We start from the raw sequence: 1,153,433 nt of genomic DNA, 5'->3' as shown, positions 1-1,153,433 counted from the left end.
CTCTGAGTCAATATCAGCAAAACCAAATGTCACTTCTATTACGCTTAATTTTGTGTCATTTTGACTGGCTAAGGGATACCCTGATAGCTAGTAAAACATTTCTGATGTGTGTATGAGGGTATTTCTGGAAAAGATTAACATTTGAATCAGTAGACTAAGTAAAGAAGATTGCCCTCACCCATGCTTGTGGGCATCATCCAAACTGTTGAGAGTCCAAATAGAACAAAAAGGTGAAGAAGTATGAATTTTCTTTTTGGCATGAGCTGGGATATCCATCTCTTGTCTTGGATATTGGTGCTCCTGGTTTTTGAACCTTTAGACCAAGACCAGGACTTACATAATTGGCCCCCAGATTCTCAGATTATCAAGTCTTTGGACTCAAATTTATACCATTGGCTTCATTGGTTCTCCACCTTCAGACTTGGACTAAATTATACCATTAGCTTTCCAGGTTCTCTTGCTTCCACACAGCAGATCATGTATACTGCTGCTTTTGGATGACAATTTTATATCTATTAAATTTACCTGGTCTAATGTATAATTTAATAATTTCCTATTGATTTTCTGTCTGATGTGTCCATTGATATAACTGGGGTGTTAAAGTCCCCTACTATTATCATTATCTCCATTTATGTTTGTTTACATTTTCTTTATGTGTTGAGGTGGTCCTATGGTGGATGCATGTATATTTACAACTGTTATGTCTTCTTTTTGGATTGATCTCTCTATAATTATGTATCGTCCTTCTTTGTCTCTTCTTAGAGTCATTGTTTTAAAGTATATTTTATTTGATATATGTATTGTTACCCAGCTTTCTTTTTGTTTCCATATGCATGGAATACTTTTTCCACCCCCTCACCTGAAGTGAGTTTCTTGTAGGCAGCATATATAAGGGTCCTGTTTTTGTATTCATTCAGCCACTCTATGTCTTTTGATTGGAACATTTAGTCCATTTACATTTAAAGTAATTATTGATAGATATGTACTTATTGCCATTTTGTATTTTACTTTCTGGTTGTTTTTGCAGTTCTTTTTTGTTCCTTTTTTCTTCTTTTGCTCTCTTCCCTTGTGATTTGATGACTATCTTTAGTGTTATGTTTGGATTCCTTTCTCTTTTGTGTGCGTGTGTATCTATATAGATTTTTGGTTTTTGGTTACCATGAGGTAGGTTTATATACAGCATTCTCTATACGTACATGATTATTTTAAGTTGATGACTTCTTAAGTTCGAACACATTTTAAAAACCCTAGGTTTTTATTCCCCCATCCACAGTTTTAATGTTTTTGAGATCATACTTTACATCTTTCTGTTTGTGTATTCCTTAACTACTTATTGTAGATATAGATGGTTTTACTACTTTTGTCAGTCATTCTATTGATACTAGCTTTATAAGTGGTTGATGCACTACCTTTACTGTATATTTGCCTTTACCAATGAGATTATTTTCCTTTCATAATTATCATATTTCTAATTGTGGTCCTTTCTTTCCCCCTTAAAGAAGTCCCTTTAATACTTCTTGTAAAGCTGGTTCATTGGTACTGAACTCTTTTACCCTTTGCTTATCTGTAAAACTCTTTATCTCTCCTTCAAATCTGAATGATAGCCTTGCCAGATAGAACTTTATTGGGTTTTGGTTCATTTCTTTCATTACTTTAGACATATGCCACTCCCTTCTGGCCTATAGAGTTTCTGCTGAAGAGTCAGCTGATAGCCTCATATGTAGTTAGGTACCTTTCCCTTACTGCTTGTAATATTATCTCTTTATATTTAATTTTTGCCATTTTAATTACAACGTGTCTTGGTCTGAGCCACTTTGGATTGATCTTGTTTGGGACTCCTTGTGCTTTCCGGACTTGGATGTCTGTTTCCTTTCCCAGCTTAGGGAAGTTTTCAGCTCTTATATCTTGAAATATGTTATCTGCCCCTTCCCCTCTCTCTTTTCATTTGGATCCCTATAATGCAAAGGTTAGTACATTTGATGGTGTCCCATAAGTCTCTTAAACTGTCCTCATTTTTTAAAATTCCTTTTTCTGTTCTGGTCGAGTGATTTCCATGACTTTGTCTTCCAGTTTTCTGATCCCATTCCTCTGTATCATCTAATCTACTTTTGATTTCTTCTGGTGTGTTTTTTATATCAATTATTGTGTTCTGTAACTCTGGTTCTTTTTTGTATTTTTTAACTCTTTGTTAAGCTTCTCACTGTGTTCATACATTCTTATCTTGAGTTCGTTGAGCATCTTTTTGTGTGTGTGTGTGTGGTACACGGACCTCTCACTGTTGTGGCCTCTCCCGTTGTGGAGCACGGGCTCCGGACGCATAGGCTCAGCAGCCATGGCTCATGGGCCCAGCCGCTCCGCGGCATGTGCCCCGGACCAGGGCACAAACCCACGTCCCCTGCATCGGCAGGCGGACTCTCAACCACTGTGCCACCAGGGAAGCCCTGTTGAGCATCTTTAGGATCATTACCTTGAACTGTTTATTGGGTAGATTGCTTATCTCCATTTTGCTTAGCTCTCCTCGGTTCTTATCTTGTTCCTTCATTTAAAAAATATTACTTTGTCACCTCATTTTGCTTGATTCTCTGTTTTTATTTCTATATATTAGGTAAGTCAGTTACATTTCCTGACCTTGAAGAAGTGGCCTTATTTAGGAGATGACCTGTGGGGCCCAGCCAGCCGTACACTCCCCTCTGTTCACCAGATCTATATGCTTTAGGGGTGCCCCCTATGTGGGCTGTGTGGGCCCTTCTTTTATGGTGGGGAATGACTACTCTGGGTATGCTGGTAGGCATGGCTGGACCCTGGACAGGTTGGTTGCCAAGTTCTGCCTAGTGCCTAGGCTGCCAGTGGCTGGGGCCAGGTTCTGACATGGCTGGCTGCATCAGCTGGGGAGTCCCAGCCCTGGAGCCAGCAACATTGTCCATGTTTTATTTTATGGTCGCATATTTAAAATGGAATACATCTTACTTAAGGAATAGACTTTACACTTTTATCTGCTTCTAGCCCTAGGATAGTTCATACACATAGTACATTTTCAGTAAATGGCTGTTTGGTTGCTTAATTGACATCTTATCAAAAGTTGTAGTTTTTCTCATTAATCCTGATGAGCTTTCAAATTGATTTTGCTGAGCAACAATACATCAGATTGTTTAATTCTTTTGTCCTACAAAAAAAGATCAGTCAACTTGGAAAATTGAAGATTCAACTGTTCAAACATGAAATTATGAAATATTTCAAGAAGTGTTTGGAAATAGTTCAAAATTGAAAGGAACATTGTTAATATATTACTGGCCTCAAATCACTGAATATTTTCAATGCTATTATCTCCAGATTTGACCTAAAAGTTCCAATTTTATCTTGGTGCTTAATTGATTGTTTGAATATTCAGATTACTAGCATAAACATATTTCAGAATTATTTGAACTTCATATTACTAGCATAAACAAATTGCTTCTAGAGTAATATCATTAAAGTAATAATGCAAATGTGACTACTATCTGGTTAGCTGTACTTTTGTGACTGAAGGTGGTAATTAGTCATCAACAGGTATGGGACTTAAAAGGATTCATGGCCAGCTGGCGTCTATCTCAGTAATTATTTTAAATCACTATTCTGTCTGCCACTAATTTTTCTTCTCCTACTTGCCTAATGCTATTCCTTTTCCTGTCATCTTAGATACCAGCCACAGCAGAAGAAATGAATTATAAGTGCACAATTCCTTTTGAAATAGAATAATGTTGTATCTAAATCACCTTGAGCTCTGTTTCTGAGTAATGAGAGATACTTTATTCCTGAGGAGATAAACACCATTCACATATACTAGGAACAAACAAACTGAAAATAAAAATGATTTACAAGGATATGAAGTCCTTGGATACTATAGTTCCTTTACTGTACTAGACTTTATTTATCAATTCTGGCACATTTTAAAATTATAAAATGAGTCAAATATTATTTTGATCCAATCTAGGAACAGATATATTTCTTTCAATTCTTCTTTATAGATCAACTAATATAACGCTAAGAACAGTGAAGGTCATTACTCTGTCCTGTGTTCCTTTTGCCTTCCAGAACAGATTCTGAGGCCCTCCAGGGGAAAATGTTACCATAATAACCATAATAACATTTTATAAATGTTATAAATAAATGTTACCATAATTACCATAATAACATTTCCTGAAAGAGAAAGCTGAACTTGGTTGAATTCTTTCAAAACATTGTTCTTTCAAAACAATGTTCTTTCATTGTTCTTTCAAAACAATGAATTTTGGTCTAATGTTAGGTGCTAAGACAACTTAAATATACTGTAGCTGTAAATAATTTTTACTCTAGTAGCTTGCTTATAGGATTAATGTATACAGTTGTATCCAATGGTTTGTCACAATAACTGTATAAAGCTCTTCTAATTTATAAATCAACAAAATCTTTAGAGCATACCTAGATAAGTGCAAGTTAAAGGACAAAAGTTCTGGTGTCAGAAGACTCAGATTAGATCACCAAAACTGCCTCATGACCACATTTATCCCCTGCATTACTACCCCTAGCCTATTATTGATACTTCTTCTATAAAATAAGTGTAGTTATTAGTAAAGAATAAATGAGATCATATATATAATGCATTCAATATGGTTTTGATACTTACAAAGTAGTAACTCAATATTAACTATTATTTCTCCAGAAGGCATCATTATTGTTTTATTCATTCTGCAAATATTTATTGAATGCCTACAGTGAAAAACTCACTGCTCCAGCAGCTGAGGTTTCAGCAGGCTGGAAGATAAATACTAGCCATTGCTTTCATGGAGCTTGCATTTTCCAGTATGGGAAATAGCAACAAAGAAAACAGTAATAAATAGTGTAGGCCAGAAAGTGAATAGAATTAAACACACACACACACACACACACACAGAAAAAAAAAGCAAAGAAGAATAAAAGTGTGTATGTATGGGTGGGTGTGAAGATTTTTGGTAAGAGAGAAAAAAAGTCCACATTGGATAAATGTCTGGAAGATGTGAGTGAGTGAGTCATACAGACACAGAAGAACATTTAGGGTAGAGGGAACAAGTCCAAAGCCGTGATGTAGGCATCTATTTTGTGTGTCCAGGAAAGAGTGAAGGCCCCCAGGACTGGAGTGGAATAAGAGGGGAGCAAAGGAAGAATTGAACTGAGGTCACTTTCAGGACTCCTGATCTTGAGAGGCTTTAGTAAGAGGAAGGATCTTGACTTGATGGTGAGCATTGGAGCAATGTGCAGTGTATGGTCTGACTTGAGCTTTTGTGGATTCCCCTTGGCTGCTGTGTAGATAATAGACTGACAGCAATTAAGGTCTGAAGATGGGTCAGCAATGAGGAGGCAATTGCTGTATACTCCCAGTGAAGACCAGGTCTAAAAGCCCATGATGGTAGTAGCAGTGTGCTTTATCATGGTCATAACATGGATGCATTTTGAAGATAAAGCTGATGGGATTTACTGACAAGAGATGGGAGGTGTGAGAGATATTAAGGTGATGCCAAAGTTTCGTCCTGAGCAACAGAAAGATGTGTTAGCATATGTTTTAGGCATATTAAATTTGAGGTACTTATTATACACCAAAGTGAAGATGCATATGTTGTGTCTGCAGCTTCTTTTTTTAAATATTTATTTATCTATCTATCTATTTATTTATTTATTTATTTATTTATTTATTTATTTACTTAGGCTGCTCCGGGTCTTAGTTGTGGCACGTGGGATCTTTTAGTTGCAGCATGCGGACTTCTTAGTTGCGGCACACAGACTCTTAGTTGTCGCATGCGAACTCTTAGTTCCCGACCAGTGATCAAACCTGGGCCCCCTGCATTGGGAGCGTGGAGTCTTATCCACTGGACCACCAGGGAAGTCCCTCATGTGTCTGCAACTTCTAAGAGCAACCCAGACATTCTGATTGATCACATGCAACTCGTTTTCTGGTATCGTTTACCCAACTAGTGACTATAGTGACTTATTTTAGATCTTGTCATATTTTGCTATTTACACATAAATCTAAAGCTGTTATTTTGAATAAATCTGGAAATTTTAATAATATTGGAATATATACATACTTATATATGTGTGTAAACATGAATGCATGCGTATATGTGTGTGTACTCACACGTACACATGTGTATTTCTTTGTCCTCTGAGTTTTAACAGGTTCCTGAGACTTAATTGCATCTATAGCCACCACATCTCTGATACTAATGAAAGACAGTGATTAGTATTATTGGTTTTAAATTCAGAAAACTGGTTTGAAACCTTGTGTCTGATGCATACTGATTATTTGTGTGGTCTTACATAATTATGAATTTCAGTTTGATCATTTGTAGGAAAGGTAAATATAGTTTGTTATAGGTGTTTTATTAGGATTACATAGGATAGGTTAAGAAAAGTGCCTATTATACAGCAACTAGCACATAGTAGTTAAATTGTAGTCATTACAATATCATTATTATTGTCACTAATATTATTTTAACATCTTTATTTTGAACCTGTAGTACACCTTTTTAAGCTGTACTGCCTGTGTTTCTCTTCATAACTGAACATTTTATCTTGGCTAACATACTTTTATCACCCTTTCTATAGATAGGTCTCAAATGATACAGTCAAAATAATATTTTCAGTCAAATGTCTTTGAAATGCTTCATTTTATTTGCATGGATTTTCTGAATCAGTACCCCTCTCCCCATCCCACCCCTGCTTCTATTCATGAAGTCTTCAGTGGAACCTTTATTCCTTGCCTTTACTGTTCTTCCACACACTCTCTTCTTATTACACTCCCCATCAGGGAATCTTTTAGTTCTCTTCACTTGTCTTTTTTGCTCCTTTGGAAGTTCCATCTGGCCAGAACCATAGTTTAAAAATCAGAGTTCCCGGATAGAGCACCTTTAAGGGCAAAAGAAAACAAACTGAATCTCCATGTCTGGCTCTCTTCCTGACTACTTCTTTGCTCTTTATCACTCACTGTCTGTCATCACAAATACATGAGTCATCGTATTAAACCTCCAGTTAACCTATAAGAGAATTCTTTGTGTAATACATAGGAGATAAGGACTTAAAATTTTATATTTTATACTACATACCAATTATTCTTCAACCTATATTGCTAAAATGAAAAATGTAAACATTTAAGCAGAATAGAAACACAGATTCTGAATTTAGAAAGAATGGCATCTCTGGTAGCAGCATTGCAATTTTCAGTCCCCACATTTTGAGGAATTAAGGCCTTTCGGAAAGAATGTATGCTCCATAAATTTATTTTTTAATAAAAATGATTCTTTATACTTTAAATGAGTTAAATAAACCATCATATCATGCAACCACGGCTCACATTTGAATTTTGTTTTTCTTAAATTCTGGTTTCTAATGTTTTCCGGAAGTGTCCTTTTAATGACAGCTATTGAAAGCTGCTTGAATGTTCTAGTCGTAAGTTAATAGACTAAGGAAATTTAAACTGATAAAGAAAGATATGTAGCTATTTTGTTGACAGTTCAAAAATCCAATGACTTGAAGAGGCATAAATACATAAAATATATATTTAAATGAGTTTTTTTTTTTTTTTTTTTTTTTTTTGCCGTACTCGGGCCTCTCACTGTTGTGGCCTCTCCCATTGCAGAGCACAGGCTTCCCTGGACACGCAGGCTCAGCGGCCATGGCTCACGGGCCCAGCCGCTCCGCGGCATGTGGGATCTTCCCGGGCCGGGGCACGAACCCATGTCCCCTGCATTGGCAGGTGGACTCTCAACACTGCGCCACCAGGGAAGCCCTAAATGGGATTTTTATTTGATATGCACTTCACATAGCATGGACTAGAGTTTGGAAAGTGAGACTGCTCTAACATGGATTGTTTTGCAATCATGTTTTTGGGAGAGGCGTTTGCATTGTTAGAAATGTCCCCTAACCACACTTAAGGATGTCTTGAGCCTCACAGGGAGGCCTGACTGTGGTCACAGAAGCCGTGTGGCTGCTGTCACTATTGCTCTGTCTACCCCCAGTGGTTAAGGAGACCCTGCCATCTGTATGCAATAGCAGCATGAAATGAGAACATGAAAGGAAAATGGTAGCACTGGACATGGAAGGATAGGGAAATGTCTGTTACTCTCACTAATTCATTGTTGAGACAGTTAGGTCTCCAAAACTTGGGGTTATATTTTATCATTTTATATCATAGAATGTTGTTCTTTACTTTGATGATAAAATCCTATGAACAATTGAGGAAAGCAACTGCCTTCTTTTTTCTAACTACTTCCTGACCCTCCAAACCCCCTCTCCCCAGTCCTCTCCAAAAAATATATATATATATGTTGATTTATATAGCATATTACACACAAATGATTAAGGGCAGAATACATCAATGTTAGAAAATTGTTCTTAATTTCAGGGTTACAAGTAAACAGTAGTTCCCCAGTCTTTCAGAGATTCCTGTATGGCAAACATTGATCTGGGTGGTTAGGCTGGTCAGGAAATTCTTGGAAGCTGAAGAACACTCAGGTCTAAGGAACCTTTATTATATACAGGGAACTCCAGAAACCATCTGCTGGAGCAGTGACTGCATATTAATATTACCTGATATAATGGTTTCCTATCCTGATGTAACAAATTATCAGAGGCAGAGTGTCTTGAAACTTATCATCTTAGCATGAAACCTGATAGGTGTCTCACATGGATAAAATGAGGGTGTCGGTAGAGCTGAATCCTTTTCTGGAGACTCCAGGAGAGAATCCACTTCCTTGTCTTTTCCAGCTTCTAGAGGCTGCCTTCATTCCTTGGCTTGTGGCCCCATCCATCCATTTTCAAAGCCTGCAAGGATGGGTGGGGAGAGTCCTTTTCACGTGCACCTCTGTCTCCCTTCTTCTGTCATCAAATCTCTCTGACCACAGCTGCGAAGCATTCTCTGCTTTTACACGCTCTTGTGACTACCTTGGACCCACCTAGGTAATTCAGGATAAACTCCCCATCTCAAGACCATTTTGACATTAATCACATCTGCAAAGTCACTGTTACCATATAAGATAATCACAGGTTATAAGGATTAGGACATGAACATCTTTGAGAGGCCATTATTTGGGGAACTTTTGGAAAATATGTGGTTACTTGGGTTATACCCCACAATTACTAATGTATTGGTTCCAGACTAAGACCAAATAATCAGATTTTATTCAAACTTTCTAGATGATTATAAAGTACAGCCAGAGTTGTGAATCACTGTAGATCATTGCCATCAGTGGTTCTCAAACTTTTACATGTGCCTAAGAATCACCCACGCATCTTGTTAAAAATACAGATTTAGGTTCCAGGGGTCTGCGTGGAGGTGCTTTACTATTCAAAGTGTGGGCAATGGACCAGCATTACCTAGGAGCTTGTTAGAAACACAGAAATGCGGACCTACTAAGTCAGAATCTGCATTTTTACAAATTCCCCAGGCGATGTGTAGGAACACTGACACTTGAGAAGCATTGCCTTATGTGTGAGATTCAGGTAACAGTAATAACAAGAAATAGCTCAGTATGATCATCTTAACAAGAAACATTCATCTTAAAGGCACCTTGTTCTTACATTGTTCTGATGTAGTAATTTACAAGCAATGTTTTTTTCAGGGAATATTAGAAGTTTGGTTATCCAATACGTTCTTTCCAATTAGAAGTAATCCCCACCGTGATGACAGAATTATAAAACACCTTGCTCTTAATAATTAAGGGCAATATTACCTACCCCCACCCCACACACAAATACCTCTAACACAAGACTAGATGAGAAGGAGCATTTGATGAACAAGCCCAACATGTTCCTATTCTCAGAGCTCTAGAATTTCCCACACTGCCATTCAGCCCTCCTGCTGCGGTGACCACCACAGTCTCCCCACACCCTAGTGATGGACTCACAAGTGGAAATGCTCAGAACTGGTTTGGGAGAGCTTATGATTATGAATATCATTTCCTTAACCTCTCTTTCCCATGAAGCCCTGTGCATAATTTTGTTAGAAGGAAACTCTCCTGAGATGGAAATCTCTGGTAAAACAATCATAAAATTATCTAGCCACTTCCATAACATTGATATTCTTCCTCCAGGAGAAATGATTTCAAATTACTTTGAGGGCAGAGGTTTTCAAAAGTTAGTGGGCATCAGAGAAACCAAGAAGGCTTGTTAATGCACAGATGGCTCAGCAGTACCTGCAGAATGTCTTTCTTAGTAGGCAGAACTTTAAACATTAGGGCTTAATTTCCCACTCACATTTCTGTGTTTGGATTATTATCCAATCTTTATCTAAAAGCATTTACTCTTTATTATTTCAAATCACAGTAATGTCGTTGATATAAAGGAAAAGAAGACCTTATAGGTTCTAGCTAGATCTTAGCACACTATATAGTAATAACTGCTGGACTTTTTTTTGACCTGTAGTGATACAATTAACTGTACATTTTGCAGTGAGGCAGATTAGGGTATGCATTGGTCAAATCGGATAGAAAATAAATTATTGATCAAATAAGTCCCTCAACACATTTATATATGCAAAACGTTATTATGTTAACATGTAACTAATACAGTGTTATTAATGACATATTTTACATGCTTTTATCCTGCTAAATTTTTGGATTCCAGTGCATTTTACTCTGAGAGCACATCTCAGTTCAGACCAGCCACATTTCAAGTGCTCAGTAGGGACAGTGGCTAATAGCTCCATAGTGGGCAGTGCAGGTTTATAAGATACTTTCAGGCACCACTTGTCATCAGTGTTCTTAACAGGCCCTGCCGGAGCACTAAATATCAAGTTAAGTGAAACACAGTTCATTTTTAAGTAAATATCGACGGGACAAAAAAACGTACCTGCTCCTCCTACCTTTCAATACTGTTTCAAGTGTGTGCTGCCTTCTGCTTCTGGCACTTTTATTAACCATTCTCCACATCCCTGGATGGCACACAGAATTGTAAGTCTGACAGAGACAGATCCTTGCCCCCACTATTATGAATGATCAATTAAAATCCTGTTATTTAATTATTTTTACTAGCCCATAAAGTCTTCCCTAAGGAGACCTAGCTTGTAAGTCTGCATATAGGAGGTATTGGTTGCTTCCCCTTGATATCAGCCATTTCCACAAATAAGGGATGTGGGTACCTAGGTACACCCTCAGTTATGTCTTATTGATGTTTTGTGAAAGTGGCTCTTCTCTAGACCTCTCTAGTCACTGACAAGACTTTGTGACTAGACCTGTGATTCTGTCTCTCCTCATGCACTTTCACCTTACTGGGCATTGTTTACTAATTGCCTTACAAATCAAATATATTCCGGGAATGGAAATGCAGCATAAATGGAGGTGTAAGCGGGCAATCTCATAACTACTATATTTGATTATATGCACGTCAGTTCATCCTCCTGTGGTCCAGATACTTCCTGCTGAACATCATCACACTCCGTAGTGAATTCATATATGCCCAGTAATGTTGATCTTTGAGCATACTATTCTCTGATCTATTCATTTAACAACTCATTTTAGGGGCTTCCCTGGTGGCGCAGTGGTTGAGAGTCCGCCTGCCGATGCAAGGGACGTGGGTTGGTGCCCCGGTCCGGAAAGATCCCATATGCCGCGGAGCGGCTAGGCCCGTGAGCCAGGGCCACTGAGCCTGCGTGTCCGGAGCCTGTGCTCCGCAATGGGAGAGGCCACAACAGCAAAAAAAAAAAAAGAAAAAACAAAAACAAACTCATTTTATTTCAAACCCTTCTGAAAAGTACAGAAGTAAAAAATATTTTTGAGTTCAAATTAAGATAGACATGGCATTGTTTACTAAGTTTCATTTCTAATATGAAATGCTCGAGTACAAGGAATATCTCTCTTTCCTGTCATTGGGAGAATCTAGTTAACAGTTTTATTATCTCATCAGTTACTGGATTCCGGGGGAATATATCTGTCCAGAGGCCTTCAATATCCCTAATAATTACCATACCTTTTCTTTAAAAACTATCAATTTATTCAAGGATACAACTGCTACCTTTTGCGAGAGATGATGATTCATTATTTGTCATGCAAATGAATAAACTTACTAACTAGTATGTCAACATTAGCTAACGAACAGGTTATTTATATTAGGAATATAGATATAGAAATGAAGTATTTTGCAGCTCTCCTGAGCTCCCACAGTGCCTTGGTAATCTACTACTCCACCAGTACTCTCCAATAGAGAGAGTTGTTTCTTTCTGAGATAAAGAAAACATTCTGTGCCTGCAGTGCCCAGTATGGAAGCCACTACTCACATGTGGCTCTCGAGCACTTAAAATGTACCTAGCTGGGTTGAGGAATGGGATTTTTATTTCATTAATTGTAATTAATATGAATTTTAATTTGAATAGCCACACATGGCTGGTGGCCATCATAATACTAGACTGTGCACTAAGATCTGAACCACATTAGCTAATCCCAAAGTCTACAATCAATGGGAGCATGTGGAGCTCTCAGCAGAGCTGAGAAAACCCAGGATTCAGTCATCAACTTCCTCCTATATTCCATGAGACATATGGTACCTATCAATTAACAAAACTAGGACATTCCTGGACACATTTAGCTTAATCCAAGAAACTTCATTTATAGAAATTATGTTTTACATTTAGATAATTCCTGGAGCTAAGGGGTTTAGAATCTGAGCATCCACTCCACATGAATCATTTCTATTCCAGATTGCGCATGTGTTGACAAGAACACATTTTTTTCTTCCCTTATTCTGAACATAATCTCCTCACCATCAAACTCTTAGTGTTCTCCTACAAAGTAGATTCAACCTTGCTGAGACTCATCTGTTTCCTCGAAGCTGTCAATCTCATCCTGTCTTCAGTTTTATTGACTTAGAGTCAATGATTCATCTCTTGAACTTACCGATACACTTATTACCACCCCCAGGATTTTTGGTCTTCTCTTGTATAATTTGAAAAAAAGAAAAGAAAAAATGTGGCTCACTCTGCTTCGGTGCTCCCACACCTAACAAATTGAGTACAGCTGAAGAAAATTGCTTTCATTCATTTGTTCATCCACTCATAGAGAGTTTTTTTTTTAATATTGATTATCTACTAGATCAAGGCACTGCACTGGTGTTAAGGAAATGTTACTGAACAAAACAAAGACCCTTCTTTAATGGAGCCTATATTCTAGTAGAAATGGATGGCAATTCACAAAGAAACGCCTAAATAAATAAATTTGTCAGTCCAAAATAACTGATAAAAAGAAAAAGAAAATAGAATAAAACACAAAGAATGTCAGTGGTGTGTGTACCATTTGATATATTGTGGTAAAGGAAAGCCAAGTGGTATTTGAGTGGACAGCTGAATGCAGTGATGGAATGAGCCATAAGGATACCTGAAGTAGGGCATTCCTGGCAAGTGCACAGGTTCTGTGGCGGGAGTATCCTTGGTGTGTTTTAAGAGAAAAGAGCAGAGTGAATGAGGTGCATTTAGAATAGTAAAGGCTAAAGTCAGAGAGGAGAGATTTGTAGGCCAGGCTAGGGATGTTATATTTTATGCTGAGAGAGATGGGAGTTATTGGAGGCCTTGAGTGGATGAGTGATGTAATATGACTTCTATCTGTGTGAAGAATATGGAAGGAGAGCAAGAGTGAAAGTCTGTTACAGTAACATACACGGGAGTCATAAACGTGAACTCATCTGGTGGCTGTGGAAATTATAAAACTTAGTCAAACTGTAAACATATTTTACACTGACAACCAGTAAAATTTGCTGATGGATTCTGAAATGTGACAAGAGTCCAGGATAACTCCAAGGTTTTGAATGTAAGAATTATAAAATCTTGAAGATTCTTTTGTATATTAGAATGTATTCACAGTCTCCACTCTTAAAACAAGCAGAAATTCTTCATAGCTCAAGTCCATTATCTTTCCTATTTTCTAACCATGACTATTTCAAAATTCTATGGCTCTGCCAAAACTTCCTTACATTGAGAAAACAAGCTTTGCTACTTCAGAGTATTTCTAAGCTACAGTATCCTCATCTGAGAAATGAATTTAATAACAACAACAGTTATAGTGAGCACACTGAATGTTACGCTCAGAATGTAATCTACATGATCAGAAGTCTATCTGTTTCTGTTTGTTTAAAAATGTAACTTAAGTGCTTAGAAGAGTATGTGACACATATTAGGTACTCTACGATTATTTTTTTAACATCTTTATTGGAGTATAATTGCTTTACAATAGTGTGTTAGTTTCTATTTATAACAAAGTGAATCAGTTATACATATACATGTGTTCCCATAATTCTTCCCTCTTGCGTCTCCCTCCCTCCCAACCTCCCTATCCCACCCATCAAGGTGGTCAAAAACCACCTAGCTGATCTCCCTGTGCTATGCGGCTACTAACCACTAGCTATCAATTTTACGTTTGGTAGTGTGTATATATGTCCATGCCACTCTCTCACTCTGTCACAGTTTACCCTTCCCCCTCCCGATATCCTCAAGTCCATGCTCTAGTAGGTCTGTGTCTTTCTTCCCGTCTTACCCTAGGTTCTTCATGACCATTTTTTTTCTTTCTTAGATTCCATATATATGTGTTAGCATACGGTATTTGTTTTTCTCTTTCTGACTTACCTTCACTCTGGATGACAGACTCTAGGTCCATCTACCTCACTACAAATAACTCAATTTCATTTCTTTTTATGGCTGAGTAATATTCCATTGTATATATGTGCCACATCTTCTTTATCCATTCATCTGTTGATGAACACTTAGGTTGCTTCCATGTCCTGGCTAATATAAATAGAGCTGCAATGAACATTGTGGTACATGACTCTTTTTGAATTATGGTTTTCTCAGGGTATATGCCCAGTAGTGGGATTGCTGGGTTGTATGGTAGTTCTATTTTTATTTTTTATTTTTTATTATTTTGGCGGTACACGGGCCTCTCACTGTTGTGGCCTCTCCCATTGCGGAGCACAGGCTCCGGACGCGCAGGCCCAGCAGCCGTGGCTCACGGGCCCAGCCGCTCCGCAGCACGTGGGATCCTCCCAGACCAGGGCACGAACCCACATCGCCTGCATCGGCAGGCGGACTCTCAACCACTGTGCCGCCCAGGAAGCCCCTATTTTTAGTTTTTTAAGGAACCTCCATACTGTTCTCCATAGTGTCTGTATCAATTTACATTCCCACCAACAGTGCAAGAGGGTTCCCTTTTCTCCACACCCTCTCCAACATTTATTGTTTGTAGATTTTTTGATGATGGCCATTCTGACTGGTGTGAGATGATATCTCATTGTAGTTTTGATTTGCATTTCTCTAATGATTAATGATGTTGAGCATTCTTTCATGTGTTTGTTGGCAATCTGTATATCTTCTTTGGAGAAATGTCTATTTAGGTCTTCTGCCCATTTTTGGATTGGGTTGTTTGTTTTTTTGTTATTGAGCTGCATGAGCTGCTTGTAAATTTTGGAGATTAATTCTTTGTCAGTTGCTTCATTTGCAAATATTTTCTCCCATTCTGAGGGTTGTCTTTTTGTCTTGTTTATGGTTCCCTTTGCTGTGCAAAAGCTTTGAATTTTCATTAGGTCCCATTTGTTTATTTTTGGTTTTATTTCCATTTCTCTAGGAGGTGGGTCAAAAAGGATCTTGCTGTGATTTATGTCATAGAGTGTTCTGCCTATGTTTTCCTCTAAGAGTTTGATGTTGTCTGCCCTTACATTTAGGTCTTCAATCCATTTTGAGTTTATTTTTGTGTATGGTGTTAGGGAGTGTCCTAATTTCATACTTCTACTTGAAGATGTCCAGTTTTTCCAGCACCACTTATTGAAGACGATGTCTTTTCTCCATTGGATATTCTTGCCTAGTTTATCAAAGATGAGGTGACCATATGTGCATGGGTTTATCTCTGGGCTTTCTATCCTGTTCCATTGATCTATATTTCTGTTTTTGTGCCAGTACCATACTGACTTGATTACTATAGCTTTAGAGTATACTCTGAAGTCAGGGAGCCTGATTCCTCCTGCTCCATTTTTCGTTCTCAAGATTGCTTTGGATATTCGGGGTCCTTTGTGTTTCCATACAAATAGTGAAATTTTTTGTTCTAGTTCTGTGAAAAATGCGAGTGGTATTTTGATACAGATTGCATTGAATCTTTAGATTGCTTTGGGTTGTAGAGTCATTTTAACAATGTTGATTCTTCCAATCCAAGAACATGGTATATCTCTCCATCTATTTGTATCATCCTTAATTTCTTTCATCAGTGTCTTATAACTTTCTGCAATCAGGTCTTTTGTCTCCCTAGGTAGGTTTATTCCTAGATATTTTATTATTTTTGTTGCAATGGTAAATGGGAGTGTTTTCTTAATTTAACTTTCAGATTTTCCATCACTAGTGTATAAGAATACCAGAGATTTCTGTGCATTAATTTTGTATCCTGCAACTTTACCAAATTCACTGATTAGCTCTAGTAGTTTTCTGGTGGCATCTTTAGGATTCTCTATGTATAGTATCATGTCATCTGCAAACAGTGACAGTTTTACTTCTTCTTTTCCAATTTGTATTCCTTTTATTTAATTTTTTTCTGTGATTGCTGTGGCTAAAACTTCCAAAACTATGTTGAGTAAGAGTGGTGAGAGTGGGCAACCTTGTCTTTTTCCTGATCTTAGTGGAAATGCTTTCAGTTTTTCACCATTGAGGATGACGTTGGCTGTGCGTTTCTCATATATGGCCTTTATGATGTTGAGGAAATTTCCCTCTATGCCTACTTTCTGCACGGTTTTTATCATAAATGGGTGTTGAATTTTTTCGAAAGCTTTCTCTGCATTTATTGAGATAATCATATGGTTTTTCTCCTTCAATTTATTAATACAATGTATCACGTTGATTGAGTTACATATGTTGAAGAATCCTTGCATTCCTGGGATAAACCCCACTTGATCATGGTGTATGATCCTTATAAGGTGCTGTTGGATTCTGTTTGCTAGTATTTCGTTGACAATTTTTGCATCTATTTTCATCAGTGATATTGGCCTGTAGTTTTCTTTCTTTGTGACATCCTTGTCTGGTTTTGGTATCAGGTGATGGTGGCCACGTAGAATGAGTTTGGGAGTATTCCTCCCTCTGGTATATTTTGGAAGAGTTTGAGAAGGATAGGTGTTAGCTCTTCTCTAAATGTTTGATAGAATTCACCTGTGGATCCATCTGGTCCTGGGCTTTTGTTTGTTGGAAGATTTTTAATCACAGTTTCTATTTCAGTGCTTTTGATTGGTCTGTTCATATTTTCTATTTCTTCCTGGTTCAGTCTCGGCAGGTTGTGCATTTCTAAGAATTTGTCCATTTCTTCCAGGTTGTCCATTTTATTGGCACAGAGTTGCTTGTAGTAAACTCTCATGATCCTTTGTATTTCTGCAGTGTCAGTTGTTACTTCTCCTTTTTCATTTCTAATTCTATGGATTTGAGTCTTCTCCCTTTTTTTCTTGATGAGTCTGGCTAATGGTTCACTTTTTTTTTTTTTTTCCCCATGCGCGGGCCTCTCACTGTTGTGGCTTCTCCAGTTGCGGAGCACAGGCTCCGGATGCGCAGCCTCAACGGTCATGGCTCACGGGCCCTTCCGCTTCGTGGCATGTTGGTTCTTCCTGGACTGGGGCACGAACCCATGTCCCCTGCATCGGCAGGCAGACTCTCAACCACTGTGCCACCAGGGAAGCCTGGTTTATCAATTTTGTTTATCTTCTCAAAGAACCAGCTTTTGGTTTATTGATCTTTGCTATTGTTTCCTTCATTTCTTTTTCATTTATTTCTGATCGGATCTTTAAGATTTCTTTCGTTCTGCTAACTTTGCTGGTTTTTTGTTCTTCTTTCTCTAACTGCTTTAGGTGCAAGGTTAGGTTGTTTACTTGAGATGTTTCCTGTTTCTTAAGGTAGGATTGTATTGCTATAAACTTACATCTTAGAACTGGTTTTGCTGCATCCCATAGGTTTTGTGTTGTCAAGTCTCCATTGTCATTTGTTTCTAGGTATTTTTAATTTCCTCTTTGACTTCTTCAGTGATTACTTCGTTATTAAGTAGTGTATTGTTTAGCCTCCATGTGTTTGTATTTTTTACAGATCTTTTCCTGTAATTGATATCTAGTCTCATAGCGTTGTGGTCAGAAAAGATACTTGATATGATTTCAATTTTCTTAAATTTACCGAGGCTAGATTTGTGACCCAAGATATGATCTATCCTGGAGAATGTTCCATGAGCACTTGAGAAAAGTGTGTATTCTGTTGTTGTTGGATGGAGTGTCCTATAAATATCAATTAAATCCATCTTGTTTAATGTATCATTTAAAGCTTGTGTTTCCTTATTTATTTTCATTTTGGATGATCTGTCCATCGGTGAAAGTGGGGTGTTAAAGTCCCCTACTATGATTGTGTTACTGTCGATTTCCCCATTATTGGCTGTTAGTATTTGCCTTATGTATTGAGGTGCTCCTATGTTGGGTGCATAAATATTTACAATTGTTATATCTTCTTCTTGGATCAATCCCTTGATCATTATGTAGTGTCCTTCTTTGTCTCTTCTAATAGTCTTTATTTTAAAGTCTATTTTGTCTGTTAAGAGAATTGCTACTCCAGCTTTCTTCTGATTTCCATTTGCATGGAATATCTTTTTCCATCCCCTTACTTTCAGTCTCTATGTGTCCCTAGGTCTGAAGTGGGTCTCTTGTAGACAGCATATATACGGGTCATGTTTTGTATCCATTCAGCCAGTCTGTGTCTTTTGGTGGGAACATTTAATCCATTTACATTAAGGTAATTATCGATATGTATGTTCCTATTACCATTTTCTTAATTGTTTGGGGTTTGTTACTGTAGGTCTTTTCCTTCTCTTTTTATTCTTGCCTAGAGAAGTTCCTTTAACATTTGTTGTAAAGCTGGTTTGGTGGTGCTGAACTCTCTCAGCTTTTGCTTGTTGTAAAGGTTTTAATTTCTCCATGAAATATGAATGAGATCCTTGCTGGGTAGAGTAATCTTAGTTGTAGGTTTTTCTCCTTCAACACTTTCAATATGTCCTGCCACTCCCTTCTGGCTTGCAGAGTTTCTTCTGAAAGATCAGCTGTTAACCTTATGGGGATTCCCTTGTGTGTGATTTGTTGCCTTTCCCTTGCTGCTTTTAATATGTTTTCTTTGTACTTAATTTTTGATAGTTTGATTAATATGTGTCTTGGTGTGTTTCTCCTTGGATTTATCCTGTATGGGACTCTCTGTGCTTCCTGGACTTGATTAACTATTTCCTTTCCCATATTAGGGAAGTTTTCAACTGTAATTTCTTCAAATATTTTCTCAGTCACTTTCTTTTTCTCTTCTTCTTCTGGGACCCCTATAATTTGAATGTTGGTGTGTTTAATGTTGTCCCAGAGTTCTCTGAGACTGTCGTCATTTCTTTTCATTCTTTTGTCTTTATTCTGCTCTGCAGTAGTTATTTCCACTATTTATCTTCCAGGTCACTTATCCGTTCTTCTGCCTCAGTTATTCTGCTATTGATCCTTTCTAGAGTATTTTTAATTTCATTTTTTGTGTTGTTCATCATTGCTTGTTTCCTCTTTAGTTCTTCTAGGTCCTTGTTAAATGTTTCTTGCATTTTCTCTATTCTATTTTCAAGATTTTGTATCATCTTTACTGTCATTATTCCGAATTCTTTTTCAGGTAGACTGCCTATTTCCTCTTCTTTTGTTAGGTCTTGTGGGTTTTTATCTTGCTCCTTCATCTGCTGTGTGGTTTTCTATCTTTTCATTTTGCTTATCTTACTGTGTTTGGGGTCTCCTTTTCGCAGGCTGTAGGTTCGTAGTTCCTGTTGTTTTTGGTTTTTTTTTGTTTTTTTTTTTTTTGCGGTACGCAGGCCTCTCACTGTTGTGGCCTCTCCCATTGCAGAGCACAGGCTCCAGATGCGCAGGCTTGGTGGCCATGGCTCACGGGCCCAGCCACTCCGCGGCATGTGGGATCTTCCCGGACCGGGGCACGAACCCGTGTCCCCTGCATCGGCAGGCGGACTCTCAACCACTGCGCCACCAGGGAAGCCCGTTCCCGTTGTTTTTGATGTCTGTCCCCAGTGGCTAAGGTTCGTTCAGTGGGTTGTGTAGGCTTCCTGGTGGAGGGGACTAGTGCCTGTGTTCTGGTGGATGAGGCTGGATCTTGTCTTTCTGGTGGTCAGGTTGACGTCTGGTGGTGTGTTTTGGGGTGTTTGTGGAATTATTATGACTTTAGGCAGCCTCTCTGCTAATGGATGTGGCTATGTTTCTGTCTTGCTAGTTGTTTGGAATAGGGTGTCCAGCACTGTAGCTTGCTGGTCGTTGAATGAAGCTAGGTGTTGGTGTTGAGATGGAGATCTGTGGGAGATTTTCACCGTTTGATATTACATGGAGCTGGGAGGTCTCTTGTGGACCAGTGTCCTGAAGTTGGCTCTCCCACCTCGGTGACACAGCCCTGACACCTGGCTTGAGCACCAAGAGACTGTTTCCACACGGCTCAGAATAAAAGGGAGAAAAATTAGAAAGAAGGAAAGAAAGAAAGAGGATAAAATAAAATAAAGTTATTAAAATAAAAAATAATTATTAAGAAAAAAAATTTTAAAGTAAAGAAAAAATTTTTTAAAGTAAAAAAAAAACAGACAGAACCCTAGGACAAATGGTGAAAGCAAAGCTGTACAGACAAAATCTCACACAGAAGCATACACATACACAGTCACCAAAAGAGGAAAAGGGGAAAAAATAATGTATCTTGCTCCCAAAGTCCACCTCCTCAATTTGGGATGATTTGTTGTCTATTCATGTATTCCACAGATGCAGGGTACATCAAGTTGATTGTGGAGCTTTAATCCATTGCTCCTGAGGCTGCTGGGAGAGATTTCCCTTTCTCTTCTTTGTTCGAACAGCTCTTGGGGTTCAAGCTTTGGATTTGGCCCCGCCTCTGCGTGTAGTTCCCCTGAGGGCGTCTGTTCTTCGCTCAGACAGGACGGGGTTAAAGGAGCTGCTGATTCGGGGGCTCTGGCTCACTCAGGCCGGGGGGGAGGGAGGGGTACGGATGCGGGGCGAGCCTGCGGCGGCAGAGGCCAGCGTGACTTTGCACCAGCCTGAGGCACGCTGTGCGTTCTCCCGGGGAAGTTGTCCCTGGATCCCGGGACCCTAGCAGTGGCGGGCTGCACAGGCTCCCCGGAAGGGCGGTGTGGATAGTGACCTGTGCTCACACACAGGCTTCTTGGTGGCGGCAGCAGCAGCCTTAGCGTCTCATGCCCGTCTCTGGGGTCCGCGCTGTTAGCCGCGGCTCGCGCCCGCGTCTGGAGCTCCTTTAAGCAGCGCTCTTAATCCCCTCTCCTCGCGCACCAGGAAACAAAGAGGGAAGAAAAAGTCTTTTGCCTCTTCGGCAGGTCCAGACTTTTCCCCGGACTCCCTCCCAGCTAGCCTTCGTGCACTAACCCTCTGCAGGCTGTGTTCACTCCGCCAACCCCAGTCCTCTCCCTGGGATCCAACCGAAGCCCAAGACTCAGCTCCCAGCCCCGCCCATCCCGGTGGGTGAGCAGACAAGCCTCTCGGGCTGGTGAGTGCTGGTCGGCACCGATCCTCTGTGCGGGAATCTCCCCGCTTTGCCCTCCGCACCCCTGTGGCTGCGCTCTCCTCCGCGGCTCCGAAGCTTCCCCCCCTCCGCCACCCGCAGTCTCCGCCCGTGAAGGGGCTTCTAGTGTGTGGAAACCTTTCCTCCTTCACAGCTCCGTCCCACTGGTGCAGGTCCTGTCCCTATTCTTTTGTCTGTTTTTTTCTTTTTTCTTTTGCCCTACCCAGGTTCATGGGGAGTTTCTTGCCTTTGGGGTGGCCTGAAGTCTTCTGCCAGTGTTCAGTGTATGTTCTATAGGAGCAGTGCGACTGTACATGTATTTCTGATGTATCTGTGGGGAGGAAGGTGATCTCCGCGTCCTACTCTTCCACAATCTTCTCCTGTCTATTTTTTTGTTTTAATGAGGTTTTATTTTGTAACAGTTGACTAACTGTATATTAATTCATTTAACCTTCATTACAAATTTATGAGTAGGCTAAAGATTTACAGCTGAGAAAACTGAGGTAAATAGGGATTAAAGAATAGCCCAAGGTCACATAATCAGTAAGTAGTAAAGCTAGGATTGGACCCAGGTAATTTGGTTCCTGAACTCATGGTTTTTCTGTGTAGTACTACCTTTCATGTGCTGTGTAACGTTTGAATGCAATGATACGATTATGTTGCTTAGCACAGTGCTTGGCAAATATTAAGCACCAGCACATGCTCGCGATTTATTGTTATTATTACTAATAATACAAATAGTTGCTTCCTTACCCCATCCACACATCATATCTGTGTTAGATATATGCTTTCTTCTTTAGCTTCACTAGTTGTATCAGTTGGGACCACTTTCAGATCCCTTACAGAACAACCCATCACACTTTCACTGATCTATGTTTGCTGTCTCCAAATAGGCAGCATCCCACAATTCATGTTTTAAACATCATCTCTCTGCCTCAGTTTCCAGGGTATGAAGATGATGGGTTATGGCTCATGAATAAATTGGGTGGAGTCAGGGATGGCTTGAGAAGGGAGGGTCAGGAAACTGGAAAACTGTTAAGTACAGAATAAAGCTCATGGGTAGGGTTGGCATTAGAGTTGAGATATGAATCCTGGATTGGATGGGGATAAAAATTTTAAGTATTATTTGATAACGATGAAGGTGAAACATTTAATTGTGTGTGTGTGTGTGTGTATGTTTATATGGGTATGCACGCATATACCATACAGTCTCTCTAGCCTCAAAACAATTCTGTTTTATCCCAGAAAGGGATGTCTTTATAATTTATATTAATGATGAAAATTCTATATATATATTAAAAAAGCTATTTGCTTGGTAGTATTAGCAATAGTGGCAGCGAAAATAGAAAACTCTAAATTTTAACTTTAAAAAAAAAGTGTCCTCTTACACAGCAGCATTTTGGTCAATTTCCATAAGAATACTTACTTTAACATTAATGAATGTTAACTAAACATATCGTGATGATCATTCCACAATACATACAAATATCAAATCATTAATTGGAGTATGCCAATTATATCTCAATTAAAAAATAATAAAAAAGAATTAATTTAACTGACGATTTTATGAGTGTATTTCTACTGGTTAATATATGATCTTACTACAAAAATTATTAATATGTTATTTTTCACCTAAATATTCTCCCAACTTAAGCGTTAGCATTTTAGATCTATGAGAATTTTGTCATAGTTCAAATATCCAAGTGGAATACCTTTTTAATTAATTAATTAATTTGTTAAAAAAACTTTTTTTTTTTGGGCTGCACTGAGTCTTTGTTGTTGCATACGGGCTTTCTGTAGTTGTGGCGAGCAGGGGCCACTCTTCATTGCGGTGTGCAGGCTTCTCATTGCAGTGGCTTCTCTTGTTGTGGAGCACGGGCTGTAGGCACGCAAGCTTCGGTAGTTGTGGCATACAGGCTTAATTGCTCCAAGGCATGTGGGATCTTCCCAGACCAGGGCTGTGTGGGATCTTCCCGGACCAGGGCTCGAACCCATGTCCCCTGCATTGGCAGGCGGATTCTTAACAACTGCACCACCAGGGAAGCCCCCACGTGGAATACCTTTAATTCTGATTCAAAACAGTCTGAGATGAGCACACTCTCAGTGTATGGTAATAGAAAAGTGACTTGCAATTTAACATAACATCATCAGTATGCAAATATGCATCAACAACAGCTTTGTGTATCAAAAGTCAATCAATATTGGGTCATCTCAGTATCAGGATGTCAGAAAGATTGCTATTTCAGTAGAATAACACTTCATCTGGTCTTATGCAGATATATATGTAAATATTGCATTAAAATGTAATTTGGGACTTAAAAGCTTTTGCACAGCAAAGGAAACCATAAACAAGACAAAAAGACAACCCTCAGAATGGGAGAAAATATTTGCAAATGAAACAGTGGACAAAGGATTAATCTCCAAAATATACAAACAGCTTATGGGGCTCAATATCAAAAAAACAATCCAGTTAAAAAATGGGCAGAAGAGGGGCTTCCCTGGTGGCACAGTGGTTGAGAGTCCGCCTGCTGATGCAGGGGACGTGGGTTCGTGCCCCGGTCCGGGAAGATCCCACATGCGGCGGAGCGGCTAGGCCCGTGAGCCATGGCCGCTAAGCCTGCGTGTCTGGAGCCTGTGCTCTGCAATGGGAGAGGCCACAGCAGTGAGAGGCCCACGTACCGCAAAAAAAAAAAAAAAATGGGCAGAAGACCTACATAGACATTTCGCCAAGGAAGACATACAGATGGCCAAGAGGCACATGAAAAGATGCACAACATCACTAAGTATTAGAGAAATGCAAATCATAACTACAATGATGTATCACCTCACGCCAGTCAGAATGGCCATTATAAAAATATCTAGAAACAATAAATGCTGGAAAGGGTTTGGTGAAAAGGGAACCCTCCTACACTGTTGGTGGGAATGTAAATTGATACAACCACTATGGAGAACAGTATGGAGGTTCCTTAAAAACGAAAAAATAGAACTACCATATGACCCAGCAACCCCACTGCTGAGCATTTATCCTGAGAATACCATAATTCAAAAAGAGACATGCACCACAATGTTCATTGCAGCATTATTTACAATAGCCAGGTCATGGAACCAACCTAGATGTCCATCGACAGATGAATGGATGAAGAAAATGTGGCACATATATACAATGGAATATTACTCAGCCATAAAAGGAAAAGAAATTGAGCTATTTGTAGTGAGGTAGATGGACCTAGAGTCTATCATACAGAGTGAAGTAAGTCAGAAAGAGAAAAACAAATAGCGTATGCTAACGCAAATATATGGAATTAAAAAAAATGGTACTGATGAACCTAGTTGCAGGGCAGGAATAAAGAGGTAGACATAGAGAATGGACTTGATGACATGGGGTGGGAGGGTGAAGCTGGGGCTAAGTGAGAGTAGCATTGACATATATACACTACCGAAAGTAAAATAATTGGCTGGTGGGAAGCAGCAGCACAGCACAGGGAGATTGATCGGCTCGGTGCTTTGCGATGACCTAGACGGGTGGGATAGAGAGGATGGGATGGAGGCTCAAGAGGGAGGGGATATGGGAACATGTGTATGCATATGGCTGATTCACTTTGTTGTGCAACAGAAACTAACACAGTATTGTGAAGCAGTTATACTCCAATAAAGATCTATTTAAAAAATGTAATTAGATTTCTTCCCCCTCTAGTAGGAGACAAACAACAACAAATGTATCTGATTAAAATTAATGATGATATATCGAATAAGTAAAAGTTACATAATTACCACTCTAGTTTAAACAACGTCTAAGCTACATAGTCAAATATTTAATGCCTCTTCCTTAAAAGACAAATGCTATTGAATTGCTGCTTTACCCACTCTGCTGTCTCAGTGATAGTCATTTTTAAAGTTCAACCAATTGAGAGAGTGCTTTTGTTCTGACAAATAAAATTGAAGTGAAGTTAAACCGTTCAGATCATTTGAATCATGATATGTCATAGAGAATCAATTTATTTCCATCTCCCTCCCTCTCCTAGCTTGGACCACAATTAATTTGTAGATTTATAAAAGTAATTCATAAACTTTCTCCCATGACTTTTCCTTATAGTGGAAGAATATAAGTTGGAGTAGGAAGTGAAGGACAGAGACTAAGGGAAAAAAATCACAGACTTCTCAGGTTCTCATTGTAAGCCTTAAAAGAGTTGTAATTTGCATAAATAGAAGGAAGCTAGCACTTTCTCTGGGAGAGCATCAGTGGAGGGCTGCCTTTGGGATGTTATTATAAGTCAGAGATGAGTTTGCTTTTATTTGTGCACTCAGAATGGAAAAAACAATGGAGGATAAATTACTATTAAATGATGAGTCAGTGTTTTATTTTATTTATTTACACTAAGTTATAACTGCCAAGGAGCAGTGAAGCGAGCTAGTCAGCCTAATCACCATCTAATAGAAAAATCTACTTGGGAGACCAACTTACTGTGAGAAACCCCCTTAGTTAATATAAAATAAGAATAACGAGACTTGGATGCTCTTAAGGAATGGTGTTAAAAATTATAGTAGTTTGATCCATATCTGGCAGAAAGACTGAAGTGCCAAACATGCACAACTTGTGCTGTTAGCAATCATAGTTTCAACTCCCTTTGGTCCTTAGAAACACAATTAGCTGACTTTGCTAATCGTATGTAAAAATGTATATAAAAATATTGATGAAGATTTTTAACTTATTAGTAATCAAAAGTTTTTGTTCTCATAATGTTACTTCACATTACCCATGTTAAAATTAAAGTGATTCCAACATTTAAAAATAATATTATGCATTTATCTTTCTAAATACTAAATCTAAAAAAATCATTATCTTCAGGTACATTTGTGACTCACCACTTTACTTTGTTATCTGATTGGAAGCAATCTGCAAAGAGTTATATTTCTTCCATTTTCTATTTACTTTATTCAATTTCAGAACATGGCATTTCTGGCCTATCTCTAAATTTGGGGGTTTCACCCTTGTGGGGTACTGCTCTTTTCAAAGCACTGCTTTTCCTTATCTGACAATATGACAACCAAGAAATTCAGAGAGAACTTAACCCAGAGATAGGTAACAATCTGAGTTGAAAGTACCTTCTAAGTTTGGGCCATTTTTCCCATCGAGGCAAACAAAAAGGGTTTTTATTGAATTAACACATAAAAAATATATAAAAACATTAAGTTCTTTTTTTTTTTTTTTTTTTTTTTTTTTTTTGTGCGGTACGTGGTCCTCTCACCATTGTGGCCTCTCCCATTGCGGAGCACAGGCTCCGGACGCGCAGGCTCAGCAGCCATGGCTCACGGGCCCAGCTGCTCCGGGGCATGTGGGATCCTCCCGGACCAGGGCACGAACCCGTGTCCCCTGCATCGGCAGGCAGACTCTCAACCACTGCGCCACCAGGGAAGCCCAACATTCAGTTCTTGAATATTTTTCAAAAAATATTCAAATTAGCTTGTAAGTTTACTTCACTAAGTAATCATAGATAAGTCTAGTAAATTGTAGATAAGAACTCAGAATTTTAGGGCAGGAAGTTACTTCAGAAACCTAAATGCCACAGGGATCTAATAAGTTGGACAACGTCCTGAAGCTAGTGGTGTAGTAGGCAAGACTGTGATTTTTCTATCCTGATTCCAAGACAATTGCTTTTGCATTGTGGATTTTTTCTGACTATTCTTTGGTTATATTTTTAAAACATCTCTAGCTAACTCAGAGTATGAGTAGTTATAATGGCAAAATAAAACTCCAAATAGTTTGACAGATCACTCTATATGCTGTTAGTGAACTTCATTTATTATCTTTTGGCAATATGACAAACAGTTGTTCACTGACAGTGGAGGCAGCACTTTGTAAAGGAAAGAAGAGGTGATGTGGAGTCATTCAAACCTAGCCCCTGAGGCCTGTTTCCCCACTTACTAGCTGCATGTTCTGTGCTAAGTATTTACTTTTTTGAGCCTCAGTTCCCTGATCCTACAACAGTTGTCTTATGGCACTTAACTTTAAACATTTTATGTCTTGCACAATACTTGACACACAGTAGGTCTGCAAATAATAGGATTTTCTTCTCCCCAAGATCATGGCTCAGGATAAGAGTGAGGACCATATGTCCTCATATTTTTACAATGAATAATTACAGATATTTAGCAATACTGCGAACTCTGTGAAACATTTCATCTCTGTGAATTTAGAGGTAAAAGAAGCACAATGAAGAATACCAAGGGTTTTAAAAATTAATTAATGAGGGTAGTAAGTAATTAAATTTGAGATGTATTGATATTACATTGCACACTTTATTAACAATATGACCCCTTTACAACATGGGAAATAGAATTAGAAAATAAGAAATTTTAAGTTTTTATTTCTTTGGTGGTGAAAGATCAAAGAGGTAACTATTAAGAAGTCTCATACCATTTCTTAATTATTAGCACGAGCCTTAGGGATAGTTAGCCCTAATATTTAGACCTCTCCAGGCTGAAATCATGTCCTCTACTATGAGATTCCAAACTACATTAAAGCATGACAACATTAAGATATCCTACAAGTACATCACTGCCATGTTTTCCTTAAATATGTCAAGTAAAGAAATGCACTATTTAATGGGCTTTAGTTTGTGTGTCTCTTCATAGGTTACTAATTGTATTGGATTTGTCCATCTATTCCATGTATTACCCCCAATTTAATTATTTTCCGATGCTTTCTCTTCACCCCATTCTACCTTTAAAACAACAATGATGTGGGGCACGTGAAATATTAAAACTGTCCTTATTTTATGGCTATAAATAAGCTCCCAGATGAGTAGTATAGATCCATTTAATGTCAAACACATTTTTACAAATGGGAAAATTAGATAATATGCCTGAACATAGATTAAAATAAGGTGTACATAAATCAAGACCAATAGTATAAAACCCACCCATTATATAGACCTACTAAAGGAAGGCACCGTTTTTCCCACTATCTTCCCATTGAATAGCCCAATGTTGCCAATGATCAAGCCTAACAAAAATGAATGGTACCTAACAGTGGATTATCATACCCTTAATACCTTGGTTTCCCCAATTAAAGCTCTCATATCCACTATGATTGAAATTACTGGTTCCATACGGTCATCAACTGGAAAATATACTTTGCTGTTAAAGCTATGACTAGCATGTTTCACTCAGTCCCTATTTCAATAGCTTCTCACTAGCAGTTTGCATTTACATTCAAATGACACAGTACGCCTTTACCTGGCCACCCAGGTGGTATCTCAACAACACTTTCATCTCAATCTTCGCAGGCAAGATTTTAATCACACCCAGCTTTCTCCAGGATCATGGGAATGACATTCCACTGATGACATCCTTCTCTGAGGAGTTTCATTTGACACACTCAAGACATACAAATATTCACAAAGCAGCTCACAAAGGGGAGGGACCATCACCCTCCTATGCATAATACAAGGCCCTACCATCTCAGTTAAATCCTGGGCATCACTTGGTCAGTCAACTATGGCTTCATCCCTGATACTGTCAAGAAATAACTATTACCCTGGCAAAATCCACAATATTAAAATAAGCCCAATGTCTTTTAGGCCTTTTTGGCTTCTAGAGGCAACGTATTCCTTATTTCTAAATTTTACTTAAGTGAATTTATACTGTTACTCTCAAATTGGCCCACTTTAAATGGGATCCCCAAATAACAAAGCATCTAGAATCTTTACAAAATGAACAATTAAAAGAAAAAAAGAACTCCCATTAGCACTCCTCAGACACTCCTTCAGTGTAGAGGATTTGGTGACTTTCTCTCATGCATCCTGGGGTCTCTGGATTACTCATGATGGCCATAAGTTGCTCGTAGGCTTCTGGAGCAAAACACCCTCTTCTTTGGCCCCAGATATACTTCATTAGCCCAAGCAGTGAAGGTTGCATATTGGACTTTTGGGGAGACTTAAGCTAACTGGTCCTGACTGATGAGCTGTAGGACCCAAGTGCCTATTATGCTTTGGTACATATGGAGGCAGAACCCCACAGATTCAGCAGTCACAAAAGCCTTCTTATTGAAATGAAAATGGTACTTACAGGAAAAAGTCTCTGGCATATCTTACTTACAGACAGAAGTGGCTTCCTTTGTCCTCAGTCTCTTGTTAGATGCAATGGTGTTGGAGGAGTTGGAGGAGGTCACCTCTCTCCTGGACTAACTGGCTACCTGGAGAGCCCCTTGGGATCCACTGAGCAACCAGGAAAAGTGATTTGTATCCTTTACTGAATAGCATCACCATTGCATGTGGTGGAGTCACAAGAGGTTTGCTCTTGTCCATCCCTAAAAGGATGTCCCTGACCAAGGAAAGTACCCCATGATCAACACAGTTAGCCAAGTTTCAAGCAGTCTTCTTAGCACTAGAAAAGCCCTGGCCAAGAATCGGTCCCATCTGCACATTTTTCAGACTCCTCAGCCATTGCCTATGGTCTGGCTGTCTGGTCCAACCAATCACAACAATTCCTTATCCAAAGTCACCCTATTCAGGATAAAAAGTTCTGAGAATACTCTCACAGATACCAAAAATAAAGATCAAAGTCACATATGTCTCTGCAGATACCAAAGCTACAATTCAAGTCTTCACCAGATACTTCTTAATCTTTTTGAGGTTCTGGACATTACTGATAGTGACCAAGGAACTCATTTTACTTCTCAAAATACTCAAGGCACAATATGGACTTTAGAATGGGGCATTGAATAGAGTTTTCACTTCCCTTATCAGCTTTAGACACTGGGCTTCTTAGAGTACCATAATGGCTTGCTTAAATGAGTTCAAATACAGTTAAGTTACACATCACACATTGTACTCATCACTCAAATATCAGGGGTGAATTTTAATAGATTTTGACTCTATATTTGATGTTTGACCTCTCAAACCTTTCAGACTCCAACCTTCCTTCCTCTTTTTTGCTCCACATCTGGGGAAGCCAATAAGAAAGTCCCTGTACTCCTTCTCTGGACACTGGGAAAGTTGAAACTATGAGAAACCAGTCCCCTGTGGTGGGGGGAACCTTCACACCAACTGCACCCCTTAACTGCAATCAAAAGTAGTCACTCTCCTCCCTTCACTCAAACCATTTTCTACCAGCTTGGGTGCTTTCCCTGCTCTAACTAGAAAGTCTCAAGCATGTGAGTAACCTTTTCTGTCTCTTGGTATGGGTATAGGGTCATCAGCTTTAACATTGGAACCAATTTTGGGCTGGGGATTATTAATCCTCCCTTCTGTGGGGCAGCTGTAAGACAATTTATTATTTGGAATATAATTAGAATTTATTATTTGGAATATAATTAGAATATAAGCTCCTTAAGATTAGAGGTTTGGGGCATGTTGTGCAATCCTGTATCTTTGGGACATAGAACAGTGCTAACTTAAAACATTCAAAAAAAATTTGTTGAATGAATTAATGAATCCACATCAAAGCCTCCTGACACCTAGCCTAGTCAATCTTCCTTCCAAATCGGAAAACCACCAGTGATTGAGTGATAAATTGTTAGCTAAAATTAGGCAAGAGATTTATGAACTAAGCTGGAGATGATTTTTTTTCATTAATCAGAAGAAAATAAATTGGTTTCTTCCTACCCATTTCTACCGGTAGTTGTAAGGGGAATATATTGAACTTGTCAAAAAAGAAGTGAGAGAAAAAGCAATGATATTTTTGTTTAATAGTTTAAAATATTTTCAGAGGCTTTGTAATGCCTCTAGATATTCACATATTTTTTTTTTAGGTATTCACATTTATTTCTTAATAAGTCATGCAAAAAATCCTACACAAAGCTACCTGAGCTCACAAACCATATGCCAGTATTCTTAGCTTGTATTGAAATACTGCCAGATTATTACTGATTTAGTCTCATCATATTTCTACAACATACAGAGTGATAAAAGATGAAAATTAGCTGTGGAAGGGTATTCTAAGATGATTATTTCTTTATTTTAAAATATTTATTTATTTAGTTGCACTGGGTCTTAGTTGCGGCAGGCAGGCTCCTCAGTTGTGGCATGCAAACTCTTAGTTGCAGCATGCATGTGGGATCTAGTTCCCTGACCAGGGATCAAACCCGGGTCCCATGCATTGGGAGCACAGAGCCTTATCCACTGCACCACCAGGGAAGTCCCAAATATGATTATTTCTTGAAATTTAACATTTCATAGGCAGATGTGTTTTACTATCTATGCAAAATCAATTTGCACATTCCAGTATCAAATTAAATTTGAAGCATGAAACAAATCAGTAAGAATCCATGGTGTGATTCTACAAAATTAAAAGTGTTTAAGTGGGAGAAAAAGAGGGTTTAAAAATCATTTATTTGGGCTTCCCTGGTGGTGCAGTGGTTAAGAATCCGCCTGCCAATGCGGGCAGGTATGCCAATGCGGGTTCAATCCCTGCTCCGGGAAGATCCCACATGCCGTGGAGCAACTAAGTCCATGTGCCACAACTACTGAGCCTGTGCTCCACAACTACTGAACCTGTGTGCCACAACTACTGAAGCCCGCGTGCCTAGAGCCCATGCTCCACAACAAGAGAAGCCACCTCAACACGAAGCCCCAGAACCGCAATGAGAAGCCCAGGCACCGCAAAGAAGAGTAGCCCCCGCTCGCCACCGCTAAAGAAAGCCTGCACAGCAACAAAGTCCCAATGCAGCCCAATAAATAAATTAATTAATTAAAATAAAGTTCCCTTTAAAAAAAGTCGTTTATTCATTTAGAGATAAAAAGGCTCTTAGCTAAAGTGACACAGTGAGAGATACACAGGATTTGTGCTCCATGGATTCTTAGATTAGTATCCCTTATAACTCATTACCTGATCCTGAATTATCCCTGAGTTTATTAGGCTGTGTATGACTCAGGCTTTTTGTCTTATTGCTACTTATACTATATCTTCTCTTTCCCAACATATGTGCCTCAAATCTCTATCCCGTTACACATCAGAAAAGGAAATGAGCTGTATAGTCAGACTATCCAGCTAGAGCAATTGATGTGAAAGATAGAAATTTAAGTTAGAAGAAAACTGTGTGTCTACATAAGTTATCTATTTAGGTGCAACAAACCACTCTAAAATTTACTGACTTTAAGTAACACTCATTTATTTGCTCATGATTCTGAAGACTTAGAGTTGGGCTCAGCGAGGCAATTCTTTAATTCTTCTCATCTAGACTTATACTCACAACTGGGGCTGGCTTTTGTTCCTGACTATGGGACCAAGCACCTCAGTTCTCCTTGTAATCTCTTATATTCCAGAAGGTTAGATTGGACTTCTTTAAATAGTTGTCTTATGGCAGTATTTTAAGAGGTTAAGACCAGTGCATAAACCCTAATCGAGTTTCTACTTGTATCATAACTGATCATTTGCCATTTGTTCAAAGGTGGTCCCACTGGAAAACCCAAAGTCAATGGAGATATGGACTATACTTGGGCTTGGAAAATAATTAATTTTGACCAAGTCATGCTTCTCAAAAGATCATATAACCTTGATGAATCCAATAAATGCATTAAGAAATGTATCCTAAGTTGAAATACACAGAACAAGGCTTTGTTTGTTTATGATTGTTTGTTTTTGAAATAAGAATATTAAGAAGTCATATTACCATTATATACAAGTAGTCTATGTGTATACCACATATAATTCAGGAATTATAACCAAAGACTAAGATAAAGGTGAAAAACTTTCAATACTTGTAGGAATTGAATACACTTGATGCTTATGAGAGATGTGTCCTAGCATTCTAACCGAGACAAAACTAAACTTTTTTTATCTAACTGAAATTTAAACATCATCAAAAGATAATTCAATTCATGGTATTCTCCCCTTAGAGACCTTTGTGCATATAGGACAATAATCTTTCTTTAATCTGAATTCAAATCAAGGCACTTTAACATCCCTCAATTCTCATTTCTTTCTGCCTATTAAATGTTAAATTTATTTAATTGACTACTTAAATTCTATTGGAGCTAACCTCAATAGTATTCATTTGCCTTGAAAAAAGTCATGTTTTTATGAATTACTATCACTTGCTCCTTTTTAATTATTGTAGTTTCCACTGTGGATTTTGTCCAAAGGGAGGGCAACCAAGGATCTTGCCAATTATTGGAGATAATGGAAAGTTAAATTCATTTTTATTTCTACTTTTACATGCTCTCCTAAACTATGAATTAATAGGTTTTCATATGTCAAAATAATCTTATAGAATGACATGATTGCACCAAGATTAGGAAATGCTAACACTCAAGTCCAGCTCTTTTCATAATTTCCTAGACTTGTAGCCAACCATTGATCCTTCAAACATCACAAGATCTCAAATTTAGACTGAGAAAGATGCTTATTTTTTACCAATGGAATTTTATGAAAATAATTTAGTGTTGGAATAAGAATCTTTGCTCCTAGTGTGAAAGGCACCATCTCAATTCAGTTTACCAGTAAGGGTTAGAGTAAGACTGAATTTCTTCCAAGTTCAGAGAACAAATACACATATACATTTTAAGCCATTTTAAGGGATTTTATGAAAGAAGATTAAAATTAAAGGAGGAAACTCCCAATTACATCCAATACTTGATATAATTCTTGTATCACACAGACTTAAATTGTGGCAAAAGTAGGTGAAGATGATGTTTCAAATATGCTAGTCTGTATCTCTAAAGACAGGTTCTTAATTGCACAGAGTGGAAGGCTGTCGCCCCTGTGAACATGCACACACACACACACACACACACACACACACACATACACATACACACACATCCTACATGGAATATTTGAAGACATCCTGGCATTCCATTCACTGTTCCACATGAGTCTCACAGTTCTTTCTTGTTCTTAGCTGATTTACTCTCCATTTAAATGATCACTAGATGTTTGAAATGAAAATAATTTACCAACTCTTCAACTGAACATCACAGAGAAAGTTCTGACAGTTTCTAGAATTTAGAGAAGGTGAGGAAGAAGTAAAACAGCTAACTTGAATCAAAGGAACATGCAGCTACCAAGTGATTTATATTGGTTGAGTCTTCTGCTGATTCTTATTCCAAGTATAGTTAAACATTTTCAATTACTTTTTAGGAGTATATATCACATTTTGCTTTTCAAAATGCTTGACTGTATTATTTTCTCCAGAAGTTTTAAATAGATTTTAAAATTAATCAGATCTTTGTAGAATCTACTGAATCCTAGAGATACCTGAGTTATATATAATTTAAAAAAATGAAACAAGCACTTGTTTTAAATTAAAATGTTATCTTTCCGATATGTTGTACTTTTAATTATAACTAAAAAATATTAAAATATTTGATTTGTCAGACTTCGAAAGAACATGGAAAGTTTTTAAAATATCCTATTGACAATTTTTAGTAAATATTTAAACAAACTTATCGATGATATTTCCACGTAGTACATTTTATGTGACAACCAATGAAATTAAAGTCAATTAAAAAGGTACCAGTGTTGTTGTAAATGGTGGAATTACCCTTAAACCCAGTATTAAATTCCAGTGTGGTGAAACATAGTTGAATCTTATTGATTTATAAGTTTTCTCTGTAAAGATGTTTCCCAACTTTCAGACACTTAGCTTTCTAGTTACCTGTTGATTTATTAATTCTTACTTCTCCTTCTCTGTCTCCTCTGCTTCCAAAGAGACTTTGCTGAGGCTATTACGAAAAATTTGTCAAGTAAGTATGGAATGTAATGAACATTTTGTTGATTGTTTCCTTTGCTGTGCAGAGGCTTTTTAGTTTGATAGTCCCAATTGTTTATTTTTGCTTTTGTTGCTTGTAATTTTGGTGTCAAATCCAAAAATTTCTTTGCAAGGCCAATGTCAAGGACCTTTTCACCTATGTTTTTTTTTTCTAGGGTTTTTATGGTTTCATATCTCATGTGAAATTATTTAATCCATTTTGAGTTGATTTTTCTGTATATATAAGATAAAGGTCCAATTTCATTCCTTTGCATATGGATATCCAGTTTTCCTAGTACCATTTATTGAAGGGACTATGTTTTCTTCTCAAAAGAGTATTTTCTTATACCACAAGACATCTCTTTACTTTGTTTTATTATGCCTAAATTCTAATCTCTAGGAGATCATAAAAACATATAATATTTTAAAGTTAATTATTGAAATAATAAAAGGTTCCAGTCACGTGTATAGTACTGAATTAATTACAGCATATTCTTTTTTCTCCTGATTGAGATAAACTGCACTGAATAGCTGATATTGGAACTTAAAGCATATTGGAATATTGAACAATTCAAATCTGGATTCTTAGTAGGACATGAGGATAATTAGGATTTTGGTAATTGAGAAGAAAAATTATGGAAATTATACATCCACAAATATATACACATCCCCTTATGTGTGTGTGTGTGTGTGTGTGTGTGTGTGTGTATATATATATATATATATAATTTTTTTTTCTCAATACAAAATTTTACCTGGAGTTAACTGTTTAAAAATGTGCCTAGAGTTAACTGTGCCCAGAAGAAAGCACAATTTCTTTCTTCTTTATTCTTGCCTTTCTTTAAATTTTCAGGGCCTCAATTCCTAGGTGGATATTATTATGCAAATTATATTTATACTTGGGGGTCATGTAATATGCAAAATGCTAATGGAAGAAATTAACTTCCTCCCAAAAAAACTTTACAAAATCACACTCTAATCAATAAGAATTTTTTTTTCTATAAATAGTTGCCATATGGGATTTTAGATACGTACTTTTTAATCTTTACCAAGTTGATAGAAATTATCTGTGTTTATGTTCAATTTGCTGCTGGAGAGGTTCATCCTTTTCTTATTGATTTGAAAGGGCATTTATATAATATGTTTATTAATAATCAATTTTTGTTATACTTATTTTCGGATGTGCTTAACAAACTGAAATTTTCAATGTTTATAAAATCTATCTTTAATCTTGTTATCTTTATATTTGAGCCATACTTCGAAAATCATCATCTACTGAAACATTATCAGCATGATCATCTATATCTTCTTGTATTAATTATTATTGATCCAGTTCTGGATACACACACACACACACAGACACACACACAGTTTGTGAAGTACTTTCTGGAGATAATTTCTGTAATAATTCAGAAGGGTTTAAAAAAAAGACATTTGAAATAAATTTTAGTGCATTTAAATTTATATTGTCTCTAAAATTTTTAAATGCCAAGATTTGAAAACAATCTCTAATGCAAAATGATTCCGAAATGTACACCATATCTAAATAAAGAACAAAAGAACAATGTATTTTTGTTTCATGCTCTTTGCAATGTAGATATATCTTATATATAAATTTCATGAAATAACAAGTAATAGTACTTTAAGTCTGCTATATGTCAAAATATACAATACGAAAGTAAAAAAGATACAAGCAACCATGCAAACCAAAAATACCTAGATATCTAGTTTATACTATGTCAAACATTTACATATATTTTTGTCAATATACTCATATTTTCTGCATGGTACATTTTCATAAAAGCAAACAATGAAACCTCTGGTATAATCTATTTGCCCTCTTCTTTATTTCATTTCATTCATTAATCACACATTTATTAATATACTAATCATTAGATTATTTGCAAACTGCTGGGGTAACTTTGAGCCTATAAAGACCATACAAGCCTAGATATCAAGCAATTCACAGCTTATCATTATGCTTTGAGTTAAACTCTTTGTCAGGCATTTAATCTCTGTGTGATTCCTTTTTCCATTCCAAGAAAGTACCGAGTTGCTTTATGCTCCCTCCTTCCACTCAGAGGAAGTTTGCTATGCAAAGCTAAAATCAGACTCTGATTGCAGACAACAAATCTTCATATCTTGATTTTTCAAATTAATCTTGAGCTATTTGACTAGATTATAGTGTAGGGGAGGGAAGGGAGGCTCATTTCTTTGAAGTCAGCAATGAAGAAATTTTCCATTGTCTAGAAGGGGAATAGAGGATGCACAGAGGGAGTTTGGATTCTGAGTCTGACTGCTTCCAGCCCTGGCAAAGAATTCTGTGCCTCACGTACAATAGAGGCAACAGAATCACCAACTGTAAAGTGACTTCCAGCTTTGGACAAAGGGTATTTCAGGAAACCAGTATACTCAGATGATCAGATACCATGTTGCTATACAAGATCTCTAAGAGCATTGTATGACTTTTCCAGGTGGGGGGTACAGAGTCTAAATAATGACTGTGATTGAATTTCCTGCTGACTCACTAGGATAGGGTCATGGAATCAGATTCAGCTTGATTTAGAAGAAATGATAGCATGTGCTATTTTTATGGAACCAAGTTAGTGAAGGAATAATCACAATCACCACAGGTAGATTCTGAATATCAATGACAGATGAGTTTGACTGCAGTCCAGGGCATGGTTCTAAATAGACTTTGTGAGTGTCCGGGCATTCACAAAAAAAGAAAATCATGTCCTAATGAAATCTGGAATATATATTTACTTTATAAATTCTCTCATGAGAGCCTTGAAAATCAGATAGAAAAACATGCTAAAGGGACTTCCCTCGTGGTGCAGTGGTTAAGAATCCACCTGCCAATGCAGGGGACACAGGTTCGAGCCCTGGCCTGGGAAGGTCCCTCATGCCACGGAACAACTAAGCCTGTGTGCCACAACTAATGCCACAACTAATGAGCCTGCACTCTAGAGCCCGCATGCCACAACTACTGAAACCCACGTGCCTAGAGCCCATGCTCCACAACAAGAGAAGTCACTGCAATGAGAAGCCCGCACACTGCAATGAAGAGTAGCCCCCACTAGCTGCAACTGGAGGAAGCCCGCGTGCAGCAACGAAGACCCAACACAACCAAAAAATAAATAAATAAAATAAAAATTAAAAAAAGAAAAACGTGCTAGAATCCAGCAGCTGGATGATAAACCAATAGCTGGTTGAATCACCAGACCAAAAGATGATGGTTAGGGTTAGGGTTCATCTGTCGTAGCAGCCGTAGTGACATTCTTCATGGTTTTAATAGCGTTGCTGAACACGCTGATGGTACTTTATTCATTCACTCAGTCATTCATTCAATAATATTCTTTAGTTCTTTCAACATGTCAAACACTCTTTGTAGGTCAGATCAAATCTTTGTTCTTATTATCATCAAGCCTTCAAAATACTTGAGGAAATAGATAACTAGATCAATAACACTGAACAGTGAGATCCGTAACGTATGCTAAAGTGAGGTATATCAGCTGGAATCATAGCAGGAAACAAATAGCATACTCAAAAGATTTAATTAAAATGATTTAGTAAAGGTGCCATGTAAAGTGATGTGAGCAGATTTAAGGGATGGTGACATTCCCAGGAATTGGCAGCGGACAATTGTTAGGGACACTCAGTCTGAAATATCAAGGAGAGCCCACTGTGAGCTTGAGCTATCAAAGAAGAACCACTCAACAAAAACTACAGCCAGAAAGGGATGCAGGCATAACCCAGAAAATGGTGTGAGCCTAACTGTAATCTAAAGAGCAGTATAGTTAATCAAGGTAAATCAAATCCACCTCATAGAGCGAACATCAGGGCAACAAATGGCAAAAATGGTTTGGGAAACAAAGAGAGAACAACCAGCACAGCTTGCCAATTGTGTCAATGCTTTTTGCCCTATTTGATTTCATCTATTCTTGCTCTCAATTGATTTCAGTTAAAAGAAGTTGTGTACTGAATATAGAAGAAATAAAGTTTCTTCACATACCTGGAAAGTGATGTCAGTTTAGTCTTTGCTCACACTTGAAATCTGAATTTAATATTAACCACCGTCAAACTTGTTCTTGTGAAACAAAGCGAGTCAGAGAGAGATGAAGAATGAATGGATCTGAAGGGTGAAAGAAGAGTAACCAGCACAAATGGCATGGTCAAAATACCAAGGAGGATGCTATCAAATTAGATGGCCAGGGGGCTGGAGGGTAATAGGGAGCAAATCAAGAAAGAGTTCACAGAACAGGAAATCATTAATCAAAACCAGGAAAATGAGTTGTAGTCCATAAAGCAAATGAAGAAAGTTCACGCAAAATCAAAAAGGTCTGGGGCTTCCCTGGTGGCGCAGTAGTTGAGAGTCTGCCTGCCGATGCAGGGGACATGGGTTCGTGCCCCGGTCCGGGAAGATCCCACATTCCGCGGAGCGGCTGGGCCCATGAGCCATGGCCGCTGAGCCTGCGCATCCGGAGCCTGTGCTCCGCAACGGGAGAGGCCACAACAGTGAGAGGCCCGCGTACCGGAAAAAAAAAAAAAAAAAAGCTCAGACTGAGGAAGTACAGACTGAGGAAGTACAGATCACTAGACGGGAATACCTAACAAAGATAAAACCAGTTGATAGGAAACATATTGCTCCCAAATACATGCCACATTTGTAAAGCCATGATAATCCCTTTTTTGATTAATCGTTGCTTTCTTACTGTACAAATTTGTTCTCTAAAGTCATAGGCCACTAGAAACTTTGGCATGACTAGAAGATCTAAGTCTGTTTGACACAGACAAGTGGTTCTATCTCCAGCCCAGATGCATAGCTTCAGATAATGGGGTTTCTGCACACACAATTCCATACCTATCTTAATTTTGTAGTTTCCAAGGAAACAGGAACCTGACTTCACTTTGCAGTCCAGATCTGGTGTTGATATCTTTACAATGCCTAACTTTATTCTGAGTCTTTCAAAATCAATGTTTTATTAAAAAAAAAAAAAAAAGGAAACTGATTTAGTTAAATGTTACCACTTCCCCAAATCCTACAAAACTTCTATCTGTTCCTTTGCTTGGTTCCTCTGGTGTTCTTACAATGGATCAATTAACCAGATTTTGCTGGGCTGCAGGTTTCCGCCTAGTGGTCATGGGCTGATTGGACCAGGGAAGTTGCTTAAGAAGATCAAAAACAAACCAAATTTTATGCTTCAAATAAATACATTTCTAACTATTATGTGTAGAGCCTGTTTGAGCTTGAAGTCTCTTCAAAATTCCTCTCCTTTATCCTCAAACTGTGAATTCCTCTTTCCACTGTTTCCTCAATGGAATCTGCTTGAAAATCTACTAGAATATTTATCACATGGTTTCTCCTTTCCTCATATTTGTACACCACATGAAATTGTATTCCCTCATTTTAATATAAATCTTTGTCAGTCTGGAATTTTTTTCTTATATAGCTTACCTATCCCAGCGATAAGAATAAAGTGTTATTCATCAATATGCACAGAATGAGTGCATTCTAGCAAGAAAAATGTGGTCAAATCAATAAGATACATTTAATCATTTCAGTAGATCCATAACACCAACAATACAAATATACAATAGACACCAGTGCTTAACAGCAAAATGATTCAGTTTTCTTTGCCTGAAAAACAAAAATGAGTAAATTAATGTGATATAGCTACCAGGAAAATAAAAGAACTATTAGAATAATTTCAAAAAAAGTAAATAAAATTTTAAATACCTGTCTTAGACTGTCTTAACTGAAGTATAAATTCCAGATTAAATGATACAATAAACACAACTTTCTTTTTCTGATCCAGTATTTTCAGTAAGTCTTGCTTTAAGAGGAATATGAAAAACTGAAGTTCATACCAAGTGACTAAGTACATACAGAATCTTAAGGTTATAATATGAAGAGATGAAAAAGATACTCATGTGTGCTTGGAGAAGCAAAAATCAACAGGGACAAATTTATAAGGGAACATTTATAAAGCCATTACACCGGGGCTTCCCTGGTGGCACAGTGGTTAAGAATCCACCTGCCAATGCAGGGGACATGGGTTAGAGCCCTGGTCCAGGAAGATCCCACATGCTGTGGAGCAACTAAGCCCATGCACCACAACTACTGAACCTGCACTCTGGAGCCCGCGAGCCACAACTACTGAGCCACGTGCCACAACTGACGCCCGCACGCCTAGATCCAGTCAGTGCTCCGCAACGAGAAGCCACTGCAGCGAGAAGCCCATGCACCGCAATGAAGAGTAGCCCCCACTCGCTGCATTTAGAGAAAGCCCGCACGCAGCAACGAAGACCCAACACAGCCAAAAATAATAAATAAATAAAATAAATTTTTTAAAAAGATATTATATCAAATAAAGACTATATTTGTTTTATGTTGTTTTGGGGTTTAAAACGATCTGGTGTGTAGAAAAGGGAGGAAGACTGGAACTCAACACAGGGAATAACTTGGTAATAATTAGCGTCACTTGCAAATGGAAGAGATGACCTTAATGGTTGTGAAGATTTCATGAGTAGGCATACTAAAAACATTCAGAGAAGGTCAAACACTGGAATGAAAAATAAGCTGGATGACCACCTCGATTCTTTGTAGCATTTGAGGGTAACGGGGGAGGTTGTTGGTTTTATAATTGTTATTGTTAATTCTCCAAGTATCTTTATTTGGATCGGGGGACAACCCCAGGGGATGTGAAATATTCCACATTTTTGCTTTTTACAAAAATGTTGAAATATGGGTACTCACACAATTATTGGAGTAAGTTTGAGAATATTTCTGCAGTAAAGATTGATCTATACAATCAACTCACTTCTCAAAGAAACATGCCCAATCCTCCAATGTCCTACAATCAGATTAGTTTTGCTCTGAGGGCCAAAGAATAAGTGGGACCCTGAATTAAACTAGATGAATGCCACTGATGAGTAAAACATACCAGATAGGAATTTTTCTTTCTTTTTTTTTTTTGCGGCACACGGGCCTCTCACAGTTGTGGCCCCTCCCACAGCGGAGCACAGGCTCCGGACGCGCAGGCCCAGTGGCCATGGCCTACGGGCCTAGCCGCTCCGCGGCATGTGGGATCTTCCCGGACCAGGGCATGAACCCGCGTCCCCTGCATCGGCAGGCGGACTCTCAACCACTGCGCCACCAGGGAAGCCCCTAGATAGGAATTTGATTAAATTGAACCTATTTTCATAAATCTTTCAAGTTCATAAAACTTTAACACCTAGATTCTATCTGTAAGTACAGTCACTCAAATTCACTATTCAGAAAACCATGTTGGATGTTTGTTAAAATTCACCTCTGAGTTTCAGCCCCAGGAGTTCTAATATTGTAGGATGGGATAACTGAGATAGGGTCCAGGAATCTGTACAATCAACAAGCATCTCAGATTAATCTGGTCCATGCTGTTCTTTAAGACACAATGATCCAGAAATGCAGCAACAAGGAGAAGGAAACAAAGCCAGAAAACTCAAGCTAGGTATAAACTACAAGTTGAAATATGTGCTAATGGCAAATTTCTGAGTTTTTCCAACGTATTAATGAAAGAACATCATACTGCTACTAACATAAGACAACACTCATTATGTATCTGTTCCATATATAGAGTTGAAAGCATATAGTGACAAAAAGAGCTATTTATAAGTAGAATATCATTACTTAAAAACTGCACATTCTTATTCGTGTCTTTTTCTTTTAAAAGTATTAGTTGTTCAAACCAGCTCCCTACAGAATCTATTTCAGATATCTTTTAGTGTTAAGAAAAAAATAGTTTCATTCCCAGCTTACATTCCAAAAAGAGTTGTTATTTCAATTCAAATCTGAAAAAAATATATAACTTCCTGAAAATATCATCTCTCTGATGTCTTATTTTATTTCACTTGAAAATGTTTGTGTTCATTTAGATAATTCCTGGTGTTGCTTAAAAGAAAATTGGATTTGTGCATTAAAAGAAAGCTATGATGGGGTGTATTACAAAAGGGATTAACTGAAGGAAAAAACAGCAGTGTATTGGGAGCTGGCATTATCAACTGGAATTGAAAACCAATCTTTTGAACATTGCTAAAAAAGCCACTTCATCTTGATAATACTTCAAACTTACTTGTTAAGAGTGAGAAAGAAACAAAGTAATGAGGACATACTAAAAGAAGGTCACAGGCGTTTCAGCACCTATTCATTTGCTTTACAAATTCAGAATGAAATAGGCCATTTTTAATTAAAGGATTACCTTGATTCTGGAATCAGCACTTCTCCCATTGTTCAAGATGATGTCTTGAACATCAGCATTCGTGTGCATGCACACAAGTATACCACATCTATCGCCTTTCTCTCCATGAAACTTAATTAATTTAACTTTATTAATTGAATCCATTAAATTATATATTTACATTTTTATTTATTAGCTGTCAGCTTCAACCAAGTGAAAAGGTGAAATTAAATCAAGGAAGATTTTTTGAGATCCTCCTTCCACTAATATCAGATTGTCTTCTGAAAAATTATATTTCTGGATCACTCTGTTTTTTCCTTGATGCATGTGCCTGATGCACTCATATATAATTCTCCTTCTTCCACATAAAAGGAGGACTTCTTGCTTGAGGGTGGAAGACTGGTGTACATACCCAAATATCCATCACGTAGGGCATCGACTATATTGTCTTCAGACCCCTTTTGCCCTTTTCTGTAGACTGTGTCATCACTTTCTGGGATCCTGTCTCCTACCCACTTCCCAGTGTTTCAGTAGAAGTAGTCATACCATGTATGATGAACCTACTAACTGGGCACAAGTGATGGATCCAGGGATGGGCACCTAAATCAAATACTCCCCAAATTTGAGATTAAACTATTATATGCTAGTCTTGGTCTGTCTGCTCTCTTCAACAAAGTTGTCAACATCAGAGTTGTGTGATAAAGCCACCTTCTACCATATGGACTGAGAAACATAGAAATCAAGTTTGCTCCTCATAGCCTTAAACTTATCATTTAAACACTTTTTTATTTTGTTATTTTTTTAGTTGTCTTCTAGACAAGTAATGTCCATTCAGAAATGTACAATGTGTAAATACCAGTATAAATATCAGTTGGAATTAGTCCTCTTCCGTGAGCAGTTTTGCATTGCCCTACTGGATTTTGTAGAATAAATGAAACAGGTTATATTCTAATAGTGACCACTTGGCATGGCTCTGACATCGCTGGGTCCCAAAGGACTGACTGTAAAGTTCCGGTGCCCTCACACCTATACATGCCAGCTGGACATCAGCCCCCATGAGCTGCATAGTTTACCGCCTTTACTGAAAAGGGAACAAAAGAGTGAGCAGCATTAATCGGGCTCAGAGGCTCTGCTTAGAGGATCTGCAAGTTATTCAGTGTGAGGTGATGGGTTTTGTTTCTTTATTTTTAGTTTCACTCCTTTTAAAAGGTTGGTTCAATGTGGCATTTAGTGTGTAAAGCAGTGATCAAGATACTGAAGGAATTTTTTAAAATGAGAGAGATGTGCTCTTATCCTCAAGGAGTTTACACCTTAATGAGGGAAATAATTAATTCAATCATAAATCAGAACAGAATAAATGCTAAGGCTATACAAGTGAACCTCACACATTTGGTAATATTAAATAATTTAAATTATGCCATTTTTATGGCACTGATGAAATTAACCAACCATGCTTGATTTGTTGAACTGTGCAAGAGATAAAATGTAGAACAAATATACGATAAGGCAAACTGTAGCTTTCTGATTTCTGCCTTTGTGAATCGTGCATACTCTATGAAGATAAACCTTCTAGACCATCAAAGTACACTGTTGAAAGATTTCAATAAGATAAGAGTATATTAGACTACTCAAAATTTAGTCTGTTTGGTTAGGAAACTCTAAACAGACATTTACTGCAAAGAATCAGCCACCTAGGAAGCCTGCTGCAATGAAATTTAGGCCTGTGCGCAGGAAGCCTAATTAGAGTTAATGAGGCTTGATTTCCATTCTTCGAGAATCTACAATTTTGAACTTTCTAGTTCTGCAAGCTTGGCACATTTTGTCCCTGCTTTGTTTTGTTTTTTAACACATAATACATTTTAGAATTTGAGAGTGATAGACAAGGCCATTTTTTATAGTTAATGTCATTATGTCAGAGTTACGCAGAAAACTGAATTTGTCTACAAATTAATGTTTGTTCTTATAACCAATGTATTATTTTTAATCAGTGGAAGATGTGCCATTCAGTTTTTTCCACAAATTAATAGCAGTTGCTATTCACTTATAAGGATATAAGACTGAATTTATCCTATTTCCTATTAGGGAATCTGGAGAATGAGAAATTCTAGGAAGATGTTCAAGAATAATGAAACCTCTACAACATCCTGAAATGTAAGTTTCTGAACAAACAGAGGTAGTGCTTTTCATTCCTCTTTCGAAGGCCAATCCTAGTTTTATTTTTCTGGCCCTGTATGTTAGTTAGAAATAGTTTTGGCTAGAAATGACTGAAATTTTCCAATAGTATGTCTTATGTGAGATACAGACATAGTTATCACTCTTATAAAAGTCTGGTTGGACAAAACAAGGCTGGTTTGGATGTTGGTGATTTCAAAGGCACAGGGTCTTTTTATTTTTGTCTTTAGTTTTCCTAAGTTTAATTATGATGTAGCTTGGTAAGATTTCTTTGAGTTACTCTTAATTGAGTGGAGATCACTTAGTTTTTTGTATGTGTACATGTGTTTCTTTCATCAAGTAGAAAAACTTTCAGCCATTATTTCTTCAAATACTTTTTCAGCTCCATTTTCTTTCTTCCCTCCTTCTGGAATGCTAATTTTAACAATATTGGATATTTTGTTACTGTCCAAAAGGTGCCTGAAGTTCTATTTATTTTTTTAAGTCTCTTTTTGAAGTTTTGATACAACTTTTTTTTTTTTTTTACTTGTATGGAATAATCTGAGGGATTTGAAGAGCCTGACATTTTAATTCCTATTAGTCTCTGAAAAATACTGTCAGTAAATTAGGCTTTGAATTTTTCTTCCCATTGATTGTTAATGGTTATATGAAACAACATTATAACTAAATGGCCACATATGTTAAAATTCTAAATCACATTCAAGAGGTAATTCCTTAACTAAAGAAGTAACTCCAATGTTATTATGTTTGGCTTTTTCTAATGTTATTATGTTTGGTCAGAGCATGAAATACAGTTTCTAATATATAAAACACGAAGTATCTTGCTTAACTTATGTTTTTGAAAAATAAATCAGTTTTCACACATTTCAGTTTGCAAGAAATGCTCATTCTCAAGACAATAGTGCCACTTCCTCTGAGGTTTATTTCATGACTGGGAGGTCTTCCATAAAATCGTTTGTAATCAGTCTTGTTTATTGGGGATGATTAAATCAACTACCAAGAGATTGGAAACTTTATGCCTTACAGTAAGAAAAATATAAGTTATATCTCACTAATTCAACAACTACTAACAACTATTAATTTTTCCTGAATCACTTAATATATATGTATATATTTTTGTTCCACTTAACTTTTTAACAAACTTATTTTATTTTGAAATAATTTTAGCTTTATAGAAAAGTGCCAAAGATAGTTCAGATAGTTCTCACCCAGTTCTGATCATCCATCTAGTTTCCCTTAATTGTTTATACCTCACATATCCTTGTTATGCTTGTCAAACTAAGAATTTAATATTGGTATATTAGCTAAACTACAGACTTTATTTGGATTTTGTCAGCTTTTCTACTAACGCCTTTTTTTCTATTCTAGGCCCAGTAAGAATACCATATTCCATTTAATTGTTATGCTTTCTGTGGTCTATGACAGTTTCTCAGTCTTTTCTTATTTTTCATGACCTTGAAAGTACTGGTCAGGTGTTTTGCAGAAATTCATTTAATATGAGTTTTTCTAATACTGCCTCATGATTAGACTGAGATTTTTGAAAAACATTAACAGAGAGGCTGTTATGTTATCATCATAATCATATCCAAGGTATGTAATGTCAACATGACATCACTTTTGATGTTGACTTTGATACTTGGTTAAAGCAGTGCTTGTCAAGTTTCTCCACTTTAAAGTTACTATGTTTTTACCTTTCTATATTTAATTGTTTAGAAGTAAGCAGCTGAATTCAGCATGTACTTGAAGGGTGGGAGGGAGTAGATTAAGCTCTACCTCTCAGAGGGAGGTATCTGCATTTATTATCTGGAATTCTACTTTAAGGAAAATTTGTTCCTTCTCTCTCATGTATTTATTTATTTAGTCATTTATATCAGTATGGACTCGTGTATTTTACATTTTGAGTTATAGCATTTTGTTACTCAAATTGTTCTAGCTTTGATTATTGGAACCTCTTTTAGTTTGGCTTCTGTGGCCTTTCCAAGGTTTCTTTTATTGGACAATGGTATTTAGAAACCAAGACCTGGATGCTAGTTGTGCTTATTATTGAGGTATAACTGCTTCTAGACACTCTCAATGGAAGATTCTGACACTGTTTCTTTAAATATTTCTTCTGCCCTCGTCTCTTTTTTTCTTATTCTGGGATTCCAATTATGTCTCTGTTAGAATATTTAATATCACCCACAGGTCTTAGATACTCTGGTCTGTTTCCTTACCCCCCACCCCACCTTTTCTCTCTTTGTAATTTCTATTGACCTATCTTCAAGTTCATTCATTCTTTTTTTTTAACAGATCTTTATTGGAGTATAATTGCTTCACAATACTGTGTTAGTTTCTGTTGTATACCAAAGTTAGTCAGCCATATGCATACATATGTCCCCATATCCCCTCTCTCTTGAACCTCCCTCACATCCTCCCTATCCCACCCCTCTAGGTCATCACAAAGCACCGAGCTGAACTCCCTATGCTGTGCCGCTGCTTCCCACTAGCTAACTATTTAACATTCGGGAGTGTACATATGTCAGTGGTACTCTCACTTTGCCCCAGCTTCCCCCTCCCACCCTGTGTCCTGAAGTCCATTCTCTATATCTGTGTCTTTATTCCTGCCCTGCAACTAAGTTCATCAGTACCAGTTTTTTTTTTTTTTTTTTAGATTCCATATGGTATTTGTTTTTCTCTTTCTGACTTACTTCACTCTGTATAACACACTCTAGGTCCATCCACCTCACTACAATGAACTCAATTTTGTTTCTTTTTATGGCTGAGTAATATTCCATCATATATATGTACCCCATCTTCTTTATGCATTCACCTGTCGATGGACATTTAGGTTGGTTCCATGACCTGGCTATTGTAAATAGTGCTGCAATGAACATTGTTGTACATGTTTCTTTTTGAATTATGGTTTTCTCAGGGTATATGCCCAGTAGTGGGATTGCTTGGTCATATAGTAGTCCTATTTTAAGTTTTTTAAGGAACCTCCATACTGTTTTCCATAGTGGTTGTATCAATTTACATTCCCACCAGCAGTGCGGGAGGGTTCCCTTTTCACCACACCCTTTCCAGCATTTATTGTTGCTAGATTTTTTTATAATGGCCGTTCAGACTGGTGTGAGTGATATCTCACTGTAGTTTTGATTTACATTTCTCTAATAATTAGTGATGTTGAGCATCTTTTCATGTGCCTCTTGGCCATCTGTATCTCTTCCTTGGTGAAATGTCTATTTAGGTCTTCTGCCCATTTTTTTTTTTTTTTTTTGCGGTACGCGGGCCTCTCACTGTTGTGGCCTCTTCCATTGTGGAGCACAGGCTCCAGACACACAGGCTCAGTGGCCATGGCTCATGGGCCCAGCCGCTCCACGGCATGTGGGATCATCCTGGACCAGGGCACGAACCCGCGTCCCCTGCATCGGCAGGCAGACTCTCAACCACTGCACCACCAGGGAAGCCCCCTTCTTCCCATTTTTTAATTGTATTGTTTGTTTTTTTGATATTGAGCTCTGTGAGCTGTTTGTATATTTTGGAGATTAATCCTTTGTCCATTGTTTCATTTGCAAATATTTTCTCCCATTCTGAGGGTTGTCTTTTTCTTTTGTTTATGGTTTCTTTTACTGTGCAAACACTTTTAAGTTTAATTAAGTCCCATTTGTTTATTTTTATTTCCATTTCTCTAGGAGGTGGGTCAAAAAAGATCTTGCTGTGGTTTACATCAAAGTGTGTTTTTCCTATGTTTTCCTCTAAGAGTTGCCTTACGTTTAGGTCTTTAATCCATTTTGAGTTTATTTTTGTGTATAGTGTTAGGGAGTGTTCTAATTTCATTCTTTTACATGTAGCTGTCCAGTTTTCCCAGCACCACTTATTGAAGAGGCTGTCTTTTCTCCATTGTATGTTCTTGCCTCCTTTGTTGTAAATTAGGTGACCATATGTGCGTGGGTTTATCTCTGGGCATTCTATCCTGTACCATTTATCTATATTTCTGTTTTTGTGCCAGTACCATACTGTCTTGATTACTGTAGCTTTGTGGTATAGTTTGAAGTCGGGGAGCCTGATTCCTCCAGCTCTGTTTTTCTTTCTCAAGATTCCTTTGGCTATTCAGGGTCTTTTGTGTTTCCATATGAATTGTAAAATTTTTTGTCCTAATTCTATTAAGAATGCCATTGGTAGTTTGATAGGGGTTGCAATGAATCTGTAAATTGCTTTGGGTAATATAGTCATTTTCACAATATTGATTCTTCCAATCCAAGAACATGGTGTATTTCTCTACCTGTTTATGTCATTTTTGATATCTGTCATCAGTGTTTTATAGTTCTCTGAGTATAAGCCTTTTGCCTCCTTAGGTTTATGCTGAGGTATTTTATTTTTTTTGTTGTGATGGTAAATGGGATTGTTTCCTTAATTTCTCTTTCTAATTTTTCATTGTTGATGTATAGGAATGTCAGAGATTTCTGTGCATTAATTTTGTATCCTGTAATCTTACCAAATTCACTGATTAGTTTTAGTGGTTTTCTGGTGGCGTCTTAAGGATTTCCTATGTATAGTATCCTGTCATCTGTAAACAGTGACAGTTTTACTTCTTCTTTTCCAATTTGTATTCTTTTTATTTATTTTTCTTCTCTGATTGCCATGGCTAGGACTTCCAAAACTATGTTGAATAAGAGTGGCAACAGTGGACATCCTTATCTTCTTCCTGATCTTAGAGGAAATGCTTTCAGTATTTCACCATTGAGTGTGATGTTTGCTGTGGGTTTGTCATATATGGCCTTTATAGGTTCCCTCTATGACCACTTTCTGGAGAGTTTTTATCATAAATGGGTGTCAAATTTTGTCAAAAGCTTTTTCTGTATCTATTGAGATGATCATATGGTTTTTATTCCTTAATTTGTTAATGTGGTGTATCACATTGATTGATTTGCGTATATTGAAGAATCCTTGCATCCCTGGGATAAATCCCACTTGATCATGGTGTATGATCCTTTTAATGTGTTGTTGGATTCTGTTTGCTAGTATTTTGTTCAGGATTTTTGCATCTATGTCCATCATGATATTGGTCTATAATTTTCTTTTTTTGTGATATCTTTTTCTGGTTTTGGTATCAGGGTGATGGTGGCTTCGTAGAATGAACTTTGGAGTGTTTCTCCCTCTGCAATTTTTTGGAAGAGTTTAAGAAGGATGGGTGTTAGCTCCTCTCTAAATATTTGATAGAATTCTCCTGTGAAGCCGTCTGTTCCTGGACTTCTGTTTGTTGGAAGATTTTAAATTATGGTTTCAATTTCATTACTTGTGATAGGCTTGTTTATATTTTCTAATTCTTTCTGGTTCAGTCTTGGAAAATTGTCCCATTCCAAGAATTTGTCCATTTCTTCGTGGTTGTCCATTTTATTGGCATATAGTTGTTTGTAGTAGTCTTTTATAATCCTTTGCGTTTCTGCTGTGTCAGTTGTGATTTCTCCTTTTTCATTTCTAATTTTATGGATTTGCATCCTCTCCCTTTTTTTCTTGATGAGTCTGGCTAAGGGTTTATCAATTTTATTTATGAGATTCTGGATCACCTTTACTGTCATTACTCTGAATTCTTTTTCAGGTAGATTATCTATTTCCTCTTCATTTATTTGGTCTTGTAGTTTTTACCTTGCTCCTTCATCTGTGACTGTTTTTTTGCCATCTCATTTATTTATTTATTTTTTAATAAGTGGGATTGTATTCCTGTCTTACTGTTTGTTTGGCCTGAGGCTTCCAACACTGGCGTTTGTAGGCTGTTGGGTAGAGCTGAGTCTTGGTGCTGAGATGAGGACCTCCGTGAGACCTCACTCTGATGAATATTCCCTGGGGTCTGAGGTTCTCTACTAGTCCAGTGGTTCAGACTCGGACCTCCCACCCCAGGAGCTTTGGCCTGACCCCCGGCTCATGAACCAAGATCCTGCAAGCCACGTGGGGTGGCCAAAAAAAAAAAGAGAGAACAATAACAAAGTAAAAAATAAAATTAGACTAGGAAACTAGCAGATATGTTAGAAAGAATATACAAATAAAAATATAGAGGAAAGGACAACCAGAAGGTACCACAATAGTCCACTCATTCTTTCCTTGGCAGTATCTGCTGATGAGCTTGTCAAGGGCATTCTTCATTTTTTGTTACTGTGTTTTAATTTCAATATTTCTGTTTGACTCTTTCTTACAATTTCTAACTTTCTACTAAATTTACCTATCTAATATTGCATGCTACCTACCTTTTCCATTAAATTCTTTAGCATATTAATCATAATTATAAATTACTTATTTAAAAGTGTCAAGTCATTATCTGTATTATATCTGAGTGTAGTTCCAGTGATTGTTTATTTCTTTTAGCTACACTGTATCTTGTTTTTTGCCATGCTATGCTTGGATTTTTCTTGTCAAAATTTGTATATAATGTTTATGACAGTGGATACTGAGGTAAGTGTATTTTAGTTTTGGAGATGAGTACCCTTCCTTCTAGTAGGGCTTTAGTATGCAGTTTGTGTTAATCTAGCCAGGATTTTGGATGGGTTTGACTTCTGTTGTTGCTATGGTTACAAGAGATAGAGTTCATTGCTAAGAGCACCAGAGACTTCAAACCCCTGTAGTGATATTTCATGTTTGTCTTCTTGCTTGATTTGGGGCTTTCCTCAGAGTCTTTCTTTGCCTCTGTTCAACTGTATTCCTTTGTCATTTGCGGGGAGGCTTGTTAGCATGATGTTGAAGGTGAGGGGAGGATAAGCATTCCCTGATGTTCTGATTAACTTCAGTCACAGACAAATAATGTGGACTTGTATCTCAGAGGTGTGGCCTTCACAAGTGTTTCTGTCCCTCCTCCAGGGCTGGAGCTTCTATATTTTCCCCTTGCTCCCCTCCCCTTGCTGCAGTAGGTATCCACCAGTATCCTTAGGCTACAGTTTCGATGCCCTTTTTCCTGCAGATTAAGCTGCTTTTTGTTTGTGTATGTATTTGTTTTTACTTAGGAAAAGTGGAGATTATGGCCTCTGTTCCCCACCCCCACATGCAATGGAATTGTATCCTGAAGGTTAAGTCTACTTTCTGTAGTAGAGATGAGGGGAGGGGGAGGGAGGGGACAGTTTGATTATACTGTGGCAGTGTCTGCTGTTTCCCTCCACCATTGATTATACTGTGGCAGTGTCTGCTGTTTCTCTAGATTCTCACCAAACATCCCCACAAAAGTCTAGTGGGTTTCCTGGAAGAAAGCACTGCACAAGGGTGAGAAACCATCTATGCCTGCGTTTCCCAGGGGGTTCACACTCTCATGAAAACCCACACTCTACCTTTCCAGTTTAATCTTTCAACGGACTTAGGTAGCATTCGAGTCATCTTTCCTGTCTGTTTCTCCTTTCTGATGCCTGACTTTCTTGAGATGTCTGATTAATGGTCTGCCCTGTAACCTCAGATCTTCTGTGGGTTTACTAAAAGGCCTTCATTTGAAGTGTGTTAACATTTTCTTTTATTGTGTTATTGGACCAAAGCTCTTTCCAGCTCTCTACATCTTAGTGCTGATACCAAGAGTCCTCAAAACTTCCCAGCCTACTAAAACTAGTAAAAATATTCATATACATATATATCATTAAAATATAAATATTAGGGACTTCCCTGGTGGTCCAGTGGTTGGGACTTCACCTTCCAATTCCAGGGGTGCAGGTTTGACCCCTGGTCAGGGAGCTAGGATCCCACATGCTTTGTGGCCAAAAAACCAAAACATAAAACAGAAACAATATTGTAACAAAAAAAATTCAATAAAGACTTGAAAAATGGTCCATATCAAAAAATAATCTAAAAAAATAAAATACAAATATTAATATTAATAATAGTTTCACATAAATGTTCTGAAAGTTCTGAGAGAATCAGGACTATTTCTAATTGGACCAAATTAGGACATAGCTTCATTTGAAATTTAAGTACTTGATAAAAGCTGAAGATAAATGTTTTACATAAACAAATATTTATCATAATTTTACTTAATTATTTTCTCTCAGCATGTTGTAGCTATTTATGATCTTCTCTTCTAGTTACACTTACCTTATTGTCCTAAAATCATTATTTAATAAACCAATATAAACAATGATGGGAGGAATAAAATAGAGGGTGTGTTTTGTAATTGTAATGCAATCAGTAAAAGACTCACTTTTTTATTGAAGTAGTTGATTTACAATGTTGTGTCAATTTCTGCTGTACAGCAAAGGGATTCAGTTATACATATATGTACAATCTTTTTCATATTATTTTTCATTATGGTTTATCACAGGATAGTGAATATAGTTTCCTGTGCTAAATAGTAGGACCTTGTTGTTTATCCATCCTATATATATAATACTTTGCATCCACTAAGCCCAAACTCCCAATCCATCCCTCCCACCCCCACCCCACCACTTGGCAACCACAAGTCTGTTCTCTATGTCTGTGAGCCTGTTTCTGTTTCGTAAATAAGTTCATTTGTGTCATGTTTTGCATTCCACATGTAAATGATATCATATGGTATTTTTCTTTCTCTGTCTGACTTACTTCACTTAGTATGATAATCTCTAGTTGCATCCCTGTTGCTGAAAATGGCATTATTTCATTCTTTTTTATGGCTGAGTAATATTCCATTGTATATATGTACCACATCTTCTTTATCCATTCCTCTGTCATTGGACATTTATGATGTTTCTGTGTCTTGGCTATTGTGAACAGTGCCGCTATGAACATAGGGGTGCACGTATCTTGAATTATAGTTTTGTCTGTGTATATGCCCAGGGGTGGTATTGCTGGATCACACGGTAACTCTATATTTAGTTTTCTGATGAATCTCCATACTGTCTTCCATAGTGGCGACACCAACTTACATTCCTGCCAACAGTGTAGGAGGGTTCCCTTTTCTCCGCACCCTTTCCAGCATTTGTTATTTGCTGACTTTTTAATAATGGCCATTCTGACCGGTGTGAAGTGGTACCTCATTGTAGTTTTGATTTGCATTTCTCTAATAATTCGTGATGAAGAGCATCTTTTCATGTGCCTGTTGGCCATATGTATGAAAATACTCACTCTTAAAATTTATTTAATTTACATCTGAATCAAGAGTTGATGGACATTTCAATGAAAGATAATGGTCAAATCGAATTTTCAGTTAAATCAAAGTTCGCTCCAACATACAGACACACACACACACACACACACACACACTCACACTCACAGTCATGCTATGACTTGCAAAATGAAAATAAATGCCTAAAAGTTGTCGTTTTATTTGAAAAAAGTTTTAATTTTTAAGTTTACAATTTATTACAGTAATAGGCTTGGAATGGCCAACCCAACACACATTCTGTTGGACTAACTGTTCCTTTTCATTGCTGAACATGCCCAATTTGGTTTCAAGATAAATTTTTTCCAGAGAAAATAATGTCTGCATAATTTTATTAAAATATTTTTATTATAAAATACATACTTTTGAAAATTCTTCAGGAAATGAGGAAATGTCAAGCAGATAATAAAAATTACCTACAATCCTACAACTCAGTGGCATACATGTGGAGAACTATCTGATTTCCTGCTCCTCTAAATTTACACTGACACCCTTGCTTCCTGTTTTTAAGGACTAGCCCTCTCCCTCCAGATTTCTTCTTTGAATCAATAATTCTGAAAAAACAGAACATAACTGACTGAAATGGGTAAAATCACAAAGAAAAAGTACTTTGTGATGCCTCTCTGACCTGCCAACCAAATTTACTGTTGATAATATGTACTTTTATTTCTTTCTCCTATAAATCCCCTTTAATGCCTCATATTTGATTGTCTGCCCTATCACAGCTACCTGAATAAAATATCTATTCTCTTGCAGTTTTAATCTTGGAAAAATTTTGAAAGTTCAGCACAACAATAATACATAATAATATGTTGTTTTCTAGTCTTCATTATATGTGCATATATACTGACAGGTATACAGATGTACTCTATATATTTATTTGTGTATATATTTATATATGTAAATGTTATATAAATATAATATACTTTAAACAATAGTGTAATATAGATAGAGTTTTGTAATCTGTTCTTTTATATTAACCCTACAGACTGGACATGTGTGTGTGTGTGTGTGTGTATTCATATATGTCCATATCACAAATTTTAAAGCAAACTATTTGCATATCATTTGTATGTACCATAACTTTTAAAGTTAAAATTTATTTTTATATTCATCAACATTTGGATTGTTTTCTTCATGACAGAAGATGGAAAGGTGGAAGAAGCTAATCATAAACCACTTACTAATGAACATGCTCAAATTTGCTTGATTATTTTCTTAGAATGTATTTTAAGAAATCACATTATAATGGGGCTTCCCTGGTGGCGCAGTGGTTGGGAGTCCGCCTGCTGATGCAGGGGGCGCGGGTTCGTGCCCCGGTGCGAGAGGATCCCACGTGCCACGGAGCGGCTGGGCCCGTGGGCCGTGGCCGCTGGGCCTGCGCGTCCGGAGCCTGTGCCCCGTGGCGGGAGAGACAGCAGCAGTGGGGGGCCCGTGCGCCGCAAAAAAGAAAAAAAAAAATAGAAATCACATTATTAAAGTAATACATGTGCTCTCTTTTGGAGTATTTGTTATGTATTGCCAATATGTCCTCAAAATTTATTATACTTATTAAGAATCAAATTAAAAAATGAGGGGGGAAAGAGGAGCTAGTTGAAAAAGAATAAACATTTCCTAATATTAGCTAATTTCTAGTAATTTACTAAATGGGTGATTAGAAGCATAGATACTAGGAGTGAATATGGGAGAAAAGAAGGAAGGCAAATTTCTGTGAGCAATTTTTTAAGTAGAATACAAAACGAAAGAAAGATTATAACAGTGTTTGCTGAACCATTTTGTCTGCTGTTATTCCACCACAATTTTGGATTCTTTCTTGAAAAGCATTTTTTACTTTGGCGGTTTTATTTTTGTGAGCAGCAATTTACTAAACTGCGAATCAGGGAACACTCACTGTGAAGCCAAGAAGCATAAGTGGCAAAGGGAAGCAGTGAGCGAAAAGACAGAGTTATAAGATATTTCAATCCACAGGAGGAAAATGTTTCCAGTAAAAATCAACCAGAAACTATTGCATTGCAGCAAAAAGCAATATTGATTCCAGAAAAATGCTAAAGGCACAAATGTTATGATTACTAAAACAGAATTTGAAAGGTGGGGAATAATGTTACAAACACAGGTAAGTTGTTATACAAAAATACAGGAAACATTTGTGAGGATATGAATATATTATTTTGAGACAGAATTAGTTATAGATATAACATATTTCTTTATAAATCCCAAAGACCAAGCTGGGTATCTTTTGAAAAAGCAAATGCTAGGCTTCCTGTACCCATAGGACTAGTCAATTCACTTCCTTGGATCATTATTATTAATCATTTTGTTTTCTTTATCTAAATAGTTAGGATGAAGTTTTCATGAATGTGGACATAGCATGATTAAACAATAAATTTCTGATAAGTGCTGTTCAGTAATGTTCACAGGAATAGCATAGAATTCAGTGGGAGAGCTGAATTTGAGTTACAAACCAAGAACTGCTTCCTCCTTCCCAAGGTTAGAGTGAAGAATAATTTTATTTCACTTGGAGCACAGAGTGTGCTAGAAAAACAGAATTCTGCATGGCTGTCCTGCACAAACACAAAGATGCTCATCCTGTAGGCACAAATAACTGCAAATAACATCAAGGAAAAGCAACCTTTTTCTAAGCAGATCTGATGGTGTTACAATAAAAGTGTGATAGTTGGAAAATTGTAGGAGGAACATTGTGATGCATTTGCATTTATTCACTAAATGATTCTGAACAGGACTCTGTGGTACAGTCAAGGTCCTTAATTATAGCAGGATGATAAAACAAGAGAAAAGATGTGGTATAATCTTCAACATAAATATTTTCCTTACACCATTTTGGAAAGCTAATGAGTATTTATATGGTTTCATATTAATTTTACTAATTTACTAGGTTATTCTTTAATTATATGATAACCATATAGATCATATACAGTTACATTAATTAGTGTGTAAGTTTTTCTACTACTTCTGTTTTATTTTTAAATTCCTACCACAAATATCTCATAATATTATAAGTAGAAGTAGCACTGTGTTCACACATAGGTTTGTCAGACTTGATAGGTGCAACTTCAGCCTTTCAGTTGAAATTGCTTGGGTGGCATTTTGGGAGGCTCTGAGGAATTCCGATTCTTTATGTCTCAGCACAGAAAGAGGCAAGAGGCAAGAGGCAACGTGATAGATAGGAAGTGATTTATTAGAATAGGACGCTTGTGTGGCTTATAAGCAGGCGGGCAAGAGGCTGCTGCCCTGAGAACTTAGTGCGCTACAGTTTTATAATCAAAGGAAAAGTGGGGAGGGGGAGAAGACCACCTTCTTCCTCATTCTTGAGTACATGTTACCCTTCCATCATTGGTTCCTCCTCCACGTCGGGTGGGGGAGTTTTCTTGTCCCTACATGGTCTGGCTAGGACTGTCATGGCACAGTGGAAATGAGCAAAAAGCTGGTAATATATACTAAAAATGGTAAATCATCTCAGGTTTCGGTATAATGTCACCTTTTCTTTTTGTTTTTAGTGTGCACAGAGGAGCATGTGCTAGGAATCATTAACTTACTGAGCTCACTGGGCAGGATATGGGTCTCATGCCACCATTGTTTTGTTGTTTTGGGGCGTGTCTCATGCTTCTGTTGCTTGTTTTTGTTTCTAAGCAAGCCTGCTTGGTTTTGTGGTTAAGCAAATCTGCTTTCTTGAGTGATCATTAACTTACAGGGTTTTCCCATACTTTCTTCTTTACTTACAATCCCCTAGTGGGATTAATTATTTAATTACCTGCTTTGTCCCTTTACTCTGTCCTTATCACAGTTACTCTGGAGGGTCAAAACTTTGTAGTCACCTTGACTCCTGTCCCTCACACACCACATCCAATCTCAGGAAAACTCTTCCTCCAAAATATATACTGATTATATTAGGAAAAGGAGGAAGGAAATTTTCCTCTACATGTCTAGGTTCTTCTGGCTGGTCTAAGAATTAAATTGACATAAGACAGATTAACAGGAGAAAAATCAAACAAAATTTAATAACATGTGTACATGGGAGAGACCCAGGAGAAATGAGTAACTCACCGAAAAGCCTGAAACCCTCACCTTAAATATTATCTTCAGCAGAAGTCAAAGGAGAAGGTTGGGAATAGTAGTTTTGGGCTTCATAGAGGTGGAAGGTAATTCACATGGAGATGGAAGGGAAGTGTTTGGTAAATGTCAAATGTTTGCTGTGTTATGCAGAGCCTGGAACACAAAGTGGACTGTCACCTCTAGGCCCTGCAGAGTTTCTCTCACCACACCTAGCCTAAATTCTATGCAGATATCTCTGGTGATAGCTCTATTCTGGGAACATGCCCTCTATCCAAATTCTTTTAGGTATTTAGAGGAAAGATCAGAGTTTCTTCCTGAGTCTTTTGAGCCTTGATTGTTTTGACCATGAAATAATCCACATGCCAAAGAGACATTCTCCCCTACATGACCCTTGCTCATCAGTGCCCCTGCTTCCACCCTCTTGCAAACCACCAACAGATCTCCTTTGGATCATTACATCACCCCAGCTGGTCTCTTTGCTTCCTCTCTGGTCCTGTACAATCTTTCTCAAAATCACAACCAGAATGGGAAAAAAATTCCAGATGGCAACATTCCTCTGCTTGAAATCTTCTAAGACGCCTCATTCCCTTCAGAGTAAAAAACAAAGTCCCCACGATGCCCGGTTCTCCCCAGTGTGATTTGGCTCCTCCATCACCTCTTGGATCTCATGGCCAACAAGTCCTCCCATTGTTTACTCAGTTCTACCCCTACCAACCTACCGTGCATCATATGTGCCAAATAGTCATCCCTGGGGTTTGCACTGTGTAGTTCCCGTCTCAGGGAAATATTCCCCAAAGATTGCTTCTGAACTACTCCCTCAAATCTTCAATGAAATGGTACCTCCTCAGTGACACCTATGCAAAATTGCAAACAGCATCACCTTCCCATTCTGAAGCTCCTTTTTCCCTTGTCTAGTTTTCCACATTGCACCATCTGATATGTTGTGATATTTATTGAGATGAGTTTTAACTGTCTCTTCCTGCATTGGAGTTTAAGTTGGTGAGGACACTGATATTTGTCTGCATTGTTTCCTGATGTATACCTGTTGAGCTGAAAACACTGCCTGGAACATGGCAGAGACTCAAATATTTCCTGTATTAATGTAGTTTTAAAGATCACTTATAAATCAAAGAGAAAATTACAAATAACCTGAAAAATGGGCAAAATTAGTTAGCTGGTATGTTACAAAATGACAGTTTATCATATGAATCTATAGGTGATTTCATTAGGAATTAAGGAAGCACAATGTAAAAATCACAATGAAATAACACTTCATACCCACCAGATTGGCAGAAACAAAAAACGTGACAATATCAAGTATCAGTGAGTAAAGTAGACATACGTATTTTATAAACTGTCATTTGTATTGATTATATTTCACAAATTATTATTTTGGGTCTGAAAAATATGGGCTTCAATTGTTCATGAAATTTGATGAAATACTTTAATGTTTTTCTGGAATTTTGCTACTTACGGTGTTAACATCAAATTAACTTAAATTGTATCAAGACTCCATGTGAGAATTACTATGGACAAAGGGAAATGAGTAAAATTAATTTGGTGTAGTAAAATAAATGCTAACAAATTCTCGATGGTTAAAATACTCACTAAATATGAACAGGTTAATTATACAAACTCACAACAGAAATAAATCTATCAAAACTTTTAACTAATGAGGATAGCTAATTCATTCACTAATGGGCTTTTATAAAGTGAAAACATTATAAAAGAGATGGATCCGTTCATTGTTTTGTTTTGTTTTGTTTTGTTTTGTTTGTGGTACACGGACCTCTCACTGCCGTGGCCTCTCCCGTTGTGGAGCGCAGGCTCCGAACGCGCAGGCTTGGCGGCCATGGCTCACGGGCCCAGCCGCTCCACGGCATGTGGGATCTTCCCGGACCAGGGCACAAACCTGTGTCCCCCGCATCAGCAGGCAGACTCTCAACCACTGCGCCACCAGGGAAGCCCAGTTCATTGTTTTTTTCCTCTTTGATGGGTAAAGATGTAACATAAGGGCTAACTTCCATTATTTGACATAATCTGCATAAATATGTTATTATTTTTATGAATAGTCATGTTTTGCATTTTTAATCCTGTATATATTTATTTCTGATTTCTGTTTTTGTTTTGGCACCAATTGGGGTCACTTGCATGCTTAATATAAAAACAATTAAGGTTAAATTTATGAGGTTAATTAGCCTAGAATAGCTGAGGAAGAAATCCTAAATCAAGTAAATGTTGCTTACTCAACACTCCTCCTCAAGTTAGTTTTGAAATATTATCTTCACATGTACACTTGAATAATATTTGAATTAGCTTCACATGTACATTTGAAAATAGTTTTCAGACTAGTTTGGCTAGGACCCCATTCCACATCCGCTGCCTCAGCCCCATGACTGAGCTTCTTCCCCAAGGCCTGGGATTTGATTCTAGTTTATCTCCTTCAATTACAGCTGTATTGCACACATTTGTGGTTCTGTTCTCCCTTCTACTTTTCTCTCCCAACTCTAAATTTACCCCTTCTGCACCACAAAGGAAACCATCAGCAAAAGACAATCTACTGAATGGGAGAAGATACTTACAAATCATGTATTTCATAAGGGGTTAATAGAAAAAACGACTAAAGAATTCATACAACTCAACAACAAAAAAACATACAACCTGAGTAAGAAATGGGCAGAGGACCCATTTTACCTGAGTAAAACATGGGCAGAGGAGCTGAACAGACATACAGATGGCCAAAAGGCATGTGAAAAGATGCTCAACATTACTAATCATCAGAGAAATGCAAATCAAAACCACAATGATGTATCGTCTCATGCCTGTTAGAATGGCTGTTATCAAAAAGACAACAAATAACAAGTGGTGGCGAGGATGTGGAGAAAAGGGAAACCTCATGCACTGTCAGGGGGAATGTACACTGATGCAGTCACTGTGGAAAAAAATATGGAGATCCCTCAAAAAATTAAGAATAAAACTACCATATGATCCAGCTATTCCACTTCTGGGTATTTATTTGAAGAGGGCTCTTCAATTTTAATAAACAATTAGGAAAATGTTTATTTCATTATTTTTATTTCCTACCCAATTTAATGACCCCAAAGCTATAAAACATCAGTGGAAATACACATCATTCCTAACTGCAATTTACATGTAATGAAAAATTCTGTTTCACCTCACATGCATTTTTTAGTATGACAGCTCAACTCCCCTCATGAGAAGTGGCTACCCAGAGGAAGACAGTCCCTTAGTGATCCTGCTAGGTAGTACTTCCTTTCCCAGTCAGATACAAAAGCCCAACCTCAAAACAAATCAGTTTCTTAATAGAAAAATTGTTTAGTTGAAAATCCCTTTCAGATGATAATCCTTGAAGAATTTCAGAAAAAGTATATTTTTTCAGACTTAATGCAGAATATAAATATATTTTTGAATCAATACAATTTTTCTCTATGTTAAATGAGGTCAACTGATTCATAAAACATTTTTTTTGCAAGTGTCAACTGAGATCTTGAAGTAAGTATACCAAACAAATATTATACCAGGGTGGAAAAATATTGGGTAGTATTAAAAAGAACAGATTGCAAATACTTGTTTCTGCCAACAGACTTGCTTTGTTACTTGGAGAACTCATATACATTCCCCATCTTTTGGTTATCCCAAGAATAAGAAAAAGCATATCCAAATTTTGTACGTTATGCTAAAACTAGGTTCTATTTTTTTTAAATAAGAGTAATTGGCACAACTATGGAGACAGCTAAAAGATCAGTAGTTTCCAGGAGTTAGGAGGAATAGAGGGATGAATAGGCAGAGCACAGAGGATTTTTAGGGCAATGGAAATACTCTGAATGGTACTATATTGGTGAATACATGCCATTATATGTTTGTTTGAACCCAGAGAACATACAAAACCAAGGGGACCCCTAATGTAAACTATGATTTTGGGTGATAACGATGTGTCAACGTAGGTTCATCAGTTGTAACAAATGTACCACTCTGGAGGGGATGTTGCATGTGCAGAGGCAAGGGTTGTATGGAAAATCTTCTTACCTTCCTCTCAAGTTTGCTGTGAATCCAAAGCTGTTCTAAAAAAAAATTGTCTGAAAAAAAGTTTAAAAACAAACTTTAAAAATTTAAGATTAATTGAATAATTATTTTTCTGCATATTTATATTATGCTATTGATGCTATTTTTGAAATGATGCTTTCCCTATTTAAGACAAAAATATAATTTGGAAATTTCTTTCATAATATAATCCATTTCAAGAAAGTATATATAAAAATGAAATTTCTATAAGCACAAAATGTAATCACAGGATTCATTATTATCAGAATAAAAGTGAAAGTCATATATCTGTTTAGATAGCAGCCTTACATTTAATTAAGCAGTTTGAATTGTCCTCAGTATTGTCAGATTATTGTATTAGATTAGTTATTAATATTATCTGCATACTCTCAGTTACTCTTATTATAATGTAATGGGTAGATAATTTACAGGAAGAAAATATTTTGAGATCATAGACTGTCAAATATGAACTCTATTAGTATGAAAAATATTGTAAAACATATTAGTAAGTATGTCTATATGGCAAATCCATAATAATGATGGCAAATAATGGCAAAAACATGAGTATTAATTCCCAACTGCTGTCTCATAAACATGACTAACTTGGTTTTGTCTAACATTATCAGTCATTATCAGAGTGGTTGAAAATCAATTGCAAAAGCACGAAGTGGTGGGCACCTGACTCTTCTGCATCTTTTTAGAGGAAAATTGTCTGAAATTATTCTATTAAAGTACACAGCTGCTTTCTGTTTTAGTATGTAATAATGTGACCCATCTGCAAAAATTGGCATTTGTCCTGATCTGTTTTGAGGACAGTGAAGCTTCTTGAAACTCAAAAATATCAGTTCTTTACCCAGGGAAATCAGCATGCTCAAGAGAATTTTCATTCTGAACTACAGCAGTGAGACTCACTAACAGGTGGTCCTTGCTTCTTTTTTTTTTTTTTTTTTTTTGCAAACTGTCTAGTGTCATTGACTTACTATGAAAACTTGACTGAGATCTTGTGACAATACCAAACCACAAACAAACAAAATCAACCTTGTAAATGTCAGGGTTGGAAATGATTTTGTAAAGTATCAATCATTCACTTAAGAATTTTGTAGGTATAGTCTCCCATACCTGGAAGACCACTTAGATATTAGGCCAGTAAGGGAACAAGCCCCCAGGGGACAGTACTTGCCCAAGGCTGCTTACTTGGTGTCAGAGCAGGGTCACCATCCAGTCTAGTGCTTGTTTCAAAAGACCTCATCATCCGTCATTTCTTGGAAATCCAACAGTGCATGTGAATATCTCACTATCTGTTAAAACACTTAACCAATAGTCCAAGTTGACTGAAGAATTAAATTTTTATTTGGATCACAAGGAAATATTGTGATTCTTGGTTGTGTTTTGACAAGATTTAATGGATGTTTAATTTACTTGGGCCCATTTGTCCAGTATACACTTACGAAGGGAATAGTAAAAATATAATCATACAAAATATGATTGTACCATGTGGATATTTTCTGTTTCTTTGTGTGCTTTTTTACTTTTCAAATTAAATAAGTATATAATGCTTAGAGCTTAGAAAATGGTCTGGCACATAAAAAACACTCAGTATTTTAGCTGCTTCTGTTTCTTCTTTTTCTTCTTCTTTTCAAGCCATGTTTGTCTGCTAAACCATTATTATAATGATTGTGCTTACCATTATTGATGGCTATTTATTTTTATTAAAAAAATTTTTAAAGTCCAATTGATTTACAATGTCATGTTAGTTTCAGGTGTACAGCACAGTGATTCAGTTTACATGTATATATATTCTTTTTCAGAATCTTTTCCCACACAACATCTAGTTCCCTGTGCTATACAGTAGGTCATTACACAACATCGAGTACAGGTTATTACACAACATCGAGTATAGTTTCCTGTGCTATACAGTAGGTCATTGTTGGCCTTATGTTTGAGATATATATATATATACACACACACACACACACACACACACACACACACACACACACACACACACACACATATATAGATATATATATATGACTGTGTATATGCCAATCCCAACCTCCCAATTTATCCCTCCACTCTTTTCCCCTTGGTAACCATAAGATTGTTTTTTATGTCTGTGAGTCTCTTTCTGTATTGTAAATAAGCTCATTTGTTTCTCTCTTTTTTTAGATTTCACATATAAGTGCTGTCATATGATATTTGTCTTTCTCTGTGTGGCTAACTTCACTTAGTATGATAATCTCTAGGTCCATCCATACTGCTGCTAATGGTACTAGTTCATTCTTTTTTATGGCTAGTAATATTCCATTGTGTGTGTATGTGTGTGTGTGTGTGTGTATGTGTGTGTGTGTGTATGTAAATAAATAAATAAATATATATATACCACATCTTCCTAATCCATTCCTCTGTCTATGAACATTTAGGTTGCTTCTGTATCTTGGCTATTGTGCTTAGTGCTGCTATAAACCTTGGGGTGCATGTATGTTTATGAATTATAGTTTTTTTCCAGATATATGCTCAGGAGTGGGATTGCAGAATCATATGATAACTCAATTTTTAGTTTTTTAAGGAACCTCCATACTGTTCTCCATAGTGGCTGCACCAATTTACATTCCCAGCAACAGTGCAGGAGGGTTCCCTTTTCTCCACACCCTCTCCAGCATTTGTAGACTTGCTGTCTTCCCAGGAGTCCACACATCCCACCACAGTTGCTCAACATCCTCACATGTTTCAGAAACATTTAAAAATAAAAATGTTGAGGGCTTCCCTGGTGGCGCAGTGGTTGAGAGTCTGCCTGCCGATGCAGGGGACATGGGTTCGTGCCGCGGTCCGGGAAGATCCCACGTGCCGCGGAGCGGCCGGAGCCTGTGCTCCGCAACGGGAGAGGCCACAACAGTGAGAGGCCCGCGTACCGCAAAATAAATAAATAAATAAATAAATAAATAAATAAATAAATAAAAATGTTGACTATTTCCCTACCAAAAACAAATTTGCATACTACAAATTCAAAATTATTGATCTAAAATATAACGACCTGGTCAAAAATCATTAGAATTTTTTCCACAATTTTAAGCACATGTTTTCTGTGACTCTGTGCATTTGTATGTCTTATCTATTTATGAAAGCCTCACTTTTACTTCTCAATGATAGTCTGTTATTTTGAAAGCACTACAAGACCAATTATATTAAATCATTCCCTAATTCAATAGTTTTTTTATTATTTCAGGCTGGCTTAATGTCACTTTGTTCAAGAGAGCAGCAAAAAATTAGTATGTCATTATTAAAATTACACATTTACCTCATAATAAAAGCATAAAATACAAAAGAATAAATTTAAGTAGTACCACATTACTTATGTATTTTGAATATGGAATGAATCTGTTATTGAGGTTCTAGAATGCAAGACAGTTGTTTTTCAGTAAGTTGTTCTCCCTCAGATTATATCTTAATTTGAATTTAGAATAAGTCCATTTAAAGAATATAATTACTATTATTTCCTTAAAAACTTGCCATTATCAGCTAATTGAAAATTTTAAATAAATTGGATCAGTCTTCAGGAGCTGTTGTTACAAAAATAGACATACCCATACAAACAATTAATGTGCATGAAATAATACATTTTTAGAAAAGGGTAATGTGATACTGTGATTTATAATAAGAAATATACATTCAGTCTTCATCCTCTTCTGGCATAGAACTCTAAAAACCCTTGAAATTTCCTAAGTGATAAGAGCCATAAAGTTCTCTTTTGTTATTCATAAAAAGCCCCTTTCAACTACACCTGAATTTATGTTAATGAGGTGACTTTTGGAAATTCCCTAAAGATGGGGGCTAGGTGCCAGGGGAACCAACTGTATTAGAGGGTTGGAACTTCCAGCCCCACCTCCTGACCTCTAGGGAGGAGAGAGGCACTAGAGATTGAGTCACTTTGGCCATTGAGTCACATGGCCAAAGATTAAATCAATCATGCCTATGTAATGAAGCCTCCATAAAACCCCACAAGGATGGTGTTCAGAGAACCTTTGAGTTTGTGGACACTTGGAGGTGCTGGGAGAGTGGAGAACTCAGAAAGTGTATAGAGCTCTCTGCCCCTTCCCACATATCTTGCCCTATACATCTCTTCCATCAGCAGTTTTGTGAGCTACTCTAACAAAAGGTCCATGATTGGAGGTGGGTGTGGGAGCCTCCAACTTATAGTTGGTGGATCAGAAATATAGGTAGCAAACTGGACTTGGCTACTGGCCACTGGCTAAAATAATGAACACGCAGTTCGTTATTTTGTGGTTTTATTTTATTTTACTTTGTACTTGTGTTTGCTTAAACGAAGTGACTGGTTTATAAACACATTGAATGTGCTTTATTGCCCGTGGGATATGTGGTGTATATCCTTCAGAAAAATTTTAAAAAGGAGGTGGTAGGGGGAGAGCGATTGGATGAGTGTTGAGGAGGTAGTAGTCTGTAGGACTAAGCCTTTTACCTATAGGATCTGATATTATCTCCAGGTAGATCGAGTCAGAACTGAATTGAATTGTAGGACACCCAGCTGGTATTGCAGAATTGCTTGGTACAGGAAAAATTCCCACAAATTTGGTGATCAGAAGTGAATTAGAGTATTGGGAGTAGAGGAAACACCCAGAAGGAGAGTTTTTCCTTTACAGATGTTAAACAATTATATATTTTTTAACATCTTTGTTGGAGTATGTTTACAATGTTGTGTTAGTTTCTACTATATAATAAAGTGAATCAGTTATATGTATACATATATCCCCGTATCCCCTCCCTCTTGCATCTCCCTCCCACCCTCCCTACCCCACCCCTCTAGGTGGTCACAAAACAATTATATTTTTGAAGAGTCTATTTGAGCAAACATCAGTTTGACTCGAGCAGAACCAATTCAAAAGTGGTTGGGATGCTCCATGGGCAGGAGTTACAGAAAGACCTTTTTAATAAAGCAGACTGGAAAGCAAAGCAAGGAAATTATCTGATTGGCTCTAGCTTAAGCAGCTGCCTTATTTGGGAAAGTGTAGTTGGCTGTTTATGATTAGTTCTTCTTAAGTTTTGATTTCTTAACCTTGAGGCACGTAGAAAAATTGACTCTGGCTTAGGTTTCATTTAGCTTAAGTAGCCTCCTTGTTTAATTATTTTAACACAGATAAATAAATGTATATAATATTGCTGAAAATTTGTTCATGTTCCAGAAACATCTAAAAACAAAGTGATGTTTTGTCTTATGTTTTCAGCATCATATACCATTTTTTAAAGGCAATATATGAAGGTATACAAATAGAGGTATATGGATTCATGCCATGATTTGTGTATTAATGTTTAATGACATGTTTCTATGAAATTACAAAAAAATATTCCACATGCCTTTGGCATTCTAGCTTCTTCTGGAATCTGTCCAAATTTTGTATATGTTGAATACACACACAAATACATAAACTATATGCTTGGATTTGGATGTTAGGAATTAATTTTTATATAGTTAAATATGGCAGATTTGTCAAAGACAAACAACCTGGGCCATTTGGATGGTTTTTCCCAAGCAGTAGGTCTTAGGAGATTTAATTTGTCCCTTCTAGTGTAAAAGCATATCATCTACTCTTGTTAACACACTGTAGATGATCTCTTTTTGGGAAGATGCCCAATCATGCTGCAGCAGAATTACCTTAAACTGTGACCTAGCAAGGTAAATAAAAGGGGGTTTCTGAGCACACTGCCAGACTGGTATCAGATATTCAAGAGTCAGTGCTTGCTGATGCCAGGGTACCCAACAGACCATGTACATGGCTGATCTCATGAGAGCATCCATGAAGGTCCCTTAGAGCAAACGACCTCCTGACTTTCCCAGGGGACTCAACAGACCATGTACAAGGATGATGTGTAGGAAGCTGTGGCCAGGTCATTGACAAATAAGACTTTACCCACATTCGATCACTAGGGATCTGATCTGAGCCCTGGTGAGAGATCTTACATTGTCCTGACCTGTAAATTTGAATCGGGAGAAACGGATCACTGTCAAGTGTACCCTACAGTTATTGTTCAGGCAAGCTATACACAGGCAACAATAACAACTACAACAACAACACAACTACAACTTTTCCAATCAAAATTGTTCTTTTGTTCCTATAGAAATTTAAAAATTGCTTTTGCAGTGGGCACTTATCAGCCAAATCAAGAAAGATGTTTAGCTACTACCATACATATCAGCGTATGGTGTGCAGGTGGGCTAGCACTTATGTCCCCTATTTGCTTAATTATGGTGGCTCATATTTCTCCTTATACGTTTCTCTGTATACCATTTCTGATACCACAAGCATCTAGCAGGAGAAGCTTCCTTTGCTGAGCAAAATTGGACCAGGGGAAGGTAGGAATAGAAGTGGAGTATCACCTAGAGTTGAGCGCATGGTCACACTACATTACACGGTACATTTACCTCACCCACTAGGGAAATACTTAACAAAATTTAAAATCCCATGCCCTAGGGAACAATTCATGTAAACTTATGTCTCTTAAGGGGATTCTCTGTTTGTTGACTCTCCAAAATGAAAGTGCCCTCTCATTCATCTATCTTCTTTATTGTTCACATCCTATTCATCACCAAATTCTGTTATTCTGCCTTTTAAATATTTATTACTCAGTCTCCTACTGGCCATTTTCACTGCCACTGCCTTAGCTGAGACAGTTGTTTCTAATGTGGATTACTACAGTGTTCCAGGCATTGTACAAAACCCTGGAGATTAACACAAATGGTTAAAGCTATTGTTGTCCTCCCTCAAGAAGATCACCATAGAATTCATATTATAGGGTCTCCACCTTGCCCAAGAGCCTTTACTCTTAAAATTAGTCTCTCATGTGAAGAGGGGTAAGTGTATAGCCATATTTGTACTATGTATAACCCTCCTTCTCTGGGCAAGGAAGAGGGCTCAGGGCTGAATCCTTACCTCACTGGGAACAAAATCCTCAGTCCCAGGAGCCCAGATTTAGGACAGAGTGATTTCATTTAATGTCTGTTGGAACATGGACCAAGGCAACTATTTTATACCATGTATGAACACAGAGTATCTGATACATCAGTTTGCAGAAAATATCATAGTACAACATAGGCAAGGAAAGAGAAGCAACCTGTGGGGCTAGAGGTAGATTTGTTTTGGTTCATGGACTCCCAGCCCTGGTCCCAGTGCCTCAAGAGGCCCAGAGGCCTTATTCTCTATGGAAGTCTGGACGTCATAGAAAATAAAAGCAATACAAGTGTAAAGTATTTTGCAATATTAAGTAAAAGAATTCTGGAACTAAAATATTTCTGGTTCATTTTTGAATGTTTGTATATATATTTTTTAATTATTATCACTTTAATCTTCTTGGATGATCTATGGCATAGGCTTTCAAAGAGTGACCTCTGGAACCCAAGGGTTCCTCAGGGTGTGATGCCATGTTAGAAATGTGAAGGCCATCTTGCATGGTTTCCACCAGTTTCTCCAGCTTAAACCAGAGTGCTCTGCATTCAGGTCCCAGATATTGAGAGTTTGTATGGGATTTTCTTTGGAAAAATGTCTTCCATGCTAAAAAATATTGTCATTTAAAGTTATGGGATTTGTGAACTATGTATCCCTCAGGGCTGTATAAGATTTATGATAGTGATAAGCCAGTTAGCCAGACAGTTACAAACTCAGACAAATGTCAACCTGATCCCTTCTAGAACCACATATATAAAGGTATGTTTGATATAATATTTTCAATTTGTTGTCTCCATGTAAGTACCCCAACTATGTTTTTTAATTAAAAGTAGATTTTCTAGGTATAGTCTGTAAACTGAGTTTATGTTGTCTCTCACCCCATCCAAAAAGTAATAAATTAAACATACGCACGCACACAACACACACAACACTCCTACACAAGCTGGGGAATGAGAACATAAGCATGAGGAATGAGAAATTTTGAGATATGCCTGGAAAATTGAAATCAGAAGAGATTAACTTAAGGAATGGAGCCCTAACCTATTTTCCCATAGGAAAATATTGGTGGAAAACAGGGAATAGCAGCAAGAGTGCTTTATTATGTGCTTCACATACCCAGAAGTACCAGAGAGGAAGGAAAGAGGGAAGAATGGAAGCAAAGGGCAGATGATTAGCTGAGGGGCAAGAGATGATGCAAAAAAGTCATCACACTATCTACAAAGCTCACACCGTACTTCTGGATCCAACCTGTACTAGCAGGGCATTCTACCTCCAGGCAGGTAGAGGGGGTGAGGATGTGAGCTTTAGTCAGAGAAACAGGGCAGTTCTCCTTATACTTGGTGTAACACCCAGGAGAAAGAGATAGAGGTCTAGCAACCAAGGTACCCAGCCAGCTGTTAAGCAAAAACTTTCAGATAAATGCTCATTCTCATTAAAACAGGATGGAATAGAAGCACCAGAGATGTATATGGCACCTTCCCTACATGGTTGTACAGTTCTCCAAATTACTTTGTAAGAAGAATAAGAACATAAGAAAAGATACCCCAGTAAACGAGTAGATGACACTACATCCTAGGAAAATATTAACAGGGTAAGCAGGATCAGTATGATTTCATCAAACAGTATCAGTATGATTTCATGAAAATTAAAGTTATGGTCATTGGATTAAAAAGATCTCAATACATGGACTGATTTTCCAAATGTACAAAAAGAAATACAAGTTAGCATTAGGAAGACTGGGTGGAGGAATTCTTCCTGAATAGAAAACAATAAAATATAAATAAGAATAGCAAAAATAAACTTTAAAATTTGGAAGTTAGACCCCAAAACTTAGCCAGATTTCTTTTAGGTATTCTAGAAGAAATGAGTGAATAGAGGAGAGATGTACATTCATGAAAACTCAATAAATTAGATTGATTATCTAACAAGTAATTAGCAAATTTTTTTTTTTTTTACATATGTTCCCATATCTCTTCCCACTTGCATCTCCCTCCCTCCCACCCTCCCTATCCCACCCCTCCAGGCGGTCACAAAGCACCGAGCTGATCTCCCTGTGCTATGCGGCTGCTTCCCACTAGCTATCTACCTTACGTTTGGTAGTGTATATATGTCCATGCCTCTCTCTCGCTTTGTCACCGTTTACCCTTCCCCCTCCCCATAGCCTCAAGTCCATTCTCTAGTAAGTCTGTGTCTTTATTCCTGTTTCACCCGTAGGTTTTTCATGACAATTTTTTTTCTTAAATTCCATATATATGTGTTAGCATATGGTATTTGTCTCTCTCTTTCTGACTTACTTCACTCTGTATGACAGACTCTAGGTCTATCCACCTCATTACAAATAGCTCAATTTTGTTTCTTTTTATGGCTGAGTAATATTCCATTGTATATATGTGCCACATCTTCTTTATCCATTCATCCGATAATGGACACGTAGGTTGTTTCCATCTCCGGGCTATTGTAAATAGAGCTAAAATGAACATTTTGGTACATGACTCTTTTTGAATTATGGTTTTCTCAGGGTATATGCCCAGTAGTGGGATTGCTGGGTCATATGGTAGTTCTATTTGTAGTTTTTTAAGGAAGCTCCATACTGTTCTCCACAGTGGCTGTATCAATTTACATTCCCACCAACAGTGTAAGAGGGTTCCCTTTTCTCCACACCCTCTCCAGCATTTATTGTTTCTAGATTTTTTGATGATGGCCATTCTGACTGGTGTGAGATGATATCTCATTGTAGTTTTGATTTGCATTTCTCTAATGATTAGTGATGTTGAGCATTCTTTCATTTGTTTGTTGGCACTCTGTATATCTTCTTTGGAGAAATGTCTATTTAGGTCTTCTGCCCATTTTCGGATTGGGTTGTTTGTTTTTTTATTATTAAGCTGCATGAGCTGCTTATAAACTTTGGAGATTAATCCTTTGTCAGTTGCTTCATTTGCAAATATTTTCTCCCATTCTGGGGTTGTCTTTTGGTCTTCTTTATGGTTTCCTTTGCTACGCAAAAGCTTTTAAGTTTCATTAGGTCCCATTTGTTTACTTTTGTTTTTATTTCCATTTATCTAGGAGGTTGGGTCAAAAAGGACCTTGCTGTGATTTATGTCATAGAGTGTCCTGCCTTTGTTTTCCTCTAAGAGTTTGATAGTTTCTGGCCTTACATTTAGGTCTTTAATCCATTTGGACCTTATTTTTGTGTATGGTGTTAGGGAGTGATCTAATCTCATACTTTTACATGTAGCTGTCCAGTTTTCCCAGCACCACTTATTGAAGAGGCTGTCCTTTCTCCACTGTACATTCCTGCCTCCTTTATCAAAGATAAGGTGACCATATGTGCGTGGGTTTACCTCTGGGCTTTCTATCCTGTTCCATTGATCTATCTTTCTGTTTTTGTGCCAGTACCATACTGTCTTGATTACTGTAGCTTTGCAGTATAGTCTGAAGTCAGGAAGCCTGATTCCTCCAGCTCCGTTTTTCGTTCTCAAGATTGCTTTGGCTATTCGGGGTCTTTTGTGTTTCCACAGAAATTGTGAAATTTTTTGTTCTAGTTCTGTGAAAAATGCCAGTGGTAGTTTGATAGGGATTGCATTGAATCTGTAGATTGCTTTGGGTAGTAGAGTCATTTTCACAATGTTGATTCTACCAATCCAAGAACATGGTATATCTCTCCATCTATTTGTATCATCTTTAATTTCTTTCATCAGTGTCTTATAATTTACTGCATACAGGTCTTTTGTCTCCTTAGGTAGGTTTATTCCTAGGTATTTTATTCTTTTTGTTGCAATGGTAAATGGGAGTGTTTTCTTGATTTCACTTTCAGATTTTTCATCCTTAGTGTATAGGGATGCCAGAGATTTCTGTGCATGAATTTTGTATCCTGCTACTTTACCAAATTCATTGATTAGCTCTAGTAGTTTTCTGGTGGCATCTTTAGAATTCTCTATGTATAGTATCATGTCATCTGCAAAGAGTGACAGCTTTACTTCTTCCTTTCTGATTTGGATTCCTTTTATTTCCTTTTCTTCTCTGATTGCTGTGGCTAAAACTTCCAAAGCTATGTTGAATAAGAGTGGTGAGAGTGGGCAACCTTGTCTTGTTCCTGATCTTAGTGGAAATGCTTTCAGTTTTTCACCATTGAGGACAATGTTGGCTGTGGGTTTGTCATATATGGCCTTTATGATGTTGAGGAAAGTTCCCTCTATGCCTACTTTCTGCAGAGTTTTTATCATAAATCGGTGTTGAATTTTGTCAAAAGCTTTCTCTGCATCTATTGAGATGATCATATGTTTTTTCTCCTTCAATTTGTTAATATGGTGTATCACGTTGATTGATTTGCGTATATTGAAGAATCCTTGCATTCCTGGAATAAACCCCACTTGATCATGGTGTATGATCCTTTTAATGTGCTGTTGGATTCTGTTTGCTAGTATTTTGTTGACGATTTTTGCATCTATGTTCATCAGTGATATTGGCCTGTAGTTTTCTTTCTTTGTGACATCCTTGTCTGGTTTCGGTATCAGGGTGATGGTGGCCTCGTAGAATGAGTTTGGGAGTGTTCCTCCCTCTGCTATATTTTGGAAGAGTTTGAGAAGGATAGGTGATAGCTCTTCCCTAAATGTTTGATAGAATTCGCCTGTGAAGCCATCTGGTCCTGGGCTTTTATTTGTTGGAAGATATTTAATCACAGTTTCAGTTTCACTGCTTGTGATTGGTCTGTTCATATTTTCTATTTCTTCCTGATTCAGTCTTGGCAGGTTGTGCCTTTCTAAGAATTTGTCCATTTCTTCCAGGTTGTCCATTTTATTGGCACAGAGTTGCTTGTAGTAAACTCTCATGATCCTTTGTATTTCTGCAGTGTCAGTTGTTACTTCTCCTTTTTCATTTCTAATTCTATTGATTTGAGTCTTCTTCCTTTTTTTCTTGATGAGTCTGGCTAATGGTTTATCAATTTTGTTTATGCTTTCAAAGAACCAGCTTTTAGTTTTATTGATCTTTGCTATTGTTTCCTTCATTTTTTTTTCATTTATTTCTGATCTGATTTTTATGATTTCTTTCCTTCTGCTAACTTTGGGGTTTTTTTGTTCTTCTTTCTCTAATTGCTTTAGGTGCAAGGTTAGGTTGTTTATTCGAGATGTTTCCTGTTTCTTAAGGTAGGATTGTATTGCTATAAACTTCCCTCTTAGAACTGCTTTTGCTGCATCCCATAGATTTTGAGTCGTCGTGTCTCCATTGTCATTTGTTTCTAGGTATTTTTTGATTTCCTCTTTGATTTCTTCAGTGATCACTTCGTTATTAAGTAGTGTATTGTTTAGCCTCCATGTGTTTGTATTTTTTACAGATCTTTTCCTGTAATTGATATCTAGTCTCATAGCGTTGTGGTCGGAAAAGATACTTGATACAATATCAATTTTCTTAAATTTACCAAGGCTTGATTTGTGACCCAAGATATGATCTGTCCTGGAGAATGTTCCATGAGCACTTGAGAAAAATGTGTATTCTGTTGTTTTTGGATGGAATGTCCTATAAATATCAATTAAGTCCATCTTGTTTAATGTATCATTTAAAGCTTGTGTTTCCTTATTTATTTTCATTTTGGATGATCTGTCCATGGGTGAAAGTGGGGTGTTAAAGTCCCCTACTATGAATGTGTCACTGTCGATTTCCCTTTTTATGGCTGTCAGTATTTGCCTTATGTATTGAGGTGCTCCTATGTTGGGTGCATAAATATTTACAATTGTTATATCTTCTTCTTGGATCGATCCCTTGATCATTATGTACTGTCCTTCTTTGTCTCTTCTAATAGTCTTTATTTTAAAGTCTATTTTGTCTGATATGAGAATTGCTACTCCAGCTTTCTTTTGGTTTCCATTTGCATGAAATTCCTTTTTCCATCCCCTTACTTTCAGTCTGTACGTGTCTCTAGGTCTGAAGTGGGTCTCTTGTAGACAGCAAATATATGCGTCTTGTTTTTGTATCCATTCAGCCAATCTGTGTCTTTTGGTGGGAGCATTTAGTCCATTTACATTTAAGGTAATTATCGATATGTGTGTTCCCATTTTCTTAATTGTTTTGGGTTCGTTATTGTAGGTATTTTCCTTTTTTTGTGTTTCTTGCCTAGAGAAGTTCCTTTAGCAGTTGTTGTAGAGCTGGTTTGGTGGTGCTGAACTCTCTCAGCTTTTGCTTGTCTGTAAAGGTTTTAATTTCTCCATCAAATCTGAATGAGATCCTTGCTGGGTAGAGTAATCTTGGTTGCAGGTTTTTCTCCTTCAACACTTTCAATATGTCCTGCCACTGCCTTCTGGCTTGCAGAGTTTCTGCTGAAAGATCAGCTGTTAACCTTATGGGGATTCCCTTGTGTGTTATTTGTTGTTTTTCCCTTGCTGCTTTTAATATGTTTTCTTTGTATTTAATTTTTGACAGTTTGATTAATATGTGTCTTGGCGTACTTCTCCTTGGATTTATCCTGTATGGGACTCTCTGTGCTTCCTGGACTTGATTAACTATTTCCTTTCCCATATTAGGGAAGTTTTCATCTATAATCTCTTCAAATATTTTCTCAGTCCCTTTCTTTTTCTCTTCTTCTTCTGGAACCCCTATAATTCGAATGTTGGTGCGTTTAATGTTGTCCCAGAGGTCTCTGAGACTGTCCTCAGTTCTTTTCATTCTTTTTTCTTTATTCTGCTCTGCAGTAGTTATTTCCACTATTTTATCTTCCAGGTCACTTATCCGTTCTTCTGCCTCAGTTATTCTGCTATTGATCCCATCTGGAGTATTTTTCATTTCATTTATTGTGTTGTTCATCGTTGCTTGTTTCTTCTTTAGTTCTTCTAGGTCCTTGTTAACTGATTCTTGCATTTTGTCTATTCTATTTCCAAGATTTTGATTCATCTTTACTATCATTATTCTGAATTCTTTTTCAGGTAGACTGCCTATTTCCTCTTCATTTGTTAGGTCTGATGGGTTTTTATCTTGCTCCTTCATCTGCTGTGTGTTTTTCTGTCTTTTCATTTTGCTTACCTTACTGTGTTTGGGGTCTCCTTTTTGCAGGCTGAAGGTTCGTAGTTCCTGTTGTTTTTTGTGTCTGTCCCCAGTGGCTAAGGTTGGTTCAGTGGGTTGTGTACGCTTCCTGGTGGAGGGTACTAGTGCCTGTGTTCTGGTGGATGAGGCTGGATCTTGTCTTTCTGGTGGGCAGGTTCACGTCTGGTGGTGTATTTTGGGGTGTCTGTAGACTTATTATGATTTTGGGCAGCCTCTCTGCTAATGGATGGGGTTGTGTTCCTGTCTTGCTAGTTGTTTGGCATGGGATGTCCAGCACTGTAGCTTGCTGGTCGTTGAGTGAAGCTGCGTGCTGGCGTTGAGATGGAGATCTCTGGGAGTTTTTTGCCGTTTGATATTATGTGCAGCTGGGAGGCCTCTTGTGGACCAGTGTCCCGAAGTTGGCTCTCCCACCTCAGAGGCACAGCACTAACTCCTGGCTGCAGCACCAAGAGCCTTTCATACACACCGCTTCTTAATTTGGGATGATTCGTTGTCTATTCATGTATTCCACAGATGCAGGGTACATCAAGTTGATTGTGGAGCTTTAATCCGCTGCTTCTGAGGCTGCTGGGAGAGATTTCCCTTTCTCTTCTTTGTTCTCACAGCTCCCAGGGGCTCAGCTTTGGATTTGGCCCCGCCTGTGCGTGTAGGTCGCTGGAGGGCGTCTGTTCTTTGCTCAGACAGGACAGGCTTAAAGGAGCCGCTGATTCGGAGGCTCTGGCTCACTCAGGCCGGGGGTAGGGAGGGTCACGGAGTGTGGGGCGGGCCTGCGGCGGCAGAGACCAGCGTGACGTTGCTAGCCTGAGGCGTGCCGTGCGTTCTCCCGGGGGAGTTGTCCCTGGATCCCGGGACCCTGGCGGGCTGCACAGGCTCCCCGGAAGGGGGTGTGGATAGTGACCTGTGTTCGCACACAGGCTTCTTGGTGGCGGCAGCAGCGGCCTTAGCGTCTCATGTCTGTCTCCGGGCTCCACACTTTTAGCCGCGGCTCGCACCTGTGTCTGGAGCTCTCTTAAGCAGCGTTCTTAATCCCCTCTCCTCGTGCACCAGGAAACAAAGAGGGAAGAAAAAGTCTCTTGCCTCTTTGGCAGGTCCAGACTTTTCCCCGGACTCCCTCCTGGCTAGCCGTGGTGCACTAACGCCCTGCAGGCTGTGTTCACGCCGCCAACCTCAGTCCTCTCCCGGGCGCTCCGACAGAAGCCGGAGCCTCAGCTCCCAGCCCCGCCCGCCCCGGTGGGCGAGCAGACAAGCCTCTCGGCTGGTGAGTGCCAGTCGGCCCCGATCCTCTGCGCTGGAATCTCTCCGCTTTGCCCTCCGCACCCCTGTGGCTGCGCTCTCCTCCGCGGCTCCGAAGCTCCCCCACTCCGCCACCTGCAGTCTCCGCCCGCGAGGGGCTTCCTAGTGTGTGGACACTTTTCCTCCTTCACAGCTTCCTCTCACTGGTGCGGGTGCCATCCCTATCCTTTTGTCTCTGTTTATTTTTTTCTTTTGCCCTAACCAGGTACGTGGGGGGTTCCTTGCCTTTTGGGAGGTCTGAGGTCTTCTTCCAGCGTTCAGTAGGTGCTCCGTAGGAGTTGTTCCACGCGTAGATGTATTTCTGGTGTATCTGTGGGGAGGAAGGTGATCTCCGCGTCTTACTCTTCCGCCATCTTCCCGGAAGTCTCTTCAGCAAATTTTTTAATAAAAATGATCTGTATGTCTAGATGCATTGTAATATTATTTAGGGACATTAAGGATAAAAAGTCATTCTGAGAGCTTCTAAGAACAAAAGAACAGATTCAATAAAACAGTGATTTTAAAAATGAGTACCTAGTTAGAATTCTCAATATATCATAAATGACTATAAGGAGAAATCCAGTAGATGATGCTGCTAAGAACTTTTTTCCTGAAACAATCATGTAAAACAGTTACATTTTGATTACTGCTATGGGCTGAATTGTGCCCCTCCAAATTCATAAGTTAAAGTCCTAACCCCAGTAAGTCACACTGTGACTTGTATTTGGAGATAGGGTTTTTAAAGAGATAATTAAGGTTAAATGAGGTCATTAGGGTGGGTCCTAATCCAGTATGACTGATGTCCTTATAAGACAGGAGCACACATAGAGGGAAGACCTTTGTGTGGGGAAATAGTGAGAAGGTGGCCATTGCAAGGAAGGAGAGAAGCCTCAGAAAACAACAAACCTGCCCACATCTTGATCTTAATTTTCTAGCCTTCAGAATATGAGCAAATATATTTTTGTTGTTTAAGCCACCCAGTCTGTGGTCTTTTATTATGGCAGCCCTAGCAAATTAACACAGTACCTAATTTAAAAATTAAATTAAAATAATTTCAAATAAAAATCCATATTTGCTAAAAAAGACAACTTTAATAATAATAATAAAATCTAAAGGAATATGCAGTTAAGTTAATTATATAAAAATTTAAAAGTATGTGTCATGAAAGAAAAATACAAATGAGTGCTGGAACAAACCACTGAACTTTATACTACATTTAAGCAAAAAAGTATCAGTATTCTATGCATGACTAAGAATTTTCATTTTTCCCCTCTAAAATGCAAATCAACATTTAAAACTTTTCCTCTTGGGCGGTGGGGCCTAAGTAGGGTGACATTCAAGCATGGGGTGGAGCCTCTACTTAGGCACAGAAGGGGAGTGGCAGCACGTGTGGAAAGGAGGGCCTCTGGAGTGTGGAGTTCTGGAGTTTGGAGGATCATATGTTCCAGCAGAATATGCTTCCTTTAGAATTGCTGAAAAGATTTTTACAAGAATAAGTACTGATGATGATATTGAAAAAATTCATCAACATTTATGAAGGAAATGAAAGAGCCATCATCTATTAGATGAGAAAATGAGTCACCATAATAATGATGAATGAAAATACTGCTCGTTATAAAGTCAGGGAAGCTACCCTGTAAAACTGGGCTATCATTTGGCAGTGTTGTTGAGTTTTCCCTTCTAAATTCAGCCTGAACCAAGATGGCGGAGTAGAAGGATGTGCTCTCACTCCCTCTTGTGAGAACACCAGAATCACAACTAACTGCTGAACAATCATCGACAGGAAGACACTGGAACACACCAAAAAAGATACCCCACATCCAAAGACAAAGGAGAAGCCACAATGAGATGGTAGGAGGGGTGCAACCACAATAAAATCAAATCCCATAACTGCTGGGTGGGTGACTCACAAACTGGAGAACACTTATACCACAGAAGTCCACCCACTGGAGTGAAGGTTCTGAGTCCCACATCAGGCTTCTGAACCTGGGGGTCTGGCAACAGAGGAGGAATTCCTAGAGAATCAGACTTTGAAGCCTAGTGGGATTTGATTGCAGGACTCTGACAGGACTGGGGGGAACAGAGACTCCACTCTTGGAGGGCACACACAAAGTAGTGTGCGCATCAGGACCCAGAGGAAGGAGCAGTGACCCCAGGGGAGACTGAACCAGACCTACCTGCTAGTGTTGGAGGGTCTCCTGCAGAGGTGGTGGGTGGCTGTGGCTCACCATGAGGACAAGGACACTGGAAGCAGAAGTTCTGGGAAGTACTCCTTGGCATGAGCCCTCCAGAGTCTGCCATTAGCCCCACCAAAGAGCCTGCAGGCTCCAGTGTTGGGTCACCTCAGGCCAAACAACCAACAGGGAGGGAACCCAGCCCCACCCATCAGCAGTCAAATGGATTAAAGTTTTACTGAACTCTGCCCACCAGAGCAACAGCCAGCTCTACCCACCACCAGTCCCTCCCATCAGGAAACTTGCACAAGCCTCTTAGATAGCCTCATCCACCAGAGGGCAGACAGCAGAAGCAAGGAGAACTACAACCCTACAGCCTGTGGAAAAAGACCACACTCACAGAAAGATAGATAAGATGAAAAGGCACCTCAATACATAAGACAACTGCTAACAGCTATAAAAGAGGAGATCGACAGTAACACAATAATAGTGGGGGTTTTTAACACCTCACTTACACCAATGGACAGATCATCCAAAATGAAAATAAATAAGGAAGCAGAAGCTTTAAATGATACAATAGACCAGGTAGATTTAATTGATATTTATAGTATATTCCATCCAAAAATAGCAGATTACACTTTCTTCTCAAGTGTGCACGGAACATTCTCCAGGATAGATCACATCTTGGGTCACAAATCAAGCCTCAGTACATTTAAGAAAATTGAAATCATATCAAGCATCTTTTCTGACCACAACGCTATGAGATTAGCAATGAATTACAGGGAGAAAAACGTAAAAAACACAAAGACATGGAGGCTAAACAATACGTTACTAAATAACCAAGAGACCACTGAAGAAATCAAAGAAAAAATAAAAAAATCCCTAGAGACAAATGACAATGAAAGCATGATGATCCAAAACCTATGGGATGCAGCAAAAGCGGTTCTAAGATAGAAGTTTATAGCTATACAAGCCTACCTCAAGAAACAAGAAAAATCTCAAATAAACAATATAACCTTATACCTAAAGGAACTAGTGAAAGAACAAACAAAACCCAAAGTTAGCAGAAGGAAAGAAATCATAAAAATCAGAGCAGAAATAAATTAAATAGAAACAAAGAAAACAATAGCAAAGATCAATAAAACTAAAAGCTGGTTCTTTGAGAAGATAAACAAAATTGATAAACTACTAGCCAGACTCATCAAGAGGGAGAGGACTCAAATCAATAAAATTAGAAATGAAAAAGGAGAAGTTACAACAGACACCACAGAAATACAAAGCATCTTAAGAGACTACTACAAGCAACTCTATGCCAATAAAATGGACAACCTGGAAGAAATGGACAAATTCTTACAAAGGTACAATCTCCCAAGACTGAATCAGGAAGAAATAGAAAATATGAACAGACCAGTCACAAGTAATGAAATTGAAACTGTGATTAAAAATCTTCCAACAAACAAAAGTCTAGGACCAGATGGCTTCACAGGTGAATTCTATCAAACATTTAGAAAAGAGCTAACACCCATCCTTCTCAAACTCTTCCAAAAAATAGCAGAGGAACACTCCCAAACTCATTCTTTGAGGCCACCATCACCCTGATACCAAAACGAGACAGAGATGTCACAAAAAAGGAAAACTACAGAGCAATATCACTGATGAACATAGATGCAAATATCCCCAACCAAATACTAGCAAAGAGAATCCAACAGCACGTTAAAAGGATCATACACCATGATCAAGTGGGATTTAACCCAGGGATGCACAGATTCTTCAATATACTCAAATCAATGTGATAGACCATATTAACAAATTGAAGAAGAAAGACCACATGCTCATCTCAATAGATGCAGAAAAAGCTTTTGACAAAATTCAACACCGATTTGTAATAAAAACTCGCCAGAAAGTGGGCATAAAGGGAACCTACCTCAACATAATAAAGGCCATATACGACAAACCCACAGCAAACATCATTCTCAATGGTGAAAACCTGAAAGCATTTCCTCTAAGATCAGGAACAATACAAGGATGTCCACTCTCACCACTATTATTCAACATAGTTTTGGAAGTCCGAGCCATGGCAATCAGAGAAGAAAAAGAAATAAAAAGAATCCAAATTGGAAAAGAAGAAGTAAAACTGTCACTGTTTGCAGATGACATGATACAATACATAGAGAATCCTAAAGATGCCACCAGAAAACTACTAGAGCTAATCAATGAATTTGGTAAAGTTGCAGGATACAAAATTAATGCCCAGAAATCTCCTGCATTCCTATACACTGATGATGAAAAATCTGAAAAAGAAATTAAGGAAACACTCCCATTTACCTTTGCAACAAAAAGTATAAAATACCTAGGAATAAACCTACCTAGGGAGACAAAAGACCTGTATGCAGAAAACTATAAGACACTGATGAACGAAATTAAAGATGATACTGACAGATGGAGAGATATACCATGTTCTTGGATTGGAAGAATCAATATTGTGAAAATGACTATACTACCCAAAGCAATCTACAGATTCAGTGCAATCCCTATCAAACTACCAATGGAATTCTTTACAGAACTAGAACAAAAAATCTTAAAATTTGTATGGTGACACAAAAGACCCTGAATAGCCAAAGCAGTATTGAGGGGAAAAAAGCGGAGCTGGAGGAATCAGACCCCCTGACTTCAGACTATACTCTAAAACTACAGTAATCAACACAATATGGTACTGGCACAAAAACAGAAATATAAATCAATGGAACAAGATAGAAAGCCCAGGCATCTATGGTCAGCTAATCTGTGACAAAGGAGGCAAGGATGTACAATGGAGAAAAGACAGTCTCTTCAATAAGTGGTGCTGGGAAAACTGGACCAGCTACATGTAAAAGAATGAAATTAGAACAGTTCCCTAACACCATAAACAAAAATGGATTTGAGTCCTAAATGTAAGTTTGGACACTGTAAAACCGTTAGAGGAAGACATAGGAGGAACAGTCTTTGACGTAAATCACAGCAAGATATTTTTTGATCCACCTCTTAGAGTAATGGAAATAAAAACAAAAATAAACAAATGGGACCTAATGAAACTTCAAAGCTTTTGCACAGCAAAGGAAACCATAAACAAGACAAAAAGACAACCCTCAGAATAGGAGAAAATATTTGCAAATGAATCAGTGGACAAAGGATTAATCTCCAAAATATATAAACAGCTCATGCAGCTCAATATTAAAAAAACAACCCAATCCAAAAATGGGCAGAAGACCTAAATAGACATTTCTCCAAAGAAGACTTACAGATGGCCAAGAAACACATGAAAAGATACTCAACATCACTAATTATTAGAGAAATGTAAATCAAAAGTAAAATGAGGTATCACCTCACACCAGTTAGAATGGGCATCATCAGAAAATCTACAAAGAACAAATGCTGAGGGTGTGGAGAAAAGGGAACCCTCTTGCACTGTTGGTGGGAATGTAAATTGATACAGCCATTATGGAGAACAGTATGGAGGTTCCTTAAAAAACTAAAAATAGAATTACCATATGATCCAGCAATCCCACTACTGGGCATATACCCAGAGAAAACCATAATTCAGAAAGACACATGCACCGCAATGTTCGCTGCAGCACCATTTACGATAGCCAGGTCATGGAAGCAACTTAAATGCCCATTGACAGAGGAATGAATACAGAAGATGTTGTACATATATACAATGGAATATTACTCAGCCATAAAAAGGAACAAAATTGGGTCATTTGTTGAGACGTGGATGGATCTAGAGACTGTCATACAGAGTGAAGTAAGTCAGCAAGAAAAAAACAAGTATCGTATATTAACGCATATATGTGGAACCTAGAGAAATCGTACAGGAGAATGGGTTTGCAGGGCAGAAAAAGAGACACAGATGTAGAGAACAAACGTAAGGATATCAAGGGGGGAAAGCGGCTGCGGGGTGGGGGATGGTGGTGTGGTGAATTGGGAGATTGGGATTGACATGTATACACTGATGTGTATAAAACTGATGACTAATAAGAACATGCTGTATAAAAAAATAAATAAAATTGAAAAAAGAGAACTTTTCCTCTTTATCATGTATGCCAATGGTAATTAGTGAAATATAATAAAGATAACATTTATTATATAACATAATAAATATAAATTTATAACAAATATGTATTATATTATTATATAAGTATAATAATGTCTATTTCAAATGATATTTTATAGTGAAAAACAGTTTAGTTGTATATAATAATTACTAAAAGTATTCTCACATGCCGGTTATTTTCTGTATAATATATCCTTATTATTTATATTTTATTTTTTATATTTATTTATTTATATTTTATTTACTTAAGGATGAATTTAACACCAACCAGAGAGAATCATCAAATTCAAAATTATTTTTATTTAGTTAATCAATTAATTTGTTTATTAATTTTTGGCTGCGTTGAGTCTTCGTTGCTGCACAGGGGCTCTCTAGTTGTGGCGAGCGGGGCTACTCTGAGTGGGGGCTACTCTTCATTGTCGTGTGCAGGCCTCTCACTGTGGTGGCTTCTCCTGTTACGGAGCACTGGCTCTAGGCGCGCAGGCTCTAGAGCGCAGCCTGAGTAGTTGTGGCACACGGGCCCCGTTGCTCCATGGCATGTGGGATCTTCCCGGACCAGGGATCGAACATGTGTCCCCTGCATTGGCGGGTGGATTCTTAAGCACTGTGCCACCAGGGAAGTCCCCAATTCAAAATTCTTTACAGACATATTTTACTTTGGAATATTTTCAGATCTCAAGTTGGCATAAGCAGAAGCATATACTTAGAAATTCCAAATTCTCAACCATATGTAAGGTTAAAACAAAATAACAAAAGAAAACACCAACAAAGGGAGCAAAACGAAAACACATAAACCCAGAGATGGTCAAATTATTTATCTCATATTATTTGTATAAAGAGACTCCAACTCATCCCAAAAAAGGGTTTAGTTTTTTAAATTTAGGTCTAAACAGAAACATCTTAAACTTGCTTCCAAATATCTCATTGCTTCCACTATTACGATTGAGTTATCTTTTGTATTATATGTTTAAATTAAAAACAGCATTTGATTCAGTATATTTAACAAGAAACAAATTGTTCTTAAGTAGATATATATATTATGTATATAAAATTGATTCTTTCTTAATACTATTTTCTTTAAATTTCTCTCTCCATGTCACAGAAAAACAAACCTTGTCATCATTTTCTAGGGCACATGATAAGGCTGTAATGTTGTGTTTGTGTTCATGCATATGTATAAAAAAAAAATAGCATTAGCTACATACCTTTGTATACACAGCAGTTTATAACAGTGAACATGTTAAATTATAAGATACTTATTATGCAGATTATTTTTCCTTCTTTCCTTTTTGTTTCATATACTAATATAGCAAGGATCCAGATAGCAACAGGTAAATGCCTTATATATAATATTATATGTATTAAATAGGTATTTATATATATATAAATATATATATATACATTTATATATGAAATATGTGCAATATGATAAAAATATATGGTAAAAATGATGTGCAGATTGTATATCATATAATATCAATGGGAATGAAAATATTTGATACTTGGAGACATTATTATTATTAAGACTAAATGGACCTTTAGCTGGTCAACTAGACTGAGAAGGAGTTTGGAGAATTTATGATCAAAAATTTTAAATGACTCCTATGCCTTCAGCTTTTGCGATTGTTTACTTATTCCATTACAAGATCATGAATAGAGTAGGAGATGTAGGTTTGAGAGAAGACAGCCATTCTGCTGCTACACTCAAAATTGGGTAATTGCTTGACTCCCTGGGAACAAGCCGTAATTAAAAAAAAAATTCTCCCTGAGATTCTTTAGAATTTGCTCCTTGCTATGCATGCATGCACGCATGCACACACGCTTACTCACTCACACCTCAGTTCACAAAATAAAAAGAAACATTCCATACTGGGGGGGAAAAGAAACCAAGAATTAAAAGCATAGTAACAACTGAGTGTGCCCTTAGGAAGATTAAATTTATTTCTTTTCCCAAAAGGATAAGTATTTTCTATCTTGGGGGAGGTTGAGACTACCAGATGGAAGATAATTGAAATAATTATTTGATAGGTTTCTTCCCTCCCCTTTATCTCCCAGCATCCAAAGTCTTTAAATTCTGCATTGTCTATTTGTATTTATGGTTTTCCATAAAAATATAATATTTTAAGTCAACTATATGACAATAAATAAATATATATGAAGTATAAAATTTTATCTGTCAGATCCTAAGATTTAAAGTGACTTCTAAAATATATATGTCATGTCCTACAGTTGTTTACAAAAATGCCGGTTCTCCTCTCACAAGGAGAACAGACAAACCTTCCCAGTAAAAGCTTTAATAGAGTAAATGGGTTTACTTTCCCCAAAGTCATTTAAAGTTTGGAAAAAGAATGCTTCCTAATTAGCGTTTCAGTGGTTCTGTTTGAGCAGTTCATAGCAACTTTCATATTGAAAGCTTTAGGAATTCCTAATTTATATACAGACAGCTGAGACAAGTTTGTCATACCAGAGCAATCTCAGTGGAGTTTGTGAGTCACAGGGCTGTCACTTCTGCTTTACTAAATTTCAAAGTGCTATACCAGGTTACAAGAAAACTGTCATATGCAAGAGATATGCTCTCTAAGCCAGGGGAAAGAATAAAATAATCCCTCTACTCTCAGTCCAAAACACTTCTTTTTCTCTAGCTCATCTTTATATAACCAACACTTAGCACCTCAAACCGATAAGAGATCAATAAATGAAAATTGAATTGCACGTGATTGGACTGGGTTGACTTATCTGGAAGACATGAAAAACCTATAGTTCCACTGGCACACAGAGACTGTAGAACTTTTTGCTGCACACAGTTTAAGTTGCTAAGGGGAAGTTACATTTAGCGACCTTTTATAAGGCAGTATGGCCCTGGAGTAAGAGTGACCTGGTTTTGAATCCCATCTCCACCACTCTTGTGACCTTTGGTAAATAATTTAAACTCTCTGAGCCTCACTTTTCTCACTGATGTGGGATGGGAAAAGAAGTTGATTTTCCAGTGGTATAATTCGGGGATGAGATCTTATTCCTAGACTCTGCTTATTGAAGTCATTCTTCTTGCCAGATCTTTGGAGAAATGAGGGGACTTGATTGACACTTAGCCTCAAAATTGTTAAAACATAATAACTATGGTAGAGGCTGCAAAATCTGTCACTCTGAAAATGCAAAAGTTGCCTTTGAATTATCGCTTTAGGACAGAGTATCACTATCACTGTGTTTTTTTTGAGGAATTATTCCCAAGTTCAGAAACCAAGACCTGGAAAACTACAGGAAGAATATGCAAATATTCATCTTGACCTAATAATGGACAAAAATTTATAAAAATGAAATTAAAAAATGAATATATATTTCTAAATAAGCTTGAAATTTGGAAAATCTACCAATATTAGTTTATTGTTTCCTACAGGATTACCTTATAGGGTTACATTGTGAGAGCTTGTAAGAGATGAAGTTTAACCCTAGAATAGAAAATGAGGATTGTGAAGGGATTCATGAGAGTGGGGGAGGCAGGATTATACTCATAGCAGATTGAGGGTCTTCCTGAATTGCACACGCACGCACACACACACACACACACACACACACGTGGTTAAGCTGCTCCTACATGGAGGAAGGATTATTAAAAGACTTCAAAGAAGTAAATTATGGCTGAGCACTGTGGGCTTTAAGATCAAATATTTATCTAGTTCTAAACTTATCTGGACTCTAATGCAATTCACAGGCCATCAGATACTAAAGAGGAGAGAGCATTAAAATCATGTATACTAGGTATTTCCTTGTCTTGCTAAAACTTCTTGTACGAATTTCATACCACAAATAAGCATCGAGTTATGCTTGCCGACATTCATAGATTCTTTCCTGTAATTCCAAGGTAACTGTTTCTGCCGATACAGGGTGTCTGTTTCTTCAAATGCAGAATGAGAATGCCCAGTCATAGAAGCAGTATTTCTTAGCTTTCCATGCTGAAGTCTCTTAGAATTCTACTCAAGGGAAGTGCCCTGGTGGCCTAGTGGTTAGGATTCCAGGCTTGCACTGCTATGGCCTGGGTTTGATCCCTGGGCAGGGAACTGAGATCCTGCAAGCCATGCGGTGCAGCCAAAGAAAAAAACAGTGAATTAATTAAACTTGCAATTTAAAAAAGACAATTAAAAAAAAGGGTTCTACTGAAAGTAAAACAGACATCGTTTAACAAAACTATTAACTGCTCATCCTCCCCAAAATTAAAACTTTAAATATTTTGTAAAAAACTAATGAAAATTTTTTTAAAAATAGATAAGGTTTTCCTCATGCCTGCACTATAACTCATGTAGTACTCACAAAAACTCTTCTGGAATGTAGTGTGTTAATATCTCAAAATTTTAGAATTCTTTTATCCATGTTCTCATACCTCATATATTGTGTAGGTAGATTTTGAACCATAGTTTGTTGGAATCCTTTCAATCTTGTATGTTATATGTACTCTCATCAATTATTTTTGAGTATTTATATTTTATTACGTTTGGTAAAAATTGGGAAAGTGTATGGACACATTGAATGACTTCACTTTTAGCAGAACAACTACAGGATAGCTTAAGATAGTTGAGAGTAGTTGATCCATATAATATTTGTCTTTCTCTGTCTGACTTACTTCACGTAGTATGACAATCTCTAGATCCGTCCATGTTGCTGCAGATAACATTATTTCATTCTTTTTTATGGCTGAGTATTCCATTATATATGTATACACACACCACATCTTCTTTATCCATTCATCTGTCAATGGACATTTAGGTTGCTTCCATGTCTTGGCTATTGTAAACAGTGCTGCAATGACAATTGGGATGCATGTATCCTTTTGAGCCATGTTTTTCTCTGGATATATGCCCAGGAGTGGGATTGCTGGATAATTTGGTAGCTCTATTTTTAGTTTTTTACTGTTCTCCATAGTGGCTATACCAATTTACATACCCACCAACAGTGTAGGAGGGTTCTGATTCAAGATAGTTCTCAAACTTTGGGAGAGAATTAGTAGTCCTATTTTGTGTAAATACATCTTTGAAATCTGAAAATGAAATTTAATGTTGCATTTATGTGAAAGTTTTAAAATAATTCCATTAGAAATATATTAAGGAAATAATTAGCACACACATTTTTGTTACTAGTGAAAATAAAATATCTAATTAGAAAACTTGAAAAAAAAGAAATAAATTATGAATACCTCATAGTTTGAAGATGGGAATGTAAAATAATATAATCCCTTTGGGAAAAAATTAATTAATTTAAATGTATACATACACTTACCCTATGTCCTAGTAATTCTACTTATAGGTATTTACTCCATATGTATGCATCAAGATGTAAATCCAATTGTTCATAGCAGTTTTATTCACAGTAACAAAAAATTAGAAACAATTCAGACTTCCATTGGAAGACAAATGGCTAAAGTAAATTATGGTGTTGCAGTACTATTCAGCAATGAAAATGAATAAACTACTTATACCAACAACAACATGAATCTTTAAAAAATTATGCTGAGTGAAAGATTTCAGACATAAAATGCAACCTACCGTAGATACTTTGTATGAAATTCTAGAGGAGGCACAACTTACAATGGCAGAAAGCAAATTTTTGGTTGCCTACACCTGGGAAATTACAGGAATTGACTTCAAGGTGGCCAGAAAAAACTTTTTGAAGTGATGGAAATATTCTGTATCTTTTTTTTTTATGGTGGTTACATGAATTTATATATTTGTGTATACACTGAAAATGGGTAAATTTTATTATATGTAAATTATTTCCTAAAAATACATACAATTATCTGATTTTCAAAGAAATACCTGACATTTTTGTTTGAATTTTTTTTAGCATTTTTCAGTCATCATCTCTAATAAAGAAGTAAAAGAATCAGAAAACCAAGCATATGAATTCAACTTGAAGGAGAACCCATTTGTAATTGGAAAAAAACAACATTCTTAGGTGTCACTAATTTAGGACAACTTTAAACATGTATGAAAATATCATCTATAGGTTAACATGACTTGGTTTATAACATGTGTTCAAACTTGACATCAGAAATCAAGATGTCATTTTAACCTTAATTTTTTTTTGTTTACTGTCCTTCATTTTGGTACCATGAGTAAATATAGCCAGTGATACAAAATATAATGGCAATAACAATCAATCACTTCAAAACTTGAACTCTTCTCCTACAGAGAGAAGAAATTAAAACTTCTTATTACAAAATTCTTATATAGGTGAACCTGGATTTCTCTTTTTATTATTCATTTTTTTCAAGTTATATATAATTTAAAATATTTAAAATTCACATACCTCTTAATAATCCCTAAGACTAGCCATTGCTTTTGATCTTCCTGAAGCTGTGTGCGTAGAGCTACATACCAACAGGGAATCTGTGAGGTTATGTATGATTGATAACTAGTACAAAGGACCCTAATCTGTTCAATAAGGTCAAATCTAATATAATTTTTTAAAATACTGGAGGTATCTCAACTCAGTGAATGTTCCATAGGGTCATATTGTTATTGCCACCTTTTGAACTTTGAACAAAATATACACATACATTTTGAAGCATGTAAACTGAGTTTTGAAGATTTTACTTCCAGCTTGGGTCATTGAAAAACATATATATTTTAGGGAAAGAGAAACCTCATGCCTTGGAGTGATCCTTACTAAGTGATGAAGAAACTGGAGTTTTAATCTACCAGCTCACCGTCTCTTTTCAGTTGAGACCCATTTCCAGAATTAAATCTCTGGCACTTACAGTTTACCCTGTGCTCAAGCGCAGTTTGTTCCTGAAAGCCAGAAAAAAACATCTTCAGTCAGATTTGCATGAAGCTGTTTTCAGTCAAGCCTTCAGCTTTGAAGATGTGTGCTGAGGGGCCAGAGGCCAAGCACCTATAGCATTTGCTACAGCCCACACTTAGTATTGCTCAGGTCCATTCATGACCCATGCTAAGTCCACTCACTTTCTCTCCAAAAGTCTTCCTATTAATGTCTGCTTATAGTTCCTGAAAAATGGCTTGTAATAGGAAGGATAGTAAATTCTAAAAATGTAATTGATAGCCATGATCTCCGTGTTCTACCAGCCATTCTAAGTTTCTTTTCCAGCTCTCAGCACTTATGTTCCTTAGCCTGCTTGCCATCCATGGACTCCAACTCTGCCCCATAGTTACACCATTTATGGGCACAATACTGAAGCATGGAGCTGGCTGAAGATAGAGCCTGGATGACCTTCCATGCTCAACTCATTCTATCCACGTGGTTTTTCAGTGGCTCCACTGTGGAGGACACTTTCTGGTGGACATTGATGGGAAGCATGAAGATCCACACGCTTTGTGCCCACTCCCATGGCTCCTATGTACATGTCTCTCCCCCCAGTCTTCTTTGTCTCCAATCTTACAGTCTTGCTCTTTGAGACCCTGGTCAACTGAGCCAAAGCAATTTGCCCTTGCCCAAGAGTCAGTATATTTATTTCTTTTCCTCAAGCCATTTCTCCCTTTACACCATGTAAAGACCATGTGTCCATTTCAAATCTCTGCCCACTATAGGGGCATTTCTCTTTACTTCCTTCTTTAAGGGACACCTCTGAGTTGGGCTATTTTATAGGAACAACCATGTTCTGCTCACACCAATCTATAGAACTTATCTTTCTGCAAACTAGGTTTACTCCATCATCATCTGGTTGTAATCCTGCGAAGGGACTTAGATGTGACCTAGGGAAGAGATGTCTGTGCAATGGGATAGGTGACAGAGGGGCAAGGGCTGCCTGTTTGTGTTCTCATTAGTGCCTTTAAAGCCTATTGGAACCAATTCCAAATCTACCATTTCCATCATATGATGGATTGTTGCTGTGCCTACCCAAAGTCGCAAATTTGTTGATCTGATTCTACCATGCTCAAGATGAGCAGTTCTAGTTGCGTAATCATTTGACGGTCCATGATCAGAAATTGCTGTGTTTGATGCCCCCAAAGCTTGGAGTTGCTTCTTAAGGAGCTGTGCTGTAGATGACATGGCCTTGATTCAGACCCCTAGGTCCACACTGTGGCTCTCCTACCGTGGCTTACTAGAGAGTCCACACAGCATCCTTACCTATCCCTGATAGCTCTAGCGCCGTGGAATCTGCCCATTCACACGGTCCTAGTGGCAGGGATGGTTTTCTTTAAGCTGAACCTGCTGAAGAGCATTCTTTGGCCAAAGCTTACTAAAGCAGTATTCCTAAGCATTACATGTAATCCTCCAAAATCCAAAGCGGTGTAGTAAGCCTGTACCTCAGGAGCCCTTGGTTTCCATCCTGGTCTTGTTTCTGAGTACAGTAAAGGTACCTACTCTTCTTCTGTTATTTGCCGCTATTCTGGAATTCTCTCATTCCCATTGACCTTCGGAAGCCCAGTTTCATCAAAAACTCGCCTATCAACAGCCCAGCCTGTCGAGTATAGTTATCTCTGAGATTCTCAATATGACTGTGCCCTCCCACTAAGGTGTTCCTTAATGCTTTATGGAGTGAGCATCATCCGGGTCTCTGAGGAAAATAAGTAACTGCAGGGTTGGTTCTCTGATCGCACATAATCAGTCTATTCTCACATGCCTCAGTCTATGAGCATTTCCACCTCTTCCTCAGTACTCTGCTATGGCACTTCCAGAAATGCCATCTCACTTACTGTAGGCTATCTTCTTCCCAAGCTTTAAGAAACCATTCTAGCACTGTGTCACTAACTCCAGGTTTCCTTGTTTAGGAGTGAATTTCTGTGTCATGAAAGACCACCCCATTTCAATAAATACCCTTATCAAGTGTTATATTTCATCTCTAGCCCTGAACCAGCACACACCAGATTTATTCCTAGGATCTCAGTTCCCTACTTATCAGCTAAATCCTGCAGTTATTTTGGTGAATATTTTTTTCTTTTGTAACAGGAATAGTACTTCTGCTATTGGATCATGCTGAGATCTGACTTTGGTTATTGGTCTACATGAAATGAAGGGAGATGGTAGCATTTCTTGAGGAGGGCCTTTACCTTAGATCAAACTTTTGCATGGTCTTCAGGCCAGTGGAGTTACCACTAGAAAGAGAAAGGAACACAGGAATTATCAAATAATCTGGGCATTAAATACTATCAAGCATATCTACCCTGTTGTCTCCATCTCAGGTACCAAGGTATTAACCTCTGCTATGCAAAATTTTGTGCTAACTACTCCTAAGGCATCCTTGTCATACATAAAATAGGTGGTATAGCACACTTCTGCAATTTCCAAAGTTAATATAGCTAACAATCAAAGAATCAGGATAATATTGTTCTAATTTTCCAGTAATTGAATACTAGTATTTGTTTGCTCATTTGAAACTATTACATGATAAATAGAACATATATAAATGCTACAGGCACCAAACTTATATTTGGTAACCCCACAAAAAGGGAGCTTTTCAAGTTTGTAGACAAATTGTACTATGAATAAGTATTTATTTAATCATTATCAATATAATGCTCTTCATATCCAGGAACTGCATATTAAAGATGCTAGAATTTTTCTGCTATTATTTGACCAGAGTCTGTGGTAAGACTGCAGAAAACTAAACCGCAAAAGGCTTAGTTATCCTTGAGTTCTTCTCTTCCGTAAGAGTTAGCTCTCTATAAAACCCTAAGACTACTTCCTTTGATAAAGAACGATTCTAGAAAAGACTCAAAATAGCCAATACGATATTGAAGGAAAAGAACAAAATTGGAGGACTGACACTCACTGACTTCAAGGCTTACTATAAAGCTACAGTAATCAAGCTAGTGTGGTATTGGCAAAAGAATGGAAAAATAGGTCAAAAGAATATAATAGAGAGCCCAGAAATAGACCCCCGTAAGTATAGTCAATTGATCTTTGACAAAGGAGCAAAGGCAGTACAATGGTGAAAAGATAGTCTTTTCAACAAATGGTGTAAAATAATCATGTGAAGTAATGAATCTGGACACTTTATCTTTCACAAAAACTAACTCAAAATGGATCACAGACCTAAATGTAAAAATGCAAAATTATATAACTTCTGAATTATAACATAGGAGAAAACCTAGATGACTTTGGGTGTGGTAATGAATTTTAGGTATAACAACAAAGGCACAATTCATGAAGGAAAAAATTGATAAGCTGGACTTCATTAAATTTAAAATGTCTGCTTTGTGAAAGACAGCATCAAGAGAATGAGAAGATAAGCCACAGAATGGGAGAAAATATTTGTGACAGATACATCTGGTAAAGAACCATTTGGACTGTCATTCAAAATATACAAAGAAGTCTGAAAACTCACAATCAGAAAACAACTCAATTAAAAAATAAGCCAAAGATCCTAACAGACACATCACCAAAGTAGATATATGATGGCAAATAAGGATATGAAAAGATGCTTCATATCAGGGAAATGCAAATTAAAACAACAGTAGGATACCACTAGATACCTATTAGAATGGCCAAAATCTGCAACACTGACAACAACAAATGCTAACAAGGATGCAGAGCAACAGGAACTCTCACACATTGCTGGTGGGGATGCAAAATGGTACAGCCACATTGGAAGACAGTTTGGAAGTTTCTTACAAAATATTTCCTTACCATATGACATAGCAATCACACTCCTTGGTATTTACCCAAAGGAGTTGAAAACTTATGCCCTCATAAAGTCTACAAATGGATGTTTATAGCAGCTTTATTCATAATTTATAAAACTTGGAATCAATCAGATGTCCTTCAAAAAGATGAATGGATAAATAAACTGTGGAACACTCAGACAATGTCAAACTATATCTTTCAGCACTAAAAAGAGATGAGCTATCAAGCCATGAGAAGACATGGAGGACTCTCCAGTGCATATTAAAAAGTGAAAGAAACCAATCTGAAAAGGCTACATACTGTATGATTCCAACTATATGACATTCTGGAAATGGCAAAACTATGAAGATAATAAGATCAGGGCTTGCAGGGGGCAGAAGGAGATTAATAGACAGAACACAGGATTTTTAGGTCTGGCAATACTCTCCCTGTTATTATAATGGTGGATATATGTCATTATACTTTTGTCCAAGTCCATAGAAGGTAAAGCATCAAGAGGAACCTTAAGGGAGACTATAGACTTTGAGTGATTACGATGTGTCTGTGTAGGTTCACTCTTGTTAAAAGAATGGCTATAATTGTTCAAGGAGAGAGTCTTTGTCAGTATGTTTCAATAAAGTTATACAGGTTCACTATATATTTTTTATATTTATATTATAGTTAGTCTCTCTTCAGGATTAAATACCTTTTAAAATATTTTTAATGGTTTCTAAGACTTCTCTCAAAATCTATAGATTGGTGTTCTGTTATTTCACCCAAGATGTTGCTACATGCAGATTTCTTTATACTTGTCTTGTTTTGGATTTTATTTGTTTGTTTCTTTCCCTTTTTTTGTTTTTTTTTTCCCCCTTTTTAAATCAATTGGAAAATTCTTAGTCATTTTCTGTAAAAATGACTCCTTCTCGTCTGATTATATATACCTCCATTTAGTAAGTTTATAACTTCAATTATGTCATTAAAACAAACTATCTCAAAATTCCAATAAGTGAAGTGCTTTGGTATCTTCTTCTGTTGTTTCTGCTGATTCTTGCTTAGAGTGTCTTTGGTGTTTTGAATCTCTGATTTTCATAAATTTCATTAGCTAGAAGGCTATTACATTTTTTTCAGAATGGTAAATTTTCCTTCAGAGATGTTGATGGATGCCTGTAATTAAAAGTGTAATGATTTCTACAAATATAAAATCCATGAATACATGATATATACATGTGAATATGTGTATGTCTGTGTGTGTGTGTGTATAACAGAGCAGAGTGTAATCTGTGCATTACAGAGCTGCTTCCAAAAATAAAAGTACAACTTTGCCATTTAACTTCATTTGCATTATAAAAGTCAAGAACTCAAGAGAAAGCTCTCTTGCTTGGGAGTTGTATGACTTGCAAACTCCTCTACTCTGCTATTTCATTAAATTTTTAAAGTATTTATCACCATATTGTTGATGATAAAATTAAGGCTTATGGAGGTATAGTGTTTATCCATGCATAGTAATAGGAAGAGTCAGTCCTATCTATAGCTTCTTAGTAAACCAACTCGTCTATAAAAGAGAACTGTGTTGGTTGTATTAATGTAGCAACGATCGCCTAATTATTTCAGAGAGGCCTTCTCACCCTCTGTGATATTTATAATTCTTTACAATTTTCAAAGATATAAGAAATTTTATTATTCCAAACCAGTCTTCTGTCTGTTGCTTAAACTGTGGTTGCTGACAAGCCCTGTGTGCTTGTAACGGGGATCACTTCCACAAAGCTTCTCCCTCAACCTCACTGCTTTGCTCTGATCTTCTTTCAATGCATCGTCTCAAGTTGCTCTGTCTCCTTGGAATTGCACCTAAGTCATTTTCCCCACATGGTTTCTCACTGTAATTGTTTTCTAACATTGGAATTGTCAGGAGTCATTGCAAGTGTCAGGGGAAGCACACGGAATGATAAATGTGTGAATTCTCCACTCTGTCACCCTGTCACCTGCAGCAGGATTATTACAAGTGAGACCTGCAGGCAGGTCAAATCCATTCACACAAGCAGAAACACATAGGTTAGTCAAACAGAGGCTAAAAAGCAAGTAATTCTGGTCATGAATAAGTGAGAGATGTTGTTTTTATGAACATAATAGTATTACCCTTGAGATGTAGTTTTTATTGTGGGCAGGATTTTAATAAGTCAGAGACTCAATTTTTTAAACTCATATTTGTTCACAGTAAAATATATCATACTGTCCTTGAATTTATAGCTTATTCACCATTTCTCAGAACATTTTCTATAAAGGGCTTACAATTATGAATCGTTCCTTTGTCTCTTTGAATTGTATCTCCTGCAACTCAAGAGTGTCTTACTCTAGGACGTGAAAGCCATTTCTTTGGAATATAATAATTAGGAAGGATGGTACCTCCACTTCTCAGTCTCTGTGGGAGAGTAGAATCCTAACTTAGGGATTTTCCAGCTGGTAAACCCAGCTGGCCTAATAGGCATTTACACTGACCAACCTCCTTGAACAATTAATTATAATTTTTTTTTTTTTAAAAAGATTTATTTATTTAGTTAGTTAATTTATGTTTGGCTGCATTGGGTCTTAGTTGAGGCACACAGGATCTTTGTTGAGGCATGTGGAATATTTTGTTGCAGCGCACGGGCTTCTATCTAGTTGTGGCATGCAGGTTTTCTCTTCTCTAGTTGTGACGCATGGGCTCCAAGGAATGTGGCCTCTGTTGTTGTGGTGCGAAGGTTCCAGAGCGCGTGGGCTCTGTGGTTTGCCGCACGCAGGGTCTCTAGTTGAGGTGCGCGGGCTTAGTTGCCCCGCGGCGTGTGGGATCTTAGTTCCCTGATCAGGGATCGAACCCGCGTCCCCTGCATTGTAAGGCGGATTCTTTGCCGCTGACCCCCAGGGAAGTCCCTAGGAAAAAGAAAGCAAATACCAGTGATTACATTTCAAGGAATAAGAGAGTCTGAGAGACCAGAACAATAAATAAGTTTTTAAAAGTGAAACATTTTCTTTAAACTGTTATTGCAATGGATTAAAACTTTCCATATGTTGAGAACTAGAATAAAAGAGTTTGTAATATAACCTTTTTTTTTAAGAAAAAGGAAATCAACAAGGAATCATGTTAATTAAAAAGTAAATAACAAAAGTTAAGTTAGAGCAAAACCATATCACTTAGGAATTTATTAGCTCTTAATTTCATATTTAGAAGTTGTCATACTTGCAAATAATTTAGGGTTTTGCATTGGGCGTAACTTATCTCACTATTAATTTAGTAGGTGATTTTTCTTTTAACTGAGGATGGTTTTGCTCTGACTGGAAAAGGATTTGATTTACTTTTCTAGTTCATGTGACTTAATCATCACTGAATTTAAGCTTCCATAGGAGGAGTTGCTCGGCTTATTTTCTGTGGAACAAGTGGAGGGAATAAATAAGATTGTAGTGACTTCTGGGTATTTCAGTTCATAATGTGTCATCCCCCTTTTCACAGCATTAGCTTGTTCCTCCAGGATATAATTTTGTATTGAGAACAGCGTTCAGGGTGTACATTTCTTTTTTTTTTCAATCAGTCTTTTTGTTTGTTTTCTTTCATTTTTTTTAACATCTTTATTGGAGTATAATTGCTTTACAATGGTGTATTAGTTTCTGCTTTATCACAGGGTGTACATTTCAATTTAGTGGAGAAGAGTAGAGTGAACTTCTGATTTTCAGAAGTCATATTCTATCCCCTTCCACTGAACCAAACACTCTAAGAGTCAATATTACTACCATTCTTTTGACTGAAGCTATTTTCATTCCAGCTCAAGATAAGACAATAGCTATTGTCTACCTACAAATTTGGTATCATTCTTGTATTTGTCGTCACAAATGGATTCATTAAGAACAAAGACATCCCACATAACATAGTTTGACATAGAAGTAGATGTAATTTGGACCTTTGTCCCAGAATATCTCCAAAGGACTTTCTCTATATTAGTCACTTGTGTGCAGTTACATTTCTGTCAATAGTCTTCTGTTTTCTGCATGTAGCCTAATACCAAAAGCAAATATGTTATTTAACTTTCCGCAAACTTTGCTCTGATCGTAGTTGTTTGGATTTAAAAAGCAATTTTGTTCTTTCATTCTGTAGCATACATTGGTTTAATACACCAAACAGATCTGAATCACCACTGCTATTTTCAACTTATCCAGTGCTCCTTTGTCCTAGTTAAGAGTCACTCCTTTCTTAATTTTTTTTCTTTTTCTTGACTACTGTCTCAATATCATTTCAGAAGAATTAACACTTACAAGATAACGAAGGAAAATGGTGGCAATCCTAAAGTGAGAATGCTGGGTGTCTATCTGGATTTTTCTTAAGTCACTCTCTAAATGTCTCAATCCAATGCCCAGTCACTTTGATTTAAATCTTGACTCAGGAACATTACAAGTTACTATGGTCCTTGACCTTCTGGATTACTCACAAATAATAAAAACAACAAATTGTCAACTTACATAAGTTCATATAGCACATATATACCAGGGTAAAAAATACACCTAAAACCATAGCTGGGCTGGATGAAACATGATTATGACATCACCTACATGTACTTATTGGTTCCTTTTCTTGTAACCATATCCCTTTTCTCACCATCTCTTGATACCAAGTGCTTCTGTTTGCCCAGAGCCTTCCAGGTTTTGGCCAGTTTACCTGAGGGGCACATCTAAATCCAGAATTTTGATGACAAACTACAACCGACCACTGAAAGTTTTTTCTCCACTGTTCTTTGTGGTACTGGGATTTATAACAAATGGACTTATTTTATAACATTTATTATCATATCTTTTGGAGATAATGATTTACATATTCCCCACGAGAAATTTATTTATTTAATTTAAAGAAATTCCTTTATTTATTACATTTATAAATTTGTTGATTTTGAGCCTTCTCTTCCTTAAAAACCATGGAAAACAGCAAAACTAATGAAAAATAGAGGCTAATTCCATCTTCAATGAAACAAAGCTGAAGACACAACTTGAAACCATCAACTATGAAGCATTTCCCCCAAAAGCTGTCATCTCTGAACCAAAATGAAGCAAGAGGCTGAGACTCACCATAGACCTCAGACTCTAGGCAAAAGCAGATTTGCCTAAGAAGAAAGAGATAGTTCTTAAAACCCTGTCAACATCCCTTTGATTTTTAAAAGAGGAACACCCACAGGCTCTGGAAGATGTGAGGTACAGTCTGTTCAACAGTAAAGTCTAAGGGGCATTTAATAATCATATTGCAACATTAAAAAAAATAATCTTCTACAATCTAAAGAGACAGATTAAAGGATGGATAATAAAGCAAAAATTGCCATACTTAGGGAATTCTGGGAACTACCCTGGAAGTTCAAATGTGAAAGAAAGTATGACTGGCGGTCAAAGAACATCAATTAAGAGAGAGATTTCAGCAGGGGTGGGGATGGGTAGTTAGATTCAGGGCTGGAGCCTGCCTCAGGTTACTCCCCGCCTACTCCGCAGTCCAGAATTTAGAAAGACCTATCCTGTTCCAAGATTAATGTTACTAAGAAAGGAACCAGTGGAGAAACTATACATAATTCAATCAAAGTGGAGGGAATGGTCTCAACAAATAGTTCTCCAAACAACAAACTGAATCTTTTTAAAAACAGAAAGAAAAAAGGTTGAAGGGAGAAATATAAGGCTTTAGAGAAGAAATTATAAAGCAATCCAAGGAGATTTTTTTTAAATCTTGGGAAAGCTCAGGATAACACTGAAAGGCAAAATAAAAACATTGCAGAGATCAAACATATTTAAAGCAACAAAGTAAAAAGAACACTGTTAATCTGGTAATGGTAGACAGGCTTCAGGAAGCTACACAGACACAATGGAAAAAAAAAGATTAAAAAGTGATTAGAAGAAAATATACAAGACAAAGGAGGTCAAATATATACATAGTATATTTACGGAGAAGAGAGTAGAACAAATAGGTTAGAAAAGTATTAAAATGTAAGTGATCAATATTATGGTTTATAGAAAAATTTTTATAAATTAGTTTGGCAAAAATTTTAATGTCTGCTAACCTCAAGTGTTTCAAGATTGTGAGGAAGAAGCTCCACAGAGTTTTGTATTTGGGTAGGAAAACAGTAAAACTAAGTTGCAGGCAATTTGACAATATGTAGTACAAGTTAAAATGTGTAGTTCCTGTGATTCAGCAGTACTATATTAACTTATAAAGAAAGGCTCACAGAGAAGCTTAAGTTATACATTGAACTGTGTTTATTGTAACATTGTTTATAATAGAGAAACAGAATAACAGCCTGGTTAACCATTACAGGTATGGAACCAGTGTTATATGGTTCAACATATATGATATATATGGCATCAGTCATAGATTGAGCTCAAAACACAAGTTAATGATTAAAAAAAATCATTAGAGGGATAGGTATAGTGTGATCACATGCATGAAAGTTTAAAAAGACACACAGGGCTTCCCTGATGGCGCAGTGGCTGAGAGTCCGCCTGCCAATGCAGGGGACATGGGTTCGTGCCCCAGTCCAGGAAGATCCCACGTGCCGCGGAGAGACTAGGCCCATGAGCCATGGCCGCTGAGCCTGCGCGTCCGGAGCCTGTGCTCCGCAACGGGAGAGGCCACAACAGTGAGAGGCCCGCGTACCGCAAAAAAAATAAATAAATAAATAAAATAAAAAGACACACAAACATAATCAGAAACCAGTACTATGTATATAATTCTATAAACTTAAAGAATATACACAATAGTATAAAAGTGAAGTATATGTAATAAATGTATCATACAGACTGATTATAAATAAAGGAAGAGGGGATAATGGTTATATTTAATGTTCAAAAGGAGACATCAAAAATCTAATGTTTTAATTATTTAAAGGAATATTGTATTCATACAGCACATGAGATATATTTTAAAAGTTATTTAGCTTTAAATTAAAAGACAAATTACTGGCATTTTAAAGAATATAATTTGGAAAATATCATACAGATAAGAACAAACTCAAAGAAGAAAACACTTCTAAACAGTGAATGCCATCCAAAAAGCAATAACACCAAGTAAAAAAACTCAGAAGTGGAGAATGCTAATTTGCGGTAAACATAGAATCAATTTAAATATAGGAAGGGTAAGCTGGGACGAAGTGAGAGAGTGGCATGGACTTATAAATACTACCAAATGTAAAATAGATAGCTACTGGGAAGCAGCCACATAGCACAGGGAGATCAGCTCGGTGCTTTGTGACCACCTAGAGGGGTGGGACAGGGAGAGTGGGAGGGAGATGCAAGAGGGAAGAGATATGGGGATATATGTATACATATAGCTGATTCACTTTGTTATACAGCAGAAACTAACACACCATTGTAAAGCAATTATACTCCAATAAAGATGTTAAAAAATTTTAATATAAACTTTAAAAGTGATAAAATTATATTACAAAACAAAGAATACATATTATAAACCCTAAAAATTTTAAACCAACTACGTATGTAATAACATAGAGATATGGGCGAATGAGAAAACGGGAATTAATAGATGTTGTTTAAAGTTGCAGTTAAAAACACCTAAGGAGTTCATATTCTTAGTGATTTCATAATTTCCTCATTAATAGTTCCAAAAATATAGTTGTTGGAAAATAATCTCTTTTGACGATTTTTTTCTGAAATTTAAAAACTCCCAGATTTTTGCTATAGGTCATTTTTTTTGTTCAAATTGAGTAAAAGGTATCCATACATTACTAAAATTGTGTTATAGTAATATGGTCCTACTATCTATCATAATAGATGGATAGATGATAGATAGCGCTCTCTCTATATGTGTATATATATATTTAGAAATATATTAATAATTATGTCAAATAAAAGCTTAAAATGTTTCTGCAAGGAGAATTTTCTTTTACATTTTATTTTATTTTACTTTTTTAATTAATTTTTATTGGAGTATAGTTGCTTTATTGATACTATGTATCAAATAGACGACTAATGAGAACATACTGTATAGCACAGGGAACTGCACTGTGGTGCAATGCACTGTGGTGACCTAAATGGGAGGGAAATCCAAAAAGGAGGGGATGTATGTATGTGTGTGGCTGATTCATTTTGCTGTACAGTAGAAACTAATGCAAGGAGAATTTTGAGGATTGGGGAGGAGGGGTTTGCTTTCTTCTTTGCACCTTCTTATATAGCTTAATTTTAAAAATATATAGTGAATACTTGTTATTTTTATAACAATGATAATTTTACCTTTAAAAGGTAAATTGGAATATATATATATAAAATAAACATTCATATGTAAAATGTGTAGTGCCTAATTTGTTGGCAGTAAGGATGGAGACAAAGTACTAGGTACTGGAGATATTTTATGAAGAGAAATTAAGTAGTTCACATGGATTTGGGTATTTGGGAGGATGAGAAGAATAACGCTGAGGAACCAAAAGGACTGAGAAAGACACGTAGGACGACTGAACAGTGATATTCTTTGGAGGAGGAAAAATATTCGTGGGGTTGTTAAAGTTTAGGTGTTCAGGAAGCAGCTGGATATGATATTTTAATGGAGGCCAGGAAAAAATCTAGGAGTTTGGGAGTCAGTAGGGAATTATTTCCTGAATCCTTTAGCTATAATACACTTAGTGGTGGCAATACAATTTATTTCATTTCAAAGGTGCATATAAGTTACTATGTAGGTTTTAGACTACTTTGTGTTTTTTTAATACTTTTTATTATGAACTACTTTTGATAATCACAAAATCCATAGAATAAGATGATGTTCATCAGTGACCCAAACCCAGAATTAAAATGTTAGTAACATTTTGTTTCATTTGCTTCAGGTGTCATTTAAGAGGTAAAACATTTCAAACAGTCAAAGCCAATTTTGCTCATACCCACCCAGCCCTTCATTCTCTCAAATGTAATCAATATCCCGACATTAGTATAGATCCTTTCTAACCATGCTTTTGTACAAGACTGCATATGTATGCCTCCATGAAATCTTAGAACAGGTGTGCCTACTGTTACCCTTAATATTAATGTCATTCTACAGTTTGAATCACTCAGCATTTTTTTTTATCACTTCAGTTATTCCAGAGGTTTATTCCTGTTTATACACGTACATCTAGTTCATTCATATTAATTATCACATAGTCTCTTGTATCATTATGTCACATTTTATCTATCTCCTATTAATGTATTTTCAGACTTTTTTCAAATATTGCTATTACACATAGTTTTATTTTGAACATTCTTAAGCATATCTCCTTGGTTTTGCATAGAAATGGAGTTTCTGAATCAAAGGAAGGTATTATAAAATTGAGTCTAAGAAGTTTTACCAATTTATCTTTCTACCAGCAAGTTACAGTAGCTCTTTTCAACATCCTGGCCGAAGCTTGTTATTGTCAGACTTTTATATACTGGCTAATCTGATAAGATATAAATTATTTTTATTATTCTCTCATCTTTTAATTATTTCTTTCAGTTAATCTATTTCTGTACCAAATAATATTGATATAATGCCTGATGTAACTTTTGCACACTTGGAATTCATCTTGCATGGTTATACATATATTTTACATACAGTGTGTTTTCAGCAAGCTAATATGTCATTAGGACTTCTGCATTTATGTTCAAAGTGAAATTTGTCTAGTGATTTCTTATACTGTCATTTTCCAGGTTCGTTATATATGTTAAACTATATACTTAAAAAATGAGTTAGGCAGAACTCCCTATTTTCCTGTTTCTTAAAAAATTATATCAGGGGACTTCCCTGGCGGTCCAGTGGTTAAGACTCAGCACTTCCAATGTAGGGGGCTCAGGTTCAATCCCTGGTCGGGGAGCTAAGATCCCACATGCTATGGCGGCAAAGCAAAACAAAGAAAAAAAAACAAAGAAAAAAAAAACAAAGAAACAAAGAAAGCAAAGAAACAAACAAAGAAACAAAGAAAGCAAAACAAAAGAAAGCAAAACAAAGAAAGCAAAACAAAACAAAGAAAGCAAAACAAAGCAAAACAAAGGAAAAAAAAGTCAAATTAGGACTAACTGTTCCTTAAAGGTCTGGTAAAATTCAGCTATTTCTATATCTATCCTTATAGGCCTGGTACTTTTGGTGAAGTGTGAATTTTTAGACTACTCATTTACTTAAACAGGTAGTGATATATACAATTATCCTTCTCCTTCTGACTTAGGATGCACAATTCATCCTAGTTTTCCCCTTAACTTTCCCAGTTTTAGCACTGAAGTTTCCATATCCTTGGAAATCCATCAGTCTCATTCAAACCAGATAGTTGGTGGGGTGGAGTGGTATGAGTGGAGTCAATATTGGCCATTTATGTTGTTTAGAAATGTACACAATTTAAGTAAATTGTAAAATTTACTGGAATGAATGTTTCCAATCTTGTCTTAGGTCAGCATCTTCTGTACTGTAGTTAGATCCCCATTTGTTCATAGAACATGTTAATTGCATCTGCTCACTTACGCGTAAATTCAGACATGCTTGGAGTTTCACTGTTTTGTTATTCTTTATAAGGAATCAGCCTTGGGTTTATTGATTATTTCTGTTGTCTTCTTATTCTTGACTTCATTTATCTCTGCCCTACTATTTCCATTTCATTTCATCAACTTCTTCTGGATTCTTGTTCTGGATATTATTCATATGGATAGCTCTATTCACTTATCACCTAGCTGGGAGCCAGAACATAAAAGTAGAGGACATGTGTTAATTGTAATTAAAAGGACAATAAAAATTAGAAAACTCTTGCAAAAATCAGATGGAAAGGCACTGAATGATTGAAAAAGAAAGAATGATAAATTAAAAAATAATTTACCTAAGTTAACTACTCTTAACCTTTCTCTTATGAAACAAAGTTTATATTTTTGCTCAGGGTACTCAGGTATGTATCCCCAAATATTTTGCCAATTAACTGTCCTCAATATTAAAACTGTTGGAACACTAGCCTTTGGTCAACAAAAGCTATTCAAAGACATTTAATGAACACAGTCCTTAGTCGTTGGACCTCAAGCCTTACTTTGAACTATCTCCATTCTTTACTTTTATGATAAATTATCTTTTTCTTAGTGTGTAGATCTCTCTTCAGTTGGAGCATAAGCAGTAGATTGATGAATGACACGTCTTTAGAGGTAGAAATACATGGCAACTTGTTGACATAAATATTTATCATCTCACACTGAGGAAGAGTAAAATTAAAGGCAGCTAATGTAATAGAAATGTCAAAAGAAGGTTTGGACATTCATTCATTTTTGGTCACTCTTCAGATGTTCTGGCTTTCCACTGATTGCTTATATATTTGGTACTGTATCTCAGAGCGAGATTTAGACACGTGTTGCTGTGATTTTTTGGGAAAGCTTTCCTCACCCTCACACCCCAGCAAATAAAGAAATGTGAGGGTTTGTGTGTGTGTGTGTATGTGTGTGTGTGGTTTTTGTTTTTTTTGTTTTTGTTTGTTCATTTGTTGTTTTTGTTTTTTTGCTGATTTTAAGCAAGGGCAAACAGATAAGGAAGGAAAAAGATTTTATTAATGCATTTGTTAGAATATTTGCTGTATTTGCTATCTATTATACATTGTACCTTATTCTGATAATAACACACATGTGTTTCTTTGATTAAACCTTCCTTCCCATGCTTTGTCCCATGGCATATGAGTTTAATATTTCTACCCATAGATTCAGAGCTGGACATTCATTAAAATTTCCAATCCCTTGGTCAAACTAATTGGTTCAGAGATGTATATTATCCAAAGTGGTTAATTTATCTGTCAGGAAAATATCTTTTTGCTGAACTAGAACCCCCGTGGAGTTTGACAATACAATTTTTCAATTTTAAGATTTCCATAAAATTGTTACACCAGACTGTCTTGAATCAATGCAAAATTAACTTTATTGTTGGACAAAATTGATATCTTTGTGTTCAACGTAGAGTTGTTAAAATTCAAGTTTTGTAGTTTATTAAATATAACAAATTTGCTTATAATTGAAGAATAGTAAATAGTACGCTTATTTCCAGAAACAGGGAGGCGGAAAAAGGAAAGACACACTGCAATTAACGATTTACTTTACTTTTTTAAAAATTACTGATTTAACTCTTAAAAATTAAGTTCTTAAATAAAATTTTCTAACTTTTGTAAAACAAGTTTTTGTCTTTTTATATTTCAACATATTTGATATTTTTTCTGGGCTGAGGAAAAGTTATGTCACCAATGCATAAGCAACTATTTAAAATGCAAAGATAATTTCCAGGGAGACAGTTTCAGACTTTCAAGGAAGTCAGTCTTTCATATTTTCTTTATCCCTGGGTAAACTAATGTATAAAAAGAAAGTGACAAAATGTTCTTTCTCTCTTTTCCAAATCCTATTTGCTTACATGCACACATACAGTACACATGTGCAGGCACATAATTTCCCACAATATTTGCAGAAATAATTCTGCAAGTTATTTCTTGGTGACAAGTTAATGGAATTCGAATATACTGGCTGCTGACTGAATATTAGAAATGATCCCAGGTGAATAATGGCATAAAACTTCAAAACTAGATTTTATTTTTAACCTAACGTAATTTGTTTTTCAAAAACATGAAATATTTTTGCCAATGTTAGGCTATTTCATCAAAGTTTTTTAGTGTACTTAACAGTAACCATATTTATTTTTTTTTAATTTTATTGAAATATAGTTGATTTACCATGTTGTGTTAGTTTCAGGTGTACAGCAATGTGATTCAGTTTACATACATATACGTATATATATATATATATATATACTTTTTAGATTCTTTGATTCTTTTCCATTATAGGCTATTATAAGATATGGAGTATAGGGTATAGTTCCCTGTGCTATACAGTAGGTCCTTGTTGGTTATCCTATTTTATCCCTCCCCCCGCTTCCCCTTCAGTAACCATAAGTTTGTTTTCTATGTCTGTGGGTCTGTTTCTGTTTTGTAAATAAGTTCATTTGTATCATTTTTTGGATTCCACATATAAGTGATACGATATATGTCTTTCTCTATCTGATTTACTTCACTTAGGATGATAATCTCTAGGTCCATCCATGTTGCTGCAAATGGCATTATTTCATTCTTTTTTATGGCTGAGTAGTATTCCATTGTATATATGTACCACATCTTCTTTATCCATTCCTCTGCTGATGGACATGTAGGTTGCTTCCATGTCTTGGCTATTGTAAATAGTGCTGCTATGAACATTGGGGTACATGTATCTTTCTGAATTATAGTTTTCTTCAGTTATATGCCCAGGAGTCAGATTGCCAGGTCATATGGTAACTCTATTTTTCCATTTCTAAGGCAACAGTCACCATATTTAAACACAGAGCCCCTGAGACTAACTTCTTATCATCTTAGCATCTGATTAATCATCAGCAGGGCTTTCTTGACAGCTAAGAAAAAGCAAGGATATGTAGGGTTTTTCTCATCCTACTCCAGGCTTCATCTCAAGAGGATGTTAATTTGATTCTAAGTGATGGGCAGTGAGCTAAAGGCCATGAGTATGACTGTTGACTAACATCTTTTCTGCTTCATCTCTTCAAGCAGCTCCAACTCTAGTTACTCTCTCTATCGCTCTTTCTTATCATTCTGTCTTGGTCTCTGCTTCTGTCTCTCTCTGTGGCACTCTCTTTCTCTCTTCCTCTCCCCTCCTCTTTCTTCCTTCCTCTGTTTCTTATCTTTACCTAGGTACCACAACAGTCTTCACTGTATCTCTTCCAACCATGGTCATAGATTTGGGTCTTCGGAGGTTAGGCATACCAGACAACAAATTGGAAAGGGAATTTCTATTTGCTGTTGCTGCTTGCTCACTCATCTCTTTTGAAACATCAAAGAAATGATAGTCATGGTTCACGTCAAGTTTCTTTTTTGAATAAATTTATTTATTTATTTACTTATTTATCTTGGTAGCATGGGGTCTTTGTTGCTGCGCACGGGCTTTCTCTAGTTGCGGCGAGTGGGAGCTACTCTTCGTTGCGGTGTGCTGGCTTCTTATTGCAGTGGTTGCTCTTGATGCAGAGCATGAGCTCTAGGTGCACGGGCTTCGGTAGTTGTGGCATGTGGGCTCGGTGGTTGTGGCTCATGGGCTCTAGAGCACAGGCTCAGTAGTTGTGGTGCACAGGCTTAGTTGCTATGCGGCATGTGGGATCTTCCCGCACCAGGGATCGAACCCGTGTCCCCTGCATTGGCAGACAGATTCTTAACCACTGTGCCACTAGGGAAGTCCCTACATCAAGTTTTTATATTCTTAGATCTTCTGCGCATTGAACTCCACACAACTCCACAAAGATTACTAACTGAGGGTACCTGAAGTATGACAGAATAACACTTGAGGAATGGATAGGAGACTTAGAAGGAGAAAGTTCATTTGCTTCCCAATCTTGGGTAAAATTAGCCCCAGATAAAATTCTAATCGCAGAACCATTATCCCCAAAATACCAGCCTACACCTAGAAATACATATCTGCTGTGACCTAAAAGGAATAAATATTCCAGAAGTATTTCTAATACAATATTAGAAAGGTGCTTAATACTGCTGTCAGCTAGAGAATCTCAAAAAAGATACCTAATGAAGCCCTCAGTCAATGCAGGAACCATAGGTTTCATAAGTGATATTTCAGCAAACACAGGGTATGCATCAACTTGTGATGTGTATTTCAAGGTTCAGGGCTAGTATTGAAAGACATTTAAAATTATATTCTTCATATTATCTCCTGATTCTATTTTTATCAGTATCAATATTTGAGAGTATTTCCACAGATTAAATTAATTCCCCAAAGTAGTTACAGGGGGAATAAATCATGCACAGTGTACCTCACAGATATTCAAACTTTGGAAGGTATTTGCAAAGTAGGGAAGTTATGCAATGCTTGATGTGAAAATGGTTTAAACAACTCAGCATGAAATTGACTTACGTGGTCTCTTGATCTTGGTAACTGCGCATTTGTTCACAGAATTATCTTCCTAAAGTGCCGAATCATCCACTCCCTATACACCCCGTCCTGAGATAAAGAGAAATGAACACTAAACACAGTTTAGAAATGAACACAGCAAGCCACACAGTTTAACAATATTTTATCCAAGCGATTTTGTTTATCCAGTTATAATTGACCATTTCACACTTCAATATGTTTCATCCAGAGCTGAAAGTATTCAACAATAAAATACAGTAACAGCCCTGTAGAAAATGGTTTTAGAACTAAATCTAGTGACAGGGTGGACATTGCATGGGCATTAATGCAGTTTCTCACTTGCATGCTGGTACAGTCAGTAACATTCTATTGCAGACACTTAAATCATTAAGGATTACACATTTTCCCCACTCCTACAGTGCCAGACTGAAGAAATTGGTTTCCCAGTGTCTCTTCTGCATTACTCTTCTGCCCTATACACCACAGCAAATGTCTGGTCCGGGTGAATAGGAAAACTTAAAGAGGAATCTACCTCCTTAGGAAAGAGATCTGAACTTGTAGCCTTCCACAGCATCTAAGTCCAAGCCTAAGGGGAGAGTATCTCAGCCTTCAGATCACGGTCATAAATCAGGAGCTTTCCAGGGCTTGAAATCAAATCTGGAGAAGGTTGTGATGGTTTGCTGTGGGGGGAAACAAGATGGATATCTGGACAAGAGAAGAGGAAGAGCTTCTGGAAAATGTGAGGGCAAGCAAGGAGGAGGGAATTATAATCTTTTCCTGATTAACACCACCCTCCACCAAAAAGAAAAAAAGAACTGCACTCTGCACCTGAAGGAACTGTTAATGGACTCTTTTAGTTTAAAAGTTATATTTTTTTATTATGAAATAATTAAGATACAAAAATATATGAAGAGTTGTTTCAAACAAGGAAACCTGAGGGAAAGGAAGGTTTATCTTCATTAACCCGTGGATAGAGAAGAGAGGCTCTAGAAGAAACTGCTTTGAAACAATTAAGCAAGGGAGGATTTTTATAGGCTTTGGGGAGATGGGCACACTCTGAGGACAAGTAACAGAGGTTCTGGGGATGGAAACATGTTTCAAGAACTCATGACTGTTCAGCAAAACAGGATGTTGGTTGGCGTGAAGGGGAACAAAGTGATGCTTCCACTGTTCCCTTGAGAAAGACACAGTCATGTATATGACCTTTTCATCCTTGTGTTGGGTCTCTACCTGAAAAAGAGACCCAACGCAAGGGTCTCTCTTGGGATCCAGTACTCTTTTTGATATAATCATATGTAAAAAAGCATACCCACCACATCAGCTAGAGCTAAATATTTCCTCCCGAATGTCTATCTCCCTTCCTTTCTCTGTCTCTCTGTCTCTGTCTCTGCCTCTCTCTCTCTCTCTCTCTCTCTCTCTCTCTCTCTCTCTCTCTCTCAAAAGAGACCCAACGCAAGGGTCTCTTTTGGGATCCAGTACCCTTTTTGATATAATCATATGTAAAAAAGCATACCCACCACATCAGCTAGAGCTAAATATTTCCTCCCGAATGTCTATCTCCCTTCCTTTCTCTGTCTCTCTCTCTGTCTCTGCCTCTCTCTCTCTCTCTCTCTCTCTCTCTCTCTCTCTCTCTCTCACACACACACACACACACACACACACACACACACACGCATGCACGCTATCAACCTGGAAATCTCTTAAGAGACTCTTGCTTGTTCATTCCTCCTCTCATACAGGAAGGAGAGGAGTTTGGATCTAGAATGCAGACCTTTATAAAAAATTAGTCCTAACTCCTCCCTTTCCCCTAGTTTACAAATGAGAGTTAGAAGAAGACTCTTAACTTGCTTTGGGAAAACAACTTATGATTTCAAATTTACGTCCGAGATCAGAATTCAATTACAGTCAATAGATATTGTTTTCTATTTGTAATTTTTCACCTCCAATTCAGAAATTTAATGGAAGTTCAAACAAAATTTTAATGGTCGTGGGAGTAGGGGAGAATGACCGATTTAGAATAGAAATTCATTTTAAATTTCTTGAGAAACAAAAAGTTATAAATATCTTAGGAAATTTTTTAAAAAGTAATCACAATTTTTTTTTTTTTTTTTGCGGTACGCAGGCCTCTTACTGCTGTGGCCTCTCCCGTCGCGGAGCACAGGCTCCGGACGCACAGCCCCAGGGGCCATGGCTCACGGGCCCAGCCGCTCCACGGCACGTGGTGTCCTCCCGGACCGGGGCACGAACCCGCGTCCCCTGCATCGGCAGGCGGACTCCCAACCACTGCGCCACCAGGGAAGCCCAGTAATCACAATTTTTACTACTAGATATTAACTATTTTATTAAGGAACAACTATCCATACTGCAGAGCTGCAGCACAGATAGTGAAATGGAATAAGAAAAAAATCCCAGGAACAAACATAAGTATATAATAAGAGAAGATTTTATAATAGTGAGGGTCAACCTCTTATAAATAGTGCTGTAATAGCAACTTGATTAATGATTATATTATAATGATTTGGGGACAGTATTCTCTAGCTAACATCAGTAAAATTATTTCCAAAGAATCAGTAGCATTATGAAAACTGAATCAATGATATAACTCAAAGAAAGTTATAATGTTTGTAAGCTATTTGAGTTGGAATGATTTTAAAGAATAAATTCAATGGAAGTGTAAAATGATATGTTTAAATATATAAAAATTGAAAATGTGGTATACAAATAAAACCATGAATCAATTAAACAGCAAGTGAAGAAGCTGACAAATATTTGCAAAATTTTTCAAAGTAATATATTTTATGTAGTGTATATCATATAAAATTAATAATACTCATAAACTATGAAATATATACTGTAAATCTACCAATATATACATAATATACTATATATTTAATATAACATTAAAATATAATCATATAAGCTATATAACATAAAATATATATCCATAACTATTACATAAATATATTACTTTATGATATATAAATGCATTAAATTAAATTATATGAATTTATGTATAAACATGCAGTTTTGTTATAAAATGCACTGATTTTAAGGGATGCAATATTATATATTTTATTTAATTTACAATTTTGCAATTTTAATTTTATTCTTAAATATTAAGTGTTTCTTCAGATTAGTACAAAAATGGTGAAGCATCTTTAGGGAACATTTAGGAAAGTCCATGAGTGAAATAATCATCTACACTCTATAAACAGAAGATTAAAAATATATATTTAAAAAATATATATATTTGTATATTTAAAATATTTTACCATACTGCTAATTAAGTAAATGGAAAATAGTATATTAATACTTTTCAGATATTTTCCAAAAATATACAATTTTAAAATGGCCATAGTGAAATGGCACCCCCATGTTGTGGTGGTGTAAATTTATATGAATTCTATAATTCTATAATATTTAATTAAAACCCATTCACTGTATATATTTCATAGAGGAATTTATTAAATAAAAAAATCAGATGTCCCTAAAGACATATGATTGAAAATCTTCATTAAAGTGTTATATCAAAATGTTCCATAAACAAGTTATATTGGAAACCAACTAAATTTTGACAGAGAAAATGGTGGTAGATGAAAGACTATCTGTACATTGTAACACCATGAAATGGAAATTTGATGTGTTAGAAAATGCTTATGATATAATAGTAAGTAAAAAGCAAATTTACACACACACACAAGTTTTAGAGGGCATATATTACCAGTTATCCCCAGATATAGAACTTTGAATTCTTTATCAGTTTTTATTTTTCAGTATTTTCTGTGATTTCCAAAATTGTTATGTCTGTATAGTTATTTTACAGCAAGAAAAAATTGGAAACTTCAAACTTGTAAGGAGAAAGAGATATTTTAGCGTTGGAAAGAAAAAGGTTAGCAGAAGGCCTACAGTCTATTTCATCTTTTTTTTTAAATAAGTTTATTTATTTCATTTTATTTATTTATTTATTGGCTACTTTGGGTCTTTGTTGTTGTGAGGCGAGCAGGGGCTACTCGCACAGGCTTCTCATTGCGGTGGCTTCTCTTGTTGCGGAGCACGCGTTCTAGGCGCATGGGCTTCAGTAGTTGTGGCTCGCGGGCTCTAGAGTGCAAACTCAGTAGTTGTGGCGCACAGGCTTAGTGGCTCTGCGGCATGTGGGATCTTCCCGGACCAGGGCTTGAACCCATGTCCCCTGCATTGGCAGGTGGATTCTTAACCACTGTGCCACCAGGGAAGCCCTATTTCATCTTTATAAGGGATGCCTGGGAAAGAAAGAAAGAGATGAGGTGGTCAATCACTTGCAAAGATGTGCATGACAGCCCACTAATGGCGTGTGGTTGTCAGACAGTCCTTATCTATGGAATGCTTTTAGCAGAATGTACCTAGTCAATGTACGTTAATGGAATATTAGAAGGAGATGATCCAACCAAAGGGGTTCACTTTGTGCAAGCGACGCCCTGATAAATCTGTTAGGCTCTCACATGTTAATTTCTAAATAAAGCAAGTGGTAATGGGAGAAGGAAGAAGACCAGCACTGTTAGACTCAGATCTCATGTTTCTGTTTCTTACAGTTGCATGTATCCTTTGTGCTGATGCTAAAATTTTAAGCGGTATGATTCCTATAAGTTTGATTTGATTTGACAAGTTGTACTGTCTAATAATAAAGTTTTTAAAGCAGGCTAACATAAGGCATGAACTAGAGTTACTTTGTACACTGATGATTTGGAAACACTAGATAATGCTTTCCACCCTTACTGAGTGGAGGATATTATGTGTGAAAATTGTAAACAGACTAGATGCTCCTGCCCAGTGAAACTTCACCATGTTGACCCCAAAGGGCCCCACTGTCAAGATTTGTGTGGGAGATGCAAAGGCAAATGTCTGTCCAGTGATAACACTTTCAGCTTCAAACATATTATTTAAATGAATGTGGGGGGAAAATCACCATCCTTCTGAAGGTGTGCTGGTGGAACAGACAAGAGAACCTTTTTCCACACCCCTTCTCCTTTCTGCCTCTTCCTCCTAAAAATACTTCATGAATGTCTGTATGTGACAAAGCCTTTTAAAAAAGTATTGCAAAACAATTGAAAACAGTCTACATTGATAGAATCAATTTATATTTGTGTTGGTTTGCTACAGCTCTTATGGTTCCCACATTACTTACTTCAATTTTGTATTGTTTCTCACAGAATCTCTTTCTATATTTTTATTCCCTTTTTTCCATGCTTAATTCTATTTTGTATAAAATTAGAGAGAAGTGAATCATCCAATCCTGAAAACATGGCAGGGAGAGAGATTTGGTTTGATCCATGGGAGAGGGATGTGTGAAGGAGGCACTTTTGTTCTCCATCTGGGGTCCGTTTATATTTCAGTAAAGATCAATGAAGAAGAGATGTACATGTATTATGTGCAACATGCTATGTGACCCTTGAAGTGGTTTCATAGCATTTAAGACATTTTAGAGAATTATTTATCCCTTAGTCAATGTAAGATATTTATTCAGAGCAATTTAGCCCAGCTAGAAGTTCTTCTAAGTCCTGGAAAAAGAAGCAATCAAAACCTCACAGCCAAAGAATAAACAATGATTTTTTCCCTCTAATAAGCTGAGTAGTATATTTTAGCAAGGCAGCAACTGGGAATTTACAGTAAGAATTTGTTAAAGAAATAAGTACTAAATAAAAGTCCCTGGGAAGCCATCCCTATTACTTAGTATAATACATGTATATAAACTTTTAATTATTCTTATCAGATAATTATATGTACAATTAGATAATTGTCTTTTACACACACACACACACACACACACACACACACACACACACACACACACACGCACACACACTCACTTAACAGAGAAAGGGATTTTTTTTCCTGGCCCACAAAAGGTGTTTGTTTGATGTAACAAAACAATACAGTTAGCATTAGATACAACCAACCACAAGGAGTATAATGAATGAAAAATTTGTACAATGCACATAGAAAAACAGGATGTTTACTGTGACAACTATTATTTCTAAAACAATGCTTCTAAAATTACTGAATTATTGAAATCTATATAAAAATAGAAGGATCTTAATAGCAACAAAGTGCATAAAATCAAACATCAAATTTCGAGCAAATTAACATACTAAGCAATTTTGCTAACTAAGCATGATTTTTTTCTCTTGTTCACAATATGCTTAAAATAACTTCATACCAACAGGGTAGGCAGAACATTTAGGTTTCATATCAACTACATGTATGAGCATAAAGTTCCATAACTACAGATAGGGTATTGTTTTCTTTTGAGCTGACAAAGCGACTACTAGTTTCAGATAGTTGTCTGAAATGCTTTGGCAGTTGGACATTTTAACCAAGATGCCCACAAACCATGCATCTCTGTACATAGTATTTAAATTGCTATCTCTCCCATCTTTGCCTTCCTTCTAGGAGATATTTCACTTTTAATAAGCACTTTTTGAGCACATACCATGAGTAGGTACCTATCCCATCATAGCAGGTACTGAGATAGGCATCTGGAATGAGTATGTTTATTCAGAAATTGTATTTATTCATATTGTACTTAGAACTAATATTGAATTTTAAACTATTCTAAGGAAACCAGAGTTTTCTTCACCTCTAGCTTGAGATCATTAAATGCTTCGCATATGTAACTAAATGAAAACATGGTAGGGCTCCACTGTTTGTTCATGGTTTAAAATAGGTTCTCAAAAATTGTAGGACCAACACGTACTACTAAGTATATACTTCATTGTGTTGAAATGCCAAGAGATGATGCATCTAGTCGTGAATTAAATACCTCAAGTAAGTTTTACTTCTGGAATTATTTTCTGAAAAACATAGAAAATAGAATTTAAGGAAGTTTTTTCACATGAAAAGAAATTGTTCAGTTACTATTAAATGATAAAAATCAATACTTGTTTCAATTTGAGATTGAAAGAGCCTTGGTAGGGATACTGATATTATAATTCTTGTCATTTCCCCTATAAATTATTGAATAAATAAATAGGGAAGACATTTCACAATTGCTTTAGTAGAGAATGATTGGAAAAAATTTATTTGAACAAATATATTTTGAACATTTACTTTCCTTTGAGAACAATGTTACCAGAATATTTTTTATGTATTCTAATGGAAGCAAATTTAAATTTCATAGTTCAGTATTTTGAGCATTTAGCATATTAAATTTACATCTGATTTCTTTATTGATTTTTTGCCTGTCTATCTGGCAGATTCTGGTTTTTGCCTCCATCTCTGTGAACCTGAAATTAATCTGATTCCTTTGTCCAGGCACTCAGTGCTATGGTTGTGTGGTTTAATCTCTGTCCCCAGGAGCACAACCCAATTCATCTCCACTAAAATCTTGACTCCTTTGTGACTTGGCTTTGCATCTGTGTTTCCATCTGCCAGGCATTTCACTGGGTTCTCTTTATTCTTTTCCGGCAGGCTGTTTGAAAATAATAAGAAAAATATCATAGTGGACCCAGAGATGCTCAGCTGCTACAATCATAATAAGGCATCTCGAGATTGCAGTGATTCCCACCCATTAGATAAATAAAAAATGGAACTCAAGAAACATTATAAGTTAATCAATGAATTAATCTGTATTGAATATTTTTGAAGGTTTTTTTTTTCTCTGCTAAATAGACAAAGCTTAAATTTTAAGCTTGACACATTCTTTTAATTCTCACGTGTCTGAAATCATCTAATTAAGGATCTAATAACAAAACTTTCTTACTTCTCTCAAAACTTTGATATTAAGGTACTGCAGGCCTCTAGGCTTCTCACAATCAATGCAAGGACTTTTTATATCACTCAAGAGAGCAATGTGGTGATATATTCCTGATACTTAGCGTTCTTATACCATTGTTAATTTCTTTATAATAATAATAAGAGGAATAATAAGAATCTAATAGGAATTAGAATATTGCTGTTGCTGTTTATACGTTGAGTCCAACAGGGAGATACCGAATTCAGTGTTATGTTCACAGCAATGCCCAAATGTTACATTTTATTTAATATTCAGTTTATGTGATGCCAAAATAATCTATTAATTATGCAAAAATAAATCAATTTGTTGTTCATGCCATAAATTTGAAAAACTAGGCAGGTCATCCCTTATTTTTTCTCTGGGTAAAAACTTGAGAGGAGATTTTAATTTAATCATTGCAAAAGTGAACAGCTATATTTTTGTCTACATAGTTATAGCTATTGTATATCAGCGATTTTTATTTGCTAGTTTTATTGTGGATAACATTTCTGCGTTAATTCCTACAGGCCTCAGAAAATATACAAAGGAAATTCAAGGGAAATTAACAAAGATAAAGGGACATAGTCTCTCACAAGTGAAGCAGGAATAGGAAGCATTCATAACTGCCAGGCTCTTTGGAAGAGTGTAAGTACCATCTCACTACCTTACAGCAGTCTCTCCCTCTCTCTATGTCTCTCTATCTCCGGTTTTTAAAATGCTATTGATTTCTTGGATTAGAAAACATTTCAGCTATGGCTTTTCGTCTAAAGATTTGATTTCTATGCATATATTAGCAAACTGGCAGATGTAGAATTATTACCTGAATTATAAGCAGAGCTAGAACCCTCATATCACCCCTAGCTGGTGCTCATTTCTATAGCTTGTCTGGGAGGAGGAGACTTTTTCATTGTCTGTGGGGTCATCCAACAGCATGTATGTACATGCTAGAAAGGAACACAATTGACAGTATAAAAGATCTCCCCAAATAAATTTTTCTCTGCAAAATTCATATTAGTGGATTTTGAGCTCTGAACTCTTGTATTCATACAAAAGAACTCTCGTATTTCACACAGTGTTAATCCTTTGCGCCTTCTAACTTAGAAATCTGCTTTGAAAGATCAGTTCAGTAGTTTTGCTTCTAACTTTTTCATTAAAAATTAGTGGAATGCTTTCAGCTAGCCCTTGTTTATCCTCTGATGTGTGATGTGTTTTCTGGGTTCTTCCTTGCAAAACCTGATCCTCTTCTTTCAGTCAGCTACAAAGTGTTAGAATGTTAAATGGCTGTGTTTGCCAATATCACACTGTACTCTAGAAATACAGACTGCTAAGAGTTACAGAAGATGGCATGTTATCAAGTTTCTAGCAACTTCAAAAGCATAAAAATATTGGCACATCAAAGATTCTGATTCACTTTTAAAGTAACACAGAGCACGTTTTCAAACTTAATAATAAATTGGCAATTTGAAATAAGTAAACTATGGAATGCCGATCTGCTTTGAGCCTGCAGTAATGATTACAGGAAAATGCCCTATCCTGAGGAATGAGTAGAAACCAGCAAATAAAAAAGCCTGACATGCACTCTCCCTCAAGTTTGCTTGCTAGCACAACTCATCTGCATTAAAACCCTAAGCTCATTAAACAATTAAATACAAAGCAATTTATTCCACAGTTAATCATGCTGCTTTAGGCATATTAAATTAACTGTTCAGAAAGGCATGATTTTCTCTAAGTCCATAGCCTCAGAAAATAGTACCTGGGAATTGGGAGTATCATATGGATTGAAAATTGATCAGAAAGGAAATGGAGATGGACTTTAGAAAATAAAAGTCACTCCATTTTCTAGTTAGAAGATATAAAACCCCCAACATTAGCTTGATATCCTTTTGGGCTTAGGTTATATTAATTCATTGGCATATCACGCAATCAGAGAGTACATTGAATGACCATTATGCCATGTGCACTATACAATAATGACCATTGTACAATGTGCAAAGCTTTGCAATGCATTTGGAAATACAGAATACAGAAACAAGTAAAAAATAATAATACATTTCCAAAGTTGCAGCCCATACAGATAGTACCTAGGAAAAGAGATGTGAGAATGGGGAGAGGATAAACAGAGAAATCTGATTTGAAGTATATTTTGAAGTGAGGAAATGAAAACAATTGGTATAGAAAAGAGAAATAAATTCAACATAGTTCACACTTATCTAGTACACAGTTTGTGCCAGGCATCGAGCTAGTTACTAGGGATGACAATCTAAGCTATACTTCATACCTCTAATAACAGATGTAAAGGAAAAAGAGAAAACTTGTCATTAGGATACTGCAAGCATTTTTGCTTGGATGATGAATCAACATTGGGTGGTATGCAGAAATAAGACAGATAAGATAGGAAGCTTCAACTCTATACTTGACATTTTAAACAACCATGTGATTATAGATGAAGAGACAAAATTGATTGGCCTGGAAATACATTTGAATGTTGTGTCATTAAAATGACACTCAGGGACTTCCCTGGTGGCCCAGTGGTTAAGAACCTGCCTGCCAGTGCAGGGGACACGGGTTTGAGCCCTGGTCCAGGAAGATCCCACATGCCTCGGAGCAACAGAGTCCGTGAGCCACAACTACTGAGCCCGTGTGCCACAACTACTGAAGCCTGCGTGCCTAGAGCCCATGCTCTGCAACAAGAGAAGCCACCACAATGAGAAGCCAGCGCACTGCAATGAAGAGTAGCCCCCACCCGACGCAACTAGAGAAAGCCCACCCACAGCAACGAAGACCCAACGCAACCAAAAATAAATTAATTAAATTAATTAATTAAAAAAAAAAGAATGACACTCAATTGGCAGTGGCATGGTAGATTCTGTAGTCAAGAACCCATCAATATTCAATGATCACTCAGTCTGTCACAATGACCATATGGCAATTCAAATCAAGCCTTAAGGAAACCAGGGTAACACATGTTTCTAATGAGATTTTGTATTCCAGCATGGCCTGGTGCACTTCACTTCATGAGACGGGCTGCCAGCTCTGATTCTATATAGCAGAAACCAATGTGAAGAGTCCAAAATTAAAAGCAAAACATTTCTTCTCCATATTACTCTACAAAGTCCTTGAATCACTGGCATGTAATCAAGTTATGCAAGTCAGTAGTGGGGAATCAGATAATAAATGTACACTTCATAACCGAGTTAAAGAATGCTTTTCACAGATGGCTGAGCACTGCAGGGGTATGAATTGTCGTAAGACTAAGCTAACTCCTTCGCCTTATGTAGGAGGAATTTGCTTCACTTCTGTACCTCAGTACTTCTCCAGCAATACTGGATAACAGAATCAAGACTAATGCCATTTTCAAATTAAATGCTGCCACATCAAGCTCCCAGGACAAGTTCCCCACACTAAGGAAGCAGCTTTGAATGAGACAGAGCAAATCCATACCCTGAGGGAATCACACCAGTGGCCTGGCATCTGAGCTATGCTGATGTGTTTAGGGAGCAACATTTAGACTCCTTGAAATACGTTACACAGGTATATACTTAACTTATTAATGAATGAGCCAGCAGGTAGATTAAGGAGCTTTCCCCCCACACCTCACCCACGCTGCACAGGGTCCTAACAACTGGACTTGAACCCGGGATTGAACCCGGGCCTTCGGCAGTGAAAGTGCACAGGGTCCTAACCACTGGACTGCCAGCGTTCTAAGGAGCTATTTTTAAAAGCACTTGAAGAATGGAGATTTACGTAGTTTTGAAAGGGATGCCTAAATAAGTTTGCTAAGTTAGTTAGAAGCCTGGCCCACTTCTTACAGGTCATGAAGTTACAGCATCTTATCAATTTTTGCAGATTAACTTCTAACTTTGGAGGATGTACTGGCTGAGGATTGTTGGCCAAATTGACTGGGATGAAATTTCATTTTATCAGGAAAATCTATTTGATTTTCTTCTTTCTACCATACATGTTCCTGATAACGCAGACATGGCCTCAGGCTCAGAAAAGTTTACACACTAAACTCCAAAAATCAGAGCAAACTTAGAAGAAACCTCGTCATCCCCTTCATTCTTTTCATGTGAAAGTTTATGGCAAGAGAGGCTTAACCTGTTACCTTGATGCACAGCCTTTCAGAAGCAGGAATGGAACTGAACTTGAGGGTTCCTGACTTGCCTTTATGGCTCTACCCAACGCACCCTGCTGTTCATTTGTATAAAAATTATAAACCTTTTGATGCATTTCGTGTAGGATTAAGGAGGAAAAACACCTTTACAATAGAGTTCTAGTATGCTATGTGATTCTCATGGTGCTTCCTTTCTGTACATCTTAGGTACATTATAACTAAATTTTTGAAGCTGAAATAAAAGGGATAAGCAGGTAAAGTGCTAATTGCTACCACACATAGCTAGTATGTAAACCGTAGACAGTTGGGCCCTACGAGCATTTTCTACTCAGAGTTCCTATTTTGGACCCTAATAACTCTTTATTCCAAGCAGAATATAGCTAAAAACAAACAGTGGGAGTCATAAAACTCCTAGTACAATTAAAGACATGTAATTCTGGGGAGGAAAATTGAGAACCAGTGGCCACAGCAGTGAGTCATCTGTTAGCATATCGACGCTCTAAACCATTGCCTTTAGGAAGAAAAACAAACATCCTAATTTTCCAATCTTAAATTTCAAAGCTAAAATGTTTCTGGCCCTGCATTTTCAAATCTATTTTCTCAGAAAAAAATTAAATGGATTGTTTCCTCAAGTTGTATCATGAGGTAGAGCATCAAAGCCTTATATTTAATCAGTTCTAAACTAAACAAATGACGGTTTTCATATGGAGTAAAAGTTCATACACGTTGAACAAGTAGTAATGAGGGTTCCAGACAATAAATACAAAAGCATTTTCCAAACTTAAATACAAAAAATGACGTTATAGGATCTCTAGACTCTCTTCATATTTTATTTTGTTTCGTTGTGGGATGGACTTTCATAGTTAAAGTAAACATCTTTATCTATTGAATGAGCCACGTGAGTATGAATGGTCACTAAAACCTGTTTTCTATCATAGTAATGTAATTGCAGGAAAATGAGCTATTCTAGAATTCTGAAATTGAGAAAAATCGAAGGAGAGAAGGAGAAACTATAAATGAAAGTCTAAATCTCACTTTCTTCATCTGAATTGTTAGTAATTGTTTATGCATAAAAAATTCATTTCCCTTCTCCATTTCCTTATCAGCTAATAAAAGATAGATGAAATGAATGAATATAAGTTACCTTCCTATGGATGATACACTGTGGAAGTCCATCTAATTATGTGATTTTTTTATTATTATTTGTACCATTTTAAGTAACTAACTTGACTATTAAGTGCCCACAACACAAAGTACTGTATTCTATAACTCATAATATATGTGTAAAATTATGTATAGACATTATCATCATTATCTTCATAATTATCACTAAAGAATAAAATTCTTTTTGAAATAGTACCCTGTAACTTCAGCAGTTCTCCACTTCTTAGAATTTCTGCTATCCACTGAGAGATCGATACAGGCTATTGTTCATGGGTAAACCAGTCAGGTACTGCTTGAAGTCATCGAACATAGATATACTTTTATTTCTGGTGTAATGGTACCAGTGAGAAGTATAACATTCACTAACTGTCAGTTATAACAACTGTTCACATCCTAGTGCTTTTATTTAAAACAACACTTTTTACACAGCCTTGAGCCCAGAGCACGGGCACCTTCATCTTAGAATAAGAAACATAAAGCTACACCGGGCAAACAGGACAGAAACTGGATTTCATGTTTTGTAGTGTTAATCAGAATAAAGCCTCCTTTCATTTCTATCACTGGTCTAACAAAATCCCAAAGATGCCAGCCCTCTTGGACTATTTTCCTTTTTTATTTTAGCTCTGAAATCTCTTGATAATGCTGTCATTCATTTATGTAATTCACTTCACAAATACTTATTGCCACACATTATATGCTAACACTGTGAATGAGAAAATGATCCAGCTTTCACCAAATTGACATTCTAGTAGGAGAGATAGACAGTAAATAATGAAATATAACTTAAGACAGTGATTAGTGCCCAGAGGAAACAATAAAGCAGGTAAATCAATAAGAAGTAACCTACCAGTATGGAGGAAAGACTACTTTATATAGTGTCTTTATGGAAACCACTCCTCCCCACCTTGAGGGAACAATATTTAAACAGAGACCTAACTGAAGTAAAAGAAACTAAATCTTGGGGAAGAGTGTTCAGATAGTGAGAACACTCAATGTAAAGGCCCTGAATTAGAGAAAGCAAAAAGGAAACCAGTAGAGCTAGACAGAAGGGGTCTCAGTGGATGGTGGGGAGGAATGGTAGATGTAGCATAAGATGTCTGAGATTTAGGAAGGGATAATTTTAAGCAGGATTTATAAGCTATGCACAGAGTTTGAATTGTATTCCAAATGTGCTGGCAAAGCCACTGAGGGTTTTGAAAAAGCAGTGATGTCGTCTGATTTACATTTTAAAAGATCACTGTGCTGCTCTGTGTAATATTGAACGTAGAAGGGAAGAGCAGAGGATGAATACAAATTAACATTTTGGTAGATGAGAATGTTGGTAGATTAGTCTAGAATTTGGCCATGAAGGCAGTGAGATGCAGTTGATTGTTGGATACCTTTTTGAGGTAAGCTCACAGGACTGACTGAGAAATTTAGTATCAGGTGGTAAGCAGGAAAGTTGAAGCCAAATAACATGTATATTTTTGGCAAGAGTAACTGGGTTACTGTTGGTGCCATTTATTGAGACAGAGACTGAGAGTTGAGAATCAGGGTGAAGCGGGTAAACATAATTCTGATTTTGATGTATTAGGTGTGGGAAACTTACTAGACACAAAAGTGAAGGTTTTGAGTAGGTTATATTCTGGGCTATCCAGTAGAACTTTGTGTGATAACAGAAATGAATAATAGAGTAGCTATTACCACCTGTGGTTATTAAGTGATTGAAATGACTCATGTGTGGCTGAGGGAATTTAATTTTAATTATGTTTATTTTAATTAGTTTAAATCTAATTAGTTATATGTGCTGCCGTACTGGACAGATCAAGTTTAGAAAGATGGAAGGGGAGGAAGAACCAGCCAAGGAGAATACGGAGACTCAAGACGGCAGCAGGAAAATCAGGAGAATGTGACACATGTAAAGGCACTTTCCCAAAGGGAGGTGGAGAGAAATGAGGAGGAAAGGAGGTCCAGTTGACCCTTGAACAACACAAGTTTGAACTGCGAGAGTCTGTGGGTATGAAGGAACTCCAGTTAAGGAAGGCTAACTATAAATTATAGGCAGATCAATCCCTGTGTTGTTCAAGGATCAACTGTATAAGTGGGACCAAATGTAAATATATGTGTATGTGTGTATATATATACAGCTATGTAAACATTACAGTATTTGTTAGCTAATGGCGATGAGTCACTCGTGAAGAACTAAAACTTTGATTATGCCAAAGGTGGAAAACTGACCTAGTTCTCTTCTCTTCTTATTGATTCTGGTTTCCTCAGTAAAATAATCTCTTTAGTTTAGGATTGGAGGGTGAAGCTTTGACTCTTCAGTACACCTTTTGCAATCCTAACTCCATCTCACCTTCTACCTCCCAGAGAACCTAACACCACACAGCTAGGATCAGGAGTGGTCCAAGAAAACAAGAGGTAAAAAGGTGTTTGGGAACCAGATTGCATCCCACAGGGCTGGTAGAGAGGACCTCCACCTACTGATAGTGGGTGATGCCTTCCCTCCTCGACACCCCAACTCTTGGGAAACTTTTCCTTGCAATCAGTGCTTTTCATGATGTAATCGTTTTTGGTCTTCAGATTATGTGACGTCAGCATAGTGCTACAGAGATAACGTGATATTCTTTCTTGATATATTCTTGTCTTTTTTGCCATAGTGTCACTTCCCTTTCCTATTCTTCCTGATTCTTCTTTGTTCTGTCTTCCACCCAACTGCTAAATAATGTCACCCTTCAGGGACTGTTCCCAGGCCTCTTCTTACTACTAAGTCCCATAACTCCCGTGATTCGGTCATGCCCTTTTTCACTCAACAGCAAGATTGCTGCTCTGAAAAAACTAAGTAAGACCAGGACATTTCACTAATTAAAGCCCTCCAGTAGATTGAAATACATTTTGATCTCATACTCAACTATCTCACTAGTCCCTCACCCACTTTGGGTTTCTTTCTGTTGCTTGAATATGCCACACTTTGTTTAGTTCAGGATTTTTGTTCATGCTATTAACATTGCCTAGAATGCCCTTTCCTGCAAAGTTCGCATCAACTCGTCTTTTAGTTATCAATGTACTAGTTCTTTTAAATGTCACCATTCCAGGTAGAGAAGTTACTACCATTATCATTTATTTGAGCATCTTTTTATTTCCTCTGTACCTTTTATTATAATTTGTAATTATTTTATATATTTAACTATGAATCATTCCCATCTCCCAACAAAAACAAAAAGTGTAAACCCCACGAAGGCAAGAATTTGTTTCCTGTTAAATCCTTTGTCTACCGAAAATATAGCTTTAATAAACATTGGTGAAATGCATGCATGAATAAGTCAATAATGATTTTACTGCTTAGAATTTAATGTTTAAAATGGGATATGAATACTTAACTAAAATTTTTGTTAACAATATTAAGTGTATGCAAGGCACCTATCGCAGTGTCTAGGGCATAGTATTGTGCCATGTAAGTCTCATAGGCTTTCTTCATTCTTTTTCATTCTTTTATCATTTTACCTCTCTGACTGGATAATTTCTAACATTCTATCCTCCAGGTCACCGATTCTTTCTTCTGAAAAGTTCACTATGCTTTTGAAAGTGTTGAATTCTTCAGTTCAGTTATCGTATTTTTCACCTCTAGGATTTCTGTCTCCTTGTGGGCTGTTTTTGTCTAACACTTTATAGATCTCCATTTCTTTAAGACCAGTTATGAGAGCTTTATTAGTTTCCTTTGGTGGTGTCACATTTACCTGGCTTTTTGTGATCTTTAAGTCCTTACATTGGTATCTCTGTATTTAAGTAATTAGGTTCCTTTTCCAGTCTTTACAGGTTTTCTTTGGAAGACACAGATCTTCACTAGTCAGCTCAGTTTGGGTTTCTGGGCATGTCTGTGGGTAATGTCCTTGGGCAGTGGAGGCTGCTATAATTGTCTATTTTAGGGTTCAAGCTCTATTTTTTATTTATTTTGGTCTGTTTTGGGGTTCAAGCTCTGAGTTTGGGGATGGGGGGTTGTGCCACTGGCTGAGAACTGTTGGATGGAACTTCTGGCTTGGTTCCCTATCCAAGTAAGGCTGTAGAATGGGCTTCACTGTTGCCTGATTCCTCTGGTCAGGCTTACTAGATGTTTGGGACTGGGTATTACATTCCGTTGTAGATGGGACTATGAACTGGCTTCCCTGCCCTAACAGGGCAGCAAGACAAGACCCAGGACCTATACAACTCATTGTTTAGGGACCCAAATCAGGCAAGAATGTGCACTGAATTCCCTGGTCAGATGAGCCACTGATTTTGCTTTGTAGACGGAGGAAACCATAGGCTGTGCTCTCTGTTCAAGTGCTGTTGTATGTAGGGCAGTTGAATGGGCTTTGCTGCTTCCCATATGCTCCAACCAGCTGAAGGCTATATTGAGCAATGAGCAGGACTATGAATTAGGTTCTCTGCCCAGGAGAAGCAGGAGAAGCAGCTCGAAAACCCATAAAGCTCTTTGTTGTCTTAACTCAGGCTGGCCCATACCCCAAATTCTCTGGCCGAAGAGGGCACTGGCTTTATCCTGGAAACTACTGGCTCTGTCTGTCCTTCACTCAGCTCTAGTTCTGCTGGGCCACACACCGTTCAGGTGTTTTTGCCAGCCCTTCTGGTCAGGTGGGGCTGGGGGTCACTGTGGGTGCCGCTATGTCCCTGCTGCCTTACCTGGACAGGAAGGGGAGGGGCCACTCCAGGCTACTCTCAGTTTACCCAAACTGGTTCTGTGGTTGGGAGGGGCTGGGAGCTACTCTCAGCCTTGACTATAAATTAATCCCCCTGCCTACGGGGAAACATAGGGAAGCCTCCACACCCAGCACTGGCTTTGTTCTGCCAGCCTGCCTCTCAGAAGGAACACAGCTAGGCCACACAGCTTCCAGGAGTTGCTGCCAGCCCTTCTGGTCAGATGGGGCTGGAAGGTGCTCTTCACAGTAGGTGGGGCTGTGACTCAGCACCTTGCTTAGGTGTGGGCAAACCAGGCTCTAGGGTCAGCAAAATTCCTCATCTGAGCATCCAAATCAGACAGATCTGTACCCCGCTGAATTCCCTGGTCAGAGTCCACCCCTGACTTGCTTCTGCAGGTGAGCAGAGCTGCTGACTGGGACTACTTGGGCACTGCAGGTAGGAACTCCGTCTGCCAAGATCCAGATGCTGGTTGTTGCAAGCCCCTCCCGCTTTCTCCATCACAGTCAGCTTCGCGGTGATTGAACCCCACAGATTCCCCTGAAATCCCCAGAGTGAGAATCAGAATAGGGGCTCCCACAAAGCAACCCACAATGCTGTTGGTGAGTTGGTTGTCCCCGCTGGGTTCTCTTTTTCACTGGAGGAGCCAGAGGCTCAGGAGAGACGTGTCCATGTGCTGCTGCACTGGCCTGGGGGAGGAGGAAGGAGGTTAATGTGTAGCTCCCCCCGTCCCCTTCTAAGTCTGCCTTGGTCTCTGAGGTGCAAAGCGTGGTTCAGTTCATTCCTGTGTTCTGTGATTCTCAGTGGTGTGTTGCTCTTGAGCGGTTGTTCGTTGTTCTTGTAAGGGGGAGTGAAGTCAGAAATGATCTATCTTTGTGATGTCACCTCCCACGTCTGTCTTTATTAGATGAATTCAGGCCAGAGCCAAGGGAAGAATATTTATTGTCCGCAAATGACCAGGAATCAAATTTTCTTAAAGGAAATCCAAAGTCAAACCAAGCCTAACTTTTCGGAAATCCTGGTTTGCAAAACTGAAGACAATAGTTCCTCAGGACCTCCCTCCCTCTTTCTGTTTTCCTTTTTGAACCCCACAAAATTCACACAGATTCAGCTCTTCTAATTCCTGAAGGTGGAGCTGTACCTCAGCCCTGTCTTCTTAGTCAAAGAACTGTTTGGCATCCATAGGAGGTAATCTGGAGGGATACCCTCAGAGAAGGGTCTTGAAGCAACTGTGAATTGAGACTAAGACATATGTGCATTGCAAGAAAGAATCTAAAGAAATGGGCTGTCATTGCTGTTTTTTCCTTTCCTCCTTTGTTTTCTTAGAGAAAGCATGCCTAAAACTCAGTAATGACTCTTCTAGATGTATAGTATATCTAACTAGGAACGTATCTGTTTTTAGGTATAGATATAGATATACCTTTCTGCTACCCACATATGCTCTCAGTCATTGGTACTATCAGGCATTTTCTAGTATTTTATTTAATTCACCTGGAGAAACAAATGATGTCTGATCAACCTACACAAAACTAATTCTAGATGTTCAACTAACCATAGAGTACTAGGCAATTTAATGCTTGTTTTCTACAATAAGAAAACTGATTTCTTGCTTGAATGTAATACTAGATGCTTCCCTTGACCAGTAAATATTTCAGTGGCAGCTTTTTAGCATGGAAATGCTTTTCACTTACCAGCATTTGATGAGGTTTTGTTCCCTGGGCAATCTTTTCTATCACTGAGGAAGCACCCCATGCAGCCTGATTAGTGCTAAGCTGAACCAATTCCAAATGAATTTCTTTCCTTTTTACCACTTACAATACTTTCAAATTATCTCTTTCCTCCATACTCCCACTCGCATAGGATTCTGTAGAATAAAGAGTAGGCAGTATGGGCAAGTACAAAAATGGTTAACTGCTAAGAAGTGTTTTCTTGCATAAAACATCTCAGTAGCAGTGCTTGCTGAGAAATGCTGTTAATAACAGTTCAGCAACCTCAGTATCTAGTAACTTATTTTCTAGAAAATATCCATATTTCTTGGCCTAATGGAAAATTACCATTCTTAATTTTTAATGGTCCTGTTGAAGGTGGCATTAAAGACTATTTCCTTGATAGACTATAAAAGGCGAGTCCTTCAAGTAACACATTTGTTTTATATTCAGCAGCTGATTCCATTCACAGTATTAAAACTAACTCCAGTATACATGCTATTGAACCATAGTTGACTGATACGTTATAACTAATAAAAGTATAGATAAAATATTCAAAGTATAAAATTATTTAGTACATTTATTATAGAGGTTTTTATTTTATATTTTTTGGCAAGTCAAAAATTCAATAAAATTCAAATATATTTTGATCAATATTATTCCTTTTCTGGGCTATTTGAAGTATAATATTCAAACTCTTACTTTCCTAATTTTGAATTTGACCTGAAGTCTCATTAACTTTTTATTTTTGGCCAAATACATAAAAATGCTAGCATAATTGAATAAAGAAAGCTAGTAATTATTTTCCATGTGGCAGAAAGAATCAGAGCCAGATAAAACGTAGAATAATTTGAAGCCTGTTGAGAGAAGGAATGCTTCTTTCAATGGGACAAGAAAACTAAGTAAAGAACTAAATATATTCACAAGGTGAATAGGAGTTGAATTGATTATCATCATCCTTAAAGAAGTCTGAATTTTGTGTGGCGGATGCTGATTCATCTTTTGAGAGTACACTGGGGAGACCTTAGATTGTATGTGTTCTTAGAACCACAGAATTTTATTTTAGGAAGTATGGATTTAACTCTTACAAACTCCGAGTAATGTTCCAAACTTTTCATTATTTCTTTAACTTGGCTAATGCTTTATTATTGGAAGATGTGTCTTGGGTTTTCTTTGATCTTTCTTATTCATCAGTTCTAGGCTTTATCTAATTTTCTTGAGATAATATTTGCTTTCTTCACTTCCTTTTGTTGCCTGGAAGAGATCTTGGCTCAAAGATGGAAATCTGTACAGATAAGATCTAGAGCATTTTCCTTTAACACTCAAATGGCAGGGGAGAGCAGTGGGCACCAGCACATTTTTTAAAGTAATCTGCATTATTCAGGTGTTTTTCTTAATCATGTCCTTTTTCCAATCTACTTTATGAAAAGAAATAGGGCTTTTCTTTTACTTTATTATATAATATCTACATAGTTTCATGTAAACAGAATATCTTGAACTAAGCTTACTACCTCTGTGATTATTAAATATACATATGCTTAGTTTAAAATTAAAATATCAAATTATGGATCTAATGAGTATTAGTACTTGCTTATACTGTAATAATAAAAATTCTTCTAAAGTACTTGAAAATAATGTGTTCTGTTATAGGATACACTCTCTTAATATGTGGTTTATATTTGTTGTTATATTTCCCCTCTTCAGATAGCATATAAATTGCTCTAATAGCCCTATTTTAGAGATTATACGTTCTTAATTAGTAAAGTCCAAATTTATGGGACTTACAATTTTGATATGTTTGCTTATCTCACATATTATTGAGCCTAACATACATGAAGTGTTGATTTTCCTTCTCTTGGTTACTATTGTGGATAAATCAAAGCTGAAAATTTGGAAAGGAGCTAGTTTCTCTCTGCATGTTAAGCTTCTTAAGCAAATACATATTTGGCTGCAGTGACTGCCATCCATTTGAGGAAATGTGAAAACAGAACTCAGAACTGTATTTTTAACACAATCTACTACAGATTTTTTAATGCTTAGTAATTATAAAGGAATAGTTGATATGCTAGGTAGTTGGTATTTGAACCCATTTTCATTTTTGTCCAAGCATTTAAGTATAAATATCTCTTTAATGATTATGTTTCCACTTGTTAGTTTTTATGATTTTTGTACAATCTTTACCTAGTTTTATCTTGAGACAAAATCTTTATTATTTTTAATAGAACACAAAAGTCATATCATATTTTTTAAATTCTCATTTTTCAAATTGAATCTTTCTATTAGGAATAAAGAAGAGATGAGTGACAAACTTTTAACAATGGAAGTAACTTCATCAAATATTTTCATTTTACACAGACATTAAGGTACATGTCAGAGGATTGTATGGTCCATTTTTGCTTGTCTGATTTGTCCCATCAAAATCAAGATTGAGGAAGTTGTGAACTGATTAAACTTTTTTTCTACTTTTCTTATTTATGTTTCCCAAAATCTTGAACCAAAGTTCACCTCACATTGCTTCCAATTCAATAAATATTTATTGAATTTCTACATAGCATATATAGAATTCCCCAGCTTTATATAATGATAATATTTTAAGTCTTAAGCATAAGTTTTAAAATTTTGTAGTCTCTTATTGTTTTCAAATAAATCTTTCAAGGTAAAAATAAAAATAGATGCAAAGGGATAGAGATGACTGGTAAACTGACTTAAAGAGAGCAAACACCAAGCCCACTGTAGTAAATATTTTGGATTTTTTTAATATTTGCACAAGTAATGGTGTTTGAAAACTGCTTGCAAATCTGCTTTAGAATCAGGAGACTGTAGTAAGTAGTCTAAATTTAAATAAATCGTAACTATGCAGTGCAGCAAACATGTAATACAAAATGTACTTTTTTCTAATGTTAAATTTAATTTTTCTTTCCCATTAGAGGGGTCTGGGATGCATTATTCACTCTCCCACATATCATTGTTTCTATTTAATATCAGAAAGGGAAGGGAAGAAAATCTTGGAGGCCTATCTTATTCCCTAAGAGCAGCAATAGGGTAGCAGTGTCCTGACTCTAACTTTTGTATAAATTTTTAGCTGCCTCTCTCAGGCTCATAGAGGTTTACTGATGAGGATTTTGCTACAATGCCTGTGAACATGGTACAGATCATTGCATCACTCAGTTCTGCTTTTTAAGTTACGTATCTCCATCTTTAAAAATTCATCATGTAGAAAATACTAGTTTTACAGAAGAGATGTAGTGGAAGAGATTTATTCATTTGATAAAAGGATCTTCACTAACCTGAAGGCTTCACTTTTTATTAGTAGGTTTCCTTGGACATCACATAGTTTTCTGCAAATGATTTATTACTTATTTTATAGAAATCCATCTCTTAAGAATTTTAAAGTATACCAAGTATAAAATATATACTATACTTGACCTTCAGTACATTGTTGTGTACTTAGATTTCCCACCGCTTACATTTTAGGAGGCTTACGTCTTAACTGTGTATGGCTGAAGCAACCAGCATTAGCATGGTTACCAGCAATTTGGAAATGTATCATTTACGGAATTAAAAGTATTTTTTACTAAATTTGAAATTATTTGGCCAAATTATCAAATGAATATAAAACTCAGTAGAGCCTAACCTTGGTATCTTTGAAGAGTTTTAGGATAATTATTTAAATTTGAAAGAATTTTTATCCTTATACCTACTAAAAACAGCTCTAAACTGAATTGGAGCTTTGAAGTTAGAGTGCTCAAAGTTCATGGTTAACTAGTTCTTGAAAAATAACTGCCTAAAAGGTCATCCATGCATCCCAATATCTAAATATTCTTTCTCAAATGTACGGCCTCTGAAAATCTTCTCCAATGAATAATTTTTCATTTTTTAAAAGCTTTTACAGAGACAGTGAGAGACACTGTGTGATGACTGTGATCTGGTTGAGCATTCCTGTTTGGCTTGTCATTAAATGACTACTATTTACACTGAGAATTCATGTTATCCGTGACTTGAAATTAAAAAGCTTCTTGGAACTTTTTTTTTTTTTTACTTGAAATTTTATAAACAATTAAAATGGGGCTAGAAGTTGCATTACAGATAGAAATACAAGGAAGTTTTTAATCATGTATTTTAATGAATTATATACTTCTTAGCAGTAATGTATTCAATAACATGAATAAAGACAACTGTCAAAACCAACAAAGATAGATAGCAAGGAACAATTAGTCTCTTATAATCTTCCATTTGGTTGCAGAGTAATGAATATTTCTTTTTTGCATATTTTAGTTTATTTTTGTTAACTTAAAAATGAATTAGATATCTACTATTTGGATGCAAAATACTGTCACTTTATTCTATATTTAAGTATAAAAAGCATTTTTAAAAAAGCTAGGTAGCTAATGATACACTGTTTTTGATGCTAGCGATATATTATATTAAAGCTACAGTCCACTTTGTAGCTGCAGTGTTGTCTTGAGGCTCTAAAAACTTCTTAAAGTACAACAATAAATTCTGTTTTGTTGACCCAATTTAAATATAAGTTGTTTATACAGAATTTTCTTCCTGTTAGTTTCATTTTATGTTGTCAAGATCATTAACAATCAGGGTAAATATAAATTTATTATTCACACTATAAGAAAAAGAGGGTGAATTTCACATGTACATAGCTTGGTATTTGATTTACCACAAAACACACTAGGTCCATTCATTCAATAAACAGACATGGAGAACCTACTAAATGCCAGCCACAGACTTAACCACTGAGAAAAACCGCCGTCACTTTTTAACTGAAAAACAGGTTTATTCATATGTGTGCTGATTTAGTTATGGTGTGTCACTCCACTAAAATATAAGTACATAATAAGTCCCTGACATATTTGCAGATTGAAGGAAAGAAAGCTGTCAATCAGTCCATGGCTTTTAGTCCAAGACCTATGTTCACATCTGTGTTAGAGACACAGATTCAGCTAAAAACATACTATAAACCCAATCTCTTCTAATGGTTATGTTTCTTTCTAAAAGTTCCTTTATACTCTTTATTAATTACTACTATTTTCTGTTTGGAACACTGTTGTTTTCCAAGTCCTAACATTTTTAAAAGATTTTTAAAAACCAGTTTGGGGGACTTCCCTGGTGGCGCGATGGTTAAGAATCTGCCTGCCAATGCAGGGGACACGGGGTTGATCCCTGGTCGGGGAAGATCCCACACGCTGCAGAGCCCGTGCGCCACAACTACTGAGTCCGTGCTCTAGAGCCCGTGAGCCACAACTACTGAAGGCCACGTGCCTAGAGCCCGTGCTCCACAACAAGAGAAGCCACCACAAACGAGAAGCCTGCTCACTGCAACTAGAGAAAGCCCACATGCAACAACAAAGACCCAATGCAGGCAAAAATAAATAAAATTTAAAAATAATAAAAAAAAAAAGGTGTGGTTTGCGGGGGAAGGATGTTGCATCAAGCAATTCTTAAAAGCAGTACATTTGACAACTTTTAAACTGTCTGTATGATTACAGCTGTATGATGACACAAAGCCAAAAGAGCAAGTCACTCCTACATACACACACACTCTGTCTTACACACACTTTAATAGTATTATTGGCAATATCATGACTGTAAAGGTGATTGAAATGTAGAGATCAACTATGTTTACAATATAATTCTTTTCATCAAAATGTCAAGATATCACTGTTGCCCACAGGACTTAAGAAAGAGCCCCAATAAAAAATGTGAAATATATATAATTTTCATCATAAATACACAGAAAGGTCAGATCACTATTCTAATCCAAGAGCACAAAAGACAATGATTCTATTGATACTACACCCTAATTGGTTTGTAGATTTCAACCTCAGCCAATGCTCATCATCTCAATAATTGCATCAATTTAAAAATGCCCAAAGTGGAAGAATTTATAATATTTCGTTCCTACATAACGTTTATTATCCTACATAATATAGTAGAATTAGATTTTCTAACCTCAGTGGTATATAATTGTGATAGAAAATGAACAAACTTTCCTTTAGTGTGGTAGCACTGAGGTTAGAAAATCTAACCATTAAATAAAATGACCTCAATAAAATGGTGACTTGTTCCAGGTAATCCACTTAAAGGAATTTCTAAAACAGGGGAATTACTTTAACACATTTAATTGAAGACTGAACCCACCCTCCCACCCCACCCCACCCCCACACACAAAACTGTTATATCTTTGGATTTCAGGTAAAAACTACCAAAAGACACCACTGTAAGGAGTAGAACAAATTTAATCAGAAGAAGTAATAGTGAATATAAATCAAAGATGAAATGACAATTAGAGGAACCACAGTATCTTGATGAGTTGATATGAGGAAGATCTAGGATATATATTAGAAAATCTAGGATCCTATATACTGTGCAATGGGAAGACATGATACCTTCTTAGGGAGAAAGGCAAAAGTCAATCCCATGGTCAAGAAAGAAAGTATTATTAGAGAACCAAAGGATCACTTGGGCACCTGGTGGAAATATATTCTGGCCTTAGATTAAAGTTTTAGTACTTTAAGGAGACAAGGCAATCATGGAATAAAGCAAGATAGGAAGGGAGAAAATACTGAAGTAACATAATCTGTCTTTGCGTGCAAGTTCATAATGAATGAGAATAAGCACTAAAATTACATTTCAGTTACCCAACTGGAATGAGATTAATGAAGTACATTCATTTAATTTGCCAAGATGAGGATATTTACAAAGAACAAATAGAGAAAAGTTGAGCAACTCTATTTTGATGTTTATGATTAGAATTGTGGATTGCGTACTGAATTTCAGCTGTCCAGTGGAATCACTTTAGTTTGAAATCATTTTAATAGGCTATTTCATTAAAAGTCTATGGAGAATTTGGCATTCTTGGCTTTCTTTTAATAACTAGTCTATAATTAAATATGGAACTTTAATGATGAAGAACAAAGATTCAAGTTGATAAACAGAACAAAATTATTTACGTGCTAATCGAGTGTGTCAGAGCAATGAATTGAAAGCAATCAGAATTGCTCTGATCTTATGGGAATAAGAACGCTGAGTTACGGGCATGCAGAGATACACAGATCACACTGTAATTGCAATTCTTGATTAGATTGGGGCATCGTGTCCCAATGTGCTTTCTAATCCCTCTATGATGTATATCAAAGATCTATTTTTCTTGGGTTAGTTGTGAACAAATCCATGGTGTTATATTGAAAACCCTCAAAGGGCTTTCTTTAAAAAGGAATTTAATCATTGAATGTGCAAATGAGAAATTTTAATTTTTTTAACAAAAAAGGCAACAAAGAAGAGAATATCTGGAGAATTTTAGGAAATACTTTGATACTTAAACTTAGGAAAAACAAATGTAAAATGAATTAATTATGTCCTATATATAATCAGCTCTCATTAAACATGTACATATCGAAGGAAGAGCTGAAATGCATGAGAAAATACATGGAAATATAAGGTAGATGATACCATGAGTATGTGGAATTTGACAAGTGAAATGAAAATAGGAAAAAAGTTAGAAAGTAGGCAAAAATCACAGGGAACACAAGGTGAATTGTTTGACATATGTTTGGTGAAGGGAACAAAATGAAAAATCAGTACTGGGTGCTCAAAGAAGCAAAGCAGAACAAAATGGAAATCAGCATATTAGTTGGAGATAAATGGGGAGTGGCCTTAATGATCAGAATAAACCCACCCTCAGTTATCTGCTGTGTTTGCTGTTCATATTTACTGAAGCAGAATGTCTGTATTTTTATATTCTTGTGGATTCTCTTTCCCAGAATTAACTTTATAGTTTTGTAAACATTCAAATAACTCTCATCTTAATTTCTTTTCATTTTCCAATCCTTCTGCAGTGCCATTAAATGATTTGCTATTTAAAATTTGCCATTCATTCTCTCTAGAATTATTCAGTTATCTCAGTATTACTTGCTGATAGTTGAGAGTGTTCATTCTCTTAATTGGGTTCCTTTTATCATACCCTTTTATGTTTATTAAATTATCTAAAATTTCCTGTGTTTTGAATTGATAGACAAGAAGATTACACATACTTGCTTTCTGTTTTAATTGCTCCAAATCAGTTTTGATGACAAGGTATTAGAAAAAAATTATTTCAAAGGAAATTCCCAAAACCCACAGGCTCCAATTTACTTTTTGGCCTACATCTTTTCAATTTAAACAGATGATTTCTTCTTTTCCTCTTGATGTGAGGAACACCTGCCAGCTCCATTCTCTTATTGATTAACCCCCCCCCCGTATTCCATGTGCTTGTGCCTATACATGTGTGTGCTCACACGCACACACACACACACACACACCATTTGGTAAGTAATTAAAACTTTGGGTTTCAATCTATATATTTAAAATTAAACTGATGTGATATGTCAGTTGTATCTCAATAAACCTGAAAAATTAAACATTTTTTTCCATCTTTGTAGTTACTGAAGAAAACAAATTGTGTGTATATATATATCATTTGACAATGATCCTATTGAACAATATGAGTTGGTCAATCATATATTTACATTGATTAATGTAAACTACAAGCAGGGATGTGATTTTACTGAGGCTGCATAACAATTATGCTATTGGCTAAAAAGGGGAGATGCTGCCCCTGCTCACAGCCTGTCACCTCAGGCACAAAATTCAACTCAGAGGCGAACAACAAACATTCCCGAGAAATGTGATTTCTTTTTATCAGATGGTCCCTTAGTAGAATTCTGTTTTCTTTCCCAAATGATAAAATGGGTTACATTGGCTCCAACTCATGGATACACTTAGTAGTAAACTCCACAATCAAAACTTCACCTCAAAGTCAATCCATAGCTCTGCAGCAGTAATGCTGAGTCTTTCCGTTCTCAAAGTGGAAAAAAAATGGTCCATTTCTCATGAGAGAAGCTCAAGTTTAAAGATACATTTATGACACATAATCTGTTAAATAAATAGATACATTTATTAAGTATATCAAATACTATCTCTTTGGCCTTCAAGAGATAATATTAGGAGAAAAATGTAAGAAATCTCCAAAGTAAGAAAGCTAAAAATAACTGGCTTCACTCTTGTAGCCTCCCATGGCAGTCAGACCACAGGCCTTGCTTCAAGCAACATAATTGCTATAAAGCACAAGAACCTTTAATTGTTCCCCTCAGGTACTAGACATCTATAACCATCAAATTTCCCTTTTCTATGAAAATAAAATCCTGGGCATTTTCTACCTTCTAGAGAAATGACCAATTTCAAGGTTTAAATGTATTTTCCATTGACCTTTCTGAAGCACCAATTGACGGGCCCCTGTCTCTGCTTTTCTCGTGCTCAATTTGGTGTTCCAGGTTTTACCAAACAATGTGCTTGCCTGAGTTGTTCCATGAAGTGAACAAACTGTGACTACATTCAAATAGTAGTTTGTGTGTTGCTTACATTAGCACAAAATGAAGCTTAGATCAACAAATTATAATCCTACAAAATAGTTGAAGTAATCTTTGTTGTACATAATATAAAATGTGTAAGAATTTGTCACAGTTAATATAAATGGCTCAAAAGACAGGGTAACTACAAGGCATGAACACAATCACTTATTTTCATTAGCTGTCTCACAGAATAAAACAGCCCTCAATATGACCTACTTTCATTTCTTTTTGATATCATGCTCATAAGTAACTTTATTATTGTGAAGCTTTCCCAGGTCTATTAAGAGAGGAAACATTGATTTATATATCCTCCTCTAGTGGGTTTTATTAGCAAGGGGCAGTTCTTAAGGGCTTGAGCTCTTTTGAGGACCCTGAAACAACTGCATTTCTGGACAAATGATTCTGAGAAACACACTAGGGTTTCTGGAGACAGCACCAAGTGGCTTTGTCAGAGCAACAACAGGTCCCTCATAGTATTACTCTCTTTGCAAGTGTAGTAGTAGTATTATTTCTTCCCTTACTTTACAACATACCTGGACTGTCAAATCTGATATAACAATATTATATTATTCCCTATTGCTTTCAACAAAGATGTAACAAGACAAAATCTAAAGGAATTGTTGACTTTGAGATCAAAATAGGGATTGTGCATATAAACACTTCATTTGAAAAAGAAAAATACAAAAATCTCTCAAACCACTAAGATTATTTGGAAAATTTTTGCACTTTTCTTAAATCGATGTGAAATTCTCATACAACAATGTGCACAGATTTTAAGGGTACAGATCAATAAGTTTTATGTGCACTCTTGCAGAGACCTGCCAATAAAGTTATCCTTGTGACTAAGATGAGGAAGAGCCAACTTGCTAGAAGACTATTGGATGAAGGTGTTCTAAGAAGTTGAGTGATTGTAATTACAAGTACTCTGGAGCCCTGGTTTAAGGGATTACTCAGTGAACATTTGAGTGAGGGTCATGAACCTTCCTAGCATTTTAGATTCAGAATTTTACACATAAATGTCTTCTTTGAAAAGGGGCCCCTTAGGGAGTATCTAGATCTTTTTCCCAGGTGAATAAAGCTCTAAATTGAAAGGCTAAGCAATTATCTCTGCAGAACATCAGTTCCTACTTCTTACTTCTTTATTCAGGCATACAGTCTGTGGTGTTCTGAGTCCCACTCTGGTGTCTACAGGTGCATGTGGTGTTCAGAAAGTAATAACTAAAGAAACCTTGTGAGAGACATCTGATTGACTCTCATCACCTTGTAATCCGACTCAGAAGGGATGTCTGCTCCACAGAACAATCGGTAGGTTGCCGATAACATTCCACTGAGGAGGCAATCTAAGATGATTTCTGGTGCATGCATGCAGCAACCTGGATAAAGATAGCACTGATAATAACACCTAGACAACCACAGATGATTGGAGAACGGAGAACCAACAACAATGTGTCAACTGACCCCTACACAGTCAGTTTCATTGCTGTTTCTGTTTCAGTTGCGAAAACCTAATGCTTTCCATTTCCAGCCCAACTGTGCCCCTTTAATTCCTTAGTACTCTTTTTTTTAAATTAAAACTTTCAACTTTCTTGAGGTATAATTACATGAAGAGCCGTAGCTATTTAAAATGTGCCATTTAATGTGATTTGCCAGATGTGTACACCTGCGCTCCCTGCCTCCCGCAGCCATCCGCCCCCCCACCCCAATCACTGATGAAGAATAATTTCATTGTTACCACTTCCAGATGTCCAAGCTTGTCCTGCTTGCTGCACAGGCCAGTAAGTCAGGAGATGATTCGTTGGGTCAAGGAATAGGGACTGGTTAGTTGTTGCACACTTCCTGGTGTCAGAATCCTTTGCTCTTGCAGCTGTCCATGTAAGTCAGGTCATGATGTTTCTCTATACCTCCAACAAGACAAATGTTATTCTCTGTTCTGAAACTTTTTAATCTCTATATCAATGGAGAAGTGTTACACCTGTAAAGGTCAGAGCCTTGAGAATGGGTTCTCCTGTATATTTCAAGCTATAGGCAACATTTTTAACTTGTAGAAAAAGCAATAAGATATAAAGGTTAAAGTAAAAGAAACAGATCTAATGTGGAGTCAGATTTGTTCTTCCCTGTTACATCATCACTTACGAAATTTCCTAGAACTCCATGAGAGTCTACATTTCTGTGAGTAGCAGTCTTTATTGTTTTGTCAAGTTTCAATATCAGGATATGTTGGCTTCTTAAAATGAGTTCAGCAGTGTTCCTTTCTCCTTTATTTTTTGAAAGAGGCTGTACGTGATTGGTGTTGTTTTTGTTGTTTTTCTTGACTGACAGAATGTACTACTGATATCACTGGAGCATAACATTTTCTTTATGGGGAGGTTTGAAGTAACAAATTCACTTTCTTTAATAGATATAGGGCTCTTCGAATTTGTTTCATCTCATGTTAATGTTGGTAAGCTGGGTTTTTTAGGCAATTTGGTTGTTTCACCCAAGTTTGAAAAGTGTTGGCATAACATTTTTCATAATATTCTTTATTACCCTATTCAGGAAGGGTCTTTGGTGATAACTCTCTTACTCCTAATATAGTGATTTGTGCTCTTTTCCTTTCTTGATCAGTGCATCTAGGGATTTATACATTTTGCTGCTCTTTTAAAAGAATCAGCTTTTTGCTTAAATTTTCTTTATTATTCTCCTTTCCTTATTTTGTGGATTTCTGCTCTTTACATTATCTTTCTTCAAATTACTTTGTTATATCACTAACTGGGTTCTTTTAAGGTGCTTTTTACTTTTTAAAAAAAATTTATTATTTTTATTTTTGGGCCACACTGCACAGCATGTGGGATCTTAGTTCCCCGACCAGGAATCGAACTTGCCTCCCCTGTAAGGGAAGCGTGGAGTCCTATCCACTGGACCACCAAGGAAGTCCCTTCAAATACTTTGTATTTATTTTGTTGTTTTTTCTCTAGCTGCTTAAAATATAACCTTATGTCATTGATTTTGGGTTTCTCTTCTTTTTAAATATAAATTTGTGTTATAAATTTCTTTGAAGTGCTGCTTTTGCTGCATCCTCAAAATTTTGATATGTTTTATTTTCACTGTTATTTAGTTCAAATTATTTTATAATTTTCCGTGTTGTATTTTGTCTTTAATTCATGGATTATATACAAATTTGTTCAGAAATATTTGTTATTTTGATGTATATTTTATTGTTATTGATATTTTATTTGATTCAGTGGTTGTCAGAAAATATTCTCCATACAGACTTCAATTTCAATCAGTAAGACTTTTTTATGGCCTAGCACATAGTCCATCTGCCTTATTTCTGGGCATCTTCTTCTCCATCCTGATCCCAGGTAGTGGTAACATGGCAACCCCTAAGCAAGAATCCCTGTGTAGTGCACTTAGGGAGACTGCAACCTAGTATAGATGTTGTCAGTCCCACCAAAGATTTCTCTTCCGCAATGGTGGCCTAGAAGCAGAGAACCTCAAGACATTGGGGAAATTCAAGGCATGGTGGGACTAGGCATCCTCAGGCCACATCAGGGTCCTCTCCAGTGTCCAGTGTTACAGCTCATGACCTCAGTGAAAACCAAATATTGAGGAATTGAGTGGAGTGACTGAGATTGAATTTCCTGACAGTACAGGCTCATCAATGAAAGATGAAGGCTGAAAATCTGAGATAAGGTGAACTTTTAAAAGGATGAAATTCCTATTTCTTGCACATACCCAAGCATATAGATTGCGATTCCTACCTACTCTGTCATTTGAAAAATTCAAAGAAATAATGTACGTATATTTTTTGGTCTCTAGTGAGTGTCCAGTAAATATGATCCTTCTATGCTTCTGAAATAGATTGAATTTACTTATAGATGAAAGAATCCACTGCCAGTATTTCTGATTTAAGGTGTATGGAAATGTTATAGAAATGTCCTCGTGCCTCAAAGTAATTTGCTGACATTTGGGGATATTTTGTGCAATAGCTCAATAGCTAAATTATAGGTGCTCCTTAAAGATTATTATTGCAAATCTAACAAAAAGTCTTTCACACTTTAATGACATGTAATTTAGTCATACCGTTTTCTGTCAATAATGTGTTGAATTATCCTTCTTTTGATGAAGTGATAAGGTGGAATATGGAGTAATTTTGAAGCAAAGAAACGAGTATGGATACTTCAATAAGATTTTGGATAGTCAGACAGAGACAAAGGGAACAGGAAAATAGCAAGGGTCCACTGATGAATGGAAGGGGCGAAAAGAGAAAGAAGGAGGGAAATATGGAATAAATTGGGACAACACAAAATTACTGTTCTCCTAATTTTGCTGAAGGCTAATACTGCTGACTGCCAAATCTAAGTCGTAACAAAACTGAAATTCTCCTCCAGACCCTACACTGCCTCTTATCTACACCAAAATGATCAGTATAGGAACCTGGACATGAAATGTAAAATGAAATTATCCTTAATATTTTTTTAAAAAGGCATGAGAAGGACACAGGGATAAATAGGAGGACAGTAGCTGTGATAAAGCCCAGAGTCACCTCTGCTGCATTTTACAGCACCCTCAAGTGCCTGGGAAGTACTGGATGATTTTATCCTCACTTGTGCTTTGTCAACTGTAAATGCATAGTTGAGATGTACTTGCTCTTCATCATGTTTCTGAGTAATGATTCAAAACTCAATTCTTAGTCAAAATACTTGAAGCCTGTTGTGAAAAGTTCACGTGCTATGGAAAATTGTTGCTTCTCCATAGATAGTTGGAAATGACAGTTGTTTCCCCATTGTTACTTTCTTCTTTAGAAAGTGTAGGTTGAAATTTGACCCAAAAAAAGGAAAGAAAAGAAAAGAAATAAGAGAAAAAATTATTTAAAAGATTAATATACATTTCTACATGCACTGCCGGATTCAGAGATCATTCTTCAACTATTTACTCCTCCGTAAGTGTATAGCAAAAACCTTGAGTTTAAAAATTAATGAGAATAAACAACAAAAGTAGATTTAACAAAAGTTCCTCAGCCTATGCTTGTTTGCCAAAAAAAACTACTAAACTGCTCAACAAAATTACACCTCTTGTTGTAAAGAAGAGGTTTAAGGAAACATGTGCTGGAAATTTTACTTTGCCTATGTGTTCTTTAAGCTTTGCTTTTGAAAAGTTTCCCGGAAGAAAAAGCAATAGATATGCGTTCAACCTGGTATTCTTAAGGTACCATAACACCTCATCAAATTATCCCTGATGTCTAGGAAAAGTTAGAGACTAAAAACAAAAAGAGACCAATGAATGACACGTACCTGATGATGAGGGTTGGAAAATAGTTCAAATTAGAAGTTAAGCTGTAAAAGTCCAATGAGATGTATTGGAGTTTAAAAATCCACTGGTTTAGTGCAGTGTGTACTTCAGCCCTTCGAGCTCATTTCATTACTAATGGTGAAAAGAGAGATTTAAAATGCCACATTAACGAAGCTCCCTATTTTAGAGATGATATATCTTCCTAATTAAAGTGTCGTGTGTGTGTGTGTTTGTGTGTGTGCGTGTGCGTGTACGCAGATATCCATTCACTTATGCTTCCTGGTGAATCACAGCAGCTCCTTAAAAGCTTCAGTGTTTTCTAATTAATAAAACAAAGAGCAATTAAACAGAGAAACACAAATCAGTAAAAACGGTTTCTTCCTGGCATGCATCACTACCTGACAGTAAATTTTGTACCCATTTGTTTGGTCAGTTGTAGTTTGTCAGCCTCACTAGAATTAAGTGTCATGAGGGGAGCTTTTGCTCTGCTGTGAGCTGTAACTCTAGTACCTGAAACATTGTCAGTCATACAGGAGATGTTCAGAAACTTACAAATAAATGAAAGTATATTTTTAATAAAAGAAAGGAAATAAATCTAAGTAGTTATTATAGTTCTTGTTTCTGCTACTGGTAAAGAGAAGATAATTGGTATTCATAACTTCACGCCTCCACTACCAAATCCATGTTCCCTTGGCTTTAGCCTGCATCTCAATTGGTTAAAGATCTTTACTGTGTGGAGTAACCCAGGTTTTTTATTCTTGAAGAGTCTGAGTCTATAGTGGTCCTGCTACGGGGTTGCTGGGCTTCTATTAAATTTTGCCACAAGGGCTTCCCTGGTGGCACAGTTGTTAAGAATCCGCCTGCCAATACAGGGGACACGGGTTCAATCCCTGGTCCGGGAAGGTCCCACATGCCGCAGAGCAACAAAGCCCGTGCACCACAACTACTGAGCCTGCACTCTAGAGCCCACGAGCCAGAACTACTGAAGCCCGCATGCCACAACTACTGAAGCCCACATGCCTAGAGCCAGTGCTCCGCAACAAGAGAAGCCACCGCAATGAGAAGCCCACGCACCGCAACGAAGAGGAGCCCCTGCTCGCCACAACTAGAGAAAGCCCGCACACAGCAACAAAGACCCAACGCAGCCAAAAATAAATAAATAAATTTATTTTTAAAAAAATTTTACCACTGGATATAGAAGTATCAGGAAGAATTCTAGATGATAACCTCATTCTTTTCACAGTGCCCATTGTATAGTGGCAATTTCCCCTTGATAATCAGAGCTAATAGTCCCTGTCAATACAGTAATCACTTTCTGTACCTATTGGTTCAGTGGCATAAGGAGTCAAAATGGCCAGGTAGCAGTCTCAATCGCCAATCCAATGCAAGTATTGTATATCCCCCAGTGGAAGCATTTTTTTTTTCTTGGAACTGAGCCCAAATTTATAGGATAAAAAGCAAAAAAATGTTATGAGGTGGTCAAGATATAATAGAGAGACATGTCACTTCTACATCTAACCTTTGGTTTCTGGACCCATGGGCTCAGCATATGCTTTTAACAAGAACCCATGAGTTCAGTGTGTGCTCTTTTTTTTTTTTTTCATTTATTTTTGGCTGTGTTGGGTCCTAGCTGCAGCACGCAGGATCTTCGTTGAGGCATGCCGGATCTTTTGTTGCAGCACGCGGACTCTTCGTTGTAGTGCACGGGCTTCTCTCTAGTTGCGGCGTGCGGGTGTTCTATTCTCTAGTTGTGGTGCACAGGCTCCAGGGCACACGAGCTCAGCAGTTGTGGTGTGCGGGCCTAGTTGCCCCGTGGCATGTGGCATCTTAGTTCCCTGGCCAGGGATTGGACCCGTGTTCTCTGCATTGTAAGGCGGATTCTTTACCACTGGACCACCAGGGAAGTCCTTCAGTGTGTGCTCTTCACTTGCAGCTTACTGTTACTCAAAAGAAATAGTAAGTTGCTTGTTAAAAGTATATATTGTATCTTGTAGGATAGCACCACAACCTTGAGAAAACTAAATATTCAATTAGCTCAGCTGTTTCTGGTTAATGGGGACAGGATAAGATCAGTGAATCCCATGATTTTTAGCCAGTTGTCTCATTTATTTCTTCATAAAATAAGTTCCTTAGGCAGAACTGTTGTGTGAGACACTGTGATGGTGAATAAGTCATTCAGTTATTCTGTGGGTGGTGATACTGGCAGATTTACTGTCAGCAAGGTAAGCAATTCCATGTCTAGAATAAGCAAACCTTGAAGTGGTGAAACACATTCTCCCCTTTGTATAGGAAAACTGTTTTCCCCTTGATCCCTCAAGTGGTGGAATGGTCACCACTGAGTGTGGTGCTGAAGGTCTCAGCATTTATCTGTTCTTTGAAGACTGGGAAATCAGTAATGATGATAACCAGTTCACCTTTGGTGAGGGAAAGTCCATGGAGTTAAGTTTATAGTAGATAATTTCTCTGTCTCTCACCAAAGGCACCTTGTTCTTGAGCCTGTAAATAAGCACAGGGGAAGGAGCCTTAACAGGCATCACACAATATGGCATTTGGTCAACCTTGACAATTGAGAGACACCTCTACATTTGAAACATTTGGGGGAACATTAATATAAGGTACAAATCTCCTCATACTCTGTGGCTATTTGAAGTCCATCTTTTTTTTTCAAATTTTTATTGGAGTATAGTTGCTTTACAATGTTGTGTTAGTTTCTGCTGTACAGCAAAGTGAATCAGTTATATATATACATATATCCCCTCTTTTTTAGATTTCCTTCCCTTTTAGGTCACCACAGAGCACTGAGTAGAGTTCCCTGTGCTATACAGTAGGTTCTCACTAGTCATCTGTTTTATACATAGTAGTGTACGTATGTCATTCCCTATCTCCCCATTCATCCCACCCCCCTTCCCCCCTTGATATCCAGATGTTCTCTACATCTGTGTCTCGAAGTCCATCTTCATGCCATTTCATCAGAACTTCTTGTCACCAATATTCCAGTTTTGTTCTTGCTTCAACCTATATGTCTTTTTGCCCCTTTGTGTGTCTCTGTTGGTTCTCATATTTTTTAAATTCCCTAAGCATCTCTGTGTTTTAACTGGTGAGTTTAACTTGCTAACAATTATTATATTTATTGTTACACTAAGATTTAGTTATGCCATTCACATTTTCATTTAATAATATTGACTTTATTATATATTTCTTCATCTCTGTTTTCTGTCAGATAAATCAACTTATATGCTGCTGGTTTAAAAGTTGCATAGTATATTTTAGTTCTTATAGTAGTAGCTTATAACTTAAAACCCGTAAGTGTGTTTATTGATTTCTTAGAGTTATCCATATCTTTATCTTCCTCCTAATAAGGCAAGTCCTTAGCGAGGCCTCATTTATTTTGGTCTATATATTCTTTCCATGCAAGTTTTTAGAAGAGCTCCTTGATCTGGTCTTCTAACACAGTAATTACATATCTATTTAATGCATTCTTTATTTCAATCAGTAAGTTTCTCAGATCTGATGTTTTCACATAGTTCTTTTTTTATGATTTTTTTGTTTCATAATACTAAGTTTTTTCTTCTCTTCTTTGTGTATATTTGGCTTACTTATTTTAAAAGTTTGGTCTGTCAGTTCTAAAACTCTTTGAGTGAGTTCATGACATACATTAGCAGTGTTTTTCCACACTTGGCTCCCATCTTTTTCCAGATGTCCAGAAATTCACATTTCTCCCACACCCTTAAAGGTAGACACAGCCATATGTTTTGTGCTGGGCAATGAAATGAGTGGAAGGTACATGTGTCTGTTTCAGTATGACTTCCAGTACTTCATTTTCCAGTCCTCCTTTACTCTTCTTTGGTGACCAAGATGCCCTGTGTTTCAAATGGTGCAGATAGAAGATGTGTTCATCAGCCTAGGTCTGTGAGTGAGAGGAGCAGAGACCCCTCCCCCCAAACACAGGCTTGTCATGTAACATGAGTGGCCAACAGTAGCTATTGTTTCCGCATGACTGAGATTTTTGCACTTTTTGTTATCACAGAAAAACCTTTCCCATTCTGACTGATACAGGCACTGTCTCTCTTTAGTGTTGTAATTATATTGGCCTTTGAGCTTATGATCTTCAGGGGCATGAGAGTACAGATATTCTATTTGGTATTATATACTGAAGAAAAGCCCATTTACTTTTTGAATTAAATTTTTATTGAAGTATAGTTGATTTACAATATTAGTTTCAGGTGTACAACATAGTGATTCAATATTTTTATAGATTATACTCCATTTAAAGTTATTACAAAATAATGGCTCTAGTTCCCTGTGCTGTACAATATATACTTGCTGCCTATTTATTTTGTACATAGTTATTTGTATCTCTTAATCTCATACCCCTATCTTGCCCAAGAACCAATTGAAACAGGGGAAAGGGAATGAACCCCATTGGAGAGAGCCTGACTCCTCAGCACTCCCATTGTCAACCTTAATTACTATCACTCATTCAGATAATTACTGTGGTGAGATTATGCCCTTGAGGGGATAAACCCTCAAGGTAAAGAAACAGTGGCTGGTATATCTCTCCATCTGTTTGTATCATATTAATTTCTTTCATCAGTGTCTTATAGTTTTCTGCATACAGGTCTTTTGTCTGGAGAGATATACCATGTTCTTGAATTGGAAGAATCAACATTGTGAAAATGACTATACTACCCAAAGCAATCTACAGATTCAGTGCAATCCCTATCAAACTACCAATGACATTTTTCACAGAACTAGAACAAAAAAATTGCACAATTTGTATGGAAACACAAAAGACCCCGAATAGCCAAAGCAATCTTAAGAAAGAAAAATGGAGCTGGAGGAATCAAGCTCCCAGACTTCAGACTATACTGCAAAGCTACAGTCATCAAGAAAGTATGGTACTGGCACAAAAACAGAAATATAGATCAATGGAACAAGATAGAAAGCCCAGAGACAAACCCATGCACATGTGGTCACCTTATTTTTGATAAAGGAGGCCAGAATATACAATGGAGAAAAGACAGCCTTTTCTTTTAATAAGTGGTGCTGGGAAAACTGGACAGCTACATGTAAAAGAATGAAATTAGAACACTCCCTAACACCATATACAAAAATAAACTCAAAATGGATTAAAGACCTAAATGTAAGGCCAGACACTATAAAACTCTTAGAGGAAAACATAGGCAGAACACTCTATGACATAAATCACAGCAAGATCCTTTTTGACCCACCTCCTAGAGAAATGGAAATAAAAACAAAAATAAACAAATGGGACCTAATGAAACTTCAAAGCTTTTGCACAGCAAAGGAAACCATAAACAAGACAAAAAGACAACCCTCAGAATGGGAGAAAATATTTGCAAATGAAGCAACTGACAAAGGATTAATCTCCAAAATTTACAAGCAGCTCATGCAGCTCAATATCATAAAAAAAAAAAAAACCAATCCAAAAATGGGCAGAAGACCTAAGTAGACATTTCTCCAAAGAAGATATACAAATTACCAACAAACACATGAAAGAATGCTCAACATCACTAATCGTTAGAGAAATGCAAATCAAAACTACAATGAGATATCATCTCACACCAGTCAGAATGGCCATCATCAAAAAATCTAGAAACAATAAATGCTCTAGAGGGTGTGGAGAAAAGGGAAGCCATTTGCACTGTTTTGATACAGCCACTATGGAGAACAGTATGGATGTTCCTTAAAAAACTAAAAATAGAACTGCCATATGACCCAGCAATCCCACTATTTGGCATATACCCTGAGAAAACCATAATTCAAAAAGAGTCGTGTACCAAAATGTTCATTGCAGCTCTATTTACAATAGGCAGGACATGGAAGCAACCTAAGTGTCCATCAACAGATGAATGGATAAAGAAGATGTGGCACATATGTACAGTGGAATATTACTCATCCATAAAAAGAAATGAAATTGAGTTATTTGTAGTGAGGTGGATGGACCTAGAGACTGTCATACAGAGTGAAGTAAGTCAGAAAGAGAAAAACAAATACCATATGCTAACACATATATATGGAATCTAAAAAAAAAAAAAAGGTCATGAAGAACCTAGGAGAGAGATGGGAATAAAGACACAGACCTACTAGAGAATGGACTTGAGGACACGAGGTGGGAGAGGGGTAAGCTGGGACCAAGTGAGAGAGTGGCATGGACATATATACACTACCAAGTGTAAAATAGATAGCTAGTGGGAAGCAGCTGCATAGCACAGGGAGATCAGCTCAGTGCTTTGTGACCACCTAAGAGGGGTGGGATAGGGAGGGTGGGAGGGAGACGCAAAAGGGAGGGGATATGGGGATATATGTATATGTATAGCTGATTCACTTTGTTATAAAGCAGAAACCTACACACCACTGTAAAGCAATTATAAAGATGTTTAAAAAAAAAGGAACAATAAAGATGTTTAAAAAAAGATGTTTAAAAAAAAAGAAACAATGGCTGGAAGCAGCCTCAAAGTTATAGATTTGTTTGGAGAATAATGTAGGGAGTGAATGCCCAAGGGCAGCCGGTCAGTTTCCATCAGTTCTCATCAAATCTTCACATGAGCAGAGCATTTGTGAGGCACTGATATAATCAAGGCTCCAGTTCTAGTGATCTGGGTCATTCCTATTAATTTATTCAGTAAATGGTGAGGCAATGACAAAAAGTTGAGGAAAGGACATGCCTGTGAGCTATTTAAATTTTGACCCCAAATGAACAGTTTTTAGAACCTTTTGAGGAAATGAGCTGCATGTCTTTTATGTGGCACTTTACACAAGGATAATAATGTCTTTAAAGTTGTTATTACATAAATTTTGTCTTCTTATAGTTTACCATGAGACATCCAAAGGTCACAGCTACTGAAAGTGGTGTCATAGAACTGATAACAATCATGTTTTATAGAAGTTGATCTATTACAGTCTACTATATTGTTGCTGTTGTTTTATACAGAACCCCATATAGTCAATATATGGGGTTTATATAGAACCCCATATAGACGATGGTTCAGTGGACCTTTCTGAGTACAAGCATAAATTTTGAAATGAATAATTTGTATCTGCTCCATTGTTGTAGTCAATATCACACCAGAAATTTAGTGCTTTAAAAAAGCCTGATAAATGATGAAATGATTCCACAAACCAAAAAGAGTTGGAATAAAACACTGCACCCATCCCTAAGTGTATTTTATATTGTAATATAGGCAACATTTGTAGAGTGTGAATACACTAGTTTGTTTTTCTTAGAATATTTGTCAAGATTTCCCTTAGTGCCTACATTAGTTGGGACTTAATTTTAGTGTTACGTTAGTAGATTGATTGCATCAGTGGCCCTAATTCTTTACCCTTCGTATATCCCTTCCCTCTGTCATATATCATTGTAGTGCCTTCCCAAACTGACTCTGCACCACGATGGGACTTGCTTTAGTCAGCGGAGCATTAACGAGCATGATTTCAGCAGATAGTTTGCATTGTGGGTCCTTCTTGCTTACACATTTGCCACCTATCATGCCAGTAGGTAACTGACACAGTTAGTAAAGGATATTTAGCCCAGTATTGGAGAATACCAAAGGAAGATCATTGCTGATGAAGAAATGGTAACCATTCAGTGGAGAAAATGAACCTTCACATAATGGTCAAAATTAACATCAGTAATAAGGAACAAATGAACACATGTGCCTCTGGATAGGATACCCTGAGAATATTTAATGTGTGGTGATGTTTCCATAGAGAGATAACACAGTTTAGGACATATTTTGTGAATGTGTTTGCTGAGATTTAAGAAATGTTGACATACAAGTCAAAGAAGATGATGGGAATATATTTTTAGGAATTTGTTTTCCCTGAGCTATCATAGTGCTTTGTGCCTCCTTCTGTAGCACGCATTGGTCCTTGTCTCTTGTTCCTCCATTACAGTGGGTTCTCCGTTAAGGGAGAACCACTTGGAGTCTGTTTATTCTCACCACCTCTTCAAATGCCTTCAATAGAACCTGCAGCCTAATCCACTTAGTAAGCATCTATTAAGATAATAACTTGGTAACTGTTTATTAAGGAAGATAATAAATGAATTAACAGAATGAAACTTAAGAAAACGATCATCCAATAAAAGCACTTATTATGTGCCATACAGTCTTGTAAACAAAGCATTTACATGAATTCTATCTTTTAATCCACTCAGCAGCTACACTAGGAGTATACATTATCATCATTTTCATTTCACAGATGAGGAAATTAAGGTCAAGAGCAGTTACAGAAGTTGCTACGGTCACACAGTTGATAAGTGGTGATCTGTGTTCACAAGTGCTCTGCTACAAACTGATTTATGGTTCATCAGTTTGAAGTAATATTATAGTAAGTGAAGGGAAGTGCTACGCACAGAGCAAATATGAATGGAGATTGATAGGGAGGGTCTGTCAGTGTATCTCCAGAATACGGAGAGAAGTTCTGATGAACAGGTTTTCATGTAGGACTTTAGTGTAACTGTCCCAGCCTGGCTGTTAGGAACATTCAGTGTCACCTAGCAGTGAATGGTAATTTGACATCCTGCAAAGGTGTATTTACGAACAGCATAGTTCAGAGTCAAACGGTTAACCAGTTGCATTGCTTGAAAGTTTTTTCTCCTGGCAACTTATACTGTTATCTTACAAGTTTTGTTAACACACACGAGTCCTTTAAGCCGCTTAATTCTGTATCAGTTTAATAGAATTCATAACACCAAAACCCTAAAAAATAGTTCCAACCATGGTAAGGATGCCTGGTGTGAACTTACAAACAGAAGTCTGCTAACGTCACCCTGTATCTCACGTTATCTGTCACAAGTTATGTCAGTGCTATTTAGCATTTTGGATGAGCAACAATTGTGAACCAATGCTCTTTCAAGGATTCAGAATAAAATTTTTAATTTCTTTTTTTACTTTCTTTACTGAACCTGGAAAGCATGAGTTGTTTAAAGAGTAGTATTAGCAATGTAAACAGAACAGACTAGAACACTGCAGTAGCAGTCTGCACACCTCACTAGACATGCTTGTGCATCAGGGAATCAGTAGTCATGTTTACTTTTGTTAAATATGTGTGTGTGTGTGTGTGTGTGTGTGTGTGCAGTTTTAACGTGAATACTGTAGTAGAGCAAACATTGCACTTTTAAAAAGGAAAATATTTATAGAAGAAGAAAACGGACTAATTAACATTCTCTAGCTTATAATGAATTAAGAATTAAAGAGAAAAATGCAGTCCTCTGAGAAAAAAATCCTTATTAGAGTTAAGTTGTTTTCTTCTCAGTAAATGAGGAAATACAAAGAAAATTTTTTATTAGGTAAAGACATTTGACCGGAACAGTTGAAGAGATGCACAAATCACTTTGGGCTCTTTGGCAACCCAAAATGGAAGCAACCAAAGCCCTTGAGTTTAACGTATCTCTCAGAGAAAACTGGTTGGTCATATTTTAAACACAGAAGCTCATTCCTATGTCATGCTACTTTGTAAATTTCTCAGGGGTAGAACCTTTGTCTTGTTCTTCTCCCCCTTCCCCACTGTAGTTTGTAAAGTGCTCTACACAAAATAGCTATTCAATCCACATCTCTTGACTTCTCAGTTGTCATGACTACAGGAAGATTACTATGGTCTATATTACATAAGAGACCTGGAGTCAATGATACTATGAATCTTCATATTCCCATCGTTTCATAGCTAGCTTGAGTCACATCATGAATTAATAAAGGCTACTGAGTCTCTTATAGGAATAGACGTTAAACACTTTCTAATTAGGATAATATTTATAGAGTTCCCTTATGAGTATGGTGTTGCCAATAGATGTAAAACAGAATTCATTGAAGAGATTCATAGTTCTTTGAGAACAATATTTTAACACAACATGCTTTAATTTACCAAAAAACAAAACCAATATATTTCCGTAAATTATGCTTGAAAGATGCCTATTACAGTTACAAGTTCACTTTCAAAAATTCCTGAAAGAATGGCACACTTCTCCTTTAAGCCTGCACTCTATGACCCCTGCTTCTTGTATTCTGCTTAAATTAATACTCTGGAGGTGGCATAGTGGACTCAGGGGAAGTATGAAGAGTCTCTGTCAATCAAAGAGCAACCTCAGACACCAAAATGAGTTACCACCTATGCAGTCCCTGAGTGTCCGCAGCATATATGTGGAGCAGGGTTCCCCACCTCCTTCCCTCAAGGAGCCCTACTGCCTACTGGTTCTAGATTCTTAAATGTGCCTTGTGAGACAGTTGTGTTGTTATTAACACTAGCACGTGAAACTTCAGTACATTTGGCATTGAATAAAGTTAATAAATGTCAATCAAATTGGTATCAAATAAATACTATTTAATAGTCAACATTGTGTGCCTCAAGAAAGCCAGCATCCTTTCTAAGTCGTTCTCTACTCCTCTCAGCACCCTGCATCCTCTAATCTTACCCATGGCCTCTATCGCAGGTTACATAACAGCATGTGGCTATTGTGTTTGCGTTTAACGTGTTTCTTCTCTAGGCTACATTTTTTTTAAATTAATTAATCAGATATGGTTCTTTCTTTTTAAAACTTAGGCTCCAAACCCTCTCCAGTCTCCCATCCAATTTCTGCTTTGAGAGCTTTGTAAATGACTCATTTCTGCACCTCACTTCAACCTCCTTTTTCTGTCTGTAATGCCTTCTCTTTCCTTTCTTATCATCTCTGTCGGACTCCTGCCCATTTAGTAAGACACTGCAACTCCCTTAGCAAGGACACTGTTCTCTCTCTCTCTCTCTCTCTCTCTCTCTCTCTCTCCCCCTTATCAAGCTGCACCCTCTACAGAATATGCTCTTTCCTTCCTTAGATGTCCTCAAAGCACTGCAAACATTCTGAATCGAATTTTCCATAATCAGTCTTGTACTAGAGCCCTGTTTGTGCTTGTCTAAGTTCTTTCTAACCTTCATATAGAAAGAGATTGAGTTCTGATTATCTATAAACTCCCTAGAGAAATTTTGTGTCCTACACTCATTTTCAAAATAGAACTTGTTGAATTGAATTGCTCTGTCCAACCTAGGATTTGGATGCATTTTGTCTAGCCTATGAAGCTCCGCAAGGGCATAGACCTTAAGGTACTGTCTTTTGAAGAATTACGGTTTAGAGTGAAGAGGAAAGGCTCTGGGCTGAGATATACCTTAGGATGGAATTCTACTGCATTTTTTGATAGTGCTGTGATCTTTGGCAAGTTCTTTAGCCACTATAAAACCCCCTTCACATTATATTCAACGTCGAGCTGTCTTGAGGATTAAATGAAATAATGCAAGTAAAGTGGCACTACTACCACCGATGAAGCTATTGTTACTAGCTAGTTGGTAGTCATTATCACTGAACTGATTAGCACTTTAAATATTTCTTAACAGTTCTACAAGGTAAATGATGTGTTTCTACTTTATATATTCTAATCAATGTATATGGCATTAATTTGGCTAATAGTCTATTGAGGAAAGCTTTTATTGCTAAATGTTGTAGGGCTAGGTTATGTAAGTGAAAACGTGAAAGTGACATCTGAAAGGTGGTTAGACAAACTAAAATCAAAAAGAAGCCTCAGGCTGCATTGTGTGTTTTGCTCAAACTTTGATAAGGATTTTAAAATATTGTTATGTAATTCACAGATATTTACTCATGCAATCTTCTAGCAGTCTGCTAAGGACTTTGGGTTACCAGAGTGAATACAATACAGTGTCTGACCTCCAGAAGCACACAGTTCCTGTGTAATTTGCTGCCTGCTACTGTTCAAATTCTTCAGTCCACTTCTAGAGATAGCCATTAAAAGGTGGTGTGCATAACATAAAGGTGGCTAGATTGCAGAACTAGAATTAGCAAATTGAAATAAAAGTTTTTGCTAAGTTTATGGCTCTCATACATTTTAGTGAGTCAGGGGCAAAAGAGGGAAGAAGTAAATTGTTTCTGAGACGAGAACATTTGTGATGGTATGTGAATGGAAGCCACAGATGAAATTACCCAGAAACACACAATGCAACTTGCTTCTATTCACAGCTCAAAACAATTGTGTTCACAGCGCTGTCTCTCTGAACATTTGCTGAATTATATAAATGAGACAGCTGCAGTGCACTGGCCTGTAAGACAATGGATACAGAGAAGGCAGGCAGGGATAGAGACAATCAAGGCAATTAAAGGAAGGTCAAAGATTTGTATCCAAAAAATGGAGCAACAAGCTTTTGCCTAAAAATAGTGGGAACCTCCTATTAGTATCTATGTCTACCATATAATTTCTAGAAAATATCCTATAATCAAAGTCAAGGAGCATTCAGAACTGGGAAAGACTTGGGTAATGGGAGACGAGAAACATGCAAGAAATATGAAAAGAATGGAAATATAAATAGTGAAAGAACTAGGGACGCATTGCATTGTTGTTTCAGAGTCAATAAATTTTTATATCTTTAACACCTGCTCTCAAATCTCACTGGATTCACCTCAGTCCTTTCTTCATCCTGACCCTAATAGTTCTTCTTGGCTTCATTCCTTTTCATGTTGCCTGCTTTCCTGCATTTCTATGAAAATTTAATAGGTCATCTTTTATCTCGAGGAAAAGCATTCAAATGATAGTTTTCAATGGTTTAAAAACAAAGGATCTTGCAAATATAAAGACTTAACTTATAACTAGTTGTTTTGAACATGATCATGAATACAAATAATGTTAGACATATACCTGCAGTGTGTCTAACAGAGATAGCAAAATTCTTAAGAATAAATCCCACGCATTTCATATTGTTCCATCTCCAGTGTTAATTCATGATAACACTCAATAATCTTTAGTGAATCAATTTTAAATGCTGGGAAAGAAAGGAAGGAAAAAACTGAGTATTTGTGTAACTCTTTTTTAATCACCATTCAGTAGACAAAAAGTTTGGGGGAATTTTCTACAAATTTCATAAAGTAAAAAGTTATCATTATTTATATTTTCATTGAAGTATGCAGTAACATGGATTTAGAGTGATAGGATTTAAGACTGACTAATCTTACACAAGTCACTTTACAGTAGATTTATAGTAGATTAGTAGATTTTATTTAACTCTTTTAGTAGATTTTATTTAACTCTTTATAGTAGATTATTCATACATGAATTAGAGATAAATTTTTATAATGTAGGTTATAGCTTTGTTATGAGGTTAAAATAAGCTTCTATTGTAAAAATGTTTACAGATTGGAGAGTACACCAAAGAGTCATTCTTTCAGCAAATAATTTTGAGAACTATTCTGTTTTGGGGACCATCAGTTTATAGAATGCATTTTAAAGCAATGAGACTGGATGAGACCACCAGAAGAGTAAGGAGTCAATAAAGGAAAACAATCAGAAATCCAAGGACTGAGCACAGTGACGTTTGAATATTTAGAATAGATGATGAGAAATCTGCAAAGGCAGACCAATAGAAGAAAACTCAGGAGAGTATGATGTTCTAGAAGCCAAGTGAAGATAGTCCTTTGAGGCAGGATAAACGTTATCAAACCCAAGTTCATGTGCCCGATGCACAGTGAGGCCAAACAAAACTAATGTCGGAGTTTGGAATAGAAAGGATTTGTTGCAAGGAGAACGGGCCTGTCACGCTCAAAGGACCGGAACTCTCTGATGGTTTCCAGGGAAGCGTTTTTAAAGGCCACATTTCGGGGTGAGGGCTGTAGGATGCATGACTTTCTTCTCATTGGTTGGTGGTGAGGTAAGAGGGTGATGTTTCTGGAATCTCAGTCATCAGACTTCTGGTTCCCATCAGTCTGGGGTCTACATGCTTGTGGACAGCATATAGTCACCATCCTCCACCTGCATGGGGGCCGTCTTATTCCTGTAGAAGAACTCAAAGATTTGTATCATATTGTTATGTTATATCCCTTGAGGAGGAAGTAGGGCTCTGCTTTACAGCTGAACTGTTGTTCCTTGACCGCCTTTCCTCTGTTTCTGCATTCCCTCACTTGCCCAATCAGTAACTATTTGAATCTGCCCTTTGGAACTCAGGGAAGCTCTAGGAGGCTGAAACCTTTTTCCTACAAACCAGAATCCGGGGACATGGAAAGGCTTTTGTACCCAGGAGGGCCCCGCAGGGTCTTGCCGGGTTTTGTAAGGTGTACTGGTTAGACACATCATATGCTGATAAATCAAGTAAGATGATGGAGGAAAACTGACTGTTGGATTACAGCATGGGTGTTATGGTGACCATGAAAAGAGCAGTCTAGTGGAGAGAAAGGAGGAAAATCAATTGCAGTTTAATCCAGAAAGGAGAAGAGTTGGAAAAACAAAACACCCTAACCCCATAACTCTTTCATGAAGTTTTATTTCAGGGATGGGAGTGGGTAGGAGATGCAGTGAGACAAAGGCTGAAGGGACTGTGGCATCTTTGTTTTTAGATGAAAGATATTGTGGTGTGTGTTTATGTTGATAGCAGTGACCCAGCAGGGAAAGAAAATTTGATGATGCATAGAGAGAAAAGCATGAATAGCTGAAGTGATGACCTTAAGTGGGAGATGCATTACAGTTTAAAAGTGCAAAGATTGGCTCTGGATAGGAACAAAGATCTTTATCACGGTTACAAGAGAATTGGCATAAGATACAGACGGTAGGTGTGGTCCGACAACAGAGCATAAGGAAGAGTGGTCTTCTGATTGAGTGTTTTCACTGTGAAATAAGAATCCCAGTCATCAACTTACATAGCTCCTGCTATGCTTCAGGCACTATTCTAAGGGCTATATCTTTATTAGCTTTTAAAAATTCTATTAAAAACCTTTTGAGGTGAGTATTATTATTATTCTCGGTTTATAGATGAGAAAACCAAGACAGAGAGTTTAAGTGACTTGCCTGAAGTCACACAGCTAGTCAGTGACAGCCAATTAGGAAAAGGGAGGTGATGGATGTGAAAAGCATAAGAGGATTGCAAGGTACACTGAGGACCTCTGTGAGGTTAGGGATTGTGAAATTAGAGGCATGGGTGTAATTTACTGTGACAGAGAGAAAACTAAGTTCAGTCACAGACCAACCACTTACTATACGTTTCACACTGGGTATAAAGCTTAAGTTCAGTTTCTTCATTTGTAAAAAAATAGATAAAGATTAAAAGTAACAACATATGTTAACTGAGTAGGTTCGCAATTCGTAGAATTTTTTGTCTGTCCTTTCAATTCAGACAACCTTGCCCTTGCCAATTATGTCTTGACTTTTATTGGCCAAAAGCCCCAAACTTGCTTTACTCCTGAGGTTAAGGCTTCTTCTTTTGGCATATATTTCAGGACTGGAATTTTGTTTTCAAGACTTTTCCGCAAATAGCTCTTCAGGGTAAATCAGTTCTCAGGCCCCCCATTGAGCTAGGAGCCACAAAATTGTGACTGGATATAACTTTAAGCCTGCAGAGCAGCTGACATAATTTTAAAGGAGTTTTAACTCCTGGTCCCAGCACTCTGCAGAAGCACTATGCGTGAGTGACATTCCTCAGTCGTGCAGAACTTGGTTCTCTGCCTCTTCCCCTCATGTGAGAAGCTCCTGCTCTGAGCCGGTTCACTCACACTTGGTGGAGTTTCCAAGTCTCCTTGAGAAATGAGCACAATTCATTTACTAGTTTATTTATTGTTTTTAACAACCTTGTGAGGTTAAGGTGAGCATTATTATTCTTCTCAGTTTATAGATGTGTAGTAATATAATATAAAATCCATAGTAATAGAGGTTATTATTATTGTCCTTAAGGTTTGAAGCGGTACAGCAGTGCTGGCTTCGTTAAAATCAGGAAACACAGAGCCAGCAGCCAAGTTTGTTATAAAAATGATAATAGAAAAGAAATCCCAACGACCGTTAATTAACGTTTTGGCAACTCTTAAAAGTGATTCTGGGAAAAGAGTATTTGTGTTATGCTACTGAAAAATAAAGATGAGTAAAAGCAAAAACATAAAATCTTTAACCTGTGGCTCATCTGGAATGGAGACAGCTAACTTATTCAACCAGACATTTAATCCTTCTTTATATAATTAAAGGTTAATTTCTTGAATTATTTATGGAATTACAGAGTCATCTATCATTTGGCAGTGAAGTTATCTAGAATTTGATTTTAGTCACCTTAATTCAAAACTCATCCTTTAATTATTAATTCTTCCACACATACTATCAAATCATTCAAGTAACTATTGATTTTAAAGATACATTTAATGTGCAACATTGATGAAAATTTAAAGTATATCTGTCACTTCATTTTCCGTACTGTATTAGAAATAATACTGACACAGGTGTAGAAAATAGATGATATTTAAGAACTCATTTCTTACCCAAAAGCATAGAAGTCAAGTGTGGAAACAAACATCCGAGTTTGAAATCCAGCTCTGACACTTACATGCTCTGTGACTTCAAGCAAGTGACTTGCTTCTCTGTGCCTCAGTTTTCTAATCTGTAAGATGAGAAAAAATAATTACTCCCACTTCAGAGAATCACTAAAAGGATTAAAAGAGGTAGTACCTCTAAAGCACTTAAAACACTCCCAGCCCATAGTAAGTACTTAATAAGAGTTAGCTGGGTTTAAAAAATAATTATTATTGCTATTTAATTATTACTATTTGATTATGTATCCCCATTACCTACCACATTCTCATATGTTTGATGACTGTGAATCAAATGTGGAAGAGAATCATGATGGTAGAAAGGTGCTAACATTAGTCAGATCACCCAGAACCCCTAGTGTAAAAGGGGTACATTGATGTTGGAGGGACACACCAGGATTTATAGCTAACTTGTCTCTCTTTGGGGCAAATCATCAATGATGTAGCACCAAGTTTGTCCTTGGGTACCCTTTCCTAGGTTATCCTCCCTGCCTCACAGCATCCTGTGGAATAAATGTGTGTGTTGTGGGGAGGGCAGTTGAGAGGGGTGGCCCTAAAAACCACTCAAGAGATTGTAGACAGTCAGGGCTAAGCTTATATTCAAGAAAAAACACCATTTTGTGCTGTTTATGATAAAATATAGAATTACAGCATTATCAATAATATTGTATTATTTTTTTAAAACAGAATAGATTGTGAAATATAGTATAAATATGAAAGAGTGAATTAAACATGTATTAGTGCAGTTTAACAAACAAAATGACCACCCATGTAAACACCACCCGGGTCAAGAAATAGAACACTACCATTGCCCCAGAAGCACCAGCACCCCACACCCTGCCAAACCACAGCACCATCGCTGCCCTTTAAGGTGGACCGTTATCTCCCCATTGGTCTTTATCATTTCATATGTTTTTTGTGTGGTTTTAACAATTAGGTATGCACTGCTAATCAATATACATTAGTTTTGCCTATTTTGAACTATGAATGACTCATACCATTTATTTTGTTTTGTTTCTTGATTATTTTGTTCAACATTATGTTTATTTTCATCCAGGTTGGTTGGTTGGTTTGTTGGTTTGTTGATTGTTGGATTTTTTTTTAGGGAAAAAGCTAGAGTGTACAAAGATGATGGAAATTTTATTACATATGCAGCTTGGTGCATATAAGTGAGATTTTCTCTAGTGTAAACAAATAGGGATGGAGTTGTTATGCCATAGAATGTGCCTGTATTTGACTTTATTAGATAATGCCAAATAATTTTCCAAAGTAATTTTACCAAATATCAACAATGTTGGGTAGTTTATTGGTCCACATACTCAACAGCATGATGTGTTTTAGACTTTGCAGTTTTACATGATCTGTTGAGATATTTATGGTTTCTTGATGTGGTTTTAATCTATATTTATTTATTTATTTATTATTTTTTTAACAAAATCTATATTTATTAATCGTAAGTTAACAACTATTTTGATTGCCTTTTGGTGAAATGTCCACTCAATTATTTTGCTTAATTTTTGTTTTGTGTTGCCTGGTCATTTTTTTAAAAATTGGTGTTTAAGAGTTCTTTGTATGGTTTGGAAACTAGTCCTTTTTCAAGTATATGTGTTGCAAATATCATCTTGCACTCAGTAACTCATTTATTTTGCTCTATTAATGCTGTCTTCTGATAAAGAGAAGTTGTTAAATTTAAGGTGGTTGACTTTGTCAAGCCATCATTTTATGGTTCATTCTCCTTATGTTCTGTTCTAGATAAGAAATCCACAATGTCATAAAAGTATTTTCTAATACTGACTTATAAAATATTTATAATTTTGGTTATAGCATTTTTCCCTTTGTACTGGTTGTTTTTCAAAATTTATAATGAACAATTTCAATTGTAGAGCAAAACTGAAATAATTTTACAATGAACACTCTATAGCTTCCACTTAGATCCTGTATGAACGTATTATTATACATGTTTTATCAAGTACCCATCCATCCAACTATTTACCCCTACGATCTATTAATCATCCACTTTCTTGATACATTTCAAAGTAAATTACAGACAGCCAGAGGCCTCCTCATAGCATTTATATTACTAACTAGTGTTCAATATTAGTTTTTTTCTTAGAAGGGAAATTTACTTAAGTGAAATGAATAAGTCTGATATGTTCATTCACTGATTTTTGAAAAACAGATACACTTCCGAAAGTCAAACTTCTATTCAGATGTAAAATATTACCAGGTCCTCAGAAAGTATCATATTCCTTTCCTGTCAATCTCATGCCTAAAAAGATACTGCTCTGATATTTTCACTATAGATTAGTTTTGCCAGTTCTAGAATTTTATGTAAATGGAATTAAATAATATGAATAGGTATCATTCAGCAAATCATTTTTTGAGATTCATTTACATTGTTCTGTACATCAATGGTTGTTCCTACTACCGCTAAATAGCATCCCGTCCTGTGAGTATGCCACAATCTACTGTTTCCAGCACTCTTCAACCTGTTGTGTAGCTCTAAATTGCATATGAGACCATTTTTCTACTGCCTACAGGACCTACTTAACATTTTATGTAGTACAGGTCTGCTGGCAAAGGCTTTCACCTTCATGTTTGGAAGATATTCTTTCCAGTTATAGACTTCCAGGTCAATTTTTTTTTCAGTACTTCAAAGATTCTGTTATTTTCTTTTCTGGGTTTCATAGTTTCTGACAAGTCTCTTATAACTGTTATCATTGTTCCTCTGTATGTAATGTCTTTTTTTCCTCTGCCTATTTTATGATTTTTTTTCTTTATCATGTGTTTCGAATGACAGGTTATTATGTGACTTGGTGTAGTTTTCTTTATATTTCTCTTCCTGGGCCTTTCCAAGCATTTTGGATCTGTACATTTATAGGTTCATCAAATTTGCAAACTTTTGGCCAATATTTCTTCAAATACCTCTCAGGCCTCCTCCCTTTTTTCTGGAACTCCAGTTACATTCATACCTTCCTTGTCTTCTTACCACACTTTCATATTCTCCAATATCTTTTGTTTCCCTGTACTACATTCGTTATCATTTTTCTGATCCATTTTCTACTTTACCACTTTTCTTTTCAGTGGACTCTATTCAGCAATTAATTCTTCTACTGAGCATTGAATTTCAGATTGTTTTAAATTTCTATTTTAATTTACAGAAGTTCTACTCTTTCAAATACTAAAGTTTTTAAAAGTTTCTGTTCTACAGATATACTCAAACTTTTATTTTTCCCACTACACATAATAAACTAGTTGTTGCATAATCTATTATAAGTCTAATATCTAGAGTTCTTATAAGTCTAAATGTTCTTTTTATTGTTTCTACAGGTTTTCCCTCACTGTGTCTTCTTAGTTACTTCTCACCTTGATTTCTTTTTTCTGTTTTCTCCTTACTCTCCTTCAAAAATATATAGGTGGGGATTTATCAAGTCTAGGATGATGAACTCCACTTTTATTATAGATTTGAGTTTCCTTCTGCCAGGCTCTTGGAGGCACTACTAGTCTAGAACCACTTAAAGCAAGTTCACATGCAAAGTTGCTTGGACCATAGAGAGATACTGTGTACACAAGATGTAAACTCACATCAGAACTGGATCTTGATCACAAGGAATCAGGATCAAGTTTTTCCCTTTCCTTTTTCACTCTGCTCACATAGAATGAAAGTATAGTAAATAGCATTGATGTCCTGACCATAGCTCACCAAAACTCATCATTTGCATTCATGACAGTGCCCTCGTACTGCAAGGAAGAAATTCCTTCTCTGACCATGGGCAAGTGCTGGTATATCTTCCAGATGATGCAGAGGACATGGCAATTGACAACTCTAAAAACAATCCTCAATCAGTGATGTATGGAAGTTGGTGGAAAATACCTGTTTCCTTGTCTCTCTGAGGAAGTTCTGCACAGCCTCCCAGGGCTCCCCAGTCAGGTTGAGCCACAGCTTAACGCAACCTATATTGACCCTCTTCCCTTCCCTGGCTCATATCCCTGTGCTCTGGGATAACTTCCTGCCAGTTTGGTTTCCCAGGAAACAAACTCTGGGGCTCTGAGATTTTATATAAAGGAGGCTTATTCGAGTGTACTTTCAGGGAATTCCCTGGCAGTTCAGGGGTTAGGATGTGGTGCTTTCACTGCTGGCGGCACGGATTCAAACCCTGGTCAGGGAACTAAAATCCCGCAAGCCACGCGGCATGGCCAAAAAAAAAAAAAAAAGAGAGAGAGAGTACTTTCACCATATATGAAGACAGATCAAGCAAGATTGGGCAGAGAGAAAAGTTGAACCTTAATGCAGTTGTCCCAGAGACCCCAAATGACCCCAAAAAGAGCTCTGGAGTTAGAACAGCCTTCAGAGATTTCCTACTTGGAGACAAAGACGGAAGACACCAGTCACTGAATGTGGGCTGCTGCCAGGGAGGCGATGACCTTGCATGAGACGCTCTCTTCAGCTGAGGGCAAGTTCTGAAGAGGGACTCACCCTAGAGCCAGCTGCAGCCCACATTCATAGGTGTAGTGGAATGAGTGTGTCATTTCCGAAGGAGGGATATAGGCTGTGTAGTATAGCATCCACTACACCTGCCAATAAACTGCTGGTACTCAGATCTGACTCTAACCTCTGTGGAAACCCGACCTAAGACACAAAGCAACCATTTCCTTGATGTTCCCTGTGGTGGATGGTGTAGGGGTAGATCTAACTCATCTCTACTGAGATTCATGTGAAGTGTTCTCTGTTTGATGCCTCTCTTTGAGCAGCCAAGGGCTCGTGATCCCTGAGATCCACCAGTAACCTCAGAGCTAAAGTAGCTGTGCTTACCTGGTGCTCTGGTTATCTCTTTCTCTTTCAGTTCCTCTTAGATGTTAGCCAAGGAGCTCCTTTCTTTCTTGTCAGCAATTTGATATTTTTAAAGAGTTTTTAAGCATTTTCACTGAAGGCTTGATCTGAATATCCCAGTTTGACATTACTGGAAATGAGAATCTCTGATAAAATCTTAAATGAAGTATTTTTAGTAGTCAGTCAGTAGTAAAATGGTCCAGGCCATTTGGTATTGAAAAATGCTACACACAATTCAATTCTTTCTAGCAGACCTCTACCAGCTTAAAAAAAAAAAAAAAAAAAAGATGCATTTTCTTGAGCCAGTGTCAATGATTTCTGCCATTCCCTCTTTATACCCCTAGGAAAGAATGATTAGATGTCTGAGAAAAGGACCTGCAGGAACTGTATAAAATCAAGCTGTGTAGTAGAGATCAGATAAATCTTTATGGGGATTACTGCAAAGGTTTAGAGTATATGACCTATGTGTTTTCTGCAGCCAATACCTCAGAAGCAAAGCCCTGGGCTGAAACTGAACAAATATAACTCAGGATGTAAAAATATGCTAATATCTTATTTTTTTTAATATTGTAACGTATTTAAAAGACAATAACAAAAAGTTACATTACCAACCTTACTATCAGCTCTACTATGAATTTAATTAACAATGTTACCTATTGTGTTGTGTAGTTCTACATGCTTTGCAAGTACTCCCTTATTTTATGATTTCCAGTAGAGACCTAACTGTTATCTTGATGCCTGTGTATCTTTCTCTCTAAACTCTCTCAGTGTAGCATAAGCAAGTTACAAGCTCCAAGTACATGTTCACTGAGTTATAATATAGAGAAAATCCAATAATATTTAAATAAATAAATAAAATCCCATAAAGATATAACTGCAAAAATATTGAAAAGGGTGGTATGAAAAACCAAGAAGAATTAAGAAGAAATTTTTGACAGCAGATAAGTGATTTTTCTGTTCAGTGTTTCCTAGCTTGGCATTGTTTTTCTTTTTTGCTTTAGATTTTAATGCCAATAAACCAAAACCAAAAATAAAATTAAACGGTTTAAAATCCTATTTGTGACTTGTTCCTCTCTGGTTTCCTTTGATTCTATGATTTTATTTTATTTTTTTCAATTTGTTTATTTTCTTTATTTGGGGGGCTGCATCAGGTCTTAGTTGCTACATGCGGGATGTTCGTTGAGGCATGCAGGATGTTTCTCTGCGGCACTCGGGCTTCTCTCTAGTTGTGGTGCACGGGCTTCTCTCTAGTTGTGGTGTGCGGGTTTTTTTCTCTCTAGTTTTGGCACATGGGCTCCAGAGTGCGTAGGCTCTGTAGTTTGCAGCACGCAGGCTCTCTTGTTGAGGCACTCGAGCTCTGTAACTGTGGCGCATGGGCTTAGTTGCTCTGCGGCATGTGGGATCTTAGTTCCCCAACCAGGGATCGAACCTGTGTCCCCTGCATTGGAAGCCAGATTCTTTACCACTGGATCACTAGGGAAGTCCTGATTCGATGATTTTAATAACTTATTTGCTTTACTAAAACTGTAGGAAAACAGTTTCAGAGCAATGGGACTTTACCTTGATTATTTAAGTCAGTAGTAAGGAGTGCATTCTCTAAAGAGATCCATTTCAGGATGAACTTTTCAGAAATAAACCTATTGTAGTAACAGTAAAACCCGTGTGATTGCGTATCATACGTAAAACAAATACTTCTCTTTCCCTGAGTCACTGTAATCGTGTGCCTAAGAGCCTTCTCTGTGAGCTCTCACTGTGCACTAGGTGAGCGCTCCCCACTGCCTCACGCAATCCTGATGCTCGTCCTCTGAGTTAGCAGCTAGTGCATATAGGCCTGAACTTGATAGAGGGTAGAGTGGACGGAGAGGGTTGAGAATTAGAAGAAACTGGCAAAAAGTTGTTGATACTGGTTCATTCAACTGTCAATACCCTTCATTCCAAAGCTGTGTGTCAGAAAACAGGTGAGTTTCTCCAAGTGGCACTTCACACACACACACACACACACACACACACACACACAACCAGCATCTTCTGCACTGTGGTTTCCCAAAAGGGGCAGCGGGCTTTGCCTGATATCTCAAGGCTTCCCTGCCACCAGTTCTAGCCACACATCTAACTTGACTCTTGTGGCTAAAATTTCCTCCTCATTTAATAGCATCCAGTGGGTCCACAGGAAATGCATGTATTCTTGCCAAATGGTGAGAGTGCAGCCCCATCGAGATCCTTTTCTTCTCACTTTGCAGGCCTCCCCGAGTCACTGTATCCTCACATGGACCTCACTTCTAAGGGCAAACTTCAGGGCCTTCCGGAACATTCTCATCTTGCCCCATACCACCTCCACCCAGGACATCTCTGTGAGTATGTTCTTGAGATCTTGCCCTACTAATTTGAACCAGCGTGGGGAGCACACCCTCCATGCTTGATAGAAAGAAGAGACAGAATGCCTTAGCATTGCCACCGCCTGACACTCTACTTCCACGATATTTTCCAAATTCTCTAGTCTTCTCTCCTTATAGGCGTATTGGGACGGGGGCATTGAAGGTCATAGTAAACCCTAGAGAGGCTCCTAGGCTTCTGCTCAGCTTACTCTTTAGAATAAAAGAGGATTCATCTATCACCTGTTGTTCTCAGGTTTGCAACTTTTGCTGAAACTCCAAGGTAAAAGGAAAAGTATCTTTTAACAATCAAATAAAGTAAGAATTATTATTCCATTTTATTCCCAAGAAAACTGATGCCCAAATGGTGAGATAATATTTCAAGGTCACTTGATTATCAGCAGCTAATATTGTCTCTACTTAAACAAACTTCAGGCTTTCAGTCACATTAAATTTCAGTAAAAACAAACAAACACACAAACCAAAAAAAAGGCTGGACACATACCAAGCATTCATAAATAAACATTTGTTGAAAGTTTGCGTTGCTTTTGTTCTAAGTAGGCACTTACAAACTTCTTTCCAACCTGGATTTGGATATGACCCTTTAGTGACTTTTTAAAAAGAGGAAGATCTTTATATGACCTATCTCAGAATTGAAAGATTTCTTCGATCAATAGTCTCCCATTAGAATTCCCCCACACGCACACACAGGAGCTAGCCACCCTCCTCTATGATTTCTGTTGCTGGTATGGAATAACACAGCTCTACGAGCCCTTTTCCTCACAACCAAAGAACTAATTCAAATTCAGTGGGACACCCCAGATTGAAATCCTGAGCTCGCCTGACCCAACTAATGATTGTTCTCTCCAGCAGCCTGTGAGCTCTGAAACTGCAGTGTCAGAGCCAGAGTCTGAACGACTTTCACCCGTGCTTCCACTTGTTCCATTTAACAGAAAGTGGCAGGACAAAACCCTCAGTAAATGAGGTTCTGAATTGCCATTGGTTCTAAGAATAAAGGGCAAGTTTATTGGTCTCTGGCTATACTAGACTAAACATGTTAAAAAAGAAACAACAGGTAAAACCTTAATATAGAGACAGCCATCTTGGTGAATTGAAAGAGGGCAATTGGACAAAAGTCAGGAAGGAGAAATGTGTAGGGAATATACCATAGCACAGTTCAAACAGGGTCACCGGAATATTCATAATCTCGGAGCAACTCTACCCCATTCATACAGCAGTCAGAACGTTGGCCCTTCCCTCTGGTCCAAAGCTCTGCACTCCCTAGAGTTCTGGATACAGCAGATTCCTCAGCAGGCAACAGACCTAGATGCAGCGGGCAGCATTTCCCTGCTAAGAAGCCATCGGAAGTAGCTTGTGAAAGCATGTCATAGTCATATACACATTGTCAAACGAACGACTTTTCTAAGGCAAATTTAGTCTTTAACTTCTTTATTTCGAAAATAAAAAATTATTTGTGGGCTCTCTATGCCCCAGACTGTGAGCTCACACTTTGACAGAAACAAAGGTAAAGATATGCTTCCTTCCCTTAAACGTTTAATGAGGGAGCAAGGACATAATGACAGTATCATAATGTGTGCAACCGTTTTTGAGCTTTAAGGCAATTACTTTGTTGACATATTGACTTGAGGCAATATTTCCCTTTCTCAGCAGTCATGAAAATATCTGAAATCCAAGACTACATATAGATATGGAAACCTTCTGGATGACTTATGTTTGTAAATCCCTTTCACCTTGACTAAACCCAGTAATATTTTCCCACCTTTCCAGTCCATGAAACCCAAATCATCTTGATTCCTACTGACCTGGCACTGATGCCACAGTTCATAGAATCCTTTAAGTTTGGTGAGGATAATTACCGTAATTTTCAGATTTAAGGTTGATATCGACATGATCCTGTTTGCTTTATGGGTGATCTCTTTCTCCTTTCTCAAAACAACTGCCATGTTTGTATTTATTTCTTATCTAAGTCCATTTTTCACCAAATCAGTAAAACTTCTAGAGCAGAGAGAGATTCCTTGTTTTGACCAGATAACTTATTTTCCCCAAGCTCTTCCAGGGATTCTCAGCTTGCTGAGTCACCCGGTACTAATACATTGCATATTATGGTCTTATAATGGTAGAACAGTGCTTTAAATGTTATATATGTTATATCACGCCATTTTTATGACCCTCCCAGGGAAGTGTTTCTGCCCTGTTTGACAAATGAGAAGATAGAAACTCAGAGAGGTAAGGAATTGGGTATGCTCGTAGAAGTGAATAATTAGTAAAGTTAACACAAAAATAATGCTCTCTGTTGTAAGTCTCATCTTGCAATGTAGCAGAAGTTAGAATGTGACCCATTGCCTGTGTCAACTCAGCTGATGATGGAACTCTAGGGAATGGTGAGTTAACCTTGAAGAAGGGAGTGAGATTTTGATGGAAGGGGCTTGAGCACCGGATGGGGTGGAAGCAGAGAACGCAGCCTCCTCCAAAGTCTCTTTGTGTCAAACTTCATGGGCTTTTTTCTAAATGCTAGTGAGGATGGGACTGCAACTCCAAACTGAGAGGCATGTTTCTCTTGGGAGACTTTGGGGTGTAGACCCCTGTAACAAGATGTGAGCACAGTTGCTGGTGAGGCAGCGTTCTTCCCATGCAGCACAGCTCCATCCTTCTGCTGGTGATTCTGGAGAACGAGAATGTGCTGCTTTGACACTCCCTGAGTGTGAAGCATCTGCAGTGGTGTTGGTAGTGGTAACAGTGGAAACAGGAACTGAGCCAAAATGTGAGAGTCAATTGAGGATTACACTTGGAACTTAATAAGACCATCTCATAAGCATCCTTGAAACATGATTTAAGAGACTCACAAAAATAAATGCAGATATTGCTCAGAGGTTGGAGATGCTGAAACTGCTGTGCGGGCAAATGTCAAAGTAATAAGAGATTATTGCTAGCTTGGCCCCATTTTAACCCCTAAGATGATGTGATCTGAGGCATAGAGTATAGAAAGGTTCAAAGAATTGTAGAGATTCATAGTGTTTGAAGGAAACCCTATCATCATCCTCATTACCTCATCATCCTCATAACCAGTGACAGAAAGACTTGCATCTGAGAGGGTTTATAAATGTTTTTATAATTTTAACTTTCAAATTAAAGAAGAAAAGTAAAGTACACATTTAGGGCAGTTAAGTTCATCATGTCCTTGATTCTCCCTCCTTTTCGTGCCCATTCACCTCTACTCTCGATCCCCTTAGCGTTCCCACATGGCAAAGGTCTTAGGTGTTTGCTGAATGTGAGTTTTTGTAGTTTTGCTCTGGCTATAACCTCCCCAGATTGATAAACTCAAAGCGTGGTCCAGAAGAATCATTCCTATGTTGTTGGAAAGCAAAAACTTTCCCTTGAACAGACTTCAAAGGAAAACTACAGTGCCCTCGCAGCGTAATAAGTGCTCTTGTTTCAGGAGGGTTAGTCTGCAAATCCACTTCCACACGATATTCTGAGTTGTAATTCAGTCAGAAAAAAGAGAATCAAAGGCAGACTCCTCCAAGGGCAAGTGCGCCTGACCGCATCCCTGAATAACAGTGCTGGGAGTAAAATGCTCACTTACGTGAGCCCCCAGGAGGAAAACCCTCCTCACACAATTAATGAGAGTCTCTGTAGCACAATGGGGGCATTTGCTTTCATCGTGGCAGCCATACTTTATTACAGAAGAATCCCCAGTTGCTCTGTGATCTTTTTTTCAACGATTTCCATAGTCTCACTGTAGGTTTACCACAAATGTCCATAGATTACCAGGGACTAAGATATAATATCCTGTATTACTTGTTTTTAACAGACCAATACGTTGGGGATAAAGTCTTGTTAATGATTAAAATACACTTTTGTTACTTACCTAAAGTTCCCAGTTAGAATTTTTTTTTAGCTTCCATTGCAATGGGACCAAAATATGGAATAACGTTTACATCACTAACTGACCGTATGTAGCAGCAGTAGAAGTATTTGCATTAAAAATAAATAAATAAACATGTTTAACCACTAACAAAGTAATGAAGGTTATTATAGAAAATGTGAGAATATATAAATGAAGAATGAACTTTATAGTCATCTGTAGTCTCAGCACAGAAAAGTAACTATTCTGGTACGTTTCTTTATAGACTTTTTACTGACATACTTTTTTACATAGCTGCAATCTTGTCAAAAATAACAATTGTTAGGTGCCTTCCTAGAGGACCTGGAGTAGTTGATACATGGTAAAAGGACTCAGACATGTAACACACAGAAATGAGATTAGCATAGTTAATACACAATCAATAAGATTTTTTAAATGAAGAAAACATTCTAAACGTCATGAATTATTATTTCAGTCAATATTTATTAAGTGTCTACTACATCCCCCGGCATTGTACTGGGTGTATTTAATATCTATTTGAATGTTTTGTGATTCATAAAGGAATGTGTTGATTATTATGAACACTATATCCGCAGGTTTCCGATTACGTTACTCTTTAGCATCTAATCATAATACGTACATTGATTGTATGAATCCTCTTGTTTGGGAAGGGTTGAGTGGAGTACGTGACTTGCCCCTTGCTCACTCTAACTCTTCCTGAGCCACAGGATGACTGTGTAAATAAGTAGATAGCAGAGACTTCGTGGAGTACAAAAGTTTATTAAAGACCCTAAGAAAGTTTTTTTTTCCCTCCAGTGAGGCAAGAATATTAGAATTCTAATATCATAAACATTAGGAATATTTGAAGCATGATATTCTGATTGCATAGTTCATAGGACAAATACCAAAAGCATGGGTGGATTATACAAAGTAGCCCACTGTTTATAACTTATGCCAAAAACCTCAAATTCAAACACCTCTAGTGCTGGCCTAGTTTATCCTCCCTCCAATCTTTGAAGAAAATGTGAAGTGAAATCCCTATCAAAGGAGTTATGTTTTGTGTTACAAAATGAAACTCAACAAAGCTGAAACAATTTGAACAAAATACATAAAATTCTATTGGATTGTAACCCAAAGTATAAAATAAATATCCATGAGCCCATACTGATATTTTAAAAATGATTGACAGTCTCTAGATCCATCCACGTCTCAACAAATTACTCAATTTCATTCCTTTTTATGGCTGAATAATATTCCATTGTATGTATGTACCACAACTTCTTTATCCATTCGTCTGTCAATGGGCATTTAGGTTGCTTCCATGCTTCTGTCATACAGAGTGAAGTAAGTCAGAAGCAGAAAAACAAATATTGTATACTAACGCGTGTATGTGGAACCTAGAAAAATGGTACAGATGAACTGGTTTGCAGGGCAGAAGTTGAGACACAGATGTAGAGAACAAACGTATGGACACCAAGGGGGGAAAACCGCGGTGAGGTGGGGATGGTGGTGTGCTGAATTGGGCGATTGGAATTGACATGTAAACACTGATATGTATAAAATTGATGACTAATAAGAACCTGCTGTATAAAAAAAAAAAAAAAAAAAAAAAAATAAGAACCTGCTGTATAAAAAAACAAAAAAACAAAAAAAGAACCTGCTGTATAAAAAAACTAAACTTTCTTTTGGTTATTTGTATGGAAATATGTTAATATAAATGTTTCAGACATTACATGAAATTTCTAAAAATCTTATATGTTCTGGTATAATGTTATAAGTCATAATTCTAGTTATTACTTTAAAATGTATATCTCAGAAATAACTAAAAAAAAATGATTGAATAGGGCTTCCCTGGTGGCGCAGTGGTTGGGCGTCCGCCTGCCGATGCAGGGGACATGGGTTCGTGCCCTGGTCCAGGAGGATCCCACGTGCCGTGGAGTGGCTGGGCCCGTGAGCCATGGCCGCTGAGCCTGCGCGTCCGGAGCCTGTGCTCCGCAACAGGAGAGGTCACAACAATGAGAGGCCCGCGTACCGAAAAAAAAAAAAAAAAAAAAAAGTTTGAGTAAACAAATAAATGAATAGAAGAGACAAATATCCTTTACAGAATTCCAAATATGTATGTAGGTATCCTGCTCTCAAGGAGGCGGAGCATAACCCCCTACTCATTAAGTGTGGGCTGGCAGTGGCTTCCTTCCGATGAGTACAGGATAGGAATGGGGGAGACGGGGAAGAGTATCTTTATGGTGGAGAAATCTGGCAAACACTGCTGTGGCCAGGTGATCAAGGTTAACATCAACAGTGAGGAGTCATGTTGATAAGTGTGAACCCTTGACATGATGTGAAGAAAATGACACTACATCTGTGGTCTTCTTCCTCAAAACTCAACCTCAGTCTAATCATGAGAAAACATCAGGAAATCCCTAGTGGGGGACACTCTACAAAATACTTGACCATTACTCTTCAAAACTGTCAAGGTCACCACAAACAAGGAAAGTCTGAGAAACTGTCATAGCAAAGAGAAGCCTAAGGAGACATGACAGTTAAATAGAATGTATCATCCTCAATAGGATACTGGAACAGAAAAGGAGTTTTAAAAGAGCCTGAGGAAAAATAAAATAAAATGTATTAGTTTTTAAAAAGTCCAGAGAACTTTCCTCAGAAAGCAGGTGCCCCTGTGGTGAACCCTAACAGAGCAATGGAGCGGTACCCCTTAAGTTAACGGACCCACATGATACACGTACCGGCAGGAATTCCGTCTTCCAGGAGCCACTCTCACTCTGACAGATGAAAGCACCACAGAGGAAGGAGTTAGGACCTGAGAAGTCTTTTGTTTGTTTGTTTGTTTGTAAAGGAAAGAAAAGAAAAGAAAAACTCTTTGAGTTAAGAAAACAGGACTATTACATTCTGTGAGATGAATGACAAATTAGGGGAAATGCTGGCTAGTTAAAGGGATGTCAGTAGAATCCAGTTGCATTATTCACTACAGAAATCAAAAGCAAGCATAGATGGAAGAGTGACGTGAAATTCTGACCTGGCAGAAGAGCTGCAGTCAGCACCAGAAAATCAGTATCTGAGGTGCAGGAGACAAGGGGTGAGACAAGAGGTCAGGAGACAGGGCAACCAGAGCAAATAAAGAACCAGAGTACAAAGCTTGCAAGGGAAAATGGTTCAGAATATAAGCCGTGGATAAAGCAGGACTCTTGACATCTCATCGCTGTTTGGATTCTGCCAGCTGGGTGGCCAGGGTTCCTATCGGCTTATTTAAAAGCTCGAGGTGCGAATGGAGAGCGGCAGAAAACATTATAACACCTGAATGTAAATTATGGACATCACGACGTACTTTTTACTATTTAGTCTCATGATGAGAGGCTAAGAAAAGAAAGAACCATTTTCTGGTTCTAATTTAGCAAATATTACTCAATTGCTGCAATTCTGAGTGTGTGCAAACTGCTTCAGTGCAATCGCCTTGTCATTCACTCTTGTGAATGACACCCTCCACCCTCCCCTCAAAGTGTGATGTGTGGAATTTGGGGAAAAATGTTTGGGAGCTAGGATTGTCTTCAAGAAATGAGGCCTTTATGGTTTGTTTTTCCCTCTCTCTTCCTAAATGCTGTAAGGTTCATTCTCATGTATTCATCACTTCCACAGTTATTCGATCCCTGTCTTCAATACCTAGTGTATTGATGAAGACAAAAAGTGACAGAAAATACAGAAATATGAGTTGAGTAATTTTTGATAGGTCTGTCTAATGTAATAAAAACTGATAAGTAAATTCAAAATGGAGACTCGGTTAGACCCACTTTGTGGGTAGGGGCTGCTAGAGATCTAGGTGGAGAAGATTTGTAAAATGATGTTAGTCTTTGGTAAAAAAAAAAAAAAAGGTGCTGCAGTCAAGCAGCTGCAGCTGCCGTGTATGTGAGGGGGGCAAGTGGAAGCACTCACAATTTACAATACTTGTGCTTTACACTTGGTAAAGTAAGGAAAATATTTGATTCACACTTAAAACTTAAGTTCTCATTTTTCTTCTTATTTTTTCCAGTTCAAACCACTATTTATAGAGAGATTGACCAAATTTAGAGTCCTAAACATTCCTAATAAACCACACTGTTGGTGCATGATAATATCCATGTACTGAAGCATCATGACGGAGTCACATGCAATGATGTATTAGACCACATCTTGGTAAAACAAAGGATCTGTTCTTTTACTCCAAATGCATGAAATGTAATGCCCTAATGAGACTGCTCAATGGTATAGTAGAACATGTAATGGTCATCACTTAGGGTGATGTAGGGTACGGTTTATTTGCAGAAAGAATTCTTCTTCACTTTGCATTATAGCTGTAGGGCATAAAAACATAAAACACATCCCTGGACCTGTTAGCTTTTTATCCAGCTTGTCAAACTGGATTGGCTTAATTGGTTCATTACAAATTATGCACATCAGTATGTCATCCTCTCCCCGTTCCCAGTTTCCCTCAACTGTTAACAATATTAGATAACTATTAATTAGATAACTGATGAATTCAATTCAGATGAAGTACATTTGCTACCTAATGATAAAGAAGAAGCAATGAGCCTTCAAATAAAAAACACCCAACAACAGGTGAATCCATACGGCTCATTGGATGTTCACTGTTGTGGAGCAGATCCTGTAGTTTGTGTTCATTCTCTAACCAAGACTTTGTGGATCTACCTTTGCTTTCTACAAATTCAACAGGGATTTCCATTAGAAGATCAGTGATTAATTAAGCTCATCTATAAATTAATTAAATAATGGTGCTTAATGTAAGAAATAAGTTTTTTAAAACCCCAGTAAGAGAGCAAGGGCTTTGAATTATAGATGAATAACATATAGCTCTAAATACAATTCAGCTTGGCTTTATCTCCAAGTCGGTAAATTCCTGATGTGGGGATGTTTGTTACTTTGAATCTATTTCTCCTCTGTTGATTTCTTCTTTTATCACCCACTCCTGAGTTTTTGTTGGTTCTCTTTCATGTACCAGGATGACACGTGCTTTTCCGCTTGAACTGAGCGTATTCTTGTGCGCCTATCAATACACCAGCTGCAGACAAATATCCAACACCCTCACTTACTGAAAGTCAAGAAATTAAGTACAGAGTCTTCTAAGTCAAATTCTTCCAGTGTACATTCTGCTAGATTGTATGTTGGGTATGCCTACTAATACTTTCAACTTTCTTTCTCCTTTTCTATTATGGCTACAAATGATGGGCAGACTTGACACTTGCCAGAAATGTATCTTCTACATGCAGTAATATTGTCGTTAAAGCAGCCTATTAGTCCCCCAAATTATTGCTCTGTAGCAGTATCAAACAACATGTTACCTCAAAACTCTCCAGGCTAAAGATTTACCATTTGGCAGTTCCCTTCTGCTTTAAAAAGCATCCTTGCTAGGCTCTGTGGAGATTTAAGGCATAAAAGACAAAGCCTCTTGTGGCATTGAAAACCCATTGGAGGAAATAAGTACCCAAGAATTAAGTTTTGCCAACCACAAGAAAGTTATGAAAAATGTTGGATTATTTCCTTTAAAATTCAGTTTAAAGAATAATCACTTTGAGTGCCTCTTAAAATCTCAGCTTCTGCATGCACCCAGAAATGAAATACTCTATATTTGGATGCTATCATCTGTCTCCTTAAAGCACACCCAATCCAAATAATAATAATAATAGTATTTGATATCAAACACTGTTCTTACATAATGTTTGTATAAACATTATGTTTATACAAACATACAAATGTTTCTATTAATTTGTATCACCCAATCCAAGTACAACGAGTGTCTATAATATGTTGATGCTACATTAAGGCAGATCCTTCAGGCACTGTAACTCCCAAAAACATTTTAAGAGGGCATCTTCTGTGAGCACTTTTTTATAGGAGTGCTGAAGCTGCCTCCAGGACAGGAATCTGTATTTTTAATAAGCTTCTTCCTGCCTTTTTCAGGTGGGCCTGGTGTCAACTGAAAAAGTGCACAACCTAGAAGTTGAAAGTTATGTTTTATTCAGCGGACAAAACTGAGAACTTAAGCCGGGGGCACAGCATCTCAGATAACTCTGAGACACTGCCCTGAAGAGGTGAGGGAGGAGCCAGGATATAGAGGAGTTTTTGCAACAAAGACCAGGTATTTGGAACATAAAAAGATTACTCTTAATTAAAGAAAACTGGATCTCTCAAGTTAAGGAATTTAACACTTTTCTGTATGTGGGAAGACGCAAGAGTCTGAGTTCACTGATATCATTCCTTTGATATATACCTCAGCTATCTGGGGCCAGTATCCTTTGCTTTTCCATCCTGAGTTCCCTCAGGGCTCACCATCAGGGCAGCTGTAATGTGATGGCTTGATGGCTGCAATATCCATTGTTTACTGATATGGCAGGCAATATTTTTCATTCACACCGGGAAACCCTAGGGTAAAGAGATCAGCAAAATCTTCATAGACACGTAGAAAATTTCTAGTTGAGGAATTTCATGAGAACGAGACAGTGCAAAATGTGTTCTGAAAAAAGTACATAGATTAATTTATCTGGAGTGTAATTCAAAGGCTATATGGTGAACTAGACATGAAAAGGTAACTTACAGACACAGGACAGATGACCTTGGGCACAAACCTACAGCTTGGACCGTGAGGAACTGTGACATTTTGAGCAGGTAAAGGACATGATCAGAAGTATGCATTAGGAACTGTGGGTGGTTGGACTGGAGTGGCAAGAAAACACATGGAAATACTGGTTTCAAGGACAATTGTAGCTCCCACTTGGGAGAGAGCAATGACCTAGAGTCAGGGAGAAAGGAAAGCGGCAGGTGGTTATGAGACAAAGCTCCAGGTGAATCTGCTCCCAGTCAACCAGAAGAGGCCTCACACCTGGGCAGGCATTGGCCTCCACAGATAGGAACCACTTCAAAAGTATGCCATCTTATCTAGGGGTCCTTTTTTTTTTGCTTTTCTCTTTGAGAAGATTTGCTTTCTCTCTTTGCCTTAAGGTGGGCTCTTTGATCAGTGTGTCAAGGTTCTCAGTATTGAAGTCTTAATCAGAAAAACAGCAAGTATTTACATTCCAGGGCACAAATGTTGCAGAAAAAATGCCTATATCTGGTTTTGATGGTCAGGCAAAGAGCAGTTTTTGCCTTCCGACTGCAGCTTGTAGACTGCTCAAGTAATACTTAACCTCAGAATAGAGACATTTTCTGAAATGTCACAAAGGACAAGCTGAAAATGTCTTAATCATATTTGGTTCCACTCTACCACTTGAATTTATTTTCCAGCATTCATTTTTAATGTCACATTTTCATAAGACATGAGATACTGGGGGAAGAAAACCTCTCAAACAGAAGTCAGACAATGAAAATATTGGTCCTCATCCTTCACTCTTATTCAGTGCAGTATCTTAAACACATGCCAGGAACTGGGTGAGGGTCTAGGGAAGAGGATAAATAAGACAGTCTTTGCCTTTGGGAAGCTCACTGTCTGGAAAGGGACAGAAACAAACATGAAGATGGAATTGCATTAGGATACAGTAAGTGCTGGGCAGAAGTTTGCACATCATGTTCTAGGATCACAGAGGAGGAGTCTATTGACTTTTTCTTAAATTGAAGTAGAGTTGATTTATAATGTTGTGTTAGTTTCAGGTGTAAAGCAAAAGTGATTCAGTTATACATATACATGTATATCTATTCTTTTTCAGATTCTTTTCCCTTATAGGTTATTACAAGGTATTGAATATAGTTCCCTGTGTTATACAGCAGGATCTTGTTGTTTATCTATTATACATATAGTAGTGTGTATATGTTAATCCCAAACTCCTAATTTATCCCTCCTCTTCCTTTCCCCTTTGGTAACCATAGGTTTGTTTTCTATGTCTGTGAATCTATTTCTGTTTTGTAAATAAGTTCATTTCTGTCCTATTTTAGATTCCATATATAAGCGATATCATATGATATTTGTCTTTCTCTTGTCTGGCTTACTTCACTTAGTATGATAATCTCTAGATCCATTCATATTACTACAAATGGCATTATTTCATTCTTTTTTTACGGCTGAGTAATATTCCATTGTGTGTATATGTATGTGTATATATATATATATATATATATATATATATATATACACCACATCTTCTTTATCCACTCATCTGTCGATGGACATTTAGGTTGCTTCCATGTCTTGGCTACTGTGAATAGTGCTGCTATGAACATAGGGGTGCACGTATATTTTCAAATTAGAGTTTTCTCTGAATATATGCCCAGGAGTGGGATCCCTCGATCATATGGTAGCTCAGGAGCCTGTTGACTTTAGGTGAAGGCTTTAAGAGGAGATGGCTGAGCTGAAGCTGAAAGGAGGGAGAAAAAGAGAGAAGTCATGAGATGGAGGGTGTTCCTTGTAGAGACAGCAATGAGCAAAGCTGACAAGCAGCATGTTGTGTGCAGAGGAGAAGCAAATGTTTTTGTTCTTGCTTTCAGAAAAAGCTCAGTTGCCTTGTAAAGTGGTCTTAGATGAAGCTGAAAATATAGGAAGGAGTAAGACCTTGAGGGACCTTGAGTGCCCTGCTCAGGGCCTTTGAATCTATCCTAGAGACACGAGGAGCCATTGAAGGATTTTAAGCAGAGAAGTCACCCTCTACAATTTGTGTCTTAGATGTATCACTGTGAGGGAAGGATGAGAGACAAAACACACAAAAGGACAATGGCCAGACCATATGCAAAAACAGAATTCTGACTCACAACCTGCAGCATCCTGCCCAGAACACTGACCCCTTATGTACAATAAACGGACCAGGAAAACTATACGTCTGCTATAGGTCAGACTTATAGGAAGTCAGACTGCTATGTCTAGTAATAAACCAGGAAGCAACACAATAACTGTTGCAAAATTGGCCCAAAGTAGTCAGGACTTGATTAATAACTGACAGCTTTCCTAATCTGTGTCCCTGTTTCCAATTGAGGACCAACCAAAGCCAAACATGCTCCCCTAACCACAGGAAGCCCCACTTCTAGTCAGCCTTTCTACAGCTTCCCCAGGTCAACAGCCTACAATCAGGACATATCTGAAGCTTCCCCTTCTCTCCACTCTAAAGTTTTCCCAGTCCGCTGACTGCCTCTGAGTCTCTACCAAAATGCATGTGATGGTGACTGACTTCCTTGCTATTGTAAGCTCTGAATAAATAGCCTTTGCTTTTCTCATTTGGTTCGTCTTCATGCATTTCCTCAAAAGTCAAGAATAGATGATAAATACTAAAGAGTAAACCTGGAGGCAAGGGGGCGGGATCAGAAAAGAGGTGATCATAATCAATAACAAAATAATAAAACTAAATAACATGTGCTAAGCATTTACTATGTATCTGCACCATACAAATCACTCTACCTCTTAGAATCTCACTTAATTCTTGAAACAACCCTATTGAATGTACTGTTACCCACATTTTAAGGTAGCAGAAAATAAGACTTAGAAAGATAAATAACTAGTTCATCTCAATTTTTATTTATTTATTTATTTTGTGTATCTATTTTGGCTGCATTGGGTCTTCGTTGCTGTGCATGGGCTTTCTCTAGTTGCGGGAGTTCGTTGCGGTGCACGGGCTTCTCATTGCGGTGGCTTCTCTTGCTGTGGAGCACGGGCTCTAGGCATGCAGGCTCAGTAGTTGTGGCGCACGGGCATAGTTGCTCCGCAGCATGTGGGATCTTCCCAGACCAGGGCTCAAACTCGTCTCCCCTGCAATGGCAGGTGGATTCTTAACCACTGCACCACCAGGGAAGCCCTATGTCAATTTTTACATCTCGTTAGTAACTGCAACCAAGTCTTTTTGACAACAAGGCATGTGCACTAAACAATTCTGGAACCTGCCTCAAAAATCAAAGTCAATTGAGAATCAGACCTTAAACTTGAGTTTGCACTTTACTACCTCTCTGTGTAGCAGGAACTCAGATGCGAGATTAAAAATGATAAAGTGGTAAAATATTTGGGAAGTAAGACATCAGAATTTGGAAAGTGGCAGGATATGGTTGGTGGTAGAGGACTGGGTAAGGAATCCAAGGTAATTCTATGCCTTTAGTGGCTGGTTGTTTTCCGATTTACCATCCCCCAAGGGCCTCCTCCCCCCCACACACACACAAGCTCAGAGAGGGGAACAAGGGGCTTAGGGGTATCTTTTTCTGGGCCCTTGGGCTAGTCACTTAATTTCTCTAAATATCAATTTCATCTGTAAAATGGGAAGAATGACTGCCTTGCCTATCTCTCCTGATTGTGTTCCATATAAAATAAAACAATGGATACAAAAATAATGAAAAGCTGTATACAGATACATGTTTCAGATCGTTTCTGATAATTTTTTGTAAAAAAAACATTTTGTAACATATCTGGTGATATATTAGAAGGGTTCTATTGTTTTTAAAAATTAAGATGGAGTGTCAAAAAATTTAATATGTGTGTTTCTCACAAAGTTATGTGATTTAACAATTCCTTTTACTTTGCATGGTCACTTCTGTCTTTTGTCTCTATAATAAGGAGCTAAGAAATTGCCTGAAAATATTTTTGCTTTCCTAGCAAGTAAACACAGCTAAGAATTCTGACATGAGATTATATAAAATGTCAAATCTCACGTGCCCAGTGCTATGCGTAACATCAGGAAAATAAAACAATTTAAAAGACATAAGCATGCAGAGCCACCCAGTATGTAAGTCTTTGCCTCAAAGTGGCCACAGTACTTGAACTCTTTCCCCTCTTGACTATTTAGCTTGCCTTCCTTGTCACAATATAGTCCTTATTTTACACAATAGTAAATATATAGAGATATGTATTTGTATATATAAATATAGGTATGTAGATATAGATGTATATTATTTTCCAAACTAAGTAGATAATATAAAAATAAATAATACATACACACACACATTCCTTTCTTTGTAATTCAACATTCAGTTCAAAACTGCTTATAAAATCCAATCAAAAGCAGGCATCTAGAGCACAAAGGAACAATACGCTAAAGTACTTTTAGGAACTACTCTGTAGGTAACTTCAGACATATTGATCTGAACCCTGTGTTCTGTGAATCCTTTCCCTTCTTGTTTTGGCCAGACAGCAGATGCTGTCTGCTTGCTTCTTGCGGAAGCAAGGCTAAGTCACACAATAAGTGGGTATCAAAGGATTATGACGGTGACAACCAGCAACACAACCACATCGTTCCAACAACTGCACCATTCCATTCAATTTTTTTTTTCTTATCTCATAGGGTCTGAATAACCCTAAGAACTAGGTCCTGTTGTTTCCCCTATTGCGTAGTTAAAGAAACAGAATAAGAGAAGTTGAGTAGCTAGCTGAAGTTCATGGAGCTAGTAAATTGTGAAGTAGGTGTGTGAACCATTTATATGTCAAAACAGGTAGGTTATATTGCTGCACAAAATAAAACCCAAAATTTCAGTGACTTAGAACAACAAAAGTTTATTTCTCTTTCATGCTGTATGTCCATTATGGGCTGATAGCAGGGGCTTTCTCATCACATTTTTTCAAGGATCCAGGCTCATGGAGCAACTACTGTCTCTAAGTTTACCATCTTATAACAGAGAGGCAGGAAATATTGAAACAACAATTAAATGCTCCAGTCCAAAATGAACCAAGTCAACTCACTGCCCACAGCTTATCACATGATCCCATTACTGACTTACAAAGAGGCCAGGAAGTGCAATCCAGAAAGCTGGAAACATTTGGAGAAAAGCACTAACAACTATCATAATTCATATTTATCCAGAGCCTGTAGCAGTGCTCTTTCCACTATACAGTGTCAGACATAATAATCATTCCAGGGGGCTTCCCTGGTGGCGCAGTGGTTGAGAGTCCGCCTGCCAATGCAGGGGACACGGGTTTGCACCCCGGTCCGGGAAGATCCCACATGCCGCGGAGCGGCTGGGCCCGTGAGCCATGGCTGCTGAGCCTGCGCGTCCAGAAGCCTGTGCTCCACAGTGGAGGAGGCCACAACAGTGAGAGGCCCGCGTACCGCAAAAAAACAAAAAAATCACTCCGTAAAGCATCTGAGTCTTGTATAGCATAAAAAAATTATTCCTTTTGTAGACTATTGATTACTTTGACCTGAGGTAAATAGACTGCCTGATATATCTCCAGCAGTGATGGGTTTATTTGGGATCAGCAGAGAATCGCGATTCAGGGTCTGCAACCATGGTGAGCTATGAGCAAGTTTACCCACAGCAAGGAGAGGAGAAAGTTGGGAGAGCTATAGTAGACAAAGGGTCCATGATTTTTTGCTGAGTCCTTGCCAGGAAAGAAGAGGAGTCTTTCTTCTTCCTTTTGGGCTCTGCTAGCCTCACAGGCTTGAGAGCTCCCCCTTCTAATCTCCTGATTCTACTTAACTGAGGTTTCTGTTTATTAATTGTTTATAATTTTAATATATACAATATTACAATAATTTTCTGGTCTTCATTGCATATAAACAATAACCTCTCAACATAAAGATCTAATTGGGTCAGTTATTTTCTTCTTCTTTTTTTTCTTTTTCCCCTTAAACTTTACTTTTTTATTTTTTCAGAGGAATCATTCCAAAAATATTGGTATCAACTGTATCAGGTTTGTATTGCCATATAACAGATTATCACAAACCTAGTGGTCTACAAAGATGGACACTATCTCACAGCTTCCATGGGTCAGGAGTCTGGGCATGGCTTAGCTGGGACTTCTACACAGTGTCTCACAAGACTGCGGTCAAGATGATGGCCAGGATGTGTTCTCAGCTGGAGGTTTGAATGGGGGAAGAATTCTCTTCCAAGCTTAATCAGATTACTGGCAGAACTCACTTTGTTGGCACTGTAGGTTGGAGGGCCCTGGCTTTTTGCAGCCTGTTGCCTTAGGGCTGCCCTTAAGTTCTGCACTGTGCCTGTAGTTCCCTGCCACATGTCCCTCTACATAGGTAGTTCAGAACATAACACCTTGCTTCTTCAATTTGAGCAAGAGAGTCTCTCACCAGTCTGCTCAGACAGATTCTTATATAATGTAATAAAATCATGGGAGTGGGGATTTCCCTGGTGGCACAGTGGTTAAGAATCCACCTGCCAATGCAGGGGACACAGGTTCGATCCCTGGTCCAGGAAGATCCCACATGCCGCGGAGCAACTAAGCCTGTGCACCTCAACTACTGAGCCTGAGCTCTAGAGCCTGCGAGCCACAACTACTGAGCCCATGGCTGCAATTACTGAAACCCACATGCTCTAGGGCCCACGTGCCACAACTACTGAGCCTGCATGCTGCAACTACAGAAGCCTGCGCGCCTAGAGCCTGTGCTCCAAAACAAGAGAAGCCACTGCAATGAGAAGCCCACGCACCACTACAAAGAGTAGCCCCTGCTAACCACAACTAGGGAAAGCCCGTGCAGAGCAATGAAGACCCAACACAGCCAAATAAATGAATAAATAAAATCATAGGAGTGATATTCCATCACCTGTGTCATATAATAGGTTAGAATCAAGTCACAGATTCCACTGTGTAGATTACACTAAATTGGGAAGGGGGACACCAGGGAGCAGGAATTATTGGGGATCAACTTATGGTGTGTCCATCAAATCAACAACATAGAATATGGAAAACTGGTTCTTTTTATGATAATATCTGGTCTGCCCAAGTCATCTTTGACTTACACTTTATAGATCTCTGTTGCTATACCCCTATTCATTATATAAATTAACTCTTTATGAGCTAATTACCTCTTACTTAGCAATATCTATAAATAATCATAATTAAGCCCAGAATGTCTTAGTCTTTGAATTAGTCTTTAAAGAATATTTCTTCCCCTCTCTCTCTGTCTCTCTCTGTCTCTATCCTTAACTTTCTGAGAATCAAGGACACCTATTACCTTAACATTTAATGGTCCTTTATTTTAAAAAATCATTAGTGGTACTTCTGATTTCAGCTCTAACATGTAAAGTTCTTAGAAGTCATCACTCCTTGCACAGGAAAGAATCGGACAATGAATTTTCATGTACCTATCAAAGAAATGCGGTTGCAGGGCAAATGGCCATCCCCAAATCTGGAGAGACAGGGGCACCCAGAGAGATGTAAGCAGGTAAGCATCCTGCTTACCTGGGAGCAGGAGCCACTGGAGCCGTAAATTGGTTGGAGCACTTAAATGGTGATGTTGATAAATTGCTGGAAGCCACTGTGTACTAGCATGAGAGTGAGAGACTCCTGGGGGTCTCAGACTGTGGGCCAAGGTATCATGATTTTACCTTCAAGAATCACAGCAGGTTCTCATGGTGAAGATTCAAGAAAGTTCAACTTGTGGCTCTAGCAAGAGGGAGGGAAAGAGTAATTATTATAATGCATACCTGAATCCTTCTTCACAAAGGCCTACTCTCCAGGGTAAAAAACTGTTGTAGAACATTATCCCACTATTCCTTTCACTTTAGCCTCTCTGTCACTTAAGGAAGGAAAAAAAAATAGTCAGTGGGAGAACAGGGCACCAAGGAAATAGATTAGGAGCCCTGTAGCATGGGAAGGGAAGAGAGGGCAATAAGGGGAAAAGTAAACTGACTAGAGAAGTACTTTTGAAGTTTACAGCATGCAAGATAAGATAAGTAATAAAAACAGAGAGATGGAAACTCTAAGAAAGTATGAACATGTAATGGTAGAAATTTTAAAAAATAACCTAAAGAAAAATGAAAGAGACTTTCCACTGGCTCATCAGTAGACTTGGCAGGGCCAAGGAAAGAATCAGTGAACTGCAAGCTAGGTCTATAAAAATTCCCAAACATACATGCAAAGAGAAAAAGAGAATGCAGGGGAAAAAAACAACCAACAGCAGAACAGAACATTCAAGAACTGTAGGATATTTTCAAAAACTGTAATATAGGTGTGATTGTAATACCAGAGGAAAGAAAATCTTGAAAGAAATCTGGGGAGAGAGAAAGCTTAACTATAGAAGGAAAAGAATGAGAAATTAAGTGACCATCTTGTCAGCAACAACGCAGACAAAAGGAGAATACGATGAAATACATGTATTAAAAGAAAATAAAACAGGGAAATTGTTCTTAAAAATTGAAAGCGAAGTAGTGACTTTCTTAGACAAACAAAAACTGAGGGAGGGGCTTCCCTGGTGGTGCAGTGGTTGAGAGTCCGCCTGCCGATGCAGGGGACGCGGGTTCGTGCCCCGGTCCGGGAAGATCCCACATGCCGCGGAGCGGCTGGGCCCATGAGCCATGGCCGCTGAGCCTGCGCATCTGGAGCCTGTGCTCCGCAACGGGAGAGGCCACAACAGTGAGAGGCTCGCGTACCGCAAAAAAAAAAAAAAAAAAAAAAACTGAGGGAATTCATCATCAGCAGACCTCCCTTCAATAAACGTTAAAAGGTTTTTCCAGTGGAATGGAAATGATATAGGTAACAGACTTGGATTTACACAAGGAAAAGAAGTGTAACAAAAAATAAATGAAGGTGAAATAAAATATTTTTCTTATCTTTAATTTATCTAAAATACATATTTTTGTTTAAAGCAATGAAAGTAATAATGTATCAGGTGATTATAGCATATGGATAAGTTAAATGATTGACAGCCATGTCCTAAAGGATGTGAAGGAGGAATTGGGAATATTCTGCTATAATAGGCCAGCACTGCACAGAAAGCAGTATGTGTTATTTGAAGGAGGGCTTGTGTTAGTCCATGTGTGATGATTCCAACCAGTAGATTATTTTAAAGTATAATTGATACACAAAGAAAGGAGGTAAAAATGAAATACATAAATACTCAATTAAGCCCATATAAGGGGGAAAAAAGATACACAAAAATTCAGTGGATAGGAAATAGTTAAAATATGGTAGATATCAATCCAACAATATCAAAGATATCTTTAAATATGAATGATAAACATACAACAATTAAAAGATAGAGGTTATCAGAGTAGATAGGGAACAAGGCCCAACCATATGTTGTGTACAAAAAAAAAAACCCTTAAAATACATAGTTTAAAAGTAAGGGTACACTGGGACTTCCCTGGTGGTCCAGTGGTTAAGACTCTACGCTCCCAATGCAGGGGCCCAGGGTTCGATCCCTGGTCAGGGAACTAGATCCTGCATGCTGCAATGACAATCTTGCACACGGCAACGAAGATCCCGCATGTCGCAGCTAAGACCCAGTGAAGCCAAATAAATAAATAAATAAATTTAAATAAATAAAAGTAAGGGTACACCATACTCTCACCAAGTGAAGGAAAGCTGGAGTGGCTATATTAATTTCAGACAAATCAGACTTCAGAACACAAAAGATTATTAGCATTAAAGAGAGGCATTACATAATAGTTAAGGAGTCAGTGTCATTAGATTCCAAATGTATATGTATGTAATAACAGAATGGCAAAATACATTAGAGAAAAACTCATATTACTGAAAGGAGAAATGGATAATCCCAACTACTATAATTGGAGTCTTCAGTATCCTCTATCAGTAATAATAGATCAAACAGACAGTAAATATGTAGAGTAAATATGTAGAGGACTTGAAAAATACTGTCAATGAACTTTAATTGACATTTGTAGAATATTCCATCCAACAAGAGCAGAATATACATTCTTCTCACACTTGCATGGAACATTCACCAGTATAGACACACAACATCCTGGGTCATAAAACACACCTTAACCAAAGAGATATTGCTGCAATTTATGTCAAAGAGTGTGCTGCCTGTATTTTCCTCTAATAGTTTTTATAGTATCTGGTCTTACATTTAGGTCTTTAATCCATTTTGAGTTAATTTTTGTGTATGGTGTTAGAGAATGTTCTAATTTCATTCTTTTACATGTAGCTGTCCAGTAGCACCACAGATTGAAGGGACTATCTTTTCTCCATTGTATATTCTTGCCTCCTTTGTTTTGGATTAATTGACCATAGGTGCATGGGTTTATTTCTGGGCTTTCTATCCTGTTCCATTGATCTAGATTTCTGTTTTTGTGCCAGTACCACACTGTTTTGTTTATTGATGCTTTGTAGTATAGTCTGAAGTCAGGGAGCCTGGTTCCTCCAGCTCCATGTTTCTTTCTCAAGATTGCTTTGGCTATACAGGGTCTTTTGTGTTTCCATACAAATTGTGAAATTTTTCATTCCAGTTCTGTGAAAAGTGCCATTGGTATTTTGACAGGGATTGCATTGAATCTGTAGATTGCCTTGGATAGTATAGTCATTTTGACAGTATTGATTCTTTCAATCCAAGAACATGGTATATCTTTCCATCTGTTTGTGTCATCTTTGTTTTTATTTTTTGTTTTTTTTTTGCGGTACGTGGGCCTCTCACTGTTGTGGCCTCTCCCATTGCGGAGCACAGGCTTCGAACGTGCAGGCTCAGTGGCCATGGCTCACGGGCCCAGCCGCTCTGCGGCATGTGGGTTCTTCCCGGACTGGGGCATGAACCCGTGTCCCCTGCATCGGCAGGCGGACTCTCAACCACTGTGCCACCAGGGGAGCCCTGTGTCATCTTTGATTTCTCTCATCAGCATCTTAATAGTTTTCAGAGTACGAGTCTTTTGTCTCATTAGGTAGGTTTATTCCTAGGTATGTTATTCTTTTTGATGCTATGGTAAATTGGATTGTTTCCTTAATTTCCCTTTCTGATCTTCTGCTGTTAGTGTATAGAAAAGCAATATCTTTTTGGATCTGCCTCTTAGAGTAATGGAAATAAAAACAAAAACAAAAATAAACAAATGGGACCTAATTAAGCTTCAAAGACTCTTCACAGGGAAGGAAACCATAAACAAGACAAAAAGACAACCCACATAATGGGAGAAAATATTTGTTAATGATGCAACTGACGAGGGATTAATCCCCAAAATGTACAAACAGCTCATACAGCTCAGTATGATAAGAACAAACAATACAATCAAAAAACGGGCAGAAGTTCTAAATAGACATTTCTCCAAAGATGACATACAGATGGCCAAAAGGCACATGAAAAGATGTTCAACATTGCTAATTATTAGAGAAATGCAAATCAAAACTAAAACAAGGTATCACCTCACACCAGTCAGAATGACCATCATCAAAAAAAATCTACAATAAATGCTGGAGAGGGTGTGAAGAAAAGTGAACCCTCCTAGACTGTTGGCAGGAATGTAAATTGATGCAGCCACTATAGAGAACAGTATGGAGGTTCCTTAAAAAGCTAAAAATAGAGCTACCATATGATCCTACAATCCAACTCCTGGTCATATATCCACTGAAAACTCTAATTTGAAAAAATACATGCACCCCAATGTTCATTGCAGCACAATTTACAATAGCCAAGACATGGAAGCAACCTAAATGTCCATTGACAGATGAATGGATAAAGATGTGGTGTATACACACACACACACACACACACACACACACACACACACACACACACACACAAATGGAATATTACTCAGCCATAAAAAAGAACAAAATAATGCCATTTGCAGCAACATGGATGAACCTAGAGATTATCATACTAAGTAATTCAGACAGAAAAAGACAAATATCATATATCACTTATATGTTGAATCTAAAAACTGATAAAAAAATGAACTTATTTACAAAATGGAAACAGACTCACAGACATAGAAAACAAACTTATGGTTACCAAAGGGGAAAAGTGGGGGGAGGGATAAATTAGGAATTTGGGAATAACATTTACATATACACTCTACTAGTTATAAAATAGATAAATAACAAGGACCTACAATATAACACAGGGGCCTATACTCAATATTTTGTAATAACCTATTTGGGAAAAGAATCTGAAAATGAATATATATATTATATATCATATATATATTTATATACATAAATGAATTACTTTGCTGTCACTTGAAACTAACACAACATTGTAAATCAACTGTACTTCAATAAATAAATAAAACATACCTTAACCAATGAAATAATGGAAATCATGAAACATTCTTACAGTACAATGAAATTAAACTAGAAATCAATAACACAAATATAGCTGCCAAATTCTAAAATTGTGGAATAAACAACATCTAACACATGGATCAAAGATTAAGTCTCAAGAGAAAGATAAAAATATATTGAACTAAATGGAAATGAAAATACAGCTTTGACATTTGTTAAGCAAAAACAGTGCTTAGATGGAAATGCATAGCATTAAGTATGTTAAAAATTATTATAATCTAAAGTTAATAGCTTACGTCTTAGGAAACTAGAGAAAGAAGATCAAATAAATTCTGAAGCAAGCAGAAGAAAAAAATTTTTTGAAGTTAGAGCAATATCAATAAGTTGAGGGACTTCCCTGGTGGCACAGTGGATAAGACTTCGCACTCCCAATGCAGGGAGCCTGGGTTCGATCCCTGGTGAGGGAACTAGATCCCACATGCATGCCGCAACTATGAGTTCACATACCACAACTAAGGAGGCCGCCTGCCACAACTGAGACCAGGTCCCACCAAATAAATAAATAAATAAACAAATATTTAACATAAAGTAAAAGAAATCATGTTATAGAAAAAATAAAATAAATTGAAAACAGGAAAACAGTAAAGAAAATCAAGGAAAACAAAACGTTGTTCTTTGAAAAGATCAATAAAACTAATAACAGTGGGGATGATAGTCAAAGTGTATAGGGTTTCTTTTGGGGACTGTGAAAATGTTCTAAAATGGATTGTGTTTGTTGGTGCACAGTTCTATGACTATACTAAAAGCCATGGAATTGTACAGTTTGGATGAGTAAATTAGATGATCGTGAACCATATCTCTTATGTCTCGGTAAAGAAACCTGTTTGAGGAAAAGCAGTGTCACAACAAATGTGCCCAGGAAATATTTGTAAAGTGCTTAGAACAGTGCCTGAAATAAAGTTAAGTACTATTCATATTTTCTAACTAAATAATTTTGTATTTACAACACTAAAAATAATTGACTTTGGAATTAGACATCAGAGAAATGTAGTTTGTCTTCCTCATCTGACAAATGGGAGCACTGATATTTGGGAAGCTGAAGTGATTTTTCTTTTCTCACATCAGTAATTGAAGTTTATTCAAGACCTAAATCTCAACTTCCTGATTTCTATCCCAGTGCTCCTTGCTCTACACCATATAGTGCTACTTTGTGATTGGGGGTGTGGGGTTAAGGGGTGGTGATTTTCAGTCCGCTACTCACGATATTACCATTAGGTTGATTTAGAAGGTTATTTCATAAAATACCTTTTGTTTTCAGGTTTCTTTTATTGAATATAGTTGTACATGGATTGGTACACCAATATGATTAGAACTGTGCAAAATATGAAATATTTGTTAAATTGATTGTTTACTAGAGTCCTTTTAAGTATACAATGATTTATGATGGACAGTATTGAAATGATATTGTTTAACTATAATTTTATGGATTTAAATTGTTTCATTGGATGAATAGCAATTTAAATCTGAATTTCAAGTAACTACCTATCACAAAAACTATTTAGACTGAGCTTGCAAATTGCAACATTTGTCTAAAATGACATTCCAGTTATTTCATTCTTACTATAATGATCCTGTGGATTCTGGAGATTGAAGTCATAATGCATAATGATAAAGACCTTAGAAGACAGAAGAGAATAAATGTGAAACCTCATGTTTTTTAATGTGGTCTTTAGTAAGCAAAAGAAGCTGTTTTGATGAAAAGGACTGAAACTGCTTCAGCCTTGAGGTGTCAAACTGAAGAAGGTTTTCTTATCTCTTTTTTTTTCTATAAGTGTGAGTTTATATTAATTACTTCATGGATTGCCTTAACTAGATCTCCAATGAGATATTCTAGTGTGTTTTTACAAATACTTCTACTAACAGTCTTTATGTGGTCTACTCTAATCTTATAAATTACTGGTAATCATAATGTTATAATAAACATTAATTGCTTTCTTAATCTTTAAAGCTGAAATCTAAGCACAGTAATAATAATGAAATAGATAAAGTCTAAGATTGATCAGTGAATACTAAAGGATTTTTTCCTCTAGCAGTAGTATTTGTCCCACTCAAGCAATAATACTGAGTCATAAGTAGAGCTGCCAATTATAGAAGTTATCTATTTACTTTATTCACAAATAGGAATATGTCAGAATCATGCTAGAAAACAAGGACTTGAGTCTATATTTTGATCTCTAAACTGCTTATGCATCTTTCCTTGGAGACAAAATCCATATTTTACAGCCATAAAACCCATTCATCTATCAAATGTTTTTCTACCTTGTATCTTTAAATTTTGTAATGTTTTCTATAATTTGTCGATGATAAATCATTGGGGAAAACTCTACTTAGCCTAAGACCTTTTATAACTTTAGACTCACACAAATTCATAAATAATAAACAGTATGTTTGAACTGCAATGCTCCATAGCAAATATAACACTTTATAAATAGATAGTATTTCTTTGTGTAAAAGTGTGAAACTGTGTAGACTGTGTGGAAATGTGCTTTTGGTTAAAAAAAAAAAAAAAAAAACTTCTGTGTTAACCTAGCCACTAACTAGCTACACGACCTTGGGCAAACCCTTTGACAAACACTACCATTCATGCTAGGTAAAAACAAATATTACTTCAAAATTTTCTAAAGATCAGGGAAGGGTACTGAGAAAGCCATAAGAACCTCTACAACTCCATGGTTTTATAAGTACATGTGAAATCTTAGGTTAATAGTAGACTAAAACGAGTGGAGAAGTCGAAGTAAAAATAAAACAAAACAAAAACCTTGTATTCAAATTCTGCTTGTGTGTTTTAGTTGCTGATTGGCTTTTGGGCCAGTTATAAAATCTTTGTAAAAACCAGTTTCCTCATGTAAAAATAGCGCCAATACCCAAGTAATAGTTATATAAATCCCTTAGTGTTGATGCGAATTTGGTAAAGCAGCCCTACTCTGGCTCTTGGTGGCCCCTTGGAATCCTCCTCTGCATAGTTAGTTGTCGGTATCCATAGCCTCTGCCTATCCTACTCAAGGCAAACTTCTCCCATGTTTGGCCCTAGACTCTCTACTCTTTCCCCTGTTGCAGAGATTTCATTTACACTCATGGTTTCACAACTTCCAAATAGATGAAAACCTGAAATCCAACATTGAGGCCCTAAGTCAGTTGGACCATGATGATGCATGAAGATAGATACTAATAATGAAAGGTATCATGTAATTAGTGAAATAAATAAAAAATGAATACCCATAAAGTTTTTTTAAAATTTTAATTTTATATTGGAGTATAGTTGATTAACAGTGTTGTGTTAGTTTCAGGTGTACAACAAAATGATTCAGTTATATATATACATGCATCTATTCTTTTTCAAATTCTTTTCCCATTTAGGTTATTACAGAATACTGAGTAGAGTTCCCTGTGCTATACAGCAGGTCCTTGTTAGTTATCTATTTTAAATATAGTAGTGTGTATATGTAAATCCCAAACTCCCAACCAGATTCCCTTTAACAGAAGGAGAGACAATATATAGTATTAATAATAGAAAGACTCTTCATCCTTATCCCAATGTGTGTTCTGAGATACTCCTTCCACAAAGTTTTCTATGATCAAAAAGTTTTTGTAAACGTTCCATATTGTATTCCCTGATTTTAATTCACTTTAGAAAACCAAAATCTCTAAGAAATGTTCCAAGAGAGAAACATATTAGCCTTGTTTAATCCAGAATTTCCAAAATTATTTGGTAACAGACCCCTTTTTTATATAGTACCTGATAATATATTGTATCAATACTATACAATTTAAGAAATGTTATCAAAACTTGCTTTTTTTAAAAACTTTGATTTACACCTGAGAAGGTCAACAGATCTTGAATGATGTCATTAGCCATACCATCCAGTTTAGGAGAAGCACAACTGGAACTCCCATTGGTTATAAAGTAGACAGTGAATTCAGAGTATAATTTGATCTGAATTCTCTGCTGTCATTTTGATGAAATATTAGTTTATATATTGCAATGAATAAAATTTGAAATATTCCTTAAATGCCAGCTCTTCCCACCAGTGGGCCTGCACTAGCTGTGGGACAGGCATTACCCACCAGTGGGCCATCACAAGCCTAGGAAGGCCCTAGGCTCTGGCCACACCCACCAATGTGTCAACAGTAGCTCCAGGACACCTTGGGCCCCTCAGCCAGCCATGTCAAGAACACAGTAACAGTAGGGGAATTTAACACCTCACTTCCATCAATGGACAGATTATCCATACCGAAAATCAATAAGGAAATACTGGCCTGAAACTACACATCAGACCAAGTGGACAAATGGACTTTAATTTGGTTAATTAAAGTCATTAAGGTCAGCCCTAATCCAATATGGCTGGTGTCCTTACAGAAAATGAGATTAGCATAGAGACACACATGGAGGGAAGACCATGTAAGGACCTAGGGAGATGACAGTCATCTACTTGCAAAGGAGGAAAGCCTCAGAAAAAACCAGTCCTGCTGACTTCAAGCCTCCAGAATTGTGAGAAAATAATTTTCCATCCAGTCTGTGCTATTTATTATTGCAGCCATAGCAGACTAAAACTATCCACATAAAAAATTAATAACAATAATTAATAAAATATTACATGAAAGTTAACTTAGTAACAGAATCTTAATCACTTGAAAAAATTAAATACCTCTATCCGTGAAAAGATGAAAATACAAGGTGCGCAAAGTTACCACATCAGAGGTACCATTTTTCTTGCTATCCATCCTCTCCTCTCTATAAGGACCAATCCATGCAGTATAACCCTAGCATTTCCTATGTTTTTCAACTCTTTAGTCTATGCACTGTTGTACATCTTAGAATCATCGGGACTATGGGAGAGTTATTCAAGATATTTCACAGAAAACAAATTCAGCGCCATTCACTTCATAACTTATGGATATTTGCTGAACTGCTAATTAAATTTGTACCAGTTTGATAAGACTAACATTCTCATAAACTTAGATCAAAACAATGCAAATATCTATGCTTAACAAATTTTATACTTTTCCCTAATTATACTTAGGGAAAATTCACAAGCCAACATGTTTGACATTTTACCCCAGAATTAATCACAGGACAATTGCAATATGATTTAATTGATAATATTAAACATACCCAGAGCTCTTCAAGAATATACCCTTTAAAGTTAAGGTAGACCTCTCATCCCAGAGGTTCTTCTCAGACCTACAGGTTATTTAGCTTCCTCCATCCAAACTTCTGTTCTTCTACCCTGATTTTGATAACCACATACTTATTATACAATAAATTACACCTTATTTTAAAGGCTTAATATTTTGATATTGCAGATGTTTATATGACATAGCAAAGTGATTTAAAATTTATTTTGATAATTAATTATAATTGTTCATATTATCTTTCATCTATGCAACTCAGAAACCTTCTGTATTAGTTTACTGGGGCTACTCTAACAAATTACCACAAACTGGATGGTTAAAAACAACAGAAATTTATTCTCTCACCATTCTGAATATCTTAAGTTCAAAATCAAGGTATCAGCAGAACCACATTCCTTCTGAAAGCTCTAGGAGAGAATCCATTCTTTGCCTCTTCCAGCTTCTGGTGGCTGTCGGCATTCCGTGACTTATAGCCCCATCACTTCAATTTCTGTCTTTATGGTCACGTTTCATCCTCGTCTTCTGTCTGCGTTATCTTCCTTTGCCTCTCTCTTATGAGGACATAAGATTGCATTTATGGTCCACTTGAATAATCCAGGATAATCTATCCATCTCAAGATGTCTATCCTGATTGTGTCTGCAAACACCCTTTTTTCAAATGAAGTAACATCTCCACTTCCATGATCATGACCTTGATATCTTAGGATGTCCTTTATTCAACCTATTATAGTTTCTTCTTTCACTTAAGAGAAAGTAATAATACTTCTATATTGATTACATTATTATTATTATTTACATCTTTATTGGAGTATAATTGCTTTACAATGGTGTGTTAGTTTCTGCTTTATAACAAAGTGAATCAGTTATACATATACATATGTTCCCATATCTCTTCCCTCTTGCATCACCCTCCCTCCCACCCTCCCTATCCCACCCCTCTAGGTGGTCACAAAGCACTGAGCTGATCTCCCTGTGCTATGTGGCTGCTTCCCACTAGCTATATATTTTATGTTTGGGAGTGTATACATGTCCATGCCACTCTCTCACTTTGTCACAGCTTACCTTTCCCCCTCCCTGTATCCTCAAGTCCATTCTCTAGTAGGTCTGTGTCTTTATTCCTGTCTTACCCCTAGATTCTTCATGACATTTTTTTTTCTTAGATTCCATATATATGTGTTAGCATATGGTATTTGTCTTTCCCTTTCTGACTTACTTCACTCTGTATGACAGACTTTAGGTCCATCCACCTCATTACAAATAGCTCAATTTCGTTTCTTTTTATGGCTGAGTAATATTCCATTGTATATATGTGCCACATCTTCTTGCTATCCATTCATCCGATGATGGACACTTAGGTTGTTTCCATCTCCTGGCTATTGTAAATAGAGCTGCAATGAACATTTTGGTACATGACTCTTTTTCAATTATGGTTTTCTCAGGGTATATGCCCAGTAGTGGGATTGCTGGGTCCTATGGTAGTTCTATTTGTAGTTTTTTAAGGAACCTCCATACTGTTCTCCATAGTGGCTGTACCAATTCACATTCCCACCAGCAGTGCAAGAGGGTTCCCTTGTCTTGATTCAGCTGGATCAAAGTTTTTACATGGTGGTAAATAAATTATTTTATTCAAGTTCTTCATAACTAGAAAGGAAAGAAGTACTATCTAGAAATGCTTTTTCTAAGTTATTTTTTCTTTAAGTATTTAACAAAACATTTAAATCCATGAAAACCTTTGAATACTCTAGAATCAATCCATACTTATTTTTGTAAGGATAGGAAATTGGAAAAGATAAATCATAAAAAGTTTTGAAAGCCTTAAGATTTAGTGATTTTCTGATGAGTACAGCAATAAAAAGAAAAATAAATAAATGAAATCTGTAATTTGTACGCTCGGGTTGGATTGCTACAGGTGTCGCCTTTGATTTATAATTTTTAAATTTGTTTTGATTCTGCTCTGATTTTTGTGTTATCTTTTAGGGTGGAATTAAACTTTATATGCTTTGACCCATATTTGAAGTCATTCTTCAGTTGAGATTCATCAACTGTTTAACCTCTATTTTTGAACACAGGTAAATCAGTGAATAATTTTGTTATCTCATTAGTACTCAGTAAATGGCTACTATGGGTTTTTGGTTTTTTTCCTAATGCCTATACCACCCATTTTTTTTTTTTTTTTTTTTTTTTTTGCGGTACGCAGGCCTCTCACTGCTGTGGCCTCTCCCGCTGCGGAGCACAGGCTCTGGACACGCAGGCCCAGAGGCCATGGCTCACGGGCCCAACCGCTCCGCGGCACGTGGGATCCTCCTGGACCGGGGCATGAACCCGTGTCCCCTGCATCGGCAGGCGGACGCCCAACCACTGCGCCACCAGGGAAGCCCACCACCCATATTTTGTTGTAAAACATTGGCTCTGAAAATCTTCATTGGAAGGCATAAGTTGGTTCATTGACTATGCTTCTATCGATGAGAGTTCCATATTGTGTGTGTGTGTGTGTGTGTGTGTGTGTGTGTGTGTAAATTACACCTATAATGCACTGTGTTCCATTTTTTAGCTTCAGTTTCTGCAGTATAGAGTAGGAAATGGTAGAAAATTGTCAAGGTATCTGGAATCCTATATTTTTTACAGGATTTTCTTACTTAATTCAATACCAATATTTTAGATCCTTGATTTTATTGTGTTTTTCTAGAATCAGTACAACTTCTTTGTTATCGCACTCACATATCATTTTTTAATATATAATTAAATTAGAATACCTACAATAATGAAAACAACCAGTATTGGGGATTAGGAACAACAAAACTGCCTCTATGTTTTATAAAGTGGAAATCTTCTAGTGCAGGGATTGAAAACTTTCTGTTAATGCTTAGGTAATAAAAACTTTTGGCTCTGTGGCAGAGAAGATCTCTTACACAGCCAATTCAGCTCTGCTGTTTTAGTGCAAGAAGACTCATAGACAAGCAAATGAATGGTTGTAGATGTGTTCCAATAATAATTTATTTGTAAAAACAGGCAGGGGGCTGTGTTTTGTTCAGGGACCCTATTTGCCAGCACTTGTTCTATGGCTTAGGCCTCTAGTCACAAGTTTCTTTGTGTCATATTTTAGAGAGGGAACACACAGCATCAACTAACCCAGAGAGAGTAGATTAAGTGAAGCACAGTTAAGAGTTTTCTGTTGTACTTAACATCAAGACACAGAGCTTCACTCACACTACAAGAAAAAAATGACCTTGATGTTTAATAGAGTCAGTGTAAATAAGATGCTGATTCGTAACTTGCACTTTTTCCAGTCTGAGATCTCTGACCCTTATTTTGACTTTGGCCCATAGCCTAATACAATTAAGCAAATGCTTCACAAAGCTGTTTTGTATTTAAACTTTATTTCATTTTTTAAAACATAGGATTTTAAAAAGTAGAACCAACAGTTTAGCTTTCTTTAGGCATAAGGGGTAAATTTTAAGAAATGACCCTTCCAAACATTAGCGAGAAGGAAGTTTGGCTGCCGTGCAGCATCTGTTTTATGATGTATCAGTCATCACTTCATTAGAAATGGTGCTTAATCTTTAGGATGTGAGTCATCTCATACTCATAGCCTCCAGAAATTTATCATAGAGACATACAATATAGGAAGCCATTAGCTGAGGAACAGCAACTTTAAAATGACGCATATATGCTACTGCCAGCTCCTATATCATGCCCCTTCAGCAGAGCCTTATCGTAATTCCAGTGCCCTTTATATTGAAAAACCTTTCCATGCTGATGGAGCCCTCATCTAACCGAGATTTACGTGCTGTTTCTTTGGTTCTAACTTAGCCTTTAACAAACCCACTATGCTGCTCAAGTTTTCTCTCTTTTTCAACATATAGCTGGAACTTCCTACCTTAGTTTGCGGACCATATTCCTTCAAAAATTTACCTTAAGGTCTGAAGTTAAACTAAAATGCTGAAGTTTTCAGAGTTCAGGGTTGCTTTTATAAGGGCAAAACTCTAGACTCTTGGGCTATTCATTCAACAAATATGTACTTAGTGCCAACTATGTAGTAGGGTCTTTTCAGGTGCTGAGGGATCAATATATTGCCCCCGCCCTCACAATGCATAGTTAATGTATGCGTGTATGTGTGTGAAATAAACATGTGAATCAATTATGACAGTAACATTACAATATTACAGCATACCATTGTGTGGTAAAAAGGCACAGTGAGAGGGCAAATAGTAAATCATTATCATCCTGGCCTGGAGCAGTGCAGAGAGGTGTAGGTCTGAGGCCTCACAAAGGAAGTGAAATAGACTGAGCTTTAAAGATGAGAAGGAAAAAAATAAAAAAATAAAATAAAGATGAGAAGGAAGTTAAAGAGAAAAGAGTATTACAGAGAGAGGGAGCAACATGCATAAAGGCTCAGAGGTGTGACATAGCATGGTGTGGTTTGACGGAGAAATGAAAAATAATTTGTATGAGTGAGCTAAGAGTATAGGTAAAGAAGGGACAAGAAATAAAGCTGGAAAAGTAAGCAGGGCTTAGAGTTAATGGGTTAATAACTTTTAGACTAAAAGTAATAGGGAACTTTGAAAACTTGAGGCAGGGTAATGTGGTTAGTTTGGTGATTTCTGTTGATTACTAAGTGATATCCAAGTAAATGTGTTGGAGGTAGAACTCACCAGAGAGGGTTCTAGATTGGAGATTTGCATCTGGGGAGTCACCTGCATATATATGATTTCTGAAAATGTGGACTTAAAGAGTAAATAAATAATAAGCACATACAGCAAGAAATGAAATTTTAAGGAACACACACCTCTAGCATGGACAAGGGAAATTGGTGAGCAGTGACCATAAAACAAACAAAAAATGAAAACCAGGGAAGAACATTTCTAGAATGTGGTCATAACTTACAGGTGTGTAAAAGATGTTAATGTGAAAAGATGACACAATATGACCATTACTTTGTCAAGAGAGTTATATGAAATGAGAAGCATGAATGTTAGACAGCAACCTGTTGGGAGATGAGTGGGAAGTAAGGAAGTATAGACAGTAATTTTAAATTACCCTGCTTCAACTTTCAAAAATCAGTGTAATTCACCACATTAAAACATGAATGAAGAAAAAACATATGACTTTCTCAATAGATACAGAAAAATCATTTGACGAAAATTCAACATCCATTCTTGATAGAACAAACAAAAAACTTATAGCAGCCTAGGAATAGAATTTTAAACTGCCTAACCTGATAAACGGTATCTGTAAAATACTTTAGATTTAACATCATACTTAATGGAGAGATTAAAATTTTTCTATTAAGTTTAGGAGCAAGAGAAGGATATCTTCTCTCACCGGTCCTATTTTACATTGTACTGGAAGTTCTAGCCAATGTGCCCATAAAAGGATCCAGGGCTCATTGGAAAAGTGGTTGTTGATTCCAGGACTGCAGCAGGAAAAAGATGCTCCTGGATTGTAGTGTATGTTGAAAAGTAAGGAAGTGTCAAAAAATAAGAGAGACAGAGAAAGAGACGTAGAGAGAAACAGAGACAGAGAGAAACAGAAAGTCACCATTTAAATATCCTACTAATAATGGCCACAGGCAATATCTACCAATGAACACTAAAATCCAGTTTTGAGCTACATCAGTTCTAATGCAGTATTACAGGACAATAAGACAGGACAGCACTGTGCTAGTTGCACGAAACAATGAGTAACTTCAAATAATTCACTGAAAATACATTTCAAAATCTATTTAGAAATAGCTATTAGAACATCTATGAGAAACAGAAGAAAAATGGGCAATTCAGAATTACTTTATACATATATGATAAATATATTGAGTTTAAAGTTTGAAATTTGCGTGGATTAAGTGATGGCTAACTTCATGACCATTTCATTTCAAACTTGACTTTACTTACAGAGTCACATAAAAATTAATTGTTTCAGATACACTGAGAAAGTCAGTCTGGTTCATTCATTGACTAGAAATAATTACCAAATATTATTAAAGAAGTGAAATGACCTTAAATGACACCATTCTCTACTTCTATGCCCACACTCGCTTCCCCTAACGTCGTGCCTCTTCCTGCATTCCTTATTTGGTGAACAATAATGCCACCTACAGAGTTGTTCCAGCCAGAAATCCTGACTCATTTCTCTCCTCCTGGGTTCATTCACTCTGTTTCCAAGTTATGTGGATTCTCACTAAACAAATCACAGGCCTCTATCCTGTGCTGCTAAAACTTCAGTCTGAGGCTGTGCTTTTTTACTGGGTTACAGCAACCACCTCATAACTTGTCTTCCTGACTCCTGTCTCGCTCCACTCAATTGTCAAAGTGACCTTTCAAAGACACCAGCCTGAATGTTCCACTCTCTTGCTTGAAATCTTCCAGTGACTCACGACTTCATGCATGGAAGCTCCTCATGGGTCACCCTTCCATATCACTTCTATTTATGCTGCCGGCCCTATTTGCAGTTCCCTGAAGGTCACATTTTTCCTAAAATGGCCTCTGAACCTGCTCTTCCTCTCCAAGGAGACCTTGCAACACCCCTTCCCCACTGCCAGTGGCTGTCAAAATCCAACTTTCCCTTAAAGTTCTGCTTGGCTGTCAGCTCCTCTCGAGTCCACTCTTGGGATCCATCAGCCAAGGATTGGTGCCCCATCTACTGACCCCACTCCACACCAACTTCTCACCCTTGTTTATAACTGCTTGTTTATTTATGGCTCCCCTCCAGACTGTGAAATCTTCTAAAATAATGCCATACTTATTATTACGTTGAATCTGCTGAGCCTAGAACTGTGCCTGTCTTAATACACATTTAACAATGAAGGAAAGAATGAGTTTAAAACCTAAAGCACATTGTGAGCGAATCTGCTTGTCACCACTCCAGATCTGTTAGTTTGCAATATAGGAATGATTTAAAATGACAGTCTTAGCGTACACCTGTGGTTACAATTATCTTTAATAACGAAGATTTTCTTATAGACCCCAAATTAAAATAGAGCAGTTTTTTTATATGTGGATTGGTCCTCAAGGAAGGTACTGTTGGATGCTATCCCAGGTGAAGAGTGTTAGCTTGGTTCTACTAATTAAAGAGCTTTGCAACAGCCACTTAAAATTTCATTAAACTTTATTCACCTTAAGTACTAACCTTACAACTTTTTCATTTAGCAATATGCTCTAATGGTCTGGTTAAATATTCTCTTTCTAAAATCTGGAGGATTGAAGAAAGGGATTCACATTCATGGACTAATGAGCTTGTAAAGGATGGACCACGAATCTCTTTTTTTTTTTTTGCGGTACGCGGGCCTCTCACCGTTGTGGCCTCTCCCGTTGCGGAGCACAGGCTCCGGACGCGCAGGCTCAGCGGCCATGGCTCACGGGCCCAGCCGCTCCGCGGCATGTGGGATCTTCGCGGACCGGGGCACGAACCCGCGTCCCCTGCATCGGCAGGCGGACTCTCAACCACTGCGCCACCAGGGACGCCCTGGACCACGAATCTTGAGCGCATTCTTCCATTGAAGTCCCAAGCCTCTTAGGCTCTTGAGCTCCCCTCTCTCCTGTTTGAGCTCTGAGGAGGCTCTAAGTGTCTTTACACAGATGCAGTCTATCAGGACCTCCCCTCCTGCCTTCCTGGCGGACTTCTAACCCATCACCATGGAGCTTCCCTCTCGGTGCTGCTTCAGGATCCTGCTTGGTACTCATGCTGGCTAGTGCAGGCACAACTTGGAAGTTCAGACTGATTACTGTCCCTCAGGATAAACATTTAACCAATAGGGAAAGGGGGTTGGTACATAAAGCAGATAAAGGGGGTTAGTAGAACAGTCCCCCTTTGCTCTCCCGAGTGACGGTCCTGACCTGTGTGGTGCCCTAGTACCAGCAGTCAGTCATGCTAGAAGTGGCCAGTTTTGTGATTCATCTTTGTAGTGACTCTCCCTCCCTGCCTTGGTCCCATCACCCCTCACTTCTGCTTCCTGGGTTGGGCATTCCACTAAAGCCCATAAACCCCCTGCCTCCAGATGTGCTTTCTGGGAATCCCAGGCTTAAGACAGCTTGTATAGGTAATATTTTGTCTTTCTATGTGTCTACTCTCTGGGTTAACTCAGGAGTCGATAAAACGCTCAGTTTCAGCAAAAATCTTTAATGAAGGATCATTTCTTCCTTGCCTAGCATTCTAAACTCTGAATTTACTTTCTGTCCCTAATTTAAAGGAAGTAGACTCGTAATTTTGCACCCTGTTCTTGTTGGCATTTAACACTATTCTGTGTAGCTCAATTTCAAAGATCTGGCCAAGACGTATTCTCCCTATTCCTTTTAATTTGATAGGACCTCTAGACATGGCCCAAATCTCTAAAATTCTGCATTAATGTAGAATTTAATTCCACATAAATGCATTTCAACTTGGCATCGTTGTTGTTGCTACTGCTGTTGATGTTATTGCTGTTTCTAAATGCAAGATATTTTGTCAGTACCAGATGTGGATTGCAACACTGAGTCAGGGACTTTTCCTGTTCCCTCAGTAACTTCTCAATACAGGCAGTATATATAATTCCACGAATCAGCCCGACATGCTGTAACAGGTACCTGAAAAGGGAGCCTAAAGGAGCAGAGAGGGTGTGGGGCTTCATCACCCAAACTGACTAGAGAAAGCAGAAAGAATTTCAAAGGGGGGTACTGGTAAGCAAAGTTTTCCTACATGTGCGCAAGAAGGCTATAGTTAATAAATATTTAACAATGATCCACATGATGTAAAAGTCAGCTGAACTGCTGACATGACCTTCACTCCCAAAGAGTCCCTAAAGAGCACAAATAAAATGTTTCTTAAAGTCCAGGACAATTTCTCCACAAAAAAAACTAACATGTGTTGGTCTTCTGCATACTAATAGGATGATAATTGTTTACTGGATAGAATCATGCATAAGTGGTAACAGAAACATACACAGTAGCCTCTCTCCTCAATGTCATTCCCCTCGTGGCAACCTGCAGCCCAACACAGGTGCTTCTAGCCGCCCTACCCCTGTCGACAGTAATCTACACTCTCAGTCCCATAAGGTTTGAATGATATCAGCTCTGCTTGGTGCAAAGCAAAAGAGAAAGCAAAAACTTTTCACTCTACTCAGAAAGGCTCAAAGGAGATCTTAAATAAATGTTAGACACTCTCTTTAGATTTTTTTTTTCCCTCTGTAAAGAAAAACTGGTATTTATTTGAAGATTAGAGCCATGTCATGCTGATTTCAAAAGCTAGGATGGAAAGATTATTTGGATAACATATAACACATCTCAGCTCTAATCCTTAATATTTAAAATGTCTTTAATTTGGACGGTTGTCAGCATTTCCCCAATCACTTTTTGCCGTTTTCTAGTTTTGTTTCTATATAGAACTTTGGAAAATATAGTCTCGATAATTTTTTTGCTTTCCTTATTCACAACATGTTCATAGTTTTTGGCTTACTTAGTGTTCTTACTAAAGTCATTTCTTCTATTGTGTTAACTCTTTTATCCCCCTAGGCACTGGGTAACTATGAATAGTCCATGTCTATGTACAGTCTCAATACTGGGAATAAAACACCCTTATGATACTTTGTATCCTCTCCTAATGGATCAGTATGGATTGTTTGAGACTACTAGTCTTAAACAAATCAAACAATGACAAGAAGTCTGTATATAATATCCTACAATATATTATATTGTACTAAATATCCCATTTTCCTCTTTGCATTGACCTTCACTGGTAGGGGGGTCATGGAGGTGGGATTCCACAAACCATGTGACTTGCTTCAGCCAATAACGTGGGAGAGTGATGTGTGTCATTTCTGGGCAGAAGTGTTTGATGACTCGGCACTTCCCTTTTTACTCTGCCTTGATCACTGGCAATGTTCCAGATAAAGGATGCTTTGTCCCTTTGGGTCCTAGAGAGAAGGTGATGCAGGGCAGAACAGAAATCAAACTTGATGAAACATGATTCAGAAAAAAAGTTTTATTTTCATAACCTGTGGAGATTTTGAGGGCATTTGTTATTACAGCATAATCAGGCCAATTCTGAAATATATACCTTTCTTCAAAGAATTCTCTAAGAAAGGTGTCCTACCAGGTGTGGTAAATGGCCCCAAAAGATGTCCATCCTAAAGGTGTTTCCTAATCTCTGGAACCTGAGAATTTGTTACCTTCCTCAGAAAAAGGGACTTTGCAGATGTAACTAAAGCAATGAACCTTAAAAGAGTGAGGTTTTCTGGATATTCCAGGTGGTCCCAATCTAACAACATGCGCCTTTAAAAAAAGAAGTTTCTCTGGCAGGAGGTCAGGGCAGCTGAAATGAAGTTACAGAGGTGATTCAAGGTGTGAGAAGGACTCCATTGAGCAGATACTGATTTGAAGATGGAGGTCGAGGGGTAAGGGGGGTTGCAGCTAGGGGCTCAGGTGGCCTGAAGGAGCTGAGAGAGCCTTCCACAGACAGGCAGCAAGGAAAAGGGGACCTCAGCTCCACAACCACAAAGAACTGAGTTTAGCCAACAGGTTGAATAAGCTTAAGAGCGGATTGATTCCTAGCGCCTCAAGAAAGAATGCGTGCATCATAAAAACTTGAGAATTGGGTCTTGTGACATTCTAAGCAAAGAGCCTAGCTGAGGCACACTGGACCCAGCATTCTAAGCAACAGAATTGTGAGATAATAAATTTGTATTATATTTTACAACTACATTTGTGTTCATTTGTTATGACAGTGATAGAAAACAAATACACTAGTTTTGTGATTTAAGTAATAATGTGCACCGACACACACTTTTCCAGTAAGAGTAAATGATTTAACTGAATGGTGGTTTAACCTGGTGGTCAGTGATAGAAAAAAGATGGAATCTCATCTCTCACTTACTGGGCACTACACCTATGGCAATGTATGTATTTGTAAGAGTTTCCTAACCTACAAAAGAAAACTAAACATGTTTACTTCACAAAGCTCATGGATATTTTTTTAAAGTAAACTTGCATAATCTAGTCCCTGATATATGCTAAGTGATCAGTTATTGCTAGTTAAATAAATGAAAAAACTTAACAGTAAGTGAAAAGTGGCTGAATCTGCCAGATGACCCAATTCATAGGAATATTCGGTTTCCTCTATCAAGATTGAGCAATTCTCTATCCCAATCAGTGTCTGCCTTTGACATTTATAGCAGACCTGCTTGACAAAAAAGACAGCACTGCAGTTTTCAAAATAGGACAAAAATATCTTACCAATATCATATACTCAATAAAATGAATTTATCTATTAGCCTTTTAAATCCACTTTATCATGAAACTATTAGTAATTTCAACATTTGTCATGCCTTCAGGTAATGTTTACAAATAAGACAGTATCATCATTTCTAAGCATGCCAGCTTAGCCTGTTAATTGAGAATATTTCCCAAAATTCTGAAAGAATACAATGAATAGAAATACTAAAGTCAACCTTTCACTGGATTGTAGTTTCTTACTTACAACTCATCCTTTCTCTCAACTAGCAATTATTGAGCACCTAGCATTTATTCAGCTCTATTGTAAGTGTTAGGGTCTGCAAAAAATAAAATAAAATATGCTCCTTGTCCCAGTAAAGATCATAATTTAATGAAAAAGCCAAACACTTAAACAACCAGTAATGTTTCCACTGTTAGAACAGTGCTTTATAATAAAGCAGAGAGGAGAAAGAAAATTAACTTTGCTGGGAGAGTAGGGAAAACCTTACAGAAGAGGAGAAATTAGATTTGGTTCTTGAGTGAATATTTGCAGTTATTCATTTGCACATGCCAACTCAAAAGTGTTGTCTTGTGACCCATAATTTCAATGTTAGAAGGCTACCAGTGTAAAAGATTTTTTGTCATAACGCCTTCTGTTTATATCTGGGCTGGGCAAAGTTTTCTCTAAAAAGTTACATAGTAAATATTTTAAACTTTGCAGCTGCATGGTCTCTGTCACAATTACTCACCTCGGCAGTCCTAGGGAAAAGGCAGCCACAGACAATATGTAAACAATAATATGTAAACAATTGGGCATGGCTGTGTTCCAATAAAACTTTATTTACAAAAACAGGCAGCTAGTCAGATTTTGTCTGCAAGCTGCAGATTGCCAACCCGTCTTAGATAAATAATATACACACGGAAATAATTGACAAGTATTATACTTTGTGCCAGGGCTTGTGAAGACACATAAAAAGAAAATGAATGGTTCTTCCCTTCAAAAACTTTACTAGTGTACGATATTCATGTTAAAGGAATTCTACAAAGATTTCAGTTTATCGTTTTAGCCTCTGACTCTTAGTGACCAAATTGAATTAGGAAACCATACTTAATCTGGTTTCATCTAATTTTGATATATTGCTTCAGATATTAACTAACATTAGGGATTGTTGACTTATTTGCCTATTTCAATGAATCTGTGTCTGTTCTAGAGACTTCAGCTTTTTGGCTGCAGGAAAACATTCATACCCTCCTATTGACTCATTACGCCCAGATAATCAAGTCAGGCATGATTTTACGTAAGACTGTGTTTCTAGATTAGAATCAGAAGTAGTGATGAGAAAGAAGAACCAAAAGGAATTTCGTTTTTATATGTAGTCAGATTTCGTAAAGGAAGGAACAGCTTGTGTTATAGAGAAACAAAGGATGGGGCTGGAGAGGCAGGTCACCAGGCAGTAAGGTACGGAGGCCTAGAGTCCTAGGATCCAGCAGACTCCAGGTTAAACTGTACATGCTCAGGCAAACTTTCAGTGTGTAATACTAACACTATCTTAAGGTTATAGTTCCGTGCCTATCGAGAATAGGGCTGGGGTTATTAAAGGAGTTAAGAGATGTGAGAAACTTGAAAACCAGGCTAGTTGTCTAAGCTTCAAATTTGAGATACGATAGAGTCAGGGCACTGAGGAATGAAAAAGAAAACATACTAAATTTGAGGAGAATAAAGATACTGGTCCTATCAGTGTAGAAGCTTCACATTGGACAATATTGGGAAATAAGCTGAAAAACAGGACCCATAGAGATGGTGGTGACATTTGCAAGAAGAACTTCGATTAAAAATGTTATGGAGGCACAATGTAGACTTTTCAGCAAGAAAGTGACATGTTGCTTAAGAGATACTTATTTGGTGTCAAAATTAGAGATGGGTTGTGATGTGGCGACAATATTCTTGAAATCCAGTCAAATTGTTTGCTGAGTGGAATGAAAATGAATCATGTAGGCCTGGATTTAGAAGGTGTCAGGGGGAACAGTGGGAAATTTTTAATTTTTAACATAGTGAGCAAAGGAGAGAGATCTGTCACAGAGAACTCCAAGGTTTTGAGTGAAAGTAATTGGAAAAATGGTAATATTTTTAGAATAGACAAGGAAATTGAGGAGTGAGTCTAATTTGGAGCATAGAAGGCACATTCACCTAAAGAGATGTCTAGAGGAAGAACTTTCTATTAAGGTTCAATCTGGTGCAAATGTGCAAGAGACTTTTTTTAATAGAGAAGTAACCTTGGGGGGAAAAGAAGCACTGACTTTCCCAGCAGCCTCTCTGTCCAACATCAGGAGCATTTGATTACAAAAGGTGATGTGGTAACACGTGGCTGCTGCTCAGGCCTGACAAACCCACTTCACACAGACTGCTGTTAGCAGGATGTGGACCAAATATGGCTTCAGGGGACAGGAGACTCTGGGGGCTGTGTAGCCAAACCTCAGCTGTCCAGATGCAACAAGCGGTATCATTTGTTACCTGAGTAAATATTTAAATAAATGTCTGTGTGTCAGTGTTTTCGTCATGGGATATAATTCATAACTGTTTAGTGCTCACTATTAAAGGGAGCATAGTGATTAATTGTATGTGTACTGATTTTATTAAGAAAAATTACATAAAAGTGTAAAGGTCCCATGTAGAGATTGAGGCATGAGAGTGGACATTTTCTAAGATGTGAAGGCTAGAATCATATATTGGGGTAGCCATGGAATTTGAAACTAGAGGAGTGGGTGAACTCTTTAAGTGTGTAGAGGGGGGAGCAGAGGAGTGGGGACCGAACACAGGAAGTGCTTTCATTGACGTGTCCTCTAAATGAAACTTGTACACAAGGGAAGTTTCCCATACAAAGAGCAAAAGCTAGTGCTATGATACCCTGCCAGGAAAAAAAAAAAAAAAAAGACGGTTGAAATGTATTGAATGAACTCTGCAAAGTTTACATAAAATGACACAACTATAAACTATATAAGATAAGTGAACTGTGTTTTCTCACTGAAAATTATTTTCCAACTATTTTAATTATTTCAGTAACTTTTAGTGAACTAGAGTTAGAAATCAACCACAAATCTCTCTAGGAACCTTACTATCCTGATATCATAAACTTTTTGAGGCAATAATAAATTTTCTTAATGATACCCTTAAAATCTTTAGTAATAGGATCAAACAAGTAAGAGGAGATCTTCTTAACAAGAGGGGAAGTAAAGAGAAGATGGAGACAGCTGAAGAGTACAGAAATTGAGACTAAGAATCTCAGGGAATAAGTCAGGAGACCATAGGCTCATCCCAACCAGTTTGGTGGTGTTTCTACACTACCCTGCCCTCTTTATTCTGTCCAGATTTTTCCTGGATTTAGATTCTGCCACAGAAGACACTTGCATTGACATTTGCCTCATTTAACAAACTATCAAACTGTGCTCCAAACAGATGTATTTTTGTTCCATAGGCAGATTGGATGTTAAAATATGTATTAGTGATGCTGCTTTGTCTAAAGAATAATCAGACAATTATCTTGGAACAAAATTGTCTGTTGACAATACCTTTTTGCTGAGAATAAATATATTTGCTCAAATTGTACATTTTCCCAAACTGACTTGAAAGAGAATTGGCTTTATCTTTTATAAAACCAGCATCCGTGGTTGAGAGAATTAGCTCCTCCAACATGGTCCTGGTGAATGTAAAATATGTGCGCTGTCAACCACCCATATGTTTCCTTTCTCTTGAACTTGAACAGAATCTATGTTGTCATATTTTATCCTGACAATTCTCACTTCAGTCGGAAGAGAAGCCAAAGCTTCTCTGAAAACAGGGAAAGAACAAATGGAAAAAAATATATGAACAACTTTATTTACTGAAATAATAAGGAAGTGCAATTAAAAGCAGTAAAATGCTAGAAGGTGGAAATAGTATTTGTTAGGTTGATTTGCTAAGGAAGTGGAGAATGTGAAGAGAGAAATTATGTTGTAAGAAAGCGGGTGGTTAAAGAGAAAGAAATAAAGTTAATTAAATCAAATTAAATTAAATTAAAAGGGAAGCTGAAAAAGACAAGGGAAATTTTTGTGCATATGTGTGAAAAAAAATAAAAAGAAAGGGAAGTGGAAGACTTGGTGATTTGGTGAAGAGCCAGCAGTATGACAAAGTTTGTGTAAAAGAAAAGGAAAAAGGAGAATCTTTGATGGACTCAAGTCCAGAATAATGACGAAAATAGGCAGATGACTAAGCTTTAGAAAGGAAAACGTCTCTTTTTCTTTTGAGATGAGGAAGGTAGAGTAACTAGTGGTAATGACACTGGGGAATTTTGAGGTGGAAGGGGAAACTTTTAAAAGCTCAAATCAACTTGCTTCTCTCTCTTCTTGTGGGAGTAGGAAGAGAGGCCATGATGGAAAATGGGATTGGCCCTTTGAGGAGAGTGAAAAACAATTCAGGGAGCCATTATACAGTGTGGTATAGAAGTGCTGCAGAGCAATTTCATTTAGAAGAAGGGTTGTTTATCTGGGATTAGATATAGACATGCGAGCTGATAGACCACATGAATGAGAGGAATATCAGAGGAGACACAGACATAAAGAGCAGAGTTAGTGGGAGGGCAGAGGTGAGAAAGGTAAAAAGAGGCAAGTTTTCATGGAGAAATCATGAAAGTGGTCAAGGTCCCTGGCAGCACCATGAGTGAGGGACACTGAGAGAGAAGGAAAATGAAAGTTATCGAAAATGAAGAATTTGAGGGACTGTCAGTTTACACAAACCCTCTAACTGAAAGGGTGGAGACAGAACATGAGTGCACATGCCCATCCAACTGTGCTCTTTACAGCAACATGAAGACCTCTAGCTTCTGACCTTAGTGCCTTCTCTGGGCTAACGGTACATAAGTTTCTCAAAAGCTTATTCATTAATATGTGTTACCTTGGTTTGCTGTTTATCTGCAACTCTGTGCTTTTGACCGTGGAATGCCTCTCTGCACTCGTTCTGGATGATCTGGTCCTGATTCCAGTATCTCTTTCTGCTAAATAGTGGTCTCTCCCTTCCCCAGCCTCTGGCTGACAGGCAGAGCAAAACAGCATCAGTGTGATGATACAGTACCCCAGAAAGATGGCAGGAGAGAGACAGATTATAGAAACAGTGGATAAGGACCAAAGGTATTCAAGAAATATGGAGGCCCATCTAGAGATGGGCAAAAGGTGGTTCTGAAGAATGACTAGAAAAAATAAATCAGCATGGACTTAAATGGAGAATGGTAAAAGAGTATAGAAGCCTAGATTGGGTTAAAATTATGTTGTCCTCTCCTGATGTCTGAAGATGTATGCAAATTTTCACACACATCTCTTTTTTTTAAATTAATTTTTTACTGGAGTATAGTTGATTTACAATGTTGTGTTAATTTCTGCTGTACAGCAAAGTGAATCAGTTATATGTATACATATATACCCTCTTTTATAGATTATTTTCCCATATAGGCCATTACAGAATATTGAGTAGAGTTCCCTGTGCTATACAGTAGGTCCTTATTCGTTATCTATTTTATATATAGTAGTGTGTACATGTCAATCCCAATCTCCCAGTTTATCCCTCCCCACATCTTTTCTTATATAGTCAAAACCTTAATACATAATCCTGCCACTTTAAACAAGAGTCAAATTTTGTTTCATCAAAACAAATAGAACCAGGAAAACTATTTAATAGCCAAATGATACATAAGATTTATTTATAAAATCATAATTTAGATCTCAAAAGGACCAAGCAAATTCTGTACCCACTTCCATAGAGATGCCACACCAATCTTTCTAAAATCTTCATCTGATTATATCCCTGCCCTCCTTCAAAGATCTCTGACAACTCCCCCTGACTTACGAGAGTCAGCCTCCTTAGAGAGAGCAGAGTACCTTACATCCCAGTGTCCTGGGACAGTCCCAGGACTGTCTTGTCGTAATTACCGATAGCTTCCTCCTCACTCTAAAAAGCACACCAGTTAAGAAAATAAATCACATGGTCACCACGTGTTTAAGGATTTTGATATCTCATCCCAATCCACCTCTTCAGCTTCATATGCTGATATTCCTTCAAAAGTCCTTCAGACATAGGGACTGTTCTGTAACTTCTGAACACACACTTAGTACTTCCACACCTGTATTCTTCTTAATGCACGAAGTCCACTCTTTCTACTGCCCCTAGTGCTTCTTTCCAACCCTTAACCCTATTTCTATTTATCCATCCAGCAAACGACAACTTACTCTTCAAATCCTGGGTTTACCAGAAGGGCTTCTCAAAGCTTCAGCTGAAAATGTCAGAAACCAGATGTCATTCTTGACGCTTCTCACTCACCCTTTCCTTTTTCACTCCACCAAAAAATCTTATAAATTTTATCTGTATTTGTGGGGGTGCAAGATCCTGACCCCCTTGCCTCAGTCGAAACAGCTCTGAATAACTATCTATGTAGTTTGCTATAGCTGCGATAACAAAGTACCACAGACTGAATGACACAAACGAGGGAAATACATTCTCACAGGTCTGAGGACACGATTTGAAAGATTCGTTCTTTCTGAGGCCTTTGAGGAAGAATCTGCACTATGCTTCTAGAGGCTTGCTGGCAATCGTTGGTGTTCTTTGGTTTCTGCTGCATCACCTGATCTCTCCCTTCATTTTCATATAGCTTTCTCCTTATGTGCATGTTTGTATCCAGATGTCCCCTGTTTGTAAGGACATGGCATCATATGGGATTAGGGACCTACCCTATTCCAGTATTCCCTCATCTTACCTAATTACGTCTGCAATGATGCTATTTCCAAGTGAAGTCACACTCTGAGGTACTACTAGGGGGTTAGGACATCAACATATATATTTGGAGGATACAGTTCAACCCATAATATTATCCTAATATTAATTACTAATGCTTACTACTTCTTAATATGACAAATCTATATCTTAGTATCTGTTTCCCAAAAATCCAACATAAGATAAATCACCACCAATGTAATGACATTTTGGAGGTTAAAATATTAATACTGTATTAAATACATAATTTCATTTTTAGTCTTTCAACAGAAATGTGTCAAATACCTGCAATGTTCCAGGAACTGTCCTAAGATTTGGAGAAATCAGTGGACAACAAAATAGACAAGGTCTTTACTAACAGCTTACATTTTAGTGGGTAGAGATAGACAATAAACCAGTAAACTAATTAACTGTGATAAGGGCTTGCACCAAATTAAAATAAGGTGATATATTAGTAAATAATTGGAGGGTTACAGTATACTGAAAATGTAGTGCTCGCTTTGACAGCACATACAATAAGATGTAGTCGTTTTTTCTAAGTGGTATCATTAGCATCATTTTTAGAAAATAGTGATTCTTAGCAATCAATATGAATCAGTAATTAGTCATTGCTAAATTACTTTCTGCATAGGTGACATTTAAACCTGGAGTCTAAATAACAAGAAGGAGCCAGCCAGGCAAAAAGGGCTTCGGCTGAGAGAGTGGTTACAGCTAAAAGCCTGCCCATAGAATGAGCTTGTCACATATAAGGAACAAAAATAAGCCAGTGTTTCCAGAGGGTGGTGAGTGAGAGGCAAAGTAGACAGAGCCGAGGCTGGAGAGAAATGGAAGACTCATCTCATGTGGGCATCAGTTAGCGGGTTAAGGAAATCGGATACTAATCTAAATATGAAAGGGGTAGCTGGGAGTAATATCATCTGTCTTACATTTATACACATAACTGGTTAATGACTAGTGCTGCAAAAGTGGGTACAGGAAGACCAGTTGAGGCTCTTTTGCAATAAGCTAGCCTACTAATCACGCTATTCTTCCCTGGATGTTATCAATGGAGATGGAGAGATGTAAATGCATTCAGAATGTTTCAAAGCTACAGGTAACAGGAGTCAGCATGACTTGCTGATAGATTGAATGTAGGAGTGAGGAAATGAGATGAAGTAAGGCTAATCCATCTGAACTGGCCAATTTGGTGGGGAGTGGAGCCAGTTACTGAGTTGAAAGCCATAGGAAAAGCAGGAGCAGGATCTCTGGGGATAGATTAAGAATTCTTCATTGGCCATGGTAAGTCACAGATGCAGATTGGATAGTAAAATAAATATATCAAGTGTTAGCAGTTGATATATGAGTCTAGAGTTCTGGGAAGTGGGCTTGGCTGGAGATACAGGTTTGGGAGACATCTATGTATAAGAAAGTACTTAAAGCCTTGTGTTTGTTATGAGGCCACCTAGGAAGGGAGTGTAGTGAGAGAAGCCCTCATGCACTCCAGGGTTCAGAGGATAATCGTTCATAAAATTAAAACAGAAAAGTCATCAATGAATTTGCCAACATATAAGGTCTTTGGCAATGTCTGTGGAGTATTGGAGACAGAAGTTCTATTGAATGGGATGGAAGAGAGAAAGTGAAAATGAGAAAGCAAAGACAGGGTATAAACTCCTTCAACAAGTTTTAAATGGTATAAGAGAATGGAATGGTAGTTAAAAAGGAATGTAGGGGGTCAAAGAAAAATTCTGTGTTATTGTTTTTGGGGTTTTTTGAGATGGCATCACTGATGACAGTGATCTAGTCGAGGGGGTAGAATGTGCAGATGCAGAAGCAACAATTTCAGCATGGGCTTTTCCTACAGCATGAAAATAGGTATTCTTTATCTGTCACAGGCTGATGCATTCATATTGAATTTCAGATTTCAGAATTTTTGTTTCTGAAATTTACCCATCAACTGTTTTTTACTTTCTCTATCACCTTGGTGACAGTTATAAACATAAGACCTTAGTATCTAACTTGAGTTTCCACACCCAAGTTCTCCCTTCATTAGAAGGCATGTATCAGTTACCATCCTGCCAGGAAACAGAAGGCACACTGAAACGGGATTTTTTTGTAGACGTTTGAATGCTATTAGAAACTTGGGTGGTAGTTAGAAAAGAAAAGGGGCAAAGGGAGTGTTCTTTGATAGTTTGTTGTTGTTGTCGTTGTTTTATTGGAGTATAAGTGCTGTACAATGTTGTGTTAGTTTCTGCTGTACAACGAAGTGAATCAGCTATATGTGTACATATGTTCCCTCCCTCTTGAGCCTCCCTCCCACACTCCCCATCCCACCCCTCTAGATCATCACAGAGAACCAAGCTGAGCTCCCTGTGCTATGCAGCAGCTTTCCACTAGCTATCTATTTTATACATGGTAGTATATTTATGTCAATCCTAATCTCCCAATTCGTCCCACCCTCCCCTTCCCTCCATGTCTACATGTCCATTCTCTACGTCTGCATATCTATTTCTGCCCTGCAAATAAGTTAATCAGTACCATTTTTCTAGATTCCACATATATGGGTTAATATATGATATTTGTTTTTCTCTTTCTGACTTACTTCACTCTGTATGACAGACTCTATGTCCATCCACATCTCTACAAATGACCCAATTTTGTTCCTTTTTGTGGCTGAGTAATATTCCATTGTATGTACCACATCTTCTTTATCCATTCCTCCATCAGTGGACATTTAGGTTGCTTCCATATCCTAACTATTGTAAATAGTGCTGCAGTGAACATTGGGGTACATGTGTCTTTTCTGAATTATGGTTTTCTCTGGGTATATACCCAGTAGTGGGATTGCTGGGTCGTATGGTAGTTCTATTTTTAGTTTTTTAAGGAACCTCCATACTGTTCTCCATAGTGGCTGTATCAATTTACATTCCCACCAACAGTGCAAGAGGGTTCCCTTTTCTCCACACCCTCTCCAGCATTTATTGTTTCTAGATTTTTTGATGATGGCCATTCTGACCGGTGTGAGATGATATCTCATTGTAGTTTTGATTTGCATTTCTCTAAAGATTAATGATGTTGAGCATTCTTTCATGTGTTTGTTGGCCGTCTGTATGTCTTCGTTGGAGAAATGTCTATTTAGGTCTTCCACCCATTTTTTGATTGGGTTGTTTGTTTGTTTGTTTTCAGTATGCGGGCCTCACTGCTGCGGCCTCTCCCATCGCGGAGCACAGGCTCCGGACGCGCAGGCTCAGCGGCCATGGCTCATGGGCCCAGCCGCCCCACGGCACGTGGGATCCTCCTGGACTGGGGCACGAACCTGTGTCCCCTGCATCGGCAGGCGGACTCCCAACCACTGCGCCACCAGGGAAGCCCGGGTTTTTTGTTTTTTTGATATTGACCTGCGTGAGCTGTTTATGACAGGAGATATAAGAACATGAGACCATGCTTATGTACTAACGGTAATGATCTAATGGAAGAAGGGAAATTGCTTAGGAGGGAGAAATAGTGATTTTAGAAGTAGAGCTCTGATAAGTTGAGCAAGGACAGAGCACAGAGTTCAAGTAAAGGGGCTTGTGTTTTACAGGGAAAAGAATGCTTCTTCTATGACGTGGCCGGCCAAGCACCAAGTCACTTCTTTCTGATTGTACAATCCTATTTTCCATTTGTCTTGCATACAGATAGGGCCGTGTGATTGGTTTCCACAAAAGGATCCTAGAAATAAAATGTCGCATCTGAGCTAAAGCAGTTAAGCCTTCTCTACCATCTCTCTTTTTCCCCTGTGGTGACCACAAAGGCCATGTGTTGAACATGGCCTCCAACAGGAATGTGATCTGAAGCTCTAAAGCATTGCTTGAAGGATAGATGCCCAGGAAAGCCACACAACTGGAAGAGCTCCCCTGGACTTAATTTACATGATATGTAATCTTTCATATGGGAAAAAATTGCAAGGCTGGAGTTCTTTCTCTTAGTTGTCTACCTACCGTAGTAAATATTCAAAGGACAGAGGGCATACCTAGGGGCACATATGGCTTCGTAGGCTTCATAGAGGGGAGATGGGGATAGCTTCTAAATTTGCGTTATTGAAAAATGAAGCAAGTTTATAAGTTAGAAAGTGGGAAAGGAGCGTTGGTATTGGATGTTTGAGGAGGAGAGTAGGCATAAATATGTCGTTTTGGCGAATGAGAAAGTGAACTTGAGGAGTTTAGTAGAATTGCCGGGTGGTGGCAAAATCCTATTTGAAATTTGGGTCCACAAATTTAAAGTCTCTAGTGTTGCTTGTAAGACATCCTAATTTGTGAAGCATTAAAATAAATAAACAAGCAAACACGTTTGTCTTACAATTAAGGTAAAGAATACAGACTTCATTTAGTTACGCGCTGATGAAAAAGAAGATATTATAAGATTAAAGGATAGGATAATTCAGGTGGACCTAAGGAAAGGTCAAGAAAGGCAGAGCAGTGGACAATGGCCTTTGTTGCTATAAATAGCACTGGGAATCTAAAGAGGAGAGAAAGTGGTGCAGCAAGTTTGAAATATCTACTGAAGAATTTACCTCTTGAAACAGGCATTTCCTATGCTTGGTTGCTTCCCCCATTTTAAGCCTGCCAACACCACTCTGCTCTTTATTGCTATTAACTTTCCGTATACTGAAGCTTCCCAAGATAGCCTAATAGCTCCTTGCTTGACAGAGATGATGTGGAACACTTCTTTGAGTTTTGCAGTACCAACAATTCTACTATGAAGAAATGCTCAAAAACGCTTTCTTGGTAGAACATTTCCTGGGGAATAATAACATCTCCAGTTTGCTGAATTACGACCATGTGCCACTGGTGCCCTGAGGAGGTTACAAATATTACTCTATATAATCCTCCCTGTGAACCTGTGGAGTTAGTATTGATTTTAATGTTCTCATTTTAAGTATGAGTAAATGAAGGCTTAGTGAGCTTAAGAGATTTGCCCAATGATAATGTATCAGAAAGTGGCAGAGTGAGATTCCACCCTATACAACTGATGCTAGAACCGGTTGGTTTTCAGAAGCTTTGATACCCACTACCTCTCGGCTGAGGGCTTTCTGGTAAGATACTCAGCACTTATGTTTTTCATTATGTCACTACTCTGAGGCCAGAAAGGGGGCTGAGGGAAGTGGGAGCATACAAGAAGAACTGTGCTTCCATCGGCATTTCCACAAAAATAAATGAAACTTTAACCTTGAAAAATAAAATCATAAAAAAGCGCAGAAGGATGGACCTAGAGTCTGTCATACAGAGTGAAGTAAGTCAGAAAGAGAAAAACAAATATTGTATATTAACACATATATGTGGAATCTAGAAAAATGGTATAGATGAACCAGTTTGCAGGGCAGAAATAGAGACACAGGTGTGGAGAACAAACATATGGACATGACGGGGGGAAAGCGGGTGGGGGGGGAGTGGTGGTGGGATGAACTGGTAGATTGGGATTGACATGTATACACTAATACGTATAAAATAGAGAACTAATAAGAACCTGCTGTATAAAAAATAAATTAAATTAAATTTTTAAAAAAAGGACAAAAAAAATTACACTTGTCTCCTACTCAAGTCAGTCATCCTCTCACTGCTTTAAAGCAATTAACTTTGTGATGTCAATTTTAGTGTCAAATAATTTGCTCTAGAATGATTTTGTTTCTTGAAAATTAATTAGAAATTCAAGGTGCCATGAGTGCACCTGTATGTCTTCTGTCAAGCATACTTCAGTAAAGCAAAAATTTCACGGATTGTTGTGAAATTTGAGCAAAAAATGTGAGCAAAACATTCACCAAAGTTAAAATTGACTTTATGACCTAAATCACCACCTGTATAAACAGTTCACAAAGAAAAACAATTGCACTATCAGTTAGTTTCCTCTGCTTCTGGCACTGTCTCCTATCAAATGTTTTAATCTTGAAAGAGCTAAGATTTCAATATTACCTTTCCTGTTCTGTCTTCCATATCTATAATTCTTTTCATCCATCCATATCCTCTGTTGTACATTAAAAAAAATATATATATATATATGTGTATATATATATATATATATATTCCTTTTCAGATTCTTTTCCCTTATAGGTTATTACAAAATATTGAGTATAGTTCCCTGTGCTGTACAGTAGGTCCTTGTTGGTTATTTTATATACAGTAGTGTGTATATGTTAGTCACAACCTCCTGATTTATTCCTCCCCCTGGTCATTTTACATTTAAACCCTTAACCCATTATAAGTTACTTTTGTGACTAGTATAAGGTAAGGGTTCAGTTTCATTCTTGTGTGTATGGCTGTAAAATTTTCTCAGCACCATTTATTGAAGAGACTATCTTTTCCCAATTAAGTATTCTTGGCTCCCTTAATCAAATATTAGTTGACCAGGGCTTCCCTGGTGGGGCAGTAGTTGAGAGTCCGCCTGCCGATGCAGGGGACACGGGTTTGTGCCCCGGTCTGGGAAGATTCCCACATGCCGCGGAGCGGCTGGGCCCATGAGCCATGGCCGCTGAGCCTGCACATCCGGAGCCTGTGCTCGGCAACAGGAGAGGCCACAATAGTGAGAGGCCCGTGTACTGCAAAAAAAAAAAAAAAAAAAATTAGTTGACCATATATGTGTGGGTTTATGTCTGGGCTCTTGAGTCTATTTCATTGGTCTATGTGTCTGTTTTTATGCCAGCAACATACTGTTTTGATTACTATAGCCTTGCAATATAGTGTGAAATCAGGAAGTATGATGCCTCCTACTTTGCTCCTCTTTCTCAAGACTGCTCTGGTAATTTGGAGTCTTTTTTAGTTCCAAGTAAAAATAGCTCAAGGTAAAAAATATCTCTGGGCTATCAGTAGTGGAACTCCATAGTCTCAGCTTCTCAAAATGCCTCTCTACTTGCAGCCTTATCTCTCACTGTTCTCTTTCCAAGCACCCCATGTTTCTTTAAAATTGAACTGTTGGGGCTTCCCTGGTGGCGCAGTGGTTGAGAGTCCTCCTGCCGATGCAGGGGACACAGGTTCGTGCCCCAGTCCGGGAAGCTCTCACATGCCACAGAGCGGCTAGGCCCGTGAGCCATGGCTGCTGAGCCTGTGCTCCGCAACGGGAGAGGCCACAACAGTGAGAGGCCCGCGTACCGCAAAAACCAAAAACAAAAAACAACAACAACAACAACAAAAAAACCCACTATTTTCTGACTCAATGTGTCTCTTTATCATCGTCCTTCTGCCTGTATGGCCATGTCTGTCATTAGCATTTTAGATATCCTTAAGAGCCCATCTAATAATCCACTAGTTGCTTTTTTCTTTACCCAGTTCCTCTCAAATCACCAGAGAAGGAAGGCAATTCACATGTAAATGGAAAAGCAGATGTTTGGTAAACAGATGTTTGCTGAGCCAGGCAGAGACAATGGGGCACAGAGTGTACTCTGAGTTTCTCACCACACATAGCCCACGTTCTTTGCACATGTCTCTGGTGATATCTCTATACCAGGAACAGGCCCTCTTTCTAAAATTTTTTCAGGCAGTTTGGGGGAAAGTCAAAATTTCTTCCTGAATCTTTTGGGTCTTGATTATTTTCAGCTCGAAATAATCTGCATGCCAAAGAGGCATTTTGGGGTGGCAAATTTTGCTCCCCTACAAGTGGCATTAATTACATTCATAATGCTCTGTGTCCATCACCATGGTCTATGTCCAAAACTTTTTCATTATCTCCAACATACGTAAACTCAGTATTCATTAAACAATAATTCCTCTTTCTTTCCCCACAGCCCTTGGTAACCTTACTCTGTCTCTGTCTCTGTCTCTATGAATTTTCCTATTCTGCACACCTCATATAAGTGGAATTATTTAATATTTGTCTATGTCTGGCTTATTTTACTTAGTATAATGTGTTCAGGGTTCATCTGTATTATAGCATATATCAAAATTGTGTTCCTCTTTATGACTTAATAGTATTATATTGTATGTATATGCCACAATTTTTTAATCCATTTATCTGTTGATGGACACTTGGGTTGTTCCCACCTTTGTTTGTTGTGAATATTATTGCAATGAATGTGGTTGTACAGATAACTCTTCCAGTCCCAGATCTCAATTATTTTGGATATATACCTATGTTGATGAAAAATTAGTCAATCTAAGAAAGAAGGGGAAATTTTTATTTGAGCCAAATTTGAGGATTATAACCCAGGAAATGCACCTCAGAAAGCTATGAGAACTGTTCCACCCATTAGAAGTCAAGGCACAGTTACATAAGTTTTTTGAGACAGGGGGCTGTACATTAAATTATGTCTTTTTGACAGTTTACATAATCCAGATCTAAGCACCATGTAACCACTTATGAGATCAAGAAGGAATGTTACTTTTAAGGAGTTGTCTTATTGATGCTAGGAGGAGAATGTTGCTTTTTATGGTTGAGCAGGTATTTCTGCCAATGGAAGGTTTGGTCCATGCATAATGCAGATACACAATGCAGTTGGGGAAGAGAGGAGGCCAAAGGGCAGAAAAGATTTTTTTGTTTAAATTTTTCTTGTTTTGCCATTCATAAAATTCATGAATTTTATTCCACACTTAGGAGTGTATTGCTGAGTCAATACGGTAGTTTGATGTTTAATTTTTAAGAAATTGCCAAACTGTCTTCCACAGTGGCTACACCATTTTACAAAGAAAAAGAAAAAAACTTTTTATAACTGATACATGCCTTTTAAACTCAAAGTATTTTCTTTGTTGTACTGATTTGTAACATTCTTAGAATCATGAAATATGTCATTTGATTTAACATCCTGTTCTCAAAGAGGATGGGTAACAAATATATCTTTTAAAGTGTTAACATTTTTATAGTTTGTGATTTTATTGGTCATAACATGGAGGTATCTACAGGAATCCCAAAGTAGCTAAAGTCACTAGATAAAATACAGATTTAGTAAACTATATGATATATAAATAATAAATACATAAAATGGCATAAACATATCTAATGATTCTAAACAAATAAATATTAACAAAACAATCTGAATATTAGATATGTCTTGAAGAAGATATTGTTGAAACCCATAAAATTCCATTTAACTTTTATTATATTATATATAGGTTAACCAATTTCAATAAACTGAGAAATGTACAGTGTTAAACATTCTGTAGTTTTTTCCAGTTAGGTCAATTTATATCTTTTTCTATGCAAAAAGAGTTATTGTGTTCATTCTGGTATAATTTAGAGCACAGGAAAACAGAGTTCACATTCAGCAGTGTCTCACTGTTGGTGTAATTAATTTATTTGCATTGTCATACTTAGTTAAATAAGAAACCAGAATATTTTAATTAAATGATAGTATCATGGAATTTTTTATGCTGCACCTTCTGACTTAAAAATATTCTAACATAGAATATAATTTTAAAATTAAAACATTGGAATCTTGATTATCCAAGAATAAATATTAAAATACTAGAAATGTGCTGTCTAGGTCAACAGTCCTATGCCACTGTCATTGAGGTATAATAACAAAATTATCTTTTATATTATCTTCAGAGGTCAGTAAGAGAAAATTTACTCAAATGTGCTTAAGGAGTTTGAATGTTTCTAACTGAGAATGTCACAGGACTAATTTACTATAAAGCCTCCTCCTTCAATAAATAGAAAGCACTTATACTTCATAAAAAAACTTTTCCAGCTGCTTAACCATCTCTTAAGACTGTTGATGGTTGTTCATCTCAATCACTTACAGCTATAGCAACTGGTGACTTTCTCCCCCAGACTAGGACTTGCCCCGGTGCTAAGCCAATCTTGACCAGGACAGGAGGCTGCTTAAGTATCCTTGGACCCACCAACTGGAAGAGTCTGAATTAATCTGCCAATCAGCCTGGTATTTGAATCACTAAGGATGAGCCCTGGGTTTCCATGTACAGTCAAGGGGCTCCACGTTTCCCTCCCCCCTGACAAACTAGTCTCGGCAACTAACCAAATTTCTCCAAAAGCACTTCTGTGTTTCATAATGACTTGACACTTTGCCCAACTTCCTAGCTGAAACCCTGTTTTGTTTGTGGTTGAAAAGAAATGGAAAGGTAGATAAACTGTAAACTGTAGTCATTTCAACCGTGTGGGTCTAGTTCTTCTCAACTGACCCTTTAGTTAACTTTATAAACTTCAAAATGAAAATAATACCTTTACATAAAACCAAGGAGAAGGGCCTTAGCTGACATTTATTGTATCCTGACTGTCACCCAGTCCAAGCTTGTACTGCTCGCTGCACAACAGGCCAATAAATTAAGAGATGAGGTATTGGGGCAAGGAGTAGCAACTTTATTCAGAAAGCCAGCAGACCAAGAAGATGGTGGACTAGTGTCCCAAAGAACCATCTTACCCGAGTTACAAATCAGGTTTCTTTTATATGAAAAGGGGAGGGGTATGGCTGGCTGTCCCAGACTTCTTGGTGCTAGAATACTTTATTCTTGCAGCTGTCCATGTAGGTCTGATCACAATGTTTCTTTAAACCTCCAACAAGACAAATGCTATTCTCTGTTCTGCAACTCTTTAATCTCTATATGAATGGAAAAGTGTTATACTTTTAAAGGTCAGAGCCTTGAGAATGGGCTATCCTGTATATTTCAGGCTATAGACAACATTCTTTTACAAAAGGTGCAGAGCCAGAATGACTAAGCACAGGCAACAGAGCACAAGGGTTAGAGCTAAAGGAATACATTCAATATGGAGTCAGGTGTTTTTCTTCTCTGCTACATGGCCAGTAAATTTATCTCTTCAAAACAGTGTCCAAAAGGGAGCCTAATTATTTATGCCACTCTCTCTTCTATCCAGTCTTATCCTCTGAGCAGTCTTATCCTCATTTTGCACCTCACCCTTTTGCATTCTCTGCACTTCTCTTCCCACTGTGTTCCTGGGAACATTGCTTTGACGTCATCCCCTCTTCTGATTTAGTTGGGCCAGCGGGATGCACCTGCAAGAGGCTAGGGATAGGAGACAGAGTTCTGGATATTTCTTCCCCAGCAATTTCCCTATTCTGGCATTATGCTTCCAGAGGTGGCTGTATCCAAACGACCAATATGCTTACTAGGGCAGACACTTCTCCACGGTTCCATCTTTTACCTCTTAAGGGTCTAGGACTGAAATGGGTTCCCAGTTTCTGCAGTCACTAATTCCTGGGTACCTCAGCATCCCCTGTTGACTTCCTAATCCCTGAACATGCTTTGGAAATCATTCCTTTATTAATTTGTCTTCAGAATCTGATCTCCATGTGCCCTGTGCCTCCTGTCAGAACTCTGATTGATATATCTCCCAAAAGATCTTCCTTGAAGGGGAAAACTTGGACTAGAAACTCAGGTTGGATCTCTAAAGTCTTATATCTATATCCAGGACACTTAGGAAAGAAAACAAAAGGAATTGGTGGGAACACTTCAAATGTAATATCGAGATCACATTCAATGCAAAGGTATCAGACTGTGACAGAGAGCACACAGAATACTTATTTTCACCCTCTGCAAAGTCCAGCCAACTGATATGGAGAAAAAAGACAGCACATTCATTGAGTACATTTCACCTCCCTTCAATCCCAGTATGTCATGCTCTGAATCAGTTAGCTCTGATAGGTCTCAAATGTAAAGCTGTGCCAATCTCACTGGTCAACATTTTTGAACAACCTATAACTATAACCCTTTCGAAAGCCCTTTTAATAAGAAACTCAACAACTCTTCTCTGTGTATAAAAATCTGTTATTTGCCCTGGCTAAAGTAGGTCCTGCATTGTAAGTAACATTAAACTTTACACCCCCCATGACTTTATAATTTTAAACACTTGACAGATGGGTAATGAGGATTTTGCCTCCCTCTTCCTGCAGAGTTCTTCTCAGTAATATGTGGTTATCTTATCCACCAGGTGTCTGTCCATGCAATAAAAATGAATACAAATGATTTTTCATTATGCTAGCCATTTGAATCATAATTCTGTTTCACTTCCATTTACGGAAGCAGCATGATGAAACTAAATCATTGTCCTCTAGACAAAACATCATTACAATTGGAACTTAAAACATACTCTCAATTTCACTGTGTTAATAAATTGCTTCATGGTTACTGTTGCCTGGTTCTTTTGAAGGAATTATTAAATGATGGGAACTGGTTTTCAGTCCTTTGGTGATGTCATGAATACCTTACCTGCCACTGATAGAGGTTTTTTTTTGTTGTTGGGGTAAGGTAAAGCAACTTTATTCGGAAAGCAGCAGACCCAGAAGATGGTGGACTAGTGTCCCAAAGAACCATTTTACCCGAGTTAGAATTCAGGCTTCTTTTATACTAAAAGGGGAGGGTGTGTGTCTGGTTGTTGCAGACTTCTTGGTGCTGGAATCCTTTGTTCTTACAGGTCTGGTCACAGTGTTCCTATAAACCTCACAACAGGACAGATATCATTCTCTGTTTATCTCTATATGAACGACAAAGTATTATACCTCTAAAGGTCAGAGCCTTGAGAATGGGCTGTCCTGTATATTTCAGGCTATAGGCAACATTCTTTTACAAAAGACACAGAGCCAGCATGATTAAGCAGAGGCAACAGAGTACAAAGTTTAGCGCTAATGGAATAGATTCAACAGGAGAGCCAGGAGCTATGGAATCTGGGGAACCTGGATCCTCTTCTGACCCAAACACTTATGAGCTGGGTGATATTGGACAACTCACTTCTGTAAGCTTCAGGCCACTTCGTTTATAATTAGACCTCATAGGGATGCAGTGAGGATTACAGGAGGGGACAAGTGAAAGGCACAGAGCCTTCGTAAGAAACAGATTTATTAAATGTGTCATAGGTTTTTCATGCATATATTTTTTAGAAATTCAACTGCAGGAACCCTCCCCTGACTTCCACCACCCCACAGCCTTCTGTGTCTTTCGTATACTCATCAAATGGGTCATCTTGGTTTCCACCACTGACACTGAGCTCCTAGGAGGCTGGATCTAGTCTGTTAGCTCACCCCTCCTGCATCCATTATCTTCTACAGTGCTTGGGACATAGTAGATGATCGATGAATATATATATATAAATCAGATGAAATGCATGTAGAAGCTGTATCAGTAATTCTCAACCCAGGTTACACATGACAACTACCCGGGATACATCTCAGAAATTCTGATTTAATTAACCAGAGGCAGTGTTTCTCAACCTTGGCTGTACATCAGAATCACTTGGGAAAAATTTTAAATCCACATGCTCAAGCCACATCCCTAACCAGCTACATAAGAATCTCTTGGGATGGGACCCAAACAACTGGTAGAGTATTGAATAAGCATTGTGCATAAGATCCATAAGGAACAAAAACTGCACGTGCATTTACAAGGAACGTTTCCCAAGAAGGGGTGTGTGTGTGTGTGTGTGTGTGTGTGTGTGTGAGTGACTGGCACAGGATATTTCATTACAAAATCTGTTGAGATGCTAGTGCAATTCACTTCAGTCAGTTCAGAGGGTACAGAATTTTTTTAACAAATAAAGAAAGCCTTCCAAGTGGAATCAGACAGTGGACCTAAATGGAAAGAAGCAAAGACAGCTTTATGTTCCCCAGGGGGTCTTTCCAACTCTCATCCCCCCAGAAATGTTAGTCTGGTGCCTCTACTCTGCACAGGATCCCACCAGCCCAGCCTCTCATAAACCAGAGTTGGATTCGTCAGGGAACCTTTTACAAAGGAATGGGAATTTTATTCTAAGTGGGTGAAGGGCTCTATTTTTAACTATTTGCCTTTGGTGTCTTGTGTTTCTCCCAGTTATTTGCCCCTTGAAGCAATACTCTGGCTATGCCAAGAAACACCAGTCTGCAGTTACTTCCCTGCAAGAAACCATGAAATGTTTATGTGATTATGGCACAGAGTCTGGTTCATCAAAGCTATCCCATGTAGGCCGTCAAATTTCTTATCTTGAATGTTACCACGATGAATTGATACACTTTCATCTCAGATCAAGCGAATTAGGTATTTCACTTAGCAGTGCATTCTTCATACAGTTGAATGAATAATGTCTATTAAGTTTTTGACATGCTGAAAATATCTAAAGTAATGAAGATCCTTGAGTAAGTAGCTAATTGGCACAGGATGGAATTATACATGACTCCTTTTCTTAGTAGCTATAGTTTCTTGGTATTCCTGGATAATTTAGAGTCAGAAAAAGACCTGTTTGATCAAAATATACTTTAAAATATGATTAATCATGGGCAATTCACCACGCCACAGGGAACAGCTTGACAACTTTCTGTGGATCTCCTCTGAACCCATCACTCCCCTAGCATAGGGCCCAGGGAGCGAGAGGAAGGTATCCCTGGTGCTGTCCTGTTCTGAGCCTCCTGTCTGTAGAATTTTCCACAGTGAACACAACCACCATGGTGATTTCAGGTTGTCAATTCACTTAAAGTACATGTATCAGTATTACTTTGTTCCTATCAAGAGGATAAGGGAAACAGTGGACACCTTTTAAATAAAGTAAGTGGGACATCAGAAATAGCAAAAAGAATAACAGGAAAGTCATTCTGATTCTAGAAGAGAGTATAAAAATGTTCTACCATCACCAAATTTTCCCTAACTTAGTTTAAATATCAAGCTTCTAGATGATTATTGATATTCCTTAATAACTAACATTCCAGGGATATACTCTTCTCTGCCCTTAAGTGCCTGTAACATAACTACAGTTCACACTTGCCTTATCCTTTCTGCTAGTATTTTATTCATGTATCACCTTTGATTTACTCACATGATTTCCTACTAGACTATGTGTTCCTTCAGGAAAGAGGACTGTGTCTTTTATCACTAGTGACTTTAAATAACAAAATGATAGACAAGATGGGATCTCAAGAAATAGTTATCATATTAGCGAGATATGTTTAAACAAATGAATAATGACATTTTTATTACAAAAGAGAGCCTGGACTGTAGCCTCCTGTGCCTGATTGAAATATGGAGTCAAGTTAAAACAGAGGTGTTTTTTATGCAACCTCGCCTCCAGATGCCACCCTGTAATAGAAAGGGACACTGTATGAATAATGCAAAGAAACTTGGAAAGTCATCTGATCCAACCTTTTCATTTAACAAATGAGAAAGCAGATACAGAATATGAAGTGATTGGTGCAGGGCCACAACAGCCCTTCTCTCTGAATGGGGTAGGGACAGGGGTTAGGCAGGTAATGGTATATGACGATCTGGGCAATGAGTAGGGCAGTTGTAATACCAGCTCCTCTCTTACAGCGACAGCAGGAGTGGTAGCAGCCAAGCTTTCTCTTCACAGTCATAACTTTTGAAGATGCTCCTCCTAGTTTGTTTCTTTGTTTGTTTTTCTTGGAGTGTGATTCTCTGACTTATTAAGAGCATAATCATTAGCTACAAATTTTAAAACATAGAAAGACCCATGTTACACATTGTTTTTGCCTACCCACCTGCCTCTGTTTTGTTCAGATAGCTGTTAGGGGTTAGTGGTTTGGAAAACCAACAGTTTTCAAACTTGAGCTTGCATCAGACTCAACAGGACAGCTTGTTAAAACACAAGTTGCTGGGCCTTAAACCCAGAGGTTCTGATTCAGTAGGTCTGGGGTGAGACCCAACAAGTGCCAGGTTCCAGGTAATGCTCATGCCACGGGTGTGGGAACCACACTTTGAGAAGCACTTGTCTAAACATATCAGGATAATTCTACTGCCAGTGATTGGTTTAGACATGGATTTATGGAATAACTCTGATGGAGTCACTCAGTAACTATTTATTGTGCACGTATTATGTACCAGACATTGCCCTGTGCACTTACGATACATCAGTCAGTGAAACAATGATCCTCACTCTGATGGATCTTATATTATGATAGGGGAAATAGACAATGAATAATAAACATAATAAATAAAAATTTAAGATAATGGAAAAAAGAAAAAGTAGAACCAAGTACTCTTACCTGGATCACGGATGGTGGAGAAGCAGGTGGTGTAGTTTATAGAATTGAATGTGGTAGTCACTGTCTGCCATATTGAAAGGGTGAGACATGGCCTGAAGGAGGAGAGGAAATTCAGCAAGAGGTTATCTGGGGAGGAGCATGCCAGGCAGAGGGAATGGCTAGAGCAAAGACCCTGCTATGGGCTGAATGTTTGTGCCCCCACAGAATCCATATGTCTAAACCCTAACTCCCAATGTGATGGTATTTGGAAGTGGGGCTTTGGGAAGGTCATTGGGTTTAGATGAGGTCAGGAGAGTGAAGCCCCCATGATGGGATTAGTATCCTTATACTAAGAAGGTGAAGAGACTGGAGCCCTTTCTCTCTCCACCATTTGAGGACCCAGCAAGAAGGTGGTTGCCTGCCAGTCAGGAAGAGAGCCCTCACCAGAGTTCAACCATACTGACACCCTGATCTCAGAATTTTCAGTCTCCAGAACTGGAAAGTAAATGTTTGTTATTTAAGCCACCCAGTCTATGGTATCTTGTTATAGCAGCCTGAACTGACTAGGACAAGACTTTAGGCTGGAGTATGCATGGTGTGTAAGAGGAACAACAAAGAGGTGGGTGTGGTGGCATAAAGGTATGGAACGTGCAATGCTTGGGCTCTTGATAGTCTACAGGACTGATCGATTGATCAGCAAAGTGAGTATAAGTGTGTCCCACTGTGTGCTGACCTTCCCATCAAATAGACAGCTACACTTATGAGGCTCTACAAACCAAAAGCAGGATTCCTACACAGCAGCTGTTGAGTTGCAGTGGCTGGGAGTCAAAGACCAGGGTCCTCATAATGATTTTGCCATTAATTACACAGCTGATATTAGGATAATTACTTGGGCTCTCTGGGGTCCAGTTTACTCAGTTATGAAATGAAGGGGCTGGACTGCATCATCTCACAAGCTCCTTTTCAGCTCCAACATGCTCTTTCACCCCTAACAATTCTCTTAGGGCTGTAGTGTAGCTATCATAGCAGTGAAGTCAAGAATATACTGTTACAGGTCCACAGAATGAAGTGGCCTGACTGTGTGTGGCTGGGAAAGGCCATTGGCTGATGGATCACAAGTCTGAGAGATATAGTCACATTGTCAAGAAGACTTCAGGTCCAATTTAAAAGCCAAGTCAGAAATAAGGAAAGGCATTCCAGAGATTGGTGCCAACTGTAACAAAACTACGCCTTGTGCTGAAATGTGATAATGACTATTGATCCTGAGTTAGATTTTCAAGTCACAATTGCACCTATAGATCTTAGTCAACACCACTGTATTTTAAATAGATTATACAAAGAATTCCCCAGCTGTTAACTCTCTTCAATCTCACATATACTATATGTGTATGTATGTCCATTGTTTGCAGCCTTTTTCTGAGCCATATGAACAAGTTATAGATGGGATGCCTCATCACCCTCACTATATAACCCTCCAACTTAGGAAATCATCACTGATGTGACATAATCTTCCAATCCTCAGATACCATTCAAATTTTACCGACTATGCCAGTGAAATCTCTTTTTTCCCTGGTTCAGAATTCCATTCAGAGGTACATATTGCATTTAGTTGTCATTCTTCTTTTGTTTTCTCCCAACTGGAAGACTTCCTCTGTCTTCTGTGTTCTTGATCCTCACAGCTTTAAAAAAATGTAAATCGTAATTATTGTCAGATGGCCCTGAATCTGGGTCCACCTGAGGTTTCCTCATTACTAGACTCAAGATGTGCTTTCTTGGCAGGGAAACTACAGAAATCATGCACTCTTTTCTGTGCTTCACGTAAGGGGCCCACGATGTTGATGCTGCCGACCAGTGGGAAGGTTAAACTTTAAAACCTGGTCATGTTCTTTTAACCAGCTTTCTCCATATAATCACCATCCTCCCCCACCTTTGTAACTGATATATTCAATTTAGGGGGTGATAGTCCAAGGTTATATTAGTATCCTATTTCCCATCAACCGCCACCCATCAGCTCAGCCTCCATTGACAACTCTCTTCTGAATCAATTACCACGATGATAGTAAGCCTGTGGTATCTTTGTAGTCTATCGTTTTTTTCTATAAAACATTTAATATTAACCTTCTACTGTACAGAAAAGCTTTTCATTTTCCCCAATTATTTTCTGATTCATTCATTTCAGTTCATTTAGTTATATCAGTGTAGACATATTTATGTTTTTATTCAGTGGGTTATATTCTATCCCTACCATTATCCAGTTTTCCTAAATTTGGCCAGTGAGAATTCTGAAAGTGATATTGTGGCATGTTCCTATCATTCTTTGAGCATTTTCTTACTTTCTGTCACAAGATGTTCCAAGGAAAGTTGGACTTCCAGTGCCCTAACCCAGAGTCAACAATTTCTCCAAAGAATCTTGGTTCTTTCAATGTAGGGTTTGTATTTAGAAACCAAGGACTAGGTGTTTATTGTGCTCATTGCTGCCCAAGTGTCAGTGCTTCTAGGCCTTCTTGGTGGACAGAGCCAGGTCATGTGTATATACATGCATGCACACACATACATACATGTACAACACGTATATCTCTAACTGAGTCTGTATCTCTGGACATAGATATAGTTATGGATATAGATATATTTTAAGCATGAGTTCACACTGATATACATCCAATTTCAATCCATCACCTCATCATTCTTTTCAGCCTTACTTGTAAATACTTATTGTCATTTTCAACATATTGACTTATGTGATCAGTTTACATATTTGCTTGAGCCAAGCAGATTCCCTACTCACCCCAAGGTAGGCACACTGCTACACGAGACAGCTTTCAGCTCTGAGGCTAGTCCAGGTCACCTCTCTTTTGGTGCATTATAACATCTCTACCCCCACTGACCCTCCTCCTCCCCCTTTCCACTCACCCACACTTGCCACCATATTTCTACTGAACTCATACTATTTATCTTCCTGCCTCAACAATAGCCCAGTTCAGGGACTTTTTGGCGGTCCAGTGGGTAAGACTCCACACTCCCAATGCAGGGGGCATGGGTGTGACCCCTGGTTGGGGAGCTAAGATCCTCCTGCATGCCACACAGTGTGGCAAAAAAAAAAAAAAAAAAGACCAGAAAACAAAAAAACCAATAGCCCAGTTTAGACTCACTTTTTTGTGTGACCACAAAACTTCCATTAGCAAGAAACAGTCTCTCACTTCAATCTTAATGAAATAATTTGCTGCGTTCAGTTTTTCTCTGATTTCCCAACTTCAGAGCAGTGGATTGGATGAGAGTAAATAAAGCTAGGCCCTAAGCTTGTGAAGATCTATAATTTAATAGAGCCAGATGCAACCCCTGAAGTATTGGTACAATCTGTGGATTTTTACCATTTCTCTGAGTCTGCGATCTAATCCATTATGTCAGTTTCCTGTAGTTATTCAGACTCTATCGATATCCAAAAAAGCATTTTGACTGAATATCAATGTTTCAACCCAAATGTAGAAATCAGCAGAATCAGGACTTTTGCAAGTTCTTGAATTCACCTGGTCTCTTACAGAACTATTATAACTAAACATCAATATCAACACAGGATTTTTGCAGAAGTTTATAAAAACACAAGGTACATCTTAACATACTTACTATAACATAACTATACCCTGTGTTGGATGGAAACAAACCCTCATCCCCAAAATTCAAACTACAACATTTTCCCCTTCATTCAAAATACAAAGAACCTCCTTTTAAAGTGACATTAAGTAATCCTAAATGAGTTTTTCTGAACTTGTGCCAACTTTATCTAGTAAGCAAATAGACAAATTATTGATACCATCTTTTATGTAAATAATTTGTTTTTACATTTTTCTCTCCCCTTGTGTCATTTCTAGTACATTAGAAATAGTAATAAAAATAGTGTCTAGTATAATTCAAATAATAATATTTTCCTAAATTTTTGTTACCTACTATAAGCTGGAACCAATACATTTATTATTGATATTACCCCCCCCAGTGCTTAGATGTTATTATAACCTGATATCTATGATAGAATTGAGGTTCATAAAAGTTAAAGATGATTTTCCCAAAATTATACATACAGTAAGACTTTGTTTTTCCCTCTGCTCTATCCCATGCATTAAATAATGCTTTCACATGGTAAGATGACCATAAATATTTGTTTAATGAATAAATGAATATGAATGAATACAGGTTTGGCTATGTCTAAAGCCTTTACTTACCCTATCTTGTGTTCAGCTTCATCCTCTTGTGTCTAATAAACCTTTTAACAGTCAAGTGGTAAAATGGGAGCATAATTCTAAATAAAGAAAAGAATGCACAGGTATGGATTGCTGATGCCAAAATATTCTAATTTACAGTATCACAATCAAAGTGCATTCTGTCTATACCCATTTCGCTGTTTTTCAAGGAAATTGCAAACTAAAATTTGACACCATTAATGAACTATGACCAGCAGTCCACACTCCAGCGTAGATCAGCACCCTGATAATTCCTGAGCCGTGTCTCCATAGCTCAGGAGCCCTACCTGTTAGCCAATAGTAGCCAGTACTGCTAACATCAAGATTTACAGAGCAGTTATTTGTGGCTCTCAAAGAGAAGATAGTGTGTAATTCAGCAGTCTATGCCTTTCCCTTGAATCAGAAATTTTTGTTGCTATGATCACAGCTATTCGACAAAGAATGTGGCAGTAGTGAAGGTTATAAGTTTTCCACTTGTGTGCATTAGTCAGATAGAAAGCAACATACAGTAACACAAGCAAAGAATGGTTTTCCAGCTTGACAGTGCTTTTTGGTAGAGTTGGAGTTAAAATATACCCATTGAAGCTGACCTGCCCTGCTTAGAAGGATTCTGTTATAGACAATGTTGATTTCCTCTCCCTGGATGGATGGGTGGGAAACTGGAGACTTCATCATGTTCAGTTCTCTTCATGGGCATATGGCACCCCCAGAGGACCAACTTACTGACAGGTTTCCTGAGCTGCCCACAAGTCTATTGACAAGAGAGAAAACACATCAATAAGCTGCACAGGAAAAACAAAGTTTGCCACCTCTTTTATATTTTGAAATGACAATTTTATGTTATGAGAAAATATTAGGCAGAGTTTTGTTCTTTACCAGCTATAAAGAGTGCCATCCAGATTCTTACAATGACAAGATGATTATCCATCGATTGGGATGATAATTTTCTCTAATGTTCTGAGTTTTTGTCATATAGAAAATGTGTATCTTCCAATTCATTCTAAAATATTATTTTTAAGGGGAGAGAATACAGACCATTGTCTTTTTTGTTAATAGTCACAATTATTACAGTTGCAGAAACACACAAACCTACCATATTTTCATGAGAATTCCTCATTTTAGAAGTAATGTTGGTTTTTCTGTCACTCAAGGCATAAGTTTGTAAACTGGGAAGTTGGGAAGGTACTGGTTATTTCCATCATAAGTATTTTATTAAAATGTCACAGGTGAAAATATTGTTTTATAGAATGCAGAAATATGAGAGAAACCTGTAATAAATCTGTATCAAACAAAAGTAGAGATATTTTCAAAATGGAAAAAAAGTATTGAAAGTATTTTATTTCCCTTTCACATTTGTATTTAAATTTTTATTTTGAAATTTAAAAAATGGAATCATTGGTTATTATGTAGAGCAAAGAAATAGTCAACTGGGCTTCCTTCATGGCGCAATGGTTAAGAATCCACCTGCCAATGCAGGGGACATGGGTTCGAGCCCTGGTCCGGGAAGATCCCACATGCTGTGGAACAACTAAGCCTGTGCACCACAACTACTGAACCTGTGCTCTAGAGCCCGTGAGCCACAACTACTGAGCCTTCGAGCCACAACTACTGAAGCCCTTGTGCCTAAAGTCCGCAACAAGAGAAGCCACTGCAATGAGAAGCCCGCACACCACAACAAAGAGTAGCCCCCGCTCGCCGCAACTAGAGAAAAGACCGCGCGCAGCAACAAAGACCCATCACAGCCAATAATAAATAAACGCAGACCCAAGCACCATAAACACAAAGTGACCACTGAGTTTATTGCTGTGACAGTGCCTGAGAACCCAGTAGAGAGTCTATTGAGATGTGATTTGAAAACTCATCACAGGTCTGAGGAGAAACTGCTGCTTCCCTCACACCTCAAGCTTGGATGGGTACATCCTGGCCTGACAATACTCAAGAGCAGCATTGACTCAGTTTAGCAATCCTGACATGTAGATTGAAGAAAAACAGCCTAGTCGTGTGGTTACCCATATGGATTCTAAAGGCAGATTTGAAAACATACTGGGTGACCTTGAGTGAGTAAGTTATTTACACTTGTTTCCCAATTGGAGACATTTATGTTAAAATGTGCTACAAATATACATACACACTTTTGCATATACATAATTTATTGTTTTAAAATGTAGGTTTTATTATTATTCAGCGGTGATGAGACCAACAGACTAGGAGACAACTGCCATTGAAAAGATGGTTTATTAATTGCAGTTCCCAGTGGGAGGGCATGCCATGCCATGGGTGGGCAGGGGGCACGGGAGGAAGTACCAGGCTCAGTCAGGAGGCAGAGGGGAGCAGGAGGAAACCATGACAAGGACATTTATTATGGTTTATGTGGGAAGAAACATGTAAGTGAAAGCAGGCTTAGAATCAGCTAGTTTGAATGAAGTCAGTGGCTCTCAGGTATAGCGGCTGCACTGAATTGTCTGGCACTGGCCCTGAGAGATCAGGCAGGGTACGGAATGTAGGAGCCTTGTGAGAACCCAATAAAGGAGGTAGTTGGGGGACATGAGCTTTGGATTGTTTGGTCTGCATATGAAAGTTGCACTCACAGGGAAGTAGTTTGCTACCTCTAGGAATTAGCGAGCCATGGGAGATGCAATCTCCCAGGCCCCAGATGTCAAGGAATCATAAAATACAAAAAAATAAAAAACATGATTTTTATAAAGATGCCTTGTATTTTTTGTATCACTGTGTTATATAGACAATTAGACTGCACTGGTTAGACACAGTTTAGGCTCTATTTTTAAGGTGATTGAATGGGTAATTTCACCCCAATATTATTCTAATTTGTAGCCTTTTCTACCCACAAATGAGGAAAACAAACAGCCCATTCTCTTGGCATTTTAGTTGATTCATTTGGCAAGACTTCCACAGTCTCCTTTGATTTTAGCTCTTATTTTTAAAGTATAATTCCACAAAGTTAACCTGAACGTTTCCAATACACTGTAGTTCCTGCAGTCAAATAGCAAAAGGAATCTCTCCAAAGATAATTGTTAAAAGGTTCCAAGTGACCATTTTTTACTGAATTTCTGAATGATTTTGGAACCTGTGATGGGTTAATTTTATGTGTCAGTTTGACTGGGCCACAGGATGACCAGATATTTGGTCAAATATTATCCTGGCTATGTCTGTGAGGGCGTTTTTTGATGAGTTTAACATTTAAATAGATAGACTCAGTAAAGCAGATTTGCCCTCCCTAATGTGGGTGGGCCTCACCCAATCAGTGGAAGGCCTGAATAGAACAAAAAGCCTGACCATTCCTCAAGTAAGAGAGCATTCTTCTTGGCTGATGGCTTATGAACTAAAACGTTGGTTCCTTGGGTCTCCAGCTTGCCTTAGAGATCTTGAGGCTTACCAGCCTCCATAGTCAAAGGAATCAATTTCATATAATAAATTTACTTTTATTATATATAAACATAAATATATATATTATATATTATATTAAATATATAATATTTGTAAATATATAATATATATATTATATATATTATATTTATATCATATTGGTTCTGTTTCTTGGGAGAACCCTGACTAATGTAGTGCTAATGTAGTAGTGCTAATAATTTATCCCTAATAAAACTGATAATGTCATGAGTAGACTCTCTGACTTTTGTTTCTGTGGACCCAAATTTCTATTAAGATCCCTCCTAAGTCTGGGATTTGATGACAATTAATTCTAAAACTGCCAAGATAAAAGTGGCTCTTTTTTTCAGTCTGTTAAATATTCCTTTAAGGAAACAACATAAATATTAATAAATAAGTAAAATTATCATATTCCCACATTTTGGAACAAGAACTTGCTAACTCACACCTACAGACTCCCTCAAGGAAATACTAGGCAGTGATCTTGGTGATAATCATAAGATTACTTATATATTACAGACACAAGTACAGTACTTAAGATCTTTGATGGATAAAAATATCTATTAAGCATAACGATAGATATGCCAAATAAGTGTATTTTACTTTCTCAGTAAGTAAAGTCTTACTAAGTAAGTCTTGCTAAGTTAGTACTCACTTTCACGAGGACTTCTCATGATTGAATAAGTGAAAAAAAGCCACAAGTGTAAGCACAAAGAACAGACACCACTAGAAGCACAGTGAGGGATATGCAGAATAGAACTGAAAAGCAAGTAGCTTAATCTAGAAATAAAGAAACTTCTTTAGTATTAGAATGAAAATTATAGCTCTGGGAGACAGAAATGGAGAGCTCATATACACAAAACTGAAGGTGCAAAAAAGTGAAAAGCAAAGGAGAAAATATGCCAAGATGTACTAATCTACTCAGGTATTTTATTGACATCTTAATTAAAGACCCTGTACTTTCTGGTTATGTGTCCCATCTAAATTTAAACTCCTCCATAACAAACGCCAGCCTTGCATCCACCACAAGATTTACCCAGGTCATACACATGAGAGGCAAATGTATTGGGTTAGTATAGCGTAGTCTGAAACTCAACCAATAATATTTAGGTTTTCTTAATTAAAAGTCTGAAGTTGATATTAAGCACATCCAATAATTTTTGAAATTAATATGTTAACAGGAAAGCTGTCAGGAAGCATAGCATGAATTTTATAATTTGAAATCTACTGAGATACAGAAGCATAATTTTATTGCAGACATTTTCAACTACATAGAACACTCACTTTCCAGTTTCATAATGTAAAGCAGGCTAATGTCCCATCTGTCATGCAGCATTCTGCCTCAACGTGTGATCTTGGTGATTTCTGAAAGAGTGAGTTGCTGGATTGGAAGCAAATATTTTTTTTTGACATGTAAAATGCTTCTTGTGAATATTCATTTGTGGATTCCTCACATATTCCAATCCTAACTGTAGAATCCTCCTGTACTTAAACTATTAAACGAGATCTGAGGTGACTTGAAAAAGAGTCATATTTCTTTTACAGTTAGGGTTGTTAGATTTAGCAAATAAAAAATATGGAATAAGCAGTTAAATTTGAATATCAAATAAACAATAAATATTTTTTTCAGGATACGTATGCCCTATGCAATATTTAGGGTACAGTTATACAAATCTGTTTACCTGAAATTCAAATTTACCTGGGTAACCTGTGTTTTCTTTAACAATTCTACTTATAATAGAATAAAGTCTTTTCCTTATGTGTGTTGTGATACAATCTACTGTACTCCTTGAATATAAATCATGTAGACCCCATATTTTTTTGTCAAGGACAAACATGAAAGGATTACTTGTACTGGTAAGTACAGAAAGAAAGAAAATAAGGTGTGTAGCAAGTGACCTGGGGGCTCAGCTATGGCCATTGGAGGACATCCAGCCAGATGGCCAGGAAATGGTGTCCAAGAATATGAAGCAATGGACAATGGAAGAAAGGATAGACAAACTGGAATAAAACATAAAGCCATAACAAAGGTGTCCACACAGCAGGCAGTGTGATACTGGGGAATCAGGGCCTCGCAGGTTGTTTCTGATGCATACGACTTCACCCAGAGGGGAAAGCAGTCCTTTGGGCGATGGGGGGAAAAAAACCCTATACCTGATGGTCAGGACTCCCAGATTCATGCTGGTGTCATTTTAGGCTTGTCTTTTACCGTCTCTGATCATCAATCACTTTGTAAGTAATAAAAGGATAATATTATCTGCATTGCCAAGGGCTGGGAGGACGAAATAAGATAAGAACTGTAATCCGTGTGATTATTATACAAATACCAGTTGTTATTCTTATTCCATGGCTGATGGTATTATCGACACTAAATTCTAAGCATACAAGACAGTAAAGGTAAAAGGGATTTATAATGTGGCTTTTTCATTTGTCAATGTAATTATATATTCAGGTTCAAACTAGCTGATTTGGCTCATGTTAGAATTATTAGGGAAAATTCTTCCTTTTGTTCTCTTAATTTATTATGTGGGTAGAATTTTTATTTCACAATCTTCGTTCTTTCAGGCGGAATATCTAAAATACCTTATCATTGGCTTGTCTACCAGCCAACCGAAATATTTTACTTCGTTCAAATTTATATTATTCTATATGAGGAATTTAGTTTTCCTCTATTATAAAAAAGAAGAGATATTTCATAAAAGAAAATTTGATTTTCCACTATCCCAAGAAATCTCAAAAATATGGGGAAAAGGTGTATATAATCAAGCTGCCTCTATTGACATTAATCTTTTATGAATTTGAACATTATTCATGAAGCTCATTATCACTCAATAAAGAGTGACACATCCTCTTTTTTTTAACATTTTTATTGGAGTATAATTGCTTTACAATGGTGTGTTAGTTTCTGCTTTATAACAAAGTGAATCAGTTATACATATACATATCCCCATATCTCTTCCCTCTTGCATCTCCCTCCCTCCCAACCTCCCTATCCCACCCTTCTAGCTGTCACAAAACACCAAGCTGATCTCCCTGTGCTATGTGACTGCTTCCCACTAGCTATCTATTTTACATTTCGTAGTGTATATGTGTCCATATATACACTACCACTCTCTCACTTTGTCCCAGTTTACCCTTCCTCCTCCCCGTGTCCTCAGATCCATTCTCTAGCAGGTCTGCGTCTTTATTCCGGTCTTGCCCCTAGGTTCATCAGGACTTTTTTTTTTTTTTTTTTTTAGATTCCATATATATGTGTTAGCTTACGGTATTTGTTTTTCTCTTTCTGACTTACTTCACTCTGTATGACAGACTCTACATCCATCCACCTCACTACAAATAACTCAATTTCGTTTCTTTTAATGGATGAGTAATATTCCATTGTATATATGTGCCACATCTTCTTTATCCATTCATCTGTTGATGGACACTTAGGTTGCTTCCATGTCCTGCCTATTGTAAATAGAGCTGCAATGAACATTGTGCTACATGACTCTTTTTGAATTATGGTTTTCTCAGGGTATATGCCCAGTAGTGGGATGGCTGGGTCCTATGGTAGTTCTATTTTTAGTTTTATAAGGAACCTCCATACTGTTCTCCACAGTGGCTGTATCAATTTACATTCCCACCAACAGTGTATGAGAGTTCCCTTTTCTCCACACCCCCTCCAGCATTTACTGTTTGTAGAAGTTTTGATGATGGCCATTCTGACTGGTGTGAGATGACATCTCATTGCAGTTTTGATTTGCATTTCTCTAATGATTAATGATGTTGAGCATTCTTTCATGTGTTTGTTGGCAATCTGTATATGTTCTTTGGAGAAATGTCTATTTAGGTCTTCTGCCCATTTTTGGATTGGGTTGTTTATTTTCTTCTTATTATTTTTTTTTTGCGGTACGCGGGCCTCTCACTGCTGTGGCCTCTCCCATTGTAGAGCACAGGCTCCGGACGCGCAGGCTCAGCGGCCATGGCTCACGGGCCCAGCCGCTCCACGGCATGTGGGATCTTCCCGGACCGGAGCACGAACCTGCGTCCCCTGCATCGGCAGGCAGACTCTCAACCACTGCGCCACCAGGGAAGCCCTGGGTTATTTTTTTGAAAATGAGCTGCTTGTAAATTTTAGAGATTAATCCTTTGTCAGTTGCTTCATTTGCAAATATTTTCTCCCATTCTGAGTGTTGTCTTGTTTGTGGTTTCCTTTGCTGTGCAAAAGCTTTGAAGTTTCATTAGGTCCCATTTGTTTATTTTTGTTTTTATTTCTATTTCTCTAGGAGTGTCAAAAAGGATCTTGCTGTGATTTATGTCATAAAATATTCTGCCTATGTTTTCCTCTAAGCGTTTTATAGTGTCTGGAATTACATTTAGGTCTTTAATCCATTTTGAGTTTATTTTTGTGTATGGTGTTAGGGAGTGTTCTAATTTCATTCTTTTACATGTAGCTGCCCAGTTTTCCCAGCACCACTTATTGAAGAGGCTGTCTTTTCTCCATTGTATATTCTTGCCTCCTTTATCAAAGATAAGGTGACCATATGTGCATAGGTTTATCTCTGGGCTTTCTATCCTGTTCCATTGATCTATATATCTGTTTTTGTGCCAGTACCATACTGTCCGAATGACCGTAGCTTTGTACTGTAGTCTGAAGTCAGGGAGCCTGATTCCTCCAGCACCATTTTTCTTTCTCAAGACTGCTTTGGCTCTTTGGGGTCTTTGTGTTTCCATACAAATTGTGAAATTTTTTGTTCTAGTTCTGTGAAAAATGCCAGTGGTATTTTGATAGGGATTGCATTGAATCTGTAGATTGCTTTGGGTAGTAGAGTCATTTTCACAATGTTGAGTCTTCCAATCCAAGAACATGGTATATCTCTCCATCTATTTGCATCATCTTTAATTTCTTTCATCAGTGTCTTATAATTTTTTGCATACAGGTCTTTTGTCTCCTTAGGTAGGTTTATTCCTAGGTACTTTATTCTTTTTGTTGCAATGGTAAATGGGCGTGCTTTCTTAATTTCACTTTCAGGTTTTTCATCATTAGTGTATAGGAATGCAAGAGATCTGTGCATTAATTTTGTATCCTGCTACTTTACCAAATTCATTGATTAGCTCTAGTAGTTTTCTGGTAGCATCTTTAGGATTCTCTATGTATAGTATCATGTCATCTGCAAACAGTGACAGCTTTACTTCTTCTTTTCTGATTTGGATTCCTTTTATTTCTTTTTCTTCTCTGATTGCTGTGGCTAAAACTTCCAAAACTATTTTGAATAATAGTGGTGAGAGTGGACAACCTTGTCTTATTCCTGATCTTAGTGGAAATAACTTCAGTTTTTCACCATTGAGGATGATGTTGGCTGTGGATTTGTCTTATATGGCCTTTATTATGTTGTGGTAAGTTCCCTCTATGCCTATTTTCTGGAGGGTTTTTATCGTAAATGGGTGTTGAATTTTGTCAAAAGCTTTCTCTGCATCTGTTGAGAGGATCATATGGTTTTTCTCCTTCAGTTTGTTAATATGGTGTATCACATTGATTGATTTGCCTATATTGAACATTCCTTGCGTTCCTGAGATAAACCCCACTTGATCATGGTATATGATCCTTTTAAGGAGCTGTTGGATTCTGTTTGCTAGTATTTTGTTGAGGATTTTTGCATCTATGTTCATCAGTGATAGTGGTCTGTAGTTTTCCTTTTTTGTGACATCTTTGTCTGGTTTTGGTGTCAGGGTGATGGTGGCCTCATAGAATGAGTTTGGGAGTGTTCCTCCCTCTGCTATATTTTGGAAGAGTTTGAGAAGGATAGGTGTTAGCTCTTCTCTAAATGTTTGATAGAATTCTCCTGTGAAGCCATCTGGTCCCGGACTTTTGTTTGTTGGAAGATTTTTAATCATAGTTTCAATTTCAGTGCTTGTGATTGGTCTGTTCATATTTTCTGTTTCTTCCTAGTTCAGTCTCGGAAGGTTGTGCTTTTCAAAGAATTTGTCCATTTCTTCCAGGTTGTCCATTTTATTGGCATAGAGTTGCTTATAGTAATCTCTCGTGATCCTTTGTATTTCTGCAGTGTCAGTTGTTTCTTCTTCTTTTTCATTTCTAATTCTGTTGATTTGAGTCTTCCTCCTTTTTTCCTTGATGAGTCTGGCTAATGGTTTATCAATTTTGTTTATCTTCTCAAAGAAGCAGCTTTTAGTTCTTTTGCTCTCTGCTATCATTTCCTTCATTTCTTTTTCTTTTATTTCTGATCTGATCTTTATGATTTCTTTCCTTCTGCTAATTTTGGGGTTTTTTTGTTCTTTCTCTAATTGCTTTAGGTGTAAGGTTAGGTTATTTGTTTGAGATGTTTCTTGTTTCTTAAGGTAGGATTGTATTGCTATAAACTTCCCTCTTAGAACTGCTTTTGCTGCATCCCATAGGTTTTGGGTTGTTGTGTTTTCATTGTCATTTGTTTCTAGGTATTTTTTAATTTCCTCTTTGATTTTTTCAGTGATCTCTTGGTTATTAAGTAGTGTATTGTTTAGCCTCCATGTGTTTGTAATTTTTACAGAGTTTTTCTGGTAATTGATATCTAGTCTCATAGCGTTGTGGTCAGAAAAGATACTTGATACAATTTCAATTGTTTTAAATTTACCAAGACTTTACTTGGTGACACATCCTCTTAAAAAGAACTGCCATAATAGAAGTAGCTACAATCAGCTCATTTCATGTAGAAAGCCAGGGTCCCATTTTTCCTTGGTACTCATCTGCTGAACAAGGTCAGGAAGATGTTGATGGTGATTTCACGTATATTTGTTCCGGTGAAATGGTGAAACAAAATGTGATGTGACTGATAAAGGCAGAATAGAAAAATCAAATAGAGTGTGATTATCAAATCTTGGCTATATTTCCTAGCTTCAGAATATAAAATAATTGTGGGATTTTTTTTTTCCTTGACATTTAGCTCAGTAAATGTTTCTGATAATTCAAATGCAAATTTCCAATTTCTGAGCTAATTTATTTTCATTATATTGTTAACACTTAAGGTAAGCTACATTATACTTTCCATTTCACAAAAGATTTCCCTCCCTGGAAGAACTTATTTGCATTATTCAGATCTGAGAGTTATAAATGTCAGTGAAGCTTGACAGTTGTTTAAAACAAAATGCAAAGAGCAGGACGCTCATGGGTCTCAGCCCTGTGCATTACGTGAGCTTTCCTCTGTTGCGTAACTATAGCCTGTACAATGTATCTTGGTCCACTACGTACATAGCCATGGTCAAGTAGGACACACAACATAATAAAGTGTGAAAGGTAATGCAGTGGGCTTGCTTAGCAAATATGAATGAGTGTCTCCTCTGAAATAGGCACTTTGCTGAGTGCTGGAAATGTGCCCATGGATGAGACAGATGGAAACTACATTCTAATAGGAGAGTGAGGGAGGGGAAGAAGGAAGGGAGAGAGGGAGGTACGGAGGGAGCAATCACAGATCAACAGCTACAGATTTAGAGAAAAAGGATTAGTAAGTGATATGAACGTTAATAAAGAACTGAAAACTCAAATTTGGAAATGAGCTAGCCATTCCCACTATTGGGATGACAGTTCAAATATTATACCTTATGCGTTCTTCCTTGTGTATTATTGTATCTATTATATATCTAGCATGCCAAATTAAGCCAGATCTTGTTTGTCAGAGAACTCAAATTTTGAATCTGAGCTGAGACTGGACTTGAAGTGGAGTTTACCCGTAAAAAAGGGGGATTAGGAAATGAATATGATAAACAAGATAAAATATAAATAGTATAAGTTGCTTTGAGGAGCAGTCTTATTTAAAATACTGATAAAAACTAGGCAAATACATCAAAGGCTAACTACAATTATTTCCTATGCCAGGTTTGGGCTAGTTTGCTTGAGCTGCCACCCGACCACTCCTCATCTAATCTTCTGTAGGGACCACTGGTTGTCTTCCCTCAGCCTTTCCCCCAGACCATCTTGACAGCCCCAGGTTTCTATAGAGGATTTCATAATGTAAAGGAGAAATACAGATTTTCCTGATGTGGAACCCATGAACTAGGTGAGGCCAAATAGAACATTTCACTCCCCTTGACAAAAAATAAAATTAGTTAAGAGTTGGCATTATGACTTAAACTGATCCAAGGACGGAATTTTGAGGCTTTTTTTCTGAAAAATTGGGGACCGACATGCTCACTCTCCTTATGAATGGCGTGATATATGGTAGTGAAGACAGGAACTGCTAAAACTATTTTATTACACATAGGGAAGGAGGATGACACAAGAACAAGAGAGGAGCTGAATGAATCAGAGGTAAAAGCTGGAACCTGAATCAGATCACACCTGAAATTTGCACTATTTTCACCCTTTTCAGTTGCTGGCTTCTTAGCTGAGCCTGTCATTTCTGTGAATCATTTAATCCAGTTGAGTTCAGTTTTCTAATTAAAATTTCTTCTGTCTATCCATGACGGAATCCTCTTTGTTTAGATTTTTATACATATGGAGACTGTTTGTCCCCTTCATTGACTCTGCTATCCTGAGCAGACAATGGATTTCTTTTCTAGCCTCACCCATTCTTTCCATCTCCCTGACCTCCTACCACAGGGTACTGCTCAGCTATGTGTCTTAATACCCTCCATGAATCAACAGCCCAGACCAATTTTCATGGAATCACTCTAGCATCAGGAACCCATATTCTCTGACACCGGTAGGCTTTGAGGGAAATAGCTATAAATTACTAAAACTTCTCTCCTAGACTACAGCAGGGTTGAAAACTGGATAAAATGTCCTTGGCCTATCGGCATATATTCTGAGTTTAATGTGATGTTTCTATAAGCAAGTTATATTTTAGAAATGAATTACTTTCTCTTCAAGTTTGAACATTTTGGTTATTGAAATTAAATGACTGCCTAAGTCCTGCATGAACACAAATCTAGCTTAAATATTGTGTCTCCAGGCAGATGAGACTTTCTTACAGCATCCAGTTGGAGGAACACTTCTGGATGAATTAAAAAATACATGGATATGATATGAATAATTATTCATGAAACAGACATTTATTAGTGTTCCACCTTGTAGCACACACTACTCTAGGTCCTATGAAGTCCATATTAGGAATTATAAAAACTCATGTCTGCTCTCAAGGAACTCATATACAAACAACAAATAATAGTGCAGTGGGATAAAAGCGTCACCATCATAGAGACACCAGTCATACGAATGAGCCAAAGATGGTTCCTATATATTGGCCTTTGTTTATTTCTTTAGATCAGACTGAGATGTATTCCCTGAAAGCTCAACAGTGACAAACTCAAATTTTTACCCATCCAGTTGTGAGCTTGTTAAACATCACTAAATTGAGCAGATTTTTAGCCTTTTAGAGTCTCTCTGCTTTCATATCCCACAAAACTGCACCTAATGCCTGCTAGCCAAAGATAAGATAAAACCACAAGACAACAAAAAACACAAAGCCACTATTTCCCTTGGGAGCCGTCTGCCAAGAGAGTCTTTGCCAGGCTGCTGAGCACATCCTCTAGAGGTAGAAGGCCCTCTCTGAGCCCCTTGCCCTCGAGGTCTTGCCCCCTCCCTTCTAGATGGTGGCTCCCACCCCTTAAGCCTCCAGACTTCTGATGCTGGAAGGTACCTCCTCTGCACGCATTCCATCAAAATAAAGATTATGAGTACTACTGCCAGGTCATATCCGTTTTCCTGCTTATCCCTGAAATCCTCAAACACTGCCTAAGCACATAAGCCAGATTCAGTGAGAGAGAAGAATATAGAAAAGTTGAGAGGACAAAGAAGGGGATAAAGGCAATCACAGTCATGGGGACAGGATGTACAAAGTTCTGAAATGTAGTACATTCTGGATATGAACTTTCAGGAATTCAGTGTGATTGGAGTGTCAAAAGCAGAATGTGAGAAATGAGATTAGACAGGTACACAGCAGATAGAGCATGTCATGCCAAGAGGTTTGTATTTATCTTGGCAGCAATGGAGGTCTGTTAAGGAATGTTAAGCGAGGCAGTAAGTGATCAGAATTGTATTTTAGAAAGATCCACCTGGAAGCAGTGTGGAGAATGGTTTTGAGGAAAATCAGCACCAGAAAGTTTGCCCAAATAAGAAACCATTACAGTAACATCAGTGAGAAATTATGAGGCCGTGGACAAAGGTGTGAGAGAGGTATGGAAACAATGAGTGTTTTGGGTTTTTTGTCTTTTTTTTAAGAACAAGAATCGAGAGGATTTTTTGATTGACTTGACATAATGGGTGAGAGGATATGAAGAGAAAAAGATGACTTCCTGGAATCTGGTTTGGGTGAATGGCTGCATTGTAGTGTATAAATTAAAGCTGAAATAGAAATCTCAGAAGAAGGAATGGACAGATTCTCTGGTTGGAGGGCCAACATTAATTTCAACTTTGGACATGTTGAATTTGAGGTCTTTGGAGTCATTTAGTCATTACCATTAGAGAACTGAATAGAGCTGGGAGTCCAAAATTCAGAAAAAATCTGTGTATGATAAAAATTTGGATCTAGCCTATGAGCAGTGGTTGAAGACACAGAAGTGATGGGATTGTCCAAAAATAGTTATGAAATATAAGAATCCCGGATGGATTCCAAGGTACAGTGATATATTAAATGAATGACTACAGAGAGAAGAATATACAGAGGAGAGGTATCCAGGAAAGAGAGGTGACATGGACGTGAAAAGAGAAGAAATATACAGAAAGAAAGAGAAGTGAAAAGTTTCCACAACCTCCTTATAAGACCAACTATTCAATAACTTTACATTTAAATATTTTTTGTTCTTTATTTTGAAATATCAAAATAATTGTGATCTCATTAGTATCTTTGAGCTATGCTCTTCAGATTGTGAAGTGTGGTCCACATGCATCAAAATCACCTAGGAGTGTGGTTTAAAATTCAACTCTACTCCAGAAATCTGAGTCAGTGATAAGGGATATGGATCCAGGAATCTGACTTTCCTAGCTTTCCAGGTTTAGTCCTACTGTCTTACAAGGAATTTGGGGTAAGAGCTCCATTGAAGTGAAACTAAAAACTAGGATTTAGGATGTGAGGTTTGATGTTTAAAGATCTTTAATCCTGCTTTCTGCAGTGCTCAGACCAAGACTGTAAAAAATGGTTAACTGTATAAGAAAGATCAACCTAGTCATCAGTTTCTGAATCAAACTGAGAAGTTGATATATTTAGAAAACAAAATAGTTTCCTTTCATGAACCATTATCTATATATTTTTAATGATCAAGGTAAGATCCATAAAATGTCGATCTGTGTTGTAATTAATTAACAAAAGGAAATGAGAGTTTCAGCTATTCCAGCCAAAGCCAGTAGATTTAAACTGTACACTAATTTTTAAGTGAACAGAAACCTTTAAAATATATGTCAAACTGTTCTTTTTTTTTTTTTTTTTAACATGAGGGTTAAAGAATAAATAAGGAGTTGAATGACCAACTCCTGTAATACAAATAATTACATAAGACACTTCATAAGAACAGGACAGATGTCTGGTTTGTCACAGCATGCCCACATTTAGCACAGTGCCTGGTATATAAGCTACTCAATAAATGGGTTTGAGATTCAAACAGAACAGTGTTCAAATACACATCTACCACACAGCAATCCTTTGACCTTGAAAAATAATTGTAACCTCTCTGTTTTAGCCAGGGTTCTCTAGAGAAACAAAGCTAATAGAATATATTCAGATATATAGAATGAGATTATGAGGCATTGGCTCAGCAATTATGAAGGCTGAGAAGTCCCACAATCTGCCATCTGCAAGCTGGAGGCCCAGGAAAGCTGGCAGTGTGGTTCCAGTCTAAACTGACAGGCCTAAGAACCAGGGGAGCCAATGGTGTAAGTCCCAGTCTGAGTCTGAAGGCCCCCAGACCAGGAGCACTGATTTCCAAGGGCAGAAGAAGACAGCTGTTCCAGCTCAAGCAGAGAGAGCAAATTTGCCCTTCCTTCTTTTTTTTGTTCTATTCAGGCCCTCAACAGATTGGATGATGACCACCTGCACTGGTGAGGGCCATCTTCTTTACTCTGTTGTCTACCGTTTCAAATATTAATCTTTTCAGGCGACACCCTTACAGACACACCCAGAAATCATGTTTTACCAGCTGTTTGGACATCCCTTTGTCCATCAAGCTGATGCATAAAGTTAACCATCACATTCTCTCAGTTAATTTTCCTGTAAGCTTGTTCTGGCCTTACATGGTGCAGTGTGTGAAAAGTGACTCACAGAGCACAAGCAGTCAAAATATGCAGAGGTAAATTGACCTTGAAGCTATCATAGCTTAAGTCAGGGCCTCTTACTTGCATATGCCCCTTCCAAAGCCTTGTATGGGGCTCTACTCATCGGTTAAGGTGATCTGGTTTTTTGTAATGTTTGCAAAAGTAACATATATTTTATATTATTTTTATAAGAAAGGGTCCCCTAAATGAGCTTTAGGCATCACAAAACTTGGCTTTGTCCATGAATATATGATAAGTAGTAGTAGTATTCAAAAAAGAAAATTTATACAACCTATAGAAAATTCCTAGCACATTACTGGCACACGGTAAATGTGTTATTTTTTCGTATGTTATAAATTGCTTATTTATAATATAGACTGTTCCAGCAATGTACATGGGAGTTTATAAATATACATAAAATATATAAAAATAAAAAGTGGAAGAAGATATGATAGAAGTTTTCTAACAGAAGAGAGGTAAGATGAATCCATACACATTCTAGCAGTCAAAGCAAAATGCAGTAAAATTGGGTATTTATTTCACAGTGTGCATGAGCAGATGAAGTGCTAAGTAGAAACTCAACTGTTTCCAGTATGAAGTAAAATATTTAGGAGTTTTTCATTAAAAGAAAACTGTAGTGTACTGAACAATGTCTTTAGGGCATCTTTAGAGTAAAATCAGCAAATGATATCATACCTATGTTAAAGACCCCATAAGAAAAGTGTGATAATAATTTTAGCCCTACTTTTTAGATTGTATAAATTCTTTGTAAAAGGATGTGAAAAAAGGAAAATTTGTGTGTTTCTGAAGGTAGGTACGGAGTTAGTTGTTGAATAGAGATTCTCATTGAGGAGCTAGGAAACGCCAGTTGATTACAAGAGATTTGCATTGTGAGATGGGGTCACAGTCGGATAGTAATTTTATAGCCAAAAAAGGAAAAATTTATTGTGCACCGACCTGAGTGGTGGGGAGGTAGTCAAAAACTGATACAAACATTTGGGCTGGAGAAATTGACTCCGGAAGTCGTTACACAGAATCCTACGGCGGTGGCGCGTGCCCGCCCTGTGCCCGTCCCGCCCCTCACGTCCCTCGCGCCTTCGCAACCTCACGCCCCGCCCCACGCCCTTCACGATGCCGCGCCCTTCGCGCCCCTCACGCCAGTCACGCCCGTCACGCCCGTCGCGCCCCTCACGTCCCTCGCGACCTCACGCCCCTCACGCCATCATGACCTCACGCCCCTTGCGCCCCTCGCTGACTTCATGCTGTCGCGCTCCCGGCGCCATCGCGCTGGGCGGGAAGCACCGAGAGTCAGGCGCCGGAGAACGTTCGCCGCTTGTGCAGCTCAGCGAGGGCCAGGCCGGAGAAGGCGAAGGCGGCTGCGTCCCAGAGACCTGGGCGCTGCCAGCTCCGGCCCCGGAAGATGATTGAGGAAATGTCCTATGACTATGAATTGACAGATTGCAAAGCACGAATTGTACAAAAAACGATGCAGCCTCCATTTTGCTGGTCTCTGGAATATGCTGGAAGCCTTTCGAGACGACGGCCTTGATACACTGGACTCATCCCCTGAGATCAGTGTGTCCCGCCTCGGGACCGACCCTCATCCATCTACTGCCAGCGGAGCACGTGCCTTCCTTCTCATGAGTCGGCGTGGACCAGCGCCTCAGCCCCTCCTCGACTTCGTGATTGCTGCTGTGACAGTGAGGCCCGAGGCAAGTTGATGGTATTTTCTGTTAAAGCTGTGTTAGCATGTGTGGTGGGAAAATGCTGGACAAGCTGAGATATGTTTTCTCCCAGATGTCAGATTCCAGTGGCTTAATGCTATTTAGCAGGTCTGACCCGTTTCTGAAGGAAGTTCTAAAGTTCCCAGCAGCTGTCTTTGAAGGGCCATCTTTTGGTTACACAGAGCACTCAGCCTGCACCTGTTTTCCACAGCCGGAAAAGAGAATGCTGAGTATGCCTTTAGACACAGCAATGGCTGATCCTCCTCCCTGGGGCCTTGTCTGGCTACCTCTCAAGCATAGGCTTGCCCACATGGAGGCGGTCTGCCATCCCGTGGAGTGCTCCAGTTTCCGGTGTGAGGCGGAGTGTTCCCATTCCTGGTTTGAGCGTGGGATGCGTTTCTGGTACCCGGCAGTTGCCACACCCCCAGCTCTGCCAAAATTGCTCTTTGTGTGGCCATGCCAGTGTCCCTCACGGCAACCAACACCAGGTGAAGGAGCATCCCTCCTGGGTAACTGCTTTGTGTCTCAGTCTGTGTCCCCAACAGTTTGTCTGTTTCATCAGTAACAACACTAGGGCCACTTTCCTCATAGATGCCTACCGTAAGTAAGGGTGTAGTGTCATGAAATATTAACACTTATATTTATGACGGGGCTTGCAGATATGTTGTGTTTCATCACTTGATTTGAAAAGCAGAGTTTTTAAAGTATGGGGAGATGGAGTTACGATGACATTTGACAAGGTCCCTTTTATTCAGTAAATTGGAATGTGACAGTGCTCGCTTTCCAAGTGAAAGGTGTCTTCTTGTTTTAAAATTTGTACAAGGGGTACCACCCCAAAAGACTTAACTCTCTGAGCTTTAAGGAAGATTTAAAGTTCTTTTTTTCAAGCAAGTTTACTTCATGCTTATAGGGTATAAATGTTGCAAAGAAAGCTGCATGAAATGAAGTTAAATTTTTGCCTCTCAAGTTGGGGAAATACTGTATTTTACAATTGTCACGTGGATGTCTTTACTTTCTAAAATAGTCTTTTAAATAACAACATTTGGGTGGAGCTTAATGTCTGATTTTTCTGTGGTGTTTATAAATCATGTGATAAGTTCAGCACCAATCATTTTTCCTTCCCTTCTCTCAGTTTATTTCCAGAGTTTTAAAAATGTCATACTTTTATTTCCAAAAGTTTCTAGAGCCTTGTTTTAAAACCTTTTACTTTAGTTTTTGTTGGTTAGTTTACTGGAAGGTAGAAAAATATAGAGTCATAAGTATAATTCAGGATCTAAGTTCTCAGGCCTGTTCATCCTACTGGAGTTTAAGTACTAGAAAGCTTTGATAAGCGGGGCTTTTTCCTCTCTTTTTTTTTTTCGTTTTCCTAGTTAGCCTTCTTAAAAGTCAATCAAGAAGAAAGCAAGTAAGTTCATATCAGGGATTAGTTAAAAACAAAAACCAAACTTTAATCAAGTGTATACTTTACTTCCTACATTTCTGACAATGTCTTAGATATAATTTTTTTATCAGATAGCTTTTCAGTTACGGTTAAACCATATAATTTTGTTAAACTGAACATCCTATCCTGGGTATTGTTGTTTTGTAAATTCCAGTATTTTGTTTTTGGTTGAGGTGTCATTATTTTACATTTTTTAAACAAGCAAAGGGAAAAAAAATAACACTTAGTAGTTTCTTCTCTTTTTCATTGACTCGGGAGAATTTACAGATTTTCAAATAGTTACTTTTTCTTAAAGTACAAGTATCCCACTGTGTTAATTGACTTGTTAACATTTTCAACTGTTTTTGGTTAGAGTCTAACTCTTTACACTGAGGTAGCTCTTTGCCCTATTACCTTTTTAAAAATTTATTTACTTATTTATTTTTTATTTTTTTTAACATCTTTATTGGAGTATGATTGCTTTACATTGTTGTGTTAGTTGCTGCCTATTACCTTTCATAATGATTGGATTCTCTGGAATGTATCTACTGAAAATCCTCATCCTAGATTTTGGGGCTAGGAGATGAACTTGTTTTTCACTTTAGTTTGAACTTGCTCCTTTAGCTAATTTATAACTCTTATAGAAATGGGAATTTTACGTTTATTTAAAGATAAATGACTGTTTGAATATTGCTTTCTGATTTACAGAGCAGTTTTTCACGTGAAAAACTCTGTTGAATTTTTCCATTGCTCTGTAACATACATAAATTGAAGTACAGAAATCACAAGTGAATTCTTATATTTCTGTTTAAACTTCACAACACTCTTGTGAAGTAAGTCTTATTTCTATTCATTGTTATTTTTATTTCAGCTTTATTTTTTTCTAGTTTATTAGTTCATTTTGGTTATAGTGACTTAAGATTTTGGGAAAAATCAAGTATTATCAGCATGCATAATTTTGAAGCTGGTATCATAAATGTATCAGTTTTGAATTTTGACGAGTATATACATTATGTAGTAGATGCATACTGGTAAGGCCTTTTAGCAATATACGTGTGTGTGTGTGTTGTGAGTATAACTTGTTTTCAAGATTAGGACTATGTGCAATACCCTTGTTCTTTGAGGAAGATATCAGTGAATTTTGAGGCTGATGTGAGTAAAGAAGTTTCCACTTAACAAAAAGATGTGTAATCAGTTAAGTAGTAATTTCTTTGAAGATTGTACACTGTATCTGTACTGATATTTTGAATGAATGTTTCTCTGTGTTCACAACAGATGAATTTAGCGTGCATTTAACCAGCTTCTATATGAATTTACATTGTAGATTTGATATGTCTAGTGTTGGTGTTTGGAAGTTTGTTTTGATTTTTCCGAAAGTTTTCTTTAATATTTTATCTAAGTAACTAGCAGTATAATTTCTTATTCTTCTAGTCATTGATCCATTCATTTGCCTTTATTATAGAAAAAAAAAAGCCACACGATACTGTTAAAAAAACGAAAGAATCCTAGGAAGAAGCCCTCATCGTAGTTGTAAAGCATGAAGCATGATGGTGGCTAAGAGGCCCTGATATAGAAGCTCAGCAATTTAAGGAATAAAATGGCATTCCACAAACAAATAATAGGGTAACTTTATTCTGTTTTATCCTAGAAACGCTCAATTAAAAATTAACATTTTCTGGTCATTCCCTGGAAGTCCAGTGGTTAGGACTTGGCGCTTTCACTGCTGGGGCCCGGGTTCAGTCCCTAGTTGGGGAACTAAGATCCCACAAGCTGTGGGGCATGGCCAAAAAAAAAAAAAATTAACATTTTCTATGCACAGTATCTAAAACGTGAATCCTCTAGATCAGGAATAGACAAACTTTTCCTGTAAAGAGTCAGAGAGTAAAGATTTTGGGCTTTGCAGGCCATACTGTCTCTGTCACAGCTACTCCATAACAGCAGAAAAGCAGCCATAAAAAATTGGTAAATGAACAGAGATGGCTATGAGCCAACAAAAATTTATTTACAGACCCTGAAATTTAAATACCCTACAGCATCACAAAAAATTATTCTTATTTTGATTTTTTTCAATAATTAAAAAATGTAAAACCATTCTTAAATAGTGGGCTGTACAAAAAGAGGTGGCAGGCTGGATTTTACCATTAGGATATAGTTTGCCAACCCTTGGCCTACATGTTTTTCAGTAGGGTTCCTCCCCTGCCACCAACAGTAGAATAACTTTGACTAGACCTAGTTATAATGAACCTCATAGATGGCTAGGAATAGAGTTCTCCTAACCTAAGTCCAAAATGACATTTTATCATTCTAAACAAAGTATCCCAAAATAATAAAGAATTTGTTATATCTTGAGAAAACATTTTTTAATAACATGTTTTAATAACATTAAGTAAACTTGTCATATTCTCTGTTGGAATTTTTGGAAATAAGCACCAAGATATCTTATATGTAGATAAGGCTTTGCCTTCTTTAAAATTATTTTGAAAAAATCTTAATTCTCCCTCATTTTAATCTGCATGTCTGATTTAAATGCTTAATGATTCTGAGAATATTGATTGAGAATAATTTAACCTTTTTAAACTTCTTAGTTTTATACATAGCAGTTTCTCATTAATATGTAAACATTTATAAAAGTTTGAAAGTAAAAATCATATGGCCTGAACTTTGCTATTCACCTTTCAGTATGTAAAAGGACATTCAGTATCTTATTTTTAAGCTCTTCAACCTATATGCAAATAGCTATTTACCAAGTTATTTTAAATAATGTAACAAAATGCCTAAACCCTCCAATCAAAATACAATGCCAGGATCTTGACCTACATCTAAATATTTAGTCTTCTTATGTGATGTACGAACATTCTGAATTTTATGTTTATCATTTCATTATTTCCCAAGTATATAATTGGTGCACATCTACGTATATATATAGGCAAAAATATATTTTTTTATGTTTTAACTTTGTACAAGAGGTATCACTCTTTATTCAGTCCTTTTGGACTCTACCCACTGACTATAGTGGCACTAAGATTTACTATATATGATATTTCACTGTAGCTTATTCATATTGACTACCTGTAAAATATTCCATTGTGGGAATATAGCACAGTTTATTCTTTCATTTTCCCATTTAGAAGAAATGAGGTTTTTTTGCTATTATGAGAACAGCATTTCTATGAATATTCTTACATATGTCTCCTATTAATATTCAAGAGTTTCTCTTAGATATGTATCTAGATGTTGAATAGCTAGACCATAGCATATATGAGTGTTCGACTTCAGGAGGAAATGTCAGAATGGTTTCATAGTGGCTGCATAGTGGTTTCAAACTTCTATTTACTACTAGCAATGTATAGCAGATTCTGTTGACCCACATCTCTCCTACACTTTGAACAGAATTTCTCATTTTGCCAGTAGAATGCTTATAAAATGCTATTTAAGTGTGGTCTTTATTTGCTTTTCCCTGAAGACCAGTAATCTTGAACTTCTCTGTTTATTCCTTCGGCAATTTTTCTTTTGGGATATTTGTGCTTATATATTCTTCTTGATATTGATCTAGTTGTGTGTATGGTGAATGTCTTTTTCCAGTTTGTAACTTAGTTTTGAAATGTTTTTAATTTAAAAATTAATCTTTGTGAATAAAAGTGATTAACCTTACTATTTTAAGTTTAGTAATCTTCTCTTTTATAGAAAATTGTTTTCATGCATTATTTAAGACACCACATGTATGCTGAACTATAAAAATATTCACTTATAATTTTTTTCAGTGTTCAAATGTTATCTTTTTTTAGATTTAGTCCTAAATCCATATGGAAATGATAGTTTTAAATGGTGTGAGGTAGGAATCCAGCATTAACATTTTTCCGTATAAATTATTTTTCCAACTCAATTTATCGAACCATCTCTTCATTCCTACTCATTTGTCATACCACCTCTGGCCTATGTCTAATATCTATGCCTACATGGGTCAGTCAATTTCTGATTGACCAACTGGTTAATTTGCTTCTTGTACACAAAAACCACCCTGTCGTATTTGCCATTTCATAAAGAATCATAGTAATTGTTCTGCTTTTACACACACATGCTTGCATGCACAGGTGCACACACACACACACACACACACACACACACAATTCTTGGACATTTTAGAATTGTCTCAAGTTCTCTGACATATCCTATTGGAAATTGCATTGAATCTAAGGATTAGAGAGAAATGATATCTTTATAATATACTTCTTATATGAACATAGTTTACCTGTTCATCTATTTAGTCTTCTTCAGTATTTCTCAATAAAGTGTTTATAATTTCCCCAGGAAAGTTCTTAAACATATTTTTGTTAGATTAATTCCTGATTATTTCATATTATCTCTTAGTCTCATAAATGGCATACTTCCTTTATTACATTTTCTAGTTATTTACTGCTGATATACAGAAATGCATTATAGTTTCTACATTAAGTTTATACCCAGCTTATAATGCATACTCTCTTATTGTCTTAAATAACTTATCCATGTATTCTTTGGGGTTTTCAGTGTAAACTTAAATATAGACACAATTCATTAATTTTGGCTCTCTTCATTACTTTATAAAGTATCTAGGGCTTTAACTTTCTAGGTTCATACCATTTTACAGCCCTCCCCAACTTTGATACATACAGTTTTCATAGCCTTTCAATTCCAAATATTGTTTAAATTTTCATTATGATTTCTTCTTAAACCCATGCATTACTTAGGAGGCTATCTTTGTTTCCAAATATTTAGGGATTTCTTTTTTTTAGTTTACTCTTTATTATTTAATTCTAAAGTAATTATTTTGTTATCAAAGATCTTGGTCTGTATTATATCTATTTTTTAATATATTGAAAGTTTTTTTATTTCCTAATACCTAGTCAGTTTTTTAAATGCTTCATATTTGCTTAAAATTAAATGTGTATTATTTCACTGTTAAATACATAAATCTCTTGTACGTTATTTTAATTCTATTTTAAACACATGGTCCATCTGTTCTAATATTTCTGCTTCTGTTCAAATCTGTTACCTTGCAGATTTTTTTTTTTAAATGATTGTGCCCCTCCAGTGTCTTCGTGAGTTCATTTTACCCTAGGAGGAGAAGTGTGTCTGTGGGATAGAGAGTAATTTACTCTGCCTTTTTATAACTTGAATCTCTGCAGCAAAGGGACCAGCAATTTTAAATGACCTTAAACATATGAAAAGAGATAAGGGAATTCGAAACAAGAGCATAGAACAGCCTAACTACTGTCTGAAGCATTTTGCATGGGGTGAACTTGGACCCATGCTCAGTGGACAGAGAACAGATAAGCCCAAGAGTGGCCCTGTACCTATGCACAGCCCTAAGAACAGATAAGTCCTATCTATCAGAGAACTATAGTCAATTACTCACCTTCCTAAAAACAACTCTTAGGTCTGATTTTCACCCTTCTCCTAGAACACCATGATAAAATTCAGATTTTTACTTCAGGAGGTCTGGGTGGGGCCCGAGATTCTGCATTTCTCACAATTTCCAAAGTGATCATTATGCTGTTGGTCCTAGACGTCACTTCAAGTGGCTGGGCTAGATTAAAATTCCCCAGTTTAGAGGAGAGAATCAGAAAGCAACTGCCCTAAAGCCATTATTGCCTACTGGTTTTCTGTTTTTTTTTTTTTTTTTTTTTTTTTTCTCATTTCCTCTCAATAAGAAAATGAGGGCTTCTGCACTGTGTTGACTTTATGTATTCCGAAGAACACCTGGACCAGAGTTCTTGCTCAGGGCAAATGTGGAGGCCAACAGGGCAGGGTCAGAGGCAAAACAAATGCTTTCAGCAGTTCTCCTATTTTACCACTGCTGTGCTGGGTTGACTCCTGACACTGCCCTGCAAATCTCTCTCTCTCTCCCCCCTCCCCCCACCCCCACTCTTCTCCATCTCTCTTTCTAGTTCCTCAGTAAATCTTGCGAAGAGGAGACAGCCAGCACACAAATTCAGCACCTTGGTCAGGGCCCACTGGCTAAACAGACTTGGCAACTCATAGTTTAAAAACTGGCAAATAACTCCCTGTATCCTTTCAGCTATGACTTATTTCCCTCCACCCTTTTACAGTTGGTCTTTACAAGAGTTGTCTATTACTTGCCTGTATTTTTTCTCACCTCTTGCTCACTTTTTAACCCTTCTAAATTGTTTCTTAAAATCCATCACCTCACTAAAACAGTTCTAGCAAAGATCACCAATGACTACATGACACTAAGAACAACAGGCAATGTTTTAGTGTAATGACTAAATTGAAGACTACTAAATTGAAGACTAAATGGATTGACTAAATTTAGACTACTGCCTGTGGAAGATTTGTGAGGATGAAAAGAGTTAATGAAAATGAAACTCTTAAAACAGTACCTGGCACACAGTAAATACACAAAAATATTAGCTATTATGATCTGACTTTACTTTTTGTCACTATTCAACTCTGTTGAGCATTACTTGAATCCTAAAACACTTCTCTTTGGCTTCTGGTAACATGTTCATCTTATTTTATTTCAACTTCTATTGTTATTTCTTCTTTGTCTCTTTTGCAGGCTCATACTTCTCTAGCTGGCCATCAGATGTTAAAGATCCTCAAGTCTAGATCCCATAATCACCTTTTATCTCACTCTAAATGTTTTCCCTAGATGTTCTTATCTTACCTGTAGCTGCAATTACCACCTCTACACAAATGACTTCTGTTTATCTTTATTCCAAGCCCAGAGCTTTCTTTTGATCATCAGACACATATATAACTGCATTTGAAATTACAGGAGCACCTCAAATTCAGCATGTCCAAAACTAGATCCATCAACGGTCCTCACTCTAAATATGGATTTCTTCCAGATTTACTATGTCAGTAAAAAAACATCCTTTGTGTAAGCCAGAAACTCACATCAGCATGCAGTTCCCCACCAATCTCTATTGCTTTTACCTCTGATGTGCCTTTAGCATCCGTGCAGTTTTTTCCATTTGCACACCACCTGGTCTAAACTTCTCTCTTCCCTAGCTTCAACTAACTGTTGATAGAGAGCTTCTTTACCATCTACACACAACCAGTCTGAATCCTTCCAAATTGTTTATCTCATCACAACCAGATCCATCTTTTAAAAACATAAATCTGACCATGATACATCTCTCTTCAAATCGATCAATGACTTTGCATTGCACTTTGGCAAATAGAAATGTCTTAACTTTACCTATGAGATTCTTTATGAGCTAACCTCTACTTTCTTTTCCAGCTTTGCCTGAAACCACACAACTTTGTTCTCTCTTAACCAACCATACTGATTTCTTTGGTCATCTCTTCTTTCTTGCCACACTCCTTCTCCCTACAAAATCATTGTACTATCCTCTCTGTAATGTTAATACCTCCTCTCTTGACTTAGATAACACCTACTCAGCCTTTTGAGTTCGTCTCAATTCAAGTGTCTCTTCCTCTAGAAATACTTTCATAATTTCTCACTTATTCAAATCACCCGATATAAGTTTAAATAGCTCCATGTGACCCTCAATATAGTACATGTCACAATTGCAATTTTATCTTTGCCTGCATGATTATGTGATTTGCATTATATCCTTTCTTAGATGAAAGTTACATTTGGATAGAAACCATGAATTTAACAGAGGGACTGGCTGTTAGTGTGCATTCAATAAATGCACTTTGAATAAAATATTATAGATAAAATGAAAGTAATGAATGTGCATTTCCAACAGCAAAACTGCATTGATTACAAGGAAGGTTACCAAGTTATCAATGAAATCTAGCAGGACTGGTTCTAGGATTGATTTTTTCCCATGCTTTCCATGGCCTCCTTTGTTCTCCACCACTTTGCTGTTTCACGTTTCTTTCTGGATAGATAGACAGGTAGATAGACAGACAGACATAGATATATATGTAGATGTACAGGGATCTCTATCTCTGCCCACTGATGTTCCATTTTATTTTATATAGAATACAGTTGACTAGGGGTGAATGAACATAATTAAACAGAAAGTGCATGCTTTCTACAGTTGATCACTAGGCATGAATCCTGCTAAAGAAAATGAAGTTGAAATCTTTTGCATTTGACACTGTGTTGCTTTTTCTTTTCTTTTTTTTTTGTCTTTGTAGAGGATTTTTATGAATCTGAAGAATTAGAAGCTTATTTAAAGACCAAAAGGGAATTCCCTGACAGTCCAGTGGCTAGGACTTGGCACTTTCACTGCTGGGGCCTGGGTTCAATCCCTGGTTGGGCAACTAAGATCCCACAAGTAGCCTGGCACAGCCTAAATAAATAAATAAATACCAAAAAAAATCAATGTAACTTCCTCACCTAGATACTGTGTTTAAAGATGTTTCATGTTACAAACTCTATATAGCTAAGCAAACACTATTCGTTTTACAAGAGAGCTGGTTTTAAATTGAGGAATCAGGGTGATGGCCAAAACCAGTTTCTGACTTCTGGAACTATAAAATTCGTTAGGTAGTGGCATACTTTTCAGCTGATTAATTTTTTTTGTAGCTGGGACATCTGCTGTCATTTGAAAACTGTCCAATATGAATATCTGAAGCAGATGGGAACAGCATGGAAGATGTCAGGTTGGCTTGTGGTTATAAGTAATATTTGCTTCTTTTGGATAAGCCTTTATACTGAACAGGCTCTCATTTTTAGCTTAGGCAATGGTCACCAATCACAGGTAAAAGTAGGCTTGGTAGCCCAGGAGACGAACTACCTTCCATGAAGCAGAGTCTCCAGGACACTACATAACATTGTTTTGATGCTCACATGTTGTATGATTAAACACTTGGTGAGATCTTGGGGTTGCCAGCTGGACATGATTTGACACCCTTATTAATCTTGAGAAATGTTCCCACTTTTATCCAATTAGAAAAATTTTGGAAAAGCCCTCATGCCATGTGTCTCTGTTGCTTTCAGCAGATAATGCCAGCTGGCAGTTTTCTTTTCATTAACTGAACTGAGTCTTTGAGGATTATTTCAGTGTGTTGTAAATTCACGGGTAAAGATGGTCAGTGGAAAGTGGATATTGCCTCTTATAGGCACCTAAAAAATATTGGAAATCTTTAGAGATCTCCAGATTCCCTCAAGCCACAATATAGTATCTCTCCTTCTGTGATTGGTTTCCCTTTGAAGCCTGGCCATAAACCTCAATTCCTTGCATCTAGCTTGCTGGTAGAAGTACTTGACTTTGCCAATGTCATGATCATCTATGGCAGGGGAGTAAAAGAGCATGAAGTTCTTTTAAAAGAGCCTAAAAATTCAGTCCTTCTAGAAGGAAGTTTGCATGGAGTACTTACGATGGTCTGAACCTTTTTCTAGGTACTGATACATTAAAAGAGAGTGTCTGCTCTTCAAGATCTCACAGACTAGTAAGGCCTCAGACATGGAAAAAAAAATTGAATGCAGCAATTTTATAATAGAAATTTGTAAAAATAATTATGAAAATAAAGGGGAGAATCTGGGAAAATAAACTTCTATTTGAGTCTTTAATAATCAGAAGAATTCATTAAGGTACAAAAGTGAAGGGAACATTATTCCAGGCAGGAACAAATGTATACAGGTATAAGAATGTACTTTTGGGACTTGCCTGGTGGTGTAGTGGTTAAGAATCGCCTGCCAATGCAGGGGACACAGGTTTGAGCCCTGGTCCAGGAAGATCCCACACAGCCCTGGTCCGGGAAGATCCCACATGCCGTGGAGCCAACTTAAGCCCGTGCGCCACAACTACTGAGCCTGTGCTCTAGAGCCTGTGTGCCGCAACTACTGAAGCCCACGCACCTAGAGCCCATGCTCTGCAACAAGAGAAGCCCCCGCAGTGAGAAGCCGGTGTACCTCAACAAAGAGTACCCCTCGCTCGCCACAACTAGAGAAAGCCGGCATGCAGCAACGAAGACCCAACACAGCCAAAAATTAAAAAAAAAAGAAAAAAAAAAGAGTGTACTTCTGACCATTAGAAATGCATCAGATGAATGAACAGACAGACAAGGAACATTCCAGGTCTGTGTTTCACAAACTTTGTGGCCTCAGAACACCTTTACACTCAGATATTCTTGGGAATCCCAAAGAGCTTGTTTTACATAGGTTTTATCTGTCAGTATTTACCATATTTTAAATTTAAACAGATATTTTAAAAATATGTGTCTTAATTCATTTAAAAGATACACACATAACATAGTAATGTAAATAGCATTTTATGAAATAATTATGTTTATTAAACAAGAAAAAATAGGAAGAGTGGCATTACTTTATATTTCTGAAAATTTATTTTATTTCTTGGTTAATAGAACACAACTACATTCTTATATCTGCTTCTATATGCAAGCAGTTGCACTATGTTTTTTGCCTGAAATATATGGAAAAAAATCTGGCCTTGGCACAGATGGGTAACTGGAACGAAGAGGAGCTTTTTAATGGCCTTTACAGATAATTGTGGTTATTCTTCTTTAATTCTACATGAAAATTCTACAGGTGGCAGGTTTAAAGGTCTGTTGCAATGACAAATCTAAAATTATACTAATAAACTGTTCATAGTTACCTTAAAATCCATTGATCTGTCTTGCACTGTGAATAGAACTCGTACCCATGAATCATTTTGTAAAATCACAGATTGGCCATTTGGAAATATTGGCTTACTTGTGTTATGCAGATCTTCTACATGTTGACACATTTCCTTATTCAATAACAAAAATTACATTTGTTAATATTACCACTAATCTCATCAGAAAGTCACTAGTATTTATTGAGAAGCTGTTGAGTTCACAGTGGCAGATACAGTCTTCCAGAATTCCATTTTTTGCTGTTAAGATTGAATTTTATCAGTTTTTTCCTTAAAGCAACAAGCCAAATCTGAATACCTATAGTTTGTCTATCAGTTGTTCTTTCAAGAAAAACAATGTTCCAGGAAATACAGTGGCAAGTGCAGCTTGCAGCTCAATCTTATAAGTGCTCTTCCTTAAGAAAACCATTGTACTTGGGTACGCAGCAGAAGTACTTAATGTAAACTTCCCATTTTATCATCTAGAACATTAAAAAAAAAGCATGTAGTCAATATTAAAAAAGTATGACTCAAGGATCAAAATATAATAAAATTAGTAATTTCTACTGCCTCATCAAGGACATTCTTACATGAAACTAGCTAACTAGCTTTTTTTTTCTTCTTTTTTTCCTGCGAGTGTGTGGAGGAAAATATACAATGGCTGCTTATACAGTCTGGTGCCACTGTCCTGATTTGTGCTTACGCACCACCAGTTTTCACCACTACTGTTTCTGAACCATCCATGTAAATCCAGCACAATAAAAAGAGCAAATAATTCCCAGTTTTGACCTTGGAGGCCCCCTGAAAGTACACCATTCTTTAGAAACTGCTGTTCTACATAAAATTATGAAATAGCTAGAAGAAAGGAAACATAGGAGAAAAGTAAAATTTATTGAGCAGTCACTATAAATTAGGGACTAAAGAACAGTAGTCATAATTCATTTGGTTAAGAATAATTAAAATTATTTTTTAAAAATTAAAACAATTAGACAAACAAAAATAGAACTCTAACAAATTAGCTGAGGCAAAAAGGGACTGTACTGGCTCACATAAACATCCTGAGGTCAAGTTAGGGGAGTCCCAGGAGCTCAAGAATAATTGAAAATGGAGAAACACACAGCATCAGGCTACTCTCCAACTCTCATCTAGCCTTGTGGGAAAGGCTTTATTTTCTGAGCAGCTCTTCCTGTGAAGTTGGGGCCCTTGGCTGCTGGCAACTCTGGGCTCATCTTTCTAACTCTCATCAGGTATGAAGAGACTTTCTTCCATTATTAATTCTAATATGAAAAATTTAGGTCAAAGACTGATTCATCCTGGGGAGTATGCCATCTGCGTGGCCAGGATGGCAGGGGAGAAGTAGAATGGAAGATGGCTTCTGTGATTGGTGGGGCCCACTGGAATCATCTGTTTGGACTCAGGAGAGGAACAGTTCCAAGAAAATAACGTGGGGGTTGTTTTCAGGAGAAAGGAGATCTTCTGGGCAAATTAAACAGGTTAGTATTAGAAAGATAAATAGATAGATCGTTAGATATGGATCGTCAGCCAAATTGTGAGTCTGCTGGATTTTGAAAATGAGGAACCTAATTGTCAGAGAATTTAAGTAACTCCCAGCATCACAAAACTGTTAATTCAGGGAGCTGCTTTTGAATACCTGCTTCTAAAGCTTCTCACTTTGTGGTGCTGCTTCTTAATGAGAACAGAATGGGTGTGGATGATTCAAAGGGTCCATCTGTCCATAAAGCTCAGAAAAATCTGAGGTTTATCAATACATCTCCTTACTTAGCACTGCTATCTTAGCCCGATATTAGTATTTTTATATGTATTAATGATTTGATGTTAGAAATGATGGATTCATGCATGATTAGACGTGTGGTATAAACTTTCTGTGATAGCTCATCCGGAAAGAGTTGCTGTAATATCAGATGGCGCCGTATTAATTACTAATAGCTGTCGGATACTCACTACGTGTTGAAATCCAGGTTAGCCACTTTGTACATATTGTGATGATTCTTTCAACAGCCCCATGAGCCAGATAACTGTCATCACCACCCTTTCATGGGTAAGGAAGCTGACTTTCTGGAAGGTTAAATACTGCCCCCGCTCCCATACATCACGTACCCACGCACACTCTTATTCAGGATAGGCTAGATTACGCTGAGCAAGCAAACAGACCAAAAAGCTTGGTGCCTTGAAAAAACAGTTTTATTTCTAGTTCCCATTTCCAGTTTATTGTAGGTGAGAAGTGGTGTGCTGTTTATTATAGTCCCTCAGGAACTCACTCTGAAGAGGCAGCCAACACCTGAGAGGGAGAGAGATTTCTGCAGTGTTACACTGGTATTTCAGTGCTCCAGCAGAAAAGCGATGCATGGCTCTAAAATGTGCAACTCCAGCCAGACCTAGTTACATGGCCCCACTCAGCCCCAATAGGTATAGAAAAGCAAACCTACGACATGCCCAGAAGAAGAACTGAGAATATTTGACAAACGAAGAACAAACATCAGAAGCATCTCTTCCCATCTGCCTGAAATTATGGTGTCTGGAATCTCAATGTTCATTTCTTCAACTGAAGGCATTATTGTTCCATAAGTATAAATTGCCATGAGAGAATAGCACACTCACCTGTCATCTAATTAACAATTAGGTTTAAATTACCCGATAAGCTACAATATGCTTTGAATATATATGGGAATTATTTTCATGATATGGAATGATGCTGTGGTGACAGGTCTGGCATGCAGTGTCCCATGAGCCACATGCATGCATAGACCCCTGAGTTGGATAACAGGAAGTAGGAATGAGAATACAAGTGGGATGTAGATTGATACCAAGGTCAAACTGTTTACTTTGCAGTTTTTTCCTGCACAGTAAAACTTACAAGTACTTTTGCCACTAAAGTTCCTTTGAGCAATCTTCCCAAATTTAAGCTTCAAGGTCAAGTTGTCCTCTCAGAGTGGAGTCAGGGGTCAGCATCATTTTCCTGGCATCATTGTGTGAAAATAAGTACTGAGTGATGCCAACTAGGGAAGCTCACACAAGCCCTGGTGCCCAGGCTTTACTGGGGTTCCATCACTTAGGCATAGTTGACCACCCATGTGGCTCATCTCTGAGTCCAGCCCCTCTAAAGGTTGAGCTGATGTTGTGTGGCCCAAAGTTCCCACCCTAAATCATACTGTTAGACTATCTGGTGTGGGTGGCCAGCTCCTACCCTAAATCATATTGTTACATTCATATCAGGAATGACGTTCCAAGGGTTCAGAGATTACCTCCCAAAGGCCAAGGCCAAAGACCAGAGCTCTCCATGGACAAGGTTAAATTCTTTACTGCACACACACACACACACACACACACACACACACAGAGACTATACCCAAATCTTTCACACTTGAAACCCATTCATAAGTAATATATTGTCCACTGGAGGGAAAAATGGAACAAAAGAAAAATGATATTTATTGTGACCACCAATAACAACTTCTGTAAATACTCCCCTTTACTGGGAGGATTTTGCAAAGAAACAGCAGCTATTCCAACTTTTTTCAATAATGTATCACACAGTCAATCCCAGAAAGTAAACACTAAGAAACACTCCTAATTATCTTTAAAATGAGTGGGGTTAGTTATGGGCTCTTCACTATTTTAAGGGAGCTGACACACTGAGCTTCTGTACTCTCCTTCCCATTGACCTAAGTCACTCAGTCTCTCGAGACCTTTGGCTTTACTGTGAAGTTCAGGGCATGCCACTGCTGATGAATAAATTAATGGCATAGAGGAATCAAAGTCAAAACTAGCATGAAATCAGTATCCCACTGCTCACTATCTTGAGGGAAAACGAAATTTATTAAGAAATCTGTTGATGAGAGAATCTACTCTGACAAAAATTTTGGTTTTCTTTTTAGATACCTTTGGCATAATAATGTCATTAACCCCGTGCTATGTCAAAAGCATAATACAGCCCTTACCAAATAATTGTTACTGTGTGGTCACCCCAATATTTATGGTCTTTAAGAAATAATAGCTTGACACAAAGGAAAGTTTTAGATGTGACATTGTATTGATGACCTTTTAAATTGACTTTATTTATGTTCATGTGTGGAGACTCTAGATAAAGGGTTGGGGAGCTGTTACATTTTAATGCAGCTTCTAAGGATCCATCCTAATGTAGGATTCTGAGGAATCCAAAGGAAGAATATTCATCTAAATGGGCTTCAGATAATAGTGGTGCTAAGAGCCAGTGTAATAAGGAAGTACCCTCTCAGAAATAACCAACACATCCAAAATATATATTGTCAATAGCTCTTTGGAACTATTATTATTCCTTAGAGTATGCTGTACCAGGAAGATTTCTAAGAGAAAAATAGCAGACTTGGAGAAAGGAATATCGTGTGACAACAAAAAATTTAAGTGTAATTATTATTAGGACTGCTTCCCATCTGTTTCTTTTTCTCCCATTTTCTCTAATATTTTTATGTGTATTCATTTTTATAATTAAGAAATGTTTATTTCCCAATTAATTTCTTTTGCATCTTATAAACAGGTTATCTCAAAGTAGAGTGGGGATAATTTATATTTGAGAAAGGCCATTTAAAGTACGTGGTAAACACATGCCTGGAAGAAAGGGTGTTCTAAGATGTATCCAATAATCACAGATAAGAAGAAGGTTAGGAAATCATAATTTAACATTATGACTCTAGACTTTATTTTCTTTCAAACAAAAATCAGACAAGATGTTTACATCTTCTGCACACCTGCCTTTGCATATATTGCCAATTTTGATATTTAGAATCCTTCTTATAATGTAAATAAAATAGAAAGTAAATCCTTTTAGAGTATAGTGCAGTAAAGATTGCCTCTTCTAAAGTAGTTTCGTGCATTGTATCGGATTAAATAACTTCAGCAAGTCATGTTTCTCTGTGTTGGTTGCTAGGAAATTCAGAGGTAATAACTTTCTGTTATCAGTCTCTTTGTGGTAGTGTTTCTCCCTCTGGGGGAATGTGACCTTCAACAACACAAGGACATTCAGACCCTCTCGTTAAATCTGAAAATAGGCCCTGGACATCGGAAGAGAGAAATGACTAGATATTTCAGACTTTATCCTGTCACTACTGCTATATCCTTGGTTCACCATGCCTGAACCTAGGCAAGCAGGATGTTTCCATTAAAAGAGGTAACCAAATACTGAGAGATAGCAAAGAGAAAATAAAGAATTGGTGTAAACATTAGTAGCATTTTGTCTTACAACTTGCCTGTTTCAGATTCTGCTAAAATCTATTTGCTACCAACGTCTCTGAACTCCCCCTCATTCTGCATCCTCTTCCACAAGGGAAAAGATGATCTGTCGCATGTATTCTTCATTGCCTGGTGAAACTTTGGATGTTCTGATATTTCTTTTATTACATTTTTTCCTTCAATATTTTCTTGACTTCAGTCTTTATTTTCAACTTTCACGTGTGTGTTTATATTATAAAATGTTTCAAGTTACTTCTCAAGTAAAGAGAGACTAAAATACAAGTAAATTGACACAGAAATTGAGAGCCTGACTAAATTTTTTTTTAAACCCTTTTTTGTTGTTGTTGGCCTCCGTGCATGGCTTGTGGGATCTCAGTTCCCCGACCAGGGATTGAACCCAGGCCACAGCAGTGAAAGCCTGGAATCCTAACCACTAGGCCACCAGAGGACTCCCTATATTTTTTTATCCTTTTTTTTTTCCAATTGAAGTACAGTTGATTTACAGTGTTGTACTATTTTCCACTGTGTAGCAAAGTGGCTGAGTTATACACAAATACACATTCTTTTTTTAATATTCTTCTCCATTATGGTTTATCCTAAGAGATTGGATATAGTTCCCTGTGCTATACAGTAGGACCTTGTTGTTTATCATTCTAAATGTAATAGTTTGCATCTACTAAGGCCAAACTTCCAGTCCATCCCTCTCTCTCCCCCCTCCCCCTTGGTAACCACAAGTCTGTTTTTAATGTCTATGAGTCTGTTTCTGTTTTGTAGGTAAGTGCATTTGTGTCATATTTTAGATTCCACATATAAGTCATATCATACGGTATTTGTCTTTCTCTTTCTGACTTACTGCACTTAGTATGATAATATCTAGTTGCATCCATGTTGCTGCAAATGGCATTACTTTGTTCTTTTTTATGGCTGAGTAGTATTCCATTATATGTGTGTGTGTGTGTGTGTGTGTGTGTGTGTGTGTGTGTGTGTGTGTGTGTACCACATCTTCTTTATCCATTCCTCTGTCGGTGGACATTTAGATTGTTTCCATGTCTTGGCTGTTGTAAATAGTGCTGCTGTGAACATAGGGGTGCACGTATCTTTAGGAATTATGGTTTTGTCTGGGTATATGCCCAGGAGTAGGATTGCTGGATCATATGGTAACTCTATTTTTAGTTTTCTGAGGAACCTTCATACTGTTTTCCTTAGTGGCTACACCAATTTACATTCCCACCAACAGTGTAGGAGTGTTCCCTTTTCTCCACACTCTCTCCAGCATTTGTTATTTGTAGGCATTTTAATGATGGCCGTTCTGGCCGGTGTGAAGTGGTACCTCACTATAGTTTTGATTTGCATATCTCCAATAATTAGTGATGTTAAGCATCTTTTCATTTGCCTACTCGCCATCTGTATGTCTTCTTTGGAGGAATGTCTCTTAAGGTCTTCTGCCCATTTTTCCATTGGGTTTTTCTGTTGTCAAATGTATCAGCTATTTGTATATTTTGGAGATTAAGTCCTTGTGGGTCACATCATTTGCAAATATTTTCTCCCATGCCATAGGCTGTCTTTCTGTTTTGTTTTGTTTTGTTATGGTTTCCTTTGCTGTGCAAAAGCTTGTGTGTTTGATTATCTCCCATTTGTTTATTTTTGTTTTTATTTCTGTTGCCTTGGAAGACTGACCTAAGAAAACATTGGTACGATTTATGTCAGAGAATGTTTTAGACCCTGGCTAATTTATAATGCTAATGAATGCTTCCTGAGGGGTTGAAGCCTCAGTTTCAGATTGGACTGGCAGAGCATGTAAATGCCTTATGGTTACAAAATTCCAGAGACCCTAGGAGATTTGGTCTAAAGGAGTGAACAGTTTACAGTCCATCTCCATAATAAAGAATGTAAAATTGTTTTGCATCTCTGTGAAATAGCAATTCAAAGTAAGGGTAAACTTGATCTGTTTTCTATTTCAGTGTTTCTTGCTTTACTTAATTAAGACACGTATTCTCTCTCATATCCTGTTTTGTTTTGTTGTTTTAGGTCGTCTTTTTTGAAGTAGGTAAGAGGAGGTAGGATACAACATTCAGAAAACTGAGTCGTATATGTAAATCGTTCTTCTAGGGGCAAAGTCTGAGATTTTGTCCTGCTACTCATGCAACAGAGCTGAGAAAAATTCTATATATTCACTATATTCTAATATGTAACAATGCTACTTCATTTTAATAACTTCATCAGATCCTAATTTCTCCCTGGAAAGAGCTAGGTGACAGCATGACATTGCTCAGTGGAAGATTTTCTGTTTCTCATTGTATTAGACAATCACTACATAGTAAACTGAATGCCAGAATGGCAAAGGAGGTAAACAAGGCTATAAGCCCAGCTTTAGAATGGGAACTTTACCTTTGCTGTGACACAGAACAACAATAATCTCTTGATATTTATTATATCAAAACTGCATTATCCCTCTGGACTATTACTGTCATAATGGGCTATACATTTGCTTCAACTTCACTTACCTCAGTGATACATCATTATTTGCTACGACTGCTGCGCTTTCCACAAGGAGAGGGAAAAAAAGTGATTAATACGTGAGCTCCATCCCTAATCAAGAGCAAGTGAGAATGCAGGGACAGAGAGCAATGTGTTCTCAATTCCAGTGTCTTTGATGTGATTCTTTGCGTGTGTTTAAAAGACACCATCCAAAAGGGAATAAACTATTTAAAATGTGTATGTATTTTCAGACTATTATCAAAATCAATTTATTAAAAATTTAACATTACCTATATAAAATGCATGTTATTTTTAAAATATAAGTTCTATAACTTCTAAAAAATCTGATCTTCTTCAGTGCATGTGACCTTAAAATTATATATGTATGGGCGTCCCTGGTGGTGCGGTGGTTGAGGGTCCGCCTGCCGATGCAGGGGACGCGGGTTCGCGCCCCGGTCTGGGAAGATCCCACATGCTGCGGAGCGGCTGGGCCCGTGAGCCATAGCCGCTTGGCCTGCGCATCCGGAGCCTGTGCTCCGCCACGGGAGAGGCCACAACAGTGAGAGGCCCACGTACCGCAAAAAAAAAAAAAAAAAAATTATATATGTATGTATGTGTGTGCATGCATGTATGTATATATTAATATATAGAAATATGTGTGTGGAGATATATGTATATATCCAAATACATATGTGTATGTGTGTGGATATATATGCACACTATATATAATGTATCCACATGCCTACATACTTATGGTTATAATGCCTTACTGCATTTAAGAATCATAAACACTGGCTGCTGATACAAAATTCCAGCCTTCATTAAATTCACTCAAACATTTACTCATTTACTCATCCGACAACTAACTTACTCAACAAATATTTATTAAGCTTTTTGTGCAAGCCGTTAAGCTCATTGATGGATTTTAAAGTGATTAAGACTGGTGCTTGTCCAAAAAGAGGTTACAATCCATTAAAGGAGATAAGGCAACTATACAAGCAACTATTATGGAAGCAAGAATAATTAAGAACCATCTGATTGGTGCCAATGGAGTACTATTCTTTCACATAAATGGAAATTGGAAAATTTTCATGGAGGAGGTGACACCTAAGGTATGTCAAACAATGAGGACAGTTCTAAAGGTTAAAGGAGAAGATTGGGACATTCAATCAGTGACTTAAGAAAATGCAAAGAGATAGGAAAGAAATTTTGGTTGAACTTAAGTGTCATCCAATTTGGTACAATGTTACCTATATTTTAGGAACTATTATGAGAGATGAAGTTAGAAGAGGCAATTAGGTTCAGATGGTAGAGGATCTTAAATGTATGGCCAAAGGGTTTAATCTTCAATTTATAAGCAGAAGGGAGTAATTGGAGTCTTCAGATCACTGAGTAAAACGAACATACCTGGCTTTGTGGACTTAGGCTAACGGTGGCATAAACAATAGATTATTATAAGGAGAAGCCATCAAGCAGTAGGCTTGTGTCTGGGTCCACATGAAAGTGATAATAAAGGGTTGGATGATGATAGTGTGGAAATGTAAAGGAGAGGCAGCATGCATGTGTCTGTGTGAGCACAAACATGCATGCTTTTGGCATGGGGTTGCTGTTACAGACATAAGGAGCAGATTGGGGTTTTTTTTGATAGTACAGGTTTAGGAGAAGTCAATAATAAATTACTTCTAAGCATCATGCTTGGGCAACTTAGACTATAGTAATGTCATTAACAAATATTGTAGGATAGGGAAATCAAAGGAAAACAGTTATAGAGAAAAAGAGGGAAGTTCTGGACTGAAGGATGGAAATTCTCTTTACTTAGGGGTCACTTTCGTTTTATTAAAAATTGTTAGGAAGTGCTCAATACCTGTTTTATGGATGAAAACTCATAGTTTCCTCTTGATGTGCTTCTTTTAACAATTTTTACCTTCACTTTGAAATTATCAATATTGAATCTAATGTACTGAAACTTATCTATTGTTTTATATGTGTCTCACCATTCCTCCACGGAAATCCCCAAAAAGCCCAAGTGGGAATTATTTTACAGATGCATGTTTTACACCTTTTCAAGGGGTAAACCACTTAAAAGGATCCTAAAACCAGAGAGGCCCAGAGGCAATGTTCTCAGAGCCCACCCCATTTCACAGTTGGCCCTTGTCTTACTTTCCCTTTATTTTCCTTCCTTATCATGCTGCTTCTGAATCTACTGTTGAGCTCTTTTTGTACTTTTGGGCCAATCTTCCTGAGGCAATCCTGTAGAGTATGAGAAGCACAGTAAGAGCTAAAGTAGGACCAATGTGCCAACGTGTTATCAGGACCACATTCCTTTTGGAGGTTTTCAGTGAGAATACATTTCCTTGCCTTTTCAGCTTCTGGAGGCTACACACATTCTTGGTACATGCCCCTTCCTCCACCTTTGAAGGCAGCAAAGTGGCATCTTCAAAGCTCTCTCTAACCCTCCTGTCACCCTCTTCCACCTATGAGGACTCTTTTGATTGCATGGTACCTGCTTGAATCATCCAAGATTATCTTCCCATCTCAGGATCCTTAAATTAATCACCTTTCTAAAGCCCTTTTGCGATGCAAAATCACAGTTTCAAGGATTAAGACTTGGATATCTTTGAGGTGGAGGTAGGGGCATTATTCTGCCTGCCACTTAGAATCCTTAGTGGTAGAACCCAGGAATCTGCATGTTCATGAGCTGTCCAGGTGAATTTGTGCAAGTATGGAGGCTTGAGCTGTCAAAAGATTGTAAAGCCAGGCTTGTGGTCTCTTTGGCAATGTAATTCCTTCTAAAGTGTAGTACATTTCATAACTAGTACTTCCAGTCAGTTCCATGTGCTATTCTCCATCGTCAAATTACCTTTCTAGAAATAGATATTGTGTCTCCATTATTTTTCTGATTCCTTGCCCTATCTCTGCCTCTCTAGCTCTTGTCTCAAAACCATCTGAAACATAGGCTGGGAAGGAGAGGAAACAGCCTTAGCTCCCACTGTTTGGGAATTAGGAGCATTTGGTTCTCCAGCTGTGCAAGGAAATACCCCAACTTTCCATTTTCCCTTCTGTATATGCCCTCAAACCTGCAAATTTTTGCTTGAGTTCACCTTACATGGAATATCTTAACTAAAAGCAGGAAGCCAAGGTCAATGCTACACATTCCCAGCCACTTTTTCTAGAGCTGCAAGCAGTCACATGATCTGCCACGTAAGTTAGTAAAGTTAGTACAGGTGACTGTTGCACCTAATGCAAGACCAAGCTTTGTTAAATTTCAGAGTATGATATCCATTTCAACAGTTCCAGTCATCCAGCAGTACGCCAGTGTCTTATATCTCTATTATTAGAGCAGCATCTCACTTCAAGATGCCTATTTCTATCTTAAATAGAGTAAGCAAGACTGCAGCAGCAAATAGTCCAAAAATATGTGTGCGGCTCATTACAACAGAAGTGTATTGCTTTATGATAGTCTGATGCAGATGTTCCCGGTCATCAGTGGTTTTCCTCCACACAGGGATTTAGAGACTTAGGTTCTGTCCACCTTGTGCCTCCAGCATCCTTAAAGTTCTCATCCTGATCTGCATCCAACCAGTAGAAGAAGAGAACCAGGGAAGAACAGAAAAAATAATGCATATCATTTCCACTCACATTCAACTGGGTAGAACTTGGTGTCATGAGTTAATGGCATATCTAATTTCAATTAAATCAGGGAAATGTAATCTAGGCATATTCAGAGGAAGAAGAAATAGATTTGACTTTTTTTTTTTTTTGGTAAACAGCTAACAGTCTCTCTCATATCATCAGATGATTATATGTCTTCATTTAGGTTATTTCTTGTAGCTTGTAAATAAATAGAAGCTTTTTTCAGTTCATGTAAATCTATCTGTAATATATTTCATATAGTCCTAGACACATAAGGAAATTTTACAAATCTATTCTGATAATTTTTTTAAGAAGTTGGGTCAGACTCTGGTTTCTAAAAAGGTAAGGGAAAAAAAAAAACTTTCCAGTCTGGTCTCCAGAAACATTCTTCCCTGAAGTCCCACAAATGCCGTAAGCTCACACTATGAATTGCTACTCACAGAATGACCTCCTGAAGTCTGTTGCAGGACAGAGATTCTCTAAATTACCAGAATCACTCGGAAACAAAATTAACAATGTGTGTCTAATTAGAAAGTCTATTCCAGTCTATTCCAGTCTACCTAGCTCCTTACCTTCTCCTCTGAGTTAGTCCCAGGTGTTCTGGAGGTACAAATATAGACTTAGGGATTGGAAATGTGCTTGGGGGTACCATCACATTTCAGCATTTATTCTCTGTCTAACCTTATTGAATCACTTGATTCTTTATACATTCTGTTAGTTTCTTATGCCTATTGTAACAGATTGTCACAAACTTGGTGGCTTCAAACAATAGAAATGTATCCTCTCTCTCACAGTTTTGGAGGCCAGGAGTTTGAATTAAGTATCACTGTGCTGAAATCAAAGTGTTGGCAGTGCTGTACTCTCTCCAGAAGCTCTAGAAGATAATCTGTTCCTTATTTCTTCCAGTTCTAGTGACTTCCAGCATTCCTTGTCTTTTGCCACATCATTCCAATTTTAAAACCTCTCTGCTCTGTCTTCACATCATCTAATTCACTGTGTGCAGTGAAATCTCTTTGCTTCTCTGTTATATGGATACTTACTATTGCATTTAGGGCCCACCCAGCTAATCCAGGATAATCTTCCCATCTCAAGAGCCCTATTTTAATTACATCTACACGGACTTTTTCCCAAATATGGTAACACTTAAACAGGTTCCAGAGATTAGGACCCAGGATGTTGAGGAGACCATTTTTTTAGCCTTTCACAGTTTATTATCTCCTTTCCAATGAGTCACATCTGTCCCTCTTGCAAAATGCTTTCATTCCATCCCAACTTCCCCCCAAATCTCAACCCATTATAGTATCAACTCAAGTCTAAAGTCCTGTCTAATTTTCATTAACTCTAAAGTCTCAAATATCATCTAAATAATTCAGTCAAGTATGGGTGAGACTCTGGGTATGATTCATTACGGGGTAAAATTCTTCCCCAACTGCAGACCTCTGAAGCTAGAAAACAAGTTATCTATTCCCAGAATACAATAGTGGGGCATATATAGTACAGCAGTTATAGCCATTCCCATTCTAAAAGGGAGAAAATTAAAAAAAAAAAAAAAAGATGTCATCAGTTTCAAGCAATTTTAAAATCCAATCGGGAAAATTCCATTAGGTTTCAAGGCCTAGAAATTAATCCTCTGTGGCTTACAGTTCTGCCCTCTGTACCAACAGCTCAAGTGTTTGCCCTCAGAGTCATTCTTTCATTTTCTTGAAGTGTAGCACGTGTTTGCAGCAGATTGGTTTTATAAACCTGTTTCATGCCTGTAGAATTTTAGAATTCTGACAGTCTTTTTTCACTTCATATTGTCTCTGCCCTGATCAGGTTAAACTGGTAATATTTCTGCTGATATGACATTCCCCAAAACCTAAAAGTCTCCTATGTATGTTACGAGAATTAACAGCATTAGACAAGAGGGTTGACCACAGATCTTTCCTAGATAATCACATCTCTATTCCTGGTTTTTGTTGAGATGGCTGAGTGGGTCCATGCCTAATTTCTTCACCACTAGCAAAAGGTTGGCCTTCCCTCCAGAACATGCTTCCCTAAAAGTGAATGTCCTAATTTTAGCATCTTCTGCAGTCTGTTAGGTTCAGAACTTTCAGTATCAGCAAGCGATGGTTACTTTTTCCCCAATAGTCCTTTCCTCAACTTATCTTTTTCCTCTCACGTTTTACCATGAGCAGCAAGAAGAAGCGAGAATGCATATTCAACACTTTGCTTAAAAATCTCTTCAGCTAAATATCCAAGTTTATTACTTACAAATTCTGCTTTTCAGCAACTGTAGGACACAATTCAGTCAGACTTTTTTGGCCACAATATAAAAAAGGTCTCTTTTTACTCCAGTTTCCAATAACATTTTCCTTATTTCCTTCTGAGCCTTCAATGACAACACCTTTAATGTTCATATTTCTACCAACATTCTATTATGATATGTGTATTCTCTAAGATGATAGAGTCTTTCTCTACTGTGTTCTTCACTTCCTCCTGAGCCCTCACTGGCAGAGTCTTTAACATCTGATAGATGTTAATTGATAATCTAATAGATTATCAATAGTCTATTTAGGCAGGGAGGGGACTGGGCTTGGCTGTGTGAAGACAGTCTGAAGGCGGCTAGTGCACCACAGCTAGCCAGGAGGGAGTTCCGGAAAAAGTCTGGACCTGCCGGAGAGGCAAGAAACCACTCTTTGGGGTTATGTGAGGAGAGGGGATTCCTGCTCTGTGTGCCCATAGAACGCAGAGCACCGCCTAAGTGAGCTTGAGAGACAGGTGTGAGCCATGACTATCAGCTCGGATCCCAGGGTTGAGCATGAACTGCTAACGCTGCCACCGCTGCCACCAAGAATCCTGTGTGCAAGCGCAGGTCACTACCCACACCCCCCTGGGATCCTGTGCAGCATGCCACTGCCAGGGTCCCGTGACCCAGGGACAACTTCCCTGGGAGAACACAGGGTGCACTTCAGGCTGTTGCAACGTCATGCTGGCCTCTGCCACCACCGGCTCAGCCTGCATTACATTACAGTATGACTACCGTAACCCTCCCTCTCCCCAGCCTGAGTGAGCAAGAGAATCCTAACCAGCCGCTGTTTTAAACCCCTCCTGTCTGGATGGGGAACAGATGCCTGAGGGAGGCCTACAGGCAGAGGTGGGGCCAAAACCAAAGGTGAACCCCAGGAGCTGTGCAAACAGAGAAGAGGAAGGGAAATTTCTGCATGCAGCCTCAGGAGCAGCAGATGAAATCCCCGCAATTGGCTTGATAAACCCTGCATGTGTGGAATACCTGAATAGACAACGAGTGGTCCGAAAATTAAGGCGGTGGAGGTCGGGAGCAACTGTAGACCTGGGGTTTGCTTTCTCCATCTGATTTGTTTTTGGTTTTCTGCTTATCTTAGTTTAGTTTTTAGTGCTTATTATCATTGGTGGATTTGTTTATTGGATTGGTTGCTCTCTTCCTTTTTTTTTAACTTTAAAAAATTTTTTTTTTCCTTTTTTCTCTTTTTGTGTGTATGTATCTTTCTTTGTGTGATTTTGTCAGTTTAGGTTTAGTTTTACCATTTGTTCTAGGGTTCCGTCTGTTCTTTTTTTTTTGTTTTTTCCTTTTTATGAGTGTGTGTGTATGTTCCTTTTTGGATTTTTTCTGTTTAGTTTTGCTTTTACCATTTGGTTTGGGGTTCTATCTGTTCAGTATTTTTTTTTTTCCTTCCTTTTCTTCGGAGCCGTGTAGCTAGCAGGGTCTTGGTGCTCCAGCTGGGTGTCGGGCCTGAGCCTCCGAGGTGAGAGAGACAAGCCTAGGACATTGGACCACCAGAAACATCCGGGCCCCGCATGATATCAATCAGAGAGAGCGCTCCCAGAGATCACCATCTCAACACTAAGACCCAGCTCCACCCAACGGACAAGCTCCAGTGCTGGACGCCCCATGCCAAAAAACTAGCAAGAAAGGAACACAACCCCACCCATTAGCAGAGAGGCTGCCTAAAGTCATACTAAGTTCACAGACACCCCAAAACTGACCACCGAACATGGCCCTGGTGACCAGAAAACAAGAACGAGCCCCAACCACCAGAGCACAGGCACATGAAGCCTACACAAGCCACTGAACCAACCTAACCCACTGGGAGCAGGCACCAAAAATAACGGGAACTATGAACCTGCAGCCTGCGAAAAGGAGACCCCCAAAACAGTAAGGTAGACAAAATGAAAAGACAGAATTATGCAGTAGATGAAGGAGAAAGGTAAAAGCCCACCAAAACAAACAAATGAAGAGGAAATGCAGTCTACCTGAAAAAGAATTCAGAGTAATGATAGCAAAGATGATCCAAAATCTCAGAAGGAGAATGGAGAAAATACAAGAAAAGTTTAACAAGGACCTAGAAGAACTAAAGAGCAAACAATGACGAACAACACCATAAATGAAATTAAAAATACTCTAGAAGGAATCAATTGCAGAATAACTGAAGCAGAAGGACGGATAAGTGACCTGGAAGATAAAATACTGGAGATAACTGCCACAGAGCAAAGTAAAGAAAAAAGAATGAAAAGAATTGAGGATAGTCTCAGAGATCTCTGGGACAACATTAAACACAGCAACATTCGAATTATAGGGGTCCCAGAAGAGGAAGAGAAAAAAAAAGGGGCTAAGAAAATATTTGAAGAGATTATAGTTGAAAACTTCCCTAACATGGGAAAAGCAACAGTCAATCAAGTCCAGGAAGAGCCCAGAGTCCCATACAGGATAAATCCAAGGAGAAACTCGCCAATACACATATTAACCAAACTATCAAAAGTTAAATACAAAGAAAAAATATTAAAAACAGCAAGGGAAAAATAACATACAAAGAAATCCCCATAAGGTTAACAGCTGATCTTTCAGCAGAAACTCTGCACGCCAGTAAGGAGGGGCGGGACAAATTTAAAGTGATAAAAGGGAAAAACCTACAACCAACATTACTCTACCCAGCAAGGATCTCATTCAGATTTGATGGAAAAATTAAAACCTTTACAGAAAAGCAAAAGTTAAGAGAATTCAGCACCACCACACCAGCTTTACAACAAATGATAAAGGAAATTCTCTAGGTAAGAAACACAAGGGAAGGAAAAGACCTACAAAAATAAACCCAAGGGCTTCCCTGGTGGCGCAGTGGTTGAGAGTCCGCCTGCCGATGCAGGGGATACGGGTTCGTATCCCAGTCTGGGAAGATCCCACATGCCACGGAGTGGCTGGGCCTGTGAGCCATGGCCGCTGAGCCTGCACGTCCGGAGCCTGTGCTCTGCAACGGGAGAGGCCACAACAGTGAGAGGCCTGCGTACCACAAAAAAATGAATAAATAAATAAAATAAATAAACCCCAAACAATTAAGAAAATGGTAATAGGAACATACGTATCGATAACGACCTTAAATGTAAATGCATTAAATGCTCCAACCAAAAGACACAGAATGGCTGAATGGATACAAAAATAATATATGCTGTCTACAAGAGACCCACTTCAGACCTAGGGACACATGCAGACTGAAAGTGAGGGGACAGAAAGAGACATTCCATGCAAATGGAAATCAAAAGAAAGCTGGAGTAGCAATACTCGTATCAGACAAAATAGACTTTAAAATAAAGGCTATTACAGCAGACAGAGAAGGACTCTACATAATGATCAAGGGATCAATATATGAAGAAGGTATAACAATTGTAAATATTTAGGCATGCAACATAGAAGCACCAGAATACATAAGGCAAATGCTAACAGCCATAAAAGGGAAATCGACAGTAACACAATCATAGTAGGGGACTTTAACACCCCACTTTCACCAATGGACAGATCATCCAAAATGAAAATAAATAAGGAAACACAAGCTTTAAATGACACATTACACAAGATAGACTTAATTGATATTTATAGAACATTCCATCCAAAAACAACAGAATACACTTTCTTCTCAAGTGCTCATGGAACATTCTCGGGGATAGATCATACCTTTTGTCACAAATCAAGCCTCGGTAAATTTAAGAAAGTTGAAATCATATCAAGTATTGTTTCCGACCACAACACTAGGAGACTTGATATCAATTACAGGAAAAAAATACTGTAAAAAACGCAGACACATGAAGGGTAAACAATACACTACTAAATAACCAAGAGATCACAGAAGAAATCAAAGAGGAAATCAAAAAACACCTAGAAACAAATGACAATGAGAACAGGATGACGCAAAACCTATGGGATGCAGCAAAAGCAGTTCTAAGAGGGAAGTTTATAGCAATACAATACTACCTCAAGAAACAAGAAAAATCTCAAACAACCTAACCTTACACCTAAGGCAGTTAGAGAAAGAAGAACAAAAAAACCCAGAAAGTTAGCAGAAGGAAAGAAATCATAAAGATCACATGAGAGATGAATGAAAAAGAAATGAAGGAAGCAACAGCAACGAACAATAAAGCTAAAAGCTGGTTCTTTGAGAAGATAAACAAAATTGATAAAACATTAGCCAATACTCATCAAGAAAAAAAGAAGACTCAAATCAACAGAATTAGAAATGAAAAAGAAGTAACAACTGACACTGCAGAAATACAAAGGATCATGCTAGACTACTACAAGCAACTCTATGCCAATAAAATGGACAGCCTGGAAGAAATGGACAAATTCTTAGAAAAGCACAACCTTCCAAGACTGAACCAGGAAGAAATAGAAAATATGAACAGACTAATCACAAGCACTGCAATTGAAACTATGATTAAAAATTTTCCAACAAACAAAAGCCCAGGTTCAGATGGCTTCACAGGTGAATTCTATCAAATATTTAGAGAAGAGCTAACACCTATCCTTCTCAAACTCTTCCAAAATATAGCAAAAGGAGGAACACTCCCAAACTCATCCTATGAGGCCACCATCACCCTGATACCAAAAGCAGACAAGGATGTCACAAAAAAAGAAAACTACAGGCCATTATCACTGATGAACATAGATGCAAAAATCCTCAACAAAATACTAGCAAACAGAATCCAACAGCACATTAAAAGTATCATGCACAATGATCAAGTGGGATTTATCCCAGGAATGCAAGAGTTCTTCAGTATACGCAAATCAATGTGATACACCATATTAACAAACTGAAGGATAAAAACCATATGATAACCATCTTAATAGACGCAGAAAAATCTTTTGACAAAATTCAACACCTATTTATGATATAAACTTTCCAGAAAGTGGGCATGGGGGAACCTACCTCAACATAATAAAGGCCATATACATCAAACCAACAGCCAGCATCGTTCCCACTGATGAAAAACTGAAAACATTTCCTCCAAGATCAGGAACAAGACAAGGTTGGGCACTCTCACCACTATTATTGAACATAGTTTTGGAAGTCATAGCCATGGCAATCAGAGAAGAAAAAGAAACAAAAGGAATCCAAATCAGAAAAGAAGTAAAACTGTCACTGTTTGCAGATGACATGATACTATACATAGAGAATCCTAAAGATGCTACCAGAAAACTTCTAGAGCTAATCAATGAATTTGGTAAAGTAACAGGATACAAAATTAATGCACAGAAATGTCTTGCATTCCTATACACTAATGACAAAAGTCTGAAAGAGAAATTAAGGAAACACTCCCATTTACCATTGCAACAAAAAGAATAAAATACCTAGGAATAAACCGACCTAAGGAGACAAAAGACCTGTATGCAGAAAACTTAAGACACTGATGAAGAAATTAAAGATGATACAACAGAAGGAGAAATATACCATGTTCTTGGATTGGAAGAATCAACATTGTGAAAATGAGTATACTACCCAAAGCAATCTACAGATTCAATACAATCCCTATCAAACTACCAATGGCATTTTTCACAGAACTAGAACAAAAAATTTCACAATATGTATGGAAACACAAAAGACCCCGAATAGCCAAAGCAATCTTGAGAAAGAAAAACGGAGGTGGAGGAATCAGTCTCCCGGACTTTGGACTATACTACAAAGCTACAGTCATCAAGACAGTATGGTACTGGCACAAAAACAGAAATATAGATCAATGGAACAGGATAGTAAGCCAGGAGATAAACCCACGCACATATGGTCACCTTATCTTTGGTAAAGGAGGCAAAAATATACAATGGACAAAAGGCAGCCTCTTCAATAAGTGGTGCTGGGAAAACTGGACAGCTACATGTAAAAGAATGAACTCCCTAACACCATACACAAAAATAAACTCAAAATGGATTAAAGACCTAAATGTAAATCCAGACACTATCAAACGCTTAGAGGAAAACACAGGCAGAACACTTTATGACATAAATCACAGCAAGATCCTTTTTGATCCACCTCCTAGAGAAATGGAAATAAAAACAAAAATGGGACCTAATGAAACTTAAAAGCTTCTGCACAGCAAAGAAAACCATAAACAAGACGAAAAGACAACCCTCAGAATGGGAGAAAATATTTGCAAATGAAGCAACTGACGAAAGATTAATCTCCATATTTACAAGTAGCTCATGCAGCTCAATATCATAAAAACAAACAACTCAATCCAAAAATGGGCAGAAGACCTAAATAGACATTTCTCCAAAGAAGACATACAGATTGCCAACAGACAGATGAAAGACTGCTCAACATCATTAATCATTAGAGAAATGCAAATCAAAACTACAATGAGATATCATCTCACACCGGTCAGAATGGCCATCATCAAAAAATCTAGAAACAATAAATGCTGGAGAGGGTGTGGAGAAAAGGGAATCCTCATACACTGTTGGTGGGAATGTAAATTGATACAGCCACTATGGAGAACAGTATGGACGTTCCCTAAAAAACGAAAAATAGAACTACCATATGACCCAGGAATCCCTGAGAAAACCATAATTCAAAAAGAGTCAGGTACCACAGTGTTCATTGCAGCACTGTTTACAATAGACAGGACATGGAAGCAACGTGTCTATCCACAGTTGAATGGATAAAGAAGATGTGGCACATGTATACAGTGGAATATTACTCAGCCATAAAAAGTAATGAAATTGAGTTATTTGTAGGGAGGTGGATGGACCTAGAGACTGTTATACAGAGTGAAGTAAGTCAGAAAGAGAAAAATACTGTATGCTAACACATATATATGGTATCAAAAAAAAAGAGGTTCTGATGAACCTAGGGGCAGGACATGAATAAAGATGCAGACGTAGAGAATGAACTTGAGGACACGGGGAGGGGGAAGGGTAGGCTGGGACAAAGTGGGAGAGTGGCATTGGCATATATACACTACCAAATAAAATAGGTAGCTAGTGGGAAGCAGCAGCAGAATGTGTTGTCACTAGACCACAAAGCATCAGCTCGGTGCTTTGTGACCACCTAGAGGGGTGGAATAGGGAGAGTGGTAGGGAGATGCAAGAGGGAGGGGCTATGGTGATATATGTGTACATATAGCTGATTCACTTTATTATACAGCAGAAATTAACACAACATTGTAAAGCAGTTAAACTCCAGTAAAGATGTTAAACATCTAGATTTTTCAGTCAGGTCCATCATTTCTGTTGTTTTGTCTATCATTTTTATCATCTGTCCACTAAGTAATTCTGAAGCTTCTTCTACATTTTTAGGTATTTGATACAGTAGCATCTCACTTCCCAGTACCAAAATCTATTTTAGTTTCCCATGCTGTATAAGAAATTACCGCAAACTTAGTGGCTTATAACAACAGGTTTTTTTTTTCCTTGTAGTTTTGCAGGCCAGAAGTCCAAAGTAAGTATCACTGAGCTGAAATGAAGGTTTTGACAAAATCACACTCCGTTTGGAGGATCTAGGGGAAAATCCATTCTTTGCCTCTGCCCGCTTTTGGTGGCTGTCAGCATTGCTTGTCTTCCATCACATTACTCCAGTTTCTGCCTCTGTCTTCACATTGCCTTCTCCTCTTTTGCCTGTAAAATCTAGACTACTTCTCCCTTATAAGGACACTTGTGATGGCATTTAGGGCCCATCCAGATCATCCAAGATGCTCTCCCCATCTCAGGATCTTTAACTTAATCACGTCTGGAAAGACTCTTTTTTTCCCAAATAAGGTGACATGTAGTTCCCAGGGATTATGACCTAATATCTTCAGGAGTGCCATTTTTCAGTCTACTATACATACATACCCAATGTTGGCTTATTATTTCAGAGAAACTTGAACAATGGGCCTGGGAGTAGACCAGTTGGAATGTTAGGTATGGGCTTTGCTTGCTAATTAAAATGTCTCCCATGTACCCACTTTAATTTCTCCCCAGAGACTGGATAAAGAGCAAGCGAGCCATCTGTCTTGTCTTTTTTTTTTTGCTTATACGTCATAAAAATGAAAAAAATAGATAATAGTAAGAATTGCATATAGAACCAACTTATGGTGAATATTTAACTTAGTTTTACTTGAACATTTACTCAGAAGACTTGAGGACCTGATTAAAGGACTGATTAACAACAGTAAAACATATGCTCTCGGGACTGATTCACCTGCTACAATCTATATAATCTAATAACGGTTGGCTTTTTTTTTTTCAGTTGAGAATCATAGACTATTAGAGCCAAAAGGGGTCCCTGAGTTTGTCAATTTTAATTCCTTTACTTTATAGATGAAAAAAGATATCCATAAGGGATAAGATTATTGCCGTGTTCACATAGTTAGCTTGCAGAATTTCTCCAGTTTTTTCCTTTTGTCTCCTTTTTAGTGTCCTGATCTTTTAGACCTATTGCTATGACCATTTCTTTATTGTGTCACAGAATTGCAATGTACTATTTTAAATGATTAACCATCCCTAATATAGAAAATTCTAGATAATAACTTTCCCCTAGAATTCACTTCAAATATCTGGGGCAATGTTGACAGAGAAGATAAGCACAGAGAAAAGAATTTAGAGGAAGCTGCTACCACAAGAAACAATGTTTTGTCACTAGACCACAGTTACCTCTTTAATAAGCCTAAACTTTAACATTAAATATTGTAGATAAAGTGCCAATTAACTTTAAATTTTTTTAAAATAAATATTAAAATTTAAAATATTACCTGGATGGGTTATTTTATTCTGTTGAAATAGCCTTTAAAATCATTTTCTTATGCTCTTATGGAATTAAATACATTATTCCATGGTAATAATTTATCTGCACAGAAATTTGGAGAGAAGTATTACCTGTGAGGGCTTCCTTGAGAAGTATAAGAGAGAATTAAGTAGATATCAAATACAACAAACCATTGCATACAGTTTATCTCCTTACCCAGTGTTTACATGCTAGCAACCTATTCAAGCACCAGAAACACTGATCAATTAAACTCAGCAGTTAAAACAAACTGAAATTATCAGCATGACCTTGGAAAATAAATGAATGAATGATGTGCCAAATTTTCTGTTTATAACTATGCAAGGATTATAAAGAAAAGCCATTTTAAATCTGGTTTGTGGCAGAGCATTAAAAACTCGGGCTCTGTATCTATTTCTAATTATATATGACCTATAGCTACTTTGTGAATTCTGTAGGATTTATTTTATATTTTGGATATATTTCATTGAATATCAAATTATTTATGGTTTCAGGCCACTCCAATGAACTGGTATATTACCAAAGAAACATATCGTAAAGTCCGAAATGGTGGTAAGTGACTTTTATCTTTCCACAGTAGGGAGTAACTGAAGTGCCATGTTGGACAGAAAAGGAGAATCAAAAAAAAAAAAAGAGAGGGAGAGAGGCATTTGTTGAGTGTCTAATATGTTCTGTGCCAGTGATTATATTTGGTATTTGTTTTATATATATATAATGTTCCCAATCTTCACTCCCTTATGATTCCATCAATAAAATGAACATTAGGATACCTTTTCCTAGTCCCAGCTTTTGCACTGTGGAAGTGAAATTTGAGTGATTCTCTTAACCTCTTGGGACTTCAGTTTCCTCATCTAGTAAGTGAAGGATTTGGACTGAGCAATAACTCAAGTCCCTTTCAGGACATATAACCTTCATGCTATTGTTACATAATAGTGGATCACAGTAGTAGCGCCTTTGTTTCAGTATATTCCTGCTCCAAACTTGGGAATTACAGTGTGTTCGTCCCTGCCAAGGTGGAGTCTAGTATTGTAAACTTGAATAGGAGGATGATTTGATTTTTCCAGGGGTAGCTTCTACTGAGGCACATTTTGAAGAAGTTACTTTCAGTGCCCTTTGTTAAAATTGTTTTGGGGGCCCCAAACAGAACATAGCCTGACTGTGTGGTGGTGATACTGACAGCTATTTAATCTGTTGCTATATGTTCTTATTCACCATTTATTTTCCCCTCTAAGGAAAATATATCACCTTATAGTTCAGGAGTTGAGTATGGTTTCTCCAAGGACTTCAGTTCTAATCCTGTTTCCACTGCATTAACTGTTTAAATTTGGGCAGTGTACTTAACTTTGTTGTGTTTCCGTTTCTTCATATGTAACATGGAGTACATGTTTTACTCAATTGAGTAAAAATTATAAGGCTCTTAGTACAATGCCAACATACTATAAGTGTTCAAAACATGTTAGCTTTTACTTCTTACTTTTACTCCACTGTGTAAAGCAGGAGAATGATCCGCAATAATTTATGTCAACTCTAAGTAAATAACCAGCAGTGTTAATGGGGATAAAGGGATTGGCTGAAAGAGCCAGATAGTAAATATTTTAGGTTCTGTGCATCCTGTGGTCTCACTACTTAACTCTGTCTTGTAGACAAAAGCAGTCATTGACAGTACATAAACAAATGGGCATGGCTGTGTTGCAATAAGACTTTATTTACAAAACAGGTAGCCAGATCACACATCTCTGCATAATATTCCAGTATGCAGCTACCATATGTTCCTCTCCACCCTCTCAATGAAAGATTCCTAGATTGCCACCCATTCCCCATCAAGTGTCTTTTATGGACACTTCCTTGTGCATGTGTGCATATGTAATGAACACAGTAGCGCTCTGGCCAGACTGTGCTTTTCCAGAAGAGGAGTGCATGGGTCATAATCAAAAGGGCAGGCAGGAGACATCCTATACCCCACACAGCTACCAACACAGAGCTTACTAATTTTTCCAGCATAAAAGGTACAGTGTATTTTATATTGTTTTATTTTTAATTTCTCGAATTACTAATGAATTAGGACATGTGCTTAATAACCTTGAATTTTCCTCCTATAAATTGTCTGTTCCTGTCCTGTTGCTGTCTTTTTCTTGCAATTTGCAGAAGTGCCTTGAAAATTGTAGATACGATTGTCTTGTCTAATTTAGACATTGAAAATATTTTCTCTAATTCTAAAAATAACTTTGTTCATGGACTTTTGTTTAATATAAATCCTTAATTTTGTGGTAATCAACTTTTTACTTTTTTGCTTGAACTTTTGAAGTTTTGTGCATCTGTGTGTGTAAAATATTTACGTGTAGAGAAAAATCTGTCAGAAGATATGCTAAAATAGTCATAGTAATTATACCTGAGTGGTGCCATACAATTTACTAGTGCTACTCATTTGCAATTGGTGGCAATATTTTGTTTTATTTTATTTATTTTATTTGACGACTACTTTTGTAGAACAGTTTTAGGTCTACAGCAGAACTGAGGAGAAGGTGCAGAGATTGCCCCACATGCTCCTTGACCCCACACACACAACTTCCGCCATTAGCAATGTCACTCGCCAGAGTGGTGCATCAGTTACAACTGATGAACCTGCATTGAAACATCATAATTACCAAAGTCCATAATTTACATTATAGTTCATTCTTGGTGTTGTATATTCTGTGTATTTGGACAAATATATAATAACATGTATAGATTATGATGTATCATAAAGAATATTTTCACTGACCTAAAAATTGTTTATGATCCACCTGTAGATACAACCCCTTTTCCACCCCTAGCCCCTGGCAACCACTGATCTTTGTACTGTCTCCATAGTTTTGCCTCTTCCAGAATGTCATATAGTTTGAATTATATAGTTTGTAAGCTTTTCAGATTGGCTTCTTTCAGTTAATAATATGTTTTTAAGATTCTTCCATGTCTTTTAATAGCATGAGAGCTCATTTCTTTTTAGCATTGAATAATATTCCATTGTCTTGATGTACCACAGTTTATTTACCCATTCACCTACTGTCATTTTTTATTGATTTGAGGAAGATGCAATGTTTATTTTACATTTAGTCCCAAATAACAAATGACTGTATCTGTAAGCTATCAGTTTCTTCAATTTTGTCCATTTGTCTGTTCTAACACCAGCTCTACACTGTTGTACTTGATTTGCATTATAGAATTACTTAATATCTGGTAGGGCTGGTTCCCTTTCTTACTCTCCTTTTATTTAAGATGCATTGAGTTATTCCTGGAATCATTCTTCAATAGAAGTTTTAAAGTAAATTTATAAAACTCTGCAAAAAATATAACTGAAATTTGATCTGGGGTTGAATACATTTTTAGATTTATTTGAGAGAACTGGGTATTTTATATTATGCTATCTCATCCAATAAAATAAACAGTTTTCCTTTTTTTTCAGATTATCCACTATGTGCCTTTTTAGGGGGTTACCATTTTGTTCGCAGAGGTCCTATTCACCATGCAGTATGTCAATTCCTAGGCACTTTTTATTGCTTGTTACTACTGTGAAAAATGACTTTATTTTATTAGAATTTTTAGTTTTTTTTGTCAATGTAGGGAATTATTGATAGATTCAAATCCGGCAACCTCTCTGACCAAACTCATTAGTTGGTTCTTTTGCTTTAATTGTTGATTCAGTTATTTTCTTTTCTATTTATAGTCCTATCAAATATAAATATATCTATTTTTCTTCTTACTACCAGTGTCTAAGATTACTTGGAGAATGTTTAATAGTGGGAAAAATAGTGGGCATCCTAATATTATTCCCAATCTGAAAGGGAATGGATCTAGCTAAATGTTTTCCATTAAGATTTTAACTAATTTACATTAATATTTGAAGTAGGTTTTTGGTACATAACATTAACCAGGTTAGTTCTTTTATAAACCAGGATTGCTAAGAGGTTTTTGTTTAATCAAAAGTATGTGTTGAGGGACTTCCCTGGTGGTCCAGTGGTTAAGACTCCACACTCCCAAAGCAGGGGGCACGGGTTCAGTCCCTGGTTGGGGAACTAAGATCCTGCATGCCGCATGGCATGGCCCGCAAAAAAGTATGTGTTGAAATTTTCCAATTCTTTTCCTACAATAAGAGTTACCTGCTGATTTGTAAATAGTGTCTAAGAAGCCAAGCAGAAAGTGGTAACTAAGAGGATAGTATCCTGAGCTGAGGTTTTGGCAGTCCCACATGTCTGTGGAATCAACAAATTTTAAATTTGGTAAAATTAGAACCCAGAGATATCAGAAGAGCATTGAGATGAACCCAACAGTCCATGCTGCTTTTCTTCCTGAGATAGTTATGGCTTAAGGCCAAGAATCTATGAGGCTGAAAAGAAGTTTCAGCTAAGAGGGTAGGAAATTGAGCACAGCATTTAGTAATTTCTTATGACTCTTGGGAGAAGACAAAAAACAAACAAGCAAACAAACAATTCCAGTTAGGAACTCTGATAGGGCTGTATTTTAGATGAATAATTAATTTGAAATAGATAAGCCTTCAAAAAAATTGATACCCAGCATCAAACAGCTCAATCTGCATGTTTGTTAGTCTTCCCTTACTCTATTTGATTGCCAGAAATTTTTTAAAAATAATCATCTAAAAGAGTATAATATCATCTAAAGTCTCAAGTTATCTCTATAATTTTTATATACAGTATCAGAAAAGCGTTAAAAAATATACAAGAGTGCCAGAAGATACAATAAAATGACTGAGGACAACAAAAGCAACAGATCCGTAGGTTATACACATATTGGAGTTGTCATACACATCTTTTAAGATAAATTAATTTCTTGTGCTTAAAAAATAATTGAAAAGGTGGGGAAATTCAACACAAGCCTGGAATCTTTAATGAAATGAATTAAATAGTCAAGTGGGTATTTCAGAACTAAAACACAATAACTGAAATTTAGAATTTAATACAGGTTTAACAGCTGAACAATCATCCTGTTCTGCTGGATGAGAAACAACAAAAGAGAAAATGAGTGAGTAGGATGATTGTTCATTGAAAATATCCATCCTGAAGCATGGGGAAAAATGGCAGAACAAAAAGATAAAAACATGTACAATATAAAATATATAAATATATATTATGTAAATACCAAAAGACATATGATATAGTTATACCAATATCAGGAAATCTAGACTTTAAAACAAGAAGATTCAAAATAATGAAGGATATTTCATGATGATAAATAGGTCAAAGTACAAGGAGTTATAATAATGACAAATGTATATGCTTCTAATAACATAACCTTAAGATATTTAAAGCATGTATTGTCAAACCTAAAAGGAGAAATAGATAAATCTAAAATCATACTTGAGACTTTAATAAATGCCTTTCAGTAACTAATAAAACAATCAGAAAAAATACTTGTAATAATATCCAAGTTATTAGTAACATTATTAACAAGTTTGACCTATTTAACAAAAATAAAACATCACACCCAAGAATGAAAAAATACATATTATTTTCAAGTACACATAAAACATTTACCAAAATTTATCATTTGCTGGACTATAAATAATTCTCTATTATTTCAAACGAAATATAGTTTCAGTTATATATAATTAAACCAGAAATAGGCAACCACAGATTATGAGAAATTCCTGATGTTTGGAAAGTAAGCATATACTTTTATATATCTCATGAGCAAAAGGTAAATCATTGAGTGACTTATCATTGAAATTGATAAAATATTTTGAACTGAATGATATTGGAACAACATGCCAAAACTTGTATGATGCAGCTTAGTATTTCTATAAAGAGACCATTTATATCTTGAAATGTATATAATAAAAACACAAAAGGAATTATAATTAATGATTTAAGTATGCATTTCAAGAAGCTAGAAAAAGAACAGCAAGAATCTACTGGATAACAAAAAAAATAACAAAGATAAGAGCAGATATCAATGATGCAGAAAACCAATGGAGAAAATCAGTACAATCTAAAGATGGTTTTTTGAAAAGACTAAAAATTTAGATAAGCCCCTGGCAAGAAAAACATGAGAAAACACAGATCACCACCATCAGAAATAAAAAAAACAGACATCACTATGCACCATACAGACAATAAAAGAATACAGGTTGTTATGAAAGTACTTAACCCAAATAAATTTAAAATATGAAATAATAGATGAAACTTAACAAATCTGACACCAGGGGAATAAACAATGTAAATACATGTGTATCTGTCAATTAAATGGATATGTAATTAAAAACCTTCTCAAAGAGAAAAATCCAGACCCAGATGGCTTCACTAGGTCTTTACCAATCTTAAAAAATTTCTTCCAGGGCTTCCCTGGTGGCACAGTGGTTGAGAGTCCGCCTGCCGATGCAGGGGACACGGGTTCGTGCCCCGGTCCGGGAAGATCCCACATGCCGCGGAGCGGCTGGGCCCGTGAGCCATGGACGCTGAGCCTGCGCGTCTGGAGCCTGTGCTCCGCAACGGGAGAGGCCACAACAGTGAGAGGCCCGCGTACCGCAAAAAAAAAGAACAAAAAACTTTCTTCCAGACAATATAAAAAGAAGAAATACTTACCCACTTGTTTCAGGGGACAACACAGTATGTAGAGCCAGATTATATAGATGTTCAAGATCCAGTTCCTCATATACACTTTAGTGTCTGTAAGTAAGAGCAAATTGTACTCCTGGAGTTGACAGTTTTTAGTCTGCAGTTATATAGGACGACTAATGTAATTACATTTAAAAATCACTAGTCTTTCCTGAAACAGGATACACATTGTTTTGATGTAATTCATTTGTATATTTCCCTGTTTTTCTCTGTTTACTGGAAAGAGAAGGAAAGAGTTTTTGTTTGTTTGTTTGTTTGCGGTATGCGGGCCTCTCACTGTTGTGGCCTCTCCCGCTGCGGAGCAACAGGCTCCGGACCTACAGGCTCAGAGGCCATGGCCCACGGGCCCAGCCGCTCCGCAGCATGCGGGATCCTCCCGGACCGGGGCACGAACCCGTGTCCCCTGCATCGGCAGGTGGACTCTCAACCACTGCGCCACCAGGGGAGCCCAGGGAGAGAGTTTTAAAAGCAATACAGATAATGAACAGGAACAGGAAGTTCAGATGAAATACTAGGTAATTAGTTTGGAAATGGTATAGACAAATTGATAACATTTAATGTATTATTATCCATTAAAAGCACCATCTAACACTTCTAAATATATATAGTCTGACTTCCAATAGGAAACAAAATTACTATTTTATTGATTCTCCGTATCAATTTCAACTGTGGAATGAGGGGAATATAGAAAAATTTACAACTAAGAAATCTATGCTTGTAAACATGGCAAGCAATCTGAATAAGTACATTCTTTTGTGAATTTTTCTAGACATACATTTTTGGTGGACCTGTTTAAAATATGAAAGTGAATGTGATGATTTTCCTTGATATTTAATTTTTTAAAGACATTAGCTACTTTCCACAAATAGCATGTTTGAAGTGTGAAACAATTTCACTGGAGTTTTACAATATTATATAGAGATTAGAGCTTAACTAGAATTAATTTTATTATAAAATGAAAGCATAACTAATAAATAGCAAAAACTCAAAAGATGTTAATCATTAAGCCATCAAGGCTCTGTCACTTGCGTGTCAACGAATTCGGTAGGCATTGTCTATATTTAAATATTGATTTCAAAAAAATGTGAGTGCTTATCTGAGTTGCGTGTGTGTTTGAAACTGCTAAATTCAAGGTCATTTGTGATATAGCAGTAGAAAATGGATACAAATCGTAATTGTATTCAGTTTTTATGTCACTTTTAGGAGCAATTGACATTTTCTTATACTGTCTTCTCATGCATGAACATGACATATATTTTCAGTTGTTCTGATCCTTTTTTATGTTCCTCAGTAAGAACATAAACATGTCCTTATAATTTTTGTATGTTTTGTATCCTACATGTTTCTTCATTGAGGCTTTTATATTTTTATTAAATTCATTTTTAATTATATTATGATTGTTATTACTATGGAAATATTTTTACAATTTTATTTCTAGGTGAATTAATAATAATATTCTAGAGAATAGAATTAATAGAGAAGAGTTTTGTGATTTGTGTACTTATCTTGTATCCAGATATGTTATCAAATTCCTTAACTAATCTAGTAGATTTTTAATACTGTCTCCTGGATTTTTAAAGATACAACCATTCTGTCAACAAAGTGTGATCATTTTATTCATTCTTTTGTAACATTTCTTTTCCTTTTTTATTTGATTCCTTTCTGACTTATCCAGATATCTACCCACTATCTTCTGGCAATAATCTTACTGTATTACCCTCTCTGAATTCACATTATGTTCTTTCAGATCCTTTTGCATTATTTAAGTACAGGACATCTTGCTACACTTAAACTAGGGAAAGGCAGAGCTAATAGGGAATAATGCCAAACACACACACACCAACAACAAAACCCTAATATTTCAAAATATCATCTTGTCATATGACCACATGCTGTGACAATATCGAAATAATTTGGAGACCTTGACAAGACAATTTTGCTGGGGTGGGGAGGCAAGAGAGAAGTGGATTGAAGAATGTGTGGATGGGCATGAGAAAGTTAGGACAGTGTGCAAAAAAAAATTGATAATAAAAGGAAGTGAGAAGAAGTAGAAGGAATGGGGAGTGTTGATGATTATGTAAACAATCTAAATGTTTACTAAGCTGCTAGGTCTTTTTTTAAGATACAGGGATGGACATAACAAAAAACCCATGTGTAGAAATTGGTCAGTTAGTCATAATGATAATTACTGACAGAGCAATCAAGGTTGTAAGATTGTTTCAGACTTGTTCTTTAAATATTCATTCAGAATTAGATGTGGTTTGCTATGTATACAAGTTTGGGGAGCGGGGCACGAAATTGAAGAAGATGCAAATTCTGTCTTCATAGAAATTAAATTTCAAAGGAAGAGGAAAAACATGAACATAAATAGAACAGACAATATACATATAGGGAGAAAAAAGAATCAGAAAATATCCCAAACTGGGCAATTTGACAAATGAGCTCATCTCCGTGGTTTGTTTCGATAAACTCATTTTCTTAACGCTGCTCATACTTTTCAGGGATAAAAATGACATTTTTGCTTAATTGATTATTGTTTTGAAAAGCTAACATTAACATTTATTCTTATCCTGACATTAAAAAAAAATAATATGCCAACCTCCGTCACTTCCGGCTATTAGCAACCTGTTCTCCTATGTTTGATAATATGTTTTGCCACATCATGACACCAGATGCTGTTCACATCACTACATACATCTAAGTCATTGATGACAACTTCAGAAGCTTCAAAGCAAAAGTGTCATTTGTGAGAAAAACATAATTCAAAAACATACATGTACCACAGTGTTCATTGCAGCACTATTTACAATAGCCAGGACATGGAAACAACCTAAATGTTCATCGACAGATGAATGGATAAAGAAGATGTGGCACATATATACAATGGAATATTACTCAGTCATAAAAAGGAATGAAACTGAGTTATTTGTAGTGAGGTGGATGGACCTAGAGTCTGTCATACAGAGTGAAGTAAGTCAGAAAGAGAAAAACAAATACCGTATGCTAACACATATATATGGAATCTAAGAAAAATGGTACTGAAGAACCTAGTGGGAGGGCAGGAATAAAGATACAGACGTTGAGAATGGACTTGAGGACCCGGGGGGGGAAGGGGAGGCTGAGACATAGTGAGAGAGTAGCATTGACATATATATACTACCAAGTGTAAAATGGATGGTTGGTGGGAAGCTGCTGCATAGCACGGGGAGATCAGCTTCATCTTTGTGACAACCTAGAGGGGTGGGATAGGGAGGGTGGGAGGGGAGGCTCAAGCGGAGGGGATATGGGGATATGTGTGTGCATATAGCTGATTCATTTTGATGTACTACAGAAACCAACACAACATTGTGAAGCAATTTTACTACAATAAAGATGTAAAAAATAAAAAATAAAGTGTCATTTGTTACCGTGTATGAATATTTGATGAGAGTTTGATGTGACAAGTATTGGCCAATATTTTAGAATGCTTGATTTAAAATGTTTAGAAAAGTTCTGGTCCATACCTATACAAATTACAGTCCTATAAAAGAAAGATATATATCATTTCAACCTATCAATATATCATTTTTACCTATATTAATGATTTCAATATATCATTATATTTAAGTACTATAACTGACCACATGTCAGAAACCCACCAAATCGCCTGTGGGAGCTGGGGAAGGCTTAACTGCATAAGGTCACACTTGATGTAATTCTTGAAGAATGTTACACCAGCCCACACTACTACAGTATTTTGACACCAGACGTCTAGAAAAATCAGGACCGTTCATTCGAAGGAGTCATTCATCTGTATATTCGTGTATGTACACCACTAAAACATAAAAGTAATAGTTCACTTATTTGACAAGATAACTAAAATCATTCTAAATAAGATGTCTTGTATGGTTATATTTATTGTCTTTGTCATATTGTTACACCTTTGCACATTAAAATTTTCAAGAGTTTATTTGAATAAACATCTATTCAAATTGGTCAGTACCAGACCTAAAATGGTTAAGAGAACTCCCTGACAGGAGATAGGGGAGAGATTTTTACAGAGAAGAGACAGAAGCAAAGCAAGGAAATTATTTGATTGGCTATAACTTTAGCAGTTGCCTTATTTAGGAGGGTCTAGTAGCCTGTCTGTGATTGGTCATTCTAAAGTTTCATTTTCTTGGATTTAAGTGCATTGACTCTGGCATAGGATTTGGTTAGCTTACATAGTCTACGAAGCATTAGGGCCATCTCAGTCTTATGTCCTCCTTGTTTACTTACTTAACAACGCTCGCCCGTTGCCCTACATTTAAAAACAAGACTGATTAAAAGCAGGTATTGACATTTTTAAGCAGTGGTCTCTATCCTCAATGTAAATATTCTAAAAGCTCATTCCTAAAAGAGATACAACCAATGCTCCTTTATTTAGGTTGGGGGACAGAAGTAAGCCATGCCTAATTACCCATCCTGCCTGGAGTACAATTAATATTCACATAAAGTAAACTATATGAGTCTACTTGTAAAAATTACTCCATTTCTATTGGGAAACAAAGGTAAATGAAATAATGTGATTCAGGAATGTGGTGGTATTTACATGAACTGGATAGAAATTACAGTAAAACTTTAGCCAGCATATTAAGGGAAGCATATTATTCCAGTAGCATTGGTTTATTCATAACGTTTCTGATTCCACTGGAAAAAATCTGCCTAAAATATATGAACAAAAATATAAAACTTATTGTGCCCTTAGTTTGCACGCTCCTTGCAGGTAGGGCCCTTGACTTATCGGTCTGTCTTGTCTCAGAGATCCTTTGCAGTCAGTCAGTATTGGACCGCATGAATATAGAATGTCTCGGAGACTTTTTTTAAAAGTCTTTTACTGTCAAATCTTTAGATGTAAAAGAGAAAGCATATCAAGTCACAGTGAGTGCCTTAAGGCAAGAATTGTGTCCTATTAACATTTGATTCTCTAGCACAGAGCTGTATATAAGTTGTCATTAAATAATGAATAAATGAATTAATAAAAATGTACAGACGTCGAGAGATCATCCTCTTTTACATTTTTGTTGTTGTTTTAGTATCTGGGCGATACTTTGGTTTCATTTAGTTCCAGATTTTTAAGATTTTTATATTTTCTTTTTGTATCATATGATCACTTCCTGATAACTAAGCTCTTTCATGATATATACAAGGAAAACAGTCATGGTTCTGCCACTAACTGGCAGTACACTCAAAGGCAAATTGCTTAATTATTTTGTCTCATCAACTATACAATTCTGATTCCTTTTTTTTTTTTTAATTTATTTTTGGCTGAGTTGGGTCTTTGTTTCTGCATGTGGGCTTTCTTTAGTTGCAGCAAGTGGGGGCCACTCTTTGTTGCGGTGCACGGACTTGTCATTGGGGTGACTTCACTTGTTGCGGAGCACAGGCTCTAGGCACGCGGGCTTCGGTAGCTGTGGCTCACGGGCTCCAGAGCGCAGGCTCAGCAGCTATGGCTCACGGGCTTAGTTGCTCTGCTGCATGTGGGGTCCTCCCAGACCAGGGCTCAAACCCGTGTCCCCTGCATTGGCAGGCGGATTCCCAACCACTGCACCACCAGGGAAGCCCTCTGATTCCTTAAAAAAAAAAAGGGAAGTAGGGCGGATATCAGTATGATCATTTCTCTGATAGTTTCTTCTTGAGGTTGCTGGTGCATTGCCTTTTTTAGTTCATTTTAGTTTGTAGAATACTAATAAAATATTTGCATAGTAACAATAGTCTTACAATATTCAGAATGCTCTTGATCTATTTATCTATCATTTGATACTTAAAAACAACCCTACGGAGTATTTAGTATAGTACTACTATTATGCCCATTTTATACTGAGTAGACTGAGGCCAGAGAAGGTCAGGCAGCTTGCCAAGTATGAAGGGCACTCAAGCCTGGGCACTCTGGCTCCACCTCTGGATATACTTTTCTCTTAACTACACCATGTGATTCCTCAAAAATGAACTTTGGCAAAATCACAAATGGTCGATATGAATGTATCCCTTCCATTTTAAATTATATAGAAAATGTTTATATCTTTGTCTTTAGAACTTGTAGGATAGTCAACTCAGGCTATATATTACCTCACCTTTCTGTATCAATTATGAAGAAACGCATAGTGCATCATAACATATACAAGTAATCTCTAGGTCCATATGGATCTTCTATAAGATTTATTTCATTTATTTTTCTCCTTGCATTTTTTTTCCTATTTTAATCTGCTTTTAAAGGGATGGTCGGGGGAGTACTTTTATTAAGGTGGTAATTTAAATGACAGTATACTAGATGGATCTTACATCAGAGACTGGAAAATATTTCCTGGAAAATAATATAGAAAAGACTGGAGATAGATGGTTGCTTAGGTTTTGTTTTGTTTTCTTTCCCAATGCTTTTACCAACTTTCTAAATCAGAGATTTGCCTTATGTATTTGCCATTTTATAAACATGGATTTTTCACAACAGTTCTTAAATATTTTAAATATTGTTTATAGATTTTAATATAAGCTGACAAAATAACAATAAAAAATAGTGCTTAAGCTGAGTCCCATAGCATGAAACTGCGCTTATTATGCACGTAATTGTTAATTTTAGTATTTGTTACCTAATGGGATATTTGTTATAGCTTTTCTCTGATTAATTTTACTGCCCTTGCATTCTTTCACCAAATTCACAAATACTTTTTGATCACATATGAGATATACAAGCTTCTTAGAAAGTAAAAATAATTCAAGTGGCTGGTGGCTGCTGAAGAAGGGCAAAAAAAAAATACACCTCTGTAAATGATCATATAGCCCAAGGGCAAATCCATAATGTCCAATCTAGGCACAGTTCAGAGAGCATTATTTTTCCAGGCTAAAGGTTGGTCTTGTGGATTGTTAAATGGTGGTTTCCACATTCCATTAGACACTGGTGTACCTTCTGCACTCCTGACCTTTGGTAACTTATATTATCAGGCAAAGAGGAAATTAAGTGATTAATATTCATGAACACTATTGCAAAGTTGGAAAAGCTAAGGAATAGTGTTAATCATTGATCGGTAACATTTCTCAAAGTAAACCCAAGTAAAACGAATTTCTTTAAGCATGAAATCAGATGTCTGCTTAAAATAGATCTCTCACTGCTTTGGAATACCTTACCATTAGAGATTCATCTGAACTAAATTTTTACTGCATCACATCTTATTGCAAAGACTCTTAATTGATTCTGCTTTACCTAAATTTCTATGAATAAGTATGTTGCACAAAAACATTAATAGTTTCAATTTTTGGAAATCATATTTCTAACATCTTTCTATTCTAATTTTTATGAATCATATTTCTAACGTCTTTCTACTCTAAAATTCTAGGAGTCTATTATATATGCCAGACAGACATTGTTTAAAGGTATTTATGGAATGATCTTTATAAAGAATCATGTTACGTATATGATTCATCTATATGCCTCATAATTTAACATTCTCAAGTTAGATATATATGTTCTCAAATTATTTTTAGGCTTAGACTTTGGGTATCTCATGCCTTAATAAAGAGATTACAAATCTTAGAAAATAAATCATGGGACTCATTTGTTTAATGAATATCTTCCAGATTTTTTTTTTTCATGTACTGAAATAAAAGATCGAAAAACTGGAAGGAAAACAAATACTCAAGAAATATTTTTGTACAAAACTTATTTAAAATTGCATTACATGAAAAATTAATTATTTCTGAAGAACAGCAGATGAGAAAAACAATTAAAACTAGAAATCTGAAGACAAAAATGACTTGAAAAACACAAATTTTCTCTTATGATTTTTAAAATGACTAGAGGGAAAATGGCTGTTAAGAAACACAAAATACTAATTATAATGTTTAGTTAAGAGGAATGATTATCAGCAAAAGTGAAAAAAGGGGGGTGTGGGTGGGAGGATTATAGCAATGTAAATTGAATCACACAATGTCAGCATTCAACAGAATCCATTTTATCTAGTTCAGAGCAATCAAAGAGGTAAACAGAATAAAAAGTTCTTCAAGAGCTTGCAAACGTACAGAATTAGAAAACAAAACAGTCAGAGCTCAAAACAGTCAGAGCTGCTGGCATGAACAAAGGTAGGACTCCAGTCAGTGAGGAAATGGTTGCCATGGAAAGAAAGCTTAGCTTTGCTATCTTCTATATGGTGTTCTTTTAGGTATTGGGAGGAATAAGCCAGAACTTTGGGAAAAACTTACTTAAAAGACATGAGAATAAGTCCATTAAACACATTTTCAGTGAGTTAATTATTATCTATATTGCTACAGAGTTAATAATTGGAGACACCATTTTACTTATGATTTTAGGCCCGAGGGCATGGGTCTAAATGTCCGTAAAACTTGAAATAATAGCTGCAGCCTGGTAAAAGTTGAGGAGGTCCAATTTCTAAATCCTCTAAACTCCATTTACGTATAGGGAGAAGAAAGCCACATTCAGAATGGGCCTACACAAAGAGTACATTGATTTATGTTTGGGCCCTAATTCCCTTGAATAGGAAAAGGAGTGCCAGTCACAGCCCTCCTTCCCATAGTTTTGAAGACTTGAGAGTTTTTGATTCAGAATGCACTAACATAAACAAGTAGGAATACTAAACCTCTCTATGTTCCCATTTCTTCTACCTAAGTCTGTTTTTTTTTTCTTTTTTCAACTTCTCAGGTAAGCAATCACTCTTGCAAATCTTTTTTTCTTTAAAAAAAAAAAGCAAAATAGATATGCAGACACTAGAGGTGCGTCAGTTGCCACCTTGAGTAGCAGGTCTTTACCTTCTATTCCTGCAGACATAGTCAAGTGGCTGTCCCCCCACCCAGCTCCCGGCCCTTGATCACATAGAATCTTATGGCAGATATGCTTCCTTACGTGGTGGGGAGGTTAAACTATACCTAAGCATTCAAACACACTAGAATCTACTATTTCTAAAAGCCTAAAAAGAAGATTCTACTCTTTCTCCTCATTGGTCCAGAAATTAGCAGAACATATCCAATTAAAAAAAATGTTTCTTTTATATCTAAACAAATCATATATATTAGTGAAATAAAATTCATATTTTATAAAAAATTCATATTTTATTCATTCAAGACAAGAAAAATATAAACCCAAGAATCTTCTGTGCCCTTTGGCCTCCTCTCTCCCCCCACAGTGCATCACGTGTCTACATTATGTGTGGACCAAACCTTACCCATCGGCAGAAATACCTGTTCAACCGTAAACAGCAACATTCTCCTAGCAGCAATAAGACAGCTCCTTAAAGATGACATTCCTTCTTGATCCCGTAAGGGGCCACAGTGAAGCTTAGATCTGAATTATGTAAACTTTCAGTAATACATCATTTGATACACAGCCCTCTGTCTCAAAACACTTACATAACCGTTCCTTGACTTGTAAAGGGCAGAACAGTTCTCAGAGCTTTCTGAGATACTCTTCCTTGGTTATAATCCTCAAATTTGGCTTGAATACAGTTTTCCATTTCTTAGATCAACTGCTTAAGTTTTCTTCAACATACTGAATTTTAATTCAACTAACACATATTAAATTCCCATTGTGTGTCAAGCATTGAACTAACTGCTCTATGGTATAAAGAGATTAGTAATGCATGATCCTTAGCTTCAAGGATCGAAGTTGAACAATCCTAGGTCCTTTACCATTTCTAAATTGTTATGGTGTCTGCAGCTTCTTGTGCATTTATTCAATAATTACTGAATGTCTGTATGATTGAGTAGTAATGCTGAGTTATATTGAATGCCTGAGAGCTCTTAATCATTCCCCCTAGCATCCCACATTTTACAGCAAAACAGAGAAAAACTTCCTAAATTCTAGTAGAATTTAAACCCTCCTCTAAACCTGGTACATACTACATACACTCTCTGCAGCTGAAGTATTCTGAAAAATATTCAGAGAGAAGGGGCTGAGAATGGGGAACTGAGAATGTAGACTTTGAAATTATTGGTAGAAAACGTAACATTTTATTCACAGAATCATTGCTGTTCCCATTGACATTTTCAGATGCCGCCTCAGGCATTGACAATAACAAATGGTCTATATTGTTAATTCAGGCTATAAAGTCAACAGGAAAGCTCTGAACATAAGTCAAAACTTCGACTTGACTGAAGCACTTTAATATCCTCACCAGGCATGGTCTGACATATACCACAGCATTAATTACCCTTTGGCTTTGCCTAAAATTTTACTTTCTACCCCACTCTTAAGATTATTTTGACATATGGGTCATAACAATGAGGATAAAATTAGTCTTGACATTCTTGAGGAAACATAGTCATTAGCGTTCCATTTCATTCCTTAATTACCCATGGAGAATGGGGAAAAGACAAGTGGAGAGGCAGTATATTATGAAATATATGAACTTTCACTGATCTAAACAACTAAAAATTATTTTTAAGGGAATTCTCAAATTATATCAAAATTTCTCAATTTTGATATAAGGATCGAACTCAAAAATATTTATCTGTTTATCTCAACACTTAGTACTGTGCTTGACACTCCGTAAGCTTTTGTTAACTAAACAAGCCTCTTTATTGCTCTATAGAAGGATATTTTAATTTTATTTTACTTTTTCAAGTTATTTACAGTGAAACAATACAAGTTGAGAAAATTTACATCATCTTCATGGTGACCCTAAGAAGTCCTGAAATGTTTTCTGATTCTTTCAAGAAATACTATATTTTACTCAAAATAACTAACTTTTTAAAAAATTTTCTTCAAGTATAGTTGATTTACAACGTTGTGTTAATTTCTGCCGTACAGAAAAGTGATGCAGTTGTACATATATATATTCTTTTTCATATTCTTTTCAAGTATGGTTCATCACAGGATACTGGCTATAGTTACCTGTGCTGTACAGTAGGACCTTGATGTTTATCCATCCTGTATATAATAGTTTACATCTGCTAATCCCAAACTCCCAATCTTTCCTCCCTTACTCCCCTGCCCCTTGGCAACTACAAGTCTGATCTCTACATCTGTGAGTGTGTTTTTGTTTCATAGATAAGTTCATTTGTGTCATATTTTAGATTCCACATATAAGTGATATCATATGGTATTTTTCTTTCTCTTTCTGACTTACTTCACTTCGTATGATAATCTCTAGGTCCATCCATGTTGCTGCAAATGGTATTATTTTTTATGGCTGGGTGATATTCCATTTTGTGTGTGTGTGTGTGTGTGTGTGTATGTGTATCCACATTTTTATCCATTCATCTGTTGATGGACATGTAGGTTGTTTCCATGTCTTAGCTGTTGTAAATAGTGCTGCTGTGAACATAGGGGTGCATGTATCTTTTCAAATAATAGTTTTGTCTGGGTATACACCCAGGAGTGGGATTGCAGGATCATATGGCAACTCTATTTTTAGTTTTTTGAGGAATCTCCATCCTGTTTTCCATAGTGGCTGTTCCAGTTTACATTCCCACCGACAGTGAAGGAGGGTTCCCTTTTCTCCACACCCTCTCCAGCATTTATTATTTGTAGACTTTTTAATGATGGCCATTCTGACTGTTATGAGGTGGTACCTCATTGTAGTTTTGATTTGCATTTCTCTAATAATTAGCAATGATGAGCATCTTTTCATGTGCCCATTGGCAATCTATATGTCTTCTTTGGAGAAGTATCTATTTAGGTCTTCTGCCCATTTTTCCATCAGGTTGTTTGTTTGGTTATTGAATTGTATGAGCTGTTTGTATATCAAAATAACTAATTTTGAATGTATTTTATCATATTTTAATCCTCTGAAAACCATCAACCAAGTATGTTCACTCTCAGCCAGAAGACTGAGTACCCCTCTGATCTCATTCCAGGTGCATTATTTTCCTAGGAAGACTGTAACAGATTATCTACAAACCTGGTGGCTTAAAACAACAGAAATTTATTTCTCACAATTCTGGATGCTCAGAGTTTAAAGTCAAGGTTTTAGCAGGCCATGCTCTCTCTGGAGAAGGACAATCTGTGCCATGGGTTTAAGGGCCTACCCTAGACCAGTAGGACCTCATCTTAAGTCGATTACGTCTGCAAAGGCCTTATTTTCAATAAGGTCTTATTCACAGGTTCTTATTGGACGTGGATATTGGGGGGACACCTATTCAACCCAGCATGCCAGGTAAAGAGAAGGTTAGTGCATTCAGGTTAGTATCATCATTTTAATGTCAACAAAGGATTATTCATGAAATATTTTATTTATTAACTTACTAGTAATGAGTTTGTTCATTAATACAGAGAATATATCTGAATTGAAGGTACTTGGTAGATAATATTGGTCTATAGAATAGCCAAATATAGTCTTAATGATAGCTCAGCACTATCAGACGGATGTGTGCATAGGGTTGACTTACAATCAATAGGCAGTTGTTATTCCATTATATATAACCACTCAATCACAGTTCTGCTCCAAGTAAAAAATATTTTTTACCATGATTGCAAATAAGCATAGCTATAGATAACCATTTTCTTCTGTGATGATTAGATACACCCTTTTCTGAATGAGTACCCAGTTGTCCCTTCTTAGTTTCACCTCTTCTTTCTCATGCTACCATTTTGCTTCTAACCTCTTCTCACTCCTTTCAAAGAATCATATATACCATGGGAGATACAATTAATTAGAGGTTGTAAGAAGAAAACTGCCTCTGCATATGTTCTTTGTTTTCACACTCATTACTTTCCTTACACTTGTAGTCCGCTCTGTTTGAGGTATATCTCCCACAGATATTGCTATGGCTCACATTCTCACTTCAGTCTGGCATCTGCTCTCATATGGGTTCCTCACAGAGGCCTTCCCTGACCACTCTATCTAAAGTAGGCACCCCTCTCCATTATACTCTCTCCCTTTACCCTGTTCATTTATTTCCTTCATATCATTTATACCAACATGGTAATACAGATTATTTATAGATTGACTTGTTTATTGTCTATATACTGCACTAAAATATAAGCTCCATAAAGCCATGACTTTGTCTACCCCGTTGACTGTTGTATATCTTGCACTGACAGCAATACTAGTAGCCTGCCCCCATGGCAGCTGCTTAAGAAATGTTTGTTGAATGATTGAATAACTGAATGATTTTGAGGTACATGTCTCTGAAAATTCCCTTCATATACTATAAATTGGCCTAAAAAATAAACATGAACAAATGTGTGACTCACCATATTTCTTACTCCCTGAAATGTGTCCAAGTCTTATAGATTGCCAGGGATATATACGTAATTCGGAAGAGTTGCTTTCCTTATGGTGAGTTCAACAGCCCTTACAAACACAAAACTGATAACATATAACTTGGTCAATTATTCATTAAGAATTCTGCTGTCTAATGGCAGATTATTTTTCATTTTAGCATACAACTGGGCCAGGTAAACATATTTTAGTAATGGTAACCAATTGTAATAACTTACGATAATAATTATACTATTTTTTAATGCAATCACACAAATACACATTATATAAATTCTATATACTCTATGTAAAATTCTTTTTCCACAACAGTATTTAGCTGGACATTAGTTTTAGGGCATCAATTCATCACAACATTTCTGCTATCCCTGAGTTTGGAGTCAGCTGCGAAAAGACACAGGAAATACATAAGTGGAGACCAAAATATCAACCTCAGTTCTAATCAGCTGATTAGAAAGTATGGCTTTACATTGACATATGTACACTACCAAATGTAAAATAGATAGCTAGTCGCATGGGGAGATCAGCTTGGTGCTTTGTGACCACCTAGAGGGGTGGGATAGAAAGGGTGGGAGGGGAGACACAAGAGGGAGGGGATATGGGGATATATGTATACGTATAGCTGATTCACTTTGTTATACAGCAGGAACTAACACGACATTGTAAAGCAATTATACTCCAATACAGATGTTTAAAAAATGATTTAAAAATAAAATTAAAAAAAAAAGAAAGTATGGCTTTAGATATACAGTCAAAATGGTGTTAGAAAGTCATAGTTCTGGGCAAGGACGTTTCTCCTCTAGAGGAGCAGAGCCTGTCCTAGTAAGTTTACTGCATAGGAAAATCAAATGTATCAGTTTTCCACTGTCTCATTAATGATTTATACAAACAACTGCCAAATCATAGTGGTCTACATAAGAAACATTTATCTGTGCTCACAAGTCTATGAGTTGGCCCAAAGGTCCTGCTGATCTTAGCTGGATCCAAGGCTAGCTGGCAGGTCAGCTGAGTGGACGCTGGCTGGCTTGGGGTGCCCTCAGTTGGAACAATTTTTTCTGCTTCAAGTGATGTCTCTTCCTCCAGCAGGCTAGTCTGGGCTTGTTCTTATGGCACATGTGGATTCAAAGGGAGCCAGGATAGCACAAAGGCGCTGTCATTTCTACTGCATTCTGCTAACCTAGGCAAGTCACAAAACCAGTGTACAGCCAGGGGTGGGGAAATAGACTCCACCTCTTGATGGGAGGAATGAAAAATTACATTGCAGGGGCACAGATACAGGAAAAAGTGGAGAATTGGTGAATTCTATAATCAATTCAACACCATCAGACTGAACCCTCTTTACAGGCAGGCAGATCTAATAAAAGAAGGAAAGAACAGAGCTGAACCTGCCCATTCTGTCCCCAAATGAGTAAGGAACGGAAAGAAAAAAAAAAGGTGTGTCACTGTCACTGAAGCTATTCCACAAAATGCCTGATGCTAGGAGAAGGGATGAGCTCCCTAACGTGTGTATGCTTGACACCACCAACCTACCCAATCCAATTCAAAATAAAATGAAATGAAAGAGTAGAGGTAAAATCAGTATTTTGTGTAGTAAAAAATAACACTGCTGACTGACAGAATCTCTCACACTCAGATGAATTGTTTACTGACTTTGATCAAGTAAACACAGTCTTATTTGCTTTTCTGTTTTCTTATTTCTTAGAAAGGTGCCATACATTTGGCTTTTCCAACAGAAACAAACAACTTCACTTGAAAGATTTCACTTTGTGTTTTAATATCTTTGATCACAAAATAGACAATTGTACATCTAGAAATAGCATCACTTTTTCTTTTAAATTCTTCAAGTCTGTGGTTATTGAACTAGAACATCAAGTTTGGGATATATGCCAAGCAAACAAGTCACTTCTCCCCATAAGTTTCATATAATACTCCTTACTTGATGAAATCATTTGAAGAATGTATTTTTTATGTATTTGCTTGAAGAAAGCTACTGTATATTAGGTGTTGCTATTACAATCACAGGAAATATTTGCGATTTTTTTTTCAGGAGGAAAAGAGAAAAATGTTAGATTAAATAAAAATTAAGCAGCCTAGGGGCTTCCCTGGTGGCGCAGTGGTTGAGAGTCCGCCTGCCGGTGCAGGGGACGCGGGTTCGTGGCCCGGTCCGGGAGGATCCCACATGCCGCGGAGAGGCTGGGCCCGTGAGCCATGGCCGCTGAGCCTGTGCGTCCGGAGCCTGTGCTCCGCGATGGGAGAGGCCACAACAGTGAGAGGCCCGCATACCGCAAAAAAAAAAAAAAAAAAATTAAGCAGCCTGTACCTTAACAGAATACCATCACAATGAAACCTCATCAACTCCCTAAGACAGAAAAATAAAACTATTTTATTTTATAATAAAAATATTAACATAGTTATTTATATATTAAAATATTTTATATATTATATTATTTTTCAATAAATAGTTTGCCATGTTACAAAGTTTTATTATTGTTATCAATATCTATGTTGTAATAGCTTTCCAATGATAGTTTTTTAATAACTTTCAAATTTAATAGACTTCAACTTCTTCAGAAGAGTTTTCTCCAAATATTTTGATCACACAGCTTTGATGTAAAAAAGTAATTAAATGCCTCTTTATGTGTAAGTGTTCGTATCTTACACACATATGTAATTATTATAAATCTAAAACATTATGCCAAAAAATGGGCATTAAAAAGTATGAGCTAAAATAAATGTGAGTAGACCATGTTTCAGTACTTTTTATTCCAAACCCCCATAATAATTCTGCTCACACCAAAATAGATGAAGCATTGTAGGAAAGCAGAAAGAAATCTAGAGGAAGCAGTTGTTCAAAAAGCCATGGAAGTATTGAAACTTCTGAAAGCCATCCCCTGTACTCACTTTTCAAAAATGCACAGATCTTCAAACATAATAGAAAAGGTGTCTACATTCAGTCTCTCCCTCCAGCCCGTCTGTACCATAGGCTTTGAGGATTAGGTCTTCTGGCAGCTAGTACTAATGTCTGCACAGACACTTTCCCAGCACAAGCACTTATAATAGGTCCTAACCCTCTGATCGTAAGTGGTGAGCACTTGAGATTCTCTGGGCCAGTCAGCTCCTCTCTCTTGGCATTGAACACACAGGGACAGGAGGTAGTTGGAACTTCCCACCTGATGGCAGCACCTTAGAAGTTTTATGAACTTGCCTTGGTTGAATACTCAGAACTGTGCTCAGCACTGCCATCACAAAGCTTGTTTGTTCATCCCTTTTTCTTATTCTTGAGCTATCTTAGTAGCTTTCCAAATAGTCTCTGTCTTTCTGCTCAGGCTTGTCAGAGGCAGTTTTTGTTATTTCAACCAAGGAAACTTAACTGATATTTGCCCTATCCCCTACAGCTGAGTTTTAAGGAGCGCAACTTCATTCATCCATTCAGTCAGTCATTCAGTCTTTCCTCTAACAAATATTTACTGAGTACTTATTATGTGTTAGGTGCTAGACCACAGAAGAAAAAAGATGAATAAAGCATGTTTGCTGTTCTTCAAAAGAACAGCTTTGTAGTGGGGGAAACAGAGTGAAAGAGCTGCGTTAGAGTTCTAATTGTAATAATTACAAGATGCTAAGGGACAGGGTAGAAGCATAAAGCCCAGGTGTAAAAAGACAGGGGTTGCTTTCTGAAAGAGTTAATACAAATTGTAAGCCTTAAACAATTAATCTTGGAGAATATGTATACTGCTTGGGGCATTCCGAGCAAAGGGGGACCACACCAGCAAATGCCCAAGAAGGAAAATCAATATGGTACATGGGGAACCACTGTAGTTTGCTGTTGAATATAAGTTATGGCACCAGAGATGAAGCTAGAAGCTAAGGAGTTTGAACATTGCTTCATTACATTTTTTTAAAAGGTGTCATTACCAAATTAGAATGCTTAGCTCATCTGCAATAAAACATCTGCACTAAAGTGTTTGTAAATTCTTGCACTATCCCTGCAATTCAGTCATAATTGAATGATTCACTAATAGGAAGTACTAAGTCACAAAGAGGGAAGCCGATATCATTATCAGTTACTAATCTTCTTAAATCAAAACCAGAAATGAACACTGGTTCCATGATCAAGAATCTTTTGATCTGTATTTAATCAACACAAGGATGTATCAAGCCACTGAAAAACAGCAATAAACATATTAGTGGAAATGTGCCTGGTGAGATTATATAAAATAATACAATTAAACCCCATAGTAAAATTAAACCCCATAAGGCTTTGCTGATCACATAACTTGTTCTTAGTATTGGTATCCTAGATTGTCTAACTGCCTTCAGTTTATCATGTAGCGATATATCCCAAATATGATTGGGTGGGGGGGGGCTGTTTTGCCCTTATTGAACAGAGTTTAAACATATGCGTTAAATTGATTATCTCTAATGTCTCCCACCTCGGGTTATCCAGGCCGGCATTCTAACAAGCATTCTGAAGAAAGCTATTGCAATATTTATTCCCTCTGGCAAGCAGCAGTTGATGCTTTGCATTTTAATGCTTGCTTGCAGTAGCTGAAGTTTTGCTTTTACAAAGCAGTTGTCTTTTCACAATTGCAAGCCTTTGATAGCTGAAGTTCTATTGTTGGGGAAAAAAGAAGAGCAATAAGACCACAAAAATCAAATCATGGATTTTCACCTCTCATAACCTTTTCATTTTGGGCCCGAGAAACAATTTTACCAAATGGCTTTGCAGGTATCCTTCTGAGATGATTACCTGGTATAGGCACCAGGTAATTATTTTTCCCCATACCTGCTTTCACTCTGTCTGATTCAGACACCTGCACATGTTTTTGGAAAATGAAAATTAATTCAGAGGCACATTTAAAGGTCCTGTTTCCTAATAAAGGACTGTCAACTGAGAGATGAAAAGCCATTTGATTTTCCTTTTGAGATGCCTGATTCCTCGTCCCCCAAAAGGGATATAATCCCTCACCAGGGAATTCCAGTCTCTAAAGAGAACACTGGAGATAGGAAAACCCACATGACATTATGCCTGAAATAGCTTCTCTCCATTAAATGTTGCTGTTTTCCTTCTTTAATCTCTTTACCCTTCCAAATGTTTCTCTTATAAGGATACACCAGAAGGCACTTGCCTCCATTATTTCACAGCTTTTCATGAGCAAAAATCAGTCCTGTTCTCCCTTTCCAGCTCAGGAAAGCATTATATGGGTTCTCCAAAGGTAAGAGGAGACAATGTCTAGATAATGTCTCCCTGTGACACATCTGCATACACGCTATTTGGGCTTAAGGACATCTCCCCAAGGCTGCTTTTGGCTCTGACTCTACAGATATCAGCAGAATTCATAAGACAAGGATAATCGCTACAGAACTGGTGGAGAAATGATTCAGCTCCTCCAAAGAATCTTAAATTTGGCCATGAGACAACTTCAGACTGAACGGCGCAAGGGAATGGGACAGGGTACTGGAAATGATGACACGCCTGATAGCTTCTAATGAAAAGAGTGTTGCCTTCAGGAAGACAAAGAAAGACCAAGGTGACCCACAAGCATGAGTGGAGAGACTGTCATTTATCTGAGTCCCATTTTGAATTTTTAGTAATATGCATCCTATATGTGATTTTTGTGAATGGAGATAGTAATTGAGCTTCCTTTTGCAAAGGGGGCAATGTGGCAATGTCCACCAACCGTAATACCAAAGAAGCTAGTTCCAGAACAGATTGCTTTAGTATTTGTTGGGCTGGGAGAGAATGTTGGAGAGGGGAAGAGGCACACTGGCCCTTCTTCATAACCTTGGTCTTTATTTTTTTCTCTGCTAATATTCTCAGTCTAGTAATTTACACCGAAAAATATTCATCTGTTTTCTAAAAGGAATCTTGAACTCAAGACTCAACTTGAAGGATAAAGAGAGAACATATACAGTCCATGTTCAAGGAGCTTCAACCCTAATGGGGAAACAGGTTGGCACAGCAGGTGTGGAGGACTGAGCCGGCCAAACTTAACTGCAGAGTGAACTTTTTTAATACGAGTGTAGGCTTTCACCATACAACTAGTTGTGCCTTTTTTTTTTGGCTGTGTTGGGTCTTCGTTGCTGCGCGTGGGCTTTCTCTAGTTGCGGCGAGCGGGGGCTACTCTTTGTTGCAGTGCACGGGCTTCTCATTGTCATGGCTTCTCTTGTTGTGGAGCATGGGCTCTAGGCGTGCGGGCTTCAGTAGTTGTGGCACGTGGGCTCAGTAGTTGTGGCTCGTGGGCTCTAGAGCACAGGCTCAGTAGTTGTGGCGCACGGGCTTAGTTGCTCCACGGTGTGTGGGATCTTCCTGGACCAGGGCTCGAACCCGTGTCCCTTGCATTGGCAGGTGGATTCTTAACCACTGCACCACCAGGGAAGCCCTAATTGTGCCTTCTTAAACGGCAAGACCATAGCTACGGTCTCTTTGTGTGGCCCCCATCAGTTGACACAGTGCTTTGTATTTAGTGAATAATCTATTTTTGTTTTGAAAATTTAGGTGTTGAATGGAGTTTTTAAGAGTGATTGTAACTATTTAGGAAAGTACCTGTTTCCTCTGCCAGTGCAAAGGTTAAATAGATTGAACCAAATATGTCCTCAATACACAAATTAATACGTACTAAAGTGTGTCCTAGAGGCACGAGAGAGGATCTCATTGTTAGTGCCATGCTTTTTGTCTAATGTACTGGTAACAGGTATTAATTTCTTCACCTCAATGGCTTGAAAGTCCTCAGAGTGTCAGTGCATACCTAATACATGAATGAATGTCTTGGTAAGATGCTAAGGATTGGAGTAGTCAGGACCTATTGATAGGAGGCTATTAACAAAATTCTCTGAGAAGCCCATAACAGGGATTGGGGATATTTGTGAAAGTCAGGACCATGGGAGCCTCTTGTTCAGCAGAGTATCCATAAACGCCACCAAAGGGGATGACATCCAGCTGCTGTGCAACAAGAGAGATGCGCCCCTGGAGGGGATTCATAAGTATAGTTGGATGATCAAGTTCTCCAAGCAGTACATGCAGGAGTGCAGAAGACTAGTTATTAATATGGACGTGTGAAAGAAATCTCGGCTCCCTTTTCCAGGTGGTATCCTGAGAATGTGAGAGGAGAAATGCTGACAATTCAGCTTTATTCCTGTATCTAAGAGGGAGCCCTGAGGTCGGAACAGGCACAAAACAGCCTCATCACTCCACCTGTGAACTCAGAACATTGAAGCTCTTTTGGAATTGAAGTTAATTTGCCTCTTTGTGCAAAGCAGAAAAATCATTTAAAATCTGAGCAGGGGGTTGGTTTGCGATGAGGGAGTGTGCTAAGTGACAGAAGTATAAGGGAGCGGCAGAGCAAGACGATGAGGTCAGGAGGAGCCAGCCAGAATGTGAAGCTTTTCAGCCTGTAGCCGATGGGAGAAGAGGCCAGAAATCTCCAAGAGCACACTTTACAAGTAGCAGAGACACAGGGTGGAGACAGAGCTGATGATCACCCATAGTCCTTCCTGCCCAGATGTGGGGGTCAGAAAGGGAAGCTCTCTGTGTTTCTTCTCTCCTCTACTACAGCGCTGCACACTTTTGCTTGCCAACTGAATAAGGAATTTCCACACCGAGGAACTCTCCCACTCTTCAGCAGACACTGACTAGGTGTCCAACAGATTTAACTTAATTCTGACACTACCTACCTGGAGTTAGCACAGAACCCATGGATTAAGTCCTCAGCCCCATAAGACTGCCCACCTTCAGACACTAATTACAAGGCCAAGTTGTCACCTGTGCTCTGACAGACCTGCTGTAAATCGGAGGTTCCCCAAACCTCCTCCTCAGTTTCAGTCTTTTGCAGAACGACTGAAAAAACTCAGTTTACTTACTATTGCCAATTTATTACAAAAGGTTATAACTCAGGAATAGCCAGATGGAAGACATGCATAGAGCAATATGTGGGGAAGGGGTGCGAAGCTTCCATGCCGTTTCTGGGTGCGCCACCCTCCCAGCACCTCAATGTGTTCATCAACCCAGAAGCTCTCTGAATCCCATACTTAAGGGATATTTACGAAGGCGTCATTACAAAGGCATGATTGATTAAATCAATGGCTATTGATGATTGAACTCAATCTCCAACTCCTCTCCCGTACCAGGAGTTTGGGGACTAAAAGTTCATCTAATCATCTGGTTGGTTCCCCCTGGCAACCAATCCCCATCTTCAGGGGTTTTCCAAAAGTCATCTCATTAACATAAATGCAGGTGTTGTTGAAAAAGATTTGTTATGAATAACAAAAGACACCTTTATGTCTCATCATTTAGGAAATCACAGTATCTCAGGGTCAGACTCTGAGATGTTCCCCAGTGGCCCCACCTCCTGGTATTCGTGTCCTTGCCTTATTTCTTGTCCTTGATTCTGGGTGGGACTTGTGATTTTCTTCTAACCAATGGAATACGGCAAAGGTGATGGATGTCACTTCCATGATTAGGTTACATAAGATTGTGATTTCTGTCTTACTACCAGACTCTCGTCCCTATTGCCTTCTTGGTTTGCATGGTTTAATAAAGCAAGTGGTCATGTTGGAAAGGCTGTGTGGCCAAGAAATTGTTGGTGACCTATTGCCCACAAGCAGCAAGGAACTGAGGCCCTCAGGGCAACGACCTGAGAACAACCCAACCTCCCAACAACCAAGTGAGTTTGGAAGCAGATCTTTCCTTAACTGACTCTTCAGGTGACACCCCAGGTATTGACATCTTGATTGCAGCCTTCTGAGAGACCCAGAAACAGAGGACCTAGTTAAGGCAGGCTTGGACTCCTGATGCACAGAAACTATGAGACAGTAAATATGTGCTGTTTTAAGCCTCTAAGTTTTTGGTAATTTGGTGCACAGCACTAGATAATAGAATCCCTGTGCAAAGTGGGTGCCCACAGTCTGGAATCTATGAGAGATTCGAAACTGGAAGTGTCAGACAATTGTCTGGCCTTGATTGTCTCTGGCAGCGATCCCTTAACACTCAGGAAATAGTGTGATGGTAAATTTTATGTGTCAGTTAGGCTGTCACAGGGTGCCCACATATTTGGTTAAATATTATTCCTCGGTGGGTCTGTGAGGATGTTTCTGGATGAGATTAATATTGGAATCATTGGACTAAATAAAGCAGATTGTCCTCCACAATATGGACAGGCCTCATCCAATCCATTGAAGACTTGAATAAAAGGCTAAGTCAGAAAGGATTCTTTCTCTCTACTTGACTGTCTTTGAACTGGAACATCAGTCTACTCCTGATTTTGAATTCAGACTTGGACTAGAACTAATACTATTGGCTCTCCTGAGTCTCCAGTTTGCCTCCTGCAGATGTTGAACTTCTCAGCCTCCATAATCACATGGGCCAATTCCTTATAGTAAATATGTGTAATATATATATATATATATATATATATATATATATATGTTTATATTTATACATATATGCAATTTTTTAATGCCCTCTCTCCTGGAAGGGAACCTGCCCTTCTCATTTTTCCTTCACCCAAAGCCACACCCTCAAGAGAACCCTACCTGTAAGTCATTATATTTTTCATCTCATCTGGGAAGAGAGTAACCTTAGAGAGAAGACTTAAAGTTTTGTTGCGGGTCTGAGGTACACTTTGGAACTCATGAAACATCATGAATAGACCTGGTTCCTTTTGGTGAGGGCTGGGGGGGATGCAATAAGCACAGCTTAGAGCCTCGCTTTGCCTTTCATCATTCCCATCCCCAGAGCCCCACTCCCAGATGCTACCCCATTTATTTTGGTCCCTCTTCTTATGTTTCAGTTTCTAAAAATGCTTGTAAGTGATAAACAAATACAAATGTGTGTCTTTACACTAACTGTAATTGTGGCATTACATTTTAATTATACTAGATAATATTTCTTTTTTTTTTGACAAAAGTAGTGGTAAGCGTTTGAGACATTTACTTAAGATATTGAAAGAAATCCACATTATTAGAAGCTGAGATGCATCTAAAACTGCCAGCTTAAATAACACATCCTCTGAAGTATGTACCCTGAGACCTATTTTTCCAGAGTCTTAAAAATGCTTTACCATCATTAACTTTACTCAGCCAGACTCTATTAATATTATCATATCTCTGTTGGAAAGATGTAGAAAGAGTCAGACAGAAGGTGTAACAGGGAGTCCAAGGTCACAAGCTTCTGTGCCTGGAATATAAAACCTTTAAGAGTCAAGCATTTGGGATGTTTTCTTTTCCCCAATTGACAAGAACTAGTCATGCAAGTGACAGCTCAGGAACACTGTTATTTGCAAATATCCCTTCCCTCTCTTTTCCAACTCTTCTGCATAGCCATTTACGTAGAGATCCATGAATTATACATACATCAGTATAATCTCTGTGTACCCTTCATGCACGTACACTTCAAGGGGAGTGTGGTCTTGAATCCATCACTTTGCATTTTCCCTCTGTACTCCCCCTCGTTTCTGGTGAACACTGTTTGCAGTATAGCCCCACCACCTCTTGCCACAGCCCTAAGCAGTCAGAGGGAGAGGAAATCTGACCCTTTCCTTGTTCATGATTTATGTTCCAAAAGAAAGAACACTCTTCTGACTTCTGGCCATAGCTGAAGAAGGAGGTTAGCAAATCCTTTCCCCAAAGAGCAACTCTGAAGTTGAGAAAAATTAACAAAATATAACCATTTCAATGCCATAAAAATAGACCAAAGATGTACAGCAATCTGAAAAGCGCTTATGCTTGAGGAGTTGCTGAACTTCAGGTGAGAACAGTGGGAGTCTGTGGCTAGAGCTCGTCCTGTCCTCCTCCTTTCCCCTGCAGCTCAGTCAGCATGGAGGTTCTGCCAGAGCAGAGTAGGCCATTAGACCAGCATTTTTGCTGCAGTGGTCAAAAGGGGCTCACTCAGTTGACAGTGGTGGAAGATACCTATGCTCACTGCTGTTGTCAGTGAAAGTGATAATCTTGACAGTGGGTAAGCAAAAAGGGTCAATGGCTCTGTTATCCTGATGTCTTCGGCCTAGTTGGGGCAAGCCTATTCCTAGATAAAACTGCCTACACAGTGGAGACTAAAGAAGGACCAAGCTGTCCACATATGTCTGCTTCCCCTAAGACTATGCAGATGCACAGAGGAGACAGAAAAGAGCCCAAGGGAAAGTAAAAGCTGGGCATGCTTGAAAACAGACTAAAGTTTGTATGTGCTCCCTTGCCCATACATAGTTCCATTGGTAAGTAGGTGAGAAGCCTTACTGGCTTGAGGCCTTTGAGCACAACCTCTGTCAAATTATTGGCAGACATCCAGCTTTGCAGGCATAGGGGCAACCCCTAAGGGGTCAGGCTTAAAAATAAAAAGAACTTGACAGAAAATCAGCAAAAGATATAGATAACTTAAACAACACAACTGACAAATATAGAATACTTAATTCAGTGACTATAGAATAAAAATTATTTTCAAGTACACACAAAGCATTCTCTAGAATAGGCCATATGCTAGGCCATAAAACAAGTTTCCATAAATTTCAAAAAATTAAAATTATGTAAAGTATGTTTTCAGTGACAACAGAACTAAGAAGTCAATAACAGGCATTCTTCCTTTGTTAAACTTCTCACTGTGTTCATTCATTCTTCTCCCGAGTTTGCTGAGCATCTTTATGATCATTATTTGAACTCTTTATTGACAGGTAGCTTATCTGCACTTAGCTTAGTTCTTTCTCTGGAGTTTTATCTTGTTCCTTCATTTGGAACATATTCCTCTGTTCCCTCATTTTGCCTAACTGTCTGTGTTTCCTTCAAACTTTTAGGTAAGTCAGTTACATTTCCCGATCTTGGAGATGTGGCCTCATGTAGGAGATCTCCTTATGTAGGAGATGCCTTTATACTTCAAATAAACGTACTTACGTTGTAAATCAACTATACTTCAATTGAAAAAAAAAAAGTATTTGACGCCTGTTTGGCTGCCAGGTCCTGCCTCATGCAGAGGCTGCTGGCTCATTGGTGGGCAGGGCTGGGTCCCTAAGCAGCTGGTTGCTTGGCCTAGAAGGTCCCAGGAGCAGTGCACCCCAGCTGGTGGGAAGGTAAGCCTCGGGCTAATAGGCTAGAGGGAGGACTCCAAAATGGTGCTTGCCAACCTCGTGGTAGGATGAGCTTCCAAAAATGGCTGCTGCCAACATCTGTATCCCCAGGGGGGTGTCCCAGTTGCCTACTGCCTCTCCGGGAGGCTCTCCAAGATGAGCAAGTGGGTGTGACCCAGGCTCCTTTCAAATTACTGCCTCTGTGTTAGGTCTCAGAGCATGTGAGATTTTGCATGAGCCCTTTAATAGCATAGTCTCTGTTTCCTACAGCCCTCGGGCTCTTCTGTACACAAGCTCCACTGGCCTTCACAGCCAGACATTCTGGCTGCTTGTCTTCACACTGCAGGAGCCCAGTGTGGGGCTCAGACTCCTTGCTCCTTAGGGAGAACGTCTGCAATTGTGATTAGCCTCCCACTTGTGGGTCACCTACCCAGGGGTTGAGTCTTGACTCTACCATGTCTCTGCCCCTACTGTTTGTCTCATTGTGGTTCCTTCTTTATATGTTTAGTTGTGAGAAATCATTTCTGCTACTCTTCAGGTTGTTCTCTTGGATACTTGCTCTGTAAATAGTCGTAATTTTGTGTGCCCGTGGGAGGAGGTGGGTTCGGGGTCTTCCTGCTCTGCCATCTTGGCCACTGTGCCTTGAGTTGATGCTTTACAGGATAACAAAGTTGAGTTAAACTGAAGAGAAAAGCTATATTAAAAAATACAATTTTGCAGTGATTTGCATCATTGTAACAGTAATTTGCATCTGTGTAATTCACTTTTCTATGAGTAACATCAGTTCTCCTTCAGGATTATGTCAAATAGACCTGCTTTCAGTGAATCACAACTGAAAACACAGTTGTTCACAAGATGGAAGTTTGTAAAGTGTACTATTACAACATCAGTCAGACTCTAAGATTTTTACTGCTAAAAGCTATATTATTTAGAACATGATAAGCTTATAGACCGGCACAGATAAATGAGACAATGTTTAACTTTGTGAAGAAAATTGGTATTTACTTAGTCTTACTGACAGTGTCTTGGCATGTAAAGTTCATAAAGTCTGTTAAAATGTGGTAGGTAAGAGAAAATCTTCCACAGTGTGACTCTTGTTTTAATAATGGAGGCTCTATTTATTAATAAATTATTTTACATTAACCTTTATTACTTAATTGTGGCAATGTAATCCACATTTGATTCAAGTCATGTCTTAAGATTTTTATAGATTCGACAATAAATTATATTTATAAAGGATGTATGGATTATGGTGGCATATCTAAAATATGTTTCCTATACCACAAGATACACCATTTGAAAAGGGTTTTGTGGTCAGATATGTTTGAAAAACGTTATTTACTATATCCGTCTCTTAGGGATTGGAATGTATGTTGGTACATTAAAAGCTCTGAGAAGTTCTTGAAATAAGCATCCTGTTTTACTTATATCCCAACCTTTCAGTGGGTTTACACATCATGTACCCTCCCCCACATGCTAAGTGCTTTCGTTGACCTTGTTGATAACGGCCTCGCTTTTCTCTAGCTCTTTACAGCTGATGCGAGGCCTGGTGATGTGAACTGGTCATATGCTTTGCCTCCCAGGGTGTTTTGAGGGTAGGAGGCTCAGCTGCTGAGAGAGAGTGGAAGATGACCAGACCACTATAGATAGCACTGGGTCCAGAGGACAGGGAGGGAGGCTTGATCTGCCTCTGTAGCATCTGGGACAGCTTACTTGTCCCTCCATTAGTTCTCATTTATGCTGACAGTGACCTCCTTCTTCCACTCACCTCTTCTCACCATTTGGGATTTCTGGGCTATTGGTTTCTGTTGCTTCTCTGACTTCCATTTCATTCACAAGTTGTAGTGATAAGGAGAAGACAGTCTAGTAACTTTCTGGGACCGTGGTTCTTGTCTTGGCTCAGTCACTAACTGAGTTGACCTAACTAAAAAACACATGAGATACTTACTGTGTCCCAGTTACTGATCTGAATACTTCACAGGTATTTAACTCATTTAGTCTTCATACATCTCTAAAATGCATGCTCCTTATTAGCCCCGTACTATGGATGGGAAGTCTTAAAACACAGAGAAGTTCAATAACTTGCTAGTTACTACTAGTAATAGTACATGGTTGAGCCAGGATTCATACTTAACCAGTAAGCTACAGTGCCTCTCACAAGCCCCTTAACTTATTTGCTTCTCTGTGTCTGTAACCATAAAATCAGATGCACTCTAGAGAATGCCTCCCAGTCCTGTTTCCATCTCTGTCCCGCTTTATCTGTTCCTGTGTGTTTTCAAGAACTCTTTCCTAGGCTCAATCAAGTTCCCTTGCTCTACTGACAGTCACAGTGCAACTTGACAGATCAGACAAAGCAATTGCAGGCTGACAGGTCATTACAGACAGCTGGCAGATGCTTTACACCTAGCCATGATTATAAAGGAAGGGTGAGAGAGATGAAAGGCACATTGTGGTGTTATAAAATTTAGGCCAGTAATAAGCTGGCAGAGTGCTTGGCACAGAGTGGATACTGAGTAAAGTTTGAAGACCAGAAGTGAGCACTATGATGAAAGACCATCAATGAATTTGGAACCCCGACCCATTAAAAAGGAGCTACGGCAGTTCCAATGTGCCATTTAAGATAAAATTTTAAAATAGGAGAGTAAAATTTAGCTATCAAGAGGATCTGCAGGCTTAAAGAGTGGACCTCCTATATGGGTGGTGAAGTCAGAAGTCTTGAATATAAATCACTTTCATAGTGGAAGATCGGCCTGAGTGTGATTAAGTTGCCAAAACAGTAACTGAGTTAGTCATTTCCCTGAAGTTTTTAGTTTTCATTCAGCAGTTATTCATCGTTAAAGTTTAATATGTGTCAGCAAATACAAGAAAATAGTTTCTTAAAACAACAGGAAAAACATTAAAGTATTATTTAGTATTTGCCTATAAATTGCAACTTAACTTTTATTTAAACCATGGGACTATGCAAGTGGAAACATGCAAGAGCAACATGCAAAATTTTTTAAAAATGTATATAGGTATTACGGGAAATTTTATTTTTCCAAATTGTGTTGTTGCCTTACAGCCTTTACAATACTAGTTTTCAAATTACTCAGAATAAATATAAAGTAAATCTTTTTTACAGTTTCTTCATGCTGTGCCACTAGATGGACTGACCCCTGTCAGGACCAAAATTGGACCAATGCACTTGGCCCATCTGCACTAAGATAGAAAGTAGTCAGAAATTAGTCAGTGTTCAGAATCTTAAACAACAAACAAGTATTTTCTGTTCCCTTTATTCTAATAAATGTACATATTTTTCTGTAAAAGCTACAAATAGATCTTAGTGTGAATTATTTAAGAACAATAGACAGCAGTAACAATTTACTAGTGTCATTTGTTTTCTGCCCACAAAAAGGAGGTGGGGAAGATCTCTTGCGTGAAAAACATTAAGATCATAAATAGAAACTGAACAAAAGTTCTCCCAGGACACTGTGTCTAATGACTGGATTAGACCATGGCTGATGGACCATCCTAGGATTTCTTCTCATCCCCAGAAGATTAGTTTATGGGATGGAAATAAGAAAGAGCCACCTCAGTACCGCTCATGCAGCACCTTTTGCTGACACAGGTATCTGGATCATTTAATGATGTGACTTGTCCCTGGTAAAATTGGATAAGCCTTCTGATTAATAGAACGTCAATTTTTCTATGTCGTTTCCTACTTCAGACCTATTGGATGGTTTTCTCCTTACGTGAGTTTTTACAAATACCTGATCACTTTTCTCTAATAAAAGATATATTGTAATGTAAAAATCATACCACAGTATTTATACTACATTGTTGTTTATATTTAATTTTAAATAATATACTTTTAAATATTCAGAAAATAATTTTTTTCTGAAAGTCCCATTTCAAGAAACTTTTAGCAGAAAAGATAAAAGAAAAAATCTTATTTCATGAAAAGATCTGATTATTCCTACAGAAAGAGAAAATTAGAATAAGCAAATGTTAGAGATAATGTCTGTTGATCAAAAGGATGTACATATAGAATGAATATAATAAAAAAAACTGTCTATTTAAAGATAAATAATGCCAAGATGAGAATTTAAGCGTCAGTCATTATCTAATGGTTTCTTATTTGTTGTTCGGTGTTGCCATGTAGACAAAGTAATTAGAAAACTGAATTTTCATGTGGATGTTCTAATTCTAACATAGCATGTCACTGTCATCTTTTAGCTCTTCAACTGTAAACAATATTCTGATAAAATAATATATTTCTTAATTTAGAGTAACACTTAATGACATGATAAATTATTATTTTACCTTGAATAATTTATACCAGAAAACTCAGATATTCAAAGACTATTTTAAACTAAGGCATAGTTGAAAGAGACATAGAATTTTTCAGTCCCAGCCGTCTATATAAACTATTTTTACAAGGACAAATACATCTTCTAGAAGGTTTCATATCAACATGAGCAATTGAGGTTGATTTTGTATTTAAATTTACACCTTGCACCTGGCCTCATTCCATTTCCACTTCCTAATCACTACACTGCAACAATATCTTTTCAAGATATTGACAATGCTGAGATATTTGGGGAATGGTGTTTTAGGGAGGGTTCAGTGGAGGTAATTATTCTATCTTCATGAATTTACAGCTTAGCATTTCAAGTTGATATATTAGCATATAATGTAAATATATATATAATATTTTAGCATATAATTAGCATATAATGTAAATATAATTAATTCAATAGCTCTACAATCAAAGTTCTTTCAGCAAAGGCTGAACCTTTCTATTTTTAAACACCTTTCTTAACTCCTTTTTCATTTTTTCATATTATATCTTTCCAATTAAAATTTAAATAAGGGTTCAAATGTTGTCCTTAGATATTCATTCACAAAATTGACCTGATTATCTGAGGGCAAAGATTACACATTACTTCCTGAGGGAATTACACATGTTAATGGAGGGTAGATATTAGCCCTTGATATTAATAGAAGTTACTCATGCTCATTGTGCACGTAATCTCGCCATTGGCAGGCCTTTTATTACTGCATAAAAATAAAAAGACTGAGAAGCCCTATTTTCCAATTTAAATATTAGTGTTTGGTTAGAATCTTCCCGATAAAGCCATAGTTCTTAAATTCAGTTATTATGTGATTTCTTTTTTCTCTACCTTACTCTCCTTAGCTATTTTTACCCTAGTAGTTATCTGTAACCCTTTGACAAACATCTGATTGTCCTGGGTGGTATAAGAAAAGTCCTCATTAACAAATTTTTTTAAAAAAGGAGAATTAGTATCTTTTTGCTAGATTAATGTGTTGAAATTTTAAATTGTTTTGTATCTAAATCCTTTAGGATTCCACTGAGATCTGGGCATTCTATATACGTAATACCTTTTTGCAACCTAGAACTAAAGAATGTAAAGAATGTGATATTTTAACACTATATTTTTTAAACCATTACAGATAATGTTGAGAAGGATGAAATACGACCAGGGGCAAAGAATCTATAGAGACCGTAGATTTAGTAACTAATGTTAAGGGTCGGAAATTCTAAGGCCTGTAGTTTATTTTGTTCATTCACCCTTAATTTTAAGACTGTGAAGTACTTTAATACCCTTTGATCTGATCAGCAGTTTGAGTTCACATCACTTCTCAAATTCACATGCTATCTCAAAAAATGTGAGTTCCCTTCCCAAGGCACATCTCCCTGATGACAGGAGCAGAGCACAGAGTATCATGGCAAAGCGCTCAAAAACCAGCTGAGGGGCTCCCAAGAAGAGACTGAGGGGCTGAGTAATTCACTGACTGTACTTGCCACTGTCATTCATTAGCTGTTGCAAAGCTGAGCACATTCAGTATGTATGGGAAAAGCTTCTGTTAAACAAACATGCTGTGATATTTTAGAGGACTAGTTTACTAGTAAAAAGAGAGTGTTATCAGTAAAGAGTCACCTACATAAATAACACACAGTAGGTCATAATACTTCAGCATGAGTAAGTAAATAAGATAAGTAACACACGTTTTCTTTGTTCCATTTCACTAAAATTGATGTTATAAACAGATTACTCAGGAGGTCAAAACTGTTGAATTCTCCAAATGGAAGAAATCTTCTCTGATAAATATTAGTTTGCTTATTTTATCTTTTCTTTTTCCAACAAGCAAACCCAGCATTGTTTGCATTTGTCATAATCCTAAACTGTTCAAGAAGCAAGGAAATCATAACTGCATGATAGTCCCTTTCTATTTCCTCCTTTTACACAGCACAGCTGTGGGCTGTTGTGATGGCCCCAACAGGGATGATGAGAAACACACTTGGGAGCACATACTCAATTTTTAAAAATCAACTCAATTTCAATTTGAATGAGGAACGGAAGGGCCCAATGCAATGATAGGAAGTCTAAGGTAGACTTGGATAAATGTATTTCCTTCCAGACTGAAATAGTGACTTCATATCTGTACACTTTTTGGTCTGAAATAGTAAAGCACCATCCATTGGCATCCAGTGTACTAACTAATTAAATTAATGGGACTTTTTTAAAAAAGGAAAAATGTCTGTGCTTGGGTAGGTTGATGCCCTCTTTGGTCACTTTTGTAAACTCTGAGAGCCCTGTCTGGCACAACCCATATCTGGAGCATCTGAGCAGTGTGGCCCCTGGGGGTCATCCATGACCTGGGACATGCCTCTCAATGTAATGGCTAAAGGTAAAATGAGCTGAATGTGAGAGCACTTTGACAGGGATAAACCACACTCTTCATAAAAAAAAATGAAACTTTTTTTAAATTAATATTTTCTTTACTGAAGTATAGTTTATTTACAATGTGTTAATTTCTGCTGTATAGCAAAGTGCTTCAGTTATACATATATATACATTTTTTTTTTTTTTTTTTTTTTTTTTTTTTTTTTCTGTACGCAGGCCTCTCACTGTTGTGGCCTCTCCCGTTGTGGAGCACAGGCTCTGGACGTGCAGGCTCAGCGGCCATGGCTCACGGGCCCAGCCGCTCTGCGGCATGTGGGATCTTCCCAGACCGGGGCACGAACCCGTGTCCCCTGCATCGGCAGGCGGACTCTCAACCACTGCGCCACCAGGGAAGCCCTACATTCTTTTTCATATATTCTTTTCCATTATGGTTTATCATAGGATATTGCATATCGTAGCTCTCTGTGCTATACAGTAGCATCTTGTTGTTTTCCCATTCTGTATATAAAAGCTTACATCTGCTAACCCCAGCCTCCCACTCCATCCCTCCCCCAACCCCCTCTTCCTTGGGAACCACCAGTCTGTTCTCTGTGTCTGTGATTCTGTTTCTGTTTCATAGATAGGTTCATTTGTGTCATATTTTAGATTCAACATATAAGTGATATCATATGGTATTTCTCTTAAAAAAAAATGAGACTCTTCAGTGCAGCCTGGTTTTCTCCCTGCCTTAAGAATGTCTCCATTTAGAATGTTAGCTGTTTTGCTAAAAGCATTACCTAGAAATGCACCCATTAATCGGGAGATCCTAGCTATACCTAGATATATCTATATGTATACTTACATTTATTAATGGGCAGTCTTTGTATATATAGGATTGTCTTAATTTTGTGCATATAACCCACACTATAAAATACATATCTAGGTGACACCGGTCCCTAGATGTTGTTCAGGTCTGCACATCTATCTTTAACCATAATTGGATATTTATTTAATCAAGGGATTTCTATATTTGGGAATTGAGAAAGGAGGAATGTGACTAGGACTCAAAAGCACCAAATTCACTTCCTTCATGAATGCAGAAAACATAACAGAACAATAAAGTTATAATTTTTTAAGCAGATTGCTTTAAAAATTAACACATTTCATCTTTATTAATAGGAGACAATAAGTATGCAGTCAGGGATTGAAACAACTAATAGAATTCCATATTCAAAAACATGAAGTTAAGAGTTTAACATTGTAAACCTAGAAATAGAACATACATAACATTTATTAAATGAGACATCACATGCCATCGACTTTCAGATACCATTGTTTGTTAAAAACATTTTTTTTCCAGAGAGGATACAAATCTTTAAAATGTAAAAATGTCTGCCTTAGAGTTTACGAACTATAGCATATGATTGAGAAATAGAAATGTAACCGACCAAGAGAATCTTTTAAGAACACTTTACTTTTTTTACAGTTTTACTGAGATATAATTGGCATATAACATTGTGTAAGTTTAAGGTGCGCAAAGTGTGGATTTGACACACTATTTTGCAAAATGATTAACGTCATAGCATTAGTTAATACCTCGATCACTTCACATAATTACCATTTCTTTTTGTGGTGAGAACATTTAAGATCTCTCTTAGCAACTTTTAAGTATATAATACAGTATTATTAACTATAATCACCATGGTGTACATTAGACCCCCAGAACTTATTCATCTAACTGAAAGTTTGTATCCTTTGACTAATATCTCCCCATATAGGAATACCTTACCTGTTATATCAAGTCCAGGAAAGCTAGCCAGCTTTCCGGGGTTCCTAGTGGCATGTGTTTTAAGGTTCAGCTATGGGGAGTTGGCACTAGAAAAAGAAATAGAAGAGCAGGTCTCGAAATACTGGTCAAAGTTGAGTCCATCTAGAGACCATATATGAAGGAGTAAAACACTCTCTCCTGAGTGATATTTGAGGGAATCATCTGAAATCTAGTGTTTCAGAGAGTCACTCTGAACTAAGGCAGTGAAAGTCCTGATACCTCATTGCATTATCAGAGAGTCAAACCTTGGCCAGGAATTGGCAGTTCTTTTCCTGAAACACATTAATTTAAAATGTCTGGCTTCAAAGAATCATCAATTTCAGTATTTTCCCTTCTAAGAGCAGACCAACAAATGTGCTGTGTTGGTTAAATACAGCGAGTTGATACTGTTGATGAATTTTCTTCCAGGACCCCAATCTGTCATCTTTTGTCACCAGTATGTGAAGTGAACTTTAAAATCGAAGTATAGATTTATTCACTCGCTTTCACATCTGTCTTTATGGATTTCTTTGCCAAAAAGCTGCCCGTGAAGTTCTGGGTAAGCCTTCCTGCTCAAAAATATCTCCCCCAATTCTATACTTGTCCATCATCAACCTTCATTATTTTTTCATAAAAACAATGCTAGTCCATTTTTCTGCTGTTAAAGGAAGCCCATAGCATAGGGGTTTTGTTCGTACCGTGACAGAATTTTAAAGAGTGACAGAAAAGAGAGCAGCTTACATAGTCCCTGAAATAACACCATTCAGTTATTTTGCCTTGGTTTTGAAAGAACCTTGCTTAAATGAATTTTTCCATTTGGGCAAACTATTTCTACTAATTCTATTTCATAACTCTTCTAGGATTGTTCTTATCTAGGAAAGAATAAGATGTATAGAAGTGGAACCCAGGAAAACTGGTCTTAGGAAGTCAGGGAGCCCAAAAGGTTGTTCAGAAGTGAAATAGAAAACTAATGTAGAAAGTGCACCAGCATCAAAGCAACCTTCTTTGTTGTTGTGCATAAAGCTGTTGGTTTGCGAACTGGTCCCACACATGGAGGGCAAAGAGAGACAGAAGAAAGAGGCAGACCACTCCAGATGCGTAGGTGGCAGGTTAACAAGCAAGAGAACTTACATATGATGCTTGTCTTGTATGGCCACAGTTGAGTAGATGTCCACACCTCATCCACCAGAATCTTAAAAGTGTATATAACTGGCCTTAACTGAATTGAGTCACGTATACCATCCAGATGGCTGTTAACACCTCACTCTCTCAAGCCTGCATCCTTGAAACAGCTCTGGCTATGAGAACGGTGGTCAGAACATTTATTCCAAGGATGCAGAAGAAACGAGGAGGCTCTGATTGCCTGGGTCCAGCTCACGGGTCAGCTGGTGCTCAGGTCCTCTCCATCACCTCCTCCAGTGAAAGCAGATCTTAACATTTATTTGCAGCATCGTTGGAATAGTGATTCAGTACATATTTAGTGCATGATTTTCAACAATAGAGTAGACGAATAGCCATCGATTTTTAAATATTATCTCCCAGTATTTTTTAAGTCATGAAGAAAAATGAAGTAGAAACATTGAAACAGTGAGATGGCAACTGCTAACACCCAGTCCTTAGGGGGAAAAATGCAAAATTAAATGATCTTATTCAAAAGAATAATTTGAAATGCTTAATAGTATCATTTCTGTTATTCATGCCTAGGTCTTTGCAGAAGCAGCAAACAAGAGGTGGTTAAGTATAAATTTAGAATTATTTTCTGAAGGGGAGCAGAGTATACTATCCCCAAATATTTCACTTTGGTATACTAATTCTTTTGAATTGAAGTTTATGAGAAACAGCCTGTTCAAGAAGGACACTTTACCCACCTTTGGTCCCCTGAAAGCAGAAAATAAATCCCCCATGTGAAAGATACCTTCCCTGTACCAGGAGGGTGGAAGGCATCCTTATCATCAGAGACAGGGAATTTAGGGCCAAGAAGGCATACATAAACAAAGCTTGTTACTTCTCACTGATTTACTACGCCATGCCCAAACCCCTTGATCTTGTCAGTTCTTCACAAATTTATTGTTTCCTTGTCTAAAAGATTTCTGCTTTGGTAGCTTCTTTGAGCCTCATGTTTTTATGGGGCTCCCGTATATACAAAATTAAATTTGTTTTTCTCCTCTTAATCTGTCTTATGTCAGTTTGATTATCAGACCAGCCAAAGAGCCTAGAAAGGAAGAGAGAACATTTTTTTTACCCCTACATCCTGTTTAATTTTGGAAGTGATTTTTGAAAATCTTAAGAAGGGATGTTTAACTGGACTGGAAATAACTTGATTTTTAAATGTAAAAAGGCATTACTTAAAGTCTTGAATATTCAATAGATTTTTACTTTATTTTGTAATATTTCTAGAGATGATTTTAGTAGATTAATATCTCTGCTAATTACATTTTGGTTATGGAATAAAAGGTGAGGTTGTATGACCCATGTTCTCTTCAGGTCAGTTGCCCCGTATGCATTCAGAACTTGGAAATGCCTCTCTCTCTCTATTTTGTTTTCCCCATTTTTCCTTCTTTATCCTCATATTCACCACATGCCCATGAGCAGGAAACTAAACTAGATGGTTTGGTGCCCTCATTCACTTGAGGTCCTTAAACAGCTATGCCACATGATAAAGCATTTGAAACTCTAATTTTATCATTTATTGAGAGTGAAAATGCTTCTATTGTTTTGAAAAGGTCACATTTCTGTCTCTGCATTGGATCTATTTTCAGACATATTCCTGTATTTACTCAGAAAAACTGCCTTCCCTCATTCATTCAACAACTGTGCATTGAATCCCTGCTATTTGCGAGGACCATAAGGCAGTGAGAAGATCAGATATGGTCTCTTTCATCTTGGAGTCAAGTATACCATCTTATCAAAGTGTGGCTTCTGATTCATCTCCTTCCCTTCATTTCTCCCTCTAGGATTCCCATGACCCAGGGAAACAACCACCTTCTGCTTGCTTAGATGATTTCTAAGTTGGAACAGCTCTCTTAGATGATGTGTTGCCTCCATTCTAGCCTTTCTGAACTTCAAAGAGGTACATAAATGAATTTAATTAACACGCTCATGAGTCCCCACATTCTTATTATGAGCAGAGATATTATTTCTCTAGCATCAGCAGTGCAGTGTAACATAGTCTTCGATACTGTGTGGCACTCACTTTGTTGCAGAAGGAAATCTCATTTCATAGTTCCCTTAAGAGGCTTCCAGTTTTTGTTTCATGAGAAATTATTATGAAGTATCTTTCAGAGTTTTTCAAGATGAACTGTATTCAAATTAACAATTTCCCTTAGAACACTGTGGCTTTGTTCAAATTTTAGGTTGGTTGCTTTAAAATAGACCTACTCCTGTCAAAATGGCAGTAGTGAGAGGCGAGGAATAGCACTGAAATGGGAAAGAGTGTATTTTATAGTGACAGCTCTACAGTTCTTCAGTGTTTTAGCTGAAATAATTAAATTGAGACTCAAGCCTACTCTAATCTAGGCATATTTTTTATATAACTCACTCACTAAATTATCCCAGTCCCACAGGCCCTATTCTAGGGTAGTGAACGCCTCCTGTGGTATGATTTGGATGGGAAAACAAAACTCTGCACCACATTGCTAATAAATGAAAGATTTTTCTCTCTCTCTTACACCAAGGTGAAATTATTAGAAAATGGGTCTTATGAGATAAGTACATTTAAAAGGTAACGTGATATGGTGGAAATAAAACTGGCCCAAGAGCCAGAGCGATGGATATCAGTGCTAGCTCTGCCACTGGTAAGTTTCTGACCTTGGATAATTCCCTCAGCTTCTTTCAGCACAGTTCCTAATCTATAGAGATAGGTTAGTAACCTCCTGCATGGGATTGTTAGAGGGTAAAAATGAGAAAAAATATAAAAGTACATAGCAGAATGCCTGGCAAGTGGTTGGCCCCCAATAAATAAGTTTCTTCCCTCTTTTCTCTTTCCCTTGCTTGCTGGAGAATCCCGTTGTGAGGCAGTGGAGAGCCTAGATCTCATTGATCACACCAGGAAGCTACAGTCTGTATATGAAATAGAGCAGTGCTATAGAAAGTGGGGAAGCCACTGCCTATTTGGTGTGACTTGGTAGCTGCCACAACACCCACTGTGAGACCATGGGCAGTTCATAGCACAAGTATTATGCTGTAGTAACTGTGCAGTATTATGCTGTGGATATCATACCATTAGGTTGTTGTCAACAAATGCTTTGAACCTAGTGAAACAGAGCAGGACCCTGTGGGGCCCTCCCTGGTGCAAGTCCTTTCTGTGTCCCCCATTTCTTGTTTGCGAAACCACACTCCTTTTCGGGTGGGATGCAAACCCAGCCAAAACACAGATTGGGACTTGAACCCACTGTCTTTTAATTGAAACCGCTCACCTGGCATCAGGACTTACTGAAGCTCAGGTTCTTTTGTCTCAGCGCAGAAAGAATTCAGCAAGAGGCAAAGAGGCAGGCAAAGAGTGAGTTTATTAGCATAGGACACTTATGAGAAATACAAGTGGGCAGGCAAGAAGGCTCTGCCCTAAGGACTGCGAGGACTTTGTTTTTATAAACAAAAGAAAAATGGGGAGGGGGAGAAGACCACCTTCTTCCTCATTCTTGGCCAGATGTCAAAACTTACATCAGTAGTTCCTCCTTTGACCCTATATGGTCTAACTGGGACTGTCATGGCACTATTTAAATCATACGTGTATCAGCAAAAGGGTGGTGACATATACTAAAATATGGTAATTTCAGGTTCCAGTATAATGTCCCCTTTCACCTAGTTCTTTCCCCTTTCACCTATATTTCTGTCTTGGCTACATGCAGAAGTGCTCTTCAAGGACCTTAACTTAAATACTCTTAAGGGTCCTCTTCAAGGACCATTAACTCCCTGACTTCATGTTTAAAGATTCAGACCCTGTATCTATTGTCTTGTGTTTTAACTATCAGGGTTTGTGGCTTGAGTGTACATGGTGCTTGGATGCACCTGGTCTTCCTTCAATGTAGTGTAGATTGTTGCTAGGTTACTGGATTCTTTTCCCAAGTGGTTGTTAGCTTACAGTAGTCTCCCAAACTCCCTTAAAATTCCCCGTCTTTAATCCCCTAGTGGGAGTTCTAAACTAACTAATTATTCTACTCTGTCCCTATCATTTGTAGGAAATAGGCTTCATTCAGCTTCTTTGACCTTCCCTGAGTTCCAAAGGGCAGATTCAAACAGTTGCTAGTCAGGGAAGGGAAGGGATGCAGAAACAAGGGAGGAGCAGTCAAGAAACAACAGTGCAGCCTTGGGGCAGGTCCTGGTTCCTCCTCAGGGATACACATAATAATATCTTTGAGTTCTTCTGCAGGAAAGTAAGGCCTCCAGCAAGGTGCAGGATGGCAGCTTCAGGCTGAGCACAAGATGCCTGGAGCACTGCCCTGTTACCTCACCACCAACCAATCAGAAGAAAGTCACACACCCTGCAGCCCTCACCCCAAATTTTGCCTATGAAAACTTCTCCCTCAAAACCCTGGGGGAGTTCGGGGTTTTTGAGCACAAGCCACGTGTTCCCCTTGCTTGGCCCTACAATAAACCTTTCTCTGCTCCAAACTCTGATGTTTCAGTTTGTTTGGCCTCGTTGTACATTGGGCATATGAACTTTTGTTTGGTAACACTAGTGTGAGATTTAACCATTATTCTCTTAGCTGAATTTCCTTATTTCCTCTTATTCAGCTCTCAGAAACTACCTCTCTGGCTACTTTCTTTTTATGCTCCATGCAGGCCCTCCCTCCTTTTCTTGACTTCTAAATGCTGGAGTCCATGGGTCAGTGTAGGCCGTGCTCTTTGTATCTAAATTCAGGACTTATCCACCTCCTGGACTTGAAATTTTAACTATATTCCGATGACTTACATAAATATTTCCCCAGCCTACACCTCTCTCATAAGCACCAGACAGTATATCCAACTGATTAGTGCTTATATGTGTAGGGGAGGAAATAGCTTTCTCTCCACCCTTCTGAGTTCTTGGCTGAAACCCTTTTGATAAAAGACAGATTAACAAGAGAAAAACAAACTGTATACTTCATGTAAACATGGGAGATACGTGGGGGGGGGGGGGGCGAGCAACTCCCCTGGGGGCTTAGAATTCCAGTTTATATAGCATCTTCAACAAAGGGCAGTAAGTTTGTAGAGAAAGGACAGGACTAAGGAAAGCAAGTCTAGGCTTCCAAGGGAGGAGATGAAGCCTAGTTAGTAAAGTTCTTTTATACAGATTCCTCAGGTGACTTCTCCAGGTTAAGCGTCTGGCACTGTATCCAGTGACTAACTTCTGTCCTTCTTGGTAGGGAGGGGAGAAGGAACACCTTTATAAAAGTATGTCCCATTTTTAGGCAAATAGGGGAAGGCAGAGAGCTTTTCTTGTAACTGCTTCTCTTCAGTTACCTTCAGCTCAAAGTAATTCTTATGCCAACATGGTATATTTTGGGGTGGTGTAATCTGCTGCCCTTAAGATGTCTAACAGGCAAAAGAGAATTCTTGATTTTCTCCCCCCAGACTATTTTCTTGACTCAGTGAATGGCATTACCATTCACACAGTTGCTTGGGTCAAAAATCTAAGAGCCAAACCTTGGTTTCGCTCAGCTCCTTTCCTCTTGCTGCTCCCATCTCCCCAATGTCCAATTCACCAAGCAGTTCTGTCAGCTCCCTTTTCAAAATATATTCTAAATGTTACACTTCCCAGCACCTGGCCCAAACCACACTCATCTCTACAAGAACCCCTTAAACAGCCTCCCTGCTCCCCCTCTGACCTTCCTGCAGTCGGCGCCTCACCAAAGCAGCCAAAGGGATTGCACAACATAAGTCAAATCATTTTGCTCTCCTGCTTAAAGTCCTCTACTGTATTTCCATTAAACTCCTACTGAAGCTTATAAGCCCTGTATTACCTGGCTCCCTATCTGGCATCATTTTTTGCCAGTTCTCCTTCATTCATTGTATTCCAGCTACATTGACCTTGGGAATCCTCTCTGGACAGCACCTCTGCACTTGGTAATGCCGCCTGAAAGTATTTCCTCAGAACTTCATGTAGTCACTCCTTCCCTTCCTTCTGGGCTCGTCCCAAATGCTGCCTTCTTCGATTAGGCCTTCCCTGACCATCTTACCTAAAGCGGTCCCCATACCCTCCATATTGTGACTCTGTTGGAACCCACTGAACCAAGCTTACCCACTGGGGGCAGACACCAAAAACAACGGGAACTACGGACCTGCAGCCTGCGAAAAGGAGATCCTAAACACAGTAAGTTAAGCAAAATGAGAAGACAGAGAAATACGCAGCAGATGAAGGAAGAAAGTAAAAACCCACCATACCAAGCAAATGAAGAGGAAATAGGCAATCTGCCTGAAAAAGAATTCAAGGTAATTATAGTAAAGATGATCCAACATCTTGGAAATAGAATGGAGAAAATACAAGAAAAGTTTAACAAGGACCTAAAGAGCTAAAGAGCAAAAAAACAATGATGAACAGCACAATAAATGAAACTAAAAATTCTCTAGAAGGAATCAATTGCAGAATAACTGAGGCAGAAGAATGGATAAGTGACCTGGAAGATAAAATAGTGGAAATAACTACCACAGAGCAGAATAAAGAAAAAGGAATGAAAAGAATTGAGGACAGTCTCAGAGACATCTGGGACAACATTAAACACACCAAAATTCAAATTATAGGGGTCCCAGAAAAGCAGAGAAAACAAAAGGGACTAAGAAAATATTTGAGGAGATTATAGTTGAAAACTTCCCTAATATGGGAAAGGAAATAGTCAAGTCCAGGAAGCGCAGAGAGTCCCATACAGGATAAAGCCAAGGAGAAACATGCCAAGACACAAATTAATCAAACTATCAAATATTAAATACAAAGAAAAAATATTAAAAGCAGCAAGGGAAAAGCAACAAATATCATACAAGGGAATCCCCATAAGGTTAACAGCTGATCTTTCAGCAGAAACTCTGCAAGCCAGAAAGGAGTGGCAGGACATATTTAAACTGATGAAAGGGAAGAACCTACAACCAAGATTACTCTACCCAGCAAGGATCTCATTCAGATTTCATGGAGAAATTAAAAACTTTACAGACAAGCAAAAGTTAAGAGAATTCAGCACCACCAAACCAGCTTTACAACAAATGCTAAAGGAACTTCTCTAGGCAGGAAACACAAGAGAAAGAAAAGACCTACAATAACAAACCCAAAACAATTAAGAAAATGGTAACAGGAACATATGTGTCGATAACAAACTTAAATGTAAATGGATTAAATGCTCCAACCAAAACACACAGACTGGCTGAGTGGATATAAAACATGAACTGTATATATGCTGTCTACAAGAGACCCACTTCAGACCTAGGGACACATACAGACTGAAGGTGAGGGGATGGAAAAAGATATTCCATGCAAAAGGAAATCAAAAGAAAGCTGGAGTAGCAATTCTCATATCAGACAAAATAGACTTTAAAATAAAGACTATTACAAGAGACAAAGAAGGACACTACATAATGATCGAGGGATCAATCCAAGAAGAAGAGATAACAATTGTGAATATTTATGCACCCAACATAGGAGCACCTCAATACATAAGGCAAATGCTGACAGCCATAAAAGGGGAAATCAGTTATAGTAGGGGATTTTAACACCCCACTTTCACCAATGGACAGATCATCCAAAATGAAAATAAATAAGGAAACACAAGCCTTAAATGATACATTAAACAAAATGGACTTAATTGATATTTACAGGACATTCCATCCAACAACAACAGAATAAACTTTCTTCTCAAGTGCTCATGGAACATTCTCCAGGATAGATTATATCTTGGGTCACAAATCAAGCCCAGGTAAATTTAAGAAAATTTAAATCATATCAGGTATCTTTTCCGACCTCAACGCTATAAGACGCTATCAATTACAGGAAAAAAATCTGTAAAAAATACAAACACGTGGAGGCTAAGCAATACACTAATAAGTAACCAAGAGATCACTGAAGAAATCAAAGAGGAAATAAAAAAAATACCTAGAAACAAATGACAGTGAGAAGAGGATGATGCAAAACCTATGAGATACAGCAAAAGCAGTTCTAATAGTGACGTTTGCAGCAATACAGTCCTACCTCAAGAAACAGACATCTCAAATAAACAACCTAACCTTACACATAAAGCAACTAGAGAAAGAAGAACAAAAAAACCCCAAAGTTAGCAGAAGGAAAGAAATCATAAAGATCAGATCAGAAATAAAAGAAAAAGAAATGAAGGAAATGATAGCAAAGATCAGTAAAACTAAAAGCTGGTTCTTTGAGAAGATAAACAATTGATAAGCCATTAGCCAGACTCATCAAGAAAAAAAGGGAGAAGACTCAAATCAATAGAGTTAGATGAAAAAGGAGAAGTAACAACTGACCCTGCAGAAATACAAAGCATCATGAGAGATTACTGCAAGCAAATTTATGCCAATAAAATGAACAACCTAGAAGAAATGGACAAATTCTTAGAAAAGCACAACCTTTCGAGACTGAACCAGGAAAAACTGGAAAATATAAACAGACCAGTCACAAGCACTGAAATTGAAACTATGATTAAAAATCTTCCAACAAACAAAGGCCCAGGACCAGATGGCTTCACAGGCGAATTCTATCAAACATTTAGAGAAGATCTAACACATATCCTTCTTAAACTCTTCCAAAATGTAACAGAGGGAGGAACACTCCCAAATTCATTCTACGAGGCCACCATTACCCTGATACCAAAACCAGACAAAGATGTCAAAAAAAAGAAAACTACAGGCCAATATCACTGATGAACATAGATGCAAAAATCCTCAACAAAATACTAGCAAACAGAATCCAACAGCACCTTAAAAGGATCATACACCATGATTAAGTGGGGTTTATCCCAGGAATGCAAGGATTCTTCAGTATAGTCGCATCAATCAAAATGATACATCGTGTTAACAAATGGAAGGAGAAAATAGATGCAATAGATGCAAAAAAAGCTTTCAACAAAATTCAACACCCATTTATGATAAAAACCCTGCAGAAAGTAGGCATAGAGGGAACTTTCCTCAACATAATAAAGGCCATATACAGCAAACCCACAGCCAGCACTGTTCTCAATGGTGAAAAACTGAAACCATTACCTCTAAGATCAGGAGCAAGACAAGGTTGCCCACACTCACCAATATTATTCAACATAGTTTTGGAAGTTTTAGCTACAAGAATCAGAGAAGAAAAAGAAATAAAAGGAATCCGAATTGAAAAAGAAGAAGTAAAGCTATCACTGTTTGCAGATGACATGATACTATAAACAGAATCCTAAAGATGCTACCAGAAAACTACTAGAGCTAATCAATGAATCTGGTAAAGTCGCAGGATACAAAATTAATCCATAGAAATCTCTTGCATTCCTATACACCAATGATAAAAAATCTGAAAGAGAAATTAAGGAAACACTCCCATTTACCACTGCAACAAAAAGAACAAAATACCTAGGAATAAACCTACCTAAGGAGACAAAAGACTTGTATGCAGAAAACTATAACACAGTGATGAAGGAAATTAAAGATGATACAAACAGATGCAGAGATATACCATGTTCTTGGATTGGAAAAATCAACATTGTGAAAATGACTGTACTACCCAAAGCAATCTACGGATTCAGTGTAATCCCTATCAGACTACCAATGGAATTTTTCACAGAACTAGAACAAAAAGTTATACAATTTGTGTGGAAACACAAAACACCCTGAATAGCAAAAGCAATCTTGAGACAGAAAAACGAAGCTGCAGGAATCAGACTCCCGGACATCAGGCTATGCTACAAAGCTACAGTAGTCAAGACAGTATGGTACTGGCACAAAAACAGAAATATAGATCAATGGAACAGGATAGAAAGCCCAGAGATAAACCCACGCACATATGGTCACCTTATCTTTGATAAAGGAGGCAAGAATATACAATGGAGAAAAGACAGCCTCTTCAATAAGTGGTGCTGGGAAAACTGGACAGCTACATGTTAAAGAATGAAATTAGAACACTTCCTAACACCACACACAAAAATAAACTCCAAGTGGATTAAAGACATAAGTATAAGGCCAGACACTATAAAACTCTTAGAGGAAAACATAGGTAGAACACTGTTTGACATAAATCACAGCAATATCCTTTTTGACCCACCTTGTAGAGAAATGGAAATAAAAACAAAAATAAACAAATGGGACCTAATGAAACTTCAGAGCTTTTGTACAGCAAAGGAAACCATAAACAAGACGGAATGACAACCCTCAGAATGGGAGAAAATATTTGCAAATGAAGCAACCAACAAAGGATTAATCTCCAAAATTTACAAGTAGCTCATTATCAAAGAAAACAAACAACCCAATCCAAAAATGGGCAGAAGACCTGAATACATATTTCTCCAAAGAAGATATACAGATTGCCAACAAATACATGAAAGGATGCTCAACATCACTAATCGTTAGAGAAATGCGAATCAAAACTACAATGAGGTATCACCTCACAACAGTCAGAATGGCCATCATCAAAAAATCTACAAACAGTAAATGCTGGAGAGGCTGTGGGTAAAAGGGAACCCTCTTGCACTGTTGGTGGGAATGTAAATTGATACAGCCACTATGGAGAACAGTATGGAGGTTCCTTAAAAAACTAAAAATAGAACTACCATACGACCCAGCAATCCCACTACTGGGCATATACCCTGAGAAAACCATAATTCAAAAATGGTCATGTACCACAGTGTTCATTGCAGCTCTATTTACTATAGCCAGGACATGGAAGCAACCTAAGTGTCCATTGAGAGATGGGTGGATAAAGAAGATGTGGCACATATATACAATGGAATATTACTCAGCCGTAAAAAGAAACAAAATTGAGTTATTTGTAGTGAGGTGGATGGACCTAGAGTCTGTCATACAGAGTGAAGTAAGTCAGAAAGAGAAAAACAAATATCGTATTCTAACACATAAATATGGAATCTAAAAAAAAAATGTGTTTCTGAAGAACTTAGGGGCAGGAGAGGAATAGAGATGTAGACATAGAGAATGGACTTGAGGACATGGGGAGGGGGAAGGGTAAGCTGGGAAGAAGTGAGAGAGTGGCATGGACACATATACACTACCAAGTGTAAAATAGATAACTAGTGGGAAGCAGCCACATCGCACAGGGAGATCAGCTTGGTGCTTTGTGACCACCTAGAGGAGTGGGATATGGAGGGTTGGAGGGAGGCTCAAGAGGGAAGAGATTTGGGGATGTATGTGTATGTATAGCTGATTCACTTTGTTATAAAGCAGAAAGTAACACTCCATTGTAAAGCAGTTATACTCCAATAAACTTGTTAAAAAGTAAATAATTTAATAAAAATTTTTTAAAATAAACAAAGAAAGATCCTTTGTCCTCCTTCAATATCAATGTTTTTTTTTTTTAAAGCAACCCTAGGGGTTGAGCTATTCTTTTTTATTTTATTTATTTATTTATTTATTCATTGGCTGTGTTGGGTCTTTTGTTGCTGCGCGCCGGCTTTCTCTAGTTGCAGCGAGTGGGGGCTACTCTTCGTTGTGGTGTGAGGGCTTGTCATTGCAGTGGCCTCTCTTGTTGTGGAGCACAGGCTCTAGGCACGCAGGTTTCAGTAGTTGTGGCACATGGGCTTCAGTAGTTGTGGCTCACGGGCTTAAGAGCGCAGACTCAGTAGTTGTGGCATGCGGGTTTAGTTGCTCTGCGGCATGTGGGATCTTCCCGGACCAGGGCTCGAACCCATGTCCCCTGCATTGGCAGGCAGACTCTCAACCACTGCGCCACCAGGGAAGCCCCAGCATTGCTACTCTTGAGTAGATGATAATCTAGTTGGACAGATTAAACATTGTTCTTATACATGCAAAATAATCGTTGGAAGTTCACCATATACTCACCAATGGGAGGCATAATGCCTAATATAGGGTTAATCAAGCAAGAATTTTAGAGCAAATGATGAGCATGGGCTCGTGAAAAAAAAATTGAAGTCAGTTGTATGGTTCAGGTATTAAATGCTATAGGATTTTTGAGTTGCGGAGATAATGGCATTACTGTAGAGCCAGGATTTGAACTGAGTCTTGAAAGAAGAAAGAGATTTGGATAAATGCACAGGAGATTGAAAGGCATTCCAGAAAAAGGGAAAAAACTGAAGCCATGGGGGCAGGAAAAGTGTAACATGGCTGGGATAGCAAAGGAGAGAAAGGATAAAAAAGACTGGTTCCAGAAGGTAAGACATATAGTTGTCAAAGTGATTCAATTTATCAAGTTTTTTCACAGTTGATCAGTTAGTAGCTAACTCTGCAAAGCAGAAATATGTAGGCATTAGTATTCCCATTCGAAACAATGAACTGAAGAGTTTAAATAACATGTACACAGGTATGCGTTAAATTAGTGTTGTGCTACCAGTAAAAATAGAGTATTTTAGCCTCTTTTATTTTCATTACATTATGTATTCCCTGCAGTACAAAGGATAAGGAAGAACCTTCAAAGTCAGGAAGATGATTAAATAAGCATCACAGAATCAAATGTAATAATAATAAATCAAATAGAATAGCATCTAATAGGATGTTACTATAGGGTTCTGTCTTACAGGGTATCTATCTGTCTATCTATGTATCTCCATTTATAAAGTATCTATGCTAAGAATCACATCTAAGTGTTCTTGAGTTTATTTCTTTCATCTAAAAAGTAAGCATTGTTCAAAAAAACATTCAAAGAAAGAGCAGAAAAAATGTTACTTAAAATCAGCACAGTCCATTTTCCATGTCTTTCCGTCCCCTTTCTTAAAATTTTAACTCAAGCTATATGCTAGCCTAGAATCTTTGAAGATTTATTTTTTTGAAAATATTCTTCATAAACTGATTGAGGTGACAGACTTTTGAAAACATTCATCTCCCACTCATATAAACCCACACAATAGAAGAAAATGAAATTTTATAACTTCCATGGAAAGATTCTGACATAAGGTGGAAAGTTTACACACTTTTTTTTAAACCTTCCTCAGTGTTAGGGTCCAAATGACTTGTACATTTTATGCTGAAAATTGAAATTCAGCTTAACAGTCACCATTTCCTGAAAAGGGTCATGTGCAAGTCGGGTCTTTATTATGTGTTTGTAATGGATTGGGGTGGTTGAGACTGGGAAATTGCTGCTTATAAAAAAAAGTTGGGTAAAGCCAGAGTTCTGTAATATTATATTAATGGTGACAGCAGTTACTGTTTGTTGATGACTTATACCTTATATACATAATTTTATCTTCACAGGATCCCTGTCTGGTAGAATTTTTTTCTGCCTCCTTCCAGAGTCCTGGAAAAAGAACCTAAAAGAGAGCCCGAAGCCTGCATGGGGAAGAGAGCACTGCCAGAATTTATACACTGAAGGTGCAAGAAATGGAACAGCAAACAGGTGAGAGGCAAGGATGCGTGATGCATTCAGGGAGTGAGATTAAAAGTGATGGGGGGGAATAAAGACGCAGACCTACTAGAGAATGGACTTGAGGGCACGGGGAGGGGGAAAGGTAAGCTGGGACAAAGTGAGAGAGTGGCATGGACATATATACACTACCAAACGTAAGGTAGATAACTAGTGGGAAGCAGCCGCATAGCACAGGGAGATCAGCTCTGTGCTTTGTGAACATCTAGAGGGGTGGGATAGGGAGGATGGGAGGGAGGGGGATGCAAGAGGGAAGAGATGTGGGGATATATGTATATGTATAGCTGATTCACTTTTTTATAAAGCAGAAACTAACACACCATTGTAAAGCAATTATACTCCAATAAAGATGTTTAAAAAAAAAAAAGTGATGGGGAAGCAAGGTGCTTCCTGAAATCTGCTACCTGCTACTAGCCTGGGCCTTAGCTAATTAGCTTGACAATGGTTTTGCTTCATTTGGTTTGCTGATGTGGGAGACCATAGGAAGCCACTGGATGCAATGTAATAGGTTGAATGTGGAGCTGTACAGGCAGCCTGAGTTTCACATCCCAGCTCTGTTTCTCATGGACTGTGTCACACTTAATCCATCATTTTCCTCATTTATAGACGTCTCCAGGATAATAGCATATTAACAGTAGGGTTCTGCATGCAGTAAATGACATACTTAATGTAAATAATGGACTTACTGTAGTGCCTGATATTGGGTAAGTGCTCAAGAAAAACTCTTAAAAGATACAAACATATTTAGAGTTTCTGTTTAATGAGTAGGCCATTGACAGGGGTTATGGTTTTACCTGGTAATAGTTTATCTAAAAATATGAATTTTTAAGAGCAAGAAGAAAAGGGGATCAAAAGTAAAGCAGAAAAGAAAAAAGGCTGTGATTAACACGACAGTATCTGTTCCTCCCAACATCACTAAAATCTCTCTAACCCAGGCTTCATTGCAGAAGCAGCCAAGCACCTACCAAGCAGTAGGTCATCGTGTCCTCCCAGAGTAAACTAGTGCAGTAATACAGTGGTGCGGTGATACAGTGTAGTAGGGATACTAAGGCTCTCCAACCACACCTGTCTTCTTCCACTGCAGCCTGAAGAAGCAAACATGTTCACTTTCATTAAAAAGAATCACAAATGTCACTCCAGACTTGCAAAACTTCTAGTGTCACTGCAGGAGAATCTTACCCAGAGTCCCACCCCAGCCACTTAGGTCTCAAATCAGTTGTCCATTTGAGACAGGAACTCAAAGAATAGGCTACTTGGCTTCTGCCTTCTGTCTCATTTCACTCTTCTTAAACCCTCTCCTTATTCCTGCCTGAGCCCCAGCCTGTCCCTTTCGTCTCTTTCCTAGGCAGACCCTCAACATCAGCCCCCATGCAGCTCTGCCATGGAACCCTAGCACTTCCAGCCTGAGTGTCACCTGGCTTGTTTCTGAGCTGCCGATGGGTGCTGCTACCCTGGCAAACGCAACCCCTCAGGGAGGAGAAGCACAAGGCTGGGAAGTAAAGAGCCTGGAAAAACCCTCAGTGGTTTGCCTCCACCATATCATTCCCAGGCTCTAAACAACTATGGTCCTATTGCACTGTCTTTTATTTCTATATTGAGACTTTTCTATTCTAATCATTCAATAGAATAGAAAAGAGGAATTCCTGGAAATATCCTAATTCAGCTAATATTAACTTTGAGTTAGTCAGTTTTCAAACCTCCTTTATGTCCATTTGCCCATTCACCTTCACGCTAAACCTGTGCATTCAAGAATGAAAGACTGGTCCACAGCCTCATAGCCAGTCTCTGGTGGAGTTGGATTCAATTCTGTCTATTTGTTCTGGCTGGTTCCTCATGTTACCAAACAACACCTTCTCTTCACAAAGAGTTTTTTGGAATATGTACCCTGATAAAAGGCGTGTGTGTTCCAGGTCCCGACTGGGACGTGGCCATTGTTAGAAAACACAAAGCCAGGTTACTCAGCTGGCGGTTTGGGTTGTCTGAGATTCTAGTTTGTAACTCTGTGTCAGGGTCCCAAATATTATACAAATCCTGTTTTTATTTTTGTTTAAAGCTCCAGCAGGAAATAGAAAATGCTTTCACTCTGTATGTACTCAGCAAGAACGACCCAGGAGACCACCTCTCTGGGATCCATAGCTGTCAGAAAACTAACCAAAATGCCTTTCTATGCAGCACAAGTACTTACTTTAGATGTTCTGAGGAGTAGATGCTATAGTCAGCAGTGATATTGTTTCACAGGGTTCAGCCAAAGTCAGTAGGCTTTTTATTCCCAGAATATCTTAGCCCAGAGACATAGCATCCTTTCTGAGACAGGCTCAGAAACTTGTCTGCTTGACTGCTTGCCAGCAGCTGCTCCTTCCTGACTATAAAGCAACTTTTCTGCAAAAGCAAGAAGGAACTAGGCCAGTAAGCTTAAACGATGGTTCCTTTAGCAAAATGTCATAGTGAATTTCTGATCCCTGATCATGAATTTATTTATGGAAAATCAGAAGTAAGATCATGTAAGTCCTGTCAATATATTCTGTGTAATATATATTTCCTTAGTATTTATAAATGATTTTGCAATCTGGTCTGTATTTGGTAAATCTACATTACAGGACTTCACATCTGAGTGTGTAATCATATTCTCTGTTTCCTTTCTTGAGCATAAAAGAGTATTTATGACTCTTCTTTTACAGCCTTCTCCTCATAGCGTTGGGCACTAGGGACTCTAAATAAGTAAAAATGACTCATAGCCTAAAGATTCTGATCTTTAGTTCCTTAAAGCCACAAATAAAGACTGTTGTTTCTTTCTGACCACAGAAATGTGTTGCCTCTGTCCTAACTCTTATCCCAGTAGGCTACAAAGTGACTACATTTTCCTCTAGATAAGGATGACCTGTTGGATCAGCTCCCTGCCAACTCCCATTATGAGGTTTGTGAACACAGTCTTTAATGAGCCCTGAAATTGCAAGCAGATACTATGTGTATTTGATTATGTGCAGGTTTTTCAAGGTCCTTAGCTTTTTTCAATTCTCAAAAGATTTTGGATAGAGAATTAAGAATACTCTGCCAGGCTTAGAACATCTTTTAGAGATTTTTATCAACAAGTCTTTACAGTGTTTCTTCTCCCCTCTGATTTGTGATATACTGTACTGCAGCAGTTTTATAACCCATGGTCCATTTTCCAAATGTGTCTTGGATGATAGAGTGGTCATACAATAGATGTGACTCAGTGTCAGCAAAATAAACTTCATTCTAGTACCTTGTTATTTCATTTAAGAATGACTGGTCACCATTTTTGAAGAAATAGATGATATAATATTGACCCATGTGGAAAATGGTACCCAGTCATCTCTCTAAAATCTTAGGGATTGCTTTAAACTTAACTCCACCCTTCCCCAACATTAGGATGCCTCTCCAGTGGCCATGACCTCCCTGAAGTCATCAGGGTAACAAAAACCCATCAGGTTTGTGGAATGTTGATACTTTACTAATGAAGGTGCCAGCAGCTCAAGACAAAAAAGGAAGCTTTCCACCATCATGCTTGTAATGCAGCCTCTGCTCACGTGCAAAGAGCCATCACGGCTGTCTTGTTGTGCGTGCTGCCCACAGCATGGTCAGACTCTTAAGAACACATAAGAAAGACAGGAAAGGGAACCTACACACGATCCTTGCCCGCTGTTTGGAGAATTGTACCCTCAGGGTTTTCATCCAGCGTTTTCTAAAAATTCACAGAACCATTTAAAATCTTCTTTCTGGATCAAGTCTCCCAAATTCTTGATGCTAGATATACTGCTCTGAGCCACAGTATTGTCCATGGGAATAAGCAGAATTATCTAGATCTGTGCCTTGCAGTATGGTAGCAATTGGCTACATGTGGCTTTTGGGCACTTGAATGTGGCGAGTTCAAATTGAGGTGGTTGTTAAGTATAAAATACACAACAGATTTTGAAGATTTAATAAGGAAAAAAAATTTCATAAAATATTTTATGCTAATTACATGTTGAAATGGTTATCTTTGGATGTGTGGATTAAATTAAAAATATTATTAAAATTAATTTCTCCTGTTTATTTTGACTTTTTTAATGTGACTAGTAAAAAAATTTAAAAATACATACATGACTCACATATATTTCTGTTGGTTTCTACCAGCCACAGTGCTCTAGATCCTAAACAGCAAAATGGTAAGGTGAACACTTGAAGCTCTTTCTATAAACCAGGCCCCATCCTCAGCACAAAATGGAAACTAAAAGCATGCTAGGGTAAAAGGGAAATGAAGAATGTTACCAAGAATGCAAGATGTTAGAAAGCAAAATGGGAGAGGAATGTTAGACCAAAACAGTGAAATGCAATAGAGAAAAAAGAAATCTCATTCTAAGTCCCCAGTGACTCAGCAATCTAAATGTAATAAATGCAATTACTTAAGTGTTAGAGGAAAACATGGGTGAATTTCTCTGTAACCTGAAAGTAAGGGAAGGTTTTCTAATTATAACAGAAAATTCAGACACACACACACACACACACGCACACACACACACACACAGGTTGAGAAATTGACTATATAAAAAGTTTTTAAGTACTTTATTCTGAATTGAAAAAAAAATAAGCAATGACAAATCAGAAGCAAATATTTGCAACATATATGACAGACTAATATCCCTACTGTACAGATAAGGACATTTAAAAATTAAGAAAACAAAGACCACAAATTCTAGAGAAAACTGGGAAACAGACTGGAACTGAGAATTAACAAAAACTATGCAAAAATGACACTTGAACATATGAAAAGGTGTTCCAACTCATTCATAGTTAGAGAAATGCAAATTAAAACCATACTGATATATCGTTTCTCATCAGCAGATTGGCAAGAATTCACAGTCTTGAATTCTGTTGTCAGAGTGGAGAACAAGGCACTCCACGCACTGCTGAAGGGGACTACCAAAAAACACGACTTCTGTGGAGGGGAATTTGTCAACAGATTTGTCCAAAAACCTACATTCACATTCACCATAGGACCCTCATTTATCTTGATGCTCAAATTGTTCCAGATTTGGTCTGTGAGAACACATTCAAGCTTGCCCCTGGGTCTTTTTGACATGCCTCTGTCACTTTCAGAGCACTGTCTTACTTTCTGTCACAAGATATTCAAATTATTTCAGACCAGCCCTGCTCCAAGCCCAGAGTCAGGCATTTCCCCAAGGAGACCTGGTTCTTCCTCTAAGAATTTGCACTGAGATTATACCTACAACAATACAAAAATACCTCTGCAGAAGGTCATTTTGTTGCAGCATTATTTGTAATTATAAAATACTGGAAACTATCTAAATGGGCAAACATAAGAGAAGTGTTAGAAAACTGCATCTGTAAAAAAGAATAAAAAATATCTCTATGAAATGAGTGATTTCCAGGATAAACAGGATATAACTGAAGTGACAAGAGCAAAGTGCTCTTTGCTGGGGGCTCTTAATAAGTATGATTCACAGCCTGGAGATTTTAATATATATATTAAAATCAAAGGGGAACCAAGAAAGCATACATGGTCTTTTTAATTTTTCAAAAGTAAATACAGGTAGAATAAACCAGAAAGTAAGTAAACTGGTTAATTCTAAGGGATTGAGAATATAGTGAAAGAATTATGAAGTATGGAAAAGGGAGGGACCCTTGTCTGAGTATATTTTTGTATAGTTTTGCTTTTTTGATTCATATTAATGTTCAGTGTATTAAAAAAATAACATTGAATCAACAAGAATGGATGGAACCCTAGAAGTGATGCATTATTTCAAGTGAATAAGTAAGTACACTGAGGGAAAAACAATAAATCTAATCCAAGTAAAATTGCATATTGTAGTTTGGCTGTATCTGCCCTCATCTGAAGAGGGATAAAGAGCTGCAAATCAATCTTGATCTGTTTGTTTATATTGTGGAGTAATACAGGACTGACAAATTCTGAAACTATTTTGTGTGTATTGTAGGATTGAGTAAATAGATACATGGATGTTGTTGGCAGTCAAGGTCTCACTGTGGAAGAAAAGCAGCTACAATTATGCAATGAGTTAGACAAGCAAGAACACTATGGGATTCACAATTTCGTGTGCATTTCTAACTCACACGAAAGAGCCTAGAAGCAAAGAGTACACCTAGGGCCCAGAAATTGGTTTCTAAATATCATTCCTAATGAAAAAGAGTAAGTATCCTTGGAAAGATGACTGATTGTGGGGCTGGTGCAAGAAGAGGATAAGATAAGAATAGAACATCTTGTGCCACAACTTAAGAAGGTGCTTCCCAATGGAAAGGAGCATGTCAGAGAGACACAGGAGTAAGACTGGGGCTCTCACTGGCCAAACGCAGGGCAATTTGATCATCAAAATAAGTGAGGACACTAAGAGCTTATAAGTCATTGTATAGGATCATTGTAAGGACCCATGAGTCTATACTGATGATAGAACTGATAGAACAGATATATAGATAGACAATACATAAATAGATGATTAGATAGATATGAAGATAATGGATAGATGAAAAAGAAAGCTCTTTTTTACTCTAGTGTATCAACTTATAAAAGAATGATGGATCAGAAAATCACCATTCTGTCATGGTAAAAACTGATTTAAGCAAGCATCATCAATAGTTGGGGGGGCAATTTTGATAAGAAACAGAATATTATATAATCGCAAAATATTTCCTTCCAATATACTTATTACTGACAGGAAAAAAAAATTATGTAGTAGAGAAATGGGACAAAATCTTAACCGAATGCTCAAAGGTACCATCTCCAATAAGGGCCACACAGAAACCATGAACCTCTAGATGGGACACTTGAGGAGGGCATAATGTCACTCACGCAGTGTTCTAATCAAACACAGATCTTGAGGAAACTTTGGAGAATCCGAAATGGAGATATGTTATTTTATGGAATTCTTCACAAATATCCATAACATGAGAGACAAAGAAAAACTGATGACTTGTTCTACATTAAATGGTGTTAAACAGAAATGACACCTAAATGCAACACTTGACTCTAGACTAGAAAAAGGTGCAGAAACGACATAATTGGGACAACTGATGAAAATAAAACACTGACAAGTTGGAATATGAACTGTAGATGACATGAAAGTATTGTACCAGGGTTAAATGTCCTGAGTTTACTAACTGAACTCTGACTATATGAGAACATTTTTTTTGTTATGAGGAAATACACACTGAAATATTATGGGGTAAAGCGGGATGATTCATGCAACTTACCTCAAATTGTTGAAAAAATTAAAATATGTATCTAGAGAGGGAGAATGATAAAGCAAGTGCAACATATTAAAGCAAGCAACATATTAAAAATTAGTGAAATTGGATAAAGAATATACAGGATACATTGTACCATTCTTGGTTTTTTTCTGGAAGTTTAAAATTATTTCCAGATAAAAAGTTTAAAAAATATCTTTGAAATAGACTTGTCAGATCGAAGAACAGAAGCAAATTATGTCCATTTCCCTACTAGAACCCAGGATCAGGCACGGTTATAAAATTAAATGGCCGTACGGACTAGCTAGGCAAGGATAGGTAGCTAATTTGGGAGATATCTGTGGTCTCTCTTGAAAACAGACTCAGCCCAGATTCTGAGTGCCCGGGAGTGGCTGAGAAGAGGAAGATGCTCAACTGAAAGGGACTTAGGTCTTAGACAAGAAGATGATCATCCCAGCTGATACCTAATTGGCCAGATGTATCAAGGACCAAAACCACCTCCTCCTCTCACCCCACCTCACCACCACCTCCAAAACCTAGCCCTTACCTGGCAAAACACAAGCCCCCTGAAACTTAAAACTCAACTTAGAACCCAAATCTACTGAGATTACAGTCAGCCATCTTGGCCAAATGGGGGCCTCAAAATAAAACCCAAGTTGAATGTTGAATGTGTCTAAAAGAATTCCTGCGTTTTTAGACTTAGTAGAATGTATTATTTGCACTTAACAAATAGCATCCACCTGTCAACTTGACTCTGCAAACATACATTTTAATAGCCTGAGTGGTTTTTTTGTTTTACCTAGATAAAAGGAGCCTTAACTTCTCCCTTCAAAGGGAGAATATGTCTGCTGAAATTAAGTCTGATTTCAGATTAGACCTAAAAAAAATCAGTACCTATCAAAAAAAATCCCTCCTGACAACAACCAAAAAGTGATTAAGTTCACATTTAACTTCAGCTTATTTGATGCATGCAAGAACTACAAGAAAAATTCCATGGCCAGCAAAGCACTATTGGCTGGACCTCTCATTTCCAAAACCTAATCGTTCCACATGCTGCCTCCTGTGAACAGAATTTCTATTTTCTCTGCCTCTTAAAATGATCTGGAAGCCAAGAAATTTCCTACAAGACAGTGTAAAACAAGCGCTCTGCCTGGATCTCGTGGTAATGATGCCTTCTTATTCCCAGCTTCGTTGCCTCCTCTGCTCATCAGTCAAGAAATGGAAGACTTGACAGATGCAAAGCAGTTATTTTTCTCTGCTATTCTCCCTTCAGTGATGCTCATGGGATGCCCTGAGGGGACACTCTGAAAGTGATTTAATGTTATCTGTGAGACAAGGGCTTCTTCAGCAGCCCCAATGAGGCTGCTATCACAACTAGGGTTACAAATTACTAATCATCCAATCTTAATAGAAGTTGGTGCTTCCAGGACTATACTACCATCCTGATTATAATACCAGAATCTTTTTTTTTTTTGGTTTAGTGTTTTATAGCTTAGTAAATCACTTCTATACATAGTCTCATTTTAAACTCATGCTTTAATGTCCTCATTAGAAAATAAATTGGCCAAAACCCATGGCTGTTAAACAGTGGAGGTAAACTCAAAGCTTGACCTTCTTGTGCCCTGTCTAGTATTAATTCTCCTCAACCTAAATTTATATATATAATATATATATTCACAAATATATTTAAATTTTTATTGAAGTATAGTTGATTTACAATGTTGTGTTAGTTTCAGGTATACAGCAAAGTGAATCAGTTATACATGTACATAAATCCATTCTTTTTTAGATTCTTTCCCCATATAAGTCATTAGAGAGTATTGAATAGAGTTCCCTGTGCTATACAGTAGGTCCTTGTTGATTGTATGTTTTTTATATAGTAGTGTATATATGTAAATCACAATCTCCTAATTTATCCCTCCTCCCTCCCTTTCCCCCCGGTAACCATAAGTTTGCTTTCTTTTTTTTTTAAACATTTTCTTTATTAAAAATATTTATTTATTTTATGTTTGGCTGCATTGGGTCTTCGTTACTGCACGGGGGCTTTCTCTAGTTGCGGCGAGCAGGGGCTACTCTTCGTTGAGGTGCACGGGCTTCTTATTGCAGTGGCGTCTCGTTGCAGAGCATGGGCTCTAGGTGCACGGGCTTCAGTAGTTGAGGCTCACGGGCTCTAGCGCGCAGGCTCAATAGTTGTGGCGCACGGGCTTACTTGTTCTGCTGCATGTGGGATCTTCCCGGACCAGGGCTGGAACCCATGTCCTCTGCTTTGGCAGGTGGATTCCTAATCACTGCACCACTAGGGAAGTTGCTTTACAATATTGTGTTAGTTTACACTGTACAGCAGTGAATCAGCTATACGTTCATATACATATATCCCCTCTTTTTTGGATTTCCTTCTCATTTAGGTCACCACAGAGTACTGAGTAGAGTTCCCTGTGCTATACAGTAGGTTCTTATTAGTTATCTATTTTATACATAGTACATAGTATCAATAGTGTATATACGTTAATCCCAAACTCCCAAACTCATCCTACCTCCCCGCCTTGGTATCCATACATTTGTTCTCTATGTCTGTGTCTCTATTTCTGTTGTAAATAAGATCGTCTATACCAATTTTTTCAGATTCTATGTGTTAATATACGATACTCATTTTTCTCTTTCTGACTTACTTCACTCTGTATGACAGTCTCTATGTCCATCCATGTCTCTACAAATGACCCAATTTCATTCTTTTTTTACGGCTGGGTAGTATTCCATTGTATTATTTACCACATCTTCTTTCTCTGCTGATGGACATTTAGGTTGCTTACATGTCCTGGCTATTGTAAATAGTGCCACAATGAACATTGGGGTGCATGTGTCTTTTCATATTATGGTTTTTTCTGGATATATGTCCAGGAGTGGGATTGCTGGATCATATGGTAGCTCTATTTTTAGTTTTTTAAGAAACCTCCATACTGTTCTCCAGCGTGGCTGAACCAGTTTACATTCCCACCAACAGTGTAGGAGGGTTCCCTTTTCTCCACACCCTCTCCAGCATTTACTGTTTGTAGATTTTTTGATGATAGCCATTCCGACTGGTGTGAGGTGATGCCTCATTGTAGTTTTGATTTACATTTCTCTAATAATTAGTGATGTTGATCATCTTTTCATGTGCTTTTTGGCCATCTGTATGTCTCTTTGGAAAAATGTCTATTTAGATCTTCCACTCTTTTTTTTTTTTTTTTTTCCGGTACGCGGGCCTCTCACTGTTGTGGCTTCTCCCGTTGCGGAGCACGGGCTCCGGACGCACAGGCTCAGCGGCCATGGCTCACGGGCCTAGCTGCTCTGCGGCATGTGGTATCTTCCCGGACCAGGGCACGAACCCATGTCCCCTGCATCGGCAGGTGGACTCTCAACCACCGCGCCACCAGGGAAGCCCCTCCACTCATTTTTTGATTGTTTTTTTTTTTTTAATTGAGCTGCAATAGCTGTTTGTATATTTTGGAGATTAATACCTTGTTAGTCGCTTCATTTGCAAATATTTTCTCCCATTCTGAGTGTTGTCTTTTCGTTTTGTTTATGGTTTCCTTTGCTGTGCAAAAGCTTTTGAGTTTAATTAGGTCCCATTTGTTTATTTTTGTTTTTATTTTCATTACTCCAGGAGGTGGATCCAAAAAGATATTGCTGCGATTTATGTCATAGAGTGTTCTGCCTATGTTTTCCTCTAAAAGTTTTATAATATCCAGCTTTACATTTAGGACTTTAATCCATTTTGAGTTTATTTTTGTGTATGGTGTTAGGGAGTATTCTAATTTAATTCTTTTACATGTAGCTGTCCAGTTTTCCCAGCACCACTTATTGAAAAGTCTGTCTTTATTCTGTATTCTTGCCTCCTTTGTCATAGATTAGGTGACCATAGGTACATGGGTGTATCTCTGAACTTTTCTATCCTGTTCCATTGATCTATATTTCTGTTTTCGTGCCACTACTATACTCTTTTGATTACTGTAGCTTTATAGTAGAATCTGAAGTCAGGGAGCCTGATTCCTCCAGCTCCGTTTTTCTTTCTCAAGATTGCTTTGGCTATTCTGGGTCTTTTATGTTTCCATACAAATTTAAAAATTTTTTGTTCTAATTCTATGAAAAGTGCCATTGGTAATTTGGTAGGGATTGCATTGAATCTGCAGATTGTTTTGGGTAGTACAGTCAATTTGGACAATATTGATTCTTCTGGTCCAACAACATGGTATATCTCTCCATCTGTTTGTGTCATATTCGATTTCTTTCATCATTTTCTTATAGTTTTCTGAGTGCAGGTCTTTTGCCTCCTTAGGTAGGTTTATTCCTAGATATTTTATTCTCTTTGATGTGATGGTAAATGGGATTGTTTCTTTAATTTCTCTTTCTGATCTTTTGTTGTTAGTATATAGGAATGCAAGAGATTTCTGTGTATTAATTTTGTATCCTGCAACTTTACGAACTTCATTGATGAGCTCTAGTAGGTTTCTGGTAGCATCTTTAGGATTTTCTATGTATAGTATATCTTCTGTAAACAGTGACAGTTTTACTTCTTCTTTTCCAATTTGGATTCCTTTTATTTCTTTTTGTTCTCTGATTGCTGTGGCTATGACTTCCAAAACTATGTTGAATAAAAGTGGTGAGAGTGGACATCCTTGTCTTATTCCCGATCTTAGAGGAAATGCTTTCAGTTTTTCACCATTGAGAAAGATGTTTGCTATGGGTTTGATATATATGACTTTTATTATGTTGGTCAAACATTTTCCTGGGTGTGTCTGTGTGGGTATTTTTGGATGAATTTAACATTTAAATGGACTAGAGTAAAGCAAATTGCTCACCCTAATGTGGGTAGACCCCATTCAGATAGGCGAAGACCTGAATAGACCATAAAGGCTGACTTTCCCCCAAATAAGGAGAAATTCCTCCTACCTGACTGTTTTTGAGCTGGGTCATTGGGTTTTTTCCTTTCTTTTAACTCAACTGAAACTTCACCTCTTCCTGTGTCTCTTTGCTGGCCTTTGGCCTTGAACTACACTATTGACTCCAAGTTCTCAAGCTTTTAGCCTTTGACTAGATTGTATACCATTGGCTCTCCTGGGTCTCCAGCTTGCCATCTCGCCCTGTAGCTCTTGGGACTTTTCAGCCTTCATAATCACATGAGCCAATTCCTTATGATAAATCATATGCATATCCTATGGGTTCTTTTTCCCTGGAGAACCCTAATACAGATGGGAGCTCAGTTTGGAAGTTTTCACCAGTTTGACAGATAGAGCTGCCTTTTTGGAGGTTGTAACCCATTGTCTGTGACCTTCCCTACTTGTGTAACTTGTGAGGAATTGCTAGCTTGCTGTCTCTAGCCAATGAGAGAGTGATCACTGTGCCTTATTCATGTTCTGGAATCTGGGACTGCACCTAGAATCAACTGCTTAATTACCTTAGGGAAGGAAAACCTCCAAAATGCTCTGGTTTGCCTCTGATTTCTTGGATTATGCATTTGCATTAGCCTAACAGAATTCACGTCTATTGGAGGAGGTCCTTGAGAGGACGTCACTACCAGTTGACCCACAACCTGGACCCCAGCCACCAGAGGCTCCTCACCCCCTCCCCTGTGCTTGGAATGTACGTTCTACTGATAGGAGTATCAGTACGTTCTGATACTCCTAGCTGGAGCTGTTTCAAGGATGTAGCCTTGATAGAGTAAGGTATGTTGACACCATCTGAACTGTGACTGAACCCAGTTAAGGCCACTGTCAACTTTTAAGATTCTGGCAGGCAAGTGCAGAGATCTCCTCATCTTGTGGCTGGCCAAGACAAGCATCATATGTGTAAGTTCCCTTGCTTATTACATCTGCCACCTACACCTGCCAATCTGGAGTGGTCTCCATCTCTCTTTCATCTCTCTTTGCCCTCTATGTACAGATGCCAGTTTGCAAACCAGCAAGGTCACCTTGTAAATTTATTTGAATTACCCATTAATATTCCCTTCAGGATGGGAAACACCCAAACACCACACCGGGCTACAGAGCCTGAGAAACTGTAGTTCTAATACCAACCCCCTCTACTTACCATCTGTGTGAATTTGGTACATTTCTCTAATTGAGGTTTAGTTTCCTCATATGTGTGATAGTGATCAGAATGTCTCCTTCACAGAATTATTGCAAAAACTAAGTGGAACAGCTGAGGTTCAAAAGCCTGGCATACAAAAGAAACAAAATGAACATTAGTTTCTTTCCTTTCTCCTTAGTAGTTTTGGCCAAGTTTAAGGTAACTTCCTTGCCTTTAGACACATTTAATAGTTACAATTATTTATGAATTAAATTTAACAGCATCTTAAATTTGAAAATTGAAAAAAAGGTTGGCTAATAGGTTATTTTTGCCAGCGTTATTGTTTCTTGTCACACTATTCTTCTGTATTCAGTGCAAATTAGAAAGAACAACTTACAGTTTTTTTTCTTACTCTCTACTGTCATTAAGAGATTTTATGTTTATTGTTCCAATGTGATGAAGATTTCAGTGGTGAGCCAAGTTCAATGAGGATTGTTTTTTATTTTCTTGGTGTTTAAAACAGTGTGCTATTTTTGCATTGTTAATGTTGAAATTAATTACTTGTGTTTTCCTCCTCTTTTAACTCCTCTTAGAACTTGGCTGGAATCAGTGTAAAATTTCTTTATGAAGGGATTAATTTATGAAGATACAACTGCTTCGTTGTATTTTCCATGTAACTTAGGCATAGTAATATAAATAAAGAAATAGGGAAAAAAACTAACAATATTAATTCATGGTTCAAGGAAAAATCACAGTGAAAATTAGAAAATATTTTGAACTAAATGCTAACATAAATATGACACACCAAAACTGTGAGTTGCCCCTAAATCCATGCTTATGGAAAAGCTGTAACCTTGCATAAATATATTAGCAAAAAAGAAAGACTGAAAAAAGCAATACATTAATAATCCAACTCAAAAAGCTACAAAATAACAAGTTAAAATCAAAGAATGTAGGATTTAGAAAACGAAAGGAAAATAAATAGAAATAGAAAAGAAACAGACAACAGAGTAAAATCTAAATGTAGTTTCCTTAAAACTAAAAGTAGTTTCTTAGAAAATATTTATAAAATTTATAAACCCAAACAGAACCAATTAAGAGCAAGAAAAAGCACAAATAACCAACACCTGGAATAAAAAGGGGGACATTACTAACACCCCAGAGACATTTTAAAAATAAGAAAAGGAGACAGCTCTTCTTACAGAGGAATTCCATATGACATATGCAGATACTGACCCCAGTATCAGGAAAAAAAGGCAGAGCTTAATTCCCATCCTCTTAAGTGTGAGCAGGACTTAGTGACTCAATTCCAAAGAATAGAGTATGGAAAGGGAAAAAGTAATTCTACCATGTAGTTTAGAAGCCTGGCAGCCAATAGGTAATTAGTCCAAAGTTACAAAAATAACTAACAGATTAACACAGATCTGATACTTAGCAAAGCAGAGATTCAAAAACCACACCTGTCTCTAAAGGAAACATTTTTTTTTTAGATTATTAATTTGCCTCCTACAAAACAATTATTTTCTGTGCTTTAATGTCTCCATTTATTTGCTCTCCTTTTTCTTCTGCTCCCCAAAACGTGTAGAACTGAAACATAAACAGACTCCAGAACATTATTATGCTCCACTGCAGAAGATGGCCCCATATGCTTCCCACTCCTGTATGCTCATTTCTTTGCAGTGTGGCTTTTGCAGTTTCCCCCATCAAGGGTTAGACCCCGTTTCTCTTTCCCTTGAGTCTAGACTTGGCCATTATCTGCCTTGGCCAATGGGACAGTAGCAAATGCAAGCAGAGCCTTGGAACTTTGAGGTTGCCATGTGAAAAGTCCCAACTAGCCCGCTGAGAGATAAGACACCAGGCAGGGCAAAGACAAACTGTTGCAGCTGAGACTCCCCTCTCCCAGATGAACCAGTCTGCCACACACCACACATGTGGGTGAGGCCATTGTGGACCGTCCAGCCTCAGCTGCACCAGCCTAGAGTAGGCAAATCCACAGATCATGGGAAATGATAAGTGTTCTTTTAAGCCACTAAGTTTTGGGATGGGTTGTAATGCAACGAAAGTTAACTGATACAAACATCTTTCCTGCTTTTTATCCCCTCTGATATAGTCACTCAAAAAAAATCAGTATAATGAATCATGAGATTCCCACTGTTTTACTCCCACTCTTCAAACTCCATATTAAGAGTTTCTTCCCCACACATTTGTTAAGTAGAGCCTACCCAAGACTCTAGGCCCAATTCCGACCCTAAAGGATAGCATAAGCCCTAGAACAATTATACACATGGCCAGCATTGAGTCAGACTTAACACTGGTCTTCCCTCATTCAGGGCCTCTGCTTCTTCAAGCTCTTGGTTTGTGCCCTGGAATTGCTCCACAATTGAATCTATTTGATTTAATTTCCTAAATACCTACCTGTGCCAAGAGCTGTGCCCAAGGGGTGGAGACACAGAGGGGATTAGGACATAGCCTCGCTCTTGAGAAGGTACAGTGTGCAGTGGAGACAAGTAAACCGAGAAAGTATCGCCTAGTAGAAGGCAGTATTTAATTGGAACCTCAGTTCTTCACTAACACGCGTTTGCCTGGTTGCTGAGACTGCCCGGCATCTCAGCAAACCAGGCTATACTTTCGGTGGGACTGCAGTTTGACTTATTCAAGCTGCTGATCTGCCTGCTTGAACCTCCACCAGCTGCTCGCTCTTTGAATCTTTAGAGTCACAAACCTCCCCTTTGTCCCTGCTTATATAGAGGCCTGAGGTCTGAGTTTGTTGTAGTCCTTTGGCTAAGGTAATTAGCACATCCACTCCCCTCCTCAAGGTGTATCTGTTTATCTCAGACCTACCTCTGGATTCACATCCCCATCAACCACCCCCTGATCCCATCCCTGCCCCTGCTCTGTGGTATGACCCCAGTCCCATATGTCTATCTGGGTATCTGATGACATTGTTCACTGGTAACTCGGTCCTGTTCCACCAGATCTCCTCTTAGTGCTACGTGTCAACATGGGTTTTGGACTTTCCATCACCAACCTATTCAGTGCTCTCGACAGTTTATCCTCTGCTTACTATGTTCTCCACTCCATTCCACTGCTTTCCCCTGCTTTAAACACCCCTACCTATCTCATAACTAATTTGATTATTGTAAATGCCCAAACTAGAAAATGTAAACCCAGTGTGAATCAGGACAGAATAACTTATTCAGCCTATATTGATCAAAATCACTCCTTAGACTGTTGTTTATAAGAGAACAAATAATTTTAATTAATAAGAAAACATTTTAAAAGATTCTTAATAGCAAGAAGGTTGATGTGGGAGAGTCATCAACATCTCAATGGCTCATTCCTTTGGAAATATTTTAAAGGATAACTAGTAGATGGGAAGAGCCTGGAATCTGGTTCCATGTTCCTGCTACCTTTTGCCTTAGTGGTGAAACTTTGGAATGAGGAGTTGTTAACTTACTGCCTCAGAATCTCAGGTCTAATTCTTCCCTTCCTCTGGGCAGCCTGATTAAAACAAAGGCAGGAAACAAAGCCCAGGCAACAAGCTGAGTATCTCCTACTGGGGCAAGCAAACAACAACAATAAAAAGATCCAACAACTGATGAAAACTGGCGTTGTTGCTTAGCCTACCAGCAACCTTGAAGGGACATTGAACCCCTGTGCAGAACTTGGACTGTTCTGCTGCGGATCCCTGTGCCCTGGAAACTCCACCATCAATCACCCTCACCGTGCACAACCTCATTTTTCTCCTAGTAGCCTGTGTAAATAAAACAAAACCTTCCCTGAAGGCAAAACTAATGGCTCCCCATTAACGTGAGACTGTTTGTCATAAACAAACAGTGGACCCAGGGTATCTATAATTCTGCAGGAAATAACAGTGATATTTCAGAAACAGCTGGGGTGCGAGTATGATCATTATGGGGCTGTATTTAATAACTCTAAATGTTAGATGTAATCCAGGCTCCCCTGAAACCAACTTAAATTGGCAAGGAAAATAATGTCAGGGTTAGAAATGACTAATTTGTGCATATCACGCATAACTTCAGCTGACAGTTGAATAAAAAATTTGCCAGGGCTTGGGTACTAGCTGGATATGAGGCAAGAGAAGGAAAAAAAAAAAATTAAATACTGTAGTGCTACTAGTGGAAATGGGAGCCAGTATTGGTGGGAAGATGGCGAGTTTGGTTTGTAGTATAAGCCAGAAGTTAGTTGCCCTTAAGAAAATTGCTAAGAGCTGACCTGAATTCAAGTCCATGGCGAGTGACTGTCCACAGCCCCCCACCATTTCCACCAGTTTCTCTGGCTCAGTTACACATGCTTCTGTCTTCCCTGCCCCTCCTGTGCCACAGAGTTGGGTGTTTGTGCTTGCCTTCACCAGCTCCATAAAAAATACTGATGATGTGGGTTTCACAGGACGGCTTGAAATCAGCCATCATTCTGGCTCCATATCCACCAACTTTCTCTTTCTCTCTCATTACCCATCCTTCCTTCCTGAAACGTCTGAAGAGCAGACTCCCATTACTATATGCTGGTCAACTGTACACACACCTGGGTGTCTCCTCTTTTACCCCAAGTACTCAGCAGGGAGATTTTATACACATATACTTCCTTCCCTAAAATGTATACTGGTGAAATTTTTTCTTTATCCTATTGACTTTTATATATATGTATATATATCTATATATATCTATATTTCTTTCATCTTTGGAGAGTGTTGAAATTCCATTTATAGTCTAGATTTTCTCCTTTTTACTACTGCTGCTGCTGCTATTAGTAGTAATACTAGTATTTCTCCTCAATGAACATTGTTAATAGCTTTATTGAGGTATAATTGATATAGAAATAACTGTACATATTTAATGTGTACAATTTGATGAGTTTGGACATATGCAAAAAAAAATGTGATCATTACCACAATCAAGGTAATAGATGTATCCATCACCTCCCAAAGTTTCCTTGTGTTCCTTTGTTTCTGTTTGTTTGTTTGTTTTGTGATAAGAACACTTAACATGAGATCCACCCTCTTAACAAAATTTTAAGTGTACACTACTATGTTGTTAACTACAGGCACTGTGTTGTAGAGCAAATCTCTAGAACTATTCATCTAGCATAACTGAAACTTTAGACCTATTGAATAATGACTCCCCATTTTCCCCCAACCCCTGGCAACACTATTGTATTCTCTATTCCTAACGGTTTGACCATTTCACATACTCACATAAGTGGGATCACGCAGTGTTTATCCTTCTGTGGCTGGCAGATTTCACTTAGTGTAAGGTCCTCCAGGATCATCCTTGTTGTTACAAATGGCAGAATTATCAGGGAAATGCAAATCAGAACTACAATGAGATATCACCTCAGACCTGTTAGCATGACTCTGATTTTTTTTAAAAGATAAGTATTGGAAAGGATGTGGAGAAACTAAAACCATTGTACACTGTTGGGGAGAATGTAAATTGATGCAGCCACTATGGAAAACAGTATAAAGTTTCCTAAAAAAATTAGAAATAGAACTACCATATGATCCAGCAATCCCATTTCTGGGCATATACCCAACAGAATTGAAATTAGGATCTTGAAGAGTTATACGTACTCCCATGTTTATTGCAGCATTATTCGTAATAGCCAAGATATTGAAACAACCTATATGTTCATCCATAGGTGAAGAAAATGAGATATATATATATATATATTCAATAAAATATGATTCAGCCTTAAAAGAGAAGTAAATCAATTAACATTTTTATGAACTTTTTGGTTTACAAAGTACTTTATAGGTTCCAAACACCTTTTACAACCTTTGTCTTATTTGCTCCTCACAAGATTCTGTGAGGGAGGAGTCGGGGAGGTGTAATTATTGGCTTCAAGTTATAGAGGAGTACTGAGGTTCAGTCAGGCTGTGTGACTTGCCCAAGGTCCCGGGGTTGGTTCGTGTTCAACCTGGACAGGATGGAATGGAGAACTTTTGGTTCTTAAGCTCAGAATCTTTCCTCTTGATGAAATCATGCTGCATCAGTAAGAACGTTCTGTAAATGGCTTGATGACTTTATTAACAGATGTGAGTTTTAAGATCTGACACTTCCAGAGGAAACAAGGACAGTGGACTTTAATTTGCAAAGAGAAAATGTCAGCCGAGGGAAGAGAGCATAGGAAAGGGACCATGGATGATACAGAAGGTGAGCTGGTGGGAGAAATCAAAAGTGAGAAATTTCTCATGGTGTCTAAAAACATTCAGTAGAGATCATCCAGGGACCATCATTTCATTGATTCAGGTACTAAACTCAGGAAGGAACATGTGTATACATAGTAAAGAACATGCCAACAGCTCTAGATCAGAGAATCTTGGGTCTTTCTTTTCCAGTTTCAGTACCTCATTCAAAGGATCTGATTGGCCCCTTTGGGGACCAGTGTCCACCTTAGAGCACTTGGCCATGTCCAAACGGAAGAGTCCCATAGCACCAGCATAGCCAGTGACCTCCTTCTCTTTTTAGAAAAGAGAAAGTGTGTTAAATCTCAGGTCACCCTAATTGTTTCTATTACAATGTACCATATGAATTCTAGATCTTAAAGAACTGACAAAATGTTGGCATGAGACGATATGAAGAGAAATAGAAAAACAGGAAAACCTTGCATCATTTTTTTTGTAGTTCTCCCGTTTGGATGGAAAACAGGGAATGGTGAACGAGTAATGGAATGCGCTAAAACTGGAAAGGTAGAAAGTAGTTGTGACAGCTTCTGGGGGTAAATAGAGGACAATTTTAATTGGCTGTAGGAAGTTGACTGGAAGGAGCCATATACTTTGCTGCATTAGGTATTTGTGTTTCAATATTAAATATATTTATGAAAATCTTTTAACCTCGTAGGAGCACTTTTGGTTGGAGTTACTATGAATCAGCCTCCCCATGGGGCCAAAGTTCCTTAGCACAAAATTACTTTCTCTAGTGGGGCACTTCAAATTTTACTATGTTGGTATTGGCTCTTTCTTGCTAAACAGGAAGATGGATAGTGACCAGAATAGCTCTTATTCAAACAGCAGCAGCAGCAATCAGAGCATGACAATCAAAGAGATGTCATGTTTACTAGCAATGATAACTGTTTGCTTTTAGTATAAATGCCCTCCCTTCAAATGGGCCTCATCAGGAAAAATCATCTTGGAATTTTAAGTTGCCTTCTCTTGCCAAGTATAGGAGTTCTGTCCTTTTCTCAACAAAATTGATGTGTTTTCCTAGATTGCAAAGCATTCTATTATCTGAAGGGGAAAGGATGTCCTGGAGAGGAGCAGAGCAAGAACTCCGTCAGGCATTAGTGAGAAAAGAGTTCCCATAAATGAGATTTGAGACTTTGCCCTAAAAAAAGCTATTGAAGAAACAGTATATTCTGGTGGCAAAAAGTACTAAACTAGAAGCTAGGAACTGGTAAACATTTTTTTTCTAGAGCTCAAAAATGGTCACAAATGCTTAGACATGTAATTTTCTCTCTTATTGCCTTCCTACTGCATTTAATGACAAAAATCCGATGATGGGTTACAGCCATGTTATGCTCAACAGGAACAGATTGTGTTGACGTTAGAAGCTTCCTCTTCATGGGTAGAACGTTTTAGAAAAAAAAATTGATTCTTGTACTCTATTTCAGAAAGTTTCAATAGAATTAGCAAAACGTTTATTTTTAATTTATTTTATTTTTATTTATTTATTTTTGGCTGTGTTGGGTCTTCGTTTCTGTGTGAAGGCTTTCTCTAGTTGCGGTGCGCGGGCCTCTCACTGTCGCGGCCTCTCTTGTTGCGGAGCACAGGCTCCAGATGCACAGGCTCAGTAGTTGTGGCTCACGGGCCCAGTTGCCCCGTGGCATGTGGGATCTTCCCAGACCAGGTCTTGAACCCGTGTGCCCTTCATTGGCAGGCAGATTCTCAACCACTGCGCCACCAGGGAAGCCCAGCAAAACTATTTTAACATTCACAATTTCTGAACTCCAAAATCTAGAGGGCTTTTTCTCTTTAAGGTTTTTTTTTTTTGCGTGTGTGGAGATACCAGATGTTTTTGCTTTACCACAATTAAAAATCAAACCATCGAAATCAAACGATTGATTTCATTGACATTTTAAACCCTGTGTTCTCTGGAGCAACTCTTGAGGGTTTTAATAATTTTCTCATTTCAAATGCAAGCTCTATGAATGAAGTTTATTAACATTTAAAAATAGAAAAATGTTACTCATGAGTCTTTTTTAAGAAAAAAATGTATACATAGTGGCAACTAAAGTCTTGGAAATAATGTATTCTCCCTGGAACATATATAATTTCTTTGAAGTTAGGTGCCTAAAGAAATTAACATATACTAAAGGGAAACCCTAAGGTCTAAATTAATGTTTTTCCACTTGTATATAAATGCTTACCAGGGAGCCGTTTGAATAACAGGCATGTCTTTTTATTTTATTTTTTAAAGTATTTATTTATTTGGCTGCACCAAGTCTTAGTTTCATCATGCGGGCTCTTAGTTGCGGCATGCAGGATCTAGTTTCCCGACCAGGGATCGAACTCAGGCCCCCTGCATTGGGAGCATGAAGTCTTAACCACTGGACCACCAGGGAAGTTCCGGCATGTCTTTTTTTTTTTTTTTTTTTTTTAATTTATTTTTGGCTGTGTTGGGTCTTCGTTTCTGTGCGAGGGCTTTCTCTAGTTGCGGTGAGCAGGGGCCACTCTTCATCGCAGTGCGCGGGCCTCTCACTATCGTGGCCTCTCTTGTTGTGGAGCACAGGCCCTAGACTCACAGGCTTAGTAGTTGTGGCTCACGGGCCTACTTGCTTCGCGGCATGTGGGATCTTCCCAGACCAGGGCTCGAACCCATGTCCCCTTCATTGGCAGGCAGATTCTCAACCACTGCGCCACCAGGAAGCCCCCTGGCGTGTCTTTTTAAACTGAAAGAATTCTTGAGAACCAAAGTCACTAACAGTTACTATATTCGTATTTCATATTTCTCACCACAGGTTTGCATTTTTATGGTATTAAGTTGTCTTTAACGCTAAATAACACAGTCAACTTAGGCATTATTTAGATCCATAAGTGATTAAGCTAAACCAGTCATTTGACTTTTCATTTATTAGCTGGTTGTTTTATTATTGAACAGATGATTTGGCATGATGCAGCCATCGTCTCACCTCAAGCCTTCCAATCTGGTCGCTATGGATTTGTCAACACCTTTTCCTGTTCCACATGATAGGACTGAGATACAATTTGAAAGTTCCCTTGTTCCTTTCTTCCTTAAACCCTAGCTATAAAAATGTGGGAAGGACCTCACAGAAGGGAAAAAGCTTAGTTAGCAGATCCAACTCTGGGAACTGAGGGAAGTATCACATCCTAACTAGAGTTAGTTACCTGTCCCCAAGCTATAAGTAATTCCTTTGAGAACAGAGACCATGACTTATTCACTTCTGTTTAGCACCTAATGCATGTAAGCATTCAAAGCCTGTTTACAGAATTGAATAAACAGATGAATAAACAGATGAATGAATGAATGAATGAATCAGTCAATCAGTTCTTTTCCCTTGACATCAGTGAAAGGGGATGGGATAAGAAAGAATAGGAAAGCTGGGAAGTATCATATATTGGACTCTCTATGCTCATTCACATGTATTATTTCATAAGGTTCAGAGATGTTCCATGTACTCACACAGCCAGTACATGGTGAGATTGGGATTTAAAACTAACTCTGTCTGGCATTAATAGCCTATGATCTTCTTACCATCCCAATATCTCTTATTCTCCTTCCTGCTCTATAATATGTGGGGGTTAGGAGAGAATAGGAAGTGAAAGTTTCTCTTTTCTCCACCTAACGAAGGCTTTTCTCTCATCCTAAATTTGGGAGGTTGCATCTTGGAGGACATGAAAACATCTTTAAGACTAATTTAGGGAAACCAGCAATCATGGAGGAAGAAAAGGCTGGATCTGCTGTGTGTTAAGGGACCAAGGGGAGAAAAGTTACAATATTCTGTAAGTTTTCAGTCTTTACAGCCATTCATCACCCATATTGTGGTTCATCAGTGAAGCACCACTGCTGCAATTCAGCAAATAAATCACCAAGGCCAATAGCTGTTTGCCCCAAATCAGGAAATAACATATATTCACCTTGAATCAGGGTCCGGGTCACTGCAAGTGTTTCTTAGTATGAAAGTTCAGTCCTCTTTAGCATCAGTAAGCCCACATCCTGAGGAATGTTCCTGCAGGACATGTACTTTGTATGACATCTTCTGCTTATCTCAGCTAATATCCTGCAAACAAAAGCAAGTCTTAAGCAAGGGTCTTTTTCTTTTTATTGAAGTATAGTTGATTTACAATGTTGTGTTAATTTCTGCTGTACAGCACAGTGATTCAGTTATGCATATATATATATATGTGTGTGTGTGTGTATATTATACACACATATAATATAGTTTATCACAGGATAAACTATATATATAGTTTTTCAGAGGATACTGAATGTAGTTCCCTGTGCTATACAGTAGGACCTTGTTGTCTGTCCATCTTATATATATAATAGTTTGCATCTGCTAACCCCAAACCTCCCATTCTTCCCTCCCCCAGCCTCTCCTCCCCCTTGGCAACCACAAGTCTGTTCTCAATGTCTGAGTCTGTTTCTGTTTGGTAGATTAGTTCTTTTGTGTCATATTTTAGATTTCACGTGTGTTATCATATGGTATTTGTCTTTCTCTTTCCGACTTATTTCACTTATTGTGATAATCTCTAGGTTCATCTATGTTGCTGCAAATGGCATTATTACATTCTTTTTTATGGCTGAGTAGTATTCCATTGTATATATGTACCACATCTTCTTTATCCATTCATCTGTTGATGGACATTTAGGTTGCTTCCATGTCTTGGCTATTATAAGTAGTGCTGCAGTGAACATTGGGGTGCATGTATCCTTTTGGACCATGTTTTTCTCTGGATATATGCCCAGGAGTGGGATTGCTGGATCATATGGCAACTTTATTTTTAGTTTTTTGAGGAACCTCCATACTGTTTTCCATAGTGGATACACAAACTTACATTTCCACCAACAGTGTAGGAGGGTTCCCTTTTCTCCACACCCTCTCCAGCATTTATTATTTGTTGACTTTTTAATCACGGCCACTCTGGGGCTCCCCTGGTAGTGCAGTGGTAAGAATCTGCCTGCCAATGCAGGGGACACGGGTTTGAGCCCTGGTCTGGGAAGATCCCACATGTCGTGGAGCAACTAAGCCCGTGTACCACAGCTATGGAGCCTGTCCTCTAGAGACCGTGAGCCACAACTACTGAGCCTGTGTGCCACAACTACTGAAGCCCACATGCCTAAAGCCCATGGTCCGCAACAAGAGAAGCCAATGCAATGAGAAGCCCATGCACCACAACGAAGAGTAGCCCCGCTCTCCGCAACCAGAGAAAAGCTTGCATGCAGCAACGATGACCCAATGCAGCCAAAAAATAAAATAAAATAAAATATTTATTTTAAAAAAATCACGGCCATTCTGACTGGTGTCAGGTAAATACCTCGTTGTAGTTTTGATTAAGCAAGGGTATTAATGTGAGTCCAGTACACTTTTATTGTTTTGAGCTTGGATTTCAGAGAATCCAAGATGACCTAAAATTGGAGAGAACAGTTGCTGTGTGTGTGCATTTTTTTTTGGCAAGAAGTTTTCTAGCTATTATTAGATTCTAAAAGTGGTTCAAAACCAAAAAGGTTAAAGATTTTGGGGAGAGAAAATACTCCTTATAGTTTTAAATTTCTACTTTTTCTTATTTCTCTGCTCATAATTTGTATTCTCATTTATATTTTATGATTGGATAAAACCATGAAAATACTCTTCATGGTTTTAAATTTCTACTTTACCTTATCTCATTTCTCTGATGATAATTTGTATTCTAATTTGTATTTTATGATTTTTGCTATAAACCCCAAACATGAGAACTTAAACAAATAAATCAGTATGTGTTTAAGTCAAAGCAGTAATGACACTGCCAGTGGCTGAAGGGGAGCCTGCCAGTGGGTGCTGGCAAGAGGAGTCAACTCAGAGCTCATATTTTCTCTCCAGAGAAGGGCCTCACACAGAGGACAAGGAGAAATGCCAACAGCTTCTTAATGGAAGTTCAGGTTTGTGCAAGGCATGCTACCAGGCACTGCCTTAAAGACACCAGTGTCATTGCTGTTGAGGAAGCACTTACCATCTTAGTATAAACTTGAGGAGAGCAATGACATGCAATAGCACTATATGGAGGTATATAGCACCTCAGTAACATAGAGCTGAGAGATGCAGACACCCTGTTGTCATAAGGCAGCTGGGGAAGAGATAAAGGTCATTTCAGTTTCACACACTGCCACTTTCCTAAAGTGCATCCTATTCAAGCACTCACACTCAGCAGTGTCCCTGGGAATCATTAGTACCTCTTACTACTGTGCTCACATGAACCAGTACGTTTTGTGATTCCTATATACAAATTGACATAACAAACTCTTAAGTACACCCAGGGAGCCAATATGGCGCATTACATCAAGAGCACAGCGTAGAAGATTCCCTGGAGACATTCTGTTAAGTCACAGTCTAATAGTTTTAGCAGAGACATTAACTAGTATTGTGTCAAACAGCTGTATGTTAAAGACTCCCTAAATAGATAGGGACATGATGAGAATATATTAACAGCTGCTTGCCCTGTCAGTCATCCAAAGCTAATGTTATAAGATGTTGCATAGAAAAACTAGAGGGAAAATAGATTAGGTTTGTTAAAATTCAACTACGCCTAGTTTGTGGATTATAATAACCTTGTCAAACCCCTTGGTACTTTTTTTTTTTTTTTTTTTTTTTTTTTGCGGTACGCGGGCCTTTCACTGCTGCAGCCTCTCCTACTGTGGAGCACAGGCTCCAGACGCGCAGGCTCAGCGGCCACGGCTCATGGGCCCAGCCGCTCCGCGGCACGCGGGATCCTCCCGGACCGGGACACGAACCCGCGTCCGCTGCATCAGCAGGCGGACCCTCAACCACCGCGCCACCAGGGAAGCCCACCCCTTGGTATTTTTAATTGAAATTATCCCACTGTACAACCTTCCCAGATTCTAACACTGAATAAGCAAGAATGAAGATTAGGGCTTCCCTACAAAACAGGATCCTACAAAACAGGATCACACTACATATACTATTGTGTTATGTGACTTTTTTTCCCTTAGTGATATGTCAGAAAAATCAGCTAATTTAAGAAATAGAATTTTCTAAATATGCTTAGTAATATGTTGCACAAACTGATCTGAAACAGATATCTTCAGTGGAAATTCCTCTTCACCTTTGGAAACGTAAAATCTGTAGCACTGCCAAAGATTTGAGGATTTGGATCAAGCAACATCCCTATTTTCACTCTCCCTCCTATAGCATGTCCAAACCCCTTCCTCTAATGGTGGGAAGCCAGGATGCTCCTTCACTGCCAAATAGTGTCAGTTTCAACTTTTGGCCTAGGTTTCTGCTCTCTAAGTACAGTGACTACATATACTTCGAAAAACATTACATTGAGATGGGAACCTGAGGACTTGTCTAAGGCATCATCTTCAGATTCTAGGCCACCACCATTTAGTGTATTGTGAACTCAATTTCGTTCTTTAAATGAGCCTATTAGAAGAGAAAGGAACAGAAAAATAATGAGTATATGTATTACATGAAGGAAATGCAGATGTTCGATAATGAGACTCTAGTTATATGGTTGTGTGTTTGCTTAGGTCACAAGGTAAAATGGACATGAATTTTTTTTTAACATCTTTATTGGAGTATAATTGCTTTACAATGGTGTATTAGTTTCTGCTTTATAACAAAGTGAATCAGTTATACATATACATATGTCTGCATATCTCTTCCCTCTTGCATCTCTCTCCCTCCCACGCTCCCTATCCCACCCCTCTAGGTGGACAGAAAGCACCGAGCTGATCTCCCTGTGCTATGCGGCTGCTTCCCACTAGCTATCTACCTTACGTTTGATAGCGTATATATGTCCATGCCTCTCTCTCGCTTTGTCACAGCTTACCCTTTCCCCTCCCCATATCCTCAAGTCCATTCTCTAGTAGGTCTGTATCTTTATTCCCATCTTGCCCCTAGATTCTTCATGACTTTTTTTTTTTTTTTTTTTTTAGATTCCATATATACATGTTAGCATACGGTATTTGTTTTTGTCTTTCTGACTTACTTCACTCTGTATGACAGACTCTAGGTCCATCCACCTCACTACAAATAACTCATTTTCATTTCTTTTTATGGCTGAGTAATATTCCATTGTATATATGTGCCACATTTTCTTTATCTATTCATCTGTTGATGGACACTTAGGTTGCTTCCATGTCCTGGCTATTGTAAATAGAGCTGCAATGAACATTTTGGTACATGACTCTTTTTGAATTACGGTTTTCTCAGGGTATATGCCCAGTAGTGGGATTGCTGGGTTGTATTGTAGTTTGATTTTTAGTTTTTTAAGAAAACTCCATACTGTTCTCCATAGTGGCTGTATCAATTTACATTCCCACCAACAGTGCAAGAGGGTTCCCTTTTCTCCACACCCTCTCCAGCATTTATTGTTTGCAGATTTTTTGACGATGGCCATTCTGACTGGTGTGAGGTGACACCTCATTGTAGTTCTGATTTGCATTTCTCAATGATTAGTGACGTTGAGCATTCTTTCATGTGTTTGTTGGCAATCTGTATATCTTCTTTGCGGAAATATCTATTTAGGTCTTCTGCCCATTTTAGGATTGGGTTGTTTGTTTTTTTGATATTGAGCTGCATGAGCTGCTTGTAAATTTTGGAGCTTAATCCTTTGTCAGTTCCTTCATTTGCAAATATTTTCTCCCATTCTAAGGGTTGTCTTTTTGTCTTGTTTATGGTTTCCTTTGCTGTGCAAAAGCTTTGAAGTTTCAATAGGTCCCATTTGTTTATTTTTGTTTTTATTTCCCTTACTCTAGGAGGTGGGTCAAAAGGATCTTGCTGTGATTTATGTCATAGAGCGTTCTGTATATTTTTCCTCTAAGAGTTTGATAATTTATGGCCTTACATTTAGGTCTTTAATCCACTTGGAGTTTATTTTTGTGTGTGGTGTTAGGAAGTGTTCTAATTTCATTCTTTAACATGTAGCTGTCCAGTTTTCCCAGCACCACTTATTGAAGAGGCTGTCTTTTCTCCATTGTATATTCTTGCCTCCTTTATCAAAGATAAGGTGACCATATGTGCGTGGGCTTATCTCTGGGCTTTCTATCCTGTTCCATTCATCTATATTTCTGTTTTTATGCCAGTACCATACTGTCTTGATTACTGTAGCTTTGTAGTATAGTCTGAAGTCAGGGAGCCTGATTCCTCCAGCTCCGTTTTCCTTTCTCAAGATTGCTTTGGTTATTTGGGGTCTTTTGTGTTTCCATACAAATTGTGAAACTTTTTGTTCTAGTTCTGTGAAAAATGCCATTGGTAGTTTGATAGGGATTGCACTGAATCTGTAGATTGCTTTGGGTATTATAGTCATTTTCACAATGTTGATTCTTCCAATCCAAGAACATGGTATATCTCTCCATCTATTTGTATCATCTTTAATTTCTTTCCTCCGTGTCTTACAATTTTCTGCATACAGGTCTTTTGTCTCCTTAGGTAGGTTTATTCCTAGATATTTTATTCTTTTTGTTACAATGGTAAATGGGAGTGTTTCCTTAATTTCTTTTTGAGATTGTTCATCATTAGTGTATAGGAATGCAAGAGATTTCTGTGTGTTAATTTTGTATCCTGTTACTTTACCAAATTCATTGATTACCTCTAGTAGTTTTCTGGTAGCATCTTTAGGATTCTCTATAGTATCATGTCATCTGCAAACAGTGACAGCTTTACTTCTTCTTTTCCGATTTGGATTCCTTTTATTTCTCTTTCTTCTCTGATTGCTGTGGCTAAAACTTTCAAAACTATGTTGAATAATAGTGGTGAGAGTGGGCAACCTTGTCTTGTTCCTGATCTTAGTGGAAACAGTTTCAGTTTTTCACCACTGAGGACGATGTTGGCTGTGGATTTGTCATATATGGCCTTTATTATGTTGAGGAAAGTTCCCTCTATGCCTCCTTTCTGGAGGGTTTTTATCATAAATGGGTGTTGAATTTTGTCAAAAGGTATTTCTGCATCTATTGAGATGATCATATGGTTTTTATCCTTCAGTTTGTTAATATGGTGTATCACATTGATTGATTTGCGTATATTGAAGAATCCTTGCATTCCTGGGATAAACCCCACTTGATCATGGTGTGTGATCCTTTTAATGTGCTGTTGGATTCTGTTTGCTAGTATTTTGTTGAGGATTTTTGCATCTATGTTCATCAGTGATATTGGCCTGTAGTTTTCTTTCTTTGTGACATCTTTGTCTGGTTTTGGTGTCAGGGTGATGGTGGCCTCATAGAATGAATTTGGGAGTGTTCCTCCCTCTGCTGTATGGGCACAAATTTTAAAACTTGGAAATAACAGTGAATCTAGAGAGAGAAGCCTTTAGAACAGTAGAATTCCAAAATTCCCCTAGAATCCTTCTGCACCAAAGGGGAAAAAAAAAAAGAAAAAGAAAAGAAAGTTTAATGAATAAATCCATTAATTCTGGAATTCTTCTGACAGCTTCAGGGCTCACAGTAGCTGGCCTCCATATTTGTTAAAAGAAGCAAACTTAACAGTTTCTTACTCCTGCTTCTAAGCCTTACAGGAAAAAATAAAATGTGTGCAGCCTGACTTATTTTAATCATAAAACTAGGCATGTTTCTAGATTAATGAATCTTCTGATTAAAGACTGCCAGGTTCAAAGACTCATTTTGGCTTCCGGAAAGAAATAAAATGATTCAAAATTAAAGATGAAGGAACTGAAGTGGGTGAAATGTTGAAACGGCTTAAACTACTGCTCTCGTGCTCAACTCCCACCTTCGAAGGAATCTCAACAGGAGGCGATTATCAGAGGAGACAATTTTTATTGAAACCATTTCTCATCCCTTGCACTGCATGTGTAAATTTAGGACATGGTAAGAAGTTTCGGTTTTGACTTTTGACAGTAAAAGACTTTTTGAAACCAGACGCAGTGATATCCATAGCTGATGGTAAGATATATTAATCCCACTAACTCATTAACATAAACCACAGCTCAAAAGATGTCGACATCGATTGGGATTGAATTGATAGGCTGAAGAGTTCACTTTGAGGGCAAATTTGAGAGTTCTAAGTCTGTATCCTTTAAAATGGTCTATTTCTTGTGAATAGCATGAATAATTTTATGTATCTGTTTAACTTGAGATCTACAACCTTTGCAAATCCTTCCCTGACTCCCTTGTCTTTCCTTTAGCAGTAATAACACATATTCTGAGCCATAAGGCAGCATGCAAATAAATGTATATTACACTGGACTATTCACTATTTAATATGTGGCTTTTTAAACCTGGCTTCTTATGGGTAAGGAGTATTTTGCATATCATAATCCTCAGATTATATAGGAAAATACTGAGCACAAATTGGTCCCTCAACAAATATTGATTATACAGTAAAACAGAAAACAAGAAGGAAACCACCATTTATTGAATAACTGTGTGCCAGGCCCTTGATGTGCATTATGTTATTTGAGTCCCAAGGTATCCTGAATAGCATGGACAGTTATTTCTATTTTACATTTGAAGAAACTGAGCTCAGTAATGTTTAACAATTCACAAAGCATCCCCCTAGGTGTCCAGAACCTGGAGATCTTCTACTACATCAGGGATGGCAAATATGTGCCGCATCCCTGGCAAGGAATCATGGTGTTCTTTCCTACTGAACCAATATATAACCTCAGAATCCTGCTCAACACAGTGTTCTGGGCAGCTTCAATCAATTGATTGCAGTTCATTCAGGACTTGAAAATAAATTGCAAATTTGAAATTCAGTATATAGTCTCCAAGAAACTTTCCAACTCTGATATCCTATACTTCCTACCTACATCCTTTAAAGAGTTTTATTATAATGATAAATTTTTAGAATAAAAATTTTAAATAAATAAAATAGAGTTTTTATTATAAATTTTATTGTAGTAAATTAGAAAAGGTGAAATCTTAGTTGAAAAATGAAGCTTAAAGCTGTCACCTTATCAAGAGACCAACTGCCACTCTGGACTCCCTATGCCTCCCTCTCTGACTTACCTTTCCCCAACCATCTTTGCTTCCCTGTCTCTGTTCTGGCATTATCTTAGATCGTCCCTGTCTAACATAGTAGTTCTATCTACATGTGGGTTTTGAGCACACGAAATTGTAGATAGTTCCAACTGAAGTGTGCCATCAGAATGAAATACTCTAGATTTTGAAGACTGGTATGAAAAAGAGAAGGTAAAGTATCTCAGTAATTTTTATGTTGATCACATGTTGACATTATAATAATATTTGAATATAATCGAGTTAGGGAAAATATAGTTAAAATCAGTTTCATCTGTTTCCTTTTATTTTCTTGTATTGTGGCTACTAGAAAATGCAAACAAACGTGGCTCATATTTGTGGCTTGCATCTATATTTCTGTTGGATAGCACTGTCCTAAAGGCTTTCATCTTCCATCTTTGATTCTTCCGTTTTCCTTGCTTCTGTGTGGCCTCCTGTTCCATTTTCAAGGCTGCATGGTCCTCCATCTTCCTAAGTTGTTGGCTCTTGGCTGCAGCCTTGTGTCTGGCTTCCATGTGATGGGACAGCTATTCCATCTTCCCTCAGTCCATGGTAGCCTCCCTCTGCAACAGCTCTCTGCTGTCCACTGTTGTTGCCAGGAAACCTGTGAACTCTTTGAGCTGGATTTCAGTTCTTCTAGCCAAACCCCATCAAACTCCAGCACCCTTAGTTTCTTGTAAATTCTTTCAGAGGTACATAGGAAGAGATCAGATTTGAAACAGGGAAGTGAGAAGACAGTCAAGCTCTTCCCCTTTGACTTGGAGTACACCTTCTTTTGCAGGGCATTTAACCAGCTCAAAGTAGTCCACCAGTGGCTGATTGATAAAGCATGAGGAGTAGGTGATCCACGCCGATAATAGCTTATCAGTGGTCTTCACAGAATGGGCAGTGGTAGTACTGTTTCCAGTAGTGGTAGTGAGCTCACAACTGGAAACATCCAGAGCAAGTCAGATGTCTATTAGGGGTCCAAACATGAGATTCGGAGCAGGAACTGTTTCTATGTAAGGCAGAGGGGAATGACGGGAAGGTTCAAAGCCAAGAAATTCACCTGTGTAGAAAAAGAGCAAATCTCATGAAGCAAAGATCCAACCACCAGGGGGCAGTAGAAAAAATTGTTAAAAGATCTGAGTTGATGTCTCAGCCCTACCATCTAATTACACTTCCAGTTGTATCATTTAACTTTTGCATCTGAAAACTATAGACAATAACACTTCTCTTACCTGGGCATTGTGTCAATTATATAAAACATATGGGGGAGGGGGAATGTCGCAGGAGGGGAGTGTAACAGAGGGGCAACAGTGTCTCCCCCAAATCTCAGACTGGGGGAAAATGTGTAGCTATAGGGAATGTGATCTTGACCAGAAAAGCACATGAAAGCACCTGTGTATATTGTAAAATATAAATCACAATCTACTTCAAAATAATATAAAAATGCAATTTTTTTTTATCATGAATGAATATTTTTGAAATGGAAAGAGAAAGTGACTCTGAGAACACTGCCTTTAGAAGGCACACTCATGACCACAACCAACTTCTCCAGAAATGTAGTCACACAAAGGAAAGTGTGGATTTAAAAAATCTCTAGAACCTTTGCCAAGGTGACACTAGCCTTCTTGTTTTTCTTCAGTCATGTTACACTGGTTCCTGCTTCAGAGCCTCTGCACTTGTTTTTCCCCTTGCCTGAAACACTTTTCCCCTGGTTCACTGCCTCATTTCTCTTCTGCTCATCAGCACCGTCCTTTCTGCTATGCCCACCAAGAGACCTTCTGAGGTTGAACGAAACATGTAGTCTCAGAAGACTACCTCAGGCCACACGTGACACCAGTGTCCTGAGATGGCTCTCGAGGACAAAATTGAGCCTCCTAAACCATAGCCTCAGGTGTTCCTTTTCAGCAGTGGGTGAACTTGCAGTAACTCAGGTGCCAACATTCACACTAGGGCAAGGAGGAAAGACTCTTATCAGGAAATGCCAGGCTCAAAAGGCTCCTGCTCCACAAGAGCCAGTAACTCTTGCAATCCATTTATGGGCGTATCTTACAGCATCCCCCAAACCAACATGCCAGTTATAAGACTCATGGACTCAGAGAAGCCCAGAAAGCTTGGACTCCATCAGATACTTAGAGATTGTTTGCAGTACCTCCTATTTCAGATGCAGTTTACCAATATGGCATCATTTTTATCATAAGCAATGTTGCTTAATAACATAGTTGGCATTTTTACCCAAATCAGATCACCAGAGAAGCAGCACTAGACAGTTGGACTAAAGCCCAGGTTCTCATGAAGCAGGAGATTTGGTTAACCCACACCATCTAAAATAGCCATGGGTTCTGTCACTTTAGACTTTCAACCCTCTTGCCCTGCTTTATTTCTGTTCACAGCAGACATCATTGTTTGTTTGTTTATGTGCTTGTTTGTTGCCTATTGACCCCCATATCAGCTCCATTAGAGCAAAGAAGTTATTTGATATGTTCACTGTTGTAGCCAGCATCTAGAAGAATGTCTGGCATAGAGTAGGGAGCCAGCAAACATTTGTTAAATGAATAACATCAATATCCAGGATTTGATGCAAAGAGAAAGAATCCAGGCTGTTATTACTGGTCTAAGTAGCAACCTATGAGTAGGCATGTATGGGCAAGCAATCTGTTAGCATGCCAAGTGGCCCCCCTTGGAGACCTGGTCCCAAGAGCGCAATAGTTCCAGAGAAATAATCACATTCCTAAGAGGACTTACAGTATTGGTCAGGGCTTTTATTACAGAGCAGCAAATAGTGACCTAGTCTGTAGAATGTAAAAAACTGGAAAACAACAACAGAAAACAGTTTAGCTACTGGAACATTAGAATTCCAACATCAGAATGGACTCACCACCAAGATGGCTTGGCTGACAGTTTAACCTTTACATGATGCCCCAACACAATGGATCAGATTACCACATTTTCCACCATCACTTCCCAAAGAGTTCTGTGAGATGTTAATAAATACTATTTAGAAAAGGGTTCATGCTTGGGAAATCCCAGTTAAATATCTTTGTTTACTAAAAGACCTCTCTGAGAAGTTACTTTGTAAATTTCAAAGGGAGAGCACAAAACACAGCCTTTCCCAAACTTCACAAGCTGTAGAAACCCTTCCTTCTCAGTGCGTCTCGTGTACTTTGGAACAGTTTTCACAAATGTCTTTTATACTGTTTGGCAGAAAATCATATAATGTGTATGTTATGACCAAAAGTCTCCAAATGAGGAAACAGGAGCTAACTGCTGAGAGTAAAATTAATACGCACATCCCTCAGATACTGAGGGTTCAGTTCCAGACCACAGCAGCAAAGCAAATATCGCGATACAGTGAGTCTCATGAATTTTTTGTTTCTCAGTACGTATAAAAGTTATGTTTACACTGTACTGTAGTCTGTTAAATGTGCAATAGCATTATGTCAAAAAAATTACATACCTTAATTTAAAAATATTTTATTGCTGAAAAATGCTAATCACCTGAACCTTCAGTGAGTTGTAGTACTAACATCAAAGATCACTGACCACAGATCACCATAACAAATATAGTAATAATGAAAAAGTTTGAAGTATTGTGAGAATTACCAAAATGTGACACAGAGACATGTAGTGAGCAAATGCTGTTGGAAAAATGGCACCAATAGACTTGCTCAGCGCAGGGTTGACAAAGTTTCAGGTTTCAAGGTCAACAAACTTTCAACTTGTAAAAGACAATATCTGCAAAGCGCAATAAAACAAAGTGCAGTAAAAGGAGATATGCCTGTATATTCAATATGATTTTGAATGTATAATTTAACTGTAAAAATTTAATTTTTAATTTAAAAGGTTATTTTTTCAGATATATATATATATACACACAGTCATTAAAAAAATTTGTGAATAACCAATAGTTCCCTTATCTCAGTTCTGTTCCAGTCTCCACAAGAATGAGCCCCTTTATGTCTTCTAAGAACCATGAATATTCACGAAACTACAGTGCTTATACAACTTGAATAGCACTTAACAGCTAGCTTAATACCTACCCTTGATAATAGGCAATCTAAGAAGATAGCAATTTTATGTTTAATCAGGTACCAAATGGAACATTCTTCTCAAATATACCAAAAACTAAGAGAGGAGAAAAACAAGTTTGAAAATAAATCTGCCAGCCCACTTTGTAACCTAGACTTGCACTAGTTCTGTGTAGTGAGTGTCTAGATATCTAAAGCCCACTCCGTCCTACATGTCCAAGGTCTGCGAGGTGGCTGCCCCTCCCCATACCCTTTTTCCTGGCTCCAGCCAAACATGCCAAGAAAAGAAGAAAATTAGAAATTTGCTTTGACTCCTGATGTATAGGAAATTTGCAAAATCTTTCTAAGGCAGAAGAATGTGCTACCACACAGAAAGGGAGCAGCATGCAACAAAGTCTAAATCAGCCCCAAATAATGCTCTTGTATCACTGTGGCCCTTGGATGCCTCCATCAACAGCCAAATGAAGCCAAAGACCATTTATTTAAATAGAGAGAAAGAACCACTAATCACTTTCCACATAAGCTAAGCTAATAGCAAGTCAAGAATCTCATATTTGGATGACACATGTAAACAAGGATTGTATCCAGCATTAATAATCATCTCTGTGAAATACTGACTTGTTTACACTCCCTGTAGTTCTTCACACTTCATGACAAGCATTTATTATACATAAAAGAATTTTAAGTGTCTGCTTCTGACAGAATAATCATGAATTTTTTACAATGTGTGACCAAGGAAACATCTTAATTCCAATTCTCATTTCAATATATTTCACTGCCAGACTCCTGGCTGCAGAGGCTTGAAACGTTTGCACAATCTCCTCCCCATCTCTTATCCCTAAGGAGGTGAGGTGAGTGGGGCGAGGATTTAAAACCTGTAGCTTTTTGGCAGCCAGCTTACTTTTTAAGCACAGCACGAATCATAAAACATTTAAAATTTTATGTTTCAAAGTTAAAAAAATTGTTTTCATTGATTGGTTTATAGAAAGCAGAGAACCAAGTTGAAGTCATTCTGGAAACAGAAATAGTTTGCTTCCCTGTTCGTATGCTGATATTCCCAAATTTGCCAAAGGAAAGACTTCCATATCCAGAAGCAGCATTTTCAATGTGTGTGAGAAGCCAGCTGTACATGTTTGGTTGTAACAGGAAAACACGAAATGCCAGGGATTCGATTGCCGCTCAATTAGCGAGCATTGGAAGGCGCCACTGTGTTCCCCTTAGGGAATCCTCCATCACTTAGCTGTTGCCTGGTTACCCCGCTCATGGAATGTGCTCTCCCATTTCCAATTTGGTAATTTGTCACAACAAAAATATCAGTTCATTACATCAAAACCTACCCATGTTGAATAGTCTGTAACGTCATAGCAGATGTGAAGGGCTGAGAAACACTTCCTGAAACTGAGGACTTTCCAGAAATCCCTCCAGCAGCTCTAAAGAACTGTAGACTCACATAAACGCAGGCCAGAAGTGTTCTTTGCCTGTTCACTGAGTCTTACTTTGTATGACCTTAACCTTTATTTAAGATGTTATTCTATTCTCCCCAAAATGTTACGAGGCACAAAAACCTGTTGTTACCCTTTTCTGGGTGATATGGGGTAGCCAAATTTTTAGTCTATCCCCATATTTTTAATGTTTATTCCCATACTATTTCACTGTTTCTCATGCCAAAGCAGAAAATGAAGTCTCACATGAAGCACAGAATTTTTTATAGCTAGGAAAATCATCAAAGAAAAATCATCAAAGATTTCCTAAATCTTCTGATGCATGTAAATCTCGACTGTAATGCTTTATCCAGAAATGACTCTTGAAGCAAGAAGAGCAGACATTACACTTGAAGCCAGCAGCTCTATAAGCTATTTTTGTGGAAGAGAGATTTTAAGCTGATGCTTTTGGAAACACCAACTAGATAAATCAGAGCAAGGGGAACTAGAGAGAAGTTTACTTTAGATGCATCTATGGTTAAACATTCACTTGAATGGATAATGATGCTTTCCTAGTTTGTGCTTATGCAGCCACTTAGCAGATTTGGTATTAGACCATGAAGTTCAGAACCACACTTCATACTCTCCTAAACTCACTTCACTCAGCTTCTGAGAATTAATATCCAAAATGGATCCTCTGGCACTTTTTGTACAAGTACAGATTATTTGTTCTGACCACAATTCCTTTGGAGGAATCACACTCCCTTAGCTTAAATTACCTGCCTGGAAATAATTGAACTTCGCACATTTCTTCCTGAGTGAATGGAGAAAAAATTGCCAGGTGTTTCAAAGGTATGGTTTTGGTTTTCAAAAAGCCCAATATTGAGTGTCTTTTTAAATTTACCATTGGTTCTGAAAATATTTTATTTTCCTGAATCAAGTACAACATGAAACTAATTTTCTAAATACCAGACTTTTCATGACTTCCTTTAAATACGTAAATGCAAAAGCATTTCAGTGAATTGGCTTTACAAATATTTATAGAGTAAGTCACAGCCATGATCCCACCTTACTGTGTGCTCCTAGAGAAACAAAATTTTCTATCAGCTGGAGCAGGAACATAAAGTAAGTCCTACTGACATGTTGAGAATAAGTACTGATGTTACTTGAATATTACTCTTTATTGAATATTTCCTAGGTGTCAGATGTAGGTAATACTGTCATCTCCATTTACAGGTGAGGAAACCAAGGAGCAGAAAGGTTAAATGACTTGCTTGCAATTACACGACCAATAGGGAGCACAGCTGGGACTGGACCTGGCTGTCTGTCATCAGACTCTGTGCTCAGAGCCATGCCGCTGTTCTGTAATGAGGTAAGGAAGTGATTGTCCAGATGTCAACAACATAGTTCACCATCAGGTGTCAGGTATCAACCTTCAATGGAACTCTCAGAAACACACCTGTCTTGGTACCTGGTTTCACCTACAGGAAAGTAAATAAAGAAAGGAAACTGTAGGGAAAACGTAGTAGGAATTTGGAAGACAAGTAATTACACTTTCCCAGTATTCACAACCACATGTAAACAGTATAACAACTTGCCATGTAACACTTTATAAAGTGTAAATCTCTAAAAACCAATACTTCTGGTCCCACCAGTATAACATGAGGTCTAGGAATTGGCACCAACATACATATAAGTTAGTCAACCTGTGGTCTGTTGGGGTTAGTGAGGGTTTTCAGAAACTTGTTACCTATGTTTCACTGGGTATTCTTTAACAAGGCTGATAATTTGTGAATAAAGTACCATTTATTTATTTATTCATCTCATAAAGTACAACAACAGATGCCATAAACAAGTGGTTATTAAATAACCAAGAGATCACTGAAGAAATCAAAGAGGAAATCAAAAAATACCTAGAGACAAATAACAGTGAAAATATGACAAGCCAAAACCTATGGGATGCAGCAAAAGCAGTTCTAAGAGGGAAATTTATAGCAATACAAGCCTACCTCAAGAAACAAGAAAAATCTCAAATAAACAATCTAACCTTACACCTAAAGGAACTAGAGAAAGAAGAACAAACAAAACCTAAAGTTAGCGGAAGGAAAGAAATCATAAAGATCAGAGCAGAAATAAATGAAATAGAAACAAAGAAAACAATAGCAAAGATCCATAAACTAAAAGCTGGTTGTTTGAGAAGATAAAAGATATTGATAAACCATTAGCCAAACTCATCAAGAAAAAAAGGGAGAGGACTCAAATCAATAAAATCAGAAACGAAAAAGGAGAAGGTCCAACAGACACCGCAGAAATACAAAGCATCCTGACAGACTACTACAAGCAACTCTATGCCAATAAAATGGGCAACCTGGAAGAAATGGACAAATTCGTAGAGAGGTATAACCTTCCAAGACTGAACCAGGAAGAAATAGAAAATATGAACAGACCAATCACAAGTAATGAAATTGAAACTGTGATTAAAAACCTTCCAACAAACAAAAGTCCAGGACCAAATGGCTTCACAGGTGAATTCTATCAAACATTTAGAGAAGAGGTAACACCCATCCTTCTCAGACTCTTCCAAAAATTGCAGGAAGGAACACTCCCAACACTCATTCTATGAGGCCACCATCACCCTGACACCAAAACCAGATACGGATACTACAAAAAAAGAAAATTATAGACCAATATCACTGATGAATATAGATGCAAAAGTCCTCAACAAAATACTAGCAAACACAATCCAACAACACATTAAAAGGATCATACACCATGATCAAGTGGGATTTATCTGAGGGATGCAAGGATTCTTCAATATACACAAATCAATCAATGTGATACACCATATTAACAAATTGAAGAAAGAAAACCATATGATCATCTCAATAGATGCAGAAATACCTTTTGACAAAATTCAACACCCATTTATGATAAAAACTCTCCAGAAAGTGGGCATAGAGGGAAACTACCTCAACATAATAAAGGCCATATATGACAAACGAACAGCCAACATCGTTCTCAATGGTGAAAAACTGAAAGCATTTCCTCTAAGATCTGGGACAAGACAAGGATGTCCACTCTCACCACTATTATTCAACATAGTTTTGGAAGTCCTAGCCATGGCAATCAGAGAAGAAAAAGAAATAAAAGGAATTCAAATTGGAAAAGAAGAAGTGAAACTGTCACTGTTTGCAGATGACATAATATACATAGAGAATCCTAAAGATGCCACCAGAAAACTACTAGAGCTAATCAATGAATTTGGTAAAGTTGCAGGTTACAAAATTAATGCCCAGAAATCTCTTGCATTCCTATACACTAATGATGAAAAATCTGAAAGAGAAATTAAGGAAACACTCCCATTTATCATTGCAACAAAAAGAATAAAATACATAGGAATAAACCTACCTAGGGAAACAAAAGACCTTTATGCAGAAAACTATAAGGTACTGATGAAAGAAATTAAAGATGATACCAACAGATGGAGAGATATACCATGTTCTTGGATTGGAAGAATCAATATTGTGAAAATGACTATACTACCCAAAGCAATCTACAGATTCAATGCAATCCCTATCAAACTACCAATGGTATTTTTCAGAGAACTAGAACAAAAAGTTTTGCAATTTGTATGGAAACATAAAAGACCCCAAATAACCAAAGCAATCTTGAGAAAGGAAAATGGAGCTGGAGTAATCAGGCTCCCTGACTTCAGATTATATTACAGAGCTACGTTAATCAAGACAGTATGGTACTGGCACAAAAACAGAAATATAGATCAATGGAACAGGATAGAAAGCCCAGAGATAAACCCACGCACATATGGTCACCTTGTCTTTGATAAAGATGGCAAAAATATACAATGGAGAAAAGACAGCCCTTCAGTAAGTGGTGCTGGGAAAACTGGACGGCTACATGTAAAAGAATGAAATTAGAACACTTCCTAACACCATACACAAAAATAAAGTGAAAATGGATTAAAGACCTAAATGTAAGGCCAGACACTGTAAAACTCTTAGAGGAAAACATAGGAAGAACACTCTTTGACATAAATCACAGCAAGATCCTTTTTGACCCACCTCCTAGAGTAATGGAAATAAAAACAAAAATAAACAAATGGGACCTAATGAAACTTAAAAGCTTTTGCAAAGCAAAGGAAACCATAAACAAGACCAAAAGACAACCCTCAGAATGGGAGAAAATATTTGCAAACAAAGCAACAGACAAAGGATTAATCTCCAAAATTTATAAGCAGCTCATGCAGCTCAATATTAAAAAACCAAACAACCCAATCCAAAAATGGACAGAAGACCTAAATAGACATTTCTCTAAGGAAGACATACAGATGGCCAAGAAGCACATGAAAAGCTGCTCAACATTACTAATTATTAGAGAAATGCAAATCAAAACTACAATGAGGTATCACCTCACACCAGTTAGAATGGGCATCATCAGAAAATCTAGAAACAACAAATGCTGGAGAGGGTGTGGAGAAAAGGGAACCCTCTTGCACTGTTGGTGGGAATGTAAATTGATACAGCCACTATGGAGAACAGTATGGAGGTTCCTTAAAAAACTAAAAATAGAATTACCATATGACCCAGCAATCCCACTACTGGGCATATACCCAGCGAAAACCAGAATTCAGAAAGACACATGCACCCCGATGTGCATTGCAGCACTATTTACATTAGTCAGGTCATGGAGGCAAGCAAAATGCCCATCAGCAGACGAATGGATAAAGAAGATGTGGTACATATATACAGTCGAATATTACTCAGCCATAAAAAGGAATGAAATTGGGTCATTTGTAGAGATGTGGATGAATCTAGAGACTGTCATACAGAGTGAAGTAAGTGAGAAAGACAGAAACAAATATCATAGATTAATGCACACATGTGGAATCTAGAAAAATGGTACAGATGAACCGGTTTGCAGGGCAGAAATTGAGACACAGATGTAGAGAACAAACTTATGGACACCAAGAGGGGAAAGCAGTAGTGGGGAGCGGTGGTGGTGTGATGAATTTGGGAGATTGGGATTGACATACAATTGACATTGTATACACTAATATGTATAAAATGGATGACTAATAAGAACCTGCTGTATAAAAAAATAAATAAATTTTAAAAAAAGTGATCTTCTGAGGCAGTATTATTTCTTTGCAGACCTAAAGGGAAATTTTTAAAAATAAAATGTTCATGATTTTTTAAAAATGATGCTTCTTTGGATGTTTGTGAAGATACCCAAGTCAATGTGAAAGCACATGGAATTACAAATGTATAATGACAAAGTACAAATTTAGGTGATATTAATATGAAGAATAAACTTAATTTCCAAAGTAGAATTAACACTGAATTTTTACATTTAAAGAATACCAAGTGTGGTTACTCTGTTTTTCTAAGAAAATCCTTTTTGCTCCTTTAAAGAACAACGATTTAGCATTAAGCTAGCTGCTTTGGGCTTCCCTGGTGGCACCGTGGTTAAGAATCTATCTGCCAATGCAGGGGACGGATTCAAGCCCTAGTCCGGGAGGATCCCACATGCCGCGGAGCAACTAAGACCGTGTGCCACAACATCTGAGCCTGTGCTCTAGATTCTGTGAGCTACAACTACTGAGTCCACATGCTACAACTGCTGACGCCCGCGTGCCTGGAGCCCGTGCTCAGCAACAAGAGAAGCCACTGCAGTGAGAGGCCCGCGCACCGCAACGAAGAGTAGCCCCCGCTTGCCGCAACTAGAAAAAGCCTGTGCACAGCAACAAAGACCCGAAGCAGCCAAAAAAAAAAGGCCACATGGTACTGGCATAGTAGGGTGTGTGTATGTGTGTGTGTGTGTGTGTTGTGTGTGTGTGTGTGTGTGTGTGTATGAAAAAGAATAAAGAAACAGGAAATAAAACCTCCCATTCATATATTGTCAATTGACTTTTGATAAGGGTACCAAGAAAAGATTTTTCAACAAGTGATGCTGGGACAGCTGAATATTCACCTGCAAAAGAAGTTGGACTCCTGCTTTGTATCCTGTACAAAAATTAACTCAAAATGTGTAGACCTAACTGTAAGATCTAGAACTATAAAACCCTTAGAAAAGAAGCATAAGCATAAATCTCCATGACTGTGTATTAGGCAGTGATTTTTCTAGATAAGACATCAGAAGCACAAGCGACCAAACAAAATAGATAAATTGACATCATCAAAATTTTTAAATTATTAAGAAAGTGAAAAGAATGCACAGAATTGGAGAAAATGTTTTCAAATCGTATACCAGATAAGGGATTTATATCCACAATGCATTCTTTTAAAAGCCTTACAACTCAACCGTAAAAAGACAGCCCAGTTTTTAAATGGGCAAATTTGTATAGACATTCCTCTAAAGAAGATATAGAAATGACCAATAAGCACGTGAAAAGATGCTCAACATCATTGGCTATTAGGGATATACAAATTAGAACCATAATGAGATACTATTTTAAAGGATAGCTATAATAAAAAAAGATGGACAACTACTAATGTGGGTGAGGATGTAGGGAAAGTGGAACCCTCATACATTGCTAGTGGGGTTGTAAAATGGTGCAGCCGCTTTAGGAAATAGACAATTCCGTGAAACATAGAATGCTCCTATGACCCAGCAGTTTCACTCTTTACTGGCTACTGTGAAGCAAGTGATTTGAGATCCCATCTTTGAGGATATGTCTCAAATCAAATGAATGATTACGAATTCTGCCATTAAAATGTCACAGGCCACTTTTACACAATGTGCAAATCATACCTGGCAAAGTCCTTTTAAATTCTACAGAGGCAAACTCTCATTAAATCCTTCTTAATATTAGCACTAGGATTAGTTCTATTCATTGTTGGTATTGTTTTACCTATTCAGTATATCATAATATTTTCTGTCTTCTTTTTTTTTTTTTTTGGTGGTACGCGGGCCTCTCACTGTTGTGGCCTCTCCCGTTGCGGAGCACAGGCTCCAGACGCGCAGGCTCAGCGGCCATGACTCACGGGCCCAGCCGCTCCGCAGCATGTGGGATCTTCCCAGACCGGGGCACGAACCCGTGTCCCCTGCATTAGCAGGCGGACTCTCAACCACTGAACCACCAGGGAAGCCCTTCTTTTTTTTTTTTTTTTTTAATTAATTAATTTATTTTTGGCTGCGTTGGGTCTTCGTTGCTGCGCGTGGGTTTCCCTAGTTGCGGCAAGCGGGGGCTCCTCTTTGTTGTGGTGCACGGGTTTCTCATTGCGGTGGCTTCTCTTGTTGTGAAGCACGGACTCTAGGCACGCTGACTCAGTGGTTGTGGCTCATGGGCTCTAGAGCACAGGCTCAGTAGTTGTGGCGCACGGGCTTTGTTGCTCCGTGGCATGTGGGATCTTCCCGGACCAGGGCTTGAACCTGTGTCCCTTGCATTGGCAGGCGGATTCTTAACCACTGCGCCACCAGGAAAGTCCCCTATGTCTTCTTATTTAATCATTGGTATAGTTTTAGATAACATGGGTGTAAATATATACTTGGCAGTATGTTTTGGTATTTTAAATAATTATAGGTTTATAGTTGTATTATCTTTCCTTTGTCTAGCACAAAGCTCTCGTTTATTAAAGCTGAATCTTTGGACAGGAAAGCAACCTTAGTGTGTACACTGAAGGAGGTTTCTGTGTTCTGACCCAAACTACCTGCTGCCCCTCCTGGCCGGTCCAGCTTCCCAAATATTTTCTATTCCCTCACTAGGCAGTACGCTCTCCATTCTGGGACAGTCCCTCTGCCTGGGAGTCCCTTTCATTGTCTTCTCTTTTCTGTCTCTCTCTCTGTCTCTGTCTGTCTCTCACTTTCTCTCACTCCTTTGGTCTCTCTTCCTCCATTAATCAAAATCCTACCATATCTAACTTAAAAAACAACAACAGTAACAACATCTAAAGAACCTTCCCTATTCCCTCCATCATAATGTATTGGTATTTTCTCTGTGCTCCAGCTGAATTGAAATGGTAAATCTAATGTGTTGGGGGTTTACTATGTGACGAGCCCTAATGCTAAACACTACGATTGATCCCCTCATTTAATCCTCCCAATATTCCTCATAATGAAGGTTTTATTAATCCCAGTTTTACAGAGGAAAACAAGATGCAGAAATGCAGAAGATGCATGTCTTAAGAAATAAAGCTGGGATTCAAACCCAGGCAGACTGACTCTAGCACCAGCCATGGGCTCTTGATCCCACTGGCAAGAATCCTACTTGTATTAAGATTACTAGTTTCTGGCCCTGCTCTGCTCATTTGATTGTGAATCTAGTGGCTGTGGGTGGGAATTGGGGTAGAAAAGCATCATCTTATTCCTCCTTGTACCTTGCCAGCCCCTGGTGCAACGCCTATGACATAATGGTATTCAATTCACATTTGTGGAATTAAATTATAATAATATTCCTATGGGAAATTACAACCAGCTTTAGGATAATGCTTCATGATATTTGTCCAGAAACTTGTGGCAAAAAATACTAGACTGCAATGATTTGATACTCACACACTTATTATCTGGAATGAGCTGCCGTATTAATATTATCCACTCTTATTCCTTGGCACTCACATGGAAAGAGTCTCTAGCCAATCATCAGATGAAAAGATAAAATAATTATTATAACAACTAGTATCATTATCACTATAAATATCAGTGTTCTGAATGTTTTAAGCACACATTGTTTCATACATACAACCTATTAAGTGTGTACTGTTATCTCCATTTTAAAGATGAGAAAACTGAGATTCAGACAGGTTAAGTAATCAGTCCAAGGCCACAGAGTTGGCCAGAGGACCCAATCCCAGTTGTCTCACCACAGGACTCGGGCACATGCGCATCTCACCATATCGCCCACCAGTTCTGCCATTGGAACAGGATTTGGTGCCTGTAACAGGATGGATAGTGAACAGTTCCCAGTAAATGCCCTTTCTCTGCTCCCTGAAACGTCCTCCAGGTCTGAAAAGAAGTGCCACGACACTCCACTGCTCCAGCCAACTACTTTTTATGTAAACAGCCATTACTTATTTAACACAAAATACTGTTTTGTTTTCTTTGTGTGTGTGTGTGTGTGTGTGTGTGTGTGTTTCCTTTTCTGTTACTAGCCTTGACATCACCACAGAATTGCTAGCAGCATAATGATCAGATCAATTCCATTTTGAAGAACTGACTCACCATTGTTTTAGGGGGTATGGTTTAGCCGGGCATGCAGTCTCCCTGCTGTTCTCAAGTGGCTTCATGGATTCAGTGTGCATTTTAGGCTGAAGTATGTGCTCTACAATCGAAGAAGTAGTTAATTGTGTGTTGTTGTGTTGTGCTAAGTCATCTTGTCATATTAACATAACAAAAATTAGACTTCCTCGTGGTGAAAAACATTTTTTGGGTCATTTCAAAGTAGTCATTGTAAATTTCCTTTCCAACACTGAGGGAGAGTTGTAAGGTGTTGACAGTAAAAACACAACACTTCACCTGGGCACCTGAAGTGCCTCATTTCTTTTTTCATTTTTTCTCTTTCTAATACCACTTTTCTTCCTTGTTTGCCTACCAAAGGCTTAGACTTATCCTATGTTAAGAAGATCACTTGCCAACATTCCCCGACAAGCTGGAAAGTAAGGAACTGGGCAGTCTCTCAGTAACTCTTGCTTCCTGGGACCTTCCCACCAGACTTGGAACAACACATTCCACGGATAGGAAGGGAAAGCATTTCTGTAAAGGAAAACATTTTATGGATGTTTGTACAAAATCATCCCAACAATGAGCTTTTAGAGGGGAGATATTCAAATGTGTTAAATTTGCAACATAAATCCTCTGACCTTTCCATTAATTTGTTTAATAATTGGTCTGGCATTTTTGTTATTTAATTAAATGGAAAAAATTGTTTCTTCTAAGCCTTGCCTAATCACTTTAAAGTAATATGTAAGTTTGAAAATTGTATTGAAGCAATTAATATTATAACAAGGATGATTCTTAAATTAAGGCATGTTTATCTGGAAAAAAAGAGCCCATGAGAGTGGCTTGTCCATTGTTGCCAGTTTCTCTGTTTCCTTTAGGATTCTGCAAATGGGCATCATTTCTATTTTTGGCCCAATTTCCATTTCCCTGGAAACGAGGATCCTGCAAATGGAGGACTATATGACTTCTGTAAGCAGGGCTTGCTCAGGCCTCTGAGAGTGTGCTGAGAATCTGCGTCACTGCTAAGGAAACAGAGGAGACAAGAAGTCACTGGCCAAGGATATTATGTTCACTGTTTATATCCCGTCCCCTTGCATTTTCAGTGTTCCGCTTTACTTTCTATTCCAAATATTTTACACAGTCAATTTCTGACCAAAAGCCAATGAAATTAAATAAACAGGAAAGTGTGGAATGAAACAAAAGCATGGTAAGCAGAAAAAGCTGCTACTCCATTGATTTTTAAACTATGAACTTGGGGAAGGGCTGTCTGCCTCCAGCGCTAAGCTAAGACAGGGTGGTGAAGCGGGTGCTTGGGTCCACTTCTCTGAAGTCCACAAATGGTTGCTCAGTGCCCTCTCAGTCCCTACATTCAAGGTCCAAAACCTCTTTCCTCCACACCTACCTCCACTGACGCTCAGCAGGCCTGGTGCCTTCTGACAGAATGCTGCAGAGGCTAACTGAGCAAGTGTATAGGGCCTAAGGTTTTCACAAGTTAACATTTACATTTGGAAGTTAGTTTTTAACTCTTAAACCCAAAAAAGTTAACAACGTGAGACATCAAATTTTCCCCTACGAATTAATAATTAACATCTGTTTTTTCAAAACCGTATATGTGTGTGCATGTGTCCATATATATATATATATATATATATATATATATATATATAATCATTTTGCTCTGCAAAATGAAATAACCCTGTGAGGTATTTTGTAGTAGATACTTTGTTATCATCTGTAAAATGGAGATAATTCCCTCATAGGGTTGTCAGAATATTTAAATGAGATCAAATATAAAAATCACTTAGCCCATGGTCTAAAAAATAGTACATGGTTGCAAGTGATAGATCATGATTACATTCTGAGCCTTATTCTGAATGTGAGCATAATAGTATCAATATTAAGTATCAACTATGATTTGTTTGTCTCATATAATATGCTGGATGCAATACAAACCAAACACAGACAGGCATACCTTTCACACTCAGGTTTCTTGGAGTCGGAAACTTTCAGTACAGCTCTAAAGTTCAAAAAAAACAAAGTGAAGCTAACTAACCACTGATGAAAGATAGGAATTGAACAAAGGATTGGACAAAAGATAGGAATTGAACAAAGGATTGGACAAGCTAATCAATCTGAAGAAGAAATGTGACTGAGGAAGGAAGGAAGGGAGGAAGGAAGGGTGAAAGTTGCGTGTGGGCTGGTGTGAAAGATCTATATGGAGCTGGTACCTCATCCAGCCAGTCAGGGAAGACCTCATGAAGAGAAAAGAATGAAGGGAGACCCCAAAGATGAGGAAGAGGATTGGGCAACTTTTGACAATAAACAGAAGAAAGTTTCCATGTCTCCCTGTGAAGGGACAGAGGACTGAATTTCCCAAGTTTCTCACACTGGATGTTAACTGACCGTTGGGCTAACATCACTTTCCCCTGTGTCTTCACAAATGATCAGGATTTGATGATCTGTCTGTTCTCACAAGCCATCTATTGTTTATTCTAGCTTTGTAAGGACAAAATATGTGTTCATCTTTTTCTTCCTAGCCCCCAGTATAGTACTAGAATTTAGTACGTCCTCAATAAATACTTGATGAATCTTAGTGACCACATGCAGCTAAAACTCCTGCATTCTAGTGGGGTCCTGCATGGTTCAGTATATATGACAGTGTTACTCATTTTCAGCATCTTTCTAACACCATCATCTTGTTTGATGTGGTCCAAATTGCAAAGAGGCATACTTGTTCCTCCTCAGTAAAAAGAGCCTCCAGTGGCATGATTAACACAAGTTCACTTACACATATGACCAACAACCCCTAGTAGAAGCCTCAAAAAAAAAAAAAAAAAGAGGGAAAGAGAGAGAGACATCAGAAGGCTGAAGGAAAAAATTGGCTCTCAGATCTCAGCAAACTAGCTGAAAAAGTCTTTATAGAATTGTTTCATTGGCCAAACAGTAATTCTGTATTGACATGAGTTTGGACAAGGTTAACAAAAGATTTTTTAAGTCACCAGTTTAACTTCAGAGCATTTGCATTAAGACAAATAGGAAATAGTACCTTTAAACTTTACATATATATATATATATATATATATATATACACATATATATATTCTGCATGAATGGCAAATTGTTAAATGAGGAGGAAAAAAACATTCTGATATAATTCCTGCTTTACTTAATTCAGAAAAACTAACGTTTCTTCTCTATTTTTTCTTCATTGCTCTTACTGTAATTTTTATCTAACTGTTTCTTGAGTACTTGATTACCTGTCTTCTCCAAAAGACTCTTTTCAAAATCAGGGCCCAAATCATGTATATTTTGCTCAATAATTTATCCCCGAGCAGTTTGCTTACACATCTTAGGTGTTCCTCACACATTTATTGGATGAATGTCTGAATTGGAGATGTCAGATTTGTGATTAATCAGTTAAAACCATGGGAGTGGATGAGCTCTGCTAGAATGGGAAGGGAAGTAGGTCAAAGAAAGAATCCTGGGAGAGTCCATTCATGGGGACCTGAATATACATATATACACATACATATATATATATTCTTTTTCAGATTCTTTTCCATTATAGGTTATTACAAGATATTGAGTATAGTTCCCTGTGCTATACAGTAGGTCCTTGTTGTTTACCTATTTTGCATATAGTAGTGTGTATATGTTAATCCAAAACTCCTAATTTATCTCTCCACGCCTACGCCCCCAAACTGTCCCCTCTGGTAACCATAAGTTTTTTTTTCTATGTCTGTGAGTCTATTTCTGTTTTTGTAAAAAGGTTCATTTGTATAATTTTTTTAGACTCCACAAGTAAGTGACACCATACGATACTTGTCTTTCTCTCTCTGACTTACCTCAGTTAATATGATAATCTCATATATATGATTTTTTAAAAATAGAGGATGCTCTAATCAGAATTTTCATCATGAACAAACCAGTAGACAGCTTTTTCAATTTATACATCACAGGCCACAAATAACATTTTTATCAGAGTGAGTCAAAATGATAATTAAATAAAATAAGCTCAAATTTCACAAAGCTTAAGTCATAGGATTTTAGTGCAGTAAAGATAACCAACAAGGATGATTTCATTTTCCAGCAGAGAAAACTGAGACCCAGAGAGGCACATGCACAAAGTTCCACTTGTTATCCCGTCAGTCACACGTTAGTTGACACATCTTACACGCCAGCCCTAGGGTGGGAAGTCCAAGGATGAATCGTTGTACATGGAAGACTGCACTGGAATTAGGACCCAGGGCTTCTCACTCCCAGGACAAAGTTCTTTCCTTCCCTGGAAGGAAGGCTCTTAGAATGGCCTCTGCTCCCTTTGGACGTTGAAGTGAAAGGTCATGTAATGCCTGGTTGCCCACCCAACGTCCCACACCCTGAGAGCTTCACTGACCATCAAGGGGTCACTTACACACCACTAGACTAATGACCTCTGTTTGAAAATAAGGATTTGGGAAATTAATTATTTCCAAAGTCACACATACAACTTTGAATCCAATGGTTTATCAAATCCCTGCATGACTTTAAATTCTTTCTTTTTCATTTCCAGCCACTCCCAAATTATCTGTGCCTCGGAGCATGAAGATGCAATGCATAAATCAGAAACGAGTAAGTTTTTTCCTTTCCTGTGCTGTTGCAGAGATGTCCATTTGCCACATCATTTAGCAGCAGAGAAGAAAGCTATAGATGGGAGAGGGGAAGCAGGGGCAATGAGCCTGCTCACTTGGGAAAAAATCTTGGAATTTCTGACCAAAGTGAATTCCTTGTGATTTTAGGGAACGGTATTAGCAGGCAGATAAAACATGAGGCCTGAGGAACCGCCTCCACCTCCCAAACGTTCTCAGTTTTTATTTCAATTGTATTTACTTCTAATCTCTCCCCTTGGGCTATCCAGACCACCACTACCATCACTGTCATCTTGGTGTTTCCTTTTTTTAATATATTTTTACAATTGATTGATGGTTTCCCATACTGAGACATGCTTTATCTATGTTAGTGAACATGAATCTATGTTTAAACTATGCAGTGGAAAATCCACATACACTCACCACCAGAGGGGACAGTTGCAAGCTATTTGCTTCTTTGGAAAGTTCTTAAGCGAGAATTTAGGAGAGCTGGGTTCTGGTTGCACGTCTGACATTTGAATGTTAATGCTTCAGGAACTCAAATACTCATCCCTGTACTTTCGCTCCCAGGGCCTGGCACAAGAGAGGAGTGAAAGCTACATCATCTATCAAATTTGTCTCCCAACAGAGATCCCCTTCTCCACTGGGCATGACCCTTTACTATCTCCCACCTATATTCTGTTGATTCCTATTCTAAGTGTTTTTCTGTGTCTGTGGTCATTTGATTTTGACTAATCCTTCATTCATCAAATCTAGACTAGCCTCCTTCCTTACCGTCTGTCTTATCCCACCCTAACCATCCTCAACCGAAACTCAAATTCCACTTCTGCGGAGCTTCAGTTTCAATGTCATCAGTTCTCACCCTGCTCTGAAGTCCCAGCTCTTTTACTTGTATCACATATTCTTCCACTTGGTTATATAATGTCTCATATTATTGTTTTAGATTTCTTTGTGTTATTTATTAATGGCTTCCCTCTGTTTGCCTTGACTCCCTTCTGAGTCTCCAACCCCTTCTCTAAATAATCAAAAGTCCTAGTTTCTTGTCCCAAGTCTCTACTCCCAATGACTCTGAGCAAAACGAGTGATCTTCCATTTTCGTATATAAAAAGTAAGAGATCCTTAAAATTGATTTCAACTCTAATAGTCTGCAAGTCTAAGACTTTATTTACCATTTAACATTTCAGATTTGTTCTTTCATGTTATCATCATTATTACTCCTTTCACTTCCTAGCACAATCCTAGATGCTTAATCAAGGAAGAAGTTTAAACAGAGTCAGTGAGATCATTTCCCTGGCTACTTTGTGGAAGTGCAAGAATTCCAAGGGTTAAATTGAGGTGTCTTTGGAAGTGTTCCTCAACTCCTAAGGCCTTTCCTATTATGCTGTGAGCATCAGAAGTCTTTTTTCTCCTTCAAAGCATGGGAAAGGATGTGGAAACACAACTCAGTGTTTATTGGAAGCAAGAGCCTTCCTAAAAATCTATCTTCAAAGCTTATAATTTTCAACGAATGAGAAGCAATTCCTTTACCTCCAAAGGCCAGGATTCTTCTGTCTTTTTAAATAAAGGGAAAGGCACGACCTGTCACACAAGCTGACAACGCGACCCAATTTAAGAAGAAAGAAATGAAACGATCAACAGTTGCAATTTGCAGTTTGGAAGGAGGACGGTGAGATCTGATAATCCTGGCCTGTTCCTCATTTTCTGCTTGAGGAAAACATAAAGGGTATTTATGAGAACTGTCCTCTGTTATTAAACTGAGATGATTGTTTCTGCCCCTCTAAAATGTTTTGTAATATTAATTTTTCACTAATGACAGTTTTAATATACTGTGTGATGAATCCTTGCCAAAGTCTCACTCTCCCCAGTGTCTGCGTGTGGGGCTGTAATAAGCATGACCGCAGTCTCTTACCCAGATTGGAGTCGCTCATTACCCAGTGCCGTGGCCAGTTTGCATCTCCAGTTCATAAGCAGTCTTTCTCCAGCTGTTACCTCAGTTTGTCCTTGCAACCATTTCTGTCAGTTCTGGAGAATTTTATGAAGTAAAACTTTGCAGGGATCGCTGGGAGTGGAGGTAAGGGAATGAGGAGGGTTTTGTGTTCTCCATCAGAGGAAATCAGATGAGTCTGCAGTCAGCTTGCAGTGGTCACTCCTGGGGCAGCCCCGCTTGGCCTTTTGAATCCGTGACTACCCCGGTCATAGGCACGAAGCCTCAAAGCTAGCTGTTGGCAGGGTCCTGCTGAATTTTGGGGAAACTTACACCAAATTTTGGGGAAACTTACACCAAAACTTACACTCAGCACCAAGTATATCAGATGGCTCTGACGTTTGAGAAGAAATAAAACAAAAGCAACCTTGATTAGGTTCTTTAGTTCTGAGTCTAACCTATCACTTATCTGCCACACTAAGGAAAAAAGGAAAAGGAGGATAGTGGGAAATAAATGAGAATATTAGAGGGATTCTCTGGAACACTCAGCACCCAGTCAGAAAGGACAGCCCCTAAATCACATGCACCAATAAAACACTTCAGAGCTGCTGGTTGCTCTAAAGTGAAATGTATAGAAATATTTGAAATTAGTTGACTCATGGTTCTATACTTTCGTCCATTCATTCACTCATTAACGAGCATTCACGGCCAGACATTGGGCTAGGCCTAGGGGATACATGTGTGACTAATATTGTTCAGTAAATAATAAGTATCTCATCTGTAAGTTCCATGAGACCAAGTCTCTCTTTTTTTTTTTTTTTTTTTTAACTGATAGATCTCTGAGACTGGCATAGTATGTGACAGAAAGTATGTCCCCTGAGAGAGAGATTGTGTTGCAAAGAGAAAGAGAACCAGAAAATGAGAGCAGGAGAAAGGTGAGTTTCATCCCCAGGATCTAGGAAAATATCTGGTCCAGAGTAGAGGCTCAGTGAAGTTGGCTATTATTTATTAATATAGTGGGATTAACATGATTTACTCCCGAAGCATCGACTACACTGTATGACTCGAGTTATTCATGTTCAGCCTGGATAAAAAGATCTTAACACAAACAGTCTATGCTTCTGTTGATATTTGCTTAGAGGCAGTAGGCAACTACTCTGCTTCATGATATGTTTTTGTATATGCACGAATATGCTTTGGCAAAATCATTTAACTAGACCCCTTCTAAGGAAGGTTGTAAAGAAGATAAAACTCTAACCGAATACAAAGGAGAACTGCTAGTCCTGTGTGAAGTGCAGGGTAGAAAGATGCAAGGGGGAAGGTGGGACCTTCAATGGGATTTTAAAATTTTGTCTAAGCTGAATTCCCAGAACACAATCCGTCCATTGCATAAATATTTATTGAGGCTTTGCTGCGTTGAAGGCATTAAGCTAAGGGACGGACCCTGCGCTCAAAGATCCTGTGGCTGAAAAGGACCCAGACAGAGGATGAGATGCACTGGGAAGGGCTGTGAGAGCAGAAGGCACTAAAGTGCTCAGGGCACAGCCCCCAACCCGGCCAGGTGGCCGGTGGCCAGAGGAGGATTTCCAGAGGAGGTGATCCCTCAGCCAGATTTTTTAAAGAGTAAGATGCAATGAAATAAGTAAAAGTAAGCCAAGCCGGAAACAAGCAGACAAAGCAGGAGATGGTTGTCGACTGGGGGAAAAAAAAAGCACAGCCGAAAAGTTAAGCATCATGTTTTATTCAGCAGCCTTGCTTAGGATTTAAGCCTGGGAGGCAGTCTGTCATAGTTCTGAAGGACTGCTCGGAAGAGGTAAGGGAGGAACCAGGATGTATGGGAGCTTTTGCAGACAAACCAAAAAGCAGGTAGAATATCAAAAGATTACTGTTAATTAAAGAAAACCAGACACCTCAAGTTAATGAATTACATGCTTTCCTATGTATGGGGAAGATGCAAGTCTGGGCTCACTGAAATCATTCCTTCCATGTGCACCTTAACTATCTGGGGCCAGTGTCCTGTTTTCTCCACCCTGAATCCCCTCAGGGTGCACAGTCAGGGGCAACTGCAGTGGCTGACGGCTTGATGGCCACAACATCCTTTGTTGACTGATACGGCAGGATCCACAGGGCATCCCAGAATAGAAAAGAGCACAGACCACAGCCCAGGGAGGGCGGCTGGTGGAGTCAGAGCAGGTTTGGGAAACTTCAGAGGAGCTTTATATGACCAGCCACTGGGAAGAAGGGGGCCACTGGGACACATGGGCAGAGACAAGATTAGGGAGGGCTTGGGGGGGCCGTGCTAAGGAGACTGGGTCTTCTCCTGGAGATAACAGGAAGTTTCCCTCACATGCTGAGTTAGCACAAAAACACAGGCTGGTGGCAAATAGGAAGCAGGTCTTGCAAAACTGGCTCCTTCTAAAGCATGGATGCAGACCACTTACAAGATCAGAGTTCATTCATCTCAGAAATATGGTCTGAGCACTTGGGAAAGTAATATGGATGAGTAAGACACATGCTTCAAGGACATTCAATCCAGGAGGGGAAAGTAGAGTCCTGAATTGCTGTTGTCACAAGAGGAATACAAATAAAGAGTGTTGGTTTTCCGAACTAAGAAGGAATTCCCTCCGGCTGGACGATCAGGAAATACTTCATGGAGAAGAGGACTTGGAGGTTCTACCTTAAGGTGGTGGTTCTCAAGCCTGAGTGTGTGTCAGAATCACCCAGAAGGCTTAACCATGATGGGTCCCCCACCCAGAGTTTCTGATTCACTAGATCAGGAGTGAGGCCACCAAATTGACAGACAGCTCTCATAAGTCCCCAGGTGATGCTGATGCGGCTGGTCCAGGGACAAGGCTTTGGAGACTCTTCGCTCTACGTGACAGTTACGGACTGCTCAAATAGAGATGAGGCTGTGGGCATCCCATGAAGAGGAAACCGTGTATGTAAAGGCATGTGGCTAGAAAAGCAAGGCTATGTCCTGATTACAGTCAAGTTGGGGTAGAATATAAGACCTATGAGTATATAAGATACCATCATGCACAACAAACTTGGTAAGTTAATTACCCAATCAACTCCAGTCAGCTGAGAGCAATTGTGCTAGAACAGTTACCAAGCATAAGGCAATGGCCAAGTCTATCCTTCAACTGTCCTGGCTCACCTGGTTCGCCCTGCTCTGAACTGAAACAGCCATTAGTACCAGTCAACTCAGCCATTGTATGCATTACCAATCCTTTTCATCTAAACAAAAAGGAATTTAAAAATCCCTTTAGTTTAGCCAAAGCAAGATTGGAATGTTTAAAAGGACTTTTAACAAGGAAAGAAAAATTATAAAAGTAAAGAAACAGAGGCATTCGCGTACATTGAGTTCTCATGTCATTTGAAGAAGAAAAGCCCCAAACAAAGATTAATTTGGCTGATGCAGTTTTACATGGTTTGCAAGGTGTTTTGAGTTGAATTGTGCCTAAAGATACATTGAAGTCCCAGCCCAGTGAATGTGACTGGGTTCGCCTCGTGGTGGGTGTTGAACCAAAAGACACAGCCAAGCCAGAGATGGAGAGAGGAAGGATTTATTATTACTTGCAGCAATAGAGAACACCAGGCATCCTTCCCAAAGCAGTGTCTCCCTGAACAGCCAAACTGGGGAAGTTAAGCTAAGGGCGCATGCATATTCATGAAGGGGATTGAGCAGAGGAGAACTCAGCATAAAATTGAGGCAGAGGTTGACAGAGTCCAAACTTCAGTTGATTGAAGTCAGGAGGGTCGACATCACCATTCCGTCCTCCACCTGGTTGGGGGCCTTAGTTTCTGCAGAACTCAAAGACAAGTGTCAGATTGTTATGTACATCCCTTGAGGAGGAGCTAGGCCTCTGCTTCAATCATCGCACTCTGGTTTGACTGCCTTTTCTCTGTTCCTGCATTCCTTTGTTCCTTAAGATCTTTGATTACTGAGACCTGTTCAAGGGCAGGCATTGCGGCCAGGCTTAGAACACAAAAGGGCTTAGGCCAAAAGGGCTTCTCATTTCAAGAAAGCCGTTCCTGGTTCTCTTTCTCTGGGAACCCCCTAACCAGATGTGACCTTATTTGGAAATGGGGTGTTTATGGAGGTAATCAAGTTAAAATGGGGTAATTAGTGTGGACTCTCATCCAACATGACTGGCGTCCCTTTGAGCCTAATTCAGGAGGGGGGCATGCATTTCAGTAGACACTGTACAGGCCAGAAATCTCACACCAGCTGTACAATCCCCACCCCAAAGTCCTTAATTTTAGTTCTTTTTCTTTCTTTAGCAGTTTACTACCTCTTTCTTAATCACCTAACTACTCTTCCACTTCAAGAGAGAGGTAGCCAGTACCTTGCCATTCCTCTCAAAGTCCAAAAGCCCATTCAGCTGGGGCCCCTCCTGCCTGAGGAAGAAGGAAGGATCGTTCCCCCTACTGGCAGTGGTCATGGTGACAGCAGGAGAGGCAAGACAAAATGAGAGCAAGTCGGGGCTGGGCAGCCAGGGCAGAGGGTTGCCTGGCCCAGGCGGGGAGGAGGACATCGAGAGAAGACCTGGGGCTAGGACTCATCACCTCACAGCTGACTCAGGCTGCCACTTGGTTCTTGCTTGCTGAGAAGGAAAGCCATGTAAGTATTGCAGTATAGTGTTGGATGTCTTCCTTCAGAAGAGAAGTGTCCTATTTCCACCACTTGCCGAGAACAGCTGGGTGCCCCCTAATTACTGATTAGCACACACAATGGTCTAATCGGTCCTCCATATTTGAGGGGTAATTTTGATTATTGCTTTTTCACACATGATGAGAGTTTCCTGGGGCTTTGTTTATGTGATACCCCACCTTCCAGTCAGGAGGGCACACTCCAGTCACAGCAAGGGAACCGCTGTCCACACCAGGTCTCAAGGAACATGTGTCCAACGGCCAGAAAGCCGTAACAACCCTGGCATCTATCAAAACACAGCCAGTCTCTAAAGAAATCGCCACGTGAGCCCATTTCCAATAAAGGGAGTGTTAGTAAACCTGGCATAGCTATACCCTTGTTCTTTAGTTTAAATCGAAACATTCAAATGTAACTCAAAGAAGGTATGCCCAGAGTGAGCAAGGTTTTCAGAAATCAGACTTTGCCTTTCCCCAGTAGCACAGGCTCTCCTTGCCCTCCCATGTCTCGGGGACCCTCGGCGGGGGGCAGTCCAGTGAATAAGGAATGAGCAGTGTGTGAGTCAGGGTTCTCCAGAGAAACAGAACAAGTAGGGGATAGAGGTGTATGTAAGGTCGGATCTTAACAAACGGTACCGCGAAACAGAGGAAAGCTTCAAGTGTGCTTTATTAGGGAGCGCTCCTGGGCGAGGTTCACTGGTCCGAGAGAAAGGGGCCAGAGAAGTCGCGCCTGGGCGAGGGTTGGGCAAGACTTTATAGGGGAAGAAGGGAAAGGGGTGTGGTGAATCTGGGAGGGCGCAGGGTATTCCTTATTTGGTGGTCTTTTCGGGTATCCTGGGGGACCGTTAGTCCCGCCCCTCGAAAGGCGGGAAGGCTGGGCTGGGTTCAAAGTCCCCAGGTCAGTTCCTGGAACTGGGTGGTCCGGAATGTCTCCAGGGCAGTTTCTGGAACTGGGTGGTCTGGAGAATTTCGGTCTGATGCAACCTGTGAATCTGATTGTGTTCCCCTGCCTCGGGCCAGTTGGCCTTACAGTGTATAGATATATATTTATTATGAGGAATTTGCTCACATGTTTATGGAGGCTGAGAAGTCCCACGATCTGCTGTCTACAAGCTGGGGACCCTGGAAAGCCAGGGTTATAATATAGTCCTTTGGTAGATGACACAAAGTGTATCCTTAAATATGCCTATAAAACGTGAGTCAAATGAACACTGCAGTGATGACAGGGCTTTTGATAAGTCTATAATTTATGTGATTTGTATTCTAACTGTAATCCCACTAAAATTATTATTTTTTACTTTTTAATTTTTTCCTTAATATTTATTTATTTATTTTTGGCTGCATCGGATCTTAGTTGCGGCACCCGGGATCTTTCATTGTGGCACACAGGCTCTTCGTTGTGGTGCATGGGCTTCTCTCTAGTTGTGGCATGCATGCTCCAGAGCACGTGAGCTCTGTAGTTGTGGCGTGAGGGCTCAGTAGTTGTAGCACACGGGCTTAGTTGCCCTGCGGCATGTGGCATCTTATTCCGCTGACAAGGAATTGAACCGGCTTCCCCTGCATTGCAAGACCGATTCTAAACCACTGGACCACCAGGGAAGTCCCCCATTAGAATTGTTTTTAAACGAGCAGATGGTTTTAATATAAGAGAATACTAAGAGCAGCCTTTGCCCTTCCAGATTCAAAGGGCAGAGGGTTACTTTTGAGATAATCGGTGCTCCTTGAGGTGGACCACATATTATCAGTGCATTTTCTCTCCCGAAACCGAGTCGTGTCGTTGAATAAAGATGTCCTCAGAGGATTTAGTGCAGAAGTGAGTGTGAACTCACCTCATCTCAGCCCTTCTGGTGTATCTTGGGATTCACCCTTGACCCTCTACATCAGCGTGACTGGTGTGAGCCTGGGTGGACTTCCAGATATCACAACATAGTTGCAGACTTTCATGTTTGCTTCTCAGCTGTATAAACACATACCCTCACAAGGGAATGCAACCCCAGAAGTACAGGCTGCTCTTCAGACTCGGCACTGAGCAAAGGAGGCCATTGCTTGGCACTTGCTTTCTTTTCACCTCCCATCTCACCTTTGTTTCCCAAGCACATAGACTTGTCTTGTTAATGTTAGTGACAATTTAACAAGTCACGATTATGCAGCAAGGTTTGTATGATAAGCACTACCCATACATAATTTAATCGAACAAAAACCTGTTCATTATAATACCTCCCCTGTGAGGTAGGTGTTATTATCCCCATTTTCCAGATGTAAAAATTGTAACTCATTGACAGAGGTCACTGAGCTAGTAAGTAATGACTCAGAATTTATACCCAGATTCACCCATTGCCAAAATCCATATAACCATATTCTATACTGTCTCCAAGTTTTAGCAAAATTGGTAAACTTTCCTTGATTTTTCAGTACTTTAGGGAGCAACATTCATAAGTCCAGTGGGGAGACTGGCCGTTCAGCTCCTGAGACATCACACTCAAGTCCAACCCTCATCCTTTTTTTTTATTGAATGAAAGATTCTTGAAATTCTATAGTGCTTTACAGTTTTCAAAAGTTTCACACAGATCATTTCATATAATCTCATAATAACCTTTTTCCCCCACCCCTATCTTGCCCCTCCCTCCTTCCCCCTCCCCACTGGTAACCACTCGTTTGTTCTCTATATCTGTGAGTCTGTTTCTTTTTTGTTTTATTCACTAGTTTGTTATATTCCTCTTCATTCTTATACTTATTCACATGTATAATGACTTGAAGAAAAAAACACCTAAATATTATGAGTTTGAGCTCATCACAAAGGAAATGAATCTGTATCAGTGAGGTTGGGAAACCACATTTTCAAGGGGGTTAGCCTTAGGACATGGCCACTAATGAAAGCACATTCATTGATTCATTCTTTCCCCAGTAAACACTGTGGACACACTTTCTAAGGCTTTCAGGATGCAATGAAAAAACATCGGTCCCTCAAGTGCTTCTAGTAGGGACACTGAGTAAATAAGAGGCCATTCAAATCCAATGTGGTAAGTCCTGTGAGTAAGTAAATGGGATGTGATGGGCCAAACCCAAACCAGACAGAGGTGTTGGAAAGCCACATCCCATCCCCGAGGGCAGAGTCCAGCATTTCCTCAGTGTTGTTTGTCACCACATGGTTAAATGAGTTGTGCAATTTCCCCGGGGAAGACACATGCTTATTCGCTTTTATTAGTTGAAGAGAATTATAGATACCTGGTTACACGTTCTCAGTGCTCTGACAAAGATTCTTAGTCAACTTGGGAAAATTGTTCCTATCGTAAATATTAGGCTAAATACAATCAAAAGAACACAGCTGCTGGGAGATATTCCCAGTTTACAGATGAGAATACTGAGATTCTGAGAGGTAGTAACTTACCCAGTTCATACAGCTCATAAGTGGCAGAGCTAGGATTTACACCCAAATATGCAAGCTTCTAAAGGAAGGTCAATAAGCTAGTAAATTAAGCGCTACACTGAGCAACCGGGAGAAAGCCTCTCTCAGCTAAAAGGTACCACATTGTTCCTGGGCTCTGAAGACCACCTGATTTCGATGTTTAAAGCACTGCAGCTGCAGACTGTGGCCTAAAGTGAATGAAGCTGGAGGAATCACCCTTTCCAAAGGAGTCCCACCTGCATGCCACATAGATGTGCACCTGAAACGAGCTTTCCCTCTGTATATAAAGGGCATGGGGCGCGCGGGCTCTTGGGAGAGGAAGTGCAGGACAGGAAGTGTGGTCAGTCAGGCTCCCGGTGACGCTGCTATGTGGCTGCTGCAATCCCTCTGGCTCTGGTTTCCGCTGTCTGTTGCTCTGAGTGGCCAGCATGAGCCCAAGGCACCAGGTTATCCCGGTGGACTCCGCTGTGGGCTAAGGAGCTTTCAGTTCACCATAAACCTCAGCCAGGAGACAGCAACCCCTCCTGCACTAATAGCTTGGGGTAGGTTTGAAGGCTGAGCCAGGCAATGGCGTGTCTCCTCTACTGCCTAGAACTGCCCTCTGCTTCCTGTCCTCATGCTTCCCCCCTTTGCTAAACTCTGCCACTTCTGTCTGTAGAACGAATCTTTTAAAATGTAGCTTTGCTTCTGAATCCGATTCCCCTTTTGTTCCTCTCTTCTTGGCAGCTATCCCTGGGGTCTAAGGCAAAGCTGGCAGTCCTTTCCCAGTACTGGTGACGGTGGTGACCGACCATCTGTGCTTTCCCCCCTTCCCCGCCCCCAGATAATCGCGGGCTGCCGCACAGGCTGCAGAATGACTCTGAGTGTGGCACCCGGGTCAGCGGGGGCCCTGGCAGCTCCCTGGTGGTGGACGTGTCCTACAGCGGCTGCTATGTCACTGAGTGGGTGAGTACGACCCGGCCCTCAGGAACGCTGAGACACCTGTACCAGCATCCAGGCTGACTCCCGGGGCCTGTCTCTCCAGGACTCCCACTACATCATGCCCGTTGGAGTTGAAGGAGCAGATGCAGGTGGACGCAGGACGGTTACAGAGACAAAGCTGTTCAGGTGTCCTGTGGATCTCCCAGGTAAGGGCTGGAAACTTCCAGGTTCTGGGTGGTATGGAGCTGCCTGGAAGATGCCCTCAGGCATCTTCTACCTGCTGTGTGCAGTGCCCCCAGGCACCCGTGGAGGACTGTCTTCTAACTCTCCTCTCCACAGGAGACCTTAGGCTAACCACCACCTGAGCGATGACTTGGGGCCTAGGCACTGTGGGTGGTGCTGCACGTGTCACCTATAATCCCAGCCCAGCGCTGTGAGCCCTATTGATGGCCCCCAGCAGGGAGCTTACCAAGTGCCCGTCACTGGCAGGTGGCAGAGCTGGGATTCAACCAAGAGTTATCCCAGGACCAGAGCTCCCCGCGCCTTGAAGGGTAGGGAAGGAAGCTGAAGTTATCAAGGAGACTCGGCAAATGCCTTCTAGAAGCAGACTGCGCTGAGGATAAGGCTCAGCCTCTTCAGCTAGGGGCGCTACTCGATTACTTAACTGGGTAATTAATAGGAAGTATGACATCAACTCAACTCCAGCAGATCTTGCCTTGCCACCTGAGAGCCCTACCTCAGTCATAAGAGTCGAACTTGTAATTCTTCACACCTGCCTTATTAGGCTATAGCCACTGGGGTAATACTGATAAAATACAGGATTATAGGCCCCACTCCCTACCTACTAAATCAGAACTGCATTTCAAAATGATGGTATTTAAAGTACACTGAGATTGAGAAGTGCCTTTTAAAGAACAGAATTAAGGGGCTTCCCTGGTGACGCGGTGGTTGAGAGTCCGCCTGCCGATGCAGGGGACATGGGTTCGTGACCCGGTCCGGGAGGATCCCACATGCCGCAGAGTGGCTGGGCCCGTGAGCCATGGCCACTGAGCCTGCGCATCCGGAGCCTGTGCTCCGCAACGGGAGAGGCCACAACAGTGAGAGGCCCGCGTACCGCAAAAAAAAAAAAAAAAAAAGAAACAGAATTAAGAATTCTTTATTTTTAACATCTTTATTGGAGTATAATTGCTTTACAATGGTGTGTTAGTTTCTGCTTTATAACAAAGTGAATCAGCTATACATATCCCCATATCTCATCCCTCTTGCATCTCCCTCCCACCTTCCCTACCCCACCCCTCTAGGTGGTCACAAAGCACGGAGCTGATCTCCCTGTGCGATGCGGCTGCTTCCCACTAGCTGTCTATTTTACATTTGGTAGTGTATATATGTCAGTGTTATCCTCTCACTTCATCCCAGCTTACCCTTCCCCCTCCCCGTGTCCCCATAGTCCATTCCCTACGTCTGCATCTTTATTCCTGTCCTGCCCCTAGGTTCATCAGAACCATAAGAATTCTTTACTTGAATAAAAAAGTTGAGTCTCACTGCTTCTTCCAATCTTATTGGTATTTCTTCTTCCAAAGACGACTCCTTTTAGGGGACTCCTATAAGGTGATCTAATAGTTAATTTTCTAACTCAGATATAATCTCTACTATGTACATATCTCTTTCAATCACGTAGATGTCTATGGGAATTGAAAGTTAATGCTTTGTAGTGAAATGGCCTCTTCTTAAAGACCAAACTTTGTTACTTAGTGTTGCTCTTCTCTGCAAAATCTAGCCCTAGACATCCCAAATGCTGGCCTTTGCGACTCTGTCCCAGTGTGGGACAGACTGCCGTGTGCTCCTTCACCCATCACTCAAGGAGACTGCAAGCAGCTAGGCTGCTGCTACGATTCTGAAGAGGCCAATTCCTGTTACTACGGAAACACAGGTGAGTCACTATATCTTTGAAATCAGCTGAAGAAAAGTGCCTGCAATTACCACTAACTAAACCCACAGGAGGGTTTTCTCCTCCACCCCCATCCAGAAGGCAAATACTAAAGATGACCAGAGGTTGATGTATAAGCAACACCTCCTAGAACACTTGACTGTAAGTGACAGAGCTTTCTACAGCCTTCCATTGTCTGTTCTCCTAGAATCCAATGTAAAGCAAGTAACTCTCAATGAACTCAAGAAGCTAAGTCTGTGTGCAAGACGCTAATTGACAGAAACTTAACCAATTCCCAAGAAATAGCCACTGGTGGCTGATTGTCTAGAGAGCTTTATTTCAAAAGATGATTATTTGTCCCAAACCATGCTCCAAGTTTTTCCCATTAAAAAAAAAAAAAGAGACCCTCATTAAACACCTAGATGCCACTCTCAATTCTATGCTCTGAATTCTAGCTGATCAGTAAAACAAAGCAGGTACGGCTCTCCCCATTCTACAGATAAAGTTGATGCAAGGAGGTTAAATACTCTGCTTGAGGCCACGCAGTAAGTGGTGGAGGCAAGATTCAAACCCAAGTGGCCATCCAGAGCCTTGATGAAGCTCTGGATGGCTGAACCTGCATCAAGTCACTAGCTGGGAATGCAGCTTTTCTAGGAGGCGCGGGAGAGGAGGGCGGGGAATTTAAAAGAACTAAACTAAATTAGACTCTTGTCTGGCTGGCTCAGTAACAAGCGAGATGACCTGCCTTCAGCACAGTTGCTCTGGTGTTTCAGTGACCGCACGCTGTACCCAGGACGGCCACTTCTCCATCGCTGTGTCTCGGAATGTGACCTCACCCCCACTGCTGCTGAATTCTGTGCACTTGGCCTTCAGCAATGACAGTGAATGTAAACCTGTGATGGCAACACACACCTTTGTCCTGTTCCAGTTTCCGTTTACTGCCTGTGGTACTACAAAATGGGTGAGAAGAGCTGACCTTGGGCTCTGTTCCTGACTTGAAGTTGGGTAGGAATGCCCTAGTGATGGGGGGGAGAACTGGAATAGCTTAGCCGTGACTACTGCTTGGTGTGTAGGATGGTCTCTAGGACAGAGAGGGCTTCATCACTGAGAAGGCCGAAACCTCCCCAGGGCACTCGGCTAAGTCATCCCACCTGCACTCCAGCGAGGGGCTAGCACCCCTTACCACACTGTAGAAGAACCAATAACAGGTTCTTCCCACTGCACTGCCCTGGGAAACCAGCAGGGAGGTCAGCTGAGATCGGTAGTATTTCTGGCTGCCTCATCTGAGTACTCATAAGTCTCTTCCTGTCCCTTTGTCCTGAAAGTAAGGTGAAATGATAAGTTGCCAGCTAGTCAATGCCACCTGCTCTTGCCTCCACTCATGTTGTGAAAAATGCAACCTATGATAGGGCAGCCTTGCTGAGCACTGAACCAAAGCAAGTTATGAGTGAAGCAACATCTGGCTTGCAGGAATGACAAGGCTTTTTACCTGCCCTTGTAGATCACTGGAACCCAGGCAGTATATGAAAACGAGCTGGTTGCAACTCGGGATGTGAGAACTTGGAGCCATGGTTCTATCACCCGAGACAGTATCTTCAGGTAAGGGTCTTAGTTAACCTGACCTTGCTTGACCAGAATGCCTAACTTCTCTTCTCGCATAAAGCAGGAGTTCTAGAGTAAACATGAATCCAGAAATGACCATCTCCTCATGACAGGAGAATCTCAGTTGCCTTGCTTGTCCAATCTCACTGACCTTTATTTGATCCAGTAGCCCTGCATTACTGCCACCAACTTGATCTAAGCCTCAAACTTACCTGACTTCTAATTCATTTCACCGGGTCTTTTGTTTCTCACTCTGGTCTCTTCCTTCTGCCCCCCACTGTTTAAGCTGTAGCAAAATGAATCCCTTTAAAACCTTAGCATACTTAAAGCTTTCTCTTGGTCTTCCTAGAGCTGAAGCTTAACGTCATGAGCATAGCTTGCAGGGCCCTGCATGGAATTGCTACTACTTCTCCAGCCTAACCTTTCTCAGTCCTTCCCTCACTATTCCCTAACCCCAGACAGTGCTTCTAGAGTATTCAGTGGCCCTCAGACTTCTTGCCTCCATACTTTACTCTCATCTATCTCTGTTACTTTTATCAAATCCCCTGCAACATCTTCCCTGACTACCCCCTCCTCAGAAGGTACGTTTTTCTCATAGTACCATATCTATTTCTTAATTGAAGTATAGTTGATTTACAATGTTTTAATTTCTGCTATACAGCAAAGTGATTCGGTTATATATTTTTTTCATATTTTCCATTATGGTTTGCTACAGGATATGGAATATAGTTCCCTGTGCTGTACAGTAGGACCTTATTTATCCAGTCTCTATGTAATAGTTAGCATCTGCTAATCCCAAATTCCCAATCCATCCCTCCCCCATGCCCTCTCCCCCTTGGCAACCACAAGTCTGTTCTGTCTGTGAGTCTGTCTCTGTTTCATAGATAAGTTCATTTGTGTCCTATTTTAGATTCCACATGTAAGTGATATCATATGATATTTGTCTTTGTGTCTGATTTCACTTAGTATGACCATCTGTGGGTCCATCCATGTTGCTGCAACTGGCATCATTTCATTCTTTTTTATGGCTGAGTAGGGTTCCATTGTATCTACCACATCTTTATCCATTCATCTGTTGACCATATCTGTTTCTTGTATGGTTTTTATATCAAACTCTCAAACACTGATCTTGTTGACATATCAGTCTCCTCAATGATAGCTCTCACAAGGCCAGAATCACACAACACGTTTATAAACGTGTTCTAACACCTATCACTTAACGGTTCCTCAAACCTTAAAGAGGTGACATGGTCCACCCACCCAAGATAGTAGCTAAAATCTTATTTTTCTGCAGGCTTCGAATCAGCTGTAGCTACTCTGTAAGCAGCAATGCTCTTCCAGTGAATGTCCAGGTGTTTACTGTCCCGCCACCCCTTCCTGAGACCCAGCCTGGACACCTCACTCTGGAACTTCAGATTGCCAAAGGTAAGACCCTCTTTCGTGGAGAATCTGGCCTCTAGTCCAAGTCTTGTCACTTCTCTGGGCGTCAAGACCCTACCTTGGTAACAGGATACGTGCCAGAGGTGTTTATGTGGGTGATGGTCTATCTCAAGCCACCAGAGGTTCCAAGCTTTTTACTACTTCAATTTGTTTTGGCCTCTTGCAGACAAACACTATAGCTCCTACTACACTGCTAGTGACTACCCAGTGGTGAAGTTGCTGCGGGATCCCATCTACGTGGAAGTCTCCATCCAACACAGAACAGACCCCAGTCTAGAGCTGCGCCTACACCAGTGTTGGGCCACACCCAGCACAAACGCCCTGCTCCAGCCCCAGTGGCCCATGCTGGTAAATGGGTAAGTGGCTTTTTCCTGCACCTGCGTTAAACACCCTCCACGGAGCCCATCTTGACTGCCAGATATCCTTGCTTAGATGCCCCTACACTGGAGACAACTATCAGACCAAACTGATCCCTGTCCAGAGAGCCTTGGACCTGCCATTTCCTTCTCACTACCAGCGCTTCAGCATTTCCACCTTCAGTTTCGTGGACTCAGTGGCAAAGCAGGCACTCAAGGGACCGGTATGATGCCACCTTCTGTGTTCTTCAGCAGGGCTCTAAACCCCCCAGCTCAAGTGTTTTCACACTGTCTCACTCTTCAGCCGAAGTGGTCCTTAAACATTGGTTGTTGGTACTGCTTTGGGGCAATCAAGGGATGCCAATGGCATGTGTGACACATCAACTAGAATCGAGTATTTTAGTGATTCTGTGGTGTCAGCTTGGTTTTTCAGGATTTTTTGAAACTTCTTGATTTCTTCCTGGGGGAGACAAAGCAGGTTTGAAGACTTATCATGATGTGTTATACCACGATCCCAATTCTTTTGGCTCCCAGGTGTATCTGCACTGCAGTGCATCGGTCTGCCAGCCTGCTGGGACACCATCCTGTGTGACAACCTGTCCTGCCAGACGTAAGTTTCCAAGCTGTCTACACCAGAGGACAGATTTCAGTGTATTTGTATTTCATTTGTATTTCAGATCAAACCTTCTTTAGCCTGTGGCAAATGAGTCAAACCAAAGATTCATCTTATTAACGAAGCTTCCTTAAGTACTTGCACGATGCAGTAGAACAGAAATACAGCTAGTTTCCTAGAGTTCCAGGCCTTCTAAATATAAGCTATAAATCCTGAAAACTCTCAACTTTAGCTTTTCTCCATATAAATTTTGACTTAGCCAGGAGTCAAATGGGTTCACAGCCTATAATCTAATAAAACATTTCTGGTCTGTCCAGATATAAATGTAGACCTCTATACTTGCTTGAAGGCAGGTCTGGCAACAAGGCCTGAAGGCTTACAGGTGGAATAGGATTGCAGACTTAGAGTTATGTGCTCTAATGATCAGGACCAATGCTCATACAGTTGTATACTCCACCTGATCCCACAGATCTTACCTGGCTCCTGAATCAATTGGGATTCATGACCCATGAAGCTTTAAGTCCCTTATGGCAAAAAAAAACACCTCATAGTATTTTTCATAACTATCATCTAATAGATGAAACATTCAACATCCAACTGCAATGATACATACACTTGTATACATATATGTCTATAAAAACTAAAACTTTGAAAGTTCAAAGATCTACAACTGGCAGTAGAAATAGGATTCAAACAGAGCTCTGCTATTAGTGTCTTACCAGGTACCTTTATATCATAGGGTCTCAGTACTAAGGTACAACTGTTTAAGCATCTGTACGTAAGAAGAATGACAGTTTGGGGATAGTCCAAAGTCATCATTTCTCTGGAAGTGTTAATACAAATGAGCAAGTCTGAGACTTTGTATTGAACACATTGAGGTTTTTCTTGAGGCCCACGGAGCAGAGCTATCCATACCAAGCGACCTGGCACTATTTTAGACTCCTTAACCACTCACACCACATGTACTAACAAATCCCTAACTCATTTCTCCAACAGGAAGAAGAAGCTCTGACATGCATTTTCAGAACAGCACTGCTAGCATTTCTAGCCAGGGTCCCATGATTTTACTCCAAGCCACTCAGGACTCTTCAGAAAAGCTCCGTAAATACTCAAGTGAGTGGAAGGAGACCCCCAGGAGGTCCCGTATCTGGTCCATTGGTCAAACCAAAGCTACTTGCTCACCCCTGCTTCCCTTACTGATTTGGTCAATGTGAACCTCAGAAGGAATTGTCTAGCTGTTTTTCCTGTAGCTCAAGACTGGCAGTCTTTATTGGGATGTAGAATCACTTGATTTTCCTCATGCATTAATCTACCTTTCCATCCTCCAGGGTCTCCTGTAGACTCCCAAGCTCTGTGGGTGGCTGGCCTTTCTGGAACCTTAATCATTGGAGCCTTGTTAGTGTCCTACCTGGCCATCAGGAAACGGAGATGAGCTACTCAGACCAAATGTGTTAATAAAACCAGATTGCACCGCTAGCCTGTGCTCAGCTTCTCATTTGAAAGGTAAAAAGTAATTTCTTTACACTAGCTCATCTACTGTTAGCATCACCTCTTTCCAGCTTGGGGTAATTTTTTCTTCTGCAGCCCTCCTATCTTCTGAAGAGAACATTTCAGTAGAATTTCATAGTTGGTTGACAACTCAAGCAGAATCTACAAGAACTTAGTATCTCAGGCTTAGCAGATCTTTTACAGGTTTATGAGGGTGTGGAACAAAACTCTTCCACAAAGTTGATCAAACTTAGGTAGAACTAGTCTAGAGCTAGTCAAGAATCTTCTAGCTCAGGGGCCCCCAACCCCTGGGCCATGGACCTGTACTGGTCCTCGACCTGTTAGGAGCTGGGCCTCACAGCAAGAGATGAGCAGTGGGCGAGCGAGTGAAGCTTCATCTGCCGCTCCCCCATCGCTCCCCCATCGCTCCCCACTGCTGGCGTTACCATCTGAACCACCCCTCCACCACCCCCGTCTGTGGAAAAATTGTCTTCCATGAAACCGGTCCCTGGTGCCAAAAAAGGTTGGGGACCGCTGTTCTAGACCATTGGTTCTCCAACTTTCGAGTGCATCAGGATCAAAGGAGGGCTGATGGAAACAGTTGCTGCCCCCACCCCCAGACTTTGATTCAGTAGGTCTGGGTTGAGGCTCATGAACTTGTAGTTATCACCATTCCTCAGGTGATCCTGATCTTTCTATTCCAAGCATTACACGTGGAAAACTAGTGCCTAAAAAAGTATCTGATCATGAATTGATCAACTGGGAGTACCTTCATCAGAAGAGGCTGTGTTTTGCCCCAGAACCAGCAAGTAATTTCACAGTTTAGTAGCTCTTAAGATTAGTAGAAAAAACAGGAGAAGAATGAATTATCCTGACTTCTCAAGGTGAATGTCCTACTCAAAGAACTCTGGGAACTAACACTGTTAGCCAATCTCTGTGGATCTCCTCTGTCCCCAGTGGGGGAGCTATGAAAGTATGCCTGGTTAAATAAGATTAAGACCATTCATCTTCACAGAGCAACTCCCAGGTCACTTTGAGGTGTAAAGTTGTTTCTAGCTTGGCGTGATTAGTAAAAAAGCTCCTTCCCGTATACAGCAACCTTGGTGCAGTCTCCTACTTGGAATCAAAATGGCTGTGTGACAATAGAACATGGCGAACATGCTGGTGTTACTGGCACTAGGTTATAAAAGACAGCACGGCTTCTGCCTTGGATCATTTGCTCTGGAGAAGCTGGCTGTTATGCCGCAATGAGGATGCTGAAGCAGCCCTGTGGAGAAGGACTGAGGCCCCCCAGCCGAGAGCTGTGTGAATGCGCCTCCTTGGAAGCTGATCCTCTAGCCCTAGTCCACATCTAACCAAAACCTCCTGAAAGACTGCACCAGAGCCACCCAGCTGAGCCACTTGCAAATACCTGCTCCACCACAACTCTGAGAAATGATGAATATAAGCTACCGCAGTTTGGGGTGACTATTTTTTTTAGGCACAATAGATAACTAAGCCAAACAGTCCTTAAACTTCTTTGTGAAGATGCCTTATCTTGGATATCGAGTAGAACTGCACAAAGTGTATGGTTTGGCCGTTGCTTATGAAGTTAAAACATCTTCCAAAGTATTTCTAATAACACTCATACTAGCTTTGTAAAGAGTTTAAGTTGCTCTAAATCCCGTAAGGATAGGCGTCTGTTTTGGGGAGGTAAACAGTCGATAGTTTGTGTTATAGTCCAGTGTTGGCTCCTCCTCCTTAGCTTATGCCTAGTCCAGCCTATGGGGGCCCACAGCTGTCTCCTGTCCCCTCTGTCATCACTCTTTTTTATGTAATTTTTATTGGTATAGTTGATTTACAGTGTTGTATTGTACAGCAAAATGAATCTGTTATACATATATCCACTTTTTTAGATTCTTTTCCCATATAAGCCATTAGAGTATTGAGTAGAGTTCCCTGTGCTATACAGTAGGCCCTTATTAGGTACCTATTTTATATATAGTAGTGTATATGTGTGTCAATCCTGATCTTCCAATTTATCTCTCTCCCACTGTTAACCACCCCATAATCATAAGTTCCCTTTTTGTTTAAGATTTTTTTGATGGACCATTTTTAAAGTCTTTATTGAATTTGTTACAATATTGCTTCTGTTTTATATTTTGGTGTTTTGGCCGCGAGGCATGTGGGATCTTAGCTCCCCAACCAGGGATTGAACCCGCAACCCCTATATTGAAGGTACAGTCCTAATAACCACTGGACTGCCAGAGAAGTCCCTTATTTTCTATACCTGTAAGTCTACTTCTACGTTGTAGATAAGTTCATTTGTAGCCTTTTGTAGATTCCCCGTAAGTGATATCATATATTTGTCTTTGTCTGACTTCATTTAGTATGATAATCTTTAGTTTCACCTGTGTTTCTGCAAATGGCATTATTTTGTCCTTTTTCGTGGCTGAGTAATGTTCCCTTGTATATATGTAGCACATCTTTATCCATTCATCTGTTGATGGACATTTAGGTTGCTTCCAGGTCCTGGCTATTGTAAATAGTGCTACAATGAACATTGGGGTGCATGTATCTTTTAGATTTATAGTTTTCTCCAGATGTATGCCCAGGAGTGGAATTGCAGGATTATGTGGTAGCTATATTTTTAGTTTTTTAAGGAACCTCTATACTGTTCTCCATAGTGGCTCTACCAGTTTACATTCCCACCATCAGCGTAGCAGGGTTCCCTTTTCTCCACACTCTCTCCAGCATTTATTGTTTGTAGATTTTTTGATGAGGGCCATTCTGACCCGTGTGAGGTGATACCTCGTTGTAGTTTTGATTTGCATTTCTCTAATAATTAGTGATGTTGAGCATCCTTTCATGTGCTTTGTAACCATCTGTATCATTGCTCTAGTTTCTGACACTGCAAGTTCGTAACTGCAAATTTTGTTAGGACTGTTTCCTCCTCAGTGTTAGCAAGCTGGGGCGTGGTTGCTGTCTGTGTCTAATCAGCCGACAAGCAAGGGAACTTTAAGCCAATGAAATATACTAGAATTCACAAAAATTGTAAGGCTGAGACAAAATTCACATCTTCAGAGTCAATGAGAATAAAGATGTGCTTGGTCACCAACCATGTAGGGACCTAAGAAGTATTAAGTTTCCTTCATTTTTCCAGGGAAACAATTTTATCTTAGGGCAAATCTAAGAAAACCCAAAGCAGCTGGCAGAAGACTGCAAACAGCATCTTGACATCAGCCCCATATATTGAAACATTATTTTATTGGATCTTCATGTTCAATGAAATAACTCTCTTTCACACTAGGGATGGACAGTAGAGGACTCTATTTCAACAACCAACAAGAAACTTAACTTTAGTGGTCTGGGAACAGGAGAAACAATAGGAAACCAGAAGTTGAACCTGATATCACAGTAGCCATTCAGGTGGAATCCTGTGATTTTTAATAGAGAATATCAACCTCCTGCTACCCAGAATATTCAGACCAGGATATGGCATGACTGTTGGCCAGACATTTAATCTCTACAGACTCAACCTTCTCACTCCTGAAGTAGGGACTAAATTATTTCTTTCTGTCTTTAAGAATAATCTAAGAATGAAAAATGTAATCTCCTTCATCAGTTATTTTCCATTTGTCCTGCTTCCTAGCTCTCCCTTGGAAACTGTACTTCCCTGATTCCTTGCTCAGAATTTTCATGCTGTGAGCTGGTGATGTGCTTTTGTGTCTTACACCACAGCATACTTCTGCCGTCTGAAAGCTAAAGCCTAGCTTTTATTTAATAAAAGTCTGAGCAAGCCTTACTGCAATAGCCATAGGCCAGAGGTAGCAGAAATTTAGGTAGTTCTGCCACTTACCAACTTCTCACTTTTTCCAAGAAGTATTGCTTTGATATGAGACTGAGGACACTGCCACAGAGAAATAAATCACCTTCCCAACACTCCTAAGTAGCCCAGTCAGGTGATGAGAAATGGCCAAATCAAATGAAGGCTCTCATTTCAAGCAGAGTGGCTGGGAATGGAGGGAGCAGAGAAGAAAGGGCTGACTACACGAAGATTTATGGTTGTAAAATAAAGAATAGGTTTCAGTGATATTGGATAAAATTTGTTATACCAACAGAATTTTGTCTTATCTCAATATGGGAATAAAGGGTTGGATCGTAATAGCTACTTCAAGTTTACCAGGTGTTCTTATTATGTGCCTGGTCAGTTAATTGTCCCCTCATCGGCATAGAAGCACTGCTGTCTCAAAAGGTTGAATTTGGTTTACATGTGTCAAAAATACCTGTGAGGTCAGTTTTTAGATAAGGCATCTGCTTTCTTACCCCGAGAGTTAGTCTTGTTGTCCTCTGTGGGGTAAATGTTAGGGACTGGGGGCTGGGGAGCAGGTGGAGATCAGGGAGAGGGGAAAAGGGCCAGCCTCGGGAGAGAGACCCACATGTCCACCAGACAGAGTGATTCCTCACCATGGCAGAGGCATACCAGAGAGGCAGCCCTGAGGCTGAGGAGGTGCTTGTTTGGAGGTCAGGTTCCTGTTCCCAGTGGCCTTCATGGCTGCTCGTGCTACCCAGGATCTCATCGAAGTCAGACTTTGCTCCTAAAAATTCCCTCGTCCTTGTCCAGGACAAAGAGCCTGGCACAGACCAGGAGCTCAGGGAACATTTGCTGAGTGAATCACACCAAACTATGACATAATTTAACCAGATTTAAAGGAGCCTAGAAAATTCCCAGAGAATGGATGGCCGGATTTTAACCAGAACACACTCATCCCCTAGTATAGGAACTCCTGACCAGGCAGGGCTTTTAGGGCATGCAGACTGTCTGCCTCTGTTGGCAGCCCCTCGTGGTTCACAGGAATGACAAAAACTTCATGATAAATATGGACTGTCCCTTTGTGCAAACTTACATCTTTATCTTTTGACAATGAGGAAAGCCACAGATTTCAAATTTCCCATTAAAACACCTACAACTTGTTTCTCCCCTGAGGAAAAGTACTTAAGCAAGGAATAAAACTGCCACAAAGAAAAATCACAAATCCAGTAGCAACTATAGTGTGCTTTTCTCTTCAGAGGCCTAGCCTTTGGTTCTCATGGTTTAACATCCTTATTGACATATAACTCACATTCCATACAGTTATCCATTTAATTTGTACAATTCAGCGGTGGTTTAGTATATGCAGAGGTGTGCAACCATCACTAAATTTTAGAACGTTTTCATCATCCTCAGAGAAACCCCATTAGCAGCCACTCCTGATTCCCACCACTCCCCCACCCCCGACATTCACTAATCTACTGTCTGTCTCTATAGATTTGTCTGATCTGGACCAGCTCACATAAATGAAATCATATAACATGTGGCCTTTTGTGACTGGCTTCTTTCATTGCATAATGTTTTCAAGGTTCATTTATGCCATATCATGTGTCTGTACTTCAGTCCTTTTTAGGACTGGATAATATTCCATTGTTACATTTTGTGTATCCATTTATCAGTTGATGGGCATTTGGGTTGTTTCCACCTTTGGCTATTAAGAATAATGCTGCCATGAATTTGTGTACAAGTTCTTGTATGGACATATATTTTTCTCTAGGTTATATACCTAGGAATAGAATTTCTGGGTCATCTGGTAACTCCGTGTTTAACGTTTTGAGAAACTTAACTGTTTTCCAAAGTGGTTCCACCATTTTACATTCCCACCAACAATGTATGAGGGTCCCAATTTCTCCACATCCTCACCAACATGTATTATCTCATACTGCAAAGTAACTTTTATAAATGATTCTTTTTTTATTGGCGTATAATTGATTTACAGCGTTGTGTTAGTTTATACGTATATCCCCTCCCTCTTAAGCCTCCCTCCCCACCCCCCCACCCAGATTCCACCCCCTAGGTCACCACAGAACACTGAGCTGAGCTCTCTGTGCTATACGGCAGCTTCCCAGTAGCTAGCTCTTTTACACATGGTAGTGTATATATGTCAGTGTTACTCTCTCTATGTCAATGTTATTCTCTCAGTTCGTCCCACCCGACCCTTCCCCACCTGTGTCCACAAGTCCGTTCTCTACGTCTGCATCTCTCTTCCTGCCCTGAAAATAGGTTCATCAGTACCATTTTTCTAGATTCCATATATGTGGTATACAATATTTGTTTTTCTCTTTCTGACTTACTTCACCCTGTGACAGACTCTAGGTTCATCCATATCACTACAAATGACCCAATTTCGTTCCTTTTTATGGCTGAGTAATATTCCATTGTATATATGTACCACATCTTCTTTATCCATTCATCTGTTGAGCAACCTAAATGTATATTGACAGATGAATGGATAAAGAAGATGTGATACATATATACAATGGAATATTACTCAGCCATAAAAAGGAACGAAATTGGGTCATATGTAGTGATGTGGATGAACCTGTAAATGATTTTTAAACATGAAAAAGCATAAAGACAATAAGAAGACCCATAATCCTACCAATAAAAATACTCGTGTGTGACCAAATTAGAAAAAAATGCAAATCATATAGAAAAGCACACATATAAAGAACTACCATTCCCCATTCCCCGTCACTCTTCCTGAAAGTAACTCTCCTCAAGAGTATGTCAGGCCAGAAGAAGCAAGCCTCGTGTATATGGTATACCTGCTGTCTGGTATCAATTTGGCATACAGGTATATACCTGTATATGGTATCACTTATTTTTCTCTATGTGTATGTCATCTGTCTCTTGTCCAGAAGGCCAGTAGCTTCCAAAGAATAAGGATGCATCGGCTCAGGATGACCAGATACCCATCAGGAGTCCTGGAGGGCACTTTTGCCTTTGTGTCTTCCCCTGGGCTTAGCAAAGTATTCTGTATACAGGAAAAACCAGTTTTACAAGATGGCTTTTTATTTGACCGGGACAGGAAGAAGACCCTAGTGTGTGTGTTGGCTTTTTTTGCTGAGCTTCCCAAAGTAAAGCCCGGGGGGTAGGGAAGGCTGATCCCAGGGTCAAGGGCGCTTTTATGTGCTTGCATCATACTCTGCAATAGGCCATTAGATCAAGCTCCACGCTCTTGATAATGCTTTGCATGCTGTCTTCCTTGTCTCCTTCAAAGGGATTCTACCTGCAAGCGTGCTGTTTCTGGCATTTGCTGTTGCCCAGGAAGCTACAGGGACAGGTGATGGGAGAGCATTCATAAATAAGTCCATTCATAATGACGGCCGGGGAGGAAACCTTCTGTCAAAGTCACATTTAAATTCAATGAGTCAACCCTTTTTGCAGTTAGCACGCAGAAAAGCTTAATAGTCTATTGGAGTGGCCTCCGTAAGATGACACAGAAACCCTTAGATACCTCTGAGATGACTCGATGCCCTTGATTTGGGATCAGTTAACTTAATATTCTGTATTTCCTGGGAATGAACTTGCCCTCATTTTACCCCACTGTCTACATTATAAGATTCCCTACAGTTATTTTAGCCTTTTTTAACTCTGGTATCTCAAGAACCATCTTCTTTTGGATAAAATGTGGAAACTTTAACCATTGAAATAGGGTAGCACGATGAAAGTACTTCCCCAGCTGAGGTCTGATGAAAAAGTTTAGCAGCATGTATTAATGGAAAAGTATACAGAGCACAAAAGCAGTGGTATTTAAATATTAGGATTGTAATAAATATTTCATGTTAATGATGCACTGGGTAAAATTAAAAACAAAATGAGATGCAGAATTAATCATGAGTCTACCCTGTTGAACTTATCTAAATGGTGTTGAGAGGAAAAGATTAATTTGTGCATTTTAACCTCTGAAATAGGTGTTTAGGGAGCATAAAATAATAATTACCATTTTTTAGCATATATAACATGCCAGACGCTATGTAAGCAATTTCCATGGATTATTTTACTTAATGCTCACGATGCCAAATAAGTATATGTTTAATAAACGGTGATGACTGTGGTAATAATAGTGATAATGTTAATGTTGAGAATCTCTACCATTTTTGTGTGCATTTTATGTGCACTGTGCTAAGCTCATTAAATATACCGTATTTAATTCTCATAACTCTCTTCTACATATTGATGTCATTTGTGATACCACAGTTGTTAAATATATAGACACAGGGACAAAAATAGCAAAAGTTACTGTTTATAGTATGCTACATTCTACAGAAGAGAAAAACTCTTATCTACCCAAAGGTCTCTTTTGAATTTATCATGGGAGGTTGACAAAGATTGTTTTGGTTTCCCATCCATCTGGTGCTTCCCTTGGCAAGAATGAGGGACACACTCACTTGTGAAACCAAAAGTAAAATTCTTTGCTCAACAATGTTTTCTTAAACATTCCTTCTATGCGGGGCACTGTGTGAGGGAGGTACTAGGATCAGAACTCAGTCTAGAGAATAAAAACTTATTAAGGTAATTGTGATACAAAGATAGAGACAAGAAAGGGTATTGTCTATGGCCACATACAGGGACCTGAGTGTGAAGTGAGGGCTTAGGAAGTTGGGGATTAGACTGATGAATGGTTGGGATGGGAACGGCAGAGAGAGTTTCAGGGCTTGGAGAGAGAGAAAGGAGAACATTCCAAGCAGAAGAAAAAGCGTGAACAAAGCCAGAGAGATGACAAACAGCCTGATGTGTCCAGCAGATGCCAAAGAATATGGTAAAGCTGTCAGTCTGTAAACACTGCAAAAATTGTCTGGAATGGATAAACACATCAACAGAACAAGGCAGAGAGTTGAAACAAAATCATTTATATCAATGAATTTAATATACAAAAAAGGCAGCATTTCTAATCATTGCAGACATGATGAGGAATTTCACTTCCCACTCTGTATACCACTGTAGGTCAGGAGTTCAGACAAGAGCATGGCAGAATGGCAGAGATGGCTTATTTCTGTTCCACAGCTGTCTGCAGTTTCCCCTGGAAGGCAGGAGGTAACGCTGTTCCCCATCTCTGTCTCTCTCTCTTTCATGGGCCATGACTACTCCTCATGGCTATGCTCTTCTGAGCCTGTCTGACCCATTTTCCCGTCTTTCCCACAGCCTGCTCTCCTTGGTAACCCACACCAGGATTCCAGTTTCCTCATGGCTGATAATGGCCACCTGGACCCTGAGTCGCCTTCCCGAATTTTATGCTGTGTTCCCATATCCCATCCCCTTTCTATATCCCAGTTCCAGACTCCAGGGAGAAAGTATAATTGAAGCAGCTCTTCTTTGAAGTCAGGCTTCACAAATCATGGGTCACTAGCAGCCTATGATTGGTCGTCCTTGGGGCACGTAACCATGCCTGGTCCAATCAGCTGTTGCATAAGTAAGGTCATGTGATACAAACCAAGGCCACTTAACCGCAGGTAGGCAGATTCCTTTAGCATGGGTTAGCATGAGATCGTGTAAGCCTGGGCTGTTGTGTAAGCCACCAGATACATGGAGAATTTAAATTCAAATTAATTGAAATAAAATGTAAAATCCAGTTCCTCATTTACAATAGCCACATTTCTGATGCACAAAGCCCGCCTCCCCCCCACCATTAGGCTGGGCGTGCAGCCTAAGCTAAGAGAAATGATCTCAGTCTCCTGAACATGGATCGGTTTGGGGTCGTCATCTGACTCCATCCAGAAGGGTCATTCTTCCGTGACTGACGTAGGTACACACAGAGAAGAGATATTTTGCCTTCAGAGAGCTGAAGCACAGAGAATCTTATTAGCCTAGACCCGCTAGAGGCCATCACTACAGCCAAGTGGAGAGAACCTGACAGAGAACTGCATCAAATCCCAGGCTAGGAGAGAAAGGGGGAGAGGGGGAGAGAGGAAGGGCCACAGGAGGAAGGAGGCAGAAGAGGCGGGGCAGGAGAGAAGGAGGAAGTGAGAAGAGCGAAGCTTTCAAGTGACTTTGTTTGTACTTCTGGATTCACTTGCGCAGGGAGTGCCAGCCTTGGAAACAGTGAATAAACTTCCGTTTGCTGGAAGGAGTCTAAGTTAGGTTAGTTCACTTGCAGCCAAAAGAATCTTCATTTTCTCCACATCCTGAAGCCAAACACTGTAAGGACAGGGAAGAAAATTAGCTGGTAATGTAATTTATCCTAAATTGTAAGTTACTCATGGCTCAGTGTCTCATCTACTCACTAAAAAGGTCAATTTGAAAGGACACTGAAGAGTTGATTCCCTCTTTCTGTAGAACTCTGTATTATCTGCTTTTTTTTTCTTTTCCTCATACTCTTTTTTATTAACAGAGTTAATTTTTTAGAGCAGTTTTAGGTTTATAGAAAAATTGAGCAGCAAGTCTAGAGAGTACCCTTATACCCCCTTCCTCCCTCCCCGACTATTCCCCCCTGTTATTAACACCTTGCATTAGTGTGGGACATTTATTACAATTGGTGAGCTAATACTGATACATTATTATTAACCAAAGTCCATAGTTGACACTGTGGTTCACTCTTAATGTTCTGGATTTTGACAAATGCATAATGCTGTGTATACACCATTATAGTATCACACAAAATAGTTTCCTGCCCTAAAAATCCCCTGTGCTCCAGTTAGTCATTCCTCTCTTCCCCCAGCCCCTAGTAACCACCGATCTTTTTACTGTCTCCATAGTTTTGCCTTTTCCAGAGTGTCATATAGTTGAAATCATGCAATATACAGAGTTTTCACATTGGCTTCTTTCACTTAGTAAGATGCCTTAAAGTTTCCCCTGTGTCTTCTCATGGCTTGACAGCTCTTTTTTAAATCACTGAATAATATTCTATTGTCTGGATGAACCACAGTTTGTCTATTCATTCACCTACTGAAGGACATCTTAGTTGCTTCCAGTTATGAATAAAGTTGCTATAGATGATAATGACCATTTTCTGTTATGGCTGCCTGTCCTATTTGGAAAGCTGCTTTTCATTTCAGGAGCCACTCAGATGTTACCTGCCTGCTGAAGATTTCCCAACTCCCCAGGACAGTATAAATCACAGCATTCTCTCTACCTACCACGTTTCTTAAGTGTTTCTATAATACCTTCTATTATCACATTATTGAGTAGTTTCTTTGTCTCTCTGTTCCTTACCAAGTGAACTCTTTCAGGATGTCTTACTCTCTACTGAATTACTTAATCTTTCTTTACCTCAGTTTCCTTGTCTGTAAAATAAAAATTGTGAGAATTAAATACATTATATATATATAATATATATCATATATATTTTTTAGAATATATGTTTAGAATAGTACCTGGCACACAGTATACACTATATAAATTTTAGCTATTATTCTTTTTTATTATTAACACTCATAACTATATCCACAGCAATGAGCCACTTAGTAAATAATTTCCTCATCCCATTGGTTGATATATGACTGAATATGGCTTATAATTTAAAATAATAATAACTGTGTCAGACTCAACATCTATTATTTGTTTTGTTTTCTTTTTCATACTATTGCCCAGCTATTTTAGTGAGACTTGAGCTTCTGTTAAGCTGGTTCTGTGATGAGGGCATGATAGGGGAGGGCCAGCTGATGAGGCCTGGAAGAGTTGAGAGAATGGGAGGCATTTGCCTCTTTCAGGTCCACAAACTTTGTAGATCCAGAAACTTCATTTCTAGTTCTACTGACTCGATTCATCTTTCAGGAATTGACAAACTCAAACGCAACGAACTTAAAAGGCTGTGGTGAGTAAACTAGAATGGTAACTTTCATTTTTCATGAAATCTGCAGTTGCCAATGAAAAGAGGATGGTTGGAGAACCCCAACAAGTGCATTTATTTTCTCCCTGTAGGAAAACTTGATATCATTATCATACCTCGGTCTGTGAGTTTAAAGACATTTCTCCAAATTTATACATAACCTGTGCCATTTGTACAAGAGATGTAGACAACGTCAGTATTCCCTTTATGTCCTCCTCTTTCAGCAAAGAGCAACTAAAGTTGAGCTGTAGTCAGTGTGTTCTGGGCAACCTGGGAGACCAAGTCTCAAAGTGCAACATATCTGAGTTCAAAAACTCCAACTGCCCCTCATCTTTTGTTTGTGAAATGGGGTTAAGGATACCTACATTTTCTTTTTAAATTTTTTAATTTTGATTTTTTAATTGAAGTATAGTTAATTTACAATGTCATGTTAGTTTTAGGTGTTCAGCACAGTGATTCAGTTTTATATATATATTTTCAGATTCTTTTCCCTTGTAAGTTATTATATTGAGTACAGTTCCCTATGCTATAGGTCCTTGTCAGTTATATTTTATATATAGTTGTGTGTATATGTTAATCCCAACCTCCTAGTTTATCCCTCCCCCTGCTTTTCCCTTTGGTAACTTTAAATTTGTTTTCTATGTCTGTGTGTCTATTCTGTTTTGTCAATAAGTTCATTTGTATCTTTTTTTTAAGTCCCCATATAAGCAATATCATATTTGTTTCTCTGTCTGACTTACTTCACTCAGTATGACAATCTCTAGATCATCCATGTTGCTGCAAATGGCATTAGTTCATTCTTTTTTATGGCTGAGTAATATTCCATTGTATATATGTACCATATATTCTTTATCCACTCCTCTGTCAATGAACATTTAGGTTGTTTCCATATCTTGGCTGTTGTAAATAGTGCTGCTATGAGCACTGGGGTGCATGTATCTTTTCGAATTAGAGTTTTCTCTGGATATATGCCCAGGAGTGGGACTGCAGGATCATATGGTAGCTCTATTTTTAGTTTTTTAAGGGATACCTACTTCTAAGGGTTGTTGTGGAATTAAAGGAGAAGCATCGAGCAGAGAGCCCACCGCAAGTTCCCTTTATTTTTCTTGTCCACCTGATTTGCCAGGGCAGGAAGGTCCTGAGGATGCAAACACAGCTCTTGCTGCTAAGAACCCACTCCCCAGTCCAACTGTATTTCCAAGTACACCTCTGCCTCATTCACAGCAGACTTGCCTTAAGGCTTAGACATAACCAATTCTCAAAAATTGAGTCAAAGATGAAAATTTAAAAAATTCCTTTGAGCCATAATAGCACTTGAAATTTAATTACTTTATAAATGAGCTTTGATCCCTCAGTTGTGACAGTCTCTCCACCCTCCCTCCCACCCACAGTTCCCTAGAGGATGCCTAATTATCTGATCTTGTTAAGTCATTAAATATGCATTTGCTAAAGTCATTTCCCTTCTCCTCTGACCCTCCCTAGAGATTTTATCCTAATTACTGATTTGCTTTCCTTCATTAGAGTATGATTCCTTTGCAAATCTTTTGTTTTGCTAGTGTGTCTGTGTAGCTGGGGGACCCTGGGAATTCCGTGCCTGCACACTGGTTGTGTGCCTCTTCCTCTTTCCCTCCAAAGGAGACAATTGCAAATGCCTGCCGCCTCTTCCCAGCCTTCCTGGGCTGGACCCAGTGTCAACCAGTCTTATCAGAAATTTGAGGTCTGCACGATGCAGTAATGTTGTCTATACCTGAAAAACCCATGAGTTCATGGGAGGTGAAGGGAAGCACCAGGGTTTGCCCATCTGTGTCTCAGAGCATGCTCTGTTCCTTCTTAGGAAGCACCTGGGCGCGCTCGAGGCTTGCCCCCTCAACTACTCTCCACCATCATGCTGGTTCTCAGGGATCAGCAGCCCCCATGAGAGTGGATGTTTGGAGAGAGCGCCCTTGAGCAAGCAAGTAGTGAGAGGGGGTGCAACTATAGTTGGTCTAAATGAGCAGTTTTTTTTTTTTTTTTTTTTTTTTTTTTTTTAAATGAGCAGTTTTTGAACTGGATAAGCAATTGGTGTCGTGGCCTGGGTTCTCCTGAAAGCAAAGACTGAGACAACATCTTCTGGGCAGGTAGTTTGCTTGTGGCAGGGCATGTAGATCAGGAAGAGGAGCAAGGGACCAAGAGTAGAGAAACAGGGAAGGAGCAAGAGGCGATGCAGGAGGCTGTTGCCATGGTAGTGACTTTTCCGACAGACAGGGGCTCCATCCCCTGGCATTTTCTGGGGAGCTTTCTGACATGTGACTCCGAGTTGTCCTCCCAGGGGGAAGTAGGGGACAGCATTTATACATTGGCTCTGATCCCCTATCAGTCAAGGGGGGGTGCCTCATAGGGCGAAACCCCTCGAGTTGCACTTTGGGGCAGCAGGTGCATGAGTGACCTCATAGGTTATGGGAAACCTGGGGCATGTCGCGCTGCAGCACCAGAGAAGCCCAGGCAGGAGGCAAGGGGTGCACAGCACTTTCGGGGGCAGCGGTCCAGAGCCAGCCAAACAGCTGTGTGGAAGGACAAGGATCAGAATAGTGCACTAGAGGTAAAATTGGTCTTCATACCATCAGTTGCTTTTCATTTTCTACTTCCAATCTCATTTCATAGATGGCACAACCCATTCTCAAGTCTTCTATGCGATGCTGCTGATTTCCAACCGAAGGCTAGAAGGCAAATTAAAAGTGATCCCCAGCACTGTTTAATGACACTCTGGGTGCTGTCAATTATTCCGAAGCACACTGTAAAATTCTCCAAAATAATTTGAATCTGTGTATTAAAACACCGTAGAACACATTTCAGAGGAGTACTGAGGTGGTGAGGGATGCATATCGTTAAGTCGAGCAGTGATGAGATGTCCCTGCTCATAAAGTGTTAAGAGAGCTGAAAGCACAACACCCATCTTGACACTGAACCATGGAGCTGGGTGACTTCAAGTCCTCAACAGTGGAGGCGGCAGAGGGAATAAATGCCACCTTACAGTACAGGGTGTATTTGGGGAAACAACTTCCTCCGATAATAGAGGAAACCATTGTCTGACCTGGAAGTGGCTCGAATGTGATTCAAATGGAGCATTTTTATATCTTTTCAGTGTAACAAAAGTAATTTAGAGTCTAAATTTAAATGTGCAAAGTCCTGGAGAGCAGGGAGTTGATTTACATACATATCACATTGTGACTAATTGTGTATTTGAAGGGGAGGAGGCATTATGTTAAGACAGACAAGGATGTAAAGGCCAGGGAGTCTTCAGAAATCAATTACTTGACTCTGGTTCAAAATCACACCCATGGTAACTGACAGGAGGAGGTTTCTATTCAGATCTGTACAGAAACCATGACCTTCAGCATCTAAGTTAAGGAAAGAACACTGTGCAGTGACCTGAGGAGAAACAAACACCAGTCCCCTAGCCTGTAGAAAGGTGAGCTATTTGCTGTATAAACCATAGACACATGGCTGTAGTTTTCAACTGTGATTTCTCCTTCTGAGGATGTTTTCAGGAAGAAAGCATGACATTAGGACAACATGGCAGGATATTTGCCTGAAGAGTGGGTCTAAAGCCTTAAAAAAAAAAATTCAAGTGTGTTATAATTTCTGGAGAATAGGCCTTATGGTATTTGTCTATGCTATTTCTTATCCAAAACAATGGGAATTTGGGCAAAGTCGATACCCCAGATACGACTCTGGAGTATCAGTAGAGGCATGAGAAAGAAAAGCAGAAGGGGTATCACCGAGAGGATGTTCCAGTGAAGAAGGTGGGTGTAGGTTAAAGACAATGTTGGAGCCAGGACAGAAGCTAGAAAGGACCGTTTGTGAGACCAGTCATTTTTAGACTGTGTGGGAAGCAAAGGCAGAAGACAGCGTATTGCGAGAGGGACAGACAAGGTCGAGGCATTAAGAAACAAAGGCAGTTTATGAAGTTGATTTTAGAGTCTGCAAGCAATATATTGAGAAGGTTATGCTAAAGGCACGTTGGTAGGAGTGAGGGACTTAACTGTAAGCTATGGGTATATTTGGCTGCAACTCAATAAAAATGATTAAGCATAAGAAAAGAAAGCCATGATTTGACTCTTCTGCTCCAATAATGTCTGAAAAGTTTAACCTTTGCAGTTCTGGAATTGAAGACACAGCAAAAGTTCAGGCTGAGCTTGACAATAACACAAAGAGATTGGGGAAAGAGAGAGGGGGAGAGAGAGAGAGCAATGCTTTGGAAGGCATCCACATGAAAGGAGCCTGCCAACATGTTTATAAATGTGATCAACTTCCTTCTCTAAATTCTCATCAAGGGGATTAAAATTTTTTTTCTGTACATAAAATGCTTTATAATTGACTTGGGAAAATTAGGCAGAAGGCAAATGCAAATCCGTTAAAAGACAAATTCCAGTTAAAGAACACAAGAGAAACTTTTAGAGGTGATAAGCTTCCAGTAAGCAAATAAAATGATAAATGAACAGGAAAGACCATAAACTTTCTCTTAAATGCCAAAGGAAAGTGTCATCTTGAGGCTTACCCAATTTATTACAATCCCATTGTGAAGATTGCTATAATGCAATCAGAAATCCTTGCCACAATTAAATCCTGCAGTGTTTCAACTACTGAAATAACTAAAAACCCTAAGGGGAATTCAGGGCCTTTGTTCTTCCACATCCTTGAAGCATGGATACAGAATATTAACAAATGTGGTGAAGACTAGTATTTATCGGGCATTGTTCAGACGCACGGGAATGCTGGGTGCTTTACCTCATTTAATTCTCCTGACAATGCTATGAGGTATGATACTGTTATCTTCATTCGACAAAGGAAAAAACAGATTTAAAAGGGTTAGAAAATGTGCCATACTGCTTTTTTTCACCCCTGTATTCATAGTTCCTCCTAGCCTAGTGGCTGGCAAAGAAAGGCCTTTAGTAATTATCTACTCAATGAATGATGAGTAAATGAATGAAAAAATGAAGTGGTGATACATAGACTCACATCCTGGACTGCCTAATACCAAATCTTTAAGGGCTCTGCTCTGTCGCTTATTACTGATAGGACTGTGAAATGCAGTTTGAAATGAGAGGGTTATTTTTTTTTCTTTGCGGTACGTGGGCCTCTCACTGTTGTGGCTTCTCCCGTTGCGGAGCACAGGCTCCGGACGCGCAGGCTCAGCGACCATGGCTCACGGGCCCAGCCGCTCCGCGGCATGTGGGATCTTCCCGGACCGGGGCACGAACCTGTGTCCCCTGCATCTGCAGGCGGACTCTAAAGCACTGCGCCACCAGGGAAGCCCCCACAGTGTTCTTTTAAGAGCCAAGAAAGAGAGAGAGAAAGGACAGGAAGAAAGAAGGAAAGGAAGAAAGAAATCATGCTTACAGGAGACAAAAGTGGCGCCCCTTCAGAGAAGTTTCAAAATATGAACAGAGAAAGAATAAAATCAAAATTGTGCAACATAGGTGATCTGTGCCGTATTCACCACAGCAAGGAGAAACCCTGTCCCGCATTCGTTTATGAATCTCCTTCAATTAAGTAGTCAGGTTGTCTCAACTTGATGCAACATGGTTGTACAATAATTATATTAGGAGCAGAACACACTGTGCTGATGCAAACTAGCGGCGGCATCAAACACGCCTTGCGAGAGTGCTTTACCACTGCTCCTCCCTTATTTCCTCTGTAATAATCCCCTGGAGACCTCCAGCCCCAAACTCGGTGATAATATAGAAACTGCATCTTTAGCTTGGTTCAATTGCCTTTTCCTGGCTCTGATTAAGCCTTTCCTTCTCCGGTGGCGTTAATTAGTTTGCAAAGTTGCACTGCCACGGCTGAAACTATTTCCGTGTGATGAAGAGTTCCACCAGAACCCTGACTCAGTATGAAAAGTTGTCTTTTGGATTTGGATTGTCCCAAATCCAAAGCCTCCGTGAGATTAAACCTAGGCCGATTCATTTGAGTGCTAATGCAAGAAAGTCAGAAGACCAAAGTCAATCAAAAAGTATTTTTATAAAGGTGGAGCCTAAAATTCCACTCACAGCACCAAATCAAGTGCCAAAAGTCATGTGTTCATTCATGTAACATTTACCGAACAACTCTAACTTCGGAAAATTATTCTAGGCACTGCTGAATGAGAGCAGAATAAGGCAGCAACGCTGCCCTTCAAGAGTTCACCATCTAATAAAACAAAAGAGATTTGCTTTTTAAAAAATGTTTCAGTCAAACGATATTTAAAAATCCATACAAAGTACAGTGAGGACGGACTTTGATTCTTGGAGTCTGGCTGTCCTGATCGTCTTCCCCACTGGAAAACAAATAAAAATACTAAATGAGATAGAAAAACCAACTTTGGTTTAAATAAACATTTTTATTAAAGTACAACATGCATAGAGAAAAATGTGCCAGTGACTGCATAGCTGAAGTGGCACAAAGAAACACAGCAGCCGCCCCGATCTCCAAATGTAACCCTAGGTGCATTTCAAAAGCCAGCTTATGCCCTTGCTCAGCCACAAACCCCCTCCTCTTCCCTCAAGTTGACTTTAAAGCCATGGTTTGCTTTTGCCAGTTTGTTATCACGCCATGTTTATTGGTTTGGGATCTGACTTCTTTCACTCAACTGTGAGATTCATCCATATTGTTGCACGTGTAATAGCTTATTCGTTTTCGTTGGGGTATAGTATTTCATCACATAAATATGGCACATCAATGTAGAATTTATTTGTTTACTGAATTGTTGAAGGACACTTTCCTACTGTATGGTCAAGCCACTCAGGGTGGCTGTCCTCTTGCCCTCTGTACATCCCCTGCCTGACCAGGGCCCACTTCACCTACACCTACTCACATGACTGACCTTCCTAATTAGTAAATGCCTACGTACTTGCCCCAGCTGGTGATTGTTCTTATCAAAGGGGCGGAGGGGCCTTGAAGGGCGTGCTACTCTGTTAGTTTCCCTGGTAACTGAAGAGCCAACCTGACATCAATTCCCCAAATAAGTGGGAATCTCCCTTTCCCTCCGAGAGTGAAGACTGCTGCCGCATCCTGCCTACCGTCTGCCACGCAGTGAGGTGTTTCTCCAGGACCTTGCTTCAGACGGGTAAGTTTCCCCCAACCATTAAACCACTGATGTCTCTGTCGCTGACTCGGGGCTCGCTCTTTGGTCTTGAAGTTGGGCAGGCACCGGCCTTGTGGGCCTGCGGGGTGCAGCCCAACAATTGGTAGAGCAGCCAGGAGACTGAGGAAACTCCCGTGAACGTCGCCAAGATGTCGGGAAATGAGGACAGGGAATGAAAAGTTGCAGGGGTGATCCCGGGGTGTCTGTCCACTAACGTCTGGGGCGCCAAAGTTGCAGGCGTAATCCCAGGGTGGCCGTCCACTAACGTGGGGCCTGAAAGTTCCAGGGGTGATCCCCAAAGGTGCAGGGGTAATCCTGGGGTAGCTGTCCACTAGTATGGGGGGCCCTGTGGTGGCTGTCCTCGATAAGGGGGGGCTACCAAGAGATTAAAGAACAGTGGTCCCCTGATGGCTCTGCTGTTGTGTCCAAGTGAGCCTTTTGTCGTTGGTGAGCTTAGCTTTCGAGAAGGAATTGGTATTTCTATTCTTGTGCCTTTGAGACATAAATGATCAACCTGGGCTCTCAGAAACTTTAATCAGGTGTGATCTCTAAGAGTGAAGGGAAAAAAAGAGCTTTTATGTAAACTCTATAGGGATGATTATATTTGGGGGAATGTCTATCAAAAATAATCTCTCCAGATTTTGGTATCTTGAAATGAAACTAAGTGAAGTGAAGAGAATTCATTGACTCTCTGGGTCGTTTCAAATAGGATAAAATATTGGAACATTAATTGCTGTGGGGGTCTTAGTTTACCTACCTTACCTTTTTAGGAGAGGAAGACTAAAGCGTAAGTTTTCCAATCAGGAAATGCTGGTATGACAAACAGTCCACAATTATTTGCTTCTTGGTTTTTGCCAGAGATTAAGGTTTTTAAGGGTTACGATTATTATCAGTCATAATTCTAGTTATTGTAACCAAGTTTCTTCATCGATTACATTGTAATCAGGTATTTAACTCTGATGCTTTTGCAAAAGTGCTTCATCTTCAAGAAGATTCGTAGGAAGGACCTTTCACAAGTACAGGCCTCTGATACATTTCAGATTATACCTCTGAACTGGGTAAAACATTTAAAAATCCTAATGGAAAATCTGACGGCTTCATAAAATGTTAACAAAAAGATTGGTTACTGAGTGAACTGGTGAATATGGTTATAATTTTTATGGTTTTAGTCTGGAATGTTACTGGTTTTGGTCTGTGTTTTCCTGTATAAGAAAGCCCTTCCCCTCAAGTTAGTTACGACTTAACAGCAATTTGGTAAACTACACCTGTGGGTAGAATTGAAACATTTTTCTTTTCTCTCTGCCTGGTCGCTCCAGAAATTGGAGACTCCTGAGTTCTGAGTGCCTTAGCAGGTGAATGGGAAAGACTGTCTCCTGACATGTGCAGGAATCTCAATATTCTCGGGACCTCTAGAAGAGAAAAATCCACCAAGGTGGAGCCAGGCCTTTGGCATGGCTTTCCTGGCCTTGAGAGGCCTTTTGGGAATTCAGCCTGAGACCTCTGAGGAGTTCCTCCACAGCCAGTTTGGAGGAGCCTATGTGGTCAATTGATCAGGCTTGTTTCACAAACAGATTAGCCTTAATTTGGCTGTGTTTGGTGGAGAAGAGCGTAGTTTTAGAAAAATATTATGTTTCAGTGGATATTAAACTCTAGTTCTGCTGATTGAGGTCTGTATTTATGGAAGTTACTGCATTGGCCATACTTTTGCCCTGATGATCAGGAGGGAAAAAATTATCTAGTATAGTTGTCACAGAGTGTAACTACTCATGATCTGTGACACAGCTAGCTTTTAGTCTGCTGCTAAAAGCACATGTGCAATGCTTGTGTGACAGTTGGCTATAAGTGATAAAATGTATGGCCTGTAAAGTGTTTCCCCATTTACATACCTCTGAGCCTGCTCACCGTATCTGATTAGTTTTCCCCCATTGTGTATAACTAGGTCAATATAAAGGAGGCCTAGTACCAAGAGACATGATCTACACCCAGGGCAGGCAACTGAACCACCCCAGCTTCTAGGGACAAATATTTTGATCATCAGTGCTTTCTATTAAATGTTTGGAATCAAAAGGGGGAAATGATGGGAAAATCTGCACATGTTGAGGTGTGGGGAAGTCAGAAGTCTTATACATTCTTTACCTTAAATTTCACTGACCAGAGCAACGTGTTTGGTGTACTCTTAGACATGCACTGTACATGTGCTTTGTCCACTGAGGGAGGGAATGCATTTGAAAGTCAAAATGGAGTAGCTGTGGTTCAGACATCCAAGGTAAAACTAGGTAGACATTGTAGATGTGATTTTTTTTGGGGGGGGGGCGGTACGCGGGCCTCTCATTGCTGTGGCCTCTCCCGTTGCGGAGCACGGGCTCCGGACGCGCAGGCTCAGCTGCCATGTCTCACGGGCCCAGCCGCTCCGTGGCATGTGGGATCCTCCCGGACCGGGGCATGAACCCATGTCCCCTGCATTGGCAGGCGGACTCTTCCCCCAGGGAAGCCCTGTAGATGTGATTTTTTTTCAGGGGCGGTGGGTGTCTTGTTTCACTTTATTTTTTACTTGAAGTATATTTGATTTACAATGCTATGTTAGTTTCAGGTGTACAGCAAAGTGATTCAGTTATACATACATATATATCTATTCTTTTTCAGATTCTTTTCCCTTATAGGTTATTAAAAAATACTGAGTATAGTTCCCTGTACTATTCAGTAGATATTTGTTGTTATCTATTTTATATATAGTAGTGTATTTATGTTAATCCCAAACTACTATTTATCCCTTCCCCCTGCCACTTTCCCCTTTGGTAACCATAAATTTGTCTTCTATGTCTGTGGGTCTATTTCTGTTTTGTATGAAAGTTCATTTGTATAATTTTTTTAAGATTCCACATATAAGCAATATCATATGATATTTGTCTTTCTCTATCTGGTTTACTTCAGTTATTACGGTAATCTCTAGGTCCATCCATGTTGCTGCAAATGGCATTATTTCATTCTTTTTATGGCTGAATAATATTCCACTGTATATATGTACCACATCATCTTTATCCATTCATCTGTCAATGGACATTTAGGTTGCTTCCATGTCTTGGCTATTGTAAATCGTGGTGCAATGAACATTGGAGTGCACGTATCTTTTTGACTTATGATGTTCTCTGACTTATGATGTTCTCTGGATATATGCCCAGGAGTAGGATTGCAGGATCATATGGTAGCTATAATTTTAGTTTTTTAAAGAACATCCATACTGTTCTCCATAGTGGCTGGACCTATTTACATTCTCACCAGTAGTGTAGGAGGGTTCCTTTATCTCTACACCCTCTCCAGCATTATTATTTATAGACTTTTTGATAATGGGCATTCAGACTGGTGTGAGGTGATACCTCATTGTAGTTTTGATTTGCATTTCTCTATTAATAAGTGATGTTGAGCGTCTGTTCATGTACCTTTTGGCCATCTGTATGTCTCCTTTGGAGAAATGTCTATTTAGGTCTTATGCCCATTTTTAAAAATAATTTAATTTAATTAATTTATTTACTTGTTTATTTTTTGGCTGTGTTGGGCCTTAGGTGAGGCTCACGGGATCTTTGTTGTGGCATGCGGGATCTTTCGTTGCGGCGCATGGGCTTCTCTCTAGTTGCAGTGTGTGGGCTCTCTAGTTATGGCATGCAGGCTCCAGAGCGCACAGGTTCTGTAGTTTGCAGCACAGGGGCTCTCTAGTTGAGATGCGCGGGCTTAGTAGTTGCAGCACGTGGGCTTAGTTGCCCTGCGGCATGTGGGATCTTAGTTCCCCGGCCAGGGATCGAACCCACATCCCCTGCATTGGAAGGCGGATTCTTTACCACTGGACCACCAGGTAAGTCCCTTATGCCCATTTTTTGATTGGGTCATTTGTTCTTTTTGATATCAAGCCACAGCCTACCCCCGCCTCCCCAGAAGACCCTCCAAGACCAGCAGGTAGGTCTGATCCAGGTTCTTGTGGAGTCACTGCTTTGCCCTGGGTCCCAGTGCACGTGAAACTTTGTGTGCGCCCTCCAAATGTGGAGTCTCTGTTTCCCTCAGTTTTGTGGAGCTTCTGCACTCAAGCCCCCTGGCCTTCAAAGTCAAATGCTCTGGGGGCTCCTCCTCCTGATGCCAGACCTCCAGGTTGGGGAGGCTGACGTGGGGCTCAGAGCTCTCACACCTGTGGGAGAACCTATGCGATATAAGTATTTTCCAGTTTGTGGGTCACCCACCCGTTAAGGATGGGATTTGATTATACCACAAAAGCACCCCTCCTACTGTCTTGTGTGGCTTCTTCTTTGTCTTTGGGTGTAGAATATCTTTTTTGGTAGGTTCAATTCTTTTTGTCAATGGTTGTTCATCAGTTAGTTGTGATTTTGGGTGTTTTCATGAGAGGAGGTGTGCTCAAGTCCTTCTCCTCTGCCATCTTGTCTCTTGTCTAAAAACTTAAATTCTTATAGATAATTCACTGACACCAAAGATTATATCCTTGAACACCAGTTTGAGAAATGCTGACCTCTAGGGAGAAATTCAAAATCATTACTTCAGGACTGTTATGGATTGAGTTGTATCTTTCCCACAAAAGATATGTTGGTGCCCTAGCCCCCAGTACCTCAGAATGTGGTCTTAGCTGGAGAGGGTCTTTACAGTGATAATCAAGTTAAACCAAGGCCATCAGGGTGGGCCTTAAGCCAATATGACTGATTCCCTTATAAAAAGGGAAAATATGGCCAAAGACACACACCCAAGGAGAATGCCACATAAAGGTTAGAGTTACACTGCCACAGTAAAGGATCTCCAAAGGTTGCTGGCAAACCACCAGATGCTAGGAGAAAGGCATGGGACAGATCGTCCTTTACAGCTTCAAGGAGAGGTGAGATTTCATACTTCTGTCCTCTGGAACTGAGACAATAAATTTCTGTTTAAGCCCTCAGTTTGTGGTACTTTGTAAGAGAAAATAATATGAATAAACTAGGCATTCAACGTGTTTCTAAATCAACAAACTATACAGATGTCCATTTTCTATAAAGTAATAATTTAACAAAATTATAACCAAAACCCCAATGGGAATTTTTTGGAGCTTGAGAAAATGATTTAAAGCATTATCTGAAAAGAACTAAAGCATTAGAAATGTAGAGAGTTTGGGAGGCATAATAAATGATGATGGAGGGCTTACTTTGTTATATATTAAAACACATTTTAAAGTTTTAGTAATTAAAATATGGTCCTAATGTAGGATTTGTTCAAATGCTTCTTATTGCCAGTAACAGAAAACTAGTTCAAATTAGCTTAAACAGTAATGAAAATGTCATTGTTTTATATAAATGAAAAGATGTATGGCAGGCTTCCTGTGATGGTTTAATTTAGTAGCTCATGATGACATCAGGATTACAGCTCTGTTTCCCTATGGTCCTCCCTTCTGCCTTTCTCTGTCTGTCAGCATTATCCTCAGACTATCTCTCTGCAATAGCAAAATGAATGTCTGACTTGCTAAAACTTAACGCTTGTCATGCAGATCCAATAGGATAGATAGATTCATATCCAAGGGGATATATCACATCATGTACCATAACCATCAAAACAAAAAGTCCCAAGCTTACTTCTGATGAACCATCTTAAGTCAACTACCTACCCCTGTAACAGTCACAAGGCCAATGATATGATTACTTCATTGATGACTCTCTTTGAACTATATAAAAAAGCTCTTTCTCTGCAAGGATAATTGGAATCAGAACAAAAGGACACTTGAAATAGTAGGGAAGAAACAAAGTTTGTTAGAATTCACTAGTGAAATCACCTTTGAAGGAATGTTTTTGATAACAAATGCAATTACTTCAGTAGATTAAGGACTTACATTTTTAATTCATCTTGTCAATGTGGTACGGTGTTTTTCAGGAATCTGTCCATTTCATTTTAGAAAAAGTCTAAATTTTCAAATTTATTGCCATATAGTTCATATTTATTATACTTTTAATATCTGTAGTATCTGTAATGATATCTTCTCTTTTATTCCTGAAATTAGTCAGTTGTGCTTTCTTCTTTTCATGCTCAAATAGTACTGCTATGGATTTATCAACTTTTTTATTCCTTCCAAGAACCAATTTTGGCTTCATTAGTCTTTTATGGTTTTTGTTTGTTTTCATTTTATTGATTTTAGCTCACATCTATCTTATTTCATTTTACTTACTTTGGGCTTAATTCTCTTTTTAAATTCTCTCTTCCAAATATAGAAACCTACACAATTGATTTTAAACCTTTTTACTAATGAAAGCATTTTAAGCTATACATTTCGCTACATCCTATACATTTTGTTATGTTCAACTTTAATTATCATCCTTTTTGAAATATTTTCTAATTTTTTTTTCCTTTTAAGACTTTTAAAATAATTTTATTTATTTATTTTTGGCTGCATTGGGTCTTTGTTGCTGCACACGGGCTTTCTCTAGTTGCGGCGAGTGGGGGTTACTCTTCATTGCGTTGCGCAGGCTTCTCATCGCGGTGGTTTCGCTTGTTGCAGAGCACGAGCTCTAGGCACGCGGGCCTCAGTAGTTGTAGCTCACGGGCTCAAAAGTTGTGGCTTGCAGGCTCTAGAGAACAGGCTCAGTAGTTGCAGCGCACGGGCTTAGTTGCTCCGTGGCATGTGGGATCTTCCCGAACCAGCGCTCGAACCCATGTCCCCTGCATTGGCAGGCAGATTCTTAACCACTGCACCACCAGGGAAGCCCTTCTTTTTAAGAGTTTTAATTTCAGCTGTTAGAAAAGGGGGCAGTGGGCTTCCTTGGTGGCTCAGTGGTTGAGAGTCCGCCTGCCGATGCATGGGACACAGGTTCATGCCCCAGTCCGGGAAGATCCCACATGCCGCGGAGCGGCTGGGTCCGTGAGCCATGGCCGCTGAGCCTGCGCATCCGGAGCCTTGCTCCACCATGGGAGAGGCTGCAACAGTGAGAGGCCCGCGTACCGCAAAAAAAAAACAAAGGGGGCAGGACTAAAAACAAATAAGAGAAAATGGCAAAGTCCTTATAATTGTGGTCCCGGGTCGCTAGTTCCTAACTGGCTTTTGGCCTTTGATTTTTGTTTTAGGGTTGGAAAGAAAGGAGGTCATCAATCCCGTCTCCTTACCTTCCTCCGAACTTAGACCAAGATCTTGCTGATTCCTTTTTCCACAATGTTCCCTTTATTCAGTATTACAGCCAAAGCTGACATTCAAAGCTAATGGTCACTGATTGATTTCCTCTGAACCTTGAACCTAGATGGCCTCAGTTGACCTTGGAAGCTAATACCCCTTACTCTTTCTGGTTCTCTCTCAGAGGAGCAATCAGAGCTCTACCAAAAAAAACCAAGCATGAAATTTACATGAAATAGTAAACATAAAATCTAAATGTTCTCTTTACAACCACAGAGAATAAAATAGAAACAAACTAACCTATCAGAATTACAGAAAAAAATACACCATTTTAGATTTACTTAATTATTCAGAAGTTAAGGCACTGAAGTTTACTTTTTGAATGCACTGAACTGATTAAAAATTTCTCCTTGCTCACAGAAAATCTCTAGTTTTAGGAGTGCTGATTATCTCCTGCAAAATCTCATTTTGTTACTTCGGGAAAGTTTATACTATAAAGTCCCTTGTTTTGAATTGTGTTTTTCAGTTCTTAACATTTGCATTAACTTTGAGTCTCAGAATTCTGTCATTAAGTATCAGATAAAGTAGTCGAGTCTTAGCCAGTTTAAATGAGTTCATCAATGCAGGTTAAATAAATTTACGGAACGTGTATCGCTGGCAAGTACTAGAGCTGGGGCTGGAATCCAAGTCACCTGACACTTAAAGCTAGTGTTCTTCAAATCCTACTTGAAGACCAATGCATCCCGCCATCATCACGTAGTCATAGGCTCTTAGGGGTTTCAAGATCATTCACGTAATATTTCCTTAAACTGTAGTCTGTGAACCACTTGTATCAAAACACTGTGCATTGGCAGAGAATGGGTGCTGGTTTAAAATGCAGATTCCCTGGCCTTATCAGACCTTCCAAATCAGAATATTTGGGGGTATGGCTGAGGAATCTGAATAACTTATAAATTCTCAAATGATTGTTATGCAGCTAGATTGAGCATATCTTTTCTAGAAATACTGAAAAATTAGTCTCTACTTAAATACTTCTCACAGGAAACACTATTTCTCAAACTAGACTAGCCCACTGTTGGGCAGAAGCATTAAAAGGCCATTGGAAAGTTGAACAAAGTCCTTCTTTTTATTACTTTTAACAATTGGTTCTAACTTGAAACAAAACAGGATATATTTTTCTTTTTTTTCCCCAGAACTTGTATTTTTCAAATTCAGTAAGCAGACCCTCCATGTTTTCATTCAAGTAATCGATCATACCATTCTCCTTTTGAAGAAAATGGAAGTAAATTAAATGTTAAGAAAAATTTTGTTCTCTTTCTGTGACCTCTTAGCATTATGCCACATTCCCCTAAGATTTGAAGCTATTTTTTCCCTCATAATTCATTTTTGATGATTATATATTTCAAATGTATAAAATTCAAAGAAATTATAGGATGGATGCTTGTATCAGACCCAAACCTCATTTGCTTCCTTAGATTTCCTCCATGCCACCTACTTCCTGGCTCTTCCTCAGCTTCCCGCACCAGACAACTTTGTTCATACCCTCGTGCTTCTGCTGCCTGGGGCTGACCAGTCTCTTACCATTGGCATGTTGGGCCCTTCCTGTGGCGCCCCGCCTTGTGCAGCCAATCTGACTGGCAACCGCCAGGGAATGTTGGCTCCTTTTCCTACTTCCAGACTTGGATCCACCCACCCACTCAGGATATGGATCTGGTATCCAGAGTGGGATCCTAGAGGAACCCAAGTGATTCAATGGAGGAGATGGAGGGGGGACTTGTTATGCCTCAGGGTGAACTCTGCTCAAGGGGGACCGGAGATGGAAGAGAAGTGAGAGATTCACTGCCTGTCCTATCTTCTCTCGTGGGCTATTCCAAGGCACAGTGTCCTTTACAGAATGTCTTGTGAAGTCCTGGTGGGCCAACTGCACACACCTGCCCGGCAGCTCTCTTGCTCTTCCTGATTCCTGGCGGAGTGGAGTCAGTGCATGTGTGGATTAGTTTGCATTGCTGCACAGCCTTCCTTGACTCACCCTTACTGCTCGGCTGCCCCAATAAAGCATGATCGCTTCTATCCTTGTCTCAGGCTACATTCTGGAGCACCAAGGCTAAGATAATACCATGGAGGCACTAGCCAAGATAAACAGGGAATAGTTCCTTTCTTGCTATTATGCTTTGTGTTAATGATAAATTATTTATTTTTGTGTTTATAGCATTTTGCCTCTGCTCATTCTAAACTGAGCTTTCATGATATTTTCACATGTAGGCAGTCATTTCATTATTTATACTTTTTAAACAAAATGATAAGAGCTTCTATCATTTATCTCACTGGGGAGAAAACTGCTTGATAATTGTATTTCTTCTGTATGTAATAAAAGATGAATAAACTGACAGTCAGCTGGCTTTAAATTTTTGTTACTTTATAATATAATATCTTGCCAAGCCTTCTGCTCCATTCATTTTTTAAATTTTATTGAAATATAGTTGATTTACAATGTATTAATTTCTACTGTACAGCAAGTGATTCAGTTATATATATGTTCTTTTTCATATTCTTATCCATTATGGTTTATCACAGGATGTGGAATATAGTCCCCAGTGCTATACAGTAGGACTTTGTTTATCAATTCAATATATAATAGTTTTCACCTGCTAATCCCCAACTCCCAATCCATCCCTCTCCCACCCATCCTCCCCCAGCCACAAGTCTGTTCTCGATGTCTGTGAGTCTGTTTCTGTTTCATAGATAAGTTCAGCTGTGCCGTATTTTAGATTCCACATATAAGTGATATATGACATTTGTCTTTCTCTTTCTGACTTACTTCAGTTAACATAATAATCTCTAGGTCAATCCATGTTGCTGCAAATGGCATTATTTTATTCTTTTTTATGGCTGAGTAGTATTCCATTGTATATGTACCACATCTTTTTTATCCATTCATCTGTCAGTGGACATTTAGGTTGCTTCCATGTCTTGGCTATTGTAAATCGTCCTGCAGTGAACATTGAGGTGCATGTATCTTCGTGAATTATGGTGTTCTCTGGATATATGCCTAGGAGTGGGATTGCTAGATCATATGGCAATGCTATATTTAGTTTTTTAAGGAACCTCCATACTGTTCTCCAATTTACATTCCCACCAACAGTGTATGAGGGTTCTCTTTTCTCCACACCAGCTCCAGCATTTGTTATTTGTAGACTTTTCTATGACGGCCATTTGGACCAGTGTGAGGAAGTACCTCATTTTAGTTTTGATTTTCATTTCTCTAATAATTAGCAATGTTAAGCATGTTTTCATTTGCCTGTTGGCCATCTATATGTCTTCTTTGGAGAAATGTCTATTTCGGTCTTCTGCCCATTTTTCAGTTGGGTTGTTTGTTTTTCTGTAGTTGAGTTGTATGAGCTGTTTGTTTGCTTTGGAAATTAAGTCCTTGTTGGTTGCATCGTTTGCCAATATTTTCTCCCATTTTGTAGGTTGTCTTTTTGTTTTGTTTATGGTTTCCTTTGCTGTGCAAAAGCTTGTAGGTTTGATTGGGTCCCATTTGTTTATTTTTGCTTTTATTTCTGTTGCCTTTGTAGACTGACCTCAGAAAACATTAGTATGATTTATGTCAGAGAATGTTTTGCCTATGATCTCTTCTAGGAGTTTTATGGTATCATATCTTATGTTTAAATCTTCAAGCCATTTTGAGTTTATTTTTGTGCATGGTGTGAGGGTGTGTTCTAACTTCATTGATTTACATGCAGCTGTCCAACTTTCCCAGCACCACTTGCTGAAGAGACTTTTTCTCATTTTATATTCTTGCCACCTTTGTCAAAGATTAATTGACCATAGGTGTATGGGTTTTTTCCTTGGCTCTCTATTCTTTTACATAGATCTATATTTCTGTTTTTGTGCCAGTACCACTGTTTTGATTACTGTAGCTTTGTAGTATTGTCTGAAGTCTGGGAGGGTTATGCCTCCTGCTTTGTTTTTTTTTTTTTTTTTCCCCCTCAGGGTTGCTTTGTCAATTCTGGGTCTTTAATGGTTCTGTATAAATTTTAGGATTATTTGTTCTAGTTCTTTGAAAAATGTCATGGGTAATTTGATAGGGATTGCATAAATCTGTAGATTGCTTTGGATAGTATTGCCATTTTAACAATATTAATTCTTCCAATCTATAAGCAGGAGATATCTTTCAATTTCTTTGAATCATCTTTAATTTCCTTTATTAATGTTTTATAGTTCTCAGCAAATAAATCTTTCACTGCCTTGGTGAGGTTTTATCCTAAGTATTTTTTGATGCGATTTTAAAAGGGATTGTTTATATTCCCTGTCTGATATTTTATTTTCAGTGTAAAGAAATGCATCCGATTTCTGTTTAGTCTCCATGTAGTCATTTTTTCCTCATTTCTTTTTCTGTGGTTGATATCTAGTTTCATGCCATTGTGGTCAGAAAAGATGCTTGAAGTAATTTCTATAATCTTAAATTTGTTAAGGCTTGTTTTGTGCCCTAATATATGGTCAGTCCTAGAGAACGTTCCATGGTGCACTTGAAAAGAATGTGTATTCTAGGTTTTGTTTCTTTTGTTTTGTTTTGGATGTAATGCCCTGAAAATACCAATTAAGTCTAACTGTTCTGTTGTATCATTTAGGATCTCTGTTGCCTTATTGATTTGCTCTCTAGAAGATCTGTCCATTGATGTGAGTGGGGTGTTAAAATCTCCTACTGTTATTGTATTCCCATCAATTTCTCCCTTTATATCTGTTAGTATTTGTTTTATGTATTTGGGTGCTCCTATATTGGGTGCATATATGTTGACAAGTGTAATATCCTCTTCTTGTATTGAGCCTTCTAACATTATATAGTGTCCTCTACTGTTTTTCTTATGGCCTGTGTTTTAAAGTTTATTTTGTCTGATATGAGTATTGTGACCCCCACTTTCCTGTCATTTCTGTTTATATGAAATATCTTTTTTCATCTGCTCACCTTCAGTTAATATGTGTCCTTTGCCCTAAGGTCTCTTGTGGGTAGCATATTGTAGGCTCTTGTTTTTTCTTAATCCAGTCTGCCACTTTGTGTCTTTTAATTGGAGCATTTAGTCCATTGACATTTAAGGTAATTATTGATAGATATGTATTTATTGCCATCTTGAAAACTTGTTTTCCTGTTAATTTTGTATTTCTTCTTTGTTCCTTTCTTTTTGTTTTTCCTTTTGTGGTTTGATGATTTTCTTTTATATTATGCTTCTGTTCTCTTCTTTTTGGTTTTTGTGAATCTGTTGTATGTTGTTGATTTGTGGTGGTTACCCTGTTTTTCAAGTATGTTAACCCATTACTATATCTACTTACTTTAGGCTGATAGTCATATAGGCTCAAACAAATTCTAAAAAATATCTACATTTTCTTACTCTCCTCCCCCACATTTTATGCTTTTCATGTCTTCCTTTACATCTTCATGCTTATCCTTTTGCTGTTCATTCTGGTTATCATCACTTTCACAATTTTTTTTAATTTTAATTTTTTACTTTGTATAGAGCTTATTTAAGTGATTTACTTTCCCATTATGATTTTCTATTTCCTATACGTTCTTGCTTATTTTCTATTTGAAGAAGACCTTTCAATATTTCTTTAAGGGTAGGTTTAGTATTGCTGTATTCTTTTAGTTTTTGCATGTCAGAGAAATTCTGTATCTCTCCTTCTATTTTAACAAATAAACTTGTTGGGTGGAGTATTCTAGGTTGCAAATTTTTCCCTTTCAGGATTTTGAATATACCTTGCCACTCCCTTCTGGCCTGCAACATTTCTGTAGAGAAATCAGCTGATAGGCTTGTGGTGGTTCCCTTGTAATTAACTCTTTGTTTTTTTCTTGCTGCCTTTTGAATACTCTCTTAATCTTTGCCATCTTAATTTTAATATGTCTTGGTGTAGGTCTTCTTGGGTTCATCTTGTTTGGGACCCATTGTGCTTCCTGTACCTGGATATCTGTTTCCTTCTTTAGGTTAGGGAAGTTTTCAGCCATAATTCCTTCAAATACATTTTCGACCCCTTTGTCTTTTTTCTCCTTCTGGGATCCCTATTAATGCATAGATTGGCCTTATATTATCCCATAGGTCTGTTATGTTGATTTCATTTTTTTTCCATTTGGCTTTCCATCTACTGTTCTGATTTGGTGATTTCCATTATTCTATCTTCCAGATCACTTATTCATTCTTCTGCATTACTCAATCTGGTATTTATCGCCTTAAGCTCAACTTTCATCTTGACAAATGAGTTTTCTAACTTTCTTGGCTCCTCTTTATAGTTTCTAGTTCATTTTTACAGTAATCTGCATTTCTATTGATAGCCTTTCTTAATTCCTTCAGTATTTTTATTATCTCCTTTTTGAAATCTGTATCTATTAGACTGAAGAGGTCTGTTTCATTGTTTGTTCTTTCAGGGAATTCTTTTGATCTTTTAATTGGGGGTGGTTCCTCAGCTTCTTCATTTTACTTACATTTTACTTACATTTACTTACATTACTTACTGTATGTGTTTAGGAGGAACAACGATCTACTGTGGTCTTAGAAGGATCTTTTTATGTGGGAGCTTTCCTGTGTAGCCTGCGTGGGTTTAATATTTTTGCTGTTAGGGCTGTGTTTTGTATGGTTGCCTGCCGCCTCTTTCCTCAGTGTGTGCTGGCTGTTATCCCCTTGATAGGAGGTGTGATTCATGTGGTGAACAGAGCCCCGGATGTTGAGCAGGGCTTCCACTTGGCTTTGTGGTTGTCACAGTGCTGTCAGGGGCAGAGTCTGCTCCCTGTTGTTGGTGCAGAAGCTCCCAGTTCTGTTTCTGAGCTGTGGTGTGAGGTAGGAGGGATAGAAGTGCTCCTTCTGGGAGAGGAGCCATTGAATATCCCTTTGCTGGAGCTATCCACCAGGGAGTGTGCTCTGTGGTGTCACCTGAAACCTCTTGTGCGTGCTCACGAAGTCCAATGTTGTTGGCACTGCCCTTGGCCTTGCCTCAGCTGTGGGAGTGGAGGTAATAGGCGCTGGTGTCCCTCAGGTGCTGTTAACCAAGCCACCAGCACAGATCTGCTGAAGTCAGGTACCAGGACCCACTGTGGGAGCTATGGAAGCAGCCCAGACATGGCCCAGCCTCTGTGTACATGCACCCACAGACCCAGAGCTGCTAAGGGCAGACCATCCCAGCCACGGGAACACCCATTGTCCACTGTCATGTCCTCCAGGCGCTGAGTTTACAAAGCCTGCAGTGGCGTAAATCCACAAATCACACAGCTGTGGGAAGAGAGCTCAGGTTTCTGCCCTGCTTCCTAAGTCACATGGCCCCTGGGGATCAGCTTTGATTTTAGCCCCACCTCCTCTTGTGGGTAACCCACTGGCACTGGTGCACTCCCAGAGCTCATAGACGTGGTGCTGAGGCAGCAGAGAGCACAGAGAAAGAGGCTCCCTTTCCATTCCTCTTAACAACAGTGCTTCCCTTCTGTGTGGGCTTGGGCTTCTTCTGCATACACCCCCCAGCTGCTGCTCTCCCACACTCCAGCCCTTTCAGGCTGTCTGCACAGCCAACCCCAGTCCTCTCCCCAGGTCTGTCCTCTAATGCCCGAGTTTCAGCACCAGACCTCTGCCCATACCAGCAGATGCTCATCTTAGGCTGGGAGTCCAGGGCAGTGACATGGACCATCTGTGCAGGTTTCTCTCTGTTCTGCCTGTCACAGACCATCTGCTGTGCTTTCCTCCAAGCCTCAAGCTCCCTTTCTGTCCCAGCTGATCACCCCACCGGAGAAGGGGCTTCCCAGAGTGAGAGAACCTTTCCTTTTTCACAGCTTCCTCCCAGTGTCACAGGTCCTGTCCCACTTCCTTTTTTTGGTTTCATCCTACCCAGTTACATGGAGATATTTCTTGCATTTTTAGTGTCTGAGATCTGCTGCCAGCATTCAGCAGGTATTCTGTGAGGACTGTTCCACATGTAAACGTGTTTTGATTTATCTGTGGGAGGAGGTGAGCTCCACGTCCTTCTATTCTGCCATCTTGATTCGAGCCTCTCCATTCATCTTTATTTTATGTAGGAGGAAGACCCTTAGCTTTGTCCTATTGTTAAAAGCTTAAATATCAATACACATCTCCAGTTTCACTTTCTGCCAATAAAGAGTGTAATCATCTTATGCCCACCTATTACTTTTATTCTTAACATTACATCTGTCTATGTATTTCTGAATTTACATATGAAACACTAGGTCTTCCTAATTCTAATACATTTTTGAATATTAGGTACAAAACTGCAGGTAATTCAAATTACAGTGTGCAGTAACTTTCAGAATTGGTGGTCTTTTAAAAAAAAATTCACTCTACAGTTCCTGCTTATGTTAATATACTATTGTTCCTGTTAGAAGCATTACACTTTGTAATACTTAGTTGTATTACCAGGTCTATAAAAAGTAAATTCTTTTTAAAAAAACAAAAATCCTAAGGCCCATAGAGCAATGCTTAATGCAAATGGAGTATGTGTATATCAAGGTCATAGATTTCTTAGAAGAAACATAAACATAAATTATATGCCGTATGGAAGGAGTTAGAACCCGTCCTGGATGTGTGAGGGTTGGTGAGCAAAAAAGGCAAATTCGATACTTCTTTGCCATTGAAACACCTCTGGCACAATGATGTGTAGTATTCTTTGATCCCCTAGAACTTTTCCTCAACTGATGGTACGTGAAATCTGTAAGAAGAAAATATAAACTCAAATTATTATATTTTTCTTTTTCATATTCTTTTCCATTATGGCTTATTACAGGATACTGAATAGAGTTCCCTGTGCTGTACAATTGGACCTTGTTGTTTATCTGTTCTATATATAATAATTTGTATCTTCTAACCCCAAACTCCCAATCTATCCCTCCCTCCCCTCCACCCCACCCCCCAGCAATCACAAGTCTGTTCTTTATGTCTGTGAGTCTGTTTCTGTTTTGTAGATAAGTTCATTTGTGTCATATTTTAGATTCCACATATAGGAGATATGGTATTTATCTTTCTCTTTCTAACTTACTTTGCTTATTATGATGATCTCTAGGTTCATCCATGTTGCTGCAAATGGCATCATTTCATTTTTTTTTATGGCTAATATTCCATCATATATATATACCAAACCTTCTTTAGCCATTTACATGTCAGTGCACATTTAGATTGTTTCCATGTCTTGGCTATTTTAAATAATTCTTCTATGAACATAGGGGTGCATGTATTTTTTCAAATTATAGTTTATCTGGATATATACCCAGGAGTGGGATTGTAGGATCATATGGCAACTCTATTTTTAGTCTTTTGAGGAACCTCCATTCAGTTGTCCATAATGGCTGCACCAATTTACATTCCCACCAACAGTGAAGGAGGGTTCCCTTTTCTCCATACCCTCTCCAGCATTTGTTACTTATAGATTTTTTTAATGATAGCCATTCTGACTGGTGTGAGGTGATACCTCATTGTAGTATTGATTTGCATTTCTCTAATAATTAGTGGTGTTGAGCATCTTTTCATGTGCCTACTGGCCATGTGTATGTTTCTTTGGAGACATGTCTGTTTAGGTCTTCTGCCCATGTTTTGATTGAGTTGTTTTTATGTTACTGAGTTTAATGCGCTGTTTGTATATTTTGGAAATTAAGCCCCTGTCGATTGAATCATTTGCAAATATTTTCTCCCAGTCTGTAGGTTGTCTTTTCGTTTTTTTTATAGTTTCCTTTGCTGTGCAAAAGCTTTTAAGTTGGATTAGGTCCCATTTGTTTATTTTTGTTTTTATTTCTGTTGCCTTGGTAGACTGACCTAAGAAAAAACATTGGTATGATTTATGGTAGAGAATGTTTTGCCTGTGCTCTCTTCTAGGAGTTTTATGGTGTCATGTTGTATATTTAAGTCTTTAAGTCATTTTGTGAACTCAGATTATTTTAATCATGATGAATGTTACAACTGGAACTGAATCTCTTAGCCACAATAAAGTAACTTATGGACAGTTATTAAAACCAATGAAACAGTCTATAGAACTCCATAAAGAAATAAGGTAGACACTGAAACAAAATAGTAAGATGAAACTTTTCCTACTGTCTTGGACTAAAGTTGCCAGTTGGTTCCTTTACTCTGAAATAGCAGTGTTCAGTGGTGCAGTTTTTTTTTTGTTTTTTTTTTTTGCGGTACGCGGGCCTCTCACTGTTGTGGCCTCTCCTGTTGTGGAGCACAGGCTCCGGACGCGCAGGCTCAGCGGCCATGGCTCACGGGCCTAGCCGCTCCGCGGCATGTGAGATCTTCCCGGACGGGGCACAAACCCGTGTCCCCTGCATCGGCAGGCGGACTCTCAACCACTGTGCCACCAGGGAAGCCCAGTGGTGCAGTTTTGAAGCCAGTTATCCATTTGATAATCATTTCCAGAGCTCCCCTTACTACAGAAGTAGAATATTGGTCATCACAGATATTTCGTCAAAATGTTTGTAGCTATCTGCTTTCCTGTTTCATTTTTGCTATGTCATAAGGAATTATTATTTTTCAACCCAGTCTGGCCATAGTAGGAAAAAGATTAAAAAGAAACGTGACTTCTTAGAATAAGCTCCAGCTCCCCCATTAAACAGCATTTTGATTTCTGCCAAGCCATTTAACTTGCCTAGATTGCATCATCTGAAACACAGTTGTTTAAATCCCTTCCAGCTCTAATGTTCTAGAAGGCCTGAAATGTTATCTCTAAGAGGAAACTGTTACCACTGCTGATTGTTTCTGTACTGAATTGTGATATTATATATACTCTGATTTGGGGAACGTGAAACAGTAAGGATTTATTAAGCTGCTTGTTTAATACATTAGCCACACAATTATATATTATGACATAATTCTAGATAATGTGATAGGTTCTGACCTTGTCCTATTAATAAATGTGTGCTGTTAATATTTATGGCTATTAAAAAACCTAGGCCATCCATGAACTTGTATCAAAATCAAGATGCTCCTTCCCCAGCTTCTGTCAGGAATTTCAGAGTGATGGGCCGAGGTGTTATCAGTAAGGTGACAGGGAGGTCATCCTCTTCACAACACAATAGATATTTATGAAATAATTTGGGAAATGTCTAACTTCCCACGCCATTTCCATGTCAGTTTTACACGAATTCCATGCTTCAGTAAATCTAATAAATATAACACATACTGAAAAGTTCTCTTTTACTGTGTCCAGAGAAAATGAGGCAGTGACCACACTAATGGCTGGCCACCCAAAGACCTTTCCAGCAATGAGGGAAAGGAGGTGCATATTGATACAGTCACCCAGAAAACTGGAGCTTAAGAAATAGGAACGTTTCCCTAGAAAAGCAAGATAGTGAAAAAAATGTACAATTTTCATAGGTATGCTTTTCCCATCAGAAAACAAGTATTTTCATTACAATATGACTTTTAACTGAGTTTCTGTGTGGCTAAGAACTGTCTCCTGTGTATAAAAAATAATGACCATCAGTCTAAGTACCCTTTAGTGCATTTGGAAAAATTCAAGCTCAGCTACTGATGCCGGTGGCTAGGTTGTTTTCTTGTCACAGAAAAAATTCAGAGGCGAGACAGGCAGGTCAAGAAAGTAAAGCAAGGATTTAATTAAGTGATAGTATGCTCTCAAGGTGATAGCAGACAGACTCAGAGTAGTAGCTGCCCTGAGTTCCTTTGGCAAGCTGGTTATGTGGAGGCATAGAAATGAAGGGATGGATATTCATTGATAAGGGAGGGGTTTGGGGATTGTATTCCCTCCCAGCTACACCTTCCTGAGGGGAGCAGGGGTTTTTGTCCTTATTTAATCTTGATTGGAAGTGTCATGGCATTGGTGCATGATGGGAAATTCTTTGATTTTTCTTTCCTTTTTTTTTTTTGGTTTTTCTTTTCTTTTTTATAACTTCTCATGTCAGTTTTCTAAAAATATTTTTATTAGAGTATAGTTGATTTACAGTGTTTTATTAGTTTCTGCTCTACAGGAAAGTGAATCAGTTATACATATACATATACCCACTCTTTTTTTAGAGTCTTTTCCCATATAGGCCATTTCAGAGTATTGAGTAGAGATCCCTGTGCTATACAGTAGGTCATTATTAGTTATCTGTTTTATATGCACTAGTGTGTATATGTCAATCCCATCTCCCAATTTATCCCTCCCCCCGACCCCTGGTAACCCTAAGTTTGTTTTCTACATCTGTAACTCTATTTCTGTTTCATAGATGAGTTCATTTGTACCCTTTCTTTAGATTCCACATATAAGCAATACCATATTATATTTGTCTTTCTCTGTCTGACTTACCTCACTCAGTATGACAATCTCTAGGTCCATCCATGTTACTGCAAATGGCATTATTTTGTTCTCTTTTATGGCTAATATTCCATTGTATATATGTACTACATCTTCTTTATCAATTCCTCTCTTGATGGACATTTAGGTAGCTTCCATGTCCTGCCTATTGTAAATACTGTAGCAATGAACATTGGGGTGTATGTATTTTTTTGAAGTATGGTTTTCTCCAGATATATGCATAGGAGTGGGATTGCAGGATAATATGGTAGCTCTATTTTTAGGTTTTTAAGGAACCTCCATGCTGTTCTCCATAATGGCTGTATCAATTTACATTGCCACCAACAGTGTAGGAGGGTTCCCTTTCCTTTACACCCTCTTCAGTGTTCATCATTTGTAGACTTTGATCATGGCCGTTTAGACTGGTGTGAGGTGATACCTCATTGTAGTTTTTTTTTTTTAAATTTTAATTAATTTCTTTTTTAACATCTTTATTGGAGTATAATTGCTTTACAATGGTGTGTTAGTTTCTGCTTTATAACAAACTGAATCAACTATACATATATAGATATCCCCATATCCCCTCCCTCTTGCATCTCCCTCCCTCCCACCCTCCCTATCCCACCCCTCTAGGTGGTCACAAAGCACTGAGCTGATCTCCCTGTGCTATGCGGCTGCTTCCCACTAGCTATCTATTTTACATTTGGTAGTGTATATAAGTCAATGCCACTCTCTCACTTCATCCCAGCTTACCCTTCCCCCTCCCCGTGTCCTCAAGGCCATTCTCTACGTCTGCGTCTTTATTCCTGTCCTGCCCCTAGGTTCATGAGAACCATTTTTTTTTGATACCATATATGTGTGTTAGCATACAGTATTTGTTTTTCTCTTTCCGACTTACTTCACTCTGTATGACAGTCTCTAGGTCCATCCACCTCACTACAAATAACTCAGTTTCGTTTCTTTTTATGGCTGAGTAGTATTCCATTGTATATATGTGCTGCATCTTCTTTATTCATTCATCTGTTGATGGACCTAGGTTGCTTCCATGTCCTGGCTATTGTAAATAGTGCTGCAGTGACCATTGTGCTACATGTCTCTTTTTGAATTATGGTTTTCTCAGGGTATATGCCCAGTAGTGGGATTGCTGGGTCATACGGTACTTCTATTTTTAGTTTTTTAAGCAACCTCCATACTGTTCTCCATAGTGGCTGTATCAATTTATATTCCCACCAACAGTGCAAGAGGGTTCCCTTTTCTCCACACCCTCTGCAGCATTTCTTCTTTGTAGATTTTTGGATGATGGCCATTCTGACTGATGTGAGGTGATACCTCATTGTAGTTTTGATTTGTATTTCTCTAATGATTAGTGATGTTGAGCATCCTTTCATGTGTTTGTTGGCAATCTGTACATCTTCTTTGGAGAAATGTCTATTTAGTTCTACTGCCCATTTTTGGATTGGATTGTTTGTATGTTTTTTTGTTTGTTTTCCTTTTTCTGCGGTACGCGGGCCTCTCGCTGTTGTGGCCTCTCCTGTTGCGGAGCACAGGTTCTGGACGTGCGGGCTCAGCGGCCATGGCTCACGGGCCCAGCCACTCCGCAGCATGTGGAATCTTCCCGGACCAGGGCACGAACCCGCGTCCCCTGCATCGGCAGGTGGACTCCCAACCACTGCACCACCAGGGAAGCCCGGATTGTTTGTTTTTTTGATATTGAGCTGCATGAACTGCTTGTATATTTTGGAGATAAATCGTCTGTCAATTGCTTTGTTTGCACATATTTTCTCACATTCTGATGATTGTCTTTGCATTTTGTTTATGGTTACCTTTGCTGTGCAAAAGCTTTGAAGTTTCATTAGGTCCCATTTGTTTATTTTTGTTTTTATTTCCCTTTCTCTAGGAGGTGTGTCAAAAAGGATCTTGCTGTGATTTATGTCATAGAGTGTTCTGCCTATGTTTTCCTCTAAGAGTTTTATAGTGTCTGGCCTTACATTTAGGTCTTTAATCCATTTTGAGTTTATTTCTGTGTATGGTGTTAGGGAGTGTTCTAATTTCATTCTTTTACCTGTAGCTGTCCAGTTTTCCCAGCACCATTTATTGAAGAGGCTGTCTTTTCTCCACTCTATATTCTTGCCTCCTTTATCAAAGATAAGGTGACCATATATGCGTGGGTTTATCTCTGGGCTTTCTATCCTGTTCCATTCATCTATGTTTCTGTTTTTGTGCCAGTAACATATTGTCTTGATTACTGTAGCTTTGTAGTATAGTCTGAAGTCAGGGATCCTGATTCCTCCAGCTCCGTTTTTCGTTCTCAAGATTGCTTTGGCTATTTGGGGTCTTTTGTGTTTCCATAGAAATTGTGAAACTTTTTGTTCTAGTTCTGTGCAGAATGCCGTTGGTAGTTTGATAGGGATTGCACTGAATCTGTAGATTGCTTTGGGTAGTATAGTCATTTTCACCATGTTGATTCTTCCAATCCAAGAACATGGTATATCTCTCCTTCTGTTTGTATTATCTTTAATTTCTTTCATCAGTATCTTATAGTTTTCTGCGTACAGGTCTTTCATCTCCTTAGGTAGGTTTAATCCGAGGTATTTTGTTCTTTTTGTTACAATGGTAAATGGGAGTGTTTCCTTAATTTCTTTTTGAGATTGTTCATCGTTAGTGTATAGGAATGCAAGAGATTTCTGTGCATTAATTTTGTATCCTGCCACTTTACCAAATTCATTGATTAGCTCTAGTAGTTTTCTGGTAGCATCTTTAGGATTCTCTATGTATGAATTCCTTTTATTTCCTTTTCTTCTCTGATTGCTGTGGCTAAAACTTCCAAAACTATGTTGAATAAGAGTGGTGAGAGTGGGCAACCTTGTCTTGTTCCTGATCTTAGTGGAAATGGTTTCAGTTTTTCACCATTGAGGACGATGTTGGCTGTGGGTTTGTCATATATGGCCTTTATTATGTTGAGGAAAGTTCCCTCTATGCCTACTTTCTAGAGGGTTTTTATCATAAATTGGTTTTGAATTTTGTCGAAAGCCTTTTCTGCATCTATTGAGAGGATCATATGGTTTTTATCCTTCAATTTGTTAATATGGTGTATCACATTGATTGATTTGCTTATATTGAAGAATCTTTGCATTCCTGGGATAAGCCCCAGTTGATCATGGTGTATGATCCTTTTAAGGTGCTGTTGGATTCTGTTTGCTAGTATTTTGTTGAGGATTTTTGCATCTATGTTCATCAGTGATATTGGCCTGTAGTTTTCTTTCTTTGTGACATCCTTGTCTGGTTTTGGTATCAAGGTGATGGTGGCCTCGCAGAAGGAATTTGGGAGTGTTCCTCCCTCTGCTATATTTTGGAAGAGTTTGAGAAGAATAGGCGTTAGCTCTTCTCTAAATGTTTGATAGAATTCACCTGTGAAGCCATCTGGTCCTGGACTTTTGTTTGCTGGAAGATTTTTAATCATAGTTTCAATTTCAGTGCTTGTGATTGGTCTGTTGGTATTTTCTGTTTCTTCCTGGTTCAGTCTCGGAAGGTTGTGCTTTTCTTTTTACCGGCATAGGGTTGCTTGTAGTAATCTCTCATAATCCTTTGTATTTCTGCAGTGTCAGTTGTTTCTTCTCGTTTTTCACTTGTAATTCTGTTGATTTGAGTCTTCTCCCTTTTTTTCTTGATGAGTCTGGCTAATGGTTTATCAATTTTGTTTATCTTCTCAAAGAACCAGCTTTTAGTTTTATTGATCTTTGCTATCATTTCCTTTATTTCTGATCTGCTCTTTATGATTTCTTTCCTTCTGCTAACGTTGGGGTTTTTTTGTTCTTCTTTCTCTAATTGCTTTAGGTGTAAAGTTAGGTTGTTTGAGATGTTTCCTGTTTCTTGAGGTAGGATTGTATTGCTATTAACTTCCCTCTTAGAACTGCTTTTGGTTCATCCCATAGGTTTTGGGTTGTCATGTTTTCATTCTCATTTGTTTCTAGGTATTTTTTGATTTCTCTTTGATTTTTTCAGTGATCTCTTGGTTATTTAATAGTGTACTGTTTAGCCTCCATGTGTTTGTATTTTTTTTACAGTTTTTTTTCCCTGTAATTAATATGTAGTCTCATAGTGTTGTGGTCGGAAAAGATACTTGATACGATTTAAGTTTTCTTAAATTTACCAAGTTATGATTTGTGACCCAAGATGTGATCTATTCTGGAGACTGTTCTGTGAGCACTTGTGAAGAAAGTGTAATCTCCTGCTTTTAGATGGGATGTCCTATAAGTATCAATTAAATCTGTCTGGTCTGTTGTGTCATTTAAAGCTTGTGTTTCCTTATTAATTTTCTGTTTGGATGATCTGTCCATTGGTTTAAGTGTGGTGTTAAAGCCCCCCACTGTTGTTGTGTTACTGTCGATTTCCTCTTTTATAGCTGTTAGCAGTTGCTTTATGTATTGAGGTGCTCCTATGTTGGGTGCACATATGTATTCATAATTGTTATATCTTCTTCTTGGATTGATCCCTTGATCATTATGTAGTGTCCTTCCTTGTCTCTTATAAGATTTTTAATTTTAAAGTCTATTTTATCTGAGTATTTATTTGAGTATTTATCTGAGTATTTATCGGAGTATTGCTACTACAGCTTTCTTTTGATTTCCATTTGCATAGAATATCTTTTTCCCTCCCCTCACTTTAAGTCTGTATGTGTCCCTAGGTCTGAAGTAGGTCTCTTGTAGACAACATATATATGGGTCTTGTTTTTGTATCCTTTCACGGAGCCTTTGTCTTTTGGTTGGAGCATTTAATCCATTCACGTTTAAGGTAATTATCGATATGTATGTTCCTATACCATTTTCTTAATTGTTTTGGGTTTGTTTTTGTAGGTCCTTTTCTTCTCTTGTGTTTCCCACTTAGAAAACTTCCTTTACCATTTGTTGTAGAGCTGGTTTGGTGGTGCTGAATTCTCCTAGCTTTTGCTTGTCTGTAAAGGTTTTAATTTCTCTGTCAAATCTGAATGAGATCCTTGCTGGGTAGAGTAATCTTGGTTGTAGGTTTTTCCCTTTCATCACTTTAAATATGTCCTGCCACTCCCTTCTGACTTGTAGAGTTTCTGCTGAAAGATCAGCTGTTAACCTTATGGCGATTCCCTTGTGTGTTATTTGTTGCTTTTCCTTGCTGCTTTTAATATTTTTCATTGTATTTAATTTTTTATTATTTGGTTAATATGTGTATTGGCATGTTTCTCCTTGGATTTATCCTGTATGGGACTCTCTGTGCTTCCTGGACTTGATTGACTATTTATTTTTCCATATTAGGGAAGTTTCCATCTATAATCTCTTCACATATTTTCCCAGTCCCTTTCTTTTTCTCTTCTTCTAGGACCCCTATATTTCGAATGTTGTTGTGTTTAATGTTGTCCCAGAGGTCTCTGAGACTGTCCTCAATTCTTTTCATTCTTTTCATTCTTTATTCTTCTCTGTGGTAGTTATTTCCACTATTTTATCTTCCAGGTCACTTATGTGTTCTTCTGCCTCAGTTATTCTGCTATTGATTCCTTCTAGAGAATTTTTAATTTCATTTATTGTGTTGTTCATCATTGTTTGTTTGCTCTTTAGTTCTTTAGGTCCGTGTTAAACTTTTCTTGTATTTTCTCCATTCTATTTCCAAGATGTTGGATCACCTTTACTATCATTACTCTGAATTCTTTTTCAGGCAGACTGCCTGTTTCCTCTTCATTTGTTTGGTATGGTAGGTTTTTACTTTCCTCCTCCATCTGCTGCGTATTTCTCTGTCTTCTCATTTTGCTTAACTTACTGTATTTGAGATCTCCTTTTCACAGGCTGCAGGTTCGTAGTTCCCATTGTTTTTGGTGTCTGCCCCCAGTGGGTAAGCTTGCTTCAGTGGGTTGTGTAGGCTTTCTGTTGGAGGGGACTGGTGCCTGTGTTCTGGTGGATGAGGCTGGATCTTGTCTTTCTTGTGGCAGGACCGCGTTCAGTGGTGTGTTTTTGGGCGTCTGTGAACTTATTATGATTTTAGGCAGCCTCTCTGCTAATGGGTGGGGTCATTTTCCTGTCTTGCTAATTGTTTGGCATGGGATGTTCTGCACTGTAGCTTGCTGGTCTTTGGGTGGAGCTGGGTATTAGCATTGAGATTGAGATCTCTTGGAGAGCTCTCGCCAATTGATATTACGTGGCGCCGGGAGGTCTCTGGTGGTCCAATGTCCTGAACTTGTCTCTGCCACGTCAGAGGCTCAGTCCTCACACCTGGCTGGATCACCAAGACTTGTCCACCCTGGCCCGCCTCCTCCCCTTGTGTCTCCTCTAACTTCCATTTGCATTAACTTCCTTCTGGTTCCCAACTGGAGAGCACAGATTGCACCTGCTCCGAAGGCCAGTGGGGGCCTTGCCTCACCTGCTGCTCAGCCTCCGTTGCTTGTACTCATTGTAGGCTTGATTTGCATTTTATGGTTTACTTTGCTGTGCAAAAGCTTTTAAGTTTAATTAGGTCCCATTTGTTTATTTTGGTTTTTATTTTAATTACTCTAGGAGACAGATCCAAAAAAGCTATTGCTGCAATTTATGTCGGCGTGTTCCATCTATGTTTTCCTCTAAGAGTTGTATAATATCCAGTCTTATGTTTGTCTTTAATCCATTTTGAGTTCTTTTTTTTGGTGTGTGTATGGTGTTTGGGAATGTTCTAATAACTTCATTCATTTACATATAGCTGTCCAATTTTCCCAGCACCACTTATTGAAGAGACTGTCTTTTCTCCATTGTATATGCTTGCCTCTTTTGTCATAGGTTAGGTGATCATAAGTGTATGGTTTTATCTCTGGGCTTTCTATCCTGTTCCATTCATCTATATTTCTCTTTTTGTGCCAGTAACATAATGTTGTGTTAAGTGTAGCTTTGTAGTATAGTCTGAAGTCATAGAGCCTGATTTCTCCAGCTCTGTTTTTCTTTCTCAAGATTGCTTTGGCTATTCAGGGTATTTTGTGTTTCTATACAAATTGTAAAAATGTTTTGTTCTAATTCTGTAAGAAATGTCATTAGTAATTTGATAGGGATTACACTGAATCTGTAGATTGCTTTGGGTAGTAATGTCATTTTTACAATATTGATTCTTCCAATCCATGAAGATGGTATATCTTTCCGTCTGTTTGTGTCATCTTTGATTTTGTTCATCAGTATCTTACTGTTTTCTGAGTACTGGTCTTTTTCCACCTTAAGTAGGTTTATTCCTAGGTTTTTTATTCTTTTCGATGTGATGGTAAATGCAATTATTTCCTTACTTTCTTTTTCTAATCTTTTGTTGTTAGTGTATAGGAATGCAAGAGATTTCTGTGTATTAATTTTGTATCCTGCACCTTTACCAAATTCATTGATGAGCTCTAGTAGTTTTCTGGTAGCATCTTTAGAATTTTGTAAGTATAGTATCATGTCATCTGCAAACACTGACAGTTTTACTACTTCTTTTCCAATTTGGATTCCTTTTATTTCCTTTTCTTCTCTGATTTCTGTGGTTAAGACTTTGAAAAGTATGTTGAGTAAGAGTGGCGAAAGTTGACATCCTTGAAGTGTTCCCAATCTTTGAGTAGATGCGTTCAGTTTTCCACCACTGAGAATGATGTTTGCTGTGAGTTTGTCATATATGACCTTTATTATGTTATGGTAGGTTCCCTCTATGCTCACTTTATGGAGAGTTTTTATCATAAATGGGTGTTGAATTTTGTCAAAAGCTTTTTCTGCATCTATGGAGATGATCATATGGTTTTTATTCTTCAATTTGTTAATATGGTGTATCACATTGACTGATTTGCGTATATTGAAGAATCCTTGCCTCCCTGGGATAAATCCCACTTGATCAGGGTGTATGATCCTTTTAATGTATTGTTGGATTCAGTTTGCTGGTATTTTGTTTCGTATTTTTGCATCTGTGTTCATCAGTGATATTGCCCTGTAATTTTCTTTTTATGTGATATCTTTGTCTGGTTTTGGTATCAGGTTGTTGGTGGCCTCATAGAACGAGCTTGGGAGTGTTCCTTCCTCTGACATATTTTGGAATAGTTTGAAAAGGGTAGGCATTAACTCCTCTCTAAGGGTTTGATAGAATTCACCTGTGACTAGTCTAGTCCTGGACTTTTGTTTGTTAGAAGATTTTTAATCACAGTTCAGTGATTTTTTTAATCAAATTCAGTCCTTGTGATTGGTCTGTTCATATTTTCTGTTTCTTCCTGGTTTAGTCTTGGAAGGTTGTACCTTTCTAAGAATTTGTTCTAGGTCATCCATTTTATTGGCATATAATTGCTTGTAGTTGTCTCTCATGATCCTCTGTATTTCTGTGGTGTTCTTTGTAACTTCTCCTTTTTCATTTCTAATTTTATTGATTTGAGTTCTCTCCCTTTCTTTCTTGTTGAGCCTGGCTAAAGGTTTATCAATTTTGTTTATCTTCTCAAAGAAACGGCTTTTCGTTTCATTAATCTTCGCTATTGTTTTCTTGGTCTCTGTTTCATTTATTTCTGCTCCCATCTTTATGATTTCTTTCCTTCTACTAACTTTGGGATTTATTTGTTCTTTCTCTAGTTGCTTTAGGTGAACCGTTAGGTTGTTTATTTGAGAGTCTTCTTGTTTCTTGAGGTAAGATTTTATTGCTATAAACTTCCCTCTTAGAACTGTGTTTGCTGCATTGCATAGGTTTTGGATTGTCATGTTTTCGTTGTCATATTTATCTAGGTATTTTTTGATTTCCTCTTTTATTTCTTCAGTGATCCATTGGTTGTTTGGTGACATATTGTTTAGGCATCATGGGTTTGTGTTTTTTGCCTTTTTTTCCTGTAATTGATTTCTAATATTATAGAGTTGTGGTTGGAAAAGATGCTTGATATGATTACAGTTTTCTTAAGTTTACTGAGGCTTTATTTGTGACCCAAGGTGTGATCTATCCTTGAGGATGTTTTGTGTGCACTTGAAAAGAATGTTTATTCTGCTTCTTTCGGATGGAGTATCCTATAAGTATCACTTAAGTCTAACTGATCTAATGTGTCATTTATGGCTTTTGTTTCCTTATTGATTTTCTGTCTGGATGATCTGTCCATTGGTGTAAGTGGGGTGTTAAAATCACCCACTATTATTGTGTTACTGTCTGTCTCCCTTTCTATGGCTGTTATTAGCCTTTGCATTATATATTGAGGTGCTCCTATGTTGGGTGCGTATATATTTACAATTTTGTTATATCTTCTTCTTGGATTGATCGCATGATCGTTATGTTGTGTCCTTCCTTGTCACTTGTAACAGTCTATATTTTAAAGTCTATTTTGTCTTATAGGAGAATTGCTACTCCAGCTTTCTTTTGATTTCCATTTGCATGGAATCTGTTTTTCCACCCCCTCACTTGCAGTCTGTATGTGTCCCTAGGTCTGAAGTATGTCTCTTGTAGACAACATGTATGCCTGTCTTGTTTTTGTATCCATCCAGCCAGTCTGTTTCTTTTGGTTGGAGCATTTAATCCATTTACATTTAAGGTAATTATCGATATATATGTTCCTATTGCCATTTTCTTCATTGTTTTGGGTTTGTTTTTGTAGTTCTTTTTTCTTCCCTTTCTTTTCTTGTAGTTTGATGATCATCTTTAGTGTTGTGTTTGGGTTGCTTTTTCTTTTGTATGTGTATCTCTTGTAGTTTTTTGGTTTGCGTTTCCCATGAGGTTTTGGGAAACCTATATATATACATGGTTGTTTTAATTTGCTGGTCTTAAAGTTTTAAGTTGCTGGTCTTAAAGTCTTTAAGTTGCTGGGTTTAAGTTTCTGGTCTTGTTTTAAGTTGCTGGTCTCTTAATTTCAAATGCAATTCCTATTTCCTGCATTTGTACTTGCCTCTTCTTACAGTTGCTAATTTCAATATCATATTTGTGTATAGATGATTTCCTGATTTTACTGTATGTTTGCCTTTGCCAATGAGCTTTCCCATTTGTTATTGTCTTATTTCTAGTTGTGGCCTCTTTTTTTTTTTCCCCTGCCTAGAGAATTTCCTTTAGCATTTCTTGTAAAGCTGGTTTGGTGGTGCTGAATTCTCTTAGCTTTTCCTTTTCTGTAAAGCGTCTGATTTCTCCATTGAATCTGAATGAGATCTTTGCTGGGTAGAGTATTCTTGGTTGTAGATTTTTCCCTTTCATCACTTTAAATGTAACATGCCACTCCCTTCTGCCTGCAGAGTTTCTGCTGAAAAATCAGCTGATAACCTGAGGGGAAATTCCCTTGTATGTTATATGTTGCTTTTCCCTTGTTGCTTTCAATATTTTTATTTGTATTTAATTTTTGTTAGTTTGATTAATGTGTGTCTCAGTATGTTCCTTATTGGATTTATCCTGTATGGGACTCTCTGTGGTTCCTGTACTTGGGTGACTATTTACTTTACCATGTTAGGGAAGTTTTCAACTATAATCTCTTTAAATATTTTCTCAGGCCCTTTCTCTTTCTCTTCTTCTTCTGGGCCCCCTATAATTCGAATGTTGGTATGTTTAATGTTGCCCCAGAGGTCTCTGAGACTGTCCTCATTTCTTTACATTCTTTTTTCTTTATTCTGTTCTGCAGCAGTGATTTCCACCATTTTGTCTTCCAGCTCACTTATCCGTTCTTCCTCCTCAGTTATTCTGCTATTGATTCCTTCTGGTGTATTTTTCATTTCAGTCATTTTATTGTTGATCTCTGTTTGTTTGTTCTTTAGTTCTTCTAGGTCTTTGTTAAACATTTCTTTCATCTTCTCGATCAGGGCCTCCATTCTTTTTTCGATATCTTGGATCATCTTACTATCATTACTCTGGATTCTTTTGCAGGTAGATTGCCTATCTCCTCTTCATTTACTTGTTCTTGTAGGTTTTATCTGGCTCCTTCTTCTGCAGCATATTTCTCTGTTGTCTCATTTTGTTGTTCTTGTAGGTTTTTGTCTTGCACCTTCATCTGCAACATATTTCTCTTTCGTCTCATTTTGTCTAACTTACTGTGTTTGTGGCCTCTTTTTCCACAGGCTGCAGGATCGTAGTTCCTCTTGCTTCTGGTGTCTGCTCCCTGGTGGGTGAGGTTGGTCCAGGGGCTTGTGCCATTATCCCCTTGTTGGGGGTGGGGACAGTTGACTGGTGTTGTGATGACCAGAGCTTGCCCTGGATATTGAGTGGGGCCTCCCCTTTGTGCTGTCGTTGTTACTGACGTGTCAGGGGCAGGGTCTGCTTCCTAGTTGTTGGAGTAAAGGCCCCCAGTTCTGTTTCTTAGCTGTATTTCTGATCTCTGGTGCTAGGTAGGCAGGATTGGACCACTCCCACTGAAGGAGAGAAGCCACTGAGTGTTCCTCCTCTGGAGCTGTTCACCTGTGAATGTGCTTTGTTGTGTCCCCTTTTGTCCATTGTGCAGGCTCACAAAGTACACTGTTGTTGGCACTGCTCTCAGTCCCACCTTAACTCTGGGTATGCTGGCAGTTGGCCCTGGTAACTCTCAGGCATTTTTTTTTCCCAGGCCACCAGCATAGATTCACCAAGGTCAGTTCCCAGGACTGCAGTAGTCGTGCACCTGGATCCATCGTGGGAGCTATGGGGGCAGCTCAGACTCTGGCCTGGCCCAACCTCCCTGTGTAGGTACCCAAAAAGCCCACATCTGCTAAAGCCAGACTCACCTCAGCTGCAGGAGCACTTGTTGTCCGTTCAGATGTTCCATAGGTGCTGAATTTAGGAGGCTGTCAGCAGAGGTGTAACTCTGTGGTTCGTGCAGCCACGAGGAGAGATTTCAGCTCTTCTTCCTTAGTCACATGGCCCCTGGGGCTCAGCTGTGGTTTCAGCCCCACCTCTGTGTGTGTTCCTCCCACCAGAGTCTGCTCTATATGTTGCTGTCAGGTGGGAAGGGGCTAAAGCAGTGATCAGGGCAAGCAGGCCTCCCAGCTGGGAGGGAGCTGAGGCAGCGACTGGGGGAGCAGGTCACCCAGGTGGGAGTGAGGGGCCGAGGAGGCAGTGATGGGGGCGTGTGAGCCGGCTCCAGCAGGAGCCCTCCCTAGTGCCCATGGAGACAGGGGCTGGTGCCCGAAGAGAGAGGCTGCAGTGGCAGCCCCACCCTTTGCACATCACTCAACAGCGGCGCTTCGCTTCTTTGTCAGTCCAGGCTTCCTCCACGAGCATTTCGGGTTGCAGAGCTTCTCACTCGCATCCTCTCAGTCTGTCTCCTCACAGCCAACAGCAGTCCCCTCCCCGGGTCTGCTCTCTAAACCCTGTGTTTCAGCCCCCAGCCCCCATGTGCACTAGCAGACGCCTTTCTCAGGCTGGGCCACACAGGGCTGTGGCATGGACCACCATTATGGGTCTCCCTCTGTCCTGCCTGCCACAGACCGGTTGCTGCTCTCTCCTCCAAGCCCCTGGATCTCCCTTTCTGTCCCCGTTGATCTCCCCGCAGGTGAGGGGGCTTCCCCAGATGTGGGGCCCTCTCCTCACCTTCAGCTGTCTTCAAGGGCACAGGTTCCATCCTGCTTCCTCTCCTCTTCCTTTCGCCTTCTTTCTTCTGTCCTACCCAGTTGCGTGAGGATCTTTCTTGTCCTTTTAGGTGTCCAAGGTCCTCTGCTAGTGTTCATCGGTGCTCTGTGAGAATAGTTCCACTCGTAGCTGTATTCTTGATGCCTTTGTGGGGAGAGATGAATTTCACGTCCTCCTCCTCTGCCATCTTGAGGATATCATGTCAGCTTTTATAATCAATTATTATCATATGACTTAAAATTCTATATACACTTAAAGAAAACTGACTTTGATGACAAAAACCAAGTCCAAGCCCATCCGTCCCCCTAGCTGTGTTGTGCCTTTCTGAGCCATAATTTTCTCATCCCGAGCAAGGAGCTATGGCCACGTGTGCTTTTCCGCCAGGCAGTTAAGAAAAGGAACTTCCTGTCTGCAAGACTAATTTTATTGTAATGAGGCCATATGAGCAAAAGGTTACATTTGGGTGTCAGAGATCCTCACCTCACACTTATCACCCCAAAATGTGTGCTTTCCTGTCAGTCTGGAAGCCACTGCTTTTCTTTGTCTGCTCAAGGACCCCTGTTGTTTACAAGATGCGTGGTTTCCTGCCATCTGGCCTGTGTCCCCCTTTCTCTGCTCATATCTAGCTAACTGCCTGCTCTAACATTCCCCCCTCAAGGAGTCTGGGCCCTTAAAATCTTTTAAGGGGCACGGGTCAATGGTCTGTCTCTTGTAACTGCTTCAAGCTGAGCATGGGTGTTTTCCCTACCTGTGGGTCTAGCTCTCCTTGCTTATCTATCAGAGATAGGGGTCTTGGGTTGTTTAGAGTGGTAGAGATGGAGAGTAGAAGGGGAGTAGGAGGAGGCAGCAGCCTTACCCAGTGGGTGTTGATGGTCCCTGTCTTCAGGTGGGATGGGTTGAAATCCCTGGCATAGCATCATTTGAAGTTGGAGTTGTTGTATCCTAGAGGATAGACGTTTAGCTAGGTGGTTAAAAATACAAGGACCAAGGAGAAAGATGAGAAATATAGATGGGCCTAGAAATGGAAGAAGCCAAGTATATCCTGGCTTTATAGTATATCCCTTTAGGGTCTCAGTCCATTCCTGCTTCCCTTGATTATACTTCCCTTGATTATACCTGCTTTCCTTGATCATAGATTTCTTGAACACTTACTTCTCCTGTGGCATTAATATATATGTAGCATGTTTTATTTACGATAGCACAAACCCCTCCTTGGCTTGCTAGGAGATAGTCTAGGGCTCGATGGTTGTTGAAGGCCACCTCTGCCAGGGAATCTAGGGATTTTTGTAAGAGTGTGAGAGAGTCTCCAGTTCTCTTTAGTGTGCTGTCCAGGGAGGAGGTTAGATACGTCAGGGTTGCCTCATTGTAGGTAAATTTTCCCCAAAGGGCAGCTTCACCTCGGGTCCCCATATTTCCTGCTAGCACCAAACCAAAGGCCCTTTTTTGTCTCACATGGGTCACACTGAGGATGGTTATTTGGGCTGGAGCCATAGTCCCCAAGGTGTAGTCCCCATAATGAAGTGTGGCGTCTAGATGTGAGAGAGCAGTGGCCTTGGTTATGGTGAGGTCCCACATAGGCATAATAATCCAGGCGGTGCTGGTAAAGCAGCGTCATTGGTTTGCTTATACAGCTGGAGAAAAGTTCTGGGAGGCGGGAGACAGTTGTGGAGAGGTCCCATCTGCATCTTTTGGATTTGGTCCCTGGTTTGGAGTGTCCAGGGTGAGGTCTGTATTCAGGGATAGTCATGGTAAGGGAGTGTCTGATATAATAGCTAGCACAAGCAGTTCTGTTGGCATTAGTTAGTGAGCTGTCATGCCTACATGGGTTTTGTTAGGGGTGCAGATGAAATGTAAAGAGGCTGGCGCACTATATCACTCCAATTTATAGGCTTAAAGTTATGCCACGACAGGCTTAGGCTTGTGTTAGAGGCTTAAGGGCTGAAGAGGGGTCTGTGTGTCTCCGCTGAGTATTGCTGTGACAAGGTGTGCATCCTAAGGTCTGATTGCAGATGAGGGAGGTTTTGGTGATATTTGTAGCCCTTGAATAGGGAGGTGTCATACAGTATCAGAGCGGAGGTGGCCTTTCCCGTGTAACAATTAAGGAAAAATCTTGCCTGGGGTAATTAAAAGAAGATTGGTTAAAAGCTGAGAATACAGTATGGCCGTTGACTGCGTAGGCCTTGAGGCTGGAACTAACGTCTCCTGGGGTGGTGGGTTGGGGATGGCAAACCCAAGAGAGATTGAGATTTGACCCTTTAGCAATAACCCAGGAATTATTGACTATTCTGTTATCTTTCCATGTTAAGTCTTGGGACCAAAGAGATTGGACAGGTAAGAAGAGAACAAGTAAGAGCGGGGGTAGGGTCCCTAGCATCTTTCAGAAGGAGAAAAAAAGGCTGCGGGCCACCTTTGGGTTTTTGGCAGGTCTTATCAAACCCAGCCTGGACAGAGGACTTCCCTCTTGGGTATAGGTGCAGAGCTAAAGCAATACTCAAAAGATTCCAAGAGCGAGGAGGAGATCGAGGAGGACAACAAGTATGCAAATCCTCCACAGTATTTTGGTTATTTTGTGGGTGGACTGGGGTATCAGAGGGCAAAAAAGAAAATAGTGGCTCTGGGTAATCAGCCTTGGATCTGTGATGTTTCTTTGTCCTTCCTGAGTAAGAGCTTCAGGTCCTGAAGAGGCTCTCGCATCCACCTGGACTCTTTTGGCCATCCAAGGTCCTCCATGTCCTGTGAAGACTCAGGGGGGGAGGGGGAGGTTTAATTCTAGGAAGGTGCACCCAACTAGTGACCCCTGTAGTTTTACTACAGGAGGAGTGCTGAGAAGGACATAGTAAGGCCCTTTCCAGTCGGGCAGTAATTGGTGAGAGGGGGACCCTTCTCTCCATGTTTTTAGGAAGACAGAATCTCCTGGCTGAACCTGCATGGAGCCTGTTTCCTGGCTGGGGGCTGGCAAAACCTGATTTCCATATTCTGAAATCGTCATTTGGACTTGCTGGAGATTAATTAGTTACCTAATGAATTCACTGCTTTTGGTGTCTACCAAAATATCAGAGGATAAAAGGGGCTGAAGTCATTTCAAAGGGGCTGAGCCTTAGCCCTGTTTTAGGTGTGACCCTGGTTCTCAGGAGGGCTATGGGTAAAAGCTTTGTCCAAGGTTCTCATGTCTCTTGACAAAGCTTAGCCAGCATTCTTTTTTCTTTTTCTTTTTTTTCTTTTTCTTTTTCATTGAAATGTAGTTGATTTACAATGTTGTGTTAGTTTCAGGTGTACAGCAAAGTGATTCAGTTATATATACATATATATGTATTTTTTTCAGATTATTTTCCCTTATAGGTTATTACAAAATATTGAGTATAGTTCCCTGTACTATATAGTAGGTATTTGTTGTTATCTATTTTATATATAGTAGTGTTTTTTCATTAGTCCCAAACTACTATTTATCCCTCCTCCCCCACCACCCCAGCTTTCCCCTTTGATAACCATAAGTGTGTTTTCTATGTCTGTGGGTCTATTTCTGTTTTGTATAAAAGTTCATTTGTATACTTTTTCTAAGATTCCACATGTAAGCGATATCATATCATATTTGTCTTTCTCTATCTGGCTTACTTCAGTTATTATGGTAATCTAGGTCCATCCATGTTGCTGCAAATGGTATTATTTCATTCTTTTGATGGCTGAATAGTATTCCATTGTATATCTGTACCACATCTTCTTTATCCATTCATCTGTTGATAGACATTTAGGTTACTTCCATGTCTTGGCTATTGTCAGTCATGGTTCAGTGAACATTGGGATGCAGGTATCTTTTGGAATTAGGGTTTTCTCCAGATATATGACCAGGAGTGGGATTGCAGGATCATCTGGTAGCTAAATTTTGGTTTTTTACAGAACCTCCATACTTTTCTCCATAGTGACTGTACCAACTTGCATTCCCACCGAGTATAGGAGGTTTCCTTTTTCTCTACGTCCTCTCCAGAATTTATTTGTAGCCTTTTTAATGATGGCCATTCTGACCAGTGTGAGGTGATACCTCATTGTAGTTTTGATTTTAATTTCTCTAATAATTAGTGATGTTGAGCATCTTTTCATGTGTCCTTTGGCCACTTGTATATCTTCTTTGGAGAAATGTCTATTTGGGTCTTTAAATTGTTTGCTTTATTTTGATATTGAGCTGAATGAGCTGTTTGTGTATTTTGGAAATTAAGCCCTTGTGGGTCACATCATTTTCAAATATTTTCTTCCATTGTGTAGGTTGTCTTTTAGTTTTGTTTATGGTTTCTTTCACTGTGCAAAAGCTTTTAAGTTTAATTAGGTCCCACTTGTTTATTTTTCGAAAGAAATTGAAGGTGACAGAAAAAGATGGAAAGATATACCCTGTTCTTGAATTGGAAGAATCAATATTGTCAAAATGACTAAACTACCCAAGGCAATCTACAGGTTCAGTACAATTCCTATCAAATTACCAATGGCTTTTTTCACAGAACTAGAACAAAATATTTTTAAATTTGTATGGAAACACAAAAGACCCTGTATAGCCAAAGCAATCTTGAGAAAGAGAAACAGACCTGGAGGAATCAGGCTCCCTGATTTCAGACTATACTACAGAACTACAGTAATCAAAACAGTATGGTACTGGCACAAAAAACAGACATATAGATCAATGGAACAGGATAGAAAGTCCAGAAATAAACCCACACACCTATGGTCAATTAATCTATGACAAAGGAGGCAAGAATATACGATGGAGAAAAGAAGTGTCTTCAATAAATCATGCTGGGAAAACTTGAAAGCTACATGAAAAGAATGAAATTAGAACATTCTCTAATACCACACACAAAAATAAACTCAAAATGGATTAAAGACCTAATTTAAGACCAGATATTATAAAACTCCTAGAGGAAAACACAGGCAGGATTCTTTTCTAAAGTTGATTGCCCTTTCTATTTTCCCTGATGATTGAGGCCTCCAGCCAGCATGGAGGTGGTAGCAAATGCCTAGGGCAGTAGAGATTTGTTGTGTAATCTTAGCCACAAAAGAGGGGCCATTATCACTTTGTAAAGACCGTTGAAGTCTGAACCAAGGAATTATTTTCTTTCATAATGCCTTCGTTACCTTCCTAAGCTCTCTGGTCCTTGTTGGAAAGGCATCCTTCCACCCAGTGAAAGTGCCAATAAAAATTAGGAGGTATTTATCTCCCTGGGAGGATGGCATCTGGGTAAAGTCTTCTCCCAGATAAGTTCCTCTTCTTTGGATGGGCTGGAGGAGGGGTGGGGGCCTGTTTTCCCTCTGGGCTGTTACGGTAGCATATGTTACAGGCCTTTGTGATTTCTAAGATAGTCTGAGAAAGGCCTATGCCAGAAAAAGCTTTTTCCGCCAGGCTAGTCAAAGCATCCCTCCCCAGATGAGAGGGATCATGGAGTGCCTTTAAAATTTTCGATTGTAATGCTCTGGGCAGCATTATTGTATGTTCCTTAATCCACCATCCCTCGGGGCCCTTTTGATATCCCCTAGTTCTAGCCTACTTTATTTCCTTATTTATATACTGGGTGGCAAAAGCAGGCTGGGGGTTGGTACATGGAGGGAGTAAGGTAACCTGAGTTGAAGGGGTTTTAAGAGCTGCACTCTTTGCTGTCTTGTCAGCCAGGTTATTTGCTTTTACTAGTGTGAATTTCCCTTCTGGTATCTCTTAGAGTGGATAACTGCCATTTCCTTAGGGTCTTGTACTGCCTGTAGGAGTTCCAAGATCTCCTGGCAGTGCTGAATTGGGGAGCCCCATGCAGTCAGGAGTCCCCTGTGTTTCAAGAAGGCAGCATGTGCATGTAACACCAAAAGTGCATTCTTAGAATCCATATAGATATTGATCCTCTTGTCTTTTCCTAGCCTCAGAGCTCGAGCTAAGGCTAGAAGCTTGGCTTCTGGTGCCAAGGTTTGGGGTGGCAGGGCATCAGCCTCTGCGAGCTCATGTAGATCTACGATGGCGTACCCTGCTTTCTGGACGCCATCACATGTAGCTACTTCCATCAGTAAACCAGGCAGCAGCAGGGTCCTCGAGGGGCTGGTCCCTAAGGTCAGGTCTGCTGGAATACCCCTGTTTGATGGTCTCAGTACAAGAATGAGACAACTCCCCTGGGCTTTCTCTTGGCATACAGGTAGCTGGATTTAAGGCCTGACATACTTTAAGGGTCACTTCAGGAGTGTCAGGAAGGATGGCCTGATATTTTGTGAGGCAGCCTCCCGTCAGCCATTGTTGTCCTTTAATTTCTAATACTCCCTGTACCTGGTGTGGGGTTAATACTTCCAGGGGTTGATCCGTGGTGAGTTTTGTGGCCTCTTCAACTAGCAGGGCTGGCTGCTATGGCTCTCAGACAGCGTGGCCATCCTGAGGCCACTGGGTCCAATTGCTCGGAGAGATATACCACTAGCCATGGAACTGGCCCTACTTTTTGGGTGAGAACTCCCAGGGCTATTCCGTTTCTCTGAGGTAAATAGAGTAAAGGGCTTGTTAAGGTCTGGGATCCCTGTAGGGCTCGGGCACTAGTCAGGGCTGTCTTTATCTAATCAAATGCTTTTTGTAAATTCCCGGTCCAATACAGAGGTTCTGTGTCCATTCCCTTCAAGGCCTTATACAATGGTTTTGCCATGAGACCAACCCTGGGGATCCAAATCCTGTAAAACCCAGCCCTTCCTAAGAAGGTTCTGAGCTGTTTCTTTGTGTGTGGTCATCGTAAATGGAGGATTGCTTCCTTATGCTGGGTCGTAAGGGTGCGCTTCTCTTGGCTTAGAACGTGTCCCAGGTAGGTGACCCTCTGGGAGGAAATTTGGGCTTTCTGGGGGGATACTTTATACCCCTGGAGGCCAGGAAACTGAAGATCTGTACAGTGTTTTGGTCTGAAGCTTCCTTTGAAGGGCTGCAGATAAGGAGTCATCTGCATATTGTAATAATGCCCTCATATCTAACTTTAGTTTCCTTAGTTCCAAGGCCTTGCCAAACAGGTTTGGGCTGTCCTGGAATCCCTGAGGAAGGACAGTCCAGGTGTATTACTGGGTCTCATTAGTGTCTGGGTCAGTCCATTCAAGAGCAAACATGTATTGAGAATCAGGGCGAACAGGTATACAGAAGAAGGCATTTTAAGATCAAGGACTGTGAACCAGGTGTATCCTTTGGGACCAAGTAAGGATTGTGTATGGGTTGGGAACAATTGGATGAAGAGGAATTACAGCTTCACTTAAGATTCAGAGATCTTGGACCATTCTATATTCCCTACTAGGTTTGAGGACAGGTAGGATTAGAGTATTACAGGGAGATTGACATGGCACCAAAAGCCTATATATATATATATATATATATATATATATATATATATATATATATATTTTTTTTTTTTTTTTTTACGGTATGCGGGCCTCTCACTGTTGCGGCCTCTCCCATTGCGGAGCAGAAGCTCCGGACGCGCAGGCTCAGCGGCCATGGCTCACGGGCCTAGCCACTCCGCGGCATGTGGGATCTTCCCGGACCAGGGCACGAACCCGTGTCCCCTGCATTGGCAGGTGGACTCTCAACCACTGCGCCACCAGGGAAGCCCAAAAGCCTATATTTGATAAATTTTGAGATTAGGGGTTGGAGTCTCTGGTTTTATGGGGTGTTGCTGCCTGGAAAGGAAGTTGTTAGTTTCTTTTAGGGTGATTTTTATAGGAGTGACAAACTTTGCCTTCCCTGGGATTACCTGATCCCAGACCTGTATATCTATACGTTTCTCTGGGGGAATATTTTGGGCTGGACTGTCCATGTCTCGTATAATACATAGTCCAGCCAAAAATATTCCTTGCTTTTGGTTTTCAGGGAGAGTAAGAGTCACCCCCAAGGCTGAGAGAAAGTCCCTTCCAAGTAATGGTCTAGGGCATTCAGGCATGACAAGAAACTTGTGAGTTATAAGTATCTTTCCCCAGGTGCAAGGTAGAGGGGTGGTGAAATGTTTTAGCTTTGGTCTTCCTTCTACTCCAATAATAGAGCAGGTTTCGGGGGCAAGGGGCCCAGTGTGAGAAGTCAGGACAAAGTAAGTGGCTCCCGTGTCCACTAGAAACTGGAGAAGTTTACCTGTCACGTCTCCTGCAGTTTTTCCTGTGTGATGATGACGGTCTCCTCAGGAGCCCTGGGAGGTCCTGGGTCCTGTCAGTCAAACACTGCCGTGACTGGCGTGGGGGAATTACCTCACTTGCTTCGGAGCTGGGGGCATGCCCTCCTCCAGTGGTGTACCTTCTTACAGTGTGGGCATGGCATCCTGGGTGTAGCTGGGACCTGTTTCCTGGGCATTCCTTCCTCTAGTGTTTGGGGCTCCCACAGCTAAAAAAATTTCCCTTTCCTGGCAGGGGTCTTCTAGGAGTACTTTTGGGGTGACCGGGTGGTGGGTTAGGTCTTGTCGTGATGGCTGCCAAAAGCCTAGCCTGCAGTCATTCCTTTCTTAAGTCACACTGTTCCTTCCTTTCCTCCTCAGCCTGGTCTCTATTGCTAAAGTCTCTGAAGGCCGTATCAGTACAAAGGTTGAGAGGCGTTTGGGGCTCCATGGCAAACTTTTGAAGCTTTCTATGAGTGTCGGGGGCTGATTGGCTAATGAAGTGGGTTGCAAATACTATGTGTCCCTCAAAAGTGTCTGCATCTATATTCATATACTTTCTGAGAGTACCTATTGATACCAATTGGGCTTGAAGTAGGATTGGATTTTCATCTTGGCCTTGGGTGATCTCTTTAACCATATCATAGTTAACAGGGTTCATTATGCATTGTTTCATCCCTTCAGTAAGGCAGAGGATCATGTGATCCCTTCTAGCGATACCAGGCTGGCCTGGCCAATAGTCCCGACTGGGATCCATTAGAGGCGCTGCTGTCATGTCCACAGGGCATTGGTGAGGTTGGGTGACATGTAATCCATCGGCATATGTTTGAGCTTGTGCCCAAATATGGGTCTTTCCTCAGTGGTGCAGCTGTGGGAAAGAACAATATTTAGGTCCTTCCAGGTAAGGTCAAAGGATAGAGTTAGTCCCAGGAATTCTTCAGTGAGCCAGCGGGGGTCCTCGGAGAATCAGCCTAAGGGAGTGCAGCAGTGGGTCGGACAAAGACAAAGGGGTGTGCGGCTTCCCTGGTGGTGCAGTGGTTGAGAGTCCGCCTGCCGATGCAGGGGACACGGGTTCGTGCCCCGGTCCGTGGAGAGGCTGGGCCCATGAGCCATGGCCGCTGAGCCTGCGCATCCGGAGCCTGTGCTCCGCAATGGGAGAGGCCACAACAGTGAGAGGCCTGCGTACCAAAAAAAAAAAAAAGAAAGAAAAAGGGGTGTGGACTCCAGTAACTCCCTGAGGCCCACTTACTACTTCCTGAAGGGGCTGGGAAGCTCTGGCTGCACTGCTGGTATGGAAGGGTAAAGAGGCTTATAGGGCAGGGGAGGAGCTGAAGATGGTGAGAGTGTGGGGCTTGGGGCTTCTGTCTGGAGCTTGTGTTCCTCCACAGATGCCACTAGAGCGGGCTTTGGTGTAGCCTGAATGGGTCCCAGCCAGCAAGGTTCCCTAACATAGGACTTGCGTAGCTCCAGGTTCTCTCTTAGGGCCTCAAAAGCCTGAACATAAGGAACTTCTGTTCATTTAGGTGTCTAACTGTAGGATGTTATGCATTATAGTTGAGGCTCCTATTTTCTGGTCAGGCCTCATCGTCCTCAAGTTTATATTGGGGCCAGGCTGTGTTACAAAAGAAAGCACGTTTTTTTTTCACTTTAAACAATCTAGAGGAAACTTGTCCTAGGGAGTCAGAATGCACCTGAGGGGTCAGTCCTTGGTGATGGAAGAGGTGTTTCCTATCATTCCTTCAGGGAGGTGGTGCTCCCGTACAGAGAGGTGCACTGGCGTTAGGAGGTCCCGTGGCAGTTCCCTAGGACAGGACTTGTTCCAGGTGTCCCTGTCCACCTAGTCCCTTCCATACTGGTCACAGTGGGGGTTAGCTACTCCCCCATACGGCGATGCTGCTGGCCCCAGCATCCTGGGGCCTGTGTCCTGTCGTGGTGTCTGCAGTACCCAGGATGAGTGGCCGTCCTGAAGGTTTCTCTATAGATTCTGTGGCCAACGATTAATCTCTGTGTTCTGGGGTATGTACTTCTAGAACAGACATCCTCATAGCTCCAGGACCTATTTAGGTTACAGCTTTTTTTCCCTAAGAGGATGGTATATTTCTGGAAACAGGCACTGGCCATTAAGGGAGGTGGTTTGTGAAAAATCTTCTCTTTTCCCTTCCCTTTTGTGGGCAGCACCCCCTGGCCTGGGTGCTACCCTGCCCCCGCCCCCAGAATGCTCCATGCAGCGGGCAGCGCCACCAGCCGGGGGTGGGGGGGGATATGGTGGCCCAAGGTGGAGGCACTCTGTCTGCACTTGGTGGGATGGAGGGCCCGACAGCCCTGTGAGAACACTCCCAATCACGCAACCCAGGGGAGGCAAGCATGGCAAACGGGGGTCATGTGTCCCTGGGGCGTGGCCATGTGTGCGTCCCGCCCCCAGCATGAACTGCCCCGTGCCCACAGTTTGAGTTGGGGGCGGGGATGGATCCCGCTTGTGTGGCGGACCGTGGAGGGGGCTGGCCGAATGCAGGGCGCCGTGCAGAGGCGAGTGGAGAAGGATGGCAGCCCAGATGCAGCGCCACCGCCGCTGGTTCCAACCGCACGGGGCAGGACTGTCCCCCTTCCCAACACCAGGGGTTATGTACACAGACCACCCACGGCACAAGGGAGCTCCCGAAGGGACCGTAACAGCCATGGGCACGGTGTGAACTCTCTTACAGTCTGAGTAAGGCCGCATTTTATACTTCCACACAATTGAACCCGAGGACAGCTAATTAAATGGTGGATAAGGCAAACCCAGAGGGCAAAGCTCCTATGGTTTGGGTCCCTAGCCGCCTGTGAGAATGCTTGGAAACTTCTCCTGACGTGCCTTGCGAGTAATGAGAGGTATAAGACCTAACGGCAAGGTTGGAAAATGCCTGGCAGATTCACTTTCCCCATTTCCAGCAGAGTAAGGCATGAAAAAAGAATGGAAAGTAAAAGATAGGGATACAGAGAGAGACAAGGATAGTCAGGCATAGGTGGACCAATAATAAGCCTATAAGGGTAGCTGCAGGGAGTGGGTGGTGGTATGCTTTTAACTGTGTGCCTAAAAACGTTGCCCGGAAATTGCCTTGAGGTGGGCGGACAGACCTATTGTCAGCCGGAGGAGAGTCTTCCAGTGGCGAGTGCCCTAGCGGCTTTTAGATGCTCGACTCCTGCTCACATCTTTGCAACAACAGGTCCGAAAATGGGACAGGCAATAAGAGAGGGAGAGAGAGAGAGAGAGAGGGAGGGAATGGAGGGGGGAGAAATGAATGGCAGGAAGCAAGGCAGCGCCTCTCAAGCGTAAGGGAGGCGAGAGGCTGAGGCTTACCGAACTCCCCTGGCTGCCTCGCCAAAGATGATACTGGCAGCTAATTTCTTGTCTCGTCGCAGAAGGAATTCAGGGACAAGGCGGGAGGTCAGGAAAGTAAAGCAAGGGTTTATTTAAGCGATTGTATGCTCCCTAGGGGAGAGCAGCCAGGCTCCGGTGAGTAGCTGCCCTGAGTTTCTTTGGGAAACTTCTTATGTGGATGTAGAAAAGAAGAGGTGGAATATTCATTTGGGAGGGAGAGGTTTGGGGGTTCTTTTCCCTGATTTTCATCAGCCCCACCTTCCTGAGGGGAGGAAGGATTTTTGTCCTTATTTAGCCTTGATTGGAAGTATCGTGGCATCGGTGCACGATAAGAACTTCTTATATGCAAGGCTAGTTTTATTGTAATGAGGGCATAGTGACCAAAAGGTTACAATGGACACCAGAGAGTCCCGCCTTTTCCCACCTTTCTTTGTCTGCCTTCAGGACACTTGTCACCCCAAAATGTGTGGTTTCCTGTCGGTCTGGAAGTTCCTACTTTTCTTTGTCTACCCAAGGACCCCGGCTGTTAGGTGTGTGGTTCCTGCCATTAGGCCATTGCCCACCTTGCTCTGCTCCTATCTAGCTAACTGCCTGCTTTAGCTGTTTATCTTACGGAGTAGGATCAAGAGATGTTTCCATAGAAAAGAAGTGGGGTAGGAATAGATGAAATAAGAAAGGGAGAAAAATGGCTGAGAGAGTAGAAGCAGAGACATGAAGACAGGATATTATGATACTCTTTGTGATTGTTTGAATACTTGAAAATTTCTGAGGGGATTACATTCTTCAGTGTGAGTTAGGCAGCCCTGAGCTTAATCACAGAAGTAGAGAGTCCCAGTGTGTTTGTAATTCGTGCAACATTTCCTGGGAGATTTAATAATAACGCCAATGCAGAAAATCTGCCCCTTCCCCTTTGAGGCCTTGAGACGGAAACAAAGAGGTACCCTCCTCCTCTGTCGGCCACTGACAGCACCAGTGACAGTTTCTAAAGTGACCAGCTCTGCGCCTTTAGTCTTCCTCCAACACTGATGGCCAAAGGCCACGAGTGGAAGGAAGCTTCCTTTCCTGAATTCAGCCTTTCTCTGCTTCTCCCTGAGCACTTGTCTGTCACCGATCAGGGCTCTAAAGCCAGGAGCCATCAATCAGGAGAGTCTACAAGAATCCGCAGAATCCAGGGGACAACTAGGAATTTGTTCGCTCACCTCTCACTTGTACTGTTGTTTCATGTCAACTCTGACTTTGGCATTATGAACAGAAGACCTGAATCTGTCAGACTTTATGTCCCAGAATAACATTTATTCCTCTCCGCTGCGTGCTTCCTCTGAAGTGTTTTGTGGCAAAGGGGAACGTGGTCTTGGATGTTTTGTGGAGCTGACCTCATTTATTTTATCCAGACTCCTCAGAACATGAGGTCACCTCCCTGAGCAGGACTGAGCATTCCCACAGCACGGACAAATTGACTCCTTCACCCAAATAAAAATGTTCCTGAGAAGTTTAGTATGAGCCTCCCCAGAATGTGCCACTCTGGCATGTGGATTACTTTGAGCTGAAGTCAATCAAGCCTCAGAAGACTCAGGAAGAGCTTTTCACCTCCTCCTTAAGTGTCTAAAAGAATTCAGATAGAAGACCTGGTCCAGGAAGAGAACCATCACCAGGGATAACTACAGAGAGTGTGGGTTGGTGTGGGAGGCTGGGGGGAGCCCAGCAGGGCCTGTTTGTTCTACCTGGCACGGCAAAAACTTGTTTACCAAATATTTGCTCTTGCCACCGTCCTGTGAATTGTCTTCCTTCCCTTTGAAGGCCCAGACCCCACTCTCTTCTCCGGAGCTCAGGATGGCACATAAGCCTCAGCTGCCTCACTGTTGGGAGCCTCTCATGTCTTTGTGGGGCTCACGTACATAAAAAAATTGTTTTTCTCCTGTGAACCTGTCTTATGTCCATTTAACCTGCCAAAGAACCTAGAAAGAAAGAAGGGCAAAGTTTTTCAAGACAAATGCAAAATCTAAGTACCACAGCTGTGATGTGCCAATGGGCTGAAAAATGACAGTAGATAGCCAGCACTGCCCTTGGTACACAGTACCTGTTCAGTTAGCATTGGAACGTGGCATATATCACTTACTGGCGTGCCAGTCCTCTTCCAGATTAAGACAGAAAATGAAGCCCTGTTGTTGCATGGAGACGAATTTGCCCTGAACAAGGAAGAGTTCTTAAAATGAAAGCTGATTAAAAATTAAAATGATGCGCGAGACAGTGATTTTTCTGTTATTGGTGGTTTCCAAGAAATCTGGACGACCCCAAGACAAGGAAATGACAGGGGTGGAGCTAGGTGATTCAGAATGCTCCATAGCTCTGAGGTTCCGTAATCATAAAAGCAGAAAACTTGCTAGCTACAGGGACGTATGACAGGCCTTAAGGTAGTGTTCGGATTGCGCTAGACACACACAACTTACAAGCTCAAGGCTTTCTGATGCATCCCAGTTATAAGTGAAATTGAGAAAGAGGGTGAGAAAGTTAAATAGTTTAATCAGAGCAGTTTTACAATTCTAAAATTAACAAGCAGACCTTGTAATAAAAGAGCTCCAATATTTGCAAAATGACCTTGCTTCCATTCTGAATCTCTTTTTTATTTGTAAAGATTCGCATTACATTTAAAAGGACTCAAAATGGAGTGATTGATATATTATTATCCGTGTTTTTTGATGCAACTGATGAAATCCCTGAATGGATATTGCTTCAGCTTTGATATTAAAAAAAATGGCCTGACAAGAAGTCCTTAATCCACAACTGATCACAGGTGGCCGAAAGAAAGAGAAAAACCCAAAACTACTGTCAAGTTCATAATGTATCACATTGTTGGTGGATGACACTGGCTCCAAATATACAGTTAAGCCCACGACACTTTATTACTATGGATATAATTATCATGAAAGTTCTTTCACGTGGATCAACTTGCTTCTGAAGGTTTTCTTGGTTCATTTAAACTTGCATAATAAACATGCAATGAATTATTTCTTTTGAAAGTATATTTTTTGCAGTCTTTTTGTTTTCATACAAAGATTTCATAAAGTTGCAATATTGCATCAGAGCATTACCAGAATAAGAGCACAGGGGGAGGGGAAATGGGAATCTGGATGAATGAGAAGAACCTCCTCTCATCCTGAGACAGGCCACCCGTCTTTTTTAAAAGGTGCACGCAAACTGCTTTTCTTACCCTCCCCCACCAAAGAAAAGCATGAAAGAAAAAAAAAACCCTCACAAAAATCAATCTAACTAAGAAAAAAAGTCGACATAAGGAAAATAAAGATGTTTTTTCATGCACATATCTTCTGCATAGCTCAACCCACATATAGTAAGGCACTATTTCCCTTCGTAACTGGTGTCCACGGCAATCTGGTAAGTGCTACAGTGCTCTGTGACCATTAGAGAGTTCCTTTCTGGATGGTGAAATAAAGAGGCCGGATGAGTGTGGCTGCCACGCTTCTCTGTGAAAGCCCCATAGTGCAAGCTGATTTCCAGGAGTCTCAGAAGGAAATCTGTGTGTAACAATTGAGAGTCTCCAGAATGGTTTTCTTTCCAAAGTTCCTATTTTGTCCTTGTATGAATTTAGATTATTCTTCAGTCATTATTCTCAAAGAAAATACACTAGGTGGGGGAAAAACACAGTCAAGTCTTGAGAAACACAGCTTCACTGCTCTGAGAAAGCATATAATGCTGGCAGTTCAGAAAATCAGCAGATGTTTCCAAGGGAACAGAGAGAGAGAGAGTCTAGAAACAGAAGAACAGAGACAAAGACAGAGAGAGAGCGTGTGTGTGTGTGTGTGTGTGTGTGTGTGTGTGTGTGTGTGTGTGTGTGTGTGTGTGTGTGTGTGTGTTTGTTTTCGGAGGTGATCTGGGACTGAGATTAATTTAGCTGGTCTTCGTACTGTTTCCGGAAACAATCCCCAGCGGGGAAGAATTCCCAGCACCTTTCTTGATACATCTTCCAAACATAAGATTCCTGTAAAAGTAAAGGCAATGTGTTAAGAACATGTCTTTCCCTAGGATCTCTGTGTTACCACAAAATATAAGATAGAAAGAGACTCAAATTTGTTATTTTACATACATATATATATATGTCACATACATATAATGGTGTATTACACATAGTTATAATCCCAAATTCATTTAGATAGTTCCTAATTATACCAGGTCTTATTTATTTCTACTAATAAATAATCAATCTTCATCCTGACTGTAATATAATAATGATAAAAACCTATTTGTGATATATGATTTTGAGGGTTCCTTAAAACTATTGTTTTTGTTTAATTGTACCATTCAAATTCAAACTATTAACAATGGCAGGTGAATTTGTGGAGGGAGAATTTCAAATAGCTCGGGCAGAACCTTAAACATTTAATATGCAATTATTTATTTTAATTTTTAAAATTGAAGTATAGTTGATTTACAGTGTTGTTAGTTTCAGGTGTACAGCTAAGTGATTCAGTTATACACATACATATATTTTTTTCTCAGATTATTTTCACTTATAGGTTATTACAGAATATTGAGAATAGTTCCCTGTGCTATACAGTAGGTATTTGTTGCTATCTATTTTATATATAGTAGTGTGTATATGTTAATCACAAACTCCTAATTTATCCCTTCCACTCCTTTCCTCTTTGGTAACCATAGATGTTTTCTATGTCTGTGGCTCTATTTCTGTTTTGTATATAAATTTATTTGTATCATTTTATTTTTGGTTCCACATACAAGAAATATCATATGACTTTTGTCTTTGTCTGACTTACTTAACTTAGTATCATAATCTCTAGGTCCATTCATGTTGCTGCAAAAAGCATTATTTCATAATTTTTTATGCCCAAGTAATATTCCATTGTGTGTGTGTGTGTGTGTGTGTGTGTGTGTGTATCACATCTTCTGTATCCACTCATTTGTCAGTGGACATTTAGGTTGTTTCAATGTCTTGGCTATTGTAAATAGTGCTGTAGTAAACATTGGGGTACATATCTTTTCAAATTAATGGTTTTCTCCAGATATATACCCAGGAGTGGAATTGCAGGATCATATGGTAGCTCTATTGTTAGTATTTTAAGGAACCTCCATACTGTTCTCCATAGTGGCTGTACCCATTTACAATCCCACCAACAGTGTAGGAGGGTTTCTTTTTCTCCACACCCTCTCAGTATTTATTATTTGTAGACTTCTTGATGACAGCCATTCTGACCGGTGTGAAGTGATACCTCATTGTAGTTTTGATTTACAGTTCTCTAATAATTAGCAATGCTGAGCATCTTTTCATGTGCTTTTTGGCTATCTGTATGTCTTCTTTAGAGAAACGCCTATTTAGGTCTTCTGCCCATTTTTGATTGGGTTGGTGTTTTTTTTGATATTAAGGTGTAGGAGCTGTTTGTATATTTTGGATATATTTTGTATATCCTTTGTCAGTTGCATCATTTGCAAATATTTACTCCCAGTCTGTAGGTTTTCTTTCCATTTTGTTTATGGCTTCCTTTGCTATTCAAAAGATGTTAAGTTGTTAGGTCCCACTTGTTTATTTTGGTTTTTATTTCCATTACACTAGGAGACAGATCCAAAAAGATACTGCTGTGATTTATGGCAAAGAGTGTTCTGCCTATGTTTTCTTCTAGGAGTTACACAGTATCCAGGCTTACATTTAGGTCTTTAATCCATTTTGAGTTTATTTTCGTGTGTGGTGTTAGGGAGTGTTCTAATTTCATTCTTTTACATGTAGCTGTCCAGTTTTCCCAGCACCACTTATTGAAGAGACCATCTTTTCTCCATTGTATATTGTACCTCCTTTGTTGTAAACTAATTGACCAAAGGTGCGTTGGTTTATTTCTGGGATTTCTTTTTTTTTAATTGCTATTGGAGTATATAATTGGTTTACAATGTTGTGTTAGTTTCTGCTGTACAGCAAAGTGAATTTATATATATATATAAATGAAATAATTACTATGATATATATATATATATATATATATATATATATATATCTCCCCTCTTTTTTAGATTTCCTTCCCATTTAGGCCACCATGGAGCATAGAGTTCCCTGTGTTACACAGTAGGTTCTCATTAGTTATCTATTATATACGTAGTAGTGTATATGTGTCAATCCTAATCTCTCAGTTCATCCCACCCCCCTTCCCCCTTGATATCCATAAGTTTGTTCCCTACATCTGTGTCTCTATTTCTGCTTTGCAAATAAGTTCATCTGTACCATTTTTCTAGATTCCATGTATAAGTGATATTCCATGATATTTTTTCTTTCTCTGATTTACTTCACTCTGTATGACAGTCTCTAGGTTTGTCCACGTCTCTGCAAATGGCACTATTTCGTTCCTTTTTATGGCTGAGTAATATTCATTGTATATATGTTCCACATCTTTATCCATTCCTCTGCTGATGGACATTTAGGTTGCTTCCATGTCCTGGCTATTGTAAACAGTGCTGCAATGAATATTGGGGTGCATGTATCTTTTTGAATTATGGTTTTCTCAGGGTATATGCCCAGTAGTGGGATTGCTGGGTCATATGGTAATTCAATCTTTAGTTTTTTGATGGACCTCCATACCATTCTCCATAGTGGCTGTACCAATTAACATTCGCACCAACAGTGTAGGAGGGTCCCCTTTTCTCTACATCCTCTCCAGCATTTATTGTTTATAGAGTTTTTTGATTATGGCCATTCTGACTGTTGTGAGATGATACCTCACTGTAGTTTTGATTTGCATTTCTCTAATAATTAGTGATGTTGAGCATCTTTTCATGTGCCTCTAGGCCATCTGTATGTCTTCTTTGGAGAAATGTTTATTTAGGTCTTCCACCCATTTTTTGATTGGGTTGTTTGTTTTTTTGATATTGAGCTGCATGAGCTGTTTGTATATTTTGGAGATTAATCCCTTGTTGGTTACAAATATTTCCTCCCATTCTGAGGGTTGTCTTTTCATTTTGTTTATGGTTTCCTTTGCTGTGAAAAAGCTTTTAAATTTAATTAGGTCCCATTTGTTTATTTTTGTTTTTATTTTCATTACTCTAGGAGGTGTTATCTAAAAAGATCTTGCTGTGATTTATGTCAAAGAGTGTTCTGCCTCTGTTTTTACAATTAGGTCTTTAATCTATTTTCAGTTTATTTTTGTGTATGGTGTTAGGTAGTGTTCTAATTTCATTCTTTTACATGTAGCTGTCCAGTTTTCCCAGCACCACTTGTTGAAGAGACTGTGTCTTTTCTCCATTGCATATTCTTGCCTCCTTAATCATCGATTAGTTGACCATAGGTGTGTGGGTTTATCTCTGGGCTTTCTGTCCTGTTCCATTGATCTATATTTCTGTTTTTGTGCCAGTACCATACTGTCTTGATTACTGTAGCTTTGTAGTGTAGATTGAAGTCAGGGAGCCTGATTCCTCCAGCTCCGTTTTCCTTTCTCAAGAGTGCTTTGACTATTTGGGGTCTTTTGTGTCTGCATACAAATTAAAAAAAATTTTGTTCTAGTTCTTTGAAAATGCCATTGGTAATTTGATAGGGATTACACTGAATCTCTAGATTGCCTTGGGTAGTTTATTCATTTTTCAAAAAATTTATTTTATTTATTTTTGGCTGCGCTGGGTCTTCATTGATTCACGCAGGCTTTCTCTAGTTGCGGTGAGCAGGGGCTGCTCTTCATTGTGGCGCATGGGCCTCTTATTGCAGTGGTCTCTCCCGTTGCAGAGCACAGGCTCTAGGCGCACTGGCTTAAGTAGTTGTGGCTCGCAGGCTCCAGAGCACAGGCTCAGTAGTTGTGGTGCACGGGCCTAGTTGCATTGCGGTATGTGGGATCTTCCTGGACCAGGGCTCAAACCCATGTCCCCTGTGCTGGCAGGTGGACTCCTAACCACTGCACCACTAGGGACGCTTGGTTTATTCATTCTGACAATATTGATTCTTCCAACCCAAGAACATGGTATATTTTTCCATCATTTTGTGTCATCTTGGTTTCTTTCATCAGCATCTTATCGTTTTCGAAGTACAGGTCTTTGTCTCCTTAGGTAGGTTTATTCCTAGGTATTTTATTCTTTTTGATGCGATGGTAAATGGGACTGTTTCCTTTGTTTGTTTTTGTCCTTATGAAATTCTTTTATTTTTAACTTGTTATTAGAGTGTAGTTGATTTACAATATTGTGTTTCCTCAAGTGAATCAATTATACATATACATATATCCATTCTTTTTTAGAATCTTTTCCCATATAGGTCACTACAGAGTATTGAGTGGAGTTCCCTGTGCTATACAGTAAGTCCTTGTTGATTATCTATTTTACATACAGTAGTGTGTATATGTCAATCCCAATCTCCCAATTTATCCCTCTCCCCTTCCCCCCGGTAACCATAAATTTGTTTTTTACATCTGTGACTCTATTTCTGTTTTGTAAATAAGTTCATTTGACCCATTTTCTTAGATTCCACATATATATGCGATATCATATGATATTTGTCTTTCGCTGTCTTACTTCACTCAGTATGACAATCTCTAGGTCCATGCATGTTGCTGCAAATAGCATTATTCCATTCTTTTTTATGGCTGAGTAATATTCCACTGTATGTATGTACCACATCTTCTTTACCCATTCCTTTGTCAATGGACATTTAGGTAATGGGATTGTTTCCTAATTTCTCTTTCTGATTATTTGTTGTTAGTGTGTAGAAATGCAACAGATTTCTGTGTGTTAATTTTGTATCCTGCAACTTTACTGAATTCCTTGATGAACTCTAGTAGTTTTCTGGTAGCATCGTTAGGATTTTTTATGTGTAGTATATCACATCATTTACAAACAGTGACAGTTTTACTTTTTTTCCAATTTGAATTCCTTTTATTGCTTTTTCTTCTCTGATTGCTGGGGTTAGGACTTCCAAAACAACATGGAGTAAAAGGGGTGACAGTGGACATCCTTGTCGTGTTCCTGACCTTAGAGTAAATGCTTTTAGGTTTTCACCACTGAGTGTGATGTTAGCTGTGGATGTGTCATATGTGGGCTTTATTATGTTGAGGTAGGTTCCCTCTATGCCTACTTTCTGCAGGGTTTTTGTCATAAGTCGATGTTGACTTTTATTAAAAGCTTTTTCTGCATCTATTGAGATGATCATATGGTCTCTATCCTTTAATTTGTTAATATGGTGTATTACACTGATTGATTTGGGAATATTGAAAAACCCTTACATCCCTGGGATAAATCCCACTCAATCATGGTGTATGATCCTTTTAATGTATTGTTGGATTTGGTTTGCTAGTGTTTTGTTGAGGATTTTCGTGTCTATGTTCATCAGTAACATTGGCCTGTAATTTTTTTGTGGTATCTTTGTCTGGTTTTGGTATCAGGGTGATGGTGGCCTCATAGAATGAGTCTGAAACTGTTTCTTCCTCTGCAGTTTTTTGGATTAGTTTCAGTATAGGTGTTAACTCTTCTCTAAATGTTTGGTAGAATTCTGCTGTGAAGCCATCTGGTCCTGGACTTTTGTTTTTTGGGACTTTTTAAATCACAGGTTCAATTCTAGTACTTGTAATTGGTCTGTTCCTATTTCTGTTTATTCTTTGTACCTTTCTAAGAAGTTGTCCATTTCTTCTAGGTTGTCCATTTATTAGCATATAGTTCTTGTATTAGTCTCTTATGGTCCCTTGTGTTCCTGTGGTTTCCTATGTAACATCTCCCTTTTCATTTCTAGTTTTATTGATTTGGGTGCCCTCCCTTTTTTTCTTGATGAATCTGGCTAAAGATTTATTCAGTTTTGTTTATCTTTTCAAGGAACCAGCTTTTAGTTTCATTGATCTTTTCTATTGTTTCCTTCATCTCTATTTCATTTATTTCTGCTCTGATCTTTATGATTGTTTTCCTTCTACTAACTTTGAGGTTTGTTTGTTCTTTCTCGAGTTGATTTAGGTGTAAGGTTGGGTTGTTTGAGATTTTTTTTTGGTTCTTGAGCCTATGTGGCTGTAACTATAAAGTTTACATGGCTATACACTTCTCTCTTAGAACTGTTTTTGCTGCATCCCATAGGTTTTGGAACCTCGTGTTTTCATTGTCATTTGTCTCTAGGTATTTTTTAATTTCCCCTTTGATTTCTTCAGTGATCCATTGGTTGGTGGTAGCATAGTTTCAATATCACTACTTGTGACTGATCTGTTCATATGTTCTATTTCTTGCTGGTGCAATGTTGTACCTTTCTAAGAATTTGTACATTTCTTCCCGGTTCTCCCTTTTATTGGCATATAGTTGCTTGTACTAGTCTCTTATGATCCTTTGTATTTCTGTGGTGTCCATTCTGACCTCTGATTTGAGGTCTCTCCCTTTTTTTCTTGATGAATCTGGGTAAAGGTTTATCAATTTTATCTTCTCAGAGAACCATCTTTTAGTTTCATTGATCTTTGCTATTGTTTCCTTTGTGTCTATTTCATTTATTTCTGCTCTGATCTTGATTTCTGTCCTACTAAATTTGGGTTTTGTTTGTTCTTCTTTCTCTGGTTGCTTTGGGTGTAAGGTTAGGATGTTTGAGAGTTTTCTTGTTTCCTGAGGTTAGACTGTATTGCTATAAACTTCCTTCTTAGAACTGCTTTTGCTGCATCCCATAGTTTTGGGTTGTCAAGTTTTTGTTGCCATTTGTTTCTAGGTATTTTTAAACAATTTCCTCTTTGATTTCTTCAGTGATCCATTGGTTGTTTAGTAACATATTGCTTAGCCTCCATGTGTTTGTGTGTGTTTTACAGTTTTATTCCTATAATTGATTTCTAATCTCATAGCATTGTGGTCACAAAGGATGCTTGATATGATTTCAGTTTTCTTACATTTACTGAGGCTTGCTTTTTAGCCCAGCATGAGATCTATCCTAGAGAATGTTACATGTGCACTTGTAAAGAATGTGTATTCTGCTGCTTTCGGATGGAATGCTCTATAAATATCAATGAAGTCCATCTGGTCTTATGTGTCATTTAAGGCCTGTGTTTCCTTATTGATTTTCTGTCTGGATGATCTGTCCATTGATGTAAGTGGGGTGTTAAAAATCACCCATTAATATTGCGCTACTGTCAATTACTCCTTTTATGTCTGTTAACATTTCCTTCTACATTGAGGTGCTCCTATGTTGGGTGCATATATATTTACAATGGTTGTATCTTCTTCTTGGATTATTCCCTTGATTACTATTTTGTGTCACTCTTCGTCTTTCATAGCAGTCTTTATTTTAAACTCTATTTTGTCTAATCTGAGTATTGCTACTCTTGATTTCCATTTACATGGAATACCTTTTTCCATCCCCTCACTTTCAGTCTGTATGTGTCCCTAGATCTGAAGTGGGTCTCTTGTACACAGAATTTATACGGGTCCTGGTTTTGTATCCATTCACCCAGTCTGTGTCCTTTGGTTGGAGCATTTAATCCATTTACATTTATGGAAATTATCAATATGTATATTTTTATTGCCATTTTGTTAATTGTTTTGGATTTGCTTTTGTTGGTCTTTTCTTCCTTTCCTATTTTGTTCTCCTGTCTTGTGATTTGATGACCATCTTTAGTGTTGTGTTTGAATTCCTTTTTTTATCAACTATATCAATTATAGATTTTTGATTTGTGGTTACCATGAGGTTTTGATATAGCAGTCTATATATATACTTGATTGTTTTAAGTTGCTGATCTCCTAATTTCAAATGCATTTCAAATATCCTACATTTGTACTCTCCTCTCACGATTACTGGTTTAGTTATCCTATTTGTGTATGAAGGATTTCCTACCTTTACTGTATGTTTGCCTTACAGGTGAGCTTTCCCATTTTGTAATTTTTTTTCTAGTTGTTGCCTTTTCCTTTCTGCCTAGAGAAGTTCCTTTAGCACTTGCTATAAAGCTGATTTGGTGATGCTGAATTCTCTTAACTTTTGCTTGTCTGTAAAGCTTTTGATTTCTCCATCAACTCTGCATGAGAGCCTTGCTGTGTAGAGCATTCATGGTTGTAGGTTTCTCCCTTTCATCACTTTAAATATATTATGCCACTCCCTTCTGGCCTGCAGAGTTTCTGCTGAGAAATTAACTGATAGTATTATGGGGAATCCTTTGTATGTTATTTGTTGCTTTCCCATTGTGGCTTTTAATATTTTTCTTTAATTTTTGTCAGTTTTATTATTGTGTGTCTTGGTGTGTTCCCCCTTGGGTTAATGCTGCCTGAGACTCTATATTTCTTGGACTTAGGTGACTGTTTCCTTTCCCATGGTAGGGAATTTTTCAGCTATTATCTCTTCAAATATCTTCTCAGGCCCTTTCTCTCTCTCTCCCTTCTGGGACCCCTATAATGTGAATGTTGGTGCCTTTGACATTGTCCCAGAGGCTGCTTAAACTGTCCTCATTTTTTTTCATTCTTTATTCAGTTTTGAAACAGTGATTTCCACCACTCTATCTTCCAGCTCACTTATCCATTCTTCTGCCTCATTTATTCTGCTATCAATTTGTTCTACTGTATTTTTCATTTCACTTATTGTATTGTTCAGTTGTTTGGTTGCTATTTATATTTTCTAACTCTTTGTTAAAAACCTCCTGTTCCTTCTCACTCTGTGCATCCATTCTTTTCCTGAGTTCTTGCATCTTTATGATCATTGCTCGCAACTCTTTCTCAGGTAGGTTGCCTATCTCCACGTCCCTTAGTTGTTCTTCTGGGGTTTTATCTTGTTCCTTCGTCTGGAACATATTCCTCTGCCATCTCATTTGTCTGAATTTCTATTTGTATTTTTATGTATGTGGAAGGTCAGTTATGTCTCTTGACCTTGGAGAAGTGGCCCTCTGTAGGGGATGTCCTATGTGTCCCAGCAGTACACTCCCCTCTCATCACCCTCTCATCAGGGTAGTTTCTGCCCTGTGTTTGCAGACTCAGTTCCACAGTGTGGAGGCGATTGTAGTTTTCTTCCTTCTGGTGTCTGCCCCCTAGTGGGTGAGGCTTGTGCAGGCTTCCTGGTGGGAGGAACTGGTGCCTCCCCACTGGTGGATGGAGCTGGGTCTTGGCCCTCTGGTGGGCTGGCCAGGTAAGGGGCGTGTCTAGAGGTGGCTGTGGACTCAGGAAGCCTTTAGACAGCCTGTCTGCTGATGGGTGGGTCTGCGTTCTCACCCTGTTGGTGGTTTGGGTGTTGGGTGGAGCCAGGTCTTGGTGCCAAAATGGCAGCCTCTGGGAGAGCTCAGGCCAGTGAATCCACCAGTGTCCTTGTCCCCATAGTGAGCCACACCTGCTTCCCCAGGAGACTCTCCAAGACGAGCACGTAAGTCTGGCCCAGGCTCCTATGAAGTCACTGCTCTTGCCCTGGGTCCTGGGGCACAAAGACCTTGTGTGTGCCCTCCAAGAGTGGCATCTCTGTTTTTCACAGTTCTTTGGAGCTCCTGCACTCAAGTCCTGCTGGCTTCAAAGTCAAGTGCTCTGGGGTGGGGGTGGGGGTCCTCCTCCTGATGCCAGACCCCAAGGCTGGGGAGCGTGATATAGGGCTCAGAATTCTCACTCCTGTGGGAGAAGTTCTGCAATATAATTATTCTCCAGTGTGTGGGTCACCCATCTGGGGTGGGTATAGGATTTAATTATATTGCAAGTGCACCCCTTATACTGTCTCGTTGTGATTTCTTCTTTGTCTTTGGATGTAGAATATCTTTTTTGGTAGGTTCTAGTCTTTTTTTTAACCAATGGTTGTTTAGCATTCAGTTGTGATTTTGGTGTGCTCCTGAGAGGAGGTGAGCTCAGGGTCCTTCTACTCTGCCATCTTGTCCCAGGATATGCAATTATTTTTAAATGACTGTAATACTATTGAATGAAGTTCATTTGAAATCATCTGCTATCTGATTAAGCAATCAAGTATATTATAATTATCAAAACCCAAACTCAGCATTTTCAGCTAATAAATGTGCAATTCTAATTTTACTTTTTCTACTACAGCAATCTTTGCATACACATCCAGGATAACAGGAATGTTATACTAAGATACCATGACTAATATCTGATACTAAGATACCATGACTAATATCTGAAAGTAATTCCAGAGTTAATGTTTAATGTACACATTCCAAAATGCAGAGATTCTTTTATCATCATTTCTTTTAGATGATGTATGGTCACTCTTTACCTACCTGTCCTGTGTGCTCTGTTTCATCTTTGTTTATGAGATACATCAGAAAAAACCTACAGATACAGAGAGAGTAATCAGAAATGGATTGTATGGAAATATCAGCATAAACAGATACTTCTGATCCTGCCATGGACTAATAACTCTTCATGGCAGAGAAAATAACTGGGTCAAAACCTGCAGGGCCAAAAAAAAAAAAAAAAAAAAAAGCCATGGGGACCAAAAGCTTAATCAGCTTTTAAAATATTTTTTTCAAAGGAGCTATAATGTGTTCACAGATTACGTTATACCTCTTGGGAGCTGCTTTATATCAGGCTCAGTGCCAGACCCTGCCTGCAACTGTTTCCACATTCACTCATGGAGCAGGAATTGAAATCCTCATTTGGATAAACCAATAATTAAAAAGGTTCAATAACTTGTCTAATATTGCACACTTGTGAATTCCAAAACCCACTTTTTTTTTAATTGCTACAATGCTACTCTATATCTTTTTTTTTCTAGATCTTTTCTGTTAGATATTAAAATCAGGTAAGAAACGGATTAAGAAATAATATTGGACTGAAGTACTGCTTTGGCTAGTCTCAAGTAATAGATTTCTATGTATTAAAAACAAAATACAACATTTAACTGTTTGCAGCGGTGCCTAAAGTGATTCTTCAGTAAAGAGACATGAAGATTCACATATCTCTAGGGAGCAGCTGGAGCATTCCTGTTCGAAATGGAAGACACGGCCCAAGCTCTCTGAGAGGCTTGGTACATGTTCTCATCCTGGCCACCTTTTCATTTCATGTTCTAGAAGGTACTGTTCACGTGGAGGGCTGCAACTTCACTTCCTAAGTCCAAAGAACCACTAGCTGTGGGTCTTTCCCTCCGAGAGGTGCTCTCTGTCCTGTTTCTCCAGCTTCCTGAGGTGGGGGATGCCGGGGTGTCAGGAGAGGTAGGGGAGTCCGAGTGAGGCACACTCACAGGTAATTGGCCAAGTTGTGTTCCTGTAAAGTGTGGGTTTCAAAGCCATGGGGCACGGTGTCGAAGTAATCATTGCCTATCCCACAGATGAAGCACTTGGTCTAGAAGACAAAGGCAGTATGCAAAGGTCAGAGTTCAGAAAGCAAATCAAAAGGGAAACACAGCTCACCACTCAGGGGCAGCTACTGGGTTGATTCGGTCTACGTAAAAGATCATCCCAGAAGACCGTGCCAAGCACCTGAGTATCAGTTTAACTGTTGCCACCACTACATCTTGCCGTGGGGTTTAAATGACATAGGAACCAACAGCAAGAAGTAACAGAGGCAGAAAGAAGAGAACAAGATGATGACGGCCGAAAAGCAAAGCAATGTCTTCTTCTTTCCTCCAGCCTAAGTGAACACGCCCAGGCTCGGTGATCACTCTTGTTCATTACGCTGGCTCAAGTTATCTAGGTAGGACTGAATGTGTCCTCAGCTGAAACCACAAACTTTGTATCTATCCTAGCCAAGTCTGATGACCAAGCTGGTGGAGCGGGGGAGGCACAAATTCCTTCCATCTGGGGAGGACCAAACCAAATACCAAGCCGTGAGGTGTTGAATCAACGATTCAGAGAAGGTCCGCCACATGCCAGGCATCATGCTAGGCACACAACCGATATACATGTACTGGGATGGCAGTCCACTCTAGAAACAGGACCGCTGCTCTCTCCGCTGCCCTCCCATCCCATCCATCTCTCTTCACCCGCTAGGTCTGCCATCTGCAGGCCTGGTACCCAAAACCCGGGGAGAAGCAGGCCTTCCGTTTTATCATTAGCCTCTCCTGTGTATCAACTCAAATGAATTCAATAGTTATTGTCCTCATGTGGCTCCAGATGCCCATCTTCCCTGCAAATCAGAAGCTGTTTCATACCGTTAGAGGCACATTTATGATGCCCTAGATGCGAGAGCCTAGAATCAAGATGATTAAGGTAATTTATAATTCTCCCTGCCTTACTGATCAACAGCTGCTGACAGCAGAAAGCCTCCATTCAGCAGTCCAGTCCTGTACGCCATTCAGTGTCTCTTAACTAAACAGGTTCCCACGTAACAGCTTTCCCCAGGAAACCGCCCTTCCTCTTTGTTACCGCTCTCGGTCGCTCTGTGTGTAACTGAGCCACCAGGCTTCTCTCTAGAGGCTCATGCTGGACGGAACCTCAGCAACGTCCCCGCTTGCTCCAGACGCTTCATGCTCTGCATCTGGCCAATCACCAAGTTCTTTCCATGCCAAAGTACTGCCTCCTGCATCCTCAGTGGCACGCCTCTAGCAAAAGCCTCATCATCTCCTGCCTAGAAAATGCTGGCAGCTGCTTGCCTGTCCCTGGGTGTGCCAGTGCCGGGCTCGCCCCCCCTTCACCCACAGCTATCTTTTAAAATGTGAAATCTGATCACCTCACTGCCCCGCTTAAAACGCTTTTCTTGCTTCCCAGCCTGTCAGTCACACTGTAAATCTCTCAAATGCATGATCAGGCTCTTAATTAGCTGGCCTTCTTCTCCAGCCCCTTTACTAGAAAGTAATGCTTCATCCCGAACCAGTTATGCTTCCAAGAAAAAAATCTGCATATCAAATTCCCTGAGATCAGAGTCTTGGTATATAGAATGTCAGGCGGTGACGTTTTCACAGAATCCAATGTGAACGGTACCCCTGGTGATGGGCACGGTGGGGCACGTCGGAGTGGGGAGGTGGCCTAAAACTGGCCTGAGCTCGCTCGCTCTCTCTCTCAAATCCACACCTCTGTGATCCTCAGGCCTCAGCTTGGGCATCCCTTCTTTTAAGTACGCCCCTGATCATACAAGAGGCAACTAGACACCAGCCCCAGAGACCCCGGCACGCAGGGTTTCCTCCTATAAAGAGCTCATCACACTGCTCACGGTGTCCTGGTTACTTATTTGTCGGCGGATCCACCATTTTGAATGAATGGTCTCCCCCTCCTGGAGGGGCAGATGACGCCACGCTACTGTTTGTACGTCCCTGGAGCCCACCACACAGCCTGGCAGCCGTGCCCAACTACATGTATTGCCTGAATCAAAAACAGGCCAATGAAGCCATGCATTGTTCATGTCCCTCCCCCTTCTCCCACAGTCGTCATTCTGTGATAAAAGACAGTGGGGACAGGCAGTGTCCACAACAACAAAAACGCAGAGTCAGAAACGGAGAGACTCACCTCCATGTCTTCTTTGACCTGTTCCTGTTGGTCTCTTAGTTCCCCAAAAGCATCGATAATTAAACCTAGTGTTCAGTAAAGACGGGATTTAATCTATCAACCAGAGAAGGATAATGAAATTCACAGCCCCTTGGCTAAGCCTCCCAAGGAAAGGGACCATGAGACTGAGAGATGCTCAGAGCTTGGCAGAAGATGTGAGCGCACACCAGATACTCCTACGAGGGCAGCAGCGTTCTGTCTTTGGGGGGCAGACATACATGCAGTTCCCAGGGCACATACATACTGCCTGAAAAGGGGTTTAAAAATGATGTGACAGCAGGAGAAACCTTGGGTTACCTTGGCATCAAGAAATGGTATGTTACTACCTGCTTCACGCCAAGAAGGAGCAATGGCGATTGATGGTCATAAAGTACAGAAAAATGCCACTAATAAGATTGTCAAGTGCTAATTTGCAAATCAAACATGCCCATATTAACTGTGAGGAGTTTTTCTCAAATCATTTTTTTCGCAAGTTCATCATCAATAAACTTTCCCTAGCATTATTGACTGCAACAGTCAGCAACTAACGGCTTCCTGCTGCTCTGTTCCCATTTCTCCTGTGACTTGCCGGGCTGTATGTTTTCTTCCAAGTGCTTTATATGACTTTGCCCTCTTGTAAACACATTCTTGTTACACTCAATAAAGACATAAAGGAAGGGTTATGAATCCTTTAAACGTGTTCCTGTACTTTACTGATAAAAGGGTATCATTTTCTTGCCTGTGGAATTTAGAGGATAATGTCCCATTTATAGACATTTAATTCAAGCTAGGATAAATGTGTAAGCAGAAGAAGACAACATGAATGATTTTTCTGAGGGAAAAAAAGTTACCTTGGAATAAAAGGAGAGGAAGAAACTACCCGCTCCAAGTTCCCTTGGAGTAAAAGGAAGATCGAATGGGTCAACGTGGCACAGTGGTTGCACGTGACGGCTCTGGGTCCAGACCCTGTGCCTTTGGATTCCAGCCCTGACACTTTTCAGCTGTACACTTCAGCCAAGTTTCTTAGACTTACTATGGCGCAGTTTCGTCAAATGTGAAGAACAGCATTCTGCTCCCAGGGCACACGGAACAGACATCATTTTTAAAGAAATCTTTTCAATAACCCATGGCTTAGAGCTTTATATAATTTCCATGTGATAGACCCAAAGAGGCTAAATGGCTCACCCACCACTAGTTGTAAAGGTCATCAGCAGCAGGGCAGGAAATCAGACCCAGGAAAGTGCTCTTTCCATTCTGTTATTTGAAAGGAGGCCAGAGAAACCTGTAGCCATCTCCCGGCCAGAGCAGGGTCCCTTGCTTCTTTGTTTTTCCCTCTACAGATTTCCAATGAAGAAACACTGAACGGAAGAGTTCTATTTGGCTTTTCTAAGAAACACCTGACATTCTTACCCTGTCTTTAATGTTAGCTTCAACAATATGTAGGTCAAATTCTAGATCTTCTTGAGGATGATGCTTACCTTGTATTATGGCCAAGAGAATGACAATTACAAAGAAGAAGAAGGTGATATCAAAGATGATTCGATAGATCTCATACTCATCGCCGGCTGGGTCTTCAATTTCATCACCGATACCCCCTCCGGCACGTACCCCGACATACATGTGGAACATATAGCACTGGAAAAGAGAGGAATGGCTTCACTTCCTGGAGGACCACTGCCCATTTTTATACTCAACACACCTAAGATTGTCTCTCTTGTTCCTAATCTTCACTGTGGAAATGATGAGCATCCTTGCCTTCTACATCACCTCTTTTTGTTTCAGTATTTGTAATTGTGATGCAAACACTTGGCTCTTACATTCTGCTGTCTTTTATAGTTATTTTTTTGTTTTTTCTTTTTTGGTTTTTTTTGCAGTACACGGGCCTCTCACTGTTGTGGCCTCTCCCGCTGTGGAGCACAGGCTCCGGACACGCAGGCTCAGCGGCCATGGCTCACGGGCCCAGCCACTCCGTGGCATGTGGGATCTTCCCGGACCAGGGCACAAACCCGTGTCCCCTGCATCGGCAGGCGGACTCCCAACCACTGCGCCACCAGGGAAGCCCTCTGCTGTCTTTTAAACAAAACTCTGTGCTGCATCGTCTGCTTAGCGCCTGCTGTCATACTTTGCGGGAAATGAAAAATACCTCACTAGCATCAGGCATAAGGTTATCCCATTAGGATCACAGTAAGGGCCACAAAACTATATTTAATTGCACTGTTCAGTTTTTTTGTGAGCATAACAGACAAAGGAATGGGGAAGTAAAAGTCCATTGTATAACTGGATGGAATGTTAGAAATTAAGTGAGGAAAAAACCAGACTTAACACTTACCATCCTCTCATCTATCACATTGGAATAAAATGCGAAAAATTTTTACCTTTAATGTCTAGAATAAAGAAAAATGAGAGAGGCAGGGAAGAACTAGCAGCTCACTGTTTAAACTTTAAAGCAACCGACAACATGTACAGCTGCAAGTGTCCGTTGCCAAAAAAGAGGGGTGCAGTAAAGCGCTTTGGGGTAGGGTTTCTCAGCCTCAAAATCATTAACATTTTAGGCCAGGTAATTCTTTGTTGTGAGGTCTGTCTCATGCACTGTAGCATATGTTAGAAGGATCTCTGGCCTCTACTCACTAGATGCCAGTAGCGTCCCACCCCACAGACAATCAAAAATGTCTGCAGACATTGCCAAGTGTCCTCTGAGGGGGGCAACATCAGGACCACTGGATTAAGCATCTAGGGTTTTATCTTTATTTAGGATAAGTCCACACTCTCCATTCCAGGCCCTCTGATTTAGCCCTACTTCCCCTCTCTTAAGTTCCCCTCTCCCAAGCACCGCCCTCTCCTCTACCCATGCCTCCTCCAAATACAGTATTCCTGATGCTAGATCTTTGCCTGCATATTCTCCTCATCTTGCAATATTCTTTCCCATTTGTATCCCATTAGAACCTACTCATCCTTCAGAACCTCAATGAATAATCTTTCTTCCGTGAGCCCGCCTCAGACTGTTCGAGAAACTCTCATTTACCCAACTGATGTCACCCATCAATGCAAAACAAAAAACTCACTGTCTGCCGTAACCCTAACGAACGGGGCAAAGACCTCGAAACAGCATCTTCACTCAGTGAGACACCACACTCCGCACTCCTCTGGTTTTCTCCTACATTTCTGGTCATTCCTTCTCAGCCCCCTTGGCTGGTTCTTCCTCATCTCCCTATCTCTTCATGAACTAATGCCCAGGATTGGGTTCTCTGACTTTTTGTTTCTTTTAGGACACTCCCTTGGGGAACTTTTCCAGTTTCATGCTTAAATATCATCTGTGCTAATTACTTCAAAAAATTTCTATTTACATCTTGGGTCTCCTTCCTGAATTCCAGACTTGTATCTCCAACTTATTTTTTCATTTGATGTTTTATGATCTATCTCACTCCACTAGAATTAGTCCCATTATAAGAAGAATTACTTGGGTTACTACTCTATCATCAGTGCCTAAATAATGTCCAGCACATGATAGGTACTCAAAAATCACTTGTGGGATGGGATGACTGAGGAGTGAAAAGTTATGACTGGTCAGCTGTTCTCATGGAGAATGGCTCAAATAGACCTCAGATTCTCAGGTCATTTTAAAGAACATAAAGTTCAGGCAAAGAATAGGCAGCAAGATGATACCAAAATGCTCATAGTTCAACAGCCAGTTGCTGATAGGAAACTTCTTGTATTCTGCATCTAAGTCAGACACCTGGAATTTAATGAACAGAATTAAATAAAGGTCGGGTCACTTAGGCAATAGCAGTGAAAGCAAAAATAAACGAATGGCATCTAATCAAACTTATAAGCTTTTGCGCAACAAAGGAAACCAGAAGCAAAACAAAAAGGAAACCAGAAGCAAAACATGGACTGGCAGAAAATATGTGCAAATCATGTGACTGATAAGGGCTTAAGTTCCAAAATATACAAACAGCTCATACAATTCAATAAGAAAAAAACAAACCACCCAATCGAATAATGGGCAGAAGACCTAAATAGACATTACTCCAAAGACAACATACAGCTGGCCAAAAGGCACACGAAAAGATGCTCATTATCACTAATTATTAGAGAAATGCATATCAAGACTACAGTGGGGTACCGCGTCACACTGGTCAGAATAGCCATCATTAAAAAAATCTTATCAATACAAATAACAAATGCTGGAGAGGGTGTGGAGAAAAGGGAACCCTCCTACACTGTTGATGGGAATGTAAATTTGTACAACCATTATGGAGAACAGTATGAAGGTTCCTTAAAAAATAAAAATAGAGTTGCCATATGATCCAGCAATTCCACTCCTGAGCATATACCCAGACAAAACTGTAATTCATACAGATACATGCACCCCCATGTTCACTGCAGCACTATTTACAATAGCCAAGACATGGAAATAACCTAAAAGTCCATTGACGGATGGATAAAGAAGATGTGGTATACACACACACACACACACACACACACACAATGGAATATTACTCAGCCATAAAAAGAATGAAATAATGCCATCTGCAGCAATATGGATGCAAACAGAGATTGTCATACTAAGCTAAATAAGTCAGAAAAAGAAAGACAAATACCACATGATATCACTTATATGTGGAATCTAAAATATGACACAAATGAACATATCTACAAAACAGAAACAGACTCACAGACATAGAGAACAGACTTGTGGTTGCCAAGGCTGGGGGAGTTGGAGGAGGGATGGATTGGGAGTTTGGGATTAGCAGATGCAAACTATTATATATAGGATGGATAAACAACAAGGTCCTACTGTATAGCACAGGGAACTATATTCAATATCCTGTGATAAACCGTAATGGAAAAAAATACAAAAAAAAATATACATATGTATAACGGAATCACTGTGCTGTACAGCAAAAATTAATGCAACATTGTGAATCAACTATACTTCAATAAAATTAAAAAAAAAAAAGATTGGGTCACTCAGAAAAGAGGTTGGTCAGTCTGGGATGCAATAAGCAAAGAGCATCACCCCAGAACTGTTCTGCAGCCCAGGGAAGGGGTCTCTCTTACAGAGAGGCCAGGATAGTCCTATTTTACAGACAGCCTGATGAGACCAATGGTGCCTAAACTTAATCCTGCATCCACATCTCCTGGAGGCTTAAACATTCTGGATTCCTGGTACCACGTACTGAATCAATCTTTAGAAATAAAAATTTGAAGACATTTTAAAAAAGCCCTCAGGACATGGCATTACTTTCTTAGAACTGTTTGTCTAAAACAGTGCTTGAAACTGTAAATGGTGGATCTGTGGGTAGAGAAAGTTTTATTTTCCCTGTATATTCTTGCATACTGTTGGAATTAGTTTTTACCACATGCATTTCTTATTTTTATTAAGAAAAATTGGGGGTTATATGTTTTTCTCCAAATCTGTCCACACATGTGATTAACTGTGGCTACAGGAAATAGAATTATTATTGCAGCTGCCTACTCTTTACTTAGTGAACTAACATAGGCCATCCTTTCCTAGCTTTCCCATTCTTAGCTTTGTTTGTAAAACTCCCCCTGCCCCCTTTGCTGGTGACTTAATTTGGACAATCTACCTGGCTGTGGTCTGGCATTTCTCCATGTCAAATTCTGGCCCTTTGACTCCCCACACTAATAGCCATAGTGGGCCAACAGTGGATCACTGCAGTTCCCTGTTCAGGTCCTGGAATGCCCTAGCTCTCCAAGCCCGCTTATTTGACATGTATGTGACTAAGATGGTCTAGCTAATTCCTCTTGCTAATTCCTGCTGACCAAGACTTTTGGATTATAATTTGGCTCCCCACATAGAGTTTTTCTATAGAGAAGAGACTATCAACTTGTTGCTTGAACTTTTAATGAGTGGAATGTTGGTACTCTGACTGATACATCTGACTCTTAGGAGTCTGGTTAATGTGAGTCTGTCCTCAGGCAAATGATTCACTTTTACTTTCTAGACTATAAAGTTGAAAACAAGACCATGGAATGAGGCTAAATTACCAAAGTAAATGTCTCCTTTTTAGATCTCTCATCAGCCACTTGGCCTCTCTTGGCAATATGTGCATCTCACTGCTCGCCTTCATTCTATGATAGCACTAAGAATTTTGAGGAGGGCATTCCACCATATTTCATTAAAATGAAACACGGTCATGCTGTGAAAAGAGAGGTAGAGTTTTGTGGATGTGCTTAGTTAGGCTTAATAAGATATCAAAGTGAAAAAGAATAAAATGCACAGTTCACCAGTGGGATTCTGATGTTGATTTTCCCAACCTTCTCCTTCATTATCAGAAGTTCTCACCAGAGATAGCAAGGCCATGGCTGCTGTGGTGGAGTAGGAGGAAATGGGGTGACCAGCCACTCACAGGAGGCGGCAGCCTGTCAGATTACCATTCTGCGCCTGAAAAGGGAAGTCCTTTCATCTACCTTCCTTTTCAGAGAATCAGACTCAACCTGATCATAAGAGCTGGAGGAGCGATGCTGGGCAGCAAAAAGTGACACCGCTTTCTTCATAGAACCTGAGTAATGAGGGAGGAAGGTGCCTGGTGCTACAGAAACGGGGACAGGGCACTTGCTAATTCTCAAGATTTAACGTTCTGTGACATTCCCCCCATCCACCTCCTAAATATACATTCTGGGGTTAATCATTGTTTATGCTGCCTTTAGGGGACACTGAAGAGTAACAGTTACTAGGGACTGGTGAAGATCCTTATAAGATCTTTACCTTGGCCAAAAAAAAATAAAAGGCGGGTGTGGGGAGAGAAACAGACACAGGGAGAGAAAAAGAGATAGAGGTTGAACTAGAGAGAAACAGATTATTCATTGAGAAGATGGGGTAAAGTAAGTACTTTAGAACAACTACTTAAGCAGGTTACTTCCCTAGGAGCATACTTTTTAGCTCAACCACCTGGAAAGCTTTTTCCAAAATACACAGGTCTTGATACCTTTCCTACAGTTTCTGACTCAAGGGATCTGGGGTTGGTCTTGAAGAGCTGTGGATTTACAGAGTTTTCCTGGTGATTCCTCTGGGCATTTGAGGCTGAAAACCACTCCTTTTGAGATGGATGCTCTTATATATATGCCACGTCAGTCTCCCTGGCTCTCTAGCTGCAATCAGCTTTTTGCCCTGGACTTGAAAACTTTAGATTACTTTTCAATTTTTTCTCCTACATTCTTGGTGAAGAGGTTCAAATTCTATCAGGTTATGGCTGGATTAATTAGATTCTCTGGCTCAAAACACCGTGATTCCAAATAAATAAGTAAAGAAAGAAGAAAAGAAATTTAAGTATGAATCATCACTGACTCTGCAAAACTGCAGCTACAGTGCCACCTGCTGTAAGTTATGAAACACTGGCAGTGAATTACGTCCCCCAGAAAACCTACAATGTTCTCTGAGACCTGAAGAAACAACCTGAAACAGTAAATGCGATGGGAACTCAGGATGACAGCAATAAAATACGACGTGAGTGAGGAAAACCTATCTCAGATGAGAATACTAGACTTCACTCTTTGAAAAAGAAATGCTAAGGAGACTGGCATAAAGAAAGGATTCTCGGGCTTCCCTGGTGGCGCAGTGGTTGAGAGTCCGCCTGCCGATGCAGGGGACACGGGTTCATGCCCCGGTCCGGGAAGATCCCACATGCCACGGAGCGGCTGGGCCCGTGAGCCATGGCCGCTGAGCCTGTGCGTCCGGAGCCTGTGCTCCGTAATGGGAGAGGCCACAACAGTGAGAGGCCTGCGTACCGCAAAAAAAAAAAAAAAAAAAAAAAAAAAAAAAAAAAAGAAAGGATTCTCTTTGGGGAATTAAAACCATGAAATCTGACCACCTGCTACTCCATAATTCTGTCTTGCTAGCTGTTTGGTTTTACTAAGCCTCCACTTTTAATGAGCATTACTGTCAGTGATTACTTACATTTTTAGTGGCTGTGGCTTCTTCAAAACCTCCCTGCACAAGCATTAGTAAGAGGCAATTAAAAGGGGTTTTTACATCTGAAATTGAAAGGTTAACCTAGGTAATGTGGTCTCTGACACAATAGTTGTTAAGAACAATCAGCTGGAAATGGACTGTGCAAAGTACACAGACTCCTGTCTGGTTCGACTGATTGACAGCAGTACATAATTATGAAAGAGGTAGGAGCCGAGGTGTAGTCTGCATCCTGGAACTGAGTTTTCTTTTTCAAGAAAGAAACACCTAAGATGCAAACTTATGATGCCTCCAACCTCACCTCAGCCAAAGGCAAGATCTGTTCATTGTTACTTGTAGAGACAGAAATACCTACAACAGAGCTGGTCAGAGGCAGTCTCACCCATATAGACAGAAATTCCTGAAACTGAACAAAACCCTGGCTGTAGCTCAGTCCCAAGCCCACAGATGAAAACATCAAGAAGCCAATTTCGTCATCCTAAAGTGAGGCAAGCTTCTCTATCTTCTTTATACATCTCCCTGTCATTGGGTAAAATCAACCAGGTAAAGGCAGTGGTCTTCCTAACCCACCTCGTGTTCAAATAATGCATGGATTCTTCTCCTAATAAATCCACTGACAAAATTAACAAGAGCAGTGGAAACATCCTGAGAGCAAGATGCAACTTGTAGTCATATAAGAACACTATTAGGGCAAATTGAACAGGGTCAGATACGACTCATGATGTGAGAGTGAGAGACCAGGATATTTTGGGGGTCATACTGTGGTAGGAGAGGCGAATCCAAGTCACACATTGTTCCCAGCGTGTAACCCAGGCCACTGCATATCCCCATCTGAAACCCTCCCTACTTTCCACCAATCTTGAGCGGTTCACTGAGCATCACACCCTCTGGGAATGAACAGGACAACTTTCCGACCTGAGGCTGGTGAATTTTGAGATTTAGACCCATTGGGGTGATTCTCCTGGAATATAAATGAATCTCCCCGGAGTCAGTGTAGGCACAAGTGCCTACCGTTAGCCCTTACTGACCCTCCTTTGCGCCTTGTTGCCTCCTCCAGCCCTCTGCTCCCCTCTCTGCATCTGGCCAGCCACTCCCCCAAGTCTTCAGGGTCATGGGACAGAGAGACAAGGTGGTATTAAAGGCAGCACACAGAAGAGGAGATGAAGGATCTCTAAAGTACCTTCCTCACTGGGCCTAGAATGGTAGGGTATGGATGTGGGGAAGCAGCGAGGGGGTGGCAAAGTGTCCCCTGTTAGTGACTCTGGTGGAGGTTAGTACTAGTGACCGGTCAGCCTCCCGGCGCACAAGTTTTCTCTCTCCTTGACTTGTGGTCCTACTTCCTGTATGAACTCTTGTTAAAAGTTTCTTATGTATTCTTCCAGAAAAATAGTTTGTGTATTCTAGCATATCTATCATATACATTCTAGCATATGTGTGTGTATCTTCTTGTACAGTTAGGATCCTTTTGATCTTTTTTTTTTCGCTTAAGTATAATTTGTATGTCTTTCCATATCAGCATATACAGATTTCTCTACTATTTTAAAAAGCTACATATTTTCCATTACATGGATTTACCATAATTTATTTAATCAAGACTCTATAGATGATAATTTATATTATCTTCAATTTGTTATAGCAGCTAATGTCCTTGAATATAGCGAGGCATATTTGTGAATAAACAGGTCAGTTACTAGCAATGGAACTGACAAGTCAAAAATTCAATAGCTATTATAAAATTTCTCTCAAATTGTTGTGTTACTTTAAATTCCCAACAGTGGTCATGAAGGTGCCAGCTTTTCAATCAATTCAGTAACTCTGGGTATCAACAAACTAATATTTTGCAAACCTGATAGGTAAAGGTGGCAACCGATTGCTTTGGTTTGCCCTTTTTAAAGTATCAATATGATAGAGGCTGAGCATCTTTCCATATTTATAAGCTGATTCAACTTATTTTATAGTGAATTGTCTAGTCATATAATTTGCTTATTTTTCTATTGGCTTGTTATTTCTTCTCTCAGTTGTGACAAAGACTTTGTAAATTAAAGAAACTGGCCCTTTGTTATAGTGTTCAGTATATTTTTGCTAGCTTGTCATCTGCATTTAAGATTTTCCTTATAGTTATTCCTTTTTAAAGTAATTTTTTATGCTTACAGGGATCCTAGGTTTTATGTCATATTCAGAAAGACCTCTCCCCATTAAAAAATTGTTGTTATGGGGCTTCCCTGGTGGTGCAGTGGTTAAGAATCTGCCTGCCAATGGAGGGACACGGGTTCGAGCCCTGGTCCGGGAAGATCCCACATGCCACGGAGCAACTAAGCCCATGTGCCACAACTACTTAGCCTGTGCTCTAGAGCCCACGCGCCACAACTATTGAAGCCCGCGCTCCTAGAGCCCATGCTCCGCAACAAGAGGCCACGGCAATGAGATGCCCACGCACCGCAACGAAGAGCAGCCCCCGCTTGCTGCAACTAAAGAAAGCCCGCGGGCAGCAACGAAGACCCGACACAGCAAGCAAGCAATAAATAAATAAATAAATAATGTTATTATTTCACAAGTCAAATCCTAACTTTCATTTTTCTCTTTCTTTTTTCACTGAAAGATTTATTTCATTTGGAATTTATTTTGATGTAAAGAACTTGGTTGGCATCCACTTTTAGCAGTTTCCTCCTAACAGCATGTTCATGGTACCAATACCATTTATTGAATTATTTTTCATTTCATAATTTCTAAGGCCACTTTTATCATACTTCTAATTTCCATGTGTATCTGAATCTCTTTCTAGACTGTATTCCATTGATCTGTCATTCTCTAGTACAAAAACTGTCTTAATTACTAGTCTTTGTAATATTAGTAGGTCTTGGTCACTACTCCTTTGAGATGTTTATTTTTTCTAGAGCAATTTTAGCATCATTATGTCCATCTCTTTTTACACCAGCCCCAACTGTATAGGTATCTCAATTTGGAGCTCACTGAAGGATTCATCTCTTTCCAGCTAGAGGTTAAATATTTTGTCTAATTTTCCCCTTCACAGTCTAGCATCTCATATATGGTAATTTCTGATTTGTCATATTAGAGATGCAGGTTATAGAAGAGTGATAAAGCAATATGAAATCTTTAACATCTGTTGATTTTAAAACCAAGACTAAAAGGGTAATTTAACCCAGGATACTCAATATAAAAGAGATATTTTTGGACTTCAGTAATTTCAGTTCAAGTCACTAAGGCGAACAAATACCTAAACCTTCTACAAGGAAATAATTTTACCTGCTCTCCTAGAATATATGAACAACAGGCTAAAGTGTTTACATTAATCCTTCCAGTTCTAAGGACTTTAACTCAGGATTCTACTAATTATCAGGCTGATGCAGTAGATGTGCAAAATTGGCAGAAACAGTCCTTCATGTTCCACAAAAAATGAAAATCGTCAATTCTTTAAAAAGCCACACAACTTTCTGCTGTGTACACTATTTTCTATTTTTCACTGTTAAAGAATGACTACACAATTCCTTGGGTTGAAGAAGCAGGAGAAGGTTTTTCATTCATAGGAGATCAAAGTGTATGAACTTACCGTTAGCATGTCATCACATTTCATGTCTGGTGTATCGCCATCTTCACTTTTATTGTAGAATTTTCGGAAAAAATTGAATGCCACGACAGTATATAGGTATACGACAACAGCTAATAAGCCAACGGTTAATACAAGCTGGAAAGCAATGTGACATTGAACATATATTAGAAATATAAGTCAGTGGATTTACTGACTAAAAGCTAATGGAATCCACACCTCATACCTTTCTTATCCCCCCAGTGGTGGGGAAATCTATTTTCATAGTTTCTATATTTTATCAAGTTGCCAGTTTATTTTATGTAAAACTTGACTACTTAATTGGCTAATAAATGCATACAATAACATGAATAAAACTCTGATTTAGTTTCATATCCAAATTGATATTAATAATATTAATAAGCAGCTTAATATGTTCATTTTTCTATCATCTAAATATTTGGTAGTAGATACTACATTAAACACATTCTCTCTTTTTATAAGTTCTATTCCCTTTAAATAATTTACATTCCTAACAAAAACTCTCTCATTTTTGTTATGATAGTAAGAGGGGTTGTAAATCACGTTTTCTTTCAATCATATCCTAAAACGAAATAGGAATTGTTTCTAACATCTGGAAATGCACGACTGTTAATAATATGTATCATAAATACTAAAAAAAAAAAAACTAAGAAGTCTGGCTTTATTAACATAAACCAATGATCAAAGGGAAAGACACTTTAATAGCTAATAAATAACACTATTTTGAAGGCAAATTTTCTCAACGTATAAATAAAAGTCACAGTTTGAAAGGTCTTTTTTCAGCTCTATGTAATCGTTTTTTAATTCCAAACTATACTTTACATAATGTATATATATGCATATATATGTATGTATATATAAACATATATTTTATAGAATATATATGTGAATATACATAGAATTTGTATATGAATATGTATATTTTTAAAATATGACTTTCACCAAGGTGGTAAAAATATATTTCTGGTTCTATCCCAGAAGTTCTAAACACACTAAAATGCATTATTTTTTATGTCTACTTCCTCTGATTACAACATACCCCTGGTGTTCTTAACCGTGGCAGCATATACTAAGTCTTTTAAAAATCACTTCATAATTATCTGGAAAAAACATGTTGTCTTAATAGAGGGCTTAACTCACTTCTATAAATTAAGTATAAGGCCACTGTAAATTTCTGTGTGTTTTACCTATAAGGGCTATTTAAGCTCTATATATCTTTGCAAATGAAAATTTGATACCTCAAAAAGAGAAGGAATAAAGTTTAGAAATAAAAGTTTAGAAATTGAGAGTAGTGCCAGATGTTTTGTGTGAAAATACTCCACAGATTTAGCATCTCCAGTTCTTCGAACATACTGGGAGCTCAAAACCAATTTACTAATTGACCGATGAATATGCATAGTACACTTTTTGTCACTGGACTCATGACGTGCCATGCATATCATACTCATATTCAGAAACTAGAGTGACATACATAAGAACATTGTGCTGAAGTTTAGAAAAGTGAAGGTCATGATAATGCGAACTTAACCGTGGACACAGTTCAAGGTTTTGGGAAGGGCACTGATTTTAAAATACGCTGGATTATAAGGACTCTCATTCTAAATAACTAACTAACAGAATGTGTTACCTCCCACTGGACACTTGATAAATAGAGAATGAATTGAGAAGTTTATTAATGAAAGTTTTAACATTACAAATGGGTTGTATTAGAACATAAGCTGACTATCTGGAATTAAGCCAGCTTTTCTCCAAGTAAGCATGACCTTGTCACATGTGAAACATATTATTCCTTTTGCCCAATTTAAAAGTGGAGAAAAGAGCCCATGAATATCCAGTTTTAAAATACTATATTAAATTAAGAATGTAGCATCTCAGGTTTTATTACTAATATAACTAGTGTGTTAGGATGTTGCAACATATTTTGGTTTAGCCACAGTATCAGATACAGCAAATATCATGTTAGGAACAAAATAATAACTACCTTCCTGAGTGTTTAATGTGCTTGAGCCTGTGCTAAGACCTCCACATTTCTGTTTTTATTTAATTTTCACAAAACCCCTATAAGGTAGGTACTTTTATTGTACTCATTTTACAAAATGAGGGAGTTGAGATTTAAAAGAATGCTAAGTAATCTATCCAAGGTCACACAGCTCACCCATCAAGCCAAGACGTGAATGTAGGTCTCGGGGGCTCTCAAATTACGAATCTGCACGGTTTATAGGAGAAAAAGTATGGATCCTCTATTCGCAAAAGTCTTTAAAACTGTACACTGTCATTTGAGGTTTGGTGTTACTTCTGTTAGAATATCTGTTGCTTTTTCAGTTTTTGCAGGGGGAGGAAAACATAAAACTTTTACCTGTTTGCCATTGTGTGTTACTGATGATAAGATGGTTCTTAACGTCTTGAATCCCATAGCAATGTCAAGAAGATGAGCGGCAAAAAAAAAGTTGTTATAGTGTCCGAGAACGGACATGGCCATATACCAGGCAAGGTAGAGGAAGGACTATTAAGACAAAATGAGAGAAAATCATCTCAGAAAATAGAATACATACTACTGTCAAAAACTACTCTGCTCTCATTCTATGATAACCACTCCACTAACTTTATCTTCTTAGACTAAAGATTTATATAATTCCAATCAGTTATATCAGTTTGTTTGTGTATTTTATTTTGATGTAGCTGTTCTGCAAGGTTCAATGCCATTCTCTCCTTTATATCAGAGTGTCTCTTTTTATTTATCCTCCCACAGAGAAAAATGTATTGACTTACTACTCAACAGCAACTTACTAATGTCCACTATTGATAGTTTGGGCCGGATAATCCTTGGTTGTGGATGCCATCCTGTGCCTAGTAGGACGGTTAGCTAGCAGCATCCCTGGTCTCTACTCACTAGCTGCCGGTAGTAGAACTCCCCCTCTCCAGTCATGACAACCAAGAATGTCTCCAGATGTTGCCACATGTGGCTGAGTTGGGGTGGCCTCCTTTTTATTCAGGGGAGCTGCTTCTATTGTTAGATGAGAAGTGAGCTGCAAGACACCTTACTAACAGTTGACAGTCCTAAAAGGTAACTCAAGACTTGATTTTGAATATCAGAGGGTTCTCTAAGGTACCCAGAGTTCTGGGCCCACGGCTGGGTGAGGCAGGGTGGGGACAGAGGCAGGAGTACTGGGGGGATGGGGGTCACAGGTCTTTAGGAGAATGGAACTAAGGTTCACTATAAAAGTGCTAAGATAAGAGCGAGATTTTGAGACTCAATGAGATATCCAAGGAAGAAAGCACGGCAGCAAGAACAGCAGAAGGCCTTAGGGGAGGTTTTTACGAGCCTTTCTGTAGGAGGAGTGAGAAGACGGTAGAAGAATTAAGAAGCAGTAATGAGGGGATGGGCTGAGGTCTAACAGCAAAAATTGTAGTCCATCGATTCAGCCATGTTTCATGATTCTCTCTAGCAACTTCCCATAGCCAGCAAATGGTAGCACAAAAACAACTGACAGTAACAGTTATTTAAACTGGAATTTCTAAGAATCAAAAATGTCATGCTATTGAGCCAATGAGGTAGTATGTGATTCTCTGCCTTGACAGCTGGTGGCTTTTAGTCATGGGCGATTTTTTTCATAATATTTGGATATATACGTGGGTCCTATGCCTAACTCAGAAGCTCTTATGCTCTTTGATAAAAGAGGGATCCATCAAGAAAAAGAGCACAGTAATTTAATGTACTTTACTTGGCAGAAACAAATGGATTGCAATTAATCTTAAAAAAGAACTTGAAAAAATTTATTTAGAACTTTCTAACATCTTTAAAAATTTTGAAGAATGCGACTGCTCAACTAAAATCTGAATGAAAATACACACGAATTTGCATCTCCATTTCATTTTCTCGTGTAAATATATTTTAATTTTTCAGCTACTGAAAGAAATGGAATGAGATATGGGCTGATTAATCATATATTTCTCTGGGTCTTTCTCAGATGTGGTCAGTATTAAACGAACTGATATTTAAGTAGCTTTCTTTTTTTTTTTTGCAGTACGCGGGCCTCTCACTGCTGTGGCCTCTCCCGTTGCGGAGCACAGGCTCCGGACGCGCAGGCTCAGCGGCCATGGCTCACAGGCCCAGCCGCTCCACGGCATGTGGGATCTTCCCAGACCGGGGCACGAACCCGCGTCCCCTGCATCGGCAGGCGGACTCTCAACCACTGCGCCACCAGGGAAGCCCTTAAGTAGCTTTCTTAAATAGCCATCTTTCCAGCCACTGAAGCCCAACAAACTCATCTAATCAGAGTGCGTTTTACTTTGTGGTAATGAAGTTGGCTTACATTGTCAGTGAAAACGACTCCTAGTTTCCACATCTGATACTTCACATCAATAGAGTTCAGCCTGGAAAGACAAAAAAGAAGAATTTGTAGATATGTACATGAAGCAGAGACTCACAGGCTTGCAAAAGCCTGCTGTCATTCACTCTCCATGGGGCAGAGCTGGCAACCATCTCAGGAGATGAGTTCTAGTTCAGGAGCCCAGCTGAGAGCTCTGTTGGAAAATGTACACCAGAGTTTTGTGATTTTTTTTTTTTTTAAAGAGGAATCTTGGAAAACAAAACAAAGCATCGCTATGTCTCTGTTACTTAAAAATAGTCTTTTCTTTTTGACCTTTTCTTTTCCTATATTAAATATAAAATAAACACTTTCTATGTGACAATTATTCCTAGAAACTACTAAATTAACATAGGTATATCGAAAGTTTCCTCCCTAACTTTCACTATATATTCATAATTGCATCCCAACAGAATAATTTTTAGTTCAACTAATAAAAACTTGCATAAATGTCCACACTTGTTTTACAACTGTACTGATTTTGCCAATAAAAGGGCTTATTCATTTTGTTTTTTCCTATCGTTTTCAGAAATGCCCCTTCTCTACTTCCTTCTCTATCCAAGAAGGAATTTAACCCTTCCCCTTGGTTCCCATAGTGCTTTGTAGACACCTCCCTTTATAATCGTTTCCCATGTTGTTTTGCAGGCATAGGTGTGTGTGTATGTATGTGTATTGATGCCTTCCTCACCAGTCTGTGAAATCCCCAGCACCAAGCATGTTATTATCATACATTGAACGTCTCTCAATAATGTTGAATGAGTGAATCAACATAAATAGTCATGATCTTTGCCGATTAAAATATACATGTATTAAAATATACCAATTTTTAATTTTCGCTTTTTTCCAGAACTTGTCACCGGTTTATGGGGCTAGAAATTATAATTTTGTTAGCCTTTGCAACATTCCAGTGAATTGATATGATAATAATATAATTTTAGTGTTATTTTCAAAAAGGCTTCTCTAGACTTACTGTTTTAGTCTTTACTTCTTTAATCATTTCTTTTAATTAGGTCAATCTTAAATTACAAGTGCAATGATAAACAGTTGATAATCTAAGCTGACTTCTTAGGAGACTTTTCCCCTTAGAGTTAAGGTTTAATTTTTTTAAGGAACTAAAGCAGTCTTTGAGTTATAATTAATTTTATTATTAAATAATATTTTTTAAAATTTCATGAATATTTACAGTGGGTTTCAATATAAGAATACTTTTTCTTAAAAAAAGAGAGAGATGAAAAAAAAATAAACCCATTGGATAATTTGCATGAGAGCATGATTATTTCCCATGAAAGCAATCCAAAACAAAATAAGGGTTTTTATCAGGATGTCTGAACTTCCCATGGTCGTTTCTAACTTATTTAGAAGTTTGTTCTTATGATTAGTTGTTTTCCATCCCTGTCATGCATTAGGGTAGCAAGTTTCCTACCAACAGCATTAAGAGTATTTTGTAGTATACAATACTCTTTTCTCACCAGTAGTGGCAGTGATGCTGTTTGGGTGGAGCTGGCTCCACCCCCAGGGATGGAGCACAGCTGATCTAGGCCAATCAGGGCATGGCATTAACCTGGCCACAGGGCTTGGTTCAGGGGTAAACTAGAAGCCAGAAGCTGAGGAGTTTTGCTAGATGGTTTTGAGATTATAAGCTCTCCTCTCACTCCATAAAGACACACATGAAGAAGCATGCAGGCTTTCTGGCTGCTGGCAGCCATTCTATCCCCAGGAGGTGAACTGGCCACTTGTTTAAATATGCACATACCAAGCCCTATGTATCTGATTGATAAATAAATACATGCACACATAGATACATGAATCATCCTTATATGCAAATGTTCACATTAAGATACTATTCATATAGAAAACAGATAATCTTTGAAAACTCAATCCTTCTAAACACTTTAATAAAGGAACACTACATGTAAATCTTTTCCTAGGAATGTGTGTTATTTACTAGATCTTTATTCTTCTAATTTTATTATCCATATTTAAAGGTATTAATAAAAGCCACATTAATTTCTTGGTACTTTGCCAGGGGTCAAACCTGCAAACATTTACTATGTAAAACAGTGGAAAATTCCACTAATTTAAAACTGTTCATAGTAAAAAAACAGTCTAAACTTTCCTTCTATTTTATCAGACATTTTCTAGAGTCACAAATATGACCATGGAAAATGCATAATTCAGTAAAACTATTTAATTCTACATTGGTTATCAGGGATCTGAAAATGCTAGTAAGAAACTCAGCAGCCCCCCTCTCACCATAGTCCTTACGTGATATTCTAACATAAGGGCCTGAATGCCTAAGGGCTGCCAACTGTGTTTCATCTTACGTAGAGTGACCACATTCCTTTAAGAACCACATTTGTTTTCTTAAAGTACTCAGGTAATATTTTAAATTTAAATTCATAACTTGCTATATATTTGCTTATCTAACTACTTTTGAACTGGGTTCACATTATCTTTAAAGACCCAACTAGCTCTAACAAGGTTTCAGAGAGATAAAAAGTATAAAAGAGATCAGCCAAAATGTTGTTTTTTAATGCTAGCTAAAATAGTTATCTAAGACAAACTAACATTGCTCTACAGAACCTTAAATATTTATGTTTTCAGAGAAATTGTCACATACCTAATTGACTGATACCTTAAATACACAGATAAGGGAAGGTAACGATTACGTTTTTTTCTAAAATCGTTACGTGGCTACAATAAGAAATTACATTTTAAAAAGCATGTAGGCTTTACAACTGTAATTCTAGAATTATAGTTGATTAAATTTGCAAGACAGATACAGATGTGTATATATATATATATATATATGTATACTAACACTACACGTGCATGTGAAATTCAATCTCAGGTGAATTCAGTTCAACTGGTTTACATCCTTCTAATTATATCATATTATTCCATGCAAGCACTGTATAAGAGTGCCTCATTTTAAAATGAACTTTCCAAGTAATAGTATACTAAGTATACCAAGTCTTTGCTATTTAAATAAAACACAACAATTAAAAGAATATGAACTTATTTCTAATAAAAGGTCTACATAGCTCCCTTTTCCAAAATTAAGAAAACTAACTTCTTGGCAAACAGGAAGCATTATGCTTTTGCATCTTTGACTTCAACTTAAGTGGCATTTAGGGATAAAAAGGCACATCGATAAAACAAATCTTTTCTTCTTGCTTTATGTAAATAATGAAAAAGTCACCTTCAAAAATTAATAGATTACATCTGCTGATTCCATAGTGCAAAAATACCCGGAAGTACAAAAGCAGACTTTATATATTCTCTGTTTCTCTCGTCTCTATTCCTCTGACACTGAAGGAAAGGAAATCAGTGCACTAGCAAGTTCAGAAGTGTATTACTTTTTCCTCCTTTCCACCTAGACCTCGGATAGAGCAGAATGAACACTCACACGGCCGACAGGGAGCTGTCTTTCTTTGGCTTCTTCTTTTCCCGGGCATCGCTGAAGTCCAGGGCAGCTTTGTCCATGCCAAGTAACTCGCTGATTCTGTCTCGGCCATAGAACTCTCCATATTTATCCATAACCTGGGGCAAGAAAAGAAGCATTTTACTGGCCTCCACCATTAAGTAATCTCATCTGTATGTGCACATACAAACATCTAATTATTTTTATACATAGTATATATCAGTCTTACGTTCAGGTTCACTTAAACATCTAACTTAACGGCTCATGTTCTGTGATCACACTGCTTAAGGTCTTAGTGAACTTATAGCGTTTTAAATAATGCCTAGCTGAAGAACAAGATTTCTTATGCAAGAGAGAAAGGCAGGCACAAAAGAGGATAGGCTCAAGCAAATGGGTAAAGAGGTGGGAGAAAATGGAATAAAGTAACTGCTACCAAATTCATCCCCTGTGTCAGGAATTATGCTAAGAGGTCCAACTTGCTTCTCCCTCATGGGACTGTCATAATATGTTAAGTTTCCTGTTGTTAGCATCCTACTCTGCAGATAAAGAAATTGATCTTGGAGAATGTAACATGCCCAGTCTCAGCTTGGCAAGAGATGGGGTGAGGACACATCCAGGCAAGGCTGACTCCCAGCAAAGATCTTCTGCATAGAGCACGGCATGCCACTGGGTTTGCCCATGACATGCTGGTATCCCCTCTGTGGTCTCCAGAGCAAACATTCAACTCCCCCCATAGTATCCTGACTCCAGCCATTCTTCAACAACACCTGAACCTGGAGCCTTGTCACCATCCACAGGTCCTCAGTTTAATTCTTACCTAGAATGGATTCCTTGTCCATCGTTAGAATCACTTCTCTGCAACCCCCCTTGGCTTCCTTGCCCCTCTCTCTTCTGTCACATTTGTCTGGGCTTTGCCCAGATGTTGGGTTTTTAGATCAGGGCTTAGATGTGGGCTAACAGATCACCTGTGAGCTCAGTACCTCTGTCTCTGATATAGCGACTCTCGGCCTACAGTTTATATACCGTGAGGATCCCGCACATCATTGAAAATGGAGGCAACAGGAAAACTAATGAAAGAAACGCAGGAGGAGAGAGAACGGGCAGCAAGAGAGGAAAAGGAAAGCAAGGAACAGGAATATAGGAGAAACAAAGGAACTGAGAACCAGCGAAAGAGGAGGGGGAACGTTAAAGTAAAATATTAGAGTGGATGAATAGAAAGAAAGTGGATAAATAGAAAGAAAGAAAGGATTAGCAGAAATAAAAATGAGCTTTTTCTGAATGTATACAATCAGGTAAATTAAAAGAAAACATAAAAGAGCAACGGTAGTGAAAAAGCCTATGAACGTACACTATTTAGGTTCATTAAAACAATTTGTTTTCCATTATTCTCACAGCACTGAAAATGGGCTGGGCTGATCTGAGTGGGAGTTCTTTAGGGGTTGTATTCTCACCCAGGAGAACAAACTGGACCTCAGAGCCGGAACGCTATGGACTGTCTCAGCTGCAATTACAATCTGTCTATTTATTTGACTCTAGATATATCGTGTCCTTCAGAGAAACTCTTGCTTTAATAACTTAGAAACTGCTTCTTCATACTGTTAAATAATTACTAAGAATAAAATATTCAAATTATCTATTTTACGTTACTTAAAAATTATTCTTTCAGAGCTCTGGTCTAATTAGGATGCACTCATCTGCATTCGTGCAGTGCTACTACTCTGTGGTCACAAGGGGACAAAAACTTGCACCAAAATGAAAATCAACAAACACACTGCTTCTTCCAACTAGGAAGTCTTGGGGGGGCGGGTTGTTTTGTTTTGTTTCTGTTTTTTAAAATGTGCTTCATTTTAAATAATATTCTTGGTTTAAATTCTTGGCAAACTCTCTATCTCCCCCCAGACTGGTAACAAAAAATGTGCAGTTGCTATGAGTAGTTCTCAACTGGTGGAACCAAAGGGAAAAAGACCACTTCGTTCGGCAGACATTTGTGGCCATTCGCCCCAGACCGTATACACTGGGGCCACAGCTCATTATGGTACGTGGCATGAAGTGATTCAGTCTGGCAGTTGGAGGGTTCAAGGAATAAGAAGGAGCTACAAAATAATGATTACTGCATTTTACAGTGTACAAGTACTGGTACACGCATTATTTTTTTTAAAAAAGTGACCTACATTAAATCCCGTGTGGTAGGAAGAGCAGAGATAATCCTTGTCTCTCGAAACCAGAGCCGACATAGGGGCCAGAGTCCGTAGCTGAACTCCTACTTGTGTTCTATCGTGCTCTGATGCAGTGCGCATCAGAAGAATAAAACTTTATCAAAATACAAAGGTCTTTGACGTTTATATAAAAGTAAATAAAATTCAGTCCTTTGTTGGTATACAACAACTTTACTTTTTTATTGTAAGGGAGGATCCCAGCCCTGGTGACTTAGCTGTCTTATCAGAAAAAGAGCCTTCCGTCAACTTCAGTTACCCGAACAATCTCAGAGAAAATTCTTACCAATTCTTGTTAACGTACAGACTGAGCACTGTTTAGCCACCTGAGTCAGATGACAGGTGGGTGAGCAATGCTTATTTATTTTTTAGCTGCAGAGTACAGATCTCTTATGAAATTTCTGAAATTCATATTGAATCCCATTTCCATTTTGAAATGACATTAACAGACAAAGCACGCCTCAGTATCTCAGCCTACATATGAGCCACAGCAAATTCAAATCTGAATTGCACTTTAGGAAAAAAATAGAAAATTTAAGCCCACCTTTCTTTTAACAAATTTGTCCCAGTAGTTGTTGGGAAATGACCTAAAAGATATAAAAGCATAGAAATAAAATAGTATCATTTTTTAAAAAATGATAAATAACAATATATCTTTTGGAATAAATAAAATACTTAATATGTGAATATATATTCTTCCATTCACAGAAATTACAATGAATTTTCCCCATCTTATCCCATAATTTTTCTATCATAAGTATATTAAATATTATTTTAAGTGTTAATATATACATGTGAATCACAGAAGAGACTACGGGCTAATATTTTAATGGAGATGAATATGAGCATATTTAATAAGCAGTCGGTTATATTTTTTCTTTATGTATAATGTGTTAATATATACATTTCTTTGTCACTTGTCTATAAAAATTAAAGTATCTAAAACTGTCATTGTTTTTCCTAGGAAGTAAAAAAAATCTCATTCCCACTAGTTATCCTTAAGGAAACTGAGCATAACACCATCACGTGACTCCAGCATCTTAACTAATATAGAGTTCACCTAAGGGGACAGATTGATTCGATTTAGAGTTGCTAAACAAAATACTGAGCATTTAGAGTAAACATTTATAACACACAAACAAATCATCCCCATTTGGAAACCCAGAACTTATTAGAAATCGTAACTCTTTAAGAATTAGCAAAACTAATCACAATAAGAAGAAGCTATTTCACTCTTGAGTATTACAAACTACAGAAAAATATTGTATCACCAATACCTCGAAGAGTGTAAAATTAGACTTTTGCGATGGATTTTTATCTGCAGCAGCAGCTAGTAGTTTGGATCTAGACCTCACAGGCGAAATAATTAGTATAAAGAAAACCATTTGTTTTTCTGTCTTATATTTTACATGTCATAATGTTTAGCTAGTTATATGCTTCGCCTTTGGATGATACCAACTGAAAATTTCCAACTTAGTTTAAAAGTGTGACATTCAATATTTTTGCCTTTAATGCTACAACTCCTTCCTTAATGAATAATTTTGGCTTCCTCTATGCTTTTAGATGAGATAACCCCACACTGCAGGTTATGTACCTCCAGCTACACACTTCCCTGAACACTGAGTAATGGATGTTATGTTCCATCAGTGCTGTGGAAATGGACTCAAAGCCATTTTTGATGGAGGAATTCAGAACACAGAGGGCAAAAATTGATGGCATCCATTAAGAGACTGATGGAGCGTATTAAGTCTTTTGATTTTCTTGGCTGAATATATAACTGTTATTCACCTCTGCTAAACTTTTGATAAATCTGCAAGAACTCCGGCAAAGTATTTTATGTCTTGAAATTTTTGAGCACAGAAATGTCTCATCTCATTCTTTACTCACTGTGTGTTGATTACGAGTCTATCCCACTGGCCTTTAATATCATCTTCTGAAGGCTGTTCTGTAATATAAAGCCCATCAAATTCCAATTTTCGAGCTACTTCTTTTTCTCGCTTAAAAATAACCAGTGGGACCTACATTTGAAAAATAAACATGTTAAAATTAGTTTAGATTTACTAGCATCTCTTGTGGTCACTATCTTTACAAAACAGCTTTTGGAAAGAAATATTTCCCATGTTACTTCCAGGAAGGTAAAAATTGAGTGAAAATCAATCAGCTATATTTAGGCAGAAGGAGGCATCTAGAGGTTTTCAAAAAACAAAAGACAGTATAGATATTATATATATGCATATGTTTTTAAACACACAGAGGTTCATTGATAATTGCATTAATGAAATCAATTTTAAATATTAAAAATATTATACAAAATTGCTTTTCTTTTGCATATTACATATATACATATATATAATATATATGGATGCAATAAAACATAGCACTAATGTTCCAAAATGCATACTTCTAAAAAAGTTTTAGAGTTTTATTTTAGAAATCTCTTTAATAATTCCATGCTCAGCATGCCCATATGCTATTTTGAAATAAATTTTAATTTCAACATCAGCAAAAATCTTTGTCAGTTTGCCAGAATGTCTCCAGAATTTACTGATTCCCTTTTCATATGGACAGAGTTTACACAAGGCACAGATGCAAAGAAGATGCAGACATTCTGGAAGTATCCAAGAATATCCCCTCTCCCCCCCAGTAAAACAAGGGAAGCAGAGGGAGGTAGAGGAGTTTCTGAAAAAAACTTTACATTCTAGTCTTTTACCCTGGACCCTGGTTTTTCAAAAGTCTTCTAGAAGTTTCCCAATCAGAAGCAGGGCACAGTGAAATAAAAGCCCTGCAGTAAAAAGGTGTCATGCTAGGAAAAGATAAAGAGGTTTGCAAAGGTGATGGGCAGCCCTGAGCACTCAGAGAGACTATCTTGAGTTCTATTCACCAAACTACAGTGTTCCCTTGGTAAGGCTCTAGGGATGGGGCTCCATTATTTTCCAGGTGACGTGACAAACAGTGAAGCATTTCTGCCAGGGATAGCGAGAGATACATACCTAATAACAAAACAATCAAAATGACTCTCAGAGGTCCAATATAATGTATTTCTAGAATTTCTACTACACTGAGCACTGCTAGGAGACATAGTGGGTGGACTTCTGTGGGGTCAAATTATAGGTGAAATTGGCTATATGTGAATAATTACTGACGTGCGAGAAAACTACAATGTGACAGCCACATCCCCTTCCCAGGGCAGCCTGCATCCAGTGTCTCATCACCAGGGAGCTCTAAAGGCCCAGCTCCAATGCCCCAGCCCAGGGCTACCCTGAAGGGGGCGTCTCAACTTCAGAACAGAGACCTGTGATGTGCCCTGTTGGGTCTGTACTGCAGCCCCACTCTTCCCTCTTCTCCATGCTGCTTCCTCCCCTTGCCCCGCAGGTGTTTATGGAACATTCCCTAATGAACTATGTGTATGTCATTTCCATCTCAGAATCTGCTTCCCCAGAAGTCCAGCGTGCAACAGACACACACACGTGCGGACACACACAGGCTCCTTGGTGCCTCACGATCTTACTTTCAAGCAGTAGTAGCCAATGATGCAGAAGAAAGAGATAACCGTGTGCAAGATGGCTAAGATACGCAGCGTGGGCTCCATGTAGCCGCTGCTCTCCTCCAGCACGTAGTGAACTGCAATGATTCTAGGCGAGCTGTCCAGGCTGCTAACTTTGGCATTTTCACTTGAACTGCGAGTGGGGAGCTCCTTTCCTTCAACCACAGAAGAAGTGGAGACCTGATTCAAATCATTTAAAGGACAGTCAGTTCATTTCCTCTGACATCAGGGTACACAAGAAACAATGGAAACCCAGTCTTAGCCAATAGCTGGATGTGAAACCACTGCACGATGAAAAGACTAAAAGCAAAGGCTAAAAAAGATAGCTTTTTCAGTATCTTGTAATAACCTATAATGGAAAAGAATCTGAAAAAGAACATATGATACATATCTATACATATACATAGAGAAAAAATATATATAAATATAACTGAAAAAAAAAATATATATATATAACTGAGTCATTTTGTTATATGACTGAAACTAAACCCAGATATGAGGATTCCAGTACATGCAGGAAATAATTAGATGGCTAAGCTGCCTTCTCAGTGATCAAAAGAATTTAATACAGTACAGATATGCCACACCCAGATACAGTAACAGGTGAGATATTTAGCCAAATTAGACTCTGAGCACTGTGGGTAAATCCTCTGCAAATCCAACATTCTTCAGGGGGGGCATTTCTCACCTAGTGTGAAGGAGCAAATCTATCCCTGCTGTACTAGACAGTCAGCAATGTGCCTGAGATTCAGGTTTTCATTTTCATCAAATACATTTCAGCATCGGTTTTGATGTGCTCACTAGTGGATCTCTGAAATCCTTACATTCAATTCAGTCTTTCATATTGGTTATTAAAAGACTAAGATGTACATACCTTATAAAAGAGCAAGATGAAATTGATTGCAAACGCGACAAATAAGGCTAACATTCTCATGTTGTAAAAGTTGCGAGCAAAATAGTTCTGAAGGTGAAAAAAATTATTAAAAAGGTCATTGAATTGAGAGACTTGAAATTTGCAGACAATTGAAATAAAGCATTCATGCATTTACCCAAAACTATTTGTTGAGGGCCCACTGGGTTTCAAGTCCCATGCTTGGTGCTATTGACGTAAAGCACCAAGCTTTATGACGTAAACCACCACGGAGGAGACATAATAAAGAAGCACATTCACAGATAAAAAGCGTAATTTCAGGGAATGTTAAATGTTATGAAGAAAAATCCATCAGGTTAAGGACTTAGGGAACAGGGGCGCTATTCAGACAGGTGGTCAGAGAAGATCTGTCTAAGGAGGTGACATTTGAGCTGAGGCCTGGGTGCCACTGGACGGCAATCAAGTGAACAGTTGGGGATGGGAATGTCAGAGAAAGAGCTTGGAGGGCAAAGGTCCTGAGTCCAGGTGATGCTGGTGTGTTTGACGGATAGTGAGGAGGTAGCACAGTGAGAGGAGGGGAGAGTGGGAGGGAATGAGGTCAGAGAGGTGAGCGGGGGACAGGGTTCTGTAGCCATCTGACAAAAAGTCTGTTGCCCCTTATAGTGCAGTGGTTCAGTGTCTGATCGCTGGGACCACACTGCCTGGGCATAAAGCCTGACCTCACCACTGACTCACTGTGCGATGTGGACAAGAGACTTAATCACTCTTGTAGCATCACTTTTCTCACCTGTAATGTGGGGATAACAACAAAACCTGTCTCATAAGTTTGCTATGAGGATTAGGTAAGTTACTATAGGGGAAGTTAGTCATTAATCTTGTTAATATCATTGGAATTAGTATTTTATTCTAAATGGGATGGCAAGCTCTTGGAGGAGCTGAAGAGGGCTGATACAATCAGATGATTTGAAAGACGATTCCAGCTACTGAGTATAAAATAGATTGGAGGCAAGCATGGAAGGCAGGAGACGAGTTAGAAAGTGACTGCAGGATGCAGGAAGAGATGATGTTGCTGGTGGTGGCTTGGACCAGGTGGTGGCTGTGGAGGTGGTAAGTACTGGGCAGACTCTGGGTACATCTGGAGGAGAGAGCCGAGAATTATTGTTGGGTTGTATCTGAGGTAGGAAAGAAAGAGAGGACTCAGAGATGATAATTCTGGATTTGGGGGTCTGAGCAACCAAGTAAATGGTTGGTTCTATTTTTTGAGCTATGAGGGAAAAACATACAAAACACTTAGAGGAGAAGTGGGTTTAAGGAAAAAGGTTATGGGACATACCAAGAATTTGTTTTAATATTAAGTGGGAGATGACTATAAAGTTATCTACCCGGATATGCCAGGGGCTTTAGCATCATAAGGCCATAGCAAAATGGCATCTCCTTAGTTATCCTTCCCTGTGGACACAGCCCATTTTGATGGTGTCATCTCCCCACACACGACCCTGACTTTTCTGCCACCGTTTATAGGACCAAAGTTGGCCACCATATCCAAACCGGGTCAGTCACATTGGTTTTCCGTGGAAGGTGGGACTGGGTCATAGGTCACAGTTAGGTACTCTGGTTATCTGAGCTGGGAGGTCACAACGACTCGGGTCACGAGGGGCCTGTGGCACCTGGTGTGGTCATGATTAGGCTGGTGCATGCAAACAGGTGAACAGAGAAAGTCATATTGCAAGAGAAGCAGGAAAGTAGGACCTGTGACCTCTGAGACAGAAGGATGGAAGGAAATCTCAATTATGTGCTTTACTCAACTGCAGTTACACATACTCTTCAGGAACCCATGGGGACTGCTGCAGCTTATTACAGGGCCTGTGCAGCCTCACACCCTACACCACGCCCAGACCACACCTGCAGCCACGTCCACTGTGACAACACATCAAACCAGTGGTTATCCAGAGTTGCCTCAGAAACATCTGTGTTCTGTGTACTCTGCATTAAATAATATAGTAACATACAAGGTAGTTTAAGAAAATATAGGTCAAACTATTAATTAAAATATCTATTGGTATACATTTTAAAAAATGTGTCATATATACATTTATGCATAAGCAGTTAGAACATATCACCACTGAGAACAATTCATTTCCCTTACAGGTGAAGTTCTTACTACGTGAGTTTCTTGTCTATTCTTTTCTCAAAGGCTAAGTATGATTTTGCCTTTCAAACTGGCCGTGTTATGGAGTATTGCTCATAATTTCTAGGTCTGACATTATTGGTCAGTACCTCTTACAGGTTTATTCTAGACATTCATCTCCCAGTCTTTTCCTGCTTGAAAAAATTATATATAATATTTATGCACATATAAGAGGCCTTTCAAACAAAATTTTTAACAATTCCATTCTGTATGAATAGGAAGAGAGAACTACATCTCCTTTCTTTATTTTCTACATACAAGTATATATTTTATTAATTGGGAGAGCATTTCCACAAAATGTTTAAGACCCTACATAAAGAACTGTCTTCTCCCTCTTTGTTCTTTCATTGATTTACTTATTTCCACTTAAAGAATAATTTGGAATAGACCTTCTTATTATCAATGGAGAGCTGGCTCACTGCATTAATATTTTTATAACTGGAATTTTAATAAAAGGGCGATGTTCTAGAACGACTGACTAACCCCACTCTGGAACATCAATATGAATTACTTGTCCCCTAGAAGGTATTCTTTGTTAGAATGCATGGCAGAGCCTTCCATAGTGTTCTGCAAAGAGGGAGCCCCGCGGTTATGTTTATTGACTTGCCCTAAAGTCCTTGTAGGAAGGAAGACACTGGCAGTCACTAAATCAAGTGGACCCTCATGGGAATGTGTGCAGAGGTTATGTGTTTGACGACAGGGAGCCGTGGACCAAGGCATTCATTTTAACACATAAACACTAAGATGGGCAAATACAACATACGTGCAGGGCTGACCCAAGTGAAGGTCAATGCGTATTTACTGCACCCGAATGATTATGATCTCACAGTATATCAGGAACAACGTTCATTTTAAAACATCTTACTAGAAGCTTCTGTTGATAGGCTATGATTTTCTTCCAGAATGCTGACTCGGGAACTTCTGGCTCTCCGTATCTGTGTGTGTGGAGCTGCCTCAATTTTTGTTTACCCTTATCTTCTTTGGCTTTTTCTTCTTTTTCTCCATCTTCTCCCCTACGAACACAAATGAATGAAAAATAAGCCACCCATAAACCAAAGAACTAAACGGGTTTTGTGCCAAAGCATACAAACGAACAAATATTTAAATCATAGTATCTGTTTTAATAACGGATATCTCTTCCAATGAATTATGATATTCAGAACTTTAGAATTAGGGGTAGGACTTCTTGCTTATCATAGCCCCCTACAGATGGATAATTTCTGTGAAGTTCAAATCTATAGGACATTTTACAGGCTTCAAGTATCTTTGTATTATACCTAGCATATTCCTTTCCAAGTGTAGAGTAAAATATTTAAATGAAAGAATAACAATGGAGACTTTTTTTGGCTGCTACTTTTTAACATACCTTATTATTATTATTATTATTATTTTTGCAGTACGCGGGCCTCTCACTGTTGTGGCCTCTCCCGCCACGGAGCACAGGCTCCGGACGCGCAGGCCCAGCGGCCACGGCTCATGGACCCAGCCGCTCCGCGGCATGTGGGATCTTCCTGGACCGGGGCACGAACCCACATCAGCAGGCGGACTCTCAACCACTGCGCCACCAGGGAAGCCCTAACATACCTTATTTTTAAATTCTTATTTCAATGTTCAGGCTACTAGGATTTAAAATCAGAGGCGTACACATTTGGTTGTTCACGTGTATAAACGATGTCAATACATTAATTTTGCAGACAATAATGAAATTAGAAGCACTGAAATTTGACACCTAAACCCCTCTAGGTGCAAAATACCAAGGCTTCATGGAAGTATATTTATGTATATGTGTAGTCACATATACGTAACCCATGTAACATAACCCATACTTAACTCACATGAGGTCAAACATTATTTTAACGTTAAAGAGTTGCCATTGAAATGACTGTCATGCCCTGGTACATTTGTCTGCATTTCACTATGATAGTCACTTATGTGGCCATTTTTACAACTGATTCAACAGTTCAAGGTCTATGACAATGAATAGTGCTGACTGCACAAAAGAGACAACAGTGGCCCTTGTTTGAAACCTAATTCAAACAAACCAACTGTAAAAATACACTTTTCAGACAACTAAAGAAGCTTAAATATTTAGTGGGTATTAGACGGTACTAAAGAATAATTGCAAATTTTGTTCGGTATAAATAATGGCATGATAATTATGTTTTTTTTAAAGTCCTTAGCAATAAGAAATGTATACAAGATATTTATGGGTGAAATGACATGGTGTCTAGTATTGTCTTTAAAACAACTTGTCGTACAGGAGGCCCCAAAATATGTGTGTGTGTCTATGGTAGGGAGGGTAGGCAGGAGAAAACCTAGATGAAACAAAATTAGCAAAATGTTAAAAATCAGTAAAACTTGGTGATGGGTATATGGGGTGCATTATAACATTCTCTCTTTTGTGTGTGTTTGATAATTTCTAATAACAAAACTCTTTAAAATTTTCTATCTCAAATAATTTGGAAATAAAAATGATTTTCCCTGAAAAAAAGTATTAAGTTATTCAAAAGGTGACTCAAGTGATGTCAAGTAGGCATGTGAAAAAGTTGAATAAAACTGTTTTCCATGAAATATAACATTAGAAATAAGAACTATTTTTGAGTTATATCATTTAATGTTTTAATTTTATAGCTATAACTAAATTAACACAATTCTAAATAAACATTTGCTATTCTAAAAAAAAAAAAAAGAAGAAGAAACAGAACAGACAATGAAAACAGGCCAAAGGAAGTAACAGAATAGAGGAGAAAAATAAAATGCTACATGAGAATGCTACAGGCACTTAATTTGATTTCCCCAGTTGTTAAAAATGTGCATATAAAACTATGTAAACTTGGGGAAAGATGTAGGTGTCAATTATTAACAGAAAGCCAGTGTTAAGAGGAAATTATACATTTTCATTGCTTCATAGGCAGCTCTTTATTTCTCATTGTTGCATTTATAACTGTGCTCCACAGCACCAGGAATATTACTGAAAATGAAGTTTCCTGGGTCCCAGACCTGCTGATTCAAAATCTGTGCTGGGACCTAGGAATCTGTGTCTTTAACGGACTCTCCAGGTGGTTTTTACGCAGGTGGCCCCAGGACTGTGCGTTGAGGACCACCATGCCCCAAGAATTCTGTGCCACGGCATTCAGAACGTTTGTCCTCTCCCTTCTTTACAAGAACAGAAGAGATGCTCGATTTTAAACAGAGAACTACAGCACTCAGTCATCGTGCAGACAGCATCACATGGAATCACTGAAGTCTTTTCTGCTGAGAGAGAAACACACAAACAGAATCCTCATGGCACAAGAAAGAGGTGGGAGTGGCCCCCAGGGCGGGTGTGTGGTCTACGCTTATCCCTGCCCATGGGCTGAGGCTCTCCACTACGATGACAAATGTCATCCTGCAGCCTGAGAGTCTCCACTGCATCCCCTGAAGAGAGAGGATGAGGGAAAGACACTAAAACAAAGGAAGGGATACAGCAACTACACCTACTCGGCTTTCTCAGGTTCGGATTTGCTTTCTTCTTTTTCTTCCTTTTCTTCTTTTGCCTTCTGTTCCTTGGATGAGTCAATGGGGAAAAGAGAAGCAGGATTACACATCACTTTTGAATGAGTTTAGGGAGCCCCGTGACCCTGTGTCAAACTGTAACCTATAAATGATACCCTCCTGTCTCCATTGAGATAAAACTTTCATGTGTGCCCTTTCTTCTACTGGTCCACGCATTTCCCCCCTCCCCGCACTTACCTACCAGGCCAGCAGTAGGTACCAACTTTCTGAGCTCCTTCCCACTTTTCTTATTTCACAACTACCTTCTTTCCCTCAGTCACCTACTCAAATCCTCCTCATCTTCCAACACCAACTTAAGTCCAACTGCTTAAGTCTCATCTAACTACTCCAAGCTATACTGAGGTTTCCATTTTCTCAACACAGGTAACCTCTACTGTCTGCTGCCTATGCTACGTACCACTTAATAATTTTCTAACTTTTTCGTGAGTCTTTTATCTTTCTAATAAACTCTTTAAGGCAACTTGAAAGCAGTGAGCACATCTTACATTTCTTTTAATTTGCTATGATACCCAGTGGTGTCAGACACCCGGCCAATCCTCATAAAATATTTGTGGATGGAATGATTATCGTTCAATTGCCTAATGTCAGGAGGGTGAATACTTCAGCTCGTACTTTCATAGTTTAACTTAACAGTTTATAAGGAACCTTCACAAAAGGCTAGCTCCACCTGAATAAAAAGCCATTCCTCTTTGGCAAGGCAAGTCACGTACCGAAAACCACCCTGGCACTAGCAAGACGGCTGATGTCAAGTTCACTTAGCGTGCCCACCTGAAGTCCAGAGAGCCGCTGTGACTGGAGGTAAGTTACCTGGAACTTTTCTTGCACCTCGGGGATAGGGACGGGGTTGCTCATGAGGTCGCTCAGGCCAGCATTGGGATTATGAGGAATCAGTTTGTACTGCCCGCCTTCTCGCTTCAGGTCCAGGCCGAAGATGTCGGAAAGCAGGTCACTCTCCTCTGTCAGTTCCTTTAAGTCTGTCAGATCTTCGCTGGGCAGGGCGCCTTCCATGGCTTTCCTCTCTGCGTCCTCCCCGTCTCCTCGAACCTCATCCTGCGTGGGGTCCGGCATGTTGGCCAAGAGCTCCGCCACCTTGATCTTCTTTGCACCTTCCACCAGGCTTCCTCCCAGCAGGAGGCTGCCGACGATGCGGGAGAAGCCTCTGAAAACGCTCGCTACAAAGTGCAGGAGGCTCATAAAAAACCCCCAGTAGGACGTAAAGAAGGCCGTGACCATGTCCTTCACCGTCATCTTCTTCACCTTCTTCATCTGCTTCTTCAGGCTCTTTAAGGTGAGCATCCGCATAAGGGTCAAGATATTATACCTGAGGGCAAACAGGGCCGACGTGACCGTCACGATGGAAAAGAAACCCGTCCTCGGCCCCTGCTCCTCTGGCTTCTCCTTCCCGCTCTCCTCTTTATTCGCTGACCTCTCGTTCAAGTCCGACTCTGAGATCTGAGCTGCGAGCTGCATCTCAAATATGGTGTCCTCACAGAAGTTCACGAAGAGCTCCATCTTCTCTTTTTCTCCCCCTTCGTTGACCACATCAAATATAAATTGCCTTTTGGACTCCTTGACCTGGGGCTTCTCCCACTGGGTTCGGCTGGACTCACTGATTTCAAAGTACACCCTCTCGATGCGCTTGGCACTGCCCATGATCTCGATGCGGCCCAGAAAGGGCTGGAAGTAATTCAGGACGCTCTCGGCCAATTCCAGGAAGGTCTGCAGCCGGGTGTCGTTGGGCATGTGTTCAGAAAGGTTTGTCAGAAGCACTGCCACGTTGAAGCCAATGTCCTTGGCAGGCTCGTGGAACCGCTTGACAAATCCCTCGTAGTCCAGAGTTTCGTTTTCATCTGTCTCTGTGCAGGACAGCAGAAATTCAGTCTCGGACTGGGTGTAGTGCTTATGGCTCTCCATCGCTTTGTGGAAGTCCCTCTTGGAAATGACTCCCTTACCGTCTGGGTCATACTCTTTAAAGGTATCAGAAGATGTCAAGTCCTTGAGTTTTAAGAACATGTCAAAAAATTTGAGAATCATCTCCACGTTGTTGGAAGATTCCACGAGCATATCAACCATCTGTTTGCCGATCGTGCCATTAACGACATTGCCTAGGGGTAGAGAACTGCATTGGCTCAAAATGAACATTCCTGATAAAACCAGTGTCTAAGCCGGGTAGAAGCTAGTGTACGTTACTGTGAATTAATTGGAAACTGGTCCAGTTGTATAAGTTGTCGCTAATTTGTGCAGGTAAATATTAAATATCTTAAAATGTCTAAAAAAAACCCCAGTGTCTATAGATATATAATAATATATAATTATAATATATAATATATATATAATATATAATATAAATCTTATATGACATCTGAATCAAAGATAGCTCCTTGTTTATCTTCCAACGTATGAACGAAAAGATGAGTAATTACTTGTAAACTCTCGTTTCAAAGAGTGATTACATGAACACAAGCAAAAGCATATTTACAAAGTAATTAACTCACATAAAACAATATGTGAAGAAAAGCTGACATTTTTTCCCTCTAATTGTGTTTTAGGATTAAAAAAAAAAGCAATGTGTTTTAGGATTAAAAAAAAATGGGGCAAACATTTATATTATCCTAAAGCCAGAAACTGAAATACAGTCTCATATTAATAATAAAAATGAGTGTTTGCACAGACCTTTTGGGTTGAAATGTCACTGCTCATAAACGTTACCTGATTTCACATTCATATGTCTGTGAGGCAGGTAGTTTTTATTAATTCTGATTTTACTATTGAGAAAACTGAGGTTTGGCAAGGTTAAATTAATGTGCTGGCCGTGACATGATTATTGAGGGCTAAGGCCTGGATTTGAAACAGATCTTCTGAGAGCAAATTAGATGCTCTTTCTGATTTAAAATGTAAAAGATCTCCCTGCATTTCTTCATGGTCCAGAATGTTTATAATTAGAAAATGGCAGATTATGGATAAGCTTGAGGAAATGAGATGTTATCCTAAGGTGTAGTCATCGAATGCTTTTATTCCATGAACAGAGCTTGATATGTAACACGAAGACATGCATCAGGAAAAAGATGCATGGTGAAGGGTCTGTTGAGTGCATTTGTGAAGCATTAAACACCAGCGTTAAGAGCATAGGCTCAGGGGCTTCCCTGGTGGCGCAGTGGTTGAGAGTCCACCTGCCGATGCAGGCGACACGGGTTCATGCCCCGGTCCGGGAAGATCCCACATGCCGCGGAGCGGCTGGGCCCGTGAGCCATGGCCACTGAGCCTGCGCGTCTGGAGCCTGTGCTCCACAATGGGAGAGGCCACAGCAGTGAGAGGCCTGCGTACCGCAAAAAAAAAAAAAAAAGCATAGGCTCAGGAGCCATGCTATTGGGATTTGAATCCAGGTCCCACCATCTGTTAGCTGAGCTCCCTGGGCAGACTTCTTAGCCTCTCTGCACTCAGTTTCCTCATTTGCAAAACAGTGGTAATATTACTATGCAATTCATAAACCTGATATTAGGATGAAAAAGTACTTAAACCAGCAGCTGGCATATTAAACGAGGTTAATTTTAAGTTGTCATTCCTGCAGTTCCTGTCGCAGTTATTACGGTTGTGGTTATACGGTTATTATTATTTAGACTAAAACTTGAATTGAGGTCATGGGAAAAGGATCCTGTGCTCAAAGGGTATAAAGTGGCTGCCAACTAAGGGCTTCAAGCAAATGCTGCATCGCTGACATCCTTGCACAAGGTGTGCCTACTGCCTTAATTAGTCAAAGTACAGCTGTGCAGTGCAGGGCGGACTGAGAAACAGAGAGAGGGATTAGGACGGATTTAAGAAAAAAAAGGACAGGGAACTAATAACAGCAAACATTTTTTATTTGCTTTGGTCGTATTCACATGATTTCACTAAATGCTTGCATCAGCCTATCATAAGCCCCATATCACAGAGGAGGAAAGTGAAAAATGGAGACGTAACTTGTGTCAGGGTCACGCTGCCTGCGTGGCAAAGTGGGATGGGGCATTGGTGGCAGATCTCAGAACCCAAGCTCTTACCTACTACGTTTACTGTCTGAGACAGAAAAGAAATGCAGTAGCAAAGGAAAGTAGGTTGAAAAGAGAAAAGCGAGAGAATGAAAACCCGACAGAGAGGCATGTGGTGGGAAGACTAGGCCGCCACTAGACTTGGTGGGCTAGGGTGCTCTCCCGAGACTTCTCCTCCTGCAGAATTTTTTCTTTCTTTTTTTTTTTTTTTTTGTGGTACACGGGCCTCTCACTGTTGTGGCCTCTCCCGTTGTGGAGCACAGGCTCCAGACGCGCAGGCTCAGCGGCCATGGCTCACGGGCCCAGCCGCTCTGCGGCATGTGGGATCTTCCCGGACCGGGGCACGAACCCGCGTCCCCTGCATCGGCAGGCGGACTCTCAACCACTGCGCCACCAGGGAAGCCCCCTCCTGCAGAATTTTAAGAACCCATAGGAGTCACAAGGCAGTCAGCTCAAAGCAGCAATTTACACAGTGGGACTGTATCCAAACGTCTGTAATCCCCACTGGTTACAAACAAACAAAATGATAAACAAATAAAACCTTCTTTAGGTATTCTGTCTGAAGAGCATACTCTCTGGGGTATCACTATGAAATGAAAAATATCACTACGAATGAAGTACTAGTGATTTCATTCCATAGTTTTGTAAACTGAGATAGGCAGGATTTCTCTTTTTTAAAAAGCAAACTTGGAAAAAGAGTAATCAAGCCAGCAATAAATCTGAGGTATCTGTCCCATCTCAGCATTGATATTTTATCCTTTGCAGCATGCTGACACCCAAAGCAAGCGTGTATGGAATCCTTAAAATAAAAGATTAAAGGGGACTTGAAGACATAAATCAAAACTACCTTCCAACATGGACAGCAACATGACCACCATGTCCTTCTGAAGATCCATCAATTCTTTCAGCAGCTCAATTTGACTGGAATCCTGAAAGAGTTAACATACTGCGTCTGAGATAATATGGGAGACCTATGCAGCAAGAACGTCATCCTTATTCTCACAAAAAGAGTATGGATCTCCCGAGAGCAGACACTTTACAGCAATATAGAGCTAAAGGGAGGCCAAATGTAAGTCTGCAGCTTATTAAAAATACACGCTTAAGAATTAAAGAGTATTTACTGTTGATTCCAACTCATGTTTATTGAAGTATTTGTAAGGACAATGAATAAATCTAACAAGAGGACAGAAGAACTAAAGCAGTGGTGGAACCCCTGGGGCCAGGTAGGCAAGACTCAGGTGCTTCTGCCCATTGGGTATCTTTCTTCTACTCGAGTAAAGACTGGACTTGTCTTTTCTTCTTCCTAACTTACTACACCAAGATGCTATATATTTTGTAAAAATTAACATATTCTGGAAAACACAGGCATAACAGTGATAAGAGATAAACTTATCCGACATAAATCTAGGCAAAAATGTACACAAGTATTACCTGTATTAATAATGCACAAAATATCTTATTTACCAATTTTATCAAGCTCTCAGATATTTCTCTCGTTAAATTTTTCTGTTTTGTTTTTCATTTTTCACCGTGAAAAAAATTATTTTACAAAGATATGTTGTGTCCAAACATCACTATACTTAGATTCAGGGCCTGGAAATATGGAATGTACTTATATTTACATTATGACCATGAATCATCAGATTTTCTTATTTTAAACTATACCCCTCTTTCTTTTTTTAAAAAAAATACAAGGTATCATATTATTCATATGAATTTTCCTACATAGGAAGCCAAATTTCAACACTGCTGGAAGGATGAGGCTTTTTCTTCCTAAATAGTTGTTACCTTGACTAGGTCTACAAACTGAACAACTGCTAGGTAGCACCACCAGATGTTCATAAAATGATGGCAGTACCTCTGAATCGGAACTCTCCTGTGAATGTATAAATTTGGTTCATGTTGATTTCCTTTACTTACTAAAATGTCATTAGCGATTAGTTGAAAGCATCATGATATTTCCTTACTTGGTTGATTACCAATAACTAGATACAGACAAAGATTCTCTCCTTGACCAAACTAGCCAGCTCCTCTGGGCCCTCTTCCCAACTAGGCTTTAATCGTGGTCTATAAAGACTTGAACAAAACACCACCATAGTTTCTAACAGCTCAAGGCTGCATCCCTAGGATGACCCCAGCCCCCCTTAGAGTGCCTGCCTGAGAAAACTCAAGACTGCCAGAAACATTTTCTGTGTGTTCCAGCCAACACCTGACGATAGTAGAACCTGTCTCCCAGGCACTCTGGGAGGGCAGAATCCTGACTTTAATATTCAGCTGGCCCAATCACATTTACACTGAACAACGCTTTGTAATTTTCCTCTTCCCTGACTCTACTGAACCCTGCTAATCCCCCTCCTTCTCTCTTTAAAACACTTATCACCTCTGTACAAGTATAAGTTGACTTCAGCTCACACTAGGTTGTTTTCCCTACAGTAACAGTTATCACTGACTAAATCGGTCCTTGCCACTTTAACCAGTGCCTGGCTTTATCTTTGACCAAGATATCTTCCTGCTTGTAGGCCAGAGGGCAGATGTGAGTATCCTCACTTTGCTGGAGGAAAGGAGACTCAAGGAAGAGAGATGGGACACGTGAATGAAATCGTGGGAGTTGGACTGGAGTCCTTTGACTTTGAATCTAGCATTCTCTCCTCTACCTGACACCTGGAAGATACAAACCCACACCCTGACAGACATGTCAGCCTCAGGAGAGCCCATCAAAATTCACTGCATCACAGGGACATATTTACTCAGGATTTATATTAGGAGTTTTTCTGTTTGTGTAACTCTGAGCTCCAAATGCAATACACGAGTGAGAAAACAGCATTCTGATGTTTTCAAGATATGCTCCCGAATTAACATTAAAGCATGGTGGAAAATCTGTTTCTTCTTTGTTTGCCTGTCTGCATGGCTATTTTTTTTTCTCTTTGACTTTCACAAAGCAAAATGTCCTGTTAATGGTCGAGTGTCATCTTTTGAGAACAGCTGCTTGTTTATGACCCTATAAGAAAACTGCCTCCCCTTAACGAGGGATTTGGAACAGATGACAAATCCTCTTCCAATTATCTGTAGGGAGGAGGAAAATTCCAGTGAGTAATCATGGAGAAGTAGGTCTACAAAGGACTGTAAAATGTACAGTGTTTGGAGACTATGTTTTATTTCTCCATTAGAGTCAATTCCTCAATCCCTTTTGTTTTCAAAATTGAACAATGGCTTCCACCTATTCTCAGCTTTGCATAAAATTCTTTTATTTAAAAAAAAAGGATTTTTTTTTAATGTAGAGTAGAAGTTGTATAAAGAAGTCATCTAAGAAAGAGAATATTCAGACAAAGGAAAGCATGCTTAATTTGCCAGTGATCACAGTGTCCAGTGTGTCATTTAGGATGGTTGGAGGACAGTGACTTTACCTGAGACAGCTTCATCTGCATGTGGGCAAACACATGAAGAAAACCCACCACCGCATCCCAGAGCCTGCTATGAGCCAAACTCTGCTGGTTGCCAGTGCAAGGACCCTGGGGCGGAAACAGACAAACAACAATCATTCTTGATAATTTAATTGCCAAAATAAACTTTACAATAATAGGGACAAAGTTGACTTAGTGCTGACATATCTTATCACCAGCATGTTATCTGAAAAGACAGGAACCCAAAACAAAAGATATACAGCGATTGTAATGGTATAGCACTCTTAGGAGACGCACATATTCTTCCTTGAAATGTTTAAATCCCCAAAACAGTTTCTCAAGGATTTTCATGTTCTGTTTCTGTATGAATACTAAAACACTGGGGAAAAAATGGTGAATTATTTCATTTTTGCCTGACTTTGGTTTCTCCTCTTTAGAGGAAATCTTAGCTAAGTTATTTTAGCTAAGTCAGATCATCAGAAGTGACTACCTGTGTGAAAAGAATTTGAGATTATGCTTTATATGAGAGGTACTTACTTCTTATTGTTAAATAGTAACCTGGATAAAGCATTCATAGAGAGGACAAAATATTCTCTTCAGCGCTTCATTGTACAACCGTATCCTGGTTACCAATCATACAACCATTGAGATTTTTAAAGATTAATACTTAGTCATTAACTTTAGGAAGTCAGAATCCAAGACAATGAGAACCTAGCTTTGCTCTCTTAGCTTTCACTCCAGAAGTGACCTTTATGTGACACTAGAGTGAGACTTGTAACAGAGACTGTTTGGTGGAGTCAACTTCTAGTCTTACTTCCCAAGGAGAAATTCTACAATCGCTAAGTTTTGAAAACACACCCACATCAACCAGGAAAAGAAATACTAGGGATTATATTTCAAAAGAAAAAAAACTCATTCACTCATTAGACAAATGGCTCAGTATAAGTTTAAGTTGGAGAGCACATTAAAATGTTTCAGGTTTTAAACTGGAGACAAGTGACTGGAAGAGAGGACTGACTGCATTGAAGACCCTGAAAAGATGTTGACATGAAACTCTGTCCTTTATCAAGCTACACTTGAGGCCCTACAGCTGAGGATAAAAGATGTAACCGAGTGGGACCCTATGAGGCCTTCCTTCCCAGAATAGATGCCCACCCATGTCCTCTGCCTTCCTTTTGACTGTAGAATACCTTTAGTCAAAGAATACATTTAATGAAAGAAGTGAACAAATGCAGAAAGAAAGGAAAACAGTCAAGCAAGACAAAATAATACTTTAGCCATTAAACCAAGTCAAGGACCTTTAGTTTCTTCTCAAGGTCTATAGATAATATTCTGAGCCATGTCCTTTGAGCTGTATGGCAGATACGGAAACGTCCATCAGGTGGAAGAAGTGAACTGCAGGCTGCCTGCAAGCATGGAGACCCCAGACTGGCTGGAATCAGAAGGTCGATGATGCTGACTTCCAATTACCTCACCACCAACCAGTCAGAAGAATGTCCACGAGCTGATCACACAGCCCACAAGCCCTGTCCCTCCCTGTCTTTATAAACCTTCCCCTGAAAGCCTTCAGGAAGTTCGGGCCTTTTAAGCACTAGGCTCCCTGGACTCCTTGCTTGGCGCCTGCAATAAACACTGCGCTTCTCTTCACCACCACCGGGTGTCAGTAGATTGACTTTACTGCGAGAGGGTGGGCAGACCTAAGTTTAGCTCAGTAACAAAGACAGTAAGTGCCAAGTATCTCAGTATTCCAAAAGCAAGGTGCTAGATTCAGTACCTGCGAAAGGAAACTAAGTAGATCTTTCTACCTCAAAGATATAAAGGCGCTGAAGCCGAAAAGGGAAAGACTTTGGAAAGAGCCCTGCAGGTGCCGGGCCTCCCAGCCTCCACCCCTGCTGCCGCAGGAGAGGAGATGGCTGCCCGCTTCCCTTTACACCATGGAGAGAAGAGGGGTCAAGAGAGCCATCAGAAGCACTCGGCTCCTGCGTCCCGAGCTTGCGTAGCATACAGTCCTGTAGTAGGGACTGTGAAGATGAAAAGTGACAACAGAAGATTTCTTAAGCTGGGTACTGGGGAGGGAGCTATCTTGTCTAGCAGGACTTTGAAATCTTGCCAACAAAACTGTCTGAAAGGGTAATGTGATTCCAAGGTGGATGGGGACCCCCAGATGCACAGGGTCTGTGGAAGCTGGGTGGGAAAAGAGGTATTTCCAGGCATTGGAAGCAGTAAGAGGGCCAAGCCCCCTCACTAGAGAAAGGATACAACATGCCACCCCAGCGGGCAGGCTCCACAGTGCAGCCCTGAATTCCACGTGCTGGAGGGAGCCCTCCCCTCCCTAATCCTTCCTCATGCGCACAATTCCAACCCCCAGGAAGCCTGAGACTGGCAGGAGGGGAAGGAGGAAAAGCAGACGACCCTGTGGAGAGACGGTGGAGAAGCCCAGATCCTACTTCTTGCCCTCTACCCCAAGGCCTTTCCGGCACAAAATCAGGCCCAAGGGTGAGGGGGATTTTTAAATTGGATGAGTTAAGCGATGGTGCTACCATACGATGACTGCAGTGAGACAGTCCTGGTGACAAAGTGACTGAAGGAATTTTATTTATCTGTGAGTGGCCAGCGCACAAGATCCATTCAAAGAGGGATAAAGAAGCAGGCCACAGGGCTTCCCTGGTGGCGCAGTGGTTGAGAGTCCGCCTGCCGATGCAGGGGACACGGGTTCGTGCCCCGGTCCGGGAAGATCCCACATGCCGTGGAGCGGCTAGGCCCGTGAGCCATGGCCGCTGAGCCTGCGCGTCCAGAGCCTGTGCTCCGCAGCGGGAGAGGCCGCAACAGCGAGAGGCCCGCGTACCGCAAAAAAAAAAAAAAAAAAAAAAGAAGCAGGTCACAGAGCAAGTCTGAAGAGACAGTGGGGAGGAGTCAGTTGTTTTAACTTAGAGGTTAATACATTGAGCCCATTCAACGCACCAGGCCAAACTGATTTTACAGTGTACGTTAGTCCTGTCTGGCTGTTAAAATAACTCTGGGTCAAAGCAACGGATCTTCAGGATTCCACTGTGGTCCAGCCTCGGCAATGTGCCTCGTGTGCTGACACTAGGGAGGGTGGAAAGTGCTGGAGGGCATTAGGTGGACACTAGAAGGCCATTTCGAAGGAAATAAACTTGATTTTTCCTGAAGAAACAAACATTTTCTTCATGTGGTGTTTAAGGTTTTAACCAAATGTTAAAATATTATATTAGAAACAACTAAGATCTTCTGAAACCCCAGGTGACCAAGAGTTGTTTTGCAAACCTTACGCGACAGAGCTGCAAACCAGAGGCCCAAGTTCCTACTCTTCCTTGTAAACCTGAAACACACAGAAGGTATTTTCCAGGACTCGCTCAGCCTCCGACCATCGACTTCTGAGAACTGTTCACTACCTGAATGGAACATCTGTCTTGCCTGCCACCTCACAGGCCTATTTCTCCTGATCTATTCAGTGCCTGTAACATATAAAACCCTTGCTACTATTACGCAGAGAATGGGTGGACACCAAGGTCCTACTGTCTATCACAGGGACCTATATTCAATAACCTGTGATAAACCATAATGGAAAAGAATCTGAAAAAGAACGTGTATATACATATAACTGAATCACTGTGTTGTACAGCAGAAATTAACACATTGTACGTCAATTATACTTCCATAAAATAAATTGAAAAACAAACAGACACCCTGGCTAACTGCCAGAAGGCAGTTACTTTCAGGTTGACCTTCTCGTGGAACGACAAGTACAGCGTTCTCTCTTCTCACGACTCATCCTGTGGTCTTAACTCCAGGCACTTGGACAATATAATGTCCTTCTTCTCAGGCAGTTCTCCTTCCCCCCTTATGAAAACTGGAGTTGAAGCCTTACAGAAGATTACGTTTATTTTGATGGTTTTGGATTTCCCCCTCCTTGTATAATTTTCTACAGTTAGCAAAAATTGGAGTCCAAAAGCAACATGCAGTGCTGGCTTCTAAAAACCGGCCCAAAGTAAGTATGAAGCGAACGATGAGCTTTTATTCACAGTATCAACAATAAACAATAAACACAATGCTAAGGCAAATATATTCAAAATACGTTTCACTAAAGGCAATGGGGTGCCCTGGGTTGGCTCCTGGAACAGAACAAGGACATTAAAGAAAAAACTGGTAAAGTCGGAATAAAGTCTGTAATTTAGGTTATAGAATGGGGCTGATGTTAATTTCTTAGTTTTGACAAATGTATCATGGTTACTTAAAATGCCAAAAGCTGGGAAAGCTGGGTGAATCATATATGGAAACTCTCTGTACTGTCTTTGCAATTTTTCTCTATATCTAAAATTATTCCAAAATAAATTTTTATTAAAATATATTTTTAGGGAATTCCCTGGTGGTCCAGTGGTTAGGACTCGGCACCTTCACTGCTGAGGGGCGGGGTTCGACCAAGATCCCACAAGCCGTGCAGTGTGGCCAAAAAAAAAAAAAAAAATATATATATATATATATATGTATATATAATTTGAGAGTCGATTAAATTATATAAAAATGTCAAATAAACAAGGAGTACTGAGAAGTTAAAACATGAACAGGCCATAATAAGCCTTCCTTCTTTACCTGTTATTCCTTGAATGTTCATTTAGAATGTTCTGTGTTATATAAACAAGTTAGAATGAATGATTTTGCACATAGTGAAAGGTCAATGGATGCTTCTAGTTTTATATAAATTTAGGACTCTCACTTACTTTAGGAACCAAGAAATGTCTACTCTTGGCTGAAAGGAATTTACCTTTTATTTGTTATATAGAAGCCATTTTCCTGTTTCTATAAAATTCACTGGCTTGCTAATGTCATCAATCAATCTTATTACTTAATCAGGACAGTTCACACCAAACTTTGTATTGCTCTCTTTCTAGACACCGATGAGTATATTAAGGTAATAATGGAAGCCAAGGTAGATGAGGAAAAAGGAACATGAGTGGACTGGACTGGATTTAAAACTTTGCTTGTATCTGAATTAAAGTTATTAGCATTATCAAGTGTGGCTTTTCCATTTTTAAATACTGAAATAAGGATCCTCTGCCCTGCCCATGGAGACAAGAGAAAAAGTGAGATCCTTCCAAGCCACGAAAACAGAGGAGAGAGTGAGCCTGGAGGAGGTGAGGAATGGCCATTCTGCCATCTTTCCTCTGCGCCACTCAGCCTTGGCGGCTTCACTTGGCCATGAATAGTTCACTCACACAGTCATTCTACAACACCTGTAAGAATGCGAGGCTCTGGGGCTACAATCTGTTATTTTTACTTAACTCTTTCCCCCACAGATTATGTTTAGTCTAACAGAGCAAACTGTACATTTCTTCGTCCTATTTTATCCTTGCACACGGCACTTCAATCACAGTGACTGAGTCAGAGTATTATTGGCCATGGACACAGAAGACAGAAAGGAAAGGTGACTGACTTTAGTCTTCTAGAAAACGGCAATGTTTTGCTTTCTGAAAAAGAGAGAAATTTTATTTATCTATTTTTTACATCTTTACTGGAGTATAACTGCTTTACAATGGTGTGTTAGTTTCTGCTTTATAACAAGGTGAATCAGCTATACATATACGTATGTTCCCATATCTCTTCCCTCTTGCATCCCCCTCCCTCCCATCCTCCCTATCCCACCCCTCTAGGTGGTCACAAAGCACCGAGCTGATCTCCCTGTGCTATGCGGCTGCTTCTCACTAGCTATCTATTTTACTTTTGGTAGTGCATATATGTCCATGCCATTCACTCACTTTGTCACAGCTTACCCTTCCCCCTCCTCATATCCTCAAGTCCATTCTCTAGTAGGTCTGCATCTTTATTCCCATCTTGCCCCTAGGTTCTTCTGACCATTTTTTTTAGATTCCATATATATGTGTTAGCATACGGTATTTGTCTTTCTCTTTCTGACTTCCTTCACTCTCTCTGACAGACTCTAGGTCCATCCACCTCATTACAAATAGCTCAATTTCGTTTCCTTTTATGGCTGAGTAATATTCCATTGTATATATGTGCCACATCTTCTTTATCCATTCATCCGATGATGGACACTTAGGTTGTTTCCATCTCCTGGCTATTGTAAATAGAGCTGCAATGAACATTTTGGTACATGACTCTTTTTGAATTATGGTTTTCTCAGGGTATATGCCCAGTAGTGGGATTGCTGGGTTGTACGGTAAGTTTTTTAAGGAACCTCCATACTGTTCTCCATAGTGGCTGAACCAATTCACATTCCCACCAGCAGTGCAAGAGGGTTCCCTTTTCTCCACACCCTCTCCAGCATTTGTTGTTTCTAGATTTTTTGATGATGGCCATTCTGACTGGTGTGAGATGATACCTCATTGTAGTTTTGATTTGCATTTCTCTAACGATTAATGATGTTGAGCATCTTTCATGTGTTTGTTGGCAGTCTGTATATCTTCTTTGGAGAAATGTCTATTTAGGTCTTCTGCCCATTTTTGGATGGGGTTGTTTGTTTTTTGCTATTTAGCTGCATGAGATGCTTGTAAATTTTGGAGATTAAACCTTTGTCAGTTGCTTCATTTGCAAATATTTTCTCCCATTCTGAGGGTTGTCTTTTGGTCTTATTTATGGTTTCCTTTGCTGTGCAAAAGCTCTGAAGTTTCATTAGGTCCCATTTGTTAATTTTAATTTCCATTTCTCTAGGAGGTGGGTCAAAAAGGATCTTGCTGTGATTTATGTCATAGAGTGTGTTCTGCCTGTGTTTTCCTCTAAGAGTCTGATAGTTTCTGGCCTTACATTTAGGTCTTTAATCCATTTTGAGCTTATTTTTGTGTATGGTGTTAGGAAGTGTTCTAATAAAGACTATTAGAAGAGACAAAGAAGGACACTACATAATGATCAAGGGGTCAATCCAAGAAGATATAACAATTGTAAATATTTATGCACACAACATAGGAGCACCTCAATACATAAGGTAAATACTAACAGCCATAAAAGGGGAAAGCGACAGTAACACATTCATAGTAGGGGACTTTAACACCCCATTTTCACCAATGGACAGATCATCCAAAATGAAAATAAATAAGGAAACACAAGATTTAAATGACACATTAAACAAGATGGACTTAATTGATATTTACAGGACATTCCATCCAAAAACAACAGAATACACTTTCTCCTCAAGTGCTCATGGAACATTCTCCAGGATAGATCATATCTTGGGTCACAAATCAAGCCTTGGTAAATTTAAGAAAATTGAAATTGTATCAAGTATCTTTTCCGACCACAACGCTATGAGACTAGATATCAATTACAAGATAAGATCTGTATAAAATACAAACACATGTAGGCTAAACAATACACTACTTAATAACGAAGTGATCACTGAAGAAATCAAAGAGGAAATCAAAAAGATACCTAGAAACAAATGACAATGGAGACACGATGACCCAAAACCTATGGGATGCAAGCAAAAGCAGTTCTAAGAGGGAAGTTTATAGCAATACAAGCCTACCTTAAGAAACAGGAAACAGCTCGAATAAACAACCTAGCCTTACACCTAAAGCAATTAGAGAAAGAAGAACAAAAAAACCCCAAAGTTAGCAGAAGGAAAGAAATCATAAAGATCAGATCAGAAATAAATGAAAAATAAATGAAGGAAACGATAGCAAAGATCAATAAAACTAAAAGCTGGTTCTTTGAGAAGATAAACAAAATTGATAAACCATTAGCTAGACTCATCAAGAAAAAAAGGGAGAAGACTAAAGAGAATTAGAAATGAAAAAGGAGAAGTAACAACTGACACTGCAGAAATACAAAAGATCATGAGAGATTACTACAAGCAACTCTATGCCAATAAAATGGACAACCTGGAAGAAATGGACAAATTCTTAGAAAAGCACAACCTTCTGAGACTGAACCAGGAAGAAACAGAAAATATGAACAGACCAATCACAAGCACTGAAACTGAAACTATGATTAAAAATCTTCCAACAAACAGAAGTCCGGGACCAGAGGGCTTCACAGGTGAATTCTATCAAACATTTAGAGAAGAGCTAACACCTATCCTTCTCAAACTCTTCCAAAATATAGCAGAGGGAGGAACACTCCCAAACTCATTCTACAAGGCCACCATCACCCTGCTACCAAAACCAGACAAGGATGTCACAAAGAAAGAAAACTACAGGCCGATATCACTGAAGAATATAGATGCAAAAATCCTCAACAAAATACTAGCAAACAGAATCCAACAGCACATTAAAAGGATCATACACCATGATTAAGTGGGGTTTATTCTAGGAATGCAAGGATTCTTCAATATATGCAAATCAATCAATGTGATACACCATATTAACAAATTAAAGAAGAAAAACCATATTGCCATCTCAATAGATGCAGAGAAATCTTTTGACAAAATTCAACATCCATTTATGATAAAAACCCTGCAGAAAGTAGGCATAGAGGGAACTTTCCTCAACATAATAAAGGCCATATATGACAAACCCACAGCCAACATCGTCCTCAATGGTGAAAAACTGAAATCATTTCCACTAAGATCAGGAACAAGACAAGGTTGCCCACTCTCACCACTCTTATTCAACATAGTTTTGGAAGTTTTAGCCACAGCAATCAGAGAAGAAAAGGAAATAAAAGGAATCCAAATTGGAAAAGAAGAAGTAAAGCTGTCACTGTTTGCAGATGACATGATACTATACATAGAGAATCCTAAAGATGCTACCAGAAAACTACTAGAGCTAGTGAATGAATTTGGTAAAGTAGCAGGATACAAAATTAATGCACAGAAATCTCTGGCATTCCTATATACTAATGGTGAAAGATCTGAAAGTGAAATCAAGAAAACACTCCCATTTACCACTGCAACAAAAAGAATAACATATCTAGGAATAAACCTACCTAAGGAGACAAAAGACCTGTATGCAGAAAATTATAAGACACTGATGAAAGAAATTAAAGATGATACAAATAGATGGAGAGATATACCATGTTCTTGGATTGGAAGAATCAACATTGTGAAAATGACTCTACTACCCAAAGCAATCTACAGATTCAATGCAACCCCTATCAAACTACCACTGGCATTTTTCACAGAACTAGAACAAAAAATTTCACAATTTGTATGGAAACTCAAAAGACCCCGAATAGCCAAAGCAATCTTGAGAACAAAAAACGGAGCTGGAGGAATCAGGCTACCTGACTTCAGACTATACTACAAAGCTACAGTAATCAAGACAGTATGGTACTGGCACAAAAACAGAAAGATAGATCAATGGAACAGGATAGAAAGCCCAGAGATAAACCCATGCACATATGGACACCTTATCTTTGATAAAGGAGGCAGGAATATATAGTGGAGAAAGGACAGCCTCTTTAATAAGTGGTGCTGGGAAAACTGGACAGGTACATGTAAAATATGAGATTAGACCACTCCCTAACACCATACACAAAAATAAGCTCAAAATGGATTAAAGACCTAAATGTAAGGCCAGACACTATCAAACTCTTAGAGGAAAACACAGGCAGAACACTCTATGACATAAATCACAGCAAGATCCTTTTTGACCCACCTCCCAGAAAAATGGAAATAAAAACAAAAATAAACAAATGGGACCTAATGAAACTTCAGAGCTTTTGCACAGCAAAGGAAACCATAAACAAGACCAAAAGACAACCCTCAGAATGGGAGAAAATATTTGCAAATGAAGCAACTGACAAAGGTTTAATCTCCAAAATTTACAAGCAGCTCATGCAGTTCAATAACAAAAAAACAAACAACCCAATCCCAAAATGGGCAGAAGACCTAAATAGACATTTCTCCAAAGAAGATATACAGACTGCCAACAAACACATGAAAGATGCTCAACATCATTAATCGTTAGAGAAATGCAAATCAAAACTACAGTGAGGTATCATCTCACACTGGTCAGAATGGCCATCATCAAAAAATCTACAAACAATAAATGCTGGAGAGGCTGTGGAGAAAAGGGAACCCTCTTGCACTGCTGGTGGGAATGTAAATTGGTTCAGCCACTATGGAGAACAGTATGGAGGTTCCTTAAAAAACTTACCGTACAACCCAGCAATCCCACTACTGGGCATATACCCTGAGAAAACCATAATTCAAAAAGAGTCATGTACCAAAATGTTCATTGCAGCTCTATTTACAATAGCCAGGAGATGGAAACAACCTAAGTGTCCATCATCGGATGAATGGATAAAGAAGATGTGGCACATATATACAATGGAATATTACTCAGCCATAAAAGGAAACGAAATTGAGCTATTTGTAATGAGGTGGATGGACCTAGAGTCTGTCATAGAGAGTGAAGGAAGTCAGATAGAGAAAGACAAATACCATATGCTAACACATATACATGGAATTTAAGAAAAAAAAATGTCATGAAGAGCCTAGGGGTAAGACAGGAATAAAGACACAGACTTACTAGAGAATGGACTTGAGGATATGGGGAGAGGGAAGGGTAAGCTGTGACAAAGTGAGAGAGTGGCATGGACATATACACACTACCAAACGAAAAATAGACAGCTAGTGGAAATCAGCCACATAGCACAGGGAGATCAGCTCGGTGCTTTGTGACCACCTAGAGGGGTGGGATAGGGAGGGTGGGAGGGAGGGGGATGCAAGAGGGAAGATATATGGGAACATATGTATATGTATAACTGATTCACTTTGTTATAAACCAGAAACTAGCACATCATTGTAAAGCAATTATATTCCAATAAAGATGTAAAAAAAAAAAAAGACTAGAAGTCTACCCCAAGAAGAATAGAAAGCAAATCAAGGTGAAAAAAAAAAAAAAGGTATATTATTCATGGAATTTGGAATTTTACCTATATTATATACATTATCATGTTATATAATTTTATATATATACACACACACAGATATGTGTGTAAATATACTCTGGACAAAGAATGCTGCCTGCCGTTTCAGTAAACAAAGGATGTTGCCACCACCAAGACATCAGCTACTGCAGCTGCCCCCTGACTGTGCACCCTGAGGAGATTCAGGATGGAGAAATGCAGGATACTGGCCCTAGGTATTTAAGGTTCCCATCAAAGGAATGATTTCAGTGAGCCCAGATTCTTGCATCTTCCCATACACAGAAAAGCACTAAATTCATTAACTTAAGATGTTTGATTTTCTTTAATTAACAGTAATCTTTTGATGTTCGGACTCCCTGGTTTTTTTTGTTGTTGTTTGTTTGTTTTCGCCAAAAAACCCTATATATCCTATATAGCCTCCCTTACCTTTTCGGAGCAGTCCCTCAAAGCTATCTGAGAGGCTGCATCCCAGGCTTAAGTCCTCAGTAAGTCCTCTAGATAAAACATAATTCTCAATTCCTAGGTTGCCCATTTTTTTTCAGTCAACAATACACACATACATGTATTAAAATGAAGTTTTTAAATGCTGTTTTCTTTTTCATAAAGTTTCTATGAAACTTCTTCCTTATTTTCACTGGAATACTATAAAAAGTGGTTTACAACTCTGCCCTCTCTCCTTCACTTCTTCTCTCCCCTCCTTCCTTAATATTTATTGAGTGCTTAATATATATATACCAGACCCTGGAAGTATGACACAGTCAACATCATGGTTCATGTCTTGAAGGAGTTCATGACATCCCAACCTACCAAGTGGTAAAGCAGGTTCATTCCATATAAATTCACATCTCAAGTGAGTATTTTAAACGGCCAATTGGCTAAGAATCTATGGAAGGGGTCAGTAAGAATGTGGATGAGAGCAGGAAAATACTTTAGGCATATTGCATTTTTCCAAGGAATTCAATGCTAACCAGTTGACTCTCTTTTCTCTCTTTCTTTCCTTCTTCAAATAACAGAAATAAAGGTTTACCTGAATATACTCTGTAAGCGTGTTAAAGACTTGTTTTGCTACTTGAATCGCTTTGGAGAAATTCCTTTGTCCCTGTTCATCAATGACATCTTTCCCAGAGTAATACCAATAGAAGTCACTGATTGATTCCTGGAAAAGAGACATGAGAGGATTAAGGCACCATCTGAAGCTACCAAAGACCTGTCCAGTTCTGGACTCAGTAATAGGAAATCATTTTAAATAACAGATTGGAAGCAAACAAAAATATCTGCAAGGTAAGTACTATTGTCAATGATTTTCCTAAACATAAAATATGGTGACATCCTCCCTAGATATAAATAACAACTGGAGAGAAGATTAGAAGTAGAAAACTTAGCTTTTAAAATGACTTTCTGTCTCTGATGACCTTGAACTTCACAAACATAAGGATTCATAACATTAATGCATATTTATCCATAGAGCAGTTAGGTGTTTACTATGTGAGCACAGAAATTAGACAAATCATAGAACAATATTTCTGGGTTCCAGACATTTGGTCTCCTTTTTCTCCAACAAAGCCAATAACATTTCTTTGATGAGAATTCCAGGATGTTCCTGGCTTGTGTAACTGCCCCTGAAGAAACTAGTTGGACTCCTTATAAATACTGACAACAACTGTAAACAAACATCTAAATAAGATCAATCTTTCCAAACAGGATATATTCAACAACAACTTATATTGTGAAGGAACTTTAGTTGCCTAAATGAATAATACAATTTGGGCTACCATTTAGGTTTTGAGACATGATTTTGAAAATCGCAAATATATTTTCAGCAATGCTTCTTGATATATTTGCTTCAAAAATGGACTTTTTTCTCATTAAGCTTTAAGTAAGAGTGTTGTGCTTTTACATATGCAAAGATTAAGGGAGAAACAGAGTTTGAATTCGCAGTTTTTAAAAGTACTATACCTGATTTCCTTATAAATAAAGGGAGGGAAATAAAAGTTATATAAGATCTTATTACTTAAGAGGCCTACACCTTCAGATTCGGTTCTAGTAATGTGTAAACCATTACTACACTATCAAAGATACTTTTAAGTGATGACGTGTTAAGCTGAATTTTTAAATTAATGCAAATATTTCAAGAGCTGAAAAGAACTAACCTTATGCTATTAAATTTAAGTGTATGGTAAGTAGTTTGAAAGCCTTTCTTTCCCATTTTTAGTAACGTTTCAAATATCCTTCTCCTATTTATCTATCAACTGTAGAGGAAGGAACAGAGCATGTTCATGCTTTACAAATTGAAAAGGAATTTAAAATGCCATCAAGCTAAAAACCGTAGGAAAAACATATTCCCACTTATAGAAAGAAAATAAGCCAAGTGAGAGCCAGGATCAGTGGCCAAGACAATAGTGGCAGTTTCAACCTAAGATTTGGGGAAAGACTGTGATCAAAGCCAAAATATCTCTACAAATTCTGACCTCATAAATCAAAACACATTTCAACATGGCAGTTTCACAACCCCACCATATCTTGCCAACCAGCCAACCCCTTAATTTGTTACTAACGTAAAGCAACGTACCTGAACTCTCAGTAGGTAGTCTACGGTAGAGATGATTATGTTGACAGTCGTATTATTGCCAGTCTGAGTTCTCAGATAATTTTGAAAATCTACATAAGATCAAAAGATGTTATTAAAGCGCATTCAAAAATGTAAAATGAGTTCTTTGAATAACTCCAAAAGCAAATGATGTCTCCAGCAAAATCACCATGGCTACGTACACTGTTAATCTGATAGTTTTAATATTGAATAATTTATATTTTCCATACAAAGTGAGTACCTCAAAAACAAATCTAGGTGCTTCACAGAATATCAATATTCAAATTTCATCTAAGAGGTTGCTAACACCTGTTTCTTGATTCCTAGCTCTAGGGCTCTGGGCATGTGAATGGCTAAAAACAACTTCCATCCTGTAGGACAGAGTAATTAAATGATTTATTCCATAATCCCTTATTCCTTAGTACTGTGTTAAGTGCTGGGGAAGCAAAAATCAAGATCAAGTTCCTGCCTTCACGGATACACAAGCTTGGTGGAGAACCAGATATATAAACAATGAATGTAAATACATCATGCAAAGTTACACAATGAAGTAGATTCCCCCAGTAAGATACGTGGTAAAAAAAGAAACAGAGCTACGTATGTCTCTATAGCTATCTATCTGATCTACATCTTTCTTCACCTATCAGCTGTCTTCTCTAGCATGAGAACAACTAATAAGAATTAAGTGAGGGGCTTCCCTGGTGGCGCAGTGGCTAGGAATCCGCCTGCCAATGCAGGGGACACGGGTTCGAGCCCCAGTCTGGGAAGATCCCACATGTTGCAGAGCAACTTAGCCTGTGCGCCAGAACTACTGAGCTCGCGTGCCACAACTACTGAGCCTGTGCACTAGAGCCCACGAGCCACAACTACTGAAGCCCACGCACCCTAGAGCCTGTGTCCTGCAACAAGAGAAGCCACCACAATGAGACGCCTGTGTACCACAACAAAGAGTAGCCCCCGCTCGCCGCAACCAGAGAAAGCCTGTGCGCGGCAATGAAGACCCAGCGCAGCCAATAATAAATAAATAAATAAATTAATTAATTAAAGAAAAAAAGAATTAAATGAAAGGGCTAGCAAAGGACTTTGAAAGAGGCAATGCGATACAGAAAATTTTCCAGCGCCTACGCAGCAGGTAATGTTCAAGAACTGTTTCTTGACCCAAGGGAAGAAGTATAATTGGAACTAAGAGACTCCTATTATTGCTTCAAAATGCTTATTTCTGGGTACCACCGATGGTCTGGGGTCTCACAAACCTGAGTTGTGTCCCTCACAAAGCAGTTGCAAGAAGCGGAAGAGGTCACAGGTGAATTCGTCATCCTGCAGAACCTTTTCTCCTGCAGGAAGTCCAGAGGAACCCAATGTTATCAACCACCTTAGCCTCGCCCTCCCTTTCTATCCCCACCTCCATCAAACTTGCATGTTGATGTAGCATCGTTCTGAACCCAAAACAGTCACAAATCATAGCCACTTTTCTATCTGAAGCTCATAAGATCATGCGCTTGACAGATAGATGCACTTTTTCTTGCTAAGAAAAGAACACTTGGATCTTAAAAACTCAGATATCTCTCTGTTAAAAGTAGCAGCATGGGTTTGGCAACATTTTAGAAACAACCTGAAGAGATTAGAGACTTAAACTTTTTTTTTCTTTCTTTCTATCTTTCTTTTTTTCCTTTTTGGTAAGATTTGTGTAGGAATGATCTCTGCGTCTCTTACAAATGTGGAAGTTAAGTCTGCTTTATTCCCAGAGTCTGACCAAATGATTCAATGCAGAAGTATTCAGTACATACATAAAACAGGACCAAGAGTTTCTTTTATTCAAATATTAATTAAAGGACTTTTGTGAAAACTCTGGATGACTGGAAAATGTTTTTTAACTCATTTCACTTAACTCTCTCATGAGCTTGTCTAAGTAGAGAGCTCATTGGTTGGAGCATTCCTTCCAGAGGAGGAAGAACTGACAAGCAGACCTAATTCTAAATACCAAACCAAAGGATAAACTTCGCTGGCTCCTGCTAGGAGAGCTAAATCTAACAAAGAAATGTGAAACGGAGGGCATCTCAGTGCCATAGGAGGTGCTCTGCATCATTTCAACACTAACTATACGTGTGGGGCAAGGATGAAGCCTCAGAAAAGGGTTCCGATCTTTCATCTACATTTCCATTTAAATGTATCTTGATCACAAGTTACTTTGAAAGCAAAAACACAAGGAAGGAAACAAACAAAAAACAGGCACCACACAAATGAAAGCTGATTTTAAAAGCATAGAGTGTCCGTGAAAAAAACACTGTCAACATTATGAGCGTATGCTCTGGAATCTCAATTTGTTTAGAAAGCAAAATGACTAAAAAAAAAAAAAAAAAACAAATGTTGTTTGGCAAGTGAATGAATATACTCATGTATTTAAAAAAATAATAATAACTTTTCAGACTAGAAATACTTTGGGCTAAGAAAGAAAACTATGCAATGATCATGTGTTTACTGGAACTAAAATTACGAGTGATCATAATGACAGAGAGTTGATGGACTTACCAGTCTGCAGTCTGTGACTTTCAAAGTGAGAGGCTTCATATAATGGGAGGGTTAGGAAGCAAAACCATTTTGAAAACTAATATAAACATTAAAAAAAGTACATAAAATCACTGTACTGGTTTCCCTGTTGGCCTGCAAGATATTATATTTGGTGACCAAATTAAGATCACCACGTCTACAAATGCGATGTGGCAAGTTTAATGTGTTAAATGCACATCGTTCTGAATCTCAGTACATGGCTGATAAGCCCATTCCTCCATGTTCACGTTCATGACAGGATACGAAAAAAGGAAACAGCCTCGGCTAACAAGCCACACTCTTCATTGGTTACACTTAGTATCATTTCATGAAGATACTTTAAAATGCTATTTCAATCAAACTGTTATGAGTTAGTTACACAGACTTATTGACTCCTTGTGAACCCAGCTAAAATGTTTTGTTTTGGTTTTGCCGTTTCTCAGAAAATTGAATCAATAAAACCACGGACATACTTCCAATGTTCACATATTCAATGTGGAGTAAGTAACCCTTGGTAGAAAGTATTCAGAAAAGTTAACACAAATAAATTAACATGTAGTCTACCAGTGTACCTGAGAATGTTCTGTACGATGCACATTGACTTATAACATAAGGTTTGTTTTCTGTTGGCATGCACAGTATTTTCCAGACTGTACACCGAAACACAGACGAGTAACTTCTTACATAGGACACGCTGCACACAGCAGAACAAGAGGGAAAGTCGGGGTGGGGGGGAGGGGCAGGTCAAGACTTCATTTACCATCAGCTGACACCAGGTTATCGTATCCACTAAGGTGCTATTGCTTAATGAACACATTACTATCTGATTAAAATGCTGCCATCGCCCATGCTGCATGTAGGCAGTGCAGGAACAGAGATGGATGATGGCTTTATGTCTGCAGAAGGTACACGAGCAACAGTCTATTTTGTGATGTATGCAAAAGAAATTCCATTGTAAGATGGAAACTAAGGTTGATAATAAATAACAAAATGGAGTAAAATGTAGTTGAAAGTGCTCTTACATTTTAAAAATATTATTTGCAATAGCTGCATGATGGCCAAATGTAGATAGTGTGAAGGGCATTCCTTTGGTTTTATTTTTAATTATAAGGGGCTTATAATTTCTAACACTGTAATAAAGGGAGAGTTATTTCAATACCGTTGTGATGATGAGTTTGTTCTTTGTGCCTCAGTTTTCTCACCTATAAAATGAATGTAAAGCGTACACTGTCTACCTCACTGGCTCTGCACAATCTATATGACCATTTTTTATCAATTGTGGAGAGGTTAATATTATTAGTAGCAGTGGTAATGACACTAAATAAAGATGGGAACAACATGCCTACACGATAAATATAGTTATGTGAACATAGGTATTAAATGTGTTTATATTTTCAAAAAGCCACCTTAATTTTAATGGACCAAATATTTTCAAAAATGTAAGTTTTCACCTGGAAATAATATTAGGTAGACCTTATTTGTTCAAGCTACCAGTAAAAAGTAATTCCTCATTTAGAGATCTAATAAAGTCAACACACTTTTAAAGGCTTTTCTACTCACAATCGGTTTATCCAACTAATAGAAAAGTACCCAAGTGTTTAAGTTCAATAAAAACAGTTGTTCTTACTTAGAATTTTTACTTAGAATATCCAAGGATATAGCTCAAAGTCTGCACACTTATCTCCAGGCAAAGTTTGATTTAACTGTTAATAATTATCAATAACTGTTCTAAAATTAATGAAATAAATAAAAAGACTAATATATATATGAACAATTGACTCCAGAAGACTAAGAGATCGCCATCGTTGTAGGGTCAGCATCTCTAATGATGCAGAGATAAAAGGGTGAGTAGCATGAAACATGACACTGGCTGCATCAAATAATTCCCTGTAATCTATCGTTAAACAGCTCTCAAGGGCCCCCCATTGCCATGGAGGAAATAATTCTGATTACTTACTAATCTTTAGAGGACTTAAATATTTATTTTGTATATGAAAACACTGAAGGATAAAGGTTAAAAATATTTTTAAATAGTGAAAAGTCAGGTATTTGATTCCATGTGGGTAGTTTTAATATCATTGCTTAAATGGTCTAAATATGGCTGCTTGAATAATATTACAGCTCAACTAACGAAGAATAAAAAATCTGAAATGGATTTACGATTCACATTTAGTTAGTGACTACGGTGTGCTAGGCATTGTGCTAGATATATTTTCTCACATTTCATTTCAGGTTTACAAAAATCCTACAAATGAGGTGATACGATCCCATTTTGTGGTTTGGTAAACAACCGAGAAATTAAGTAACTTGACTACTGTCCTACAGCTGTTAACAAGTAAAGGACTTGAATTCAGTAAACTTCAGCAAACATTCACAGTCTCCTATATGCTAGGCACCTTGTGAGGTGCTAGGGACAAAAAAGACCACTGGACACAATCCCTAACCTTAAGAAGGTCACAGTCAGGCAATAAATAGGTAATTTCGATATTGTATGGTCCTTCTGAATCCAGTGTGCAATAGTTTCTACAGTTCACAGAGCTCACATCAGCAATCAATCTCTGACTAACAATCATTACACTTATTGTACATTATTTAAATTGTGAACTCCTAACTTGTTTTTGTGAATTTTAGAACCCAAGGAAAACCATATTCTAGACACGTGGCTTTAGAAAAGTCAATTCACCTTTCTGAGTCTTTGTTTCATCATTTTGATATGGAAATTAACAGTCTCCTGACTTCCTGAATTCACAGGGCTGCTGGGAGAATCAAATTGGTCCAAACAAGTACAGTTGCTTTGAAATATGCAAAACACAGTAGGAATAAATGTGAAGTTTTAATGGCATGCAGTCATTAAAAAACAACCTTTAGATTTCTAAAATATAGAATACTGGTGGGTTGTGAATATGATAAATCATTCATAATTCCATTAAGTGCATGTATTTAATCTAAGGTAACAACCTGACACCAGTGTATAAAATGCATTCCTAGATAATACCAACGACCACTGTGTGTGAAAAAAGTTAGGTGTGACCGATGGAAAACAGAATTAAAGTTATAGGTTAGCTGTGGGGGAAGAAATCTTTTGCTTTCAAACATGATTTGCAGATTGTTTCTCTTATAGCCGTCTCTTTTTTTTTCTTTCTTTTACTGAAGTATAGTTGATTTACAATGTTGTATTAATTTCTGTTGTACAGCAAAGAGACTCAGATATATATATACACATTCTTTTCTATTATGGTTTATCACAGGGTATTGAATATAGTTCCCTGTGCTATACAGTAGGACCTTGTTGTTTATCCATCCTATATCTAATATTCAATAGTGTGCCTCTTCTTGTAGCCTTCTCTTAGTGCCTTTCAGTTGTCATTACTCTAACTGAAATCCTTTATGTCCTTCACCCATTCCATCCACCAGCATCCTAACTGATCTCCATGTCTTCACATGGGACACCCATCTTACAGCCTGGTGCTGACAACAACAGCTATAGGCAATCCAATTATAACACTCTTCCTGACAAACAGACTGACTCCTGTAACAGTAATTATGGAAAGTGTACTCTGAAGAATTCTCTGCAATCTACCGTTAAGCAGAGTTCCCCCGCTGCCGTGAAGGAAATGGTGGTGACCACTACCTTTGGAGAACTCCATGCCTATTTAATACATTAGCATTACTGAGAAAGGAGAGATCTGTGCCTTTTAGGGTGATTAGGTTCTACTGGAAGCATTTTGAACAGTGAATGTAGGAATTTAATGCCAGGCGGATCATCACACAAAACATAATGTATCCCTTAAGTGTTATTCCTTTAATGGCTCTCCAGGGTCTCAGAAAGAAAGTACAAATGCCTGGAAAGAGCAAGGAAGGTCCTTCAGCACCTCTCACAAACGATCTTGCCATCTTCTAGGGGGTTCATTTCTCTTCAACCGCACCAGGTTGGTTACTGTCCTCTGATATGTTTTGTACCTTAAACTTTGCATACGCTGATGCTAATTCCTTCCACTGGAATGCCTTTCTTTGCTTTCCTTATCTACCAGATAAACTTCTACTTCAGGCTACGTGTTATGTCTATGGTGACACTTCCCCATCCCTGGCAAAGTATCAACTCAGTTCTCTCTTACACAGAGGGCATTGTTCTGAAGTTGCTTGTTTACAAGTCTGTCTACACGATACTGGACTCCTATAGAACGCCAGTGCCTAGGACAGTGTCTAGCACGTAATAGCCACTCAAATTTAAAGGACTGCTTCAAAGTTTAAAAAATGCAAGGATGTTAAAAAACAATCTATTTAGTGCCATGAACTACAGGCTTTTTCTTGAAGAGAAAGTTTACCCATAGGAACTGCAGAGAAATATAGTCAGAACCCAGATGTTAGCACTGGATTATACCTGGGAAAGTACTTTGAAAATCTGGGGCAGGAGAAAGCCAAAAAATAATTAAGCACTAAAAACACTAACGAAAAATTAGTGTAGCCAATATTTAAAGATTGCTTTAATTATCCCTTTCATTAATTAATTAAAAGGAATCCTTTTATCTTCAACTTCACATAAACTTCATGAGGTCACTATAAATATATCGGCAAGAACCTCAATGCAACACGTTATCAGTTACAGGTGGAAATTTGAGAAGCTTAACTTGTATTAATGTTTTATATAACAGTTTAGAAAATCAAACAATTTCTGAGGAATCAGATCAGCTTCGCAATTTCATCTTGCTTACGAAGTCAAGGATCCCTGCAAAATGATCAAAAATCAAATGCAGTATCTTCGACTATATTCCAAGAAGACGTTTGAAAGAAGGAAAATTGCACTTTCAAGCTCATCATGAATTACTAATGAGATTAAACGGTACTGAGGAAAAACAAATTAGAAATCCAAGGATGGAATGAAATTTCAAAGATTTATATAGGTTTTTGGTTTTGAACTTCACTCTATGTTAAAAGAAAACACATAGGACTAAAAAATATACAGAGAGGACAACACTGAGCACGTGACAAATCGAAACACATTTGCTTAAGCACCTTTTTTTTAAAAAAAACCAAACAAACAAGGGGGAGGTCCAGGCTTTTGTAGAAATGGGGGAAATTTAGTAAGGTGGGATAGGGCTACAGGACAGTAACAGTGTAGAGAAAAGAATATAAACAATTAGTCTGAGATCCAGATACAGTGGTCCTTCTGTATCTGCAGATACAGAGGTATGACCGTGCTATGCCACTTTATATCAGGGACTTGAGCATCTGTGGATTATGATATCTGCTAGGGGAGGGGGGAGGAAGGGGAGGGTCCTGGAACCAAGCCCTCATGGATACAGAGGGACAGCTGTATACAAAGCTTAAAGAAGCACATATTCCCTAATGGTATCTCAACACCAGATGAAGAATGTCATGTGTAACCATAAAAAGCTTAAAAGTAATATTAAAACTTCAACGGTGGATGCAAAAATCGGCAATAGATGGGTGTCTTTGAAAGGAGACATTACATTAAGGGACCAACAATTCTACCTAAGCCAACATGCTGGACACAAAATAAGCCCCCCAAAGGCTACTGAAGGATGGGGGGGAAGGGAGTAGGCATGTGGAATGGGCAAATTAAAGACAGGAAGAATGCCTGCATTTCAGCCTTGACCCTGCCACTTCGCTGCGTGACCCTGGACAAGCCATGTTATCTTTCTCTCCCTCACTCTCCTTATTTATAAAATAGGAAAAATACCTCATGGGAAAGTTGTGGGTATGAAAAAGTTCATGTATTCAAGTTATACATTTTCCATGGCAATATAATTTATGGTCATGTTATCATCATCGGGAAGAGACTGAGCTTAATAAAGATAATTGGTTAGGATGCAGATTTAGATCTATCAGATTATTTTCTCAGTCCTGAGCCTATACTGCACAAGCCTTAAGCTTTGAAGCAAGGATATCACTAACAGATTTAGATTTTTCAGTCTTTTCTGTTTTTCAACAGGGATGCCCAATGTCCTTTCTCCTTTGAGAGTACAAACTCTTAATAGTTGCAGAAGCTTAAAAGAATGGTCGTGTAACAGAAATTTTAAAAGTATGCCAAAAGATAGAGTCAGTATAGGTGTTCTCAATCTGGGAAATAGTGTACCATTCATTACAGCGAAGGAGTGGTCACTGCATATTCTCCTGAAAGATATTTTGGTGAAGGCAACAGTGTGTATTCAGAAAGCACAACTTAATCTCTGAAGCCCTGTTGACATACTAGGTACCATTCAAAAAATCTCATCCCTTCTTTATTACCATCGTATGTCATGTCTTTTAGAGACTACTTTGCAACACCAGTGCCATCTTTGTTATTATCCTAGCTTGAAGAGTGAACATTTGCTACTGTTTCTACAGTTCTTTAAATTTGGTCTCAAGAATGAAAATTTGTTTTTATGGTAGAAGGTTTTTAATGTGTGATATTTTCAAAGAATAGAGAAAAACTCTATAGATCTCTCAATACTTGGAAGGGAAGTAGCAGAGCCCAATGGCTAAGATGAGACTCAGCCATTCATAGCACACACTGGATCGGCGCTGATTTTCCCGTGCACCACTTGGTACAGCCATAAAGCCACAGTATGTCCAAGACAGAAATGCCACAGGGAGACTCTTGCACACATTCATTCATTTACACAACAGCTGCAAACACTGGGTCCACCAGAACTTTTTTTAAATGAAAGAACAGAACCAAACAAATCTAAAACCATCATTTAAATGCTTGCTGCCCCTTCAGGTCTAATATGTTAATAGCTGCACATCCTCATAGGATGAGAAAAAAAAAAAAAAAAAAGGAAAGCTTGATATATAAGTTTTAAAAGGAAAAGGATGCATAATGATGGGAAGTAAACAATCTACTTGTTAAAAGGGTCTATAAAAGGAAAAAATGCACAAAAACTGTCACTATCAAGACTGTACACAAAGCTAACAACAAATAAAGGAGCAAATGAAGAAAAGGCAGTTCATTTTTAATAATTACCACGCTCATGAGTGATGACTGAGGAAGGGAGAATAGTACATTGACGGTAGTCGAAAGAAAAGGAAATGGGGAAAAAGAAAGAAGTTGAGAGTTTGTTTTTGCTTTGCTGTTTGTAAGGAAATAAAATAGAAAACGTGTTAATCAATTTGGGCAATTATTTTTGTGTGTGTCTTTAAAAAGAGTAAACTAATCAAACCAACCTCATATTGAGAGACAGAACTAATTCTCACATTAGGATGGTCACTCTCATCAGTTATTTCTGATTTGGGACTCACAAATGTTATTCTCATCTATATCTGGTTGACAGTGGCTAGGAGGCCCAGTAAAATAAACCTGGGTGGTCACTATTTCTTTGTGGGGAGCTGATGTAAAGAGTGATTCAGAATGATGAATGGAATTGTGTTCAGAGCCTATGGTACATTAGCTAAAAACTGCAGGGGAAAATGAAATTGATTTCTAATTCCATGACAGGGAAGTCAGACTTTGGATAGAGAACTGACTCCTTTTTAGGCACTTTCCAGCTGGAAAATGCCCAGGACTTCTGTGAGACATTAGAGGCATGCAGTTAATGGGAGCTGGGATTTGTCATGGCTCTGAGTTCTCCAGATGGGCCCCTCAAGACCAGGTGTTGTTAACTGTCGACACAAAGGTTAGTAATGAAGACATCTGGCTTGATGTCCATTTTCAAAAAACCTAAGTAAGTTCAGAATTCTGCTGGTGATTTTTCTTGAAGGTAGCTAACCCAATTAAATAACCGTGTGACGAATACTTGATTACTGAACCTATACGTTCAAATGCCAAGCAGAAAATAAAATTACACAGGTGATATATACAGAAGCAGCAGTGTTAGCATATGTATAAATGATAATCTTTAAAATACCGGAAGAAAAATGCAGCTAATTTTTTTCCTATTGTGAGAACAAAAATATACAGAGATAATTAGAGAGATTAGTGAATTCTAAAATATTTCAGAAAGGCAAGCAGACTACAAATGGCAGAGGGGAGAAAATTTATTTTTTGCAATAAGATTAGTTTTATATAAGACCCAATGTTCCAAAACTAATACATTGATAAGATGACAACTCCAAACCAGACCAAACAAACAAAAACAGATAAACACACAGGGCCTTACTCAAACTAAATTAATTTAAAAATCAAACACAAAAGAATAAAAACAAGTCAAAACCAAAAATAGTGAAGATACTTTCTTCTTAATAAATACCAAAACGAATGTGCAACAATAGTTATTTCTGCTTTAAATGCACTGTGTGCTAAATTTTCTAGTTCATATATCTATTTATAGAGAGAAAAGCTCTAAGAACCGGTGAGTCATTATTTTCGTGCACATGTAAATTAAGTGATCAGAGTTATTTAAACACAAAAATTACTCTTTATTTCATTCAACAATTTGGACTTGCAAAGACATGGATATATGAGATAGAAGGATAACTGGGCTAAAAGGGAGGAGATAGTAAGACTAGTGGTGGACTGAAGGATCTGAAAGCATCACTGTCCTAAGGAGACAGAAGAATTTGAAAGCCTGACAGTTTGCTAAAGTGGCCAAAGAAAGTCAAACATTTTCTAATGTGGCTCATCCATGTGGTTTAGAATTTTATAGATAATTCTCTAATAAGGGATATTTATTTACTACCCAACTAGGGGAAAGACCACTGACAGTAGATCTGGAATAAAAAGGAATCAATGACCAACACGGAAGATTGGGTTTTGGATGTGACCTGCATGGGTGTCTAACTATGAACTTTTAAAAGAGTCACATAAGCATTGTGTCTATTTAAAGATAACCTTGTATCTCTCTGTAATTTCAGGGAAGAAGTGGGGACACGTGATGCTTTTAATTTAAGTGATCAATACCTGATCCTTCCTCGGTCACCATCCCAAGTCCTTCAGCTTTGTTTTGTCGCTCAAATGCGTTTAGGTCAAGGACACTGCAATAACAGGGAAGGAAACATTTAGAGGCCTAACAGAACGTTTTCTTTCTTCAGGAGAGCAAATGTCTAAAAACTGTGTATCGTGAAACGTGAACCAAATGTTATCAGATACTGAAAACCTACACTGACTCAATGCCTACCAACCATATTTTCCTAGTACCAGACTAGTTTCTCTCCAGGGTCCACACTGAAATGATCCATGTGAAAGTCAAGCATATGGCATTGATGGGTTTCAACTTTGGGAGAACATTACAAAGTTAGCAGACATACTGAAATATAATTAGAATGATCATGTTTTTCCAGTTGGAATAATAACATTAAGTATGTGGCAGGTTCCTCAGTCAAATGCTGTCTGAACGATTTCAAAGACTGTAAAAAACAGAAAATGATGAACATGGTCATGACGATCATGGTTAAGGCTCATTCATTTAGGGCAGATGAGAACTGGTCTAACGGCTCCCAGATAAAATGAAAAAGAATTTTGTTTTTTGTCTTTTAAAAATCATACACTACTCACTCCCAAGTAAGCAGAATACACATTGATTCTCCAAGGTTCCTATTTAAGCACAGGGTAGACTATTTTAAGACATTATTAATGTGGAACAATTAGTAATTAAAACATTACTAACACCTAACAGCAAGATAGAACATAAGACACTTCCACACTTTTGTCCCACTTAAAAGTGTGTTTAATCATTAAAAATTCTTCTGTGTATGTGCTGTCAGTAATGTACTTACAAAGTAACACGTACTTTAAAAGGTACAACCACTGAGTGGAACCAAAGCAAGAAAAGCACGTGCTTACCTGCATGACTGCATCAGGCCAGCAAGGCTCTGAAAGAACCCCACATCCTTTTTCTCCTTGAGATAGTCCAGCATTTTCTACAGCAGATAGAGAAACCACAGGGTCACTGAACACAAAGCTCGTTTTTTGTTAAATAAGAAATAAAAACATCCTTTGATTCTGAAATAAAGATAAAAAATATCCAGTGCATACAAACATGACGGACGTCACCTTGACCACGAAATAGTGATAAGCACGTCACGGCAAGAGACTTGCACATTTCTAAGTGCAGCAGGACATATACATGGCTTGGAACAAGGGAGCTGCTTTATAAAACACCATAGGCAGCAGGAATATCAGGGGGAAATAATACTCTTAATTCTCTTCATGTCACTCTGTAAGTATCTGGAGATTCAGATACTTAGCTCAAGTTTACCGGGAAGAAGGCCCACCTGTCTGCTATTCACAGGTTTCATTACAAAAGTGACTTCCTTAAACAGCATTCCAATCCGAGAGCTCTGATTACCATATGCTAATGTTACAGACAGAAATTCAGTTTCCATTACCATGGTCTCTAAACCCAAGGACTGGTGGGAATCATGTGACTATTAATTTTTCTCCTCTTTTCTCAGAATGATGTCCAGATTCTGTGGTCAACATTTTGGTTAAACACAAATGTAAAAAATGCTAAAGCAATGCATGGCTCCCACTTGCTACTTTGAATGTAGATACAGTGTGCTGGAGGTTTCAAATAAGAAGTACTATGTGCAGGGCAGGAATAGAGAGGAAGACATAGAGAATGGACATGTGGACACGAGGCGGGGCGGGGCGGGAGGGAGAACCGGGAGACTGGGATTGACGTACGAGCACTGCCACGTGTAAAATGGACAGCTGGTGGAAACCTGCTGTACAGCACCGAGAGATCAGCTCGGTGTGACCTAGGGGGTGGGATGGGGGGTGGGGAGGTCCAAGAGGGAGGGGATCTATGTATACATATAGTTGATTCATTTCATTGTACAGCAGAAACTAACAACATTGTAAAGCAACGATACCCCAATTAAAAAAAAAAGTACATACAAGATGATAAGATGACAGAGGCACACCAAAGGTTTTAAGAAAATAAAGATACTGCTCTTCTCTGAATCTTAAATAGAAGGGATTAATTCCTACTATCAGAGCTATCTAGATAGGGCTCAGCTAAGCAGTCAAAATATTGGTAGTACTCTTTTTCCAGAAATCAGAGAGTTAAAGGTAATATAAAACTAAATATGTGAAGGCTGTATACACATACACAGTGTATATATATTTGTGTGTGTGTGTATATATATATATACATATATACACACATATATGCATACACCTACACATGCACAGACACATAAAAACGCACAGCCATTTTGGGGTGGGTGTGTGATAACTTATTGGTCTAATAAAACATGAAGCGCTTATTAATCATTGGCCTTTTAAAACAAAATGAATGTGGGTTACAGGGTCAAAGGGGAGTGGTGGAATATATATCTGAAGGTTTAAAGAAAAAAGAAAAGATCTGTACAGACGATGCGTACATTTATTACATGGTCTCTCAAGGTTCCTTTTGTCTCCATGGATTTCTGAATATATATACTATACAATTAAGGTCTTTTGAAGCAATCCATAAGTCAAGGGAAATTATTTATAAGTATTGTGGCGAGATTAGGTTGGTTTTCTTTATTTTTCCTTTTTTAAAAAACGTCATGTAGTCATTTACTATGGAAATCAAAAAAGAAAATCTATAGATTGGATGGGAGAAAATTCACCTTTATTTTTACTAACTTCTAACTGAAATTTAGCATTCCTTTCACCCAGTAATCTAAGCAACAAACACTAAGAGGATTAGTAGTAGCTACGATTTTGTCACCAATAAAGATTTCAGGTATTTTCATATCACATTACAGCTGTTGTAGATATTTAAAAATATTTAGACACGTCTTTTCTTCTCAAAAATTATTAGACCAACTACTAGATCTTTTATTTAATGAGTTCATAAAGAAACATATTACTTTATCGAAAACCTATTTTATAATATTTTGATAAACACATTTCAATATACTTGGTTTCCTTTTCAATCTATGTAATTTTAATTTGTGCACTTATAAACATTACACCGAGAGGAGGCCAGAGATTTCAACGAACTGTCAGAGGCAATAAAAAGCTAACAACCCTCGCTTAGGTTATGTCTACGTTCTCTTCCAGTACTAACATGTAGTGATTATATTTACAGAAAAAAATATACAATTTGATGGGGCTTCCCTGGTGGCGCAGTGGTTGAGAGTCCGCCTGCTAATGCAGGGGACACGGGTTCGGGCCCCGGTCCGGGAAGATCCCACGTGCCGCGGAGAGGCTGGGCCCGTGAGCCATGGCCGCTGAGGCTGCGCGTCCGGAGCCTGTGCTCCATAACAACCTTTACTAACCCAAAAGAAACCTTCAAATTTTCTCTGCTTTTCTTTTCTTAGACTCAAAGGTTTCTAGGAGCCTCTTCCTAGCTTTGTGCCACTGTAGTGGTTCTGAGGTTCACAGCAACTTGAAGTCAAACATTCTAAAGTTCTCATTTGCCTTCCTTTCCTTCAATGAGGGTAGCCCTTTACCTGCTTGACTAAAACTTACCCAAGAAATAAACAGTTACTAGTTCCCTGTTCAACCGTGCTTTCTCATACAGAAGCCAAGATACAAAAATAAGAGACATTATAGTTTTAGAATAACACAATCTGATGCTTATATTACGTTGTGGTTTGTTGTTCTCCAATGAGCATAAGGATTTTTTCTGAGCTCAGAGCCACACTGTTGGCCATGTGAATGTTATCCCCAGAGGTATGCAGTACACACCTGTGACAGTCCTTTTTTAAGTCACTCAAATACTCTTTTTTTCTTTAGTGAAGTATAGTTGCTTTACAATGTTGTGTTAATTTCTGCTATACAGCAAAGGGACTCAGTGTGTGTGTGTGTGTGCGTGTGTGTGTGTGTGTGTGTGTGTGTGTGTGCGTGTGTGTGTGTGTGTGTGTGTGTGTGTGTGTGTGTGTGTGTGTATTCTTTTCCATTATCACAGGATACTGAATATAGTTCCCTGTGCTGTACAGTAGGACCTTGTTGCTTATCCGTCTATAGATAATAGTTTGCATCTGCTAACCCCAAACTCCCAGTCCTTCCCTTCCCCACCCACCCCTTCCCCCTTGGCAACCACAAGTCTATTCTCCATGTCTATGAGTCTGTTTCTGTTTCATAGATAGGTTCATTTGTGTCCTATTTTAGATTCCAAATATAAGTGATACCATATGGTATTTGTCTTTCTCTTTCTGACTTACTTCACTCAGTATGATAATCTCTAAGTCCATCCATGTTGCTGCAAATGGCATTATTTCATTCTTTTTTATGGCTGAGTAATATTCCATTTTATATATGTGCCACATCTTCGTTATCCATTCATCTGTTGACGGACATTTAGGTTGCTTCCATGTCTTGGCTATCGTGAATAGTGGTGCTATGAACACAGGGATGCATGTATCTTTTTGAATTATAGTTTTGTCTGGGTATATGCCCCTGGAGTGGGATTGCTGGGTCATATGGTAGTTCTGTTTTTAGTTTTCTGAGGAACCTCCATTCTGTTCTCCATAGTGGTTATGCCAACTTACATTCCCACCAACAGTATAGGAGGGTTCCCTTTTCTCCACACCGTCTCCAGCATTTGTGATCTGCAGAAAGTCACTCAAATACTCTTATTCTAACAAGCTCAACAGACCTTGGCCTTCAGCTGGATATGGAGATTGCATCCTTTGTCATAACTGGTTGAAGTTAGCAAAATCCCCGTCCAGATAATGTCTAACTTTTAAACAGAACATCATTACAGAACTTGGTTGGGAAGTGATTTTCTCATATCTTAGGAGAATAGAAAGAATTACAACTAGAAAAATTCTTAACAATGCATTCTGTTTACACATTAACCTAGAAGCCAGCTTTGTACCAAATATACAACAAAATCTTAAGAGTCAATTTTTAGGAGATATAACACTATAAAACATATTACCAAACTAGGCTCCCTAGGTAAGGGTATTTCTTTTTCACTATTAAAACAAACCAGCTGCTTTACGCCAACTTATTCACATGAAATGCAGCATTGCAAATGATGACACCGTATGACATGACTTCAGACTTCTAACCAGCGTTATTATTTGTTGTGCTACCTAGAAGGAGTGTTTATTGTGCTACCTGGGAGATATTTGGATACTGGGACAAGATGACCATAAAATAAAGGCATACTTTACATAGAAAATGAAAACAAAAAAGTACAACTAATGTACAACTAATAGTTCTTTTAGGATGACTAAAATAGTTCAACAGGATGACTATACGGTCCATCTCTTCGAAAAGCACATGATGTGAAAGGCTCAATGACATACCTGCTGTACTGTAGAGTTCCCGCCATTTAAGATAGCAATTCCGAGTTTCAAAGTAGCAGCCACCATGGGTCCAGTTTCACCTTAAAAATACAAAATATTGTGATCCTTCTATCACTTCACCTGCTACATTAACCAATTCTGTCTCAAAATGTGCACTTTTAAAGTCATTATTCACCTCCTACAAACCTATGTCATGGTGGAGAGGGACAGACTGACTCATATAACAACAACAACAAAAAAATTAAGAGTCATAATGCATATTTTGCCATCAATGTTTTCACTAAGTTCTGTGTAATATGTCTATGATTGAAACTATATGAGAACACAGAAAAAACGAACAGGAAGAAACAATTGATTTTGAAATACTGACACCTAAAATTATTAAAATTCAAAACAAATCATGTGTATTAAAATAATACTGAAATGAATATGAGCTACTTAAAATATTCTCCCTCCTCCCTCAAGAACAGTATGTTTGAACAACTTTTAAAATCTCCATTTCATCACTTTTATCTTAATACGTTTATAGCCTTGCTTTATTAGGGTGACTAGTCACAATTTTCAGTTATTTGAATAATAATAACAAAATTTCAAATCCAACCAGTTGTCTATAATTTAGCATATTATGTTTTATTTTTACATTAGTCGCCTCCACTTATCTTAGAAATGAAATAATCCCTATATTTGGAGAGGGGTGCTTAATAACCACCATTACTTTTTCATTCCATTAAAATTACAGTAAGTAGTTTTCACAAAGAAGGTATTACGAATGTAAGAAAAATCAGCTTGCACTGGCTGGCTACTGAAAAATGCAACAGTACTTGAATTACTAAAAATGACTCACTTAAAAAATCTAAACATTTATATCAAGGGCCCCGAGGGCCAAGTCCAGCTTGGCACCTGTTTTTGTCAATAAAGTTTTATTGGAACATGGCCACACCATTTATTCACGTATTGTCTCTAGCTACTTTCATGCCACTCTGGCGGCGTTGAAGAGATGCCACAGAGGCCCCAATGGCTCACAAAGCCGAACATATTTACTATCTGGCCTCTATCAGAAAACATTTGCCCACCTCTGATTCACATAATCAGTTTGTTAGAGTTGTGTCCCAATATAATTTCCAAAACTTAACGAACAGAAATAAAAAATCTTTTAGTAAGATTCTGATTTAAAAAGAAAAATCAACATTGAACTTTGTAAGAGAGGCGGCATTTGTCAAGTCACCTGACCTAGTCATGAACAAGAAATTCAGGGACTAAATAAATCGGTAGACTTTACGTAAGAGCGCTCCTAGGAGTAAAGGGGAAATCTACAGAATCAGCCCTTCCGAGGTAGAGCCAGGAGCCTCACCTTTGCTGGCACTGATGGTCTGCAGCACCATCTCAGCTGCACCGCGGTCGTGGAGCCTGGCTTGTTGGTACAGAAGCTTTTGCTTTTCCATTTCTTTTTCCTGAACACAAATCCCAACCATTTATGTTGCAGCTATCACTAAGCAGAGCAGCTTTCTATAAACCACATTTTCAGTCATCTCTTCATGTATGGGCTCTATGACAACATTATGGACCATTTCAACACCAACAATGTTATCCAACAGATGTTAACATAGTCAACTCTTGGTTTTTCCCTTTTTATTTCTTGTGATAGACTTTTGGTACTGATTTATCAGGATGAATTTTCTCAATTGTCATGACTGGATTAGTCCAAAGCCTGTATCATACTTTTGAAGTACTGTACTTCATCACTGAAACTTGCACTTTCTGAATGATACATTCGTGCATCAGTTTGTCACGTGTTTAATCATCTCCCAAGTCATGGTCATAACTTGATACTGCTCAGCAAATGGCTCGAGTTGTAAGTCATCACTGAATGACAGAAAAACATTAACTGAGGACGTGTTGGAGTTTAAGCAAAATTGAAAGCTGATATGGATAAAAAGGTAGGCTTCAACTAAGTAGTGGACATATGATAACAGATCTCCCCAGTCCCCTCCCAAAGAATAAAAGAAGCAATGTGCCTTTATATTTTGTATTCTCTGGTGGTAATAAACGATACTGCATGGTACTGCTAGAGCAATGGCTAGAGTTTGTTCTTTTCCACTTAAACTACCACTGAACACATACAGAAGGAAATCAAAATAAAATATAAAGGCACAGCAAGTTCAAGACTGGTAGGATCATTCACTTGAGCTATCCAGTTCGCTGGAGAATTGAGACGGAACCAAGCAGTATAAGTTGCAGAATGAAAGTTGCATAGAGCACTATGACAGCGCGTCCATCAAATGGCGTGGTAGAGAAGCTTAGTCAATGGGACATGAAACAGTCAATTAGTATCATGTCCATAAACACAACGGCCAAAACATATATGACCTAAGAGCAGGAAGAGCTGCAGCAGAGGTAGCCAGAGTGACAGCTTTGCTGCCATAAACTTTCCATCCAAAGTACGGAAAATAGACACTGGAAGATGGAAGAGGTTTAAAAAATGAAGGCTTGCTAGTTACAGAATATGAAAAAGAACATAAACTAAAAGGAGGGGGTAAAAGAAATGGGCTCAAACAAATGAAAAAAGAAACCTTTAAATCAAAAGCAACCAACACAGACATTTATGCTGTTACCAGAGAGTTCTCGCCGAGGCTGGCAAATTTGTCTCTTAAATCTTTGATAATATCGTGCTGCGAAAACAAAATTGATCAGGGTTTTTTTTCACACTATAGTTAGAGCTCCTGTGGTTAAATTTTTATTTTTTCTTAAATTATGTGATAGGCCTAAATGGAAGCAGAAAAAAGAAAAAAAAAAAAGGCAGCTTTGCTTTATACGTAGCCATGCTAACATCTAAAAGGTTTGCCTTCATGTTTAAACCTCTTCCTGTGAAGTCAAAAACAAAACGAAAACAAAACCACACAGACACACAAAACTATATTGTCATTACAACAGAGTTTCAGGAAAACTGAAAGAAGACCCTTTCGTCTGCTCTTCAGGTGCTGTTTAAAATTAGGGAGCAACATTTGATTCTTCCTTTTAGACCCAACAATCTTTGACTTTCCTCCCGTTGCCAGAGCTATTTCTGGAACTTTTACTTCCTAGCTTAACCAACTCCCTTCGTGAAAGAGCTGTCCAGTAAAACTGATAAGAAATTACTGTCTTAAGGAACTGTGCTATTATTTTCATCAACTAAAGAGGCAAAGGAGTTAGAAAGAATGATTCTTCTATTGACGCAATACAACATAGAAAGATAGTCATCAGGAAATCCAAAGAAGATGGAAGATGGCAGCATGCCATATATTCTTGAGGAAAAACAAATACAGAAACCCTTCGCCATTTGTGCTCCAAAAGTAGGGAGACCAGCTCAAAGATCTGGCAGAACAACCTGCACAATAGATTCCAAGGTCCCAGTATCCTCTTCAGTAACTGAAATCACTCATGATGGACAGACCTCAGGAGGACCAAGAAACACAGGATATCAAATTGCCTTCTTTACAAAGTAAACTCCCTGAGCAAAGATCACGCTAATTTTCCTTATGTAACATCTAAATTTCAATAATAGTATTTGGGGGGAGATGATATGAAACATTTGAAGAAAAAATAGTGAGCAAAAAAACACACTCTGATCTAGAGGCAGGAAAATCATATTTCATAAAGAGGGATCAGGTTGACCACTCTTTTGAATTTCTTTGTTGGAAGCCCTCTCTTCAGAACATCTTTAATGTTATTTCTTTTTGTACGTTGTTGTCCCCTTTGAAAACTGCTTCTGGGTATATAATTTAATCTTTCATTGGAAATTTTATCACGACATAAAAAAGTAAAACTTTAAAAGTGAAACTAGAAAGTTTTCAGGCAATAAAATGATGGATTATGTGGAAAGAAAAAAATTCTTTCATTTCAAATATACTGCAGATTAGCTTTTCTAAGCAAATTGGAGACAGATCTTTTTTAAAGTATCTTATTCAGGGAAACAGCACCTTGAAAGTACTTTTTAAAGGACCTTTTTAAAAGTAGCGTTCCTCGCCCTGCCGCACTCCAAATTCCGCTTGAATTGCTGAAGGTTCTTAAATATAACACTATACCTTCAACCTGTAGTTTAGTCTTTAAATTATTCCAAGGTTACAAAGGGAAAAATGCTTCAGGAATTGCTGTTTCTCCCAAACAAGAAGACTGTCTCAGTATTCTATTGATATAGGAAACTTTTACATTTATACGATTTTATGCAGACTCCTAGAAACCTCGGAATCACTAGTACTGACAACCTGCAGCAAATTAGCAAGACTCTGTGGCATGGGTTTCTGGATCAATCACATTCTTGGAAGGCTCTACTTTGTGTCCCTAAATGCTTTTCATCCCTCAACACTTTTTTTTCTTCATCTAACTGTATTATGTATGATTGTGTGATATTTTAAATACCAAATGAGGAAAAGGTAGAGATACAAGGGCAGAAGCTAGACATTATTTTCTACAAATCATTTTCATTGTGACATTCCTATACTAAAAAAGCATGGAGTTTATTTTCTTTTTCACCCCTTCACAAAAGATCAGAAGTAACGAACATTTGCAAGCTTCTGATCGGTACTTATGCACTTAGAAGAGTTATGAAATTGCCCTGAAAAATGAACTTACTCAAAAACAGCAAATCAGACAGGTTTAAAGGTGGATATTACCCCCTGAGAACATCCAGTTCAAAGCTTTCAGTTCAAAGATGAAAAGGCTGAGGTACAGGGTAATTAAATGTGACCTGCTGAAGGTCACCTGGTTAGCACCCAGATGAGAACTCAGGTGTCCTGCCTTGGGAGGTTCTGTGCTCATTATGATAAAAGATTTCCTCTCATTGGGCTTCTCTGGCTTGATTTCAGTAAGGAAGTGAAATTGATTAAATGTAATGATAATAGCAAATACTTACAGAGTTTGTTATGTGATAGGCAATGTTCTGAGTGGATTATATACATTAACTAATTTAATCCTCATCACAATCCTATGCAATAGAGACCTTAATTAGTCCCATTTTATAGATAGGAGAATTGAGGCTTAAGATCATACAGCCATATGGTGGAGCTGGGATGCAAACACAGCTGGTCTATTTGAGTGTCTGTGCTCTTACTGACTCTGCTGGATCCCATTTTCTGTAAATCATGTGGCCAAGCATAAGCTTCAACTGGGATTATTTTTTTTAATTTTTATTTTATGTTGGAGTATAGTTGATTAACAATGTTGTGTTGGTTTTAGGTGTACAGCTAAGAGATTCAGTTATACACATACATGTATCTATTCTTTTACAAATTCTTTTCCCATTTAGGTTATTACAGATTATTGAGCAGAGCTCCCTGTGTATACAGTATGTCCTTGTTGGTTATCTATTTTAAATATAGCAGTGTGTATATGTCAATCTCCACTGGGATTATTTTTACAAACAATAGCACATGCAGCCAAATTACTGTGCATGTCAAAAATGCACCATTATATGTTTAAATATGTGTTGTCTACATATTCACATGCTATTTAGGTCTACACATTCATATGCATAAATTACCATACACAATACAGAGGTCTGTGCTTTGGGGAATTTTCCTTGTATCAGGACCAGTACTCCAGCCCACACTGAACCCCCTTCTCTCCAAGTCTTAGCGACTTGCCTTGCTTCTTAAGTACAGTGGCCCCAGAAATGGCTTTTGCACCATTACTGTGCTTACGAAAGCTGGCTCTTATCACCACTACCACTGTCTAAGGAAACCACATGCTGATGCAAATGGAGAGACTGCAGTGCCTGGACACTCGGCAGGCTGGACCCAAGCTGGCTCTGGCTTCCCCAGGGGTCACCTGGAAGAGCTGGTTAATATCAGCAGGAAGTATGAAGAAATTAACACCCTGTAACCAATAAGAGATAGGAGGTGGGAGGAAACCAGCAGATAAAGTGTTCCTGGTTGCTCCCCAGGAGGTGCTGTTCCAGGATGCATATAGCCTCTCCAGGGGCATCCAACACAATCTAGCAACTAGCTGTATGGCTGGTTAGTTGTGGTTAGCTGGTCAGCTCAAGAATGCATTACTGCATTCTCTCTGCTTCCCTGTATCAGTTCTCGTTCTCCCTCACTCTTACTCCCCTGAGATTTTAACACCTCCAACCCCAGTAGAGTGTTAGCAAATAACCTCTTTGCTCTGTTTTCTAGGGAACGTGGGCTAAGACAGGAGGGTATTACTGCAGATCAACAATTTCAGTATATAAAAATGCAGTTGGCAGATTGCAGCAATAAGCATGAGTATTGGAGAACACTGGCCATGAAAATTCCTTCCCCCTCTCCCCTCTATGATTCAACAGTATGACAAGCAACTCAACACTCTAGGGTCCATATTTTGACACCACAGAGCTTCCACAGTAGAAACTAAAGAAGTGTAAATTTTCTTGATAAAAGAGATAATTGTTTCAATGTTTTATATCCGTAGCTTTATCTTCAATTTTTTCATATTTAATCGTTCTCTTTGGTAAGATTCAGGAAGCCCTGCTAATCTAAATTGGTGTGTTCCTATGAACACAAGTAAATAAGCCCATTCAAAGATCAAATTATGTAGCTATCGGAGAGGGAACATCTTATAGCCAATTCATTCTTGTAGAATTACAAAAAATTGAATATATTCAAATTTAGATCATTGGGGGCTTCCCTGGTGGTGCAGTGGTTGAGAGTCCGCCTGCCGATGCAGGGGACACGGGTTCGTGCCCCGGTCCGGGAAGATCCCACAGGCCGCGGAGCGGCTGGGCCTGTGAGCCACGGCCGCTGAGCCTGGGCGTCCGGAGCCTGTGCTCCGCAACGGGAGAGGCCACAACAGTGAGAGGCCTGCGTACCGCAAAAAAAAAAAAAAAAAAATTTAGATCATTGGAGGGGCCAGACAAAAGTGCTTTTATCAGTGTGTAGAGCTATGTAACATCAGTCTTTTAAGACATTTTAGACCTAAATGAATTCTTTCACACCTCATGGTACATACTTTAGAATATGAGCTGGGTATTGGCCTGAGTACGTAGTGGGTATGATGTCATAGGTTAGTCTCCTAAATTTTTATAACAAAATATCAACTCTTTCACAGGCATATTTGGCATTTAAGACACAAGAAGTTCTCTTTAATCAGTAGGACAGAATGATAGCACCTCAGGGACTCACCAGAGAATTCATCTGTGAAGTAGAAACTGGGCATTTGCCAAAGGATGATGCAACTTGCTTAATAGTTGAGAAAGATGGTCTAGAAGGCGAGTTAATGGTCCATTCCTCTAGATTTACTTAAGCTTCACCGTCATTAATTTAGGTTTTTCCATAAGTAGTAAATCTATATTAAAGTACTTAATTCAATGAAAGCTTTTGTGTGGAATATTATCATTGAACGTTGCACCCTCAGATTTGGAAGAATGGCAGTAGGAGAAGCAACCATCAGAAGAATGTTGCTATATGTCTTGCAAAATCATCATTTTAAAATGTGGTCCACTGTGGTACCAAAGCTCTTTCTTGTTCTACGTGAGATCGTGCTCAGAAAAGTCATTCGACTTGAAATATTACTTTGTTATTATTTGTTTTGGCTTATGAAAAGCTCAAAGCCGAATAAAGTAATCCACTGTAGTAATTAACATTTTGGGTAATTGCTAAAATGTTTCTTCCCTTTCAATTAATATTGGCCTCTTTATAATATTTAACTGTCCGTTTTCATAGTTTTAATATTGAAGTAGTCTCAAGTCTAAAAAGAGTTATATATAATTACTAACTAAATATGCAATTAAATTTTCAAATAAGTAGTTATATACATATAAATAGATGAAGCTGGGAATTAAATTATCAACTTAAATCAGGCAAGTTTTAACAGGATCATGTCAGTAAAACATACATGTGATGGAAGAAGAGCTGGTAAATACTAGGCATTTTAGCCTCCACTCCCTGTTTTCCATGTTTTTTGAGCTTTATTTATGTTACTCCTCATGGAAATTTTCTTTATAATGCTACCTTTTTATATCTACTTCTTTCTTCTCAATATTCTTATAGATAATTTAAGTGGAAAGTACAGCAAATATTAATAATCAGCCAGTTATAGGGATAAAATTCAATTAGCGCACTATGTTATTCCAAAATTTATTTAACATAATTTGTTTTAAGAATTATTGAAACTGCCAAGCGACCTTTCAAATTCATTATAACTTAGATGAAAAATTCCACTATTTAGACTATACTAAATAATGTTAAACAACCAGACATCTCAATGTAAAAAGTCTGGTCCATTACTAAATTTATAAAGAGAAAGCAATAATCCAGTTGTCTAGTCCAATTTTTCAGTGGTGTTGCTGTCATCACAGGGCCAACCTCAGACAAAACCCTCTTTGCAGGTGATTGGTTCTCTGTCAGCTCTAAAAACACGGCCTCATTCTTCGGCTTGGGCAGAGTTCATATTGTTTACTCACAGAGTGTGTATTTTGCAAATAGACTATTCCACAGATTAGGCATAAATGATGAGTTATAGTATAGAAATCACACGGAGAGTCAGTCAAGCATTGGTTAAGAAGTGAAAAGTCCCAAATCTCTTCTATTGTGTTATGCGTACGAGTATGTGGCACCACTGGCAACTCTAAAATCCTGTCTCTTTCTGGGACAGTCACACCGGCTGGTCTCTACCTCCTTTTTTGGGGGATTAATTACCAGGTTTCACCATTAGGTGAACTTCTCTCCCACCATCCTAAATCCAAGGCATGTAGCCCATTCTCCCAGGCGGGGCGCCGTACATCTCCCGATTTCTTGTTCTCAGTATGACCTGAATCCTACACTGTACAGGCTAAGATTCCACTACTAGTTACTCCCAGACTTCTTTTCTGAATAGGGAACCTTTCTAATGTCTCCGTCTAAATCAATATTCTTGGGAATGAATTTCAGTGCTATCCGTGAAATCAAATCTTGGTGGATGTTAGGAAGTCCCTTTATGCTTTCAACCCTCAACAAGTCACAGGAATTCTATCTGAGATCATTAGTGATAAAACTATAAAAATCCAGCAAATTAGGATCACGCCCATTATAACTACTGATTTAAACCCATAATCTATAATTAACTGTTATGTCTATTATATGCCATTAAATTATATCCATCTGGTTAGAGCTAAACCTGATCACATCTGCATGAACTCAAATTTTAAAATGCTATGAGAACAATATAGTCCTCCAAATATAATAGTGAGTTAAAAGCATTATAATTTGTTCCTTCTAAGTAGATTCTTTATGACATTCTAAATTCATCTTAACAGAAAATATTTCACTTTTTAAAGTAGAAGGCAAAAAAGAACACTTTACACTTAAAAACAGAAAAGCTTTCTCTTTTCTTTAAATAAAGTCATTGTAGGTATTTTTTTCCTGGGATGTTTATGATCGATTTTCCAACTAAATAGTCTCATGAAAATAAAATGTAAGCTTAACAGGGTTCATATGAAAGGAAAATTTTTGTGATTCTAGACCAAAATGTTTTCTCTTAGCAAATTTTCCAGGTACTTAGCTCTTCAGAATACTCAGAGACAGAAAGAGTCATCTAGTTCTTCACTATAAGGAAATGCTAAATTAACACTGAAATCATGGAATATCCTCTCCAATTACTAGCACAACGGAAAAGAGGATTATTTCCAATCCCACCAGCAATGCCATATATCGTATCTCTTTTCTAGTAATAAGACTGGTATAAAAACCCTCAAGAGAGACGAGGCATGAAATGTTGCACTGAAAAGTCACCAGCTAAAATTTAATCACCGGAAGGGTGGACTCTTTCATCTCAGCATAGTACACAGCTCAAAGTCAACACAGAGGATAAAATTTCAAATTAGGAGTCATTTAAATTGCAAGAAGAATAAACCTAGGTCAAGGAAGGGATACTGAAGAGACAAACTGCATTGGAGCTACAAACTTGGTAGAAAGATTGCAAGACTTTTTTTTTTTTCTTTTTTACAAAAAAGAATCCAAGATGTTGGGTCTAACAAAGGTAAATGTCACAAGAAACTGAAACTCAGACCCAGACAAATACACATATATATATAGTTTTACCTTGCTGCGTTGGGATCCTGTGACCTTAAGGAAGGATGAAGACAAGAAGCAAAATAGCAATAAACAATTGCTCGGAAGACAACCGACAGACCATAAATGGTGTGCACGTCAGAAAAATAGTATTATCTGCTGCGCACAGCTCATTCTAATTTAGCTCAGTTTCTCATCAATGAAGATGGAGTTGAGACTAGAAATACACATACATTAGAAAAGATTATAGTGTCATCCAGGAAATTAACCTTAAGGCATTTTTCTCAGCCAGCAATAGTCATGGGTCATTCCCAAATTAGTTTGATTTGGTATTTTTTTACACAATGACTTCAATGCAATGCTGCAGAGATGCTCACATCCAATTATTCCTGAAAGGGGCACTACTCAATATCTACTCCTCACCTACCACTTTTTTGTGGGTCCACTTTAATTAAAGACTTAACAGCTGGCTACTAATATATTTCCAGACTTCTAGCTCAAAGCAGACATGTAAATTAATAGCAGCAAAAAAAAAAAAAAAAAAAAAAAGTCTAATCCATTTCCTTCCATTTAATTTCTTTTTGAAAATTCCAAAAAAAAAGAACCAATAAATAAGGAGAGGGTAGTTGGCAACAGCTGGTCTTTCTTATAAAAAGCAAAAGTGCAGCCTAAGCAAAGGGGGAAAATAATATTTACTTTCCCTTTGGCTAATGAATATTGAGCAGTATTTCGAATTATACGGAAATGTAAGATCTGAGAAGGTTTGAGGAAATAATCATAAAATAGAACATAGCCCTAGGAATATATGCAATCCTGCCTCATGCAAGCAAACTGCACTGTGTGCCACCACCTACATATGTACAGGGAATGAGTGACCTAATTGGGCAGAAGTCAAAAGAGGCTAAATCTTTAAGTCTTCTTCGATTTAGAAAAAAAAAAAATCAAACCAAGGGTTTAATGAGAAACTTGATGTCATGTTGCTCTTCCATAAACATTTTTCTGCCACGTCTGTTGGAAATTTCAGATCACATCATTCACTGAGATGAGAACAATTTAAAGCAACCTCATCTCTGAGGGCTCTCAGGAACACTCATTCTGAACATATGGGTTTTATTTGATTCTTTAACTAGTCTATGTTCCTTGGTCTTAACTTCAGCAAATGTTAGGACTCAAATTTGTCCATCCAGCTTCTGACATGCAGTTCCTTGACACAATAAGCTGCAATAAGCCATGAAGCAAGAAACATAAATGTCAGTTATAAGCTATGAAACAATGTTTCAACGTAGACAAAAAACAAATATAGAAAGATTCATCTTACTTCAAAACTCTTTACTTCCTCTTCCCCATCATCGTCTTCCTCGTCATGACAACTCTGATACATGTAAAAAAATGTTTTGAAAAGGTCAACAGGATAAGAATATGTTGAGGCAGAAAATATAAAAGAATTTAGCACAGAATACTGAATCATTTGTGTTAGTTTATCATCAATATTGTTTAAATATGTACATTATATATAATAAGCTTAGATGACATGATCAATGAATCTGTGGCCTAAAAGAAAATTATACTGTGCATATACAAAATTAAAATGCTAAATTACCAATTTTATATATACCATGGAGATATTTATGAGGTCTGTATCACACTACACATACTACTTATTCATGCATTTTCCTTGTGCAAATCAAGTTACAAGCCTTAAAAACAAGGATCACTGTTTTCTCCTTTTTTGTGCTTCCTTTACAATGTGTTAATACAGATACATTTAATAACTATGAACTAAAATTAAAAGAAAGCAGTGTCCATTACTTAAAGTGAATCTTGTCATCTTTTTCTTGTTGTTGTTAAGTTCATTTTTTATTGTATTTGGTCCAAAGGAGGAAAGTAAAATTCCAACTGCTACCAAGATTATTCTTTCACAGAAAAATGATAAAACAGGCAATTTCATTATTTTGAGTTATTTTCCCAGAAATGGTAAAGGAGCTGTGCATGTATTCTTATCTAATTCCCACAGCTGAAAATTTTGCTTGCTAAGGAAGCAGAGCTGTTTGGTGGTTAGGAACATGGCCTGAGGATACAGAGCGCCTGGTTCAAATCCTGATGCTGCATGTATGAGCTGTTTAGTCTCGGGCAAGTTCCTTTCCCTCTCTGGGTCTCCGCTTCCTCATATTTAAAGTGGAAATAATAAAAAAAAAAGTAACCATGTTCCTGAGAGAATCACATGAATTAATATATGGAAATTGTTTGCCACTTAGGAACAAGTACCTGAAAAACAATAAGCTTTTAATAAATCTCAACTGCTATTATTATCATGGTTTGGTACTAGGAGTACCGTGTTGACCAAAGGAAGCAGGTCATCAGCCAATACCTGTGCTAGGAAGAACCTAACGCTCTTCTAGGTTAGATTACTGCAACCCTTCTAAGGATTTTTTTTATGGTTGGTAAACACTCAGTGTATCCATGAAACTCATGGAAGTGGTTAAGTATAACTTACAAATCAGAAAAATACTTTTAACTCAATGATTCACAGTACTTTGAGTACATACGTGAAGTAGAAATGGGAGCCAGGGTACAAAATGTGATCCTTCTACCAGACTCAGTGATAAATGCTGAAAGGTTTGTTACATTCTTTCATTCATTCAACAAACATGTACTGAGCATCGCCCTCTCCATTTCATGAGAATGTGGACATGGTTTGCAAAGGAGAAAATAAGGGGACACAGACCTGTGACAATTTCACTACATGGAAAAGTTGCTAAATAGTATGTTTCAGCACAAAATCCAAGATGTTAATTATTCATTCAGAGTGCAGGAACTTTTTGACTATATGTTAATGTCACCTTGACTCCCGTGTCAACAGTTAACCAGGATTTTGAAAATAAATACACATGAGAAGTTTGGCAAAACGTATCTGGAAGGCAAATCTGTAACCCTCCATAAATATTGTACATATAATGTTGAATGCAGAGGAATTCTGGCTGAGCTGCTCCTTTTAGATTACCTACATAATGCTTCCTTCACATGCATTATAAATTAGGAGTGAAACATAGGGATTTTATCAAGTAACAAGCATGATAACTATCTAATCAAATTAGAATACCAATACAAAATGTCTCTTAAGAATATAAAGTTACACATTTTCTGAAACACATCATCTCCTATACAAATTTCATTACCTTCAGAAATACTGGGAACAAGGCTTGAGTTGAAGAATACATTTAGAAAAGTTGGCATTTTGAGTTATAATGATATGCTTTTAAGCTATAAAATTCATATGATATGTTTGCTTTTATGTAAAGGAATTTAGAGCTCTAGCTGACACACACACACACACACACACACATATATATAAATATACACACACACATTTTTTTGGCCGTGTGGCACGTGGAATCTTAGTTCCGTGACCACAGATCAAACCCGTGCCCCCTGCAGTGGAAGTACAGTCTTAACCACTGGGACCACCTAGGAAGTCTCTGACAGATATTTTTTACAAAGAGTTATTTCGAAACAAAATACCTTAAACTGTTTTCTAAAACTTTCCTAAGAAAATTTAGTGAGATTCTCTTCTAATGAAGTTAAAATTTTGATTTTTAAAATAACCTATTAAACCTGAATCTATTTGGAGACCTATCTGAAAAAATTCAATAAACCCATAAACCACTTTAAACTTGTCCTGATTGCCATGGGGCATGCTGGGACCACTAGAAAACTATAGAGGATGTCTAGCACTTTTTAATGTACTGACCAGAAACAGAGGGATTTACAGGCATAGGACACAACGTTTTTCAATAGCAAACTGCATCCACGCAATTTGTGTGATAATGCTAAGTAAACAGTAGGATCTATCAGATGGTCCTGCAACACAGGACTTAACTTTCTGGATCAAAAGGATCAATTCTAGGCAAGGAAGAGTGATATCGTACTCCAGGAAGGAAAAAAGTGAATAAAACCCATACATAAAGGGGCAGAAGCATGAAATAGAGAATTTAGAAGGAAAAAATTAGAGAAGACCGAAACAGACGATACTTCAGACATTCAGATATCTGGATCAAAACTCAAAACTGGCAAGGAGAATTCATGAAGCAGTAACTGGGGCACTTCACCTTGCCACTATCCGCTGGAAATTTCATTCTGCAAAACAAGTGTATGTCATACGTTCTTCAGTTGCCTTTCTGATTGCAGTCACTCCTCAGAAGACAGAGGAAGCAAAAAGAAACTTTCAGGATGGATTTAAAACTAAGTTTTGGGTGAGATAGAAAAGAGAAATCTCATAAGAAAGTGATCCTGGCATTTTATCATTTTAACCAGCAAAGAACGAAACACTAGGTATAACTTAATGTGTACCTTTCAGTAAGTTATAAGAGAAAGAAGAGGAAACATTTTCCTTCCTTAGCCAGAAACTCAAAAGACTGAAAACATTATTGAGTGTTTAATTTATGACAGTATCATTCTAGATACTTCCACATGGTTATCTTATTTAAATTGGTAAAACCATTCCCTTAGAACAGAACAGCTTCAGACAGCCCAGAAGGGATGATGAGTACAGAGATATTCTGAGAATCAAGCATGAGTGACCACAATGAGGACAAAAGGAAGGGGCAACAGCAAACCAATGTGGGTGCACTGCAAATTCTCTAAGATGCTCAAAAGAGGAGATATATATGATGTAAGGAAGGGGTTGGAAAGATAAGCAGGAAAACAATTAACCTAAGGGTTAAAATAAAGTGGGGCTCAAAAAATACAAAGATGTGGGCTTCCCTGGCGGCGCAGTGGTTGAGAGTCCGCCTGCCGATGCAGGGGACACGGGTTCGTGCCCCGGTCCAGGAAGATCCCACATGCTGCGGAGCGGCTGGGCCCGTGAGCCATGGCCGCTGAGCCTGTGCGTCCGGAGCCTGTGCTCCACAACGGGAGAGGCCACAACAGTGAGAGGCCCGTGTAACGCAAAAAAAAAAAAAAAAAAAGATGTAAAATGATTTTTTAACATACAGCCAAACACAAAGCAAGGAGAACAAGGAACAGAAAGTACATGATTTACAGCAGAAACTGTAATAATAATAATAGAGAGAAAAGGCAGAACTACTCATCAGCCGTTTGCTTCAGACTTAACCACCAAAGAGAAGTGATTTTTAAATATGAAAGTTACCTTGCCAAGAGAAATGAACATTAAGACCCCAATGAAATGCTATATTACACCCACCTGGTTGACAAAAATTAATAAAACATAAAATATCAAATATTGGAGAAGATGTAGATCATCAGAATCTCTCTTAAACATTGCAGGGAGGAATGTGATTTAATGCAATGACTTTGGAAAACAGTTTGGCATCTTCTCCTCAAGTTGAATATTCATATACCCTATGACCCTTGACTTTTGGACATGAAGAAGAATAGGCATTTCAAAATCTTTTTTCACATCAGCAAAAACATAGATTCAATGCAAAAGGCTACCAACAAAAAAGTAAATGGATAAGCTATGGTGTAGTTGCACAATGGAATGTAATAGTCAAATCAAATGATCTCCAGCACACACAAGAGTAGAAATAAATCTTAGAAAACAATAGTAAGTAAAACAAGTAAGTACCAAAAGATTACATATAGCATACTGCCCTTTTAAAAGTTAAAACAAGTAAAATCTCAAAAATATGTAATTATATACGTAACACACATGTATATATGTAATATATGTATTAATAAATTCATATAACTAATGTATACTATATAAAAGGAAAGCAAGGTTATCCTGAACATGGGCTACAGGAGGATGATTTCCTTGTGTGGGGAGGCAGCGTATGGGTTAATGGAGAGGACCGTATGATTACAGGTAGGGTTATTATCAAGGTCTTAGCTTTTCTTGTGAGTGGTGAGTTTATGAGCAGTTACTATATTATTAGAAACTACTAAGTAACTACTTTGAATAAAGGTAGCCCATAATGTAACGGACCAATGATGAGAGTGTATCATGAATCCAGAGCTCTGATTAACCCAATTCTGGGCTCCTATGGAAAATGAAAACTGAAAACAAAAACCAACTAATATGTAAATGTTGCCTTCATAAAGTCCTGCAAATGGAAAAGGAAGACATAAGTCTCTTGAACAGAGTTCAAGTGTCAAGATTCAGGGCAAAAATAATCATATGTGAATGTAAAATGACCACTGGTAAACTCTGAGAAACCATGAAGACCAAGAGAAAGTTTCAGACTCCTGGAATGCAGACTGTCAAAGTGAAGAAAGGCAGCCTCCAAAAACTACTTACTAAAAAGTTTGGTATCAATCATCAAAACTAGCAACTTAGATAAACACAGGGAAAGCACACTTATGGGTTTGTGGTTAACATAAATGGAAAGAAATATTTAACACTGGATGAGAGAAATGAACTTTAAAAGTATTTTGGCCTTGGGACTTCCCTGGTAGCGCAGTGGTTAAGAATCTGCCTGCTAGTTCAGGGGACATGGGTTTGATCCCTGGTCCAGGAAGATCGCACATTCCGTGGAGCAGCTAAGCCCGTGTGCCACAACTACTGAGTCTGCGCACTAGAGCCCGCGAGCCACAACCACCAAGCCTGCGTGCCACAACTACCGAAGCCCACATGCCTAGAGCCCGAGCTCCACAAGAGAAGCCACCGCAGTGAGAAGCCCATGCACCGCAACGAAGAGTAGCCCCCGCTCACCGCAACTAGAGAGGAAGCCTGTGCGCGGCAACGAAGACCCAACAAAGCCAAAAATAAATAAATAAATAAATTTATTAAAGAAAATTTTTTTGGCCTTGGATAATGGTACAACTCTAATTAGAGAAACGATGACTTATACTTAACTTAAAGAGTATATCAACTGCCAAAATACAGGTATGTGAGGTAAACCTCAGAAGAAATTCATAAATGACATGGAATTTAGGTGAACATGCAAGCTCTTGACAAAAACGTAATCTGGCTGCCAAAAAACCAGTGAATTCTTACAATTTATTGTAAATATATAGAATTCCAAGGCAGAATAAGCGAGGATAAAGTCCCAGTGTGCACTACACAGGTGAACTCACAGCCAGCACAGTGTGTTCAAGTAATTTCTGGGGGGCGCATATTGCTAGATGATTGAGAGAAGAATGAACTGAGTAATGGAAGCTTAGCATTCCTGGGACACATTAAACAATAAAAGGAACAAGATTATTTAATTATGAAGGGAGAATCTTGAGAAAAAGCATCATCAAATATTTGATCACTTATCAAAAGAGATGAAACTTCAGGATTCAACCAGGACACATGCAGAGGCTGCTTCTGGTCCAGTCACAAGGAAGAACCTGAACCATCGGGAATCTCCTACTCTCAAAACAGGAGCTTCTCCCTTTTTAGCCCACTTGCTCACTGCTCCTTCAACTGCGAGGACAACAGTCCATGGACTCCTTTACAATCTCCTTACTTATCAGCTCCTTCTTTCCTCATTTCCTTATTTATCCTAGGTAGAATCCAAGATCCAATGCCTCAGCCACTCTCAGAGCGATACGCAAAACCCCTGTGATCCCCTGTCCTTCGACAACAGTCTGGCAAAAATCCTTATCCTTGACACATCTAACTTCCTGCCTTCTCTGAATCTGCACTTGGTTCTGGGAACTGCTAGAGAAAAGCCACACAACCAGAAGACTGGTACTGTCCAAATTCATAAAAAACGACATCGATCAGGCTTTCCACACTGCCTGGGAATTCTATTTTAGTTTCCAGTCAATACTCAGTCCTAATTTCCACAGAAGGATATATCCTTCCTCTTTAATCTTTTAACCTAGTGTTTTTTTAATATCTATTTTATTGAAGTATAGCTGATTTACAATGTTGTGTTAGTTTCTGGTGTACAGCAAAGTGATTCAGGTATACATACATATAATAGTTTGCATCTTCTAATCCCAACCTCCAAATCCATCCCCTCCCACCCCCTTGGCAACCACGAGTCTGTTGTCTATGTTTGTTTTGTAGACAAGTTCTCTGTGTCATATTTTAGATTCCACATGTAAGCAATACCATATGGTATTTCTCTCTTTCTGACTTACTTCACTTAGTACGATAATTTCTAGGTCCATCCATGTTGCTACAAATGGCCTGATTTCATTCTTTTTCATGGCCGAGTAGTTTTCCATTGCATATATATAGAATTCATATTCTTTAACCATTTATCTGTCGACAGATATTTAGGTTGTTTTCATGTTTTTTAAACTGTGGATTTCAACCCATTAACTGGACGTGAAATCTATTTAGTGAATCAAGATCTCAAACAACTTTTATTTAAATAGAATAGAAAATATCAGACTGCACTGTTCACAGTCCAAGTATAATTTCATGATGATTTTCTTTCAAGGTATCTGTTTTTATGTTTCTATAAATAGACTTGGTAAATGCATTTCTGACCGTGGGTTACGGTTTAAAAGAAAGCTGGAAAGCCACGACTTTTCTCTTATGCTCTGTAAGCTGTCCTGCTGCCCTGCTCCCACCTACTCAAAGCCTCACTCCACAAATTATTCCCTTGTCTACTCTTTTGGGTCCTTCCCACCAGAACAGAAGCATGTTCAAATCTATTTTAAAAAAGTTAAAAAAAAAGGCAAACAGGCAAAAATTATACCCCTTCAACCTCACAATTCTATATAGATATTTATCACCCTCTACCTTTCTCCTCCTTCTCAGCCTTCTCAGTAAAGAGATGTCTATGCCACATCTACTCACACATGAGACTCTTACTTACTTCCCCACAATACACACTTGGACCACAGTGCGCCATCTCACAACCCTCTGCAACTGTTCTCACCATGGTCACATGATGTCCATGTAATAAATCCTGAAGAATTTTCAATCCTTACCTTGAATAAGGTTCAATCCCTCAGCAGAGTAAGATTTTGTTGACCACACACTCCAACAGTTACTATATATCTCACACTTAAGATTCTCTCCTATTTTTTGGGGGGTGGGGCAGGGAAGCTCCTTTTATTCTAACCATCTCTTAAGCATCCATGTCTTTAGAGGCTTGGTCCTAGCCACCTGTTCTTCTCACGCTTCCTTCTCTGCCTGGGAAAGATCATCTACTACTATGGCTTCAATTACCTTCTAATGCTGACAATTCCCAAAACTGTAATCTTATTTTATTTTTTAAATTTTTAAAATAAATTTATTTATTTTATTTATTTTATTTTTGGCTGCGTTGGGTCTTCGCTGCTGCGCGCAGGCTTTCTCTAGTTGCGGCGAGCAGGGGCTACTCTTCGTTGCGGAGCGTGGGCTTCTCATTGTGGTGGCTTCTCTTTCTGTGGAGCTCGGGCTCTAGGCAGGCGGGCTTCAGTAGTTGCGGCACGTGGGCTCAGCAGTTGTGGCTCGCAGGGCTAGAGCACAGGCTCAGCAGTTGTGGCACATGGGCTTAGATGCTCCGTGGCATGTGGGATCTTCCTGGACCAGGGATCAAACCCATGTCCCCTGCACTGGCAGGCGGATTCTTAGCCACTGTGCCACCAGGGAAATCCCCCCAAATCTGTAATTTTAAGCCTTCTGTGAGATGTGGAATGTCAGACATGACTATCTTATTGCATGTTAGACATCTCCACTTAGCTGTCTCACAGGTATTTTTAACTAACATGTCCAAAATTTAATTTGCCATCTTTCCTCTTCACTCTAGGCCTGCAATGATTCTGGTGATCCCCACCTTAGAATATGGTTCTGCCATCTACTCAGCTGCCCAAGTCAGAAGCCTCAGCGAAACCTGACTCCTCTTCCCCTCATTCATTCTCAGGTTATGAGATTAAACAAAATAAGCACCCAGTAAATACTAGCTATTACTATTTTTTCATGGTCAATTCATCATTCAACAGTTAGGGACTTCCTTGAAGCTCAGACTAATGCTACATAAACTACTCCCACTACTCTTATTTTTTTTTTATTTTTTGCAGTACACGGGCCTCTCACTGTTGTGGTCTCTCCCGTTGCGGAGCACAGGCTCCGGACGCGCAGGCTCAGCGGCCATGGCTCATGGGCCCAGCCGCTCCGTGGCACGTGGGATCTACCCGGACCGGGGCACGAACCCCTGTCCCCTGCATCAGCAGGCGGACTCTCAACCACTGCGCCACCAGGGAAGCCCTCCCACTACTCTTAATTGTTTCTCTACCATTAAACTTGTCAGAGTTTTTTTGTAATCATTTGTTCAAATTTTGTCTCCTCCATCAGATGATAAACTCCAAGAAGGCAGGGTGTGTGTGTTACTTTCTGGTTCACCACATTATCTCCAATACCTTCATGTCGAGTGAATATTTGTTGAATGAATGAATTTTTGGAAAATCAGTGAGCTCTCCATCAATAAAATGTTAAAGGAAGAAACAGTGATTACCTGTCAAAAACGTTAGACGAGATATTCAGGCAACAAGTGGAAAGTTCAGATTAATGCCCTGTAGGGTTCTAAAATTTAACGATATTTTATTTTAATCTAGAAACACACAGATTCTTATATTTTGCCATTAAAATCAAGACATTTATTTACCTTTGCCATAATATCTGCATAAGCCATATATAAAAAATCTTCCTCCAGTTTGCTATGAAAAACAAGAAAAAAATCAGTTTTTAAGTAGAAGGTTAGTTACATGCAAAATCACCATCATTGTATAAAATAACTTTTATCTTTCAACAAGTATGTCTTTTTAAAAAGAAACAAACACAAAACTCAGGCAAAGCGATTATTCAGAAATATTGTAGAATCAGAGAGCAAAGATCTTAGACTTCCTAAACAGTGGCCCCATCCTACCTTACGGAAGAGACTTTCAAGTCTCACAAAATAAATGATCTATTGATTTACACACAAATGTAATAATATTAGTATTCTCTTATAACTACAAAAGTTGAACCAAGCAAATTTACATGATGTCAGGGCTTTTGACAGCAGACGTGATATCTGACATTTTTTGGAAAGATTCCCCCAATTATTATGCTACTACGTAGTTTAAAAATATGATGGTCATAATGATTCTTAAAAATTAAGATAGGTTAAAATCTGTTTACTATCCTCTTTTGAAAAATTATGGAAACCACTAATTCATTGAAGAAAGGCTTCCATCAAAAAATACCTGACGTTTTGCAAAGTTATTTTAGCAGTTTTAAACTTATAGCCATCAGAAAAATCCACTTATGAGAAATACCTCATTACCTGACAATGCCAGACAGGGAGCTGCTCTATGCTTAGGGATGAGATGATTTTGTTAGTTAGGAAATAATAAGAGAAAGAGAGAGAAATCGTGAGAGAAGGATGGATCACATTAGCTAAGAGGGAGAAATGTACATTATTACGACATGCATAGAGGTCAGATGAACTCTTTAAGACTCATGTGGATATGGATTGATAATTAAATTCTCTGCAGAGGATGAGGGAGGCCTGGGGCAAAGTAGGCTTTCTCCCCCATGGCAGGGAAGCAGGTAAAGGTTTTAAAACCTCCGCCATGGCTCATCTACAGAATCAGCCTGTGTGGTGCCCCTGCAATGAGCAGATACTGAGCACATTTTGATTACTGGGCTTATGAGTGCATTTCTTATTTAACTCCATAGAGGTTTGCCCTTTGTGGTTTCAGTGAATTCATATGACCAAGACTGTAGGAACCAAGAAAAATGGAGAATGCCCATAAAATAGATCTCAAAGAAACCTTCCACTGAAAGGATGGCGCACCCACCTCCTCAAGTTTCCTAAGACTTACTGCTGAATGGAGACAGAATCCCCCCAGGAAATTTGGGGTCACCAGTGGTCTCCAAGCATTTTTGGTACTGAAATTTGCTTTGGGCTCTTTTATTTTCTAAAGCTTGTTTGTGATCAACAGGAAGATTCAGAATCAAGTCAACCAGCTAATTACAATGTTGTTAAGAAAAATGAGAGCTAGGTAAATATTTGGTAGGTAACTATTAAAGCCTGAAGTTGTGTGAGCGTTGGTTCGTAGTGTATGCCAGACTGGTCCTATCTTTGAACACTTCTCTCTCCTCCCAAGAACAAGATGAAACTGAAACAGGAACATGTGACGGACAGAACACTCAGACACGGGTTTCTATCTGTTCTTCCTACGTCTCGTGTGAATCCTCCCAACCATACCATTTCTCCGTTAAAGCCGTTCGACTGAACAGAAGTATCAGCTGATGGAGAGGATCAACCCGCTTAGTTCCTTCATCTTCTTCCGGAGGTTCTGCTCCAGGTTTCTATACAAAAGTCAAATTTATAAAATTTCACATTTAGGTGAAATGTTCACCCAGACCCAGGAACAACAAATAAAAAGAAAGCCTTTCTCTTCCTATTGTGGTGCGTGAGCGTGTCTGTGTTATATGCATTGTACCTGCACGTGTATGCACGTGTGTGTGTTATATTACCGACGCAAAAGTATGCAGCTTTAAAAAAAAAAAAAGCTATTTAATAATGGGACCAAAAAACACTATGGGCAAAGATGACTTACATCATTTAAAAATTCTGAATGCCATTCTTAGAAGCAGATTCATAACTAACTGAAAAGTGTATCTGCTACACGGATTTCAGCTTTAGGGAGGGCTCAATTTACAAAGAATTGCAATAAAATGCTACATCACTCCAAGTATAAAAATGTTCATGTAGCAAGGCAAACTGATTATCAAATGAAACATTTTTGTTGCCTACATAGACAGAGAAAGGCAAAGAATGCTGAATGAGTTAATGTCTGAATCACTTACACATTATTTTTTCTCATTTTCAGTTACTTTTAAAACTTAAAAAAGTGATTTCATTCTATTGGATAGAACATGTACCATGAGGAAAATTATGAAGCATTTTTACTGACTGTAGAATTAATTAATCCCATTTGTTGAACGATTTAATGCATTTTATATCTCCATAAGAATTACCCATTCAGACTGAGATTCTCTCTACCTAAATATGTTCTTTCTTGGATTTAAGGCTTAATGTTGCAGGTACTGTGTAAATTTCTACAAGGTTGAATATTCTAATATTCTACAGGTTTTGATTTTAAAAAGAAATGAAATTCATTTAAAATATAAGGGGGTAATCAGGGTTAAGGTTTTATGAACTGGATTAGTTTATCCTTTATGTTCCCTAATAAGTTGTGAGTTAAACAAAACAAAACAAACTGTTAGACAAGAGGTCTTTAACTTGGGAATCATAACGCCTCTGACTAGTCTGCAAAATTCTGCAGGACTATATGCTTATAAATTTTCCTAAGATGGCCCTTGGTCAGATTTTTAAATAGGTCCACAGCTCATAAAAAATTAAGACAATGGCTCCCGAGTGAAGCACTCTCAGTAACACAAGCCTCCTCATCAGCATGGTTGGACTGAAACATTCTACTTGCCGTTTATACTATATTTACCATGACTTCCTGCTCATCCTGTACCCAATCTATCATTCTCTGCCCTGTCTATGTTTAACAACCAGCTACTTTTCATTGGCTTTTGTCAACCTTCGATCTAGTTTTGGTGAATAATTCTTTATGGTTCAGCTTTTATAGTAATATCCTGGTTCGGAGGTGTCTGAAGGTGCTTTGAGGAAGAATTTAAAAGAATAATAGAGTCAAAGTTTAGTTAAATTCTGAATTGCTGGATGCTGATGAGATCTCTTTGAAATAAGAAGAGTGAATTTTTCCCTAAACACTGCATGCAATAACAATCGAGAATAAAGTTTCCTAAGGACCACACACTGCAATGATGTTTTCTCTTCAATGTTATAAGATAAATGGCTCACACCAATGTTATCCCACCAAGCCCAGACTTTCTTTCATCTTCTAACCCCATTAAAAATGTACCGCTAAATCTTCTATCAGTTTATCTTCAAAGTAATGTTCTTCCGTCTCAATCCAAGATTTTTCATATCCCTGAAGAAAGAGATTGACAGCCCGATGCCTAAAAGGTAAGCACAATTTCAAACAGTTATTTTTAATTAAAGTGAAAAGGTATTCAGTAGCACTTTATCACTGGATTATCTGTGCACTCAAAGAATAAAATAAAAATAAAATTCCCACTCTCAACTGGAGAGCAAGATATCACGGAGGACAGAGAAAGGTTTCTCAGATCACACACTGACATGGATTTAGTTATTTCTAGGTTTTGTAACATTGGTCAAGTTATGCAACTTTGTCGACTTTCACTTCTCTCATTTATAAAACTAGGATAACCCCATCTACGTGTCAGTTTTGTGAGACTCAAACTGAGATAAAGAATGTAAAGCACATTGGATAGATGCTCATTACATGGTAGCTCTTATGACATAAAGTGGCTCTGGATAAACGATGTTATGGATCGTTTAGACCCTGAGGATCACAAAACTAAATGTATTAAGGGAACCTTATGGGAGTGTATATCCAAAGATTAAATCCTAGAATACTGACGATAAGTGGTTGCCTATGAATTAAAGAAGACCAGTGAAGACTAAAACCCTAAGTAAAACTCATCGTGAAACTGATGAGATTTATGGCTAAGGTTCCACTCTAAGAAAATCATGTCAATGAGGGAACATCATAAGAGAATACCAGACGTGTTAAAATGAGCCGGCGCCACTGAAGGATGGAACGCTGAGCTTAACAGTATCAAAGGCGGGCTAAGGAATCATGAGACATAAAGGTAGACAGGTTTATGAAGGGCCTTGAAATCCAGGGAGAAGAACCGTCAACACAGATGGAACGGCCGGAACTCGCCATAAATCCTTGCATGAGAGCGGCTCAACCTTACTGGTACATCAGAATCCCCTGTGAAGCCTTTAAACAGTACACATGCGAAGCCCTCGGATATTCTGATTCAACAGGTTGAGCCTTGGCTATTTCTCAAGCAAATTTGAGTGTATTTCCTAAAAGCACCAGGTCTGAGAATATTCCCACTGGACTAAGGGGTACAATTTTGAATACGTTATATCCGAGACAGTGGAACGGCAGACTCCGTGACATCGTAGAAACTACCTCGGAATCTGCTGTCATCAACATGATGTGAGTCAATAAAGGGAGTTGAAGAGGTGACCTTGAAGGGAAGGATGGTGATGTGAAACGGTTCAAAGGAAAAGTTGAACACCGTATGCTAACACATATACATAGAATCTAAAAAAACGGTACTGATCAACCTAGTGTCAGGGCAGGAATAAAGACGCAGACGTAGAGAATGGACTTGAGGACATGGGGAGGGGGAAGGGTAAGCTGGGAAGAAGTGAGAGAGTGGCACTGACATATACACACTACCAAATGTAAAACAGATAGCTAGTGGGAAGCAGCCACGTAGCACATGGAGATCAGCTCGGTGCTTTGTGTCCACCTAGAGGGGTGGGATAGGGAGGGTGGGAGGGAGATGCAAGAGGGAGAGGATATGGGGATATATGTATACACATAGCTGATTCACTTTGTTGCACAGCAGAAACTAATACAACATTGTAAAGCAATTATAATCCAAGAGTTGTTAAAAAAAAAAAAGAAAAGAAAAGAAAAACTTGATGAAACTTGGAAAATGTCTGTATAGGAGGAACCAGAAAAGAAATAAGAATATGAATTCAAGGTCAATGTTCTATTTGACTAAACTGTGACACCATAATTGAGCCAGAGAATTCAGAAGCAGCACGTGGTTTGAGAAGGAACTCAAATACATTTTATACTTAGTGAGTGACGAGATGGCAAGGAATTTACCGGCCTTAGTGAAATCGAAAAGTTTTGTTTGTTTTGCTTTGTTAGTGGCCGGGGGCAGGGAGGAGTTATGTTTTTGTCTTGTTTTTTTTTTTTTTTTTTACTCCCCAACTTACGTTATTCATTCATTCAAACACTTGCTGAAAGTCAGTGCTCTAGGTGCTGAAGATATGAAATTGAACATAGCTCTAAAGGATCTCAAAGTCTGAATCAGACAGACAAACAGCCCCAATACTATAGGAAAGTGCCCACAACTAGAGGTATTTAAAAGTTTCCTAGAAACAAATAGGAGGAAGCATTTTCAACTTGGAAGAAGTAGAAGGGCGTGGCTTGGTCAGAGATGGTCCAAAACAGGGATGCAGCTGAGCTGAGCCTTGTTTAACAGACATGGGGAAGATGCCACTTGTATAAAGCTCAGAGTGGGAAACAGCACAGCTTCTTAGGAGAATCACAAGAAGGTTGAAATGGTACCCTGGGCTAGACTTCAATGCCACGGGTTACTTTTCTTTTAAGAAGTATATCTCCTGTATCTCTAGGAGAAGGTTGATGGGTCTGTCAAACGTGTTTACGTTATTCCCATAAGTTAGTTCCATATCAGTTCTTTTCCCCAAAGGCTAAATCATCACAAAAATAATAAACAACAATTAACACTGCTTGTGTTATGTTCAGTTCTAAGCACTGTGTATACTTCGACCCATTAGATAACCTGAACAAGTCTATGAGGCAAATTTTACGGTACAAAGTCAGGTAAGAACCTTGACCAAGGTCATGCATCCATAAGCTGAGAGGTCAGGATTCAAATCAAGGCAGTCTGACCCCCAAGACTGAGTTCCTAATTACTCTATCCTGCCTCACATATGTGAGCAGATCCTCCTGAGTATTTAAAAGTAATAGAAAACAAACTTATGGTTACCAAAGGGTAAAGGGTGGGGAGGGATAAATTAGGAGTGTGGGATTAACATACACACACTACTATATATAAAATAAACAACAAAGACTTACTGTATAGCACAGGGAACTAACTATATTCAATATTTTGTAATAACCTATAAAAGAATCTGAAAAAGAATAGATTTTTATAAATGTATAACTGAATCACTTGAAACACCTGAAACTAACGCAACTATACTTCAATAAAAAATAAAAGTCATTTAATAACGACATTACAGACCAATGAGAATACCCGACAAAGGAAAACAAAGTCAAGAATTACACAGAAGAGCCAATAAATCTTGTCCATCCTTCTCTTTGGACTATTGTTCTCGTGTTAAGGTAGATGCCTCCTATCACTTGTTAGGGGAAGAATAACTTGAATCCATTATAAACGTTAAAGAAATTCTGACCTTGGCAGATTATACAAAGGAGCCATCCGAAAGCAGGCAACCACTGCCCGTTTCCTCTGCTTAGAGAGCAGTTTGTGCCACACGGCCTTTTTCGATCTCTGAGGATGCTCGACCTGAGGTAGAATGACACAAAGACATATGTATTTAACCCCCCAAAGGCCCTCAAAAATACAGCTGCATCTTTTAGCTAAAAACTTTTAGAATTTCAATCCCAAAAGTACCTCCCAATTATTATGGGAAAACCCATGTCCTCAAAGTTACCCAATGCTAAATTTGAAATAGTTTCAAATGTTACATAGTTTCCTTAGTAAAAATACAATATTTTCCCAACACTGTGTACTTTAGAAACTATGTCATCTTTAAAAATCAAAGAAATATAAAACTATTCTATATAAAACAATTTTTTATCCTTTTCAGAATTCGGTTATGGTGCCAAAACATAGTTTTTGCCTATGCAAAACAATGAACCTATTCTTATTTATTTATCCATTTCCACTAATTTTATCATAAGAGCTACAACAGTAAACATAAACAGAGGCAGTTAAAGAAAATTCTAAGGAAAAGTCCACTGGTCCTTAAAGAAAATTCTAACAAAAAGTCCACTGTTCCTTAATATAACAGGATGGAGAGATGACAAGTCTTTTTGAACACATTAGTAGGAGTGAGTAAAAGAATTTAATTTTGCAAAAATGTTAAAATATATAATTACTTTGTTAGAGAGGGACAAATGAGAATTCAAAAGTTGCAGTAAATGATGCAAGCAAGCTATGTGTTTAGCTAATGGTGTTTGGAATTTCAAGAAGAAAAAGAGATTAATTGTAAGTATTAGAGAGAAAAAAATCCCAGCATAGAATTCTAAATTAATTAGTAATTTCTAGGCAATTGAACACTGTACTTCCCGGACTGTAATATCTCCGGCGCATACATGTAGATTTCTGGAAGAAATAAAAACGTTACATTAGCTAAAAAAGCAAAACTAAATTTATTATCCTTTGCAGTAAAGGGTCAACATATGAATGTAATAATGCCTGAAGAAAACATTGAGAATGTTTGGATTACAGTGGTTTGGAAATTTTAACAAAACAATTTGTATAATTTGAAAGCACTTATTTCTGTGATCTTCTTCCTTCCATAGGATCAATAAACACTTTTTGATAATTATCCAGTTCAATTTTCTTCTTGGTTCTATTAAGCAAAACAAAACATTGTTGAGACACTGCAGGTGAAAACAATCAAGGGTAGTATTATTCACCTAGAATATGGCATTCTGATCGACATGGGTGATAGTCAACAAACATAATTAACAAGGAAAGACCTTAAATAGTGAATTTTCCTATAAATCAAGTAAATAGATGTTGTTAAGATCTGTGATCCAAGGGTGAACATCAAGATGTGTCTTGTAACTGAACACCTGGGTTTGCTGCTGTGTTAGCCTGTCTGGAGTTTGAGTATTAGAAAATTCCAAGGAGACAGCTTACTGTCCTAAGAAAAATGACCAGATGTACAGTACAAAATGTTCAATTGCAAAGGTCGCTGACCCTTGAGCCAGATGAAGTCTTTCCTCTGCACCCACTGTTTTTGTACCGAGTGTGGCAAATGAAAATATTCTTTGCAAACTATTCTATGACTCACAAATTAACATTAGAATAGAGGTATTAAAGGCATGAATTCTGCACACAGATATCTTGCACTCTTTTCTATCTTTTGATAACTGATGAGTTCTTTTTACTCATATTCTTAACATTTTGAAGAATAGTTGGCCATGAAAATCTGACCCTCTTACCTTTTCCTAGACAATTCCTACTTCTTTAAGGTTTACACAGGGATCACCCTCATCATGGCTAGAGTAAGTTTGGGTTCCTCTTATTCTCTCTTCAGTACATTTTGTAACCTGGCACATCTAAATCACTACATATTTATCTATGTGGCCATATACGCCACTAGAGCACAAGCCACTTGAGTAGAGGGACAGAGTTCAGTCCCCAGCAGAGTACAATGCTGCCATACGGTAGTGCATGCAATAAATGTTCACGGGATAAACAGCTGCTCAGTAAAATGAATCTCACCACTTTACAAATAACATCATTCATTATGATCACATGTATTTATGAGTACATAACATATGACTATAATAAAACAGGGTTCAATAAACTTCGTTTAATGTATCTAAAAGTCATTCAAGCAAATCCCGATATGTGCATGAAACCCAGGAAGAATTAAAAACTCATGGTAGAGTAATGCTGTCAGAAATGGTCCTCTAGGAGCCATTTAATTGTCACTGAGTAATCTTCCTAATTATGTATATACTTCTGGAAACACAACTCCATGACTTTATATATCACTTAACATTTCATTACCTCAAATCTTGTCATCTGCTGATGGATGATCATTTATATTTATTTAATATTTCATGAAAATATTTAGGGAACTATTAAGTTGCCTAAATAATATTTTATTATATTATATTATTAACATTATGGTGTTACATAACGTAAACACATATCGATAGCCATATGGTGTAAGAGTATCCCAGCTTAATCTCATCAGGTGTAGTGATAAATTGCATGGCACTGGAGAAGTTATTAGCACTTGGGGGGCATCTGAGTAAGAGGATGCTACACTAGATATACCCTTCGGTTATTTAACTGGCCAGGGCGGTGATAGGAGGTCATCAGATAATATAAAATAGGAATCAAAGAAACACATTTATTATTGCTATGCTAGTAAGCTCTGCAGAGCATTCAGATGACAACATCCTGAGGTGACATGGGGCATTTCATTATTTTATGTTCAGTGTACAATAACCGCCCCTCCATGTCAGGTAGGTATCGTCATGGAGACCCGGTGACAGAGCACACTCTTGGGTTTACACTGAGCACCCTCAGTCTGGTGTTATTTTGCTGAGTGGACCTCGTGAGAAACAGAGACTGTCTCTGTGTTGCAGATATTTTTACCTAAGCCAGAAGATCCCTTATACAAAAATACGATCCACCGATGGATGATGTTTCAGATATTACTGGTTTGGGAATTCTTGAGCAAAGGTAATAAATAAGAAAATCAAATATACAGTAAGCTTTGTAGCTTAAAATAGAATACAACTGAAAAATGATATAAAAACATTATTTTCACACGGCTCTAATACCAATGCACTGCTCTTCTCTAAATGTAACATATTGCTGAACTGGAGAAAAATTAGCTCAAAAATATTCAAAGGAAAGGTGAAATAAGTGACCTTAAATTCAAAATTCAAATATTAGACCAGGGAAAGATAGTATCTCAAACATGTTTTGATGAGCATCAATAGAAAAATAATACAGTTATAAAACATTTGAAATCAGGCATAACTCCTCAAATTTTTGTTAGAATGGCTTAAAATTAATTATATAATTTTAGTTATCTGTTTAATTTTAGAAATATTTTGAAAAAGACTATAAAACAGAGGCCTTGATCTCCGCAAATACATTATTTATCCATGGTTACAAAAATTACAAGTTTGGAAATGCTGCTGATTAGGTACTAAGGACTCCCAAGTCATAGATTCTTTGTAATGAACGTGCTGGATATATATGTTTTCTGGCCCACAGTTAACAAGTTAACACACATCCTTTAAAAAAATATTTTTTATGGTTAAGGCAAATGTGATTGAATCAACACAAAATCTAACCTGTTCAAGATGAAAAAGCACATTTGCTATATCCAAGACCCTTTCCACTGTCTTCTCAGGATCTGAAGTGTCTTCTGTCCTGTTGGGTAAATCTTTGTAAAGAGCCATCTGCCATCTAATAGCAGGATCCTCCACCTGCAGAAAAAAAGGAAAACGTTCAAAAAATACAGTGTAAAGAGGGGAAGACACACTTTTGAAGAGTCAATCTATAGCTATTTACTGAGCATAGCACAGGGTGAAAACATGACGCAGAGATCAAGACAGAGAAGTAAGTACCTTGTACTCGTGAAATTTATCATCTGGTGAGGAAGGAAGACATCAAACAAACATTTACAGTTGCAACAAGGGCTACTAGAAAGAAATATAAGGTACCTGGAGGTTTAACCTAATCTGTCGGCGGTTGGGAAGATTTCCCTAAACAAGTGAAGTTTCAACTAGGATTTAAGGATGAGCTGGAGATGGTCAGGGAAAGCAATCATTTATCTTTCTCTTTTCCTTTCACAGTCAAACACTGAGAGATGCACATATTTACTTTAGAGACCATGATATAGGATCACATTTATCTATAAATACAAGGATGCTACAACAGAGCTCAGTGTCACTGAAACAAAGATATCAATTAATATAAAGCAACGAAGGCCTACAAAATCACATTCTTGCAATAAACCAATCCACAGACTCTATTTTTTAATACTGTTAAACTTCCCGAGTGAAAGATACAACAGAATTCTGAATGCTTTTAAGAAATATTATTTTAAACCATAGAAACTGACAAAGACAAGCATCTTTCCAGGGATACAGCACTTCAAAGAAATAATTTAGATTAACTATGTCATTAAAAACGGGCACAGCAATACTCGTATGTTTCTCCACCCATTAAATATTTCCTTTAAAAATGGGAGACAGAGGGCAATGAAGCAGAAGTAAACGAACAACATCTAAAACTTCACAACTCCTAGCCTGAGAAAGTGTAGTTTGAAATGTTAAAACTAACTTTCCTCTTACACGCAAACAGAGATAGAGCTCTGTGCACTGAACAACTTGTCAACACCATTTGTCTTTTGATAAAACAAAATGTTTTCCTCCATATACTTTTTTCATCTGAGGACTCTGGTACCTCTAGATATTATTCCTTCCAATATACAATCACTCCCTCTTGTCCTCAGGATTACCAGTCTTACAATTTCAAGACAATGTAGTCAAGAAAGAGCTGGGAACAAAAGAACTCATTGCTTGCAAGTCTGTATATACGTGAGGGCCTTGGGGCCTATTTTTATATACATGGGGGCCTTGGGGCCTAGTTTTACGCCTAGCTTAAAAAATATAGAATGAAATGTCACAAAGAATAAGTATTCATTATGTCTTTATTTTCAGGTTTCATTCGTTTGGAGGTGAAATATTGGTTACAAATATGCATCCTTTTCAGCTTTTTTGTTCCTCCTGACTCCTCAATACACAGCATACATTGTCCAAAGTATCCCTACAAGTAACCTCTAGAATATAATGGAAGAATTTCCTCCTGCTTATCCAACACATAACTTTTTTTTTTTTTTTTTTTTTTTTGCAATACGCAGGCCTGTCACCGTTGCGGCCTCTCCCGTTCAGGCTCCGGACGCGCAGGCTCAGCGGCCATGGCTCATGGGCCCAGCCGCTCCGCGGCATGTGGGATCTTCCCGGACCGGGTCACGAAGCTGCGTCCCCTGCATCGGCAGGCGGACTCTCAACCACTGCGCCACCAGGGAAGCCCCGAGACATAACTTTTATTTGACTGTTTCCTGGGAGTGGTATAAACCCCTTCTTAAGAGGTAGTGAATTCTTTCTGTCTCTATGTGGGACCATGGTTCTCAAAGTGTGGTCTCGAATTCCCTGGGGCTTCCGAGATCTTTTCAGGGGCACGTGATTGCCTCAAGTGCCCATGCATGTAGTATAAAATTGAGGTTCAGCTGAAGCCTTTATGAACATTTTGAATAATGTTAAAAATCTTTTTGCTATCTGCAAAGAGATCGTGCTCTTATAGGAATTAATCTCCTACTCTGTTCAAGTTAAAATTAAATGGATAATTGAGTACACAACAAAGTACACATGAAATTTGCTCTAAATAATACTTGTGCATTGTGAGTACTGTAAAAGCATGTCACACCTTTATCATATTATATTCCGAAGTGTTAAAAGAAAATGAATATGGTTTGGATCTTTGGAAAGAAACATTTTAATACCCAGTAAGGGATACATTATACTATAGCCACTAGTTTTTGACATTTGGACATTTTCACAATTAAAAAAAAAATCCTCAGAAGGGACATCTGAATAGAAGCAAAGAGTTGAGTCAAAATAATAAATTGCTAGACTTCTCATATTACATAACAGGTCCTGTAAACAAATGAAGAGTTTATCCACTACTATGAAAGCATTTCCAAATAACGGTAAATGCTTGGACTACAAAAACTACTTTGAGCAAATTTTTTACCCACCATTAGAAAGTATGTGTTATCTTGGTTTCCATTCATGTTTCTCTTCTAAATGTACACTGGCTTTGCTATTACATTAATTCTTGCTATCTCGTATGTACTGACTCAAATACACTTATTTAGTTTCTGAGCACTAGGTGTAAAATATCAAATTTTCATAGACACCTGTCTCCATGTCCCAAAGGTCCTCAAACTCAGCTATATGAAGGAAATTCCCAACCTCTATTTCAACTGGCGACATCTTTTTTCAAAGTTTGACAATCTCCGATGATCTACTTTAAAAATACATCATTTGTTATCTTGAGAGTCATTAATACAAAAGGATCTGCAAGCAGGATAATGACTGATTAAGATGATATATTTTCACTACCTTACTTGTTAAAGTAACATTATTTGTAGTACTCTTCTAAAGAGAGATTAACTAGTTTATAGGTGCTAAGTGTGCTTTCTAATAATATTGGGCTTACCTTGCCTTGTAAGTGAATATTACTGCGGATTATATCTCGAACTTCATCCTCAGTGTCTTTCTGTCAAGAAATAAATGTTACCTAAATGAAGTCTTACAATGCAGCGACTGTCACAAGTCATTAGAAATAAACCTCTTGAAATAGTATATATTTGAATAAACATCTTTATAGGATTTAATACATGCAACAAATGTATTAAATCGCTCAGATAATTAATATCTGGGGCTTATCGCTCAGATAATTTTTTGATATTGCTGTGACTTGAAACAAGACAACCACCTAATTTAACTCCAGTGAAAGTGCCCTAGATTCAAGACAACTGAATTTCCAGTTCACAAGAAGTAGGGCAGAAGCATGTTCCCTTGGGTTCAAACAGAAGCATGTCTCCAGCATTCTCTGAAATCTCCACGAAGTCATGTTAGCACCCAATAACATCCCCAAGGGTCCAGTAATACTGAGGAGCATATCCTGAGAAGCAAATATGAGACAAAAGCCAATGGGCCTGAATCTCTGCAGCTCCCTTTCCTACAATCTCCCTTCAATTTGCTCATGGTAGGGTCTCAAACTCTGGATATGAAGAGAGTTGCTTCAGTGTGGGAACACGGGAGGGAGAACATGTCCTCCAACTTACATGAATAAAAGACAGCAACCCCAATGTATATTTTTGAAAACTTGCATCCTCTCTGTGTAACCACGAAGAGGAAAACCAGAGACCATCAAGAAATCTTGAGAACTTCAATCTTGATGTTCACAAAGGAGAAAAGCTGCTGATTCAAAAGTCAAATTCGTATCTAACAACAATCAGCACAATACATCATGCATCTAACATTCAAAATCACTCTTCGTAAGTCTGCAGATACCTCTCATCGCAAATTTGATATAGTTCATATGAAATCCATTTTTTTCCACTACCAGTGACTTGTTGCCATCTTTTCTCTTTGGTTTCTGAATATGCCCTGGGGGTGATTAACGTAATTTAGAAATAAAAACAGCCTCCAAAAAAAATATTAGGCAGTCTTTGTGTCTGAGTCCTAGGGCCTGTGCAGAAAAATTGCTTAATAAAGCATTCAATGCAAATGAAATACTGACATAGAGCAGTGAGACGAAGGAATCCAAACACATGAGCATCTGGAGGTTGAATGATCATTCCCACTGGTAGGAACAGGAGCCTTACCAGACTAAATCGATTTTTGGCCAGAGCAATGAGCTCCTGGTCCCCAGGGGCACAGATGTTCAAGCCAATGGGCAGTAATCGCTTCAGGGCTGCCACGATAAGAGAGGTCTGCATGGAATACCGGTCTCCTTTGCGCTTCATTTTCTTCCTTTCCTGATCAGAAACAGCTGCCTACAGAACAAAGGTAAGTGTTGGAATCTGCAATGACTTCCTGCCTCATAGGACTATGAGCCTTTTCTAACTTGCCTGTAGTTTCCTTTTCCTCGTTTTCTGCTGGTCCCTATGGCTTAGGAATCCCACTGAGGACACCCTTTCTCTTTCCTTCTCAGCATCTCTTGCTGATTTTAAGTCCTGCTCTCAGATTCCCAAATCACTAGAATTTACTGGTAGGCATTTCTAGATAATCTTTTTTTTTTTTAAGAAAAAAGGTTTATTTATTTTTTTGTTTCTTTTTTTTGTTGTTGTTTATCTGGCCACATCATGTTTCCTAACCATGGATTGAACCCAGGTCCCCGGCAGGGGAAGCGCTGAATCCTAACCACTGGACTGCCAGGGAATTCCCTCTATATAATTTTAGAAGGAAAATGCACATTGTAATTGTAGAGGGGCATGTGGATGCATGAAAAATCCATGGCAATTCCATATACTGCATGATTTATGATTTTTGGTGGCTAACAGGAAAGAAAAGATTAAGAATAAATGGTTTTTGCTTTGACAAATGCTTGCTTTGCAACATACACACACACACACACACACACACACACACACACACACACACACACACACACACACACACACACACACACACCATATGTAAAACTCTCATATATTTGCCTTTTATACAGGCTGAACACTCGTCTCCCCAGGGCCTTAATCTAGACGTAATATACTAATCAGTGTTACATAAATATTCAGGATTATCTCTGGATAACCTGTTTACAACTGAGAACAGCCATGATACTTCAGGGTTCTCTAGTGATTTTGTTGAAAACTATGCTTGTGCCAGGGTCACCTCCAATGACGGAGTCTAATTTTCACTGGGTAGTGAGTATTCTTCTTTCTATTAAGAGGACATGTTCTAATGTTAAAATGAAAATAGCTGTCCCATATCCACTTCTTCGTGCATGTTAAATTTCTTTGTAATAATAAATCAAACATTGAAGATAGTTTTATGATAATGATATACTGTAATAGTTTGGGGCTGAGAAATTCAGAAGATCATTTAATATACAAATGATTTGCTTTCCCCAAAAGAAGGCAAAATACATCACAACGTGATAATGAAAGAAGTTTTTTGCAAAGTGAAAGTACTGAAACATCTGAAATCAGATGGTAATGGTAGCTGATATGTTAATACTATATATTATATAATGTATTATATTATTACATATATAGTATATATTGATATATCAAACCTACAATATCTGAACCACAGTAATAAGAATCATATTCACTTTCCAAAGAGATGTACTTATCGTGTGGATCCTGCTTTTATCTGTACCAATTTGTAAGAGAGTACTGTCGGTAAGTTTAGTAGAAAAAGCACAGTGAATAATTATTTGTACTATTAAATTGATTAACCCATAAAAATAATGAATCAGTGGTTTTACATGAGCTCTCTGCTAAAAGGAAACCTAACCACACTGATAAAAATAATTACCCAAATGAGGAACCACCATCCTAAAAATTAAGGAAATTGATATAAGTTATGCAAACATATTTCTACCCAATACTGGTAATTTAGTGTTTGCAAAACAATATTACTCAATACATTAAAGTCTAAATTTTACTGGTGCTGAAGTTTTCTTTGATTTTAACTTGTAAAGGTCTTTTGGTTTTACTGTTGTAAAAGTAGAAGGAGCTTATACCTGGCTTGATATTTATAAATATTTAAGCAACCTTATAATAAAAATAATTTAAATCAACACTGAAGGCAACTCTACACTGCTCAGTTTTGAGAAGTACTAGATAAATTAATTCCTACTTATGCTCAAAATATCATCTTGCTTTCTATACCATAAGAAATCTGTAAACTGAAAAGAACAGTCAATAAATCTTTGAACTTTTATGGGTGACACAGTTCACTGTTGGTAGGAAGAAATTAAATATACGAGCAGTCAAATATCCTCATGTACATCTATAAGGGCTGTTTTTTCCTTGTTCAGTGTCGATTTCCTCCCCAGACTATGGCGCTCCATTAGGGAAGTTGCCAAACCTATTTTGTTCCTTTCTGTATATGCAGAACCAAGCACTGTGCCTTACTCATAGGAGCTGTTCAATAATTTGAACAGAACTGCTGAAACTACTGAATTTGCACAGTTCATTTTCAATCCTAACATTTGAATCAGATATGAATACACAATAACATGGTCAATATGTAGGCACTGAGGGAAGAAATTTTCACATATTGAGATCTGGGAAAGTCATTCTGGCTTACACATGATTTAACTTAAACTTTATGCTAATTAGAACAGCCTGTTTTGTGACCCATCAAACATGCATTGTGCATCTGCTTTAACCACTGAAGAAACAAATGCATTTAAAAAATTAAAATAGAGTGTGGCTCAGATATCCAAAATGGAGCTCAGTGGCCACTGTGAATGTGGTCTGAGACTCGATCCTGCATCACAGAGAACTTCAATTTTCTGAACTGTACCAGTCTCAAGGACACCACCAGCCATTCTCAAAACATCTGCTAGCAGCTGCCAGCCAGCTGCAGCATTGCAACTCTTTCGGACCCCAACCAATCCTTACTTAACAAGCACACTTACTTCTTGCCAGGTCCACTCATAATTTTTAACAAATAACTTACGTAATTTTGCGGTGTTTGCCTTTGTAAGTCTCCCCCATTTTTTAGTACGGTGGAACATAATTCAACTGCTTCTTGAATCTGTGTCTCCCGGGTTATGGCCCTCAGTTTGGCTCAAATAAAACTCTTTTCTATTCCTATTACAGATTGTTTATTATTTCTGTCAACAGCATATTTAAGGAGGAGAGTCGGATAAATGACCTCTCTCTTAAATCAATCTGTATGTGTGTGTGTGTGTGTGTCTGTCTGTCTGTCTCTCTCACATACACACAGACACATGCACGCACCACAAATATAGCTCCAACAATTTCACCTAAAATAACCTAAAATTTAATAGAGGACCAAGAAAAAGGGAAGAATTTTCTAATATTCCTACAAGAAAATGCCCTACAACCCCCCAAATAGACATAAAATCATAAATGATTTATGAAAATTTAGACATATGAAGGATAAAAGTGAGCGTATTCATCAAAAAGACAAGAGATTACAAGTTTTGGTGAGAATGTGGAGGAAAGGGAACCCTTGTGCACTGCTGGTGGGAATGCAAACTGGTTCGGCCAGTGTGGAACTGCATGGAGGTTCCTCAAAAAATAAGAAAAATAGAACTCCCAGAGTATTATGGCCAATTATACATGCACTGGCCTCTCTCTGGGCTACATATATTTTGCTTTAAGTCAAAATGAGCTTCCCTATCCCAGATTTCCTATTCCAAATTGGTCTGCTGGCCAACTTATATACTCTTCTAATTTGAGAAATGGCACTCCAAATAGTGATTATTATCCCTGCTCAAGCGACTGGCTGAAGACTGATGTGTGACAATGTGTCCTTTGGCTGGTGTTTGCATTTGGTCTCAATCTCTGGCCAAAAGGAGTTCGTTTTTCCTGCAGGACTCTGGGAGGGTGGCTCTATCGGCTGCTGTGACACCTTAGACAGACGGTTTAAGGTCTTGTCGCAGAAATCCCTGAAGCTTTCTGCATCTCTCTGCTCTCAGCATTTCAGGAGGGAACACCTCTCTGTTCATTTCAGTTTCAGATGTAAGACCTCTGGTCACACTACTGGTATCCATTCTTGACACCAGACCCAAATGATACAGCTTTTTGGGAGAGAACTTACTCAGCCCCTGACTACCTTCCACTTCTGAATCCTTCTTGCCATCCATGGTCAGCTGAGAACCTCAATGATACTGATAACAACTGCAGTTATGACACTGCTATGACCAACCAGTAACTCTCAAATCTGTCCAAATGTTGACACATGCATATCATGATTACTTTAGTAAAACAATATAGGTAACATGTGAGTATATTTGACTCCATTGTTTGAACTAGAAACATTTTTTCTAGGAAAAAAGTTTATTGTACTTACACAATATAAAATGTCAAGCACATATGCAGGCAAAAAAAATTTTTTAAAGCAAAGCATAGTCGCTGATTTCTGAATTTTTCATCAATATTACTGTTATTTGCGAGCTATCTCGTCTCAGAGTGTTAGCAGTCATAGGTAAAAAGACTAAAAGGGTTAACAAAATTTGGAGGGGGGGACGACATTAAGTTTGAGATGCTCCTATCCATTACTTTTGATTTTTTTCCTGAAAATAGGAGTAAATGTCAATGGTTGTAGATGCCTCAGTTTAGGTTACAGGATGTACAATGCTTTGAGTGTATGCTTGGAGAATCACTGGACTAGAATGATGGAAAAGAGGGAAGAGGATATCTGTAGAGAGGTATGCAGACCTCTGCTCTGAAGACCTTTAATTTATCTTGAGTTTGATAATACACTGGAGTCATTGTCATCCTCCAAAAGAAAACACTGACCTCTTATGTCCTCTCTCTATGCCTTTGTTAACACTGGCCTACGTTGACAATATACTGACAAAGCAGGGTAATTCACTAACAGTTTTCAGTTCAGAACATCCCTGTGACATATATACTCTTAGTATATAGCATCTTCTGAAGGAGCAGTTCCTCACTCTTTAGGCTTACTGTCTGCCCAGAGGAAAGAAAATTTATCATCTTTTATGAGTGTTTCAAGAGCACAGATGCACAGAGTAATAGCCTGTAGCAGTCGGACAACTGTTCTAGTATGCAAAGCTTCAGCCAGCACATTAGCTTTGAGTTCATGTGTAGTAGTATCAAATGCATGGCATCCACAACTCTGAATAAGACTAGAGTACTGAGTGATGTTATTTTTTTTTGTCCTGGTGGTTGCCAATGAAACAAGTCAGATGGGCTCTTGGGGTTCATCTCTCTTCCCGTAATTTATTGAGTTGGTCGAGACTGATTTCCGTGGCCACAGTGCCACACTATTTTGCATCTTTGGCCATTTGGGAGCATATTTTGTGTGTTACCCCATCTAATATATTCATTTTCCTATTTAGTGGTAATTCAAAAGATAAAGGCACATATTTTTCAGTGTTTTGAAAGGTCCTCCAGTCCCCAACATGAGTGATGGAGAAAACAAAAATTTCTATTTCATATGTGAGAACTTAGAATTCATCCATGTGGTTCTTAAACAATGCAGCTAATTATTTGGCGGTGTATTTATTTGACACACATAAATGTACATACATTTCCTCTGATGAATACATATTATTGACTAATTATATCTATATTATACTGATTGGCAATTTTGTGAGTGTGTGTGTATATTAAGCATATCTTTTTTTTTTTTTTTTTTTGCGTTATGTGGGCTTCTCACTGTTGTGGCCTCTCCCATTGCGGAGCACAGGCTCCGGATGTGCAGACGCGCAGGCCCAGCGGCCATGGCTCACGGGCCCAGCCGCTCCCCGGCATGTGGGATCCTCCCAGACCGGGGCACGAACGTGTGTCCCCTGCATCGGCAGGCAGACTCTCAACCACTGCGCCACCAGGGAAGCCCTAAGCATGTCTTTTTATTGTGATGCCTTGACATCGTGGGCCCTGCTGATCTCTGAGTGCCCCTCCCAGAGTTAGTCAATTCCTAGAGGTAGAAAATTACTTGCCTGCAAGCACGCCTTTCATATACAAACCAATCAATTCAGAGTCCTTGTCCTCCAATCACCTCCTTTACCTGAATCTCAAACCACCTGCCCTCATCACCCAGGGCCAGGTACCAGACAACTAGGGACAGTCCCTACACCCCAGAGCCCACTGAAATGACTCAAGCTAGCCAGTGCTAAACCTGCTTACCCTACCTCGTCTGCTCCTTTCCACAGAAACCATAATAAAGGCTCTTGCCCACATCTTCCCCTTGCTCCCTCCGCCTCGTGACTGACCCTGGTGCTTCCCCATGTGTCCTCACTCTACGCTGTGCCTTCTGTTTCCAGGGAACTATGAGTAAAATCTTCTTCCTCCATGACAGTCATTTCCATGTCTACATGTCTTGCCACACCTGATTACAATAAGTCCCAGGTACCCTTAAAACTATGTGTGTATGTGTGTTTAATCAGTAAACATATTATCAAATCCATCAAATTCCAGTTACAAACCTTCAAAAGATCTAAAAAATATCAACCAATTCAACTAATGAACATAAGTTATATTCACACATTTTCTAGAAAGTAAAACAGATTATAGTAATACCTTGGACATCTTTGACTTGGTGTCCGTAATAAGGAAAGACATATTGTTGATTTCATTTTGTACCACGAAGTTCTGCTCTTCTCTTTTGAAATTCTGAGAAGTCCCAAAGGAAGTTTCAATTAAAACCACAGATAAGTAGTTCATGTAATAGAGGTTACAAAGGAACCCAAACTTTCTACAAAGGTAAGTAGTAATTTGATATATAAGACTTATAAAGAAAGGAAACAAATAGTTGAATATCAAATGAGGGTGCTTGGCTGGGGGCAACAATTCTGGGAACTAGATAGAAATATGTCTGTTTCAAAGATGGGAATACTAAGGTTCAGAAAATTTAGGTAACCAAGTCACACACCTACCAAGGGGTAGAATGAATACTCAAACACTAGCTACCTGGTGGAAAGCATATACTGCCTTTTGGGATAAACACAGGTTTCCTAAGGGCATGCACAACTATAACGCAACTTTCCATTCTGTCAGATATTTTATCTACTTTTTCATATACCCTAAAATTATTTTATTCATTTTTAATTTAGGAACATAAAAACACTGGCAAAGTCAAGTGTTGAAGCAGTGGTAGTAGTGAAAGCAAATACAGAATAAAAGCAGAAATAATCACAGAGCTTTAAAAGAGAGGTTAACAATCTAATTACACGTGTTTCTTTTTTAAAGGAGCATAACCCAAGCAAAATAATTCCGTAGTAAGCATCTAACTATGTTAATAATTGATGAGTAATAAAAGATTTTGTATGAAGGACAGTGAATAGACTAAGCCTCAATTTTCATTCAGCTCATATTAACATTCTAATTTTACTGTTAATAATATTATAACTATTCACATAGTTTCACCTTTAAAAATTTGGGTTAGAACGTACATAACATATATTAACAGATTTGTGTTTAAAATATGTCCATGAGATTCAAAAGCACGTATTCAGATTCTTTTTCTTATTCTTGAAACTAACACTAGGCATTCATCTAAAAACCTACTGATTATGATAAATACTCAGCACAATTAAAAATCTCTGTGATTGTTTGAAGATAAATTACAAAACTCAAAAGAAGGCTTATAGTGCATCAAACTCCCCAGGGAAGCCTAGTCTCTCTCCTGGCCAGTTAAGTGATACTAAGGAGATGACCTTGAGAAACACTCTGATAGGTATTTACTAAGGGAATCGGAAAATTCATTAAATTTTGCAAGTCCTGGACATATTCCAGAGAGTAAGCACTGTCAGTATTTTCCTACTTACGTGGGATTTTGACCAGTAGATAAACACCTCTGCAACCATGCGGAAAAGGTCTTCTGCTTCTGGGTTAGGCTCTTTTAGCCACTTTGCCCTAGATCACATAATAAATAAAGTAGTGTCTCAGTTACTCCCTAAAGTTAATTAAAAAAAAAAAATCACACTCCTAAAGTTAAATGTGAAACCAAGTAAACTGAGGGTGAGCATGCTTGTCCACAGAGCTCATAAATGACTTCAGTGTACAGCTGTAACATTTTAAATAATTTAAACATGTAACTGTCAAAGTGCTAGTTTTTACACCCACAAGGCAGACTGTTCCACAATGGGATTTCCAATTGTAATTTTAAGATGTTTGGTGAAAGTCACATCTGATACTGTCATCATTGTGAACAAACTCATTGCTAAGTAGTGAATGAAGCAATTCCACTGGGACGTATGAACACAGTAAGGTTACACTGAATTAGAGAAATTAAATCACTTTTGAACATTCTACCTGTTATAGTCCACAAATCTAATCAAGAGCGGGTAGAAGGCATAGAGATCTCTGGCCAGCGTGGTGAACTCGTCTAGAATGAGAAGTTCAGCCTCGGACATATCCCCCCTGACCTCGGATTTCAGATGGTCTTCCTCTGATACCACCATAGCTGCCTTTTTCTTGAGTTTCTCCATTAATGGCAAGAAATGAGTTTTCAAGAGCTGAGGTTTCACTTTATTTATAATAGGCTGGGAAAATACTGTTTGAAGACAGACATTAATATTCCGCTCTGCATAAACATTCATTAAAATGAGGATTAGATGGTCATCACAACTGTACAGCACGATTAAGCCTCCCTCTCCTCTAGCACATGCCTTCCTTTAGAATTCAGCCCATGCCTCAGTCCTTTTTCTAGTCCCAAACCTAATTACATAGCTGCTGTGCAAAAATGATTACTGAATTGAAACTGATGTGCTTCCTTGTTTTCAAAAAAGAAGGAAAGAAAGAAATTGGCAGCTAATTTAGAAGTTTAAAAAAGACATTCATTCATTTTGGAAATCAATTATTTTCACACAAAGAAGAAAAGTCCCCAAATGGAGAAGTTCCCCCGGCCCATTTTTTAGAAGAGATACACACCACTGAATACTTCTATGAGACCACTACCTACTTAACTACTACGCCATCTCATTATAACTGTCCCCATCCTTGTCCCAGTGGAAGAGTTAGATTACATATAATACTGCTCTTTTATTTAATAATAGTTGTAGTTGTTAGCAACAGGTCTAAACTTGATTAGGCCATTTTTTTCAATTTAATTTTTACTTTATATCGGATTTACAATGCTGTGTTCGTTTCAGGTAGACGGCAAAGTGATTCAGTTATACATAAACATATATCCATTCTTTCTCAGGTTCTTTTCCCATATAGGTTATTACAAAATATTGAGCAGAGTTTCCTGTGCTATAGAGTACATCCTTGTTCATTACTTATTTTATATATAGTAGTGTGTATATATTAGTCCCTCCCCCTCACCTGTCCCCTTTGGTAACCATAAGTTTGTTTTTTAGGCCATTTTAAAAGGAATTTTTTTCTCCCTAAGAGTAACATACACATACTGGGGAAGTGTATAAAAGAGAAATGTTAAAAATCAACCATAATTACCCTATCCAAATTAGTAAGACATTGGTGTATTTTTTTTTGGAAATTTTCCCAATAAGTAATATCATACGTAAACTTCTGAATTCAAATTTTTAAAGTTCTTCTTTTAACCCTCCATGATATTCTGAATATTTTCCACATCATAAAATATTGTTGAAATCTTAATGTTTGAAAAAAAGCATAATATTCTGGTAATATGGATGTGCACAACCTATTTAACCATACTCTTGTGGCTGGGCATTCAAATTGCTTCCAATTACTCAATATAAATAGTGCAATGACAGAGAAGCTTAAATGTAAATATTTGTATCTTTTGATGATCCTCCCCCATTCCCGCTAAGAGAGATGACTAAACCTGGGCAGCTTCAAAATCCAGTTTTATTTTTGTCTCTGTCTGCAGAATCATTAATTTTTACTGCTGTGTTCACTGATTAATCTTAGCGAGATTAGTCAAATCTAGAAAATGTTTACTCACTTAAAAGTAGTAACTATATGGAAAGTTACCCAATGTCTGATTAAATCTACTTTTTTTTTTTTTACAACAGCATGACAGAAGTAATCCAGAATATTTTTTGAGCACAGAGCAAATATTCACAAAGATTGAGATAGAAAAATTTTAGTCTTCTGTATTTCAAATCTTTTTGGAAATAAACAAATGGAAGTGGCACATTCCTTCCCAGTCTTACCTGCTAACCTTTTCATCCAGGCTCCCTCATCAATTCCCAAGTTATTATATATGATTTTCAGGATATTTCCCAGCAGCGTGTTCATGTGCTCTGAGTTCAGAGCCGTGCAGCACATCTCAGCCCTTCCTGGATTATTCTCAGGTCCGTGCTCCCACCAATGAGACATGTAGCTACACAGCATGGGCAGGATAACTTCCATCACATGTGGCATTTGTGTGTAGCGAATACCGGACTCAGCTAAGTCCACAATTTCTTCCATGAGTTTCTCCAAAGATGGTATATTTGGACAAACATCTTCGACATTAGTTGGCAAATTAAGAGCTAGAGAAGCACACGTACAAATGACATGGATTCAGTGAAGGAAGTGACCCGAAACAGACACAAGCAACCATTTCACACTGGGCTTCAAAACTCGGCCAGACCTGGCATGCCTTCAGCTGGATTCCTCTCTTTTTTTTTTTTTTTAAACTGAAATGTAGTTGATTTACAATGTTGTGCCACTCTCTGCTGTACAGCAAAGTGACTCAGTTATACACATATAGACATTCATTTTTTATATTCTTTTCCATTATGGTTTATCACAGGATATTGAATAAAGTTCCCTGTGCCTCTCCCTTTTCCCGTGGCAGGTATTTCAAACTTTCTTTTTCCCCGAGTCCCTACCCAACCACCTGAAGATCACCAAATGACCGATCCTTCTACTTCAGAACAAGTGGGAATATCAGATGTCTCTTCTTCCAGCTGCCTGCTCTCATCATTTCTGTGTCTGGTCTCACATTCACGTCTGCTCCCCTTTTCAGCAGGAGTTCTGAGGTCCCCATTCATGGTTCACCTGTGTTCTGATGCTGTCTATCCTCCAGCAGGCACCTTGCTCAGGACTGTATTTTCAGCTCCTTCTTCTCTACGGCCTCTTCCGCAGCAAACCTATCTATACACGTGCTCAGCTCTCTCCTAGACTGTTTACACCTTTCCAGGTGCTCTCCTAGCCACAGAATTGAAGGCTTCTGCTTTTCACCACTGAACGAATTTATTCTCTTACAATCCTTATCTTACTAAGTGTTTCAAGGGCATTTCACATCACTGACCAAAGTTCCTTTTCCTAAAATCCCCCTTTTCCTTAACTTCAGTGCATTCAGTGTTTCTTGACTCTCTTCTGAATTTTGTCAGTCTCCTTTTGCTAACTCTTTTCTCCTTGCTGAACTTTTAAATATGGGTTTTCTTTAGGGATTTATCTTGAACTCACTTCTCTTTTTCAGATTATATGTTTGCCTAGGCAATTCTTGCCATTCCTACGGGCTTCTGCTGTAAGAGAATAACTCTCATAGCCATATTTCCTAAAGTTTTTTTGTGTGTCTCATAAGGAATGTGTCAAAAGCAACTAAAATATAACGGGTCTAAATTTAAACTTGACCTTTCCTCTCCAATCTACGCCTTGAGCCTGCACTACTATCTGGTGAGAACAACATTATCCAATGAGTCACCCAGGCTAGAAACCTGGGAGAAATTCTAGGCTGTGATGCTCCTTCATCTCCTACAGGAGATGATTCTACCTCTAGGATTTCTCATAACCTCTTCACTATAGACTCCATCCAAGGGGTCTTGCCCAATTAGATTTCTTCTGCATTACCACAATCATTTTCTAACTGGTGATGCACACTCATTCGTCTTCCTTATTTCTGCCATGATAGAGTTCTAAAATGCAAAGCTACTCATGTTACTTCCCTTTTTAAAGCCAATAAAAGGATCCTTTTTGCCCTGGTACAGTCCCCACTCCTTACCTGACACAGGAAGCCTACCTCGCCTCTTTTTGGCTTTCCATTCTTGCCTCATCTTTTCTCTTTCTTCCCTGAAATCTACTGCCACCTCAAAGTACTTGAAGTTTCCCCTAACGTACCAGACTTTCAGTGTTCCTAATTTCAAGGCTCATCTGTACAAACTCTGCTAAGTCTTCCCAGGTGCTCTCAGCTCAAACTGCTTTTTTGTGTCCCCAGTGTTCTTTATTCTGAATTCTATCACGTATATTCACCAGTCTCTCTACCTCTACTGCAACTAAAAACTCCCTGAAGAAAAAAATCAAATCTTATTTATCTTTGTATACACCATCTTCTCCATCTACCAATAATCATTTGTTGAATGACTTGACTAAGAAAATGAATGAAGGAGAATCATTAAATGCAATTCCTTTCCTTTGTTATGCAAACGGCGTATTATAGAAAATAAGTGGGGAAATTATCTGCTCTGTGTATTTCCTTATCTGTAACAAAATAACAATCTGCTTCATTCTTGATTCATTACAAAAATATTAATGAATCAAAAACCTTTAATGAGACAACTTTATAAGACATGCTTATACACATAATTAACAATCCAAACTCAACTGTGTTTTATTGTTTACAAATATATTGTGCAATTTATGTAGAAAATACTGCTAAGTTATATTCAACATATTTTTCTTTAACTTCCTCTGTGATATGAAATTCGAATCATAAATTAGGCAAATTAAATAACGATTATTCAAGTTTTTAAAAGGTTCTTTACTTGAAAAATTCACTATAAAATCAGTGTAACCAGTAGCTCCCATATAGACATGAATTACACAGAGAAATGATCTCATCAACAGAGAGGTATGCATCTGTGAACAGCTAATAATTCTTGTTCAAGTTGGGGGAACTCTTGAGGGCTTTTGGAAAATGATTAAAATAAAATATACTTTATCAGACTTAGAGGATCAAACTATCAGAAAAACATCACATGAAATAAAACTGTTCCAATAAGATAGACATACCCGGTGAACCAAGAGAAATGAAAGGTACAAATCTATAACTGTAACAAATAAGAATACCATACACTTACTGACTACCTATAAGAGGTAATTGAATGACCTATTTTTCCATATCTGCTGCTTATTCTGTCTTATTATTAAGAGGGTTAATTTGTCTGTGGCTCATTGACTTAGAAGAAATTAAACTAATTTTCTTTCAGAAACACTACGGAAATAGTATACAGCATTCCAAAAAATTCCAAATAATAACACCTAAGAACAAATGACATGGAGATAATAAATTAAAATAGCCCATTAAAAAATCATGGTCAGAAAACACAACAAATGTCATTAAGCTTTAGCTTCAAATATCAAGTAGTGCACATGCTTCTGTGTTACCTGCTCTCTCTCGAGAAGACTTAGTATTGTAGATGGAGTAAATGTTGTGTTTGTCGAGATGAGTTTCCAAAAATGCTACAGGAAAGGCACCAGCAAAGGCAGCCAGACACTCTCCTAATGCAGAACGTTGCCTGTAAGTGGAAAACGCTTATATTTTTTAAGTCTTCTAAGTGAAAAACTGAAGGAGTTATATTAAAATTGGAAAGGTAAACCTAAAAGGACAATCATAGTGCTACTGCTACTGATAAAAACTAACCCTCAAATCCAATTTCTATACTGCAAAACATCATGTGCTTTCAATAGCAAACTCCCTGCCATTAAAAAAAAACACACCTAAATCATCTGTCAGCTAAAAAGAAGTTAAAAACAGTACAGACAAAAATAACAACAACAAGAAAAAAAAATCCAAGCCCTGTAAATTCCCTCATAAGTTTGGACATTTTCCTTTCTTTCTTTCTTTCTTTTAACATGATGACCTAAGGAACAATTCTTGCCACGTGAATAAATGGATTTTGATAAAAATTTTAAAAATCAAGTACTAATACAAGACACAAATAAAACTTTCTGAAAATTTACCATGTATAAGTAATTTCAGGGTAGCTATGAAATATAAGGACATATTAGATGCTAAAAACTATTGATAACACTTAAAATTAATTTATCATTTTCAAGGGAAGGAAGGGAATCAGACTGTGATCAATTTAGTCAAGGCTTCCCTTGCCACTGATATAAATTCTCTCTCCCTCAGTTACCTACTGAATCCAAGGCTTTACTGGCATGTTAAGTGTTTATTAAATATAGAATAATGTGAGAGTTATTTCAGCAAATTATGAACTCCTTAAATGACTTTGAATATGTATTTTATTTAAAAGTCAATAAAATGGATCAAATTAAGAAAAGGTTACCTAATTCTCTTAGACAGTTTTAAATTCCTCACTAAAAAAAACCCTTAAAATTAAGTCTGATTATCTAATATTTTAATTAAAAATGACTAGATATATATTCAGCTAGGAGAAAATACCCCTTCACAGAATGACACTGAATAAGATAAAGTTCAATTGAAACATTTCATTACTAAAGATAATTTAGGACATCAAGAAATTACAAAGAGCATGGGCTTTGATTCAGACAGATCCAAGTCCTGATCTTGCTCCTAACACAGTGTCACTCACCATAGGAAAATTACTTACCCTTTGCAAGTTTTTCTTTCCTTACCTAAAAACAGGGATACAGAATTGCAAACTTTCTGGCACACAATATGGGTTCAATAGATGTTTTAAAAGAATGAGAAATACTTTATTTAAGAATTTAATAGCCTAAAATGTTTCATATATGACCCCAAAGTAGATCATCTATTTCCAGACATCTGACTGGGCTTAGTCCTTTTATTTCATTAATAATTCATCTGAATTATTTAATAATTCACTTTAAGATATAAATTCAATTAGTAACTCTCAGATCAACTCTGATCATTTCTGTTGCTATTCTGGAAATAGCAATTTTTCTTTTAGGTGAGTTGTATTAAAATAACTACTTTTCTTTTTAGTATAGTGTCATTTTTTTCAAAATACCTTTTACTCACCTTCAAATTTTTATTTTTATATTCTCCCAAATTCACTTTGTAATTGCAAAGTTAACTGAAAAAATATATATCTTTTTAAAGAATCTAACAGAAAGATCCCAAATTCTATCAAGAAAAATACCCAGGCAAGAGTAATAACAACAATAACAGTAACTGCTGAGGTATGAGAGAATTTGGACTACCAGATATTAAAATGTATTAGAAAATAGTAACAATTCAGCCTAGATGGTATTGCTCTAATCATTTAAAAATCAAATAATTTAGAACAGAATAGAAATTCTAGAAATATAACCTAGCAAATATACTTAGTATATGATGAAGAGTTTGTTTTAAATCAGTAAATAAGAGAAATATTTAATAAATCATTATATTAGAGACGTGGTGGACAATTTAAAAAATTGAATTCTACATAACACCAAAGAGAAACAGGAAACAGGCTCATTTCCAGTAAATCCCTTCATACTCCAGAGACAATCATTTCAGACATTCTATGCCTCCCTCAAGCTTCTCACACTTGTTTCTTCAAATGTCATCTGGCTGAAGACTCAACTCAGACTTCACTGAGACAATGAAGGCTATTACACACAGACCATTTACACCTGACTTATTTTCTACTGTTTCCTGTTGCGTAGAGAAAGTTCTGAGTCTAAAAAGCCGTGTTCTCCAAGATGCGTTCCTGATCACCCCGTGTCATTCTCTGTACTGTGTGCCAACTCACACACAATAACTTGCCCCTGTTACGTTCATCAGTTTCCTTGTTTTGTTTCTCTCCCTTGATATAAGCTCTCTGAGAGCAGGGATCTATTTGTTCACTGTTGTATCCCAGAACCTGACATTTGATCAGTATTTACTGAATGAACAAAAGGATTAAAAACTAAATCTAAACAACTGAAAGCATGAAAAACCTAGGAGAATAAATATTTGAATTTCTAGCTATTAAGGGTATAGTATAAACTTCTTAAAATCATGAAACTAAGGAGATGAAACATGTACGGTATAATTGCTACATCTGATTATATAAAAATCCAAAATTCTCATGTCATAAAAAACTATCTGCACATAATGATTTGTATATAAGCACTATAAAGGTAAAAAAAATGCTAAAAGTCATAAAAGCAGGAGAAATAACAGGCAAGAAGTTAATAGTTAACAAATACAATGGTTATTACTGATCAGTAAGAGAATACATTAATAGAAAAACGGACAAAAAATAAGAAAAGGCAATTTATAAAATAAGTACAAATGGTAAGGTAAACACACACACACAAATAGCTAGTAACTGGTAATGAGGAAAATGCATTTGAAAATAAAAATAGGATCTCATTTTCAACTAATAAATTTATAAATAGTAAAAAAAGGGTAATAATCGGAAATGAGAAATGTGAGGAAATGAGAATTCTCTTGTAAAACTTTAAAGTATGAATCGAATCAATTTTTTTTAAAGAGAGTAAAACGTGTATCACAAACCCTTAATACATGCATACTCTTTAACCTAGATCTCCAAATTCTGATAAAGGAAATAAAAGAAATATACACAGAAAACTATGAACATAGATCTAGCATTATTTATGTAAGTGAAAAAGAGAAAAGAGCCTACATGTCAAAAATAAAGGAACATTTCAATAAATTATAATACTTCCTTAGGATAAAATATTTTATAGCCATAAAAATCATATGAAACTATTGATAGTTTAACTTAAAATGTAGGTAAAACTTTAAAAATATTCAGAGTAAACTCAATTATCTTTTTCCATTGATCTACTTTCCTTTCTCTTTGTAATTGTCACCTTATTTTAATTACTGTTGCTTTTTAAGTTTTAATGTTTGGTAGGCCATGTGAATGCCCTTATTACTCTAATTTTCTCTCTCAAAATTTTATTGGCTAGTCTCATGCATTGATTCTTTCACATAAACTTTTAAATTTTTCAAGTTCAACAAAACACAAATTTCTACTTGAAATTCTTTATAATTAAGATTAATTTGGGGAGAATTTACATCTATTCAATATTCTTCTCTCAGAATATCCTTTGACTTATTTATTTCATTTATTGGTCTTCTATTAGAATGTCTTTTTATTTCTTCTAACGTTTAAAAAAGCCCTCTTTCTCTTCTCTCTTCCACAGAAATCTTACAGAAGTTGCCCATGTGATCTCTCTTGTTCAGTTCAGTGGGGACACCTTATCTTACTTGACCTGTCCAGAACATCTGACTCTGCTAATCTTCTCCTCTTGAACTTGAGAACATGAAAAAATTAACTGCCTATATTCATTCTTATTTTGTATTTCCAATATAGAATTAGAAACTGTACTAGCAGATTCCTTCGTAAGACTCATTAACGCTCTAAGTTTAAACTTTATATTAAATACAGGCTTTACCACTATGGCTTTACATTTTTTGTTCATAATTTGCAATTGTCTTTTATTATATCAATTCAAATTTAGCTTAAAGACTGTCTAATTACTCCCAAGGAATTCAATATGTCAATCTGATTGTTTAGTTTATAACTAAGGAAAAAAGTTATAAAGTGAAGACCCTTGAAATAAATAATCATAACACTTGAAAAAACTATTAATACAAAGTTAAACTTTTAAAATCTTACCTTTCCACATAAATACTCTTGCTGGTCCCCAATGCATACAAGCTAGTCAGAATTCTATAACATGATACCTGTACATCTTCCACTAAGGAAAAAGAGAATCTCACTTTAAAAAAAAACACTTGTTATCAATACATTGTCCTGAGAAAGTTTAGGCTAACAACAAAATTCCATATTAAAGGCATACTAACACTTTAATATTTGAAAAAAAGCAATACAAGAACACACACACATAAAATGAAATTTAAGACCTTTTTCTCAAACAAAATTCTTTTCTTGAAGGAGCTGAAAGCTTTCTAAAGAATTATGCTCTGATTATACAGACAGAATATTATCAGGAACAATTGCTTTAGGTATAATAAAGGATTTCTTCAAGAATAAAACTAAGCACAAGGATATCTGGGAGGACAGGTCCATTTTGACTCCTGTTCCAGAGGTATATAAAGACTGTACCTTTTATTTTAACTCTCAAATGAACAAGAGTAAGAATGCTAGAGAACGGGGTGTATCATTTATTTCTGAAATGACCTGAAATTCAAGGCATAAGTAAGTCACTCTCGGAGCTTTAAAGCTAGAAAATCAAGTAAAACCTCTTAGATGATCTCTGATCCAATAAACATGTTCAACAGGCAAAGAAAACTAAGAATCTTGGATTTCTAATGCCAACTCTGCTACCATTTCCCGGAGGACACACCATGACATGAATGGAGAAACCCTCCTCATCCCCCATATTTGTTTCTGTGTCCACATGGGGCTGTAAGTAATGCTCCCATTGGTTCAAGCAGTGTCAATGTCAATGTTTTGAAACTAGTGGTTATGTCATTCACTGATGAACAAAGGTGGTTTTTACACAGAGCTGTACTTCACCGGGGAGACCTACAACACTGAGAGTCTGAGTGGGTGGGTCTGCAAGCAAGACCCACTCGACTGGTAGACAAGGGCTCATATCATCTGTCATGTTCATACAGGCAGGAGAGCAGGAACTTAGGTCACGTAGTTCCTTTTTCATGCAACCTTGGGCATTCTGTGGATATTTTTAATAACCACAGAATTCCAGCCAGGAACGGCTGATGAAATCCCCTATGAAAAGAGAATGAAACCTATAAACAAAAGATATTTGAACCACCCTAGTAGGTCAGTTATTTAGACACAGAATTTGTCTCAGCAGTCTTCAAATTTATTGGCAGGATAGCTTGCAGAAACAGTCTGCATTGACTCAGAAATAATCTGAAAACATTTAATGCTGCATGTCCTTCGGTGAAACTGCATTAGAAAATTTCCATGGAAAGAGACACCACAGAAAGTGTAAAATTTGGAACTTGGATGTCAACAATGTGGGCGTGACTGTCCATAACCAGTACCTTACTGGTCCCTTCTGCGAATCCATGTGATTCAGAGATCTATCTCTATTAAGAATGGTTTTGGTTTTGTCATTCAAATGTCAACCTAAAGTGTTCTTAAAAAAACAAAACAAAACAAAAACATTTTAACATATAAGCAGTGCTTGAATAACCTCGATGATGTGGCTGTTAATTTCTGACTGTAAATTTCTGATTGTACTATGTAGATAATGAAACTCTAAGTAATAGATTTACATACATATTAGATCTTCTCCGAACTGATGCTGGCCAATATGCTCAAATAATGATGACAGCATTGGCAACAGTGCCACCGTGGTATAATTGATAATCTGAGTAACACCTTTGGGTTGGTTTCGGGTGTGGGTGAACTGGCCCTGCTTAAGATTTTCCATCGTCTTCTCCAGATCCTCTGCGGCATTGTCCAGGAAAGCTCTGAGTGCACTTTTCACACTTTCCAGGCCAGTCTTCATCACAGTCCTAGGGAGTAAAGAAGAGACAGCTTATATCTTGTGAGAGGAACACGTGAAATACAAATAAAACATGCTTCTACATCGTGTTTATTTTTGTCCATGACGACATTCACTCAGTCAACTCAATTTTTTAAAACCACTTTGAAATAATTCTTTCCTATATACTTGAAGTTACAGCAAGAGCACTCCGTAAATGCATAACGTTTCCTAAATGCCTTTGTAGTCAACTTAATTAGGACCTCGGAGCAAACGGCAGTTCTAATGCTTTATGTTTTCCACCTGTGGTCTCAAATATTGAGAATATTTACTTGATAACTAAGAAACCCAGCTCCTGAGTCAGTTTAGTTCATCCCAAATCCAACAAAACTAGAATGTTTTCTGAGGCTATGGGTGTGAAAGAAACAGTTAATGCCAGCTAAACCACGTTACAGAATGATACGGATTTTTTTTTTTTTTTTACCTTAAGGGTAATAATCAATCTTTTCTAAATAAGCTCTGAAGGCTGAACTTTGTAGAGAAGTGACATTCTAAAGCCGCCATTTCTTGTAGAAAATGAAGGTGAATGGTAGCATCTCCTTTCTTCATTTATTATACAAAACACCTCAAATAAACTTTTAAACACAAAAATGGATAATTCAAGAGTATCACCGCATATTCTCTGTAGAAGACTTTTAGGAACTTTTATTTAGATGTATCCTGGATAATAAGTAAATTAATTGTACGGCTTAAAGGCTGAATCAATCATGCTAACCAAACTGGTTTTGTATTTGGATTTCTGGTCATTTTAATAGTAGTGCAGAGTAGAAAGTGCATAGACTTGGAAACTGGTATATTTCCACACTTACTATGCAATCTTAAGCTTCACTTTACTCATCACTTTTCTCATCTATAAAATGAGAATAAAACCTTCATATTTCCTACAAAGGTAAATGTTATTAGAAATATGGAGAACAACTATCCTGCCTTGAGGCTAATAAAACCTCTGGAGTTGTAGCTCATCATTTTTACCTCACATAATACAGTCCCAATTCAACCCTCAATTACATACCTAGCTGCTACAGAAATTACTTAAAATTTAAATAACAATATATATATGATCGTAAAAATAATAAAAGGCCGTTGTTTTACTAATTTACAAAAGATAGTCTTTTCACCTACATTAAAGTCTTTATTGCAATTCCAAAGAATAAAGACACTAGGTTCTTCTTCTTATTCCTGTATATCATTATTACACTCATTGATTTATATCAAAATGTATCCATTTACCTTGCATCCAAAGTCTGACCCAAAATATGAAGACAGTTGACAATTGATGTTGCATCATTTCCTAAAGAGGAAACAAAAAGCTGCATAAATTGCCCAGAGAATTTCTCAATGCTCTTCTTTTCTGTTAATGTTCATGTTCCAAAAATTAGTCAAGGGCACAGTTCAGTAAGGATAACTCAATTCAAAAGAGTTTTTGATAATCAAGTTTAAAATCATGCAGTTTTTCTGCTTAAAAGTGGCTATGTGAATGTAAGTAGAAAAGCAATAAAGCACGTCTCATCAAACAGCTGACATACTCAAGAAGCATTCAAAGCACTGCCTCAGGCTAAAGAATTTTAACTAGATTCTTCAAATATATCCTCCTCCCCATACTAGCTCACCTTATTTTTAAATCATATTGTATGCCAACTTTTTAAGTCAGCTGATATCCTTTGTGAAATGAGGTGGGCTAAAAGTCTAATAAATTTAATTCCCTTTTAATTACCCCAAGTATATCTGCTTTCTTATTGCATTCAACTGCATTGAGATGAATTAATTTGCCTGAATTCAACTGCATTGACATGAACTAATCTGCCTGAATGTTGTTCGTCTTCGGTGAAAGAGTGGTACCAAACTATCATGCAAAAAAGCATCAGAGGCTGAATAAGTTAAACATTACTCATGAGATATCTGAAACGGGGGTGACCCTTCTTGAAAATAAGATGAAACTCAGCCATTCTGATTGGCATATTTCATCACAAAGTACAGAAATATGAATCACATAATGAGTACACGTATTTTACTTCGTGATAAGGATACAAAAAAGAAAATAGGAATCCAAAGTAACAAATTGATTTGACCGCTCACAATACAGTCTGACACTCATCATTTCCTCATTCCATACTTTCCTATTTGTAATATATACAGTCATTCCCTGGTCCTTAGGTTAAAAACTCCTAATTGAATGTGAGTTTTTAAAACATTTGAGCATGTTATATTCTTTATACACAAAAGGACCCTAAAAGGAACAAATGAAGTATACATGGAAATAACTGTCTCAGAATGTGGGCATACCAGGTTAGTGATATGATGCAAATAAGAAAAAAATAATAAGGTATTCATTGCTGAGACGCTTCAGAAAATGTTCCATTCATCTCGTGCTTTGAATCTCAGAACTTCCAGGTGATAATGAAGACAAAATCAGCAGAAGGGCAGAATTTGTCATGCTCCTGTCTACTGACTGGTGGCAGTGCTAGGGCTTCTACAATACTACAGCCCTTAGAAGTATTACTCATTTAATTATTCATTCACTCAATAAATACATGTTAAATACCAGGTACTCTTAAACTTCTAATAATAAGCAAAATAGAGTTCTCATGGTACTTGCATTTTAATGGGGGACACAGACAATGAACTATTAAGCAAAAAATAAATCAGTATGTAACATAATGTCAGGCTGCAGTAAAAATATATAAAGCAGGGAATAGGGATTAGAGCAACAGGATAGAATTAATAGGGTGAGTGGTCACCAGAGCCTCCCCAAGAAGGTGGCACCTGAGCAGAGATTTGAATGAAGCGAAGGAACAAACCATGTGTATAACTGGGAGAAGGGCCCAGGCGGTGGAAACAGCATGTTTCCGGGGCAGAAAATGAACCTGGTGGTCCAGGCAAGGAAGTCAAGATGACTGATGTGGGTAAACTCAGGGGAAAGAAGGAGAATGTAAGGTGGAGAGGAGGAAAACAGGTTCTAGAGCCTTGCAACAAGAGCAAGCACTTTGGATTGTGCTTCAGTGGTTAAGAATCCACCTGCCAAGGCAGGGGACGTGGGTTTGAGCCCTGGTCCGGGAGGATCTCACTTGCCATGGAGCAACTAAGCCTGTGAGCCACAACTACTGAGCCGGCGCTCTAGAGCCCACATGCCACAACTACCGAGCCCACGTGCCACAACTACTGAAGCCCGGACGGCTAGAGACGGTGCTCCCCAACGAGAAGCCACTGCAATGAGAAGCCCGTGTACCGCAATGAAGAGTGGCCCCCGCTCGCCGCAACTAGAGAAAGCCCACGTGCAGCAACGAAGACCCAACATGGCCCAAAATAAATTAAATAAATAATTTATTAAAAAATAATAATGTATGTTAAGGTTTTGCTTATGGGTTGCATGTTGGTGACGGGGAAAGGAGACAAGGATGACTCCATGACCATTTGGGTGAGCAACTGTGTGAGCAGTTGGGTGAATAGTGGTAGGATTCAATCATATGGGGAGAGCCCAAGGCAGGAGCAAAATGTGTGGGGAGGGGAGAGGGGAGGGTTGGGCGTTCTGCTTCCGACAGGTCAAGTGTGACGGGCCAATTCATCTCCGGTAGAGACGTAGGCAACTGATACAAAAACCTGGAGTGCAGAGATTAGATCTGAGTTAGAGCTGTAAACTTGGGCCTCATAAGCATACGGAGAATTTTTTAAATCATGCGCCTGAATGAAATTAGCCAGCATGAACATAAATACAGAAGCATAAAGGTCCCAGAGCCTCCAATGTTTGGAGGTAAAAAAAAGATAAGAAGGGTGCAGCACAGAAAATGACAGAGGGAAGGCCCAGGAGGGAGAGGGGATACAAAGCGATGCCTATGAGTCTCACGCAACCAAATTCAGCACCAAATCAGACAGGCTGGTCCCTCACTCTCTCCCTAAAACTCACAGTCATACTGTCTCTTCATACAGATTATCAGTGTTTGTACTTTGTACTGAGCTTATCCATGCCTTTTTCCAAAAGGAGGTCTGGGGTTCTTTAAACTTCCTTTTGTATAAGCTCATGAGGTGTGATTTTTTTTTTTTTTACATCTTTATTGGAGTATAATTGCTTTCCAATGGTGTGTTAGTTTCTGCTTTATAACAAAGTGAATCAGTGAGGTGTGGTTTTTGTTTCCTTTGTTCCCTGATGCAGCTCCGCAGCTAGAATAGTGCCTGATTTAGAGCAGGAGCTCAATTAAATACTTGTGGAGTGACTGGAGTGTGAGTAAAAAGAGTAGGAAAGGGCACCAGTGGCCAGACAAGTTCTGTGGGTCAAATGAAAACGTGTGTGGTGAATATGAGATTCCTGTGACTGTTAGTCACAACACTGTAAGCTATATCAGTTGACACACTTTGGTACACTCCAGAGCAGATATGGTACAACTTTAAATGGAAACATCTCATTGTAAAAAAATGGTGGAGAAAGGACCCTAAGGAATGCAGTAACAGTATTAACTGAACCTTCAGCATTTGAATGTATGGACCAGCAAAAGTATCAAGTTTATGGGCATGTATAAGTGCCTAAACTAATGGTTAGTCTTGAAGATGGAAAGTACGTAGTAAGGCTTTTAAATAAAATAGCAACCTGGATATATGGTCCTTCTAAAGGCTCCCAGATCGCCATAATCAGGAACGTCAGTCACGCTATTAGTAAGAACGGGAAGGGCTAGACAAAGCCTAGTAAGACGGTAACATTTTAAGGTGATGACTGTATTTTTTCACGTTCTTAACTATATGTAATTTCTTAACTGCTCTGAGCAGTATAAAAACCAAAAGTTTGATACCTTCAACTCACGTTTTTTTCCAAGGTTCAAGCTACTTTCTTTGTCTTCAAATATAACTCTCATCACCTCTAAACACTTAGGGAACCACTTACGGATTGCCTATTTATCTTTAAGACTGTATGTTTGCATCAGTGTGTGTGTGTGTGTGTGTGTGTGTGTGTGTGTGTGTGTGTGTGTGTGTGTGTGTGTGTGTGTGTGTGTGTGTGTAAGCATAAAAGGTACAAAATTAAAATCACAGCTCATACCTGAATCTAGTAACAACATACAGCAAGCACTGGGTTTTTAAAAACATTGTTACCAATTCTCACAAAATAATACAACTCTCTAAATAATAAAAATAACAAAGCTAACGCTGTTAAGAGCCAAAATATCCTTCTTGTATCTTAATCCCAAACCGTTTTGTGGCTTTTAATATAAGATTTCTATAATTCAGGAGTTTTCAATGTCATCCAAAATTTGATATATCACGTACCACTTGTTTTATAATCTGATTTATTGAGAACTCTCAGAATGTTGACTTTCTCTCTGCTGGGAAAACAGTAACAGTCATTCTAATTTTTATTCTTCTTCTTTACTTTTTCTAGCATGGCTCTTGACACAATATCTCATTATATTTTCTTCTTTGAAGAAATGATTAATCTTGGAAAAATCCTTATTAATAACATGAAATAAAATTATGCTAGAAGATGCAAATTTCTCTCAAAATTATGAAGAGACAGAAATTGAAGCCTGTCAAAGATTTTATTACTTCTGAAGTCAGTGATATTGAAAAGAATAAAATTACTGAGTCCCTAACTTGGTGAGAAGTTTCAGTTAAACTTAGAATATATATTACATATTCTATTCATTTGTCTCAAAGTCAGGAAATTCTCTCAGAGTAATACGTTGAAATGAAAGAAGTATCTACCTCTCTAATACAATCTTCTGATATTATTTTCATTATTATTTTCAAATAATATTATACATTATTTTCATTCTGAGTCTGATAAGAATTAGGTTATTTATAGCAACTCTAATCCAGGAAACTCTTGCCTTTATCATACACACTGTCATAAAACTACAGAATCTTTAAGTTAGATAAGACCTTAAGGATCCTCTAGTGATGAAGACCATACTCAAAACAGATAACCAACAAGGACGTACTGTATAGCACAGGGAACTTTGCTCAACATTCTGTAATAACCTAAATGAGAAAAGAATTTGAAAAAGAATAGATACACGTATATATATAACTGAATCACTTTGCTGTGCACCTGAAACTAACACAACATTGTTAATCAACTATACTCCAATATAAAATAAAATTTTTTTTAAAGTAGCAGATTGTGCTACTTATTTCTCCTATTTTCCTTGACTATCATCCATTTTATTTAACCTTCAGGCTTACTGACATAAAGTTATATATAATTTTCTAACAGATTGTGCTTTTTAAATTTAAACCATGACATTCTCAAAATAGTGACACATTCAGTTCTCACATATGCACTATCCTCAGAGATTCTTAGTGCTTTAAATGACTTTCCTTTCATTATATGTGTCCTATTAAACAACACAAGCACAATGTGAACCTTTTTAGGGATAATACAAACACATACAGTCACTCCTCAGTATCCGCAGGGGATTGATTCCAAGACTCTCCCCCAACACCAAGAATCCTCAAGCCCCTTGTATAAAATGGCATAGTATTTGCATATAACCTACACACATCCTCCTTTATACTTTAAATTATCTCTAGATTACTTAAAATACATAATACAAAGTAAATGCTATGCACGTATCTTTGAAGGATGGCGATTTCAAGTGTTGTTTTTTGGAACTTTCTGGAATTTTTTAAAAAATATTTTTGATCCCTGATTGGTTGAATCCATGGATGCAGGGCCTGTGGATAAGGAGGGATGACTGTACTAATTTTCTAATGTCTCCTGATACAAGATAGCCCCTCATTTAAACACATGAAGGGGGTTTGGGGTCGGGGATAACAGAAGAGTCAACATAAACTTATTCCACTAATTTTTTAATCAGGGAGAGATACCAATTGATAGAATTCACTATATTACTTCATTTACTATTAAAACTCTTTTAAAATTAACATTAAGATTTAGGTACCAGTTTAATCATTCATACTCGTCTAGAGGAAAAAACAAATACTTTAACAAGACCTATTGTTTCATTTAAGCACATGATAATACTTGTCCAGTATTCCTGAAGCTAATGTGGGACGAGCTGTATTAATGATGTTCTAAGGTCACTGAGGTCAACCAGAAGGAATGTTGGAGTTTGATGCTCATAATGTTGCAAAATGCTTGCTTTATTCCAGGCATTCCTAGGAATCTGTCTGTCATCAAATTTGGAAATTCTCCAGTAAATCTGGGTGTCTCTAGACAATTAACTGTCTTGCTATGTTAAAAACTCACCAGAAAACAGGAAAGTAGAAAAGGCCTCTACCAAAATGTTCATTGCAGCTCTATTTACAATAACCAGGACATGGAAGCAACCTAAGTGTCTATCAACAGATGAATAGATGAAGAAGATGTGGCACATACATACAATGGAATATCACGCAGCCATAAAAAGGAACGAAACTGAGTTATTTGTAGTGAGGTGGATGGACCTAGAGATTGTCATACAGAGTGAAGTAAGTCAAAAAGAGAAAAACAAATACCGCATGCTCACACACATATATGGAATGTAAAAAAAAAAAAAAGGTCAGGAAGAACCTTGGGGCAAGATGGGAATAAAGATGCAGACCTACTAGAGAATGGACTTGAGGATACGGGGAGGGGGAAGGGTAAGCTGGGACAAAGTGAGAGAGTGGCATGGACATATATACACTACCAAACGTAAAATAGATAGCTAGTGGGAAGCAGCCGCATAGCACAGGGAGATCAGCTCTGTGCTTTGTGACCACCTAGAGGGGTGGGATCGGGAGGGTGGGAGGCAGGGAGATGCAAGAGGGAAGAGATATGGGGACATATGTATATGTATAACTGATTCACTTATAAAGCAGAAACTAACACACCATTGTAAAGCAATTATACTCCAATAAAGATGTTAAAAAAATAAAAATTTAAAAAAAATTTAAAAATTGAAAAAAAAAAAACTCACCAGAAAACAGCTAAGTAGAAAAGGCCTCTAAATGATAACTATTTTGTGCCAGCCTTCTCAAATAGTTCCTCGAACTGAGAGTATCATTGCTGGTAGAGTTTAATGATTGTTTGAAAAGTCATTAATCATGTGTTACTTCCTTTTCAATGTAAGTGCCCTAAGTGTTTTCATGGACCACTTAAGGAATTTTTTAAAAATGTGATTCTCATAAACTATGACATAAGTGGATATTATATTTTTCCTAATATTCTCAAGGAAAAAAATGTAAAGTCTGGGTTATTCATGAATGTAAGAAAATTCCAAATTGATAGCACTCATCTCATTGTAGTAAGCATCTGCTGACTTATCTATCTTCTCTGTTAGACTGTAGACTTCTTAAAGGTAGGACCTGGTTGGTTGATTAATTCAGTCATCAGATATTTATAAAAGAGCCACTATGCACCAGACTTCCTGCTGGGCTCTGAGGATACCAAAATAAGCCCTCGAAGGGCTGAGTTTTGGGCCAGAGAAAGAAGTTAATCTTGTAACATCATCAGTGAGATGAAGGAAAAGTATGCAGAGCTATGAGAAAGTTATAATAGTAGAAGGAGAGAGTATAATCAGGGAGGTTGGGGATGGTTTTCCTGAGAGAATACTATTTGAATACTATTGAAATGTGAAGGATTAGTAGTTAACCCCATTGTGGGTGTGAGGGACTGGAGAGGGGCATGTGGTGTATGGGATCCCATCTCCGTCAGTAATTACAGCATGTGCAAAGGCCTTGGGCAGAAAGGAATACATTTTCATGAAGCAGAGAGAAGGCTGCTTAAGCTGAGGCATCATGAGGAAGTCAGAGCATGCTGGGAAATGAGGATGCAGGGGTACACAGGGGACAGACTATCAAACACTCTGTGGCCAGATGAAGAATTCTGATCTTTACTACAGAGAAATGGGAAGCCACTGGCTCCACAGGAGTGTATTCAGTGATGAGACCATTTTGTTGTTCTGTTTTGGTTTTTGGTTGGGGAGGGGGAGAGAGATGATTGCTTTGGAGCACAGTTTAGAAGGGCAAGAGGGAATTCTAAGAGAAGGGTGAGTACATTCATGGAGGCATACAGGTAAGAGACACCTGTAGATTGGCATGGGGTGGCAGCAGCAGAGAGGGAAAGAAATCTGCACTTTTCTATCCTCACAGGCTAAGAGAATGTTCACACACAGCAGACACAAAACTGGTTACTGAAAGAATGCACAAAATGCATGTCATTAAGGCATTCGATTCATTTTCACATGTAAAAAGAAAGCCGTTAAGAAGTCTTGATACACACACACCTGTGCCACCATCACTATCCCTGCTGCAGCTCTGGTTAGCAGATTCTCTTTCCGCTGCAAATGACTGAAAGTCTAAAAATAGGCTATAATAGTAGGACTTAAGTATCCTCTAAATGCTTTAAAATTAGGCAGTTAGAAAGACAGAATTTTCACTTAGCATAAGTGGGCGAAAATGGTAGGATTTAAAGCAGTATTTCGTTAGTCAATAATGTGTCCTTGAAAACGGCAAATGGGATCCTTATTCCTTGTCAACCTGCCTGCATCTTACCCCATCCTGATTCTCCAAAATACAAGCGTGCACCAACTTGCAATCACAAGCATTTCAGAAGTCAAAAGGGAAGCCTAATATAAAATAGATGCTATCTTCCTTACTAATTTTTTCTATAAAGTATTTTAATAGATACCCCAGAACTACTGTTCTGTAGGGAATATGGCTTGTTCCCCTTTTTTAAAACCCTACCTTTTTCTAAGATAAAAGGAAATGGTTTACACACCTTCAAAAGAATATATGAGGAATAAAAACATGACTCATCTCTCTTTAATTCTTCGTGTGCTTCAACATAGAGAAAACATTTTAAAGTAGATAAAATATATACATAAATATAGAAGTTCAAGTTTGGGGAATCCTCACTTTACATATCAGAAAAATTTCTGAACAGCTACAATCTGGCAGACACCTTGGAATAAATATTCCATTACTGATCATACTCAGCTCCCCACAACGACCACCACCAGGACAAGAATTTTGACTTTTGTTTTTTGTGTGTTTTTTGCGGTACGCGGGCCTCTCACTGTTGTGGCCTCTCCCGTTGTGGAGCACAGGCTCCGGACGGGCAGGCTCAGCAGCCATGGCTCACGGGCCCAGCCGCTCCACGGCATGTGGGATCTTCCCGGACCAGGGCACGAACCCGTGTCCCCTGCATCGGCAGGCGGACTCTCAACCACCGCACCACCAGAGAAGCTCATCTAGTTTATTTTAATGCTTCCCTCTTGTCTCCAATCCCACCTTGCTGACATGTTTGTGGTTAATGTATCTCTTTCTGTATTTTTGCTCCTTGACACGAAGCCCAAGTATTTCTTTGTTAACCTCAACTTTCACTTCTGTCTTACTTTATTCTTAGGCTAGGTCATGAAACAATTTTTTGAACTAAGCACAGGAAAAACATTTTGATCATCAGTTAATGTCTGCCAGAATACAGAAAAAAAAAATAATGTAAAGGCAGGGAGAAAGAAAAAATAAAAGAGATTAGTATGTCTATGTATTTACAAAAGACCACTGTATATATGCTGTTAGGTCTCTCTCTCTTCAGGAAAATCCACAACGGTATAATTGATATATCAAAAAGTAAATACTTGGATTATACAACTCCTGCTTTGATCTGGAAATGGCTAGATTATAAAGGCTTCATGGCGCATGTATTTTAAATAACCAAGTTCCTAGTTTAGTGCGTATGTAATTTGATTTATCTAAATAAAAGCTGTAGAAATAAGACTAAGAATACCTTAGATTTGAAAGCTGTACTGTTACAGTTTACATAGCACTTCAACATTCATCATGTCATATGAGATTTTATACATGCAATAGATCTCTAAAGTTAGTAGTTATTTTAATCTAGTTTAAAAATGAAAAAAAACCAAACAAACCAAAAAACAAAGGTTCAGAGAAGTTAAGTCCCTTGTCCAAATCATTCAGCTGGTTTAGTTGCAAATAGAGGACTTACATACAGGTTTTCTGATTCAAAGCCCATTATTCTCTCCAGGACATCATGTTAACATCTAAAGCCACGCTGTAACTGTAACATGTAAAGTTTACGTGCCTAAGACTTAACATGCTAACACTTTGACAAGTCTGTATTAGAGTATGTTTGATTAATAAAAGCTTCTTGAAGTCTGTATTGTTTTACAGGCAAATGCCTAAGCAAATTTGAAACAATAATAAGACACTAGAATAATATAAAGACTGCATTAAAATATGCTTTTGAGATAAAGATACATAGTAGCTCTCCAATAAATTCCTGTTAAAAATAATAGTATTTAAAGGCAAAGGGATTTAACATGCAATGATTCCTAAATGAAATACAAGAATCACAGAGAGACGGAATGAATGTTAAAATCCAGTTCTTCTCCTCTGACTGGTATGACAAGTTATAGTATGCATTTATCTTCAACTACTGAACCCTTAATATATTCAAAGGGAAAAGAGAGATTAAACAACAGGTACAATTAATACATGGTAATGGAAGTCTACATCAGTAGACCAGTAGATTAGTTTACATATAGTTCCTTTGCAGAGGGTTATAAATCTCAAAATGGCACAAGGCAGGCTTCTGGGATGCTGAAAATGTTCTGTGTCTCGACCTGAGAAAACGGGCAGATACATGTAAAACCTCATCAAGCTACGTCATCAAGCTGTTCTCAAGATCTGTGTACTCTGTCGTATATACGGAATGCCTCAAAAATTTTAAAAATAAAATTATAGCAAAACATAACATGGGAAACCAAGAAGTTAAAATAGGTAAGAAGCTAGAGAGAGCACAACAGCAAGTATTTTTATGGGGTCCCCATCAGAGCCTTCCTCTATCATGAGAAGGTTAAGGAGTATACAAAAGCTCTGTCTGAACAATTTTCATAGAAATTTTTCTACGATGAAGAGAAGTCAAACAAACCCAGCCAACTTAGGAGAGCTTTCTGAAGACAATTTCCCCGTTAATTTTGGATAACTGAAACAATAATGCAAGAACTCAGGCAATTTATGAGAAATATATCTTAAAAACACCCAAATACTGGAAGGAACAATATTAGAAAGCAAATACAGCATTAAGTAGTCACATCCAGAAACTATCATTTCTCAAAAAATGTAAAGAATGTAAAAGTTATTTGCATATATATACACATACACACACGTACATGTACCTAGTTCTCAGCTTATCCACTGTGGCTTTTATAGAAATGACTTAATCCTTAGGTCTTCCTGTGAATGGAATGGGACTTATAACATCTCTATCAGTACACTCAATGTTTTCTTACTGAAGTCACCCCGACGCTGTCTCAAAACCTGTAGAGCATTGAGCTAAAATGTGCCTTGGCAGTTACGAAGCCGGATGCAGGAAAGCGTAAAACATAAACTCTGCCGACTGCTATGAAGTCTTAAAGCCCCACGGCAAGGAGAGTCTGTGGAAAGTGAGTGACCGCCCTGCAAGGCTCTTTGAAAGCAAGTGTTTGGGAACATGACTTTCAGCTACGTGAATTCTCAGAAATGAACAAAAACTGACTACCATGGGGTGAGGGGTGCTAGAAAAGTCGCTTTTGCCAAATCCAGGCTTACTGTCTCTACTATGAAGCTCCAGTGTCTGGAATACAGTCGACATGCAAATCTGTAGTCAAGAGCATTAAAAGAGTGCAGTTAAAAATTGTTGGTGTATAACAGCTCATTACTTTATCTATAAGAGATAACCAAACACGAATTCAGAGGCCCAGTTTGGCTTCACCCCTCTGAAATAAAATACGGCAGAAGCTGCCATTTTCATTCATTTGGCCTTTAATAATATAACCTTTTGATTTTCAAGTGTGCTTTGGACTAGTATATAAAGTTACAGTCTTCAATTTCACCATAGGTAACGCTACTTATAAACAACCTTGAGGACCTTACCTTGGCCTATGACGACCATGCATCCAGCCATGCAAACATGCATTCATGCAACATAGCAGCACACAACACAGTGCAAAAATGGCAAAGAAAACCAAGTGATGGCCATGCTAGTATTTGTTCAAGGGTCTCCTTACCAAATAGTGAAATCCTATGCCTGACAAGAACTCCAAGTTTGCAGAATAGGCTGAAGACAAAAGAAAAACAAAAGAGAAAAGGGAAAAGGGGAAGGGAAGGTAGAAAAGACAGGGAGAAATTAAATTAAAATAAAACAAAAAAAAGAAGAAGAAGAAAAAAGAAAAATAAACAGCTGATATATGAGCCGGAAAAAAGCAACATGATGTCACGCAGAAAGAATCAATTATCTGAGCAGAATGTGGAGTAAAGATATTAAAGAAAGAGTCTTTGAGTGCATATCTTTAACAAACATGGTTAAAAAAGCACATATTATAAGGAACCAAAAAAAAATCGAAAGCAAAGCTAATTAATATAAAAGCAATCTATATGAACCCCGTAAGAATATAACTACTAGAAAACCACAAGGAGAAAACTTTAGTTTTATCTGCCCCAAAGTACTACTGAGGTTCTAGAAATTTGTTGTTATGGATATCATTTAACAATGGAAGTATGGTGCTTTGGGCATAAAATGTTTACTTTTAGTATGTTTTATCATTTGGCCTTTCCTTCTCCCGGACCTTGACCACACCCCTTACACATATACCAAAGCATCCAGTGAATCTGAACACAATGAACTAGAGAGAGAATTTAAACAACTGATAATCCCTCAGAGAAAAACGTTACAGATGTGATAACTTAAAGGGCTTCTAATGCTAATTCATGACTTGAACATTTATTTCCTCTAGACTAAGTTCCTGGGTCTTCATGTCCTTCCTGGTGGTCACCAATGGGAGATTCCACATAAGGGGGCCCAGCACTCAACATGATGGCATTGGTACGCACTAATGCTTGGATCACAGCCCAGAGCCTGGACAATATCCGTTCTTGTCCTGTCACGTCTGTCACCAGGCAGTCTGGTGGCTTTCTTGCTGGGCCCTATTTTTAGGAACACTCAGTTTCATGCTATAATCTCTTCTAAACATCCCTCAGGATTCAGCTCAGACATGTTTACTCCAAGAAGCCTTTTCTAACACCACGTGTTCCTTCACCACTCCCAACCCAAGCTCAAAGAAGTCCCCTCCCAGCCAGGGGCCATCTGCAAATATCTACCAGGACACTTAACCTCCCGTATTACAACTGACACTCTTTTCACTTCTATCCAACACTCTTCTGAACCCTCAGAGAGCACCGGTGGTCCACAGCCAGAACTTACCAAAGCCCTAACCTTGAAAATCCATTTGTACAGCACCCCCCCCCACTCAGCTTGATTTTCCCAATCATGATGACAGCTATGTCCTCACTGCCCCATCCTCTCTTGCAAAGCTTTCCCATCACCAGCAGTGTGCAGATGTACACTCGTCAGGACTGGGGAGACAGGCTCTATGCCATGGAATCAATGGTGGCAACTGCTCACGGCAGAATGGGAGAAAGGAGTCAGGATCACTTTTATTACAGTGGACCACTTTTGTGGACCACTTTTATTACAGTAGCCTTTGGCCATCATCTCTCACTTCAGTAACAATGTGAAATAATGTATTGGTGAAAATTAATTATATAGGGCATGGGGTAGCTTTTCCAAGAAGATATTCATCTGCAAGTGCTTAAGTGACTTCGAGGTCTTGGGAAATCTCTTATCAGTGCTAAATATTTTTCAAACAATGATCTATTCAAGTAGATGTTAGACGTAAGATTAGACATTAGCCCCCCCCCCACCCCAGAGCAGCATTATTTATCTTTAGGCTATAATTGAAATGAACAAAGACCATAAAACAAAAGCAACTTTCTCCAGGTGCCCTCATTCACTGAGCTTTCTGTGTGTTAACAGGGATCTGTCTCCATGTAAAGAGTGATTACATCTTAGAATTGTACACACTTTGGATTCTTGGAATCTAGTCTATTTTAAGCGACATCTTTTACCTCTTACTCGCTGACACTCTCTAGTATCCAGAGTGAAACATTCTGCGACGTTGAATTTATAATACTAGGATTACGTTTTTAACCTATGAATTTGAATTATGAATTTATAATACTAGAATTATGTTTTAATCTAGACCCGGGGTGCTTTGCGGTGATAGGAAACAGAATTGCTCTGTATCCTGAGCACATTTATGTTGGAGAATCTCTCCGAAAAAAATGACTTCTTATGATATCAGCTGCTTCCCAACTCTAGGTGTTCCTAATTAGTAACAGATGTGCCACCAGAGACACATACAGATATATAGAAAGCTAGGTCCTAAGAAAAGACAAATCGTATCTCTCTCCCTTCCAGTGCCACCCTCTTTCAGGGTGTAGCTTCTGTGCAGACTCTAAGGTTTGATTATTATAAACTTTGGCCTGTAGTCTTTCTAAAGACAATTTCCATAATCCCGTTATCCCCTTTCTCTATATCCCTTCATTATTAACATTCTTAAGAATTCATTCTGCAGTTTCCTCCCTGACTCATTGCCTTGTGAGTTTGCTTTCCACCTCATCGCTCTCCTGAAAAACACTCTTTTGAAGTTCTCAGTACCCTCTAAGTAGCAAATCTAATAACCTCCTTTTCCGTCTCCATCCTAGAGAGCTAGCTCTCCACAGTACTTGGCATCATTAACTACTTAAATCTGTGAAACTCTGGTTTCTGTTTTACAGTATTACTTCCCACCTCCTCTCTAATTAATTGTTCTCTCTATTCTTCAAAGATCCACTTCTGAAAACCCTGGAAATGTAATAATTCTCCAAGTTTTGGTTCAGACCTTTCAGCTTCTCCCCGATTCTCCCTTAGTTTCATCTGCTTTCAGAGCTTCGAGCAGGAGATGGGTATAGATTATACCCAAATATGTCATTTCTTGCCCTGATCTCTCCAACACCAAACACCTACTTCCCACTTTCTGCTGGATATCTCCAACTGAATGACCTGTTGGTACTTTATCCTTCCATATGGTACCTCTTTAACCAAATTTGAACTCTTCTTCTCAAAACTAGTTCTTCTGAAGTTTCTTGTTTTTGCTAGTGAGATCAATATTGTTCCAACCACTCAACACTGAAACTTCAGCCCCAGGTTGGCCTCCTCCTTTCTCCTTGAGATAGGACTCATTCCCGAGGCATGCTTACCTTCCCTCTTCCGTGTTTCTCAGACGCAGCCCCTCTCTGCATTTACATCTCCTGTGCACTCCCATCACTTTATATATGGCTCATTTACACTCATCACAACGTAGTTCATGGTTAGCTCTATACGTATGTGTCTCCTCAGCTATCCTTTTAAGTCCATTGAAGTTGGGAACTGTGCTGTTGTATCTGTGTGTTTATCCTCAGACCTAGGACAGCACCTTGTACCCACGGGGCATTCAGAATACTTGCTGAACAAACCCACGGGTAGCACCACCTACTGGAAGCAGCACTTCTGTTACAACAGCTTGCATCCCTGCCATAGCTCCTAACGCCTGCCATGGCTTCCCAGCCATGCTACTCTTATCAATCCTACTTATGCTCCCAGACTGTCCTCATTCTTCTATTTAAAAAGCGTCAATGGCTTCTTAGTGCTAATGAATTAAGTAAAAAGAATAAAGATATTTTGACAGTTACTCTCAATTACAGTGTTCCATCATGAATCTACATAACCTGTATTTCTCCTAAATGACCAGCTTCTACGCTGTACGTTGATATCTAAAAAATATACCTTTTTCTTAATCTCTGACCTACATATTTTTTAAGATCAACTTTAAATGTCATGACTTCCATAAATCTCTAGCCCATCCATACCCATCTAAGGGGTTCTTACTTTACTTTGACTCCTACAGCACCGCTCAGCTTTCTGCTGCTGGAACAATATTTATTCCCATATACTTAGCCACTGTCATGTATACTCCTGGAGTGCAGATGCCCCATCTCACTCACCTCTGTGGACAGGAGAATACTGAGTGTAGACAGGAAATGCTCGATACCTAATTTCTAGTACCAGGAGGTCTCTAAACAACTAATGGGAACAACCTGGTTTTAACTGTGGAGAAATTAATTTAGATCCACATAACTACTGCTACATCCAACTGTTAAATACAAATTAAAACGATCGTGGCAATGCTCATCATGTGTATACAGGTATGTTTGTTTATTCACAGTAGCAGGGCCAGTTCTTTTTTTAAACCTGTTTTATTGTATTTTTTACGTATTTTACTCATTGAAGTAATATTTAACTGAAGTAGTAAGAAATCAGAGATTTACAAATTTCAGTGATTCCATTTCAACATGCCAAACAAATTATTTGTCTTTGTTAATGTGATAGTGATGGTGGTTGTTTTAAAACATATCTTTATGATTATTAAAGTAAGATTTTTTCATTTTAAAAACTTGGAAAACACATAAAAATAGTAAGATAAAATCTACAATGCACTACCTAAAGAAAACCACCATTAACATTAAATTTATTCCTTACCAATACTTTTCTATACATAAAAATTTAGGTTCTTTTAAAAAATCCAAATCAATACTATTTGAACAAATGTTTTATTTTTTAAGTGATAATTTTCCTAAGTTATCATGTATTTGTACCCATCATCATTTTAATGACTGGACAACATGTATCATAATTTATTTACCATCACCTTATTCATTTTTCAACTCTGATTTTTTTCTCTCTGAGGATAAATTCTAGCTATGTTTGGCATTAAAGTACTGTGAAGAAATCAGTTACTTCTGTTGTTATGTCTCTCATTCCTGTGTGTTGGAATTTTAATGGCATACATTAAATTTTAATGGCATACATTCCCTTTTGCGGAAGTGCTAGTGGGAGAAGTAAAACTTACCAACCCTCTTTCCAAGAAGTGAAGAAAAAAATTGAAGATGAAATCATTAAAAACTGGGGCAGTGTTATTAAAGGCCCCAAAACTACATCAAGGGAGGCTAGCACAGAATCGTGATGCTCTTCTGATTTCTTCTATGAGGGATATAGTTGGTAAAGGAGAGTTAGTTACTTCTGTAGTTAGTGAACAGTTCTTAGAGTAAAACTGAAAAATGAATGGCAAAAACAAGACACAATAAAAGGGGAAGGGAAAGAGCAGAACTTGCATAATTTTTTTTCATTTTTTTCCCTATATTCTCCAACTATATTTTGATTTATGTTAATGAATGTGATTAAATTAACAACACCCTCTAGGAACAAAGTTTCTGTTACAAAAGGTTAACTGGCCAGGAAAGACTAGGAGACTGTGCAGTAGCCTTGGTTCCATAGTGTTTAATGATAACTTGGTGTTGTGGCATTTTCCAGCTACTGTGCGCACCCACCATCCACAGGGGAACAATGGGGCCAGTGGTGTGGATGAGTGCGCGTGTGAAATGAGGAGAGATGGGTCTCTCTCTCCCCTAGGGAAGGCGGAAGGAAGGCCATGCCATAGTGGGGAAGGGGGGGGGTTATCTGCATCTTGGAAAGTAGCTCTTCCTTCCCTTTCCTTCTGGTAACACAGTTGGTAGAAACAAAGTAAGTTACTGGAATGGATTCTCTGTTATTTTAACTATCATCCATTTTATCAACTTCACAGGAAGCTTATTATTTGAAGAAGTTTGGAAACATTTTTAATGCTGCTGCAATCTTACATCACATGATTGGCTATCTACCTGTTGGCAGACAACCAACTAGACAATAAATTTGAGTAAAGAGATGAGCTTAAGATCCCACCCCCAGTGCTATGCCCCACAGGAATCTTACTTCCTCTTAACCCTCTGGGAACAGTCTATATTCAATGTCATCTCACCCTGTCCAATAGGCTGATACTGCACTGCCATTCAACATATCATTAAAGTCAAGTCTATGCTATGAATCTAAAAGTGCTCTAAAAAAAGTCTTAAGAAAATAAAAAAGAGGTTTGTTTCCCAGGCAAGCCTCTGATGACAGATCCACAGATACTGTGAAAGGATAAATATATATTCTTTTAAGATGTTAAACTTGTGATAATACGGCTAAACAGCAATAGATAACTAAAAAATGTCAAGACCAAGGAAAGCCTGTATTCTACTTTATACAGGGTACTCATTTTTATAGAAATTTTTTTCAAATACAATCTAAAAGTTGGTTTGGACTCCTGTGCAATGTAATACAGAAGAAGGCTTTCTCAGTAATTGATTCTCATGTATACTAAGTGCTGGCAGAATTTTGAGGACTCAAACTTGAAATCCTCAGCAGAATCACAAATAAATCTCCAAAGAATACTTGGGTTTAAAGAGAAATAAGAAAGCACTGCTAGGATGCTGGCTTGACTGGTGTGAGCAGAAAACTTTAAAAAGTATATATGTTTACTTCATTTTATCCCAAGACGGCTCATAATTTTTTAAAATTTAAAGTTATAATTTCTGAAAATGAGATTCTGCTGAAAAATACAGGCTGGCAAAAACATTCAATTTGAATACATTTTCAGGAATCCAATGTTAAAAGGTATCATTTAACAAAAAATACTAATACAGTGATGCCTCTCCAGCCTCTGCTTGTGGATTCTGTATTGGGTATTTTGTTCCTTCTACTCAGCGTTACATTTAGCAGTAAAATGTAAGAAAACTCAACACCTAGAACACATGTGTTAACTTGCCCAAACCATCCTTCGCATAGTGTTTGATTCCAAGGGGCCAGGGGCCGGGGAACATGGGTGGGAACTCTTCGCATGATCCTGCTTCAAGAACCTGAGATGCTCGTTCTCAAAAGGAAATACACTTAAACAACAGTCTTTATTTTTTATAGCTATTTACCTAGTCACCATTTCTTTCTCTTTGTTTGATGCATGTCCTCCAGAACACAGAGGTCTGCTGGCTGCAGATAAGAAGTATAAACGATGGTTTTTGAAATACTGATCAATTAAAGGAAGAACAACCTGAAAGAAAGGAAAAGAAACAGATCTACACAGTGGACTCTTCCAGGGGATGAATGAGTGCTGAGTTTTTAGAGCAGCCAGAGTTCTGTCCACATGCAATAAGTCCCCAATAGCCACAGCCATGCCAGTCAGCACCATTTCAAAGTACGCCTCTCCTAAGTCTCACTCTGCTGTCTCCAGTCCCTATATGTGTGTGTGTGTGTGTGTGTGTGTGTGTGCGCGCGCGCATGTGTGTAATTATAAAAAAAACACATCAGATTTTCAATGGTTTGAAATTAGCCTCAATATTTTCTCAAAATGAAACAGTCTTAATATTTTCACATCATGCAGTTCCGTGCCTGAAAGGTTCAGAAATAATCAGTGATGACCTTCTACTGAGTCTCTACCATGTCTGAGGATTGTAACTGACATGCTATCATTTCATGTATCCCAGTAACCACTCTGTACGGTAGCGGCCATCATCCCTGATTTCTAGGTATTAAATTGAGATGTAGAAAGTGAATGATTTACTCAGAGTCACATTGCCGCTTACCTACCTGCACAAAGCTCTTACCTGGCCTCTGGCAAAGCCCACCTCCCGATTCTGCCCGCTAATCCTGATGGCTGTTGGCCAATTCCTCCCCCTCCTCCGTCCACAGGCTTTGTGCCTGCCATTCACTCTGTCTGAGATGCTCTCCCCACACCCCATAACCCACTCACTTCACTCCTCCTGCAGGCCTCAGCGCAGTGGCACTTCATCAGATAAGCCTTTGCTGGCCTGTCAACTAGATGAACTCCCTGCATCCTCTGGTCTTTGAACATCAGTTGCAATTTTATATTTTATATGTATGATTTTTGGGGTTAGTCTCTCTCCCTAAGGGTCTCTAAGGCACACAAGAGAAAGAAACATTTCTGGGTTTGTTTCCCATTAAAGCCCTCTCCTGGCCTCTGTGACTACTGCTTGTTCTGTTTCATTTACCACTGATGCACCAGCGCTTAGGACCTTGTTGCAAGCCTGTAGCAAGCGCTAGATAAATATTTGTTGAATAAATAAATGAAAAAAGTAATAATAACTGGCATTACCAGTATTTAGACTCAAGTCTGTCTAAATACATTTTTCCCCTACAAGGTAGGTATATTTTTTAATAGGAATACAAAAGCTTTTAGTGATCTTCCTAGGAAGTGGTGACACTGCCTGAACTTAGTGATTGACATATAATAGGTTCTCAATAAATATGTGAATGAATGAATCATAGACTTAGTAGAAATTAAGCCACATTAGGCATGTATCTGCAAACAAAATCACTAGGGGCGCTGCGTGCACAGGCAATGAAATACAAGAATGTATTTTAAACGTGTGATTAGAGGCCATGAATACAGCACTTCTGATCACGGGTTCTCAAGGGCGATTACATCCTAGCAGAACAGATAACCAGCAATGTGCAGCCCAAGACAGACTTCAGAGGACTGATACAGATTTGGGGTGCAAGACTGAGTGGAAAGAAAAGACAAGAGAAATCTCCCTTACAGTAAAGGGTACAATTCTGAAAACATATAATAGAAACCAAATATTAATCAGTCAAAATAATATGTCATTTTTTTCTGTTTTTTTGTTTTTTTTGGTACGCGGGCCTCTCACTGTTGTGGCCTCTCCCTTTGCGGAGCAGAGGCTCCGGACGTGCAGGCTCAGCAGCCATGGCTCACGGGCCCAGCCGCTCCGCGGCATGTGGGATCTTCCCGGACTGGGGCACGAACCCATGTCCCCTGCATCGGCAGGCGGACTCTCAACCACTGCGCCACCAGGGAAGCCCATAATATGTCATTTTGTAAATGACCTATAACCACCAAATGCAAGTACTTTGAGAGGAAATGGGCGGAAATCATTAGGTCTTCGGGTTAACTAAAACATATTGTAAATAGGAAAGCTTCCCAAGGGCATTCTGTCTTTGTGCTAGTGAATCTCCAGGACATAATTCCATGCAGGGCACAGACTAGGCTCAGAGTAAACACTGAGTACGTGAATGGACCCAATGTGGACACTCTGCAACTCTTCATCTCCTTCCCGTACTGGCTGGAGTGTGCACACAGCAAATTCTTGATAAATTCGTATTAAACGGAATAAATAAAAATCATGGGATATACTCTAACTATGAACAATTGATCCTCTCTGAGCCTCAGTTTTCCTCTTCTGAGTAGGATTCAGGTCCCACAAGGATTCTATAGTATAGGTTCTTATACATACCCACTGATAAATTAACTCATGCTTTTCCTCTATAACAAAGAAATATTCATCTAAAAATTTTAAATCAGAACAATATTCAAATGTTAGGAAATAGATGTTTCTCCTTTATGTCATATGATAAAGCCAAAAAAGAGAACTTTGAGTCGGACTTCACGGAGGATAAAGTCATTTGAGAAATACGGTACGGAGAGCAGAGCGAGTTAAAGCATGACCAAAGGTGCTGGGAGCACATTTATCCCACATGATCCATGCAGTTATTTTCATGCCACAGAATATTTAGTTAGAGTAGAATTCACATTTGTAGACAAGTGCATTCCATAAAGAGGCAACGATCTAAAGAGTAGATTTGGTAAACAAACATATTGAAGGAAATACAGGATGGATTGTATACTGTACTTTAGCAAAGAACTTGATTTCTTGTTCATAAGGGAAATGTTCTCCTTTGCTTCTGCTGCCACCATCTGTAGACATGAAGAGTTTTTAGGTACATGTTGCACTTCAAACATTGCAAGATATTCACCCCAAATGCTAAGTTTAGAACACATTGCTAAATGCGTTACCCCACTAAACTGAATACAAAAATATAAAGGCTAACTTCAGTTGTGTAATTTAAAAAAAGATTAAAAACATACCCAAATCAAAATTAAAAAGCTCTTGAGACAGCCCATACATGTGGTTACAAGCACAAACATACTGGTGTAGCTTTGAGATCTGATTGACAAGTAGGGAGGAAACTGGAATAAAGTAAAAATCCCACATTTTTAGCAGGAAAATCCCACATTCTCTTTCAGTAAGAAAGAAGCTCCCTGGGGTGAGAAAAGTGAGTGGAAAATAAGTAAACGTAATTTGTTAGATTTTAACACGGACCTCTAAATAAAGATAGTGACTTCTTGGTGTGACTGCAAGTTACAGCCTTTAATATTAATATACCAGTGGAAAAATTTCAGGAAGCCAGTGCCTGTGATGACGGGGAGGACCACAGCTGTAATACTAGGTTGGAAAATTAACATTCTGCTAAAGAATAAAAAAGTTCACCGGTGTCAAAAGATAATTTCCATAAGCAAAGCAAAAAGCCCTGGATTTTCCCCGTGGTGTAGAAAATGAGTTCAAGGTTAAGAACTGATTGACTGAATGCGTTTAGCTTAGAAGGTGGCCTTTCCTACCTCCCTCATGCATATAAAGGAGGTTTCATACATATAGAAGAGGTAGCAATAAACTATAATAACCATGATGCTATGCAGAACAGATTGGAGAGCTAAGAATTTCAGAACTGGATATAAGGTTTCAGTAAAATCTGTACACAGAGCTTCCATATTTTATAAGAATCAAACTGACTTTTGCTTGAAAAAGTTCTTTTGCACATAGAAATATAAACAATTTGAAATACACTTTATTAAATCTTAAGCATAAATTCAGGATAACTTTTAGAGAACTTAGGTAATACTTTGTAAAATCAGACCGTGCTCTTCCCATGAATAAGTAAAAGAAAATAATGGCTTTTCAATGCTTGCGAATTTCAATTTCTTTTAAATCACTTTTGCGCTAAATCTCTCTCAAGCATATTACGCAGAATAGCTGGATCCACCTCAGGGACCTTCTCATATAAACGTTATTGAGACAGAAATTTGTACCTATCTAAATCTGCTAGTATTTCAAAGAACTAAATAGGAAATATCTTTCCTTTCATTATATATTTTAACAAAAATGCCTCTGTAGAAAATGTGAAAAGATTTGGAGAGAGTATGATCTGTGATGTAATACAAAACTTCAAAAAAGGCACAGGCATATTCTTACCATCACCATGAGTCTATGTTTAAGAATGAATATATTAAAGATGTGTTGCAAAGGCAATAAAGTGTAAGATAAAAGAAGACGGTATTACAGAAATTTTGGTTTTTAGTAATAATGAAAAATGAAAATGAAAACAAATGATCGTGTAGACAATCTCAACTCTGCTTCTCCTCTTGACAGAATTCTTGTACATAATTTGCCCTGCCAAAGCCACCTGAAAATGGAACAGGTAACATCAGCAATTGTAAAAAAAAAAAAAAACTAATTTTGTTGGGCTCTATATTAATCTAACCTTATTTCTCCACAGAATTCCGTTCATAATACCTTCTCTATCGTATAGAAAGAAAGAAATGTGTGAAGTGGGTGAATCTGCCCTGTAGTTAGCTTCTCACCACTCCTTACACACAAACGCTGTCCTAGGAGGTTTATTCAGAAACTTGAATATAATGTGAATAAAGCAAAGCCTAAACACATTTTACCCTTCAAAGTTCTGTTTCTGCTACCCATACCTAAGCAAAAACTTTGCTTATTCCCTTTCCAAACGATCACTCTTTATTCCCTCTTCTCCTCTCTCATCAAAAAAAAAACGCTGGATCCCAGAGCTGCTACTCATACAGATACTTTTAAATGTGGATTAGAAATGTCAACACTTAACTTTGTGCATAAAAGCTTCAAAAGTTCACCATGGCCTCATGCTTGTTCTTTGGTCAAATTTCATTCAGACTAATTTGGCTACTAGTCAAGGTGACTATCATATTTAAAAAAATATATTGTTGGATGAGTTACAAAGAGACTGCATATTATAGATTAGTTTGTATAACTGGCCTTTATGATAAAGATGGTTAAGAGAGGAAAAATATAGCATTTGTACTGTAGCTAAAGAGGCAGGTGGAAAAAGAGGGAGGTTCTTTAAGAGGACGATGCTCAAGTAGAAAATCATATGGGGGATCTAATCATATTGGGGATCCAGGGGCCAGGAACAAGAAAATACCAGAGCTCGAATTTCTATAAACTTTAATCTGATGCTGTGCTGAAAACTAATATAAATCCTAAGAAAACAGCAGCAAAAAAAGCCCTTGGTTAGGAGGGGTTTGTTGCTGATGTACCACTAAGGGATCTAGGACTATGGGCCCCAAGGAAAGGGGCTGAAAACAGAAAGAATGAGGGTTAAAAAACCAAAACAAAAACAGAAAGAGAAACTTAAAACTGGAAAAGAAAACAAGAAGATGGACCACCAGCAGAGCACACTGCCTTTCAAAAAGGACCAAACTCTACTCCTTTATATCCTAATACCAACCAGTGGCTGGAAGGGGATCTGACACAAAGGTGAGTAACTGACAACTTGAATTTTAATTCAGCAATGCTGAGGATAAACACAAAATAAGAGAAGTGAGAGGAGGCTGTCTTGATGATCTGTTCTGAATCTTAGATTTAAAATAAGGAGTTCTTTTTGTACTTAAATGGCACTGAGCCAGATGGGGAAGAGGTCTTTCCTTTTACTCTAAGAGAATAATCAAGTATTCTGTATTGCAGATACTCTAATATAAATCTGTAACGCTGCACAGGCTAAACTCAAGGCCTTTACATTGTCTAGAAATTTGGAGAATCCATAGAGTTTTAGTTTAGTTTTTTTTTAACAGCAGAGAAATTAATGTCATAAGGAAAGATTTAAGTGTACCTTAAAATCTGATGTCCATCCAATGTATCTTTCAAAATGAAAAATCAATGCCAATAAACATTTTAAGGAGAAAAGTATTACATGTTAGATTTTTTTTAAGTTCTCAAAATTTACCCATCCTTAAAAATGAGTTTGCCTATTGACTTGTAGACTCAAATTAGTATTATGATGGATAGAAAGTGTTTATACCATCCGGGAGCAGACCACAAGCATCCCAGTAGTCTATGCTGTTCTATCTCCTGATGTTGTAAACGTTAAGAATAACAAAAACTGGGCTGTTAGTAATAGGACTATGGTACCTACCAAACTCCAGGATATACTGGTGGGCTTCGTCCACATAGCGAATGAGTTGCTGAAGGAAACTATAGGCAAATCGTTTCTCAATAGAAGGAGTGTCCAATTCCAGGTCCTTGAATCCTCTAGAAAAGCAAAAAGGAAAAATGGAAACCAACATCTACAAAGACTATTAGAAGGTAAGGTAAAAACGAAATATACTTTGTTAAATACCTATATATAGAGAGAAGTATATTTAACATTTTACATATAGCAATATATAGATGGGTATAGACACACACACACAGATACAGATAAATTTGCAAGGTTAGCTAATATTCTTGCAGGTAAAAACAAAAAAGATTTAATTTATAAAAAATACTTTGTACCTGATATAAAACTGTACTAAATAACTATTACTATGTAATAAAATGTTGCATTTAGAAAAATAGAGTGTCATTTTTGCCTAGGGATTTTGCCTAAATGATGGATGGGGACTTAACATAAGAAGTGTAAGGAACTCAATTATGTGGCACAACAGCTAAGGGCATTAATGTTTCTGACACGTATATTTTGAACATACTAAACAGTAGCTCTAAGATTTAAAGAGATCACTGAGTTCATTTGCAGCCTTAAATCTGATAGGGATATTTAAATATTCAGTCTTATAACGAGAATGTGTAACTGGAGTAGGTGTACTTTTACCTGGATACAGCATAGCCATTGATCTGCAGGAACTTGAGGATGTCCTGTGCTTTTTCCCTATCCTTGGCTTTCTCTTTGGCCGTCAGTGTATCATAGGGTACCAGCAGGGGATGGTTTCCACCTCCTAAGAGGATGTCAAGACAGGAACACAGCACAGTAATTAGAAAATAATGTGAAATGAGATACGGCTGCATGTATAATAGGACTGCACTACAGAACTTCTGGTGTCCTCCACTTATACACAGGATATATAGGACTCACGTAAGACTTCCCTCTCTCGTGCCCTTAATGCTCCAATTAATTTAGGAAACCTGTTCAAAAAAGACTGTGCTTATGCCTTCTAAGAGGCAATTAAAACATGAGCATACAGGCATTTGTAATTTCAAATGCCAATGACATCTGTAGTCACACAAGAAAGGAAAAGAAGCTGTGTTCTCCTCTCCACTGGAACTCCAAATGCAGAGTGTATTTATGCACCAAAACATGCACAGCTGGATCCAGTGAAATTACAAGGCATGTTTCAAGCAATATGCTTCATCTGCCACCACACAGAGAGAAGAGAAAAAAATGTCTTAAATATGGAATTTTTACCATGCCTCCCAGATCAGAGAGTACTTTATGGTCACATCTTTCTACATATACAAAACCCATACTTAGACTGCAGGTAGACGTTGATTGCTCTTAAATATCTAATAAAAGTAACATATGTACTTGATTCAGAATTTTGGCAAGAACCTAGGTTTCTACTATACCTCTTCTGGTAAGAAATACTAAAAGCATTCTTTGAGATTTGAAAATTCTGGGAAGCATTTAAACTTAAAAAAAACTGATAAAAAGAAAACAATTTATAAAATTATAAATTTTATAAAATTTTTTGTAAAAATTATAAAAATTTCAAAAAATGCACTGGTAATTCCAGATGTTAAGATTTGATACAGGGAATGCTCTTAAAGCAGCAGCAACATGCATAGCGTAGTATGTCCGAAATTTAAAGTTTACAAAACACATATAGGAATATATTTTATGCGGGATGCTGAAATTCCTTGAAATACAACTGCTAAGGGAACACCAGAAAAAAACAACTATTTTGTTTGAATTATGATGACAACATAGAGACTATTAAATCCCTGTCCGATGGGGTTAAGCCAGGAGCTCCCCAAACAATCATAAATATTGAATCGGTCCCACACAAGAAATAAGCAGACAAAAAGACAAAGGAGAAAATGCCATGCTCTCCTAGAGCTTGCTTTGACTGAGAGCGCCATCTACAGAAATGCAATCACGCACTGAACCTTCTGACCATTAGGTGACACTATACACCACAAATGCAAAGGGAGAGTCGGGAACTACCACGTTAACACGAAGCATATTAAGAAGCCATCAGTAATTTTACAGTATGATACAATTATTAACGTAATATAATACACTTGTCAGTAGAATACAATTCTCATGTGATACTAAGAAACATTTTGTGGACAGCAAGAAGGATATAGAATCAACTCCTAAGCCCACTGAGAACAAATTTGACTTCTATCATAATCACACATAGAATTTAAAAGCATATTTTATGAAAATATTTATGAAGCAAACATTTAATTTAATCATGCTGCGGTCATAACCTATTTAGAAATTCCACTATTGCATGTAGTTCTTTATTCCTAGAGAAACTGACAACTTAATTTGTAATCCACAATGATCTGCGGGGGGAGGTCAGACACTAATAGGTTACTTTGGGAAGGGTGAGGGGCAAGGGGGGGGTGGGGAAGAGGGAAAGAGAGAAAGAGAGAGAGAGAATGAATAAAGCCTAAACTTTAAAAATCCTAAGAACACAAAGTACGCTCTGACTCTAAAACCCTTCAGAACTAGATAGGGTGGGTCCTTTGAAGTCAGCCAACAGACTGGAAATGATGTCCTTTGCTGTGCCACTCAGCTAATGGCAGTGTGACTACCTTGATCTTGCCTATTTACAACATGAGTATAGATACTATGTGGAAGGGAGGTAAAGAAACGAGCTAAACCTGAGAGGTGAATAAATACGCAGGAATTCCTAGGACTCTGCCTCAAACATACTGCCTGGCTTGTGTACTCATGCATGCTAAAGGGTCAAAATTGTTTTGACACCAGCACTGTCCTTAGTGACAGATCATTGCAGCCCAAAATATGTGGTAGTGGGGAAAGAAGAATAAAAAGAAATGCTAGTTCTTTACATTTTTCACTAATTGGGGAACATGGATAATATTTCTTGGACTCTCACTCCTTTTTTCTATTCATGACATACTCCTTAAACTGCCTGATTTCCCCCAAACTCTGCTAGCTTCTTAAAGTAGATTGGGAAGGCACTGAGGAACAGACAACCTGGGTGAGCAAAAGAGGAAATTTTCTCCCGGTTTTTCTAAAGCAGATTCATCTTCTGCACATAGATGTAGGGATGATAAAAGAGCCCTGAGCCCTGGATGGGGCTGAAACAAAAGTGGGCAGGTTTGGCGCTGACTCTCTTAGTTGTCCAAGTGTCTAAATGACTAAATGGCTATTTCAAGTCATTTCCTTATTCCTGACTTCCTGGCTTCTCTCTTCTCTCCTGCTGTTTCTGTCTCTTTCCTATTGTTTTTCAATGTCACACACACACACACACACACACACACACACACACACACACACACACACGTACTAAGACATGCAGTAGGTGACAGGCCTCTCCCACACTCCCACCCGCAGAGTTGTCAGGACACGAGTTGGCTGTCAAAGTCTCCAGGAGAGGGAGCACGTTGGAGAAAAGACACCTGCAGCTTCTGTCCTAAAACTGTCCACAGTCTCAAGCCTTTCTGGTTCCAAGAATCATTTCTCCTTCCTTTAGCCCCAATAACTTAAAAATCAAGATCCAGTGCTATATATTTCAAAACCTTTCCTATTGGCCTGCTGTTTTAGTGCCAAACAACTCCCTTTCTCCTTTGAAAGGGTAGCCTTCATGGGGTAAGAATACTAATTTCACCACCTCACCTTTCAGCCTTTGCTCCAACTATGCTTGTCTCCCCCCTACACAGTATGAATTTGGACCAGTACAAGCTGGATGCAGAGGTACAGATGCCTCATTTATGAGTGATGTGCTTCAAAGAAAACACTGACTGTAGGACACCCAATGGCTGGCCCAGAAATTAAAGGATGATGATTTTCTAGCATACTTATTAGAAGTGAGTACTAAGATAGCCGCTTATTACTTTTAGTTGTAACCAAACCATAGTGATTGAAACACACTTAGAAAACAAAACTGAATTTTTTTCATGTAATCTGCTCATGGAACAAATAGTAATTTTGTTAACTAGTTATGTGGACAATGCTCCTTCAATAACCTAAGTGAAAATTCTATAACTCTGTAACTCAGTTACCCATCCATCCATCAGCCAATCAAACAACTGATCATTCATTTTACAAACACTGATGGAATGTTTCTAGAAAAACAGGTCTAGCCCTGAGCCAAATTCTTGAATAGGCAATTTTGGTATATGGAATCCTTTTTGTTCATTTCTATGCCCAGTTCTAATTTGTTTTACTCGGCTTCCTAGTGTTTGGTGCCTGGTACCGCCCTCCAATATCACAGCTATTCCTTTCATTATGAAATATCTCCACCTCCCAAAACGATCTCCTTCTCTATTCTTACCTGTATCAATAAATAAGAAATAGAGAGTTTCCTGGTGTCCAGAGCTGTACAATAAGGATGACAAAAGTCATCAAAATTGTGGCCCTGAACCTGAACTATATTCTCATTGGGGGAAAGAGACCCACATAGGAAGTAACTAAAGAAAACACACACACACACATTATAAACAATATGTGTATAATCTAAAGCTAATGCTGCTGATTTATTCAGCTAATACTGAATAAATAACAATGAAAGAGATCATCAGATGCATTAAACTGAAGAAAATATTTATGTAAATATCATATATTTATATTAAGAAATATAATTTTCTCAATAAACTAAGAAAAGATTTGAGAAATGACTAAGAGAATACTAGGTTGTTTTAGTATTTAATAAAAACAGCAGAAAAGAGCAAGCAAAAGAATATAAGACGGGCGGAGTCAAGACGGCATCCTAGGAGGACGCAGAATTCGCGTCTCCGCACAACTAGGGCATCTACCAGGCCCCAGTGGGGGACCACGGTCACCTGAGGGGACGGGAGGAACCCCCAGCGACCGGGTAGGACGCGGGGTGTGGGGGGAGTGAAGGGGGAGGAGAAGTGGCGGCGGGACGGGACTAGCGTCCCTGAGGGGAAGGGATCCCAGGCCTGAAGGGGGAAATTGGGGAACCACTGGGAGGGCAGAGGATCAAAAGGGAGCGTGGCCAGGTTTCCCCTGCCCACTTGGACCCCTCAGGAACCTGCTGAGATCCCCGGGCCTGATCCTCTGCCCACCGAGGCCCCCTGCAGCCGCGTGGGTCCTGAGGGAGTGGGAGGTGGGGAAGGGGGAGCAAAAGTAAAGCCCAGACCTCCGGGGCTGGCACCCCTGAAGGGTGGCTGGCACCCCAGTGGCTACTGGGGAGACCCTGGGGGAGACAGTGGGGGAGGGGCACGAAGGAACGGAGGGGAACGGGGCCAGTGCTTTCCCTGTCCACCTAGGCACCTGGGAGGCTGCTGGGACCTAATCCTCTGCCCTCGGAGCCTCCCTCCTGCTGCTCAGAGCCCAAGCCCCGCCCCTACACTGCCACCCAGGGCCCCACCTCTGCACTCGGAGACCCCCTCCAACGTGCTGGCCCTAAACTCCACCCACACACCCTCACTCAGGGCCCTACCTCCAAACTCCAGAACTGCACACTCCGGAGACCCTCCTTTCCACGTGCTGCCTCTCCACTTCTGCGCAGGTCCTAAGCAGAGGCCCCGGCCCACCCAAAACCCCGCCCCTGCCTAAGTTCCACCCACTGCCTAAACCCCATCCCTATAGCCAAGGCTTTTTTGTTTTTTTCCTCTTTCAGATTGGGGTTCTGCTTTACCTGGTTGATCCACTGTTGTTGATTCTTTTATATTTTTATTTTTCCCAATAAATCTTTTATTTTTCTAATTTTATTTTATTCTTTATACTTTGTTAGTGATTTCTCCTTTTGGTGTGTTGCCACCCCCCCACCTGTTTTTTTTCTGTTCTGGTTTTATTTTACCTGGCTGCAGTTGTTTCAATTATAGTTTTATTTTTCCTAATATACTTTTTATCTTCCTAATTTTATTTTGTTTTTTATTCTTTGATATTTTACTGCTCCTTTTCTTCTTCTTTCTTCCCTTTCTGTTTTTTTTTTTTTTTTTAACTGCACCATGAAGCTTGCAGGATTTTGGTTCCCAGGCCGGAGGTCGGGTCCAAACTCCTGTGGTGGGAACTCCGAGTCCAAACCACTGGACTAACAGAGAACCTCAGACTCCAGGGAATATCAATCAGAGTGAGGCCTCCTGGAGGTCCTCATCTCAGCACCAAGACCTGGCTCTATCTAAATGCCTGCAAATTCCAGTGCTGGATGTCTCAGGCCAAACAACCAGTAAGACAGGAATACAGCTTCACCCATCAAAAAAAAAAAAAAAAAAAAAAAGGAAATGAAAAGAAAAATATGTTACAGACGAAGGAGCAAAGTAAAAACCTACAAGACCAAATAAATGAAGACAAAATAGGCAACCTACCTAGAAAAGAATTCAGAGTAATGATAGGAAAGATGATCCCAAAACTCGGAAATAGAATGGAGAAAATACAAGAAACATTTAACAGGATCTAGAAGAACTAAAGAGCAAACGAACGGTGATGAACAACAAATTACTGAAATTAAAAATACTCTAGAAGGAATCAATAACAGAATACCGAGGCAGAAGAACGGATAAGTGAGCTGGAAGATAAAATGGTGGAAATAACTGCCGGGGAGCAGAATAAAGAAAAAGAATGAAAAGAATTGAGGACAGTCTCAAAGACCTCTGGAACAACATTAAATGCACCAACATTCAAATTATAGGGGTCCCAGGAGAAGAAGAGAAAAAGAAACGGTCTGAGAAAATATTTGAAGAGATTATAGTCAAAAACTTCCCTAACATGGGAAAGGAAATAGTCAATCAAGTCCAGGAAGCACAGAGAGTCCCATACAGGATAAACCCAAAGAGAAACATGCTGAGACACATATTAATCGAACTATCAAAAATTAAATACAAAGAAAACATACTAAAGGCAGCAAGGGAAAAGCAACAAATAACATACAAGGGAATCCCCATAAGGTTAACGGCTGATCTTTCAACAGACACCCTGCAAGTCAGAAGGGAGTGGGAGGACATTTTTAAAGTGAGGAAAGGGAAAAACCTACAACCAAGATTATTCTACCCAGCAAGGATCTCATTCAGACTCGACAGAGAAATTAAAACCTTTACAGACAAGCAAAAGTTAAGAGAATTCAGCACCACCAAACCAGCTTTACAACAAATGCTAAAGGAACTTCTCTAGACAGGAAACAGAAGAGAAGGAAAAGACCTACAATAACAAACCCCAAACAATTAAGAATATGGTAATACAAACATACATATCAATAATTACCTTAAATGTAAATGGATTAAATGCTCCAGCCAAAAGACAAAGACTGGCTGAATGGATTAAAAAAAAAAGACCTGTACATATGCTGTTTAAAAGAGACCCACTTCAGACCTAGGGACACATACAGGCTGAAAGGGAGGGAATGGAAAAAGATATTCCATGCAAATGGAAATCAAAAGAAAGTTGGAGTAGCAGTTCTCATATCAGACAAAATAGACTTTAAAATAAAGACTATTACAAGAGACAAAGAAGGACACTACATAATGATCAAGGGATCAATCCAAGAAAAAGATATAACCATTGTAAATATTTATGCACCCAACATAGGAGCACCTCAATACATACGGCAAATGCTAACAGCCATAAAAGGGGAAATCGACAGTAACACAATCATAGACAGGGACTTTAACACCCCACCTTCACCAATGGACAGATAATCCAAAATGAAAATAAATACGGAAACACAAGCTTTAAATGATACATGAAACAAGATGGACTTAACTGATATTTATAGGACATTCCATCCAAAAACAACAGAATACACTTTCTTTTCAAGGGCTCATGGAACTTTCTACGGGATATATCACATCTTGGGTCACAAATCAAGCCTTGGTAAATTTAAGAAAATTGAAATCGTATCAAGTATCTTTTCCAACCACAACGCTATGAGACTAGATATCAATTATAGGAAAAAAACTGTAAAAATACAAACACATGGGAGCTAAACAATACACTACTTAATAATCAAGAGATCACTGAAGAAATCAAAGAGGAAATCAAAAAATACCTAGAAACAAATGACAATGGAGACACGATGACCCAAAATCTATGGGATGCAGCAAGAGCAGTTCTAAGAGGGAAGTTTACAGCAATACAATCCTACCTCAAGATACCAGAAAAGTCTCTAATAAACAACCTAACCTTACCCCTAAAGCAGTTAGAGAAAGAAAAACAAAAAAGCCCCAAAGTTAGCAGAAGGAAAGAAGTCATAAAGATCAGATCAGAAATAAATGAAAAAGAAATGAAGGAAACAATAGCAAAGATCAATAAAACTGAAAGCTGGTTCTATGAGAAGATAAACAAAATTGATAAACCATTAGTCAGACCCACCAAGAAAAAAAGGGAGAAGACTCAAATCAAGAGAATTAGAAATGAAAAAGGAGAAGTTACAACAGACACCACAGAAATACAAAGCATCCTAAGAGACTACTACAAGCAACTCTATGCCAGTAAAATGGACAACCTGGAAGAAATGGACAAATTCTTAGGAAAGCACAACCTTCCGAGACTGAACTGGGAAGAAATAGAAAATATAAACAGACCAATCACAAGCACTGAAATTGAAACTGTGATTAAAAATCTTCCAAAAAACGAAAGCCCAGGGCAAGATGGCTTCACAGGCGAATTCTATCAAACATTTAGAGAAGAGCTAACACCTATCCTTCTCAAACTCTTCCAAAATATAGCAGAGGGAGAAACACTCCCAAATTCATTCTACAAGGCCACCATCACCCTGACACCAAAACCAGACAAAGATGTCACAAAATAAGAGAACGACAGGCCAATAGCTCTGATGAACACAGATGTAAAAATCCTCAACAAAATACTAGCAAAGAGAATTCAACATCACATTAAAAGGATCATACACCATCATACATCATCAAGTGCGGTTTATCCCAGGAATGCAAGGATTCTTCACTATATGCAAATCAATCAATGTGATACACCTTATTAACAAACTGAAGGATAAAAACCATATAATAATCTCGATAGATGCACAAAAAGCTTTTGACAAAATTCAACACCCATTTATGATAAAAACTCTCCAGGAAGTAGGCACAGAGGGAACCTACCTCAATATAATAAAGGCCATATATGCCAAACCCACAGCCAACATTATTCTCAATGGTGAAAAACTGAAACCATTTCCTCTAAGATCAGAACAAGACAAGGTTGCCCACTCTCACCACTCTCATTCAACATAGTTTTGGAAGTTTTAGCCACAGCAATCAGGGTAGAAAAAGAAATAAAAAGGAGTCCAAATTGGAAAATAAGTAGTAAAACTGTCACTGTTTGCAAGATGACATGATACTATACATAGAGAATTCTAAAGATGCTACCAGAAAACTACTAGAGCTAATCAATGAATAGGCAGAGTAGCAGGATACAAAATTAATGCACAGAAATCTCTTGCATTCCTATATGCTAATGATGAAAAATTTGAAAGAGAAATTAAGGAAACACTCCCATTTACCACTGCAACAAGAAGAATAAAATACCTAGGAATAATCCTACCTTAAGAGACAAAAGACCTGTATGCAGAAAACTATAAGACACTGATGAAAGAAATTAAAGATGATACAAATAGATGGAGAGATATACCATGTTCCTGGATTCGAAGAATCAACAATGTGAAAATGACTATGCTACCCAAAGCAATCTACAGATTCAGTGCAATCCCTATCAAACTACCACTGGCATCTTCCACACAACTAGAACAAAAATTTTCACAATTTGTATGGGAACACAAAAGACCCTGAACAGGCAAAGCAATCTTGAGAAAGAAAAATGGAGCTGGAGGAATCAGGCTCCCTGATTTCAGACTATATTACAAAGCTACAGTCATCAAGACAGTATGGTACTGGCACAAAAATAGAAATATAGATCAATGGAACAGGATAGAAAACCCAGAGATAAACCCACACACATATGGTCACCTTATCTTTGATAACAGAGGCACGAGCATACAATGGAGAAAAGACAGCCTCTTCAATAAATGGTGCTGGGAAAACTGGACAGCTACATGTAAAATAATGAAATTAGAACACTCCCTAATACCATACACAAAAATAAACTCAAAATGGATTAAAGACCTAAATGTAAGGCCAGGCAGTATAAAACTCTTAGAGGAAAACAGAGCAGAACACTCTATGACATAAATCACAGCAAGATCCTTTTTGACCCGCCTCCTACAGAAATGGAAATAAAAACAAAAATAAGCAAATGGGACCTAATGAAACTTAAAAGCTTTTGCACAGCGAAGGAAACGATAAACAAGATGAAAAGACAGAAAGAGAAAAACAAATGCCATATGCTAACACATATATATGGAATCTAAAAAAAAAGGTTCTAAAGAAGCTAGAGGAAGGACAGGAATAAAGACACAGATGTAGAGAATGGACTTGAGGACATGGGGAGGGGGAAGGGTAAGCTGGGACGAGTTGAGAGAGTAGCACTGACATATACACACTACCAAATGTAAAATAGATAGCTAGTGGGAAGCAGCTGCATGGCACAGGGAGATCAGCTCGGTGCTTTGCGACCACCTAGAGGGGTGGGATAACGAGGGTGGGAGGAGATGCAAGAGGGAGAGGATATGGGGTTGTATGTATACATACAGCTGATTCACTTTGTTATACAGCAGAAACTAACACAACAATGTAAAGCAACTATACTCCAATAAAGATGTTAGAAAAAAAGAATGTAAGAGACAATAACATAACTGGACTGAACAAACCAAAGAGGCTGAGGATGGGAGATAGAATGAAACAAGAGAAATATTTAAGTTGGGGATAGAAGTCAGTGAGGGAGGTCTATGTAACTAATAGAACACCTCGGGTATTAGGATAAGAAATATAGTTATCTACATCCTAAAATGGGCAAGAGAGAGCCATCAAAATTCTGAGACATGAGGAAATATACACTAGCAATCAGGAAATTAGGAAATAACATTTCCACCTTGAAACTATTACAGCCATATTTGAACCATTCTAATAAAATAAAGCTGTAATGAGCTCTTATGCTGAAAAGACTATTTTATCCTTATCATACATTCATGTACTCAAACTCTGATTGTTTTTTTATAAGGATTTTTAGAAAATATTACCTTTGGACTCCAGTTCCAGTTTCTTTTTCTTTGCCCATATATTATGGTAGTTTTCAGCCATCATTTCTGCCATAGCCTTAAACGAACAAAATATTTAGCAACTAAGTTATACTCTAAGAGGATAATAGAAAAAGATAACTTTGCCTTCCAATATGTAATATCAAAACATACTTTAAATTAATAAATCGTAGTGTGTTAGTGCTAAAACACATGTAAAAGATAATTGAGCACAGCTTTGTTATTTACAATCTGAATTTCAGAGGATTCTAATGATCTGTGAATTTACAAACCAGCAGAGGTGATGTGATGGGAATGGTCATTGTTCTTTATAATGTTTAAAGATACATGTTTTGTTTTTAATAAAGAAACTTCAAACTAGCTATGGACTTTAAAAATATATTTATTTACAAGTTCTTATTTTAATTTCTAAAGTTTTAAAAGATGATGTAAACCTTACTGAATGAACATTGAATGCAAAGAGCATCAGACAAGCAGTCTAGATCCATGTCTGTCCCAGTCTAGGTCAGTCTGAGGTCTTGGACGAGCCTTGGCCTCTGTGGCCTTTGGGTTTTGACAAGATTACCTCCAAGATTCCTTTCATTTTTGATTTTCAAGTTTACTATGTCATGTTAATACATTCGTACCAGAGCAATGACAAAGGGCAAGCCAAATAATTTAACAATCCATAGATTTTTTTATCTTTATATACTTATATCTCTTGGAATAATACTAACAATGCCAATATCATTGTTTGATCATTATATTGACCTGTTAACTTATGTTCCATGGAAACAAACTTTATCTTTTCACTCAATCAGGCAATTCAAAGTAGGTTCCTTAGTGACAAAGGAGACAGACAGAACTATGGTGGAGAAAGCAAAATGCCATCAGTTTCCCTGGATAAAAACTTATAATATATATTCTTTCATGAGTAATTAAAGTGATCCTTGAGCAGAGCATTATAAACTACTGATTTAGTCTCTTCTCACATGCAGCTATTTAATTATATTAGGACTTTTACATAGATGTGATCTTTAAAGAAAATATATTATCCTAGAAAAAGTTCTATCAACTTCTACAGCATTAAAAGCTTAGGGTACATAATCTATAAATTCCATGGACCTTCTATATGATCACTGCATTCAAATAATTCATGTTGTAAAATACATGCAGGAAGTGTTACAGTATGTTTTTTAAAAATGAAATTTGCAGAATATTTTTAAAAGTACTTACATGCAGATCTCTGGATAGTGTAACATTGCTCATGTCAATGGCTCGGGGGCTATAACCATGGGCGGCATCTACAGAAACCTAGATAATTTGCAAAAAAAGAGCCTCTCATTAAAAAACCCAGTAGAGAGAGATTTAAGAGACACTTTGGAAATATAAGGCAAACAAAATTCCAAATGTAACGTTTCCTCAAATAAAACTGGCAAGTAGCTACAAAAATTGATTTTGCAAACATATCTAGCAGATTAAATTATATTTGGGTGTCTGACAAGTATTTATGATTGAATAATACATCCCAATATCTTAGGGATTGCCAATCTGTAAAGCTAACGATCAGGATTCAACAAATTATGTAGTGAGTGCAAGATTCTGAAATATTACTGGAATCAAAGGATAATTGAATTCTTGAGTTTCTTACAAATTCTAATTGGCTGCAATGAAATTTTCTTTTCCTCACACGAACGGTAGTTAATCAAAGAGGTCAGTATTTATAAATGTCTTTATGGGCCAAATAGATAAAATAAAGGCAACTTTTTAATTTTAAAAGCACATCATATAGTACTCAGTGATTTGTAACGACATCCTCAATCACCAGAGGGTTTCCTTAATATCTAAATTTTGACATTTTAAGGATGAAATCTACAAAACAAAAAGACAGCCTACAGAATGGGAGAAAATATTTGCAAATGATGTGACTGACAAGGGATTAATTTCCAAAATATAAAAACGGCTCATACAGCTCAGTATCAAAAAAAACCAACAAACACCCCAATCAAATAATGGGCAGAAGACGTAAATAGACATTTCTCCAAAGAAGACATACAGATGGCCAACTGGCAAATGAAAAGATGCTCAACATCGCTAATTATTAGAGGAATGCAAATCCAAACTACAATGAGGTACCACCTCTCACTGGTCAGAATGGCCATCATTAAAAAGTCTACAAATAACAAATACTGGAGAGAGTCTGGAGAAAAGGGAACCAACCCTCTGACACTGTTGGTGGGAATGTAAGTTGGTGCAGCCCCTATGGAAAACAGGATGGAGATTCCTCAAAAAACTAAAAATAGAGTTGCCATATGATCCAGCAATCCCACTCCTGGGCGTATACCCAGACAAAACTACAATTCAAAAAGACACATGCACCCTTATGTTCACTGCAGCACTATTCACATTAGCCAAGACATGGAAACAACCTAAGTGTCCATCGACAGATGAATGGATAAAGAAGATGTGGTACATATATACAATGGAACACTACTCAGCCATGAAAAAGAATGAATGCCATTTGCAGCAACATGGATGGACTTAGAGATGATCATACTAAGTAAAGTAATTCAGAAAGAGAAAAACAAATACCATATGATATCACTCATATGTGGAATCTAAAATAGGACACAAATGAACCTATCTAGGAAACAGAAACACACTCACAGACATAGAGAACAGACTTGTGGTTGCCAAGCGGGAGGGGGTTGGAGTGGGAGTTTGGGATTAGCAGATGCAAACTATCATATACAGAATGGATAAACAACAAGGTCCTACTGTATAGCAGAGGGAACTGTATCCTGTGATAAACCATAATGGAAAAGCATATAAAAAGAATGTATATATACGTATAACTGAATCGCTTTGCTGTACAGCAGAAATTAACACAACATAAATCAACTATACTTCATTTAAAAAGACAAGAATGAAACCTATCTTCCCATCAACTGCAAGAGGGTTTCACTTACTGTCAGGAGCTCTTACCTCATTCCACCCAATGGCATGTTACGGGAAAGTATGCCACAGAAACGAACTCTGGTTCACGCTTATAAATCTGAAATTATGTTTGATATATTTCATAACTGTGTATATTCTCTTGTCAGACATGGATAAACAAAAAGCTAAATAAAAGGTACAATACACCTCAGATCTGTGCCCGTGAACCAAAGGGAGGCTATCATATGCTACCATTAATCATGTTCTCATGGGCTACACTCAACTCACTGGTCAGTTTTAACTGAATCTTGGCTTCTGTGTCAGTACTGAGCCTCTGCTGGGTACCATCCATAAGAGAATGTGGAATAAAAATCACAGTTTTTTCTCCCTTAAATACCCATGAAAGGAAATTGAGACTTAGAGAACTTAAGTGACTCGCCCAAGGTCACAGAGCTAAAATTCTGAGCAGGCAGGATTCCAACTCAGGCTGTCTGACTCCAGGCCCACTTCTCTCTCACTGTCACCTCTTTCCTTCAACATATCGCAGTATATTTCTTTCCCCAGCACAATACTACCCCTGCCCTCTCTAATGTAATCAGTTTCCAAGTTGCCAAATTCAAAGTCCTCTTTGCAGCTACCATCAAACTGGTCCTTCTACGCTGGACATGACTAACCACCACTCAACCAGCCCCCTCGTTTCACGAAACCACCCACCTGGCTCTCCAATTCCCTCTCCGATCTCTTTGCCTCCTTCTCTGGCTCCTTTTCCATAAATGACCTCGAAATATTTGTGGCTTTCTGGGTTCCCTCTTCAATTGTTTCTTTCTTTATTCTAAATGCTTTCTTTAGGTGTCCCTATTCACATCTACTTTAAATATTTCATTTATCAACCATGTTTTCTTAAACCAAAAATGAGTTGATCCAGCCTAGCATTGCTCCTCTGCTCTAGACTTACATTTTCAACTATTCATTACCACCTCCATTTGGGATTCTATACGTGTATTCACTTTCTACTGCTGCCATGATAAGCGACTGCCAGAAATGTAGTGCCTTGAAACATCACAAAGTTATGAGAAATCTGAAACAGGTCTCAATTAGCTAAATTCAAGGTGTCCACAGGGCTGTGTTCCTTTCTACAGGTTTTATCAAAGCACCTTTTCCCTGTCTTTCCCAGCTTCTAAAGGCCACCCGCATTTTTGACTCATGGCCCGTTCCTCCATCTTCAAGCCATCTATACTACATCTCTCTGACCTTCCTTCTGTAGTCACGTCTCCTTTGTCCAAAGCCAGGAAAGGGTATCCACTTTTAAGGATGCTTGTGATGACGCTGGACCCACCAGTAATTCAGTAGACTCTCCCCCATCTCAAGATCATTAACCTTGATCACATGGGCAAACGTAATCGCATTGGCAAAGCCCCAGGAAATCAACCTTTCTACAGACAACAGTGATTGGGGATCATCTTTGGAGCCAGAATTCTGCCTAACACGACATCTAAAATCAAAAGCATATTCCCTCCTTGCCACCCACCCCCCAGCACTAACCTCACCTCACATACGCTACCCACCTGGTAGGCCAGTACAGACCCATGGCAACCCCCTCTGATTAGGGGGAGATTGAAGGCAGAAAGACAAACTCCATAGGAGGATATTGAATGCGATGCATGAAACAAAACAAAACATTAAATATCTGAATAGAGCAAAGACAGTGGACATGGAGGGAAGCGGATGTATCCCAGAGATGTTTTGTAGTAGAAGAGACAGAATTTTGTGACTTTTAAGTCATTATATCATGTAAATCGTAAACAGCAGAATCAAGTTTTTAAAGTAATTCTGTCTGACTCCAAAGCACTTGTCAACTTTCTTAAGACGGCCCCCAATGTTCTGGCCTGATTTGGCCCCTGAGACCTCTCTTCCCATCTCCTTGTTACTCATGAGCTCCAATCTCACTGGATTCCTCGCTTTCCCTCACACACGCCAGGCCACACTCTCATCTCAGAGCATGTGCACAACTTGCAACATCCTTCCCCCAAATAGGTCCAACTCCCTCCCTTCATTTCAATTTATCTTCTCCATGCAGCCTGCTCTGATAACCCTATATCATACTGCAACTCATCCCCAAAGGCTAACCAACTCCCCTGCTCTGCACTCGGAATCGGCCTTTCCATGCTACGTCTTCTCTTTCCACAACATTTATCACATTTTGATGTAGTATGTAGTTTACTTACATCTGTTATTTACTTTCCCCGTTAACGTGTAAGCTCCATGAGAGCAGAGGTTTTTGTCTATTTTGTTATAGACCTATTTGAAAAGCTTAGGCTAGTACATGGAACATAGCAGATGCTCAGTAAATAACTGTTAAAAGAATGAACGAATCATCCCTCCACCCTAGCCTGTGTTTTAGTTCAAGATAGGTAACACTTGCCAAATTTCATTCCCATCTTCCTCTCCTTCTCAGGTTATAAGCTTATTTTTTAAATTTGTTTAAATAATTTATACCCTACATGTGTAATAAAAACCAGATATAAGAAATTAAAATTGGGAGGTAAATAAGGAATTACTGAGAACCTGTGGAATAGGACTGAAATTGTCAGAAATGTCCTCCTTTTCTGCTGAATTGAGTGACGACCAAGAAGTCAAAATCCACCAATTTACTGCTCTACTCACTGATAATTATATCAGCATCTATACACTCTATTCTTTTTTTTATTTTATTGAAGTACAGTTGACTTACAATGTTGTGTTAATTTCTGCTATACAGCAAAGTGGTTCAGTTATGTACATATATATATATTATTTTTCATACTCTTTTCCATTATGGTTTATCACAGGATATTGAATATGGTTCCCTGAGCTCTACAGTAGGACCTTGTCACCGATCCAGCCTATATGTAACAGTTTGCATCTGCTAATCCCAAACTCCCAATCAATCCCTCCCCGACGGCAACAAGTCTGTTCTCTATGTCTGTGCATCTGTTTCTGTTTCGTAGATAAGTTTATTTGTGTCATATATCAGATTCTACATATAAGTATATAATCTATTCTATATCCTATTATTGGCTTTGTCATTGTCCATATATTATCTTAATATGCACATTACAAAACCCTAATTGAGTGGCAAATTTCCTGAAATCATGATTCATGTAGTGTTCATGGTAAACAAAAGACATTAACAACGTTATTGATCCACGTAAAAATAATAATGATCATAATTAGGTCTAACGTTGAAATATACGCCTGTCACTCCTTTAAGTGATTTATAAGCATCACAACATGTAATTCTCACAATAATCTTTTAAATTAGATGCACTCTTCTGTTTCATTTTAAAAAGGAGAAAACTGCAGCACAGAGAGGTTAAGCAGTTTGCCTGAGCTCACAAAAAAGCTATCTACTCCATGGTGAGGCCAGGATTTCAACCCAGACAGGCTGGGCCAGATCCGGCTGAGTTAAACACAGGCCGCTTCTGCCTCGCAGATGGAGTGCTGAGCCCCAGTGGAAGGAAGCTAAGAATAACAGCTCCAGAATCATGTCAACACGTGATCTCAATTCACCCAATTGCAGTCCTTACTAAAAAGTGATGCCACCAAAAGTGTTCCTTAATTTATTCAAGAGTGTATCTATTACACAATAGAAAACATCTTTATAGTCACATGGGGAATCAGTAATGGAGAGAAGAAAAGACATTAAGAAGTTTGGCAAGATGATAACTGAAAAAGATGATAATACTGTTAGATTAGTAATTAAGAAATGGCAAGCTATTTTAACATTTCAAATAATGTTGGATTATGCTTAAAGAATGTTTGTGTGAAAATAATGGCAAGGATTAAAAATATATTTGTGGCATTTGTTGCTCTCTGTTTCTGATACCGATAGAAATATAGAAATATGCTTTCTTTTTTTTTAAACTACTGAAAGGTCAAAGTACTACAAACTCAAACACCCTCTTTTATTTACCTTTGAAGAAATGCTCTCTGGCATTAAAAATATATAAATAATAATGGTAATAATAAGAGTTACCATTTACTGAGGTAAACAGATTGAGTAACGTGCCCAGCAGTTTATATCTAGAAAGTGGTGGTCCCAGGATTGAAGCCCCAGTGGTCTACCTCCAGAGCTGTCCCTCTTAATCTGTACATCTGGCATACGCACCTCCTAATATTTTGAAATGACGTAGGCGATTTAACAATATATGTCATATGTCACACATGTCACTCTGAAAATCATTAAGACTTAAGAGATGACTATATGGGTATCAATTAATAGTATCTATTGAGGGCTTAATGGGAACTGAAAACTGCACGAGGAGCTAAGCAGGGTGTAAGGAAGAGCAGAAATATACACAACCTCCACAATGATTTTTTAGCCATCTTGAGAAAAGCTTATTGAAATTCAGAAAAACGTAATTATGATTTTCCTGGGGTTAAAATAAGGTAATCCTTTTCTGAAGATGGATTGGTTATAGCTTGTGCATTATAATTTAGAGTCTGTAATCACTTCCGATGTTTTAGAATCAGTTTCTTAAATTTCGCGTTAACATTTTATATCTGACATGATCCAGTACCATTTTGGAGTTTGTTATGTTTCATCATTGGTTACTGGTTTTTTTTTTCCAGAGATGCTCGCAAAAGTATGAAATCTATAAGTTATTTTAGTCTTCTGGTGAGCGTGGCTAAAACTGGGATGAACCTTTGCTTCTCTCCCTTTTCTGGTATTTTTGAAAAATTCTATAGATAAGACAGGCAGAGGCATACTCAGCAGTCTGCCCTACTTGCTCTGACAGCAATGGCAGGAAAAGGTATGGCAAAGACAGCAACAAGAGAACGGAGTACCCCTTTCTGTTGCAGCCCTTCCCTTGCCCTCTCTGGGCTGTGCTCCAGCATGTTATATAGGCCCAGGTTTTCTGGCTAATAGACAGGTCTTTTTTTCTTGTCTGCCTCCTACCATTTCTACCCTTTATTGCTGGCCCACAGAATCGGCACCGTTATTGTTTCAAAGGGCATGTTCTCATTCAACATATACAATTTTAGATTAGAGCACATAATTTTTGCTATGAAGGGCAGTGGGAGAATCTATTTTATTTTTCCTGGCAGAGCTTAAAGTCACTTCCATTATGTAATAATTTCCTTATCTCCTATACAACTTACAGGAAAAAAAAAAAAAGACATCATTCCATTCTCTGCACTCTGAGCATCTTGTACGTACCACTAGCCTAAATCTTATTGTTGTGGTAGGTTTAACAAGACTGTCTCTAACACCAAATTGCGAGTCTTTAGGAGTAGAATTGGCTCTTATTATCTTTGTATTCCTATCACCTAGTCCTCAGTTTGTGCTCAATATTTGTTCAAACAGATTAAAACAAAATGTGATTTAGTTAGAACTGTGCACATACATGGTAACACTGTACAATATGCTTTACAGCTTCTATCTCCAGGGTACTTAGAGAATATGATGTAAAACACGCCCAAATCAGAACTTAATCTATCTAACAGTACTATATGTCAAGTATGAAGCATGGGAAGCACACGCTTTGAGTACCTTCATTTTCTTTTTTTCCAAAATGTCATCTGTATAAATGGCAATAATAAACACAATAGTTTGGTTAAACCAAAGGCAGTGGCCCAAGCAGTCTGGAAAGGGACGACGACAGGTTTAGCTCCCAGGAGAAATGAAAGGGCCAGGTGGTATCTGGTCCCCTCCTTGAACCCTAGGTTCTCAAGGTCAAGGCTGTCCTTATTCTGCCATCTTGAACACAGAAGCCCCATAGCCAAGCCTTGTTAAGTTGACCCTTGACCTGATCCACTAGCGGCGTGCTCTTCGATTCCTGCGCTGCCTGTCTGGTTCATATCTTCCCTTCGCACGTGGACAGGTGCTCAAGCCCACTTGTATGGAGCATATGTGGGGGTTTTAGATCTGGATCGCTACTATCTGACCGCCTCTCGAGCTCCTAAGAACCAACCTTCAGTTCTTACTGGTAAGGAGACAAAAGCTCTGTAACAACCTTTTCGTGGATAAAGGAACATATTTTACATCCTTCATTAGCATAACTTTAAGACTTTATCATCGAGTACTCCTTTATATACTGTCAGAAGCACAACCTGGTACATAACCTCCAGTACTTTAACCAAGACCTAAACTCACTTAAATTAAAAGGAACAGAGTTTTCCCCCTTCTGAACTTTATGTTAGTCTTCAGAATTTTCAAGTTAGTTGTTTTGGAAAACACAATAATTAAATGAAATATTCAAATTATTTTAAAATAACATAAACAGTGGATTCATCACTGTGATTCTCACCTGGCTTGTCTGGGAAATACGACGAGTCCGGTTATAAAGGGCCATGCTGTCTCCCTCCCGTGTCCTTTCAATTCTCCACCCCCAGGCCAGCATAGTTTTTAAAGATTCTTTGATTGGCCAGCGATAAATTTCTTTTTCCTAGAAAAAAATCAGAAAAGGGTGGGGTATTATGAACCTAAACAAAAATTTTAAATATTTAATGCTTTGTTCTGAAATACTCTGTCTTCACCTAAAATTTTTTGATTAGCATTGTTTATTTAAAAATAAAAAAGGAGAGTAAAAAATCTGAAGAGCAGAGTGTGAGCTGAGACCTCGTTTGACCAATGCTGCTAAGAGGGAGCCTATCTTATTATACAGCATGAGGCTAATTTCCTTTAGTTTCCCAGATTCTGATACTTCAGACAGAAACTAGAAAGGAGAAACACAGTTAGGAAGAAGTCCCAGATTATACGCCATGTGCTTGAAGCCGTTTATCTGCTTCTCTTGAAGCAGAGTAGTAACTTCCTCTGTAAGCACCAACCTAGAAAATCCTTTTCACTTCACTTTCCAAGATACTGCTTTCCCCTCAAAGAAGTAAAATATATGAAAACATAAATAATAAGCATATTACAATAGATTACTTCATTATCCCTTATCAAAAAACTCTTAAGAATGAAAAGAATGTTTTCTAAAGTTCTTAAAAATACAGGAGAGGAATAAAAATAAAAAAGAAACAGAAAAGTATTAAGTAGAGAAGAGAATAACCAATTAAATACTGACAGAAAATGGTACTACAGAGAAAAAAACAATACATAAAAAATGGGACCTTTGAGAAAAGGTAAAAATAGTATATGTAAAATAGACGTGTTAATAAGAAATTTACATAACAAAGAAAAAACCTCCCCCCCAAATTAAAACCATATAAACTCAAAAAATGAACACGTCACCTTTTCAGATAATAGTTTATATGGCTTCATTAATGGTTGAACTTTAGACGAGTCTGAATATATTTCTCCATAAATCCATCCGTTTGCCAACTAAAAAAAAAATCAAAATTGTTTTACATGCTTTAATTTTAGAGTGTAGGTGTACATGTGTTTAAGTGTGCACTTGATAAAGTAAATCTAAAATGAACCAAGATAAGGATTAAGGTTTGAACTTTATCCAGCATAAGTCAATAGAAAGAATTTCATCATAGTCAATATTATTTTGAGTAACCACTTGGAACAAATCTTTTTATCCAGAGATTAAATGCATCCAGTCTTCCTTAGACAGGTCTGTGATTATGTCAATAGCCCTCCCCTAGGAGGAGGCTAAAGGCTGCACGACCCCTATGATATTCATTTTGGCCCATCTTGGGACCCCAACCTGTGTGATGAGTAAGTGGGAAACACTCATTTTAAACAGGAAAACTGGAGCAGCTGGCTTATTTGGAAGCCTCCCGGAATAATGCTACTTGTTTTGCCCACCCCTTTGTCCAATGACCTCTCAACACACTTGTTCCACATGATTTTGCCCATATAATTTGGTGCATTCACCGTTTCCCTGTATCATTTCATGTATGTCTATGGGATCCGGGTAACTAGGCTGAAATAGCTCAGGACTGCCTTCCTGTAAATCTCCTCTCCATCACCACCCCACCAGCTCAGTCTTTATAGAGGACAGATACTTCACTCTTACTGACTTACCTAGTAAATCGATTAAGTTACTGAACAAAGAAAGAGCCATACGCTTAACAAAACAAAAAGGGGGTTTCTTGGAAGGAGGGACCGGTTGGCCGAGGCAAAGACTGAAACTTAATATCAAGTTTAATAGGGTGGGGCTTCCCTGGTGGCGCAGTGGTGAAGAACCCGCCTGCCAATGCAGGAGACACGGGTTCGAGCCCTGGTCCGGGAAGATCCCACATGCTACAGAGCAACAAAGCCCGTGCGCCACAACTACTGAAGCCTGCGCGCCTAGAACCTGTGCTCCGCAACAAGAGAAGCCACCGCAATGAGAAGCCCGCATGCAGCAACGAAGACCCAACACAGCCAAAAATAAATAAATAAAAATAAATACATTTTAAAAAAAGAAAAAAAAGTTTAATAGGGTGATACTGAGTTGCCACACAACACAAGCAACCCTTGGAACCTTCGCTCTTTGATTTTCACTGCGCCAAATCAGTACATGCTTATTTTAGATTCCCGCTTCATCTCAACTTAATTTCTCTGACAACCCTATTTTAACCATCTTCTCTAAGTTTAAGTAGGCTTAACTTAAATGTGACCACATTTTTCCTCCAGAAAAATCTCATAATATATATGTAGGACTTATATCACGGATTGCAACTGCTTTAGTTATCTCATTCAAGTTATCTTTTCTCAACAATGCAAATAAAACATGCCATCTTGCCTCGTAAGTGAACTGCAGATCTACTTAGAGATGAGAAATACAACAGAAGAGTAGAAGGTGTAAATAATCACTAAATTCTGATGAATCATTTTCAAGATTTTATCTAATATAAAATTATACATAAAGCTAAAGTTCCCTTAAAAGATGTCTGGACCTAGAGCCACTATTTCTTACTGAAGACCCTAATGATAGTTTAAAAAAAATTTGTTTTGAAGTACAGTTGTGTTAATTTCTGCTGTACAGCAGAGTGATTCAGTTATACATGTATATATATATTCTTTTTCAGATTCTTTTCCATTATGGTTTATCACAGGATATTGCATATAGTTCCCTGTGCTATACAATAGGACTTTGTTGTTTATCCATCCTACATATAATATTTTGCATCTTATTACTACTTTTTACTCTCACAAAAATGTATGTTTAGAAACTATATTTGATTTAATTAATAGATTTTTTGAATATTTAACACTGTGCTTTTTATGAACACAAATACTCTTATGTGCATTATATGTACATCAGTGGCAGAACTAAGTATTTTATTAGACTAAATATTATGTCAGCAAATCATAATTAAATGTTCTTTCCTAATCTAAAGCTCTCACTTGAAAGTAGAAAATTGTCATGGTCAGAAATATCTGAGCCATGATCATTCATTAGGTACGTTCAGTACTGAATTAGAATGTGATATTCTGACTTTTACCTTGTCCATTGACCACTTGTCATGGGAATGTTCTGCATATTTGTTAATGAAGTATTCCAACTTCTCAGGAATTGTAATACTATGAGAAAAATAAAGAAAAAAGGTTTGATTTTCAGCACTTACAGGGAATCATATTAATAATTTACTCACAGCTTATGACTGCTTATACCCCATTCGATGCATAACTGTTAAAAAATTGGTTTAACAAGGTACTACTTTTCCATATGGTAGGAACAATATACGAAAAGTCAAGCAGATAAGATTCTACCCACTCATCTTATAATGAGTCACACTTTATGTCTTAATGTAAGTTATATACAATAAAAATTATACATAGTATAAATAAAAATAATTAAAATGTATTCAAAAAAGAGGACAACAGATAACACCGATTTTTTCTTTAAACCTGAATGAAGATATAGTTAAATTCAACAAGCTTAAAGACATACTTTTCTCCCACATACGTTCTTTGAAGTTATTCCTCCTTTTGACTTGTCTCTTAGGCAACAACTCTAAATGGGTAAAAGACTGCTGAAATCTGACCTGTTCCATTTCAAATGTACTAAAATTAATTTTAAGTTAATTGCATACAACTAGTGATATGTTAATAATTTTAAATGTTAATGGTCTATATATAAATTCTAGATGTTACTAATATGAACTATAGGGAAAAGTAATTAACCAATTCATGCTTTATGGTTTTGATAACATTTCTTCTTGATGTCTTTCATGCTCAAATAAATATTTAATCCCTCGAAGAGACATGGAGTCCGTGCAATTGAAAACCAAGTCTGGTGGTAAATGTAAGACTTGGGACTATCAAATATACCTATGAATGGAAAAAATAACTTACTAATGCAATTAACTTTGAGAATAGAATTATAAGTAAAACCTAGTATAATGAGATGGTTTACTGTTCTTTTCTAGCAATGTTATCAGTTAGTCATTGAACTTTATGATATTCACATACTTAAAAAACAGTATGTTAAAAAATCACAAAGATGTAGAAATTATTGATATCATATGCAAACCTAGCCTGTTAAGAGGTCCCCAAAGGGGCTAGCCGAGGTAAATTAATATACATGCCCAACACTTATTCATTAATTGGATTTAATTAATCAAAGCCATAACATTGTTCTAATGTTATTTTAAAATCCTAGATTACATTGTATGTTAACAAACCACAAACTTACCCAAGTAGGAATGTGAACATGTGGTATTTTGGTTTACTTACTTTAGAAGAGATACAAAGGACCAATCACATAAGCCAAATACTTGGGGGGGGTAGAGTCTTTTCTCACAGGACTGTTATCAAATACCAAACATGCAAATTTAAGGCATTATCAAACTAATGGCATACCACCTGGCTTGAAACTGGGATCTGGTTATGGAAGCTAAACCAGCTGAGGGGCCACCCAGAGACCTGAAAGTTGAACTCCCAAGCAAATTCAGATGCTGTGGATGGTAACTACCAAGTGACTACCTTGCTAATACTGATCTTGCTGAGTCACCACGGAATGGGTAAGATAATGTGGCATGGAGAGCAGCCTTCTTGCAAATGGAAAACCATGGTCCTACTTAAAGACAGTAACAACAACAAAAATGCTGAGACACCTGACGTACCCAAACATCCTATCTGTAGAGCAATTTACGCAAGTAGGTACATGGAAGAGCTTTCATAATGATAAGTAATATATTATCTGTGGTTAAGGTTGTCACACCGCATTCTCAATCCATGCTAAATTTTCCAGAAGTATTCTCATTTGATATTCCCTTCACTCTCACGCTGTGCTTTCTGAGGCTGAACATAAGCTGCTAACCCTAGGCCTGGCTGAGATGTAGTGATGATGAAGTGATGCCCCGTAGCTCACAGAAAGAGCTTTGCACTGCATGCTGGGAGCACCCTGAATCAAAGACTCTGCACAGAAGTTGGCTTCAATTATTAATAAACATTTAGGGTAGAATTTCAACTAAAAAATATAACTGATATACTTTCTTGATTCTCATTATTATAGGTATTGCCATGTGGTTATTTACAGAGAATCCTGATGATATTAAGAGTATATCTCTTAGAAGGTACATCTTATCTACTTCTGATATTTGTAGAACCGTTGTTATTACTACTATCATTTCATCAAGTAGAGGGACCCCTAGTAAAAGGATACCAATTCAAGGGGGGCATGGATGAGAGAAAGTTCACTTTAGTACCTTATTCAATTTCAGACTTCACACATCATTTACAATAAAAATCTGCTGCAATAGAAAGAGTCCATACTTTGAGGTATCAACAGGTTGTGGGTTAAAGTTCCCTTCAGAATCCATTGATGACTGTTTTTCCATCATACTGACATAATTTGACTCCATGTAGTCTGGAGGCAAAGCTCCCGCAACTGCACTCAGGCAAGGCAGTGCCAGTTTGAAAAGTTCTTGTTCATATTTCTGGGAAGAGATGGAGGACCAAAAAATAAATACTCCATTACTAGTGAGCAAAAGCTGTCAACATGATCACTGCAGCTGACACGATGCTTTAAGAGAAAATCTGAATTACCTTGGGCTGGCTCAACTCCCCGAAGGATTCTTTCTCTGGAAAATGGAAACTATAGCCTGACATCCCATAAGATGAGATGACTGAAGCTTTGTACTGCAGTTGCAGCATAAAAGGAATAAAATCTTTGCTTCTCTAGACGTTTATTCTCCAATGATGGGAAATGAAGTGAACCTAAATATTCTACATGTATAACGTGTCTTTACAACATAAATATAATTTCAGTCAATGAGGACTATTGCTGCACCACATTATAAGACTAGACATGAAAAATACCCAAAGTATAACATTCCAGAGAGTAAGGAATTTTAACTGGTCTGTATTGCATTACAAAGGTATGAAAAATAAAATTCTGAACTGAGAAAGAAATTCTATAGGAGATACGCATAATCAAAATTTCTGGGGAGAGGTATTTGTATATTAATTACATAATTAGTTAAATTTGTATTTGTAGATTTTTTAAAAATCAAAAATAATAATTCCTTTATTATTAAAAAGTTTTTAATTCAAGTGTAGTTGATTTATAATGTTGTATTAATCTCTGCTGTACAGCAAAGTGACTCAGTTATATACATCTAGACGTTCTTTTTTTAAAAAATATTCTTTTCCATTTTGCTTTATCCCAGGAGATTGAATACAGTTCCCTGGGCTATACAGTAGGACATTGTTGTTTATCCATTTTAAAAGTTATCTCACTTTAAATGTTCAATTTTAAATTAAAGCTGTAAATTCTTCTCAAAATACCTTCTACGTATTATTTCAAAAAGGCTCTGGGTTTACCCAAGGCAATTCAGCAAGAAAAAGCATTGAGTTGTAGCTACCAAATGTAATCACAGATAAACTTCCCTTATTATGCAGTAAACTCTTGGTTATACTATTCCAGTCATCTGATAATGCCTCTTTGGGAATTCAAACTGATTGTGATGAATAATTTAAGCATAAGCATACGAAGCATGTTGTTCTGATTTTCTCTGAAATAATACACTCCAGTCTTCTGAAAGTATATGAACTATTCATTATAAATATGGCAACTATAAGGGAATGTCACATACATAAAGCACTGAGTACTTAAATCTCCGTAGCAGCAAAGTGGGAAAAGTCAGTAAGGCCACTGGAATATTACAATTTTATGAGAGTTAATATTTTATATTTTTATATTTGACAGGATTTCTTCAGGCTTTCTAAGATTGGGGAGGTGACCGACTAGGGAGGATTTGAGTCCAAGGAAGTCCAAATGCACCAGAAACTGATCAACCCATGTGCATAATTTCCTAAAATGCTTAGCCATTTTAAAGTCAGAAAATGTTATGATCACAAGGAACATGTTACCATCATGACTATGAAAAGCTAATATAAATTGCATTCTCAACATTTGTTATAAATGAAGAGAAAAAATAAAACTATGTCAAGTCTCGATGAGCAAAGACAGCATTCCACTATTCCACTAGGAATACTATCTTACCAAGATCCTATGGCTTTTCAGTTGTTTTATCATACAAATAAAACCACAATTACCTTTTGAGACAGGGCATCAAAAATGCCCCAGAACAACTTTCTTGATAAATGAAGTTCTTCTTCTGAGGCAGCTCCGAAGTTTCCCCACCCTCCAGGCAGGCAGTAGTATTTCCAGCATCTTTCATAATGATTTGTCAGCAGCTAGGTGGGAAAACAATTCTAAGAGCACTGAGCTAAAGACACATGGTATAGATTTTCCATTTCCTCCCACATGGCATTCTAATGCCAGTGCCACGTAATAAGGCCAACTGATATGGAACTGCTCAACCCCATATGAATTCTTTTGGAGAATACTAAGATCTTATATAGGATGTCTCCTTAAATTGAATGCTGAGCACAAGATGAAGACCAAATGACCAATTTCACAAATTATCTTGAACAGAATTCTTTAGGAGGTTGTTTGGTTATCTGTGTACCCCTGAGTTCTACTTTAGTTGCTATCATTTACTTACAATTTTATGACTTGTTATCCCGTGGAATCCATGCATGTAACAGAGGGATTGATGTCACACTGACCCAGAGGATACAGCACCTAAAATGTGCATTCTCAAGGGACAATACCTCTGAGTATTTGTGCTTCTTCTCTACCTACCCTGAATCATTACACTTTACGATTTGCTTCAGAACAGACATCTCTAAACAAACTCCCTAAACTGCCCTACTTCCATAATTTCTTTATCTGTAGCTCTTTGGTGGTTTTGGATGTAATTTATTTTCTTACTGAGGGTCTATGTTGCTCCTTAAGTTTTTAACCTACAAATATTTTGTGGGACTAAACTAGAAGTTCAAAGACATGGATGGAATTTTTCAATTATTCGGTAGCTCTTTGGATCATTTATTCTGGGTATATAAACTGAAAAATATTCACAACTATTTGCCAAATTAATAAAATTATTATTAATAATAATTAAAATTATTTTTTGAATAAACTGTAAATTTTTGGACCCTCTTTCCTATAGCTAAGGAGGAAAATAAATTGAGTGTTACTCTTATTAAAGCTAACTAGGTCTCTTACTGTATAAATATTTCTTCTCGTTTGGTCTCCCTCACACTTACGAATCACACACACACACACACACACACACACACACACACACACAATTTAGGAATCTCAAATGATGAAATATTGAGATCTAATTTGCTTAGAGTAACAGGCAAATATCTATAATGCAAAAGAGTTTTACCACATAAAGTGATACTGTATCTTTTTTCAGGTATTTTCCAGCTCATTTGTATTAAGAAAATTTTGCATGACAAGCAAATGATAAAAACTGTAAAAAAAAACAGGATTTTCAGCAAGGATATAACTTACTTTACATAATTCATCAATTTCTCTAGATTTATTAAACCAAAATCACTTTTTGTAGAGAAAGATTGTTTATGTTAAGTATCTAGGTGTGCTTAGTGTAAGAGCAGCTGAAAAAAAATAGCAGCTTATTTTTATCTTAAACCTCTTTTCATGGCACAATTACTGGGTGGCCATGAGGAAGAAATGATGCTTACCAGGTGGCAGAGCAGAGTGGTCACCTATAAAAAGTCCACTACAGGACAATGACCTCCATGCACAGACCATGCCACTAGATGACACATTGGTACACACCTAATACCTTAAAATCGTGAGCCAGGATTGGTATATTACATGACAGGAAAATATTCCCAAGTCAATAAGACAGAATGAGACTTGATCATTCACGAACAGAATAGTAAAGCTGGGAAGCAAAAATGTCAGGGACTTTACTCTGTGACAAAATGTAACTGCGTATACATAAAGATTATATTTGATCCTTATGAAATGATATTTGGAAACTGTCATTTGATTACCAACTTAGAAAATGTTGTTTTTCAAACCTATTCTTTATGCCTTGAGGTTGCTAATACTTTAGGCCAGGCCTATTACTGTGTTTTCCAGCCTAAGAGTATCTTGGTTCATCTTTTTCTTGTGGCCCATTTTCTTTCCATTGATTTCTATTTCCACTGATTTACAGTAAACCAATCTTAGGATTTCTCTGGTCTTTTATTACTTGTTTATTTTAGGTTGAGGTACACATAGCTATAACTTACATGCCCATTTCAATAACTGGAAGAAATTTTCCAGCATCAAAGATCAAACATGATGTATCTGAGAGATATACATATTGTAACAGGAAACAAAGCCAGAGGACCCAGTAATCAAATAACTACAAACACTTCCTGTACTTACCTTAAGAGGCATCTTTGCATGTTCATTTAATAATGGGACATCAAATACTAATCTTCTGAGTAAGTGCTGCATCATAGAAGGTCTCAATTGGCTGGTGGAACAAAGCTAATTTTAATAATGAACATTTAATAATGTCTAAACTAAGTAGAATAATTCACTAGACTAGATTATACATGCCAAGAAACTGTACCTACACCTCTCTTCAGATGATGTTAATTTTAGGTGTTCCTAATCCAGAGATTAACCAATAGTTACATACTTTTGTAAAAAGCTACATTTCCAACTCATCTCTAGCTCCCTGATCTGAGGACCAACCCTTATTTGCTACAGGAGATGTTCCTCTTCTGCTCTTTCCCTTGCTACCACTCACAACTGCAGACCCCACTGTCGCTACTAATTTAGTAAATGCTTCTTCCCTCACTCCAGTGAGTGGGAAGGGTCTTCAATGCCCAGATCAGAAGCAGAAAGAGGAGGGAGTGTAGGAACAAGAGGAAGAGAAAAAGACTGAGACCGAAATTTTGCCAGAGGAGAAAGGGAAAGAAAACTAACACACAGTGACCATTTACTGTGTCGGCAATCCTGACTGCTTCATCTCATTTAATATTTAGAAAAAGTCAGTGAGATAGATATTTTGATTCCATTTCACAGAATTTTGGGGTCAGGGAACTAAAATTAGATTATGAACTAACCTTTTTTTTTTTTTTTCTTTTTTTTAACCTCCCTCAGTCCCATCTGGCTCCTACACCCATACACTCGTTCCACTATGAGTGAAAACCTTTCCTTTACCAATGTGCTGGGCAGGCTGCAAGCTTTCACCTCCAAGAGCTCCTGTCCATCAGAAAGAAACCATAATCCTAGCTAGAGGCCTGAGAAATTGTCACTTTGACTGTCAGAACCTCAAAAGGAGAAGATATGCTTCTGGTTTTCAGAGTAAGACCTTCAAACACTTCTATCTATAGGAAGCGGCTTTCCAGGCTGGAGGAAATAGTCTGTCTTCATCACTGTCACAATAGGTCATACTTTAATATTATACTACATATATTTTTTATCTTTAATAAGTCTCTGTTTTCTCTTCTCTTCTGGAAGAGGAGTTAAAACCATCACACAGTGCAAAGGGGAGAATCTATTAATATTACACTAACGTGGCCAGCGACAGCTCACATGCCAACATCCAGAATAGCATCATTGGTCCAACACTGTATCCAATGGCTAGATACCGAGAGAGTCTTGGAGGAACACTCCTGAACTTGATCAGGAGCAAGGGCACTCTGGTAAGACTCATACCCCAGCACATAAAATGAATTAATTTTATGGTCCAGAAATTGTTGACAACATTCAAAACAATTTGTCAAGGGCCAGAGACTAAATTCTCTTTCTTAAAGAAGAAGAAACTTGGTATAGACTTCATTGCCCACTTACCCACAAATGGAGAGTAAACACACTTCTATGGAATCTCGTTGAGCTTTGGTAAGTGAGCAGCCCTTAGAAAGTCTGTACACAGTGTGAAGTAATGAGTCAATGAGGGAAGCATGGTGCTCAGTGCCGGCAAAAAGAGGAGCACATCTTGTTAACAAAGGCAACACGGCCGTACAAAGGTACCGATTGAGGGCCAGGGCCATGTCTGTAGCGCTCAAAGCAGCCTAGAAAGGAATTGGAGAGGAGACAGTCATTTGTGTTGGGCAGGAGACAATTTTCAAAGGGATCCACAAGTTGACGTGTACTTTCATTACCTAGAAAACGACAAAAGTACGTAATACGGAAACGGATTCCTCTGTTACAGATTTACCTGTGGTTCATATGCTTTTTTATCACTAAAGACAATCAATTTTCAATTGCTCATAAATAGATAAAAATTAATGAAGTAATATCTATCTCTTCAAAGAGCCCCAGAGGTTCATGTTCTAAAATAAAATATTGGGGGTTTCCCTGGTGGCGCAGTGGTTAAGAATACGCCTGCCAATGCAGGGGAAAACGGGTTCGAGCCCTGGTCCGGGAAGATCCCACATTCTGCAGAGCAACTAAGCCTGTGCACCACAACTAGTGAAGCCCCTGAGCCTGTAGCCTGTGCTCTGCAACAAGAGAAGACACCACAATGAGAAGCCCGCGCACCACAACGAAGAGTCGCCCCTGCTAGCCACAACTAGAGAAAGCCTGCGCACAGCAACGAAGACCCAATGCAGCCAAAAATAAATTAATTAAATAAATTAAAAAAAAATTTTAATAAAATAAAATATCAAGGGTAGGATAGATGAAAGATAAAGACACTAATGATATCAAAGAATGTGAGTGCTTCCCTTTACTAGGAGAGGTAAGAGAAAGGAGTTTATTCTCACAGTAGATCTCAAATACATAAATTCTTTCTGAATTCTATGTATGAGTATTAATTATATTTCTGTTCATGTCCACCAGCATCAATAACCAAAGGCTGATTGTCCTACCATGTTATCAACTATACTACTTAGGTTCAGAATTTCACATGAACACAACCAAAAAAACAAAAAAATTCAGTTTCATTTTTGTGATTCTCCTCTCACAGCTTTCACTACTGACAACTCAAGATCTGATTTCCTCTGATATCAAAAAGACTCATTTAATTGAGAATAAAAAGAGGTATTATTATAGCTACTAGAATAACATTTAGAGTTTCAGCTTATTTTACAATGTTTCAAATAGTAGAACACTTACACTGATAATGGCAGATTCTCAATACTGGCCACTGGATTCACAGGACAGATTTGTGGCTATATGTACGTTAATAAATGAAGGCACCGGGAGGATACTGTGATTGGCATGACTCAACAATGTCCGCTAAACCTGCTCAATACTTTAACTGCTTTTGTTTAGATGCATAATTATTTATGTTGACTTCGAAGTGAACAGGAGTCACTGTGACCTCCCAAATTAGGGTTATATCAACTTTCTATTGTCTTCCATTGCACCTGATCAGAATTCTTATCTTACTCTTCAGGTTGTCCATTTTCTCCACTATTCAGTGAGTTCCTTGAGGATATAGTCTATTTTGCTTTCTGTTTACCCTATGTTTGCCTAAAAATATAATAGGCACTCAATAACCATTTGGTGACAATGAATGAATGAACATATCTATGAAAGAATATCATATGGCAGAGGTTGAAGAGTTAAAAGTTGCAGAAGTCATTTGTTCAGATCATTACCGTATCTAAAGAAGCAGCAGCCCGCAGATCTGGCAGAAAGCCAACCTCGAGAAGATGGAGGAGGAAATCTTGAACCTCAATTCCATAGACCCTGTCAAGGAACAAAACCATGGCTGCCTTGTGATCTGGGCAGAACCCCGCAGACATGTCAGGCTCCACCACATTCCCATCTAAAAAAGAGAAGGTGACACATCGTTGTTAATGAAATAGATGACAAATGGCTACTTTCCAGCCTTCTCGTGTTTTAAATAAAGTTATCCGGTGAATGGTTTTCTGTCCCTCTACTACCCTCAAGCAAAGGCTGGGGCTTAGCTGAGGCAATAGGGCAGTGCAATGTAAATCCATGGTCATTTAAATGTTATTTGGGCATCCATTTGTTAACTGTGTATAAGATTAGGACACAGCATTATGCCAGATACCGAGAAGGAAACAAAACGGCACCCAAAATCCAAACTGTAAAACTAAGAGTAAATATCATAAAGCTAAAATGTAAAGCAAGGTTTGCATTCTTTTCAATACAAGAACCTCTTGAAAACTTAATAAAACATTAATAAAGTTCATGTACCCTATGTGATAAACATGGTACATTTACATCATTTACATATTTATGGCTCAGACAATTACAGGATAATGAACAAAACTCCAGGAACCAGTCTGACTTTCAAATGAAAGATGTTTCATTAATCATAATAGCATTTAATAACATTTAAAACATATTTGAGAGACATGTTATTTTCTCTATCAACAGTCAAGGCTTGATGCCTATACAGAGGAGTGAATTCCTTAGTATAACTCTGTAGATTCATAGAAGGGATCACTGATATGAAGAATTAGGGAATTATGTGCCCATTGAAAATACTGGAGAACAAACTTGTTTTCTGTTTGACCACGTGATAATTATGCCACGTTGCTGCTGACCACACACTCTAAGACTCTGCAAATACTATCACAGAATCTTTATTACTGATGCAATGTTGGAGAAAGAAGGACCCAGGGAAAGAAAGATGATACATGACCATACCCATCCTGAAAGAATACAGTCACAACGCTTTTGTTTTCATTCACAGTCGATGAATGAATTTGATATATGAATCATGAAAATGAACAAATAACAATGTTTTAAAGGAAATTAGACTGAAGACTAATACGAAATCACTTCCATTCCTTATAATTAATAATAACTAATACACCTAATACCTTCCTTCCTGTAATTACAATAATAAGAATAACAATGCTTGTCATTTGTGCTGTTGTCAGGTATTATGTTAGGAATGTTCCAGACACACTTCCATACAATTTTCACACGTGCACTATGAAGGTGGTATTATTATCTTCCTTTAACACAAGATAAAAAGCGACTTTTAGGGAAGTTAAATAACTTGTCCAAAATGGCACATCTAGTCATTGGCAAAGTTAGATTTAAACTAAGTAAAATTGGATTTAAAATCCAACCCGAGGTAATTTAATCCTTATGTTAAATCAGCATGCTCTAATTTTTGATTAAAAATCTACATGAAACTCCAGTTCCATTCTCCTAAAAAATCACATTATAGGTAATTTATAGGATTCTATTCTTCTAACAGAAAGCTGTGCCTAAGGAAATGATAAGCAACTCATTGATCCTGAAATAAGATTTGTTTTTTAAACACTCATTCAGGTGGACATTCATTTTAAGGAATGCTGCAACTCCAGCTGCCTGGGAATGAAGACTCATGGATGGGCTGCTGCTTTATGCTCTCCACCTCCTCAGACACACTGGGGACAGGACAGCTGATGAACTGCCTCCTCTCAGACCCCTGGAAAATGAACTGGCATGAGGAAGGCCAGCTGCACTGGCTTTACCCTGTGCTGCCTGCATTATTCATCCACCTAAAATGACTACCTCACACAATCTGCCCAAACCTGTCTGGACCAAGAGCTGCAGGAAAAGAGTATCTACTTTTGAGATTAGACACTTGCCTCTTGTTTTTTCTAAACTCCTCCTTCTTTCATTATCATTTTGGGCTACCCTCTAGTGCTAGGATAATTATAATAAAAATGTATGAGACCCATCAGAATGGCCCTCAGCAAAAAGTCTAGAAACAACAACTGCTGGAGAGGTGTGGAGAAAAGGGAACCCTGCTACACTGTTGGTGGGAATGTAAATTGGTGTAGCCACTATGGAGAACAGTATAGAGGTTCCTTAAAAAACTAAAAATAGAGCTATCATATGATCCAGCAATCCCCCTCCTGGGCATATATCCAGAGAAAACCATAATTCGAAAAGATACATGCACCCCTGTGTTCACTGCAGCACTATTTACAATAGCCAAGACATGGAAGCAAACTAAACGTCCATCAACAGAGGAATGGATAAAAAAGATGTGGTACATATATACAATGGAATATTACTCAGCCATAAAAAAGAATGAAATAATGCCATTTGCAGCAACATGGATGCACCCAGAGATGATCATACTAAGTGAAGTAAGCCAGACAAATATCATATGATATCACTTATATGAGGATTCTAAAAAATGATACAAATGAACTTATCTACAAAACAGAAAACAGACTCACAGACTTAGAAAACAAACTTATGGTTACCAAAGGGGAAAGGTAGGTGGGGGGAGGGATAAATTAGGAGGTTGGGATTGACATATACACACTACTATATATAAAATAGATAATCAACAAGGACCTACTGTATAGCACAGAGAACTCTACTCAATACTCTGTAATGGCCTATATGGGAAAAGAATCTCAAAAAGAATAGATATATGTATATGTATAACTGATTCACTTTGCTGTACACCTGAAACTAACACAACATTATAAATCAACTATACTCCAATATAAAATAAAAATTAAAAATAAAACTCACGGCCTAGGAAAAAAATGTATGAGAAAGTCCTTAGCTAATACTGAGGGGCAGGGTACTAATGTTTAGAGGCAAACTTCACATACTAAATACAGAACATATAATAGGAATTATCAGCAATAGCTGGTGATGCTTAAAGAAACAACTGACTTGTCATTGAAACCTAAGAAGAAATATTGATGGTTTAAGTTTTAAAAGTTGATTTAATGCATACCACAGCAAAATAAAAACATACCAGTTTCTGTCTACATTCTCCATAAAAAGAAAGAAGATTTAAAAAAAAAAAAAGCATCAATTTAACAATGACCAGTAGATGGTGTTTTAAAAATTAGCTTGCAGTGTGACTGTGATAGTTCACAAAAAATCCTTTAAATCCTCAGGTAGACAATATACTGCATATTTATGACAAAAAAAGTCATAACGTTACTATAACTCAACTAAATAGGACAGGAAAGAAACTAACTTGGAAAATCTTAAAGGCTAGTAAAGACAGATAACTGGAGGAAAAGGAGGTATATTGAGACTTTTGGGGCAATTCTGAAAGGGACATCTGGACACTCTTACAGTCCTTGTTTTTGGTTCTTTGTTATTACTGATTTTAACCATAAAGGCTAGCATTTTTTTATTCCCTAATCCATGTGTCACTGGTATTATTCTTATCTTTTTTCCTGAGAGTGTCAATTTTGTGGCTCAGAATGTAGGGGAAAGACAAGATATTTTAGTTAAGTAAATGAATGCGAGTTAGAAGTAAGGTGAAAAGAAGGTAAATGAGGAGAGTCTGTTTATACACAAGAAAAAGAAACTGCCTAAAATGGGGAAGACAAAAAGCTAGGGGACAATTTTTAAGGTCCAGCTTTCCCTAAATTTAGAATGGGTATTCAGTTATCATGGCTGTTTGTGTCACCTGAAGATGTGGGTGGGTAAGGTTAGCCAACACGAAACTTTACTTCCTAACAATACGGCCGGCAAGTAGGGTAGACTGCTTGCCATTACACAGTGGTCCCCTCATTCTAGACTTGAGGTACTGACAGCTAATCTTCTCTGGGCATAATTCATGAAAGAAAAGGGTCATCACGTGTACTTCCTATCTAAATGTGCTTTCGTTCTAAAATCAGAAGTTTGTACAAAAATGATATACGTAACAATATCCAATCAATTCTGGAAAACAGAGCAAAACTGCCATTGCAAAAAGGGAGAATAAAGTATAATTTGGGACCTAACATATCTTTTAGGTGCCTTCAGTAACTGCTTAAATTTTTTTATGGGAGGCAGAGAGCGAATTACCAACAGGGAATTAGGCCTTGGGCCCAGGCCATGTGCCATTTCTGTTGTAGTCTGGGCTAGTGCAGGGGCTCAGCATGGGGGAGAATCGGGGCCCTATCACCACCTCCACAGTAAAGCATCAGCTCCTCACTCCATCCTTCCTGAGCTGGGCCCTCCCATCTCCTCCCAACCTAACGCAAGCAGGGCTGTAAGGAATCACAGCTTCTGGGCGTTTATATGGAGAGTCTGTTGACTTTATTTTACATGCTTTTGAGTTAACATTGGAAAATTAATCACAAGCAGTTCTAAACCAAAAATGGCATTGTTGGAGAAGAACGATAAACGTTGAGTTAAAATGGGGAGAAACAAATCTTTCCAAAATGTTCTCCTCAGTCTTGAAAAGGGCACTTCTTTCAACACACTGGCAATTTGTAAATCACTAAGTCAAAACCTATGACCATTGTTCTAGAAAAAAAGTATTATAAGAAAGTGACCACGAAAACTATCAAAAAGAGTGAATTAAGGTGTTGCTGTCAAGAAAGAGAAGAACAGGGGACCAAAGAACTCTAGGAGAGACATTAGATAAAACAGTTGAGATGCTTATTTCTCTTTTCTGGAAACTGAAATGTCACCTGAAAAAGACTTAAAATCTCTTTGGAAACAGAGCTTGGTTAAAAACAATGCATGTAGAAAATATTTTATAAAAAATATATTTTTTAAATTGGGGTATAGTTGCTTTACAATGTTGTGTTAGTTTCTGCTGTATGATGAAGTGAACCACCTATATGTATACATATATTCCCTCCCTCTTGGACCTCCCTCACACCACCCTCCACCCCACCGCTCTAGGTCACCACAGAGCACCAAGCTGAGCTCCCGGTGCTATACAGCAGGTTGCCACTAGCTATCTTTTTTACACATGGTAGGGTATATATGTCAATCCTAATCTCCCAATTCATCCCTCTATGTTCACACATCCGTTTTCTACATCTGCCTCTCTATTCCTGCCCTGCCAATTGGTTCATCTGTATCATTTTTCTAGATTCCACATATATGTGTTAACATACATACAGTGGAATATTACTCAGCCATAAAAAGGAATGAAATTGGGTCATTTGTAGAGATGTGGATGGATCTAGAGTCTGTCGTACAGAGTGAGGTCGGAAAGAGAAAAACAAATATTGTATATTAACACATATGTGTGGAATCTAGAAGGATGATACAGATGTAGTTCATTTTTTAAAAGAAACTTATGTAGTGTAACTATGCTGCAGGGAAAGAAACCGTGGGTACTGATGATCTTATTGAAAACATCACACCATCCACGACCTACTGAATTACAAAGAATGGAAATTCACCTTACCTTTGGCTATCGTTGGCATCTGAAAAGCAATGCTGATTACTCCCACCAAATCTCCCAGTGGAATCAGGGATCTCAAAATAGACCTGATTCTGATGGCTTCTCCCTTAGCAGCATGAATCAACTGCAGGCAGAAAAATAAAGGAACAAAGAATAACTGTGTGAAATCAATGTTCTAATTCTATCTAGAAAATTGGAAGAATGGGAATCCAAGTCTAAAATAATTTTCTGTTCATTATATAAAGTTAGACCTCTTTAATAATAGAACCACTCTATGATGCAGCAATTCCAATCCTGGGTATATATCCAAAGAAAACAGAAACACAAATTCAAAAACATATAGGTACCCAAATGTTCATAGCAGAATTGCCTAGATATAGCACCCTAAGTGTCCATCAACAGAAGAATGGATAAAGATGTGGTGTATGCGTCTATCTTTCTATATCTATCTATATCTATATAGATATATAGATGGACAGACACACACACAACAGAATACTACTCAGCCATAAAAAGAATGAAATGTTGCCATTTGCAACAGAATGGGTAGAACTGGAGGGCATTATCCTTAGTGAAATAAGTCCGACAGAGAAATACAAATACTGTACATGATCACTGTATGTGGAATCTAAAAGATAAAACAAATGAACAAATATAACAAAACAGAAACAGACCCACAGTTACAGAAAACAAACTAGTGGATACCAGTGGGGAGAGGGAAGGGGGGAGGGGCAAGACAGGGGTAGGGAATGAAGAGATATAAGCTATTATGTATAAATAAATAAGATACAAGGTTATATTGTACAGCACAGGGAACACAGCCAATATTTTATAATAACTTTAAATAGAGTATAACCTATGACAATACTGAATTACTATGTTGTACACCTGAAACTAATATAATATTGTAAATCAATTATACTTTAATTAAAAATTTTTTTAATTAAAAATAAATAATAAAGTTGAAACTCTCTCAGAAAGTGCTCTTTCAGGCTTACAGACAGATATTTACTTGCCACACAATTTTCATTGACTTCAGCACACACTGAGTCACATGCTGCAGTCTAGGCCAACAGGTATATTCATCAGAATAATAGTTTTTATCCTCTCTGGGGTATTAAAGTATTTTAAGACTGATAAGTCTGTGAATGCTTAACCCCCCAAATTACATATAAATATCTATCCATAACATGAGCAATAATACTAATGGAAAAATTATTATCTTTAGGTTCTGAACATACACTAATATTTAGGCTGGTTTAGCCTTTTTTGTTTTGTGATAAAAATGTCATTGTATATCCACCTATATTCTACCCTGATTTCTCCCAGGGATGGGTTTATAATGTTGGGGAAAATGGTGAACATGGATCCTAACAGGTGTTTTAGACCTTCACTGGCTAATGAAGTATCTATGAAGATCGTGGACCTGACATAGTCAAGGATCTCAGCCCATCTCTGCAACAGACTGGAAGCTTCCAATGCCAGGGAACGCATCTGTTCCTTCACCACAGAGTGTGAAACAGAAGCACAATTTCTGACACCTAGGAAGTCCTCAATTAATAGTTGTTGAAGGTGAATACATTTCTGAAGTGCCAAGGTTAGTCCCTTATTAAGTCACTTGGTTGTTTTTCCCTTTAATATAATAGAACAGAAATCTTCTATTTATTAGCATAATTTCTCTCACGGTTCCTTTGATTTTCCACTTTAACAGGAAAAGAATGAATATTGTGGGCATAAAGTTTTTTCTCTGCAATGACCTTCCAGCACACAAATTTTTGATAGTCTATTCCCATTTGCTATAATGAAAATCTCACTGATAGCAAGTTAAGTCGTTACAAAAACTCAAACTCCAGGTTTTCTAACATTCTAGTATTTCTCCATCCTGCGATTCCTCTCTGTTCACAACAAAAGATTACATCCAGAAAGCAAGAAAGTTTTAACCTATGGGTGTGAGAGAAAGAGACAAAAACAAACAAGCAAACCCCGCTCCTCCTACCCCCCCCCCACAAAAAAAGACATAGATTCGAAGGGTAGGGAGAAAGGTGATGTGTTGTAACTAACAGTCACTTTGGCTTCATGCTCACAGCAGTTAGAAGTGTATTTGCTTTCTTCCCCAGGACTGGTCAATGTGCTTCAGACTCTGGCTGTTTCCCATCAACAGATCATGAAGCTAATTTTATGGACCCTGGCTAGCATTTTTTAAATTAATATAATGGAAGAAAGCAGAATAGATTAGAATAAAGTAGAAAATAGCAGAATGTATTACAGAGTAAAAGTAAATATCGTTCCATGAACTTCAATTACCTTTTGGTCAAAAAGCTTATGAAAACTCTAATCAATAGGGTCTACATAGCTCTTTCCTTTCCCATGACCTGCTCCCAGCCCCACTTTCCCTTAAACCAGTGGCCAGCATGTAGCAGCTCCTTCAAAAGGACTAAATATTATATAGCAAGGAAACAACCCTTGGTAGGAGTGGTGCTTTCTGCATGCACTAAAACAGGAAAGGACACTGTATAGGAAAAATAAGTTCTTTCCTTCTTAAAGTGTGGGGAGGCTTATATGAGTTCTAGAGATATATTAGTAACTGACTAGTCTATTAATGACTCATAACGAAATCTCATCACTAATTTTTGTAACCAAGAAGATATTTCCAACTAAACAAACACTTGTTCAGCAATGAGGCTGCAGCAATTATTTTTAATGGAGCATGAAGATTGATGGTTTGGGATACTTTTGTGGTTTTTGCAAGTGACGGATGTCTTAACAAAGAGGAATAAGCCAGGATTTTTGTTCTTGGACCCCACAGCACTTACATGCATTTCGGGAGCACAGCGTCCTAACAGGTCAATCAAAGCTGCATAAAATGTCATGATGGCATTCCCCATGTGGATGGTATCATCTTCCTCCTCTTCTGTATCACTTTCGTGGATTTTTCAAAAGAAACAGAAAGAAAAGCAAAAGAGATAATAAAACGACGTTTCAGATTTATTACATACTTTTCAGAGGAAAGGGACCAGTACGGTAATTAATTCTACTTCTTCTGACACTTTTCACATATGTGTTTAATATACAGCTTGACATTTCAAAAAGGAAAATAAAAATGGGCTAAAGACAAGATTTGAGATTCTTTCACCAAGAAGGCATCTGTGGGAACTTTAATATTAAGATTCCTTCAAAACGGAAAAAAAAGAGGAATTATGAATTTGATGGATTCTGCTCATTTCTACTGGCAGACAAGATATTAACAGAAAATAACTGACTGAAGAACTTGGTAAGTTTACTTTTGTCAACAGCATACATTTAGAGAAAGGGTGACAAAGGTCTGTCCTATCAGATGACATATACAAGGCACCCAGTAAGGTGATTTGCCCAGAGTACTTCATAAACGTGATTTCATTTACTCACCTCTCTTTACTCTGCCCCACCCACTCACTCCCAAGTAATACAACATGAAAAATATAAATATTTCATTATCTCGTTGATGAGAGACAAATGTGGATGGCCCTGGAAGATCGTGTCATTCCTTGTTTAGTGGCCTGGCCGACAGCTGCCTCAGCTGGACTCAGCAGTCTGCAGAGTAACAGCAAGGCCTGTTGACAATATCGTTCCTTGCAAGCAATGCTGTTCCCAAGGTCCTCAGCTGCACACCCACTCAGGTGGTACTCGACCAGCAATCTCTTGGTATATTTTCTATTTGTTAGAAAAACTAAGGGATTCCTAGTTCCTCAACAGCTAACTGATAAATATGTAACTTGCTCTTGGAGCGCTCCCAGCCTGGAACCCTGGCCTTGCTGTCGATGGAACATTTACGCCAGGTCTCTAAGTGGGAGAACCAGGGTTTGCAGGACTACCTCTTTGCTTGGAAAATTGCCTCCAATAAGCCCTATGTTATATCTTTACCAGTGGTGCTAGCAGTGTGGTTGCATGGGCCCCTAGCAGGACACTCAGCTCCATAGATTACAAAAATAGGAAGCTGGGACTTCCCTGGAGGTCCAGTGGTTAAGACTCCATGCTTCCACTGCAGAGAACATGGGTTCGATCCCTGGTCATGGAACTAGATCCTGCATGCCACGTGATGTGGCCAAAAAAGAAAAAAAAGGAAGCAACACGCCTGGATGAATTTATTGCTGGAATCAAGTATTAACAACAAAGACTATGGAGAAATGTAAGGTAGTCGCTGCCTCCCTGGTCACCAAGACCTTAATAAAGCATTTTACTCCCCAAGGTGACAACATCCCCTTTTCTCTGCCAACACACCAGTTTAGTTAAGTCCCCATCCTCTTGCTAAAGGTCTCTTTCTCTTACTATTATCATGAAAACTCGTTCCAGCTAGCCTCCCAGTAAACTCTATTCTAATTTCAAAGGCTCACCTCCCATCATTTGTAAGAACTCACTGCTCCCTAGAGCCCTGAGAAAATTCACAAAATACATCTCCTCCTACAACCTAAGTTTTTTTCGACTAAATCCATACAATCTTCCTGAGGTCCCTCTTTGCTCATTCACCCTATTCCAGCAGCAAATTCCATCCCTTCTCTCAAAACACATTTCATTATCAAGGGAAGAAATCCGGAGTACCAGAGAATTATACTGCAATTAAGAGAACGCAAATTATATTTTGTAAAATTAAAAGTCAAGTGGTATCATTTAATCTTAAGAGTGTGCATATTCGACCTACGGGGTTTTGCTGGATCCACTAGTTGGTGAGGGACCATCTCGAGAAGGATCCTCAGCTATTTTTATGGCTTCTTCCATGGCTGCGAGCAGACCATTCCCACCTTCCCCCCTCAAGGCAGGACCGAAACACTCAGGCCTCCGGATGAGCAATCTCACCACGACATTTGCATTCTCCTCCACGCTTTCCCCTAAGATCAAACGGGGAACAGGAGTAAGCAAACGCTGACTACATGGAAGTTCTGAGCAAACAATGTTATACTAATCTGCTTATATTTAAAGAAAAATAACTAAAACCTAATAAAGTAGTAGTAGAGCCAAAGTTGAATCCAAATTACTAGTGTTCGGTCCATAAGACTCAGTAAACTTCTTTTCTTGCCCTTAAAATTTTCCAAGTAAAGAAAAGCATGATGGAGGTATAAACTATTCATTTTTGTTAATTTGTTATAGGAAGTGAAGTCTTGATCCTAGCTATTATTAGAGTCTAATTATAAAAACAGCAAGAATGTAAGTGCCTACAAATTTTTATTTAATAATGAAAGCCCAGCATCACGATCAAAATAAATATTACAAAATAAATTATTACTGTGAAAAAGCCTACTGATTATAAAATATTCAATTTCTTTACTACTATCTACTTCCTTCGTGAAAATGCTGCGATGCCTCATTATTTTATACATCTAGTTTTTTGGCAGTTTTAATAATGACCATAAAAGACCCTAAGCGATTCATCCTACCATTACAGAAGACAGCGAATCTGAGAAAGTCAAGATATCTCTCTCCTTCAACTGGATTCCACCCAATGTCTGGATAACCCTTCGACACCAGCATCTGACAACTTTGCAGTCCACAACCAGCCAAATATCGCACTACCTGCAAAAACAAGGTGATAAACAAAAACGTTATCCCTTGGGTGAGATACTCATTAGAAACTTGCACTAGACATGGTAAATGTTATTATCAAGGGATGGTTTAAAATGAATGCATTTTTGCAAGTTCTTTTTAATCTCATGACCGTCTATATGAACCCCCTTTAGTAAAACCTTAGAATTAAGAAATACTGACAAACTGTAACAAAGTGCTATCATAGTAAAAATGTTTATGAATGAACTCTATGAAAGAAAAATATTCCTAAATTTCGTATCATTTGAGACTTTTACCTACAAGAGTCGTAATATTTGATAAACTTCAAAAATGCCTAATGGCCTCTGGCCCGGTATAAAACCTGAATCCATCTGAGATAGTGAAAGATCCATCTGAGATACGATGATATTTTAAAGAAGTGAATTTATTTCCAAAATAAAATATCAGTGTAATGGGGCAAGGGGTGTGTGTGAGAGGACACCTAGAGAAGTGGAGAAAACTAAGCTCAGAGTCAAATATCGTTGGGTTCAAATCTGACCTGCATTAGAACTTAGTGTATCATCTTGAACCACGGTTTCACTGTCTATTAAGTTTGGGAGAATACTACCAACCTTTCTGCTTTGTTAAACTTAACACATTAAAATTTCTGCTTAGCTTGGCCTTTTAAAATATTCTGTCTTATTGTGAATGTTGGTTCTCTATATAAGATTTCATAACAGAACCAGTTTTAAAAGAAATCCCTAAAAAAAAAAAAAAAAAAAAAAAAGGAATCCCAAAAGAAGTCACTATCAATGGTAGCAGATGGTTGGAGGAGCAACTTATCAAACAAAATAAGCTACACCCAGCTCAGTCACAAGCTAAGCCAGGTTTAAAAATAAATAAATAATAAAGCTAAAAATATTTTACATCATCCTTATTGAGGTATAATTTATGTATAATAAATTCATCTATTTAAAGTATAAATTCAATGATCTTTGAGAGATTTATCCATCTGTAAGAACCCACAACCAAGATGTAGAGCATTTTCCATTGCTCCTCAGGTCCCCGTGTCTTTTGCAGACCATCCGTCCCTACAAACCTTGGTCCTGACAACCTGCTTTCTGCCACTACAAACTAGCTTACATGTTCTAGGACACTGATACATGCAGTCATCCATTATGGCTTTTCTGAGCCCGGCTTATTTCACTCAGAATAACGATTTTGAGATTCATTCATGCTGGAGTACATGTCAGTCCCTCATTGCTTTTTACAGCCTAATCATGGCATCTCACTACTTATGGAAATATCCCAGTGTTGTTTATCCATTCACCAGTTGTCTGGTGAGCTGTCTCCAATTTGGGGCTCAGATGAATAAAGCCATTATCAACATCCATGTACACATCTCTATGTGGACATATATTTGTATTACTATTGAGTAACTACCTAGAAGTGGAAAGGCTAGGGGCATATTTATGTTAGGTATATTTAACTTATTAAAAATAATGCCAAACTGCTTTCCAACTGACTTAACCATTTTTCATCCCAACAGCAGTAGATGAGCGTTCCAGTTGCTCCAAAGCCTACTCAGTGTTCAGCATTGTCTACTTTTTAAAAATACTAGCTATTTTATCAGTGTGTAGATAAAAACATTTCAAATTATATATGGGAGAAAATTCTTCAGAGGTTATTTAGAGATGCAAAGCTTCATGACAGTTGACTGTCAACGTCAGAGGGTTTGGGGAAGAGTTCACTTTTTCACGCTTTCAACAGCTATGCGTTGAGCATCTACCCAGTGCCAATGCTAAGACTGGGAAAAAGCAATGAGCAGCCGAGAAATAAATGCCCTGTACTCACTGGCCTTACATGATGGTAAGGAGTAGATTTTGATAAATACATAAATATACAGATTTTAGTAAAATATATTTATAGTAAAATGTAATTTTAAACCATAAATATTTAAACTATAGCACGGACATGGAAGAACTGAAAAGAAGGTGACTTTGGAGCAATGACTGAAAGGATGTCTGGAAAAGAGCCATGAGGACGGCTGGCAGAAGAATATTGCAGACGGAGGGAACAGCAAGGGCAAAGGCCCTAGGGCAGGAGCACACCTAGCAAGTTCCAGTGACAGCAAGGGGTCCAGCGTGGCTGGAGCAAAAAGAGAGACCCGGAGAATTGCAGGAAATGAACTAAGACTGATTGGATGGAGCTATTGCAATGCCTCTAAGTGTATGCTCAAAGTGAGATAGGAAGTCTTTCGAGAGTTCTGGGCAGAGGATTAATATGATCCTTTCAAGAGACTCACTCTGGCTGCAAGGGAGGGATCAGGAAGACCACTTAGAATGCAACTGCAATTAAAACATGTGGGAAATTTATCCATATTTTGGTAAACATATATGTGGCCTAATATGCTTAGAGTGCATGGCCTTCAGTATATCAATGATACCTTGCACTGTAATATGCAAACTTCTGTGATATAAATTGTATATATAAGATGTTAAAGCAATTTCTTTTAAGAAATCTAAACTGTATGATTCAAGCAAAAGTGACAGCAGATTACCGGGAAAGGACAAAAACACAAAAGAATATAGAGTAAGTTGATTCTCTTTCCAAAGAAAAATGCACGTGATCAGAGAAAATACCTTACCTCAAATTTCTTGTTCTTTATAATTTATAATATTACATGTAAGTGTAACATATTTATAATACATAGTATATTATAATTATAATAATTATAACTATAGTATAATTACATTTAAATATCTTGAGAAACCACTATGAACAAGTGTAATTCACACAGACACACGGGGCAGGGATGCTGTTTACCTTTTCCAGATCTGGCTCCCGCAAAGCTAAGGCTAGTTCATTATTATCCATCACCGAGGCTGCTGCCACGTCCAGTGGCGTTGAACCTCTCATAGCTGGTGAGGCTGTTAATTGAAACGAAGATGAAACAAAACCTGAATTGCACTGCAACTATGAATTCCATGTAAAAAAACAACTTTCACTTAGAATTGAATTTCTAAATGCAATACGTATCGCGCTAATCCAACTTAATTTACATTAAGGTTTAATTTTAAAATCCAATGTGTAAATCCCTTTCACCTTAGAGATTAAATGAAAGTCATAATTTACTTACCAAGACCAACACTGCTGTTTTCCAGTAAATAACTGAGATGATCGAACATTGCTTTCTGATTCTGCCTACTTATACGACAGAAGTAACAGAGAAAACGGCAACAGTTGGCCACCATCTTGGGAAAAGTGATTTCCTACATAAAGAGCATTTAGTTAGCTGGGAAAGCAAAGGATCTTTATAAAACTGAGTTCTGAAGCTGAGGTCTCAATCAGATTGCCCATCCGTGTGTGCCCATGTCTGCCAAGCCTCAGGTACAGAAGACCTTCTTATGTCCAGACTTGGACTCATCTAGTCCTAGAGCCACCAAAAATCAAGCCTGGCACTAATTTGAAGCCTCACTGCCATCAATGGGTTGATCTGGAATTAATCTACAGCCCTAAACCTAAAGGTGGCATGGGCCTGGTTCAGGAACCAGGCAGGCTCAGCTGTGATTCCTGATTCACATTATTAGCTGTGCTTCCTTGGGGAATTATGCAATCTCACTGGTTCTCTTCTGTAAAATTGTAATAAGATGGGTGAGAATATTTACTTGAGGCAAAGGAGGGAGAGTTCAATGAGACGTATTGTGAAAAATACCCCGTTTAATATTTGGAACCACATAATAGGATGTCCTTATCATCAGTGTCGCTGTTGTATTATTATTAAAATTCCGGGAACTCACATCTTCCCTGACGGGCACATGACTCATCTCCTATGATGAACACCCTTCCTGGAAGGTCTGCCTGCTGGGCCCCAGCAAACACATCTCCCCTGAGACCTAGCTCTTATTCTAGTATGCCACAGATAATCCCTAAAGACTCCAAGTCCTTCTTAAACAGAGTATTTTATAAATATCTTTACAGGTCTGTCTAATTGGTAGTCGGAACATGAGAAATATGGACTCACGTCTATATTTTGAAAAATACATTTTAAAATTTCAAAAAAGACCTGAAACATTTTGCAAATCAGAGGTCATGAAATTGTACTGCTTTATATGGAGTTATATTTGTTTGTTTGTATATTCTATTTGTATTCTATTTGTATATTCTATTTGTTTGGTTTTAAATTTTAATCATTTAAAAATGCACCTTAGTGTCTTACAACAAATGCTATAGAGCATCATCTTCAAATCTTGGTCTGGATCAGGAATTTAGTGGAACCAACTGTTGTCTGAATCAAGGGAACGGGTGGGTCTGAAGAGCTTGCTTGTGTTATGGACTTCTAATGTGATGGAAATGGACTTATAATTCAAAATCTTACAAAATTAGCATAGTATTAACTTTTAAGGTTTCTAAATATCCCCGAAGTGAGGATAATCTAGGAGATAGCAAATTACATGGCATAAAAAAATTGTTATCAATATCAAAGAAAAAACTAGTCAGACCTCTATATTTGTAGGTTCTACATCTGCAGATTCAACCAAAACGCAAAAAATGCCGAAAGTTCTAAAAAGCAAAACTTGGATTTGCTACATGACAGCATCTATTTACATAGCATTTACATTGTATGAGGTATTATAAATGATCTAGACGTGATTTAAAGTATATGAGAGGATGTGCATTCAGTTATACACGAATACACGAGTCTCATTTTACCTAAGAGACTCGAGCATCTGTGGATTTTGGTATCTCCAGGAAGGTCCTGCAACCAATCCCTTGTGGATACTGGGGGATGACTGTAGAAGCATATCCAGCTCTCAGTCTGTACAGTTTTGTCCAATTTTTTTCAAAAAGTGTTCTTTAAAAAACAGTCCTAATAGAATTTATAGAAGTTCTCATTAAGAATATGCCATGTACATATTCTAGGAGGTTACAATAAATGGCATCCCAAGAATCAAAGGGTTTCCTTTACCTTGGACTCCCCACCTCCAAGGACATTCACCATGACCTCCATCACTGTCTCGTGCATCCCAAGTGCCCTCATGAGATTAGGGTGCTGGTAAAACACTTTGTTATTCATGATATCCCTAGAAAGGACAACATAGGTACAAGGGAAACACAGAAGTCAGAGCAAAATTTAAATAAAAACGTATCCGAGATCATGATAAATCTTCTGGAAATAATTACTGGCATGTATGGAAAAGTAAGAGCAATCATCAAGCCATAGAAGTTCATAAGTGCAATTGGGTCTTCCTCAAAAATACTGACAGCCTACCAAAAACAGCATGCAAGTCTTCTACTCCTCTCAATTATAAGCAATGTACTAAATAGGTAAACATTCATTTACATGAAACAGACTTTGTGACACTTATTCCTAGTTTTATGAATATCTAAATTCAATCTTATTTTGTTCAACCTTATTTTGTATAGAAATATGAAGCAGTGTTATACCATGTTCTTATGAAAATTTCTATATAAATAATTGTTGTATAAGCATCTCTGCTTTTCATATATGCTTTTTAAGTACTATATTCATTATTTGTATGTTTAATAACAGTAGTGTTATTTCCTGCCACATTTATGTTACCATTCTGGCGAAATGCTTTTAAAGGATACATATTCTCCCAGAGACACTGAATACACATGAAGTCCAGGTACGAGTAATCCAACTCATTAAAAGGGACACTTAATTTAAAGAAACAGCAGCAGACGATACCTAGAATGTTTTGTACTATTATTATTGCATTACACATTATTACAATACTTATGCAAAGGTACTTTTAAAGATCTTAATGTTTAGCAGTCCTTGCAAATAAACAGCTCTGTTGATTTTTATTTTAACATATAGCAAATCACGCAAGAGTCTTTTCTATAAAACACTTTCTTGTTGGAGCCAGAGCAAGAAAATAATGTACAATCAACGAGAAACCTGAAACTTTCCCTTTGAATCACGTTACCTTAATTGAGTCAGTCATCTATTCATTTAGTCATATGCTAACTTTTAGTTATTCTGGCTACATCAAGAAAGTGGAATAGTGTGATTCTTTTCTTTATTTTTTTTTAGTTTTTCACTTTTAATTTAGCTTTGTTTAGGTCTGTGCTAATGAAGACAGTTTTTAGGTAGCACAACTCAGAAAAATGACTTGGGGGTCCAGGGCTAATACAGGTCTGATCTATTTAATGCAAGGACGAATAAGGTAAACAAAGACATCCTTTCCTTCACATCAGATAGCAGCATAATTATCAAGAGAACCTTCAACTCTCAAACCACAGATGTAATCATGAGATCTGTTCTCCTGTTAATTCAAATCCTTTCGCATGACCTAACTTTGGAAGGTATCTAATTGAAAAATCTCATTTGCCTTTAGTTCCAGGTAAATTAAATGGATTTTTAATTCTACCACCAGCAGGCAGGTTGTCACTTATTAAACGTGTCATTTTAGGATCTTTCTAGTACCACAAAAAAGTAACATTTTATCTTGTTTCATAATCATTTTGAGTTTTATCCCTATTGAGTGATTTATACGTTAATAGTACATCTTACTTGTTGCATGGTCTTTTAAGAAAGAAAGTGCTCTACATTTCCTGGAAGGCTTTCTTTCTCATTTAATTAAGATCACTTCTCAGGAGAGGTCCCCTCAGGTTAGATTTAAGTACTAATATTCCAAAAAAAAAAAAAAGGCTTATGCACAGACAATTATAAATAAAGAACATTAGCTTGTGTTGTTCAGGTTTTTCTGTTTTCCCTCTTTGTCTCATTAGTATACTGACTTTTTTAGTGTGCAATCATTATAATGATTTTCGGAATATAACCTCCCAGTCTTATGATTTCAAATACTTAATAGTCCCACAGGAAATACATAGTATCGTGTTCTGAATTTAAAATGTGCATAAATATCACATAATCTGAGTCTTTCCATACTTTCGTTTCCCCTCAGAATTATTTTTCTAGCCAAAGAAAACATCGGTTATTCTATTTCCTTAGTTGTTTTTCAAAGAGCCAACGCTGAGTTTTTTTAATCCTTTTTATTATTTGTGTTTTATTTTACCTCTGTCACTAGTCACCATTATCTCCTCTGTTATCTGTTATTTATAGAACCAGATTAGCTTTTTTTGGTTGGGGGTGCTAAATATTTGTCTTTTACATCACTTTTCAACATTCTACATTCCAGATTTTTACAGCCTAACATTTAGGTATTTTCTCTTATGAATATCATACAGCTTAATTTAAGCTTTTATTTTTCTCTGGTATTTTAATTCTCTCATATTTTCTTATCCCCAAATCATGCAAGCTTGTTAATGATTGCTTAGATATATGCATATATGCACCAGTAATATACTCTCTGAAATTGATTACCTCCCATTCTTCTGAATTCCATTTTCTTTTCCAGAAAGAATACACAGCCTTTAGAAGGCCTTTCAATGAGGGACTTTAAGTAAACATTCTGAAATATCTTTGTTTTGCCCTCACTCTTGAATATGGAATATAAACTCCAGTATCCAAATCCACATGAAGCACAAACTCATGATGGTGAAATCTTAGTTGAGTAACACATTGTAAATTGATGGCTATCTTCTGTTGGAACTTTGGGATATTTCGTTGAGTTATGATCTCTAGTTTTACAACTGAGAATCCTAAATATTGTTTCTTTTCAAGTGTCCTGGCTTTTTCTATTTGCTTTCAAAATATTCTATTTATCACTGGTTTTATGCTGTTTCACTGTAGTCTGTCCAGCTGTAGATGTGGAATGATTTGTACTCTAGGAATCTGCGAATTCATATTTTTCATCAAGCCAATAGCTCATCAAAGTTCCCATTCTACATATAGCTCACATATTCTGTCTTTTCTATAATTCCTATTCAGCATACGCTGGACCTCCTTATACTATCCCCTATGTCTCTTAACTTCTCTTTCAGTGTTGCATTACTAATTTCCTCAGATCTATGATTCAATTTATTAATTCTCTTCAGCTTTATTTATCTATACTTTTATTAATCACTACTCTTAATTTCAATTATTATATTTTTCATTTCTAGAACGTCTATTTGGATATTTTTCGAATTTTCATGGACCTTTTTTTTGTGTGTGTCTTATTTTTGGAGATTTATTCTTTCTTTTTTTTTTTTTTTTTTCTTTTGCAGTACGCGGGCCTCTCACCGTTGTGGCCTCTCCCATTGCGGAGCACAGGCTCCGGACATGCAGGCTCAGCGGCCATGGCTCACGGGCCCAGCCGCTCTGCGGCATGTGGGATCTTCCCGGACTGGGGCACGAACCCGTGTCCCCTGCATCGGCAGGCGGACTCTCGACCACTGCACCACCAGGGAAGCCCCTATTCTTTCTTATTTTTAAACATTTTAAATACAGTAACTTTACATTCTCTTTCTGGCATTCTATGATCTGAAATTCTTGTGGGAGGTGTTCTAACTCCACTCTTTATTGTATCTGCAGACCCTTGCCTATGGTGGATTGTTTCCTTGGGTGTTTTGCAAGTTTTGATTGTGGGCTAATCTTTAGTAGTATGTAGGATTTTCCTGCAAGAATTCACAGTGAATTGAGTTGAGAAAGCACACCTCTGGGCCAAATTATATGTTAAGTTCTCAGCTTGGGGATCCTTAGACTACATACGAGGTATAAATGTTAACCCTATTTAAGACTAGTGTATACAAACTATTATATATAGAATGGATAAACAACAAGGTTCTATTGTATGCCATGGGGAACTATATTCAATATCCTGTAATAAACCACAATGGAAAAGAATATGAAAAAGAATACATATATATATATATATATATATATATAAAATTGAATCACTTTGCTATACACCAAAAAGTAACACAACATTGCAAATCAACTATAACTCAATGAAAAAATGTTACCCCTGAAACCCACATAAAGTACAACCTATGATGTTGGATTCTAAGAACAGTTGTTTTATCCCCCATTCTTTGTTCAAGGCCCAACAGGCATAGGCAAACTTCCTTGTTATTTCCTGCTCGTGACTGTTTGTCCCCCTGTGGATTTTATTGTGTTTTTATTAATCTGTATTTTTTATATGTGATTGTACATTACTGAGAAATTAATAAAATCTAAGATATTTGTTGTATATCATAGCCACCTTAGCATCTAGTTGTAAAATTAGTCATGTTTTGTAATTGAGCAATTTTCCTATTTAGCTTTAAAACATAATCTCTAGAAAAATGACAATCTAATTTAATGATCATAAAATCTAGACAGTGTATTTATACAAATGCACCTACTGTACTACTATTGGGATAAACAACTAGAAAGAAGACATTTATAAGACAAAGGTTGTAATAGTAAATAACCTACCCTAATCCACGAATCATAAGTTTCTCTTCTTCTTTGCCCATTCTCACACTCAGCAGAGAACGAATCTGACCAAGAGATGCCAGCAGGTTGATGGTATCCTCCACGGAAATACCATTGATAGTGTAGGTCTTCGGCAGAGCCCGGACCAGACCCCCAATGCCATCGTACTGTCGATGGAGCAACACGAACATGGCCCTCACCAACTCAGGGTCTTCAATAACAGACTCTTGGGCCCATCGGACCATGGTCTCAGAAATCAACTGCTGAAGAGTGGCTGCAAAGTAATTATGGATACTTCTTTAGAAAGGAGAATAAGAAGACACATTAGATGGGCATTTCAAATGCACACCTCAGATAAGCCAAACTGGTATCAATATTTGTGCCAGAATTTCAAAAATACCTTTTTTGAAAAAAATAAACTTCATTTAAATATTCTTCAATGTCAACATGTCAATACCGGTGAGTTACAGACATGCAAGGATAAAAATACACAGTATTTTCTTTAAAAACTATTCGTAAAACTAAGGTATTTAAGCTGTTTCAAAATTGTAGCCACTTTTTCAAAACTACTATTGGCAATCCATAGGGCAATCAATGAGTGGTCCTATTACTTTCATTTTCTTTGTTCCATTCTTTTCCTCCCAGAAGATCTGACATCATATATCCTTATAAAGGTCAACCATGGGCATTCAAGGAGCTTTCTTTTTAATCCAACTGTCTCCTCATTTGAGTCCTTTGTAGTAGCAACCTCATGAAATTATATTTCTACTTCAACTTGTATCCCTAATTGTCACTTACAACGTCTTCAAAAAGATTTGATTGTGAAACTGTATTAAGTTGAAAAGTTACCCCATACATAGATTACTTGCAATGTGACAAGCAATATAGCACACTTAAAAGCAACAGAACTTCCAAACCTCTTAAAATATATAGTAAAATTATCAAAGCTAAGTAGGGTTGATGTGACTAATTCATACATAGGTACTTAGTTCCTATCATCAGTACACTGTTTGATTTCCAAAAGAAGCTGTTTAACCTGTTTTAATCTCTACCATACTAAAACAACAACAACAAAGAAAAAACAAACTACCAATTTTAACCAAATACAAAAGTTAGATAAAATGCCAGTACACTTCCACGTATCTCAAAACCATGTTGTCTTTTTAGGTCAAACAACCATGTTGTTTTAATAGGTCAAAATTGATAATAATAAAAAGTGATTCATAAGAAACTCTGAACTCTGATTTTGAAGAAGACCTGGCTCAAATTTGGTTGTGATACTGAAGAATAAATTTAGAAGTAATTGTATGGATAAAAGATTTCCCTTGTAAGTTAGTGTGAAAAAAACACAAAATTTTCATGAGTTTTTTTTTCTTTCCATAAAAGCCATTAATAAACCAACACTGCATCTTAAATGAATGTAGTCTCAGCAGTGAGACAGGAAGTCAGAGGATCTCACAGATCTACTTCATGAAACCCTTTTGGATGAGCGTGCAGTGTCTCAAGGACCAATTGCCTCAGTGTGCTTATTTGGTTTCAGAGTATCAGTTGTGACTTTTCAGTTAAATATTATATGGATGAATCAGAAATGCATAAGACTTTAGAAAATATTTCAGAACCAAAATATGGTTACAGACAATATCTATTTAAACTTTAAGAAAAGGTTTAACTTGATGCAAGAATATTTGAAAGTCAATAGCATAATATTTAGATATGAAAGCTAAATTACATGCTTTATACCTTCTCTTGATAAGACTGATCCAATCCCTAAATGTTTAGTTCTCTAGGGAGCCCATCCACCCTTTCAAAGCTGCCATCTCTCAATCTGTTCCTACAAATATGGCCTGAGGCTGCTGTCTACTTCTGGCAGCTACAGGCATCTACTTAAGAATCTGATTCTTGGAAGCTGCAAATTCAGTTTTCTCACTGGTTCATCTAGTATAATATTTAAGTGATGAGTAAATGCCGTAGTTGAGTCATTGTGGCAGTGCCCTTTCATAACTTACACGACTTCTTGGAGTCACTCTCAACGGGCTTTTCAGCTTGCTTCTTCTTTAGGTACGTCACCTTTTCTACCAAGGACAGCAGGCGTCCTCTAATTGTTAAATCACTGTTTCCATCCAGAGACCCATCTTCATCCAGCTCAATTCCTAGTAGGAAGAAAACACAGAGAAAGAAGAAAAGAAAAAATAATATTAAAAAAAAACATTTAGGATAAATAATTCTCAGGTTTTGCAGGTTTTTCCATTCATAGCTTAAAGCAATGCTGCCATGTCTGAAACAGCTGATGACACTGAGTTAAGCAATCTTGCCCACTAGCACTCATAGGTAAGAGTCACTCATCGCTCTCTCTTCCTTCTTTCTCTTTTTCCCCTGCTCTTGTGATATCAGAGCTATCGGCAGCCAGTACAAAATATAAAACCAAGCAGAGAGGGAAAAGACTCTCTTAGGAGTCAAAATCAATTGTGCTACTTGGGCTAACCCTCAGGCATCTCTTGACCTTGGGCACTGTTTAGACCTACGGTTCTGCCCTGCCTAAAAACCTCCCTAAGTCTTTTATCCTCCTTACTTGCTTCCAAAAATATCAGTGATATTTTAATAAGTCGAGAGACAGAGAGAGCAGATATTAGATATCCTAAACTAAGGAATACTTTATGTCTGAAGCAATAATTCTACCATTTTAGAGCACTCCTTTATTTATAGTATATACATAAATGTGTGTGTGTGTGTGTGTGAGTGTGTGTGTGTGTGTGTGTGTGTATAGTATAACCTTCCGGCAGTCATTCAGTCGTTCTTCATTCATAAACTGAATTAATATAATTTTACTCTCTTCATTAAAATAAGATAAAAATAATATTACTGGCGCTATATATATACCACTTAAGAAATGGCTAATTCCTTTTCTTTCACTGAGACGCAGACGCAGACTTATACACACCACCGCATAAAGGGAGAAAGAACCACACATTCAGAACATCGAATCAATTCCATTTTTAAAGTTCTTAGAATAAAAATAAGGGAGAATCCCCTTAATAGATTTGGGCTACTGACATATAATTTAATGCCTACAGGTCAAGAAGATCTTACCACAATGTGTCATCAAATCTTCATGAAAATCCAAGAGTTGGTCTTGGATTTCTTCGGGACATGGACATTCGCTTTTGTCATCCTTAAAATTGAGAAGCATATTGATCTGAAAGTTTGGAAAAACAAAAGAGGAAGAACTACAGTAAAAGAAAAGTGAATTCAGGAATGACACAGCAAAGATCATAAAAACCAAAGATGTTCAAAATCTGTTTTTCAGTATTCATAGCTGGTTGCCCAACAGATGAAAAATCATTATCTATCACTCAATCCAACAAACACCACAAATAAATCATTCAAATCTTAGCATGCTGAAAAACGGTCATGTCTTTTGCTTTCTCTTTCTCAATTCCACAATATTAGACCTTTGTATACTTGACGTTCTTCAATCAATTAAGATCTAAGTGTTGGTTTTAAAATTTTTTTATTATGCTTCTCCTAAATTTTCTTTTCTTCCTAGTTAATTTCCATGCTTTATTGAATATTTTCAAGAACTATTTTTAGAAGGATACAGTAAAGAAGAAGAAAAACCAAACATAATTGAAGAGTAACATAATGGATAACCATGCTTTTTTCTAACATTAATCGTTCAATTAAACAAACTGCAAGAAACTTTCTTCCATTTGTTTTAGTTTTAGATACAATAGTATCAAATTCATAAATGAAGAATAGTATTAAATTCATAAATGAAGAAAAGTCTGTTCCATAATTTTCCTTTAGGAAACAATTGTAAGCTTTCTTTTTTTAGAGCTTTGTATTTGAATTTTTTGTTAAACTATTATTTTGAGAAAATTGTAGATTCACATGCTATTGTAAGAAGTAATACAAAGAGATCCTGTGTACCCTTTACCCTGTTACCCCCTATGGTGACATCTTTCAAAACAGTAGTACAGAATCACAACCAGGATACCGACACTGATAGAGTCAAAAGAGAGAACAATTCCATCATTTCAGGATCCCTCCTGTTACCCTTTTATAACCACACCCACTTCCATCTTGCTTGCTCTTCATCCCTAATTCCTGTCAACCACTAATCTGTTCTCCATTTCTATACTATTGGCATTTTAAGAACGTTATATAAGTAGAATCATACAGTATGATATATGTATTCCCATATGATCCTTTTGACAACTGTAGGGTCTGTAGTAATATCTTGTTTCGTTCCTGATTTGATAATTTGTATCTTCTCTTTCTTCCTCTGTCAGTCTCTCTAGAGTTTTCTTGACTTTACAAATATTTTTAAATAACCAGCTTTTGGATTCACTGATTTTTGTAACTGTCCTGTTTTCAGTTTGCATTCATTTCTCATCTGTTCTGTATTACTTGTTTTGGGTTTATGTTGCTCTTTTTCTCAATTCTTGTGATGGCAGTTTAGATTATTGCTTTGAGTGCTTTTCTCTTTTTAAATGTTACGTATTTAATGCAATACATTTCCCTCTCACACAGTTTTGGCTGTTTCCACAAATTTTGATATGTGATATTTTCATTTTCTTTCAGTTCAACGTAGCTTTTAACTTCTCTTGAGACTTGATTCTCAAACTATGGATTATTGAGAAGTGTGTTGTTTAGTTTCCAAGTGTTTAGAGATTTACCTGTTACCTTTCTGTTACTGATTTCTAATTTGACTCCACTGTGGTCAAAAAAACATTCTGTATAAAAAAATTCAATTCTTTTACATTTGTTGAGGTTGTTTCATGGCTCAGGATACAGTCCATCTTTGCAAATGTTTCATGGGCACTTGAAAAAAAAATGTGTGTTCTGTTATTGGGTGGAGTGTTCCACAAATCTCCAAAAATCCTGCTAGTTGATGACAGTGTTGTATTCTCCTACATTCTTGCTGATTTTCCATCCAGCTTTTCCTTCAAATATTGAGTGAGGGGTGTTGAAGTCTCCAACCACAATTGTGTATTTCTCCTTTCAGTTCTATATGTGTTCACGTCACATATTTTGCAGTTCTTTTGTTTAGTGCATACACATTTGTCTTCCTGGTGGATCGATCTTTTATCCTTTTGTAATGTTCCTGTCAGTCTATGATAATTTTCTTTGCTCTTACCTTCTTTTGATTAATTTTTTAATTTAATTTTTCATGACATACCTTTTTTCATCCTTTTACCTTAAACATATCTATATTATTATATTTTAAGTGAGTTTCTTGTGGACAGCATGTAGTTAGGCCAAGTTTTTAAAATTCACTCTGTCAATCTCTGTCTTTTACTTGGTGTATTTAGATTATTTATATTCATGAATTTACTGGTACGTTTCTGTTTGTTCTCTCTGATTTACTTATTTTTCCCAACATGCTTTGAGTTCCTTGAACTATTTTAGGATCCCATTTTGAATTATCCATGGTATTTTTTAGTGTATCTCTTTGCATAGCATTTTTAGTGGTTGCACTGGATATTATATTAATATATACATAATTTATCTCAGTCTACTGGTATCAATATTTTACCAGTTTATCTTCCTTTATGTCCCTTATTCTCTCCACTGAAAATAAAATTGCCTTAGATATTTCTTATGCATACATTTAGAACACATCAGACAGTTACCATTTTTGCTTTGTCCATCAAACATAATTTAGAAGACTCAGGAGGAGAAGGAAATTGTATTTACCCTTAACACCTTGTGTTGTTTTGTCTTCCTTCCTGATTTTTCACATTTTCTTCTTTCATTATTTCCCTTCTGTTTAAAGAAGGCTTTCCTTCAGAGTGATCAAATTCTGGTAGTTTTCCTTCATTTGAGAAAGTCTTGATTTCCCCTTCATTCCTGAAGGATATTTTCATTGCATATAGAATTCTGGTTGACAGATCTTTGCTTTCAGCACTTGAAAAATGCTGTGCCACTTCCTTCTGTCCTCCATATTTTCTGATGAGAAATCCGTTGTCATTTGAATTGTCTTTCCCCTATGAGTGTCATTTGTTTCTCAGGGCTTTCAAGATTTTTCTTAGTCAAACTTCTGAAAACTAAAGACAATGATATGTCTTGGTTTAGATTTGGGGGGTATCTCATTTGGGATTTACTCAGTTTCTTGAATCTCTTATCTTTGTACCTTTTGCCAAATTTGAAAAGTTTTCAACCATTATTTTTTCAAGTATTTTTTCAGTTCACTCTCTTTCTCTTATCCCTCTGGAAATCTAATGCCACAAATATGATACCTTTTGCTATATTTGCACTCGTCCCTGAAGCTCTATTTTTTTTTTTTTTTTACTCTATTTTCTGGTTTTTCAGGCTAGGTAATTTCTATTGTTCTCCTTTCAGTTCAATGATTCTTTTCTCTTTTTCCTCCATTCTGATGTTAAGTCCATCCACTGAAGGTTTTTAAAAATTCAGATACTGTATTTTTGAGCTCTAAAATTTCCATTTGGCTCTTCTTTGTATCTTCTATTTTTTTTTTGCTGCAACTTTCTTTTTTTAGTTTTGTCATCTCGGAGTTTGTATCTCTTGATTGTCATTTTTCATTCAAGTTTTTGCTGGTTCTTGGTGTGATGAGTGATTTGTAATTGAAACCTGGATACTCCTGGTATTATGTTATGAGACTTTGGTTCTTATTTAAACTTCTGGCTTCTTCTGACACTATCCAGCAGGAGAGGTTGGGGCACCTCATAACTGCCAGGTGGAGTGGAAAGTTCATTTCTCCACTTGACCTCCATGAAGGAGAGAGGAGACCTTGTTTCTGCTGTGTGAGGCTGGGAGATCCAGGTCCCCAATGGACCTGAACTCACACAACCCTGGCTGGAAAGGGTAAGAGTGCCTTGGTATAGCTCCCTCCCTGGCCTCTACTGACACTCAGGAAGGGGTAGGTCTCATCACCACTCAGCGGGGAATAAGTCCCAGCTCCCCACCGTCCCAGTTGGAGCACCTGTGTACAGCCTGGTGAGAGTGGAAGTCTAAGCTCTCCACTCAGTGTCTGCTGGTTTGGGTAGGGGGTGGGGCACAGGGTTTACTGTGGTGTTTGGCTGGAGTAGCATGGTCATTACCTAAAAGTTTTCTGTCTTGCTAGAAAAAAGTTTTTCTGGTCCTTTGGCTAGACAGAGAAGGCACTTGTTGGGGCTTTTCTTGTCTATGCCCGCTGGCGTTTCTGCGTTGGCGGCTTCTTTAGCTCCAAGTCTGGGATAGGTGAGGCAAAAAGAAAACCCAGGGAACTCACCACCACGTCATTCCTCAGCTCCCAACTTCCGTAGGCACTCTTTCTGCTATCTTTCAGAGTCTTCTTATGTTGTCTTTTATGTAATGTCCAGGGTTACAGTTGTACTTAGAAGGAAGAATAGGGAAAGGCACATGTACTCCATCTTTCCAGAAGCACAATTCTCCCAATAGTAGTTTAACAAATGGAATTACTCTGGGAGAGGTTGGACTTGTTCTCTGCCTCAGTAAGTGTTGTTTACAGCAATAAACAAGATTCCATGTCCCTTCCCTCAAAGAAATTACATTCTGGTGAGAAAAAGATAAATTCTGCAATTAGTCCCTAAACACTTTCATTCAGAGGTATCTTGGACATAGAGGGAAATGGCAAGGTAAGATATTGAAGACGCGATCTGTCAGTTATACCCTGTGATCTCCATAGCTACGTTTTGGTAATATCTCACACTATGAGACCCATCCTGAGGTGGAGGCCAGAAAATGCACAATCCTAGACTAGCTCATTCTTGGGTTTAGGCATAGGCTTTTGGTTTTGCTGCACCCAAGGGAGACCTGGGTTTGGAGGTGAGCAACCAGAGGAAGAACCACAAAGAGGTGATCACTATTCCTGCAAGACTGGTGGCAGTGACACTGGGTTCTTCTAGGAGACACAAAATGCAAAGTATTAAGTCCTAGGAGTCAAGGGTGCCTATTAGCTGGGGCGGTGCTGTGCGAGCCAATGAAGACCCACCTGTGCTTGGATATTATTCCCATTTGAAGAACCTCAGAATCCGGCACAGTGGTTTCCACAGAGGCCGTAATACACCTGATACCTTTTAATAAGTCTCTCATCTGTCTGAACTAACAGATAATTAGATAATTTTGGTGAGACCAAATAAGGAGGCAATTTTGGTGAGACCTATGAATACTGACTAAACGAACGTAGCCAGTTTAAAGAGAACAGGAGAAAAATACACTCGCAACTTCCAGTATCATTTTGCAATGTGTGGAACCTGAATGGACTAAAACCCAAAGTAAAAGGAAGACCTTTCAGTTCATTCTTATACCTGCTCTTGAGGCGGTGATCTGAATTCCTTGGTTTTCCTGGCTGTGAGTGCAGCCGACATGTTTAAGGCTTGCATAACTTCGTTATAGCGGAATCGTTGATTGTCTTGGAGCTTGGCTACAAAGTCATCTGAAAAGGCCACAATGGCTTCTATCCGGTGCCTGACCTGGCAGTCACAGAGGTACTGAAGTAGCAGGCACATCTAAAGAGACGATTAAAAAGACACCAAATTTAATTTCTGCAACTTAGTTAATGTATATCAAATCAAAATTTGTGGCAGACACGCTTCGTTGGCAACTCTTCTCCTTTATTAACAGAATCCTGATTTTATGTAGACAGCAATGTGCTCGGTCCCAGGGGATGAAACGTAATTCGTCTAAGCCCAAATGGCAAATACCCTCTGATGTCCCTCTGACGAACACTTACTGTCCCAGCCTCGTCTGCAGCTAGAGGCAAATGAGGTCATGAAGAGAAGTTTGCAAGGGGTCGTCTGGGAAAGATTTTTCACCATTCATAACAGGCTAGAATATCCTCTTTTCAAAAACTGGCTAATGACACGATCACTGGAGGAAGAAGGAGGTGACACACTTTAGGATAAAAACCATAAACTGAGGATTGCAGGAGGATAGTAAGGTCTGGGTTCCTGATGACACCACTGAGCTCCTACATTCATTCTAGAACTGTCTACCTCCAGACTTTAAGTTAACTAAGTGGTTTTATTGCTTATTCATTAAATGGTCAGCTGGGTATTCTTTTACCAGAAGCCCAAAGGATTTTTAACTGATATGGCGCATCAGTAGAAACATGCCTTCCAGAGAATGTTCTGCCCAAGTTTAGGGAAACATTTAAATACACTTTATACCAATTGTGATATAAATACACAGCAGTGTTAAAGAGGACCTTAAAACCCTGTCTATCACCATCCACAACATGGCCATTTCTGTCTGAGACAGCCCTAGTGTCTATGTCCCTCTCTCCATCCACTTTGGCTTTGTCCCACCCCAGTGTAAGCACTGTCCCCCTCGGGTCTGAACCAGCATGACAGCGTGCTACTAAGTGGCCTCTGGATGACCACCCTCTCTTACTCCCCTCACAGAGAGCTCTACTGAGATGTTCAGAATAAAATTATCCTGCTAAAATTCTTCAGAGGTTTTAATTGAAATTAGAATGAAATTCAAATCCACTGTATGGCTGGTTTTAGCAAACAGCAAGACTCCGTATGAACTGCCTTCTGCCTACTATCTCACTCTCCTTCCCCGCAGACACTGGTCTGGTCTCTTCCCGAGTCAGAGCCTTTGTCATGTTCCGTGCTCCATGTGAAAAGCTTCTAGAACACTCTTCCCCTCCCTCTTCACAAGTACTGAGCTCCCGCTACTCCATACCTGACCCCAGCTAAAAAGTCACCCTTTCAGAAAGGCCTTCCGTCACCCTACTCACAGTATTCCAGTTGAAATTTTCTTTCTTCTAGAAATCCATTCTTTTCCTTCTGAGCATTTAATGCGATGAACAATAAGATATTCTAACAGAAATACACATAAAGAAGTGTATATTTCCCCCAGAGACAGTGAGCTTCCTTCAGCCAGCCCCCAGTGCCTGGCTCAGAGGAAGACCTCGATCAGGGCTGACTAAGGAAGGAAGAGCAAAAAAAGGGTGTCAAGGATGCAAGCAACAAACTGATGCTCATGAACCAAAGAGGTGTTAGGAAAGGGTCCTCGGGACACCTGGATGAGCACAAAGACAGGCAAGGTCTTTGATTCTCTAGAAACACAGGCAGGAAGTAAACTCTTGCGTGTGAGAATGGACGCACCTACTGGTGAGCAAGCGTCCTATGGTTGGAAGGGTAGAGGTGGGGTTGGGAACAGGCAGTGAAAGCCTTGCATTTCAGGCATTCCAACAAAATGTCGGTGAAATGCATCCACGGAAACAAGGAGACGCAAGGAAACTGCGAACGAATAAGAGGGAGAAGAAGCGTAACAGGGAAGAACAAATTTGACTCCGTATTGGATTCGTTTCCTTTACTTTAACCTTTATATTCTATTGCTTTTGCTACAAGTTGATCACTAAAGGGATGTTGCTTAAAGTATACATAATGGTCCGTCTCCAGGGACCCTCCTCCCATGCCTGAATATTAAGCTAAAATACCTTTAAGCTCACAGGAAACATCGACCAGGCCCCTGTGAATGGCTGCAGGAAGAAGAAATTAACACATCCCCTCCTGAATCTGGCCAGAACCAAGAAATATCTGCAATAACTTCTTGCCCATTTTTTGTTTGTTTGTTTGTTTTAACTTTACTTCCACACCTCTCCCTCTTTGCTCTATCAAAGAAACCAGCATCCCAGCCCAGGCAAGATGGTTCTTTGGGACACCAGTCCCCCATCTTCTCGGTCTGCTGGCTTTCTGAATAAAGTCACTATTCCTTGCCCCAATATCTCGTCTCTCGATTTACTGGACAGTGTGGCGAGCGATATGAGCTTGGACTCAGTAACACTGGCAGGACAAAAACCCATCTCCTATGCTCCTTTCAGACAGACATACACACACGCACATGCACAATTATGCACAGCCACCCATACACACAGAGAAACAGCGACATGCCACACACAGACGTGTATGACGGGTGGACACGTACTTGACCAAGGAAACCACCTTGACAAAAATACAAAAAAATATGCCAACTGACTCAATTGGAAAATACATGAACTTCATTCCAAATGCAAGAAAACTAGAAGGGCATGTCCCCAGGCGTAACAGAAAGTTGGTTAATTTTATGAAGAACTATCTTTACCCAGGAATACAAATACACACACACACACACACACACACACACACACACACACACAGAAAAAGAAACAAAGATCAGTGTTAATAGGTTGTGAAATTCACTGCAATCTTTTTCTCTGATTACCTGCAATTTAACTGGCTCGGGCAGTTTCATTTGGAGCAGGCCTTCCTTGGACCTCTTACCGCCTTTGCTTTCTTCCTCAGCGGCTCCTTCCAGCTTGGAGTCTTCCGCGCAGGGCTCCTTCTCTGGCGACTCTCCCTCTTCCTCGGGACCGGCAGCTTCCTTGAACACGCTGGGCTCAATCAACTGCAAGATGTGTTTCAAGTCCTCGTTGTGGAAGATGCCCATGATGAGCAGGGTATAGAACAACTTGATGAGAGGGACGAAGAGGAACTCCGTGGTCCCCCCGACGGGGTCCCGGGCGTGAAGGCTGCCCTCTTTCACGGCCTCCGTCAGCATCTGTATGGTCTTGGCCTTCAGGATATCCAGCGGGAACTCAGGGCTGTACTGGTAACCCTCGTTGTTAATGCTGACAAAACTCGGGGAGGAAAACTGCATCCGCGGCCTGAGGGAGGTGCTGAGGCCAATGCCCGGGAGGCCGTGCTTTTTGTTCTCATCGGGGAAGAGGGTGATGCTCTTTGTCTCCTCCGTCATGGGGACGATGAACTCATTGTTCATCATGAGCCTGGCAGTGGCGTAGGAGCTGAGGTGGATGTCAATCAGCAGGTCGTAGTAGCCGGCGCGCAGCAAGCCGGGCATGTACTTGTTCTCGATGGCGTAGAGCAGCTGCGGTTCGTCCACATGGCTGCACAAGGCGTGGGCCACCCGGTGATTCCCAAGCGCGCAGACGGCCGAGTAGAGCCGGAGAGTATGGTAGTGGAACTTCAGCAGTTCTTCCTGCTCGGTCAGTTCCAGGATGTCCACAGATCTGGGGACAAGAGAAGTTAAACATGGACACTGAAAACGATTCTCCATCAGAGGAGAAATCTACATACGTCGTTGATGTCACAAGTGATGGAAACAGACACTATTTTTAAAATCAGTTTTCTGCGACATGTTTGATGATAGCATAGATTTAAAAACATCAGTTCTAGATGTTTTTAAGTTTTCTTCCAGATAGAATTTGATGTTGAAAACTTCCAGTCACTAGTGCTTGGAGCTGTCTTCATTCTTCATCACCTCAGGATTCTGAACATCTCTTTTAGATATTTGGGTCTCAAGCTGACCCTGGGGACTCCCCTCCTTTCAGAATTTGAGCACTCTTCGAAAAATCCTGAATCTCCTTTTCCAATTTGGCTAACCTGCTTCAAGAAGCCAGAAAACTTAGTCTTAGGCTATGTTGCTTTGTCTCCGACTTTAGGATCAGCTCTGAGTATAACCAGTCAGTAGGTAAACAGAGGGATAATTCCTTTGACATAATTTACCTACTTACACGTCCCTCACGGACCCAAACATATGCCAATGCCACCCTGTTTCCACCAGGTATGTGCCACTCATGAAACAAACACTATTAGGGACATTTTCACTCAGCAAAGTTTCTGTTGGGAATCTGAGTTTATATCAGATCATTTTCCTTCTACCACACATCATGACCTTTCAATGCAATTAAACCTTAAGCGTATGTCCAGAATGTACCTAAAGTCAAGTCATTCCTTTTAAAAGAAAATCTATTTTAAGAGCACATAATTCCTTTCGATGCGCTAATTTTTCTAAACTCTTTAAATTACATAGATTGTTCATGGGCAACACTATAGTATTAAAGGTAGAAACTTGATATATTGATAATCAAGGGAACCACTCATTCATCTTGCAATGTATCCTTGGTGAGACTGTAATATAAGCTCATCAGGACAGGGGCTATTATATACTGCGGTTATTAGCATTCATCCAGCACCTAGCCTAGCACACAATGGGTACTGAATAATTATCTGTGATCATTTATTGTTAAGCTTTGTCACTATCCTTAGGTACCCTGCCATCCTGTCCACACCACCTATCCATTGCACCTGTGCTTCTCAGGTCACAGGCATTCTGCTAAAACCCACTGTGGCTTGATGGTGCAGACTTATCCCAGACTCCACCTTCTGACTCTCAGAGTCGGAAGATTCATGCATTATAAAATGCCTAGCAAATAATTACCCACCCTGTGTATCACCTAGACTTCCAGGAAACCACACATCTGCTGGGCCCAGTTGCTAGCACCTAGTTCTTGGAAAGGTATAATTGAGTAAGCCCCCGCCACCTCAAGGTGCAGTGGAGGATTCCCATATCTTAACTGGGCTCTTCAATCTCCCAAGAAGACTGTTACCCATCCCTCAGCCTGCCTAATGGCCAAAATATATAAACCCGTTTACTGTAGCAACACAAAATATCTGTACTCTAGGTCCTTACTGAAGAACGCAATTCAGTCTACCGTCTGATCAATCTCAAAATGTCAGTTTCTAGAAACAATATATAAAGGACTCTACAATCTACGTTGCTGCTGCCACTCCCAATTCACCCCCCATGATTCATTTTATGATGCCATGTTCTTTCCTATAAAGCACCCCTCCTCCCTACCAGACCAGTCTTTTAAGGTAAGGGTCATGTCTGTTTTGCTCACTATTTTCTATCCAGTGCCAGGAACACAGTGGGCACTAATACATGTTTGTGGAATGAATGAATGGGAGAAATCGGAAGGAGTTGTAGTCTACTTCTCATAACCTGACTTAGGTCAAGACAAACCAAAAGATATACCACAACTAATTTAGTCTGTCTTTCCACACCAACCCATTGTAGCAATATTCATACATTAATGAACAATGGCTTTAACTGGAGGAGAGCAAAAGAAATAACTCACTGTTTCATCTGTTATAAGCACAACGCCAAATATATCATCTAGCACATCTTTAGCACGTGCTGTAAATTGCACTGTTGTCAGTAAATATTCTCCTTTCCCCTTCTTCCCTGTAGATGGAGTCATCTTATCGACCCTAGTTACTTTGGGCTTGCCTATACCTGACTTGCCTTGGTCAATAAAATGTAACTGGATAGAACATCTGCCACAAGGGAAAAGAAAACTCTTAGAGGTCTGTTAGCCCTCCTTCATATCTACCCTTGACCGTGGAAGCTATACGTCCCAGATCAGGGCTGTCCCATCAGCTGGGCAAGAAGGTACATGAACCACATCTGCAGACCATCCCCCCAGCCTGCAGCAGGGCTGCAGTGGACCCACGACCTCCTGTAACATGAGCAAGAAATACAGGTTTCTTTGCAAGCCACCGAAACTTGGGGGCTGCCATTACAGTAAAATCTGACTAATACAACTCAGTATAGCCTTTAAAAGTCTCCAGGGGAGAAATTTCCTTCATGACTCAATATCATTCTTTAATTCATCAAATGTTACAGAGTACCTATTATGTATTGATCACTGTGCACTGGTGAAATGATGGTGAACAATACAGACAAGATTCCTGCCCTAAGGCAGCTTACTGCCTAGTTAAAGAGGGAAACAACCCCCAAAATAAGTAAATTAAATTATGAACCATAAGTGAGATAGCTCATGAAAGAAACAGAGGACTGACATACATCTACTACCATTCAATTTTTTTTTTTTTTTTTTTTGCGGTACGCGGGCCTCTCACTGTTGTGGCCTCTCCCGTTGTGGAGCACAGGCTCCGGACGCGCAGGCTCATTGACCATGGCTCACCGGCCCAGCCGCTCTGTGGCATGTGGGATCTTCCCAGACCAGGGCATGAACCCATGTCCCCTGCATCAGCAGGCGGACTCTCAACCACTGCGCCACCAGGGAAGCCCTCAATTTTTAAAATATTAGTTAACTGTCATATTATTGGGGCATGAGGAACAGATTCTACTTGAATACTAGTCGGCATTTCCATTTTGGAATCTGAATTTTGAAACTCATCAGATTTTTCTTTGGCTGCTACGAAGTGTGAAACCAATGTGCAGCCATATCATGGTGTGATGTGAATGACTGTGGACCAGTCCTGGCTTTGTTATTTTCCTATCCTTACCTTCTCTGCAACCTGATTCCAATGACACTTTTTTTTACAAATTTGCATTTCATATATTTTGGGAAATTGACTCAAATTCTTTACAGCCTATAGTAAGAATTTAAATTATCCATTCGTTTGCATATAATTTATCACAGGTAATTAACATAAATGATACATTACTATGGCAGGAGTGTATGTTGGGTTTCTATAACGTGCCAACATATTAAATCACAAACTTAAAACTCTCTGCTTAATAGAGAGAATATTTTCCCTTATAAAGAAAAATTCGTTCCCAAATGTGATGTTTCTTTTGGTTGCAGAGTAATTTTTGTAAAACATTAGATGCAAAATTCCAATAAAACATTTCTCACATAAAATAAAAAGTATAAAATTAAATTGAATCCTCTAAAGAGTACATTATGAATGCTGTATCTCTCTCATTATTCCACCTAAAAATATACAAATACTTAATGGATTAAAAAAAATTCACCCGGCCAGATTAATTTTTCTTTGGATTTCTTCTGTTTGAAAACAGCTTTACTGAGATATCATTTACATACTATACAATTTACCTACTTAAAATAAATAATTCAATGGCTTTAGTATATTAATGGAACTGGGCAACCATAACCTAAGCTTAGAACATTTTTCTCACCCCAAAAGAAACCCAGTAGTACCCAGTGGCAGGCATTCCTCAGGTCCACTGCCCTTGCCTCCCCTAAGTAAACATTATTCTACTTTCTCTCCCTAAAGATTTGCCTATTACGGACTTTTCCTGTGAATGGAATCCTATAACATGTGGTAGTAGTATAACTAGTTAAAAACTCAGTATAATGTTTTAAAGCTTCATCCATTTTGTAGCACATATAAGTACTTCATTCCTTTGTATTGCCAAACAGATTTACAGTACGGATTCACCACACTTTATTTATCCACCAATTAGTTGGTGGGCATTTGGGTTGTTCCCACTTGTTGGCTACTGTGAATAATGCTGCTATGAAATTCGTGTACAGGTTTTTGTGTGGACATGTTTTCATTTCCCTTGGGTATATACCTAGCAGTGGAATTGAAGGCTCTTACGGTAACTCCGTATTTAACTTGTTGAGGAACTGACCAATTGTTTTCCAAAACACAGGTTAAATTTTAAAAGTATTAAAAGAAAATAAAAGTGCCAAGCATGTCTAAATATATAAAAATGAACATAGCTCCTACAGCTTTTTAAGAGTAGAGTTTTAAAATATAAGAAAAATAACAAATATGTGTGTCTTTGCATTGTTTTCATGAAATGTTTTCACTCAGTTTGTGACTTAACTTTTTAACGGTATTTTGGGAGGGAAATCTTGGTCCCAAACTTACTGATAATGAGGCTGCTAAAATGAAATCTCTGCAATTTGATTGGCTGTCACATGGAAAAACTGAAAATCATAAACAAAGCCACCTCTGAACATTCAGTGTACTTTATATTATTACTATGACTGTCTAGAATGCGTGTGAACTTGTTTCCAAAGCCCTCAAGGTATCTTCACAATGCTCTTTCACTGACATCTCTTGGTCTCAGTTTTTCCCATCTGTCCAACAAAGGACTGAACTAAGTGATTTTTCTGACTCCCTCTTTACCATCTTACAGTTCTGTGATACTCTTTTACTCGGCTGCCTTAAGTCAGATGGCAGCTGTACTTGCCTGAACTTTTACTTACTGTTATTCTCATAAGCAAAACAAGAATGAGGAAAGAAATCATACACTATCAAATCACCTCTTCACTTATAATAATTCTGTTTCCGGAACCAAGGAGTTGAGACATAGACTTAAACTTGGGATGTACAAAATAACGTCTGCATGGCCCCAAGAAATCAGTAGTTTTTAAACCCCACTTTGTTTCCCCAGCACCACCCCTGAACCCTGGGGTAGGCATCTAATTTGCTGGGTCCCCATCAGACAGTAAAGGATGCTCAGGCCTGACCTGTTCTCCTCTGGGATATGGAGAGACATGAACTGCAGAGGTTCCACACACTGCACCAGCCAGCCTTGGCGTTCACTTATTCGAGACACGTCTACCTTCAAGAACTGGTTGGGCATTCTGCTCCAGAGGACATGTGAGAGGAACTGCACATGGAGACGAGGGGGACACTGCGGCACGGGGTTTTTGTGCTCGCTCTTGAATAATCCCGCTGAGAGAGGCATCACATTCTAGGAGATGGGGAAGCAGAAAAAGAATGAATGGATGACACTCCTGGGGGATCAATGAAGTGACGACTAGAGTTCTGTACAGGAAAGAGATAATGACAGATACGATACGTGTTGAGCAGAGTCAATACAAAAACTAATAGAAATTGGGTTGAGCTGTTTCTGAAAGGACGAGTGGAGAAAATTTGGGGATGTTTCCTTCCCATATACTCAATGGCACACTGAGAATGCGAGAGCAAGAGAATAGAACCATGTATCTTTCCTATTCCTTTACCAAGCTGGGTCCTCAGGGACGCTGGGCATGTCTTTAGCTGCCTTCATCCAAACATCCCGAAAGACTGGTCACATCCACTTGGCTTTCTCTCTTTCTTATTGTCTGTCCTTTGTCACCCACTTCATCCATCCTTAAACTGCTCACACCCTCACCCATCATCAGGTTTCTCAGGTTTGAGTAACCAGCAATAGACCAGAGACAGCTCAACAGATAAACCTGACTGTTAAACAAGAAACACAATTTCTTTCTCCTCCACCTTCCTCCACCTCTAATATGTATCTTCAACCATTCCAATTCCTGCAGTCTGGCCTCAGGAAAAGAAAAGTCTCTACTTTACCAAAGCATATTCATTCATTTATGATCGTGATACCAGCCCTGCCTGCCTCTTCTGGGCCAATAAAACAATGACCTCATCTTTCCGCATTACCTTCGGTTTCTTCCTCTCCTCCAGAACCTTCTCTACTGCATTATTTAGACTTGCTCATCCTCAAGCTACTTTCCTATTCTCTTTTGCTAATGGGGACAAAAAACCCAGGCACTTGTATCAGGCACTGAGAATGTATCAGTGAAACAAAACAGACAAAATCCCTACCCTCATACAGCTTCCATTTCTTTTTCATTAGACATAAACAAAATCAGTAATTAAATAGTTATTAGAAAAGGGGTCATGGAGAGGGAAAAAAAAACAGGATGGGGGAATCAGAATGCAGGACAGTAATAATAAACAGGGTGGTCAGAATGGTGTCACTGAGAAGATGACATTTACAGAACGATCCAAAGAGAAGAACCATGTGGATATGCAGGGGAAGAAATTTCCATTCAGAGGGTACTGTGAATGCAAAGAACCCAAGGAGGGAGTTTGCCTGGCAAGTCTGAGGAAGAGCTGGCGGCCAGGGTGGCTGCAGTGGAGTGAAGGAGGGGACATCAGGAGGAGGTGAAGTCAGAGGGGTTAGAGGAGGTCAGCTGGTTTAGAACTTGAGAACCATCATCAGACCTCTGATTTTTACTCTCAGGGAAACAGGGTTTCTAGGGTTTCGAGCAGTGAAGTGAGTGACATGGTCTGATTTTTATTTTAAAATAACAACAGTCACTCGGATTGTTCTATGATAAACAGAAGGGTGAGGATGAATTAGAGGCTAGTGACGAAAAATACAGATGGGAAATGATGGTGATGGAGGGCAGATCAGCAGGAGGGGTGGTGGGAGAGGACAGAAGGTGGAGGATTTGCCGGGGGGTGGAACTGGGATGCGGAATGTAAAGGAGGGAAGCCAAGGATGACTCCAAGGTTTGGGGTCTGAGTTATTAACTGACAGATCAAGAAGACTCGATCAGGCAAGTCAGGAGGAGGGGGGAGTGATGGTCAGCAGTCCAGTTTCGGACATAATACAATTTGCAATATCTATGAAACACGAAACATAAATGTCAAATAGACCAATAGCAGAGTCTGGGTTCTGAGAAACTACCACTTTTCTGTCAAATTTCAACTTTTTTTTTTTTTAACATCTTTATTGGGGTATAATTGCCTTACAATGGTGTGTTAGTTTCTGCTTTGTAACAAAGTGAATCAGTTATACATATACATATGTCCCCATATCTCTCCCCTCTTGCGTCTCCCTCCCTCCCACCCTCCCTATCCCACCCCTCTAGGTGGTCAGAAACCACCAAGCTGATCTCCCTGTTCCGTCATCCAAACCTGCTGCCTCCTTTCCCTCACGTTCAATCTCAAATAATTATATGAATTGAATGATCTTGAACAAAATACTACGGCTTCTTCCATCATTTTACTGAAATTTTTCTGGAAAGGTCACTAAAGCCCTCCTACTTAACAAAAATCACAGATTCCTTTAGTCCATATTGTATTGGCTCTTCTGTGGCAGCTGGAATCTCGTTTTACAAAGGCAGAAACTGAGCTCACATGGTTTAAGAAATATGTGCAAGGTCGCTGAGCCAGCATGGTAAAACTGTCTACCAAATTCACCCTGAGGGGTGCCCAGCATCTCATTGTTTACAACTGCGAATTCCAATTCAATTCAATTCCTTTTCCTGAATTTCAACAGGCTCTTCTGCTTGTTGTTGTATTAGTATCCCTTGGCTGGCCAAACGAAAATTATTCAAATTAATCCTTTTCGGATTAACATATACACACTACTATACACAAAATAGATAACCAACAATGACCTACTGTATAGCACAGGGAACTATACCCAATATTTTGTAATATCCTATAAGGGAAGAGAATCTGAAGGAGTACACACACACACACACACACACACACACACATAACTGAATCACCATGCTGTACACCTGAAACTAACACGACATTGTAAATCAACTATACTGTCCACCCCCAAAAAAAGTAAGAAAAAAGAAATTAATCTTTGATTCTTCATTCTCCTTGAGCACCAAATCCAATTTCAACAAATCCTATTAATCCAATTCATTGACAAAGTCTGTTAATCTCTCCCCTAAAACACCTTCTTACGTTTCACTCTCTCTCTACGATGACTTCCATGAATCTCATCGTGTTCTCCCGTGTGGACAGTAAGGGATTGTTGATAGATAATTATGACTGCCTGCTCTCATTCTTTTGAGGGCAGATATTTCTCCACATTACTACCAACATATTTTCCCAAAACAGGTTTGATTATACTCAATCCCCTGCTTCAAATTTCCAGTAAGGCACCACTGCCTAGGGAATAGGTGTACACTTCTTACTATGGCATTTAAGGCCTTTTCAACTTGGACTACCTTCCATCCATATTCATCTCTAGCCACATCCCAGAAGCATCCTTTGTTACAGTCACACTGAATTCCTTAACCTTCAGCACTTTCATGCCTATGTATTTTCACTTTCTCTCACCCTCTGTCTAGAATGCCCTCTCCTAGCAAATGTACCCTGAGATCTGTCATTCAACAGTTAAGAATCAACCTAAATGTCATCTCCTCTTTCAGCTTTACCTGATCCACCCCATCCTACTTAGTTGTCCTTTCATTTATGTTCCCAGAGTACTCAATACCTGTCACTCTTGCATTTACCACAATGTAGCACACTTTCAGCTCTTCAAGCCCGTTCACTAGCTTACCTGTGAGTTCAGTGATTACTGAGCTGTATGTAATTTGGCATTTGTGTTCTGTACAAGCCTAGTTTTATTGAATAAAATACTCATGATAACCAAAGAAAACCCTTTCCAATTACTTATGTTACCCTAGTGACCTTAACGAGATTACAGAATTTTCAAATATGGAAACTTTTAAAGAATGATTTATGTGATTAATATCAGTACTAATAAAGTATGGAATTAATTGAAGAAGAAGTAAATGCTATTTCCTAACAAAAAACAACCCAAATATAATACCAGGAATGAGTCTTTCTTACCTTTATTCTTCCCAACTCAAACTGAAAAACGTTGGGACTTGTAGCTTGCGCAAAAACTGCAGGAAATAATTTTGTACTTGGTTCCACCTTAAATAATCAAATGAATTGAATAATATTAGTAAAGGAAGGAACACACAAAAAAATACATTTTCTTCCTAACACCTAAGAAACACTTTACAGAAAAAGACTTTTTCTTCCTCTCATGCAGATATTCTCTTTCAATAATTATTTGGAATATTTCATTTCAGGACTATGTGAACATTTTTGGAGGAATGTACTGTTTACTCTGAAGGGCTTATGGCACTGTTATTACTCAAACAGAAGTAAAAATACAGAATTGACTCATTTGTGTTTCATTTCCTTCTAGCTTATAATTTACTATAATTTACAAAATGTGTTCTCCACTCTAACGGGGATAAAGGTTTCCTCCCTGGAAGCGCAAGGCCATCCCTGACCACATACCTGATAGTACGTGCTCAGCTCCTTGCCGTTGGCCGTGAAGGTGAGCAGCCCACTGGCGGTGTCCACCACGCAGCCAATCTCCAGGCCGTTGTTGTTGCGTCCTTGCCCGGGGCTCAGGCTCTCACCCGCACACACCATATAGCAGTTGCTGCGTTTGATGCTGAATTGCAAAAAAACATGTTTATCTTTGAACAAGCACAGGTAGCGTGGAAAGCATGGACGTCTGGCAAACTAAACCTAAGTTATGCTGTGCAAGCAACAAGCTCATGCTGAAATGGGACAGGTGTACAGTGGGCCCGATTCTGTGATTCTGAGCAAAACGCCATTGACTTCAGTGGACATTCTGAGTAAGGTCTTCCAATCTCTCAATTTCACACCTAATGAAGACGGGTCAACCAGTTGGAACCAAGGATGAGAACTGACCTGCACCTTCCCTCCAAAAACTCAAACCAAACTGGACCTTTTTCTGAGGTTCAAAAAAGTTTAACTATGATAAAGCAGAAACTAACACACATACACACACAAGAAGTTTAACTATGTAATAATCATCCAAATTGGTAATTTTCATTCTCATGGGGTTTTTTTAAACATCTTTATTGGAGTATAATTGCTTTACAATGGTATGTTAGTTTCTGCTTTATAACAAAGTGAATCAGCTATACATATACATACAGCCCTATATCTCCTCCCCCTTACGTCTCCCTCCCACCCTCCCTATCCCACCCCTGTAGGTGGTCACAAATCTCATGGGTTTTGTTTTTTTTTTTTAAAACCATTTGTTCTGAGATGAGAAGCACCTGTTTCTGAACACTATCGAAGTCTTTAGGCCAATTCTGCATGAGCTGTCAGTGATTCGACAGATATAAAATTTGGCTAAAATTAAGCCCCTTTCTGGACAATTCCTGGTGATCTGCTATGAGAGACAGACTTAGCTGGGAAGTGCACAAGATCTGTGATATTAACAACAAACCCCATCTGAGTTTCACCCTCAACAAAACCTTTACCAGAGATAGTAGCAAACTTAGGTGATTTGAGTTTCACCTCCTTCCCTTTCTCTACTACTGTGCAGTGCATGTATGAATGAGGCTGGCAAAAAGGGCAAACACAGGAAAGTAGGAGGAAAAGAGCAAGCAGGCGGAGATAAAGTCAGTTTCTGAAGAGTCAAAAGTTGGCTGTGTTTCTATGCTCTATTTATGTAAGATTCAACAACCTTCCCTAGCCTGTATTTCCTTCACCGAAACCATCAATCAGATATCATATCCCTATATTATCTCCTTTCACTGTCCCCATCTCTGAAAATCAAATATATCCCTCAGAATATTCCTGGAAACAGGTGGTTTGGGGCCCCCCCATACTGACGTAAAGCACTGTTCATTGGAGAATTTTTGCTAGGCTCACTGTCTCAAGTGCTAAGTTCACTGCGGTTCAAGTGTTACAACCTGAAGGCAGGGGAGGGAGCTTCCGGTCACCAAAAATGATGGTGCAGGTATAAAAGAAAAGCAACGTTATGGGGGGGCTCTTTCTATGAGACCCATCACAGCAGATCAGAGAGGATGCACGGGCACACAAAGTAGGTGCAAATGACCAGATCTTCTCTTGTCTTATCTGCAAGGAAGATAGCCTTCTTCACTTTTTTGAAGGTTTGGTTTGAGTTTGGTTTGTTTTATAAATGAAAAAGGATGGCACAGAAACTGTAACCGACTTACCCAAAGCCACACAGCGAGTCAATGGCAAAGCTGAGGAAAGAACCCACGGCTCCTCAGTCTGAGTTCAAATGCGTCCACCTGGTCTAAACCACTAGCCCACACTGTCTTCACCTTTTTCTCCCCACCTCCTAACCAGCTCCCAAGGTACAGATCAGACCACAGGCTAAATGCCTCACAGTCACCTGTCTCTCATCCTCAAACAATGGCTAAGTCACGGTAACCCAAGTCATCAGTCGTGTGCGATGTCACCTGAAGGAATATATGATTATTACCCCCAAAAGATGCACTGCTCTTACTTTATAAGATTTTGCACTTTTAATATATTCAGATTCCTTACCGGCTTGTATGAGTCACAAAAAGGACATGGACATTAACGGTCTGATTACACTGTTCCTAGAAACAGAATATTATCTTGGACATAAAATCCAAGAGAAAAAAAAAGCCTAGGTTTATCAACATGTTTATCAAATGTCATTCATGTAAGAAATCGAGGAAAACCAACCTTTCGTGCACCTTTCCTTTTTCATCTCCTAGAGTCACGGTCACTGTACGAACTCTGTCCAGGTCAAAGCCTGTATCATACTGTTGGAAATCGGATGTGATCCAGCCCACCCAGACGTTGGCAGGTTCTTGTCCAGGAAAGATTCTCACTGAGTAATAGTACTGTCGAGACAGCAACACCAAGTATTGGTGAAGTAAAAAGAAACAAAACTTTGACTTGCAATGTCTAAGAAGATATGTCTTTGTTTAAAATCGTTTGGCATATTTGCAGCAACATGGATGCAACTAGAGACTATCATACTAAATGCAGTAAGTCAGAAAGAGAAAGACAAACACCATATGATATCACTTATGTGTGGAATCTGAAATATGACACAAATGAACCTATCTATGGAACGGAAACAGAATCATGGACATAGAGAACAGACTGGGATTGCCAAGGGGAGGGGGGTGGGAGAGGGAAGGACTGAGAGTTTGGAATTAGCAGATACAAACTGGTATATGTAGAAAGGATAAACAAGAAGGTCCTACTGTATAGCACAGTATAGGGAACTATATTCAATATCTTGTAATGGATATAATGGAAAAGAATCTGAAAACAATATTGGCTTGGCCAAAAAGTTCATTTGGGTTTTTCCGTAACATCTTATGGAAAAACCCGAACAAACTTTCTGGCCAACCCAATATACACAAATGTATAACTGAATCACTTTGCTGTACACCTGAAACTAACACAACATTGTTAATCAACTATACTTCAATAAAAAAGAAAATAATAGTATATTCAATACTAAAAAAAAATCCTTTGGCCTAAGGAAAATGTTATAGGCACAAAGGACTGATGTGGTGAAGGAAAAGTCTTAAAACAGAGATCCTGAGTTATTTCAGAAATAATGGGAAAAAGAGAAAAGACTATCTGAGCAAAAGATGATCTGAAGCCTTTTATACTTCCAAGGATGAATGGATGGGGGAGTACATATATAGTATGTTTATGTGATAAAATCATCAATCCATTACACAGGTAGGCTTTGAATTCTTCAAGCGGACACGAGAACAATAATCTACGCTACAGCTTTTGTACCTGTTTTATACCTTGAATATGCTATCACTAACATAATATCTGGAACCCTTAAAATCACTCTGAAATAGTTCAGATCTGAAAGTCAAGTTCAAATATGGGGACATTCTAAAAGGGACACAGCTATATATTTTTTCCATTTGGCGTTTTATGAGAAGTGCTTTAAAAACTCAAAATGGCAGACAGCACACCTTGACCTCTAACCAAGTATGATAAATGATCTTGCAGACATATCACTGAGACAAAAGAAACTGCAAAATGTACTTGGAAAACTTAAGTGGCAAATAAAATGCTGTCAAGAAAGAGGATAACAAAACCAGGACTGAGGGTGCCATAAGGATTATTTTTCCTAAAATAGCTCTCTTATTGCATAATATCCATTAGAATACACATACATCTTTCAACTTTTCAGTCCCCAAGATATAAGTGAATAATTATTTTAAAAGTAAGCTTGCTAAATAGTACGAATCAATGTAACTATTTGAAATGCAAAGCATGCTCACTGACAAATCGAGATAAATGACAAAAGCTGCAACCTCATACCGTGGACGTTTGCATCAAGTAATCATAGTCGTCCCTCTCATCTGCCAGGACGTCTTCTGTGAGTCTTGCAGAGTGGCTGGTGCTGTAATCTGGCTTTGTCCTTCTGAGCAAAAATCTGGAATGTAGTAGAGGACTAGGAATAAGCAACATTAAAATGTTCTGCCTATCTCAAACACAAACATATAATTAACTTGGTAGAGTGGTTGTCAGCCAGGATGATTAGCTCCCAAGAGGACATCTGGCAAAATCTGGAGATATTTTTGGTTGTCACAACTTGGTGGGGGAGGGGGGCCACTACTGGGGGAGGGATCCTGCTAACCATCTTACAATGCACAAGGCAGACTCTTACAATAAATAATTATCTAACCCAGAGTGGCAATAGTGTGGAGGTTGAGAATTTCATATTCAGTGTAAGAAAGGGTGCTAAAACAATCTACCTCCTTATCCATTAAAAAGTACTATTTAGAGAGAATACTCTAAGGTTCAACCAGTAATGTAAATATAAACATCTTAAAAACTAACTCTTGGGAGAAAATACAAATCATATATCTGATAAGGTTAATATCTAGAATATACAAAGAATTCCTACAACTCAGCAACAAAAATGCAAATGACCCAATCAACAAATGGCCCAAGAACTTGAATAGACATTTCTCCAAACATGTTATACAAATGACCAATAAGCATATGAAAAGATGCTCAACATCACGAATCATCAGGGAAATGGAAATCAAAACTACAATGTGATATCACTTCACACCCATTAGGATGGCTACTATCAAACAACCAGAAAGTAACAAGGGTTGACAAGGACTTGGAGAAATTGGAACCCTCGTGCAGTGCTGATGGGACTGTAAAATGGTACAACTGCTATGGAATACAATATAAATATTTTGCCTCAAAAATTTAAATATAGGGCTTCCCTGGTGGTGCAGTGGTTAAGAACCCACCTGCCAATGCAGGGGACATGGGTTTGAGCCCTGGTCCGGGAAGATCCCACATGCCGTGGAGCAACTAAGTCCGTGCACCACAACTACTGAGTCTGCGCCCTAGAGCCCCCGAGTCACAACTACTGAAGCCCGTGTGCCTAGGGCCCGTGCTCCGCAACAAGAGAAGCCACCGCAATGAGAAGTCTGCGCACCGAACCAAAGAGTGGCCCCCGCTCACCACAACTAGAGTAAAGCTCACACGCAGCAACGAAGACCCGATGCAGCCAAAAAAATAAAAAAATAAATAAATAAAATTTATTAAAAAAAAAAAAATTTAAATACTGAAGTACCAGGCATCCCAGTTCTGGGTATATATCCAAAAGAATTGAAAGTAGGGTTGTGAAAAGATATTTGCACACCCAGGTTCTTAACAGCATGATTCACAATAGCCAAGAGGTAGAATCACCCTAAATGTCCATCATTGGATGAATGGATCAACAAAATGTGGTATATATACACACACACTGGAATATCATTCAGCCTTAAAAAGGAAGGGAATTCTGACATATGTCACAACACATATGAACTCTGAGGACATTAAGCTACATGAGATAAGTCAGTCACAAAAAGACAAATATTGTACGATTTCGTTTATATGAGGTATCTAAAGCAGTCAAATTCATAGAAACAAAGAGTAAAATGGCGATGACCAGGGGCTGGAGGAGGTTGGAAAAGGCACGTTATTTCATGGGTGTGGAGTTTCAGAGTTTTGCAAACTAAAAAAGTTCCGAGATCTGTTTCACAACAATGAGAATATACTTAGCACTACTGAACTGTATACTTAAAAATGTTTAAGATGCTAAATTTTATTTTTACCACAAAAAAAAAATTCATAGGGCTTCCCTGGTGGCGCAGTGGTTGGGAGTCCGCCTGCCGATGCAGGGGACACGGGTTCATGCCCCGGTCTGGGAAGATCCCACATGCCGCGGAGCGGCTGGGCCCGTGAGCCATGGCCGCTGAGCCTGCGCGTCTGGAGCCTGTGCTCCACGACGGGAGAGGCCAGAGCAGTGAGAGGCCCGCGTACCGCAAAAAAAAAAAAAAAAAAAAAAAAAAAAATCCATAGAAAAAGTAACTCTTGAGATAGATTGTTAGTGGTAACAAATTAGCTGGCCAACAGGCTGCTTTTTCTTCTGTAGAATCCTTGGTACATAAAGGAGGAGGAAGAGGAAGAAAAAATTGACTTTGGAAATCCCTTACCCACTATTACCCTCTCCAGTGATCCCCTAACATAATAACTATATATTTAAAATCATTTAAAAATTTAAATTAAAAAAATTTTTTAAATCATTTTGCATGTATCAATGACCTTTGTTTCAGACGAGAGGGCTTTTCCTGAGCATAATCTTTGTGGTTGTTAAACTCTGGTTTTGTAGCTTCTTTGTCTTTGTCCACTCGATCTGGCACCAGATGGCCATGAGCTGTCTTCATGAGAACCTCAAAGTCCGAATCCACATCATAATCCTCTAAATCATTCTTGGGCCCAAAGAGACCGGCGCCAGGGATCCCTCCGGCCGCAGTCTTGGAGAAGACCTCCGCGCACTCGATGGGCATGCTCAGACGATAGAACATGAGATCCGTGCTGCTGTTCTGAGAGCCAAAGGACTTCTGAGTGACCTTTAAACACGGGGAACTGTCGATGGTGCCGTCAATTCTGGTCACCTAACAAAGGAAGACGTGATTGTTCAAATGCTCATCACCGTCCGTTTCCTGATTCTAAAACCCTAACGTGCATCACACCTTTACAACCCAAAACATGGCCCGCCCGTGGCATAATTTCATAAATGAGATCATTAAATAGAGGGACTGCTGTGTTACAGACATACTCACAGTTCTGTTTCTAACTCAGAAGATGACTTGGGAAATTCATGTTAAAACTGTGTATATTCAGATGGAGCCTGACATTGCCTCCATAAAAAAAGAATTATATACAGTTGACCCTTGAACACCGCAGGTCTGAACTGCTTGGATCCACTTATATGTGGATATGTTTCAATAGTAAATTCTATAGCACTACATAATCCGTGGCTGGCTGAATCCGTGGATACAGAGGGCCGACTATAAATTATATGCAGATTAACCCCGAACTTGTTCGAGGATTAACTGTAGGTAATCAGTCTAATCAGCCTCTCATAAGTACCTAAAATCAGAGGGTAATCCTGTCCTTAGATTCCCCTACAGTGGAACACATCAGAGCCATCATTTTAAGTAAATGACAGTAACTGTCCAAGTGGGAACAACCGCTCCTGGTTTTTGGCAATGGTCTGATTTTCAAAGGAAAAGCAAACCTCAATATGTTCATGGTTTGATGGAACTTGGAGAAACTGAGGAAGCCTCTTGCTTAGCCACATGGTAATATCCCTGTTCGTGTTAACGGCAAATGGTTCATAGCCCTCTTGTAAGCCACAGATGGTGAAATATTTCAAGGTGCTGACATCCTTTCCAAAGTTCATCCTGCCCACTTGAGCCACTCCAAGGCTACATACAGGTATGAATCCTGGGAAGAAAAAAAATACATCAAAATCTTCAGTATCATTCGTGTAAGATCCTTTTAGCATGGAATCACCCAAAGTATTGCTCTAAAACTCTTAGCTTTGTGAGAACCGTTGCCCTGAGGTGAAAACAATAGTGGGGTAAAGAGACCACGGACACTAAGTATTAAATGTGACGATCAGAAGACCAGTATATACTCTTGGCATCATAATTCCTTAAATGTGGGCCCGAGCTAAGTCCCTTCTTCCACCCTGGACTTCTGTAAAATGAGGTGACTACTAAGCGGCCCCGAGTCCTCTGGAAATCCTGGGGACCACAACCCCCTCCCCACAGCCTCCCAGCCCCGAAGTGCAGGTGACTCTCTTGCAGAGGGAAAATGAGAAAGAAAGTTAAGTGCCAAAGCGCATCGCCAAAGAGCCTGAAATGTGCAAACATCAAACACAGCTGAGCTTTACATGTAACTCAAAGAAGAAAAAAAAAAAGGATTGGAGGCCACATTTTTAAAGGTGTTCATTCACCTATAGCTGCTTTTGATCTTTGAAGAGAATTTTGCCTCTTTTTTTCCCCCCTAGGGTACCCTAGATCTAAGCGTAGAAAATACAGATATAAATAAGAATTCGGAAGTAGCTGCTAAAATCCTACTGAAACTCCTCCATCTGTCCCTTTCCCTTCAATGTCACTGTTGGTATAGATTAAGCAGGGTAATGCAAAATTAACATAAATAGCTAAGATAAGAAATCAAAAAGTTAAAAGTTAACAAGAAACTAAATCAAAAGCAACAGCAATGAGCAATGAAGAAAAAAACAAAATATTTCAATGTGTGGCAGGGATGGCTAATCTTTCCACTATTAAATAAAAAGGGGAAACTACATTAATTTTGTTAATTGTCTGAGTTCTTTGGAATCAACTGTCTGGCAAGGGGATGAGATGATACTTTTCAGTGGAGGGGGCATTTACGTACTCTTCATATCTTTCTGTAATATTTTACATGAAAGTTCAAGTAGTCAGCACAATAAACAAGGTCAGTATTGGGATGCAGACTACAAATTAGAGGATCTAACTTGCAGATCAAAAAAGCAGGGGATCCTCAGAATGAGCTGACAGATTTCTACCATTATGATGTCCATTTCTTTCCTTGTTGAAATTAGTGGCAGTGAAAGCAATGTATAACTCTCAAGACAGCACAAGACAATAGAAATTACATCTGATAATTCATAATGATTTCATCCAGTTTGTATCATCAATATATATTTAAATAAACGGTTGAATCATAGCATTACCAACCGGGAAGCAAGAACACATCCAGCTGGGTTCAAGGAAGTGTGAATGATGAGTTTCTAGCTAAAACTAAAAAAGCCACAGCTGTGTCTGCAGCTGTACCAGCTCTTGATGCAGTAGTCAAGGAAAGTTGTCTTAAATAAGTGTCCCCAAAGGAATCAAAGAAAAGGACTGGATAAATGCAATAGATCTGAGACAGCTTGAACTACATTTGCACAAACGGGAAAACCTAACATTCATTTGACATAAACTAGGGGATACCGAGGCAGAAACATCTCTGCTGATGCTACACATTTTTCTTTCTAACCACTTTATATGTAGCTGGAGTTCCTACTCTAAAAGTGAAGTTACTGGATACCTTAAAATATCTGTAGAGTAGATCTTTGGGTGTTTGTTATATTAATATCTGAACTTTTCTGTATGTCTGATATATTTTCATCTAAAAAATCAAGTACTTAGTGTTGTGCGCAAAGATTTGTGTCCTAAACTGTTCACTATGGCTATGTATACAATCATAGAATACTGTTTGGACAATAAATATGTGTTTTTCTTTTCCTGGAGATGGTATACTACTTAGCTTTTGAAAATCTGGTTTTCAAAAGTTCATTAATATATAGGAAAATATTCACAGTATGTATTATTTCGAGAAAGAAAGATGGAACATATGGCTTATTTTTAAAGATGCAAAAACACCAGAAGGGGTTTTTTTAAATCAAGAAAGTTTCAGAATGGTGGAATTTTGAATGCTTTTTCCCTCTTTTTATGTCTCTCAATTTAATAATTTTTTTCAATGAATATGTATTTTATGATGACAACAAACGACAGCCTTCGTAAAAATAAAATATTCCTTTAAGGAAATGGGATATACCTACATCTTTCTCGTATAGAAAGGTGGAAGAATGATGTGGATATAAAATGGTCCAAACAACATGTTCTTCAAGTTGCTGAAGTTCAAGTTCTCATTGCTAGTGAGTGTGCAGTGAGCTTGGTAGCAGAAATCTTGCTAATAAAATTACACTAGTACAGGAGTGCTGAAAAGTGATTTAGCAATATGCATTAAGACACTTTCACCTATTCATTTCTTTATCCAACAGATGTTTATTGAGCAGCTACTGTGTGCCAGAAACAAGGAATACTAGGTCACTAACACAGACCCAGCTAAATGTTCTCATAGTCTAATACGGTGGGGAGACAAGTGAAGAAGTAATAAAATAACCTACTGACCCATCTAAAAAGAGGGAGTGCTAAGAGCCGAGGAAGAGTAGAGAGATGAAGTCGGGAAGATTTTGCAGAAGAGTCACCATCTAAGTAGAGGGCAGACAGGCAGTCCTGGGAAATGACTAAGAACAGGGACTTTGGAATCCAAGAGACCTGGATTCAAGTTTCAGCTCCACCACTTCTTGGCAAGTTACTTAAATTCCCTAAGCTTTAATCCTTTCTTCTGTAATATCTACCCACGAGGGTTACGGTTTTAAAAACAAGATCCTGTATGTATAGTGTTTAATATATACGCTCACTAAACTCAATTTTAAATGGAAAAAAAAAAAAGGTAAAGGAAACTAATAGGTGTAATAAGAGAATGGTTAATTATGATACATACACAAGATTAAATAGGTGTAGTCATTAAAAATCATGTTCAGGGCTCACCAAAATAAAACTATACAGGGAGGTAGAACTAACATGGCAACATTTAAAAACTGGTGATTCCAGGTGAAGCGTACACAGGTGTACACTGCACTATTCTTGCACTTTTCTAAAAGGCTGACATTTCTCAAAATATGATATTGGTAAAACTACCACAAGTTATGCTTAAAATACTTTTATGCCTTAGGACAACATATTATATATAATATTAAGTTTAAAAAAGGTGGCAAAAAATTATTTGTACATCTCAAACCTTTAAATGGCAGAAAAACACATTAAAAGTCAAATTTCTCCCTGGGTAGTGGGAATATAATTTTTAACCATTTTCTTATACTCCTTTGTATTTTCCAAATGCTCAAAAAGAATATCTTAATTTTATGAAAGACAAATAGATACACTTTTTCATTAGCTTATAGCAGTAGATGGTTTTTTCACTGCTTTAGCGTTTTGGTCTCCTTTAAAGGAATTTATCTGTGAAAGTACATCCATAAGTAAAAATTATGCTTTTTTCTCTTTGTAATTTAAATGAAGTAGAACTTAATAAAAATTAAATTGTATTCTGACTTCAGAAGATGCAGTTTTAATAGCTGTTATGATAATAAAACAACAGATATTTCTAAAAACTACATTTTTAAAATCAGCATATCACAGCAGGAACAACTACATGGCAATGGTATCAAAGCAGATAGAGAGTGGAGGAAAAACTCCAGGTACTTTTCAGTGGCCACATGGGAAAGGGCCAGGCCTCAGTCACTTCCATTTAGCCAATGCCCTGCAAATAAATGTGCTGACAACAGATGAAATGCTTAACACACAAGGCTCCCTAACAGCAGCTAATTCCCTGAGTGTTCATCTCAGTGACCCTTAACGACCATTCATTGAGACAGGAATCATTATTATCTTTTTCCAGTGATTTAAGTCCAATCTCGGCTTAAATCGCAGCTAAGTGGCCAGAAAATAAACCCAGGTCTGCCAGATCTCAAGCTCCGTGCTTTAATTCAGGCCTGCAATCACCAAAGAGTAGAGATTTTAGGTTTCCTGGACCATATGGTCTCGGTGAAAACGACTCAAGCCTGTGTTACAGCGCAAAAGCAGCCACAGATAGTATGTAAACAAAGGAGCATGGCTGTGTTCCAATAAAACTTTACTCACAAAAACTGGTGGCAGGCTGGATGTGCCCCTCAGACCTTAGTTTGCCAACTCCTGCTTTAAGTTTTCAATACTCAAACATTGTGTATCAGGTCCCTCCATTTGGCAAATATCTAAAGAACACCGACCAGGTACCAACCGCTACTCTAGGCACTGGAAATACAGCTGTGAACACAACAAAAAGGAGTCCCTACCTTTCCGGAGCTTATCTTTATGTACAGAAGGCAGATAAAGAATAAATAAATAGTTACCAATTTACATAACACAATGTCAGAAAATCATAAATGCTATCAGGACTGACGGAATGTTTTGCCATGAATACACAAGACAAGTTGATAAATGACCTCACTCTTAATCATTTCCTACAGCAAAACATGATAACTGAGGTTCAATTCTTTATTAGCTTGAGGTATGCTGAACGCAAAAATATTCCAACCCAATGAAACAGACTTCCACAAATTCACACACACACCCCGGCACAGGTGAAATGTTGGTCCTACCTTCCTGTCCTTTGTGTTCTCGATCTTCTATTCCAAATACCTTAACTGACACCCTGAAAATAACAAAGTCTGATGTATCTAAGGGAAGTTTTCTTCCTGGCAGTGGGTCTTAAATGAGGACACATGAGTCCAATTGGTTACTTGGGCCTGCGCCAGACCCGCCCTAGCTATTTGTAAATCTGTTAAAACAGTAGCTACAGCTTATGGTTAAACTGCTTCCTCCAACAAAAGACAGATGGCTCCAGCAAATTTTAATTTTCTCTGTCGAGAAGCCTCTTCGCTCCTGGGCAGAGAGGGGTGTGTTGGGAGCATGCAAGTCCAGCAAAAAGAACTGGCGGCCACAGGATGTGGCGCTGAGAGGCCGGCGTGAAAAGAAGATAACGCGGATCACAAGCATACCAGCTTTTCCTAAGAATATACGATTTCAGATTTCAAATTTTCTAAAATACAGCTAGGAATCAACATTTATAAGCCAAACCAAATGGCCCAGAGCAGACAAAAATGGCCGATATTATACCAACATGTAAATTTGAGTCATTTGATCAGAAGGAAGGGTAACATTTACTGGGGGCGTACTATGTACCAGACAATATGTAAGCACTTTCCCATTCATTATTATTATTATGCTTTTTTTTTTAAATTTGGCCACGTTGTGCAGCATGCAGGATCTTAGTTCCTCCACCAGGGATTGAACCCATGCCCCTTGTGGTGGAAGCATGGAGTCTTGACCACCGGACTGCCAGAGAAGACCTCCCACTTATTATTAAATATTAACCCCACTTTTCAAGATGAGGAAACAACTAAGATGTTAAATCATCTTGTCGAAGGTCCTACAGCTAGTTAAATGGGATGCTAAAAGTTGAATCAAGAATGCAGAGAAGGAGGGAAAAACAAAAACAAAACACACTTGCCTTAGATTTCTGGGCTCTTTAGACTTGCAAGGGGCATGAAAAGACCATTTCCAATTAGTGTTTTTTTTATTTTAAAGATATGAAAACAGAGGGGCTGGCCATCTGCCCCAGATCACATGGGAAGAATGATTTTCAGAATACGGTCTAGAACCCAGGGCGTGACATGATATTTGTTGCTTCTGCTTCACGTTGGCTTCGAAAATGAATTAAGGAATTATGCTAAGTGAGGTCTTAGGGAATTTTCCACGGTGGAAATGCATGTTTAGTGCATGGACTCTGTAACATCAATGCTGGAACAATAGGGACATTCCCAAACTTTCTTCCTGGCTCTTGGTTTATTTCAGATAAGCAAAGCAGTAGAACTTTTATGTTTGACCTTGAATATCATTTTAAAGCCATCACATTCTCTCCATCAGTCCAAATCCAGAAAAAAAGAACGCTTAATATACACAGGGTTCTGACATCCTTTATTCTGATTCCTTAATCTTTTCAGTATAATTTAAACATTAAATCTTGCTGTTTGGCTCTGTAGCATTCATAAGTAATAAGCCATTGGCGTTGTAAATAAGCCATTGGTGTTGTACATCTGTATTACCCCTAGTACCTGAAACATTCATTCACTATATGCAAAACTGCCAATTTGCGGATAGGCTAGTATATACACAAATTACCTCATTAACCACCTACAAACTTTATTCATTCTCAAAATGGTCTGTAAGGTACAAATTTCCTCTGTTCATCAATGTATAAAATTTAACTGTCAATTAACGGATCAGTTTAGGCTAAGCAGTTTGAATTTCACTGAATTCCCCAATCATTTCACAATGAATTTCCCCAAACAACATGTTGTTTAGATTACACACACATAAGCTCAAAAGCTATATATTAAATAATAATAATCTGAAATTTAACACTAAATATGAAAAATCTCCTCACTGCTTTAAGTATTCCATGAATGTAGTACATATTTAAGAGTTTCATTCCTGCAAATACCCAGAGTGTTTCTAGGACAGCTTCCCTTTCTGATTCCAGAGAAAACTATGAGACTGATTATGCTGGTTTCCATCATCTTCCTACTCTTTAGAATTTGTCTACCGCTTTGTAACTGTCTTTATCTTCACTCAAAATATGTAGTGTCCCAACCCAATTCCCTGACTGTTTGAATTGCTCCACTGCAGTGAGTCATAACCCTAACTTCTTCCTTCCTTCAACAATAGTTTATTTTTAATTAGGGCGATTCCCAATAACGTTACTTTCCTGGGTCTGATACGAACCTGGGTCCCAGGTCTGTACCAACAGCAAGTTGTACAGAATGTCACTAGTGACAGAATGGACAGATGTTATATGATGGAGCCAGGAAGGTAGGTATTTGGGACAGTACAGACCCCACCTGATTTCACACCGTGTTGACAGCTACTCTTCTGGATGAGCCATACACGTCTGCCAAATAGTGCATATTTCAACTGAGGGTAAAAAGAATATTGTATTGTAGGTAGGGACTGACGGTTCTATATTCTGCTTTTTTCTTTCTTTTTTTAAAGGCAGCAAAATAAAATCAATAATGGAAAGTTATCCCTCTCTTTTTCCTTAGAGGTCTTTTCTGCCTAAAGCTATGCAGCTATTTTAATTACAAAAATATTCTTCTGGTTTTCTGCCAAGGAAAGGAAGCCCATGCAGTCTCAGCACCAGGAATTCAGTTTTGCTCACTGTCCTTTCAAGTGTTAGATACAGAATCAAAAGCATCCTTTCTGGATTTGATTATAATTATTACGGGTGTAGAACCCGAGGGCCCTGAGATCATCTTTACTTACAGAAGAGCTGACAAGCTTGAAAAAGCTCCAGTGTAATGAGACATTTACACAACGCAAGATACATCCCAGAGCCTACTTTGTAAAACACAGGTAACCTCCAGACAAAATAACTATTCTTTCACCATCTGGCAAGATGTTAAATGACTCTCTGCCTAGCTTTAAATTAAGGATATGATTAGTTCTTCAACTTACTGGTAACACTAAGCTCTTACATAAGAGTAAACTGAAAATGGTTCTAGACGAGTATGGGATATAAGCACAGAGGGGTCGTGTATTAGTTTCCTCGGGTTGCCATAGCAAAATACCACAGACATTTTCTTTATTCATTCATCTATCCACAGACACTTAGGTTGTTTCCATATCTTGGCTATTGTGAGTAATCCTGCAATGAACATGGGAGTGCAGAGCTCTCCTTGAGATCCTAATTTCTATTCCTTCAGATCTATAGCCAGAAGTGGTTTTGCTGGAGCATATGGTAGTTATAGTTTTAATTTTTTGAGGAACCTCCATACTGTTTTCCACAGTGGCTGCACCAAGTTACATTCCCACCAACAGTGCACCAGGGTTCCCTTTTCTCCACACCCTCACCAACATTTGTTACCTTCAGGTTTTTTTGACTAGAAATGTTCTTACAGGTGTGAGATGATATCTCGTGTTTCTGACTTGCCCTTCCCCGGTGATTAGTGATGGAGAGAGCACTTTACATATCTGTTCAGTTTCTTTGACCATTTTTAAAATGGGTTATTTGTTTTTTGTTTGTTTGGTTTTGGTTTTGGTTTGTGCGACAGAGTTGCAGGAGTTCCTTATATATTTTGGATTACCCTTTATGATATATGATTTGCAAATATTTTCTCCCATTCCATAGGTTGCCTTTTCGTTGTGTTCATGGTTTCCTTTGTTGTGCAGAAAGGTTTTAGTTTAATTCCACTTGTCCATTTTTCCTTCTGTTGACTTTTCTTGTGGTTGAAAAAATCACTGCCAAGGCCATCGTCAAATAGCTTCTCCCCTATATTTTCTTCTTCGGGTTTTACAGTTTCAAGTCTAATGTTTAAGTTTTTAATCCATTTTGAGTTGATTTTTGTGTATAGTCCAAAATCATGTCGTGCACAGTCACAAAAACATTTTCTGTGTGGTTCAAAATTAGATAAGGGTCCAATTTCATTCTTTGCATATGAATATCCTATTATCCCAACGCCAGTTATGAAAAAGATGACACTATCCTCACTATGCATTTTTGTTATGCTTGTCAAAGATCAGTATATATGATAAATTTCATAGTGAAGTTTACCTCTCAATAAAGTTCAGTGATTGTCTCTGTAAAAGTATTGTACACCTTCTGTTAAAGTGATAACTAGTGATTACTGAAAACACCTGACATGACTGTAAATGGTATCTTCTATTTAATTTAGTTTTCCAGGTTTTCTGTTAGTATAGAAATGCTACCTTGCTAAATGCTCCAGTTATTCCTAGTAATGTCTGTAGGTTCTATAGGGTTTTCTCTGCAAATGATTAAATTATCTGCAAATAATTATAGATTGCTTTTCCTCTTATTCCAATTCTTAACATTTCCAATTTCTTTTTCTTGTCTATTACAAGTTTGAAAACCAATTTAGGACTAGAGCCTTTTTAGCACAAGAATAAACTAAAGTACTAAAAGAGTTTATAAATGCTCTATATTTAAATTCCTCTCACATCTACCTGTCTTTATATCTGTGCCATGCTTGATTTAGGATTTTTACCACCTTCATCATTTCTTCTTATTGCTACAGAGAACGTCAGCTCAGACATAAATATATTGGCTAGTAAAGCAATCAAAAGAACAATGTGGTAAAATATACAAAAATATATTTATTCTCTACGAGCCCTGTTCTTGTCCCCCACCTAACATGGTAAGAATCATCTCCACTGGGCTCCCGAGGAAGTATATCAAGGCATGCTCCATATAAAAATTATCATTTAAAAAAAAGCTTCAGTCTCCAATTTGATATGGAATAATCTCTGGCTTTGATAAGATGAACTAGACTCTGGATGAATCAGAAGAACCCCTTTCAGGTTCTTGCTATAGGGCATCATATCTCTATTGGCTAACAGGTCTCTGTGGGTAAAAGTTAGAGTATCTTCTATGTTACGGGCAACTTGATTTGTGATAAAATTAACTCCTGATTAGTTAACTGTGTATGGACTGGGGGAATACATCTAAAGATTCCTGACGAAGAGAAATGCTTGAGGTAGACCAGTTCGCAAGCATTAATTCCTCTTCTCTACCTTTCTGAGTAGACAGGCACTAAGGATGCCCTTTGATAGTTTTGCGAGTCTGAAGATTCAGTTGAAACTAAAAATGTATTGGTCAATGTATTTGTTTTCCATTGCTGTTGAACAAACTACCACAAACTTATCAGTTTAAAATAATGCCCATTTATTATCTCCTAGTTCTATAGGTAGGAAGTCCAGGTATGGCATGACTGGGGTTCTCTGCTTAGCGTCATGAGGATGAAATCAAGGTACTGGCTGGACCGTGTTCTCATCTGAGGCTCGGAATCCTCTTTCCAGTTCCTTGGTTGTTAAATGAATTCAGTTCTTTGTGGTTGTAGGACCGAGGTCTCCTTTTTCTTGCCAGCTATCAACCAGGGGCTGTTCTCAGATTTCCACCATGTGGCCCTCTCACACCACAACAGTTTGTTCGTTCCAGTCCAGGAGAAGATTTTATCTCACACTTTGGATCTCTGTGACTTCAAGAAGGAACCAATCTCTTTTAAGAGCTTCACCTGATTAGGTTAGGCCCATATGGCTAATCCACTTGATTAACTCAAAGTCAACTGGTTAGTAACCTAATGATGAGAGCTATACCCCATCATACTCAGATTCTGCCCACACTCAAGAAGAGAGGGTTATACATGGCATGTCCACCAGGGATCAGGACTCCTAGAGGTTGCAGTCTTAAAATTCTGCCTGCAACAGAGGGTACTGCCAGCTCTTTCCTTGGGCTCTCCCCGTTCTCGATCCTGAATGTTTGTCAGTACAATGGTAGGAAGAGATGAGGAAAAATTCACAGAAAACCTTACCAGGGACGGCATCTGCACTTGTCAGCACTATTCCTTTGTTGACATTACAGCCAGAGGACTCTTTGAAAAATGAAGATTCAATTAATCTGTTTGTTTTACTTAGAGATATTCTGAAGAGATTTTTTAAAAAAAATCAAATAGAAGGGAGAATCCTAAAAGAGGACCTGCCACATAGACGAAATAGCTTTTAAAGTCTGAGAACTCCACTCCAGCACTACACAATGCTCTTGATCTCGACCATGTAAGTTCTGGTCCTTTGAGGGGAGATGAGAGGCTAGCAGATCTTGTTCTCCTACCAGAGCCCAGTGTATCTCAGCAATTTTCTCTTTGTCCAGTTCACATATGAGCTTTAAGGTCAAGTCTGTGGTCACTGAGGGAAAGTGCAGTCCCTATACGGGAAAGAGATCTGTAGCTTTTTAGAAGAGCCCTGCCTGCATCTTTATGGAATAACCAGATCCTCGCCGGAACTAACTGTACGGCTGTATCTCGACCTGGATTTAACTGGATGACCCCATCAGTCTTTCAAAGATTTTTGTGCTTTTCCTTTTGATGTTATCTAGAAACAACTTATACTGGTCAAGACATCATTTCAGTTGTGTGAGCTGTACAAAAGGCAGAGACATCAAAATATGTTTAGCCATGTTGTCTACCAAGCTGATCAGATAGGATCTGCAGAGTGTGCGTGCACGTATATGTATATATTTTACATAGAGAAAATTTTCTATCCATCTTACCACACAGTTCTTTCGATTGCTTTACTTATGACTGAGCTACCTCTGCAGCAACAAAAGGAAATTATGAAGATGTTAAAAAAACACCAAATCAAGCATGGCACAGACATAAAGACAAGCTAGGTATAAGAACAATTTGAAAATAGAGCACTTATGAAGCCTCTTTAGTACTTTAGCAACAACAGTATATTCCTAAATTAATGGTTTCTCGAACATGCTCCTTTGAGTCATAGATATCCCCAGGGCTCACTTTCAGTGGTGGTGGGTGAGTTAGGGAGCTCAACTCAGGGCCTCACACTGTAGTTTTACCCAGAGCAGTTCCACTGTATTTTTTAAGAAGCTATGTAAAGTTAATAGGGAGGAATAGGAAAAATTCCACTCCCAAAAAGCGTTTGGAAGTCACAGGCATGGATAAACTCTGTAGTCCTTCTTATGGCAGAAAATGTGGAATTATGATTAACCCCTAAAAAATTAATAGTTAATGGTCATGGCTAAATAAAATTTATCATCTGCCTTAGAGACCAAAAGGATACATCCCAACACATCCAACAATAATCCAACTGATGGACCATAAAATTTTCAGACAGTTCATCAGAATGCTGTATTAACTCGATAACTGAGTTATCAGGATAAGTTTCAAGTCATTTTTTAAATTTTCAAAATTACGTGAAGTGTAAAGTCAAAAAACAAAGTTGTTTGTATGACTGCGCCACTCAGACTCACCTCAGAGCCTAGCTAGCTCATCACTACGATGGTAATTGGTTTCTGTGACAGGGCTGTAGCATGAACATTATGTGCTTAAATAGTATGAACGGGCGTTCTGCATTGTTTATAATTCTAACATCATTCTGTGAATCTACGTCATATAAATCAAACAAGTAAAACTCACACAGGCATTTCAAGAATTTAACTTCACGAGAAGAAATGCATCACATGCAAGCATTTTAAAATAACAACCAATTAAAAAAAAATCTCAGGTCATATCCATAGTAGTGGACAGTATAGACAGATAACATAGAAAAAAGTCCTTCTCCCACCTTCCCTGTGATATGCTGACACTGCTAAAAGCAATACTACAGGAGGGGAGATAGGCGATGGAAGGTTAGAGGGCCAGTTTTGAAACTGAGCAGGACCCTTGGGGCTCCTGGGGCCGAAAGCCTTTCTGTGTCTTCCGTTTCTTGTTTGTAGGGGACAGACTCCAGCCTCCACAACCTTCCTTGAGTTCCAAAGGGCAGATTTGAACAGTTGCTAATCAGGGAAGGGAGGGGATGCAGAAACAAGGGAGGAACAGCCCAGTAACAATAGTGCAGCCCTGAGGCAGGGTCCTGGCTCTGCCTCAAGGGATACATATAACAGTATCTTTAAGCTCTTTATAGAACTAAACCCTCAACAAATGGAAGATGTCAGCATTCTTCATTCCAGATCAAAGGAACCAGAGAAGCTCTTCAAGAAGACCACCTCAGGTCAGATTAAAGGAACCACAGAAACTCATCAGATTACCTGAGACCAGATTAAAGGACTGCAGGCCCTGCACACACCCTAATCTTATCAGCAACCCCGTCCTTGAACCAATGCTATAAAACTCCTCACCAAATCCTCCCAGGTTGGGGCACACAGTTTTCGAGGGCAGGAGCCCACTGTGTCCCCCTTTGCCTGGCAAAGCACTAAAGCTATTCTTTTCTACTTCACCCCAAAACTCTGCTCTGAGATTTGATTTGGCACCGGTACACAGAGGCTGCGTTCTCAGCATCAGTTTCACCCGCCACCCAGCGATACAGGTACGCAAAATAGAAATCAAGTTGTAAAAATGCAAAATTCCTATTATTTTCACAAACCTGTGTTTGAGAAATGATGGTCATACCTGCTCAAAAGCTTGTTGAATGAATAACTATAGAACTTAATGCAAATAATGAGCTGGCTAACTTTTTGAGGATTGGCAACAAGTCTACAGAGTATTAAAAGTATTTATTGGGGTATATCTTAAAATCCAAGACTATATATATTCAAGTAATAGGATATATTCAAAGCCATTTTGAAAAAAACTGTGCTCATTTTGAAATGAGATATTTATAAAATATGTTGTTAGATATTATCTTGTTTATATGCTCTGGATTACCACTTTCAGTGATGATGTAAATGTTCTCTATCTCTGCTGTCAAATAGGGCACCATTAGCCATAGGACCCTACAGAGCACTTGAAATGTAGCAAGTGCCACTAAGAAACTCAATTTTTTAATCTATTTCACTTAAATTAATGTAAATTCAAATAACCCCATGTGGCCAGTCTACTGGAAGTACAGCTCTAAAGAACACCTACCTTCTCATTTGCTTCATAAAGGGCTTTTGTTCTTTTCTTACAACCCTGTTCAAGGTCATCTCAGAGCCCCACAGGCAGAGGAATTTTTTCCCTGCATTGTGCTTCCATAGAACTTTCTGCATTTCTTTATTTTAGAACTTATTCGCTGAATAGAAATTATACAAGTGAGAACTTCCCCTGGAATTCTATCATCTGCATAAAGATAGGACAGCTTTGTCATCTCAGCATCCAGCAGAGAGCCTGATACTTGGTAGGTTCTCATTACATTTTTTTTTTTTTAAATGAATGAACAGATAGAAGCCATAAGCAGTTGATTAAACAGGGAAGTTCTAAACGAATATTTAATATTTGTGGAAAACCGTCCTTTTGCCTGCCATTTCGTTTCTTATTCACACTCATAAAAGCCATTTCTGCCTTATGGGAATCCTAGCTAAGTAGCAGAGAGAGAGTTTCTGCTAAAGTAATTTCAAGGGTATTGAACCAAACAAGCCACATGGCAACCTTGTGATCTACAGCTGCAACTCATCTGCTGGCTCACCCTCAAACCAAGATGGCTGGTCAAGAGGCATCAGAACAAAGAGCTTTACTGTGCCCCAAACCTGAAAACGACACGAGATGCAGCACACTTACCATCACCAACATCAAAGTCCTTGAAAGCCAATTCTGAACCCGAATCATCCAGAAGGATTTCGCCGTTCAGTGTGAACATCATGGTATGTTCTGTCATGTCAACCATACACCCCACAACATCGCCTGCTTGCCAAGAGCGCCCATAGTGCTCACTGCCCTGGTGCCACCGCTGGGCCTAGGGACAGAAGAGTCATTGTCACAGAGAAAGCCAGAAGAACAGCACCCACACACCCCTAATCGGCTCACACAGTAGCCTTTGTATTAACGCAGCGGGAGGAAGGAGTATAGTCAGCACATCTGTCTACAGAAATGCACAAAGCAATGTGGAGGTGCCAGGGGATGCTGAACCCCTGATACTAACATTGTATGTTACTGAATCTTGAGAAAAACCCAAATGCTATTTCATGATTTTCAGAGTCTAATATTTAAAAAATCAAACCGCACATCTTTTCTATTAAAAGAAAAACTGTCTCTTTACAAATTTATTTTTCTCACTACAATGAATGCTTCCCAGGATATGGGTTGCTTTTGTCTACTCCCCCAAATACAGAGAAGTATGACCAGAGACTCAACTGGGAACTGATCAGAGAAAATGACATTCTAGTTTTCATCTATTTCAAAATAAAATCCCATTCCTTGGAAGCAAAGGCACTCGCACTTCAGCAAAATAGAAATCTAGAAGCATTTCAGTACATACTAAAATCAAAAAAGGTTCAAATCAAACTTAAATATATTCTCAAGATATTTACTGAAATAGTAAGCCAAAAATTGAATATATATGTCAACACTGCCTTATATAATACACATAAAATCTCATAAATACCTGTGAAACATAGGATAAATGTCACTTTTTAATCTATACGTATGTTCCACTGATTTACAGATACAAAATTAGTTATATTAAATATTGTGTCAGATAAATCTTTAAATTTTTCCCTAAAGTATCACCTTCACTGTGAACTGACATATAACGGGATGCAGTCACCAATGCAAAGCAATGATTTGATTCTTCTAAAGCATAACACATTGTACTTTTTTAAAATTTTAATTAAATTAGGTATCAAAAGGTGTTAAATTTTTCCATCTGAAATAAAAAACAGGATTCAAGAATTGTAATATTTCAGAACACAGTGGGTCAGTTGGCCTAGAAGCCACAACACTAACTTATAGCCTAGAAATGCTTTCCCACACACACACCTGGGTACCCAGGCATCAAATCTCTTCATGATTGCTTATTGATTCTAATTTTCTTTTTTTAATTAGAAAATACTTTTTTCCTTCAAAAGGAATACAAATTCACTGAAGAAAATTAGGAAATAAAAATAGGATAAAAAAATAAAATGTCAATAATTTCATCCCCCCAAAAAGACTATTATTATTCTATTATGGCTGTGTCATATATACATATATTTTATTTTTTATTATTTTTAAAGTTTTTGTCTTGATATTCCTACTAATGTGTTTCTTTTTTATAATTTTTGAATTTTATTTTATTTATTTTTATATACAGATTCTCATTAGTCATCCATTTTATACATATTAGTGTATATATGTCAATCCCACTCTCCCAATTCAACACACCACCACCACCTCCCGCCACGTACCCGCCTTGGTGTCCATACATTTGTTCCCTACATCTGTGTCTCTGTTTCTGCCCTGAAAACGCGTTCATCTGTACCTTTTTTCTAGGTCCACATATATGCGTTAATATACGATATTTGTTTTTCTCTTTCTGACTTACTTCACTCTGTATGACAGTCTCTAGATCCACCCACGTCTCTACAAATGACCCAATTTCCTTCCTTTCTATGGCTGAGTAATATTCCATTGTATATATGTGCCACATCTTCTTTATCCATTCATCTGTTGATGGGCATTTAGTTTGCTTCCATGACCTGGCTATTGTAAATAGTGATGCAACGAACACTGGGGTGCATGTGTCGTTTGGAATGATGGTTTTCTCTGGGTATATGCCCAGTAGTGGGATTGCTGGATCATATGGTAATAATTAGTTTTTTAAGGAACCTCCATACTGTTCTTCATAGTGGCTGTATCAATTCACGTTCCCACCAACACTGCAAGAGGGTTCCCTTTTCTCCACACCCTCTCCAGCGTTTGTTGTTTGTACATTTTCTGATGATGCCCATTCTAACTGGTGTGAGGTGATACCGCATTGTAGTTTTGATTTGCATTTCTCTAATAATGAGTGACGTTGAGCAGCTTTTCATGTGCTTCTTGACCATCTGTATGTCTTCTTTGGAGAAATGTCTATTTAGGTCTTCTGTCTAGTTTTTGATTGGGTTGTTTTTTTAATATTGAGCTGCATGAGCTATTTATATATTTTGGAAATTAATCCTTTGTTCACTGATTCGTTTGCAAATATTTTCTCCCATTCTGAGGGTTGCCTTTTCGTCTTGTTTACGGTTTCCTTTGCTGTGCAAAAGCTTTGACGTTTCATTAGGTCCCATTTGTTTATTTTCGTTTTTATTTCCATTACTGTAGGAGGTGGATCAAAAAAGATCTTGCTATGATTTATATCAAAGACTTTTCTTCTACGCTTTCCTCTAAGAGTTTTATAGTGTCCGGTCTTACATTTAGGTCTCTAATCCATTCTGAGTTTATTTTTGTGTATGGTGTTAGGAAGTGTTCTAATTTCATTCTTTTATATGTAGCTGTCTGGTTTTCCCAGCACAACTTATTGAAGAGACTGTCTTTTCTCCATTGTATATCCTTGCCTCCTTTGTCATAGATTAGTGGACCATAGGTGCAAGGGTTTACCTCTGGGCTTTCTATCCTGTTCCATTGATCTATATTTCTGTTTTTGTGCCAGTACCATATTGTCTTGATTACTGTAGCTTTGTAGTATAGTCTGAAGTCAGAGAGTCTGATTCCTCCAGCTCCATTTTTTCCCCTCAAGACTGCTTTGGCTATTTGGGGTCTTTTGTGTCTCCACATAAATTTTTAGACTTTTTGTTCTAGTTCTGTAAGAAATACCATTGGTAATTTGATAGGGATTGCATTAAATCTGTAGATTGCTTTGGGTAGTATAGTCATTTACACAATATTGATTCTTCCAATTCAAAAACATGGTATATCTCTCCATCTGTTGGTATCATCTTTAATTTCTTTCATCAGTGTCTTATAGTTTTCTGCATACAGGTTTTTGTTTCCCTAGGTAGGTTTATTCCTAGGTATTTTATTCTTTTTGCTGCAGTGGTAAATGGTAATGTTTCCTTAATTTCTCTTTCAGATTTTTCATCATTAGTGTATAGGAATGCAAGAGATTTCTGTGCATTAATTTTGTATCCTGCAACTTTCCCAAATTCATTGATTAGCTTTAGTAGATTTCTGGTGGAATCTTTAGGATTCTCTATGTATAATATCATGTCATCTGCAAACAGTGACAGCTTTACTTCTTCTTTTCCAATTTGTATTCCTTTTATTTCTTTTTCTTCTCTGATTGCCGTGGCTAGGACTTGCAAAACTATCTTGACTAATAGTGGCCAGACTGGACATCCTCATCTTGTTCCTGATCTTAGTGGAAATGCTTTCAGTTTTTCACCATTGAGAATGATGTTTGCTGTGGGTTTGTCATATATGGCCTTTACTATGTTGAGGTAGGTTCCCTCTATGCCCACTTTCTGGAGAGTTTTTATCATGAATTGGTGTTGAATTTTGTCAAAAGCTTTTTCTGCATCTCTTGAGATGATCATATGGGTTTTATTCTTCAGTTTGTTAATATGGTGTATCACATTAATTGATTAGCATATATTGAAGAATCCTTGCATCCCTGGGATAAATCCCACTTGGTCAAGGTGTATGATCCTTTTAGTGTGCTGTTGGATTCTGTTCGCTAGTATTTTGTTGAGGATTTTTACATTTGTGTTCATCAGAGCTATTGGTCTGTAATTTCTTTGTAGTATCTTTGTCTGGTTTTGGTATCAGGGTGGTGGCCTCACAAAATGAGTTTGGGAGTATTCCTTCCTCTGCAATTTTTTGGAAGAGTTTGAGAAGGACAGGTGTTAGCTCTTTCCTAAATGTCTGATAGAATTCGCCTGTGAAGCCATCTGGTTCTGAGCTTGTTTGTTTCTTGGAAGATTTTAAATAACAGTTTCAACTTCAGTACTTGTGACTGGTCTCTTCATATTTTCTATTTCTTCCTGGTTCAGTCTTGGAAGGTTATACATTTCTAAGAATCTGTCCATTTCTTCCAGGTTGTCTATTTTATTGGCATAGAGTTTGCTTGTAGTAGTCTCTCAGGATGCTTTGAATTTCTGCGGTGTATGTTGTAACTTCTTTTTCATTTCTAATTTTATTGATTTGAGTCCTCTCCCTCTTTTTCTTGATGAGTCTGGATAATGGTTTATCAATATTGTTTACCTTCTCAAAGAACCAGCTTTTAGTTTTATTGATCTTTGCTATTGTTTTCTTTGTTTCTATTTCATTTATTTTTGCTGTGATCTTTATGATTTCTTTCCTTCTACTAACTTGGCATTTTGTTTGTCCTTCTTTCTCTAGTTCCTTTAGGTTAAGGTTAGATTGTTTATTTGAAATTTTTCTTGTTTCTTGAAGTAGGCTTATATTGCTATAAACTTCCTTCTTAGAACTGCTTTTGCTGCATCCCATAGGTTTTGGATCACTGTTTTTTCACTGTAATTTGTCTCTAGGTATTTTCTGATTTCCTCTTTAATTTCTTCAGTGATCCCTTGGATATTTAGTAACATATTATTTAGCCTCCATGTACTTTGTGTTTTTTACGTTTCTTCCCCTGTAATTCACTTCTAATCTCATATTGTTGTGGTCAGAAAAGATGCTTAATATGATTTCAATTTTCTTAAATTTACTGTGGCTTGATTTGTGACCCAAGATGTGATCTAACCTAGAGAATGTTCCGTGTGCACTAGAGAGGAATGTGTAATCTGCTGTTTTTGAATGGAATGTCCTATAAATATCAATTAAGTCTATCTGGTCTATTGTGGCATTTAAAGCTTGTGTTTCCTTATTAATTTTCTGTTTGGAAGATCTGTCTATTGGTGTAAGTGAGGTGTTAAAGTCCCCCACTGTTATTGTGTGACTGTTGATTTCCTCTTTTATAGCTGTTAGCCGTTGCCTTATGTATTGAGGTGCTCCTATGTTGGGTGCATATATATTTTAAATTGTTAGATAGTCTTGGATTGATCCCTTGATTATTATGTAGTGTCCTTCTTTGTCTCTTTAACATTCTTTATCTTAAAGTCTATTTTATCCGATATGAGTATTGCTACTCCAGCTTTCTTTTGATTTCCATTTGCATGGAATATCTTTTTCCATACCCTCCCTTTCAGTTTGTATGTGTCCCTAGGTCTGAAGTCGGTCTCTTGTAGACAGCATATATATGGGTCCTGTTTTTGTATCAATTCACTGAGCCTGTGTCTTTTGGTTAAAGAACTTAATCCATTCATGTTTAAGGTAATTATCAATATGTATGTTCCTATTACCATCTTCTTAATTGTTATGGGTTTGTTTTTGTAGGTCCTTTTCTTCTCTTGTGTTTCCCACTTAGAGAAGTTCCTTTAGCATTTGTTGTAGAGCTGGTTTGGTGGTGCTGAATTCTCTTAGCTTTTGCTTGTCTGTAAAGCTTTTGATTTCTCCATCGAATCTGAATGAGATCCTTACTGGGTAGAGTAATCTTGGTTGTAGGCTTTTCCATTCCATCACTTTAAATATATCATGCCACTCCCTTCTGGCTTGTAGAGTTTCTGCTGAGGAATCAGCTGTTAACCTTATGGGAGTTCCCTTGTATGTTATTTGTCATTTTTCCCTTGTTTCTTTCAATAATTTTTCTTCGTCTTTAATTTTTGTCAATTTGATTACTATGTGTCTTGGCATGTTTCTCCTTGGCTTTATCCTGTATGGGACTCTCTGTGCTTCCTGGACTTGGGTGGCTATTTCCTTTTCCATGTTAGGGAAGTTTTTGACTATCATCTCTTCAAATATTTGTCTTTTTCTCTGTCTCTTCTCTTTCTGGGACCCCTATAATGCAAATGTTGTTGCGTTTAATCTTGTCCCAAAGGTCTCTTAGGCCGTCTTCATTTCTTTTCATTCTTTTTTCTTTATTCTGTTCCATGGCAGTGAATTCCACCATTCTGTCTTCCAGGTTGCTTATCCGTTCTTTGGTCTCAGTTTTTCTGCTACTGCTTCCTTCTAGGGTATTTTTCATTTCAGTTACTGTATTGTTCATCTCTGTTTGTTCTTTAATTCTTCTAGGTGTTTGTTCTTTAATTCTTCTAGGTCTTTGTTAAACATTTCTTGCATCTTCTCGATCTTTGCCTCCATTCTTTTTCCTAGGTCCTGGATCATCTTCACTGTCATTATTCTGAATTATTTTTCTGGAAGGTTGCCTATCTCCACTTCATTTAGTTGTTTTTCTGGGGTTTTATCTTGTTCCTTCATCTACTACATAGCCCACTGCGTTTTCATCTTGTCTGTCTTTCTGTGAATGTGGTTTTTGTTCCACAGGCTAAAGGACTGTAGTTCTTCTTGCTTCTGCTGTCTGCCCTCTGGTGGATGAGGCTATCTAAGATGTTTGCGCAAGTTTTCTGATGGGAGGGACTGATGGTGGGTAGAGCTGAGTGTTGCTCTGGTGGGCAGAGCTCAGGTAAAACTTTATCCTGCTTGTCTGCTGATGGGTGTGGCTGGGTTCCCTCCCTGTTGGTTGTTTGGCCTGAGACAACCCAACACTGGAGCCTATCCGGCTCTTTGGTGGGGCTAATGGCGGACTCTGGGAGGGCTCATGCCAAGGAGTACTTCCCAGAACTTCTGCCGCCAGTGTCCTTGTCCTCATGGTGAGCCACAGCCACCCCCCGCCTCTGCAGCAGACCCTCCAACACTAGCAGGTAGGTCTGGTTCAGTCTCCTGTGGGGGTCACTGCTCCTTCCCCTGGGTCCCAACACTACTTTGTGTGTGCCCTCCAAGAGTGGAGTCTCTGTTTCCCCCAGTCCTGCCAATGTCCTGCAATCCAATGCTGCTGGCCTTCAAAGTCTGATTCTCTAGGAATTCTTCCTCCCATTTCCAGATCCCAGGTTGGGAAGCCTGATGTGGGGCTCAGAACCTTCACTCCAGTGGGTGGACTTCTGTGGTATAAGTGTTCTCCAGTTTGTGAGTCACCCACCCTGTAGTTATGGGATTTGATTTTATTGTGATTGTGCCCCTCCTACCATCTCATTGTGGCTTCTCCTTTGTCTTTGGATGTAGGGTATCATTTTTGGTGAGTTCCACTGTCTTCCTGTCGATGACCGTTCAGCAGTTAGTTGTGATTCCGGTGTTCTCGTAAGAGTGAGTGAGCGCACATCCTTCTACTTTGCCATCTTGAACCAATCTCTCCATATTTTGTATTTTTAATTTTAAAATATATTATGCAGCTAAAATTATCATTAAACACTTATATAATGTATAAATAAACAATAAAAGAAGCAACTGAGGGGAATTCCCTGGCGGTCCAGTGGTTTGGACTCTGCACTTTCACTGCCGTGGGCCCAGTTCAATCCCTGGTCGGGGAACTAGGATCCCACAAGCCACGAGGCCTGGGGAAATTAAAAAAAAAAAAAAAAAAAAAGCAACTGACCAGCTTCCACCAAACTTAAAACATAAAAATTACCAATAATGTTGAAAATGAAAACTCTTGGTGATTGCAAACAACAAATAGCATTCTTATGTCTATTAAATGTTTATACCTATCATTAATTATTGCTTGAGGATAAATTCCTTCTATGGAATTCCTCTGTCAAAGTGAATATATTTTAAATTAGCATACGGATTTTAAACATTTTTGATAGACAAGGATGATTCATCTTTTTGATATGATAGAGAATCAATATTTTCCTTCTTGAATTTTGAATAATCTTGACTATTCACAGGGTGAGGGAAAACGTTTTGAGGCTACAAGAACAAAAGTTTTCCTAGGAACTATTTTCTCAAGGTTGAGCTCAGGAAAGTACTAATATTACTGTACCACCAAAAGGAATACCAGAGGAAATCAAGCCAGGCAGCGTGGGAGCCCACAGCGTGTGGATGCCTGGTGCACGGCAGCCTACAAAACCAGGAGCCTACAAACTCCAGTGCCCGGGGCCCAGCAAAGCACACTCACCTTGAAGCCATCGAAAGCAAAGGCACGTTCATCCGAGCCAAGCTCCTGATCGGGTTGACAGCCTGGTCTGCTCCAGCCAACTCTCATGTCTCCAGCAGTGACAGCCTCAAATTCAAAATACCATCTTCCTGCCTTCACAGCGTAAGTTTTCTCAGCGCGGAAGATTCGGAACCTTTCTCCTGTGCCGCTGCACACTTCAGCTCTGGCAGCTGTGAATGGAAAGGGATTCTGGTGATCGTTGCATGGGGAATTGAAAGAGGAGGGCAGATACCACTTAACCTACAGGGATGATGCTAAAGATACCTTCTATTCTTATGTTGGTTCATATGTTGTTACAAAGTGTTTTCATATCAGATGGAAGCAGCTGGGTGAAGTGGAAAGTACATGGCCTTCCTTGGGAGATGCTGGTTGTTAACTCTCACTAATGCTGTTGGGCAGATGATGTAAAAAAAAAAAATTTTTCTTTCCTGTAGAGAAAAGCCTAACAGCCACTTGGCGGTTTGGTAGTGGAAGATGAGATGAACTTGAGGGCAAGAATGGGAAGAAGACAATAAAAGAGGTTTAAACTGTTCTGCATAGGAAATAAATAGACATTCATGGGTAGGAGAGAAGAGAGAAGAAGCACCCAGGAAGTGAGGAGGAGAGAAAGAAAACAAGAGAGAGCTATACATTAGCAGAGAATCGGAACCATTGGTAAGTTTCCCAGACAGAACGGCTAGGGGCATAAGTCTTCTGCTACCCCACCTCTTCACTGTATATACACACAAATGCTGTGTTTAAGTGACTTGAGGAAAAAATAAAAGGGTCAGGTCCAACCTCAGGATCCGTGTGGTGAGACAGGGAAAAAACATCTGTAGGACATGAGGTGCCTCAGAGATGGAGTGTGCCAGTGGTACAAAACCTCAGACCAGGGGACCTGGAGCTAGAATGACTTGGAGAACGTCACCTCCTGGGAAATCACAGCGCAAGGGGACAAGGGTCCGCTGACCTGGTATCAGAGGATGTGGTCAGCTCCACGAAGTTTGGGGTTAGATACAGAGAAGCAAATTTAAGTGACTTAATGAAGTCACACGACTAATGGCAGAATTCGGGAGCCGCCAAACGCTACAACCTGTGTTCTCTCCGCTCTACCTTCAGGAGCTCACACAGAGTTAGCAGGTACCAGTTAAATATTAGTGCTCATCTGTTCTCAGGAGTTAGGGAAGACCTGATAAATAATAAAAGTTTATTAAAAGCTAAACTACTGATGTGACCAAATAAATAAAAATAGTCACGATATGCTCTAAAGGTTGACAATAAACACACAGGTCATCTTTAACAAGTTAAGGTTAGATTGAAGAAAAGAAAAATGGACTAAGAGGTCCCAGCACATAATAGGAGCTGATTTAATGAAATGATCAATTATTACTTTCTGATGACTTTATGGTGATTTTAGGGCATGTAGATGAACTGCATCTGCTGATAAACCTTTCAAAACCTGGGTTAAATTTCTGAATAAGCAACATTTTGTTTTTTCACCTTTCCCCACATATACACACATGCTCACACCTAACGACTTAGTCTGCTCCAAGCAAATCTCCTGTGTCCAGCAGTGACAGCCTCAAATGTCACACACTCATATCATACAATACATTCAAACACCTTACTGAAAACATGAATGCAGTAATACAGTTTAAAAATGAGACATTTATAATACTCTATGCAGCAGACAGCACGTACAAAATTCTCTGAAGAGAGAAAGTTTGCTTTCGATACATCCAAGGTGGGAGTGGAAAGGGGCTTAAATGAGAGAAACATCTCCGTGATGAAGGGTACAATATTCTCACATCTGTTACTTAATAACCGAATGATTTTTGAAAGGTAGAATAGTAAACTACTTTTTTGAGGACAAGAAAATTAACTATTAAGGAGATAGTTCTAAATGCCATAATATTAAAAAAAATAGGAAAAGCCACATTTCCAGAGTCAGTATTTTCTCAAGAAACAGCACACTGATCCGCTGCTTCTTTAAATCATGGCTGTAATCTTCCCTAAACTAATCTAAGAGGTACAGAAAACAAGCTTTGAAGTACACAAACATTGGGAGATTCCTCTTCAGGAAAATAAAACGCTCTCACATATTATCCTTATGTTTAGTGATGTCGACATGTGCAAATACAGTCATGCTTACATTCTAGTATGTACTAACAAATTCAATCCCAATTTCCTGAGTATGAAACACTCAGTTTTTTAGAAAACTAAACTGCTGAAAAACTCACATGTCCTTTCTCCTGTTTTATGTTTCCAGGACTTTGGACTCCACGAACTGCACAGTGTGCTCAAGAAATGCAAATAAATGTTAATATTAGCTTAAATCAAATACATTGGAAAATGTGGTATAAAAATATAACCACTATTTATTTAATTTCTTTAAAAGCTCACTACAGAGCCTGGAGTCTCGCCCAGGGCAGCTGGTCCGCTCTCATCGGGGTGTCCTGGCAAAAGCCCGCATGGCAGGCAGAACTCGACAAGAAAAGCATCACTGGAGCTCAAGTTTGTTTGGAAAACAGCCTCAAGTTCTACCTGTCCTCGGTGATCTGTGGTTTTCTATGTGACCAGGAAATCAAATTGATAATCTGATCAGTCTGATCTCCAAACTGAAGCAGGAAGATAAAGCGATGACAAAGGAGAGAGCAACTCCCCCAGCCACCTGTCCAGATTTGGAAGTTCTACCTAAAGCCAAAGGGTTAACTTCTAAGCAGCACGTTTTTAGAAAAGAACAATCTAAAGGTATAAAAATAGTAAGAGTTCTGATTTTCCACAGTGGAAAAATGCCATAAACGAGAAAAGACACAAAGTTACCAAGAGAGTCATTTTCCCAAGAGAAAATGTTGCCGCTGGAGAGATAACATGAAACTCTTGCGAGCTGGAGTGAAGTACAAGTTATCTCCAAAATTACATTTTCTTTGAGCATTCCTACAAGCAATTGTTTGCATAAAGGTGACTCAGATACTGAGTGTTTCAAACATAAATTGGTATTGGTTTAGTTGTTCTCTTCTTATTTTTTTATTACTTGTTTTATTTTAATAATATTTTTAAAATTTTATTTTAATAACTTTATTTTATTTTTTCTTTCTTTCTTATTTTTCTCCCTTTACTTCTGAGCCATGTGGCTGACAGGGTCTTGGTCCTATGGCTGGGTGTCAGGCCTGAGCCTCTGAGGTGGGAGAGCCGAGTTCAGGACATTGTACCACCAGAGACTTCCTGGCTTCATGTAATATCAATCAGCAAGAGATCCCCCAGAGATCTCTGTCTCAACGCAATGATCCAGATCCACCCAACGGTCAGTAAGCACCACTGTGGGACGCCCCATGCCAAACAACAGCAAGACAGGAACACAACCCCACCCATTAGCAGAGAGGCTGCCTAAAATCATACTAAGTTCAGAGACACCCCAAAACACACCACCGGATACCACCCTGCCCAATAGAAAGACAAGATCCAGCCCGACCCATCAGAACTCAGGCACCAGTCCCCTCAACCAGAAAACCTACATAAGACACTGAACCAACTTCACTCACTGGGGGCAGACACCAAAAACAACGGGAACTACGAACCTGCAGCCTGTGAAAAGGGGACCCCAAACACAGTAAGTTAAGCAAAATGAGAAGGCAGAGAAACACACAGCAGATGAAGGAGCAAGGTAAAAAGCCACCAGACCTAACAAATGAAGAGGAAATAGGCAGTCTACCTGAACAAGAATTCAGAGTAATGATAGTAAAGATGATCCAAAATCTTGGAAATAGAATAGAGAAAATACAAGAAACATTTAACAAGGACCAAGAAGAACTAAGGAGCACAAAAACAATGATGAACAACATAAAAATGAAATTAAAAATTCTCCAGGGTAAGACGGGAATAAAGACACAGACCTACTAGAGAATGGACTTGAGGATATGGGGAGGGGGAAGGGTAAGCTGTGACAGAGTGAGAGAGTGGCATGGACATATATACACTACCAAACGTAAAGCAGATAGCTAGTGGGAAGCAGCCGCATAGCACAGGGAGACCAGCTCGGTGCTTTGTGACCACCTAGAGGGGTGGGATAGGGAGGGTGGGAGGGAGGGAGATGTAAGAGGGAAGAGATATGGGAACATACGTATATGTATAACTGATTCACTTTGTTATAAAGCTTTAACTAACACACCATTGTAAAGCAATTATACTCCAAAAAAGATGTTAAAAAAAATTCTCTAGAAGAAATCAATAGCAGAATAACTGAGCCAGAAGAATATATAAGTGACCTGGAAGACAAAATACTGGAAATAAGTACTGCAAAGCACAATAAAGAACAAAGAATGAAAAGAATTGAGGACAGTCTAGAGACCTCTGGAACAACATTAAACGCACCAGCATTCAAATTATATGGGTCCCAGAAGAAGAAGAGAAAAAGAAAGGGACTGAGAAAATATTTGAATCGATTATAGCTGAAAAATTCCCTAATATGGGAAAGGAAATAGTCAATCAAGTCCAGGAAGCACAGAGAGTCCCATGTGGGATAAATCCAAGGAGAACCACGCCAAGACACAAATTAATCAAACTATCAAAAATTAAATACAGGGCTTCCCTGGTGGCGCAGTGGTTGAGAGTCCGCCTGCCGATGCAGGGGACACGGGTTCGTGCCCCGGTCCGGGAAGATCCCACATGCCACGGAGCGGCTGGGCCCGTGAGCCATGGCCGCTGAGCCTGCGCGTCCGGAGCCTGTGCTCCACAACGGGAGAGGCCACAACAGTGAGAGGCCCGTGTACAGCAAAAAAAAAGAAAAAAAAAAAGAATGAAATTAGAACACTCCCTAACACCATACACAAACTCAAAATGGATTAAAGACCTAAACGTAAGGCCAGAAACTATAAAAACTCTTAGAGGAAAACATAGGCAGAACGCTATGACATAAATCACAGCAAGATCCTTTTTGACCCACCTCCTAGAGAAATGGAAATAAAAACAAAAATAAACAAATAGGACCTAATGAAACTTTAAAACTTTTTCACAGCAAAGGAAACCATAAATAAGATGAAAAGACAATCCTCAGAATGGGAGAAAATATTTGCAAACGTATCAGCAAAGGATTAATCTCCAAAAACACAAGCAGCTCAATATCAAGAAAACAAACAACCCAATTCAAAACTGGGCAGAAGACCTAAATAGATATTCCTCCAAAGAAGATATACATATAGCCAACAAACACATGAAAAGATCCTCAGCATCACTAATCATTAGAGCAATGTAAATCAAAACTACCATGAGGTATCACCACATACCAGTCAGAATGGCCATCATCAAAATATCTACAAACAATAAATGCTGGAGAGGGTGTGGAGAAAACGGAAACCTCTTGCAGAGTTGGTGGAAATGTAAATTGATACAGCCACTATGGAGAACAGTATGGAGGTTCCTTAAAAAACTGAAACTAGAACTACCATATGACCCAGCAATCCCACTACTGGGCATATATCCTGAGAATACCATAATTCAAAAAGAGTCATGTACCAAAATGTTCACTGCAGCACTATTTACAATAGCCAGGACATGCAAGCAACCTAAGTGTCCATCAACAGATGAATGGATATAGAAGATGTGGCACATATATACAATGGAATATTACTCATCCATAAAAAGAAACAAAATTGAGTCGTTTGTAGTGAGGTGGATGGACCGAGAGACTGTCATACAGAGTGAAGTCAGTCAGAAAGAGAAAAACAAATAGCATATGCTAACACATATATATGGACTCTAAATATATATATATGGTTCTGAAGAAGCTAGGGGCAGGACAGGAATAAAGACGCATATGTTGAGAATGGACGTGAGGACATGGGGAGGGGGAAGGGTAAGCTGGGACAAAGTGAGAGAGTGGCACTGACATATATACACCACCAAAAATAAAATAGATAGCTAGTGGGAAGCAGCCACATAGCACAGGAAGATCAGCTCGGTGCTTTGTGACCACCTAGAGGGGTGGAGTAGGGAGGGTGGGAGGGAGACGCAAGAGGGAGGAGATATGGGGATATATGTATACGTATAGCTTATTCACTTTGTTATACAGCAGCAACTAACGCAACAGTGTAAAGCAATTATACTCCAATAAAGATGTTTAAAAAAAAGCTCACTACAAATTTTTCTTGGTATTAATATTTACCACTAATCTTTTCTGCTAATAGAGGTAATAAAAACAGGGGTAGTATATAGAAAATTTGGGTCAATAAGAGGTAATGATGAAGAATTTCTTAGTCCTGGCATTTTTTCCCTGACCTTAAGCTGTTGCACTATTCTATTGTTTTAATTGAAGTGTAGTTGATGTAAAATATTATATGTTATATGTGTACAATATAGTGATTCACAATTTTTAAAGGTTATGCTTCGTTTTTAGTCATTATAGAATACTGGCTATATTCCTTGTGTTATACAATATATCCTTGTAGCTTATTTTACACATAATCGTTTGTACCTCTTAATTCCCTCTCCGTATATTACCCCTCCCCCTTCCCTCTCCCCACACTGTTAACCTCTGATTTGTTCTCTGTGAGTCTGTTCCTTTTGTATTTGTTATATTCACTAGTTTGCTGTATTTTCAGATTCCACATATTAGTGATATCATACACTATCTGTCTTTCTCTGTCTGACTTATTTCACTTAGCATAATACCCTCCAAGTCCATCCATGTTTGTGCAAATAACAAAATTTCCTTCTTTATTACGGCTGAGTAGTTCTCCACTGTGTATATATACACATCTATATCCATTCATTTGTTGATGGACACTTAGGTGGCTTCCATATCTTGGCTATTGTAAATAATGCCGTTATGAACGTTGGGGTACTTGTATCTTTTCAAATTAGTGTTTTTGTTTCTTTCAGATACACACCCAGGGGTGGAATTGCTGGGTCATAACTGCTACGCTATTCTTACCCTCACTGATGGCATTCAACTGAACTTGAAATTAACATGCTATTCATAGATATCATCATGCCAAGGACTTGTAAGCTCCATGGATCTTCCTCCAAATGTCCATGTGGCTCATAGTTTATATTCGATATTTCTTACATTAGTTTAGGGTAGCTTGCAACCACAGTTTAAAGAAGCAACAGTTCAGCATTTCTGTTTTTGGATAAAATACTAATAACTAAATGGAAATCTGGATCCACAGACGTTTAAAAACAGATTACGCAGGCAACCTGAAACAAATTTTTGTTGCATACCCTGTAGCATCAAGTGGTTGAACACAAAGTAGGTGCCCTATAAACACCTGCTGGACTGAGTCTACGAACAAAGGGTCTCCTGATCCCTGGACACAGAAGCCCAGGTAAATAGCTAATCAGCAGCACCACCGTCAAAGGTACAGAACTCTCGCCCGCAAACATGCAATTCTCATCCTTTGCTTGACTTTTTTTAAAATTTTATTTAATTTTTTATTTTTATTTATTTACTTATTTCTGGTTGCGTTGGGTCTCTGCGCACAGGCTTTCTCTAGCTGCATCGAGAGGGGCCTACTGTTCGTTGCGGGCTTCTCATTGCAGTGGCTTCTCTTGTTGCAGAGCACGGGCTCTAGGCACATGGGCTTCAGTAGTTGTGGCACTTGGGCTCAGTAGTTGTGGCTCACAGGCTTAGTTATTCTGTGGCATGGGGGATCTTCCCGGACCAGGGATCAAACCTGTGTCCGCTGCATTGGCAGGTGGATTCTTAACCACTGCACCACCAGGGAAGTCCCCCTTTGCTTGATTTTAAACACTCTACACTCATACAATTCTAGCTCATGTAAGTATGTTACATAAATGGTTTTTAAATTGTTATAATGAATATAACACTAATTGACATTTTAAAAAAATGAACAGTTAGCAGATATATTTCTATCACACTTATCAAAGCTACTCAAAGAAGAAATTCGGGATTTATGCTTTTAACAAACCACTTTAAGGGCAAGATCTGATCATATACTGTGTTCCTAGTACCTCACAGATCCTAGCACGGAGAGGGCAAACACCAATGACCATTCAAATAGGATGTAAAATATCTATACACGCTGCATTCCAAACCATACATTTAAAAGACAATTACCACTAGAGGGCAGTCAAGATCTAAGCATGTATTAAAATTACAAGTTTTTTATAATAAGCTATGAAGGAAGGCAGGCTAGTCTCTTGAAAATTGTATTTGTATCTTGATTCCTTTAGGTGTATCTGTATAATAATCTTAAAAAATCATTGATATTAACCAGTTATCTTTTTAACCTGGTATAATTTCTAAGTAAGCAATTCAAATCTCAATAAAACTTTGTAATGAATAAAAATAAATGACTTTTTCAAATGTTTTAAAATATTACTTAGAACAATTCTCCAAAAATAGTATAATTCAAACATTGAGTTCATATTCATTCTGGAATACACAAATCATCATTCTGCTGACTAACAGAAAATAAATGATAGCCCTGACCAATTACATAAGGTTAGATTCAGTTTTATCAAAAATTTTACATCCTTTACTTTTTTTTTTTGCAGTACGTGGGCCTCTCGTGGGCCTCTCACTGTTGTGGCCTCTCCCGTTGCGGAGCACAGGCTCCGGACGCGCAGGCTCAGCGGCCATGGCTCACGGGCCCAGCCGCTCCGCGGCATGGGGGATCTTCCCAGACCGGGGCACGAACCCGTGTGCCCTGCATCGGCAGGCGGACTCTCAACCACTGCGCCACCAGGGAAGCCCCCAGAGGCCATTGTTTAACACTGCAGCTGCTTGAGGTGGCAATAACAGCTGAGGCAAACAACAAGCTGTCCGAAATATTTGAAAAGAAAAGCTGGGGAATGAGATACCCACAATAGGCTGTGAAAAGTTTCCACATAATCCTGGTGATCTAGTAAGCCATGCTCACGCCCAGGGTTCTGGGTTCAGGAAAAGACCTGAGAAGGCCCGAAGTTCTCACGTCTGGAAGACCCTGAGGTTCTGCAAAAGCCATAAGTGAAGGCTAAGGTGGGGACTGGCTGGCTGTGTGTCCAAGGCATCTCCCAGCATGCACACAGAGTCCCTTCCTTGACAAAAGCTGGGAGATTCACGGGTCCCATTTATGGAAGTCTCTGTCTAGTCACAAGCTGACACCAAGCCGATGAAATAGAGATTTCAGCAGCCACACGTGACAGACAGAACATACCCTACAGAACTAGCTAAGAAATTCATTAAACAAATAAGTAACAGCAATTACAACAAGCACAATAACAAACCCTGAAGGGAGATTCCAGAGTTGACATAGTATACTACTTAAAATGTCCAGTTTTCAACAAAAATAGTGAGACAAGCAAAGAGACAAGAAAGTACATCTTATATACAGGGGAAAAAAGTCAATAGAAATTGTCACTGAGGAAGCCCAGATACTGGACCTATTAGACAAAAATGTTAGTTCTCCCTTTTGTACAAGGCCAAACCCTTTACCCATGTTGTGAATTTCATTCCCCCACCCCCAACCATCCTCAGATCATACTTCATCAAGTTCCTCTCCTTTCCTTTCAACTCTCCTTTCCTCTGATTCTTTTCCTTAGCATTTAAAAATGTCCAAAATTCTCCTATTTAAAAAAATGAAAATTTTAACCCTCTTTTTCTCTCTAGCAATAGTCTCAGCTTCATATATGTGTGTGTGAGTGTGTGTGTGTACACATATATACATATGTATTGAGCCTTGGTGGCTCTGTCTAGTTGTCTCACATGCATCTCAAACTCAACATATTTAAAATCAAACTCAGAATCTCCCATTTCCCATCTCTATCTGCTCCAACTCCTGTGCTCCCAGTGTATGTGAAGGTACTCACCAGCTACTAACCCAGAAGCCATCCCGGACACTCCTTCATCCTTCCACTGATTCTATTTCTAAATGCCAAACAATTCTGTCCTGTGAATTCTGTGAATTCTCTCTATTCACAGTATTGGCTAAGATCAGGCCTTCAACACTCCTCATCTATACTTCTTTTAGAGCCACCAAACTGCTGTCCTCACCTCTAATTTTGTTCACCTTCAGCCCATTCTCCAAAGAGCCACTGGAGTAATTCTTTTAAACAGAAAACCCTCGTTTCAGTCTCTGTCTTCTCTCCTTCATCTTCCCCTGCTTCTCAAACTTCACTCCATATTCGGCCACGTAAAGCTATCTGATTCCCACGTGCAACCCTCCCTTGTCACTCCAAGCCCTGACACAAACTGTCCTCTCTGTCTGGAACACATGAACCTCACTGATTCCTACTCATTCCTCTAAATTTCACCCTAGCTTTGATGGTTTTAAAACATGTCTCCAAATATTTTGTCACACTTCCCTTCAAAAAGTGTGGGCTTAAGGGTGCAATGCATTTAGTGACTCACTTCCAACAAACAGAATATGGCAGAAGTAATTGTAACAGGCATTGAGGCTTCCTCCTCGCACTATCTCTTAGATTACTAACTCTGGGGGAAGCCAGCTGCCATATGAAGGCACTGAAGCATCTCTCTGAGGAGGTCTACATGACAAGGAACTTAGGTCTCTTGCCAATATCCAGAGACAAACTGAGCCCTTTAACCAACAACTATGCAAGTGAACTGTCTTAGAAGCAAATCCTCCAGCCCCACTGAAGTCTTCAGATGACTGCAGCCCTGGCCGACTTGATAGCAACCTCAAGAGAGGCCATGATTCAGAACGACCTAACTAATCCACTCAAATCCCTAACCACAGAAATTTTCAGATAACAAACATTTGTTGGTTTAAGCCATTAAAATTTAGGGAGGGAGGTATTTGTTACACAGCAGTAGATAACTAATACACCTCCTTTATGAAGATTTCTCTGACACCACCAAGATCAGTGAAATCCTCTCTGCTGTGACACTTGGGCATTAATGTTTACACTGTATGAAAGCGTTGACAATTTAGTCTACTTTCCCTGCCTATCCTGAAAGCTACCTGTGGGCAAAGCTGTCTTATTCATTGTTGAATCCCCAGAACTAAGCACGGGAGATGTTCAATAACTATGTATTAAAATCAAATGAAAATGAGGATGATTTGAAATATGGAAGTAAAATGAAACCCAAAGATGGATTTAGTAAATATAAGCTCCTTTTCTTCCTTCTTGAAATTCATATAAGTCACAAGAAAGTAGGTAACCATAAGGTAGTAATACATTGCCTCACAGAGGTGTTAAGAAGATGAAATTTTATTATGGTTGTACATAATATAAAACACTGTATGTCATCAGAATAACATCTTATCCAGTATCCTCCTGAATGCAGTTCTCACTAAAAGTGAATATATCAGATCTGACACAGTTTATGCCCATAATTGATAATGTTTTAAAATGTAATCATCATTATTTTTCTCTGGCATACACTGCTTATTTCTTTGTACAGGGCTAAATGTATTCTCCTCCTTGAATATTGACCACAATTAACTATTTCCTTGAAGACTTAAGGTTATTGTTAGAGCCATGATTAATCATTTCTCTGAGATATACAGTGGGCTTGTTTCTTTCCTGTTTTCTCCTTAATTCACTGGCTGTCATCTATAGCTTTAGAACTGAGTCAGCCTGACTTGGGCAGCACTCTTTCTATGTAATTTTAAACGAGTATCAGAAAAGCAATGGTGGAGGAAAGACCTATAAATGTAGGTAAGACTCTAGACATCCAAAATATAAATATTCATGTGGGAAGGAATGAAAATAAAATTGGGGATATCAAATGGTTGATATGTCAGACTTTAAAAGCATGGTTGATTTTTCCCCAAACCTTTTATTATTATCATTATAACATCTTCCAACAGAAAAGATATAGACTGTCATCTCTCTTATCTAATACTCTCTAGGGAGACACAAAGTTAGAAAGAAGCTCAAAAACTTCTATGAGGACTGTACCCTTGTTAGGTATTTATTGTACTTATATTAGGTATATACCTAATAGAGTAGTTGAATCAAATATTTTAAAAGTATGCACGGCTTTCCCGGTGGCACAGGGAATCTGCCTGCCAATGCAGGGGACACTGGTTCAATCCCTGGCCGGGGAAGATCCCACATGCCACGGAGCCACTAAGCCAGTGTGCCACAACTACTGAGGCTGCACTCTAGAGCTCGTGAGCCACAACTACTGAGCCCACGTGCCGCAACTACTGAAGCCTGCACACCTAGAGCCTGTGCTCCACAACGAGAAGCCACGACAATGAGAAGCCCACGCACCACAACGAAGAGTAGCCCCCACTCGCCGCAACCAGAGAAAGCCCTCACGCAGCAACGAAGACCCAACACGGCCAAAAATAAAAACAAATAAATAAATTAATAAAAAATAATTAAAAAAAATAAAAGTACGCAAAAACACTGGAAAATGCTATACTATCCTAAGGTATTATTAATAAACATTTGTATGCCTGATATATCCAATTGTTCACTAAGGAGTACATTTAATAGGTAATTACAAAATGGGATTGTGGCTTTGTGAAACTAGGAGTCACTATGACTAATGATTGAAGTTCTCCATAGAATGCCACAATCACTAAGGAGATATTAGACACAGCCACTCATAATTATGATAGTTTACTAATAATAATCCACAATTGATGATGTGGGGAGATAAACAAACGTCTGAAAGTTTAACCAAAAAAAAAAAGATCAATTAACTCTTTAAAAGATTTACAAGTCTTCAAAATTAACAACGTCTACTCCATGGAAGATCTCATTTAAATAATGAAAAAGCAATCCACAAACTGGGAGGAAATATTTCCAATATCTGACATAGTTCTTATACCCAGAAAAACATACATATATGTTTATATATGTAAATATATACATTTTCACAGTTTAATAAAAAGAAGACAAAACAACCCAGGTTTTTTAATGGATAAAAGATGTGAACAAACACTTCATAAAAAAAGATATATCGATGGCTAACGAGTATAAGAAAAGATGCCAACATTATTATTCTTAAGGAAAATGCAAATTAAAACTACAATAAGATACCATTTCACACCTACTGTAAGGGCTAAAATCGGAAAGATTACCAATTCTTGGCCACGATGTGGGAGCAAAACTATACCTTCACATATTGGTGATGGGAGCATATTTGCAGAACTGCTTGGAAGTTTCTTGTAAAGTGAAATGTACGTTTGTCCTATGCCCCAGCAATTTCACTTCTATTTACCCTAAAAGAAGTGAAAGTATGAATCTGCACAAAGACTTGTCTACAAATGTTCATCGCAGTCTTATTCATAACAGTCAAAAACCGGAAACAACCCAAATCTATATCAACAGGAGAATGGATTAAAAAAATTGTGGTTTATTATTCAAATGGAATGCTACTCAGCAATTAATTTTGTGATACTTGTAAAAACACGGGTGATCACAAAAACAGTACACTGAGGGACTTTCCTGGTGTTCCACCTTCCAATGCAGGGGACGCAGGTTTGATCCCTGGTTGGGGAACTAAGATCCCACATGCCTCGGGGCAACTAAGCCCACGTGCCACAACTACTGAGCCCATGCACCTCAACTAGAGAGTCTGCATGCTGCAAACTACAGAGCCCATGTGCTCTGGAGCCCGCCCACCACAACTAGAGAGAGAAAAACCCACATGCCACAACGAGAGAGATGCCTGCGCACCGCAACCAGGGAGAAGCCTGCACGCCGCAATGAAGAGCCCATGCTGCGATGAAAGATCGCACGTTCCGCAACTAAGACCCGACACAGCCAAAATAAATAAATAAATACATAAAATAACAAACAAAAACAGTATGTTGAGCAAAAGAAGTTAGATAAAAAATATAGTCATTACTGTTGGTGGGAATGTAAACTGATACAGCCACTATGGAGAACACTACCGAGGTTCCTTAGAAAACTAACAACAGAACTACCATATGACCCAGCAATCCCACTACTGGGCATATAGCCTGAGAAAACCATAATTCAAAAAGATACACGTACCCCAATGTTCACTGCAGGACTACTTACAATAGCCAGGACACAGAAGCAACCTAAATGTCCATCGACAGATGAATGGATAAAGAAGATGTGGTACATATACATACAATGGAATATTACTCAGCCATAAAAAGGAATGAAATTGAGTCATTTGTAGTGATGTGGGTGAACCTAGAGTCTGTCATACAGAGTGAAGTCAGTCAGAAAGAGAAAAACAAATACCGTATATTAATGCATATATACGGAATCTAGAAAAATGGTACTGATGAACCAAGTGACAGGGCAGGAATAAAGACTCAGACGAAGAGAACATACTTGTGGACACGGTGGGTGGGGGAGGGGAAGGGGAAGCTGAGACGAAGTGAGAGAGTAGCATTGACATATATACACTACCAAACGTAAAACAGATAGCTAGTGGGAAGCGGCTGCATAGCACAGGGAGATCAGCTCGGTGCTTTGTGACCGCCTAGAGGGGTGGGATAGGGAGGGTGGGAGGGAGGCTCTAGAAGGAGTGGATATGTGTATACATATAGCTGATTCACTTTGTTGTACAGGAGAAACTAACACAACATTATAAAGCAATTATACTCCCATAAAGATTTTTTAAAAATATATAGTGGGGCTTCCCTGGTGGCGCAGTGGTTGGGAGTCCGCCTGCCGATGCAGGGGACGCGGGTTCGTGCCCCAGTCCGGGAGAATCCCACATGCCGCGGAGCGGCTGGGCCCGTGAGCCATGGCCGCTGGGCCCGCGCGTCCGGAGCCTGTGCTCCGCAACGGGAGAGGCCACAGCAGTGAGAGGCCCGCGTACCGCAAAAAAATAAAAAATAAAAATAAAAAATAAAATATAGGGCTTCCCTGGTGGCGCAGTGGTTGAGAGTCTGCCTGCCAATGCAGGGGACGCGGGTTCGTGCCCCGGTCCGGGAAGATCCCACATGCCGCGGAGCGGCTGGGCCCGTGAGCCATGGCCGCTGAGCCTGCGCGTCCGGAGCCTGTGCTCCACAACGGGAGAGGCCACAACGGTGAGAGGCCCACGTACCGAAAAAAAAAAAAAAAAAAAAAAATATATATATATATATATATATATATATAGTGAATATCTATATATATGTCAGAATATCTGACATAGATTTTTAAAACTTTCTATCAAAAAATACAGGCACTACAATGAAACACGCAGAGCTCATGTCATTTTTGGCAACTTTAAAATATGGATATTAACACCAACTCAAAGTACAGGAGCAATATACTATTATATATATAATGATTACGTTTATGCAGAGTATAAGAAGAGGCAAAATTAATCTGTGATGATAGAATTTAGAAAGTGGTTACTTTTCGGGGGCAGAGGGAACTTTCTGTGATGAAGAAAATGGTCCCCATGTTCGTTTGGGTGGTGGTTTCTCTCATGTATACAACTGTCAAAATTTACCAAATTGAACTGAAGATCTGTGCATTCTATTATATAAATATTATACCTCATTTTAAAAATATTTTAAAAAGAACCATTCGCGTTGAGGGCTTATTCTGTACCAGACAGCTGTAGAACTCTTCCCAATTGTTGTTTCTTGACTTGGCAGGGTTTTATTGTTTATCCATCCCAGGGGCCGTGTGGACTGCACACCCTTTAAGGCAGCTATATTTTCTGTATCTTGCATATCTAGCAGTATCTGCTTCCTAATAAGATCTACCAAGTATTTGTTGCTGTAAAGCGGACTTCAAGATACGTTACATTGTAAGAAGTTACATTATGATCGTGAACATTATTGTTATTAAATGGGTATCTAATTTTATTTGTAGCAAATATAAGGATTCAGTAACTACAGTGAACTGTCCAGATGCTAACTACATACTGACTCAACTCAAAGGACTGACATCTGGGGCTGGGATCCTGCCTCTACCATTTAGTAAATGGGAAGACACGGAAGTATCTGAATTTGTTTCCTTATCTGTAAAATGAGCATAGTACACAGACCATCCTCGTAGAGTTACTGTGAGGATTAAACAATAATTGCAAAGGTCTTCTAAACACTTGTTACACATGATAAGCACTATACAAATATTACCTATCATTACTATTTAAGATTGAATTCCTATACACAGATACTACACTGAAAATATTAGTCATTAGAGAATATCTGACATAGATTTTTAAAACTTTCTATCAAAAAATACAGGCACTACAATGAAACACGCAGCGCTCATGTCATTTTTGGCAACTTTAAAATATGGATATTAACACCAACTCAAAGTACAGGAGCAAAGGATTAAGGAGTTAACCATCTTAAACCATATTCTTAAAAGGCATTATTCAAAGGAAATACGTTCTTCATAGACCCTTTAAAAATCCATTTATTCAACACATATTTATTGAGTGCCTATTCTAGAGTGTTTTCCTTAAAGCAAAATATTGCACTAATTAATTACTATGGCCTATATGTAAGAGTCTAAACAATGAAGGTTTAGAAAACACTAGCTCCCACTATAGGTTTACTCCCATAAACAACTAAAACTAGCTCTTCTGAAGCAGAGCTGGTGGGGTAGGTGGGAGTGAGGGGCAGTATCAGAATCACGGAGCTAACGGCTCCCTCAGACTCTTCGGGAAGGTAAACCCACTTCTTCCCCCTGCGGAATCAGTGCGGTCCGGAGCCACTCTGCTGAAAGATGAGCCAATCCTCCAAGTGTCCTTCAGGACAAAAAATGCTCTCAACTCCTGGCCTAAATTATATACTTCGACTGAAGGAGTCTATCTTGCACTCCCCCTTTTTATTCATGCATTTGGCTTTAAAGAACTTACTATGTGATTTTGCAACAAGAGGAGAAGAAAGCGAAATGAAAATACCATGATCTTGATCGGGCGCCTCCAGGGTGTAGCCATACCCCAGCAGTGTGCGCACGGCCTCACGGAGGCTGTCCTTGTTGGATTTCTTAGTCCGGTCATCTAGAAGGGCATAGGGAACCAGGCGAGGGTTTCTTCTGTTCTTTACATCCTACAGGAAGGCAAAAAAGGTGCATGATCGTCAAAGAGTGACCAACAGCATTTGGCAATGAGACAGCCACGAAATACATCAAAATATAAAGCATATGAAGGTAGATACTGTGCCTTCTACCTTCCCTTTGTCTTCCCAGGCTGCAGGAGTTACTGAAATACTGTCAGTATGAAAGATGTAATCAAGTGAGTAACTGCATCAATTTAAATAGGCCCTCTCCATGAGAAGAAAACGTAAAAATAACAGCAGTAACAAAAGCCAACTTGAAGGATCTCCGTAATCATCTTCCATCTGCCCTGGTCACAAGGCAACGGGCTAACGTAAGAGAACCTACCATTTCCTTGCCAAGTTGACTGACAGGTCTTTGTTACAAGAAGAGCCTAATTATTACCGGACATCTGATTTTTGAGCCAAAGGACAACACCAGGCTGCTGTGCCTTCTTCAGAGAAAACTCAGGGCATGGGCGGCCATCCCATGACCTCAAATAGCTTGGAAAATACGCATTAAGTTGATTCCATGAACTGGGGAAACCAGGTAATGCCAGGAATACTGAAATAGCTACAAACCTCACAGTTCGTATTTTACAAAAGAGGCCCCAAGTTTCAAACGTGATTAAGATGGTGTTGACCAAGCAAGAAGACAGGCTACCTTACGACCCTGGAAAAGGATACCTAATGTGCGGTAAGTACAAAACTTAATCTCACGGGAGGTGGAGATGCCTCCCACGGGCTGCGAGTCTTTAGGGCTCTAACATTTAAGAAGTTACTTCTTTCCACTCTCTCACTGCTGCAGGTTTTCTCCAACTTTCCGTATTTTAGGAGGCATACTCGATTCTCAATTTACCTTAGCATGAAGAAGAACTAAGAGGCTGTGGATATTCCCAAACCTTCTCCAAAAAAAAAAAAAAAAAAAAAAAAAGGTATGTGGTGGACAGGGTTTGTTCTCGCTGGGGAAGAGCAAAGAAAACTGTTTCCTAATTTCTTCTTCCCCCTCTCTAGCAAATCTGTAGTAAATACCTCATCCTGGCTACACGACCATCTACTGACACCTGGTGTCCAAATCATCTGGGCTGCTTGATGGGGAACCCCACACCGAAGCCACCCCCAAACACACAAGCAGCGTAAACAGAGTGCCTGCCTTGCCAGTGCAGCTTCAAGACACATTACCCAGCACCCCTCCCTTTCAACACTGGCTGCTGCCCCGCAACTTTTCGTGTAGGGAAATTAAGAGGCCTCCGATGAATCACTCTCTCTGGAAATGGTGTCCTGGGAATGTGATTGTGAAAAGGAGCTGCCCTGGGGTTTCCACGCACACAAGTGCTTGAAATCAGGTGTGCTGGAGAGGCAGAGAAGAGGGACCTCAAGCAAATGCCTGCTAGCAAGGAGTTTACGACCTAGTTGTGAACCAGACTATGTTAAGGAGAGGGTGATGAAAAATTAAAGACACCGCTCCTTCAGACAACCCAGCAAATGTGTGCTCTGTCCGTGGGGAATGGGGTGGAGGGATGGAGTGGGAACTGGGGGAGGGGACGGAGAAACGGTTCCAAGGACAGCTGTGGCCAGATCAGACAGAGCCCTGTGTTTTTATGAGGACGACCCTCATGCACAAGGAAGAGGCAGACAGCGGGGGGTTCTGGTTTGTCCCACAGAGTCGTGCGGGCTGCAAGGCAAGTGAGCGCTCCTTTGGCAGAGAGCAAATGTGACCCCTTATCCCCCTGTGGTATATGGTTCAGGTTCATACACACACGCACACACACACGCACACACACACACTATGCTCAAGTGGACTGAGTATTGACAATCTCATCAGTTACAACCAGTTTAATTCAATATAAAAATAGCTTATTTTATGAAGTAAATCAAGGCTATCTGAGTTTTCTTTAGCCTTGCAAATGACAAAAGTCACCGGTTAAGAAGAATTTTGGAAACGTATTTTTCAAACCAACAGGTAGCCTTTATCCTGAACCATGGCCTAAGCTTATAAGTAATAATCCAGTTTACTCCTAAAAATGTTTAAGTAAAGGCACTGCCCACCATGAGCTGGCAAGGATCACTGTGATAAGCAAGAGAAGAATTTGGGCTCTGGAGTCAAAAGGCTTGATTCCAACCTGGTTCTGCCATCTGGAAGCGCTGGACAAATTGTTCTCAAGCTCCCTGTACATCATATGTGAATTGGCAATAAAAACTGTTCATCCTTCATGGAACTGTCGCAAGAGTTAAAGAAGAAAATAGATGTAAAACTCGAGGCATAGTGACTCTGGCATCTTACAATAACAGCAAACTATTCTATACGATTTGTTAGGTGAAATGCACTGCTGTAGCCTTTCTTATACATAAGTTATATAATGAAGTTTAAAAATTCAGTGAGGAGGAAAACAGTGGCACAGAGAACATTAATTTAAGTAGCTTTCCCAAGGTCACACAGGCACTAAGAGGCAAGCCTAAATTTGCTCTGCTTTGCCGTCTCAATACAGACCCAATGACTGCTAGTTCTTCCTGTGAGTGCAACCATTAATAGAAATCCATGATTCTGAAATCCAGAAAACTCAGAAAAGTCGGTTTTATACTAAGTTTAACAAAAACTCTGTTGGTGACAAAAATGATCTGAATTGATGCAAGGCTGTGGATAATCTTTACTTACCCCTCTTGGTATCATCAGCCTACATTGCTGAACAAAGAATAATTTATATATAGTCTGCTGCCCTGCTGAGGGCACTGTGTAACATGATCAATGTATCACCATTCTGAAAACCAAGAAATATCTGGATTCTGAAATTCATCTGGTCCCAAGGGTGTTAAATAAGGAATTGTGGGGCTTCCCTAGTGGCGCAGTGGTTAAGAATCCGCCTGCCAATGCAGGGGACACGGGTTCGAGCCCTGGTCTGGGAAGATCCCACATGCTGCGGAGCAACTAAGCCCGTGCGCCGCAACTACCGAGCCTGCACTCTAGAGCCTGTGAGCCACAACTACTGAGCCCGCGTGTAACAACTACTGAAGCCCATGGGCCTAGAGCCCATGCTCCGCCACAAGAGAAGCCACTGCAATGAGAAGCCCGTGCACCGCAACAAAGAGTAGACCCCGCTCGCTGCAACTAGAGAAAGCCCGCGTGCAGCAACGAAGACCCAACGCAGCCAAAAATAAATAAATAAATAAATACACACACAAACAAATAAGGAATTGTGGACCTCTTCTATTATTAGTTTATCTCGAACTTCTCGTATTTCAAAAGCTTCTCCTAAAATACAATCTCAGAGAGAGAAATGCCACAAAACCACGTTATAAATCACTGGTCTGGTAATAGTCACTGGGCCCCTCATGATAACAACAAGACTTGGGGTGGCCTGACTTCTTGAATCAGGCGTTTCTGTGCATATGTACATTAAAGATATCTATATGATGTGAGTTTTACAATGGTCGTTACTTAATCTCTCCTGTTACAAATTACACTAATTCCTACTTAAGTCAATCTCAGAGTACGTGCTGTAGAGCTAAATTCCCACGTACCTGTTGGATGCCATAGGTCCAGCCCTGCCGGATTCGATCCCGGGCCCACACGTTATGAGCATTTTCCGCCAACTTGTCCACCATCGCTTCCTGAGATGGGGTGAGCTTGATAAAGCTCAGGTCCATCGGGGCAGGCTTGTATCCACTTGTCAGCTGGTAACTACAAAGCAAAGCCAAAGAAATATATAATGGGCCTGTCCATATATTTTCAAGTCAAGGTTGAAAAATCCCTATAATAGCCTGTTAATTCCAATTGTTCCTAATTCTTATTGTTCCATAAACCACAGGGGTGACCAGTGGTAATGTGTCCAGCAAGCCTGAGCCCCTTTCACTTAAGCTAAAAACTCATCTGGTGCAAAGGCCACACGAACTTTATGTTTTCATTTTCACACCGATAAAACAGAAACGAGGCAACACCTGTCTCTCAAAGTTGAGAAGGACTTATCTTTGTGTTCCAAACAGCTGATGCTTTTTTTACAGGATAAATCAAAGTATCGGTAATTAAAACATCTGATAAATTTCTCTTCCTGTTAAGTCCTCATTTTTCTTCAACATTTACATGTCATATTAAAGTAATATTTATTTCATCAATCTGCATATGCTTTCAGATACTAGCTATTCATTATTCTACAGGGGAAGTTTAATGCATTTATACATTATTTCCCTACTGCTATTCCTAGTTACATAATTTAGGAAGCCTCAAGATAAGACAGACACTAGGAAATACCAGGCATATAATCATCTAAAATATGATTAAGGCCTGGATTTTAGGGAACTCATACCAGAGACTATTTCCACACTCTGAGCCGGAGAGGAAAAGTATTAAAATAAGTGTAAGTTTTAACCTTTTGGGAGAAATATAAAATTGAAAATAAAAGGTTTTCAACAGACATATTAGGGCAATAGGACTGCTCTGCTACACACACACACACACACACACACACACACACACACACACACACACACACACACACAGCTGTCTCATCTATTTAACTAGAGAGACTGGCACGAAGTCTGTTGTACAGTTGCTTCTCTTTCATTCTCTGTCATTGTTGTGTCCCCTACAATCAACTACGCTTTGAGGTCAGGATCTGCTTCTGATCCATTTTTCTAATTGTCATTATACTTAAAAGAGTACCTGGCAGAGAGCAGCCTTTCAGTCTACAGTTTTTGAAAGAATTAACTTTATTTACAGAACGAATATAAAGAGATATCCATCTTCATCTCAAAGATTCTCCTTTGGTGCAAACAAAGTAAAGAAAATTCACCAGATAAGCTAAGTTTAAGAAATTATCAGAGCATGAGAAAATGGTCTTTAAGAAACTATACATAATCTTTCTTCTAATTATTCTGGGCTATGGCTAGCCTGATTACAAGGTAAGCTCCTTAACAGCAGGGAGCTGAACTGCTTTGCTCCTAGAATAGTGCCTGATACGTGGTAGATATTCAATAAAAATTTGTTAAAGGAATCCATGTATGACAGCAATAAATAATTTAAGGTTGAGTAAAGTTGACTTCACCTTAAATACTCCTACTTCATTATAAGGCATCTTCTATTTTATAAATGATTTATCTACAGGCAAAAGTTTTAGAGAACATTTTGTTTGATTTAAATAGATCAGATTGGCCCGGCAAGTGCAAAAATTATGGCTAATTACCACCTTATGTCACTTCATTTACATCCACGAGCTAAATTTATTGACATGAAATTTTGTTCTGTTTTAAATCAGAAATCTGTGTGTTTGGGTAATTAACAATATTTTTTCTTTGTTTTTCTATAAAGAAGCCACATGGGATTTCTGTAATCACTCACACAAATCACTGTATTTTATAGGATTCTGATGTTTAAATGGACAAATCTGTCACTGTAAGCACAGCCTATATACAAGTTCTCACTCAGAAAATAATTTCTTCAAGAAAGAGCTCTCAATGCATTTCAAATGCACCAAGAGGTAATCAAGCCATCATCGTCTAATTTCCAAGTTTAACATTATTTGCTAGAAGCAGGGTTGGGGGTAATGATAAAGAATTTGGTCTTTTGCATACAGCTGGCCAGTAAGCAAATGAAAAGATGCTCAACATCATTAAGTATTAGAGAAATGCAAATCAAAACTATACCTCATACCGGTCAGAATGGCCATCATTAAAAAGTCTACAAATAACAAATGTTGGAGAGAATGTGGAGAAAAGGGAACCCTCCTATATATTGTTGGTGGGAATATAAATTGGTACACTCACTATGGAAAACAGTATGGAGGTTCCTCAGAAAACTAAAAACAGAATTACTGTATGATCCAGCAATCCCACTCCAGGCATATACCTGGACAAAACTGTAATGCAAAAAGATACATGCAACCCTTTGTTCATAGCAGCACTGTTCACAATAGCCAAAACATGGAGACAACCTAAGTGTCCATCGACAGATGAATGGATAAAGACGATGTGGTACATATATACAATGGAATACTACTCAGCCATAAAAAATGAAATAATGCCATCTGTAGCAACATGGATGCAACTAGAGATGATCATACTAAGTTAAGTAAGTCAGAAAGAGAAAGACCAATACCATATGATATCACTTATATGTGGAATCTAAAATATGGCACAAATGAACCTATCTACGAAAACAGAAACAGAATCGTGGACACAGAGAACAGACTGTGGTTGCCAAGGGGGAGGGGGGTAGGGAGAGGGAGGGTTGGGAGTTTTTGGTTAATAGATGTAAACGATTATATACAGAATAGATAAACAAGGCCCTACTGTACAGCACAGAGAACTACACGCAATATCCTGTGATAAACCATAATGGAAAAAAATACAAAAAAAGAATGTATATATGTGTATAACTGAGTCACTTTGCTGTACAGCAGAGATTGGCAGGACACTGTAAATCAACTACACTTCAATTGGGGAAAAAAAAAACACAACTTGGTCTTTTGTACTCTCCCATCTTCCCACCTCTATTTCTCACCTTCCTCTTGACTTTCCCCACAATAACCCAGCACACGGTAGCATAACAGTACACAATTCTCTTTTTTCTCTCATTTTCCAGTGGTCCTAATTCCTCCTACCTGTCGCAGAGGATACACATACGGTCAAGTTTGGAAGCTAATCTATGAATAGTTGACTAGAGCCTATGCTACCTCAGTGAGGGATATATGCCCTCTAAAAGAGGAAAGATCCTTCCCCTGCAACCCATTCTAATGGTAGACTTGCCAGCCATGTCTTACATGGCATGGGGAGGAATTTTTGAGGGTTATTTTCTATAAAAAATTATAGATAAGTTTTACTAATCTATAGTAGAACTACACATTCTACTATATGTCTATAGTATATATATATATGTATATATGATAATATTGGCATAAGCATTTCTCTTTATTTTCTAAATTTTCCTCTTCCTATACAGAATATCTACTAATGTTGCTTCAATTTGTGATCACAAGGAAAACCTACGGAGACACATTTGCATCTGTTGATTTGAAATAACACAATAATTAGTTCACACTCATTTTCAGATGTAGACTACGATTCAGTTTACTTGCTTTTCTTCATAGTCCTGTGCAAGAAAGAATTTAAAGTGGTTCTTTTAAATGGTCAATAGTCCCATCCAAATCAAAGTTACTAATTCCCATTTCACCTGAACCTTATTTCCACACTGTTTCACTTCATATTCTATAGTAAAAACACAAATATCTTTGAAATTAATAGACTTCAACCTCAGTAGGTTGATAAAAATGATGACATCATGAATGCTTTAACCAGTGGCATCAATGAGGATTTACAAGACCATTTTTCTTTATGTGAGACATGACAAACTATCAAATCATTATACCAAAATCAGATTTTTAAAAAGCACATAAATGTACTTCAGCAAATAATGTCCATTTCATCTTATTAATACAAGTTAATTAGGTAGATAAAGATCAACTAACTACTAATATAAATTATTTTCTTTTTGTGATTGAAAACGAACAAAGAACAAAGCTTTTGAATAAAATGTGACTGATGTGAATCTTGGAAGCTAAATGGTTCCAAGTAAAGCTTCAGATTGATTTCCAGAGATTTAAAAGTCATAAAGGAAAGACTGCTACAACAACTCTTGGGAAGTAGAATTCTGTAGGCCAAATAATAGAGAAAAGGTATGTCATTAGTAATTATATTAATACAAAATATATATAGCTCATATTAAAGACACCTATGTATTACAGTCTACCTTCTCAAGCTTTCTGGGAAAATTCTGCCAGAATCAGCCAATAGATCTCTTTCTTCTGCCATCTAGTTCCCTAGTAGGTGTAGTTTTTTACTTCCCTTACTTTAATATGCAAAGCTGCAGTGCTAACAATCATTTTGTAAATTTAGGTTATGAGGAATATATATGGTATTAAACAAACACATTCAATACGTTCATTTCCAAAACATCCAAGTTCTTTTGTAGTTATTAGCTCTTGGTTTTATTTTGATGTAGTAAATAATGCAATAATTTTTTTTTTTTTTTGCAGTACGTGGGCCTCTCACTGTTGTGGCCTCTCCCGTTGCGGAGCACAGGCTCGGGACACGCAGGGTCAGCGGCCATAGCTCACGGGCCCAGCCGCTCCGCGGCATGTGGGATCTTCCCGGACCGGGGCACGAACCCGTGTCCCCTGCATCGGCAGGCGGACTCTCAACCACTGCAACACCAGGGAAGCCCAATAATGCAATAATATTTTAAAAGTGAGATTAACAAATTACATAAACTCTCTGGGCATCCGTTGTCTTACAGTAAAATTTCTTTTTAAATACGTCTTTGCCTGAAAAAAAGAAGCCCGCCTGGCAAACTGCCAGTTTCATTTGCATCCAATTACCAAAGATGTAAACAAAAAGTTGATAATCCTTGGCCCTACTGAGGAACTGCCACTTGAAGCAGCAATTCAGTTTTGTGCTTCATTCCCACCTGACCCACATTTTCTTCTAAGCAGGAATTCTAAATGAGCCTTTGAAAAAGGTGTTCGGTAGAATATCACTTAAGGGCCAATTTAAGTGGTGCAACAAAAATGTGGCAGAATACCCAAAACACTAAGGAACAAGGCTTTTCTTGTTTTCCAGCCTCTCCCACCTCTCGAGCTTACTTGTTGAGTATGAATCAGGTTAAATGAAGCTTGGAAGTCATTACGTTGCGAAAGATGCACGGTAAACATGAAAAGATCATGTCCAAGTTCAGTGGATGTTAGCTGTAAATTTCAAAACCAAATCAGCGCTTCAAGTACCTTGGAACAAATGGGGAAAATCTCAGATGACTGCACACCAGAGATATTAAGAACAAGTTTTGCTGGAAGCACATCTATCAAAAATGAATAGTGCGCTGACATTCTCACAGAAAGGAGATAGAGAATATTCAAAAACCCTTCTCCAGAAAACAAATACAGGAGAATAATTTCAGTGTGGAAATTAGAAGGGAAAAGGGCAGGGATCTATTTCTTCTACTACATTTCTTCGTTTTGTTTTTAAATAAATGTGTAATATGATGATATGCCCTGTGTGTCCCCCACCACTAATGCCTTGTTTAACCCAAGGCCTTCCTGTACCTCACAGCCTGTTTGAAACAAAACCAAGAGAGGATCATTTCAAGAGAGACAAAAAAAAAAGCCATTCTTGGCTTTCGGATTTTTAAAATAGGCTTTGAAAATTCACTGCAGAGACAACAGTCTTTAGAGAAAGGCCTTCTGATATTAAAAGCTCTACTTATGGATACCAAAAGCGCAAGGCCCTGATGTGTCGGAACATAAAAGGAGACCAGATAAAGAGTCCAGTCTGTCCAGCCCCAGACAGGCTGAATGTTCCAGAGCCTGGAGGAGAGGAGAGCTGGAGGGAAGCCAGGGCTCTCCATCCCCCTGCCCAGATGGAGACCAGACAGATCCAGAGCTGAGGGGAACTTCTGTCTTGCTTACCAGATTGGACCCAGGAGAATGGCCAAGTTCCAGAATCTCCCACACCTCAACCCTGTGCAGCACAGTTTCAGGAAAACAGATTTGGCAACAAACCAAGTGTAGGCTGTCAGGCAACCTTCCCTCCTCCCTCCACCAAGACACCGCAGTCCCCAAGTTGCCAGAGAGAGCATTCCCAGGTTTCCAGCCTCCTCTTAAAGAGGCATGAGTGAAGCTAAAAGCAGAGCAACGACCTGGAGGACTCAAAAAGAGATGCGGAGGGTCCCAGCGTGTGGTCCAAAGATCAGGCAGGAAAACACGCATTCCATAATGAGGCAGGAGGTAGATGGGCCCCAGGCCGAGCAGCTGGAATCTGTCCCCTGTGGACAGGTACTCCAAGATGAAGACAAGAGAAGGAGGATAGTCAGAGGAGCTGAGCCCTGCCCAGATAAAAACGTAGAGAGACCACATTTTCCTCATTCTCGAAGCCAAGGAGGCCTTCTCAACTACACATGCACGGAAAGGCTCCTCGGAGGTCAAAAAGGGAGGGCGCGCCATCCCATGGTAGGTGATGTCAACATACCCATAGGCCTCTTCGCTAGAATCCATGTTGGCTAAGAGATGCACGCGCACACACAGGGGAGGACCCTGAGTTGAACCAAATACAGACTCAGAACCAGACAAAGCAAGATGATTGGCCACAGCAAACCCGGAAGAAATGTCCCATATAAGTGATTCAAACTACCACGGGGGCACGACTCTTTCTCTGCATCTGCCCGTGGGAGTCTATTCACACGTACCCTTTTTCCTCCTAATAAACATTTTACCTGTTTCACTACTTTCCATCTCTTTGAGAGAATTCATTTCTACAAAGCTGATGGGCCAGGGGCCTTGTCACTGACCGCTGGTCTAGTGGTTAGGATTCAGCGCTCACTGCCACAGCCCGACTTCAGTCTCTGGCCAGGAATCGAAATCCTGCTTCGAGCTGCTGCAGGCTGAGGCCACCCGAGATCCGCAAGATGCCAGCAGAGACGAATGAAGACAGCTAACAAAGACTTCCCTTTGGCCAAACTTGAGTCAGGCTCCTCTGAGCCCTCTTTCTGGCCTCTGACCTTGGGCTCTGTCCTTGTTCTGCTTCGTCCAGTTTCAGCAAGAATCCTGCTAGGTCAAGTTAATGGAAATCCCCCACCTGTGACCTCTGACCCCACTCTTCATCCCCCGCCTTTGATATCCTATCACTCTGGTCTGCCTTCAGCAAGAACCCTATCAAGTTGGTTTTACCAGAATCCCCCTTTTCCTTAATGCTTCCTCGTAGTAATTTTCCATCCACTGTCCCCCACTCTGGTCCTGAGCTACAAATCCCCGCTTGTTCTTGCTGTATGTGAATACTGAGGTCTCTCTTCCCCTGTTGCAACATTTCTGGAATAAAATTTGCGTTTACGGCTTTAACTTCTGTCTGGCTCTAGTTTTCTTTGATATAATTCAGCCCCTGACAGCAAACTCAAAACAGAATGCCCAACGATCCAATGTCCCCTCCTCATCAGGTGAGTGTCCAAAACAGACGTATAGCCCTGGGAGTAAGACGGGGGTACACCTTGAATTCAAACTTAACAAATATTCATTCTGTAGTTGAATATTTCAGGCCCTGTTCTAGGAACTAATAGCACTGAATAACATGGACAAACAGTCTGTATCTTTATAGAAATTACGTTTAGATGAGGAATCAGGCAATAAACAAAATAAACATAAAATAATAGTATGTCAGAGGATATAAGTGTCGTGAGGAAAAATTAAGTAGAAAAGGAAGCATGAGAGGAAGTACAATTTAAAATAGGGTGCAATTTTAAAGAGGTAGAGAAAGACAGCTTGGAGAAGATGACCTTTGAATCAAAACTTAAAGGTGAGAATAAACACAGAAAACAGTGATTTTAATGGAGTTTGTACTGAACAGACAGGGATTAGGTTTCCACTATCAAGCCGTATTCTGGCTGCAAGGCCCATTGGGTTTAAATATGAAATTAAGTCTGACGAGAGCAAATGAAGAACATTACATATGAGCACATTTTAAAATTTGTGGTCTGTGGAATTTACTCGCTACACATAAAAAGCGTATATAAATATTTTTTCTTCACAATCACAGTGTTCATCCTCACAGGAAAAAATCCAGCTGCATTTGTAACACTATTTTTCATTTAGGTAAATATTTACATACACTGAATTTTGTGCATGTGTTTGTGTCTATATGCACAGTATAAATATGGGTCTGCACATTTGGTATCCCTCTAAGCATTCATTTCCGAAAGCCATTTTAAATTTACATATACATATAAGCATTGAGAATATCATTCTTAACCTTCTATCTGCCCCAATATGCTTGAGAGATACCACTTCCCATCACTACAGTGGCTACACAGCATGAGGGGGAAGGAAGTGGTGCAGGAGCGAGGGAATTTAGCGCTAGGCTTAAATACCTCTCAAAGGATTCGAACATGCTCTTCCACAATTCAACACTACCTCTTACTTCCCAGCGATACACACAAGCAACCAGTTCCTGACCTATGTTTTGGTTTAACAGCAGAGAAGTGCTAACAGAAAGTCTGAATAAAAGGCATTGGTATTCAGACAAGAATTTTATTTTCATTTAAACCTTTACATTTAAAAAAAATCTCAGCTACTCAGGGATATGAGATACTAGGAACCACAAGCTCTGGGACTGGATTCTTTTTCAGTTGCATTTTTCTTTATTCCCGTAGCAACTGGCCTCTGCTCATCAAACTCTGCAGTGGGTCAAGAGCTTAATTTTACAAGTGTGGGAAGGTTTATGAATTTAAGAACAGACAGTTATGTGCTGTACCATTCAGCTGCCTGCTGGTTTGTTTAGAGGAGGAAGAGGGCGAAAGAGAGAACTGAGCTACAATCAATCACATATTTTTTAAAAGTCTTTAAGGATTTTAAGTGAAATGGTCTGTATTATCAGGAAAAAAAAACACAAAAAACACATAACTCAGATTGCCTATTTTCAAATAGGGAATGTAGCACATCATTCTAATTACAGTTGGAGTCTACACGTATCCTTAAATCTGAAATGGGTCTCTTACAGGCAGCATATAGTTGGGTCTTGTGTTTTAATCCACCTAACCACTCCATACCTTTCGAATGGCGAATTCAATCCATTCACATTTAGAGTAATTATTGATATGTAAGGGCACACTAATGCCATCTTATTAATGGCTCTCTGGTTGCTTTGTATTTCCATTGTTTCTTTCTCCTTCTACGTCTACTTCCGTAAATTGATTATTTTCCATGTTGGTGTGTTGTTTTCCCTTTCTCTGTCTTTGTGAATCCATTCTATACAGACTTTTGTCTCGTGGTAACTTTGTAAATTACATTAAAAATCGTATAGATGAAACAATCCATTTTAGGCTTACCAGCTGTCGCAACTCATCTGTGAAAGCCTGTGAAGGCTCCATCTTTTACTCCTCCATCTTATATTACTCATATTACTGATATTACAACTGATGTTACTGATGTTACAACTTACCTCTTTTTATATTGTATATTCATTAATGATTTATAGTAGCTATAGTTCTTTTTACTGCTCTTTGCCTTTAACTTTTATACCATAGTTGAGTGGGTAACACACCCCCCTAACATGGAGTTACAACTCTCTGGGTCAAACTGCCTGTGTTTCTCCATCTCCAGTGTATTGTATACTTTCGTATGTTGTCCTGTTGCTGAGCAGCTTCTTTTCATTCCAGCTGGAAGAACTCCTTTCAGCATTTCTTGCAAGGCAGGTCTACTGGCGGTGAACCCCCTCAGCTTTTGTCTGGGAAAGCCTTTATTTCTCCTTCTTATCTGAAAGGTAACTTTGTTGCGTACACTATTCTTGGCTGGCAATTTTAATCTTTCAACACTTTGAATATGTCATTCTACCCTCTCCTGGCCTGTAGAGTTTCTGCTGAGAAATCAGCTGACAGCCTAAAGGGGTTCCTCTGTGCCTTACTTTCTTTTTTCCCCTGATGTGCTTTAAGATAATTTCTTTATCACTGATTTTTTAAAATTAATTTATTTATGTATTTATTTATTTAGGGCTGCACTGGGTCTTCGTTGTTGCACACGGGCTTTCTTTAGTTGCGTCGAGCGGGGGCTGCTCTTCGTTGCAGTGTGTGGGCTTCTCACTGCGGTGGCCTCTCCTGTTGCAGAGCACGGGCTCTAGGCACGCAGGCCCAGTAGTTGTGGCTCGAAGGCTCAGTAGTTGTGGCGCCCAGGCTTAGCTGCTCCACGGCATGTGGGATCTTCCTGGACCAGGGCTCGAACCCGTGTCCCCTGCATTGGCAGGCGGGTTCCCAACCACTGTGCCACCAGAGAAGCCCTATCACTGATTTTTGACAGTTTCATTACAATGTGTCTTGGAGGAAGTCCTTTTACATTGAGATAATAGGGTGTTCTTTTAGCTTTATGGAGTTGTACGTCTAAGTCTGTCCCCAGGCCTGGGAAGTTCTCAACTATTATTTCTTTAAACAAAGTCCCTGCCCCCTTCTCCCTCTCCTCTCCTTCTGGAGCCCAATTATTCAGATATTTGTTTTTCTGATAGAATCTGATAGCTCTTATAGGCTTTCATCACTCTTTTAAATCTTAGTTTCACGTCCTCTTCTAATTGTATTATTTCTAGATTCCTATCCTCCAAGTCATTCACTCTTTCTTCTACATGGTCTGCTCTGCTACACATGTTCTGTGTTACACTCCTCATCTCATTCGGTGAATACTTTAGTTCCAGTATTTCTGTTTGGCTCTTTTTATAATTTCATTCTCTTTGTTAGAGTACTCCTTCCATTCATTAATTTTATTTATGATTTCACTAAATTGCCTTTCTGAGTTTTCCTGTGGCTCGCTGAATTTCTCAATACTATTTTGAATTCTTTATCAGTTAGATCGCAATATTCCACGCCACTGAGCTCAGCTGCTGGAGAATTACCATCGTCTTTTTGTGATGCCATATTCCCTGGACTTTTCCATATTGGTTGTAGTCATGTGTTTCTGCTTTTTGCATTTGAAGTAGCGGAAAGCACCTTAACTGAGCTTTCATGTCTTTTCTGGTTCTTATAACTCACCAGGCTGGCTATCAGAAGCCTCTCTTTTGTTTTCCAGGAGGCGGCGCTATAGCTCAAGCTTGTGGTTTCTCCCTTGCCCATCCACATGGTCTGTCTACTGGAGCTCACTCTCCTTGACCAGAAGTGTGCACAGGGAGCTGGCAGCAGAGTGGGAAGGAGGTGTGGGTTTGGCACTTGGTGAGTTAGGGGTGCCCACAGTCCTGGTAGGGAGATCCCGGGAGTGGCGCTCCCAAAGGCATGTGGGTAGACTTTCTGCTGAGTGCAGTCCCTTTAAGGCCATTTGAAATTCTTATCTACTTCTATTTCAAAGTCCTCCCAGCCCCTAGCTGCAAGCTCCCACCTTAGTACTCCAGGTGCCAGTGGAGAGAAATGGGTTTCTCCAGCCAAGTCCCACCCAGCGAAGGCAGTAGGGCGCTCTCATGCTCCTCTTTCTCCAAGGAAGAGATATCTCTGCCACATAAATCAGCCTGATAACCACCTTCTTGGAGTTGGGGTGGTGCTGGGAAAAGTTTCTCCTACTGTTCCGCTGTGACCAAACTCCTGTTTCTTTCTTCGTTTGTTTGTTTTCTTTGTTCTTTTTTTCTCCAATGGTGTGTTGGCATCTCTCTTTGGGAGGGCTGGACTTCTGCAAGTTGTCTGTCATGGGCGCGTACCTGCCTGATTCACACTCACCGGATTCTGGTCCCACAGCCAGGAAAGGGGCCCAGGCAGCCTCACTGGCTTCATTAGTTCTGCAGCTTATAGGGAGGTTTCTCTATCTCCTACCAGATGCACTGGTGCGCAAGATTCCTCCTGGGTCCCTGAGAGCTACAGCTGCAAATTGCAGAAACCCCACAAAGGGACTCTTATTCATGTACGGGTATCTAATTCACTCATTTATAAAAGGCGGATGAAAAGGAGGAACATCTTATGCTGTCATGTTACAGACAGCACTCCTATACTAGGTATTTTAGAAACCGGGGGCCTTGCAGTAAACAAAGCCCTGGCCTCTTATTGAGTGCATATTTCAGTTTAGGCGCCCCAAAAGCTAAACGAATAAATAACGTCAGCTGTAGAAGTGCAAGTGAAAAAATAAAGCAGGTTAATGATCAGAACATTATAGATAGAATGCTTAAGGAAGACCTCTCAGAGGAGTTTATATTTAAGCAAAGACTTAAATGAAGTGAGTGTTCTTTTGTGTTTTTTTCTGATTTAAAAAGTCCTTCTCCACCTCATGGTCATGAAGATATTCCACTTGTCTTCAAAAAGTATTTTTGTTTTGTGCAATTGGGTCTTGAATTAACCTGCAAATGTTTGTGTATAGCATAAGGTAGAGACCTAACTTTTTTCTATTTTGCTAGTCAATTATATGAATACCACTGATGGAACAGTTTTCATTTCCCCACTTATCTATAACAAGACCTTTGGCATAGGTCAAATTTGTATATATGCATGTATATATTTGGGAACTGTCTCAATTTGTCTATCCCAATGCCATTGTAACACTTCCTTTATTACCATAGTTTTATCATAAGTCTTGATATCTAGCAGAGCAAGTTTATCTTCTTTTGTAAAAGACTTCTAGATATTCTTGAACCTTTGAAATTCCACATGTATTTTAGAATAGCTTAGCAAGCTGCTTAAAAACCTCTGTTGGTGGAATGACTGGAATAGTATTGATTCTAAGATTAATTGGGGGAGAACTGATATATTTGTTGTACCATCCATGATCATGATCTATCTCTATTTATTTAGATAGTCTTTAAAGACTTTAAATCCAATTTTAACATTTAGTCTACAGAGGTCTCGCACCTCTTTGGTTAGATTTCTCATCTACCTTAGGGATTTCTTTATTTTTCTTTCTTTTGTTTTTTTTTCTTGCACTTCTAAATGAGATTTTAAAGGTATTGATCTAGCAATACTGCTGTACTTATTGTCAACAAATAATACTGTAGATCCTCCTGAGTTTTCAATGCAATAACATTACCTGCTATTGACAACAGTATGTTTTCTTCCTTTCCAAAACTCATAATTTTTTTCTTGTCTCATTGCATTGGCTATATTGAATACATCAGGTAATAGTAGTTTATATGTCTTATTCTTGAATCCTAAGGGAAAAACTTTGGGGTTTTACCTTATAGATCATTGGTTGCTATTGGCCTTTTGTCAGGTTAAGAAGGTTCTCTCAGATCATTGCTTGCTAAGAGTTCATATGCTTATAAGTAAAACATTTTATGAAATATTTATTACTAAATATATTGGTAGGATCATATGAATTTTCTCCCTCACTCTAGTGTGAATAAATATATTTTCTAACATTAATCCATCTTTTTATTACTGGAATAAATTTAGCTGGGCCATAATATACTGCTAAGTTTGCTAATATTTTACTTAGCATTTTTTTGTATCTATGCCCATAAGTGAAGCTGGATTACAATTTCCCTTCCTCACACTACCCTCATCTGGGCTTTATTTTATTATTTATTTTATTCTCAGATAATAAGCTGTAAAGTGCTGCTTCTTTTTCATTTGAGATTACCCATTCTTAAATATTTGCTGGAAATCAATAGAAAAGTGGTTTGGGATGTGTGTGTGTATTTTAAACTATTAATTCAATTCCTTTAATAGCTGTAGCTCTATTAACATTTTCTTTCTTCATGGGTCAGTTTTGATAATATTATCTACAACTGTCAATACCATTTAACTTAGAAACTAATTTGTTAATTATATAAATTTGTTACAGTTTGTGGTCCCTCTTGAAAATATCCCTATAATTGCTCTAAGAAGTATTTCTTTTTTCTTTTATCAATCTTTTCAGAGATTTTTCTTCCTGCTTATTAGGTTTCTAAAACATGCTTTCTCCAAGTATTGCTTTAAATAAGCAACTCTTATGTTTTGATATGAAGTCTTTGCCTTTGCCATTCTTGTATTTTAAATTTTCACAATGATATGTTTGATCTATAAGCTATTTAGAACTATGTTTTAAAAGTTTTAAATATGTCATGACTTTACATGATTTTTTGATTGTTACGTCCTGTGATTCAATAAATATGATATTTACAATATCAATGTCCTCATGTTGTAAAGGATGTTGAGTTTTATAAATGTTCCATGTGTTCAGTGTTCTATATATGTCAAGCTTTTAATTTATAGGGGGTTAAATTGTTATTATTCTTCATTAATATTTATCTGTTACACATATTAGTTTCTGGGAGTTGTGTTAGGAATTATCACTATGATTTTACATTTGTCTATTTATTTTGGAAAATCTATTAATATTTTGCTTTCTTGATTTTTCGAAGCCATTTGACTTGGTGCATACATGAGGAGTATTAGCATAATGCTTATTTTTTGGATCCTTATACGTATCCTTCTTTCCTTAATTTTGCTTTCAGAGCTATTTTGTCTTATATGAGGCAACTGACAAAAAGGAAACTGCAGTTTCCTTCTGAACAATATTACTTGGAACATCATGTTCTCGTGTTTTTTCAACTTTTCACATTCTGAATTTCTTGATGTGTCTCCTTTAGCTGGGTTTTATTTTTGTGAGGTGTATACAACATGAGTTATCTTTCTGAATCTAATCTGACAATCACTATATCTTACCTGGAGAATTTCACTGATTTCCGTTTATTGAGATTAATGATATATTTGGATGTATACCTGTCATATTTTTATTTTTAAAAGTAACTATTTTTGGATACACACAAGAGAATATACTTTAAAGCATTCTAATGAAATGAACTCCATTAACCCACCACCATGGTAAAATTAGAACATTACCGACACCTTGTATTTATCTGTGTGCTCCTCCCCTTTCAACACCCCTGCCTATACTCCAACAAAGGTAGTTCCTATCCAGAATTATGACGCCACTGCTTTAGAAAAATAGTCTTATCAAATAAGCATATATCCCTAAAAATATGTACATATGTTTTATGCATATATGGTTTTTAGCATATATGCATATAGGGTTTTAGCCCTATACTTTATATATATAACCTTGTAGGTTATATATATAACCTTGTAGCAAAAATGCTATTATACATATTTTTTAATGGAAGGCCTGAGTAAAAAGGTTCGGTGGCCTAAAGGACCTGCTAGAATTTGCGCTCGCATAGCAAGCACATGGTTTCTACTTTAATTTTATGTTTATCTGGGGTGACGGATAGAAATTACGGAGTGGCTACTTTGTTTTTATCTCCATGATATTACTTAGCACATGTCCAGGACTGCTATTTACAACATGCAGGCCTCGGAAGAGTGGCTTGAACACTTAAACTAAACTAAATAAAGAAAAAGTAATAATATGTAACAGTTATCATTTATTAAGCACTTATACTCATTTAATCCCTACAACTTCCTGTATTAATACCTGTTAGCAGATGAGAAAGCTGAAGTTTTAAGAAGTTAAACAAGGTCACAGAGATTGTAGCATAGCAGGCAAAATAACTCCGAGAGCATCTAGTGCCTCAGTTATCTCATCTTAAAGTGGAAATGATAACACTGACTGCATAACTACTCCTAAAATACATTTTCTTTGTAAAAATATATAAAATTATACATCTTGTGGTGGAAAGTGGGAAACCATATCCAATCAGTTAGGATGTGGGCATGCGTGTTCACACACACATACACAAAACAAAAATAACACACTCGTAACACACTACCAAATATTTTGTGAGCTTGTTTCCCCTCTGGGCACTGGGATGGACTCTCACCCCACCATGGCCTTGCTGCAGCCTCTAGTGTAATACAGCAAGCTTAAATTTTGAATCTGACTTTTATAGCTTACGTGTAAGCAAGGCATCTAGGATTCCATCAAGAGTTTTTTGGGAGCAGTAACACTAAATAAAGTAAGGCACAGACTATTTAATATTGCTTAGACATTCAACTTACTTCTTCGGCAGCTTCATTTTTTTCACCTTTTCTTCGGTGTGTTCATCTGATATACCCACATGACATCCTAATGCCAACAAAGTCCTGGAAAAGAAAACCAGACATAAGCTGCAACAATTCCTTCCCTATGTCCAGAACGACCCAACATAACAGCAGCTGGGCATGAGGTATAACAGTCCACCTCGAATGCAGAGAGAAGTATTTTGTTTTAAAGCAAAAGGAAAGCTTACTTAGTTGTAAATTATTTACTGTTGAGTAATGAGTAGGACATTTGAAAATTAAATGTTTCAATTCAAACACAAAAAGGAACATATTGAAAAGTAAGTCTCTCTACAATCCCTTCCTTCTATTCCTGTTTCTTTCCCTAAAGGCACTGATTGCTACTAATTCCTGAATGTCCTGCTACAATCTATGCATATTCTAAAGCAGGGGTGTGTGTGTGTGTGTGTGTGTGTGTGTGTGTGTGTGTGTGTGTGTGTGTGTGTGTGTGTGTGTGTGTGTGTGTGTGTGTGTGTGTGTGTGTGTGTGTGTGTGTGTGTGTGTGTGTGTGTGTGTGTGTGTCATTGTTTCTGCTTTCCTTTTACGCATTGGTTATGTGTAAGAGTTCTCCACAATTTGCTATCTTGACTTTACAATATAACTTTGATATATGACTTTGACTTACTGTCCTTCATATAAAGCTGGTTTATTTTTCAATAGGTCTGAAGTGTTCCATTCACTGAGTGTGTCATCATGTCTTACCCAATTCTCTGTTCACTATCTTTTGTTATTACAAACAATGCTGCAATGAATAACCTTATACATTTAATACATGTACTATATCCTTCATCTGTAGGATAAATTCCTAGACATGCAATTACTGGGTCACAGGGGTGGTATGTTTCAGAGTTTGACAAATATTGCCAAATGTCTATAGAGCTGGTCATCATTTATATTTCCACCAGCAAGGTATGACACTGCCTGCCTATTTCCCATACCTGGCCCAACACAGAGTTATCAATTAATATGCTCATGAGATGTCTCATTTACAGTTTTAATTGGCATTTTTCTTCATATAAGTGCACTTGAGCACCTTTTTCGTATGCTTTGGCGATCTCTGTACTTTTTTCTGTGAAAACATTCCTTGTTCACTTTTCTGTTCGATTTGGGTTTTGTTGTGACAGTTCAGAAGCCCTTCAAATATATGAGATACGAGTTACAAATATTTTCTCCAGTTGGTTGTCTTTTTACTTTCTTTATGCTGTTCTTTCTATGTAGAGCTTTAAACTTGTTTTTATATAACTGAATTTTTCTATCTTTCAAAAATGGTTTCTGAGTTTTATGTGATACTTAGAAAGAGATTTCCCAACTGTTAAATCACTTGAAGGAACCGTCCTTGCTTTTTTGACGGGGAAGGGGTGGGGCAGGGGAAGCTATATGTCTTATGGTAGAGGTTTAACTTTATTTCCCAGATGGATACCCAGTTCTCCACAAAATATTTACTGAATAATCCATTTTTACCACTTACTTGAAATGCTACCTTTATGATACACTGAAGTTCCCATATGTTTTTAAATCCTTTTCTGGACTTCCTACTCTAGAAAAATCTCCCTTTCACATGACACATGGGGGTTCCAATTGGCCAGAAACAGTTTATCCAGTGTTTAGATACATTGTATTTTTTTTTACTCCCTTTAATGAATAAGTTTTTGCTGATTTTCCCAAGAAAGATCCTCACCATTCACATTTAGAACTCAACCTTATAAGTCCCCAGACTTAGGTAGAACAACATGCTTTACTATTCATGACAATGAGTGGTTCCACCTATCTCAATAGAATAAGGTGCAACAGCATAAACTTTGTGGATGACAGAATTTCTAAGGTGTGGTCAGTTGCAAAAGGAAGGTAGCAAGTATCTAAAATCCATCTATACTTACCCTCCATCACATTTAAAAAATGACAATATGGAGACAGATATAGATACACACACACACACACACACACACTGCTATCAAGTTAAATTTTAGGTTATATATGGCAAAATTGAGATAAGCCCGTGAAATTACCTTTGGAGTGTGAAACTGCAGAAATATGGATAGAGCAAGAGCTAACTGAAGCTATGAAATTATCTAAAGAATGTGCCACTTCAGATGAGATTGACTGGCAACAGAAGAATCAAAAATTGACTCACAGAACAAACACAGGCTATGCTTATTCAAACACTGTCCAAGGAACAGGAAGTTTCCTGCCATCATCCTCCATTCATTTATCTATTCAGTAAGTATCTTTTGAAAGCCAGGTCCTGTGCTAAGTTCTGGGGATAAGCTTACAGGCCGGTGAGGACTAAGACAAAAATTAACTATAACATAGAGTATTGCATGCAGTGACATACGTACAGGGCTATGAAAGGGTCAAGTAGGATCCCAAACCCAGCTCTAAGGGAACTCAAGGGTGACAATAACATTGGGATTTATCTTAAATCCAGGTAGTTAAACTTCTGAGTGCGTGCCTACCAAGCAATCTGATTATAACATATGGAGAACCCTGCCTAATACATTAAGTGACGATAATGGCTAGCACTGTATGACCATCGCTACAATCCAGTTTTAGAATATTTCCATCACCCCATCAGATTCTCCATGCCTGTCTGCAGTCACTGATCATCCCCACCCTCAAGCAATCATAAATGTGCTTTCTGTCTCTAAAGAATTGACTTTTCTGGGCTTCCCTGGTGGTACAGTGGTTGAGAGTCTGCCTGCCGATGCAGGGGACACGGGTTCGTGCCCCAGCCCGGTAATAGCCCACATGCCGTGGAGCGGCTGGGCCCGTGAGCCATGGCCGCTGAGCCTGTGCGTCTGGAGCCTGTGCTCCACAACGGGAGAGGCCACAACAGTGAGAGGCCCGCATACCGCAAAAAAAAAAAAAAAAAAAGAATTGCCTTTTCTGGACATTTCACCTAAATAGAATCATACAGTATTGAATCTTTCATGTCAGGCTTCTTTGACTTACCACATTCTTTAGGTTGATCCGTGCTGTAATGCACATTAGTAGTTTATTTCCTTTTATTGCTAAATAGTATTGCATTGGCTCTATTACATTTTGTGTATCCATTCATCAGCTGATGGATGTCTGCAGTTTTTCCAGTTTGGGGAATGTTACGTATAATGCTTCTATGAGCATGTCTTTGTGTCAACATAGGCTTTCATTTCTCTTGGGTAGGTACATAGGAGTAGAATTGCTAGGTTGTATCATAAATTTATGTTTAACGTTTTAAGAAATCACCAAGTGGCAGGGCCATTTTACATTCCCATCAGTAATACATGTAGATTTCAGTTGTTTTCTATATCTGCACCAACACTGAGTGTATCTGTCATTTTGATTATGGCTATTCCAGCATGTGTGCGGTAGTATCTCATTGTGATTTAGTTTGCATTAGTTTGACTAATGATGTTGAGCATCTTTTCGTGTGCTTATTAGCCATTCACATATCTTCTTTATTAAAATACATACTCAAGCGTTTTCCCTGGTTCTTAATTGGGCCATGTGTATTCTTATTACAGAGTTGTAAGAGTTACCTATATATTCTGTGTACAAGTTCTTTATCAGGACTTGTATGATTTACTACAAACCCTATAAATGTAAACTTATATGATTTATAAATATTTTCTCCCAATCTGTGGCCTGAGTCTCCGTCTCCTATGTGGTTTCTTTTGTATTACAAAAGGTTTTACTTTCAATGAGATCCAGGGTATTGATTTTGTTTTCTTTTATGGATCGCATTTTGGGCATCATATCTAAGAACTCTATGTCTAACCCAAAGAGACTTTTAACTGAGAACAACAGACCATTTAAAAAATCTATTCAATGCTATCAACCACACCAAGTTCTCTGAGTAAGAACTCTTTGGTCTTCATATTATCTTTATTAAAACCATTTTATTTGACTTAACACCGTTCAACTCACCCATTTAAAATGGTTTTAAAGTCTGCAGAGGGTGGGGAGAGAGCAGTGTGAGCTGTGGAGCTTGTGCAGAGGTTAGCAGAGAGGAACAGAGTATGGGAAGTGGAAAAGGACGAGCTGGAGGTGGGCTCTCCATCTGATTCCTGTGCTTCCGACAGTAACCTGCATATGCCTTCAGCACATATTTGCTACAAGATTAAGTGGCAATAATTGGTTCGTGCTGCAATTTAGCACTTCAAGTATATGACCACCGACAAGAAGAGGAAACAGACAGGCACAAAGCCACAGAGAGAACAGGAGGCACCCTGTCCGTGATAACCATCTGGTATACAAAAGCCTGGCTAGAGACTGAGCTTTATTGCTTATTCGTGGGTTCATTCATTCGAGAAATATTTACTGAGCTCTGTGTAAAGTTCAAAAGATGGTGAATAAAATCAAAATCAGATGCCTGCCCTCAAGAAACTTAGGTCTGGTGGAGTAGAGAGGCCATCCTGTGATTATACATAGCTGGACAGTTTCTATGCTGAGAGATACAAACAGGCTGAGTGCCTATGAAAGGGGGCTTTATTGAATCAAGGAGCTCAGCAAATGTTTCCCGAAGAAGTGACCCGAGATGTAAAGGATGAGAACAGGGCATGGAGGGGAGCATTCCAGGAAGTGGACGTAAAGAAGGGGAAAGGAACGTGCAAACAGGTGTGCAAAACAAAGTCTAGTGTGATGGCAAGCAAGGAAAAAGAAGAGCAGCCTCCTACGCGATGATGGTGGTGAGAAGGGAAGCAAGACCTTGCAGGACCACTGGGCAAATTAAGGTACTGCCTTTATCTTAAGAGCAATGGGAAGCCATTAAAAGAATTCAAATAGGGAGAAATGACACTAAATATTTGAAAAAGATCAGGGTACGGAATGGGTAAGAGAAGAGCTAGCTTAATATTTCAACTGGATCTGTCGGGACAGTTTTATAGTTTCAGGTGGGGAATACTGGTAGCTTAGGCTAAAGACATGGAAGCAACCTAAATGTCCCTCAATAGATGAATGGATAAAGAAGATGTGGTACATATACACAATGTAATATTACTCAGCCATAAAAAAGAATGAAATAATGCCATTTGCAGCAACATGGATGGACCTAGAGATGATCATAAGTGAAGTAAGCCAGACAGAGGAAGACACATATCATAGCGTTTGACTTATATGTGACGTCTAAAAAAAAAAAAGAAAGAAAGACACAAATGAACTTATTTACAGAACAGAAACAGACCCACAGTCATACAAAACAAACTTATGGTTACCAAAGGGGAAAGGGAGGGGAGGGATAAATTAGGAGGTTGGGATTTATACATGTTACTATATATAAAATAGATAACCAACAAGGACCTACTGTACAGCCCAGGGAACTATACTCAGTATCCTGTAATAAACTATAATGGGAAAGAATCTGAAGAAGAATATACATACCCATACATATATATATGCATAACTGAATCACTGTGCTGTACACCTGAAACTAACACAACATTGTAAATCAACTATACTTCAACTTAAAAAAATGGTAGCTTAGGCTAGGGTAGTACAGTGCTGTTCTGGAAGAGGGTGTCAGAATTTCTGCAGTGCTGTACAGCACACAGATGATCATTCAAATCGGAAGTAAGCTGTCTTTTTCAACAATTTAGGTGATAAAAAAAATCACAGAAAGAGCAACAAAAATTCATATTCACGCGAAATCACCCAACATCCAAATAAGGAATATTCTGAAATAATCGTCTGCTTATTCGTCACTTGGCACTCCTGAGAATTTAAATGAGTAAAGTTGCTAATCCCACCCACAGTATATATATATTTTTTTAAAAAACTGAACTTTATAGAGTGCTTCTTCTGTTAGGCATTACGGTGCTAGAGGCTTTATCAGTATTGTATCATTTAGTCCCCACTACAATTCCATAAAGTAGATACACTATGATCCCCATTTTAAACTGATGCTAAAAAATCTAAGGTTCAGAGAACCTAAGATTCCCTTTGTAGGAGCAAGTCCTTAAATCTAGACCATCCAACCATCTAGGCTCTGTGTTCTTACCCACTCTGCTCTAGTGCCTATCAACTAACCAAGTGAATAAAGGAAATACATAAAGTACTGTACTTTCTTTAACTACTGGAATTGGGCATAGTGTGAATTTTGGAGAAACAGGAGCTCTTTTCCCCCTAATTTAAATTTTAAAGGAACAAGTGAAATTAGCTCATCATAAAACCATATAAATATTAACAAATATGAAAAGGGTTATTAGCATTCGCCATAGGCAACAGCACCATGATACGTGCGGTCTGATGATTAATCAAACCAGCCACCAGTAGCTGTTAGGAATGAGATTAGGTTATGCGTAGCAGTCAAAGGCTCGACATACCAAGGAGACTGGTATGGAGATCTCTACACTCCAGGCTTCCCAGGATTTGCCTAGCTAGCTTAGCTGTCAATTGCTAAAATGATAGGGAATGTACTGCAAATTTAACTAACATATCTTAGGCCATGAACTTTCAATAAAAACATTTTGTTGTAAAAGATGGGCAAATAATGGGCTGCCGTGAGTTAGCAAGCTAAATATACAAGCTTCACATCAAGACCACAAAGGAAGACAGGAGACCCTGAAGAGGCGGTCACAGTGATGTGCTCTGCGTTCCTCATTACAGGCAAGCTTGGTCATTTTTTACCTGTAGTGGTTTCTCAATTCACTCGATTTGTATATACTCCTTTTCCTTTTAAGTTACTAGTAGAACCTAAACTCATTCTAGGCCCAATTTGTTAATTTTCATAAGGAAAGTCACTACCAGATCTTTGAAGATATATACCTGGACCCAAATCCTAGAATTTGAAACAGTGTCTAAGTTTTATGCTCTGGGTCTTTGGTAAAATAACTTCAATAGAACTCGCTCTTTGCACTTAACAAAACTGAAACAAAACAGAAAAAGGACAAAAGTATTGGTTTATTCCTAATATAAGCAGGTTTTGAGATAAGTGACCTATTGGAACAAATGCAGTTCTTCGAGGCCATCAAGGATGGAAAAGTGCAAAACTATATACTTAATAAGGTACTTCCTAAGTACTTGCTGATTTGACAGTTGTCTGACCATTACTGAGTTAATGAAAGGACCCTATTTTCTGATCATGCATCACCAAGTCTTACAGTGAAAAACTGTTCTAGACTAGAAGCTAGAGAAGCTGGATCCAGTCCCAGCACAGCTACTAACTAGCTGTCAGGGCACTTGACAGTTCTATGAGAATCCCCGGCTGTGACATCACTGGTAAACCTGAAATAATAACACTCACAGCCCAGTGTGCAGCTAGGAAGATTAACCCAATACCTGTAAGTGAGAGTGTATGTGAAAAGGCAAAGCTCTAAATAAATAAACATACTAATTAGTATAAAGTATCATATGGTATTACCACTAACACTAATAATAAATGCCATTATTCAAAGCTCAATGCAATACCTTAAATTGGTATAAAAATTTCTAAACACTTGTTCAAACCTTCATTTACCTAGTCACACACCGGTAACAACTTATGACTGACATTCTGAGGAGCACTGCATCCAATGCCAAAATCCTTGTATTCCGAGATACCCATAAACATCTGTAGAATACTCTTTGGGAGATAGTTACATAGAGCACAAAGACATAAAGTTAATATGCTCAAAGTCTGTTCCAAACAAATACTGATCCAATCTACCAATGCATTATGGAAATTTCTAACCGGAATTAAAATGAATGAAAGCATAATATCAACACTCGGTTTCTTTCGTGTAATACAGATAGGAAGATAGGAAATTTAAGACACTCACTTCAGGGTCTCAAGTGACATCTGTAAGTTGTAATTGCGTTCCTGTTCAGGCAGCTTGCAGAACTCCACCAGACACGGGTGCTGTCTCTTATTGTCATCTCTAACCTGAAACAGAACAGGATATCAACATATAATAGTTTCTAAGGTCAGATACTAGCAATGGCAATCTAATTGCATGGAGGAAAGCGAAGGGGGAAGCAAGAAGGGAAACCCAGACCATCAGCCCAGCTAAGCTGCCTCTGTCATCTCCCAGGCACGGCTAATATTCGAGGTCAGTGGTCAAGCCTGGCATTGTCTGGGCTTCCTGATGTCTTCCATTTGGCACCGTTCCTGGCCCCAGTGTCCATGCCTGCTCTACCCTGAATCCCCCATGCCCACTCTCCCAGCAACTGCCAGCATTTGCTTCAATCTTACTTCCTCAATGAGGCTCATTCTGTCCGCCTTCCTAATATGTCAATCTGCCCACCCACCCTACTTTTTTTTTCCCGTAACAGTTACCACCTGCGAACAGACTAGGTCTTTATTTATTGCATTACTGTCTATCTCCCTGCAACTAGAATGTATGACCAAAGGAACAGGAATTTGACCTCTTTTGCTTTTTGACAATGTGTTCCCAACACCTAGAACATGCCAGGTACATGGCAGGCACGGAACAAATATTTTGTAAACTGAAATGAACTCTAGGTAAGAAGGTGTAGTAATCACTTAGTTTTGATGTGCAGGAAGTTTTACGTGTTTAGAGCCAAACAGATTAGAGACATCAATGAACATCATGACTGATTGATACAAACTCTTGGAGGTGGTTACAGCTCTTCATTTCACCCCATGTAAGCTACTTCTGCTCTCACAAATCACTCCACTGCTTTACCGAAGTCAGTTAACATCCCACAGCCATTTTTCATATTAATCCTTGAAAGCGTGGATTAGCAATCAGAATAAACTAAATTCAAGATTTTAGGGATGAATTAATGAGAAAAATGTTCTGTACCCTTGCATTAGTAATTAGGTTTTTATCTTCTTAGAGACCTAAATTACACAGGCATTACTGCCATGGTGACACCACGATCACAGCCATATACTGCCAGGGAACAAATTACTCCATGGCAATAATTACCAGGCTTTATAAATGCCACATAAAATGTAGGTAAACACGAGTAAGAATTTTTTTTTAAGTTTTCAGGAGTCACCAAGTTAAAAACAAGATAGTTATTCCTTTCTTTCCAGTGATCATTGCAAATGAACAGGACTTACACAAAAGCATATAGTTTATTTACTTATTCAAGTGTGTAACTTTGGAAATGAAATCTAGAGTTACAAAATGTAACACTAAATTCTAAACGTAAAGGTAAAAATGAACATGCCCAATTCCGGAGATAATTTAATCTGTGTTCGTGTAATTTCCACCTCCGCTCTATTCTCTACGCCAGAGAGTAACTGACCCCATCATCCTCTCGGGTGTCCAAGCTAAAACCAGAAATCTACCCAGATTTCCTTCCCTCTCTTATCCACATCCCATAGTGGAACTTCAAAACATCTGCAGTCATGTCTCTCCGGCCCCACTGCCGGCACACAGTTGGGAAACTCACAACCTCTCACCTGGGCCACCTGAGTCCTCTCCCTGACCCCTTTTCCTGCCTCCAGGCTCACTGCTCTTCCACAAAAACAGCAGAGCAAATATTTAGCACCTCCTGGAAGCCCTCCCTGATTTCACCAGAAAAGCTGTAAATATTCCTCCCTCACAGTTAGCATCTCCATTACAGTACTTAGCTTGTAATTGTTTGTGTATCTATCACTCAGCTAAACCAGAAGCTCTTAAGAAAGGCAAACTGACTGAAACAAGGTCTTTTCAATTTGGTGACCCCAGTACCAAGCACATCACATCAGGCGAATACTAGGCAAAAGGGACACACGAATGCCTGAATGGACAGGCCTGATGTTATTCCATAAAACAGAGCTCTTACATGATGCTCCTGTGAAACACATCGCAAAGACATTTAAAGAAACTAAGTTCTTTCCAAAAAGTAAACACAGACAAAACACCCCAGCTTATTCAACAGTTCAAACTGCTCTAAAGTAAAACACAGTTGAACACTTCATTTAAAATGTCAAAGAATTTATGGAATTAGTCTCAATGACAGGGATGTACCTAAGTCTAGACTAACAGAGATCATAAAGTCAGGGATGGCGGCCACTTATCTGAAAGGAGTTTTAGGAAAGCCCTTGTCAAAGAAGCAGGACACAAGGTCAATTATTACACGGTAGAACAATGTGAAATCTCCTCACGTGTCAGCTTGAGACTCTCCCAAATTGCTGACCCTCTGACATGATACCTGGAGCTGTGCCTGCCCAGAATGAGCCCTAAGAAAACAACCGTTTCGTGCTACCAGCAAGTATTTGAGTGTGTTCCTTGTCCCAGGAAAGGTGCCAGGTGCCACTACTACAGCAACAGACTGAGTGCTTAATCTCCACCCTGGAGGCCCAATAAACATAAGCCCAAGGTTGCGTTAACCAGCCAGGACCAGGTGAAGGATAACTGGCAGCAACCAGGATGGCTCAGAGACACCGTATTCTCTTTCAGCATCTACAGACTAGCAGCATTAGAAGGTATGGTATTGAAATGAACTGGATTTAACGGCAAAAACAGATAATAACGAGACCTTATATTTATTTCCTCTTTTTTTAAAAGAAGAAACATAAGTAAGTTCACTGTAGAACGTAATCATTTAGGCAACCTTTAGAAGCTTGCGATAGACATCATCTTTCTTGAGCATAAGCCTGTTAAACAGTTCCTGTTACTGTATGGGTTTTTTTGTTTGTTTGTTTGTTTGTTTTGGAGGGGAGTTGTTATGAGATGTTTTTAAATCCTAGCCTGTAATTATCTTTCTCCAAATTTTGTCCATAACTCAAATCTCTGCCTCATCTTGAACCCTGTGGTAAATTCTGTCAGTAACTCTTCTGGCAATTGGCTAGGTACACCTTCATGATATCTCTCATTTTACTGACTTTAACTGACGGTAAATATCTTATCTAGCATTTACTCATTTCCTCTATTTTTAAAAGTCCATGACTATAGCACAAAACTATACACTTAACAAGGTAACTTGGTAAGTGCTTGCTGATTTGACAACTGTCTAACCATTACTCAGTTAATGAAAGGATCCCATTTTCTGATCATGCATCAGTAAGTCTTAATAGTGAAAAACAATTCTGGACTAGAAGCTAGAGAACATACATCCTAGTCTTAGCACAGCTACTAACTAGCTGTCAGGGCATTTGACAGCTCTATGAGAATCCCCAGCTGTGACATCACTGGTCAAACTGAAATAATAACACACAGCCCAGTGTGCTGTTAGGAAAATTAACCTATTACTTGTAATCGGGAGTATATGTAAAAAGGCAAAGCTCTAAATAAACAAACATACTAATTAGTATAAAGTATCATATGGTATTATCACTAATACTAATACTAAATGTCATTATTCAAAGCTCAATGTAATAAGTATGACTGGCTGAATACACTCATTTCTATATTCAGTCAAATATAAGAAAGTGTGACAACCTTTGGGATACTTAGGCTATTAATATCATAAAAATGAAAGTGTTGCCACAGTCCTGTTAAAAAACGATATATGCTACACTGGGATTACACGGGAAGTTGTTTTGGTTTTATTTCATCTAAATTTTATTGATAAACTGTAAACTAAGTTCTCTGAAAAATAATCATTTGGAAACGCATGCAGTCATTATTTCTCAGCCTCTCTTCCACTTACGAAACCAACTTGAATCTTTGCCAAGAGGACTTACACTGCTACGTACAATGGGGACTAAAAGAAGTGAAACATCGGAGGAGGAGAGTAAACTGACTTCTTTCCATTTTCAGTTTTCACCTTCAATTTCAGTTTTTTTCCTGAGTTCCTTAGAAATCAATGCTTATTGTCAGTATATGTTAACCTTGATTTAAAAATGTAACTTTCAGCCTGAAGACTGATAACTTTTCAACTGTCTAGGCAACTAAGCCTTCCTTCAATGAACCCACCACTGATGTCATTCCCTCTCATAAAGAAATAATGCCCCAAAACTAAAGTGTAGGGGAAAAAAAATCAATCGTCAAAAAATCAATCAAAAGAAATAATGCCCCAAAACTAAAGTGTAGGGGAAAAAAAATCAATCATCAAAAAAAAATCAATCAATCATGTCACCACGTAGCAGGATGAGTGAGAAGAAGTTATGTTTTCAGAAAGATGTATTAACAGAATCTAAAAATAATTTACAAAATTATGTACCGGACCATACTGCCAGCCAAGTTCAATTTTATTCATAACCCAGAGTTCATGGATATTCTCTGCCAGCTTTTCTCTTATCCTCTCCAGGTGGGGAGGCAACACAATCTAAAATTGAAAAGAAGAAAAAGAAAACACATCAGAAAGAAATGCAAGAAAATGCAGTGTTAATCGTCCTCACTGTGAGTTGAACCAAATAAAACAGTCTCATCAACCATTAAAATATAATCATATAACAAGGTTCCAAACCATCTAATCTAAATTTGTAAAACTAGGTATCTAAGCAATTAATAGGTAAATTTGGGGAAATTATGAATGAAAGTTAGAAAGAAAGAAAGAAAACAGAGTATTGCTGAGGACAGCCATCATTAAGAAAAAAGTCCTAATGGATTTGGTATAACCACCAGAATATGCATTATTTAAAAAGAGAGATCATCCCAGCGTTCTTAAACCAACCTGGCCAGCACCCACCGGCTAGAATGAAGGCAATTCAGTGTCCAAAAGATAATCCGCTCACTCTCTGCGTCTAGAAATATCTGCTGGCAGTGATTTATGTTTTCCCTAACTCTGTTACTTTTAGTGGTTTCCAAATGTAAGCCTCAGGTGAAAAAATGTGAACCTGTTCCCATTATAAAGGGGAAGTTTAACGGCCTCTTCATAACACAAAATGGTTTTCCAGGTGATGGGTTGGCTGTGCACACCTGGCGATGTACTGGTATGTGCCCCACAAGCAGTCCCTCAACACAGAGAGCAGGCTACTGCCCACCATGCCCATGGATGCGGCAGAGTTTCCACAGGGGGCAGGCCATCCCTGTCTCCTTCCCTCCAAACAGTAGAGGTTATCCAAGGCTCAGGAAATCCTAAATGTGCTAGTGACAGCACAGAATCCCACTGTCCATTCCAGTCCATTTCCATCCTCCAATCGTGCTTACCGCTCAACTCTGGTAGCGCCATACACACCGTGGCACGTTCCAGCGACGGCAACACAAACTGAATTTTAGCCATGAACAAAGCTTGTTTGTTTATGTTACTGCATCATATACAAAGCCAGCAGGGAGAGACAAGAAATATGGTTCAAGGAACCAAACAATGGAAGCTTCTGAGGCCTGCTATTAATTCTATTTCAGACTTCAGACATTCCTCTCATCTTCAAAAGCTAATGAACAAACCATGAATATCTAACCAACCGGAATGAAGTTACTTCACCATTAAAATAGAGCAATACTTAATTCATTGTCAATGTCAGGATACTTTCAAGTCTATGAAAGAGAAAAGCAAGAGTAACTGCTAACATTGCTTGGGTGCTAACATTGCTTGGGTGCTATTTGCAAAGTACTGTGCCAATGTGTTATTTATTAACTATATCAAACATACTCTGAACATCCCAATGAATGTGATGAGTAATTTTCTCAAGTCCCAGAGCATACATTCGATCCCAGGCATTTTGATCAGAATCCTAGAGCTCATGATCTCAATCTCTACCCAAGATAAAAGTCAGTTAAATCACTTCAAAATACCAAGTGTATCTAGATGGGGGAAGAAACTGAAAACTCCACCACTACCCTAGGTAAGTAAACAACACTCTAAAATTAGTATGCATTACCTCAGGTTGTGGCCCATTAGTACATTATACTATAATACTATAATACTATACTACATTATACTATATATAGTATATAGTATAATACTATATTATACTATTATATACTATAATACTATAATAGTACATTATAGTCAATTTACTGGCTTGAAACCGCCCTTAAAAAACAAAATAGAATAGACTAGGCAAATGACTAAGGGGACATGGTAAGGGTAAGCATTAGTTTATGAAACCAATTATACATATAAATTGTATTACTGTAAAACGCATTTGTATGGGTTGCAGGCAAAAGTTTGAAAGCCACTACATATGGGAATGACTGCAATTCAAACGTTGCCATCACAGCTGAGGATCTGGGTACCTGGCTGGTATCCACGGGGATCGGTGTGAAGGCGGCTTGTGTCAGGGAAACTGTGGGACCCAGGAGGTCCCGTGTATATGTCCTTTCTTGCTTGTACTCTCGGCTGTGTTCCACTTTCAACTTTTCTTTTGGCAGCACAGCTTCATAACAAGGAGCATACCCGGGCGGAGGAAGGAACTTAAATTCTCCATGTCTCCCCCCAAGCAGAAAGCGTACCCTGAAAAGGATGCATGTCGGGGTCGGTTATATCTCTGACATACAGAAAAGTTTCCTAATCAACAGAATAGAGGAATAAATTATGAGTACAAAATTAGCTTTGTCAGAAGCCACATTTCTTTTCTAAGTACCACCATAATGTCAGTACATTAGAGATTAAGAGCCTCTAATCATAAAAGTAAAACCTGATTAAATTACGTTAATGGCTCAGCAAAAACTTATCACTCTCTGGAGAAATAATAAAAGCATATGCACTATATTCCTATGTGAATGAAATACCTGTTCATAGTATTTGGTCACTTAATGTCTCAAGGTGCCCAAATAATCAACAGAGAAAGAACAGACTTTCTAAATATCTGTATACTTAAAATTGTAGGGCTGGATGAGATCTGATAAAAAGAAAAAATAGTCACAGTCCGATTTCCCTGTGAAATTCCTTAAAGGGGACTCAAATGATACTTCTACATACTAAATTATCACTTTAATTTCTCTTCCATCTGGTAGTAGCAAAAAAGCAAAGGGTTAGAGGAAACTACCTTGACCCAGCTGACCATACGCAGATAATTTACAAGTATAGCAGGTAGAGGGTGACGTGGAAAGGAGTCATCTTGACCTGATCAACCAAAAAACATGTGGTTTCTGTAGAAATGAGGGGGTTTGGAGTAGGGTGGAAGAATGTAATGAAAAGAAAAATTAATGAAAATAAATATGAGAAAATAAATGGTATTTTAAAGGCAACATTGTTTATTTACCCTTATTAAATAAAAGAGTGAACTTAAATGGACTTGAAATATTTCAGGAACACTGGATAGAAGGATAGTCAGCAGATTGCGTATCTAAATGGTTGGATATATGAACAAAGGATTCAGCCTCCTGAGATTCTCCTCTTAGGTGAATCTTATCTTCACCCTTCAAGGAAGGGGCAAAATGCCCTGTGGACGTCTAGACGCCCAGGAGTGAGAGAGAGAAGGTTAGCAAAGCAAGTGTGATGGCAGTGCAGAGTCTTCCATGAAAGAATGAGAAGTGAGAAGGCAAACAGACCAAAAAACATAGAAATACTAACTTGATTCCTGCAGAGAAACTGACAACTGGAAAGAAGAGGCCATCAATGTTGAAATTCTCAAACATGCCTTGAACAGGTTGTCCGTTAATTCGGAAGGAGATGCTTGGGGCACTTAGATCTAAACAGCAACTGATGACATCATCAGTTCTCAACAGATGCTGGTTTGGTGAGCTGACAGTACGGGCAATACAACCTATGGGGAAACACATTAAGGAGGGTAATGCATCTTTATCTCAGAGAATCATCTTCAGAACCTGAGTCAAAGATCTGAATAGGCAGTGACAATCACCAAAAGGTACTGGACTAGACTAAATCTTGAATGCATATTAATGTTATATGTCAAATCCTTTACCAAAAAAATCTGTTGCTTTTTTCAGGAGCCATGCTGCTATCTTTATTGTAAAATGGTCCTTCTGACATGCAGAAATTTTTGCATGCAGATGGATGGTATTTGATGCTGATATCATCTTACAGCTGATAATATAATGATGTCAGGAAAAATCTCTAGGGAAAGGCTTGAAGTCAAATTGCTACTTTATCACCTACTACTTGTATGACCATCAGCACATTACTTAAGCTCTATAAACCTTGATTTCTTGTAAACCAAATTCCATCACCTTGTAGAGTTGTTATGATGATTAAATTAATGGTTTATAAGAACAGTCTCAGACACAGCAGGTATTTATTGCAGTCCCCTTCTCAAAGATTAAATCCATTTTGTTTTATAACATAAAAATATAAAGGGATAATGAAAGCAGAAAATGTGCTCATTTGTGCATTGTTTATTGAGAGACAATACGTGTCAACTGGTTTGTTGTTCTATAACTTATTTCATACAAGGTCTTGGTTCACTTCTTAAGTAGGACACAGGATACAAGTTGAGGCATGAAAATGATATTTGATAAATGTCATTTCTTGCCGTAGCCAGCCTATAACCTATGTCCATTCTTGACTGTGTCATAACTCCTTGGCCGATTAGTCCCATGGGCACAATGGAACACAGGAAGGTAAGGTCCTCCCAAACACACATGCTCACAAATGCAAACATACAAAATTTCTCCATTTGAGCAAAGACAAAAATAGATTTGATGATGCAACATTTGCATTTTTTAGAACACCTTTTTAAAATTTCTAGCATGCCAAGATTTCTACCAACAGCATATCTGAAATGCCAGTAGTAGAGCATATCTACATTTTAAACTGTGTACTTTTTAAAAATTTTACCAATATTCAAATCTGCAAGCAATACATTCGTTATCAGGTGGTCCCTCTAGAATTCCCTGGATATAATAAAGGCAGCTTGTTAAATAAAAGTCATACAAAAGCAACAGAACTCACAGATAAAGGTCTATATCCCTGTTTGTATTCAAGATCTGTAGCTGATAATGTTATTAAACATATTTACTATAATCCAAATATATTGCTCAATCTGAGGGATACTATAACGCTAATACTAATGACCATGGTTAACTGTTTTGCAATGCCTGAAAGAAACAGGTAAGAGAGATAAGGTCACTAGTGACCAGCCTAAGTCCACAGTTTCAATGGCACTCACACTGCTGAATCCACTAGGAAGCATTTTAAGGTTGCATTTACATAAACTCAGATCAAATCCATATGAGAACTATATTCCTGTTCACTGCATTAGCCAGAAAAGAAGATAGCAGTGGTCTGATTCATAGGTCCTGTAAAAGAATCCTTACCCATCTTTCACATACTGTTCTATGACATTCCTCCATACTTTTATACTTAAATTCTCCAAAAGCACCACGTTTTTTTTCACACTTTTGGTCCTTACAAACACAGGATGTAGATGCCCCAATCGAGGGGTCCCCAACCCCCGGGCCGGCATCGGGCCGCACAGCAGGAGGTAAGCAGTGCGCGAGCGAGCGAAGCTTCATCTGCCGCTCCCCATAGCTTCCCATCGCTCCCATTACCGCCTGAACCATCTCCCACCCCCCAGCCCTGTCTGCGGAAAAACTGTATTCCACGAAACTGGTCCCTGGTGCCAAAAAGGCTGGGGACTGCTGCCCCAATCCAATTCTCATTCACACAAGGGGAACACAGCAATGCTATGCAAAGTTTAAGTTGGGAAGAAGAAATGAAGACAGAGCTCAAAACTTTTGCTGATAAGGCAAATTCTGGTTACAAGGAATATCTCCACCCTCCGATCACAAAAAGTTAAGTGTTGGGCTTCCCTGGTGGCGCAGTGGTTGAGAGTCCACCTGCCGATGCAGGGGACACGGGTTCGTGCCCTGGTCCGGGAGGATCCCACATGCCGCAGAGCGGCTAGGCCCATAAGCCATGGCCGCTGAGCCAGCATGTCCGGAGCCTGTGCTCCGCAACGAGAGAGGCCACGACAGTTGAGAGGCCCACATAACGCAAAAAAAAAAAAAAAAAAAAAAAAAAAGTTAAGTGTTCTCTCTCAGAAATCACAGATAGTTGATACTTGAAATTCTACTTCAACTATTAAAAAGAAAAGGAATAGGAGAGTGAACCCAAGAAGATTATGTGAATTACAGTGGATTTAACCATATAACTCAGTCAGAAGCCAATTAGTTTAGATTTATCTTTGTTGATCCTGAATCTAAAATTGGCAATAGATCCCAGGGCTTGAGAGAACATAGCTTTCAACTACAGGCATGGTAGAGTGCGTATTTTCTTGCCATTTGAAAAAACAGTCAAATATTTTCTCCTGATACAAAGTTTCAAGATGAATTTCTCTTGAAATTCCACAATGTATCCTCTTTTCTGTAATACCTGCATAGATGCACTCAATATTTTTGTTGCTCTTATCACTCTGTTTAAAAGATACTTTGCCATGAAAGGCATATTGCATACACTTTCAACTCCAGGAGCTCTGGGTTCTTCCTCTGTGTTGACAGAAAAAGCTTCAAACTAAATGCAAACATGAAAACGGTGAAGTGGCGTTATATGGCTAAAATAATGAGATGCAATTCAGCTTTTTTTTTTACCAGTGTAATGTTTTGTTTCGTTTTTCCCCTAATCTCTGTGTAATGGGAAAACAAGTGAACACGCCTCATTCATTCACCTGAGGACCCATTTTGTGTGGAGTGATACTCAAAGGTAGAGAGAGGGGATAATATCTGAAGATAATAGTTATATTATATATTATGTTTTATCAAACAGACATTAACCCTATTTCATCTTCGTCAGGTCTTCTGAAGGCAGGGCTCTTTGCCTTTGTTTGGTGGGTAGAAAAATTCTGGAACAAACATTGTGACTCTCTTCTGACCAGCACCGTACACCTGTGTATAAGACACACCACACTACAGCCTGGGTCCCAACCAGTGCCCCACAGGTTAGATGAAATATCCAACATACAGCTTCATCTCCTCCAGGCTACTGAGCTATTGGCACCAAATAAAGGAAAAATTTAGTAAGTATTATTGTTCGATACAACCACATGGAGTGCTTTTCTTTATAAATTCCTTACCATAAACTCTTAGGTTTAATTAAATTGAATTTAAAATGTTCTTTTCATTATTTATGAGGCCCATAAGGCGTTAATAAATGAATACCACTTGATTTGCCCATGAGAGGCAAAGTGCGGCTCTCTGTAATGTAAGGAGCCTCTCTCTATTTTCTGTATGTTAAATGTGCTATAAAATATATCAGGTTCACTCTAAATGCAGCTTTACGAATACAAGCGTATGTCTGCAGAGTCCAAATGAATTCCAATATCTACATAATCAAAAAGTAAACTTTTAAATAGAGCCAATCAAAATACATATTTTAATAAATCTGAAAAAAGAGCACTATTTTTATATATTACTCATGTTTAATATACTTTCAACCATCAAAGCTTAGCGGTGGTAGCTAGTGAAATGAACTATTCATTCATTTTTAAACCATTCCACACTTCTGAAACAAAGCATCATTTTATTATGAGCTGACTCCTCACAATACACTTGACAAATGACCAATTCCTGACATTACATTACCCACCAGAAGACGGAACTTAGTCTACTTATTCCAATTATTTTCCAGGATTTGGTTTTGGTTCCTTTTTATATTGAAAGCTAAAGCTTCACAGATACCAATTAAAACAAGTAGGAAACATTTAAGTTTTTGCACTTGATTCATGAATCAGAAAACCACTTCTGAAGTATACCGTTCAAAGGCAAAGAAGTCTTTTGGAGAGGTACTATAACTGTAAGAGTTTTCTTTTTCCACTAGTGAAATTCTGCTTTTTACTTAACACTCTTATGATTTCAGTGTTACATTTCTGAAATAAATGTACCTGATATGAACAGCACCAATACCAATAGCTTTTAGAAATGTCCAGTGAGGGCAAAAGATTTCCTTCAAAAACACTGTGAAAGAAAATGGATACCACGTACCTGACCAGAGGTGAAGGCCATCAAATCCATAGGAGAAGAGGTCATCTCCGACACCATTTCCACCCCACTCCTCGCCCCCTCCAGGGTAGGGAGAGTACCCCTCCGTTGAAGCCCAGCCCACTCGCAGGTGAGTGGCTTCGGCGGTCACAAATGGCTCGGTGTGGTCCACCATCAACTCATAGTACCATTTCCTATATTGCGCAGACCCTTCGCTGACACCCAGAAAAATATTGGGTCTCATGCTTTAAAGAGAGAGGAATAGCATGTGAGAAAATCTGAATAAACCTTTCGTTGTCTTAACTTACATCATGCTATTTTGAATTAGTCCTGCTTCTCAAAGACATACATTACATATTAAATATGTTTCCTTAAGTACAACAAATTATTGAAGCAATCACTGAAGTCTGCAGTGACCGCCAACCTTACAGTTAACATTCAGACACTGATGTTTGCTTCTGGGATAACTTGGCAAGGTCACTTAAGGGTCTATTGTTTTTTCTTAATTGCTCTTCAGCATATTTTATATCATTAATCATATTGAAGGGGAGGCACTCAGGATAGCACAGCAGGCCCTCGGACCTAATGGAGTTACTATTAATCCAGGACATAGAGACATTTTCCTAAGCTAAGCTTTGTGTCATACAGAGTTTGAGGCTGAAGCAAGTCATAGTGTTAGTGAAGGAACCAACGTGATTAGTCATCTTTGTTGTTCTCTATGCTTTGCTGTGAGAAGAATAATTTCTAGTTAGTTGTATTTAATTGCATTTTACGGAAGAACTTTTACCCTAAGTTAATACTAGGGATTAGTGAAAGTCTCAGAAAACACTGCTCATTAACGACAGGTCTATTACATAAAGAACCACAAAGGAAGTCTTAAATCAATCTTTTTTAAAACATCACAACGTAGAAATATACACTAAACCCTACATTTTTGTTTGAACCAGAGTGAAGTAGCAAGTATTTCCTGGACAGCTGCTAAACACAGTGTATTGAAGTTATCACTATCACATATAACATTTCCTTAATTATAAGCTGTATTTATTATTGTTGTTGTAATTATTATTATTATTTTGTATATGGAAGGCACTATGACATGGTGGTGAAGAGCTCAGTCTCTGGAGTTAGACCTGAGTTCCATTTCCAGTTCCAACATTTTAATCTATAAAATGTAGATAACAATAACACTTTGTGCAAACACAAGCAGCGTAGAATACTTGTAAAGCACCTGGCATTGTGGCTGGGACAAAGTACCCAATGAATGTCTGATACCTTGGAAGGTACACCTAACTGAAAATGTAGTTTTATTGCTTATTTGTAGAATTTATTATACTTTGGACATTTGAATTCTATGTCTTTATTATACATAGCAGGCACTTCACCATTGGTAGTGAAGGATATAGTGTTTTTAGTTATGTTCTAAGAAGATGTAAAACAAAATTATATATAATTATATCCCTGTATCATTGTCAGCCTGCTCCTGAGGATGACAATGACAATTCAGCTACATATGAACGTGAATGAGAGCTCTTATACATTTTTTTGTAATAAATGTGTATTTTGCTTGGGTCATCTATTGTTGTTATCTCATCTGATGGGTAGAAAAAATTCCTACACCCTTCCCTGGGGAAATATGTAAAAGATTCGAATCAAACAAACAGACTATACGATGTTTTAGCGACAAAGCTAGAACGTGCATTTTTTGTTATGCTACCAATCTGGCGACGCGGGCTCGCTGAACCTACCTGCTGACGTGGTTCACAAGGCGTGTCTGCAGTAACAGGTCTCTTCCTGGCAGAAGATTGTCACAGATGAGATGTTGGTTAGAACGGACTGCTACCCCATGGCAAACACAGAGGGAGCATAAGACGTCCAGAACCTGAAAAGAGAAGCCACCTTCAGACCCTCATTCCCTTCTCAGGTTCAAGTGTCAGCAGCAATTTCCACAAACCCACTTCCTCCAGTTACCTCTGACCCAGTCACTTTAAACATTACAGCCATGTGTCCACTTATTTTCCAACTTTCCTTCATACACAAATTGAGAACTGCTCCATCCTCCCATTGAGGCTATGCATAAGCACTAAGCAATATTACCTGATTGCAATGAAAAGGTGAAAAACACTCACGAAAAATTTGACGCACCTTTTAAAAATTATCTTTAAAAAAAATAGTTTTAAAGTTATTCCAGAATTTATTTCTGGCAATAAAATGGTTCACTTACCTTGTGATTTCTTCCATGCTTGTCTAAAAGTGAGATAATGGATTTAATATGGCCTTCTTTAATAATATTTAGAGCTTCTGGACTTTCTACTAACACACAGTGTAAAACTTCAAGAATACCTAAAGAGAAAACAAAGAAAGGGGGGAAATATGATTAACCAATCTACAATGATCAGTGGCTTTCCTCTTCTCTATGTGTTTATTCAGGTGTTGACTGAACATAATATAATTATTATGTGCTCAATGCATTTGGGCATAATGCATAATATCACAGGGCACCTGTGATAGGGGACAGGTGGTGTCTGGAACACAGGGCTGATAACCAAAGATGATGTCGAGTGAGGACAAGGCAAAGATACAGTGTTCAGCTGAGTAAGCAGGTAATTCTGCCTGCAGAGAAATGAAAGAAAGCAACATTTAAGTGGGGCCACAGAGAACTCATTCATGGCCATTTTCAAGATGGCGGTAAAGTGCTGAATGAAGTCTTGAATGGGGGGCATGCCTCATGCGCCTGGGGTACAAAGCCAATAGGGGATGGGACAGGTAGGTTAGGACCAGCTTACAAAGCTTCTAGACACTGGAAGCATAACCCTGCAATAATGCATCCTAACCCATGGAGATCATCACATTCTCCTGGAGGTTTATAGCAGAAAATGTTTCTTGGTTTGCACAACAAGAGAAATATACAAGTTAACACAAAAATAAACAGAAATATACAATATACAAAACCTGAAAAAGAAGGGTAATATTTTTAGGTATTAGCTATCAGAGAAGATAAAATGGAACACATCTTTTCTTAAAGTCTAAAACAGAAATTAGAAAATAAGTCTCATTATCAGAATTTTTAGTGTGAACTTGGAAAGCTAAATGGGTACACGTATATTTATTTTTTCAGAGCAAGCCTGCCTTGTCAACAATGAGAATGTAGTTCGTTTGTAGCAATTAGACATAACACTTAGAAAGTGTGATCTCTGTCTGAGAGCTACTGTCTGACATCTCTTAGAGTATTGAGAAGGGTCCCAGAGGAACCTTGTAGAAAGGTTTATTCATTTCAAATGGAGATCACTTTCTTGGAAAAGAAATGTAAAGTGCTCAGGTTTACAAATGGTACGGTATAGAAGTAATTCACTGTTACTGTCACAATTGACACTTGATCCAAACCAAGACAAGGGCTGTTAATACGAATTTCTTCACCAATGACTTAATGTTTTGAAATATAAATGCACATTCAATGAAAAAATACCCCAAAAGGTAAGTTAATTTTTGGTGTGGTTCAAAATCTGTTGCTGTATTCCAACAATCCGTGCCTGTTAAAAATCAACGAGAGCAGAAAATAATAATACAACAGGCTGATGGATAAGTTAAAGAAGATTTTTATATAAGGGTATGGAAACTATTTCTGCTATTATTAAAAAGGTAAGCAATAAAATAAACCCCATCATTCCAAGCTATAAGAAATTAAAATAACAGAAAGGGAACAGCATTTTTTTTTGGGGGGGGCTGTACCGTGCAGCATGTGGGATCTTATTTCCCTGACCAGGGGTGGAACCCACGCTCCCTGCAGTGGAAGAGCAGAGTCTTAACCACTGGACCGCCAGGGAAGTCCTGGGAAAAGCATTTTTAATAGATTAGTCATACGTTATCCTGATGTTTTTGGTTTTTTGTTTTCTCCCTATTACTTATTACCATAGAGCACGTGGCTGCCTATGTTTATAAATAAAGTTGTACTGTGTTTACACGCACGTTTGTTCACATATCTTCTTGGAACTAAAAGTATGACCCTGCAGCAGTGCATTCTAACTAATAGAGCTCATTTCACTTTCCTGGAGGTTTATAGTAGAAAATGTTTCTTAGTCTCCAAAACAAGAGAAATATACAAAATAATACGAATGGTGCTCTTGCATTAAAAAGGCAGAGCTGAGTGGCTGCAACAACAAAGTCCTATAGTCCCACAACCTAAAATATTTACTATCTGGCTTTTTACAGAAAGAGTGCGCCAATCTCTGCTATAAAACATAATCATTAAGAAAAAAGCAAGTAGAAGATCAAGAAAAATAAATCTTTCATGTAAATAAACATTCACGAAAGCCCACAGCATTCATAAACCTAAATATATCAGAAAAGATTAAAGACTAGGTTTTTGGAAATAACAGCACGTATCACAAAATGCAAGAATGGCAATGTGAAAATAAATCTCTGATTTTTCTCATATTCAGCCTATTCTAATGGAAGGGTTTCAGAGTTTTGGGTTTAACATTAAATTTTTTTTTTCAGTGGGACCAGGTCAGAGCCAACAAATAAACACCTAGATGAAAAGAACTACTGCCTCTAATGCCGACAATAAAAAGTCAGAGAAAACTATTTTTAATTTTAACTGTTGGAATAAACTGCTTTTACTTTTTATAGCAAGAAATTCCTAAAGGAAAACAATTGGAAACACCAAAAGAGACATTTTCAAAAATAAAAACTAGCTAGACTGCTTTATGTATATATTTAAATCATACTGATATACGCCTCAAACACTTAGGTTAAAAAAAATGAGACAGAGAAACAGTGCTTGATATTAAGTGGCAATAGTTGACTAAAGATGATTTGACATTTAAAATTTAAATTCACTGAGTGAGACCCAGGAATGGCAACAGTACAGAACACTTATGGTCAGAGTCTCAAAGAAAAACTGTATAACTTGGTAGATCATAACAGAATTACCGGAATGAAAGAATTATGAACATGCTACAAAGTGTAAAATAAAAACCCACCCAAACTAGTAAGACAAAACATTTTGATAAGTTTAATAAACTTATAGAAATGATTCATGAAATTTTAATAACACAGAAATGCATAATGTATAATGTAAACTTTTAAGAGTAAATACAAAATTGGATATATATTAGGACTGCAACTATGTAAAGTATACTTATTTACATAGTTGCAGTACTAATAAAAACACCAGAAGTTATTATATCAGAATGTCAGTGCTAGTTATTGCTCGACTATGAGGGAGACCCTTGAACAACATGGGTTTGAACTGCACAAGTCCACTTACACACGGATTTTTTTTTCACTAAATACATACCAGAGTGCTACGTGATCCACAGTTGTTCAATCCGTGGATGTGCAACTATGGATACAGAGCCAACTGTAAAGATATACATGGATTTTCAACAGCCCAGAGAGTCGGCACCCCCAAACCCTGTGTTGTTCAAGGGTCAACTGTACTTCTGTTACACTACTACACACACTCTATGATAAGAGCACGCCTAACTCTTAAAGTAAGAAACATTTCTAGGTCCTGGTTCAAGGTAGTGACATTGGAGGATTCTAAACTCAACTCCTCCCAAGAATACATCACATCTACATTTATATATGGAACAATTTCCTCTGAAAGAAACTCAAAACTTTACTGAGTGAATCCTATACATCAGGCAAACACAACAAAAAAACCCACACTGAATCAGGTAGGAGAGGCTGAGACACAATCTCGCTATAAACCCCACTCCCAAGCAGCAACCCACAATCGGCAAGTAACTCACAACCCCGAGCTTCTCCCTGAGTAGCAAAGGGCTTGGAACCCCGTATCTGGCACCCCTACTTTAAGACCTCCACCTGAGAGCAAGTGCCCAAAACATCTAGCTTTGAAAGACAATGGGGCTTGCGTCCACAAGACCCATGAAGCTATAGCAAATTGAGAAAAAGTCCCTAAAGGGGCAGCAGGAACTCACCTACCCCAGGGCCCAGCACAGAGGCAGCCAAAAGTACCCAGTCTTTCTGTAAAAGCCTTATTTGCTTACCTTAAAGCTTTGGCCTGAGGGGCAGGCATCTAATTTAACACAAATCTGGGGACCAACTGAAATTCTCTCCAGAGATGGAGGTTGGCGGGCACCACCTTTGTGCTCCCCAACTGACTTGCTCCAGCTCGTGGGTATGTCCTGGAGGGAGCTTCTGTGCATGACTGGTGCCCCAGTTTTTTACACCTAGTGCCCTGACGCACAGGGACGCCCCTTCATCACCTGGCTGTGATGGCCAGCAGGGCCTGTGCTCGTGTGTTCCACGAAAGCATAACACCCTGACCAGGGCACAGAACAAACAGAGCCAACTGAAACCCACCCCCAATTTTCTGTAAAAAGGCTTATTTGCTGTCTTGGAGCTTTGGCTGGAGGGGAAGGTTTCTGGTCTGGCCCACACATCTCGAGACCCCAGATCATCGGTGTCTCTGAGAAAGGAGCTTGTGTACATGTCTGACGCACCGGCTCTTATGGCTGTGAACCAAAGGACACATCCCTTGACAGCTTGGCTCTGGTGCCAGTGGGGCTTATGTTCAAGGCTTCAATGGGACAGTAGCAAAGAAAAAAACAGTTCTTACTAGCTATCACCCCAGGATTTGGCACAGAGAGCAGACAGAAATGCCCATCTCCCAGTCTTCCCCTGAATGAGGTATATTTGCATATTTTAAAGGCTGCTGCCTGAGGGTCTGGCTTTCAATCAGCCTGAATCTAGGTTCTGAGATCCTCCTCTTTTAGATGCTGACAGGTCTTGGCATACTCTCTAAAAATAAAGAAACCAACCCATCTATATGCTGCCTACAAGAGACTCACTTCACATGTAAGGACACACACAGACTGAAAGAGAACAGATGGAAAAAGAAATTTCAGACAAATGGAAACCAAAAAGCTGGGATAGCTATACCTGTATCAGACAAAATACACTTTAAGACAAAGACTGTAATAAGAGACAAAGAAGGTCATTATATAATGATAAAGGGGTCAATCCAACAAGAGGATATAATGTTTGTACATATTTATGTACCCAACATAGAAGCAACTGAATATATAAAGCAAATATAAAAAGACCTAAAGGGAGAAACAGATAGTAGTATAATAATAGTAGGAGACTTCAATGGCCCAATTTCATCAATGGATAGATCATCCAGACAGAAAAGCAGTAAGGAAAATTGCCCTTAAATGACGCACTAGACCAGATGAACTGAACTAACATATACAGAACATTCCAACAAAAAGAAACAGAAAACACATTCTTCTCAAGCACACGTGGAGCATTCTCCAGGATAGATAATACGCTGGGCCACAAAACAAGTCTTAATAAATTTAAGAAGATTAAAATCACATCAAGCATCATTTCTGACCACAATGGTATGAAACTAGAAATTAGTTACAAGAAGAAAACTGGGATAGTCACAAATATGTGAAGATCAAACAACAGGTTACTCAACAACCAGTGGGTCAAAGAGGAAATCAAAAGAAAAAGCAAAAAACAGAGCAGCAAATGAAAATGGAAATACAACATACCAAAACTTATGGGACGCAGCAAAGGCAGTTCTAAGAGAGAATTTCACAGTGACAAATGCCTATAATGAGAAAATTCTCAAATAAACCACTTAACTTTAGACTTCAACAAACTAGAAAAAGAAGAAACAAAGCCCAAGTCAGTACAAGGAAGAAAATAACAAAGATCAAAGTGGAAATCAATGAAACAGAGACTAAAAGACAACAGAGAAGGTCAATTTAACTAAAAGCTGGCTTTTGGAAAAGATGAACAAAACAGACAAACCTTTAGCTAGACTCACCAAGAGAAAAAGAGAAGGGACTCAAATAAATAAATGAAAGAGGAGATGTACAACTGATACCACAGAAACAAATTGGGAAATATGTTAAAAAAATGAATTCTTAGAAACATAAAATACACCAAAACTGAATTATGAAGAAACAGAAATTGTGAGTAGACTGATTAATAGTAAGAAGATTGAATTAGTAACCAAACACCTCCCAACAAACACAAGTCCAGGACCAGTTGGTTTCATTGATGAATTCTACTTAACATTTAAAGAAGAATTAATATAATCCTTCTCAATCTCTTCCAAAAAACAGAAGAGAAGGGAACACTTCCGAACTCATTTTAGAAGGACAGCATTACTATGATACCAAAAACAGACAAGGACACCACATGAAAAGAAAATTGCAGGTCAATATCCCTGATGAACACAGATGTAAAAATCCTCAACAAAATATAACCGAAACAAATTCAACAATACATTAAAAGCATGTCAGTCCCTCTTCTAGATGGTTTAGCCTTCCTTTATTGCCTCAATTCCCACCACTTCCTCCTACAAAGAATGATTAATACATACTTTTACTTAAATATTAATCATAAAAATTTATTAAGTACCTACCAGGCACTGTTTCAAGCAACGGGGATGAGCAGTAAACAAGGCCTGCAAAGCCCTGGTGGAGCTTGTAGGATCTTTCTCACCTTCAACCCTTCGTGCATATATATTTTTTTTTTTTTCGGTATGCGGGCCTCTCACTGTTGTGGCCTCTCCCGTTGCGGAGCACAGGCTCCGGACGCGCAGGCTCAGCGGCCATGGCTCACGGGCCCAGCCGCTCCGCGGCATGTGGGATCTTCCCGGACCGGAGCACGAACCCGTGTCCCCTGCATCGTCAGGCGGACTCTCAACCACCGCGCCACCAGGGAAGCCCCCCTTCGTGCATATTAATCTCAGATTTCAACACACTTTCCTTTTCTGAGACTGCAAAATCTGAACCATCTTGCAAAGGCAAAAAGTCACCTCACTTGGTGAGTCTTTACTAACGTCCGGGGATGAATTATTCCTTCTTTGCCGTATTGATCACATTTTATTAAAATTATTTACTTTCATTTCAATCTCCCATGAGACAATGAGCCCTTAAGGGCAGGGACTGGTTTAACTGTGCCTAATGCAGAACTGAGGGGCAAGGCATTATACGTATAATACAGGCAACATTCAGCTATTTGCCTTAAAACTCTTATGGCTGTAACTTTCTGAATCATTTATATTCTCATGAGCAAGAAAAATCTCTGAGGATATAACAAAATGGCTGGAAGGACCTTAATGGTAGGTAATGGGAGCACCCAAGTGCTGGCATGGTAGAGAATGTTCCTCACCTTGTTTTCTGTAATCAAAGTACAATGGCTCAGTTTGCTTTTTATCGATAGACTTACACGTTTGTTACCTGGCTTCCCGAACTGGGGAAGCTCTCCATCTGGGGTCAAAGTTGACTGTGCTATTTTCTATTCACGGGTCATGCCCAGGGCTGTTCACGGTTGGACAAAATTTGTCGAGGGTCTGTATGGAAAAACTGGAAACAAGCCACAGAGCAGAAGTGCTGTATTTGGTCTGACTTTACCTACCAGGAGGAATCTAGTCTGGGGATTTCACCTCAGACCAAGTAGGCACAAGCTCCCTGGTGAACCTTGTCCACTTGAGAGGAGGAGTGAATAGAATCAGACTTGGAGCCACTCCAGCATAGAAGGCCAATGAGAAGCTAGAACAAAGCCATGGTACTTGTGCTCCCAGTGTCGTCACAGGACAACAAGGAGAACCAATTGACCTGGAAAGCACAACGTCAATCCCCCCAGGACATTATTTTCTCACCTATGGTCACAAGAGTTTTGCAAAATAAAACAAAATTAAAATAATCCCAGAGCACCGAGGTAGATGTAGGTTTAGATGGAACCTAGTTCTCAATGCATTAGGGGTAACATGGGTGCGATTCAGATTTGAGAGAAAGGAATTATCACTCACATCTCTACTGCAAGCAACTCCAGAAGGAGTCCAAGGCCTCAGCTGAAGATTTCAGCATGGAAACCCCTTGGGCTAAGCTAGTGGTGAGCAAACAGGGAGGCTTCAACCTGGGCGCTAACTGGTGTGAATCACACTGCTCCCTAGTTAAGGAAACACTGGGGACAGGGCACATGCAAAACACACAGAAGGGTGGTATCCACTGCAGGATCGGTGACGGTTATAGTGAGAGAAACAATGAATTCCAAATTATTCCAACCACAGCCTGCTTTTTTCTTTTCTCTCTTTCTAGGAGTTAAGATTTTTTGCAACGTTTTGGTCAGACCTTATTATTAGTGTCCCCAGGGCTCACTGAAGGCAAAAGGAAATAAGGAAATTTCTATTTTCGCCCTGGGTAATGAAATTTAAACAAAGTGACACAACAAGTAAAAAGACTGGGGGAAAGACACTGGGAAATGACAGAAAAAAAACCACATGAAAACGCACAAATGTGAAACAAGCAGACCAAAGCTATCTATAGAGGTTATGGGAGATTGTTTCCGGATGCAGTAAGACTGTCATGCTTTTAACAGAGGGACTGGTCTACTCAATATTTTCAAGGCTTAATGAGGAAATATAATAATGAGATACCGTTAGTATTCTGCTGTTTTATGTACTGGTTACAAACACAGTCTAAAGCCAACGTGCCCAGATTTTAGTCCTGGCAGATTTTAGGCACATTACTTAACCTCTCTATGCTCCGGTGTCCTCGTCTCTAACACGGGCACAATAATGGTGCCCACCCTGGGGGTCTGTTGTGAGAATATGTGGAAAGCATTTAGAACAGGGCCCGGATCCGAGCAGTGCTATATGATCACCTGCTATTATTTTATGGTTCTAACAAAATAACACAAAAGACAAATAAAGTGAAATAAAAAGGATCAACAGGGAAACGTCATAAATATGCTTCTTTTTAAACAGAGGCTAAAAATTAAAAAATAGGAAAAGGTAGGGAAATGCCGAATGGACAACACTGATTAGAAGAAAAATTCAGGGAAAATATTTATTGATCAGCAGGAAGAAATGAAATAAAGGTTAGTTATTAAAATAAAATTAGTTAAGGTAGTATATCTGGGACTGCGGTAAGAGAGCAAGAAGGGCAAGTAGACTCAACAGCAGAAAATTTTTCTTTCTTGAGACAGCAGGACTGTTGGGCCAAAAATACAGTGAAAGATTAACCAAGTAGCCTTACAACCTTACGAATGCTAAAATAAGACATAAAGCACTCCTGGTGGACAGGAATCCCTTCTCATGATATTATTACCATTATGAGAAAAGAAAAATATGCAAATAATCACTGGTTGGAGAGAGCAGAAGACAAGTCCAGCTAGCGCCATGTTGACTAAACGTCCGAGGAGTCTGGGAGGTTTTTGGGGTACACACCAAATGTGAAGCCATGAAAGAAAGAATATGACAGGTGTAAAGGGATGCATTTGTACCTGGGCCTGTGCATTTGAGAGGGCTCTGTAGAGACACACATCTGTTGTTTTGTTCCACTAATTTAAACTAAACTGCCAATGAGTCACAACTCACATATCCCATCCAAGCCATCCTTCTTTCATGGGTGGGCACGAACATGGAACTAGAAATGGCAGAAGATTCTAGTTTGAACTGGTTGGGAGCTCAGTTGGCCCCCACCCAGAACAAACAGCAGGAGTTGAATAATGAACCAGTATTTAGCATAATTACAACACATCTTTTTTAACATTTACAGTGAATTTTGCAGGTTACAGATTGAAGCGCTGAGAAAGGAATAACTTGTTATTTTACCGTTTTATGGGTATAAATTTGAATTCAAGGAACCATTTCAGTTTCAGTGTGAGATGAACTGCTAAATTTATTTTTTTCACTTTTTAAAACAAATAGAGAGGGAGAAAAGAAAAAAAAAAGTAATACAAATTTTGCTTTCTTTCCGTAACAGAGGGCTAACTTGTGAAATAAAAAGAAGTCACCCTAAATAGAGTTTCTGTATCTCACTCAAATAGAGAAAGAAAAATGATTTAAATTGACATCAGTATTAAAATATATAAAGGCTTAAAAATAATGATCTTAAGAGTTACGGTCACAAGCCAAATTGGGAAAACACATAATGGCATATACTTATAATTTATAATAATGGTTTTGAAGCTAGAGAAGAAAATGGTCTCATTAAATCCTGAGCTAACATAAAGCTGAGAGGGAGAGAAAAGTGACAGGAATGAGATTAAAATATAACAGAACTTGACAAAAATAGGAAAATGAGAGGAAAATTAATAAAACTGGAAGTCAGTCAAGGTAAAGGTATTGTTGCACTGTTATTCATATACAGAAAGGTAGAATATTAGGAATGCCTTAGCAAGAAAAACAAAAAAAGTTGGACCTAGGGCATTCTCTTGGAAGATAAGATGAACATGAATCCAAAGTTTCCCATGGTAAAAAAGCTGAAATAAAACACATAAAATGAGTAATGTAATTATAATGTACCATCCTGCCTTAGTTAGGCCTCTGATGGTTTGCTGCCTTCCGTTTAGGGAGCAATGATTTATAAAAGATAGACAAACTAGAGAAGTTAAAGGACAGCCAAAAGAAGAAAAGAAAATGTCAATTAAAGGCAGTTTATGATACAACAGAGTTAAATAATAATGTTAGAAATTTTATGCTATATAAATATGTTTGTATGAATTGTCATGTCTCAAGGCCTATGAAGTGCTGAGTACCAGACAAGACACCATCAATACTTTAAGGCAATCTTACCTTGCTATTTATTTTTTTTTCATTTATTTGTTCATTTATCACTGAGTACATAAAATGGGCCATTCTCAGTGTTAGGTCCTGGGTATGAGTAAAGTGCAGAGCAAAAATTGATACAAGCCCTGCTCTTGTCAAGTTTACAGACCATGCAAGTTCAATTCTAACTCCATTACTTTCTTTGATCTTAAAAAAATTACCTCTGAGCTTCCTATCCTCAGATTCTTCATTTATAAAATGGAAATTATAATGGAACACACCTTACAGGGTTACTGGGGGAATCCAGTGAAATAATACGTATGACGTTCTCAGCACAGTGCCCTAAATTAAGATTTCCTTGGCCACACAATACAGTCATTAAAATGTATACAAATCCAACAACTGTGTCTCTCTGTGAAATATTAGTATCTACAGAAATTCTGGCAGATGTAATTAAGTGCTCTAATGCCTTTTAAATAAATATTTAGAAGATCTACACATTTCGGCATCTTCAAGATGGATTTCTCCAGGACAAGTGAAATACAGATTAATCAACTCTTCAAAAAGATACTTGCCTCAAAGCAGCAAATATTTATTGAGAAAATTATTTTTTTGGGCAGAAATGTAAAATGATCATAGCATCTGCCTGAGCTTTATGTCAATTTTGAAAGTTCTCTTGCAGCATGAGGACAAGTCAGGGGCATTCTTTCCGATAAGCACAAAAGAAACAAATACAAAGGGATAGAATAAACTAATTCTGCTACTTGGCAAGTGTGAAAAAAGGGGAAGGAGAAAAGCTACACGATACATTATTTAATGAAAAACCACAATTTCAGATACGGTGTTAAGTGCAGAATGGTATGCAGTCCTGAGATATATCAATATGCACGGAGCAAAGAACAGCTTAAAAATGTATTTAAAAGTGGATATAGTTTTAGGAGGGTGAGCAAGTGCTTCCGACCAGAGAATATCAGAAAGTACTGGCAGAGACCTTCAAAATACTTAGTCACATGATGGAGAGTAGTATTTTAGATCATTCACTTCTAAACTGCATTGTGTAATGTGATTCAAGAGAGCCAAAGAAAGAGGGGACACAGTGCAGTGATGCCCAAGAAGGCTAGCCGGGTTAAGATACCCCCCAAAATCACTTCCACCTCAGAAATTCTACGAATCTCTGTCAACTGAGCTGGTCTATTTATATGAAAGGGTTATTATTCCCCCTCATGGTATTAGAAGAATACAATTGCACATAATCATTTGCTTCCCCCGACCAGAGGGGCATCTATCATGAAGGGAAAGAGCATAAAATAGAGCCATACTGCAAGTGACACAGTGTAATTATTTCACCAAAGATGATGCTAAAGAATATTTAATAAGCAGAATGGCATGAGCAAAACTCAAACAGACGAGACACTGGCATTAAACAGTCATCTATCAGCAGCAAAGCAGAAGAGCTGATGTAAATCAATTATACTCTGATAAAATTTTTGAAAAAAACGAAAAAGCGCTGAAACGTCAGTTCTGTCCATGACAATGAGACACAAGTTCAGTATCTGAAGAGGACTAGAAACCGACCAGGTGAAATGCAGAGATCACTGTGGTTGTGGTTTTGTTTTTAATAAGCAGTTTTTCTCAAGTGAGCCCTCCCTGGATAATATAGTTTCTCTGAGACAAGACTTCCTCTTTTATTCCTCTCGCTAACCAGGATTTTGCAGAATGCCACCCTAAAGGGCCGTATGCTGAGAAAAAATACAATAAGTAAAAGTGGGGAACACTCCCATCTCCAAACCAACCGTGGAGAGTCTAAGGAAGCAGGATGGAAACGTGAATTCCAGGAACCGCCCAAGAAAACCCCTGGGAGACAAAGGCTCTCTCCAATTGGTGGGAGGTGGCAACTGCAGCATGGATGGAGACCAGGCACCCAGGACAGGCGAGACAAGCGTAAGGCTGCCATAAAACAAGTGCTTGCCCTTGGCTGCAAAACCGGCAGCAGCAGCCCAGGCCGCTGGGGCCAGTGTGGAGTAATGTCAGGAGAACACTATAGCCCTCCAAGGTCAGGGAAGTGACCAAAACAGGTGCCAACTGACCCCTGCCCTTCGGCAATCAACCTTTCACACGTTTCTCATCTAAATATTCAGGTGGCTGGTTAATTAAAGCCTAGGGAGACCACCTCTGTATATCATGCTCCTTTCTGGGGTTTAAAGCCCTGGCCTACAAAGCCATCTCTCTATAAAAGCCAGGGATGCTCTCAGCCTGGTCACTTCCGGTAGCCTTCACACTTTAATGTCTACTGCTAGAAATTAGTAACGTGGTTAAATGGTAACTATGGAAAATGATTATAAAATCAATTCTATGTTGCAAAGCTCTAATTTTTTTTTCTCAAATATGAGACAGTCGAAGATTTTTTTCAAGAACCATTTGCTAGAAATGTAATTTGCCATCAATCCCACACACGGATTTTTAGAAAAGCATTCTGAAAAGGACACAGATTTTGGATAACCTAGCGACTTGGACCATGTTTGCATTCAGAAAAGAATGTTCTCATTTATTTGGACTTTACTTTGGGGGAATTCTTTCTTCATTTTTCACATTGCTGGTGAGATATTTCAAAATACAGGAAGCCCTCCAAATCCGGACCTCTGTCCCCTCTTTTTTCTTTCCAGCTACAACTTAAAACTTTACTGAGAAAGGAAGAAGTATGGCTGTATACTAAGTTTTCTAGCATCATTCAAAAGTGAGTAATTTTGACAAGGGTCTTAGCTAACTATTATTTTTTTTAATTTATTTATTCTTTTTTTTTTTGGCTGCATTGGGTCTTCATCGCAGTGCGCGGGCTTTCTCCAGTTGCCGCGAGCGGGGGCTACTCTTTGTTGCTGTGTGCGGGCTCCTAGTTGCAGTGGCTTCTCTTGTTGCGGAGCACGGGCTCTAGGCGCGTGGGCTTCAGTAGTTGTGGCACGCGGGCTCAGTAGTTGTGGCTTGCGGGCTCTAGAGAGCAGGCTCAGTAGTTGTGGTGCACGGGCTTAGTTGCTCTGCAGCATGTGGGATCTTCCCGGACCAGCGCTGGACCCATGATCCCTACATTGGCAGGTGGATTCTTAACCACTGTGCCACCAGGGAAGCCCCTTAGCTAACTATTAAATTAGTAACCTTTAATTTCTAATACATGATTTCAAACATTTAGAGGGGATATCTTTGAAAAATGTATTCTCTGCTTCCCTGTCTTAAGTGACCCAGCAGCATTAAACATAATTTATATATCCTGACGACCCAAGATCATTATTAAAAACACCCATCACTGTAATGTGCTCTAGGTGAATCTCTGGATGCAAATGGATGGTTATGGTGTGGGGTTACAGAGTCAAACACACATTGATCCCAACAGCTATCATAAAAGATCTTCTTTAAAAGGTCTCCAGTATCATCACGATTCTGATTGAGTGCTTCTTATAAGGTTCAGGTACATAAACTCCTGGGTTTAACATAGCTGACATTCTGCAAAATCAAAAGCTTTCAATCAAGAGCTAAAGTTGCCTTCTCCATGGCTATCTCCTAGAACACTGTCCCTTTCTCCATTAGCATTAGTGTTGTATGAATTGCTGGTATCACTTAAAAAGGTTAGCTGTGATTTCTGCATCCCTAACAGTGGATCGCATATAATATCCTGTGAACTCATATTCTTTCTAACTCAACTGCTCACACCTAAGTAGATACTAAGGTGGAAAAGTTTCCTACACACAAGATTCTGGGACCAATTATTCTACTGGTTACAAATTTTTCCCTTTGAAAAATGATGACCTGATGCTTTGCAAGAAATAGCTGTGCCATCTTTGGAAGCTTTAAACTATCATGTTTCCAGGTAGCAAAAGCTGGATTGGACATGAGCGCAAAGCTCTGGCAACTCACGACCACTCAAAGCCCCTCATCCTGCTTAGCCCCAGAGGGACTTCATTCATGGCACTGGCTAAGAGTGGGAGGAATTGGCAGGAATCCCTAAGGCGGCCATTTTGATCCCTGCAAAACTATCTGGGGGAATAGACTGTGTAAAAAATAAGACTTAGAAAAAATATGTAGCCTCCTGACCAACGGACTGTTCTTAGCCATCTCTTGAAATGCTCGAAAAGTATTTCAAGGGTTAAGAACATCCTAAAGAAACACCCAGCCTTCAGAAATACATCAACTCAATCAGTGTACCTGCTCATACAAGTCTTTTGTCTTTTCAATTAAATTTGGCCCAGAGACACAGTCACCCATGAAGTCTGGGCCAATGTCCGATTTATCTCCCCTGCCCCGCAAGAAATTCATAGTGGCTGTTCTTAAAAACTGATCAGATATTCTAAGAAGGCTTTATGCAGCAGCGATACTGGTCAACTTTAGATAATGCAAAATGTGAACCAAAAACTCAGCTGCCTCTTTATATCATATAGTGAAAGAGCAGTTGGCTGGGTAGCAGATGCTGCCGGGGCCCTGGTCAGACTCTCATCCTCTCCATTCAGTGAACACTGCCTGATTTCCAGCTGCCAGCATCTGCATTTCTTTGCTTCGAGATTTGTTGTGACCACAGTGGTAGCCGGAGGAGCCCCAGAACTAACGCCTCCAGAGGACAGCACCAACCAATGAGAAGCTGGTTATTAACACTCCACCCGCCTCGCCGCTCAGGTGGGATAGCTCTAAGGCACGGGTCCGCAGAATCACCCCGCCCCCAAGTAGCGCCAGATTCCCACGGCGGTAACCTGCTTATCAATGCACCCTCTCTGGCCCCTTCTCTACCTTGGCTCATGTCCACTCACGCCCCAGATAAACTTGCCCTTCGACCCTTGTCTCAAGCTCTACTTCTGGTGGAACACAAACTAAGGTAAGCTTTTTCCCTAACACATCCTTTTGCTGACTTTTTTCATGTCTTCATCAGATTTCTACTTAAGTTTGCACCAGTTTATTTTGAGTTTTGTCCATTGCCCTTTTCTGAAGGCAACTGAGAGCTCGTAGACCCCCAGCTCTGCTCTGCTGCTCATATACAGACACAGAAGCTACTCGTACAGCTGGAAGATTGACAAGCAGAGGAGAGTGTGTAGTCAGCAATCCCAGATAGAGAGAAACGAAGATGCTGCATACAGAAGCACTCAGTAAACAATACAGCATGATTGAAATACATTTATATTATTTCTGTGTGTGCATATACATATATATGCATGTCCTTATTGTTACTGTCTCTTTTAAAAACTAAGCAACATTCTATTTCCTCTAGGGAAAAAACGCAGGTCACTAAAAGAATAAATGTAACTACAGCAGAGAAACCTGTTCAGTGAAAAAAAATTTAGATACTTAAAAACTAGGAGGCTACAAGGTATAGTGAACATATTTCAAGCCTGACTGTGAGAGAGCTGGTTTTCATCTTGGCTGTAAAAATTAATTCTAGCATCTCAAAGCAGTCGTTTCAAGGTTCTATGCCTCAATTTTCTTCCTCCAAAGTGAGAATGTTAGGTGAAGCATTCTCTAAGGGTCCTTCCTACTCTTGACTTTCACCCTGCTCTCTCAGAGCACAAGTCCTCTATTTTAAGTAGAAATGCCTGCGACCAACACCTGGATTGGGAAATGATCATAGCAAGTAGCGATGTGTAGCCACTGGAACTGTGCGTATAACTGACTGAACTGAAGACTGTGAACATTGGACTGTGTGTGGCTGAGCCTGAAACCATATGCAAGCCTCTGTGTCCCTGTCCTTTGAAGTGAAAGCCTTTTGCTTTAGTCTCCCAGGCCTCCCTTAAGTCTCAAAAGGCTGGCTCAAGAGTTCAAGATTAGGAAATGTGAAGATGCAGAAACAAAGAACAGCCTTGGGCCCAGAAACTAGTAACAATGTAGACTATAAATCTGCCACACAGAATCACAGAACTCCCAGTTCCCTAAAAGATACAGATAAAGGCCCAACACACATTCCTAGATTGTTTTTATAGGAAGCGGACCCCAACCAGATGAACATTGCTGACCGCAAGTGCATACACTCAACAGTGTTTGAAACCAGAAGGTTGATTGATGATGCTTGAAACTTCACCTTGATGCCAACCAATCCGAGACCCATGCATGAGCTGATCACACACCCTGCAGCCCTCTCCCTCACAATGCCTTCCCTGAAAGCCACTGGGAAGCCTGGGTCTTTTGAGAGTGAGCTGCCCGTTCTCCTGGCTTGGTGTCCTGCAATCAACGCTGCACTTTCCTTCACCACAGCCCAGTGTCGGTAGACTGGCTTTACTGCACCCCAGTGAACGAACCCAAGTTTGGTCCTGTAACAAGCTTAAAGGATGCTCTGCTCTGTTCTTTCCTTCTCTCTCTCTCTCCTCTTTTCCTTTGAGCTTTTCTTGCTGTGCATTTTTTAAAAAGTGAAGCAGCTGATTTGTCCAGAATTCATACAGCATCCTGAAGGTTGCTCTGTTCCTTTCTCTTTCCAGATACTCCCTGGGCCAGGGAAAGAGACCAGCATACTTTTTGTATCTACTGGAGCTTTCCAACAATTCTAGATGCTTTGAACCAAGAATTTATCCATTTTGCAATCCCCGCCATCATCTTACTACTGTTTGATCACTTCCTCCTAGTAGCCATTCAGTTTTTCCTTACTGAATATATTCCATATTGATTCATAGTCACCTCATTCGTGCTGTGATACCCTGAAAACCCTTGGCTCATAATTCTTGCACCTTTTTTTACCTCAACCATCTCCTTTTCTATTTTTGCCACCCAACAATCCAGGAATGCCTCAGAACTCACTGTTACTCAAATTTCTCTTAACTTAGATTTAAGTTCCTGAATCTTAAACTTTGAAATTTCACTCTGTGACTTAAAAGTAACCTCCTTTGACCATAGCTATCTGTTCTTCTACCTCTCTATCCATTTAATTCCAACAAACCTGTCCCTGAATGGGTCTTCATCATGAAATGTCATGGCATTATTTCTGTCTTGACAGGTATATTATTAAGTGAATTCAAACTGTCATTCACTCAATCAACAAATACTATTAAGCCCCTACTAAGTGCCAGATGGTATGGCAGGTCCAGAGAATACAAAGATCAATAAAACCGAGGCCCTACCTTCAAGGAGTTCAGTACTAATGTAGGAGATGGAGAGGAAAAATAAATAACAGAAATGGGCAGTAGTGCTATAGAAGGGCAGCTAACGGAACACTAGGCAAACAGATGGAGGAGCAATAGATTCAGTTTGGGGTGTCCCTGAGGCAATCTGCGGTGCTGGCGTTCAGGCAGGCCTGGTAAGCACAGGTACATCTCCACAACAACGTAAAAGTAACATACTTGTTAGAGACAGACGTATCAGATTTATTGCCTTTAACTATTCTACAATGATGCAGACTGTTTATTGGTATTTATTAAACCCCTTTAAAATAAACTATTGTGCTACATGATTTGGAAAACTAATTTGTTTTCCAAACCTGTCCACATAATCATTTGAAGACAAGTTAAAAATGTGAATTCCAAACCAATCCTTTCTTTTCAAATTCAATTCACTTAAAGAACAAAAACAATTCACCCAAACCAACCCTTTTACCTGTATGGTACTGTAATGTACTAATGTATTAGTACATCAGGAATAATTGATTTGAAAAGTAATGGGAATTCTGGCTCTTCCGTGGCTTTCCGAACTTCATTCTTTTTTAAATGTAAATGAAGATACGGTTAGACTGCTTTTCAGAAATAACTAATGAAAATACCAATGATTTTAGCAATCAGAAAACTTTCTAACCTAGTAAAAGGAAAACGTTTACATTGCACTGAATCTCAGTTTTTATTGTCTTAAGGGACATAAAATAGAAAAAAAAAAAAAACAGGAAAAATATATCATAAAAAGGAGATAGTGGAAAACATACCAGAAGAAGCTTCCAGTCTTTCCAATCGGCTGATTAACCAGTCGAGGGAGCCAGAAAATTGAGCACAGTTTTTACGATTTCCTCTAATTAGAGCCGCTGCAAAACAGAAAGCAGATTTCACAGTTACGTGATTTTCTAGTTCAAAACCAAAGTAAGCTAATAGTAGCCATAAAATGTTGGCTCGAAAACAAAATACCTTTATTTTATACCTAAAACGCATACAAATACACACATATATACATACACAAAAATTGAGACATTAAAAAAAGAATTGATATTTATTCATGGAGACTGAAAAAAACACTGCTTATTAGAAGGACTATATTTTGAGAAAGTAACATTTCATATTGGAAAGTCATAATGAAGGGTAATGGAAAAACCAGTGTCCTGGGAGTTTCCTCACTTGGATTCTAATACTCCTTTCTTTTAATTAGCTGTAAGACTAAATTATTTAATTTCCCTAGAGCTCAATTTTCTCACCTATATAATGAAGAAGTTAAGATAACATCAGTTTACCAGAAAATGTGGCACAAAATACTAGGAGATAGAACTGGTAACTATAACAGACATGCAAAGAGATATCATTAAATGTTACAGGAAAAAGAGGGTGGGAGGGCAGAGGGCTAGTAAGTTTGAAAACCATTTTTCCCCCTGTATCTCTTCTTTCCATTTAGAGATTCACAATGCACATTAAAGACTCTAAGAACTAACCCCTGCAATAAAGTCATCTATTCTAACTTTGCTCGACCTAGCGTTTTTCTACACTTCTTTGACCAAATAACCCATCTTACATGAAATTCCCATGTGACCCTTAGGATCTCTTTCAACCCAACTGATATACTCAATTTAAAACTTTTATTGTTTCTAAATCATTCACTTCTTTCAAAGCAAATGTGGTAAATATTTTATGTAAATTCTACTCTTATACCCATAAGATTGTTCAGAAACTGTATAACTTTATAAAGGGCTGATGAGATTTTTATATAAAAAATATGTTTAATGTGAAAAAGATGTTGCTATAAGAAAAATCACTATTTAAAATCTGGTAGTGCTAGGAAACAGTCTGAAGAACCGAAGTTTGAGAATACCACCTGTTCATCTCCTTGTTAAGAGCAAAACAAAGGAGACCCTGTAGCAACAGAGTTCAATTAAACTTAAAGACTTCCTTCACATTTCCTCTTTCCTCCCCCAAAAAGTTGTTATCTGGCCTGAAAGTAAGAAAAGAAATAATGACAGAAAAGACAGGAAGGCTTCAGTTCTTGCAACTGCATAAGAAAAGCTCTTTTGTGAATGGAGCCCCCATAACATTTGTACAAATATTACAACGTGATGTATTCAATTACTTAGGCTCTCTTCCAGCTCTGGGACCAAGAAGAACCAGCTACACACACACACACACGCGCGCGCACACACACACACACACACAGAGGGACAAGTGTGTCAAGGATGAGGTGTAGTAAAGGAATGAGGAGTCCTATATGCTCAGTGGGACTTCTAATTTTAACCTGTAGGAACATCTGTAGAACAGCAGCAACTGGGGGAAGTATACGGTGAAGTTTTTGAACCTTTGTAGTTTCATTTGTTTAAAATTTAACCCACTCCTTTAATTTTGACTTCTGGTTTTTAAAATAAAAGATATTAACTATTTTCTAGAGGTCAAATGTTAGAGATAAGGTAATTCTTGAAGAAACTAATAACACACAAATAAACCCTTTTAATAAACCATGGAACGTTTAAGAAAATCATACAGTAAGCCACAAAGAAAACTTCATTAAACTTACTACAAACAGAAATGGTGTACAGACTATGTTCTCTGACAACAATGTAACGAAATATGAAATTAGTAAGAAAAGCAGAAACAAAAATAAAACCTACATAAGAATTTAAACTCTCTCCTAAATAATTTTTTAGTCAATGAGGAAATCAGTACCACAATTTTAGAATATCTAGTAAACATCAAAAATAGCAATGCTACCTTATACAATCAATGGTCGATGGTCAAAACTGTACTTAAGGAAAAATAAACTAAACACTTTAATCGCTAAGTAACAGGGTGAAAAATGTTAACTAAACACTCCTTTCAAAACATACAAAAAGAATGTCAAAAATATTAGTAGAATAGGAAAAACAGAGAGCAATAAAAGCAGAAATTAATATGTTAGAAATAGTAGAAGTGATCTATGTAATAAATTGAAATATGATCAATATGGTCAAGGATTCTTTTTTTAAATATAAGCTAAATACCAACGACATTAATCAAGAAGAAAAGAGAAAAAGAACAAAGTTAAGAAGAAAAAGGAATTATAAACACAGCCACTTTATATATCTCTGTACTGGAATTTTTGAACATTTAGGAAAGAGGATGGCCTCCAAATATATCTTTTTTCACCAGAATTGACCAAAGAAGAAAATCTAAATAGAGTAACAAACCACGAGTAATATTGAGAAGTATGTCAAAGACCAAAACCTTTTTTTTTACATTCAAGAATTAAGTCATTTCTATAATAAACTGTTCCAAAGTAAAGAAAGAAAACCTCCCTACTTTTTTACAAAGACAGTATAACTTTGATATCAGTGCCTACCAAAGACAGTATGCATATAAGAAAACTAGAGGGAATGGGAAAAGAATCTTAAAAAGAGGGGATATATGTATATGTATAACTGATTCGCTTTGCTGTACAGCAGAAACTAACACAACATTTTAAATCAACGAGACTCCAATAAAAAATTTTTAACTAAAGGAAAACTAGAGGGAACTCTTACCTATGAAAGCAGATCCCAAAGTCTTAAACAAGGATGGTATTTACAAACCATATTCAGCAGTGCATTAGCATTAACTCAAGTGGGGCTTCAATACTCCAGTGAGACAGAAATGTATTAGGAAATCTGTTAATAAGTCACATGAAACAGATGATCTCAATAGACTCTGTATGTACTTCTAATCAAAAGAAAATTGAACTCAAACAGAATGCCTCCTGAGCATTATGAATGTGTGTGTGCATGTGTGTGCACGTGCAGAGTATGTTTCCCAAATAAACAGAGTGTGTGACTTATTATAATTCAGCAAGTTACCCATGAAAAAATCAGCTGAGTTTCTAAAGTAATGGAAAAATATACAGAGAAACACAAGAAAGCTCATTCTAACACTATTTATAATAGCAAAGCACTGGAAACAGCTTGAGTGTGGGCTAAATAAATGATGACACATCCCTTCAGCAGGGTGGAGTACATCCACTAAAGCCTGATGAAGGTTTACAGTCACTGCCGAGGAAAGATGTCCACAGTACAGAAGTCAGTGGAAACAAATGCTATAAAAGAATACTGAGACTGCGATCCCATTTTGGTGAAGTAAATGTATATACTCGATATGCACGTGCACAGAATGGAGAAATTGAGTTTTTTAGAATATTTCTTAGAGAATGAGAGCTTTTTGAGAAATAGATCATGATAAGTTGCTGGGATAGAAACAGACCTTGAGGAACATTGATAAGGGCGGGAGAGCTCTCCCCGGGGTCAAAAGGGGAAATTTTCTTATTCGAAAATGGGGGGTGGGGGGAAGGAATGAATGGAGCTGGGAGGAAAAAGGGTCACCCTCTGTGATACGATTCTGCACAGGGACCCTCTGAAGCCACAATAAATTCTGTAAAATAAATAAACAAGCAAACAAATAACTCACAAAGGCTAGATAAGAATGGAAGTTTGTACGAACCAGTGAGGAGGTGACGGTCTGCAGCAAGATATTATGTAACCTCAGAGAAACATCAGATAATAAGGAAGAAGCATGCAAGTGGGAGACAGTGTAACCAAATAATGCCCCTAAGTGTACAGACATCAAAGGGAAATCTTAAGTCCGCCCCAGTCCCTGAAACTGGAACGTGGACCAAAGTCAACTAAACCTTCAGGGGATCAGGCCACAGCTAATGTCCACTAGCAGGGATTTGCTATTGTTTATGTATGTACGTGGGTGTGTGAAATGTTTTACATGTACTTAATGTTATATTTAGAGTCAAAGAAATATTTTTTAAAGGTTATACACCAAAATGGGTGGTTACATTTAAAAGTTGTTTCTACCTTCTTTTTTTGGTCAATTATCTAAGTTTCTTTATCATGAAGATGTATTCATTTTTAAGTTAAAGGACACAATAAAGTTACTTTCTTTTTAAAAAGAGAAAGGAAAACAATGCCATTAATACTGACAGTGGTAGTAGCTATCAGATGGCTCGGAGCGCCACTCTCATGGCCAAAGAACAATGGCAACTTTACATTGTACCTCAATGTACAGAAACAAACTTCAGACAAATGTCGTTTCATGCATGCTATACCTTAAAATACTCTGTTATTGCTGCCTAATTGGCCTGGAAGAAAGTTAAGACCTTTCACCCGCCATACTATTTTTCCTCATTTATTTAAGAAATATTAACGTTAATGCATCAGGCACTATGGTTGGCCCTGCAAATATAAGCTTGAATAAAGTGTGAATATAACACAGTGGTTTGCAGGTCTTTTTCTAGCATATTCTAAGCTCCTTCAGAACTGACGCTCTGTCTTATTACACTTGTGCACATTGCCTGAAACTTAGAAGGTATGTTATTTCTTAATAAATAGTATCCAGTCTCTTACGGAATAACATCGGTCTTAAGCGCAAAATTTATTTATATACTTTTTAAATAAACTTATTTATGGCCGCATTGGGTCTTCACTGCTGCATGCAGGGCTTTCTTTAGTTGTGGTGAACAGGGGCTACTCTTCGATGTGGTGTGCGGGCTTCTCATTGCGGTGGCTTCTCTTGTTGTGGAGCACAGGTTCTAGGCACATGGGCTTCAGTAGTTGTGGTGCGTGGGCTCAGTAGTTGTGGCTCGCAGGCTCTAGAGTACAGGCTCCGTGGTTGTCGCGCACAGGCTTAGTTGCTCTACAGCATGTGGGATCTTCCCGGACCAGGACTCGAACCCGTGTCTCCTGCGTTGGCAGGCGGATTCTTAACCACTGCACCACCAGGCAAGTCCCAATTTAAATACTATAAACAAATTCTGAACTAAGCGCATATATGATGGAAGTGCTAGTTCAGTGAACCAAACTTCTTTTGGTGTTGAGTAACTCATTAAATCCTTAAACTTTTATCTATCAGAATACGCAATGCAAGTAATATAGGCACTTAATTGAAAAATCATTACTGTTAAAAATAGTCTATTCTGTATTTCTTACTAGTATCATAACATCCCCATGTCTTCATGCTTTTGTCTTTTAAACTCTGACTCAAAATTTCTCAAAATACTACCAGAATCAGAAAATTACAGATGGACTGAGATAGAAGGACTTCCAAGATAACGCTCACTTTTAAAATTTATTCAACAAATACTGATTACCTGCTTTGTATCAGGCGCTGTTCTAGGGGCTGGAGACACACAGGAAATAAAACGATGTTTCTTGTTGGAGTTTACTTTCAAAGCCTAGAGATACTAAGTGAATAGGCCTTAAACAGCACCGACAAATGAGGAGGCAACAAAACTATAATCCAGACAGGTATTTACAATATTCAGATGGACAAGTGAACACTCCTAAATCTTGAAAACCATAAAAAACAAAAACAAACAAAAAACCCTCAGAATGTTGTTGAAGAATTTAAGAGTGTAGTCTGTGGGTTCCCGGAGAAGGCTGCCCCAAAATGTGCCTCTATAGCATATCGAGTATTTTGAATTAAAGCTACTTAAGAAATGGCCAAAGCAAGAGGGACACTCTGACCCTCCTTTCTGTCTCCCTGAAAGCAGGAAATAAATCTCTCACATGAAAGGTTCATTTACATTTCCTGCATCTAGAGGTATAAGGACAAGTTTACCACCAGAAACAGGGAGTCTGGGTCAAGAAACCTTTGTAAACAAACCCTGTTACTTCTCTAATTGACAACCCAAAGCCCAAACTCTGCTTAGATTCTTCATCAGTTGGGCACTCAAAACCCAAGTTTCTTTGTCCTGTCAATTCCTCACAAATTTATTGTTTCTTTGTCTAAAAGGTATAGAAGCTGCCTGCTCTGGCCACTTCTTAGGTCTCATTTCTATGACCTCCACGGGCATGAATTAAAATCTATTTCTTTTTCTCCTGTTAATCTGTCTCGTGTCAATTCTATTAAGGACTCAGAAACTGGTAACTTCTCCCATCCTAAAAGAGTAGCGGTCTATCCTGTTTGTTTCATACTTCGAATTTTCATAACATGAGTAATCATAGGGAGAATTTGCCAAAGAGCATTTCTCGGGACATCTTTAGAAAATCATCCTGGCTCGCAAGCCTCCCGTAGATTAATTGTGTGGATGTCAGAAAAGATGTATGAAAGCATGCCTCAGCGATGCGTTTCCAACTATGAACATCGGTGTCTATGAGATCCTTAGGTCTTCCAGATGGCAGGCTCATAAGTCTGCCTTTGTCCTTCTCCACTTAAACACATATTAACTATATCCACGTCAAATTTTTAAATTGTTACAGATTATCATTCCCACCTTCTCCCTTTTCTCTCCATGCTAAAGAAACCTGCTGAAGTAAAAGAAGAAGGTTTATTTCACACATAACCTCATGAAAGAACCTACTGTCTACCTTTTTGCAAGAATCGGGAGGAGGCTTAATAAATTTGAAGTTAATGATACTTGGAGCAAACTTTCTGATAGTTGAGTAAAGAGGGACAATGAGATATAAATATCACATTGAACTCCAAGTACTGCCGATCTGAGACTTCTCCAGCCAAGGTGAAATATACACTTACGTATACATGTCTACCTATCTTATGATTACACCCACTTCAATACAAACTACTGGTGTCAGATGGTTCTTCAGTCAACGTAAGATTTTATTCACTATTTTTTTCCTGAGCATGAAATCAGTGCTCACTACAATAAAAACAGATTATCAAGAGTGGTTAAAGGAACATTTAAGCCACAAAATCTCTCATAATTCTATTCACCTGAAACAACCATTATTAAAACTACCATGTATATATTGAAAAAGATTCTCTTTATATGTGCTGACACACTCTATTTTTTAACTCAACTGGAATGAATATATTAACTTTTCCTTTCATTATCAATTATCTAGCATTACACATTTCTGTTACCTATTTTTTTAATTCTAAAAGTAATACATGTAAATAGGTTAAGAGTAAATGTTCATTAGAACACAGAGAAAAATAAAAGATCTCTCCCCCAAGAAGCAGCCACCTAGCAGCTTTCTGTGCATCCTTTCAGAAATGTCCAATATATATACAAGAATGTATATGTCTCTACATACTTTTAATTTTATGCAGCTGGAATCTATCTATGCATACAGTAAGCATCTTGCTTTTTTTTTCCCCTTAACCCCATATCCTAGATTGTCATACTAAAAAGACCAGAAACCGAGCCTGTTTCATACAGTTTTCCAATGGTATACTCATCTCAATTTTCAAAAACACAGTTTTACCCTCTATAGGTATACTATTACTTATGTAACCAATCCCCTGTTGATAGAAAAATTGTTTTCAATTTTATGCTACTTATAAACAATTTTTCAGTGGACATCCTTTCCACAGTTGCACAAATATATCCCTAGAATACACTTCTTAAAGTAGAAATTCTGAGAGTAAAAGGATACATACATTTAAAGTTTTACGTGTATTGTTGACCAAGGTTTGTTTGGTTTTTTTGAATTTCATCAGTTTATACTCCCACCAAGAAGATGCTTCGCAACATTTTCACCAATGATGGGTATTACCATTATTTTGTCTGTGCCAACCTAATAAGTGAAATATGATCTCTACTTATTAGTTTAATTTCCATTTCTTTATTTGCCATGTTGAGAATATTTTATTATTTTATTAATTGTTCTGTGAACTACCCATTGCCATCTGTTGTCTGTTTTTCTATTAGGTGATATTCCCTTTTCTTATACATTTATGAAAACTCTGTATATTACACAAACTAGGCCTTTGTCTTTCATATAGATTGAATATTTTACAAAATTTCCATCTGTTTTTTATTTTGTAATGATATTATTTATCCTAAAAGTTTTAATTTTCATGTAGTCAAATTTATCAGTCTTTTACTAATCACTTACTAACATGATTTAACAGTAACATGTACTGAGATGGTTGAGGCAATAAGTGTACAGCACTGTGGCTAGCTTTGCTATTTACACCACCTGTCTTTCTTACTCAACCATAAGCTTCATGAGAGCAGGGACTACATCCTGCTAACAACTGCACCTCATTGCCCAGATTACGGCATATCCCCTAGCTGACACTCAATTAATCTTTGATGAATGGATAAAGTTTCTATCAAAACCCAGGTCCACTGGACTCCAAGCAGTCTCTGTTACCAAGGATGCCCCTTCAGGAGACTATACAAGCAATTAAGAGGAAAGATATTTGAGAAAACAGATAAAAGAGAAAAGGAAGCTTTTCTGAAGAGATATATGTATATATGTATGTATATATATATCTCAAGTGTTTTGCCTCATATATATATAATACATATATAAACACACACATACATACTCGCACGCACGCACACACACATACACGGGGGTAGGGGATTAACAAAAACCCTCTGAGGTATAGCAGTGTGAAACTATAGAAGTTAAAGTTAAGCATGTGTGTGTGTGTGTCTGTGTGTGTGTGTGTGTGTATACATGTGGAAAGTACATTCAGAATTTATGTCTTTCGTTGCATGAAAAAATTAGTTTAAAAGCCACAAAGCATTCATTGCCTGAAATCACTGTGTGCTCTCTTAGTGACATATATGGTTATTATGCTATCTTCCATTATGATGTGAGTTCTAGGGGGTCCTAATTATGTCAATTTTAAGTAATAGCTCCCTTAAATCCTTCCTTAATCAAATGGGATGTAAAGAATTAAGGAAATAAATGCATATACTTAAGAAATATATGCTGTATACATACATACTTAATATAGAATATATATTTTCAATAGAAATATATATTTTCTGTACATCAAGTCTCTGATATAAAATAATTCTAGACAGTCTGGAGGGATAGTACTGGATTGGAGGTAAGGACAGGCAGGACATAATGCCGAATGACTAGAGATAAATTGGCTGAAGTCACAGGTGAAAAAGAAGGGACAGACCAGCCGTGGGGCTTGAGTACTCCGAAGACTAGAACAAGTTATACACCAAGTATCAGAGAGTCAATGAAAGTGCATGAGGAAGTGTGTGAGGGCTTCCCAGAGTCTAAAATAAAGATTGGTGGAGAAAAGAAGTGGAAGCACAGAGATTAACCAGAAACCTCACAATAGCCAGCTAGCAACACGGTCTCAGGTGTTTACATCTCAAACATCTGCTGAGCACCGTCTATGCACCAGAGATGGAGGCTACCAATGTATGAGGTGTGTGATGCTGGGTTCAAAGAATGGGTGAAGTAACAGAATGTAGCATTTCAGCCCGGAGGCAACTACGAAAGAAACTTTGTTCCTCCATTTCCTGATGAGGAAACCAAGAGGAGGGTGTATCTGCAATAATCTTGATGCTACGGCCTTCTATCAGCTAATTCAGAACTTTCCTTTCTATATCCAACAGCTCCAACTAAAGTTCCTTTTCTAAGACATATTTAAAAGGCAGAAACAACAAGAACAAAAACAGAAGTGGAAGAAGAAAGCATGACTATATTAACGAGGGAGAAGATGACAACGTAAGTATCCAAAAGAAGTGGGCATATATGGTAAGAAGAACAATAATATGCTAATGTTAAGCCTCTGACGTACATCATCACACTGAAGCCATCCAACAACCTTATGAATGTCTGCAAAGCGTGAACAGGAATGCATCATACCACTGCAATTTCTGCTGAGCATATGCCAAGTTACCTAGAAGTTGCAGATACAGATCTCCACCCTAGATGACTCGCCCCCTTTAACCAAAGGCAAAACTACTGCTCTGGCCACCTGTCATGCTCAGAGACGGGTTTAAATACTAAACATCATTGACTTTAGTGCAACTAAAGTAAAACTTGAAAGCCTCAATTAAGAAGCATGTTATAAAGCTGCTGTAACTGTTACACGATCATGTTAAATAGACATAAGTCGGGTGCCTTGAAAGCCCAATCATACTTCTTACCCAGCAACTCATACAGAGAATTCAGAATCGATTTCCAAGATTCCCCTGCTTCTCTCCCAGCGACATCCGCAAAGTGTGCAGCGCTGCTGTACACGTGCAGCCTGTCTATACACTCGAGCACAAGGTTGATCATTCCCTGGAAGGGTAGAAAAGTCCCCATCAGAAACTGCGATGCTGCTCACAGGGAAAAAAAAATGCTAAGTTGTTTTTTTTTTAAAAAAAGCCTGGCGCAAAGTAAGTCTGTTAATCATAAAGAACATTGAGCTCATTTACTGAAAGGACAGGAAGAAACACACTTGCATGTGAAATAAAATGTTCTTGAAATGATTCGAGTGGTTTTTAAATCCTGAGTGCTATTCTCAAATAGAAGCAGAACAATATAAAAGTATGTACTTCATACTTACATTTGCCAGGCTTAATAGTAGAATGATGAATCCATCGTAACAGTATTCTACCGTAAGTGAAAGGGTTCAGAGTGTGCCACCCCAAAATATGCCACTTTGGCATAAGGATTCTTTGGGGCTGAAGGCAGTTGAGAAAAAGCGGACACGAAAAATTCCCTACCCTTCTCTGTTCCACCAGGAAGGGCAGGAGGATGCTTGAGACGATGTTTGATCTACACATCAAACTAGCCCTTACTGTCCACTAGTTTCTCCCATATATTTCCTTCCCACAATGTGTTGCCCCTCCAAGCTCAAAATTCCTTTTGTCTTATCACTTCCCTACAAATTTATTATTCTTTGTGTTAAGATGCTATGTAAACCTGAGTTCTAACCACTTCTTGGAGTTACCCATCACTGAGTACTCCCATGTATACACATGGTGTACACATTAATAATCTATTTGTTGTTCTCTTGTACATCTCTTTTGTCAGTCTAAACTACAGGGCCCCAACCAATGAACCTGAGTAGAGGAAAATGATTTTTCCCCCTACCCTGCAAAAGCGTAAGAGCAGATCCTTACTTTTAGGGACGACACCATCATCATCATCATCAATCATTCCTTTTTAACAGTAAACTGAAGATATACTAAATTAATAAAGAAAAGCTCATGAAAACGTATCTTTAAAGCAAATCAAAAATTCATTACAGAACTTTGTAAGAAGCTGTCTACTTTTCAAAGTATGCTTTTAATTATGCTTTTACTTTTCAAATTATGCTTTCTAGATCAAGGTTGTCAAAATGAGGCAAAGCCCATGAAAGGAAGAGCTATAAAGAGTTGACAAATTAAATTAACTTACTTCACACAAAGAATGTAAGAGGCAATATGACCCGAAGAACATTTCTAGGTTCCCATTCAGATTGTCTTATATGGGAAATTGAGAAAAACACTAATCCAAGTCAATATTTCAAAATTTCACAGCCCGATATTTCATTGTATTTTTCTAGATATTAAATAAGTGCAGTATACCTAACGGTTTGGCATGTACAAAAAGAAATGATCCCAATAAACGATTCCACGTTGCTATTATAGGTTTATGTTGACATTTCCTGTGCTTTCATGCCATTGTGAGCTCTAGATAGGTCATTTCTTTTCTACACAGTGAAAAAAAATCCTCAAAAATTAATGTACGTTTCAACAGCTTTTGATGGAATATTAGGAAACAGTTTTAAAACTAGAAGAACATAGATTTAGGAACTATGGGAACTCAACCATGTCCACTAACCTTTTTTCTTAAGTACTTTTTACAAAGATACTTTCACTCAGAAAAATGCATTAATCCACATACAGGGGGCACTGAGAAGAACGGGAAGACTTGCTGATCTGGCCTGATGTGCTAGCTCAACTCTGACATCCTCCCACGGAAATTCTTGAATACATGGTACTAGTTTGGACACTAGCATCAGGACCATTAGATGTGTCACTTGGTCCTTCTGTTATTCTGCCTATAAAATATGCACTTGGGCTCTTTTTAGCAGGGGAACTTCCGGAAAATAAAATCATACATAGAATCTTAACATATGCAAAAGGAAAAAATGGGGGTGCTCTGTCCAAGCAGGGAGTCTGCAGCCTGCCTCCCAGGTGGCCCTCTCCCAGGCAACTTCCATCCCCAACCCAAAGCTCCAGTGAATCCTGAAGCATTTCCAAGGAGCCCCAAGGAACCTGCTGAACACTTCGAAAACCCTTGTACTTTCCAAAGCCTGTATCCATTTAGACGCTTTTGAGAGTCTGTTTTTATATAACGAGCATGAAGCAAACTACTGTGCAACAATGATCAGAGTGGAAGCTGAGCAGAGAGTAAAATAAAACGTCTTTTGCCAGAGAAGCAAAGAGTGCCATCTTTTAAAATTAATACTTACTGAGAGAGAAATAAAAACCGTTGCAGGATTCCCCCAAGGCCTGGTTCCCTCGTTCCCTTGTACAGTAGTACACCTGCTCATGTATATCTCAAAATGCAGATGTCAAGTAGATAGAGAATCTTCCCCACCAAGAAGTTGTTTCCCCAAGACAACGACAGAAAAGAAATGATCATTGGTAGAAACTCACCTCTTCCTGGAAGAGATTCTGCCGATTTTTTAGAGCTCGTAATCTGTTCTGCTTATCTTCATGCTCTAAGTGCTCATCTGGTGGGTGGAAGTAGCCGATCAGGTCCTGCAGACTTAGACTTACAGACTCTATAGGTAAGTCTACAGTGGAAGCCTTCGCTTTTTTGCTGAGAGCATCAAGGCCCCTAAAATAAATAACAAATGTTTCTCCACATCAGTGATTCACAATTTTGTTTTATTCTTTTTTAGTCTATAGATGATTGAAAGCTTTACTCTCTCTCCCTATATGCCTGTAAAAGGAACACATAAGAAAGGCCCTAATTTTCCTCAAACAAAAACAATGAATATATTCAAATGAGAAATGTTCTATTCCGTCAAGTATATATAATGCTATATTTAAAACACCAGTATCAAGAGAAACTCATCTAGAAGAAAATCTAAAGGATCTGGAGAACCAATGCCTACAAAACCAATGGTCTAAATATTTAGAAACCAACTGATTTTCATTTTACTATAAAACAGTATATACTTCACCATTTGAGATGCAATTTCCTAGGCTCATAATTCTGACATTTACTTGTTCTGTTTTGTTTTGTTTTTGGCATAAACACCGTTAACTGCTATGCTATCACTGACACTCACTGCCATCCTGCCTAATTCCTGCCAATTTAAAGATATATCCCAATGATAATAATTTAGAAAATTCACTTATTAATCAGAAAACAATATATTAACATGTTTTTCCATTGTCTGAAAGAGATGTATTTAAGAAGTAGATTAAGAAACAGCATCGAGTTGCATTTTCTAACCTTTAAAGAAAAGCATATGACTGGCATGTAAATGTGTTAATTTGTTGGTCTTCTGAGACTCTTGAATTTTAAAACTCATAGCTTTGTATGTATCTGGAAAGAAACACTTTAAAGCATAATGTTTGTAAATCAAAATTATTCCAAAATTAAAAAGCTCAGTAAAAAACTACCCAACAGATACCATAAAAGAATGGGAAAATGTCTATACTATAGTTGATATAGTAACATTCCTATTAGTCATGACAAAATTTGATGCATAAATATTATACTTCCTTTTCTGCCCTCTGCATTGGCAAAATTATATGGCAATATTTTATTCCAAGGAAATATTTCTTTCTAGTTATCTGGCTGCATTACAATTTTTATTTTAAAAAATAATAAAACCTTATAAATGAAAAATTAGCTTATCTTTGAACTTTATGATGCTATTATTTAAAATATATCATTTACATAAATATTACTAATAATTTTGGAATATTATACTTCAGCTTTATAAACAGTTCAAATAGTAAAACTGCATGACTATCTTAAAGTTTCTACCTGTAATTCCAAATCAAGTACATCAATGAAATTCATCGATTACCTTGTCTTGCCATCTCTACAAGGCCTTCTATGCCCAAAAAGCAACAGAAATGACTTGTCAGAAGAAAATTATTTCTCCCTTTCTAAAATGAATACTCATATGCAATGTAACATTGCTGTTCTAAACATTTTAACCCATTAATTCTAGTTGAATGATAAATATAACAAAGTCAAATTCAAATCCCAGCATGCAAAAGTAAATAAAATTCAAAAGTAATTCAAATATAATATCTACATTTTCAAACCTAAAGAGAAATAATAGCAAATGTCAGTTTTTAGGTTATTAGGTTGAATATATCTGCTATCAGAAATGTAACGATTCAATTGCTTTCCAGGAGAAGCCTCTTGTCAGACAAATGCTATCCAAGACTCTTAAAAATGTTAATGATATTGCAGTCATATCTTTTTCAATCCGTCTCCCAGCATAATGGAAATTTTAAAAAATAAACAAATGGGACCTAATTAAACTCAAAACCTTTTGCACAGCTAAGGAAATCATAAACAAAATGAAAAGACAACCCACAGATTGGGAGAAAATATTTGTAAATGATATGACCGACAAGGGATTAGTCTCCAAAATTTACCAACAGCTCATGAGACTTAATAACGTCAAAACAAACAACCCAATCAAAAAATGGGCAGAAGACCGAAATAGATATTTCTCCAAAGAAGACATACAGATGGCCAAGAGGCATATTGAAAAGATGTTCAATATTGCTAATTATTAGAGAAATGCAAGTCAAAACTACAATGAGATATCACCTCACACCAGCCAAAATGGCTATCATGAAAAAATCCACACACAATGAATGCTGGAAAGGGTGTGGAGAGAAGGGCACCCTCCTACACTGTTGGTGGGACTGTAAATTGGTACAGCCACTATGGAGAACAGTATGGAGGTTCCTTAAAAATCTAAAAGTAGAACTACCATACGACCCTGCAATCCCACTCCTGGGCATATATCTAGAGAAAAACATGGTCCAAAGGGATACATGCACCCCAGTGTTCATTGCAGCACAGTTTACAATAGCCAAGACATGGAGGCAACCTAAATGTCCATTGACAGAGGAATGGATAAAGAAGATGTGGTACATATATGCAATGGAATATGACTCAGCCATTAAAAAGAATGAAATAATGCCATTTCCAGCAACATGGATAGACCTAGAGATTGTCATACTGAGTGAAATAAGACAGAGAAAGAGAAATATATGATATCCCTTATATGTGGAATCTAAAAAAGAAATGATACAGATGAACTTATTTACAAAACAGAAACAGATTCACAGACTTAGAGAATGAACTTATGGTTACCAGAGGGGAAGGGATAGTTAGGGAGTTTGGGATTGACATGTACACACTGCTATATTTAAAATGGAAAACCAGCAAGCACCTACTGTACAGCACAGGGAACTCTGCTCAATGTTATGTGGCAGCCTGGATGGGAGGGGAGATTGAGGGAGAATGGATACATGTATATGTGTGGTTGGGTCACTTTGCTGTGCACCTGAAACTATCACAACATTGTTAATTGGCTATATTCCAATATAAAATAAAAAGTTTAAAAAAATGTTAATGATTCTAAGTTTTAGGACTCTCCAATAAAGAGACATTTTTCATCTTAATTTATCAAGGACAAAAAAATGAAAAAAAATAATTAGGGGAAATCAAAGGTGGTAGAAGCATGCTATGTCACAACAAAACTTAAAGCCATGAACTCCAGCTCTACATTTTATAATCTGAAGATTAAATCCCATTACAAACATACATTCCTCCCTTATCCCATTTACTTCAAGAATACATTTATTCACTAATGTGTATAATATGGATAACTAATAAGAACCTGCTGTATAAAAAAATAAATTCAAAAACTAAAAAAAATTTTTTTAAAGAATACATTTATTAATATACCTGGAGGAAAAAAAGCTAGACCTTTTTTTTTAACAGTGCAGAAAAATAGAACCCTTTCCCCTATACAAGAAAACAAATGCAAACACACACACACCCTCACACACACCCCACCACCACCACTACCCTAACCTTGGGGAGAGAGACCAGAAGGGTCACAGAAAATAAACTGCATAAGAAAAATACAAATGAACAAAAACAAAACAGATCTCAACTTCCACTCTAAGAAGTAGAAAAGAAAGGTCTGAGTTTACATGTTTTAAATGAGTCTCTTAATAGTATATAAATCTACATTAATAAAATGAATACCTAAAAAATTTTACTTTGAAAAATATATGGATATTTTAAAATATTATAAAGATATTGAAGTTTTAAATACTTTTAGTGCTTTTATGAATGTGATAGAAGGATCAAACTATGTTACTTAAAATAACATACCCTTTACAATGTTCTGTAATTATGTAAAACTTTTCAAAGTTTCTAAGCTATACTAAAGAAGCTATATTAAATTACATTAAGCTATATTAAAGCTATATAAATTCAGGAATTCAAATAATTCAGTAATATTAACAAGCACATAAGTAAAATCCATATATATAGAAATATATATAAAAATGATGAATTAAATAATATAACCAGCGGGTGAGTATTCTAGAAAGAAAAGAGAAAAAAATAAAGCTAAATTAAAATTTAATTTTTGAAAAACTAATACATTATTAAGGTCAGTTAAATGTAAAAAAGAGAAACAGACTCATTATCTTCATCCATAGCATCTGTTACATGATCACAGGAAAGAGACACACTTTTAAAAGGAGATGCTGGATAACCAGGAAAAGATGGTAGTTTGATGATGGGCTTGTGATGAGAAATCTGAAGGAGAAAAAAAATACCAATATAGAACTAGCAAAGATTAGACTACATTTGCCAGGGGAAACATGGAATCGCATCTCAAAATACGAATTTCATGTGTCAACTACATCTGAATTGCTTTCAGCGAAGACAAAGTGAAACAACCCTCCTCCCCCTCCAAAAAAAACACAGGACAAAATATTTGGAGAAGAACACATTTCAAGACACTGGACATCAAGAGATAAAGGATAGATATGGTAACAACCAAGGTGAGTCCTACAATGGCTCCACTTTGCTTTAGGAGAATTTCTAGGCTATGACACAGGTATGGGAACCCAGGCGAGGCAAAGAAGACTCCCTGAGTTGAGGAGACATTGCTGAGAGTCTGGGAGACCAAGGTTGCTAGAGTTTGCAGGACACAGTACCAGAGAGGAGACCGCTACACAGGAGTGGACTCTAGAGAAATACAGACGGTCCCCCTCAAATATTCAGCAGAAGGTTGATCAACACATACACGTGAGAAAACTACCCAGGGCAGGGAACAAAGCCTTCTGAAATAATTAGAGAAAATAGTAACCGATACTCACACGGGATGTGAAATGGTGCCTCTTCCCATCAGTCAGATTGGGAACCCTTGTAATTCATGGGGCATCACGTTGAGTATACAGATGGTCTTGCCTCAAGAGTGGGGAATAATTACCCCTAGATTTAACACGGATCTGCACCCACCCCAAAAATCCTAAAAGCAATTTCCAGAAGAATCAAACTTAACCAAGTAACTTAACCGCCTCCCAGAAAAACTCAAAAATATTGACAGGAAGACAAAAATATCCAGTACCCAACAAATTTACAATGTCTGACAACTAAACAAAAATGACCAGATAGGTAAAGAAGAATAAAATATAATCATCAATAAGAAGAAAAATCAATGAACCAAAAGAAAAAAAAAAGTCAGCTTAGAATGTTAAACCCAGAAATAAAATCACTTAAAATGAAGGTAAAATAGGACATTTTCAGATATACAGTAGCCAAAGTTTCCATCTCCAGGAGACCTACACCATAAGAAATGTTAAAAGAAGCACTTTGGGAATAAAGATAAACTACCCACAGGAAATGCTAATCCTCAAAAAAAAAATAAAGATTAAAACACCTGAAATGGTAAATATATGCACAAAATATTAGGTGCATTTGTTATTATTTAAATCTCTTTGAAATCTAATTGACCTTAAATAAAAATGATAAAAATGTACTGTGGGGTTTATAACATCTATAAAAGCAAAACGTATGACAAAAAATCACAGAGACTGACCTGAAAGTAGGCTGTGGTAAGTTAAAGCTGTATGCGAAACATCTTAAGCAACCACTAAAATAACCAAAAAAGGAATTATAACTAACAAGCCAACAAAAAAAGGAGATAAGATGGAATTGCAGAAAATTCTCAACCCAAAAGAAGGTAGAAAAAGAAGGAAAAGGGACAAAGATGAGAAGGGACAAATACTGAACAAATAATAAGATGGCAGGCAAACTTATATATCAATAATCATATGAATATAAATGGACTAAACTTCACAATTAAAAGGCGGTGATTGCCAAATTGGATAAAAAATCAAAACCCAAGTACATACTGCCTAAAAGAAATGCACTTTGACTCTAAAGACAATAGTAAGTCAAAAGTAAAAGATTTTTTTTTTAATATACAATGCTAACACCAAGGAAAACAAGAGAGCAGAAATGCTGTATTAACATGATACAAAGTTGATGTCATACCAAATATCACTAGGGATTTTAAACAGGTGATTTCATAATAAAGGGGTCAGTTTATTATATCCTAAATTTTTTGATGAACCTAATAACAGAGCTTCAAAATACATGAAGAAAAAAATGACAGAACTGCCAAGGAGAAACAGAAAAATCCAATTATAGTCAGATTTCAATACCCTTCTCTCAATAATGAATAGAACATACGGACTGAAAATCAGTAAGGAAGCAGAAGATCTAAACAACACTATCACCCATCTAGATCAAATTGACATTCTTTAGCACTCCACCCAATGAAAGGAGAATGGGCACATGAAACATTTATTTTCCAGTGCACACAGAACATTTACCAAGATAGAACATATTCTGGTAGAGCAACTAACAGAAAACATTATGAAAATGTCTGAGAGGACTTGTAATTGAGTTGATTAGTATGACCTTGGCTATGAAGGTAACAGAAAAGGGACCGGTGCTTCGACTGAGTTATAACACTGTTCCTGGTTCAGCGACAGAGTAAGGGCTGTAATTTGTTCAGGCTGCCTCCGAGTAGCCATGCCTGTCTCTCCATGCAACCTACATACCTCCTCCTGTGCACCTTAAACCATCTCTAGATTACTTATAGGACACAATACAATGTAAATACTATGTAAATAGTGGTAAATACAATGGAAATGCTATGTATATAAACAGTTCCCAGAATGCAGCAAATTCATGTTTTGCTTTTTGGATCTTCCTGGGCCATAAAACATGTCTCAATAAATTTAAAAGCATTCAGTTTTACAAAGTATATTCTGTGACCACAGTGATATTAAATTAGAAATCAGTAACAGAAAGATCTTTGGAAAACCCCAAATATTTGGAAACTGAACAACCTTTTGGTCAAAGCAAATAAAAGGGAAACTGAAACACAGCACAACGAAGAGTGAGAGATGCCACTAAGGACAGATATTTTAGCACTAAGTGACATAAGAAAGGTCTCAAATCAATGATGTCAGCCTTCACCCTCTGAAACCAAAAAAAAGAAGAGTAAATTTAAACCCAAGGCAAACAGAAAAAAAGATTAAAGATCAGAATGGGAATCAGATTATCTTTTTAAATGATCATCCCTCCCTCAGTATCTACTGGGCGTTGGTTCCAGGACCTCTCTCAGATATCAAAACCTGTGGATGCTCGAGTCCCTTATATAAAATGGTGTAGTATTTACATATAACCTACACATACTCTCCTGTATACTTTATATCATCTCTCGCTAACCTACATAATACAATGTAAATACTATGTAAATAGTTGTAAATACAATGTAAATGCTATGTAAATAGTTGTCATCATGGTTCAAATTCAAGTGTTGCTTTTTGAAACATTCTGGAATTTCTTTCCTATTATTTTTGATCCATGGTTGGTTGAATCCACAGATGTAAACTCCTTGGATACAGAGAGCTAACTATAGCTAAATATAGGTTATATAACTAACCTGTTTTATCAAGATAAGTATAATAAATGAATTTCATTCAAATAACCCAAATAAAAACTGAATTTCAATATGAAGTAGCAAATATATAATTCAGTAAGTACTTTTACCACAGAATCCAAATTTCCCATGTTTGGTTCTCTATCTAATCAATTAAGCAAGTATTAGATTCTAAAATTAAGCTTCCAAATCACAGACATTACTTTTTTTAAAAAAAATATGATTGGTCTTGAGCAAAGAACAAATGTGCAAAAGCAAATCACATCCATGATGAATTATCGTATCTCGATCGACATACAAAATGCCATTTAAGACATACCGTCACTACATTAAGTCTAAACATGGATATAGTATCTTTCTGACAAAATATATTTTAAAACAAATAATCAGTTTTTTCTCTAGTATTAATTTAGCTCTTGCTTGCCAAATGGAATCTCCATAGTGCCTCTGAAAATACCACACAAGTCACAATGTAATAAAAATTTGTCTTTCTGTAGTTGAAGAAGTCAGTACTGATGTATATAATTACATAGAAAACAGACTATTTTAAAGATTTATGATTATTTTCCTCAATCCTTATAGAACTGATTAGGCTGTAGTCAGAAAGAACCATGGAAAGAACAAGATGGAAAAAAATCTAAGTTGAACTGATCCTAAAATAAGTTATAATTTCAAAGTCAAAAATTTATTTATTATAAGAAGTACCATAAAAAATGATAAGAATCTGATGCTTACCCCATCTCTAAGCCTTACTCCCTCTAAAAGGGTTAGGGTTTAGATGAGGCAGAGAGGTGAGATGAATACTAAGGATATGATGAAGCCGAACGCTGTGCACATTCTTTGATTTCATGAAAGTATGCACACAAATGCACACACACACAGTGGGATGGTTTATAAAAGAAGCAGAGAATAATTAAGTGAATATTTATATAATCTTGGGTGGCAAAGGTCTTTCATATGCTGATTTATAGAGCAAACTATGATGAAAAAACACTTTAAAATCTTTCCAAACCAGTAAGTTGAGAAAATATTTGCAATTTATATATGAGTATAGGAAATTAGTATCACTAACATAACAAAAGCTCATAAGAGCCTAATAGAAATATTATCAAATAATAGGGTAAATCACAAAGAAAAAAATAAATGAAGAAAATTGGTCAACACCCATTTTTCACAACTCTCACATAAATGCAAATTTTTAAAATAATTATAAGTAAATATGTACCTACTATAAATAAATACATATACACATATATATCACTTTTTCCCATCAAATTGGTAAGCTTAAAGAGATACAAAATACCCATCACCAACCAGAGTATATATTGGTATAATGTTCCCAGAGAACACACTGGACACAAGTTTGATTTAGTTTTGTAGATACGCAATTGTTTCCATTATTAGGGTGGGAAAGGTTACTTATTGCAAGAATCATTTTTTTGAGTTCAAAACTCACGAAGTATGTAGGCTGTACTACCTCCAGTGTGAAAGGGCTAGCATAGGGATATGTTATAGAATAATTCTGACATACAGCTATCAATTATAAGTTACACATATAATTTTTAAAACCACAGTCTTTTTTTAAAAATTCATTTCAAAGAAAGACTTAAAATCATCTAACTAGCATTTTCTAACAGGCTCTGCAGAACTGCCCAATTGTATGAGATTTACCACCATAGTATATTTTAGAATTGTTTACGTGTAGATCTGATAAGAAAATTAAAATAAAATATTAAACCACCACCACAACAAAGGACAATGTACCTAATAAATCTATTGAAAAGGAAGACTGTGCTCCGGATGACACGTGCTGTCCGTGATTCCTCATGCTGAGATCTGGACAAATTTAGGCCGTCATCCATGTGACCTTCATGATGCATAATAGCCTGCACGAAAGCAGAAATAACACCATTACTGCCAATATCTCCTTTTCAAATGGGTGTTAAGAAGCAGGCAACTCAAAAAGGTGAGCCATGACAGTAAACAGACTCAAAAGACAGGTGAAGGGAACTGTAAGCTATCAGGTTCAGGTAAAATAATATGCACGGGTCCCTGTACAAATTAGTCATTCAATATATTTATTCAGCTATTGTTTTAAAGATGAATCAGTTGTTGTTTTAAAGAACCAATCAATAAATATACTGATTTGAAAAACAATCACTAGAATGTTTTCACCTATCTATGTTCAATGATTCATCCACAGTCTAAGCAAACTCTGAACAAAGCAAAGGAAAACATTACATGGGATACCAGTTATTCGGTAGTTCTGAACATAGCTGGGTTCATTAATAAGTACTGAGCAATGCTTCTAAGGAACCTCAGTTCTTTAAAAAAAATGTGTTTTTATTTTATTAGTTCTTTTGTTAGCTTTATGTTTTTGAACATTCTATGAAAGAACAACATGAAGAGATAAGTGCAAAATATTAAGTGAACAGCGGAATCAATTTCACAAAGTGAACAAACCATGTACCTAACACCCAGATCAAGAAAGAGAATAATATCGCACCTTAAAACCTGCCCTGGAGCTCCCTTCCTGCCCCATCCACCACAATGTTCCCCATCTTCATGACTTTCAACAGCAAAGGTCACTTGTGTACTATATGTAAATGGAACCATTTGTGCCTAACTTCCTTCACTCAACACTAACAGCAAGATGTTTCTAGGACATTTAATCAGGTATACTGAACTAAAATTAGCAACTAGAACTAAAATCATATACTACCTAGAAAGCAATGTACCAAAATCAATGAGATAGATAGGTCTGTATTCAAAGTCAATTTTGTAGCCTTAAATGCCTTCATTGACAAAGAAAAAAATGACTAAAGTGAAGGAACGTATTACTCACTTTAAGACTCTAAAAAAGAAAAACAAATTGAAAAGGGGAATTAATGAAGATAAAAAGAGACTTTAATGAACCAGAAATCAAATAAAATATGAGAAAAGGATGAATAAACACGAAATGTTTATTTTTTGAGAAGATAAATAAAATAGTTAAACCTCTCACAAACCAGGCTAAGGATAAAATGGAAAGAAAGAAAAAAACACAGAGAAAAGAATGTAAGATACAAAAGAAGACATTAAAATTATAAAATGATAACAAGACAATGCTATATGGAACTTAATGGCCAAAAAATTTTTTTTAATTTAAGAACAAAACTGACTACTCCAGAGGAAAAGGATGGCTTCCCAGCAAGCTAAAAATCATCAAAAGGAATCCACCCAACAAAGTAGAAAATTTGAGGATACCAATTTATTAAAAAGAGATTGGAAAGGAAATTTAAGATCCAATTTTTAAAAGATTATAGGACTAGACAGTTTTACAAGTGAGCTCTAATGAACCTTCAAAGAAATGATACTCTTCATGGTAGACTAGTCAGTGAACTACGACCACTGCCTATTTTTATATAGCCTGTGAGCTATGAATGGTCTACAATTTTAATGGCTGAAAAAAGACCAAGAAAAGAATATTTCATGAAACCTGAAAACTGTATGAAATTCAAATTTCAGTACCCATAAACAAAGAAAAATTAATATATAAATTTCATATATAAAGTGAATATATATGATAATTCTAGATAAATTCTAAATGAAACATAAATAGAATCTAATAAGATTTCAAAAGAATAATAAACTAGGTCAAACTGGGTTTAGTCTATGAATGTAAGGATTCTTCAATATCATGATGTCTATTAACCTATTTATCAACAAAGTAAAAGACACTAAAACATGATTTTTTTCTCTCTTCAACGGATAAAATTTAGCAATCATTGTTAATTTTTTAAAAAGTCAGATAAAATAGAAATAGCAGGATATTATTTAAATATATAAACTATTTCAATTGTCCACAGGATGCAAGAAGGCATAACTTCTGTGAAAATTCGCAATAAGAAGTCATACTGGGATGAACAACCAGAATAGATGAAAAGACAGCAAGCTGAGATAAAAAGTGACCTGGGTGAGATAACGAAAAAGACAAGAAAACTAAAATTTCAAAGACATGGAAAGACATTAAGGAACAGAACCGCATCAAAGAAAACAAAGTGAGTGATTTGGGGGACACATTTGAGAAGCAAAATGCAGAGACTGGGTAAGAACGACAGGAATGCCAAAGGGGAAGACAGCTGACCTGGAGGAGAGAGACTAGCTGTGCTCCTGAGAAAGAAATTACAACTGTAAGAAAAGGAGGCCAAAGATACGCTGCACAATTCTCCTGTCAGTTTTAAAAGACCTACGTGTGCTGATTAAAAATCCTTGGTGACACAGACATAGAGAACAGACTTGTGGTTGCCAAGGGGGAGAGGGGGTGGGGAAGGGATTGATTGGGAGTTTGGGGTTAGCAGATGCAAACTACTATACAGAGAATGGATAAACAACAAGGTCCTACTGTATAGCACAGGGAACTATATTCAATAACCTTAAAGAAAAATGTATGTATATGTATAACTGAATCACTTTGCTGTACACCGGAAACAAACACAAAATTGTAAATCAACTATACTTCAATAAAATAAATTTTAGAAAATCCTTGGTGACAGATGCATTTCATAATTCAGAGTTTTCAGGGTTTTTTTTTAATGTAATACAATGTATAAACTGTACATGTGGAATACCCAGCATGGTACATGCATCACTGCATAATCAATGAATTTATATTTCTGCAGCAAAACATGAATACCCACACTAAGCGGGATATATAAAACCTATGAAAAGTGATTCAGACATTTTTTTAGCTAACCAAGGTTTCATTCATATGAAACAACAACAGAAAGTCAGTTTCAAATATGTAACGATTTGGCGAATATATCACCACCATGCTTTTCTCGAAAAATAAAATGATTTGAAGATACTAGCTAACTGGGAAGTGTATAAAAATTAGGAGATCTCGACTGAGAAGTCCTCACCTGTCATGACCACACTGAGGTCTCTCGATAAAGATTTAATATAACAGATGGTTCTAGAAGTAGTAATACATTTACAGTAGAGATTTTGTTAGATTATCTCTTCTATGGCCTATAAAGTCTGTTTCACATGTTACTTTACTAATGGAAATAAGACCGGTTAGCTTCTCAACACCCCTGTCAAATTCTTCTATAAAGCAAGCTCTTTGTTAGCCTATGATGCAGAATGTTAAGTCCCACTCTGACTTTAATCCATGGTTAAGGAATAAGAGAGTGGAGTAATAATAATGACAACAGGGTGAGGGATAAATGAAATGAGTGGAGAGCACTGAAAATGCTGAAGGTGACCGATGGATGGATACACAGGGTCCATTGTACCCTTTGTGCATATATTTGAATTTCCATGATAAAAAGTTAAAAACAGCGAGGCTCAGTCGTGGGACAGAATGAACGCTATACAAATACTGAATACAAACACATTTAAACTTATGAGCCTAGATCAAAGACCCCAAAGACAAGCGATCATATTATAACGATTATACGGGTCTATGGGAGAGTTGTCCCAGGCTCTCCATCCGAAGCTCTGAGGAAGGTGGTACAGGGATGCACTTAAGCCCAACTCCAGCAAAGCAGGATTAGCTTCCCACTGCACTAATATCAGCACTGGTCACTCTAAAAAGATAGCAATAACCTTGAACAATCCATACGGGAATGTGTATATGTTACGATTAGGAAATCTACTGAAAATAAACATTTCTTCCCCACTACTTCCCTTCCAAGGTCTATTACAGAAATAACAGTTATCCCATTATCTGATTCTGTGTACTGTTACATGGCGGTGTAAAAACATGAAATGTGAACAATCTAGTATCAATGCTATGTACTTGCCATAAAGAAGCTCACAAATTAGAGAGAGAGAGATGTAGCCTAGTAAATAAAATAGCACAGAGAGTGTATATAAAATTTAATAATATACAAATATTATGAGAACGCAAAGGAGGGTGTACTAGATGAACTTAGATAGGAAGAACATCTAAGATCATCTTTAAACTTAACCCCTGGGGGATAGATAGGAACTGGGTGGAGGAAAAAAAGAAATTTAAAAGGGCATTCCAAACAGAGGAGATGGTATGTGCAAAGGCGCAGATGTGGAAAAGCCACGTTTCTTTGAGGCATTGGAAGGAATGTGCTGTAAGTGGCTGGTGTGCTGGGGAACCTGAAGACACCTAGAGACTGGACAAAGAATAGGAGAATGGGGCAGAGACAGATGGGAGGCAGGTCAGGAAGGGCGTCACATACTATCAAAAGGCGTAACTGTCGTCTTGTAAGTGATGGGATGTCAGCGAAGGACTCAGAGATGAGTGTATGAGCACGTCTGCAAATGAGTTTGGGGAATAAAAGAAACGAAACTCACAAACACTAAACATTTCTACGCATGAGCATTATTGAGCATTGTAAAAAAGATACTGTACACACAATCCCAGCAGCATCACAGAGGACACAGTGAATTAGGCAGACCAAGCTAGGATCCAGAAAAGAGTAGCGTATTTCTTCACCTAGTATTTAAATCAATGATATAACAGCCAGCGCTGTTCACTTACAAAAACCAGAGTTTATTAGGGTGGGACTGGACCTCTAGCATGTAAATTACAAACATTAGCAGGTGGCAGACAGGGTTAGCTGCTTCTTTTTGTTGTGCATTTGTGTTTTTCGTTCATTAATAACGACTGCCATAAATACTGTTTTGAAATACTCTTACCTTACGTTGTATGGATCCCATTCTCACAGATTTCACATCCACAGACTGGTAAGTTAGCCACAAGCCCGTATTGATATGCTGTATATAGCACACTGAGTCTCCATATTTTATTTCAGAGGTTCCCATGCCATCAACTTCTTTTCTCACCCCTACATCCAATTTTTCCTAAGAGAGAGAGAGAAAAAAAGATAAGAAAAGATTTTAAAAATACAGTTTATATCGAAAAAACTTTGCCTTGTTGTAAATAATGTTCTTTGAAAAATGCAACTCTCTGCCATCCTCTGAAACAATAATGGTCAAATGTTCCATGCTAGCAGTTCAACCTCTACTGGAAACTGAAGTAGGAGATTGCAGAGATAAATAACATATTCCTGAATTATTCATACGGGCAGAAAATTATTTTGGCCATAACACAAAATTTTATATTGCTTCATGGCAAACTCCAAACCGGAGATCTTAAAATCAGTAATTTAGGCTTCATATTCTTTCCAGATTATTATTTTTGTGATTGATGACTAAGAGCATAGGATTGAGGGACAGAAAAGTCAATTTTGAGTCCAATCTCTGCCACTTATTCCGTCTGTGACCTTAGGATAAGTTAATTAAACGTTTTAAGCCTCCGTTTTCTCATCTGTAAATACAGCTAACAAGAGACTCTCCCCCAGAGTATCGGAAAACATGAGATAATGAATGCAAAGTTCTCAGCACAGTGCCTGAGATAAAATAAACACTTCAGTAAATTCTAATGATTTTGACCATGAAAATGGTATTGATAATGATGATGACTATTTCCTTCTTAATAAGGATGTTAGACATAATGATGATTTCTTGCAAACTAATCAAGGCTATAATTCAGTTTCAACTACTTGCAGTTTCTAACTCGGACCACAGAGGTATTCACTCCTAAAGGGCTGCCATGCTAAGCTCCCTATGCTATGAAGAAGCAATCAGTCCTCTGATACCAACTAAACGTTTCTTTTAAATCCCTGTTTATTTTTTATAAAATTATTTATTTATTTTTGGCTGTGTTGGGTCTTTGTTGCTGTGTGTGCACTTTCTCTAGTTGTGGAGAGCAAGGGCTACTCTTCCTTGCGGTGCACAGGCTTCTCATTGCGGTAGCTTCTCTTGTTGCAGAGCACGGGCTCTAGGCGCACGAGCCTCAGCAGTTGTGGCACGTGGGCTCAGTAGTTGTGGCTCACAGGCTCTAGAGTGCAGGCTCAGTAGTTGTGGTGCACGGGCTTAGCTGCTCTGCGGCTTGTGGGGTCTTCGCAGACCAGGGCTCGAACCCGTGTCCCCTGCATTGGCAGGTGGATTCTTAACCATTGCGCCACCAGGGAAGCCCCTAAATCCCCATTTATTTTAATGCTTTTTCCTTCAGTTTTCCCTCCATGCTTCATTCTGATCTTTAAGAACTCATTATGTCTTGAATTTCTGTAGAGTTCTTAAAATAACAGCAAAAAAAAAAAAAAAACCCTAATGTTCTTTTGGTTACAATACCTCCTTTTGTGGTTTCTTATTCTTCTCCTTGTTAAATTTACTAAGTTTTGTCTATTTCTTTGGCTATTTGACTGTCGTGTGAAGTTAGTACCAGTTACACAAATGTTTTTGAAGATTAGGTTGGAATAAATTTTATGTCTGTTACACAAAAAGGAACAATTCAAGTAAAACAGATTTTTTATTTCTCATGGTATTATTGCACCATACTAATAGTTCGCAACTCCAAAATAATTATGGACACTCTGCCAACAATTGAAAATTAAAATTGAAATGAGTTGCAATTCTTAATGCAAAAAGGGTCAAGGTCATATAAGAAAGTAAATGCAATTATGAGTTAAGCTGATTTGACCATTAAGCAAATAACTTGAAACACTATTCTAAGAATCTGCAATAAAACAGATACCAAACCATGCCAATTTCATTCTACCAAACCAGACAAACTACTAATCTACTTATACCAACCCTATAAATAGGAAAATTAAATTCTAGGGAAAATATAGAACAATGCAATTATCTCCTCAAAATAAAACAAGGGGCCTGAAACATTCTTTCTGTTTGTCTTTTATCCCAGGAAATGAGTACGTAGTCTATTTATAGGCTTGTGGACTGTGCTCTGAGAAGCCTCAGTTACTAAGTGCAAAGGTATGCTGTGTTTGCTTTTTACTGAAGTAGTTCACATCTCTCTCTGGATTAGAAATTTTAATTGTGAAACTTCATGATGACCAGGTTTTCATAACTACTCTGATCCTCAACTCAGGGAAGAGCTGCTAAAATGACATTAGAGAAGAACAAAAGAAGTGTGATTATTTGCTGAAGAAACACGAATAAAGGCCAGCCATGCTCTTTCCCTCTTTTATTTCCTATCATTTTCTGTAGCTCAGGCTTAGGAGAAATTCAGGTGAAAATCATCTAGATGCTGTGACCAACCACCAAGTCAAGAAAACGTGACAGCAGGTAGAAGCTTCTAACAGATAATTAGTCTGTATTACTAGAAATAAAGTGTCCAGCTTAGGCGAATAGTGATCTTTCTAAAACCCTATCTTAGCTACCCTATATCTAAATTAGTGGCCTTTAGTTTCAGCATCGCTTTGATTTATTTTATAAATCATCTAGATTTATTTTTCTTTTGAGTTATTCTGGCTTTGGGAAATGACGGCGTGGTTTAGTTGGGCTAATCCTCCCACAGATAACAGAAAATTTGGAAAAAATATTTTTCAGAATCTACTGGAAGGCACTTAAGAGGGACCAAAAGCAGAGAGAAAGTGAACAGCAGACTTCTCTCCAAAGACAGGGTACCCAAGTGATTTGTAAAAAGCAGCCTTTGCCTTGGGGCATGGCCCGCCCAATCTGCCTGGAGCTCAGGCAGAAAAAAGCTGCTGCCCTATTGATACTTGAGGTATCAGAGGACACAGTTTGGGGCTCACAGGCAGACAGAAAATTAGATAAGCTAAATCCTGGGTAAGAAAAGTAGCCACAAAATCTGTTCATAAAATTTGCCCCAGGGACTTCCCTGGTGGCGCAGTGGTTAAGAATCCGCCTGCCAATGCACAGGACACGGGTTCGAGCCCTGGTCCGGGAAGATTCCACATGCTGAGGAGTAACTAAGCCCGTGCGCCGCAGCTACCGAGCGTGCACTCTAGAGCCCGCGTGCTGCAACTACTGAAGCCTGAGCGCCTAGAGCGCGTGCTCCGCAACAAGAAGCCTCTGCAACGAGAAGCCACCGCAACAAGAAGCCTCTGCAACGAGAAGCCACCGCAATGAGAAGCCACCGCAACGAGAAGCCCGTGCACTACATGGAAGAGTAGCCCCCGATCGCCGCAACTAGAGAAAGCCTGCGTGCAGCAACGAAGATCCAATGCAGCCAAAAATAAATAAAATTAAAAAAAAAAAATTGCTGACCACTATACTATGCATGCTCAGGGGAGGCCCAGTTAATGGCAGCAGCTAGGAACCGAAATAACTGAGCACAAATAAGTAGTACAAGCAACAGCCTACTGCCAAAGAGAGAAAGAAACCAGAGTTTCACTCGAGCAAGGTTTACTGCCTGCCAAAACCACAGTCACTCTTCAGAGAAAAAAACAAAACAAAACACAAAACTACTCCCAATCCTAGCCTTCAAACAATCCTACTCACGAATGCTTGGCAAATCTAATTTTCAACCGAGTATCAAAATGCTTCCAGAAGTAAAAAAGATCAGCCTGAAAAATAATAAGTGATATTTTGGCATTGGGTACACCAAACTGGCTCGTGACTAAGTCAAAACTACTTCTGAACAACTGTCTTCGTTAAATGACACATACGCGTTGGATAAAGTAAACTCATTAAGAAATTTAAACTAGTCCCATAGGATTATGTTTTTATTATATGGACAAGGTGGTTCAAAGAGTCTTCTAGCATTCATTGAAATCTTCCTTCAATGTCTCCAAATTGATCTGTCAAGTGGCTGATAGGAAGAAAACAAAGGCCTTTATCCTTAGCTGATGGAGTGTTTCTTTGGGTAATAGCCAGTTCTCCTTAAGACAAATAATGGCTGAAGTCAGGAGAGTTAAAAGGTCAAAACATTTTTATTTATTTGCTTCTTTATGGGGCCACATTTTGGCACAGAATAGTTGGTCACTGTGCAATATGAGTCTAAAAATGCTACAGGGTCAGAGAAATTGCTGGGACTGACAGACCAGGCCAAGCTTAGCCCATCCAGGGCAGAGCTGCAAAAAAAAACAGACAGCTTGCTTTAGCCCTGGTGTTCAGAAACTTCATGAGGAGATACTCTGGTGGGTGAGTTTGTGGCCAGAAGGGCTTTAAAACTCTCCTTGTATTGCAAGGTACCAGCAGCTTTTGCCAGGGAAAAGCTCTTGGCAGGAAAGAGCTCCCTACAGGGGGCCCCTCTGTCTTGTCACTAACCTTACACCAGGAACCCTCCACGCTCTACTCATCTCCGGCCCCAGCACCCCTTTCACATCGTCTGACCACACAGTACCTTGCCTAATCCGTTGGTTCTTTCCATAGATCAAAGACGTAGAAATGAAGAATAAGTAATTAACAGATGACCAGATCTCTTCCCTAGCTTCCGCGTCAGTAATCTCGCCAACAAACTGTGTGAACAAGACAGTATCCCAAGAAAGACCACGAGGAATCAACAAGCCTGCACACACGCCTGCACGCAGTGGGGCATGGCGACGACTCTGACCCCCTATCTCAATGATTCACTGAGATGACTTCCCTGTTTCCCTTTAAAGGCTTCCATGGTTGAGCAGAATCTTCAGAGGTAGTTTTTGGGGGACACTGAGTCCACCATCTCCCCAGACTGTCAGCATTCTGATTAAAGGCAAGTTTCCTTTCTATCAGCATTTGTGAGTATCGATTTTGTAAGCAGCGAGCAGCTGGACCTGATTCAGTAATGGAGGGTCTTTGAGGGGCTTCCACGGGGCAGTGAAACAAGGTCACAGAGCCTTAGGTGAAGCCCTCTCATATCTTGTACTATACTTCCCTCCTCTGGAGTGTGGGCAGAGCCAACGAATATGTTGGGACATCACTCCTGCAATGAGGTTATGTTATATGGCAAAGGTGAGAAGATCTTGGAGATGTATTAAGGTCCCTATTCAGTTGACTTTGAGCAAATAAAATGGGAGGTTCTCCTGGGTGGGTCATACTTAATCAGGTGAGGTCTTTAAGGAGGGTTTAGGCTTTCCCTGAGGTCAGCGACTACAAACAGTGCATCCCATGGGTTCCATTCTGCTTACAATCTTCCTTTCCAGGCCACTTGCACTATGGACTCCAGGCTTACTCAGCCAGCTTCATAAGCTCAGAAAGCGGGTCCATGTAACACATCCCTTCGTGTGTATGTATCTCATGCTGGCTCTACCTCTCGTTAAACTCTGACCCATACACCTCATCTTTTTTTCATTTTTGTTTTTTGTTGGTTTTTTTTTTTTCATTTTTAAGGACACTCATTGCTTTCTAATTTTACAAGCAATACATGTTCACTGCAGACAACGAAAGATACCTAAAAGTATAAAGTAAAAATTAATGATCACCCATAGCCCATCCCTCCCAGAGATACCCATCATTAGCATCTTGATGCATTTCCTCCCAGTATCTCCATTTTCTAAAAAATTGAAGTATAATTGGCCTACAACACTATGTTAGCTCCAGGTATACAACACAGTGATTCAATACTGCTATACATTACAAAACCGTCACCATGATGTCTAGCTACCATCTGTCACCAAAGATACTACAATATTATTAACTATATTCCCCATGCTGCACATATCATCCCCGTGACTTATTTATTTGTAACTGTAAGTTTTTACCTCTTAGTCTCCCTAACTTGTATCTTAAACATTTTTTGAGCCAAGAATAAAAATCTCAAGTAAAACAACATACTAAAACTATGTCCTAAAAATATTTTGTTCTTTCTATTTTTGCCATGTGCTCCATAATCCTTGTAATCTCATTGGCAGTCTTATTTGAGGTTGGTATTCCATCATTTCAGCAGCAAAAGGTTTCTATTCATGGGGCGTGAGAGGGAAAAAACTGGAGGAAGTCACCCACAGAGGAATATTTTTAGGGCATTTTAAGTTTAAAAAAATGACATCTTGGGGGTAGTATAATACGTGGGTGATTGGCAAGACCTACCTTATGATGAAAACTGACATTTCAACACACTAACGTAATGGTTAAAAATTCTAGGAGTAGAGAAAGTGAAGAATAGGTCTAAGAAAATCTGCATGAATCGAATTCTTCATGATATAAAATGTTTTCTTCAAGAAAAGACCAGCATAAGCATTTTGCAATATATATGTGCATCAAATCATCACATAGCACACCTTAATTTCATACATTATTAAATGTCAATTATATCACAATAAAGCTAGGGGAAAAAAGAGGACCAACATCAGTGATCTTATAAACTGTCTTCCACTTTATCTATTTATTCTGAATATATACAGTCATCAACAACTGTTGATTATTCTGCAAATCCTGAATTTGAGATGAGATTGGCTAGTGACTGTTCACGTTAGTGCAAAGATATCCCAATGACAATCAAAACAATTGCTCCTTATATTAACTAGTAGAACAGGTTTTTAAAGCCATTCTCATAATTTTAAGTAAGAATGATCTTAATGATTTGTAAAAAAAAAAGGTATGTTTCAAGAATATATTTTCAAAACAGTCTCACATAATCATAGGTAAGGGAATGCTACTGTAAATGTAAGGGTTCTTTTTTTTTTTGAGTTTGACTTTTTTTAGGTTGAATTTTTGAATTTTATTTTATTTATTTTTGTATACAGCAGGTTCTTATTAGTTATCCATTTTATACATATTAAACACTAATATGTCAATCCCAATTTTAAAAGTTAAATTTTTCATCAGTAATGAGAACTTGATCTGTAACACAGTAATTATGTCAATCGATAGTCATTTATTAATTGTATACTCAAAATATACCAAAATTGAAGAAATATCTTACACACACAAGTCTTTGCCTTCCAGAAATATAAGTACTCATTATTTTCACTGGAAACAGCATAGCAAAGATACATAAAGATATGGCAAGCATTTTCAACTTGTCAGTGGCACTAAGGGAAAAAAAAAAAGAATCAAATACACCTTTATGTAAATCTGATTATTTATTTCAAAGACCAGGGGCCATGACCAAATGTGATGATTAACAAAAGGATGAAAGAAACTGTTTAGCTATACTATCTTCTCCAAAATGTTGACAGTATAAAAACTATTTTATTTTTAAAACATACAATTTCATCTATAATTAAGGACTGCACTTTTATTCTAGTTTAGTTAGTTCTAAGTTCAATGCTTTATTATGTAATTGTACTTTTCATAATTTTTAATTTTAATAATTAGCCCTATTAGTATCAAAATATGTATATATTTGTTAAAAACTGAAATACACACACAATACAGTTGTTGCTGAGTGATGGATAGTACATGATTTTAATTTTCCCCTTACCTCATTTTTGCAGTATTCCCTTTTAAAATCCTCTAAAATGACTATACATTACATATAATGAAAAAGTAATTTTAGAAAGAAAGTATAGAGTTACTATCTTGACTTCATAGGAAACACTTTATTACCTACTCTGTCAGTGATTTTAAAATGAAAATTCTTTGATTTTAAAATTAAGATGCCCTCCAAAATCTAAAAATATAGTTGTCATGATCCAGCACTCCCACTCCTGGGCATATATCCAGAAAAAACTCTAATTCAGAAAAATACATGCACCCCTATGTTCACAGTAGTAATATTCACAATAGTCAAGACATGGAAACAACCTAAATGTCCATCAACAGATGAATTGATAAAGAGGATGTGGTACATATATACAATGGAATACTACTCAGCCATAAAAAGAATACATGCTATTTGCAGCAACATGGATGGACATAGAGATTATCATACTAAGTGAAGTAAGTCAGAAAGAGAAAGACAAATACCATATGATATCACTTATATATGGAATCTAAAATCGGACACAAATGAACTTATTTACGAAACAGAAACAGACTTGCAGACATAGAGAACAGACTTGTGGTTGCCAAGGGGGAGGGGATGGGGAAGGGATCAACTATACTTCAATAAAATAAATTAAAGAAAATAAAAAATAAAAATAAAATGTTTTCCTGGATTTCACTTCCACCTTCACGACTCTCAACCATGTTATATACAATTATCATAGTGGTAACTGACAGTGGGTTATTAACAAGCTGTGTATTACAGTGGTTCCATAAACGTGAGGTCCATGTAGACTAGTTTTAGAGAAACCAAACAGTTCATTAAAAGGCAATGTTGGAGAGCTTCCCTGGTGGCGCCGTGGTTAAGAACCCTCCTGCCAATGCAGGGGACACGGGTTCGAGCCCTGGTCCAGGAAGATCCCACATGCCACGGAGCAACTAAGCCCGTGCACCACAACTACTGAGCCTGTGCTCCACAGCTACTGAAGCCCTCGTGCCTAGAGCCCATGCTCCGCAACAAGAGAAGCCACTGCAATGAGAAGGCCGCGCACCACAACGAAGAGTAGCTCCTGCTCGATGCAACTAGAGAAAGACTTCACGCAGCAACGAAGACCCAACGAAGCCAAAAATAAATACATTTATTTTTTTAAAAAAGGCAATGTTGGAATCCTAGGTCTCTGTACTTTCAGTGTAACCTATGACATTACACAATCACCAAAAGCCAGAAACAGAACCTCTGAGCAGAGACCACAGAAGGAGCTGGTCAGTAAAAATTCTTCAAATGCAAACTATACTCTAATACTGACAGAACATAAGCAGAGATATTTGGGGGGAAATGTTTCAAAAACTATTGCTTTGGGCAAGAACCGTTATCAAGAGATTTTGAAAATATTCATAGCTTTTGAGTCAGTATTTCTGTTTCTAGGTCTAGCCCTAAAGAAATAAATATAAACTGTGCACAAAACTTATGTCCAAGTATATCAGTACAATGGATGAATTTTTTAACTGATTTTTTTGTTACAAAGGAAAAATGGCTATAATAATAGGCAAAATAATCCAGAGATTTTTTTTTTTAAGTTAAAGAAAATGCTTTCCCCTTGCACTCATACTCTCATACACCTTCCATTTTGATCTTTCTTTTTATTAGTTTTATTTTATTTTTTTATATTTTATTGAAGTATAGTTGATTTACAATGTTGTTGATTTCTGCTGTATAGCAAAATGATTCAGTTATACATACACACACACATTCTTTTTCATGTTCTTTTCCATTATGGTTTATCACAGGATATTGAATATAGTTCCCTGTGCTATACAGTAGGACCTTGTTGTTTATCCATTCTCTATATAATAGTTTGCATCTGCTAATCCCAAACTCCCAATCCTTCCCTCTCCCACCCCCCACACCCATTTTCATCTTTCTAAAGCAGGCAAAGTTAAAAGATTAGTGTAGATTCTTCCACATCTAATATATAATCATATATAAACACACACACATGGATCTTTTTCTTAAGTAAAAAAATAATAAGATTTTTAAATTGCATTACAATTTTTTTCTTCACTCAACAATATTATGATGGGTATCTTTCCAGATCAATATATTCTGATAGCTAATACCACTTAGCTATCAAGTCTATTCGTTAAACATTTGAGTCTACCAATTTTTTTGCCATGACAAAGAATGATAATGTGCACAGTTTAATTTTATTTCTGTAAGAAAACTCCTCTTATTAAAAATACATTTATATAGAAGACTGCTAGATCAGTGGCTGCATGTATGCAAGAAAGAAATTTTTGAAATATGTTCATACTTGTCTCTTTTGCACTTACATTTCCATTGGAATAATCTAGCCCATTTTGCTAGAGGCATCCATTTACCTCCTGGAGAATTAGGATTGTCAAAGAGTGAAAAGAGAAAGATCATGTATTCATCTTTCTATAGCAAAATAGGATTTTTGGAGACCATGGGAATATGATTGTTACAGACATAATGAAAAGAGAAAGATGAACTCAGTATTCAGATTTCTCCAGCAACAGCAGGAACTAGGGAGACCACAGTTAGACAATATTGTCAGGCACCTGCCCGGGAGGCCCTACATGAGGCCCTGGTGTACCTCCAGGCCCCTGGAGCAGCCCTGACAGCCTGGGGGTGAATAAATGACTAGCCAGTCCAGGGTTCCAGGCCTGGAAGTCAGGCCTGGTTACTGAAACCCACCCTGGCTAGTGGTTTGGAGCAGAGGTAACCTCATGTTCACTGGATCTTCTTATGTGCTCACCCAACTGACATGGACAAGTGGCTCATCTCTCCTGCCTTTAGTTTTTCCATCTGTAAAATGGGGATCCTGATTCTCAGAGAGATCAGTTACGGAGAATGTTCAGCTCATTGGCAGACTTACAAGAAACAGAGCATGGTAGCAATTATCATCTTTAGAAGGCCAAGAAATTAGGGAAGAAAGGGCCCTGCTTCCCAGTGCTGTCAACAAGCTTTAGGAGGGCACGCACTGTCAGCATGTTCCCAGCTCCGAGTCAAGGTCAAGTCAGCCCTTAAATATTCCTGGGTGAATAAATGTCCACTTCCCTTCTTTCACAAACCTCCCTTCTCTTCCACCACCTTACTTTAGTAAATTTTACTACAATAAAAATATTGTTTAGTGTTTGGCTTTTTACTGATAAATATCTTATTTGTTACTTGATTTTGGAGTTTTAAGAAAATATTATTTGACTTTTCACTGCTTCACTGGAAGCAATCAGAGCACCTTTCATTTTTCCTCTTTCTCCTCCAGTTTTTGTTAGACGTATTTTTCCTTTTTAAATGCCATATATTGAAATTTTTTCTAACATCTTTCATTGTGATATGGCTGTTCAGCTTTTTCTACTTCTTTGGGATTTTATTTTGGTAGATTATATTTTGCTGGGATGTCGTGCATTTCTTTTCACTTTTCCGATTTCCTACCATTAAGCTGTATGTCATTTTACGCTATCTTCTTTACTTGAAAAGGGCTTCCACCATCAGATAACTGATGCGTCTTTGGTGGGTTGAATTTTTTTTTTCTTTCTGGACTGAGGTGTTATCAGTGGACAAACTAGCAAATTCCCACCACCCTGGTTAAAGTCTTGAGGAAGAAGCCCATCAGCGTCAAGTTTGTTCACAGTGTGATCAACTGTGCTTTCCAACTACAGACACAAGGAGCAACTAACCGCCCACCTGAGGTCCACCCAGGTACCCTCTCCAGAGCTCCGCTATAGGTCCCTACAACAAATTATAGATGCCAATCCTGTCTCAGATTATCCACTGGAGTTGACCAGCTTCGTCTGTTTTCACCATAAAGGATGGGGACCTACACTGGCTGTCTTTCCAGGAGATCTCGGGAGAATACATCAAATCAGAAGCATCTTCTACCATTCTGTGTCCTCCAAAGCAAGAAAACTGAGAGCGTGGCACTAGGGATGTAAACTGAGGCTGCTGTCTTTTTAGAGTTACTTCTGGTCTTGCTCAAACTTACCTTTATCTGTAACAGGGGTGTAAAGTTTTGCATCTCTGAGACAAAAAATGCTAACCAGTAAGTTAATACCATTCCTATCATGATGCCCAAGTTTCACATTCTTCATTTAATTAAGGACAGAAATACACAATTATCACAAAAATGCATATAATCGATGCTTGGAATGTGTCAAATGAACAAGTGATTTTCAACTGTCCCTGAGATACTTCACTATTCAGGACATCTACTGTTTTCCTGAGGCATGGTTAGCAATCCATTGCACTGCGGGGTTGGTGAGTTACGAATCTTTCATGAGGTACTGCGTGGGCCTAGCTGTGCTACGGCACCAGCATTCCAACTTGACTTTGATGTGCATTTTTGTTTTTTCTATTCTACTCATCATCTAGTTCAGAGGGATTCTCATGAAAGATATTAAGTATTCTCTTAGAGGTTCTGTTCTTACAAATGATTCAAGAACGTAAGAAGAAAGGTCTGCATATAAGAGCATCTGTGTGAACGTTCTGGTGTGCCCATCACATTGCTATACAACAACAGCACAAGGTCTGTGCTTACTGCACTGTCAACACCTAAGAAAACTAAAAGGGGCTGGATGGATGTGCTACACGTAAATAACCAAAGAACTATAAGCCAGGTGCAACACCTGGGAAGGTGTTAGTGGTTTAGGAAATAGGCTTTACTGAAGAGGAAGGCATCAAAGAGAAAATGGGAATTTGGAAATACATGTAAAACATACATCATTTCGTTTTGCATTTCTAACATCAAAGGAAATGCAGTAGGGATATACTTAAAGGAAATCGAAAATTATACATTTCTGTCTTACCTTGGAAGATCGGAAGGTAAATGCTGTTGATTTGACATCAGCTTTTTCTTTGTCCATGAGTAGAAGGCTTTTGTCTTCCATGAGGCTCAAGTATTTTCCTGTTGTGACATGGCGTAGTCGGAAAGGCTGGCCCCACCTTATGTGGCTTCCACTCCACCTAGCAAAAACAGTTAAGACTTGATCCAATAGCAAACACAATGACAGGAGAAACAGCAATTAAAATGTATGTGTCAGACAATGAACAAAGGTGCTCTGCGTACACTGTCTTCTTTAATGATCCCCCAAACCTTATGATGTTGGTGTTATTAATTTCGTATCACAAATAACAAAATGGTTATTCAGAATGATTAGGTAATATTCCATGTCATAGAGCTAACAGTAAGTAGAAGCAAAGTTTAACTCAAGATCTTCCGACATTAAATGTAATACCATCCACACCAAACACTACCCCATGCAAAGATGACCAAGAACTTGTGTTCCAGGTTAACCTCTAATCGCTAGTCACAGATACAGATACTATGAGTTTAAATGATACCATAGCATTTACTAGTTATTTTTGGATTTGCACAGACTTGAAAACTAGTGATATCAGAGTCAATGCCTAATTATGATAAACTGGAACTCATATATATAAACTGAAGTATGTATTTATCTGAAAAAAGAAACCTCTTCCTATGCTTTAAATTTTAATAATGTGGAACAATTATGTCATTAGAAACCAATGAACAAGAAAGACAAACCAAGAATATAAATTCTAATAGAGTCAAGAGGAAAAACGGGAAAGCAAAATTGAATGCAACACAGAGAAAATATAAACTAAGATTGCAGAAAAAAGATAAAAAGCAAAGTTGTGATCATTAAAGTCTGCTTTTAAAAATAATGACTTTCAGATAGGGTAGAAAAGAAAAATTAAGATACAGACCATCCTTGCTTTGCACAGTACTGTGTTAACGGAAAGCCGTCATTATCAGAGCCTTGCCCTTACTACAGTACAGAGTGGAAACAAGGTTCTGATAATGGTGACTTTCAGTTATCATGCTAGTGTGCAAAATGAGGACAGCCTCTTATCAATGATGTAAAATCAAATTTAAAAAATACAAATAAAAAGGATTTACCATGCATACAAAATCAAAAGAAAATAGTGATGGTAAAGCTGATAGTAGAGAAATTAGAATTCAAGGCAAAAAAGTATAAAGGGGACACTGTCGGGTCTTTTATAATGAGAAAGATATACTCTAAAAAGAATGTACTATGTTATGAAGCTTCACATGTCAATGGCAAACAGAAAATGAAACAAAAGAAACACAAGGATAATTTTTTAAAAGACAATTATAGTGGAAGCTTTACCACTATGTAAGGAATCAAATAAATAAAAAGTAAAGGTATGGAGGATTTCAATATGACTTTATTAATTAATAAACCAGTTTTAATAAAGAAGCATTCTCAACTTTTATATTCTACAAATTAAGACACTTTAAAAAGAATTCACCAATCTTAGTGAACTATAAGTCAATTTTATGCTGTTTTCCCAACCTGGATTTTTGACCTGAACTATTAGCCTGAAAAATTAACAGTAGAATGATATTGTAATAAGTTCATTTTTACATGGATTTGTTTATAAAGACAATTACTTTGGAAAAGCCCTCCTACTAAATTAATAATCATGTACCAATAAACCCTGATAATAACACGGTATTGTCTTAAAAATGAAATTAAAGTTCATTTACCGACAACAGCATGTTAAAGCATTTCTAGCCTGGTAACAGTGTCTACTTTTTACCAGAATTTCTATACGGTATTCTGGATACCATGTTCAAATCTATTTAATACGGCTCACACACATACGCACTCCTCTCAAGCCACTGTTAGAAATGGAATGAATCTGGCCAATCGTCAGCCAAACTTTGTGAAGTCTAAACACATTTTCGTTAGCTCACAGGTCCAAAAGAAAAGAGGAAAAGCCCAGGAGAATCAACAGCAAGAAAATAATCTTTCAGTAAAAACTGAAAATAGTTATAGTAAAGAAGTTATATAAAGCAGCTTCCTATGTTATTAGAAAACCGTTCCATATGTATTATCTATATTTACTTGTAATTATCTCAAAGAAATGAGGAGCATTTGGTCACCTGTCATGATATGTTAATTTTTTTAAAATTCGTAACACATAAGAAAGTGGAATTTTACTTAAAATACAAAATGCATATTTATAATTGCAGTGATCATGCCCATTACAGAAACGAACATATATCCTACTTACAGTGTTCTGACAACTTTGTACTGGGGTACAATACAGGAATGTGTTTTCTATTACATTTGACTCCCAAAATTAAAACTTACCTTGTTAAATTGTTCATAATACTGAAAAACTTTTGACAACACTAATGTTATATAAGTAAGCAATATAAAATATATAATTACTGGACTACATAAATTATAACAAATACATAGTTTGGGGCCTCATTGGAGGGAAAAAAACATATGGTATCCCAAAGATTATAATACAAACATTGACCTTTGGAAATAAAGTTCTGTCATAAACATAAGCAGGAACTTTGACTATTACTTCCTAAGTAAAAAGAAAAATTATGTGGCCATTGCATATAATAACACATGCAAATTAAATGCAATCTAATTTGTAAATTTACAGTGAGGCCAAAGTAGGTCAAAGATGCAACAAAATCTAAAAAAAATTTTTTTTTAAATAATTACATCTCTTACATATGAACCTCCTGCTTTCCTACTGTAGATACACATCAAGGGTCATAGAGTAGAATCAAAACACCTCTCTTTAATTTTTTAAATGGCTGAAAAAGTCCCTGATCCCCTTGCTGTCATCTGGATTCTGAGAGGCACAGCTACAAACACACGGTGATAAAGTACCCCCTTTCATCTCCATTATTTGAAGAAGGCCCAGGCCCTTTCTATATATCAGTCAACCAAATTCAAAGTTAAAACAAACTCCAAACTTCCCCCTTTCAAACTTCAAACATTAGTCAACAGCAGGGGAACAGAATTAAGACCACGGGATAGAAACACGTGCTGAATAATGGGATTTATGTAATTGCAGTTCATCAACAACATTGTTGACAATAAAAAGGAACTCTTGTTGGGCTTTCAGGAGCTCTCATCCTTTTTTTTTTTTTTTTTTTTAAACCTATAAATTGAGACAGATTTAGGTCCTGGTTTCCTCAAAAAAAAAAACAAAAAATCATTTCTTTAAGCATACAATTGTGAAGGGTAGGTAGATCTATAAATGTGAAAACACATCTGGAGTCTGTTTTTTAAAGGCAACAAAACTTCTCTAAATTTCACTTTTTTGGACTATTTCATTTCTCTAATTAAGCTGTCATTTTTATAATACACAAGGCAAATTATACAAATACATGTATATATTTGAAATTCTTTTCCCTAAATTCTCTGAATAACTTAAGAAGCACACAAAAGCTACGACTTTTCTTCCCTTTCCTTTATGTCATCTCTTCTTTGTCCATCACATTAAGAGGTGCACTTCCCATAAAATTTTACTTTTAAGTTCAATGTTTATCAAAAATGTTAATATTTCAGTGCATTTGATCAACTATGACTTTATACAGAAGAAATTTAATATCATCAATTAATTAAGAATTAATGGGGTTAATATAGAAGCACTTTTTTAAAGTCACAGACTTATAACCACAGAAAATATAAAAGATAAATTTAATTTACATGCATTTTTTTTTGTTGAATAGGAGTATGACACAGTGAGCAGAAAAGTCTTTCAATCATAAAAAAATTCCAATTGGGGTACTATTCTGTCATGGGAGAGTAAAGGAAATATGATTTCAATGAGAAAGATGAGTAACATATAATTTTTTCACTGTTAAAGAGACCATGTTCAAGTATTTTTAAATAAGCAAAGATGGGTATTAAATCACAGCAGAACTTAGAGACAATGGGATACTTTTATAAGAGTGGTGTAACCATTTTATCTTAAAATGTCACTACTTATGTCACTGTAAGTTATATTCTATGCATCTATTTAAACTGATAATGAAAAAATTTCTGTGTCAAGCCTAACAATGATCAAAGAAATACAAAGTTTTTCGAAATCATTGTATGGGATATGTAAGCAAAACAAACAAAAGACAAAAAACTGAAGACCACTGAACCATTTTAATCATCATTAGATAAGCATTAATCTCAAAATATCAGGTTGACAAAGACAGCTATTCCATAATAAGATAGTTCCCTACAGCCATCCATGAAGGCTGTTACCCTAAATCAATAATTTTTTAAAGTGTCATATAACAGGGAACATACATCGAAAACTTACTGATTTTTAGGTAAAGGACTAAAACATCCAACCTTTTATTTTTAATTTAACTGATATTTAAATTCTATTTAAAATAGTTCAAAATGACACCTTTACCATCAGTATTGCATTTACATAAAGGAACTAAAAGTCAATCTCTGGACAGCTTTTTGAAGTCACCAGAAAAAAAAAGGTCATTGTTTCTATAATGAATACACAGTGACTTGTTTGCAATCCACATTTCTCACTCAGCTATCAAGCTATTTGTAAGTAAAGATAGTGACTGCCAGTTATGGCTGTCACATCTCACTCAGGTTCAAGTTTCCACTGTTTTACATGTGACTTTACAAGGTTAAACCCAGACCTGAAATGTGCGACAGGGTTGCAAACAACTTGTCCTGTCTCCAAACCTTACATCACTCTGCTCTGGGAGCTCTTCCTGCCAGGAGATGCACAGACTGGGACAAGACAATATTATAAAAACAAATGAGGCTAAACGCAAAAGCAGATGGTATAAAATTGGTGCTTACTACCTGGTGAATGTAGGCTAGTGAAAGATAAATAAAGGCGGAAGGTAAAAGAGGAGAGACTCTCCACTTTCTCAGGGTTTCATTTGCTTGCTGGCTGTTAGCACAAGAGCACTCGAGGTACTTTGTACCCGGAGCGTCAGGCTGTATTTAGAAGTTCTACTTACGCAACTCTTAGCGTCTCTAGTCTCCACAGGGAACGTGCGTGAACAGATACAGCACCACCTTCGTAATGAACAGTTCTGTTAAGAGAAATAAAAAGTCCAATTTTAACGTTGCATTCTTGGACTCAATTTTTCAAGCCAATTCAAAGAGAAAAGTAAATGGAAAGGCTTTGGAGAAACAGTAAAAGCTACTTTTTGGTAGGAGACAATATAACTGGAAACAAAAATAACAACAGTGACCTGAATAAACATTTGATTTAAACACATTCCTCCGTCTTTTACTCCTTCTCATCCCATTCATCCCCTCTCCCTCACCTTGGCCATTTTTCTCTCTTTATCCCAGTGAATACTCTCACCATTAAACTTAAGTCCATAAACGTACTCCACTACGAGTTTGAGTTTAGGTGTAGTTTAATATATTTCAACACATGCATATAATTATTTGCAATTCTAAATTCTTTCTAGACATTTAAAACATTTTAAAGAAATGTGAAAACACATTAATTTTAATGTTTCCATGACAATCTGTTAAATGATAAGAGATAGGAAAATGTAAACATCAATAAAATGTAAACATCAACAAAAAAGTCACACACACACACACAAAGTTCTTTGGATGTACATCACACATACCAAAATTCCAAAGCTCTCGTAATAACAACTTGTTAATATGTCAGACGTGATGCAAAGTAATGTGTATACATTATCCAAATTGGTCTCTACACCATCCCCTTGAGATTGGTTTAAGGAAAACAAAACTTGTTTCCTGTTTCTTTCCCAAGTGCTCACCATCTCCCTCTCCACTGGGTCTCTTAATCATCCAAACACACATAACCCTGTCCAGTCACAAACATAATAACGTGTGACCATATTTTCCTCCCCTGCTTCCCTTGCTTTTCTGCCTCATTACCACCTCCTCTTAATCCTCAGTGCACTCAATCTTGTCTGCAGACCCACTTCTCCACTGAGACAGATTTAGCTGAGGCCATCAAATGACCTTCATGTTACCAAATCCAGTGGACTTATTTACTTTAAACACTTTGGAAAATCCTACTGCTTTGACAGTTTTCCTAACACCATTCTCGCCTGCATTCCTCTTACCTACTCAGATATTCCTTCTCATTCTATTTTTATTGTGGAACTTTTCAAAGACACACAAAAGTAGAGAGAATATTATAATAAACCCCAATACACCCAGCACATAGTTTCAACAGTGATCAATATAGGGCCAACCTTGTTTTACCTATAACCACAAGTTACCCTTCGACATACAACCTCCACATAAAATAATACAAAAGTATTTTTCTATACTTGATATACATATATATGAAATTTGTTTTTACTGGGCTTCCCCGGTGGCGCAGTGGTTGAGGGTCCGCCTGCCGATGCAGGGGACGTGGGTTCATGCCCCGGTCCGGGAGGATCCCACATGCCGCGGAGCGGCTGAGCCCGTGAGCCATGGCCGCTGAGCCTGCGCGTCCGGAGCCTGTGCTCCGCAACGGGAGAGGCCACAACAGTGAGAGGCCCGCGTACCGCAAAAAAAAAAAAAAAAAAAATTTGTTTTTATGAAATACCCATTCACTGTTCAAATTTTCCCAATTGTCTCAAAAATGTCTTTTTCAGATTGAACTAATGTCATTTGCAGCAACAAGGATGGACCAGGAGATTATCATACTATGTGAAGTAAGTCAGACAGAGAAAGACAAAAATCCTTATATTGCTTATATGCAGAATCTAAAAAAAAGATGCAAATGAACTTATTTACGCAACACAAACAGACTCAGAGACTTGGAGAAGGAACTTATGGTTACCAGGAGGGAAGGGTTGGGGGTAGGGATAGTTAGGGAGTATGGGATTGACATATACACACTACTATATTTAAAATAGATAACCAGAGTCTTCCCTGGTGGCGCAGTGGTTGAGAGTCTACCTGCCGATGCAGGGGACACGAGTTCGTGCCCCGGTCCGGGAAGATCCCACATGCCGCGGAGCAGCTGGGCCCGTGAGCCATGGCCGCTGAGCCTGCGCGTCCGGAGCCTGTGCTCCGCAACGGGAGGGGCCACGACAGTGAGAGGCCCACGTACCGCAAAAAATAAATAAATAAAATAAAATAAAATAAAATAGATAACCAACAAGGACCTACTGTATAGCACAGGGAACTCTGCTCAATACTTTGTAATAACCTAAATGGGAAAAGAATTTGAAAAAGAATAGATACATGTATATGTATAACTGAATCACTTTGCTGTACACCTGAAACTAACACAACATTGTTAATCAACTATACTCCAATATAAAATAAAAATTTTTTAATTATAGCAAAAGTCATAGAAAACAGAATGATCAGGCATCCTACCGAGAAGCATGAGGTAATCATTCTCAGGTTAACTTGCTTTCAAATTTTATTCTTTTTTAATAATGAATCTACTTTTATCCATCATGTCACAGGATGGGAAAAATCTGAATAAATTGTTCTTCAAGGAAAAAAATGTCTTTTTCTTTCTGTTGCTTTTTCAAATCAAGATCCAAATGAGATGAATAAATTCGTTTGGTGTCTTTATTTTATTCTAGAACAGTTCTCCCTTCCTCTTCTTTTTTCCTTCTTGCCATTTGTTTACAAAAAAACTGTATCATTTGTCCTGGAGTATTTTCTACATTCTGAATTTTGCTGATAACATCCTCACAGTGTTTTTTAACATCTGCCTCTACGTGATAGATCTAGAAATCTAGAAACTTACTCAGGTTCAAGTTTGTGATTCTTTGGCAAGGACATTTCAGAAATTGGTGTTTGCCTTCCTATTACATCACATCAGGAGGTAACAATGACTACTTGTTTATCTTTTTACATTAAACTTGATTCAGGATCACCCTGATCCATCCATTATAACCTAAGAATTTTAGGTACATCAATGACCAGGATCCTCAGTAGGGGCTTTTAATGGTGGTTGTGAATATAATCATGTAGATAGCTTTTAAAATCCTGAAACCTTGCCCTCACCACTGGCCAATTAAGCCAAATTTGGAGTCAGGTGTTTTAAAAGCTCCCCAGCTGGTCGTAAGGGGGAGCCAAAGTTAGGAAACTATGGCCTACCCGTCTCTAAACAGTAGCACTACTGACACTTTGGTCCAGGTAGTTCTTTGCTGTGGGGGGCTGTCCTGTGCACTGTAGGATATTTTCCACATTCCTGGCCTCTACCCACTACATACCAACAGCAGCCATCTAGGCTGTGATCCAAGTTGTGGAGATATATATATATATATAAATCTTAATATATAGAATATATGTTATATAAAAATACATTCATATATATGTGTGAATATGTGTGTGTGTGTGTGTGTGTGTGTGTGTATATATATATATATATATAATTTTATAGAAAGAATTTACTATAAGGAGTCTGCTCATGCAATCATGGAGGCTGACAAGTCCCAGGATCTGCTGGAGACCCAGGAGAGCTGATGATACAAGTTCCGGTCCAAGCCCAAATACCTGAAAACAGGAGAGCCAATGGTATAGTCCCATTCCAAAGACTGACAGCTTCAAGATCCAAGAAGAACTGATGTTTCGGTTTCAGTTCAAAGGTAAGAAATAATTGATGTCTCAGCTCAAAGGCAGTTAGGCAGAAAGAGGTCCCTCTGATTCACGAAGAGTCAGCCTTTCTGTTCTATTCAGGCCTTTAACCGATTATATGAGGCCCACCCACAGGAGGGAGAGCAATCTGCTTTACTCAGTCTATAGATTTAAATGGTAAACTCATCTAAAAACACCCTCACAGAAACACCCAGAATAATTTGATTAAATAGTCTGATCAAATATCTGGATACTGTGTGGCCCAGTCAAGTTGACACATAAAATTAAACACCATAATAACTGAGAGAAAGTCCAACTTATCTATTTATAGTTCTAAATCTGGAATTAGTATCTACATTGTGAGTGATTCCTTTTTTTTCTCCCCACGATAACTACAGATAAATTCAGAGTGTTTCCGAACACTTGGATCATCCCAAAAACGTTAGTTTGATCAGTGAAGCATGAGCAAAAGAATTGTCTTATACATGAATTACAAAAATAACAATTAGGTCATTTTCAATTTACTTTTGTTTCTTCAACATAAGGAAGCCTTAAATTTAGTATACTATTTTAACACTGGACAGCTCATAGTCAATTATTACTGCAGTACCACAGACACCACCTTTTTTTCCCTTCAAGTGAACTATTTCTTTTAACATTTACCATATGACCTTAAAGCAATGGGGATAAGGGGTGTTGTCACTAGTGTTCTACTTTTTGAACACATACTGGTTTCTTTCTTGTCCAGAGAGAGGCTAGAGTGTGTAACAAACGCTGAACAACAAAAGAGGGAACAAAAATAATACAAGGAAATGTAATCAGTCACATCCAATTTTGATGATGAATCAATTACACAAGTTAAAAATAAAGAAGAGTAGTTTACTGGCTTCTAAAGATTGACATGCTTATGTAGAATTCAGTAGGGACAAAAAAGTCATATCACTGTATTTTAGTTACTGCAATGAAGAGCAGTAAAATAATATCAGAATTCTTCATTTTTCCAAACTTGATGTTCAATAAATGAATGACTGACCAGAGAACTAAATTCTCTTTTGAAAAATGTTTTTTTAAATCCTAACGAGATAGACTTTAAAAGTCATAATTGGTATCCATAGGAACGAACTATCACTACTTTTTACCTCAAAAGAAATGTGCTGCTTTAATCCATGTAGCAAAAATGATTACTTTTCTCCTTTTGTACACATAAGTTTATTAATTTAAAGTATCACTGAACATTCATAAAATCCATCACATGCACAGGCTAAAGAATAAAAACCATGTTATCATATCAATAAATGCAAAAAGCATTTGACAGAATCCCACATCCATTCACAGTGAAAACTCTTAGAAAACTAGGAATAGGAGGGAACGTCCTCAACTTCATGAAGATCATCTACAATCAACATCATTCTTAATAGTGAGAAACTAAATAATTTCCCCCAAGATACAGAAAAAGGCAAGAATTTCCCCTCTCACCAATCCTTTTCAACATTGTACTAGAAGCATTAGCTAATGCAATAAAACAAGGAAAAAAAGGTATGTGAATTGAGGAGAGAAAAAAAAAAAACAACTGTTTTCTTTTGCAGATGACATGACGGTCTATGTAGAAAATCCCAAAGAATCAACAACAAAAATAAAACTCCTGAAACTAAGAAGCAATTATAGGAAGGTTACAGGATAGAAGATTAATGGAAAGATTAATGGACAAGCTCAACTTTCTTATATACCACTGATGAACAACAAAACTTTGAAATTAAAACACAATACTATTTATATTACCACCAAAAGGAAAAGAAAGGTATATTTCTTACAAAATATGTACAAGATCTACATGAGAAAAACTACAAAAGTCTGATGAAAGAAATCAAAGAGTAAATAATTAGAGAAACATTCCACATGTACAAACAGGAAGACTCAATACGGTCAAGATATCAGTTCTTCTCAACCTGATCCATAGATTCAACTCAACCCCAATCGATAACCCTAGGAAACTAATCAGTTATCTTCAAAGCAATTCTAAAGTTTATACAGAAAGGCCAAAGACCCAGAATACCCAATACAATATTAAAGGAGAACAAAGTTGGAAGAACGACACTACCAAACTTCAAGACTTACTAGAAAGCTACAGTAATCAAGATGGTGTGGTCCTGGTGAAAGAGCAGACAAATACATAAACGGAACAAAATAGAGATCCCTAAAATAGGCTCATACGAATATAGTCAACTGACCTTTGACAAAGGCACAAAGGTGCTCCACTCCTTCCAATGAAAAAAGGATGGTCTTAAATAGGTAGAGTACAGGAGATTTTTAAGGCACTGAAACTATTCTGTGTGCATTACAAGGGTGGATATATGTCATTAGACATTTCTCAAAATCCAGAAAATATACAAAACTAAAAGTGAATCCTAATGTAAATAACGGACTTTAATTAATACTAATGTGTCCATATTGACTCATCAGTTGTAAAGGAAGTACCACACTAAAGCAACATTTTAATAATAGGAAAACTGCAGAGGAAGGTCTGGAAGCGATATGTGGGACGTATCTGTACTTCCTGCTCAATTTCTTTGTAAATCTGAAACTCCTCCAAAAAATAATGCTTATTAAAGGCACAGTAATCAAAATAGCATGTTATTAGCACAAAAACAGATATATAGATCAACGGAAGAGAATAGGGAGCCCAGAAATAAACCAATGAATCTATGGTCAATTAATCTATGACAAAGGAGGCAGGAATATACAATGGAGAAAAGACAATCTCTTCCACAAGTGGTACTGGGAAAGCTGGACAGCTACATGTAAATCAAAGAAATTAGAACACTCCCTCACACCATATACAAAAATAAGCTCCAAATGGTTTAAAGATCTAAATATATGACATGACACCAAAAAACTCCTAGAAGAGAACATAGGAACAACATTCTCTGACATAAATCGTACCAATGTCTTCTTACAGCAGTTTCCCAAGGCAAAAGAAATAAAAATAAACAAATGGGACCTAATCAAACTTAAAAGCTTTTGCACAGCAAAGGAAACCATCAACAAAACAAAAAGACAACATACGGAATGGGAGAAAATACTTGTAAACGACGTGACCAACAAGGGGTTAATATCCAAAATACGCAAAGGGCTCATACAACTCAATATGGAAAAAACAAACCCAATCAAAAAATGGGCAGAAGACCTGAAGAGACATTTTTCCAAAGAAGAGTTATAGATGGTCAAAAGGCACATAAAAATATGTTCAACATCAGTAATTATTAGAAAAATGCAAATCAAAACCACAATGAGATATCAACTCACACGTGTCAGAATGGGTATCATCAAAAAGTCTACAAATAATAAATGCTGGAGAGGGTGTGGAGAAAAGGGAAGCCTTGTACACTGTTGGTGGGAATCTAAATTGACGCAGCCACCATGGAAAACAGTATAAAGGTTCCTTAAAAAACTAAAAATAAAGCTAACATGTGATGCAGCAATCCAACTCCTGCGTATATATCCTGAGAAAATAAAAACTCTAATTCGAAAAGATACATGCACCTCAATGTTCACAGCAACACTATTTACAAGAGCCAAAACATGGAAACAACCAAGTGCCCATCAACAGACGACTGGCTTAAGAAGGTGTGGTATATGTATACAATGGAATACCACTCAGCCATAAAAAGAATGAAGTATTGCCATTTGCAGCAACATGGATGGGCCAAAGAATATTATGCTTAGTGAAATAGGTCAGACAGAGAAAGACAAATACTACATGTTATCACTTTCATAGGGAATCTAAAATATAATGCAAATGAATCTATATACAAAACAGAAACAGACTCACAGACACAGAAAACAAACTTATGGTTACCAAAAGGGAAAGGTGGGGAGGGACAAATTAGGGATATGGCATTTAACAGATACAAACTATTATACATAAAATAGATAAGCAACAAGGATTTACTGTATAGTACAAGGAATTATATTCAATATCTTGTAATAACCTATAATGGAACATAATAAAAAAATAACTGAACCACTACGTTGTACACCTGAAACTAACACAATATTATAAATCAACTATGCTTCAATTTCAAAAGTCTTAATTTTTAAAAATCACTTATTTAATTTTTTTTTAAATATTTATATATTAGGAGAAAATATACTAGGACTATACTAGGAAGAAAATGAAGAGGATGATTATAAAATTTAGCCACTTTTATGCTTTTCTTTTGTTTTGAAAAATATCACATTTTACTAGATTGGCAGGTTGGCAGTTACTTTCTTTAAGCACTTTTAAGCTTACCTCCAATGTCTCCAATTGTCTCTTACTTGAAGTGAGCTGTAAATCTTACTGTTGTCCCCTTAAAGATATCACGTCTTTTTTCTATCCGTTTTTAAGTGTTTAATTTTGTGTTTACTTTTCAGTACTTTTAGTCTGATGTAAGTGTGGTTTCTTTTCATTTGTCTTACTTAGGGTTCATAGTTCTTGAATCTGTGGCTTGATATACTTAGTCAGTTGTGGAGAATTCTTAAGCAACTGTATTAAACATTGCCTGTGCCTTGTGTACTTGCAAGCACTCTTTTTCTTGTTCTCTGTCTCCCTCCTGCTTTCCTTCTCCTGCTGCCTCCTTCTCTTCTCTATCCTTTTATTTTGGAACTCCAATACATGTATGATAGACCATTCATTATTTACCATGTATTTCATATGCTCTTTTTCATATTTCCCAATCTTTTGACTATCAGTGTTTCAGTATTAGGTCAGAATATTTCTTCTGACATTACTTCCAGTTCAATAATTCTCTTTTCAGCTATGTCGAAGCTGATATTAAATCTATCTGTTCTAATATCAGTTATTTTAATTTTCAGTTTTAGAATGTCTATATGACCCCTTCTTATAGTTACCAGTTCTCCACCAAATTTATTCACCTGGTCTTTTAATTCTTAGATAATAATCATAAATATTTTAAATTCTACTTGTGATAGCACTATTATCTGTGTATCTATGACCTGTATGCCTTTTTCTATAGTGTGTTTGCCTTTGCTTTTCAGGTGGGTCCTATCTTATATGCCTGTGCTGTATAACAAAGAATTTGGCTGACCCATGCCCCTGGTTCCTAGAAGGGAGATTCTAAACCCTTGAATTTCCCAAGTGATGTAAGAGACTATGTTTTTCATGAGCCTCTTAGATCACACCTTCATTTATGGTAATGGGGGCACTCGTCGTGGGCCCCCAGATAGCTTCAGTAAGAGGGTTGGCCATGCTGGAAAGCCAAATCAGATGACCAGAGGGTTGGAAGTTTGATCCAGCCTGACCTCTGAGGAGTGAAAGTGTGGTAGAGATTAATTAAATAATTGAGTACATGATTGAGCTCAAACACTCCTACATAACAAAACCCCAAGAAAAACACTCTAGGACAAAAGCTTGACTGAACTTCCTGGATGATGGACACGATGATGTGCCAGGAGGGTAAGATGTCTTGATCCACGGGTACAGGGAAAAGAAACTCTACGTTTGAAACCCTCCCAGACCTCGCCCTATACATAGCTACATCTGGCCCGATTTGCAATCCTTTATAATAAAATTGTAATCGTAAGTACAGCACTTTCCTGAGTTCTTAAATCTAAAGGGGTTATGGGAACCCCCAAATTTGTAGCCAGTTGTACCGCAGTACAGATGGTCTGAGGACCACCCCTCTCCTTGTGGCTGCTGTCTGAGATAAGGGCAGTTTTGTAGGGAACAAAGCCCATGATCTGTATGATCCATTAATTCTGGGGAGTTGGCGCCAGAACTGTACTGCAGTACATCACTCAGGATTGAAACAAAATAGCGTGTTTAATTTTGATTATTAGATACAGCATGTGTAAAACACAGAAATCACTTGAGTTCTTTGTGTTAGTCCCCCAGCCCCCAAAGATGTACTTTTGCTTCTCGCAGGTAAAGTAATCTAGGGGCACCAGCAATCCCACGTCATCTTAATCCAAATGGTAATTAATATTATTTGAGGCTGAGTTGCAATACTTGCAAGGGCTGCTCTATTTCCAGTTCCTCACTGCTTCAAGGGTATAGTTCTTTGAGTTCCCTCCTAAAGGGCCTCTTCTTTGCTGGGTCTTGTACTACCACTTTTGATCCACTTGCACTCTGATGCTTCCAACAGCTCTGCCCCACTTCTGAGCCACTCAGCCACTGCAATCCCCTGGAGAGAAGCAGCTTCCTCAGATGCCGAACTCACTCCTCCGTCTCCTATTTTGGGAACCTGGCTCCACACATTTTCGCTACTTTTTTAGCTCTCAATTATCTTTGAACAGATTTTTGGTTTTTCTCAGAGAGAAACATGGCTTGGAATAACTCATCTACTATTGTTATCACCATCACTTAAAAAAATTCTCTTTAAAATACAATTATTTTCAACTTTCAGTCCATCAAGCTAGTATGGAATTCAAGCACTTATTTTGTTTTGTTTTGTTTTGGTTTTGGTTTGGTTTTTGTGGTACGCAGGCCGCTCACTGTTGTGGCCTCTCCCGTTGCGGAGCACAGGCTCCAGACGCGCAGGCTCAGCGGCCATGGCTCATGGGCCTAGCCACTCCGTGGCATGTGGGATCTTCCCGGACCGGGGCACGAACCCATGTCCCCTGCATCGGCAGGCGGACTCTCAACCACTGCGCCACCAGGGAAGCCCTCAAGCACTTATTATTGTTGCTGGAGTAGTACAGTAATCTCGGACCTTGGGGAGTCAGCCCAGTTCATTTGTTAGATCTTCTAAGCGCAGGGCTCTACTCACATGCTCCTGTCCAGTCTGAGGGCTGATGCTTTCCATTTACTTGAGAGGCTCAGAACATTTTGCTCAAGTGAAAAACCCCACAGCCACTGCCCTCTGAGTCTTGCCACCTCCTGATAAGCCAGGATGAAATGGGGAGTAGCAAGTTCTCAGGGAGCAGAGTACTGGTCAGCCTGAAAGTGGAACTCAGAAAACTCTGCTCCCTCCCCAGTCTCTATGAATGCTTTAAAAACAATTTTTTTAAGATAACCATAGATTCACATGCTGTTGTGAGAATATAGAAAAATCCCTTGAACATCTGTCTGGTTTCCCTTAATAGTAATATTTTTCAACCCTAATATAATAGTTACATATATACATAACCTTAATAGTTAACACGTGTAACTATTATATATGTAATATATATGTAACTAATAGTTATATATGTAATGTAACTATTACATATACATGTAACTATATATTACATATATATGTAACTGTTACCTATATATGTACTATTATATATGTAACTATATTTTAAAACTATAGTATAATAGTTACACATATATGTAACTACACATATATTCAAGTTACATACATATGTAATTGAATATATATATATAACGGTTTTTCAAGGAAGATATTGACTTTGATACAATCCCCTGATCTTATTAAATTTCTCCAGTTTTGCTTATATTCATTTGAGTATGTGTCTGTGTGTGCGTATTAAATTCTATACCATTTTATTAACTGGGTAACTTCCTGGAACCCCATCATTGTAAAGGTCCTACACCACAAGGATGCCTCACATTGCCCTTTTCTAACTAAACCTACCTCCCTCTCGCTCTCCTCTCTTGCTTCCCTCACCCTGGATAACCACTAATCCGTCCTCCAGTTCTAAGATTCATTTCAAAAATGTTATAAACATGGACTCACACGGTATGTGATCTTCTGGGATTGACAATTTTCACTCAGCATAACCGCCGGGAGATCCATCGCAACTGTTATGTATCAATAGGCCGTTCCTTTCTATTGCCAAGCAGCATCCCATGCTATGGTTGTACTGCAGATTGGATAACCATTCCCTGGATGAAGGACATCTGGGCTGATTCCAGTTTTCGGCTATTACAAATAAAGCTGCTTTACACTAAGTATTTGTGAAGACGTATTTTTGTGAACACAGTTTTTGTTTCTTTGAGATAAACACCCAGAAATGCAATTGCTACGTCGTATGGCAGTGCATGTTTAGTTTTTTAAGCAACTGTCAAAATGTTCCCCAGAGCGGCTATACCATTTACAAGCAATTTATGAGCGATCCAGTTTCCCTGCATCCTCACCAACATTTGGTTATCAGTATTTTGTTTTGTTTTAGCCATTCTGATAAGTGTGTAGTGATAGCACCTGGTGGCCTTGTATTTCCACCATCGCTAATGACGCTGAACATCTTTCCCTGTGCTTACTTGCAATCTGTATGCCCTTTCAGTGAAACCACCGTCCATGTTTTGCAACCATTTTCTAATTAGGTTGTTTGCTACTGTTGAGCTTTGAGAGTTCTTTCTGTATTTTCAGATTATTTGTCCTTTGTTGGACATACGATTTGCAAATATCTTTGGCCAGTCTATAACTTATCTTTTCATCCTCTTCACAGGGACTTTCACAGAATAAAATTTTCTCATTTTGATGAGATCAATTTATTAATGTTTTCCTTTCATGGACATGTTTCTGATGTCAAGTTATAAACTCTATGCTCTCAAAGATTTTTTCCTAAATGTGTTATCGTTTTATGTTTTACATTTAAGCCCATGATCCATCTGAATTAGATTTCATGTAAAGTGTGAGGTCTGGGCTGTGGTTCATGTATTTCTGGCTTATGGGCGTCCATTTGCTCCATGTGTGTTCTGAGTCTGTGGCAAAATCCTTTCTTCTCTTCTTTTTCTGTCAGAGGGAACCTCTCTCCCCCTGTGTGCAAGACACTAAGCATAACGACCTCCTTGGATTTAGTCTTTAGGGAATAAAAGTCAGGAAGGGAAGTGCCTTCTAGAAAAGTTCAGCTTTCTGCCAACTCTCAAACCTCCCCTGAGGAGAAAGTGCACTGGGACTGCTAGCTGCTTAAGTGGAGAAAAATAATAGGAAAAATACTGGGAGAAAACATACGTTAACATCACAAAAATTCCCTCGCAGGCAAAAGTTTGGCATGTTGGCAAGTATGTGAGTTTTCTCTGAAAAAATCCATAACATACATCATACTGTCAAAATATCCACAAACCACCCCACCAGTTTGTTTAAATCACTGTCTTCAAGGCTCAGACTCCTACTGTAGGAATAGGGATTCTTCCCTGTGGAGTGACGTGAAGTCAAGATGCTTCCAATAGAGAAGGCTCTTAGCCAAGGATGTGGGACTCATAGGCCTCAAAATAGTGTTCTGTTCATTCAGGTTGGTCGGCTGGCTGGTTTCTGCCCCTCCCGGAATCGCAAGCAGACAATAATCTTTTAGGAGTCACTGAAATCCTACAAACGGGGACCTCAAACCCCTCTGAATTAACCAGAGCAGTTCTCAATGCATGCATCCCACTGCTCTCCTTAAACAACCTACAAGGAAGTGCATGACTTTTTTTCTCCATTAATTTCTTTCACAAACACAAAACAATCAGCATTTGTGTGCAGATTCCCATATATTTGTCACTCTATGAAAGGGGTACAGAAATGAATGATACAATCCTGGCTGAAAACTAAACAGAAGAGATGAACACACACACCAGTAAAGATAATAAATGGCAGTATGTGATATACGCCATTTACCTGGGGCAGTTAAAGACACAGACAATTCTACTACCAACACGTCCTCAACCAAATTAAGTTCCGTGTGGTAATGTGTTACCAGACCCTGGATGTTGAGGATTCACCTATGAATCCTTTGAAAAACAGAAAAATTTCTCACACACCATTTCCATTGAGAGTTGATACTGAATGGCAGGTTCCAAACAATTCTGGGGAAGAGAAGCTTGTTCTACTAACTTACAGGCTGGCGAAAGTATCACCTCAAAATCAAAGGTCAGCACAGATTCCTCCTTGTCTAATCCTCCTCGACGGGTAGAATAGTAAGATACGTTTTCTACGATCTCATTTTTTTATAGCCAGCACACATCGAAATGCCTAGAACATACAAGCCCTCAATAAGCATTAAAGGAATTGAAAAATAGACCCAGGATTAAAAGATTATTGCAAAGAGAAATTATAAGTGTTTCCGTTTACACATTTTCTCAGTAGGATTTCTGCTTGCACACCAGTCTACTACGTAAGGGCCTAAGAGAGTGTTTAGCTGAGCAGCTAAGCCCCAGGCAAGCTCCCAGGAACCTCTTCACAGTATCAGAGAAATCAAAAGTATATGCCTATGCAACATTTAGAGGAGCATCACATATTTACTCAGGACTGAGTCTGTGATATTTCTATTCAAGTTGCTGCACAAGGGGAAATAGGTATTGAGACAGGACACGGATGGGCCTCAGGCTGAGCAGTTTCTCCCCTGTGGACAGAAACTCCATAACAGCAAAAACTCCATAAAAGCAGGATGATAGAGGAGGCTGGGCCCTGCCCAGATCAAAGACCACATATTCCTCACCCTCGAAGTCAAGGAGACCTTCCTGACTACACACGCACAGGAAGGCTCCTTGGAGGTCAAAAAGGGAGGCGGCGCCACCCCACGGTAAGTGATGCCAACTACCCACAGGCCTCTTTGCTGGAATCCATCTTGGCTAAGAGATGCGCACGCACACAGAGGAGGACCCTGAGGTAGACCAAATACGGACTCAGAACCAGGCAAAGCAAGATGACTGGTCAAAGGAAATGCGGAAGAAATGCCCCACAACAGTGATTCAAACTACCACAAGGGTGCGACTCTCTCTCTCTGAGCCACCCGTGTGGCTATCCACACGTACTGTACTCTTTTTCCTCCTAATAAACACTTTACTTGCTTCACTCTTTCCACCTCTATGTGGAAATTCATTTCTACGCAGCTGATGGGCCAGGGCCTTGTCGCTGGCCACTGGTCCCTGGTGGTCTAGTGATTAGGATTCAGCTCTCACTGCCGCTGCCCAACCTCAATCTCTGGCCGGGAACTGAAATCCTGCTTCAAGCCGCTGCAGGCCGAGGCCACCCAAGATCAGTATGTTTTGAGATGTCACGTCTGCATAAAATATAAATGAATAATCGTGGATTAAAAACAATAACATCCTTACACTCCGAATCCGTATTAAAGAGTCGTATAACTAGGACTAGAGCAGAAAAACAACAACGAACATTTGCTACTTTTACTTTTCACTCCGTAGGGAATATAACACAGCCACAAAGGAATCTGGAAATTTAAAAAAGAGGAAGCTTTTCTTTTCTTCCTGAAAGATATTGCTTACACCTAGATTAAGTTAAGAAACTAAACGTGGACCAGTAAAAATGGTCTTAAATTTTCACTGAGAAAATAACTGGGAGATTTCTCTTTCTCAATGTTGATTTTTAATCTATTGTCTCTTCCCAGTCACTCATTTTCAGTGCATCCAACACCTCAATTGGTTTTTTTTTTCATTTTTACTCTTATCCGGTGGCTCCAATCTCTGTGAATATGTTTAATCCTTTGCCTTCAAAGCTTGTATTTTGGAAAACTGTGCCTTCTAGCCCAGTCGTTCCTTGAGAGTGCGGCTCTAGACCAAGTCAGGCTGCTAAATGATGACAGGCTGAAGCAAGGCCAGGGTGCTCTCTGCAATCAGCAGGGAGGTTAAGTTTAGGGGAAAGACTGCATCTCTCTCCAGGGAGAAGAGGCAAAGAAGAAAAAAATAGCTCTCCTTCATGTGCCTACTCTTGTAGCAAAACTATTTGGGAAACCTGTCCTATCCCCAGATGCAGGCTAAAGAGGTATACACAGGACACGAAGAGAAGGAAGGAAAGTTCTTATATGATAACTTGACTGTTTTGGAGTAAAACAGCGCAGGCTCAGAAGCTTGCGCCGAGGTAGGTGACTGAGGGCATACAAACCCTGCGGGGTATTAGTCATCCGATTGTGTACGTAGACATAAACCACGCCTGTCCTTCTAAGCCAGACAGAGAGACACTTAATTCATTAGATCAAATCCATCTCATGCCTTATCAATTATTCACAAGTAAAGCTCACTGAATCATAATATTAAAAGGGGCGTGAAGGCAAAACTATTGTCATGCATACATAAGGCATGGCTTTCGCCTGCTGAGTCACATTCTGGAAAGCAAATGTAGCATTTATTTCCAGACACTGTCAGAAACAATGACTTAATGGTCCTGAGTTTGAAAGGAACAAGACAGAGCAAGTATATGCCAAGAGTAATGCCTGGTAAGATGGAAACAGGACAACTTCTCTATCCACACTCAAGCCTGCCTGTGCTCGCTCGTCTCGCTCTCGCTCTCGCTCTCGCTCTCGCTCTCTCATACACACACGCGCACACACACACACACACCATCAGGTGTATTTTATCTATGCATGCATGGGTATGTGTGTGCATTTATAAACAAGCATATTTAAGTTTTTATTGTTACATATCCCCACTAGAATGTAAACTCCTTGAGAAAAGAGACTTTGTATCTTTTTTGATACTAACAACCCCAGCACTCAGAACATGGTGGTCATTCCACAGATTTTTATTAAATGAATAAAATTACCTATGAGCTATGTGGTAAAAACTGTTTTAACGTACAAATGATGCTTTTCAAAAAACGTTCCCCTAATACCGGTTTCCACATCAGAGATCTCACATAATAATTCTGAATAACACTCCCCTAACTCGTCTTTCTTAAAACTTATTAATTTAAAAGTATGACATACTTAATTCAGGTAGTGCATAGTTAATCCATTAGTAAGCGTGTGTGCACATAAGTAAACGCCTTTGTTGACATTTTATTGTATTCCGTAAAAATGGATGGAAGTAATAAGGTGCAATCTTAAGGAATCTAGAACAGAAAACACTCCCCATATAAAAGACTTCATGCTTGAAATGAAAACTGATAATCAAATTTCAAGGCTCCAGAATGAATCTTTTTTTAAAGCAATAATTTAAAAGCTGTGTGGCATCCGACAGATCTCTTGCCAAGTACCAGAACTTGTTTCTCCTTAATTTATCCCATCTCACTATTTGAAAAGTTTGAAAAAGAACAAAGAAATTACAATTCTACAGTTAACGTTCCGTGCATTTCTCCCTTTCCCCCGCCTGCTCACAACATCTATAGATGATAATTTTACGACTTTTATTGTTGTTTAGACCAGTTGTATACTGGTAATTTTAGAGTCACACATCTTTCTGGAAAAATCTCAAGAAATTTAAAATCAAACCATAGTGATGCCTTACGTCACGAACATGTCAGAGTTCAATCCGTAAAAGCAACATGAGCAGGAAGTGTGGGGAAAATATATGTTTAATTTAACTTTGGTAGGCTTCATTCTCCAATTCAATTCCACTTAACTGAATGGGACAATATATGCTATTCATTCTGGGGGTCTGGTTAACACTCCCATGACAATGCACAGGAGACCACATACATATACAGATCTAAGTGTGAAGAGGTAGTTAAAGATCACTTCATCAGAGAGAGAACAGACTTGTGGTTGCCAAGGGTGGGTGGGGATGGTGGGGAGGGATGGAGTGGGAGTTTGGGGTTAGCAGATGCAAACTATTACATATACAATGGATAAACAACAAGGTCCTACTGTAGAGCACAGGGAACTATATTCAATATCCTGCGATAAACCATAATGGAAAAGAATATGAAAAGGAATGTGTACATATGTATAACGGAATCACTGTGCTGTACAGCAGAAACGAACACAACATTGTAAATCAACTATACTTGCGTAAAATAGATTATAAAATAATAATAATAAAAGATCACTGCATCGGTATCTAGAACTACAGTACCCATCACTGAACTGCATTTTCAACTGCTACAATTATAGTTCCATTATGTATATTCAAAACTTGTCATGGGAAGGAGGCATGAGCAGATTGACAAATTCACTTACTAACCCAGCATTTACGACCAAAATGGTCCTAAATTACTCAGAAGCAACTGTCACTTCTGGCCATCTCCTTAATCAATTCCACTACTTCTTGTAACAAACCTGATTTGACTTTAGTTATTTAACTTTAATAACAGAATATAATTGAGTGTAGCCAGATCATAATTAGTGTGAAGAATTATGAGTTAAAAGAAATCTTTATATATTTCCCTGGAACTTCTCCAGCTCTCAGAAAGTCAAATTATTTTTACTTCTTTTTAAAAAATGAATCAAAATACATTTTTAAGGTTATCACTATGTGTTTTTCCCCCAATACAGATTCACATCAATTAAAGAAAGGCTGCCTCCTGGCTGTACCGTCTTTTGCCTTCCCCTCATTCTGTAAGACACTGAAGGGACTTAGCGTGAGGACAGGGGAAGATAAAGAAATTTCTACACACTGATATTAAGAAGACTTGAAGGAATAAAGGGCTCTATAAATGTAAAATTTAAGGAATTACTTTTATCAGTACATGCAAAAAATTGTTCAATCTCACTGTGTAATCAAGACATAGATAACTTTCAGTCTTAAGCAACATCCCTCAGGCTCCTGTTGCCTATTTCTGACTCATTTTCTCCCTCAAGTCATGAGGGAGAAAGGGATGTCATGAGGCATGTCAAGTCTGACATCCATTTTAATCTAATTTCACCCGTGTAAACACGCCGTACAAGGGGCACTAAGGATGTGTTCTTACTGACATCACTACCTAGAAAGAGCTGCAATGTGTTGATCTGAATACATATTGAGATTAATGTGACACAGAAATGAGTAACATTAAATCAAGAATAATACAGGACGGGGGACAGGAGCAGCCTTCAATATGCATGCAATGGGAAAGCGGGCCCAGACCAATACCAAAATGTCTTTGACATTTCCCCTAGTTTTCTCTGTAATAACCAGCAATGTAAAGAATTACAGCAATGTAATAACAACCAGCAGGAGAGATGATCATACTAAGCGAAGTAAGTCAGACAGAGAAAGACAAATACTGTACGCTATCACTTACATGTGGAATCTACAAAAATGACACAAATGAACTTATTTACAAAACAGAAAGAGACTCACAGACTTAGGAAACAAACTTATGGTTACCAAAGGGGAAAGACGGCAGGCAAGGATAAATTAGGAGGTTAAGCTTAACATATACACACTACTGTATATAACATAGATAACCAACAAGGGCCTACTGTATAGCACAGGGAACTCTACTCAACATCCTGTAATAACCTATATGGGAAAAGAATCTGAAAAAGAATAGATATATGTATAACTGATTCACTTTGCTGTACACCTGAAACTAACACAACATTGTAAATCAACTATACTCCAATTTAAAATTAAAAAAACAAATAAAAGGCATCCCCCAAAACAACCAATTAGCAGGAAATCTGCTCTGTAAGTATCATTTTTAATAAAACCCTGTATGTCTTTAACATACAGACTCTCTAATGTGCAGGAGAGGTGCAGGAGAGGTGGAAAACTGCAGTCATTGCCCGCGAGCTTAGTCTAAGAAATCTGGGATCTATCCGACGCTGAATATTCTCATTTGGAAATGAAAAAACCCAACTGTTAAAAACTATGCTCATCCATTCCTGGCTTCTAAAGCTTAGCAAGAAGGAGGACCCTTCCCCACCTCTCACCTGCCACATTCATTTCAAAACAGAAGAGGGTTTTCTTTGATATAGTTGAGCGTCTCTTCCCCTAAAATCTACGCTCTACCATACTTTCACCCGCATGCCCAGGGTCCCTCAAACGTTCCCATATCTGACTAAACGCTGCTCTTCTGTCTAAACAATAGTGATAAGGTAACAACAACAATAATACATTTGTTGATCTCTTCATATGCATCAAGGTTTTACATGCATTTTCCTACTGAACCTTCACAACAATCCCATGAAGTAACAGATAACATTTAAGCCGCATTTCACAGAGGAGAAAAATCATGTTTAAAGAAATTAAGTCACACAACTGTTAGTGGCAGAGGCGAGGCCCAAGCCCAGGTCTACAGCCCATTCTCTTAATTACAAATCTCTCCAGTGTCTGTAGAAAGAGCACGTGGGCTCAAAGAATCACTTCGTTTCAAGTGTTTCGCTTAACAAGTCAGAGACTAAAGATCCAAAAGACTATGGCACAACCTCGTTCTGCTCCTAAGTCTCGATGATGATATTATATCACTGAACGCATCTACACCCCAAGCCTCCTTTGGGTTCCATAACGAACTTCCCTGGCTCTCCTCTTAACTACCATTCTGCCTCTCTTGTGCCTTTTCTTCACCTGTCAGTGTCCTAAATATCAGCCTTATCTAGGATTCCATCCTCAGCTTCCTCTCTAGTTAGTCTATTCCAAGGTTTTGCAGCCTTTTAAAGCAATGCCCAACTTGCTAAACGTAACACTCTAGTCACTGTTCCTCCCTCTCTACCTAGGGCTCCCCTTCTTTCAACTACCCCCTGTGCACTTGTGATTTATATCCAACCCAAGCTTTGTGTAAGTTAAAGACTCAAAAATTCCAATTTCCCATAGACCCTTTATTTTACTTCCCATAGACCCTCTGTACTCACCAGTGTCCAAAATCTCACTCAGTCCTTTGTATCACATCTGTCCATCTCCTACAATCTTTAACACCATCTCTCTTCCCTAGAGTCAGAAACTCTAGGGAGTTTCTTGCCCTTAAATCTGATACATTCTCTCACCGACCACACAGAGTTCATCCTTAAACGAGTCAATCTGACCTGAAATGTTTCTGGGCCAGGCTGTCCTATTCTAACGGCCACTCTCCAGGATAAGCTTCTCCTTTGCTCTCACATGAATGACTTCATCGGCCTTCTCCGAGTTGGCTTCCCTGCTCCAGAATCTCTCCACCTCCGATCTAAGTTCTTGTTCGTCAGAGACACTCTTTTCAAAGAGACCTGACCACGTCACCCCTCCCCACACACTCCTTCCCAACCATCTCAGGGTAACAGCCAACCCGTGGGAATGGCACTAATGAGCCTTCAGAAACTACAAACAGAACTACCATATGACCCAGCAATCCCGCTACTGGGCACACACCCCGAGAAAACCATAATTCAAAAAGAGTCATGTACCAAAATGTTCACTGCAGCTCTATTTACAATAGCCAGGAGATGGAAGCAACCTAAGTGTCCATCATCAGATGAATGGATAAAGAAGATGTGGCACATATATACAATGGAATATTACTCAGCCATAAAAAGAAATGAAATTGAGTTATTTGAGGTGAGGTGGATGGACCTAGAGTCTGTCATGCAGAGTGAAGTAAGTCATAAAGAGAAAGACAAGTACCGTATGCTAACACAAATATACGGAATTTAAGGGAAAAAAATGTCATGAAGAACCTAGGGGTAAGACAGGAATAAAGACACAGACCTACTAGAGAATGGACTTGAGGATACGGGGAGGGGGAAGGGTAAGCTGGGACAAAGTGAGAGAGTGGCATGGACATATATACACTACCAAATGTAAGATAGATAGCTAGTGGGAAGCAGCCGCACAGCACAGGGAGACCAGCTCGGTGCTTTGTGACCACCTAGAGGGGTGGGATAGGGAGGGTGGGAGGGAGGGAGACACGAGAGGGAAGAGATATGGGGATATATCTATACGTATAGCTGATTCACTTTGTTATAAAGCAGAAACTAACACACCACTGTAAAGCAATTATACTCCAATAAAGATGGAAAAAAAAAAAAGAGCTGACCAAGTTTCCATGTCTAGTTTCCATGCTTCTTCCACCCTGCCCCTCATCAGTCAGGAATAACTGCAATTCCCAGTATACACTGCATCCCTCTGAGTCTTCTGTTTGGAATTAATTCCTCAGATAAACCGTCTTTTGAATTCCCTCTCATCTTTTCTATAAACCCTATCAACACACCGTTAACATCTTCTTCCTAACCTAGTAAAAGCAGCACTTTTCGTTTAGGGCATTTTTTGAGGCTCTGCATTTCATGCTTCACCATAAGCTAGGTCTACCTGGGGAGAGGTAAGACTAGTACCCAGGTCTCAGAGTGACTCTTCCCAAGGTTAAACAGCTAATTAAAGAAGTACTAACTTTCTAAATGTTCTCTGCATCTTTCTTTAAACTACAAAAATAAATATTTACCAATAATAGTTATCTAAGTGATACGCTAATATTATGAGAAACCTCCACTAAAAGACTTAAAGCCACGTAATAAATCACCCGGATCATGCCTTCTCTCCCAATAATCGCTTATTTATGCATTGCACTTACCATATTCATCCATGAATTCGTGAGGCAAAATGGAACATTCAAATCACCCTCAATATTTTTATGGTTTTGTATTATTTGTGCACTTTTCCCCATGATCCAGGCTACTGCCATCTTGGCCCAATGCCAAATAATATTAACATAAGAGAGATTAAAATCACATAAAATATTAGGGAAAGTGCTCCATTTTATTATCTATCTCAGTAAATGGGAGGTAACAGGAAAAGGTCCTAAACCTCTGGGCAATCTGAGAAGTCTGAAACTGAACTGGAGACTAAACATTCCAGAAAGAGGATTCATCAAAACGAATGAACATTTCACGAAGGTTTAAGTAAGTGAATGTGTTCATTCCTCCCACTCAGTTTATTGTATTCACTGCTTCTCACCATGTTTTAATTATACAAGAATTTTCTGCAACTCTATTCATAGGTAGTCAAAACCATACATGAGAAAAAAACTACAGAGGAGGCCAGCAATGGATCACTTCAGTGGACAGATGAATGACAGTGGCCCACTTTCTCTTATGCTAATGGCCTGAACAGACAAATCCTTAATTTACAAAACTTATATAAAAACAAGAAAATGCAAGGCTCAAGGCGCTGGGCTCAGGTACCAACCTTCGCTGCTCTTCACCGTGTTCTCCTGAAGGGACCGTGAGGCATTCATCCATGTGTCCATGAAGCAACCTGAGGACGTCACCACCAATCAGATACCCTAGAAGGATTGAAACGCAGTCACATTTGAACTGTCATCATCAGATGTTTACAGCTGAACAGATCATTGGCTCCAATCTCCTATGTTCCTAGACAGAGACACAGGAGTCCAGCAAGGCTTAAGTACCTGGCCAAAATCACAGAGACGGATGGTGCCACCTGCCTGCCACCTCTGAGCCCTGGGTTCCCAAGTCCCACAGTTAGTGATGTTCCCACGATTATACATGACCTCAGCCTCATAAAACCCTCCACTAAATATGCAAGCCTGGATAGGCTCAGATTTGAACTTACGTAAGTGAGAACAACCAGAACACACAGATATTTCCTGGGAAAACCCTGATGTACAAGCACTGCTGTGATCCAGTTCTAAGTCACACACCCTGGAAGATGAGAAATCTTGACAGTAGCCTGCCTAAGCAATACCCTGAGGCCAAAACACTGGAGAAAATCACCCCTAGAAAGCTAGCATGTAAAACACACACAAAAATAAACTAAAGCTGACGGCAGCATAAAAATAAGAGGAGATAAACCTTCAGACAAACTTCACTTTTAATTAGCAATTCAAATGAGTTTCTTAAATGTTACGTATCTGCATTACAGAATATTTTGACACCAACAGCTCTAATGAATTTACTCATTATCACAATCCCAAAGATGACTGCCAACTCTGCATCGGGGACCAGCCCCCTAATGGAAGTGGAGTTCTCACCTTGGGCTGCTTCACTTCCTGAGCTGATTGGGGCCACGCTCCAGAGGGTCTGCTGGAAAGCGGCGTCCACGTGCAGGCTGCCGTTGCCATAAGACAAGTGCTGCATTAGAAGCAAAAGAAGGCCATCACTACAGGCTCTGGGTAAGTCTCAACACAGAAGTGCTTCTGGCAACTCAAACTGAACGCTGCCAACGTGGGACTGTCCACAGACAGCCTCCGTTGCAATCCCGTCACTCAAAAATGAAGAGACTAGTAGGAAAAAAATTGGAGTTTATATTTGACTTTAGGTATTTTTCAGCTTCCTTCTAAGAGTTACTACTTAAGCCACTAATCCGAAAACACAGATAAAATAGATTTATTTGTGAAAACAGACTATTTTGTTTTAAAGGCTTATTGATGGGCAAATTTGTACAGATAGTAGGCCCTTACCATTAAAATTATAATTAAGTTTTTACCTATCACACTGTGACAGTGTGTTGACAATGAAGTAGGTTAAACCTACTGGACTAATGTGTTAGTTTCATGGGGTCCTTTAGGAACTTTTATCTACAATCTGATGTAATAGCTATTAGATGGCAATATTCCCTAATAGGTATCAAAAACCAAGACAATACATGTCCTTCAAAATTCAGACATTACAAATCTCAGATGTTCCTTCTTAAGTCAAATGTATTAAAAGAACATCATATTTCACACCTTTGAGAGCCATCATTGATGAGTTCTGAAATGATAAGTAAAGAAAAACAAAATTATGAGTACAGACAAATGACTTGCTTATTTCACTAACCATTACCTGGCTGCTGCTAGAATTTCAAACATGCAAAGAACAACCACCTTTTTTCTTGCAGTCATCTGAGTAAACGTCACCAATATTCCTAGAATGTTCCTGCAACACTTTCCAACGCTGATGACGGCCTAAGCTTTTTTTTTTTTTTTTTTTTTTTTTGCGGTACGCGGGCCTCTCACTGCTGTGGCCTCTCCCATTGCGGAGCACAGGCTCTGGACGCGCAGGCTCAGCGGCCATGGCTCACGGGCCCAGCCGCTCCGCGCCATGCGGGATCCTCCCAGACCGGGGCACGAATCCGCGTCCCCTGCATTGGCAGGTGGACTCTCAACCACTACGCCACCAGGGAAGCCCCAGCCTAAGCTTTTAAAGACTTCAATTGCACTAGAACTTTCCCAGATATCTGACCTTCCTAGTTAGACAAACAGCAGTCACGGCATGCAGAAGCACACTGGTATATGCCACAAGCCTTTCAACATCCAAAGGTCTCTTCTGCCTAAATATACTAATCTCATGTCACCGGCATAGGGAGGCATTTCGTTTTCTTTCTCTTAAAAACAAAACCCAAGACATTTGTGACATTTGACATATATGTAATTATCTTATCAGCAACTTTCCAATCGATAAGATTAAAAGTGGCTGCTTCAGGTTTAGCAATAACCTGCTTACCCCTCTCCCATCTCAACCAGCTGTCTGTCTTTTTATGACCTCCTTTCTACCTGGACTTGTCCTTCTTATGCAAAAATCCGGCTAAGATGTCTTTATTGAATTAATTTCTTCCCTAATATATTAAAACTCTTTAACTATTTACAAATAAATCATATGCCATCTGCTTCCACAAACAAGAAAAATATATTTTTCTTCATAGCTCTTATCACAATGGGATCATTTAGTGTATTTTTTATTCTCCCTCTTGTAAGCTGACACAGGCTCACAACTGTATCCCTAGCATCTAGCAAGGTTACTCAATAAAGAAGTATGTGCAGAAGTGAACCAAACCTTTAAAATCAAAGTAGGATAAACTTTAAAAAAATATTTTAAGTTATTCCTTAAATGTTCCTATTTCAATGACCTGAGCCAAAATAACAGCACAAACACACCAAAAAAAAAAAAAAAAAGAAACCTGTAAAACCATATGGATTTTATCAAACCATCAGAAGACGATTCAAAATACCAATGCTTATATTTTTACTTTTGAATTCAAGTGAAAGCTCATGCCATATTACGATAAATAGATTTGTTCATTCATCCTTGTTCATTGCATATACTACGTATAAAGCATTGTGCTAAACATTAATAGAACACATTCCCCACCATGAGGGTGCTTGTAAGCTAGAAAGGTAAGTAAAATATATCCACAAAATGCTGTGAGTCAGTGTTTTGAAAATATTAGCTGAATTGTAATCAAAGTGCTACAGGAATTGAGAGAAAAGAACACTTGGACCAGCCTCACTGGAACACAGTTCATTGTCCTGGGCTTCAGGACAGGTGGTATTTCCACAGGAGAGACAGGGTTCCATGTGGGACGAGGCATTTGAAGAGCCAGTAGGATCATTTGGCCTGAGCGTCACATTTATATACTTAGAGATGCTGTCTCCAAAAGTTTGTACATACACTGAATTTGCGTATGTGTATTAATAATGTTAATGTGCTAAGTGTAGATATTTTTTAAAAAAATACCAAAACTTTTATAAACTACTTTGGAGATTTTCATTCTTAATACACCAGAAACCTTGTAATTGTTAAGTGACCTGGGCTTTTTTGGTGCTGTAGGCTCTAATAAGGGAAATGGTACCCAAAGGGGCAGAGATACGGGAACATACGGCACAGCAGAGAGTTTCATCTTTGGGGCTTACAGCATATACTTAGAAAGAGAGTGAGAGATAGGCCTGCAGACATAGCAGGTGTCAGATCAAGGACCTTATAGGCAATAAGGAACTACTGCAGTGAAAAAACAACGGGAGGGGGGGAGGACGAAAATGCAATCTTCAAATCATATCTAAGCCTAAAGGTACACAATAAATATAACCATAAAAAAAGGAAAATTTCAGTCTGTTGGAGAAAGTAAAAAAAAAAGTCCTTAAGATCATATTACACCATTTAAAGTTATCTAAATCATGTCCACTCTTCTCAAGAAAATATTCTCTAGGCATAACTATTTCGGACGCTTCTATTTAATTTTGCCACTTAAGCAACAAAGGGAAATCTGAGTAAGAACCACACAGGCTTGTGATGGTAAATATTCAGAATGCAGTAACAATTTCAGTTACTGACACTAACTAAGATGGGTTATCCTTAAAGCCCAAACAGATGTTGTCAGAGGTTGAAAGCAAAGCTGGCCTTAGGCTGAAACATGTAACTGCTCTAAAATTTACACACCCACCAGGAGCACTGCAGGTACTTTGGGGAGCGATCTGCTCTCTCCTATCACCTTGATTCTCATGTTAGTGACTCTCAAGTTCTCATGGACACACAAATCATCTGAGGATCTTGTCAAAAAAAGGCAAATTTGAATTCAGGAGGTGTGAACGGGGGCCAACCAAGGCCACTGGTTCAAGAAGCATATTTTGAGTAACAAGGCTTTATATGATAGAAGCACGAAATCTCAGGAATAGAAAAGATATTATTATAAATCACCTCCCAGGAGTTCTCAACCTGGACTCCACTTTGATACTTTTAGTTTCCTTTGTAATCCAGTGTATATATTTTAAAAGATAATGAAACAGAGTCAGTAAGCTTTCTCCGACTGTCCGAAAGGTCCAAGGCACAAGAATTTCTAAGAATATCCGAATTCAACCCTTATCTGATGCACTTATTCACTCATTTATTTCTCTCATGTTAAGTGTCAGGCACTTGGCCCTGGTGATGCAACACACTTGAGAAAAATGATCCTCCAGTGACAGGGAACACAAGTAAACAAGATACATCACCCCTCAGACTTCACTGTTTTATTCTGAGAAAAAAACGAGGGACACAGAATAGATGTTCTTTCCAATTGGAACAGTCTATGATTCCATCACCTGAGCCACAGAGAGAAAAAAAAAGGCTCAAGGTAAATAAATAAAAAATAAATAGGATGGAATCTAAGAAAAAAAAAAAGAAAAGAAAAAGGTCATGAAGAACCTAGGGGAAGACGGGAATAAAGACACAGACCTACTATAGAGCATGGACTTGAGGATATGGGGAGGGGGAAGGGTAAGCTGTGACAAAGTGAGAGAGTGGCATGGACATATGTACACTACCAAACGTAAGACAGATAGCTAGTGGGAAGCAGCCGCATAGCACAGGGAGATCAGCTAGGTGGTTTGTGACCACCTAGAGGGGTGGGATAGGGAGGCTGGGAGGGAGGGAGACTTAAGAGGGAAGAGATATGGGAACATATGTATATGTATAGCTGATTCACTTTGTTATAAAGCAGAAACTAACACACCATTGTAAAGCAATTATACTCCAATAAAGATGTTTAAATAAATAAATAAATTGGTTGATACGATGAAGAGCTTGAAAATATTTATGATCACTGTTTTTTAGCTATCAGTATTTTTAAGCAACTTGAGGGAGTTCGGTAACTTACTATGCAATCAGAACACCTAGCATTTATTGGAAATTCAGAGGTGGGTACGAGAGAAGTAAATTTTTCTGAGCCCTAGAACAGCTTTCTTTTAAGCATTTTTCATCACTTTTTAGATTGTGGGGTTTTGCTTTTCCTAATTTACTTTTAGACAGTTGTTTGGTAATATTTTCATGGATTTTAAAAATCTGTCTGCTACTGTATAGCACAGGGACCTCTACTCAATACTCTGTAATAACCTATATGGGAAAAGAATCTAAAAAAGAGTGGATATATGTATATGTATAACTGATTCACTATGGTATACACCTGAAACTAACACAACATTGTAAATTAACTATACTCCAATAAAAATTTTTTTAAAAATCTGTCCGTTTCTATAGGTGACAGAGAAAATTATTCAAAAATCAATGTTTCAAATGAGAGAAATCCAATCCACGTGTTGAAAACTCTTGTGCATACCATGGTGATTTTTATATCTTTCTAACACAAGTAAAAATTATTTTGCGTGCTTTACCTTATTTTGTTTAGTCTGAAAGAGATTCACAGTAATATCTATTTGACCAAATTTCCTCTCTTTTAAATTGTATCTTTCTCTTATATTTAAGCTGCTTTGATAAAGCCTCCTTTAAAAGAAAAAAATAAGTCGTTCCAATGGGTCAAAGGAATTTTTCTTCGTCTTAGATATTCCTGAAAAGAGGATTAGAATATCATTTCATATTAGAATATGAAACAGCAAGATCAGAAAAGACATTATTTGGATGAGTGGCTTACAACCTTTTCTGGAGATAAAACCCTTTATTCCTGAGAAATCATGTACAAGGTTCATCACATAAAGCAGAAAAGGGCAGAGCATCCTAGGTGGGGCCTGGGCTCCGGGAGCCCAGCACAGTCCACAGGACACCTCCGCAGAGGACAGAGTGAAAATCAATCCTTCAATCCGTTTTAATCAATTTAGCATCCCAATAGTTGTAAGCTTGATTAGAGCAGCAAATGCACAATTAGATAGTTCAAACGTAGCTTAACCATCACTGTTCCTGAAGAAATATTAGATCAAAGGCCAACAGACACTAACAAATGAAAAGTTACAAAGTCAATGACAGGACATGTTTACTTTTAGTAGTTAGTTTTAACGGATGTGTTTTCAGCCGTATTTCTTATTTATTTTTAACCATGTCAGCATCTTCTCAGAATATGAATCTGGCTTTCACATGATAGCCCTTTACTTAAAATCAACTGTAACTGTCTCTTCACTTCTCACTTCCCAACTTTCTCCTCTTCTGGTTAAATATCTATAGTTCTTAATAGGCACAAATCTCCTGGGTAAATTGTGATAACAATTCACTAAGCAATTTTTATATGTGCCATTCATAGAGCTAAGAGTGTTGTCTGGATTAAGCATTCAATCCTCTTAATATCCCTGTGAACTAGGCTATTACCCCCATACTGCAGATGAAGAAACTGAGGGTTTGAAGAGGTTATATGATTGGCCCAGGCTCATGCTTAGCAGGCTCCGTACCAATAAACAATATATATATATATATATATATGTGCCCAATTTTCAGTTATTCAGCTTCAGTACGAGGATTATTCCAGCTGCCGCTGTTTAGTCCAATGTCTTTCACTGCCTCGCTTTTTGCCCTTTCACTTCCTCCAGATCCTTCTCACTAAGTACCATGTAGGTCCTTGAATCCGTGAACATAATACTCTGTATTCTCACTACTAATGACTCACAGTGGAAATGTGAGGTAGTAATTAACTATCCCTACACCCATAGAAACATCCTGCAGCATCTCTAACCTAAACCCTAACACTTAGTTACTGTCTCACGATACTCTCCTACAGTTCCATGGGTTTGGTTTGTTTTTTCCACTCTTTTTTTTGAGGCTGGAAGCCATGTGTAATCTGTCCTTGGTCATTCCTGTGGTTTCTACTATATGCTAGGTCTATACAGATGATCACTAAACTCACTGACTTCATCATCAAATAAAAGTGAAATTTTAAGAATCTGGTTGGCTTACTATCTGGAGCTCTATATAAAAGGGTATCAGAAAAGGAACTTAAATAAGTTGGCTAAAATGTAGCTTGAGGGCTTTCCCGGTGGCTCAGTGGTTGAGAGTCCGCCTGCCGATGCAGGGGACGTGGGTTCGTGCCCCGGTCCGGGAGGATCCCACATGCCGCAGAGCGGCTGGGCCCGTGAGCCATGGCCGCTGAGCCTGCGCGTCCGGAGCCTGTGCTCCGCAACGGGAGAGGCCACAACAGTGAGAGGCCCAGGTACCGCAAAAAAAAAAAAAAAAAAAAAAATGTACCTTGAAAATTATCTGTGAATGTAATTAATCATGAGGTTTACTTATTTCCCTAAGTAACAGAAGGGGCACCTCAGGCATTACAATTACTGCCAATGTTTGTATAGTGTTCTTTAATTCAAAGCATCTTCAAAATCCATCATCTCATTGCTTCATCACGGTAACTGTGGTGCTAGGGAGAATCAGCACCATTTTGCAAGTGCGGAAGCCAGAATTCAGGGAATTAAGTGACTCAGGAATTTGCTGGTAGAATTGATGCTATAAGCTCTGGCCTCAGTGAGATTCTGAATTTTCTCCTCCTTCTGTGCATAATGATACCATCCTGTCAAATAAACTCTGCTGTGTAGTGGAAAGAACAAGTGATACAGCAAAAACATGCATAGTTCTGTCCAAATCAAAATAAGATATGTGTAGAATTTATATACTAAGAAGCATGCATGAATTATTTTTATTACTGCTATTGGTTTCCAAGCAAAACTACAACTCGAAATGTCTATCTCCCGATCAAAATACATCACCTTCACATATACAGCACAGGCACACAGCAAGGGCTCAATAAATGCTTATTTGACGAGCTGACACCTTGGATTGTCCTAGAAATGTGCGTGGTGCCTGATTCCACCTACAATGCTTAAGAGACAAGAGGGGAGAGATGTTCCAAGCCTCCCTTTAGCTCTGCACCATTAGATGTTCCATTTAATTTAATAGTTCCTGTCAGTTACACAAGGCCCTGTTTCACCACTCTCCTGTCTTCATCATTACCTCTTCCCTCAAAGCAAGTAAAACCACACCCTTCTTCCTAGAATGTTTCAAAATTGGAACTGTGTTGGTAAGCAAAAACTGACTTGAAGCACCCCCAGACCCACCTTATTTCCACGTTCACAGAGCCCAAGGGTACCAACTACTTACTTAATTCTAAAACAACTACACACAATATGTTGATTTAAGGCAGTAGGAATACACTTTCTATAAACTAGCATGAGCTTAACTGCAATGATGCTCTAGTTCTGATTTTTGTTTCAATCATCATCCACTATGATGTCTGGGATTTTTTAATGTGGATATTCATGTAAAGTTTATAATACCATATTTTATATTTGTTTGCTTTCTCAACCTTAAAATAGAAAGAATATTTTCACTGACACCCTTCACACTTCCACTGATTTCAATATTCTGCGAAATTCTGCATATGATTATTCTTTAGCAAAAATATAATTTACTACAGAAGTTAGATATTGGCCTCACCACAAAAGTAAAAAAATACCTTCAATGATTAAGCATAAACTTCTTTCTTCAATCTCCCATTTCTAGCCCTTTCTCTTTGAAACAATGCAATGTCAGTGAGGGAATTAAACCATTTTTTAATTTTATTTCTCCTTTCTTAGCACGACAAGTGTTCCTCACATAATAATCTGCTTTCATAAATATCAAAATAGGTAATCACAGCCTCATTAATATAGCCTTCTCATTGGGCGCAAAATAAAGTCCATGGAATTTCAAATTCCTGATTGGACTGCATTTACATGCTGTTAATAAAATAATCCAAGAACAGGCACTATCAATGTCACGAACTTACATATCAAGGGCACGAGGGAAGCCTGTCTAAATAATCCTGGTAAGTCACACTTCCACACATGTCACATTATTCTTCTACTTAGGGAGTTATGTATAATTCATCAAATAGAGATACAGGCTTGTTTCTAAGCAATTTTCCTAGATAATTTGCAATTTCAGCTTTAAAAAGATCATTCTATTGACCTGTCACTTATCATATCACCAACTACATGATCCGCCTTTGCACACTTACCAAGTACCTTTCGGAGGACACACTAACTAAGATGAGGTCATCTCCAACCCGTACTTTTTCTCCTTCTGAGCGCTGCTTGGAGGCAGGATGGATGGTCCACCAACAAGCTTCACCTGCACAATGATTGAAAGGTGAAACACAATGAAATGCCTCAGTTTCAAACTCGATATTCTTTGCTAGTAACTCCAACATACAAGAGGGAAATGAAGTCCTCAAAATCAGTCTTCTTAAAATGAAACTGTCCTATTCACACAAACGTCAGAAATTTGAAATAGAATGCAAATTCATCTCTTAGACCATGAAAATCAAAAAGAATTAGGCCAAATTAGCTTAGAATCTAAAATAATAGTGGGTATATGTATAACTGATTCACTTTGCTGTACAGCAGAAACTAACAGAACATTGTGAATCAACTGTACCCCAATAAAAATTCGAAAAAAAGGGGAAGAAAGAAAGAGGGAGAGAGGGAGGGAGGAAGACATACTGACATGAAAAGACTATTCTCATAGAAACGGGCTGTGACATTAGGGGAAGTTTGGTGTCTCTTTCCCCCACTAAGAACTGCTTTAAAAGGATGTTTATTTATGCTAAGACAAGGCCAATTTCACCAGCCACGCTGATCCAACTTCACTCCTTACACAATCACATGTTGTTACACTGCTCACACTGCTCTCTCCTATTAACATCTAGTTTGCCACTTGATTTTCAAAAGGATTTGGGTTTTTGTGACATGACAGTTGCATTATAACAATTTAAAAAACCTCTACTTTTGGGGGGGATGCTGATGCAAAATAGGTACAAAATATTGTCCCCTAAGTTTACTATCCTGTGCCTTATTTCACAATATTGTGTTATTTTAAAATGTGGTAGTTTCTATTAATCTAGGAGTAAAATAGTAGAGAATCCTACAGAATTTTCTGGGATACATTATAAAACTATCTGGGTATACATAAAATCAAATAATTTCTTGTAGAACAAGTCAAGCATACGCCTCATGAACCATATAACCATACTTCAGTCTCATCACCTAGGATATAAACATAAGCACACAACTTTTCAATCTGTTCACAGTTCCTTTTGAAACCTTTAAGTTCTACTGCAAAATGGGAATCGTTTTAGTGATATCTGTTATCTAACAATTATCATTCTCTGTGCCCAGCTTTATTTCTCCATAAAACTTTTTTTTTTTTTGGCTTCTTTACTAATTGCCCAATGCCAAAATGTAAACTCCATGATAGCAGGGCATTTGTATGTTTTGTTTACTGGGGTTTCCCCAGCTCCTACTAGCATTCTGTAGGCATTCAATAACAATTCATTTTGCATAAATGAGTAAATGAGTCAGCAAATAACACTTCTTAAGCATATTTAACAGGCAATATGTAATCTATGCCCTGAGCTGCTTTTCTTACACAAACCATATTCTTACTTGAACATCATGTTGCAGAATTCCTTATCTTCATCCACTCAACTCACATTTTTAGAGTTGTAGGGAGTTTTTCATTCATTCACTCTAATATTGATAAAGCACACACTATTTGTCAATCATTGCTTTAGTAGCTGGGGATACCTCAACAAATAAGGAAGAAAAAGTTATCTGCCTTGTGAGTTTCAATCTGATCAAGGCAGGCACACAACAAATGATAAATATAGTAAATAGTTCAGTAATTCAGAAGTAGAGGCCAATGGGGAAAAGAGAGCAGCATATGGGTGTAGGGTGAAAGACTGCCTTGTTTGGTGGGTTTCACTATTATATAATCATCTCAATGTATGAAAACAAGTTATAGATCGTGCATGTCTTTTACTCCTCTTGAGAGAGAGGACTGAAGATTTTTTTTTCATGCAACTATGTGCTGAAGTAAATTAATTACAATGAGAAAACTAAAACTACTAGCCAAAATACAGAGGAATGATGGAGCCTATAGAAAATGAAATAAACATGAGAAGAACACATTTATCTTTCTGGTGTCTGGGATTCTTGGAATTTCTTGTACGAGGTGATGTGTTGGTCCATTAAAAAGTTAATTAGGTTGGTAAACAGAAATTTATTTTTATCCATTTGTTATCAGTGAAAATTTTAGAGTATGGGAAAGTATTTTAAAAAGGAGGGCATGTGTGAACTTGATCCCACCCATAAAAGCAACAACTTAATGAGTCGGTCTATTTCCTTCCATTCTTTTTTCCAGTTGGTCTTTTATTTATTTTTAATTTCTATTTCCTTCCATTCTTTCTTCTAGTTGGTCTCTTATTTATTTTTAATTCCAAAATCGGGCATGCTCATTGTAAAAGATAAAGCCATCATATCGTACAGAGGTGTATAAAGTGTAAAGTTCTCAAAGCATTGAGAATAAAAACACAAATAAAGCCTATACTTTCCTATCTGGAGTCTCCAAAAGTATAAATGTGTTAATATATGTTTTTTGTTTCAAAAATATGTAAATACATAGATATGGAGCATATGATGACCTGTGGACAGGGGAATGAAGGAGGCTTTCATTTGCTGCTTTTTTGGTTGAATGTTGACATTGACAATGTTACATGTATACACTTAAAAATATTTTAAGATGCAAGCTGAAAGGTAGAAAAGGTATGCATTTAATACTTTACAAACTAATCAGAACACAGTAATATGGTTAACTATCAGCAGAGCATAAGTACTGTTTTCCTACCCAACTCCAACAAAAGAATAAGGTTTGAAGTCTAGTTTGCACATCAAGCTAATTACGTGGGGATGACCCACCAGTAGAAACAATGTACATTTCCTCCTTCTATTAAAACCTTTCCTAGTTAGTCATTTATTTTTTTCCTGAATTCGTCCCTAAGAATATTCAACCAGTTTATCTTCCAGAATATTCAACCAGTTTATCTTCCATCGTGTCTCAATACGTCTCCCAATCCAATCCCTGCCACGATCTGAGCGCAGCTTCATCACGGACCAAGGTGCTCACCTGTTGTGTCCTCTTGCAAGCCAACATCAAAGGCCAGTTTATCAGTTGAAGACCGAGAGGTGGACAGGCAGCACAGATACTAAAAGACACAGAATCAGTAGCTGTCACTAAACATTTATTGTCCATTCCAAGTCTAATTCTGAGCACTTACACAGCCTAAATGAGGAACAATGCTGTAGAGGAAATGTGGTTTTCTTCCCCCTCACAGAAAGACTGCAGAAATATGTCCTGTCGGTAAAAGAAGACAAGTAATTGGGGATATGTCTGTACATCTCTCACTTCATCTGATATTCACAATCATAAGCAAAAGGACAACCTGATCTGTCAGTTGGAAATCTTTCTCCCAAGCAGAAATTTGAACACTATTCACTTCTAGCTTCTAGTTTTGTTTTCATTTTTAAAATTTTAACTCTCTGAAATTTATCCAGAATTGAATTTCAAACGGTGTGTGTGTGTAGCCTGTCGCTTCACTGCAGTGAGGGTTTGTCACGTGTATACCAATGTGTGTTTCCCTAGGAGGAATGGAACTCTCCCAACACCACCATCTCCTGATTTCTTTCTCTCCCTCTTAAGTTTTCCTAACTATATATTCTTGGACATAAAATTTAGGATAATTTTTCAGGGCAACCCCTCTATCCCCACTCCAACCTCAAAATCCTCATTAAGTGTTGCAAGAATGAGAACACAAAGATGAATGTGGTATGAGCTCAAGATACACTGCCATCTACACCAACCAAGTGCAGTGCCGGAAAGAACAGGAACCCCGCAAACAGGACTCAGGGACAATGCTGGGGACTGAGCAAGCACAGACGTCCCAGAAACGAGAAGCCTAGAAAACCCCTATGATAGAATAGGGTTCACCCAGCTCAGGGGATGTCTGTGAGCATAAGGAGGCAGGTGATACACGGATTGGGGACAGATTAGCTGGCACGTTACGTGGAATTCGGTGCCGTGAGGATGTAAAAGTCAACTGACCTGGAGCCTCTGTCTCTTGACTGCAAACCACTGACCTCCCAAGTTATAGAAACAAGGCTTCAAGGGTCCCCAGACATTTTCCTAGCTAGTCAGGAGTATGAGTCTGACCTCAAGACAGGCAGCCCATGGTGGCCCCTGAGGGTTACAGACCTTAGATCTAAGCATATTAAATATGTGCCTTTGTTTGAGAAAAAGTAACAGTGTTATAATACTGATTTCCCAGGTAAAAACTTAGTGATTGCTATTAAAGTCTTCTGCAATATTTCTCAATAATATTACAGTACCAGGCACTGCAACTGTTAGCGTACATTCTCTCCTCTTCTAACGTTCACAGCAACTGTGAGGCACACACTATAATTATTTCACTAAATGTTAATTAAATTCTGTTAAGGGTAAAGACTTGGTCTTATTTACTACTGTATCTAGCACACAGGAGGTGCCAAATAATATATATTGACTGAATGGATAAAATTTAAGCAATTACAGGCTTCAAGAAGTTTGGTAAGGTATCCAAGGCTGTACAGCATACAGGAAAGCGAGCCTGAACCCAGATCTACCAACCAAGTTCAGGCGCTTACCCATCTATATGTATCAAGGGTATTTTTCTGAAAACTGACTCTCATATTTATTATTTTATGTGTTTTCATTGCTACTGAAAGTGGAATTCCTTCCATGAAGTTCTAATGTGTGAGTGCTATATGCAAAAAGGTTGTTTTTATATATTTGTCTTCTATCCAGCCACTTAAAGTGTTCTCCTTTATTTTATTTCATACCTTACTAAGTCAGCCAAGATTTCCAGAACAATGTTAGATGCTAGCATATTCTTGGGAGGTTTTTTTCTTTTAGTTTTGTCAAGAATGGATTCAGTGTTTGACAATTAAGTATGAGGTCATTGATTTGACATAAATATTTTCTTTATCATTGAGAAAATAATCATCAATGCTTAGTTTTTATTAGGAATTGGTATTTTTATTAAAAACCTGTTTCAGCACCTGTTAAGATGATCACAGTTTTTCTCATTTGACCTACTAATGTGATGTAGCACATTAACATAAATGATATTAAGTCATTATTAAAATCACATCTATACTTCTCCTCTACTTCTCTTCTCATAATTTTCAATTCCATTAACCAGATTTTTCACGTCAATATTCATGATGATGAAGATTGATGATTTTTTTTGTTTTTTTTGGTATTGATATTGAGGCTATGTTTAAGCTTTTGCTCAGGAACAGTTTACACATTTTGGGAATTATCTCCTTCTTAAAAGAAATGATTATTTTATACTTCCAGGTATTGGACTATTGTGTAGTTACTAAAATAAACTTGATGAAAAATTTAAATAATATGGATAATACTTATACTGTGATAATATGTAAAAAAAAATCTGGATATAAATTTGGTTATACAACAAGATCTCAATTATATTAAAAAAAAATTTTAACCACAGCAAAGATTGAAATTTTTTAAAAAGTCCCCAACAGTTTTCTCTCATTGGTGTGATCATGAAGATTTTTTTCTTCTGTAATTTCCAAATCTTACAGAATGAATATGTAGTGTTTTTATAACTTAATAAAGCTTTTAAAAGAATGGAATATTTATATATTTTATTTTATACATATTTTATACACACACACACACACGCACACGCATATATAGATGAGAATGAGTAAATTGTGCCTGAGAGGAACCCTGTGGATAAATGGATAACTGGGTGCAAGAGGAGCTGATATGGAAAAACAAAGAGAAAAACTAGTTAAGAAGGAAAAGAAGTTAGTGGAGAGTTGAAGGTGGGACTCACAGTCAGTTTTTTATACTATTTTTCAGTAAGGATGCTTTAATTCTCTAATAAGTAAACGGTTTGAAATAAAATCAGAAATGAGAACTATTTCTTACTTGACTCTTACCACCTCTCTCCTCCTAAACCTAGTCTTTCAAAAGTAAGATACGAAAAATAGAAGTCACATAATGATAGAACTGAAGGACCTTAAAGGTCCTCTAAGCTGTCATCTTATAAATGAGAAAACTAAGCAGGATATAAAGATATTAAAAAATACATACAACCAAGCTTGTTAAAGCCATCCATGAAATGGGATTACCAAATATTTCCTGACCACATATGCACAAATGGGTCAGCATGACCACAGGGGAGATGCAGTCTACACGTGTACTCACCATGCCGCTGTAGGAATGGCGCAGCAATATGGCATGTCCATAGAGGAGCGTTCGGTGGCCACCACCTTGAGCGGTCTGCAGAGAGCAGAGAAAGGGTCGACAAGGAAAAAAAGAGTAAATTTAACTAAGTCCATAAAAATGCTCTCTTGTTCTCATGGAAAAGTTTAATGGGAAAAAATAAAAGAAGAGCTATTGCAGATGAGCAAAGTGCTGTGGAAAGAATGCTTAAATTGGGACAAAGCTACCAAGAAAACCTTCTCCTGTGGGGGGAGGGGGCTAGCAGTTGATCTAGTTCTTAAAGAATGAACTCGAGTTCAGTAAATACCATAATTTGTAATTTTTGATTCCCAGTTATTTGTTGTCTGTATTTCCCATTACACTGTGGTCTGCGTCGAGCAGGGGCTACGGTACTTTGGGCATCGTAGTATACCAGATTCCTTGAAAATGCCTGGCACATAGTAAGGACTAAATAAATACTTCTTCAGTGAATGAGTCTTCTTAAAACACAAAATTCATCAAATCATCTTCAGGCTTAAAAACCTTTCATATCTTCCAACTGTTTACAGAAAAAGCGTCCAAATTCCTTTATACGAGATAGCGGAACGCTTCTCAAATTCTAGCAGGCTTACAAATCACCTGGAGAGCTTGTTAAAACACAGAACCCTGAGCCTACCCCCAAGATTCCGATCCAGTAGGTCTGGAGTAAACACAGAGATGTTTCATTTCAAAAATTTTCCAGATGACCCAGGTGCAGCTGTTTTGGGGACAACAGTGAGTAGTACACACATAGAGGACTTTAGTCTCAGCCCTTTCTAGCATCGCCCCCAAATCCCTTGTGCTCCAGACAGACACACTTTCCCTGCCCCGACCTTTCTTACTGCTCTGTCTTAGAACACAATACTCCTTCCCTCTGTAGTCTTTTCCACCTCGTCGACTGCTTTAAACTCAGGTTAAGGGCTCCCTCTTCTATGAAGCTACAACCTGAGCTAAATTTGAGAAGCCAGATGGGTTCCTCGATCCAGGTGAGTAAAGGTGTCATAGGAAACAACTCCAGGGTATTAAGAAAGAGGAAGGGACCATGGGATTGCAGTGCTGGGTCGCAGAGAAACTAAACAGGAGTCATAAAAGTAGATCAGGGTAACATCACGGGAGGTACAGAACATTATGCCAAGGAGGCTGCCCTTTTTTTCTGTAGGAAAAAGAGGTCTTTAAGGGTGACTGGGATGCTATTGACTTATACATACTCTAAGAAGTACAGGAGAAAGTACTTTAATATTCATTATTATTATACCTTTTTTACTAAAAATATATCCCCTTCCTATTGTTCCACATAATTTCTTAAAATAACTTTACATGTTATGCTTAAAAGACTTCCAAACCATTTAAAAATAGGTATTAAAAGGTACTAAAATTATGAGAAAAAAATTGCTTTACAAAAAAGGAAAGTTACTTTTTCACCTCCAGAGTGAAAAAGGGAAAAATCTACTCTGCAAAACTATATTCCTCCTAAGAATGAGGCCCTGTTTAGAGAGTACTTTTATTTTCTGTAATATATTTGATTTACTGTGGCCAAGAACAACTTATTTACCTTGTCTGATTGGGACTAGTTTGGTAGGAGCTTACCTTTCCCTACCAGATATAAGTTCCAACGCTACAAGATCCAGCTGAACTTTAATGACACTAGACAGTCATACCAACCAAAACAAGATGTTTTTAGATGAAGAACAAGCTTTAGATTTAACCAGAGTGCTGTTTTTTCTGTAAAGCTTTGCCTGTGCATTTCATGTGTTCATATGTACATATATACATAAATGGTCAAATTGGTTAAGAGGAGATATTTTAGTATCTGAATTTTCTTTCAAAGATCTTATATATAAAGATTTTACACAGTTGTCTATTATGGATTTAACACTACAAATTTCCTCACTACTCAAATGCTAATTTATGTCACAAATTTAGTTTTAATACAATTCCTGTAAAAGTATGCAAATAATCCAGACTAAATTAACTTTGTTAATTAAGAGAGCACTGTTAACACAAGTGAATATAATTTCTGTCACATGGTCTGCAGTCCTTTTCCTCTAACTTGTCATTTTAAATAATACTACTGTGATTGGCTCTGATTCAGGACAAATAAAATGTATAATTTCCACTCTTGGGCAGGCTGGATAACTTATTCAACAAACATTTATCAAAAGAATTGTGTTTGTGGGATGCATCCAAAGACGTACCTTGGTTCTTTATTTGTGCTTTCTGATTTGGTCAATCAATCATATCAATTTTCTTGTTAAATTTGGCCTGGTCCTTGCTTTAAGTGAACAAATATTTATGGACTTCCTCTGATGTAGGGAACTACCGGTACTTTAAGAGGATGGTTACACCTGTTAAAGTACCGGTTACACTGGCTTAGCCACCTCCAGGGGTATTCCTTCAAGACTCTACAGCATGCTGCCTCAAAGTGGACTGGGTAATCCCCCAGGGCAATTTCAATGAGAAAAAGTTCATCACTGCTGGCTAATAACATCACAAGCAGTAGTAATTCAGTACTCTGGAACAAGGGGTCCATTTCCCTCCGGCCACCCAAACCAGAACCTTACAAGCTCACAGTGCTATAACCATCATAACCTTTGGGAATCCAGCCAGAACCAACTAGATAGAACCAATCAAGCTAATGGACCAACAAGTTCAAGGCTAGCCCACCCCTCAAAATCGCACTTTGGAAAAATACCTTGGTGCTTTCTGAAGTTAACATGTTCACTGTTCCTTGGACTCTAAAACACAGGCAAAGTAAGTGGTGCTTTCCATTGCACCAGTTAAGAGAAGAAGTAGAAAGTTAAATTTTATGTAACAAACCTTGTGTTCACATTCATGTCACCTATACTTTAGTCCTACTGATTCTCCAGTAAACATTATACAAAAGAAACACTTTTTTCTATTCATTCAGAAGATATTTATCGGGTATCTTCAAATACTGTATCTGAGAGGTACACTATCTGATGTCAAGGGTATTAGGCATAATAAGCTCACAGCTTGTTTTCCTCTGCCTTCAAAATTAGAGTTTTCTCTAATTATTCATTCATTCAACAACTATAAACTGAACCCATGCGTTTCCCTACCAAAGACTTGCACACTAACAGCAAAGAAAACAGAAGTTTAAGAACTAATTCTCTCTGCATTTCTTACCACCTCCAACTACATGTCGGATTATCAGGTCTTTTTAGTAAAAGTATTACCTGGAACTTACATGTCCTTGACATACATTTCCGCGTGTGACTTGGGCCCTACCTGTTTCTGAAAATGCAACGGTCTGTCCCTCACACCCCAGCTCTCCCCTGTGATTGGCTGGGCCTGTGGTATGGTTGGTGAGCTGTGAACAGCCCTCTATGGCCCCTCTGCAGATCCTGAAGTTGGCTTCTGCTAGACTGCTGTAGTCTCCCATAGGTGAAGGGGGTTTATGCTAAGGGGCTGCTGTTCTTTCAGGGAAAAACACCACCAACCCAAGGTAACAACTACCATTTCCAAACTCCTCCCTCTACATATTTCTGGTGTCAGAGAGCCAAGAATCATTTAATAAAGGGTAAAATTGAACTTTCTGAAAATATCAGTTAGAAAAGTTTTTTCAGTTCTGTGCGTAGGTTTGGTCCCAGGACCCCTGAGATGACTGACAGGGCTAGTATTAAACGATAGTGTAAAAAAGTTGAACTGGTGAACTGTAAGTGGATAAAAAAAAGTTCAGAGTACGTTCAAACAAAATCTAAGCAACAAAGCTGTATGTATTCTAAACAAACCACACTTCAATTTTTCCACAGATTATTTTAATACCAATTTGGTATTATTAGGTATTCTTATGCCTTGAGCTTTCCAGCATCTTGGCCCAAAATGTGCAATCAGGGTACCCATATTGTAAGCAGAAGCTCTGATGGAAATACTTCTACATTTACATTTATTCAGAATAAGATGTAGTCATAAGGTATCATTTATTAATCTGTTATCCTCCTCTGTGGGGAGGGGAAAATTGGATCATTGTAGCTACCTTTGACGTACCACTGTTACAAGCTTAAAATACAACAGCAGAAAAGCATAGTACATAAAACCAGAATAGTAATGACTGAGATCAACTCGAGAGGTTTAAACATGCATAAACATTACTGGCTATGTGTTTCTGTTGTTTGGGGTGTTTTTCCTCCTCTGTGTTTAATAAAATATGTTCGTACCACATATTTGCTTAATGCGTCTTTAGTGTCATTGCTATTTAAAACCATTTAATTTATTAACTATATAACACCTAAATATTATAAGGTTTTCTGTTTTACTAATCATTTTTTCTGTACAAAAATGCTATGCTAATCAATGTAGGATATTTCTCATAATTCCAGGCCCTTATTATTCGAGAGGTTTTTTTTTTTTTTTTTTAAATAAATCAGAGCTTCCCTGGTGGCTCAGTGGTTGAGAGTCCGCCTGCCGATGCAGGGGACACGGGTTCATGCCCTGGTCCCGGAAGATCCCACATGCCACAGAGCGGCTGGGCCCGCGAGCCATGGCTGCTGAGCCTGCGCATCCGGAGCCTGTGCTCCGCAACGGGAGAGGCCCGCGTAGCGCAAATAAATAAATAAATAAATAAATAATAAATCAGACTCTACAGGAGAACTTTTCTATATCCCTTGATCATTATAACACACCATTTCAGAAGAAAAACAATGAAATCTTAAAAAGAGTTTACTGCTTAGGTAATACTAAGCTACACAACCAACGTTTAAAACGATAGACAACAACAAAAAGGAATTTGCCTTGGAGAACTTCTTTCATAGTGCTCAGATATTTAAGCAGGGAAGCTTTTAAGTTTACCTTCAAATACAAAGAGTGATACTCGGGCAATGAGTTGTTTCAGGGAGAAAAACAAAAAAAATATCTCTGTGCGTAAGCCTTCACATCATCTGAACGTGACTTTCCAACGCAAATGTGAACAGCACTAGACAGAGGAGGAGCACAGAACTGCTGGCCTGGCATCTGGTCCACCTGGGGTCCCCGGCAGCAGGAGCCATGCAAACAGCCCTGCCATCTTCAGTAGTGAATCATATAACAGGTTCAAAGGATGATTATAATAATTAATGAGAAATCTGGCTTCAGTGCAAAATAAATATGTTTGACAAACCAGCTGACCACTGTCGAGACAGCCACTTGGCATTAGATGGCTAACTTGTGAGGGAGGGTGTCTTAACCAAAGGTCTCCAGAGGGAACAGACCAGGACTAGGACAGGACTAACTGATCACTGCTCAGTGCCACCAGCAGAAATGAGCACCTGCGACAAGGAAGCATCTGGCTGGTTCTAGGAGGTTCTAACGATGTGTGTCCAGGTCTGAAAACCAAAGCACGTCACGACTGAAAAGTGAAAAAGCTGCATAAAATTTAGCATCCTTTTCCTTGTAATTGGTTTAAGTTACTATAGTTTAATGCATAGGCCCTCGCTTAGTCAAATTCTAACCTTTCCAGATGATCCAATGCAGGTATGAAAATAAGTCACTGGGTTTCTGGCCTTGCGGTTAAAAGAAGTCAGAGCTTAATTAAATTACATCAGGTACACCACCTGGTTTAAACCAAATGGACATCATTTTTCTATTTGCATTGATTTTTATATGAATCAGCTCTCATGAAAGAGCTTGAGGTACATGCTTCAGGAACTAAGCCATTTACTGTTCTCCAAGGAATCACAGAAATGGCATAGACAAAGGATTTGAATAGGAGTGAGATGATAAAATGAGTACAGTAAATGCAGATTTAGCAAGCAAAACTGCTAATTTTTAAAAAATCAAACCCAATTTCATTATTTATTTATTTAGCCTTGTCGCGCGGCATGCAGTATCTTAGTTCCCCTACCAGGGATCGAACGTGTGCCCCCTGTGCTCCCGGCAGAGTCTTAACCACTGGACCACCAGGGAAGTCCCTTTCATTATTTATTAATATTTGCAAAGAGAGAACATATTCTTGTTTTCTGCGGTTGATAACATTTTCCCAACCAAATCCCTTGTTTCATGATCTGCCTCACTGAGCAGTTCATGTCCTCGCTTCCCAAGGTAATAACAATAGTTTCCACTGAAAAATAATGACTGGTATTATTTGAAATTTTGGAAAATGTTTTGGGTCCTTGTTGATAGGGACTTCAAGTAAGTGTTCTGCTCTGTCACCCTATCCAAACTGTCAAATTCTTAATGTTAACGAATAGGTCCACGTGTCAATACAACGCTCCTGGTTCAGAGTTTTGTCAACTATGAATGTAACTCCACAGAAAATGAATCCTTTGCTTCCTTTTCTTCTAAGCAACCTGTTAAATCTACATCCAGAATTTTGATTTCACACTTTTCAGAGTTTATATCTTTTGAAATTTTTGAATATATTAAGCCTTCATTACCTGAACACAATCAATTTCTCTACACAATTTTCCTCAGCTTTTAGGATAAAAATTAAATTTCACGAATGTTACATGAGAAATGTAGCAGGTATATAAAAATGAAACAACACATTTCTACTTTTTCTCTCAAATAATGACATTCTGCTGTTCCTCTCTTTTCCCTACACGTGTCCTTCAATGACATGACCATGGATTTTACTCTTCTCTTTTAGTTTGTCTCTCTTAAAACCTTTTGGTTTTTCTAATTTGATTGAGGAATAAAAAGAAGTCAAATTATTTTCACATCTCCTGGAGTAAGTAGTTCACTAGGAGCTTCTTGGTGCCCCTTCTAATTTAGCCTCTTCTAATTTTCCAGTGTATGAATTTGCTATTGTATTCATGCAACAGTGCATAAACACAAAACAGCCAATATAATTCCCACAGTGAAAATTCTAGATGGAGAACGACAGAAAAAAAATCTGTGTCAATGGGAGAAATGCCTAACGTTGGCTAAGTAAGACTTAGTATGTCACAATATGACCCAAAGATGTCAAATGTCAATAAATGTAAACATGGGATGTATTTACTGAAATTTAAAAGTTTTGATTTAATTTTTGAAAACTTTAAAATGTGAAGAAAAGTGCCATGAATTCAAAAATTAAATATGAGTAACCAAACACAAAACATACAAAGTATTACATATACAGCAGATGATCCAATGCCTTACCTTCATCATGAATTTCTGCAGGGGCATAAGGAAAAGAGAAAATATTAAATATACATTATTTCAAAGACATTTTAAAATATCTTATTTTTAGACTCCACTGTTCTAAATGGAGTTACATGAACAATAAACAAAAAAACATTCACTGTGTTGTCACAACAAAACTTAATATCAACTACATGCTAGAGAAAAGGTGTAGCAAGCCAAACTCTTTTTAGAATGCTTTTACATTAGTTCTTTCTTTTCTGTGAAAACATGCTACTTGACTTTAATGCGTGATTTAATTTACAGCATATTTAAGCACCCCAAAAAAAGTATAATCCTAAAATTATATTCTGACAATGCTTTAAAAATTTTTTCATCTCATCTGTTGCATAAAAATGCAGTAATATAAACAGCAACCCAAGTAACTTAAGTAAAAATAGTGGATTAGAAACAGGTACGGTAGACCATCAATTAATATGCTGTGATGAGCTGCCCATATTTCATGCAAAAATGACAAAGAGCAATTCTTTAGATACTACATATTGTGATATGTGAATTTCAAAGAAAAACCACAGAACTTTTCTCTTTTTCTCTTGACTCGGCCACTTCTCATGATTTACATTATAACAGCTCTTTTTTTCTTCTACAAAACATAATATGTACATATCGATATATTCCTTCCTTTTTCTTTAGACCCATAAAGTTTCTTTGACTTCTTACTCCTGGGAGAGGTAAACAGATGAAAAAGAGCAAAGAAGGAAAAATGATAGTATGTTTCCAAACTTAGGGCTACATTTAGCTGTCAGATGCATGTAAGTCCTACAGAGGAAAAAATACACACATCCACATTAGTCTTAAAGAAAACAGCAAGGGAAAGTTTTCTAACATAGATGTTAAATACCACACTTGTTTCCCTGAAACATACATACATAGTCATATATGTATATTACTAAATGGCAATTCTATTATGACTGATTTTTTTCATTTTCAATATTATAATGTTAAGGAAAAATTGTCAAGAACCATTTCATTCTCAGCTTAGAAAATATAGGCTGTGTAGTTACATTTTTGTAGCTAATATCCGTGGTAAATGATATCAAGGAACTTTATTTACTCCATGTTGATACTGACTAATCGCATGCCTACCTGTGATCACCAGTGATGCAGATATCACTGAGGAATTAGGGAAAATCATTTAAGCCTTAATTCAAAGAAAAACAAAAATCCAAAATTTTGCTACAGAAAATGGTTTATAATAGACACTTTCTTCATGAGATTTTTGGGTTTTTAACTCATTTAGGTTTTAGAGATTTTTCGTGCAGAAATGTCTTCAGTCTGATTTTGTCAGCTACCTAGGTGGAACTACTTTAGAATTGTAGAAAATAGAAAAAAGAGTCATCTAGTTACTGAGGTCTGCTCTTCGTAATTTTTAGTTGTGTGCGAATACAGGATGCGCAAGTCACAGAGAAGAGTGATCTGGACACAGGATAAAATAAAATGAATGCTGTAAATTAGCAAAGACTAAGACGGCCATCTACAGAACGAGAAAGAAGAGCAGATGTATCAGACACGCATTATTTTCAAGACAATCAGGAACATGAAAGATTATCTGTGGCAGTACTGACATGAACTTCTTGTGCAAATCATCTATTGGTCCATCTATTTGACTTATTACATTAGAAGATATTCAAAAGGGATCATTCAAGAGCAAAGAAGTCAAAATACATTAATATATAAAGGAAAAATATATTATTTTAATCTCAATGTAAACACTGCTTAAGTATGGTAAAGAGCAACAGAAAAAGAATGAAAATTAAAATCCTTTACAAGTTGATGATGTGATAGAAAGAGAAAAGAAACTCATGCATGAAGATAAATATTGAAACAGCCTCAATTTAGGTGTAAAGCATTATCATTTTTATGCTTACAGTAAGTTTAATAAGGAAATCAATTATTTATTTTATTTATTTATTTTGCGGTACGCGGGCCTCTCACTGTTGTGGCCTCTCCCGTTGTGGAGCACAGGCTCCGGACGCGCAGGCTTAGCGGCCATGGCTCACGGGCCCAGCCGCCCCGCGGCATGTGGGATCTTCCCGGACCGGGGCACGAACCCGCGTCCTCTGCATCGGCAGGCGGACTCTCAACCACTGCGCCACCAGGGAAGGCCGGAAATCAATTATTTAAGAGCTAAAATTTCATTAGACAAGATACAGAGATGGATAATTATAAAGACAGAGTCCAGGCATGGTGCTTTCTGTCTTAGAAGAAATTTGGGGATGAAAATCAATTGATACAGAAACACAAAGTAGGAAATTTTAGTTCTTTAGGGCAAAACTATGAGTGGCAGTAATTCAGTGTTCCAAGTTTAGTTTAATTACTTCAGAATGGACAACTCAGATGAAGCTTCAAAAGTGACCAAGAGCTGGGGACATAAGCACTCCCCCATTACGCTAGACTAACATGAAAACCAGGAAGAGAAACAGCAATCCTTATGTTCTAACTCAAACAAAGATGGCCCTGGGAGTCTAATGGATGATAAAAAGAAGCAGAAGTCTTTGCTCTATATGTCACTTGATCTAGTAGATCTGAAAACCCTAAGGGATTTTCTTAGCATATGCAAATAATTATGAGTAGAAAAACAAATCAAATAGCAATACTTTAGTCTGAAAATTGTAATCAAACATCAGACATCAAGAGACTGCATAATTATATTCCATCTGTTACTGGTACAAAGAAAGAAATAGAAATTGAGGTGATGTACAAACTTCCTCTACCATAATTTTGCCTTTCAGTTCAAACTTGGGATTTTTTTTCACTGTTATTTCAGGTTTGTGAAATGACAACTGATTACAAAAATTAATTCCTCTATAAATGGGCCTTTCTTAGAAGTTTTAAAAGAACCTTTGCTAAAATGTCTTCTTAAAAATTATATAGATAAGGAAATAGTAACAAAGCAACAAAATAAACATTTTGGGGCTACTAAGAAAGAATTATCGGGCTTCCCTGGTGCCGCAGTGGTTGAGGGTCCACCTGCCGATGCAGGGGACACGGGTTTGTGCCCCGGTCCGGGAAGATCCCACATGCCGCGGAGCGGTTGCACCCGTGGGCCATGGCCGCTAAGCCTGCGCGTCCGGAGCCTGTGCTCCGCAACGGGAGAGGCCACAACAGTGAGAGGTCCGCGTACCGCAAAAAAAAAAAAAAAAAAAAAAAAATTTATCAAATAGGACAATCTGAGAGACTAGGGCAAAATTTTGCCTCTGGAGTCCTAACATGAAGTTTCCACTGAGGCAGTGAAATGTCCTACTCTGCACACCAAATATCCATCAGACTTAAGCCTCTTCTGTCATCTTTTTTCTCCTTGTATCAAGATGCTAGGATTCTCCATAATCCTCCAGCTGGTCTTCTCTCCTCTGTGAGTGAGGATACATGTGGTAAATTTCATTATGTTGAGAAAAGGAAAAAATATTTCACCACTAAAGACTTGGGTTTGTTGGTGGCTTTTTTATAATTAACCATGCTCCCCCAGAATTTTAGAGGGCAAAAGAAATTTAAGATTAACAATTCCAAGTTCCAAACATATATCAATATATACTATCTAATAGCATATGTGGGTATATCTTTGTGAAAAACCTCAACAATTTCTCTTATGATGAAGATATCCTATGTAAATGCTTAACTTTCTAAGACTTCCCCACTGAAAATACTCAAGACTGCACTGATTGACAGACATGTTGATGGTGGGCCCAGAAAGCGTCTAAAAGAGGGTTCCGCTTTTAGCCCATGAAAAAGCAATTATACATATTATGATACAGCCCGTGGCAATGCTCTTGCATTACTCATATTAATGACCATCACTGGCAGCTAGTGATATGTGTATGCTGGTATTTTTTAATAAGAATTCAGTATAATTTGGGGGCAGATTGGGAGCAACTGCTGTCTGTTTCAACCTATCAACAACTCTTTACAGACAGTGTCTAAATGGACTGTCTTTTGTCTCATGTGTAAGGGTCTGACATATATATGTATATATAATTATCCAGTTCTTCTTTAGAAGAGTAAAGGAAAATAAACAATTCTGATAAACTACTATAAATCCTCATCTTTTATCTCTGTGACACATTTATAAATCACTGAGCTGCATGAATGTCTAAAATATGAAGTAGAAAAGCTATTGAGGGCTTTTTTTTTTTTTTGGCAGTATGCGGGCCTCTCCCTGTTGTGGCCCCTCCCGTTGCGGAGCACAGGCTCCGGACGCGCAGGCTCAGCGGCCATGGCTCACGGGCCCAGCCACTCCACGGCATGTGGGATCTTCCCGGACCGGGGCACGAACCCGTGTCCCCTGCATCGACAGGCGGACTCTCAACCACTGCGCCACCAGGGAAGCCCGAGGGCTTCTTCCTTTCCCACCTTTCTCTCAATCAAAAACCAACAAACTGATCTCTACGGAGAGTACGTGGATCATAATGACCTGAGGACCTATAAAGCCTGCCCTACACTCAGAGCACCACCTACCTAGAAAAAAATTGTCTTTATCAGGATATAGCAGATTCTGTATATTTTTTTCAAAACCATTTCAAACATGATTGAATCTTGATAACATGAGAGCACTTCATAGACCCTCACATCATAGTAGCTGCACGAAAAAATGCATTATTAAAACTACTCTCAGAAACATTTGAAAGGATTTTGTATTTTAATAATTCCAACAGCATCAACATATTTTTTAATATGTATGAGACATCATTTGGTCTACAGACAATGCTTCACATACAACAATATGACAGTGTTTTCCATCCCTTTATTGTCCCCAGCTCCATCCATGACTGCGATCCCAGGCCTCCATGTTAGAAACCAATGCTAGAGGTTAGGGGGCTAGAGGGCTGAGGGTGGAGTAGATGGAAATAACAATTCATCACGTTTTAATGCAGAACTCACAAATGTTATTCCCTCTTGAAGTATGAAGAGCAGCATCTGATGACTCAATGAGCTCTTGATTAAACACAAATGCCCAAAGGTGCTCAAAGAGACACGGGAAAACAGCTAGAGGGTGGAAGGAAGGGAGGAGGAGGGGGGAGAGAGAGAGAGGTTGACTGACGTGTGATGAAGTTTCCAGAATGATGCTATGAGAAAATTTATAAAGAAGCAAGTCTAATTTTCAATATATTTAAGTTTTATAAGGCTTCTAAAAGTCTCAATCTGGGGTTGTCACCTATGTTCTGTAGACAAGCAAATATAACAGGGTCTTAAAATAGGACACCTGTTTCAGAACAAAGTAGTGGCAAATACTCTCATATTCCAAACCACACTGGGATACCACCCAAACAGGGACACCAAAGCAGGTGGCTGAAAATCCAACTGCTGCCCTAAGCTGGCCCCCAGCTCCAGTCTCTCCGGAGAGGCTGGAGAGCAAGGAGATGGTTTCTTAGAGAGAGGTGTTGGTTGGCTTGGAGTCCTGTTTCCCCAGAGCTTGCCCTCAACTCAAGCCTAGAGAGGGTGGCTTCAGGGATACCTGTGTCCTAGCAGAGTAACGTTACAACTGGCCAGTGACCACACTGCCAAGAGCAAATGGGGGCCACGCTAGATGGAGCCAGCCTGGGACTGTCTTCAATGCCACCAAGAGACCAGGGATGAGGAGGTCATCACCACTGATCAGCTAGAGGATGGGGCACATGGATGCAGCAAGAGAACCCCAGCTCAGAGGTTTCCGGTGACAGCATCTCCACTGGTCACCGCCCAACTACCCAGAGAGAAAGTCAGGTGAAACCGCCTGACCAGCCCCATGAATGACAGGCTCATCAAAGAAGACCTGCCTGCCAACTTTCCTCTTCTCCTTGCCAGGACACCCTGAGAGGGTCAGAAGCCGCAGGCAATGCGCAGGCGTGTGTGGGAACTGGCAGAGGGAAGTGAGATGCAGATTCCTCCCTAGTCCCCACCCCCTCCAGGCTCCTGCCGGGAGAGGCCTGAGCTGTAACTAGAATTAACATCAAGAGTGTTCCACTACACAGGACTGGGCATTTTAATTACTGAAATGAGACTTATGTGACTTGAAATGGCTGGGGGGGGTTTCATTGTCTATGAGAAAACATAGAACCCGTCCTAACTTAACCCAGGGCACACAGGAGAATGAGCCCCCAGAGCAGGTAGGTAGGCAGGGGATTCAACTGTTTTCTGTTACCTTTTTCAAGTAACAGAAAAAGGTAACAAATTCTACCTGTGACAGTAGACTTTCAAGCTCCCTATGGCAAGCGCCTAAGATTTGACGTATATGGGTCTTCAAAGAAAGAAACAGCTCAAATCTAAAATTTACTGAGACCTATACATATAGTGATTATCAGTTACCCAGAGCAAATCCAGCTGGATATTTTCATTATATGATATCTCAATGAAGGTATATTTCAGCATTGATACGTCTTATCATTAACATAACAGTAATATTTTAGAACCAGGAAGGGCTAGCCCAGATTCTAATCCTATAAACAAGGAGACGAGACGAATGCCCACAAATAGCTGACATAGGTTATGAAGTGAGTCACAGAGCTAAACGGCATGACTGTCAGCTCAATGTTACCGCCAATACTTTCTCAGAACTAGAAAGCAATCTCTAAGGTAAAGGTTTGCAAATAAACCTACTAAGAATAAATTTTGAGATGAGAAATCCCTATGAAAATGAGAGGGAGAAAATTCACATAGCAAGGCACTTCAAAAAAGCAACCAAATGCAGAGGAAAGAATGGGGATATTTCTAGACAGCGGGAGAAAGGGGGTTTATTCATTGAAATATTCTATTTCCAAAGGAATTTAAGTGGCTTGAGTGGCTGGCTAAAGAACTACTGATTTGGATACAGCACAGGGACACTGGAACGGAAGTGAAGGGATAAAAAGATGAGACAGGGACTTCTTTGAGGGTGGCTAATCTTGGGGAAGGAGCACAAAAAGGTGAAACACATGTTCTTAGAAACAGGTTTCCATCCCCAAGACAAGAATTCGGATCAGAATTTTAACTAGAGGCAGAGAAGAGAGGAAATTTCAAAAAGAAAGAGCTGAACAAAATTAATAGCTTAGTTATGAAGAAACAGATGATGAATTAAAATTATTTCCAGAGTTATAACATAGAAGTAGTAGTTCTCAAAAATCCATACATGGGGGGCTTCCCTGGTGCCGCAGTGGTTGAGAGTCCGCCTGCCGATGCAGGGGACACGGGTTTGGGCCCCGGTCCGGGAGGATCCCACATGCCGCGGAGCAACTAGGCCCGTGAGCCACAACTACTGAGCCTGCGCGTCTGGAGCCTGTGCTCCGCAACAAGAGAGGCCGTGACAGTGACAGGCCCGTGCACCGCGATGAAGAGCGGTCCCTGCTTGCCACAACTAGAGAAAGCCCTTGCACAGAAATGAAGACCCAACACAGCAAAAATAAATTGATTAATAAACTCCTACCCCCAACATCTTCTTTAAAAAAAAAAAAACCATACATGGGTGTCATCATAATGGAAATGGTAAATTTAATAAACAAAACTTTCTTTAAGTATAAAGGGCTGAAAGAAGTTTAGGAAACAGGGCAGTTGTTTGGGAAACACAAGTGAAAGGCTACTGTAAAGACAGCAAAAGTCTCAAGATGTTGCCTCAGGGTAACTGCATCCCAGAATGAGGAAATATAATGAAAGTAAAATGAAGTCATCAAGTAAGCCAGTATTAGCTGATTCACCATAGTAAGTCACAGGGCAAATACGAACAAAACAACACAACATGAAGGGCCTCACTGTTTTGCACACAAAGTGGATCAGGAATATCAATGTTGGTGAAACTCTAATTTCCATTCAGCATTAAAAGGAGTTCAGAATTGGAAGAATCTTTCCCTTTCCCTCTGTCCCCCTCCCTCCCTCCCTCCCCCCCTCTCTCTCAATAGTTGAAGAAACTGAGACCAAAAATAGTAACATAATTTGGCCATATCACTTTGTCACACTGTTGGTCTCCAAATTAGCCTCCAGAATCCTGCAGCGGTTAACTTTCTTCGTGATATTTTCTCATTCACCTTCACTTTTTAAGATTGTATGAATATGTATAAAGCCTTTTTCTATAGCACATGGGAAAATACGAGAGCTAAGCAGTAGGATTCTAAGATTAAACAGTCGAGATTTTTCGGTAAAAGATACACAATATTAATAATAAAAGCCTTCTCATTGACCAGAAGCCTATCATAACGATAAAGCCGATTACACAGAGACTATAATGCTCCAGGGATAGAGAATATTTTAGTAGATTCCATTTCAGAAGAAGAAAACTAGAAACTTCTAAAGGTTCTAACTGGAGACTGGTAAAATACGTGTTGACTACAACAGAGCAGTTATTTTGAGTACTCATAGTACCAGCCACACTAGGAAGCGAAACAAAAAGATTAGAGGCAACAGCAAACATGCACCCATTTATATCACGATCTCTTTGTAAATACGTGGAAACACATACCCATTTTTTCACATCAACTTTCTGTGGAAAGAAAAAGTCAAAATAGTAACAGGCACACAAATAAGTAGCTAGCAAGGTTTTAATTACTGTCATTTAAATAAACTGAAATGTGGTCCCTGCACCAAAACCTACTTCCAATTCTGAAGGATCTGAAACAGTATCCAAACTTTTAATTAATAACATTTAATCTCCTCAAAACACACAAATTTCAATTAATTTAGTAATCATAACTTCAAAAGGCATTAGGCTGAATATGTACCAGGTACATGAAATAACAATAATCTAGTATATTCAAAAGCAAACGTGAACATTTACCTAATTCTCAAACCTACAGGCCTTTGATTTAGGAACCACTATTCTCCTCTAACTATAAAAATGTATTTAACGAAAAAGATCAGTTTAGAAATACAGTATCTAAGTATAAATCTCTGATGAAATAGAAGTAAAGTTTCTCTTAGCCCAATCTTTCTAGCATTATATAAATGTTCACAGTATAACAAAAGGCATGCTTTGTCAAATAATTCTGAAACTGCATCAGAATCCAAGTATTGTTTAAAATGTAGTTATTAATGAATGCATGTTAGTCTCATACGACTCTTTAAAAAATAAGTGAATATAATTATATCCAAAGTGTAAAACAGAATAAAAAGCCATACGTCAACGACTGCCTCTACAAGGCCCTAAGATTCCTAGCAAATCAATCAGAATTTAAAAATCTCAACACTGAGGGATATACTCTCTCTCAAAGGTAAGTTTCCATAATCAACCTCCTTTCTTTAGCACATATGATTGGGGATCAGTGAAACTTGAGGTCTGTTTCAGACTCTTCATGCGTTTACGTTTACTTGCAATTCTTTTTTCTTTAGAAAATTCATTCATCAGGTCCAAAGCTCATGCTATTTCGCCATAACTAAGAATCTCCACTCCTTATTAACAAGCTTCAAGAAGGAAATGTGCGTAAGATGCATATACATTGTGATTACTTTTTAAATGCTATAAAGTGATACAAAAATATCAACCTAAATACACAGGTGGGATTGTTCTGAAGGCCCAGTGAGAGTCAATAGATTCAACAGATTACTTACAACAGAGCATTTTGGCTTCGTCAATAATTTATTTAGTCTTCAGAAAAATCTCTTCTAAGCCTACCCCCAACCTCTGAATTTACAAACACATTGTTATTTAAGAAAGAATACTTTAATGAATGGAAAGCCCTGGTTTTCACTGTAAGTTTTCAAGATGTTTAGCTGTTACCCAAAGCTCAAGTCCTCATTTTAAGCATGAACCTATTAAAGTGATGAATCTATTTCTTTAGATCCTGGGGCACAGGGAAACAATTTAGTCATGTCCAGTATAATATAATTATCATTCACTTTTCTACCTTTAAAAGGACAAATTCTTATATTTATTCTCTTCCATGAAAAATAACTTAAGGAAATGTGAAATGATTTCCCTTTCATGTTTATCAGGAAACCAGGATATGCCATGCTTTTTCAATGATTAACAAAGACATTCTATTATCCCATCATTATTTTCACATCAAAATGTTAAATATACCCACACACACACACACACACACACACACACACACACTTGCATCAGTGCAAAGATAAAGTGTTGTGGTAATTTCCTAGAAGAAAGAGAAATTGTAATCAAGAGTCATAGTTCCTAGTATTAGTAACAGAAGCTCTTTAATGATCTATATTACAAAAGTGAAACTTTTGTAAGCAGCAAGAATTAGCAATAATATAACAGATTCAGTATCCAAATACCCAAAGAAAGGCTTAGCAACAGCATGTGCTGGGAGTGAATTTTCAGCTAAACACAGAAGACAAGACAAATGGTCCACAGAGTTAAAAGACTGATAAAGTACAATAAAGCTGTAATTATGCATAAGCGATGCAGAGCAATTTCATGACACATCTCTTATGAATGTTATCAAGAATTATTTAATTAAATGCCTACAAACAGTGAAGAAGAGAATGATTTATATGACGCTAATCAAGGAAAGGAAATATAAAGCTCACAATGAACTTGACCAATTTTATAGTTTAAACAGTTACCAAATCCATAAAGCATGTAAGACAAATGAGTACTTATTCCAATAATTTTTTATCCAAGTATGTGGGATTTTTAAAAAACATACTGATTCCATTAATTTAGAGAAGATAAATATTTTACCAACTGTAGGAAACAGCATTAAATATTTTAAGACCAACAAATGAGCAAATTTATTTTCAAATAAAAACACAATTTCCATTAAGGAAAATAAAACAGTCATTTAAATAGCAACTTGACTAAGCAGAGAGGACAGAAGTTAAGAACATAATACAAAAGTAATTAATTATAAATTATATCATATGACATGACATCTCCCTTTTTGTATTCATGTTTTAATATGTACATTTAATTAGTATATTTTAATAATTGTAAATATATTTAATTAATATAGAAGTTATAAATTAGGGCACAAAACATGAACTATTCCATACCTATAAAAATGAGTTTGGTTGCTTCTTCCAAGTTGCTTATTTTACTGTTTAAGGTAAAGAATGTTATTATTATTAAATCTATAGGTCATATAGTAAAGAGTTACTATGTGCCAGGCTTTGAGCTGAACACTTTACACGTAATCTGACTGCATTTTATACATGAGGAAACAAACGACATATAAATGTGTTACACACTTTCCTCAACAACAACAAAGTTGTTGGAAAAAAAGGATGGAGCTTCATCTTGAAATTGGGTCTTTAACTTGAAATCCCCACTCTCCTAAGCTCTACTATGTATACCAAAAACAAGATACGTCATCTTTTTTCTCTTTTGTTTCAGATTTTTAGTCTCTATTTAATTTGGAATTATTCACCAGCCTATTTCTTATGGTAAGTGCCACCTAATACAATGTGTTAACATCAAGATAAGAGAATGTAAAATGAACCTAGAGATTCTTATGATATCGAACATGTTATTTAGTTTCAGTTATTCAAATAGCATGTCTGGTTTTTCACATAGATAAATTTCTAGATAATTACAACACAACAATAAAACATCCAACATAAATATAACGTTTTTAATATCAAGTCATAACATAAGTAATTGAAATATTTAATACATACCTACAATCCATTACCCTGCTAAGTTTTTAAAATAATAAATTAGAGAAAAGTGAAAACCAAAATCTACTCTACCCTATAAGTAATTCTCCACCATACATGTTGTTTATTATTAAGATTAGGGGGGAAAACTTGAAAAATCTGCACACTGTGTTCCAGGATTCAAAACATAATGAAGTCGTTTCAATTTCCTAAAAGTAAAACTATGATTTGGAGGGCCCACATTTTTAATAAATACAAATTCAGAAAAATATATCTAAAGCAGTGGTACACATTTAACTCTCATCAGGAGTGTATGAGTTTCACTTGCTTCACATCTTGACAATACTTCTAGTCTTTTAAATTTTAGATCTTCTGGTGGGTGTGTAGTAATACCTCATCACAGTTTTCATCTGCATTTCTCTGAAGCCTACTGTGATGAAGCATTTTTCCGTATGCTTTGGATATTTTGAATATATCTGCTGTTAAGAAGTATTTGTTCAAGTCTTTTACCCATTTTTTACTATTAGGTTGTCTATTTTTGTTCGTACTGATTTCCCAGAATTGCTTATATTTTTCAAGTATTCTCTCCCAGTCTGTGTCCTGTCTTTTCCATCTCTTAATGGTAACTCTGATGACAGACATTCTTAGTTTTGGTACAATTTCTCCATCTTTTCCTTCATTGCTGGTGCTTTTTGCCCTGAAAAGATCCTCCTACATTATTTCTGAGAAAATGTATTATCTTAACTCTTACCTGAGATCTCAATCTGTTTGGTATTGGTTTTCTGGGTATATGGTGCTAGGGAGGGAATTCAGATTCATTTTCCCCCTCATTCAGCTGTTCAGTTGACCTTGCACCATTTACAAAAAGATAATTCTTGCCTCCACTGTACTGCATTGCCACCTCCGTCATAAATCAAGTTACTAACATGTGGAGGTATTTATGAACTCTCTTCTATTTTGGCCTATTTTTCTACGCCTGTGCTAATAACATACTATCCTAACCACTGTTCCATCAAAATAAGTTTTGATATCTGGTAGCCAAAGGCCCCAACTTTGTTCTTTTCTTCAATATTATATTTGTTAATATTGACCCTCTCTATTTCCCATAATGTTCAGAATAGACATAAATTTTCATGCACACAAAAAGAAAACCTGCTGGCATCTTGATTGAGATTGCATTGATCGACAGATCAATTTGGAGATAGCTGCCATCTTCATAATATTCAGGCTTCCAACACTGTATATCCCTCTTTTTTTTAGGTCACCTTTAATTTCCTTCAAAATGCTTTTCGATTTTCTATGGAAAGGTTTATATATCTTTCATGACAATTATTCCTAGATACATGATGTTGTATTGTACCAATATAAGTAGACTCACTTAGAAATTTTAATTTCATGTTTGCTTTTTGCTAATATATAGAAATGTAACTGACAATTTATACTGAGTTCTAACTTTACTAAATTCACTTTTTAGTTTTTTTGTTTGTTTGTTTTTGCGGTACACGGGACTCTCACTGTTGTGGCCTCTCCCGTTGCGGAGCACAGGCTCCAGACACGCAGGCTCAGCGGCCATGGCTCATGGGCCCAGCCGCTCCGCGGCATGTGGGATCTTCCCGGACCAGGGCACGAACCCGTGTCCCCTGCATCGTCAGGCGGACTCTCAACCACTGCGCCACCAGGGAAGCCCCTAAATTCACTTTTTAATTCTAACAGTGCCCACCTTCACCCCTTTATTTAACATCACACTAAAATAATTCAATATTTCACTGGTTTTCCATTTTACAGAGAGCATCTATCCAATTAAAGAGTTCCCTACATTACAAATTTACAATAAATGATTTATTTTTTAAATGTTTTAAATGTATCAATTAAAATATGTAATCTTTCCCTTTATGTCTTTTAATATGGAGAAAGACATTAATCACTTTCATGAATACATTAACTACTGTTGAATCCCACCTTAGTTATAATATGCTATAGTTATAGTATGCTTAGTTATAATATGCTTGATTTTATATATCCATAAATTTGGTTTGCTAGTATTTTGTAGAGGATTTCTGCATCTATGACCTTGACGAATATTACTGTATAACATTTTTTCTAGCAAGGCCTTTCTAATGGTTTAGGACCATGGTTATGTTGACATCATAAAATAAGTTTAGAAGGATTCTGTAAGAGGTTAAGATTGGTATTACTGCTTTCTCAAATGTTTGCTGGAATTGACCAGAGAAGCCATCTGGGCCTGTACTTCTTTGTGGTAATGCTTCTTTTTTTAATAGTCAGCACTTAATTTTTTAAAATATTTTTAAACAGATATAATTGACATATAACTTTATATTAGATGAATGATTTGATATTTCCATATATTATGAAATGATCATTACATTAAGTCAAGTTAACATCCATAACCAGACATACTTTCAATTTTTTCTGTGATGAGAACTTTTAAGATCTACTATCTTAGCAACTTTCAAATATACAATACAGTGTTATTAACTACAGTAATCATGCTGTATATTATATCCCCAGGGCTTCTTAATTTCATAACTGGAAGACTGTATCTTTTGACCACCTTCACCCGTTTTGCCTCTCCTACACCCTGCCTCTGCAACCACCAATCTGTTCTCTGTAACTATAGGTTCAGTTTGTTTGTTTTTTTCAGATTCCACATAAAAGTGAAATTATACAGTATTTGTCTTTCACTTGTCTCACCTAGCATAATCCCTTCAAGGTCCATCCATGTTGTCATAAATGGTAAGATTTATTTATTTATTTATTTATTTTTATTTATTTATTTTTGAGGTACGCGGGCCTCTTACTGTTGTGGCCTCTCCCGTTGCGGAGCACAGGTTCCGGATGCACAGGCTCAGCGGCCACAGATCACGGGCCCAGCCACTCCGCGGCATGTGGGATCCTCCTGGACCGGGGCACAAACCCATGTCCTCTGCATCAGCAGGCGGACTCTCAACCACTGCGCCACCAGGGAAGCCTGATTTATTCCTTTAACGGCTGTACAATATTCCATTGTATGTATATACCACATTTTTTTACCCATGCATCCACTGATATACACTTAGGTTGCTTCCACATCTTGACTACTGAAAATAATGCTGTGATAAATATGGGGGGGGCATATATCTTTCCAAGTTAGTGCTTTCATGTCCTTTGGATAAATAGCTGGAACTGGAATTGCTGGATCATATGATACTTCAATTTTAGTTTAATCTCCGAAATTTACAAGGATTAATCTCCGAAATTTATAAGCAGCTCATGCAGCTCAATAACAAAAAGACAAACAACCCAATCCAAAAATGGCCAGAAGACCTAAACAGACATTTCTCCAAAGAAGATATACAAATTGCCAACAAACATATGAAAGATGCTCAACAGCATTAGAGAAATGCAAATCAGAACTACAATGAAATATCACCACTTACCGGTCAGAATGGCCATCATCAAAAAAATTTAGAAACAATAAATGCTGGAGAGGGTGTGGAGAAAAGGGAACCTTCTTGCACTGTTAGTGGGAATGTAAATTGATACAGCCACTATGGAGAACAGTATGGAGGTTCCTTAAAAAACTAAAAAAAGAACTATCATACGACCCAGCAATCCCACTACTGGGCATATACCCTGAGAAAACCATAATTCAAAAAGAGTCATGTACCACAAAGTTCACTGCAGCGCTATTTGCAATAGCCTGGACATGGAAGCAACCTAGGTGTCCGTTGACAGAAGAATGGATAAAGAAGATGCGGCACATATATACAACGGAATATTACTCGGCCATAAAAAGTAACGAAATTGAATTATTTGTAGTGAGCTGGATGGACCTAGAGTCTGTCGTACAGAGTGAAGTCAGAAAGATAAAAACAAATATCGTACACCAACACATATATATGGAGTCTAAAATATTTTTTTAAAATGGTTCTAATGAACTTAGGGATGGGACAGGAATAAAGATGCAGATGTACAGAATGCACTTAAGGACACGGGGAGGGGGATGGGTAAGCTGGAACGAAGTGAGACAGTAGCACTGACATATATACTCTACCAAATGTAAAATAGATAGCTAGTGGGAAGCAGCTGCATAGCACAGGGAGATCAGCTCGGTGCTTTGTGACCACCTAGAGGGATAGGATAGGGAGGGTGGGAGGGAGAGGCAAGAGGGAGGAGATATGGGGATATATGTATACATGTAGCTGATTCACTTTGTTACAGAGCAGAAACTAACAAAACATTGTAAAGCGATTATACTTCAGTAAAGATGTTAAAAAAAAAAAAGAATCTAGACAGATGTTAAACCTGCCACAAAAATGAGTTCAAAATGGATCACAGACCTAAATATAACACACAAATCTATAAAACTCCTAGAAGATAACATAGGAGAAAATCTGGGTGATCTTGGGTTTAGCAATGACTTTTTAGGTACAACACCAAAAGCATGATCCATAAAAGGAAAATTGTTAAGTTGAACTTCATGAAAATTAAGTCTTCTGCTCTGTGAAAAACACTGTTAGCTGAATTAAAAGTCAACCCACAACTGGGAGAAAATCTTTGTAAAACACATATATGATAAAATACTGGTAGTCAGAATATACAAAGAACTCTTAACTCTCAACAATATGATATACAACGGACTACTACTCACCCACAAAAAAGAATGACCTAATGCCATTTGCAACAACATAGATGGACCTAGAGAATATCATACTAAGTAAAGTCAAGTCAGAAAGAGAAAGACAGATACCATATGATATCACTTATGTGTGGAACCTAAAACATGACACTAATGAACTTATCTACTAAACAGACTCACGGACATAGAGAACAGCCTTGTGGTTGCCAAGGGGGAGGGAGGATGGAGGAGGGATAACCTGGGAGCTTGGGATGAGCAGATGCAAACTATTATATACAGAATGGATAAATAACAATGTGCCACTGTATAGCACAGGAAACTATATTCAATATCCTGAGATAAACCATAATGGAAAAGAATATGATAAAGAATACATATATATATGTATGTAACTGAATCACTTTGCTGTACAGCAGAAATTAATACATTGTAAATCAGCTATACTTCAATTTTAAAAACTTAACAATATGAACATAAACAACCCAATTTAAAATTTGGCAAAAGATCTCAATAGACACCTCACAAAAAAAGACACTATGGCAAATAAGCATATGTAAAGATGGTCTACATCATATGTCATCAGGAGATTGCAAATTAAAATAACAATAAGTTACCATTTACACAACTGTGAGAATGGCTAAAATCCAAAAACTGACACCACCAAATGCTGATGAGGATGTGGAGCAACTGGAACTCTCATTCATTCTTGGAATGCCACATGCTACAGACACTTTCAAAGTCGGTTTGGCAGTCTCTTACAAAAGTAAACATACTCTTAACATAGGACCAAGCAATCTCTTTCCTTGGTATTTACCCAAAGGAGCTGGGAGCTTATGTCTACATGAAAACCTGCACGTGCATTTATAGCAGCTTTATTCATAATTGCCAAAGCTTAGAAGTCACCAAGATATTCTTCAATAGGTAAATGGATAAACAAACTGCTGTACAACTGGGTAATGGAATATTACTCAGTAATAAAAAGAAACAAGCGATCAAGCTAGGAAAAGGCATAGAGAAAGCTTAAATGCATATCACTATGTGAAAAAAGCCAGAATAATAAGGCTGCATACTGTATGATTCTAAGTATATGCCATTATGGAAAATGCAAAACTATGGAGAGACAGTAAAAAGATCCGTGGTTAGAAGGGAGGGAGGCATGAAGAGGTGAAGCACATGGGACTTTTAGGGCAGTGAAACTATTCTGTCCAATACCAGTAATGGTGGATACATGACATCATGTATTTGTCAAAACTTTTAGAATGTAGAGCACAAAGAGTGAACCCTAACGCAAACTATGAAATCTGAAGGATAATGATTTGTCAATATCTGTCCTAATGTAAACTATGAGCTCTGAGTGATGATGTTTGTCAATTATAACAAATATATCACACTAATGCAAGGTATTATAATAATAAAGCATGTAGGGGAGGGGAAAGGTTATGGGACTTTTTCAGACAGTTTTCTGTAAATCTCAAACTGCTCTAAAAAAACACATTCTAATGTAAATAAATTATATATAATACATACCAAATAATTATTATAAAATGAGAGACATGTAGAAAAACTTAAAAACCCAGTGATATGGACCCATGAGTAGAAATATTATTTCTGGCAGAGAGGATTATGAAAAAATTCAAGGAGGATACCTTCTTGGACATACGCATAGAAGGGTAGGGTAAACTTTTGAATGGCTCAGAATTCTAAGTTGAGGAATTAGTGTGGTTAAGAATATGAGTAATGTATCTGGGGAAAATAGAGCACATTCAGGGAGTGAGTCCAATTTGGATAGAGAATGGACAGAATGAAAAACTAACTAAAGCTAGACATGAAGAAAAACTAAAGCTTAAGTTCCTTCATGACAACTGATTGTTCACTTAGCAACAATTAAATTAGGAACAGTCTGCTCAGGGAACAGTTGTTCAACAGTTCAACCTAGAAAGAAGCCATAATCAAAACAGTCCTTGAGAAAACACCATAAGGGCGATCTAATTATTGGCTGAATCCCCTGGTGCCCAGATTTCTTCCTAAGCAATTCTTGAATAGTTTTCCAAGGAACCAAAAACTCCTTATGGTGAAACTAACTACAAATTTACTGAGTTGAAATAACTATGTAGCATTCACCTCAGATCCATTTTGGAAGTATAGAGACTATATCTCATGATCAAATACATGATACAAACCATTTTCCTACTCCTAACTGTTATACACACTAATACCATTAGAAAGAAAACAAAACAAAATCTCCAGGCCATGGGTGTATAAAGAGAATCTCAGTTTTAACCTTTGCCCCTAGAATCTTATTTTTAATCCTTCACTTCCCCCCAAAATTTATAGTTTATATTATAATGCACAGATTCCACTTATGTCCTGTCCTGGAAGAAACATCCCTAGCCCCTCAGGCTCTCCCTCACCATTTCTCCTACACAGAGGTTGGAACATAAGTTACTCATGGTCCATCTGTAGAGCGAACAAATGCAAGTAACTCCAGCTTATGAAATATTAAATTTTGCTGGCCTAACGTTGCTTCTTTTGTTGTCTCTGCTGTGATTTATCACTTCTCTCTCTCTCTCTCTCTCTCTCTCTATCTGTCTGCACTGTCTAATCTCACTGGGACACTTTTCTCTCATGTCAGATCACGTAACCATTTCAATAGGTTCTTTTTATCTCACACCAGGCTCACTGTCTCCAGAACTATGGAAATCAGTGCACTACAATATGGAGCCCATTCTGTGTGCCCTGGGTGTGCTGCTCTCTGTACTACTCTGTCAATGGTCTAAGGACAGTTCTAAGGTTTCTTGTTCCAGTAAAGAACTCGACCACAGCTCTGTTGGGGTCTTAGAGCTAATGGCATCACCATTATCTCAGAAGTCAGAGAAGTCACATCCGGTCATACCTCCAGTACTGACCTCACGCTGTCAGAATGTTCCATCTGGTCTCGAAGTTATACAGATCCCAGTGGACTTCGTCTTTCTCTCACAGCTCTGAGATTAGTTGCAAAAAAGTATAGATTCTGAGAGTGATGGCTACAAAAGAGTGGCTTGGATTCCTTTTAAGTCCTCAAATCTCAAAGTATATGAAAGATTTTGTACGTGTAGAAATTACCTGTATTTTTTCTGGGGAACACGTCTGAAATTTTTATATGATTCGCCGAGGTACCATGACTGGGGATGGCCATTTAGTTTCTCACCCAGACTGGGGCACTACGGACAGTGAAAGGGGGATAATAGGAATTAAGCTGTGGCAGGTGTTAACCTGAACTGTGCCAGACAAACACGCATGCATGGTTATCTAACCCCAAAAGGTTATTTTCTCATTTTCCCTTCTGAATATGTTTCTCTTCTCTCGCAATAGCGAAGGGAAAGGTGAAAAACAGCTGCACTGAACAGTCAATGTTCTACTTAGGTTCAAAACTGTCACCATAGTAGTAGACACAGAATTTGGGGCACTTTTCAGCCCCTTAATTTTTGGTTTATATATTCTATTTTGCAATCCCTTAAGTCAGCAAATATTTCCTCAGTATCTAGTTCATCTCATGCTTTGTCCTAGGTGTTACTGGTAAAGCCAGTGAACACAACAGATCAAAAACTTTGCACTCATGGGATTTACACTCTAATGCGGATAGACAGCTTATTTAAAAATAAAAATAAAAACAGAAATATATAGTATGTCAGAAGGAAAGAAATGCTTTGGAGAGAACTCAAGCAAGGTAAGAAACAGTGCTAGTGAGGGAGTCGAGGAAATAAGGGGAACTGGTATTTGATAAAAAGTAGTGAAAGAGGATGTATTCTGTCAAATTAGACTGTTTTAAAAAAAGACAGTTTAAGAGAATAAAAATTAGAGGCTGTTTGGCTCAATAGGTTACAAATATCTTTAAATCACTGGTAAATTCAGGAACAATCTAGCACATAAATTCACTATCTGACTCATTTGCTATCAAACATTTACAAGTGAAAAATATTTTTTATTTTAAATAGCAAAAAATCTGAGGAAGATGTTCAAATTGAATGATACTAATAGAATAAAGTAATCTACACATTCAAGAGTCATAATCTAAAACAGTGCATAATGCTGGTGGCATGGTGATTAAATTACACGTTGATTAAATTGACCTCCTTATTGAGTTTGGTGCTGGTGTCTCTGGAAACCACATCTTTCAAATACATAGCAATATGTAGTATACTTAGCTTCAGAGTAGGAAGTAGTCTTTCTAGAGAGAAAGACAATAAAACAGAAAAGGTCTACAAATAGAGGATGCATATCTCAACCACAGACAATCGTCCACATTCACCTAAGTGGTAGATAAATAGTTGTTGCTCAGTGAATATTTTTAGCTATATGCCCTTTAGGAGATAATAATCCCATTCACCTTCTAAATCACTGCACCAGTTTCACAGATTAAAGACAGGTACATGATTACGTACACAGGCTTTAGACAAGATGCTGGCTAACGAACACACCCAGTCAGTAAATGTGTTAATTTATTAGCTTTAGAGCCCCATTCCCAAAAAGCAGTATTTGTGCTTTACTAGGGATGTTCGTGAACAGCAAGGCAAATAGAACCCAGCCTCTTGAACTAAAATGTTAAGTTATTAGTAGATAATTGGGAATTTCAGTTTCGACATAAATAGCTAGTAACATAATCTTGCCTACAATATAAACAAACTAATCCATTAAACTTTTCACTGTTTTTATCTGTAGAGGACCTCAGCCATTTATGATAGGATGTGTGCCTTCATATAGGGGAGGTAGTGGTAGGAAAGTACTTAAGAGCTCCCCCCTCTGTACTCTCACTGGACTGTTTACTATCAAAAGCACACTTCACCCACATTCATTGATATGTCTACCTTTTCTTTCCACTATTAGATCACTAAATTCCTCAAGAGGAAGGATGCCTTCTTATTTATCCCTGTATCACCAGCCCAGAATTCACAATAGCAACTCAATACACTTTTGTGGAATGAATACTGCATGAATCAGTCGGGTGGAGAAGAGACATGGGTTTTCCATTTCCCAGCTTCAAAGACCACTAAGCATAGACTTTGATTTCTATTCCTAGGTAAGGATTTAACTTGCTAGATCTAGTTTGGCTTAAGAACCTGGAGGATCTCAAATCTAAATAAATACTTCCAAATAAGGCTTAAGGGTACCAACTCCACATCTGCTATATATCGTAGCAAAGAACGTTAGGAATCGTCCAACGTTCATTTACAAATATAACCCTCCTCTTTCTCCCCCAAAAAATCCAGTTTTGTAGAGGTAGCCTTTCTTCCCTCCCTCCCCATGCTCTGAGCCAGTTGTGTTAGCCACATTTTCCCTTGCTGGTAAATAATCTGGGCAATGAGTATGTGACAGTGGGCATAGGGGAAGTCTACCAGGAGGTTTCTAGGAAAACCTCCTTACGCTCATAAATAAAAGCAAAGAAAGTCAGCTGCTTTGTGGACCTAGAGATGCTGCTGAATTTGGATATCATCACATGATATGATGATACAGCCCTGTTGTAATCATGAGGGAAACTAGCCTAAGAACCAAACAAACAGAGAGAGCAGAGTCAAGAGAATTATAGAAAATCTGAGCCAGAGCCCTGCTCAATTAAACCTGGATTCTCTTCCTTTGGACTTTCTGTGTCCTTATATTTTTTAACCATATACGATTAAATTGTAGAAGATGATACAATAGTCTGTAATATGATCCTGTTTATGGAAAAATATTTTTTTATACATGATGTTCTAGATGGATATAAGCCAATCTTAGCTGTCGTTATCTTCAGGGGAAAAAAAGGATTATGAAGAAGGTACTTTCATTTTATACTCTATTACTGTTATGAAAATAGAAGATTGACATGGTTCTGGAATTTAAACTTCAAGGGAAATTTAAGTGTATTTTTATATTGCATGCATGATAGGCCCTAATTACTTCTTCCCAGTTTTACTGAGATATAATTGACATACATCATGGTGTAAGTTTAGGGTGTACGGCATAATGATTTGACCTACGTATGTATATCGTGAAATGATTACCACAATAATTTTAGTTAGCATCCATCCTCTCATGTAGATAAAATAAAAAGAGAAAGCAAAAAAAGGGGAAAAGGGCTTCCCTGGTGGCGCAATGGTTAAGAATCTGCTTGCCAACACAGGGGACACAGGTTCGAGCCCTGGACCGGGAGGATCCCACATGCTGCGGAGCAACTAAGCCCATGAGCCACAACTACTGAGCCTGTGCACCTAGAGCCCGTGCTCCGCAACAAGAGAAGCCATGTCAATGAGAAGCCCGCGCGCTGCAACGAAGAGTAGCCCCTGCTCGCCACAACTAGAGAAAGCTCACGCACAGCAACGAAGACCCAACACGGTCAAAAATAAAAACAAATAAATTAATTTTTAAAAAGGGGAAAAAAACATTTTTTCTTTGTGATGAGAACTCTTAGGATCTACTCTCTTTACAACTTTCCTGTATATCACACAGCAGTGCTAACTATAGTCATCATACTGTATATTATATCCGTAGTACTTATTTATCTTACAACTGGAAGTCTGTACCTTCTGACTGCTTTCCTCCAATTCCTCCTCTCTCCACCTCTGGTAACCACAAATCTGATCTCTTTTTCTATGAGTTTGTTTTTGTTGTTGTTGTTGTTTTAGATTCCACAAATAAGTAAGATCATATGGTTTTTGTCTTTCTCTGTCTTACTTCACCTAACATTATATGCTCAAGGTCCATCCATGTTGTCACAAACGTTAGGATTTACTCATTTTTTATGGCTGAATAATATTCCACTATACAGATATTCCACAATTTCTTTATCCATTCATCCATCAATGGACACTTAGGCAGTTTCCGTGTCTTGGCTATCACAATTCTGCTATGAACATGGAGGTGCAGATATCTTTTCAAGTTAGTGTTTTCATTTCCTCTGGATATACTCCCAGAAGTGAAATTGCTGGATCATGCGGTAGTTCTGTATTTAATTTTTGAAGATCCCCATACTGTTTCCCATAGCAGCTGTACCAGTTTACAATCCCACCAACAGTGCACAAGGATTCCCTTTTCTCCACAACCTCGCCAGTATTTGTTATATTTTGTCTTTTTGGTGATGGCCATTACTGGTATGAGGTGATATTTCACTGTGGTTTTGACTTGCATTTCCCTAATGACTAGTGATGTTGAGCATCTTTTCACGTACCTGTTGGCCTTTCATACATCTTCTTTGGAAAAATGTCTATTCAGGTCTTTAGTCCATTTTTAATCTGATGATTTGGTTTTTGCTATTGAGTTGCATGAGCTCTTTATATATTTGGGATATTAACCCCTTATCACATAATATGGTTTGCAAATATGTTTCCCATCCCATAGGTTGTCTTTTCACCTTGTTGTTTCTATTGCTGTGCAGAAGCTGTTTAGTTTGTTGTAGTCCCACCTGTTTTTATTTTGTTGCTTGTGCTCTACGTGTCACTAATGACTTTTAACATTATCAATACATAAAATTTACTGATTCCTTACTATAGTCTAGGCAGGAATCTTGCTGACACAAAAACAAAAATTGCGAGTGTGGTATTATTTTTCTTTATTAAAAAGTAGCCCCATTCAGTCTTTGGCCCTGGTCTCTTCAGAGGCAGATATCTACTGCCCCGAGAGTATTTAAAAGTGTAATCACAATTTTATATCCTAATTGTTTGATTCTGTATTTCAATGGAGACTTAGACTGCGTAGAGCAGTAACATATTGGAAAACGGATGAACAGTATCAAGTGTTTAAGTAAACTTCAGTGTTTTCCCCAGTGAATCATAAGCCCAGCCATCTGAGAAACCTATTTTTAATAATGTACAGAATACAACCTATATTATACGATTCACAGCAAGGTTTGCCAACCCTTCCTTTTTCCTCCACACTACCTCCATTCACTTTAATGAAGGGAAAGCAAATGGAAAAATATCAGTATGAAAATAAAACTCAACCAGGGCGGATGCAACATTCACTCTTAATTTTCGATCCTTGGCCTATCCGCCCAAAAGCATGAACAAATAAGTCTTTTAGATGTAGTGAACATGAACCAAAATACCAGAAGAATAAGAATATAAAAGAATATTAAATATATTTAAATATAAGTATAAAAGAAATATTGAGCACCACTTTTGGAGTAACCAATAAATACCGAAAACTCCTTAGAGAATAAAGTCTTTTCAATGTAAAATATGTGTGAATCTATGGATTAGTATGTATATATAAGATAGATGGAAAATGATATTGATTGGTTTGCAGGAAAACCAGGCTCCTGTCAAACCAAAGTACACTTTTCAGTCCTTATTCAACTAGATTTCTCTGATTTTCATCTGATGTTGTCAACAACATCTGACTGAAACTCTATACTTCCATGATGTAGTAGGCCAAATAGTGGCACCCCAAAACCATCCACATCCTATTCCACAGAGCCTGTGAATATGTAACATGATAGTATGTTGCTGGCTTTGAAGATGAAACATGGGCCACCAGCCAAAAATATAAGCCAGAAAAGGCAAGGAAATAGATTCCTCCCTAGAGCCACCATAATTAAAGCAGTCCTGCCAAAACCTTGATTTTAGCCCATTGAGACTAAGTTTTAGAATTCTATTTTTTTTTTTTTTTTTTTTTTTGCGGTACGCGGGCCTCTCACTGTTGTGGCCTCTCCCGTTGCGGAGCACAGGCTCCGGATACGCAGGCTCAGCAGCCATGGCTCACGGGCCCAGCCACTCTGCGGCATGCGGGATCCTCCCGGACCGGGGCACGAACCCGCGTCCCCTGCATCGGCAGGCGGACTCTCAACCACTGCGCCACCAGGGAAGCCCAAGTTTTAGAATTCTTACCTCAAGAACTTTAAGATAATAAGTTCATGGTGTTTTAAGCCATCAGGCTTGGAGTAATTTATTACAGCAGCCATAGAAACTAATACACATGGCTTCTGTAACTATTTTCTCCTAGTTTTCCTCTTATCTTCCAGATTGCATCTTCCCAGAGCCTCCCATAGGGTCCTCCTCTTCTTCCCACTGCTTTATTAGTGACATCCCCTTAGGCCCTCCCACTGCTCTCCTCTTATTACATGGATACTCCACAGTAAAGAGCTTAAAAGCATAGACTTCAGAGCCCAATGGAGATAAATTCGTACCCTAGTTCTACCACTTACTAGCTATGTGAACTTTTCAGATACTGTAGTTTTCAGGTCTTAGAAATTCCATTTTGTTTCTTTGAATAATTTTTATACATTGAGTTTTTTTAATCTTTTTGTTCACAGTAGACATATTTTCCTTGATTTCATTGAACACAGCCATAATGGCTGCTTTAAATCCTTGTCTGGTGAGATCATCTCCAGGTTGTTCTTGGTAGTCGTCTCCCTTGAGATTGGGTCACATTTGCACGTTTCTATATATTTTAAGCAATTGTGAATTGTATCCTGTCCTTTTATATTGTTGAGATTCTGGATTCTGCTATATACCACTGAAGAACGTGGATTGTATTTGCTTTAACAAGCAATCAACTTGGTGGGACTCAAACCACAAACTGCAACATGCTTGGTGGCAGTGCAAACCTCAGTGCAGTGCTGCCCTTAGCAGTGGTAACTGAATTCACACCTGCCCCCCATACACGTGGCTAAGCATCAGCCAGACACTTGAGCAGAGTGTATGCACAGAATGTGGGGCTCCCTCTCTCTGGATTTCTCTTTTCCAGGATCACTCCTTGACTTTCTGTCTTCAGAGAGACTGTGCATGTTCTTTTAGAGTTTTCGCTACCACACAGCACTGACTTCTGTCAGCCTCCAGGCTAAAAGCCTTAAAAAATATAAAAGTCATTGGAACCAATTCCATTTTCCAGGTCTGGCTCCTCTCCAGAATATGTCTGCTTTTGGTCAACTCTCTGGAGCCTTGAGGTAACTGGGGATTTTATTGCTGTTTGTTTGTTTTGCTTTTAATATTTGGACCAAATATGTTTTTTAATACTTGGGCCAAATATGATTTTAATATTTGGACCAAATATTTGGTCTGGAGCAAACATGTGCATTCCCAAAGCAAACACGATAATAAGATAACAGCGTAGCTATAGTGCTTCCTGTGTGCCATGAATGTTCTATACACATTAATTATATGGACTTATTAGATTCTCACAACAACACTATGAAGGGGACACTATTTTTTCCCCCACTTTATAGATGAGAAAACTGAGGTACAGAAACATTAAGCAGCTTTCCTAAGATTACCAAGAATTTAACTCAAGGAGTTTGCTCTAGAATCTGTATGCTTAACCACCATGGAAAACAGCACACAACTTCTTGAACTACAACTTCTACTCTTGCATTTATACAAAATGATCTTAAATGCAATTACTTGCCTGAAATTGGTACTTCAATGTTTGATAAATGTATTTTTTAAAAACTCATCTGTGGTGCTTCAATGTTTAAAAAATGTATTTTTTTTTAAAAAAAACACCTCATTTACCAGTAAATTTAGCTGGTTACTTCCTGATGCATTTTTTAATACTCTCAGAGTACATGCTTTAAAAAAGCAGAGGTTTTATTAGAAGAATGGTACACTGTATAATAATACTCTATATTCTATAACTTCGTTTTTCATAAAAACTGAACATGTCCGAGTCTGATGTACCTCTCTATTAATAATTAAGTCACAGTGGTATTTTGTAATTACAAGACAGTATATAATTTAGAAATATGAAACACTCTTAGAATTTCCTATAAAATAATAAACCATTTCAGTAAATTGAAACATAAAAATCATATTAGGAATATCTCTGGACATATTATGCAGAGTCCTCCTGGCAAGTACTAGTTTCTAATAGAATTCTAAAGAATAGTCTAATGAGACCAAGTTGTTCCTTGGAGAAAAATTTTAAGTGATTTTTATATTAATAGTTTTAATATTATTTCTTCCTGTCTTAGAAATGATGTAGCAAGTCCAAAGAACAGTCAAAGGAATGCCAAGTTCCACAAACCCAGTCCCTTCCTTGTGCTAACACTATATCTACACTTCCATGATAACACACATCACACTGCACTATAATTTTCCTTCTATTCCTACATGAGACTGTGAATCCATTGATGACAAAAATCACCTATTATTCACCTTTCTATCCACAGAGCCTTATAAAGTATATCTTATAAATGTTCAAAGTTTGCATTAAATAAATGAATGATTACAACTGACTGACGTTCATAATAAGTAATATTTATAATATTACATTGTAAATTTCATAGATATTTAAAGCATCAGTTGTAACTGAAATTATAGAAAACTACCAATTACCTATAATAATGAGGAAAACATATGACGTAAAGTGAATGAATGATACCAATCAGAATTACCAAAATTACGAATTTCCTCCAAAAAGCAGGATATAAGGGACAAATATTGGTTTAATTTTACTTTTTTTTCTTGGTTCAAGCTACTAATTGTCTAACAACAAGGCACCGATAGTCAAGTGGTTACAAGCCAGTCAAAAGGGACAGGGTTCTACAATTCTCCCAGAAACAGCTAAACCAAAAGACAGAAAGGACAGTCAAGGTTATCTTTGTATATAGTCTCCTAAATAGTAATACAAATAATAAGCCACTTAATATACTCGTGGGGTTAAACAAAAGCAATGCCTGTCAACAAATGATAACTATTAAAAATAGTATTTGAAAAAGTAAGAATTATCAATAAATTTCAGACTGTAAAACCAAAGCTCCTTCCACTATACTGTCTCACTTTTCACTTCATATCTGTGCTTCCATGAAATGCAATCCTTAAATTAAACTAGTCATCACAAAAATAAAAATTCATGGAGAAAGTGTTCATCAAAAATGTTTCTGAATTAAGGTATAATGAAACAACAAAACGCAAAAGCATAGGATCACCTAAATTCTTAAACTTTATTAACTAGAACACACACAGAAAGAAGCAAATACTATCACTGACTATATTTTCACCTAATTATGCCATCATTGAACTGGCACGACTGCGTCTCAGAACGAATTGACTGGGATACTGGAGGAGGGAGAAGGGGGACTCTGGACCAGCCAAGGTCACAGAGAAGGAAACTGCAAGGGATTGTAGCAGTCCAGCCATTTCTTACAGGTATGAGAAGAAGAATAAGTAAAACAATAAAAAGAGACCCTGTTAAATGTATGCCGAATATTCCACATACCTCATGATTTAATAGTTACTAAACCTGATGATAAAGACTGACCTTCTCCAAAGCCACAGAATGAATATGTGGCACAGCTCGTATTCTTAAAACTGTTCGCAAATTCTACAAAACCCTGCTCAGGCCTATGCTGTATCACCGGGTATGCCAAAAAAAAAAATCTGAAGAGAGAGAGGAGATAGAAGTGGATTCAGAAGCAGACAAGTTATCCAGAACCACACAAAACCCAGAGGGAGAAGAGAAAAATTAACACAAGCAAGGATGTGCATGTACAGAAGCCCAGGCAAAATCCGGCCAAACGGACGGGCAATGCTCCCGCAGTCATTTTTTCCTTGTTTTATGTGCATTGTCTCCACCCTCAGGATTTTAAAGGCTCTGTGAACAGCCATTCAGATAAAGCTAAACAGGTCTTGGCCTATTTATGACTGATATGCTTTAAGAATAAAAGCTAAATGATGTTTAGTGGAATTATATACATCAGATCTAGATCTGTCTTATCTGCTTAATAAAAAAGTGATATTTTTTAAAAATCCCTCCCAATAAAACCTTTCAGAATGCTTCTTGTGCCACTTATATGTTAGTTATTTTACTAACAGCCACAATAAGCAACTCTGTGGAATCAAAACTTCATAAATTAGGTAATATTTTTTCTGTTTCACTTTACGCATCTCCTTGTGTTATCGATAATCTTCATGATTTGTTTCGGCACAAGTGATGTCGGGAATTTCCTGCTAGATTTCCTGCAGCTTTAATAAAACCATGCATTTATCCTGTGGGACCCAAGAATACAAGCAAAATGGTACGTAACCACAAGAAGAAAAGTCATGGTTCTAGATGAGAAATTTTTTTCCTTATCATCATCAAGTGTGTTTGTTGTATTGCTACCATGCCTATGACAGCATTTTGGACATTAAATAGTATCAGTATTAAGTGTACTGAATTACACAAAGAGTTTAAGAAGAATTATTTTTTTAAAAAAAGAACAAGGCTTCTTAGAGAAAGTTGATCACGAGAGAGTGGGAGAATCAGGTAATACACAGGTTCTTTCTGATACGCTGTTAACTGGTAGGGAAAGAAATGATTTCAAGAAAATTAGCATCACTTTCCTGACACGCTTCATCCCAGTCAAAGTGGATCTTTCTTTAAGCAAATCTACTGCATATAATTTATTGTTAGAGATGACAATTTGCCTGACAAAAGTATTGACGTTTGCCACAGATTCCCATAATGAATTCAAAGGAGACATGTGAGGTGCTCGTAAAGAGGATGTGGATACCTATGGAGTCCAAAGACGGACTCCTACAAGTGCCGACAGCATCCACTGATCCCATGTAATCAAACGTGCTCTTCAGCCGGTTTGCACTATTATGATGAAGATGGTTGTTACAGTGGAAAACTAGCCCTCCTGGTAAATTACCTCAGCCCTAACTCTGATCAGCCCACAACTCCTCCACGATACACCCAAACTGGTCAGACCACCCCCAAAATCTCCCCAGGACCTTGACTCAAGCATTTTGACTGAGGTCCACTCTGAGTAATCGATGCCTGTGTCAAACTAGTTACGAAGTATTTTGAACATCACTACCGGGTATAATCAAAACTCCTCTGCAGTCTAAGAATCTTTCTTTCCCCCAGAAACAGTTTCCTCTGGAGCTATTTGACAGTGGTGTCTTCCTAAAAGTTACTAGCTTGCAAGTGAGATTTGGCTCAATGAAATATGTTCCTTTCCTGTAGCAGGTTTTTCTCAAGTTTTCTTTTCTAATTAATGTCTTATGGTATCTACGCTCGTCTTTTTAAATGGTATTCCACATATCACATAAATTACCACTTTACCTCTGATAGAAACTTTCTAGATAGAGTACAACTCAAAATAAAATTCAGCTAAATAAATATATGGGGGGAGGCAGAAATTCTAATAAGTATCTTCAAAACATAAGTGCAAAAATAGTATTTTCAACACTTCATATATACACAGAAAATTGAGAGCTTGCCTAATCCAACGCCATGATTCTAGGGAGGTAAAACATCTCCTCAAAAGTTTAAATTTAGAAAAAGCAGCTTAGCAATATAAAAATTAAATTTATGGGAACTTAATCGTAAGTTGGTATCTACAAAGATAAGTGAAATGACAATACACACTTTTCTAGATGCTCATGCAAAAGAAAAAGGATTTTCCTTTGTAAAAGTAGATTTGAATTTCAAAGTGGATATGTGATGTTTAAAAATCAGGAGGGGTTATTCCAGGTAGAAAGAAAACTAGTTAAACTGAGAAATGTTTTACTCCTCTTTGATTCAAGCTTAATCCAAAAGCACTGCATTAAAACCCAGAAAAAACATTTTTTTAACTTTATGTAGTTTAATACCTTAATTTCAAACTGTTGCAACCAAAAGTGAACTTGAAAAATTAAAATACGCATAACATATTTGGATCTTTTTAAAAATAAACCGTTAGTCTAATATCAAATAAAGATCACTAAAAAAAGTTTCTCCTCCATACTTACAAACGTACTTTTCTCCTCCATACATACATACGTATGTCGTATAGAATTAAAATTTTAAATTAATTTAAAATTAATGTACAAACCAATTAAAGTCCTAAGCTGTGTGACACTAAAATTTTAAAAACTACAAGGCTAACGAAAATACATTACATCAGAACTGATCACTCATTTTCTGTTAAACCATATATTATCATTTTTTAATCTCTTTACTTATCCAAACCAGAGCAATGATTAACAACAAAAACAGCAACTAATGGACCAATAATGGCAAATAAAAATTTTCAGTTTTATTCCTGGAGAAATAGTATAGCTGATTAAACCATACACTTCAGTAATTATAGCAACAAGCAAACAAATAAACAGGAAACAAAAATTTGACCATTCATCCTCCTGCTTAATTCTAAAATTTAATGAATTGGCTAAGAATGGGCAGTAGCCCAGAAATCACTCACAGCATAGAATGGAATATAATTTAAATTACCAAATAAGCTTTCAAAGAAAAATGTTTGCATTAGGGGACAGAATAAAAATTTCAAATTTTAGAAGAAAATGATTAGCTATTTGCAAAATTACAACTGACTAAAGCTGTAACACCATAATTTCGTTACTTCAAATATATGAGTGCCATGAAATTTTACTTGCCATAAAGAAGCTTAGGACACAGTCACATGGTTAGAGGCATTTGAGAATGAAATAAAGATTAATGACAGCCATGCATAAAGCAATTAATTGAAAGAGTCAAAATAACAGCTCCAAAAACGTTAGAAACACAAATGCTCAAGGAGAAGATTCTATTGTAACCATTGACATAAGCATGAGGTTCAAGGACACAGATCACCCGAGGATGGATTTTTTTAAGTTCTTTAAGACGTCAACAGATCTGCTGGATGAAGCAGAAAGGCAGACTTAAGAAAATCACAACTAAAAGGCATTTACATATTTTGGTCAAAAGAAAATCTCCAAAACCTGTGAAAGAAATCATTCATAGAGTAGCTGAGATCATTAAAATACTGCAAGACAACATAAATTAAGTACTTGCCCCTTGTGACTTCTCCACAGTGTTAGCCAGCATCTCCTGCAGGGCCCGGACAGAGAGGGACTGTTCCAGCACAAAGGTGCAGATGGAGAGGTCTGGGGGGACATTCTGTGCAGAAAGAAGGAAAGCCGCCATCATCATCATCGTCGTCGTCATCATCATCATCATCATCACCACCACCACCACCACCACCATCATCATCAAGCATCTGGACCCAATTTACCTTTTTATACTTCAGTTTCTTTCACAGAAAGAATAAAGAGTACTTGTCAATTCTCTAATATGAGCTCCCAAATCATCCAAATACATTGTCTACACCTCTCACACTTAATCCGCATTTTAATTTATGGATAACTATAAGCTACCATTTACTGAGCGCCTACTCTGATTAGGCACTGCACTCGGAGCTTTATCAATAACTCCTGTGGTCATCTACGGTAAGGATTATTACTATTATTGTGTGGACAAGAAAATAGAGAAGTTAGGTTACTTTTCCAAAGTCACAATTACTAAATTTTTCAAGCCAGGACTAAAAAGCCAGACTTCTCTGACTCTAGAGCATTCATTTCTAGTCTATCAAGTACTTCGCTGATAAAAAATGAAAAGGACAGAAGAATACTTTACTCAAATTAACAGTGAAGTTAAGCAAACATAAAATTGATTGGTATAAAATATTGATTTACACAGGCTTGTCCTTATCCACAAAGACAACGATTAGCTTGTCTTCCTCAAGTTGGGTATCATATCTGGCCTCGAACTTCAGATGCAATAATTTGACTTCTATTCGGTGTCCGCATACTGCTTTATTTTCTCACTCATTCCTTTTCCTTTCTATTTCCTCCCATCAACTTCTATTCCAATCAAGTAATAACCCCATAAATTCTGAAAATCCCAACAAGTAACTACCAAGGAGGTGAAGGAAACAGGATAAGAACCGACTGTCGAGTTACAGAGAACTACCCCAATTAGGAACAAATGCATTATCGGGCATGCATGCTTTTACTTTAGATAAAGCAGGATCCAGGAGGCAATCCAGCTGGGTATGGGAAGATGTTCAAAGGAGCATTTTCACAACAGAAGAACATTATAAACACATTAAACACAAGCGAGAATATGTCTTCTTAAAAAGAACATTAGGAGGATAAATTGATAACTTGATGCAGTGCCTCAGAATTACAATTTACAGTGTTAAAGTACTTACTAAATGGAGCCACTACCAATAAAAAGATCCTTATCAGCAGAGAATGATGCTTTATGGTTCCTAGGAAAGATTAGGTACCAGGGTTCTAAAATTAAAGTTAAGATTATTTTATGGATAAAAGAAGCATATAATCACTGGTTACTCATACCCCACAAACCTTCCTGGCACCCATGTTTTGCTTTGCTTTGTTTTATTTTTTAATGAACTTTCGTTTTCTGAATTCCTCTATCCTCTTATCATGGGCTTCTGTGGCCCCCAGCCCAATTTCTTTCCATTCCTCCTCAAACTATCTCAGCTAGTAGTCAAAGGAATCTCTCAAATCTGGGTGCAGTTACTACTTTTATACTCTGCGGTAATGCAAGAAATTTTCACACATTGAGGTATGGGGAAGTCATTCTGGCTTATACATGATTTGGCTTGAACTTCATGCTAAATGGAACAGTTAGCAATGCATGCATTGGTCTGTCAAACATGCAATCTGCTTTGACCATTTTTTTAAAATGCATTTACCAGGTTGTTCAGAATGTCCACTTCGAAGATAGGAAATGGGGGCATTTTATCCCTACAATGCCAATGCTAGTACTCCTTCAAAGATGAGTTTCCCTTCCCAGACAGCAAGGTCATGCTGAGTTGCTGTGTATGTGCTAATCTTTCTCTTTTGAAACCTTGAAGGGATGCACCCCTGTTTAATATTTGTCTTCTGTTCTCACAAGATACATAACTGTGGTTCAGGCATTCAAAACGGAGCCAGATAGCCATTGTGCACGTGGTTTCAGACACATTCCTGTACTACTGAGAACTTGAATTTTCTGAACTGTATCAGACTCAGAGACTTCACCAGCCATTCTCAAAACAAGATCTGTTAGTAGCTGCCAGTTGCACCCTTATAGTCCCAAGGTCTCCCCTTGTAACTATTCAACCATTTCAGACCTCAACCAATCCTGGCTTAACAAGTGCCCTTACTTCTTGCCAGCTCCAATTATAATTGGCAAACCACTTATGTAACTTTGTGGATTTTGCCTATATAAGCGTCCCCCCATTCTGTAGTCTAGAAGTGTTCAAGTGTTTCTTGAATCTGTCTCCTGGGCTATAGTCCTCAGTCTGGCTCAAATAAAACTCTTTTCTATTCCGATTATAGAATGTTTATTGATTGTTTCCACTGACAGCAGTCAGCCAGACAAGGGCTTTCTTTCCAAAATCCTCAGATAAAAGACTGGAAGCTTGGAAAGGGACTCTCTTCTACTGTGAAATTCAGGATAAGCTCTTTTAAATTTAATATTCTCAGTTCTAACTATATTAATAACAATTTATCACACTAAGACAAATGCTACTGGGAAAAAATTGATTAAGGTAAGTGTTTATTCCATTCATATCCATTTAAACTGTGAGAGTTTGGAAGCTACACTTTGACAAATAGCACTGGTAGGGAACTGTGTTAAGAAAGGGTGTGCTAGTGAACCAATTTCTAAAAATAAAAAGCCGTGACTTGCCCATTTCTGGAGTGTAAATACTCCAATGATGGCTGGTTTCAAAGTGTAAAAGTTTACAAATCAGCTCACAAAACTGCTAAATATGCAACAGTTAGCTCTCAGGAAACTCTAAGAGCCATTGCCAACACACCACTGAACTGATTTCATGAATTGCTTTAGAATCAGTGTATTATAATAGTTAAGAGATTGGATTCTATAAACAGATCACCTAAGCAAGCAAGAATCCTGGCCTCACTACGTACAAGCTATTAACTTTTCTAGTCTTCAGTTTCCTTCCCTGAAAAATGGGATAATAATTATACCACCCTCATAGGGTTGCTGTGAAAAAATAAATGAGATTATCTAAGTAAAGAGCTTATCACAGTGTCAAGACCATAACAAGAACTCAAAATAAGGGATGTCATTAGTTAGTTTTGCATATTGTCATTTCTCTCCATCTATGGCATTTATGAAGCACCACTCATTTCTTAAAATTGGTTCTTAAATGGATTGTGTTAGAGAAATCACGTTTGAAAAGTCAAAGCATTAACCATGCAGCTGTTCATAACATCTAAAATGTTCTAGTTATTTTCAAGAAAAAGGCACTTTCTGGTAATATTGAAAAGTTTACATACTGGGTATATTTAAATTGTTTCCTACTTCACTTTCATCAAAATGTTAAAGTATGAATCACTGGAATATCTTACATTTATTTTAAAGATCCTTGAAAACCACATGGATCTGAAATGAATTAATCCTGACAAACAAATTTCATTTTTTCACAGAGCGACATACTTGTTACAGATAGTGGGGTTTAACAGGAATAAGTGAACAGACAATCAGCAAAGGCAATTCTCTCTCAGAGACTCTACCCATCTTTTTTTTTTTTTTTTTTTTTTTTTTTGCAGCATGCGGGCCTCTCACTGTTGTGTCCTCTCCCGTTGCGGAGCACAGGCTCCGGACGCACAGGCTCAGCGTCCATGACTCACAGGCCCAGCCGCTCCGCGGCACGTGGGATCCTCCTGGACCGGGGCACGAACCTGCGTCCCCTGCATCGGCAGGCGGACTCTCAACCACTGCGCCACCAGAGAAGCCCTACCCATCTTTTTTTGGACCTTTATCACTCTCTCTTTGCCCCCTCCCCCCTCAAAACACACATAAATGTAATAGAAAAGCTGAGCAGTTAAAAAAAGAAAAAAGTTTTACCCCTTCCAGTAAAACTTGAGACAATACAAATCAGAGCCTTGCCCTGTTAGTTTCTTTTACTGGAAAGAGAAACGTCTGGTTGTTCTAGGCAACAGAATCATTACCAAAACTTGTTACTTTTTAAAAGTAACTACTTGTCACTTTTTAAAGTAAACTACTAAAAGTATTTCTTAATTTAGATGTATATTTCTTCAAATAACCCTGACATTTTTAGAGTTAAACCACACTGCAGCATTTATGTTAAGGCTTAGTTCACACTTCCCCAAAATAAAGTTGTCAGTGGAAAAAAAAGGGTCTCATTCATTAATTAAAGATCAACTAAATGGCCCCTAACACCAGGCACAAGAGATAGAGTCTATACAGCTGTAGTGGGAACTTCAATTCACAAGCATTTGCATGTTACCATCTTTTCCTTAGTCTTTTTCTTTACTCAAGTACTATTACTGAGAATTTTAATTTTTAGAACTTCAACTTGAAAGAACTTTACGTGCCCTTACAATGAGTGTGCTCCCAAACCATGAAATAAACCCTTATGTAATATACGTTTTACCTTACAGGTGCTTCAAAACAGACCACATCAGAACATGAAACAAAGAACTACTGCTCAGCCTGTACACCTACCTGCCTCTTAAACATTACACTTATTTTTCATACAAAATTAAACCAGAGTAAGTATATACTTCGGTCTGTCTAAATGTGTATCTAGGCTGCCCGGAACCCAAAGCAGGCAGGTAGGAGGTTCATAATGCTTTTCATATGGAGACAAGACCAATTTGATAAGGACAGGTGTGCTTTGGCAAAGGTAACAAACCTTAAGCAAGCAGCATGGCTGTGTGTCTTCTCTTCTTTTAAAATACAAACTGGTCCCCGTTACTCCCTGCCTGACAAACATTACCTCATCTTACAGGTAAAGAAATTCTCAAGAATAACCACAACATAGCCTCTGGCTTTGTTGGCACTGGAGAGTCTGTGTGAAATCAATTAGGTTTCCAACCGAGGGATCCATCGAACCATTAGGCATACACAGATGCATATGCCTAACTCACTTACAAACCTACTGAAACATGTCATTGACTTAACTGAACTGCAAACAATAATTGGGGCTATATACGCTACAGCAGACCACCTCTCTTGTTATCACTGTGTACAAACTGCACACTAACACACCACTCCATTTTAAGGTCTCGATGCCTTTGCTCATACTTTTTTTTTTTTTTTTTTTTTTTTTGCGGTACGTGGGCCTCTCACTGCTGTGGCCTCTCCCGTTGCGGAGCTCAGGCTCCGGACGTGCAGGCTCAGTGGCCATGGCTCACGGGCACAGCTGCTCCGCGGCATGTGGGATCTTCCCGGACTGGGGCACGAACCCGCGTCCCCTGCATCGGCAGGCGGACTCTCAACCACTGCACCACCAGGGAAGCCCTGCTCATACTTTTTTCTCCCTCAGCATGACATATCCACCTCCAGGTCTCCACCAGTGGAAAACTATTTCATATTTTTAAATCACACATAAATAAAATCACACAGAAAAACATTTTCCTTGGTGAAAATTCAAACAATACTGAAAAACTGAATTCTCTCTTTCCAAATTTAATTATACATACTCTCCGTCCCAGGCATAACCACATGGGAGCTGGATAAGCTTTCGGATGTACATCTTTCCAGGCCTTTTCTTATGCATTTGCATACATACGTAAGCTCACATCGAAGTATATAGATTGGCTTTTCCCATTAACGGGCTCACTTTGTATAAATTCCATATTTTAATTTATTAATATGTACTGAAGATCATTTTCTGTTAATAGATCTCTATCGACTTCATTCTTCATGACAGCTAAAGGATCTAGACAAGCCATATGCCTCCTGAAGACTGGTTCAAGTTTAATACTATGAAACATTGTTACTCAACTTGGACCCTCACTCTCCCACCCCACCACGACCAGTCTGAAACGATGATTTGCAGAAGAAAGTGCTCAGTGTTTGAAGAGTTGACCTCAAACTACGATTTCACCTATTTCTGGAAAATTAAACAAATGCGCCCACAGGGACACAGTAGTAACAGCCCTAATGGCGGATCTTTACTTTGGTTTTTGTTTTCATAATCCTAAGTTTCTAATATGAAGACAAGTAATTTACCTTTTTACACTGCCTTTCAGTTGTGCACCAAATAACCTTCAGAGTAACACAGAGATATCTCAAAATGTATTTTGAAAATTCATGAGGTATTAAATCTTGATAGCTTGACAGCAAAAGCAAATGGGCAGGTTACTGTACCAAAGGACACGGGATTCCGAGTCAGTGCATAACCAGCCAAGGGATCCCAGGTAAATCAGTCGGAGCTTCCCCATCCATTAAGTGGCAACATACCTGTCACACTTCACAGAAGATTTCTGAAGCCCAAATAAGAAAAGCAAAGCATTACAAACTAGAAAATCCCAACAAACTATCATTTTCTCTGCCTAATTAAAAAAATAGTCTAGCTCACATTGAAAGCCAGAATCACAGAGATATAAATTAAGAGAAAAGCTTGTCTTCTACCAAGAAATGTGAAGACAGGATCCTTTGGAGTGGAACAGATGGTCTGAAGTTGATGCAGGTTTGTTTTTTCTCAGTCACCCATCTGCTGAGTGGCCTTGGGCAAGACACCATATCCACTGAGGGTCAACGTGCCCACGAGCTATGGAGATATCAAACTTCTCCAAAAAATAAAGATGTTGTTGTTGTTGAAGTTGCCAAGTGAAGACATGAAACAGGCAAAATCACACCTACCATACAGGGCGCAACATCCTTTAAAATGTTTGTATGTCCTACAATTCCAATGTAATTATGATGCTGTATCCCACTGACTTATATGAACTACTTTAGAAAAGAAATACCAAGCTGGATAAAAGGAAAATCTTAGTTCACTTTTTTCTCTTTATACGTCTTCAAAATTCCAATCATAACATTTCCCCAGCCTGGAAATCTGGTTGTTGCCAGACTTTCACACTTTTCTGTGAGAGTTCATAGTTCCAGGTAGTGTTGCTTGTCATATTCTTTTTCTCCTCATCCCACTTCGCACCAAAGATTAACAGAACATTGTCTTAGAGAAGGAAGTATGTATCCTGCATCAATCACAGGATAAATTCTTTCTTCTTTCAGAGATCAGCTTTTTGAAAGACAAGTTAAATGTGATCATAGCAGATGAAACGGATATGCCTGGGTTTCCCCATGTCTCAAGCCTTTGAATCTCTTCAGAAAAGCTCAAGTCATTCCATGTGCCTTTCTTTTTATTTTTATTTTTTTTGCGGTACGCGGGCCTCTCACTGCTGTGGCCTCTCCCGTTGCGGAGCACAGGCTCCGGACGCGCAGGCTCAGCGGCCACGGCTCACGGGCCCAGCCGCTCCGCGGCATGTGGGATCCTCCCGGACCGGGGCACGAACCCACATCCCCTGCATCGGCAGGCGGACTCTCAACCACTGCGCCATCAGGGAAGCCCCCCATGTGCCTTTCTTAACAACACAGGTCCAAGTCAGAAAGGACCTGTTAGCACACGAAACAAGTGGTAATTAGCAGTACATCACCACTACAAAGAGCCACAGCTCTGCCAATTAGCAGTTAATTATGCAAATTAATTATGAAAATCCTTAGTGAATTAATAGGGTTTCATATGATTTGCTCAGTGTTCATGTTTCTCCTTGGCATACATCTTCTCTAATACAATCTCCTTTAAACACCATATTAAGTAGATACGCCAGTCTACCTTATTTTTCTAATTATTTTAATATTCAGCTGACTCAAATGTACCAGTGCAAATCTGGAGGCATCCTAGCTTGACATCCCACCCTGCGTGACCTCTCTCCTGCTAATACCACAACAGGAATATTGTATTAGGTCAACTCTGTTCACACGTATCTCAACTGGGAGCCACTGTTGGTGAGAACACACATATTTAGTATTTTGAAAGCAAGACACTCAGAAGGCAACCAAAGGAAAGGCTTCTGCTATGAATTGAGCCTCAAGATGATACGCGGGTATGTTAAAAATCACATGTGCTACTAATGATTCATTGGATGTAGCCTCCTGCTTCTGAACATTGCTAAGTCAAACCCATCTATCTGTCGCAATCTCCATAAAAGCTTAACAAACCAACTCTCCACACTCTAGGTGATGGCCCACTTACCTAATTTGCATGTGAAGCATGCAAATAATTTCTATTCATATGTCACCATGATGTTCCAGGAAGTTGAGCTCAAATTAAGAAACCTGCTGTTGAAAAAGCTATGGCGCTTCACCACTAAATTCAGAGCTCAGAGCTCAGTAAACATCTGAATAACGCATGAATAAGCAAACCACAAGAAGAAATAAATCGGTGGAAACAGTGGAACCACCGCTATAGTTCAACTACCCACCAATTACTTTGGAGCAAAGTTTCACTCTGCTCGACTCTTTTTTTAAGTATTAGCAAAATAGGGACTTCCCTGGTAGTCCAGTGGTTAAGACTCTGCGCTCCCTATGCAGAGGGCCCAGGTTTGATCCCTGGTCTGGGAACTAGATCCCGCATGCTACAACTAAGAGCCTGCATGCCTCAACTAAAAGATCCTGCGTGCCGCAGCTAAGACCCGGTGCAGCCAAATAAATAAATAAATATTTTTTAAAAAAAGAATTAGCAAAATATATACATATTCATTACATATGTTGTAAGCAATTGGCAGTGTCATGATATTGAGTACACAAAAATAGTTTTGGCAAAAATAATGTATGGTCCAAGTATCTGTCAGATATCAGAGTCTGTGACATCTGAGCCTTGCCTCCCTGCAAGATCCCAGTGAACCACAGACAGTGATCAAACTTGGTGGATCCCCCAGTGAAAATTTCCAGTGAACCATAGAGGTGTCTTCGGGGAGTTCTGTGTAAAGGAGATTCAGGTAGAATCGATTCATAAGTTCGTTGCCTAAAAGTATTCGGGAAAAAAATACTTTTTACCATAACCAGGTCAACCTAATCATCTGACATAGGACCTCTGTCACAACATCCATACCGCCTTGTCTCATAATCTGCTTAAAGAAAGGGAACAATTCACACAAACGTGTGGACACGGGCAATCAACAGCTTCTGCCTCACCTAGAGCACTACGAAAAGTCAAAAGGAGCAGAAAAAAACAAAAACGAGAATTATGGCGTCCACGTCCTTATGCAGGCAAAGATGATATCTTCAAATTTAATTAACAGTGTAATACAGTGTGGATTTATTCAGGCATAACATACAACCATCTCACTCTTCGTGGGTATCTCATTCCATGAAGTGTGCTGGATAATTCCATCTAAATTAATTTAAAATGGCAAGAGCTAAATTAATTACTCAGTATCAGTCTGAACAAATTAAGCTAGAATCAACTCAGTAATGTCACTTGGAACCTCAAAACTGAAACTCCAAGCAGACTCAGATGGAGACAGTCAACACCTTGGAATTCTTACTAGGATTTTGCTCACACGGGATTCCCACACAGTTTCAAGAATTAAGAAGTAACTGTATAGACACAATTATGTAAATAATAATGGCTACATGACTTTTAAAGCATCCTGTGTGTGCTAGGTCTTAATTCTCACCACAACTCTATAAGAGAAGTATTATCATGATCTTCACTTTAGAAATGAGTAAATGGTGAGTGACAAAATTAAATGACTCGATCTAAACCAGAAACTATTAAGAGGCATATCTGCTTAGCCTAAAACCCATATATCACCTTGTCCCCCTCAAGGTAATATTAGCCTGATTATCAGCTGTTCTTTTTTCCTTTTCGTTTTCCTGTACATTTGTGGTAATAGTTTTATTATTGATAAATTAAACTTCAATGCGACAGTGTACATGCTCTAAAAGAACTCACACATAGAATCAGAGCCATGAATACCACAAACTCCATGACTTTCGCTTGAGAGACATCTCATAAGTTCATAACCTGGTATGAGCCCCTCTGGCAACGTATTAGCAAAAGCAAAAGTGTAATAAGGCATTAACATAGTGATCCTTCCTAGATGATGCCTTGTGGGTATATCTGGATACAGGGATCTTTCCCTTGTTATCTGAAGATATGAGTCATCATGTCAAAGGAAAATATGATATTTTCTGGTTGAAGAATCTTGACGAGAGAGGTATATAGTAGAATTAGAAAACTAAGTCAGGAGAGATACTTCAGGTATGTTATATAGAACTGAAACTAAAACTGTACCTGTGAGACTTAACCCTGAAATAATGTTAGGTGATCTGGACATACTCCAGAGTCCTATTAATCCATATAATCTATAAACATATAGCTTAAGGCAACAGAATACAAATAGTTTGGGTGACCAAAAATTCCATCTCACCTAACACATAATTTAGTTCAGAAGGGAGCTATCTGTAACACAAAGAAGTAACACAGAGGATATTTTAAGGAAGATAACTCTAGCAGCTGTGTACATGATGTATGAAGCCACAGTGTGACACTATTTATGTTCAAGGATCAATTCAGGAAAGATAAAAAGACTTTAATGAGCTACATTTTTAAAAGAAATTATGGGGACTTCCCCTTATGGCTGAGTGAGGAGGTTGGCAAATCCTCCCCCTAAAAAGCAAGCTGGATAAAACTGACAAGAATAACCTTTTAGAGCCGTGGGACGTAACCAGAGGCATAAAAAAGTATGACAAACTTTTATGCTTGAAAACTGCTGAACTTCAGGTAAGAACAGGAAGAGTCTGTGGTGCTATTTCTGAAGCCTGCTCCCATCTCCCCACAGCTCAGCTGATGGGCAGCTCCTGCAGGAATGTGGTGTGGGGTAGGCTGGGAGTACCAGAAGCTGTGCCACCTTATGAAAGGGGGCTCGCTTGACTGGGAGCAGATGCCATGCACAACGCATTGTATGTGAAAGTGACACTTTCCAGAGAAACTCAACAGCTCTTCTAGCCTCACTCAGTATATTCCTGACTGAAGTTGAAGCATGCAGAGTAGTTCCAAACTATTCACACACTCCTGGCTAACTCTGAAGTAGCATGTACATAAGAAAGACACAAAGAACTCGCAGAAAGCAAATCTGGAACAGATTTTAGATAACCTGAACTTCTCATGTGCTTCTCTACCCATACACAGGTCCATATGCAGAGAACAGAACTCTTACTGTTTGAAGTACCTGAGTGCAACCTCTGTACAATCACTGCCTTAACTCTAAGCTATGCATAAACAGGGTAACTTTTAAGAACCAGGCTAAAATAAAAGAATGAAAAAATAAAATGGAGCAGTGACATCAATGACAACACATCATAGGGGAGACATCTCACAGGCAAGTTACTAAACAATAAACAAACCAACAAAAACAGGAACAACCACCTTCTTAGCCCAGGCAAGTTACTAAACAACAGAAAAACAAACAAAAACCAGAACAACAACCTTCAGTGGAGAAATACCAGAATTTATAGTTCCTACAATATATTATCTAAAGAGTCCAGTTTTAACAAAAAGAAAAGTGGCACAGGCAAAGAAACAAAAAAACAGGAAAGTGTAACCTATACTGAGAGAAAAACAGTCAAGAGAAACTGTCAGTGAGTATCCCCAGATGTTGAAATTAGCAGATAAAGGCTTCAAAGAAAACTTTAGACATACAAACAGGGACTTCCTTCGTGGTGCAGTGGTTAAGAATCCACCTGCCAATGCAGGGGACATGGGTTTGATCCCTGGTCCAAGAAGATCCCACATGCCATGGAGCAACTAAGCCCGAGTGCCACAACTACTGAGCCTGCGCACCTAGAGCCCATGTTCTGCAACAAGAGAAGCTCCCACAATGAGAAGCCCGTGCACCGCAACGAAGAGTAGACCCCACTTGCCGCAACTAAAGAAAGCCCGTGCACAGCAACGGAGACCCAACGCAGCCTAAAATAAAGTAAAAAAGAACATACAAATATATTTAAAGAACTACAGGAAAAATGTTTAGAGAAATAAAGAAAAGTACGATAATAATTAGTCAATGAATAGAAATGCTCAATAAAGATACAGGAATTACACAAAGAGAACCAAATGGATTTGAGTATAATAACTAAAATAATAAATATGCTAGAGGGGTCCAACGGCAGATTTAAAATGAAAGGACAAAGAATCAGTGAACTCAAAGATCATTTAATAGAAATTATTCAATCAGAAATACACAGAGGAAAAAAAAAAACAGGAAAAAAATTAAATGAGCCTCAAAAACCTATGGAATAATACACAGGTAATGGGAGTCCCAGAACAACAGGAGACAAAGGACAGAAAATATATTTGAGGAATAATGGCCAAAAATTTCCAAAATTTAAAGAAAAACATTAGTTTAAACATCCAAGAAGCATAAAAATACCAAAGTAGGATAAACACAAAGGGATTCACACCTAGACACATCATACTCAAACTATTGAGAGTCAAAGACAAAAAAAAGAGGAAATATTTAAAGCAGCAAGACAAAAATTTACTCATCACAACATGATTAATTGCTGACTTCTCATCTGAATCAAGAGAGAACAGAAGGCAGTTGACAACTTATCAGAGCTGAAAAAAAAAACTGTCAACCAAAAATTCAATATCGAGCTAAACTTTTTTTCAAACATGTAAAATAAATACATTCCAAGATAAACAAGGATGGAGAATTTATTGCTACCACAGTTGCCTTACAAGAATGCCCACTCTCAACAACTTTTATTCATCATAGGACTGGAAGTCCTAACCACAGCAATTAGTCCAGAAAAAGAAATAAAAGGCATCCAAATTGGAAAGGAAAGGTAAAATTCTCTCTATTTGAAGATGACTAATATTATATATCAAAAATCCTAAAGACTCCACCAAAGTTTCATTAGAACTAATAAATAAATAAAGTTTCAGGATACAATTCCAATACATAAAAATCAGTTGTGTTTCTACATATTAACAACAAACTATTAGAGAGAAATTTTTTTAAAAAATCCCAGTTTACAACTGCAGCAAAAATAAAATAAAATACTAAGGAATAAATTTAACCAAGAAGGTGAAAGATCTGTACAGTGAAAACTATAGAACATTATTGAAGGAAACTGAAGAAGACACAAATAAATGCAAAGACATTCTGTGCTCAAAGATTGGAAGAAGGATATTGTAGAAACATCTACACTACCTAAAGTGATCTACAGATTCAATGCAATCACTATCAAAATTCCAATTCATTTTTCATACAAATAGAGCAAACAATCCTAAAACTCATATGGAACTACAAAAGACCCCAAATAGCCAAAGCTATCTTGAGAAAGAAGAAAGCTGGAGGCAGCACGATTCCTGCTTTCAAAGTACATTACAAAGCTAGAGTAATCAAAACAGTATGGTATTGGCATAAAAAGACACATAGACTAATTGAACATTATAGAAACCCAGAAATAAATCCATGCATACATAGTCAATTCATCTACAGCAATGAAGCCAAGAATATTTAATAGGGAAAGGATAATCTCTTCAATAAATGGTGCTGGGAAAACAGGATGGCCACATGTAAAAAAAATGAAACTGAACCACTATCTTACACACCACACACAAAAATAATCAACTTGAGATGGTTTTAAGACTTGAAGGTAAGACCTGAAATCATTAAAACATAGGGAGTAAGCTTCTTGACATTAGTCTTGGCAATAATTTTTTGAATTTGACACCAAAGCAAAGGCAACAAAAGTTAAAATAAACAAGTGGGATTACAACAAAGTAAAAAGCTTCTACACAGTAAATAATGAATGAAAAGGCAAATCATATCTCTGACAAGGGATTAATATCCAAAGTGTATAAAGAATGTATATAACTCAACTGCAAACAATATGATTTAAAAATGGGCAAAGGAAGTGAATAGACATTTTCCCAAAGAAAACATAAAAATGGGCAACAAGTACAAGAAAAAATGTTCTACATCACTAATCATCAGGAAAATGCAAACCAAAACCAGGATGAGATATCACCTCACACGTGTTAGAATGGCTATTATCAAAAAGACAAGAAATAACGAATACTCGCAAAGATATGGAGAAAAGGGAACCCTTTAACACTGCTGGTAGGAACTTAAATTGGTGCAGACACTATGGAAAACAGTATAAAGAAAAATTAAAAATAAATCTAACATATGATCCAGTAACTCCACTTCTGGATATAGATCCAAAGGATCTCAAGGAGATATCTGCACTCCCAGGTTCACTGCAGCATTTTTCAAAACAGCCAAGATAAGGGAACAATCTAATTGTCCATCAGTGAATAAATGGTAAGTGGAAAAAGAAGATGTGAAACATATATATATATAAATATATACGTATATATTTATACACACACAAACCATGGAGAATTATCCAGCCCTGAGAAAGAAAGAAATACTGCCATTTGCAACAACAAACATGGCACTTGAGGGTCTTATGCTAAATGAGACATCAGACAGAGAAAGACAAATGCTATATGATATGGAATTTTGAAAAGCCAAACTCAGAAACAGAGACTACAACGGTGGTTACCAGGGGCTGAGAGGTGGGGAAAAGGGGAGATATTGGTCAAAGAGTACAAACTTCCAGTTTGAGGATCAGTCTACAGCACAGCAGTTACAGTTAATAACACTATATTATATAGTTCAAAGTTGCTAAGAGAGTAGATCTTAAATGTTTTTGCTATTAAAAAATGGTAATTACGTGATGTAATGCACTATATATGTATATATGTATACATAATGTATATACACCACCCATATACATATACACACATATACACACACCATATATATGATATGTATATCATATAAACATATATAATAAATATACATATATATAAGAATAATACAAAGAGAATGAAGCCATGTGGAATAAAGTTTCTATATTTTGCTGGAATTAAATTAGTATTAATCCGAAGTAGACTGTGAGGTTACATTGATGAGTTAAAACAAAATAAAATAATGCATATTATAATCCTTAGAGTAACTATTAAGAACGTAACTGAAAAGATATATAGATAAAAAAAAAGGTTTCAACATGGCACACTAACCATTTACACAAAATAAGGAAATAACAGACAAACAGAGGAACAATAACAACAAAGGAGGAATATAAAAACTAAACAAAATGGCAAATGTAAATCCAACCATTTCCTTCTTATTTTAAAAAGAAAATGTGATAAATATATAGAACGGAATACTATTTAGCCTTTAAAGAAGAAGGAAATTCTGACATTTGCGACAACGTTGATGAACATGGAAGGAAATAAGTTGGACCCAGAAAGACAAATACTTCATGATCTCACTTATATGTGGAATCAAAAATGGTCAAACTCATCGAAGCAGAGAAAATGGTTGTTGCTAGGGGTTGAGGGTTGGGGGAAATAGATGTTAATCAAGGAGTAGTAAGTTTCAATTATGCAAAATGAGTAATTCTGCAGATCTAATGTACAGCATGGTAACGACAGTTCATAATACTGTACTGCATACTTGAAATTTGCTAAAAGAGTTGATCTTAAGTGCCCTCACCACATAAAAAACTATCGTAACATGTGAAGTGATGGATATGTTAATTGGCTTGATTGTGATAATCATTTCACAATGTATACATATATCAAAACACCACAATTTACACCTTAAACATATACAATGTTGGTCTGTCAATTACAACCTCAATAAAGCTGGGGGGAAATCCCATTGCCTAATAAATTAAGACCAAGCTCCACTATCTGGCATTCATATTCTGGATCCAACCTAATTTTCCAGCCTACGTTAAATGCTTCCTACAATAGACTAACTTAGATAATTCTCTACTTTTCACAAATACATTTTCCCATCTTTGGCCTTTGTCCAATTTCTACTCATCCTTCAACTCCAAGCTCAAATACAACCACATCCATGAAGCATCTCGTGATGACCCAAACTGCCACATATTACACCAATTTGTATGCAACGTATCTTTCATACTCCTTTGTAAGCTAATGAGACAGTGTTACCTCCATAATGCCTTACTTATGTACTTCGTTGAATAGTGCTACTGTGCCTCATAGAAAAGTCCATTAAAGAGAAACCATTTTTGTGACATGACACCTGTACCGTCTCATTGCAAACAGACCACTGAAAAAATATTTGTAAATAAGCCCTAGAAATATTTTTAAGTTATTTAAAAAACATTAACTGATGAGTTTTCAATAATGTAGCTATGATTTGTCAAAGATAAACATATGTTAAAATAATGCAAATACTAACTGTAATATTCTGATGATGGTCTAAAATTTCTAATTTACGCTGATTGGAAAAAATATCTTCATAGGGCCGAACATTAAGCAATCAAAATCATCATACACAGAATTTAAATGCATTATTTCAGGACCCTCTACTGTAGGAAATGAAATAAGATTCATACACACCCAATCCACTCACATGTAGGTTACCAACCTGAAAGATTCATTGGATCTTTACAGGAATAAATTCTTTGGTGATAAAAATTACGCACTTCTAGGGCTTCCCTGGTGGCGCAGTGGTTGAGAGTCCGCCTGCCGATGCAGGGGACACGGGTTCGTGCCCCGGTCCGGGAAGATCCCACATGCCGCGGAGCGGCTGGGCCCGTGAGCCATGGCCGCTGAGCCTGCGCGTCCGGAGCCTGTGCTCCGCAACGGGAGAGGCCACAACAGTGAGAGGCCCACGTACCGCAAAAAAAAAAAAAAAATTACACACTTCTAAATCTTTTATTTGGCAAGTACCACAATAGACTTGAATGTCTGATGCCAGGTTTAATCCTAGTAAAGAGATTTAATGATAAAATCACCATTAAAGTAACCATCCATCTATTTTCTACAAGCTAATCAAGTTTATATTAATTTCATCCACATTAACCGGTTTATGTTTATACCCATAAGTGGTTGAAGAATGAATGACCTAGTTATTTAAGTTTTGGGGTCTGCTGAAATGCATCTTTGTTACACTGATCTCATTTCCTGCGGAAACCAATTTCATTTCCTTTATGACAGAGCACCAGGCCAGAATGGCAAGTGAAAAGCAAGCAACATAAAGTACCAGGGACTTCAGGAAAACCTCCATCTCTGTTCAATGAAACATTCCCATCATTAAGCATTAACTTGCTCACACTTTTACAGGTTACACCTGTAACACTAACCAACTTAAACAGTTCACAGTGAATTGATATATGTTCAATAAAACTAGCAATTTAGTTGTCATAGTATGCTCAAATTCAGATTAGCAGTCTGAGTACCTGTAAGGCTACTACCACGTTTTACCTATGTAACTTTAAACCTTTAGCTAGAAACATATTTTTAAAGGACAATATAAAAACTCAACTTCTTAAGTAAAGCTTTATCTTCAAGGATGCCTAATTGGGATATGTAAATGTATTCTGGCCTTTAAAAATTCATGTTGAAATATGAAATACTTTTTGCTTTTCTGAATTTGACTTCTAAATTTGATTTTACCACTAACTTATTTATACAATCTTTCAAAAGAATTTTTGAAAATTTTATTCAAAGTGGAATGTTGGGATCTGGTTCAGAAACCCATCAGGAAATCAGCAATATGATGGTAGAGAGCCACTGAAAGAAAAAAAAAATGAAATAAAACTCGATGCTGTGAAACATCTAAGGTTAATTTCAGGGACCTCGAGCAGAAGCATTTCATTAAGTTAGAAACTGGAGTAGATATTAGTAGTCTCCAAACCTCTTTCCCTGTATATTACTTTCTTAATGCCGCTGTAACAAATTACCACACATTTAAGGCAATACAAATTTATTCTCTTACAGCCCTAGAGGTCAGAAATCTGCAACCACTGGGCTAAAGTCAAGATGAGAGCAAGAATGATTCTTCCTGGAGGCTCTGAAGGGAGAATCTGGTACCCTGCCTTTTCCAGCTTCTAGCGGCCACCTACATTCCTTGACTTGTGGCCCCTTCCTCCATTTCCAAAGCACGTGACTCTAATATCCGCTTCAGTTTTCACATCCCCTTCTCCTCTTTTGTAGTCAAATCTCTCTGAGCCTCCCTCTTATGAGGACACTTGTGAATACAGTTAGAATTTACCAACATAATCCAGGACAATCTCCTATTGTCAAGATCCTTAACTTGCATCTGAAAAGTCTCTTTCCCATATAACGCATTCACAGCTTGCAGGGACTAGGAACTGGATATTGGTGGCAGCAATTCAGCCTACCATATACTCTATAAGCAAATATTTTGAACATTTGCAAAAAGGAGCATATTAAAATGTTATTTTCATCACAGATCTGTACGCCAGTACTTACATATATTACAAAAGATTTAAAATGAAAATTAATGATAAACAATATTTTCTATAAATTTTATTATAATTGTAATATAATAAATCATTTTTTGCTTGGGTTATGAATATAATGTGACTAAATATGCTTCATTATTTTTAAAACCTTAAGATTTAAACTTTGTGATACAATAATAGGAAGGCTGGTTTCAAGTTCAGTCTATCTCAAAAATTTGTTTTAATGGCTTTTGAAACTGCAAAAGAAATGTCACAAACAACGCACAGATCCAAATGGAAAAGGATTCATTGTAATCCACCAATTATAAAAGGATTTTGTTGAAATTCAACTACTAACTCTCCATTTTGCCTGTTGTCAGTCAGTTCTTAAACTAATCACACAATGTTTTATTTTTATATTTTTAACAAATGGATTCAAATTTCACTTTACCTCATTATTTAAACAATTAGAAAATTTGACATTCACGTTTTTTAAAGTCTGCTTATGTCAGAGATTACATACATGACACATTTAGACCATTTTCAGCGATATACCGATATAATTAAAAAAACATACTCAAACATCCATTTTCAAAATGTTCTCTCCATGGTAAAATTACTTGGAGAACAGGTGCTTTTTCATTGTAAAAAATGTCATCTTCACCCTGGAAATATCTTCAAGGGAATATGCTATGAAAAGCTCCCAATCATCAATCATTACAAGTCTGGAACAGTTAAATTTTTGTAAAATTAAACCTTCAAATTAAGTACTTGGCCACAAAATAACAAGAAGACTGTCCGTGGTGTAGCCACTGCACATCTCATTTTAAAGTACTATTAAAGAACCTGCTATACAAAACATAAATTAAATAAAATTCAAAAATAAATAAATAAAGTACTATTAAGATTTTATATTCTGGCTCCAGCTTCTCTGCTTCAATAGCTGCCTAAGAAAGAAAGTGTGAATTCCACGTAAGAAGCTAATTCTGTGAACTTACCCAAGATTCTCATTTTATTTCTGGTCAAGCAGCCACTCCATTAGTGGTTATATCTGCCCATTTTCCTTCATCAACACCATCCTCATCCTCCCCCAATCCTTGCTTTTGCAAGAGACTTTTTCACTATTGAGAACACAATCTTCTCCGTAATATTTCAAAATGTTTTTTAAAAGTAGCGCTTAAGGATTTTCATTATTGAAACAAAATCAATGCAATTCTATGGCCCATCTCCCATGCTGCATAACAACTGTCCTACTTCTTTCACTTTTTTTTTTTTTTTTTTTTGCGGTACGCGGGCCTCTCACTGTTGTGGCCTCTCCCGCTGCGGAGCAACAGGCCCCGGACGCGCAGGCTCAGCGGCCACGGCTCACGGGCACAGCCGCTCCGCGGCACGTGGGATCTTCCCGGACCGGGGTACGAACCCATGTCCCCTGCATTGGCAGGTGGACTCCCAACCACTGCGCCACCAGGGAAGCCCTTCTTTCACTTTTTATTCAGCAATGCTTTCTATATGTCTTCCAGCAATATTTCCTAGCACAAATATGCATCTTTGTGTGTGACATGGTTTCCTAGTATTACTGATATTTCGGCCAGTTTTAAGAGAGTGTTCCCCCCCCAAAATGTGACTTTTTGTCTTCCACTTTTAAAGAAGACACAATAAGAAGCTGCTAGATATTTTTCAGGGACACTGCAAGTCATGAAACTCAAACCTCATGATCTAAATATTTAGTTTCCTTGTGCACATGTGTAAAAATCTCACTAGGATATGTACCTAGGAGTGAATATCTTAAATTAGTGTGCGCACACCTTCAATTTTATTAAATAGCCACAGTCTTCCAGTATACATTCCTACCAGAGGTGGGTGGAAATTCCTATTGCTCCAGATTTTCACCAACAATAATACTCCCAATCTGCGAAATGATCCTTCATTGTGCTTTTAATTTGTATTTCCCCAATTAATAATGAGGGTTGATAATGTTTTCATATTATAATGGTCCATTTGTATTTCCTTTTCTGTGAAACGCCTGTTCACTTGTATCTCTTTTTTCCTCTGGTCATCATTCACATAGATAGGAATAATCTATGTATCCTGGATACTTCTAGGTCTCAAATTTTGTGTTTTGGTATGCAACAAACCGAATAATAAAACTTAGGTTTTCCTTTGAGGGTCTATACTTTTTATTTTGTTGTTAAAATACATTTTCATAGGGCTTCCCTGGTGGCGCAGTGGTTGAGAGTCCCCCTGCCGATGTAGGGGACACAGGTTCGTGCCCCAGTCCAGGAAGACCCCCACATGCTGCGGAGCGGCTAGGCCCGTGAGCCATGGCCACTGAGCCTGCACATCCAGAGCCTGTGCTCCGCAACGGAGAGGTCACAACAGTGAGAGGCCCACATACCGCCAAAAAAAAAAAAAAAAAAAAAAAAATAGTATGCTACAAACAATATCTCTAACTCTCATGAAAACACAAGAAACTAAATATTCTAATATTTGCAACCTTGAATTTTACAGGGATAAGAGATGTGTATTTAGTTAAGGAAGATCTCAGGGGAGTATAAGGTAGAGAATAGCATAGGTATTTTTTTTCAGTCTCCAAGTAGAATTTTAATTATGACATTATAATTTTAAAACGCTATTAATTATTCAATTCATCAGTGTTTAAAGACTATATGACAATTCAGTGGTCACTACAAAGTTAGTTTATATTTAAATCAAAGCCATGTGTCACAAGCTACATTCTCATTCCCTGTAACATTTATAGGTTCATTACATGTTCCATTGGGGGAACAGAGGTTCTTACCAATTCAATTCCACAAACATTTAGTGAGTAATTACTATGTGCCAGGAACTCTAGTTTTCCATTAAATTTACTTCTATTATTATAAGACAGTTATAAAGACTTGGTTACAACTTGGACTGATTGGCAGAAAACTCAACAGATTTCACTGGTGCCATGATGTCCTCGGCATTGAGAGAATAAAGCTGAAACTCTCCAATGAGCTCGTTAAGTGTTTATTTTATCAAAAATGTGGAAAAGTCACATGTATCCCTGCTGTCATCAATTAATTCTCTACCATCCCTGTAACCACCAGCTGATGACTAACTGTTAAGGGCATTATCTGAAAAATTAGGAGAGAAGCACTTTGTCTAACACAGCACTGAAGATCTCATTTTCTTTTGTGAATTGCCAATAACTCATAACAGTCAGTGAACATACAGGATCACTGAGAAGTTTACAGTGCAGCAGGGCTACACTCAATATGTTATCAACAAGGGTATCATTTAAGCCTCACCCATTTTTAGAAATAAGAGATCAGACAAATACTAAAATTAACATATACCTTGGGCTTCCCTGGTGGCGCAGCGGTTGAGAGTCTGCCTGCTAATGCAGGGGACACGGGTTCGAGCCCTGGTCTGGGAAGATCCCACAAGCCGTGGAGCAACTAGGCCCGTGAGCCACAACTACCGAGCCTGCGTGTCTGGAGCCTGTGCTCCGCAACAAGAGAGGCCGCAACAGTGAGAGGCCCGCGCACCACAATGAAGAGCGGCCCCCCGCTTGCCTCAACTAGAGAAAGCCCTCGCACAGAAACGAAGACCCAACACAGCAAAATAAATTAATTAATAAACTCCTACCCCCAGCGTCTTAAAAAAAAAAAAAGAAAAATATACCTACATGTCAACTGGGATACAAAAGGAAGTACAGCTGACCCCCTTTCCCAAACAGCCGTGTTTAATAGACTAAGAGATTGCAGAAAATTAAAGGAGTACAATAATCAAAGCGGAAAAACACTAACTAAGGTAACCAGATTGCCAGTCAGGCAGAGAAATTCTAATGGCTCTGTTAGTGATGACTCAAACCTCCCTTAACAGAAACAACAGGGAAGAAACCTCTTAAATATCCACTGTCTATATATCATTTTGTTACAATCTCTCAGCAATCTTCAGTAAGCCTCCCCTATGTGATAGCACTTCCCTATGTTACAGCCAAGGCAGAGGAAGTGCTTCTTGTCAGGTGACTTGTTCAAATCCAAAGAGAGAGGAAGTGAAAACCCTCCCCTAAAATCTGGGTCTCCCAAAGTCAAGCGCAACACTTCCTCTCCTCCACCTTGCAGATGTGAATGCCGCAAGTCAACTGTATTCTTCAACTTGAGAAATAAAAGCGGGAGCTGGCATCTCAGCAAAGGAAATTATTTTCCAAACATTATTCCAGGTTAGACCTTTGGTTTGTGCTTTCCATCCTAGCAATTTAAAACACATGATGAATTTGTCCGCAGCTCTACAGCCCTTAGCATAATTAAAACCCATTAGTTTGGTTCACAGTATAATAATTAGTTTGGTTCACCACGTGTGCTGTGAAAACATATTTACCTAAAAGCTCCTAGGAGGACATTAAATATTCACAACCATCAATAAAAACTTAGCAGAACATGTCAAAGTATAAAACTTTTTATTAGCAGATGTTGTAACTCACCACTCAGGAATACTATACTTAGGTTCAGCCAGTACTATCTTATGACTTTGAACTATTAGTGATGGGAAAAGTATCTGGGGTGCCTCAGAAAACCTTTCCTGGCTCAGAAGGCCACTACACCTAGTGTCATTACAGCGCTGAGAATTTTCTATTGCAGAGTCCCGAAAGAAGCTGCATGTTCAAAGACCCACCCTAACCTCATCATGTTATTTCGTATCATTCTTTCTCTTTACTATTAACCTTTCCTGACTCAAATCTTACACTTTTCTTCTTCTATACTCAAATCGGGTAAGTTTCATCCCCAGCTCCTTTCCTCCAGTCAAAGGTCACCTTCTGAAAGCCACACTGGAATAAAAACATTCTGATCAATGGTAACAATTCCACCAGAAGAATAAAGAGGAGGAAATGGAAAAGTCGATAGCATTTTAAGAATTTAAGCTAAGACTAACTCTGAGTTTGGAGCAAAATCTATGTAGATCCATGCAATAAAAAACAAAACTCTAAGAATTGTACTTTAAGTGTTCACGGTTTTGGGCAACAGAAGCATCTCAGCACATTCATACAAATGCTAAATAGTTTATCAGAGACACACATACAAGACACAAAAACAAGATAAAAGTGACTCTTACAAAAATACTTTTTCCTTTCACATACATGTGAAATTATCCTCATTCACCCTGTTATGTTGCTGCAGTGGCACTGGTCTCTTGGGGCTGATGGAAGCCCCAACGAAAACAGAATGAAGCCTATCAAGCCAAGATTAAGAATTCTGATTCCCTAAGAAGATTAGGAGAATCTGAAAACAAAACTAAAAATAACACTGTGTCATCCAGTCACATATTACATCTGCAAAGCCTAGGCCAATGGTTCTTAGTCTTTTTTTTTTTTTTTTCCTGGTCATAGACCTCATTGTTAACCTGTTGAAAAATGGATATATTCATAATTGTGGCTACAACTTCCAAGGATTGTGAGTCCTCACAGGTCAGCCCTGGATGTTGGAAACCATGTATTCCTGAGGCCAGGGACCTCACTTTCATCTTTCTATACCAGCACGCAGCACTGCGCCTTCGTCCATCAGGCAGCAGAGTTGACGAATGAGAATGAGTGTCCGTAGTCAAGCGACCACAAGGAATAATTTGACTGGTTAAGGGAATGAAGCACTTGCTTCTGAAGGAATAAATGATTCAAAAGCATCAGAAGCATCACTGTTTATATATATATAAGTATGTGTGCATATATGTATTTGTACATATATATGTATATGTGTGTGTATACATGTATACACACATGCACACACACACACACACATAAAGAAAAAGCCTGGCCTTTTAAAGGAATCCAAATACTAAACTTATATTTGAGTGCTTCCAATACATGATGAATACTCTTTCACAGTAAAATTCTCAACATGAGTTTCAGAATACCTTTATTAAAACTAAGAAACTTCAAAACTGAAGGTATTCAGGGTGGCTACAGGGCTTCAAACTTATTCTGAATCAAGCCATTACTATATACGCCCAGTTGATGTGATTCTTCTAAAAATGCTTTAAAATTGTTTGAAATACGTACTCTTCCTGGGTTTTAGAAGTGCACCCAAGTCTTTAAGCCTAACACCCATGTTTATCATACTTTTCTGTGGGGAGGCTATTACAAAAATGGTGGATGGTGATTTTAACTTCTATGGAAGTCATTACTCAGCATTAAAACACACCGAAGACTTTATGCCTTACCTGTTCCTGCAGTTTGTTAGGGCAGAGCACAAAGATTACCTCCAGCCCCCCTTCAATTATTTAAATCTACAGACCAGCCTCATGGCTTTGTCTTCTTTTATTCGTTTCCCTCCTTTTCTTTACACATCAATCTTCTTCCCCCTCTCAAGTATTTCTACTTCTGGGATGGAGTTTTCTATTAGTTTCTTTTCTCTCTCTTCTCCCACACAGGAAATAGGACTATAATTATATCTTTTATCATTTTTTGACAACTGCTTTGTTCCTTTTATATTCCTTACTTTTTCCAAATATGACTTTTTTTTTTAATTTCCAAAGGTGTGATTTTAGTTTTGTGTTCATCATGCACTTCTCAACTTTTGCAGCAACAAAACAGACCTACCACTAAAAGTCAACTGTATACGGCATTTACATTTTAGTCTCCTATGACTTTGTGCATTATTAAACTCACAGACCATTCTCCTGGTTTATTTAGACAATAAAGATTCCAAGAAAGATTTTTGTATTCTTAGAAGACAAAAAAACTGTCTCCTTTGCTGAGCCATTCTTTTCAGATCTATTCTTAATGTTGGAAGTACTTGCCCTGAGCCCCCTGCTCTTCTGTATTCAAAAATTTCCCCCAGAGGATTCTCACCCGAACCCATGGTTTTGAATAACAGTATATCCCCTGCATGTGAACCTTCAAGTTGTGAACTTTCAAAGATGCAAACCTGTGTTTGCAGGTCCAATCAGGTAAGTTAGTTCACATGTCTGGTGTACGTTGTCAGGCGCACGCGTCCTCTATAAGTGGCTGTGCTTTTGTGTACTTCACTGTACAGTACTGAATAGAGTACAGTAGAACAGTATCTTCATTTCTTGCCTGTTCACTCGATGCCAACCCATGCACCAGCTGTTGTACTGTACTACCGTACTTTTCAAGGGACTATTCTGTAAGATTAAAAATGTTTTCCTTATTTTTTGTGTTTGTCTATTGTGTATTATCTGTGTGAAAAGTATTATAGACCTATTACAGTACAGTACTATACAGGCTAACTTTGTTGGACTAAATGAACAAATTGGCCTTACAAACGTGCTCTCGGAACAGAGCTCGTTCATATGTAAGGGACTTACTGTGCCATAATACAACCCAATGACCCTCAAATCTATGTCGTTAGACCTGACCTCTCCTTAGGACTCCAGGCTGATATTAAGCTGCTTATTTGATGTCTCTACTTGATGTCATAAACCCAGCACAGTCAAAATAGGACTCAATATTAATGTCTTCCTTTCTCTATGCCTTCCACCCATCTTTCTCATCTCAACAATATACTCAACAATATACAGAATCTTGTGATTCCTCTTTTTCCCTTACCTCTCAAACCCAATGCAATAAAGATTCTGCATCCAATTACTCCTATTGCCTTTACCACCCCAGCTTAAGCTTCTGTCGTTTGTTTTCTCTAATCCTTTCTCCACGTGCAATCGGTACAAAAATTAGAAGCATAAATCATGGAACACACTTGCTTACAACCATCCGGTAGCTTTCTACTAAACTTAAAACCCAAATCTCATTCCCTAGCTTGCAAAGCCCTTAATGATGTGGCCCTTGCCTATCTCTTTGACCTCATCTCATGTCTCTTACCCACTTCACCTGTTAGATTCCAACCATGTTAGCCTCTTTCTGTCCTCAGAACAATGCATGCTCATTCCCACCTTAAAGTCCTCACACCATCTCTTCTATCTGCCTACAATTCTCCTTCCTCTACACGTCCAACATCTGGTTCCTTCTGGTTATTTGGCAGAGAGGCCTTCTATGACCAAAGCAGTCGAATGGGGTCACCCTATCATTTACCACCGTCTTATCCTCCACAGTATGCATCACTAATTGTTAACCAAATTATTTATCTTCTATCTTCATTCACTAGAATGAAAGATCACAGGATGATGAACTCCATCTCAATCGCTGTCTATCACCATGATTTTGGACATTGCTTAGCACATAGTAGGCACTCAATAAAGTGTTTATTAAATGAATTAAGTTAAAGAATTTATTTTAAACACAAAAAAACTATGAATTTCATGGCACTGATTTTCTTCCCTTTTTACAGAAAGTTACCACATTTCCTAAAAGATCAAGTAAACATTCATTTTAGACAATTTTCAGGGAAATGTTAGGCAATAAAGAATGTTAAAATATTACATTACAATGTTTAGAATACTCCAGAAATTATAGTACCTCCAAAACCTACATGGTGGTAATTATACATGAGAAATTATTGCATTTTCAATAATTAATTAAAATGCAAATAACCCATACTTCAATGTCTCTTCACGTTATCTAAAACATCACATTTTCTGTTTAAGGAGTTGAATCTCAACTTTATGTGAATTTTGCTGGCAGTGTGAAATATACCACCAAGATCTGCTATGGGTTTTTCCCAAATTTTCTGGACCCCATCCCTCTTGCACCAATACAGATTAGATTTTTCATTACATGACACTTAAGATGACTGTATGAAGCAATACTCCTGCCCTTCTTCTGGCTTTTCTGCCTCCATCTTTATCCCAAACACTATAAGTACAATTTTTAAAAGAACATTTTATTTAAGTAATTTCCATGTCCCCCTCAAAAAAAAAAAAACAACCAAACCCCTACACTTTAACTCTATTTCACTAACTCTTCTCACAAAGACGTTATGCCCTAGGTTAATCAACGCTTCTTGAAATCTCCAACACATAATTCAGTGATTGCCAATCTGTGGGCAGGCAATTAGGGATGATTAAAAAAAATGAAACCACCACACATTCCTAAAGCATGTCTGATACTGAATAATTACACATCTTGAAAGTTAATGCTTATATGTGTGTGTATATGAATTGCATATACTATTTTAAAATCTGATTAATCAAAGACAACATTTTATTTAAATATTCAATAGTGTTTCTGAACTCACAGTAGTATTTTTAGTCATGTTCCATTTTCGCAACAGACACCAAACATACAACTACTATGATGTTAAAGTCCTGAAAGGTTTTTGAACTTTAAAGGGGGCTCCATATTTTAAGTTCTACTATAGTCTATTTCATTAATTAAACTCAGTACAAACACTCTGCTGACAAGCCGTGTGCCTGCTACACCAAAGCAAGACCAACACACACTGCCTTATAAGTCTCCTTAATAAAGTAAGCTTTTCTCATGATCAGCCCCTACACACCTGAAACATTAATATGCCATCAATTGCAACCAACTAAGGTAAATAACATGTATATTTTAATTCAAGTCACTGTTTACTCATCAAATAGTAAGAAAGAAGTATTAAAGTTCTTCCTAAAAGCCTCTATTACTTTACTCTCATGGGTCTGAAAGTTGCTAACACTACACTCTTTAGCACGGATGGAAAATTACTGGAGAGTACCTCTTAACCAAAACTGAACAAAACAATTTTTAAACATGAATTGAAACGAAATTTTAGCACATAGGGATCATTTCGTATGTTTAGATATATAAGGAGACCCATCACCATACCGTACTAGTAAGTTTACTACCTTAACTTCTTGATTTTAAACTATTTAACTTATCGCTTACGAATATTACCTATTTCAGTTTATTCAACAGAAATAAAAATGGGAGAGTCAATGCAGTGAACTCCTTGAGTAAATAATAATGAAAGGTAATATATTCAATGGATAGAAGATGTCAATATTTTAAAAGCCGTATCTCAGAAGTTGGTTCCATTGAAAAACCATTCCAAATGTGTTCAATTATCCTTAGAAAACTGACTTAAACCTTAAAAACGTATCTCACGCTGTAGGTAAGCTGGGTATTTATGAGAAATGAGTCTATTAGAACAGTTCTGTGTTTGTCCGAAGAGCAAACCCAAAGATAACTCAAACACATGTAAGTAATATTTCCTTCTAAGGGGTGAACTACCCTCTATGTAGCTCTAATAAATATGCTTTCTGTATAGCCATGGGCTACTAATCTCTAAGTTCTTCCCCAAAGTAACTACACTTATCCTTCAGGGTCTGACTTAGGCATCACTTTACCCAAAACCCTAAGATTGAGCAAGGTAACCTTCCCGTAGGTTCCATCAGCATCTTGTACTGGACCTTAAATAGTGCTTATGACATGTAAATAAAGACTGACTTCCTATCTCCACACCAGCTTGCATTTTCAATAATTAATTAAAATGCAAATAACCCACCTGTTGAAAGCTCAACAGCAGCAGGGATCATGTATTATTCATCACTTGATCCCAAGAGCCTAAAACTTACCAAATGCTCAATTAATATTTGTTGAATTGATTAATTAACAAACTGTTCAAAAACTCGCAGAACACATGAAATTTGAAAGAGGGGGGTGGTCCTTCTTTCTAACTGAAAACTAGTAAATATCCAAAATGAGTCAAACTCTGTTACTTCTGAAAATATAAAATCTACAACACTGTTTATAGGTTATGCTGACTCAATTAATTTTAGGAGAAAGAAACTCTTCTGTAAACCTATCCAAACTCAGTTTTAGAATCTATTCACATTGAATTTTCTGTAGTGATGGAAAATAACTGAATGGCATCCTAATTAGTAATAACAGAAATAATAATAGTAAAAACCACTGGTTGCATTTACTGTGCATTTACAATGGACGCTGTTCAAAGAACTTTTTATTTATCTCATACTATCATTATAATGACAGCATAAGGTAAGTACAATTATCTCACACATTCTACAGCTAAAGATACTGAGAAACAGGCATTATGCTAATAATGGTCCATGGGCACATCCCGTATAAATGTCACATGGGTATAAATACCATTATGGTATTTTTTGACGCTATCAAATTGATTCTCTTTGCCAAACAAGGCAAACACAAACCTTTAATCTGTTTTTTACGGTAACTATTTATAAAATCTATTTTCTACTCTTTTTATCACTTTAATATCCTCTGGTATTTTTTTGACAGATATAATGCTAGCAAATGGAGAGTACGTATAAAAATTACACAGTTCTATAATATTATATTCAGGTTAACACATCCTAAAGTGTTGTTTCCCTTTTCAAAATATTAGCCAAACACTGACAATACATATTCAGTGAGGAGGCTATCACTCTCTACAAATCTACATCTTTGTACATGTTTATGTATTAACCAGTTTTGTTACAGTTTCTATTATTACGTATGTGTTTGGCCAAAGAATACAATCTTTTTACTCTGTCCTTCCCCCATGTCTTGTCAATAAGACTGACGTTTTCACCAGAGGTTTCATGCGTCCATTTTACATTTGGTCCACATGTCTTATCACTTCTGATACTATTGTGAATAACTTTCTTCTATTAAATTTTCTACTTGGTTTTGCAAGAATATAGTGATATTAGTGTGTATCAATCCTATATCCAGAAACTTTGCTGAATGATCTTATTACTCCTAATAATTCATCTGCAGATTCTCTTAGATTTTCCCTGTAGACAGTCATATTATTCTCTCTATATATTGACAGGTCGGTTTCTTTTTCAGTCGAGCCCCAATACTGCCATGAACTATCTCTATAACTTGGAGCGAGTCACTAGGATTCACTTTGTTCATTTATAAAATTAAATGATTGAGTCAGGAGATCTTTAAACAAAAACCTTCAATATTCTAAATTTCCTAAATTATATTACACTATATACACTCAGAATACCATGTTATATTCTGTCCCACCCTGTACCCAGCCCAGTTCCTTTTGACTGTAATCCTCTGAACAGCAGTAAGTCTAATCTAGAGTTTCAGCCCAAGTGGGAAAAGCACATACTACTTACTCAACAGACATGCGATCCCTCAAATTTCCCAGCTCCCTTACAGTCCGATCAGACCATTAGCTCTGAGCAATTAGCTGTAAGCAGAGATGATGTGTCTCCTTGGGAACAAAGCACCCAGAAAAGGAAGTTAGTTCTCCATACTCTTTTCTTCCCCTGCCATGGTACTTAAAGTCATTCTAGACACGGAATGTTAGTTACCTGGGGCTCCTGAGTCACCACCTGGAGTAGGACCCCCTAACCAGTGGTAGACATGTGACATGTACACAAATTAAATCACTGAGACTTCGGGGTTCATAGTTTTTTTCTTACAAAAGCATAACTTAGCTTCTCCTGACTAACCCAGGATGGCAAATCAGTTTCATTTCAGGTGCAGACTGATTGGTAGTAGCTTCCTGGAATTGAAAAAAATATTGAGAAACTTTGGGAAAATTAGAAAGGAATGCCATGCACAGTCAATAGCTCCATAAGTGTGGGAGACTGGGTGAATCGTGAACCCCGACTTAGGCCATATGTTTTATGCAAATTGAGGTTTATGAACTAAAAGACTGGTGGTAAACTCCAGTTACTAGTGGCTTGAAAAAGTAAGTCCGAACCGCAGCTGGTTACTTCTCATAGCTGCAGTATATTTCTCTAGTACAAACACCCTTAGCTCTTCTCCATTCCTATATTCCTGTTCACCAAGTTGACGATCTTACCCCTACACTCAACCCTGAACTACGATCATTTCCAGCCAAGCAATTTCTGCTGCAGGCTTTTAAGGCATAACCTTGAGAACGTAAATCTAACAAGACAAAATATTATCATTCACGACATCAAATCCCAGATTCATTACTTGAGTGTTTACTGATCATTTGCAAAATGTTCTGGCTACGAATCAAGCATCATTTTCCATAAGCTATTTTCTAATGAAGAACTTCAGAAATACAAAATGGTATGAAAGGATTATAATAAACACCCATGTTTCAACAGCCAGCTAAAAAGTAAATTATTACACACACAGGTGAAGTGAACCAGGTACCCAGCCCTGATTTTATTGTTTGTTCCCCTGAAGGAGTTATAACCATTCTGCTGAATTTAATATTTATCATTCAAGGCCATTTTTTCAGAATTTTACTACCGATGTCTACATCGTAATACTAATTCCAGAATTGTTTTTCATACTGTAACATGATATAAATGGTATCATACTGTAGATGTCATCCGTAATTTTTTATTTTTGCCCAACATTATATTCCTGGGATTTATTTTTGTTGATAAGTATGGTTATAGTTTCACTGTATGCAGTATAACTACCTTGTTTGAAATTGATACAGTTTAAGTATCAACTTCCCTACTGACAAAATTGAGAGTTTTTTATTTTTTAGAACAGTTTTAGGTTCAGAGAGCAAAACGGAGAAGGCACAGAGTTTCCACATGACCCCCCAACACACACAGCCATCCCTGACCAGAGTAGTACACTTGTTACAATCAGGGAACCTACACTGAAACATTAGATTATCACCCAAAGCCCACAGTCTGCACATTAGAGTTGACTCTTGATGCTGTACATTCTATGGGTTTTGACAAATGTACAATGATTTGTATCCACCATTATGGTGTCACACAGAACAGTTTTGTTAGGGAACTGTTGACCAGAACTGCCCGCCTCGGCCAGCACGATGATACCCACTTACATGAGTTGTCTCACAACTGCAGGTCCCAATGAGAAACATGGTGCTGCCACCGAAAACTAATTGGAAGAATTCAGGAGGGGCCAAAAGGAGGGAGGAGACGCCAGCCCATAATATGTCCTGCCAACCTCCTAGAATCCTTTGCTCTGGAATCCACGTTGGCTGAGAGATGCGTGCATCACCAGGAAAGACCCTGAGTCAGACCAAATATGGGCCAAGCAAGAGGACTGGCCAGAAACAACCCGGAAACTCACCCTATTCCCAGAAAACCTGAGACTGTGAGCCACGTGGCAGAGCAGTTCTCCTGGGTTCCTTTACCCTCCTGCTCTCTGCCCAGGTGCCCCTTTCCAACAAAGTCTTTTGCTTTGTCAGCATGTGTGTCTCCTCAGACACACTTCTGAGTGTTAGACAAGAGCCCACTCTCGGGCCCTGGAAGGGGTCCCCCTTCCTGTAACAGTTTCCCTGCCCTAAAAATCCTCTGTGCTCCACCTATGCATCCCACCCTTCCCATAACGCCTGGCAAACACTGATCTTTTTACTGTCTCCATAGTTTTGCCTTTTCCAGAGTGTCATATAGTTGGAATCCTACAGTGGGCAGCCCTTTCAGATTAGCTTTATCCTTTACAGAAAATAGTAAATTACTAATGAAAGTGCATGGTACCAATTCCATTGTCAATTGGTGTTAAGATTAAGCATCATTACGGTCACAAATATGAATATTTACTCTGGTAACGTGAAAAACATTAAATTAACTTCCTTGAAGCAGGAAGACTATGTCTGTGCATTCTTTGGAAGATACAGTAATATTAAAAAAAAAAAGCCAAATGGGGCTTCCCTGGTGGCGCAGTGGTTGAGAGATCGCCTGCCGATGCAGGGGACACAGGTTCGTGCCCCGGTCCGGGAAGATCCCACATGCCGCGGAGCGGCTGGGCCCGTGAGCCATGGCGGCAGAGCCTGTGCATCCGAAGCCTGTGCTCTGCAACGGGAGAGGCCACAACAGTGAGACGCCCGCGTACCGCAAAAAAAAAAAAAAAAAAAGTACTATGCACTTGAGATATAAGATGAATGAGATGTTGCCTCTGCCTGTAGGTGTTTTCCTGGTAATTATTTCATAATAGTTTCAAAATGTAAAGGGTCATGTGATTTTGCAGCAAGAGGTACAGTAGAAGGAATTCACTATGCCTGAATGAGAGAGAGAGGGAGGGAGGAGAGGGGAGAGGAGAGCTGGATAGGAAGAGAAAGGAGGAGGGAGGGTAGGAAAGAGAAAGGAAGGGAGGATAAAAGAAAGAAGTATCTTTTCAGGGAGGAGGGGATGGAAATAAATGCAGGAGGGCTTCACAAAGGAAGGCAAATTTGACAGCTGCCTAAAGGATGAACAGGCTTCCTTTAGGTAAAGAATTACTCAAGGATGTTCCAGAGAGAAAGAGAACAGAGCATATTCAAAGGCAAGCTGTCTTCCAGCAAACTCAATCAGGCTGGACTGATTACAGCTCCGGGGAAGTTTATGTGTGTCTAAATGTACAGATCAGTACGAAATGACAAAGATTCGCTCTTTGACCAAACTCTCCCCAGGCGCCTCTAAATCCTCTTTTCAACTAGGCCTCAACCTTGGCCTATAAAAACCAAAGACTCAACAAAGATGATTTTGTCCATCCCCGCCCCCCGGCCAAACTCACATTAAGAGATAAGCACGAACATAGTTTCTAATGGCTCAAGGCCACAACCCTAGTGTGACTCTAGCCCCCGATGAAAGGGCCTCCATGAGAAAGCTCAAGGCCACAGCCAACACCTGACAACAGGCCCCACCAACCTCTCTTAGAGCATTTACTAAAAGGCCTTCCTCTGTCCCTTTCCTATATACTAATATCTCCTACAACTCAAGGGTGTCTTCCTCAAGTACCTGAAAGCTACTCCTTTGAAATGTCGTCATCAGGAAGGATGGCACCCCTGTCTCCAAGTCTCCCCAGGAGAACAGAATCCGAACTTCAGTACTTGCCAGCTAGCAGACACAGTTGGCCTAATCAATATTTATGTCGACCAACCCTTTGCAATTTTTCCCTTCCCTGACCCTACTGAGTCCCCATGTGCCCCCCTCCCTATTCTCTCATTCTCCTCTTAAAATACCCAGTAAAGTCTGTACGAATTGATGTTGAATTCAGTTCGTGCTGGGCTCTCTTCTCTCCTGCAATAGTATATTACTGATTACAATCTGTCCTGACCATTTTAACTAGTGTCTGGCTTTGCTCATCTTTAGTAGTAATAGAGGATGAAATAACACAATCCACCATTCTAAAGCATTCAGTAGCTCTCCTTATCTTTCAAATATAGTTGTGCTGGTTGCATGGCATTTGAAGCCCTGCCCCAAGCCCAGAAGAACACTTGGGAATTCCCAGTCACTGACAAATGCCTCTTCTTCTCCGTCCTCTGTCCTTGTCCTCCTTCTGATATGCATCCTTCCACATCACACTCTATTTATCTACATTTATATTATACTCATTTATTCTTTCATTCATTCATATGTCAAACACATTCATTAACTTAATTACCATCTGTCAAGGAGTCCCACTCAAATGCCACGCCTCTACATTCCTAAAACTTCACTATTAGCTCCACCCAGAGTATTCTTTCCCAACTAGAGAACAGGGTGAGTACATGTAACCTGCAGGCAGAACATTTTTCTACTATAATATCTTTGATTATTGCTCCTATAGTATTTGTTCTAGCTTCTCCTTTAGGAATACAATATTTTCCACATGTTATATGAGGGAGAGACACTCTATAGTCCATGGGCCAAATCTGGTCCACTGTCTGTTTCTATACAGCCCATGAACTAAGAGTGCCTTTAACCTTTTTAATGGTTAAAAAAATCACAAGAAGTAATATTTTATAAACATAAAAATCATAAGAAATTCAAATTTCAGTGTCCATAAATACAGGTGTTTTTGTGACACAGCCATGCTCATTTGTTTACATACTGCCTATGGCTGTTTTCATGCCACGATGTTCCAAGAACTGAGTACTTCTAACAAAAAGAAAAAAAACATTTGATTCACAAAGCAGAAAGTATTTATAGAAAAAAGTGTGCCAACCCCTATATTAGGTAACAATTTGCTGCAGTGTGTTCACTCCAGTGATGGTTAAATCATACACTCAGATCCAGAAAAAAAGATGGTGTGCAAGACTTTTTTTTTTTTTTTGTAAACAGGCATTCTCACTCAATACAGCTCTGATCTTCTGACTTAGCAGCTTCTCCTTCCCGAGCCTATACTTCCACAATCCTGTTCCTGTCTCCGCATATGCCTTTACTACTTTGAGAGGACTAACGCTTCCAAAATGCACTGGGTCATCGCCAGCTTCCTGCCTACCAATGCACATGCCATTTGGTGGGAATCTGAGTTGATGGGACAGAGGGGTGGAGGGTACAGAGAACTGCTTGTTCACACTATGCTTGTTAGCACAGCCTGTGGGTCAGAGGCAGAGAGGTTCGATGGACTGAAGTGCCTGCCAACCTTTCCTTAGTGTTTGAGGTAAACCTGTGTGTATCAGAGGTGAATTCCAGGTAGGTTTTTCTCCAACTGGTTCCATGTACCTTATAATTAGTGGATATCTCTCCCAGATTTTAGATTCAATTGTTTTTCAGTCTAAGATTTCAGTGTTTTCTTAAATTTTCATTTCATTTTGAGACACACTGACCAGAAGCTCATCTTTGACTACAATGAGAATTTCTTTAAAATCTTTAAAATATTCCAAGAATGAGTCTTTAGCTCCTAAGACAATTTATTGATGCTGTATTATTCAAGTATTCCATAAAATGCTTCCTCCTTTGGGGATTTCAATTATGTCATCATCTTTATCCTTTCAAGTCACCACCCTTTCCTACTGGGTAAGCAGCATCAATATGTGTTTCAAACACTGAAGAATTATTTCCACACAACTTATAAATTATAATTTAACAAACAGTTCCATTCTGGCCAATAGAATGATCTGCCAAAAATTGTTAGACATTTTCTTATAACTTTTCTGTTTTATCAGAACTTTAAGTAAGCAATCATTTATTCCTTATAGACTAGATAGTCATACATTATCAGGGTACTTCCTTTCTGCCACACCTACCACGTACTTTGTTTTCCTCTTAATGTATTGGGGAAAAAATAATTATATAACTAAAACACAAGGATTCTGAGAAACAAACAATGCTATTAATAATTTATGTTCTTTCCCAAACACATTGGTCTTTTACCTCCCTTTTGCCCAAAATTCTGTGAAAGTCACTATGAATAGAAAAAATGGCAATAATGTTAATATTTATTTTCCTATAATTATGTTTTATTACCTCAATTAATTTTTATGAAAAACACTGAGAAAGCATCTGATATTTAAAATGTTTTATAAACTTGATTTTTAAAGTGAATCTTTCTTACATCATCCAGCATTTATCTTATACTGACATTTTTATTATCCAAAAATTCTCACTTGAATAAGAGCAGCAGTTCATCTGGAATATCACAACTATTATGCATCATTAATATACTAATGCATTATTTATGATGGTGAATAATATCCTGAAATGAGAAGTCACTGAAGATAAAATATTGCTCTATCATGTTCCATTATGGGAAGATATACTTTTAATTAAAGTGATGCCATAGGAATTGGAAGAAAGAGTTCTTGATATTGTTCTACCTAAAAGGCTCAACTTCCTTTTTGGAGGCCTAATAAAAATCAATAGTATTGTTTTATAGGTACGGTAAGTATGGACCAGTCTTAGAAATATAGAATCATTGGAGTGTTGGGCTGAAACAAATCTTAAAGATCCTCTTACTATATCCGTCCTGAGTCCACAGAAAGAGTAGTACCAGAAAATTATATGTGTAGCAATAAGATCATTAAACAAGAATCCTATTTTTTTTAACGAATTTTCTTTTTTGAGGGACCACTCCATTACTATTGATAAATGATTAGCCTAAGACAATCATTGGTCCCCTTTTGAACTTAATGTAAACTTGAGTTTGTATCTGTGTAGGTATGTATGTGTGCAGAAGCATCATTCCATATATGTGTATCTTTCAGTGTACGTTCTAACTGGTCTGCATATATGAAGGCTGTTGGTACACTGATTTTATAACTCACTGTTCTATAGATGTCTCTCATAAGTCCATTTTTGGTAGTTTTTCCACTGACTCATTTGGTAGTCTTAGACATATAATCAGATCATATGCAACTAGAGATGCTTTACCTCTTCACATCCAAACTTAAGTCTCTATGTCTAATAACACTGGCTTGTCCCTCCAACACACATGCACAGCAGAGATACTGAACGTCCATCTTTAACTTATGTCCAATTCAAGCAACTAGCGTATAGGGATATAGGTATACATATAGCTGATTCACGTTGTTGTACAGCAGAAACTAATACAACATTGTAAAGCAATTATACTCCAATAAAACACACAGATGGACCTAGAGATGATCATACTAAATGAAGTATGTCAGACAGAGAAAGACAAATATCATATGATGTCACTTATATGTGGAATAAAAAAATTATACAAATAAACGTATCTTCAAAACAGAAACAGACTCACAGACACAGAAAATAAACTTATGGTTACCAAAGGCGAAAGGGTGGGGGATGGATAAATTAGGAATTTGAAATTAACAGATACATGCTGGGGCTTCCCTGGTGGCGCAGTGGTTAAGAATCCACCTTAAGTGACTCAGCCCATGTGCCACAACTACTGAGCCTGTGCTCTAGAGCCCGCGAGCCACAACTACTGAAGCCCACACGCCTAGAGCCCATGCTCCACAACGAGAAGCCACCGCAATGAGAAGCCCACGCACCGCGACGAAGAGTAGCCCCCACTCGCAGCAACTAGAGAAAGCCCAGTGCAGCAACGAAGACCCAACGCAGCCAAAAATAAATAAATAAAATGAAGTTATTTTAAAAAAAAACAGATACAGATACATACTACTATATTTTAAATTGGTAAAAAACAAGGGCCTACTATATAGCATAGAGAACTACATTCACTATCTTATAATAACCTGTAATGGAAAAGAATCTGAAAAAGAATATGTATATACATATTCACACACATATATACGTACATATATATAGGAGGTATAACAGAATCATTTTGCTGTACACCTGAAACATTGTAAATCAACTATACTTCAGTTAAAACGTAAAAGGAATTAATGTTTACTCCAGATAAATTTCACCATGTTAACTATTTTAAAGTGTGTAATTCAGTGACATTCAGCACATTCACAATGTTGTGCGACCATCACCACTAACTAGCTACAAAAAATTTTCATCATCCCGAAAGGAAATCATGGACCCATTAAGCAATCACCCTCCGTTAAACCCCTGGCAACCGCTAATCCGCTTTATGTCTCTATGGATTTGCCTAAGCTGGATATTTCATATAAATAAAAACCATACAATATGTGAAAATAAACAAACAAACCACTAGTGTTCCACCCCCGGTAAATAAGGTGCTGACTTTTGAACTGAAGTGTGCAAGTGTGTGTGTGTACGCGTATGTGCGTTTGTAAAATAAATGTTAAGGAGCTATCCATCAATTCTTATTTTATTATTTTTTGAAACATAGATAGATTTTAAATTTTGTCAAGAGACTTTTCCCTACCTTCAGGGATGTCTAAAGAATTTTTCTCCTTAGCTCTACTAATATGAAGAATTATACTAACGGATTTTTTGGTATTGAGCCCCTCTTGGATTCCTGGAATAAACCCCACTTGGTCATGAGGTATATTTTAATGCAACATTGTTTTCTGTTAAAACATATTTTATTTTGGAATTGTGTATCAATAATCCTAAGTAAAATTGTTCTATAATTTTCCAAAATAATTTTTTAAGATTTTGGAATCCATGTTATACTTACTCAATGAAACAAATTTGGAGGTTTTCCTTCTTTTCCTATCTTTGGAATAACTTAAGCTTCATAGTTAAGTAGGGGTTTATTTGACCCTGGTACAATTCTTGTCAGAAAATTCTTTTATTACTTTATTTTATGACAATTAGTCTGTTTAGACTTTCTGGAGTATACTTAGTTTTTCTATAGAATGATTCATTTCATGAAGATTTCCAAATCTACCTGCATATAATTGAGCAAATGGTCCCTTAGGATTTAATTTACTGTGCTGTGCCTGTTTTCCCTTTTGTACCTTTATGTAACTTCTAATACACAAGAATATTTGTACTTTATCCCTTTTTCTTAGTTTGTTGAATTTTTTCAAAGAACCAATTTTTAAATTAACTCATCAATTTCCTTTTTATCTTTATTAATTCTATCCTGTTGCTTTCTTTTGTTTACTTTGTTATTCTACTTTTTATCTGCTTGTTTAATCCATTTATTTTCTTTTTAATTTTTATTAATACATGCATTTAATGCTAAAAATTTTCTCCTGATAACTTCCTTAGATATGCCCACATATTCTAAAACATCATGTATTCATTTTCATTACGTTTAAGAAATTCTTCCATTTTACTTGACACTTCTCCTTTGACCTAACATTTACTTAATAGTGTGCTTTGTAAATTTCAGATAGAAATAGTTTCTTAATAGTTTATGGCCTTTGTATGCAAAGTCAGGTTGGCTAGAATCTTTTACACATATTTTCTTTCCCTAAGTTTCTTAATATGTTACTCCATTTTCATTTGGCATAAAGCGTTGGTCTTAAAAATAAGTTATCATGACAATCTGACTTTCCTTCCTTTACAAGTGACTTGGTCTTTTTGCCTGGATTCAAAAGGTTTTTTTTCTTTACCTTTAAACTCCAATAGCTTTACTGTGATTATCTGTCTGGGCCAACTAAGAAGGTGATTTTCTACGTAGGCACTATGCATTTTCAATGTGTGGTTTCAGGAAAGTGTTCTCGAGCTTTGGTTTTCTTCCCAGGGTCATTTATTATAAGTGCATTCTCTTATACCTAACATTTTCTGTTGTCCTTTTTATTTCAATGCATTATTTTATACCATATTTAGGTTCACAGCAAATTTGAATGGAAAACACAAAGATTTTCCCATCACTCTCTGCCCACAGACGTGCTAAATAAGCCTCTGCCATTATTAACATCCCTCACCAGCTGGTACATTTGTTATAAGAAATGAACCTTCACTGACATATCTAATCAGCCAAAGTCCACAGTTTTCACTCTTGGTTCTGTACATTCTATGGATTTTAACCAGTGTATAATGGCATGTATCCATCATGAGAATATCATACGGAAGAGTTTCACTGCCCTAAAAATCCTCTTATTCATCCCTCCTCCCTAACGCCTGGCAACCACTGATCTTTTTACTGTCTTCATAGTTTTGACTTTTCCAGAATGTTACATAGGTGGAATCCTACAGTATGCAGCCTTTTTGGATTGGCTTCTTTTACTTAATAATATGCATTTAAGTTTCTTCCGTGTCTTTTCATGGGTTGATAGCTTATTTCTTTTGAGTCCTGAGTAATATTCCACTATCTATATGCAACACCGTTTATTTATCCATTCACCTACTGAAGGACATGCTGGCTGCTTCCAAGTTTTGACAATTATGAATAAAGCTGCTATAAACATCCACATGCAACTTTTTGTGTGAACATTTAAACTTTCAACTCCTCCAGGTAAATACCCAGGAGCATGACGGCTGGATCATATGGTCAGAGTATGTTTAGTTTTGTAAGAAGCCTCCAAACTGTCTTCCAAAGTGGCTGAACTATTACGCATTCCCACCAACGACGAGTAAGAATTTCTGTTGCTTCACAACCTTTCCAGCATCTGGTATTGTCAATGTTCTGGATGTTGGTCACTAACAGGCACAGTGGAATGTCATTGTTTTGTTGTTGTTGTTGTTTTTTAAGGTTTCAATATTTTATTCAAGTTTTATTTTAAGTGATGTTAATGACAGCATTTGAAGGGGAGGAACTAATTCCACACAAAATGAAAGACTCTAAAATGTACCCATTAAACTCCTAAAAAATAAACTGAGTGGCGAAAATACAAGAGAAGTTCAATTTAGATGCTGAGTGTTGTCGCCATGCGATTACAGTGACAGAGACTCTTCCCAGCTTGCAGCTGGAGCTCTTAGAAGCTATTTCATACTCTGGTGCAAGGGCCAAAAAACACAACATGAGAAAAAACACAGTTAAGTCCTGAATTATTGGCTTCATCACATCCACCTTCTCCACCCCAAAATGGCACGGAAGAAACAGGTGCCACTCCCTGCAGGCTACTTTTGGTGTAAAAGAGGTGATGGATGGGGGTGGGAAAAGTCCCTGCCTTAAAAAGTCCCTTTCAGATGAGTTTGTATACACCAGCAAAGAGCCTCTCCTCAATCAGGGTAGGAAACCAAGGTTCCGTTCTCAGGAAATCACAATTTCATTCATTTACTTAATACGAATTTACGAATTACAAAGTGCCTGCAAACTACTAACATGCACTTGCAGCCGTTTCTAGGTAAAAAAGAAACCTGACATCTCTAGAGGGGCCAGCAAGCTCCCCCTCAAGTCTACAGCTGAAAGGACCTGCTATGAAATTGGGTTTCTTCTGTACCTCTGAAAGGGTAACACCCTGAAGCTGAATCACCTTTAACCTGGAAGTCTAACATGATATTTAGCGATACTTGCATCCCAGACATACAACATTAAAAGGTACACTAAATTCTGAAGGTAGCTATGCTGCAAAATAGTTTAAAATTAAACGACTGTACAGTATTCATTTATGCTTGGAACTCCAGCCCTAGACCAAGCCTGTGGCCACCAGCACTGACATTCCTGCCATCCAGCAGAACTGACAGTGTCAGTTTGATACCTGGCTTTAGGGTCTGAGTATATTCTAACCCTATCGGGCTGGAGTTGTTCACTTTAGCCGAGAAGCAGGCGTCAGGGTCGATCTGGTACTTGGCTGCTATTGCGAAGCGAGTGTTACTGTTTCCCGCTGTCCAGGCCAGATTAACAGCAGTCTCCAACTTCTTGTTCACCTTCTGATAAATGGAGCCGCCAAACGCCGTCCCATCATTTACATTAGTGTGAAGCTGGAATTCATATTCATCGGTCTTGTAGCCAACCGCAAAGTTGCTCTGGATCACTCGAGACTTTGTGGTCTCAAAATTCATCTGGTAGTCAGCCAGCCAGCCAGCCCTCATAACCCAGCACGAGAGCACCCGGGTGGAAGGCCCGGCAATGTCGAAATCCACGTCACAGCCCAGGTTGATAATGTTCCCGCTTGTACCCTGTCTTGATTTTAGCATTTTTTTCCCCCAGTGTTCGGTGAGAAGGATGAATCGAAGGTCAGCGTCAGGCCACGTGCAAGCTGATCTTCCACAGTAATCTCCGTGCCTAGTGTGTTGTCAATGTTCCATTTCTCCGTAAACGTCAGACCATATTCGGTCCACCTGTAACTTGGTTTCCAGACTGCCCGTCACTCTGGTGGTCTCAGTGTTGGCTGAACTTGAGCTTGTAAATTCCAGTCCATTCTCAGATTTTGTTTGCAAATCAAGTTTTATTAAGCCAAATGCATAGCCTTGGTGATGACATCCCTGGCAGATTTGCCAAGATCAGCACACGGGGGAGGCACAGGCATCTTCCGCTCAGAAGCAGTGGCTGTGGGCTCCGCAGCGGCTACGGCGGGGGCTGCGGCATGAGGAACAGAGCGAGCGGCAGGGCAGAGGGCCTATCTCACTGTTTTAATTTGCACTTCTCTAATGACGTAAGACGTGGAACAACTTTTCATGTGCTTATTTGTGATCTATATACAGGTATCCCCTGCTTTTCAAAAGTCTATTTTTATGCCAGTTTGCTTTTAGGGAAGATCTACATTAGTACCTGTTTGCTAATCAAAAGAAATCAGAAGAGGATTTTTGCTTTTACGAACAAAGGCAAGAAGCAGAAACAGCATTCAGCTTTCGTCTTGCAGCAAGACGATACAGATCCAGCCCATACTATCAGCAACAAGAGTGGCACCAAGGAGCATGACGGCTGGGTCATATGGTCAGAGTATGCTTGGTTTTGTAAGAAGCCTCCAAACTGTCTTCACGCAGTCCTTCCTCAGAAGCTACACTCAGCATCTCGGCATCAGGCAGCCACAGCTCTGACTGTGTCTGTGAGCATCTGTGCTTTATCTCAGTTTAATTTGTGCGTCTGTTAGCAAGAGGTGTCCTAAGGTAACTGCTTGTTTGCTTTAAGTCATTTTGCCATATGAAAAGTTTCATAGGGATGCTCTACTTTCAGATGGCAAGGGAAACCTGTTATCTCCTTAAATGAGGTGTCTTAAGGCCTCTGGCCCATTTTTTTAAATCAGGTTGTTTCCTTATTTCTGAGTTTTAAGAGTTCTTTCTATATTTTGGGATGGGCCTTTTCCAAGTATTTTCTCTCAGTCTGAGACTTATCTTCTCATTCTTTTCACACTGTCTTTCTCAGAGCAGAAGTTTTTAATTTTAATGAAGTCCAGCTTATCCATTCTTTCACAGATCATGCCTTTGCTGTTGTAATTAAAAACTCATCAACACACCCTAGATCATCTAGGTTTTTCTAACTACATTATCTTCTGGGATTTTATAGTTTTGCATTTTACGTTTAAGTCTGTGATGCATTTTGAATTAATTTTTGTCAAGGGTGTAAGGTCTGTGTCTAGATTCATTTGTTTGCATGGGGGGGGGCAGTTGTTCCAGCACCATTTGTTAAAAAGACTATCTTGGCTCCATTGGACTGCCTTTGCTCCTTTGTCAAAGAACACCTGACTTTATCTGTGGGTCTAATTCTGGGTGGCGAATTCTGTTCCATTAATCTGCTGGTCCATTGATCTACTGGTCCAATCTCTCACCATTATCACATTGTCTTGATTACTGTAGATTTACAGCAGGACTTTAAGTTGGATAGTGTCAGTTCCCCAACTTTGTTCTCCGTCAACACTGTTGGCTATTCTGGTTATTTTTCCCTCTCCAACTAAACTTTAGAATAAGCTTGTCAATATTCACAGAATAACTTGCTGGGATTTTTACAGGGATTGCACTGAATCTGTAGATCAAGTCAGGAAGAACTGACATTTTGACAGTATTGAGTCTTCCTATCCATGAACACAAAATACCTATTTAATTTTTCTTAGATATCTTTCAAAGTTCTGTAGTTTTTCTCATAGAGATATTATAATATTTTATTAGATTTATACCTAAGTATTCCATTTTGGCATGTTAATATAAATGGTATTGTGTTTTTAATTTCAAATTCCATTTGTTTATTGTCAGTATAGTGGGAAGCAATTGACTTTTGTATACTAAATTTGTATCTTGCAATAACTGCTTATTAACTTTAGGAGTTTTTGGTTGATTCTTTCAGATTTTCTACATAGATTTATAACGTCATCTATGAACAAAGACAGTTTTATTTCTCTCTTTCCCATCTGTAGGCCTTTTATTTCCTTTTCTTGTCTCAATGCATTAGCTAGGACTTCCAGTACAATGTTGAAAAGAAGTGATGAGAGGGTATGTTCTTAGCTTGTTCCTGATCTTTGCGAGAAAGCTTCAAGATTCTCACCATTAAGTATATTAGCTGTAGGTTTTCTGTAGATAATCTTTATCAAGTTGAGAAAGTAAACTAAGACTACATGGGAACTAAGTTTTGTGGGCTTTTTTATCATGAATGCATGTTATTTTTTCCAACACAATTTCTGTATCTATTAATATGATCATGTGATTTTTCTTTTTCTATTGATGTGATGGATACATTAATTGATTTTTGAATGTTGAACTAGACTTGTATACCTCGAATAAATCCTATGTGGTCAAGGTGTATAATTCTTCTTGTACATTATTGCATTCTATTTACTAATATTTTCTTGAGGATTTTTATATCTACGTATAAAGAGATATTGTCTGTAGTTTTTTTTTCTTGTAATGTCATTATCATATTTTGATATAAGGGTAACGGTTTCATAAATGAGTTAGGAAGTATTCTTTCTGCATCAATCATCTGAAAAAGATTATAAAGAATTGGTATAGTGTCTTCCTTAAGAATAATAAGTGAGGGAATTCCCCGGTGGCGCAGTGGTTAAGAATCCACCTGCCAATGCAGGGGATACAGGTTCGAGCCCTGGTCCAGGAAGATCCCACATGCCATGGACCAACTAAGCCCACGTGCCACAACTACTGAGCCTGCACTCTAAAACCCGTGAGCCACAACTACTGAGCCCTCATGCCACAACTACTGAAGCCCACGCACCTAGAGCCCATGCTCTGCAACGAGAAGCCACTGCAATGAGAAGCCCGCGTGCCGCAACAAAGAGTAGTCCCCCGCTCGCGGCAACTAGAGAAAGCCCACACACAGCAACAAAGACCCAACACAGCCATAAATGAAAGAAAAAGGAAGGAAGGAAGGAAGGAAGGAAGGAAGGGAGAAAAAAATAATAATAAGTGAATAATCCATTGGGCCTGGTGCTTTCTGTTGGGAAAATTATTAAATGAATACACATATATATTTAAATACAGTATTGCTATTACTACTTTCAACAATCTGTTAGGTCAATTAAGAATAACAAAAATTTTATTTTAACCACTCATTCTCTGATGCTCTTCCTTCCTTGCTAAAGATTAGAGTTCTTGACCTATATATTTTCCTTACTACTGCAAAACTTCTTTTAACATTTCTTGCAAAGCAGGTCTACTGGCAAAAAATATCCTGAATGTTTGTTTGTCTGAGAAAGTCTTTCTTCTTCACTTCTGAAGGGTAATTTTGCAGGATATTGAATTCTGGGTTGGTATCGAGTTTTTTTTTTTCTCTCAACACTAAATATTTCACTCCAGTTTCTTCTTGTTTCCAGTGGTGTTTTGAGACGTTGGATGTACTTCTTATCTTTGCTCCTCCATTGGTAAGTTTTTTCCCTCTGGCTTCCCTCTGGACTTTTTAATTTTCTGTACCTTGAAAATGATACGCCTATGTGTAGGGGTTTTTTGCATTTATTCTGCTTGGTGTTCTCTGAACTTCCTGGATCGGTGGTTAAGTGTCTGACATTACTTTGCAGAAATTATCAGTCTTTACTGTTTCGAATATTTCTTCTATTCCTTTCATCATGATTCTAGAGAACTTCTGTAGGTGTCCTACAGCTCTTAGATACTCAATTCTGTTATGGTTTTCCTTTCAGTCATTTTTCTCTTTGCTTTTCACTTTTGCAGGCTGCTTTTGAGATACTCTCAAGCTCAGAAACTGTTTGCTCAGCGACGTCCCATTTACTAATAAGCCCATCAAAGGCATTCTTAATTTCTGTTACAGTGTCTGTGATCTCCAGCATTTCTTTTTCCTTCCTTCCTAGAATTTCCACCTCTCTGCTTACATTGCCCATCTGTTCTTACAGGCAGTCTACCTTATCCATTGGAACCTTTAGCATATTAATCATGGTTGTTTTAAATTCCTGGTTTGCAGTTGAAAGTCTGGTGGGCCTGGATTACCTATAGATACTATTCTGCTCCTTCTTCTCTGTGACATATAAAATTACATCTACATGCATAATGTAAAAATGTAAATAATTATATAAATAAATGTAAATTAATTACTCTACTTATACAGTATACATAAATTATACATGATTATTTATAAATTATACACAATTATATATAAATTATATATGATTATATATAATTACATATACATATAACTATATATATATATAATTATATATATATAGTTATATAAAAGAGACAAATAAGGAGCAGAATTATGTCTACAGGCAACAAAAGCACACCAGATAAACAGATAAAAATTGAGATGAGCTTCCTTGTACGCTTGGGAAAGGAGGGTGGGTCAGCATACCTTTTGTAGCTTCAGGGTCCTGCAGCAACTTGTTCTGCTGTTTTCATCTAGTGTTCAAAACCAGGCTTTTTGATTATGAGATCTATTGGCTGTTTCCCTGCCCCACTTTCACCTGGTCCTTCTCTATCCTTTGCCCCTATCCACCCTGCTCAATCTGAACTGGATTCCCAACAATTTCCCTCAGAGCAGGGCTTTGTCAAGAAAAGAGCCTTATTTGGTTAGTTTCACAAGTCCATAAGCCAAGATTGCTCTAGAAACATCCATCCTTATCATAGTTCCTTTGTTCCTTCCTAGTTTTAGCTTCTAGTTTCACATTGGCCCACCATGTTTTCTAGTGAGTACCTGTTACCAGTTTTCAGAGACAGCAGAAACCATGTCACCTCCCCTACACTTCCTCCCCTACACTTACTGATACCAGAGGTGGGGATAACTTGTCACCTAGTTTGCTTTAGATATTATATTGTCTGTGGGTTTCAGGTTTTGCCATCGTCATAGGTCTGTTTTTATGTGGAGATTCAAGGAGATTAAAAACTATGCCTCCCTAATAACTTCTCATTTCTCCATAAACTTTTTAATAATAACAAGATGGGTATCTCTGAAAATGACTAGTTCCAAAGAACCAAAGTCCAACTTTTCAATTCTAAAATATAGAAACAAAAATGTCATTCATATAAGGAGTGTGCAGTAAATATCCATAATTATGAATTATGAATAACTATTTAAACATATCATCAGATTTAATGCTTCCATTTTCTGCAAGAAAATCTATGCTGGAATTACGAAACATTCTCTTTCAGGCACAGATCAGCCTGAATAAATATCCTAGGAAAATGAAACAGTCTTCTGAAAAAGTAACTCTTGCATTTGATTAGAAGGTTCTGTGCTTAAGGTTTTTCTGGGATCATTGCCAGGAATATGTATATAATTTACAGTGACTGACTACTCAATGCCAACAATAATTCTGTTCTCCCAACCTTTATAATAAATGCAGGAGACACCAATTTGAGAGGTTAAAAAAAAAAAAGGCCATCTCTCACTCTCTACCAATGAATGTCAAATCCAGATATATCTGCATGAAACACATCTGCACCCAGGCTTAGATAGTTTAAACATCAACTGAAATCCACAGTTTTGACTCTTTGCTATTACAGAAAATTAAAAGTCTATTTTATAAAATAAATTGCCCTAAGACTAGTGGTTGCCTTTCAAATTTATTAATCCATTAAATCTTATGAATCACTCACTAGTGCTTCATGCTAAAAAAATAAAATAAATGAGCTATACCCAGGTCCTCAGGGAATTTAGAAGCTGGTGTATGGTACCTGGGAGTATACATACTTACATACTCAGGGAGAGAAGATGTTGTGGATGTTACACAGAATTAAGCCCAACTAACAATATAATAGAAATATAAATAAATCACTTAAGAAAAACAGAGAGAAAAACAGCCCAGAGGAGGGACTATTTGAGATAGGCTTTGAAGGACAAGCAGTATTTCACCAGCAGAAAACGTAAAGGAAGGATATACAAGTCAGGGAAAACAAAGTAAAATGGAGATATGAAAAAAAACTGACACGGTAGGGAATCATCAAGTAATCTGAGTAGGGGAAAGAAAAGAGTATTTATGTTGTAAGAACTTTAAAAAAAGTTCAGATTGGTTTACTGGACTTCAGTTACTATTTTATTCTATGCTTGATAAACAATTTCAGTATCTCATCTTAAATACAAATTTTCAGATAAACCGAAAAAGAATAACAGAGCACGACAACAACAAAAATGGTTGAAATGGTCAGTTCACTATGTCAACAGTCACAGCTAGATAGCCAAGTATCCCTGTGAAGAATTAACCAGTTTATTTTTTTTCCAAAAATTTTTTTCAGTTTTTTTTGAGATATAATTGACATGTATCACTGTGTAAGCTTTGACTGAAGTATAGTTGATTTACAATATTATATTAGTTTCAGGTATACTAACATGGAGTATACTAGAGTGTTCCACGTATGTTCACTTCTAGGATTTTATGGTTTAAGGTCTGACATTTAGGTCTTTAATCCATTTTGAGCTTATTTTGTATACAGTGTGAGGAAATGTTCTACTCTCATTCTTTTATAGGTAGCTGTCCAGTATTCCCAGCACCACTCACTAAAGAGACTGTTTTTTCTCCACTGTATATTCTTGCCTCATTTGTCATAGATTAATTGACTGTAGGTGCCTGGGTTTATTTATTTCTGGGCTCTCTATGCTGCTCCATTGATCTATGTGTCTCTGTTTATGTCAGTACCATGCTGTTTTGATTACTGTAGCTTTGTAGTATAGTCTGAGGTCAAAGAGCATGACACCTCCAGCTTTGTTCTTTTTCTTCAAAATTGCTTTGGCAATTCATGTCTTTTTGAGTTCCATATACATTTTAGGATTATTTGCTCTAGCTCTGTGAAAATTTTATGGGTATTTTGATAGGGATTGAATTAAATCTGTAGATTGCTTTGGGTAGCAGACATTTTACGAATATTATTTCTTCCAATCCATAAATGGAATATCTTTCCATTTCTTTGTACCATCTTCAATTTCCTTCAACAGTGTTTTATAGTTTTCATAGTATAGGTCTTTCACTGCCTTAGTTAAGTTTATTCCTGGGTATTTTATTCTTTTTGATGCAATTTTAAACAGGATTGTTTCTTGTTTCTTCTTTCTGAGAGTCCATTGTTAATATATAGTAAGTGGGGTTGGAGTGTTTGCTGGGCTCAGGCTGTGGCGTGCACTGGGGCAGTCACAGGTAGCCATCTCAGCAGTTTTCAATCTGCCCTCTCCACCCTGCTTCAGGAGCAAGCCAGCACAAGCACACTGCTCACAGGCAAAATTCAGGCTTCCGTAGCCCTCTTTTGAGTCCCACCAGCCCTCCCACCAGCCAAAGGGGCTCATTTTCCCTGTGTCAGACCCCAGGGCTGGGGCATCTAATATGTGACAGGAACAGCTGACTCCCCAGGGCAAATCTCCACCCGTGTATCTCTCTTTTCCTCTGAGTCCCCTCCCAAAGGCACAAGGTCCCAACCTGATCACTTCTCTTCCCTTCCTACCCGATTCCGTGAGGATCTTTCTTATAGCCTTGGCTGTACAGGAGTCTTTCTGCCAGTCTCCAATTAGTTTTCAGTGAGAACTGTTGCACATGTAGATGTATTTTTGATGTGTTTGTGGGGAGAGGTGAGCTCCACCTCCTCCTACTCCTCCATCTTGATCTATTTCAAGATTAACCAGTTTAAATGAATGCCTAGCCTATTTCAGTGCCTTGACTGCTACATGACATACCTAACTAGAGCATGAGGAGAGTTCATTTTTAGTACTGGAAACCAGCTCTTACATTAAAGGACCAAGAGAACCATAGCCAGTACAGTGAAAAATAAAAACCCAGCTAACTAACTGGGCTGCCTCGTTCTAGGCACGACAAAATTCCAGAAACCACAGGGAAAATACTAAATATTAAAATTCTTAATAAGTTCTTTTTAAGAAGAATATTTTTCACAACTGATACCTATTGTGGTAATTTTCACAAAGAGAATGCTCAATAACACTTGTCAAATTAAAACTAAATCTAGGCAGGGCTATAAAATGCATAATGTTTTGTCACTCACCATTACAATATTAATAATGTGACTTGGCGTTAAATTACTATAATAAATAAATCATATGTATACATTGCTCAATGTTATTCCACAGAGTAATGAAAGGGGTACTGTGATATAAAGGGAAGAATCAGGGACTCGAAGCCAAAAGACCGAGGTGCTAAGTGTGAAAAGCTATTGACGACACTTGCTTTGAGTCACAGGAAGCCTTTGGCCTAGTACCTGCCCTCTACTAGCCCCCGTGTCCTCATGTGTACAGTGACTATAACAGCAATAACCATGCACACATTCTCCTATTGTGACAATTACATGAAATCATGCAGGTCAAAGGACTCTGTAAACTAAAAAGTGCTACACAAAACATTATTAAATTGACTGTTTTCTGGTTGATTTTCTACCCCCAGAAACATCTTCATTTCCTCTCTTTCCTTTATTCTACACAGTCATCTATCAGCACATCCTCTAAATCCTGCAAGTCTATTCTCAACCCCCCCAAGTTTCCCACCACCATTGCTTCTCATCTGAAGACCCAGCAGGTGCCCTGCAGACTTCCGCAGGCACCTTCCACCTGCTCTCACTGCTTCTAATCTTACTCTTCCCAAAGCTTCTAATCTCTCACCAGAACCCAACCATGCTGGCAACTTGATCTTGGACTTCTATCTTCCAAAACTGTGAGCAATAAATTTCTGTTGTTTAAGCCAAAAAAAAAAAAAAAAAAAACCCACAAAAGCCTCTAATCCACAGAAGAGCTAAATCAAATATTTACTTAAATATTAAATCAAATTGCATTGCTCACCTGATCCAATGGCCTCCCTTTATATTAGGAAGGAACCTCAATTGCTAACCAAGGGCTGACAGGCCCTTCACCTCTCCTCGCCAGTGGCCCCATTCGTGATACTAGAGCTGCAGTGGCTTACCTGTTTTTCCTTAAACACTCTGCAAGCACATTCCTAACGAGGGGCCCTTGCATTGCCTGGTTCTTTCCAGAATGGTCAAGAACTTAGTACTTCGCCCTCCCTCACTTCATTCTGCTCAAATATCACTGCCTCAGAAAGGCCTTCCCTAAACACCCTTTGTGAAAGGGTGAGTCCCTGCCTTATCGCTCTCCACCCTGTTACTACTCTGCTTTTCCTCACAGCCCTTATCGGTTCTGAAATTATATCATTTATTTACATTGTTAACTTTTCCCCTACTATATATAAACAGCACAGGGGCAAGGACTTTGGCTATTCCTGTTAACAATCGCATCTGAGTTATTTGCAAAGAGTAGGGGCTCAACTGAAACTTTGCTTAATGAATAGGGAAAAGACTGTTCAATTTCCTTTAGTTTCTGTTCCATAGAAAAGAGCAGAGTGCCCATAAATAACTTCAATGCCCCTATTAAAACCCCAACATTTGAGTAGCCTGAAAACGCTTTATCCCACCTTGGAATTCGAAGTGGACTCCAAGAAGCAAAGTCTGTTGCCAAACCCTTCTGCGGCCAAACACAGTTTCTGCTGTTCTTTGTGGATGGTTGCAGTACACTGCAGAACCACTTCATCATCCTGCAGAGGGGAGGAGAAGAGAAAAAAGTGAGATCTGGCATTACTTAGTCTAAATCAGATCCACAAGGTTATTATTTAATGCTTTTTAAAGTCAGAGAAAATAGGGACTTCCCTGGTGGCTCAGTGGTTAAGGATCCACCTGCCAATGCAGAGGACACGGGTTCAATCCCTGGTCCAGGAAGATCCCTCGTGCCACGAAACAACTAAGCCGATGAGCCACAACTACTGAGCCTTCACTCTAGAGCCCGCGAGCCACAACTACCGAGCCCACGTGCCACAACTACCGAAGCCAGCACGCCTAGAGCCCGTGCTCCACAACAAGAGAAGCCACCACAATGAGAAGCCCGCACACCGCAAGGAAGGGTAGCCCCCGCTCGCCGCAACTAGAGAAAGCCCACGCGCAGCAACGAAGACCCAATGCAGCCAAAAATAAATAAATAAATAAAATTTTAAAAAATTATTTAACAAATTTTAAAAAATAAAATCAGAGAAAAATAAATATATGAACAACTGTCCCAAAAAAAGCCAAAGAATCAATTCCTAGTGTACTTTTATTTGCAAAAAAAGATAACTGGGTAGGGGGAGGCGGGAGAAGTTATTGCTATTCAAGGCAATCAACAGCTTTTTTTTTTTAACTGTCATTACTGATCCCCAAAGGCAACCTGCATGGAGAAAAGTAAAATACAGGATTTCCATGTTAGCGCTCTTACACACTGCTTTAAATCATCAAAACTATCAAAAAATGGTCTGACATATTCCTAGGACATCAAGTATTATCAAGAATGGAACAGATTCTACTAGCAAGCACACACACATCGTTCCAAAACTGACACAGGAAAACAGGTCAATAACAGAGCTTCTGGGTTCAAATCAACGTGAAAAGTCATCTTAGTTCAACCACACATTGGCAACTTGATCATCTTTGAAATGATCCTGGATTGCTTAAAAATGTACAGAGAGGTGATCTGTTAGTTCAGTCCTCTGCAATCCAACACTTGGTTTCCAATCAATTGCAGGGTTACAGGAAAAACTGTACAAGGGAAAGATGATCCATGCGATGACTCAGTACAGGCAGCATGAACACGACAAGATGCACGGGCTTTAGAATTAGCAATAGCTGGGTTCTTACCCCAGTTCTGCCGTCTACAAAATGAGGAGGGAAGTGAGATCAACTAGCTTACACAGTGACTGACATACAAAAGGCCCTAAATCAACAAGAAATGCAAGATATCATTATCATTTTTTAACAGATTCTAAGTGGCAAATGCCTAAAAAGTCTAGCCATTTATATTTTAACATTTCAACCTCAAAGAAACAGGATACTTAACAGAGAAAAAAAAAAAAATATACTCATCGACCCTTTTAATTAGAATCAAAGCGAAAAAGGAATATGAGTACATGCTAGAAGATGCTCACCATGGTAGAATAGTAGAGTTGAGGTGATAAGATACGGCAAATATTCAAAAGCAGAAAACAAGCCTTTTTGGTTAACCTAGAGAATATGCTATATCAACTGGAAAAGTGCAGCTGTAATTTAATAAAAACCCTTATCATGCTATATATTTGCTTTATTTCCTACGTGGTCGCAGCAATACCTAATAGCTGGCTCATAGTACCGGTCACAGCCAAGCCCAATCTCTTAATAATTAGCTCCCAACTCTCCCCACAGTGCTCAGTGATTTCCAGTGAGCATTCAATTGTTACATTTTAAAAGTCAACTGCTAAAAAAAAAAAGCACTATTTTCATATAATGAGTACATCTGAATATTAATTCATGTTCAGCGTGGCTATACTAAAAATAATGAAATACCTCTGTTGCTTATATAATCTGCAAGATCAAAGATACATCATGTTTTCCAAATAGGTGGCATAGTAACAAAGAACTGAATTGTCCTGATGTGCTCAATGCCTTCCCAAACCGCCACAGTCTTTTGCTATCTTGTCTCACCCTATGGAACTAACTCTAGCGAGTAAACTACACTCTTGGGTAAGATAGGTTCCTTTGGATACTGGAGGCTATCTAAACATAGTTAGTAAATAATTACTGTAATGTACTAATTAAAGATGTTTTAGGAATGAGAATAAGAAAATACAGCAAGGTATAAGGCAGGTGAGAATAACAGTGCTACCCAGTAAGCCCGAAAGAAGAGAAGGTGTACCATATTTACCAAAAATACAGTGCATGCCAGTCCTGGCATTAATTTATTTAATCCTCACAATATCCCAGTAATATACAGATTATCCACAGATACACACATGAGGAAAATAAGGCTCAAAGTAACTTGTTACTCACAGAGGGCTGAACATACTTATTTCTAAGAATTGGTCATTAGACCTAACTTATTTGAATGTAAAAGTCCTCAACCCCACACTGCTTCCAGAGGCTCAGTTGATTTTTTAAGACACTTGTTATCTAGAGAAGTACTTCTCAGTCTTTAACATGCATCCTTTCACCTGTAGGTCTTGCTAAAATACAAGGTCTTGGGTAGATTTTGCATTTCTAACAAGTGCTCAAGTACGAGGGGGATTCAGAATGGGTCCCAGAAAGGATATGGATCCCAGAAAAGATGTGAGAAGTCTTTTATAAGAGTTTGGAGGCAGTCACTAACAGATGAATATTAAAATAAGTCTGTGGACTTTGGACAGAACCAGAAATGAGAGCACATTTCTGGAGATGCTCATTAATATGTGATACAAACCAACTATATAAGGGAAAGGAACCAACAATGTACTGAACTACTCTATTAAATTAATAAAACCAACTCACTTGTGCAGTTTCCTTACAATTTAGTGCCTAGGCATTGTGTGATGAAGCGCCTGGCCACAAAGCAACACCGAGTTCAGGGAGCTCTGCCACGCCACTAACAAGAGAGCCATGACTACAGCTTTCAACTATGATCCAACTTTGATGGATTCTAGCCTGACACACTTACAAGGCTTTTTCCAGTTTATCTGGGAGCTGTTTCTATTTTACATTCCAGTAAATGAAGAGTTCCTTTTTGACTGTGAAATATACTGAGCACTGATGGACCAAACACCAATTCCCAAACACCCGCCTATTAATTAACCCATCATTCATCTCAAAGCACAATGTTTTCTCCAGAACCACTGTGGTTGGAGAGCCTACTGACTATGCATTTTGAAAATTCTTGGGCTTCCCTGGTGGCGCAGTGGTTGAGAGTCGGCCTGCCGATGTGGGGGACGTGGGTTTGTGCCCCGGTCCGGGAGGATCCCACATGCCGCGGAGCGGCTGGGCCCGTGAGCCATGGCCGCTGAGCCTGTGCGTCCGGAGCCTGTGCTCCGCAATGGGAGAGGCCAGAACAGTGAGAGGCCCGCGTACCGCAAAAAAACTGTTCACCATCTGTATTGTATCCAATGCTGTCTGTCCGCAACGGGAGAGACCACAACAGTGACAGGCCCGAGTACCACAAAAAAAATAAATAAATAAAGTCCACCATCTGTATTGTATCCAATGCTATCTGTCAAGCAGGTCAGATTAAACTCCATGGAAACCAGGTGCCCAATGAAAATAAACGTTTTACTTAAAACCCAAGGGAATCATACCACCGTTCAATTTAGACCACTGCTCCATAAATATACGTTGGATTGAATTCCTTTTGTCAAATGCTCCTGTATTTTTCCTATGACCTTACAGCTCTTCAGCACAGAGATCAATTATTTATGGGGGGAAAGCCAGCACTACAATACTGCATTCCAGGCAATTTTGTGAGGCGTAAATAAGACATGATTTCTCTAACAAATGCTGCCACGTCTGCTGTAACAGTACAAAATGGAAAATAATTATCAAATAACACCACCAACAGCTCCTTTCAAACATTCATTTATCACTGAAATATTTTCTGAGGACATAATATGTTCTAGGAAATGTTCTAAGCCCTTGAGATGATTTACGAAATAGATCAAAGATCCCTGAACTTATTAGGCTTACATTCTAGCAGGGAATAGAGACAATAAACAAAAAGACAGTAAGTTCGTCAATTATGTTAAAGGTGAAAAGTCTATGTTAAAAAAAAAAATTGGAACAGGGTAAGGGGCTCATAGTGCTGCTGTGGTGGGGAAGATTGAAATTATGAATAAAATTAACGGGTTTCATTGAGACAAAGACTTGAAGCAGGGAAGGGGCATTAGCTATGTGAGTATCTGCAGAATGGGCAGTCCAGGCAGAAGCAAGGCCAGTGAAAGCCTCTCAGGCAGAAGAGTATCTGGCACGTTCAAGAAACAGGGAGGATGTCAGCGCAGCTGGAGTGGATTAACCCAGGGGGAAGAGGATGGTGGGAGGCGAAGTCAGAGACAACAGAGCCTGATCAAGACAGGCCCTGAGCCCAGCCTAAAAGCCAAAAGCCTTTGGCTTTTACTGAGGGACAGGGAGTCTATGCCATAAATAAATGAAGAGTTAAGTATTATTATTATGCTTTTGAGTATTAACAGATGAGAAGAGGCATTGTGAGAGTAAATCCCTATTACCCAGCAAAGTGGTTGAACAGGATTCAAATCTGGGTCCACCTGACTCTATAACCTAGACCCCTAACCTCTGTGCTGTACTACCTCCTACAATGATATAAAATCACTGCACTAACAGTCTGGCTAGAAATCTACCCAGAAACTAACCCTAGTATAATCCCCTGGTTTCCATTCATCAAATATGTTTTAGCGATGTGGCTATAGGTAAAGCGAATAAAGTTACTATATGCAGATTTAACTGTGTTAAAAACAAAACCAAATGAAAAACAAAATCACATGAAAAACAAACTTACATAAAATAACAAGGAAACTTCTTTGAATCGAGGAGCAGCAGGCAATGGTGAGGTGAGAAAAAGGTTGTCTATCATTAGTAGGTACTTAAAATTTAGTCAATGATTAAATTTTCGACTGAGAAACGGCTGTCCAAGATAGTGCTACTTACTGGATTTTTAGGAAAGGAGACAGAAAGGCAAAGCAGAAGACAGAGATCAATACAGGCAGAAGAGGAGGAAGGGACCTTTTTAACTTCCATTTCAGAGATGGAAAAATACCTATTTTTCTGGGCTATTGTAGAAAGAATGAACGTATTAACATCTGCCATATCCTTCGGAACTCATGAAAATACTTGATAACATTAAGTTGTTGGCTCTGAACTCAGCAGAGCATCTTCCTCTTCAATTAACTGCTTTTCCACTTCTCTTATTACCCTAAAACCTAGGAAATAGGAGTGGTGGTGAACCAGGATGGCAAAGGATGCCCCCAGGGCAGGCAAAGGAGGTGGCACTCTCTACAGGGAGCTTCCAAACTGAAATGAAGCCCACAAAAAGCTGGCCTGATTTTCAGTATCACCATGTACAGGCGATTCTAAACTCTGTCAGAAAATACAGTTCTACCCACCTGGCTGCCTGCCGCCTCTTCACATAGACCACATATCCGAGCTGCTAAAGCACCAGCAGAAAGCTACGCACACGCATGCACACACACACACACACACACACACACACACACACACACACAGCAACTGGTATATTAAACAGCACAAATAATTTATAGATGAAGATACAATCCTGTAATCTGATCCCAACTACAGAAGAACGGACGTAGATCAGGACTGATGCACCCATAAGACCACATGAGGAAGCCATTTCAGCATTACGACATGTTGTATCCCATCTACTCTCTTGTGAAATTTTATTTCAAAATGCGTGAAAAAACTTTGAAACTGCCCTCATGAATATCATCCAAGACAGTGATGGCAAACTATATTTCTTAGTAGAAAGTAAGGAAGAAGTAAAAAAGTTTCCCAGAGACCACTAGGTAAAAGAAATTCCTTTGTTCTTAGGTTTTATTTTTTAATTTCTCTTTTAAAGATTTTTTTGATGTGGACTATTTTTAAAGTCTTTATTGAACTTGTTACAATATTGCTTCAGTTTTATGTTTTGGTTTTCTGGCTTCGAGACATGTGGGATCTTAGCTCCCTGATCAGGGATCGAACCCGCACCCCCCTGCACTGGAAGGCGAAGTCTTAACCATTGGACCACCAGGGAAGTCCCTGCTCTTAGGTTTTAAATCCTTGAAAATAAGTACATTTCTGAAATATTTTAAATAACTTTTAAATTAGAATTTTAAAAGATACAGGAAAATAAAGAGCCTAAAATAGCTTGGACAACATATGAGGTCATAATCATAAAAATAGAAGCAGTTACAAAAATTAAGCATTTAAGTTGACCTTTGTCATAAGAGAATTGACATGCAAGTGAAAAATCAGATCTAGAAAGACTGAACATATTGCAGACATTCTAACTCAGTATTTGTTTCACGTGAGATAGATTAAAGTTGACAGAGTCACCAACAATAACATCAACAGAAATGTACCTTTTCCCCTTGGAAAATAGCATGCATAAAATCTGTGTTCCTAGCTCTGAAATGATCTGAATTTCCTACTTGGCACTGAAGATTGCCTCACATGTAAAGATGAAATTCACCTTAATATATGTGCTGAGTATGAGATTGTTACCCTGACTTTCTCACACCTATACATGGAATACACCCACAGAAAGAGCTAGTAAAGAAAATCAGTGCTCTTACTTGCACATAAAGCATTGACATCACACACTGAGACAAGCAGAGTAACTAACTGATCACTCAATAATGTCTCCCTGTCACCTGGTTGATGCTCAAGCAAGTATTAAGAGACAAAAGAGAGTGCCGGATGGGCTGGCCCCTTAGGAGTCCTTCTGCAATTACACCAGAGAGTGTACCTATTGTACAAAGTATCACTTACATATGATGCTTCTATGAAAAATTAAGTGTATTTATTCATATTACTCTGAAATACTTAGTAGCTATGCAGAACAGATGAGACCCATATTTAACTATAAAAATATGTGTATGTTATACATAATATATTGCTTGAGATTTTGCATATGCATATTTTAGAATATTCAAAGTTCTGCTCCTCCTGTCTGCAGAATGGCAGAGACCCAGGGAGAAAGCTGTAGAGCTTCTCAAAGATCCACACCAGACGTGAATGTATAAACCACATTAAAGTCCTGAAGAGCAGACAACTGTGTACGAATTATTGCAACATTTTAAGGAAGAATAATGAAAAGATTTTATGTAAAGGAAGAATGCTGAAAAGACAAAAAAAGATGGAGAAGTTTAGAGGCAATTTTCAAGATCTGAATCTATATATCAATAACTCTTTATTTCAAGACAGGCAATTTCTGACTCTTGAGGACACTATGCTTTCTTGTATTACATATACACAGACTCTCTCCCTCTCTCTCTCTCTCTCTCTCTCATATATACAAGTCTGTGATCTCCAGTAACTATAATTCTCTTGTTACCGCACAACACAAGGACTGATCACAAAAAATAAATAAATAACAGCCAACTGGACATATACATATTATACCACCCACCGGAGAATAAACACCGAAGAGTTTTTAGCAAAAACACAGAGCACGAAATAATATTATTCATAGGAACTATTCTACTCTTGTTTCTGGGATATGTTTTGATACGTACCTCCCCACCTGCATTTTTATGCAAGGGTTCCATGGCTCAAACTGTATGGACATAACATTTAGCTATGGATTCAGAGGCTTGCTTTTGAAAAACACAGGGAAACATGAGCTTGCAATTTCGGCCTCCGATTTACTGCTGTAATTGGCAAACTTATTAAATTCTGTTCTTGCTAATTATAAATATTTAATTCTGTTCTTGCTAATTATAAGTGTAATTCTTTAATGAAAACGGAGGTTACCATGCAGTGCACCAAAACCTCCATATTTTTATAGGCTTTCAATAAATTTCCTCACTTTTCTTGCAATCTGTGAATATTTCAGCTGAAGGCTTTTCTCTGACCTGGGAAAGAATCAACGAACCACCAAACTATACCTGAGCATTAAGCTATTTCTGATAAGAGTCAGGTTGTACATATGCACTCCAGAATGTGAGCACAAGCAAAACAGCAATTTTCAGCCTTTCTGTTGTTTTCACTCAGCTTAAGCCAAGTATTATAAAGATCAGCAAAAGGTTACTTTGTACTCGAAGCAAAATCATGATACAAATATTAGGACCGGCTTTTGAAAACTTGGTGAACTCACAAGTGCCAGTTCAAGGGGTCAAATGTAATGGATGGAAAATACAAAAGTTACCCAGATAAAGTGAGACACACAAAGTATCTGTTACAGAAATCTTGTGTTTGTGCAAAAAGAGTCCCCTAGAGCCCAATTAGAAACTCAGTGTCTTTATCTATTAGGTGGAAGTTATATAATAATGTTATGTAATAACAAGTTTTATAAGAGTTAGTATAATAAGTTACAGAGTAAGAATATAGTAAGTTATATAATAATTAATAATAACTTGCCCACTATACGTAACTATTATTTAATCATTTGTAATACTAAATAATATGAATTAAGTAGAAAACATTACTTTTGGACCAGACTCACTCAGAGTTTAAATCCCAGCTCTCCAGCTCTCCTTTTACTAGTCACTGTGACTGTCAGTACTTTCATCTATGAAATGAGAAAACACCTACTTTACACGGTTGTTGCATGCAAGGGATTAAATTAATCAAGAATCTAATACTTACAAAGTGCACAGGAAAGGGTGCCCAGAATATAAAAGATGATTAATAATTGTTATTTCATCATTCCTATTTTTGTAAGAAGTAAATTCACTTATTCAAGTCATGACCACCAACATAGCAGAACAAGTTCTTGCACCCATGGAGCTTATACTCAAGGAAGAGATAAATAATAAGTAAATGAATAGTTTATAAAATTTAACATCAGATAGTGATAAGAGCCAAGAATACGAAAGGACAAGGTCAAAGATATCAAGAGTAATGAAGGGGATTATATTAGAGGCTGGTCAGAATCAGTCTCTCTGACGAGAAGACAATGAACAAAGATCAGAATAAATTTGGGAGCACATGGAATATTCCAGGCAGAGAAGGGCAGCAAACACAGCAACCCTGCACTAGGAAAGGGTCTGGTGAGTGAGGGGCTGGGGGGATGAGTAGAAGAAACAATGACAGAAACTTAGCAGGGCTGGATCCAGAGGGGCTTATAGGTCATGGGAAGGACTCTGGAGTTTGGTCCAAGTATGATACTAGCAATCTACAGCTTTAATGCAATCCGTATCAAAATACCCATGACATTTTTCACAGAACTAGAACAAATAATCCTAGAATTTATGTGGAACCACAAAACACTCAGAATTACCACAGCAATCCTGGGAAAAAAAGAACAAAGCTGGAAGTATAACCCTTGCAGACTTCAGACTACACTACAAAGCTATAGTAATCAAAACAGCGTGTACTGGCACAAAAACAGACAAATAGGTCAATGGAACAGAACAGAGAGCCCAGAAATAAATCCACACACCTATAGTCAATTAACCTCAAAGACAAAGGAGGCAAGAATATACAACGGAGAAAAGACAGCCTTCAACAAGTGGTGCTGGAAAAGCTGAACAACTACATGTAAAAGAATGAAATTACAAGATTCTCTAATACCATATACAAAAATAAACTCAAAATGGATTAGTGATCTAAATGTAAGACAAGACATCATAAAACTCCTAGAAGAAAACATAAGCAAAAAATTCTTTGATATAAATCGTAGCAGTATTTTCTTAGATCACTATCTCAAGAAATAAAAGCAAAAATAAAAAATGGGACCTAATCAAACTTAAATGATGTTCCACAGTAAAGGAAACCATCAACAAAATGAAAAGACAATCTACGGAATGGGAGAAAATATTTGCAAATGATGAGACCTACAAGGGGTTACTACCCAAAATATACAAGCAGCTTATACAACTCAATATCAAAGAAACAAACAACCCCAACATAAATGGGCAGAAGACCTAAAAAAACACTTTTCCAAAGAAGACATACAGATAGCTAACACGCATATGAAAAAGTGCTCAACATCACTAATTATTAGAGAAAATAATGCAAATAAAAACTACAATGAGGTATCATCACACACCAGTCAGAATGGCTACCATCAAAAAGTCTACAAAAAATAAATGCTGGAGAGGGTGTGGAGGAAAGGGAACCTTCTTGCACTGTTCGTGAGAATGTAACTTGATACAGGCACTATGGAGAACAGTATGGAGGTTCCTTAAAAAACTAAAAATAGAACTACTATATGATCCAGCAATTCCACTCCTGGGTATCTATAAAGAAATAAATGAAAACTCTAATTCAAAAAGATATCTGCACCCCAATGTTCACAGCAGTAGTATTTACAGTAGCCAAGACATGGAAACAACCCAAGCGCTCATCAACAGACAACTGGCTTAAGAAGGTGTTGTGTGTGTGTGTATGTATATATATAGACATATATACACATATTTACATACAATATGTATACACACATACACACACACACACACACACGTGCGCGCACACACACACGTGCGCGCACACACACACACACACACACACTGGAATATTAGCCATAAAAAAGAATGAAGGATTTCCCTGATGGCGCAATGGTTAAGCATCCGCCTGACAATGCAAGGGACATGGGTTCAAGCCCTGGTCCGGGAAGATCCCACATGCCACAGAGCAACTAAGCCTGTGCGCCACAACTACTAAGCCTGCGCTCTAGAGTCTGCGAGCCCCAACTACTAAGCCCGTGTGCCACAACTACTGAAGCCCACGTGCCTAGAGCCCGTGCTCCACAACGAGAGAAGCCACTGCAATGAGAAGCCTGCACACCACAACAAAGAGTAGCCCCCACTCGCCGCAAATAAAGCCCATGCACAGCAACGAAGACCCAATGCAGCCAAAAATAAATAAATAAATTTTTTAAAAAAGAATGAAATATTGTCATTTACAGCAACATGGATGGACCAAGAAAATATTATGCTTAGTGAAATAAGTCAGAGAAAGACAAATACTATATGATATCACTTATATGTGGAATCTAAAAAATAATACAAATAAATCTATATACAAAAACAGACTCACAGACATAGAAAGCAAACTTATGGTTACCAAAGGGGAGAGAGAGTGGGGGAGGCACAAATTAGGAGTATGGAATTAACAGATACCAACTACTATACACAAAATAGATAAGCAACAAGGATTTACTGTATAGAACAGGAAATTATACCCAATATCTTGTAATAACCAATATGGAATATAATAAGCAAAAACTGAATCACTGTGCTGTACACATGAAACTAATACAATATTATAAATCAACTATAGTTCAATAACAAGTAAGTAAGAAAGATGAAAACCAGAGAGGGTTGTGAGCAGAGGAGAGATGTAACTTATTTCCATGTTAAAAGAATCACACTGTCTGCCATGTTGAGAACACAAACACTATTTGAAAGGTTCTCACTGTAGCCAAAGCAAAAGAAGATGGTGGTTTGTATTAGAGTGTTGCCTGTGGAAGTGTTGGGAAGTGGTCAGAATTTGAATATAATTTAAAAGTAGAGCTTACAGTATATGGGATGGAGACAGAGAAGAAAAAGAATATGTTAAGGTTTCAGGCTTGAACACCTGGTTAAATGCTGGTACCATGTCCTGAAATGGGGGGCACTGGGGGAAAACAGTTTGCAGCAGGGGAGGGGCTTGTGAAGGCAAGTTTGGACATATTAGGTCTGTGATGACTTTCATCCAAATGAGGTCTCAAGTAGGCAGCTGGATATATAACTCTGGAATTGAGGAAAAATGCCATGGCTGAAGATAAATACTTAGGAGTCCACAGTATGAAAATGTATTTAAAGACCATGATACTAGTCGAGGGGAATGAATGGGTAAACTACAACTAGAGAATCTAAAAGTGAACCCTAAACCTAGTGCACACCGACATCAGAAGGTTTAGACGAGAGAATTCAATAAAGAAGAATTACAGCGAATTATAGTGAACGGGCTGTAAGGGAGAAGGAAAACCAGGAGCCAAGTCAGATAAACGAGCTACAAAGGAAAAAAGACTCCTGTTTTCTGAGCAGAGCGCTATGCAGAAGCTGAGTGAGATGAAGGCTTAGAATTACCATCACGGTTGGCAATGTGGTGTTCACTGGGGGTCTTGCCAAAGGTCATTTCAGTGGAGTAGTGGGGATCAGACCCAGAACAGAGGGGATTTAGGAGAGAATGAGAGGAGAGGATGTGGACCAGCAGGAATAGACAACCCTTGAATTGTGCTAAAAAGAGGAGCAGAGAAATGGTACAGTAGCTGGACGGGGATATAGAGTTAAGGAAGGAAATATCTGGGGGCTTCTGTAATATTTCAGGAAAGCAGGCTAGGGCGAAGAAATGATGGGAGTCGATTTGTAAATGGCTATACAGGGAAGACCTCTCTGATAAAATGCTATTTGTCTGAATGAAGTGAGAGGGCAGGCCATGAAGATATCTAAGAGAAGATGTTCTTGATGTGCTTGGGAAATATATTATCATATGTTTATATACTGATAGGAATAATCCTGAAAATACCCAATAAAGAAAAAAGGCTTGTAATTCAGGGAGAGATGGGGTCAGTGCATCCCCGCCCGGGGTTGAGAGCACAGGTGGAGGTAGTGGCCTCAGGTAGGAGCAAGGGTGGGGTTCCTGGAAGGTGACTGATTCAGTGGTGGGAGGATGCAGAAGTTCTCTTCCAAGGGCTTCTGTTTTCTCAGTGGAATAAGAAGTAAAGTAGCAGCTGGGAGTGAGAAAGGAAGACAGGATTTGAGGAATGCAGGACAGTACGCTGCCTAGGGAAACAGAGGAGGGCTGCCAGGATCCACTTGAGGTTAGAGCCCTAAACATTAGATGATACACATTTAAATGAGAGAATGTCTACAAACTCTAAAACACTATGGAATCATGTGATACTATTTTTTTTTAAACGGGAAAAGAAAGATAATGGCTGAGTAGAGAGGATAAAGTGCACTACAAGTATGGACACAGGCTGGACATGGCAAGTCAAGTATTATGAAAATGCTTGGACAAGTACCCTCAAAGCACGTAAGAGTCCACCAAGAAGAAAGAACAAGTAGATAACTGACTGTCCTAGAGTAAACGTGTACTACAGCACCATGACCGAAAAAAGCTCAGGACGCCAAAGAGCAGAGACAAGGCTGGATGAGTCACACTGGGAGTACTGTCATGGCCTCCTGCTGTGCCTTTGTCTCTCTACCTTTTTCAAAAAAAACTTTTTAATTGAAGTATAGTTATTTACAATGTTTCAGGTGTACAGCAAAGTGATTCAGTTATATATATACAGAGAGAGAGATATATGTTCTTTTTCAGATTTCTTTTCCATTATAGGTTATCACAAGATACTGAACATACTTCCCTGTGCTATACAGAAGGTTCTTGTTGTTTATCTATTTTATATATTATAGTGTATATCTGTCAAATCTACCTTTTAATGTAACAGACTTCTCTAGAGCTGTTCCCTGTCTGCTATCCAGTTCAATTTATCCCAGTACAACTTGAGGCATATTAGGAAAGGCTGTTACAGTTGCCTAAAAACAATGTACTTCCACAGGGTCAAAGTATAAATTACTCTGCAAATCTTGAAGTAGATGGATGGAATTCCTCATCGGGACCACGATTCACAAATTCATCACACTTCCTGCTTACACCTTTCTTTTCCTAGACTACACTCTTCAAAGACAAGGACCATGTCTCATTCTTGCTGCACTTGTGACAGCCATCATACCCAGAATATAATAGATGCTCCATAAATGTGTGATAGATGAATGGATGAATTAGAAGGTACAAATTTAAAAACAACAACAACAAAACTCTAGCCAACATGAGTTAACAGAGCAGTTTTCCCACTTTTTAGCTGGTTAACCTTGGAATAATCCACTTCAACGAGATTCAATTATCTTATTCATTAAAAAATTACCCTTACCTATGTCATACTATTATTATAAAGACTAATTAAATGAAATAATCTAGGCCTTTGCAAACTGTGAAGTACCATATAATAGTTGGCTATTACTAACATCCACATAACTGGTACCTTGGACTAGGAACAGAGGTCATGAACAAGGTCATACCCGGTTTCAGCAGCATGGAGAACCAATTAAAGACCTCATCACCTGTAAGAACTTTGCACTGGTCAATATTAGCCAGAAAAGACAGACACTGGTATTAAGCAACACAAAGGATAAAACAAATTGTAAAAAGGTATTCACTATGAGAAATACATAAAACACATTTGATTTGGACAAAGAAAGTATTAACCTTCCAAAAGTACTCATCAAAAATTTTGTCCACAGACTGACACTTTAAATTCCACTGGTTTCTGATACCGTTTGAAGGATGTTTAATTCAACAACTTTGTAAATCTTCATATTAAAGAAAAATTACCTAAGAGGACATTCAATGTCAAGCCATCTTTGTATGTCTTTTAAAAATCCAAAAGGGATTTTTTAGAAATCTCTCAATGTTAAAATAGTATCACAACTCAATCTTACTAAGTCGTCTTATCATGAAAATTCGGTTCATTCCTTTATTGCTTTACATGCCTCTCAGGGCAAATATGCAGTTACATAAAAACATCCTTTTCTATCCTTTCCTAGCAATCAAAGGGTGAAAAGACTATATTACAGAAGGAGCTTCAAGATGGCGGAAGAGTAAGACACGGAGATCACCCTCCTCCCCACAAATACATCAGAAATACATCTACACGTGGAACAACTCCTACAGAACACCTACTGGACGCTGGCAGAAGACCTCAGACCTCCCAAAACGCAAGAATCTCCCCCACGTACCTGGGTAGCACAAAAGAAAAAAGAATAAACAGAGACAAAAGAATAGGGACGGGACCTGCACCAGTGGGAGGGAGCTGTGAAGGAGGAAAGGTTTCCACACACTAGGAAGCCCCTTCGTGGGCGGAGACTGCGGGGGGCGGAGGGGGGAAGCTTTAGAGCCACGGAGGAGAGCGCAGCCACAGGGGTGCGGAGGGCAAAGCGGAGAGATTCCCGCACAGAGGATCCGTGCCGACCGGCACTCACCAGCCCGAGAGGCTTGTCTGCTCACCCGCTGGGGCAGGCGGGGCTGGAAGCTGAGGCTCCGGCTTCCGTGGGATCCCAAGGAGAGGACTGGCGGCATGAACACAGCCTGAAGGAACTAGTGCGCCACAGCTATGGCCGGGAGGGAGTCCGGGAAAAGGTCGGGAGCTGCCGAAGACGCAAGAGACTTTTTCTTGCCTCTTTGTTTCCTGGTGTGCGAGAAGGGATTAAGAGCGCTTCTTAAAGGAGCTCCAGAGACGGGCACCAGCCGCGGCTAAAAGCGCGGACCCCAGATATGGGCATGACACGCTAAGGCTGCTGCTGCTGCCGCCGCCTCCAAGAAGCCTGTGTGCGAGCGCAGGTCACTCTTCACACCTCCCTTCCGGGAGCCTGTGCTGCCCGCCACTGCCAGGGTCCCGTGACCGAGGGACAACCTCCCCGGGAGAACGCACGGTGCGCCTCAGGCTGGTGCAACGTCACGCTGGCCGTCACGCTGGCCTCTGCCGCCACAGGCTCTCCTCGCATCCGTGCCCCTCCCTCCTCCCGGCCTGAGTGAGCCAGAGCCCCCGAATCAGCTACTCCTTTAACCCCGTCGTGTCTGAGCAAAGAACAGACGCCTTCAGGCGACCTACCCGCAGAGGCGGGGCCAAATCCAAAGCAGAGCCCCAGGAGCTGTGCGAACAAAGAAGACAAAGAGAAATCCCTCCCACCAGGCTCAAGGAGCAGCGGATTAGATCTCCACAGTCAACTTGATGTGCCCTGCATCTGTGTAATACCTGAACAGACAATGAATCATCCCAAATTGAAGAGGTGGACTTTCGGAGCAATAATATATATATTTTTTTTTTCCCCTTTTTCTCTTTTTGTGAGTGTGTATGTGTATGCTTCTGTGTGTGATTTTGTCTGTATAGCTTTGCTTTCACCATTTGTCCTAGGGTTCTGTCTATCCGTTCTTCTGGGGTTTTTTACAGTTTTTTTCTTAACAATTATTTTTTATTTTAATAACTTTATTTTACTTTCTCTTCTTTTTTTTCCTCCATTTTATTCTGAGACGTGTGGAGGACAGGCTCTTGGTGCTCCAGCCAGGCATCAGGGCTGTGCCACTGAGGTGGGAGAGCCAAGTTCAGGACACTGGTCCACAAGAGACCTCCCAGAACTACGTAATGTCAAACGGTGAAAATCCCCCAGAGATCTCCATCTCAACGCCAACACCCAGCTCCACTCAAAGACCAGCAAGCTACAGTGCTGGACACCCTATGCCAAACAACTAGCAAGACAGGAACACAACCCCACCCATTAGCAGGGAGGCTGCCTAAAATCATCATAAGGTCACAGACACACCAAAAAACACAACCAGACGTGGACCTGCCCACCAGAAAGACACGATCAGGCCTCATCCATCAGAACACAGGCACTAGTCCCCTCCAACAGGAAGCCTACACAACCCACTGAACCAACCTCAGCCACTGGGGACAGACACCAAAAACAACGGGAACTACGAGCCTACAGCCTGTGAAAAGGAGACCCCAAACACAGTATGTTGAGCAAAATGAGAAGACAGAAATATGCAGCAGATGATGGAGCAGGTAAAACCCACTAGACCAAACAAATGAAGAGGAAATAGGCAGTCTACCTGAAAAAGAATTCAGGATGATGATAGTAAAGATGATCCAAAATCCTGGAAATAGAATGGAGAAAATACAAGAAACGTTTAACAAAGACCTAGAAGAATCGAAGAGCACACAAACAGTGATGAACAACAATAAATGAAATTAAAAATTCTCTAGAAGGGATCAATAGCAGAATAACTGAGGCAGAAGAACGGATAAGTGACCTGGAAGATAAAATAGTGGAAATAACTACTGCAGAGCAGAATAAAGAAAAAAGAATGAAAAGAACTGAGGACAGTCTCAGAGACCTCTGGGACAACATTAAAAGCACCAACATTCAAATTATAGGGGTCCCACAAGAAGAAGAGAAAAAGAAAGGGACTGAGAAAATATTTGAAGAGACTATAGTTGAAAACTTCCCTAATATGGGAAAGGAAATAGTTAAGTCCAGGAAGCACAAAGAGTCCCATACAGGATAAATCCAAGGATCCTATACAAGATAAATCCAAGGAGAAACACGCCAGGACACATATTAATCAAACTATCAAAAATTAAATACAAAGAACAAATATTAAAAGCAGCAAGGGAAAAAGAACAAATGACACATAAGGGAATCCCTATACGGTTAGCAGCTGATCTTGCGGCAGAAACTCTGCAAGCCAGAAGGGACTGGCAGGACATATTTAAAGTGATGAAGGAGAACAACCTATAACCAAGATTACTCTATCCAGCAAGGATCCCATTCCGATTTGACGGAGAAATTAAAAGCTTTACAGAGAAGCAAAAGCTAACAGAATTCAGCACCACCAAACCAGCTTTACAACAAATGCTAAAGGAACTTCTCTAGGCAGGAAACACAAGAGAAGGAAAAGACCTACAATAACAAACCCAAAACAATTTAGAAAATGGTAATAGGAACATACATATCGATAATTACCTTACATGTAAATGGATTAAATGCTCCAACCAAAAGACACAGATTGGCTGAGTGGATACAAAAACAAGACCTGTATATATGCTATCTACAAGAGACCCACTTCAGACCTAGGAACACATACAGATTGAAAGTGAGGGGATGGAAAAAGATATTCCATGCAAATGGAAATCAAAACAAAGCTGGAGTAGCAATTCTCATATCAGACAAAATAGACTTTAAAACAAAGACTATTACAAGAGACAAAGAAGGATACTACATAATGATCAAGGGTGCAATCCAAGAAGAAGATGTAACAACTGTAAATATTTATGCACCCAACATAGGAGCACCTCAATACATAAGGCAAATACTAACAGCCATAAAAGGGGAAATCGACAGTAACACAATCATAGTAGGGGACTTTAACACCCCACTTTCACCAATGGATAGATCATCCAAAATGAAAATAAAAAAGGAAACACAAGCTTTAAATGATACATTAAACAAAATGGACTTAATTGATATTTATAGGACATTCCATCCAAAAACAACAGAATACACTTTCTTCTCAAGTGCTCATGGAACATTCTCCAGGATAGATCATATCTTGGGTCACAAATGAAGCCTTGGTAAATTTAAGAAAACTGAAATCGTATCAAATATTTTTTCCGACCACAACGCTATGAAACTAGATATCAATTACAGGAAAAAATCTATAAGAAATACAAACACATGGAGGCTAAACAACACACTACTTAATAACCAAGAGATCACTGAAGAAATCAAAGAGGAAATCAAAAAATACCTAGAAACAAATGACAATGGAGACACGATGACCCAAAACCTATGGGATGCAGCAAAAGCAGTTCTAAGAGCGAAGTTTAGAGCAATACAATCCTACCTCAAGAAACAAGAAACATCTCAAATAAACAACCTAACCTTACACCTAAAGCAATCAGAGAAAGAAAACCAAAAAAACTCCGAAGTTAGCAGAAGGAAAGAAATCATAAAGATCAGATCAGAAATAAATGAAAAAGAAATGAAGGAAACGATAGCAAAGATCAATAAAACTAAAAGCTGGTTCTTTGACAAACAAAATTGATAAACCATTAGCCAGACTCATCAAGAAAAAAAGGGAGAAGACTCAAATCAAGAGAATTAGAATAGAAAAAGGAGAAGTAACAACTGACACTGGAGAAATACAAAGGATCATGAGAGATTACTACAAGCAACTATATGCCAATACAATGGACAACCTGGAAGAAATGGACGAATTCTTAGAAATGCACAACCTTCTGAGACTGAATCAGGAAGAAATAGAAAATATGAACAGGCCAATCACAAGCACTGAAATTGAAACTTTGATTAATAATCTTCCAACAAACAAAAGCCCAGGACCAGATGGCTTCACAGGTGAATGCTATCAAACATTTACAGAGGGGTAACACCTATCCTTCTCAAACTCTTCCAAAAATAGCAGAGGGAGGAACACTCCCAAATTCATTCTAAGAGGCCACCATCATCACTCTGATACCAAAACCAGACAAAGATGTCACAACGAATGAAAACTACAAGCCAATATCACTGATGAACACAGATGCAAAAATCCTCAACCAAATACTAGCAAACAGAATCCAACAGCACATTAAAAGGATCATACACCATGATCAAGTGGGGTTTACCCCAGGAATGCAAGGATTCTTCAACATATGCAAATTAATATATGTGATACACCATATTCACAAATTGAAGGAAGAAAACCATATGATCATCTCAATGGATGCAGAGAAATCTTTTGACAAAATTCAACACCCATTTATGATAAAAAAACCTCCAGAAAGTAAGCATAGAGGGAACTTTCCTCAACATAATAAAGGCCATATATGACAAACCCACAGCCAACATCGTCCTCAATGGTGAAAACCTGAAAGCATTTCCACTAAGATCAGGAAGAAGACAAGGTTGCCCACTCTCACCACTATTATTCAACATACTTTGGAGGTTTTATCCACAGCAATCAAAGAAGAAAAAGAAATAAAATGAAACCAAATTGGAAAAGAAGTAAAGCTGTCACTGTTTGCAGATGACATGATACTATACATAGAGAATCCTAAAGATGCTACCAGAAAACTACTAGAGCTCATCAATGAATTTGGTAAAGTAGCAGGATACAAAATTAAGGCACAGAAATCTCTGGCATTCCTATACACTAATGATGAAAAATCTGAAAGTGAAGTGAAGAAAACACTCCCATTTACCACTGCAACAAAAACAATAACGTATCTAGGAATAAACCTACCTAAGGAGACAAAAGACCTCTATGCAGAAAATGATAAGACACTGATGAAAGAAATTAAAGATGATACAAATAGATGGAGCGATATACCATGTTCTTGGATTGGAAGAATCACATTGTTAAAATGACTCTACTACCCAAAGCAATCTACAGATTCAATGCAATCCCTATGAAACTACCACTGGCATTTTTCACAGAACTAGAACAAAAAATTTCACAATTTGTATGGAAACACAAAAGACCCCGAATAGCCAAAGCAATCTTGAGAAAGAAAAACGGAGCTGGAGGAATGAGGCTCCCTGACTTCAGACTATACTACAAAGCTACAGTCATCGAGACAGTATGGTACTGGCACAAAAACAGAAATATAGATCAATGTAACAGGATAGAAAGCCCAGAGATAAACCCACGCACATATGGTCACCTTATCTTTGATAAAGGAGGCAAGAATATACAGTGGAGAAAAGACAGCCTCTTCAATAAGTCGTGCTGGGAAAACTGGACAGGTACATGTAAAAGTATGAAATTAGAACACTCCCTAACACCATACACAAAAATAAACTCAAAATGGATTAAAGACCTAAATACAATGCCAGACACCATCAAACTCTTAGAGGAAAACATAGGCAGAACACTCTATGACATAAATCACAGCAAGATCCTTTCTGACCCACCTCCTAGAGAAATGGAAATAAAAACAAAAATAAACAGATGGGACCTAATGAAACTTCAAAGCTTTTGCACAGCAAAGGAAACCATAAACAAGACAAAAAGACAACCCTGAGAATGGGAGAAAATATTTGCAAATGAAGCAACTGACAAAGGATTAATCTCCAAAACATACAAGCAACTCATGCAGCTCAGTATCAAAAAGACAAACAACCCAATCCAAAACTGGGCAGAAGACCTCAATAGACATTTCTCCAAAGAAGATATACAGATTGCCAACAAACACATGAAAGGATGCTCAACATCTCTAATCGTTAGAGAAATGCAAATCAGAAGTACAATGAGGTATCACCTCACACCTGTCAGAATGGTGATCATCAAAAAATCTACAAACAATAAATGCTGGAGAAGGTGTAGAGAAAAGGGAACCCTCTTGCACTGTTGGTGGGAATATGAATTGGTACAGTCACTATGGAGAACAGTATGGAGGTTCCTTAAAAAACTAAAAATAGAACTACAATACGACCCAGCAATCCCACTACTGGGCATATATCCTGAGAAAACCATAATTCAGAAAGAGTCATGTACCAAAATATTCATTGCAGCTCTATTTACAACAGCCAGGACATGGAAGCAACCTAAGTGTCCATCAACAGATGAATGGATAAAGAAGATGTGGCATATATATATATATATATATATATATATATATATACACAATGGAATACTACTCAGCCATAAAAACGAACGAAACTGAGTTATTTGTAGTGAGGTGGATGGACTTAGAGTGTGTCATACAGAGTGAAGTAAGTCAGAAAGAAAAATACCATATGCTAACACATATATATGGAATCTAAAAAAAAAAAAGCAAAGAAAAAAATGGTCAGCTCCGCAACGGGAGAGGCCACAACAGTGAGAGGCCCGTGTACCGCAAAAAAAAAAAAAAAAAAAAAAAATGGTCAGAAGAACCTAGGGGCAAGACAGGAATAAAGATGCAGACCTACTAGAGAATGGACTTGAGGATATGGGGAGGGGGAAGGGTAAGCTGGGGCAAAGTGAGAGAGTGGCATGGACATATATACACTACCAAACGTAAAACAGATAGCTAGTGGGAAGCAGCCGCATAGCACAGGGAGATCAACGAGGTGCTTTGTGACCACCTAGAGGGGTGGGATAGGGAGGGAGGGAGACACAAGAGGGAAGAGATATGGGGACATATGTATATGTGTAACTGATTCACTTTGTTATAAAGCAGAAACTGACACACCATTGTAAAGCAATTATACTCCAATAAAGATGTTTTTAAAAAAAGAATAAAAAGACTGTATTACGAGCAAAAACTAGATTTCTTATGAATAAAGAAAGAAGGAATTTCCTGCCTGGGATTCTCTGGGTGATTACTGATGAGGGGAAGTAAAAACCATGAAAATATCACCCCAGTTCATATTGAAGATATCTTGGCAAAAGATGATTTAGTGAAATACTGACTGAAATACAGCCCCAAACAGTTATTTCTCTTTTGAAATAAATGGACTTTCCCAAACTATGTATCACCTTTGTGTGATTCTAATCAGATTCTGCAAAGACCCATAAGCATCATGATTATAGTCAAGATTCGGGGAACATTACGTAAACCTGCGAATTCTTTGCTCAGCCTTTCCATAGGTTAGTTTACAGTGTAACTTTCAACTTTAAAACTCAGCTAAGATACCCTGGACGCTTTCTATTTTCTATCTTTGCTTTTAGCATAACCAGCAGTAGCTTCCCTTTCAAAGCAATCATTCCCCCACCCCACAACCGCCATAGGTTCCACCCACCTTTGTCCAGTTATGGCAATACCCTGTGGAGGGGTCATTGTTCTGTAGAATGTCTCTCTTTTGTGTGTTCCCCCCAGGGTGCAGAGCACTTCAGACTCATCTACAAGGGCCAGCAAGAGCCAGCTTATTAAGCTGTGATCGGAGCTCCTTTTCGAATCAACCCCAGAAAGTCTCTTGTGCTGTTGAACATAAAGAAACTTCCAAGCTACCAGAAGCACCTCCAAGGTTCCATGGCATCTGAGTGGGGTCCTTTCCTAACGTTTCCTTCACCCCGTAGTTACCATAAGTATGTCTTTTATTAAAAATTACCCCTGACAGGAGCCCTTCCACAATGAATGGGCCAGAGAGGGAGGGTGGCGCTCTGAGCATGAAAGTCTGTGTAATTTCAAACGCCACAGCCAAAGGAAATGACAAGAAAAGTGGAGCTGTACCTCAAAAGCTGATTTTACAGAAACAATTATTTTTTTCAGGAGCTCAAATACTTACTCTTCCTGGGCTATTTAATCATTTTGAGGGCTTTCTCTCCTCCCTTCTTCTGAAACAATCTCAGAAAAAATCAGGAAAGACAATGGTTGTAGAACTGTTTATAATAAATTATGAATCATGGAAAGATCTTTTCTTCCAAATTGAAATAAAAAAGAGAGAAGAGCAACAATTAAACGAGTGCCAGTACTAGACAAAATTTGAAAAGGTATCTTTCAATTAGTACCAATAATCACTTGCACAATAATATAGAGGCCCGCAAGAAATAGGGTAATAACAAGGACAAAACTTTTTATTCACCTCCCATTAAAATTGACAACCAAATGTTTTAAATTACCCATTGCTTGGCTGAATTTATAAATTAAGCTAATGGTCACTGAATCACCATCAAACTGTTAAAAACAAACAGCATTTAAAAAGTAAAAAATCACCATGTGTACTCCTATTTCTGAGTAAAAACCAAATCAAACAGAGTAAGACAAAGGGTGCAAACCACCAAGTCAAAAAAATATGAAAGTAATTGAAGTTTCAGTTACCTTCAAAATGAGTAAGGAGTTATCAATGTTACTTGAGGATTCAAATATTTCAGAAACAATGCTGTTGTCCAAAAAGCAAATATGCCTGCCTAAAAATGAATAGGACTGGCAATGCTACAATGCTGCTGGCATAGAGGGGGTCAACTAGAGTGACAAAGCAGTAGGACAAAGAAAGAAAACAGATTAAAGCACTCATGGCACAGGGTGACTTCAGACTAAAGCCACTTCTGCAGTCAAAGGAAATGTTCAACAACTGTGGACTGATAAACCTGTTTAGAGTCTATGAAGAGACAGAGATTTCCCAAATTAAAATTCATCTACAGATTTTCTCATCACCGCTGCCCTTTCACAACATTATCTCTGTTGAGTTTCTCTTCCCACTTTGATACATTATTTAAAACTCCTCAACTGACATCAAACTTGAGTCTAAATTCGTAGAAGCCTTGTTTTTGACAGCTCTGTGATCTCCATCTATTTTTAGGTTTGAATGGAAATGAACTTTTCCGTACGCATGCTAACCCTACATCCTTACTGTTCCAGGACCCTGACAAATAGGGAAATAGAGCTGAATTTTATTTCCACATTAACAGGTACATGCTTGCCTGTAGAAGCTTATGTAGAGATTGTCTCATGCAGCTGCTCAGTGCATGGTGAGCTCTGCACTGACAATCTCCAAAGTCCAAAGAGAGGCATTCCAACAGAACCAAAGGGGCCTCCAAAGAGGCCAATTGTAATACAAACAAGTTACCTTTCACAAGAACTGATAAAACATGAAACAATGAATGATTATATGATCCAGCAATCCCACTCCTGGGCATATACCCAGACAAAACTATAATTTGCACCCCAATACATATACTCCAAAGATACACGCACCCCAATGTTCACAGCAGCACTATTTACAATAGCCAAGACATGGAAACAACCTAAATGACCATTGACAGATAAATGGATAAAGTAGATGTGGTACACATATACAATGGAATATTACTCAGCCATTGAAAAGAATGAAATAATGCCATTTGCAGCAACACGGAAGGACCTAGAGATTATCATACGAAGTGAAGTCAGAAAGAGAAAGACAAACACCATACGACGTCACTTAACCTGTGTTATCTAAAATACGACAAAAATGAACATATCTACACAACAGAAACAGATCCACAGATACAGAGAACAGACTTATGGTTGGGAGGAGGGGCACGGGGAAGGGAAGGATTGGGAGTTTGGGGCAGACACAAACTACCATATATATGGAATGGATAAACAAGGTCCTACTGCACAGCACAGGGAACTATATTCAATATCCTGTGATAAACCATAATAGGAAAAGAATATATATATGTATAACTGAATCACTGAGCTGTACAACAGAAATAGGCACACTGTAAATCAACTATACTTCAATAAATTTTTTAAAAATAAATGATTAAAAATCATTTATTTTTAAATAAAATAAATAAAATTTTAAAACTTTTAAATAAAACCATGAATCCATTGGTTTTTATGAGAGAAACATACTTTAAAGCCTTTGCTATAAATGTCTTTGAAAAAGGGAGTCTCCATTGGAACTTGTGGGATCAGACTGGAAGCACTAAATGCGGAAAGACGATTTTTTCTAAATTTCTAAATACCACCTTGTGCATGAATGTAAATGGATAGTAACATTTAAGCTGAAGGGAGTGGCAATCTGTTGTTTGGACAGCCCAGTCCTCACTGCCCCTTCTGGTGAGACATCTTGGTATTCCTCTTTGAAGGGACTTTCTCCTCCCAGACTCTCAGTCCAGGTGATTTGGGTAGGGGTGATTCCGCCCTTCCTCCCCTCTCAGGGGCAGGGGTCACACATATGACCAGGACCTTCCATCTTCCTAGCAACATGACCCCCGCTGGTACAATGAGACTCGATCCCAGCAGTGGAACTCTTAGGAAGGAGAAATCTCTTTCTGCCAGTCTCAAAGCTAGTAGAATGTGGGCCTGGAGCTGCAGGTGACCATCTTGTCACCTCACAGCAAAAAATCTATCTGCATATGTAGCCAACCAAGACGAACACAGAGCCAAGAAACAATGGGATCAGTCTAAATGGCATCATTTGGATCCCTGGAAAGAGCCATGATTGAATTTAAACCTACCCTGGACCTTTCAATTACATGAGACAACACGTCTCTCCTTTATTGTGGCTTGAACCAGTTGGAGTTGGATTTCTGCACATACATCCGAAAGATTTCTACCGGTACCCTAAGTAAATCAACAGAGCATTGGCAACATTAGAACTTGAAATTCACAGAACCTCAAACCTAATGCCTTTTCAATGAAAGGAAGTCATTTTCTGTAGGAAATTGCCATGGGGACCTTGTGCTAAAGTGATTTCCATGAGGTTACTGCTCATCTGCAAGAATTCATGGTATTTATCTTCTCAATCCCTTACTTCAGAGCAACAGGACACATGGTGACCTCACACTAGCAGGAGAACTCCTAAACTTCTGGAAAAATCTAGGATTCAAATTCATTTTATGATACCAGGGAATTAAATATCAGGTGAAAACAACAGACTCTATGAGGCAAAAAACTTGCGACCTTCTGTGCTGAAGCACTAACGGCAGCTTTCATGAGCAAGCCAAATGATCTTCTCTAATGATAAAATCTTGAGAGAAAGAGAAAGATATTCTTTTATCCAAACTCCCTCCTTCCCCACTGGGAATATTTAAATCTTAACTATTCCTCAGAGTCCTTGCACTCATGCAGAGTATACTGCTGATGAAAAAGTGAGATGTTCTCTTGGTATATATATTACATCGTGAAGTAACGGCTCAGAAAGAAAAATTAAGAGCCTTGTTCAAGTGCACTGCTGCCTGATCACTGAAGGCTGGGCACCCCCAACTGGGTATGTTCAGAAACATTTTTCAAAGGAATCACAACAAACATATACATATTTCCATATATCGGCAACAGTTCCCCCATCTTTTGCATCATAATTTTTTTGCATTTATATATGTCTACTTGAAAGAGGAGGCAAGAAGAAGTCTGACTGGGAAAAGTGTATTAGGCTGACATTGACCCACGTAGAATGATCATTCTCCTGGATCCCCCTCTTCCTGATTGGTTTAGATTCCTTCACTGTTGTTTTTCCCAATTGACTTACAGATGTTAGTAAATATGCTAGAGAATATATCTCATTATCCAACTCAAAACAAAGTCGAACATTAACTACAAAGGTCGATTGCAAATCTATTACAGATCCTATAATATTTCTATATTAGAAGTTTTCATCAATAAATACAAAACTGCTGACTTTATTAGGTCTTTAACAATTATAGTAATACGTGAATCGCAGGTCTGTTATCAACCTGCACATCCTGGGCACGTACAGATCAAAAGAACACAATTCCAGTACAGCCCATCTAGCTGGTGGTTCCACAGTCCTCATCGTGGCTCCCCATACTGGAGAAGGTCAAGACCAGGGGGTCAAGAGAGAGATTAAAATCATCAATATTTGATTACCAACATTACCATTCTCTGAACTACGGGACCATCACAGAATACCATAGTAAATAAAGGATACTCACAGGGCCTCCAACCATTCCCCACCCACTTTTCAGGAAAGGACCAAACCAAAAACATCTTAGATTGCAGATCTCCTCAAAATAATATCTCAAAGCACCCCATTCCACTATTAAGAGTTTCTACCATCAAAACTATCTTAAATTACTTAAACTCAAGCTAAGTTCTTTCTCTCTTGTTGACTGCTCAAAGGATAAAGAATCTGCTGCCTGCCATCTTCATTACTTTTTGTTACTTTTATACTGAAGAGAACCTCAGACTTCCTTTCTCTACCAGTAACTCCGCGTGCAACCTTGGATGAACCACTGAATTTTCCTACATCTAAATTTCCTCCTCTACAAAATAAAATATAAGGACAAATTTGTGGACTCCTAAGGCTTTTCCTAAGTTAAAGTTCATTTTGTAACTCTAGATTGGTTATTGTTCCTTAGACTCTGTTCTACCTCTTAAATACATGCCCCATCTGCATTTTTCCTAAACTCCTAGCCCTTTCTTGCCACGTCCCAAGAAAAAAAATAATAATAAAGCAAAAAGAGACCAAAACAAGGAAACTTCAATGCTATTCACTGATCCACTCTGTCACAGTAACCACCGCTGGCAAACGTGAGGTGAGCTAATACAGCAACTAGCAAGTGTCTGAAACACAGCAGGTATATCCTTTCTTTTCCTGCTTGTATCAGGGGTAATAATAGCCATCCCTTTGTCTTTAGAAATAAAATCTCTCCATTTCGTAAATGAAGTTTTAGGTGTTTTATTGTTGTTGTGTTTGAAAACGGTTGTAGGACAGGATGCTGTGGAGAAGAAGGAAGAACTTTTTGCACATGGGCTCATCTGAGTCCCTCAGAAGATGCTGGAATGAATGGAGGGTTGAGAAAATTCCTAGTCATAGAATACAAAAGAACACTGGGGTAAAGGTAAGTATGTGTTGAACATCAAGGCTTATTTCACATTCCCACCTCAAATACACATACACATGACACACGAAAAGTTAGCACCTGCCTGTTCAAGTGGTGGCACATCTATACCCTACCTTTTGCCCTAAAGACTATTTTAATGAACCTGGTGCTCAGCATTAAAGGATGATGGGGAAGTAGCTCAATGCTCTATCATTCTCTTAAACCCCTTGTTACGTCGATGATATCATAAGTTTGTTATCTTCACATCTGCTTAGACAGCATCAATGTTCCAACTGCGGTAGCCAAACCCAAACTTTTCCAACTGTTTGAAAAACCAGACAATAAGCAGTTCACTCCACAATCTCTACTTGGAAGGAACTGTGCCCCAATTCAGATTATTCAGAGTTAATATCCAGGAACCACTTTGAGAAGCAACCCTACAGTGGATAGAAACCATAAAACCAACCAAGACAAAGAATCTGACTGCTAACGCCAAGATCAGAAATTGCATGGACCCCCCCCCAACATCTGATCTTATCAGACTACCCCGCAATTTCTCTTTGGGGGCTGCTCTCAGGAGGTTGGATGTCAGATCAGAAACAACTGCTTATCAATGACCAGGAGAAGGTGAATCAGGAAGGCCTAGACAGTGACCTCCGTACACTGGGCAGGGCCTTTGACTAAAAGCAGGAAAGCTCCTCTTATTTAAATGACAACTCTCTGGAATTGTTTATTCTGCTTTTTTGCAAACACTATACAAAGAGGAAAAGTCAATGCATATGGACTGGGGTGGAGAGAAAGAGATCTAACAGTAAAACCTAATCCTTTACCAACCAGTCAGAATTGTGGAGAGGATGCATGGGCTTCTGAATCAAGACCCCTCAAAGAAGATACCAAGTGGACCCCAAATCTCAAGGAGGGGTAAGTTAGAGCTTTCAACCACCTGTATCATTTAGAGTAGAGAGGATACATTTTTACAGCACCCATAAGCTACTTTAAAAATTAACTAGACTCTTGGGCATTAAAAAACACAACACAAGGGAATTTTCTGGCGGTCCAGTGGTTATGACTCCGTGCCTTCACTGCCAAGAACATGTGTTCGATCCCTGGTTGGGGAACTAAGATCCCGCAAGCCACATGGCACAGAAAAAAAAAAAAAAAATCACAAAACTGTAAGCTTCCTCATGACAGTGGCCACGTACGCCAACTTTGATTCCCCTACATTCACTGCAATGTCTAGAGATGAGAAGCCATCACTAAATGTTACTGAATGAAAAAGCGACTGAATAAAAAGTGTTCTTAATTCTGCATTTACAGACTACCTGGAAATGTTTTCCAGTCTCTAGAATATTACCCTTGAATCCACCACCTGTTTAATATTCACAGCAAAAAGAAAAGTAATTTAAAATTATGAGTATGTTTACATTAACATTTCAATTTACATATTTCAATTCATTTTCTCAGTTAAGAACTTTGAGATCATGCCAATAGAGAATACATAAAAAATTATTTTGACACCTGAGATTCAATGACAAGCCAATTCCCACTGAACAGATATTTCAGATATAAAATACTTGCCGCTTTCTGGCAAGTATTGTGGATTCTGTCCAGATAGAGTCAAAGGGTTGATGAAGGAGGTGTGGTGAGTGACAGAAGAAAATTCAAAGATCCATTTTGAAAGTTCCATCTGGCACTTATGATTCCATGACTTTACTACCTAAGAATTTGTGTCTGTCAGGAAAGTCACAGACGCAGAAAGGAGACTTGCTTTTGCTGAAGAATAAAGGTTTTTCTCTAAGGATGAGGTTACTTCAGAATATTCTAAAAACTAAATGTTGGCAGCTCTAATAATCAAGGAAAATGCATACTCAGTGCGTTCCCCATGAGTCCCTGAAGGTCAGCTACTTAGGACTTCATGTACCTATGCCCAGCACTGACCAGTAGGCCCATCTTTTGTGCGTCCTCAATAAACGTTTACTGACTAAATTCAAGACACTGTCATTCTCAGCAAATGAAACGATTTATAAAATAATTTAAATGCAGAATTCACACCAAATCTTTTGCATACAAAAAAAAAACCCAACAAAAACAAAATGAGGCAAAGACACAGACTTGAAGTGGAATGCATTGCAGTCAATCAAGAAAAACTGGGTACCATTTTTTCTTCCATTTAAATTATGTGTTTTCTTTTCTCTAGCTGGTAGGGCTTCGGTAATTTACTGTCTTGAAGAAAGCAAAGATGTAGGAGATTATAAAATCAGCTTCCATCAACGGTGGGAGGTAGATTTTCTCGTTAAAAGAAGGAACTGCAAAATTCAGCGGGCTCAATATGAGAGCGCCTTCCTCCTAGAAGCTGGAAGCCTCTGGGGATCTTGAGGGTAGGAGCAGAAAGCTATTATTCCTGCAAATTTCAGACAGCTTACCTAGAACTTCAAAATGTTACTCATTTTTTGGTACTTTGCTGGTAATTATCTAAGTGGCAAAACATCACACAGAACTGTCAAGTAGGATGTACGTTCCAGGTAGGGGGTTAAAGCAAAGGACTACTGAACCTTTAGGGTAATACTGTTACCTCTGACAGAGCTGAAAATCCAACTTTGTTTTTTGTTTTTTTTTTTTAATGTTGAGCCTTCTTTTAATTTATTTATTTATTTATTTATTTATTTATTTATGTTTTTGGCTGTGTTGGGTCTTCGTTTCTGTGCGAGGGCTTTCTCTAGTTGTGGCAAGCGGGGGCCACTCTTCATCGTGGTGCGCGGGCCTCTCACTGTCGTGGCCTCTCTTGTTGCAGAGCACAGGCTCCAGACGCGCAGGCTCAGTAGTTGTGGCTCACGGGCCTAGTTGCTCTGCGGCATGTAGGATCTTCCCAGACCAGGGCTTGAACCCATGTCCCCTGCATTAGCAGGCAGATTCTCAACCACTGCGCCACCAAGGAAGCCCCCAGCTTTGTTTGATTGGCAGTTCATGTGCTTATCGACCTACCTATCTACAGTTGGCACTGTTAATGGTTGAGAGAGTCACATTTAAATTAAAGTTTGGATTTGCAGAATTTCTATACAAGTTATATCTAAAAGGGCATATCATTCCAAGGGACACTCCAAAAATATATATATAAATAAGAAGATGTGGTATAAAGAGAGAGAATGGAATACTACTCTGCCACAAAAAAGAATGAAGTAATGCCATCTGCAGCAACATGGAGAGACCTAGAGATTATCATACTAAGTGAAGTCAGACAAAAAAGACAAATATCATATAATATCAGTCATTTGTGGAATCTTTAAAATGATACAAATGAACTTATTTACAAAACAGAAATAGATTCACAGACACAGAAAACAAACTTATGGTTACTAAAGCGGATGGGGTGGGGTGGGGGATAAATGAGGAGTTTGGGATTAACAGATACACACTATTGTATATAAAACAGGCAAACAACAAGGGCGTACTGTATAACACAGAGAACTATACTCAGTATCTTGTAATAACCTATAATGGAAAAGAATCTGAAAAAGAATATATATATAACTGAATCACTTTGCTGTGCACTTGAAACTAACACAATGTAAATTAACTATATACCTCAGTAAAAATATATACATATATCTTTACTATAGAAATTTTTTTAAAAAGTGTAAGACTACCAAGCTAAGAATGGCGAGACTAAAAGCCATCACAGTTGACTCATGCACGACACACATGCTAAGTTCTAGCCATGTAATATGAGTAAAAATCCAGTAAACATTCATCAGAAATTCACCCAATGGAAGGAGGGTATAGAAAGTCACCTAATAAGAACCCATCAATAACTAATACAAAATTACTGAATAAGATCATGAGAAAAAGTAAAAGCTACTTACATACCTAAAATGATCATTTATGTCATAAACTTCTCTCCCCAAAATAACAATAAGTTATGTTCAATCAATGGAGTTATGCTCGCACAAGGGGGAATTTCCAGAAGGATTAAAGCCATCTATGAACCTCTAAAAAAGTCTAAGTTCCCATCTACCAATGTGTTCTTACAATATAGTTAAATACATTTGGGGTATTAAAATGAATTGGAGCACAGACACTCATCAAACAGTAATTTACAGTATTCATGGAAATATAGGAATTATCTCAGGCTATTTCTTCTTAACACATACACCTGCCCTACTGCAAGATGGTGTTTCTTCACTCTTCACACTCTTCTCCTGTAGATTTCCTGCTTTCTCCTTCAATATCCTATCCTACTGTGAAAGCTAATAAAAATAGCAGTGATGCGCGGCTTATACAAAACACCCTACGGATGATGCAGTAAACAAAAATGCCTTCAGTGTTGAAACACATTCAAGCATAATTTCTAGCATTCAAAATTTTCTCTCCTCTGTTCACAATTTTTCATATGCTATGGTCTGAATGTTTGTGCCCCCCCCTCAAATTCACATGTTAGAACCCTAATGCCCAGTGCGATGGTGTTAGGAGGTGGGGGCTTTGGGAGGTGATTAGGTCATGAGGGTGGAGCCCTCATGAATGGAATTAGCACCCTTATCAAAAAAGATCCCATGGAACTCAGAGCCAGCCCCTCCTGCCATACGAGGACACAATGAGAAGCTGTGACCCAGAAGAGGGCCCTCACCCAACTATGCTGGCGCCTGATCGCAGACTTCCAGCCTCCAAAACTGTGAGAAACAAATTTCTGTGCTTATAAGCTACCCAATGTGTGCTATTTCATTATGGCAGCCCAAACAGACTAAGACATCATATGGAATACAGAAGTTGCTACCTAAAATTAATTAGTTAGAAACAAGCTACAGAACACTGGGTCAGCAGTGAAAAGACCTCCCCTTGTTTCGCACCTCCTGGAGTTAACAGGCTTCCTATCACCTCATAGCATTAGCCCACAGGAGTCCCAGAGATGCTAAGAGATTGGTCCACCACCACCCTGACCCATGGCAAAGGAAATAGGTATTCACGGTGTCTCCTTTGAAAAAGCCAAGTGAAACAAGACTGGTAGGAGGGCGTGGGGAGCGAGAAAGGCTTGACAATACATAACTACTTACTTAGGCAATGACTACGATGCTATGGACACAAGCCTCATACAGGACATTCAGGGCCACTCTAATGCCACATAAATCCCCCTTCATTGGGTAACATGAAAAGGCACTTTCTGTATTTATCGCCATATACTGCATTCTGTAGAGATTAACAAACTTCCGGCCTCAGGGGGAATTTATGTGGGTAAAACAAAAAGGTATGATATTAATCAACCACGTCCGCCCCCTAAAGCTAATGATGGGTTCTCCATCGTGGATTCACATACATCTCATCAATACGAATTAAATGTATTCAGGAAGTTTTGAAAAGCACTTATTCACTTGCTTTACCCACTCTTGTTCAGAAAGGCATTTAACTGGCTTAAAAAATAAACAGGGAAAAGCAGATTTTTAAAATGAGCGAAATATACAGCTCTTTGATTTTTTTTGTATAAAGCGGCTTAGAGGGAAAACAATTCAATCAGCTACATAAACAAATCTCATAATCCCCAATCATCACACTAAAATCACGTTCATCTTAAAATTACCACAGATTTAACTGGTATACAATGAAAAGCAAGTATGCCCCAAATTATAAGCAGTCAAAGTTTTAGGGTATCATTTAAAAAATAAAAACATCCCAGTATGCAACTGACTTCTATTAAGCCAACTGTCATGGGTAGGACTAAATCTACATTTGGTAAAGAGATAAGCTTGTTTTTTTAAAAAACTGAGTATGTCTCTACTTTCAAAGACAAGTCCTTGAAAGTATCTCCATTTGGAAAAAAAAAAGGTATAATTTTAAGAGGCTTATTTATTCACTTCAAGTGATTGCTGGGTGTTGCTCTTACTGTATTTTTCTTTTTTTAATTTGATTTTTAGTTTATTTTTTATACAGCAGGTTCTTATTAGTTAGCTATTTTATACATATTAATGTATATATGTTAATCCCAATCTCCCAATTCATCCCACCACCACCCCTCCCAACCCCCGCTTTCCCCCCTTGGTGTTTACTGTATTTTTTCTAAAGCTATTTGCCATTACATGATTGGATAACAAGTCTAAAACTACTATAATTGTGATATGTAGAGGAGAGATTAAATTCAACACTCCCTGTTAAATAAATCAGGTTGTATTAGGGATACTATTGGAAATATTTATTTTAAAAGGTTTTGAACCCATCACTAAGGTTACATTTTCCCTCTCTCTGTTTATGCTAGCCACAATTTAAGTTTGACGTTTTCCAGTTCAGTTTGTCAACCAGCATAAATAAAAGATGGTCTCTTTTCATGATTAGTTTCAGTTATTTTTCTCAGAGCAATGTAATATTTCAACATTTTATTCACCTTTAAAATTAACAACATATATTATGACACTAAAGAAAGCATCTAGATTGCATTGTACAGGCAGAGGGCAGAGCTCTAAAAAAAAAGGAAGGGGATTTTGCCAGGCTACAATTCTTATACATGAGCAAACAGGATGGTGCTGGGGAAAACGCTCTGTGACACCCAGCAAGTTCATCGCTGGCCCAGTGTGTGGGATGCAGGGATGGTAATTAGATTTGAAGCCCATGGAGGTTCACTGAGGCACTTCAGTTTATGTGATAGGCTTCGGCCATAAAAAAGAATGAAATAATACAATCTGCAGCAACATGGGTGGACCTAGAGATTATCATACTAAGTGAACAAAGCCAGACGGAGAAAGACAAATATCAAATGGTATCACTCACATGTGGAATCTTTTAAAAAAAAGATACAAATGAACTTATTTGCAAGACAGAAATAGACCCACAGACATAGAAAACGAATTTATGGTTACCAAAGGGGAAAGCGGGGAGGGGAAGGAATAAATTAGGGGTTTGGGATTAACAGATACACACTACTATATATAAAATAGATCACCAACAAGGACCTACATATAGCACAGGGAACTCTACTCAATATTTTATAAGAACCTAAAAAAGGAAAAGAATCTGAAAAAGAATATATAACTGAATCACTGTGCTGTAGATCTAAAATGAACACAACACTGTAAATCAACAATACTTCAGGAAAAAGATTGGTTTGGCCATAAAGTGCGTTCGGGTTTTTTGTAACATCTTATGGAAAAACCCAAACGAACTTTTTGGCCAAACCAATAGAGAGAGAGAGGGGGAAAAAAAGCTTCAATCCAAAGCCGTCTGGTTTTTATTTCACTGTGTTTTGTGGCTCAAGACAGAATAAGAACCACTCAGCATATGAATCCTAAGAATTCTGCACTAACATTAAATGCCGCCTCCGTGCCCCGACCCAGCCTCTTTCCACCCAGTCGGCTGGACCACCAGGATAGGAGCTACTTCAACTCCCTGACAGAGATCTAGGATGCCTCTGCCCATTGAGCCCTTGAACACAGGCCTTCAACCAAAGTCCGTCATTCAGGAAGTATTAACAGACAAATCTTACTACAGCAAACACAGTGAAATTCAAAAGGAACAAAAGCACTAACATCAAACCATCCACGTCCCTTTCCGGCAGTGATGACCTCCCCAGGAGAACATGCCTCTCGCAAAGGATCTCCTTCATCCCTCTCCAGAAGAGAAGAGGAAACACAAGAAGCGCCTGGTGCAGAGCCCCAATTCCCATCGCATGGATGTGAAATGCCCAGGATGCTCTGAGATCACCACCGTCTTCAGCCATGCACAAACAGTAGTTTTGGGTGTTGGCTGCTCTACTGTCCTCTGCCAGCCTACAGGAGGAAAAGCAAGGCTTGCGGAGGATGCTCCTTCAGATGGAAGCAGCCTGAATCAAGATGGATGGGAAACCGTCCCAATAAACACACTTTGGGTTAAAACAAACAAACAAACAAAAACCATCCACCTCCAACATGCATAAAAGTCCATTAAGTACTACATTTCTAGTATTAGATTATTTTCCAGTTAACATATGGATATTTAAGGATTTTCCAGCTTTCTCTTCTCAACCAAATTAAAATCAGGTAGATAAAGCACCACCCATCACTCTCCCTTTCAGGGACACATGTTATAACATGTCAGCAGAGCTGGGTTTACAGCTTTTTATCACCAGTGAGCTGCGTGACCCTGGGGCAGTAACTTCCCCCTTGAAAGCCTGTGATTCCATACCTGCAGAATACTTCACAGAACTGAAAGAAGCAAGAATCAGAGTGGCTGGCACAGTTCTGGGCACACTGTTGAGTGCAAATGGACGTTAGCTATCGCTGTGTTTCTTCTGTTGCCTTCTTGTCACCAAAGGCTTCTCATTCAAGCTATACACCAAATAGCATTCCAAAACCATGAAAAAGGAAGAGAATTTGGCAACATGTTTTAGATAACATTTTATGGAAGCTTTAGACAGTCCAAGTCCTTACCGTTTGCACGTAATTGTTATTAAACCACTACGCGACACAAATGCCCTCCCCACTCTATTCTAGATGACACCTCTAGAAATTAAAACCTGGCCTCCTACACTGTCTTGTCACTTTTAAGCACAATGCATTTCACCAATAATCACTTCTGGTCTATGCCCCAAAAGTAGCAACGCTGTTTCAAACACTCTTAAATGGTGATTACAATAGGGAACAAGTTCTCTCTAAATCTACTAAGTTCTCTGTCAAAAACGCCTATACAGAGGCTGTATTCTGAGGTCTCTAAATTGCTTTGAGATCTGAGGTGTTTTTCTAAATAAACAGAATAACTACTCGTATCATATAACATTCCCTAAGACAACAATGCCTTCTAAAGCATAATAATAGGTCACACTGTCAGTAATAAACAAAATACGTAAGCAACACCATTGAAAACATAAGGGAAAAGACAAAACGCTTCAAAGACACAGAAAGGAAACAACAGGACCTAGGTCCAGAGGGATAAGCTTTTAAATCCTAGAAATCGGTGAGAGGTGAGACATGCAGCAATTTAATACAAACTCAGGATTCCAACTATATTTATACCAACACGCAATTTTCCCACCAAACCACAAAACTATTCCCAAACATCATAGCCACCTGTCCCATTTCCTAATTCTAACAGTAATGTTAACTTTTCGCTAGATTTCAGACTTGATCAACTCACATCTCTAACATTAAAGAACAGCCCTTGCTCACCATTCCTGGCTTCTGTTGGGAAGGATTCTCCCTGACCACCCACTCCAGGCCTCCCTCTGCCCCATCACTCTCGCCACCCCCAGGAGCCAACCTGAACCAGCTGACTGGGAAACTTGGGGAAAAGTAGGCACGCCTGGCTCAGCTCTGCCCTTTCTTCCTCTTGGGAACATGCTGCACGCAAGGATAGGTTCCCCCATCAGTAATAAACGTGATGTTCTAATCTTTCATCTGCTTTACTCTTGTATTGATATTTCCCACATTCTTCAGAACCTAGGCAAGAAACGAGATGCTGTTGACTGGGTCTACTCAAAGAACAAAACACCAAGACCACCTGAGAAGATGCAAACAAAAGCAAAACTCTCACTGATGATGCAACAGGGAACAAACAAATGTTCTAAAATAATCAGGACCTCTGGAAACACAGCATAGTGGTTAATGGCGAAATATCTACAGCTGGAATGCAATATCTGAACCCCTCTCTGCCAACTATAAAACTGGGGGCAAATTTCTTAATTTCTCTGGGCCTCTGTTTCCTCACCTGTCAAATGGGGATAATAATAGTAACTTACGATTATTAATATATGTAAACATACAGAACAATGCCTAGATATAATAAGCTAAGTAAATGTTAGCTATTACTAATATTACCATTTTTCTTATTTCTTTTTATTACCGTTATTACTATTACTATTTTGCATCACAAGACTTGAAAAGAAATACTCGTCCATGATAGGTTAGATTACATTTTATAAGTTCATGTCTATAGTAGGACTCCAAGAAAAATGACCTATAATGGAAAAGTTGTAGGAAAATGAATCAAATTGGTCCACTATGGGTGATGTCACCTGAAAAGACAGTTTTGTCTTACAACACAAGAGGAAATACAAGGGTACACCATTTGGCACACACACAAAAATTCTTTGTTTCTGTTTCTGTTTTCTTTTGTTTCGGCTCTTGTTTTTCATGTCAATACTTGCTCTTCGGCTGCTCCCCAAATATGTGATGTGCGTGAATCTGCCTGATGATAGACTGATCAGGGCAAACCTGTGGTGTGGACAAATATTTTTCTGGATGACAGAAGAAAAGTTATGCGTCCTTTGCTCAGGGTTTCTATGACCCAGGTATGTAATTTTTTTAAGGTATGTAATACAGGGAGAGAAGTTACTTCTCTCCCTGTATTACATACCTTAAAAAAATAGGAGGAGAAAAGAAAGTTCTGTTATTTGACTCACCAGAGTACATATTAACTGACCAAATATGCCTACAGCTAAAATACCAACTCTGGGAATAAAGTTAGGTTATCAGAGACCTTTCCTCTTATTAAAGGAACCAAAATCGACTTTATGCCTTAACTTAGCATTGTTCAGGAACACACATGCCTCTTTGCCTATCACAGAGACATACAGAGTCCTGTTAACAGGCTCAGATGAATCACCAGCACTACTCTTGAGGACGCGTCTTTTCTTAAGGGGTCAACTTGCTCTGACAGCAAGCATGCAGGACCACAGCTCAGATGGAAGCTTGCAGACCGGCAGCACAGAGATTCCTCGTTTTTAGAAAAGCACAGAGTACCTTAAGTTACTGCTGGAAAAGTAAGTCCACTCTGTCTTGGTGGGACAAGGCAGGTGCCACAGGTTCTAGAATTCTCATCTTCTAACCTAGAGAAACAGGTGCTATAAACAGGGAATTAAGCAAAACGCTGGATGCAGTAGATCTTTTCATTGTCTTAGCATTTTTTTCTATTATTCAACTACAGGCTATAGATTTCTTAGTTCTCACCAAACTTGCATCATTTTAAACTGACTTGTATATGTTAAAAGGAAGAAGATCTTAAGTAAAATGCTGACCCCAAGTAACGCAGGGCAAGCCTGCCTCATATTTATCCTGAAAACAATAATTTGAGGAAGAAACATAAGGTTGAGGTTGGAAAATGCTCTTACTACTGGACTATTAGGAAAAATCTCCCCAAGGTTAAAAGCAGAGTGCATCTCTATCTACCTCACAGGTACCATCAAGACCTTAAATGCAGACTGAAAACCTCAAGGAAGAAGAAAGACATTTCTTTCCAGAGTACTACCAAAAATGTGAGGAAAAAGACGACAGACGCAGCAAAAGACAGGACTCCGGGTGAACAAAATTAAGGGGTTTGAGTATCTTTGAAGAGCTGTAACATTCAGAGATTCTCTCTGGCTTATTTTTGAACCAACATATCCACTGGCCCTAAACTTCCATTTTGATACATTCCAAAAGGTGATACAAAATGTTACACTAATGCAATAGTCCCAGGATAAAACAGGCACACAGGTCCTCCCGTAGCCACTAGCCTCTCCTTTCCATAGTCCCTGCCAACGGTCACTCCCAAACCTCTCACACCGTCTGCCCTGGAACATGCTGTTGCTTACATTTCAAATATTTGTCTTAATATTTAAAAATATCTTAAAAAACAAAACATAATAAGACAAAACACGAGCAGGGTGACTAATTGTTCAGTTGAAAGACTGTGATGTCATTTACAAAATGGAACACATCATTCCCCCGGGGTCCAGGCTGAAAGGGCTGGCACTGACCTGCTGACATGGAAAAGATTACCCATGTCTGTGCTGACGTTGACCACCACCCAGAAAAGGTCACTTCAATGAGCCACTTGAAAAAGACATAAAAGCATCTCCTTCCTTGTTAAATCACACAGTTGCTCTACACGCATTTAAATCAAGAAATAGGTAAGAAACCAGCTACTAATTCTACTTGAGAATACGTAAGTACTAAAACACTAAAAGATGTTTCTTTTAAAACAATTGATAGCATACGTGTCTAAGTCACTATAGGTGTTATCAGCAAAATGTCTGAGATGGCCTGAAATTTCCCAGGATTTCCATGCCCTTCTCTTTTTGAATCACATCTTTCCAGTACAGAAGAGCTCTATTATTTCTTAACATTACATATGAATCTAAAATTACCTCAAAAATAAAAATTACAAATTTAAAAAAAGATAAATCACATCTTTCCCTATCATTGTAAGATCTATAAAGTATTGACATGTACACACTCCTATATTTAAAATAAAATGCCTTAAAAAATATCAATCATATGAAATCATTATGGAAATTTTAATAAAATAAATATAAGATCTATATGCTAAAAATTATAATAATGAGATAAATTAAATAAGTTCTAAATAAAAACAGCTATATACCCAAAAAAAAACCACAAAAAGGTCATGGTTGTGACCAAAACAAAGTTAATCAAATTATTTCTACTACTGACGGTTTTATTCAGAAAAGTCACACTTCCTCTTGCACATTTCATCAACTAAATTTAATGTCCTAAATAAGCAGAAGTGAGCTCCTGTTTTGGTGTTTCATCAAATCAATAATTTCATTCAAGTCTTTTACTAATCAAAATAATAATAAATGAACATTCTTCCAGAAAAGTAATGGATTTAAAGAATATAAATGTGTAAGATACTTTAGCTAGCAACTTCCAAGGCCAGGAGGCATATCTCCAATGTTAGCGAATGAAAGAGACAAGCAGACTTTGCCTTGCTGGACTCCTTCCAAACGCTGAGGATAGTTTTGTTCTCGGAGGTGGTTTCCCCAACCACTACTTCTTGATATTATTCTCCTGACATTCCTATATGTATTTCCTCAACTACAAAATACCTGCTCAAAGAAGCTATTGTGAGCATCCAAGATAATGGCATAGAGTGAACACTACAGTGTGGGACACAATAGGTGTTCAACGGTGAGCACCTAATCAATCATACATGCTATGCAACATTATAATCATAGTTATTAGCACAGACATACATATGGGGAAGGTATGTCCTGTATCTGCTGCTCAGAACAACGCCTGCCACATGGCAGGTCTCAAAAGATAGCTGTTGAGCAAGTGGAAAAAGGAGATTCCGAGATTGTTTAAAATTGCACAGCTTTAAGTAACTAAGCACGAGTAGAAGCCGGAACTCGTGGCCCTGGTCTCATGCTCCTTCAAATTCACGGTGAGCCCTTGTTCTGATGCTGGCCTTTGGTGCCTGTCTCATTTGACAGTCATGTGAGGTAAGTGTTGTGCTCCCCCATTTATACATGAGAAAATAAAGGCTGAGAGAGAAGAGTTAACATCCCTTCCCTCCTTCTGACTCTCTACAGGATCTCAGTTTTGTGCAGGTATTCATGTGCCTCAAGGGGCCACCCCCCTCTGAGCTGCAGAGGTTTTTCTCACTTTGTTAGTAATTATTTCAGGAGTGGGCATTTGACCATTCTCTGGTTAATGAGACCTGAGAGAAGTCTCTTGGGGAAAAGGATTCTGGGAAAATGTTCCTCTCTAGTAGGCAAGGACCATAATAAGAAGTGGCCTTTTTTCTTCCTCTAGTCATTGTCACGTCCAGATGTGATGCCCGGTAGTCCCGTGGCCAACTTGCTGTGAGTTAACAGACAAACATCAAGTGTAACAGAGAAGAGAGATGGATCGCCTCCATCAGCCACCTCTCAATGGGCTCGACCTCTAGACTTCACTGAGCAACTCCCTTTGGTATAAGGCATTTGAAAATAAGAGTCTCTTATTTGCAGCCAAAAGCACCCCAAGTGGTCTCCTGCCCAAAGTGAGAGAGTGAGACTCAGATGTATCTGATGCCCTGGCTTGTTCTCTTTTTTTTTTTGGCCACACTCCATGGCACACGTGACCCTAGTTCCCCAACCAGGGATCGATCCCATGCCCCCTGCACTGGAAGGCAAAATCTTAACCACTGGACTGCCGGGGAAGTCCCCTGGCTTGTTCTCTTGATTACTGTATTTCACTGGACGGTGGGCACCCCACCCAAAGCCAGAGGCCACGTGAAGAGAAAGCCCTGACTGTGTGACAGGTCCCTTCTAGATACTTCATATACATTATGTAATTTCTTCCCCATAACCCAGCCTTTGACCCTAGGACTCAAATGCCAAATTCACCATAGTGAACTGCCTCCTGAAGAAGGCTGGATTTTACTAAAGCTGAAAAATAATTTTTTCTTAAGAAGCAATCAGTTGTATCAAAAGCCTTGATTTGCAAAGTACGGGAGAAAGACAATGTGCTTAGGAGGTGAAACCTGTAACATCTTGGGTAGTTGTTCAACCTCCCCTAGCCTGCATTTGCTCAATTACAAATCACCTACTGGGAGAAGCTCCTGTGAGACAGCAGGTATTCAATACTTAATAAATACTCATAGCTAATAGTCCTGGATCGTATCTACAGTAGCACTGGAAAAGAATCTATGAGCAGAGAAACATTTGAGTGGTTTCATATTAATCCTGTAATCATAATCAATAAATCACAGTTTTCATTCAGCAAGGATTCCTCTTAATGTTTATCCACCATCAAAATGAAAAATAACCCTTAATAATCTATTATCTTACTTATCTTTCCAGAGATGACAGGCAATTATTAAATCCTACTGATCTTTCCTCAATGGAAGAGCAAAATGAAAAATGAATGTGTAACAGAAAGCATCCAACCAGCTTCTAAATAGCTCAGAAATGTTAATAGCACAGCCACCCTGCATATCAAGATACAGATTTCATACAGCACTAAGTTATTAGTCACTAAGTGATTTTAAATTCTGCCATAAATTCCCTTGTCCCCATTAACTATTATTTCACATTCTGAATGCCACAGTAATAAGCTCTCTGAGCCCAACCAACAGAGCAAAGCCTCTGTAGGCAGACCACAAACTCGAGGTACAGATCCCTGCTCTCTCTCAGTGGGTACTCAAGGTGCCTCGGAGAAAAGAGAGGTCCCCTCTGGTGGGCACAGGGGAACAGGAGTCAGCAGTCACTGTTCCCATATAATCACAGTTCCCAATTCCATCCTCCCGTGCCTGTACCTTGGAATTTGCATCACCACAACTAACATTTCCTGAGCTAGTTTTTACTATGCACTAGACATTGCTTAAGTACTTTGCAATCCTGTCAACTAGGTGCTATTATTATCCCCATTTGACAGAGGAGAAGACAGAGGCACAGAGAAGTAAGAAGCCCAGGGTTAGTACGTAGTGTGCAGCCAGCATTCAAAGCCAGGCCAACTGTCACCAAAGCCTCTTCTTTTAACCACTGCCTGAAGCCCTTGGTAACAACTAGTTGGTATCCCAAACTAAACCTTCCCAAATACTCCCATGGTCACTTTAGGTACATCTCACTTTCCATCCACTGTCTTAAAAAATATATCTTTTAGACTCTAACATCAAGAAGACAAGTAGCTCAACAAGTCACCTGAAGCCTGAGTCGCCAAGAAGGAAAAGGTCTTTTTTGGGTTTTTGTTTTTACTGAAGTATAGGTGATTTACAATGTTATGTTAATTTCTGCTTCAGAGCAAAGTGATTCAGTTATACATAAATATACATTTTTTTTTTTTTTTTTTTTTGCGGTACGCAGGCCTCTCACTGTTGTGGCCTCTCCCGCCGCGGAGCACAGGTTCCAGACGCACAGGCTCAGCGGCCATGGGTCACGGGCCCAGCCGCTCCGCGGCATGTGGGATCCTCCCGGACCAGGGCACGAACCCGTGTCCCCTGCATCGGCAGGCGGACTCTCAACCACTGCACCACTATGGAAGCCCACATTCTTTTTTATATTCTTTCCCATTATAGTTTGTCACAGGATATTGAACATAGTTTCCTGTGCTATACAGTAGGACCTTGTTGTTTATCCATCCTATATATTATAGTTTGCATCAAAAAGGTTTTATTATCAAGATTATGTCACCAGGAACTAGCAACACACAGAGCAGAGAATGAGAGCAAAAGATCACAAAAGATTTCTTTGAAAGGAAAATCAAGTAAATAAGACATGTCAGAGCTGTGACTGAAGAGGAGGCAACATCACTTCCCTTTTGAAGGTCACTTCTCCACGCAGGATGCTCAGTGACCCGTCAGTCACGGTGCCCATTGGGGAAGCCTCCCCCAGAGTGCGCAGCCTCCTTGGGCAGAGGTCCAAAAGGCTTTATCCCACCAGCCCTGCACCCATTGTGTAAGAACCGTACTTCCTATTAGAGACTAAATACTACACTGTTTAGTAGTTAGAATTTCAGGAACCCTGGAGGGGCAGGAGAGGTGTGGGGCACAGTCTTCCACTTGGACAAACATTAATTAAATACCCACTGTGCACAAGGCATTGTGCTACCATTCAATGAGCATGGGCTACACCAGGCCCTATAGTAAATGCTTCAAATTGCAATATTTAAATAATGTATTGGATATATTACAGCTTTTAAAACCTACAATCAATTTAACCCCAACATAAGGCTTAGAATCGTCATTTTTCTAGGTTGTATTGTAGGTCCCCAACATATTTTATCATTTTATTGACTTTTTGAAAAAAGCAAAGAAATTTTTGCTTTAAAGCCCAATATTCAAGGCTAAGTGTTGCATTATTATATATCAATACCTATTGAAACAGGAATATAGGTGGAAAAGACTAAATTCATAGTGATTCAGATGTTATACGGAACCTGAATTTCATCTATGAACCAGAAAAGTCTTCAAAAATCACAAGTGAATTTAAGTTGAAAGCAAGAGGTCCTCATATATACATGATCTTACTGGACTAATATTTTTCATCCCATATGTTGTTATAGGACTTACACTGAGAATGATGTAACATGTTCTTTCCTTAAATATTTTTAATTTATACTTTCTAAACTAAAATATTGGCTTATTATGGCATGAGATAACACTTTGGCAGTTCCATATTTTTAATTCCTTAAATGTTGTGACCTAACACAATCTGAATAATATAATTACTAGAATATAATGGAACATATTTGGAGATTCCTTAAAAAACTAAAAATAGAATTCCCATATGATCCTGCAATCCAATTCCTGGGCATATACCCAGACAAAACTTTAACTCAAAAAGATACATGCACCCCAATATTCATAGCAGCACTATTTACAATAGCCAAGACATGGAAGTAACCTAAATGTCCACTGACAGATGAATGGATAAAGAAGATGTGGTATATATATACAGTGGAATATTACTCAGCCATAAAAAAAGAATGAAGTAATGCCATTTGCAGCAACATGGAAAACAGACTAGGTTTTGAAGACCAGCAGATATGGGTTTCCTAGTTTTGTAACCCTGGGAAATTGCTATATCCACATCTTTAAAATGGGACTTATACAGGATGTATATGTAAACTATTTAGCTCAGTTAGAGATTATCATACTAAGTGAAGTAAGTCAAAGACAAATATCATATGATATCACTTATATGTGGAATATTAAAAAATGATTCAAATGAACTTATTTACAAAACAGAAATAGACCCACAGACATAGAAAACAAACTCATGGTTACCAAAGGAGACAGTGGGGGGGGGCACAGGGGGGAGGGGATAAATTAGGAGGTTGGGATTAACATATACATGCTACTGTATATAAAATCGGTAAACAACAAGGACCTACTGCATAGCACAGGGAACTATACTCAATATAATAACCTATAATGGAAAAGAATGTGAAAAAGAATATATATGTGTAACTGAATGTACTTTGCTATACACTTGAAACTAACATGACATAAAGTATACCTCAATTTTAAAAAATAAAATAAAATGTTACTCCATTAAAATATGAAACTCTGGCAACATGAGACTGCAAGTAAACAGTATTAACCCCTCAAACTATTTGTTATGAATTAATAGAGAAGCTCTTTAATTATCATGGAATGCACCTGCAGTATCCCAAGAACTGAGCTGAATAGTTTTCATCTATATCCTGTATAACCCCCATTTTAAAGATGAGGATATAGTAATTTCCCAGGGTTCCAAAACTAGGAAACCCGTATCTTCTGGTCTTCAAAACCTAGAGGGAAAACACCCTCTTCATTTGTGTATGAATATAATAAAAAGTATTTGAGTATGTTTACAGTGATTACTATAGATCAAAAACGCCCACTTAAAATACAGTCGGCCCTTGGTATCACAGAGAGATTGGCTCCAGAACCCTCCCCCTCCCAGGTACCAAACTCTGCAGATGCTCAAGTCCCTTACAGCCCACACGCCGTACCCGCAGGTTCTGCATCCGCAGGTGCTGCATCCGCAGATCCAAACAACCACGGATCCACCCTGAGTTGGTTGAATCTGCAGATGCAGAACCCGCCAATACAGAAGGGAAACACGGCAACATAAATACATAAAAACTACTCCATACGATTTCAGGAGTGCCAGTGAACAGGAATCTTCATTTACAGCATCTTAATTTGTTTTAGAAAAGAAGACCGATAAATAATAAATATATGCCCCTGAAAACCAGAGACACCTACCTAGAGAGTCATACCAGTGCTAAGCAATATTTATCAATATTTAAGGGGCTTAGAACTCACAAATACAGCCTTCTGCAATATTCTAAAACATATACTGGTTTTCCATACAAAATATGCTTCTGACTTGTAGGCTTATGAATTATCAAAAATGATTGTGGGTTTGGAGGTGAGATGAGCCCTGGCTATTTCATTTTCTAGATTTCAAATCTAGTATATTTTCTCTATCAGCCTTTGATTTTCACATGAAAAGGATTTTAAAAGGCAACAGTATGGAAATCCTAAAGGAAAAAGAATGTCAGTGGGAAACGCTATCTATTCATCTAATCTTGACTTCTAGTTAAATTGTTACAAAATGAATGAAAAAAACCCTGGAGGATATTTTAAAACTGAAAATGTTAAATGCTCAGAGAGGGCAACTGAAAAATAGTAAAGTGTTTATAAGTATAGTATTAAATAATGACTTACAAACACTAGGACCTAACAGGTTAAAGAAAGTGCCGGTGGGAAGAGCTGGCAAGATGGTAACATACTAGAGACGTTAGTTTACTTTTAGTTAGTCAGTATGTCATACTTTAAGAGTGATATTCTTTTTTAAGCACTGAGTTATAGGTGCCTAGGAAACCAATCAGATCTCAGACACTGAAGGTTGATGAACCAGAGGTACTGTGCTTTACAAGGAGAAAGTATTTCTCTCAAATCTTGCCAGTGCTACAGATTTTCCTCCTGGAAAGTTTTTCAAATGATTCTGGGAAGAAAAAAAAATTCTTTTCAAGGTTGCTTTACCCTGGTATTGCTGGCTCAATTCCCAGGCCCAGTGAAAGTATAACGCATGCCAGAACTAAGATGCCAGTCTTGTTTATAGAACAGAATGAACTTAAACCATATATACCCTTACCTTCTCTGAGTTGACTGCATCTGATGTGTGGAACATGCTTCTTGGACCATTTTTTTCCTACTGCTCAAGAACTGCAATTCCTTGTAAAATTTCTAATGTCAAACTCCTTGGTACACTTGTTTCAAAAGACTTTAAAAGATGCATGTCTGGGGCTTCCCTGGTGGCGCAGTGGTTGAGAGTCTGCCTGCCGATGCAGGAGACACGGGTTCATGCCCTGGTCCGGGAAGATCCCACATGCCACAGAGCGGCTGGGCCTGTGAGCCATGGCCACTGGGCCTGCGTGTCCGGAGCCTGTGCTCCGCCACGAGAGAGGCCACAGCAGTGAGAGGCCTGCGTACCGCAAAAAAAAAAAAAAGATGCATGTCTTTGATCCAGCAATGCTGTTTCTAAAGAAAAGAATTTATTATGTTCACGAAGGTGCATGTAAAAGGATTTTCCCTGTAGTATTATTCATTATGTTGAAAAATCGGGACCTCTTAGATGTTCATTAATAATTTTTTAAGTTCATTGACAGATCATATTTATCGGCAGAATGGAACTTAAGGGGACATTAAAAACACCAAAGGCAGCTCTGTTTGGCCCAGAGCAAAAGTACTAAAAGATTTTAGGACTCACTTTTCGTTTCCTCTTTCCAGCCCCAAGTCTTGGTAGCCTGGCCATCTCCCAACACCTCCCACCCGCTCCCCTTAGGAAGGTGACGAACCTGTTACATCCAGGTTGAAAGCTTGCTTTTTTATAAATCTATAGTATTAAAAAAGAATTTTATAAATCTATAGTATAAGAAAAGAAGTATGGGGGTACTCGTCTCCAGATTATAGGATTAAGAGTGAACCTAATTTTTTTCTGCATTGTGTTTAGTATTTCCTAAACTTTTCCCCAAAGAACATCCTTTGTAAACAACCAGACAAAAAAACACTGCAAGAAACAGTCAAAAACAGGACAGATGTCTGCAATTTTTTTAATGCTTAGTCATCTACCAAACAGATTTAAGATGGCACTGTCATAAAACTGCCCAGTATCTTTGCTGCTCTGTGCAAATCTGACTTCAAATATCTTATTTATCTATTTAATTTCCCTCAACTAATTAACTTCATTTGTTTCCATCATCAATTTTCTCTTAAGTATGTCCCACATAAAAGGTGACACTTTCCTCAGATGGATACCCTACTTATCAACCATCCTCAGGAGTAATAAGTCATGCTAGTTGGAGTGAAATTAAGTGGGGTGAGTCACTAAGAATAATCCTTATACACATGCCGCAATTATTCAGTACACACGGAAAGCACTTGGGCATTCAGGTAAATCAAGCATGGCATTGTTGATATTTCTTAAAAGTGGGGAAATCATGGTTCAGAGACCTGTCAAATGGATAAATAAACCAAAAAATAAATCCACTGCAATAAAATTGCCTCCTGGAAAATAAATGATTCGTTAGTTTGGCTTAAGAACTGATACAATGGTAGAAAAAGTCCTAGACTTGGTATAGGGAAAACCAGATTTTCATCCCAGCTGTACCACTTACTAGCTATGAAAACTCTAGCAAGTCTAAGCTAAAGGTTTCCTCATCTGAAAATTAACTCTGAAAAAATGTCAGAGGGTTACTCACGATACAAATGCAAAATTATCAGGCTAAACAGGCTGACTCAAAGAGCACAACCAATTCCTAGCCTCTCTAGCATCACTGCAGAGTGAACTAATTAGCTGTACCCATACAGTCGAATACGAGGGCCAGCATGGCCCCAGCTCTCTGAGTCCGTGCCATGGGATGACACTGCACTTGAAATGGGCCACGGTGAGCCTAGAACTCAGTGATCTCCGGACCAGATAAAGTTTAAAATTTCTATGCCCTATTTCCACAGGGAAGAACTGCACAAATGCATCCAGGAATGCCATTCGATAGCAAGTATCCAAGGCCAAGGCTGAACTCGAACATGGCACTGCATGAGACCCACTCCCTCAGTAGCATGTAGATTTCTCTGTGTGATGAAAACCAACTCAATCAACTCCATTTGCTCTCCCACCATTTTCCAACAGAAATATCCATGACAACACATGAAGGCTGCAACGATAACAGCACCAGAAAATCAATTACATAGTTTTCAGTCTCTGAGGAATTATCCCGAACTTTGGCCCAGGTGGTCCTAGTCCTGCCTCACTCAGGCTGGACTGCTGACCCCAGAGCCTGCTTTTGGAGATGGTGGGAGAAGCTTTCTCCATCCGACAGCCCCAGGCAGGCATCAGAACCTCTCCGCACAGAGTTTCACAAGACCATCGCTCCCAGGAACGCCAACTGTCAGGGGGAACTGAGACTGAGGGAGTTGATGTGCCTTAGGACACAGTATGGTGGAGACAGGAAAAAAAACAGGGAGAAGACCTTCACCAGAGGAGCAGGGGAAAATGCTGACTCAACCAAGGTCAACACCCACCAACTCCCACACCCTCCGCTACAGCCACTCATGCTGGACACCAGACACCAGCCAGGCCTACACATGTCAATTTGACTTCTAGGCCTACACATGTCAATTGGACCTTCAGATCTGAGGGGTGGTTTTAGGAGTACTTGAGAACAAAGAGAATATTGGTAAAAGATGAGCTCTTTTATTTCAAGGATGGGCACACAGGGAAAAATGGTACCTAAGACTCTGTGACATGCAATAGAGAATCCCCAACATTTCAGAAGGAAAACATACTATATAGCTGGAATATGGGGCAGTCATGGTATTATAAAATCATTTTTACGAAGTTTATTGGCACAGAAATGCTAATGATATAAAAAGCAAAGAAAAACAGGACATGCATGATATGAATGATTCCAAACTTATTTTTAAACATGAAAGGAAAGAAGAATATACACATAAATATATAGAAAAAAAATATATTAACAGCAGCTTAGCTCTGAGTAGCAGGATTACAAGTAATTTTTATTTTGTTACATTTCTTTATTTCTTTATATTTTCCTACAAGTTTTCCTATATATTACTATTATATTTCTAATAAAAACTATTATAAATTAAGAAAAAGAGAAGTAGAATCTTTCTAAAATCCAAGGACATATCCGGTGTATCACACTCCCCCCTCTGGCATTTTTAATTCACTTGGACTCATATTTCCCAAAGGAAAAAATATATAAGTAGCAAAATTAGAGGATTAGAACAAAGCTTTAATATATGTAAACATATATACATATTTCCAAAATCACATCCAACAAAATGTTGTGTGTGTGTGTGTGTCTGTCTGTGTGTGTGTGTGTGTAGCATCTCAAAAAGCAAGTACTACTCAGCACTTCTAGTCCAACCACTGTATTATTCAAACATTTTTCAAAAGAAATCACATTACGCATGCATCTCAACACATCTTATTTTATGTAATAGAATAGAGAGTGTGCTTCAATTGAACAAAACACACAGACACCCCTACAGAAGGAAATCACACAGCTCCTCACGTTACCATAGTCTTGGACCTTCAAAACTGTCACTATTGTAAAAGCAAACAGTGGAGTCAGCAAACTCCATAACGATGGCACCTGTTTCTGTCACCGGCTCAATGGTTACCAGCGAAAACTTTGACACCATTAGCTACTTCACACATACTGCAATACAGCAAGACAAAAATCATTGCCAAGACACAATGATTTTTGTGCACTAGCGCTGCATGCACTGGTGCCTATGTGCCCTAACGTGTGAGCTTCTGCCCATGACATTCACTGGTCAACCTAACATCAGTTCATCCTGGGCGGTACAGTTGGCGAAGGCCACATGGGTCTCACTTAGAGCAAACCTGAATCCTTGTATCTTTCTAAAACCTAATGCTCCTCAACTATTTTCAAGGATCCTAAGGTGAAAAATAAGAAAAAAATTAATATGCTACAATAGGTTTGTAATTATGCACAAAGCCAAAAAGGATGGGAATATTGAGAGTGCTGGGATCCTACCAGTGGATAAATGGATTTTTCTTTTTTTCTATAGCTCATCCTAGAAAAATTTTGAAAAGACAGTCATGCAGTTGGGTAAAATAACATAAAACGCTTTATAAAAACTACTTTTCCCATAAAAGCTATTCCCACAGAATTCGTCACCACTGGTCTTTCAAATGTTTGACTTCATGCATGAAAATACAATACCCAGGAAAGCATCCAACAGTGGTTTGATGGGTGCTCAAAGGTTTTCTAAATAAACTAATGTGCCTTATTTGTAACAGAAGAAGAATGGACATCACCTAAATAACTCACAACAGGGGCATAATTTCATAAAATAAGGTACCTTACTTGACACAGTGTTATCTAGGATTTAAATTATGGGACAAATGAAACATGACACAATGTTAACTGTAAAGTCAACATATGCAAGTGTCTGTATTATTATTTATATCTACATGGGCTATAATTAAACACACATGCAAAATGTAGTTGATCTATTAGGGTGATAGGATTGCGAAAAACTTCATCTTTTAAGAAAATATTCATTATGTTGTTTTATAAAGTTGTTCCCATAGTGACTATTTCATTTAGAAGAGTTTCGCACTCACAATATTGCCCTCCTTGCCTACCCGCCATCCTACCTGCCTTCTCCCTTCTCTACATTTCCCCATCACAGGAGCTAAGACATCAGAGCAGAGAGAAAACCTTGGAGTAGGAATGACATTCAAAAGATGTAGAAAGCCGTCCTCAATATTTCTGAATGAGTACTGTTCAGAACAAGTTTTCAGTCAACAAGTTATTTTTTAAAGAACACAGATTTTTAAAGGAAACTCTGTGTATATTTTGTAAAGGAAATGGACTAGAGGAAAATTTAGATTATACAAAGAGATCCTCAAATCTGTTCCCAATACTGAAGACTTTATAAGCAAAACCAGGTGGCAGAAAGTTTTGCAAATAGAAATGAGCGACAAAGATACGAGAGCACACTATCATCAGACACAAAAAAATAGATCCATCGGATCACACACGTCTACCTTGACAGAAAATTTAACTCAAAATTTATAAGTAAATATAAGATTATGATGATGTTAGGACAAAAACCTTTTCTTACGTAGATGAAATTCACAATTGCCAACAGTAACTTCTAGGCCTTACACTAAGGTTTTTGGTCTGCCCCAACCTTATCTCTCCGACCTCTCGATTATCAATATATCTTGCACCCAAGCTCATCCAGAGCGTCCTTCTTTGAGAAAATCCAGCCAAACTGTGATAAGCTATCTTTTGGTCATCTGGTAGTTCATGCAACAAATCAATAGATAATGATGAAATAACTCACATAGATCCAATGGTGTTTATCACACTAATTCTGAATATAATCTCTCTTCCTGTCCATCACCTGACAGATAACGTTAGCACATAACAGGCCTGTCATAAACCTTTCCCACAGTTCAATGCCAGAGTCATCATGCAGCCAAGGGAGGATTTAGACATCAGAGCCTCCAGAGCCTGTCATCCAATGAGAATTTCACATGGAAAGAAAGTTGGACCTTCCTGTAAACCTCAGTGAGGATAATGGGGAGGGAGGGACCAGGAGGATACTGATAATACCTGTGTGTGGAAAGGGACTTGCCTAAGTTATTGTAAAAACTGAACCTATGGACTAATCCTTATTTCATTTCTAGTGCATCAGCTTTTAGGAAAACGACATCCTACTGATGTCTGTTTGCAATTTCCCTCTAGTAGTCAGAAAAACACAAATGAGATTTCACAGCAAGAATCACAAAGCTATTTTTGTCCAAACTGACAAGTGTGCCTCTCATCTGAAGCTACAAATCAACGTATCTGTCCAGAACTATTAGGGAAAAAAACGGCTGTCCAGACCAAGTTCTGCCAGTAAAACAGACCTTGAATAATAGCAAGGGCAGTGTCAGGACCTCAAAGAGACACTAATAGACTACAAAAGTAAACAGGCGTCCAGTCAGGCTGATTTCTTTCATTTGGTTCCTGGCAACAAACGCAATGACAGACAGAGGTCAAACATGTCTTGGTCCAGTCGTTTGCAATTCTTGGCTAAAAGAGGCTTATTTTAAAAACAACTCAAGAAAATGCTACTCTGATATTTCTTATCATTAAAATTACCATCTTTCCATAAATGGTATCCTGTATCATTAAAATCCACATGGGAAGGCGTGGCAAAAGGCACAAGAAGAATCAGAGTTGGAAACCCTACATTGATTACTTTTATGATTGACACACTGATAGAGCCAGATTCCTGAATGGTTGATATCCCAGCCCAATCACCACATTCCAAACTGCAATTAGTTCAGGAAGTAAAAATTAAAAGAGGCAGGCATAGAACTTTAGCAGTTGATGGGAAAACTGAGGTTCCTTTGAACCAAATTCAGAGAAATTAGGACTCAAAACTATATTAACATATAACAAAATGGACTTGCTGTTTTCTATAGTTTATTTCTGGTTTCTTTTGGAGAGGAGCAGGGGAGGGGAGCAGTTATAAACCCAAAGTATCAACATACTGACAAATATTTAAAATATGCCCCGGAAAGGCAAAAGTAATACCCTAAAAATGTGCAAATTTTCCACTTACTTTCTGATGAAAATCTATTTCTACTTCATTCACAAAGGAACACTGAGAATAGGTGATAATGAATAAAACAGAATAAACCAAAAATAAAGAGGCAGAGTGGAGCTGGACTGCCAGGATTCAAATCCTAGCTCTACCACTCATGCGCTGTTTGACTTTGGGCAAATTAATTAACCTCTCTGTTTTCCTTATCTTTAAAAGAGAGGTGATAATAACAGGCCTATTTCATAGGGTTCCTAAGACCAGTTAAAGGAGTTATCAGTGGCAAAATACTTAATACAGATATAGAGCAAGTGGTATAGAAATATTTATTACAGTCAACAAAAATCAGCTCATTAACAAAAGTTTCTGGAGTAAATTCAAATTAGCATAATTTTAAATTCAATTATAAATGTAGATATTGATATATCATTCAATTTTTGTTAGAAAACTATTTTATATTGCATTTTCCCCATGCATCGGAGATATCTGCAGACATGAAATTATTTTTCATGATCTACAGAGTTGAGAGAATCCACAGAATTGTTGCAACCCTATGCTGTTCTGTATTGTTATTTCTCAGTCCAAGAATGTCTTGCCTCTATCACGCAAGTAAAATTTCCTTGAAGACAAAGACCACATCAGATTTTCATTTTATATACTCGGCAGGACCCTGCAAACTAGTACACATGAAGTTTGCACTCGTGAAGTTAACTGGATTAATCTGACAATTTTTATGGCAAGGACCTGGAATTTAATTAAGTTTATTAAATTCTTAGTGTAAATACAGAAAACTTGGCCAATTTAGTTATACTATAATCCTTCAAGTTGTTGAAAACTTTCTTAGGTCATACATGGACTACCATTTCTCCAGAAAGAAAGAAAAAAGCAAATATATTTCCAAAACTCATTTCTTCTAGTGATTTTCTGAATCTTCTTCCAGTTTTCCAAGGTCCTAAAAATTGTGGATTACAAAATATACTGTGAACACTGGTCCATTCCAAAACACCAGGAACAAACAAAATAATCCTCCAAGTTGAAAACCTACTCTTTCCACATTTTTCAATACTTCTCAGAGGGAAGCCTATTTAAGAAAACAGACCTGCTCCTTATTTATAAATGCTAAAGAGACAGAAACTAGCACAGAACAAAGAATTCTAAGAAAAAGATCCCACCCTCAAAAAAAGTCAATGCTATATTCAAACATATTTAATAAATATCATTAAAAATCTAATTCCCGGGAATTCCCTGGCGGTCCAGTGGATAGAATTCCACACTTCCACTGCAGGGGGCATGGGTTCAATTCCTGGTCAGGGAACTAAGATCCCGCAAGCCTCGTTGCGCAGCCAAAGAAAAAAAAAGGTATTAAAAAAAATCTAATTCCCTTAAAATGCAAGGATTAAACACACCAGTTTTCATGAAAATGCAGCACTTCAGATGGTAATACATCTGTATAATGACAGAAAAAAGATTAACATTTTTGTAGACTCAACACATCAACTAGATAGTCCTGTTAGAATAAAATCGTATTCATTACAGATGGGAACAATTGGGTCATTTCATTTCCAGGCAATCTGATGAGAAATGACTCATCTACAGTACTTTCTGGAAACCACTCTATCAAAAACTCTGAAATATATGGCCATAACCTAGATTTTGTCATTACCCCAAGACAATTCTCTTTTGAAATCGTATACTCTACTTTCTGCGTTGGATCACAACCTTCTTCCTTCTCTTCCCCATTGCCTCGTCACCAAAAATTTGTCCAGGTGTATCAGACCTGTTCCTGACTTCTTTTCCTCCTGTAAGCAGCAATCGCACTCATACACGACTGATCAAGTCAACTACATCTTAAAACTAACTCCCCCAGTAACTCCACACTTCCCTAACCCTTATGCTACAACCACCTTGCATACTCACAGCCTTAGATCAATCTAGCTACTTGAATTCTTGTACTCTACCCCCGAACTCAAGTGATGGAGCATTACTGCATAAAAGTCACAAGACTCAGCTATGTAGTACCTTAACTATTGCCATTTCCACAAGATGACATTACCTCCCATCTCCTCATCAACTCCATAATACGCCCACATTTCCACATTTCCACAAATGTACCTTTCAGAAATTTGCTTGATTTATTTTGTTTGCTCATCTTCCTCACTGGGATAAAAATAGTCAAGTCCTTTTCATCTGAAAAAGTCTTTGCCTCAGTACTGTTAGGTGGTTATATAATTAAGGAATATACAAAGAGATTTAGAGACAGAAAACTATGGTTGAGCAATAAAAGCAGAAGAGTAATAAAATTCAAGACCAATTAAAAAAAAACAACTCTTAGCAAAATCAGGATGAATTACTTCCTTAATTTGAGAAAGTATATCAAACATCATAGTTAATGCCCAGTTATATCACTTCTATTTAACCTTATGCTAAAAATCTGAGTTTCTGCAATGGGACAAGAAAAAGAAATAAAAGACATGAAGATTACAAAAGACATTACTCACAGACAATATGATTGGCTATAGAATCTTCAGGCAAATTATGTGAACGAGTTCAGCAAAGTGGCTGATATAAGAACAGTATACAAAAAAAGTAATTTACTTCATATACACCAAGAACAAACAGAGCATGTAATTTTTGAAAAGATTCCATTTACTACAACAAGAAAAAAAATAAGAAGTACCTAGCAATAAGTGCAACAAAAGATACCTACAACTTTCTGAAGAGAATTATAAAACTTCAAATATATACATTAATGCAGAGCAAAATAAATGGAAAGAGATACCATATTCATAGATGGGAAGGCTCAATATTTTAAAGATATCAACTGTCCCCAAAACGATTCATAAATTCAATGTCATTCTAATTAAAATACCAACAGTGTACTTCATATACCTGGATGAGCTAACTCGTAAATCTATATCAAAATCCAAAGTGCCTAAAATAGCTAAGAATATGTTAAAATAAAGACCAGGTAGAGGACTTATTATCAAAACTTACTATAAAGCCATAGTTAAGACAATATGATAATGACACAGAATTTGAACAGACTTGGAAGGACCAAATGAGAACCACAAGTATATTAGGAATTTGAAATATGTCAGAGCTGACATATAAATAATTGGGGTAAAGATGAACAATGATAAATCAGTATTAATTTGGAAAATATAAAATTCCAAGAGAAATTCCAGGTGAATTCAGTAAGTAACTGTGAAAAGCAAAACCTAGAAATTCTTCAAAGATGATGCAGGAGAAAAATTTTATGAGTTTAAGATAAAAAAATTAATTCTTAATTAAGAGAAAAAGAACACCACCCATAAAAAGAAAAGGCTGAAAATTCTGACTTTATTAAAATCTTAAAATTCTGTGTATCAAAAGGCATCATAATGGTAAAAGGCAAACCAAGACTGGGAGAAAATATTTACCATACAGAAAAATAATACTTATATCTATAGTATAAAATGAACCAAGGAAAACAGCTCAGTGATAAAATGGACAGAGAATTTAAATAGGTAATTCACAGAAGTGGAAACCCAAATGCCCAATAAATACACAAAAAGATGTTCAACCTTGCTAATCATCAGGAAAATGCAGTTTTAAAACTTTGTTACATCCTTCAGATTGGCAAAAAAAAAAAATTTTTTTTTGTCCTCACAGCATGTAGGATCTTACTTCCCCGACCAGGGATGGAACCTGCACCCCCTGCAGCAGAAGCAAGCGCAGAGTCTTAACCACTGGACCACCAGGGAAGTCTCAAATTTTTTTTTAATTAAAAGTCTGATAAATCCCAACTGTGGAGAGTCAGGAACTCATTCACTATAGATGGAAGAATAAATGGCACAATCATTCAGAATTGCACTTTGTCAATAGTTGGAAAAGCTGAAAAAGAACAAGCCCTCAGATTTAGCAATTCCTGCACTAGGTTTATGCCCTAGAGAATCCTGTACATGTGCTCAACGAGACAGTGTCTCACCAGAGCAGTGTCTCAAATAGGAAACAAACAAACAACACCACCTGAAAACAGTATAAATACCTAAAGACAGGAACAAATTAATAAACTGTGGTATATGCAATATGCTTACAATGGACTGTTATACAGTGACACATATCAGTGAATCAGTGATCAATCTAGAGAAATCTCAAAACAATGCTGAAGAACTAAAGAATACAAAAATGTATCACTTTATCATGTTTTAAAACACACAAAAGAATGCTATATATATTGCTTATGTATGGATGGATGGATGGAAGGGAAACATGCTAAGTATGTTTCCATGTGTTATTATTCTACCCAGGTTATCCAACTAAAAAAAAATTTTGTTTTCATTTTTCCTTGTCTCAATCAATATATTTAATACAGTTAAAATGCAAGCAAAAATAATTTGTTATTAGAACATTAAAAGCCTACCAAAAGTAGGTTTCACTAAGTATTCTTAGATCATAACATATTCAGTTGTTTCTTAAGCTGCCATTTATTTAACACTTGCAATTGATGATTTCTTACCTTATCCTGACCTTTGCTTATGAGAAAGGAAAGCACTGCTCTGATGTCCTTGAAAAGTTAGCCTTGGGATTGGAAAAGAAATGAACACATTCCTTTAGGTACCCAATGCTTTAAACAACCTGCCAGACAAGAGGCACTAGTAGATAATTAGCTATTTGAAGACTGAAATTATAAAGAACTTTCCCCAAAGAATTGTTTTTGTTTCTTCATTAATATTCACAATTCAATAAGAAGAAGCAGAGTTAACACGTGATGACTGTTCACCACTTTTGGGATATTATGCGAAGCCCTTCACATGTATTAGCTCATTTATTCCTCACATCCACACAATGAAGTGGGAAATATTATGTCCTTTCACAGGTGAGGAAACAGGCATAAAGAGGTCAGATAGCTAACTGAAGATTATATAATTACTAATAGTAAATTTGGAACCGGAACACAGGTCCGTCCGGAACCAAATCTGGTATTTTTAACCACTATTTCACAGTGCCTCGATATATAAATACAAATGTATAAAAGGCAGAATAGAGTGCACTCCCCAATTAATGTCAAGATTGAAGGAGACATCAAATTCTAATACTGGTTCTTTCTAAGTGTCAGAATGTCGAGTGATCTAATTTTTATTTTAAGTTAATTTTAATCATTGAAGTTTTAAATTTAGTTTTCTGTATTTTCCAAAATTTATACAATGGAGTACGTTCAACTTTTATAGTTAAAGTAAATGTATCAGAAAAATAACAAGAAAATAGGTTTATATGCATGAACTTAACAGCTTAATAACTTAAAAGAGTTCAAAGAGTTTGGAGAAATTTTAAAATATCTATTCACAGATCAGATTCAATTCACACGTGCAGGATAACGTGATAGGTGCCAGGCTCTGAGTGAGGCACCTACCTTTGCAAACACCTGTACCTATGAAGAAACTGGGGTTCAGAGGATTCTCAGAGGAAGTAGGATTCCAGCCCTGTGCTCCTCGGCTGCCTCCAATTATAACAAGGAAAGCTTCAAATGGGGACAACGTGATGATTAGAAACCAGCAGCTTCAAACTCCTGGCTCTCCTAGTCAGGCTCAAGGAGTAGCAGAGATGCTCTCTCTCATCATTCTCTCCAACAACCTAGTTCTGTAGGCCCTGCTCACTCTCTCTAATTCTGCATACAAGATGAGGGTGGGCAGCCTCTGGGTCAGGGTCGGAGTCTACATGAATGGTCAGTATTCATTTCCTTAACTCTCCAACCTCAGCACCTGTCTGCCCAATGTCATGGGCCCTGCCGGTATCCCGCTGTTTCAACCAACCATCCCCTCTTCTCCAGGACTTGCCATCAACTCTGGATGCTTCCAGACGTCTCTGTCCTGCACAGTAATCTCAGGGACTGGCCCACGGGCACCTTGAGGGCTATGTCTCATTCACGTAGAGTACACAGTAAGGTTCAAACGGCTTATGAATCATTAATTCATTAACATCTTGACTTTGTGCCTGACAACCGTCATTGCCACCAAACCTTTTTTCTTCTCTGGATTTCTATTCCAGGTCCCTCTCAGCCCACCCTGTCAGTGCCCAGGATAAGAAAGGGAAATCAGCAGAGGCAAGAAACCATGAAGTCATATCTGTATGCTGCCAGCAACTCCATCAAGGGCAAGAGAAGAAGAAACTAAATGCACTTATGCAAAGGATACATCTAAGAATGCAGAAGAAAGACACTTTGCAGGCAAAATTTCTTTTCGAGTGCTCCGAACCATGGCAAGTGCTCAGAGACATTAAAAGGATTCTGCTTGCTCAAAGTTTTGGAGAAAAAAAGAGAAGTTAAAGATGGAACGACAGTTATGAAACAATGTTTGGCTCAAGAGAAAGACAGTCTTCTCTTCATCAGAGTTTTTTTATTAAACTACTAGAGATGCAGTGAGGGAAAAAAAGTGACAGAGGTAATAAATACATTCTTCTTGAATGTGGTCAAAGTCTTAATGTCTATGATTTTGTTTTAGAGTGTTTTGTCTTTGTGCCTTTTTAAAAGTACTTGTCACTTTTGACATTAGTAGAAAACAAGCATTTCATTTCCTCAAGGTTTTCAGAGTTTCTGGAAAATAAGAAATCTGAATTACGTAAAAACAAGTACCAAATACATCAGCAATTTACAACAGCTTCGCCCCTGAAGAGCAATATTCAGCATCTAGTGCTGAAGGAAGTGAGGCTGTTGATCTGTGGAGGGCAATGGATTCCCCCAGGATTAATCATTTTAATCGATTAACATCATCACTGTGCCAAGTTACAAGAAGTCATTCAAAAATGTGCAAGATCTTTTTCAAAGGCAGAGGAAGGTAAATTGTCAGAGAAACTCCAAACAGGTATCATCTTACCCGCAGATGTTTGGATTTGGGAGAATACTGAACAATGTCTGCTTCATCTATGTCATTAGGTTTGGGTTCTAAATAACACCAAATAACTTAAGTATTGTACATATAATATCTATACTACTATCACAGCTAATGTATATTTGATGACAATTTGTTCCGTTATTCTTTTTTTTTATTCTTCATTTTATATTGGAGTATAGTTGATTTTCAATGTTGTGTTAGTTTCAGGTGCACAGCAAAGTGATTCAGTTATATATATATAGATATGTCTGTTCTTTTTCAGATTCTTTTCCCATAAAGGTTATTGCAGAGTACTGCATAGAGGTCCCTGTGCTATACAGTAGGTCCTCGTTGATTATCTATTTTATATACAGTAGTGTGTATATATTAATCCCAACGTCGTAATTTATCCCTCCTCCCCTTTGATAACCGTAAGTTTGTTTTCGAAATCTGTGCATCTGTTTCTGTTTTGTACAGTTATTCTTAACTTGAAAAAGTACACTTAAGTAGAGCAAAATAAAAAATCAAGAAAATCAAAACAATCGGCTTTTAGTAAGTTATACTTAACGTACTTTACATTGCTCTGTTCTAGCTGAAAATAACTGCCCTCCGCCTTCCTCCCTCTCTTGAATTTTCAGATGCTTACTGTCTCCCATGATCTTTTGACTCCTGTGCAAAGCACCGTCCAAAGGCTAATTCACTGGCTGAGCAGTTGAATGTGCAGCTTCTGTTACATAAGTTGAGTTCACAGAATTTGGAACGACTAATCAATGTATTAAATGCCATCTGAAATGATTTTGTTCAGTCGAGTCTTGGCCCTGTCTCCCAGAGCCACCAGGCCTTGGACAAGTCACCCCATCCCTGTGAGTTTAGTCTCCTGGAACTGAACATTCTACAGAAACTCCTACCCCAACTATGTCACTGTGCTTTGGGGATGAGGGCCTGGAAGAAATTCGAAAAGGTCTGGTCATGGGTAATCAGGGACTTGCATACGCCAAATCCACTTAGTCTTACTGAAGGCACCTGACCTAAAAATGGAGCAGATATTAGAAAGTAATAATCACAAGGGCAGCAACAACAGAAAACTCCTATCACCCACTTCTTCCTTTGGAAAAAATTTCTATCAGTCATTTGATATTTTAAATAGTCATTTGAGAGTTTTTCACATAACACTGATATCTGTCAGCAAGAATAATAAATGCTGCCTGCTTCTATCATTAAATCAGATCAAAAGTGGCTAAAATCGTCTTTTCATCATATAGAGCTAGAGATTACTTGCCTACCGACTGCATTGCGTGGTTTGATTGTGTTGCCCTTTATCTGGCCTCGATCAGAACACAAACTTGGCAACACAAGCCACACTGCAGCAAAAGAAATGTTTTATAGCCAACAGCTCACTTTTCTTGTTAAAAATGACGAACAGTTTTGTCTGATAAAATCTAAGGCAGTCAAGATTCAATGCAAGCCCTGTCAAAATCCCAATGGTATTCTTTGCAGAAAGAGAAGAAAAAAATCCTAAAAGTCATACAGAATCTCAAGGGACCTTGAATAGCCAAAACAATTCTGAAAAAGAACAAAGTTGGAGGCCTTACATTTCCTGATTTCAAAACATACTACAATGCAGAAGTCATAAAGACTGTGTGATACTGCCATAAAGACAGATATACAGATTGATTAAACAGAACAGAGTCCAGAAAAAAAACCTTTGGGTATACGGTCAAATGATTTGCAACAAGAGTGTTAAAAGAGTACACAATGGGAAAAAGACAGTCTCTTCAACAAATCGTGTTGGAAAAACTGGATATCCACATGCAAAAGAATAAAGCTGGACCTCTACCTTACACCATATACAAAATTAACTACAAATAACTAAAAAATAATATATATGAATTTACATACAAGACAGAAACAGACTCACAGACATAGAAAACGATCTTCTGGTTACCAAAGGGGAAAAGGAAGGGGGGAGGGACAAATCAGGAGTATGGGAGTAAGAGATACAACTACTCTACATAAAAAAGATAAGCAACAAGGATTTACTGTATACCACAGGGAATTATATCCAACATCTTTTAATAACATATAATGGAATATAATTTGCCAAAAATAAAAACTGAATCACTATGCTATACACCTGAAACTAATGCAATACTGTAAATCAAATATACTTCAATTAAAATTTTTTTAATAAATACATAAACTAAAATGGATTAAAGACCTAAAACTAAAAAAGTCCTAGAGGAAAACACAGGATGAAAGTTTCAGCACACTGGATCTGGCAATGAGTTCTTGGATATGTCATCAAAAGCACAGGCAACGCAAGAAAAAAATAACAATAAATTGGACTATATCAAACTTAAAACCTTCTGTACATCAAAGGAAACAATCAACAGAGTGGAAAGGCAACCTATATAATGGGATAAAATATGTGTAAATAATATATTGGTTAAGGGGGTAATATCCAGAATATGTAAAGAATTTCTACAACTCAACAACATAAAAAAAATTTATAATAGGCAAAGGACTTAAATAAACAATTCTCCAAAGAAGATATACAAATGGTCAGCAGGCATATAAGAAGATGCTCAGCATCACTAATTGCAAAAGAAATACAAATCAAAACCACAATGAGATACCACATCACACTGCTTAGGATGGCCGTTAACAAAAGAACATAAAATAACAGATGTTGGCAAGGACGCGGAGACGTTAGAACCTTTGTGCGCTGTTGGCAGGAATGTGAAATGGTGCAGCCATTATGGAAAAAACCATATGTGAGTTCCTCAGAAATTTAAAAATAGAATTACTATATGATCAAGCAATCCCCCTTCTAGGCATTTATCCAAAACAATTCAAAGCAGGATCTTGAAGAGATACTTGCACACCTATGTTCATTGCAGCACTATTCACACTACAAGAGGTGGAAGCAACGCAAAGGTCCACCAAAAGATGAACAGATAAAGAAAATGTGATGTATACATATAGTGGAATATTACGCAGCCTTAAAAAAGTAAATCCTGTCACATGATACAACATAGGTAAGCCTGGAAGACATTATGCTAAGCAAAATAAGCCAGTCCCAAGAGGGTAAATACTATGTGATTCCATCATATACCTAATGTCATCAAAATCATAAAAACTGAAAACGGAAAGGTGGTTGCAAGGCAGAGAGGAGGTGAAGGAACTCATTTTTAATGGGGATAGCGTTTCAGTTCCGCAAGATGAAAAAGTCCTGGAGATTTGTTACGACAACGTAATAATACTGAATGCTAGTGAACTGTATACTTAAAAATGATGAAAATGGAATTTTACTGTTATATGTTTATTGCCATAATTAAAAAATAAAAAAAACAAGATGCAAAACAAAAACTCTGTTAAAAAATCTGAGGCAGCTGATATTGAGACTACAAAATAACATTGCAACACTGGACTCCACAGATGAAGTCACCTAAGAATAAACTTTAAATGGCATAATGGTAAGTGCTAACACTTAGTGAGCATATATACCAGGTGCCGGGCTAGGAGCTTTACATGTATTTTCTGATATAATAATCCCAACAGTGTTAGATGAGAATTACTGTCTCCATTTCATACAAAATACTGAGGCTTAGAGAGGTCACACTCTGATAAGAATCGCATGACTCCCAGCCTGTCCTGCTGAGTGCTGTGTTATATGTCACATGACCTAATACCGTCCCTGAACACTCACCTAGACCAGAGAATAAAACCCATGAAGGATGCCATCTTTTCCTAATTAAACAGAAATGAACAGACAAAAAAGCAATGCTGAGCTTTAGAAAACTGAAGCATGGTGCCCCCTGTGGATTCCCCATTTTTATTATAGAGAGAGCTTACAATACCTACCCCAGATGAGGAGTCTCTCACTCTTATCCTTCCTTTTTTTAAAATGTTTATTTTATTCTGGAGTATAGCTCATTAACAATGTTGTATTAGTTTCAGGTGTACAGCAAAGTGATTCAGTTATATACATGTATCTATTCTTTTTCAAATTCTTTTCCCATTTAAGTTATTACAGAATATTGAGCAGAGTTCCCTGTGCTATACAGTAGGTCCTTATTGGTTATCTATTTTAAATACAGTAGTGTGTACATGTCACTCCCAAACTCCCAACCTATTCCTCTCTCCCACCCTTCCTCCCACTCCCACCGCGGTTCCTTCTCTAAGTCTGTGAGTCTGTTTCTGTTTTGTAAATAAGTTCATTTGTATCACTGTTGACCTAAACTTCTAAGTAAATGACAGAAAACCACCTTTGTGGAAATATATTTACAGCAGAAGCATACTCATTCAGCGACCTTGCACAGACACATCACAGCAGGTATATACCATGACATTCCTTCACCAGAACAGCAGTCAGTGGGCCCTGATCAATTTCAGCTCTCTCATCTCAAACTAGCTGCTTAAGGACTGGGGACCCTGAGACCTGGCTGGTGCTGCTGGCTCAGCCACATGGCTTTAGTGATCTGGGCAAAGAGAAGAAGTTAAATCCAAGTATGAAAAGAAAAGATCCTTTAAAAGTATGCATAACGTGACAGACAGAAAAGAGCTTTAAGATTTTTCATGGACAGAACCACTAAAAAGCAAATTGCAACTGAAAACTCAAATTTAAGAAATCCAAGCCTTCACAGATACAGTTTGGGGAGGACCTTGGGTTCTTAAAATAATCCCCCAAATCTGTCAGTCCATACGAGATTTTGCAATTTTGTCGTCTGCCTTGCACCAAGGGAGCAATTTCATAATGAAAGTCTGTAACATTCTCATCATTGCATTTCTATTACAACTCTAATCTGAACTGGGGGATGGGGCTCTGAAGGGTCCCATCGATTGACTTTGTGAACTTAGCACAGAGCCAGGCTTTGGCAAGGCTGCAGTGAGCTCTAGCTCTGGCTTTTGGAGGTGGTGGAAAGCCGATCTCCTTTCCCCGGGTTACCCTCACTGGTCGGTGCAGGCCCCAGAGCTACCCAAAATGCTGCAGTAGCACAGACGCAGCTATCAGAGCCAGGCTCTCTGGGGGCCTCGAGATGCTGGCGGGGGCCTCGAGATGCTGGCTGCGTCCTCTGCAGCCTATCAGCTCTGCAGTCATTTGACACAAATATGTCCAGAGTCTGAAAACTTACTGCGGGTTTCAGTGACACTCATAACCACAGGGAAAAGTGAATAGTTACTTTTTTTTTTTAAGGGTTTCCTCTCTGTTTTCAACAGCAAATCAAGATGATGCGATTTCTGGGGACATATGGGAAAGGACACAGTGATGCAGGTCTACTATGCAAGTGGATCTTATTCTGTTTCTGTTGTTCCACTGGAGGAAACGCCCAGAATAATCATCCAGAATTTAGCCTTGAATTTGGTAATCAAAGTTGAAAGCAGACAACTGTAAATCAAACTATCTAACCAAACACTGGGGATCACTGTCACCTTACAAGTCAAAAAATCAAAACAACGTCAGTATTCAGAGCCATGTGCTTCATGTGGTCCAGTTAAACTGAAATCAACACCACGGCAACAGTCTGACAGTGGGATCCAGATTTCCCCTCATATATATACTAAGGATCTCATAGAACCATGTATTTGTTTTTACATATGTAACCGTATGTTATAAAAGAGGCAAACATAACCATAATGCTTGCATTAAAATAGTTCTAAACGTACTACCCGAGCATTATAATAGGGAGACTTTGCCACAGGTCGTAATTATGTCTGGAAACTACATACAGAGAAATGTAATAGACAGAAAAATATTTTCTGTCTATTACACAAGAGGGCTTTGGATTACCAGGGGGGAAGCAGCTCCCAGGTTACAGACCTGTGAGGTTCTGGAGAATAGCCCTCAGACCCCCTGAAACCTAAGAAATCAAGGACCGGAGACCCAGAAATAGATTCATGTCAGGACAATCCTGGCAACGAAACCTTTCGTGTCAGGACAATCCTGGCAATGAAACCTTTTGGCTAGGCACCTAAGGAGCAAGCACTGTTGTTTTCCAAGCTGTTCAAACTTCAGGTGAACTGAAGCCTGCATGACACAGCTGCCAGAAGCTCCGCAGCAACTGACTGCAATGCACAGAGCAGCAAAAGAAGAGCCAGATGCTGATGCTTCCTTAGAATCCTTGGTGTCACGTGTTATGTACAGAAGTCTAACTGTTCCCGAAAGGCAAATCTTGTGACCACTGCCTGAGAATGCCCACTCACTTTATCCTTCATTCACCTTCCCAAATGGACCATGAGTTATGGAGGCAGGTAACTGTGTCTTCTGCGTGGCTGCATCCCCAGGGCACACAGTAAGTACTCAGGGGTGTGCTCTTTGTTTGTTACTGGACTGAGAGAGAGTCTGAGACACTTCTTTTGAATCCAAGGGGTGCCAATCTAAAGACGAACCACAGGTGAAGGAGCTGGTGATAGGGGATCTGTGGAGTAAAGGAGTGCTCCAAGGAAAGATAACAAGCTCTGCTTTAGATAGAAGGAGCATGTCTTAGTCCATTCAGGCCACTATAACAAAGTACCACAAACTGGGTGGCTTGTAAACAACAGACATTTATTTCTCATGGTTCTAAAGGCTGCAAGTCCAAGGTCAGGTGACAGCATAGTTGGGTTCTGATGAGAACCCTCTTCAGGTCACAGACTGCTGACTTCTCACTGTACCCTCACATGGCAGACAGTAGAGGGAGCTCTCTGGAGCCTCTTTTATAAGGGCACTAATCCCATTCATGAGGGCTCCACCCTCATGACCTAATCACCTCCTAACACCATCACCTTAGGGATAAGGTTTCAACACATGAATTTTGAGGAGGACACATTCAGTCCATAACAGGGCACAAAACCTAACTAAAGTAAATTTGGAGAAACACGCTGAAATTGAAATATGTTACGCCAACTATACCTGTAAAATAGTGACGGTCAGAACTTTTTTGTATAAAGACTTTTTCAGATGGGAATACAGTAGGTTCTGTATACTTTTAAGCAAAACATTTTTAAAATAAAAAGCTACAAAGAAATGTATGATTCTGGAAAAATAGCAGTACCATATGATAAACAATAATAATGCACAAAAACAAGACTGTGAACATCAGAGATCACTTATAGACAACCATCGTACCCCAATGGCACTTCAGTAATAGCTGAAGTCAATCATTATCTAATTTTTAAATAAAAGCGGGCAACATAAGTATTATTTTCGTCAAAGACTATTCTGCAATTACGCCTATAACTTAACAGAAAATAAATTACGTAAGCCTCCGGGAAAAAAAAAAAATACATCCTTGATGAAATTAATGGTTCCTGGAAAGTTGTTCTTTTCTTGTAAATTGTATTCCATAATTTGAGAAAACTTGCATCATCTCGAGTAGATAAAGCTGAGTCGGCATCTTTCCATCTCATAACTGACAGAAAGAACAGGAGCCTCATGCCCTCCCAAGACTGCAGCAAGAGGAATCAGCCTTCAGTCCTCACTCCAGCCCCGCCTGCCCCTTTGCACCCAATACCCTTCTTCACAGCCATGGAGTCTTGGAACACAGGCTTTCCGGGGGAGGCAGGATGCTCCCAGAGGCCCCACGCACTGTGCCAGGCCAGGTTGCTGCTGCCTCCCTGAAGGCCCACCACGCCCCACCCAGCACACCCCCTTCAAGGTTCCACATCGTCACTAGGACAGGCACTCCCAGAAAGGGAAAGTGACCCAGGCAGCTTCCTAAAGCAACAAATTATGTGCAAAGGATTGTGTCGTAAGCCCTGATCCATTTAACGGCACAGTCCTACAGTGTTTTAGAACCTGCTTCCCTTAAGTACCTGGAGTTGCGCAGTTCTAGTCGCTTGACTCACCCAGAAAACTGACATGCCGCATGAAGCTTTGCCTTCAGTTGTCAGATAAACTCAAAGGAATCACAGTACCAGCTGCCCTCTTTTACAGAGAAAAGCCGTCCCTTCTCTCCCACCCCTGTCCCATGTCACTGGTCTTTTGGCAAAGGGAACAAAGCATGAGACATAATACTGGATCTGAGTTCGGGAAGGGCACTGAAAGGTCACCCAGCCCATCCCCCGTCTGTCCATCAGCCCTAATCTCAACTGTAACATTTTACTTTCTTTCTAAGGTTACCTGAACAGTGTCTCCTCAGCTCGTTTCTATGTACAGTCCTTACCTGCACCCTCTGGAAATTCTTTCTCCTCATCTGAATATGTCATATTAACATTTAAATACGTGTTCCTTCATTAGGTACTCGGTGATTTCCACACACCGCTCCCCGCCCCCGGTCTTCCCTAGAACTGCCATCGAAAGGTCATCAATGGCCTCCCCACTGGCAAATCCAAAGGGCTATTTGTGGTTCTCAACCCAGCAGGCTTCAATTGGGCCTGCCGGTCGCCACCTTTTTAATAAACCGAGTGTAAATATGCCTTCCTCTAAATTCCTCTTTCCTGGTTCCAGTGCTTTTCTTCTAACTCACCTTTTCCAGACCTTTTTCACACGTTCTCTTCCTCCACCGAACTTTTAACTACGGCTTGTCTAGGATTTCACTAACAAATAGAGCAGATGTATGCAAAGTAGATTCTGCATGCAAAGGGTTAAGAAAATGGGATGATACATTTTTGAAAAAGAGAAGGTTTTTGTGGGCTTCCCTGGTGGCACAGTGGTTGAGAGTCCGCCTGCCGATGCAGGGGACACGGGTTCGTGCCCCGGTCTGGGAGGATCCCACGTGCCGCGGAGCGGCTGGGCCCGTGAGCCATGACCGCTGAGCCTGTGCTCCACAGTGGGAGAGGCCACAACAGTGAGAGGCCCGCGTACCGCCAAAAAAAAAAAAAAAAAAGGCTTTTGTGATTTATAACTTGTTCAAATCTGTAATTCCTGTAATAGCCAACTTGTTATGTGGTGATTGATTCAGGACCAAAGTCAGGATTTTTCCGTCAAAGAACAGCTACTTGACATTGCATGAATCAACGCACAGTAAATTGAACTGCAGTCTGGTTGACCCATTAATGTTTTTCACTTATCATGCTATACCAGAGTTATCAGCTTTCATGGTTGCTTCCTCAGATAAGCAGGGTATTGTAAAAGATAAAGATGAGGTAATTGCTTATAAATTCCACCATATCAGGTCCCTATTTAGAATCCCCTGATGAAGTATTACTGGATTTGGAATAAAATCTACCCTCCTTATGCTGCTCTGGAATGCCTAAATGTTCTGCTCCTTCCTACTTTTAAAATCTTCCTGGCCTTCTTTGTGGGTCCCTCAAATATAGTGCCCTGAATCCAAACTCTGAAAACAAAAAAAAATAGATTTTTTTATAATTCTGTATGTTCACACCACGTAATAATATAATCAAATCACCAAATAATATATATATACATATTATAGTAGGTGATATTATTTTTATAAAGTTCAAAAGTGAAAAACTCTAAAAATATATTGTTTAGAAGTATATTTGTGATTCTTCCAGTAAAAATAAAGGAAAGCAAGAGAATGAAAAAATAAGACCAAGAGAGTGGCAGTTTCCAGGGAAGGGAGGTGAGCCCTGGAATGGGATCAGGAAGAACAGGGAGCTTCCTTTTATGTTTAAGCCACATGACCTGCATGTATACAGCATGCGTTCTTCTGTCTGTACCAGATGTTTCATAATTCAAAAAGAAATTGAAGACCAAGTTTGCAGTTCCAGGCCACAGCTGCCTGCAACCGAACTACAACTTACCACGTACCAGGTCTGGTGACAAGAAGCCACTGCTCTTTGCCGGCAAGATCCTGACTCTGGTCCTTCTGAATCAACCGCTATATGACAAGTCAGCTGTTACAGGAATTACAGATTTGAATAAAATTATGCCACCACTAATCCTTGTCTTTTTGAAAACTGTATCATCCACTTTCTTAAGCCTTTGCATACAGAACCTAGTTTGTAACCGTTCAGCATGTATACAAGACCTGAATTATCTTAAGCAGCCATCGTGCAGTGGTGGTTTTTCTAGGACACTGAGGCTGGAGGGCTGGCTGCTTTGATACCCTCTGTACCACACTGTTTCTAGTTGAGGTAAACCAGAGCCAACTATGCAAACAGAAGTCCCAGCAGGCCCATCTCTGCCACAGCATCTAAACCAAATCACTGACACATCCTATGCAGCTCGGACATCCCTGGTGAGGGATGCCTGGATGTCAAAGTCCTCTGGAGCTCCCCGCCTGAGTTCAAATCAAATCTTGCCTCCACCGCCCACCAACAAGCCTGACCTGGAGTAAAGGACTTAACGTGGGAATAATCATTGGACCCTCTCTCTTGCACTACTGTGAGCATTAGATGAGATTAATTCATGAAAAAGCACCTAGAGCAGGGGCTCAATCTACTCGGTGAGGGTCAGCAATAATAATTACTATTATTGTTATTGCTGTTGTTGTTGTATTTATTATAATCATCATCATCTGAGATGACAGATGATGATGATGATCTGAGCTGACCAGAAAGACAGAGCAGAAAAAGAGGACTTACACTAAAAGATCAAAAGTTGGGCAAGTAAGTCTCAGAAGACATAAAGTCGAACTGTGTATTAGAAACAAAGGGGCCACAAGGTCAGTTACCAGACAGCAATCAAAAGAGAAACCAAGGTCCAAAAGAGAGAGAAATGCGAAACACAGGCCACACAGAGCAGCTCAGGGAGGGAGAACAGACGAGGGCTATAAGAGCTTGGGGTGGGCAGCCTGGAATCCTCCACCGTCAGTGATCACCTGCCCTGTTCTCACGCCCTTTCCCCCTCCTCTCAGCCCCCTAAGAGTCTTGCTTTCTAGACCAGGGGACTGAAATGCAGCATTCACTTACCAGGCCATCATCCAAGGCTCTATCTCCCAACCAGCCTCCACCACTGGGGATCTTGAACTGCCCTTAGCATCTCACGGTGGCCCATCGTGGATGACAAAGATGCCGTTCAGTAAGCTAGATCCCCCACAACAGACCACCCAGAATCAAAGTCTTATCGCTTAACAGTGTCACAGACCTGAAATGTGGTCAGAAAGCCAGGGCCCCTCTGGCGCCTTGCCCTGCCCTCCTGTTCACACAGGGCATGTTCATCCTCTTGGTCAGTCAAGCAGAATTCAGGCCCAGGATGGAGCTCTGCGAGGATAACGGGAAGCACGAGGCCCAGACTGATGGGAAGGGCTGCCCTACCTCTGCGTGCCTCCCTCTGTGCCCAGCCCAGAGCCCATCTGACAGGACACAGTGGCTGGGGCAGCTGGTGTGAGTGCGAAGCATGGGGGCTCTGGACACAGATGGGCGTGGAGCCCTGATCAGACACCTGGGAGCCGTGTGACCTCCGCTGAGTTACCTCCCCCTCGAGTCAGTTTCCTCAGCTACAGGACAAGAGGAATAATCCTATCGCCGAGATGTTAGAAGTTAACTGAAATGACACGACAAAGAGTTTCATAGTTAGAATCCATAAGTTCTGATAAACAGTGGCTCTTCCTCTCTGCTGCTTCTTCCTCCCCTCTTCTGCAGGACCATTGCAAGGGCTTCTGAAGGCATTCCTAGCCTCCTAAATTTAGAGAATTTCCTGGAAGATTACAAATAGACTCTAACACCAGCATCTAAATTTACTGCTAAATCTTCAAACTTGCCTATAAAAAATACAACGAGAAAGACTGGGTTAAATACAACGTGGTTAACCTCATCAGCGGTTAGTTGTTTTAGTGAATCGACCTGAAATACTTGAGAGGATGGGTGAAAGCAATGCAGAAATCCCAGTACTATTTCTGTTCCTCTGTGACCTGCCATATGGCAGAGATAACACTTGCTCATCAGGACACTCTTGAAGGAAAGCAAGGGTCGCCCTAAAAGATATCTCACACCACAGTAGATATTGTAATTCAGGCAGGATAGTGTTAGCACAGGAAATGAGAACCTTAGCAGAATAGAGAGGTCAGAAACACACAGGGGACAAAGGTGGCAATGAGCAAAAATGGTCTGATTCAATAAATAGCACTAGGGCAATAGCATAATAATATGGAAAAATAATATTAGATATCTACCTCACACCATAGAGTACACACTAATAGAACTGATGGTTATTAAGGACTTAAAGGTTGAAAGTAAAACTCTGAAATTCTGAGAAGAAAATTTTTTTCGGAATCTCTATAACCTTGGAGGAGAGGATTTCTGAAACCAAACACAAAAAAGTCCTAACTAGGGCTTCCGTGATGGTGCAGTGGTTGAGAGTCCACCTGCCGATGCAGGGGACATGGGTTCATGCCCCGGTCCGGGAAGATCCCACATGCCGCGGAGCGGCGGGGCCCGTGAGCCATGGCCGCTGAGCCTGTGCGTCTGGAGCCTGTGCTCCACAGCAGGAGAGGTCACAGCAGTGAGAGGCCCGCGTACCGCAAAAAAAAGTCCTAACTATAGAGAAAAATAATACACAAATTCTCCTACTATAAGAACTAAGAAAGCCTGTTTACCATAGAGCTTTATAAAGAGTGTGAAAAAGGCAAGCCAATAATTGAAGGAAGAAAGATGTTCGCAGCACATCATGGACAAAGAAGCAGCATCTTGAAAATACAAAGAAAATAAGAAAAATGACAACTGAATAGACAAAGTATTTCCAGAAGAAGAAAGATAAATAGCCAATAACCATATGAAAAGATATATGAGCACATCAGGAATCAGAGAAATACTAATTAAAACCACAGTGAGATTTTATTTTACAACCCTAACTGTCAAAAATTAATGTCTGACAGTATCAAGTAGGGCAAGGACGTTGAACATGCAGAATTCTTACATTTCTCTGGTGCGACTACATGTCGTAAAACTCTGGAAAACAATCTGGCTCTGTCATATAATATAATGTTCATTTGTTACCCTGGAAAACGTATTTTTTCCCACATATAAACATTATATATATTTCTTTGAAAACTCTGGAAAACAATTTGGCTTTATATTGTGAACTTAAACATGCCCATACCCTACAACCCAGTAATTCCCCTTCTAGGTGTAAATTCTAAAAACTTCTTGCACCTGTACATCACAAGACATATACAGGATGGTTTGTAGCAGCTATAGTTAAAAAAAAAAAAAAAAAGAAGCAATCCAATCACCATCAGCAAGTAGTGTGTATAAATAAATCGCGATACATATATATATATATTTATGAAATGGATTACTATACACTTGTGAAAATAACTGATCTGTAGCTACGAGCATCAATGTGGATCAATCAGAAACATAATGTTAAGTGAAAACAGCAAGTTGCAATAGATTACACTTATAGCATGTGAAATCATTTTTAAATTTCAAAAACAATCAAGTCATATGGGGCTTTTAAAAACAAGAAAGCAAGAGAACAAGAACAAAAGTCAAGACAGAGATTATTGGCTGCAAACTACTGTAACAGAGAAGAACAAATCTGACTCCATATTAGATCTTTCTTTTACTTTAACCTTTCTATTCTATTACTTTTGCTACAAGTTAATAATGTTGCCTATAGCCTGAAATAAACAGAATAGCCTATTCTCAAGGCTCTGACCTTTACAGATATAACACTTTTCCATTCATACAGAGATTAAAAGTTGCAAAACAGAGAATAACATTTGTCTTGTTGGAGGTTTACAGGAACATCATGATGTGACCTACATGGACAGTTGCAAGAACAAAGGATTCTGACACCAAGAAGTGAGCAACAACCAACCATATCTCCTCCCCCTTTTCAAATAAAAGAAGCCTGAATTCTAACTCAGGGAAGATGGTTCTTTGGGACACTAGTCCACCATCTTCTCAGTCTTCTAGCTTTCCAAATAAAGTCATTGTTCCTTGTCCCAACAACCTGTCTCTCAATTTATTGGCCTGTCATGTAGCGAGCATTACAACCTTGGACTCACTAACACTAGGAATTCCAATCAGGAAAATGCTCACAGGGATCTAGTGAAGTTGAAAATGCTCCTTACACTGGGGGGTGTACTCACATACTTTCAGTTTATTCCTAGCTTTTATAATTTACATAACTGTAACATGATCTTTAATATCTAAAGTTTAATAACTTTGAAAAGAATTCTAAGATCAAATTTGTTATGTATGTTGCATCATGTCCTAAAATCACAGAGCAATTCCAAAGCAGACAGCTGACTTTATCATGTATTAACCAATTCAGAAGGAGCTGGGCAAAGATACTGCCAGCAAGAGAGCAGAGAAATACAGTCAAAGCCAAAGGCAATCTCCATGCTTTGTGAGACTGATAAGGAGGTACTATTTTGAAGGACAACCTAACATACACTAAAGACTATCTTTTTATTTACAAAAAGATCAGTTATTCTATACGCAAAAGCACTGGTAATCTCAGTAAACATCAAGATATCATTTCCTCCCCCATAATTAAACATCTGACACATGTACCTGTTCCCCATATTAACTTGTTTCAGGTACACAGTTTTATGGAAGTACTGTGTATTCCTGAACTTTCTAATAAGCTTTCATACAAAGTTAAAGAACATCTTCACCACGGGCTTCCCTGGTGGCGCAGTGGTTGGGAGTATGCCTGCTGATGCAGGGGGCACGGGTTCGTGCCCCGGTCCAGGAGGATCCCACATGCCGCGGAGCAGCTGGGCCCGTGAGCCATGGCCGCTGAGCCTGCGCGTCCGGAGCCTGTGCTCCGCAACGGAAGAGGCCACAGCAGTGGGAGGCCCGCATACCGCAAAAAAAAAGAACATCTTCACCAGACACACAGTAGTAAAATGCAAATGAAGGATTTTCTATCAACTCTATCAAATAAAGTGTCAATATTTTCATTGTGATCCCAAGCAAAATGTTAACACCTGCAGTGTTAAAGATTTTTTACTTTTTTTAAGAACACATAGTTCCCAAGGTACAGAAAGTACTGACAATTTGATCAAATTCAGGAAAGCCAATAAAAATAATAAAGCTCATGTAGTACTAACAAAACCAGTGATACTAACGTTTGGGGTTTCTTTTAATCAGCAAGATTTCCAAGTCAAGACCAGGGTGTACTTATTTCAAACAATACTCAATACAACTAAGTGACAGAGCCCAATAAAATTACCTTTCGACCATTTTTTGTGATTTCATAACCATGGACGTTTATATTTGATAGTGTATTTTACAGTAAAGAAGGCATCATTGTCAATTGTAATGAGAAAATTTTACAATGGCAATGTGAGTAATAGAACCCTGGCCATTTGTCTGAGCTAATGGGAAATTATTATAATTTTAAAATTAACTTTCCAACCCATCACATCTACAGTGTGCCCAACACTGACAGTGCCAATGTTACTGGGTAGGAAAGTAGAAGGCCTGCTATGGGTTTCCCAAATTACGGCTGTCAATATAGGGAAGGACCTTCTTCCAGGTCCTTCTTCTGTAAATGAGGAATGCAGGGTGAACCTGGGACCCAACAGAGGCTGTGCTAGCTGGGACTATCTTGGGGCACGCTGACTGCAGTCAGAGATATTTGTAGTTTCAAAGTCATTCAAAATTATATACAAGATAGGCCACAGGCATTAAGAAATGGTGCTTTATATATCAAAACAATGGTATATATAAACCACATCAATGGTTCAATGATCTCTACTAAAACAAGCTCAACACAACCGATTTTCAAATATATTACAAATGCACACACGCACATGAAAGCATGGGTATATAAGTATGTAGGTATGTACAGAGAGACACACACTGAAAGAAAAAAAATCACACATGGGGTTATGGGCATGACTCTAAAGTAATACAACATGTCCTAAAGGCCATAAAAGAAAATAAATCTGAAAACTCTTCCAGAAGACTGACGTCTATGACACCAGGTTACAGAGCAACCATTTTTAAGATCCACCATGATAAAAATAAAGAGAAGAGATTATTTCTGAAAAGTACATAAAAGAATTCAAGAACTACAGCATGTAATTAAAGCCCTCAGGGGACACTATCTAGATTGAATGTGACATGTAGAGATTATATAGGCCATAAGGGACTTCCCTGGTGGCGCGGTGGTTAAGAATCCACCTGCCAATGCAGGGGACCCAGGTTCGAGCCCTGGTCTGGGAAGATCCCACATGCTGTGGAGGAACAAAGCCCGTGCGCCACAACTACTGAGCCTGCGCTCTAGAGCCTGTGAGCCACAACTACTGAGCCCGCATGCCACAACTACTGAAGCCCATGCACCTACCGCCCGTGCTCCACAACAAGAGAAGCCACTGCAATGAGAAGCCCGCGCTCCGCAACGAAGAGTAGCCCCCGCTCGCCACAACTAGAGAAAGCCCACGCACAGCAACGAAGACCCAACACAGCCATAAATAAATAAATAAATAAATAGGACATAATATAGCTGTAAAATGCAATGCAAATGAGACCTAACACTTTTAAATAAACAGAAAAATATAAGCCTTCAGAGTATGAGTATTATACAATTTGCATACTCAAAAGCTATCATAAGCTCATGACTCATTTGGAAGTTATACATTATTAACAAGACCAAGGCTTTGCAATCATAAAGGCTGACTCACGATAACACACTTAAAATCTGGAGAAAAATGTTAAGAAATGCTGCAAATAGAAAACTTATTCACAGAGTGTTTTTTAACCTTCGTTGATCAACTTACATAACTCAGGGACTTGGTTTTTTTTTTTTAAATGTGGAGTCTGTGACATCGATCACCTTGCCCTCACTAGTAATTGAAATGCTTTACAAATATGACTGACTCCTGATCCTGGGTCATTGTTCGAGTATTTATAACAGCAGAGTCCAAAAGAGTCCCATTATGAAATTATTCCTAAATACTTAGCACGATTTAAACGTATCCCCCCCAACTTCGCTGTTATTTGAAAAGGCAACAGGTATACTAGAAAGAACACAAGACAGGAAATTTTCAGATAAGGTCGAAGGGGAAAATAAAGAACTAAACACACAACTGCAAGTCACTGTCTTGAGCACTACCACAGGAAGGTGCTATAGCGCAGGGGAGGATGGTGCACCTCCAACGGGACACTGGGGTCAGTGAAGGCTGAGGTTAAGGGTAGGCGGCAGCAGGTGGGCAGTGGAGGAGGGAAGGTTCATAGATGGGAAAGATCATCTAGAGAGAGTAGGAGTATCTGAAGTCAAAGTTCAGTTCTAAGGGAGCGCAGTTTAGGAGACAGTAACTAAAGATGGTGCCTTGGAGCTGGGCAAGAAACCAGATCACAAAAGGGAGGCCGGGCTTCCCTGGTGGCGCAGCGGTTGAGAGTCCGCCTGCCGATGCAGGGGATACGGGTTCGGGCCCCGGTCCGGGAGGATCCCACATGCCGCGGAGCGGCTGGGCCCATGAGCCATGGCCGCTGAGCCTGTGCGTCCGGAGCCTGTGCGCCGCAACGGGAGAGGCCACAACAGTGAGAGGCCCGTGTACGGCAAAAAAAAAGAAAAAAGAAAAAAAAAGGAGGCCAAGTATATAGTAACAAGAACACACAGGTTGTTTACAATTTTTTTTTTAACATCGCCACTAATCTGGGGACAGATTAAAACTCAAAATCCTTGAGGAAAACTCTGAGCCACACTCAGAATTTATTATAAATGTGCCACTCTCTAAACTCATTTAATACCTTGCTTAAATATTAAACTAGAGTGAATGAAGAAAAATGAAACATTTTTAATTCTCCTAATGTTGAAAACCATAATCAAGTACCCTTGGAATTATCTCTTTTAAATTAAATAAAATTAAGTACACTAATCTTTTACCATGGAAGGTCAAACTCTTTTAATGCATCTGGCCAATTTTCTAATGCCTACACAGGAAATGAAAAACCATGCATAAAAACTGCCTCTGCACATGATACAGACAGATATTTACAGTGTGTGGATTTCCCAGCCCATCTATGTGGAAAATTTAAGATGCAGAAAAAGAGGCCAATCACTCCTGAGGTGAAAGACTGTCACGTGACCTCACTACTCTCTCCTGCAGCTCTTCTGAGCTCGTGGTCAGTGTGTCTTCTCAAAGAAGTAACCATCACAATTAGCAGATGCAAACTATTATATATAGAATGGATAAACAACAAGGTCCTACTGTAGAGCACAGGGAGGTATATTCAGTATCCTGTGATAAACCATAATGGAAAAGAATATGAAAAAGAATATATATATATATATATGTGTGTGTATATATATATATATATACATAAATGACTGAATCACTGTGCTGTACAGCAGAAACACAACATTGTAAATCAGCTGTACTTCAATAAAATAAATTTTTTTACAAAGAAGGAACCATCAGAGTATCACTAGGTAAGTCACGGAGAACTGACAGGCACGACACTAACACATATGTCTTGTAACTCTCCCACAACCCAGTGAGATGCGTTCTATTTTATGACTGTCTCTGTTTTACAAATGAGGAGATTCAGGTTTGGACAGATTAAGTAATGTGCCCAAGGCACACAGCTAATAAGCAACAGTGCCAGGCCTCAAACGAATTGTCTGCAGTCCCAAAGCCCAGTAGAAGCAGTTAGCTACAGAGCAAGATGCCCACACAAATTATGTGGGTGCTTCCTTTTTTTTTATTCTCAGAGCTGCCTCTAACGCTATCTGGATGCACTGAGAAGCTAAGTGAAAGGGTCATTCGTTGCATCTGTAGCAGCAAGGCACCTAGTTTCCAATCTTTCTGCATCTCTTTTTTCCTCATCCGAAAAGTCAGGTAAACAATACCTTAATAGTAATAATAATAACCTTAACATGTTACTATGAAGCTGAAACGGGCGATAGGATTACCCAGGTGCACACCAGCCAGGAGCTCACACTAGCAGTCTTCTGGCATTTGATATCCCAAGTACTCAAATACAGCAAGCAACCTTACCGAGGATCTAACACCCATCATTCTGTGGATAGGGCATGGCATAGGTAAACCACTGTCCCCGAAAGGGGAACGTCTGGGGTCCTCGGGAACCTCCTTGGGGCTCCCCAGTCACACCATACCCAGATGATGCCAGCAGTTCCTCCTATCCCAACGCTGTATGCACAGTGAACTTAAAGAAAATCAGGCAATAAACCTGGTTTTGCCAGAAGCATCCCAGGGCAAAAGAAAATTTGGTAAATTTCTCAAAATATTTTCTTGCCTTTCACATCTATTTTTACACCTCCTAATGAAGGTATTCTATTTTGTTACTGGCTTTATGAGGATGTGGTACTCATTAGAGCACCAGCTTTCCTCTTTAAACAAAATAGGTATCGAGGATGGAAGAATATCTTTTAAATTATCATCTCTGTTTTTTCCTCTGCACACTGGTCGATGGACTAGGTGACATTAATTTTCCGGATCTCACCTCTAACCTCTTAATAATGCTCCTCACAGGTGGTACCTAATTGGCACATTGTTCCCTTGCTGGAAACTAGGAGACAGTAAGTAAAGATGGTGCCTTGGAGCTGGGCAAGAAACCAGCTCACAAAAGGGAGGCCAATTGGACAGTGACAAGAACACACTGGTTGTTTACAATTTTTTTTTTTTAACATTGCCACTAATCTGAGAACAGATTAAAACTCAAAATCCTTGAGGAAAACTCTGAGCCACACTCAGAATTTATTATAAATGCACTGCTCTCTAAACTCATTTAATACCTTGTTTAAATATTAAACTAGAGTGAATGAAGAAAAATGAAACATTTTTAATTCTCCTAATGATGAATATACCACAATCAAGTACACCCTTGGAATTACCTCTTTTAAATTAAATAAAATTAAGTACACTAATCTTTTACCATGGAAGGTCAAACTCTTAATGCATCTGGCCAATTTTCTAATGCCTACACAGGAAATGAAAAATCATGCATAAAAAGTTAGTCTGTCTGAATCCATACCTGGGAAGCGTAAGGAGCTTCACCCACCCAAGAGCAAACAAAATTCAAAGTCTAGGGAGAGGACATACTGATGAAATTTATCTTTTGTGACCATACATTAAGTACTTGGTTAAAGAGGAATAACAGCTCTGTGATGGGAAGAATGAATTAGCGATTTAATTATGCCCAAATAGCAGCGGTGAGAAGGGAGACCATTTAAGCCAGACTGATGAACTTGCTACTCTCTTCTCAAAGGTCTGCACGTTCAAGGGCACAGCCAAGCCAGGTTGCTGCTTAGCAGACACTGATGTCAAGGCAAAGAGAGCCTGGTTCAGGAAACACGATGGGGACAAGAATGAGAAGTGCTTTTAACCTTTTGGGTGCAAAGCAGAGAAACTCCTGAGTCAAAGCGTTCATATTCCAGCTAGCAACCTACTTGTGTTTGCACAGAGCTCTCTGATCGTCCACCTGTTTGGGAAGCATAAGTACATTACTCATTGTGAACACAGAAATCTGAAGCAACGAGGCAAGTGCAGATGAATCTATCGCAGCCTTTTTCTACATCACTGCACTGCATAATTAGAGAAACTCTGATGAAAGCAGGTTTTTGAATAACAACTTCCAGAGGAGTCTCCGAGATTTCTGCTTGTCCCTAGAGAATCACTGATAATATCCTGATAGTGCAATAGTTAATAACCAATATATCAACAGGCAGATTACCTAATGCACTGAGCTGCAAAGGTTTCTAAAACCTAGTAAGAAAATGAGTATATGGAAGTGAGATAATATAAATCACAGGCACCCTGATCCAGATATTAATATCACTGCTGTATTTTCTCTGCAGGTAGTCACCAACGGGACAGGCTCGGGGGGTTGTAACTGTGTGGCCAGAAGGGTTAAAACCGGAAAGTCCTCTACCCCCATAGACTTGATGATGGGTTTCACTCGTTTGGAAAGTGCTTCATTCCACATATTCATTCCACATATACAATTACATATTGTAATTGACATTTTAAAGCACTATATTTTAAAACATTTTTAACGGGAGGACCTATCTTCAAGAAAAGTCCACCCATTTGGCCTCTCTCTCTTTACCATAACCAATACCCTTCAGAAACCTCTAAGAAATCCTAGAACTACTTAGAACACAGATTACAACCACAGGGGTCCTGCATACACATACACCTCTGCCTCCCCCACCAGACCCCACTCCTGCTCCTATACCCATCCTCCTACACCTACACGTATGCCTACACCTACACCTGCTCCTGTATCTACAAATATACCTGTACCTACTTCTACATGTGCCCCTGCACCAACTGCTACACCTACACATACACGTAATACCTACACCTATTCTGGTTCCTAGAATGACTTTTAAGGCAGGTTCTGTGTTTTGCATCAGCTGTATCTTCATCCAGCTCTATAACACAGTAGTTCAACATCTGACCATAAGTCACAGGTAACTTTCTCAATGCTTTTTTGAAAGATTTTCTATATTTGTAGGATAACAACCTCTTTTATTTGCTAATGACTCCTTGTATCCTTACAAAGCACCTTAACAAACATTTATTGTAAACATTTAAAACACAGGCTTGTGATGAACGTGAAATGAAATGAAACCTTCACTTCAATTAACTACCGTCTTGCTTCTCTTTAGTCTCCCTTTATAATTAGTCCGCCAGCTTCTGTGAGTCACTGGCACCCTTGGGCCACCGGGCTGAGACGGAAGAGAGTCACTGCTCCAAGCGTTATGAGAGTTCGAGTCCTCATTTGAACCCTGCGTCTCCCGCCTCTCTCGGCTCTACGTGCTGGCTGTACTCCTGCCACGATGCCCTCCAACCTGTCCAGCTTCCCCTGCCTAAGAGCCTGGCACTGGCTCCTTCTCTGCATGGAAGGCTCTTCCTCTAGCTCTTTCCAGAGCTGGCTCCTCTTCGTCATTCATGACTCGACCCAAGCAGCACATCCACAGAAGGATAATCAGACCGAACCTGCCTAAAATGCCCTCTTACTCTCAACCCCCATATTGCTCTCTTTCCCATTGCTGTGTGGTTGTTTTCTTCTTCAGAACAATATCCCTGTCTGCCATCACCTCGCTTACTTTGCTTATTGTCAGAACCTCTCCATCTTCCAAAGTACATTTCACGAGAGGAGGATGTTTATTTTGTCACCACTGAATCCCCAGCACCTAGAATAATGACTTTACACAAGAAGCACTCAGGAAATGAAATGAAGGGGAGAGGGGGGAAGATGTCCCAATTATAGCTAAATCAGTATTAAACAGTTAATTTGAGGGGAATTTTTAGATATGAACTTTTATGTGCTTTCTAACAGTTCATAAAAGGTAGGAGTTTAAGTGTTTCTCCTTCTTAGAATTTTCACTAAACAACATATCATGCCTACAGTATATGAATTATCCACACAACAAAAACCTACTTAGGTACAAATGGTACAATTACTTCTAGGGCTCTAAGCGGATCTGCTTGCTTTATCATGTTTTGCTTAAAATATTCCAATTATGTTATACATTTACAAATGTGAAGGTAAAATTCCAGTCATATTTATTTTTAAAACAGGGCAAGATATGAGAAGCATATTTCACCTAGCAAAAAGGCAATTACACAGAGCAGCCCATTCATACCATAAGCCGAGACAACAACAAATGAGATTTTGGTGTTTGGGGGGGCAAGGAATTTCTAAATAATTAGATGACATTTAGATATGATGAATGCATGTTCACACTAACTACAATTTAGTAACAATTTAATATTTGATGCAATCACACACATCTCATTCGGTCACTATCAAAAGAAAAAAAGAAATCACCAGGGCTTCCCTGGTGGCGCAGTGGTTGAGAGTCCGCCTGCCGATGCAGGGGACACGGGTTCGTGCCGCGGCCCGGGAGGATCCCACATGCCGCGGAGCGGCTGGGCCCGTGAGCCGTGGCCACTGAGCCTGCACGTCCGGAGCCTGTGCTCTGCGACGGGAGAGGCCACAACGGTGAGAGGCCTGCATACCGCGGGAAAAAAAAAAAAAAAGAAATCACCATGGCATATCAAAGTTTCCTATTATTATGGAAAACCCAAAGATGAAGGAAAAAAGTCACAGGATGAGGTATCTCAAATGAAACATTTAATTCTGTTCTTTTTGGCTGGCTACAAAGAAAAAAACAAGACCCAAAAAATCAATAACCAAATTGTTTCCAATGCCATACACCCCATGCGGATGAAATTAAGAGTATAGACTTAAATATTCCTAGCACATTTAGATCAACATCCTAAAAGATCAAAAGCCAACACTGCTCCTGACCACTAAATTAAAGCTATAGCTGGTATAGAGCATTTAACATCTGAAAGTAGGGCACATCTGATGGCAGACAGTACCGCTGTTCTTCGCGGTGGCAAAAAACACTCGCAAAAAGAGATCACTGAAAACTCAAACATGTTAATTACCCCCATCCTTAAATTTCCCCCCAAACTATAATTCAAGTATCATGTGCTACACGTTTTTTCACCTCCATTCTCCAAAGGCATGGACGATCCTCTCAGAGAGGGCTGGAGAAGACATGGCAAAGAGGAGCAGAAGGCTTGGCAATCTATCAACTTGATCATCAGTCTCTTAAGAAATAACAGACTCTACCTTTAACAGGCAGGGTGTTCAGAAGACAGATGACACCAAAGTTCCTAACCCTCAAATAACTGACCTCCAGGAAAAACAGGATGTCACAAATGCAGCTATGAATTTCCTAAGCCAGTCTCTCCTCCGCACACAGATCAAACCCATTATTCTTTTCTTCTTTTTTATAAATTTGTGTATTTTTGGCTGCGTTGGGTCTTCGTTGCTGCGCGCAGGCTTTCTCTAGTTGTGGCAAGAGGGGGCTACTCTTCTTCCTTGCGGTGCACGGGTTTCTCGTTGCAGTGGCTTCTCTTTGCTGTGGAGCACAGGCTCTAGGCGCGTGGGCTCAGTAATTGTGGCGCACGGGCTTAGTTGCTCCGCAGCATGTGGGATCTTCCCAGACCAGGGCTCAAACCCGAGTCCCCTGCATTGGCAGGCAGATTCTTAACCACTGGGCCACCGGGGAAGCCCAAACACATTATTCTTAAAGCTTCGTCCCTAATAAAGCTTCTAACAAGTAATGCCCAGGAAGAGAAGGTCATTACTGGCACAGAATGGGGCTAACAGTCTCTTTACTGGAAGCTGGCCAAGCCTACCAACCCCACGTGGGATCTACAAAGAACATTTATAGGCTGATGGAGTGAGATCCAGGCCATTTCTAAGACACACCGTGACAGCTGTAGGTTCCAGCCTGCCCTAACCCCCAGGACTACTGGTATCCTGACATCAGTACCCCAATAAATCCGTTTCCCTTTGGCTGGGTGGGTATCCAGGAAAAGAAGGGGTTGTTATTGTTGTTTCGTTTTTTGTTTTAAGAAAAAGAAAGTCAGCCTAGACTTAGAATCACAGCTTTCACCTATGGGCTCCTGACATGCAACCAGACATCAGAGAACCACACGGATTCCCTCATTTAGAGAAAACTACTAATGACAGACTGCATTGCTTACTCTCTGCCTTATAAACAGGAATGCTCACACTATCATACTCATCCCGTCGAAAATTTACAGCAAACAAAAGAATGTCCTCACCATCATGGCCACAGATATTACTCAGCAAAATTGCCCTCCCTGGAGACAAACTGCTGAACAGTCTTTGTTCCTCAAAGAAAAGCTGGACCACTACCATTTGATGTGAGGATCACTAACTGTATGTGGAATTTTTATTGGAAGGTAGGAAGTTCTGAGTGTTCACGTATCATTCTCGTGCCTACCCACTGAAAGGAATAATCATGCTTCTCTCCTCTGTTCTCCAGATTGAGAACCAAGCCCTGGAAATCTCCAAGAGGAGAGACTTCTCAGCTGTGAGCAGGGATTCACCAAAAACGCCACTGCAGACATCTGCAGTCTGTTTCATCAAATATTCAACACAGCACAGCTTTGGAAATCAAATAAAGCAGCTTTGGTGATAGCATGTGGGAGACGATCTTAGAATGCAAAGTGTTAACAGCCAATCTGCAGTGAAGACGTGGGTTCTGTTGGTTAGCATATTTGTTGCTTTAGTTTTTGTTCAAACCCAAACAAAAACATTTATCTCGCGTAATTTAACGCCAAGCATACTCTCCGGTGACTACTGATTTTCTTGTTAGGTCGTGCTGTACAGAGATTGAACCTGAAACCCTAGAACCTAACAAGTACACCCAGATGTTTTTATTTCCTCAAAACTGGTACAGGAGGCAGCAAATGCCCTGAGCTCAATGAGACCTTCTGGACAGCAGTACAATTTGTAACTAGAATTGCAAATGCTCTATGGTGTCCAAGTGCCAACATGAAATTTAGGTGTACCAGAGAATTATTTTGTTTCCTTAAATACTCATGACATGACTCAATCATGTAACATGTCTAAAGAATAAATAAAATATGAGGTAGATTTTACCTGCTTTCCAACGGTGATCTGTTACGTTCATTCATTTTAAAATACAGGGCTAATTTCACTTACTAAAACACTTTTTGCAAATAATTTAAAAATCTGGGCTCCAGCCCCGAGAGACTTCAGTCTAAATATCACTGTCAACAGTAGCAAATCACAAATTTCAAAAAGATCATCCATGTGTACAAATGTTACATATGCATCAGGAAACAAAATGTTTAATTGGCTCATCTTTCTGCCTCCAAAAACATTCATGCAGAAAGCATCTGTTTTATTGCTGCTGTTGCCTAATATTACGTTCGGGATACTGTTCACAAATAGTATCAGAGAAGCGGGGAAAGCTGGCAAACCCCAGGTGCTCTATGTCAGATGATGGGAAACTCTCCTTAAGAAGCAAAATTCCAGGACCTTCCTGGTGGCGCAGTGGTTAAGAACACACCTACCAATGCAAGGGACACGGGTTCGAGCCCTGATCCGCGAAGATCTCACATGCTCCAGAGCAACTAAGCCTGTGCGTCACAACTACTGAAGCCCACGTGCCCTAGAGCCCATGCTCTGCAGCAAGAAAAGCCACCGCAATGAGAAGCCCGCGCACTGCAACGAAGAGTAGCCCCCGCTCACAGGAACTAGAGAAAGGCCGCACGCAGCAACGAAGACCCAACACAGCCAAAAATAAAATAAATAAATAAAATAGATTTATTTTTTTAAAAAAAGCAACATTCCCAGGTTCAATTTGGCCGAATGCCCATGGCACCGTGGTGGGTGCAGCACTAAGATCACCCTCACACTGTTTATTTTGAAGTTTTAATAATAGATGAAAAAATATTATTTAAAATAAATTCAAGAACATTATGTAATCTGGGGATAGGCAGTTCATAATTTACCCCAACCTTACGAAAGCTAGGGCCCAATTTTTGACAGTCTCAAAAATTTGTAATTCACCCATCTGTTTCTCCAGTGCTTTCAGATGAAGCAAGTCAAATGCAAGGAGATTATGATCCTTTTTAAGAAATTTCATCCCTTATGAGTTCAGCAGAAATTTGCACATGAATTTGTCAAAAATACTTAAGCTTTTCTCCTGAAAATCAGTTTCATTTCTTTCCTGTTACTGATTTTTCAACCATCCACCACCTCACCTGCCTCCTCCATCAGCACTCTCTTTCCAGGCGTAAAAAACAAAATGAATAATAAATAACATGAGGCCTAAAAGCACGAACATTGCAAATATTTCTCTGAAATATATTCCCACATGGGGCCAGCTTATTTCATGATTTTAAATACATCATGGCAGGCACATGGGGTATGGACAGGAGCTAGAGAGAGCCCCAATGATTCTGGGAAAAAGGAAGGGGACTGCCTTTTGAGAGTTAGCATAACATATACACACTATTATATATAAAATAGATAACCAACAAGAACCTACTGTATAGCACAGGGAACTCTACTCAATGTTTCATAATAACCTATAAGGGAAAAGAATCTGAAGAAGAACAGATATACAGAGATATGAAATATATATATGTATAACTGAATCGCTGTGTTATACACCTGAAACATGATACTGTAAATCAACAACACTTCAATTAAAAAATAAAATAATAAAAGTAAATAAATAAGAAAGTAGCAGAAACAAAACTGTAAACAAAGATAAGCAAAATCAACATGGAGAGCTCTGGCCTAAACTAGATCGCATTTACACGCATAACTACAAAAAGCTCATGTCTGTCAAAAAGGCAGGGAGTCATGGGGTGGGTCCTTGATTCCAAGCTCATCAAGCCCCCTTTGGTTGAACAGTCGGCAAGGTTTCGGGAACCAGCCCATGTAAGCCAGCAAGCCGGCCACTCGCTCTCACAGCTTCCCACTGTCACCTTCCGTACATCATCGCTCATCGTTCTCTGATAGTCTTCCCATTCTTCATTTCTGCCTGCCTCTGCTCCCTCACCCTGCCTCCCTCTCAGAACACCCTAGAACACTCATCCTGTTCACACTGTACCCCAAGAGCCTAAAAATACTGTTTGATGAATGAGTAAGTAACGTGGCTCACCAAGACTACAGCCGGGCAACTGCAAACTCCAGCCCAGCTGAGCCAGCGTGTTTCAGCATCAGTTAACAAATCAGCACTCTGGTGTTACTCCTTGGTTTTGTGAGTTTTCTGAACTCAAGGCAGGGAATCTGATTCAATCCAGGACATGAATGAAATTACTTTTCAGGTGGTGCAGAAACAGAGGCCAGCTTCACCTCCGGCTCCCTCCATCAACAACCTAGGGGGGCAGGAGATTGGCTGAGACCATCCCTCTGCCCCTTAGCTCCCCTCCTCTGTTTTGTCTGTGTTTTACATCCAGTGGCTGAAGCATATGCCAAATTCTAGACCGCTCAAAGGCGAGTCAAATCTTTGTGGCACGCTAACACTCCCTGGAGCTAATAAAAAGCGGCTGTGTCTTCCAGCTTCCGCCTTTTGTCTCTACTTTTCAAAAGGAAAGACCATTGTGCCAACCCCTGTGGTCACACTCAAGTTCATGTGTCCAACACACACCGAGGCCAAACAAACCAAAACATAGGAGTTTGGAGCACAGAAATGTTTATTGCAAGGGCCAAGCAAGGAGAATGGGCAGCTCACGCTCAAAACGCCCAAACTCCCCGATGGTTTTCAGGGAAGAGTTTTTACAGGCAAAATTTGTGAGGAGGGCTGTGGGCTATGGGAATGGTTATTTTGCCATGTTCCTACAACTTGTGATTTCATTTCCTATCAAAATTCTCCCACTCCACAAAATTGTGTTTTTCATACAACCCAAACATTAAAACAATAGCCACTTATAATCAGAAACTGCTGGCTTCAGAATGGCCATCATCAAAAACTCCAGAAACAATAAATGTTGGGACAGGGTGTGGAGAAAAGGGAACCCTCCTGCACTGTTGGTGGGAATGTAAATTGATACAGCCACTATGGAGAACAGTATGGAGGTTCCTTAAAAAACTACAAATAGAACTACCATATGACCCAGCAATCTCACTACTGGGCATATACCCTGAGAAAACCATAATTCAAAAAGAGTCATGTACCACAATGTTCATTGCAGCTCTATTTACAATAACCAGGACGTGAAAACAACCTAAGTGTCCATCAACAGACAAATGGATAAAGAAGATGTGGCACATATATACAATGGAATATTACTCAGCCATAAAAAGGAACGAAATTGAGTTATTTCTAGTGAGGTGGATGGACCTAGAATCTGTCATACAGAGTGAAGTAAGTCAGAAAGAGAAAAACAAATACCATATGCTAACGCATACACATGGAATCTAGAAAAACGGTACTGAAGAACCTAGTGGTAGGGCAGGAATAAAGACGCAGATGCTGAGAACAGACTGGAGGACACAGGGGGAAAGGGGAGGCTGGGACGTAGTGAGAGAGTAGCATTAACATACATACATTACAAAATGTAAAACAGATGGCTGGTGGGAAGCTGTTGCACAGCATGGTGAGATCAGCTCTGTGCTTTGTGACCACCTAGAGGGGTGGGATAGGGAGGGTGGGAAGGAGGCTCAAGAGGGAGGGGAGGGACTTCCCTGGTGACCCAGTGGTTAAGAATCTGCCTGCCAATGCGGGGGACACAGGTTCAAGCCCTGGTCTGGGAAGATCCCACATGCCGTGGAGCAACTAAGCCCATGCACCACAACTACTGAGCCTGTGCTCTAAAGCCCACGAGCCACAATTACTGAGCCCGTGTGTGCCACAACTACTGAAGCCTGTGCGCCTAGAGCATGTGCTCCGTGACAAGAGAAGCCACCATAATGAGAAGACCGTGCACCGCAATGAAGAGTAGCCCCTACTTGCTGCAACTAGAGAAAGTCCCTGCGCAGCAACGAAGACCCAACGCACCCAAAAAAACAAAATAAATTTAAAGAAAAAAAAAGAGGAAGGGGATATGGGGATATGTGTGTGTACAGCTGATTCACTTTATTGTACAGCAGAAACTAACAACATTGTGAAGCAATTATACTCCAATAAAAATGTATAAAAATAAATAAATAGGGCTTCCCTGGTGGTGCAGTGGTTGAGAGTCCGGCTGCCGATGCAGGGGGACGCAGGTTCATGCCCTGGTCTGGGAAGATCCCACATGCCGCGGAGCGGCTGGGCCCATGAGCCATGGCCGCTGAGCCTGCACGTCCAGAGCCTGTGCTCTGCAATGGGAGAGGCCGCAACAGTGAGAGGCCCGCGTATCACGAAAAAAAAAAAATTAAAAATAAATAAATAAATAATTTACGTTTGTTAACTTTAAAGTGGCTTTTGGTCATCACATCCCTAATTATCTCTATTTAGCCTTTTCAAGCTCCCTGATGATAGAGGATAAGATGATTGAGCAGGGGCGGTGGGGAAGGGGGTTAACCTGACACACAAAAGTCCAGTAAAGATTTGATGGGTGAGTTATGTGATTACATGATGGCATGATTATTCTATATTAATGTACTATATAAACTTACAAATGCCTGACTCACACATGATCCACAAGAAGAGTAAGCTGGTAACCTGCTTCCAAACCTCCTCTCCCCAGAGGAAGCTCTGTACCAGTTCAGAATACAAGCCAAACTCAGCATGATACTGGGGATTACCCTATGGACACTACAGAAAAACAGATCTCGGTACATAATAGATGCTCCACAAGTGAACAAACCTATCTGCCATCCTTGTGAGAGTGAAAGGATGTGGCTTTTGGAACCAACAGATTCTCATTTGAAACTTAGTATCACTGTATCACCAGCACCTAGTGTCAACGTTTACACTAGAAAAAGAATCTCTCTCTGGAATTCCCTGGCATCCAGTGGTTAGGACTCTGTGCTCTCACTGCCTGGGTTCGATACCTGGTCGGGGAACTAAGATCCCACAACCTGCCTAGCACACCCCCCCCACCACCCCCCACCAAAAAAAAGCATCTCTTTAACAAGGGTATTTACATGTATCTGTGAATGAGTGAAGGGATAAACATATGAAAAGAGTATTCTTGTCATCCAAAACAACTACGCCTCTAGTATGCAAAGAGAGAGATTTGCAGTTTCTCAATTTAAAATATTCCGTTGGATATTTACATGGAAAAGATATCTAACAAATTATACATTTTGCTTCCAATTCAATTCAAGTAGACAACATTATTGGGGTCATGATTTTTTTAATTAAAAATACTGCACTGATCAATAAACTCCCAGCTGATATAAAGTACTTCCTGTAGTTATATTTAAACTAATTATCAACTCTGTATACAATGTTTCTTTTTCTTTTTTTTCCTCAAAAATTTTGCTGACTAACAGGGAAGACAGATATGTCTTACACATTGTGAAAGGTACAAAAATCGAAAAAGGCAGTGAAATCATTTGGGATTATCATGAGAAAAATGTGCTTCAAATTCATCTTGTTTTTAACAAAAAGTCAAGTCCTAGTCAAATACACTTTATAACCACAACTTCATCTGGTCACACCTAATTTTTCAAATGCTTAAATGATTCTTTTTATCCACAATATTTGCATGCATAGCCTACAGTTCAAACAAATGATTCCTAATCCATAAATATTAGAATCTCCTAATATAGCACTGCATTCAATGTATAACTTAGTTACCTAGTAAGCAAGTTTAAAATATATGATTTCTTAAATTGCTTTAAAGAAAACAACTGCTGTGGACAACAAAACTCTAACTAAACAAACTCCTATCATGGGTCTAACATCCAGGAAGGTGATAAGCCCTTACAGACCTCATGTTTCTACATCTACAAACAATTAATAATAAAGTATAAACAATATGCTTTAATATAATGGTTTAGAATTAAATTACAAAGAATAATTCTTTTATCAGTTTTCAGAATCAACTCTTAGTTTCTTGTTTTGCTTTCTTTACCATCTATGGGGGAAGGAGGGAAGGAAAGCCAAGTTTAAGCCCATCACCTTAAGCTTGTAACATCTCACCTTCCTATACGAGAACTATAAAGATGAATGAGAGGCTGTCAGTAGGTATTAGCAGAACAGCAACTCAATTAACAGCAGAATGAATGTACATCCAGATACTCAGGACTATACTCTCAAACATCCCTTCCGCTTAAAAAAAAAAAAAAAAAATCCACAGACATTTCTTCCAAGTCCAAAACTAGCACTCAGACAACAGAAAAAAAATTAAATTTCAATGTCTTCCAGGATGGCAAAATCTGGATAACCTAGTAGAAAAGAGAATCACTTGGTATTACTGACAAATAGAACTTAAGAATTTTAGAAACAATATTAAAGACATAAGGAAGAAATGTAACTGAAGACCATAAAAAACTTGTTGAGATAGACTGACACCTTTGAAAAACATTTCTCTAAAAATAGACAATTTTTTATTTCTAAAATATATTGTTAATGTGTACACTCCAGATCCTCATGAAATTAATATGAATAATACATATAAACTTGTTTTATAAATTGGACTGCTTTAAAGCAGTATTAAGGTATACTTCTTCAGTGTTAGGACAAGTAATCCAAAGATTCCACTGTTTATATTTCTTTGTCACATACTGATTGTTAGAGACTTCAGGAATCATGTAAGATTATACTATTAACCTGTCATATTCATCATTCCATTAGTAAGGCATGGGCCCTGACCTCAAATATTTAATCTGGAGGGGAAAATAAAACTCATACCCACGTAGCAAGCAATCAGTAAATACTATAAGATGAAACAAAATTAAGTTTCCAACTGCACAAAAATAATTTCATAGGATTCTGTCTTCACTGGGGAGGATTTCATGGAGGAGATAGTGACTGATATGGGTCTTAAAACATAGCTCAGGGCTTCCCTGGTGGTGCAGTGGTTGAGAATCTGCCTGCTAATGCAGGGGACACGGGTTCGAGCCCTGGTCTGGGAAGATCCCATATGCCATGGAGCAACTAGGCCCGTGAGCCACAACTACTGAGCCTGCGCGTCTGGAGCCTGTGTTCCACAATAAGAGAGGCCGCGATAGTGAGAGGCCCGCGCACCACGATGAAGAGTGGCCCACGCTTGCCACAACTAGAGAAAGCCCTCGCGCAGAAACGAAGACCCACCACAGCCAAAAATAAATAAATAAACAAATGTGGGATTTAAAAAAAAAAAAGCTCGGATTTCTATGTTTTATTTCTCTATAAGACTGAAAATTTCCCAAAGGATCAATCTGTTGACACTATCAGCTCTTCGCATCCCTCTAATTCCCTGCCCTTGCTAGTACACAATCAAATTAAGTATTTAATGAACTGAATCACAACTGCTATGAAAATATAACTGTTCTTCCCAACAAAGCAATGATATGGAACCTCTATCTTCACACATTTAACAGAACTCTCCTGTCCACTGGCTCCCACTTTTCTCCCTAGGTACACTGCCCTCAGACCACACTTTGCCCTGGACCAAACATGATCATCTACAAATTAGTTCCCACTTCTCTGCCTGGCTTTTTCTCAGCCCTATCTACGACCCGTGGATAACCTGGATTACTGTATATACAGTGAGGATGCTGCTCTCCACCAGATCACACCACATCTCAGGGAAAGCACTTGTGTATTAACATTGGCTACCACCTGGCACTTCACATAAACTCATTAGAGCTCCCTGGCCTCAATCGTAGACACACAGCACTAGATCTATGTTTTTATTCATTCATTCATCCATCCATCCATTCCCTCATTCAGCTGGCAATCATTCAGTCCATCACTCCCGTGTGCTGAGCACAATGTTAAGTACTGAGTGGACAAAACTGAATATGATTCTTGCCCCACAAGGGCTCATGGCCTCTCAGTTCAAGGGTTCATCAAAAGAGGATAAGGAGAGGAGCTTCAAGCTGGCGGAAGAGTAAGACGTGCACATCACCTTCCTTCCCACAAATGCATCAGAAATACATCTGCATGGGGAACAACTCCTACAGAACACCTACTGAATGCTGGCAGAAGACCTCAGACCTCCCAAAATGCAAGAAACGCCCCACGTACCTGGATAGGGCAAAAGAAAAATGAAAAAACAGACAAAAGAATAGGGACGGCACCTGCACCACTGGCAGGGAACTGTGAAGGAGGAAAGGTTTCCACACACTAGAAGTCCCTTCGCGGGCGGAGACTGCGGGGCGTGGAGGGGGGAAGCTTCAGAGCCATGGAGAAGAGCGCAGCAACAGGGGTGCGGAGGGCAAAGCAGAGAGATTCCCGCACAGAGGATCGGTGCCGACCGGCACTCACCAGCCCGAGAGGCTTGTCTGCTCACCTGCCGGGGCGGGCGGGGCTGGGAGCTGAGGCTCAGGCTTTGGTCGGAGCGCAGGGACAGGACTGGGGTTGGCGGCGTGAACACAGCATGAAAGAACTAGTGCGCCACAGCTAGGCGGGAGGGAGTCGGGAAAAAAGTCTGGACCTGCCGATGAGGCAAGAGACTTTTTCTTCCCTCTTTGTTTCCTGGTGCGCGAGGAGAGGGGATTAAGACTTCTGCTTAAAGGAGCTCCAGAGGTGGACATGAGACACTAAAGGCTGCTGCTGCCGCCACCAGGAAGCCTGTGTGCGAGCACAGCTCACTCTCCATACCCCCCTTCCGGGGAGCCTGTGCAGCCCGCCACTGCCAGGGTCCCGTGATCCAGGGACAACCTCCCCGGGAGAACACACGGCACGCCTCAGGCTGCTGCAACGTCACGCTGGCCTCTGCCGCCGCAGGCTCACCCCACATCCACACCCCTCCCTCCCCCCGGCCTGAGTGAGCCAGAGCCCCCGAATCAGCTGCTCGTTTAACCCCGTCCTGTCTGAGCAAAGAACAGACGACTTCAGGCGACCTACACGAAGAGGCGGGGCCAAATCCAAAGCTGAGCCCCGGGAGCTGTGCGAACAAAGAAGAGAAAGGGAAATTTCTCCCAGCAGCCTCAGGAGCAGCGGATTAAATCTCCACAATCAACTTGATGTGCCCTGCATCTGTGGAATACCTGAATAGACAACGACTCATCCCAAATTAAGGAGGTGGACTTTGGGAGCAAGATCTATGATTTTTTCCCCTTTTCCTCTTTTTCTGAGTGTGTGTGTGTATGCACTTCTGTGTGATTTTCTCACAGTATAGATTTGCTTTTACCATTTGTCCTAGGGTTCTGTCTGTCCGTTTATTTTTTGTTTTTTTGTATTAATATACTTTTCAGCACTTCTTATCATTGGTGGATTTGTTTTTTGGTTTCATTGTTCTTTCTTTTTAAATTACTTAAAGCATTTTTTTAATAATTATTTTTTGTTTTTTATTTTAATACCTTTTTAATTTTAGCTTAGTTTAGTTCATCTGTTTCTTTCTTTCTTTCTTTCTCCCTTTTACTCTGAGCCGTGTGGAGGACAGGCTCTTGGTGCTCCAGCCAGGCATCAGGGCTGTGCCTCTGAGGTGGGAGAGCCAAGTTCAGGACCCTGGTCCACCAGAGACCTTCCAGCTCCACGTAACATCAAACGGTGAAAACCTCCCAGAGATCTCCATCTCAACGCCAAGACCCAGCTCCACTCAACGACCAGCAAGCTACAGTGCTGGACACCCTATGCCAAACAACTACCAAGACAGGAACACAACCCCACCCATTAGCACAGAGGCTGCCTAAAATCATAATAAGGTCACAGACACCCCAAAACATACCACCAGACGTGGACCTACCCACCAGAAAGACAAGATCCAGCCTCATCCACCAGAACACAGGCACTAATCCCCTCCACCAGGAAGCCTACACAACCCACTGAACCAACCTCAGCCACTGGGGACAGACACCAAAAACAACGGGAACTACGAACCTGCAGCCTCTGAAAGGGAGACGCCAAACACAGTAAGTTAAGCAAAATGGGAAAAAAAAGAAACACACAGCAGATGAAGGAGCAAGGTAAAAACCCACCAGACCTAACAAACGAAGAGGAAATAGGCAGTCCACCTAGAAAACAATTCAGAGTAATGATAGTAAAGATGATCCAAAATCTTGGAAACAGAATGGAGAAAACACAAGAAACATTTAACAAGGACCTAGGAGAAAGAAATAGCAAACAAACAATCATGAACAACACAATAAACGAAATTAAACATTCTCCAGAGGGATCAACAGCAGAATAACTGATGCAGAAGAACAGAAAAGTGACCTGGAAGATAAAATAGTGGAAATAAATACTGCAGAGCAGAATAAAGAAAAAAGAATGAAAAGAACTTAGGACAGTCTCAGAGACGTCTGGGACAATATTAAATGCACCAACATTAGAATTATAGGATACCCAGGAGAATAAGAGAAAAAGAAAGGGACTGAGAAAATATTTGAAGAGATTGTAGTTGAAAAGTTCCATACTGTGGGAAAGGAAATAGTTAACAAGTCCAGGAAGCACAGAGAGTCCCATATAATAAATAAACAAATAACAATAAGTATCTCCTTGGACAAATCCAAGGAGAAACACACCAACACACATATGAACCAAACTATCAAAAATTAAATACAAGGAAAACATATTAAAAGCAGCAAGGGAAAAACAACAAATAACACACAAGGGAATCCCCAGAAGGTTAACAGCTGATCTTTCAGCAGAAACTCTGCAAGCCAGAAGGGAGTGGCAGGACAGATTTAAAGTGATGAAGGAGAAAAACCTACAACCAAGATTACTCTACCCAGCAAGGATCTCATTCCGATTTGATGGAGAAATTTAAACCTTTACAGACAAGCAAAAGTTAAGAGAATTCAGCACAACCAAACCAACTTTACAACAAATGCTAAAGGAACTTATCTAGGCAGGAAACACAAGATAAGGACAAAACCTACAATAACACACCCAAAACAACTAAGAAAATGGGAATAGGAACATACATATCGATAATTACCTTAAATGTAAATGGATCAAATGCTCCAACCAAAAGACACAGACTGGCTGAATGGATACCAAAACAAGACCCATATATATGCTGTCTACAAGAGACCCACTTCAGACCTAGGGACACATACAGACTGAAAGTGAGAGGATGGAAAAAGATATTCTATGCAAATGGAAATCAAAAGAAAGCTGGAGTAGCAATTCTCATATCAGACAAAATAGACTTTAAAACAAAGAGAAAAAGAAGACAAAATAGACTTTAAAACAAGAGACAAAGAAGGACACTACATAATAATCAAGGGATCAATCCAAGAAGAAGATATAACAATTGTAAACATTTATGCACCCAATATAGAAGTACCTCAATACATAAGGCAAATACTACCAGCCACAAAAGGGGAAATCAACAGTAACACAATCATAGTAGGGGATGTTACCACCCCACTTTCACCAATATACAGATCATCCAAAATGAAAATAAATACGGAAACACAAGCTTTAAATGATACATTAAACAAGATGGACTTAATTGATATTTATAGGACATTCCATCCAAAAACAACAGAATACACTTTCTTCTCAAGTGCTCATGGAACATTCTCCAGGATAGATCATACCTTGGGTCACAAATGAAGCCTTGGTAAATTTAAGAAAACTGAAATCATATCAAGTATTTTTTCCGGCCACAACGCTATGAAACTAGATATCAATCACAGGAAAAAATCTGTAAAAAAAAAAATACAAACACATGGAGGCAAAGCAATACACTACTTAATAACCAAGAGATCACTGAAGAAATCAAAGAGGAAATCAAAAAATACCTAGAAACAAATGACAAGGAAAACACGATGACCCAAAACCTATGGGATGCAGCAAAAGCAGTTCTAAGAGGGAAGTTTATAGCAATACAATCCAACCTCAAGAAACAAGAAACACCTCAAATAAACAACCTAACCTTACACCTAAAGCAATCAGAGAAAGAAAACCAAAAAAACTCCGAAGTTAGAAGGAAAGAAATCATAAAGATCAGATCAGAAATAAATGAAAAAGAAATAAAGGAAATGATAGCAATGATCAATAAAACTAAAAGCTGGTTCTTTGAGAAGATAAACAAAATTGATAAACCATTAGCCAGACTCATCAAGAAAAAAAGGGAGAAGGCTCAAATCAATAGAATTAAAAAATGAAAAAGGAGAAGTAACAACTAACACTGCAGAAATACAAAGGATCATGAGAGATTACAACAAGCAACTATATGCCAATAAAATAGACAACCTGCAAGAAATGGACGAATTCTTAGAAATGCACAACCTTCCGAGACTGAACCAGGAAGAAATAGAAAATATGAACAGACCAATCACAAGTAATGAAATTGAAACTGTGATTGAAAATGTTCCAAAAAACAGAAGCCCAGGACCAGATGGCTTCACAGGCGAATGCTATCAAACACTTAGAGAAGAGCTAACACCTATCCTTCTCAAACTCTTCCAAAATATAGCAGAGGGAGGAACACTCCCAAACTCATTCTACGAGGCCACCATCACCCTGTTACCAAAATCAGACAAAGATGTCACAAAAAAAGGAAACGACAGACCAATATCACTGGTGAACAAACATGCAAAAATCCTCAACAAAATACTAGCAAACAGAATCCAACAGCACATGAAAAGGATCATACACCATGATCAAGTGGGGTTTATTCCAGGAATGCAAGGATTCTTCAATATATGCAAATCAATGAACATGATACACCATATTAACAAATTGAAGGAGTAGAACCATATGATCATCTCAATAGATGCAGAGAAAGCTTTCGACAAAATTCAACACCCATTTATGATAAAAAACCCTGCAGAAAGTAGGCATAGAGGGAACTTTCCTCAACATAATAAAGGCCATATATGACAATCCCACAGGCAACATCATCCTCAACGGTGAAAAACTGAAGCCATTTCCACTAAGATCAGGAGCAAGACAAGGTTGCCCACTCTCACCACTCTTATTCAACATATTTTTGGAAGTTTTAGCCACAGCAATCAGAGAAGAAAAAGAAAAAGAAGGAATCCAAATCAGAAAACAAGAAGTAAAGCTGTCTCTTTTTGCAGATGACATGATACTATACATAGAGAATCCTAAAGATGCCATGAGAAAACTACTAGAGTTAATCAATGAATTTGGTAAAGGATCAGGATACAGAATTAATGCACAGAAATCTTTTGCATTCCTATACACTAATGATGAAAAATCTGAAAGTGAAGTGAAGGAAACACTCCCATTTACCACTGCAACAAAAAGGATAAACTACCTAGGAATAAACCTACCTAAGGTAACAAAAGACCTGTATGCAGAAAATTATAAGACACTGATGAAAGAAATTAAAGATGAGACAATTAGATGGAGAGATATACCATGTTCTTGGATTGGAAGAATCAGCACTGTGAAAATGACTATACTACCCAAAGCAATCTACAGATTTAACGTAATCCCTATCAAACTACCACTGGCATTTTTCACAGAACTAGGAGAAAAAATTTCACAATTTGTATGGAAACACCAAAGACCCTGAATAGCCAAAGCAATCTTGAGAAAGAACAGTGGAGCTGGAGGAATCAGGCACCCTGACTTCAAACTATACTACAAAGCTACAGTAATCAAGACAGTATGGTACTGGCACAAAAACAGAAATACAGACCAATGGAACAGCATAGAAAGCCCAGAGATAAACCCACGCACATATGGTCACCTTATCTTTGATAAAGGAGGCAAGAATATACAGTGGAGAAAAGACAGCCTCTTCAATAAGTCGTGCTGGGACAACTGGACAGCTACACGTAAAAGAATGAAATTAGAACATTCCCTAACACCATACACAAAAATAAACTCAGAATGGATTAAAGACTTAAATGTAAGGCAGACACTATAAAACTCTTAGAGGAAAACATAGGCAGAACACTCTATGACATAAATCACAGCAAGATCCTTTTTGACCCACCTCTTAGAGAAATGGAAATAAAAACAAAAATAAACAGATGGGACCTAATGAAACTTCAAAGCTTTTGCACAGCAAAGGAAACCATAAACAAGACCAAAAGACAACCCTCAGAACGGGAGAAAATATTTGCAAATGAAGCAACTGACAAAGGATTAATCTCCAAAACATACAAGCAACTCACGCAGCTCAATATCAAAAAAACAAACAACCCAATCAAAAAATGGGCAGAAGACCTAAATAGACATTTCTCCAAAGAAGATATACAGATTGCCAACAAACACATGAAAGAATGCTCAACATCATTTATCATTAGAGAAATGCAAATCAAAATTACAATGAGGTATCATCTCACACTGGTCAGAAAGGCCATCATCAAAAAATTTATAAACAATAAATGCTGGAGAGGGTGTGGAGAAAGGGAACCCTCATACACTGTTGGTGGGAATGTAAATTGATACAGCCACTATGGAGAACAGTATGGAGGTTCCTTAAAAAAACTAAAAACAGAACTACCATATGACCCAGCAATCCCACTACTGGGCATAGACCCTGAGAAAACCATAATTCAAAATGAGTCATGTACCAAAGTGTTCATTGCAGCTCTATTTACAATAGCCAGGACATGGAAGCAACCTAAGTGTCCATCAAGAGACGAATGGATAAAGAAGATGTGGCACATATATACAATGGAATATTACTCAGCCATAAAAAGAAATGAAATTGAGTTATTTGTAGTGAGGTGGATGGATCTAGAGTCTGTCATACAGAGTGAAGTAAGTCAGAAAGAGAAAAACAAATGCCGTATGCTAACACGTATATATGTAATCTTAAAACAAACAAAAAAGATCATGAAGAACCTAGGGGCAAGACGGGAATAAAGACGCAGACCTACTAGAGAATGGACCTGAGGACATAGGGAGGGGGAAGTGTAAGCTGGGACAAAGTGAGAGAGTGGTAGTATATATATGGATATATATACACTACCAAATGTAAAACAGATAGCTAGTGGGAAGCAGTCACATAGCACAGGGAGATCAGCTCGGTGCTTTGTGACCAGCTAAAGGGGTGGGATAGGGAGGGTGGGAGAGAGGGAGATGCAAGAGGGAAGAGATATGGGGAATATGTATATGTATAGCTGATTCACTTTGTTATAAAGCAGAAACTAACACATCATTGTAAAGCAATTGTAGTCCAATAAAAATGTTAAGAAAAAAAAAGATAAGCATGTTTTGTAGAAAAGATACAGCATATCAAAATGCTACAAGCTGAAAGTGAGAAAGCTAAATTCGAGGTATTTATAGGAAGATAAGAAAACAGGAGGGGAAAATAAGGCAAAATTGTCTGATCCTAATAGATAGAGGTCTACAGAAAAAACATAGCCAATTTCCTCCTCCAAAGTCAGGGAAAAAGAGTGTGTGGAAAGGATAAACTGTACAAGTGAACATGATATTTTTCTTAAGAGTATGTATACAATACTCTCTCGACTCCAGATGTTTATGCATCTCCTTCTCTCTCGTTAATGTCCTTTCTTTTATCCCCACATGTCCAAATCCTGTCAATCTTTTAAGTCATGTGACTTCAAATCCTTCCCTGATCCCCACGGCTGGAAGTAATCTCATCCTAAACACCCATAATTTATGATAAATTTTTTATCATAAATTTATGTTTCTATCATATATTTTATGATTATTGAATTTTTTAGGGGAAGAGAAAGGAACTATCATTTATATATTTGTGACCTTCTATGACAGATACTTTAAAAGCATTATCCCTTTTATTCTCACAGGGTGTTTTCTATTTCCATTACATACCTGAAGAAATCAAAGGTCAGCCCATGGTCTCTACAGCTCCACGTCCCTTTCACAATACTCCATTGTGCTATCCATGTTATTATACTTATTTAAATATTATATTATATACTTATATCAGTATAATATATTATATTGATCTAAGTATTTCACTCAACACATATTTACTAAAGACTTACTCTGACGTCTATTCTAGGACTACAGAGGGGTCCTTTCCATGCCTTCAAGATCACCATTTAGTGCGGAAGTAAGGAGGCATTTGCCACTTAACATCCCAGAGAATATTACTTAGCTGAACATTAACAGGAAATTTTGCCTTTTTTAAAGCCTCAGCATGGGGAACTCTGAGTCAAGAAAGTCAAACAGGTCTTGAAGACTTCTCAGATTCTTTAATGTAAGATCTCCAGGAGGTGAATATGAGTATTTCCCAGACTTTTTTGTTTTTTTATTGTAGTTAAAATATACTTAGCATAAAATTTACCATGTTAACCATTTTTCAGTGGACAATTCAGTGGCCTTAAGTACACTCACAATGTACAACCATCACTGGGATCCATTCCAGAACTTTCTGACCATATGTTTTGTGGAGACTACTACTACCAGCGTGGGGTCCCAAAGAATACCTTTTAAGAACTGTGTGACATGGTATCAGGACTATGGCAGGGGATACACAGGATGCTGTGAGAACACAGGACCCAAGGGCAGGTCTTTCCAACACAGAAAGGCCTAAATGTCTAACCAGACACCTGCAGGGCAAGAGTTAGCCAGAAATGACAGACGTGAGCAGCAGGGTAAAGGCCCAGTTTGAAAGAGACACTGCATCCTCAGGCCTATGAAAATTACTCACGGGCCCCCAGAGACAGAGGAGCATCATATAAGCAAATGGCTGGTTAAATGTCAAGGAGACAAGGAGATCGGCCAAGGAGAAGACAACTTTATGCCTGTGTTACTCTCCTCAATGCTGCAGTGATGGTAAACTTTTATAACTTCTGGAGGCTGAGAATTCAACGTCTGTTCTCAGGGGGAAGGAATAGCCCCAGTACCAACCATTTGCATTCATCCCAATCAGATCTATGACTTCATAAAAGACCATTAAATAGTTGGCCATGCATATATCACCAAAGCATTTAGAAATGAACCACAGGAACATTTAGGTGAACATTTACATTATAAGTAAAAATTTAATAAACTTTCTTCCAATACAAAACTAGAAATATCTACCTTCAGTTTCAGATCAAGCCATTTACTCTTTCCCTTAAAATTCTGAAATCAAACCGAATGTCCCTTTTTGTAGTTTAATATACCACCGTCTAATAATGGTTGTTAGTTTCTTTAATGTGTTCATTTCCTTCACTTCCCCTGTTTTATTTGGGGAATTTAATTTGAGAGAATGAGACAAGCGTTGCCAGAGTAAATCCCAAAAGATATAAAGACCCTGAGACTTGAAATGCAACTGCCTCCCCAACCCGCCACGACACCTGAGACTTCGTAAAAGCAGTAGAAAAGTCTGAACAGTGATGAACTATTCTTTCCTTCTTGGTAACAGAGCATTCTTCATCTTTATTACTGCCAAGAATGCTAGCTTGCTATTAAGGGACTTACAAAAATGTTGAAAAACTCCAAGTTCATTCTTAAAACCAAAAGGAAGAAAGTATGGGAAAACGTATACAAGCATAATATACTTTAAACCGTGTGTGTTATGTACACTGAAGCCTATAAAACCTCTTGACAGAGAAAGAAGGTCCAGATCCACACAGGTCATTACTAAATTCTTTCATGTGAACTCTACATTGTTTTGAGAAAACTGGGTAAGCAGTTTTGGAGCGTTTCATTGGCCAATCAAAAACTGAAAATAAATGTAGAATCTTAAAAAAGTTTAATAAAAAATACTTTAAATAAAAATAAGCTCATAGACACAGAGAACAGAGGCAGGAGGCTATAATGCAACAGCATGGTGAGTATAGTTAATAACACCATATTGCTAACTGAAAGTTGATGAGAGTAGATCTTAAAAGTTCTCAGCAGACGGAAAAAAATCCTGTAACTATGTGTGGTGACGGATGCTACCTAGACTTAGAGTAGTGAGTGTTTTGCAATATATATAAATATTGAATTACATATGTTGGACACCTGAAACTATATAATGTATATTGTACACCTGAAACTAATATAATGTATGTCAATTATACCTCAACAAAAAAATTAAAATAAAATCCTAAATCCAAAAAAAGAATAAAAAGTCAAATAACTTCACAGAAAGTCATATACTATATTTCCCAGCTGTAGATTCATGCTGTGCATATTAAACACTCTAAAAACTTGTGCAAAAATGAAACTTACCTGTTTTTCTCTAGGGAAAAAAAGTGAAAATAAGCTGCAACTAACTTTCCTTAGCCCATAGATCTTCAACCTCACACAGGGGATAACGTCATCCATCCTGGAATAGCTGGATAACTTCATCACCGAATCACTGCAGGTCTCAGTAGATCTCAGGCTGCCCCACCAGCAACACTTTACTCATGGATCTTCAGAAAAGCAATGAATCACTCACTTACCACAGGGTGAGGTCTCTTATTTGTATCACTGTAAAGTAACAACGAAGCAACAAACCAGCTAGGAGTGTTCAGAAATACAAAGCTAAATTGAGGAGAAGTTTTGTATTTGCATACAAAACTGCAGAATTCACAATCTACAATTCCTGTGATTGTTTCCCTTCAGGGCTATAATTGGGGGCTAGCAATGTTCTCTTGGAGCAGCTGAGGCAGCCTAAAGACCCTCTCTCAGGCTGCAGTTTTTATTCCCACTCCTCTTTTTACATGGTGTTCCCTGGTGGCGCAGTGGTTGAGAGTCCGCCTGCCGATGCAGGGGACACGGATTCGTGCCTCGCTCCGGGAAGATCCCACATGCCGCGGAGCGGCTGGGCCCGTGAGCCATGGCCGCTGAGCCTGCGCTCCGCAATGGGAGAGGCCACAACGGTGAGAGGCCCGCGTACCGCAAAAAAAATAAATAAATAAAAATAATTTTAAAAAAAAAATAAATAAATGGTGTTTATCTCCTCAAGGTCATCCACGCATTAAATCTACTGTCCTGCAGAATGGAAATGTTTGAAAGCAGTAAGTACCAAACAAGAAAATTTTAAAGACATCATTATTTTAATGTTTTTTTTCAGAAAAACACTCTTCGCCCAGTGGCGAAACAGTATTTCTATAGTAGAAGACTACTTCTTTATTTCCAGTACAAACATAGCCTTGGGCTGATTTAAATGAAAAATAAGTAACAACTCATAGAAGCATAATCTAAATTTATGATGTTCATTTTCTACCCATAGCCTAAAAAATGGTTTTGCAGGTTGTTTGCAAACTTATTGGAAAAACTAAAAGATATTTATTGAGTTGTGGTTTATAACCTTCCAGAACCACCACCACCACCAAAAACAAAAAAAAAAGGTTCTGCATACACATCCCCCTCATACCATCTATAACTGTTCCACGCCAGCTGACTCAACATTAATTCATTATTCAAATGTATTGCATCGGCACACTAGAATTACTTCACGTACATATTATCAACTAATTTGAACTACTAGAATAAGGATAGGCAATAAAGGCCCATAGCTATTTAAAAATAAAAAACACAGAACAATGTAGTTTCCAATTCAAGAATTCCTAGGAAAAACACTGCCCCTTTTCATATCCCCTACCAACTTGCTCCTTTCCTCCTATATGTCCTGTCCCACTTACGAAGTCATCATTTACCCAACTGCCAATGCTAGAAACCTATATCTCATTCACAATTCATTTTTCCCTCCCCCAACATTTCTTCAATCCAATAGTCTCTCACATGTCTACTCTTTGTCCAGACCTTCATCTCCTATAAGAGCATCCTAATTGTTCATCCTGTTTCCAGCCTCTCTACATTCACCCTAAATTACCTTTTGGAAATGCAAACGTGATCCAGCACCTACCACAATGACCATTATAAAGGTCCTTAGTAAACATCTGCTGGACCAATGGCCATGTCATGTGCTATTTCTTACAAACCTTTGCCTCCTCCCCTGCCCACCTCCATTTCCTAAAGGGCATCGATTATAAGGGCACTGCCCTGCTCCATCACCAGTCACCTTGTCATTCTCATTATTACACGCAAAAATAACAACAGCCATAATAATAGTGATCACACACGTTGCACAAAATATCACACACCTTCAATTTTTTTTTAAGTATTTATTGATATATCTTTACTTAGCAGATGAGAAAAGCAGCGGTTTATGAGGAGAGACAGAGAGACTATAAGTAATAAAATTAGAATTTAGGTCTTTCTAACTGAACTCTACAATCCTATCGTTATCCTGCTGAAAGCTTGGTTATAACTGTAAAACCATTTAATTTACTATTTCTAAATAACATGTAGAAATAATCAAAGAGCTGATTTTGAGAGGTGTCTTATGCATTACTGAAAGTCATTTTCATTAGAGTCAAAACACCAAAGTCTGGGTGGCTGCCTCTTTTAGGATAATTATTCCACTGTCATATCCATCATTGGAGCAGTCATATGCCCAGTTCTTAAGTTAGTAATAATGTCTTTCAGAAGAAGCACGCTTTGGTCTCTGGACAGTTCTGGCAACTGCAGCATTGCATCTGCATACTAATGTCTTGATACTAAGCTTAAAATTAAAAATCAGGCGGAGTACCATCCCAATGCAAAATTCAAGAGCCGTGAAAACTATTTTCCTGACGGCACATTATTCCTAGATCTAAAATTAATCAGAAATAAAAATCAAGATGAAAATTAACCAACCCAGTCTATTCTCTCCTGTGATTCCTGTTTATTTCTTTAAATCTCATCTGCAAAACCATGACCCTCGGCTCTAAAAGAAGAGAGGTGATCAAGTAATACTAAAACCACTGAGCTAAACCCTTGCCCCTCATGTTAGCAAATTAGAATTCTCTTCTTCCAGCAGCATATGGAGTTAAGTAAACCCCTGACAATCAAAAGCAAAATTAAAGACTTTGAAGCCAAGATCTATGGGATTCTGTATTAATTCCTTCAGACATGAAATCCAGGAGGATTTCCAGAATCCTCCAGTTGAAAGACTCAGGAGTCTCATCCCTGCATTCTTAAATTGCCCAAATCTATTACTGAAAATCTGTAAAATGTATCATAGGTTCAATATTTCCACTTTCTACCGGTAATGTTTTTCTTTCATAGAATAAAGGAGATGGTTGTGTAAACTATGCTGTTTAAAAAAAAGAACAAAAAAACCTTCCAACTGTTAATCCAAGAAAAGTACCTGCCTTACCTATACTCAGGGGCTTTCCACATGCTGGTATTGTGGTAAGTACTGAGGATACAAAAATGAAAGGATTGGTCCCAGCCCCTTGCAGAAGCTGGCTTTCCAAGAACCTTCCAGCCTATGACCTCACTCCATCAAAAGCATTGCTAATTTGAGGGGCAAGCCACACCCAGCGTTCTCAAGTTCTCAGTAGATGTTACTTCTGGACATGGTAGTAGCATAACAGTAGTAGTTCTTGTTGTAAACCAAGCCTTCAAAATATTTACATAACACAAAGTCCCACGAATGAGCTTTCTTGGGTGGAAAACAGGCCAACGTGTGAATCAAAATGGCAAATATCTCTTGTACTGGAAATATTGGTGTCTGGCTTCCTCACCTAAAAATTCCCTGAAGGGCACCATTTCAAGATACCATTGAGGTAGCCCAGGTTTCCTTTCACATGAAAACAAGGTAATATGATAACCAAAGGCCAGCCATGAAGTAGCTTGAATTTCCAATTAAGGTCCTGCAGAAGCCAAAACGAAAGTTAAACCAATTCAATATATGATGGTGGCCTACAACTGAGGTGGGGAAAACCTTCATTCCATTTCACAGGAGAATAAAAAGTCCCTCATCTCCCTTGTAATGAGATCTAACAATATTATTCTGCTACTGTCTTGTACTCTTCCCCTCACAGTCAGAAAGCTGCCTAGGGTTAATCTTAAGTGAATCGTTATTATTTTCTTTATGGTACTTCATTGGCAAGTATGTTTGGGGGACCTAACTGCTAAATCTCACCAAAATATCCTCACAAACTATCTATATCAAGTACTTCTCACATCCCCTATTCTAGCTCCTTTAAAATTTGCTTTTAATTTTCAAATACTTCAAGAACACAGACAGGCACAGAAAATAGTGTAATTGGCATGTTTCCAACAAACTCTCCAGATCTAAAAATGTATCCTCTATCACATCTGGTAGCAATTATTGTCTTAGAAGGTTCTATCTCCTAGTAGGTTTGACCCTCTGAACACCCCATCAACGCTTTGAACAATGCTTCCTACTTGATTTGCTCCCTCTAAAGGAAAAGCCAATCTGGAAGAAGCTAAAGCTTGGAGCCAGAACTGTACGCAGAAATGGAAGAACTTGAAGAATTTATAACATTTCGGGTAGGGTACTGGATTCCTCCAAATTCTGAAAAACCGTAGTCCAAGACAACCTTATCTAGATCTTAAAAAGTAAGGCAATTCCAATGACAATAAAAATAACTTCTATCATTTAATACTTACTGTGGTGTACTGGGTTCTTTATATTCATCATTTCCGTCTTTGTAACAATCCTACAAAGTAGGCATAATGATCATGTTTGCATGAGCACATGGAGATCCGGAATGACTTGTCCAAGATCACACAGCCAGAACCAGGTTTCAAACACAGGCCCAGTCAGCTTCAAAACCCATATTCTTTCCACTCTTCCATGATAGAAATGGACCATCCATTTTCCAATAAACTCCCATTTGCAATAAGCATACCAGTCATCCACGTACACATATTTCGATGAAAACCAATCTCCCAAAAAAAGGGAAATTAGAAGGGAGAAGCAATTTCTTTTTATTATCTACTTATCCCACTGCCCAATTATTATTAGACTCTAGACACTTCAGCCAAATCACACGTACACACCCACGTCATCTCCACTGTAATCTACGCGTGACCCAACACATGGTAGAGCATAGTTCAGAAGAGAACCGTCCTGTTACATCAAACTGTCAGATGACCCAACCACAGGGCTTGCTAACTATAATTAAGTCTGTCCTGAATAAAGCCAGATAGAGGTGCCATAAGAAGGCCAAGGTCAAGCCAAGGTGAGGAGTAGAAGTGTTTTTAAGAAAACATCGTTAAAATTGGCCAGCATCACTTGCTTGGTGATTATCCTAACAGAAGAAGCCTTTGCAATAGCTACCTACGTGTCTTTGCTCTACTCAGTTAAAACTGATTCTCTGATAGCCACAGGGTTCCAGGATTCCAAACGTTCGAATATTCAGGACACAAGGACTATATGCCAGATATGCCTTGAGAACAACGTCCAAGTAATTTAAAGTGGCTCCTCTAATCGAGGAGCTTATTTTACACGATGTATTATGTGCGAGGCAACAACCTCTTAGTGAAGTCACTCACACTGAAGTGTAAGAATGTGATTCCCCAATGAAATCTCAAAGTTGCACGACTGCCCCCAGACAAATCCAAGTTGTTGAAGGTGTAAGAGGGTCATCGTTTGAGCAGAAGGAAGATGGATTCATGAGGAGCTAAAATTTAAATGAAAAGACGGATGAAAGAACACCGTAAACAACAGATGATTTGTGTGTCTGTCCCACCCCTGCCCCCATGCCCTGGTAATTAATGTTGTATTTGGTTGGTTACTGTTAATGTTACCAGAATAGCTGCAGACCCCTTTCCTCTTAAAGTAACAGGAACAGAGAAATGTATCAAAATTAGCAAGATCAACAAGGTGCTCACCTGTTTGTTCAATTATTACACTACATTTAAAATGCTCTAGAAGTCTTCTTATCTCTCACTCAAAAAGAAAGATTTCTCAGGCCCCTTATGTAAATATGTAATTCAGTATGGCATCCTTGATCTTTTCTGCACGTATTTTTACGTACATAGCGTTTCCTGGAACTGCAAATGTATATTTTCAAGTTATCTGGTTGACCCCAAAGACTTCTTACTAAGAGTTTTGTTTAGGCATCAATCATCCCCACCCTAGAACAAGCGGCATTTACAGCCCCCCATTTAAAGCTGATATAAAATGAAGGGCAAATTTAGATTTTAAAAGGTATTAGGTTTGATGCTAAACAAATTGTATATGGGTGATTATTCTGCATTTGAAGAGGGAAAAAAACTCCAAAAGAAGGTATGTCTCCAAGCTATCGTCTCTGTTTTCAAAGATTTAACAAGATCATGTATCTGTCATTTAAAGCTCAGAAATTAAACTACTGGAATAGATGAAGGTACTACTTAAGATGTATTCTGGAAATAGAATAACATATTCTCCAAGTGAAAGAAAAAATTGGCACAGTGATAATTCAGACAAGCCCAACTCCAGTGGGGCTCAGCAGTGTTTTTACTGGTGGACACAAACTGGTAAAAAATGCATTTTAAAAGGATTTAAACTGTCTCAATCGAGCTAGTCAAGGAAAACAGCTGGCGATACGGCAAACTGCTGTAAGAAGAAATGTATCTTATAAACAGTGGGAATTGTTCGCTCCAGGAATGCCAGATGCTACGTTATCTACATATTTGAAGTGGGTTCCCAGGAGAACAATGTCAGTGATTCTTGGAACTTTCCCACGCATTCCTCTCCAGGTCAACTGAACAACCTTCTTGAGGACACAAACCACACACTAAATTCAGCAGTACCCCTTTCCAATCAATATTGGTGTGTTCTTTAGACAGATTACTGATAGCCTACATACCACACACCAAATAAACACATGAGATTCAAAACAGTGGAATCCATGAAGTCTTGGAGTTTAAATCATACTTGGACATCTCCCTAAAATTTCCAAACCCTGTCATCTGACATATTTTTCCACTCCTTCTAAAAGAGATGGCTTTTTCGGAAAAATTCAACAATTGATTGCATTTTCACTGGACCAGAGACAACACCACGTATCAAATTTGTGATCCAAATGGATGCTAATCTTTGATCCCTCTTCAGTCGTGATCTATTACCAGCAAACCGATCTGGGCAAACTTCACTCTCCCGTTCTTATCCATGCTGACATGCCCTGTTCACTGAGACTTCAAAGCCTCAAACAGGATCTTTTTTACTCAAACACAGTGGCAGCTGGAAGAGAAAACCCCTTCCACTTTAATAACAGATCATGACAATCAAACCCCCTACATTTAAAATTACAGCCGTGGCATAGAATTTCTCCCTTTAAAACTTCTATTTTCAGCCTAGCAACCATCAGTGCCTACTGTTCTTCCCTTCCTCCCCTTCACCAGAATGGCAAGCTGGTGTTCTCTGGTCTACTCAGAAAAACCACTCATCAAGATTTGGGTCACTGCTGTTCACATGTGGAGCAGGTCTAGACCCAGTGTGTACACAGAGCAGGTGGAACCAAGGGCCGGGGCTTGCAGAGCTCACACTGGTGCAGGAGGGGAGGAGGCCGACCATCAGCAAGGCAACACACAGAGGAACAAGGTATTGGCAGACGCTGAAGTGCTCTAAGGAAAATCTCAAAACATGGTGCCCAGCAATTCCACTCCTGGTACACACCAGAGAGATGCCTGCGTTTGGCGCCAGGAGACAGAACCAGAATATTCACAGATTATCACAAGGCGGGATATCAACAGGCAGGAGGGTAGATAATAAATACGTGCTTCTAGGAGGGGAATCAGGAAGATGGCGGAAGAGTAAGACGCAGAGATCACCTTCCTCCCCACAGATACACCAGAAATACATCTACACGTGGAACAACTCCTACAGAACACCTACTGAACGCTGGGAGAAGACCTCAGACCTCCCAAAAGGCAAGAAACTCCCCACGTACCTGGGTAGGGCAAAAGAAAAAAGAATAAACAGAGACAAAAGAATAGGGACGGGACCCGCACCAGTGGGAGGGAGCCGTGAAGGAGGAAAGGTTTCCACACACTAGGAGCCCCTTCGTGGGCGCAGACTGTGGGTGGCGGAGGGGGGAAGCTTCAGAGCCGCGGAGGAGAGCACAGCAACAGGGGTGCAGGGGAAAGAGAAAGACAAATACCGCATGCTAACACATATATATGGAATTTAAGAAAAAAAAATGTCATGAAGAACCTAGGGGTAAGACAGGAATAAAGACACAGACCTACTAGAGAATGGACTTGAGGATATGTGGAGGGGGAATGGTAAGCTGGGACAAAGCGAGAGAGTGGCATGGACATATATACACTACCAAACGTAAAACAGATAGCTAGTGGGAAGCAGCCGCATAGCACAGGGAGATCAGCTGGGTGCTTTGTGACCACCTAGAGGGGTGGGATAGGGAGGGTGGGAGGGAGGGAGACACAAGAGGGAAGAGATATGGGGACATATGTATAACTGATTCACTTTGTTATACAGCAGAAATTAGCACACCATTGTAGAGCAATTATACTCCAATAAAGATGTAAATATATATATATGTGTGTGTTGTTAATGGCAAAAAGAAATTTGCCTTCTGTTTTTTTAGGCTTAATTATTTGGCTACTTTCTGATAAGTGTATTACTTTTTTTTTCTTTAAGAGAAATATCAATAAAAATGAACCTCACATAAAAAAATACATGCTTCTCGGTACACCTAACAGATTATTAGCTACTGGTAAAAATCAATGTGTACAGCTGCAGGCAACAATAGGCTAGTCTTAGAAATGTAACACTCTAATTAAAAAAAAAGGATACAAATGAACTTATTTACAAAACAGAAACAGACTCACAGATCTTGAAATCAAACTTATGGTTACCAAAGGGGAAACGTGAGGGCAAGTGATAAAATAGGAGATTGGGATTGACATATACACACTACTATATATAAAATAGGTAACTAACAAGGACCTACTATATAGCACAGGGAATGCAATATTCTGTAATAACCTATATGGAAAAAGAATATGAAAAATAATGAATATATATACACACGCAAACATATATATATATAAAAAACTGATTCACTTTGCTGTATACTTGAAACTAACACAACATTGTAAATGAACTACACTTCAATAAAAATTCAAAACAAATAAATGATGATGTAAATTTAAAAAAAAAAGAAAATTAATGCTAATTGGAAAAGGCTAGTCCCAAAGGACTAGAGTGCACCTTTTTTTTTAAGTCCAAAACTAAGCAGAGCTAAACTACTGGTTTAGTTTAGAAATATTCCTTAAGAAAACATGCATATGTGGTACATGCAAGGAAGTAATAAATAGAAAATTCAGGTGAGAGGGAAAATTCCTCTGTGACAGAGTCAGGGGGTTTAATAGAGGAAACGCAAGGTTTAGTTCTCAAGCTGGACTCTAGGTTCACAAGTATTTACTTTATTACTAGACTTTAATAACTTTATAACTTAGGCATGTGTTACATACATTACTGTGTTTGTATCAAATATTACATTCAAAAAGCTATGAAGGAGGGCTTCCCTGGTGGCGCAGCGGTTGAGAGTCCGCCTGCCGATGCAGGGGACACGGGTTCGTGCCCCGGTCCGGGAAGATCCCACATGCCGCGGAGCAGCTGGGCCCGTGAGCCATGGCCGCTGAGCCTGCGCATCCGGAGCCTGTGCTCTGCAACGGGAGAGGCCACAACAGTGAGAGGCCCGTGTATAGCAAAAAAAAAAAAAAAAGCTATGAAGGAAATAACACAAGGGATAAGATGGCATCTCTAGGGCAGCTAGGACTGAACTGTGGTTTAAGGGCAAATAAAAATTAAGAATAAGAAGTTTAATTCTCACTGTTAAAAGTAAGGGAAGTGATGTCCTCTTTCCCTTTCCTTCGAGTATTTACTTTGGAAAATTTGTAATTGTAGGATCTCTCTTGCCTCTTTTGAAACATACGTAAATTATTTTAAAGCTAACTAAGGCTTCTGCCAGCTTCATGACCCAGGAGTGTCTTTCTCAAGGACCTAAGAACCATCTTTTTGTAATGGAAACATCTCCCAGTTTCTGTGGAGGGTAAGAGCCACACTTTGCTGGGGTGCACCAGGCTCCTAGTTGCAAAACTATCTCCTATCATAAAGACAGAAAAAAGTTCATTTTTCCTGTGTATAAACCAATTAACTAACAGTGATGGTCACCCCCAACAACCAGGTGAACTCAGGATGAACTACGTGTAATACATGGTGTCCTCAAATCTTCTTACCTGAGGACAAGTCACTGTCTGCCTTGAGCACATGTCTGCGATGGGTTGTGTCTACTTGGCTACAGAAAAGGGTGAGATTTCTTTGTCTTTGCAATCTCTTAGCAGATTGCCTGTGAAGCTCATCACATTCTGGTTTCATGCTTATTCAATAATAGAACTGTTTTCGCTATTCCCTTTGTGCAGAGGGCTTCTGCACTGAAAGATTTGAGTTCATTCTATTTCCCCGACAGTGGCTGGAAAGGGGCTATTGAAATTGGGTCTTAGGTCGGATTGGAGCAGACCCAATCTGGAGCAGATCCTAGAAGGAGAAGTCGTCGTGCAAGAGGATTAGTAAGGAAATGCCCAGGAAGCAGGTAAGGTGGTGGATAACAAAACAGGGATGGGGGGTGGCGTGGAGGAAGCCAAACAAAGGGGCGTGGCAGCCAACGTCCCTGATTCCACAGCGGAACTCTGGAGAGTAAGTTCTGCCTCAGAAGGGCGCTGTCTTTCACGCCCACACACTGGACAGTTTACCAGGGTTGTGGGCAGCAGACAGGGACCTCAACTTGCAGGCACTGGCTGCGTAGGCAAAGCAGCTATGGTTGCTAAAGGAATCTCTTCCAAAGAAGAGCTGCAGGAGTCCACACTGGGAAGAAAAGCCCCCCAGAGCTGAGGACGGGTAAGCTTTAGAGAAACGTAGTGCGCCAAGGCACAACCGAATGAGATCACAGACACAGGCAGGTTATGGTAGCTCATGTGAGGGAGCTTGGGTTTTATCCTAAATGCAGTGACAAGCCACTAGAAACCCTGAAAGGAATGAGTTGATTTATGTTTTACATAACGATTTCCATTTCTGAACCATCAAATCAAAACAACAAAATGATAGGGAAATGTGGGTACTTTTGTGCCTCAGCAAATTTACAAATGGCTTGTCACAGAGCTAGGAGTTACTCACCTGAGACAGACCACGAATGTTCAATTTAAGCACACCAAGGAGCTACAGAACCTTCCCTCTTCAAGGAAGGAAGAATCCAGAAGACAGTCTCAATCTACTTGGAGCTGGCGGGTGTCTTCACCCGCAGGGAGCCGGTGAGAGGGACAGGCAGACAGAAATCAAAGGTACCACTGGTCCTCATCTGTGTGGCAGATAACTGAGAGGTGGAATGCCTACAACATCCTCTCCCCATTCACAGCTTCCAGTGAAACAGAGAGCATAAAATAAAATAAACTGTCGGTAGGGAGCTCTGGGGATCAGAGCCTCTTCTGTGTGTCTGACCTTGAGCTCAGTTGTATATTAGGGAAGAGCCTTTGTATTCTATTACAAGTTAATCACTAAAGGGATATTGCCTGTAAGCTTAAATTATACATAATGGCCCATCTCTGGGAACCGTGCCTCCCAGGTAATGAGCGTAAAGCTAAAATACCTTTGTGTAGCTCACAGGAAACATCCTGACCAGGCCCACCTGTGAATGACTGAGGGACTGAAGAAATTAACACATCCCCTCCAGAGGCTGATCAGAACCAGGAGATTGGTTTGACTTTACTCCCTCCCCTTTTAGTATAAAAGCAGCTTGGATTCTAACTCAGGCAAGATGGTTCTTTGGCACACGAGTCCCCCATCTTCTCTGTCCACCAGCTTTCTGAATCAGGTCGCTATTCCTTACCCCAACACCTCATCTCTCAATTTACTGGCCTGTCTTGTGGCAAGCAGTACAAGCCTGGACTCTGTAACAACAGAGCAGATGAGATCAAAGACCGCAGCGTGGGAAACCTCTTTACCCCAAAGATCAGCATGCTCCCCCGAGCTGACCCGCCATCACAGGGCACCAGGGACTCTACCAGTGTGGCTGATAAGGTCCCCTTTCCTCCATGCCTGTGGTACACCCCAGATTACTGAGTGTATCTCTTATCCTACCACATCGGTTCCTTCCCTGGGGTTCACTCCCAGAAATACTATTTAAACTCACCTGAGATACCTGGAGCATGAGGCCATTTCCTTAATTCATTGTTTAGCCTTTGTGTGCTTTCTTTTGGAGTACAGGACACTGAGACATGAAATAGTACAATAAACACAGCATTCCACTCTGTGTCCATGAGTAAGTGTCCAACACTAGGGTTTCATACAAGTGCCGGAATAACCGCCTGACTACACAGGAGTGTAAGAAACAGAAGACAGAAGGGAGCTCGGAGCCCTCAGGTGTGCACACCTCCCCTGTAGGGTGCTGGAGTCATCCTGCACGCCCAGAGACGGAGGACAGGGCTCAGAGGATCAGTCAGTGTGGTGCCGGGGGCGGGGCGGTCAGAAGGTGTCTCCAGTGAGGAGCTTCTTAGTTAAGAATGTATCTGGTTGGCCTCCTCTAAGGAGGGATCTGATTGCAAATCCCACAAGTGCTCAGGGAGACTGTGGTTAACCTAAAGCTACATGACTCCTCCCCAGGATATAAAGGTTAGACTTAAGTCACTAGAGGCCACCAGGCTATCCCATAACTATGAGGCGGTAGGGACTCGGGGGGGATGCCTCCATTTTAAACATCTCGGAGGACTGGATTAAAACAAAATCGGCTAAAAAGGCATTTGACAAGATTCAAGCACCATTCATAGTTTTAAAAACTTCTTACCAAACAAGGAATAAGAGAATTTCCTTTACCTGACCAAAACATTCTACCAAAACCAACAACAAACATCTTAATTAATGGTGAAACATCAGAACCTGCCACCCTTTAAAGTCAAAAATAAGATAACGGTACTCAGCAACACTGTTTCATTCACCATCGTACTAGAAATTCTAGAAGGTACAGTCAGACAATAAAAAGAAATAAAATATGTGCAAGCTTTATTACTCAGCCATTCCTAAGCGCTGTCTGGGAGATGTTCCCACGCTGTGCACAAGGAGACGTGAACAAGACTGTGCACTGCAGAACTGTTTTCTAAGAGGAAGGTTTTTTAAAAGGCAACAATCTAAATGTCCATCAACAGGAGGATATTTAAAACCTGCAATCTATCTCCACAAGGGAGTGAAAGGTAGCACAGGCACTCCACATGCAGCTGCTAAGAAAGAAGAGACAGACTCAGCCTAGCTCCGCATATCCAGGGGACACTGAGAGGCTGGGAAAGGTGAAGTCCTGGTATTAAAAAGGATGTTATGCAGATAATCCAGAGATGATGTTCTATGGGCCAAAGTGAGCCAGCTCAGCTCTAACAGTTCAGAGCCACCTTATAGTAATGAATCCACTTCCATAGGAACAAATACGGCCTAGACTCAAATTCTAGGGGTTTCCACAGCCTTTCTATTTAAACTAAATATATAAAGTATAACATATATATACCTTAAATCCAAATCCATAAAATCATCCTACAGACTTCACCAAGAAATTCCAACTACGAGGCCCTAATTTCAAACTGTTTATTTGGAAATAAGAAATTCGAACAAGACCATCTCTAACAGCGTCCTCTGTCTCCTCATGAAGAATATAAATAAACCTGTGGCTGACTGGATTCTGCGGTGGGGTGTTTCAGACACCCTCAGACGGAACATCAGTGTTGTACATTTTTTGAGAGGAAATTCAGGTTCACAGAGCACTCTGGAGAAAAATTAATCACAACCTAATCTGCGATCATTGGTTTAATAATAAATTTGCATATGCTTATTTTAAAAGTCTGCGCTATGCAACACCTCTAAAGATAAATTTAAACTGTCCCATGCAAATAATCAAGCACAAATGGCTACTCTACTTAGTTGGCACAAAAATCAATCCATTGGGCTGCCCTGGTGGCGCAGTGGTTGGGGGTCCGCCTGCCGATGCAGGGGACACAGGTTCGTGCCCCGGTCCGGGAAGATCCCACATGCCGCGGAGCGGCTGGGCCCGTGAGCCATGGCCGCTGAGCCTGCGCATCTGGAGCCTGTGCTCCGCAACGAGAGAGGCCACAGCAGTGAGAGTGAGGCCACCGCAAAAAAAAAAAGAGTGAGGCCACCGCAAAAAAAAAAAAAAAAAAAAAAAATTAATTCATCAAGTCTTCTGGATGGAGGTAAAGAAATACATACTCGTGTGTAGCTTTACACTAAATAATAAAATATGAAAGATGAAAACCATGATCTAATCCAGTGTTTACAAATTACATTCTACAACAGTGCTTCAGGCTTCCATGAACATTTGGTTCTGATTTCTTATTCTAGTAAATTTCAAACTTATTAAACTCATTAAAGAAACATACACATTCAAATATATGTTGTACCCAAGCAGTCATCAACGTTTTCATGTCCAGCTTTCAAACAAACCTAACAAAACACAAACATCACCTTCTTCTCCCCGAGTCTGAACTCGTGTGCATCTCTGTAGACACATTTTGAGCTATCATATCACCAAGCGCCACCTGCCAGGCGGCAAGTCCATCTGTCAAGGCCTCCTTACTTACAAACGAAGTATGATAGTATTTGTGAAATTATTTGAAACTGTTAGTACCTTTTGTTCTCATTTATAAAAAAATGAATAGAAATAGAAATACTTTGAAAACACAACAGCTACTGAGAAGTGCGACAGAGAAGGTCATCAGGCATCAGGCATATGCCATACAGTTCACATTTAAAGTGTACAAGTGACTGGTTTGTAGCACATTCACAGAGTTGTGCAACCATCACCTTTCTCCCATTTCAGATTTTTCCCACCCCCAAAATAAATACTGTACCTCTTAGCTGCCACCCTTCAATCTTCCCATCACCCTCAGCCCCGGCAGCCACAATCTACTTTTTCTCTCTCAACAGATGTGCCTAGACGTTTCATATAAATGAAATCATACAATACGGGGTTCTTGCGTGTCTGGCTTCTTTCACTGAGTATTGTGTTTTCAAGGTTCATCTGCATTGTAGCACGGATCAGTACTTCATTCCTTTTTACAATCAAATAACACTCCATTGTGTGGATATACCACATTTTGTTTATCCGTCCATTAATTGATGAATACTTGGGCTTCTTCTACTTTTTGGCTATTATGAATAACGCTGCTCTGAACATTTATGTACAAGTTTGTGTATGGATACAGGTTTTCACTTCCCTTGGGTATATAACTGGGAGTGGAATTGCTGGGTCATATGTTAAGTCTATGTTTAACCTTTTAGGAACTGCCAGGCTATTTCCAAAGCAGCTTCATCACCTTACAGTGTCACCAGTGTGTACAAGGGTTCCAGTTTCTTCCCATCCTTGCCAACATGTGTCTTTTTTATTCCAGTCATCCTAGTGGGTATGAAGTAGTATCTCACTGTGGTTTTGATGTGCATTTCCTTAATAATTAAGGATGTTGAGTATCTTTTCATGTGCTCACTGGCTACTTCACATTCCATTTTTATACACCTTTAAAACAAAATTACATTCAAAATAGGGAACCTCCAGATTATGAATTTTAACATACCAAATACTGCCAATGTGCTAATGTGTTCTCATTTCTTGATTTCATAATGCGTAAATTTTATAAATTTGAACTTACAAGATAAATACTATTTTTTTGTATGTGTTTCATAAACAACTTCATTTTAACTTAAAAAAAATAGAGAACACTAACCTAATCAAAACTCTCATCATTTATTTCCACATATAAGAAAAGAAGCCCAGAGACTCTAAATGACAAAACTAGATTGGGGTGGAGAAATAATAATAATAATAGTATCTTGTCTCCCAGACTACCTACCCTTTCCAGCAGAATTAGATGAATAAGAACAACAAAATTAATTTAAAAACACCTCAGGGATATGTACATCGTACATAGCACAAAAGTGGTAAAACTAGAAAGCAAAGCAAATAAATGATTATCACAAAAGTCAGGACCGTGCTTTTCCACCAAGGGCATCACACACGAGTTTCTGTGGTGCTGCCAATGTCCTATTTTGGGTAGTGATTAAACAAGCATTCAGTTCTTAACTATTTATTATTTATTATCACTTCTTATTTATTTAACTGTTTATAGCTGTTTTATAGACTTTATACTTCACAATAAAAAAAGTTAAAAATTACATTTTTAGCCATGCAAACTTACTGGTAATTAAGTAAGAGATTTTGCTTTAGAAAAGAAATCGCTTAAAATCCATTCAAAGCTGACAAAGACAGAAAATTACCTTCCTTTGATCCTTCATACTTATCTGAATGGAGACCACACTGTACATCTTAATTTATTCTGTACAAACAGATCATTGCTTTCGAACATAACCCATTTTTCCAAGTAACCCCCCTTTGGTAGACATCATTTGTTGCCAATTTACTGAAAATTTCATGAATTGCAAGATCATAAATTCCTTGACATCCTTGTCAACTCTAAACTGAGCACAACCCCAGGGTCACACCTGTTCTTTCTCCTCACGGAAAAATCATTAGCAGCATAAACGACATCTCACATTAGCCACTAAAAGCCTTACTATTTACACTGCTTAGCAGCCCAGAGCCTGCTCTCTAGTCAATTATTCTAGAGTCCGAACCTAACTAAAGGTCAGCCTAGCAAAACAAACATAGGCAACAATGTGCTAAAGAAAACGGGCAGGCAGAAAGAATGCTCCCCAGCCTCGCTGACTCAGATGCCTACTACCTCCTGTGGGCAAAGAAGCGTGCTTTAAGGAAAGTGACATTAGTGGTTACAACAGAGACCCCCCCACACACACACACAAACACACACAAAATTATGTTACTTGGTGATTCACAAAGCAAAGTAAAAATTTGCAAGGTCCCTAGAATAGACCATAAGCATTAAGATTATGACCACTGGCTACCAGGATCTAAAATATTCTAGAGAGGTCTAGAATATTCTACTCAGCATCCTTTTTTAACCACCAATCTATAAACTTTGATGCACTGAGAACCATAACTCTGCTTTCACATTGCAGTATATTTGAAGAGGCAAACCCTCTGTCTCCCCTCAAGGACTTCTCCCTCCCACATACAGTCTGCTCTAGAAAGATCCAATGCATTGAGCACACATCCTAAATAACCATCACTCTGCAAGATGCCAAGCCTGCCCGGGACCTGCCGGAGGAAGCAGGGTGTGCTCGTTATAAGCTACTTGGGAGTCTGACAACCCATATGGTAGGGAAAGGCAAGAGGAGGGAAAGAGGGAAAGGTTTCATCTGTCCCTTTATCACCTGGAGCTCACCGAGGCCCACCTGACCAGCATGCCCCTTGTCACACAGTCCAGGTACCTGCAGGAAACAGGTGACAGCAGGGATAATCCAAGGTTATTGAGCACCTTACACAACTCTGCCCAGCACTAGATATTTTTCCAAGAACCTCTCCGTGTTATAGCGATACCACACTCCACATCACTTTTTTACACGGCAACTGCATTCTAGGCACATAGCAGAGTATTGCTTCTGCTTAATTATTACTGCATCAAAGAGCATTAATTAAATTCATTCGGCAAAGCTGGTGGTTTGGGTCGGGGTAGAACGGTGGTCTGTCATGGCCACTCCAGTTATGTTAGTAAGTTACTTGTTTGCATCTCTCCTTCCCAAGAACCAGGAGGACCACAGCGGCATGAACTGAGCGGGGCTTCTGCCCACCTCCGGCCAGGGCAGCTCCCCTGGCCCCCACAGGACCCGATGACCAAGTAGAGGGGCGGTAACAAGCCAGTACGCCTGCAGGTCCCTCCTCCAGGGCAGAGGCTCTGCTCTCTGTCTGCTTCACGTTGCCAACGCTGAACGCAAGAGTGCGTTCAGCTTAGGCAAGATCCTCTAGACGGAGCCACACAGGTCTACGGTATGAAAGCAAAGGCTGTACAAAAGACAGATCCATCAAAATTAAGGACCCTCCATAAGCCATAAATCCAAACTCGATGTAAAACACAAGCAGCAAAATGAACCTGGGAGAGGGCAAGAGTGTGACTCTGGAATGTGTCAGCCGGAAGAACAACAGGATACCCCAGTTCCCCATGAAATTCTATTACAGGAACTTTTTTCTTAGTTGCCTCGTGGTATTATATCACAAAGATAATTGAGAAGTGATGCTACGCCATCCTTGGTTGCTGTTGCTAAGATTTCTTGAAGATACCTGAAAATAAACTAAATGTAACTCAGTAACCTTACATAAGGCATTGAGCGCATGAGTCATCCACCGCGGGGAGCTTGCATGCTAACTATGCTGCACACAGCTTACTTGTCAACGAAAAGTGATCTAAGGTTTCTGTTTTCCGGACTCCGCCTCCACTTTTTCAGGCTCTGCTCCACTATTTCCATTTTCCCTGCCACAGTGAGACAGTGTAGCACAGTGAGCAGGGCAAAGTGTTTGGAGCCAAACTCTGGGTTTGAATCCCAGACTGCCTCTTTCCAGCCTTATGACTCAGTTTCCCCATCTGCAGAACAGGGATGATAAAACCATCACAAAGTGTCCTGAGGACTGACGACGTTAATGAATGTGGAGTACTTACGACAGTCCCTGGCACTTTCTACAGCTATTTATTAGCATATCGTTATTATTGAATCAAAAACTTTGATAGTTCTGGGCTTCCCTGGTGGCGCAGTGGTTAAGAATGCGCCTGCCAATGCAGGGGACACGGGTTTGAGCCCTGGCCCGGGAAGATCTCACATGCCATGGAGCAACTAAGCCCGTGCGCCACAACTACTGAGCCCACGTGCCACAACTACTGAGCTCATGCACCTAGAGCCCGTGCTCCGCAACAAGCCACCACAATGAGAAGCCCGCGCACCACAACTAAGGCCCCCGTGCAGCGACGAAGACCCAACACAGCCAAAAATAATAACTAAAATTAATTTATTTAAAAATTTTTTTCAGAGTTCCTTTGACCACTTGCTTTGAAAGGAAGTATTAAATTTTATTTTATCCTGCTCATCTTTACACATACGATAATTAAAGAGAATCTCAGAAAAACCAGTTAAAAAATCACACAGAAGTCATCCTAGTGAGCTCGGTACTTCAAATCCAAGAAAACATGTTTAATAGCTGCAAACAGAAACGTGGGCAACCAATGGGGCGTGTGCTTTCTTACCTTTCCTAACTAAAGGATGGCCACCACCCACACAGGTGCACCCCCCACTCATTCCACAAACAACTGGGGGAATGCCTACTTGCCCTGCGAGGGGTAATCCAACCCTGAACAGGCAGTATTAAAAGGCTCAAATACACACTGCTCTACACATTTTCTTCTTGCGCCTAAATTATAATAAAGGCATTCCGAGTGGGAATAGAAGACTTCTCACATTCCCTAAGAGAGTTCAACCAACCTCCTGTTTCAACTGGTCGTGAGCAAAATACTCCAGTCTTTATCAGATTAGACGAATCATTTACTACCTCCTATCAAATCTCAAGTAAGAAAAGTGGTCTGCAAACACATTTTAAACCAATGGTCTAAATCACAGACTATCACGTCTGAGAAAATAGCCCATCACTTTCTTGATTTCTTCTCTTCCAGTGATCTTGTTCTCCACCAGATCTCCATCCCTCATACCTAGGGTCACTCCTCAGACCCTACTAAGTGTAACTCCTCCAGAATCTCACTTTCAAGCATCCCACTGGCATCTCTGCTAGTACTTTGTCTGCAGGACTTGTCCCACCCCTGAAATCTACAATCCCTGATCCTGCCACCAGCCCACTGTGTCCCAAGCCCATCCCCACTCCTCCAAAATCCTCACTCCCCTCATTCCCCGGCTTCAGTCCATAAGCCGTGATCACATCCCGACCTGGTATATACCCTCAGTTCCCTGTCCTCCCTACCTTCCCTCTACCTGCCTGACAAAACCATCCCTGCTAACAGCCCAAATGGACCTGAACACTAAGTGGGACCAGAGGGAATCCTTGGATTTTTCCCTGTTCAATCTCACACCATCCTAATCTATTTCATTTTTCCTCTCTCCTTAGAACTCTAACATCTTCCCAAGCCTTACTCTCAATGGAAGACAAGGCCTACTATTTCATTAAGAAAATAGAAGCGATCAGAAAAAGTGCACAAGCTCTCACCACACTCACTCACCTAAATGCATCTGTGCCCATATTCTCTGCCTTACTTTTTATATGCATGACTGTCCTCGCTCCTGGCTATGGCCAACCCTCAGCTAGAACCACCTATGCCTTCTTTGTCCTATTCAAGGACATTACTCCCCTCTCTCTCCTGCATCATCAAATGTCCTCTATCAATTAGAACCTTCACGTTAACATACCTGTATGCTTGGATTCCTCCCATCTTAAAATTTTCTTGACCCTGCTTCCCAGTCCAGTTACCATCCCATGTTTCTCCTTTCCTTTAAAGCCAAAATTGTTAAGAGCTGTCCATACTCAATTCTTCTCCTTCCATTTGCTTTTGTACCACTGTAATCAGAAGTTCACCCCATCACCCTAGGTCAAGCTCACCAATAAGCTCCACAGTGATAAACCCAATTCTCAATCACCATGTTACTTCAGCAGCAGCACTTAGCCTAGATGGGAGGTAGCACGACAAAGTGGTTAGGAGTATAGACTCGAGCCACACTACCTGAGTTCAAATCTTGGCTCTTCCACTTACATCTTGGGTGACCCTGGGTGAAGCTGTTAATCTCTCATCTGTAAAATGAGGGTGATAATAATAGTATCTCATAGAAATTGTTGTCAGGATGATATTCGTTATTATATGTAAAGGGCTTAGGAAAACTGGCTGGAACTATGTGACTAATTCCAGTCGCATCTTCCTTGAAGGATTTTCTTCGGTAGGTTTTCAGACCACCACAATCTCCTGCTTTTCCTCCAGTCCTCTGCTGAGTCCTCTTCATCTCCGGGATTCCACCCTTCATCCTGTCATCATTTTTACCTCAGTGCTCACCATCAAGTCTAATGCCCTACCATACATCCCTGGCCCAGACTGCTCCTCTGATCTCCAGATTCATTAATCTCATCTATATTTTCATTCAGTAGTATTTTTAAGCAGGTATTTTAGGCCAGGCACAGGCACTGAAGGTACAGCAGAGAATAGTTAAAAAAAAAACAAAAAAAAACCTGCCTTCATGCAGCTGTTGGATAAATTAGGGAGACAGTGAGCAAAATGGAGAAAACATTATGGATTAGAAAAGGAGGATGCTTATATTATTCTGCTTCACATAAGGTACAGTACACTCCCCTCTGCAACCTCCTGCCCTTTGTGCTATTGCTGTCACACTCTTCACTTCTACATATGCTAAAAACCCCACAATAGACTGTTATTTTTCTTTAGACAACCATTTATTTTTCAAGATCGAAAATTAGAGGGAAATGTCTGTTTTTATTTGCCCACATTGTTACCATTTCCAGCACTCTTCATTCTGCCGTGTAAATCCAAACTTCCATCTGTTAATCATTTTCCATCTGCCTGTTGAGCTTCATTTAAAATTTCTTATACTCCTGGTCTGTTAGTAATGAGTTTCCTCAGCTTTTGTTTGCCTGAAAATGTCTTCATTTCATCTTCATTTTTGAAAGACATTTTATCTAGGTAAAGCATCTGGCTTGACAGGGTTTTTTTCTTTCATTACTTTAAAGTTATCACTCTACTGTCTTCTGGTTTGGACAGTTTATGAGAAGGCAGATGTTATTACCTTTATTCCTCTGTTTGTAATAGTTTTTTTTTCTGTATGCTCTCAAGATTTTCTCTTCATCTTTGATTCCCAACAGTTTGACTATTATGGACTAGGTGTATTTTCTTATGTATTTATCTTGCTTGAGGTTCTCCAAACTTCTTGGATCTGTAGGTTGCTGTCTTTCATTAATTTTGGAAAGGTCTTACCCATTATTTTTAAACATATTTTTTGCACCTTTATCTCTCTTTTCCCTCTATGAGTTCAACTGTATATGTCTGATATCTGTCCCACCTGTCTCAGATGTGCTGTTCTCTTTTGTTTCATTTTTCCATACTTTTCATTCTTTGTGCTCTAGTTTGACTTTTATCAAACCTATCTTCAAGTTCACTGTTTCTGTCCTCTGGAGTGTCCAGTCTGTTGATAAGCCCATCTGCATTAGTTATCCATTGCTATATAATAAATCAACCCAAAATTCAATGGCTTAATGCACAATTTCTGTGGATCAGGAATTCAAAAAACACCATAGCTGATGGTTCTGCCTCAAGAGTTCTCATGAGGTTGCTATCAATATGACATCCAGGACTGTCATCATCTGAAGGACTGGCCAGAGCTGGAAGATATGCTTCCAAGATGACTCACTCACATAGTACCAGTTGTTGGTAGAAGACCAGAATTCCTCTTTACATGGGCCCTTCTACAGATTGCTTTAATAGGTCTTCATCACAAGGTGGGATGGCTTCCCCCAGAACATGGGACCAAGCAGAGCGCAAGGCAGAAGCCACAATATATTTTCTGATGTCACCTCAAAAGTTACACACTTATTTCTACAACATTCCATTGGTAACAGATTATCCCTGGTCAGTATGTGAAGACAATACACAAAGGTATGAACACTAGGAAACAGGGATTATGGGTCACCTTGGAGGCTGCCTACCATCCTGTGAAAAAAAAATTCTTCATCTCTGATACTATGTTTGCATTTTCAGCGTTTCTAGTTGATTCATTCTTAGGGTTTCTATCTCTCTCATAAAATTCCCCATCACTATAATTTACCTTTTCCACTTAGATCCTTTAACATATTAATCATAGGTTTTTTTGTTTGTTTTTTGTTTTGCGGTACATGGGCCTCTCACCGCCGTGGCCTCTCCCGCTGCAGAGCACAGGCTCCAGACGTGCAGGCTCAGTGGCCATGGCTCACAGGCCCAGCTGCTCCACGGCATGCGGGATCTTCCCGGACCGGGGCACGAACCCGTGTCCCCTGCATTGGCAGGCGGACTCTCAACCACTGCGCCACCAGGGAAGCCCAATCATAGTTATTTTTAAAGTCCCTGTCCAATAGTTCCTATAGTTGGGCCATCTCTTTATCTGCTTCTATTGACTGTTTTACTTCTTGACAATGGGTCTTTTCCTCTCCCCTCCCCCAGCCTCTTCCGTTTCCCTTGTAATTTTTTTTTTATTGAGTGCCACTCTGCTTAAAAGAAACAAACTGGGGCTTCCCTGGTTGCGCAGTGGTTGAGAGTCCACCTGCTGATGCGGGGGACACAGATTCGTGTCGGAGCTCCGCAACGGGAGAGGCCACAACAGTGAGAGGCCCGCGTACCGCAAAAAAAAAAAAAAAAAAAAAAGAACCAAACTGAATACTATTAACATCAGAAATGCACACACCTTTTCTTCTATCAGGGCCATTAGTGTAGGGAGTCAATCTGGTCTATAGTTAAACTGGGTTTGGCTTCTGTTGTTCCTGTAGTTACCTTCAATGCTCCACAGACTTCAGATTCCTCCAGTGCAGAGCTGGTAGTACCTGTGCTTAGTGTGAGGCCTGGAGTGTCTTTTCGCAGTTTTACCTCTCCACCTCCACTCCTGGCTGTGCCAGAGGCCATGTTTCTCCCTTCTTCTGCTTCTCCCCAGGTGATATGATACTGTGGCTTTCTTTTCACTTGGTAGAAGCTCAAAGTGGAAACAAGAGACTTATTCATTTCTCTACTCCAGCCTCAGTCTTTTCCCTGTGTATGTGTCTCAGGGGTGGGGCTTTCTCCATACTTCCTTCCCCATCTACCAGTGATAGGCTGGGCTAGTTTAGATTTCTGTCTGACAGGAAAATTGTACCCAAAAATTTATTTGCATAAAAAATTTGAGGCTTATGATGTTACGTTTTTCCAGAGAAGACTAACATCTGCTTCTGCAGATACTTGATCATAATCCAGGATCATCTTAATCTAATATCAGGTACAGAGGTGACTTTTAGTGAGCCCTTAAGACCCTATGGTAGCCAGTCTATTTGGTCTATTTCCAGTTCATTCTTTTCCCTGTTTAGTCCTCTAGGGAACCAACCTCAAGCACAACTGATATCCCTTTAGCAAGCTATGGATTCCAACTTTTCTCTCATACTCTGTTAAATCACTCAAAACTGCTTCTTAGTATCTCAGCACTATTTTCTAGACTAAGTGAACAACCCCAGAAGACACAGCTCCAAACGTCAGGCTCATCTCTCTAGATTTCCCAAATCATGGCCAGTACTTCTTTGTCACCTTATTAGCTATTTCATGCCTTCAAGTATGTTTTCTAAATACTTCATCCGATTTTCTTGGTTGTTCTCAGCAGAAGAGAGGGCCCAAATTACCTTGTCTACCAATACCTGAAGCAAAAGTTTTCTAACTTAAGTTTTAATGGAATAACTCTGGCTTCTGTGTGGAAGATAAAAGCAGGAAAAGGACAAAAGCAAGAAGACCAGCTAGGATGCTACCAAAGTAATTCAGATGAGAGAATACAGAGCCTTGGACCAAAAGGGTTGCAATGGAGGTGAGAAGTAGTCAGATATCCAATGACCTGTTCTACATCTGCACTTGGATGTCTAAACAATATTTCAAACTTAACAAGTCCAAATGCAATCTTTCTTTTCCCACTGAAAGCTACTATTCCTTTACTCTTCTTCACTCCAGAAAATGGTAACTCCATCCTTCAAATTGCTTAGGCCAAGAACCTTGAAGCCGTATTTAATACCTTTTTACTTGTATCTAACATCCAGTCCTGTTATCGCTATACTCAAGATATATGCCAAATCCAACCTCTTCTCCCACTGCCCCTGCTACCACCCAGATGCAAGCCACTACCAATTCTCACCTGGATTACTGCAATAGCCTCTCAATTGTCCTCTGTGGTTCTACCTGGGCCCTTCCCATTCTGACCCTCAACCCCTCTCATCTAGTCCCTTCTGGCAGCCACAGTGATCTTGCTAAAATGTAAGTCAGATCCATCACTCCTCTGCTCAAGACCTCTGATGGTTCCCATCTCCCTCAGAGTAATAGTTCAAATTCACAGATAACGGCCTAGGAGGTCCTACATGGTCTGCCCTGCTGCCCCTCTTTGATCTCAACTCCTACTCCCCCCCACCCCCTTATATTCACTCTGTTCCAGCTTCACTGTCTTCTCTGTTATCACTCCAACATGCCAGGCCAGCACCTGCCTCAAGAACCTCACTCTAGTTAATTCCTCCACCTGGAAAGCCTTTCACCCATATGGTCACCTGGCCTACTCCCTCATCTGTTCAAGGTACGTTCTCAGGAGGCCTTTCCCCAAGGATCCTATCGAACATTTCCCTCCTTGCCTTATTTTTCTCCACAGCACGTTTTGCCATCTTACATCTGTTTTACTAGTTAACTTATTTATTCATGCCTATCTCCTCCCACCAGGATACAGGGTCCATAGGAGAAGAAATTTTATTCATTGGTCTATCTCCAGCACCCTGACCAGAATCCAACAAATCGGTATTTGTTGAATAAATGAATGCTGTGGTCTTTAAACTTCCATATCTTTTCTCTTGCATTCCACACATCATCCTCTCCAAGTTTGGGGTTTGACAGAAACAAAACAACAAAATTTACACCTAAAAACAGATATTTGTATGTTTTCCACCATTCTGCTATTACGTTTGTCACTTATGGAAAATTTCAAGGGCATGAAGTAATTAGACAGCTTTAACAGGAGCAAATTTTGAGCCTATTTCTTCTTCTCTGAGATCTGCTTTTCTAAGGGATATGAATGTATATGCATCCACTCCTCCTGATGCTCAAAGCATTTTCCTTGGGTAACTCTTGATGAGCAGAACACTATATATTTGTATTTCATTAACTGAGAACCTCATAAAATCAACAACGCCAAGGCACACCTAGATATCATACCCTTGGTTTTTATCAAAGATCTCTAAAAGAAAGGGCCACAGGAAAAACATTTTTGCATTAACTGAAGAACTCCTGCCAAGGACACTGTTTATATTACTCACCGTCCTTAAACGAAGTCCCATGAGAAATTCCTTCATGAATTTAAAGCCAAGAAAAACAATGTTTCCCCCAAATAGATCAGTGCTTATGGTTAGCATACTTGCTTCCTCCTTTGCTTGATTCTGATTCAATTTTATTGGCATTAACTTATGTGAGTCCCCAGTTGAGAGCTACTCCAAATTCTATGGGAGAAAGACTGGAAATGTCAATTACTAGATACATATAGAAGTACCACAACTAGGGTGAACAACTGTCCTGGTTTGCCCAGGATTGAGTGTGCTGGGACATGGAACTTTCAGTGCTAAAACCTGGAAGGTCTCAGGCAGACCTGGGTAAGTTGGTCAACCATAGCACAAGGGAAAATGGAACAACTTCCTGAGGGATCTGAAAATTCATTCCATCATTCTTCACACCTATACCAGTTCAGGTCCTCCAAGGAACTGACACCAAGACAGAAATAGACATGAACGCAGTTTTCTGGGGAGACACCCATGAAGGATGAAAGGGAAACGAAGCAGGAGTAGGCAGGGAGAACATGCACACCCAAATGCAAGTCTGACACCTGTGAAAGACAGAGGGAAGGAAGGAGGATCCAGGGAGGAGGAGCCTCAGAGCAAGTCTTGGCAAGGCTGATGGGGGAGGGGAAGGGAAAGCAAAGGCTGTCGATCAGAGGAGTCCTGCACAGGCTCGAACAGCCCAGCTCTAATCCCTCCACCAAACAGTCACTGGATGGGAGCAGCCCAGGGCAAGGTGGGATGGCATGAACCCTACAGCGTACCTGAAGGTCCAACAGCTGAAGTTTTCACCAACTACTCTCTCATAGCAGGTTCTCCAGAAGGGAGAGCTGAGGGGCACCTCCATGGTGGCCACATGTTTTTTTTGTTTGTTTGGGGGTTTTTTTTGGGCAATATGTACTTTATTTTGTACATTAGAGAAACTGACATTTTTAAAAGGGCTATTTTCATTTGTAAGCAACAAAGGTTTCTTCTTCCCCATGCTAAATTAAAACCAAAATAGACAGCAGAGCAAAAAGTCAAATTCCTTTCACATGTGTATTTTCCTTCTCACAAATGTGAAAAACCTTTATTTGAAAGCCTGTGCCTAAACTGACTTTTCACTCAGTTTGATAATTTTTCTAAATTCGCTTAAGGAATTTAGCATAGGGACAGTATTGCTAATACTTTTATATCACTGTTTCCAGTCTATAATTAAATTTTCATCTTTCAAAAATGAAGGCATTCCCATACTAGTAGACGAGCTCAAAGGGTTACTCAGCTGTTGTAGTTTCAATGTTAACAGAGTGAAAATCTGTTAAATCCCCAAACCTGCAACGTCTTCTGTTTTTTAAACAGCCTTTATTAAGTCATCACTTTTCTCCTCTGTGGCTGAGAGTTACAGACAGCAGACTGAGCTCACAGGGCTTAGCAGTAGAATCTCTAATATAACCAGAATGGTCCAAGAATCTCTAAGTACTCAAAACCAACCAAACCTCTGGGCCTGGTGGCAGCCACCTTTAAAATACCTTCCCCACATCAACCAAGTCAAACAGTGCAACTAGGATGTCAACCAGCCCAATGTCTTACAGATTCTCTGGACTCTTTATTCAAGATTCATCGTTTCTCCTCTTCCTGGTAAATACTTCTGTCTACAAATGTTAAAGTCACAGCCAGTAGAGAGAGACCTTACTTCCTATGAATTAGTTTCTACCACAGTTTTCTCTCAGTCTCAGCATTCAACACTGCTGGTTTTCGCCAAGTTAAAAATCTCCAGGTTTCCTTACGCGACTTTTAAAAACTCACCTGCTGCATGAATAGAAGTCATTGAGTGACATGTGTTACCCAAACTTAGAGCTGTCAGACAACAGAAGGGACTAGACTCAGGAGATAGTGAGTGTGGTAGGCATAGCAATGGCCCCCAAAATGCCCACGTTCTGATCCTCAGAAGCTGTGAATGTGTGACTTTCCCTGGCAAGGGGGAATTAAGGTTCCAGGTGGAATTAAGCTTGCTAATCAGCTGACCTGAAAATAAAGAAATTATCCTGGATTATCTAAGTGGACCCAAATATAATCACAAAGGTCCTTCTGAAGAGGAAGACGCAAGCTGAAGGTTTAAGAGTCAGAGTAACGGGATGTGAAAAAGACTCAACTGGCCATTGCTGGCTTTGAAGATGGACCAGGGCCAAGGAATGCAGGCAGCCTATACAAGCTGGACAAGGCTTGAAAACAGATTCTCTCCTAGAGCCTTCAGGAATGCAGCCCTGCCATCACCTTGATTTTAGCCCAGTAAGACCTACTTCAAACTACAGAATTACAGACCTGTAAGGTAACAACTTTGTGTTGTTTTAAGCCACTCAATTTGTGGTCATTCATTGTAGCAGCAATAGAAACCTAAGGCAGTGAGCTCCCCATTTTTGAAGGTAATCAAGCAGAAGCTGACTAGTCAATTGTGAGGATACCACAAAAGTGAACCCTGCACTGAAAGAGAAGTTGTAACAGGTGACGTCTACAACTCCTTCCAACTCGAACACAGTGTAAGTAAATATTTTCTCCTAATTTCCAGACATAAGGTGCCTGACAGCTTTGGGGCAAGTCATCACAAATGGACCATAAGCCAGTGGCCAGACTCCAGCTTGTTTCCCGGCCATGCACCATCACTTGCTGTAACTGCTCTCCATCTGTAAAATCCTTGCTCTCTAGAAGTATTTCACTTGACATCATTTATAATGATGCAGTATGAGACGGTAACATAAAACAGTTTCTCCTTGGAAGAAAGGAACAACAGCATTAAAACATGTTTTGAAGCTCTGCTAGAGAAGCGCTTTAAAAATAGTGATAAAAATCAATAGAGGGGGGGCTTCCCTGGTGGCGCAGTGGTTGAGAGTCCGCCTGCCGATGCAGGGGACATGGGTTCGTGCCCCGGTCCAGGAAGATCCCACATGCCGCAGAGTGGCTGGGTCCATGAGCCATGGCCACTGAGCCTGCGCGTCCAGAGCCTGTGCTCCGCAGCAGGAGGGGCCGCAACAGTGACAGGCCCGCGTACCGCAAACAAAACAAAACAAAACAAATCAATAGAGGGGGTCTTCTTCCATCAGTATTTATAAATAATAACAGAATAGAATCAAATACAGCAGAAAGTATGAGAATTCTTTCACAAGTTTTTGTTTCAGTTCTGTGTGGGGTGTGTGTGTGTGTGTGTGTGTGTGTGTGTGTGTGCGCGCGCGCGCGCGCACGCACACGCAGACTGAATCACCATGCAAAATGTCGTTCTCACTTTGGGTCACAGCCCCAAAAGTTTGAAAGTCACTGAACTACAGCGGATAGAATCACACTGTTTAATACAAAAGGCACACACACAAACTGTGTTATATGCAACTACTATAACACTGACACTTGTTCATTAAGAAACTTCAAGGAAAATACAAATGTCTTTTCATCTCAGAGTCTAGAAATTTTAGTTTAGCCCTTATATACATAAGGTTTTCACTGTAAAAAATATTTGAAGAGAAAACCTGTTAACTTTCAATAAAAATTATTCGAGAAGGTGATGACACATTTACAGATAGCTTAAACCTGTTTGCAATCACAGAAATCAGTACTTCTGTAATCCCTAACAAAAATCAGGCAGCAGCCCTAAAAGAAACTTAGCTAACTGCTTCTCCTATCGTTTAATTAGGATCATAGAATTTGCTGAATAAGTCTTTATTCATCCTACATATGCCATCATTTTTGTGCATGTTCCGTTTTAGCTTTCATCTTTTGAAACGGAAAGATCATAATCCTGTTCTTTCCTTATTTAGAAACCCAATGTTCACTGCAAATCAGCAGTTTACATGAAGGGACTTCACTGCTAAAGTGACCCTCACCTCTCACTTTCTTCCCTCCTGACTGGATCATCACCATCAGCATCCCTGACGGTCAACTGCAACCCCCCGTTTCTGGCATCTAACATGAATGAACCCTAAATGCTCCACAAATCTGATCAGCTTTTCAGTGCCTCATTCAGGGCTCTGATGAAAATGCTGACCCCCCCCAAAATGGGCTAAGGCAGGCTTCCCCCTGGAGGGTGACCCACCAACCAGTGCTTTGAGGAAACAGCCACTGAACTCGTTTTGTCTCCACATTAATGAACCATCATCCGTTATACTTTCCCCGATAGCTCGCTCCTTTTTTGCCCACGAGGAAACCAAGAGACTTTATCAAGTACACCCTGTCTGAATCCATCTATCCCACTGCTGCAACATTCTGCTCATGTTCCCAGTGTAATGATGCTGCTTACAAAACCAACAAGGTCTCCTGCCACGCTTGTCTCAGTGACCCCATGATGGACTCTGGTGATTACTGCTGCCCCTTCCCACAGAACAAATATTTGATTAACAGTCCAGAATTTCATCTAAGACTAAAATCAAAAACCCCAATCGAAAGTTTGTGGGATTCAGTTCTCTGTCCTCTGCTACCTTCCTTTTGCTGTAGCTCCTCAATGACTCAGGACAATGGTCTGGCAATCTCCACTACAAATTCTGAAAACATCTTAGGAATTAATTTGTCCACATCAGGAAAGTTTACTTTCTCCATACTTTTCCTGGGCTTCAAATCTCTTACAAGTAAGTTTTTTTACAGCCTTCTCCTGAGCAAGAGAAAACACGAGCAAAACAGGAGTTGGGTGTTTTCTCTTTCCACCTTCAGTGACTCTTCAACTGAATGAGAGAATTTTAATTTTTATTTTATATTGGATTATAATTGATTTACAATGTCAGGTTAGTTTGAGGTGTATAGCAAAGTGATTCGGTCATCATATACATGTATCTATTCTTTTTCAGATTCTTTTCCCATCTAGATTATTACAGATTATTGAGCAGAGTTCCCTGTGCTCTACAGTAGGTCCTTGTTGGTTATCCATTTTAAATACAGCAGTATGTACACGCCAATCCCAAACTCCCAACCTATCCTTCCCCCCTCAGCCTTTGCCCCCGTAACCATAAGTTGTTCTCTAAATCTGTGAGTCTGTTTCTGTTTTGTAAATAAGTTCAACTGTATCTTTTTTTTTTTTTTTTAGAATCCACGTATAAGTGATATCATATGGTATTTGTCTTTCTCCGTCTGACTTACTTCACGTAGCATGATAGCCTCCAGGTCCATCCATGGGGCTGCAAATGGCATTATTTCTGAATGAGAGAATTTTTGTAAAATGCCAGCCACAGTGTTTGGCTCTAAGTTGGTACTCAAAAACATCTGCTTTCTTCCTTTTCCTATTTCACCAGAAGCTAAAAAATCCCTTTTCATTTTTCTCCTTGACCTAAATACACCCCCCAAAAGACGCTGTTTGTTGCTCTGTCTGCATTTTGCAAACTGCATGAGCCTCACCTCTCTGGGTTATTCACCCTTTCTGTTGCCACCCTTACAAGTCAGTACCACGTCTTCTACACACCACCTATACGCGTTACAGTGGTCTTACTAACTAAACATGAGCGCACGCGCGTGCGCACACACACACCCCCCAATTTAAATCTGTACTTGTAGGTTCTAACGGAAAAAGGAAGCTCCTTTTTCCTTTTTTTTGCCTGCTGAACTGGCCTTCTATCTAGGACGGTCACCTGCTTGGCTGTAGCCCACAGCATGAGGAGGGATGTGCCCAGCGCAAGGGGAGAGAAAGCCACACAGAGCTCCAGGTCGCCTGGCAATCAGTGGGGCCACATATGTACCACACGGATTGTTCTCACAGCCACTCCGAACTCCATTCTGAAAAGCCCTCATCCCTCATTAGCCACTATATATTTTAGAGAGCCAATCGGGGAAAAGCAACAACTACAGCAACGGCAACAGTGATGATACAAAGCTCCACAGAGCACACTTAGCTTCACAACAAACCTAAGTAAGTTCTACTATTGCTTACCTTTTACCAGTGAAGAAACGGCGGCTTAAAGAGCTTCAGAGACTCACCTAAGGTCACAGAGCCTCTCAGTGGAGGAGCCGGACCCAAACCAAGCTCAGACCCACCTTGACGTTGTACATTTAGAGCCACCATTCACGAGCACTTACAAGATTCCACGCACGGGTTAAACTCTTCACATGCACTGCCTCTTGTCAGACTCATAACAACTGTGCATTTCAAAGATGAGTCAGCTACCATTTCTGACACAAATTTAAGTGGAGCTAAACAGTCCGGGGTTGTTGGAATTTAAAGTGCATTTCCCAACCACCATATTTCCTCAGGTACTTTTGGATGTGATGTTTAAGTAACATAATAAAAGGACTTACTACGTGCCAGGCAGTGTGACAAGGGCCACAAAGAAATTACTTCATGAATCCTCCCAATGCCCCTGTGATGAGAAAACTACTATTAAACCATTTTATAGGTGAGAAACTTGAGGGTCAGAGAAGCTGATAAATTTGCTGAAGGATATAAAGCAAACTGGGGAGACAGGACTCAGGGACCATAAAAATAAACATTACACCGCACGGCCTCTGCTTTTAAGAACACGTATGGCCTAACACATCCACTTGTGCTCTTGGAGAGAAGGTGATGCTCTGTCCTTTAATAAAACATGTTATGATAAATAACTTATCACCTGCTAGCATATGTGGTGTCGACTAAGCCCAAAATATGAATGAAAGTGATCACAGGTGAGATCCAGCGAGGAGACGTGGCTCCAAGAAACAGACCTTAGGGACCCAGTGATCAGACGGAGGAAAGCAGGGCTTCACTGCAGGAACATTCTCTTTCCAGCCCTGACTTCAACCCATAAAACACAAACAGCAGAACAGCGCCAGGCCCACGGAGGACGACCCAGCCTTCCGTTCCATTCATCTTACGTGTGCGAGTCACCCAAACCGACCACCCTGAGAGAGAGGGGCCCAAGGGAGCCGGGATGGCCCATCGGACGCTGCACCTGGAGGTCTGCCTCTGGACACCTGGATCCAGTCTATCCCGACCAGCGCCAGCGTCCAGATGCCCACGGGGGGCATCGGGATGAGACTCAAGATGAGGGTGCAGGCCCACACGTGGTTTTAACAAGTACCTCCCATCTTGGTTTGCCAGGGTGGCCAGAACAGAGGACTACAGACTGGCTGGCTTACACAACAGCAATTATTTAAGTTCTGGAGGCTAGAAGGAGTCAGAGGCTGGGAGAGGCCTCTCTCCTTGGCTTGTCAACGGCCCCCTTCGCCCTGCACCTTCACACGGTCTTCTCTCTGTCTGTATGTTAGTCACCTCTTCTTACATGGACACCAGCCAGACTGGAGCAGAGCCAACGCTAATCTCATTTTAAATTAACTGCCTCTTTTAGAGACCCAGTATCCAAACACAGTCCCTTTCTGAGGTGTTGGGGTTAGCACTTCAACATATGAATCTGGGGGGACACAATTCAGCCTGTAACACTCACACTGTAAACAGACTTCTTTTCAACTTGTCAGAACAATTTCATTCTAAATCCATTTTTACAATTTTTTTTCTTTTTCACATGAATTAGGTCCAAAAAATGCAGTAAACTTAGGCTCCTTTAAATACTTAACCATAACCAATTGAATAATATTGTTAATAAGTAGAAAATGAAATAATGCCACTTGCAGCAACATAGGTGGACCTAGAGATTATCATACTAAGTGAAGAAAGCCAGACAAAGACAAATGTCATACCACTTATATGCGGAATCTAAAATATGACACTAATGAAGTTATCTACAAAACAGAAACAGACGCAAAGACATAGAGAACAGACTTGTGGTTGCCAAGGGGGGGGGGGAAGGGATGGATTGGGAGTTTGAGATCAGCAGATACAAACTATTATGTATAGGATGGATAAACAACAAGGTCCTACTGAATAGCACAAGGAACTATTTTAAATATATTTTAATAGCCTATAATGAAAAAGAATATGAAAAATATGTATATCTGCATCACTTTGCTGTATAGCAGTAATTAACACAACATTGTATATCAAATATACTTCGATAAAATACTTTTTTGTTTGTTTCGGGGTTTTTTGTTGGTGGGATTTATGTGACTTTTAATTCTCATTTTACTAACACTTTACAGTAAGTGTGGGGAGTAAAGATGGGGTGGAGTAAGGGAAAGGAAGAAAAGTATTCTTTCAAGTTCCTTGAACGACTGAAGCACGTGCTAGGATAAGAAAGTTCAGTAAAAGCATCATATCCTTTGCACCACAGAGCTCTTAATGGGATGTGTGACAGAGATACAGCAACCCTTTAGATCTGGTGGAAGTGGCTCCAACAGAGAATTAACACTTTTAAAATATAAGAAGAAAGGAAAAATCCTTAAAAGCATGTAATCCCTTACTCTGAACGTTTATATAAAAGGAAGTTCATCATATCATGCTTTATATTAGCAAATGTAGAAACATCCTAAATGCCCCACATTTAAAGAACTGATTAAATAAATTATGTTATGGCATCTTATACAGCCATTAAAAATCATGCAGCAGGGCTTCCCTGGTGGCGCAGTGGTTGAGAGTCCGCCTGCCGATGAAGGGGACACGGGTTCGTGCCCCGGTCCGGGATGATCCCACATGCCACGGAGCGGCTGGGCCCGTGAGCCATGGCCGCTGAGCCTGCGCGTCCGGAGCTCGTGCTCTGCAATGGGAGAGGCCACAACAATGAGAGGCCCGCGTACCGCAAAAATAAAATAAAATAAATAAAATTTTTAAAAAATCATGCAGTAGAGGAATGTTTATGTCTTAGAAAACGTTCACTACATAACACTAAATAAAAATGTGGGTTATGAACCCAAACGTATGTTCAAAATGATGTCAATTGTTAAAATAAAGAATATTCATACATAGGCAGAGGGATACATGCCAAATTTATCTCAAAGAGGGTTAGGAAATATTTATTGCTTGCATTAGCATTAAAAAAGTTTTTTGATAAAGAGAAAAAAAAATCTTAATCTTTTCTCCTTTGAGAAAAGGCTGTGTGTTCTTCGCTTGGCATCCAAGTCTCTGAGCCTCAGTTTCCTCATCTATAAGGTAAAGATAGTGAGGGCTTCTGAAGTATTTACAGTGTATTCAAAACATACTCTGAAAATAGTTAAGTTACATGCACACATAGACACACACACAAAGTATTTTTTTTTAACCATGATAAAATCCACATAATATAAAATCTGCCATCTTAACCATTTCCAAGTGTACAGTTCAGCATGTGAAGGACATTCACACAAATTTGACTATGGAGTAAGGATTTTTGACTAGGAGCTCCGCACTTCCACTGCAGGGGGTTCAGGTTTGATCCCTGGTCGGGGAACTAAGATCCCGCATGCCTCGCAGCTGGAAAGGAAAGAAAGGGAGGAAGGAAGGAAGGGAGGAAGGGAGGAAGGGAGGAAGGGAGGAAGGGAGGAAGGGAGGGAGGGAGGGAGGGAGGGAGGGAGGGAGGGAGGGAGGGAGGGAGGGAGGGAGGGAGGAAAGAAGAGGGTGGGAGGGAGGGAGGGAGGAAAACACTTTGTGTTAAGTGGAAAGGAAGGACTACAATCCCCCATGGCAGTCATTCCCAGCCCTAGTTTCAGATGCACCTGGGAAAATCTAATTCTCAAAAAAAAAAGTAAATAAATTTAAATCAATTCCCATTTAAAATGTACCTACATACATGCATATTCCTCTAAGTTCTTTTGAAAACTGAGAAGGTATTTGTGTGTTTGCTGCAAAACCACTAAGGTTGAAAATGGACTGAAACAGGGACGTACTACAGTCCCCCACTCTACCAGCTGAGCAATCAAAGGGAGAACACAGACACAGATGACAAACGTATGGCTACCAAAGGGGAAAGGGGGAGGAGAGGGGTAAATTAGGAGTTCAGGATTAGCAGATATAAACTGCTGTATATAAAATAGATAACTAACCAAGTCCCACTGTATAGTACAGGGAACTATATTCAATATCCTGTAAAAAAATATCATAATGGAAAAAAATCTGAAAAGAATATATATATACACTCTTCAGATTTATTTATATACATATATACATATAAAACTGAACCACTGTGCCGCACAGACTAACACAACATTGTAAATCAACTATACTTCAAATTTTTTTTAAAGGCACATTTGTTTTTGGCGGTATTTACCAAAAAACTGATTTCATTTCCAAGAAGAAGAACACTTTCTTCCTCACAAGAAAGTTCTGTCACACTTTCTTTAAAAAAAATTTTTAAAAATAAAAAGGGCTTATTAACACAACACTTTCTTCTTTTTAACCACACTGGGTACTTCTTTGTGTTGCAGTCAAGCTGAGCTGGGGGCTCTTAAGGGTTTCCAGAAATAGCCTTGTGGTGCAAGGGCTGCTCTCTGCTGTTCCCTGGGCATCTGGGGAGGGAAGGGGTTCTCCTTCAAGTCTGTCAAAGAACCACGCCTCCCGCAGAACAGACAGTGCTAGCCCATTTACAACAGCCAAGACATGGAAACAACCACATGCCCATCAACAGATGAATGGATAAAGAAGATGTTGTGTGTGTACATACACACATACAATAGACTACTACTCAGGCATAAAAAAGAATGAAATAATGCCATTTGCAGCAACATGGAGGGACCTAGAGATTATCAAACTAAGTGAAGTAAGTCAGACAGAGAAAGACAGATACTATATGATATCACTTATATGTGGAATCTAAAATAGGACACAAATGAACTTATCTACGAAACAGACTCACAGACAGAGAACAGACCTGTGGTTGCCAAGGGGGAGGGGAGTGGGGGAGGGATGGATTGGGAGTCTGGGATTAGCAGATGCAAACCATTATACAGAGAATGGATAAACAACAAGGTCCTACTGTACAGCACAGGGAACTGTATTCAATATCCTGTGAAAAACCATAATGGAAAAGAATACGAAACAGAACGTATATATGCGTATAACTGAGTCACTTCGCTGTATAGTAGAAATTAACATTGTAAATCAACTATACGTCAATAAAACAAACTAAAAAAAAAAAAAAAGAATGGACGGTGCGAGCAATGAAGCAGAGGGCCACCACCCCACCCGGGGCCAGCTGCAGCCCCTCAGCAGGCAGCCTTGGTGCCCACCCTGAGGAGGAGAGGGGAACAAAGTCTTCATTTCACTTCCCTCCTGACCGCTGCCTGGCCCTCCCTTGTCTCTCTCCCACCATGAACTTGGATCTCCATGTCTGGGAACCCTCCCCACGTCCCATCGCTTGGTGGTGATGACCTTACTCTTTTAGTTTCCTGGATCCTCTATGACAACAGAGCCCTCAGTAAGATGCAGATACGTTCTCCTTACCAAGTACCTTCGCCTATATTAATGCAAGTAATCCTCCCAACAACGCTTGAAAGCAAATACTATTACTATTCCCATTTTACAGAGTAAGAAGCTACCAAGGCTCAGAGAGGTTGCGCAACTCACCGAAGGTCATGGTGCTGGTTAGAAGGTGGTGGGCTGGGTGGGAAGCCAGGCAGTCTGGCTTCAGTGCATGCGTTTTCACCCTCCAGGCTAGACTGACCCTCGCCCCTATTGTTATATTTTCCTAAATTAACATTTCTTAGTGGAGTAACGTTCTATCCATCCTAGGTCTTCTTCCCTCAAGAATATGATTTCTGAGAGGATTTTCCAGAGTGATGTAGATGGAAGAGTAGCAGCTTTTAAATCTAAATATTTACAAAATTCTGACAGCTGAAGTGTCTTACACTCTTACATTCTATAATAGGAACTTCTATAATTCAGCATCACTTGCTAAAGGTGAAGATGCCATTTCTTTCTTCCTTTCTTTCTTCCTTTCTGTCCTTCCTCCCTCCCTTTCTGTCCTTCCTCCCTCCCTCCCTCCCTCCCTTCCTTTTTGGCTGCGTTGGGTCTTCATCGCTGCGCGCGGGCTTTCTCTAGTTGTGGTGAGCAGGGGCCACTCTTTATTGTGGTGCGTGGGCTTCTTATTGCAGTGGGTTTTCTTGTTGCAGAGCACCGGCTCTAGGCGTGCGGGCTTCAGCAGTTCTGGCTCGTGGGCCCTTAAGCACAAGCTCAGTAGTTGTGGCGCACGGGCTTAGTTGCTCTGCGGCATGTGGGATCTTCCCGGACCAGGGCTCGAACTCGTGTCCCCTGCATTGGCAGGCGGATTCTTAACCACTGCACCACCAGGGAAGTCCCTCAAGATGGCATTTCAATTTCATCATTTTTGAAAGCTTCCATGTGGTAGAACATCTTGTTAATCAAAGACTTTTTATGTAAAATGTTAGCTGTAGTGGCTAAAGTTCTAAGGAGAAAAGATATCTTACACAAAAATTTAACAGAGTTTTTGATCAATAAGAAAATTTAAACAAAATGAAGAAAAAAGAATTGTTAGCATCCAGGACATTCCTGGTCATACTGACCAGATCAGGTCTGACTTGGGGGTCCCTGACCCTTTGACCTTTCCCCTCTCTCCACACCCCATGAAAATGTTTAACCAAAAAGAATTACTTCCGGGGCTTCCCTGGTGGCGCAGTGGTTGAGAGTCCGCCTGCCGATGCAGGGGACACGGGTTCGTGCCCCGGTCCGGGAAGGTCCCACATGCCGCGGAGCGGCTGGGCCCGTGAGCCATGGCCGCTGAGCCTGCGCGTCCGGAGCCTGTGCTCCGCAACGGGAGAGGCCACAACAGTGAGAGGCCCACGTACCGCAAAAAAAAAAAAAAAAAAAAAGAATTACTTCCGTACAATTTGATATGAATTGATATCAGTTGGATTATTACTTTTCCCAGGGACATCTGTATTTGTAAAATACTCTGTTTGTTTACCATATGATCCAGCAAAGCCACTCCCGGGCATATATTCAGAGAAAACTATCATTCGAAAAGATACATGCACCCCTATGTTCACTGCAGCACTATTTACAATAGCCAAGACATGGAAACAACCTAAATGTCCATCAAAAGATGAATAAATGTGGTGTATATATACACAATGGAATACTACCTAGCCACAAAAAATGAAATAATGCTATTTGCAGCGACATGGATGGACCCAGAGATCATCATACTAAGTGAAGTGAGTCAGACAAAGGCAAATATATGATATCACGCATATGTGGAATCTAAAAAATGATACAAATGAACTTATTTACAAAACAGGAAGAGACTTACAGACATAGAAAACAATCTTATGATTACCAAAGGGGGCGGGGTGGGGTGGAAATTAGAAGTATGGGATTAGCAGATACACACTACTACACATATAATCAACAAGGACCTACTGTATAACACGGGGAACTATATTCAATATCTTGTAATAAACAGGAAATATGGGGATATGTGTATAGCTGATTCACTTTGTTATAAAGCCGAAACTAATACACCACTGTAAAGCAATTATACTCCAATAACGATGTTGAAAAAATCCATAATGGGAAAGGATATAAAAAAGAATATTTTATATATATATAAATGAATCACTTTGCTGTATATCAGAAACTAACATAACATTGTAAATCAACTATACTTCAATTTATAACAATAAAATAATCCCTTTTAAGGAAATGCCTCGTTAACCGTGTGTAAGTTGGGCAAATAGATGAGAGAGGAAGATGCAAGCTGTGTGCATACGTGGATCAATGAAGACCCCGAGTGCGCAACATGCCCAGGCCACCTGTTCTGGCTGAGCTGACGGCCCACACTGAGTGTTGATTTCACTGCAATAAGGGAGAGTTAACTAGCATATCAACGTTATAGCTTTAAGAAGTATTAACTCTCACATGATCTTTAAAAATAATGCCCTCAGAAATGTTGAAACCGAGTGATGGAAATTCATCTCTACCACCCAACAGATGCTCGTTGGCCTACTGAATTCCACCTTCTAGCTCTCTCTACTCCTTTGCCTGAAAAATTCTGGTTCTTCTGTTTTCTCACCAGCGTGCTACACGGCTCCTCTACCCTAGTTCGTGGCAGTTTCAATTCACTCCACAAACATTTAAGACGTGCCCTCTGAATCAGGAACCGTGTGAGGTGCTGGGTGATGCATTCGTTCAGCATGACTCCTGACCTGCAGGGATGGGCACAGCCTTAAATGACCATGGGACAGAGTCCTATACCCCGGGGGCAGGGGAGGGCGGCGGGCAGCAATGCCCTACGGTCAGGAGGAAGGGGAACGGTCCCTTTCCAAGCTTACAAACACCAAACCTCAGAAATGGTTAGTACCTGAAGAGCGGGGAGTTTATTCTTGACTCCTACAGAGTACTGTGTCTTGGACCCAGGAAAGGGGTAGCACATGCTGCTGGGATATGTGACTACAGCCCTTAGTAAGATTTTGCAAAGCTTATTTAATAAATATTTATATAACACCAAGGCTCTCTGAGGTTGGGCACTTAGGGATAAAAAAGCAAACCACCAAGACATGGAATTAAGGAAAAACCAGCTAAACACAAGAATGACAGCAAATTACACAACGAAGCATAAACGAAATCGGAGCCAGAAACTCGGCTGTTATTTTAAAGGTCAGCTGCAGGTCATGAAGGAATCACGGCCCCCATTCCTAAGAGGCTTACATCCTCCTAGGGAGAGAAATCTAATGAACGTGGAGCCCCAGAAACGTGAAACTAATTGTTACTCAATGTAGGTTGGAAAGGTGAGCCCTGCCATCAAAGGAAGAAAACCTTACCTCACTTAATCCTTTAAATTGGCCTGAAAGGGGTGAGCCATGAGCTAATTTGTTTTTTTGTTTTAATGCTGTAGTTTAAAAAGAGGTGGGTTGGAGTTCTCCCTGGCTGGGCAAAAAAAATAAATAAAATAATGGAAAAAGGTAAATTTTAAAAAGAATCATTAAAGTGTAAAAAAAAAAAATAAGGGGGGTGGTAAGGTTGGAAAGAACTGATTCACAGGAGGCCCTTACTGCCTCCCATCTGTGTATCACTTCCTGAGCACCCACTGGGAGTCGGCCCCACCCCCAACTGAATCCCCAACTGGGTGTCTGTCTGACAGTGGCTGGGTGGGACACGGGGATGCCACAAGCGTTCCTGACACAGCGCCTGCTTTCATGGCGCTCACTGTGGAGTGAATTACATTTTGTCATCCCAGTTGTACAGGCTCTGAGACACCCAACACTCCAACTCCCCCAAGAGCCAGTGCTGGAGCTCGTGTAGAGCAGAATCAGGATGCAGACAGGCAGGGTTATCTGGCCTCAAAATCATAAGCTTTCTATGACCCCAAACGGTCCCCAACAAGATGGGCAAAAATGAGCAAAATCTGAAAGAGCACCCCAAGGATAGCAGCATCCTCCATGTGACAGTTCCCACGTGTCCCCATTTCCTACCCTAAAGCACACTTCACACCCAGGGCTGCAAACCTTCAGTTCCCTCAAGACCTACACCGCAGGCCACACCCTCAAAGCAAGGGACTGCCTCGGACGCCAAATTCTCTGTCAAACATGGAAGGCTCCATGGGAAGTCGGGAGAGGAAAAGAGAAAACTATCATTTCCTCGCAGAAACAAAGAGAATGACCTCTCCTCCATCCTCTGCGACTTTCGAGAGAAAACAAGGAAAGCAAAATACAACCGTTGGAATGGGCCATCCTACAACGAATTCAACAAGGATAGGGCTGCAAACGTCCTTCTAACTAGACTTTTCCCCTCCTTTAGCAGCCTGACCAGTGTCAGAAATCTCACCAAGTAGACATTCATTTATTTCATCTCACACTCCACCCTCCAAGCTTCCTCATCCAGGATGCAAACGTTCCTGCAAAGGACTTCACAGCCAAAGGGAGAAAGACTGGGCCCAGCACCCAAGGCTGAGAGTTTGAGACCCCGTCATCACGTTGGGCCTCGATAAACTCATTTAACTCCCTAGTCTCCATGAAGGGAGGCTACACAAGTTAGCTCAGGGGATGGTGAAAAGCAGGTAACAAACAGAAGGACCCTGCAGCAGACCCAATGACTCAGCAGAAAGTAAGCGTTAGTGGACGCTGACTCGGCATCCTTGCTTCAACTAATGAAGCCGAAAGTTGGAGTCCCCGACAGGAGGTTCCAGAGCACTGGCCCCCAGAAGGAGGAACGAAGTTGTGATGACACGGAGTGACGAAGGAGCAGAGCTTACCTGGGAAGGCAGAGGTGTGAACCTGAGACGAACTGAATCTGCCAGCTTTGCCGAGAGCAGCGGTTTTCAACCTGCGGTCCGGACCTGTAGCATCAGCGTCAGCTGGGAACTTGTAGGGAACCCTCAGGCCCCGCCCCAGACCCACCTGATTAGAAGCACTGGCGGGGGAGGGGGTCAGCAATCTGGGTTTTCCCAAGCCTTCCAGGGGATTCTGAGGCAGGCTTACATTTGAGAACCGCTAGCAAAGAAAGCCAAGCGCACACAACATTGAGTTCTATGGTTCTGTAGTTCTAGAAGGAAAATTGATAGAAGACCTGGCACCTTCCAACATTTCTACCCTTGGAAAGCAGAGCCGGGGGATTAGGCTTTCCAAGCTTAGCACAAGGGGGTGCAGTCGGCCTTGTGTGTGTCTTGTAACCAAACTCTGCAACCTGTTATAGGGAGCAATGCTCTCGGAGCTCAGAGCTGGGTCACATGCTCAATAAACATCACTGCACAGCACAGAGGATACGTTTTTTGCTTTTTAAAGCAAAAAGCCTCCACAGAGGTAATCTTCCCTGGAAAATACCAGCAATCATCTAACTCTATTTCCCCCACCTGCCTTAGCACATATTTTTTAAATTTCCAAAATCAATCGAACGTCAGGCCTGCTGCAGAGCAGAGATGCCGCGTCACCGCGGGCTGCAAGTCCTCCCACCAACAGGCCCACACAGAGGCCCTTCTGTGCGATCCATGGTCTCGGCGTGTTGCTGGGTTTAGGGTCTCAAAGCATAGATAATCAGATACTGCTTTTCCATGTTCCGAAACATACAGCCACCACCACAGGCAACAGTCAATGCAAAAATATCTCCCGTTTCAAGGCAATTTTCTCTCCGAGCAAATCTTTGCCTGAATTTAACTGCACGTCACTTGCCAGCTTAAAAAAAAAAAAAAAAAAGATAGCTTTTAATTTTAAAAAATATAGAGGTGCACATGACACTCCCCTGTACATTTCTTTGCAACATCTGAGAATCTATAATTATTCCAAAATAATATAGCTAGTTAGGTTTCCCCCTCGTTATTTTGTTACACACACACACACACACACACACACACACACACACACGCCACAGGCCCTGAGGGACTGCTCGGCTCAGGACCCTGTGGCAGATCAGCCTCAAAGGCAAGAGACCACGAGCTAAAATTTGGGGTCATTTCAGCATTAAACCCACTTGCTCAGGCCTGTGCAGAACAGTGGCATCGTCAGTGTGGTCACCACAGGGATAAACTAGTGAGCAGGTCTTTGTCACCACCATCAAGGCACACACGCCAGCCGCCCTCCGGAGCCAGCACCCCAAAACACAGAAGCTGACTTAGCTCAGAGATGCTCAAAGTGTAGAAGTGGGGCCTCCCAATGAAAAACCACAGGAGACGAGAGAGAATGCTGCAGGACTCCGGAGACTTGCTTCCCAGATCTTCTTGATCATGCAAGTCACCTGGAGCACTGAAGGGAACATGCTCGCCAGGAGGAGGTGCCCCCCCTCAGTGTCCCCCTTCCCTCTGCTTCTGGGGGGAGAAGCAGCTTCTCAGACTGACACACCTGGGAGAGTCACGGGGTCCCCGCTCAGTTCAGCGGAGCCCCCTTCTCGCTCTGGAAGTGAGCTTCTCTGCAGGCTGCAGGCTCTGGTGCTGCCTGGGGAGCTCGGCCCTGAGGGAGGGATCTGCTCTGGACTCGGGGCGGATGAGCCTCCACCCTGGAATACAAAGAGCAGGCCTCCCAGGCTGGCCGACTTGACAGCCTCCAGCCCGGCCTCTGTTAGGGAATAAGTGATGTTCTGAGCTCCTCTTTGTCCTAGTCATTGCTTTTCTTCTCCGTTTGCTCAGAACCTGGGCAGGAACGAGGACTGGGGTCCGCTGGGACCCGCACCTCCGACACCTGCGCAGGTGTGTTTAATTATGCAGATTAAGTCTCGCCCACGCCCGCCCGAGGTGCTGGCTCCTTAAGGCTAAATCAGAGCCTGGTGCTTCTGCGAGGAGCCCAGGAGACCCTCGTTATCTGGAAAACGAAGGAAATACTACTGCCTGAAAGGATTTCTAGAACTGAGTTCCCTGTTATGCAAAATTAAGCTATATGGGGGCCAGTTTCTGCAGAGGTTTGCAGCTCTGTCTAGAAGTTTCGCTCTCATCACACCTACAGGGGAAAACTAGAGACCATGAACTCGAGACCGGAACGTTTTATCAGAAGGTTAAGCAGCCCAGCCAAGGAGTAGAGGCTTCCCAACGATGTCTCCAGAAAAATAAAGGAAGATTAGGGAAAGCAAAGCCTTGAGAGTAGGGGGTTCGGGCGGGGGGGGGGGTGGCTGTGGGGAAGGAGGGGGGGCTGACACTGTGAGGGAGGGGAGGCCGTGCCCTGCTTTGGTGGGAAGGGCTTCTCTGCAGAAGCAAGACTGCTTGGCACTGTGCACGGGGAAGGGTGCTCCCCACACCGTCTCCCCCCGCAGCTACCCGACTTCTCTCCACCTGCTCTGAGCCAGCCATCAGAAGTGCTTGGCATCTGTCACCCACGACAGGGCAACGTACGTCGATGAGCATCTCAGAACAACTCAGATTGCAGGGACATGAGATCCTATCACGTTTCCTAATAAGCAAGGAACCATAATTGGAATTCATGGTACAGCACCCATGACCTGTAAGTTAAGAAGCAGAAAGCATATACTGTCACTGACATTTGGACGCCATCATGTGAGGTGCTGGTCTGTTTTAGTCTCATAAACATGGTAGCGTTTATGAGACCTCATGGGTTCACTCCTGACTTCAGTCCTCCAACCCTATTTTTCCCATGCAGTCTTATGTGTCTTTTTCTTTTCGGCGGGGGGTGGGACATGAATGAATGAATGAATGAATGAATGAATTTATCTATTTATTTATTTATGGCTGCATTGGGTCTTTGTTGCGGTGCGTGGGCTTCTCATTGCCGTGGCTTCTCTTGTTGCAGAGCACGGGCTCTAGCTGTGCGGGCTTCAGCAGTTGTGGCACACGGGCTCAGTAGTTGTGGTGCACGGGCTTAGCTGCTCCATGGCATATGAGATCTTCCCGGACCAGGGCTCGAACCCGTGTTCCCTGACTGGCAGGCGGATTCTTAACCACTGCGCCACCAGGGAAGCCCCAGTCTTAGGTTTCTTAATCCAAATTAACCTCCTACGTTGGGGAAGGGATACTGTATATGCCCCGCAGTGTGAAACCCACTTCCCCGCGGACGAGTTTATATCTCCAGTTCTGACCTCTCTCCTGAACCCCATCCTGACCACCTCCCGACAGCTGCACTTGACTCTCCAGCAAAGGTGGAAAACCTCCACGTGTCCAGCCCAACCCCCTGGACTCACTGCTGCCCGCCTGCTCCACCTGCAGCTCCCCCATCACAGCTGAGAGCCACGCCCTCCCCCTGCAAGAAGCTCCTCGCGACCCTGGAAAACTCCTTTGCCCTCAGCGACCCTATGGGAACCACCAGGAGATCCCGCCAGTTCCAGGTGCAGAATGCATGTGGAGTCCTGCCGCTGCGCACAAGCCACCAGGGAGCCTGTCTGAGGGTCTCCCTGCTCTCTTCTTGCCTGGCTACCGCCTGGTCTCAGCACAGCGGCCAGAGTGGGCCTCCTAAAATGAACAGGAGCAAGTTACCACCTCTGCTCAATGCCCGGCAACGATTCCCTGGTCGCTCCTCGCAAGAAGGCAAGTCCTTTCAACAGCCCTCAGGGCGCTGCTGCCTCTGCCCCAGCCCCCCTGACCCCTTTCCTCCTATTCTGCCAGAATTCTCCAGGCACACACTCCACCGAGGTCTTCCCATTGGCTGTTCCTTCTACCTGGAGGCCCCTGGACTGGTCGCCTCCTTCAGATCTGCTCAGATGGCATCACCTGAAGAAGACCCATCCCGATGCCTGTCTTTAAAATCATCCCTGGTCCATCCTTTGACCCTCCTTTGAATCCTCATCCTGTTCTACTTCTCACTTTTCTACCCACAGCACCTACCATGCATTTCACTTACTATGTTGATTTTTGATTATGTCTCCCCCACCGGAACCTAAGCTCCATGACGTCAGAGTACCTGTTCAACCCAAATACTGGAACAGTGCCTGGAACGCAGTGAACAAGGCAGCTGGGCTAGCTTAGCATCCTGCCCCACCTCCCTGAACGTGTTTGCCACAACAGAGAATTTTCTGTCGGGAGGAGGGATGACTTGTAAGCGGACGGCAGCCACCCTTATTCGAGATCTTATTTACAAGGTTCCGGAAGGAGCTTCTGCACCGAAATGCCTCCCCAGACAGTCAGCCAGGGTGCCTGAAATCCCCAGACCTCAAGAGAGGGCCTCGAGGGAGGAGAGAACGTGGTAAGACCTTCACAGCCATTAGCATCTGGGCACGAATCAGTCCACTCAAATAGTCATCCCCCAACAGCAAACATACAGAGGGGGCCTGCCACGCCCCAGCGCTGTGCTTAGAAACTCAGGGCTAAGTTAGAGGGAGGCCCCATCCCCACCATCAAGGACGCATGGGTCTCGGCAGGGAGACAAGTGCATACACAGACAGCCGTGTTCTCAAAGCTGCAGGGAGGGTGTGCACAGCACCCTGAAGAATCAGAGAAGAGAGATGGCCTGGCAAAGAAAAGAGGAAGAGGGAACAGCGCCTGCAAAGCCACAAAACTGTAAAAGGCACAGCACACGTAAACAACAGCGTTGCTAAACTCACTGGGCGGGAGTATCACAGGCAAGGAGCAGAAGATGAGGCGGAGGGAGAAAGGGGCACACTAGGATGATGTTCTTAGAGGTGGCAGGGAATGAGAACAGGGCAGATTTCCAGGAAGACAGCCCTTGGGGCAGGTAGCAGAGGTGCTGGAGGGAAGAGGCCTCACTGCCAGAGGCCTTGATGAAAAGGTACAGTTTGCTGAAAGAGGACAGAACGGCCCAGAGTGTGGCACAAAGCTCCCGGAGAGCCGGGACAGCTGGTGACTGCAGAGGCTGTGTCTGAAAACCGAGCGTGATGCAAGGACTCGGCCAGATCCCCCCAGGTCTGAGCCACAAGCAGGCACCTTCCAGGGATGACAGATAATGGGTTGTTCCCTCCAGGTCGTACTACAAACAAAAAGGGTGGGAGATGGACTGGAGAGAGGAGACCCCCTTCCTAGTCCAGGGGAGGCACACCGAGGGGCCGACCTAAGGCGTTTGCAGTGAAGATGCAGTTACACCACAGGAGATTAAGGGCCCCTCAAGGAACTCCAGCCCAGAATGATGGAAGCAAGAAACACCTGAGTGACCACAGAGGGACAGCCAGACCAAAGGGAGCCAGTCAAAGTTCGTGCTTGCAAATAACGGAAAACCACTGAGTTGGAATGCTGATGAGTGCTCACAGAAACGACAGGGAGAGGGGAGGATGTGTCTTGAAAAGTGGACGGGAACCAAAAGAAGCTGGCTGCCAGAGCAAGGCCCATGGCCAAGGCCCACACAGGAGCAGTTAGGACACCCCAGCACCAATACCTGAGTTAGCTCTGACCCACGCCCTGGCCAGAGTCTAACTGGTTGTACTCAAACACAGTCTGAAAACAGTGAGAGGCTGGGCAGTCAGCCTCTCACTGTTATTTAACTACTTTCCTATATGAGCAGTTAAGTGTAAACTTCCTGGATGCATCTGCATTTAGAAAGACGACACATTACTATTAACGATAGCCATACATGGAAACAACCTAAATGTCCATCAGCAGGTGAATGGTTAAAGATGTGATATACAGGGACTTCCCTGGTGGTCCAGTGGTAAAGAATCTGCCTTCCAATGCAGGGGACACAGGTTCGATCCCTGGTTGGGGAACTAGGATCCCACATGCCGCGGACCAACTAAGCCAGCAGTCCATAACTACTGAGCTCACGTGCCTCAACTAGAGAACGTGCGTGCTGCAAACTACAGAACCCATGCACCCTGGAGCCCACACCCCACAACTACAGAGCCCACGCGCCCTGGAGCCTGAGTGCCACTAGAGAAGAGAAAACCCACACTCCACAGCTAGAGAAGAGAAAACCCGCACTCCACAGCTGGAGAGAAGCCCATGTGCCACAACTAGAAATAAGCCTGCACACTGCAATGAAAGATACCGCATGCCTCAACAAAGATCCCGTGTGCCGCAACTTAGACCCAATGCAGCCAGATAAATAAATAAATAAATATATATTTTTAAAATATGTTATACACACACACAATGGAATATTACTCAGCCATACGAAAGAAAGAAATACTGTCATTCGCAGCAACATGGATGGACCTAGAGATGATCACACTAAGTGAAATAAGTCAGAGAGAGAAAGACAAATACCATATGAGATCACTTATATGTGGAATCTAAAATAGGACACAAATGAACTTATCTGTGAAACAGAAATGGACTCGCAGACAGAGAACAGACTTGTGGTTGCCGAGGGGGAGGTGAGTGGGGGAACGGACAGACTGGGAGTTTGGGGTTAGCAGATGCAAACTAGTATATACAGATGGATAAACAGCAAGGTCCTACTGTATAGCACAGGGAAAATATCCTGTGATAAACAATAATGGAAAAAATATGAAAAAGAATGTGTATATAAGTATTACTGAATCACTTTGCTGTACAGCAGAAATTAACCCAACATTGTAAATCAACTACACTTCAATAAAATAAATTTTTAGGGCTTCCCTGGTGGCGCAGTGGTTGAAAGTCCGCCTGCCGATGCAGGGGACACGGGTTCTGTGCCCCGGTCCGGGAAGATACCACATGCCGCAGAGCGGCTGGGCCCGTGAGCCATGGCCGCTGAGCCTGCGCGTCCCGAGCCTGTGCTCCGCAACAGGAGAGGCCACAACAGTGAGACGCCCGCGTACTGCAAAAAATAAATAAATTTTAAAAAATAAAAATAAAAATTATCTGACTAACTAAAAGGATAAAAAATACATATGAAGTTGGCTTCCTGTATAATTTTAAAAAAATCTATCACTGCTCGAAGGAGATAGCTTCCCTTACTAATGGTTAGACCACATATTATTGAATCTGTACCAAAAAAAAAAAAGATGTTGTGAATTTTTTTTTAACTTATAAAAAGTAGTGGCCGGGGATTTCCCTGGCGGTCCAGTGGTTAAAACTCCACTTCCACTGCAGGTGGCACGGGTTCTATCCCTGGTCAGGGAAGATCCTGCATGCCGCACAGCACGGCCAAAAAATATACATAAATAATATGGTTAGTTCTTTAAAAAAAAAAAAAGGTAATGGCTGGAATCTGACAGGTAATTTCCTCGGAGGTATCAAAGGGATGAGTCTAAGAGAACAAAAATGGCCAGAGCTGGATGGACCTAGAGTCTGTCATAGAGTGAAGTAAGTCAGAAAGAGAAAAACAAATACCGTATGCTAACACATATATATGGACTCTAAAAAAAAAAAAAACAAAAAAAGTGGTCATGAAGAACCTAGGCGCAGGACAGGAATAAAGACACAGACCTACTAGAGAAGGGACTTGGGGACACGGGGAGGGGGAAGGGTAAGCTGGGACAAAGTGAGAGAGTGGTGTGGACATATATACACTACCAAATGTAAAATAGATAGCTAGTGGGAAGCAGCCGCATAGCACAGGAAGAGATCAGCTCAGCTCGGAGCTTTGTGACCAGCTAGAGGGGTGGGACAGGGAGGGTAGGAGGGAGGGAGACGCAAGAGGGAAGAGATATGGGGACATATGTATATGTATAGCTGATTCACTTTGTTATAAATCAGAAACTAACACACCATTGTAAAGCAATTATACTCCAATTAAAACTAACTAAATAAATAAATAATTTTAAAATGGCCCAGAGCCAAGTGTCTAAACATGCTTATTCATTAAGCCTGGGACTCACAAGTCATGCCAGCTCTGCCAATCAGCTAAAAGGGGGAGCTGTCCCTCAGGCAGGCAACAGGGCCATTAGGAGATAGGCAGGTACCGAAAGGGGAGCTTCCAGACCTTGAAAGGGCTGTCATGCAGCCCTTGTGAGACCCCAACGTCAGCTTAGGAAGTGAGGGGGCCAACAAGCCATCTGAACGATCACCTCTGGACAGACCAAGCAGGGCAGACGGAATCACACTGTGGTGACGGGGGACTCTGGGGGCTGGACAGATGGGATGCAAGGGGGGACTGCGTGGGCCACACAGCAGGGAAGGAAGAGGTGGGATGGGGCCACAGGAGGGTGCATCTCTGTATTTAGGGGCCAGGTTAACCTCAGAGGGACCCCGAGGATCCCATACAAAAAAAAAAAAAAAAGAATCAGTGGCTGACTCAAAAACCCCAAGAATTCCAGGTACATAAGCCGTTCTTGCCCCGGCTTCTGCTCACTCAGCAACTGTCCATTTCAGTTCTGGATCAGGAACTCCTCAAAGGCCCAGACACGCCAGGAGAGGCTCAGTGAATAATGTAAGGATGAAGGAAAGAATCTCATGCTCTTTTACTTCATCTGCTACCTTCTCTGCTTTTCCACTTTCTTTTTTCTACTTTCATGATATCTTCCCACCCCTTACTTTTTCGCAAGCATTCTTTGGAAAGCTCCAACTAGTCCCAATGGGGACCCAATAAGAATGGAAACAAACCGATTTTTAACCTAAATCGTGAGCAAGAGCAGAAGGGCCCAGGAAGGAAGGTATGGAGGTGGCAGTGACCTTCACCCCAGACATGGGGCCGACAGCAGGCAGAACTGGGGCGGGTGCCCCCCAGAGCTGAGCACGGCTCTGAGGCCAGGGCGCCTGGGTCCACATCCCAGGTCCTCTTGTAATGGGCTGCTTGGCCTGGGGAAGTTTCAAAATTCCTCTCTACCTCAGTTTCCATGTTTGTAAAATGGAAAAAAATAAGAGTGCTTACTTTATAATATTTGGGGGGAAATTACTTTTTTTGGCTCACGGGCCCAGCTGCTCCGCGGCATGTGGGATCTTCCCGGACAGGGGCACGAACCCGCGTCCCCTGCATCGGCAGGCAGACTCAACCACTGCGCCACCAGGGAAGCCCCTGGGGGAAAATTAAATAAGTACTTAGAACAGGGACTGGCACTGAATACCCACCTCTTCCTTCCTTGTTTTGTTCTCCCAAATAAATACCTAAGTGTTTTTCAAAAGAAGGTTCTATTGATCCACCCTAGGGCACGTGGTACTAAACAATTTCCTAGTATAGAGTAGAATTTTTAGTTTATAATTCATCCTCATGTATCTGTGCCCTGTCCTTGGATTCATCTTATAACTAATTACTGAGGCTGGCTGGCCATCTGCGCTCCTGAAACATGAAGAGAACAACCACCTCTGCTGACCAGCTCAGCTGAATGGATCTAAATAGTACATTTACTGATACTGCATTTTCTGGTTTTATACTATACTTACATTCATATCGCATTTTCTGGGCCTTTTTCCTTAATGGTCACACTATTTTCCCACTGTTAAAAGGTGATAGTTAAGAACCATTAATTTATCAGGGGGGTTATGTGACTCAGAGTCCGTGCACACGAAGAACTTCAGGTGGCTTTTGGATTCCTTCTGCATCGGATGTAACGGGGCACACGTTCTTGACATTCGCGAGCTGAGACGGCTGAGATGTGTCTTGGGGAGAGGCTGCCTCAGGGAGAGACTGCCTTGGGTCCTCGTGGAGTATTTATCAGGGTCTGCAGCTCTAACCCTCATGAACTTCTCTTTCAGTCAAGACCGAGTCACTGGCCCTTCTTCTGTGTTCAGGAATCTGACAGCACAGTGACTTTCCCTTCCAAATTTTCTACATTTTCAAGGTCTTAAATACTCCTTTCATACATGAATAGCTGAATGTTTCCCACTGCCTGGGAAATGAGTTGGGAGTAAAAGAGACCATCAATTCTCCTAGATTCCTTAACTCAATCTCGATTTTTATCTTCAAGTACAAAAATTATAATGCATACATTTGAATAAAGAAAATGGTAAAGGAAAGTTGATTGGAAATTCAAATCATGATCCAAGATATTCTTCTAACACACAAATAGGCATCAACAAAAGCAACGCAACATAAAGGCCAACAGGATGGGGGCGTCCGCTAGCCAAGAGATCACAGAATACAAAGGTTGGTTTCTCCCTCTCCAGGTCTGCAGCCCCACTAATGATTACTAACATTACTGGTCATATACGTACATGGAATATTATCATACTTGGTATAAAAAAATAAATTCCCAGAAGGAGTAAACTGAAGTCTTTTACTTAAGCCCATATGCTCCCTGCCAAAAGAAATTAAAGTTGCTTTAGTTGTATTATAAAAGACATTTTCCTTTTGTCTTATCCTTTGCGATCTTGTATAGCGGAGTGTCATGAGAATCCCTGAGAAACAGAAGTAAGTATTAAGTAGAAATCTATGTAAATATACCAGAGACCCAGAGGCCAGACTTCCAAAACATAATTCCTTCTTACTTAACCTGATTTAAATAACGGAATAGATTTCAACAGTCACCCAACCAGAGAACATTAGTTCTGTCATCTGGGGTTCATTTCCTTATTAACAATTAAGACACAGAATGAAGAACCAAACAGGATGGATTCCGCCAGATCCCGTAACTCAAAAAGCTCGGCCTCTTCCCCCAGTTAACTCAAGGCCTGTACCATTTTTCAGAGTTTAGCGCTGATGGAAAAGGGCAGTCTGGCAGCTCTGAAGAATTCCACTTTATTTATTTATCTACCTAAGGGACACAGTTTGGATCCTTTATGCACTGGAATACTTGAATCATACGAGTTGGAATACGAGCCATCCAGAAGTTGAGGAAAAAAGAAAATATATATTCAAGCTAAAATTGATCCAGTTTTAAGAAGGCCATTAGTCAACCCCAATTTTAGGAAAGTTTTGAACAAACAGGCTGGACTAAAATAGAATAAAATCACAGGGCGAGTGAAGAGCTTTCACTTGGGACTCTATCCCCACAGCAGACTGCAGGACAGACCTTCAATCCCAACTCCTTCGGGGTGGAAGACTTCTGGTTCAATACAGTTTAGGAGAAAGGCTTTCTGGAACACACCCCACAGATTTAAAGGGGGCATGAGACACTGCCCTCTAGTGGCTAGGTCACAGAAGACAAGTTCCAAACAGGCTGGAGAGCTCATTTTGTGCCCTTCTGGAACTATCTCCTGTCCAAGTGGTGAACTCTTGAAGAGCCTTTATTCTATAGTTGAGTATCTTCGATTTTTTTTCTGAAGCAGGTTACAGATGGTAGAACGACTAGCACAAAAGTCAAACTACTCCCAGACACCATCACTGGGGTTAGAAAAATAAGATGCCAATCTATCTTCCCTTGCCAAAGGCAAAGCTGCTCAGGGAAATTAGAATTGAAAACAATGTAGTCCCAAATACTTCAGTTTTAGGGGTTGTAAAAAAAATCCATTCCCATAGAAACCATAAACTTGAAGTGTTCGTTTCTGGTTTTTTTTTTTTTAAAAAAAAAAAAACAGAAGAAAGGGTTCACAGTTTAGAAATGACAGGGAAGAAGCAGGAGTACCTCAAGTATAATGACAAGAGCTGCAGAAAAGAGTTCCATGTGATTTAATCCCAAACAAAACAAGTCCAGGAAGAGATTTCCCAGACTGGCAATTGGACAACACCTTTTCTTCAATGGAAAGTATTTAAACATGGCATTGCTTAATGTCATAAACCAAAAGGCATGTCCCTTCTGTTGAAGGAAGAAGACTGTCAATCTGGTTTTTTTTATTCCTCCATCCCATAAACCCAGGACTGTGAAAGTCTATGAAAACACAAAATAATTTTCAAGATCCCAGGAGCCATGACCTTCACCATTTTCCTGTGACAGTTTATAAGTCCTATTCTTCACAATAACTTATTTGAAGACTCAGACCTCTACATGAAAAAGGAAAACTATTCTAATAGAACAATTCAAGTGAAACCTCGTTTTCCCAGGGCACACGCCGTCCCTCCTGCCTGCAATGCTCAGGGTTCAAGGTCAGCCCCAGGTCTGCTTCCCTGTATCTATCTAGCTGACACCTTTATCTCTTGTGGCTGGTCCCTCTTTGCCTGAGTTGTTGCCCGAGTTGTTGCCTGAGCCAGGCTGAGCCATGCAATGAGTAGCTTATTTCACGCCTATTACATGCCCATATTGTTTCTGATTGGTCTCCTTGATGTGTAACGTCTACCCAGCTGGGAACACTGTGTGGCAACGGTTAGTTGTTAAATTTTCCCAAAGCGTTCTGCAGATGGAACACAAAAGGCTAGCTCCTTGATCTCCAGGTACCAGGGCAGCAGGATGCACTACAGTTTGCCTAGTGGGCATTTCCCTTTAGTGAGAAAGAGATTTCAGTGGTCCTGCTATCAGCTAAAAATATAATACGATAAATAACCCTTTTATTTTGGATAACACTTTTTGGCTACAGAGTGATTTCAAGCATGGTCCCAGGAAAATGTCACACTTTTCCTACATGTATGGGAGAAAGATTGACCCATAACTTCTAGGGTATCTCTGTTGGAAGAGTGCTGCATGGCTCCACGGAAGCTGCCATGGAAGTATGTGGTACATACTTAGAGAAACAGGCAGTGTCCAACTCTGGCTTACATAATCCCAAGTTTCGTAGTTGAAGCCAAGGCTTCCCTTAACAAGACAAAATGATTAAATATATAAACTTGATCTTAGATACTCTTGATACCCCCTCTCCCCTTTCCTGTCTCTAAAATATTAAGGAAAAAATACTGGCAGAAAAAGCTCACTACCTGTATGGTGTTATTTTTAACACTGTAATGTCCTAGAGGCATGGTCTAGAGGCAACGTCAGCTAACTCGCCATCTTGACTTGGTGTACATAGTTCTCTTTCTGGTCCTCTCTGTTTCTTCTCTAAGCCCCAGCATCATGGCGGGGTCCCTCCTACTCCCCCACATCCTCCTTTATCTAATGCCCTCAGATGGCCCCCATCAGGTGAGCCCCTAACCCACTCTGCACTGCTGCTCTCCAACCTAAGGAGAGCTGGACCATCACTCTGCTTCCTTTCTCCACTGCCAGCCCACTAAAAACACCTGTCCAGTCCCTGAATCCACAAGGTGGGGAGGAAAAACAAGGGCTGTGGAGTAAGACAAGCCGGAAGGGAAATTTACAACCTACAACTCTCCACCTGTCCCATCCTTTCTCTAGAATGTGGGGTGGGGGGTATTTAGCAAAGGGAGAAATGTTGGCAGTATCTCCAACATTTTCGTTTGCAACTAGAGCCTGAAGAAGGTACTTAACCCAAGCAGAAGTCCCACCTATAAAACTAGGATAACACTTAACCTGATGACGTTGCCCAAGGTTTATGCGACATAAACCCTGCAACATGCTTAGCACAGTGCAAGGTACCCAGGAAGCCCTCAATACACAAAGACAAAACAAATGACGTGTTTGTAAAACATTTGATAAAAATTAAATCACTCTGTTAGCCAGTATTTATTGGGCACCTTCACTGCTATGGTCTGATGTTTGTGTTCCCTTCAATTCATACGCTGAAATCCAACCCCCAAAAGTGATGGTATTAGGAGGTGGAGCCTTTGGAAGGTGATCAGGTCATGAGGGTGGAGCCCTTATGAATGGGATTAGTGCCCTTATAAAAGATACCCCAGAAGCTCCCTCACCCCTGTGACAACACAGCAACTAGGTGCTATCTATGAACTAGAAAGCAGGTCCTACACCAGACACCAAACCTGCAGGAGCCTTGATTGTGGACTCCCCAGCCTCCAAAACTGTGAGAAACAAATTTCTGTTGTTTATAATCCACCCAGTCAGTGGTATTCCGTTACAGCAGCCAGAATGGACAGATTTTTACATTCAACGATTGTTGACCTGCCCTCAAAAAAGGAAAGGTTACCTGCCCTCAAAAAAGGAAAGGTTACCTACCTGACCTGCCCTCAAAAAAGGAAAGGTTACCTGCCCTCAAAAAAGGAAAGGTTACCTACCTGCCCTCAAAAAAGGAAAGGTTACCTACATTCCTTGCTCATAAGGAATTCATTACCTAGTAGGTCAGTGATACACAGAATACACTTTAAAAAGTGCACAAGAGCATTTAGAGATCATACATAGAGAGGAAGTTAAAGCACAAATACTGTACAGCTGAGTACCCACAGAACCAATATTAGGTGGTGATCACTTGCAATAACAAAAGAACTTTCCACCGGGTGCCTGTATGTCACAAGCTTCCCCTTTAGTGCATTTAAGCTCTTTGTTGATTTTCTTTTTTCATTCAATTCACCCTTTCAGGAACACCCTCTCCATAAAGCCGGATGTATCCATATCCCTACAAAGGCACAGAGGTGGAAGCAGAGGAATCACAGAAGGGGGGTGCCCAGCTCCCCTGCCCCACCAAACCCCTCCAGACACAGGCTCCCTAGCTGCCCTCCCTGCTACCGACCAAAACGCTTCCACTGTCACTGCCTGGAGTTCACAGATTCATCCTCCAAATATCCAGGACTCCTGCTTCCCCCACTGCTTCTATGTCCACACCCTGCTCTGCCCCCACTCGGGTACAACACACTTTGTCACCTCTTAAGGTGAACTATTCTGCTGTGGTGTGAGGAGAATCTCAGGAAACACAAGCCACACACAAATGATCTCACTTACAGAGAAGTCATCACCATCAATTTTGCTCAACAAAAGAACTGAAGCATCTCTTTGGCCACTGCCTGCCAAGACTCTGGATGCGCTGGAAGCTCCAAATCCCAACACTAATTTCCACCTCCGCCCTCAGCCCACGACTGAGCACTTCCCCCAGAGCCCACGGTCCTGGTGAAGCAAGCTGATGTTTCTGTATGGCCCCTGTCCTCAGGGCTGACACTGCTCTCTCCAATCATCGGAGCGCAGCTAGGTGTCAGCCCAGACTCCCTACAGAAGCTCCCTGGGGTCACCACTCCATCACGTCTCTCTGAGCTGCCTTTGATCTCCCATATCCTTCATCTCTTTCCTGATTGACTGCCCAGGCAGCTCCATGTCATGAATGAATCATATGCCCTCTTTTTATGTTCTGAAGTCTTTCTAAAAGTCTCAGTTTCTTCTTAGCTCTCTCCCCAGGGCACCATCATCATGGGCTCCAACTGTAATAGAGAAAAACAAATCTGACTCCATACTGGATCTGTTTCTTTTACTTTAACCTTTATTTTATCAATTTATTTATTTATTTATTTATTTATTATTTTTGGCTGCGTTGGGTCTTCATTGCTGTGTGCAGGCTTTCTCTAGTTGCAGCAAGCGGGGGCTACCCTTCGTTGCGGTGCACGGGCTCCTCATTTCAGTGGCTTCTCTTGTTGTGGAGCACGGGCTCTAGGCACACAGGCTTCAGTAGTTGTGGCTCACGGGCTCTAGAGCGCAGGCTCAGTAGTTGTGGCGCACGGGCTTAGCTGCTCTACGGCATATGGGATCTTCCCGGACCAGGGCTTGAACCTGTGTCCCCTGCACTGGCAGGTGGATTCTTAATCACTGCACCACCAGGGAAGTCCCTAACCTTTGTATTCTAATGCTTTTGCTTCCAGTTAAGAATGTTGCCTATGGCCTGAAATATACAGGATGGCCCATTCTCAAGGCTCTGACCTTTACAGATATAACACTTTTCCATTCTATAGAGATTCAAAGGTGCAGAACAGAGAATAACATTTGTCTTGTTGGAGGTTTACGGGAACATCACGACCTGACCTATGTGGACAGCTGCAAGAACAAAGGATTCCCCCACCAAGAAGTTTGAACAACCAACCACGGCTCTCCCTCACCCTGTTTGACTTTTTTGCTCTGCTGAAACCCTTTGGGGAGTTTGGGGGGCACGAGCCACCCGTATTCCTTGTATGACCCTGCAATAAACCTTTCTCTGCTCCGAACTTTGACATTTCAGTATTGTTTGGCCTCACTGTACGTCAGGCACATGCACTTGCCTTCGGTAACACTAACATGCGATCCAAAGTCACTACACGTTCCTTAAGGAGCCTCCAGTCTCCGCTGTTGGCTGTTCTTTCTATTCGAATGATCTTAGAGAGCTGGGACAGTCCAACATGGGAGCCACTAGCCTCATGCGGCTATTTAACTCCAAACGGATTCAAATTAAATAAAATTTAAAAATTCAGTTCCTCAGTGGCATTTGCCACATGTCAAGGACTTAATACCACAGGAGGCTAGTGGCTACAGTACTGGACGGTACAGATAAAGGACATGCCCATTATCACAGAGCACTGGAATACACCCATATACCACCGCTCTGGCCATAGTCACGTGCAGGGCAGAGTCCAATTTGGCTACAGTGGGATTTATCCAAAAAATGTCATGAAGGGAGTTTTGAACTAGGTTTTGAAATCATGATGACACTATCTTGTGTCTGTAGAATAACTTGCATATACAAGGACCTTTTTCATGTATTTTTAAAAAACATGATTTCAAATGGGGTAACATTTTCTATGGCACAATCTCATATGCAAAGACACACAAGAGAAAAGGCAAAGCCTGAGAAGTCAGCAGACCTTCTCTCTCAAGAAAACAAACGTTCTTTAATTTGCGGGGCTTTTAAGGTTTCAAAAAAGCCAAACAGATTCTGTCTACAGATATTTCAACCTGCTTTTATATTTCTTAATTTGACCTTAACAACACTCTATGGTGCTACCAGGAAACACTAACCCATTACCAACCCAGACATGGACAGACCAGACCCCATTACGCAACAAGTCCTCATGGTCCATCTTTTCTATAAAGACTCCCTTCCCCTGATATCAGTATTATAAACGTGCTCCAGTGCATTTTAATCATGCAGCTGTCATTCTAGATGTACTCATATGCCAAATCAAGACCACAGAGGGCAAGGGAAAGAACAGGACAAAAAGAAAAAGAAAAAAGAACATATGGATATCAAAAACACACCTATGTTGTTAACCCATCCCCTGTTGACTCTGCTCCTCTCTCTATACTCCCATCCTCTTAGCCAAGAACCCTGGCATCAAAAGCTATGCTTTCTGCTTGCAAGGTGTCTGATTTAGCAACACTCTGGCTTGTAGCTAACATATCCAGCAGCACAGTCTGGAATTTAAAGGGCTAGGGTGGGGCTCAGAGGTAGGGAAAGTAGGAACTCAGGTTTGGCCATGGTTTAGGATTTGAAGAACAGATCTGAGAAGAACACTCCCTGGTGTGTCTATATTTTCAAGTCCATATCACTGAGGATTTGGGAAGGGCGCCCTTCTTAGGGTGAGCTGTTTCCTACAGGAGCCCAAGCTCACCCTACAGAGTACAAAAGCACATTTCCATCCTCCAATCAGCCCCCAGAAACAACCTGCCTGATGGCAAAGCTCACACTACAGCAGCTGCCAGTGGTGCGTCTAGATGTCCACTGAGCCCCCAACAGTTAACAGGGATGGTTTATCCCAGACTTCTTTCCATTCCGTTTGCCATGCCACATTCTCAAAGGTAACCATTTAACACAATACGTATCTATTAATACCTCCCTCCAGAACAATACTCCTTCACCAACCAAAACTCTTTCTCTATAAAAAATATTATGTGAAGATTTTTCTAAGAATAAACGTATAAAATCAAACATGAGTTCATAACCTTCATTCAACTAGTAACTCAGCATGTGCTCTCAAGTCAAATCAGCTGTCATTGTGACACCGCAGCTCTAGACCCTTTAGGTTTTATCACCAACCCCTGCTTTACTTATATTTTATTGAAGTATAGTTGATAAACAATATTATATAAGTTACAGGTATGCAATATAGTGATTCACAATTTTTAAAGGTTATACTCCATTTATAGTTATTGTATAATATTGGCTATATTCCCTGTGTTGTACAATATATCCTTGTATCAATAGCTTATTTTATACCTAATAATTTGTGCCTCTTAATCCCCTACCCCTATATTGCCCCTCCCTCTTCCCTCTCCCCATTGGTCACCACTAGTTGTTCCTTGTATCTGTGAGTCTGCTTCTTTTTTGTTATATTTACAGATTGCTGTATTTTTTAGATTCCACATATAAGTGATATTATGCAGTATTTGTCTTTCTCTGTCTGACTTATTTCACTTAACATAATGCCCTCCAAGTCCATCCATGTTGCTGCAAATGGCAAAATTTCATTCTTGTTTTTGTGCCTGAGTAATATTCCACTGTATATATTTTATATATATATAAATATATATATATATATGGTGTGTATATATATACCCACACACAATATCGTCTTTATCCATTCATTTGTCGATGGACATTCAGGTTGCTTCCATGTCTTGGCAATTGTAAATAATCCTACTATGAACACTGGGGTGCACGTATCTTTTCAAATCATATGTTGTGAAGGTTTCTCAAAAAACTAAAAATAGAATCACCATTTGACCTAGCAATTCCACCAATCCCTTCTTAAAACTGAACTCTCCCCTAGGAACACCAAGCCAAGTGACACGCTCTCTCAGTAAGCTTTCTGCAACTGAAAATGTCTCACACTTAAAAAGCAAATCACAGACTGCACTTCACTTGGAGATCAGAGGGGAAAGTGTAACCAAAGGTACCCAGAGTCTCAGCCATTCAACCAGGTTGTACTGTGCCTGTCACAATATCCTACTTCTATACCCAACTGTAGGTTCCTATTG

At 38.7% G+C, this 1,153,433-nt stretch overlaps 2 protein-coding genes and 3 pseudogenes across 2 annotated transcripts; 3 read left to right on the top strand and 2 right to left on the bottom strand.

Moving 5' to 3' along the window:
• The first annotated feature begins 250,482 nt into the window (after positions 1-250,482).
• On the top strand, positions 250,483-257,565 carry LOC132507489 (dystrobrevin beta-like; annotated as a pseudogene).
• Positions 257,566-400,938: 143,373 nt separating this feature from the next.
• Positions 400,939-408,862, top strand: ZP4 (zona pellucida glycoprotein 4). The gene is made up of 12 exons (XM_060126571.1): positions 400,939-401,113; positions 401,395-401,516; positions 401,596-401,698; positions 403,270-403,422; positions 404,193-404,380; positions 404,921-405,018; positions 406,316-406,446; positions 406,628-406,817; positions 406,894-407,041; positions 407,352-407,427; positions 408,427-408,531; positions 408,759-408,862. The coding sequence occupies exons 1-12, from the start codon at positions 400,939-400,941 to the stop codon at positions 408,860-408,862; spliced, it is 1,593 nt and encodes a 530-aa protein (XP_059982554.1).
• A 64,615-nt stretch (positions 408,863-473,477) lies between these two features.
• Positions 473,478-1,016,392, bottom strand: RYR2 (ryanodine receptor 2). The gene is made up of 106 exons (XM_060126891.1): positions 1,016,360-1,016,392; positions 989,558-989,677; positions 937,973-938,081; positions 914,538-914,554; positions 906,098-906,112; positions 898,985-899,059; positions 895,835-895,913; positions 892,890-893,002; positions 884,422-884,521; positions 883,617-883,713; positions 861,379-861,453; positions 856,394-856,550; positions 844,097-844,261; positions 839,204-839,325; positions 830,067-830,250; positions 827,580-827,715; positions 817,492-817,587; positions 799,305-799,423; positions 798,829-798,962; positions 797,087-797,328; positions 792,723-792,915; positions 791,444-791,660; positions 789,486-789,590; positions 785,204-785,307; positions 777,435-777,518; positions 761,540-761,699; positions 757,888-758,035; positions 741,117-741,325; positions 732,992-733,166; positions 718,754-718,962; positions 717,775-718,127; positions 715,480-715,594; positions 713,860-714,020; positions 711,652-711,811; positions 711,190-711,276; positions 707,316-707,542; positions 701,483-702,287; positions 698,578-698,778; positions 693,395-693,500; positions 692,314-692,457; positions 690,308-690,581; positions 685,946-686,060; positions 684,116-684,248; positions 683,803-683,906; positions 682,417-682,419; positions 680,871-681,006; positions 680,138-680,324; positions 678,276-678,381; positions 675,466-675,586; positions 669,980-670,149; positions 668,226-668,446; positions 666,807-666,897; positions 664,607-664,747; positions 662,822-662,985; positions 660,547-660,625; positions 658,400-658,489; positions 657,474-657,611; positions 649,483-649,560; positions 648,250-648,325; positions 637,821-637,944; positions 637,146-637,261; positions 633,770-633,834; positions 631,031-631,152; positions 624,343-624,392; positions 612,599-612,659; positions 611,101-611,339; positions 609,505-609,586; positions 605,324-605,454; positions 602,164-602,484; positions 600,338-600,578; positions 599,851-599,938; positions 598,604-598,696; positions 592,235-592,405; positions 591,061-591,120; positions 588,126-588,260; positions 584,462-584,574; positions 581,265-581,361; positions 579,575-579,678; positions 577,988-578,039; positions 568,813-568,866; positions 560,109-560,165; positions 558,848-558,947; positions 557,497-557,576; positions 553,088-553,164; positions 552,206-552,279; positions 542,073-542,153; positions 540,802-540,890; positions 539,260-539,388; positions 527,391-527,495; positions 524,834-524,915; positions 520,772-522,069; positions 519,890-519,954; positions 517,275-517,422; positions 514,225-514,311; positions 513,315-513,530; positions 511,694-511,824; positions 510,351-510,393; positions 507,579-507,712; positions 504,116-504,176; positions 502,159-502,305; positions 499,785-499,919; positions 489,762-489,918; positions 488,266-488,330; positions 486,066-486,166; positions 485,104-485,155; positions 473,478-474,968 (listed from the first exon to the last, which is right to left on the bottom strand). The coding sequence occupies exons 1-106, from the start codon at positions 1,016,390-1,016,392 to the stop codon at positions 474,873-474,875; spliced, it is 14,907 nt and encodes a 4,968-aa protein (XP_059982874.1). The 3' UTR covers positions 473,478-474,872.
• LOC132506967 (voltage-dependent anion-selective channel protein 1-like) lies at positions 978,691-980,299 on the bottom strand (annotated as a pseudogene).
• Positions 1,016,393-1,024,974: 8,582 nt separating the features above from the next.
• LOC132507486 (small ribosomal subunit protein eS27-like) lies at positions 1,024,975-1,025,267 on the top strand (annotated as a pseudogene).
• Positions 1,025,268-1,153,433: the final 128,166 nt, after the last annotated feature.

This window comes from Lagenorhynchus albirostris, chromosome 16 (assembly GCF_949774975.1).
Source record: "Lagenorhynchus albirostris chromosome 16, mLagAlb1.1, whole genome shotgun sequence".
Classification (NCBI taxonomy): domain Eukaryota; kingdom Metazoa; phylum Chordata; class Mammalia; order Artiodactyla; family Delphinidae; genus Lagenorhynchus; species Lagenorhynchus albirostris.
This window is presented reverse-complemented; position numbering and strand designations above follow the sequence as displayed.

What these genes read in the sequence shown, in the direction of transcription:
- ZP4 (XM_060126571.1), top strand. Translation starts at nt 400,939, where the DNA reads ATGTGGCTGCTGCAATCCCTCTGGCTCTGGTTTCCGCTGTCTGTTGCT. An exon ending in GTGTCCTGTGGATCTCCCAG is followed by an intron (nt 401,699 to 403,269) that starts GTAAGGGCTGGA and finishes TGCAAAATCTAG; the next exon opens with CCCTAGACATCCCAAATGCT. An exon ending in GACAACCTGTCCTGCCAGAC is followed by an intron (nt 407,428 to 408,426) that starts GTAAGTTTCCAA and finishes TTTCTCCAACAG; the next exon opens with GAAGAAGAAGCTCTGACATG.
- RYR2 (XM_060126891.1), bottom strand. Translation starts at nt 1,016,392, where the DNA reads ATGAGGACTGTGGAACCACCAGCTAGATGGGCT. An exon ending in AGCATGGAAGAAATCACAAG is followed by an intron (nt 798,963 to 799,304) that starts GTAAGTGAACCA and finishes TTCTCTTTTCAG; the next exon opens with GTTCTGGACGTCTTATGCTC. An exon ending in GCTGTGCTCCCGAAATGCAT is followed by an intron (nt 675,587 to 678,275) that starts GTAAGTGCTGTG and finishes TTCTGCCTGCAG; the next exon opens with TTGATTCATGCTGCTAAGGG.